The sequence below is a fragment of the Fusarium oxysporum genome, chromosome IX, assembly GCF_013085055.1.
Source record: "Fusarium oxysporum Fo47 chromosome IX, complete sequence".
NCBI classification, from domain to species: domain Eukaryota; kingdom Fungi; phylum Ascomycota; class Sordariomycetes; order Hypocreales; family Nectriaceae; genus Fusarium; species Fusarium oxysporum.
In genome coordinates, this window is record NC_072848.1 from 690,510 (window position 1) to 1,732,720 (window position 1,042,211).

The following is a 1,042,211-nucleotide window of genomic DNA, read 5'->3' on the forward strand; positions in this document are numbered from 1 at the left end:
GCATGATCGAGGATTATGCTGGAAGTCTATACTCTTTTTGCTATCAGCTTGCGATATTGTTTGTAACAAATCGGAACTTTGGGAAATGGCTAGTTCAACCTCATTGGCGGACTATAAAATCACTTTCGCGTCCGGATCTGAGCAGCGTATTTGAAAGGCTACCTTGACTATCATTTCCTATTATAGTTCGTCTGATCTAGCTATACGAGCTGTAGAAGGGACTTTGGGAGCAGAGAACCGCACAGGCCCTACATACGATGGCTGTTCTCACGCTTTGATTGGACAACAGAGGGAGAGTGATTACTTTAGGTTGTCTTTGCTAGGAAGGAGAAGTTATAGGTGATGAATACGTCTCAGCCCAATTTTGAAATAAACTTGTCCAGATTCCTTGCTCCCAAGCCCAGACAACTCACAAGACTGGTTGGGACAAAATACCCACAGCGCTATAAATAAACGGATGGTGGTTATAACAGCCTTTTGAGGGTGTTAATTCCGAGACTTCATCCACATTTCGGATTTATGTTCCAAAGTGAGGAAGGCGACTGAATAGAGACTAACTTGAGACGTGCTAGGGTGTTTCATGGACCTCGCTTGCGGTGATCGCGTGGGATGTTTTTAGAATTTCGGCCAACTTCGATGTTACTCGAGAATATAGATCTTTGGGTATTATTTCGCAGGACATTAGGCTAGCTGATACATCAAAGGCTCGTCTATTATATTTAATTACTTATTAGTGTATCAAGCCTATACTTTTCACAAGTATAGCATAGCGTGCTCCCGATAGAAGCATTTGACCTTGCAAGGTTTTCATCCACAGGACTCAGGTTCAGCAGCCTCCGTTCTAGGCTTCCTCATATCTCCATTTCTCTGTTCCAGCTTCTCATTTCTAAAAGAATTGGATACTATCAGCTATCCAGATCTCGAACGCTCGGTACGCTCTTATACTCAAAATTGATATCGTTATGAAGCTCAAAGTCTTTGGCACTTCCATGAGGATCCCAAGCTTCTTCGTGCTTCCCCAGATGTTCTTTCAACCCTCCAAAGAAGTTTCTCAAGCATAGTATGGCGAATATAGTCGTCATGAAGATGCTCAAAACACTCATGCAACCGAAGGCGGTGAACGAGTTGATTGAACCTCCGCTCCTCCTCCTACTGTCCAATTGTGCATCTATTACCAGGTAAAGCAAGTAGCCAAGTATTGAAAGATACATGGCTATAGAGAAACACATGCCGATGCGGTTCTCTGACTTGCTGAACATTATGGACGCGGAGATGATGGCGACTGCAACACCAAGAAGAACGAGATTGACTATGAAATAAGTGCCCCCATTGCGCATCCCTCCGAGAACGGGGAAGCAGAAAATCAGCACAAAGCAGACAATGAAGTAAATGTCCATTTTCGCGAGCATGACAAAGATCTGTACAACCAGGTTAGCTACGTCCCATCCCAGAGATGGGTATATGGGTCAACATACATGGTGGGTAATTCGAATCTTTCTCATCCTCGCATCTGCGCCTACATTGCGATATGACTGCCATGAGAAGTATTGCTTCAGATACCAAGCACTGATAGGTAGAACCAAGGTGCAGACGGCGACAATGATAGGAATAACCAGTAGAATCTTGCCAATGACGGGCCAAATATCCATGTCAGTATTGACCAAATGATCACCGTTAGCGTCTGTTGAGGTCTTCAATGAATCGATAGCCTCCTCGATATCCCGTCGCTGGAAAATGGCAAGGGGTAAAAAGCCCGCGTTGACCACGCACGCGAGCATCGCTTGGACTGTACTTCTTAACCTGATGGCATCCCACATGAATAACAAATGGAAAATGAAGCCAAAAATAAAGATGGCAAAATTAGTTGGAATGCTGTACCCTCGAGGGACTTGGATTACTGTAGGTCTAGCGTATTCCTGCCATTGTAAAAGGACAACACTGCAATTCGAGGTTAGCGGTGAAAACAGCGACAAAAATGCGAACCTTGCCTCTGAAGAAGTGTCACGGTGATACCCTGAAATAGACCGATGGATAGAAAGGCCGCTGCGGCTGGCGCTGTGTGTATCTTGTTGAGGACAGCAGACATTGTGTCTGCGCGTATGTTTACGAAACCTCGTATTTCCTGATATGATTTTCGGTGTCAAAAATAAATTTAATGATTGAGCGTTGAATGATTGTCCGGCATTGATGGGAATTTTAATTGCCGACCCTAAGCTCAGGGGCGCTCTCGGACCTTTAGCTTTAGGGGAGCGGGTCTGCCAAGGCTGCGAGATCCCGTATTTTCAGTATTGGATGAAACTCTCTGGAAGAATTATACTGGGCTGGTGGAGAAGAATGTCAGCAGAGTTTATCATCGTGCCCACTGTTCAGCCCAACGTTTTCCAGAATCTTGGGTGATGGATGATTTGGGCGTCGATCTGTGTAGGATTCTAGTTAGCGACAACTCATCTCGACAGCCCTATCTTCAGCTGAGCGCCAATGAGAAGCATGGCTTCAACGCAAGGACCTTTAGGTTGCGTGAGCGGCAGGGAAATCATGTCTAGACTCTATGGATCAATTGGAAATTCAGTGGGAATTGTCCGGCAAAGGAAAAGGGCCATGAAAACAGCGGAACAGCAACTCAACAGCTAGACACTTGGCGGTTTCAAACGGGGCTAAGCGACGTCTTTATGACGTCGATCAAACGTATCTTGAGAATGTGAAATTTTTATTATTTTTATATGACTAACAATAACCCGCTGTTGCAATCGCTCACTCGAAAACTTTACCACGCGATCCTTGCCACAAAGGACTTGGGATACGTCCTCACGATGAACTTCCTGATCTCATCGACCAAAAGAATACCCAGTCCAAGAGGAATTGGAATGAGCCAGAACTCAATTGGCACAGACTCAGTGTCGAAGAGGTTCTGGATGCCGGGGACCTCGGTGACGAAGATGGCGATGCACAAACTGATTAGCATGCTGAGGATCAACCATGGGTTGCGGTGAGCTTTGCTGAGAGGGTTGGCTTGGAAAATACTCAAGCGGCGGTTTCGCACGGCAAGGATGTTGCCCCATTGGAGGAAGACAAGAGTGACGAAGTAGACACACTGTCCAGTGTTGTTGAACTTGGTGAGCTCAGCCGCAGTGTAGCCGCGATATCCCTCAGTGTAACCCTCGAAGAGGAAGAAGAGCTCTGAGACGGGCATCTTGGCGTACTTCCACATGTAAAAGAAGAACATGGAATGCGCGGTGATGGTCTCCATGAAACCGGTGAAGAGGTAAGCTTGGGTGTAGATCTTGGCGTTGATGAGGTGATCGCGCTTGTGGTTGCGGGGAGGAAGAGAGAGAAGATCGAATTCTTCCTTCTCCATGATGAGAGAGAGACTGAGGAAGAGATCGGTGAAGACACAGATGATGATCATGAGGAATGCGCTGAGGGGGAGGGGAACACCGAACCAGACGTTGAGAATGACGGGCCAGATCTCGGACCAACTACCGGCGGGGAGGAGGTATGAGATGACCTTTTGGAGGTTCTGGAAGACGAGACGACCGAGGCGCATGGCGTCGATGATGGAGTCAAAGCGATCGAGGAGGACAAGGTCAGAAGCTTCAATGGCGACGTCGCTACCTGTGACGATAGCGACACCAACATCAGCGGCGCGAAGGGCGGGAGCATCGTTGACACCATCGCCAGTAACAGCGACAACGTTATCACGCTCTCTAAGCTCAGTAACGATACGCAGTTTCTGCTCAGGTGTAGTTCGCGCAAAGACAATCTCCTCATAGGCACAGACAACATCCCAGTCCTCTTGACTCAATCGGCTGAGGTTGGCACCTTCAAGAAGCAAGCTGCGCTTGATGATCTCAGCGCGATCGCCCTTTCTGGCCTTGCGCTTGGGCTTCTCGCTCTCAGTGATCTGATTGCCGGTGTAGAGAGTGTCAATGGTGTCGGGGTCTTGTTGGCAGGAGAAGATACCAGTGTTGCGAGCGATGGCAGCAGCAGTGAGGGCGTAGTCACCAGTGACCATGAAGAAACGGGTACCCGCACGGCGACATTGCTCAACGGTAGCGGGAATCTCAGGACGGTGAGGGTCAATGATGCCGAGCATACCGACGACGGTGAGGTCTTGGATAGCAGAGTGGGTGATCTCATCACTGAAACTGTTTGTTCCAGCGACGGCGCGGGGGGTGATGAACTTCTCACACAAGACGATGACACGCTCGGCGCGACGCGATGCATCATCTTGGATCTCTTGGAACTTGATGCGGGCGTCGCGAGTGAGTGTCTCGACGGAGTTGGACTCAGAGGACCAGTATTTGGTACATCCAGCGAGGAGAATATCGGGGGCACCCTTGATGATGACACGGTAGGCGCCTCGTTCATCGTCAGATTGGAAGACTGTGAGCATCCACTTGTTCTTGGAGTTGAATGGTACTTCGAAGATACGAGGGACTGTCTTGCGGAAGCTATCGCCTGAAGGGCCATAGGCAGCGAAACGGAAGACAGCGCTGTCAGTGGCGTTGCCTTGGATGGCACGCTCATGGAGGGGAAGGTGGTTGGTGGTAGGGTCGAAGGAAGCATCGTTGCAGAGAAGGGCGGCACGTTGAAGAGCAGTGGCAGGCTCACTGACGTCCTTACCATGAAGCAAGTGCTGGAACTCATCCGAAGAGTCAAACTTCTTGTCCACAAAAGCAACTGAGCTAACAAACATCTGATTTTGTGTAAGGGTACCAGTCTTGTCAGAGCAGACGACGTTCACACAACCGAGTGTCTCAACAGTTGATAGACCCTTAGGCAAGACATTGACTGCCTTCATGCGACGAGCGACCATCATGAGTGTAAGGGCGACAGCAACGGGCATACCCTCTGGGATGAAGGCGACAATACAGGCCATGACGTTGACGAGCATAGCTGGGACACTCATGTAGGCGTGATGATCAACACGAAGCCAACCGACCCAAGTGAGGAGGATGGCAAGGGCGAGGACAATAGTCATGCAGACGATGATCATGACGAAGCGAGTGATCTCGCGCTGGATGAGGGCAGCTGAGTCCTTGACGCCAGAGGTTGAAGTGGCGATACGACCCATGACTGTGCGGCCACCAGTGAGGATAACAACACCAACACCGTTACCGTTCATAACGGTAGTACCCATGAAAGCAATGTTGCGACTCTCGAGAAAGTTGGCATCAGTTGCATGAACAGCACCCTCAATCTCATCAGACTCTCCAGTGAGGACCGATCGATCAAAACGAATGTCACCAGAGTGGCTAACGATTCGAAGATCAGCTGGAACCTTGTCGCCAACCTTGAGATGAACAACATCACCAGCGACAAGACCAACAGTAGGAAGACTCTTGAGCTCGCCATCACGCTTGACCATTGCAAAGGAAGGAAGCAAGTCGAGAATGGCATTCATGGTCTTGGCTGTAGACCAATCCTGGAAGGCGGAGAAGCCAGCTTGGAGGAAGATGACGATGAGGATGAGGACGGCAAGGGATAGATTTTGGTTCGAGGGAGGATTGCTGAGGGGCTGCCAGCACAGAAAGAAGATGATTGCACCGATCCAGAGAACCGAACAGAAACCACCAAAGATGTACTTGAGCGTTCGTTTGATGTAATTCGTCTTGGGATGAGGCAGCGTATTCTTTCCATCGCGCTCAAGACGCGTCGCAGCAGAACTCTCAGACAGACCAGCGCCAACATCAACATTGAGCTGCTGACACAACTGCTCCGTCTGAAGTTCATGGTACTGCAGTTTCGAGAAGTAGTCCTCGTCTGTCTTTTGTCCAGCCGCTGCTTTGGGGTCTTCGGTGGGCTCGATCTGTTTCGCTTCGGTGACCTGGATGGACAAGGTGCGGTATTCGATCTGAACGCCTGAGTAGGGAGAGGTAGGATGGATACGGCTTCGCGAGCTGGAGTGCGAACGGCGACGGGATAGGGAGCGCGAGAGCGTGCGGCCGAGGCGGTGTGCATCGTCTCCTTCACGGCCGCGCTCAGGACCGTCTTGGAAGGTGATGCGTTGGATCTGAGCCTCAGGATCAGACTCCTTAGTCCCACGGATGTCAGGATCAGACATATTGACGGATAATCTTCACGAGGAAGCTTAAAAGGGCGGAGAGAAAGAAGCAGAGAGGGAGAGAATCAGTGTGAGAAGATGGGAGAAAATTAGGTATGAGGCACAGCTACGAAAGTGGTATTAATACAGAATCAACAACGAGGTCTAGACAATTCCAAAATCCCGTGATCATCATCTCGTGAGGCCTCTTCCCAAATAAGAGGTATCCATCAAAACAAGCGCTCGTAAAATACCGCAGTTTCCTGCTGAAACGTGGTGAATTGTAGTTGTAAGTGAAGCTATACAAGAGGTGTACATCCTCCGCCAGCGATAATATCGTGTGGTTGACGGTAGGTGTCGGTATGGGACTACAAGCCAGGGCCAGGGGGGGTCAGAGCTGACGGGCGCAAGAAGGGGAGAGGGGGCTATGGGAAATGAGTGCCGTAGGTAGCTAGGTCAGTTCTGCTGGTGATATCACAGCGTGGGGACTCAGCCCCGACTCCACAGTTTTTCTGTTACTGTTGGTGTGTGCAAAGTATTTGGCTCATATTGTTCTGCATGAGCTGGGACTTTGATGAGGGGAGGAGTAAAAAAAAGGGATCTGGCTGACGTGGGTGGCCCTGACTAACCACGTTGGAAGAAGCCGTTTGTCAAGGGAACTTTTGGAACGAGCACCACTGAACGAGCACCGACCCAGTTTCCAAGCTCCTGGAATTTACTCTGCCACGTTTATCGAAATTTGAGAGAGAACGAGCGAGAAACTATCCTTGGAGGCATGGACCCTGAATCTCACGTTGCATCTGGTCCAAAAGGCGTGGAAAATAAGGTCCTCGAAATAAGCATTTTGACGTGGGCGTAGCCGTCTTGGCATGGTCATAGCGCCCTTGGGATCGGGGCCAGTTGGGCAGTGCATGAAATGGATCTAGGCTCAAGACGGTATATCATCGTCATGAAACCAACACCCTTTCTCGCATGTGAATCGGGTACATGCAAATGGCGCATAGTGAATCTGTCATTTCGGAAAGAAGCGAATCAGATCATTAGTCCTTTGTGCTCTGTGCTCACCGACTCGACGTCGCGGAGGCGGACTCGTTTCTCTCGGAGGCGGGCATCTGACCCCGTTTGCAGTAGCCGCTACTAGCCTTTGCCCTTTGACAACAAACAAGATTTCTCGCTTTCTTCTCTCTCATCTCCTTTGTTCTCTCACTTCTGCATTCGGCATCCCGCCCGCCAAAGGCTAGAACACAACAGACTCTTCTCCTGTCTGCAATCCGGCATTTCCCATTGCTAATCGCGGCTTGGGAACCTGCTTTTTTGTTTTTTTTTCTCGTATACGCATCCTCCAATTGCTGACGTCGCCTGGCAACTAACTTTTCTCACCATCAAAGCCGTTCACCCGGCGCGCCGTTTTAACCGTGCTCACAATGAAAAAAGCCAATCCAAATATTGGGACCGATGCACCAATTAGAGACTTGATTGCTCCATTAAACCAGCAGTTGTCGCATCGAATCGCCGCTCGTAAAAATTGAGAGTCACAAGGCGCCATGACGCGTCACACAGGGCTGAAGATGCTTTGCATCAATGACGGCAAGACCTCAAGATCCAGATTGCTCATGAGCTTTTAGAGTGAAAGAGAGTTTTACTGCGCTTTCTATTTTGTTTCTACGCCCGAGAGCTTCAATGCAAGCTCTTCTGGGGGTGGCGATGGGTTTTCGGTAGAGCCAATGGTGTTTGGCGTAAATTTTCCGAACCAGGCATCAGGGTCCAGGCACCAATCGCACTAAGAAAAACTGCTAGAGGCGGACGCCCACGCTTGGAATTTCCTCTGTTTCTCAGCTCTGGTTTGTGGTGTGAATAATACGACAAGCCCTATCGCTGCGGTAGGGCGCGACAGAACCGATTTTACGAAATCGCCAATTGACATGGATTATTTGTGCGCTAAGCTTATCGAGATTTATCATCGATGTCATTTTATCACGAGCAGGTGGTAGGTGCATTGCTTGGCATTACATCCCTGTGTGCTGAGGAATTTCAGCAAGTTTCGAAGGTGTAGGGTAGTCAAGACTTTTATCTGGACAGCTGACGCGAGTGGCTATGTGGCACTTCACTTCGGCCTTCCGCGGGTAACGACAAATATGCTGATCAGTGCTTGTTACATCGTGAGAGGAGCAGGAATATTCATTATTTGTCAGTTTTCAGTGCATACGTCTGTGACAACCATAATTTCCAACGCTTGAAACGGTCATGCACTTTTACCAAACAGGGTTATCAGAAAACCTAACTGAAGGTGACTGGGGTGAGAAGACTGGCCTATGGAATCGTAGCAATGCGAAATATTCGTAAGATATACTCCTGCTGAGCCATGACACCAGAGCCCAGTGGTAAGCTGGACTTCTTTCTCAAAACTGCTTGACTAGCTAGGTCAGAACTTCCAAATCCCAATTAATGGTACAGATCCGCATGATCGCGCTTGATCGCATCAGCACCCTTCTCAGCCACCATATAAACCGAGTTCTGGATACGACAGTCCGGAATAACAGGAATGACAGAAGCGTCAATAACACGAAGATTCTTGATCCCATGCACCTGAAGGCTGGGGTTCACCACGCCCTCCTCGATACTCTTGGCGAGACGAGCCGTTCCGCAAGGGTGGAATGAAGTCTGTGACCGATCCAGAACCGTCCTCTTCATAGCCTCGTCATCGTGAAGTGGCATGTCCCAAGGGTACTCGTCCTCAACGATATCCTTAAATCCTTCTCCGTTCTTGAGTACATCATAAGAGAACCGGATCCCTTCGCGCATGGCAATGATGTCGAGGTCGTTGTTAAAGTAATTCAGGTTGATATTGGCTTGTTGTAAGGGATCAGCACTGTTGAGAGTGACTTCGCCGCCCTCTGAGACAGGACGAACGAGATCAACCATGACGGTCATGTAGCTACCCTTGTTAGGGTGCGGGAAGTGCCATTGGAAAGCACTGCCGAAGAGAGGAATAAAGTCAAGCTCGAAATGGGGCTGGCCATAAGGGCAGAAAGGGTCAAGGCCATCATTAGCAGCTTTTGCGGCGCGGTATTCGGGAGACTTTTCGAGGTATGAATCAATTCTAGGGAATCCAATCATCTCGAGAAAAGGTGATCCCATTGGTCCGGCATGACCATTGGCGTAGGCTGACATGACCTTGTCCTGAAGAGCGCCCTTGCGCAGGACATGATTATCCATGGAGTAACTATCCTTGATCTTGAGGACGAAGGGAACACCTGGATGATCCAGAAGATGTTGACCGACATGCGGCGAGTCGACGAGCAAAGGGATGTTATGCTTGGCTAACTCGGTCTTTGGTCCAATGCCGCTGAGCATAAGGAGCTTCGGTGTCTCAAACACGCCCTGAGATACGATGACCTCGCGGGTAGCGTAAAGGTCCAGCTCCTCCCCAGATGCTGTGATCACAGTCACGCCTTTAGCAATGCGGTCTGCTTGGTCGATAATCAGACGCTTAGAGTGAACCTCGGGGAAAATGGTGATGTTAGGTTTGTCCGCAACCGCAAGGAAACTGCCCGATCGTCTGCCTTTGTAGATCGTGTTGACGCTATGAACCAAACCGCGCATCGTCCCGTCAAAGATATTCTCAGAGACAGGCTCGCCGGTAGATTTCCAAGCCTTGGTGAGGAGTTCTCGGAATGGTTTCATCTCTGGCATAAGCTCTGCGTGGGCAATAGGAATCGGGCCTCCTGCACCAATCTTCTGAAGCTCAGGGGCATATAACCCAGCATCGTCATGATAAGTCACACTCTTTCTCAGATAAGGAACAAGAGGCTCCCACGTCCATTCTTTTCCACCGTATTCCTCCCACATATCGAATGTGCCCTTAGATCCAGGTACCCAAGAGAAATAATTCAGCGACGAACTGCCGCCAAGGGCCTTACCGCGGGTATTAGGCTTCTCGATGCGTTCATAGTCGTCGCGTTTAATCATGGTTGTTTTATAGGCCCAGTCATATTTGCTGCCTCGGATGTCCATGGCGAGTCCCGGGGTACGGATCTCTTCGTTGTCTTTGGAGGTTCCGATTCCTGCCTCGACGACGAGGATTCGGGCATTACGGTTCTCGGCGAGGCGGGCGGCGACGATGTTACCGGCTGTACCGCCTCCGATGACGATGAAGTCGAAATAGGCACCGTTCTTAACAGCCATGGTTGAGTAGTGGGGATTAATGAGAATGCCAGAAGATATGTTGAATTTGAAGTAACGTCTGATTGTGCTGATATGCTGAAATTCACAAGGCTAGACGTCAGTCCTTATATGCTTGCGGATAATGATATTGCTCCCCGCGCTCATGCATTTTGCCTGCCATGAAGAAACAGCAATTGATGCTGAAGAAAATGTATGCGATTGGCGGAATACTGTTGCCATAATTCAGCGTCTCGCGTACAAATGGAGCTCGCAAACTTTACGTGCCCTCGTAGCCAATGAGTAGCTCTCTCGAACGCGCCAAACGATAACTGTCAGCCCAAAGTGTAATCCCTGTCTTCATCTCTTGCCCCAACATGGGAACTGATCGTAGATAAGATATTCTCGGATCCTTCGGATCAGTTCAGCTGAAAGACGAGCAAGGAACATTGTTGTCAATTGCCAAGTTCAGAAACACTATTCTACCAGTCACGAAATTGGCATTTCTGCTGAAAACGCGTTGCAGAGTTCAAGAGTTTCATCGTCTGCGGATCCTATGCACATAACATACCAGAAGGAGCAATAATTGGTGTCTCATACGTGAACATGTCATGATAATTGGCTCTCGGTGGTTTGTCAGAGCTGAGTCAAAGCCACAACTTGACAAGCATGCATAATGACGACCAGAAAGGCAAGTTTATAGATGGCAGCACAACCGAGTTCTGAATATTACTAAGTTAACTCAAAGCTTCCCATAGCCTTGATGAGTGGGTAGAGAAGCGTAAACTGGTGAGCGTGAAGTTTTTGGTGGCATAATGTAAGTGCTTATTGAATGTGTCTGCTATTTCCTAGGCCGTGATAGCAGCCGAGCTTTAAATATTTAATTCTGAGTACTGGAGATGATGATAGGCGCATCAAGCGCATACAAATTGGGCGGTAGTTCTGCCAAAATTATGCTTACGAGGCTCTACTGCAAATCTTTCGACCATGGCTAGAACCTGATACGATAAAGCTTTCAGTATTCGCAGCTGAACATCATATTCCGCAGTATTCTCGGCAATTGAAGTCCTGTTGATGAAGCCGGCCTAATGCCCTGGATGGCCGTTGATATCACCTTGTGGCTTGAGCTAATGCGAGCCCGTAGATCAGTCATCCAACGGGACTGGAAATGATCACCAGCCATCACCGGATCCCGAATGCCGGTCCCGCTAACTACTGCGTTAGGTAAGACTACTTGTTCAATAAAACGAGTACTACGTAGTAAACCACAGAACAATCCCAGAGTCACTAGCGATTTCTGTATGAACCTTTTCATACACAGGCGATGCATGGACTTGCTACGTAACGAGGCTATGATGGACCGGACGAGATCTGTCAATAGGTAAACAGCATTTCTTGATTGGAGTCTCTGGAACAGAACCCTGTTGGCTTACACGTTGATGATGAGGCCGCCTATTCCCAATTACTTACACTGGCTCATGATCAAACGATCAGGGGCGGTTCTCGTGTTATGGTAGCTTAACTATGTATATATTGACAACGCGGAGACATAAACATCGGATTTATTGATAGTCAAGACTTATGAGGGATATCTTAACGAGTTATCAAGCCAGCAGATTGAGAAACCCTGTTTAACTCAAACTGACTAGAAACCGGACTTCTGAGCCTTTCGAATATTTTTAAGCCTCATCCATAACCAAAATAACGCTGGCAATGCGGAAAGTATTCGGAGAAATCTGCGCCTATTCAGTGGCCGTGGGATTTGAGCTTCACCTCCAACGCTTTACGCATCTGGCGAGTAGGAAATACATTCTTCAGCATTCTCGAAGTTTGTTTAGTTAATTCTCAGAGTTAATGCAGAGTTAGCCTTTAAGGAGTTTGTAAGTCCACGGGAAGCTGGAAGACAGGGTCGAGTTGCACCAACTTCTCAACACTTTCTCAGCCTTTAATAATTTCGACACCTTCCCCATGGTGTCAACGCACATATTCCAGGGTTTTCTTTGATGAAAGAAAGGCCACGAAAATGTCATCCTTTTGATCACATGCTCCTCTGAGCCGTGGCAGAGGTTTGAGAGCAGATCATTGGTTGAGTAGTGCTACCAAATCCGGTCAAGCGAGCCGTTCAGGGGTTCAAGGATGCGAAATGTCTCGTCTAGGGGTGTTCTAACAGGGTTTCTATGCATTAGTCTTTAGACCTCGCAGTAAGCGTTACTGAACTAAAAGGGTTTGCCCTTGCAGGATGGAAGGGTTGTATTCGCGATTTTTTGAGCCATCTTCATCTGCACCTAATGCTGTTAACTTTAGATCTCTTGCCCAGGCTCCACCATGCTTTGGCATTGTTTGCCTCCTTATGTTACGAAATGTACTGGTCTAGGTCATGTTTATGCGTCGCTATTCATATAATGAAGGAGCTGAGGTTCTCTGAAGCCGATCAACAGCATTTCTCATTTCGTGCCAACTGAGCAATGGGGATTCCTATCGAGTCCAGCTAAGCCCAAGAGAATACATGAAGCCCGAGTATAGGAGCCAGAACCACCACAGTTCAGATGTAACTACCCAGGCGCCGTCACTGCCCAGATATAGTCGACAATAAGATATCAGGGGTAAATTTCTCCTCGAAGAGGTTTTGTTCACCGCCACTTGCTCGGCATAAAATCTCCAAAAGACATCGCTCCACAGTATACCGAGCGCCACCAGTCAAAGATGCAATGATCGTCGTCATATTTCGAATGTAATCTGGATCCAGTCCTGTTCCTTCTGATGTAGTGAAGTGGAAAAAGAGAATGCTGTGCAGGTTCTCGAGAGAACCATGCCAGGACGGCATGTTTGTCTCAAGGAAGAAGTTGAGCAGATCCAAGTTTTGAAAGGTCCAGGCCTCTTCATGACAATTTCCAGCGTCGTGGGATGATTCAAATGGTGATTTTTGTAAGAGGACGCAGATGAACAGCAAACAGGCAAGCCGGGTGAGTTCAAGGTCGGTGCAGAGCTCTGGGCGGCCAGTATCGAGTTCGTGATCTTGGCGCTGAGCCTTTAATAGCAAGATAGCTTCGTGAAATGCCGAGTAATGCACCGCGGTTGTCCTCAAAAGGTTCGTTCGGAATGTGCCCATGTCTTGGATGAACGAAAGTAGCCATAGGCTCCGAAGCTTTCGTAGGTCGCTTCCCTTTCTTAGGATGGGATGTAACGGGAGCTCCGAAGTATGAGTGAGCAGTTCTTGGATTTGATTGGAACAATCGAACCAAGTTGGCCTTGTCATCAATGAGACCCTGCGGATATTAGCATCTCAACAAAAGAAAGGAGAAATGAGGGGCCCACAGGAAGGTCGTTAGCTCAAGCCTCCAGTTACTGCTGAGTGCTGCTATACCGCCGCGAGCCTCGAGGAGATTCATCAGACCTTTGTGATGGATGATCCATTCAGCCTCGGTTCCCCAATACCTCTAAATATCCTGCCATTAGTATTTCAGATCCAAGGGAGGACAGACATTTAGGCATACCTCAAAGGTCAAAAGACGTAGGATAGCAGCCAAAACGTCGTCTGATACTGCGCGCTCCGGGTCTTGCATCCAAAGCTGAACGATCCTCACCGCCTCGCTCTTGAACTCCAGAGCTACTTCTGATTGACTGAAACCTTGCATCCGAGAGAGATGTGCAGCTGAAAGCGCCATGAGTGCATTGAACGATGCTGGATTGGACAGGTCAAGGGGCAGCCATACATCACGCATAGGACTGAAGGCCCCATCAGGAGACGGCCCAAACGTCATAGCGGCGTGAGCGCTAAACCCTGGTGAGAATAAGTACTTGTCTGTTTTGTTGAGATAATAAGACTTACAATGATGAAGAAGCTTGTGATGTATGACTGATAGCTTCATGGGTAATTGATCGAAAGGATCAAGCCTGCTCAACCCCAACGCCAGATTCACCCCTGAAAGTATCTGATACGGAATGCCTTCCAGATCTGATTGACGTTCGTTGTTAGGTATCAATGCTGTGTCAGACGAGGCATTGGTGTTCAGTACTGAGCTGGAGGACTCGGAGTTCTCATCAGACATTGTCGATTGCGTCTTCGGAGTCGGTAATAGCGTATGCTGAGTGCGCTTCTGTCTTTTTTGTTTCTCTTCGTTTATTGTTTGTCGTCTATTCTTCCAATGCTCTCGCATAGCATGGCTTCGAAGTCCTCTCTTGTTGCTTTCATTTTGAACAAATGCGAATTCTTTTTGTGGGAGGTTGTCGTCACTGGTATTCTGCGATGAGTTAGAATTGGTCGCCATGATCTTGAATGCCTTATAGCTAAATTATACAATTAACCACAAAAATACGCTTCCTCATTGTGAACAGAGCCGCATCTTATAACCAATAAAGGTAGAATTTTCAAGCGAAATGAGTCCAGATCTTTTGTACGTCATCCGGTAATGCCGACTCTTGTTGTTGATGTTTAAGCTCAATGAGGCTCTGAGATAATGCGGATATTGAGTCCCGGCGTTCGGTATTCGGATTTGGTGTGTTCTTGTGTCTTCTAGAAAAGGATTATAGTATTACCGGTCCGGATCAATCATCGTCGGGCTTTTTTCGGATTTAGTTAGCTATGCCTCAAGAGCAATAGCTTGAAAATCAGGACCGGGCCGGTTTTCAACAGTTTGCATGCTACTCTAGCAATCGATAAGGTTGAGGATCTTTATCTTATCGATTAGTCCAGCCGGTTGCTTCCTTATCAGCAAATCGTGGAAACAATTCATGTTTACAGGACCCTGCTGACAGGATGGTGTCATCTTTAGGCGAGGCAAAAGCCTCCGCCTAGCTTAGCCCCACAGTCTTCTTCTCTTGCCTTTCGCCGTCCTTCTTCTTGAAGCTCTCGTCAGTGCCCAAAAAGGAAAATATTTTCCCAGTCAGAAGGTTTTCTTCAATCTTCACAGAGGGGATCTTTCATGACTACCCTCCGGGAGGGGTTGCAGCCGGTTTGCCTTCCGCGACCCTTCCGCGACCCTACCCCGGGCTTTCTCAAACAGAGGATAACCCAACCCACCACCTGCAGCTCTGGCAATGGACGTAGGCGAGAGTTGGCTGCTGATCCCACTGAGTCTCGGTCAGTCGGTCAGTCAGGCCAATTACCTAGCTGGTTGATTAGTGTTTTGACCTCTGTCTCTTGCCGCAATTTTGCGAATAGCTTCACTTTAAGTCAAGGTCCTGTGGGGTTTTAATGAGGCAATGGCTGAGCTGATCGACTTAAGCTGTCCAATGGCCGAACATCGAATTCGGTGGTAAACCATCTTGAAGGCGAAGCTGAAACGTGCGCTTCTCAGTACGTTCCCAAGTTGCCTTTCTGTTGCGACTTTGCCTAAGAATACGAGAAAATACTTTCAGAGACATGAGTTGCTTAAACTATACTTGTGCTTATTGCAAAGGGGCATCTTGTATACACCCTCGATGCTAGTCAAAATGATAGTCTCGTTCAAAAGAATGGACTATAGGGAGGCAGGGAGGAAGAAGGTCAATTTGCTGTGGCAGTCCCATCAGAGTGCGCCTGATTTGAGCTCAGATCAACAAAGGGACTACAGGGGGAGAGAAACCACACTGACTTGCCCTACATCGCAGAGACGACGAAAACACGAACTGTTTCATATTGTAAGATTTACAGATGCTTAGTGTACCAAGCTTTAATCCCGTTATTCTAGATTTGTCTATTTGTTATTTGCACAACTCTAAGATCCAGGCCGCTTTGAACCACGCTTCGCGGTATTGTCTTTCGCCTGTGACCGCAGATCTTTAACTATTCCCTCATTATGCTTTATCAGTTCATCAAGAACCTTTTGAAAAGACAACAACCCCGTATTATTTGCCCGTCTTTTTCTCGACGTTGTCGATGCTGTATCGCTCTGCGGGGTGATCGGTCTCCAGCTTGCAGAATGCAATGCTGATATGTCTACTTCGGAAAGTAATGGCTCAACAATGTCTGGACACTTCACGATTTAGATTAGAAAGGATTTGGAACTGCCAAGGAGTTTTCATTTTTGACATACCGACTGGAGACTTAGAGAGTCTTGACATATTGCTGGCTGAGACTCGAAAAGATGTTGAGGCAGATCTTGCGGATAGCTCAAGCAGTCCTGCACCGGAATACCAGTAGCTTGGGCTTGAGTAGAATTCAGGGTGTCCCAAAAAGTACAGAACCACTGGTACAGAAGCGCAGGCTCGGTCTTTGCTCTTGATAGATCCTCTGGATCCGTGGGATATGGTTCCTCACATGGTGACGAATATGAGCTCCCAAAACCCGAGTCGAACAGAGAGGGTGTGGCATTACGCGGCTCGGTAGTGCATCGCTGAGCCGCGGCGTGCATAACTTGGTGCCGCAGGTTATAATCGGAGTTAAGAAGTGCTTGTCCACAGCTATACATCCCAGCTGAGAGAAAGTAATCGTAAATCTGGCTATGTAATAAGGCATGATAGTTCATATTGGAAGGCAGCTGGTCAGGAAATGCTTGTTGGACTGGACACATGATGCGGCAGTTTAACAATCGAGTGTGTTTAACGATAACGGCAGAGAGGGCAGTGGGGGAATGGAGTAAATAGCCTGTGCCCCCTATTTACCTATATTCCAAGAAATCGGTATTCTGAGTAAAATTGGCATTTTCTGTGGCGCGAGCTAAACTTGGCGTTTCGCCAGAGAACATTCCAATTGTGCCCACATAGCCCGGCTCCCATAACAGATCAATCCGCTTAATAAATATAATTAGGATCTTGCGGAGTGTTTCCAGCCGTTGAAACGGGCGTTGCGATGAATCCTTTCACAAAGCTACCGCCAACAGGGTATGGATTGACAAAATTGCCACTATGGAGCTTAACATTCGAGTAACTTGGGCATATATGGTGGTTGTGAGCCAATTCTCTAAGTAACGTTGCCTAAAACCGTGGTGGCTATCCTGACCTTCAAGGCTTGGTCAACAACCTTAGTGAGAGAAAAGGGGCAAAAGGATCAACAAAAACATGGCCACAGCGATGGGTTCCTGCCTACAAACTACTCGAAATATCCCTCACAGTGATAAAGACGTCATCAAAGGAGTGATGTCGATCGAAAACGGAAGAAGTCTTAACCGCAACGGATAAGTTATGTTTCATGAAGCAATTACTCGAATACTTACTGGTTTCCTCGCCGCCGGGCCTCATGAGCACCCCGACACATGACGTATGTGGCGATCAGATTAGGCGCTGCGACAATTTCCTACACGATGGTTGCTTTCAGGTACTATTTTGAGCCGCCTAAGTCGTACGATTAGACGGTCTGATCGCCCTTCGCGTGCGCGCTACTGAAGGGTAGAGCTGCCAGATTAGCATCACCATTGGGCGATCCGCGGCAGTGAGAGTCGGGGTTGCTCGCTAGAACATTTCTGGAATGGTGTCTATCTTTTATAATTGCGCTTCGCAACCTACGGCTGAATGGAGATGGTTTGACTTTTGATATATGCTGCCATAAACTCAAAGATAGGTAGGGATCAGTACACCCAGTTTCGATAATGATCTGGGTCTTGGAAAGTGTCAATGCTGTGGTGTTTGGTTCCAGTGGTTGAGCTAGAAGAACTCAATTCATGGTTCGACAAGCTCTCTGTCGTATAAAGTTTACGCTTGACAGCAGCCCCTGATTTGTTTCGTTTCGATGTTTCGTTTGATTGGAGCGCCTGAAGATTGGTGGCTAAGAGCTCACAGTCATCACACACATGTTAATTTTGATTCGCCATCCAAATGACAGATATCCACAGTATACTGGTAAATTGTCGACAGGTTGGCAGCCTTGATTGTACCTACGGGAAGTGGGAGGTGTCAACAATCTAACAAAGACTAGCTAGGATCACTCACCAGTTAGGTATCTTGTCAGAAGCCACTCCGCATGGCGCTATGACTGAACCTTAAAGCTTACCTTAGCTGCCTGTGACAGATAGACTGTGTTACTATCATCAAGAAGATCTGGAGCTTCCTTTCCGGGTGCCCAGAGAATCGGGGATTTGGAAGACCAGTCTGGACTTGATCCTTTTCTAAAACGGTCTATTTGTCACCGAAAAACAACGGCTTTGTCGGTCCGAGGAGTTACTTTGCCATGAATGGCCAATCGTCTACCTACGAAGCTGCAAGAAGGTTAGTCTGTTACTTTCTATCGTCGAGGACTGCCTATCCGAATCGCCTCCTTACGGGATTCGTTAAGTTGGGAAGCGCCTCGTACACCAGCAACAATACAACCAGAACTAGTTCCTCTAAATAAACAAGATCTGATAAATAATTAAACGCGAAATAAGAAGACTATAGAACATACACTTATCTTATTTTATATCTTTATGTTAATAATCCAGTGCGATAGGTGATGATAAGAACCAGTTTTCCAAATGTCTAATCAATATCTAAATTCGGTATTATGACAAGCCTATCTTTCTTATCATTAATCACATATTAAAAGAACCCATACTCTGCAGTATCGCAGAGTGCAGGTTATAAACTGTCCTTCTATTCAGTAGGAATTGGTGAATTAGCATAGAACATGGCAGTGGGAGGGCAAATTCGCCATGCATATTTTCTCACCTGCCGGGTAGGCTCCAAAGATCTGTTGTGGCGGTGTGTGGCTTGACCATCCACTTCCCCGGCTGTCGGGTTCCGATAAGCCACGGAAAAACGGAACCTCAACGGCCGGACCAATCTTGAACATTCAATCATCAACAACGACATCCGCAACTCTCAGTCACAACGTCCGCAACGTCCTGTCTTGCTCTATGGAAACGTGATGCCTGTCTTTGTATGAGCGCATTCTCAATTCCGATCATCCATCGTCGCGCGCACCTCCATGTCAGGTCAAGAGACCTCTCCACAGTCTCCCCCCGCCAATACACCTAAGCATCGACGACCCTGGACACCAGCCGAGGATGCGACTCTGAGGACTCTTGTTGGGCACTTTGGTGCTAGTAGGGGGTCTGAGGGTAGATGGAAAGACATAGCATCTGGCCTGGAGGGCCGGACGGCAAAGGTAAGTCGCCACCTCCGCACGCGCCTCAACGCGATCATTGGCCTGCATGATGCGCGCTCACTGCCAGAGGAGATGACTTTGGAGAAGATGGGGACTAACTGCCTGCTAAGGATTGTCGAAAAAGATGGCTTCACTCACTGGATCCGTCGTTGCGCAAGGGTCGATGGACATCTCAAGAGGATGAAATCTTACTCTCGGCTTATGCTCGACTTGGACCGCTTTGGAATGAAATTGGTAAACGCATTACTTCTGCAATTACTACATAGTCTAACGAATTTTAGCGCTTCTCATCCCTGGACGGAAGGACGATCAATGTTCTAAGAGATATAATGATATCTTGAACCCATCCGCCAAAAACCGTTTAAGCGACTGGACTGCCGAGGAAGATAACCTTCTACGACAAGGTGTAGCAGCGTTGGGTCATCGATGGGTCGCCATCTCATCAAGGATACCTGGAAGACCTCCCCTAACCTGTCGTAATCGATGGCGTACGCTCTCACGACTGTCGCATAACCGACAGAGCAGATCTCAAGGCACTACCCCATCATCCTCATCTCAGATGTCCCCATTCGATAATGGGATATCACCGGCGGCTCATAATCCAAATCTCGGCATTGAGAACCATGGAAGCACGAGTGACTTGATGCACTTTCCAATGGATACCGATATCGGCCACGATCAAATGGGATCCAGCTTTCTCGACTCAGCCTTTTTCGACACCTTCACAGGCCCTTCCCCATCGCCATTGAGAGAATCCGATCCAAGTGACGAAACAGAAACGCCGAATGACGTATCTGCCCCAGGTGCTGCCCCAGCAAATACCGCACCCGTTCCCGATCTTTCCTCGAACATCGCGACCCAGACACAAAGCGACCCCAAACCATGGCCTCAGCCTCCGAAACCGCCCCAAGCGCAGCAACATCAAAATACTACGAACGAATCCTTCATGCCATCGCCCTCTACTTGGTCATCACTGGGTACAATGCTGCCACCTGGGACTTCTCCCACGGATCAGACTATGTGGCTAGGAATGACTGGCAACCCACCAACCCCGAAGAACTGGACGGCCCCAGGACCAACAGACGAATCGAACCCATTGCCCCAGTCATTTACTGAACAATTTCAAGTACCAGCAGTACCAACGTCTACTCAACAGACAATTCACCATCACCATCATCACCATGTCCATCATCATTTTCACCACTATCACCACTACCCAGGCAATGGAGATCAATGGCGACAACTAGAGCAGCAATCAGAAGCCGAGGCGATGCAAGCACATTTGCAAAACGAGAATGGACCTCAAAACCCAGGGTGATGCGCTTAGCCTAACAGATCTCACCTTGTCCAGTCACGTTAGCACGTTGGCTTGGATAAGCCGCCCAATCATCTGGTTAAGTTGAAATGACCGGGGTACGATATTATGCAGCAAACCCCACCACAAATGGAAACTGATTTCCATTCTGCCAGCCACTTTCTGTCATGACTTTGTGTTGCTCTGTGTTGTCAAGCAACATGCAGGTCAACACTAACAACGAAGAAGTGCTCGGTAATGTCACCCATAAGATACCGCTGTTCTGTGCCCCTAAATATCAACCTCTTGACCTCGCGAAACGCCAGATACGGATACTGCACATTTTGCCAGGTCAGTATGGTGACCCTGTTCGCTGCACCCTGCATACTATGTCCCTATATGACAACCCATGTTACGAGGCGTTGTCCTACTCTTGGGGTGATCCATATATCTGCCACGTCATTGAAGTCGATGGCCAAGAGGCTACGGCCACCAGAAACTTGTATAATGCACTCCGGCGGTTACGAATCGTCGACAAAACGCGGTATGTTTGGGCGGATGCGCTTTGTATCAACCAAGCCGATACGGCTGAAAGGACTCATCAGGTTGGACTGATGAGAAACATTTATTCATCCACGACAGAAGGCACATTGTGGCTCGGGGAATTTTCTGGCGACGGCGACACCGGCGCAAATTCCATTCTACAGGAGACTGCGGCAACAGCATTTGAATTAGTCAGATCATTGGCTGCCGACCGCCACTGGAATTCTCAAGAGCATGCACAGTCCATGGCAAGAGAGGAATCAGATGCCCTCGCTGCTTTGCTGGATCTTTCGTGATGGCAACGAGCATGGACCGTGTAAGAAGCGGTACTTCCCAAGAAGGCAACTCTGTACTGCGGAACGATGCAGCTACCACTATCACAAGTCAAGCGTGCGCATCTCATGTCAGTGAGCCATGACCGGAATGGATGCTGTGTCACGAATCCTCAGTGCCATGATGTACTCTACAAGTTCTGGGACTGTATCGAAGAGTTTCGCGTCCTACAGGAAGAATCTGATAAAGATATTTTGGTCAGGATGGCGTTGGAAATGTTCAGGTTCCGCCATGCATCTGATCGGAGAGATTGCGTGTACGCCTACATTGGTCTAGGGAGTAAGGTCTTGGCTGACTACACTATTCCTTACGAGACGGCGTTCAAGTATGTTGTGCGCTCGCTTATTCAGGAGTCAAATAATCTTGGGCCTTTGGTTCGGATTGCGGAGCATGCTGAAACACGATCAGCGACTTTGCCTTCCTGGTGTCCCGACTATGGATCGTCCTTTCTGGAGACCTATGAGAACCTGGACCAAGAGTTTGGGTGGCTTTACATGTACAATTGGTACCAAGCTGGGGGCAGGAACGGACCAACTAGCAGGTTTTCACTTATCGATTCGAGACTCGAACAGCAAGGCATTGTCATTGATAAGGTCACCAAAGCCGAGGGGCCGATTTACAATACGGATACAAAGGACGAGATTTTCTCTGCCTGGTACCAAGATCGAGATCCTCGCGTCTGCTGCCTTGGATCATACGAGGAAGTCGGCTGGTGCGAACTAATGCGTGACATGTTCATCGTTTTCTCCAACAAACCTCGAGATTACAGCAGACCTCGCACAAGAGCTGGTTTCGAGGCAATGGTTAACTCTCTTTGGGATCCCAGATCTCAACTTTCTGTGTTCCAATATCAGACCTTTCATACAGAAACGGATTTGGTTGGTCATGCTAGAGTAGATGTGCGAGTAGGAGATGTTTTGTGTGTTTTGCTTGGGGGGAACATGCCGTTTATTCTAAGGCCACTTGATGATGGGGTCTTTGGTTATGTCGGACAGGTGTTTGTTCACGGGATCATGGATGGGGAAGCCCTTCAACAGGGACGTGAGTTGGAGTGGATCACCCTTGTCTAATGGAGATTTGAGCCCGAAGCAACAGTATTGATGTCAGTGATTTACACTGATTAGCGGTAGATCTCATCTACTTCAACAGGACAATATGCAAGTGAACAAAATAAAACAACATCAATCTTGAAATACGTCTAATCGTGAAGTAAAAGCAAGGCTTCAAGTTGGCTGTCGTGGTGAGGGTATGCTTTTGCCACTTTACCCTTCGTCATACATCCGGAAGTTCCCTCTTACCGGGAGCGAAAAGAAGACCCTGGAACAAGATTAGCCAAGAAAAGTTAATCTTGCATCAAGCAGGGCTAACTTGTGAGACATTGTGCCGTGTTTCGGTCTTTGCTTTGGCTCCCCCGCCTTCGCCTCCATCTCTCTCTGCCGAGCGGTAAGTGATGCAAGTATGCGGCGTTTTGAAACAATCACCTGCCTCACCGCTTCGCCAAGTATGTATCCAGTTAAAAAGTCAAAAGCTTGCAAGTTTGGATGGATGGTAATTGTATTGTATCGAGCTTCAGTCTAAGAGAATCAACCAAGCTTGGGTTAGTGTTGCAAGGCAGAAAGAGAGAACAAAGTACTGTAAAGTTTAAATTCAAGGCTATACCAGTTTTAGAGAAATACGATGAGATCTCATCTGCGACATCTGCATGAAATATGACCGGGTACGAGCTTCAGTCGGCTCGGAATGGGTATATCCTTTTCCAACTGGATAAGCGAGATCTGAATCAAGTTCTGTTTGCTTTCGGTCTTGTTTGATATCATTCTGCAAGATAAGTTCCATGTCACATTCCTATTAATTACTCATCAGGGTATATCCCCGTATCGGATGCTGTAGGTTCCAGATGAGATTACGACCTCGATCAAGGGTCCCTTTGTCTTAGCTGTGCGTCGATCAAGGTTGATGATACTCTGTTTTCGTAGAGTTGCAGACAGCTCTTGAGAAGACAGTAGGCACATGTGAATATCACATGCTGTGAGTGGATAATCATCAGTACCGGTGAGTGTAGCACGGCTCATAGATCATACAAAGTTCAATAGTTGAAGTTAGAAGAGAATATTTGGATGTGAAGGTAGATATCGAGTGATGATCTGCGACTATAATATTACATGGCTCAGCCCGTGTCTACCTCATCAATCTCGGTAAGAGATATTCTACGCAATATGTCTCTCGAAGTCAATGACAATCCAGTCTCCGTATTCGAATTGACCTATGGTGGGCTGCCCTGCAAGCCACGAGAGCCACCCCCTCAGTAACGACGCGGCCTGTCCGGCAGATGTCCCCGCTCGTAGGCCTCATTGAGACCATCAGCCAGCCTATATTGCCATTTTGGTCCATGTACAGCGTGTATTTGCAGTGCAATTGTAGGCGGCCCTTTTAGTGTAGCTGTGCCGTGCTTCTTGATGCTGAGGAGCGTAATTATAAGCAGTTGGCCCTAACTATGGAACGCTTCGGCCCGCAGCGATCCGTAAGGACTAAATAACATAGCTTGTCATGACGGAACTCCGAGACACGGGCTTGCGCAAGGGTGAATAAGACATGCAGACTCCCGAATACGATCGGTCATTCAAAATACAAATTTCTCAGGTTCTTATTAGACTCCCACCCAGACATGCTTCACATTAAAAACCTTTCTAAAATTGATAACTGGCTGATGGCTACCAATGTTGGAGTACATAGAGACAGTCATCTCTGAAAAGCATTTTTGTGGCGTAGCTGACCACTAAGCTAACGCTGTCAAACAAGGATTCAGCTCAGCTGCAGCTCAGATGCAAATCTTCTCCCATTACATCGACCGTGTCTTGCCAATGAGGGGTTGTAACTTGCGAAATTGACCGCTAGCTAAGCCGCAACTCGAAACTAGCAAAATCATGCAGAAGACGGTCGCTGTATGTGACGACAATTGGCTATGGCGAGGACATCAGCTTGCGACATGCCTTGTGACTGCATTCCAATGGAAGGGGATGTTCATGATCAGCAATGTATTGTCTTGTACATGAGAAGGAGAGTGAAAAGAAGCATGTAGTATGAGATGGAAGAGAGTGAGAAGATGTATAAAAGGTCAGTCTGCGCCTAGAGACGATACTTCTTATTCACTCCATCATCACCCACTCACTTCACAACACAACCACTCTTCAACCCAATAACTTCTATTCAAGATGTTTGTTTACCAAGGAAAAATGAACTGGTGGACGTACGCCAAGGACGAGACCTTTGTCGTCGTCCTCCCCAACGGCCCAGTCCGCGTCGGCGACAGCGTCTATCTCTTCTGGAAATGGACAGTCGATGCCAAAGGTGTCAAGAACGGAAACGTCTTCCAGACCATAAGCGTCGACTCAGTCACACAGACCAGTGCTACTGATGTAACCTTTGTCCTCAAGGGCTCCTGGTACAGTTTCACTGTCACCACAAAGGGCGGTTACGAGAACATCAGCATCGTCATGAGAAATCCCCAGGGCGGTGTCAGTGATCCCATGCCACTCAAGCGTGAGTGGAAGTCTGATAAGGAGCTCACTGGCACTACTCGCATTTGGACTGGAAAGTTCAAGTGGATGAACTTTGCGCGAGACGAGCATGCCATCTTCATTGTCCCTGATGGATTTGGTGAGGGCAAGCCTATTATTTCAACTTGGCAATGGACCAAGGCTTCGAACGGCAAGACGAAGGAGCCGTCGTTCCGAGCGGAGGTTCAGAGGAATGTCACTGGGCTTGGAACTGATACTGTCAAGTTCTCGTACAAGTCTTACTATGATATCAAGTGCACTTGGGATGGTAAGAAGGACCAGCTTGATGTTTGGGTAACAGAGGGTGCTCACAGCGAGGACGTCGGTGACATGATTCGCTCTGCCATTATTGAGCGATCAACTCACTCTCAGTATGCACCCCACTCGGCGTATGGTAGCTTTCTAACTTGCAACAGTGACTTTAACCCTCCTCGACCTCCTCCCACGAAGAGCGAGTGTGAGCTTTATCTCCCCCAGCCCCAAGCTTCGCTCCCTCGTCTCGTGTGCCCTCTTCCATTCCCCAAGGACCTCCTTGAGACCCTCGCACACACTGCTGCATACGTCGACCAGTGCGGTTACCTAGCCAAGTATGCTCAGGATGTAAGTTCAACTCCTTCCTCCATCTTTCGACACATGCTCACAATTCTTAGCGCTTCGCCGCCCTCGATGCCGATTATCACTTCTCCCTTGAGCAGATCAAAGCTCTCAAGATTGAGATCGAAAACATCAACAAGACCAAGGGTGATCTCACTATTGACCGCGATGCCGCTATCGCTAAGTCCCAGAAGCTTCAGGAGGCTCTCGATAAGGCCCTGAAGGACGGTGAAGGCTTCCAGAAGGAGATTGCCAGACTCAACAAGGTCATTTCTGACGACAAGCTCAAGGATGCCGAGGCTCTCAAGGTCCTTGAGAAGACTCGCGCTGATCTTAAGGCCTCCCAAGAGCAGTGCTCCAAGCTCCAAGCTGAGATCGCCCACAAGGATGCTCAGATCGCTGAGCAGGGCGCTACTATCAGCAACCTCCAGAAGATCATCATCACTCTCGAGACTACTATCGCACAGCTCCGTGCCGAGGTTACAGTCAAGACCAGCGAGAATGAGAAGCTCGCCAAGGCCAACATCACTCTTGAAGGACAGAAGCGAGATCTTGAGAACTCTGTCAAGGATCTTCAAGATGAACTTGCCCGTGCTCAGCAGAGGATTAAGGAACTACAGGAGACTGCCAAGAATCATGCGGCGAAGGACAAGGAGATCCGTGATGCGAAGGCTCGTGCCGATTCTGAGGCTGCCAAGTCGGAGGAGGAGGCTGCCAAGGCGTTGGCTGAGGTTGAGAAGTATAAGCAGTGGGCTTATGATAACAAGGTTGTGATTGACCTTTCTAAGTACTGATGCCAGGGATTCCTGCCGTTGCACTTGGTGCCGGTGGGGGTTTCGTGTCATAGGGTGTTGAGATATTGCTGGGTCGTAGGAGCTCTTTGCCTAGCGGCTTGGGAGCTGAAGAGGAGATGGGGCGTGGAGAGGACAGCTTAACTACTAGTTAGTCCTGATATCTAGTAAACTTAATGCATTCCCTTTGTTACCAACTTCAACTGAGCCATGACCTGAGTGATATCTCTTATCTAGTGACTAATGGTTGACTTAGCGTATCAATGTGTCATTAAGTCAAACTGTCAAAGAAGAGTGGTCACGGTGGAGCTCGAGCGCAGTTGAAGCTAAATCTGCCAAGTTCTATATCCTCCCTAAAGAAATTCTATCCCGAGCTAGGGTATGCCGTCTGTCCCATCCTAAATGAAAAGTTCATCCAACACACATGTGCTCCCAATATACTAAACCCAATTCACGCTTGATAGTTTATCGTTGAGCGTTCTCCTCCATCACAGGCGCATCTGGACCCTCTGCTCTAGACTTCTCAGCATCCATCTCCTTCTTGTGCTTCTTGCCGAGGAAAGGGAAGAAGAAGTAAGGATGGAATATCGTCAAAGTCCATACGGCAATGAGAATCATGGCTCCATCGAGAATCAAGAAGGTTGTTTCGTTTTGCATGAGGGTGCTGCCCCAACCCATCTGCATTTCAGGGATACTGGACAACATTAGTACAAAAAGTAAAGGGCAGATCTGAAGGGGGCTTACCGGTAGATGCAACGGATGATAATGGCGATGTAAGCAACGGTCAAAGCGTACACAAAGATCTTGGTCTTCTTGTCACTTGCTCTGATGACCTTGGCGTTTCCATTGGTCGACGATTCACTCTCCGTAGCAGTCTTATCCCCAGCCCTGACAGCAGCACCATTCTTGATGGCCTTGTGTCTTCTCCAGATATAAATCATCATCAGACCCCCACAGAAGATCATATTGGCCATCTGGAAGACAACACCAGCAACAAGAAGTCCAGATCCCACATCAAGCATACCCTGGTCATTGTTGTCTCCATTAGTGGCTGCTGAAGAAACACCGCCGCCAGCAGCTTGGATAACAATAGAAAAGAAATCCGTGCCGACGAAAACCCAGGGGTATAGGACAGGCTTGATGAAACTGTACTCTCGACCGTACCATAGAACAAGATGTTTAAAGGTGATCGAGATAGCAGCAGCGACTAGTGTTGGGCCGAGAATGAGGAGAACGAGTTGGATGACGAAAGCGTTGTAGACCCAGGGGTTTGAACTCATGACGATACGGCCGCTGTAGCCGATGAGTTCAAATATCGTCCCGATCGCAAGCCATAGTGTATACGACCATGTTCGCGCCTTGATACCGAAGTACAGTTGGGGTATAAGCGCCAGCGCGTGGGCCACGACGAAGAAAACGCAGGCGCCTAATGTAAAAGTGTCGCCGTAGAGTGACAACTCAGCAGGACATCGTTCGGAGATTCCATCGGAGCAGGTTTCGTAAGTCGGCGGTGGATAGTTTGTACCGTTGTACGACATTTTGAGGCTTTCACCCTCAATCTGGGGAAGAATCTTGAGGAACCAGTTGTCTAATGATTAGGGAGGACGAGCCGGATTTAAAAACATGGTGATTTCTAGAGCACGTTCTCCGTGGGGCAGCCCATGGAGAATATTCCGCAGATATTTACGGGGAGGAATGGAATTGTGGGTTTGATTACAGGGCGCAGTTGGAGAGCCAAGACATGAGAATAAGCGAGGTGCAAATCGATATCTTGGCGTTTAATCCTTCAATTCATGAGTCTCTTTTCACATCAAGACAATACTCTTCAGACATCACTGCAACATCACTTGGCTTGTCAGTACACATGGTAGCCTAACTCTAAATAAGCGTTAAATTTGAAAGTTTACAAGAGGATAAAGAAAGACATCAATCAAGCTCAATCTCGTTCTAAACGCGTAAATCTTGGCATCGTCAGCACAGGCTAACGATGCGTAGATAAAACTTGATAAGCTCGCATTCCCGAAAAGCCCGATTGGTCCGTCGAGTTTCAACAGCTCGCATTCCTCGGTTCCGTCGCTTTTCTCGCAACGAGATGCAAGCGTAAGATTACACATCGTCTGAGGTCACAGGTATCCACATGTAAGAGATCGGAGGTTTCATTCTGGTGTTATCCCGTATTTCCGGTCCAAACGTGCGAGGTTGGAGTTTTTAAGCTTAAATGCGAGGATGAAAGGAATGATTTAGGCTATGTATTGGTTAAATATATATTGTGAAATGAAATTTCCCTTATTGCATACCGATAGCCAACTCCTCAACCTTCTTCAGTACCTCTTCTACAGCAGTTGAGTTGCTAATCTGACCATCGCCGTCAATATCCAAGCAAAACAAGACAACATCACGATACTTCGTTCCCATCATAATTGGCAACCCTGACATGGCCAACTTCTTCAGATGATCTCTCACACTCCCATTGACACTATTAGGGTCTCTCAGCCCCATAGCTGTCAACGGTCTCCATAGACCCAATTCAAGGAGTACAACGCCAAGGCTGTAGAGGTCATGGTTCATGGTATATCGTGACTGAGGATGTAGACCTTGACGTTTGGGGTGTCGGTAGATGTTGTAGCCCCATTCCACATCGCCTTGCCCATCGCTTGCTCCCCTGTCGTAGCGCGATGTCTCAAAGCCACACAGAAAAGGTTCACCAAGGGCTTTAGGGAACTGTTCTGTATTCGCTGGAGACGAATCGTTCTTTGCAAACATGACAATGTTGGATGTTTGGATAGACTTGTGCACGTACTGCATTACATGCACATACATGACAGCTGACGTGATCTTCCTCGCAAGCTCGAAGCGCTGTTCGAGCGCATGCTTTGGTGGGATGAGCTCAATCTGACCCGGCTTGCTGAGAGCTGGGCGTGTGGCCATGATGAGATCAAGAAGTGTCGTAGGTCTCGTCACGTCGTCTGGAATCACCACCAACTTGGGGACCTGGTATATGAAAGCGAATGCGCTGCGACTTGGCTGATGAAAATAGCCTTCTCCTTTTAGAGTCCGGCAGAGGAGTGGATCGGTTCCACTAAGTAGTTTTGCTAGAGCGGCAACATCGGTTTCGAAATCGCTCATATACGTCACTGAAGGGCTCAAACTGTGTTCTTTGAACTCGACTATGACGGTCCTTTGGTTCATGGTAGCAAACATGCGCGAGGAAGGCCTTCCCGGACGCAGTGTGACCATCCCCTCTGACTTGCGCAGCCCATCCACAACAGTACTCCGACTCCGGTCTGTCAGGCGTCTGAAAGTCTCACGCAGTGCTTTGATGTCTCCAGGCAAGCTCTCATCGGTTCCTTGCGCAAGTAGACGGGTCTGCAGGCCAACAGGAAGTAAGCCAAATCGAACGTGGTACCTTTCAGTCCACTGAAACAGGTCTTTGCTGATACCTTGCATCTCGGCCTTTCCGTACAAGAAACCGTGGACTTTATCAACCGCCTTCCTTGCGGGCGAAGCCGTGAGCGCTGACATTTTGCGCCGGACGATAGTAGAGTGAATTCGAGCAAGACTGGGTTGGAGTGCAAGGCAGATTTCGTTGAGAAGGAATTTATCGGTCAGAGGTATCTGTTCGGATTGTGCTGCAGCGTTGAATATGCGTGCAAAGTCCTTCAGAAGAGCTACATCGTGCTTCAGGGAGAGGACCAGTGAATCGATGCCGCGGCCCTCCAACTCGGCTGTCGCGAAGTTGAAAATATCAAGGGCAAGGGATGTACAACCGACTATTGCACCAAGAACTTCCATCTTAATAATGATCTTTGGAACGATGACCGGAAGAGAAGGATTCCTGGGAGCTAGCTATCTACCCAGGTGTCGCCATTTTCAGCCTCACGGACAACGCATGTGCTGATTAATGGGTTGAAACAAGCGACTTGATACGTCGGGTTTGAGCTGACATGCATGTCAAGTACCACCACTTCCGAATATCTTCGGAGCCTCGTTTGAGATGGGCTTCCAATCTCAGCATTTCTAACTCAACCTGATTGGAAGGATTGAAATATGTCTTCCGGCTTTCAATATAATTCTTATTTCACTTTCAGCCATCCTGGCTGGGAGTCCGACCCAGTTGCAGATTATGCCGAACTGGCTCTTGCTCGAGTAACAGCCGAGGCGCCAGACCCTGGTCCAATTGAGGACTTGACGACTTTTGCCCAACAACTCCACACAACTGGTCTACCGATCTGCGAAGCTGCTGATCTAGAAGATCTCAATGATGGTGCAGCTATCGGTTCCGGTACAACTATGACCGTGTTCAAATGTCTCTGGAAGTCCAAGAACAAAGCCGTCGCAGTAAAGCGAGTCAACCTTGGAATTGCCTTGGGCCAGTCTCAGCATGAGGCCCATTCCCAGAAATACTCGGGCCTCCTGAAGTCTCTTCTCAGGGAAATGAGAGTAATGAATCATCCCTGGTGCAAAGCCCATCCGAACTTCGTTGAGCTCCTTGGAATAAGCTGGGATGCCGTCACTTCTGATGGGGGTATCAGCAGTTATCGACCCGCAATGATCGTCGAACTGGCAGATCCGACGACGCCGCAGTTGAGAGATTTGGTAAAAAGCTCTCGGTATCCTCTCGGTCTCAAGGAACAGGGAATGATGTTTGATCTACTGACTGACGTTGCCGAGGGAGTTACTATGTTACATGCAATGAAAATTGTCCACGGCGACTTGAAGCCTGATAACATCCTCTTATTCCGAACGAAAGATCGTTTGGTGGCAAAATTATCTGACTTTGGGTTCTGCAGCCCTTTTACTGACATCGAGTATAAGATCGGAGGAACCCCGTATTGGAATGCCCCAGTACGTTGAGCCTGTTCTTGCTAAGCTATTAGAATTCCTTTGGTCTGACCAAGACTGACATTCTGGCCTTTCAGGAATGTATGCCGGATGCCCCAGAAGAGCTGCGAGCCTTTCGCAAGACGATAACAAGGGACCTGTATTCTTTCGGGCTTGTCATGGCATACTCGCTCTTCTCAATACTGCCATATGATGAGGAGGGCGAACATGATGCAGATACGATGACGGTCCAAGATTGGAAGCTGAATCAAGACGCCAGTATCTTCTTGTATGAGCAGATCATCGTATATGTACTAGACTTCCATTCCGTAAGCACACCATCCCGTAAATGCGAACACTCACCTCCTAACGATATTAGATTCATAAAGTAGCTCCCGAAAGTCTTCACGGACTTGACCTCCGGCCCCACGATCTGTTGTGGTTTCAAATCTGGGCTGCAATGGCAGAGCTGTTGCGCCAACACCCAAATGAGCGAAATATCAGAATGGCCCATATGCACTCCGTTTTCAAAACGCCTCATAGGCAAGTCACATTTTTGTCTCAATCGCGATGCTAGAAGGGTTTCTAACCAGCTTAGTTTGAGTAATATCTTCATACCACAGACTAATAGTACCAGGTCTGGTACCTCCATTGAAACAACCAGTCCAGTTTTTAGACCAAAGATGGTGTCTAGTATGGGTCACGGTCTTCAAAAGCGGCAATTTGGCAAGGTACATTGATCCCTCGCTCCCAGTTTACCCTTGATAGCCAGTTAACAACGTATAGTTTGACCCATTCCGACTCGGCCAAATCCCAGAAGCGGTTCAGTCACTCCTTCTAGAAGATTTCGAACATAGATATTCTTCCGCAGCAGATGGTAGCCCAGAGGTTGCAGACCTTGCGCTTGTCCTCTCGAATTGTCACAGTCGGGGGTTTGGCTGCCCTCCAAGTGCTGCAAAGGCACTTGAATATGAGACTCTCGCAGCACAGGCAGGGTCTGATGCTGCGCAGATCCAGGCTACTTTTCATGGCCTTGTTGATGGATTTGATTGCTCGGTGACAAGTGAGCAGAAGAGAGTATGGTTGAAGACTGCGATTTGCATAATCTTCTTCGGGCACAATCCCAATAATGCGAGAAGGAATGCTTTCCTTGATGGATTAGAGCGGGTTTCGGTTGAGCTTCTTGACCATGCCATTCTGTACTCATTCGCCAAGTCGTTCATGGACGAGAGGATAATATACAATCTCGAGTTTGATGGTGCGGCAGAGGATGAGCTATTTTCTATGGTAGTCAACGACGAGAGAGACAAACTCGTCGCGGCTTTGAAATCGGACAGGAAACTTTTAGCTCAAAAGAAGGGCGGCTTCACAATCTTGCATGTTGCAGCGGACTATTGCCGGGAAGAAATAATACAAGGTAAAGATCAACATCAATGGAAAGCTTTTGTGCTAATGGAACCATAGATCTTGTCCGCGGTTTCAGCATGCATCCGGACACAAAATCTGACTACGGAGATACGCCCATAGAGCGTGCAGCCGAGACTGGAAGTATTGACTGTGTACGACTTCTAATATCTCTGGGGGCTGATATCAAGCCTCTTGCTGACCAAGAGCTCTTCTCATCCGTTGTCATAACTGGGACTCGCAATACCATCAAGGACAGTCCTGTAAGTGGGACTGCGTCTCTGCTATCGCTTCTCTGTAGGGCTGTTGAAGAGGTCTCGGAAGACCCCACTTCAGGTCAAACTCTGATCAATGGGAGATATATGTCAGGCAATGAGAATGAGGGTATTGCTCTTGGTTCACCTCTCGAGTTGGCGGTATCTGTGCTGAACTATGACTCTGTCATAGCACTGTTGAACCTCGGCGCCGATCCTAATATTTACAATTACCTACCCCCGCTGCAAATCGCTGTTTCGTTGAGGGAACCTCTTCTTGCCCTGCTGTTACTCACCCACGGAGCTCTTCCGAATACGGTGAGTCGAACCGATGGAGATACAGCATTGCACTGCGCGAACGAGGTTAATGGGACGGAGTTCGCTGAAACACCTCGAAATGATATCATTCCATGGCAGCAGTTCGTGAAAGAGGGAGTCGAAGCGATTGATGTTGATAGCGATGAGTCTCTGACTGCTAGGGTCAAAGCATGTATCACGATCCTCTTGCATTTCGGTGCAGATCTCGAGGCGCGCAACTCTGAAGGGCAGACAGCTCTTGTGCAGGCGGTTCGGATGGGAGATTACTCAACTGCTAAGTATCTTCTTCAGATGGGAGCGGATATTGAGTCAAGAGATGACGAAGGAAATATTGCATTACTGGGTATTGAGTCAGAGGAGGCTCAGCAGTGGTGCAGGGATAAGGGACTTGGCATTGGAACTCGATAAATCCATATAGCGTGTAAATGCAAGTGACGTGTTGCAGGATCCAACGTCGCCCCGCGTCAGCATTCGGTGCTCATCATATGTCAGTGTTTAACCAGTTCATGCTTTCGATTCAACTTACTTTTAAGTTAAATGTAACTGTTGTTTAATCAGTCTAGAGACTACTGAGCCTCATTTTGGCCATCTTCCTTCGCCCAAGACATCCTAACATTCTTCGACCAAGTTGCCTTCACTTTAGACTCCTCGGTAACACGAAAGGCTTTTACTTCAAGCAAATCACCTGCCAGGGTTATAAAACAAAGAGCCCATGGAAACGCCGGTCCCTACGCCCCCATTCTTTGGTCGAGCAGGTCATAACGAGATCTTCGAAGAGGCCAAGAACTGCCTCTCACAACTTGACTCATCTGACCTTGACTCCCAGGAGGCATGTACCCCGTGTTCTCAGTCAAACAAGACAATACGTTTTCAGGAGCTTCCGCCGTCGATAAAGCAGTCATGCCTTGCACTTCTCGGCTGCGTTTTCGGGCCCTCTTACGAACAGATGATTGCACAAGGAACGAAAAATGAGAACAGATTATGGTCGAACTTAACTGTTCCAGGTGTCATCAACTCGTTGGAGAAAACTTTCGGGTCAAGGTTGGACCGACCGAAGATCAATCTTGAGCTCATCGCGCAGCAAATTTGCAATAATACAGCACAACCATTCCAAGACATTGATACCAGCTCACAAGAGTGGATCGACCAGCTTTGTGGTCCAAATTTACGATGGGAGTCAATAGGGCTGCTCTGGAGTGTTCTGAGGCGCATACCAGGGTCTTTCGAACCGATAGAGCGTAACCAGTTTCATATCTTGGAAAGTGGGACAGCGAATAAGCCGGTTCTGGCGTTCTTGAGACACAGCATCAACTTGGCTCGGCATTTCACTCTGGCAAATGCCATCATATTGGATCTCCTGTTCCAAAAGGCGATTATGGAGTCGATGATTGTCGGGGATGCCAGTAAGTCGCCCTCTTCTTGTTGTATGTATTCAGATACTGACAGAATGCGACAGGTTTGGTTTGCTGGGGTTCTTTTGCGGATGCCGTTTCCGTCATGACTTATCTTGGAGTTCACGCCGAGAAGCTCACTGGGCCTTACAAACCGTCGCTGAGTTCAGAACACAAACGGCGTCTTTTTGGTCGAGTTTATAACCTTGACAAAGCCATCGTTGCTTTCACTGGAAGGCCGCCACTGCTTAATCCGCGCTTTTGCTCGACACCACCACCACTGGATTTAAGTGACGAGGATCTTCTTGCTGGAGGTGCTGTGCTCGAGAAGGCCGTGTCTGAGCTTGATAGTCGTGGCTGGAGCTTGAGAGGTGGTGTTTATCCTTCGAGTATCTGTCGAGCTGGCTACTTGATGGCTGTGATACTGAACGAAATTATTGACATCAGTCTTGGTTCTGGCTCCAATGCGACTGTTGAGACTATCAGGTGTCCACTACCCCTCCCAGCAACAATGGATGCTCACTAACCCCTACAGAAATCTGAAGCAACGGCAGTTAAATGTCATTGCCGAACTTCCCAAGTGCCTGGTCTATGATCCCGACGACCCCGCCGATCTTCCACTTCCGCGGGGAGAAATTAGACCCTATGATAAGGACCTTTCTGACCCTCCAGTTGAGACAAATGTCGTGTCTTTAAGGATATTCATCCGGTTGACACACCTACAGAACATGTTCTTGCTGGAAAGGCTACTCCTTCAATACGGATGTCCGGATGAAGGGGATGTTCTTTTGGTTTCGTATGAGATGATCACGCTTACTCTAATGTTCTGGATGCACAAGGATCGGTTCCGTGATATTCGACGAGATATGGAGTGGCTGGTAAGTCTTTTGTCCCATTTATCTTTGAAACGCTCTGACATCTCGTGTAGCTTATGGCCTTTGCAGTACCGGGTGGTGGCATTCTCTGCCTGGAACTCCTCAGTCCCACGTTTCAGGGCAAACATCCCAAGGACAGTCGCCTCAGCCGATCAAGCATTGTCCAGCAACTAAGCTTGCTTGTTGGTTTCCTGGACTGGGTTCACCCATCAGCACCCAACGGCGATCTCTGCGCAAGTTGCAAAACTATTATTCAGCGCGTGTTGGATTATCATCTCAATAATATAGATCCGATGAGTGATCTTGGATCACTAGATCAGTTCAGTTCTGGTTTGGCGGGGAGGCTCAACTTTCGATTTGAGTTGTTGAATACGTTTGATTGGCTTAATGCCGGATAGGGTCTTGTTGTTAGAAATAATGTCTGCATATACCCTGCTATGCGAGTTGTGAAGCCTTGCACGGGTACTTGCATTTGCTGACAGTGGCAGGCATTGCTTATCATTCACTGGCTCACAGTGACCACTCTCTGGTATCAATCAAACCGCAAATCTCAAGTTCACTTCACCTCTCCACCTTTTAATCTCTTAGGTTTTCCCTCTGATGTTGTTTTCCTTTCTTGCCTCACAGCAGAGACCACGCTTCATTCACAACAAGCCTTCACCATAGTGCAGGTTTGGAGGCGTCAATCTTGCTGGTGTTGAACGCTCTTCTCTCTTCGCAAGTGATTATGTGAACAATCGATCCTTCGCTTGATCCGCCTACCTGCTCTGCCAAGTGGTGCCTTGCAGAGCATCGCGACCATGGCGGGAACACCCACAACCCCCGAACTCGCGACCATGCCAACCGAGATTCTGTGCATGATCGGGGACAACCTGTCTGTTCATGAGATCAAGGAATTGACGCTTACATCAAAGCAATTTCGCGAAATCTTTCTCCCGAAACTCTGCAAGCATCTCAAGTTTTCTGTTAACATGAAGGAACTGACGGACAGCCTCCACGCCTACTATACCCGCAAGACAGCTTCATTCCGTCATCTGGTCCATCATCACACGAGGTGAGTGTCCTCCACTACGGTTGCAATTCAAGTTCTTCGCTTATTTTTGTCACAGGTTTGTGGCCTTTGAAGTTACAAATTTTGACGACATCTTCAAAATGAATGCTTGGCTTCTGGGCTATGGAGTTAAGACCATACCCATCGGGCGGTTTTTGGCGGATACACCTAGTCTCCACGGCGTTGTTTTCGATATCTGGCTCCAAAATCGCAAAGAAGCACACATATTCCTCAGCTTCATTCGCAAGGGCCCAGACTGGGCTGGTCCTAAGCATCTCTATTTCAAAAAAATACGTCGAAGAATCGACAATGGGCAAAATAGTTGAAAAGTTCAAAGCAGGTGCCCTAAAGGGAATCGCTGCACCTCATGCATCTCTCGCAGGCCGCCACTATGACGAACTCGCACGTAGCGGCACCCACCTCACTTCACTGCGTCTTAACAAATATTCTTTCCTTGGACCGGATAGTTCAGCTCTTACAAGCTTGAGCGATGTGCTTATCCACAGGATCAGCAAAGACTTTCCTCAGCTGGAGTCATTGAATATTTATGATAAGACTCGTTCCGGTCGTTACATGCATCACATGAACGACAGAGATAGGTATCGATGGGTAAGTATCCCTCCGTTATTAGTTGATCTCCTATCGCGGTTGCTGACACGCCTTAAAGTGCCGAAAGATCGATAAAGTCGCTTCATCCCTCCGTAAGATGCGGCGGCTACGTCGGTTTGCATTCACTCTCAGTGAATCCCAATTCAGTGAAAGTTTTTTCGATTCCCTCAGGACGAAGCTACTGGCCATTGTTTTGAAGAAAGGTCTGCTGCCCGTCGAAGCTCGCGGGCTTGAAGGCGTATACATATTGTTGATTACCTATTTTGCCGCCCATGCAAAAAGTCTTGAGGAGGTTTGCATTACAACTTGGTGTCCCATGTTCTATCGAGCAACTCTCACGAACGGCGCATGGAATATGTCTGAAGAGTCTTCCGAGGATCTCTCTCAGAAGTACTTGTTCCCGAATGTTCTAGAAGGCTAAACCTATGCGCTTTCGAACAGGGACGTGAAGGTGGAGCTTACGAGAGGAACTTCTGCGCCATGTAGGTACACTGCACATTCAGTAGGTTAACAGAACCGGTGGCGTAGTAGTAGTTGATGCTCTGACGATTTCGACGGGGACCTTTGAGAATGAAAATGCCATTTTTGCAGCAAGTGGTAATTTATTGTTTCTGTCTTTGTGTATCGTGACTGGTATCACCAATTTTACTCATTTGAACAGCACCAGTTCCCACTGAGACATGTTGACCTGTGGCGTGAAGATGAGAAGCCATGTTTTCTTCTTGCACATCAGGCCATCGTAGCAGCTTTTAAGTAGAAGAACTTATTGAGAAAATATATTGTGTTCTTCTCACCTGTGTTAGCAGACCAAAGCTTTACGTTGTTCCTAGTAATTACTTTCATAGCTCATGCTTCAGCCGTGATAGTGAATTATCATTAGACTGACACCAGCTTGAATTGATATTGGCACTGGCACTGGCAGTGTGTACCTCTCTTCTCCCTTATTCACAGTTACTTTGACCATCAGAACTCTCTCATCAACCCCCCAGTAGACTTTTATCTGTTTTCTGATTTCTTCAAATTCATCGCGCGCCCAGTCCCGCATTCTTCATCTCTCCTTTCCATCTTTCCGAACAGCTGAACATCGCGCTTCTTGCAGCCATGGAAACTGAATCCCTAGAAGAACCTGCTGCTGTCGTGAAGCACAGCCTTATCACGCCCACGTCCTTGAGCGCCTTGGAAAAGATGCCGACCGAAGTCCTTCTCATGGTTGGATCACATGTTGGCTCGGTCGCCTTCAGGGTTGCTACATTTGTTTCCAAGCGTCTTCGATCTGTCCTCCTCCTTCGGCTTTTCAAAAGCATCACATTCTCTGGCACCCTGAGAAAGCTCGCTCACGATATGAGGTCTTTCCTCTCCGGCGAATTTAAGCCCTTGATGATGACTATTCTTCCTGCTCTCAAGTATTCATTCCAGGATCTGACTCTTGAACCCACTCACTAATCTTGCACCTCAGGTCTGTTACTATTCGCTTCGAGCCCCACAGTCTCGCCGAGGAATCTACAGATTCGCACATTTCGACAAACAGAATCGCAGTCATCAGTGAATTCATTTCCAAGCTGTCTTCAATCGATTTGATCTCGTTTGATAATCAAGTGAGGAGCAACCACTCCCGGGAGATTGCCTTTACTGAGGCATTGGGCAACATGACACAGTGGAATGGTCCCAAGACCGTCATTTTTTGTGGTCGCAGGAACTTGCGGCTCTTCAGTGCCATCATAAACCAATTTGCACCCAACACTGTCAAGGCAGCTCAACTTCCGCGATACACTGCAAAGAGACATCCTTTGGCCTTGAAATCAGCATGTCCCTTACTCAAGGGTTTGAGGGCTGATGTATCTGCGATCACGAGTCGTTGGCGAACCCTTGCCTGCATGAGCAGCAACACCCTTCGGGCAATGAATCGTGACTTTCCGCATCTGGAAGCCATTGTTCTTGATCAGGTGGATGCTCATATGATTATGTCGGGTGGTGGACGTATCTACAAGAAACCATATCGGCCGAACCTTGTGAGAGCCCCCAATCTTGCTCAGCGTTGTATTACTTATTACTAATACAAGCATAACAGAACGAGTGCGTCGAGAAGCTGGTTACACAGCTGAAAGTGATGCCACGATTGCGACGTTTCGCTTTTACGCTCCAGCAATATTGGCTCTGTAAGGAATACGATTGTGAATTGTTTAACAATGGCGTCCGAAGTTTGAGCGGAGACGAATCAGACGATCCGCTGCAGGCCACTTCTGAGCCGAATGAGTGGCCCTACTGGCTGCCCACTGCTGCCCAACAGGAAGAGTGGCATTCGGAACTCATTACTCGCATTCTCGAGGCCGTTCCACAACTCAAAGAGCTCTGTATCGTGCTCGATCCCTTGGAATATCATCGAGGGACCAAGACCGTAAACATTGTAACGGTTCGCCGAGTGCAACTTGGTTATCTAGAGAAGCCTTCTCAATTCCCGTATGTTTTGGCGGATATTGATTGATCTCGTCAAGGGGTTCGTGGTAGAAATCGTTGAATCAAGACTGGACTTCGAATTTACGATGAGACTGAAAGAATTGGACTTGGATGTCAGATGTTTAAGAAGCAGTCATGGATGCTCAGATAGTTTGACTGATTGACATTTAAATTCTATGACGTTACACCGGTGTGTAACAGGCCAATACATGGAAGAGTCCCATTAAGCTCATGCTTTAGATAGGCCATGCACAAGACCTCAACAAGGATAATTGTCCAACTTTAGATAGGTTGGAAAGGTTTTGTGACAAGCTAGGCTATAGAATGCAACACGAGCAGACTCTTTTATCCTGCTTTGGCGCCACTGTGGTGATCGTCGTTCCTACGCGTAAGGTGCTGCAATAATGATGACTCCAACTGGATTTTTGAAGCACGGCATGCTAACATCACAAACGCTTCTTTCTCCGCACAGGTTCTCACAGCATAATCTCAATCAAACTGGGCAGTATCTTCCAGTGCAGTGACTGCACGACAAGCTGGTCCAGCAGCTAAATGTTTGCCAATCTCAAAGCAATCTTTTGGTTGATTGAAGCTTTCTGTGGTCTTCACCCTTCCTTAAACCTCTGTTGTTTCAGCGATGTCAATCTCTCAAACTACAATCACAAAATACCATCCCAGAAGATGAAATGAGTGGAAAGTTTCCCAATGATCCACCCAGACTTAGAAAGAGAAGTGACTGTGTTTCGTAAACCTCACTCATGTTTGTCACCATTTTCCTCAGTCACCTGCTTCTTTCCTGACTCCTCAGCCTCCGGCTTCTCCTCTGCTTCCTCTGCCGTTTCCTCGTCCTGGGTTGTCTCCGTAGCCTCATCCTGAACCTCCTCAACACGTCCACTAGAACGCTGCTCTTGCTCCAGAAGAGAGCGTATCACAGGCTGAGCGTTCAATTCCGCAGTCAGGCGGTTGTTGATCTCCTCGCCCAACTTCCTGCGCGCCTCTCTCTGCTGCTCCGTCAAAGGCTCACCTCTCTGCTGACCGCCGCACGGACACTGGGCAAGCCAATCCGGTGCGATAAACTTCTGACTTCTCTTGCCTGAGTCAATCACACTCTCCAGAACGGCAAAGGTGAGGTCAAGAATGTTGTCCCTGCCGAATGAGTCTGGATCTGTGAGGAGCTGAACTCCTATTCCGAATGCAACGGAGAGGATGGGGCCCACGCCCGGGATGAAGCCCAGGCCTAGTTGAGTGATACGGACGAGCATGTCCCTGAGGAAGGGGTTGTGCTGGTAAGGTCTCCATCCGATCTCGACACCAAAGGTGGCGCTAAGAATTCTAGCGAAGTCCATCTCGCGGAAGAAATCTGGATGGTTCAGTACCCCAACAGAAGACGCCCAAGCAGGTGCTGAGCTGGTCCACACAACCAACTCTTGTCCTCTCGCCTTCGAGTTGAACAATCCGTAGTCCGGATTGCGCAGTTTGTGTGGGACGGAAAGATAGGCGATGATGTCTGGGATATTGAAACCCCAGGTAAGGCCATCGTGCCAGCCAAGTCCGTTATAAGAGGTGGGAACTATGGTCCTCGAGACCCCAGTATCACTGAACATCTGAAATCGATCTCTGTGTCTGAAGTCGATAACGACATAGGTGCACAGGTTGGGGAAGGCTTGGTCTGCATTGAACGCGACAGGGAAGTAGATCGCTCTGAGGGGAATGGTAGCATCGATCCATAGCCACTGGGTATTGCTGTCCTGGATCTCCACTGGACGCAGAATGTATTTTCTGGGACCTCCTCCCTGGTGATCCCGACACTCGTTCCAGTTGAGACTGTTGGGATGACTATGGATCCTTAGCATAGGCCATGTGGACTTGTTTCTGCTCTCGCCCACCCAGAATCTGTCCCAGTCCCCGAAGCGTGTGCCTCCAATTCCGGAGGGTGTACCATGCTGCCAGCGTGACCTTGGGTGAGATCTTTGCGCTACTCCAGTCGCTGGCCAGCCGTTCCAGTAGTACTCGAGAAGAACAGTTCTATAGAACAGATTTTGGTTGTTTGCGGACCAGTGGGGGCCATATCTTAGAGAGCTTCTGACGAAGTAGCATTCGCCTTCTGGGTAATACGAAGCCATTGTGGAGAGATATAATAATGGGTGCAGTTGAGGGCTATGACTGAGAGCTTATAATGACTACACAGAACTTGGAAGGAAGAATATTCTCTTGGGGCATTCTGAGCCTGACATTTGAGACAGTTGGGGAAAACTGTCTTGATATAACTGTCTTCTCCCACTACAACGCCTCCGGAGTCAACAAACAAACACGTTTCCCTTCCCAAGCCCAGTACGACTTGTCCATGATGATTATATCATCCGGTCTGCAGTCAAAAGCGTTTGTAGCAGTCGACAACCCCGCACATGAGGCCATTTCATATAAGCTGGGGTGGCACAACCTCTTGACCGTTATGCTGCCATACAAACTCGTCGATAAATGAAAAATTCCATTGCAGTTTTGGGTTCAGTGCAGAAAATCTGAGCATCACGATTTCGAACGGCCCGAACGTTGGTTCCACCCCGATGCTGTCAAACGCATGGGACGAATCCAATTCGTAGAGGGTTCGTGGGTTGGAGAGTGAGGACTGCATGTCTCACTTCTCTGAGGATATTATCGGCACCTATGATCTTGGCCGTAGTGATTTATGATGTTCAAAGCCATATCCTTTTCAGTACGAAGATACTTCCAGCTTCCTGACAGCGTGCACAGACTATAAGGATACTCCTTTGAAGGCTTTATGAACTTATCATGTGTATCAGCGGAACATGGTTGCTCACAGATATGACATCATGCTCAATAGAGGAGCAAGGCCAACCGCCACAGTCTGAAGACAATTTCCGTATGTTGTAGTAAGCGTAGGGTTGAGGCTATAGGACAAAGTAAGCCGTAAGAATAAAGTTTACGCAGAGTAGTATTATAGAATGCGGTGTTTGTGGTATGCTCGATTAGGAAATCCCCGACGGCCCGGACTTTACAGACACTTTCGATGAAATATTCTCCGTCACTAGAATTTGAGTTTCGGTAAAGTGTTTCCTGCGTGACTCTATTGTGACTGGTTAATGCAAAGTGATCCCTGAGGATCCTGTATCGTCGTGGCAGGACTCAGCCTCACGACAACAATCGGAAACCGGAGGAGACAACTTTCATCCCTTTGGCCAGCGATAGCTTCGCTGAGATTAGTCTGAGGCTGTGGTGAGCTTTTTTCAGGAGACTTGGTGGGATTTTGAATCAATTTCATATGCTGTCCACCCTATTCATGCTAGCCACTTACATCTAGAGGATCAAGGATTTAGCTCATGCCAGTCTGGTCCGGACTCCAGTCTCCTGTCAAATCATAGTAACCAATGACTAAATCAATTCTAGTGGAGTTGGTTTTATTGACCTAATTAAGTCTAATAGAGTTGATCTTACGTTATTAGACATAGAGGAACGGTAGTTCTGATATGAATATGGTTTTACTGTCGAACGCGCCGTGTCCAGTCACGTGAAGTGCTATCAAATATAACGTTTCTATGTAAATCATCATGAAGATCACTATCTATGTCAGGTTTGTGGGTTCGCCTCTGTAATCGACGCAGTTGCTACTCACCTGAAAACACGACACCGCAATGTAAAGCCAGGGTGTCGGCAGAGCCTGGTGGGCCAAGTCCTACGTACTGTAATGGGAATGGGTTGTATACGTGTTTTACACTTTTTGGTGTACGTAAATACTTAGTCTATGAGATTGTCTGCTCAGCCAACGTTGATAGAGGCTGACGGAAGTGAGGAGAATGCGTCACCCTCTCCTAGTTAAGCAACACAACTCGTGAAGAAGGGGTGCAGCCACTCAGGAAGCCATATAAACTATCAACCCTGATGATCACACTATCACCACAACATTAAAGAGGGTACATCGCAAATATATAGGATTTATTCAACGTCTTGAGCTATGGAATGCACCTAAACTGTTCCCAGAATTGGTTCATGTAGTACAGGCTTTCTCGGCCAATTGGTGAGGCGTGCATCTCACGGCCGGGATCCGTTTAGGTTCGTGGGTTTGCTTTGGATAATGAACTCTTCGGGCCAGTACTTGAGCTCGACACTACTGCCGGAGACCTCCACCACATTGTGCAGGCGAACTGATTCGGGCGGGTTGCTCTGGATGAGCAGGATGCCGTCATCGCGCGACTGAGGGTCTTCTTGAAGCCAGCGAATAAAGCCATCCAGATTTTCACGTCTGCCAGACTCCAGGTATTTTTCTAGACGGCGGTAGAGCTTCGGCCATAAGACCGCCTTCCTCAGGTTTGCCAAGATCGGCGTCTCAACGATAAGCGGATCTTCTGGGAAACCTTTTGATCGTAACCACACGCCCTTCGTTGCTATGCGGGCAGCTGTCGACTTCATGGCCAAATGTTCGCGCAGGTTCTCTGGAAGACTGTTGTAGAACGCTGGGAAGACGTATCCCTCAGAGAGCAGGGCGGTATTAACTGATTCATCTACCAAGCTCCTGTCCAAGGAGATGACAGAGCCATCCGAGCCGTGCACGCTACCATCGCCTTCGTAGACGAAGCCAATTAACCTCCCAAAGTTGTCAAAACCATTGGACAATACATGCCCACTAATTTCTTGATCGCCAGAATTGATGGTGAACGGGGGATTGCCAGAATATCTCACATCTGTAAATCCGAGCCTGCGCAACAGCTCGTCACGAGCGGCTGTGGCGCCCTTCAACTCCTGGCTTTTTTCCAGGGCGTCAACCGCTTCCAACCGAATATTGACACCTTCATTCATGGTAGTTCTACCACGGGATCCCCGTCGCAGCTCTTCAACGAAATCGACGTTGTCAGGCTTGAACCTGATGGTATCGCCATCTGGCTGCAGGCCGTTTCGGACAACGAACTTTCCATGCAGAAGCTTGAACATCTTATACTTGTTCTTCGAAGAGAATCCTTAGTTGCAAAGAAATTTTGTTTGGGAGTCGTAAATGTTGATCTATGTGTTTTCTGATTGTATGCGATTACGGAAATTATGAGGCCATGCAGAGGCCATATATATACTTGACGAGTACCATTTGACAGCACATCGCCGGGACAAGTTTTCTGTAATAATGTCACCTAAGGCTATCGTTCAGCCTTATTGATTTCTAGGCAATAACGCCAATTTCCGTTTCACGCACCAAAAAAATACCTCCGTAAGTTCAGCTTCAGGTGATTGGAATGTGATACCTCAATAAGTTCAGCTTTGGGTGATCGGAATGTGATACCTCAATAAGTTCAGCTTTGGGTGATCGGAATGTGTTGTCTATTACGAGGCAATAACGCCAATTTCCGTTTCATGCGCCAAAAAATACCTCCATAAGTTCAGCTTCAAGTGATCGGAATGTGATGCTTATGTCTATTACGCTGAGCGGAAGGCCTAGATGAGTCCAGGCCATCTTGCAGAATGCAGCTAAGAGCAGTATAAACCAAAACGCTATTAAGCCCAAGCACTAATTGTATTATACACATTCTCAGGCATGTGTTAGGGATCTCCAGAAAGAGTGTCTAAATGACATATGAACGGCATAGCTGAATGACGAGAAACGCCTTTTCTCCTTCCACTGGCTGCTACACCGTGTGGCTTTAAGAAATCTTCAGCCACCAGGCCTAGAATGTCCCAGTAACCAATACCAGATCAGCAGGCGCTCCATGCAAGACCCTGCTATCCTCAGGCGCTCTTCTTTTCAGAGACTCTTGGATGACTTTGACATTGCGTCTTTGCAAGTGTGGCATCACATGTCACTGCTTAGCAACACCTGCTGGCGGCTAGGAAAGCAACCGCCTAATCTTGCTCCTCTATATACCCAATTTCAATGCTGTTAGGACCCACTTTGTGACCGGACGTTTTGTCCGTCCATCTCTTTTGTGAATGTATCGAAATATCCGACAAATCAATGACCACAAACTTCCAATAGTTACGCCACCTCCAGAGATGAAACGGCCAAGGTTACCTGGTACTCAAGTCTTCTCGATTGAGTGTCTAGCTAGTAAATTGGAACGATTTCAAGTGTAATTGATTAATGTGTTTCTCAGTGGTAACAGAAGCTCTAAAATTCAGTTTCGGTGAAAATTTGCCGCAGAACGGAATTCCGCTTCTGTGTGACCTCCTGCCACTTGCGGCATAAATCCATGCGTTGTCAGCGTACCGCCCAAGACTAACCATGGGTGCCCCCTGTACTTCCAGCCCGTTTCTCACTGACGATCTCTGAATGGCTCTTCCGGATATACCAATTTTAGCATTGTCCTTCGATATAGCCTCGGGTTGAATTTCGCGGGCGCAATGCGACTCTGCCTCATTGAGGATCCTGTGGTAACGTAGCAAGAGGCTGGTGAAGATAATATCATTGGGGCGGATAAATGGATTACAGTTTTCAGAAATGGAAATAGTATAAAGAGAGGGTTCCCGTCTATATGGTGCCCTTTGTTCACCAGATCACGACTTACAACTTCAACTCACTCTTCAACTTGTTCTTCACACTCCAACCGCCAAAATGGTCAACTTCATCACCCCTTTCGCTATCCTCCTCACCGCTGCTTCTTCAGCCCTTGCTGCTCCTCAGCCTCTTGAAGCTCGTGATGATACCAGCTGCATGGACAACCTTCCTGGAAACACTTTGGCCAACGTACGTCTCATGTCCTGCTCGTCTCCAGCTTGATCCGAATTACTGACATCTCAAAGGTCAACGAAGCAGTCGAGTGCATCAACTACCTCGCCAGCCTCGGTGACCAAGCCTGTGTTGCTGGTGTCTCTGGCCAGTCCTTCTGCAGGCGTGGAAACACTCAGATCACTGGTCTTGCTGTTGGACTCAACAGTGACCAAACCTCTTCTTCTCCTTGGTGAGTTTGCTTGTGAAAATCGATTTTGTATTTTGAGGGCTCTTGCTAATTTCTATTTCAGCCGTGATGTTGCTCGAGGTGCTGGTCTTGTCATGGAGTAAGTATTCTTCCAAGTATACCAACTGCTGCTTACTAACGATTCTCAGCCGCTGCACGCGAGCCGATGGAAAGGTTCGAGGACAGAACCCTGCTTGGGGCAATGGACACCTCATGGTCGACATCCGCAATGTTCCTCAGTAAGGTAGCGGCCAGTGTGTCTTGATTTCAATGACATACAGTGAAGTGACTTCTCGTATATACTAGAAATTAGAATACAACATTATATCCTTATCTCTCTTTGAACAATATCTTTATGCCTTGATTTCTATTTATATTGCTATGTAAGCCAAAGACAAAGACTAACAACCATACTTAGGCTGCTACAGATTTCATTATTATTTATGTTTGCTGTTGATATTCAATACTGCATCTCAAATTTGAAGCTACGTGATTGATTGGGTTGTCAACCTAACACAAAGTCCAACCCAAACCTAGGCTGTCTTAGACAAACAGCATTGCAGCCTTACGACATTCTACCTGAAATAATTAACTAAGCTCCAGAACTTCTTTTTTCTCATATGATAGGTCCTAGATATTTTTATACTTCATTTCATAGGATGAGCGATCAATTGCCGGTTTCAAGTTAAATTTGCTTACACCGAGCCCACAATCTCCATAGTCCATGTCCGTGTCCGTGTCCGTCCACCGCGTCCGTCTTGTCCTATGCCAACTTCCACCTCCGACCGACTTTTTCTTCCCCATTTTCCCCATCAAACACCCAAACACAACAGTAGACTATCAAACATCATGGCTACACCGGCGGTGTACTCCTCCCTCGATAAAGAAGACCGAGTCGACGACAAAAACCCCGGTCTAGCAACCGACTCCCCCATCCCTCAAACAACAGACTTCAAAAGATTGTATAAGTTGGATAGTTGGCTGAAATGGTATGTCATAACTCTTGGCATATACCTAGCCGGTGCCATATTCTGCGTAGCGTGGTCGTACACCGGCGCACTGCTCGATAACGATGCTTCAAAACGTCGAGTCTTTCGAACAGGTGATTCTGTACCCGTTGATCAACTCTACTCTGGTATTGCGCTCTCAGCCCTCCTAGCACCAGCAGCTGTGCTCGTTCAATTTGTCGTCTTTGATTTTCGGAGATTGCATTTATTCGCGCTCACGACGCAGCAACCTGTTGCGATTAGAGATCTGGATGATATCGCAGAGGGTGTTACGCTGTTGACGCTACCGGCTGTTATGAAGTATTCGTGGTGGTATGGAGTCATGCATACCTTTTTGATCATAACAAGAACGTTGCTTGTGCCGGTGGGAACGCTGTCGCTTACTGTTGGGCCGTATGGGCATTATAAGGAGGGCTGGGGTGTTGTGGGTGTTCCGATTGCGCGGGATGCAGTGGGGAGTAACGTCACGGCGCTTTCGACTGCGATGGGTGCGAGTCCGGACTTGGAGTTCCATCCGTCGCTTTCGAAGAATGATACGTTTTTGTCTCAAACGGTGTTTACCTTTGTGGGGAGTCTTGTTTCGCAGAATGCGTTGGCCAATGTTGACTCTGGCGTCTTGGGGCCTGTGCCTACTCACAACCTCACTTTTGCTACAAACACGACTTACGATGGGTTGGTCTTCTTCAACTGGACCGCTGCATGCGAGGCAGCTACTGAAGTGAACTATACTTCTTACAAAGAGGACGGCAACACGATTTACAACTTCACCCTCCCTGATGACAGCGTGGAGAGCATCGAGCTGCTTTCTCAAGGTTCACAGAGAATTCGACTCTGGAGTAACGCCTCAGTTCACGGCATAAACAAGATCCCAACGTCAGGCACGACGTACTTCCTCTCAGCTACGAAATCTATCCCGAATATCAACGAAACCGCTCTACGCAACAGAGGCAACGACAAGAGTTTGGTGCAAACAGACGGAGGAGACTGGATCTCTCGCACGAAATGCACGCCTTCCATCAGATGGCTTGTTGGCTCGTGCACCTTCAACGGCACGATAATGACATCCTGCACCGAAGCCCCAGGGTCCAACCAAACAGCGCTTGACACAGATGCTCTCGATGCGCTGGGCGTGTACATGTCTGCTATTCCATGGTACATCTTCCGCAACCAAATCGGCATTGTTGACGATACCCTCGATGCTCTTTACGCGATTCCCACGGCGGAAGACTTTGGTCACTTCTTTGGCAACATGGCTCACGCGATCGTGTCGATCAGCACAGCTGGATATTTCGGTACTTCATCTGTTCCTACGCTCTCCCACATCACGGAATCAGTGTACATCGTGCGCTGTAGTATTCTCATTGCCGTAACAGTCATGCTGTTCTTGTCGGTATCTGTCTCGATCATCGACATCATTCGGAATAGGATGAAGCATCTTCCTCAACTTCCAGCGTCGTTCCTTGCTATCGCACATGCTGTGAGGGGTTCTTGGTGGGATAACGAGTTGAGCGGTTACAGACCGTGGGATAAGATGAAGACGAGGAGTGATGGGGCGGAGGCGGTCATGTTTGGCGTTGACACGGAAGACTCGAGATTCATCAGGCTTGCACCGTCTGTTGCACCGATCCGTTGTTGATTCGGCATATAGAGCGCTTTTCATGTAGCTACTGAGAAATTCAATTCCACCCCCTCATTCTTCAATCCTGTCGTGATATCATCTTAATAAACCTCCGTGATTCAATCACCGCCGTGAAACCAAGCCATTGACCATCCCAAAAACATGAGCACATCCTTACATCACTCCCCAGTAGCAAACCAATCATCAATCTCTTCAAACCACTTATCAACAGACGCATTATTCACGGCATCACCCCAAGCTGGCGGCCCCTCGTACGGCAGTTTCGCAAGCTTATAGAAGAGAGGGCGGGTGAATGTCTCGTCGAGCCAGACACCGCGTTTGATGGGTGTCTTCTCGACGTCAATGATCCTCTTCATGTTATCGCCAAGCTCGTTGGGGTGGGACTTGAACTTGTTGTGAATGATGAGGTCGAACTTGAGATCACCCATGTATTCGCCGTCGCCAGCGAAGTTGGCTTCCAGGAAGTCCATGCCGATGCAGGACCAGCTGAGGAACTGGGCGTTGTGGAGGCGCATCATCCACTGGAGACTATGTCATATTAGCTACGCTCAACAGAAAATGAGAGGTGAGAGGTGAACTTACAGAGCGTCGCGGTATCCGTACAACTTGCCACCAGTCTCCTAAAACTTGAATCGCAACAAGTTGGTACGCTCCCCCTCCGGCAATCCTGCACGAGTACCCTGAAGAACATTGATGAAATCGATCAGAATGAGGTTTTCTTTCGGGTCCTTCTTCGAATTCTCGACGTCAAACTCAAAGATCAGAAGAGGATCCATGAACGGTTCACTCTTGACACAAAATCGCACAGTGAGCTCGGCCTTGCCATCCGCCGTGGGCGCCATCCACATAGCGAAGCCATGAATGGCAGTGCGGTTGCCGTCCTCATCGGCAAAGAGCACATTCTCGTTGAGCTCGAAGAAGAAGTTCTGGCGGCATTCAGTCTCACCGGGCAGCTGGTAGTACTGCAGAGACATGGCGACGAGGCCGGTGCGGGAGACGACGGCGAGATGAGGGTCTGTCTGACCGAGAATGTCAGACAGGGTGAATGTATCACGCGCAGGGGGAGGGACTTTCTCCCAGTCGCGCTCTTCAGTCAGCAGGGCGGTCTTCCAGTATGTACCGTGGTTCTTGGTAGGGTCGACACCTGTGGATGGGTGCATCGTGGCCGTGGCCCGTTTGGATGCATACTCGGCGGCCTGCATTTTACCGGTCTTGTAGACAACAGAGGCTACTCTGTTGGAACTCTATTCGTATACTCAGCTGGTGATAGGAACCGTACCCAAACACGGTTGGTGCTGGTTGTGTTTGAGTCGAGTTTGCGTGCAGGTCGTGGAGCAGGGAGACGAGAGGATTACGAAATATTTTACACTAGAGTTGCATGCCTACGGATAAACAAAAGGGTCATGGGAGATCCTCAAAACCCTATATGGCAGACTACCCCTCTATCAGTGCAAGCACACTCACTGTTTCCTCTGCATGGCTCAGCGTTTCAGACATAACTGTCAAATGTCCTTCGTCTCCTTTACTCACACGCCTTTCGTCCGCTCTTGTCGTGTGCGCAGCTTTAATATGTTTTTATTTGCCAATGACTGATTCCCTTTTCTTTGCAAATACAGCAAAACTTGGCCAATCTTCAAGCCAAACACTCCTCTGCAAACACAATCACCAAGACAAAAGTGACAAAAGGAGATCATCCAAACATGACTCATATACCACCTCCTTCCCAGATTCATGCCTCGCTGCCGAATCGTTGCTTTCCTGATATTTCCTCTCACAGTTCACTCTCGGACCCTGATCCATTATCAGACACGAGGTAAGGCGCGTATCTGAGCTGCGAGTGGATAGACCTTGACCGAAGATCATATTCAGACTTAAATCCAACCTCTAGATTGGACCCCGCATCTCCCTCAGATCCAGTATCCGAATCTGTGCCAGAGGATGAGCTCGCTTCTTCGACGTAGAGCCGCAGAACCTGCCCCTGCCACCTCTTCTTCATCTTCGACAGTCTCTTCGCATAATCCAAAGTCGACTCCTCGGGCCACCGGGCTCTTCCGCCGTAAAGCAACACTCTCGCTTCCACGTACCCACCCCATGGAACCTCCTCCTGAGGACACCCCGAGTCACTTTCAGAGGCAACACGCACCTGGTCCCTGAATCGACCACAAATAAGCCATTCCCGCACAGCTTCTGTTCCGGCAACCAGAAAACAGCTAATGAACCCCTTCTTGCTCATGTACGTTACTGAAGCCCCATTACGGACGAGGAGCTTGACGGTATCCAGACTCCCGCAAGCGCTTGCATTCATGACCGCTGATCCAAAACAGGAACCTTCAAAGTCGATGTCAGCGCCCATCTCAAGACAGTTCGCGACAATATCAACGCGATTCAAAGCGGCCGCGTGGCATAAAGGACTCCAGCCACGCGATGGCTCAAGATTCAGGATTTTGCGGAACAGGTCAGCCGGCACTTTCTTTTGAAGCCTCTCGAATGAAGAGGTTAGAAAAGCAAGATCAGAAAATCCACACCACTCCAAGTGCCACGGAAAAGGGGTCGTTCCGCTTAGATCTTGATCAGAGCCCAACATCCAATCAACTAAATCTTCTTCGCCCAAGATATAATGCATCATACTCCGACCCGCCTCATCCTCGCCCAGCAGATCGAACTTCAACTTAAGTAGTTTGTCCAAAGCTTCGGGGGTGAGTGACACTTCCTCACAATTTGTCGAGAATCGTGGTGGATCTGACACAGTCAAGAACTCCCTCGGTAAACGTGACAAGCTGACAGGGTGCGCTTCATCAAACAGACTATCACCGAACCAGTTGATCAATGACGCAAGTGATCCGAACCTGCAAACTGCAGCCATCGATGCCCCAAGCGAGACCAAATGCTGCGCTATGTCAGCATCTTTCGAATACATGAGAGGCGTCCATCCATTCGAATCGGCCGCATCAATATCAGCTCCCCTATTCAACAGGAGCGAGATTGCCTTTTTGTTCCCATTCCACGCAGCGCTATGTAGTGCTGTCGTGCTTGCGCTATGTATCCAGGTTTGCCAGCTGTTTTCGCAGGAGAAATCCCTCAACAACAAACAGCTAAGTACGTCCTTGAACATGTGTGAGAACCTATAGGAGGTTTAGTTACTTGCCGTCACACTCCTTAAATCTGCTTACCTGATATAGTTTGGGTACTCTTCTGCTACCTCAAGTAATATCTCGAGACCCTTGGTGTTCCCTTTGTCGATTGCTTCATGCAATGGGAGCTCAAACCCAAATTTCAAATCGCCACCTTCCAAGAGATACTTCAGAAACAGTTCTGGCAACAAAGGATTGAGGCTTGATCGGCCGGCAGCTATGTCGATCGCGTTCTCCAAGACTTCGCCCTTAAAATCCGCTTGCAAAGCACTGGCTCCTTCTTGCAACAGCCACTCCCCCATGACAAGATTCTCTTCCTCCAAAGCTACTAGAAGTGCGGACAATCCTTGCCTTGATGGGAGTGGGACATCGACAGGGCACCCTTGATAAATCAAGAGTTTTATGCTCTCATAGTCCTCTTCTTCCATGGCTCTTTCGAACGAGATTGCCAAGCGCTCTATTGGTTCAACTGATTCGGCGAGTTCTTGAAAAGATGACAATTCTTTAGAGTCACCTCGAGTATCCCCTCCCAGGAACTCGTAGATACCGTCGAATCCAAGCTCTAAGGAAATTCGCCTTGGGGTCCTGCCGTTTGCATCTAGAGTTTGAGAGGCACCATGTTCAAGTAAGCATTGGACCGTAGGCAAACTCCCGCCCAATACAGCCATGTGCATTGGAGTGAAGCCATATAGACTTTCTGTCATCGCGCTGAACCCTTTTTTAAGAAGAAGCTTCATGGCATCGACATAACCTTCATATGCAGCGATATGTACTGGTGTTAGCCCTTCATCTGACATCGAAGCTTTGTCCATTTCTGAAGCGTGCTCCAGAATAAACTCCAGGCATGCAACACTATTGCAGGCCGATGCCAAATGGAATGCGTTCCCGTTTTTTACCACTGCTGTTTGGTCAAGATGCTGGATATTGAAGGTCACTGGATCAGACCATCCGAATATTGCCGACGGGTTTGTTTTGTGATTTAAGATCTTCTGTAGAAACGATAGATTGTCACTGACGATACAAGCGAGAACCGCATCCCTAGAAGGGTCTGCTCCCAATTCTAGCAATTCCTCTGCAAACTGGAAAGAAGACTGTTGGAGGTGATAGACGAGAGGAGTTGTTGCAAGAAAACCTGACCCGACATTGTTTACATCGAATCCACGTTGTACAAGCGCTTCCATCAACCAAATGATATTGGTTGCGTCCTCCGATGTGGCAAGCGTATGGAGAGGTGAGTTGTTGCTTGTTTCAGAAGAATCCTTCAATATCTCCTCAATGCTGCAACACTCCAATAGATTATGGAGAACCTCAGCTCCCTCCTCAGTGCTACAGAGATCGATCGCCACGCGAGCACGAAATGCGATTTCAAATGGTGTTTGGCCATTCACACGGTGATGGGGGTTGGCTCCATACTTGACGAGGAGCCGTATCATGTCGAGGTTGACACGATTTATCACATCTTGGAACAAGAGAGATATCGAGTCAGAGTCTTGCATACCATCCCAATACTTGGTTTGTAGGATGGCATCACGAATGACAGACATCAGTAGGGCTTGATGATTGGAAAGAAGTGGTTTCAATCCACTTTCTTTGAATTGTTCCTCATACACACGCATCGCCCCACGTTGAAACATGATTTCCATCATCGTTCCAAAGTCAATCGTGTTCATGTATCGTGCCTTGCTGTACCGGTCGTTGTCTGGTAGATAACAGGCAAAGTGCCACAAGCTCTGCTTCTCGCTCAAATCAGAGTCTCTTAGATTGTCAGGGAAAAGGCTCATGATAATATTGTGTTCCGGATCTTTGCGATTGTCGAGTGTAGACCTGATATACGTCTCAAGCGGTAATCTGCCATTAAGTCTGGAATTAAGCGCCTCTGGATAAAGCTTGGTAAGTAATTGGACTTGACTCAGAGAGATCCAGGCATTCGGTTTGTGCAATGGTGTGGGATTGCTCCCTATCATGCTGTCGAACTCGGAAAAGGCCTTCCTCAGGCAGCTGACGCTCGTTCCGGTCACTAGGCTCGTGTCACTCCCTTTTTCTCGGTGGTATCTCTTTAAGAATCCCAGAACCTGAAGGCAGAGTCTATTCAAGTCAAGGTCCCGGTGTTCACTTCTTGGGCTCTCTCCAGCACTTTTGAACACCATAGTCAATGGCGTATCACCACGGAATGTTCTTGTCTGAAGCCCTTTTATCGCCTCTTCTGCATCTAGATCAAATATCCCATTGACAAACTCATGATTCAAGGGACGGTCTTGAGCCCAGTAATGTAAGTTGTTGTAGCCATCTCGGTCTTGACTGACCAGAGATATTCCAAGATCTTTGAAGACCTTAAAGGGTCGCACGCTGCCTTGACGCTCGCACAAGTGAATTGGTAGGTCGCCTTTGTCGTTGTAGGTATATGGATCAAACCCTGCGTTGACCAAAGCTTTGAAGACGTTAAAGGCGTTATGCTTGACTGCCAGGTGTAAAAGGCCGTTGACTGGACCGGAATATCGAACTTGGTTCTTCAGTCTCCTATCTTCGACGCAATACTTGAGCAGCTCAATATTGTCGCTGCAAACAGCTGAAACAATTTGGGAAACCAAATTATCGTCCGACATCAAGGCGCAAGAACCGACTAAATTCAAATCTCTTGTTAGGGAGAAGTCACATTCTTGGGCCCAATTCCACACAATCAGGCCCATCTCAGCACCCCAGTCGGTATTATATGCTCCAGTTGAACTAAGGAATTTCAAGAGCATGCGCGTCGATACTTCTGCCACATGATTTGAAGTATCAGTAGCCATGAGCCATTCTTGAAGCACCTTGACCTCAGGCACTGAGGGGATCGTGTAAGCGCACAAGCACCGAAAAACGGGGTAAAGGTCATGAAATATTGATGCAAACAAGCAGGCGATAGAGAAAACGGAAAGCGTATTGGGTGGGATCAAATGGTCTGAAGAACGCGCTCCAGCATGCATCAAGCAGTCAACCGTCATGTTTCTTCGGCGAGATGAGGGTAAGAATTCATCTCTCGGGGTCCTCATAAGATCGTGACGTTGGTCCTTCTCCCCACTCATTTCTGGCAGTCCAAGAACTGCCAAAACAGACATTAATGCGAGGTCTAGAGGGGTTGCGGAATCCAGCTTATCGTTTACATCTGAACCATTTCTGATCAAAAAGTTGCATATCTCTGGAAGATTCAAAGCAGCAGCCATGTGCAATGGCTTAAACGAAGGGACCATCACTATCCTCCAAGCATGTTTTTCAGTCCCATTCCGTTGTTCATATCTCGTCCCGATGCCAGTGGCATACATAACATTCTTGAAGACCTCAACAGCCCAACACATAAAATATGCTCGCTTGGAAGGCTGGAACAGAGACTTTGCTAACTCGAGAATTTCGGGGTCACCGAGTCCATCTTTTGTGAGCTTGATCCATAAGATAGCGGCATGTCTGTAGAAGGGGTAGCTGTTGTCCCTTTGGCGAGTGGCTGCAACTTGCTTGTTCGGTTCATCAGGCATCTTATCAAAGTTCTCCATCTGAAGAAACCTTAGACACTGTCTAGCAAGCAGGAATTTTGTCATGGATCGGGCAATCCAGTACTTTTCTATGCCAGTCGTTTGAGAAATTGCCTTCTCGTCTTCCAGGAATTCGCGGACAGAGAAGTGGGCAAACTCGAAGTACTTCCCATTTGTAGATTTCCGGATGAGGCTGCTGCACCTCTTTAGTATTTCGTATTCCGGTACAATATTGCTCTCGTCTAGAGTTGCACCTATCGCTGGTGTTGAGACTGCTTGTCGAAGCTCAACTATTGTCAACTTTGGATCTGCCACAGCCATGAAGTGAAGACACATCTGGACCATGTTTTGTACACCAACAGAGCAGTTGTTAACTCGCTCAAGAAGGCGACGATAGCTCTCAGGAAGATCAGGCGGAAGCTTGCCCAAAGCCTCGCGGCGCTCCTGGTCATGAGCACAGTTGCACAGGTAGTCAAGCTGGCAAACTACCCATCTGAACCTAGATTCCGTTATTTCTGCTTGTAGTACACAATCACGGTGGGTCTTACATCCCATCAGCCTTTCCCACCAAAGCGCTCCGGATCTCCTCTTTCATATGCGCACTGGTCAGCTGCAGTTGTCGTGTGCGAATCCTCTTATCAACTTCGGCATTGACGTAGAGTTCAACATCCTCAGTATGTGCTGCTATTTGAATAGGTTCGAATTCTTCTTCGAGCCGTGCCCGAATGTTGTAGTGATCCCGGCTGAAAAGGGCCATTGAGAGTCTCTCAGAATAGGCGGCTACCTGGATCAAGCTGTCCACCACTTCATCAGTCAAATCATCGCACTCATCGAGACCATCGACCACAATAATGGTTTGATCGAAAGTCTCACACATTTGGCTGATCTGAGCTCGTAGTTCGTCTACATCTGCAGTCTGTGGGAGTCCTCTTGGTGGGTAGAGACTTTCGTAATACGCGTCTAGGACGTTATATGATTCATTGTTTTGACGTGCAAGTTGAGAAGCCAGTGCACCAAGGATATTCACTGTGTCCCACGTTTTGGATTCCTTGTAATCACAAAAGAAAAATGCCACTCCTATCCTGCGAGAAGCGTAACTGCGAGAAAGAGCCTCTTGAATGACGGAGCCAGCGAGTACTGTTTTCCCTGCTCCAGGTATGCCCGTCAGCCAGAGCTTGGAGCCTGGTGTTTCAAGCCAACGAATAAAAGTTGGCGATTCAGTCAGCCATAGTCCTGTCATTGAATGACGAAGCCTGATACTTGTTTGCAGTGCGAGTTGTGGATTCGCTTTCATGAAATGATCAAGAATGCGCTTTTTTCGGTCATTGATGGCTATCATGGTGTTGATCTCGATCTTTCTGGCCACCTCTCCTAACGCCGTAATCTTCTTGTCTATATCGTCGGATTTTGAAAGCGACAGTTGTATCTTCCGCATTGAGTCGGCAAGTAAGGCAACACTAATGGTTTCCTTATGTCGAGACAGCTCGGCCAGAAGCTCTTTCGTTTCCGATGATGAGAAGGGCCATTTGAGCTGTCGAACGATGCCGTCAAACTTGGACTTCTTGAAGCTTTCTGAGGCTTTCTTGACTCTTAATTCAATCTTGTTGAAGGTCTTGAAGCAGTGATTAAGATAGTGGTTCCTCAGTGTAGGGTCGAAGGATTGTCCTTCATCCTCCAGATCTGATGTCAAAGCCTCGAGGCGTCGCAACACGCTTGCGAGATTATTAATCTCGTCGACAAGGCTCTGGATCTCATCCTTTGCATCTTTGGCGGCTCTGACGAATTTGTATGTGGTTTTGAAGACAAGATCAGCAAGTGAGATCAAACCGGCGATGCTAGCAGCAAGAGAGAGGGGATCGGCCATGGCGAGTGGCTGTAGCAGTATTATTGCGTTTCTATATTGATCATTATTGAAGAAATTAATTTTACCTCGAGAAATGGATATCGAGAGTTATCATGCCATCCCCGCATGGTGCGGCTGATGGGAAGGTGAGATCATGCAAGTCATGTCAGCCCTCCACGCAGAAGGTGCCTTACTGCAGTTTCTGCCTAAAGCAGTCGCACCCAACCTTATACCAGGCCTTTGAAAGCGGCAAAATACCCTATTTCAACCCGTACATTATCACCTGTCTCGCTGGATTTACTGCGAAACGGAATTTCCAATAACATGGCTAGAACAATCGTGATCTCCTCAAGAACTTCTGTTATCCTGTAGAGGTTGTCCTTGCTCTTCTCACAGCTGTACCTGGATCTGACTAGGCTACAAGATCTCAAACTCTTCGGGCAACTCTTTCTCCTGAACCCAAGCAGCAATTCCAGCAGCAAACAACTCTGGCAGTTGTAAATGCCAAGGATGATAAGCATTTCTCACAACGACAGCCTCATTCTTGACTCCCTTCTTCTGCCCTCCCTCTCTCAGGATAACACCCATGTCTCGTACAGGGTCAATCTGATCCATCTTTCCTCCCGAAATAACACAAGTTCTCACTCCAGAATCGGCAACGGCTTTGATATCCTCCATACTGAAGGCACTGAGTTCTTTGTTCATCGCCTTGGACCTCTCCGGGGAGTGGTTCTTCTTTGCTTCGGCAAGCCATTCTTCATAGTCAATTCCCTGTCGTCGCAACGATGCCTCAAGCACACCGGGAATGCTCTGTATGCTATTCACAATAGACATCGCCATCGGGTGCTCCATGAACCACTTAAACATTCCTCTGTATGGGTAAGCACCTGTTGCAAACGTCGACAGCACGACATCGGGATGGCGAGATGTGAGAGCGAGAGCGATGAAACCACCTAGGGATAAGCCAACAATATGTGCTTTTCCGCCGTGGGTGTGCTTTTGAATGACTTTGCATACTTCATCAGCAGCTGATGCGAGTGTCAACGGGCGCCCGATGTCCCAAGATCCAGAGTGCATCGGAAGGTCGACGAGGATTAGATGATAAGAGGACAGTGATTGCTGGGGAGCAACCAATTTCCATTCGACATGACTGCCTCCACCACCATGTAAGAAGACTATCGATTCATTCTGGTCATTGTTGCGTTCTTCGAAATAGAGTAGTTTCTCTTCGTCTATGGGTACTTCAGACATGTTCAGGGTAGTTCGAGAACGAATTATTTACACAAAGTATAATGGCTTGTGACAGCAGCGAATCATATAGATTTCTAACAAGTTTAACAGGAACGGGAACTAATTGGGTCTTGGCACGTATTTAAAGCATCTACAACAGCCTTTGGGAGAACTAAACTCTCATGACTGCTGAGCTTCCGGGTAATCGGCAGCCTTTGGTGATAAGGAACCAACATGCATACGTATCACAGCTCAACATTGGTCAAATCAATACGAGATCATTATCCTGGAAAGACTCGGTTCAAAAGTTCATAAAATACTCAGATAAAGGTCAATCAGCTCGTTGTCCTCCAATAACCCGGATTTGGAAAATTCTCATTCCAATCCACTGTCATGATGAACGCAGGAGGGTCAAAAACAGGGGGTAATCCACGCCACAGCGCACGTGGACCCACCCCCATCACAAGCTAACTCAAGCTACCCCAGATCCTCACCTTGAACCCTCAACCTTACCCCTTCACCAACCCATTCTATTGACGAAATATCCGACCGCCAGAATGGCCGGTATCAGACTCCGCGATGTCAGCGGGTATCTGATCTTGCTCATCGCCATCACGACCCTGGGGTCGTTGCAGTTCGGTTTTCACTTGGTACGTTTGCCCAAAGCTCAGATCACCATGATAATACCCAGCTAACAACCCTCTAGGCTGAACTCAACGCACCCCAGGATGTTATTACATGCCGCAAGAAATCGATCTCCGCCCTCGACAAGATCAAAGGGCTGGTCTACAAACCGAAAGACGATGATGCTGTTTCTGGCTTCATGCCCCATTGTATTCCCATGGACGAGGCTTCGTTTGCGACGATATCTTCAATCTTCATGCTTGGTGGGCTGTTGGGAGCTTTGGCCTCTGGACCCTTCTCGTCAAAACGGGGACGCCTTCCTGCGATGCGCATCACGGGCCTCCTCTATTTGTTTGGAGCAGCTGTTGAGACCGTCGCAGGAAGCGTCTTCGTCATGGTTCTCGGTCGCTTGTTTGCTGGTATCGGAGCTGGAGCATCGACCGTCGTTGTCCCTCTTTACATCAGCGAGATTGCACCACCCAAGGAACGTGGGCTGTTTGGCTTCATGACGCAAATCTCGATCAATTTTGGTATCCTGGTGGTTCAGACCATGGGATTCTTCCTGAGCTACGGCACTGCTTGGAGATGGATTCTTGCTACTGGAGTCTTCATCGCAACCGCGCAAACTCTGGGTCTCTTTGTTGTCCCAGAGAGTCCATCGTGGTTGGCAGCACAGGGAAATGCGCCCAAGGCCAAACGGACCCTCCAGAGAATTCGTGGCAACGGCTACGACATTCATGAGGAGACTGAGACCTGGGACTCAGATGACCGTGATGCTTCCGAGGAAGATGGCTTGCTTCAGGCGGATAGTGCCTCTGAATCACCATCAAAGAACCGGGCCGAGCATCTTGGATTCTTCGAAGTACTGAGGGATCCTGACACCAGGCCTGCAATCGTCGCTGTCGTGGGCATTATGTTTGCCCAGCAGCTCTGTGGTGTCAACTCGATCATCATGTACTCCGTGTCTCTTCTTGCCGACTTGCTGCCAGTTTCTTCATCTCTGCTCACTATTCTTGTTTCTGTTGTTAACTTGTTCACCACTATCGCATGCGCGCCTCTTCCAGATCGTCTCGGTCGCAAGACTTGCCTCCTTGCCTCGATTATCGGACAAGGAACAAGCGCGCTCATCCTGGCTATCTCGATCATCTTTGGAATCAAGATCCTCTCAGCTATTGCCGTCGTGGCGTTCGTCGGCTTCTTCGCAGTTGGTCTGGGCCCAGTACCATTCCTGATCTCCTCCGAGCTGGTCGGACAAGAGGCTGTTGGCGCAACGCAAAGCTGGTGTCTTGCAGCCAACTACGCAGCGACTTTCCTGGTCGCTCAATTCTTCCCAATCGTAAACTCAGCTCTTAACGATTTGCTGGGTGGCCACGGATGGGTCTACTTTATCTTTGCAGGTCTAGCCGCTGGGTCTGCTATCTTTGTGTTCTGGAACGTGCCAGAAACGAAGGGTAAGAAGGACGTTGATGAGGTTTGGGGCAGGACAAGGCGCGTTGATTAGAAGCCTGCGACAAATGCCGCCTTGACATATCATCGATGAGCGTTCACAATTGCTATAAAGCGGGAGGTGCACGTGTGGAATGATTTGTTCATTTGTATTCAAGCAGCGTACTCTAGACATTCGCAGATATGGCTCTACAGATAGGACGAAGCGCTTGCTGATTTACCGAAAGATTCGCTTGCTGCGGATCATCTGCTCCAACTGCATGACGCCCGCCTTTACTCCATCGATGATGTAGACAAGGTTACCATCAGCCTTGCCGTACTCCTCGATAGCCGTTGATCGGATGATTTCCTCCAAACCAGCCATACCACCGCATCCCATGAGCACAACCGACACTTGTCCCTCATTGAGCAACTTCCGTGTCGCCTCCTTGAGCTTCTCCTTTACCTTCTCCGGAGGAACAGTGTGAAAGTCACCCGCCGTAAGCCCAGACGAGAAAACACCAGCAAACTTGCTATTCACACCGTCCTTCTCCTGCCCAAGAAAGTTCTTGACACCATGCGACAAATGGTCCTCCCACCACTTTCCAGTAGTGACGATTCCCCATTTTCCTGAATTATCCGGCGCAGCCATCAGCGAAAGAGACGTGAGAATACTCGCTTCAAAAATCCCCGTCACTGCAAGATGTCGATACCTAGTCAACTTTGACACCAAGCAATGAACGCTGAAGCACGCAACGAGAACTCCGTCGTACTTATCAGACTCGAGCTCCTCCTCAATCTTGGGGTCATCGAGAACGGCTTGCGTGCTGCGGTCGATGCCCTCTTGGTCGTTGATGCTGTCTGGGGCGGAGTGGGGAGGGGCTGTGTAGGTATATATCTCAACTGACTTTTGTGACACATCAGCCTGTGTAGAATTGATGACTTCTTGTTTTAGTCTGTGTATCATACGTCTGGGAGTGACATTTGGCGGATGGCGTTGGCCATGCCGTCTGTCATGATAGTGGAAGAGTTTGGGTTTAGGACGAGGATGCGGAGATTCCGCCGGAGGAAACGGAGCTCGGACATGATAGCTGATACAAAGACTCGACGATAAAATGAAGTAATATATATACAGCTTGATGAAGCTCTAAAACTGTTCTTACACTAAATTCTCTCACTTCTCTTGAGAGGGTCTCTTCTACATGACGGCAACTAAACAGCTCGCGGGGCGCCACGTGATCCGCCTCAGCCACCTCTGACGACGGTCGGCCACTCGAACCCCACTACTGACGACCACCTCAACCTCCTCTAAGCTGAAGCTCCCATATGCCAACACGACACCTCCTCGGCCTCACAACCCTCCCAATACATATCCCCGTCGTGGCCCATCGCTATAATGTCTAACCCTCCACCCATTGGTAAGCTCCTCCTCTTCCCCCGCAAGCTCCAGAAGCTCCCATCTCTCCCCTGACGCAAGCTGACCTTGAACCTCTACCGCTTAGTCCTCGACGGAGGCACCGGTTTCCTCAAGGTCGGATATGCCGCGCAGAACTTCCCCGAGCATCAATACCCCTCCATCGTAGGCCGGCCGATCCTTCGTGCTGAGGAGCAGACCGATAGCGATGTTGTCATCAAGGATATCATGTGTGGTGACGAAGCTGCCGCCGCGAGGACAATGCTCCAGATTAGCTACCCCATGGAGAACGGCATCGTCAAGAAGTGGGACGATATGGAACATCTTTGGGATTATACCTTCTACGAGAAGCTCAAGGTCGATCCTACGGGCCAGAAGATCCTCTTGACGGAGCCTCCTATGAACCCTCTTAAGAACCGAGAGAAGATGTGCGAGGTTATGTTTGATAGATATAATTTTGGCGGTGTCTACGTCGCCATCCAGGCCGTTCTGGCTCTATACGCTCAAGGTGAGTTTCCCCAGAAGCTCCAATGCTTATTGCGCAAAAGGTGGTGCTAATCGATGCGGTGTAGGTCTTAGCTCCGGTGTCGTAGTCGACTCTGGTGATGGTGTCACACACATTGTGCCCGTCTACGAATCCGTGGTCCTCAACCACCTCACGAAGCGATTAGACGTTGCCGGCCGAGACGTCACGCGCAACCTTATCAAGCTGCTGCTGCGCCGCGGCTACCCTCTCAACCGAACCGCCGATTTCGAGACCGTCCGCCAGATCAAGGAGAAGCTATGCTACGTGTCATACGACCTCGAGCTCGACAAGCGCCTGAGCGAGGACACCACTGTGCTCGTCGAGGATTACACCCTGCCGGACGGACGTGTGATCCGCGTTGGCAGCGAGCGTTTCGAAGCGCCCGAGTGTCTTTTCCAGCCTCACCTCGTCGACAGCGAATCTCCCGGTCTGGGCGAATTCCTCTTCAACACCATCCAATCAGCCGACGTTGATATCCGCTCGTCTCTGTTCAAGGCTATTGTTCTGTCTGGTGGTAGCAGCATGTATCCTGGTCTTCCATCGCGATTGGAGAAGGAGCTCAAGCAGCTATGGCTCACACGAGCGCTGCAGGGCAACCCTGAGCGTTTGAGCAAGTTCAAGGTGCGGATAGAAGATCCTCCGCGACGTCGACACATGGTGTTCCTTGGTGGAGCGGTGCTGGCCAACATTATGGCGGACAAGGAGAGTATGTGGGTTACCAAGGCGGAGTGGGAGGAGGAGGGTACTAGGGTGCTTGAGAAACTGGGACCGCGATAAGAGAGAGTCTCTGAGCGTTTGTTAGAGGGGATAGTATTTTGCGTTCAAGTTAGTTTGTGGTAGACAGCAAGAAAAGACGTTATGAAGACCATGTTACCTTTATTAGGGGGGTCTCATTTCTTTGTCGATACCAATTAAGCTAATTAGCCATTTCAGACGGCTTTCAATGATAAGACCATTGAGAGCGATAGCATAAGAAGTATAGTTCATGATCATTCCAAAAGCGTGTCCAATGTAACCATCACCAACAAGCTTGACACCAAAAAGCCAGCTTAGTCATCACTAATATGTGACAAACAGTCGCAAAGTTCTGGAACACGAGGCATGAATCTCAATCATACCAAACCCATTCTCACCTTTATCTTCTGTCGCAGTCGCTCCCATCACCAGCGCAACCGATCGCTTCACAGCCAGACTCATAACCATCTTATTCCCAAACTCCACAGGGGGCTCCGCAGCGATTACCCCATATCGCGTCTCTCCCCAAAAGAATAGAGATCCGCGCCGCAAAGAGGCTTCGAGACGGGAAACTGAGTACAACGGCTGCAGTTCCCGAGAAACCTTACAGTGCCATACCGTTTTTATTAGAGTCTGCGCGCCAAAGTCAAAAAGGGAGAAAGGGTGCAGTACGGGATACACAACTCGTATGCGCATCCTATCAACTCTCACGCGTCGTGCATTAGAACGAGAAAGCGAAAATCCATTACCTACGCTTTATTACTATTCTTTCCCCGCGCGGGGAACCCTTTTCCTTTTTGAACTGATACCAGCGGCGTACACTACATACGGACAGGCACATCCAATCTCCTTTCCTGTGGGTGATACTCCACTCGCAAATCATTGATTGAGAGAATCCCGCTTACGGGGACAGAGAGAGAGAGACAGTGCTCGGAAGGACCGTTCCGTTTTTTGAGGGTTCCGGCGCGAGTAAATGAGTGTAACGAATCCGCCGACGGGGGCTTCGGGCCCGGGATCCGTTGGCTTGGGTGCCGTCAGGGGGAGTTTGAAGAGGAGTGTTCAGGCGTCTTTTGAGGGTGAGTCCGTTCTATTTTCCTCTCTGATAATCCTCATCTTTTGGGTTTGTCACATCTCACGAGCATATATCGCCTATCTAAAGTTCCTTGTCTCCTATATCGGTCACACTGCACTAGTCTACTCAGCCGTTGCATGCATTTGTATCTCTTCCGTGTCCATTCAATATCCATTCCCAATTTCCACGTACATAATCTTGTCATCAGCTACTCTGATTTGCTTTTCCTTTTTTTATCGTCCTTCTCCTCCTATTTAAAGTGTCCTTTTTTTTGCCTCACTCGGGGTTTGCGCCGCATATTTGCCCAAAGAGGGAAATGATTATCCTGAGGTGTCGACTTTGAACAACGACTTGCCTGACTCGGACTCAACTCAACTCAGCTCAGCTCAGCTCAGCTCAGTCTCGGTTCGGCCGAACTATCAACTCAACGTCTTGTTAAAAGTCTCATCAGCTGAAGCGACTTGTCTTCTTTTGTCTTGTCTTGTCTTGTCTGTCATCGTTATCGCTTGTTTTAATCTTTCGGTGTCTCGTTCTCTTTTTTCCGTCTTCGGCGTCTAATAAGCTTCCGTTGCTTTTTGTCATTACAGCTGTGGACCTCGACCAGCCTTTCACATTTCGCCTCAATCACTCACCATCGTCATCTCACTCATCTTCCGTGCCAATGCCGAGTGGTTGAACGCACACCTCACCAGCAAGACACAAGCCTTGATACTCGGCGATGCCTCTTCGTCCTCACATCGGCCTCGGGTTTCCTGCTCACGCTTACCAAAAACGTCATGTAGAACCTCACGATCGCTCAACCGGGTATCAGCCCAAAGTTCGAATTACAGATCGTTACCGCATCATTGGCTTCATCAGCTCGGGTACCTATGGACGGGTTTACAAGGCTGTTGGCCGGAATGGCAAGCCTGTCGGTGAATTCGCTATCAAGAAGTTTAAGCCCGACAAGGAAGGTGAACAGATTAGCTACACGGGCATCTCTCAGAGTGCGATCCGTGAGATGAGCCTTTGCAGCGAACTTCACCACATCAACGTCATTCGTCTTTGCGAAATTATGCTTGAGGACAAGTGTATTTTTATGGTGTTTGAGTATGCCGAGCATGATCTATTACAAATCATCCATCACCACACACAACAGCCACGACATCCGATTCCCCCGGCAACCATCAAAAGTATCATGTTCCAGCTCCTCAACGGATGTCAGTACTTACACATAAACTGGGTTCTTCACCGTGATCTCAAACCTGCCAACATCATGGTCACTTCATCAGGCGAAGTAAAGATCGGAGACTTGGGTCTAGCACGTCGTTTTGACAAACCTTTACACTCCCTCTTTAGCGGCGATAAAGTTGTCGTTACTATCTGGTATCGTGCTCCCGAACTCATTCTAGGTTCATATCACTACACGCCTGCCATCGATATGTGGGCCGTTGGGTGTATTTTTGCCGAACTTCTTTCCTTGAGGCCGATATTCAAGGGAGAGGAAGCCAAGATGGATAGCAAGAAGACGGTTCCCTTTCAACGCAACCAGATGCAAAAGATTATCGAGATCATGGGTGTGCCAACAAAGGATAAATGGCCCCTTCTGCCGACCATGCCCGAATACAATCAACTCAACACTCTCGCCAACTCCATGGCATCATCTCACCACGGTCACCACAGCCATCATCATCCTCATCACCATCACGGCCACTACGGCTCCCGCAACCCACCACCCCCTCCCCCAGGCGGCTCGAACCTCGAGAAGTGGTATTACAGCACTATCAACCACACCAGCGCCCCCGGCGGTACACCACCACTAGCCTCTCTCGGCTCAGAAGGCTACAAACTCCTTGCTGGTCTTCTAGAATACGACCCCTCAAAGCGTCTCACAGCTGCCCAAGCTCTTCAATCTCCCTTCTTCTCAACCGGCGACCGTGTGAGTGCGAATTGTTTCGAGGGCTGCAAGAACGAGTATCCATGTCGACGAGTGAGTCAAGATGATAACGATATACGGACGAGTAGCCTTCCGGGTACGAAGCGGAGTGGATTACCGGACGACTCGTTGATAAGGCCTGCCAAGAGGCAGAAGGAGTAGGATCCCAAGGTGGTAAGAGGCCGTGCCCGACGAACTGTTCGTCCTTTGGTCGTTCACCCACCGATCATTCGGCCTCAACCAATTATTCACCCTCAGATGGTTTACTGCCAGATTACTCACCCATCCTCATGTCTCTGTATACAGTGTGTAACGAAATCTTTGCATCGACGGGCAGGGAGAGGGTTGTATCCCTGATTGTTATTTGGCGTGGTACGGCGTTTTTGTATACATGGATTATGGCTGTCAGTTTTGGGCCGAGCGGATAGATAGAGCGGTTGTTATAGCATATACCCGGCGTTTAATATAATGGAGATTAGTTTGCTACAGCTTATTCGCGATACAGGTGAAAGTTAATGGTCCATCCTAGGAAGGACAGTGGATGGCAGTCCTCACGTTCACGTTCTTGAACGACATGCAACAAGCCGTGAGCCGATCTGCTCTATACCAGAGCTGAGAAACAACTGGATAAGAGAGTACGAGGAAGCACTGTTGTTAGCAAGAAAAGAGCAGTCCCGTACAGCTTGGAGGATGGACTGCTAAGCACAAGGATGCATGAAAAGTTTAAATATCGTTGTATTTATCTCATTTCACCCCAACTGCCTACCCTCCATCTGTCACTAAACCCACATTGCCAACTCACTCTTCTTCTCCCAGCCATCTCACATCACCACCCCAGATGAAGTAAAAAAAAGGGTGCCATATCATTAAGACAAATACCATAAAAAGGGGCCCAGTGACATTATTTTAACACAGAATCTCTTCTCTTTCTTTCACCAACGATACGGAAAAGCAAGAGCGCATAAAGATAGCAACGACAAAGATTTCAACAATACAAAAAAGACTTTCGAGGTCGACATGCCTCAGATACGTCTGCCTATCTCTTCTCTCTCTCTCTTTCCACAAACTGCCTGCCCACCCGTGTGAATTATCTATCATTTTTGTGTGTGTAATTTCCTCCTCACATCCCCCCTTCATCAACAAGAGCTCAAGTTTTACTTCCCCCGTGGGAAATAAGATAATAAAAGAATTAAGAAAAAAAGAAGAAGCAAAGATATGATAAACAGTCCGGGTATTTCAGCAAATTCGGCGAGTTGTTTTGGTGTGAGGAGTTTGGAAAGGGCGTAGATGAGGGTTTGAGGGGTGATTTCTCCGTATGGAGAGGGGGGCTGTTATGATCCTGAGATGTGGTGTAGGCGGGATATCCTCCTTTGCCTCAAGCGTGATAAAGCTTGTAGCCTCTTGATATCGAAACGTAGGTTCGGGAGGAGAAAAGAATTCGGGATCGTTTCGGGATAGTGTGATAGTTGGAAAGCCCTCAGGGTGAAGACGAGAAACGTCGCATGACTCGCTCCTCGTCTACTTCTTAGCCGGAGTCGGAGGGGCCTTGACATTGTTGGACAACCACGCCAGACCCTCGAGGAGACCCTCGCCTGTGGTGGCGCAGCTGGGCACCACGTACCAAACCTTGTCCTTGAGCTTGGAGAGCTGAAGGGCCTCGGTGACTTCTTGGGGTTTCATAGCTGTACCTAGTTAGCGGAATCGTAGCTGGGAGGTTTAAGGGAGACATACCCTCTGCCAAATCTTGCTTGTTGGCAAACACGAGTAGTAGACTGTCCTTCATCTCACGATCGTTGATGATTCGGTGAAGTTCTTGTCTAGCCTCCTCCATTCGGTTCCTATCAGAAGAGTCGATAACGAAGATAAGACCCTGAGTACCTGCACCCCCAAAAAACATCAGCATTGCCTATCCCCTACGCATTCTTCGGACCGTTATAACTCACCGCTGAAGTAATGCCTCCACAGAGGACGAATCTTGTCCTGGCCACCGACGTCCCAAACGTTAAACTTGACATTCTTGTACGTAACCGTCTCGACGTTGAAGCCGACCGTGGGAATCGTGGTGACGTCCTGACCCAGCTTGAGCTTGTAGAGGATGGTTGTCTTTCCGGCAGCGTCGAGACCGAGCATGAGCAGGCGCATCTCCTTTGATCCGAAGATCTTGCCCATCATCTTTGAGAACTGGCCGCCCATGATTGCGGCTTGTGTAGAAGGTGTTCGGTTATGTTATTCGGTGTGCGCTCGTGGGTGGTGGTGGTGTGATGGTAGGAATACAAAGGGAGTTTAGTTGTCGTGTTTCGTTTCGAAACCTGCTCGCAGCGCAATGTGTCAGCCTCGCTTCTTGTGTGATACCAATAAGACAACAAAGCTCTCCAACGCAACGGAAGGGCAGAGAATGGCGTGTCAGTTTACAACAGGTGTTGATCGTTGTAATTGTTGCTGTCTGACGTTTGTTCGCCAAAGAAAGGCGAGAGATCCTGACAAGAGCAATCAAGGCTCCAGATTTCTCGTATCTCCCCGCTGTTGATTCCCACTCTTGTGCTGTTCCGAATCGTTTGTTTGTTGTCGCAGATAGAAAAGACCCAGTACATACAATACACCTTGTGCTGTTGGCTCTTTCGTTCGCGCGTATCGCCACGTTTGTTTGTTTTGTTTACTCGTATCGCAAAGGTTGTTTCGACAAAAAGGGTTCCGAAACTTGGCAGTGTCTTTTGTCGAATGAAGACGTAGACGTTGGAATACTACAGTGCCCTCGAAGAGAAATGGATCTAGTATCAAGCATCAATCAAATCTGGACTCTTCTCTTTTTCCCCCCGTCAGGGGAAAAAAAAGGGACGGACGGGTCAATCCCTCTTGTTTGCTGCTTCCCTTCCCCTGGCCCTGAGCTCCTCTCGGCCTAGCGCCCAGCACGGGGCAACCACGCGGGCGGGGATAATTGACAGCGCCAATCCCTTATGACGATAGGCCACTTGGGTCCCCTGTCCAGTCCCTGAAATGAGATACGGTCACTGTAAGGTACCCGGGCGGTCTGGCCTAGAGTGACCTGCCCTGGCTCAAATTCCAGCCATAAACAACCTTACCGACAACCATCAATCTGTTTGTCCATGGCAAGGGTCAACACTAATAACCTCCGAGGCTCTTACTAGCGTAGGCCTCAAATCACTTCACTTCGGTCCTTCGGACAACTTCATATCGTGCCCAATATCAACGGTAATAATACTCGATTGATGCTTGCTATTGCGTCGTAAGCAACTGCTCTATGGACTGTTTTCCTGGAACATATCATGTCCACTGCAACCTTATCATTAAACGCACTGGAGCATAGAACAACTCCTAGCACATATCTCCCGGTAGCAACCTATATTGCGGTGCAGTCGGGCTATGCTCTGTATTCAATCACAAACCTCCTCTCCACCTGTTGTAGTGTTGAAGAGTCGTTCTCCCCCTCAAACTTGAGATTGACCTTGCCGTCGCTGTCCATGCTATGGACCTCCGCCTTGTAGAACGTGGTCGTGTTAGGATACAGCGCTAGCACCACCTTGCCTGATTCCCAATCCTTCAACGTCGACGCTTGACTCTCGGGTGTGATGGGAATCATGCTGCTGGCACTTGATCGGTACTCCTTCTGTTTACTCTGGTCCTCGGGTTCTATATCGAGGACCTTGTATCGTCGGCTTTTGCCTTCACCCATCACCTGCGCGACCTCACCAAGTATCCAGTCTGATGTTGTATCCCCATTCAATGCTTTGGGCTTGAATGCAACTGCGTCGCCTTTTGAGAAAACAACTTTGGACTTGTTATTCCCTGATCCGACACCGCTTCCAACTGACCCCTGAGGCTCGACGCTATCGGCCTTTGGGGGCATGCTGTCACGATCTCGTTCTCTTTCCCTCTCGCGTTCTCGTTCCCGTTCTCTCGCTCGATCGCCATATTTTCTTGCTGATCCTCCAATCGGACTCGGTACAGGGGAATCACCAGCCCCGTCAAAGTCATAGAGCGAAGATGCTGCCGCCGCGCTATCTCGAGCATTCCTCTTACCAGGCCCCGCTGCTTGAGCATCCTGCTGTTCCTTAGCGTGCACCACGGCGCGCAACACTTTAAGCTGCTCGATAGTATTTTTGAGTGCTGACATGTTAGCCTCCGAGTGCTTAACCCCTGTCCGACATAGCTGTTCCATCTCTTTCAACGAGTCACTTGGAATCTTCTCCAAGTCCATCGTACCGACTTGTTTATCCATCGTGACGAGTTCGGTAAGACTGTCATTCTCTGCATTGATTCCAGAGACAATCTCCCCCACTTGACTCTTGCACAGCTCCCAGATCTGTACTTCCTCTCCGTGTGAATTACCGTTGTTGCGGTTGGACGCCCGTCCGCTTCTGTTTCGTTGCGACATCTCGCGGTTGTGGCGTTCCGGCTTCACCGACTCCGGCCGCGGGGTATTATGTTCACTTCTCGGTGACCTCTTTGGCGTGCCCACGTCCGACGTAATATCTCGACTATGGTTCTTGGTTCTCGACTTGGTCGGGCGGTTTGGGGTCGAATCTCTGCTCGAAGGATCCTGTCGCTTCGAGCCTGATCGTTTCGGCTCCGGCGTGTTGGAGGACTGGCGCAGAGACTCTTGAAAGCTATTCTCCCTTGAGTGAGTACCGCTTCGCCTGGGCTTTAGGGGAATCTGGTAATAGGGGCCGAGATCTTCTTGGAGGTTCTTGAGTTCGTCCCGCGCAGGCTTCTGCCCGTTAGCCATCCTGCCCCGATACCACCGCCTAAACAGAATGTTGCGATGAGAATCAACCCGAGGAAGGAAACATTATGACGACGAGACGACAATGAACAAACGAAAGCAAGCGCAATAAAAGGGAATTGAAGCGCATAAGATTCATGAATTCAATGAGAAAAAATTGGACTAACCTGAGTTAAGAGAGGCCCGAGTGCTCACAGGCCGAGGCGGGATGGTATGGGGAAGGAAAGGCGACTAAGACAGAAGGCGCGTCGCAGATGAGAAGGGATCGGCAAAATGAGCAAAAGAGGAGAGAGGCTGTGACAGATTTTATACGAGAATAGAGTTATTATATCATGTCCTGAAATAGAGTTGAGGTATAATTGAAAGCTTATTATTGTTCAATAGTGTAATAGTCGGGTATCATGTCGTGTCGTGTCAATCGTGATGGTGCTTAGTCTTTCTCGCTACAGTTGAGGCTGGTGATCCAATGCCAAGGGAGCTTGCTCCGCGGCAGAACAAAAGGCGGTGAGGAAAAGAGGTGCCGCATTTGGAGGGGCTTGAGGGGAAGCTTCCTTATCATGACACCGATAAGGGTGTGAATTCGATATCCAATCATCATTAACACTGTGTTATGATGTCTCATGAACTATAGAGCATGGTGTTGAGATGTAAATGGACAGCATTGATCAGGATGAGAAGTGACTTCAAGTTCAAACTTACACATCATGTCTCGTGGTCTTTACGAATAAGCTTCGAATACAACATGCACCCATGCCAAAGTCAATATCAGGCCACAGAATGCCATCATGAATCTTTATTCCTCATTAAAAGTATATCTACCACAAACACCAATTTTCACACTCACATCACTCCAATATCATCTATAGCTTCTGCTTCTCAGAGTCATCGATCTCACAAAACGCCTTGAACGTCGTGAACTCATCATCCTCACCCCCCTCACTCTCAAGCACAAGCTCAGCCGTAGCACCCACAAAGTACACATACCCCTCCTTCATCTCATAGCTCGTAGGTCCAACAGCGATCCTTCCCTTTCCACTCGTGCAGATGACAATGCTGGGTCCTTCGATAGGCTCAAAAGTAGCCTTTGCGCCGTTACCGCGGAGCAGGGTGCGCACGACGCTGAATTCCTCGATGGGGGGGTCGTAAAGTGCCACTGCTGAGCCGGAGCTGTAGGCGTTGCGGTTGAGTGTTGCGTAGGGATATTCGGTGGGTGCCATCTTTTGTTGCTCGATGGGCGCAAAGTTGTAGGTCAGCATGTCGACGAGTGTTGTGACGTCTTTGAACTTGGGTGTGAAACCGGCGCGGACGACGTTGTCGGAAGCTGCCATGCACTCCATGATGTCGCCGGAAATGTAGGCGTGAATGTCGTCGGCGACAAGGAACAAAGCCTCGCCAGGCTCCAGTGTGACGAAGTTCAGGAAGAAGAGCACAAAGCAACCAATGTCGTCACCAAATTCGCCGTGTGTTCGCTTCACAAGCTCAGCGAGCTTCTCGCCAGAGGTAGCAGGGACACCACCGCCAGCGAAATCAGCGCCCTCCTTCTCCGCTTGCCCAACAAGCTTGGGCATCTGCTCAGCAATATCCTCAGCAGACGACGACATGAGCGCACCAAAAGCCTTCTTCAAGAACTTCTTCTTCTCATCCGTAACACCTTCCTCACCATCCCTGGCAACCTGTGCAAACTCCTTCGCAGCTTCTTCGCCAACAAGCGCTCTCAGCGCAGGCACTGTCTCGAGGAAGTGAGCAATCTCAGTGAGGGGTCGGAAACCGCAGAGACCCTCGAAGGGAGTAATGGCGATGGCCATTTCGGGCTTGTGGTTGTCATCGGGGTAGTTCTTTGCGTCGCGAGCGTGGAGTTGCTCGGCAAGCTTCTTGTTGGGGTGGGCTTGGATCGAGAGCGCTTTTGCGATGGAGAGGACCTTGAAGAGGAAGGGAAGCTTGTTGCCGTAGTGGGAGGAGATGGTTTGGGAGAGGAGGGACTGGTTGTCCTCGCAGAGATCGAGGAGGGTTCGGCCGGTGTTGAGGTCTCGAGAAGGGTTCGAGGGATGAGTTCCCATCCACAACTGTTCAGACAATTGTTAGTATGAGGTACAGACATATATATCATGTAGATGCTCACCTCAGCGTATGGGGTATCAGACTCGATCTTGAGGTCGTCAGAGGGCGTAGCGGCCGCAAATCGCGCAGCGGCAGAATCATTGCCCTTCTTTCCCCAGGCGTACGAGTTAACGCCGCATTGTAGACGAAGTAGAGGAACCTGCATATTTGCGATGTGCGTTGTTGGCGGTGAATGCGACAATGAAGCTGTAGCTTAGCTTGGATGGGTCAAATGTCTAAGAACGAAGCGCAAGTCTGTGCCTTTGATATAAAATCTTCTAAGCTATCAATCGCAAAGAAGAAAATAAAATATCAGGAATTGCAAAGTTGGCCAAACAAAAAACAGACGATGACAGCAGTTATGACGGAGCCCGTGGAGGGGAAGTCATAGCATTACCCATCAGTTACGTTACCCCCCATCACCCAAATTTAGCTCCCCCTCCAGTAAACCATTCTAGCCACTATAACGACGGGACACGAACGTGGTGATTCCGAGCTCTTGTAGGGAAAAGTACCGGAGTAGCACCGTTTTTAGAACGGCCAAGAACCCCGCTGTGGGCCTGAAACTATCGACTCGTCTTTTTCCTATTCTGGGTTGATCTCATCCATGTGATCGTGAGCCTCATTACACGATATCAGGGGTTTTATATTGCAACTAGAAGGGCTCTAATTTGGCGTGATGAGGGCTATTCGATAGTGCCTGATATTTATCTCTCAACTTCCAATTTGGCCAACTGTCATTCGGAAGATAATTCACAACGAGATTGGTGAACAATGGGTACACATCGTAAAGATACATGTTATTGGTAAAGAGCAGACTCAACAATGAGTACTCAATGCTCAAGGTGCTGCATACATGTACACAGGTGCTTCGTCAAACGACGTCAGCTCTTTCATCTAACTCAACTTAGACAAAGTCCAGTCGTTATCCATTATCCGCCCAGTTCCTCCTCTCAATCTTGACTTTCACCATTTTTTGTTGTCCGAAAATAAAGCAATGTACAGACTTATACACCCAACAGAACAGACCAAAAACACCTCATTTCCTTTCTCCCAGAACTCCAAGGTCTGATAACTCATGCAGTCCGGGCCCAATGGTATGACTGTGTTCACCGACGTAGCAACCTGATTTCCTCTCTTGTACCAAGACTCCAAAATCAAGGGCTGCAAGGCAATACCCTGGGGATAAAACGCCAGAGGAGGCCAAAGGTAAGAAAGAGCGATATTCTTCACGCTTTGACGACCAATCATGCAAATAAAATGGAAAAGCAGAAAGAAAAAACACGTAAGTCATGTATCGGGGTGGGAGATAAGACTCGACCGAGGCGCCACCGTGGCACAAACCAACGCTTGATGTGCTTCTCCGGTGAACGCTGTGCTCATCGTCTTGCGAAATCTCTGGAGGACTAATAGCCTCCCAAGTTGGGGTTGTTCCGACGGCGGGACGATCAATGAGTAATTCGTCCATGGCAAGCGAGCTGATATCGGGTTGGACATTCGTCCCATCACAACATATTGTGCGTTTTCGTGCCTCGCCAAGGACCTCAACTCCGTTGACCCCGTAAAGACCCAAACCATTGCAACAACAGACAGTGGAATGCCCATGGCAATGACCGAATTGCCTGCCCAAAAGAAAACATAGCGCACTGTAAAGCCTCAAAACCGTGTATCAATGCAAGCAAACAATGTACAGTTGTATTAGCCGCAGCTAATCCGAGTTGTCCTGCTTCATACCAAACAGATATCAAGCTCGCAGCGTCCCCGTGGCCTTGCGGTAGCTGTCTGCAGCGGCGTCTGCCCCAACACTTCCAAGATCGCTAGCAGGCATCATGTAAGCTGCAGACTGGTTCGTCATGTATTGCACGTTGCTGTGGCCCAGCGGGAAGGATGATATGCCGCTACTGTTGAGGGTGGACATGTCGCGACGAGCAGTAGTTGGAGGTGCCGCAGTGACTGAGTTGGTTGTGTCTATGTAGCGGTACGTCATCTCAGGGCCCTGACGCATGGAATCGGCCGGCCCCAACACGGATGCATCCGAAGGACCTGTGTAAGAGTAGTAGTCGTTGCTTGGGCGGCCGTATTGAGAAGCGAGGTTCGCAGGATACGAGGGCAGACAGCCCGAGGTGGAGGACATGCTCGAGGACTCGTAACTTGTGTAACTTGAGGGCGCCTCGGAGGTGCTGCTCACAGGCGACGTATCCGATGTCGAAGCTTGCGACGACTTGCTGCTGCTGCTGTAGATAGAGCTACCAGAATCGTTCTTGTAAGACGACCCCATCGAATTGGGTAGCGCAGTCCGTCCCACTGGTGCGGGCAGTAGCCTGTCTCCTATGTTGACGCTTCCTGGCATGTTCTGGAAACCAAGGCTCTTCGAGTCAGGAGTGAGATTCTGATAACCCAGGCTCTTGGTGGAGTCTGGCATCATGGTCTGGTACGCGAGGCTTCCCGAGTCCGTAGTTACTGGAACAGGTCGATGTACCAAGCTCGTGACATTGTTTCCACCACTGTAGGCGTAGTTTGGTTCCATATCCACGCAGAGGGCAGACTTGCCTGGTGTTCCAGAGGCGATTCGATGACTGATTGCATAGTCTGAGTCGTGAACTGAGGAGTAGGGTGCTTGGTACATGCTGTTGTAGTAGCTTTGATCATCTGTGTATCCATGGCCCCAGGTTGCAAGGGGGCAGTACGGCTTCGCACCATACCCATAGGTAGTAGGGGCACGATAGACAAAGGGATCACTGGTGTAGGATGACACTCCATCAGTATAAGCTGGGGCAGTCGAAGGCAGAGACGACATGGCAGAGCTTCCTCTCGCTTGGTACTGTCGGGAAGCTTCAAGGCTGTAAGAAAAGCCGTCGCTCTTCACAATGGGTGCTTCATGAGACGCAACCTAGCCCATATTGTAAGTATTAAACCACTGTGACAGCACCCTTTCACGTGAAAACATACTCTGAGGAATTGGCAAGGCTCAAAGCCTGCATTCTTGCAGTTGGTGCATGGTCCTCCGTTGCCAGTATCGCCACTGCAACGAATCTTCCTCTTTCGACACCGACCACACTGAATCTGTTGTTAGCCCGCTACACAACTATGTAAGTCTCGCACACACACCACACACCAGGTAAGGAAGGGGATGGGGGAGATTTGCGCTTACTGCTACCGCGATGCGCTTCCTCTGGGGAGTCACATCGTCGTCCCTCTCGCTCATGATGGTTGTCCTTGAGTCAGGATGGATGGGAAAGGCGGCCCCCCGGCGCTCCGGGTATGAGAAGAAATTCACCCGATTCGGCCCATATCGCCGCGGATCTGTCGAGTAACAGTTTGGACTGACCATTGTGCCGGGCCAGTTACGGGTACTCGAGTAGCGAAAACGAAAGACTAGAGTCTAATTCAAGACTCAGAGTGGGTGCCTGTCAAACTGCCTCATAGAGATTGACAATCTTCCTTGTTGGGTGATGTCTTATCACAGGAGTAGTCTCAAAAAAGATCCTACGGCTGTCAAAAGACAAAGTCTAATGCTCGAAGACGTTCCCGGATTGCAAGCACTCGTCCGTCGGGACTTTCAACAAGGAAGGATCTATAGGTGAACAATGGGTTTGTTGCCGTCGATTTGTTGAACAGTTGAGTGAAAGATTAAGATTACCAGTTCCCGTCAACTTCGGCTTGACAGAACTTGGGTTTTTTTTTGAGAAAGCAGAAATCAATAAGACCGAAAGAAACAAGAGATCCAAAGACCAGAAGATCTGCAGCCGATGGCATCCTGATATACTCCGTACCACTGACTTAGACCACTCCTGGGTATGGCCGTTTGGATCGTGTTTGCTTCGCCCAAGCTCAACTACGACTTCCTCCTCCTGCCAATAAACGGCCCTAATCTTTGGCAGCACCGAGTAGATCCACTTCAAACAGGGAGTATAGAATCATCGAGGCACCTCCTCCGGTGCTCTGTGGAATGGAGGGACACCTCGTACAACAGATGACATTTGCCCAGAGCCCTCAAAGTCCTCCTCACCTATCAGCGCTGCGCAAAAAATGTCTGGCTGGAGGCTACTAGCTATGCGAGAATGCCACGGGTAACAACAGATGGCTTGCATGATGGCAGGATTGCCATGAGGCAGCGATTCCCTTACTATCACCGCATTGAGGGAGCGAATCCAAACAGCGAATCCAAACGGGTTTCCAACCTAAAATGGCAGCCGGATGTAGTCGATCGGTCTTGGGCTTCCCCAGATCGTATGAGATGGAGACGGCCTGGGCTGAACTGTCCAGAACCTGAAACGAGCATCCCCACACGGACTGTCTCTGTCTGTAGTGGACTGAGTCGTGTTGAAGTCATAGATATTGCTCTTGAAGTATACAGTTGAGGGTGCGACTGTGCTGCCATGCCATACGACACTTGAAGCGAGACGTCGGCCGATAAGCAAGCCCGTGCAGATATGACACTGCAACAACCGAGCTAGTCGAAGATCCTAATCCGTTTTGTTTGTCAAACAGCTCTTGTTCCTGTCTTGGAACAATGGAAGCACTCAAGCTGTAGTCAAGACGAGAACCGCCTAAGCCCATATCAGCAAAGAGATATTATGTCTGGGGCAGCAGTATGCAAACCCTACCGAGACACAAAACCTTGACAGACAAGGTCAGGCCTGCAATGAAACCAGGATACCCAGTTGTGAATCTAAACCATTGACTGATCCAGCCTCCGTCAGAATTTGGAGTGCAGAGATATCTTTCGCTTGTCGCGCAACGTACGCTAGTCGTCAAGAAATGTAGTTACTTGCTGCTTGTGATCCAGTTGTGTAACAGGCGTGAACTACAGTAATCGATAGGTACTTCGGTATATGAAGCACGCACAGTAGGCTTTCAACCTTGAAGCTCTGGACCTTGTCCCCTTGTAATTGTCTTGTCTGATCTTGTCTTATAGACGGGTCATCTACAATCCATGCTATCGATCGACGAATCTCGATAGAGTTGCAGTCTTCTTAACCTGGTAGCTGGGTGGTGGTAGGCCTATAACCCTTGCTGGTGTGTGCAGTTTCATCAAAGCCAAGATACTGTTACAGACACCAACGTTTCGACAACAAACACCTGGAAACGTGGCTAAGAAGGCATCTAATGCTGCCGCCCATAGAAACTCTTCCCGTCAGTCCAGGGGCGAAACTGAGGCACAAAGTCACCTCACACACCACAGCAGCCATCATAGGCCATTGAAACGCTTTCTGGCTTGCTTTTGACGTTGCTCCATGAATTTTCTTTTCTCACGGCGAGGCTCTGCATGTGTAAGGTACAGGATTCTGCTCTAAGCCCCACTCAAAATGCAGTATCCTGTGGCCTTCGTTTGTTTGCATACTCTGATGCTGAAGATTGGTCCCAACACACAAAAATGAAAGGCAGCACACAAACGGCATATAAAATGATCACAGCTTGACGAAAGAAGGTATGCCACCGTGGCGATGGTTGCACAAGAACACATCTCCACAAATGAGCTGAGAGCATATGTGTTGTCCGGTATTAGATCTGCAGGACTGGGATCCAAAGGCTAACTTTCCAGATGTCCAAGAGCTACCAACATGTAAAAGCAAAGAGTAGCAGACAGGACTCTTGTCCACATTGGGGACAGGCCGCCAAACGGTGCGTGTCGGTGCGAGTGTAAATATAGTATGAAGCCAGAACCCGTATTGAAACGGCCAAGAGGGGGCATTGCAGAAATAAAACCAAACACTGACCACGTCCAGAAACCATGGGAGCCGATAGGACTTCTAGGTCCGATGACTTGCAGTTGGAACAAGCTTGAATTCGTGGCTGCGCATCGAGAACAGACTTCGGTAAAGACGCCACGAGAGACAGATGCTCTTTTGCAGGCGTTCGCTACCAGTGGTGGAGGTCTTGCTTGCATCAAACGCATAGGGCTTCGAGCTAATGTTTTATGGTCGAGCTGACACCTTCGGGGCTCTTCCAAGGCTGAGACACGATTCCACATCGGTGGCGCTGTTCGAGTGAATATCCCCAAACAATAGAACTGTCTTAAGTAGTAGAGGCAGAGACAAGGTCGTTTGTGAAATATCTCGTCTCCAAGTCCATTGATCAAACGAGGCTTGTACGAAGAATCTCAGACTTGACGCAGTAACATAGACATCGTTCGATGTCTTCACTTCATTTCATAGCTGGATCAAACAGCCGTTCTTTTGAGTCAAGGCCGTTTCAATTGGTTCTGGGGCAAGTCTTCTCAAGTCAATAAACAACCGTCTATCGTATCGAGACTCAATCATGTCCCAGACTGCATACACGGTACAGCGAGATAAGCAGACTCGCTTCTTTCCTCTCCTCTACGGCTGCCACACAATCTGTGAGAAAACAGCGTCAGTTCTCAAAAGAGAAGACGGTCCGTGATAATACAGCAGGCGCAGCATCCAGGGCGGAAATTTCTTTCAGCAATAACCCGACGAAGATGCTGTTCACCCAACTGTCATTTAAGGGTGTGACGCATGAAGTTGCGTCTACCCGCGCTGTACATCCACCAACACATACTATTGGTCACTCAGCCAAGGGGTTCACCTAGAAGTCTCTCGTGGCCCACTAAAGGACAAGGATAGACTGCTTGATGGCTGACCAAAACACCGTTCAAGTGGGATTCTATACCCTTGGTTGTAATAATGATCTGTAGCAATCCGCAAAACAGTCGCGGGGAAGCTCGATATGAAGATCCGGAGGTTGGATCATATGCAGAGAACAATCTGAAACTGCTTGCTTAGCAGAAACATCACAAGGCCGCTGGGCCTAAATTGATTCTATGTCGGCTCCCGTTGGAGACTGAAATCGCAGTCAAGCCGGCCCCATGGCCGCTAAACCCGGCGGACGGGGCTTTGGCGTCTCGCAGTTGCACATCTCGACAAGTTTTGCCTGAATAATTCCATGCTTGTACATGGCGTGTCGGCGTCACTACATGTACCAAAGTCCACAACACTGATCGATTAGAGCTTACCATTTTGCCGTCTTGTTGACGGATGAGTCCCCGAGCTATGTATGACCAAAGCTGCAATGAGGCCATTGCCAGGCAACATTGCTTCTGCTTCGGCCATCGGTCCTCGAAACCCGTAGCTCGTGTTGTTGAGAGATATCGGAGTACCTCAGCGTAGTACAGCCAGTCGTCCCCAGTCATTGTTACCAGTACCGAGCTCATTGGCGATCTGAGACAACCGTGTTGATCCATCTGGGTACCCTGGGCTGCAGCCGCATCTCTCAGCCCAGAGCCTGTTCAAGGAATCTTCGTTGATAAAGACAGCTCAGGTGACAGGGTTTAGGGCTTGACGCTTATCGAATAAGCCCAAGCTCGGCCGCAACAAGCCTTACTTGGGGTGTTACATAGTCTTCGATGTGGTGAGAGCATGGCGGTCTCACCCCCGTGTGCCCTGTATTGATGAGCTGGAAGTTGTGCCCGCCCGTGTCTCTAGAAGGCACAGGAGAAGCAAGCATAGCCGAGAATGACGGGTTTTTGATCCATAGGTAGAGAAGCAGCGACAGGTTCTGGAGTGTTCGACTGAATGACAGACAGCCAGCAAGCTCGTACAAAATACAGTATTTGGATGTAAAGCCAAACATGTTGTGGCGTGGCGATCTATAATGTCTGGATGCTTTGACGAGAGTGGATTCCCCTTGCTGGGCGTTGTGATCTGCTGAACGTCCAAAAGAGACCTGTCAGGTATGACAACATCAAAAGTGTTGGTAGAAGCGTAGGGATATCGCCGGCAAGCGATGCCATGGCAAAAAGAGATGGGGTAGGCCCGGAGATCTCATCCAGAGCGACGCTGTGGTCGCTCAACAGCGGGAGACAGATCCTCCCCGCCGACCCACGGTCATCGGTACATTTCGGTCAGAATAACATCGCTCATGCGTAGACGGTGTTCAGTGTGTGTTCAACTGAGTAGTCCACATTGTCTTCCGTTGCTTGGAGAAGAAATTCCGGTGAAGGACCGTATGTGAGATGAGAGGAAGTTGGTGTTTGCATATCACGAAGTAAAGCATTGAATTCAGCGACGAGGTTCTCCTTCAAGGTAGCTGTCAAACTCGTGTTATGGGGATATTCCATTTTCGTGTAATGCCGTACGATGCATTCCTTATTAAAATTAGCTGAAGCTGTTGCATAGCAGAGTAACGCTAAGCGCTTGCCGTCAATGGTATTGCGCCTCAGTACGCCAGTGCTTGTGAGGGTTGCACTGCTGTATTGTGTTTCGCAATCCACCAATCCTTCCTTATCTCCTTGGCCTGCGATCATAATCGTCCCGTCCAAATCGATCCCTTTCTTTACCTCGGTCTCGACGATCGTGGCCACGGTCCCGATATCGGTTTCTATCATGATCTCTATCGCGCCGGTCGCCTTGACGGTCATCTCGTGGTTTGCGATATCGATCCCGACTTCGATCTCTTGGCCGCGGACTCCGACTCCGACTTCGTCGACGTGATGGTCCTTCATCATCCTGAGATCTTGGAGGAGGCGCATCATCCTTCTCCTGTTTCTGTCCACCGCGCCCCAGTCTGCCTTTCATTTCCTCTTCCCCGTAGACCATTCTGTAATTACCACCCGTAATCCTTTCTCCCTCATCTCGGTATTGTCGGCGCTTCTCGAGCTCATCGACACCTCCCCATCCGCCTCGGTGAGCAGTCGCCCTTCGCTTGCTGTTCGTATCCTTTCGCCACACATCGCTCAGTTTGCTGACACTCTGAGAGAAGTCCACATGAATGCGTCGATCGTCGATGAGAACATCTTGCATCTTGAAGTAGGCTGCCTCACATGACGCCTTGTCCTCGAATTCGATGAATGCATATTGTAAACTGTCGCCAGTCTTTTGGTCTCTGATAACTTCACAACTCAAAATCTTGCCGAAACGGCCAAAGATGAGCTCCAAATCTTCGTCGCCAGTCACGGGGTTCAGTTTGCAAACGAACAAAACGTTCTCAGGAGGCTTGACCTCTGCAAACGGCAAATCTCCCATCATTTCCAGAGTGAGAGCTTGCGCCTGTGCCTCGCGATTGCGACGCCTCCTTTCCAACTCTTCCTCATCGACATTGTCATCTGCGTGCAATGCTGCCTCGTCTTCGATTCGAACAGTCTTCAACTGCTGGGCGGTCGGAGGGGGACTTGAGCTCGGTTCTCTCAAGCCAGGCGGGTCAGGGTAGGGATCGTCCAGAATAACCGTATGCTTGATTCGAATGTCGATAAGCGGGTAGCCCTTCTCGTCCACAATCGCTTCATTGATCTTGTCCAGTACTTCAAAGCCTTCGACGACCTTTCCAAAGATCGCTGCCTTTCCGTCCAAGTAGTCTGTGTCTTCGCCCAATGTGACAATAAACTGAGATCCAGCCACTCGTGTATCAGGATCGGACTGGAGGGGGGCTGTAGCCATGCTGACTGTTCCTCGCTCCAAGTGTTTCAACTTGGGGTGGAAAAAGGCTGGGAATGTTCGTTTCGCTGGGTCGCCGGATACGTGACCCCATATTGAAGAGCCGCCATCGGAATCTTTGGACAGAGGGCCGAGAGGATCGCCGGTTTGGAAGGAGAAGTTCTTCTGGACAGAATGAACAGGTGAGAAGTTGTAATACTTGACCTTGCAGAGCTTCAGAAAGCTATATCATCTGTTAGTTCAGACTCGGTGATAGAAACAAGGTGGCATCAGGATGACTTACTTTTCGCAAAGTTTGGGTGCATGGTCGACCAGAAGATCGATGACAATGTCACCTTCGCTGGTCTCCAAGAGAACTGACATGATAATCAGCGGTATCTCCTCTTTTACGCGACGCCGAATCAATTGATTCAATGCGAAAAGAGGTTGTGAAGAGAAGGACGCGTTCCCCCAAGAATAGATGGAAGGTTGAATGATGTAGCTGCCCCAGCCACTGTCACGAAGGTTTCGAGAAGGAGCGCTGAGAAGGCGCCACAGGTGGCGGCGATAAAATTACATAATCACACGATGACTTCAAGTTCACCAGAACAGCTTGCCATATCCATTCGTGACGAGTATTACGAGACTAGACATTTTTTTGAAGAGTTTCTATCACAGCTCTTATGTCATGTATCTCGATACCACGTACGCACTGGCCCCCAGCGTCTCCCTTCTTATTTCAACGATACTCAGTCTTACATCGGGATATTCCACTTGGACGTTCCTAACTTATTGAACAATTTACGTCTTGGCGTGCTCTCTATAACTGAGCAACTTCTTTTCTGAGATTCTCACGCTGTCCTATCAACCAGTTTTCTACACCGTGCGCCTCTCACAGGGTCAAAGAAGAAATCATGATCTCCATCGCGCACCAACAACTCCCTTCCAGACAAGAATCTACAACATGTCTAGCAGGCTCAACTACCGATACTCTATCATTTGGAACAAACTCCAAGAAAACAGCTCTTAGTTTAATCCACATCCTTGTTTTGGTCAACCCACAAGAACCGCTAAAATGACGTTTTAGCAAGACCTCTTATCCCTCAAACAAAAAAAGGTTTTCCTCTCGCTCAGAACCATGATTCTGTATTCTTGGTATAGAAGGGAGTGCCAAGGAGGCGTATACATGGAGCAAAATGTCCGGATCACCGAAGGCCAAACCACATGACGGGCAAGGATTCGTGTTTCTAGGTGAGACTCTTTGTTTCTGGAAGGTGAAGCCATCCCGATCTCGATGTTCCTGCGCAGTTGACCTGTTTACGTCATATCACGTCAAGGCTCTGGTTTGACAGTCCGGGATAAAGCATCATGGTTAATCATATGTGCCCTATGAGATATGTGATAAGATTGGTCTCGGCCGCTTGAAGAAACACCGTTGGAGGAGCGTTGTCGTTTTGCTGTGATGATCGACAACGGGTTTGAAGTCATTCCCATCGGTGATCTGAGGTGACGTCTCGGTGAACCGCGTAGAAAGTCATTCACGGGAGCGCTAGGGTAGACTTCCCGGTACGTCTTCGAGGCTCAAAGTGGATTGAGGATCATAGTTATCCTGCTTCATGTAAGACGGGAATGACATGGTTTCCCCATAATGACAACCTTGCTTCGCCTTCAGCAATGACTGTTCACCCAGAGCAACTGCTCAACCATCTCAGTCAAAGTTCAAAGGTTGTTCTTTATCCAGTGATGTAACAATCACTAGAACCAAACCGCCCAGGCCACCCTACAGCATCATAGCATCCGCTTTGCCTTCAGCTTGTGCTGTGCTGTAATAGATCGAAAAACCTGCTTGTCCATTAACGTCACAGTCCCTGACGGTCATGCTACAGTACCACACACTCAACTACACTCAACATCTTTCACCTCTCGGTGTGCACAACCTCGTCGATCCTCAGCCCCAGACCACATCAGCGGTGTACGCAGTGGCAAAAACTGAATTCCCCGATCGTGATCGATTAAGCCCAAGCGCACTGGTAGCTCATATCAGAGACATTCTTAGCGCAGAACCGTTATCGCAAAAGAAGCGCCCGGGCGCTTAATTAGTTAAAAAAAAAATCTTGGGCTAGCGAGTGTGCACGAGATGATCTTCATTTCCTCCAACGGGATTTTGATGCAGCAGGGGGGAGGACTCAAGGGAGGGACGATCTTTGTGGGTAAGACGCGTGTTTTTTTCGCTATCTATTTTTTGCAATTCCAATAACAGCGAGCGGGGCCGGCCGAACGTGCATTTGGGGGAGAGGGAAGTTCGGGGTAGAGAAGTGTAATTGGATGTTTTGCATTTTGGGGTCATAGCATTCTTGGAGTTTAATGTGGTAGACCGGGTGATGATACCCGGGAATGCATTCACTTTACAGAGATGGAAGTTGAATTGATAAGATTGTTTTGCGAAATTGCATTCATTTGCATTGTTTGATGCTATCGCTAACAAGACTAACTCCTCCTCGGGAGATCTTCATGATGATAATAAACTTGTGGCGTTTTTTCATGCCTCCGAGATCCAGCGTGGCTTTCGCAAGAATGTAAATGAAAGGTTAAAAAGAAAAAGCCACGGAACGATCCCGCGATATGCAGTTGGTTCTGTAGAACCTAAAGTCAAGTAATAGACAAGAAGTGAAGACTGTGTGTAAGTGAAGTGGGTATGGGGAATAAATAAAGACGAATAGACCCCCCAAAATCGCTTTCTCGCAAAGCATGCTGTAGTATTTCCCTAGTCCGATATTGCCCAGAATGTAAGAATGTGAGCTTTTCCCTTCTCTTCCCAGCTCGAGTTGAGACCGTAAACGCCTTCGCCAATGCAAATAAAAAGACAAAAGAGAGGTATTAGAATTAATGCCAAGTTTTGTTGTGTTGGGGGGCTTATGTTTGCCACCGCGTAAGTCAACCATTGACATTGCGTGAGTATGTGTCGATATGATGTGATGGCGAAAAGAATACGAGCAAATATCTTCGGTTTTACTCGTTTCCAGAGCTTCGTCGCCTTCGTCCGCTACGAAGCTCCTTCTCAGTCTCCATGAGTCTTGTCTGCACCCATGTCCTAAACGCCCGATCGGCGCGAACACTACTGCAGTTGAGAAGCTCTGTCAAAGTGCGCTTGATACTCTCGTTGACCTCAGAGAGGCGCTGCTCCTCTGCCGAGATCTCGTAGATGGTCTCCTCATCAGGAATCGTGGTAAGTTCATTGCGGTCTTCCCAGCCGCTACACCGGGCGTGAGAGCGCGAGTGGTGTCGTCCGCTCCGGGAGTGGCGCTTCGGTGAGGGCGGGAGCGAGAGGGATGATGAGGAGGATCGGGTTGGCGATGTAGATGGTGAGGAATTGTGGGAACGGATTGACATGTTGAATTCGGGTCGGATCTGGTCGAGGCGATCGCATAGTTCTTGGTGTTGCTCTGTCAGAAGCATGTACTTCTGAAGAGCAAGGGTATATGATTGTGCGCCGGTGGATGCCATTTTTGATGCTGGACTTGTTGAATATGAAGCTGGTGTACTACTGATGCTTGATACTGATGTTGATCGGTTGTGCCCGGAGAAGAAATGGGGTCTCACGTCTAATGACGAGACCATCGAAGCGATTATGTAGTAATTGGGAGGAGGATGTATAAGATGGGGTCGCGGTTATAGTGTCGTCGCGAACACTTAGAGTCGGGTCGTCCAGTGTATAAATATTCTTATGACCTTTGACGGTGCAGTGTATCGTAAATGCAAGCTGCAATGTAAGATGTAGGTACTAGGTGTCGATCGTCGGATAATACGTCGTGGTTGCTCAAGGCTGAAGGGGGCCAATCTCAAGCTTGTATAGAAAACGTGTGGGTGGTATATGATAGGAGCTTGGAATGTCCACGATACACGAGCAGTCAACTGACTATATGTGAGAGTAAGAAGGATGAGTATGGGGAAACAAGAATTGAAGTGACGGGGGTGCTTGGTGTAGTTATACTGAAGCTTGTCGATGGATGATAAGAAGTAGTATGATGCTCATGTTACGGGGGGAGCATGGTGCTTCATTAATAAAGATATGGATTGGCACTCCCGCTAGAATAGCTGCGCTACGGTCGATGCGGTATGTAACTTACGGGAGGGGTCAGTAAATAGATTGGAACTGGACTGAACTGATCGAATTTGAGTGAAGCTTGTAGGGGTAGGTTTGAGTAGGGGTGAGTATCAAATGTACCAAGTACGAGATCCAGGTACACCAGTCCCCAAGCCTTGGAATGGGAAATGAAGGGGAATCTCCAGGTCTCAACCAGCGAGTCAGCACCAGGAACCGCCATGTCTGGAAGTAGAAAATACACTCATCATCCCCCCTGTCCACCATTTAGAGCCCTTGTCCACTGTAAGTCTAGCTCTCACACTCTGTTTTTCTCTCTCTCGTCTTGCTTGTTCATTATGAGTTAAGACCGTGTGGTTCTAGCCGCTGAACGGCAAACTTGCACTCACTGAAGCTAGCCCGAAGCCATGGGGGAGGGGGCCAGCCCCCTCCTATTGGGACACCTGGGAAATCAAGACGAGAAGGAAGAACAGGGATTGACCAGAAGATCCTGGGCAGGGCATCAAGCTTTGGTTGTGGATCCGCTGGCGATGTGACGGGATGCGCTGCGATTATGATGTGTGCGGTGGGTGGTGTGAAGCCCTTTTTTTAGACTGGCCTAACTTCCACTGTATTCAGGTTGGCACAGTGTTATTCCCAGCTCTTGAAGCTCTTGAACAGAATGGAAGGGTCTGATAAGTTCTCACCGGGTTCTTTGGGTTGGGTTACTTTGGTGAGTTGTCGTTGACAACGTTAATCGCCGTGTGGCTCTCGCGCCATCATCCACCTCAATGAGCATGATTTCAGATGTTGATATCGAGACATTTCATGTCTTGCTATTCCCAGAAACGGTTGGTTGCTTACAAGCTCACCCAACTAGCAGCTAACCGATGTTCCAGGACATGAGACAGCGAGGTTTTTGTTATTCATAAGTCTTCGATTCAGACTCGATCTAGAGCTCTTTTCCTTGTTTGATGTTACTGTAGATATACCATAGCGTACGTGGAAAGTGGATTGAATCCCCATTGATATGGAGACGCAAACACGTTCGTCTTGCTATGCTTCCCCGGTTGAGCCCGGTCCGGAGTTTGAGCGAGATACAGTAGATATGGCTGCTATTGAAGCACCATGCAGCACTTGCCAAAGGTAGGCAAGAATACTGGGACCTCTATTCTACGCGATAAAAATACTTAGGTAAACTATCATAAGTTTAGGGGCTTCTTTGACGAGTTTATTTTGGCAGCTTAATTTAAGGTCTGAAGTTTTCTTGCTCCCCGGGGCTTGCCTGCTTACTGCACACTATACGAATATTGATTGCTTGGCAGCGACATCTCCTCCAATAAAGTACAGCACCGAAGCTGTCAATTCCCCCTCACGTCCTCATGCGATTGATAGTGTTCTACAAAGAGCAACTCTTATGTAAAATAACTCGCCCAATTCTTGTGCCGAGGACTTTGTGGCGCCGGGGATAGTAAATGGTGCCCGTGCCATGGACGATTGGTGTTGAGCCCTTTAATTCCTGACCGGCATTCTCACAAAAAAACAGTGGATTCTGCTTCTCCAGGTCTTTTACAATCTCTGCAGCTTACAAGAGATCCTTTCCCTGGGGTCACCGCCTGACCCCACGTGCAGAATATTCTGCAGCCGGTGAAAACAAGTGATTGCCTGATAAACAGAACGTTGCAGTAGTTCCAAAAACCGGCAATGCAAGAAGAGGTCACGATGGGAAAATGCGGCGTGTTTGATGATATCCGCACGTACTCTAGATAGAGGATTTGCACATGGAGGGCTTGGGTGCTGCACTGTGCCGCTGAGCTGGGGTGATAAGGCACTCCAATTCCAATTCAGTGGTGAATGGATGCCCTGTTTCCCGGGCTGCAACCCTTCCCCTCACTCAAAACTGTAAAGCAGTTAGAAACGGCTACAGACGGGAGTTTTTCGTGGGTTGATAACGAGATATCGTGGGGTGATTTGGTGTTGCGAACAGGTTCCATCGTGACGAATTGCCCGGCTGCTTGCGGACTTGATACAGCTATGGAGAAAGAAACTGTAACAGAACAGTACAACGCGTAATCCCCAATTCCCCGTCCTTGAAAAAGTTGTGGACTCTTGCTTGACCCTTGTATCCTCACGATAACGATTGAGGTGCTGTCCCCGGCTGCAGAGTAAATTGAAGGTCAAGGATAAGCCCCTGCAAGAGTAGAGCTCTTCCCGAAATAAACAAGGGAGCTTAAGATGAGACGAAAAATATACATTCTGAGTATATTTTCGTTCTTTTCCTTGTTTCACATCACAACTCAACGCAATTCAATTGATGCAACATGGATCATCAGTTGATTTTCAGGGGCGTTGCTCTCTCTCGTCGTGATCGACTTGCTTGCATAGCCGATTGCCGACAGATTGGTGGGAAAAGACACATGACGTTTCAAACACCAACATCACCTCATTCAAGTCCGCAAAAAGGAAGGTTTTTTTTCTGGGGAATTCAATCGTAATCAACACGAAACCTGTCGATAGCTCTTCGTTGATCACATTTGTGGCTCAGAGCTTGAGCAAGCTTTCACCTGATCTGCTAGTTCATGTCAATCGATCACCGGAAACAAAGACCACAAAACTTCCGATAAGAAGCTTTCTCACGTATGTCTAATCGGATCGGCTTTGCATACAAGGCAGAAACGTTGACTGCCATTTCGTCGCCTTTGATTCGTTCCATGATGTAAGTGTTTCTCGGCAAACTACACTTTTCTGTCTAGGGTAATCGTCAGTGTGTGTCATTCACGGCTAGGAAAGTCTCTTTTTGATATGCCCATTACGCAAGTGGTATGAAGTCTTGAGCATCAAGTGACGATGAGCAAAAGCTTCTGTTTGGATCGTGCTACACTCTGTACGCCTACGACGTACATCGACGTAGTATCAGGGCATTGAGGTTGTGTGTCAGTCTGCTTTTCAAGACAACTCATCTCCTCCATCGTCATTTTCAACTCCTCCTTCAACGGACAGCCTCAAGAGGCAGATCACCAATTGATAGAGCACAGTGCAAAGTTTGTACCATTTAGAACTTCAGTCTATTTGAAGACATTATCAACATTCACACAGTCTTCTCAGCACTACTCCCCGCTAAGAAGGCGAGTGCAATGACGGACTATCGACAGTCTGAATAATAGTGTCGTGCCGGAGCGTACATTCCAGCCCGCGGCCTCCAGCGTCACTCTCCCGAACCTACTACACCCAGATCGTCTTCAAGTTGAGGCCACTGATCCCGTGGCTCTTTGTCCGTTCATCCCCAAGGGTGCCACGTTCTTGGCTGGTAAGAGAGTAACACCCTGGGGCACCTGACCAACTTGACGGGATTCCAACTACCAACAGGATAATAAGCACCTGTCGCCATCGAGCGCGGGGCAAAGCCAATCATCAGCCCAGATCGCCTGCTTGTCAGCTTCTAGATTGTGCCCTCTGGAGCCAACCCTTTTCGCTCTTCCCCGCAACTCAAACCCAACTGCCTTCAGGGGTCTCGGAGGCTGATTCTGGCGTTCTATTTGAGCATCCGATGGCCTCGAAAGCCTAGGCCAACTTGTAGTGCGGTTCTGTACCTGGGGGGCAACAAAGTTGTTGGGGAGTTTGCCATGTCTTCAATCTGTGCAATTGAGCATTTCTTCAAGGCAAACAGAAGTCTGATGAAGAGGTTCATCGGGTCGGCTAACCGTGGGCCCATGCTTTGAGCCAAGGTTCAGACGTATCATCATGGTTGACATGCAGTGGTGTGACTTTTCCCCATATCCGAGCACAAGTGACATATCAAGATCATGCAATTGCTATACCCGTTGCATCCGAGTCTTCAAATCTCTGATACGTCAAAAATCCCATGACAAATACAGCCAGCCGAGCGGCACCTAGCCACGAACCGCATGGCCACAGCGCTTATCGTGAGCCGATTATCACTTCAGTGGCACGACGCTTTACGACCAAGTCTCTGTCTAGCCGTGATGTGTTTTCTGTAACAATAGTTTGGCAGTTGAGTCGTTCAGCTTTTGTGCTTTTTTTGGATCTCCCGAATTATCAAGATGCCGCATTCTGTATAGATAATTCATGGTGAGACATCCGAATGTCGCTGGTTGACGCCGACTTCTTAACTGGAATGCAGAGGAGTTTTCCCTTTGGCAGACTGCGCTATCCTAGCTCCCGCCCTCTATTGACATGAATTGAGTATAGTGTCGCCCTGGATTCCAGGGGCCCGGTTACGTTCTGGAAACTTTGCAGATATGGATAGCGACATTATCGTTGTAAAAAGGCCCTTGTTGAACTTCCCACTTTGGGATTGGGAATTGTATCACCTCGACGGCGAGTCCGTTAGCTTGGCACTGGTCCAAGAACGCTTGAAACGTCTTCTCGTTTCGTTGTGTCGCTGAGATGAAAACCTCCACATGTGGATGAAGGTCAAATACCTCACGCAGAGTCCCGATCAGGGCTCTGATTACGCTCTTGTCGTAAGTAATATCGGCGCCTAGCACGACATCAATAGGACGTCCACCATTCCATTTCTCCTCTTCGGTGCCCATGAGTGCATGTCCCCATTTGACGTCCATTGGGGTTACTTGAATGGAATCTTGAAGCTCATTGAGGAAAAGGTTATCGGGGAGATTGTTGATCACATCGTCAGAGCCATCTGATGCTATGACATGTTGAGAGTCGAGAAAGTTGGCGCAAAGAATAGAAAGATATCCTGTACCAGCTCCTAGTTCCAAGACTCGCTTTCCCTTGACAATGTGTCTGTTCTGGCTAAGGTATGACCCCAAGTGAAGGGCAGCCTCCCACGTGCGTAGACCAGTGGTCCCTGAGCCTGAGATGAGAGAATGGTTCTCAAGAAGGGTGATATGAGGCGCCTGCGGGCTTGGCTCTGAGTTGTCTTCACATAACTCAGAGAGATGGTATGTGACATAGGACTTTTGTTGAGCAGAAGTGGCTTCTGAAGGCAATGGGTTTGCAAGAAAGAGTGAAAGTGCAGACATCAAGTCATCAGATACGCCCTGGGTATGTTAGTAAATGATACGAGAAGGAGACAGAGTGATGTTAACGACGATGACTTACATACTCTTCCCAGTCATCAATGCTAGCTTCAATTCTGGACATGAGCTCTTTGAGAACTCGAAGCTGAAACCGTGGAGGAGGTCCATATCTCACGGCTCCATCAGCGAATAACCTCTCATAAAACGCATCTTGAACTTGAGAAGTCTTCAACAGTGAAGCTTCTGGATAGTCCAAGTCAGACTGGAGCTGGAGATACTGATGACAGAACCGGTCAACTTGTTTGGAGCTTGACGACATTTTGGAGGCGAATGGAACCGTTGTTTTCAATTTTGTTGGTTTCGTATATTTCGTATAAACTACGTGAGAGACATCCTGGAATCATCGCAGACAACAACTCAATTGTGGACTTGGAGTGGCCTGACGACACTATCTCCACCAAAGACTGGAGTTGAAACTTGGACATCTCCAACTTGAGAGGCCGAAGCCTTTCGTAATATCCGACTATTCCCAGGCTCACTCGCCCGAACATTGTCCGAGATCCCCTCCACGTGATTTCGACGAAAAAAAACCCTTGTGTGCTTGCGCCTCAGAATCGAGGCATCAAATCGCGCACAAGCGCAACGAGATTAGGGTTGGACCAAATTAAGCGACCAAAGTTGGATTTTCAGTGTGACAACTTCATCAACCGAACGATCTCACCCATCAACGCCCAGTCTCTCCACCGTCAACTAACCCCCAGAGACCATCACGACAATCGGCAAAAATGGCGGACAACGACTCCCCCGTCACCCTCCGAACTCGCAAGTTCATCCGCAACCCTCTGCTGGGCCGTAAGCAGATGGTCGTGTGAGTGATACCCTCAGATTCTTGATGATACGTCTCCATATTGCGTCTGCCGCACCGCGCGGTTGCTGCTTCGTCGATACCATCACCTGAGTCGATGCTTGAACTCGCCTGCCTCTTTTTCCCCGCTCGATATATCGCTGTTCTGCACGATTCTACGCCACATAACGAATTTATCGAAAACACGTTCAGAAATTGGGACAGGCGGGCATAAAGCATCGATGATGGGATACGATGGGACACGACATAGGGCCTATCATTTTGTGCTTGGGAACTCTTGGGCTGACCGGCGATTGCGTTTAATAGTGACATCCTCCACCCCAACCGTGCCAACATCTCCAAGGAGGAGCTCCGTGAGAAGCTCGGTTCTCTCTACAAGGCCCAGAAGGACCAGATCTCCGTCTTCGGTCTCCGAACCCAGTTCGGTGGCGGCAAGACCACCGGCTTCGCTCTCGTCTATGACTCCCCCGAGGCCATGAAGAAGTTCGAGCCCCAGTACCGATTGGTGCGGGTTGGTCTCGCCACCAAGGCCGAGCGTGCCTCCCGACAGCAGCGTGCGTTTCACCACAATCATCAGAGTTCAGAGGGGTTAGTCAGGCTGACAGACAACTACAGGCAAGCAGCGCAAGAACCGACAAAAGACCCTCCGTGGTACGGCAAAGGTCAAGGGTGCCAAGGCCAAGAAGGAGAAATAAACGACTCGATGACTTGGCTTGGGCTTGTGTATATCCTCGGGCTGGTTGGGGAGCAGCTATGGCTGCGTGCATGCGGTGGTGCGTCCATTTACGGTCCATCCTCGTCGGCGTCGGCATCGGCATAGGGTACAGGGACTTGCTGGGCGGATGGCGGGGGGCTATTCTGGACTCGATGAGGAGGATTGCTTTCACCGGCGTCTTTTCTCAATTACACTAGCATGAAATCAATGGTGTTCTTCGGGTTTCGGACCAAAATCAAAAATAACAACGTCTCTGGTTTACGCGGGTTTTCACTACTTGGCTCTACGGTTCGTGAATGCATGACTCATGACTTTATATCACTGCGAAAAGAAGGTATGCGAGAAATACGGAATGTTTCTAATCAATTATATGCCGCCCAGCAGCAAGAGGGTATCAACATATCTATCCAAAACTCCAAACTCCACCCAATGCATCTTCAAATCAACTCTTCACCACAATCCTCCATATATCAACATCGCCAACCCCAATGCGATTCCAACGACGACCTTCCAGTGCACAATCTCAGCTTGTCGGCCCTCAGCGCCAGCCTTGTACACGGGGATATGCCATCCACAGCGCTCCTTTCCATCTCTCGTCTTGCATTCGTAGTAAGTTGTTTGCCCCCAGCCCATGCTCGCCAATTGTTCTGCTTGATCGGGGGCAGCTGTGACGGAAGGGTTGAAGACAGATGGGTTGGCGTTGTTTCTCTCTTGTCTCTCTTCGAAGAATGAACCGCCTGGAAGAACCGGAAGACCTGTTGTGTCTGGGAGGCCGGGTGAGAGTGTAGGTGCAGGTTGAGGCTCTGGTGTCTGAGTGGGTAGACAGAGGCCCATACTCAACATAGCGAGAAGGGTAAAGATGTAGTTGAGAGGCAACATGATTGCGGTATTGTTTCTCTTTAAAGTCGGTATGCTTTTATATCAAGATATTCCGTGTGAGTTGGTTGATTTCTGGGCAAAGTGGTAGATAATCGCCTCAACAGGTTGATCTCGTCGTTATATACCCGTCTTAACCAAACGGTTCACAGTTCTCCAATGAACACAACAGCAGTAGTCACAATTTCACAAAGCAGAATAAGTTTAAAAAAAGGACCGACAAACCTCACGTTCCATACCCCGAACAATATACTTATATCTCCCCAAGACAGCCCCATGATGAACATTCAAACCACGCGACAATAGCCAACAGGTTCTCAATAAAAAGTGCTCATGAGACGCTAGAACAGAAACAAAAATTAGGCTTAACTGGTAAATTCCAGGCAAGATGCGAAAAGATGGTGGGTTGTTTCGCTGCATCATCTGCTCGCTCAAACAACTTGGTTGGCTGAGGTGCGCTGCTCGTGATGCAGCTAGGACTGCGCTGAGACAGGCACTGGGGCTAAAGGACGGGTTCGTGATGGTCCTCACATGAGACGCTGGGCATTAAGAATGAGAAGGAGAATAATCATTTGAGTTTCGTGAATCTTGGCTATTTTTCAAGCTCGTTTCTTGTTTCTTGTTTCTTTGCTTGTTTTATTAAGGTGCAGATTTTAACCAGCTTCATCCTTTGTCTTGAGCCATACGCTGGGCTGACACGCTATGCTTCCCCAACGCCATGTTCCCTGAAATACAGAATGCTTTGATACATAATTTCCCTCACCAATCCTTTTCATACCCCTGCTGCTCGAACTGAAATAAGGCGATGGAGCGCCCGATGCAAAAGATCCTTTCTCAACCGTTCCAGTACTTCCATAACTTGGAACCATCCTGTGTCTGTCAGAACCTTCGTGTTGTCTTCCTACGACCCTTGATCTGACTATAGGCACTCGTCAACACCTCTTGAGCCAGTGAAGCAGATGTCTGTCTGCGTGTAGTTCGGCTTTGTACATTTGTCGTCTTCTTCGCATCCGTCGCGGGTAGGCCCTTTCCCCGGCTTCGCGTGTTGACTTCACTATGTTTCTTCTGCACCCAACCTGAACCCTGTGGCAATGGAGAATCCTGATAAGTTTCGTCTTCGCTGTCTTGGGCATAGTCCTCGGTATACTGTACTGATAGTGGACTAGAGCTCAGTTCGATAACCTGGCTGCCCTCTGGGATGACGAACTGTGATTCTTGCTTCACTTTCTGAGATGTCGCTGGTGTCGCAACATGCTTAGCCTCAGATGCTTCAGGCTTCGATCCCTTGCTCTTGAACGAGCATATCAGGGGACTCTCCTTTTGAGATTCAGGCTGTGTCGCATTTGGAAACAAGCTCCGTAAAGATTTGTTGCGATCAGGTGAACGACCAGGCTCCTCACCCTCGTCCAACTTTCGCATCGCCTCTTCATAATCCCCATCTTTCTTTTCGGACTTTATGAACCGGGGCACTGACATTTGACTGAACTTCAGAGGACTTTGTGTTTGCCTTGCTGTATGAAAAATTCCCTCCAGTGAGGGAAAGGGACTGCTGCTTCTCAGGCGGGATTCGTCCGTCACTTGTGGGCTGGCGGTTCTCCCGTGAGGATCATCAACTATGCCCCCTTCGACTGTTTCTTCAATTCGCTCCTCTGGTAGGTCGTCAAGGCCGCTGACTGATGGGGGTTGCCGTCCACTGCGAACGCTACCCGCAGATGAGGGCACCACCAACAAACGATGGTCGACAAGTGCGTCGTCTTTTGTCGGCAGTGGTGGCAGATCCGGTGAGGGTATAGTATCAGGAATAACTGCGTCCCAGCTACCTTGGACTGTCGGTACCGACTCTCCTTCAGAATCCTTTGCATCCTTTGCTCCATCCGACTCATCGATCTCTGGCTTCTCTCTCTCCCCGTTATCTTTTTTACCCTTACCTGAATCACGCGACAAAAGAGATTGCAACCGGGACACGGATGCTTGCATAGATTCCTGTAGTTGGAGAGGACTGTCAATTTTACTCAACCCAGCAGGCTGAACAAAGCTGCTGATCAGACTGTCGTTTCCGGAAGCCGTAAATTCAAGTCGTGGTGGTTGCTGACCAGAAGGGATCGATATTGACTTGTCGGTTCCTGAGGGTTTCCCTTCAGTTTCCTGTTCCTTCAAATCGGCCTCCACCTCGGCTCTCACTTTCTGCGTATCTAACTCCTCAGCCATAGTCTCATCGGGATCTGTTCTCGCGCTAACCTTGTTGTCCGCCGTGGAATTTCCATTCTGTACGGGTTTGTTCTGTTCGGCCTGAAGCTTTATGCTCTTAGCAGAAGTCTCCAGCATAGCAGGTGGCGGTGCTGGCTGGACCAGTCTCGGGTCGGACATTTCTGCCCACGGAATCTCTCTTCGGCCGTCGTCCTCTTCATCTTCATCAAGGTCTGGTGCTTCGAACTTTGCATAAATCCGTTGACCTGTGTGTTCGTCGTATTCCTTATCGTTTCCCTCTCGGTCCCTCTTCGCTAGAAGGACATGCATGCAGTTGTCCTCGCTGATCGAAAGGATAAGCCCGGTCATGGGTACCATTTCGGGCTGCCAGTTGGTCGCCTTGGACATGAGTAACTGCTTCCAGGTGGCAACCATTCCTGGCTTCATGTCGGACAGCGTAAGGCCGGGGAGCGTACTGATATCTGAGGGCAGCGAAGGGAGATCATCTGTGTCTGTAAACTGACTCTCCTCGGGGCGATGCTTGGTTGGAATGTCATCATAATTCAATACAATATCTTCATCACCGTTCGCTCCTGTCCCACCAAAAGAACCCTCGGGTGACTCCTCTTCGTCGTATTCTCCGTCATAGCCACCTTTGTTTTTTCGCTTCTTGTTCTTTTTCTTCTTCCCTTGACTGTTATCGTTCCACTCTTCACCACCATTCCATTGCTGAGAATCCTCTTCGTAGTAGCTCTCATCGTTGAAATTTTGCGATGCTCTCTTTCTCTTCCTCATTGATCCATATTGTTGCTGAGGGTCCCATCGCTGTACGAATGGGAATGGTGGCTCACTCAACACAACATCGTCATGACAGCATTCGACAGCTCGGTAAGAAATCTTCTTTCGCCATGCTTCAGGATCTTCATCCGGTTGCTCTTCTGCTGGTTTGTCATCGTTGACCTTGGCTTCTTCAGCCTGAACTCGAGGATTTTGCAGAGGCTTCACATTCTTCATTAGACTGTCGCGAAGCTTGTCTTCATCCGCTTTGGTCTTTGGGTTCTTTAATCCAAGAGCACCGAGGAGAAGTCGTCGTCCGGCTCCCATGTCGACTTTGTGGCGGCGCTGAGCCGGGGCAGGCTCTTCTTCGACTGGGGTTGCGTCTTGGCTCGTAGTGACGGCTGGTGTTTCCTCTTCGACTTCGACTATCATAGGTCTGGCCTCCTTGTTTGGTGCGTCCTTGGGTGGGCTTGGGTCATCCCCTTGCTCATCACTCACGGCACTGAGAAGTGCCCGCTTTCGAGCCAGAAGCTCAACTTCCTCGCTTGCAGTACCATTGACAGACGGCTGAGATTGTGTATTATCCAGGGCCTGCATAGCCTTGAGTCTCTTGGCGTCTCGTTTCCGGGCATTCCTCTTCTGCGTCTTCGCCAGCCCAGTTCCAGGCGGCTTCGGCCCTTGAGCGGGTTCGGGTGCTGCTTTGACAGTTTGGCCATTGGTCTTGGGCTCGGAGTTTTCTGGAGCTTGCGGTTGCTTCGTTTGAGGCTGCTTTTTTGATGAAATCTCCTCGGGCTCTGACTCCGAATCGGATTCACTTGAGCTGGAGTCTGAGTCGCTTGAACTGTCGCTGCTGTCATCCGAGTCACTTTCAGCGGAGTCTTTGGTAGCCTCAGCGCCCTTGCTTGAATCGGAACTAGAATCTGAATCCGAATCAGAGTCACTCGAGTCGGAGTCTTCAGAGTCTTCCTGGGTGGTGTTGGCTGGCCGTGAAGGTGTCTGGGCCGGGACATCAGAGTCGTCACTTGAATCGTCGTCCGGATCGTCGTAGTCACTGTCCGATTCTGAATTCGATTTCTCCTCCATATCCACGTCAGAGTCAGAATCAGAATCGGAGTCAGAGTCTGAACTACTGCTGGAGCTCGATGCATCTTCCTCCTCATTAGGGACTTCAGTAACCAAAGGTCTTGATGTCTGGTTCTGCGACACGCGTGGCGTACTAATAGGCGCTGCCTCTTCTTCAATCTCTTGAATCAATGGGCGTGTTGTGTCCTTAGTCTCCGCCTGACCAGGGAGGAGTAATATTCGATCTTCTGGGTCTTCATCTTCACTAGGCTGGTCGAGATTGAGTGACGGCGCATCTGAGAGCCCGGGGCCTAGAAGAACTCGTTCAAGCGCTTCATCGTAGCTGATCACGGGCTTGTTGGCTTCGGACAGTTTTTCGTATGTTTTTCGCAGATCCTTGTTTTGGTTCAATTCGTTTTGCAGCGTGGAAACTGGAGTCAGGGGAAATGCAGCTCGCAGAGCAGTGATCTTGTCGAGCCACGACACGTCGAACCCGTGTGTAGGCAGAAGTGCTTGTGGATCTTGGCTGTTGTCTCCCGAAAGAAGGGTTTCCTGTTCCTTAGCAGGCGTTTGCTCGACTATGGCATTGTCTTCTTGCAGAAGTCTCAGCTCGTCAGAAAGATCCGCATCCAAGTTGTCCTCGTCGCTACCTTCAGCGTCGTCTTCATCCTCCTCGTCGACCGCAGACTCTGCGTGAACTTCTTCTATAGGCTGAAAATCGTTTTCGTCGTCAAGGTCTTCATCCTCGTCCTCTTCTTCGAGTTGATCGCCGTCCACAAATCTTGCTCTCAAGCGAACACTGCCCGGTTCCTCCAGTTCAGGGGGTACAGAGTCTTTCAGCAAGAGCTGCTCTGATTGGTCTTCTTCGTCCGCATATGAACCATCATCGTCGTCTTCGTCGAGCTCTTCTTCGTGTGTGATACGTGCTCGTTTTCGAGGGGGTAGGTCAAGTGCTGGGCGATCGCGTGGCGCCCTTAACCACGGCCTTCCAAAAGCAAGTCCATCGATAAGATGCTTTCCATCGTAGGATATTTGGTGTCGGCCGCTGAGTCTTCGTCGTCTTAAATCATCGGTAGAAAGTGATCTTATTCTGTGAAACTGTTAGTATGCGAAAACATCGGGGGAAGAGCTGCAGGTCATACAAAACTTGGTCATCCTCTTTCAAAACTTTGCCGACGGGCTGAAAATGTAGCAGCTCGAAACTATCGCCCTTGCCATCATACAGCTCGACAACATAGTCCTCAAGACCCCAGTCGCCACTCTCAAGCGGCACTACCTCATTGACCAGCGCGAGGAGCCTAGCCACAGTCAAATCGTCGTTTGCGACGCAAGGCCAGACGAGCTTAACGTCGGGGACGGCATGTCTGCGGATGACGAGCCGCAAACGAATCGTCGTGGACATTATGGGAGGTTTCTTTTGTACCCTATGATAGCATGATTATATTAAAGTCGCAAAGGAAAAAAGAAGAACTAATGCGGTGTGAAAATGCGAAAATCGGCGCGAAAAGAAGTTGAAGGTGCGATTTTGAGAAGCTTGACACGCGCCGGCAAAGAAAAGAGCTAGGCCTGGAAAATCGTCACAGCAGCTCCTTCAACGGCAAGGCCCGATCCACTATCAACGACAACCGTTTAGGATCGACCATTTCGGAAATGAAAGTGCAGAAAGGATATTAAGCTATCGAATATCGAGTTGTTACCCATTTTCTAGCGAATAGTTGCATAGCTTGAGATTCTATCGCTATTTACTGGCTCAAATTATTCTTAAATCCTCAAAGACATCTCGTTTCCAAGAAAGTGGGTGTGGGTGTAAATATGAACCTCTAATGCCAATCCAACACCAATGGAATTAGATCATCAGGGTACAAAGCCAAAGTTGTTCCATTCCTGGATAGCGAGCATCTTGTTCTTGTAAACACATTGAGGTTTGGGCAAAAAAGAAAAGTCTTATGATAAATGATAACAACCTTATGATGTAATCAGCTTCTGGTATCCTGAGCCTGTACACCAACAATGCACCAGTGATTGCAAGTCATGATGCAAAGCGCAGCTCCCGAACATATTGGGTGTGTGTTTTGTCTACATATACATCAAGCTCCTGCCGCCAACGCCGTCAATCAATCCCAAAGAACGACGATAAACTCCATTCAATGATGACAAGAGCTCCTGGCCAAACAACATCTTCCATATTGGTATATTTCGTTATGTCTTGATAGTCTACTGTGGGAGCGCTGCCATATCGAGCATATGGCCCATTTTCTCGATCTAAGATCCATTGTTAGCTGACAGCTTATAAGGAGCTGGTCTGTCTTGTTATAACATACCTTCGTCTTAAGATAGCCCTCCACCTCTTGGCTCCTGAACCCTCCCCGACCCTTCCAGGACAGAGGAACCATAGCCACACGCTCCCTGACCACAACCTCCCTATTAGGGCCCTCAACCGCGCGAATCTTGTCAGGATTGTTGGTCAACAATCGAACCTCTGGCTGTCCAAGATCAAGCAACATAGCCGTAGCCAAGCCATAGCTTCGAGCATCAGCAGGATGGCGCAACAACAAATTCGCTTCAACAGTATCAGATCCCAAATCCTGAAGATTATAAGCCTTGAGCTTCTCGCCAAGACCAATTCCACGACCTTCCTGTCGCAGATAAATAATAATACCGCCGGCCTTGTTACCAGGTAGACTCATCAGACGAGCAGCTTCGTCGAGTTGTTCTCCGCAGTCGCATCGCGCTGACCATGCTGTCTCACCCGTGTAGCACTCGGAGTGAATTCTCACCAGGGGAGGCTGGTCTGACGGCTGCGGTGGTTGTTGCTCTTGAGGCGCTGCTGACTCGACACCACTGGTTGTGCGACCGGGGAACAGTCTACCTGTGTATGCGCCGCGCACCATGCGGTCCATCTCAGTCTCGCCCTCTCGAACAGCATCCAGACTCTTACTTCGGATATTGTTGCCAAACACAATAGCAAGGTGTTCCTTGTTATCCACATTGTTGGTGTACAGGTGCAAGAACATCTCGGTGCCTGCTACCGTGGGAATACGGGCACGAACAATGCACTCAACCTCCGGGAGAGTCTGGAGGAGCTTGGGTTTCTTGGATCCGCATCCTCCGGAAGGAATGGAGCTATCGACGGGAACACCGCGAAGGCCGGCAGTCGACGGTGTAGAAGTTCCGGGTGTAGAGGGGGGTGTGAATGATGGCGAGAGCAGTGAAGGCGGAGGTTCTTGGCCGATCGGCGTCTCGGGATCGGGGTGGGCGGAGACGGAAGCGGAGGCGGGAGTGGAGGGAGCGGGGGAGAGTGACAATGAGTCTATGGATTGCTCAAGGGATTGTTCGTTGTGCGAGGTAGAAGCATCTGCGGCCTCTGTCTTGGGAGAGTAGAAGGAGGGCAGAGCTGAGCTGGAGCCCGCCGGTGAGCCTGTCATGGTATCAGACGGCATGTTCTGGCTTGAGGCGGGCAAGGACGGCGCCGCGATCGGGTTTTGGGGGATTCGGATTCAAGTGTCGCAAACTCGGGCGGAGCGGTTCGCTAAATGCGATTCGATCGGTGGGAGGTAAAGTCGTTGTTACAGAGAGCGGGAGAGAGGTAATTGGGTATACAGAATGGCCGTGTGTAGCCTGTTGTGTTGAAGCAATGGATTGAGTAGTGTAATTCTGTGTATGGCGATAGTTTGCGGAACCATGACTTGATAGAATGGTGGGGTTGCTTGAATTCAAGGGTACAAAACGGGGTTGGTCTCATTAGTCATCGGTTTCTACGACATTTCCATCGCGCGCGCTCATGACAATTTCACCGCGGGGTTGGACCCTGATTATATCCGCGAGAATATGCGATTATGCCTTGATAGAACGATCAATGATATCAGGTCAACTATTGAGATTGATAAGATATAACATTCGTCAAGAACATATTCCGTATTATCAAAATGCTTACAATACTGCTTCGGCCGTGAGGACGGGACTTGCACGGGATATGCCTCTAGAGAACCTCGGCGAAAGCGGCCGAGGCCGGCGAGCGGGGCGCCGTTGACGGGAGTCTCTGTCAGCATTTCCAATCCACCAATGATTCTGAGTCAGTAACCGAAACATGCGGATAATCATCCGCTCCTCATGTGAACTCTTCCAGTTGTGCTGTCGGGTAGGGGAATTCCGCTATATATAAGAACCAGTATGTCATTGCGAGTTGATTGACTCGAATAATGACGTCTTTGACTTTCCAAGCTTTGAGTTGTTGTCATGATCAATAAACTTGGTGACCAAAGTAAAAGGTTGAGTTCGTTCGGCCTCAATGTATTAATTGAAGCTATTCCAATATGTCACACGACTTCAAAGGTATATATGTAACACACAACCAAGACTGGGGAATCACATAAGGAACAAATACAGCAGAGATTATTTGCCAATGTTTGATAAGTCACCAGTGGCATGAAGCTGTGCAATTCCTATAGATGAACCTTCTGACTCTCGAAAATGAAGAGCTTTAGGGTAAGCCAGTACCATGGCGTTGACAAACTCATTCCAAGACCACGACCGTTTACCAAGCATCTCACGGTCTCCCCGCCATTTATTACTACGATACCCTCAGACAAACAACACGGGAGTTCACGAGACCACCCCTCATCAGCAAATACACTTCACTCCCTCGCACGAAACAGCCAGTCATCAAAGAAGGGATGAAACAAGGCCATCTCAGCCCTAATGCAGGTCCAGCGTTACAGTAGACCTAACCGCCGTGGCAGAATCTCATAGCTGTCACTCCACGAGAATAAGGGGATGAACTGATAGTTTCTTTGTTCCCCCTGTTTCATGAGCGCGCAAGCAAACACGTACCTAGCTGAAGCTGATAGGGCTGACGTTACCCCCCGGATGCACCCCTGAACACATTGTAAACTGCCGAAGCGCTGGAGCGGTGTGATTGTTCTTTAGGTTTAATGACAGGATCGCCTTGGCTGAAGTATCATTGAAAGCTGCAGAGACAGCGAAGCAGATGATGTCGATCGCTGTGAAAGAAGCATGACGTTGAAGGATAGCCCTGCCGGTCCGACTGTGCCTTGGTGATCCTTTTGCACGTGGCTTGCTTATCCCCACTGGTCAATGCTGGCCCCTACGCGCCTTGGAGCAACAACTCATGTACATACTGTACGGTTCCAAGGAAGAAGAAAAGAGTTACAAGGATAAGATGCTGACTGCACAGAACTTGCAGGGCTGTGGAAATGCCTCATCAGGGGGAGCTTAAGGTAAGGGCTGAGCCTGAGGGGGGCTGGCTGGCGGAGGGTGCAAGCCACATCACGCCAAGGGGTCATTGAAAGGCCTCCAAATGGAAAGGAACAGAAAAACGTGGTGTTCCTGATCGCGATTGAGTTATTCATCGAAGTTTTTGAGTATCAGTTGGGGAAAGAAATAGATGTCAATAAGCCACGGCATGTGTTTGAGAAAATTACTTCGAGCCCTATCTCACACGTTGTCATAGATCTGTGTAAATACCGATTCAGCCACTCGACTTTAAGTGCTGTGACATAAGAGGCATTGTGATAAATTGAAAAGTGACACATGCAAAAGCAATTACTGCAAGTTGAATCACTCTGAGGCCAGTCGAAGGGATGGTGTCTCAGTACTCTTAAGCGCTGAGGCTGTCATTTTGATATGGTCACACAAATGAATTGGCAAAAGTAAAGTGAGGTAGATGGCAATGTATTGACATTTCATCAAGTATGTACACGAGAAGTAGATGTAAAACAAAAACATATCTATCCTTTTTCCTTCCTGTATCCTGTGTACCATTCCAAAAGTTTCATATCATTCGTAGCGAGTGATACGCCCCCTGCATCTGTCTGCTAGGGCGGCGATTTTCTATTGTGATCATCGTAGCATGTAAGACATAAGACATGCGTTGTCATCTACTGAGCAGCGACCTTCTTGCCAGAGCCGTAGGCGATGTTCTCGACCTTGAGGTTGAGGTCCTTGACGGAGCCGAGACCGCTGGGGCACTCAGGCTGGTTGCTGACGGCAAGGTTGAGGTGGCACTTCTCGTCGACACCGTGCTTGCAGACGGGGTCGTTGATGTTGTAGAGCTCGTAGTTCTGGGCAACCCAGCTATTGGGCTCGCTGAGGCAAGAGGCGACGTAGTTCATGGAGTTGGCGGCGGCAAGGGGGAGCTTGCCGTTGTCGAGGATGTCCTTGCACTTGGAGGCGTGGACGTACTCGTAGTTCATGGCGATGCCACCGCCCTGCTGGGGGTCCTTGGTGGCAGACTCGCCGAAGCCAAGGTAGTTCCAGGCATCGTAGGAGATGTCGTGAGCGCCACCAGAGGAGTCAATCTTGAGGAGATAGACGGAGCGGCCCTCGTTGGAGACCTTGACACAGATGTTGTTGCAGTCAACGGAACCGGGCCAGTAGGCGACGCGGTTGGTGTTGATCTTGCAGCCGAGAACTCCAATGCTGCTGGAGTACTGGTCGTGGGGGGTGATGCTGGCAGAGCCCGAGTCACCACGGGGGAGAGGGCCGGCAGAGACCAAGGCAGCAGAAGAAGCAGCAAGGATGGTGGTGAACTTGGTGAACATTTTGACGGTGTTGTAGAGAAAAAGTTCTTGACTTTTTATGTACTTTGAATTGTGTGTTGTATTCTGGAGACTGGCTCGACTTGTTGTTATATCTCAACGCACGGCGGAGAGAGAGAGAATGAATGGGCAAGTTGAGTGGTTTGTAAGGACTGATCTCAGATCAAGGTCTGGAGCGACGGCCAGCCGAGTGAATGTAAGAAGATTTGGATAAAAGGAAGGAATCTCACAAGAGAGTGTGTGTTGAATCAAAGGAAAGATCTTGCATTAGAGGTGGATGAGACGGGAGTTTATATACATGAGATTGAGTATGAGAGCGGCTCTCCACAAGGTCCTGTCAACCGGAGGTACATCCTGAGATCTCGGGGAATCAAACATTTCAATTTTTGCAAAGGGAGAGACTAGCCAGGGCGTGTGCATGTGTCTAGGAGACAAAGGGCTGCGTGTACATGCATCGAGGCGAAACAGCTTAGACGTGGCCGAGCAAAACAGTGACCTCTGGAGTTGAAGTTTGTGGAGGAGTGGAACTCGGGTGCAAGCATTAGACCCATCAGGTCCCCAGAGTCAGAGTCAGTGAGAGGAAACAAACAGGCGACATGATTCGCGAGGTCAGAACATGGGGGCAAGTTCACTAGTCAAGAGTCGGTGTTGTATCCAGAGAGTGAAGTTTTTTAGTTGTCTCCGCCAGGCACGCTGCCGGCAAGAGAAACAAGAGAGGTGTGGTAGGGTGGACCCAAGGGCAGCCAGTGGCCGGGTGTCTTCTGGTAGCGTTCCGGAAAATGTCTCAGTGGATGAAGTCTTAGGCACGGTGCGTTAGTCAGGGACCCGGCACGGCGGCAGATGCACACACTCAAAGGTTTGAGGTGTCGGGCCGTGGGCTCTGACTGGTTTTGTGCCTGGCACGATGCCACGCTGTGCCTGACCCTCCCTTGCCCCCCTTGTCCTTGTGCCTGAGCAACCCATGTCTGTGCATTCGAGCCTCAGGAACGGGAACGGGAAACCTCTATCAATTGCCGTACTCTCAGCCTCAGGCACAGTAATCGATCGATCGCATGGCTTCTTTGAGTCGTGCCATTATACCTCTAGAATCTAGAATAAAAGTGTGAGTGGATTAATGTAGCAGTGCAGTTTTATTCGCGCGCTCCGTTTTCTCAGGCTATACAGGTGAATAACTAAGGTAGGATAGGTAGACAGACAATGGACTAGACGGAGCAGAAAACGGAGCGAAAACTCTGCAGGCCCACGATACGTGCAGCATGCTTCGCGCCACGATCGAGCCTCTCAATTTGTATGCCCGATATCGAAGAATGTCTGCCCGACAACTCAACGCCAACACTGTGACTGTGATACTGTACGGATGCAGGCACCGTCCAAAATGGTCGCGCTACACAACAGCACCAAGAAATGCCAGATGCCTCAGGTTCTGAGACGGTGGATCAGATGAAAACTCATCCAACCAACAGCGTCTGCGAAGTTATCTATGACTTGTCAAAAGTACCATTCTACAAGGCAGACTGTACATTGACATAATTTCGCCGATGAGTGCTGGTGAAGATCGTGATTGCCAAGCATTTGAGCAGTCAATGCCACAGACGGCACGCAGCGGGAAGCCGATAAGCTTGTTTCATTTATTCTTCGTGTTTGTGGAGGAAACATGCCAAACATTCCTCTGTTTTCTTAATTAATTGTCGATCATGCCAATAAATCTGGGCATCTATTGACGGGAGCCTGCCTGTCAGCTTTGTGATGGAGGGATTCACAAGAAACACCAAGCATTGAGGGCATGACCACGTCACAGTAAGACAAAGCAATTTGACCTGCGTTCTTGTACTGTACTGTAGGCCTAGCCTCTCAAGTCAAGTCAGGATGAGGCCATAACTACCGCTTCATCAACCGCTCTCTTCCAAGGCACACGACGAATCATAGGCAATCATCTTGCATTCGTCATCTTGGTCTTATTCCTGCAAGTATTGCCTGTGCAATTGGCCGAACCACTAAGCCAAGGTTTCTTCGTCACTCTCTCCAAGAAATTCCGCGCTCTTTTTTGCTTGTCATTCGTACTGTGCGCACCTTTTTTTCCACAATTTCAGCACAAACTGTGTCTTGTGGAGTTTTTGGTGATGGGGGCCAGAACAAGATTTTTTTTCACTCCTCTTAGAAGAAGCACTTTAGCGGCTTTCCAGATTTTCGGGCTTTTTCTCGCCAGGCTTTAACAGAAAAACCCACTCACACAGAGTTTCTGCACCTACACAAATCCAGAAAGTATTGCGCAGAACAAAGAGCAAAACTCTCGACTTGAACGCTATTGGCTCGAGAACTTGTGGCTGAAGCTTGTAGGGCGGACTGCGAGACCCTTTCAAGACTTTGACCGCGGCAGAGGCACCAGCAGCCACATGGCACTTGACAGATCCCATTCATCTTTGACTTTCTCTTTGACTCGAAGAGAAAAGCCTCTGATTCAAAGCCTGAAACTCTGCGGCTCCGTTAACCAGAATAGAAAGCTGTTTCCGACCGGCATTCACCACACCATCACAACTGACACGACCGTTTATGACATATTCCACGTTTCTTTCGCCTCTTCCATGTTTCTGGTCGCCGTTCTAGAAAGTAAATCTCGGTTGAGATAAAGCTAACGCTCCACCAGCCTCTGAGTTACCTGCCCGCCGGTTCTGGCCGATCTTGTACATAATCACATTCTTCCATTATGTACGCCTCGTAGAACCGTCACAGGCGCCGTTCAATGCGCCGTCAGAAACCACTATGCCAAGTTCTGAACGGTTGTCCGGCCGTTCAACAATACAAGCTTTGCATTGTAGTGTCTTCTCCACTTGACCTTCTAAACAAAGTCTGGATAACTTTTGAGTCAGGCTTGTACTTGTTGAGCGAGAATGAATTGATTGCTGTGATTCGGTCGCATGGTGCTTTACATGGTGGCTGCAAACATCAAGGTGGACTCTCAACACATTGTTTACCCTCCAGCTTGGTCTAAGGTGTTAGTTTCTTGGATCGTGTATCGGCTCCATTGACATTCCTGCGTCATGCAAGTCAGGCGATTCATGGTACGAATAGCTTTCGCGGAAATCAAGAGCGTTTGTTGTTCCGATAACGCAGAACGCATTGTTCGTTGTCGTTCTGGGCATCTCGCTGTTGTCTGCATCTTGTTACTTTCTCTGAACCATGACCCTCGGGACTCTTTTTTCGAGCGCAGATGAACAAGACTTCACTAGATCTTCCTACCGAACAATTCTTGACTTCAATATCTGGGGTATTGTGGAATTGGTCCACGTTCGTATTCTCCGTTGACACTCCGCTGATTGAAGGGCCATTCCGACGCACATTGGGAACTCCTGTATATCACCCCCGCTCACGATCGTCTGGGGAAATACGAACTATTGATCTCCTATGCAAGCTTGACAGTTCGCTGTGGACCGCAAGCAGATCGAGTCTTTGACATGTTGATCGCGCATGAGTGCAGCCAACTTCTTGACACTGGAGACTTCCAGGTCGCAATGCCTCCGTGATCGGTCTTTTGCTAGATAACTTGAGATGGTGTGAGGGCAGGTCTTGTGATGTTGTTCTGAATGTCCTGAGGAAGACCTTACTCGCTCGATTTCCATATGTGTGCTCTCATCGTTGGACTAGACGGACAACCGGCAAGTTGATCCCTCGACCGTTAACTCTCAAACCATCGTAATGGTCGTTGTGGGCTTGGGCATCCACCAGGTATCTTACTTTGCCGAGACCGTATGTTTGTCCATTCTGAACTGTCTGTCCTCATCTGCGGTATTTTGTTCCAAATATGCAAAGGTTGAAGTTACTTGTTGATAGTGTGCATCAGGCTAGCGTCTATTGATGTCGATCAGCCCGGTGGATTACCCAACAAACAGAACTTCAACAGCCAATCGCACATTTGATGTCCCTATTTCACACGCGATAGAAAACATAACCAGAGAAGTATTCTGCAGAGTCTTTGACCATAGAATTAGTCAGCTAGCACGTGAAGTAGGAGCGATAGTGGGCTTTGAGTGCAGGATGAGGACAAAAACAGATGCTGTAGGGTAGTCAAGATGTGAAGCCAAGGTGAACTCGGTGAAGCCCCACCAAATTCGGTGAGTTCGCTGAGCTTCCGCGATAAGATAAGCCAGAATTTTTAATTTTTTCGAGTCTCTTCGGCCTCTTCAACACCATTCGACCGCGATAGCTTCGCAAACAGGCCCGACGACAACAATGGCGCCAATCGACCACGCCGCCGCCAAGGCTGAAAAGAAGGCGAAAAAGGAGAAGAAGCGAGCCCGAGAAGAAGATGCAGCTGCCGACATCGAGCGAAAGCATAAAAAGTCCAAGAGCGTCGCTGCCGTAGAAGCACCTGAAGCAAGCAGCGATTTGAAGGCCGAGAAGAAAAAGAAGAAGAGCAAGAAGGACAAGCATACTGAAGATGCGGTCGCGCAAGCAGAGACAAAAGCTCCCGCGGTAGAGGACAAGTCGGAGAAAAAACATAAGAAGAAGAAGCATCACGATGCGGAAGTTGCAGTCACAGAAGAGGTTGACACCCCGGTTGCAGCGGATAGCGAGAAGAAGAAGAAGAAGAGCAAGAAGAATCACAAGGAAACCGAAGCGATAGAAATTGCAGAGCGACCCAAGAAGTCCAAGAAGGACGAGACCGCTGCTGAGCCCGAGGAGAATGCTTCACCCGCTGACCCTGATGCCATGGAGATTGACATGCCTCCTCCCGCCAAACCCTCAAAGTCGAACAGCAACATTTACCAACCACCCGATATCCCCGCGAACCCTCAATTCCCCTTCTTCACACAGACCGTATCACTCTACGAGCCTCTCTTCCCCATTGGCTGGGCGCAGCCTGTCACAAACTGCCAGCAACAGCACCTCTCACATCTCCGAAACAAGTACGTGCCTTCGCTGCGCGGTGTTCTACTCGATTACAAGAATGTCGCTTTCGGCGAAAACCCTGGACGAAAGGGTGCGGCTACGGATGACGAGTCGCCGGCGACTGTCATGGCCAAGGGCGAGTCTGCGGTTGGCTTTGGCTGGATCACTGCCGATGTTGATCTTTTCGTGCCGAGTCGCGGCGCTTGGATGGAGGGCAGTGTTAACTTGCAGACTGAGGGACACATTGGCGTTGTTTGCTTTGGCAAGTTCAACGCTTCAATTGAAGCTCGTCGACTTCCTCCCGACTGGAAGTGGGTTCCCAACGAATCCCCCGAGGCCCAAGGCTTTGAGGAGACCGCTTCAGTCATCACCGCCGACGATCACGGCGTGGTTCGTCAAATCCACAGCACCGGTTTCTGGGCCGACGGCAACGGCGACAAAGTTAAGGGCAAGATTCGCTTCCGGATACGTAACTTCGACGTCGGCACTAGTGGTGAGACCAGCTATCTCAGCTTGGAGGGCACAATGCTAGACAAGGCCGGTGAGAAGGCCGTCGTGGCTGAAGAAGCAGAGACAGCCAAGATGCGAAAGGGCAAGAAGGGTGGCCAGCGCGTTCAGAGAAGACGTATTCCCGAGTTCAGCATGACGCGCTTCGCTGTAGAGGGAGAGGAGCAGACGGAGGACAACGAGGCAGAGAAGCGCGAGGTGTTGGCGCTGCCCGAGGATCTATAAGAAGAGAAAAGCATGGGACTATAGGGAGCCAGGAGTTGTGTGATACCTCGATTTAATGATGAACACTGTTACCAAAAAGTTTGCGCTAATGCTAAAAGATCGCTGCCTTTGTCGTTACAAAGGATCCTGCCCAGTACTTATATACAAAAACGACCAATCCTTAACGCCGAACACGTGATACATAGAGACTGCTCATGCAGCAGCCTTGACCATAGGTTCCCATGGTCGAGCCAAATTCCAGAGATATACTTCTCCGACGGGCTCTTCGCCCAGAGCCTTGACAAGAATGTGTTGAAAGAGAGGCACGTTGGAGAACAGCGGCGCAACGGGAGAGATTGACCCCCGATCCCAACCTGGAGAAAGACCATGCGCCCACGAAGGCTGTCGGACGAAATCCTCAACTTTGTCGTGATATGCATCCCAACCATCAGAGTGATCATTCACAACAACCTGAAATCTCACACCCTGAATATCAACCGTGATGCGCTGCACCATACTGGGAAACCCAGCCTCAGCACCCGAGCTCAGAATCCAGGTATAATCCGTCTGATCACCGTTACTCTCCCAATCATACCAAACCTGTGTTCCCATTTCAGAAAAGTCATTAAGAACAAGACGGCCTTCCGCATCAAAGCTCAGCTCGCAGTGTCGTGCGTCAATACCTGGCAGCGAAGGAAGCACAATATCGCATGTTGAAGGGTCGGAACCGAGAACGAAAGACCCAGGGCGTTTGGGGGCTTTGTCGAAAGAGAGTTTGATGGCGCGAGAGGGACGGCTGCCCAGGAGGTTTGGGAGGCGAGAGAGCAGAGTTGGGGATGAGGTTGTTTGCACGGCGCGGGGGATGTTGGAGGGCAGATGTGTTGTTTTGTCAGCGAGAGAGTTACGCGCTGTGGGGACTAGCCAGGCGATGATGTCGGACATGATGATTATAAAAGATTGAAGTCGAGAGAGTGTGGTGTTATAGAGAGGGTATGTAGTGAGTTGACCAAAGATGGTGTTGATGATAGTGGTAGTATGTCTAGTATAACAAGGCTCAAACGAGAGAAGCCAAATACTCAAAAGTGATATAGATGATTCAGTTGTAAAGTAATAAAAAGAAGAAAGCACGCTGAAAAAAAAAGACTGTCGAGTTAATCTTGGTGGTGTTGACCCATGGTTTATATCTTAAGTCAACACTTCACCCAAGGCCGTTGCGCCGACAACCACTGGCCATCAATGCACCGTGCCGAACGCGACGCGAATACCATGAGAGACTCAGATAGAGAAATACTCGAAAACACTTGTTTCAATCTGCTAGGCTACTCTGCGTTGTGGTGTTTGAGCGTGGGTGAATGAGAGCCAATCATTTTTGGTGGAGGTTAGGGGTCCTCAGATGGGGAGAGCATGAGCCACTGAATGAGGGGAATAGGCATATGATTGAGGTAGAGAGGATAGAAGATATTTGAGTCAATGGTAATGCTCTGGGAAGGTTTGGGTGAGGGGATTCGAGGTGTTGTTTGAAGTAGTAGGTTGGGATATGCTTAATTGAGTGGTCGTGGACTTGGACCCTGCATGCATTTGACTGACTCATATAGTGTTTTGTTTCATGGACTATGTTATTGAGATCATATCTCGAATAGAAATTCATGATTGATATGAGATCTGTTCCTGAAGAGGAGCTTGGCTTTGTATCTGGGTATGCTGTAACTTGTTTCATACCAATCAGGCAAGCATCGGCTCTCGGAATCTATGTTATACGATAAGAAAGGCTCGAACATGATACGAAAAAGGAGAAGGAGGTTGTTTTGAGACCGGATCTGGGCGGCTATGTTCCGGGTGGTTGACTGAAGATGGGGATGTCTGAGGCACGATCTTCGACTTCACAGCCAGTTGAGTATCACGACGCCCAGTCCCTCAGTAGCAAAAGGGCTATAGCAAGTAGGGGAAATCGTAGCGATGTTTTATTGGAAAGTAAACGAAGATAGGCTCTTGTTTGTCATTTTGGCAATCACCTCAACTCGCAAGTCCTCAGCCTCTGTGCATCCGCGATAGATTGTTCAGTTGAAACTTGGCAATGCTGAACGCAAACAGCAACTATCGGGATCTAGCATCCGAAGAAAGGGTGAGAGGAGTGGAATATATACTTGAATGTGTGTTTGTCCACGCTGAGCCCCTCAATTCATGCAAGAAACCGCTATGTTTTACACATTTGCCAACCTGCTTGTGCTTTGGTATAACGGACCTTATATTTACCTATCTATTCACATTCAGAGGCTTCAGGCACCAATGTCGAGTGAAGCTCCTGATGCTATGTGAGCTGTCCTCCGAATTTTGGCACTGCGCGCCAGTCGCCTGGTAGCCCGAGTGGTTCACTGCCACTTGCCAAAGTCTGCACCTAAAGTTGTTTGCTCTTCTCCTCACCTCGCATCTTCTTTCTTCAGGAGGGCCCTTATCTTTTCTTTCTTGTCCTCATCCTCATTGCCAACCTCAACGATGGATGAACCCAACGATCATGCGATCGCCCTCAGCATGGCGCAGGCCGTTGAGGCCGATGCAGAGCTGATCGCCACCCTCATCCGTGAAGAAGAACAGGCTAGTCGAGACTTCGAATTGGCTAGGCAGCTGGAACAGAACCCAGATGCTATCCCCGAAGCAGGTGACGGCGCTGACCATAGTGGACTTGATGACGAAACTTATCGTACACTGCAAGCTTTCAACGTCGCTGCGCAGCAGGGAGAGAGCACTGGAGTTGAGGCGGAACTCAGCCATGAAGAAACTCACGAAGCCTCGAGTGTTGCTGGAGGAGATGGGACAGGTGTAAGAAACTCACGAAGCCTCGAGTGTTGCTGGAGGAGATGGGACAGGTGTTGAGAGCGCTTCTGGTGACGACTCACAGAGTGACGCTGATAACCAGAGCTACGACACAGCTCCTCGAGATGATGTCTCCCAAAGAGACGAAGGTGAGATCCAGGGAGAAGAAATCCAACCAGAGGAGACCCAAGAAGAGGGAGATGCTGACGATCAACCAGAAACCACTCAGGTCGCATCCCCCGCCCCCTCCGAGCTATATGTCGAGACAAAGGAGTGTCTCTACTGCAGCGACGAGCTCCCCATCGACATGATTTTCGAAGCTCCCTGCTCCCACGCAATGTGCCAGCCATGCCTAATTAGAAGCATTCGAACGGCGATCAAAGACGAGTCCCTCTTTCCACCTAAATGCTGTGGACAGGCTATTCCTGTGGACACGACAAACACATTCATCCCAGAGGAGTTGTTGACTGAGTGTGACAATAAACGTGAGGAATACGAAACAACCAACCGCACGTACTGCAGTGACAAGGCATGCTCTGAATTTATACCTCTGCGTACCATCGAAGCTGGTATTGCCCGCTGCACTCGCTGCGAGACGAGGACATGCCTCAATTGTCTGAGCGACGCACACGAGGGTACATGTACCGACGACCCTGAGTCACAACGAGTTATTCGCCTGGCAGAGGAGCATGGATGGAGGCGCTGTGAACAGTGCAAGAACATGGTCGAGCTGACCCATGGCTGTTTTCACATCTGTAAGTTTATCGATCATCATTCATCTTTCGTTCCGTACTTTGTCTGACTATTTATCCAATGTAGCTTGTCGATGCGGCCACCAGTTCTGTTACCTATGCGGGAGACAATGGAAGACCTGTAACTGTCCTCAGTGGGATGAACGTCGCCTCACGGCGAGAGCAGGAGAACTTGCTGCTGCACGAGCAAGAGCACCAGCACCAGCACCAGTAGCGCGACCCGTTCAGCCCGTTGGTTGCCGCCACCGAAACTACAGGCCCTTTGACCGTGTGGAGGGTGAAGATGAGTGCAACGATTGTGGGAGTGAGATGCCGCAATACATCTTTTCTTGCCCAAATTGTGAGCTCGTGCTTTGTCGTCGATGCCTCGAGGCTCGCCGAAACCAGCGAGGTTGAAGTTGGCTTAGCCTTTTAGCTTCCTCGGATCTCTCCTCCACTCGGATCCAGATTGGTGGGGTTGTTAGTGGTTTGGTGGGAAATCTCATATAAACACTAACGTTGACGCCATCAAGTCGCTGGACAACACCATCCCGCGGATAAAGCCATTGCCTTCGATAGCGGTATTTCCGATAGATATTTCCTGTAGAAATGGATATTTAAGTGATTCATTAATAGAAACTGTTATCTCGAGAAGAACACCAAAAGACTGAGCCAGAAAGCCTTGTATCACCATCCTTCCAATCGTCCGGCAGCAGTGCAGTTACATTCATTGACGCCTTCGGCGATTCATCAATATGCGACCTCCAGCTTGGATACGGCCAGCGCTGTTGGCAAGCTGTCTACTGGCTCAAAGTACTAATGCGTCATTCAACTACGAACCAGAAGACCAGGCTGTACTGTCACCCAACAATGATGCTGCACAGAGCAAGCCAAAGACCAACAATGGTGGGAAGAAGAACATTGTGTTCATCCTCACAGACGATCAAGACGCTGTCCTAAACTCTGTCTCTTATATGCCCAAACTCAAAGAGCATATCATTGACAAGGGTACATCGTTCGTCAACCACTTCACTACCACAGCCATCTGCTGTCCTTCCCGTGTTGCACTTTGGACAGGGAAACAGCCTCATAACACTAATGTCACTGACGTCAATCCACCGTATGGTAAGTTGAAGGGGTTATTAATGTTCGGATAAAATGTTGATCGAAAAGGCGGCTTCCCCAAGTTCGTCTCACAGGGATTGAACGAGAACTACTTGCCTGTATGGTTGAAAGAAGCTGGGTACAACACATACTACACCGGCAAGCTCTTCAATGCTCATACTATAAACAACTACAACTCGCCTTATCCTGCAGGATGGACAGGAACCAACTTCCTACTTGACCCGGGCACGTATGACTACCTGAATCCTATCTACCAGCATAACCAGGAGCCACCAGTTCAACACAAAGGAGTGCACACTTCAGACTTGATTTCCAAGTATGCACATGATCTTCTCAAGGAAGCCATTGACGCCGAGAATCCATTCTTCGTTGCAATTGCGCCTGTTGCGCCACACTCCAATGTTAATCTCAGACGGCAACCTGGAAACCCGAGCGCACCTCTTATGACTATTCCCATTCCTCTTGAGAGACACTCTCATCTCTTCGAAGGGGTCAAAGTCCCGAGGACGGAGAACTTTAACCCAGACTCGGTACGTATTACTAATACTTGGAGTCGAGCGAATGCTGATGGTGTAACAGCCTAGTGGTGTGAGCTGGATTCACAAACTCGCCCAGCTCAATGACTCATCAGTCTCATACCTCGATGACTTCTACCGCGCTCGTCTCCAGGCTCTTCAGGGTGTCGATGAGATTGTTGAGCAAGTAACCAAGCAGCTTGAAGATGCTGGCATACTTGACGAGACATACATCATCTACAGCTCTGACAATGGATACCACCTGGGTCAACACAGACTGCCTCCTGGCAAGGAGTGTGGCTTTGACGAAGACATCCGCGTGCCTCTCTTCATCAGGGGCCCAGGTGTATCCCCAGGATCCATTGAGAATGCCGTGACTACACACATCGACCTTGCTCCTACGATTCTCAGACTCGCAGGCGCGGACCTTCGCAGCGACTTTGACGGAACTCCTATCCCTGTGTTGTCCACTCAGGAGAACAAACGACACGAGCACGTAGCGGTTGAGTACTGGGGCGGTGCTATCGCTGAAGGCGAGATTGGCGGTTTTGGTATGTTCGGTCTACCTTGCATGCTAATTCAATTTGCTGACGGCGTGTTACAGATGGCAAGGGACAGATTTTCGCGCAGAATAATACATATAAGGGCGTGAGAATAGTGCATGAGGACTACAATCTTTACTACTCGGCTTGGTGTAACAACGAGCACGAACTCTACGACCTCAAGGTATGTTTATCTCAGTGCTGTTGACTGGCTTGATGCTAACCCCCATTAGACCGACCCAGGACAGTTGAAGAGCCTGTTCCCTCACGATGACACAACTGCCGATTCAGCACTGTTAGGAACGACTGCCCGACAGGTCCTCAATCGCCTGGATGCTCTCATGCTCGTGTTGAAGTCTTGTAAAGGCAACACGTGCATTGAACCATGGAAGATCCTGCACCCAGAAGGTGGTGTGACGAGCTTAAAGGATGCTCTTCAGGCAAAATTTAACGCCTTTTATAAGGAGCAGGTAAAGGTTAGGTTTGATCGTTGCGAGTACGGATACTTGATCGATGCTGAAGGACCTCAAGTCGGATATGAGTATCGTGAGGGCTTGGAGTGGCATCATTGGACTTGAAGGGCTGTCTCGTGATTATGACAGCATTATTAGTAGTCTATAAAACATCGGCTATAGTGTCTCGCGGTGCTTTGCATAAAGCCAATAGCCTTCGCGTGGGAATATGTATAATAAGATTTGTTCTCAATAATATAACTGGCGTGATTAATGAGTGACAGATCAAGAATCGGCCTTTGTCGGTATAGGTTATAGCATCACGACTTTATTAACTCAAGAGTGGAGGATTGGGATATGGCCTTGTGATGTCTTTGGGCTTCGTCAAAGCTGGGCATGCGCTGATATCGTGTTGTTCTTACGTGATCAAGACCTCGAGGTACTAGGTTTGCTTTCCTTCAGCACGCTTAAGCAGTTTTCGAGGAATGTTGAATGGGCTTCATCCCAGGTGAACTGACGGTGCTTCTGATAGGTCTACCGAAGAGTACTTGAGTTTCAATGAAAGATTTCAGAAGCCTGGACATTTTGATGGGCCTGAGATCCTTGTCGTGCCTTGAGAACTGTAAGTCAAAGCGTCGGTCGAACAACTGTCGGCGATGAGGTGCCAGATGCCAACATGCTAGTTGACCACAGCTGTTTCGTAGAATATCGTGACTGGATTACGTATAAGAGAAATAAAACAAGAGATTAGAAAAAGATGATGAAGGGCATTGTGCAATTGTCTTGCTGATTAACTGTTCGTCTCTTCACCGAGGTGCAGGTCCGGAGCCGGTGGTGACCCGGCCCCACTATCTCCGGCACGGATGAGTTTGAAGTTGTGATCATCTCAGGCTCGCAACGAAGGCTACGAGTTGAAAGGCAGGACTATGTTTGGAACAGAATTGACTGGAAAGTTCAAGCAGCATCTTCATTGAATTAATGCTGTAGGAGGTGAAATGGTGATTTGAAGTCGGCGTGGTAATTCACGAGTGTTCATTGGACAGGAATTCATTTCTGCCGGAAATACAAGGCACAAACCGACGCTTCCGACCTTGAACCGAAAGAGCATCTCACGACAGCTCTGCCAATCCAAGACAACCTCACATCTCGAAGTCCAATTGATCAGCAACCATGGCTTCCGACGCTATCACCGAGCCGCGGCGTACGTACCGACCCGATAATTGACACTCGAGCGACTTTTCCCTACCGAATATCGACCGCTGACTTGCTGAGCAGAAGCGACCCGCGAGGAGATGCGCGATGCCAAACTCCCTCTGGCCTACCGAGACAGCTGCGCTCACCTCTTGATTCCTCTCAACAAGTGCCGAAGGGATACTTGGTACGCCCCTTGGAAGTGCTCGGTAAGTCAATTGCCTTTTTCCAGAGCTTGAGCCCAAGGAAGCCCAAGTTCGCGGCTACACCGAGCTCAGCCCAGCCAAGCTTCAGCCCAACAAAAAGCCGATCATTACCGAGATATCGATGCCAATATCAATAAAACACCATGCTTACGCTAGAGGGATTGACTAGGATGAGCGACATAGCTACGAGAAATGCCAGTACGTCGAGTTCAAGAAGCGAGTCGCCAAGATGGACGAGTTGAGGGAGTCGAAGGGAGGTGCACGAAGCAACTAGAGGACCAGACAAGTATTCCCGGGTATAGGGCCGGGCCGGAACTGTACATTTTTACAAACAAGCCAAGCCAATGTGTTTGACAAGAAAACCGGAATAGAAAGAGGCATTCCACCTGCAATGAAACGCGATCAAGAACAAGACGAACGAGAAAGACGAAATTGTGAAATGATGGCGGAGCCTACGTGGCGTGAACAACTGGAATCGATGGGCTAATGGAAATAGGCAAGCGAGGAGGTTTGGGCAGAGCCTCATGAGATGCTGATGCGCACTTCCATGGCATAAGAGAGGGACCGGCAAAGAGTGGAGGAACAGTGGGACTTGAGAATTGGATAGTGACAGGAATAAGAGCACGACTTGCAATGTCGCAGGACATCGTGGCGGATAATACCCTGTCTGGACCGGCACAAGACGACAAATACGCCGACGTGGTGCTGTGCCGGTTCCAAGAGGTCCAAGGGGGAGAATTATATAACGAGGCCGTGAGCCACCGAGAGATTGTGAAGTTGAGTTGGAGATTGTCAGACAGGCTGTGTTGTGGTGTTTTTCATGATGTTCTCTCATCTGTTGCCTGAACATTAGCAACTTTTTTATTCTACAGTGCGTTGACCATCTATCGGCAGTTGGTTTCCGCAGAGCCTCAACACCAACATTTTCTATCGCCAAGTTCTTATCGATTGCTGATCGACAGCTTGAGCCTTGACCAAGGCTTTGAGAGTCACGATAAGATATGGACGACTTTTGCCGCTGCGTTTAGCCGCTTGATGGCTGAGGCATGGTGAAACTGATGATCAACACGAACACCGGAATTCGTCGGCTCAAGAAAGACACAAGGAGATGACACAGCTCCTCTTCCCTCCATCTTGCACACGATAGGGCAGGTTATGATGAGTCGTGGAGCTTATTGCGAGTGGCATGGTCCCAGCGCATCACGAGTCAGATCATGTTCACTTCAGCCTCACAGGTGCGAGCTCCGGGAGGCTCATGCGCTGAAAAGAGCCGCATGCAGGCGGTTCTAGCAAAGTTTTACGCTATGCAAGGTCCCACTTGCCCCAAAGCCAGTCAGTCAGCGGGTGGCTTGGCGGCAAATCCACTTTAGCATCCGAAGATCCTGGCAATGGAACCACATTCAACGTGATTTCCTTTAGATGAGATCCACTACCGATCCATCAAAGATTCAGGCAAGCAAACCTTGTGTGAACGACGATCCACTACCGACCGGTTTGGCTCGGGGCATATCACTGCCATCAACCGGCCCGGTTGTGAGCTTCGAGTCGGCCGGCTGTGGATATATATCCCAGGCTCGCGTCTTGGATTTACTGCCAAGACTACTACTACGGAGTCTCCGGTGACTTCACAACAACACAATTGGATCACCACACATTACGTGGAACCACTATTTGATTTCTCTTATATAACAGTTTCTAACAAACGCTGACTGAAAATAACATGACACACATATACAGGGATGACAGAATTCAGGAGATACCAACGTAATGCTCTTACAGAGAGTGAAAGAATGATTCCCGCTGTCTAAATGAAAAAATAACTGGATACTTTACTTCATACACGAGTCCGAGACCTGCTCAGAAGAGGGCATTGCTTCCGCAGTCGAAGACGCCCTGGATGGAACTGGAGTCGTTGGCAAACAGGTCCAACAGCTCCGTGATAGATGACCACAGACCAGCCGCGTTCATGAAAATCGAAATTGCGATGAGGAATGCGTTGACACAGGTCAACAGGATCTTGGTGGGGCTGGCAAACATCTGGTGCCAGTTCATGTGGAACCAGAATACGGCGCTGAAGCCGAATGTGAACCACGAGATGGTAGTCGCCGAGGCAATAGACAAGATAGAGTCGAACACGGGGATGGCGTTGGAGAGGATGAAGCAGAGAGCCCAGAAGACGGTCACGATGGTCATCCAGATGGACCACGAGCGAACATTGTTGGCAGTCATCTCGCTTTGGAGCTTGAAGTGCTTCATCACCTGGACGTACACGTACTTGATTCCGGTGTGGCCAAAGGCGAGTCCGGTGGATAGAACAGCGGGGAGGACAATGCCATAGGCGATCTTGGCAATGTTCTCTGAAGCCGAGCCGAGGGCGGGCGAGACAGTGTACTCACCAGCAAGGCAGTAGATGGCGATAGCCACGACAACGTAGAAGGTGATGGACACAACCTCCAACCAGGCAAGGGCAAAGCCAAAGTCCTTGACGGGGTCGATCATCTCAGCCATGTAAGTGACGAAGTTGATGTTACCAGAGTAAGCGTAGCAGATCTTGAGGCACGCGTTGAGACCAGAGCGGAAGTCGGGGTTTGCTACGATCTTGATGTCCTTCTTCCAGCCGACGGGCGCAGCGCTGGGGTTCTTGATTCCGAGGGAGATCATGACTAGCACCGCGGCGGCGATGACAGAGACCATGCAGGGGATGCCGGACTGCGAGACGAACTTGGAGGTTCGGGGCGCGCAGAGGACCCAGCAGCAGAGACAGCCGACGCCGATGAAGCCCACAGTGCAGATGGAGTGGCTGGAGATCGTGTTGAAGGCGATTGAGAGCGTGACACTCGCCGAAGCAGCTGTCATGATCACCTGGACCAACAGACCAATGCCAGAAGCGATAGCAAGGGGACGACCGCCAACAACACGGGTCATGTCAACGACGTTCAACACATGAGGATGTCTTCCAAAGAACTGCTTCAGCACAAAAGCAGTATACCACGACAAAAGACCAATGCCAATAATAGCAATAAGACCAGGAATGATGCCCATCGTCTTGAGAACGCTGGGCAACGACAACACACCGAGACCGACTTGGTTGGTCAGCAGAGCAAAGGTGGTGTCCCATTTTGTCATGTTGCGGAAGTTCTTGGAGCCCTCGCCGCCGCCGAAGCCATTGTCTACGACGGGGACGTTGTGGGCAGAGTGAAGATCTATGTCGTGGCCCTTTTCATTGTCGAGGGGTACTTTTTCTTTGCTGTTGGTTTTGCTGGAGTCGTGGCCTTGGTCTGAGGGGTAGATGTCGTTGTGGACGTCTTGAGGATATGCAGACATGATGGCGGTTGTTTGTATGTAAGTGTGTATGTATATAGGTATATTAAGTAACTTTGCTTGCTTAGGGAGTACACATGAGTTATGATATATGATGGGTATACGGGATGGATGAGGAGGAAGGGGAGGATGAAGTGCAAGATGGATACAGAGATGGAAGAGGAATATATAAGATACTGAGTTAGCAAGGAGTCCAAGAACCTAAGCGTACAAGTAGGTCGGATAAGAGCTCGGAATTCCCTCATTAAGCTCCGCGTAGAGAATGGATTCTGGCCGTGCTTTGCTTGGTATTTGGAGGGGTTCCACCAAGATAGGACTTGTAGTCGGCGAAAGGACAGCCTTGGATTTCTGGGGAGACCCTCTTTCTTTCGCCGTACCTATCTACGGAGTAGTGCATCAGTCCGTTGGGGGCAAAACTGTGCCTTGTTCTTCCTTTCGTACCTAACTTAGACTATGAGGTAACAAGTCAGCTGTGATGATCATCTCGTCCCTCGAATCTCCCCATATGTGGATTCTCTCTCGTGAGGAGATACAAACTTGATACTGCACCGTAGAGTAGATGCAGGACCCTGGGGGGCAACACTCCACGTTCAGTGAGGGATTACATGGGGTATCACTGATTCGAATTGGGTATTTCTGTTAGGTATTTGCATGGTGCAATTGATGGAGTAAAAGCTGGGGACATGGGAAAGGGATCAGAGTGGTGGAAACGCGCTAGAAGGCCGTCATGTTACGTACATGACAATCCAATCCAATCCAGGCCGATTAGCAGCAACAAGACTGGACCGGTTTGCCCGTTGTTTTGGGGCTATAAATCCGGGCCGTTAGTAATGACTGATCTGCAAGTGTTGGAGTCTACAATGGATAGAGCTGTTGTCATCACTCGGTAGTTGTAGGGTCTATCATGAATGATCTTCATCATGGTATCCAAGGTGATAGATACTTCATGATGCCTACAGAATACTGATCAAACCGATGAGTTACCAGGTGAGTCTCTGGGTACAGTACTTGTTGATGTCTTGTTCGCTTCTGAATTGTGGTTCCAATAAGCTTGGCTACACTCATCCGAAAAAGGCAATTATGCTACAAGTTACCTAGTTCCAAAACTTTTTTTCTTCTCGCTCTGAACTCGAGGCTGACGGGCGCGTTACCGAGAGAGGGTTAAATCCGCAGCATGGACCCGAGGTGGAGATTCCCTTTCTGGTCTCTTTTTTTTCCATAGCAATATGGTACTTTTTTAATATATCTGATGTTTTAATGATCATGCCATTCACCGCGGACGAAGTTGAAGGGCATGGATTTGGGTGCTTGTGTTTCTGTTATGATGTGAAAAATGCTACTGTCGAGTTTTTGCCACGCCAAGAATTGGGGCTTGGAGGTGCGGAACAAGGGATGGATGTCTTGTTTTGGGAAAAAATTTGGAGAGATTTTTGGAGATGCATTCAGATTTACAGGGGTGATGTCCACTGAAGAAGCCCTATAGCTGTCTTTTCTCTTCTGGAGAAACAGTCATCTGTTCATTGAACATATACATAATATGCTCAGCAAGGTAACCACGAGTCAACGAAAATACGTATTACTGAGGAATAAGCTTATTACAATGTCATGCAAGAGTCAGTCACTGCGGCTTACAGTATCCTCGGCGCAGAAAATAACCCCAAGCATCCCTGTCCTTCATGTCGTCATCCCTAATCCCTAACACGCACCTCTTTTTTGCCTCAGGGGTTCGGTTCATCCTGCACGCACTGCAAGAAAAGCAAAAAGACTTCTAGTCGAATTCTAGAAGATATGGGCGTGGGGTGTTCCGTGATACGATGTTCGGTCTGAGTCCGTCGCCAAGAGAACACGGCTTGAACTTTCTACTGTCGTGAACCTATTACTTGAAGTCTTTTGGCCTTGGCAATCAAGAGTGAGATGGTATATTACGAGTCACTCGGCTTTTACGTACAATAAACAAGACCTGTCCATTGTCCCCATGGGACATCTCCATATTCCCCCAGCAATTTCACCTCGGGATATCCGGGGCACTCCAGCTTTTGTCTCTTGGCTATTGGAACGTAGTGTGTTTGAAGAATGTTCTATCCAAACCGAAATATTATCGACAGACGTGACCTGTGCGTGGAGGTAATGCCGATGTCCTGAATCATGCTATTTCCTAAATGGTACACTACAGGCTCTGCCGCCGGCAGCTAGATGGGCGTCTTCCGTGTCGCTGCCGGTTCTTATTTGACCCTGTAGATCTGGTAATTCTGCGGCTTACAGGGGTGGACTGTGCTAATGCATCATTCGATGCGAGTTCGTCGCTTGGGCACAGAGGAATACACCAAGATCGTCAGTGTTTCTGGAAGGAATCGATGAATAACGGTTCGACTATCGTCGGTTCAAAAGCAAACGTGACAGACACCTTCTCAGCCTATCATGAACTACAAGGTAAAAACAGTGATATCATCTCTGAATCGACACTCTGAATCGTTATGCATCAAGCCGCCTCGTACCGAAGCTTGGCTTCTCAACATGGCAAGTATCATCTCCCCAAGCATCCGTCAATCTCCCAAAGTCTTGGCCGGTAAAACATCCGGCCTCCCCAAACTCACTGCAGATCCTGAATCCTCATGGTTACAAAAGACCGTCAAAGCCCGTATCAGCATCATGATAATAACTCTTGTAAGTAATAAACGGCGATAATCTGGATGCCTATCACATCGCATCACAGCGTTGGGCCTCATGAGGGTCTGAGCATAATTCACGTCTCCATCGCTTCAGCGGAAAGAGTCGGTGTTTCTCGCCAACGCTTTCTCCGCTTCTAAAGGAGTGCTGAGGGCTTCATGTCCAATAAGCTTGGCTGGTGAGTGTTTTTGTCCGTGCTGATATCCTCACCGATGTGTATATGGCCCGAATGTTCTCCATTCAGGACCGGCTTCAAAGCCGGCGATATCCTCTTGCACAAGTTATGCTTTGCCACGATGCTTTAATTACGTATGGGGTCTTATCGGTTACTTGGTATCGAGGCTCGGGACGTCAAGGGTTTTGATTCATTCCGCGCCGGGGAAGTGATGAAGAAGGTCGTTCCGAAGTGGAAGCAGGGACATGTTTCCCATTGCGTTGATGGAGATCTTGATGCCCCGTGAGATAACGTCTATCAATCTCATGACTTGATCATATGACTCCTTCAACTCTTTACGTTACCTGAAAGGAAAGTCGAGCTTTGGCATCAATATCGTCAACATGGTGGAGATATTCACGATTGTGGACAGTTAAAACGTGGGATGAAACATTGAGGCTTTATTCGTTCCTCATGCGAAGTTCTGAGAATAATTTTCGGTCTCTAAATGATATCTCCGACCTGAAGTATCCTTGTTAAGTGAGGCCTTAAATCACATCTTGGGCCAGAATGTGGACACTCTTTGACTCGGACGGTGGAATGTTTCTAGCTTTGACTTTGTCATCGAATCAAAGGAGCCTCTTGATCGGGTTGAAAGATCATCTCATCATATTTGGGCATCAGTAATTAGTTCATACGTCAAGAATGTTGAGCCAGGAGAAGGTCCCGAGTTTCTCTCAGGTCCTCGAGACTTCATTTAGCTTCGTGCATCAGGTTGATGGACTCAACCTCTGTCAGTCTCAGAAGCTATCTAGCCTACTTTCTGTCATCAATTACCTGGTTTTGTTAGTCTCCTCTTCTTTTTATCTCACACAGATGATACAGGTCTCTATGGTGAGCTGGACCTGGAGGTGATGCTCGAAAGCTTCCCTACACAACGCCTGGGTCGATGATCACAGAGGCTTAGTCCCATCCGGTGCCAAACCATCGGCTTCTAGACTATTCTATGAGATTCTACAGAAGATTCTAAAAGGTTTCGATATCCCCTAGGCGAAGAGACGGAATTAACTCGACGAATCCCTGAAAGTTGCTAAGAGTCTTTCTCGCCAAGCTGAGCATCACTGAAACGCACTGGACACTGCCATCCCCATCGCTCACCATATGCCATCTAAATATACAGTGGAAGCACCAAACTGCATAGGAATATATTTAACAATGGTTCCTCGGTCATTGTCCCATCTATGAAGTCTCATATTGAGTTATGGTAAAGTCAGGCTCAGAGACTGTCTGCCAGCCCACAAGAGACTTGACTGTCTCTTTGATCCGACTCTTTACTCACTTTATTGTCCTTTATGGTTCCAAGCTATAGGAAAATGATGCTTCTTTGTAACCAGCTATCGTCATTTCTTCGATTGGTCTCATGTCAAGCGCAAGTGTCCATCTCGTTCCCTTCGCAAGTACAAGCAGGTCAAGGCAATCGAAGAGCCCATCGTGTGTTTTTCGTTCATAACAAGAGTCATCTGAACCTAACTCATTGGTATTAAATTCTCTTTGGAGTCAATACTCTCCGCTCTGGTAGTTTCTCGTGTCCGAAGTGCTTCTCAGTTACTAGAGTGATAGGTGATGCACAAGGCTGACCTTCGCGAGAGGAAACTGAAGTTGATATCCCTTTCTTTACTGTCTTCTAGGCTGAATTCCTGTATATAGCTACTAATCTGACCTGCTCGCACACAATTTCTTCTTCCAACTGCCGTGGTGTAGTATTTGTGCAAGTATCGGTTCTCATAGGCAGACGGGGAGTTCCCTTGCTCAGCCGGACTACAAACTGTCTCTGTGGTGTACATTAAATATCTTTACGACATATAAACTGAGCCAGTAAGAACTTTCATATTACTTCTTGCAATTTTTATTCGCAGAACTGCTGCGACTTTACAACCAGTTGTGTCCGGTAAGCCAAGCCACCATTAACTGTCTCGCTTCAGGCACCAGACAACAGTCGATATTTGGCGATGGTTTTCTCAGAAGCTCATATGCTATGTACTTTTATGCGAGGATACCGAGTAGCTTAGCCTGAAATGAACTCACATGCTCAGGTTCGGCTCTATTGTTGAGTCCCTCGAGCCTCTAAGTCTGATCACACAGCAAAATATCTCCCCTTTTAGAGCAACTTTATCCTCAATACAGGTCCAATCCGCAACCCCATCATTCCGAATATGAGTTTGAGACTATAAACTCAGTGGCGCATAACAGTTCGTACCTATACGTCAAGAACAAGTCGAGAGTATATGCCTGTCTTGTAGGTTTGCAGGAGCACTGGTCGAGGGATTTTGCCCAGTATCGGGCTCAAAAAGCATCTCCGGGGTTTTCAGTTCAATAAACTCCGCCTTTGTCTGTACCTTCTCCAAGATTACTATACCGGTAATACATGTGGTAAAGGTCAACCTGGATCAGTCAAGAGATAGGATTTCGTATATCTCTCACCTGCATGGACCTCAGAGCCAGCCTGACGTGTGCCTACAAATGGTCTGCATGGCAAATGGAGAAGCCTCAGAGTGCACTATAATATTTATCTCATAAGTCTTTGGTCTCTGGCCTTTCTGCTCTTGCTAGTCACGTCGGTCGTACTGTAGAGCAGAGGTGACTGCATAACTTTGAGCCAAAAGAAGGACACATTTATCGCAGTGAATCGTCCACAGCTCAACTCTTGAGGACACCAAAATGCACATTAGAATCGGGAATGATCAGATGAACCACAATATCCAGACTCAGAGTGCACGACTGGAAACCGCCGCGAGATGTTGTGTCATCTCAACCCCAGGCTGACATATAGGGTAATCCACCTCTCACCGCAGCCTCGTCCGCCCATGTCAACAACTCACATCTCAACATTCAACAGAGTATCATCCGGCACAACCGGAAAGTCAATGCCTTGATCGCCCCAACTACCACCCAACCACCCTCAATCTCTTCACAACCTCTCAAACACTCCCGTGCTCAAGAAAACACCACAAAATGGGCTCATCAGACATCCCACCCCCCTCAGCACCACCATGGCTCGTCCCTGCATCAACAGCCTGCCTCTCCCTCGGCATAACATTCTGGCTAATCGCCTACATCCTCATGATCCGCCGCTCGCTAGCAACCCACGCGACGCCCGCACCGCTCGTCGCACTGGGTCTCAATCTAGGATGGGAAGTAGTCTACGCCTTTGGTGTATGCGAAGCACCCATTGAGACATACGGTTTCATGCTCTGGCTGCTTCTTGACATCGTTGTTCTCTACGCTACGCTTAAAACAGCGCCTAGGTCGTTTGCCTCAAGTCCACTCATAGCGAACAATGTCGCGTTGTTGCTGTTCCTGGTTTTTGTGGCGGGTGTCGTGGGTAATGGGTTGTTTGTGTGGTGGTGGCTCAAGGAGCCGCATAGAGGCTATGGTATCAAATGGGGCAAGAATTGGAAGGGGCTTGAGGCGAGAGATACTACTGAGTTGGCATATTGGTCGGCTGGTGTGGCGCAGATGATATTCAGCGTTTCGGCGTTGGCTATGCTTCTTCAGAGAGGTCACTCTGGTGGACAGAGCTATGCAATTTGGTGAGTCTTAATTTTCCTATATGCAATTGTTGGTTCTTGCAGAGGGCGTGTCTCGATGCATGTTGTCTCGTTATCTCATCTATCATATTCATGCTCTCGGATCCCGAGAACACGTAAGATTACTGCAAATCGTGTCTCAGGTGAGGGCGGTCTGTTGAATGAGACCGCGCAAGCAATACCGACAAACTGGTTACCGGTAGGATTAACATCCACTTGTTGTCTCGTGATGACAACCCGAAAAAGCAATCTCAGAACAAACACTGCATTCAAAACTCAGCCATGCTGACATGTCGCTTCTAGGTTCTGTCGCTTCGTTGGCACCGTCATGGGTCTGCCCGTCTCTTGCGGTCTGATGTGGTGGTACTGGCCCGAGGCGCACGGCTTCGTTTTCCATCCTCTTGGTGTCTTCATCACTGGCACCTCAGTCATTTGTGATCTGGCGTACCCATTTCTGCTGGCCTACGTTCGAACCAGGGAGAAAGTCTTGCCTGATGGAAGTCTGGTAGACGGAAGACTTGAGGCTGAGACCGAGAAGAAGCAACAGTAGAAGGCGAGGCGAAGTATCAAAGCGGTATGACCGATGAGCTGTTTGGTTGGACAACACCCTGGAAGCCTCACAAACTAATGGCTGGCTGTGCAATGTAAGTTGATTAGTGAGGCATCCCGTCACGGAAACGGTAAGCCACCGGCTGAGGGGGCAACAAGACAGAAGTGAGTAATGACATGTCTGGTTTCAGATGACTTCGCCAAAGTAGCATAGAGGAATTCCTCGACATCTTGTATAAATTGTGATTTGCCCATTATACCAAGGATTACTCGCAATTAGCGATGTTCATCGTAAGCTCGAGGCCAATCCCTCGCTTTCACCTCGCGACGCGATCAAGTACCTCCAATCTCCACCACAAGGTGCATGTCACGCGCGGTATCACTTGCGACAGCCGCTCACATTGCAACATCAGATCCGGGTACCCGGAATATCTCCTCCATTATGATCGATTCAACAGGGTCATTAACCAATAAGAGAATGACGGAAGCATCTCTCAGCCGCCTTAGCTGAGATCATATCGCGTCAATCGAGCTTAGCTCTCCACAAGATCTTATTCTCCTCCTCAAGTCATAGCGGTTGAACGCAACGTGATGTGCGCCCTATGCAGCCTTTCCTTTAGCGTGACGGGGGTCGTGCCTGAAGACCTGAACGGTGGCTTTTTTTTTGAGATGTGATAGCTCCAACGGTGTAAGCCTCGTCTAACAACCAGGTCCAACCTAGAAACACATGAATAAAGAAAAAAGCAACTACTTGTTTGCTCATCACCTGACCTCGAGACAATGTAAAGCATGTCTATATCTCCAGTTCATTATTCAAGATCCACATGTTACGCTGACATTGAGAACGGGGCTGAGGTTGAGGTGAGCTGGAGCTGGGATTGGATGCAGAACCATCAGTTGTGTTGACCAACACACCAATAGCAGAGCTGCAAGAGAAGCAAACTCGGTGAACACTTGTCTCGCGATGACCAGTTTTCTAGCAAAGAAAACTCACCGAGTTTGCGATACACCAATCGCAAGGCAATCCAACATATCGGTAACGAAAGAGAAGTCGCCAATATTCAGCGTGCACATGGCACGAGATCGCAATCAACGTGGTATCAAGTATCCGTGTCTCGGCGCATCAAGACGCCGTAATCTATGTTTGCCGTACCTCCGTACTCCGTAAAGAAGTTTGCACTCGAGCATTTCCGATGTCTAAAAACAGAGTAAGTGATTCGTCAAGACAAGACTGTTTGTCAAGATCGATATTCCGATCCAAGACATCCTCTAGACATCTGATCTCTGAATGCCAGCCTTGTCGCAGAAACGCTCAATGCACTCATTGCACCAATAGACGTAACTCTACGTCAATGCTAGAGGGACACCGTATGGTCAAGTCACATGCTCACTAGCTTGTGCGGGTGCAAGCATCATGACATGACAATAAGGGGCCAGGGTGTGCCGAATCTCCATCCATCGTGGAGAAAGAAAAAAAAAAAGGTCTCAAGTGCTTGCATGTTGGTAAGACTCGCACGATAGCACGATCACGTTTTGCATAACTCTTTTTGGCCCAACGTCAATAACACCCGTCATTTTAATTCTCCGTTGCGACCGGGAGATTGATGACAGAATATCCGAGAGGGTGTGACACTTGCCCGTGCAGTGCAGAGAATGCACATAATGCCGCATTTTGTGGTATCATGGTCATGGTCTTTGCGGGCTTGACCGGTCTGTGATCATGTACGTCTTTTCACTCTTTGGGAAGCATGAAATCTCGGAGTTTGCTCGAAAAGCAACAGGGTGTGGAGCGGAGCAGAGAGAGCCCATGTACCATGAATAATTAAAGAAAAAGAGTGTGTAAATGTAGAACGGGTGAGGTGTATCAAGAACTGCAAGTCGACGGTTTAGGAAATAGGTGATGGAGCGACCGTTTGAAAGTATGAAACTAGAGAAGGTATGCACTTACGGAGCTTGTATGCACGTGTCATGTGCAGCGCTAATGCATCTATCCGGCACTTGGCTTTTTCCCTGGCCCCTGGCTACGATCCCTTCTGGCGTCAGCGTCAGACGTGGAGAAAATGGACTGTGGCTGCCAACCTAAAAGAAGAAAGAAACCTGTCAATTGGCAAATCCCCGTGTTATAATTGTGATGCGATATCAATGATGCAATCCACCAGAGATCGGCTACTCTCCAGTGTTCAGAACTTCCTCTTGCAATGCTGGCTTGCGCTCGCGATGAGGACGACTCCAGACGCTTTGATCTTGCTCAGGCACGAACGCTACGCCCTTTTGCCACAGTTGACATCAACAAGAGTCATCATCATTATGCACCCCCTACTAACAACTTCAGACGAGACGCTTTACTAAAAGTTAATATCTCGGTCCAGGCTCATACCAACAAGGAAATCCCCTGGATAAACGGGCCTCGGATCCCTCTTGGCCAAGGTGATCATATTTTGCCTCCCTCCAACAGTTGCAAATCAATGACCGTCACATATGTACAGACAGACACACAATTGAGGGGACCAAGGCATTACCTGCACCTCGGTTCATCGGATGCGGGTGCTGTCTGTCGATACATGGATGCATCACCACGGCTCCAATAGAGCAGGTGTGCCAGCAGCCCTGCCACGCTGCATGCTGCATGTTGGCACTGCGTCGCAATTGGACTCTCCATACTCCATACCGGTGAGCCTTGTTGTGGGGTAGATGGCCTCATGGCGGTACTTTCAGGGCTTTCAGGCGCAGCAACTTCACATTCAATCTCGGCGGCTTTTGTATGTATGTACGATCCTGGGGCATTCACAATTGGCCCAGGTATTCCCGTCGACCCTGCAGTCCCTCAAAGCCAACGTATGATGGTGTTGGTGTTGAAGTGGTCGCAGTCACAACCACAAATCAATCTGCATGCTGAAATGTCCCCCCCCTCGAAGTCCTTCAAGGCAACTAGATACCGTTTATTCGGAACGTAATGCCTCTTCTCGGAAGATCATCCCACGCCTGAGCCAAGGTTGGAATCATCAGATGTCGTGGGGTCCAGAGCCCGTGGGAAGATTGAGTTGGCCTCTATCGCCCAGACAAAGGCTATCAACATAATGATTAGGGTGATAACATGACGAGATAGCATCCGAGATGGTTTCAGAGTGTAATAGCAACCATGATGGCCTTACCTTGTCTTGACCCGATGCGTATCATGATGTTGGTGTCAATCTCCGTCCTCCGTTCCCGATACCCCGCCATCCTTGCTCGCTGTAGAGATTTTGACGTGATGACACCCACCGAATGCGGGATTCGGGTTCGGATCACAAGCATCGGCGGTTGTTAAATGCTCTTTTCCAGTCAGGGCCAAACGAGAAAAGACAAAGAGACCATGACCTGAAGAAATCACCATTTGATCGGTGAGGAGGGCATCCCTAGCTCATCACACTGACCGGTTTGGATCCTGGCCGCATGTGAAGAAATGACGCTGCATGACATGCATCGAGTCCTCCAAATACAGTCACTTTTTTCAATGCCAAGTTTCATCCCAACTCGTTCTTCTTTCTTGTTTTAATCTCGCGCAACCCTTTTTAGGAAGGGACCTCTTTTTTTCTCTTCTCTTTCTTCCGTAATTCGTATGTACCGACCGTTGAGCCATGGATTGTGAAACGGTGGGTGGGTGATAAAGAGGCGCGCGAGAGTTGAGAAGGTCGGAAGAAGGGGACCTTTCGGAATTGACGACCCTTATGATTGATAAGAATTAGATTGGCCATGTGGGGTCCTTGCGAGCACCTTTAATTCTCTCATATACGTGGGTAGTAGGTAGTGCAGGGTGAATCATGCGACGACAGACAAGGGCCAAGGTTTGCGTGATGATTTACAGTGCAGCGCTGTTATCATGGGTGCCCGTCCCAGCTATCCGGTCTAGGTAGGTGAGTAAGAAAAAGCTTGATAGCGATGATCCAGAAACCAGTGAATGCCAGCCACATCTCCGGTTTACAAGATTCTTGTTTCCCAAACTCAGCTTCAGCCTCATCTTATCAAAAGTCGTGATAATGAACCCCCATGCCGTGACGGTCTGTCTCAAGGGATCTCCCACGTACCCCACGTCGCGGAGCTGTCAAAGATCGGTCTCCGTTTTTGGACATTCTCATGACCTTGACAGGGTCCTTCGTACGTGGTGTTTACTTGCGCGAAGCGAACGCGACGTGGCAGACAAACCGAAGCTCGGGGATTGAGTGCGAGACTCGGATTGGCTGAGGCTTCTCGAATGAAAAGAGAATAAAAAAGTCGGGGCGAGCAACACGTGCGGCTGTTTTGCCATATCCCGTTATCCAGGCTTTGCAGGATTCAACTGCCTTGCCCGTACATGCAGGGAGGTCCAAGGTCTAGAATGCACAAGAGATATCGGTAGATGTTGGTGACGAGTACGTTGGCTGCACGTTTGAAGCTCCTGCAAGCGGTGAATGGCAAACTAACCGCGCTTTGCGTAGAGGAGGAAACAACCTCGTCCCTCTCGCTTCGTACGCTTTGGCCCACGATGCTGTTCCTCGTCATCGTTTAGGGATAGATATCATATTTACAACCTTGCTCTGCGACTTCAACCCACGATGTCGAGGACACATGACGGCATGACATGTACACGCCCTCTAGTCAAGTTCGCCGAGGAACCGTTTAGAGTATTTCGTGTGGAAACCACTAAACATAGGCGGGCTGCTAGTCTGAACTCTGATACCAACGGCCGGCGACGCCTCGTGCAGAAGCGAAAACCAACATTCCCTCCACTACGGGAACCATAAAAACTGATTCCCGTTGAGAAAAGAGACAACTAACGTCTCAATGGCGTAACTTGCGCTAAGAGGCACTAAAAAGCAAAGCGTGAAGACCGTGCAAACATCTCAGCAAAATGTGATATCTTGACGAATAGTTGCACGATGACTTTGGCTGTGAGGCTTCTGGAAAATGGCTGCCAAGGCAAAGTACATAAAGCAGGTAGAGTGGGCTTGACTCAGCAGACCAAATTGAGACTCCCGTCGGCACGATGCGGTAGCGCCAACGCGTCAAGAAGCCAACGGCATCAAACTAGCGGACGAAAGGTAAGGTCCAGGGGAAAAGAGATGGTGGGAGGAGGCAAGAAGCGTAAAACGTGGGGATTGAGAGACAGAGAGAGAGAGAAAAGAGAAAAGTGATACAGATCCAATGCAATGTGATGGCTGATTATTCAGCATCACAGCACTTTTGTATCCTGAGAGTATCTCATTTATATGGATCTGCTTGGCTAGATGTCGCTGTCGCACACACGCTGATGGATGGATCCCCCGTTCGGTAGATGTATCCAAAGGCGCGCAAATCACGAAATCGCACTAAGTTATCTCCTCTGACCGAAAACCAAACATTCCCATCCCATCCTATCCTATCCCACGGCTTTTGTCATCTCCCATCACAGATGCCTATCCTATTACAATAGAGACATGCCACACTCATCATCACAGAGAAATTCTAGAGATATATCGAAGGCGTATCAGCGCGGGTATCTTCAGCCTCGTGATTCAGAATGTCACTCGGCATATCGTATCGTGAACAGAGAGCGGCCCGTAGCGGGATGGGTCCCAACTAATACCGTAATCTCTTGTACCTTTGTAATTTTTTCCCTGATTCAGTATAGAACTTCCCAGTTTTTCTGCTGTTTGCTTTTTCTCGTTCCAATCAATTAATCTAACGCATTCCAATGCCAAAATGGCTGATCTACGAAACGGTATTGTTTGGTATCCACTGCCTCACTGGTAATGCTTCGTCGTCTTCGGTAGATTAAAATCATCAAGTTATACGAGTCCAACAAGTTTAGTAACAAGCAATATTCTAGTATTTCATTTCCTGCGCCTAACAATATGCAACTATCTTGGGTAGTCTCAGCTGTGATCAGTAGTAAAGATAGGTTTGGTAAAGCAACGAAAGCCCCCCCATGCCATGCCATGCGCGGCAATGTCGGGAAGGACTAAGCAATAATAAAAAAACGCCCATGCCATCGAGTATAGAGAAAGAAGGTGTAGTAGAAAATGGTTTCCAATCCAATCCTTTAAAACCCCTCCCAAGTGATATCTTTGATTCCCATAAATGCCCATTTCCATGCATGCACCAGTTAGTCCAACAAGGTAGTTGTAGTTGAGTTTTAAAAAATAAGCGCGCCAAAAATAAAAAATAGTAGTCAAGACTCCTTCTCGTGCCAGATGTGGTTGGGCGTTCTTCTCTCGAGGAATCAGTCCAAGAGGTGTTGCTTCATAATAGGCTGCTCTGATAACAGTCATAAGACCTTTCATGCAGATAATCATTGGAGTAGCGCCCGAGGCTGGTGGTGTGGCGTCCAATGTCGAGATGAGGTCCGACTTGATGGGTGAAAGTGCTTGTGCATGGCATCGACTGTAGAGCTCTGATGGCCTGAGCTCTCCCCTGTCGGTGGCGAAAAGATGCACATTGCAGGTGTCTGAGCACTTTCCTCAGTGGCCCCCATCCCCCAGCTTTCTCTCCTCGAGAGCTGGTCCCGGGCTGTCGATCGGACGCCATCCCCCCCAAAAAGGTACCAAAGCTTCTCCATGCTTGTAAACGCCTCTTGCGAGTCAAGAGAGGGAGAAAGTATCCCCCATCCCACATCGGCCAAAAGAACAGGTTTGCACCCAAAGAGCCGAATTCTTTTCCTTCCAGATAATAAAATGATAATAAAAATGATGAACCAAATGCTTTCCTGCGCCTTTCCAAGGTATCGATAAACTGTACTTTTTTCTGTGTTTTTTGGTTGTTCGATGCTGTATTTCGTTGATTCATATGTCCACCTCCAAGTCCACGGTTCCCAAGTGGGGGGTGTAATGTCTCACTTGAGTCGACCACCTGGTAAAGCACATCGCTTGGCTTGATGAACTTGCAGACGTCGACTATTCGCTTCGATGGAGGGATATCTCGGCACCGCCGGCGAGAGAGAGACGAATGAGGTTGTATCCTGTTGTTTCAACTCATCCGGGAGGTCGGGTTTCGTATGTGTATGAATGTGTGTATGCGTATGCGGGGATGGATAGATAGGTGAAGAGTGCCGCCTTATTGGACGTTGGAGTGGCAGATCGGTTGGCGACATATCGAGGACTCGACCTGCGAGACGGATCGCTCGTTTTCATTGCGCACGAACTTGAGGAGAGTAGGACAAGCGTGACTCGGGACGTTGAATCAGTTTCGCCCATGGGTGATTACTGGGTTGTTGTCGTTCGCGGCAGGCAGCTAGAGAATTAATTAGTACGTGTTCATGCATCAAAAGTTGGCGGTCGGTGGAGAGCATAGAAAGACATACCACAAATGTCGTCACCCCTGTGGAGATATGTTAGTGAATGTCCATGTATGTTGTGGATATGTTTATGTTGACTCACCAGTACTGCTTGCTCACGATGGTGGGCGGACACCGACGTTCTGTCTCGATATACTTGGGACACCATGATTCTACCAAATGGTAGTGGTGTTGGCAGCTAAGTTCCTTCTATAAAATGGATTAGTATTTATCTTCCATATGACCATTCACCATCATGGTGATGTGATGATATGATGTTGTAGGTTCTGACTTACATAGATGTAGTTGCACATTATGACAAACCCGACCAAGTTGTATCGACTCTAAAAAATCGTGGACCAAGGTATAACAAGTATGTGAGTCGATCGGTCCAAGATGAAGATGGCCAGGCCCCGTCGTTATATATACAAGGACAATAGTAGTAAACCCGCCGAACTCTATATCAACAAGTGAGGGCAAGTAGTAGGTAGCGTTCAAGGATGCTGTTGATGTTGGGTAGCAATGACGGGCGACAAGGTTCCTGCTGAGACGGACTACGGTACGATAACACGCTGCAACGTTTTGGTCGAATTGGAATGGCCTCGAGGGGAACAAAGAAGTATTTAAAGACAGAGACAAGATGGACCCAAAGCGACGATACAGAGGCTAAAGAATCCCTACGGACGGGGCTCAAAAGGAAGAAGGTTGTTTATTATAACTTCGACAAGAGAAAAGGGCCCTTCCATAGGTAACCCCTGCCATAGCAGAGCAGCAGAGCGAGCACACCCTCTCTGTACGTACACAGAAGGGGGCGTGTTCTCCTGCTAAAAGTTTAGATGGTGGCACTTCCATCTCTCTCCGAAAACAAGGGAAGGGGGGTTGTTAGGTGTCTGGGGTTTTTTTTTTTGCGAGCTGAAGAGCGGGAGGGAGTGAAAAGGGGTGTGTGCGGATAGAGTTGCAATGATTTGCGCATGTGTATGCATATATCGAGAGTGACCCGTTTACTGGGATCAACTGTTTTAATCTAAGGCGAGGCTATCCCCCACCTGGTAAAAAAGTCCCCCAAGAATAAAGGCCACTGTCTGTCTAATGTTAGTACGTATGGGTGAAACACACAGACCAATCTGCGAGCCCTCACGTCTTCGGCGTCGGCGAAGTGAGGATGAGTTTTGTTTTGCAATTTATTTTACGGAGGAAAAAAAAAGGAAGACCCTGAGAATGAATGTTGGATGGGGATGACTCACCGAGGGTTGGCCGAGGCACAGGCAAGACAACGGTCGATGCTATTCCCAAATGACATTTCTCGTTACAAATGAATAAACGATAGAGTAGAAATCATTGTCGCACATGCCGAAACAGCACTGACGGGGGGGTCTAAACTTGGACCCTTCCATTAAACTCCACCGTAATATTCCAGAACCACCAATACCGCCGGCAATCCCCTTCCCCTCACGATGATGTTACAATACGTCCATCCATACATATCCATTTTGTATCAGGTAACAGCACATACAACCTCACATAAGTCAAGATGCTTGCTCGCTATGCCTTACCTCATGGATTAGGTACTCACCGCAATACTCTGCCACAGCACAGCATTTCTCTAGAGTCACTGTCTCCAAGGCGGAGCCGCAGTCTAGCCTTCAGGGTGCTGCGATCCACAATTTGAATCAGAGCTGTCTCTCTCTGCCCGCCAGACCGCGCCCTCTGCTCTGCTGCTCGAAATATTTCGTGACGGTGAGCAGAACAAAAGGTCTTGGACCCTTGAAAGGGAAACGAACGTCCCGCCTTGCATTTATTTATTTTTCTACTCCACCGCGAGGGGAGCACCTCAGCAACGATGACCGCCTCCAAGAGCCGAAGCAACTACATCTATTCGACTCTCACCGTTTTATCTGATTGAGAGTTGCATCACCCGAGCAGACACGGGCCGTCGGGCACGTGGAAGCCTCCCTCCATGAGCCAACCCCTTCGTGTGATCAGCATGTTGTACTGCCTATAGCGGGATGCAACACGACCGTTTTGAGGGGTCGAGACCTCTCTGATATTGCTTCTTTCGATAGACCAAGTCGACTTTTACTAGTCATGACATGCCAATTAAGGAGACTCGTCATTATTCGGACATCCCTTGATTGACCAGTCATCAAGGTAGGTAGGTAGGACGCTGTTTTGACTGGCTGCAACAATGCTGGTCTGGCTGAATCAATAATAGAAACAAGGTCTATCTGATAAAGGGCCTGCCTGCCCGCCTGTCTGCGTCAATGCACATCACATCAACGTGGAAAAGATTTTCTTGTGCTGCATTGCTTGCAGGTCAGGTTAGTCTGGTCTGGTGCGGTACGGTGCACGGCCATGTTTTGTGTAATCGCTGTCTATGCTACTGAGCGAGGGGAATTGATTAATTAATTACAGCAAATATGGATGACAGCAGAGCGAGAGTGATAAACCTGTCTGACCCACTACCGACGTCTCAGTCCGTTCTAGACGTGCCCTGTCCGTAAAGTTCCATTGGGCTTGAGATTCATATCCATGAGGGACACTGGACGCTTGGACGTTGACGCCATTCTCTGCTGGGCTGGGCTTTCGTATGGCCCCTGGCGGATTTTAGAAGGGCTCAAGTACCGTTTTGATTGACACACATGTCCACTGCCGGGTATCACCATTCGGAGAATGACCTCGTTTCGCTGCCCAAAACGACAGAAAAACAAGGCTGTCTGGGTCATATGGACTGAGCTTAGATTCCTACCTACATATGACCCCATACACGACAGCATCGTGCATGGAATTAGCATTTTAGCACGCATATTTTGGCGCTCTGCTCCACTGCACACGTGGGCGCAATGCCGGTAGCGGTATGTCCTGTATTATCCTGTCCTGTGCTGCTGTCGGCTTGTCACCCAGCCGAAACGTATCCGCTACCGAGAGTTTGATGAGAGATTCCATAGCATTTACAGGGCTCGTAGTGGTGCAAGACCCCTATAAGCTTGTGATGCTGTTATCTAGGCGCGCCTCAGCCTAGGTACACATTCACGTTCGCACGCACATTCACGAGTACCGATATCTTGTCGTCGCCAACTCATTCAACTACTGCACAATCTTTAAGCCTTTCACCCGCTGCCTCCACGTGAGTTTTTCTACTTTCCTAAAGAGGAACCGGTCAACAAGTTTCGACATGGCTATGCACAAGTTTGAGCCAGGCCTCGCTGCAGGCCTACGCTGTCAAGCATGAGAATCCCACCAATTGTCGCTAAACGAGCACTCATCCTTGCGACCTTCTACAGGGGGTGTTTTGGTTCTGTTCTGTTTATGTCAACGCTCATATTACTATTTATCTCGATTCTCTTCATATGAGTTTTTCTTGATTCATGACACACCCAAACCCAGACCAGGCCAGGTTTTAAAAGGAGAAACAAAGCACATACACACTCTTGCGATGCGTCATGGTCAAGACTAACTTAGCGAAAAGCCTTCCGCTTCTGAAAGGCGTCTTCTGGAATACATAATTTCCACAATCTCCACAGTCGATCCGACGCCGTCTCTTGGTTGATACCACACCGCTATCCAATCAGCCCTGCAAATCCAGATTTTCGTGCTCTCCATGGCAAATTATCTGCCAAGGGGGACTGACGGGTGAGTCCTCTTAGCCTCTACCGACTGGCTGGACGACTTCGCCCGGGACCTAGGAAATGCCCCCCGAGCAAGCCAGACATGTCATGCTAGTTTCTGTGGTCTCTCCACACATGGCCATGTCCAGCTGTAGCCTGTGTTTCTAGTGCTCCGAGACTATCATCGTCTACTCCGTGAGAAGAAAAGGCTCCTCCTTGCTCAAACGCATTCAATCTTATCTAGACGATACTATTCATACTATCGCCAAATTTTCTTCGCACTCGGGCTCGCTATTTGGTCAGTGAACTCCCCTGCCTCTGACGCCAAGTTCACCCTAGCCTAGAGAACCTGGCCTCTGTTGCAGCCGTCAACTCTGCCAAGCCATAATGCCCCTCTTCACAGGGGCTTGTCCAATCAGGTCGGTCCCAGCTTTCTTCTTTGGCGTTCCCAGGACGCGGGCTCGGGCCTCGGGATGTTCTGCTTCTGGTGGGTGTGACAGCCCCGATCCCAGCCAAGTTCCAGGGCAAGAAGCCGGCTCTTCTGACTCTCTCACTGCTGTGAGAGACTCCCCTTCGTCAATGCGAATGTTTCTCATGCAAGGGTGACGACAGTCGGTATTCACTTCAGCTGTCAACTTATCCGAGCTACAGAAACACTTTGACATGTCTGTCTCACTTCTTACATGAACTGCTAAAGTCTGACAAACAAAACAGCCGTTGAGAAATGTAAAGCTTAAACGAGACAGAGTTTACTGACACCTATCAGGCTGGGCATGGGCCTGCAGGACGCCATCTTGAAGATCAAACTCACGGAGCGCTGCAGCCTCTGTGGGGAGAACTGTACCGTAGCATAGTTACAGAAGCCATGTCCGTCCTTCTGTAACCCTCCGAGGACCTCTGCGGTCATGTCTCGGAGCTATCTCTTTAACGAGGTCCTTCAGGTGAAGTCCGCCACGTTCAATCCTGATCCTTCAGCCTGGAGATGAACAGGGCTTCAAATCCACTCTTGTCAGACCAGGATCGTGCGGATCTCTCGTTCTTCGTCATCACCTGTCCTGTTGCTGGTCTGAGCTGGTTACCAAGAGAAAGGTTTTCCCTTCCCTTTCCATTCCTCCGGGCAGATCATGTAATCCCGCCTCTGCCGGGAAATCACACAGAGTGGAACTCGTTCGCCCTGAGTCAAATCGACTGACTGGTTACCGAGCGCCTGGGTACGGACGATGAGACAACAAACGAGAGAACATCAGTCATTCCATCAGAGACAGAAAAAAAGGGGAGATTGGTCTCAGCCGGTTTTGCCCCGGCGTAGTCGGGCCAGACACAACAAGACACTCGTAACTTGCTAGTGCCTGGATAATTGCTCATGCAATAACCAGATACGAAGGCGAATCTTGCTTCAACAACGCTTCACAGAAGAGGTGTGTGGATTTGTTACTCAGCAAACACTAATGTAAATGATGCAGACCGCTCTTTGGCAGCTGTACGATGTCAACAACGCATGCATTATGCATATGGGGACAATGCAGGTCTTGACAGTCTCGAACTTGGAGGCCTTTTCGCATCACGAAAACTTCGACATCTCGAACTCGATGAAGAAGAAGAAAAATCCTTACGCGGAAACCGCCAGGGCCGCTTCAAGCGCTGACGGGTAGAAATGCAAGGCACCACCTGTCAACCCCAGACTTGGCACGTTACTTAACAAGGAGTCCGTGGCTTTTCTGTTCTCTGCGGAATCGTCCCCGCTACACTGGCGGAACTACCAAGAGGTGAACTTGGTCGCTAAACTCACCGGTTTTACTAGTCGCCGCCAAGTGCACATGAGTTGCAGAAGTGCTTTATGATGGTTGCTTTGCGGGCGGCTTCTGGACCGTGCCGGGTGATAAAGAATCTAGGCATCATGCGATTCTTTATTGAAGGTTTTGTTTCTCATCGGTATTTGATGATCGTATTCGGGGTGAGTTTAGAGAGAGCTTAGGAGATCTGGAAGAGCCGGAATTGCGAATACCCTACATCAGATACATACATGGAAGAGTCACTAGGATTATTCTTTGATGAAGTGACTCCGGCGCCTTGCGAAGGACAGGGAATTGACCATGCTATGACTTCCTTCCGATGAGACCGACGCCTTTACCATTCACGCCCTATATGATCGGCCTACAACATATCAACATATCATGATAAGCAGATCTCGCCCAGGAACTCGTCATGATGATTCTGGCGTGAGCATCCATGCATTACAGCAAGGTACAGTTACCAGTAACCTGGTTAATCATGACTCCTCAAGGATGATCGCGAAGGGAGCGATATTTGCGATGCAACATAGGCAACAGAGGGAAGTGAACAGAGTGTCTATGTACCAGAAACTGTTTCAGGGCATCTTGAACAGTTCCTCCACCCATGTCGCTCGGCAAATTCCTCATCAGCGGCACAAAAGTATACATCTCGGCCGAGGGAGAATAAAAAGCAACACAGATGAACACAAGTTGGCCTATCGTAGATTGATTGTCCCCCATGTCATGATGGAATCCTTGTCTCGCACCAAGTCTGCGGAACCGTCCTGCTGGAAATTGGCGAGATGACGCAGAATGTAAAACCGCATGGTCCTGATCGTGGTCTTTGCCATCAAGAGACACCTAGATTCTTCTCCCTGTGAGACAAAAAACGTGCTCTCTTTCAGGGCCTCTGCTCAAAACATGACAGGGGTGTGTTGAACGCAAAAAGGGAGGACAGGATGGGGATCCTGACATTTCTGTCGCACATGCCACTTCAGGAAAAGAAGGGTCCAGAATGCTGTGAGATATTTTCACTTTGGAAGAGGGATTGAGTTGAGTTGGGCATCAAGATCTTCAGAGGTATATCCACTGCTAAATCCCGAGGCAATGGACATCTGTGGGACTTGGCCTGGATCGAAAAGAGTTTACCCATTACCAAGCCGTTGGGTGAAAGCTTAATTTCATTCGTTCTATTACCGTGATGTTATTAATTATTTCTTTGCCCTTGCGTTTCACGAGATTTGTTGCTCGGCTTGGCTTGAGTCGCTTGACTAAGTCACTAAGAGAGAGAGCCGGCGTGATGTGGGATGGCTCGCGGCTGTGCCGTTCTCGGCGTCGGGGTCTAGGAACGTTCCGTGTAGCGAAAATGCCTCCCTTGCTTATGAAGACTTCCAATGGGGTTTGATATCGAGGGTACGGCCTACGGATGGATGCACAGCTACGCAGGTAACAGAGTAGACCTGCAGTGGAGAAATATCCCGTGATGACGACTCAGTGGGGGGCGTGTATCTGTTACAGCTCAGGTCAGTCTATTATTTGCCGGCGGAAGGATTCATTCATTCATTCGCCGTCTGTCCACTTGTCAGATTCGATAGGGGCGGAAAGCCAGGAGTAGAAGGTTTTAGGTTAAGTTATACTACTTACGTGCATGGAAATGAATGCACGTCTTGATAAGTGCATCTCGGGTCAGATGTTCCGAGGATGGCTTGGGTAGTGTCGTGAGAATCATACCTCTTTTTGGAGTGGGATAAACATCGTGAACGGTAAGTCTCTGGGCCAATAACGCGTTAAAGTCATAGCGCTCTTTCACTGGCGTGAGGTGAGGTGAGGTGAGTTGAGTTCAGATTCATAGACGGCCTTCTCGTACTTGTACCCCTGTCACATCGTGCAGGTTGGCGATCAAACCTTCCAAGGATGGTAACGGCATTCCTATTCCATCTCAACCATTTGCTTTGCTATGTATATGCACACACTGTCATAGCGATGTCGATTATCGACCACAGAACAAGGCCTGTTTCATCGCTCGTTAATTGGAGGCGTCACCAAGACACGGGTTGAGAGGGAGAGTCGAGTCGTAAACTCAAAATAGACAGGGTGTGTACTGTTAGAGTTTGCAGGGGACACTCAAACGGGTATTACTGGCGATACTACGGAGTACTGGGCGTAGCGTCGGCACATCCCTCACCCAAACACCTGTCTCCGAGGAGCCTTCTAGAGCTTCGGTTCCAATCATATACCGCTGAGGACCTCTGTGGCCTTGTGTCGGATGCATCGTTGGCTTCCCCTAGCGGGCGCGTTTGATGCCGGCAGACTCGAGGACCTCGTGTGTTCCACTGGGTACAGTAGCCAGCTGCCCTGGCCCTGCCCTGCCAGGCCTTGCGATAGTTGCAGTTACAGTTACTCTAGTTAAACGAGACGTGGAGAGGGTTGCAATTGCGAGGTTCGGTCATATGCGAGGCTTTGATGAGAGTCAGTCCCTCTTGTTGTCTCTTTTCTCGTCGCGATGCGGATCGCCAATGAAAGACTTCGGAGGCCACGCCGCGCGGGAATAGAGGCTAGTAGCTAGGGATTTTCAGGACCCTGAGGATCAAATTCCTGTCTGGGAAATCCGAAGATGAGCGGCATATGATTTACGCTGTTCCAGATCTCTGGGTCAGTTGGGCATGAATTGGGCTTCAAGTTCGACGATGAAAAGATTGCCACCTTGAGAAAATGGGAATTGTTGGGTAGAATAGAGGATTTTGATGGGAGACGATGAAAGCTTGATGTTTTGTGAATGTGCTTGTGAAGTTTCTGTGTCATTGCCCCTGAATTCGTAGAGTTGAAGCTTGGTATGCTTGTAAGCCTCCTTACCGACTCTCGACGCTTGGTGATGTGAGCTTGTCTCTGTGAAAACGATGGTATGTATTAGTGAATTGCTTCTTGAGGCCTCCTCCATCTTCAAACAGAACAGTTGAAGCCCCTATACCGATACTGCATCCATCCCCAGCCCAGTTCCCTACCCAACTCGTGCTCTCTCCTCAGGTCACTGCCCCCTATGAATCTATCAAAGGCTCTATCTCACTCCGCAACTCAACCAGATGCTTCGCCAAAGCCTCCTCCCGATCCCGAAACGCCTGAAAAGACACATCCACAACTCCCGCAAACACAGACGCTGCGTTCCCAGCCCCTGACCACCGCGCCGTCGAACCTCTCAGACGAGATAAGAACTCCTCTGCTAGCTGGATCGTGAGAGACATCTGCAGAAATGGAGACGACTCTACAGCGAAGGATCCTACCGTCACGGCGGGTAGTTTCCAGAAGCTGAAGGTCGTACCTGTGTCTGTCTGTGTTGCTAGCTCTGTGTGTACGAGGCTGAAGACTCGTTGATACATGTCGAGCAGACGCACGTATGTTGACAAGATGAACATGACATTGCCGGGATCGCTTCCATCAATGGTAGAGTGATGTATCTTACTCCCATCATTGTTGGATGGTGGTTTTTCCAGAATATCAGCAACACGTCGCGTGAGCTTGAACATATCCTCGATGGGAAACCCCTGACTTCTAAACCTCTCATCAACAGGACGACCCATCAGCGGTCCATCCTGGGGAGAAGGCAAAGCGGACGCTAGGTCCAGCAGCCGGGCGTTTATGTCAGACAACTGCGCCATCCAGTGAATCAGGGGAACCTCGTGCTGCTGCAGCGGCGACAAGTCAGCGTCGTGGCGGAGCGTGATCTGTCTGGGCCTAGGTCTATTACTCCTCTGCTGCTGCTTCGACTGCGTGCGTGGCGCGCGCTTGTCAGAGGTGCTGCTGTGCTCAGGTGCACAGCTCAGGGGCACGATGTGCTGCTGGTGAAGGGCGTCACGCTCTGGTGCAACTTCATCCGGCAGCTGGTGATAAGAGTGTTCAGGTGGCTGCTGGTGCTGGTGCTGGTGCTGGTAGAGAGGTGCAGGTTCCCAGAACACAGGACGAGTTCCGGGGAACTCAGAGTGAGATAAATACTGAGGATTTGCGAAGAAGGCGAGCTGCTGGTCGAATGTGAAGGCAAAGTCGGTGCTGTCGACTACGGGATCGGGTGAGACAGGGACAGGGACAGGGACGGAGACGGGGAGGATATGACTCTTAGACGTCAGGCTGAGGCTGTTGTCTGTGTCCGTGTGTGTATGGGTATGGGTATTGGTATTGTTATTGGGTATTATTGACACCGTTGCTTCTCCTTGACTCGGCTGTGAGTCGGTTGCATCCAAGACAGAAGAAATAAGAGGGTGATAAAGCAGCAGGAGGGAGGGCACGTACCCGTGTCGGGTGAGACAAGACTCGGATCCTTCTGAATATCTGTCCGTCGTCGTTTCGGCGAGCGGCGTCCACTCGAAGTAGCAGTAAGAGAAGAGGTCGTCCCGTCATTAACAAACTGTTGCTGTTGCTGCTGCTGGTTCTTCCTATACCGTAGCGACGGACTAGACTTGCACTCCGTCTTGAGTCTGACGCACCGCTCGCACGCCTCGTCGTTATATCGTTTGCAGCTGAGTTTCTGCGCGTGACAGCGATCACAAGCCTTCCGATGGACCGTCTCTGCCATGACATCAACTTTTTTTTTCGAAAGGACATAAAAGAAATAAGGAGAACAAAGATGGGCGGTTTATAGAAAGAAGGGAGAGAAGAATTGAGTGATGCTGTATTTTGTTTTTGGTGGCACAGTAACAGCTTCTCTCACACTTTGTGAACTAGGAGGAGGAGATGGGAGGAAAAGAGGCTCATGCATGGACTCGCCTACGGAGCGTGTCGTGCTGCATCGAGGATCCTGTATCTTTTGCCAGTGAGGCGGTTCCGATGCTGTCGGTATCCTCGTCGTGAGACCTTGTCAGGGGTATCCGATCCAATGGATCGGCGTCGATGAGCAAGATGAGGCATATGAGAATCTGCTATGTATGTCTCGATGCCATATCTTGAGATATCATCAAGTGTAAGATACTGAATTCATTACTATGATTCAAGCTGCCATATCAACTCAGAATCAATTCCATTCCCCATGATCATTCAAGTCTCTCATCAATCTCAACAAGCGGTGGCGTCTCTTCCCTTCTCTCCAATGCATCACAACAGCACGTCTTGTGCTCCTCGACCATGTGGTGTAACACGAGGCACGCCTTTCCCTGCTAGCCCTGTCCTTACAGAAAGCCTCGTTTGGGTCTTTCTTTTTTCTTCACCGCAGATTCGAGAAAGAGGCTTGATTGATATATCGATTCGACAGTGTTCTTCATTGGAGGGTCGTTCGGCGAGCTGCAGTTGCGGGGAGGCGAGGAAGACGAAAGCGATTTGTTATTGAGTTGAGTCAATTATTGCAATTGTGGTCAGTCACTGGTTTGAACGGCAACAGTAGTCTGCTTTGGCTGATGCATTCGTATAAGTTCTATGCTGTATGGTCCTCTCCTCTCTAATATCAAACTGCATACAACCACACCACTTCTCGTGATCACCTCTCATGACATCTCCCATCATATCACCTCAGATCATCCCCATTCTCCACCCAAAACTAATACGTAATACCTCCCCGAACTCAATCTCGATCGGTTAATCATCCGATCTCATCCCCACAGACAAGGGTATCAATATTTACTTTTTTCTCCCCCATCATCGTTTAAAGTGACTGCATACAACGTTGTCCACAGACAGGCGAGACATTGGACGGTGGCGTCCAGTCGTAACTCAAGCCTTGCCTGGGAAGATAAAACACTCACACACACGCTGTTGCTATTGTCTCTCGTTACTTTTACTCGTGGCTCGTCTCACTGTACTACATGTGATACTTATACGTCGGCTATTTACCAAGAAACACGCTCACGTTCTTTACATTTGATGGTATTGAGATAGAAGCGAAGATAGGTTGAATGATTCTTTTTGTTTTCGAGGGTGGTATCTAGTATCTAGTATCTAGTATATGCACTCTTTCTTCGATCTGAGCAAACAAAACATCCCGCTGCAAAAAGACGACAGCAGATCCTCAACGCCCTCGACATGCCAGACAATAAACCGATTAAATAGAAGGAAATCCATCATATGCAGCGCATCGCTTTTTAAATATCACCAGTCTTGAAGAGCTCAAGGTGCTGGCGCTCACGAGGAACACCGTTCTCCTCGAGGAATGCCCTGACATTAACCATCCAGTCCTCAGGTCCGCAGATGTAGTACTCAGCATCAGCATTGTCGAGCTGGAGAAGCTGTTCCTTCTGGAGCTTGGCAAGGTCGATCTCGCCCTTAAAGTCGTACTGGTCACCCTCCTTGACATCCTCAAGGAAGATCTTGGCGGTGATGTTCTCGTGCTTCTTAGCAGAGTCGAGAACATGGGGAACGAAGCAGGTAGAGCCAGAGTAGCGAGCACCGTGGATCCAGGTGATGGGCCGCGAGGCGGTTGGGGATTGGAGAACTGAGTCGAGAATGGAGACAAGAGGAGTGGCGCCAACACCAGCGGAGAGAAGAACAAGAGGCTTCTTGGCAGCAGAAGTGTCGGCAGGGTCGAGGGAGAACTCTCCAGCAGGAGGGCTCAGCTCAAGCTCGTCACCGACGTTATAACGGTTGTGAAGTCTTGTGGAGAGAAGACCAGCAATCTTGCCAGCAGCGAGATCCTCAACAGCAGGCTCCTCAGTGGGGCCCTGAAGCTTGACACTGATGCGGTAGTGGTTGGTGCCAGGAGCCTCGCTCAGACTGAACTGCCGGCTCTGAAGAAGACCATCAAGCTCAGGGATGGGAATCTGCACGCTGACGTATTGTCCGGGAAGGAACTTGGGCAGAGGCTTGCCATCAGTAGGCTCAAGGTAGAAGCTAGTAACAGAGTCGTTCTCAGCCTCCTTCTTGACAATCTTGAACTTGCGCCACGAGTTCCATTCGCCAGCAGCCTCGTACATCTGACCCTCGCGCTGGATGAAGATATCAGCGAGCTGGCCATAAGCAGCAACCCAAGCGTCCTTGATCTCAGTCGTCAAAGCAGAACCGAGAACCTCGCCAATGGCACCGATGAGATGTGTGCCAACGATGGGGTAGTGCTCTGGCTTGATGAAGAGAGAAACGTGCTTGTGAGCAATGCGCTCAACGGCGTGGGAAAGCTTGCCAAGGTCGTCGATATATGTGGCGTAGGCGAGAACAGAGTTGGCGAGAGCAGCTTGTTGAGCTCCGGTCTGCTGGTTTCGCAGAGAGAAGTAGTTCTTGAGCTCAGGATGGGCGCCGAGCATGTTGCGGTAGAAAGTGGTGGTGATAGTCTTGCCATGCTCCTTCAGGATGGGAGCAGTTGACTTCACAATTGCTACTTGTGCTGCGGTGAGAGCCATTTTGTACTGTTTGTTTGGTGTTGAAGAGATGCGAGGAGGAGTTGAGAGGTTGTTGTGGTGTTGATATACTAGATGATGCCGAGAATAATGTCGTCAAACTGGCCAACCTTTAGACTCTTTATATACCAGGCCGGAGAACCAGTCATGGCGCGGAGAAAGAACATTACGCTCTCCATGACTCTCAAATCCAGGCATCATGCCATGCGAAAAGAATAGCTCATGGACCCGAATACAGCGCCGTTCGCCGTGTGGGTTCCTGGATCACCGACCGATCTTGATAGTGGTCTGATGGTTTTGGTTAGAGCATCTCCGCGGGGTGAGCGGCACGTCACCGGGATTGGCGCTGGAGCTTCTTTTTTTGGATCCCGTTTTTTATGTTAGTTACTACATTTGTTAATATGTTTCGTCGGATCCAGACTGATGGAAATGCAGGGCCCAACTATATCCCCAGGCTTGACGTTCCTTCATGCGAATGCCCCGCCGTCTTGCGTGTAAGTTTGGGAGAGGCAGGGTAGAGCAGAGACGATCAAATACCCTTGTGTCATGGTTTTGCATACGTTGCATTGAGTTGCCTGACAGTCAATGGCTCAAACAGGTCAGTTATTTCGTGCTGAAAGGCCTCAATTGCTCAGCGAAAACTCTTGCACTTCGCGGAGATGCGGAAATACCCAGCTCTTGACCTTAAATTTTTGATGCCACGAGCTTAGAATATTGAAACCTGTGACAAAGAGTGGGCTGACACCTGTAAATAAGCTTCGGATCACCCCGGGTTCTCGAAGATAGATCGGAACGGCTCTTGCGGCTGCAACGGGTCGAGACTGTAAATTCCTAGCATCGACAAAACATCTGACTTTTGTCGTCAATCCAGAGTCGCACTCGCAGGGGGCGGAATACCACCGCGCGAATCATTGCTGCAAGATTGATAAGCACCACCCGGGAATACTGCCTTGACAGCTGGATCTTGGTGGAGTAACACGTAGAGCTTCCTCAATTTGTGTCTCCTTGTGACTTGTAAGGCATGTCAGGTCTGTCTATTCCATCCCACGTCATGACCTTGATGCATATCTTGGCATGAAAGCTGAAAAAGGGTTGTTCAGACAAAGGAACTATTCCGCCCTGCTTGACAATTGCTAGTCTCTCGTTGGTCAATGGATCGCCTCAATTCATCCCTCACTCATGATACCCACTGCAACGGCACAACCCACAAACATGTCGGCTCTACTGCAACAACTCCACCATGATTCCAAGCAGGGCTCATAAATCTTTTTCTCATGAAAATTCCCATCGGCCGCGTGGCCTAATGGCTAAGGCGCTAGATTTCGGTTCCAGATCTCCCGAACTCTCTAGAGATTCCAGGTAGGTTCTCATTCAAACGAGCTTCTCCGCATCCAGGCACTAACATCTCCAAAAGGTTCGACTCCTGGCGTGGTCGTATGATCTGATCAATTTCACATTTTTGGCCAATTTTTAATGTTGGCTTCTTGCATTAGCCCTGAACATCACTGCCTTCTTGGATTCGCTAATGAATGCGTCGGGTATTATTGTCAGAGTTAACTAATCGCTCAATTCACTGCTAGCCGGCAAACATCTTCCGTGAAGGCCGAAGCGTCGGCCATTCTTCTCTTTTGCAACCGATGGGAACGCTGTAACTAACGTAAAAAAAGACGAGATCCCGTCATCGCGGCCGAATGGCTTTGAAACGAGGTTATACCTTGCGAGGTCTGCGGTTCCTCCAATAACTATCAGCGGGATGTTGTACTGTCTCGATTGAACGGCATCCGGGGTGCCAATGGTCTTCTTCGGTTCCAAACGGCCACATAGCAATTGTGTTGACCTCATCTGGTTGACAGGGCTGTGGCTTCTTCCAGGTTGACCAACCGAGATCGCTCATCAGTGCCCGAATCACTGCTCGACCACTACTGATCGCCTTTTCCATTTCAGTATCGTTTTCGTTGTCAAGTCTGATCCTATAATCGTCCAAATCCGAGCCGGATGCTTCGAGCAAGCGATTGCGGACCAAAAACAATGTTTGACAGATAGTGCCCAATACTGTATCGAGAGATGTATAGATCAACTCATCTTCGAAACTCCATTGTTGCCTGGCTTTGAGGGCTGGCCGGAGGTAGTGTAGCCGGCATTGCTCAATAGCATCGGAAGTCTTGTTGACCTCTCTTTGGTCTACCATGGAATTATCATCGGGTGATGGCGGTGCGTTGTACCAGGTCAATGTAGCAGCCTCGACCTCATCGATGAAATAGTGCGACTGCAGCGGTTCGTGCACCATAAGTGCCAGTCTCTTACTGTAACGAGCGATGACAAGGTCCGCCACGCCTTGCCAATCCACGATGAACCTCCGAGGCTGACGCAACACGTTGGTCAAGTACGCCTTGACATCTTTGAGCTCCTCCAGCGTCGCCGAACCAAGTCTCTTCAGATCTGGGCGCCCTACGACAGTACTGGAGATGTTGATGGGAAAGAAGAGGCCGGACACCATTGACGAGAAATCGATCCGAAGTCGATTAGCTCCGACGCCATCGTATCGCTCGCCAACCGCTCTCACAAATTGGAACGTTGCCAAGCCGGCTTTCCCCATGATACGGTCCATCAGCTCTGTACGCATCATGCTAACCAGATCTAAGCTGTCCGCAAAGTCGCACTTGATAATTTCGATACCAATCTCAATTCGAACAAATCCATCGAAGCCCCATTCAGATGCCAGTTTGCACAAATCACGAGCTCGGTGCCATTCGTCCATACTTCCCCTATCGGTGTTGTTCTCGCGAAGGACCAGATCTTGGGAATCGAGTGTGCCCATGTCGGTTTTTCCAGCACTCATACCATCAATCAACAGAACTTTGAGGTCACGATTTGTCTGGTACGTGTGAAAGTAACCCCTCATGACAACAGGATCATCATCCCCTTTTGGGTCAGCAACCTTATCCAACGGATCATTGCCATTGCCGGTCTTTATGTACTCGCTGCGGCGTCGTAGTTCCTGGCGGTCTTCTTCTTCTCCAGTCTGTCCCTTATCCTCATCTTGCTTCTTTTTGCCAGGAGGAGGTATTGGGGCTACAGGGCGTCTTCCACCAGGCCTATACTTGAAAGATCGTGCGAAGTTTTCGGCGTGTTCGATATCAAAAGCCAACCACTCGGGCCCAGTCGGTGTTACGTTTTGTCGAGAGCCGTGGTAAAACATGGTGCCTTCGGGCACAGTAGCCGGAAAGAAGCCAAAGCCATTATGGTACAGGGCAGAACCCCATTCTCGACCTGCGGAGTGGATTGCATTGAAAACCATATGCGCCCTCTCTTTGGCATACTCGTGTCCTGGCTGGATTCGTTCATGGCCATTCGCGACACCAAGAGCGAGCGCTAAAACGCCCAAAACACCAAGCGAAGCCTTTGGAACCATTCTAAAGCGCTGAAATCCTGAATATTGTTTCCTGTAAAATGAGTATTACATGACTCCAATGTCAGGATGCCTCACATCAGCTAACATTAGAAAACGTCGGGAACACGTCTTCAGCCGCGCGGCCAGTCACATCGCAGATCCCGATTAGCCGGTTGCTGCTAACCCATTCCTGCGATCAATGGTCGGAGACCGATCTTATCTGTGTGGAGATAGTTGCAACATCGCCAGATTGATAAGAAACGGCTTGCATCGGAGAAATAGGCCCGCGATTGACTAAGTGATCGGTGGAAAGCATTTTGACTGACAAAATGACCCAAGTTAGCATTCTTTGGCCACTTGAATGATCCCGTTTCTCTTCATGACTACTCACATGATAGCACCGTAGGTGATTGTCAGCTTTTATAGGCAAAACGCATGCTTGTGAAGAAAAGTCTCAAATGCGAAAGTTGACGCATCGTAGAAATCGAGCTCGTTTCGTTGGTTGTGATGGTGATGAAACGTCCATGAGGTTACTTGGTTCCATACGATAGTTCTTGGCCGCGTGTGCTCATGCCATCGATAAATTTTATCAGGGACCTCAAGGACCACGGGCCGTCTTCATCCATGATGACTTTGAAGCATGAGGGCATGGGGTTATGTGTTACCACACTCATTGAGTAAGGGTTGCACTGAGCTTGACGGTACAGGTACATGCAGTACTTGCATCGTGGGTTCCACCGCTCTATGTTCTGCCGCCTTTTCTGTGAAACTCGAGAATTGAAGCACATGTAATCTCTGCACGGCGCCCGGAAGCTCACCCGTCCGCTTTGGATCTGTTGGGGGACCTTATCCGACACATCCAGGACAAAAGCAGATCCAATGAAGATGTTGCTGAGGCACATGCGTACTGCCGGTAGTGGGATGATTGGCACCTCTACAACCCATTAAGCTCACCGCCGGTCAGCGATCAAGGATGTTAAGGCTCGATAGTGATAGTTCCTATCATGAAGCTTTGCATTGAACAACTTATATCTCGGTAAAGGTTCAGCCACAGGCTCAAGATGCCTGGAAGGTCATCATACGATTGGGAGGGCAGGTGACCGAAAATTGAGACGGTGAACAAATGAGCAAGCCACGATCTGTAATAAGGTCGTACGAAATGCAGCACGTATTCGGCGAGATAACTCGTTCTGGTGTCGTTCTTCAAGGAAGTCAGCGCTCGGTGTCAACTTGAGTGGGAGTTGTCTTGGAGGGATGTTGAGGCTGAGTTACGAGTTGGAGACCCTGCAGCATGTGTTTGGAACATTTGTGAAATCTTTGTCAAACATGTTGATTCAAATTGTATGCTCATTAATTGAAGCGGCCAGAGACGCTAGATTGACTTTGAACCACGCCAAGTTCAAGCTGCACCCGCATGCTTGGAACTGACCTACATAAGTTGGTATTCAGGCTGAAGCTAAGGTAGATAGGGATAGAGATAACAAGAGACAAGTCCCTTGCATAATCGCCTGAGAGGCCCATTGTTCTATGATGCATCGAGATGGTTGAGGATCCATTATTAAGGTCGAATGGGTGCCCTGGAGGATAGCTTCCCCGGGCCCTGAAGACTGGCCTGGCCTGGCCGGCGGGGGATTCACCGGAGGGTCGGGGGGGGCTTGTTTCCGCCCGCACCTTCTGTGGAACACGTTCCCGGACACTTGCCTTGTGGAACGATGCCCAGCCCAGGCCTGGCAGCTCACGCAATTGACGGACCCCACCGACAGCGCGGGGTTCGGCAGCGCTACTTCGTTTTAGGGCCCGTTAACACGTACAGTAGTGTACTTTCTAGGTGACGGCCCAGCAGTTGACAGCTGAAGCAACAGACCAATAAACTTACCCTAGATTTCCAAAAGAAGATATAGAGTTGATCTGATGCCAGCCGAGTGCCAAGGTGCAGCATTCTTGGTGGGCTACAATAAAACCCCACAGAATAGAATAGATACAATTCGGAGGTCACCTGCGTTACTGTATTGCAACTCTCCGATGTAATTCGGGTAATATATGCAGAAACTTAGAGAATGATCTCTCATATCTCACTGCCTTTGGTGATTTTGAGAGCTACCGTAACAAGCAATGCTCTGAGAGTCCTGTAACAATATTCCTTCCTGTGCAATGTTATCACCAAGCCCGCCTGTCTAACCAGTAACTGGCTAGCCTGGAGCGGGACAGCATTACACTTTGAAGCTCATTACACAACAGCAACTCAATGGACAGTAACAAGGATGAGTGATGCTGTGGCTGCACCCTTGGGGGGCTCACAAACCTCACCGAGTCCCTCTTTTCCTTCTTTATGCGGTGCTCAGAATGTCACCCGTCGCATCTCATCTTCCCACACTTTCCTCTTCTCCTCACTCTGTCCCCTTCATCCAAACTTACCAACAGCATCTGAATGCGACGCCGTACCTGCAGCAAGCACGTTGGCGGCGCTTAAATTTTTCAATTTTGTGTCTCTAAGAAAGTCGTGATTCATAACGACTTTTTCTTCTACCATTCAGAACCAGAATCAAGGCCCACGATCCAATTCACCCAATCCGGTGATCTCATAGCGCATATCAGACCACGTCCTCATTACCTCACTTGGCCCTGCAGCTCTCGTTCTCCTGACCCCCCCTTTCTGTGATCCCCGGCTCTTCGGCTTTGATAATTTGTTTCGATTTCGTGTTTATAGTTGGTAACGAGAAAATCGTTGCCTTGAGTTTGAGCTTCCAAGATAAGATACTGGGCAAAACCCGTTGTCAACTGACACGCAGACGGGCCATCGCAGAAGGAGTAGGTGCCACCTGCAGTCTTCCTACGCCCGCTCCTACTTCCATCCATCCCGTGGCTTCGCAACTCACAAAGGCGGCGAGGGCAAGGCCTCATTCAGTTTTTCTTCTCTTGCCTCCTCAACCAAACACGAGTCAACGTGATATCACGAGGCATTGTCCAAGCTTTTCCTCATCTTCCATTCCCTGACACCACTCGTCTCCTCACCTTGAAGAATCATCACCTGCTCGAGTTGCTCACCTTGTTTCCTCAAACGTAACTGGCTCTTCACCCCACGCCCAGTCTCATAACCCTTCCCCGCCCCCAGTCGGCTTCCTTGTCTGTTTGTCTCACACGAGGCCGTCAAGTACAGTACATACATCACCACCCTCGTCAACCTCCTGCAGAGACCCGCGCTGACGGGGCCTCCTCCATTGTCCAGGTACCTCAACCAAGCTTGACCTTGTCTTCCATTCTGCAGATTGCCTGCCTTCCCTGCTCGGTCACTGCCAACACGAATCTCTCAGGGCCCTCGATCCCTCATACTCTACCATCTCACCCGGGGTGTCCACGTTTAAGCTGTTGCTATAGCTCCACTACTCTTTCGATCCCGACCTCCTACTCACGACCGCCTTTTTGTCTGCCTGTCTGACCTGATCAAGGAGGTGTACCAAGACTATATCTTGCCGCCCAGCCGCAGTCTTGTTCATCCTCCTCACTTCCTTCACATTCATCCGTAGTTGTTTCACTTGAGCTCTCTTTCTCTTCACGTCACAGAGAGAGCTTATTCTTTTTTATTCAGCACCAAATTGCTACCCCGCCTTTACAACCAATACCCCGCCAATTGCTGCAATTGTTGCCATCATGAGTTCCAACAAGCCTACCCGCAAGTTTTCCACGGGCGCTACGTCGCACCGCAAGAGGCAGATGAGCCTTCTCGTCGAGAAGGATGGTCACGTCAATGCTCCTCTCCAGGTAAGTTTGCTCTTAATCTCCCGTGCTTCCCGTTTTTATCGTATCATGTATCCCTCATGACAACTTGCGTCATAGCAATTGGAGCTCTTAGGACCCCTGCATTATGGAGACCGAGGTCGATCTCATCTTTAGCACATGAAGCGACTAACACAGCTCAATCGTAGACTCTGTACCTTGGAATCTCTGCCGTTTTCGCCGATGACCATACCGCCGTGATTGCACTTGCTATCCACGACACCGTCTATCTCAATGATTTCTCCATCAAGCACATCTCCCTCGATGAGGATATGCGTGAGGGCCAGGATCTCATTGCTGATCACATCATCAACGAGGTTGAGACTTATGAGCATGAGAACTTCGTCAAGTTCATTGGAGCTGGTCTCCCCGTCACGCTCAAGTACATGAGTCCTTCTCTGTGCTCCCGCCTGTGGCTTGACCTCGATATTGTACCTGTTGTGCTCCGACCCGACCACGAAGCCAAGGAGAAGAACTTCTGGGATGTCAAGCGCGTCGATGAGCAAGCAGATTCCATGGCCCGAAAGTGTATTCTGTAGGTGAAGGTGAAAACGAATATTCGCATGAATCGCGACTGACGAATTTCCTTCAGTAACTTTGGTCCCTCTCTCGTCCCTCATCTGCAGGTCGGCTACCGCGGCATTGTTCAGACAGACGCCGGTTTTCGTGTTCATCTCACCAACCTCCAAAACCACAAGGACACCTGCTCCAGTGCGACATGGGGTGCCATGCAGTTCTATGCCAACAAGCTCCGCGAGAAGAAGACGAAGATTGCATTCTTCAGTGCTACTCCCCAGGGTGGTGGTGTTGCTCTCATGCGTCACGCTCTTGTCCGTCTCAGCCGTCTCTTGGGTGTTGATGTGACCTGGTATGGTATGTTACGACACTCTAAAAACGGCAGCTACTACACAATTCTAACTCGATTCTAGTCCCCAAGCCACGACCTGGCGTTTTCCGAATCACGAAGAATCAGCACAACATTCTCCAGGGCGTCAGTCACCCTGACCAGCGCATTTCGGACGCGGAGAAGGCTGCTATCACCGACTGGATTGAGGACAATGCCAAGCGATACTGGCTCTCTGAGGGTGGTCCTCTCCGTCCCCCGGAGGAGGGTGGTGCCGATGTTATCATTGTAGGTCAATTGTTCCATATGGTTAGGATCATGCAAGTTAACAACTGGTGTAGATCGATGACCCCCAGATGCCCGGCCTCGTCCCCATGATCAAGAGACTCACACCTGATCGCCCTGTTCTGTACCGGTCTCACATCCAGATCCGAAGCGACCTCGTGGCCAACGAGGGTTCTCCCCAGAATGACATCTGGAACTATCTCTGGAGCAACATCAAAGATACCGATCTGTTCATCAGCCACCCTATCCCCAAATTTGTTCCTCACACGGTTCCCAAGGAGAAGGTTGTTTACCTGCCCGCTACTACCGACTGGATTGACGGCCTCAACAAGCACATGAACAAGTGGGATACCGGCTACTACGCTCATATCTATAACCAACAGTGCCGAAACCAGCGAATGACTGAGCTCGATTGGCCCAACCGTAAGATAACCTCTCATCAGTTAATAGCAAACAACTAACGCCGATCTACAGGCAAATACATTGCTCAAGTTGCTCGGTTCGACCCTGCCAAGGGTATTCCCACTGTCATCGACTCATATGCTGAGTTCCGTCGCCGTTGTGACGAGGCCAACATTTCTGATGTTCCCCAGCTCGTCGTGTAAGTCAATGAGGTCAATTCAAGGATAGTTGCTAACTTCTGCAGCTGCGGTAACGGATCCATTGATGACCCAGATGGTGCAATCATCTTTGATCAGACTATGGCCCAACTTGAAGATCATTACCCTCACCTCCTTGACGATGTCAGCGTCATGCGCCTGGACGCTAATGACCAGCTTCTCAACATGGTCATCGCCAATGCCCACGTTATTCTCCAGCTGTCCACTCGTGAGGGATTCGAAATCAAGGTCTCTGAGGCTCTTCACGCCGGAGTTCCTGTGATTGTCTCCAATGAAGGCGGTATCCCTCTTCAGGTCAAGGACAAGGTCAATGGCTACCTCGTTACCCCTGGCGACTACAAGACCGTTGCTGGACATCTCATGGACCTGTACACCGATCATGAGCTCCATTCCAGGATGTCTCGTGAGGCTAGGAACGGTGTCAGTGACGAGGTCGGCACTGTCGGAAACGCCCTTGGCTGGTTCTACTTAGCTGCTAAGTGCCAGGAGCTGGGTTGCAACCCTGGTCTCAAAGGTGATGAGAAGTGGGTAAACGATATGGCTCGTGAAGAGGCTGGTTTTCCTTACACTGAGGGCGAGAATCGTCTTCCTCGTCACTACACGCAGCGAAAGGAAGAGCAGACGGTCCAGGAAAACGGCGAGTAATGTTCTAAGCACCGTTGCTCTTGTGTTAGATTCAATTTTATCCAAAAATGTCTGGGGTAAGAAAAAAGAAAGAGGATAGAGGCTTATTTGTTTGAGGTCAAAGGATCGTTAGAAATGTTGTTCATGACTACGACGGGCTTATTTATGAAATGTCGGACCACATGGTCGGGAACGAATTCTACTTATATTCAGTATCAGATTTATGTTGAGCTTATGAAATACCATTGTCTTATGTGTATAAGCATTGACCGGTACCGTTATCTCTCGACTTTATGGTGAGTGCGAAGGCATATATACCTTTAAGATGTAAACTCTTGCCAACCCTTTGACGGTCTGCTGACTGTGACAGTCTGCACAGCATCACACACCATTCCATTATTTCCGTTAATTACTGGATGATCATATAGGAGATGGATGCCCAATCCATGCTACAGTTCCATGCGTTGGCGTGGTCTTTTCTATCATATTCAACCAACATCACACAAGGTCGGTACTTGGTAGGTAATCGGGCACAGCCATACATACATACCCTTTGGCTTTCATTACCTAACCACGAATCCTAAGTACAATGATTCAGAAGCAATTCATTCACTTGAATTTAAATTATGGGCTTTCCTGTGTTTGATTGGGTGCCTCAGGAACTGGGGACACTGGCGCAGTTATTCAGTCGCCAGTGCCAGTGCCAGGCAGGTGCGAGGCAGTTGCGTTTGCGAGTCACCTCAAAGGAAGGGGCCTTCAGATGACGATACCAACCTGAAATGTTTTCTTTTGTTTACCTCTCATCATTCTCGAGTTTCTTTTCCCTTTCTTTTCCCCGTTTGTCATGCGCAAATACAATCCTGTGCTACGATTGAAATCAGCTCTTGATGGTCTTTGGCCATCTCTATCTGCTTCTGGAACCACTTACTCCTTACAGATCTTTCTGCAGTCTGGAAATCTCTTCGACTAACTTGACTGATCATGTCTGCCCCAGGTTCGGGTCCTTCCGTTCCACCCGCGCCTGATGTGACTGCGATGAATCCTGAGCGGGTTCGGATGCTCTCTGAGGCTCCTCGAGAGAAATCTCCCAAGCCGGCACCTGTGATCAAGAGAGAGGAGTCTTTAGTTCCTTTCAGGGTCACAGGCGCCAATAGAGATGCCTTGGGTGACTGGTCTAACCGTTCCTCCCGGGGCTCTCAGAAATCCGATGGAGGCTCCATCAAGCGGTCCATCAGCGAGCTCATGACGGAGGCCAAGGAGAAACGTGCGCAGCAGGAGAAGAAGCCAAAAATCGCTCCCGTCAAAAAGTACTACACCGATATTCAGCCCCTTGGTCTTGGTAAGCAAGAATGCAAGTGGTTGCACGTTCAAGAGCACTGATTGATTGCGTAGCTCCTCTGCCAGACGACTCCACCCATTACCTTACTTCACTCTTGCGAAACCGCAACTTGAACCTCTGCTTGCAGGCCGCTCCCAACAAGAAGAATGATGCGCCTGGAAAACCCAAGACATATACCTTTCTCATCTCCAATGCTGGAATGGTCCAGCATGAGAAGCTGTCCATGCTGGGCCATACTCGAGCTCTCCCTCTATCCCTTCATGATCAGGACATTTCTTCTTCAGACGGTGCCATCACCCGCACCGTAATTGGCGAGTTGCTCGAGGATGTCTGGCCTAGACTCACAAAGAGTGACAAGTATTCGTACGCCAGGCAACTCCGCAACCTCCTCCACAAGATGCGGAATGAGAGCAAGCAGGGACCAAATTATCCCCTAGGGTCTATCGAGTCAGGAACATACAGTTTGCTTCAAGACAAGCATCCTGACCATACCTACTATGCAATTCGTCCAAGCCCCAGCCAGAAGCAGTTCATGGCACTTCTCATGTCAACTTTGTATGAGTCGGTGCCGAAAGCTGTGGCCAAGGCCTTGATCACACAATTTCGCAATGATTATCCTTCGGTTCTCACCCATGGGGCCCTGTGCCCCAGGAACATTGTTGTCTCCAACAACATCATCAGCTGGATCCTTGGCTGGGACTGCGCAGGACAGTATCCAGTTTGGTGGGAGTACGCGCGGTTCTTCGAGGCGAGAACTACCGAGGCGAACAGTGACTGGTATAGTTACGCAGCTGAGATTTTTGAAGATGAGTTCCCGGCTGAGTTGGCGGCCTACCAGGGAATTGCGAGATGTCAGCAGCCCTGATCTTGAGACTTGTGACATGGCGATTTTGTTTGCGCAAGCTGAGACAACATTTTGTGTGTCACTAGCGTCGGGTGGACGCAACACGCGACCGAATTCAGAAGGAATCGATGTAGCTTCCAGCAAATGGCAAAGTTTTATATCTTGAAGATGCACGGGCTGATTGATCAGGGTTATCGGAAAGAGTCACGACTCCTGGTTTGGAGAATCCCTATGGGACGCGATGGTGGAAAGACAGGATCATGGATGGCGGTATCGGATGTTGTAAGCCCCGGTTGAAGGCTCATCAGGGAGCTAGGAAGCTTCTGATATTTAATAAAAGTGTTGAAAGATAACCGGCCTGAAGTCTTCCTTAGTTATACTAAGCTTACCTGAGGCTTCATTACTAAGAATATAGGTCTCAAGTTTCCTTGCCTCCTGGAGACTGCGCATGTCTACTCTTTTCAAGTTCTCTTATTAAACCTCAAGGTACTATACACCCGGTATCTTGACAAACAAACAGATGACGCATGGTCACGAAACGTCGACCTTGGTTGCGTACACGTTATCGCTATTTTTTCCTTTCAACTCTTTCGAGCTTTACAATTTCGCTAACACGAACATATTTACTTCTCGAATCGCTTGGAAACAGTGCCCCAGTTAATGACCTCCCAGATGGCGCTGAAGTACTCAGCCTTGCGGTTCTGGTACTGGAGGTAATAAGCGTGCTCCCAAGCATCAATACCAAGGAGAGGCTCAAGAGTGCCAGTGACGGGGTCCTGGTTGGGTCGGGTGACAATGGACAGAGTGCCAGAGTTCTTGTCCTTGACGAGCCAGGCCCAGCCGGAGCCCTGGATGCCAGCGAGGGTAGCGTTGGTCTGCTTCTTGAAAGAGTCGAAGGAGCCAAAGTCCTCCTTGATAGCATTCAGAAGCTTGCCCTCGGGCTCACCACCACCGCCCTTGCCATTGGGAGCAAGGTTCTCCCAGAAAAGAGAGTGGTTAACATGACCACCGCCGTGGAAGTTGATCAGAGGAGCTTGGGCAGCAGCGGCCTTGGCGTCGTTCTTGTGCTGAGCCTCGGCGAGGGCGTCGGTAGCGTTGTTGAAGCCGGTGACGTAGGTCTGGTGGTGCTTGGAGTGGTGAAGCTCCATGATCTGGCCGGAGATATAAGGCTCAAGAGCGCCATAGTCGTCTAGGCTTTGTTAGTTGCGAGGACTGATGATTGTGAGAATGGGGGGTTGTACAGGGAAGGTCGGGAAGGGTGGCCTTGTTACGGACGAAGCTGGTTGTGGCCATGGCGGCGAGGGGAGTTGAGCGGGCGCGCAGACCGGCGCGGAGAGCGGGAGTTGAACGGAGGAGAGCGGAAGCCATTTTGAAGCTGTTGATGTTAGCAATGAATCAATTGATGGAGTTTGGAGACAAGAGTGGAACAACGAGAACAAAGTGGTTTTCTTGGAAAGTGCTTGATAGATAGCGAAGCCATTAATAAGGAACTTACAGGATTATAGGCAAGCTTGTGATAGTGCAATTGACGGTGATGTCAAAAAAAGTCGAGAGTTGAGCGGAGGGAGGGGTTGGTTAAAGAGCTGATCGGGACGGCAATGTCGGGTCTGCCGAATGGGAGCTTGGATCAATCTGTCGTCATACTTGGGAGAGCTTGGCTTGATCTGAGGCTTGGCTTCAGTGGCTAATGCTGTGGCTTTATAGAGAGATCAGGATGGAACATGTTGGGTTACAGTCTGTATGCTTCTGGATATTTCCTTTTCAATCTCATGGAATGATCTGATCTATTGCTTGGGTTCTTGTTTCTTTTTCATTCTCATGCCCCAAATGATATCCTTTGCTGTATGCAGCCCGTGTAGCTCGACTAACATGACCATCATAATCATGAACTTCAGGTTACTCAGCTCGGTCTTCGCCAAACACCGAACAGCGACATCAGCAACCAAAATTTGATTCCATCCTTCCTCAAAGCAATATCCCGAGTATTCCAGTGTCAATCTCCCATTTCTCCGAGATCGGCGATCTCGGACTCCCGAGCTCTGAGATGCGGATGACGCAAAAGAGGACCTCGTGAGTTAGCGGGCCATGCATGCAACGTCGGCTAAGTATGGAATCAATCGTGATATTTCTATTCTAGACCAATGGATGAGAAGCCGTTGGTTATTTGTTCTTGGTGAAGATGTTATTCCTTCTGGTGCAGGGTAGTCAAGTTGACGATTATGTCATCGGCGCGTCGATGTAATTATCACCAATCCACTCTACGCGTCTCCCTCAAGCATACACCAAAAGTTTAGACATAGTAAAGATGTCGTACTACGACATTGACGCCATCCTCACGGATGCAGAGGTATTACCTCTATATCACATACACAAGAGCCATGAAGCAGAGCTAACAATCTACAGAAAGTCCCATGCCACTTCGAAATCGACGTTCGTGACCTCGGCCATCTCGACAACTCTCCCCACGGCCTCAAAGCCCAAACACCCCTAACCCTCCCCCTCTGGCTCGCCGAAATGCTCGCCCTCGCCTCAACACCCAACTCCTCGGCGCCCCTAACCCTCAACCTCCCACCATGCCTCTCAACAACCGTTCTCGCCGCTCTAAAAGCAGATCCCCGCGCCGTTCCCCTCCGCGACCAAAGTCCTCACTTCTACGGTGTCGGCGTTAAAATGCTAGAGTTGTTCGATGAGAAGGAGATAGCGGAGGTTTTGAGAAAGACGTTTGTTGTGAGGGCGGGTGAGGTTGGTCTTCATGCGAGAAAGGCGGATGAGGCGGTGGGGGGGAATGGGGAGGAGTTTTTGAGGGGACTGGAGGAGTGGGAGAGGGGGTTGTTTAGGAGAGGACATGAGGGTGTCAAGGGAGCGAAGGAGTGGACTGATAAGGTTAAGAAGACATGAGTTGGAGGATTTAAGATACCCATGAGATGCCGTGAGGCACTACGCGTCTACGAACACAAATACAAAGGCATGAACCATGATCTTCAGTCAAGTCACAAGAGGCTTCGCAGTTGAGAGAATATTCAGGGATAAAAGCGTGCATTTCCAGCACGGTCTATTACTGACTCCGACTCCTACGCCTTGAAGCCAGCCGAGGTTCTCCTATCCGTAGGCAAACGGTACTAATCCATCCAACCGCTCAGTAATGTTCCAACCGAACGGAACGACAAGCCCGGCATTTCCCAGCATGCCCTTTAGATTCTACAAAAACCCCAATAATAGCTATAGTTATCTCCCTGAACACCATTTCCCAACTCTTCTAAGAACCCAAGAACGCAACGCTGAGCGCTAGCAATTCCCGATGAAAACGCCATGCTCGGAAGCTCCCTCATCCTTTGTCATGTACAGGATAGAAAAAAGTGATAAAAATGCAACCGACTCCTCTTTTTCCTCTCCTGGGAAAATCTCCCACCAGTTACCGTACCCGGTCCAGTATGTATCGTAGCCACGCGACGAAGCACTTTCGATCGCGTCGAGAATAAACGTATAGGTGTCGCACCGCTCAAGCGGTCGAACCTCGTTTGGCCGCCCATCTAGGGACACAGCCAAGTTTGAAACGTATCCACCAGTTTAGTCTGCCAAGGGACTCGCTGAAAATAAACCAGAGAAAAGGTTGTAAACATCGACGCCGTGACGGTAAAGAAAAAGGAAGTTGAAGAAAAGAGTAAAAAGTCGAAAGAAAAAAAAGAAAAGAAACAGCAATCATAAAGTGGGTTCTCCTGAAAATCATTATGTGTGAGAAGGCAAGTCGAAACATAAGCAAGAGGATCCTTGCTATGGAAATGTTTGTGCGTGTTCACCAGAACAGCACACCGAGCGGAGGTAACAGTCTGATGAGCCATTATCGTATCGACTCATCTTGGGCTCGGGCTCGGACGCGTGGATTTTTTTTTTTTGGGGGGGGGGGGTTCTTCTTTATGCAACCCTCATCCCTTGTGGCGCGAGGTGCTAAGAAACGACTCGACTTTGAGATCGATATCGGCAGAGCACGTCAACCGGTAGAGCAGGGACAACAGCGATGCAAGAAGTCGACCTTCATCATCGTTGCTCATGCTCCAAAGATTCAAGCTGCCCAGAGGGCATTGTCAGTCATACTCATGTGAGACATGTCCTGAAAGTTGGCAGGGGTGATGGTGTTGGTAGATGAGAGATTGGAGCCGTAGGCCGAAGTGGCATGCTCGGAGAAGGCATAGTTGTCAGCAAGGCCAATGGGAGACCCATTGAAGGGGGAGTAGCCAAAGTTACCAGAGGCAGATGAGATGGGAGCGGGAATGCCAGGTTCGCCATTGACACTAGCCATCATGGCAGGGTCAGCAGCGCCGTCGACGGCAAGATCATAGCCAGTCTCCATGTTGAAGGGTGCCATGCTGCTACCAATGCCCTGGAACATGTCCATCTGAGGAGGCATGCCAGAACCGTCCATGTTGTCGTCGCCCATCTCATCAACATCGTCCTGCTCAGGCATGGGAGAGTCATTCAGGTCAACTTTGACCTTCTTCTCGACGAACCAAGCCTTGAGATCATTCATGGGAGGCCAGTCACCACCGCCCTTACCGCCTCGCTTCTCATCACCGTTAGCACCCTTCTTGCCACGGGGAGTCTTGGGCTTGAAATGGGTGCGTCGAAGATGAGCAGCGGCGTTGTAGTAAGCACCATACTCCTTGCCAGAGACGCATGCCTTGCACTTGGACAACGGGTTGACGGCTTTGACGTTGCTCTCAATGCCGACAGTAGCAGGGTCACGGCAGACAAACTTCTTGACGGTGCCCTCATGCTTGGCGTTGACGTGTCGGCGAAGCTCATGGTCACCTCGGAAGCCATCGGGATGCTCAGTGCACTGGGTGCAGTAGACCTTGGGATGCTTAGGTCGCTGGTAGTTGCTCTTGTTGACAGGAAGCTTGGCCTCCTTGTTGGCAGCGGCAACAGCTTCAGCCTTGGCCACCTCCTCCTTGGGCTTCGGGGCGAGTTGGATAGTCTTGCCTGAGTGAAGAACACGCTCACGAGCTTCCTTAGCGCGTCGCTCGAGGTTGGAAGCATTTGATCGAACACTAGACATGCTGGTGTTGGAGCAAGATCGCTCCATGTCGGTGGACTCTGGCGATGTCATCAGGGTGTTGCCGTTGGAGTCGGTGTACTGCATGTTGACAGCGGAGAGGTTGGCACCGAGACCGAAGAGGTCTTGTTCAGAGTTGTACTGCTTGCCAGTGGGGTACATGTTGACAGAGCTGGGAGACAGATCAGGAGCAAAGAAGGCATCGGCTTGGGACTGGGATGATTCTAGGCGCTCCATACCGACGCCATAGCTGTCGAAAGAGCTATTCTGGCGGGTCAAAGGGCTAGCAGCCTCGGCAGCAGAGGGACCAGAAATCATTGACGGGCAAGCAGAGGACATGGGATAGCTGGACGGAATATTTGACGAGAGGTTGTTGAATGAGTTGTCGGGTACCATGTTATATGGAAGTCCAGAGTATGATGTGTCATAGTGTTGAGGGACTTGAGCTGTCTCTGGCCACTGTTTTAGAAACTCATCGGGGTCCATGCCGATGTTGAGTAGAGGCTGGTTCTCCTGGACGCTGGGCAGTCGATCCGAAACACCCTCGAGAGGTAGATTGCTTGATTCATTTTGAGGAGAGTTGAATCGATCCATGGAAGCGCTTAATGGAGCTATCCTGTTGCCGGTCTGTGAGAAAGGCATGTGAGATTCAGAACGATTTGAGACACTGCGGCTCATGGGGAGAGCGGAGCCAGACTGTTGAGAGAAAGCTCTCCTCTCACGCTTATGAGCCTGAAGGCCATTATGTCGTTCCTATTGAGATTATCAGAAAGATGGAGATGGCACAAGGCTTAGGATGTATTACCGTGATGGCGGACTTTACTTGGGTGGGATATGTAATTGTAGACTTGCTACGAGAGAGACCACTACTTCGTGCACTTGAGAGGCCATGGCTAGGGATTTGGAAACCGGGCTGAGCCAGAGACAAATTTTGTGCGACTTGATTTAAGACTGTAGGATCTCCTCTGAACTGACTTTGCACGAACTGCTCGAGCTGTGAATTCCGCGCGTTGGCGGCTTCTAGCTGACGTTGTAGCTCCTGAACAGTATTGGCGTTTTCTAAATTCATTCTTTTGAACTGAATAGTAGATGTTGCGATAGTGCTTTCGTTTTTTTTCTTTTCTGGTGAGGCGAGGCGAGATATTCGAAGACGGAATAGCCTTGATACGATGAGATGTTCTGGTGTAAGTAAGGCGGGCGGGTTTTGGATGCTGGAGAATAGAACTGGAGCGTGGCGAGCTTATTGAATGGTTGAGGGAGGACAAGTTAAAACGGCTTGCCACAGGCGAAAGATTAAAAAAGTGGGATAGTATCGAGTAGTCGAGGATAGACGACGAGACGAAGAAAAGAAGGTGAATGAGATGCGGATGGGATGGAGGATTAATAGTGAGCCAGGATCGAGAGAAGAGGCGGCCAGTCGTTCAGGATGAGGCTTCCAATCCCCACTCAGACTGGACAGGGATCTTGGCAGGGATCTTGGAAGGATATTCAAGGGTGTTGCGCTGCGGTGTGTGTAAGGTTAAGGAAGAAACCCATCTGTCCTGTCCCTCTGTCTGTGGGTGGATGGTCTAATTAGGCTTGGCCTGGCTCTGGCTGAAAATGCAGTGCAGTGCATACACCGGCATGCATGGGTGTGTGATGATGATGATGTAGCGTGCGTCTTTGGTGGTGTGTTTCAACAGTCAATCAATCAATCAACCAAGACAATATGGGTTGTGTTAGGCAGACCTCTATCAAGTATGTGATTGTGCCCGAGTGGTCTGATCAGACATCGAGATGAGAGGATGAAAAGAGGCAATATTCAATATCAATGACATTCAGATGATATTAGACTTGTCGCAGAAAAGAAGCTTGTGGAGATGACGATGATGGGTGCTTCTTCAACAGATGCCGTTGTTGAGATTGAAACAAACATGAAAATGGGATACGATGTGGACCAAGCCAGTATCAGAAGGGAATGGTGGAAGGCACAAAGGCACGCGTGACGACACTGACACCTCCCAGCTCCAGCGCGTGGGCATCTCCTTACAGCGGCGGCCCCCACCGGCCAGTCACCAACGGTCACTGCAGAACGACAAACCACCCACTAACGGAATGCTCGGTGGCCGCTGAAGAAGAGCCCGCGCCCCCCATCGGATCTCCTTGGTCCATGGATGGTGCTAATAAAACAACCCCCGGCGTAGCGTCTTATGCCAAAAAAAGAAGAGAGTCAAAAGAAGCCAAGTCGACTCGGTGATCCCTGTCGCTGACACGCCCGGTGGATGTGAAAGTTGTTAGAATCGCTGCGATTGGCAGCTCAGAACACTGTCTGCCCAGGTCTGGCTTGCTGCGACCACTACCAGCGGCGTTTCTGGTTGCGCGTACAACTCATCTATGCCATGCCATGCTATGCTATGCCGTCCACGAGATGCGTTGAAACGAGGCATCTTTTATCGCAAGCAAGAGGCTCAGCTGCATCAAAAGTGGTGGGCTGTGTCTATGTTGTTTACTCGGGCATTTACGTACGGTACTTGGATCTGTGCTTGATTCCAATAATCTAGGGCTTTTCCACCTACAAGTCAGACAGACGGCAAGCCGCATATCTTCTGACATCTCACCTCTATTTTTCAGTTTCCGACCGCCGTCTCTCAAGAAGTCTACGTAATTAGCGGCACAGCATCATCATGACAATGAGAAAACTGAAAGAAAAAGAATTCAAATCTCCCGAGCAAGGAGGAAAGAAGAAGCAACGTGATACAAGACCCCAATTTCAAGCTTCAACGCCATGACGGCATCCCTTCAATCCTGGCTGGCTACAGGGTACGCACAACGAATATAGGAAAAAGCAAAAATATGACCAAAGTGCCTACTGAGATGTCATGGCGCATCCTCCAGACAAACGACAGTGACAACGTTCATACCGAGCGGGCACCATGGGGAGGGCGGATCTGATCCGACACGAGAAGCGCAAAATAATTCCAAACCGGGCAACTCAATTCGTCTATCTTTTCACTCACTCACACTCACTCAGCACTCAAAGTTACAGCACAACAAGCGCGGTGTGAAAAACATGTCATGCGCTAACCCGCTAGATTCGCTGACCGGCTGCACGCTTCTGCTGTCAGTTCCCGGAGAGGACACGGACAGAATCAAAGTTTGTGTCGGCTCTTGTTCTGTTTTAGCTCGTTTGAAGATATTCCCGACGAGGGAGGTAATGTAAGTTTGATGAACATTACGGAGTACACGAAACGTGATGCCCATGGTACATACATGAAATGAAGTTGCTATTTTCAGCCCTGTTCGAGACATCAGAACACACAGACGGGAGATTAATGAGATTATCTCGTAGGCGAGATCATCATCTCGATTTCTACGGTATTGCGCAGAAGCTAATTCCAAGAGCCGGCTGGCAGCGGCGGGACGCTGATCACCAATTTTCCCTGCTTCTCAAACTGGGCGTTCCACCAGGAACAATAATGTGCCGCCGACGTACGTGTTAACAAAAACTCAGCTGAGGAAAAAAAACCCTTGATCTGACAAAAACATGGGGTTGAAGATAGAAAATGTTATCGATTTCTTCAGGTCCTCAGGGGTCCCTTCAATCGTGACGACGATATTCCTGATATGATTTATTTTCATCCTTATACAACTGAGCTCTCACAAAAAGGATGCCATCACCAGCAATGTTCCAAACGGGCTTGGTTTCATTCTCCAACGGGTAGAATCCCTGTAGAAATAAGCCCACACTCCATCTCCTTTCGCAACCCACCACTTTACGCAAAACGAGGCAATCAATCGCTGAGACGGGGCACTCATCGATTGGCTGTCGAGCGTGGTCAGGCACACCCACTACCCATCTCGATTGGCTCCCGCGGTCGCACAGAGTGAGGCGGACGGCGCCACCCATCGGTTTGCTAACGTTGGACCGTACGGGTTAGAGATAATCCTTTTTCGCAGTGACCAGAGCCAGATCAAGGACACCATCTCTTTGGGCTTGGTGCGGTTTTGCGTCTCGGTTTCTGTCTCTGACTACGAAATAACCTCAATGCAACATACCAGGTGCCCTTGCTCCAGCGATGATGATGATCTTCTTCGGATGCTAACACCACCGCAGTCTAGACCTAATGATCTTCATCACCCAGCATCTGAGAAGTTAGCAGCTGTCTCCGTTTGGTTGGGGAATCGCCCGAGCATTGTGTGTCATGCAGGCATTCTGATTCTTCTGACTCGAACCTCAAAAGCTTGGCGTCATCTACATGCTGCCGTGCTCTAACAAAAACAAAAAGGGAACCGTAGCAATTGGTGCTCGTCCATAAGTTCCGTGCTATACGGAGTAGTTTGCAACCCATCACGAAATTTGTATCTGCACGGAACCGTCTTCCGGCTTCAATAGCTCCATGCCATAGTCTCAACCTTCGTAGCATATTGTCCGAGATACCTTCAGAACCCTCAGGTTTCCACTAACTAAAATGTCTTTGCTCAGTTGTTTTCCTTGCGTTGATCATGCAGGCTCAACCCCCGTCTCAACTTGAAATTTCGTAGATCATTGATGGAAACGTTCCATTGATAGCTTCATGACCGTGCGAGCGAAGGCGCACGTGCAAAACAATGTCCTCATCGCAGACTCATTTGATGCGTTGTCACTTCTTGTTGATCTGACACGCATGCACTGTGCACGTGCAAGTTCATGTGCAATCTCACGTTATTTCAGTCAATGTGCGAGATGAAGAGGCTGAAAATGCAGTTTAGATAGATACAGAAACTTCAACTGCCATTACAAGCACTTCGCTAACAGCAGCACGAAACCTGGTTAATGACCATGCTAAACTCAATTTCCCCGGTCTAACGGTTATAGAGAGTTCAATAGCGTGTGATAAGAACTTCATTCCCGAGTCTATATTGTGACTGTACTCAAATTCCGACTGGCGTTGGATCTTTTGTTTCATCTACCCTGCATCATCACATACAAATTCATAACCTGCGTATTGCGCGTACCTGATGCCAAAGCGTTAATACTAACCCAAAGTACTAGGCCAATGGCATTATAACCAGGAGTTCCCATGCTTGAGACATTCATTCAACATCAAACCCGTCCCTAGGCGCATGAATAAGTCCGTCAACAAACACTAAACAAGCGTATACTAGGGCTGATGCATTGCGACGAACCGTTCTCCATACTACTACGCAAACTCCTGCCGGTAGTCGTCAGTTTGTGAGCCAACTCAACTCGGCACTCAAGCGAGACATAAAACTGGGATCTTCAACAGACCAAAGCTCAATATCATGCCATGATGAACATTTAGCGCTATCCCACAGTGAAAACCTACGTCAGAAGAGACTAAGTATGAGGAGCGGCAATTTCTCCTCGCTGGGTATTCGCTGTCAAAGCGGTGCTCTAGCGGTCCGACAACTCACAGATCGAGAGATGAATCTCGTGAATCTCGTGGAGAAGTAAGACCCTTGAGGAGATTCCCACCGTTTGAGCTAGCAGGCCATGGAGGAAAGAATTTCCACTCGACACGTGTTCAGGTCACGGGAGTTTCTCCTGAACGCCGGTTCTGCTCCGAAGCGAGGATGTTCCCAGGAGAGGCACGTGTTGACGAGTCTGTGGTGTTGATCATTGATGGCATTGCGATGCCATCCTTGAGAATTTGTAAGGCTCAAGATTGTATCTTGGATAAGGTTAGATTGTAATTCGAATTTCGAGGAATTGTTAGCCTGTAGCTAGACCAAACTCTGCTGCTTCGTCCATATCAACAGAGTCTGATTAAGACTATAGGATGGCGTTGATCATTGCTGTAACGTAACAATGAACCTCGATTTATGCTTATGCTTGTGCTTCTGCACAGATTGAAAATTGAACCTCATCATCTCACCGTCTCATTGACAGTAATTTTGTAATGTAATTCTCAGGAGACGAAGAGAAATGAGCTGTGATGTAATTGTCAGCCGCTGTCATCAACGGAGATATTATTAATAGTTCCAAAACACAAACAAGCACTGAGCTCATTCTCGCGGCGGCACCGATACGCGGCCCCTCTTCGTCTCCTGAGCTCCGGAGTTTTCAGACCGTGAAAATGTCCCTGCTTCACCGTATCCGGAAGAAAGGTGTCGGAGAACAACCGGATCCTCCCCGTCCGCGGTCTCTCACCTTAGTCTGATACCGGTAAAATATCGGCTTAGTCATGACAGACCTGGGCTAAACTCCACAGCTCGGCTCATCATGACACCTCTCCCACTAACGCTTGGCAACCAGTAGAGCGGCATTGCTGTTACTGCTTTGACGCTTCATTTCTGCGCTGGCACCTTTTGAGCTCTATGTGAGCTGTCGCCGGCTTATCACGGCATAATGCGCCGCTTCAATTTATTCTTGCTGGCGACTGTCCAGCTTGCTGGAGCTCGTTCACCGGGTTTCAGCATCCACGAGGACTTGTTGACGTACCCTCAGGTAAGCTACCTACCCCTCGTCGACTACCTTGTATTGAAGCTCAACGTTTTGCAGTTTGAAGTAGTTTTTGACAGTCAATACATTTCCGAAAAGGACGCACATTCTCTGCTCGATAGCCAACATCCTACATACTCTGCCGACTTTGCGCAATCAACACTTGATCAGGCTCGGGAAGCTGACGAGCGCGACAATGAAGGCGACAACCAGGGCCAAAATGGTCCGTCGCATACATACGAACTTATGAAACTACCTCCCCACGAATACCTCTGCTCTATCCCTATTATACAACCCCCCGAACCCGAGAACAAGACCGCAAATGAGCTGGCCAAGGCCGAAGAAGCGCGCGAGCTTACTCGCGCGACAGCAAGCGGATGGGAACTTCTCTCACAACTTGAAGATTCTTGCCTATACTTTATGTCAGGATGGTGGAGCTACAGTTTCTGCAACAACCGCGAGATCGTCCAGTTCCACGCCCTCCCATCTATACCAAATGGCCAGCCTCCCAAGCGCGACCCCAACACCATGGACTTTACACTTGGTAAAGTCCCCGCGATTCCCGCCAACGCTGCGCATCAGGCAAAGTTGAACGGTATCGAAAACCCACCGCCGGCGGAGCTGCAGGTCAAGGGAGATCAACGATATCTGGTACAGAGGCTAGAAGGCGGAACGATCTGCGATTTGACCGGTAGGGAACGGACAATCGAGGTTCAGTATCATTGCGTGCCTGGCATGAAGACTGACAGGATCGGATGGATCAAGGAGGTCACCATCTGTGCATATCTCATGGTGGTCAACACACCACGTCTCTGCAATGACGTTGCTTTCTTGCCTCCTGAGGAGACTAGAGCGAACCCCATTTCGTGCAAGCTCATCGTCGGCGAGAATGACCAGACTCCTTTACTGGACCAGACGATACCTGTGAAGGAAGCTGAGGCGCAGGAGCCCCTGAAGCAAGAGGGCGAAGAAGCCAAACCCGAAGAGGCCAAGCCGCAAGATGCAGCAAAGGAGCCTGTCAATATCGGTGGTGTTATCGTAGGCGCCCGTAATGTCCTCTCTGGTGCCGACGAAGCAGGCAAACCACCCGCCAAGCTCTCTCCTCCACGAAGCTACTTCTCCAACACCGACACCGACGGCGAGCGCTTTATCGAAGTCGTCGCCTCTGGTAAGAGCAAAGAAGACGGCGCCGAAGTAAAGCTCCTCAGCACCGAAGAACTAGAACGCCTCGATCTCAAGCCCTCCACAGTGAAGGACATGACAGAGCGCATGAAGAAACTCGCAGGGAAGTACGGATGGAAACTCGAGCTCGTGGAGCTTCCTGGTGGTGAGAAGGAGTTGAGGGGGTATATCGATGCAGATGAGGATGAGCTTGCGAAGAACAAGGCCAAGTTGAAGAAGGAGAAAGAAGCGCTGGATAAGGCCAAGGCGGAGAAGAAGAAGGCTGGAAAGGAGGGTGAGGAGGAGACGGAGGGGAGTCAGGAGGAGTTCTTTAAGAAGAAAGATGAACTGTAAGATGATGATTAGAAAGATGCACGGCGTTTTGGGAGATGATCTGCTGTCTCGAGAATCTATAAGCGTTACAAGCTTTGCTTTATCTATTTCTGACTGGAGTTTGATGTGATGTTCTTGCTGGACAGTTGATGCTTTCGATTTAGAGATGTCTGGCCAACCCTTTGAATGCTACCTGTCATGTGAACGTGGCAGTTATGTGATAAAGGTGCCTGACTTGCCTGATATCTATTGGGACAACATTCATGATTATGCTGAATATGGACATTGCTATTTCGGGGTAGTTGCTGAGAAGATTGTGATTCGAATGAAGAAGAATGAATCTCCTCCAAGAGATGAGATAAAGACTACCCTAAATCGTGTCTAGTAAATCTGACCAAGACAGCGTTGATCTGGTCTTGGGATTTTGCTGCATCGAATGGCACCTGCAATCACCTGACGTCTAAAGCTGGTTGAGTGATCGATCTTGGATTCGCTGTGGTGACTCTATTAACCCTATATCTTCTCTTGGGATTCACTAACCGTTTCCTACCTTGATGGAGGAGTTGAGAGCTACTCTCAAGACAAAAACGGATATTTGAAGGTAGTTGATCACCATCTATTGCCTTTATGGCATGTTCCATGCCAGAGACGGATCATTAATCATCTGCAACTTTACGCACTCCCTTGACGTCCATGTCAACTTCATTCAGCCAGTACCAAGAACCGAATACTCGAATCAGTATCATTTTGGCTCACGGTTATAAATAAAGGAAGTGAAAGACAAGAGTGAGGAAAGAAATTCCCCTCGTTGCCGTATGCTACGCGAAAATAACCTCTTCTCTTCATGAAAAAAATACTTTGCTTTGGCATGCTCCTCAATTACAAATACTGCTTCAAGACGACTCTTGGAAGAGAGACTCTTAAATCTTGAAGGTCGCTATGCTCTCCTCGCTTGCATCCGTTGAGATACCCGGGAAAGCATACTTGGTAAGTGATGGTGTGCCAGGATGATCTGAGAGCTATATCTACATCGACGCATACTGTCATGAACTACGACCTTCGGCAAGCGCATTCGCGCCCATTGATTTTGAGTACCTGGACTGCTATGCTGTGATTGAGAATCTATCACATTCGATTGTCTTCACACCCTCAATTTCCTATGCGCCCTCTGTGGCAAAGTAAAGACCCAAATGTCTGCGTCAAGTCCTTTGAGTGAATGTGATAAGTGTGATGATCCCCCGCTCAGCCCCCAAGAGTGAACTACCGTGTTTGAGATAAACGAGAAGCGTGGGACAATGTCTCGGTAGTCCTAGACAAAGTAATCAGAGGCCTCTCTGTCCCCTCATTATTTATTGCGATGGAGGTTGGGTACGATACGATCACGTCCCAAGGTGAAAAGTACATGATCACTTGCAATTCGTTCTACCCACAAGACACGGCAAGTTGCCGAAGTCAAAAGAATTGTCATGGTGACGACGATGCTTGCGGCCGGGTATTTGCAGTAAGCTGGACACACAATTGCGTGGCAAGGGACGTGGAATGCCAAAGTAGTCATATAAGTCTGGCGCCATGCCGTTGAACAAAGAGCAGTGCGTAGATGGTCAGTTATTTAGTTCATGGCTGAACACCTTGGGCGTAGTTTGCGGTCTAGATCTGATGTAAGGTACAGGGCGAGACACGATCGGCCAGACCAGGAATATCTTAGCCGCGATTGACCGCTTGAAAATGTTTGCTCTTAATTGCACCACTCGTCGTTCAAGATTGTACGATTGAGTTGCGGCCAGCCAACAGGCGGTATGCAGACCTCAGCCGGTAAGCCAGGGTTCCACTTGGCGCAGATATAAACGAGAAGACACGGTGTAGAAGAACTCTCTTGAGATCCAAGAGTTTCCGTCTGTTGAATGCGGTTGATACTCTAAAGTCTGAGCGTCTTAAGTCTCACGTCAATGGACGGCAACAGCGGGAATGGCTTGAGTGAGACGGCCTGCGGCAATCGGAGCAAGAAAACTTGTCTAGATCCTGAACTAATTCCGTCCAAGGTTTAAATCCAGTCCACAACTTTGAGTTTGGAGGGGCTTGGGTCGCGACGGGACGGATTTTTTCCCTTTATAGCCTGAAGCTAGCAAACATTCTAAGCGGACCGATGCATACGGATCCAAGACGGCTTCAAGATGGCTTCAAGACGGCTTGTTTCATGGTGCAAGAGTCTCGCAAGAGTCAATACGAGATGGACCTTAACAATTGGGTGATATAGTTCTTGTGAGTGATAATCGATGCGGGTAAGACTAATAACCCTTGAGGGGGTTCAGTTGATGCTGGTTCAATGGCTGATGTCTAGGACAACTTGAAACAAACACATTGGAGGGATTATTGAGTGAACCGTTTGCTCCCTGCTGCATGTTTGTTCTCTCTTATCAAGCCACATCCGATAACCTTGATCATTTAAGGAAAAACGTCCTCCCACAAAAGCAAAGCAATTGGTCACATGAGTTTCTCAATCACAATCACAGTAGACGAAGGAAGCGCCTGAAGAGAAAAGAAGAAAAGTGACGACATGGGTGAGTTTCTCCCCTGCTCGGAGCACGGCCCGCCCGCCGGGACCCGGGGGTCCATGCTCCCCAGGCCGGTGGAACTGTTTATGATTGGTGACAGAGGAAGTGAGGGAGGTGACGGGCGGGGATGGAGAGGTTGTTAGTGGTGTGAGAGTCCTGAAGTGGTTGGTTCTGAATAAGATTGAGAGAGAATCTGACATTGAAGGTTAACAAAGACGATTGATTCAATGGCACGAGAGAGAGATGAAAGTCGAGATTAGATGACATGTTTGCTCTGGTAACCATCTTGTAAATAAACAGCACAGGCCAGAATCGGGCTTTAGATTGGTTCATGCTGTGAAGAATGCAATGTCGATTAAAAACAAGGCTCGTAAGCATTTCAGTCCCCCACTCTTCAGCCGGTAATACCGTAAACGACCCCTGACCATCGCGTTATGTCTCTTGCAACACACGTCGACACGTTAAAGACACGTCCAAGGATCTGTAATTAAGACGCGCCCTTTCACTGCCACTGTAACTCAACTCGGCAGAAGTGAATCTAGCGTTTTATGTCAAGGGCTAGCTCGCAATACCACCCAAGACTTCCCGGCACTAACACGCTAATTCTGGTGCCTGACTTTTTGCTATGGCGCTAATGCGGGGGGTACCCTTAGACCCAACTCTCTCAGCGGGTGGTGTCCACTGTGGCATTGCCTGGAATGAATGAATCGATTTGGCTGAGCAGAAGCAAAAAGTTGAGGGTGCCAAATAAGACCATTCTCAGACATACCCTTATACAAACCAATTTCTCTCCTGTTTGTTCCTCTTCGTGATCTTCACACATCCGCGTCTTGTCTTTTTTCGCCCTTGCTTGTAAACCTAGAAATCGCGAGATTGGATCGACATATACTCCGTGCGTTATCTTTGACCCTTACGCATTACGTACCCGACGTGCCTTTCTCCCTTGCATCGACAACCTCCTGTCCCTTACTCCCCACCAAGAGCACGGGAAATCCGAATCAACACGATCCCGACGATTGCCATTTTCCCCCTCTTTACATCTTTACTCTCTGATCATCGACCTTGAATCTGTTTGTCCAACATCACGTCACCTAAGACGCTCTCTATCGTCTTCGGTTGTCATACCTCCTAACGTAAACGAACCGATATTGTACATACTCCTTTGCGACAATTGTCTTTGTTGGAAAGGCATCGAAAGCAGAGCCTGAACGTACTCTATAGGTCATCTGCAACCGACCGACCACAAACTCGAGACAAACTACGCCAATCATCGTTAAACCAGCATCTTACGTATCTAATTCGCTTCCTGCGACAATACCCGAAAGCTGTTGGGCACAATCCGCGATGAAGTGAATTAAGCTTGCTCATCGTGATCTAAACCCAAGACACGCGATCAATTCGATATGCCATAGACGTCTCGAACTGTGTCCGATCACCCTTTGTATATCTAATATCTGTTTGCGAAACTGAGCTTGCCCTTTGAGGTTCGAGCTGGAGTGTTCCTCAGCGTTTGGCTACGCTCCCTACGACTTCGATACCCAATCCCTTCTGATTAGTACCTAATACCCTCACAACGTCCCGCGATGGAACGACCTCCTTCGCGGTCTTCTTATGGGAGAACCGCTTCTCGATCCTCAACAAGCACTACCAATACCAGAGCTACAATGCATACCGCCCATAGCGCTTTGTCTTCGTCTCAAGCTCCTGGGTCCCCCAATCTATCTCAATCACAACACTCACATCGACTGTACCATGCGACTTGTCAAAGACCAACCAGTACCATTCCCCGAACAACAACACGGACGCCGCGCTTGACTCGAGAAGCTAGCAGCGAGTCAACACGACAAACCGTCATATCATCATTCCTTCAAGAGAAGCTTCAGCAGTCGCGCATGGCCGAGAGCGACCGATCGACGACATGGTCGCGCAGCACTGATGTGAACTCTTCAGGCGAATTTAGTCGTAGTCTCGGCTCTCCCATTAAGAATTTGGAGGCTGATGGACATCGACCAAATTCTGCCGCTGGTAGTGAATCCAATAAAAAGAAGGGACTGGGGGTAAAGGATATGGAACAGGTAGGATAATCAATATGGTATACTGTTAGAGCTGGCTAACATGAAGCAGGTCATATCATCACTTCACAAGAAGAACTTTGACCTCAAACTAGAACTGTACCACCGCCGGGAACGACAGACGGCATTAGAAGACAAGGTCGAAGCCCTTGAAGTGGAGAAGTCACGAGCTGAAGAGATGAACGACCACCTTTCGCAAGAGTTAGAGAAGCGCGATAAGGCAATTGAGGAGGCAGTCGCTATGATTGTGACTCTTGAAGCCAGACTTGAGCAATACGCCAAAGAACGTTCCATCATCGAGCAGATCGAAGCCGAAGGCCAATACGCCGCACCCACTTTCGACCCATGCTACGAAGATCCCAGACCCGCTACTCAATCGCCGGATATGATGAAGCAAATGGGAAGTGGCAAGGCCATTAATCGCATGCCGAGTTTCCTCTCCGACCACAGTGAGACAACCGAGAACCTGCGAAATGTCTATCTTGGCACCAGGGGTAGTATTCTCAGTCTTGCGCAAGTCCCTGAAGGCTCCAATGAAGCTGATAACGGCCGGAACACAGCCCTGGGCAGTCCAAGCCTGAGCGTTTTGAGCGAGAGCTCTTTTGTCAGCGTGTATGGATCCAAAGAACACGATAGCAGCGGCATGCAAGATGTGGACGAGCCTCTTGCTCTTGATGGTGCTGATAGTCTTCCAGCTAAAGCTAGTACTATCAATAGGCCAAAGACGGCCTTTGTCAAGTCGCATGCCTCACCTAACAGATCAACTCGATCGAACTCTCTCTCGACTCGTCAAGCGCAGTTTGATTCGATCAATAACGTAATCGAGTACAACTCTCCTGCGCGAAAGAGTGACCGAAGCTACGCTTCGAAGAAGGTGGAAGAACGACCTCAAGGTCGGGATAAGGATGGAGCCGATGTGTTCACTGGCCGTTCTGCCATGCCTGTTAACCATCGACGCACGAAGGAGGAGAAGCGTGAATCGCTTCGAAGAGTCATCACGGATGCTCCTGGTGGTGTCAGGCTACATGATCAAAATCTGCCACCAACGCCAGACACCATTTCTACGTCTACCTTGCGACGGTTCCAGAATTCCAGCGACACATTGTCCAAGCATCCCACAATGCAACGGAGCCACGGTGCTCTTTCGGAGACATCTGAAAATGAAGGAAGTATGGGAATGCACTCGGGTGTTCAACTACAGGAACCCATGCGTGCAGTCAAGGCTTCGGCTCATATCATCGATCTGAACAACAGAGCTTACGCCGAGAACCGGGGAAGGTCTATCCAGCGTCCCCGGTCCGCTGACGAAACTACCATATCGAACCGACGAGGAAATGATTGGGATACCGACACCGACGATTCAGACGTGGATTCCCTAGATTCGAGCCTCGATATCTGGATGCGCGAAAGCGCCAAGCCTAACAAGAACGGTGGACGAACCTCGCCTGATCTGTTCAGCTTTCCTTCAAGCGCGACTAAGGGCGGCTGGTCGATGGAAGCCATGTACGGCGCTGGAGGTGTAAGCATAGGCACCGATTCTGAAATGATTAGAAATCTGTTCCCTGTCCAGCAGGAACTCTTCTCGGCCTCACTACCTCCACCACCTCCCAATAGGCGATCGAGTCTGAATGCTCAGACAGTAGCACAGCTTAAGATCTCGAACCCGAGTCGTCCACCTGCCAATCCGAAAGCCTCTAAATCAGGCCGTACGAAGGGACATCAGAGAAGGAACAGCGACGACATCCAGATGAGAGCAGAAATGCAGGCTCAAGCACCGCCTGCCGGGGAACAGAAAAAGAACCATTATCCACCCATTTCAGGCCAGCCAGCTCAGAACAAGTTCGCAAAGTTCTTCCGCCGATCGTCAACTACTGCCCCATCCCCCACTCCAACGTCGGAGACTGGACCTACTGAACCACCAAGCAATGGTCTCTCAAGCGTTAATGGCGCATCAGGACTTCCACCATGGATCAGCCGGACAGGCGTGGCAGACGAGGATCGCGACAGTGCGACACCACCACCAATCATGCGAAGCTCTCGCCATGGTCGACATGCATCGGTCGACGTGGGTGACGACTCGATCATGAGCCAGGAGCCAGGTACCCCAGGTACACCAAGGATGGACAGGGATACTTCAGAGCAAGTAGATAGCCCAAGAGCGGGAGGCAAGAGAAGGTGGTTCGGTCTTAAAAATAAACAAGGCTAGGAGATTTGGATTTATCATGGCATTCAATTTGCATACACTGGATTTCTTAGCGGGGCGTCAGAATGCTCACACGCACCACAGCCGAGTGTTGTTATGGAGTATCACAGGCACAACACAACCAGGCGTTGGATTTTCTTTCTCGTAACATGGGCACTGCGGTTTGTCTTCTTTGGCGGATGGATTGGGTGGCTCAGGCAATGGATAAGGGGCGTATCTCGGCATTAGCTAAATCATGATAGCTTGGGAGCATCAAAGCGAGTTTAGCATAGATTGACAGAATCAATTCACACATTCAATGAAGGCGGCGCATGTCGCATGTTATGAGGAGCAAAGAGTGAGTTAACCGAACAGTATTGAGTTCGTTCCGTTTCGCCTTGCTAATGCTAGCAGTTCATCATTCGTGTCTCCGTCAAAATGCCTCCCTTATGTTCGGCCGTGGTAAAACTTGTGTACGAGAAGAGAAAGTCGTTGAGTCGTCCCAAAAGTCGTGATCTCATGAAAAGAGTGTTGGTACTTAAGCGAAAACCCAAGTTCCCTTGCCGCGTCCAATGTCCTTGGGTCCGATAGCCTGCTCAAAGGCAGCAGGTGAGACGTCGAGGTCGGTGTCCTTGCAGGCCTCGCAGCGGCTGTACCACACATGTCAGTAGAGTTCTTGAAGAGGGAATTGGGGGGAGAAACTTACTCGACGACAGTGAGGGTCACGGTACCAGCATCGCCCTGGAGGGTGATGGTCTTGCCGCAGACATCCTGAGTGTCGTAGAGGTTGGCACCAACGGCAGCGACCATGTCGTCGACGCCGTGGGTTCCAGCGCAGGCGCCCTTGCCGGGGGTGTAGAAGGTGATGTCGCCCTCGGTGCGCTTGACAGCTGGAGCTGCGAAGACGAGGGGAAGAGCGAAGAGGAAGAGCTTGGAGAACATCTTGAAAAGAGTGTTGAGCTTGTGGTTTGTTGTAGTGTAGAGAGTGTGATGTGTGCTAAGGGAATGTAACGTGCTTGAAGGAGTGGAAGTTGTTGATGATGAGGGAGAAGGGAAAGTCAGCAGAGGAACGCGAGAGGTCTTATATAGTTGGAGATTTGGTGGAGAGACAGTGATTCACTGCCCTCCCCTGTCTATTATGTTGGTAGAGGAACAATAGCAATTTCTTCACATACCGCATCGCGCGGTGGTTCATTCGAACAACTGGCAGTGATTCACTGCAGCAGATTTAGTCTACGGAGGGAGTTATGCGTGCAATTGGATTGTGAGTTTCTGGGGAAGTGTTTCACATTGTGGTTGTGGGGATGCGTCAATGTGATGCTGTGTTACGGTGTTGACGTTGACGTGTGGGGAGGCTTGTGATGAAGAGGGGATGGAGAGGAAAGAAGATGATCGGGGTTTGGGATTTGTGAATGGGGATAAGAGTGCTGTAATGTGAGTTGGCTTTGGAGTGGCGATGTTGTGATGCTGATGTTTGTGAGAGTGATGCTACTCTAGCTGTGTTTCTCAGACTGGAGGCTGAACCACTTCGTATTATGGACGGAGAAATTGCAGTGCTACATTGAATAGAGCTTTGGATTCATGAAGTAGAGTACATACAAACTTCTCAATGCTCCAAAAGCTGTCTTTCGCCATCAGACGATTGGTCCAATCCCTCTTCTGCCACCAAGTCCCGATCCGAGTTCCTAACTACACTGCTATACATCAAAAGGCCACTTGGACGTAGTGGTGGTAGGTAAGACTCCCTTATTCAACTTCACCGTGAAGAATACGACACGATTGACGCGCGGACAGGTGACAGCAACACTCATCGACGAAGACATTATACGAAGCGAGCAGTAGCTCCAGGTGATGACCACAATGCCTCCGACTTCTGGGGCGACTTCCACAGCATATACTCTGCTAGAGACAGCAGAGCTTATTGTTGGTGATTGCAGTCGCGGTGCTGCGTTGAACAAAGGGACTTGGAAAGCTGTTCGAGTCTTATTTGCGGATTGAAATGTGGTGCGAGAAAGGACTTGATATTGTCTGACAGAGGGAGAAAAGGGTCACTCGAAAAGACCTGAGGGAACGTGGGAACGATCGAAGGCTTGTTCGGGATAGTGTGTGTGTTGAGATGTTCCAGATCCTTGTAAAAGCACACTCCTTGACTTCTCATTTTGAGATACTGGGGAAACTGATGTGACAATAGCTCATGGCTTGCCACGCTTTCTATTATTGCATTCACACATCTCGAAGAGCTTCCCCTTCGTGTTGGCTGGATACTCTAAATTGGGCCTCGGTCCCTGGCATTAGATCCTCGCACAAGAAAGCCGTGTAACACTACTGCTTGCTCGCTCAGCTAATCAGATCAGAGAAACAAGGAAGTTATTTTAACCACGAAAAGGGGATGCAGATGGACTCGAGCTGAGTATACATGCGTGAAACGAGAATAGACAACCCAGTGACACAACTGTGAATGCTTGGAAGTGCCAGAAGGCTCTAAATCTCTACGTTGAGGGTGAGAATGCACTCATAAACGAGCCTGCAATGTTCAAACAAATATTCCTTCTAATGAGTCCTGGAATTTTGAGTTGTCTATTGTCTTCTAAATGCCATAAAGTGAGAAGTAGGGAGAGAACGTGGTCTGAGTTGTCTCAGGAGAGAAGACGGGAAGTGTTGGTGGTACAATTGCTGACACGCGTGGTTGTGCTACACGAAACTGGGGTTGGTGTCGCTGTATTGGAGGGCCTCAGGGGGCAATCGGTTCATCGCGATACGCGTTGTTTGTTTCTTTTTACGGAAACAGAGAGCTCGAGATATGCTATCACAGTGTGATTCACGCAATTTAAGTCTAGAGTTGACAGAGTATGTTGTCGACGGTGAGGTTTGTTTGTATGCTTTTGAGGGGTGATTGCCATCTATGTCAATGGCGATATTGGATCCCAATCTGAATACTGCAGTGGTGAGGTCCTGAAGACCCTTTCGAGCCGTTGGGGAAAACCGTGTACTTGAAACATACTTAACCCCGGCGCAGAGCTGAGTTCAGCTCTTGAACTCCTTGCAATCGCATCCCGTTATGCATGGATCATTTCCGTTTCCACCTCGTAAAGAAGCAGCCTCAACATGCTCAGACCATGCGAAACGGCCGAGAATGAGACATCTCGGGTTCTCAACAACGGTCAACAGCTAAACCTCCGAGCTTATAAGGCCCTCGACCTCCCTATGGAAGATGTCTCAATGGCAGAGCTCATCAGCTTCATCTTCTCGCCATGATGGTGTCCTTCCTCCTCATCTGCCTCCAGGCAGCTCTTGCTCTTGCAGCCTCCACTTCACCGGCCAACACATCAACTGCTCTGAGCAACTGTCTCGCCTCCAAGAAAGTTCCTTACATCCGCCCTAACTCACCCCAATGGACCCAAGAAGTTAGACCTTACAACCTTCGTCTGGCCTACACTCCTGCTGCAATTGCCCTCCCTACTACTGTTGATCATGTCCAAGATGCCGTCAAGTGCGGTAATCAGTACCAGGTGCGAGTCAGCGCCAAGAGTGGCGGCCATAGCTATGGCTCTTTCGGCTACGGAGGCGAGAATGGCCACCTAGTTATCGTGCTGGATTCTATGGACCAGGTTACGTTGAACAAGTACATGAGTTGTAACATCCAGGCTGGTGCTCGGCTTGGACATGTTGCTTCGGAGTTGTATAAGCTTGGTCAGAGAGCTATACCCCATGGAAGCTGCCCAGGGTACGAAACGCACCTTCATCAAGCACGTCCACAGACTAACAGAGATAGTGTTGGTATTGCAGGTCATGCCCTTCACGGAGGCTATGGATTCGCCTCACGAACCTACGGTCTCACACTCGACACTTTTATCGGCGCAACCGTGATTCTTGCCAACGGAACACGAACATACGCTGCAGATGGTGAAGGGGGAGATAACCAACTCATGTGGGCTCTTCGCGGCGCGGGATCTTCTTACGGGATCGTGGTTGAACTCGATTTCCAAACGATCAAAGCACCTGACACAGTCACGCCGTTCAGCATCGAACTGGACTGGAATGAGAATCAAGCTGTCGAGGGACTGATTGCGTTCCAGAAGTTTGCTGTGACCGCACCAAAGCAGCTGAATATGCAGATCTACATTGGACCATCAGGGCAGACTATTCAGGGTGTTTACTATGGAACTAGGGTGGCTTTGAATACTGCGCTTAAGCCTTTTCTTGGAGATATAAAAGCACAGATTTCTGCCTCGAGCACTGGGGGCTGGATTGAGGGATTGAAGGCCTATGCTAACGGCCAGAACCTCGATCAGAGACGTCCATACAACCAGGTCAGTATTTGCACTTATACTCACCAGGTTCAGCACTAACAGTCTCATAGCACAGTACATTCTACAGCACAAGTCTCATGACTAAAGCCATCACCCGATCTCAAGTCAAGTCCTTCGTCAGAACGCTCTTCGACAACATCAAGGACTCCGACGCCCGGCACTCATGGTACATCCTCATCGATCTCTTCGGCGGTCCCAAATCCGCCATAACAACAGCCGGCTCCACCAACAGCGCATTCCCCCATCGCGACAAACTTCTCCTCTTCCAGTTCTCCGACCACGGAAACTACGCTTCTCATGCAAACAACGGCTTCACGTTGCTGAAGAGATTCAGAGAGAGTATCACCAAGACCATGGATGATTCGGATTGGGGCATGTATGCGAATTACTTGGATACTCAGTTGGAGAATCGGGAGGCGGTTGAACAGTACTATGAGTTGAGCTTGGGAAGATTGAGGGAGCTTAAGAGAGCGTATGACCGGAATGATATGTTCTGGAACCCGCAGGGTATTCGACCTGCAACGAGAGGCTGAGAAGATCACGGGTGTAGTGTAGTGTAGTGTCGTGGAGGAGACCGGCATTACCATTCTTTTGTATATAGCTTCATCTCTACTTAGTCAAATAGCCAGAAAAGTACCGCATTGGACCCAGTATCAGATGTGGATGGATGTTCTTGCTGCTGCAGTACTTCTTGAGATGAGCATCGCATTGGCGATTGGTGGCACTGAATTCGATGCAGTAAGGTAGACGCTCTTCTAGACGAATGTCGCTCGTAACTGAGCTTCGGCCCTGATACAGACTTTCAGGGGTAGTTTAGGGGAAGTTTGCATGGTCTCTCACCAATGCCTTCTCATTCGAGGCACTCGAGACAACTTCCCCCACATCCATGGTCTAACGAGAATTAGGAGTCCAATCCTAGGTATCTCAGTCAAGACCTCAAGGCCTATTTGATTGAGAAGATACTCCAAAGTCAGAACTGCCGCCAACGTTCTGCGACCTTTGAAGCGCATCATGAATCTTCTTCAACGTTTGCCACATGGCGGCCCTACCCCTTCCGAAAAAGGTTCACAGGATATCTGCTTTTCTTATAGAACTTGAAAAGAGCCATATTGTTCACTAGAGTTAAATTTTAGGTCCATTGTGTTGTAATCGACTGAGATGGAACTGCTTACAGGGAGTGAGACGAACTCCATGGCTTTCGCCTGGCGAATTCCCATTTTTGTCATGTGAGATCTCCAAGATCAACCCACAGGGACTCTGCCTTGATGTCTTATATGTTGGTGTTGTTGCACCTGAAGCAACAGAAGCAACAGAAGCTTTTGGCATGGCAGTAGTGTTGGTGCAGCAGCAGCAGTTATTGCTGTTGTTGCTTCTGCTGGTGTTGGTGTTGTTGTTGCTGCTTCCTTAGAGGCTATAGACACAGTTGCCGTAGGGTGCAAGAAGATCGCCAGAAAGGGCATCGGGAGGAACAACAAATTTAGCAAACGGGCTCTTGTCCGCCTTGCTTTTCTCATAGGCCATGTCTTCAGCGCCTCGAATGATCGGGAGTCGACTGTCAACTTGCACGACATGCAACATGTTGGGTTGAGCATGCGAGGCATCTTTTTGGCTAGGACAGCGAGACCAAGCCCACGACGAAGAGACCGTGAAAGGCCAGAGGTTTACCTGTAGTTGCCCGACGGATAAATAATGGTTGAGCTGTCCAGGCTGATGAACCAAAGGAAGATGACCCAGGCAGTGTCCCTTCCTCACGTTGTCAACAAAACACAAAGCACCACAACAACACAATATCGTGAAAACACCAAACAAGGGCACAGAGGATCCCAGCGTAGAACGTATACAAAAGGGCAGAGTGGTTGCGTAATCAGGCACAAGGGATCTCTACTCAGCTACTCAATCACTTGTTTACAGACTGCGGAGCTATCACAAATTGATGTAACGCCGTCTCAAGAATCTTCTCTGGCTATTAGACCACGCCAAAGCTCATGAAACCTCTTCCGCAAGGTATCTCGCAGTATATGATTGTCTAAACGCCTGTCTGGCCTAGGTTACGCTCCTTGCAGAACGGCGAAGTAAAGGTTGGAGCGCTTTCAATGAACAAATTCACCACCGACCTGTTACACTGGTTGATCTACAAAGGGCATCTGCTGTGTTATTACTCACGTCTACCACCATCGGGTATGAGTGTGCGACCTTGTATACAACAAGGCTTGGAGTCATTTAGTGAACTGACTATTGCTCAGGCGCTCGTTCAATCGAGTTCTGGGGGGGTTGGTACTTTGCGCTTATGCTGGGCAGTTCTGAGTTGACAGCGACGTTGCAAGACCTAAGCAGAATGACAGAATGCCTCTGGTGACCAGTCTGCTCACCACTGCATTTCAACGTATTTGCATTCGTAACTGACAGCTGCGTAGCGGTATCAACATCACACCAACATCACAAACTCGACTTCAATCATTCCACATCTTCTATTACACATCTATCATAAACAAGTACACATAATTCATCTCGTATATACATCTAGTTATTTTCAATCATCGTCTTCAACTCGGCAAACTTGACCGGCTTCGGCAGAAACAGGTCCACGCCCGCCGACATGGCATCCAGCCTCGCATCCGCGCTCGCCAGCCCCGTCAGCGCAAACACCGTCGTCCGCGGAACCTTGTACTCCGCCTCGAGCTTGCGGATCCTCTTTGTAGCCTCGACGCCGTTCATGACAGGCATGCTTATGTCCATTAGTACGTAGTCGAAGTGCTTCTTGACGAGTGTCCCCGGTTCTGCGTCGCCAATTGTCGATTTTTTAAACGTCTCGACCGCTTCTTCTCCGTTCTCGGCTTCTTCGTAGGAGAAGCCGTATTTCTTCATGAACATTGTTAGAAGGTTGAGGTTGATCTTGTTGTCGTCGACGAGTAGAACGTGTGCCTTGCTTGGCATTTCTGGTTTCTTTTGTTTTCGTGTATCTTGTGAAGACTTATTGTTCACCTCCTTCCTGAAGTCTTCATTACTCTCCTTCTTTTCGTTATTCTGGCCATTGTTTCGACTGTCGTGTTTGGTTCGGCCTTGTTCTTCTTTTCCTCGTGGTAATGGTGAAGTGGTAGATTCCGACCAATCCGGCTTATTGCCTTTATCTTGGTGCAATTTCGAGTTCATCTGTTCTGTTGCGTCCGCTCTGTCTGGAGTATCCTGCTCTGTTGGCGTTTTGCCGTCTGTCTGCGCACTTTGGATCAGGTTTCTGTTATCATCGTCATCTCTGACTTCCCCGATCCTGTTTAAGCATCGACTGAATACTTGTGCGAGTTTTCTGGGGCCACATCTAAGAACGCGTTAGTATCCGTGTAGAATTGCACGCGGGCATGACTTACGGTTGTGGAATAACTTCAACCACATCTGATAATCTGGCCAAGGCCTTAGCCTGAGCTCTCGATATTTTCGCCGCTTCCTCTTCATTCAGACTGATGATGATGATGGGTGCTTTCTTATTGCGACGGCCGTCTATCGCAGTCTCCTCAAAACGCTTTTCGAGAGTTTTCGCGGATGGTGGTTCACAATAGAGATAGAAATCGGCTTTGGGAACATCCGTGTCTACCTCTCTTGCAGCCTTCATGTTGAACCAACTTGAGAAGATTTCCATCAAGGCTTCGTTGCGCACCTCAACTTGTTTAGTAATGGTTTTCGAATGGAAGTCCTCGCTCGCTTCCAAGAGCACCAAAGACCTTCCCCGAAGTTGTTCGACCATGGAAGCCATAGGCTCTTCCGGTTTAGGGTTCTCTTCAGGAACCGGCTCGAGACGGAGTCGGACTTCAATTTCAGTACCCTTATCCTGTTCCGACTTAACCTCGAGCGTTCCTCCAAGTGAATCCACAATCTGTTTAACAATGCTCAAGCCCAGACCGGTGCCAGGTTGGAAGGAATCTTCCTGGCTGAAAGGAACAAATAGGCGGTTCTGTTGAAAGTCCTCCGACATTCCCTTTCCAGTATCCGTGACTCGAATCAGGACATCTATTCTAGAATCGCCACTGATCTCTTGCGCCCGCACCGAGACAAGTACGAAACCCAGCGCTGTGTACTTGAGAGCGTTACCGAACAGATTCATGACAATCCTTCGAAGGGCGCCAGGCTGTGTCTTGACCATCCATGATGCCCTCGGGCTAATATCCAGAAGGATCGATACAGGATGATCGGTTCCTGGCTCTGGGGCTCCTTGGCTATCTTTGCCGCCCAATACTGCATCATCTTGACTCAGTTGCTTTCTGGGGAGCTTTTTAAAGTTGTGACCAGTTGCCACAGCGTCGACAACTTCTTCGACAAGAACGGACAGGTCTACTGACGCTGTCATATTTAGACTCTCCATCGAATCAGAAGAGAGACTAATGATCTTGTTGTGCTTTGCGCCCTTTCTCAACTGTCCGCTGCCTAGATTGTTTATCTTGCTGAAGTCAAGAACGTGGTTCAAAGTATCGAGGAGTGTCTTGCCACAAGTTGCGATCGAATTGACAAGGCCGACTTCATACGAGTCGGTTACTGCGTCTTTGAGGAACTCAGCGGCACCCAAGATACCATGTAGCGGACTTCGTAATTCGTGACTCATGCTGGCGATGAATGTGGTCTTTGCTGCTTCGTTCTTTCGTGTGTTTATTCGCCCGACTTGACTTGTAATACTGTTGCCGAAGGCTCGTAGATAGGAAAGGTCCTCGTCCAAGTTCATCATGCGACCTGGCACTGAGGTCCAAAGAAAACACCCACCAACGAGCTTATCTTCGACATAATCGAACAATGGTAGGAAGACAACCGCCTTTGCCCCAGGAATCTTCTTAAGGAGTTCTTTGTGGTCAATCTTTTCTTTACGTCGCTTGCTTTTTCCTCCAGCGGGAGCAGGGCTACCATCACTCGCACTATCGTCATCGGAAGAAAGACCGGCTCCTTCTTCTGTAAACGTAAACGTCTTTCCTTTTGGAAATAGGGAGAAGTACCTCTCCAGAGTTCCGATAGAGAACGATGGGCCCTGCTCGAGGTCCAAGGGCTTGCTCTTGTCAGCTAACGAGTAAGCAAGAAGTTTGCATGGCCTTGACAGCGGTGATGTCTCGGAATCAGAGCTCTCTGTGCTGAAGGCATCGGGCTCTGCAGCGATTTGCGTCGGCAGTCCATCAGCGTTCGTGGCACCACCCTGTTCTATCTGTACCGCTCGGGTTAGGTGCTGAACGTTGGAGGCTGTGGCGCCAAAGAGCACAACTCCATCAGCGAGGATTGCAGATCGTAGGTTATCGGCCGCTCGGTGGTACATCCTTGATAAACCATCCGTTTGTGGCTTGTGCTTGCGAGGCGGCGATGTAGGTTTTTGAGCTCGTTGATTGGAGTCAGGATCGACCTTGCGCATAGTGTTGTGCAAGGAGGAACGTCTAGTCGCCGTGATAGTCATGCCTGGAGGGCGTTTAATCGAGGGTCTTTGGGGCTGATCCTCCTTTGAAAGTATCGGGTCGTCACTTGAGCAGCCTTCGATGAAGGTTGCCAATCCGCGAACGATGCGTTCGCCTTTGAACCTGTCAACACGGTCGCGCGCCCATTCCAAGTGTTCAGTGATAGCTTGCGCAACACTCTGCATAAACTTCAAATCCTCGATCGATAGTCCATCGCGCGGTCGTTCGTCTGAAACAGCATACGCTCCGACCTTGTATCCTTTTCGTGAGAAGATGGGTACGCCAGCGTAGAAGCGCACACCTGGTTCGGATTGGACATATACGCGCGATTTGAAGCGATCATCGAGGCGACAGTCGGGAATGATAAGGCCAGAGGCCGAGTACGTTTTGCCATCGGGGTCGCGACCGATGCATGTATTGTGTAGGCAGTGCTCGCAAACGGCTTCTGGGCGGGAGAGAATGGAGGTTCCCACTGCAAGTAATTAGCCATGAACACAAGGAAGGAGCTGTGTATGTCTCAACTATAGAGATCGTCCAACCTACACCACAAATCACTGTTATATTCAGCTATTTCGGGATCTTTCTTGTCGCCGGTCTTTTTTGCACTAGATTCTTCCTCAAGCGACCCTAATCGCAGATTTCGCGTGGCTTCGGCGAGAATGTATTGATGAGAAGAATCGATGAGCGAGACCATGCAACGCTTCACGTCAAGCCGAAAGACAGCCAGTTGCGCAAAGGCCGTGAGCGCTTTGTCGGAAGAGGGCTGAGGCGCGTGTGCGTCATTGACCTGAGATGGCGCGTTGATGCTGTCGACACTTCTGGCGACCTTGAGAGAGGAACCTTGCGCTATCTGCCAGCTCTGGAAGTAACCCTGCACCTCGCGTTCGCGTTGCAGCTCTGCAGAGCTTGACATTGTATCGTGGTATGAGAAGTCATGTCATGTCTTGGTTGGTTTATTCGTGGGGATGATGCTGGGGAGCGGACAGGGACTGGAGGTAGGTGGTAGCCGCAAAATTTGGGTGGTCCCCCTCTGTGGCATTGCGTCATAGTTGCCTCCAACGTCACCTGGAAACGGTCCGTGAGCTGGGGGATCTAGGGCGATTCTAGAATAGTCACATCGCCCCAGAAATCGAGAATTCGCCTTCTTGTTTGGTCAGTGTTTTTCATCTGGGCCCGAAAATGAGGTCACGCCAGGCACCGTCACCAAAACAACAAGGTTAGAGATCGATTAGCGGTGACCAAGAGATTTCCGAATGCGATTCAGCCCATCTTTTCTTTCCCACAAAGTTATAGTCCCACGTGCTCATGGTCTCTGAGCCTCGACTGAGCTTTTCCCTGTTTGTTCAACTCATGCATTCCTTGCCGAGTCAAGCTTTGCCAAGAGACAGGCTGGCTGGTTGCGGGGAAGAGGTCTTATTTAACTAGGTATGAACAAGGGGAAGAAGAAGAAGAAGAAGAAGAAGCCATATTTATGATAAATGTATAGGTGTGATGATATGTATTGTAGGAGCTAAGATTAGGGCCTAAGACATACATATCTTAACAGTTTATGCTTCAATGAAGATAGAAACTCAATCGCTATCGTGGAAATAATAAGACCGGCAAAGTTTTGATCCGTCCGCTACCAACAATTCATCGCAGTTGGCAATCGCTTACTCCGAAATCTCCCGCCCCCAGTTGCCAATTCAGGAAACTACATCCAACTCCTTGGGGAATACTCCTTGGAGAATCCTCCTCAGATAACAATAAGCCATCTCCATTTGACGACAACCCAGCATGTAACCCGATGTTCTTAAGTCAGATGAGTTCCAGTTAGTAAGCACTCTGTTCGCAAAACAAATAAATACACCGCAAGACCTCGCATTGTGTTTCTACTTTCTATAAGCAATTCTTCATCTCCCAACCAAGCATTTCATTCAAAAGACTCATCATCATTTCAACTACATCACAACATGGCGTCCTCTACAAAGCACACTGCGCGATCAATTCTCGATGCATTCTATGAGGCTGAGCGCACCTTCATGGCCTCACCACCCGACCAACGCGACTTCAGCGCCATGGCAGCAACTCTATCCGAAGAAGTTATTCTCAAAGAAACTTCTGGACTGCCCTTCGCTGGCGAATACACCGGACATGATGGCTTCCTGCAATGGGCAAAGTCTATGCCCGAGTACTTTGACGAAGTCCATGTCCAGAACCCCGAAATATTTGAAAAGGAGGGCTCAAACCGCATCATCTCTCTCGGGTATTTGCACCTAAAGGTTCGCAAGACGGGAGAACAGCTGAAGTACCCATTGTGCCAGGTCATTCAGGTTGACCTGGAGGCTGGGGTTATAAAGAGTATCATGCCGTTTTACTGGGATGTGCATCATTTGAACAAGGCTATTGGATATACGCCGGACCTGTAGAGGTCAACATAGCAGTGATGGACTCAGTATTGGGACCCTCTCAACTCTCAGAATAACATAGAGAATTATAAAATTACAAGTTTGTCTCGTGGAGTCTGTTGACTTTGCTACAAGTCTCTCTCTTTGGCATAAGATCTGTTCCCTCAGGGGTATTGGGCCATATGATGCCAAACAAGTCCGTTGAAGTATAAAGCATGAATTTCAGTAACAAAGGGGTGTCTACCGATAGTCCGCAATAATCTTATCACAATACTCCACAAAATCCGCAGCAGTCCCCGTTCCTCCCTGCTCTTTCGACTTGAGGTTCTCCAACAAATCGGGCCTCGGGTTCGGATGAAAACGCCCCCAAGGCAAGATAAACCTCCCCCCATCCTCAATCTGTAAGCCCGGCGAAAGACCAGACCATAGGTTGGTATAAGCACCGAACTTTGCATGATAAAGCAGCGGCGAAACGATATAACCGATAATCGACGGCATGTGGCGAAGCAGGTTGCTGTGGAGATTTCCAGGATTATGACAAACACTCAGGACACCATGAGATCCAATCTGGTGTGCGAGCAAGCTGGCGAGGTACCAGTTTCCTGTCTTTGAATTCGTGTAGTTGACTTGTTGGTCTTTCGAGGGATTGATGACTTCTTCCATCTTGACTCCGCCCTTTGGGACGGAGAGGTCTGTGACGATGGAGGCCGTCCAGACTACCCGAACTGAAGCTGGGGGCTGGCTCTTTGCAGTTTCTTTCAGAATTGATACGAGAAGCTGCGTGAAATACCAAGGCCCGATGGCGTTTGTTGCCATACTCAGTTCATATCCCTGAGCTGAGACTGAACCAGCTGGAGGGTTAGATACTCCTGCATTGTTGAACAGGACATCAAGTCTTGATTCTCTCGACTTGAAATCTTCCGCAGCTACTTTTATGGAATCCAGGTCATCGAGGGCTATCTTGAGAAAGCTCAGGCTGCCGCTTGCATCGGGATATTGTTCCTTGAGTTGTTTGATAGCTGATTCTGCTTTCTCTTGTGATCTTCCAGCGATGTAAACGGATCCGCCAGCTTGATAGAGCATACGACTCAACTCGAAACCTACGCCGGAGTAGCCGCCTGTGACGATGAAGACGCGTCCATTCTGCGCGGTGAGGTCCTCCTCAGTAAACTGTGGACTTGGGGGAAAGAATAAAGAATATGTATTACCCATCGCGATTATTCGTCTTAAATGATAGTTGTTAGTGAGTAATGGTCTTGGCGGTGTCGATGAAAGAGCGGGGATAGTTGTGACGTGCCCGAACTTGGGGGCGTTGGTCGAGGTGACGAATGCTCTGCGGATGCGGCCCTATCAACGTCAAGCTGTGCCTTGCCTCTCACACTCTGATACAGGTCTAGCGTCCATAGTTTAATTTTTGAATGTCAATTTCCCATGCATTGATAACTATTTTATGCAGCGCATATTTCTCTACCTTCACTTTCTATCGTGTCCTATTTATGTGTGTTAGCAGTCTAAAGTCTAACCTTATGGCCAGTAATCAGCTACGTAGCTACCTTCACTTTCGTGCGGCCAACATCTCCACGATATGAGAAGTCAATCTCTCAGTCATCTTCAGTCCAGGATCATGATCTGGGTTAACCTCCGCAACAGTGAGACCTCCAACCTTTTCACTTCCAAGCAGCACTTTGAGCGCTCTCATCATATTCTCAAACTCCACACCAGTAAAGTTTGGAACGTTTGCCAAGGGAAATGTCCCAGGGTCAATCGAGTCAACATCCAAGTGAACCATAATGATATCAACCTTGTCTTGCAGAAACTCAAGTGTTTCTCTTGCACGCTGCTCAGGATCTTTCGCCACGGATGCTGAGCTGACGACTTTGAAGTTATTGTCGAAAAGATACTTGAAGTGCTCTGGTTTGTTTCCAGGAAGAGACATGTTCGTGCCAAAGAAGACAGTGTTCGAAGCATCACAGACAGGTTCGCCTGATGAACGAGAGAACTGCCCCATGCGTGGAAGCGCACCGGACAACCGAACCAGATGTGCCATGTTCATCCCAGCAAAAGTGCCAATAGAGCTTGGATCTGTAGGAGAGGTAAGGTCGGTATCGGCGTCGATATAAATCAGACCAACACGTTTAGGCTGAGACTGCGAGTCGGCATGTTTCCAGAATGCTGAGAGGATAGCTGGTAGCATACAGCACTCCCCGCCGAGAACGAGCTGGAATTCAGGTTGTTTGCTAGAGGATTTGAAGTTTTTGCTGATGGTCCGCTCAACGTCTTCGCAGACCGAAATATTGATGTCTTCGTTGCGTGCACCGCCTGCGCTGAACGTCGTAGCTGAGAAAGTAGCTGGCGCCTTTAAAGCATGGTGCTCCGAGACAGATGGCACAGCGGCATCTCTTAATTTGCTAACGATACCAACGTCTCTGAATGCTTGGGGCGCTTTGGATTTGCCTGGAATAATAGATCCACAGTCCGCAGGGACGTAAGTGATTGAGACTGATCGCGATGCTGCCATGGTGTATCAAGTGTCGTTCGTAGATTGCTGTGTTGATGTTGCCTTGCAAAATGTTCACGATTTTATGACCGCTTGATTGATGTCAATGGAAAGGCGCAAGACAGACCGAGTTAGCTTTATCATGCAAAGACTTTCCGTTTGAGCTTCATTTTACCCCATTCCGATGTGACGTAGGTTTTGTCAGCTACAGGGCGTAAACCAAGGAATTTTTCAACCCTGATGACAGACGCCAATCAGCACTAAGTGATATGAGGAATCTGAAAGGGAAAAATATATCTTTTCGAATCTCACAATCATCCGATGAGTAGATAGATCAGCCAATTATTTGTTTCACACGTGTATTGTGTTTACTCGCAAATCGGTTAGTGATGCCTCACAAGAGATAGGTGCAACAGTGTAACATCGTGAACTTTTGTTGGTAAGAGTAATTATATACAAAGAAGACCATTGGCCATAGACATTAACCCAAGATGCCTCCCCCGTAATATCATAATTATGAATTAAGTTCATGTAGCTATCGGCCTATCCGAAAGGTTTTGTGCTCATAATATGCTTAATGTAGCTGAACCCAGGAGGAAGCCATTTAAACAGCAAGGCTAGCAAGGAGGCCAGTGATGGGAAGGAGGACAGGAGCCAGAACGCCGTTGCCGAGACCAGCAAGGAGAGGAGTAAGACCGGCAACCAGACCAGGAACAATGGCGGAAACGAGGCCAATGACGAGGACGAGAACCTTGGTGAGGATCTGGAAGACAGAGTGGAGGATGGAGATGAGCTGAGGTCGGAGGCCGGTAACAGTGACGATGGTCTTGACAGCAGTGAGAACCTCAGAGACGAGGACGACAACGAGGTTAAGGACAGTGTCGACATCAGAGTCGGCAACATCGAGACCAGCAGCACCAGTAAGCTTGGTGACGATCTCAGTAAGCTCGAAGTGAACGGACTCGAAGCCAGGAATGGCCTTGGTAGCACCGGCGTCCTTGGTAAGATCACCAGCCTTGACCTTCTCAGCAATAGAGTCTGAACCCATTAGCACTAACCCAAATATCAAACTCCAAGATGTAACTTACTCAGACCAGTGGTCTTCTTGTTGATGTTGCTAACACCGCTCTTGAGAACAGTGATGAGCTCCTGAGGGTTGGAGATAGCAGCACGCTTAGCAGGAGACTTGGTAGCCTCATCGACGATCTGCTTAACGCCGACCTTGGAAACGATGTTCTCAGCGCTGTGAATAGCACCGTTGACCTGCTCAACAGAGCGGGTGTCCTTCTGAACCTCAGGAACAGGAGAGGCGATGGCCGAGATGGCGAGGGCAAAAACGGAGAAGAAAGTGGCCTTCATTTTGAATGTGGCTGAGAAGAAAACTAAAAGAATGTTTTTCAAAGGAGTGTGGTGTAGAGAAGAGTTGGGATGATGTGATGATGAGAATAGGTTTGACGTGGTGAAGAGAGGTCCTTATATAGAGGTTTCTTACCAAGGGAGTATCTTGAAAAAGAGATTGAAGATGTCACTAGAAGTCGGTAGTCTTGTCGATCACTCTGGTAGAATGGAGTCGTGATAGTTAGTGTGGTGTTGAGCCCACCGGGAGCTGGCGGCATCATGAGTCTCAGGTAAGATCCACGCCTTATGGGGCTCTGAGCGATTTCGACACTTGTATCGCAATGGAAAAGTAGAAGTTACCCTGAACCTTGATATTATCATGATTTTACAGCTCCTCATCCTTCCTGTATGTGTTTGGAATTCCGAATATCTTCACATCTGATCGCGACCTTCTATTAACACAAGACGCTACTAAACGTCACACAAATGACAGCAAAATACGATCATCGCCTCTTAAACACACCATCTCAGCCGTCATTTCTCAACCTCTCTACGTCACTTCCCCCTTACAGTCCCTATTTTTCGGAAATTTTGTCTGGTCCAACTGTGGGGAGCTGGACCTACCGGGTTCCTAGCCTTACGCAGCCCAGTAGTGTCGATCTTAGCCGCACTGAGCAAAGCAAGCCCCTCCCTTTATGTTTTGATCTGCATCACTGACTTGTGCTGGTGAAATTGCAGCATTTCGGTTCAGTGGAATCGAAGATCTTTGGCTCTTTCTGTACGATCTAATGGCCGCTACTGCAGGAGTCTCAACAACTTTGCTTATGCGATTTACTGCTTCATGGCTGTGATTTGGTAGAGCAGTATGTGGATCAGGGAGAGCTGGGAATGGAGCACGTTTTGGTACCAGGCTAATGGTTCATGGATTCCTACTTGGAGAGACAGGTCAGAAACATACCACTATCCTCGTGTTGTCGCGAATCATGCCAAGCCTCCCTATACTCCTACTTTGTATGCCTTTCCACTTCTTGGCCGCAGCTTCAGTAGGCCTCCCAGTGATCTACCGAAAGCCAGATTTGGCCCCACGTGCCCTTGGCTGATCGGCACTTGGTAGATCGTGACCGGGAGCTTGGTTGGACTGGAATGGGGAATAGGAGATAAGCTCTACCATACTCTGGGTATAGTCCCCGCCGATCTTATTCTGAAGATGCCGCTCCCACTTTTCCTTACGATATGAATCGGAAAAGGAGGACACCGCCCAGTTGCAATGGGTCTTGGTCATGACGACAGTTGCATTACAGGTTGCTACCAAGGAACTGGATGCCGGAACTGAGATTGCCGAGGCAGGATTCATGCGAGGCTTGCGTGAGTTAAGGTGAGGGCCAAGTTCCGCTAATTCCGACTCAAGCGCAGCGGTTCAGCCAGCCACTTTGTTGTAACTAGGTATGCATAATCCATAGCAATCATATACATACTTCGTCTCCAAGTTTCTGATATGCTTGTACGTAAGCTTTTGGGTATGTTGTACAACTCCTAAATATACCTATATAAAAGTACAGCTTGACGCATCTGTGGCCCAAAAACATATCCTGGGGCGATAGGTGGAACAATTCGATGTTGTTCCAACAGGAAGATTCTGCCAGGCCAAGGCACCATATTCTCTAGGTGAACACGTTCAAGAGATGAGGCTAGAAGTCTCATGGACTTGCACAAAACACAATGACCCACGATACGTCCTTGGCATGTGGAGTTTGTTCCTCCTGGACCACTGTAAATTTGTGCAAAGTCAGACTATTCAAATAAAAATCCATTGGATGCTAGCAGTAGTCACACAGAGCTTCTAGATGGCTAAGACCACTCTCTAGGATGTGGCTTCAGGTTGTTATTCGACGAAGAACATGAAGTCTGTTGCTTATCGTGATGAGGCGAGATCTAATCACAGGATGTAAACAGAGAAAAGACGATAGAGGACTTTTATGTACCTGAACCCCACGCATGGAAAGAAAAAGCCGAACAAAGTGGTAATCTAAGTTGACAAATCTCAGCCCTTAAGTCGAGTACTGGGAAAGTCTGTGAACAGTCAGCAAATTTTCACAAAATAGCCATTTCGACCAAAATTTCAGACTTACTCAATCAAATTCCCGTCAGGGTCACGAACATAAATACTCCTAATCCCTCCCATAGCCCCCGTTCTCCCAACAACCTTCCCCCCTTCCAGAACCTTTATACCCTCCTTCTCAAACCCCCCAATCAAGCCCTGCAGATCTGTCCCATCCTCTATAATAAAGCACAAATCAGCGGTACCAGGCAAGGCAGTTCTAGCCTTGGGCTCAAACTCTTTGCCGCGCTGATGAAGATTGATCTTGTGAGTGCCGAATTTCAAGGCGCTGCGAGGTGGAGACGATGGGTCGGTTGCTGATGTGAAGGTCTCGGACTTCATGCCGAGATATTTGATGTACCACTCTATGGTGGCGGGGATGTCATTGCATGTTAGGACGAGGTGGTCGATGTCTTTTACTACGGCGAAGGAGGACATTGTGAAGGTTGATGTTGATTTTTTGGAGGAAGGAAGTGCTTGATCATTACGCAATGCCTTTTATGAATGTGGGGTACGGCGTTGTGTTAGAGAGACCGAGATGCCTCGGGGATGGCTGAGAACTGGCCGATGGAAGTGAACCACTGATGAAAGAAATAGATTTTCAGTCCATCTTCGTCAACCCTTACTAAAAATGGTTCAAATTAAATGTGACAAGTCCTCAGTTTTCAAACCTTGGCTAGTACAGTATCCCACTTCGCCTTTGGTTCTGCATCTTCATCTTTGTCCTCGTCCATATCCTCCTCCTCCTCCTCTTCATCCTCATACGCCGCATTCCAAGGGCACCAATCCACAGATCCAGATTGTCTATCAAAAAAACACCACTTTCCCCGTCTCGCTTCACACTCGACCCCACGGTCCTTCAGAAATTGCATAAACTTGCCCGCAGGGAAATCCAAAAACGGCGTACCATCTTCTTCTAAACCAGCGACTATACCATATAGGTATACCCGCTTCAAGCATAGCTGGCTCGTCTCAGAAGACATAACTGTTTCCACCATCTCAAGAAGTATCTCACTTGCATGAGACCATGCCCTTTCGTCCATCCACATGTCTTCGCTGTAACCATCACCTTCGATATAATCAGCCGCTGGTCTTTGTTCCAGAACCAATGTCTCAAGTGTTTTCATAGAAGCCTCTAGAATTCTAAGCCAATCGTCGTAGCAAGCTGACTCGGCACGTTTTGACCAACTATATGTTGCGAAATCGTTGGTGTAGCATGACTCTGCCGGATGACCAAGAAACAAATGCTTTAGTTTCGGTAAATTCAACTTGTAGTCACCATAGTCTGTGAAAGTGTTCCCCAGGGGCCGAGGGATGATCATGTCGTCGGCCAGACTTCCGTAGTCTGACTCGGAAACACTTCCATCATCCGTATTTATCTTCTCGCATGGAAGGGGAGTAAAATGAGGATCATTCGATAGATATGTTGAGATGGGACGGTCCAACATATCTAGTTCCAGGCGTTCTAGAGTATCTCCTGCTTTAAGAAGCCATGCTGGCACTTCTGGCGGCATGTAACCCGAGAGCTTGAGGAATCGAAGTTTGAGAGGAGATCCAAGAATTTCAGAAACTTGCTCCTCGGCGTCTTGAGAATAATAGTAGTCTCCGTATAGTTCCAAAGTTTCCAAGTTGGAGAAATATGGCAAAAGATGCCAGACTTGAATGGCCTCAGTATCCACAGAGTCATTATCCTTATCCACGGGCCTCCACGAGGGATCAATCACGGTACAAAAATGCCTTACACGCTGGGTGATTTGCTGCAAACGATTCGGGTTCTCTTTATGCATTATTTGCAGTATCTCGAAGAACTGAGCAGCTTTCATACGCGCACCTTGCCCGTTTCCCCATTTCTGCTTGGAATGATAAGGCCGGCGCGCTGGATCTCGCGCTGGAGGAGGAACTTTGAGCTCGTGCCTGGACTCATGGTAGCCATCCTCGTGGAGTTCAATGTCAGTCCAAAGAAGCGGTGTTGCAATTTCGTTGAGGCGCTTTGAGGTTCGAGCAATGGTGCTAAGGTCATGGGCTGTGATCTGCGAAAAGATCTGGAGTTGGATCTCACTGGGAAGAGTATTTAGTGTTCGGTGTGAAGACATAGTAATTGAGAGAAGTTTAGCCAGAAAGCCACGTTGATTTTGACAGCTCTTCGCGGTTTAAATGAGTCGTTCTGCTCACCAACTTCGCCTAGCGCTTATGGAGCTGCCTCGTGAAGTGGATAACTATCCCGGTCCGGCTTCCGCTCATGATCGTGAGTGGTGAAGTGCATAGGCAGCATGGCTTGGCGTTTTGGTGAGTATTGGGCATACTTACCAGAAAGTCGGGCTGAAGTTCTCTGACTAGTCCAACGATTCTCGTAAGGCTCAGCGACCCTGTTGCAAGTTGCCAAGATACGGATTGAGGCAGATGTTTATGCTTAATTAGCCTCGTCGCTTACCATGCCCAAGTTATGATGCAGCGCGTATATGTAGTTATTATATTTAAGCTTGTTTTATTATTGCTTTATTGCGTAAATCCGAGCCTAAGCCCTATATTCGACCATATGCAGGTATGAAGACGCGAATGTAAACATACCACCGCAGCAAATCCCTAATTTGGCAATGCCCCTCCGAGATTCCGAGCAGAACCAACATCATCAGACGATAAAGAAGCAACTTCCGAGGGGTACCTTCCGAGAAAAGCAAGACTTTCCATTCAGCAGTGGAGTGTATTACTTGTCTGGAACACGAAGACATTAACCGCATGAATCACCAGCGAAATACAAAGTCGATGATTCGGCAGGAAACGGGCTGCATATGCACGGTGATACGATTCTTGTCAGACTCCAAGATTAGCCCCTCAATATGATGTGTTTTGACTGAATAGGAATGCATGTGAAACATATATCTGACATTTCCTGCTGCTGGTTTCTTTGTGTCCTTTTCATCGTTTGTTGAAGTACCGTGATCATGTTTGAGATATCGACCTTCTTTTCGGGGGTTGCCCTTGGATTTCTTCTTTATATCAGTATTGGAGTGATCCGAAATGGCTCAAAGAGGCCTCCCCTTCCTCCGGGACCGAAAGGTCTTCCTTTGTTAGGAAATCTGAGCCATCTTCCGCCGCCTGGCGTGTTTGAAGCGCATCACTGGTTGAAGTTCAAGGACCTCTATGGTACGACCTCCAGTAAAAATAGAGTACACAGCGAGCCATCTGCTGACAACGACCAGGGCCTATCAGCTCTATCACGGTAATGGGGCAGACGATCATCATCATAAACAACTGGAAATTTGCATCACAGCTGCTGGATAAAAGATCCGCAAAACATTCCTCCAGACCCAAGATCATGATGGCGGGCGAAATGTGAGTGATGATTAACTTTGTGATAGAGTAGCACGGCTGATGTATATAGGGTCGGCTGGGAAAACTCACTTGGTTTCTCGCCATATAACGATCGCTTCAGAACGTATCGGAAGAACATGGCCCGCATTATCGGATCGAAAAGGGCCGCAGCAAAGTATGATAGGCTGCAAGAAGCTGAAGTTGCTCACTTCCTACTGCATGTCTTAGACGACCCAGAGAGATTCATGGACCATATCAGGAAGTCGGTTTGCTCAGCTCTCAGTGAAGTTGGGGGACTACGCTAACATTGCTAAGGGAAGCGGGCTCGGTTATTCTGAAAATCGCTTACGGATATACAGCTGAGCCTTCCAAAGAAGACATTCTCATCAAAATGGCGGGCCAGGCCATGGACGATGTAACAGCAGCTGGTGTGCCGGGTGCATTTCTAGTTGATATACTGCCCCTATGTAAGCTGCCTTAAACACAACCCCTGCCTGTGCAAACCACTGACGCTCTCAGTACGATACGTACCAGACTGGGTTCCGGGCGCGAACTTCAAGAGACTTGCCAAGAAATGGTCTTCAGAGCTGGACGATCTTACTGAAAAGCCTTATGCTTTTGTCAAGCATCAGCACGCATCGGGCAAGCAAGACAACTCATTTGTCTCACGGCTTCTTGAAGTGGGAGATTCGACTGAAGAAGCGAGGTTTACGACCAAGTGGTCTGCCTTGTCACTGTACGCTGCCGGGGCTGATACGGTACGTTGCTGGGCGGATATTATGAGGAACATTCGCTGACGTGGCAGACTGTCTCTTCCATTTCTCTTTTCTTTCTAGCAATGATATTGTATCCTGATGTCCAGAAGAAGGCCCAAGAGGAGATTGACGGCGTAATCGGCAACGAGAGACTACCTAATTGTTCAGATCGGCAAAGTCTTCCTTATGTCAATGCGATAGTCAACGAGGTTCTTCGATGGCATCCAGTCGCCCCTATGGGGCTGCCTCATACAAGCACTGTAGATGATGTGTTTGAAGGATACTTTGTTCCCAAAGACGCACTGATCATGCCCAATATCTGGTGAGTACTTCTTGTCGGCATCTGGCCTTGACTTAGCAGTGCGTAGGTACTTTGCCCATGACCCTGAGGTCCACCACGAGCCAATGCGCTTTAACCCAGAACGGTTCTTGTCTACCGACGGCAATCAACCTGAACAAGATCCGCACATGTACACGTTCGGCTTTGGGCGCCGCGTATGCCCGGGGCGTGTCTTAGCCGATAACGCATTGTTTCTCAACATCGCTCAGTCACTCGCTGTATTGCATATCAGAAAAGACGAGAATGGTGCCCAACCTGAACTCCTATTTACTCCCGGGATGATCAGCCACCCCGAGCCGTTCAAAGCCGCTATTACGCCAAGATCGCCACACCACGAACAATTAATCCGGTCATTGGAGCAAGAGTACCCCTGGGAACAGAGCGACGGCCATATCATAGAGAACATGCAGCGCCAAGCATCGTGAACCCCAAAAACAGCTGTCATTGCAAGGATCCAAGTCGATCAGAGACGATGCAAAATCTCGGTGTTACTCAACTTGGCATAAGCAAATCTAACATGTATGCTTAAAGTTTGCCACTAAATTCCCCCCTCAGCTCAGAGGCCACTTGGTGCCCAAGGCTCCTCCCGGAAGCATCGCCCGGTGAGATTCGCGCCCCGGGGAGATCATGGAAACGAACGATACTGAATGGGGAAAGTAATATCGTCCCTTGCAGATGTGCTACACATGAGCTGTCAGGCAGGTGATTTGATTGAAGCGGATTTCGTATATTGGGGGGTCTAATTTTGAGGCGGAGGGCAATAGCTCGCGGTTGGAAATTGGTAGGCTGCTTTGCTGCTTTGACTGTAACAGGGGGCGGGGCTGGAGCTGAGCTGGCGGGTTTAGGCATTAAAGAAAAAAGTGGCAGTGAAATCTGACAAGTGTATCCTAACCCAAAGCTTAATTCTTCATTCTGTATCCGTATCTGTCAGCAAAAGCGGGATAAGTAATTGCCTCAATTCTGCATTGAAGAAACAAAGAGTCTTGGCCTCGGTAGTTCCGTTCCGTGAGACGGAACTCGGTACTCCTACCCTTGCAAGTGCTGAGAGGCGTTCTGTGATGGACTCCCAATTGAGACAGCACTTACCATTGCGTAATCTACAACAACGAGAGCATAAAATTGACGTCGCATTGATTGACAATGCATCTCGATCAATCATCACTGGCGGGCATGGAATTTTTCCGAGGGCTCCAAGCTACGGGCGCTGCGCTGTGACCTACGCTTAATTCATGCATATCGCGAGTCATTCGCCTCGACTCTTGCTTCATGACAGTCACTTTTTACTGCTCTAACTCGAGGCGATTGACTGTGACATGTATCTGACTGTCTAAACTCTACGCCTGAAATTTGAGACATGAATTACTGGTAAAGTTGCAGCAGTCTCGACGTTTGCAGGCTGAGACTGTCACTCAAGGATATTTCGTGGTTTTGCATGTAAACTCTAAATACTGCCCCCTTGTCATTCATCCTTGCAGCATTTCTCCTGATGACATTGTCCTCTCCCGATGACCTCTCCCAGCTTCCGGACTCGAACTGGCAGAATGTCACAACTTGACAGCTCACATACTTGGCAGAGCCGTGGACAAGAGGTTATATTAAGATATTTCATGGGGGTTGAGGGAGTTTTTTACCCAACGCGGTTGGCGCGTCGATAGACCCTCATGCCTAGTCCCTCCCCCCCCTGGTTAAACTTTTACCGGCCCAACGGATGGGTGTGTCCGTGTCTTGTTTCATTGGCAAATCACCCCATGTCAATTGGACAGTTGAGGCTTGGGACTGACCGAGTTTTACGTGCTCGTTCTTCGTTTAACCCAACCATTGCTCGTTGCTAACCTTGTTCAAGCCACGAGCACATGTTTGATGGCTGAGACATGAATGACTGGGCTAACAATAACGTCTGCGGGCCTTGAATCATGTCCAGGCTTACGCTTGAGCTTTTAGCGGTTACATCCTTGAAGCATCAATTTTGGGTCCGTTCGCATGCCCCCATGCAGGGGGGATGCTGATGACGATTGACTGAACAGGTTATTCGTATTAATGAATGAAAGAGCGGCCACACAAAAGATGACGCGCCAGATCGACACGGGGAGCCATCCATATTAACGTAGCACCCAAGCTCTTTGTCTTTCTTCTTCTTCCCTTTCGCCAAGAGCTGCCAACTGTTCACGATGCACCCGTACCAACTTCAATCTACCTTTCCTTAATGACCGTCGTACGTCCGTCGGAACCGCCGAAACCATGGCCGCTGAGTCTGGGGAGACAGGCCAGACGGGGCCAATTGTCGCGTCGTTGCTGGTCAACATGGTCATCGCGGGCCTCTTCGCCATAGCTTGCTACAACTGTCTCGAGATCCTCATCTCGCTACTGAATCGCTTCAAACGGCATGATGGTCTTTATTTCTGGAGCATGGTGGTAGCGACCCTTGGGATATTACTGCACAGTATCGTGGTCATATTGAGGTACTACAGCTTGGGGCCCAACTTTTTGCTCTGCGTTTTGACGTGCGTGGGCTGGTATGGTATGGTCACCGGTCAATCTGTCGTGCTGTATTCTCGACTACATCTCATCGTTGAGGATAAGTCGAAGACGCGATGGGTTTTATACATGATCATCATCAACTTCTTCATACTACATGTTCCGACGACAGTCCTCTTCCTCGGAAGCAACACCAAACACTCGGCCCACTTCATCGGAGCCTTCAACGTCTACGAGCGCATTCAACTGGCCGGCTTCTGCATCCAAGAAACAATCATCTCAGGCCTATACATCTGGGAAACGTCGCGGGGCCTCAAGCCGATCTTCGCCGTGCGCAAGAAAATGGAGCGCAAGATCATGCGATACCTCATCATCGTCAACATCCTCGTCATCCTCCTCGACATCAGCCTCATCCTCACGCAGTACATGAGCCACTTCAACATCCAAACAACCTACAAGCCCGTCGTGTACAGCATAAAACTCAAGATGGAGTTCGTGGTGCTCAATAAATTGCTTTTACTCGTCCAGCACAGCGACTGCAATTGCATGCACGTAGTCGGCGAACCCGAAACCCCACCGCCAGACCCTTCACACATAGAATGTCAATCCATCGAACGAAATTCCTCTACACGAACAGGAAGCGACGTTCCCATTCAAATGAACGTCGCTCCAATTCAGATGAACCACGTACAACAATACGATACCAACGCATCGTCGCAGTCGGGAGGCCGTCACCAAAAGGCCAACCCTCTACACTTTCTCGACTACTGTAAGTAACCCTCCCTTATCTCGCCCTTCAATTCTAACGCATCGCAGAACAATTACTCACACGCCACATAGACAGCTCATAACTACAACGCCTCCGTAAGCTCTTCAAACAGCCACTGAAGCACGACCCTCACCGCTGTTACGAGTTCCCCAACTGCAAATGCCGAAGCCATCACCCGACACTGAGGCTTCCGTAAGCTAATAGCGCCACAAAGCCACCTCGGCAATAAATAACTTTAGCCGCGTCGTTTCACTCATCTCGCCATTCGTCATACGGCGCTTGAGTTGGGGTTGACATTGCGTCTTCTGACACAACTCGGTGACGACTTGGCTACATACAATATCGTTTTGGGACCAACCATTTTATTTACGAGGATGACGCCGCCCAGAAAGAGGCGCAGAGCGACCTCGAATTGAACAGAATTGTCTCATTTGCAATACAGCATATCATTGGGAGGAGTTCAGGATTAAGGACAGTTCATTTACCAGGGGCAAACACGGGACCCGACCAGCAACATTGATACCCATTGATTCTCATATATCATCTATGATCTTAATATAGAAATCCCATGACCAAATTACTCGAAATTTTCCATTCTCGTTTTTATCCTGGCTGTGTCCTTCCAACGAAGGACGAACTTGTGATCATGCTCATGCGCTACGCGACGCCAAATTCGAAGCATGTCTTCCATCGGCGGCTGCAGCTTCTTCCCAACAATTCTCATGCAAGGCTCAACTTTGGCGCTGTTGTAAGAGGCCCTGTAGCCCCCGATCACACCGACATTGATAACCATTCGTTGTAGCCGGGGCATGTGAGAAGCTGCCTGTCCTGCCGCGCAGAGTAGTTCATGTGCATAGTCTGGATCAATTGGACCTCTGAATTCATTGACGACGAAACTTGAGAAATAACCTCGCGACCGCCCACTCGGTGCACCCCATCGTTTGGTTTTGAAAATGTCAGTGTTCGGATCGTCCTTATAGGGTACCGCGAGCCACTTTCCAGCGGGGGTTATCGCAAGAAACCCGATCTCATAGTATTCGAGTTTCGACCAGCCGAGACAGCCAGACAGAACTTCTTCTGATGGACCCATTGTAGTCAGTTCGAAACTTCCCTTCGCCGAGAATCGCGTTGTGTTCTCGCGCTGCGAGAAGTTGAAGAGCGCTTGGCTAAGGTTATCGTAGTTTTCTTCTGAATCTAGTATACTTGTGGGTATGTGCGAGTGATCCCGTGATATACCTCTTGAATAATGAAAATCGAAGTCGTAGATGCTCTGTGGCAAGATAGACAGCGAACTTGCGAGCTCTACAGAACTGTCAGCGACTCAGGTGTGTAGCCCATGGAGACCTTACTATTTCTCAGCTCATTTCTGAGACCTTGATCTTTCAACTCTCTATCACTAAGATGAAGTTTGAGTTTCTTCAGACACGGCATCTTGCTTCCAATGATGCATGCCGTGTGAGGTTCGAAGCATAAACTCCACGAGACAAGTTCAAAACTGCATGAAGCTATGGACGGCAATTCTGGTAGCTCCTCACCGTCGTGGTTCATACTGAGATAGACAGTTGTAAGCCAAGGGCCTTCTAGGGTATTTGCTTCCATCTCTTCAGGGGCGGAAATGCGGCTCAGTCCGTATTCCCGAGGGACTGGGAAGCCGAGCCGTATATCGATGTATGGTTGGTGATTCTCGTGGACAGGAGCCAATTTGAGGGTGTTGAAGAGAATTCTTATGATCTTGGCGAATACTCTATCGTAGCCTCTGTCTCTTGGATGGGGGAAGTCGATTACGCTAGTGATATAGTCACCGTCGCCATCAACGTCGTCTTCTTCAACTCCTTCGACCTCATCCTCGGATGAGACATCTCCGGTATCACCTCTGGCTCTGAAAAGGTCCTTTCTTATATCTAGTTCTGGGGAGAATACAATGGGAGTATCCCACGGCCGCGGAAGCGGAAAGGCGATGAGAACTGCGATAAAGCGAACATACCCCAGCCGTCGATGAGTGAGATACCCGTGCTGTGCCGCCTCAACCAGCCTCTTCGGCGAGATGACAAGGGTATGAAAAGTGAACGGTTCAAAAGCGAGCTGCCAATTGTGTGAAACGGCGGCGAATGGAGCAAGGGAATTATCTCGTGATAACGTTCGGGGAATTTTCAACGTGTCATCAGAGTCCCAGACATCGAAGACTGTGTTGATGTCAATTTGTGGTCCAGACGCAGCAGCTTCCGCTGCGATCATGGAGAGGAGTTCAGTTGAGAGGCGATCCATTTTGAGTTTGGGAATCGCTGGCGGTTAGTCTAGGTTCCTGATGATATCGATACGTAAGTGGGCTCGTATGGGAATGGGGTTTCACGTGATGGATTGACGTCACGGGTTTCAAAGGTCGACGAAGACATGTCAGGTCAGCAAGACAAAGCTCATCTCACGGGGAGAGTTTAAAAGGCAATTAATAATACTTTCATATTCACAGATGCTCGAGCGTTAGAAATACACGATTGCTCAGAGTGAAAGTTGTTTATGAATATTTGTTGCCGTGTTCGACTGTGAACAAATGATACAGGAAAGGTCATCAAGTCATCATCAGTGACTTGGGCACAAATATCTGGTCTATTTATGAAAGAATGATAAGCTCTCCACCATCTCAAGTGTGGAATGGGCTTTCAAGTACATTGCGGCAAACAAATGCTTTGTAACAGCTCGTTGGGGATTTTCATTCATAAGCAGTATGCCAAGGCACCATGATTGCTTTGACTTTCCACTGAGCCTTGTCAGGAAGCTTCTGATAAATAAGTGAGAATACACCAGCTGTATCCATTTATAAGACCTAATATGACAATTCTGACTGTTCTTGCTTGAAGAAAGACATTCTGTATCAATATGTGCGAAGTTTGGTATCTATCATTATACTTCATATCATACATTGCAAAGTCGCTATACCAACCTGAAGAGGCTTCCTTCATTCTCCAACAGAAAAGAATACTCCAATCCAGCTTCCCCCAAGATCCCCTACTCATAGTATATTCTTGTCTCATTCTTGACTTGAATGCCCTGTACACTTGTATTGTGTGCGTGGCTGTTAGGTCTCTCATCGGCGCAACTAGTGATGACAGTGTTGTGATTGGCGACACGCTCTGGGTAGCCATGAAAGTTCATATCATCAGACGATCCGTCTTCAAGCTCGGCAAGCTGTCGCTGCGAACTATTGTCGTCGATTTCTTTTGTTCGAGTAACGTTGGTAAGCTTGATACCCCGGCTGCTAGTCAGGCCGCTGATAGGATTGGGACCAGTTGAGTTGGACTTCGATGAAAGTATCGAGCTCGAGATGACCTTGCGGAAGATAGGTCGGATGATAGGGAGACAAGCTGTCAAGGTTAGCATCAAGGTCAGTGGTCATGCTATGCTACTTACAAGAGATGATTGCGAGGTAGGCTTCTGTGCCTGCCCAGATAATGACTCCCCTAATATCCCTCGCCATTTCAGTCGTCTTGGGATTGAGGTTGATTGCTTCGATAAGCACAATGATCGAAGCTATACAAACGCTATAAGGGAGACCAAGTTAGCTTCCTACTAACACAAGGCAACCAGAGATGATGAGGTAAAGATGACCAAGACTTACAAGATACCAAACATGAACAAAGCGACGACAGCGATCTTCTGTCCCGGGCGAAGCTTGAGGCTCTTGACCTGAAATACAGGCAACGACAACACAGCAATCTCGAGCATAAGATGTACCAGCGTCGTACCAAACATGAACTTGGCAGGGTCGATGTTGCATACGGCATTCTTGATGTTGTGGTTCCAGTAGGCTTCGACAGGTATGCAGTGGAAGATGGTCATGAAAGTTCGGATGGTGAGCCAGATCACAGTGCATCCCTGAAGGATACGGATTCCCATTCGGATGTTTGAGACACTGAATAGGCGCCAGTAGAAACCAAGGATAGCAAGCTTGGAAAAGCCAAGGGACATTGCGTATGTGAACTCGGCAATAAATAGACCGAATCGAGCGTACTCCTCAACTCTCTCGGCTGGTAGAGGAACGTCCGCCTTCACATGACCAAGACCCATTTTCACGGCCCCTGGAGAGAGATTAGCAAGATGTGACTTGACAAGATCGATGAGTCTGAAGATGGCCATATACGTACAGTAAATCGTGAAGCCAAAGTAGAGAGAGGCAGAGGTCTTGGGAGAGAAAGATCAGTAAGTGGATACCAACAGAGGGATAAGTACAACTCACCCAGGAGAGCATCGCGAAAAAGTCATCCCACCACAATGCGACGTGTGTAAGCCTTCGAGATATCAGACGACAGACCAAGAGAGCTGTGGCGACAGAATAAGTGATGATCTGAGAGCTCATCACCCCAGCATCGGGTGTGTAGTGTGTTGCGGTAGCCATTATCGGCGAGTGAATGCAAAAAAAGAGTGGCAGAAGAAGATAAAGCAGAGGGATACTAAGACATATGATGTATTAGTACCGATGGGTCTGCCCAATTACCCGGTCGCTGGTAAATGGAGAAAGAGATAAACGAAAAAGAAAAAGTCCCGCAGGGCTGATATCTATAAGAATAAAATGGGAAGACAATCAAGGCACGAGATGTAATGAGGAAGAAGCTAAGAAATAGGATCTACAGCACTACAAAGACGAAGAAACAGGGGAAAAGGCATTACTACTCATTTTCTCGAACTGTCAGTGCACTAACTCAAGACCAACAGCAGAAAGACGGGCTAAAAACAGACGACGTCGTATTTAGACTGTAGATCTCACAGACCGTCTCCGGGGAACCTTGTCGATCGACATTGTGCACAGGTAGGATGATATCCTTCCGGCACTTCTCATTCGTCACATGCCCGTTCCTGACGTCGTAACAAATCCTGTGTCATATTCTGACTCCTCAGTGTAGGGGCTTCACCCTGGAAGAGAAGAGAAGGAAAAACACAAACAGGGGGGATCCTCCGGATAAAGTTTGCTGTGGATTTGATGAGCCGTTAGGGGAGAATCTTGGCATATTGATCTGCTGGGAATCTCTTCAGCTGGGAATATCCGATAGAATGCTGACTTCCCGTACGCCACTGATGAAATCTCAGACACTCTTCTGATGGGGGGTTTTGGCTTGGGCGGCACTTAGGAAGCATGCAGCCTTAACTGAAACGAGACGAGTAATCAGTTCGTACGCCAGGGAAAATGCCGAAAGTTTAAATTGCTGTACGTAAACAGCTGTCGAGTAATGCTAGCGCCGTCTTGGCATATCGAACCCCTAACGGCATATGAAAGAGGGTCCGAGTCATAATCGACACGGGGGTTACCTTGGCTATGCTTGGCAATTATTGATGACCGAAGCTACAGCTCGATTAGGATGACTTTAGGCTTCTTTGTGAAACAGCCATTACCGGTTCGATCGCATGGGCTATCAAGATATCGGTAATCACTTCGTTGGTGTTGGTCAATCTCGAGTTCTTAGCTCGTTGTGTAGAAGATCTCTCAGTGAGGTGGAGATAGCCTAGGGGGAGCAAGAAAGCTTCCGACTTCTATGCTAAATGACAAAAGACTTTGATGAATTTTGGATAAACTTAGGTAGATTGGATATGGATATAGTAGACCTTTAGACTAACAATTTTGGCACCTTGATTTATCGTCGACGTTTCTTGCTCCCTGAGGAGCCTTTAAATCGGGCTGAAAGGGGAAAATGCCCGAAAGAGATACAAGGAGCATTCAATAGGAGTATCAAAGTTCTATTTCATCTGGAGAGACGTTCTCAGTTCAAAATGTAGGCCTTGAACTTTGGACATGCCCAGTGAGTTGATAAACGCGTATAGCATCCAGCTAAGACCCTTGAGGAGGCCTTACTCTTGATCTAGCTCGCCATTTCACCTCTACAATGAGGCATTGGGCCACTGCTACAATTGGGCGGCAATTCGCTGCCTTATTTTCCAGCCCACAACCCATGTCGTTGGGATGTCACTGCCGGGGAGGCTAGGAAAGCTTGACGCCACGAATACTAAATGAAGATGGGGACTGAGTCGTGTGAATAATGAAAACAGGTTGCCGGCCGGCGTAATGAAGATCCGGGATTTAACCTTTCTTCATTTGTAAATATGGTAAAAGATCGACATACTAATATAGTACTTATGCTAGCTGAGGGTTCTAATGCAGTTCGTTGCAGAACCAACGCTCGCCGAGAACAAATTGGACCCTGATATGCCTATGAGAGATACAAGAATGTCATGTTGGTATCTGCTAGGCTGAATGATGACTCGGAAATTAGATTGTCACGAGGATAGATGATCGACAGGGCTCAGATATGGTAGCATTCGTTGAGCATTCGAAGCTGTTGGCTGTGTTGGCTCTGTGCAACAAGAGACGCTACAGTATCTACCCGTCAAGGGGCCGAAAGGGGTTCCTGTAACCCTATGTTTCATCTCAGCCTCAAAGTCCTGAAGTGTAACCCTCACGATTCTTACATTCTCGAAGCCTCTGGATGATGATGCCCCTAGCAGGCCGCCAAAAGACCTCCATAGGCTCATTAGGCCGTGGTCTTTTGAGACTCACTTCAACAGCATTAATGTCTGTGCTGTTACTGCTTTTTGGATAGTTCTTGTTCTCGAACCCAACGAATTCGCGGCCGTTTACCCTTGTAAAACTCAATATCTCAAGCGAAGTCTCATTTTCGAACAGCGCCTAGGAGATCATTTTGCCAAGAAAGTGCCAGAAAGGGAAGGGATAACCATAGTCATGCTGAACGCCAATCTGAGAAAATACTTGCCGTTGTCGAACGTCTGATACTCTTTTCAGCCGACCAGTTGCACGATTCTTCTCTGTGTACTGACAAAAGGACTCACTGCAATACCACATGTGTCACGCAATCGGATTCGAAACTGTCGATGTAACGTTCCTCGCCCAAAAGTTCAACCTTTGGAATTTTCCATGACACAACAGCGTCACGGTATGGGACTTGGCCGTTGACGAGTTCGAGGTGAGGGGTACTTAGGGATTCAGGACCTGACTCTACAACGGTTGAATTCGAGACCATTCTCTGAGGTTCGGTAGGAACACAAATACTAAGGGGTTGTTGTACAAAGATATCGTATTCTGCCCCGAGCCTCTTTGGATTTTCAAACATGTTACGGTGCGGGGGAAATTCGGTGGCTTTTGAAGTTTTGTCAAACTACTTGACTGCATACAGGGCGGCAAACACGGCCTGCCTATTGGCTGGCTTGACATCGCCATAGCATACTGAAAGTTGAAGTTCACAACTTATAAACTAGTATTAGAACTCTCACTAAGAATATGGACATCTTCGAGAGCGCAGCATCATACTCCCCTGGTTTGACTTTCTCTTGACAGAACCAATATGGGAGACCTCAACTCGTCGACTTTCACCCAGCCATGGAATGTTTCTATCATTAATTACAATGGAACAGATCATCTGTGGTCAAAGTTTGCTCCACCTTGGGTTGGCACTCCCAATGTCAGGGGCACGTTCGATATTCTTGAAAGTTGCATCTTTACCCTCATCGCCTGCGTCTTCACAGCCCTTCATCTCGATATAATTCCTAACCCTACATGGCAACGGCTTCTGTTAGAGAAGATAAAATGGGTCCTGTTGACTATTGTGGTTCCGGAAATCTCCTTGTTAACCGCGAGTAATCAGATTGGCTGTGCCTGGGCTCTCAAGTCAAAACTTAAAAAGATCCAGAAGCAACAGAAGTCGTCGATATCAAGTCCCGAAGCTGATGTAAGGAACCTCATGCGGTACATCTGAACACTTGGTAACAGATGCTAGTTCGAGATTAACTTGAAGTATGCCTACTTCATTGTCATGGGAGGACTTCGTTTCGACGTCAACGACATCTTGTCAATTCCGGATCTCGACCCTTCAGCTGAGAAGCTTTTCAAAGACCCCGAACCCCAAAATGGCCGGAAACCCGTGCGTAAAGCCGTCCGCGCAGGCCCGCCTGCTATAGTTGCACTCGCCAACAAGGGCCATTGGATTAAGGTCCTAGAGAAAGACATTGACGACAAGAGTAAGGCTGGTATATTTCAGAAAGCCCTTGTTCTTATTCAAGTGCTCTGGATGATTATGCAATGTGTTTGTCGGTTTGTATTCGGACTCCCACTTACACTACTGGAAATCCATACCATGTTGCATGTTATTTTTGCTATTATCCAATATTGTTATTGGATTAAGGTTTGTGTACCCCCCAAAATCTCATTGCACCTAGCTGACAAACGTATAGAAACCTTTGGATGTTCAGGAACCAATTGTTGTTCAACCACATGGTTTCGAAGCCGAACTGGCCATTATGTTACAGAAGCAGTTCTATAGCAGGATGTCATACAGTCTAGCACTCTTCCCTTCACGGCAAACACCAGAACAGCCACCTCCACAAGGACCTTTGGGTAGCCAAATGAGATGGATCGATCAGGCGGCGTCGGCAGAAATGAAAGTTGGCGATGTTCTCCCGTCCGGGCTTGCTCTATACAGGTCAGATGTCCTTGATGCCTTATTTCCTCTCGAACACATATGGGGTGGCCAGACACTGGTGAAACACAAGATCGGTTCAAGACCTAAATACGCCAAGCACTCTTTCCCACTCACAACTGAGTTCCTTCGGCGATGGGATATTATTCTGTCCAAATACCCCGATGAACAGCGGGAGAACCTGGCTGAAACGTCGATGAGGATTCGACAACACAGATGTGACGAAGACGGTATACTGGATGTTCCGGAGAGAGAAAAACGGATCCTTCTCCTTGTGCGGCTGGATGAATTCAGACAAGAGCTGCAGTTGAACTGCGAAAGGTATTTCTGGGAGGGTAGAAGCTTCTTCTCCCTAGATCTTGCTCCGCATTTTGAAACGCAAGGCTCTCTTTCGAAATATCGTCCCATGTGGAAGTTCTGGAGGTACGATAAGATAACACTCATCGCTGCCGGCCTATCCATGTGCTATGGTGGTATTCACCTTATACCTACGTTCTTGTTAACCTTCCCTTCGTACACAGAGGCATTATTGTGGGAGCTCAGCTGTTTGATTATCGTAGGCGCGTTGCCTCTTTATGTTATCATATCAGGCTTGATCTGGCTGAGCATTTGGTGTTTATTTCTCACCAAGTCTAATGTTCTCGTCTTTCCACAAAGGACACCGGAATCTCTCAAGAGATTCATCAGAACATTCGCCAAGTACTATTGTATATACTTGCTATCTGTTTTGGGTACCGCATATGTTCTGTCAAGGGCCTTCATTGTCGCTGAGATTTTTGCAAGCTTGCGACATTGTCCCGTTGGAGTTTTTATCACCTTTCAGTGGTTGCAGCTGTTTCCTCATTTTTAGCCATATTCTTGAATATTGTTGCCTTTCTCTTATTAGACATTTTATTAGTGCTATCTTTAAGAAGCTTGGCTGCTCGAAAGCTTTGTAACCAACCGTGGCGGCCCTCAGTGACACTGTTAAGGCAACGATTCAGAAAAGCAAATAGTTCTTCTGGGAAGACCTGACATCCGATAGGCCTGCCATCGTACAAAAGCTTAGAGTGGTGTGTTTGCAAGGCGTCACGAATATCAAGGAAGCCGACAAGCTCAGGATGAGCCTCTGTGTAAAACAGACCCAACGCGCCGCCCTAGCATTCGCTAAATACCACGCGACGTTGGAATGTATCGAGACGCGCTCGATCTTCTAAGTATCGTCGGAGATGCTGTGTCGCGTTCCGTCGCGGTTCATTTCTTGGGACTAAGTTCCCCACGCCTCGTTGGTCTAGGAGGACAACACAATGAAAGGCTGGATTGAAGAACTTCTTCTTCCTCTTGGGGGTTGTAGGACCAACAGGACCATCTTGGAGGTGAGATGGATGAGACAAGCATGCATGTTGATCTGACCCCGACAATGGCTTCATGCCAGCAAGACCCTCTTCATTCCTTCACTATTCGTTGTGAATATTATGGATGTCATCGGCCTTTGGGTGCTCTTTGTCGAGTGCCACGTTGTGGATTATGAGTGTGAGAAATTGAACATTCGATACCGACCAAACAGCCTTCCTACCCACTGAGACGCAAAATGATCGTTTTAGGTCCTTCGATTTCCTTTGTGTCATCTTTCTCATTAATAAAGTACTAAACAATCTCCCATTTTGTAAGAGTGCCAATACGATCAAGATTCAAGGCGATTGCGTGGTATTTCTTAGCGGCCATGGCCCACTGTAACATGCTGAGCAGGCACAACAATTACAGAGCAACAGCCATGAACATCGCTAGAAAATGGTGAACCTAGGCATATCATCCACTGAAGGAAATGGCATTAGAATAAGTGGCTTACACAAAAACTACTTCATCACAGAGTCTTTTTTTTATTTTATTTTTTTATTATCTCTCTGAGTCTTTACGTTCTTCGATTAATGCTCAATGACCTGATCTAAATTATTCTTTTCTTCATACCTTGCTCTTCCTCCTCTCAAACTCCCCAAATGAGCTTAGGCAGATCAATCTGTCTGTCAACACCATTTCGGACCTGCACAGTCCAAGTGTATGACTCTGTACACACACACACACCCACGCTGCCATCTTTGTTCGTGACATCAACACATCGCAGGAATAATTCAATGGCCACGGTACGAATACAAGACGTCGAGAATCATCATGAAGCTTCGCCTCTTCTCGGAAGCGACGCGGAGACAATCAACATACCGCCCCAGCGAAAGCGACGCATCATCCAGCTCCTCTGCGCATTTGCATTTACACTGATGCTTGCTGATGGACTCCAGGCCGCCGGACTGCTCCAGATCTACGAGTCGGCAATTTGCGACGATTATTACAAGACCCATTACTTAGAAGTCTCAAAGCCTGATCGTTGCCGGATTCAGCCTGTACAGAAAGAGCTCGCGTTTGTGCGTGGCTTCCAGCAGCTGGTACCTCTAATACCAGGCCTTTAGGTTGTGTACTGTACCCTATGGCCTGCTAGCGGAGCGCATCGGCAGAAGACGAGTGTTAATTCTTAGTGGCACTGCAATTTTTGATTCCCTTGCTTGGGTCATGGCTATGTGTTACTGGCGGTTCGCTCCAATCCGCTGGGTCTTGTTTTCGGGTGTCTTCCGCTTTATCGGAGGTGGTGACGCTGTAGCCTCCAGCGTGGTCCATGCCATGGTCACCGACGTGACTGACCGAGCCGAACGTGCGTAGATATTCTTGTATCTTCATGCAGCTGATGTGATAAGAAATACTGCACCTCCGAAACAAGAACTTGGGTAGCGCATCTCCGCCTACGATCGAACCATCGACTGATTCACTATCCCAACAGCCCGAATGGTCGGCCTTTGCCAGCAGGATGAGGCATGTGCCCCAACGGGTTTCTAACATATTGGCGCCTCTCGTCAGCATCTTGACATCAAACCGATAATGCCTCTTGCTACTTGCCGTCCTCGCACTCCAGACCTCTGCCCGAGAGCTCTTCATTGTCATAGGTCTATATACTCCAAGGCGAGATATTCTCTTTCGTATGGTTGTGGTAAGATTCTTCTGTCTCTGTTCCAGGGTGCTCAATGGCTGCTGGTTCTCATCCTTCTGCCCCTTCTGACTCGCCTAATCGCTAAGCCGCGAGGCTGGGCTGACTGGGCACGAGATCGTCGGTATGTCATCTCTTCCATTTCATTGACATCCTTTGGTCTTCTGGTGATAGGTTTTGCACCGGCTTTAGCAATCGAGGCTAGTGGACTCATCGTCGTCGCACTTGGCAGCTGCACGACTGGGCTGTTGATGAGTTTGCTGGGCGGCGTGGTGCGACCCAATGAGATAAGTACTGTCTACAGTGCCGCACTCACGCTCAGCATGGTATCAAGGCGCGTGGTTGCTCCCGTTATGAGTGCTCTGTTGGTGAAGGGCATGGAGCTTGGTCGGGTATGGATGGGCCTACCGTTCGTGCTCATGGCGGCGGTGATGACTGCCGTTACTGCGGTGAGCGGGTTCATCAGTCCAGGAAACGTTTATCGCGAGCCCGTCGGTCAAGAGCAGGGCTTTGAGTACGATCTAGTTAATCAACGGATATGTATACCAGGCGAGATGATATTAGGAATCATGTAGAGCATCAATTGAACTAATCTTTGGGAGCAACACTCGATCTCCACTTAGTATCCAGACCTTGAGACTAGCTATCTGATAACTGTCTGCATACGCCGCAAACGATAGTGACTTCGTTCGGCCATACGCGACCGATTGTCAGTTCCCTCAATCATAAAATTTGTCGAGAGCTCTCCTGCTCGCCGAAATCGACAGCCATGGCCTGATTTACCACACGGCCTTGATGATATGCCTGTGCCTCGTCGTTCTGCCATCTTTGCATCAACTTGTGTTGATGTCCGGCCCTCGCGAACCTGCGTCTTTCCGCAGTTGTCATCCCCCTATGCCAAAGTCGGTGCACAGCCAGGGTAACGTCCAGGGTCACGTTCAGGGTATGAACCCGGAGAGCCGAGGCTTGGTCGAGGATGGCCTGTCAAAGAGGGACATGGCGCGCAGGTGCCTTAGAGGAGGACTGCCTCGGGGTGTCAGAAGACTTCAGACCTTGAATTAGAGGACGGGACGAAAAGCGCTTAGACTGGCTAGTCAAAGAATCTCCTAAACTTACTCTAAATTACCATAAAATGGTCTAAGCATTTGAGGCATATATAACTGTCGTCTACCGTTTTTCGCCAGACTGGAGAGGGGTTTCATTCTAACCTGGGATTGCCATGATAAACAGGTTATGTAGTACGTCCCTCCAGCGCTGGATATTGTAGACTACTTACTTACCCAGGTAAGATAAGGTGAGTTAAGTTAAGGAAGAAGCTACGGCTACCTCCAGGTTATCTTGTATGTAGATATCATATCCGAATATATCTCATTGTGCAAGAGCACACTCTCTCAATGTCCTTCTGCAAATCTCTCTAAGCGGTTCAGGAACTTACCCAGATTTTGGTACATTGGTCGCTTGGCAAATAATCTCGTCCTTCATCACAGTCGAAGTGCCGAGGCATCATCTATTCAACAAATCTTATCAGTGGTCTCTCATGACGTATCTGTGGCTGGTTTCTCAGGTCAGAATTGCTTTGGGTTTGAGGAAATATTAGGGCTATGGCTTGTCCAAGGACTAATTTTTCCAATCGTTATGCTACATTGATGTCAATCAGTGCCGCTGCAAATACCTGCCTTCCAACTTTAACCTCAGAACGTATGCCAACATGTTAAAGGTTTTGAAGAAACATTAATACAGTGGCTATGGTTGAAAGACAACTTGACCTATATAAGCTTATAAACCTAGAGTCAAAAGGCCTGCAAGATCACCCATGACGAAGCAGTTCTAACACAATATCAAGGCGACATATGTTGAAAGAAATGCTTTATTTCACATAAAAGATTATTATGAAGAGTGCCATCAACAAAGACTACTCTCTGTTTAAGATTGAGGCTTATTACTAGATATTTATCTTCCCGAGTAAGGCACACGATACAAATATCAGCTATTAGATCTATTAACTTAAAATAATACTCTTATGAATACAGTTTAGGCAGTATACTAACTGCGTACATAGTTACCTAAGATAAGCTTTTTAGCCTATTTAATAATTAAATATAATATATAAAGAGAACTCTAAATATATTCCCTAAGGGATAAAAAGGCTATCTCCGGTCCCCTTTTATGGCTTCCACTTAACATTAAAAACACTTCTTAAGAGGAAAGGTTAAATGGGCAAAGGTTTCGAGGAAAACACATATATGGTGGCTGTGTTGTTATTAGAGGAAAGGTTAAATCAAGGTTAGGGAATATTGAGTCACAAGGTGGCAAAAGATCAGCCATAACAAAGTTATTCCAACACAATGGTTTATCTTCCCACCAAGGCTCAACACCAGAAATGACGCACCCGGAAAAAAAAGAATAGTCTCAGGCTTTCTCAAATTCAGATCGAGTATAAATATCCTTGAAAAACCCCTCTTCTCTTCCTTTTCAGTCTCCGCGTTACCACAGACCACCGATTTGAGAACAACAAAGATGGCGCTCGCAATAACAGACCCTTTCAACAGATTACCGCCAGAGCTGCGCCTCCGGGTTCTTATATCGAGTCACTACAAATTATCAACATCACGCATAATCGAAGCCTCTCCAATTATGCTTCAACAATATCTCGCACACAAGAAGTATATCGTGCGACAAGTGCTTGCGGCCGAACTTGACGCGCAGATGATCCAAGATGCCATGGCAATTACCTTGTTTCGAAGGTCACAGCCTACGCGTGCACACTTTCGAGCTTGGTCCAAGTCCAACCTGCCCAATCCTCTCAAAGAAATTGATGACCACCTGGTAGGTGAACTGGACAAGTTGTATCGCCAAATTCTTCTTTTGGTCGAGGACTATATTACCAAAGCCACCGCTTCCATGGCCCCACAGGCATATCTTTGTTTGCCGCAAGTCCGGCAGCCATCAATTGAAGGACATATTATGTTCAAAGGCTCAAAGGTGGCACCACGATTTGATTCCGACAAACTCACATTCTCGGAAAGGAAAAGGGTTTTCAAAGCATTTCTGACGTACGAGCTACTACGCAAGGCCGGTTATTCCATTCGTATTCCCAGGAAGCTACGGAAACGTAAGGTCAGCAATGCAGAGTATGAAGCTGTCGGGTGTGTCCACAGCTACGTCTGTTCTCTATACGGGGCGATGCTCGCTCAATGCAACGATGCTGATCTCTCAACCGCTTCGGCGGCTCCTCCACTTGGAACTGACACGTTCTCCCCCATTCCCGATGCCGTTTATTTTGCCGCAAATCCATGCACTCCTAATATACGTTTGTTTACCGACAGCCATGGCCATGACATTGGGGCCAGTTTCTCAACACTTGGACTTGATCGGCTCACCGATTTCCTTCGCTACGATATGGCTAAGCCAGAGGAAAGAAAAGCCCTCTACAAGCAACTCAAACATGTCTGGGAGTTTGAAGAGCCCTCTGGCTCTGACGCATGGGATAAGAGCTCTCGTCCCTTACTCAAATCCAAGCCGAAATACAAAAACGGCGACGAATCATCTATGTACAAGCAACTTTCTTTGCATCCCGGTGAGAAACTCCGTTACAGGGTGGGTCAGCAACGCGCTTGGGTGTTCTTTGACAACGACCGTTTCTATCCCCAAGAGAGCCCTGAACGACCGAATTTCCCATCGGAAAGGTCCCTTGCGGAGAAGTCGTTCAACCAAGCTTTTTCTATTAACGACTGGTTTCATAGCCTGAAAAATGCCAGAATTTTACAACGCGGCTAGTGTTGGTATGACGAGCATAATCGTAGTGATGGTTCAATCGCCCTCACTCCCTCCCAATGGTGGACATAACTATGCACTCAGTAGAGTGGTAAGTCAGTTCTGGTAGGTAATAATAATAATTTAGGATATTTAGCAGCATATAATGTTTGGACGCTGGTGATTTGCTGTGATAGAATTATGTATATAAATATAAAATAGAGAATTGTTAGTATTATTAGGCTAGATATTATTCCTATAAGGCCTTTAGTATTAATCTATAAGCTAAAAGAGGGAGAGATGCTTTATGCTTTACTTGGCTAATAAGAATAAAACCCAAGCTATTAGGTAGCTACTCGGGGCAGCATTTATGTCATAGAAATTAGTCAGGCATTATAGTATCCTATCCAAATTTTAAGCTAGATGTGTTATCTGCAGTCATGTCCTATGGTAAAGTGAGCTCTCAGACACAGGTCTCAAGTTCAAATAATATATATAGCTCATAACTTCGACGTTATAACTTATATCATAATGCCTAGCTGATTGCCATGGCTTAAGTATTAATACACAGGAAACGTAGATAATTACTCTTTCCACTGGCTTCAGGAGATATAACAAGCTCTACTGCATCGTTCGGGGGTAATCAGAAGCCCATGGTGGTATTGAGTTTATGAGTCGGTCATTGGGTTAGCAAACACCATAGGAGTATTAAGTCAGAAGTAGGCGGAAGGCCAATCAGAACAAAGTACTTTTAACAATGACCAACTCCTATCTGCTTTTAAACAAGTCCCAATCCTGCTGTCGAGAAGTATGCATCAAATCTGAAAATTCTATTTACCCTCCAGAATTAATCAGAAGTACATTATAAAAGACCAATAAGAAGACGTGGTGGATAAATTGAGGTTTTGGCACATCAACAGAGAACTTAAGAGTCTCACGAACAGACCGTTATAGGGTAGGTAAGCCACAATAGAGGTCCCGACCCACACATCCAACTTGCATTTAACCTTCCAACCAGCTTTCCCAACCCCCTCCTCAATGTTGGGCTGATATCTCGCAACAACCTAAGGCGATGCCTGATCGGCATTTAAACTTGGCATCGCAGGACCCTGTCAGCTAACGCTAGTTGCTTTTAGCCTGACCCGATATGAACCCCGCAACTGGGAAGCAAGAACTCTCGTGAGACCTTGAACAAGCGCGTCACCAAAGATATCCTTCACTGACACGAAACCCTAGTTGCAAACGGTGCCGATACCGAAAGGTAAGTTTATGTCACGATAGATAGATGAAATGGTGCAAAGTTGACAGCACTAGTTGAGATGCACACGTACAGTCCCTTGCATCAATTGTGCAACGGCTGGCGCAGGCTGCGAGTACGAAAAGATTGACAAGAGACGAAACCCACCATCTTCGGAATACACGATCAGTCTGAGAAATCGAGTTGCGTCGCTAGAGGCCTTCATCCAGGAATTGAGAGACGCCCCTCCCGCTCGCCGAGATGAAATGCTTGGGTCCCCGGCTTATACACAGGGAGCACCAAATATTCCGGCTGCAGGGCCGTCTCAGGTCATACAAAATGATACTACAGCACGAGCACTTTTGAAACCAGACGCAGAGGGATCACTGGTCTACCATGGCGCCACCAGCATCTTCAACAGTGACCTTCTCTCCACAAGTGAGAGCTATCCAAGCCCAACGCAGAGTCTGTACGCAGAGTCCAACTTTGACCATGTTATGGATCACTTCGGCATCAAGCTGGAAGATGACACAGTTTTCAAAGCACTGCAGCAGTTCTTTCGCTGGCAGTACCCCCACTTTATGTTCGTTTATCGAGAGGCGTTTCTAAGAGACCATTTTGGTGAGCGGAAAGGTTGCAAGTACTGGTCATCTGCGCTTCTCTTATCCATTTGCGCATTAGGCCTTCTAATGTCGGAGACTGAGGGTGAGAGAAACCTGAGTGAACAGTTCTTCCAGGCGGCTGAGAGTATCGTGATGGTATCGGGCCTAAGCCGTCCTTCGATCCCCACAGTGCAGTCCTTTCTATGTTTGGCATTTTTTGAAATTGGTCGAGGGAACGTATCCAAGGGATGGGCATTCTCAGGTATGGTATGCCAAGCGCTCATATAAAAATGTTGAGTTTAACAAAAGACAGGTATCGCGTTCCGTATGGCCCAAGATTTGGGCTTTCAAAGTGATCCTATGAACTGGCTGCCACATGACTCGACCATTGTATCGAGCGAGGACATTGAGATCCGTCGTAGAATCTATTGGGGCTCATACATATCAGATAAACTAATAAGCTTGGTACTCGGGAGACCCGTGCAACTGGCCTTTGATAGCGCTGAGGTCGATCTGTTGGAGTTCATAACGTGAGTCATCCCCCATTCCCATCGCTCAAGCTAATTAACGAAATCAGCGATGGGCCTGGTATGGAGTATTGGCGTCCTGTTGGTTTCGGCGATGACCCAGAAGAGCTTCGAGTCTTATCAAACATACCATATCTCAAAGAGCAGATCCGTCTGTACAGAATTGTTGAGAAAATGATGACGACAGTATTCTCTCCACGGACGCCTCGAACGCAGACAGACGTCTTTACACGACAGACGCTGCTTGATAATCTCAACCTGGAGCTTCTGCAGTGGAGGGACGCACTGCCCGCTTTTGCGAAGTGGAATAAGTGGTCTACAGGTGTGACAATTACCCCAGCGGTGGCCACCCTCCAGTAAGTCTCTTACAAATAAAGGTACTTAGCTAACCGTTGCTGTGAAGCCTGCTGTACAGCAGTATTCGTATCGCCTTGAATTACGAGTCTGCTACCACCAGTAACGTTGCCTCGGCTCGAGAAGCTTCACTTCTGTCTTGCACCACGGCAGCGCAAGATATTCTGGCCCTGGTTCGAATCTACAAAATGCAATATGGGCTCCGTCATGCACCACTAATATTGATTTACGCATCCATACAAGCGTCAAGGTCTATTGAGAAGTTTGGTATTCCGGAAGAACAGAGCTACCTGGTTAGTTGCTTAGCTGAGTGCTCTCATACTTGGAGCATTGCTGGCCAAGTACAGGGTCCGATGCCAGCGGTGAATCTTGACGCTTATCATGACCTGGTATAGGAATACGGCGGTTAAGGAAGTTATCTCATTCACTAATGCCTAATCGACAAGTAGATGTTGAACATCATATGTAGACAAAGCAATATCATGTTCATCACTGCTGGTTTCATATTTCAGTGACCGCCATACTTCGTGATCAGGCCGAAAGCCTCTCCCCCTCCTCTAACTCGTGGATCAACACCAGAGGCCCCTTGGGAACAATATCCGGCCCAGTGATACCAAGAACTCTCCGTCTCGCGTTCGCATAACCGGTCTTGTACTTCTCAAGCCAAGGCTCCGAAGTCTTTCGAAACGCGCCATGAGTTCTGAAGCTATTATCCCAGTAAAGCCTCCTCAGCCAAAGATGCAAATTCGGATAGTGATCCCTGATGGTTCCAAGGTTGCACATGAAAATAGGGACGTACCCAACGTCGAAACGGAGGATGGTTGGGAACAGACGGATGTCAGCCTCAGTGATGGTCTTGCCGAGAAGAAAGGGTCCGTTGTCGAGGATTTTCTCCAGCCGATCGAGTGACGTGAAGACCTTTACGACGTTTTCTTCATATGCAGCTTGAGACGTTGCAAAGCCGGTCTTGTAGACTCCGTTGTTGACAGTGTCGTAGACCCATTCATTGATCTCATCAATCTTATCTCTCAAGCGCTCTGGGTAGAGTTCTCGTCCAGGTTTGTGACTTTCACGATCTTCCTCGGGAAGAAGGTGGTCAAACTCTGTGTAGAGCATCCGAATGATATCGCTCGACTCGTTGTTCACCATGGTGTGGGTCTTCTTATCCCAGAGGACGGGCACGGTGTATCGACCCTCATAATTTGGGTTGGCCTTGAGATAAAGTTGCTTCAACGTCTCGAATCCATAGAGCGGATCCTTAGGCAGGACACCATACTTGGCTGCTTCTGGGCTGTCATCGAAAAACCAACCATCTTTGCCCATAGTGAGCGAGCAGATGTACAAGTCGATTATATTCTCGAGTTTCTTGAGGCTTCTCACGATCATGGCGCGATGAGACTATATCTGTCAGTGATGGTATAGGCTCAGCCGCAGTAGTGACCTACCCATGGACATCCTGGGCTCAGATAAAGAGCATAGCGGTCTTTCTCGGCCGGGAACTGAGAATCTGGCTCCTGTGATACGAAGCTGCGAAAGGCACTGTCAGGCCGAATGAAAGAGCCGTCCTTGTTTGGCTTGAGCCTGATCTCGTCCGGCTTGGATGAAGTTAGTCACTAGGCTCTTGCTATGATAACACGAAGGCTTACCAGGTCACCCATATTTCTAATACTTAATAGAGAAGAGGTTGTAGAGGAAAATTAACTAGAGGAGAAAGAACGAATAATATTATGCTTTGATAGGAGATGTGCCGTATATGGTCTGAAACTCAAGATACACAAAGATTGAGGTGTCATGCCAACTCTTTTGTAGAAAACGGGTGCGCGAGCAGGTATTAAGTCTTGCCAGGCTTGATATATAAGCAAATATTGCCATGATATCTAATCGACCAAACATGATTGATAATCACGTCACCAAACTCGGCAGCTTATGGTGACAACCGCGCGGCAAAGCGGGCAACTATAAGTAGTGGGGCCAGAATACGGTAGCAACTACCAAGCAAGCAAGCAAGCATCATCTTCAAGCAACCTTTTATTATTATGTTTTTTATTTTATATACTTGCTAGTAGCCTAAGTCTATTAAACTTATACTAAATTATACTAAGTTTACCTAAGACCTTTCATTACTTAGGATAGAGATCCTAAGTCTTTCCGTCCTATCTTTTTAATTGAACAAATTCAAGTCTGAGCTGGAAATATCCGACGAACTCTCCGATCCTTCTCTCTTGATCGTTGACGGTGGTACACAAGGCACAATCTTGTCGGGGTAGCAAATGTCGCAGGACTCATCACCATCGCACCTCCGTGCCAACGGTGTACGCGGTTGAGGCATTATTCCAGCCACTGGTTCGCAAGCCAGAACCCGGAAATGACCGAGATCATCATCGCCGAGTGACAGAATATCAAACATGTCAAAAGCAGTTACCATTCCGCCACTGGTGACTTCATCGCTAGTGTTACTTACGACCCATGAGGTGCCGATGTCTCCTCTTTTGACTTCTGTGCAGATGGAAGACCAGAATCAAACGACGATCAGAGTCTCGAGAGATATAGTGATGGCCTCGGCCTCTCACCAGGCAAAGAATCTGCCATCCCCTTGATAGGTAAGATCATGTCAAATGACGTCCTTCTGCACATCTGGATCAAGCAACAAGGACAATGCTTGCCTTGAAGTACCGTTTCGAGATGGAGGGGCTCCGGTCACACGGCGGGTCTAAAGACACTTCGACTTTACAAAGCCAACGAACTGTTGGTTTTCTATACTGGCTCCTTGTAATGTTTGATACTGTTGTCTCGCCACTGAATAAACGGCCTGTTGTTATAGCCGATGAGCAATGCATGGCAGGTTTCATACAAAACACGGAGAATGTACCTTGCCAATGGAAACTCCATATGTTTCTGAAGGACGACTCCGAAATGCCACAATCTCTCCGCTGGCCTTACTCAGAAGAAGTTGCCTCAAGAGCGATGACCAAAGCAGCTCCCATCAAGGTTTTACTTTATCGCCAACTATCCTACATCCAGAATGCTTTGCGGAAGAGGTCGAGCACTCATAATATCATCAATGCTGCAAAAGGAGCAATTACTGTTTGTCGATACTGGGACATGACGTACGCCTCATTTTTCCAAGGCTTGTTACGAGGCTATGATAGAGTTTCCTCAAAGCTTAGAAGCTGGGTTGTGTGCATTTTCACAGCCTGGAACCTCGGTACACTGGTTCTCGCGGACTTGTTAGAGCTAGTGCATGAGAAGGCAACTACTGGCGACACAAACAGCTATATTGATATCAGACTGAGCAGTGCAATTAATCTTGCTGAACTCGCCGGTGCTGTCGTTCCACATAAGACTAGCCATATCAAACAACTTCCAAAATGTCATGCCGCAGTTCAAGAGAGTCCACTCTTGACAGATCCTTGCACGTCAATTCTGGTGGAAGCGTTTACGAGAGCCTCTCTTTATCACCTGTCAACTATTTGTGAGCTCAAAAAGCATGAGTGGTTCGATGTTGAAATGGAAAGTTTTTAGCAGAGTTTGCAGTGGTTTGAAAGTTGTGTCAGGGCGTTGACGTGTCTTTCAAAGAGATCGAAACTTGCACAATCTATTGCAGAAATTTTGTTACCGACACTTCGGGATCTACAGAGTCCATAGATCATACACCTAAACATTCTGCGAGTGTTGAGGTTGATATTGATGAAGGATGTTCATGGCATTTGCTTGACCAAGTATTTTATGTAGATAGCTTTTAGGAATCTACAATTTGTGACATGTGTAGACAGGGCACTTGACGGGATGATCAATTAAAAATGGTGCAAATATAGCAAGTCAGAGGTCAACCCCTTATAGCTTCTTTACCATCTCGGGGTGTATTACCAATCATCATAGCTTCACCCAAGATAAAAATTCATTCAGTCAGTAGTTGAGTAGCAGGGATATTAACCTTTTAACCTTAGTCGGCGCTGAACTCTACTTGGCCCGGTGTCAGGGCATTTGATTGGCCTTCGCGTAAAAGCAATGAAACAGTCTTCCTTTTTCCCGCTAACGTCGGATACGGGGAAACCGGCCACCCCCAGAAACCAGCCACCTACTTTTTTACCTAGCCTCCTAATTTATAATATCTTTAAAAATTCATAACTTATTTAATTTTAATTATATAAAGTCATAAAGTATATTAATTAATTTAGAATAATAAAATTCACTAAAAAAGATATAAGCGCTGCTCTTTAGATAGTTTCAGAAGGAGTTTCTGTAAATAAAGCTGCAGCGGCTTATTGTTACGACCCCAACAGTTTTATCACGTGTACCCCACATTTTCCACCAATCATCGCGTTTCCCGCTGAAGACAATTAGCGCCAAGACTCTACGATCAGAGGTAATCCACCACGATTAGTACTAATCCGCTTAGATTATTACTAATCCCTTAATAACCTCGCTGATTAACTATAACCTTCTTAAATATATAAAGCATATTTATTTATACTTTTATAGATTCTAGCTTATTAGCTATTAATAAAACTTCTTTATATTAATTAAGCCTAATATATATTAAATCTACTATTAAGAGATATAATACTTTAATAAGCTTAGTTATATGCCCTATGCAATCTGCTAATAATAAACCTAGCACGGCTTAGTTTATCTACAGTTAGAAACTAACCTGTTATACGTTAATAGCTCTTATTTAGACCATACTACGTAACACTAAGTAATATAAACGTAATAGCTGCCTATATTAACCCTGCCTAATAGTATGCTGCACCTCATACTGCTCCAGCTCCTGCCAATAATGACTAGGATATAGATAATAACTCTAAGAGTAGCACCGACTCTAATATTACCTAGTTATATCAGTAGATAACTAATATAACCACCGAAATAAATAACCTTAGATAAGCTCTTACTAAGGCAGCAGAACTGCAGGCCTAATAGGCAATTAACCATTAGAATGCTATTTAGGAAATATATAACCTCGCTGCTATTACTATAAGCAGAAAAGAAATAGGAGAAATTCTTAAACCTAATGCACCTAAACTATTTAATAGAAACCCTGCCAGATTAGCTATCTTTCTTACCTAATGCCAGGCTTATATAAGTTACTTTCTAAATTAATTTGCAAATAATAATAATAGGGTTATATATATATTAGGATATCTTAAGGGAAATACTGCCTAGTAGTTCTAACCTATATTAGAAGAAATAACTACTATGCCTAAAGATAAACTACTACCTAGAACCTTTTAAATCTATAATAACTACATAGAATTTAAGAAAGCTATATAATAAGTATTTGGTTTAGTTAATAAGAAAAGCCAAGTAGAAAGAAAGATTAAAGTACTCTAATAAACTAAGTTAGCATTAGAATACGGAATTGAATTCCTTTAGCTAGCTACTAAACTAGGGTAGAATTAAAAACCCCTTATATTACTCTTCTTTAATAGACTTAAAGAAATAGTTTAAGTAAAACTTTATAAAGAAATAAGACCTAAAATATTAGTTAACTATATAAGCAGAGCCATTAAGATCGATAATATATAATTTTAATAGAGAATCCGTTATAACAGAAATAACCAAGGATAATAAGGAAATAAACCTTGCTATAATATTAACCAAGGATAAAGATAATAAAATGATACTTTATATAGTACTAATATAGGACTAATAACTATTAGAATGGTTAAATAAGATAAATCCTAGATTACTTATTATAACTATAGCAAGAAAGGATACTATGAATAAGAATATAAGAACCCTGTTAAAACTAACTAAAAATATAGGCTAGTACCAGAGGGAAAAAGAATTAATATTACTAGAAAAAATAAAGAATTATAAATGGCAATTAAGACTATTAATATAACTAGAAGAGAAGGATATAATATAATATAAATAAGGTATATTAATAACTTTGATTTAACCCTTAATATTTATAACCTATTCCTTAGTAAAGAAAAAACTCTTGAAAAATACTACTATAATTTGGAACTAGAATAATAACCCGTTCTAGGACACTTAGCCCTCGTAGTAACCATTTATACATAAAGCAAAAGCGAAAAATAAGCAAAGAAAAAAGCATATAATGCAAAGAGATAAGAAGACCCTAAGTTCAGGAGAAAAAAAAGCAAATAATAGAAATAATAAAGGGTGAAAACAAAATAAAATACAGAAATTAAACTTAAATGGACACTAGTACCAGAGTATAGCCAATAACCTACTAAAGGAAAATCTATATTTATAGTTAAAAAGGGAAAGGAAATTGCCCCTAACCTGGATAATAAGCCTAGTACTAAAAGGGTTAACCAAGAAATTAATAATATTCCTATTAAAGTCACTATATAATAACTAAACCGATATATTAATAACCTAAACTACTTAGAATCCTGCAGAGTTTAGAGAGAATCTAATACTAGGAAACTCTAGAGTAAAAACAAAAAAATAATCTAGAATACCCCTATTATGCTATAATATAATAAATTTAACTAATACTTCTAGACTAGTAAATATCAGAAGTATATAGAACTCGCTAAAGAATAAGCAATCACGGAATAAGACGATAGTATTTACATCTAAGCTTATATAAAAGAAATACTAGAAGACCTTATAACTCCAGAAGAACATATATAAGCCGAAAGGGACCTAAGGAGGTACCCTGACTATCTAAATTATAAGCAGATATTATAGATATTATATATGTAATACTACTGTTTAAAACACTAGTAAGATAAAATAGTAAATAATTACTTCTTAGTATAAGTTCTAGAATATTAAGAATAAAGACCCTACCTAATTATTAATATAGTTAGATACTAAGTTATAAAGAGATATAAAGGATCTTAAGTAGTAAAACTAAAAGCTTATACCGAGATATAAGAATAAGCTCTAATATATATCTAAAACTCCCGATATATTATATAATAGAGATAGAAAGTATAATAAGAAATTAAAATCACTAAAGATAAAGTACTTAACTAAGAACTTAGTTAAATTAATTAAGATATTATATAATAGGAAGAAGAAATATCCTAAGATAAATAAGATATCTCTTAATAGCTAGAGAAATAATAGCTGTAAGATTAATTAATATAAACTAAGGAGGAAAAAAAAAGACCCCTTACTAAAGAAGAAAAAGTAAATATTATCCTAGACTATAAAGTAAGGAAGATAGAAGCTACTTACTAATAAAAACTAGCTACCTAAAATAAATATCCTAATAATATTAACTGCACTAAGAGTAAATATAGCATAGACTACCCCTAGGGAAAAGGCATATACTATCTATAATAGAGTAATAGATAGGCAAGGAATTAGAGGCTAAACTACCTAAGAAAGCTCTAAGAATAATAATAAAAGAAAGCCAATAAATCTACCTAGAATTAAAAATCTAAGTTAAGGATAAGTAGCTAAAAGCACTTATAGATAGTAAAGTAGTTATAAATATTATTTCCCCTAGTATAGTTAATAATTTAAGGCTGCTATAGAGAAATAAAAAGGAACCTTATATAATAAAAAGTAAAAAAGGAGAATCCTTTATATATAAATAAGGATAAGTTACCTAAGAGATTAATTACCTTAAAATATTTATAAATAGATAGAACTAAGGAATTAACTTTAATATTATCTGCATATAAGACTATAATCTAGTCTTAGGTTACCTATAGTTATACTGCTATAACCCTGCCTTTAACTAGAGAACTAGCCAGATTAACTGTAAGATTAACCCTTTAGATAATAAATTAAATAATTCAGGATATAATATAAGATCTTAAACTTCGACTAATAAGAGCAGCAAAGATAGGCGTAATAGAATATTACCTACTCTAAAAGGAATATAATATAAGTATAAAAAAGGCAGAAGAAAATGCATTAGATAAATAATAGTAACTCTTAAAGGATAATTTAAATAATTAGACTAAGATATTAAATAAATAAAATAGATTACTATAAAAGAATCTAATAAATAACTTAAAAATATACTACTAGAGTATTATATCTATAAGAAATTATTTTAAGAGGAACTAAATATAAAGTTATCTTAATATATGAATTATAATATTAAAATTATATTAAAAGATAGAAAAAACCTAAAATTCTTCTCTATTTATAATCTATCTTAAGATAAGCTAGGAATACTTAGAGAATAGATAAATAATATGCTATATAAAGGATATATTAGACCCTTGAAATTCTTAGTAGGATATATAGTTATATTTATATTAAAACCTAATTTAAATAAGCTAAGACTTATAGTAGATTACTAATAACTTAATAAAATTATAAAAAAGGATAGGATATTATTACCTTTTATTACTAAACTTAAAGATTACCTATTTAGTAAAAAATGGTTTATAGCCCTTAACCTTAAATCTGCCTATAATCTTATCCGGATTAAAGAAGGCAATAAATAGAAAATAGCCTTCTAGATAAAATACAGACTATTTAAATATTTAGTTATGCCTTTTAGATTAACTAATACACCTGCAGTATTTTAATATATAATTATAAATATATTTTAAGAGCACCTTAATATCTTTATAGTTTACTACCTAGATAATATCCTTATCTTTTCTAATACAGAAGAAGAGTATATAGAATATATCTATAAGGTTTTAAAAGTATTATAAGATGCTAATATGCTTATTAAACCTACTAAAAGTCACTTCTATTAGTCTTAAGTAATATACTTAGGATATAAAATCTTATATAATAAAATTAGAATAAATAGGCAAAAGATTATAGTAATTACTAAATAGAAAATACTAATATTAGTAAAAGAAACCTAATCCTTCCTAGGATTTACTAACTACTATTAATAATTTATTAAAGACTTTAATAAAATTATTATCCCTCTTACTAAGATTACTAAGAAGGATAAATAATTCTAATAAAATAATAAAGTATAATAAGCTTTTAAATAGCTTAAATTAGCTATTATAAGTAAACCTATCTTAGTTATATTTAATCTTAACTGGTAAGTTAAACTTAAGACTAATACTTCTAATTTTGCCTTAGAAGGATAAATAGGATAATAAGATAATAATAGTATATTATATCTTATTGCTTTTTATTCTTATAAGATATATAAAGCAGAACTTAACTACCTTATCTATAATAAAGAATTCCTAGCTATTATTAATTATTTTAAAGAATTTAGATACTACCTTAGAGGAAGTAAATACCTAGTAAAAGTATTTACTAACTATAAGAATATAGCTTACTTTATAATAATATAAGAGCTAAACTAATAATAATTATGCTATACTAAATATCTATGCGAATTTGACTTTATTATAATGCACTGTAAAGGAACTGATAATAGATATGTAGATACTATTAGTTAATGACCTGACTATAACACCGGAATAATTAAAACTAAGGAATAACTCCTAGAGTATAACTAGAAAGGAGAATATTAATTTACTTAACCTGTGAAAATAATAATAAGGATAGTTAAGTAATAAAATCCTCTATTAGAATAAGATTATAACTTCTTTTGCGAATTCTATTTATACCTACTATATAGATATTAAGGTATTATAAAAATACTATAATAACTTAAAGAGAAAGGATATAAATTTAAAAAGAAAGATATTAAAGAAATTACTAGATAATACGACTTATATATTAGATTTAAGGCATAATAATATAAACCTTATAGATAACTATAACTACTACTAGTAATATAATAACCTTAGGACTTAATTATAATAGATTTTATAACTAAGTTACCTTTATTAAAAGAACTTTTAACTAGAATCTTTTATAATAGTATTATAGTTATTATTAACTAACTTATAAAATTCTCTTATTACCTACCCTATAGAGAATTAATAGATATAGAAGAACTTTCTTATGTTTTTTACTGATATATTATTAGTATATATAGGTTACCTATAGAAATCCTTTTAAATAAAGGACCTATATTTGCAGTAACATTTTAGTAATTACTTATAGCATAACTTAGGCTAAATTACTAACTTATAATAGCATTTTAACTATAAGTTAATAGATAAACTAAATAAATAAATTAAGTATTTAAATAGTACTTATAGTATTATATTAACTATAAATAGAATAATTAGGTTAAAAAACTACTAATAGCCTAACTTGCCTATAATACTATATATAATAAAAGTATAAAGCTTATACTAGCTTATACTAATTTTAGATTTATATTAAATATATATTATAATATATAATAAGAAAAATTAATTAATCTAGCTGCTATACTTAAAAGTAATAACCTTAAAAATTTATATAAAGAAATAAAAATAAAACTTAAATTTATTAGAAAATATATAAAAAACTATTATAATTTAAAATAATTAAAGGGACTAACTTTTTCAGAGGGAGATATAATCTACCTAGCTATAAAAAACATTAAAACAGATTAATTAACTTATAAACTAGACTATAAATTCATCGGACCTTATAAAATACTATAGAAAATTTCAGAAAATAACTATAAACTAGACCTACTACCAAAAGTCAGGCTCTATTTAATCTTTTACGTTTTATTACTTAAATTAGCAGTAGATATAATATAAGTTAAAATAGGTAATAAACTATAAGAAATCTTAGGACTAGAAATCTATAAAGCAGAAGCTATTAAGAAAACCTGCATAAGGAATAGCCAGAGAGAATACCTTATAAAATAGAAGAACTACCTAGAAAGCAAAAATATATAGGAACCTCTAAAACACCTTATTAATACCTAATAACTCCTAAGGAATTTCTACTAACACTAAAACCAGAAGAATAGTTAATAAAGGCACCTAAACTAAGAGAATCCTACTTAGACTACTTAGTAATAGCAGACCAGTCCTAAAAAGTACTATCTACTATAGTATTCTCTAATATAGCCTACTTATTCTATTCTGCCTTTTCTAATTTATCTATAGAGCTAAGGCTATACTAGATTATATTTATACCTCTTACCTCTACTTAATAATATTAATACTATAAATAAGTAATTTTAGTAAATTAAGTACTTATTATATTATAAATATAAGTAGATTCTGCCTAAAGATTAATTAGCTTATTTTTAGCTGCCTCTTCTTTATACTTAAGATAATACTTCTTATTAATAATCTTTTAAGCTAATATTATATTAGTAAACTTATAAAATAGTTTTATATTAAATAAATAATATACTAGTAGCTATAGATAGTCTATAACTATTATAAGATATCCTAGATTTTATATAAGGATTATAGTAATTTAATTTTATAGGATTAAGGATATATAAATCTTCTATCTTCTAATAAATATAGTTAGAATAAGGCATAATAGGATTCCTAAATGCTATAATAAGAATATAGAGAGATTTTTAGTTTTTAGTAGAGGTTTTCTTAGCCTTTATTATGCAGTTAGATATCTTAAGGGGATTATAGGATTAAAATTAAACTTACTAGGGATAACTAATAGAAAATATATTAACTAGGCCTTAAGGATAAGGCCTAAGGGAGGGGAGAGATTATATTATAACCCTAATAGTTTTATTATATATACCCTATATTTTCTACTAATTATTATGTTTCCTGCTAAAGATAATTAGCACTAAGACTTTATAATTAGAGGTAATCTACTACGATTAGTATTAATCTGCTTAGATTATTACTAATCCCTTAATAACCTTGCTAATTAACTATAACCTTCTTAAATATATAGAGTATATTTATTTATACTTTTATAGATTTTAGCTTATTAGCTATTAATAAAACTTCTTTATATTAATTAAGCCTAATATGCATTAAATTTACTATTAAGAGACGTGATACTTCGATAAGCTTAGTTATATGCCTTATGCAATCTGCTAATAATAAACCTAGCACGGCTTAGTTTATCTACAGTTGGAAACCAACCTGTTATACTTATAGTATAAACTATTTAATGCTTTAAGACTATATTAAAGGTATTATAACACTAAGATAAGCTTATAAACCTGATTAAAAGCTCTTAGCTATTTAGGAAAGAAGATTATAGGATTAGATTATAGTCTAAGCTGATTTAGGATGCCTTATATCGCATTAGCAGGTCTAATACTTTATAAATCAGATTACTATCTGTAATAGCTTCCTAGAAGGCATTAGAAAATACTAATTATAATCTTTTATAAATAGGAATAAAAAAATAAAGATTTTACCAGGTAAGTATATAGATTCTAAGTATTATAATAGAGCTTCTACTAAACTTATTAAGGCCTTCTTTATATTATTATTAATACCGGCAATTTAAATAGTTAAGTAGAAAAATAAATATAATATTAATAAAGTTAAAATAATAAAAGGAATAAGACTAAATAGTTTATTTCTTAGTTATAGGGATAAGAAGTTAATACTTATTTATTAGCCTAGTTTAAGGTCTTAGATTATAATTCTTAAGTATATCTTAGTAATAGGGAAGGTCCTAAGACCTTTAGTAATCTTTAAAGGGAAAATAATCTAATAATAGTATTTTCTAGAGAAATTAGACTTCCTAGAAGCCTAGGAATTTATTAATAGCAAGAAGGACTAAATAAATAATTATATAGTATTAATTTGGCTGAAAATAGTATTTATTTTATTAATAAAGCCTAAGAATCTAAAAGAACTATATCTTCTTATCCTTAATAGTTATAGAAATTATATAACTAAAGACTTCTTATTTAAGTATTATAATAATAATATCTTTATACTTTTCCTTCTAATATACTCTTCTTATATCCTTTAGCTGCTAGATATTATAGTCTTTAGACTATTAAAGAGGGCATATAGGAAATTCCTCTTAGATCTTGCTTTTATTATAGATTTAAGTCATATCAGTAAGATTACCTTCTTATATACTTATAATAAAGCTTAGAAAGAAGCTATTATAAAGTTAAATGCCCTAGCTAGCTAGAAAGTAACTAGATTATAGCCAGTTAATTTAATAAAAGTCCTAATAAACCTAATAGTTACTTAGACTCCTAAAATACTAGCTCTCATTATTATAGCTATTTCCCTAGTAAAAGGAAAGAATTCCTATCTTTTAATAATACCCTAATTATCTATATAGCTTTACTAAGCCCTCCAGGCTATCCTAGGCATTATCTCTAAAGACCCTACTATTAGGCTGCTTTTCTATAAGATTAGCAGTTAATTAGATAGTTATAACTTTAAGATTAAATACTAAAAAAGAGAAATTATAATAATATAATTAGAAAAAGAGGAATATCTGCCAAAAAAAAGGAAGAAAGTTATATATAATAGAAATACTAAGTTTATAAAGGTTCTAGTAATTTTAAAAGCTTGTAAATAGATATAAAAAGTATTATAGCCAGTGTTATAACCCCAGCGGTTCCATTACATATACCCCATATTTTCTGCTAATTATTAGCCGCCCTACTAAACAGATCAGTACTAAGACCCCATAATTATAAATAATCTATTATAATTAGTACTAATCTAATATAATTACTACTAATCCTGTAATAACCTTACTAATTGCTACTATTATTTACTAGTATATAGACTATATTTATTAGCACTTTTATAGACTTAGCTTATTAGCTATTAATAAGACTTCTTTATATTAATAAGCCTAATATATATTACTTAATTATTAAGAGATATAATAACCTACTTGCTTAGTATTAACGCCTTATGCTATCTGTAAATATAAACCTAATATAGACTAGTTTCTCTGTTTAAAACCATATTTATTACATATTAATAGCTCTTATTTAGAATATATTATATTAAATAACTAAGTAATATTATACTATTAAAATATCTAGTAATACTAATACCAGACTAGCACCTCCTTACACTAAAGCACTGCCTAGTATGGCTAAACTTATAGCTAAAGTCTAGCAGTTATGTAATACTATTCGTAACCTATAGATACAAGTTAATAAGCAGCAGAACGCTGCACTAGCTAATAATAATGCCAATAAACTACAAGGCTGCAACCTCAGGGAAGCACTTAAGCTACTTAAGCTAGAACCCTTTAAAGGTCAGGTTACTAATATAATCCTATTCCTTACTTAAATAAAAGGATACTTCTACTTATTCCTAAGCAAACTAGATATACCTATAAAAAAACTACTATTTATTATACCTCTAATATAAGGAGATACTAAAGACTAGTTTAAACCTATTATAAGGGATTACCTAGAAAATAAAGAGAACCTCTAGGACTAAGACACCTAAAATATCTTCGGAGATTAGGAAAATTTCAAATAAGCACTTAAAGATAACTTCGGAGTAGTTAATAAGAAATAATAAGCTGCTGCTAAATTACTTATGCTTAAATAGCATAAGTTATGTGCTATATACTTAGCCAAGTTCTAATAACTAGCCGCCAAAACCTAGTAGGATAATAAGTCTCTTATAGAAATTTACTATTAAAGCTTAAAAAAAAATATTAAGGATAAACTATACCTAGCTAATAGACTAGATGATTTAACTATATATATTATAATAGCAATTAAGATTAATAAATAATAGTATAAATACAGATAAAAGAAAGCTATATACTAATAGAAAGAAAGTAACTTTAACCTATATTACCTTAACTAATAATAAAATAATAATTAAGATAACTTATAAAACTAAGGCTAGTAATAAGGAAATTAATTAAATAATATTATATATAAAACCTAACTAAGACCTATAGTACTTAGAGCCACTTAACTAAGTAATAACTATTACTAATAAGATATATCTAAATATAAATATTATAACTATAACTAGTTTAAATATATAGTATATAGCTACCTAGAACCTAAAAGAGCCAGGGACCTAAACTAAGGTAAGTAAACCCTAGGATTAATTAAATAATAAGACCCTTAAATAGCTATATATATATAAACATTAGGTATATATAGATTAGGATATAATATAAAACTTTATTACTACCTAGGAGAAAACCTAAGGGAAGTAAAAGAAAAATAAGTAAAAAAGGATATAAAAGAATAAGCTAAAGCTAAAAAATACTATAAAGACTTATAAAAAGCATAATAAAGATATAATACTAAAGAAGAAATAAAAAAGAAAAGAAAATAATATAAAAAGGAAAAATAATAAGACCTTAAGTATTATAAGGAAGAGAATAAGTAATAATAGGAGAATAAATAGAGGAAATACCTTAGAGAAACTTAAACCCTTAGAATAATTAGAGAAGGGAAGGTAATTATCCTTAAAACAGATAGATAAGCCTTAATATCTAGCACTATAAATAATATCCCTATAAAAACAATTATCTAATAAGACGGATTAACTATTATAATAAATACTAAAAAAGGATATATTAGTAAGTATAAAGCACCTAGATTTATTATAATAACACTTTAAAGGAAAGAGGAAGCTATTAAATAAGAATAAGAGGCAGAAACCAAGACCTATACCTACTATTACTAATACTCCTAAAGCATAAGATATAGAAGAGGCATAATATAATTAACTACATAATACCTCTATAGGGAAGATAAATAACTTAAAAATAAGTAGAAATAATCCTATGAATTACTATGCGATAAAGTCAGAAAAAGAATATACCTATTACCTAAAGATAGGTATATTTAGGGAGCTAAGGAATATAAAAACATAGAAAAGGTTAAAGAAATATATATTAAAGCCTACTACTAATATAATACTATAAATCTACTATACTAGGAATAAAAATTTAATAAGAATAATAATATTAAGATATTACTTATTAACTTAAATTATAAAAATATTTTATAGGTATTATATAAATATTACTAATATAAGCACTATTAATAAAATAAGGAAGATAATAACTATTTCCTAGTAGTAATACCTAGTATACCTAATAATAACCTATATTATAAATAGGAAATATATAGATATTTAGTATATTACTGGTATAAAAATCTTAGAGTAGTTATATTATAATTTAACCTGGCATATTACTAATAAATCTATAAGATAAAAGAATTACTAGAAGGAATTAAGTACTCTTAGTAATTAATTAAAGAAGCTAAAAGAGAATTTAAAAAGGCAACCTAAGGAAAATATGCCTATAGAAAGAATAAAGTTATAAAATAGCCCTAGGAATAAATTAGTATTAAATAGATTAATTACCTAATAAAATAGCTGCTAACTAATAATATAAGCTTAGGTATTACTAAAGAATTATAGGGATAATAAGAAGATAATAGATTCTATCTATATAATAACTCTGCAGATCTCTAATAATATAATAAGATTATAACCACTAAAGATATAAATAGTAATAAATTATCCTTAGAAAAAGAATATATCTTTAAACCTATTAACCTTAAGAAAGGATTTAATTAGGGCCTAATTAATAATAAATAATCTAAATAAGGAATTATACTAAATAAATAAGATAAAGAATTAAAAGAATATTTCTAGTAATAACTACTTAATAAAGAATTTATTAATAACTGCCCTAATAAAGAAGGGTATAATAATAGTAACTATAAATAGATATATTAAGATATATTAGGAAAAGTTATATACTATTTATAATAGAGTATTAGATAAGTAAAAAGCAGGAATAAGAATAACTTACTTTAATAAATACTCTAGGATTATATAAAAACCTAATACTAAAATACCTAGTACTAAAAGTTTAAATTAAGGGAATATAGCTAAATACTTAGATTAATTATAGAACTAAAAGTAACTTTATTAACTTAAAAATAGTTATATAGCTAAAACTATTATAAAGAAAAAAATAAGACCTATACTTACTATATAATACAGAAGGGCAATTCTTTAACTATAATAATAAAGTTATAGATTAAGAGATTAATTACCTTAAGGTCTTTATCTAAGGAAAGAATTAAGGAATAAACTTTAATATCCTTCCCCTAGATAAGGAAATTAATATCCTCCTTAGTATAAATTAGCTATAAGTAAAAAACCTATATATTAACTAGAGGACTGGCTAGGTTACCTTTTCTAGTAACCCTGATAGTAATAATAAAATAATTATAATAAATAATAAGAGATCTTAAACCCTAACTAAAGAGGATAGCAAGGGAAAGTATAAAGCAAAGAATTTACTACCTCTAATAGGAGCATAATATAAGTATATAAAAGGCAAAAAATAATAAAACTATTAGATCCTAGGTCTCCTTAGAATATAACTATATGACTTAGATAAATAATTAAAATACTAAAAGGAACTTAAGGAAAAGAAATAGTAAGATAGACTTAAGAATATCCTAGAAGAATACTAGATTTATAAGAAGCTATTTAGAGAAGAACTTAAAATAAAGGTATTATAGTATAATTACTAGGACTATAAAATATAGCTTAAAATAGATAACTTGCCATTCTAGAAAATTTATAACCTTAATAAAAAAGAACTTATTACCTTAAAAAAATACCTAGAAACAGAATTAGCAAAAAAAAATATTAAGATATCTACTTTATTAGCAGGATTCCTAGTAATATTTATTTTAAAAAAAAATAAGAAATTATAACTTATTATAAATTATAGGAAGCTAAATGCCCTTATAATTAAGAATAGGACCTTACTTCTGCTTATTATAGAACTTAAGTGTGACGGTTGGGTTTCCAAACAGGTAAACTAGTCCGTACTAGGTTTATGTTTGCAGATAACGTAGGGCGTGATGCTGAGCGATGCGAAGTGTCACGTTTCTTAATGATCAAGTAATGCGTGTTAGGCTTATTGATGTAAAGATGCTTTATTGATAGCTGGTGAGCTAAGTTCTATGAAAGTGCAAATGAATGTGTTCTATATACTACTGTGTGTGATGTGAGGACGACGATATGTGCGGACGCTGTCGTCCTTGGGACGCTTCGTTCCATGGGACGACGGCGTCCCTACGCTGGTCGTCCCTGCATGGTTGCATCGTGATTGGTTCTTGAAAGGAGTGAAATTGTGGGGTACACGTGACGTAACCGCTGGGGTCGTAACACGATCTCTCCCCTCCGTTGGGCCTCGTCCTCGAGACCTGCATACCCTGTCCATCCCGAATTTCACTTGGTGCGTTCTAACCTAAACCTTTCATCATCATGTCGCGAAATGTCTGACCGTGTCTCCAAACAGTATTCTCGCAAGACCCACGCGGAACGTGAGTTAGAAAAATTAAAAAAGGAGCGTGACGTTGCCAAACTTGCTGAGTCCGTTGCGTTGTCCGGCGAGCAAGCGGATATGCCGTGCACCCGTTGTTTTAGGGCAGGTAATGGGGACAAATGTTTGATGTCTCCCGATTCCAGTCGTTGTAGCGAATGTGTGCGCAAGAGAAAACCTTGTGATGGTACGCGGGTGGCGTCCTCTCGTGAGTTCTTTTCTGTGTTTTCTTGTTTGTCGCTGATTGCTTTTAGTATCTTCCCTTATGAAGCAGGAGAAGAAACTGGAGGTGGATGAGGATGAAGCGAGCGATGACCTTTTGAAGCTTCATGAGGAAATGGCGGCCTTGCAATCTCGTCTTGCTGCGGCTGCTGGGCGTCTGTCTCGTATCCGGAAGATTCGTGCTAGGGTGAAGGAGAAACGTTCTGAGGCCACTCGCCGTGGTCTCCAAGAAGTCGAGAAGGAGGATGGTATCTTGTCCATGTTGGATGCTCATGAAGATGCCGTGGTGCGTGATCTCCAGGTGGATCATGTTCCTAATGATGTTGACTGGTCTTCTCTTGGTTTGGGGGATGATTTTCTGAACGCATCGCCTTTGTTTGATTTTGGTGAAAGTTCTTCAGGAGCCGCTGGGCACCAACAAGGTGCTTAGTTGGTTCCCACGTATTCTCGCTTTCTGGGTAGTTTTTCCATTTCACCAAGTATTCCTTTCTGCCGTTTTCTTTGCGCATCTTCCTGATTTCTTCTGCTTCGTATACCTCTGGTCCTGTGATTTGTCGGGGTTCGTTGCCGGTCTTGACATGTATTGTGTCGGCGGCTGATTCTAACATCGAGATATGGTAGATTGGGTGACATCTGATGTTCGGGGGTAGATCTAATTCGTATCTGTCTTCCCCTGTCTTCCGTTTGATCTTAACTGGTCCTAGGTACTTGTAGTCCAGTTTGTGACTTGGTCGGTCTGTTTTGATGTTTTTGGTGGATAAGTAGACCATGTCCCCTTCCTTAAAGGTTGGTCCCTTCAACCTTTTAGGGTCATAGTGTCTCTGCATCCTTTTTCTGACGAATTCTAGCTCTGTCTTGAGTTCGTCGTGTATTTCCTTCAGCTTGTCGCTTGCGATAATGGCTGCGGGGTTCACATTCTTGGGTTCTTGAGCGTCGTAGTACGCGTTTGGGGTGAATCCGGCGTTTGCGTCGAACGGCGTGAGTTTCGTACTTTCGTTGTAGGCGGTGTTGTAGGCTAGCTGGGCGTTCGGTAGTTTCTCAACCCAGTTATCCTGTTCGTAATTGATGTAACACCGAAGGTACTGTTCTAGCACTTGGTTCATTCGTTCTGTCTGTCCGTCTGCCTGTGGTCTGAAAGCCGTTGTGAGCCGGTGTTTGACTCCCATGAGTGCCATAAGCGATTGCCAAAATTTAGAGGCAAATGTCGGTCCTCTATCCGATAGGATTTCCTTGGGTAATCCTCGTTCTCTTACTACCCTGTCGTAGAAAATGTAGGCCATGACTTCTGCGTCCGTTGCCTCTCTGTAGGGTAAGTAGATTGAGAATTTCGTGAGTCTGTCCACGATAACCATGATACTGTCGTAAAAGATTCCGGTTGAGGGGTCTTCAGATAACGGTAATTTAGTTATGAAGTCCATAGTGATTGAACTCCATGGTCGTTCTGCAACTTCGATTGGTTGTAGTTCTCCGTAGGGTTTGTGTCGTCGTGCTTTCGTTCTAGCACAGACATCGCATTGTTTGACAACCTCTTCTACTACCTTTCGTGTCGTGCGATATCCTTGCTGTAATAGCCGTTTCAGGGTCTTGGTGACCCCTGGGTGTCCATGTAGTGGATGTGCGTGGAATTCTTGGATAAACTCTTGTGGATCTCCTGGAATTTCTTTGGTGTCTGCTGCTTGTATCCATCCCAATGTTTGCATTTGTTGGGTGAATCGGTATTCTCCCTTTTCGTTCTTTTCTAGCACTTGTTCTCTTGCTTTGGTAGTGCCAGTGTCGTAATCTGGTCGTCGACTGATTGCGTCTGCTCTTCCATTTTCGGATCCCTTGCGGTGGATGATTACAAAATCAAATTCGCATAGGTACTCTGCGTAGCGTAATTGTCGTCGGTTGAGTTCGTGTGTCGTGGCGAAGTACGAAATATTTTGATGGTCGGTGTAAACCTTGACCTGATGTCTACTTCCCATTAAGTAATGTCTGAACTCCTTGAAACAGTTGACAATTGCTAAGAACTCCTTGTCGTAGATTGGATAGTTAAGTTCTGCTCCGTGCAACTTGTGTGAATAGAAGGCAATAGGGTGCAATTTTCCTGTGTCGTCTCGTTGACCGATTTGCCCTCCTAGTGCGAAATCCGATGAATCCGTCTCTAGTTCGATTTCCTTGTCGGGATCGAACATCGCTAGTACGGGTTCGCTGAGGATTGATTGTTTGAGCCCGTCGAAGGCTTCTTGTGCCTTGTCGTTCCAGGTGAAGGGCTTATCCTTCTTCGTAAGTTCTGTTAAGGGGTTCGCGATCTTGCTGAAGTCCTTAATGAATCGTCTATAGTAGTTGGCAAAGCCTAAGAAGGCTTGCGTTTCTTTGACGTTGTTGGGTACTTTCCATTCTGCTACCGCGGATATCTTCTTCTTTTCCATTCGGATTTCTCCGGGTGTGATGGTGTGTCCCAGGAAGTCTACCTTCGTAACGTGAAAGTGACTTTTCTCTGGTTCGACCAATAGCTTGGCGTCTTGTAGTGTTTTCAAGACCTTGTGGACGTGTTCCTTGTGTTCTTTTTCGTTGTCCGAGAAGATTAGGATGTCGTCCAGGTAACAGACTACAAAGATGTCGAGGTATTGTCGAAGTACGCTGTTGATCATCCGCTGAAACGTTGCGGGTGCGTTGGTGAGACCGAAAGGCATTACCAGGTATTCGAACAGTCCGAATCTGGTTCTGAACGCCGTCTTCCATTCGTCTCCTTCCTTGATACGGATGAGGTTGTACGCGCCTTTAAGGTCTAGAGCTGTGAAGATCTTTTTGCCTTGTAACCGATCCTTGAGTTCCGTGATGAGCGGAAGCGGGGTTCGATCTTTGATGGTTTTCGCGTTGACCGGTCGGTAGTCGATGACGGGTCTATCCTTTCCGTTTTTTTTTGGTACAAAGAACATGGATGATGCTGAGGGTGAACTAGATTCCCTGATATAGCCTTTTGCTAGCATCTCGTCGATGTATTCCTTCTGTACTCGTAGCTCTTTTTCGTTGAGCGAATACAACTTCTGAAATGGTAAGTTGTCGTCTGTGAGATTGATTTCGTGGTCCCATTGGCTGTGTTCGGGGACTCCTGTTTCTAATTCTTCTCTGAACAGTTTGTCGTATATCCGGTATTCTTTCGGAATGTTTTTTAGTCGGTCCTGGCTTGTCGTTGGTGGTTCGTCCTTTCTTGGATCTTGTTGTTGGAGAATGCCTAGGATTTCTGTTTTATTTCTTTGGCCTTTCTTGTGCTTGTGTCGTACTCCTTTTGGAGGTGGTGGAATCTTTGTTCCATGCCGGTCCACGCTTTCTCCTTTAGTCGTGGATTGAGATCTCTTCTTGCTCATCGTGATCGTTTTACTATCGCTGTCGGGGTCACTGGGGAAAGTGATCTGGCCGGTCCTCCAGTCGATGTGCGGGTTTTGTCGTCTAAGCCAGTTCATACCAAGTAGAATGTCCATATTCTCTCCCAAAGGTATGATGTCGAAGCTTATCCCTTGATTCTTTCCTCCGATACGGACCTTGAGGTGATCAATCTCTTGATCCACAATACCGTTGTTGTAATCAAAGTACTGTCCTTCCGCATTCACAAGTCGGTATGACAGTCGCTTCTTCTTCCATGGTAATCCTAGCTTTGTGACTATTCTTGGGTCGATGAAGTTCTTCTTTGCTCCACTATCGATCCATGCGTTTAGCCATCTTCCCTTGATCTGAGCTCGTAGCACTAGGCGATCGGGTTTGTTGTCTTGTGTGGCTCCCAGAGCACTTGTAGGTACGGGTCTTGTCCGTCCTTGTCTGGCGCTTTCCTGTGGCTCTGTTGTTACAGGAAGCGTATCTCTTTTCCCGAGGCGTCCTTGTGAGTTTGTTCGCAGTCGCTGTCTGCGCATTCTTCGCCGTCGGTGCAATCGTTGCTGAATTCGTCGTCGAATAGTCGCTGTTGAAAGCGTATTTCCAATTCTTCGTATTGTTTTTCAGATGTCTTTAGACGTGCTTCATATTTTTCGGATTCCGTCATCTGTCTGTCATGTAACGCTCCGATGTTTTCGAGGTATAGTTGGTGACATTTTTCCGGATCCGTACATCCTTCGATGTGATCCACCTCGCTTAGTTCTTGTCGTTCTTTCATGAGTTCTAACTCATATCTGCACCATCGTCGCCATGCTTTCTTTTGTTCGTCTGTTGGCTTCCCTCTGGTGTCGTGAGGTTTTTTGAAGAATTCCTCTATGGCTTCGAGTTCGCTGTCTGGCATCGTGTCCTCCGAACTGGTGTCGTCGATTGAAGCCTGATCGAATCCTTCGCCGAAGTCGATGGATTTGAAGGTGCTTCCTTGTTTCGCACATTCTTTCAAGGTCAAGGCTTCGAGTTCTTTTTCAACTTCTGTGATTTCCAGCGTCATTTGCTTGATTCCTTCGCAGAGGTTCTTGTTCTTTTGGATCTCGCGATAGTACGGCATATGGAACCGTAATTCCACTACTCCGAGATTTTCGTACCATAGGTGTACTAGGTATCCTTCTGTTTCAGTTGCTAGGTAGGGCTTGTCGTTCGGTGTGCCAGGAATCGTCACAGGAAAGCAGTCGTTGTCTTCCTTGTTTTGTCTATGTTCCTTACACCAATGATATTTGCATGAGAGCCACGATAGTTCCTCATGTTCTGAATGCGTTGGAAATGTTCTTACATCGTCCTTGACGTTGAACTTTGGTTCCCTGTGGAGTGGGTTTGTAGCAGTGTCCATGTGGTAGGCGCGTATGTTCAGGGGTGCGAGTTTGTTTGTTTCGCCATGTTCTCTGGCTTCCTGGGTGTACCTGTCTTCGGGTGAGGTCCACATCCTGCTGCCTGTTTCGTCGAACAGTTGTTCGTAGGGTTGTTGCCATTTCTGTTCCAGGCGTTCATCTTGTTTGCGGAGGTATCGTGCGGTTTCTCGTGCTACTCCTCCTCTGTGTCCCATGTGGCGGGATTGTCGATGGTGGTAGGTGCGGATCTTTGCTCCTGCCTCTCGTGCCTTTTGGAATGCCTGCTCGGTGTCTTGTAGGGTGACTCTAACTGGGATATCATCCACTTGTTTGAGTACTTCGGGTTGCTTGCCCTTGTTAGGGGTAGCGTCCTTCCCTTGTAGACCCTCTAGGTATTCCTTTGTTCCTTGTTTTGAGAGTCTTTGTTCTCTCATCATGCCTAGGGTTTCGGTGGGTGCATCTTGTGTGCTATTCTTCTTGTCTTGCTTGTATTTTCTGTGTCGGGCGTTTGTTCGTTCTCTGTATTCAGGATCGTCGCGAAGTTTCTGTTTTCTCCTTTCGTTGTATTCTGCCATCCTTTTGCGGTATGCTTCTTCGTCTCGCATCCTTTGTGCATGCCTTTCTCTCTGGAGTTGATTTTGGATTTCCCTAGTTCGTGGTTCTGGTTTCTCTTTGTTTGCTTCCTCGTAAGTGGGAAATATATCCCGGGGCTCTCTGATTGAGCTGTCCGGGTGCGGGTTCCATTCTTTTGCTGGCGTGTAGTCTTCATACAGGGCGGTGGTTTCCGCCATGTCGTACAGACTTCGTGTCATTCCCAGTGTCTGGGTCTTGATGGCCATCTGAGGGTCCTGTTCGTTAGTTGCTCCTAGTGTTTGCTTACCTCGATTAGGGTCTCTAGGTTTCTTAGGTTCCGGGCATTTGCTGGCCATATGTCCCATCCTGTTGCAATTGTAACACCTGATTTTGGACATGTCGCGGGGTCTTCTGTTGTTGTCTCGCTGTGTGGCCCCGAGGACCATGGGTCCAGGCTCAGTTCCGTGTTGAGTGTCGACGTGTCTCTTGCGTCCTTGATTGGCATTTTGCTGTTTGGTGTTCCACCGGGGGTTGTATGATCCTCCGTGTTTCTCAGCCTGTTTTTCTTTACGTCGTTCATACTGCTGGTTGTCGATTTCTACAGCGATGCTGGCAAGTTCGTTTAAATCCTTGGGCTTGGGCCTAATGTTCACCATGGCATCCTTTACTTCGGACTTGAGTCCCAAGTATACCTGTGCCATATGGGCCTCTTCGCCCCAGTTTAACTTGGCTGCCTGGTAGCGGTATTCAGCTAGGTAGTCTGCAGCTGATCCTCTTTGTTTGAGTTGCCGGATCTTCATTTCCGCCATTCGTTTTTCGTCCATGATTCCGAAAGCATTCCTGAGTTCGGATTCGAAATGTTCGTATTTCTCATAGACATATTTGGTCATTTGCTTCCGTTCGTGGGGTGGATTATTGACATAGTCGCGGATGATAGGCTCCATCATTCGTAACGCCTTGTCCTTGAGGAATCCCATCCCGTGTCGAACCCTCAGTTCCTCGGTGGTGAACTGAATCGGGTAGTACATTTGGTAACTCCGAAGGCTGGTGAGGAATCCTTGTAATTTATCGGCGTCGCCGTTGAACGAGTCAGGCTGACGGGGTCTAAGGATCTCTCCAGGGTCTTTTCCGGTAGCAGTAAGAGCTGCGGTGTGTTCGATATGTTCCTTGTACAGCTTCTGACTGTTCTCAGCTGTTTTTCCGAGTGACTCTGCAATCTCGGCGAGGTCGGCCACCTTCTTCTCCAAGGCCTCGATCCTGTTTTGCGCGATCTTGGCGTTGTTTTTGGCGTTGTCCAGGAGGGTGTCATGCTGTTTTCCCAGGTCACGAAGTCTTTTCTTGAGCTTCTTGACTTCGTCCTCATGGGAATTCGGATGAATAGGAGGACTCTGTATCTCGTCCTCTTCGTCCGTTTCCATTGGGACCTCCTGCAGTTCCTCTGCGAGGGGTCGTGGTTCCTCAGGGGGAGTAACGTGCTGGGCACGTCCTGCGGTTGAAGGGCGGTTTGGAGTAGCAGGTGCCATTGCGTGGATATTGCTCAGCGTTACGCGGTACGGTCTGAACAAGAGCTATCAACGTGTGACGGTTGGGTTTCCAAACAGGTAAACTAGTCCGTACTAGGTTTATGTTTGCAGATAACGTAGGGCGTGATGCTGAGCGATGCGAAGTGTCACGTTTCTTAATGATCAAGTAATGCGTGTTAGGCTTATTGATGTAAAGATGCTTTATTGATAGCTGGTGAGCTAAGTTCTATGAAAGTGCAAATGAATGTGTTCTATATACTACTGTGTGTGATGTGAGGACGACGATATGTGCGGACGCTGTCGTCCTTGGGACGCTTCGTTCCATGGGACGACGGCGTCCCTACGCTGGTCGTCCCTGCATGGTTGCATCGTGATTGGTTCTTGAAAGGAGTGAAATTGTGGGGTACACGTGACGTAACCGCTGGGGTCGTAACATTAAGGACTATTTATAAAGTAAATAGATCTTTACTACTTTAGACCTTAAGGAAGCTTATAACCTAATTTATATTAAAGAAAGAGATAAATAAAAGATAGTATTTAAAATTAAATTTAAACTCTTTAAATATTTAGTAATACTATTTAGACTTATTAATACACTTATAACATTTTAGCAGATAATTAATAATATATTTTAATAATACTTAGATATCTTTATAGTATACTACCTAGATAATATCTTAATCTTCTTAGATAATAAGAAAGAATATAAAGAATATATCTATAAGGTCTTAAAAGCCCTATAAGATATTAACCTACTAATTAAACCTAAGAAAAGTTACTTCTATATAAAAGAAGTAGACTTCCTAGGATATATTATTACCTTAGGTAAAATTAGAATAAAAAAAAAGAAAATCTTAGTAATAACAGACTAGCTAATACCTACTATAATTAAAAAAGTATAAAGCTTCTTAGGTTTTACTAATTACTACTAATAATTTATTAAAGACTTTAATAAGATTATAAACCTCTTAATAGAACTAACTAAAAAGGAAAGAAAATTTATTTAATTACTAGAAGTATAAAATATATTTAAATAATTATAATAAGCTATCCTTAGTAAACCTATATTAATTATATTTAACCCTAATAAGAAAATAAAACTAAAGACTAACTTATTAGACTTTGCATTAGGAGGATAAATAGGTTAATGTAATAACTAAGGCAAGTTATATCCTATTGCATTCTACTTATATAAGTTATATAGGCCAGAACTTAATTACCTTATTTATAATAAAGAATTCCTAGTAATTATTAACTACTTTAAGGAGTTTAGATATTATCTTATAAGAAGTATATACTAAATTAAAGTTTATACTAACTATTAGAATATTTTATACTTTACTATAATGCAAGAGCTTAACTAATAATAACTATATTATGCTAAATACCTATATAAATTTGACTTTATAATTATTTATAGAAAAGGTTTAGATAATAGATAAGCAGATATAATTAGTAGGCAACTAGATTATAATACTAGCACACCTAAGACTAAGAAATAACTCCTAGAGAAGAATTAAAAAGGAGAATACCAGTTTATATAACTAATATAGATATTAGGATAAATATAAATAGCACTAATAAGAGAAATCCTAGAAAATAAAATATATAACTTCCTTTACTAATTCTATTTATATCTATTATATAGATATTAAGGAGTTACTAAAACTCTTAAATAACTACTATAATAAGGATATAAAGTCTAGAGAAAAGAAATAGAAAAAATAATTAAATAATATAACCTATATATAAGGATAAAGGCATAATAATATAAACCATATAAAGAACTATAATTATTAAAAGTAATAAAATAACTATAAAGCTTAATTATAATAGATTTTATAATTAAATTACTATTATTAGAAGAACCCTTAATTAGAATCTTCTATAATAGTATTATAGTTATTATAAATAGATTTACGAAATTCTCTATATACCTACCCTACAGAGAGGCAATAAATACAGAAACTATAGCCTATATCTTTTATAATAAGATAGTAAGAGAAAAAGGACTACTAAGGGAAATCCTATTAGATAAAAGACCTACCTTTATATTAAAATTTTAGTAAGCACTTATGTCATATTTAAGACTAAACTACTAATTCTTAATAGCATTTAGACCCTAAATAGATAGATAAATAAAACAGATAAATTAAGTATTAAAATAATACCTATAGTATTATATTAACTATAAATAGGATAATTAGGTTAAAAAACTATTATATGCCTAACTAGCCTATAATACTGCTTATAATAAAAGCACAAAGCTTATACTATTAGATATAAATTTTAGATTTATATTAGATACTTATTATAATACATAGAAACCTAAATTAATTAACCTAGCTGCTATAATTAAAAGTAATAAGTTAAAAAACCTATATAAGGAAATAAAAACAGAACTTAAATATATTAGAAAATAAATATAATAGCACTATAACCCTAAGAGGTTAAAGGGATTAACCTTCTCGGAGGGGGATATAGTTTACCTATCTATTAAAAATATTAAAATAGACTAACTAAGTTATAAGTTAAATTATAAATATCTCAGACTAGTTAAAATTAAATAAAAGAAAAAAAAAGATATTTATAAACTAGACTTACCCCTAATAATTTAATACTACCTAGTATATTATATCTTAATACTAGAATTAGCAGCAAATATAATATATATTAAAACTAGTAATAAACTATAATAAATTATAGGACTAGAAGTTTATAAGGCAGAGGCCATTAGAGATATAAATAAAATTAATAGATAAACTATATACCTAATTAAATAGAGAAACTACCTAGAAAATAAAAATATATAAGAACTACTAAAATACCTTATAAATGCCTAATAACTCCTAAAGAACTTCTACTAATACTAAAACTAGAAAAATAGTTAATAAAAGCACCTAAACTAAGAAAATCCTACTTAGACTACTTAGTAACAGCAGACTAGTCCTAAAAAGTACTATCTGCTATAGCATTCTCTAATACAGCCTATTTATTCTATTCTGCCCTTTCTAATTTATTTATAAAACTAAGGCTATATTAAATTATATTTATACCCCTTACCTCTACTTAATAATACTAATACTATAAATAAGTAATTTTAGTAAACTAAGTATTTATTATATTATAAATATAAGTAGATTCTGCCTAAAAAATTAATTAGTTTATTCTTAGCTGCCTCCTCTTTATATTTAAGATAATACTTCTTATTAATAATCTTTTAAGCTAATATTATATTAGCAAACCTATAAAAATAATTTTATATTAAATAAATATACTAATAGCTATAAATAAGCTATAATTATTATAGGATATCCTAGATTTAATATAAGGATTATAGTAATTTAATTTTATAGGGTTAAGGATATATAAATCTTTTATCTTTTAATAAATACAGTTAGAATAAGGCATAATAAAGTTTCTAAATGCTATAATAAGGATATAAAGAGATTTTTAGTTTTTAGTAGAGGTTTTCTTAGCCTTTATTATATAGTTAGATATCTTAAGGGGATTATAAGATTAAGATTAGACTTACCAGGGGATAACTAATAGAAAATATAATAACTAGGCCTTAAGGATAAGGCCTAACAGAGGGGAGAGATTATATTATAACCTTAGCAGTTTTATTACATATACCCTATATTTTCTGCTAATTATTAGCCGCCCTATTAAACAGATTAATACTAAGACCCCATAATTATAGATAATTTATTATAATTAGTGCTAATTTAATATAATTACTACTAATCCTATAATAACCTTACTAATTACTACTATTATTTACTAGTATATAAATTATATTTATTAGCACTTTTATAGACTTAGCTTACTAGCTATTAATAAGACTTCTTTATATTAATAAGCCTAATACGTATTACTTAATTATTAAGAGATATAATAACCTACTCGCTTAGTATTAATGCCCTATGCTATCTGTAAATATAAACCTAGTATGGACTAGTTTCCCTGTTTAAAACCACATTCGTCACAGCCAGAAAGAATATTATATCATATTAAAAAATTAAAACTTAAAGATCTTTATACTTAGTTCTATATAAATATTCACTAATAGAAATTTTATTTAAAATAAAAAATATAGTAGTGTGTTTTTAATTGAGTTATAATCGCGATCTTAATCTTGGTGTTTTGCTGAGGGTGGCCGGTTTCTGGGGGTGGCCGGTTTCCCCGTATCCGATGTTATGCTACTAAATCCTTCGGCGTTGCGCCTCAGCCTTGACGCGTAAAAGGGAGGCTTAGCTGGATCATACGCAAATTCCAATAAACTCGAACTTTCACATAACGATGCGTCTTTTTTTACTAACCATAGGTCCACTATTTACCGTCGATCGTGGCAGGTTGACGAATATCGTCATAAGGGACATCTTAATAAAGAAGACCAAGTTAAGCTTAATGGCCTGCCGTGAATCTCACGACTTGTTTGTATACTTGGACTTGTTTGAAAGCCCAGAAACACCGTGGCCTTTTCTATCTGCCTGTTTCTTATCCCTAGCATGACATGAGCATGTGTTGGGTGTTTGATGCTCATCGGCTTCTTAACCGAGCTGTGGACCTTGCGTTAGGTAACATTTTAACGGCCAATTGCCAGAGCTTAGACAGGTCTAGAACATTTCCCTCTTCGAAGAAACGGAAATTAGGCTTCTCGTATACTTCGGTAGTTTCCTATTCTAGCCGGAATTTGTGCTTGACAGTAAGAATCGTGGCCATCATACGATAGATGCATTGCAATTGGCCAAATAGTATCTGAGTGACAGCGATGCGTCCACTTGATTACGTTGATCAACGTTTCGGCTATTCCTACTTACATGCAGTGGACGTAGCATCGGGCCTTCATAGATCAGTAGGGCTACGAATCATGCCGTAACCCCTGGGAGTGAGATCCAGTCTCGGTGTTGTCTTTAAATCGTTGAGCTCGCTGTAGTCACGTCATGTTTAACTTGTTGGTTCTTCGTTTCTTTTGAAATGGGTCTTCAATTCTGTGGTGCTCAGAATGGTGTGAAGATGGGAGTGTTGAACGCCCCCAGGCGGGCTATATGGATCTGCTCAGTTGTTAGCCTCACTGCATTTCTTATCTTCTTCTGCTTTCCCGTCTCTTCCTTTTATCCGTTGTAAGTACACACTGGCCACTCCGTTACATGGTAAAGACTTCCGCTGGCGATGCTAACGACGATGTATTACATAGGAAACCCACAGTCTCTCCATCCAACCCCCCCTCTCCTCCTCCTCCAGCTCCTCAAACCACGGATACCTTCAGTGCCAACTGTCATAAGAAATCTCGACCGGAAGCCTATAAACAGTATGGCAATGGAACCGAGAGCTTGGCTCTGCCGAAGCTAATGGTGGAGTTATGGAAACCTCTGGTACATCCTATCACAGAGAGAGTATTCGTCACCGACAAGGGAGAACGTTTCGAAGTACCAATCGACCAAGTGCGATGGAAGAAGCCATTAGGGAAACGGGTCGTTATCGTTGACACTGATACTCGGCTTGATGGTAAAACTGAGAACACAATGTTAAATGAATGCCCCTTGGACTTCATAACACTACCCGGGCGGACTGGAGGACACTTGAACCATTATATATACGGTACGTCTTGTCAACTCTATCTGATGCTCTGCTGTTACTGACGTTTTAGCTATGATTCACGGTTACGATTACCGACTCGTCCGTGCAGCCGATTATCCCGATCGACACGGAACTTGGGTAAAGCCTGCCATCACCAAAGAGGCTCTCAAGACCCATGACTTCGTCATCTCGCTAGACTCAGACGCCGTCTTTACTCATCTCGACCTTCCACTTGAATGGCTTATGAACCTCTGGGATTACCGCCCAGAAACCCTAGTCGCCATGGCTTACGACCTTGACTGGGAACAAGACTACGATCCCCAAGGAAACCTCATCCTAAACACGGGCTTCATCATCGCACAAGCAAGTCAGCGTACCCAAGATATGTTTCAACGATGGGAAGATTGCCCACGGAGTGTACCTGGCTGCGATCATTGGAACTTCAAGTGGGCACATGAACAGAGCGCTTTCTCGTACTATATCCGATACGAGTTCAACAGAACACATGATGTAAAAAACATCCCGTGCAATCAGGCCAACGGTAATGAGTTTACACTCGATGGAAATGGCGAGTGCCAGGGCGTTTTTGTGAGCCATAATTGGAAACATAAGCACAAGACGCCCGAGTTGTTGAGCAGGAGCATCATGACTTCGCTGGCTCGTCGGGTGCATGGGCAGTTTCACCATGATATTAAAGACTTATACATAGATGCCTCGAAGGAGACATATCCAATCGCCGATGGGCTACCTAAGCAATGATTGGAGGAAGGAAAGATAATTTAAATTTAGACTATAGAGCTTTGAGATATTTCTAAGACTAATAACTCTAATAAGGCCCATCTGCCTTGTTTACTACCAATGCTGGCAGTTATCTCAAGCCGAAAAGGAATAAGGTACTCTAGAAGTCCTGGATGTTATCTTATCTTATCTTATCTCCGTTGTCACCCTCGAATTAAACCACTACTTGACTACCCTAGAAGGCCCGCAAGTAACGCTGCTTTTTGGACTTTATCAATAGAGGCCCGATTACTCAAAAACGTACCATCGGATTGTCATCATTACCATGATTCGTTCCTGCGCCATGGACTGTACCAAGGTTCAGAGTCACAAGATGCTCGGGTCGACTGCAGAGGTCTGTGCTGTCTAACCGGATTTGGTATGTCGAGCCTAACGAGCTGAATGGAGGGCGATGCAGTAGTACAGTTATTATGCACCGTCCCTTTGTGCAAGAAAGGTAACCCAAATTGGATAAAATGGTGTGTCTGTGTTGCCTACCACGATCGACCTATAGAAGTTAGAGTTAGATGTGTTGTTTGGATCACAGATACCGGGGGAATAGGCAGGTCTACGAGTAATTTATGGGCATGAGTCCACCTCTTGGAAATGAAGGACTTATTTAAATAGCAGTAGCTCGGTTCACATTTGGTACTTTATCATATCAAGTTTTCTGTGGCAATTGTAAGCTCTCAGACACCGAGATAAACTACAAATCACACAACTGGGTCTCAATTTAGACAGTCCTCCAACATACACACGCCTGATATCAGCCAAGTAAAGCCCCAGTCCATCAACAATGGCTTCATTTGACGGCAAGTCGGTATATATATTAAGATCTCTCCCCTTTTGACATCAAGGCACCTAACCTGAGTGTTGAAGATTGCCATTACAGGTGCAGCATCCGGTATTGGCCTCGCAGTTGCTAAGCTCCTAGCAAGTCGTCGTGCCCAACTCTCGCTCGCCGACATGAACAAAGCCGGCCTTGAGGCTGCTCTCAAGTCTCTTCCTGGTGATGGACACATCATCACACAAGTCGATGTGAGTGACAGCCAAGAAGTAAATGCATGGATCGAGAAGACGGTTTCTGTCTTTGGCAAGCTTAACGGCGCTGTTAATATGGCCGGCGTTTTCACACACGGCACATGTCTTCGCGATGAGACTGATGATAAGTGGGACTTCATCATGGGAGTAAATGCTCGCGGTGTTTTCAATTGTTTGAGAGCAGAACTACATCATATCAAGTCTGGAGGAAGCATTGTAGGTGTCGATCAATTTCTTCACCGGGATGGGAGAGCTTATGCGTGTGCAGGTATCGGCAGCTAGCGTTGATGGCCAAGCTGGCTTTGCTAATGCTTCTGTATATTGTGCAAGCAAGCATGCTGTCATTGGCATGTCTCGATCTGCCGCAAAAGAGAACGAGAATATTCGCATCAACTGTGTTGCACCAGGTACGTCTCATTCCATTAGGCTAGGAGAAAATCACCCAAGCTTCACACACCAAACTACCGTAGGTCTGACTACTATTATCATGACTAGGCAGTGTTCGAACACCCATGATGGAAGGTGAGGGAATGGCTAAAGCAGTAGAAGCAGAAGTTGCGCTGCAGGTTCAAAAGCGTCCTGCTGAGCCTCACGAAATTGCGAATGTTATCGCTTTTCTCCTCGGTGAAGAAGCCAGTTTCGTCACTGGAGCTGTTTATAACGTTGATGGGGGTTGGATCTGTTAGTCGGACGTTATCCCGAGCACTTCGGCATGGACCGGCAAGTAGCCGATAAGGATGGAGAACACCCACTTCATGGTAGCATCGGATTGAGCTAGTCCGACCAACAGTCTCTAAAACTTTCCAGATTTGGTAAAAATAGTGAGTGGGGGTGCAATTGGTTGTAATTCATGATCAGGCGGACATTACAAGATAGTACTTATCTACAGGATTCCAACGGTCCAGCTCCTCAAGCGATTTAAATTCTTTGACTCTTTCGAAGTTTTAAGATCAGGATATAAACCGTCTCCACCTCTGAGAAATAATGACCGTAAAAAGCCGACTTCAGCAACCTGTACGGGTCGCCATTTTGGATTGCGACTATGTTGTGCCGAAGGTCGCCGAGACTTGGGGACCAACGTATAGCAGCATCTTTGCCCATCGGCTGCAAGCTGTCAATAAAACTCTAGGGTCTGATAGAATTCTGGAGATTTCTGCATTCGATATTATCAAAGACGAATATCCCAATCCAAACGACTTCGACGCCTTCCTCATCACTGGATCTATCAAAGGAGTTTATGATAAGGATACCTGGATCGCCAGATTGAAATCTTTTATTCAAGAAACCTACCAATATTATCAGCATGTACGATTATTCGGAGCTTGCTTTGGGCACCAGATCATCTCTGAAGTCCTGCTTGAAAGATACGGAGTCATTGTCGAGAAGGATCCAAAGGGCTATGAAGTCGGCATCCACAAAGTCGCCCTGAACCCAGAATTCGCAGCTCATTTCAGTCATGTTCTGAGCCTCCCTGACGGGGATGGATTACGGATGCAATTCGCACACGGCGACCATGTTCGGTTCAAGACATCTTGGCCCGAGTCGTGGATGCCGATAGGAAGCACGCCGCATTGCACCGTGCAGGGTATTTATCAGCCGGGACGTGTTTTGACATTTCAAGGTCATTTTGAATTTGACGAGGAGATTTCAACGGAAACGATTAAATATTTCTTTACACCTGAACGAGGCTTTATGCCTGAGCAGACCCAAGCTGCTCTGGATCAGATCCGAGGAAAGGATGATTCGGAGGAGGCTGCAAAAGTATTACATGCCTTTCTTACAGGAAGCAATGATTAATAGGAGGTATTTCGATCTTTAGGTAATCTGAATTTGCCTGTTAATTATGCCTGAAATGTCAACAGCGAAGATCAAGGAAACGGATGAAAGACTTACCATTGTTTTACATTCCAAGGCAGCTCAACCACTTATATATATATCTAGTATAATTCTCCAGTGGTGTTTCAACTCGATATGCCTCTTTGTAAGTAAGCAGTCTTGATTTTCTTGGAACCTGAATTGAGATATCTTATTCAATGATGTTGCTAGGGGCTTCGGGGGTCTCAAAATAATCAAGAGACCGGGCTTGGTTACTCCTGTCTCTTACCGCACACTGGAATTAATAACTATATCTATTACTTCAAGAATTTACTGCTCATATTAATGTCATCGATTGTCTTGGCTGACCTCTATCCCTGCCTTATCTGAATTAAGCTTTTAAAGTTGGGTGGCTTAGCGTCATGCGCCCCAGAATGAGGCGCAATTCGACCAAGGAATTTCAAGGCAGAGTGCCAGGCTAATGATTCGTTTTCAATCCTTAAATCAATCGACTCTGCTCAATCTTCTACTGGTTCCTACTCGCCACTGCTTCAACTTTGAGTGTTCAACGGTTTTTCGATGCCCCTGTTCAAGAACTTTCGCAGCGGCGCAAAGGTCGTGGACCAAGCGGTCAATCTGGATCCTCACACCTGGACATTGCCATCGTCATACAAACCCGCTCAGCCAGACGGTAAACAAACAATCATTCCTGACCCAAGGGTCTTCTCAAATGTATTTTCTATTCCCTGTGAGACCGAAGCACAAAGTATTGAGACTCTATTGGCATACCCCGACGCGAGCCATGCTGCCGTACATCTGGCTCTTCTTGAATGTTTTCGCAACCTGAGGGCTGGCGCAAAGGCGCTTGACGTCGAGGTCATCCAACCACCTTCATATGACGAAACCAAGAGTGCAGTGCCAGCGTCGCCTTCAGAGCCTACGCAACTTCCCGCATCCCAAAAATGGGATCTTCTCATAAAGCTCGCCGTTACTCGATTTACTACCTGGTGGTCTGGCATCGAGCTATTACTGAACCACGCGAATGCCTACTCGCATCATGGCGGCAGCCGTGCTGCTCTTCAGCTCACAAAGGACTATCTTCCACCGTTGGATATCCTACTCGTCTGGTACGCACTTATGCTGAACTCAGAGGCTTATGATGCTGCCTGCGACGCACAGGGTGCCAATGCCACGCGCTTGAAAAGTATTTGCTTCCCTTGGCCTGCCATTCGCGATGTCATCGATATGGACAAGATGCAGCTTGTACTCCCTCGATCTGCACAGAAGTTGTTCACTAATATCACCTCTCAACCATGCGACATTCTTGAGTATATCCAGAGTCCCCCGGCATATGCCGACACCGGCAAAGTGCGTATTGAGACGGATTTATTTAGCGAAGTCAAGAGGCATGAAGATATCATGGAGGAATCCCATAAGCTTCTGTGGATACGCTCACCTGCCTTACAAGGGTCCCTGATCCGTGCGGGCTTGGAGTACCTCGACTTTCACTTGAGGGAGCCCAATGCAGTGGAAGAGGAGATGGTTTGTCATCAGTCCTTCGGCCTTAGGCTTTTCTGGAGGACGCACCGCCTGTTTCCAAGACAATACAAGACCTTCCTGAAAGAGATTGGAGGCATACAGTCGGAGCCAACGTAGGGCCAGGACCTCAAACGAGATGCGAAGATTCTTTTCGATATGGACGATCCATCGCCCATACAGGGGCACTGCCATTGCTGGACCTGCGAGCGCATTCGCGATGATATCCCAGAATTTGTCTACACAAAACCTTCAGCAACAGCATCCTCTTCTACGAGCTTGACTACCATGCAGAAGCAAATCTCTTCGTTATCTGCCGAGAGTCTACTTCAGATTCAAGATGACCTAGGCTTCTATCTTGCAGTTGAGGACGCTCGCAGATCAGGGCTGCCATTGCCAACTCGGCCACCGACTACTACAGAGAAGGAAGCTGATAAGATTGCTAAGCAGAAACAAAAGGAGCTTGGATACAGACCAGGATTGAATGAGTATGTGGAAGTGTTACCTGATGGGAGACGCAAGATCCGGACGCATAAGTATGCAAGTGGAATGTGGGGTACGACTTGGGTTTGATCTTTGCTAGCAGACATTTGTATCAGTCATATCGAAAAGAGGCAACAGGTTGCAAATTTATTGGATAAGGCGACCGTTTGGGTTGTCAGAGGCGATGCTTTGTTGTTTGATAATGGCTTCTCCCTCGAACTTTAGCGGAAGATGTATACCATCAGTTGCAACTTTCTACAACCTGAACAGCAACCGCTGCCTAATCTTTCCGACCTGCACTTACTATGACACATTTAATGGCTGCCCATAGCCTGGTGCAAGACTAGCTACTCCCACTAGGAACAAGATCTCGAGCCAGTCTAGCCACAATCCCAAGTGCATCCATCTTGTCGCTCATCGGCTCCTTCAGTTCCTTCGCTGGGCGATCAAACCGTCGCCAAACCTCAATAAACCGCTGCTGCCCCTCATCCAGCCCAATACCACGAAGTACATTATACATATCATCGTGATTCGCAAGCCGCTCCAGATCCTCGGCGCTAACAGCTGTAGTGGACGGATGTTCCTTACCATAAACAACAGCAAGGTTGACGCAGTGTAATATAAGTGCTGCTAGACCAGCTGCCAAAGCCGTAGCCACAGATGAGCCGGTGCGTTCTTCAAAGTCATCTGGTAACGCCCCCTCTCGGTGTGGATTTCGCGATACTACCTTGTGGCCAGGTAAGATAAAACTTAGGCTCTGCGGGTTGCCTGTTGGACCCCATACGCGGCCGTCTGCAGTGGCTGCGCCGATGCGGAAGATGCGCCGCTGGTCGAAAGACCATGGATATTCGACTTCTGCGATGGCCCCGGTGTCGGCGGCGGCGCAGAAGAGGAGGATACCGGCGTCAAGGGCATCCTTGATAGCTTGGCGGAAAGTATTGACGCCATCGCGGTTCTCGACTGTTTCTTTGACCGTCCAGGACATTGAGATGATGTCCACCTTCTGATCTATCGCTGCCCTTACAGCCTATTTTTTGTTAGCCATGGAAACATGCTTGTTTCTAGATCTGTACTCACCAGAGCCGCGCTTTCAGCAGCGATGTATTCCTTCCCATGGGTCTGTGTCGCCAAGTTGAGACTTGTGTGCGTCTCAAGCTTATACACATAAAGCCTCGCCATCGGACATACCCTGCAAATCATATCCGCCATAACAGTTCCATGGCCCTTCGTAGACCTATAGTAAGGGCTTGGTCCATTTTCGTGCGGGAAACCTCTGCTGAACGTTTCTCCACCCCAGATTTTACCACGAAGAGACTCAACATAGGGATCAGCGCCATCGTCGATGAGGGCGACCTTGATGCCATTCTGAGGCTTGACAAACTCAGAGCACGTATTCTGTAATTCATCTGCAAACTTGTCCATACAGTTCAACCATCTGTTAGACTGTAGACTCATCTCATTGATGCCGCTTTGAGCTTTTGCAAATGCCCCTTCTCGGACGATGCGTTCACTTCCTGGGACATCTGCTTTGCATCTAAAGACGAGTATACGTCTTACTCCCCCAGTATCGTCTTCGTCATTTGAAAGAGTCCTTTTAGGGTTTGCAGCTGCTGATTCGTTCAACCGCTCCTCGAAATCATTTGCGTACATAGTGATGCGATCGGCCGACTCCAATGCCTATCAAACATGCGATGTTAGTTTCACTCTGAAGGTAGGTCCTAGACTAGCACATACCTGCTCTTCACTGTATACCAGATGTACCGCCTCTAGCTTTTCTAGCTTCGCCAGCCCTTCAGGCTCACTCCAAGCTCTCAAAATGGCCCTGTTACCACTCCATCGCAAATAGAGCTGTCTCACATTCCGACAAGCAGTCAGGATTGTCTCTGGACACAAGTCAACCTTGGTCCAGTCAAGGATCTCCACCTCAAAAGGTCGAAGACAATCCTCGAGTGCCTTGTCGCTATGTGATGGATCTTTCAGGTCATCCACCATCACCTTAAGGATGTGTTTGACCCCCTTCCCCTTGAGCCAGTTGAAGAAAACAGTGAGATCACCCCTACCGCGTCCTTTGTTTGACGTCTGCGTCCGATTCCTAGTTAGCCTTGCTTTTACAGCTGATACAGGAGGTTTCTGAAGCTCTATTCTTCGGAACGAAACATAGCGTAGAACTTGGTCAAAGTTGATATGGTCATAACTCTGTTTGAAAGAATCCTCGTAGATCTCGGGTGGTGCCTCCGAGTAGTCGAAGCATAAGTTAATGTCTAAAACCAAGAGTTAGCATTGCCTAAATTAAGGGGAGTCTTGTCTCACTATTGAGATTCGCGCCATGAAGAAACTTCACAGCTTTGAGCTGGTCTCTGCTGGCAGGCTTCGAATTGATCGTCAGAGTAGTCCGGAGATAATGCAGCTTGACTGCCTGGCGGATCTTCTCTGCGTATTCGCTCTTGCGCTTCTCTTCCTGGGCCTGCTTTTCAACGTTCTCCATACCCGTTTGTCTTCTCTGTATAGGCTTGAAGCCTTCGGGTGCCTCTACCGGCGTTCTTCCGTTCTCAGCTCCATGGAGTCCATTTGCGTTTGAAGTGTGGATTGAAGAGGATACATCTGTCTGCTCTGATCCTCGTGCATGAAAATTATCAGGCCCTCGATGTAGCCCTCCGTGGCCGTCTTTGCCTGGCTGTTGAGAGATGCGACTTCTCCCACTAACATGCTCCAACCCTCCTTTGGGCCTGGATCCAGCGTGTTCACCGTCTTGGCCTTGGTCCTCTCTGGATTCAACTTGCTTTCTCTCCCCAATACGAGCGGAAGCTGGCACCTCGAATTGTTTCCGCCAGAGACGCTGTGTATGGTCTTGGTATTCATAGACGGATAGGTTTTGAGGTTCTTTGGTATACTTATCCAAGGCACTGTCTCCGTGAGCAAGAAGCGCCACAACAATCTTTAATTGTGCTTCTGATGCATATTTGTAGTCGACTGCCAGGTGCAAGGGTGTCAAGCCGCTTTGATCTGGGGCGCGAAGTGTCTCTTCGGATGCTCGTTTAATCAACTTTATGGTAAGCTGGTGCTGAAGGTTGTGATAGATGGCCGTATGTATGCAGTTTCTCCTGTGCTCACAAGTAATGCGGAGCAGTGAATCAAGGTCATCCCTCGATTTCTTCTCATCCAGGACCATTTCGATGAACGTATGGTTCTTTTTGGCGATAGCGATATGCAGAGGAGTCTTGCTTGAATCGTCCACGCGGTACAGCAAGGTCTTGTCGAACTTGATGACACAGCGAGTCAACGATTTGTGTCCCACCGTGTTTGCAATCATATGAAGGAGTGTCTGGTTTGAGTCTTTTGTCGACTTTGAGAGAAATTGACCATATGTTTGTAAGAAGCTCTCCCGATTTTCTTTCCTGCCCAGGTTCAACTTCATATTCCGAGCCTCATTCGTGATGCTCTCAAAGGCAAAAAGCACCTCATCGTGGTTAGGTATCTTGGCGGGCTCCTCCTCAAAATCATCGTTTTCGTAGTCCTTGTCGTCATCATCGCTAACGACGCCTCCGACATCTGTTGTAAATGCAACTTTTGTCATTGTTCTGGTGTCAAATCTATTTGGAATGTATTTTTCTCAGCTCTTGTTTTGCATTTCAATGATCCTCTGGTTGCTTATTTGCTTGTCTGCTTACCTGCAGCAGCCTGCAGCTACAGAAGACACGTCATTTATTAGCCGCTCACCAGACTCAAGGATATCCATAAATGAACAGGGGTGCAGAGAACCCTATTTCCAAGCGCATGTACCTCGTATGTATCAGATCAGGCTATCGTGGACAACCCCTCCACTTCTTGATCACAAACTTCTACCATTTACAGAGTACTCATATCCTACCTATTGGCGTCAACGCTCACACAATGAGTACTGACCCTGACTACGACGTGGATGCCGAGGAAGAAATCTCTTTTGGCATCGCACTTGCACCCAAAGGCGAAGAGGGGAGTGAGTTTCGCACTCAAAATGATCCATTGGATCTGTATCAGCGCGAGAACATCATCGAACGCAAAGGCGCCGTGGACATTCGCTGCTCCAGTGTCGACATTATTCACGGCCTATTTGATCCCGATGGCGATGATTTGTGTACTCTAATTGTTCTCGAATTTCGATTTGACCCGAGAAAGCGAGCGCGACGCATCGCACATGTCGATATCGAGCTGAGGTTCTCCGCTAGCGAGAAAGGCGTAGCCGACCCCCAGGTTTTTGCTATCGCGCCCAACGGCAACTTGAGATTTGCTCAGACGACACAGACAGAGACAACAACTACTGGAGGCGACGTGACCCTTGGCGCAGGCGCAGCTGGAGTGGAATTAGGAAGCGGTCTGAAGTATGAGCGTGAAATTGCAAGAGAGATGAGCTACGCAGCATCCGTCACAGGGTCCATCGATTTGCGCGGGCGAAACTATGGCAAGCCAAACTGCGCGTCTTGGACGCTGCTGGAAAACCCTGAGACAAAGACTGGTGTACCCGTCTCTATGAGAACCGCCATTCTGCTCAAGAGAAGGGACGAGGGACGTTTCCAGTGCGTGGTGACCGTCAACGCCAAAGCCGACTGGAGAACGTCGATGGAATGGCTTGTCGGCACCACGAAGCGTGATGACCCGGTACTACTTGATCCGACGCTGGCTCCAACAAGTGATAGGTACAAGGACATGGAGATGAAGCTTGGGGAAATAGATCTAAACGCTGTCTGCGATATCACGTCGGCCAACGTGATCGAGAACTCTGTGAAGACAAGTAAAATAGGTAGTCAGAGCTCCTGAAGCAAATTCTGTAGCATTGACTCTCTAGTTGACTTGAATACCACAGACCACCTAGACAAGTTACTCAGAGCTTGATCAAAAGTGTACATCTCAGGTACCAACTGAATCACGTATTGGCAAGTTTTTGCGAACACCTTTTGCGGAGCTTTGACCCATTCCATCCTTAAAAGTGGAGATAAGCTTACTCGCCTAGCAATAGCTTAATCCTTTTCGAAAATCCGTGGTGGAAGATCCTATGATTTGCTCATATATCGGAAGGATAACTCCATCCAGGAGCCCAGCCTCCACATTGACAAGGATTACCCAACCTCTCAAAGCTCTCTCTGCTTATCTATAGGTCGATTTTCCGGAGCTATTGCCAGTTGTCGTTCAGCTCATGCAGGTCGTAAGCAGCCCTCGGGGACCAAGATTAACTTAGGGCCTTTATCCTAAGTGACAAAAAGATTTAGGTAAGTTTAGTATAGACTTAGGGGTGCTTTAGATTAGTTATTTTTATTACTTAGGACGAAGACCCTCTATTTCCTTGCCTCCCCTTGGTATCACAAATTTCGATACGAGGGGTCAACAATCATAGGCTTACGAACGATCCACGGCCGATCAGCCCATTTCACGGTGACTGAGTCAGCCTTTGACACTACCGCTCCTCATGATGACTAGGATCCTATCAACTTCCAGTTTCTAGAAACTAGCCTGTAGTTTGAATCAACATCGCAGGTGCCTGCCGAAGTCGCCATGGAACAAGAGGAACGGTCGCTCAATGCTACGGAGACATCTAGCAATACCATGGATAACGAGTCTCCATCCGCTGACCTGGGTCTCTCGATCGATACAACCGAAGAATATGAGGCAAGCGAAAAAAAATTCGAGTAAGATAACCTTACCTTCTTCTACCAGCCATATTTCTAACAAAGCTTGCTATAGTATTGTAGCAATCCATGGCCTCGTTGGCCGGAGAGGCAAGCCATGGGACTCAAGCAAGACCAACACCTGGATTCAGGGCTTGGCGGCGCAGATGAACTGGGAAGTCCGCATTATTCAGTATGCCTATGATGCCACAAAAATAACAGAGGCTACATATCCCGAGGAGGCTATTTCTTCTGAGGCCTCTACGCTTCTTCAAAAGCTTAGCGAGTTGAGGACAGACCAGCAAACGGTGAGTATCCTTGAGAATTCGGGTCTGGACGATAACCAACTGAGAGACTCTAGCCGTTACCTATAGCGTTCTTTGGCCACGACATAGGAGGGATTATCGCGAAGAAGGTTGGTTGGGATGTAATCCATTTCGTTGTGTTCATGCTAACAGATATCAGGCTTTGATACTAGCCAGTCGATATGACAGTGTACATACTGATATTAGCTACTCAACGAAACTTTTGGTATGGAACATAAAGATCCAAGTTTCTATGAACTATCCTTAACCTCCTGCAGATGTTCTTCGGCTGTCCACACAGAACCCTGGATACACATCAAGACATCGAGATTCTTGCTACCAGGCTTGACGCGTTGAAACCAGCAGATTCAACAGCGACTAGCCTGAATATGAAATGTCTCGCGAGATCAATCATTGATGTAAACAATTCGTTCTTGAACACAAGAGTTCTAACGCGCGCCAACGTTATCAATATCATTTCATCGAAGGCGGATCCTGCTGAAGAAGTAAGTTGAAAAGTAGATTTTATGTTCCATTGATGATACTGACTGGCTTACAGGTCTTTGACAAATACACGGCAGCACTTGGAGTTCCCATGGAGAAGGTTTCACTCATTGACATGTCTCATAACGAGTTGAACGAGGAACCTGAAGGGTATGCTCCGTACGAAGGCTTTCAAACCAAGAGAATTTCATCTTGTAATTCAGCACGCAATGAAACCTCTGCCAGAAGAAACCTGCTAACATAAATTACAGTTCCCTGGCAGAACGATAAGCTATCTCGCGTTATGGAAGCCATAATGCTCCAGGCACCTCCAATCTATCCATTCAAGTTCAACACAACCCGCGGATTCGGCTGGATTACTGAGCACGATACCATGATTAAATGGCTGAAGTCTTGGGGTCTCGCTCTTCTGCATATTCACGGCACCTCCAACATTTCTAACGTGGCTCAGCATGTGTATGAAGGGATAGTAGATCGTGGAAAGAGCACGACCTTCCGAGCCATTCTCTACTTCAAATTCGACAAATACGATATCCGCCGGAATTCCATCGGGGCCATGGCAAACTCCTTCTTGCTCCAGATTCTCAGTCAGATAAGAGAATCCCCTAACGATAAGATGCCAGACATAGAACCGCCTGATTTCTCAAATTGTTGGACTGATAATGATGCCTTCTTCTTTTTGGAAAAGCTTATGAGGGATATAACAACCCAAGGCGAAATTCACTGGATCATTGATGGGCTCGATCAGTGTGATGACAGCAGTGGTTTGTTCTTGTCCATGGTCTCTGACATGGCCAAGAATTCTGAGCAGCATTTCAAGATTCTGGTGACGACCGTTGATGAGAGTCAGATACGCGGGGCTCTATCGGAGTTTCCTTCAATTGACTTGAGAGAGCACCCGCCGACAGCTGATGTTATCGAGAGCATTGTGCTGGAATTCATGACTGAGCTGTGCCACGTGCGGCCGCAATATCGCCACGTTGAGCAAGAAATACGACAATTATTGGGTTCCTGCGGTGACGATGACTTGCTGCGCCGCTTCCTTCTCGAATGGCTCCTCGTAGCCCCTTGTGTATCGACCAAGTCAGCTCTAGAGCGGGAGCTCACATCTCTTGCACCTCTTTCACCGGCCAAGATATTCGAAAGATGCTTGCAGGCGGTGCCGGAGCACTCGCGACCGTGGGCCCGAAAAGTCTTGATGTGGATGGTGCTGTCTTTTCGACCGTTGACTCCTGAAGAACTGGGAAGTGCACTCAGCCTCGGTACCTCAACGGACCCGGGGCCTGATCAGGAGACATATGGATATCTCATGTGGGATATTGAAAGCTGTCTTGGACCTATGATAATACTAGAGAATGGTCACGTTCAATTTCGCCATCCAGCTGCTCGGGACTTCTTGATGACTAGCCATGAGGCTTCCGACAGAAACCAGCCTTGGTACGCTTGGAACTCTTCGGTAGAAGGCCATCGAGAGATCACCGACGCTTGTGTTGGATATCTCACCTTGTCTTCTACCCAAGGCAAGATCCTAGCAGCTTGCCGAACATGTCCTGTTGATCAACGAATATTTGAATACCCATCAGATATTACACCATATGCTGTCGAATTCTGGCCACTGCACTACCAACGAGGTCACTCATCAGCATCTCCAAAGATAGAATCTTCCAACATCGCAAGCTTCTTCAACGACGAGACAGCACCCCGGCGTTGGGCTGCAGCCAGATGGTATCTTTCGAATCCTCACATCAGGTCCGACCGAGTCTTCCTGTCACATTTACCAATAATGGCGTCTATAGGCGACGACGACTCTGTGGGATTCCGCATCGAATCTCAAGAACCAGACGAGTGCGGTATTTCTCAGGCACTGATTGAGGCATCGAGGTACGGGCATAGCGATGTTGTCAAGTTACTACTCAAGAAGTCAATGATAAGCGAAGATATCTGCCTCGAAGCTATACTGGCCGCAGGACGGTCGGCAGAATTGAACACACTGGGTATCTTGCTAGCGTATGCCACTGAAAATCTACACATAGCTAAGTGGCCTGGCACGCTTGCTTCACGACTGGCCTATCTCGGTTCATCTGAGCACTTAAAGACTATCTTGCAGGCTGGAGCGGAAGCGAACTCGACAGATCCAGATTGTTCGCCACCTCTCCACTGCGCCATCGTCAGAGACGAGACTGCAGCTTTCGACACCCTCATAGAGCACGGAGCTGACCCTGCTTTCATCAACTCCAACTGGGTAGACACACCGCCCATAGTGGTAGTTGGCAAGTATGGCCGAGCGAAGATCGTCGACAGGCTTGCCAAAGCATCACTCGTCGAAGCCCAGGACAATAAAGGCAGGAACGCTCTATGGTATGCAGGAGGTAGAGGCCATCACGTAGTGTTTCAAGCCCTCGTCAAAGCTGGAACGAACACAGAAGTCCTCACTGCCAACGTGAGGGAACTTCGACCTGCCCTGATTCCCATCTCAGGGGCTCCCTACCCAAAGTGCCTCCAGTCAGTACTTGATGCTGGCTTGGATATCAATTCAAAGTTGAGAGAAGCCCACTCATTCCATGCCTTGGGCATAGCAGCACGGTCGGGCCACGTAAAGATTTGCCGTATGCTGCTTGACCACGGCACGTGTAAAGAGTTCGATGACGATTCTGCTCTCATTCACGCTACAAGAGCGAATAATATTGAGATAGTGAACATGCTGCTTGAAGAGGGTCACAAAGTTGATGTGCAGCTGGACGATTCCCCAGATCATGGCACGCCTCTCGTGGCGGCTGCCAGAGCAGGGTATCAAGACATAGTTACAGCTCTCCTACAGAAGGGAGCCAGCGTCAACTACGCTGCTCCCAAAGAAATCACGCCTTTGAATTCCGCCGTCCTGGGAGGCCAACCGACAATAGCCAAGACGTTCATTGATGCTGGGGCGGATATGAATGCCGTTAGCGACATAGGACGCTCAGCAATCCACTCGAGTTACCGTCGCCCAGAGTGCATGAAGGTTTTAATTGATGCCGGAGCCGACATCAACTTACCGAGTTCAGACGGCACGTCTTTTTACCTCGCCTCGTTTTTTAACCAGACAAATGTAGTTGAGTTGCTTCTTGAACACAATCCAGATCTTGAAACCAGGTGCCCCGATGGCGGCTTTATTGACGCGGGCTATACGCCTCTTCATTGTGCAGCATCCTTTGGCTACAATGAGCTACTCCGGCTGTTGTTGGAAAAGGGTGCTGACATTGAGGCAAAAACTCCAAAAGGTGGAACACCTCTCATCCTTGCCGTGGCCACCAATAACGAAGAGAGTGTCAAGATCCTGCTGGAGTACAAGTTGGATATCGACTCTAGAGACATAGGGGAAGGATCTGTCATGTTCTGTCTTCCAAATCCTGCAAATCTATCTGTCGTCAGACGCCTGATAAACCGCGGTGCTAGTTTGACAATCCGGAACAACGAAAAGTATACCCCACTGGGACGAGCCGTCGTGAACGGAGACCTTCCATTGGTACGAATGCTTTCTTCTCAAAAGGTTGACTTGAACGCGGTGGCTGCTAAAAACGGGACTGCTCTGCACATCGCAACAGAGACATGTAATGTTGACATCGTCAAAGTGCTCGTCGCGAAGGGCGCCAGTCCTGATGTTGCCAATACCTGGATGTATGGCTCGCCACTACAGAGGTTGTTCGAGAAGTATTATACTTCTGCCGAGAACAAGGATGTAATTGCCCGATACCTGATAAATGACGCTGGCGCCGACGTCAATGTTCATGGTGGAAATATGGGATCAGTCTTGAATGCAGCGATCCTGACTGGTTCTATAGACACGATCAAACTCATTCTCGAGAAAGGTGCTGATATTGGCTGGCAAGACCTCCACGGGCGACGGCCGATACACTACGCAGCCTTGAAAACAGCTGAGCATTTTAGACTACTGCTCGAATCAAGTGGCGATGATGAAGAACGTCTTGGCATCACTACGAAGACCAAGTCTGGCTTGACAGTGCTACATTTTGCTGTAGCAACGGAAAGATCTGATCTTGTCGAGTTGGTGCTCTCTCATACAAATGGGATAATATCTATCAATGAGCCTGATGATGATGGCTGGACGCCTCTGCTCTGGGCATGTCGCTTATGTGAAAGTTGGGGCACGCCCAAGGAAATCAGCCCCGAAATCGTGAAACTTCTTCTGGATCGTGGAGCAGACCCATCGGTTCGAGGTCGGACCTCTGATGACAGAGAATGGTCGCCACTCAAGATGGCCAGATTCCATGGCGCATCGCAGGAAGTGGTAGAGTTATTAACAGCGAGTCCTAGTAAGAAAAAGGAAGACGACTGGAAGTCCAAGTTCCATGTTTCCAAGAAGGCAGCGCGAACTACAGGGTTCTGCGACTTGTGCCTCCGTGTAAGTTTCCCCCGACATCAATGTGCCCATTTTACTGACCTATTAGCACGTCTATGGCATCTTATACTTCTGTAACGGTTGCGAACTCTCGTATAGCTTGTGTTTCAAGTGCTATCGCTATAGAGAGGAGATTCATCCGTACCACGATAAATGGGAGGAGCGAGGTCCAGAGTTTGTTGATGATGATGAAGAGGAGGAGGAGAAAGATGAAGAAGAGGATGACCCGAAGAGTTCACCAGGGATTGAGCAGGTGCAGGATGATGATTCAGAGGGAGACTGGTCGAATGATGAAGCTGAGGGGGATGAAAGGGCCAAGGGAGAGAGTAAATAAACCTGGATGAACCTTGGTCGGTATAATCATGATCGTGTTTCGCTTAGAACAAGCTTTGTCTCGGATGCTATAGCAGCATTGTTTTCTGATAAATGCCCTGAAAAACTGTGATTATAATGGCAGCAGAATATCTTAATATAAGATAACCAGTCCTCAAAGAGCAAGAAAACTTCTGACCTAAGCTTAAGGTGTCTGAATTACCTACTTTAAAGATTAAATAAGTCTATACCCGTTGGCGAGACCTGACGGTGGCCAACTAAGCAAGCTTAGTTGGGCACAAAAGGGTGATACAGTCACAAAAGGCTGATACACATCTTCATTGGTGTGATTTGCTCTGTATAATGTTATCCGATAATCCTCCAAAGGAAAGTCTGGAAATAACAGGGAATTACATAGATACATTGAACCTAACATTTACCAACTAAATTTCCTAGCATTTAAGATTATATCAGCCTTTTGTAACTGTATCACCCTTTTGTGCCCAACTAAGCTTGCTTAGTTGGCCACCGTCAGGTCTCGCCAACGGGTAATAAGGTTACTAAACCTTTTTCTTACTTAAGTTTTCGTGCGTTCCCCTAGCCAGCCTAATGTTGAACGGCTTCTGCCACCAAATTGAAATTTATAATTAAATATGAGCCTGGAATAGAATGTTTATAGCAGTATAATCTTTATAATAGGACACAATTTGATTCATTCAGCATGAATTCTACCAAGGTGCATAGGGTAGCTTGTTGAATACTGATATTGACAGCAGAGATTGAAGCGCGTCAGTGGCCTCAGAATAAGGCTAAGAAATGTTTGAGAAGAAAGAATAAGTTAGAACAGTAAAGAGAAAGAGAAGCTCGTACAATTATTTACATATACCTATCAGAACACCTCAATGCCAGTCGCATCTCCAGTAATCTTGAGCGTTGAAGATTTTGGCCATACATACTGCAAAAGCAGGATTTTCACCAGAGTGCCCCAATAATGGCGACTCGAAGAACTTTTGATCTATCTCGTATAGTGGTGCGCCTTACAATATAGTGCAAATAACCTCTCGTCTATCAGTAACTGCGGTGATTATCTTTGCTCAACGTAAAATTAATTATAGAACGAAAGGGTCTACGAGCCGTCCCAGCAAACTCTATGTTTCTCCAAGCGACATATGCTATACGGTTCAACTAGTGGATATCCAGTATTGAACTACCGAGTAAAGATAAACACTAGCATAGCATTGCTTTACAATAGTTCCTAGCATTCCAGTCAAAGCGTAGCCGCAATGGGTCATCAGGTCGAATCGATCTTCCAGAATTTCCTAGTGGAGTTCGGCATTGCCTTGCCGACATCTAAATTTAGTCCTACGCTCTAGCCTTGGTGGGTAAATTGCAAATTTCAGGGGATCTGCATTGAAATCATATCAACGCTATTGGTCTGTTTGTTTACGAGCCCTGAAATTTTGGGGCACTCCACATGGATAGGACTCGTATCTCCCACTGTTTGGACTTTGCTCCTAGTCACGCGAAATGCGCGACGGACTTTCTAGGCTCGATTTATGCATAGGTTTTACACTAATTGAGAGCTGGGTTCTCGTATTCTCTAATTCTGCCCATAAGTGAAACATGTCCTGCTGGGATAGTGGGTTTTGACTATGGAGGAAAATGTAGTATAAGATGGCGAGAGACATCATGCGATTTGTTTTGTAGCATACCAACACATTCGTTCAATTCTGCCCATCATGAAAGGCTCAGCCACTCTCGCTTTTGCGCTCGTTCAATTCAGTGCTGCTTCGCAGCTCGTTTGGCCCTCAAAATGGGATGAGGTCGAAGATCTTCTGTACATGCAAGGAGGATTTAACAAGAGAGGTTTCGCTGATGGTAAGCAATAAACCTTTCCATGCCATGAAATCCATTAACAATTTGCAGCTTTAAGAACTTGCGAGTTTGGAAGCAATGTCCCTGGAACCCAGAACACGGCCGAATGGCTCCGAACAGCTTTCCACGATGCCATTACACACGATGCCAAAGCGGGAACAGGTGGTTTGGACGCGTCCATCTACTGGGAGTCTTCACGACCCGAAAACCCCGGAAAAGCCTTCAACAATACCTTCGGGTTCTTCAGCGGCTTCCACAACCCCCGCGCTACTGCTTCCGATCTCACAGCCCTGGGGACTGTTCTCGCCGTTGGAGCTTGTAATGGCCCCAGGATTCCCTTCCGAGCTGGCCGTATCGATGCATACAAGGCTGGCCCAGCTGGTGTTCCCGAGCCTTCGACAAACCTAAAGGATACCTTTGCTGCTTTCACAAAGGCTGGTTTTACTAAGGAGGAGATGACTGCTATGGTTGCTTGTGGTCATGCTATTGGCGGCGTGCATAGCGTTGACTTTCCTGAGATTGTTGGCATCAAGGCTGATCCCAACAACGATACCAACGTGCCTTTCCAGAAGGATGTTTCTTCTTTCCATAACGGCATCGTCACAGAGTACTTGGCCGGCACGTCCAAGAATCCTCTTGTCGCTTCAAAGAACGCCACCTTCCACTCTGATAAGCGAATATTCGATAATGACAAAGCTACTATGAAGAAGCTCTCCACTAAGGCTGGTTTCAACAGCATGTGTGCTGACATCCTCACCCGCATGATCGATACCGTGCCCAAGAGCGTGCAGCTCACTCCCGTCCTCGAGGCTTACGATGTCCGCCCTTACATCACCGAGCTGTCTCTTAACAACAAAAACAAGATACATTTCACGGGCTCGGTTCGAGTCAGAATCACAAACAACATTCGTAATAACAATGACCTTGCTATCAACCTCATCTACGTTGGCCGAGACGGCAAGAAGGTCACTGTGCCTACACAGCAGGCGACCTTCCAGGGCGGTACATCTTCCGGTGCTGGAGAAGTCTTTGCCAACTTCGAGTTCGACACCACCATGGACGCTAAGAACGGTATCACGAAGTTCTTCATCCAGGAGGTCAAGCCCTCCACCAAGGCGACCGTCACCCACGACAACCAGAAGACCGGCGGCTACAAGGTCGATGATACCGTCCTTTACCAGCTTCAGCAATCCTGTGCCGTGCTTGAGAAGCTTCCCAACGCTCCTCTCGTCGTTACAGCCATGGTTCGAGATGCCCGCGCCAAGGACGCTCTGACCCTTCGCGTCGCTCACAAGAAACCCGTCAAGGGTTCTATCGTCCCCAGATTCCAGATGGCGATCACCAACTTCAAGGCTACTGGCAAGAAGTCCAGCGGCTACACTGGCTTCCAGGCGAAGACCATGTTCGAGGAGCAGAGCACTTACTTTGACATTGTCTTGGGTGGAAGTCCCGCTTCAGGTGTCCAGTTCCTCACTTCTCAGGCTATGCCTTCTCAGTGTTCATAAGAGTATCATCTTGTAATATTTAGATTTAGACTTGCATTTGGGATTAGCAGAGCGTAATGAAATTTCTATTATCCTTTGACTGAATTAGTCGCACTTGGATCCATCTTCGTGATTGAGATCAGCCTAATGATATGATATCATAAAAGACGCAAAAATCTTGCCCCTCCAATACAGCAAGTCAAGGAGCAGACTTCTGATTAGAATTGGGATTTTTACAAATGCGCTCGTAAGAAGAAATAGCTCTGCTTGTGAAGCAAAGTAACAACCTCGTCTGCGATGCCCCATGATAGCTCAAGACCTCTACCACCAACACCATACGCATGAACGACAACACCTGGCTTCAGGCGCTCCAGTTCTAGTCGAAGGCCCCCTTCGCGTGCTGGTCGACGACCAACGATGTCTCTGACGACATCAAAACGATCGGAGTCCCTGGTATTAGAAGATAGATAACCTTCACTGTCGAAAGGAAACCATTTTGCTGCATTGTTCAGCAGAGTCTGCCGTGTCTCAGCTGAAGGATAAGGGTTCCAATTATGGGGCTCTTTGGTGCCTCCAATGATAGTCCCGCCTTCTAAAGGTCGAGGAATAGCGAATGACCACGAGCCATCCGAGTTCTGACGTGTTACGGTCTTCGAAATTGGGTTCCGCACAAGGCATGTCTGGCCTAAAAGAAGATTAGCAATAAAACTCAAAGGCTCATTGGTGTTTTATTACTTACCACGGATGGGAAATGCTTTTGGATCACCAAATCCCATGCCCGAGCAGTTGATCACAACAGAGACAGAGGCTTCAATCGAGAAGACCTCTTCCAGTGATGCAAGTGTGTACTGTCTTACACGACCTCCTCTATTCTGAAATCTGCGCTGTAAAAACGAAGCATACAAAGGACTATTGAGAGAATATGTCCGGTAACGAAAACCCAGTTGCAGGGAGTCACTCATAGCACTCAATTCACTGCCGCTGAAAAGTTCAAAGCTCGATTCGAGGTGAGCATACGCCGACTGGGATACATCCTTGGTAACATCGACATATTCAGGCGTTGGGCTTTCGAAGAACTCTTCTCCTGGCATGAATTCAACACCAGCGGCGAGTTTGTCTTTCTCAGACCAACTGTCAAGAGTATCGTATGTCTTCTTCGCCCATACTGCTTCTTGAAGTAGTTGGGGAGTGTTCCCTGGGCATGGCCGATAATGTGCGCCGGCCCATGGCGTAGCATAGTTTATGGATGTCTCGTTGGGAAAGTCTCGTGCGACGATGACTATGGATGGTGGGTTGTTCTGCGAAAGAGTTTGTTCTTGGACTCGAAGGGCTGTGGATAGTCCTATGACTCCAGCGCTGATGGTTCCAGAGTTTAGTCATTGTTCTCAACAAGGTTGATTGTCCAAAGGAAAGTTGATTGGATTCAAGACAGGAATGGTATTGGACGTACCCAACAATGACAATAGTTTCGCCTTGGCAAGACATTTGTGGCGAGTAGTGGTAGACAATTGTAGGACTAAGTACATAAAGACAGTTAGGTCAAGATGATCGATGACTTGTAGGCTGAGCTAGCGAGTGCTCTTATAAAAAGAAGATTTTGTTGCAGATTTATTCTTTGACTTCGGGAGACGCCGATGGCATGCCTCGCTCGTATGAGGTGTCTTATCAGTGTTTCCGGGGTCCATGCCATGGCTCTTGGTATATCTAGTCTTTCCTAAATGTCGCATTGGGTTTCCATCAATTGTCGGAGCCATTTCAAGGACGCCACTTGGTAGTCAAAAAGAAGGCATCTGAAGCGATGGAGGGAGGTGTCCGTTGAGACTTGATTGGACAGTGACTTGCATTAGTCTCACGGAGATCCACCTCCATTCTTCTTTGACAGTGGAGACTGCGGGGAGGTCTATCACGGATTCATCCTGGTATCTTGTTGTGCATATGCTTTCAAGTTGAGTTCTTAGTATGGACTCAGTGAAAATGCCTCCCCGAGCTCTCTCCGAACATCGGGGGCTTATTTGTTATCTAGTGGACTATAAGTAACCATTTCCATTTTGAATCGACCCAACCTTCAAACACATACCGTCCCATCTAAGGTAACCGTGTTTAAAACCTAGACCTTCTGACTCTTACACCATTCATCATGTCTCTCCGAACCGGTGTTCTGACTACTGATGCACCTGCCCCCAGTCCTCATCTCTCGCAAGCAATTATTCATAATGGAACAGTCTACTGCTCAGGTTCGTTCGGTATGGATCCCCAGACTCGACAACTGGCTGAGGGTCCTTATCATCAGACCGTATGTCCTCTTTTATATTCCCCGAGCTAAGAGCCCAGCCTGTGTCCTAACCCTCCAAATAGGCGGGTGCTCTCAAGAACCTCGACGCCATCCTGAACAAAGCGGGAACAAGTCTTCACAATGCTTTGAAAGTCACCATCTTTATATTGAATATGGACCACTATGCTGAGGTTAACAAAGCTTACCTCGAGTTTTTCACTTCTGATCCCAAGCCAGTAAGTATGTCTTTCGCTTTCGGTGTCGGCTTGATACTGATAATGACGGACAGAGCCGAACGTGCGTGGCTGTTGCTCAGCTTCCCCTAAAGGGCGCTCATGTGGAGATGGAAGCTATCGCTGCTATTCCTGAGAAGTCTAGCAAGCTGTAAGAATCTTGATTATTGTCTTTTTTTAGCATATTAATATGATGAAATTGATTATTGTCCGGTTGATTTTATGAAAGAGAATGCGAGAGCTCTTCGAAAAACTGTAATATACGACTTAATCAAAACAATAAGCTTGATATAGAACTTTATTAGAGTATCATACGTGAAACAAGCGATGTTCTCGTGAAATATTGGAGAAAAACTGCGTCAGTGTGTCTTCTGGACGTGGTCAGGCCCTGTGAGGAAAAGTTAACCATAAAATCATCCTTAATCTCCTCGGGTTCCTAACCCCGCTCGCCAAAGGCGGCTCGGCATCTAAAACTGTGGTCGAAGACGTATCCGCAAAGGTTGCCTGGAACTCTGGGAAGAGCAGCAATCTAGAACCATCATTGTTGACCGATGAGACAACCATTGAGTCCACTTCGGCAGGAAGTTCTAGGAACGAAGAGGCATCGATCGACTTCACTTTGTTTAGAGTTCTCCATACATCAAAGCACCACTTGTAGCTATAAGATAGTGGGAATACTAGTCAGCCACAAAGCCTAGGTATCAAATGGAGGTACACCTCCGTTGAACCACTAGCGTTGCACCACTCTCCATGAAAAGCCTCACGGCCTCGCTTCTAGATATGGCCAATAGCGTTTCACAAATGCGAAAACTTACTAGATTCGATATGAGATACCCCACGATTCATGCTCCTCATCCGGGGCCCCATATCTGGAGTCTTATCTAGATCCGTTGTCGGTAAGCTTTCTGGAGCAAGAAAGATATAAAGCAGGGCCTTGGGCTCCTTGAAACTGCTAATATCCTTAAACACATGCTCAATATATTTCTACGATCAATCCTTCTACATCATGTCCACCAAACTCTCAGAGACGAACTTTGCCCCAGCTGATGGTAAAGAGACCCTCGAGCTCTCCCCCTCCAAGAACACCGACCGTGAGGAGGGTTTCTCTTCCGAAGTGAACGATCCTAGCTATGATACTGCACAGAAGAGTCTTGTGCGCAAACTTGATATGACTCTGATGCCAATGGTTTTCATCCTCTATCTATTCAACTATTTAGACAGGAACAATATTGCGTAAGAACCTCTCGCGTGTTCTAGGGGCTGTGCTGATATATGTTGCTAGCCAATCAAAGCTTGATTCATTGGAGAAGGATCTTGTGTTGAGTGGCAATGATTATAGTACTGCCTTGGCAATCCTCAACGTTGGGTCAGTCAACAGCTGACTTATCAGAAGTGTACGCTAACGAATGAACAGATACATGCTTATGCAAATTCCAAGCAACATGATCCTCACTCGCGTTCGACCTTCGATTTATATACCAGCATGGGTCTGTCTATGGTCCGCCGTATCTGCCGCCACTGCTGTATGCAATTCATTCACCCACTTGATCATCATCCGCTTTTTCCTCGGCATTTGCGAAGCGCCCTTCTTCCCAGGCGTTTTCTTCCTTTTATCCTGCTGGTACACCAAGAAAGAGTTAGCACTACGCTATGCGTTTCTGTATTCTGGTCTTGTTCTTGCAACTGCAGTATCTGGCCTATTAGCTGCAGGCATCTTTGCTGGCTTGGGAGGTGTAGCTGGACTTCAGGGGTGGCGATGGCTGTTCATCCTCGAAGGTGCTGCGACTTTCTTGCTGGGACTAGTCGCGTTTGTGATGCTTCCTGATTTCCCTGCTACGAAGAGTCAGGATTGGCTTTTCACCGCGGAGGAGAAAGAGGTAGCTGTTACTCGAATGGTCAGAGATGCTGTGTCTGAGGAAGAACATGATCAGTCTGTGCTGCATGGCCTGAAACTTGCTGTCACCGATATCAAAGTCTGGGCTTTTGTCAGTGCTCTTAATCCCCATGCTTCAGAAAACATCTAACCATGGCAGGCTCTTTTGCTGCTATCTAACCAGTCTGCGTACGGTTTCAACTACTTTTATCCTGCCATAGTACGGGGCTTCAACTTGGGAAGTCGAACAATCACTCTCGTCTGCACCGCGCCGCCATATCTTCTCGGTGCTTTCATCTCATACTTTATCGCTTGGCACAGTGACCGCAAGGCTGAGAGAGGATGGCACATAAGCGGTGCGATTCTCTTCGCAATCGTCGGTTTCATTATCAGTGCTGCGACGATCAACATCCCAGCTCGATACGTTGCATCGTTCTTGTATATATGCGGTTGCTTTGGAGCAAATGCAGCCTTATACAGTTGGGCTGCGTCTTCAGTTGGTCAGACACCGACGAAGAAGGCTTGTGCAACGGCTATCATCAATGTCACCGGTCAGCTTGGAACCATCTGGAGCCCTTACTTCTTCGACTCGAATGATGAGCCAAGGTATACTAGGGCGATGGTTCTTCTTTTGGCGTTTGCTGTATTGGAAATCTGTGTTTGCTTCTTGTTGAAGTTTATTCTTCGAAGGGCCAATAAGAAGATTATTGCTGAGTATGAAGGAACCGGAAGAGTCCCGACGCTATTCACTCTTTAATCTTCGCGAATATGCTCAGGCTAGATATAGTTTTAGTATCGGTATACGGGCAATATATTCGGGTTCGATGGACAGTGTTTCAACATATAATTCCTAATCTATGCATAGATTTATGATACTTTGCGGTCTCTTTGTAAGCTTCGGTGTGAATAGACTCGCCTCAGGCTGAAATATTACCGTATTGGGAAATATTTGACTCGTCGGATCGCGTGCGGCACCGGTTTCCAATGTCGCGGAGCCGCAGGAATAGAGTTCACTAGGCATATAAGCAAAGTGGATTTTGCAAGTCGGCTTGTGCCCGAATCTGTGAGCAGTCTTGCATAAACCATCTCAAAGAGAGTTGAGATTACAACTCATAATTTATTAACATTGAAACGGAAAGTATAATCACCATGATGAGAAGAGTGAATCGTGATGGGATGATGTGGATGAAGGTATGTTTCTAAGCAGTCTGGCCATAAATTGTTCTACGAGCACCTGAGCAACTGTGAGTCCTCAAAAGTGTGGCGTTCCCTTTTCAGTTAAAATTGCGGCTTTGCGGCATCTAATGCGGCGCATCGTGCAACTACCAGCGGCTCGGATCCGAATCCTTGACGTATCAACAGATAATCGACCTATCGCTATACAATACCTCAGCACGCAATCGTTCCCCACGTTGTCGCAACAAAGGTCAGCGTAACAATGAAGTGCAAATCATCACGAAAAGGGCGATTCGTGAGTCAGTGTAATCAATTTAGAAGTATGGAGTCGATCTGATGTGATTTGATAGTGGTCTTATATCTGGTGGTCGTTTGAGATAAAGCCAAGCATTTCCCGCATGTAGATCACTCGGCTGTATCCGCACTTCATCCCATTTCTTTATCTTTCCGTCTCAGATATGGGTGTTAAAGAAGATTCCAAGGACCTTTCTAGGGTTCAAAGCCGAGAGAAAGAGGGAGAGACTGCTATTGTCTCGGAGAAATATGCTGATGTTACGTTGCGCCTCGTTGAGGAGCATGGCGATCAGTTTGGACCTTTGACACCTGAGAAGGAGAAGAAGCTGCGAAGGAAGCTTTACTGGCACGTGATGGGGCTATTATCAGCGATTAATTTGCTTCTATTCGTATGTTCAAACCTCACCGGTATTCCCTACGGTAGATTTACTGACGAATCTGCAGATTGACAAATCAACTCTCGGATATGCTGCCATTCTCGGTCTTTTCGAGGAAACAGGTATCAACAAGGCACAATACAACAATTTGGGAACATTCTTCTATGTCGGTATGTTACAGGCCCTCTATCACCTTTTCAAGTCAGAACCTGTCTCACAATATCATAGGATACCTTGCTGCACAATGGCCTGGCCACTATCTCATGCAGAGACTTCCCTTTGGTAAATTCGTTGCCGGGTTGGTCTTCATGTGGGGAGCTACTATCCTTCTTCACTGCGTTGCGACCAAGTACGCCGGTCTTGTTGTTCTTCGCATAGCTCTCGGTGCTGCCGAATCAGTAGTCGTGCCAGCGATGGAGATGACAATCGGCATGTTCTTCAACCGACACGAGCAGTCCTTTCTTCAACCTTTCCTCTGGGTCACATCAGCTTTGGCACCAGTCTGCGCTGCTTTCATCTCCTACGGTCTTCTCTGGAGTCATAGTGCAGTCCTACCATGGAAGCTTTTCATGATCGTTACTGGAGGCCTTTCCGTCGTGTTATCTGTGTTCGTTTGGTTCTTCTACCCAAACAATCCCGCTGAGGCTAGATTCTTGACCCTGGAAGAAAAGGTTCACTCCATCAAGCGAGTGCACGAGTCGAGTCAGAGTTCCATCGAACAGAAGCAGTTTAAAAAGACTCAGTTTCAGGAAACACTCCGGGATCCCGTTTCGTGGCTGTTTGCTCTCCAGGCTTTCACACTCATGATGTCCAACAACTTGACGTACGGTCAACAGAATCTTATTACCACAGCTCTTGGCGTCGATGCTCTGGGCTCAACACTTGTTGCTGCAGCTGGTGGTGGCTTTGGAGTCGCCATTTGTCTTGCCGGAACCTTTGCACTGAAGTGGTGGCCTTCCAACCTCGCTCTTCACGGTCTTGTCTGGTGTATACCTGCCGTTGCCGGTGGTATAGGAATGGTCGCTATCAACTGGAACGAGAAACTCGGCATGCTCGCTTGTCTCCTCCTCGCAGGCCATACCTACGGAAACACTTACATCATCGCCTTGGGTTGGGCAACATCGAGTGCTGCTGGCTACACTAAGAAACTCACCCGCAACGTCATGTTCATGATCGGCTACAGTGTCGCAAACTTGATTTCACCCCAAATCTGGGTTCCAAAGGATGCTCCCAGATATTATGGTGCCTGGATTTCTATGATTCTTATCAGCTGGGTAGGAACCCCAGCGATTTTGTTCGTCATTCAGTTCATTCTCAAGAAGAGGAATAAGGAGCGCAAGGAGTGGGCGGCTGGTTTGAGCGAGGAGGAGAGACTTGCACACGAGTTTGGTGAGGTTGAGCAGTTGGATGAGAATGGTCAGGTTGTTCGAAGGAAGGTTGAGATTGCTCTGTTGGATTTGACTGATCTTGAGAACAAGTTCTACATCTATCCTATCTAGGGTAGTCAGATAACCATATTAGATACGCGTATCTATATCTACCTTAGAAAGAAAGAGTTTCCTCCGATCACGGACTCGCTTAAGTTTACTAGAACATTTGATTGACAATTAGAATTTACCAGGTTTATGGTTCTTGAGAATGATATTTCCTGAAGTTTCCGGAGAAAGTCTTGATTATTCTTCCCCAGAAAGGCCCAGAACATTCATCCAAGTCAATAAAGACCACGCGGCCTTGAAAAGTTGAAAGCTGTCGGTAATAGGCATCGGCAAGCCACAAACAGAAGCATATTTTTCTCACAGGAAAACGACTAAAAAAAGGCGAACCGTCACACATGACTGACTCAAGCTGAATCTAAGTCAGGGGTATTCCCTGCACCGGATCTAAAACTCTCATCCCACTTACCTGGAAACACCGATAAGCGTAGTGTGCCGTCCACGTGTCGCTTCTGTCAAAATCATTAGCCTGTGGCGGTGGCGGTCACGAATGGTGAGACTATTCCTGATATAGGCTTTCTTCCCGCTGACTAGCTCGTGAATTCGAGTTTAGAACGTCCAGAATGGGGAATCGTTTCGGGGCCTTCTCCATTCGTGGCTGGGAAATTCAATAGTGAATCTGCTTGATGGCTTACCCCTGTAATTTTGGAAATGATGATGGGCTGACGTGGTGCTGGACTCGAACTTTATGAATCGTTGTGGGATTGCGAGATCAGGATCGTGACACTTTGAGTTTGTGGGGGTTGAAATGATTTGTTTAAACTGTCATCATAGAACATTATAAAGTGTAACTATACATATTAATTATAAACTTTATATAAACTCAGACATAAAAAAGGGGTTCAACCATTTGGAACCTTATCGTGATATCGTCCTCGTCCCACAAGAAAAACCTTCTTGGCAACGGTCCAAACTCCCGGCAGTCTGGATAGCCCAGAACGTCGTCACTAATACACTCTCATTGGTCTCTAGTCCAGGCCCAGACCTACTGTTCAGCTAAAAGACGAGATGAAATCTAGGGCCGTCCCACTACACCTTGCCTCTATTCCTGAAAGGGTATATTTCACCGTCTCCAAATAATTCTTCCGGCGCTATCTTCCGTCACGGCCGAGTCCCCTGGACTGATTTGAACATTTTATTCGACCGTTTTGTGTCGTTTATTCTCTAGCCTTTGTGCGAAATCGATAGTTTCTTGAATGTCATGTTCAGCTGCTTGTTGGCCGGCACTATTCTCAGGGTGTCGTAAGACTCTAGATTAGGGGCCAAAATAAACTGATCAAGGAGTCCACGACGCTCATCATAAGCTACTCTAAGATATCCTAAACTCTTCTGAATATTTCTGTCACTTAGGATGAGGTCTTTGCCATGCCCAAGACTACTTAGTCTGACGGGCGAGCCGAGTACTTCTAGACTGGGCGAAACTCATGGCTTTTCATAACCGAGAAGCTGGTGGCCTCTGCGGCTGATATCAGATAAGAGACCTGATGTTATATCAGTGTATGTAGCCCCTGTAGAATACAAGGTCCGACCACGTACTTTTGTCCCTCCCCCGCGTCCATAACCTTCGTGCTGTTGCGTTTGAATCACGGCTCAACATGGCCAGATTGTCTGCCTGGCTACTGCTCCCGCTTGTCTGTGGGAGCAGTCTTGCAAAAGAAGGTTCAGTTGTCCCTGCTTTCGTTGATTCTTCCTCCAGCCATTCCACTCGTTTTGATTCCCTTCATGACACTCCTTTGAACGGCAACGTTCCTGTTGCTCCCGGCGGTTCTTCGTCGTTCACTCCTCAAGTCAACCCGCTTGTCAAGAGATCGTCGGCATGCAAGCCAAGACAGCCCCAGGGTGGTATTGGTGCCCTGATCTTGACTGCGAGTGGAACCTCTAGCCATGGTACCACGGTTGCTTCCGAGACAGCATACTCTGAGGCATCTACTGCATCTAAGTCAGAGACAACCTCTATCATTGGAAGCGTCTCATTGTCTGAGGCTTCATCGACCATTGAGATTACACTCACTTCTGGCACTTCATCAGGACTTGCCTCAGAGACATCTCTCAGCTCCGCCGGCGGCGACACCCACTTTCCATCAACTGTAGTGACAGCACATGATGTTTCAACATCTACACTATCCAATGCCGACACAGCTTCAACAGATGCGATTGGTGCCAAGTCGGCTACGGCCGCTGCTGACACGACGACTACCGACCTGACCACTGTAAACCCAACTACGACCGATACTGTTTCAGCCTCATCAGTTGAGTCCAGCGCCGCTTTGGACACGACTACTGACTCTACCACAATTAAATCTGAGACCGCATCGACTTCATCTCCAGAGTCAAGCGCAGGCTCGGGTTCTACTACTGGCTCTGTCACCAGCAACGTCGATACTACCTTGACCTCTTCTGTCGATTCAAGCGCAACTTCGGACATCGCTACTGGATCCACCACAGCGGGCAAGACCTCAGCCTCTGGCAATCTCGCGTCGTCTTCTGAGTCTAGCGCTGGGTCAGATACGACTTCTGGCTCTGCCACCAGCGACGCCTCTACTACCTTGGCCGCTTCGCTTGAGTCGAGCGCCACTTCGGAAGTGTCTTCTGGCTCCTTGACAGCAAGCGAGACCTCAGCCTCTGGGGATCTCACATCGTCTTCCGAGTTCAGCGCCACCCTGACCTCCTCTGAGACGAGCGAGACTCTCACATCGTCTGGAACTCAAACCTCCGAGGCATCACACTCTCTAACCACCGAATTTCCTTCTTCTTTCACTTCTTCACAACAAACATCAGAGAGCGTGGTTTCAACATCGACTGACTCGCCTCTAGTACTCACAGTTGCTGCTGACGGAAGCGGCGACTACACAGCTATTAACGATGCTATCAAGGCAGCACAGACAAGTGGTTACCCAACCGTGACTGTTCTTGCCGGCACTTACACCGAAAACGTCGTTATCCAGGCCACACCCACCGTCACTATCGTCGGTGAGGTTTCCACGAAGCGCGATGTGTCCTCCCCACCCCAGGTCGTCATCAACAACGGCGGAAACGCCAACCCTGCACTGTCTTTCTCGACGGCAAGTGCTGCTGGGATCACATGGAAGAACATCAAGTTCTCCAACACTCAAGCTGGAGGGTCAGGCGGAGCTGTCTTCCTCAGGGGCAGTAAGAACGCATTCTACAACTGTCAATTTTACGCTGCTGGTATCGCTGCCATAACTGGATCCTACGCTTCTGCCATCGTAGCCAACTCGTACATTGAAGCTCCTGACAAAGTCCTCTATAACTACCCATCGCTCTACCTGTACGGAACCACAGTCACAGCTACGAACAGCAATGGTCTCATTGTCTACAACAAGGGCGCCCTCGCTGGAAGCACGCTCTACAACTCAACCATCGTCTTCGATACCTGCGACATCAGCCAGAAGAGTGGATCAACCAATACTCGCGTGTTCCTCGCCGCGGGCAACGGCGATGGCTCAGTCGCTGTCTTCCGTGATACGAGCATTGGAGGCTTCATCACTGCTACAGGTGTCTACGTTGATACCAAGACGCAGTCCAAGCTGAACAGCTACATCGAGTTCGGTACTACTGGGGACGGCAGCTACTCCAACCACGTGGCGGACCGCTCTAAGTATGTGACTCTGGTCACGGACCCCAAGGATCTTTCTCCTTACGAGATCTCCGCCTTCTTCAAGAGCGCATACCCAAGCGTTGCCGTCTCTTCTCTCGATTGGATTGATCAGGGTGTTTTGAGTGCCATTCAGGCCAGTAATGCCAAGGACTTCAAGCAGGGTGTTGAGACCACCACTTCGGCCACTCCTACGACTTCAGAAGCTTCCTCTGAGACCTCTGAATCAGCGACGACTACATCGGATTCGAAGAAGACCACATCTGAATCACTCACAAAAGCCGCTGATTCAGTGACGACAGCCTCTGACGCCTCATCTAAGACCAAATCTGCAACCAGCACTACAGAGGAATCCACTTCCGCCGCGCCCACTACATCCTCATGCTCACTGCCTTCAGCCGTTCCCAGCACGGCTTTCGTTGTCGGCCCTAAGAGCAACCCTTGTGCCTCTTACGACACTGTCGCGTCTGCAGTGGCAGCCCTTCCTGCTGACGACACCACCCAATACATCTACATCCTTGCTGGAACATACCAAGGACAAGTCTCGGTCGTCCGTACTGGTGCCACTGTCTTCCGCGGTGAAACCACTGATGGTTCTTCGTCCAGTAATAACAAGGTCACCATCACTGCCAGAAACGCTGTCTTGTCAAGCAGCGGTGGTTCGTCGGGCACAGCGACCTTCGCCGCCAACAAGTACGAAGCCAAGCTTGTATCTTTTTACAACATCAACTTTGAGAACTCCTTCGATCCTACGACCAACAACATCGCTCTTGCTGTCTATGCCAAGGGAACCAAGGTTGCTTTCTACGGCTGCGACATTGACTCGTCCCAGGGAACCCTGTACCTTGATTACGGCAACTTCTTCTTCAGTCACAGTCGGATATCAGGAACTACTGACTTTGTTTGGGGACAAGGCGCTGGTTACATCTACAACTCTGTCATTGTTTCTCGGGGATCTACTACTGGCCAAGCTATCGCCGCCCACAAGTACCAGGGTTCGTATGGCGGTTCACGATTCGTGTTCGACCTCTGCGCGGTTGTTCCTGAGTCAAGCTCTGTGCCTGAGGCTAGCACCTACCTTGGCCGAGATTATAGCACAAAGTCCAACGTCGCCTTTGTCAACTCGTTCCTCGATGGCCATATCGCAGGCGCTGGATGGAAGATTGCTTCTCCCACCACCTTCACTGGTACCTTCACTGAGGGTAACAACACTGGTCCTGGCTGGGACTCTTCTGCTCGAATTTCTGTTGCAACCATTATCAGCGATACTTCTTCCTTCAGCGCTGCCGGTATCTTGGGCAGTGATGCTTGGATTGATAAGGCTGCCATTGCTCCCTTCAAGGGATGGCCTGGTTCTGTCTACGGCAAAGACGCTGCTAGCACCACAACCACTTCGGCTGCGACTACAGCTTCAAGCACTACAAGTGCTACCGCTGCCGGTGCTACGTTGACTGTTGCTCCCTCCCCTACCGGAAATCAGTACAAGACTGTGGCCTCTGCCCTTGCTGCCATTCCCAACGACGGCGATGACTACACCATCTTCGTCAAGGCGGGTTCTTACAACGAGCAACTTACCTTCACTCGCTCTAGCGGTCACGTTACCATTCGCGGTGAGACAAGCTTCGAGAATGACTTCACACAGAACGAGGTTCTCATCTGGTTCAAGCTGGGCTACTCGACTGGTGCATCCCGCAACGAAGAGACCCCCGTTCTCTTCTGGAAGACTACCTCAGCCTCTGCTGGTCTCTCGCTGTACAACCTCAACTTCACCAATACCTATCCTCAGACTAGTGACACAGCTGCTCTCGCTGCTGACTTCTTTGGCAACATGGCTGCGTATGGATGTGCTTTCGATGGCTTCCAGGATACTCTACTTGTCAACCAGGGCATTCAGGTCTTCTCCAACTCCTATATAGCTGGATCAGTGGATTTTAGTATGTTCTTTTCTTTCACTCTCTTACGTTCCTGCTGACAATGTGAATAGTCTGGGGCTATAGCAAGGCCTTCTTCCACCAGTGCTATATTGCATCCAACACCGCCAATGCCTACATCACCGCAAACAACCGCAAGAGTTCTTCTTGGGCCGGTGGTTTCATCTTCGATAAGTGCAAGGTCACATATACTGACAGCTACGGATCTAACTTCGGTACGACGTCACTGGGTCGCCCCTGGTCCCAGTATGCCCTTGTTGTGTACATGAACTCTTTCCTTGACAAGCATATCTCTCCTCAGGGTTGGGCTACCTGGTCTTCCAGTAACCCTCAGACATCGGTAAGTTTAGAGGAGACGACTTTCTAAGTTTAGATGAGACGTCTTTCTAAGTTTACCATATGGCTTGCTGATAATGTCCAGAACGTGCTTTTCGGAGAATTCAACAACACCGGCCCCGGAAACTGGACCTCGTCTAGAGCCAGCTTCGCGACAAAGCTCACCGAGTCACAGGCTGCTGCATACTCCCTCGGATCGTTCATTGGCAGCACCAGCTGGCTTGATATGAAGGCATACAGCCTTGTACCCAGCTACGCCATTGACGGCTCTGACACAGCTACCGACCCTGAGACTGATGACACTTGGCCGGTGCATCCTTCTGACGGCACCACTCCTCCCAAGAACGCTGTCACTGTGTCCGTCGGAGGAGAAAAGTCGGGATCTTACTCCACTCTCACCGATGCTCTCAAGAGTCTCCCCAAGGACTCAACACCCCAGACCATTTTCATCTACGCCGGAACATATGAGGAGCAGGTCCCTGCGATCAACCGACCAGGACCTGTCACTATCATCGGATACACCGAGAGCGACCCAGGAAAGGCCTATACCAGCAACCAGGTCACCATCACCCAAGCCAAGGGTCTCTCGGTTGCTGGTACTATTCCCGCCGGCCGTAGCAACGCGGATACAGCCACCATCGCGACAGCCAGTACTAAGATCGCCTTTTACAACGTCAAATTCGTCAACTCGGACAACTTAGATGGCGCGACACCCAGTTATGTTACTCTTGCTGCTAGTATCTACGGAAATGACATCGGTTTCTATGGCTGCTCCTTCATCGGCTGGCAGGACACTCTGCTGAACGGCGCGACAAATGGTTACCAGTACTATGAGAGCTGTTACATCGAGGGTGCAATTGATTTCAGTATGTCATTCTCCTTTTACTCTCTTTCTGTTCATGCTGACAATAACTTTTAGTCTGGGGTTACAGCAAGGCCTACTTCAAGGGTTGCACACTGGCTGCGAAGCGTGCAAAGTCAGCCATCACAGCACAGAGCCGTAGCAGCGCGAGTGCGATCGGAGGTTACATCTTTGACCAGTGTCTTTTCACTGAAGCTTCTTCAGCTACTGTGGATCTCCAGGGACAGGTCTATCTTGGCCGACCTTATAGCGCATATTCTCTTGTGGTCATCAAGAACAGTTACTTAGACAGCATCATTCAGCCTGCTGGTTGGAAGATTTGGTCTACAACCGATCCTCGCACTGATCATATCACTTTTGCTGAGTACAACAACGAGGGTCCTGGAAGCTGGGAGAAGAACACAGCAGCCCGAGAAGCATTTGGGTTTGCTACACTTCTGACCTCGGATACTTACTCTCTTGAGTCTGTTATGGACAGCACTGACTGGATCGACAAGACCTACTGGGACTCCATTACAACGCCTCAGCCCAGTATTGTCACACCTACCCCTGTTCCTACTGCTCCCTATAGCGGAAAGACTCCTCCTGCCGGTGCCTACATTGTCTCCAAGGACCCTATCGATGGAGTCACAACTTATGATACCATCCAGGCTGCCATCGATGCTCTGCCCCTTTCCACCAAGGTCACCCCCACTGTCTTCATCTATCCCGGCACATACAAGGAACAGATCGTCCTCAGCCGACCTGGAACCACATTCTTCATCGGTTACTCTGAGTCTCCTGAAGATAACTCCAAGAACCAGGTCACCATCACATATGACAAGGGCATTGACACTCAGGCTGAAGCCTCCAACTCTGACTCGGCTACATTCTATGCCACTGGTAACTACTTCCAGGCTGTCAACATCAACTTTGCCAACACCTTTGGTACCACCGCCAAGTAAGTCTCAGTTACTCTAATGAACTGTACATATGCTAACAAACGCACAGCTACGCTAGTCTTGGTTTTGCCGTCAAGAGCAGCAAGTTTGCCTCGCTCTATGGCTGTCAGGTCTACGGTAACCAGGACGCTCTGCTCATTAACGGTAATCTTTTCGCCTACAATTCAATCGTAACTGGCAATATCGACATGATCTGGGGTTCTGGAGCTGGATATTTCCTCAAGTCTACCATTTCTCCCAACAGAGACGGCATCGCATTGACTGCAAACAAGAAGGGGACAAATACAAATTCTTACGGTTTCGTGTTTGACCAGTGCACGGTTACTCCTGCTGGTGGTGCTACTTACTCCAGCATCTACCTTGGTCGACCGTGGGATCAATATGCTCGCGTTGCCTACATCGAGTCTGAGCTGGGTTCATGTGTGGCCGCTGCAGGTTGGCAAGCCTGGACCAAGACTGATCCCCGAACAGCCAATGTCATCTTTGGAGAGTTCGACAACTCTGGTCCTGGATCTTCTACTAGCCAGCGTGCTTCTTTCGCCAAGCAGCTCTCTGGCGAGGATGTTGCACAGTTTGAGCTGGGCACTTTCTTCACTTCTACGGCCTGGATCAACATGACGCTCGTTGACGCGACGCCTTTTGATGCGGGTATCGCTGCTACCCAGACATTCAGCTCCACAACTGTCTACACTACGCAGACTGTGACAACGTCTCAGACAGCTCTTGTCACCACCACCGGAGCCGCTGTGACTATTACAGAGAAGTCCACTTCTACTCTTGATGTCGGAACCACCATCACGCCTGATCCTACTACCAAGACCAATACCGAGAAGAGCACGACTACTCAGACTCAGCAGATCACACAAGGAGACAGCGTGATCACTGTTAAGTCGACTAACGTTGTGGATGTTGGCAAGACTGTCACCCCTGCTGACGTTACCAAGACTTCAACTAACGTGGTTGCCGCGACTGTCACCTCTTGGATCACAACTTCCGCAAAGGCTGTCACGACAACAGTATCTACTACTGCGGTCACAGTTACTCCCAAGTCGGTGACTCAGGAAGAGACCGACTTCACAACTGTCTTTGCTACCAGTACTTCAAGCCCCAAGGCTGTCACTGTCAAGAGCACTACCACTACCACTATTGGCACTGGCGGTACTACTACTACATCCCTGAAGGCTACCACCGTTGTGTCTACTGTCGTGACAACTTCTGTCAAGACTGTCTCTAAGACCACAACACTCAAGTGCATCCCAACCCAGGACAAGCGTGATCTCGGCGCCGCAGCGGTTCTCAAGCCTCGAGCTGCTATTGTCTTTGGTAACCCATCTTTCGATCTTTCTTCTGGTCTGACCCGCCGTGATCTGGACCTTGGCTCCATCAATCTTGAGGCTCGTGCCGAGGCTCTTCGAACAGTCACTGTCACCGTTGTCTCAACCTACACCACTAACGTCAAGACCTCGACCGCGACTGTCCCTGGTAGCACAACTACAACGGAGTTGATCACCACCAAGACGGTTGGAAAGACAAGCACATTGAAGCCGGTGACCGTCGTAGAGGTGTCTACATCTGTCGCGACTCGATTCGCCACTGTTACTATCGCAGGATCTACTTCTACAACTACAGAGGTCATCACCAAGGAGTCAGGCAAGACAACTACTCTCAAGGCCGATACCACTACAGTTGTCGTCGACGCTACATCTGTAGTCACCGAGAAGAAGACCACCACTCTTCCCGCAACCACAGTCACAGTCTACAAGACTCTCACCCAGACTCTGGCTGCAGGAACTGTCAAGGTTACTTCAACCAACACAGTCAAGAAGACATCCACTGTCACCCTGGACCAGAAGACTGTCACAAGCTGGGCTACAGCGAAGACCACCCTGCTGCCTTCCAGCACAGTCACGGAGCGAAGCACTGTGTCCAAGGTTACCACTTCTGTGGTCAAGTCGACAAAGACGAATTGGGCGACCAAGACGAGCAAGGGCGCTGCTGCTTGCACCAACTGAGCCTGGGGATTTAATTCATTCTAGCGCATTCGTGCGACATAATTAGTCAATTTAGCCTTAATAACTACTATAATTTTGCCCATGTTGTCCTAGGGACACAAGAAAACTCAAGGCCTCCATCCTAAGCGACAAAAAGACCTAGGTAAGTTTAGTGCAAACTTAGTGGACCTGAAGACTATTTATTTTTGACACCCTGATGTTTAATCTCTCTACATCGCCTCTCGTTTTCGCTTCGTGACTCAGTGCCATGCCATGGAGCTGGAGATCGCTTGCAGATCATAAGCTTTGTCTGAGCGTAAGTGACTGCGCACAAGCTTCGATCGCAAATCGCGGCTGTAAAATTATTGTGATGTTGTGCGTATCAACACTGCAGCCATTGCCTCTCCCCGTGTATCGGTGTTTGCACCGGGAAAAGTGAAACACTCGGCGCTGATATCACCACAAATTGGAGATTCAATGTGTGATTTGGGGGAGTCATTCAGAATTGGAGAAGTCGCTTATGGAAATCCCACATTCCGTCGTTATCGGCGTTACTAACTTAAACTCTCCGGTTAAATGCAGTTATAATCTATTAGCGCCAGGCTTTGATTTGACGTACATTTAAACTCTCGGGAGTTTATCCTCACCTGGAAATACCTGAGGATAAGGATCTGAAGTCTGTTGGCGGTTTGTCGTGAAAAAAAAAAAAAAAAAAAAAAAAAAAGGCACAGTTAAGATTAAAAACCCTTGTGTTACAAAAGCAAATTACCCGGATAGAACAAAATCAGCCACGGCGATAATTTTGCAAAAACGCCATACTTAAATGATCGACATCGGAATGATCCTCCGACAGCCTGGATAAAAACACCTGTGTTACAAAAACAGCCCCATGCAGCGAGATGCTGGCTGGCTGGCGCAATACGACCCTACGGATAACTGCGTGAGCTGAAAAGATGAAAAACACATGAAATACGAATGAATAAGTGACTCTGTTGCCTCGGTAGAGTGTTTATTCTTCGAGTTAAGCTTATGATATGTGGAGACAAAAGCCGGTCGATCATCGAAAGGAATGAGAACAATTCACATGAAAATACGCGTGCCCAACCTATTAGGACCAGAACCTGCGACGTGTCTTGCATGATTATCCAAAATCTTACCTCTCTCTACCTTACCCTAACGGATAAGACGGCATCATTCCTGAGACTGGGGTCGGTAGATCTTCATCTGTGAATATCCCTGCTGCCCGTGCAGGCCTAGACTGAGCAAAAGGTCCCCTGCGGTAGATTTTCCAGCGTCTATTAACTATTTCGGTCGGTGAGATCCTCCACTGTCAGCCGTGTTTTGAGCCCTGTGCATCTTCACTGCAGCGTGTGTTCTGGCTTCCGATAGGTCTTTTTATTTTGTTGGTGGTCAGGGATGTTGATTGTTGGCTTATTGATGTTTCACCTGACAGGTGAACGGAGAAAATGGCAAATGATCACAGGTGAGAGTGAGAGCCAGCAGTTGTGGAATACCTCATTTCATCAGAGGTTTATTTCATTATACAAGCTTCAAGATGTATAGGTCTTATATCCATGCAAAAGTGTTTCCTTTTTACTCCGTCCAATCGTAATAATCCTTTTCGCTAGACCAAACGCTCACATACAAACTCATGCAATGTCCTGTAAGATGTTCTGCAAGACATCACGTCCAATATCCACCGCTTAGACGGTATATCGGAAGAAGGTGGCGTTGTCGCCGGAGTCCTGCTCCAACTCCTTCTCGGCCCGGGTGTACTCATGAGGAGCCTTGTGTGTCTGGTCACGGCGAGCATTCTCGCGTCGGAGGTAGATAGTCATGAGGATGCTGAGAATGCAGCTCATGGTAGTAGTGGCGACGAGGGTCCAGTGACCGGAGCGGTAGTCGGGAGCATCATCCTTGCGGTAGACGAAGCCAGAGACGGCACCACCAAGGTTACCCTGTTAATGAGATGTTAGTGAAACTGTGGCTGAATATGTCTGAGACATCTGGATAAAACTTACGAAGCCGACGTGCATGGCAATACCAACACCACGCTTGAGAGAACCACCAATGTTGTTGCCGTTCCAGGCGACACCTTGGGGAACGTTGGGGTAGATACCGCAGGTGATGAGGAAAGCGGCGAAGTACTTGGCACCGTGGGAGTCGACAGTGGCAAGGATGATGAAACCAATGATACTGAGAGAAATGTTAGTAAATGAGGTGTTGTAAATGTGCCAAGTCGGGAAGATCTCCCGTTCTAGAATCTTGGCGGGTTGGAGAAATACTTACGCGACAACACAGAAGAAGATCATGTAGATACCACGCTGGCCGTGTCTGTCAGCAGCGAAACCACCACCGATGGTGAAGAGACAGGCGACAACGTAGGGAGGAACAGACATGAGCTGAGCCATCTCGTTGGTGTAGCCGAGACTCTTGACGATGGTGGGAAGGAAGATGGAGATGGAGTAGAGAGGAGTGTAGATTCCGATGGTGATCATCATGTGAACCCAGATCTTCCAGTCCTTGAGAGCATCCTTGGCGAACTTCATGTTGAAGGCATCAGAGAGAACAGATCGATCCTCCTCAAGGCGTCGGAGAACCTCCTTGCGCTCAGAGTCGTTGAGGAACTTGGCAGTATCGGGGTAATCGTGCATGACAAAGAAAGCCATGATAGCAAAGACGAAAGTGATAAGACCCTCGATGATGAAGATCCAAGCCCAGCCATCAAGACCACCAAGGCCATTCATCTCCATGACACCACGAGCAAAGAGGCCACCGAAAGCACCAGCAGCAGTAGCAGCAGAGAAGAAGATGGCCATGCGAAGACCGCACTCGTGTCGCTTATACCAGAGAGTGATGTAGTAGGTGATACCGGGGAAGAGACCACCCTCAGCGAGACCAAGAGCCATGCGAGTTGCAAGGAAACCACCAAAGTTGTGGGTGATACCCATGAGAGTTGTGACGATGGCCCAGGCGATCATGATGCTGGGAATCCAGATGGAAGGACGGAAGCGCTTCATGGCCATGTTGGAGGGGATCTCGGCTGCGACGTAGAAGGGGAAGAAGACGGCGACAGCGATCTAAGATGCATATTAGTACCTTGCATATTCCGGCAGATTGGTAAAAGTCAAAATTGCACTCACGTTGTAATCCCACTTGCCAGTCATGCCCAGAGCCTCTTCGAGGCCAGCGAGCTTAGCATTACCGATGTTGGTACGATCGAGGAAAGAGAGGAGGTAGAGAAGAGCCAGGAAGGGAAGAAGCTTGATGTCCATCTTGCGGAGGAGGCGCTTGGTGGCAGGCTCATCGAAGACTTCCTGGGAGGCATCCTCATGGAAGGAAACGGCCTTCTCATAGTCGACCTTCTCGGTTGATGAGCTGTCAACCTGACCAGAGGTCACCTTGTTCTCGTGTTGGTGAAGCATTGTGACTTCTCTTGACTTGGGATGATGGGAAGAGAAAAGGGATCAAGCAAGAAAGAGTTGTTTGTCCTCAGGGAAGGAGATGAGAGAGGATGCTTCTGATCTGAAGAACAAGAACTGGGGAAATAGTCTGGGGAAGAGCCCACTCTTTATACCAGAGTGAATAAGAGAGGAACAGAACAGACAGTGTCCTTGGATGATACAGCTTTACCTACCGTACCCCAGATCCATACTCGGGGTGTCTACAACGAAACTGCCACTGCGACTGTCAAGGTATGGCCCTTGTAAGCAAGCCCAGTCCCATTTTCGAAAAAGCCTCCGTCGTATAAAATCCACTTTCCGCGCGAACGGCAACTAAGCAAGGGTCATTTTAGAATGGCAAGGCCCTCACTCTACAAGGTGTGCGTCGCATGCAGAGGACAGAGATAGAGTGTGTCGCCCAATCTCAAAAGGCCCAGATGCGACTGGCCAACACCTCCAACTCCAATCTTTACAGGGGTCAACCAACAACTAAACTTAAGGGAAGAAACTCCACTCACACCTTGTTTTTTACCCCATGTTATCTTGGCTTGCACTTGTACGTATCTTACCCCATGTTGTCTGTCTTCTTTCTCTTTTCCCCCGCTCGGAGACCAATCGCCGGGCCCCCAAAGAAACATGTACTGTAATGCCAAGGAAGAACGCCCACACTTTGTCTAGGCCCTGCTGACCAGGGAAGAGGAAAAGTGAATGAGGACAGAAAGAGCCTCGACTGAGAATACTCGGGGTGGCCTCTTTTTCTCTTACCAGGATAGACCTGTTGTTTGGGCGAACACTGAATTGTTTCATTGTACGATGAGCGCCAAGTGAACAAGAGATATAGTCTCTGCCGATCTTGTGTGATGGTTCCCAAGAGATTTCCAAGCCCATCAGCCAAGCGTGACAAAAAAGCTTGACACAGATTTCTCATGTATGCCAAGTCGGTACTGGAGAGATATTGCAACCCCGATAGTTGCAGGGAGGGAACTGCGCCGCCAGACGTAGAATGCAATGGGACAAATCCCCGCTCCCATTTTATTTCGGGAGCATGCGACGGTATGGCGTATTGCTCAGTCGGACTTGAATATGCCAATGCTAACGTAGAACATCGCCATCTCTTGTTTGGTGATCTGTTGAACAACCCTGTCTAGACTACTTGTGTCTCATGGGCGATCTCCATTAACAACATCGTACCATGATGGCCCTACCATATGTCATTCACTGGAATGACAATCTACCTACCACTGACACTGACACCCTGTAACCGTGCGTCGCCCACGGACCCCGAGAAAAGCAGGCTGTCGTTGTGTCCGAGATGTATGTGTGAGATGATAATTTGCCGTCCGTCCCGACGGGCCCTGATGGTGCAGTTGCAGGCAGTATTGGATGCATTAAGACACATGGCAAGGCATCCACTACCTGAGGCATAGTTATCAAGTCTGCATATTTCCACGTGTATGCATCATAATATCCAAGATAAGGCAAACATACGCCGTACGTAGTAGTAAATCAGCATAGCATCACAGCGTAGTACATCTTGTCAGGCACGATGTTTCATCACGTATCTGCCAAGTCAAGTGCCTAGAAAACGCCCAGCAGACTTACCAGATCTCGTGGCTTCGAGAAAGAAAAAAAAGAGCCTCATCTACATTACTTCACTTCCTCGGGGGCTTGCCTCAACGGTTTCGGCTATCTTGACAGCCGTAGCTCATATCGGATCAATGGAAGCTCCCTCTTTTAGATCTAGTGTGAGTCTGTAGGGATGATCTTGTCTTGAAGAAGGAAGAGACTGGGAGCAAAGGTGAAATGCGCTTGGGACGCCACCACATGGCAAATACGCGCGGCGTGAGATCGGTGAGGGGAAAAGAAGTGTGTGTGAGAGATAGCGCTGCTACGAGAGGGGAAATTCCGTGTGGGAAGAAGCATAAGTTACAGGTTAATGTTAATGTTATTTAGTGGCCTTCTTTGACTCTGTTGGTTGGTGCGAATGAAAGACCCCAGATGCGCTGGGCTGTAGTGCCGGACCAATTTTGCGGGGGAATTACCCACTCAAACTCGACTGTTTTAGGCTGCTTACAGGACCCGGGCTGATTACCGCGCTGGGCCTCAGTGGGCCACTCTTGTCTTTTTTTCCAGGGCCCTCGGCCGCTGTCTCTGTCTCACTGGCAGCACCCAACAGCTCACTTTCGCGTCTCCATCGACCGGTCGACTCCCGAGCTGGCTCCATCAAGAAAATCCGGGGGAATATGGAGATGAAGAAGAGATTCCGGGGAAAAGCAAGATGAAGATTCTGGGGAAGCCTGTTCGTACGGGAAAGAACGGGGTTGCATTTTGACAGCTTCAGATTGAATCTCATCTTCTTGCTTTACTTGATACGTAGTGCTAGATCTGATGCTTCCATTCCATGCTTCCATCGATTTGGAGACTCTTAGTACACTCAAGCTCCGCACGTCCGGAACATTGATACCCTCGGCTAAAGCGACCAGACTGCAACATTCTCCAAGTAACTCACCCTCTCTCCTCTCCTCTTACCGCTTTATTCCCCCCTAACTTTGGAGAAAACAAGATGTCTCGTTACGTACACGAATGAATTCCCCAAAAACATGGAACGGACAAAAAGGAGATGGAGGGTGGCCCCTGCTTAGTGCCTACAGGGATATGGCTTCACGGCTAAGATACCGGATGTGCGCTTTTGTTGAGCGTAAGCGGAGACTCCTCCAAGGAAAACCAGACACACAATCTCTTTTCTCATCACATGGCACTGGGGTTCTCCTCATAACTTAGGCAGGTTAAGGTAAAAGATAAGCTTGATGGCAGTTCTCCACTGATCCTCCACGCCGTTCCTTATCCTAAGGAATAAGTCAAGTTAGAGAAGTGGACGCGGTAGATATTCACGGATGAGAACCTTGTTTTGTCATTGTCTTCTAATCACTACTTTCTCATATGATGCCATGTTTGTGGATACATGGCCTGAGATGACTCAAGTACCGACAGAATCTACATCTCATCTCTAAGCATCTACTCTCTCTTGTCATCTAAAATCTCACCCCTTCGGTATTGTCCTCAGTCTCCACTACTCCGCACTCTCACTCACTCTCAGGCTTTACCCCAGCATCTACCACTGCCACCCGGAGAACATGACCTTTTTAGGGTTGGGGCATTTCCTCTCCTCATGCCATTTGGCTAAATCTGACTTTTCCTGACTCTTGGCTCTTCAGCCTTTTTTCTCTCCATGACTCCCCCCCCCCCCCCCCCAATTCGTAAGAGCTGCCCCCAAGATTACATAGAACGAGAGCGTATCGCACCATCTCTTTGCTTCACACCACCAATTCGCCAACCTATCACTGGCTAACATTCCCCTGATGAGATGCCTGCATAACCACGTTTCATTGCCCCCCTTCCATCTTCAAACTTTTTTTTCGTGCTATCTTTGCTTTGTGAGGTCAGATCATTCCGCACTATTCGCCATTGGCTGTTCCGCACATCGTCACATACCACATGCTATTTGACGTTGTTATCAACAGGCTTCTCGTCTCATGCGTTGAGTTCTTGGCGGAATGTCTTCGATCCTTCTTTTACTTGTTCTGTTTGTGATACGTTTGCATCTTCGGACAGCCGGATGGCGTACAACCTCCATGCAGCATCACAGCCACGTCGCTTGATCTTGTTGCATCGTTTCGTTGGGGTTCAACATCAAGGATGATCTTATGCATCGTTCATCATATGCGCCCGTAGTCGTCAGCGCTATCTATGCCCACGTTTTTGGCATGTGGTATCTGCAGATTACGAACGTGAGTGTGCCATTCCGTCCTGTTGGGTTCGTATCAACCTCTACTTGACAGTCACGATGGTGTTTATCGAACGATATCGCCAATACCCTATACCAAACCCCAACTCTTGGCTTTCCTCGTAATCCGAGCTATCCGTATGGCTTAGCCAAGACAATAAACTTGGAATCTCGACCTCTACCCTAGCCTGCCTAGTAATCTAGATTTCGGGAGCGGGGATAATAGCACGGAGAATTTCTCCTCACTCAGTAATCTCAGTCTTGTTGCAAAATTTGCTTTGTAGCCTTTGCTCTCTCGTTGCGCCGGCATCCCCGGGCTTGTTGCCGACTCTCATCGGGACCGAGTCCTGTACGTTACACACCACTTCGGGCATCAATGTCCAGACTCAAAGCTCCTCCTCCTCCTCAAACTTCCCCACGTTTGTCGTCTCATTACCCCAGTTTCAGCTGGGATCATGGTTGCCTTGTATTAGTGCAAGCCCTGCGCGGCTAAACTTGTCCTTTTGTTTGTTGCTAGTCTATGGCTTCATAGTGCCTAGCTATATCGTAAATGATAGACTTGATCATCGTGGTTGCTCGGATTTATTCGGCTCTCAGATCATTTCACTACACCATCATGGTTCTGATCTACTGCTCGGTGAAGCTCCGAAGATCAATGAGAGATATTATCGTGAAGGACGTTGACTTCCGATGGCTTAAGCCATCAATGAAACGATGTTGAACTTCAAGAATGATTGTCTCTTGTTTTGGTTGGATATCTCTCTCGGCTGGCGCGGTGAACCAACAACCCCAGGTTGTCTTGTTGGGGAATCTGGGGAAGTCTGGGGAACGCTTGGACTGTATGGCAAGATCCAGCTCGTAGATCACTTCGAATACCCCTTTACTGATCATCACTGTGCATAACCAAGGGCCGAGGCCGAGGCCGAGGTGCTCGCTGGCTATTCGGCTCAGATGTTTCTGCCGAGAATCCAGCACAAGAAGCCACAATCGGTCGATTTATTGGATCATGGAGGCAAACGAATCTCCTATTTCGAGTTTCAAAACAAGTTTTGGAGCATGGCTGAGCCTTTCACGCCACCTGTCTCGGTCTGGACCTGAAATCATGGCGGTTTCGCCTCCAGTAAAGCCTTGAACGGTGCTTACAGATGACCACCAGTTCCAATTCTGCTTTCATAATGCCGTTATTGGAACTGAAGATTCAGCTTGGATGTTTGTATCCAGGTTAAGGCAGAAAGTGGCAAAACGTCTTTGATTCACTTCGGCTGATCTTGCCTTGCATGAAGTGGAAGAATCAAGACAACATGACAAGAAGCTGAAAACCCGAAGTGAGCCATAGCGATGATTGTCTATGAGCTCATGGAGAATTTTGGAGGCTCTCATCTGTCTAATCATAGCCCGGGTGATCTAACGAGTGATTCAGACAGATAGACAGTCACGAGGGTCTGCATTGAGTGTTTGCCACCATCGGTCATCTAGCGATGAAATTTACCCAGCACCAGGACCATTTGATAAGTGAGTCTAAAGAAGGCGTTATTAAAAGGCTCGATAAATTTCAAGTCTCATATTAGAGCTAGTAAGAGGAAGAGTGCTTGCCTTTATATCGTTGCGGCTGAGTGTTGTGTGTTGCTTTTCGGGTGACCGGAGATCTGGGACCGAGGATATTGTCAAGACTACGGGCTGAAGGAATCCCCGAAACTCATATTACTACCCATCTACCTCGATACCTTTGACTGGATTCCTCTCTGTTCTTGATGGCTTTTGGAATGCTCTTTTGCTGGGATTCTATTGTTCTTCTTCATAGCTGGAACTCGGCATTTTATCGAAGGTTATGAATACCTACCTCAATACCTAGTCACTCCCGAAAATTCGTGCCTTCCAAACATCGCTATCATCGACATCGCTATTGTTGCTGGCTTCGAGATCACCTTCGTCATCTTGGCGACTGAGCGTCTCATCCATGTCCTGGCTCGACTGAGATAATGGACAATAGCTGGTGCAATGTATCTGTTTGAGGTGGCAAGGATAGTCTTGGTGGAGCTTTCTTCCTGATATTTGCTGGGGATCGCGAATTATCGTTGGTGGCTCTTGGAGCCTTTCGTTCCTTGATATCCTAATCTTGAAGATGAGACCTTTATCGGCGTGGGGGATCTTCGTCGCCCGCTCGCTTCCGTTTGCGAATCCGCGACATCTCAGCCCGCACCTCGATGGATACCTAGAGATCGTGGGGAGGAGTTCACAATTGCTCTAGGGCGGCTTCCAGGAGGGTGATGGATGCTTTCCGTGGCCTGATTCCCCAGAGAGAACCAGAGAGAAGCTTCAAGGCATTAACATCACCGCTCGCGATAGACAGGTGGACTGGAATGAAGCTTTGAGAAGATGAATTGTGTTGGTTCTGCCTCTGAGTGTGGGAGACCTGACCCTGCTGGTCTCTGCCTTGACCCCTGTGTAAATGCCATCTCCTGTGAGCAGCTGTTTCGTCCACCTGTGATATTCCTACCTACCCTGGAGCTACCTAGACACGTGATATATCGGTCACGATCTCGACCACGATCTCACCTGTTAGCAGGTGAGGCTCCTACCTTGGTCAGCTGGATACCGAAGGGTCCTTATCTCCCAGTATGGAGTAATAATTCAAGCGGGGGTCAGGATGGATCACGTGCGCTTGTCACTGACCATTGCATTGAAGATAAGAGATAAGCAACCAAGATCTGGGCACCGATAGTACCTAAGACGGAGGTGGTGACATAAATATATTGATTAGTACCTCCTTTCACTACTACCATTTATTTCTGTCAACCTCATTTCGTGTGCGGATTAATTTGTGACCCAACAGAAGAGGGCATTGCCCCACCAAGCATTGCGGGGTGATTCGCTTTGGCCGTCTTCGGAGCTGCATCCAAAAAACTTCGACAGCTGGACACTCGCGCGATAACAACATTTGATCGAGATATATCTATCAGTCACTGCCAACATTAACGTCTTGTGTTGTCCAAGAAACTTTGAACGAAATTCATCATGGCTCCCGAACGTGTTTGCCTGTAAGTCATTTGTCACTCAATTGGTTCGAGCAAGATAACTGACCCTTGTCCAGTGCCTACTCTGGCGGTAAGTTGAGAGCTCCAGAAGCAATATCATCAACATCAACATCAGATATTCTGACCAATTGACAGGCCTGGATACTTCCACTATTCTTAAGTACTGCGCCCCCCATGTTTTGCTTTCTGACGGATTGCGGCGAGAAGACTACGACGTTGTCAAGTCTTCGAGCTCGATGTGGAGACGACAATCATCGTAGCTGTGGGATTGTTTAACAAGAGTTGACCAATGACTCTTAGGTGGCTCGTCCTTCAAGGCTATGAGGTCGTGTGTTTCCTTGGCGACTGCGGCCAGGAGGAAGACTTCGATGCCGTCAAGGCCAAGGCGCTGAAGCTCGGTGCTGAGAAGATGATCATCGAGAACGTCCAGCAGGAGCTGATTGACGACTTGGTGTGGCCCGCCATCCAGTGTAAGTCTTTACAGGCTGTTCATGGTAATGTAGCGGGCTTACTAACAGAATCCGCCAGGCAACGCTATCTATGAAGGACAATGTAAGATGGTTCACCTCGGACGCTCTTCGATGACATCACTAATGCCCTGAAGACCTTCTCGGCACAAGTCTAGCCCGGCCGGTATTGGCCAGGGCAATGGTGCAAGTTGCGAAGGATAACAACTGCACGATCCTCAGCCATGGATGTAAGTTGTCGTGGTTTTACTGGTCTCATTACTGTTCGATCCAGTCACTAACACGTAACTCTAACCCTAGGTACCGGTAAGGGCAACGAGTAAGTCTTGATCATGATCCCGATAAATATTTTGTCGCTCTCTGTTGCTCTTGTACCGTACTAACTTTCTTCTAGCCAAGTCCGCTTCGAGCTGGCGTGGAAGGCATGTGACCCTAAGATGAAGGTTCTGGCCCCCTGGCGCATCCCTGCGTTCTTCAACCGATTCCAGTAAGCCTCCTATTGTATTCACTACTGCATATTTGAGCTAATTATTTTGCAGGGGACGTGCGGATCTTCTTAAGTTCGCCGAGGAGCAGAAAATCCCCGTCAGCTCCACTCCCAAGGCCCCATGGTCTATGGACGACAACATCATCGTATGTATGAAAGGTCCCATTTCTTCTTCGTAATACTAACTATCGATCCGATAGCACTGCTCATACGAGGCCGGTGTAAGTCCTACTACGGAAACACCTCTCTTTGCGCCCTGTTGACCCTGAACTTGCTAGATTCTCGAGCAAACCGACAAGGAGCCCCCGAAGGACATGTGGAAGCGCACAGTTGGTGAGGCGACTCAGCCTACAAACTTCTAGATTTTACGCTAATGCCTCTCCGAAGATCCCCTGGACGCTCCCGATAAGCCTACTCGCTTCACCGTCCACTTTGCTGAGGGTGTTCCCGTTAAGCTTGAAGTTGATGGCAAGACCGTTACTGGCTCCTTGGAGATCTTCAAGGAGGCCAACGAGTTGGGTCGTGCCAACGGTAGGACCGCGAACCGAAGGGCTTTCAAGCGAGTACTGACGCAGTGCCAGGTATTGGACGCGAGGATATCGTCGAGTCGAGGTTCATCGGTAAGTCTACTCTCAGGGCACTTTCACATCAGCACGCGATTGCTAATTTTTTTCATTTCAGGATTAAAATCTCGTGGTTGCTACGGTCAGTCTCGACTATTTCCTTGCTTTTCTAATGATTTGTTGTTTTTGGAGACGTCTTTGAGGTTGCGGATGCATCGTCGATGTTTTGGCGGCCGGCGACGTAGATCATGGCCCCTTCGCAGGCGACACCTATTCCGCTATCCCCCATGCACTTTGACAGGATACTCTAACATTGTATACAGATACCCCCGGCTTGACTATTTTGCGCAAGCTGCATCAAAACCTTGAGGTAAGTTGTCACGTCCTTGAGCATTGGATTGGCTCATGCTGCGGTGTTTGATATCCCTTGATGCGATTCCAGAGTCGTCTCTTGGGCCGAAATTGTGTTGCCGTTTAGAAGCGGAGCTGCCTCAAGAGCCCTCGAAAGCCTTAGGGGCTCAGGCTACTAGCCAAAGCAGCTGGACCTCAGCCCCTGAGGCCCATAGCTTCTGCAATCCGGCCTTCATGTGGCAGTCCTGACCAGCGCTCTGGGCTTGTGCCGTTGCTCATTGCAATAAAATACCAATCCAGGGAGTCAAGAGTCACCTGAGCATGAGCCAACCCAAACACTCTCTATCTTTAATAAGTTTAGGACTCCAGCTAACGATTGCTCAGGGTCTCGTGATGGATAGCAAGGTGCGCATCATTCGCGACCGTCTCTCGGATGACTGGGCGCAATGTATCTACAACGCACGTAGCCCCTTCCCTTCAAGTCCTGTCGGATTAGACATTGCTGACATCTTTTTAGGGAATGTACTTTACGCCTGAACGCGAGTTCGTTCAGCAGGCGATCTCTTTCAGCCAGAAGCAGGTTGATGGCAAGGTCGAAGCTCTGGCTTACAAGGGCAACGTTATCATCGTTGGCCGCTCCAGCGAGACATCCAATCTCTACAGCGAAGAAGAGAGTAGCATGGTAAGTACCTGAAGAGGACCACTTCGGATCAAAACTAACATGAGAATGCAGGACACTCTTGACATGGATTGGAGTGTCGAAGACACAACTGGGTTTATCAACGTGAATGCTATCCGCATCGCCAAGTATGGCGAGCGCAAGATCAGGGATGGCGAGCCCCTTTCCAAGCGTAAGTAGACAGACTTGGGATGCTAGCCTTCCAGCGCTGCAGAAGCTTCTGGTAGATAGAGGAAGATCGGCGAGAATGGAATGGTTTATGTTGTGCTTGGACATCACGAGTACGAGAAACAATAAAAAAAAAGCTCTTGTGTAATACCTTCTTCACTTCTCAGTGAGATCAATTACCGTGCGACTGTCCGTTGAAGAGAACAACTCCTGCAAAGTTGGAAATCGCATGCCTGCAGTTGGGCTGTCATTTTCTTTTGGACATGCGACCGATGTTCTCACCTGTCCACGATTGGGATATCACAAAGACTTCACTTCAATTGTTGCCTCAACATAATCTGGATGGACGTTGACTAACATGACCATTGCCCCTCTCGGGGTTTACGGAGTTTACCCACAACGACGTAATCTCACCTCCATGTCCAATGCTTTCCCAACTTCTCATCGCATTTCACCCTAAATAAGCGATCGAAACGAATCCTATATACATTCAACTGTGATGTTCTCACGTGACGATGAAGTTCCAGTTCATCGACAATGACTCCACCCAGAAGCCTGGTGCTCGCAAGACGATACGAAGTCATGTTATGAAGGGCAAGAATCTTGGTCGTACAATACAAGGTCGTGGGAAGAGGCATGCTGCACCTCAATTGAATGACTTGTACAAGGGTCTAGACCAATCGAAGAAAGATTTTGCCAAGAGCCTCGACGGTGCTGTCGATAACGATGGCAATGCCTTATTGTTCCCAGAAATCGCAGACTCAGACACAGACAGAGACACAGACACAGACACTACATACTCTATCAACAATCCATACTCGGGAAAAGAGTATACGTATTTCTCATTCCCGGTTCAGTTCACTCCGTCCATGCGATACTATGTCTACGAATGTCAGTTTATCTTGGCTTAGCTCCACAACAACAGCTCACTAACCACCTTCAGTCCATACTGCGATCTGCAACATCATATATCCGTACGCCTTCTGTAGACCTACAGATGAGATTGGCTCACCATGGTTCAGGTACATGGTAGCAGACCAAGCTTGTAACTTTCTCGTCATCCCCTATCGCGAGACTACCACTAACCTTAGCTCCAGGCCTGCACTGTCTTCTCGCCATGGCAGCGACGTATCTCAACGTCCTACGGAACATCCCAACCCCCAGTCTCGAAAGCATCGAAGCAACTCGTCACTTCTCCCAAGCCCTTCGTCTCATGAACCCTCGACTCTCTCAGCCAGCCTCTGCTCAGAAAGACTCCAACATTGCTATAATAATCTCACTCGCAATCCACTCAAACATAACTCAAAACCTCACCGCCAGCACCATGCATCTTCAAGGCCTTGAGAACCTCCTCACTTTCCGGCCCGGCGGCATCTCCGACATACGCGAGTGCAACCGCGCACTACTCCACAAGATCTGCCGCACCGACATCGAACTCGCGGTTGCGCAGGGCACACGCACACGCTTCGGTAACGCGGGACTCACAGCAGCAGCGGCAGGGCCGATATCTGCTCGGAATCCCCCATATCCGTTGAACCAGATGAGTGAATTGTTGCGGCAGGTCACACGTGAACTGCTGGCGCTGTGCCGAAGACCCGGGAAGGCAAAGATGTCGGGTCTGCAGTACCAGGATGTGCTTATCTCGATGTGGCAGAGACTGGTCGACTTTGCACCGCTGAGTGGCGCGAGGCCACAAGATCTGATGGATGATGTGTGGCAGCTGGCCTTGTTAGCGTTCTTGGTTACCGTCACATGGTCTGCAAGTTATCTTAAGAGTGTACACTGTAAGCTCTTGCACAAGCTGCTTAGGAAGCATATTAAGAACCGTGCACTACTGGCGAAGGGAGAAGAGTATCGGCCTTTGTGGCTTTGGATAGTGTTTGTGTATGGGCTTTCGTTGACGAATGGGGATTGCGGTACACTTGTCTTGGATGAAATTCGCGAGGCCTCAAACCTATTGGAGATAAGGAACTGGGAGGAGGCGAGGGCTAAAGTGAAGCCGTTTCCGTGGATCGGTATTGTCCATAATGTTCCTGGAAGGGCTTTATGGGAAGCAGCTGTGGTCACTGTTCCGCCTCAACCTTCTACTGTGATAGACTAGACCTTAGCCTAGGTAAATAGAAAGGGCTGGGGATGATCGAGCCTCGCATTGATAGTTGTTGCCCCAAGCCTCAAAGACGTCCAAGACGCCCGGCCGCGTTTCATGTACCATTTCAACGAGGAAACGAGATGCTGACTCACCCTAACATGAATCTCAAAGTAATGTGATTGGCCTGATATGTGCGAAGGGTTTGGAGTTGCTATGGTGTCTCAAACGACTTGGAAGCACCGTAGCCACCTTAGACGTAGTCATCTACTATTTATCATCATCCCAACAATGACTACACTTGCCGCTGATTAACATATATCTTCGCCATCCGTTCTCCATCCCAGAAGTATGTTACTCGCGTCCAGGGTTCGTATATCGGCTTGAGAGATGACTCGATCAGCAAGCCATGTTGATCGATATCGCGCATGAATATGTCTTCCAGTGTCAGATATCCCGTCGCATCGCGCGAAACGACCCAAAGGAACTGGCAAACTCGAGTGTTATCCCCACGAGATATGCCACCATCAAGGACCTCTCTTTCACGAAGCTCCCTATCGACGCCATACATAAGCTCGCGATATTTGCCGAAAATGAAATGGAAAACAGATTGAAACGAGCGCAAGCACCATCGTGGCTCCTTATACCCATCAAGGATCGAAGGAGTAGTAACTGTTTTGCGGTCGCGGAAATGTGGCAGACTCATTAGAATCACGGTAGGTATTTATACTCAAATGTAAGAGAGATTTGTCACCTTCCAGGAATCTTAATATCTGAATAGCTAGGCTTCCATTTGACATCGTGCTTAGCGACAGACTTTAAGTTACCTGGCTGGAAAACTCTGTGAACCTCACGTATTGACTCGGAGCCTGAAGATGCCTTCATTCTTGAATGCATGCATTTGGTCGAGGTTTTTTAAACTGAGAAAAACCATAAAAGATAACCTAAAGAAATATGGGAGTCTTTTTTCTTCTTTTATAAGATTACTTACTTTAATGCTTAATAAATATTTCTCTTACTTGATATTAATGTTTTAAAATTCCTAAGGTCTTCCTAGCATCTTCACAACGCAGGGCCCTGAAAATTCCCGAGAGTCTGGATTCGGGATGGCCCGTTACAACAAAACAGGTGAGATCGGCAGTTGAAGCTGGAGCTAGCATTTGAGAGGCAGAAGTCTTACTTCCCATGTACCTAAAATTTGACAACTTCGAGAGCGTATTCATCAGCAAAACCCGTTCTGCAGTCCAGGGTTCCGTCTAAACAGCCCACTAGGCATTCAATAGCTCGCTAGACCAACCCAATCTAGACCCATCATCCTCTCTAAATAGGAAACCCCATCAGAGCTATTGATTCAAAGCTGAGAACTATCGAACAATTCCACGCGATAAACCTAGACCAAGACCGCGGAAATTTCCCATCATGTCAGGAGAACGGTCGGGCAGCGGGAGGTGGACGCCTTCGCAACTGTTATATATTCTTAGTTCGCTCTTATTCTCAAGTGGCGTAGGTGATTGATAACCTTCTTTCGCTCAGTCACTCGTTTTAGCCTTTCGGCTTATTCGTTCGTTCAAGATGCGTTCCGTTTCAGCGCTTGTGGCTTTGGCTTTTGCGAGCTCGTTTGAACTTGTTGCTGCCAGCAATTGCAAGCCCTCATCACCAGTTGGAGCTAAGACTACGGACTCCGCTTCAGTCACCGGCGGAACAGCAACCAAATCAGCACCTCCATCTGAAACGACTGACGGACCAGTAGTCATCACTAATGCTGTGACAAACGGCGACTTTGGAGGCTATGATCCTTCATCAGATGGCGGTATCTACGCCTTTCAAGCCGGTGGCAATGCGAAACTCCTTCAAGGCCCAGGATATCAGGGAGACCACACCGAAGAGAGGAACTGTGTACAACTCAAGACCAATTCAGGAACTCCCGGTCAAAAGCGAGATTTCGTATCCGAGAACCCCTGGATTCAGCAGCAGCTCGACAATCTAGAGCCCAGTGACTTCACTGTTCGCTTCTGGTACTCTATCGTGAACAATGCTATCGCGGATACGTGTCGTATCGAAGGACTTTACGGAAATGTTCAATTTGGAGCAACTCCATACTTTCCTGTCGTCGCTGAAGGCAACAACTGGTTGGAGTTTGTCGACTCTATGCCTGTCACCACTACAAGTGGAATGATTCGTTTCGAGCTCAACTGTATCGACGGAGGCTCTGCTGAAGTCTACTTCGACCAAGTCTTTGTCTCTAACAAGATTGGCGATGAGTGGGTTGATGGCATTTCGTTGTTCTTTCCTACGTCGAAGCATGCTGCTACCATTGCTCCGGCTCAAACAAGCACCGCTCCAGCTGTGGACACAGCTACGACTAGCAGCGGCAGCACCGAGTCTTCTGGCCTTCCTACAACCCAATCCTCTCAAGCACAAACTACTACCGATGAAGCCTCAGCAACCGACAAGACAGTCGAGTCCACCTCAGCCTCCGCCTCAGCCCCGACCTCTGCACCAACTAACCCTACCGCATCAGGCCCTAAGCTCTGTGCCAAATTCGGAACTGGCGCAGCTGGTCGAGGCTGCGCCAAGAGGCCTTATAGCAGCACAAAAGGCTACAAGGGGTACGGTGGTAGTAAGATCACAAAAGAGCAATGTGCTGCTCTCTGCCTTTCAGATACCAACTGCCAAAGCTTCGAATGGCTTTATCAAGGCAGCGGCTGCGCCAACACCTGTAACCTTCTCGCCACAAACTGGGCTGACGTCCCTACCAATGGAGGCCTTGATGCCGCTTGGGCTTACGACCGAAGCTGTATCCAAGAGGACGAGTGCGCCGAGCAACCTGCTGGTTCTTTATGCGTAAACGTCAACGCTGATACGCCCGCCAAGTCTTGTACTCAAGTCAAAGGCAAGGCAAAATCTTGTGCCAAACCCTTCCTGACTGCTTCGACGAGGGGCGTTTGTGGTCTTAGCAACGAATGCCGCGATCTTTGTGCCAAATATCCTTCTTGCAAGTCTTATGCAGCGACATTTGGGAGCTGTAGTTTGTATGACGCCAGATCTTCTGAGGTTGCCGAGGCCGGAAGTGAGCTCTTCTGGTTTACGGATATGGATTGCCATGCTTGTGGACAGGGAAATGCTTACTTTGACTACATTTCTATTGGTCAAGACCCTGCGAATATGCCTCAGTGGACATGTGCTGCGGAGGACAAGACAACTTCGACCATGGCTGTGCCGACGACTACCAATCCAGCTATCGCAACCACCTCTGACGTTGAATCAACCACGAGTGCAAGCCAAGCCAGTGACAAGGCCGACTCATCAACAATTATTCCAACTACAACTACTGCACCTCCCTCCACCACAGCAGCTCTGTGTGCCAACGGCGTGCCATCCCCCGGAATCTGTTCCGCCGCAAACGTTGTGCCTTCAACAGCAACATGTGGCAAGCGTGGTTGGCCACGCAATGTCGAACCATATGGCCGTAGTCTCGCTGACTTCCCTAATCAAAACACATTCGAAGACTGTGCTCTCATTTGCAAGCTTGATAGGTCGTGCAAGGCCTTTGCTATCGATCCTACTAGATCTGGGATGAGGTGCATGTTCAGCTCAGATCCAACTATCGATGGAGTCTCCAATGCACCTGGCGTATGGAGTAATTTGGAGTGTATGAGCTGCACGCTCTGCGGTGACGCAGTCACTTCTTCGCAGCCTGTATCTGAGGCCCCCACAACCATGATCACCTCGACACGACCAGCTGGCGAGGATTCCTCCAGCACCCAAGCTGCAACAAGCGCGTCAGGGGAACCAACCACTACTCAAACGACACAAGCAGAGCCAACGGATTGTGCAGTACCCTCAGCCTCTCTAAGCGACGACGTTACCTGCGGTATCCCCGGTCAAAGCGGCCAACAAGCTCAAAGCGCTCGTCTCTTAAACTATGTCATCAAACCAGTTGGAAGTCTGGCCAACTGCGCTGCCGTCTGCCTCCAACGGGCAGATTGTCAGGGCTTTGCGTACATCAAGAGCAACACTGAGTGCTATCCCTTTAGAGTTGGACCTGCTAGTTTGGGAATCACGTATAATCCTCAGGGCACGGAGAAATACTACGATAGGGGGTGCTTCTCGTGTGCTTCATGACGGGAATATCCGTAAAGGCGACGTTTTATCCATATTTCTCGAGTAGGGTTGCTTATCTATCACATAGACCCCAGTTATCTAATAGTCTAATTTCATACCTTCAATCCTGAGAGATGAAGATGCTTAAGGAAGCTTATGTTGTCCTAGGATAGCTTATGGTATCTTATAATAACTTAGGATAAACTTAGCAGCCTTTTGACAAGTTTATTTTCACCCATGGATGCAAGCATCTCAAGCCCTTTGATACCTCAAGGCATGCCCGAGCAAATATCTTGACATAACTACAGAACCCACGAGTGATTAATACTCCCTTCGGCTATAGATGTCGATCTTAGCACATTTCTAGAAAACGCAGCCGCCCGCTGTCATCCGGTAATAAACACTCCATCAGCCCTGAAACCCAGCCAAGCTCGCTTGTTTTCAGGAACACTCTGCCAAGATATCTCAGCCTCCAATGTTTCCACTCGCGAGACCCGAAAAACGGGGAATAAGCAGCTTGGCGCCGTTGCCCAGGCGGTGATATTCTCGTCCGCCAAACATAGGAGAGCAGTGAGACTCCTGATCTTTAGACTTAATCTTAAGTCTAATCGGATGACATATTTGTGGAGGTGTAGAAACATTTATATCTGGGCTCCTCTCTCATTGAGATGGTGTTTTGGTAACTCACTTTCTTTTCAACTACATTCTTTATAAACTACACTTACATTCTTTATCTGTCTATCGTTAAGGCTGTGCCTATTATCACCATGATGCGATCCGCCCTTATTTCTCTTATCCCTGCCTTCTTGGCCACTGCTTGTCCTGTCCCCCAGGCTTCCGAGTCTGCTGGTTCTGTGGTTTCTTCTGGTAGCTGCGGTGCAGCCGAAGTTGATGAGCTCGTTGGGTACGGAGCCAAGACCACTGGAGGCTCTGGTGACCCTGTCACCGTCACCTCTTGCTCGGAGCTCACCTCTGCTCTCTCCAATGGCGGCGTCATCCATATCGACGGCCAACTTACCGGCTGCGATATCATGAACGTTAACAGCGACACCACCATCCTTGGTGTCGGTTCCAACTCTGGCCTCACTGACAGTGGTTTCCGCATCAAGAAGGCCGACAATGTCATCATCCGCAACCTCGCCATGAAGAACCCTCCCAAAGGGATGGATCTCATCGACATCGAGACCTCCACCAACATCTGGATCGACCACAACGAGTTCTCCGCCGAGGGTATCACCGGTGACAAGGACTTCTACGACGGTCTCCTCGACGCCAAGCGCGGCTCCGACTTCCTCACCTTCTCATGGAACAAGTTCTCCGACCACTGGAAAGCCAGTCTTATCGGCCACAGCGACAGCAACGGCGATCAAGACACTGGGAAGCTCCACGTTACTTACCACCACAACTACTGGAGTAACATCAACAGCCGCGCTCCCTCCATTCGTTTCGGAACCGCGCATATTTACAGCAGCTGCTATGAGGATCTTCCCACATCTGGAGTGAACTCTCGCATGGGTGCTCAAGTCCTGGTTGAAACTACTGCTTTTGTTAACGTTAAGCGACCTATTGTTACGAACCTTGATTCCAAGGAGGATGGATTCGCTATTGAGAAGGACAATCTTTTTGAGAACAGTGAGGCCCAGATCACGCAGGAGAAGGATTTTGTTCCCCCTTATGACTACACTACTGACTCTGCGGATTGTATTTGTGAGTATCTCAAGGAGAATGCCGGTACCGGTGTCATCAACGCCTAAGTGGTGCGATCTGGTATCTGCCAAGCTTGACAAAGGGAGTTCTAGACAAATAAAAGCCTTTCATAGCCAATAGACTCTGACTTTAAGTATAAGACTTTCCCAAATAACTATTCCCGTAGAATTCTCATAAAATTCGTATTAATTCAGCCCATGGCCTAAGGAAGCAAGAAAACTTCTGACCTAAATCTAGGGTATCATTATTAACTACTCTCAAGGCCTTTTAACTCCGATTAGATCTTATTTACCGACAATGTAATCATCCTTTCTGATGAGACCTATTCGTCCTTGATGGTATCCCTTTGGTCTAATCACTACCTATCACAGTGCGACTGCCCTTGCTATTACTTGTTCCGAAGTTTACAACTACAAAATAGCATATGAGCCCGGCCGCCATATTAAGCATTTTAAAGCCATATTCTAAGCGTTATTGTGGAGTCGATTTGTTGGCAAAGCCAGCGAGTGTATGTCTGTACTAATTGTCTTAGGCGGAAAGGAGATTATCCTTGTTCAGCTCTCTCTTAAAACCCTGAACTATTTTCAACCCAATTAGCAAACTAATATATGCAAACAATCACTGGTTCTAGTACAGTTGTTATTTTAAGCCTCAGGAGACCAGTGCTGACGATCTTCAGGTACAAAAGTTGCCTACAAGGGTGAAGACAGGCATCCAATTACATAGCAAGGTGTTGTTCTTCGCCGACTTTTCCTGCAAGGTTGGTTTCGTATACATCAAGTCATTCAGATTGTTTTGTGAATCTGATTAGGCTGAATTCGCATCTTGCTTCCTCGTTGGAGTGGTTGATGAAACGTGACTGAGCGACTTGCATGTATTGGTGCTCTTGGCTGCAGAGCCTGATTCTGTGAGGCTGAGCAACCCGGTAGAGCTGAACAACAGATCATGTCAGACTGATACATAAATGTTCAGGGACACCTCTTTTTCAAAGATCATGTTCCGTCAAGAACACAGCCCAAGATGTGGGATTCTTCAGACTATTGCACTTCCACCTGCGAAGACTACCCGGAGGACATTCCCTCTTACGGCGACATTGGAGGGATCGGGGTAAGCACAAATTTACCTCACACCGTGGGAATCACGGTCAGACATATTCATGAGACTTACAGCGACGAGGTCACTCTAGCATTCGTTCTTACAGCGTGGATGGTAGTACTAGTTCTCATCGTGTATTATCTCAAAGCCTTCGATCCTAAACTGGACCCATTTCGAAAAGAGGGCACGCAAAAACTCTCCAAGTATCCGAACTCAGTCGACTACTTCGTTAACAACCTTCTTCAAAAAGTACCTGGTCTAGGAAACGACTCCTCAAATCCAGTACCATGCAGGTCCTTGAGGCTTGGGGGGATATTCAACAACGTAAGACTCGATTCTCACCAGCCCTTTCGTACCTACATAGGCTCAGGTCATATATATCGCAGTGCGTCCTGATGCTTGCCGATATCCAAAGCTTCACAGCGCTCGCAATCTTGATTAGCGCATATGTAGCTATGGGCTGCGATATAGTTGCCTATCACTGGCAATACATGATTTATCTTGCATGGATGGCTTCCGTCACCCACCTCGCAAGCCTCTCATTCCTCCGCAACCACCTTACCAATAACTTCGTGAAATGCATCTGGCGCCTAACAGCTATGGCTGTTATTCAAATCCTGTTGTCGGTGGCAGTTGGACTGGCAACGACGTTTGGCGACAATCCTTGGTACAGGGAAGCTGATCAGCTAATAGGAATAGAAGTTCCCCCAGCAGAGGGTGGTCGCCCTGCCATCTGCTACTTCAAACAAGGTGTCGATGTGAACTCAATCACCTTTTCATCGGGTGTTAAAATGATTCTTCTTCTTCTTTGGGGGTTTTCGATACGCATTGCCAAGATGTTTGAGAGGTTTGAGGGGGGTCTGCGCAAGTTTGCATATCGTATGCATCACAAGTCAAGGATTTTGCGATACGGTGTTGATGCCGGTTCTACCACCCAAATATGGGATCCTAGAGCCCGAAGAAAAGGGCAAGGTTTCTTTGGTCATCTGCTAGAACCTTTCAAGATCGCTCTCCTCGTCGTACTCAGCATTCAGCTCGATTTCCTTACTTCCTTTCTCGCCGAGGTATGTCATCTCTTACCTATACACTGATGAGATATTTCTAACATCATTCTTAGGTATACTGGCTACTCTTCACCATAATCTACATTACAACAAGACTGGTCAAGTTTCGAATACCCTCTCCCGCGGATGATAATAAGTGGACATTTGGCCAGGTTCTTCCGCTGATCCTTCTTGTTGCACCGATTGCAATAGCGATCGAGTCTTTCTACACGGCACCTAAGACTCACACACCACAAATGACTCATACCAATACTCAGCAGATGAATGGTCCCGGTAGTGGCCTTGACCCCGTCGCTGGCCTTGGCCATGTCGACAGCCTAGCCTACCGAGGTGTTTTCTTTTTGGCAGCGCTATCATACATCGAGGTCGGAATCTACTTTGTCCTCGATCAGCCAGACACAGAAGGACTTGCTTTGCCATTGTTGCAGATTGCATTATCAATATTACTGTTACAGCCCCTTTACCAGATTTATTGGGTCGTCTGCGACGTTTTTCTGTCCAAGGCGATTTGGAGCAGGCCATTGAAACTGACAACTTACGATACCTTATTCCTCGGATCTTCAGCGATGCAAGTCTCTCTGAACTTTTGCGCGTTAAATTTTGGAATTGCAAACTCACGGGCCTTGCAGGCTGGCACAGCAAGCCAAAAGAGCGTGGCTCTGTTACTGTTTTTTTCTTGCAACTTAATACCATTTTGTTTTACTTACCTTCTTTTAGTAAATCTCATTTATCACATGCCGAGACTGAGAGCTACCAGGTGGCGATTTGCCATATTGTTATTTTTCCCATGTTACATCTTTCTGTCCTTCTTTTTAATGTCGTGTTTTTTTCGCTTCTTGAATTGGAGGGTTGGTGTTTCCTACTTTGACCCGTACATGTTAGTTACTGCTGTGGCTCTGAAGCTTTTGCAGCTCTTAGCCTATGGTCTGGAAGTTTGGGCGGATAGAAAGCATTGGGCCAAATGGGTGACTTTTTGTTTGAGATGTGTCCTACTGCTCGCGTTTTTCTCCCTTTGTTCATTTCTCAATCAAATGTTGGACTATGCTTTCATCTTTCTACTAGCAGGCGGTTTTGCGTTGTCTTATCAGATATGGGCTTTTATAGGTGTGAGCTTTTATATGTACAAATAGTCACTCTGGCAATGTATCCTTTTGACACTATTCCAATATAGATGGCCCGTATGGATGGAATCGATGCTTTCATCTCCAGTTCCCCAAGGCTACAGATATATCTTTCAGAACGGCAGAAGTTAAGTATAAAACGAGCCATGATGATCCCAAGTTTCTTGACCATAATCTATTCTTGCACTGAGTTGTATCAGCCAGCGAGTTCCAAAATGCTTTAGGATACAACACCTACGGAATAAATGACGTTGACTGGTACCATACTGGCGGGACCTGGTGGATATCGGTATTCCGCTCTCAACAGCCCCAGATTCCGCCCCCGCATATCAGCCCCCTCTTCAACTTATAACTCACTTGGCTCAACTCTCATCTCATCTCCTCACTTGCCTAGTCACAACTCTTACATACAACTAAATATCTCATAATGGGTACGATTTCGATAAGAAAGTTCATTCGCTGGCTCCCAGACGAGGCCTCTGAGCCAACATCGACTATAGTCGTAACATCACCACGCCTCAAGCGCTTCGTTGATCTACGCATTCTCCTCCCCGATAACGACCCATCATGGACCGGTCAAGATGGTACGCACCTCCTACACTGTCTCCCACTCACAGCTGATACGCATCAGAACCCCTTCCTCTATCTCGTCTAGACTGGGCCATAGCCGGCACAACAGTATCTACCAAAATCCCCGACCCAGACGGAAACTTGACTTCCCACTCAACGTTCCATCAATGGATATCATCCCGCACTCTCGACTCCGACGCCGGCTTCATGTATCCTCAACCAAACGATCTAACCCTCGAAAAGGGAAGTATGGTTAACCCTGATACTGGAATCGACACAGCGTATGAAGAGCTGTGGCATGATGCTACGCCAACTGCTGTGCCTGGCGAACCAGCTGTCAGAGCGCTTGTTCTTCAAACGGAGGATGAGAAGAACGGAGTGAGGGGCTCAGTAGTGAGATTGGGATGTTATGCGCAGGGGCTGATCAGAGTTGGAGAGAATATTTCACTCGAAAGATGGGAGTGGAAAGAGGGGTGGAAGAGGACTATTAGTATGGGAGATGCGGAATTGCCGATTGAGAAAATTCTGGGCGAAGAGACATTGAAAGAGGGGGACACGGTTGGTGTTGGTGGGAGAGAATGGAAAGTTATTGAAGAGAGTGGGAAAGATGGGTCAAAGTTGTGATGGCAGTTCACACGATCTAAAGCAGTCAACTCAATTACACTCATGTGAGCCTCAATTATCATCAGCGCAAACTCTCTCGGTTCATTCGGCCGAGTTTAAAATGCATTTTGTCTACACATCTGTGTAGCGGCACTTAACAAGTCTTTGAACTCTCACACTAATCACTACAGCGATGCTCTCTCGCATGCCGTCTCCATCCAGTTCATTTAGGTCCCCCTCTGGTAGCTTTTGTCTTTCCTCCCCGGTCTTTCCGTAATCTAGTAGAACCACCTTCTAGGCCATCCACCGCTGAGCATCGCAAACAAATGCATTATAAAACTTGATCCTCCTCTACTTTGGTCCATACAGCAAAGCCCGCTCCGGGGACTTCCTCGTCCCATCATGCTTCTTATAAAAACTCGAACAGCATGCGTAGAAATTTCCACGATGTAAAAGCAAAACGCCCTTCCATGGTTTAAACAATTGTGTTCTTAACCGATCAACATCTTCTGAAACCGAAATCTGTAAGCAAGGCGCAATAAAACAGTGAATTTGCAAACGATATCGCAATCGATATCGCAATGTGAAGCTTAGACAGCCCAGCTGCCTCGTCGTTCTCGGACACCCCATCCAACGGGGTCCATGCTGTCGAGGTTGGGGTGCTGTCTAGCCCACTCCTTAATATAGGATTGAAGAGCATGCCATCGAGGGCATCTCTGATCGCGAGGCTTGTCGGCCTCTGATTCGACGAGGTGGCCTTGGGCGAGTTGCTTCTCATCATCTCTCTCAAGGTCCTCAATACTCATCAAGCTAATACGTGAAAGCTCGCCATCAAAAGCGCGGGCCATAGCAGGATAGCCTAGCGATAGATAGTTGTACACTTGGGTGACAAAGCTATCATCAAACTCCTGATCAATCTTATCTTCGAGCTCTGCATGTGCCTTTTCCTTCTGCAGACGCTCGTTAATACCATGCAGCATGTGGAGTCCCTTGGGGGGACCGGCCCGTGTCCGGTGCTGCGCTACACCGTTGGCCTGGCCATTGGCTGCTCCGATCATGGCAGGCTCGTCTGTGTATGGTGGAGAGCTGATTTTTGAAGCGTCACCGGGAGTGGCCGCCGGTCTAGGAGTGGCGAGCATTGGTGGGGCATGCAGGTCTGCTGGCACCAGGTAGTTGTCATTCGAGTCTGATCTGAAGCAATAGCCTCTCCAGAGACCATTCTGACCCGAAAGATCCCGGAACTTCTCTTCGGCATGGCGTTCTGCGAATGGGTGATCGGGCTCGAGCTTGGTCTGCTTGGGAGACGGACACCTCCGGAAAACGAGGTCTTTGCCGAGCATGGGCGGTGTGACACCCAGACGCTTCTTCTGGAACGAGGGAGCAGGCGATCCGCGTCCGAAAGGTCGGTATCCGAAGGGTCGGGCGAGGTTGCGCGTGGCAGCAAAGCCGCCGGTGTCTGGGGGTATTTGAGAAGCTTTGGCGTACGGGATATCTGCAGATCCAACGGCCGGGGCCGATGGGATGAAGGGCATCGTAGATTCGCCAATGTGTCGGGATGCTGCAGGTGCCGGGGACGATGCCTTGCTGCGTTGCTCGGCTGTCAAATAAGATTCTGTGTCAAGCAACGGCATATGCGTCTCACCAATCGGGCCACTGACACCGATCGATGACCGCTTGCTACTGCTATCACGAGGGGTGTTCGAGGTGGTCCACATCGGATCCGGAGGAGGTTCAAGGTCCATTGCATCGAGGTCTGCCGTATCGGTTCGCATCATAACATCCTCGTCCTTCTTAACCGCTGGTGCTTCCACTGCAGGTTCTTCAACGAGGGTGTCCATCTCCCCAGGCTTCTCGTCAATCGCCATAGCATCCTCATCTTTCTGCTGTTGTTCCTGCTCCTGCTTGGCCTCGACATGCTCCTGCATGTGTTTATGCCACCAGCCGAGATTGCTGTCGGACGATTGCCGCCGCACATTGTGATGGTGTTTGACGGGATGGCCATGGTGATCATGCACGGGAGAAGTGCTCTCGGGAGATTGATCACTTCCTGAACTCTCACGGAAGTAAAAATGATCGACATTTCCTTCACGAATGTGACTGTTGGGGAACGCGGCGAGAGCGGCCTCCTGCATCTGGCGCTCCGCCTCCTTCGCAGCGATCTCTAGCAGAAACGAAACGACATTCTCATCCTCGGATTCGCGACGTCTGGGGCCATTGGAAGGGGATTCGTGGGCATCGTCTCGCCGCCTGCCGCGGTGTTTTGTGGCGGTGTAAATGTTCTTTGTGTAAGGGGTAATGTCGGTCTTGTCGGTAGGTTTGGTCGCAGGTCCTGCATCTCCAACTCTGCGGCTTCTACGGGACGATTCGATCAACTGGGGAGCGAAGCGTCGCTTTGGTCGCTGCTGGTGCTTCTTCTGCAACTCATTCAAGCCAGGTGAGGGAGAACGAGGCGAGGGCTCGGGTGTAGGTTCGGGATTAGGTCTCATTGTGCGAGGCGTCTTTTTCTCATCTGATCTGTTGCTTGATCGACTGGTTGAAAATGTGGTCTCAATGGGCTCTGGAACAAACCGTCGCCGAGGTTTGTCTGTCGTGGCCATGATGAGGGGAGGAGAAAGAAAAGACCAGGGTTCGGGAATAGATGACTCGTGCGGACTTGACTGGGTTGATGCGAGCTCGTTCGTACTTGGCCTACGTTGCGCTCGCTCGCTCGCGGTGCCTGTGCCTGTCCTGTGCTTGTGATGGAGGGGCAGGGGGGGACAAAAACAAGTGAGTAATAGTAGTGTTTGCCTTAGGTAAGGGCAATGAGAAGACCGCAATTGGGGTAGACCGCAGGATGTTTCGGTGGAGGAAGGGTAAAAGGCTTTAGTGGGAAGGGGAAGAGAAGAAAAGTAGAAGGGAAGATTAAAAAATGTGAAGGTGGTTTGCTAGTGACGACAGTCAACTTTTGCTCTGGTAGAGAAAAGCAGTTGGAATAAGAGACTCCGACTGCGCGGGCGACCTTGGTTTTAGCAACAGCAGAGGCCAGAGCAAAAAGAGCGGGCGGGGCGATAGAGGCACCTCACCTCACTAAACAGCACAGTACCAGGATAAGTCTGTTTTCGGTAGTAGAGGTACATGGATGGAATTGTCTCTGATCCATCCATTCATTCTCTTGGTGACGAGAATGGAAGCGGGAAATGGCTGGCGTCCGACGCCGGCGGTCACAAGTTCACATTTCAGTCAAATCAACGGGCAACAGACCCTTGTCAATGGATGGAGTGTCAAGTCCATGTTCGGTCAGACTCTGCTCTATTCTCGCATTGGAAGTGCCGCCACAAACTATCGAACAAGTCCAAGACCTAAGCCTCGCTATCAATTGTCCAGCTGCCTTCCACGGCCTCAAAATCATCATATGTTGCAGAGAACTCCAACTAAAAGAATCACCAAATTGCTTATCTGTCTACACTGAGTTTCTTGTTTTTCAGCATCTCATCCCACATGCCACCTTGAATGACACGACGCGGACACCAGTTCCCGAGGCAAAAGTGCAGTGCAGAAAAGACCCCTGGAACACAAGGAGAAGGGTCTGCCAACCCAGCTAACGTTAGCCGGCCCAGTCCAGCGGGCACCACCAGTAAACTCAGAACCCAGGCGCCTGTCATACCCTGAAAATCAAAAATGGAACATGTCCCCTCAGATCTTGAAGTGCGTGGCAATGATGATGTTCATTCATGGTCCCGTTTTCAGGGGCCGTGTCAGGCGCACATCGTATCTGGGCACTGCATTTTCCCTTTGTTGTTCACAAACAGGGCGCTCAATCTCTCGCAATGTGAGGCTCACGATAGTGTCTCTGCCTCTTACCCCAGCATCAAAAGCGGTTTCCCCGTGGGAACCATGTCTCATTGATTCTGTCAAGCCTAGCCCAGACCAGTTCTTGGTGGGGGTGTCTTGGAGTCCGTCAGGGCCATGGTGGGGTCTCATTAACATGGGATATCAGGAGTAGATGAACAGTGTGAGAGTCGCAAGAGTCAGGATATTACTGTGCTGAGGTCATCTTTCAAGCCCCACGATAGCACTGAGCTTCACATCTGACTCAGAACATACAGTACTTTACTCTTGAGCCCACACAGGTTGGTTACTTCACTCAATGCCCTTTGATTCATTAATGTACTCAGATTAATTGCAATGTCAGCTCCCCACGTCCAACAATTCCAATCCCACCAACATGCAAGCAATCGTCCCTCATGTGGCTATCATCGACCAGGCCTCTATGATCTCATCCCAAGACCAACCCGCGTAATAAAACACCGTACATAACCAGGCCAAGACCTCGAATACAGGCTCGCCACCCGCCGTCCGCGTCCGCCCGGGGGCTCTGCTGGTGTTCCCGCCCGGGCCCCGAAGCCGCAGAGCCCCGGTGAGAAACAGCCATCCCAAGAAACCTGGAAACAAACAAAATGGACATCGACCCGCTGCTAGGGATTGACGTTCCTGCAGTTCCGTCCTCACCGACTATTTCAAACTCCATCTGAACCGAAACTCTGAAACTATTGTCAGAAGTCTAGACAACTAGTTAGATCAGGACAAACTGAACTAGACATGCACAAAACTTCAAAAGAGGTGTAACCAAGGTCCTCACTAAAAGGCCCATAAACGCGTGGCCATTGTGGCGACCAGTCCAAGCAAGAACAAAGAGAAGAATTCTCATGACTTTGTCTCTTCTCTTTTCTCAAAGACAGCAGCACTTCTGGCTGTTACGCTGTAACCCTCCATCACCAGGTCCGCAAGGTCCGTTATCTCACAGGCGTCACACCCTCGCTAAGCCAGAGCCTCAAAGGCGCCCCCTTTCTCTGCTGTGAGATCTGATGTTGGTTGCAGGTGCAGCCCTAGATGCGTGTTACTGTTGAGGTTCTGTGTTACACGGCAGCCACGCCATTATTTCGTTGAGGATGAACTGGAATTTAGTCTCAGAAAGTTCCGACAATTGTTTCTTTGCAAGTGAGTCAGTGTAATTGGCATGGCTGTATCTCCGTGTTATTATGTCTCTTTAGCTGAAATTGAAGCTATCGTGAAAGTTCAACAGAACGTCTCGTTCGTAAACTCAACCCCCCACGCGACACCTCCATTACAGAGTTATCTCATGCGGGCACGCAGCACACACACTTTCCTATGCCGTCACATCCAAAACAGCCACTCACCCTTCTCAACTTGACAACCCTCCATCACAATACGATACCGTAGCGTGCTCTAACGTTAGCTCAATTTCTCCAGCGGCTTCCGAAAGCGATAACTCGAGAGACAACATCTGAGTACAGCAGCCACAACGAGCCGTTGCATTCGCTCTCCACGGCAGTGCAACAAAGTAAAGCTTCACTTGAATGAATTGGATGTTTGTTTCCATCACCGACCGCTCAGGTCCCTTGCTTTACAGTGCAATTCCCCCGTTGATCCCCCGCACTCACCGCATCAGCCCGCCCTGGTTCAATGCTTGTTTTCCGGAAGCCCTGCCGTGGGCTAAAAGTTCACGAGACCCTCTAATCATCATGGATCTAAACCTCCGCCATTTCATATCACGAAGAAACACGAAATCCCCCAGCCCTTGGAGTTTTTCCTGTACCTATCCATCTGCTGAGCCCACGCTCTCCTGATGTTGTTGAGTTAAAATTATCCTGGTCCGTCGAATCAATTGCGGCTCTTTTATCCCGTGCCCCTTGACCTCAGGTGATATCCGCATCTTGTTCCAGCTTTGTATTTATCCAATTACTCGTGGGCCATTTTCCATGCCATCTCATTTTTGGCAATTCGGTAGAATTGAGTTTTCGGTCCTTAAGAGAAAAAATAACATGACTTGTGTTCTTGAGATCTTGATGGCTTACATGGCTCTCTTTGTCTTTGGTGCTAATTGATGCACACCGCTTGAAGACTGAAACCTTGGCCTCTTTGTTCTGCCTTTAATGTCGTATACTTGAGAAAGTTGGTTGCTTCATCTCCCCTTCGACGAACGACTCAATGCTCCTCTTTGTGACATCTCAAACCGTAGCAACGAACCTTGGCCTGTGTTATGTATCACATAGAAGTCGTGGTACCCCAAACTGCATCGAGATGTCTCACTTCTCCATCATTTCCACGCCGAAGTCGGCTTAGTAGTTCATCAACGGAGTAAACATCCAGCTGAGATCGCTTCCAAGAGATACTTACCCCATCATCTTGAGATCAACTCCACTCGCCATGTGTTTCCTAAGATTCAAGTTCGCCTCTCAAATTCTCAATAAGCCTAGAGCATCAGCCCTGAAATAACCTTTTGTGCAAACAAAGCCCACTGCCTTCTGGAATGCGGTTCTACCATCTAGCCAACCGCCTGTGTTAACAACGCTGATCTTCAACCGCCGATCATAAAGGGTCCATCGTACAGTCAGTTCACGACGTCAGTTGTTTCCCCGAGTCGTGCTTCAAGACCTACAAGTCCCGTTTCACGTGCGCGACTCATTGAGTTGATCTGTATCGATTTGCAATTGATCTTTACGGAGAAGCGGAGAGTGATTGTTTCGCAGGGTCTTATCGCGACGTCAAGTTTGTAACTTTATTCCAACGAGTCACTGTACTTCTGAGATTGTCACTTGAGAAGAGAGTCACTGTGTAACGTTGGTAGAATATCACCAACTGCAGTATTCCATGTCACGATGGAAGCGCCCGTTCTCAGTGTGATTATCATTGGTGTTGGCCTTCCTTCACCCCGAAAGCTTCTCGTATTAAGCGCCGATATTGGTGATCTACAAATAGCAACCATCGATCTGGGTGAAATATACTCTATGAGGCCACGATCTCATCAATTGGAGTCGATCTTTGCTTTCTCATTGGAGGAGTCATAGTTTCCAGCACATGAGCGGCTGCTTTGCGCCCAAAGCTCCAGGGTAGCACAAGCTGCACGACCATCAAGAGTCAAGAAGACGGTGACCTAGGTCAACGATAAGAATTGGGACTGTTTTCTCGAGAAATCTCAGATGCTGGTTTAATTGGCCGTGTCTCTCGTTCTCCTTTATTTTTCCAACCCGATGTTATCGCTGGTTAGTGAGCTGTGATGTTGGTGAACCACACGAGCGATCTGACCTCGACGTGATGATGGTGGGCAAATGCTGGATAAACTATGAAGGTTCTCATCCACAATCGTGGAAGTCGGTCGAACGCCATCATCCTAGTCAGTAAGAAACATCGATATTCTGGTACCTCAAGGTCCGGCGTACGGTTTGGGTAACTAAATCTAAAGATGAGTAGATAGCACAAGCATCTTGCGAGCTTAGTTGGCAGGGAGTCGTCTTTATGTTTTCGAAGACAAGCATATGGATGATACTTTGAATGAGACTAACTCCTTGTGGGCAATGAAACGCGGTTTCTTGACAGAATGGCAAGCTGTCGATGGTACAGCAGCATGAAGTCGTATTGAGTTTGAGAACCACAACGACGTCTCATGTATCGAACAAGACTGCACTCTTTGTTTGAGGGTTTACACTGTCCATTCAAGCTCCCCGAGTCAAGCGAGACTCATTTCATTGAGCATCAAGTTAGGTATATCCCATAAACAAACAGCTGTTCTCGAAAGGTCTTCAGAAGATCAAGCAACGTATTGTGCTGAGTTAAAGAGAGAGCCGCGCTGTCAAACTTAACAAAGAGGGCCAAGTCAAGGGTCATTCCATCTGCCATTCAACTGCCGACCCCCGCTCCCCGGAGTCCTCGCGACCCTCGGGAAGCGGTCGATGAGGAGATCGCTACCTAATTGTGAAGCAAAATCCGGGGAAGTATCATCCAGATGCTGCATAGATGAGGGGAGGTGAGAAAACCTAAGGACCTCTTTTCTAAGAGAAATAAAGGCTTAGGTAAGTTTAGTATATCTTAGCAAGCCTTTAGACTAGTTTATTTTGGCACCCTGATTTAACGTCACAAGTTTTCTGTAGCCGATGGGCGTTACTCAGTGAGTCAGATCATTCCAAGTGAGCTGAAGCGATGGCATCAAAAACACCATGAATTTCTCAGAGCTTGTTTTTTCCACGTTATTGGGTTGAGCATTTCTAAAGAAGCTGATTAATTTAAAAAAGTAGTTAATAATCTCATCTTACAAATTCCTGCCCCGGGTCGTCATAAATATCACCCAATCCCCCAGAAATCTCAGCCAGGTCGTCATCTTACGCCCTCAACTCCACGACTCGGTCGTCATATTAGCAAAAACAGCATCGCCTCGGGCGTCACATCGGCATTTAACAAGCATTTCTCGCTCCCTTGAATCGAATGTTTTGTCAGCTAGACATGCCGCTATACCGAAGGAGGCAATTTTTCCCACGCTCGATCCACTCGCCAAGCATGGTCAATGACGGGGCAAGCGAGATTTCGAGATACTACAAAGCGTGATGGCATCCTCTTCTTTTTTCTTGTATTATAGCCTTGGTTCATGATTAGACGGTTGAATATTACTGTTATCTTGTCTTGTCTTATGTTTTTTCAATTGACGTGTATATCATGAGCCGAACTGATGAGGAGAATCCTGGGGTCCAGGCTGGACGAAGCCGGGACTCTTCTATGGATGTTGAGAAGCTCGGTCGTCAACGACCTGAAGTGTTTAAGTCAATATGGGCCGAACTAGGATTTGGTTTCTCTGTGTTTTGTTCTATGTTAATGGCTGTAAGTTCTATATTCATTATCGCCGTTCTATCCTACACCACCGGCTGTTCAATGCAGGCACTGACATCATTAGGAATTCTTCGTCAGTGGATTTCATGTTATCCTTCCACCATTAGCCGAAGAACTCAATATCCCGGCTGCATCACAAACATGGCCCTCAAGTGTCTTCTCACTCATCACAGGAGCCATGCTTCTACCAATGGGCCGCCTGAGCGATATGTACGGCGGTTACATCGTCTTTAATGGCGGTCTCCTGTGGTTCTTGCTCTGGGCTCTCATTGCTGGGTTCAGCAAGAACTATATGATGCTCATCTTCTGTCGAGCCCTTCAAGGCTTCGGTCCTGCGGCATATCTTCCTGGTGGTGTTATGCTGATGGGCAAGTTCTATCGCCCTGGACCTCGAAAGAATCTCATCTTTGCTCTGTACGGGGCTTTTGCACCCCTGGGATTCTTCTTCGGTATCTTCGTTGCAGGTCTGACAGCAGAGTATCTTGACTGGCGCTGGTACTTTTGGATAGGCACTATCGTATTTGCCGTTGTCTCTTCAGTTTCCCTTCTCGCTGTCCCTTTCGACTTCCATGATAGAAAGACCGATATCCCCATGGATTGGTGGGGTGTTGGAACTATTGTCCCGGGCCTTCTCCTCGTTGTCTACTCTCTAACAGATAGTTCACATGCCCCCCACGGCTGGGCAACACCCTATATCATCGTCACACTCATCCTCGGAGTCATGTTCCTAGCCAGCGCATGGTACGTCGAAACGCACAAAGCTCGAGTTCCTCTTCTGCCTGCCGACCTCTTTGCGCCAAAGGGAATGAATCGTTTGCTAGCCGTGCTCTTCATGGCTTTCGGCACCTTTGGACTCTTCCTCTTCTATTCAAGCTTCTATATGGAATTAGTCTTGCACAGGTCACCACTCATCACTGCCGTCTGGTACATACCAATGTGCGTTGGTGGGCTCATCATCGGTACCGTGGGAGGCTTCACACTGCACTTCCTCCCAGGACGGGTGTTACTTTTCATCTCGTCGTTAGCCAATGCGATTACCATGTTGCTATTTGCCCTTATGCCTGAGAACCCGAATTACTGGGCCTGGGTTTTCCCAGCGATGGTCTGTTGCACAATCGGCATCGACATTACCTTCACAGTCAGTAACATCTTCCTGACGACCAACATGCCGAGCCATCGACAGGGACTCGCGGGAGCTCTGATCAACAGTGTTCTCTTCCTAGGCATCAGTTTCTTCCTCGGTATTGCAGATATCGCGGTTGCAGAAACGGCGAGCCTGGGACTTCGGAAGAGCTATAAGGTGGCATTTTGGCTGGCGTTTGGCGTGGCATCGATTCCTTTACTCTTCATCCCATTCATTCGGATTGGTTCCGCTAAGAGCGAGCTTACAATGGATGAGCGGCAGAGGTTGGAGCAGGAAGCAGAAACACAAGCACAACCGCAGGAGCCGAAGACTTCGATGGCCAGGGGAGGCGAGAAAACGTTAGGAACTTTATCCTAAGTGACAAAAATACTTAGGCAAGTTTAGTATATTTCAGTTGACCTTTAGACTAGTTAATTTTGGTACCATGCTTTAACGTCAGAGGTTTTATTACCTCGAAGGGATGGGAGGTATCTCAGCAGGTAAGGGGAGGGAGTTAGGGACTAGATTTCGAATGATAGATATCCATGGATTATACTTCAAACAAAACCAGCGTTGCATATAGCATGTTATTTAGGAAACACCCAGTTCGGTTTTATTCAAATGGCAATCCTCAAATTGTATTACTCCATGTGAGAACATAGAGTCTGGAAAGGAGAGCAGCCATTATTCATGCATGATGCTCTCCAATACTTGACCAATACCTTTCCACCTACATAGCATGCTGTTCAAATACCCATTACCCATGAAGGGCGAAAGTACCACCATTGAGTATAATAAAATCTGTTGATATGTGGTTGAGTAAGATCTCCCCAGTCTATAACACAAGATTAGATCTAGGTACCGGTCGAACTACGCGAAGGAAACGTGATTTACCCCATCGGACATTTCTGCTTCATCAAACCTGCTGGGTCGAAGATAGCACAGAAGTAAGCACCTAATTAAGGATACCTTGGCCAGCCCTTAGAAAGCAAGAAAACATCTGATATTGAATCAAGGTGCTAGGAATACCTAATCCAATGTTCACTAAATCTATACTAAATTATACTAAATTTACCTAAGCCTTTTTGTCGCTTAGGATAGAGGTCCTGAGTTGCCTCCCCTTGCCAGTCTCCGATTTAAACATCTGTCCGTTTGGTCTTGAATTGCCATAGAGCAACATGAGTCAAAATAGTACTAAAAAGGCTCCCCTAATAATAGGGCCCCAACTACCGCTGTTTCAGGATCTCCATAACAAAAACGTGACCCGGCAACCCGGGTTCTGGACAAGAAGCCGATTGCAACAGTAACGTCACGATGTAACTGGACTCTCCGGAAGATAGCGGCTCTCTTACGCAGAGTTGAGTTGTTTTTTGGTTTCAGACTCTACCATTTTAGAGCTGCAACGTAGATGCAAAGGACCACATGCCCCTGCATGAAATGATGAGATAGCAACGTATTCCCTGGCTGCCACCCGTATAAATGACCAGGATCCAACGTGGTGAGCCAGGGTTGCAGGCGCCACAATGCGGTTTTCTGCAACAGTGGCTGGCAAGATAATAAAACCGGCAACGGGGTTGTGAACGGCGGGTTCGCAGATGAGAAAACGTTGACAAGAGTTTGTGTTGTTGAGGCTTGGCCGTTGCGAACTGATGGAGGCGTTTTTGATGTTGAAACCGCGATAATCCTGGTCAAAACGGCCCAGAGCTCTGGTGTGCCCATTAAAACCCCTGTCGATGATCGGGATTGAGAGGTAGCCCGGATATCAAAATGCTTGATATGCTGTTACAAGCCAAGACATTGCTTACCACTTGATCATTTATTGCTGTAAGCGGTACGGCACGGGGCGAGCTCAAAGTCTGACATTCGTCGTCATCATGGCCGAATCTTGATGCGCACACCGTTCGTTTTTCACCGCGACATTGCTTCAGCCAAGCCCAAGCCATCTGCGGCTGCTTTGCAGTGTTGAGCGAAGTATCCCAGGGACTAGCACTAAAGGTAGCATTGAGCCTATGGGAAACCTCAAAAGTCATGAGGAACAGGGACTAGAAACTTGGCCGCGAGTGGATTCTTCGGTAGAGTTGGCGTTGAAATCCTCTGCCGCTTCCGGGGAACCAAAATAACAGGGCACGACATGACGAAAAATGGTGGGTATCTGTTCCAGCGTAGGACTCAACAGTTATCAACGGCGCTATCTAAAGCCACAGTCAGAAAATGGTATCTTGTTGATGTTCATTGGAAGATTATTTGTTGTTTTGTTAGATCATGGAGGGTTGAGAAATCTGGGGGATGAGCCTGGGCCCGCATGCGAAACGAGGTAAAACATGCGAGAGAAAAGTCTTCTTTTTTTGTTTCTTTTTTCGGTATTAGATCATTGGTCGACGGAGGGAAAAGAAGGATCAATCTTGTGGAGACTGGCGTTTCTAGTTTCCGATGGTTGGTCGTGTTACATCGAATGAACGGAAAAGAGAAAACGAGACCCATAGCATCGCGATCTGGTCATTTCTTACAGAGTCAAAGAGATCCAATATTTGAGATGGGTAGGGGGTAGGCATTATCGTGAAGGTATTAAGGGATGCTGTTGCTGCAATATCAGCTGAGCCCTATAGCAGATCTAAGCATGCATTGGCTTATCAAACTCTCCCTTTAGCATTGATCAAGTTAGACTTGTTCATGGGCGGGTTTAGTGTAGAGTGTAGAGTGTAGAGTGTGGCATCCCATGCCGTTTTCAATCATTATGGGAAAGCTGCCTTCTCAGAGTAAAGCCTCAACTCTGTTTTACCTTTTAGGTTTAAGATTATTTACTTTGACTTTTCCGTAAACAACATTCACTCTGCGCGATTCAATCAACGTCTCATCCATTGAATTGAATTGACCGATGAAAAGTCTTGGTATCGTCCCACTTAAGTCAACGGGCATCCTTCTCCAACTTCCAACTTTTTACAACTTTGCGACATTGGGATCCTTCTTTTCTTCTTTCGCGCCGATATCATTGTTACGCAATCACAGCAGACAGACCAATCTCTCTGCCAACACCAGCCGTACCGCGACTTGTACAACTCTGACCGACCCTTTATCTCGTTGTTTGCTTCTTGTCTGACCCGAGAGGTACATACACGACCGTGCATTGCGCTTCAACGCTTATATCGACTCTCTTAAAGCTTCCTCGTTGCACTGCGCCTGCAAATGCGCGCCGTCAGGTACGAGCCAATTCTCCTCGTAGTCACGCTTTTTCGTTCCCTGTATCGTCTCATCGTCTCATTTCATCTCACATCTGTCTTCTTGTTTGTTTGTCTGTCTGTCTGTCTTTGTCTTGAGTTGCGGGCCTTTCCGAGCGTACCTGGTTCGCTTGGTACCTGGATCATCCTGTCTCTCCATGCGACGCGACCCAGCATTGAAACACCAGGATACCTTTCCGCCTGGCTTGTGCGTTGCGCTACACTACCAATTCGATCCAGCTAATTCATCTTTCTTTGTCAGTGCAAGGCTGTGCTGCGCTGGCTATAGTTATCATACTCTCCAGCCATTTCAGTCTTGCTTATATCAAAGTCGACTTTTGGCTTCCCGCCTTGTTCCCGTTTCCACAAGGACCCCTGCCTTCAAATATCCGTTCGTCAAACTCTGAACAAAAGTCTCGTCGTTTTGGACCAGCCATCCTAACTTTACTTCTAGACATCTTCGCGCTGTCGCGCCGTGACCTTTTTCTCATCCAATTCTCTTCATCCAACAGCTTCAAGAGCTTCAACGTCCTTGCGCTCGAGCTCTCAACCCTGGTCTGACACCGGCTTCCCACTATCGCAAGCTACTACCGAAACTGCGACACCTGCAGCCAGCTATCATTAGAGCACACCGACTTCAGCCCAGCATATCATGGGGTGCTGACCCGTGACCTTCCATTACCACACTACAAACTACAGTTCGATAACAGCTGTCAGTGCATTCGCTGTGCTGCGCCGTCCGCCCTTGATTACATTCGGGTACTTGGTACCGATCTTGGGCAATCTTGTCCATTTTATCCAATTCCCTGTCTGGCACTGGCACGGCGATCTGGATGTTAAGCGCATCCTTGCTTGATAAGAATTAACACAAAGGCAGCTTCCTCCCTGCCTTGTTCGGTTGGCGCAGGATCGCTCGACTTCTGCGCTCACCAATCAGTCATCATGACTTCTCCAAAGGCTACAATATCCAACCGCGGCCAAGAGAACGACGACACCCTTATAGAACCTGTGCTATCGTCTCCTCTTTCGACGCCTCAAACAACAAGTCCTGAGCTGGTCTCGTTTCAGTCGCTGGCCGACCAAACATCAACACCACTCAGCATCATGGACGATTCATGCTTTCTCGACATCGACAAGTTCATCGCGAGTGGTCTTGAGCCAAGCAGCGTTTGTAGTGTTGGTCTCGACAAACCTACAGCGTCATCCAGCCAATCGCCGGTGATTACAGCGGGGTCGCCCGCTAGACCCTCGGACCCTAGCACTAAGAGCCAGCGCAACGCAGATCCTCTTGGATGTACAGGGACAGATGCAGATGGCGGCCTCGCCGAGCAGACACGTGCCGCTCATGAGGACAATGTTTCTGGGTCAATCGAGAATGAATCAAAGCTACAACAAACTTCTAATCGGCAATCGTATCGGAGATCCCAAGAATACGACCAAACAAAGCCATCAGAGGCCATTGCGCAGCCAAAAGTCATCTCGCCAGTGGGAGCTGCATCAAATACGACAGGCTTCGCTGCCCAAAATAGCAGCGCCCCATCAAATACCGGCGAGCCCAGTCTTGGTTTCAGGGGCCCTCATTCCGATCAGCACGAGTATCGAATAGATAGTTCGAGCAGAAATCCGCAATACGAGACTGCTCTTGCATCTGGAGGGCCTTTATCGGTGGAAAGGCTCCCTGCGTCAGGGATAGCCACAGCACAGGCACAGGCAAGCAGCCACTGTAGTGCTCCTCAAAGCGCCACCCAGGCCATGTCAAGCACGGCCTCCACTAGCAACAATTCTGTTCCCCCTGGGCATCAAAGACACCGCAACGGTCATTCCTCACACGACTCCCGCGACAACGATTTTGCTCCCTCTCACACAACATCCCTTACTTCTCGAGTCGGTGGCATAAAACTCGATACGAGTTTTGTCAAGCCCACGCCAAGACCCATTGTTCGTACAGCGCCCGACTCACCTTCGCTCAATATCCAACATCCAACTCCCGACATCACCTCCCAGGCTCGATCTGGAGCATACGTCGGGAACATCGCACAACTCGAAGCGACCGCCGAACGATTGTCTATGACCAGTTCTATCGACGATGCGATTCGAGATTTACATACTGAATTAAAGCGATCCGATAGCAGACGTTCTTCCATCCTTGCTGCCAGCGTCAAAGCCTCAGGGTCCATTGATGATTACACCAGTAACCCCGGCTCCGCTATCGAACAACTAAGACGACATCCTTCCATCGCTTCTTCTATCGTTTCTACAAATAACGCCGCACGCCACGGTGGTTATTCTCCTGGTGGATACGTACTTTCGCCTAATCACTCCTTTACCGGACGACTTAGATCAGGATCCAAGAATTCGGCTGGCCGACCAGACTTTGATCTCGATACAGTTTTATCCCGTCACGGCCCAGGCAAAGCATCAGTTAGAAGTGTCCGGTCGACAAAAGTCTCACTTGCCGAGATCTCGGAATCAGAGCCTATTGCACTAACCCAGGACGTCCTCGACATGGCCGACAAAACACCGGTCAAGAACCCTGAGGGTGAATCTCTCCTCCCCGATGAGCTCCGCGATGCCAACATGCCCGCCACCGACGTATTCCAAAATATGATGGGAGACGACGATTTTATGAACTCCAAGAACGAGCACCCGCACCCCGATGCAAGCACTGGTCTTCTTGCCGACCAAGAGTCTAGGGATCCTCAGCGACCTGGAAGTTCACATTCAGATACAACTTTCCAACAATGTCAGGATGCATTTGGCGACTTTGATGGTGTTCACTGGGTGCCTGAACAAGATGACCCTTACTCCCTCCCCGATGACTTAGAGCCCCAACCCCAGCCTCGACCTCGACAGCGACAAATGAGCCATTCCGAAAATGTTCGCCCCCAGTCTTACTTTGACCCCGAGTCTGGTCAACAAATGCTGTACTACCCTGCTCGGGTTCCCGCTATGCTCAACCTACCCCCCAAGCTGTCCAATAAACCCAAGGCCAATGAAAGAAATAAGCGACGTTCCCAGGTGATGAGTGCTATGTTTGAAGGCAACAGGCAATCGAAGATGTTGGATGTCGATGCAAAGGCACAAGAGCGCGATACTACGAGAGATTCCTGGCTCCCTGATCCTCTTGCTGGTCATCGAGAATCATTTGCTGCTTTATCCTCAGATGGATTCGGCAATTTGGGCCAGGAGCCAGAGACAATTCGTTCTGTGCACTCGGATCAAGATGTTCCTCCTACTGTGCAACCTGAAGCCAATGCCGATGCTCCGATTGAGACACTGAGGCGCCCTCAACGGTTGTCTCGGAACGAACTTGACAAGCGAAAGTCGCGAATGTCAAACTTGCCTCCTCAACTCAGAGCGAGCGCCTACTTTGATCTCCCCGACAACACTCAAGGAGAGATCGAAGTTAAGGACGGCTCTGCCATGGCCACCCTTGAAAGCATTCTGGATGCTTCGGCAAACGCCCCTGTCAGTGCATTTACCGATCACGAACGCGCCGGCAGACTCGGAAAGGAAGTTTATGGCAAGGAAAAGAAGCGAGCTTCAGTTGCTGCATCTACGGCTCTTCAGCCTGAAGGCGACAAGAAGCATGCCAGAAAGCGATCCTCTTTCATGTGGCTTGGCAAACGTCACAGCCATGTCAGTGATGATGACAAGGATCACAAGGCACAGTCAGAGTCTGGGCTGGGACCTGTCAACGCTGACACAAATGCGAATGAGCATGACGGATTAGCCCGCAGCGTGGACGGTCGTAGCGATGGCCATAGTGATGATGAGCAACAAGCCGCCAAGGAAGAAGCGGAGGACTTATCTGATGAAGAAGGCTACAATGGACCCCCAACAACACTACTGGCTGAGTTGCAGTTGCGAAAGCAGCAGCAAAAAGAACGTACTCAGCGAACATTCCCAGGTGGTATGCATGCAACATTGTTGGAAATGGATGCTGTTGCCGAGACTCAGAAAAAGGCAAGAAATAACAAGCGTATCAACCTGGCATGGGAAGATGGCCAGGCACAGGCTGTTGATGAGGATTCCGATGATGAGGATATTCCTCTGGCTGTCATTGCAGCACGTAACCAAGGTGCAAAGAATGTTATGGATCTTCAACGCCCTATTGGTTTGATGGAGCGTCGTGAGATGGAAGAGAACGAACCTCTCAGCCACCGCCGAGCTCGTCTACATGGCCAGGATCCTCGGTCTATGGTAATTAGCCACAGACCTAGCATGAATAACCTCAGCGCCAATCATCTTCCTACGACTCCTCATTCAGCACACCAATCTGTCGCGCAACTTTCGGTACAAAACGCATCGACTGAGCCGGATGATGAGTTTGAAGGAGAGACTCTTGCTGATAGAAAGCGACGGCTTGCGGCCAAGGAGGAGGCAGAGAACCTTCTGCCTAAAGCCCGGCCTGTCAGCAGTGCGTTCTCCGTTGAGCTTCTTAATCAATTTGAGGATCCTGAAGAGAAGAAGAAGAAAGAGGAAGAGAATAAGCCCAAGTCGGGCGAGGAGGAAACACTGGGTCAACGACGAAAACGTCTACAAGCTGAGCGAGAAGCCCGTGAGCGTGAGATGAGTTTCAACCAGCTGAACGCCAGTGCCGAAGAGGCTGAGGCACCGATCCCAGGAATCAACGGGCGCATGCACCAGTTGTCCAGCGTTCTCTCTGCCCATCCTAAAAGGGAGACCAACCAAGCCCAGGAGGAGCGCGCTCGTATGGAACATGAGAGGAGGCTTCTGAGAGAGCGTGACGCTAAGATGGCCGCTTATCGAAGCCAAATGCCGCAGGCTCTCGGTGGTCCTAGCAATGCGCAATCTGGAGGTTACCGTGGAGGTACTTTCAACAATGGTCTTGGTGGCCAGAACTCCCAAGCAGCCATGTCCTCTCCTGCCCTTCATACGCAACTGTTCAATCAACCAGCTCTTAACCACCGGAAGAGTGCTGTGTTCAGTACTTATGGGGCCCCTATGCAGCAAGCCCCATATGGCGGTTCAGCTACGAACCTGGGTGCGATGAACATGGGATACAATGGAATGCCCAACGGCATGAGCCCTTACGGCGCTGGTGCCATGAGTGTCTATGGTGGAGGCATGTTGCAACCCGGTATGCAAATGCCTGGTCAAGGTGGTTCTACCAACAGAATCGAGCAATGGCGTCAGGGTGTTCACCCATAAAGAAGCCAATGGCATATTGGCTGTTGATATCGTCTGCAAAGTGCCTTTTTAAAGACGACGCATCTTGAGATACATCTACTGTACTATTTTGAGGAAACATAGAAAGGAAGGGGAAGCTTATTACAGCATTGCTATCACTGGTGTTGTGGATAGAGGTCAATGGTGGGATAACATCTTGAGGACTTTGTTTTTTCTTGTTCTGCATAGCACCTAGCATTGCATGGCGCTGGAAATACTTGCGACGCTGGAAGGGCACAGCTATTTTTGACAATCTAATCGTTTTAATATGTTTTTTGTTGGGACTGCTTCTTCAATCCGGTGGCATGTAGTTTTAGACTAGGAGCATGAACACGATGATATGACCAAAACTACTGAAGTCCAAATACTCAACAGTGATGCAAAGCATGGGGAGGTATCAACTCGTCATATTGCAAGAAACAGACATACAGAAAAATTAAGCAACCCAATGTCTACAAGACCAACGCCAGGATGATAACAAGCCTTCCCTCCCCCCTTTTCAATCTTCTACATGCTTTTGAAATCCTTTGCTTCACCTCCGCTTGCCGAAGCTACCAGCGGTCTTTTGCAATTTGGATGGTGGTGCAGATGCAGCTTCAACATCGCTCTCCTCATCCTCACCCATAGACTCGTCAACATCATCATGGTTGACTTCATCCTCGTCCAAAGACTCCTCGGCATCGCTATCGTCCTCCTCACCAGCTGAATCCTCCTCATCGTCAGAGTCACCAACAAAGCCGTTGGTGATGGGAACATCGTCGTCTGAATCGTCAAACTCGGTGTCGAGACCGCGCCTTCGACCAGGTGTGCGCGCAGCATCGTCCTCACCCTCAACCCAGATAACATCCTCATCTTCTTCGTCAGAGTCCGAGTTATCGCCGTTGTGAAGACCCGGGCGCGACATCTTGCGACGCAGATCCATCTGGCCCTCAAGCATATCGAGCTTGCCCTTCAGGGCGAGAAGACTTGACAGACCCTTGGCGCGCTCAGCGAGAACCTTTTGCAGACCGCTGAGACTGTGGATAACCTTTGGCTGAGATGCGAGAGCACCACCATGGGCGACTAGTGTCCACTGGACCCAAGTCATAAGGTTTCCGGCGCGACCAGGACGGCGGTACAAGCGGGCGGCGAGCTTAGTAAGAAGAGTGCCGGCAAGAGCGCTGTCGAGACGCTCAATGGTGTTGCGGATGGTGGGGAGATCGGTGGTGTGCAGACACGACTCGAGAAGGTCTGTGTCGTCGGTACGGAGGGCCTGAGAGAGAACGGTGGTAAGAGACTGGTGTGTCGGGGGCACAATGGCATTTCGCGAAGGCTGAGAGACAACTGCGCCATTCAGAGCAGAAGGCACATCAATAATATCGTTCTCTGCACGAAGAAGCTCTCCGAACGAAGGCGACGTGCCCTCAGCGTCTGATTCCTCATCGTTGGACTGGCCATTGGTCTTTTGCTTGGCGGCCTTTTGGCGAGTGTTTGTCACGGCAGTTTCCTGAGCGGTCTGCTCCTCCTCTGGACTCTCAGCATCGGAGATATCTTCGTCGCTGTCGTTATCGGACGAGATCTCAATGGTCTCAACCTGCGAGGGCTGGAGGGCGTCGGGGCCGGCGATGGAGGCCTTTGACTCGTCGATGATGGACTTGTTGGGGATTCTAGCGCTGGTTCTAGCGACGGGAGCGGCCAGCTTGACCGGCGCTTTGCGTTTTGTTGACATTATGTGTGGTTTTTGATGTGAAGCGCAGTAGATGTTAAGCAGTCGCGTGCAGGGATTCGTCGGTGATGAGATCCGACGATGGGTGATTAATTCAAGAAGCAAGGTATTAATGCGACTCTTATTTCTTTGGATAGTATCTTTTCCGTAATAAATGAGGAAAAGTGATACTGTTGAACGTTATCAATGGAAAATTTGACGAAGCCGTCGCTTGGTCTCGAGTGAAGGAACTTTTTTTCTGGAACCCCAGCTTGGCTCTGGTGGTTGCCCCACAAGCGATAAGATTAGAGTATGCTGGTCACGTGTGCAGCCATAGCAAGAGTGCCACAGGATGAGTCATGGTGTGGCTGTTTCTCTGGCTTTCATCGGCAAGGAGAATATCCTGGCTGCTAAGAGTCCATGATTGGCCTAATGCGGCCTGACCTTGAGCTTGGGAGAGCCATTTAATTACAGTGATTGGCCTCACTGCAGCTTCTAAATGAAGATAGCGGTGATTGGACGGAGTGGATAGATAGTGGACTCGAGATAAGCTGCAATTGGTCACATCCGCAACCTTTACGTTCGCTTCCGGAGGGATCATCTCGTTGTCCGTGGCCTCAGGAGATATGAAGTACAAATAAGGCCCAGCATCATGTAAAATGTTTCCAGTTACGCAATGACACAGATCTTGGGAACACAAGCTCGAAACCCGATGTGATTGCCTGTCTTTTTTATTGTTTGCCAACGGGATGGTCACCTGATACCTGCCCTTGCCTCGACTTGAGATCCAAAGGTGGACCTGTATCCCGGCTTGGGTATGATGCGTCCCAGTTTCGGTAGAAGGGTGAAAGCTGTTAAGTGGTTATGACGGTTTGCTGCATGGCTGGCTTTGACGCGACGTGAACGTGTAAGAGAGGTGTCAGGAAGGTGATGCACGTGCTTCAGTATAAAATGGGATCTGTTTTCATCAGCGCAAGTAAAAGATCTTCATTTGGTAAACATGTGATGATACATTTCAAGTTTCACGACCTCTGTTTGTTCCTTACTTGAATACGATCATCTTGTAAGACGAAGCTCGGGAAGCGGTGGCATTACGGGGCCGTCATCACTCTCATCCCGTGTCTTTTCGGGATTGGGGACCTTCCCTTTCCATTCTGATCTGTCCTCACCAGCCACATTCAATTGGATTGTTTTATGAGATAGAGTTCTAGATCGAATAAGCTCTGAATCAGCTCTGCATAATGCAAATGTATATTCCAGAACAAACATGAAGGATCAAACAACTGATTCACCTATTTTGACTGATTTGAAATGTCTTTCATCTTAATCAATCTCATTATCATGATACAACCAACCTCTACCATAATATCATCCCCAGCCACCCACCGTCCACATCCATGACAATGAAGGTGGTCGTGGCCCGTGCACCATCTCATAATCCATTTGGTACAAAACTCGGTCAACTAAATTTTTCCATCCCCTCATACCCAATCCCCTTGCCAAGTTGGCCACCCCGTTAGAGACAAATCAACGGCTCAGCGGAGTTTGCCTTCTTCCCTCATAAATACCACCGCGCCTCCGACCGGGCAAAATTCACTGACGTGCACGCGCTTTTCCCTCAGAGGCTCCCCTTAGATCCAACCCCCCCTTACCCCCCTCCCTCTTCCGGTTCCCGGCCAGCAAAAAAAAAAAAGCACTGAGCAGCGCTATTGCTCCCACTGAGCAAAAACTGAACTGCGACGCAACTGGCCACTCAGAGTTCCTCCTCTCTTGGCAACCACCTTGCACCTTTTCAGTTAACGGCAAAGCACAAAAAGCACCTTCCGCGCCCGATCACGATAAGAGCTCCTTCCAGTTCTTATTGTTCTCGAAGCCGGCGATCACCACCAAAAAAACCACCGCATTCTCCCAATACCTTTTATAGGTACAAACACATCTTTCAATCGCCTTTATTCACTTTCACACCATAATCAATAATAGGTTTTGTGATTCGAGAGTATTCTCTGAATTGCTTAAACTGTTTCGTCTTTTGATTAGTCATTTTTTATTTCTCCAATTCCTGGCCTTCTTCTTTCTCTTTTCCTTTTTACGTACTCTACCTCGTATTGTACTTATTGCTCCGCTGCACTGCACTACACTTGCGCTGCACCCTCCCGCGCAAAAAAAGACGCCGTCGCGAAATCAGCTGTTCGATTTCCTTGTCAGCGTCATTGCTTCGGCTTTACTCCTCTTTTTTTTCTACCTCGACCTACCTTGCTCTTGCCTCTCACAGGCTACGAGCTATTGCCGTCGACTCCGCCTACCTTTTGCCGCTAGGCTACTAGAATTCAAAGGAGCTACCAATATAAGATCGCGACCCCCCGCCTTCTAATCCAATTTCGCAACTGCGCGTCGCGCCTCCATTCCTACGTATCCACTTCTCAATCTCCATCGCGCATCAACACCACGTCGACTCGCGATAATCCTCAACTCAGCATTTTCACGTGCGCATCGTTATTTCATGTCGCGACAAGTCAACTAAGCTAGACCTGTATTGACGCGCCTTTATCGCGAACAGCCATTATGGCTTCACCAACCCCCGATGCGACCGCTCCCGCAAACGAGAATACGCCGCGCGATGTCACAGCAGAGAAGGAACAAAAGTCCGAAGTCAACGGGTAAGTTGCCCCTCAGTTCTGATGGCGCGCTCTTTTTGCCTGTGCCATCATGCGCCGTTAGGCTGTGATGCATCGCGCAAACACGCACACCGTCTCTCAGCACTCTCTGACATGTTTATCAGCCATGCGACACCTGAAAAGCCAAAGGACACACCTGAATCTGCGCCTGTTAATGGCAACAAAGCGGACCATCATCCTGTCGAGAATGGTGTCAACAAGGACGTAGAGATGACAGAGGCAAGCGATGAGACGAAGCCCTCTCAAGAGCCTTCAACGGACGAAAAGAACGATCCCAAGACCGAAGGTGATGATCAGACGAAGGAGACTGGTGATGCCAAATCTGTGGAGGAGCCTAATGCTGCAGAGGACTCCAAGGCTACAGAGGAGGATGTCGATATGACAGACGCTGTGCCTGCAGAGAAGCCCGGAGATGAGAAGCCCGCTGAAGATGCGACCACAAAAGAGTCCAAGGATGTCGATATGGCGGACAAGCCTGCAGATACCCCCGAAAAGGCCGAGGGAACAGACAAGACACCCGCTTCCTCCAACGATGCCGCAGCTCCCGCCTCAGGGGCTGAAGTCCAACCTACCAGCCTATCTCAGTTGGTTATCGATACCAAGGAAGCGGATGCCCCTAAACCTTCTACCGAGATGTCGATGCAGGATGCTCCCGTTGGCGACACTTCCGTTAGCTCTAAGGTAGCCCGCGAACGTGAGGATGATGCCACAGACGAGCCTGCACCAAAGCGAGCCAAGACCGAGCCCAAATCTGAAGAACCCGCTGACGTTACATCCACTGTCCCCAACACCGAAGCGACTTCTGCTGAGTCTGCCCCCGAGAAGGAGGTTTCTCGCTTCGCTGGTCTTACCAGATGGAATGAGGCCGATTTCAAGAACCAAACGCTCACCCCTTTTCAACGACGCGAGTTCCGCAAGGTGCTGGGGCGCGTGAAGAAGACAAAGGCTGGTGGCCACTTCAAGGACTCAGTCCCCAAGATGTGGCCTCAACTCGCTGAGAGTTACTTGGCCAAGATCGAGAAGCCTATGGACCTTTCTGAGATTGACCGGACCCTACGTGATATTAATGGTGCTTATGTTACGGTCGGTGATTTTCAGAATGACCTGGTTCTCATGTATGACAACACGCGCAACTTCAATGGAACCCTCCATGATGTTACTGCTGCTGCGTTCAATGCTATTCGAAGCATCTGGGAAGAAGTTGCCACCATTCCACAAGAAGAGGCAGTCAAGCCCAAACAGATACCCAAGCCCAAGCCTCCCCGCGAGTCGCGTATCAGCTCTCTCGGTGATTCTATTGCTCGCAAGCCATCTGTTGGACCTGGCGCTAGTCCCGCTGCCGAAAGCGTGTCGTCAAAGCCGCGGCTTGGATCTCAAGAAGCCAATACCGCTGCTACCGAACTGCGCCGTGCCTCATCTGCCACTGAGGGCGATCGTCCCAAACGAACCGTCCGTGCTCCCAAATCAAAGGATATTGACTATACCACCAAGCCTTCGCGAAAGAAGCTTAAGCCTGAGCTGCAGTTCTCTGAAGAGGTATTGAACGATTTGATGCACCCCAAGAACCACGCCATCAACAACTGGTTTATGGAACCAGTTGATGCTGAGGGGCTCAACATTCCACATTACTACTCCATCATCAAGAAGCCCATGGATCTTGGAAAGGTGGCTCGCATGCTGAAGAGTGGTGACATCACCAACATTAAGGACTTTGACAAGAACGTGCGGCTGATCTTTTCCAATTGTTATACCTTCAACGGTAGTGTTGACCAAGGCAACACTGTGTCGTATGTAGCTTCTCAATTGGAGGACTATTACAACAGTTTGATGAAGGACAAGGACAGCTGGTTAGCCAGACACGCCAAGGCACATGCTCCTGCTGCTTCCCACGGTAGCGACGAGGAAGATGAGGACGAGGAAGCCGATGGCGATGAGGTAGCAGCTCCTCCAAGTGCAGACCACAGTAAGGAAGTGCGGGACCTGGAGACAAAGCTGAGGGAGGAAAGTGAGAAGCTGACCGACCTTCTGTGTGCCGACTCGCCCAATGAGAGCATGGTGGCAATGCAGAAGAGTATCGTTAACCTTGTACAAGAAAGTCTTCTGAAGGCGAAACAGGCTCTCAGTGCGCACCGCACAAAGCATCCTGAGAAACCCTCTAAGAAGGCCAGTAAGCCGAGCAAGCCTAAGCCCAGTGGATCTGCCCCTCGCAAACCCAGCGGAAGTGTGGCAAATCCTAAGAAGCCCAGTGGCACCAAGAAGGCTGTGAAGAAGACTCTCACCGCTGCAGACAAGGACGCTATCGCTTCTGCTATCAATGATCTTGATGGTGCACAGCTTGACCGCGCTATCGATATTATCAAGCGAGACACTGGTCAAAATGTAAGTTCACCAGTATTGCACATGATAGTGACAATGTACTAACGACCCTGTAGGAGAACACCGACGGAGAGCTCGAGCTGGACATTGACCAACTGAGCAATGAGGCTCTGCTCAAACTCTGGGAACTCTGTAAGAAGGTGTTGCCTGGATTCGGGAAGGACACCAACGTGCCATCTTCTCCAGAAGTGACCCGGGCAGCGCCGCCTAAGCATACGAAGGCATCATCGACATCGGCGAAGCCCAAAAAGAACAAGCCCATGAGTGCCCGTGAACAAGAGGAACGGATTGCGCAGCTTCGTGATCTCAGCAACTTGTACCGGCCGGGCCAGGAGCCTGGCGATAATCAACCCGTGTTGCAGGCTCCCACACCTACGGCCGAGTCCAGTGATGAATCGGACTCGGAGGAGGAGTAGACATGGCGTCGGGCTGAGAGATGGACTGTATGAGTTGTATGACTTTTTGGGAGCTTGGATGTTTCGTCGACCGGAGAGCATCAGCCACCATTATACCCAGCCACATGGCTACACCAGGTGTCATGGTTGCTCAAAGGGGTGACGCGGTGTGCTTGAACAATACTCGAGCATGCCGCCTCGGATGAGGCAGACATAACCAAGCCTGATGAATCGATAATGAAGACGTCGTCATAGTTCTTAACGAACATGGACATTTGGGATCAACAGGGAGTACCTGGCGCACAAAGACATAGGGCGATATGATAATAGCTGGCTTTCTGGTGCGGGAAAGCAATGGTGTGGCTTGCTGAGGTTTCGTGGGGGCAAGGCCATAGTTTTGGGGAGATACCCTGACTGGGGAGAATCGATAACGCATGGTTGCTTGGTAATATGCGCCAAGGTGAAGTTGGATGGCAGCGGGCATCTGAGCCGCTTGTCGGTAGTTTGTGGCTTTAGATGTAACCATAGCGATAAGAAACTTTGTTATCCCATTTTGTCGCGTACTGTGATGTACATATTGGAACAGATATGATTGAGTGCTGCTGGGCGCTTGGCCGGGAAACTCGAACGACTGGAGGTTGATTGAGTGTCTGTTTGGCGCGTAGAGATCGATCTCTCGGTGTCATTTGGAAGCCATCTTATAGTGGCACAAACCATTTTCGTAGAGCATTTCCGTGTGCTATGATGGCGAATCTCTGTCTTTGATTGCGACTGGCCACAACGTGGCTCCAATTACCTCGGACTTCCGAAGCGATTGTTTTGGTATGACAACGTGGCATTTCGCAAGAAAGGTTTTTGTGGTTGAGTTTATAATCATAAACTCGGTCGTGGTGCAGAAGTGGAGTGTCGTTTGTGTTGGTCTTTGGTGTAAGGTAACCGAGTTTTGTGATGCTTCTGAGGCGTCAATAGTGTCGACTTTGAGCCAGAAAGACATGAGAGTAAATCAAACCACAAAAGGAGAAAGAAAAGCATATAGTTGGAGGAGTGTGAGTGAATCATAGAGGTTGTGATGTGGAAGGGAAGATGTCAGTGACGGGCTGAACGCCGTAGGAGAATGTCATAATAGAGAAGAGACATGCCAATACGAAAAGATCTGAAAATGGTGCAAGTCATGCCTACACTGGAAGCAAGCTATAAAACAGACATTATAGTCTCGTACTTACGAGTATAATGCAGAGAAAAATGGCCATCAGTGCATATCAAACAAGTGCTTTGCTTCTGTCGGCGTGAAGCAGAGGCCGTCTGATGTGGCAAGGCGGGGTTCAAGAAGGTCAGCAGACAAAGAGGAGAAGTACGTACCAATACGATAACAACCCATTGAATCTCGCCATTCTGACAAGTACGGTGAGTTATTTGTCTGAGAATTCAAGTCGTAAAATGCAGTTTTCGTCGTCGGTGATTTTTGTCGCTGATAGGTTTTTTTTTCTTTTGCTGGCAGAAATTTGGGGGGAGTAAGGTGGACTTTTTTGGTGGGCTGACGGGGGAGGGAGGAGTACTGTTCGGGAAGGAACCTCGCCTCGCCAAAACAGCAAACAGTGTGAGGGTGACTACCCTGGACAATACGGCCTTCGAGAATTTGGTGACTAACACTAGTAACAGACTGGTAAAGATTGCTAGCTAGGGAAAAATGATGTGGTAGTTTTGAGAAGTCAAATGAACTGGGATTGGTTCGTGCACACAAAGGCATTGTATTTTCGACATTCGTTACAGGCGATGATTCTTTGGTGCACCTTGCTGTGGCGAAGAGGCTCATTCATCACTTGGATTTCGTATGATGTGATCAACTTATATGAAACTATTGTAATTAGCAGAGAGTGTAACAACGTACACCAACTACCTAGGCCTGGTTGTATACTCAAATGCTACAGGGGTCCTAAGCCTTCCTTTCAAGCATGAACTCCCGAAAAAGCTCAAGTAAAAGTAGGCCATTGATTCATGATAGGCCAATAATTTCAAGTTGCATCACCACTACACATCAGACTCCATCGGCACAGGAATCTCCCTCCTCAACTTCTTCTGGATCTCCTCAAAGTCATCCTCATTCTCTTTCGTGATGAACCCCTTCCTGACCAAGAAATCAATCATAACAGGGCACACATTCGGCTTGAACTCTCCTGCTAACATGCGCTGTGCCACCTCCTGACAATCCATCAACACAAACTCCTCCACTTCATCATCTCCCGGTCGAGGAATAACATCCTTCGGCATCTCTAGATCGAAGACGTAGATTATATCTGAGTGGAATAGCTTTGACTTCTGGTTGATGTTTGCCAGCGTTATCGCTCCCGCGGGTTCAACGCTCGATGAGACGAGATCTGGCGGAAGACAAGCTTCTTCGGTAGATTCAGCTTTGATACATGCAAGTGGTGTATCACTGGCCTTGATACCACCAGCGACAGTACTATCAAGAAGACCAGGGTAGCTGAAGAGGTGACGACTTCGTTTCGCAACCCAAATCTTTATGTTCCCATCATCACCGCGTACATACCCCGTCAAGTGAGCACCCCTCGTCGCAATGCCAAACAACGGAGCAGCAAACCTTTCGACCTGCACGAACTCCCTTGCGCCGACTATGCGAAAGTACTCACTGTGTTCCTTGTGCAGAATAGGAAACAGGTCATCGCCAATGGCTTTATCAACAGCTTCTTGAAACGCGGAGTTTGCGTGCTCTGTAAGTGTTGAGCCAGATGGAGGTTCGCTTAGTGTGACAGTGCGGTGGTCGTGGTCGATAGTGAAGGATGCAGGCCATGGCATTAGGGAGACTGTAGCGGGGAGGATGAAGCCATGAGGGCGAGGGTCGGGTGAGAGAAAGAGACGGTAGTAGGGGGCATAGTTTGTTGCAAAGTCGAGAGGAGCACTGGAATTGTTAGTATTCTGTGAAATTCGTGAAGAAGGAGAGTATGTACTTGTCAATGGCGGTGATGAGATCGAGCAGTTTGAGGTCTGATGAAGGTGTCATGATGGCGGGGGTGGGGTGAATCGTGTAAGTCGTGTGAAGGCACCCCTGTTGATATATGAGATGCGCTGGATGCTTGACCGATCTTGTTGTTGCAGAGGTTGCAATGAGATCAAGATAAAGAGCTGATGAGAGTGGAGATGCATCTAATTCTGACTGGACAAGTTGGCCAATGTGAATGGAGAGTTAAACCACAACCTACCACGAAACTATTTGTTTGCATCTTCAAACGAGAAATTTCAGCAAACGACTATCTCTTTTTATTTGGCTATTCCTTTGCGCCGCCACGGATCTATCCTGATCTATGTTTTAGAGCCTCTATCAAGTTTAACCTCATAGCTTCAGCCCTGTAGTGAAACAGTCCCCAGCAGGCATCTATCTATTCACCCCCTTCTTCATCTTCCCCAAACAACTCCTCCATATTCATAGCCTCAAGTGTATTCTCAAGCACTCTCCTACACCTCGCTCTATAATCCAGCACCAACTGCTGATTCCTCGTCAGGTCACCTCCGCCCACAACCTCCACGTCCGTCTCAAGCAACCTCTCCAGCTCTTGCATGACCTTATGCTGAATGATGGCCGCCGTCTGCTGAAGGAATATTCGCCCATCTTCACTGACCTGGCCACTGAAAAACTTCTCCTGCTGCTCTTGCTCTGTGCCCTCGCTGATAAGGGTCGAGCGTTGTTCGGGTGGTGCGAGGGTGCAGAAGATGTCCCAGACCATGTCGTGCTGAACATGCTGGAAGGCTCCCAGAATAGGGATACCATCGTTGAGCTGGACGCTTTGTTTTGAGCGTGCGAGGAGGGAGCTGGGGTCTCGAATGGGTCGTAGAGAGATGTAATACTCCTCTGTAGCCTCACCATGAGCAGGCTGTCGTTTCCGCACATGAACATAGTCATTGTGCAACTTCTCTGTCTCAGGGAGCATAAACCCATATCCCAGTAGTAGCTCAGCATTTGTCTTCATGCTGTAGTTGTTGAAGACCTGCTCCCCAGCCTGATACGCCTTTTCAACCTTGAGACTGCAGCCATTGATCCTCTCATTGCGTACCCATTCCACTTTGGTAGTCATATCGTGATTTCCTACATCAAATAGCGGCATGAGAACAGAAAAGTCGTCTAGCTTGACACCTTCGGGAAGACGTTGCTGATCCTCTGGCCCAAGAACAAGGCTTGGACGGAAACTTCTGCTTGAGAAGATACTGTAGGCCCATTGGTACAATGGCAATGTGAATTGTTTGAGAAGCTCGAGCTCCCACGACTCAGCGGCCAAAAGATCGTGCGCCGTCTTGAATTCTCTCTTCACATTGGCTCTTATGCTCGTAACGCCAACCTCGATGTTCGTCCCCTCAAATAACTCTGCATCCTCATCTGGCCAAAATGGCGGAAGAGACCATGAATCATGGTTATCAGGCTGCGGTAAAGCCTGTATATATGGCGCCCAGAAAGACTCTCCTTTCAATAGAAAGTGCTTGATGAGAACAAAACGGCCAATTACATGCGGTGGTGTTTGCGCCAGAAATCCCGCAGGGAAAGGTTTAGGGTCATCACGACCAGGAAGAGTGTTGAGATATGAGAGCGTGAGAGACGAGGGGATGCTGACGATTGTGTCAAAGGGCGCTGTAGGCGCTTTTGCGCGGAACGAGAGGCCTGTTTCAGGCAAATGAGTGACTTCAACAGAGGGATTGATAGTTGCGCCTTGAGAATGTGCCCATTTTGATAGGGCTGACGCATGCTCTGAAGAAGTCATCTTGAGGATCAAATGAGTGTGAAAGAGTGAAAGTTGAAGAATTGTTGATGTCTGTGCCCCACCTTGAAAAGTGGAAGGGCAAGCCATCTTCAAGTGACGTATTGAAGATCATAAATGTCCGCAATAATCGAGACATTTCATATTAAAAAAGTACAATCATAAATCAGATGAGTTGTCTTGTTGCGAGCTAGGTAGCCTGTTAAGTAGTTATCGCTTCAAATTCCGATCACTAATACAAAATAAGGACTAAATATTGGTATCAAACTCATCACATCTCCCTCATGAGTGTAGACAAAGATGAGTTCTCATACTTTTCTTGGCATGATTACACCATAATAGACCGCAGGTGTTCATGAGATAATCATGTATTATAAGTCATGGCGGAACCAGTTATCTTCAGATCCTCACGATGAAAAGTCTCGAATGAAGTTGGCATTATGAATGTATTGATTGAAACGACTGAACCATAAATACCCTTACGGCTACAGGTATGATACCCAGAAATTACCCTCCTAGACAAGAGCTGTGTTTCTCTTCCTAATCCTCCTGAACACAGGAACAGCATCTGTCCCACTCCCAACCCACTTAACAACATCCTTCCCAAGATCCAGCCCCTTGACCTCATTCAGCTTGGCAATCTCATCAGCGGCAAACCCATAGAACAACTTCAGATGATCATCTCCCTCTCCTAAATCATCAATAGTCAGTCTAAGTTGTTCATTCATAAGAACAATGCTAGTGATCTTCATATGTTTATGGTGCGTCTCACTCTCGAGCTTCTCGTGTAGAATCTTCTTCCAGAGTCTTACAGCTGCAAATGATTTCTCACGGATTACCCACCAGGGTGAATGGACATCCTCGAGCGGGTCGTTGGGCCATTGGAGCCAGGGGACTTTAATGGCGATGAAGGAGTGGTCGTTAGGGTTGTCGAAGGAGCGGTAGCAGCAGACGCCCTGGGGGTTGGGCCATTGGAAACTCAGATAGGAGCTCATCTTGAGTGTTTACTTACCTTGTGCGTATTAAAATATTAGTTGTTGTTTTGACACATATTTGGAACTGTATTGTTTAATCTGTGATTCCAAGGTAAAGGTGATGGGCAGTGGTTTTATATGTGTGGCATGAGATTTCGTATTGCGCAGTTGTTGCTAGGCTGTCAAGCCATGGTATCTGTTCTGGAGATTGGAAGTGAGAAAGTAATGGCTGAACATGTTGTGTTCGTGCGTGTTCGCGATCGCCTGTTGTAAGTCAAGCCTCATGTAAGTCGAGTCTAGAGGCGAACAAAGGAGTAGGCTAACTCTTAAACAATGCTAAACTCGAGAACAAGCCCAGGGTAGAGTCGATACAAGATTCAATGACTTAAGCCAATGAAAGGTGAGCGAGAAACTAAGAAGCCAACCACTTGGGCCAAACCTACGATGTCACCACTTGCCACTTCATCAAATAGGAACACAGATGAGAACCAAGATCAACTCAGTCAATAGATATATATGCACATTTTCTAACCCATATCTCACGTATAACTCCGTTAAATCAAAGCCCTAGTGAAATTCAGCCTCAACCCTTCCATACCTCACCCCATCGACCTTCAACTCAAATCCCAAGCCCGCACTCTCAACCCTCATCTCCAGTGTGAAATCCAAATTATCAAACTCAACGCCCCTCGTCGTCGTCAATCTCGTGAACAAACTCCTTGGAACGGCGTTGAGGTCTGTTGTAAGGGTACACACGTGGATCAGGTCGCGAGTGTAAGCTGCGGGTGGTTCGTCCGCGTCACATGCTATGAGATCGTCGGTGACGATGAGAGATTGACCGGGGCGGAAGTTACGTGTGTAGTGGAATGCGATGGGCGCAAGTGGTGATAGAGCCTCGCCCTGAGATGTGTTAGAAGATGGGAATGAGTTGATCAAAGGAGGAGACGTACCTTTGCAATATGCCATTGCATCCGGTCAGATACCATCCAGCGCTCCCATAAGGGAGACCAGTATCGCTCACTAACCGAATGCTTATCCTCATCATACACAGTAGCATACGATGTACCATAGTGCATTCTCGACTTACGAGAAATGACCATGTTGCCCTCCAGTCCCCTCAGGACAGCACCTCGCACAACCGCCGTCCAAGCATACACAGGCTGCATCACTTCAATGGAGCCTGTCTCCTGTATAGAATTGGCATTGGCGTGTGTAGGCCTTTCGCTATACGGCGGCGGAGCAGCGCTGGTAAAGTGGTTCTTGAGTCGACGATATAGATAATCGCTCTGACCGAAACCTCCAACCAGCACGATGCCCGAGACAATGCCTCCCTTTGAGCGAAGGCCTGTGACTTGGCCCTGGACAAGGTCGCAGACCTCTTTGACCACGGGCTCGAATATGTCCTTGACTTGTTCTGCTGTCATGACGAGGAAGCCCGAGTCTAGCCCAGCCTCTTCATCGTCAGGAAGGCCAGGGAAGCTAGAAATGTCAGCAAGGTCAAGATAGAGACGGCGAGATGTACGTACGGAACATTGACTTCCTGGTGCTCATCCTCATTGAAGTTCCTCTTTACGAACTCCTCAAAGTATCGAAGACCCATTTGCCATGTCTTGCCCTTCTTAGCTTTCATCTCATCAAAACGAGTCTGGCCAAGACGGCCTCTAACATGTTCTTCAAATCGATAGTTCAAGAAAGCACTTCCACACAACCCTCCTGTTCCAACCGCGGACTCCTCTACACGGAGCGGCTTGAGTGAGATAATTTTATATGCGATCAAACTGCGCATTGTCAGTACCATGCTAGATGAAGGGGTTGCTAAACTTACTCAACAGTACCACCTCCAGCATCACAAACAATAAAATTATCACCCACATTCAAATGATTCGGCTGAATCGCCTTAAGCGTATACACAGCCGCAGCCTCAGGCTCACTGATCATCTGAATCTCAGACCTCAACCCCATACCCGCTCTCTCAGCAGCCTGCAGTGTAGTGTTCTTTGCAGCATCACTCCAAACAGCCGGACAAGTGAGTACAAACTCAACTTTTGTCGACGCCATGAACGACTCGCCGTACCTACGGGTGAGCGTGTCCATCGTGTGCTTGTAAATCTGAGTTAAGTAGTCGCTTACTGCATCGACGACATTCTTGTTGAAACGCTTGAGCTGTGCGGCTGTGTCGAGGGGGCTGACGTAGAAGGGAAGTTTTTGAGAACGGTCTAGGAAGAGCTTGATACAGCGTAGACGTGACTCCTCAGGCTTGAACTGGAAACCCCATTTTACTGTTGGTTCAGTGCCTTGTGGTGCATTGGGAGGAAAGTCATAGGCAATCTCCGTTGGGACTTTGTCCGATGTGATACCATTGCCGCCAGGCCAAGTCTTGATGATTTCTATATCATCAGGGGTAGAAGTGTATACGGCAGCAACACTACGAACATTAGCTTCATGTTTTCTCTCAGCTTGAGGTACTCACCCTGAAAACGTAGTTCCAAAATCAACACCCACAATCAAGCGATCATTCAGAGGCGTCTGCTCCCTAACCAATTCTCTAACAGGCCCATTGATAGCCTCCGTGGAGCTTGGCGGGGTATAACTGTTGAAGTAATTATTACGACTGTCCCGGTTCCGCTGACTGCTTGTGCTAGGTCGTATTGGCAGATTGAGACTCATGATGGGCTGACTGGTAGTGATACTGATAGAGGTCCGAGTTTCTCAGTTAAATGCTCATCCATTAGTCCATGAATCCTTTAGCCAACACCGAATTTACCCCTCCCCCGCGTAAAATGATCCAGTCCAGCCTTTCTTTGGTTGGGATGATGGTGAGTGATCAGAAAGAAGCGATATTCAAGAAAATGAGATGATCCAAAATTCGTGAGATGTTTAGATTATCCACGGGCAAGATCGTCGCAAAGTTCTCGGCTTTCTCAAAGTCCGTCCAACATGAATCAGTTGATTCGATGGTCGCTTCGTGTGAAACGTCTAACGTTACGGTTCAGGAACAAACCCTTGATAAAAGTCGTCAACGACCCCCGAGGACAAAAAGAGCGTTTGACACGTTTTAAAGAGATACAGAGATCGTCTCCGTTCGTAATAGTCACTGCTCGTCGTCAGTTCTTGTCTTGGCTTACCAGGACAGGTGAGTGCTGCCTAAGGTAAGCGTCGTGATATTCGTCTAGCCGGCCACGTGACCATGATCACTTCATCCATATCTTCTCACCAACTCAATTCAATTCAACTCAACTCTCACTCGAGTTACATTGTTCAATCGTTTCACAAAGATCTCTTTCAGATTCATCTCACCAAACTCAATGCCATCGATCACATTGTGTCTCGCAATAATGACACCCTGACGGTCACTCGTGTGAACTATAGTAATATTATAAAGCCTAAGAGATTTGCTTATTCCCATCACAGCTTAATATTGTGCAAATAATACCATGCATGTCACTACTCAAGCCACCTCATCTCCTGTCTTTCAATCTCTAATTTGGCTGCCTCCCCGCTTTCTACAAATGTTGCCTCATTATTCTGACTTGGTCCCCCACTACTAAAGGGAGGCAGAAACCTTCTTATCGATTCAATGAGACCGCCAACATTCTCGATGAAGCCCACGATGCTTAGTTCACATAGGCCATTGGGCAGTCAAAGCAGAAATCGCATAGAGCGCATGAAACAGTAATTGTTTTGATATTTTGTTGATTAACCCCATGGTCCCCTCCTCATACCAAGGCACCCCTTCTCCTGTTGCCGGGGCGTGTAAAATTATATACTTTGATCATAAAATTGCAAACTGCTTTGTCGGGCATCCTGGCCGGCGAAAGACTCCATCTATTGATTTGACAGTCTCCCAATGCATTGACTGAAAAGGTGGGGGGATAATAAAATGCTCGCTGACTTTTTTACATGCTTCAATAAGCAAACGATGGCTCTGGCCGTCACTTTGTCCATCTCCTGGGGAGGCGTCCTGTTTGACCCTTTTTTGTCCATTCAAGCAAAGATAACCCAAGGATATGACAAAGAAAATGGCCGGTCATATTCAGCCCAAGCACCTCAGACTCCTTTCCACCTTTCTTATATAGTAGTGAGACAAAGGAAAGAAATTGATTGAGTGGTATGTGTATGGTATTGCTTCAAGCAGATTGCTGCGGCTGCGCTCGCCTGTGGTCTATAGGGGGTATTTGATACTCAAGGTATAAAAACGAAGAAGAGCAAACGGTTCAAAAAGTGAGAGATGGCGAAGAGGTAATAGTAATAATAATGTGCAGAAGGCGGCATAAAACTGCGGCCGGGTATTTGGTGAAAATGTTGAGTGCTGAATCGAAGGGAGGAATAAAGTATGTATAGTCAAGCCAGTTATGCCCAAAAATCAAACGGACCGCCCACGTTACAACAATGATAAAAAGATCAGAAAAGGGGTTGCATATCTCAACCCAAACACCCAAACACCATGACCATGCGAGTCGATATCAATAACTTTTTCGGCGCCACTGGACGTAATCGTAACAGTATGTCAAGACGAAACACTTAGAAGCGACTGCCAGCAGCCCAGATACTAGCGGCTGCTGATGCTGCCCACTCGCTTTCCTCATATGGTGGCGTGGGCCACTTATACTGGTTATCAGTCTTCTTGTTAAGATCCAGTGGCCTGGGGGTAACAGCCTCGTGACCATCGGCAAACAGGACTTGATTACCGTTGGCAGAGGGTGACGGCGTAGGGTATGGGTTCATCAACCCAATGTTGCTAGCCGACTGTCGAAGAGGCTTATTTTGGTTCTGCTCCATGCGCTTGACGGCCCGTTGAGTAGAAGTCAAAGCCTCGTCTAGAAGCTCGTCTTCCTCATCAGGAGCCTCATATTGATGTACGCCATGTGTCGCTTGGGCCCTCCTGGTTCGGCTAGAGATGGGCCCACCTCGAGCAGCACCGATCAGGTTGTCTACTGACCGGGCTTGGTGTTGAGGAAGCGAGTGATGTCGCTTGAGGGTGCTGGTAGGCGAGATCTGGTGACTGGGCGGAACGGGAGGTCGCGAATCGAGGTTGTTCTGAACATCTCGGAGGGCCTTGTCCAGGGATTCGTAGACCTCGGATTTAGGAATGGGAGCCTGTTGTTGCGATTGGTCAATAACCATGGACGACCGGTTGCTAGCCCAAGGGCCACATCCAACCTGGGCCTCCAGGTCGTCGTCATAGGCGGGTGAGACGGGGGTCTGATGTCGTCCCGAGAACCGCCGCGCACGCTTTCTGAGATGTGAAAAGAAGCTCTCCTTCTGTCCACTCGGAGGGGAGGCGAGGCCAGAATTCCCATTGAGTGCCCTTTCGGCCTGTTGCCGATGCATTTCTGTGTAGTTGTTTGTGCTTGAAGCGACAGAGAGCTGTCGGCCAAGTTTCTTGGTCTTCCCCTGGCCATGTCCATTAGCGTAAGAGTCGTCGTATGTGTTGTTGGCGCGGGCATTTACAGCATCAGGGATCGGCGAGATCGGTCGCGCAGTGGGAAGAATAGGCATGGGCGCCACGTTTGATGGGCCATTTGTCCAAGTGGTCCTCTTTCCGGCAGCTGGGCGAACCTTTGCAGTGGATGCCTCAACAGCCGATGAAGCATGTACAGGTGCGGGTCTGGGGGCAGTGGAATCCTTTGTCTGGGCCTGCATGGTAGCCAGGTCAGTACTCTCAGAACGTCCGATGAGAGACTTGCGGAACCAAGATTGCTTCACAGATGTGGGTGTAGTAGTAGCAGCCTCCTTGCTGCTTCGGCTGAGGTCAGACTGTTTGCGTCCAAGAATTCGAGAAGCAGAAGACTTGGGTCGCATAGGATCAACGGCATCGGCAAAGTACTCGTGAGCAAGAGCCTGTGATGATGTTGGGCGGTTCTTGGGGTCCCACATTAAGCACCAAGTGACGAACTGGCTGAGGGAGGTCGGCCATTGGGGTGTTTGCAGAATGGTGTCCATAGCATGGGGAGCCATCTTGGGGAATGAGAAACCAAGCTTGCCAGCGAGTCTGGTTCCCTCACGCCAATCTCCTCCACCGACGCGGTTACCGGACTTGTTATACCAGTTACCAGGGCTGCCCATAATCTCACAAACTCGCCAAACTTGATCAACCTCATTTCCACCGGGAAACAAGGGCTTCAATGTAGCAATCTCAACAGCCATGGCACCAACAGCCCAGATATCGACGGGAGCGGAGTATTCTCCAGCTCGCAAAAGAACTTCGGGAGCACGGTACCATCTTGTTGATACGTAAGTAGTGTAGGGGAGCTTTGAGTGTGTCTCTCGGGCGAGACCGAAATCGGCTATTTTGACGGTGTATGTGGGTGGTGTTGAAGGAGGAGTAACGAGAGCTGAGTATCGGCGGAAGGTGTTGCCAGATTCATTGTGACCAGAAGTAGTGACTAGGATGTTTTCGGGCTTGATGTCGCGGTGGAAAAAGTGGTGAGAGTGAATGTGTTCGAGACCTTGCATGATTTGGAAAAGAATGCTCTTGACGCTGGCATTATCGAGACACTTGTGGTCGCGAGCCTTCATCAGTTGGTAGAGGTTGCCCTCCATGTACTCCATGGCGATATGGAGCTTCTTGGTGTAGGGGTCCAAGAAGATGTCGAGAGCGGGAACAAGGTGAGGATGTTGAGGGAGAGTGCGAAGGAAGACGACCTCGCGGAGTTCCAAACATGGTGCTAGCGACTCGAAGCTCTTCTTCATTGTCTTGATAGCGACCTGCAGAAATGGTTACGGGAGCTGTCACACAAGAGGGTGCACATCGTATTGACTTACCACTGTACCTCGGCGAGCAACGTTGGCACCAGCCGTCCGAACTCTACCCAGAACGACACTGCCAAAGCTTCCATCGCCAATCTCCTTCAATACTTCGAATCGATCCTCGAGGGCAAGCTGTTGACCAGAAACACCCCGATAGGTCAAGTCATTTTGAACAGTCATCATGTCGGTTGTGATCGAGGGGACTCTATTTCGGATGCAGTGTGACACGCGAATGAGTTGGGGTCCTGGGGTACGAATGTTATTCGGAGGGTCCCCGAATTGGACGGCAGCCAAGTGAATATACCTAATCGGATCCAAAAACAAGAAGCTCTCTCAAAGAGCTAGAAATCGTTTTACCGGAGCATTCAGATCGGACAAGTTGATTTTGGAAAACGGCGGCGAACGAGCGTGGGACCTGACGGTGGGTGGGTGTGGCAGCGAGTGTGTGCAATTGTATATAGCAATGTTGGTCCCTGAAGCAATTACTCGTGGTAGTAGTAGTAGCACTGTTAATCGGATTGAGAGGATGTGGCGGCAGTAAAGGTAACGAAGTTGATGATAGATGAGTGAATGGAACTGAACAATGGGAGGTCGAGAAAGAGGGGACGGGATGTAAGTGTTTAGAATTAATCGAGACGACGATGGATGAGAATAAACGTCAATCAAAGGAGATGAGATCTCGCCAGAGGGTCCAGGTTCCAGAAGAGCAAAAGGAGTGACTTGAAGTGAGGGTGATTGCAGAAGTGGATAGGGTCGATATTAACGAAAAGGAGAGCGAAAGAAAGCTCTTGACAAGGGCCAAGGGCCACGGGCCAGGGGGGGAGTGGCTTGAATTGAACTGAACTGAACTGAACTGAACCTGCCGATCGGGGCAGGATCCTCAGGCCACTAGCGAATACGTTAAGGTAAGGTAACCCAGTTGCTCTGCTCCCCAAAAGAGAGGGCCCAGCGAAGAGTTTCCCGCTCTACCTCTTAGTGTGATTAATGCGAAGGATGCTTGAATAATGACCCGGGGGGTTACTGATTCAGCGATTGTTGCGCGACGTCAATAGATGTTGTTTATTGTCATTGCCATTATTGAATATGTCAGAAGAGGGGAAGAAGAAGAAAAGAGAGAGAACTGCAGGTGAGCTGAACATGGGGTGAGCCCTGACGTGGTTAAAGTCCAGGGAGACAAGATAGAGCGAACAACCAACCTATACTGAAGCAAGCAAGTTCCCCCCAGAAAAGCCCAAAAAAGACCAAAGCCAGAGTCAGTACCAGAGGCGTCGACAGGTGAGACACGAAGGGGGCGTGAGAAGAGACAGAGACCAAAAGATGTGGGCGTGTCGTGGTATCCGTCAACAGCCAAAATGAGTGGAGTGCAGCGAAGCCGTGGAAAAAGAAGCAATGGAGACTTTGCTCTGTCCAGGGTTCACCAACGGGAAAGGAGGTCAAGTCCAAGTACTTGCGAGCTGCAGGCGGGACCTTGCAGGAACCTTGCGCGCTGTAGAAAGGTGGCTGGGAAAAAAGGTATCCATGTCACCGGCCAACTGTAGATTTTGGGCCAGCACATGTCACTGTACGCCATCACGACTCTCTGTTCTCCACTTTAAAATGCGCCCCTGTCGAAGAAATGGAAAACCCAGCTCAACAGCGACACTTTCAGTTCAGGCATTATTCGCCAAGATCCGGGTACGTACCCGTGCTCCGGTCAGGGCACTTACGCACCCCAGGCAGCCCTGAAAGAGACCTGACAGCGAGCACTGTGAGAGCCCGCACTGAGAGGAGAAAAGGCCCATGGCAGCGGGAGCAGACTGGGCTGGCGGGGAGCACACGGGAGTCCTTCAGAAGCTCTGGAGAGTGACCTGCTAACGAAGCCTTATGAACTTAGTTCGAGTCACGGCGCCCTGGTGGTACCGGTACCTCATTTCGCGCTGATCTCAAGCTGCAAGTCAGAGTACAGTACTGACTCACAGCCATCCCATGCAGAAATAAGCATAAGCACGCTGTTCAACCTTGGTATTCTGCAAAAAGATGGGCAAAGGGAGGAAGAAACCCATCAGAGAGATTATCAGATCGGAGACAGCGACACGCGAAATTCCCAATCTCAGGATAAGATGTTAAACTGTCGTAGACAAGCGAAGAATGAAACTAGGATCCAAGAGCAACCGCACAAGATCCAATGGGTGTGCAAGGTTCTGAGAAATGGATCACTTGAAGACTTCCTAGGGAGGGTCAGAGGGAGTCAGAAGAGCACACCAAACGAACCTTAGGGTGTCTTTTTCATGGTGTCGTGTGGCCCTCTCAACTCTGGCTGCCCACTGGTATGGGCCAGAATGCCCGACGTGAAAAGTGGCAGACGGCGAATGACATGACACTACAGAGATCACGGGCGGTTTCCTTTCATCTTGAGCCCAGTCAGTCCCAGTCAGTCCCAGTCCAGTCGGCTCTTGGTCTTGGAAATAAGGGTCAGTCTACCGTGGTCCCAGATAAATGGAAACGACTCTCGTAACCTCGCTAGCACTGAAGAAAATAGATGACCGAACAATTGGGGACGAACGAAACCACAAGAAACGACCTAGGGCCACCGGGGGAAGCTCCCCTGGCCCCCCCTAGAAGCTTTCTAGGATTGGATTTTGCACCGGCGATGACGGCGTTGCAGACATCGACCATTTATTTGCCGACCTTGACTGGGAACTTTTTGTGCCTGAGGTGCTATCATAATCATAGTCAGTTCACTTACAATCACGGGGAACAAAGCGATGAGCATCCTAGTGTCCAAGGCCAATCTCAATCTCGTGGCGCGGCGGGACCTTTCAATGTTTTCCCGTGTTTTATTTCTTTTTTGGGGCATGGCTCTCCGAGCTGCAAATTGTCGCAATTTGTGACAGTAACCCCAAGGGCCCAAAGACGTTACCAACCGCGGCAGCAGATCACGATTGATAGGCCCTGGGAGATGAGCAATCCAGCCTGTCTTGTCACCCAGGACCACCGCTCTCATGCCTCGAACTCGAACAAAGATTAACGGCGCGGGTGAACAATTTATTGGTATCACAATGCTGTGTTTCCCCGCAGGCCGTAATTTGGCTTTCAATGAGCCAAGCAAAATGGTGAAATTGGCACACGGTTAGAACGCCAGACGCGTGGGTTTTGGAGCAGACGCGTTTTCTTACTCGCTACACGCGCTTGCTCTGCCGCCTCAGCCTCGGCCGATTCTCGTGGCCTCGCGCCACAGCACCCTGGGTTGCATATCGAAGATTGGCCGTTGCACAACCGCAACTTATCTATCAATAGTTCAGATGAATGGCGCAGTCAAGCAGGTCTTTCCTGCAAGAACATCCAACTCGTATCGAGCATCCAGGTTCATACCTAATCTCCAACTACTTAAGTGGCGCTCTTGTCAAATTCCATCCGTAAGAGCCTACAGAAGGCCCTCTCACGTCCTGGCGCTGTCTCGGGGTCGCATGAAATGGCCTCTGGGCTTTGCCCCTCGTTCATCCCCAAACCTTAGGTTCCTACCTCAGGGCCCTCGTGGGTTAATTGGTACGTGCGGGAGGCCGTCGTCCAACAGCCGGGGGGCATTAATCAAACAGCCAGCCTAGCCTTGGGTGCTTTTCCTTCCGCTGGGACGTGCCCTGGGATTAATGCTCACAGGGGCCTGGAGGGCAAAAAGAAAAGGGGGAGGGGATAGGAGAGGGGAATATCGACGAGGGGCATTGTGACCGTTGAAGTGACGAAACACGCTGGGGAATCACTTAACACGCTTGGGAATGACAAAGGGCTTTGCTGAAGCTGTGACAAGAGGGTTAAGCAATGCAGCGTCAAGAGGTTGATGTGATGGAAACAAGGAACAGCTTTTTCCGAAACGTACAGGCCCTTGTCACACACGTGTACAAGTCTGTTGGTAGTGCGAATTATGCAGCGCCATTCAGGGCATAACTGGGCATAAGACGCCACCCGGGTTTTTAGCCGTTAGAGCTAAAGGTTCTGTTCTGTCCCATCTTTCAGCCTTTCACAGTCGATCATCTCAACTTGTGAGCCCTAAAGTGGTTCCTGGAAACCACTCCAGCCTCTGTTTGTGCATTATGATCGATACACATGGTGTCATTGTGCCTGATGAACGTGTAAGCAGGTTTGTTCAGTGGTTGTAACGTCATTTAGATACAAATATCACATATCAGAGGATGTCACTTACATCAGGGTAGTCCCGATCTATTGTCTGGCTGGCATAAGATCAGAGAGTGTTCAGTATGCCGAGAAATGTTCGATCAAGGGTCTAAGAAGACTCGAGAATTTCATTATCCATGCGAGATTGATCCTTTCGCGAGCAAGATTGGGTGCTTCTTTTCCCAGTATCATGCTGATCCATCCCATCCCACCGGTCCTCGAGCCAACGTCCGGGGTGTGGGGCCGTCTGCCAGGGGCCAGCCGCCGGACCGTAACTCGACAGGACCCGGCCAATTTCACACTGGCCGTTAATTACCAAACATCCGCCTGCCAGGTACAGTGTAGTCCGTACGGGTTCTTTTTCATGCCTAATTGTGGGTGAGTGGCCCTTCCATTCGGTACTTTCCAGAAAGCTGCTGCAGGTACCAAACGTCCAGGTACTATACTTCACTCCATCCATCCCCATTGTTTGAAACCCCTGGGCTTACACCAAGAGTCGCACTCGTGAAAGCCAATCTTCTTCTGTGTCCATGTCCACGATTGCACCGTGCATTGCTAATTCCTACTCGGGGCACGTTTCCCGATCCTGGACTCGTCTGTCTGTCACGATGCTGCAGGATCGACCCAATGCAAAGGACACACGCCCGGGGAACGGAGATTGCCTGCAACAAATTTATAGGCGAGCTTGTCACGATGGTACCGTACGGTAGCATTTCCGGGTTCACCGGTGTTGTGGAATAGTCTAGCAGACCTTCTCGAAGGAAAGGTTATCCTGGCCCAACAGACTGGACGACCTAGGCGTCGATCCATCTCGCAGCGCAGTGCAGCGGTCGTGAATGATTGTCGTCCCCATTGATGTTCCCCTTCTATTTCCCTTCTCGTTGCTTTTTGATTGTCTCACGCAGTGAACGGTAGATTGGATGCCTCCCTCGGTGTTGGTCTCGTTATCAATGCCGCGGCGTGAAACACGGCAAGTCTTCAGAGCCGTTGACTGACGATTGTACACCAGCCTCGAATCATGCAGCCGGTCATAATGGCCAAGTACATAGATAACGGTAGTTATCAAAATTAGGCCTTAATTGTCTCGAGGAGAGCAGGCGGGGTGAACTCTGATGCGATTGTCCCTGCATTCTCAACCCAGTCGATCATTCAATCAATCAAAGCTCTAGCTGGCGCGTCGCTTCGTAACCGGCTATGCGCTGTCACGACCCAAGGCTATGTATGCCCAGGAGTTCCCTGCGCGACACGTTTATCACTTGAGCGACCGAATGCACAGATGATAGATGATGCGAGTAAGCCGGTGCCTAAGATCTCTGACGGGCCCGTTCGCTCAGTTCCCAGCCCGACCATTTGAAGGGACCTCCGATGGTGGCTGAGGTTGAAGGGATCATGATTTCTATTTCAGAGAAGACCCTGTGAACGACCTGCCGTGAGATATGGCCTCCATGATGGTCCTCAACGCCCAAGCGCGGCACGCACAGATGGAGGCTGGAGCAATGCATTTTTCTGAAACAAAGACTTGCTTTTGGGTCTGGCTTATGACCAGTACTGAGCTTTCAACATGCTGTGAGATCGAAATGTGCCTGAACGTGACGTGCTGTGCCGTATCTGAAAACTGTGCCTCGATCCCATCGATTTAGCTCCAACATTGTCGTCATTATGCCGTTTCTTTTCCAACAACCTACCATTGAGTTGGAAGAGTGTGCCTGTACCTGTTTCAGTAGCTCGGCTCACATCATCAGCCATGAAACCTTTGCTACCATCTCTTCTCTGCAGTGCTGACTCTGCCCTGTCTGTTGATCAAATCAATTGGCTGAAGATCGTGATCAAGCCTGCGCCACAAGAGTAATGCCTGCACCATTATTCGTATTTCCAGCCCTCGTCTATTCTGGTCTCAATGCCTCACTTTCGCTTTTCCTGCCACCTCTTTCGCTTCTCAAAGGCCTAGCCAGCCTTGAGATCAACTGACCTAACGTTTTTCATCAATTGACATTTGTGGAGTGCAGGCGCCAAAGGGTTCTTCCCGATGGGACGCCCCGTGCTGCTCCACCAGTGCCTCGAGCCCGTTGGTCTTCTCTAGCGTGTGCACTATCAACAGTAAAGTGAACTCAGAAGGTCCGAGAATCTAGGAATGGTGTATGAGTTATTAGCTTTGGTGATCGGCATCGTCTGAGAAAAATCGACGGTTACCAAAAAGCAAATTCTCAACAGTGGTTCCGGCATTGGAAAGGGCCTGTGATCCTGAGGTTGAGACTCAAAGCTCGGCTGTAGAGCAGTTATGGACCCATGCTCCGTCACCGCATTGTCGGGTTCACTTTTGACGTGTTCCCCTTGTCCTGAGTGACCATGACCGACCGGGACCTGAGCTGGCAGTTCCGTATTGGCCGGGTTTAATGCATGCTTTTCCTTTGCGTGGAATTGGACGAATGTGGCGATATCTGTCCATCCCGAGAGCTATCGTAGTCGATCTTAGCCCGCTTGGGTTGACTGTCACAGCGGCATCACTCATGGTGAAGTCATTGATCAGTGGTGTTACTGACACGACCATTGGACACGAAGCGCGTTGTCTTGTCGATCTATTTTTATTTTTTTTTCATACTGTATCCAGGACCCAGTGATGCTCATCGCAACCGATGCTCGCTCGGTGGACCGACAACAGCTTATCGTGGAGCACGGATTCAGGGACCAGCTGTTTGTAACGGGCAGGTTATTTCCAGAGCACCGGTCTCTCTCGGAGGTCTTGCTACCAGTCTTGTTTCAATGAAGCGCGCCAACTTCTTGTTTTCTCATGGCTCAGAGCTTGTCACGCCGTTTTGGACATCTAACTTCAGCCCAGTGCTGAGGCTTGCACAAGCGCGAGTCAAAAGGTTGCCTACCCCAGATCCTTTGGCCAAGACGAGTATCGTCCACATGGGATCGACCTGATCTGGAAGACCGCCAACCTGTATCGGTAAGGGCGTCTTTTTGTAGTCTAGGCCTGATTGTCGCCTCTCTGGAACGAGTCTATCGATGGTGGGTTTGAGAAGATGGATGAAGCCTGCCACCGTAGATGGGTCGTTCGCCAAGCTTAACCTGACGATGGATACCAGTTTCTACCGTAGACACGCCGTTAGCAACGAATAGTCAATGGATATCTCAGTAGCTTGACACGTCCGTTGAGATCACTGCAGCAACATGGCATGACCCCAGCATGCTGAGAGACTGATGCTTGCTTGTCGGCTGGCGCGGTCACTTGCATGCTCCCGTCCAGCCACGCGATGAAGGCCAATAGCTTCTCGCAAGTTGCAGGGTAGATACAGAATTATCTTGCCATAAACTGACAGGTACTGCAGTCAGTCCTTTTTGCAGTTTTCTAAATACCTGCAGTGAGTACGATTACGCTCGGATGCCGAGGTGGTTATGCCAATCATACAGCGCGGTACATTCGTTGACCTGAGCATCTCTAGCCATCGAAGATGCACACAGTCCGCAGACAACGCACAGCCTTATCGTGATCGGCGTAACTGTAAATCGACAAGCTCGTGGACAATGCCAGCTGATCGTCTGGGGTTTGGGCAGCGAGCTAACTTAACGCTATGGACGGTTCCGCTTGAGCGGTGAAGCCTTCATTCGATTTTCTGTAGGGTAGATGGCGGTGAAAATGTCGGAAGCGACTGGGCATCGTGTTAGCCCTGTCTTTGTCACTGAAATAGGAAGCTTGGATAAAGAACTTGACATGCATGGTGATTAGTTACTGGGGACAATTTGATCGATGTCGATGAGATGAAAGAGGGTGTAGGGTGTAATTAGGACGATGATTCCCATGTGGCAGATGAACATTGCTTGTGGGCCAGTGTTGAGCCTCATCCACCTTAGACTTCCTAAACTATTAACAACTTACGTTCATACAAGTTCATTTATTGATTTTCGTGAATATGATATGTGACACATGTATCAGAACTATATTTGATGTGACTGTAACTGCAATTCAGATATGTATGCTCTCAGTATTGATCTGTCAGTGCATGGACTGCTAAGGGGGTTGATGGCCGCGGGATGCTGCACATCAACACCAACAAAGAAATTGCAAAAGGTTGCCTCTTTAAGTGGCTTACGCCAATGAAGCGACCATCTAATCTGAGTTGTGAGCAGTAGTGATTTTCAATAACTTGTTCTATATGATATGGGCTCCATCCTCATGGCAAACATCATCGATGATATATACAGCATGGGTTGTTTGATATGATGTTGCTGAACCTGCTGCAGCAACTCACTTACTCAAATACACAGCAAAATATTCGAAAGGATGATTTTACCTCTTCTACTTCTCTTACCTTTTCCTTACTTATTTCCAACCATACAGGAGGTTATCTACCTAGGTAGCTGTTCAACTTCACCTAACAGTAGTTTCAACACTTAGACCCCTATAACAGGCCGACACAACAGTGGTTAAAAACAGAAAAGGTTTGTACTCAAAGGGAGGAAGTGCAAGGTATACTTGATAAGAATTGCCCAGTCAAAATGTAAACTTGTGAGACTTGAAAGTGCTTGCTTCAGGTTGTAGTATCAACCTGAGGCAGGAAGAGCAAACAGGCACTCCCCAAACACTGCCACTACCCGCCTGCAAGCTATTGTTCATTATTGATAACTGAGGAGAGTGATTCACTGCCACTGAAGCCGCTGCGAGAGCCTCCACTGCCAATAAATATCTCCTAAGCGCACGAGCCTCGCACCTTCCTTCCTCCTCATCACTCAACCCTCAACAATATCGGATCTCTTACTTTGATCCGACATCAGCCTTACAAAAGGGTCCCTTATTCTACTATTTCATTTGTTTTCAACACCAGCAACTGACGTTGCTGAATTCGCCGAGTGTCAGTTTGTTATTTGCTGACCTGAAGCAGTCAACAGGAGCGCATACAACCCAAACATCCTTCTAACACTCTTCTATCATTTCCCCACTCGCAGGTGAAATCATCCGCAAACACAGAAGACATCTCATCTGCACTGGGACCTCAAGTTGAATCTTCTTCTATTACCTCCTTTCACGAATCGCCATGCCCAGCAACAACAACAAAGGAGGCTACAAGCCGTGAGTTTGTCCATCAACATCAGAATTAAACAAAGCTAAAAGAAGTGATATATAGTAAAGCCTACGAGGCTGCGCCAACTCAGTAACATCAACCCTTATCCTGTATGTCTTCGTGCTTGACTTGCTAATCTTGCCAGGTTTCGTTGCGCTTCAGGTAACGAGTGGAAGCCCTTGAACATGTTCTCCAAGGCCCAACAGAGGAACACCCGCTTCTTGATAGACTCCGGTAGAAAGGTTGATCCTGAAAACACCGGAATGATCTGCAAGGAACATAACTCAACTCCCGCTTTGGAGCATGGGTGCGTCGGCTGCGACCGAACACTCCCATATGATGCCTTCTCCCTGAACCAGCGCAGACTTGAGGATTGGGTAAGGACTTTTCTGAGCTGTGGTGTCAATATCTAGCTAACGTGAAACAGCGATGTCTTCAATGTGTCGCATGGGATACAGTCGCAGAGCCCTCAGTGGTTCCGATCCCCAAAGCTACGGGTCATGTCTCCGTAGAGGAAGAAGAGATGATGAGTCAAGGTTACCTTGCGCCTGTCGAGGTTGCCCAGTTCTTCGATGAAGATGATCTCCCTGGAGTAAGCAATAGACATAAGGAGATCGAACGGAATCACTAACATCAGACAGGCACCTATCACTTCACCTGAGTCACTTGGCTTAGACCCAAACAACGAAGACGACAACAAAGTCTTCAACGAAGTCGTCCGAGGCTCATCCCAGACGATTCACTCTTCTACGACTCGAAATTTTGCGTCCACGACATCCAGTGTTGGTGGCGATAACATGTCAACAACTTCTAGCCGTGCTACACTCCCCCCTCATCTCCAGAGACTGCTGCCAGAGCGTCTCGCAAGCCTGTCTATTGACGAAGACTCTGTATCCTCGAGCTCAAAGGTTGTTCTTCCGCAAGTGCCTCAAATGGCAAGCGATTTCCCTCCCCACCTTCGCGGCCTGAAAATAGCCCAGCGAACTGCCACCTCAAGCACCACCGGTAGTGTTTCGACTGCAACAACTCTCCGCAAGGACCAGGAGGAGGCGGCTGCCGCCCGCAAGATCACCTTCAACGCTTGGGACCCTATGGGCCAGAGGCACACTGCGTCCAAGAACCCCACCGTCATGTCCAGCTCGGCATCCGAAGTATCAACTACCGAAGAAAGCGACCAGGGTGCTAAGATCGCAGACGGCTGGGACGACATCCCTCCTATGAAGGAGGCCTCAACCCGACGTGAGGACAAGTGGGGGAACGGAAAGGAAGTAATTATACTGAATCAATAAGGCTTTGATCTCAGACTAACACTTGATACAGAACCGCATCTCACAGGCCGACCTCAGAAGGCAGCAACAGGCCAACTTCCACACCAACAACAAGTGGAAGAAGATAAACGATGTAGGTGCACTCATGGCAAGCAATGACTTATTATCTGACTCTTTCTTTAGCGCTACTTCACTCAGCCTAACATCATGGACCAAGCTGAGGACTCACCCGGGCGCCAGCGATCCGGCCACTCCATGCAGAGTCGCAACATGTTTGACGCCCTGAGCAACTAGAAGAAGGCCGTCATGCAGCACAACCCAGATTTGTTTCTTTGACTGAGACCTCCGACTATTCTCTTTAGTCTCTTTCTTTTTTTTTTGGTCTTGTTTTTGCGATCGCCATGGGATAGGGGAAATGGTTGCTTTATTCGCCCTCACAACAGCTCAGACTTGAGCCATTTCGTTGAATGAGAGGCATGATGGAAATGGAAGTGGACGGAAACGATTGAGGCTAGCAACCCCCTGCCCAAGAACTGGTAGAAAAGCTTAGTGAATTGAATTGCGTTGCATTACCTACGTTGAATCTCATGTGTTGTCACGTCAGAAAGTTGAGGAATCCTTTTCAGCATGGAATCAGACGGTGCTTATCCCGACCACAGTTATAGGAGTCGCTGCAAAATCGAGTAACCAGAAAAACAAAGTGCAAATGATATTTCCTACCCATGACCGAGACTCCCGTAGAAGTATTTTTGTTCCATATACATGCTTGCATGTCCTGTCAACAAGACAGCCTCCCATAATATCGATCGTCACCATCTTCTTCTTCCCCCTCATACCCACCCAATGCATCATACAATGTGCCCTCATCGCTGGATAAAACGATGTTCCTCTTCCTCCCATCTGTAAGTGGGAGGGATCTTTACCTAGAATATAATGATAACCAAACGTAGCTCGAATGGTGTTTATTGTCCAAACATGCGTGCAACGGCACGCTTTGTAAGACTGTAGAGATTCCCAACATTGGTTTTTAGACTGGCCTCCATGGAGAGCGGTCCCTCGGGTTGTGTGAACCACATGGTGCGATGTTCTGGTGTAGTAGGATCTTCGTCCCTCGAATCGACTAGTCTCTTTCCTCCTCTTTCGAATATCCAAGTGAGTTGTGCGTTCCTATTGGCGTGGTATAGCTGCGGGCATATCGTGGACGGCCTCGTAATCGTCGTCGTCTGATCCTTCTTGTTGCTCTTCCTCTTATTGTTTCTTGTAGTAGTTGCTGATATAGTAGTATCACGATATATTTTCGTCTGTGTTTTGCTCCGGCGCACGGATCTCCCGCGGGCGACGATAATTCCCTTTTTGTAAGAAAAAAACCCATTAGACTTCCTGTGGACTGGTATAGTTGCTTCGTGGTGGCGCGTTGACCACCGCCTCGGCATCGCCCACCTGTTTCCGTTCCGATATCTCGCGGCTTCGGCCTTGTAGTCGTTTGCGAAGAACCCAGGGGGGAACCTGTAGGTTCTGTGCGCCGGCGCTATGTAATTGCTATTGCAGAGGTTCGGAGGATGATGAAAGACGGTTCAGGTGGAGGTAGACATCGGTGCCATATCTGTGAAAGAAATGTTAGTGACGGATTTGTTCATAATCGGAATAGGCGTGTTTGTTCAGGCGGGTTAGAAGTATGTTTGTTTAACACTTACCCTTCCATACTGATGAGTTTCAAGTCACCGCCGAAGTAGCGCGCGTATAAACGTGAGATGGGTAAACCATATCCAAAACCAGCCATCGGGGCCTTGAAGTCGCTCTTATCGAAATCGGGATCTAAGCTTGGTGTGCGATCGACAGTGGTGTACATGTAAGTCCAAACGAGAGGGATAGCGCTTCGAGGGATACCACCGCCTTCGTCAGAGATTTTGATGGTGATATCTTCCTTGCCTTCGGCAACAATAACCTTTGTAACGGGGAAAGCTTGCTTCTCCATACCATGGGTTTCGACAACGGCGCGCAGAGAGTTCTTAAGGGTCTCGAAGAGCATGTGCGACAGATGACCGGGAACGTACATAAAGTTCAGGTTGGGGTTGCAGACGAGTTGGACCTTGGGAGCTTCGAAAAGACCATAGTGATCCTCACAGACAAATCGGGCGTTCTCAATGGCTTCCTGAGCGAGATCTTGGACATTGGTCTTGGTACAAATAATACCGACATAAGTGGGGTCGCGATGATGGCTCTGGTCTGTCAATGCGATGTGCTGGCCGATAAGCATGCGGATACCGATACGGGACATGTAGAAGCGGTCGAGGAAGGACTGGATGGTGCTGTCAATCTGCATGCGCTGGCGACGGCGCTTGTATTCGAGGATGCCTTGAGCCATTGTGGTAACGACGCCATCATGACGGCGCTTGATGTGGTGCAGAGTCTGAGCGAAACGTTGGTTGTACAGGTGAAGATCGGCGGGCCAGTCGCTTGAGTCGTCAACAATAGCAAAGTACCGGCGCGCAGAGGCCTTGGCTTTGCCATTGTCGTTCTGAAGACCGCCCCAACCGTCGGCTTCGCCCTCGTCGATAGAGGGATTAGGGGTTGCGGCAGGAAGGCGGAAAGCATTGCGACCGATAGCTTTGCTGGGTTTCATGAGGCGGTTTCGGATATCCGAGGGTAACTGTGGCCGAGGTAGTTGTGTGATTTCCTACCGGTCGAGTTAATACTGCAGGTTTTGGCAATTGACTTCAATGACGCATACCTCGAACGATTGGGCGTACCAATCTTTGACTTTAATGACAGAGGGCATCTCATTAAGGCCATCTGGGAGCTCGTCGAGCTCTTGCACGCGATGAGCTAGACGGATTGGAAGCTCCTCGGCTAAGAACTGAGAAGCTCGGAATAGGGTTCCTTTCGCAGCCCAAAGTCAATAACTGTGCTCAATGGACACGTGAATGAACAAAAACATACCGACTGAGGGTTTCTCGCCAAACTGGACCATCTGGCGCAAGCTGACACCAGTGGCGGGAAACCGAGCATAGTGACGGATAGTATCCATCAGACGCTCTGAAGCTTTCCACGACATGATGGGCAACCGTGGGTCGAATCAGAGAGCAAAAAAAGGTGAGAGAATAGAGCGTGACGATGCCGTAGAAAGAGAAATCGGACTCGGAGGCAGGCTCGGACGGACGGAGGGAGAGACCGGGTTCCCGCTGCGGAAGAGCGTCCGAGGAAGTTGAAAGGTCGGAGGGTAAGCTCACGGCGTCGTCATTGAAGAGTCAAGACGAGAGAAGTCGAGCGACTGTATCGTCCGAGAGAATTGGCGATTGAGGAAAAGAAAGAAAGGACGATGTGAGTCGAGGATAAGATATGGAGAGTGGAAGAGCAGAGCAGAATAGAGTATCAATGATGGTGGCCCCGCGAATGGAACGAGAGGCGTGCAAATAGCGGGAGAAGCCGAGGCAGTGGCCGGAGAGTGGAGGTACGTAGATGCTATTCGTCGGTTGGTCTCTATCTTGTGCCTTCAACGACGGAGAATTTAAAAAACAATGCTATTACAGTGTCGCGTGAGACAAACCAGACGCGCACATGAAAATGGAACAACTCGGAGGAGAGTTTAGAAAAGAGACGAGCCAAGGTGGAAGAAGACGGAAGTGCTCGGACGGAACTGGATGAGCACCTAATGATGATTCCGGGGGGACCATTTCCTTCTTCACTTTAAAAACGTCATTCTAGTGGAGGAACTGTCCAATTGCTGCTATTGTAAACTGAGCCTGCACGGTTGCAAGTAGGATCAAGTATGGGGAAGTATTTCTCTAGACCAGAGGGGTAAATGGCACATGATGGAGAAGCTGCATCACATTCACGGAGACATGGAGCAACTTTTACATGTTCAAGCTTAAGACTACGGTCCAGGGGGGCTGAAAGAGTAAATCAAACATCCATTGAGTTTAATAGTCATGAATTTTCCTCAGCAAATATTCGTATCATGACTTCAAACCAGCAATTTCCAAGTGAAGCCTGTCATTTACACTTCCCCTCATCACCGCCGGTCTCCGAGCTTTAATGTCGGGGTACGGACCTCTCAGCTCGGCGAAGCCCCGGGGAAGGTCAGGTCAGGCCACGGAAATGGACTCGCATATAAAACAACAGACCACTCTGCTAGACTTTTCAATGGACTGTAGGGTTACGGCTATACTTTTGAGAGAGAAGGGCGTAAGACCTCGGCCTAGACCTTGGTTATGTGCTCCAAGCGGTGGTGCTACGGTAGATGTGCCAAAGCTCAGCTCTCGAAGCAAGGGTCTTTCATTCGATTAGAGTCCTACAGATTCCGAATTTGAAAAGTATGTAGAATCGCATATGGCGGTTATTATGACATGTTATACTGGGTGTTCATACGTCAATCCTGATCTGACACCGCTTGGATCAGTATCACGAGGATCTTTGTTGCATTACATAGCCCCTGCCGGAGGAAACAAGCAAGTCCACGGGTAGAATCTCGATTCAATGCATTATCTTCTCATCTTGGTTACCTTGACTGCAAAGAAGAGCAGCTTCCCCAGACTATGAACCCAACTTGGTCTGGGGAGATCGCTCTCGAGTCAAACTAACTACCCCACACCTCAGCACAGGCACGCACATCATTGAACATAGGCCTGGACAGGGAGTGCCTGACTAGATGAGGGTTATCGAGTCCTTATATAGAGCCTCTACATGATCAAGCCAGTGTTGTTTTGATGTTTGTGAAGACTTATAGTTCATGCATGCACTTTCATGTGCTTCTACGATCGAGAACTGACCGAGTCACGTGATGCACCGTTTGCGATGTTCCTCGTTGAAAAGGGCTGAGACAGAAGCATCATTGATGCCCAGCAGCAAAGAAAAAAGGCGCATCGTTCTGAAACCTACCATAGTATGACTGACAACTCAACGAGAGACATTCAGTTGGGCGTCTAAAACTGAGCTGTAAGAATGACCAACACGTGAAAAGATGACGTATCTTGATTTCAATATTGTCTGATTGGACCGGACAAAATATGGGTCAGTTCCATCTCCCGTCCCATCATGGCCACAATTCCCCGCCTCAAAGACTAGGAAAATGTTACTGTTACCATACTCGGCCAAAGTCAAACCAACGGCGCCCGCGTCGAAGTCAAACTGGAGATTTGGTGGCCTCTCTTTATAGTTGAATTTCTATTGATAACTAGAGTTCATCATCTCTTTGTCGCTTCTTTCTCGAGTACTTTCGCTTGTTCTTCCGCCCCCCTTTCTTGCCTGGGTCTCCTCCCTGCACTGCGGCCCACGCGGGGCCCTTAATTTTTCTTTGCTGGTCAAGCCCGGTTATTGTTGGTGGACGTCCGGCCTGGCCCTGCGACTGTGGACGTGTCCAGCCTCCCAGGGCGAGTCCAGTCGAGTCGGTGAAGCTGGGATCGCTTTCAAGTGCTCCACTCTTGAACACGTCGTTGGCGTTGGTCTCCTTTAGGCGATTTGAAGCTCTCAAAAGGTAAAGAGTTCGCATTAGACGTGAGACGCGAGGTTGGTGCCGCTATCTTTGACGTCCCGTACCTTACCTTGCCGTTGCCCGAGGTGCTACCACCGCAGAAAATCAACATAAACACACCACTTTACATCAGATCTATCCGTATCGACCAACAAGTCATGGATCTCGCTGCTATAGACGAGGATACCGCAGCTGTTCTCGCTGCAGCTGCAGCTGAGGCTGACGAGGCGTCTGCAGTCTCGGATCAGCAATTCATCTTCTCGACGCCGGATCGAAAACAACCTCTCTCAAATTCATCATCTACCGCCACTACACCAGCCACCAATTATTTCTCTTACGGAAACCTCAGCAACGGTTATCGCAATGAATTTCGCAACCGATATCACGACGACAATGACTCTGCCCCGGACCAAGACATTCCCGGATTGAGGACGCCTTCATTACTCTCCAGTCCGAGTGTGGCTTCAAGTCTCGGATTCTCCACAGGACGGGTGAGTCCTCACAAGAGGGACATCTCTGGCCACTCAAGACTATCTTCAATAAACGATTCACCAAACAACACTTCTCCCTCTGTTCGTCGGACCCACCGGCCACGAAATAGTCGCGATGTTTTGGCGCAGAGGTTGAGTCAGCTCGCGCATGAGCTTACTTCAGGCGACGATGATTTACTCGACGATAGTGGCGTCGACATTCTCACCGCGCAACTGGATCAGCTGGAGGGCACAAAGATGCTTAAGAAGACCGTCTCATTTTCGTTACCTTCCACACCATCACCGCGGCAGGCTCATCAACGATTGAGTCTGGATATGTGCAGCCCTGGTGAATCCATTTTCAGCACACCAGGTTCCGCGTTCAAGACACGGTTCTCAGATTTGGGAGCATCACTTAGAAGGGATCCTGAGCCAGAACCGGAACCAGAGCCGGAACCTCCGGCCAACATGGGGATGACTGTTGCTCAGGCCAAGAAGGTTATTCAGGAAGTTACTCAGCTCAACGAGGAGATGTCACAATTGGTCACAAATCTCAAGGCTCGACAAGAAGAGTCTGATGTACGTTTTTGTTTTCTCCGTTCGACTATCCATATACTTACATATCCCGCAGCATATCCAAGGTCTGCTCATCGAGCGTGCCGAACGTGCTGCTCAGCGCATTATCTTTCTTCAAAACCGAATAGCTCATCTGTAAGTTTACCTACGACCCTTTTCTCAACACCTTTCTAACAAACAACAGCGAGCAAGAATTGCGCGAAAATGACGATGAACTTCAGTATCTCCGCATCTGCCTTAAAGCCGTGGAGATTCAAATGCCAGCACATCCAGACAAGGAACTTCAAAGATGCATATCCTCATTCAAAAAGGATTACCAAGCCCTAAAACGAAAACGTGTCAATCGCTCCAGCATCGCAAGTCTCTCTAGTCTCGGTTCTCCATATCCCGGCTCTCCGGCATGACATCCGGCTCTCTTAGTTTGCGGATAATAAACACCTATGCGCAACACTCACGAATTACGATATTCATCTCTCTCATCATCGCGCCGACTCACGCCTTTACGCTTTATGACGTTTCGCTTCCTCTCATACGAAATCGTTCTTATCGTCACATCCTGCAAAGTCACAATTAAAGTAATGGCTTTCACCACAATTACGTACTGCTCACGCAGCACATCGCGCTATCGTTCACATCAGATACCCTTTCCCGAAGCAAGCACTGTTGTGTTTTCTCAAATTTGCATAAAATTGGTGCATTACGGCTTAGCGATCGTTCTTGACATTTGGCAGCAATGCCCTCAAAATATATTAATGGCACGGTGTTGATGGAACTCCATGTCTGGTTTACTCGCATTATTAGTATCGGGTTTTTACTGTTTAACAACTCATGATATCAGGCATGAAAGGGTCATGAGTTTACTCTAGAAGATAGGATCAATGACATGACTGTCTAAGTTAACATAGTAGAAATACCTATTGTAGAAACATCGCGCTATGGACTGATGATAGTGCTCGACTATTGAGACACACTCTCGTTAAGCGGCATCCCATATTAATGGACCATCGCCACCGGCTCTTGGTCTTTGCATTCCTGTACCCATCAAGGTCAACCGTTGATGATATTCAAGAACACGTACACATAAGAAAGCAGTATCACCGTCCCGCTTCCTCGTAGAGCACAGCACTCCTTTGAGCCGCAACATATATCAGCTCGCACGAGACACAACTTGCCACAAACCATCGATCTTTAGATAACACAAGCAGTCAGACCACGTGGCTGTAAACCGTAGTAGAAACAATTCTTCTGAAACGATCATCGGAGGGACAGAGCACAAAGTAAACGTGCAACGAGCGTGGTATTTCCTGACTAGAGCCTCGTTGTTCCACACCAAAAGATCATCGTACACTGTTCAAACCACCCAAAGATGGAGAAAGAATAACTAATTAATATGAAAATGTTGGTCATGCATGTCGTCAATTTGTCATGTGAAGTCGTTAAATCCACCCAGAATTCCAGAGAAATGAAAAAAAGGAAAAGGAGAAGATCCAGTCCTTCCGCAGAAAGGGTCCAATGACTTTTTACATACAAGAAACCTCCCAAAATTAGAAAAAGAAAAATAAAATAAAAAAGATGTTCATGAAGATTTTTTGCTTTTCAGTAAGTAGTGCGATAGTGTCCACCATCATCTACGACGGCATTTCTCATCGGTCGTTGATTCATCCGTAGATACTCATCGTAAGTTATGCCACTAGGATCCTTACCCGTCTCTTCAAAGATCAAGCTTGATCGACGATCAGCATCTCGACGGGGCAGAATTCGTGGAGTTGCTTCAATCGGAGACTTTGACTTGGGGCTTGAAGAGTATCTATACTCTTTGTCCCGACTGCGTCGGCTGCTGCTGGCGGGATGGCTGTTGCGATGACTGGATGAGGGTATATCGTAGGCATCGACAGTGCTGGAGCTGCTGTCGATGGCAGATGCCGAGTGACGATAACGGTTTGACACAGGACTTCTGGCTCTGTGGCTTGAGCTGGAAGATACAGGGGAGTCCTTTGAGGGACGGATGGTGCTGTCTGAACCGACGCGGGAGACAAAACGGCTGGAGGAGGATAATGGCGATTGTCTGTGGTTATCCTTAGATCCTCGTCGATACTTCTCACGCTCTCGATAGTCATCAGGTCTATACCGTCCCAACTTCTCCTCCTTAATCTTATAAACATCCTCAGAAGAAGTACGTCTGTAATCAGACTCGTTCTCTTCAGTATGTTTAATCCATCCCGCAATAGCATCAACCACAAGATCATGAGTCTCTCGATGTCGAGTTGCCGGGAGAAGGTGTCGAGAAATCTGCTTCGGTAAACGCTCTGGTTTGTCATCGACAAGAACGCCATCAGCTGTGATGGGAAGATCGGTCATGATGTGGTTAAGACGCTTGGCTTCTTGATCTGGGAATGCACGGAGCTGACATGTCATCCAACGCTCGAAACCAGCGGGCGTGAGGGATGGGATGTGTGGCATGCCTCCAGGGCGTCTTTGGATGAGGTGATTCTCACATCGGAGGTGTTGATAGAGTGTTTCTAGGTTATCAAGAGCTCCGTGTGGTCGACAGTCAAAGATTTCTGATAGAGTTAGATGAGATTGGTTATACAGTGATTCTATACATACGCTGAAAGGGAAACGTCTCTGTGTCAAGCTTGTATTCGAGATAGAATGCATTGAGCTTTTCTGGAGTGACGACAAGTGAGTTGTGAGGGCTGTATTCAGAGATCTGTGGATGTTAGATCAGTCACTTAAATGCCCCTGTCCTGATGACATACCAAATAGTTGGCGATTCCTCTGAGAACCTGACCAAGTCTCTTAGTCGGCTCGCCTCTATCATCGAAAAGTGTACCCCATTTCAGGTCAACAGCTGATAGTGCTGGACCTTGTTTCACCGGCTCTGGAGGCGGCGCAGGTCGTGATGCTGGCCGTGGTTCAGAGTGTCGACGTTCGGGGCCTTCATTCAAGATGATTGGAGCTTTGGAGAATCGTACACATGGTCGAGGCTTCGGAGCTGGAGGTGAGGATTCTTTGATAGCTGGCTTCGGTGGTGAAGGACGATTGGAGGCACGGGAAGAGGCAGAGTCGGAGATGTAAGATGTGGTAGGGCTACCGAGGGAGCTGCGGCTGGAGGAAGGATTGTTGTGAGACTTGTTCTTGGAATCGAAGGAGGAAGACGCTGATTCATGCTTCTTCGGCTCTTCGCGAACAGACTCTCGGGGAGTTGATTCGTGAGAAGCAGGCTTGGCAGGGTCTGATCTGGGGCTTGGAGGTTCTGAAGATGAAGGTGTATCTGCTGGTGAATGCTCCTCAACCACTGTATACGTAGTGGGTTAGTATCGAGAAGTAAAGGGATACTGGAATGTAAACTTACGCTCAGACTTGACCTTTTCAAAGATCTCGTCAAACCATCTTGTCTTCATCTCATCGATGGTCAACTTCCGCACCAGATCTTCAACTTGTTCTTTCGACATATCTGCACTGAGTCTCTTCTTGAGCTGAGACTGAGAGTCGGTTGAGCCGGAAGCAATAGATTCATCGTCCTTCTCAGTCGTCTTGACATGAGGTATTTGAATACTCTCCGTCTTCCCCTTGTGTAACCCATCAACATGTCCACCATCCATAGCCAAGGCGGCGATCGGAGACGACGATGGTTCAGCAGAAAGCATGGTAACCTAGCACAGCAGCAGTAGAGGACACATAGAATGAGGGAGACGAATGAAGTCGAGTGACACGAAATATTAGAAATAATAAGCAATAAAAAAGTAAAGGCTAATCATGAATATGCATGTGGAAAAAAGGCAGCGAGAGAGCGGGAGAGAGAGATAAGAGGAGCTGACAGGACAGACTGAGGAGGGACAGTGTCGGGCTTATACACGGGGATGGATGCAAGACGGATAACAACGTTAGTTTAGTTCTAGTTGATGACTAGACTATCACAGAAACAGAATGACACAAGAAAGAACAAGACAAGGATCATCGTTCTTTGAAGGCTTCTGTGGGAATGGTTACGCAGCAGCCCTGAGTGAGGCCCTCCCCCCAGCAGAGAGTAAGGGTCTCTCACCCGTGGGAAGACAGGATAGGAAACGCAGTAGGAGGATCGCGTTGCGCGGCCGGGCGAGCTGAAGGTGAATGCTACAGATAACTCACGTCTTATTGCTGTATCATGTTGGGTTGGTGGGAGAGGTGCAGGTCCCTAGATCCCTGCATGTTGGCGTCAGGCTTCCAATATGACATACATGCTTCTGTTTTTTTTTACGGCAACTAATACACTCCATGCTATAACAAGAGGCAATTCTAAATATTTATAGTATAAAAATACGAAAAGATCATACAAACCAAAACCCACCTGTAACTTATAAGTCATAAACATATAATATCAAAACTCCAAGCTTTTCTAAACATGATATAATATGGATCACAACTCACACAGTCTCGGCTACTCCCTCCCCCCGAAACCTTGCTTTTTTTTACCCAAAGCTGATTGACTTCACTCACCCAACCCACCACACCAAAGGACCCTTCCTTTAACCACGCTGCCCCCCATCATTGGGCCGCAATGTCCACGAGGGGAATTATTCGCCCCCAGCGAAGCCAATTGCCATGAGGGTCAGTTTATTGGATGGTGTTCCTTTTAGCCGAATGAGTCGAGGATCAGAGCGGGAGGCGAATGGACGATTGGTCTCATTGGGAAAAGCAAGATTCGTGACTGCGGAGGATGACATTATGCTGCATATGATGTGACGGGTAACGATGAGTGAGGCTCTGACTCGGCAGATGTTTTGGCCAACTGGAGGTTTGTAATTCGAGTATCATCACGATAGACCGATGTTGGGCTGTATTTGTACAATGGGCCGAAAGACCCATGATGATCAAGATCAGGCTGTAGATATTGGTCAACCTATGTACCTCTTGCTTGAGGTGAAAATGCACAAGTTATGGCCAAAGAAACTATCATCATCTTACAGTCAAAGCCCAAAGCACGTTACGCAAGTTAGGAACAGGTCTAGTCAGGAACATGCTGGCATATTCACCCAAGCCTTTCTTAACAGGCTGAGTCTTATTCTAATGACATCAGGGTTCGTCAGCAGCCTAGCAATATGAGTGGTAGCCCTCAAAGTACTTTGAAATGGTTTGATTTGAGCCTAGTAAGGATATACAGGAGTAACGACGGTTCTTCAAAGCGCCAAAACAGTATTGGTGAAACCCCAGAACAGCAAAAACAACAAATATGCTAGACGACGTCCTATCAGACGCCAACGCCTACGCCCACAGTAAGATATGCTCTCACCCATAGCCATTGCACTGTTTCCATTCCCTCTCCCCAAACATTTACGCCTTGTACAAGATATCTAAGAAACCACTCGCCAGATCAACAACAACACTCTTGTTGGGCAGTGAGCCAGCAACACCGTACAGGGCTGAGGAATCACCCATAGCCTTACCATGGGCGCCCTTGCCTTCGACAAGACGAACACGCTCCTTCTCACGCTCCTCTTCAACAACAGCCTCGAGATCAGCGATGAGGTTCTCCCATACCTTTGAGATGGGCAGGGTAACGGCAACGTGAATAGCAGGAGGGTTCTGAAGAGAGTTGAGGTGCCATCCCTTAGCACCCATAGCGTCGGCAATATCGTAGATGTTCAGGTTGCGGGATGTGAAGGCAACGACCGAAACAAGAGGTCTGCCAATAATCTCAAGCTCGCCGCTCAGTGGCGAGGACTGAATGGCCTCGGTGATCTTCTTGGTAGCTCCCACGATCTTGGTGCAAGCGTCGATGTATCCGGCCTCACCCATGGTCATCAAACTAGCCCAGCAACCAGCAATGAGAGCACCCGGTCGAGAACCAGCCATACCGGGAGAAGCGTAGACACCACCAGACCAATCGGGAGAGACAAAGTACTGGTACTTTCGAAGCTCGGCGGTGCGGTACAGGACAGTCGAGTTACCCTTGGGAGCAAAACCGTACTTGTGAGTATCGCAGCTGATACTGGTAACACCCTTAAGTCGGAAATCGAAGAGCTGAGATTCGAAACCGGCGCGCTCGAGGAAAGGAACCAAGAAGGAACCGAGACAGCAGTCAACGTGGAGCCAGAGCTTCTTTCGTTGAGCAAGCTTGGACAGAGCAACAATGTCGTCCATAATACCGTGAGGAAAGTTGGGCGCAGAGCCGACAAGCATAACAGTGTTGGGGTTGATCAGACGCGAAACAGCCTTAACGTCGACCTGGTAGTCTGGGGCAGGGCAAGAGACGAGGTGAACCTTGAACTTGAAGTACTGAGCAGCCTTGTGGAAGGCAGTGTGGGCAGTCTCGGGAAGAATCCTATTGTTGATGGTCAGTCTCATTGGTCAATGGCAAGCTTGCAGCTTGACTTACATCTCAGGCTCTGTAATTCCACGCTCATTGTAAGCTCGTTGACGAGCAGCCAGGCAGGCAGAAAGAATACTGTCGGTTCCTCCGCTAGTACAAGCACCAGCAGCACCAGGAGGAGCATGAAAGATGCTCAAGACCATGCTCACAACCTCGGCCTCCATCTTGCGAACACCAGGGAAGACATCAGGATGGATAGGATTGGCAACAGTGAACTTGCCAAAAGCCTCGGTCTGGAGCTGCATCAGCTCCTCCTCTCCGTGATAGACAGCGCCAGAGACATATCCATCCTCCCAGCGGGTATGATCCATGTTGGCAAGGTTCTCAAGCTCGGCGCGAACGCTGTCGATAGGGAGGCCATCTTTTGGTAAGGAGAGGTAGCGAATCTGGTCCTTGGGAACTAGCTTGTCGGATAGCTTGACTAGAGATTCCTGTACCTGCTGCTGAACCTTGTTTCGCACGCCTGGAGCTCGGAGGAAATAACCGTAAAGGATGCGACGAATGTTGACGTAGAGTTCGACAACGGAGCCGATGATTCCGCGACCTCGGAGCTGCCAGAATGCGCGACGACCCCATCGCCAGACAAAGAGGAATAAGAGAACATTGCGTAATCTAAAGCGTAAGGAGACATGATTAGTATTAGATATATTAATTGATAGGCCGTGGTGGGCTTGTGGGGTTGTATAGAAGTGGTATCGTGACTTACAGATCGAGGTTCAATAACGGCCAAGAAACGTTGTGTCTTCCACGAGCAACACTCTCAATACCACCACGTAAGTTCAGGGGAAGACGGGACAGGGTCCCAATGTGAGCTGGAGAAGTCATGATTAGAGCTCAAAGCAAGAGATCTGAAACGATAAAGAATGACGAAGAATCCGGGGAAACTTTGGAGAAGAATTGGCCGTGTTATAAACACGAGCTCGAAGAAGGAGCTTGACGTCGTTTATCTCCAAACCAATATCGCGGGGCATAGCCAGTACTTGGATATTTTTTAGCGCCATCCCAGCACCCGTCACATGCTTGGCGGGAACCCGGGCTCCGCGGGAACCCTTGCCGTTAGCGTCTAGCCCCTAAATTTATAGCGTTTGAACCCTTCCAACGCGTCTGACTCTCCACTGAAACGGATCGTGGGCCGGAGGATCCCTGTTGACGCCGTAATTGTACATGAGCGGTCGCAGTTTGAAGCGATTGTCTTGTTGAGAAAGTCAATTGTTTGTGATCAACTACCTTTTTTGGGCTATAACCCCGCTGCGAGATACGACTCCTCGACTATGGAGATTTCGCATTCGGTCGGCAGAACGGAGTATTTGGCCTGAATCGTGGGGCGAGGGTTTCATCGAGAGCTTTGATACTCGAGATACAAAGTCTATTCGGGATCTGATCCTCGATACTGCATGGATATTCACGTCTAGCTCGGATAACAGATGAAAGAGCTTCAACTACCGGTGGACAATACCGGGATCCTATGGTTATCATCAAGTCAAGTGACTAATGAAACAAAGCAGACTTATACTCGCACTCGCACTCGGTACTATTCCCCTCATGAAGCATATCTTCTAAACTGGTTGGGCCATGAACTTTTGAGTGAGCCTGATAAGAACTTACCCTTGTAGATCCTACAGAAGAGGTCCCAGCTTCTTTACGGTGATTCAACTGCGGCACGTTCTAGAATCAGAACATAAACTCTCTAATCCAGCTTGTCGTCATACCATTCGAATTAGACGAGATGAGACCTCATAGATTACTCCCAGGTTCCAATTTTGACCTCGTGAAGCAGCATAAGTTTAGTGCCGTTCATCACATATCTTATCACGGATTCTCCAGATCGTAATTTGACTTCGAAGGGACACAACTTTGAATTTTATAATGAAATAACAAGATCAAGAATATGCCTTCAAGGCTTAGAGCTCAACGTATTGATATCCATGCAGATAGAACATGTCCAGATTCATATAAGTTAAATTCACCAATAGTCACCAACCAACGCCAAGAAAAAAAAAACCTACTGGCTTTTCCATCTCCGATCCTATAAAACCCCTCCAAGTCTATCACAAAACGCCCAATGACTTCGCTCAAATGTCGTGTTCATTATGCTCATTGCAGCTTCTTCACGCTGGCATCGCCAAACTTGTTCTTCAACTGTTGCAGGTAGAAATGCGATTGCTTATCACATGATGTCGGGCCTGTAACTGTGCAGTCGACCAAGAGGGTGACAAAGTCCCCGTCACGGTACGCATTGCCTTCCTTGTTGCGGCCGTATGAGGCAAACGTGCGCTGGGGGATGAGCGCAAGCTTGGAGAGAATGGTAGGGTGCCATTGGACAATATGTTCCTTTACGAGGTTAGGTCGTGTTCTCGACAGATGACTCAGTGTAAAACTTACAAGCGCATGTCGCTCAGCTTTTTGGAAGTTGTAGCTCTGGTACAGAGGGTCCATCCATGTCTCGATAAAGAACTTGGCCCATTCCCCATTCTTGAGGATGTAACTGTTAGTTACCAGCCCTGCTTCGTCTTGGCTGATGACAAGGCCTGCATCTTCACCCTTCAGGTGGGAAAATGTCTTAATGATGCTGTCCGGTGGCACTATAGACCAGTCCTTAATCATTAGGCTTTCTAGTTTCGCCGGATTCATCACCTGCTCCTCTAACTTCTTGTCGAGCTCCATAATGTAAGCGTTCTGGTCGAGAAACCAGACATATGTGGTATCGGGGTATTTCGACAGCGCATGGCGCATCGCGATAATCTTGGCCCATGATCGCGGGGATTTGCCAGTATCGTAGTCAGTCGCTTGTACAATCATGGCTTCATATCCTACAGTATGTCAGCCTCAGCTATAAACAAGCCATCTCCACATCTGCCTTACCGTGCCTTAACGCATATTGCTCTCGGTTGTGTCGAATCGATTCTAAATAGGTGTCGCTGTACTGCGTATTGTCCAAGACCGTCACAACAACAACCGGGGGATTGCCTGACGGGACATGCTCGCGGTACGGCGTTTCGCCTTTTAGTCCAAAGAGGAAAAATATAAATCCAACAGCTCCGAGAAGAAGTAAAAGCGCTGTTCTTTTGCGAATTCGGCGCAGAATTGGCGGTATTTGCGACGAGCGCTGCTTGAAAGGTGGTGGGTTGGAGTTCTTGCGAGGGGGGTATGCGAAGTGCATCTTGGGCGATTGTTCGGTCGAACCACCTCAAATAGAGTATGTTATAAGTCGCGAATGAGGTTAGAATAGCCTCCTTGACTTAGAAGCAGTCAGAGCGACACCGTAGGCGTTTGTAGATCGTCCGTTTCGCGAAGGGAGATCAGGTTCTTGTGTAACTGCGAGAGCGGGTACTCGTTTATACCGGATTCGAAAAAGGAACCGTGATCGCAGCAAGGATTCAAGGAGCGAGCAAGGGCGAACAATTTGGTCCGCAGCAAATGGAGGAGCTAATCAGGAAGTCATGGTTGGCGCACTTGATTGATGATAGATGGCTTTTTGGAGCGGCCGAATTCATGAGGCCCTGGCCCACATGCTGGGCTACCCTACCCGTATTTCAACGGCAGGGGTCCATTCAGAACACCAAATTCCAACGTCATCTCGGTGTCGGGGGCATAAAAGTCCGACTTAAACATGATGAGGTCAGGAAACATGCGTCGAGAATACGATGAATTCGTATCGAGGTATGACCTAAATATAAGCTGCCATATGCCTGATCAGACCATTCTTTTAGCTGCAGCGTAGGAGCCAATGATTATTTATTGATTGCTGATTGTTATCACGAGATATTGGAAAGCATATATGCATTCCATGAGCAAGTGAAAGCGGAATCGACACTAACAAGAGAAAACTTAGCATGGTGATGAGAGAGGTAAGAATTGATTATAACGACCACAGTAGAGGTCTCGTTTATTCATGATACATAATAATACAAGCATGTATCAACCAACATTCGGCAACCTGCTCACTGCTTCTGTACGAGGGTAGTGTACCCAGCAGATGCCTCACACCGTTACGAACGCCCGAAAGCATCACGATGCGTGAATGGAGACTGATAATCTCATGCTGACCAGCGAGCGAAGAGCCAAAACGGTTCTCACCCAAGGCGCAGCAGAGCGTAAATCTTTGCACACAGACTAGTTGACTTGACAGGGAAGAGCAAGATCTAGGCAACTTAAGAGTGTGCAGATACATGCACGATGTAAAAGCATTGGGGGCATGGGACAAAAGACTGCTTCAGAACAAAAGCTTCTTAGCTTCATTGACCTTTCTTACTTCCTTGATTCGGTCCATCGCCGATATCTTCATCTTCGTCATCGTCTTCGCCGACATCAACAACCCTGTCGCTCACGTTTTTGAGCACGCGAGCACTCAGCTTCTGAACAAATTTCCAGATGCCCACAAGGAAAGTGAATGCACCAATGAGTACAAAAATGAGGTTGATGTTCTCGACACGGTTTCGGCCAGTGCCTCCTCTCCTACCACCGCCACCTGCCACGCCGCTGCTTCGGATCTGCCACCAACTGAATGGAGACACAGTAAGCATCGTCTTGAATAGTCCGACAATTCCTAGGGAGAAGAAGCCCTTGACGAAGTGCTCGAACCAAGAGGTTGGTACTTGTGGTGGAGGTTGTCTCAAGGCTTCGATATCTGTGACCACGCTTGTGACAGTTTCGCCGATTGTTCCAATTGGGTCGGACCAAAGATCAAAGAGGGGATCTGCAATAAATCCGAGGACAAAAATGCTCAGTATACAGAACCAGAGGGTCAAAGCAACCTGCGCCCACTTGCTGCTCAAAACGGAGCCCCAGTGTAGTCGAGAAATGCGATACGTAAACTTGCAAGTCGGGCACTGCCAGTAGTTCCTTGCTTCCATGGGGTTTGCGAGTCTCCAGGCGCTGAGACATCCTTCATGAACATATTTCTGCGAACCCTTACACTTGCATGGTGATAGCAATCTTCCCAGTTCGGGATCGTCGGAGACGTATGTAGGTCGAGATGAACCTGTAGGAATACCAAACGTTGTTGACTGTTCAGGAAACCTGGGCTCTTCAGTGTCGAGACATATACGACATGTGCGCGGGCCGTAGCGCCTCTGTCTCGGTCCGCTTCGAGACTCCTGGTTAGAGGTAGTATCGGGCTTTGGAGGAGATGCCCATCGCGTTGTGGGCTCTGGTGTCGCTGCACGTGGCTCTGGTTCAGACTGTCGAGCAGAAGTATCCCCAACCGAGGACCAATCCCAAGTAGGGCGCGTCTCCATGATGAATTACGTGAACCTGTGGAAGTAAAGAGAAGTAAGGGCAACAACAGTAGGTGATAGAATCACAGTAGTAATGTGCTAAAGTCGTGGGCCGTCGAGGCGTTTCAGGCGCAACCTACATGTTTTTGCGAAGCTCAAATGTCAAGGAGAGCAGTAGGAGAGCGGGGGAAACACCTGGCCGCCCGCCAAGATTGTAACGAGGAGATAAGTCACCTCAGGTATGGAGAGGCCAGCTCAGCCTCTTTTTCTTGTGAGAGAAGATGGAGGAAGGAAGCCGAAATAGCCGATACCAAGCTCGCACGAAGAAAGCTGCTTTGTGTGTGGAGTCTCTGGAACTTGGCGCGGTTCGGGAAAAGTATGATCCCGGGAATATCGAGATGAGGATCCAATCTTGGCAGCAGGTTTAATGGCAAGGAATTGATGGGAGAGTTACAGGAGTTTAAGTCAAAGTTCGAAAAGTTCCTCCTTATAGATATTTTCTTCATTGAAAGTTTAATAAGTGACCTTCTGAATGGCAGGATACGAAGTGTAAGATACCGTACGTAGACTCTGGTTAGTCGGCGCTCGGATAATCTGTTGCCCCGCATTCAGAGCTCCCAGCGGTTGAGCTCGACGCGCAGCTGGGCCTGCCTAGAGGCTACAGCTGCTTTGGCCAAACACCAAAGCTCCAGTTGCAGCCTTGCTTGATATCTCCTCGTCAACCCCACGAATTGATAACCGCCCGTAATCCAACACTCACTTCTTCCATACCGATTCTATCAAAGCAGGACCTTGAGCGATGGCGGACCGATACTCCTTCTCTCTCACAACCTTCTCCCCCAGGTATGTTTTGGTGACGACACTGTTGATGTGCGAGCATCATCACTGACAGAGATATAGTGGAAAGCTGGTGCAGATTGGTACGTAATTACTGCCGCATAGCATCGATATGGTTTGCATATCGAAGTTTCATGATCAAATCAAGCTTTGGAACTAACTTGACGAATAGAGTATGCCCTCAATGCTGTAAACCAGGGTATTACTGCCCTTGGCATCAAAGGTTCGCGCTACCTCCAGCACCTTGAAGGAGCTACTACTAACCTGCACAAGCCACCAACGGTATCGTTCTTGCCACCGAGAAGAAGTCATCATCCCCTCTGGCCGACCAGAGCTCCCTCTCCAAGATCAGCGACATCACCCCCAACATCGGCATGGTGTACTCCGGCATGGGCCCTGACTATCGAGTATTGGTGGACCGAGCACGCAAGGTCTCACATACCGGCTACAAGCGCATCTACAACGAGTACCCCCCTACTAGAATATTGGTGCAGGATGTCGCCCGAGTGATGCAGGAGGCCACGCAATCCGCCGGTGTTCGACCTTACGGTGTGAGTCTGCTGGTTGCTGGTTGGGATGAGGGCATCGAGCCTGAGGAGGAAAACAAGACCACCGAGGAGAGCGAGGAGAAGAAGGTCAACCGAAAGACTGGCGGTATTCACAAGGGCGGCCCTATGCTGTACCAGGTCGATCCCTCTGGCAGTTACTACCCATGGAAGGCTACAGCCATTGGCAAGAGTGCGACAAAGGCCAAGACATTCTTGGAAAAGCGATACTCGGAGGAGCTCGAGCTTGAGGATGCTATCCACATTGCGCTGTTGACCCTGAAGGACAACATCGAGGGTGAGATGAACGGTGACAGCATCGAAATTGGTAAGTTTTCAGAAAGAGCCGAGAGTGGGAGTCTTGCTAACACATTGCAGGTATTGTTGGTGCTCCCGCAGACCATCTTCTGGGTCTTGAGGGTGTTGACGGGGCTGTTGGACCCCGTTTCAGAAAGCTGACCCCTCAAGAGATTGAGGATTACCTGACGAGTCTATGATTGCCCTTATGCAAATGATCACAACGAGAAGCATTGTACAATAGAGGGTCATTGAGCTCACTAGAGCTGGTTCTGATAGAAGAGCAGCTCATTATGAGCTTTGAGATTGCTTTACCTTTTTTGTGACTATGAATGATGATCTGGGGCCAGCCTCAACGGCAACAATTGCCCAACCCTCAGGGGGCGTAAAATCTACCTTTGACCATGATGAAACTGGATCTTGAGCATCTTTCCCAAGACCAATTTGGCCATTAGTGTTATTCCCTATAACGTAGATGCAGCCATCAGTCGTAAGAGCAATGGCATGTGATTCTCCAATTCCAATATCCTGCACGTCTTTGTCTCCATCAACTTCGAAGTAGTTTGGTAGCTCGCTGATATCTTGAAATACGCTGTGTTGGCTTTGCGAGCCAGGGGCTGCCATGCCCCAGAGATACAATCCGCCACTCTCTGTCAAAGCTGCAGCTGTGTATCCCGCTGCTGCAATCTTCTTGATGGGCTCGCCGAGATCACTCAGATCTTGTATGATTCCGGGTTCGTTGGCAGGGCTAATAACACGATCAGAATGGCCTTTCTGTAGTTGTTCATGAATGCTAACCAGGACTCGTCAACTTCACGGCCAAGGCAGTCTCGGAATCGTGGGTCACCACAGCTTAGGACGGTCTCATCCTCGAGAAAAATAATGAAGCCAGCGTCGTAAGCTGTTATCTGGCGGACAGAAGCCTTGCAAGGCCAGGAATCGGTACTCTTGCTGGCTTTCCATGCTGCCAAGGACGGATACTGAACAATGACTTGATTTGAGGGTGAGCAGTCCAAGTCCTGAACTGCCAAGACCTTCCCATCCCCTGAAATAGCACTTGGAGAGTCGAATAGAAATACTTGGTTATCTTCACGGTGAAGAAGCTGGTCAGGGGAGGATCCAGCGATGGCCCAAGAAGTATCTTGTTGTACTTGAGAGTGTTAGAAAGGGACCCATGTTACAGAATAAAAGACCTACCCGCAGTATAGCTCATTTCGGAAGCAATTAGTCCAACAAACCTGGCCGCCAATACTTTTGTGAAAGTGAATACGTCGTCAGGCTCTTCGTCCGCCGGCGAAGGGTCGAATGTGAGCTGGCTCCACGCATTGAAGCCAGTTGCGTATAGCACCATTGTTTGATCTGAGGAAGGGGTTCGTACCGGGAGATCCATGACTATCTGGGATGTCAGTGTATGTAAAGAATCGCAAAGAAAATTAAGATGTTGATGGTTCGTGGAAGGGCGTCTCCAGCTTGGCAGTGGTAGGTCGAGGTGAAGTTGTGATGAAAGTCTGTGGCAGCTCCAGAGGAATATCGTCACTTGATCACTGGGAGGTCAGCTCATACCAAAATGGTTGAAAAACACAGCGAAAAGAAAACGGATTGTCATGAACCCCTAGAAACTGTTGGCCAGCGGAGGATTTCCTATTTTTCTTGACTTTCTTGCAATTACATTGTATTCTCGGTGTCTGTTCAGCGTGGTAGTGAGAATGAACGGTGCTAATCTTACCCCCTGCATCGGCAGACTACAGAGCACTACAGTGCTAGAACACCCAATTGCTGGCAATTCTATTAGGGAAGCGGACATAAAAATACAAGGAGGAGTGTTTAGTGATGCAGGAAAATATAAATTGTTGTTCTACTTGACTTTCTAGCAGTAATTTCGAAGTGATGAGGAGGATACTATCTCCTTATTCAGCTCGGCAGTGACTGATGCACAATTGCTAATCTGCGCAGTCCCTCCGCAGTCTCAAGTGCTTGTGAATCAGTGCTTCCTACACCAACATCTCTTGGTGGGCCTCCCACCATCTCTCTTGATTATACTTCTCTTTTCTTGATAGACTTTTTCTTTTCCCTTGTCATGCTGCTGAGAGCAAAACACTACCCGCAAACCTTCTTTCGTTCTTTAGCTTTCCACCAGTCACTGTCCTGCGTGAAGATAACTTCACCAAAGCGCACCAGGATACCTCAACACTTGGCTCGCCTAAGACATCAAAATTACTATTCACTACTCCCCCATGGTAGGAAAATGATGGAAATCGATGAAGAGAAGTCTCTCAACAGTGGGAGTGCAGACTCCTCACGGTCGGAGAGTCCTGCCACCACCTCGACACCATCACCAATGATCGATGTCGAAGAAACAGTGACCTTAATCCCTACCGACAAGGCCCTAAATAGAAAACAAAAGGCCGCAAACAAGTCCAAAGATGCATCTCCAGTCCCGGACATCATCAGGCCTCGTGCCTACCAGCGAGAGATGTTGGAGCAGAGCCTGAAGAGAAACGTGATTGTTGCGGTAAGTACCTTCAGGCATCGTTAGTTCGAATCGTATCGTCTAACAATTATCAGATGGATACAGGCAGCGGAAAGACCCAAGTGTATGTTCATCGCAGAGTGTTCTGGGAGTGAGACGTTGACTGAACACTACAGCGCCGTTCTTCGCATTCAAGCGGAACTCGAGAGAAGTTCACCCAACAAGGTTCGTGGATCAATTAACAACCCAATGGCCAGTCACTGACTATGTAAAGCTTGTGTGGTTCTTAGGAAAGACTGTTAGCCTCTGCGAACAACAGTTTAATGTTATCAAGAGACAAATGCCATCGGTGCCCATGAGACTGCTTACGGGGCAGCTCAACATCGATGCATGGTCGCCAGAAGTTTGGCCTCGAATTCTCAAGGGCACTCGTATCATCGTATCTACATTCTCCATCTTGCGTGATGCTCTTGACCACGCCTTTGTCACAATGGACATGCTCGCTTTAATAGTATTTGACGAAGGTAAGTGGCTGTTCACCTTATAATTACTCTGGTTAACCAGTGACAGCCCATAATTGCGTTAAGAACAGCTCTGGGCGGAAGATCATGATGAACTTCTACCATCAACACAAGAACGTGGGTATGCCAGTACCTGCCATACTTGGCTTGACTGCCAGTCCCATTATCTCATCAGATCTTAAGGAGATCGAAAAACTAGAGAATACAATGGACGCTATCTGCGTTACTCCAACCACTCATCGAGAGCAACTACTCAAGCATGTCAACAAGCCTCACCTCATTCGCTCACTCTACGATGCTACGAAGATCACTCCCCGTACGCCACTGATGCAACAACTGCAATCAGAATACTCAAACATGGATATCGCAAAGGATCCTGAGGTTCTTAAGTTAAGGGCTCTTGTCGCTAATGATGGAAAAAAGCGGGAAAAGTTAAAGAACGTGATTATGAAGCACGACACGTTCTCGCAACAGCAAATCAGAGGCCTCTGGAACAAGAGTAGAGAAATCCTTGCCGAACTTGGCAGCTGGGCAGTTGACCATTATATTTCACAGATGATCAAGACCTTCCTTGACAGAATCGACGCATACAGTACTTTCACCGATGCATGGTCTAACAAGGACAGGACCTATCTTGCAGGACACTTGCGCCGAATCAACATCGGTGTCGTTGACAACTCACCACCAACCGCTCAAACCGTCTCACACAAAACTAGCCGACTGATCCATGAACTTCTTGTGGCCGAGAACGATGTAGTTGGAATCGTATTCGTTAAGGAACGCACTGCAGCGCATACACTTTGCGAGCTTCTTAACAACTACCCCCCTATTCGAGATCGTTACCGCGTCGGTGCAATAGTCGGGGCTTCGAGCTACGGACTTCAGAAACAAAAAGTCTATGAGTACTCCAGTGGCCCTGGCCCTCAAGTCCTCGATGATTTCAGATCAGGGGCTATCAATCTCCTGGTGGCTACCAGTGTCTTAGAAGAAGGCATTGATGTTCCCGCATGCAACCTAGTTGTGTCCTTCGACGAGATCGCTACCCTCAAGTCATTCATCCAGCGCCGTGGACGAGCTCGCATGCAGGAATCCAAAATGATTGCCTTGCTGAGCTCAAGCACAGACATCCGCGCCTGGGAAGAACTGGAGAAAGGCATGAAGGAACGTTACGAAGATGACCAACGAGAATTGGCTCGATTGGATGAACAGGCACGGGCGGAGGAGATTGATTCCACATACTATATCGTGAAGAACACAGGAGCACGGCTCGACCTCGACAATGCTCGACAACACCTGGATCGCTTTTGTCAAATTGTTTTCCGCTCAGATTATGTCGGTCAACTCCCCGACTACGTCTTCCATAAAGAAGAGACTCCATACGGCGGACCGATCTTGAGAGCTACGGTTACTTTGCCAGGAGGGTTGCCACTCAACCTTCGTAAGTTCAAAAGTGCTTGCGGGTGGAAGTCTGAACGGAATGCCATTAGAGATGCCGCATTTCAGGCATACGTCGCTTTGTACGAAGCAGGGCTGGTCACAGATAACCTGGCCCCTCTCAATGCTAAGTCAGAGAAGGTGGAAGAAAAGACCGACCTAATGCCGGAGCCCCTATTCGACCCCTGGGTCCAGATTGCCCAACGCTGGAAGTCGGGTTGTGATAAGCAATTCTACTTGTTCGAGTTTACCGATGACGAGTTTCCCGGCCCTTGTTCATTTGACGTCATGTTACCTGCTCTGATCGACCTGCCTCGAAAGATCACGTTATACCCTGGGAATGGCTCCAAGTGGTCCATCGTATGCGATTCGTTTGTCGATATACCCGATGAGGTATCCTCAAAAGAACCAGATCAAACTTCGGCTCTCTTGGCTATGAACTTTCAGCACCGCTGGCCGGTCGAAGATCGCGAGCATGTTATCAAGATGTCCATAGCCAGTACGACCATCTTCCCTGCCCCCCACGTCACCCGGGATGACATGGGTGCATTTCCCTTCCGCGGAGATGGGATGGAAGAGGCGAAGAAACACAGAGTTCTTGTGCGAGACCAATACAAAACGCCGTTTCACTACGTCGGCACGATTCCCTCAAAACCTGATTTTTATGATGTGCAACGCCCATTCTATGAATATGACAAAGGTCCATTGAATGAAGAGTATCTGGTTCTTGAAAGATGGGGTCTTCGAGTCGACTTACTTCATGATTTGAAGGATGGTCAGGCCAAGTCAAGCACTAAACCTTACGAGTGTGTGCTTCCCATTTCTTATGCCCGTGTTGATAGGGTCAAGAGACGAGTCGTCAAGTGCGGTCTGTTCATTCCACATATCATACATGAGCTAGAGGTGCAGCTTATTGCATCTGAATTATCTTCTACACTTCTGAAGCCAGTTGGCATCAAGAATTTGCAGTTGGTGCTTGAGGCCGTAAGCTCGCCTAGCGCTCGTGAACCTGTCGACTACCAGAGACTTGAGTTTTTGGGCGATTCTATTTTGAAGTTTTGCACCGTCACTCAGGCTTATTCGGAACGTAAGTTACCCCCTTGTTGTGGAAGTCGATACACTAACTAAAATCACAGACCCGTCCTGGCCCGAAGGCCTTCTGAATCACTTTAAAGATCGACTCGTATCCAACGAACGACTCCAACGAGTGTGTCTTGAGAAAGGGCTCTCAAAGTTCATTCTTTCGAAGCCTTTCACCGCCTTGAAATGGAGGCCACGCTATCTTGATGACATTCTTAAAGAAAAACCTGCCCCTCGACCCGCGCCAGTGGGTGGATCGAAGACCTTGGCCGATGTTGTAGAGGCACTTATCGGAGCCTCTTACCAAGACGGAGGGCTGACCAAGGCCCTTAAATGCATTTCAGTCTTTTTGGGCGACAGCTGCAACTGGCATCAAGAGGGTGTGGCTAGAGACATTCTCTTTGCTGCAGCTCCTAGCGACGTTCAGCTTCCCAGTAACCTTGAACCCCTTGAAGACCTGATCAAGTATAAATTCAAGAAGAAGTCTCTGCTGATCGAAGCAGTTACTCATGGTTCATATGCTACAGCCATGCAGGAAAAATCCTACGAGCAGCTCGAGTTTCTGGGGGACGCTATTCTGGATTATATCGTTGTCACCAAAATGTTTCAGCACGATCCGCCGATTCCTACTGGTCGCCTTCATATGATCAAAACGGCCATTGTGAATGGAGAGTTCCTTTCACTTGTGAATCTAGTCAACTCTATCCAACGAAAAGACTTGGAAGTTAGGCCCGATGGTGAGCTTGTAACCAAAAGTACTGCACTTCCACTTTGGAAGTTCATGAGGTTTAACTCTTCCGAAATGGCCAATGTCATGGTAGAAACCGAGGAGAAATTCGAGTCCATGCGACGGGAGCTTGTCATAGCTTTGTGGGGTGATGGTCACTACCCCTGGGCGCTCCTCGCACGCCTTCACCCCCAAAAGTTTTATTCGGATATGTTTGAAGCTCTTCTCGGTGCCGTCTGGGTCGACTCGGGATCTATCGAAGAATGCACGCGTGTTCTTGAAACGTTTCAGGTAATGGACTATCTGGAATTTGTTATCAAGGAGGACATACACGTTCAGCATCCCAAAGAGGAACTTTCTAAGTTCGCTGATAGACAAAAGATGAAATACACTACAACCCTGATCGAAGAACCCGAGCCTCGATGGAGTTGTGGAGTCACAATTGGAGAGCGGTTGGTAGGAGAAGTCGAAAGTTCTCTCAACAAGGTTGAGGCAATGACCAAAGCTGCGGAGAATGCAATTCGACTTTTGACAGAGGAGATGAATGCGGTAAATCAGCAACAAGATGCCATGGACGCCTCTTAGGAAGGGGATCAGGAACACGCCTCGCAGAGAGATGACCTTGCACAGAAACAGGACGAGGTCACGGCCGATACTTCGCCAGAGAAGGAGTCCATTGATCATTTGATGGAAGGCATTCTAACCGATAATCCGGAGGACAAGGAGCCGGTTGTTCCTCCAAAGAAAGAGAACAAGGCGAAGTCGTTGGTCGAGCCACTGAAGAACGAGAATACGAAGAAGTTGGCCGCCCACCTAAAGGAAGTGGAGTTAGCCATAGAGGAGGATTTGATCGATTTCTCGGAGGACGAGATGTCGGTCGACCGCCCAAAGGAAGTGGATTCAGGCCATCATCCCATGGAGGAGGATTTGATCGGGTTCTCAGACGACGAGACATCGGACGACCGTCCAAGCAAAAAGAGACCAGTTGACGTTTCAGAAGATCACGAGATAGCTGATCTTCCAGAGAAGAAAAAGTCTAAGAAGTTTTGAGGCCTGAGGATACGGGAATTCTTTGGAGAGAGTAAATCAAGAAGGATACGACTAGACATGGCTTGTAGATACCTAGATAGATACCCTAGCTCGTCTATACTTGCTTTCCAAGTTCCTCCAAAATCGTGTCTACTGTCCACTCAAATGTCTTCTCAATATCTCCATCAGCACTCACATCACTCTGTACCTTGATACCCTCCTTATCCAAAACATCCGTCTTGAACTTCCCCTCTACATCGCCATACTCAAACATCCAAGCATGCTCTTCTACATAGTTAGGCCAGACGATCTTATCAACGTAACCGGGAGGATCTGCCCAGAAGCCCTCCAGGGTGACATACCCGTCTCTGGCTTCTCTTCTCTTCTTAGCCTTTTCGTATGTCGTACGCAAGAAGAGCTTGATGTCCAAGTTGGGCTTTATAGCAGCCATAGAAGGGGAGTAGAGAAGAAAGCCATCGAGGAGACATAGACGGAGATTTTTGCGGAGGGGATGGTCTGGGCCTAGAGCGGCATCGACTTTGGCACGCTGGGCGGCGATGCTGGCTTCTGATACGGGGCACTTGCCGACGGAGTTTTGATCTTCTTTGGAATCAAGGGTAGGCTAAAAGATGAAGTCAGACATAAACATCATGACTAAAGACATATGACTTACAGGAAAGGCAGCGTGCTGGCGGATATAAGCGAGGGACTCGGCCATAGCCGGGATATCAAGGGCCTCAGCACAATCCCAATCTAGGAGACCGTTTTTGGTTGGTAGCCTATAGAAGTTAGATATAGTTCGTGTCAAAATATCGATTGTATCATACTCATTCTCAGGTCTATAAAAGTCATCCTCATGAAGAATGAAAGTATTGGGGAAAACGTCCCGCAACAGCCGTGCAAGGGTAGTTTTCCCACTCGAGGAGCACCCCGAGATACCGACTATGAGGGCCTTGTTTGCGCTCATGATGCCAAGATATCAGCAGTTATGTTGTGTAATGTTAGCCTGGTCGTGAGTTTGACGTCGGCAAAGTGCGGGAGGGATCACAAGCACGCACATGCAGGGGAGGGTTTGATAGTGGCGCTCAACCGCTAACGATGGAAATACAGGGGTTGTTATCGGACTTTGATCTACGAGACAAGGTTCTACGGACTTGGCATCATTCTCAAAACGTAAACTATTGAATTTATCATCCTCTAAGTAAAATAGACTAAAACTAAACTCCTGATATTAAAATCAGGAGTGCAACAGTCACGCGATGCTCGTTGCGATAACATCGCACAATCAAGATCGTCGACTCCTTTCCCCGTCGAGTCTAGCGGAAGACGTTGGAAGAGACGAACCACAACCGTGAGCCGTAGCATTGGGTCAACCGATTTGCTGAGAGAAGATGAACGGCGATTAAATAAAAGGGTCTCTACGTGCGACAACACTTTACTATCATTGGTAGTGTGTACATTCCCTTGCGGGAGATTGCCAAGAGCTGCACTATAATTTACTAGAATTAGACTTAGGCTTAGATTTAGACTTGATTTTTGGTTGCCATCACAGGGGGGGAGTTTGAAGCAAGGGAGGATGTATTTGTGTAAGTCGATGCCAACAAAGAAGTGTCCATTTTGCTTCTGTTCTTCATGATATCGAGCCGCTGTTTTTTGATGTCCCCTCTGTTCATGTTTGCTTCTTCTCATTTCTCGCCTCTAGTCTCAGCTCGCATTCTCTCCAAGCGTGCCAAGTCCGCCATCATGCACTTATAATTCGAATCCGAGTCATATACCAAGATTCCAACAAATCGAATTGGTTATCTTGCCCAATAATTCACAGCCGACACATACCAGACGCCTCTCCCGTGTGTTCTCCCTTGAGAACGACCTTCCCCTTTATATAGGGCTACCCAAGGTATCATGGGACAGCATTCCCGGCTTCTGCCACAAGCAACAATGTTGAAACCTTCAAACTCCTCCTTCATGGAGAAGACTAGGCCCCTGAGGAATAGGGTGGCAGAGAAGATCGAGTGGGTGAAGCTTCGTACGCCAAAGGTCGTAAAATCGAGAGCATTTCGAAGAGCGGCGACTATTACATCTGCTGTGTTCTTTGCTCTTTCGTTCATTATCATTTTGGCAAAGTTGACGAATGCTGGTTTCTTTATACCGAAACTTGTCAGCCATATCTCGAGATATCCCACGTGTCAGAGTAAGGGGATTAATGGGACAAGAGATATATGGGAGGCTTCACAGAAGAAGTACGAGAACCTGATGGACGATAAGTTTACGTATGTTTCTGAACCTCTTTCCGAGCTCATTTTTAGAATGCTAACAATGATCGTGTTCCAGAATTGCTATGCAAACGTATCGTCGACCGAAGGAGCTCCAAGAAACGCTTAACATCATCCTGAGCGAGGAAGTTCCCTCGCTCCTCGAAATAGTCGTTGTCTGGAACGATCTCGAAAACTATCCTCCAGATGACTATGTTTCCAAATACGGAGTCCCTGTCCGATTCCGAAAGTCGAAGCGCAACAGTCTCAACGAAAAGCTCTGGCCCGATCCAGACTACAAGACACAAGCGATTCTGCTCTCGGACGATGATGTCTACTATCACCCGAATGATCTCGAGTTCGTCTTTCAGACATGGCGCAAGTTTGGCAGGAATCGAATGGTCGGTGCTCTCGCTCGATGCACACCCGTCAATACGTTTGGATACCACAAATACACATTCTGCTCCAGCAGACGGGGAGAAGATGAGTATAACATGGTCTTAACCAATCTTGCTTTCTCACATGTGTCGTTCCTCGACTATTACTCCTCCAACGACACCATCATGACACAGATCAGAGAGTATGTGGACGAGGGCTTCAACTGCGAGGATCTTGCCATGAACTACGTCCACGGGCTGCTCACTGGCGAAGGACCTCTCCTAATCAATGGACATGAAAAGTATGTCAACTTTGTTCCTAAAGTTGGAATCAGTATGAAGAAGGGTCATATGGAGGCCAGAAGTGCCTGTCTGAACGACTTTTCCGAGATGTTTGGATGCCACCCCTTGGTCGATGAGTCTGGATACATTCAACGAGGTGTACTGGTGATGTGAGGAGATTCAGAAGATAATCGATATCATTTTGAGCGTTTTGAATCGCAACGAGGCGAGTCTCATGTGAATACTGTATAACAAGAGGGGACGTAGATAGTTGGTTGCACAGTTAACTAGGCAGAGTCAAAGACGGCTGCACCGGGAGCGTTGTATTATGACAATTATCGATTTAAAGAAATAATTTAAATTGGAAGCGACAAATAAGGAAGCCGGGTAATTAATAAACCTGAAAACGTGATCTTGACCAGGTTTTGAAACGCTCATGAAATCGATTTTCATCCATACTTACTGCTGCCCCACGTGATGTAACCAACGTCAACCTATTGCACTTGGCTCCATCACCAAAACCACCGAAAACAGCCTCACAACCTCTAATCCTCCTCCTCACCCCCAACCATGGCGATGAACCCAGGCGAACAAACAGGAGTAATTATCTCCACAGCCGTCGTGGCCCTCCTCACCGGCTACGCTTTCGGTATCTATACTATCCGAGGCTACCTCATCCCACCCTCTCTGTTCGAGGAGCGCCGGCGCAACATACACGATCCTGTCGAGAGTGACGAAAGCGATATCGACGAGGATGACACTGTTCTTGATCATGCTCCCAACTGGGCTAATGGCACTGACGCCGATAAGAGGCAGGGTTTGAAGAATGTTGAGAAGGAGAAGGAGCCTGTTCTGAAGGACAATGGAGAGGAGTGCAAGCTTGTTCTTGTTGTGCGAACAGATCTGGGCATGACAAAGGGTACGTTAACACAATTACTCTTGAAACCGTCTATGCAGAGTGCTAACAGTATGTGTTGTAGGCAAAATCGCTGCTCAATGCTCCCACGCTACCCTCGCATGCTACAAGGCCCTCTCCCGCGCCCCCTCCAACTCTCCCCTGTCTAAGATCCTCAAGCGCTGGGAACGTCTCGGTCAGGCCAAGATCGCCGTGCAAGTCAAGAGTCAGGATGAGATGCTCGAGCTTCGACGCAAGGCTCGGTCTCTTGGCATCACAGCTGAGGTCATCCAGGATGCTGGACGAACACAAATTGAGGCGGGTAGCATGACGGTGCTGGGCGTTGGACCTGCGCCTAGAAGCCTTGTTGACCAGGTCACTGGTGGACTTAAGCTGCTGTAAATGGTGAAGACTCGAAAAGAATAGAAAGGATTTTGGGGATACACGAAGACACGCACGGGATTATGAATTGGGTCGGATAGGTAAAAGTACTGCAAAATAGACATTCACGCGGGAATTTGATAGACAAACCCGCATTTTTCACTTAAAAGAAGCATATTTTCTGTGATAAAGGGTATTATTCGCATTTGTACGTCCAAGTCTATTACTCCTTTTTCGCAAATCTCGCCAACGCCGGTCCCAGATCCGCTTCCGCCTCGAGCTGCTTCTTGTCCTTCTTTGCCTGCTGCTCCTTCCAGATCTCGTCCACCTGCAATCTCTTGTCGTCGATGATGTTCTTCTTTCGCTGCTTGCGCAGATACTTCTTGAGCGCGCCGTTCTTGCCTCTTGCTCGCTTGCGGATCTCCTCGGCGATATCTGTGGCTGGGGTGTCGAGATCCTTCTCTGCGCGGCGCTGCTTGTCGGATCGCAGATCCAGGTTTCCGATGTAGTTGGGGTCGAGGGCGATCATGTCGGGCTGAAGCTTGTTCAGCAGACCCTTGACTTCGGATTCTTGTCGTTGCTTGGCGGTCTCGAAGGGGTTGACTTCCAGTGCGTCGTAGTTGGCTTCACCAGCGCCAGGGACGATGATGGAAGAAAAGCCTGAATCGTGACCGAGACCTAGAACATCCTCGAAGGGGCACCAGCGCACACGCTCAATGCGCTTGCCCTCACCACCCCAGGCCATATAAGGGCTTTGGACCTTTTCTTGAACAGGGGCATTCTTATCGAAAAGACCCTTCCAAATGGTTGTTTGAGTACCCCAGCCAACAGCTGTCAAGCCAGTATCTGAAATCGCCAGTGAAGAAGCAGGCTGGCGTGTGAAGTAGTTGTTGACCTCTCGGAACATTCTCAGATCCCAGACTGCCATCTTCTGATCCTGACCAGCTGACACCATGTATCGACCTTCACGGTCAATGGCTAAATCTCGTACGGGTCCCCGATGCGCTAACAATTTAACAAGAGGATCTTGAGTGTTGGGAGACCATAGTGTAACCGTTCCGTTCTGGTGACCGACATGTAGAATAGCGTTCCAAGGGTTCTGCTTGAGGGAACATGGTTGACCTAATCGGGTGGGAATTTCGGCGACTAATTGTCCTGTTGATGTGTCCTGATATTTGAGGAAACCGACGGAGCCCTGACACTGTCAGTTGCGCATGTAGTAAGTAGGAAAGGTGAAACTCACGATCGTCGCCAGTAGGTAGTGGTATGGCAGAAACTCCATATGAGACACCTCCTGGTGTTTCCTCAAAGTATGCAGTTCCACGCCATTGTGGTCGTAGATATAAACGTACTTCTTCTGTGCAACAGCAAAGTACTGGTTGTTGTGTAGCCACTTAATATCCCTCACGGTCTCACCCAGCTGCAATTCGCAACCAAGCTTACCCTCTCGCCAGTCCATCGTCGCAACATGACCCTTTCGACCACCGAGCAACAGGTCCCGCCCATTCCTCGAGTAATCGAAGTGATATGGTCCCAGATTGTCCAGCTTGAGCTCGAATCGCTTTTGCGCAGTCCCCACAGCAATATCCGAAGTAATATCGTCTTGTCGGACTTTGTATGTTCGTTCGAGCTCGTCCTCAGCTTCGAGAAAGCCAGATGTGTTCTCGAGCAAAATCTCGGCATCTTTAGCTTTCAGCGCAGCATCCTGGTACTTTCCCTCAAGGCGCTTCATGTTGCTTCGAAGCTTCTTATCCTTGATGGCCTTGATGTTGACCTTCTTCCCTCGACCGTAGGCTTTGTTTGCTTCTCGGATTCGACGAGCACGTTCTCGCTCATGACGGGGAACGAGTTCTGTTCTAGTGCCTTGAACGGCGAGTGCGCCATTGTCGCGCACCTTTGAAGTGGGCACATCAATTGTGTCGACCTCCATATTTTCGTATTGTCAACGCGCTCGACTGGAAGAAAGGCAACTTTGAATGGGATGGTCGATGGATTGGCATACAACTTTCCTTATCGACAAAAAAATTCACCGCTTATCGCGTCAAGTCTATTGGATGAGATACCCCACTTCTTGTCGACAGAATAAACGGTCCTTCCAGTATCATATTTAGTTGGTACAAAGTTATGCTCATTGACTTGGGCTGTTATCGAAATAATAAAGTCAGACTTAAATTAATTGTGGATTAGAGATCCAAGTATTTACTTCGTTCCATACTATAGGATCGCGAGATCTAGTGACGAATTCGTTGGTTCCTCTGAGACTCAGCGCCCATTTGACAATCAGGGTTCTTTATGTCATCCACTAATACGCCACTATCGATAGGCACAAAAATTATTTTGGATTTAACCCCGCCATCACCGCCTAGAATATCGACGATATTGCCATCATTTTGCCTACAATTTGTACAGAAATCTCAATTCGACATTTCTGTCCCTCAATCTGGCTTCGTTACCATTTCGATTCAAAGCCGGTGGCGAGAGCAAAATGCCCGTCGCTGTGGCTCATTCTCATAGGCCAACCACAAAGGTTACACACAAGGCTTTCAAGTCACGGGCTGCTTCTAAGCATGAGTTGAGGGACCGCGCAAAGGGTGAGACTCTCCCGAAATTTTGTTATTTCTCCAATTCTGACACAAAGACAGGCCGAGTTGCCGACGAAAAGGGCAACAGGAAAACTCCTCACCAACAAGTCATGTCTAAGTTCGACCGACGAAACCAGGCCAAGCAGGCCCGATTGAATAAGCACAAGGAGCATGTTAAGGAAACCTCGGTTTTCGCTGGAAAAGATGGCGCTCCTCGACATGTCGCCGTCATTCCCCTTTGCGCTGGGACCGACCTTAACGCTGCGATCAAGCAGCTGAACAGCAGCGTCGACATCGAGGACAACACCGAGAGTGGCAACTACCGAGTCACAGTCGACCGATTCAAGCAAAAGTTACAATACATCCCTATCGAGCGAGACCTGAACGCCTGTCTCGATGCTGCCCGTGTTGCCGATTTCGTCATTGTCGTTCTGTCCGCCAACGTTGAGGTCGATGAACTTGGAGAGTTGATCTTGCGAAGTGTTGAGAGCCAGGGCATGTCCACCCTCTTCACTATCGTTGAAGGTCTTGACAAGGTTGAGCCCGCGAAGCAGCGACAAAGTGTTCTAGTCTCCCTCAAATCTTTCATCACACATTTCCATCCCGAGCAAGAGAAGCTTTACAGCATCGAGAACCGACAAGATTGTGCCAACCTCATGCGATCACTATGCAGCACAACACCAAAGGGTATCCGATGGAGAGACGAGAGGAGTTGGATGCTTGCGGATGATATCAAGTTCGCCTACTCCGAGTCCGATTCAACAGTTATCACTGGTGTTGTCCGAGGCAAGGGCCTCAAGGCCGACCGTCTTATTCAGGTTGGCGACTGGGGAACTTTCCAGATTGAGAAGATTGAGGCTGCTCCTCTGCCCAAGCAGATCAAGAAGAAGGGAGAGGAGATGACCGTTGACCCTGAAGAGGCTGGCAAGCTTCTGGAGGAGCCTTCTGAGGATCGTGATGACTTGGTGGAGCTGGCTCCTGAGGAGGTCATGATGGACGACGCTGATGACGCTATGACAACTGATGCCACTGAGAAGAAGGGTGTTCTTCTGGATGATCACCACTATTTCTCAGATGAGGAGGCTGAGGCAAGAAAGATCAAGAAGAAGGTTCCCAAGGGTACATCCAACTACCAGTCAGCTTGGTATCTGGAGGATGTCTCTGACTCAGAGTCCGATATGGAGGACTTCGAGATGAAGGATGAGGCCGGCGAGGAGGAGGCCCGCCCTGAGGACGGTCTTGAGGGTTATGTCCCTGCACCCGCCACTGAGGGCGCTCCCTCAGAATATCCTCAATCGGAGATGATGATTGAGCCAGATGAGGAGGAGGATGCTAAGCAACTTGAACAATATCGAGCTGGAAAGCGAAATGAGGTTGAGGACGATATGGAGTTTCCCGATGAGATTGAGTTGCACCCTCATGTCTTGGCCCGAGAGCGTCTGGCCAGATATCGTGGTCTGAAGAGTCTGCGAACCAGTACCTGGCAGGAGGATGAGGATCGCGCACATGAACCTGAGGAGTGGAGACGTCTTCTTCAAGTTCCAAACTATCAATCCTCAAAATCTCAAGCAACAAGAGAGGCTTTGGTCGGTGGTGTTGAGCCTGGTACCCGTGTTCACATCCACATCAAGGGCATCTCTCCTATTCAGGAGAAGACCTACAACCCCAAGAAGCCCCTCACTCTCTTTTCTCTTCTACGGCATGAGAACAAGAAGACGGCTGTCAACTACCTCTTCAACCTCAGCTCCGACTTTACCAAGTCTATCAAGGCCAAGGAGGAGCTTATTGTCCAGTGTGGACCTCGCCGAATGGTGATCAAGCCTCTCTTCTCCCAGCCTGGTCAAACACCAAACGATGTTCACAAGTACTGCCGGTTCCTCCACCCCGGTCAGTCAGCTATTGCGACCTTCATGGGTCCTCTAACATGGGGTGCTGTGCCTGTTCTGTTCTTCAAGCGAACCACAGCTGAAGAGGTTGAGAAGAATGAGAACGAGGAGGGTCCTCATATTGGTCTGTCACTTATCGGTACAGGAACCGCTCTACCACCATCCACATCTCGCGTCATCGCCAAGCGCATCATCCTCACTGGTCATCCTTACCATATTCACAAGAGGATCGTCACCATCCGATATATGTTCTTCAACCGAGAGGATGTCGAGTGGTTCAAGGCTCTACCTCTATGGACCAAGCGTGGCCGCAGTGGTTTCGTCAAGGAGCCTCTCGGTACACATGGTTACTTCAAGGCGACATTCGATGGACGTATCAACCCTCAAGACTCCATCGGCGTCAGTCTGTACAAGCGGGTGTGGCCACGAAATGCTACTCCTGTGGAGGGACCGTTATTGGAGATAGAGCCCAGCGCAGTGCAAGCTGATGGCGATATGATGATGGATGACCAGGCATAGACATGACACCCAGTATACCTTTAGAATTAAAAGTTGGCGTTTTTTTTCTTTCCTCTTATATGACTATTTCCAATAGTGTTCTTTTTGATATATATGTGATGTTTACTCCAGCTGCTCCAGACCCTCTGTTGGTCTGGGACCTCCCTTGCTTCGTCTCTCTTCCTCTGCACCACTGGCCTTCCATGCGCTCTTGATCAACCTGATAATATGATCAACGCCAACATCCTTCTTCACCTGTGCAAAGACTGTTGGTCCACCTTCTCGGATCTTTCGAGCATCTCTCTCCATAACACCAAGGTCTGCACCGACAATCTCAGCCAGATCGGTCTTGTTGACAACCAAGAGGTCACTCTGCGTGATACCAGGGCCACCCTTTCGAGGAATCTTGTCACCACCACTGACATCAATAACGTAGATGATGAAATCGGCCAATTCACGACTGTAGTTCGCAGCGAGGTTGTCGCCTCCTGATTCAATAAGGAGAATATCGGTGTCGAACTCGCGGTGCAGGTCCTCCAATGCAGCGAGGTTCTGGGAGATATCTTCACGCACAGCAGCGTGCGGGCAACCACCGGTTTCAATGGCGCGGATGCGAGGAGGTGGGAGGGCTTTGTTTCGGGTAAGGAACTCTGCGTCTTCGCGGGTGAAGATGTCGTTCGTCACGGCTGCGAGGGAGTATTCCTTTCGGAGAGCGAGGGAGAGGGCGAGCATGAGGGCAGTCTTTCCGGAACCGACGGGGCTAATCAAGTCAGCTTTGTCATTACGATTGAGTTAGACAGTCTCACCCTCCAATGCCAATAGTGAAGGCTCTCTCGGACCATTCTCGTCCTTCTACGATTGGCATCTCGCGACCCAAGAAGCTTCCCGGACCATCAAGGATCTCATGCGAGTGGCCATGCTCAACAGCATTGAAGCCTCCATCGTGAGAGTGAGAGTGACCGTCGTGAGAGTGCGACATGATGAACAGCTCTTAGGTAAACCTAGCTTCAGGAAAGTTTTGTTGCTAGAACTAGGGAGGGGAAGCTTCAGATAAGAATATAGAGGCTGCCCTTATCAGCTTGAAGGTCCAAATACTGACGTGGGGGAGGGGTTAAGTGGGTGGAGACAGAAACCCTCCGGCGGCCGGCGGCGAGCGGGCCACCGCCGGGAAAAGTGGGACTTGTTCGACTTATACGGACATTCAACATGGACCATCATCGTTTATTTCTGAATGCCTTTCGAATCCATTACACGTACATAATATATGAGTGTTGGGTGGAAGCCTAACGCCCTTCCGGAGGCTATGAATTTATTGACCGGCTAAACATCCATCCTGCCACAATTAACACTCTCCTATGAATCTCAATAATTCTCAGTCGGACAATGCACGTCAGACATCTTATCCCTTTAGATCTAACATGCTAAGTCTTACCCTAATAAACATTGATTTAGTGATGTTTTTTTTGTACTGTTTGCCTTCTTGTGTGGTGGCTCTTTAACGTTTGCTATTGAAACCTCCCAAGCCATAAGGTTTTGCTTGTTGGAGAGAGTTATGCACATCCCGAAATCCAACCAAAGCATCAAACGGGATATCAAGTAACAGAGCCAAAAAGAGTTCCTAAAGCCAGGATTCGAACCCGGGTCTCCTCCCCCCTTTCGGGCACGGTTCTGCCCAGTAGGCGTCCCCGTGTGTCAAGTCAGAATGCTAGACCACTACACCACCGTAGGTTTGATTATTGAAATCTTATTACACAGGATACATTCATGAGGAGCGTAGGCTTTCTTGCTCCATGGAGACGTGTCTGTTGTTGTTGTTGTTGTTGTTGTTGTTGAGTCAATAAGGCAACCGATTTGACGAATGTCCAAAACGGTCGAACCCCTGTTCCTGACAGAAATAATATAGGTCGGTTTGGAAAATGAAGAGATGATGGATGCCAACAGATTAGCTGTCATAAAAAGCAAGCACACAGTATATATACCGGGCGGACGATTGAGCGGATGAACAGCCGAGCCCGTCGATCATTGGCTTTGAGACAAGCCACAGCGAATATTGAGAGATTGCGGTTACTATGTATATCAGATCTCTACACCCGAATGCAACATACATCCACAAGGCAGATCGTGCAAAGCCCCATACGGCCAGATGCATGATGAGATTCGGCGATTCCAACAGCTGCGACATCGCGAGAACAACTGCACCAGACAGGGCACAGGCATATTATATGCAGGTTGTGTCCGTGTCCTCAATATGATCTGATCTTAAACAGGGGAGCCAGCGAGTCATTATTTGAGGCTGCAGCACACAATTGAGATGTGATAGGGTGTGGCTACGGAAGGCTTTACGTCCTTTTTGTCTCTTGTCACTTATCATTCTCCCACGAGAGTGCGCGATCAAGATTTACAATTCCGAAACTAGCACATCGGCTTAGCTGACACCAACGTGTTCAACGTCGACTTGTGGGGTGGTTTTGTGTTATGTGTGAGGTCAATCAGTTATCTCATTCTACTTGTTAATAGACCAGTGTCAAATGTTCAAGGCAAGCGATTAAATCATTTATGTAAGCACTGAGAATCATCTACAGTATAATCATATTATTGTTGATCGGTAAATTCGTCGTAGACCGAAGTGACTTCCTAGGGAGTCGATGGTAGCCGGTTGGTCTCGAACACAATTGTGGTTTCTCAGCTCTCTGGGTAGTGAACAGCTGGTCAAGGGGTTCGGAAGTCATAATGATCTGCCTTAAGACTGTTGTCGAGTCATTTCTGTACAGGTAACGTGTTGAGGTTGGCTGGATGACTGCATATGCACCCCCCTAAACCTTTATCTAGATCCTGGTACCCATACTACCGGGACTGAACAAAACATCTAGTCACGATGCCTGGGCTCAGTTGCCTCATCTCCAATCCGTTATTATGAATGCCCAATCTCATCTTGGGCTGCATCGCATCGTATGTTAACAGCAACACCTGAACCATGTCTCACTCTGCCGCGGGAAGTCCTATATGCACACACACCTAGCAGTAGGAGTCCAGAAGCCGATGCTGCATTGGAACTTGGCGCAACCCTGAGGGGGCTGGTCGTTGTACCCGTTGTCAGGTCCGTGGGCAACACGTTTATGTGATCTATTATCTTTCTTCTCTCAGTTAGCCTGTATCCTGCAGTATATTTTCCAATCATAAACCCCTTCTGCCACACCGTCACTGAACTGTAACGGTTCTCGATCGAAGCAATATGATAGATCCGATCGAGTCCTCTTACCAGTCGGCATATGCGCATTCGAATCTTGATCCATGCAGGGGCTTCGTCTGGCCATCAAGCCACTCATGATTGAGCCTGAGAGGTGACAGAGACTAGGATAGGAGAAATAGCTGTGAGGAACCCAGGACTTGATAACTATATAAATTGAAGAGATGAACCGCCCTTCTAACCGCTTGCTACTAAAGTTCGATCTCCATTGCGTTCTCCGTCTCTTGCTCTCCCCTACTCGCCATTTTGGGCTTTGAGAAGCGGTGACCCGGGTCGTCTATTCAATCAGATTTCTCCCTATTCTTGTATTTTATCACGACAAGAGCACTACGGTGTGTGTTTACCAGCCATGGTCTCCCAGAACTCACAAACTCCGACAAACAGTACAAACGAGCGGAAGCCGTCAGTCAAAACATCTTCCACGATGTCTCATACTGACATTATATAGGACCAAATGTCGCGGTTTGATGCTGGCGCCGTATATCTACGATACCGATTCCGTCCAGGAGCATCTGCTGTGCAGAGCCGAAGCCAACAACACTGCATCAGAATCAAACAATAGAACGTCTGAAACTGCGGAAGTGTCAAACCACAGCGACCTTGAAGTTCACGATCTGGATGCTCTGATGCAAGAACCTCCTTCCCCGAAAGGTCGGCTTTGAGCTTCTTTCATCGCAGTGTATACTAGACCTGATTGACTGTTTGGCGGCCTTTACAGCTTACTCTCTATTCGTCAGTCGCACAGATGGATTGAGCCAAGATATTTCGTTAATGTATGACTATTGGACTATTTTTAATCGCGAATTCACATCATATATGTCGTAGTTCCTAGTATAAATCTGACACACTTCAGTCTTCGTCGCCAACCCCTGAATACCGTACGAAAGTTTGTAGCTATTAAGGAATAATATCACTCGAAGTCCCACCGAAAGTCTTGAGACCTTCCTTGTCTGTCTTTCACTTAACCTAAGGCCGCCTAGTCGCAACGCCATGAACCGGGATTTTGACCGGAAGAGCCCCGGAAGCCCCGCTTTTCCCGAATCACACGGAGTGTGTGTGTACCCACATCTCGGGGCCGGATGCTCGGAAGTCATTGGTTCAAGCCATGTGGTTTTAAGCGCCCGTTGTGTGTTTGCTAAGGTCCCGTCACGGAGCTGTGCCAATCTTGCTCCGCTTTCCCCATTTCCCCCGGCTTTCTCAGTGCTCGAGCTGACCAAGTTGACATGGAGCCGACTTGCTACACCCCGGAGCACTGACTCCAGGGCTATAAAAGCTTCCCCTCTTCTGTCCGGTTCCTGTCTTATACTCCCCTCTGTTTTCTGTTTATCCCCTGAAGTTACTACTTTACCTCTTGCTTGGCCCTGATAACCCCCTTTTCTTGAAGTTCCCCCTCAGATCTAAGCCGTGAAGGGCTTTTAAACCATTTTCCCCGGATACCCTCCGAGAATCTCTCTCCTACCACTTCTTAGTCACATTTCCCTAGCTCACACACCCAATCTAATAAGAAATGTCTTCAAAAGATATCAATACCCATGCCCCTGCTTTGGAAACTCCACAAGAGCAAGTAACACTCAGCAACTGCCAGTCACCAGGCAACTGACTTCTTGCACCCAGGCCTCCAGAAGATGCATGCATGCTCAACAGATTTATTTACGATGTTTCTTCTCTTCAGGAGCGATTACTTCAGTTTCCTGTGGTGAAGAACCCTAGTGTTGTGCCTGCGACGGGCTCGTCAGAAAAGATGAAGGCGGGTGACCCCCCGGAGGATAAGGGCAAGCTTTGACACAGTGACCCCCTGCCTGGATGATAATAGATCTCTACAACACCATAGTTTGATTGCATCTTAATCACACACACTACATTGTTTCCCTTGCCACAAGAGCTATGAGCCCTCCCGATCTAGCATCATCAGTACACACGGTATCACATCTTATTAGGCGTTTCATCTTCTTTTCTACTACTCAAATGAATATAGACTGCAGTACTATGACCAAAAAACTTCAGTCACTGTCTCTTTCTTGTTATTTGATGTTGCTACGACTTTGTAAGTTACGCACAAGTTACCTAACGTAGCAGGTCGTACGCCTCCCTAGAACATATCCTTACAACATTTAGAAATCAGTCTTAATGCATCTGAAACTTATCGGGACTCACAGACGTGTCGATCTGTTCTCGAATTCGTGTTTGTTGGTTAATAGTAGATTCGCTAAGACTGATATGGCGTACGCAGCAGGGTTGTTCTCCAGCTGAATCCAAGCTCATGGCACGGCCCTTCCATTCCACGTGGCTATGCGCGGCATGTAAGATCTGCCGGGGTTCAAAACATAAAGGGGGGAAGATTCTCGAAATATCCTTGGTCGGAACGAGTCATAAATTATCCTCATGTATGCTAATCTTGAACGGATTGGGATTGAGATGCGTCTGCCTCAAGTGTCAGCAACCGCAAGTGGATATCCTAAGAGCCGGATCACATCCGTAGGCTAAGGATATCTTTGGAGAAGGACAAGCATATGGGAGATCAACTCAAAATACGCCCGGCTCTTTACGGCCGCATCTTTATGTCCAGATGATATTTGTTGTTATCATTTTTACGCCAATGGCTATGGAATAGAGCACACCGCTCTGTATAGGGATACTTGAATGGGTGGCCTCAAACAAGGCCGAGCCTCCCCACGAGGCTGAGTCCTTTGGAAAGTTACCCAAAGAGCCTCATGGCATGACTGGCCAAGTTCTCTCTTCTCTCTAGCGGATGGAGTTGTTCGGTGAGCCCCGGCTGTCAATCAAATAAGCGATGCAAAGCATGCAGAATCGTGTGTGCATCGAAGGATCGATGCAGAAAAACCAGATACGGCACTTGCGTACATGAATGTAACCCCGTTTCGAATATGTAATGCATCATTGACAAGTTATCCATCCATATGATTGTTGCAAGCTCACCGCTTCTCCGTTGTATGCAGCAGGCTGAAAACGAAAGTGCATATTGGGAGGGTGGGCCTGTGTTGGTTCTGTTCCTGTCCCAATCACTTCCCTCCACGGGACAAGAAATACACAACGTGGAAAGATTACCTACTCTGGAGATGCCTGAGACATTCTTGAGCCAGGTGCCTGGTTAGGTAGTCTACACACCACTACATGTTGATGCAGATGTCAAATTGGCATCAACTTTGAGACCGCTTCTTCGGTTGTGGCAACAGACCGAGTTTTCTAGCCCTCTTCTGTCTCCTTGCGCCGCCTGCACTTTCTCGTGTTTCGTTCATATTAGGATCACCGGTGTAGAAAGGCTATGTTTGGAAATGCGGGCGTTTCGATGCCCGGAATGTTTGATGGTGTTGAGGCTGTTGTAAGTATCTTGTCTCGACAGGACGTAACTCAAGCATGTTGATCCCCAGGTATCCCCTGAAGCAATTATAAAAGGTCAGAAAGTTCCGTATCGTTCTGGTAACTCTCATGCTTTGAGGCATGGCTCTTTCAGGACATAGCTTTGAGTTCTCACATCTTCCAATGTTGAAGAACTACCGCTGAACGGCTCCCCTACTTTTATCTTTTAATTCTATTCATCACGTTCCTTAACACATCACAACTCGGGCACTTTATCATTCAGTGAACTTCCGAGATCCTCTTCGCCTCCGCCATGCCTTGCGACTCAACCCACACTGACACTATCCCTAAGGGTGACACTCCACCGTGAGATACACATACTTCATCATATCATAACTTGAGCTGATGGCTTAATCCTCCAGAGTCACCATCGACACGAAGATGTTAGAGCCCTTCATTCACGACACATCTTCTCTTCAAGATCGCCTGTTGATGAGGTCCATGGCTGAGGATAACAAGGCAATTGGAAATGGGGCCGGTTACTCAGGACCGAAGGGTTCCAAGCTATAGGAGACTTGAGAAGGCTTAGTCAAGTGTATTGATGGCTAAGTAACAGACTACATGTTGTTTTGTAAGATTAGTTTGAGTTTTGTTCTGTAGATATACATTCGAGGCAAATGGATGAACCATCGCCCTTGTTCAAACTACTAGATAACGCGTGCCAGAGGAGGCCTTGCAAGTCTCCAGGCATACAAATGGTCCAAGACATCCTGGACTTATCGACGCTGACACTGAGCTCCTGAGGTGCATACCAAGGCGGTATACTGACCTGTATACAGATCATACCGAATGAACCAACATCGGTGTGTCGTTATGCTTGGCCCACAACATGGAAACCCATTGCAGCACTTGAAATCAAGTTTCAAAGCCGTCAGCTTTTAGTCTCGGCTTGTAAACTTCCGGCTCAGAAACCAAATCTTGGAGAAGATCTGCCTTGTCTTCTCGGGGGGTTATGAGAACCAGCTCACCGCTTGATGACTACACATATAGACCAGACCTCAGTTCTAATGAAGAGACAAGACCAAATGTCTATTTTACGTTTCATGATGTACATTGTTGCACAGATATAATTACACGTTATTCGTACCACCCCTGGCACGCCATCCACTATCCAATTCTCAACCTCCCTTTTTCTTATGTCATTCATTGAGCCGGAGGTGTTGTTGTTGAGGGGGGTATCGAAGCATCTGCAGCCGCCACCTTTGACACACCAGCCTTCTTGAAAGCAGCAGCCTCTTTCCTTTGAGCAAGAATAGCACCAAGCTTTTCCAACATCTCTGTGCTGAGCTCGGGCTCACCCTCAGCAGCACGCTTCTCACGCTGCATTTCGTGGAACTCTTGCAGAGGAGTCTGCATGGACTTGATAGACTCCTTTTCGGCTTCCTTTGCTGCTGCCTCGGCCTCCTTCTGCTGCACGTACCACTCCTCGTGGCGTGTTCGGAACTTGGAGAACTTATTTCTCAACTCGTCGATGACGGTCTCGGGCATGGGAGGTGAGAGTAGGTTGTAGTAAAATGTTCGGTTGTCGACAGTCTCACGGATGGTATCACCGTCGAAAGTCTCGAATTCTGGGGCCTCAACCTCGGGCCAGGGGATGACAACGTTGATTCCAGGGACAATTCGATCCCACTTATTCCCGTATTCCCATCGGTCGAAGCTCATGTTGGGGGACTTCATGTTCGGGGGAATGGCCTTAAGCTCATTGATAATAACGTCTCTTGTGACTCCGGTTTCGGGGTTGGCGATAGGATAGACTAGACGAATAGAACCGATCGAGAGGGGCATAGGCTGAGAGCGACTGTCGTTTCCAAACATGCCAGCAGAGATAGCCTAAGAACCATTAGTCCCTATTCAAGCCTTACGAAGGCCAATGATTGTGCTTACCCGGTGATAGTTCTCGAGAGTAACATATCCTCCCTGAGGGTTGATCGTCTTGATGCGATCAATCTTGCCCTTGTCCGGCCCATCCATGATAACCACACGGTCTGAAACAGCAAGGTTAAGCTGCTTCAAACCACCAGCCCAAGCACATCTCTTCGCCAGAACCTCAGGCCTTGGTCTGTAAAGACCATAGTTGGACCAATCAGTTCGTACACCCTCCGTAAACATGCCATAACCATTGAAGCCCAGATCCCGCTTGGGAGCAATAGGACCTAGCGCCCAGTCCTCCTGCCTCACCCGGCGCGCATCCTGCAGATTCTGTCGGACCTCAGAGACAGCCGCTCGCATGGCTTGTCGGTTTCGAAGCTTGTAGTTGTTCTCTTCAGATTTGGCGGCTTTTTGGGCTCGTCGGCCAGCCTGGCGCTGGGCCTGGGCGACCCGCTTGGCGAGCTTCTGCATGGCGGAGAATGAGCTGCGAGTATTTATCGAGGGGGTTTGCAGGCTCTAGCAGCTCATTGAGCGGATTGAAACTGTTGGCGCCGAATTGTCGCTGGGCGTTACGATAATTCGTTGTGGAGTGCGTGGTTGAGCTGGAAATTCTCTACGTCCAACGGAATTAGCCGCAGTAGTGTAGGTGCGGATAATGGTCAAGCACTGTACCCCGCACTATGCTCATGATAGCTTCATGTTGTGTTATTGTAAGAACTGTGATATCGGGCTGCAATTCTTTCTCACATGACTCTCACTTCTATAGCTTACGAGAGATAAAGTTCCCCAATTACTTATGCGATTTTCAACACAAAGGCATACCTCTTATGTTCAACCAAACTAGTCTACTTCCACTCAACTTTAGATAATCATGCTTGATCAGGCACAGAGATCTCAGTGATTCTTTCTGTGAGTATTCCACTGGTCCAGCTCTTGTGACCCGCGACTCTATCTCATCGCAATGCTTGTTTTTCTTTCGTCATGCAACCTCTATTGAAACCGTTCTGGGACGAAAAGCATGTGGGTATGACAGAATGACTTGCTCATCCAATATCACCCTGAATAGCAACGAAGTATTAATATATCGTACATAAGTTCAGATTTTGATCAATCATCAAGACTGGGGTTGCATTGCCGCTGAGAGGCCTCTGAGGATGACCTTCAAGATCAGCACGTATTTGGCGGCCAGAATCACGAATGTGACAGACACAATCAAAAGATTCTGGCCCCCAGGGAGCAAGAAAACCTAAGACTTTAGAAGAGGATGCTAAATAAAATAAACTCATCAAAGAGCCGCCTAAGCTTAGACTAACTTACCTAAATATTTTTGTCACTTAGGATTGAGAGCTTCAGCTTTCGTGCCTCTAGACTGGATATACAGATGTCCAAGTATCATGAGTGACCCTAATCGTCCGTGATACATATCCCGTCAATCAGGGTCCTTGAGGCTTGAGGCAAGATGATCAGGGGAGGAGGTTGGATGAAATTCCTACGCTTTTGGGCCAGCGTAGGACTTTTCTGCCCACTGTAAGGTCTTGTTACTGGCCGTCAGTCGCTCTAGGCTTTTGGCTTTGGCATGCGGAGGCGGGATGGCACAGGGCGCATTGCATGACGGACCAGGGGTTAGAAGCTTGTGCCAGCTTCACTTCACTTTGCATAGATTGTCTTGTGAAGATAGGCGGTGATTGATGACGCGGAAACACATGAGAATGTGTTAGCGATGGAGGTAGAGAGGAGTCAAAGCAGGAGAGAGCATTGTCCACTTCCCGACAGTAATCAACCGGAAATCAAGGTCATCAACTTCAAACGTCCTATCAAAAATTTAAACTGGGTGCTATCCTCATGCCATCCGCAACAGTTCAAACAGCCGTTGGCGATAGCCGCCAGATCCCAGCTGGAAATCACAGAAAGCCAGATCTAGGCAATCCACAAGAAGGCTTCTTAATGCTTTCCAATAAAGACAGATTCAATCACGGACCTCTGAGGTTGGTGGCTGGTTGATTAGCCTCATCCTCTTCAAGTGATAGAAACCGAGCCACGGTTTCAGCCTCGGCGCTATGGAGCCTAAAGTGTTCCATCGTGCATGTCTGGATGAGATGATAGTGAAGCACCAAGCAACTTAAAGCCAACAGCTACACCGCAGCAGGACTGTCTGATGGACCAAGGACTGATGAGCACGTCAGACCGACAGGAATTGTGCAGAAGGATGGCTGGTAGGCCGGCGAAGAGTCAGAAAGAGTACCTTTGTCACTTGTGAAGAATGACAGCATACAGCCCAAAGAAGCCATCTTTGCAGTTTGCAGCTTATTCTCATTGACCGTCAGTCCGTCAATCAAACTAAACCGGCTTGACCAAACGGCCAACGCCGTTACCCTGGCCCTTGATATTGTCTGTCGTCCAATGTTATCGACCAGTTCATCAAGCAGGCCGGCTCTTATCTCATCTCGTCATCATTATCACTGGCATTCTCTGTTTCAGACTCACGTAAATGGTCAACGACGCAACACAACGCAACCACCGCATGCAAGCAAAGCAAAGCAACCAAGCAACCTACCGAATAACAACGGGCCTCCCGCTCATCTATCCAATCTGTCCCGTCTTGCATCTACCACTGAAAGTTTGGCGGAGCACTCTCGGTAAGATGGATAAAATGGGTCAGTTAATTCCCCTCCTGGGAAATAACTTAGCAGAGGGAGGCTTGTGACGCGCACTGCCCAGAACCTTTCGCACTGTGACGAGACTCCACTAATCACTCGCTGAAAAGGAGACGGTGTTAGCGGTTGTTGCCACCCACCAGCCGAAGCCAGGGCCACGCCGTTGGTTGCCTCAGGATGGACCCTTTCCGCGTAATGTGACGGAGCAGAAGTACCGTTTGTGTGGGAATATCGGTGAAAGTGTACCTTGGTCAAGTGAGCGTTTCTTTTTTGAGCCCAGCCCAGTCCAGGGGAAACATTCATCATCAAAGAGCCCAGTCCGGGCCCCAGCAGCTCGCAGCCCCAGCAACAGAGGGAAACAACAAAGCTTGCAGCCTTGTCAATCCCTGATTGAAGATCTGATGTTCAGGAGGCTTATCTACGCGGACGGCTGTTGACACCTTCAATATGATAGTTCAAATAAGCACAAAGGATATATGACAAGCTAGAGGCATAGCATTAGCAAAGTGAATCAACCTCCAAACTTGGTTCTGATTCAAAGCCGAAACCTACTTTCAGCTGTCATTGTCTGCTCTTAGATACGCTATCAAAACACAGTGCGGTTTGCAAACGCCTTGCTTGTTCTCAACAACCCTGCCCAACCCCCAGCATCACCGGCACCAAGACCGTTGACACTGGCACTTGGTACTTTGATTCCAGCACTCTTGACGCGCTATTCAGAGGTACCTCCCGTCCTTGGAACTGCCCTGGCTGCCTGCTGTCCTGTGCTTGCCCACCCGCTGTTGGGTCCTATCCTGTCCTGGCACCCGCCCCGGGCTGTCGCTCCAGTGCCTGCAGCACAGTCGGGCCCCCAGTCCTAGCGAGAAAAAAACCAAGCCCAAGCCTATTTCACCCAAAAAACCAAAGCCCCTTCTTCCTCGCGTCTCTTTTCTGACTGAGGTGCTCGCTCTCTCTCTACTGCCAGTCCCAACCTAACCCAACTCAAACTCTCCTCTTTCTCTATCCATCCATTTCCCATCCCCATCGACCCGCAGCCGCCGCCCTCCGCGAAACTCACAACCTGCACCATCTCCCAAGCTCAAGCTCAAGCTCGCATTTCACGCCAGCAACTTCGTCCATTTCTTTCAACTTTTTAACCAAAAACCACATCTAATCAATAACCATGGCTGAGATCCGCCGAAAGCTCGTCATTGTCGGCGATGGTGCTTGTGGTAAAACCTGTTTGTTGATGTGAGTTGGCCTTCTATCACGACACGACACGACTTCAAAGTCGACCTCCCGTCGCCCATCACGTTCCTATCCATCGCCACGTTGGCATTACAATGTCTCTATCAGATAGAGTCTCAAGAAGAGGGCGATATGATAGTTTTTGGTCTCTTGGACAGCCCAGCGCTTCGCATCGCTTGACGCCATCAGCTCTATCATTACCGTGATAAACGCACATGCCCCTTGCTTCACCTCACCGTCCTCCGTCGCCGTTTTCATTACCATCATCGCTATCATTATTCTAAACCACTTGATCAACACGATGCTAACTAATCCTCCAGTGTTTTCTCCAAGGGCACTTTCCCTGAGGTAAGAATTGACTTTGTTGCGGCGTCGCCTTTCAACCTTCGCACGCTTAGCCACGCGGCTTGATAAACAGCCTTATCATGCAACGGGCATCACCACAACAACCTCCTTGCTGACAATTCCGCCTTCAGGTCTACGTCCCCACCGTTTTCGAGAACTACGTCGCCGATGTCGAGGTTGATGGCAAGCACGTCGAGCTCGCCCTATGGGATACTGCTGGTCAGGAGGATTACGACCGTCTTCGACCCCTGTCTTACCCCGACTCCCACGTTATCCTGATCTGCTTCGCTGTTGACTCTCCCGACTCTCTTGACAACGTCCAGGAGAAGGTTTGTTCGCCCTCCAGTGCCAGATGGCTGGATTTCAGTTGCTATTGATACAGCTTTGCTGACACGTGCTCTTACAGTGGATCTCTGAGGTTCTGCACTTCTGCCAAGGTCTCCCTATCATTCTTGTCGGCTGCAAGAAGGATTTGCGATACGACCAGAAGACCATCGAGGAGCTCCGAAAGACCAGTCAGAAGCCTGTCTCCCCCGAGGAGGTACGATACATTGCCCCAACAAGCGCCAATCAAGCTCTCGAAACTTGATTGGCCAGCTTGCTGCACGTCTTCTTGAAACATGCTAACAGTTGTCGATAGGGTGAGGAGGTTCGCAAGAAGATCGCTGCCTACAAGTACCTTGAGTGCTCAGCCAAGACCAACGAGGGTGTCCGCGAGGTGTTCGAGCACGCTACTCGCGCTGCTCTGCTGTCGCGAAGCACCCGTGGTAGCAAGCACAAGAAGTGCCTTGTTCTGTAAAGGGCGCTATGGAAGCCCTCTGAGCGCAGCCCACGCACACGTGCCGTGGCTTGACCCTGCGTTGTAATCCTTTGTCGTTCCAGTTCAACCTCGACTTGGCCCCGGCAGTTCGGATACGGGTTCGTGGCAGCCAAGAAGGAGAAGGCTGTCGGCATGCATCGGTTTTCTCGGAATCTGGAGTTTGATATCGTCTCGCTCATGTCTGGTCCATCGGCCTACGCGCCGACCCTTCTCGCTGGATTGATGGTTTTCTTGTCGGCAGAGCCCATGGTTTCTTGGACCTCCTGAATCTCCCAGGCGGTTACTTTTCCCGGCAGATACCTCGTCTTTTTTATTATCACCACTGGCATGCGAGCGGGACCTTTGTTTTATGTATGTGCTTGTCGCGCATGGGGGAGGTGGGCCAGATGTCTTTTTTCTTGTTTGGGGGGGCTGTTGAGGAGGAGGATGAGGAGTGGCTCTCGTTCCTTGCTCTCCTGCCAGGTCTGTCGGTCACTGCAGACTGACAGATGAGGAACTATCAGGGAGAAGTGTCAGGAGGCCGGGAGAAGCTCCGTGGGCTGTTACGGCGAGAGCGTTTGTGTCTGCTTGTGTGGATATGGGGTCCGGCTGGGGGAACCAAGTCGGTTCAGGCCATAAATCTTTTCGTTTTTTCTCTTGAAGCCTCGAGACCGTTACTTAGACCATGGAGATGGGACATCTATTGCGTAGGGCCTGCCTGTTTAATCTCTTGATTTTTTGTATATCCTGTCTATCTGTTTTTGTGATGTTAATGTATGTATGCTCTTGAACGACGTGACCATCCCTATCTACCTAGACCTAGCTTGTCTTGTTTGTATCTTGTTATGCATTGGCATGTCATGTTACACTACTTATAACTGGCTGTCATTCCTCAGCCAGCTTGAACCAAGATGCTTTTCCGTCTTGGTATCCGTATCTTGACTGGTCTTCTCAAAGACAGCCTCCTTGTCCACGTGCCAATGTCTAGTCATGTGGCCCCCATCCCATGCTAGACTCTTTGATCGGCGCCGAGCCTATTTTGGTTTGGGTGATATCAGTGATGTAATCCCATCAATCACTGCGGAAGTGAGGCAGTTGGTATGATCAGCTATGCGAGCGCGGCGCAGCTTAAGAGGGACAGTTCACGATGCACACACGATGATATGAGGTAAATACCAGTCTTGTTTCCTCAGTATCGAGATAAAACAAATGAGCGAGCGAGCGTATCCTCTGCTTCACAATACCACCCAATGCATGAATATCAACCGCCCAAAAAGAGAGTGACGCTTTCGAACAGCGGCCTCATCACAGCAACCACCCAAACCCCCAACCACACTCCATTGTATGCATCCCTGACCTAGCCTAACACCGGTATAAACAACTTCTCGTCCGTCTCATCATATCATCGTGAATCTGTCTCTTGGTCTTTGTGGAGTTTAGACGGGGCAGTGCTAGAAGCAGTCAGCATCATGTCAGATAGAGACGAGAGGGCGAGTATTAGACATACAGCACCGCAGCTACCGCAAGTCTTGCCGCCGCCCTCGATGGCGGCGTTGCACTTGGGGCAAGTGTTATCGTGGTAGTCAACAAGAGGCTGCATCTTGACTGATTGATATACGAATAGTATGTGATGAGAATAGAGAGAAGAGATGAAGTTTGACTATAGAGAGAGAGCACTAAAGAAGGGACCACAGAGAGAGGGGAAAGGGAACCTAATATATAACCGTCAACCTCAAACAAATCATCCCTCTCTCACACGAGATTTACGTATGTTTCTCTATCCCAAAGCGGGGTTCGTTAATTGTAAGCGCAAATAGCGGGCTTCTGCTTTGTTTTACCCCCTCCTGCTATTCGTTGCGTGTGACACCCCTCTCCTTGTGCTTGTAGCTTCACTTTCTTTTTGTGGTGATTTTTTGTGATCCACTTGCTGTGAGGTACGGCAGTAACGTGGCACACTGTATGGATGCTGACTTGTTTTGAGAAAAGACAGTGGAAGTCATGTTTGATTATCCCGCGGAGGTTGAAAGATGGGTGGGGAATGGAGGATCGTGTGAGAAACAGGTCATAACAGCTTCAGCGGTGTATGAAGTAAGTTGTTCTTATGATATGGATGTTGAGAATACATAAGGTCTGAAAGGAATAGTTTCTCTGAAAAGCTGCTATTGTCCAGAAATATTGGCTTCAACATGTTGGTCAAAGTATAGTGATTGCCTCGCCAGATATCATAGCTTCACCTCACCCATAAGCAGAGATAAGAGCAATAAGAATACAAGTTCATCTGCCGAAGAACTGAAAACTCTATAATGATTGAAATACCGATATCACGCCATGTAACTCCTTACACAATCCAATGTACATGGTACATGGTTTTCTTTGATCTTATTTGATAAATTTGCAACCAAATCATCCGCCTTTTTTACATGACTTATATATCTCAAGCAGCGATACTCCCTGCAGTCACGCATCTTGCTTTCATGCATACTATCTTACACGCTTGTTGTCCCAATAAGGGTCTATGTCTGTTGTGCTTCGTTATGCTATAATGTTGTTTGAATAAAAGTGAAGAGGTAAAGGTAAGAAACGCCTGGTGCTTATACACACTGCGCCGGTCCATCTTTGCCTGTGGAGTGTCAGTACATATTCCATTGACCAATAGTCCAAGATCCAGATCTTCACAGGGCACACAGGGGAACTCACTGTTGATCATCTTCTGCACAGCCTGGATCACACTAATGACCATGACAATCATACCAAACACGACCACTGCACCCGCCATATATGTCCGCCAGCTTCGCGTCGTCAACTTCATATAGCACAACGGAGGCAAGATATAAGCCATGGCCACAGCACTCGTGGCTCCAACAAGCTCAAACACAGCACCAAGATCACAAGTCACCAAACTTAGCACCAGAGCTGACGCAACAAGGCTTGTGCTGAATAGGAGATGACGATTCATGTTGAAGGGCTCGTCAGGGAAGAAGTATGTCAACATCACTTCACGGCAGACAAATGCCTCCAGGGGCAAGGTGGTGAGCATGTTGAGGCCAAAGCAAAGACGTGCAATGTTGACCATGGTGTTGTCTGCTGGAAAGTTGTTGAGGACATTGCCTAACGTCTTGTCACCAAAAGTAAGGAAACCGCCTAGAGCGAGGACAAGACAAAACACCATTGATATACCAGTTGAGTAATGAGTGACTCGGGAAAAGTTATCAATGGTAGGTGTCTTGAGAGACCCGTAGATCAGGAGCGAATTGTGATGGCAAACGAAGGCTACATAGGTCAGCAACTCTGGTCATAAGCTCAGATGATCAAGACAGGTCCTTACCGAATGAAATAACACCAATGGCCTGGAAGAAACCGCCATTGAAGAGGAGAAGTGAAGGTGTAAACGAGCCCCGTTCTGACGATGGTGTCAAGATACCTTGTATAAGGATGGTGAGAACAATAACCACCATACCAACAAGCGCAAACGTGCTTGCCTTAGCCAACTGCCCAAATTCCATTAGCCCAAATTCCAACAGGACGATCCGCATTGTAATTCTCACCTTAGAGATATCGCGATACAGCGTCAGGGGATAGGCAATGCCCATCACAAACACCGCAATGGCAACCTGTCGATTTGCCAAGAGTCCTATTACAGGCACATTCGACAAGTTCGGCCACACAGCGACTAGGACATGAGGAATCGTATCGCCAACAATGACACCATATGCGACCATTCCGCCAAACGCAAAGACCCATTGCGCAACACTGATAGCGATCAGCCCGGAGTGTCCAAAGCAGTGCTCAACTGTTCCTTGGAAATGACTCGTCCCGCTGAGCTTGCTGTTGATGACAATAAGACAGATCGTCCAGTCGACTACAACCGTCAAGCCTACCAGCAGCAAGATTCCCCCGACCAGTCCGGCTTGGCGCACAGCGTATGGTTGGCCAATGATGCCCGCACCGATGATGGAGTTCGCCATATTCATGAAGGCTGACTTGAGCCCTGACTTTGGTCGGTTCATCTCATGTTCAGCTTGTTCAGACGGATCCCCCATCGAATTCGCAAGAGCCACACTCGGCGCTTCAATGTCCGTCAGAAGCGGTACACGATGCGCCCGCCCCGGACTCGTCACCTCCTCAACATCAAAGTACGCATCATCTGAAGACCGTCTCTCACGATCCGCAAACCCGCCAAAAGCTTCTCCATTGCTAACGCCCACAATCTCCGGTGTCAAGTCGAAGCGCACGCGGCCGGGAGTCCGGGGCTGGCCATCAGCTTCAACTTTGCCTGAAGCCTTTCCTAAGTCTGCGCTGGCGTTTCCACTGCTATAATCGTCGTCGCCCACGCCAAAGTAGTCGTCGTCGTAATCGTGCCCGTGTTCTAGGAGACCGCGGTCTTCGCCGTGCGGGTTCGGGGGGTCATCGTTCCTGGCGTGCGTCATTGTCGAAGGGGAGTAGCAAGTTGATATTGCGTGTACATTTTCCCCCGGAAGAATAAAGGATTATGTTCGATTCGCTCGCGTATATGTCAAAAGGAAGAAATAATCAAATAATTAGGTGTAAAAGATCGACTGCGAAGCAAAAGGATAGAAAGTCGAATGGTTGTAAGTTGTAAATGGAAAGGTCCTGTTCTAAGGATAGGTTGGTTGGTTGGTTGGTTGTCTGTCCTTCCCCCAGATAAGCATGGATAGCAAACATTAGCGTCATTTGCAGCATGATAAGCGCTGGGATTGGCGTAATGCCCCTTGTGAAATCGCTGGAATCGCCCACTAGTTGTGTCTAGGCTTATGCAGGGGCACGGATCATTCCAAGAATATTTGAAGAGGTGTTAAATAAAGGTTGAGGCTTCTATTGAGAAGTTTTGTTTGCTATTCTACGATCAAATGAATAATTGCACAAGAACTCTCTTTATTTGAGCTATAACGCTATCTCACCGTTGTTGATCGTGCCTCAAACCTAACTCAAAGACCCTTACAATTCCAGAGACTCAAAAATAGGGGTCCAATTTACACTCTCCTTTTCAACGGCTGTATTCAAGGGGCGTTCACCAAAACCTTAGGAACTGTCGTCTGAGAATGAGCTATAATTGTCCGTTCAAGCACACTCTGATCTTCACCAAGCTGTTGATTCACCTTAGTACCATCAGAAAGCAATTCAGTCCATCCAATGTTTCTATTGGCGTTGATGGTCTATGTCTACTAAAAAATACTTATAGCATGGCTTCATCTGCCATCTGTAGAGACCCGTCATGTTCTCCTCTGCTCGATCGGGTATCGTTGTAGCTCGAACCACATCTTGTCATCCCATGCTATGAGCTCTCTGTCCTCGTATCCCCTCGCACGATATCTTCGTGTTCTATGCAGCTCTCAAAATATGTATACGCGCTTCTCTGCGCTTCTAACGATTGTATCTGGGTATTAAAAAGAATGTAGTGCCGCTCATCTGACTCTTTCTAGGCCAGGAGGGCGAAAAATGATACTATACAGAAAATGAATGTGAAGCGGGCTTGTGATAATGGCCCTGAAGGTGCTGAGGAGTCTTTTGTTTCGGTTGGCTCGCTTGAGTCAGCAGTGGCAGTGCCAGATGAGACAGATTCTTTGCCTAGACCCATATCTGGTACTGCACTTGCCTTTGATCCAGAGGTTGTTGTGATGCCAGTCTCTTCGGTGTCATCAGACGTTTTGGTCGCTTGACTGGCGGTCATGGTCTTTGTTGAAGAGCTGCTGTCTTCACTGTCGTCGCTTGAGCCATCTGTGATAGCGTTGGTAGCAAAGCCTATTCCCATTAGCACAAGTCGAATCACTGGAATATGTAAACTTACCAATTCGGCGCTCGTCCGCATCAAAAACGGCGTAGACGTTCTTGATAAAGGTATCGCCCAGGAGCCACGCTCCCTTAACAACCTCGAAACCGTAGACGTTGCTGGTGCATTTGCCATCTTTGTTGGGAGGGGAAACCCAGTCCTTTGGTGAAATGACATAGTCGACTCCAGAGAAAGTCACGGTCAAGTTGCCGTTGCTGTCGCAAGGTACAGTATATGTGGTGCCATCGCTGCTCTGGGCTCCGTCGATAAGAGCATGGAGCTTCTTAACGTTGTCCGGTGATCCAAACATGAAAGATGTTCCAGTGTCGATGAAGCTGCGGATGCCACCGATATCTGCCTTCTTGCCGTTGTAGCCCATGTCGTCGATCTCAATAGCCCAGTCATTGTCTTCGCCAATGGAAGTATACGTGATCTTGCCGGAATACTTGTCGGGATTCGGTGAGCCAAAGCTGATTTCTCCTTCGTTTGTACCGTCAGCTGCACGGTTCAGAGCAACGCAGAACATGTTCTTTTCGACTTCCTTGGACTTGGCCAGGGCATTGAGAAAGTTGCTGTCGGATCCTTTGTTAATGGCGAGACCAAGAATGCCGTCAAAAGCGAATTCGAGGAACTGGTCCGAAGTCGTATGCGTCAATCCGAACTGATACTTGATGCTCATGCCAGCCACAGTGATTGTGTCGGTTGCCCAGGTACCAGAGACCTTTCCAGAGCCGTATGCAATGTTGAAGTCGGATTTTGACACTTCGAGAGAGTCCGAGTCGCCTTCGCCGAATGTGTTGTGCATCTCACACGCTTTGCTGGTACAAGAAGTGCCCATAACCCAACTTGATCCAGCGCCAGTGTCGATAAGCATGTACATTGTCTTCTTTTCCGATCCAATCTCGACCTCGATGAAGTATGAATAGTCAGTTCCGTCCTGGTCAACACCCTGAGTGTGCTCCTTTGTCGATTCTGTGGCCTCCATGACATCGTATTTGTTATCACGCTTGAGCAGCGTACTGGGGTCAGGGATGCTTCCTCCGGCATATTTGGCAATCAATCGTGCTGCTTCGTGAGCTGCTCTCTCAGTTATCGGTTGGCTGGACTGTAATTGAACGGTCAATGGAATGAAACTGTCAAGCAATTCTCCAGAAACAAACCTGAGGTGATCTTTGCTTGATATCCATACGCACGCCACCACCATTGCCCACACTCTTGGGACTTCGTGCCATACGCTTTTGTCCTACATCGACACGCCAGCTCGGACTATAAGGAAAGAAGGCATGGGCAGATGAGGCCAAAGCCAATTGCACCAATAGAGATCCTGGACGCATATTGAGGCTATATTGAGTCAATTCAACGAAACCTCCCTGGCGCGTATGGAATATGCACTTGGAGGTGGTTGATATAACCTGGATTGGCTTGTATTGAACAAAAACGGAGTGAGACCAGAGCCAAAGCTAATTGGAACAGCTTGTCTCAAACGCGTCCGGAACAGGAAGACAGAATCGAGGCGAGGCCTCTTGAGCCAGAGTTGGCGAGATGTATTAAAGGATTAGAATTACGAGCCCAGCATTGGAAACAAAACGGCACAGCAAAGATGCCGACTGATAACCAGAACCTGATGCAAGTTGGACAAGCGAAGATGCAACAAACACAAGCCAGACAATGGAAGTGGCTTGGTTACAGTGAGACCAACTCGAGTCTCTCTTTTTCTGGAACAGGGCGTTGAGGTTTCTCGGAAGTCGGAGTACTCGGCTGAGGTCCTGGATCGAGACGAGAGACAAAGAGGAACAAAGAAATGTGCAAATACAAATACGAGAAATGGAAATAAACAGAAAGGAACAAAGCTGAGGGAAGTCGGAGGAGGGAGGGAATTATTACAAATTAAGGTAAGGTAGAGTATAGCATAGAAAAAGAGGTTGAGAGAGGTCGAGGTGAGTGAGTGGAGTTCGGAGGGATAGAGAATGACGGGAAGAGGTGGGTTAGTCTTGGTATGGGGAGATAGCCACAGCTAGTGGAGAGTAGAGAGCACCCGGCGAGGTTGTAGTTCAAGACAACCTACGCACTACCTAGATACAGGGGATAGAAAGTGACCTGAAGGTCCTGTACCTGCTGAAGATATCGTCCCAAAGAGGCAGGCGAACGGAAGGGATAAGAGTCGTCAGAATAGACACATCACATTACTATCATGGCATGATACCAACGTTATATCCACGATACGAAGACCACAGAACCTTCGTTCTTCCACCAAAGTTCTCTCTCATCTCTCATAATCAGGCTTGGTTCTAGATCCAAAGCCAAGCTAAATAGACCCCTTGATTGGATATTAGTTATCTTGGCTCGACGATCACCAAGGTCCAGTACCTGTAGATCAGGTATCTCATCATCTGACGGACTGAATCAACCGTCAAACACTACGGGACCTGAAAACAACAAAGAGAAACGCCGCTCGTAAAACGTTCTCCACCACATGCCAGCTTGAGTCGACGTGCATTTCGACCCGCCCGCCATCAGAGTGCATCTCTGCTCATCACTGGACACCCACCGAACGTTCATCTGTAAGGTTCAGGGGTCGTCAGCCTCTGAATGGCCCGTTACTCTTAGCCGCTTGTTTATTACGGTGGACTCGAGCTGTGGAGATTGCCCTACCTTGCCTGCTTGTCCCCCATGCTACCTCGATATCGGCCGAAAATATGCTTGTCCTCTTTCTGTCTGGTGCTACTTCATCATCTCGTATACCTAATACGTACCCAAAGACAGCGACGTTGCCTGAACGTTGAATGCAAAGTGCTGCTTTCGTTGAGTGACAACTCCCCGAGACAGGGTCTAACGCCAATTTTCTGTGCCCCTGGGACGGATAAGTTAGCGTGCAGCTGATGCTTTCGGTTAGACGTCTCCCCCCAAGATCTGCACAAAGTGGCACACACGAGATATGGTGTAACGCAACGTGGAGCAAGCGGCAAAAGGAAAAAAACAAGCTTCAGCCGATTGATTCAGGCGTTTTCAACTGTCAATGGTGAAAACGAAACACGCGTTCTGTGGAAACCAGGAGCAATATTGTGGTTCCCTTGCCTGAAGTTGATATTCAAAGTATTGGCTATGGCGTATGAAGAAGAAAGCCTCGTCAAGGAATTGAATCCCAACAGCCATTAGATTTTAGAAGTCTTGGCCATATCTAACCTTATCACAACGTTGAATCCAGAGTTTCATAACCAGACCGTTACAGCCATGTAACCAAATTCCAATTCTGCATTGATATCAATGGTCAAGAAGTTTTAAAGCTTGATGCCCTGGCGTCAAGCTGGCGCCAAAGTCCCCTTAGACTTGCATCTCTTGACTCGACACCATCGGATCGCCAAGTTCAAGTTGTTGTTTTCTCAACTGACTTGCAGTAGCGTTTTGTCTCCTTACCTTACGCGTCAAACGACGGCGCCACTCTACCGGTCAACGTCAGCTCTAACACGTAACTTCCCCTGACTACTGTGAGCCTCAAAACACTCAGCTCGCTCCAGTTTTCTTCTAGATCCTCTTGGTCATTATCAGGCGCTTCTTTTGCAGATTATGCGGCGGTAAAGTTGACACTTTGATACTTGACCAGTGCCTATATTGATCACATTGCACAGTATTTCAGTTTACTGGTTCATTGAGCTGAAGCCCCAACTATCACAAGTCTTTCGAGGTCGGACTATCGGCCGCCTGGCTGCTTCTCCACGTGTACATGGATTCTCGGATACGTTCCTATCCCTGTTGCCCTGTATTCACATGAAAGCAGCAACATCGAGATGCTATTGACTCAGTTCCAGGCCCAATCCTTCTTAAGTAATGGTAATGCAAAAACATATCATATTCTCAAACCTATTTACGTGGAATTTGTTTCCGATTTAATGTTTGTTCTCTAAGCTCACGCATGACAACCAAGCTCATCCCTGACGCGAGCAACGTCAAAGCTCCCATCGTCGTGCAAAAGCAGCCATTGTTCTTAGTTGCAAACAAGCTGGGGATAACAATATCCTCTGTTCAATCTTTCCCCGAGCCAAATTGGACAAATGTATCATTCCGATCGCAAGGACATGCACACTCTATGTTCCAATCTACAATACAGCATCTCATTGGCTTCCGCCCTTCTCACATTGGCGCCAAGCTCTCCTTAGTAGCCATGCAATTTCACTGAGATTCCAATATATATTCGATGGATCTCTGCTCGCTGCATGCGATTCAATGACTTCATCGCTAATTCAGAATGCCTAAACACAAGTGGATAGCTTCATAGTCCAGGAAGTCCCTTGTCAACTGACCCCGTTGATGAAACAACCGCACGGCTCCGTCAATGCCTCTCGGAATTTTAATCTCGACCCCGGCAGCACTATCTGCTCGGATCGTGTCGATCAGGGTAGACCTCAATTTGAATTCATATATTGCAGCTTTTAACCATATCTGTATTCGGCTGTGATAGGTCACTAGCCAAGGGCCTCTCAGGGTTCAATATTTCACCGTCAAAGAGACGGCAGATCTTCATTTTGATAAGGATCGTGACAATATAATCGGTTTTTAACGTCTGTGCTCCAGTTGAGACCGTATTGTTTCTATTTCCAATGTCTATTCCCATGTTTCGTAGTCGCATGTACCCGAAAGACACCCGTGAGGCAACCCATGAATGAGTTTCGGTTTCAGCCTAGATCCTCAACTCCGGTTCCTTACGAAGTCGTCCACGATCATTGACTAGCCATGGGCCACTGCTCTGCTCTTTCAAGCGTCTTCTTCTCAATGCTGTCCTCAGACGCGGTCTCCCAGAGTGTCTTTCGCAGGCCTTCAAATTCCTCTTTGTCAGTGTTTGCGACTCCCCGAGCAGCAACAAGCCGAAGGAAGTACCACACAGACTCATTCCGCCACTTGAACGAGGCTGCGAGTTTCAATGTCTCGCGAAACACAGGCGATGTTTCGGCAGGTTGCTTGTCCAGCAGGAATAGAAGAAATTGCCAGCCAGATATGTCATTGTGATGTGCAAAGCACCACTTTTGCGTAGCGATGATCATGCGTGATATTCCTTCTTGTGAACTTGACAAAGGTAGGATAAAGGCGTTGATCAGGTATCTAGCGTGACACCAGGCATAGTAATTCCGTGGGTGTCTTTCTCCAGATACCATGATGGTTCTTGTGAGGTCATTCTCGGCTGGAACATTGATGTTGTAAACACGAAATTGTTGTATCAGCCATCGACGATGATTCCATAGTGTTGGCGATTTCGTATGTCGATGAAGCCGACTGGTCAGTAAACTATCAATCAGGTGTTTCTCGAGGTGAAGTCTGTCTTGCAGATCTTGTTCTCTCAATTTGTCTCTGATCAGTCGCTTTCTTGTGTTGGCAGCTGTCAGATGCTCTGGGTCCATCAACAGAATAACTGCAGTTGACCTTGAGATATCATCTGATGATACTCGCTGGCTATCAGCCTGGGACTGTTTAAGAAGCTTCTGTGCCACTATGAAAGCCTGCACAAGGCGTAACTTTGGTATGGCCACGGCATTGTCATCTCGCAAGACTGATACATTGGCATCTAGGATGTGGCTTTTACCCAACAATTCGATCTCTAGAGGCTCATTTGAAGGCTGAATAAGAACACTTGAGATTTCTAGAAATACCGAATGATGATCGCCATGCTTAAGAGATTCCTTGAGACTCTTGTCGAGTGCTCGTGACATTGGGATGATCGAGGAAAGAAAGTGAGTTGGAAGTATAGGGTAGGTTTGATTCAACCGACGTGGTGTGGAGGGGTTCTATGGAGCTCCATGCAAGTGTCGGGGTTATGACATGGCTTGACCACGTTTAACAAACCACCAAAACCAACATCATCATCAACATCACGAGCTCAACCTTAGGTTGGTGCAGGTCCGAATACAGAGCTCACATATTCAACGCTTATCACCCGTTACTACCGATAAGATACACTTCGATTCCTAAGATGGCCTCCCTAATGCTCAGCATCTTCGTTGTCGAAGTTGTTGTTAACCTCGTCAATACCATTGGAGCCGCCGCAATCAATAACTTGGTATGCTACTTAGCCCAGGCCGTGTCATCTAGCTCAGCTACTAATTGAAAAAGCTCTGGACAATAATAAACTTCCTCCCCGTATCGACAGCAAAGGCTGCCGGCGAGCAACGCAAGCTCCAGGCCGATTATCTCAAGGTCCGACGAGATCTGAACTCCACGAGTAGTCAGGATGAATTTGCCAAGTGGGCAAAGCTCCGTCGTCAGCACGACAAGCTTCTCGAACAGCTAGAGAAGACCAGTACGTCGCATCTGCCGTAGAGATTCAGGGGAATCAAAGAGAGAGCTGACAAATGACCACTACAGAGAAAACCAACGAGGCAGCACGATCCAACTTTGACAAGATCCTCACCGTTCTCCGAATCGTCGTTACACGCGCTCCGCAATACTTCCTGCCTTTCTGGTACGCTACCGAGCCCATGTTCTGGCTTCCTTACGGCTGGTTCCCTTACTGGGCAGAATGGATCCTGTCTTTCCCTCGCGCCCCCATCGGAAGCGTGAGCATCGCCTCGTGGCAGTTGGCATGCACAGGAGTTATCGCGCTTTTCAGCGACTTGATCGTGGGTATCGCTGGTCTGCTCCTCAACGCGAAGCAGGCCAAGGAAGCACCCGTCGCAGCCCAGAAGGTCGCTGCGGAGGAGAAGAAGAAGTCATAGGCAAACCGCATTGATAGATGTAGCTAGTTCGCGCACATAGTAAAAACATGCATATTTACAAGCAAAGCTTGACTACGATTGGGGAGATGTATCTCTTAGATAAATTTGACGCAAAGTTCCTCATTGCCAAAGCTGAGACTTTGTAACACGACAGAGAATAACCCTTGGCAGGGTATTTGGGGCTTGATCTAGGCAACATATTGACTCTAGCGACCACAGAGAGATCGCCAAAGCTTCGAAAGTGCCAATGGTAATGATGATACACGGATGCACGGGGGGAGTGGGAGGCAGTGAATAACGGCGCAAGAGCCATATTATTGCGCTACTGAGCTATAGTGAGTATTGTGAGGGGTGTGATTGTGAACAAAAAGGCGAAGAAGAGGAGTTGCTTGTGGTGAATGGTTGAGGTGAAGAAGGAAAGAAATTTGTTAAAGAGAAGAAAAATCCGAAGTTTTACGTTTGAAAAGAGACGTCGGCCCCACCAAAAGTTTAAGCCCCCACATTGGCCGACAGACGCTGTCCTTCAGGCCTACCTTGGGCTTGGGCGCCACCTTTGCCTTATTGTAGCTGTTCCTGGACTGACGTCGTTTATCAGCCTCGTCTCGATCTTGGAGCAAAACGTGTTCAACTTCGACAACTCAGAACCAACAAAGGAACACGACCATTTCGGCTTGATATACGCCATAATGGCGATCCCATGGGACTCGTAAGTACATCTCCTAGTATTGAATTTGTCCTCGTGACTTTATTCTTCTTGATAGCCACTTACACATCGTGTACAATCAATAACTAACCTTAACCAGTCTCCGGTCTCTCCTCATATTCTTTGGCCCTATACTTTTACCAAAGGCCATATCATACTATAGATCCGTCAAAGCCTCTTCGCAAGCCCGACATGCGCCTATAGTTCCCGTACCGCCCAAAGTCCGCGTTGCGCTCGCCCTCCTCGCCTTCTTAATCATCAGCTACATCCTCAAGACATTACCACCGTTCGCACCCGAGAACGTGTTCCTTGCGACCCAGAGTCGCCTGCAGATCCCAGTCGATGTTCTTTTCAACCGTGTTGCAGTCGGAAGACCTGACAATGTTCTTACGAAGCAAGACGAAGCGCTGAGGGGCAGATTTGTCAACTTGGAGAGTCGGCTGCTATATTTGCAATTTGGGCCTGAAGTGCTCGCGAACTGCCCGTTCTGCACTTCGGAAGAGCCAAAGACATTCTTCTATTATGCTCTACCACAACTACTGTGGCCTCATATCGCGAACCTCTTCGCCATTGCTTTCGTTACGAGTCCGACTTTCACAGGGCGAGCTGGTTCCCAATGGCGACCAAAGGCTACAATGGCTGCTATGACTATTGCCGCTCTCGATATCTACTTTGTCAACTCTTATAACTATCAAGCCAACGCACGTGCTCTGCGTCTGTCAGAAGTTGACTTCTTTTACTGGACTGCTAGAGTTGCGCGCCTCGTCACCCTCGCAGCTTTCGATGCAGCTCTGGGCTGGCTTCTATATCTATCTGCTACAAACCGCGCCTTCGTCGAGCCTCCATCGCCCGTGGAGCGCATCGAGGCAACTTCCCGTGCTCTCCTTATCGTGAAGAGCAAGCTTAGTGCTCTCGGCATTGTCAAGAACACTGCGCTGCGCGATGAAGATCTTCGATCACGAAGCCATGCCTACTGGAGCCACGAAGTGCGCCTCATGGGCGAGGTCATGGAGGAAAGGGAGGTTGTAGAGGGAGTCAACGATGCATTGACTAATCGCATTGATGTGGCGACCATAACGAGGGACGCTGAAGGATATGCACAAAATGTATTGCACTCCTTGCGTGGAGAAACGGCAGACGACGATAGTATCTAATCCGTCCTCCTGCGTATTATCCCAACCCTTCTTTAACAGAGCTATTCTTACATAGAGGTCTATGACCGTTGAAACCTGGCTTGAATAACCATGAAAACCATATCTCATCCTTTCTCTTGTAACAATCGAGCGTTATGTCTCTCCCTGAAACATGCACCGTGTCCACTCCATACATGCATATAGTGTAATTTCCACATCATAATTCCAACATTCAACATTATGTCTTAGACTCCGGCCTTGTCGACTCTGGCCTCACTGGTCCCGTAGCAGCACTGCTAGTGCTACCCTTCCTACTTGGTGTTTCCAGAGCGCCCTCCTGTGCGCTGCGCTCCAAGAAGTTTGCCCATAGCTCAGACAAAGACTCTTTGTCTTTGGCCGATGTTGACTCGTTGAAGAGATCGGTGCTGAGAGATGGTGAGCTTGGTGTGCGTGTAAATGGTGACATGGGTAGGCGGAGAGAATTAGATGATGTGCCTGGACGAGCGAGACCGGCTTGCTCTCGTTGCTCGTCTGTCCAGTTGAGATAGCCAGCCATTACTTGGAGGACCTGGAAACGCTTGGCGTCACCGCGGTCGAGTGTGAGGAAGTGGAGGAGATGGTTTGTGACGATTTGTCTAGTCGTAGTTAGCATAAAGCTTCATATGAGTTGTCATATACCAGACGTACCTGTCAACATTGTCTTCCGGCTTTGTCTTCTTGAGGTACCGTAGTGCCTTCGTCAAGTGGTCGTTCAACACAATCGCCTCATGTCTCAACTTTCCAATGAGAAGGTTCTTCTCCTTGACCTCCTTCTCGTAAGGCGCTGTTCGCTCAAGCTCTTGTGAGAGCGTTTGTTTGGCTTCTTCAGCTTCCTTTGCGCGGGCATCGGCTTCTTGCACCTGTTTCTTGAGAGCTTGGACTTGCGCCTCGGTTGTTTCGACCATATCGCGAAGCTCCTTCTTGCGAGCATCTTGGATTTCGCGGAGGGCGTTCTGTAGGTTTTCGATAAGGGTCGTTTGGCTCTCTCGCTCTGTAGTGGCGTTCTCGTAGTTTTGTCGTAGGATAGTAACTTGTTCCTCTAGCTCCGAGACCTTGTCGACCAAGCTCTCCTTAATGGATCGCTCTTCCATGGCGATAACTTCCCATTCGCCCATGGCATTGGCTGTGGTCTCCATCTCCTCCTTAAGATGTTGAACATGTCGGACCAATTCTTCCTTCTCCTTGCTCCAGTTTTGTGCTGATAGGTTGTTGCGACTTCGAAGAGTGTTGAGCTCCCTGGTCGCATCTTGTAGCTCCTCCTTTAGCTTGGCGACATCGTCTCCAGACGATACAGCGTTATTTCTTAGTTCCTCATTCTCTGCCTCGAGCTCTTCTATACGCTCTTTGCTTTCTTCGAGCTCTGCCTTGTCACGCTTGAACCGGTCGCTCAGCGTCTGTTTAATCTTCTCAACTCGACCAAGAAGGGTCTGGTATTCTTCTTCGGCATTCTCCTTGGCAGCATTGCTCTCCTCTAGATCGCTCTTGAGTTGTGTGACTTCATTGCTATGCGTCTCTTGGATATTCTCGAGCTGCTTCCGTAGCTGTTCGACCTCGGCCCGCAAGGCCTCTCGTTCCTGGCTCATGGCCTCTAGCTTGGCGGAGGTATCTGAATCGTCGGGCTTTTCCTTTTCGCCATCAACTGGAGGGGGTGTGAGCCCGTTGCTCTGAGCCTTAGGCTCTACGGCATGCCCGTTACTGTAGGCAGGAGGAGCTTCTTCGTTTACGACTTCGTCTGCATTGACTGCGTCTGCATTGACTGGAGTTTCCTGTGGAGTTGATACATGTCAGCGCGCGCGCAATTGTATGATATGGGAGGTGAGCATCATAACTACGTACGGGCTGAGTGGGTGTCTCGGGCTCGTCTTCGAGGGTCTCTTTATCTGAACCCTGTTGAGGGTCTGAACTACCACTAACAGGTTGCTCAGCAGCCTTGTTCTTGTTGGCGTTCTTCTTCTTCTTGTTGTTCTTCTTTTTTGACGACCCTGCACGAGTAGGAAGCGAGGCCCCATGGGTTAGGACACGTTCTCGAATCTCCATTTCCACGTCAATTGGCAGGGGTAGGGATTGCACGCACCTGAATTCGTCTCCTGGGTCGGGTTCGTTGCGACGGTGGAAGACATGGTGAGTTTTTTAGTCTGGATAGAGCATCCAGACCCAGATCTAGAGGTTCAATGTCGTGCAGATAATCCTAGCGCCTGTGGGTGGATTACAGGTTGCTTTAAGAGGAACAAACGGGAATTGGATGTTTGGTACGTGTCAGTAATTACTGACCCTCCCTCGTGTTAGGTTCCGTTGGTAGGTGGTGTCCCGTCTCCAAATTGCATGTCAGCAGCTACCAGCTGACGTACCTAGTGGATTTTAGTGGACTTGGCCTGGAAGTGCCCTGGAGTTCCGAGACGTTTCAACGGCTGATCTTCCGGCGAGGTCGGCTCCGAATTGTCGGCCGGCTACTACTGTAGCATTATATCAGTTGCACGAGTATATGATTTTGATCATGAAAATATTCTCTTAACTTTCAAAAACCAATGGCCGACTGTGTGATATATATTGCAGCTGCTGTTCATGTACCTTGCAGGATCTAGACTCGAGAATGGCCTCCAATCACTGACTGAGGATGGTTCGCTACTTACATATAATGGAACAGTAACTCACGGCTCAACTCTCTCTGATTCGATGTATGGATCCCTTTCAAACACTGTCAATTCTGTGCCACAGTTATGAGAACAAAATGTTCTTTTCTGTTCCCATCTTAGTGAAACATCCTCCTTTGCACTGACTCACTTATCAGCAACTGCAGTCAGTGCCAGGTGCCATAAAGAAAGACTGCTATGATACGTCGGATCAAAGAATAGGGTTTTTCATTACTCGGTGAATTCAATGTGGCCCATCATGAACCTCAATCAGTTGGTTCCTATACAGCGTTTCGTGTAAGAGACGCAAACATAAGCATTAGTGAATCACGAACTCAAGATCTATGCAAGATATTTTACTCGACGAGGGTAAACTATCTGAGATACGAATTCAAAGCTGATTCAGATATTTTTGCAACAAATCAAGTCAGTTAACTCTGAGTAGATAGTACAAAAAGCTGGACAAGATGCTCTGGTTGAATGTCCAGGTGAAATCGAGCTTAGTCATATTCGAGTGGATCCTCACGATGCTATTTTCTTATCTGTCTCGCGCGTCGAATCTCGTTTTTCTTCTTCACATATTTTTACCCTTCGCAATCACACTTTTGAAAAAGACCATTGTTTTCCGTGGCTTTTTCGCGATCGAGCGCGAAGTAGACTATAATCGCCTTTCATAATCCCATTGCTTGCTCTTTTATTTCCTATGAGTGCTATGGGTTCGCTTATGTGCGTACATATATCATCGTTGAAAACCTTTTTGTAGAAAAAGAAGAAGCGCGTGACTGATGATCCAACTTGCATTCGTTTCATTATACATGGATCTTTTGAAACTATGTCTATGCCGCTTTAAAACTCCGAAACCCAATTGAATTGAACAATTCCGTACTCAAGCCTTTGCCTTTCGGCCCTTGCCTGCTTTTGTTGCCTTGCCCTTTGCGGCCTTGCCCTTGGCCTTGGGAGCTGGCTTCTCCTCGGTAATGACCTCAGTCTTCTCCTCGACAACTGTCTCAACGACCTCAGCGGGCTCCTCAACCTTGGGCTCCTCCTCCTTCTCAGCGGGCGCATCTTCAATGGCCTTGGTCTCGCTCTCTCCGTTCTCAATAGCAGCAGGGGCTGGCACGTCCTTGATCTCGGGGGCATCGAACTCGTAACCAAGCTCCTTGAGCTTAGCAGCCTTCTTTGCGCGCTTAGAGTTCTCCTTTGTAACCTTGTTCGCCCATGCAGACTCGGTCAAAGGCTTCTCAAGCTTGTGGCCTGCCATCTTGTTCCAGGGGACCTTCTTGAATCGTCGGTTGGCGCCCTTGAACAAATCGTCGCGAACCTGCTCCTTGGGGATCATTCGGCACTTGAGGATGTGGCCGAACAGAAGGTAGTTGTCCATGGTCTTGCACACGATCTCGGCGGTAGAGGCCTCCTCGAACTTGACGAAAGCGTAGTGCTTGCTGGCACCGGTCTTCTTGTTTCGGGAAAGTCGTAGCGCAACGATGGGGCCAAACTGCTCAAAGTACTGTCTCATCTCATGCTCGTAGAAACCGTGGGGAATGCGACCGATGTAGATAACTCCAGCTTCCTCGTCGGAAGACTTGGCGGCCTTCTGCACATCCTTGGAGACCTTGGGGATCTTGCCGACATCCTGTCCCTGCTTGAAGCTAGAGTCGCCCTCGGTGATGTCCTCGTCGTCAGAGTCCAGCTCCTTCACGATCGCCTGGACCTCCTTGCCCTCCTCCGCCTCAGACTCGGAAGATTCATCGGGGATATCGAGTGTGGTGGTTTCCTCCTCGACGACCTTGACTTCCTCGGGCTTGCTCTTGGACTTTTGCGCCGGCTTGGTAGCGGCCTTTTTTGTGACAACAGTCTTCTTGACAGACTTTTGCTTCTTCAGCGACACAGGCGATGCATCCTCGGGGGCTGTAAAAGCTGTGTTAGCGACACAAGAAAAGCTATATCGTGGGCATTATGTCTCTACCTTTTCGCTTAGGCTGGGCAGCTTTGGCAGCGCCGTTGGGCTTCTTGATGTCCGAAGCGGCTAAAAAGAGTCAGCGCATGAATATTCATGACTCTCGAATTACTTACACTTTCTCTTTCTCAATTCTGGGGCCATTGTGTCTGATTTGGTTGTCTTGTTGCTAGATACTCAAAAGCTAGACTCCCACAGAAAAAGATGCGTGGGCCATTGAAAAAAAATGGGATTCTGCCATGTTTGCTCTGGGCGGTGAAGAATCGCGTGCACTATCAGTTTATCGTAGTGGGGGTTGGGGTCCTTTCAGCGGCTTGGTCCACTAAAAAGTGTCTGTAGCTTCTGAAGCTTACAACCCGGGCAGCGCTGTGACATACAGAATAAGACCAATCGACATCATCAACCATTACCTGACAACTCAATTTATATTCTTGACAGAATCTTATCGACTCATATTCGGCACTTATGCTTCTTGTGAACTTCGAACCAAGCAGACAATAACTCTTCGACCTCAGCCATCTGAAACCGAAGCTTCTCAAACACAACCTAACAGTTCAATACCCAGAACTCTCCATCTTCGCAGTTCGACATTTGATTGCACAAGATGTCAAAAAAGCAAGAGAAACTGACACAAGAGGAGATATGGGATGATTCTGCCCTGATTGACTCTTGGAACGAAGCCTTACAAGAGTACAAGGTAAGTAAGTTCTCTCTATCGCAAACGGTTACTGACAGACATCCTGCAGAAATATCACAGCATTCACGCTAAGGGCGGAAGTGTACGGGAGTTAGAGCCTCAAAATCGGTAAGTTGAATCCTCAAGAGGTGGGATTCACTCGGCTAACTCGTGAACGAAGGGCCGAGGCGGAGGCTGAATCTGGATCTGAGCAACCCCAAGTTACAGAAACAGAAGAGATTGAGTTGGACTCGGGAACAGCAGAACAAAACAAGGTGGGTTTGGCTATGTTGCTCTGTACCATAAGAATCTTGACTTCATATGCTCAGACAACTAACATGGAAGCTTAGGAGATCCCATCGTCGCGCAACGAGTCTAAGGAGCCAATCGCGTCACAAGGGACTTCCTCATTTCCTATACAAACCGTCCTAGGTTCCGGTAAGTCAAGATCCTTGAATGGTATTTCTTGTCATATAGGACTAATCAAAACACACAGTTCAGGACGAAAGCCTCAAGAAACTCCTTATGTCATGGTACTATGCTGGGTACTACACAGGGTTGTACGAAGGACAACAGCAAGCTCAGCAGAAGTAGGATGGTTCGTAAGCGAAGAAACAATTTTGCATCCTTGAAACACGGAAGAGCGGTAGTCATCCCCAATTTTGTCAGAGAAAGTCATGGCATACGCATGGGTTTCTCGGTCGGGCTGTTGCCATTGATGCTACGATGCAAGATCGGCCGCTGATTCACGTGGAAATGTTCATGGATGGATGAGAACGGATGGATTCAGGAGAGGTTCGTGGCGTTTCCGTCGAAACGAGAGGCCTCAAGATGCCAAGGCCAGAATTTAGAGGTTTGCTGTAAGTTCATATTATGTCGAGATATAGCGACCGCAATTTGTGACCCAAGAGACTATACCAGCGCTAAGTACGGTGCAGGCAGGTCTCCTTCTCTGTGGATACAATACTGCGCAGAGTATGGTTATCAGTTAAGCATCCATAGCAACACCAATGATACACGCAAAGCGATTAAGGTAGGTCACATATTAGGTCTCATGCCCTGTCAAAGCGATAAACTTTTTGTCGTCCGAATTATTGTGCCTGGAAGGGTCTATCGCGGACGAGACTATGTCGATGAAACCTCACCGTTGACGATCAATGGTGAAACGGCCTCCGTGCCGCTCAAACGGCGAGGATAAGTGTATTTATTAGCTTGGCCCTTCTTGGCTTCAGTGAGCATCGGGTCGACGATATTATACTGCAATTCTGGTATAATAGAAACCTCAGGTGGCTGGGCCTTGGACTCTGAGCACGCACGGAGTAGCCAAGTCCCGTTCTTGGCTTTGTCGGACCTGTCTCTTTGACGTCTCACCACTAACAAAAACAGCCCCTGTTAACGTTGGTTGATACGACCCTATATAGACTTAATTAAGCACTTTAGGCCTATACTGGTCGCTACGTAAGAAACCCATCCCAATCCTTATGTGTCGCATATTACTCGCTTGGCACTAGGAACAGCGCAAAAGGGTAAAACTCCAAAACACCAAACGTGATCCGAGACGGACCTGTCACAGAGACCACCCCCGCATCAACAAGCGTTTCACAGGCCTAGGTAACTAGTTGATCGGATCTAGACAGACCGAAGCGAGCAAAGCTAAGATTCGGCTTCTTCAGCGGCCGTGTTTCGAAAATGTGTTTGAGGGCTTGTCTTTTCAAGGGGGTTACAGGCGGTTCCATTGTTTAAACAGTTTCGCTCGCTCGTGAGAAGCAAGGCAAGGTATAATAAGGGCACAGCAGTACCACGATTGTCAACAAACATCCCATCCCCATATCTCCATCTCTTTCTCAATTGTTTCTTGTGCTTCATTCTTTTTGCACTTGAGAATTCCTTTCTTTGAAGGCAGGCCCTCTTCATTATTACTTACTTAGTCTCTTAATCGCTAGATCGATCTCATCTCGACTCGTCTCTGGCCCGAACAACTCGCAATCTTTTTCCTTTTCTACTTTAATACCCTCAAGTTTAAACATCATGAAAGCTTCAACTAGTCTGGCCGTGGCCGCCGCCTTTGCGCCCTTGACCATGGCGCGTTTCCTCGACTTTGCTCAGCCTGAACGACGGGATCATCCTATGCCTGCCGAAGCTGTACCCGCGGAAGCCATACCTGGAAACGCTCTTCCTGCAGAGCTTCTCAGTGGACACAAGAAGATCGTTTCGGGAGGTCACAAGATCTCCAAGACCGAGATCATCATCATCTGGGCGAACCCTGGAGCTGGTGCCGAAACTACCACCATCAACGAAAAGGTCACAGTTACTGAGACCGTCACCAAGGGAGGCGAGGCCGTTGCTACTCCTGCAGCTCCTTCTCAGCACACCGTCACTGTTGGTGGTCCAGGAGGTTTAGTCTACCAGCCTGAGGAGCTTCACAATATCCCCATCGGCGACACTGTTGTCTTCGAGTTCCTGTCACAGAACCACACCGTCTCTCAGTCTGGTTTCGATAAGCCTTGTGCTCTTCTCGAGGGTGGCATGGACTCTGGTTTCATGCCCAACCCTAATAACACCGTTTCTCCTCCTCCCCAAGTCGCTATGCAAGTCATGGTTGACACTCCTCTCTGTAAGCGACAACCCTAATCGTATCCTGGTTCTTATACTAACCTTCCCAGGGTTCTACTGCAAGCAAGGCAACCACTGTGGTCAGGGTATGGTCTTCTCCATCAACCCTACTGCTGAGAAGACCCAGGCCAAGTTCAAGGAGATGGCCATTCAACAGAATGGTGATGGCAAGGCTACTCCCATCACAGGCGGCGATGCTGCCCCTGCACCTCCCGCTCCTCCTGCTGAGTCCAAGCCTGCTGAGGCTGCACCACCTGCTCCCGCGGCTCCCGAAGCCACAGGAGTTGTCCCTGGAAAGGGTGTCATCGGTGGCGATGGCAGCTGTGTATGCATGGTCTCCTGCTCAGCTGGTGGATTCCCAGCTCAGGCCCAAGGCATTAACTCATTTGGCGGCATGGGTGGTAAGTCATCTTCAACTCTTTCCTACGGCGCCAAATACTAACGATTCTCAAGGTGCCATGCCTTACAAGTTGGACAGTGTGGTTTAAGTTGAGCAATGACATGAAATTCTTGGAGGTGTTGATACCACGGACGATTTGAGTTGAATATGTTATTACTTGAATGTACCATTTATGGGTTTTAGACGACTGGGATTATGTTTGGGTACCTGGCCTAGATGGCTGATAAAATCTTCACGGGCTTGAAGATCGGTTTAGGTAGTTTAATGGGACAAAGCTTTATGGGAGAAATCATGATACCTTGTAATATCTGGTGAAGTTGCTATGCCTGTCATTCACTATACCGTGAAGTACGTGCCTTTAATCTTGTATCACAAAAGAAAGAGAACAGGTATGTTAACGAGAACCACAGAGAGGTAATTTTAGTCTCTGTTTCCAAGTCTCTATGGCACAGCATTTATAGTACAGTATTATAAACCCCTGGGGGTAGCCAACGCTATCCTTACTCCTGAGACAATGCAAAACTACGCTTTTTATCCATTTCCTTATGCCATCCAGTCTATTCCAGATTCCATCCATATAACTATGTTCCGCCCATCTCAAGATCTGGATCAACTTCTGTTCCTAGATCCCGGTCCTCAACAAACCGACGTCCAACAAGTTCTTCGGGTAAATATGTCTGCTTCACCTGTCCATCACGGTAATTTGGTGGATACTTGTACTCAGCGCCATATCCCATGTCACGCATGAGTCTTGTAGGAGCATTGCGCAGATGCAGAGGTACAGGAAGACCGGCCACACCTGGTTCGCGTAGGGCTGCGTAGGCATTGTTGAGAGCACGGTAGGCCTTGGTGCTCTTGGGCGCATTACATAGCGCAACAGTACAGTGTGCCAGAGGTATCCTAGCTTCTGGCATGCCAATTTGTTGTGTGGCTGTGTATGTTGCCGTAGCAAGTGGTAGGAGGGTGTTATCCGCCAGGCCAACGTCTTCGGAGGCAATGACAACCATGCGGCGGGCGATGAATAAGGGGTCCTCGCCGGATTGGAGCATGCGAGCAAGATAGTAGAGTGCCGCATCTGCATCGTTTCCACGGACTGACTTGTGGAAAGCAGAAATAGTATCGTAATGTTGGTCGCCTGCACGGTCGTAAACGAGAGTCTTGGTAAGGGCGGCTTTGATATCTTCTTGTGTGATACCCTCACGAGTTGTGAGCGAAAGGGCGAGCTCGAGGAGGTTCAAGGCAGTACGAGCATCACCATCCGCAAAGCGTGCCAGGTAGGTCACCATAGCTTCGTCCAATAATGGTGTTTGCGGATAAACTGATTCTTCCTCCTTGATTGCCCGCTGTAAAATGCGTACTACATCCTCTGCTGTAAGAGACTGCAACGTAAAGGTACGACATCGGGAGAGCAAAGCATTTGCCACCTTGAAAGAAGGGTTCTCTGTAGTTGCGCCGATGAGCGTCACAGTACCGGCCTCAACAGGCTTGAGGAACACGTCTTGCTGGGCCTTATTGAAGCGATGAATCTCATCACAAAATATTATGGTCTTGCGACCAGTAAGAGCAAGATCATTCATCGCCTCTTGGAAGTATTTCTTGCACTCGCTGACTCCTGTACTTGTCGCATTGAGTTCGATGAACCGACTGCCGACCATACGAGCGATACATCGTGCTATTGTCGTCTTTCCTGTGCCTGAAGCACCCCAGAGAATCATCGAGGGTACTTGGTTCGACTCGATCAGAGAGCGCAGCACACCATTTGGTCCGACTAGATCTTGTCCGCATACTTCGTCGAGGTTTCGTGGTCGCATTCGTTCGGCCAAAGGCGCAGCTCGTTGTGTCTTTGTCTTCTTCGCCGCTCTTCCATCCTGCTCAGTATTTGGAGACCAAGTACTCGTTCCGTTGGCATTCTCGCCGTTCGTCGTCTCTTCCGCATCCTTGAAGCTTGCTACCCCATGACCTGGGCCTTCTTCGAAAGTCCTTTTCTTCCCTGCTATGGGTTGTAATGCTCCGTTGACGGGAGTCGCTGTTCGGTTCTCTGAGGCAGCTTGTCGTTTGGGCGCGGCCGTAGAGAAGAAGTTAGAAGCGCTTCGTTTCTGAGAGTTACTTTGTGGTGTCTGTGATTGCGGTGGTGTCGGGGCCTTCTCTTTGTCTATGATGAAGCTCTCGCATCCTGAGTCGATGTGGCTGTTGATCTCGGACGATTTGACAGGCTTGTTGCAGATGGGGCAGTCGACCGCCATGGTCGCCGTAGTCGTGCCGATCACCGAATCACAGAGGGCGAGCTTGGTTTGTTATGCGACTTGGCAGTGGACGTTAGGTTGTGGTAAGTTGTCATCGGTTGGTTGGCAGATTAGGATCATGCATGGAATGAAGCATGGGAGGTGACCAGCTCAAGTGAACAAAATAGAGTGGACCGTACCTGAACTAACTAAAACGCGTGCAAGTCCGTGTTCAAAATCGTGGGGACCAATCCCCGAACAACGGGCCGCTCTCGGATCCATATAATCGGTATTTGTTAGTCTGGACTACCACTACCGTCCATTCCTTATACAGTTTCACGACTTTTCACTACACATTATGAACAGTTTAGAATCAAAAGATTACATTGTTTTATATTGGCTATGGCGACAACCATTTCAATAGCCTGGTTGACTAAATTGCTAAAAACCCTTAACATAACTCCATGATAATGCTTCAACGACCACCAATCCCTTTCATGCTCGTTCCATAACGCCTGTGCCGCCAAGCCGATATATATTTACATCTCAATGCTGTACCAATGATCGATTTCTTTAAGCTGATGTCTTGAGTGACCGCACTTTAGGCGATGCTATGCTTGTTTCGGCCTTGCGTTTGCCTAGTACTGGTGTGTTTTCACGGTCTCGTGTTGCTTCTGCATGACATGATGCGTGATAGGCTCGATCGCCAACTAGAACTGTGTCTAGCCATACCCATTCTTGTGCCGTATCGAGCCATTTGTTCTCAAACTTGTCCTGGCAGATTGGACAAACAGTGTTGATACGGCGAGATGCATCAGGAACAAGGATGTACTTTGGCTTAGCAGCCTCGGATGCCTTCGAGGCCTGAGCGGCAACATCTTCAGTCGTGGGGAGGTGGTCGACGTCGACGGCTTCTCTTGACTTGAGCCAGTCCTGTACTGTTGTTAGTAATTTTGTATTGTGAGGGGGTAGTGTTGTGACTTACGCGTTGATCAACGTACCAACTCCGGTGCATACCTCGCTTCTCGGCTTCGTTGGTTCGCTGGTGGACACGGAAATGCCAGTCCATATGAGCAATCTTCTGCTTCTTTCCAACTGGATCGTCTCGAAACCGTCTACCACACTGGGTACAAGGTTGGCCCAGGTCGTTATGTAGCGCCCTGATCAAAGAAGGCTGACAGGGCTGTTTGAGAGCGGCCACATTGATACCGCCTTGTACTGGAACTGGCGTGGGTGTTGCTGTAGGCGCAGGAGGGAGTAGGCCTGATTTCCGTAGTTGATCAAGAAGACTCCAAGGGGCTGCGTTTGCTGCCGGCGCTGGTGTTGGTGTCTGGGACATCGTAGGCATTGGAGTCATTCCAGGTATCGTAGGTATCGACATTGCTGGCATAGGAGCCACGGCCGGCATTGCAGACATGTTTGACATAGGTGGCTTTGGCGGTTCAGGACGAACCTGAGGAGGCTGAGGGGTTGGTGTTGAGCTCGAAGGTGTAGCCGACTTTCTTGCCATCAAGGCGGCCAAGGCTCCCGGGCCAAAGAGCGCATCAAGCGTCACACCTTCTTGTGCCGGAGCCGGAGCTGCAGACGGAGGAAGGGCTACGGACACTGGAGGCATAGGGCGTGCTTGAACGGGCACAGGAGGAGTAGGTGCAGGCCTTTGAGTCAGAGGCGCCATCATGTTTACGGCAGCAAGTTCAGTTACTCGTCTCTTAATGAGCTCAAGCTGATCCGGAGGCAAGCTAGTGCTGTTCACAACGCCCTGCAGCTCATGAAGTGCTCTTAATCTAGTCTGAACATCAACATTTTGGGGATTGCGCGAGGCTTCCGCCTGCGTGGCAACAATTAGATTCCGAATGTCATTGCTCAATGACTGTCCCCCATTTGAAGTGTATTGCTGGGCTGGATGGCCTGGAGGGTATCTCATCCCAGGCGGTGTCGGAGTATCACGATGAGGCACGCCAGAGCGCGGTCGCCCAGGCATCATTCCCGCTTGGGGCATGCTTACGGCGCGTGCCTTCAAGAGTGCATTCTCAATAGGACGCACCAACTCGTGCGTAAAGACGGGCCTGCTGTCCATTGACCCAGGAACAGGCTCCTTCCATGTTCTAAGCATCTCCTCCATTTTTCGACGAACTGGTTGATCGACTACTGCATAAGATTCCATAAAGGTCTTGAACAGAGTGCGGCCGAAGTAGAGAGTGTATGGTGTGCCGACATTTTTCACGATCGAGTCGAGTACATACAGAGCTGGAAGTTTCTTGTTCGGTGGCGCCTACGCGGAAATTAGCATTGGATTGAATTGTTCGTACGCATTCATATTGCGCATCAAGATTCTAACTTACCTTGAGGATGTGTTGTTGCAAAACTTCGGCGATAGCTAGGGCATGTTCAGTATTCTCACGAGCAATGACTGTCAGGTTGCTAATCTCGAAGCGCATGTTGGAGGATAGATCCTCCAAGGCCATGCGGTAATCCTCCGCCACCTCAGCAGAGTCTCCGGACATGATGGCGGTGATGGAGACGAGCGCAACTGGTCGTGTGAGGTAAAGTGATGGTGATGGTGATGATTGGGCTAGGCACAGGTCAAGCTAGCGATAGGCTACAGAACCCGCTGGCGTCGGGCCTGGAACAACAATTGCGGATGCCTGAGGCTCCACTCGACAATAGGTCAGGCAAGGGAGTCGCGATTCAAATGCAAGAAAAAGCAACAAACGGACTCGTCTCTCCTGAAAAGAAAAGGCCAAGGGAAAGAAGCCAGCTTATAAAACAGTGCTCCTGAATGCACAGCTACTCCTTGATCTATTTTTGTACCAAAAGTCTTTATTGTTGCGCAAGGGTTGTGAGTTCTTTGTATTGACTACTGATAAATAGGATGCATCTGAAATAAGAAGAGAGAAGAAAATGAACTGCATGTAATGGGTGTCAGCCCGTCTTTAAATTTGCGGCTTTCTGGCTTTACTCCCTCGGGCATTCGTTTGTTCCTGGTCGGCTGACAAATAAAGTTAAGACGCGTGATGCGTCAGAAGGTTATCATGTAAGCTCCAAGGGCTCTGAACTGTAGTAAGACCTCGAATTGTGAACTTTAACTAATAGAAACTCAACAAAGATCTCCTGAAACTTCGATTCACTGCAGTACTACATAGTCACTTTCATACAAGGTCTGTTCATAACTTGAGAAACAGCGGGATAAGGAGAAACAAGTTTCTACATACCTGAACCTTATGAATATTGATCTCAGAAACACAATTGAGTTTGAACATGATTTGTCAAAATGGTTATAAAGAAAGTTTGGCAAGATGATATCCCTGCTAGAAAACAAATAACGAAAGCCGTAAATCCAAAACGTGGTATCGTTGACTCCTAATGCCTTAACGCCTTTCTTCATTTTTTCCTTCACGCACGCAACCTTTGCAGTTACAACTTTCCGAGTTGCAATGCACATTCTCCTTGTTCTTCATAGTCTCGTTGACCGTCTTCACGGCCTGTGCCGATTGCTTTTTGTCCTCCGCTACTTTCCGCGCTTTCTCCTATTTGCGCGCCGATTCTTCCTAGAATCGAGACATGTGCGCCTCAGAGTACATGCTTGGGCTATGCGGGCGAATATTAATCGGGTGCAGGGCTGTATCTGGGCGACGAACTTCGGGGACGATGGGGCTACGACGGTCTTCGCCTGAGTCGTGTGACTGCCGGCTGAGGGAAGAGGGTTCTTGATGCTCGTAGTGAGGGGGAGGAGGGGCATTGCGCTCAAGGTCACGCTCACGAGTGATAGGTTGACTTATGGTAGGTCGTCGGGGTATGGGCTCGTTCTTCCTGTCCCAAAAGAATCTCTTGAAAGTATTCTTGGGTCGGTCTTCATTAGTAAATGATGCGCTGTAGTTAGACTGGGGTTTGCCGAACGATTCATCGTCCGCGAGGGATCCATTGGACCGTATCTTGCGAGCATTGACGTTAACACCTCGGAAGACGAAAGTGCAGATGAGGTTCATGACGCCGAAGGTGCAGGTCAAGATGCCAGCGGAAATGATGAGTCGCCAAAAGGGAAGACCCAAATCATCGCGACCATAGTCCGACGAATTGAGCTTGCCGAGAAGGTTCGTCCCAATAAGTAGCAGACCGATTCCGAGCCAGAAGAGGCCGTGTTCGTCGGAGAACGCGGGCCAATGATTGGAGAAATACGCTCTGCAGAAGGGCAACTCGGAAATGATGAGGAAAATGGTGGCTGAACTCATCATCGCGAGAGAGAGAGCCTCGAAAAAGAACCAGCCTTTGGAGGTGTCGATCTTGATGATGAGGATCCAACAAGAGGCGCCGGCGGTCAGGAGGCTGATAATCGTGAAGACACGCAGGATCTGGAGGACGATCATGCCTGGGCCCCAGGCGCGTTGACTAGATCCGAACATGATGGGCGATGGTGTATTTGGTAGTTATAAATGAAGGAAAAGTTGTTGAGTTACGACTGAAGGTCGAGAATATTGAGATGAAGTTTTGATAAGGAGGGAAGGAGGCTAGGAGAAGTGGTTAGACGAGGACTTTCGTGTTATAAGGTAAGGTAGGCAGCTCAAGTACTTACTTTGAAGTAGTAAAGTGTGATATTTGAGTTGTGTAGAAACTTTGGAATCGAATAAGAAGATGTAGTCACGACAGTGAAGTGAAATTTGTCGGCTGTAAGTGAGGGTTATCACTGAGTTGGTTTATAAGTGAGTCGAAGCTTGCACAAATGAGAAGTGTATGTGATATTGGAACCAGTCCGAACAGTCAATAAGTGAACAATAGGAAGTCAAAGAAGAGAAGGTTTAATGATAGGAAATAGGTCAATGAAGGTGATTGAACACCATTGTTGGGCTTTGAATGAACGAAGAACAATAGGAGAATGGAGAGGGGTTTGCCACCTGAACAGCTGGCACAGGCAGACTTTAAGAGCGACGGCATATGCACACATCAGTCACACTCTTTGTTGTAAACGATGCGACATGCAGAACAAACTTTTGGTTGGCCCCTGCATCCACCATCGGCCAAGCGAAGCCGTAGTTTCTCGTCATGGCATGGATGTGAAGCTGGAGAGCCAACCAAAAGGGGGGCGACTCACGATTCGATCGTTTCCCGCATCGAATCGCGTCAACGACTTTCTCTGATGCTGGGCTCCACTCGGGCACTCAATAGTGTCAGAAATGCAGAGAACCATCAGCGCTGCCGTGTCATGGCCGCCGTGTCTGGCCGCGAGCTGCTGCTATCCAGACTCGGTTTCAGCGGTTCCTTGCTCTGTGTGGAGGGCCCCGATGGGCAGCAACAGGTCGCAGCGACTCAGACCAGTCGACTCAGGTCAGCGCCTAAGTCTGGTGCTCGTGCGATTTCATCCGCAAGCGCTGTTGTCTTGAACGTTGGGCGCCATCGCTGGATGGTTTGTTATATTTGAATCTCAAGACCGGGGTTGAGTCGGGGGACGATTGGCTGTGCTGTGTCGAAACGTTGTTTCAGGCCTTGCACTACGAGCCGGGGCTCTAAGTGGGCCTCAAGACCAACGCTAAGTGGCCAAGGAAATGGTCTCCGCTGAAATACAGCAGACCAGAGGCTTCATGATGGATGAAATAAAAGAGAGCTGGAGTCATGAAGTGTACATAGAATTTAATTCATTAGACTGTTCAGATAAATTTGAGGAAAATGGCTAGTTCAGGTCGGAACTATTACGGTTCAAGTGTCACACTGGTTCTGTATCTCGGAAAGCAAGGGCTCAAACAAATGACCTGTAGCAAGCATCCAGTATGCCTGAACCAAAGTTGACTTCAGCTTGTTGCCAACTTTTGACCAGTTTCTTTCATCTTCCAACTCGCTCGAGTAAGCCCCAAACCCAAGCCGGATCTCGTTTTCGTATGCTAGGGTCGCTTATTCCCAGGCCATAGACCCAGCCAGGCGCTTGTGTTCTGTCAAACGAAGTCTTAGCCGCGATGCTATTTTTGACCAACCAGGTGTAAGCGCCGAAGTCAGAAATAGCAGCTCGTAGGGCTGTTAGTGTCTTCATTCATAATTCTAATGAACCTGGCTCTGATAAACAAGTTGCGGTTATTTCTGAAGCTCCAATTTACTTTAATTTTAAATTATTTCGTTATTCCTTGCCGTAACATCAGATCATTCAGATAGATGCGCTCATTAATAGAAGCAGGTGCGGGCCAATGAATGTTCTGCATCTACGTCTAGGGCCCAACTTATAGGCTCAACCTTTCAGTTAGCCTGGATTTACTGTCAGGTCCCACAAACGACAGAGAAACTGCCAAAGTAAACCAATTTTGTAACTGAAAGTATGCGTAAATAAACTTTGATACGCACTTGTCTCATATCTGAATAGCTTCGGGTAAATTCCATTTCAAAAGGTTGCAGAAAATGCAAAGAAGTAGCCTCTTGCACCGTATACTAGAGTCACCATGTGTGCATACTGAGTAACGTGGCCCTGAAACTTGCAAATCGTGCGACATTTGTAAATGAGTATCTTATGATTTCAATTCTTCGTAACGATGCCAGAAGTGATGGATCGTGAATATGCTATCCACTATGTAACGCCTGAAATCGAACCTGAAAACGCCGTGCCCATACTGTTTCGTGTATATATGCCCGTTAATCATCCTGCGTCAAGTCTATAAATCCAACCTCGCTCGTCCGAAAAATCTTAGCCTGAACTCCTCTGCGCTCTAGAGCTGCTGTCTCCCTAGCCATCAGCTCATCGCGCTCTTCGGCGTCGACCTCCACCTCTTCGTAGAAACCCACCGCACTGGCCTTTGGGATGAGTAACTTCTTCTTCCTCGCAGGAGTAGGGCTTGGGGTTGCGTTTCGATCTAGCAGTAAGGATGATTGTTGTCGTTTGTTAGGAGATGCAGAGGAGCGTGAGATGAGGGAGGAGAGGGGAGCAAGATCGGTTGACGAGTCACTATCAAATTCATCATCGAATCTCGGTTGAGATTTTGGCTGGTGTTGTTTGGAAGCTGGGAGTAAAGATTTTGAAACAGAAGTCTGGGAGGAACTCGTGTTCTTGGACTTTTTCGTGAACATGTCCATGGACATCTGTTTCATCTTGGGAGGTTGAGATGACTGAGAAGAAGTCGGTGGTCTTGCACGTCTCGCGTTCAACGCCGAGTCTTTCAGCCTTTGCGGAGAACCACTTGACGTAGGAATCGCACACATCGGGTCAGGTAAGTCGCGAGAGGCCGGCACACGAGTCCTTGGCCGTGGTGAAGGCGAAGGGGGAGGCGAGTCTGCTGCACAGGGCGGGCTAGATGTGATAATAATCGCTTGCTGTTCATTTGCAGGCTTTCGTGTCCTAGGAGTCACCTGTGAGCTGGCAAGTGTCCAAGGGGTTGTTGTCTGCCTGACGGTGCTACCCGAGGTCGACGCAGATTGCTTACTTGGCTCCAGAGGTGACGGTATTCGCAAGCGGCGGGATGTTGTCGGTCGGGTCGGCGAGGTGATTATTTCGTTCTCTTTAGGCAACGCCTTGGAAGTCACCGTAGAGACAGTATGAGGTTTGCTTGCTCGCACAAACTTGTTAAGCGCGCCAGCAGGCATCCCCGTCTTCGGGCCAGGCTTGGACCTTGTTGCTTTCGTTTTGGGTTCCTTTGCTTGCTGTTTCTTCTTCTCTGCAGCCTTTTGCACCACCTGAGCGTCTGCAAACACCTCTGGTATCCTCAACTTTGCCAATATTTCCAATGCCCAAACACCTTGCCGTGCTGAAGGGTTAAAAGGGGCCGGCTGTCGTTTCGCCGTGGATTCCTCGATGTTCTCCGCGTCGTCGATTTCGTCATCGCTGTTCAGTGCCAGTCCACCTCGAGCTTGAACTATCTTTTCATCTTCCTCTTTGGACAAGTCGATGGGCACAATTTCGCTCGGAATGTGCTGTATGCGAACTTGTGACACCAAGTCATTCTTAAGATCGGACCTAAACCCTGCGATCCCTGCGACGTAGTCTGCGTTGTCATGTCTTTCTAGAGCCTGCAACTTCTGGACAAGAACTGCATGAGAAAGTACCTTGATGAACTTAAGAGCGCCAACTCGGTAATCCCAGCCAAAGACCTCTCTCGTAAACTCTCTTAGGTCTTCAAACTGGATCTCTCTTTTCAGATGAACCTTCTCTCGGATCTCGTCTATACTTTCCCCGGGAGACACAACAGGATGTGTGTAGTAACGTAGAACTTTGAAGTCTGGGAAGGTTTCCGGTATCGCCAAGGCCTTGTTCTTCCTCTTGAAATGGCCATTCTCGTTGGTGCGAAGCTCATGTATCAAAGAATTCCTCCAAGCCGTTGTTCCTTCTTTGTCCACTGCCTTCAACCGGCAGAGATCTCTGCCAAAGCCAGCTTTGGCAGCCTCAACAGCCACTTTGATTCCACAGCCGGGGAGCCCGTTAGGATCGTAGTCGCCGCCGCTCATCAAAGCAACAAGAACCATGCCTTCGCGATCCAAGCCATGTTGATCAAGTTTCATTTTCTCCGTATCGAACAGAGAGACGTGCGTCGGTGTTGTGTCGCGTTTTGATGCCGGTGACCACTGTCGCAGCATTTTCGTGCATCCAAACATCAGGGCGTCAACATCTTCTGTTAGAACCATGTCTACGATGCCATGCTTCTGCAGCAGAGCGCACTCCGCCTCAGCTTCTCCTGGCGCATCGTGGGTGTTGCAGCCGAATAGTCGAATTAACCGTTTCGCTTGTGCATTGGCGAAGGAGTCGCCACGACCGGATTTCTTGTTTCGTTTGACTGCAGGCTTGTATGGACCGTCAAAAACAAAGATAGGCTCGACTGGACATGCCAGTAGACGAACGAGTCGGTAGAATAAAGTTCGAATTTCGGGGTTCGTGCCGCCTGACCATTGTTAGAGAAGCGCTTCAGTATCGTAGTGGCTGTGATATACCTTGCGCCGCCTGATTTTGAAATTGCCAAATTGCAATATCAATCGCTATTCGTAAAGGCCGTCCCTGCTTCTCTAGTGACTCGGCGGCGAGTTTCAGTAAGGCCACTCGTTCGCCTTCGCCCACCTCCTGGTAGATCCTGAAGATATTAGCCTGGCTTTTCGCAATATGTAACACGTGATTCTTACCCTTTGATACCCATTTGAACATCAGAAAGACCTTGAAGCAATCCGCTTCAAATTCTCCAGATTTGGTAGTCTATGATGTAGGTTGAAATTCACGGTCCAAGGTTGCCCCACGTCGCTGCGGTTACCAGAAACCACTGTTTTCTTAGCCAGTAAAGGCGGCAGATCGGCGCTAGAAACGCCGACTTCAAATAACCATTCAACCAACCAGCGTCAAGTTACATACATGGCTACGCCCTGACCAGGGCATCTCATCGCCAACATCGAACAAAGGGAAAAAGCAGGAAACACAGAAGATTTCGTCTCACTCGCGATGGCCTCTGGGACTGGATCTACACTTGCTCATAGAAGCGTGGCTAGTATCCGTGGAGGTCCTCCTCAGGGGCCAGGCCCATCTCCACATACCCCGAATCGCTCGTCTGTTATTTCATCCTATGGCTCACCATCGACTATCCGTGCTGATGACGAGTTCATCGTTGTTGAACTAGGCTCACGCCATATTAGAGTAGGATTTGCGGGCGACACATCTCCAAGAGTGGTTCTTCAATGCAGCCCTGAAGATCAAAGGCGAGCTGGAGACTTTAGAGGCTGGCAACAACCGAAACGGTCACCTGGAATGCAATGGTCAAAGGAACATGAATTTTGGCGATACGATCTAAGAGACATAGAGCTTGGCCTGTATCAGGACAAGCTGGAGCGTGTGCTGCACGATGCTTTCTCAAAGTTCGTCCTGCTTACATCTCACAAGGGACAGTTGCTTACATGAATACAGATACTTGCTCATCGATTCCAGACCACGGAGACTGGGGCTGGTCTTGGGCTCTGGAGTACCTCTACCACTGTTGACAGCCACTTTGGATACACTGTTCAGCAGATTCCAGTCACCAACTATCTCTCTCATGTCAACACCATCCATGTCGGCCATCTCAGCAGGTGTCAGATCCGCCTTGGTGATAGATATGGGTTGGGCAGAAACTGTCATCACCAGTGTTTATGAACATCGTGAAGTTAAGACAACACGCACCGTCCGAGGCGGCAGAGCACTTTTAGACGCGCTTTACAAAACCATCGAGCCATTGATACCAGGAGAACATGATGTCACCAAACAAAGAGCGATCAGATTTGAGGAATGCGAAGATATCATGTGTCGTTTGATGTGGTGCAAGCCATCAGAATTTCGATCATCTCAGCGACAGTCGACCCAGCTCGAAACAGTTGACGAGCAAGAAGAGATCGAGGCGGAGTCGGCACAAGCTGGCGTCCCAACAGGGGTCGCTCAAATACCTATCAATACAAGTCGTCGTTCATTGACAGTGGAGCTTCCCTTTGAGAAGCTTGCTGAGGTCTGCGACGACACCTTCTTCGACCCTTCAGCAGATCGAGCGACATTTGACGACGATGAATTACCGCTGCACCTGCTATTGTATAGACACCTTTTACAACTACCACTGGATGTACGAGCAATCTGCATGTCACGCATAATGTTCACGGGAGGATGTTCCAATATCTTGGGCATCAAGCAACGAATTATCGACGACCTCACAGCTATCGTCAACAAGAGGGGGTGGGAGCCAGTGTTCGGAAAGGTCGTGGACAAACATCGGAATAGTGCTAGGATCCATCAACAATCCAGTACCACTTCTCCTACAGAAGGCTCCCCATCCTCATCACCAGGTGAAGATGAACAACGCAAATCCCCCAAGAACGCAGCCGATTTGAAGCCAGAGCACGACCCGATAGAAGCCAAGGTTGTACGACAGCGGGCTACGGTTCCACAATTCAAGGGCCAAATCCGAGTGATTCATACTCTTGGTCCCTGGATTGGAGGTAGTCTGCTCTGTCAGTTGAAGATCCCTGCCATGGCGATTATTGATCGCGAGTCGTGGCTCCTACAAGGCGCCAATGGAGCTTCTCGACCTAGCGAAGTGGACTTCAAGGCACAACACAGACAGAGCGTGCAGGCAGGAGGATATGCTCGAGGAGGTGGAGGACATCACGGAAACTGGACTCTGGGTGTCTGGGGTTATCTGTAGGAGGTTCAGCATTGAGAGATATCATGACATGAAATGAGGAATATGTTGATGGTGCGGACAAACAACTAGATGAGGTAGGCAACCAAATACCCGATTTACTATGAGATCAACATAATTGGCTCAATTGCAATGTTTGTCTATTTGCCAAGAATGAATTCTTGAAAGTTGATGTCCCATTCCGCGATGGTCCGTAGTCTATTCGCTCGGGTAATTGCATTAAGCAAGCTCTCCACTGTTAAGCTTCGGCAGCCGACGTCAAGCTCCAAACTCGCTGATCAGGCAGTCTAACTTAGTACCTCAGTCATGCTTCATATGAGCTGCTCACCAATTCAACATCCACCATGAACAGGACATTATCGCGCCTACGGTGTCGCGCTCTACACCCGAGACTCAATCCACTATTGGCTCGCAGTTTCGCAGATGTGAAGCGGCCTCCTTCGGCGCCAAAACCCATCGTCGATATCAAGCACATCAGACAACACGCAGAACTTTATCAGCAGACTTGTGTGGAGCGCAATTATCGCAATCAGGCGCAAAACCCAGCTAAAATTCTAGAACTTCATGCGAGATGGCAGGATCTTCAGCGGCAGGGTCGCGCATTGCGTGAGAGGTCGAATTTGTTGAGGAGACAGCTTGCGAATCCGGCGACGAGCAGCGATGATGAGGATCTCAAGGAAGTGCGCCAATTGACCCGTGAGCAGATCCAAGAGGAGGCGCGACAACTCAAGCAGGATCTTTCGGCAATTGAAAAGGGAGAATCGCAGGCTGTTACGCAAATGGAGGAGTTGGCGCTCGAGTTACCTAATCTCACTCATCCTGATACTCCAAAGGGAAGCGATTTTGAGGTTATGAGCTATATCAACGACCCACCCACTTTTAAGGAATCACCTGAGGATAAAATCTGGCGATCTCATGTTCACATTGGTTCTGAGCTTGGTATCTTTGATTTTGCTGGTGCTGCTACTGCTTCCGGTTGGGGTTGGTATTATCTACTTGGCGAGGCTGCTCAGCTGGAGCAAGCCTTGGTTCAGTATGCCCTTGCTGTCGCAACTCGTCATGGCTGGACGCAAGTGTCACCTCCTAGCATGGTATACAGTCACATTGGCGCCGCCTGTGGATTCCAGCCTCGCGATCTAAACGGCGAGCAACAAGTCTACACTATCGCCCAGTCAGCTGAAGACGCTGAGCGCGGCGTCCCTGAGATGTGCCTCACTGGAACATCTGAAATTGCCCTAGCAGGAATGAAGGCAAACACTACCCTTGATTCCGAAGACCTACCTCTCAAGCGAGTTGCCGTCTCTCGCTGCTATCGCGCCGAAGCCGGAGCCCGTGGTGCCGACACCAAGGGTCTATACCGAGTGCACGAGTTCACCAAGGTGGAAATGTTCGCATGGACAGCACCAGACGAGGATGTCGCTCAGGAACTCTTTGACGAGATGCTCGACTTGCAGACCGAGATTCTTTCTTCACTCGGCCTTTACTGCCGTATCCTCTCTATGCCCTCCCACGACCTCGGCGCATCAGCCACCCGCAAGATCGACATGGAGGCTTTCTTCCCCAGCCGTCGCGACAACTGGGGCGAAGTCACATCAGCAAGTATGTGCACCGACTACCAAACCCGCCGCCTCGGCACACGAACACGCATTGATGGCAAGCTCGCCTTCCCCTGGACTTCCAATGGTACTGCCTTGGCTGTTCCTCGTGTGATAGCAGCTATTCTTGAGAATGGCTGGGATGAAGAGGCGAAGACTGTTACGATCCCCGAGTGCTTGCGGCCATGGATGGATGGAAAAGAAAAGATTGGCCTTGGTGGACGTCGTTCGAGCGTGGATCGCGTGTAAGTTTGAAATGAGGGATGAAGCATGGCTTTGATTGCGTGCGTGTACGAATGGAGAATGACGGAGGCATAATTGCTATGAAATCTTGATATCTTATTTAATATGAAACGCAAGGCGTGATCTATCTATTGAATATAAAGCCCTGTCCTTTATAGCCTCTGTGCAGTCTATCCTGAGAAGTCTGGAGACAAATATCTCATCACCACACCAAGTTCTTTACCTTCCTCTCCCAACCAGGCATCCTGAACTCCATCCCTGGACTTCCCCTCCATCGATACCATCCTGACATCTTCTTCATCGCCCCAAGCCAACCTAGTTCCCCTCTCCTCCAAGCTTTGCCTCTCGTTCCATCTCCCCGATGTTGCACAACATACACGCCTCCATCCGATGCTGTCGTCAACTTGGCTTCTCCCCGTTCGGGATCGCCACTGCTATAATATTCTCGTCGACGTGGGGTTCTATTCGCCTGGAATCGTTTATTGTGGTCCAGGTCCAGAATCTCACTTGCTGCAACTTCCATCCACACATCCAACGTTCTCAGATGGTCTGCGTAAATGATGAGGATGGCGAGGAGGGAAGAAAGCCCTGATGCAAGCCAGAAGACCCAAAATGATTTACCCTCCGGACCATATGAGCTTTGGATTGACAGGATCCCTGATACAACTGTCAGGGGCAGCAAGAGGCCTCCTAGATATGCTATTCGATCCAGACTTCTTGAGTTTGAATCCTTGGGGTCGTCCTGGGCTTGCTGAGCATGTGCTTGGAGAGCAACGGTCACAGAGAGTTGTATGCGCCTTTGTAAACGTTCTGCAAGATTTGACCAGTCTGCGGACGTTATGGTACTGAACTCTCCTCGTCGCTCCATGCTTCTTGTAATATCGGCATTGGTCTCAAGGGCTCGCGCGATAGTCCACTGAACATCCACGAAGTCAGATCCGAGAGGCGGTAGGGAGTCGAGTTTCTGTAGCCACATATCGTAGATGAGCTCTGCGACTAGGTCCTCTATCGGGCGGATATCGACGAGGGCTTGCCAGAGAGAATCTTCCAGGCCGGATCGCTTTGGGGGGCGCTTGCTTGATGCTTTGCCGTCTGGACGTGTATTACTTGGTACTCTTGAAGGTCGATAAGGTCGTGAGGGTATTCGAAACGGAAGACCATCGAGGAGAAGAATAGGGAGCTGTTCCTTGACCATAAGTGATGCGCGACATATTCTGATTCCCTCATCCTCATCAGACCCGTCATCGTCATCTTTCTCTTTCGTCTCGCCATCCTCCTCTTCAGGCTTCCTTCTTCTGATCTCCGTCTCAGGGAACTCCCAAACCCACCCACCCCTTTTCTTATCCAACTCCACCCCTATTAGAACACCCATATCGCATTCACCTCTTACGATAGCCAACTTCCGCCATCCTGGCCTCTCCACCGCCAGCATCTCTTCTTGGAACTCTTCAACATTGAGTAATTCTTTCTGCCGACAATTTTGTGTACTCCATTCGAGAAGATACGGCCGGGAAAGCTGTGGTATTCTGGCGACGGGAATGGCCCGATCCGATGAGCGCCGGGTCCGGTGCCGGGGCTCGGAAGCCGGGCGTAGTCGTGACATCTGGGTTCTTATGCTCTGTTCTTCTGGAGCGACTCAAACCGCTGGATCTAATATTCAAATGAGACTCAAGCTAGCCAAAACTGTTGTTAAGAGTGTTACTGAGACCGTACCAACTCGAATTTGGGGGAGTTTCACTCTTTTGAGTCTTTCAGCACTACCTTCTACCCGACCCCATGAACACAACTTCCGTCATGCGAGAAGTTCTCAAGGCATTTTGTCTCCATAATTTGGCTGGTAAAAACTTCTTTTATTTCAGACTTTAAGGGTCCCGAAGGTCTCACTTAGGCAGATGTTCCTCTGCGCCTCCATCAGCAAATGTCTAAGTGTGGTCATGTGCCGAGTCCTTGAGCCCAGATGACCCAGACCGTGAAAGAACCTCAACACGCGACGTATTCACCTGTGAGAGAAATATTACATAAACACCTGTCAAGTCAGATAGATGAACCTTGTTTTATCTGTGGTTGACTCATGACACGACCTGGCTTGTAGTTGGTATATTGGTGAATTACCTCAACTCACATCACCCAAGACACGGTCAAAAAAACATCCCTGTGGTTCTATAAGCTAGCCTTCGTTCGTGCATGGCTCGTCATCTTTGTTGAATGGTAACTTTACATAACATGACTTCTTTCCCGCTCTTCCCGAAACGCCAGACCAGACGCCATTTTAACAGCGGCAAATCGTAGGATGCTGAGACTTCCTCTCTCTCGTCTCTTTCATTTCTCTACCCTCCGCTTCTGTTTTCTGTCCCCTTTCGTTGTCTGCTTCTCTCGTCTCTTCTGCCTTTCGTGGTTTCTCTCTCCCTCTCTCTCCCTCTTACAAGCAATCGTCCAAAGGAGTGTCGAGTGCAAAGTATGTGTCAAACGACGCTGAATAAAAGAATAGACGCCCCAGTGCAAGAATCTCAGATCATAACCCCATGCGTATACGTGCGGCAACATGTCCAATCCATGATCGAGGTCGACTATCAATAACAATATTTCGAACTCCTGAACCTCAAATGTTGCACCCAGAAACTCAAACTCAAACTCAACGGTGATGATCGTCGTCGCCATCGTGATGCAGAGTGACACTGTTGAACTCGAGGAACGGGTCGGCAATTTCACCACCAGGAGTTGCCAGTCCACTGTCCAACGGAACTCCCTTTAAGTTCATCGCCCTTGATCCTGACAAGTCGACACTCTCGCTTTCCTTGACGTTTCGGAAGTTGACTGTATCAACTCCTCGGCCCGCGTGAGGAACAATCGGTGGTTTTTGGTGTCGAATGAGTGCCCATTGTGTCGTTCTGAAGAATGGATGCGCCTTGATATCTGATGCGCCAGCTCGGGCGCCCAGTCGTCGGTTCTCATCCTTGATGAGTAGTTTCCTTATCAAAGACTTGCAGAGGCTGTGGCTTGGTTAGAACAGTAGGATTGTGAGTTTTTATCCAGGACTTACTTTGAGATCTGTGGTGCACCGGTATGGTCGGGGAATGGAATATCCTCTCTAAGGATATTTGCGAAAGTTGCGTTTCGGTTCTTGCCCTTGAAGGGTGTTGTGCCGTAAAGCATTTCGTAAATAAGGATACCCAATGTCCACCAATCGACCGCACTTGTGTGACCGCTGCCCTTAATCACTTCTGGCGCAATGTACTCTTCTGTGCCAACAAAAGAATTTGTGCGGAAGTTAGCGATACATGAACGAGTGTCGATAGTTGGGAGAGCGTCGGTACGGGCTCCGTTCTTGCCGACGATCATGGTCGGCTTGCCACCAGGATCTGACTGCTTGGACAAGTCGAAGTCTGAAAGCATGATATGACCCGATTGGTGCAGGAGAATGTCTATCACAAAGGGTCAGTGGCAGATTTGTAAGCACAGCATCTCAACATACTCTCAGGCTTCAGGTCTCGGTAAATGAAACCCATAAGATGCAAGTATTCCAGTGCTGCTGTTACCTCGGCGGCGTAGAATCGAGCATCCTCTTCAGGAATGCATTTTCCAGGTCGTGTTTGCAGAGCGCGGAAGAACTCGCCGCCGCTACAGTACTCCATACACAGGTATAGGTAGTCTTCTGACTGGAAAGAGTGATATAATGTGACAATGAACGGATGGTTACTTGTCGCAAGAATTTCCTGCTCTGCCAAAGCTCGCTTAATCTTGTTGCGCTTGATCATTTCCTTCTTGCTTAGTACTGTAGCTAGTTAGTCGTTGTTGCGATGGTAAACATGACCGGTGGACATACTCTTCATGGCATAAAGCCTGCTGCTCTTCTTCTCCCTTACGAGGTACACCTTTCCAACATCTCCCTTTCCAATAAGCTTGATCTTGTCAAAGCTGGAGGGGCTAACTTCAACATTTCGAACCTTGATAGAATTGGAACTATAGGTGCGGCGGAAAGCCATGCCCAGATTAGGAGCAGGAAGAGCAGCAAGAACATCGTCAGAATTGGCATGTTTGGCCTTGTCTTCGGCCTCCAGAGCCTTAGCCGTTTCTATAAGGCCCAATGCGCCTGAACTTGTGAGAAGAGGATCCTTGCCGAGCTCGGCAGTCGCGGGACGCTCATTGTTGGGATCGTTTTTGGAGAACAGGCCCTGGGCATTGGGTGCACTGGCGACTCTTCTAAGTCTCCGGGCGAGTTCCTCTTTGGTTTCGCTGGTAGTTTGATCGTTCGCAGGGGCACCATCAGGGCCTTGGACCTTGAGACTCGGTGTATCGGGGGGGCTTGGGGGAACAGAGTCGGAATTGTGGTGACGCAATCCTGGTTGGCCTTGATGGGCGAAATAAGGGTTTGCATGTGCCGTAGGACTCATGGCTTCCTCCAGCTGGTTACCCTCGCTAGCGACGGTGTGCGCGCGCAGACGGCCGACGGTATTACTAAAGAACTTGGTATGACGGGATTTCGAGGGATCGGGAGTGGTGGCGGCCGAACCCTTTTCCTTCTCCTTCTCCTTGTCCTTATCGCTAGAAGCACTGCCGGTGCTACCTCCAGTGTTCATGCGGAAGAAATTGCGCAGGCGATGGCTCACCTGGCCGGTGCCATTGGAGGTCTTTTGAGACGGCATAGCGACGGTAACGTTATCGGAAACGTTTGGATGGGCAGAGACGGAAACAGCTTTGGCGGGTGTTCGACTAGAGATTTGCTTCCATATTCGACAAAATAAATAATTGGGAGGCGAGAGAACGTTTTCAGGTTGATGTTGATCGAGGCAGGTAGAAGATCGACGAGTGGGTTGTTGTTGCGCGTTGTTGAAGTCGCGGCCTTATATCCGTCCGTAGCGAGATAGGTATAAGTGTCGGGACCGATGAGTAGACGAAGCTACCTTGTTGAGAGAAAGAAGTCACAGGGGAGCTTAGAGCAACACCACTGTTGTAAAAGAAGAAAAGGGAGGAAGAAGACACAAGAACCTCAAGAGGAATGACGCTGCTGGCCTTGAGACCGAGAATGAGACTGGGTCAGGCAGGCTATGGGTCTTGCTTAGGATTGGCCTTGATCTGGGAATTGGATTGGAAATGGGCCTTGACCATGGATGGGAATGAATGGATTCGATGGGAATGGGGGCGGCGTCGGAGACTTCTGCCTGAGGCATGATTAATAATTACAATGAATGCAATGCAGGTCGGCATCGGCCCCTCTATCGCCATTGCCCGCCCAGTAACTCAGCTCTAAAAGTCTAGCGATCTTAGGCGTAGCCTCACCCATGGTCCAATGGATGGATGGATGTGACTTTGTCTTCTCTTCTGTGTTAATAGAGTTACATATAAACTTAAACTGGATAGGGGAATACTGTATGCAGGCTGTCACTTTACATATTACTGCATTCACTATAATCACAGTACCATACAACAGCATCTCACGCAAACTCGAGGTGAATTCCCTCGTCTCCCTTGTAGGCGGGGATCTGGAACGCCTCGCCTCTTCTAAACTCGCCCGCCTCGCACCTCTCTGTGGCTTGGGTGGTCTAGCCTGGGAGTTCCCTAGGGTCTGGGTAACGTTAGTTTAAGGTGAGCTTAGGTTGGCTTGGCTTCTCATTATCTGACAAAGCCAGCTGCGCCCTCGGCCGCTCGGTATCGTTCGACTGCCCGCAAACTCCGGTGAGATAATGCCGTGAGATATAAAGCGTAATTGCGAATTTAGCCAAAGTACTCATCCTCCCGAAGTCCCCGGTAAAGGAGTGACGTTCTACAGTGGGTTGTTGGTAGGTCCGTCTTTCGGGCATCCTAGGGCGAACGAACCACTAGAACGGTACGTTTCGAGTCTGTCTTTGCGCTAGAATCATGAGGCGCCGATAGCGTCTTGCCAGATCGGAAAAGAGACCCTGTTGGTTCTCGATATTGGTTCCCGTGGCCTGGGGTTGCTTGCTTGGGCTCTGCAGATTGTACCTTGCCTTTCTAGAAAACGATTGAGTCGAAAGCTCATGGCATGAATGAGGCGACCAACATTGCAGTACTTCCTATCCTGGTAACTCATCATTGTGCAATGCCAATGTGGGGAGATGTCAGAACAGGGCCATTTTGTTTGTGGAACGATGATTGACAACATCCAAGTTACGGACTCGAAAAGACCCCAACTTTGTTATGGAAGTTGCTTCGGGATCTAATACTGAGCCCGGTCATCATGGAGACCCAACTCTAAAACTCACCAATTGATCAAATATACTGATGCCGCAAAGCCTTTCAATGTCGCTGTCATAATCAGAAATGTTTGTGCCTGAGTGGACTACCCTGGAACTAGTGGCATGATAAAGCTTGAACCACCAAGGGTTATCAACGCTAGTCAGCCGTGTTTTACCAGAGATGTGAAAAGACAGGACTATCTTGGATGTTCATGCACTTCATCAGGAGACATGAGATCCAATGCTCAGTACTGGTTTAAAAAGCTTATTGAATTTAACTTAGTCGACTTACTTACTGTAAAAACCCCTCCCAAAGCCATATCGTCATATCCGATGAGACTAGCAACATTCAAAAAAGATATTTATAAGAGAGGTTGTGTTGGCATACGAGAAGCCTTCTTAACTGGAATTGGATTCAACTCACTACGCTGATTCATAAGATCTCACAGTATTTACGCGTAGGTTTGTTAGTTGTAATTGATCTTCAAAAAGTTAAGTGGAAGTTTCCAAGTACGCGTATACGAAAGCCTCGAGTCACCGCCCGCCGTAGAAGGGGAATACTGGTAATGTTTGCCTATGACGTTTCACAAGCCCAGCATGCTAAGCATTACGAAGAGCTTATATACGCATCAATATGTGTCGTGTTGTGAGCAACGACTAGCGTTTCGGGGATTGCCTGAATGTGGTTTGTGTAAGTGAGCCAAGCCGGCCGGGCCTTTTGCTCTCATGGCTTAGTCCACACCAGCCATTTTGTACCTTATTTCAGCCAAATTGTCATTTTGAAGACTTTTTGATACTGCATTTGGAGAGTAGCTAAATGATCCTTATCGTATTACCAGAGAACCCGGCCATCGAGTGACCGAAGTGTCTCCGCTGGCATAGACTTACGATGACTGCTCACAAAATTGACTAGGAATAGTCAATAGGCTAATCTTTGCGCCAGCCATTTAAGCAGAGACAGCCAATTTTCTAAATGATGACCAAGATCCGATTTACAAGCAAGCTCAAGAGGTGTATCGAGGTGTTTATGAACTCTGATTGTCAAGACAACACAGCTGTGCTGAGCTCGGTGAGGCTGAAAATTGGCAAGCTCCTGGACGAATGAAACCTGACAACTTCGGTCCGTCTGTTTTCCGTTGATACTACCCTTGAGTACCTATATCTATCTGCCTGCCTGCTGTGTCTTGTTCAAAGTGTCCCTATAAGCTAGAGTATTGCATCGAACTATCACATACGACCATACCTATCAGAGAACTCGGGATCCCGTCCGCTCTCCCATAGATAAGCTGATAAGGGGCGGATTAGTAGTTGGGTCGGTGACGACCAGCGAATCCCCGCTGTTGTATGTCTTTTTTGGTGATAATTCTTTCTTGGTGTTTTGGTCAAGCGAGGCACCAAGTGGGCCGGACCATGTTACTGGGTCATTTACCGATCAGGGAAGGTCGATGGACTTTTCAGTTTCATTAGCAAATCATTAAAGATGTTGCTTTCTGATATCGTAGTCCAAATGGATAGAAAATGTTATGGCACGTGCCATTACTGTCTCGTTTGGTCTCAGCTAAGCGCATGTAAGTGGTATTTCAAGTTGAAAGTTAGTACCCACCTGACATCCAATAGCCAAAGCGCAACAGCGCCGTAAGCAATCCAATAAACTATTGAACTCAGTATTGCATCTATTTGTTGGCACATGAGCTTCGAAAAGCCAATGGGGATGCTGTTGTAGCTCACTGAAACACAGGTTTTTGCATTCGGGTTTGCCTCACTTCCCTAAGCATATCATGAGTCTTTTAGTGTGGTACATGGAATCATCAAGGACACAGCGAGTTCGCCAAGTCTGCCTCTTACGTGGCTTATCTATTTTTAAGAAGCTCAGCTCGGATAAACTTTCTCATGTGCTGTGATGTAAGTATTGGATATTGGCATCAAGGTTTGGACTTTTGATGTCGTTTCTTCGTTAGTCAAGAAGCAAGTATCAACCAATGACAAATAATACTTTTCCTTCGAACTCAACTAAAACACAAAATCATTTAGGTCAGTTTTGTCTCTCTATTGTTTTATCAGTTGACAATTGATGCTGAGGTCGTGTCAGCGAAAAACAGGGTTGGGTGACAAGTTGAGGCGAGGTACATAAGATTGTATGAGATTAGTATACTAAAATAAAGTACCTGGATCGGTCAATGCAGCCCAGATCGAGGCCATACAGGCCTCCGAAACCTTGTTCTCCGATTGGGTCTTTAGTAACGACTGTCACTAAAGCGGAAAAGGGCACAACCTTCAGTCCCGTCTGCTTATGTTTATATGACGGTCTGGCCGCTTGTGTCGCAACCGACTCTTTCCCTCTTCTGTACCTCGCTCGAAACAAACGCTCGACAGTCCAAACACCCAGTTTCAAGTCTCTCTCAACGAATCTTACAGGATCTCTCCATTATTGGATACCTGACACTATGTCTCGTGGCAACCAGCGCGAAAAGGATCGCCAAGCCAACCTCGATAAACAGAAAAAACTTGTTGGTCTTACCCCTGATCTCCCTCCAGATCTCGGTAACATCAGATACACTAACATGACATTTCCTTATCTAGAAAGCGGGAAATAACAAGAGCGGTACCAAAATGCAGCAGGAGAAAGAGACCGCCGCTGAAATTATGCGACGAAAGCAGGCAGCTTGTATGTCCACTCCTTACACCCCTACGATCCGATGTCCGAATACAACCACGAACCAACACAACGTCGCTTTTGGGACAGGAAATGCTGACAAACCCCATAGCTGATGCCCGCAAGGCTGGCACCGCCGGCAAGAAATAAACGCTGGTGTACGAATATCAACAAGTTCGGCTCGAAAACCATCGCTCACTTTACCAAAAACCGGAAACCGCAAGAATATATGAAATTGAGGGCCGGACCAAGTGTGGTACGTTCGAAACCAGATGGCTTTCTTCAGCAGCGACGAAACGAAACGAATTTTGGGTAGCACAGGCGAAGCGGTGCAATGATATGGATTTGTTTTTTTTTATAAAAAGGTCATTAGCCTTCCCCTCTTTCAATAAAACTTTGTGATCATGTTTCTCGTGACGGTTAAATAAGCAGCACTGATCTCTCTTGTGTTTTTTCCCCTGCTTCTCCACTCCAGGATCATGATCTAAACATGCTCGCTTGAGAACGATATACTCCATGCACTATTAATAATTGTTTTTTAACCCTTAGAGCTATAATGCTTATTAGCGAAAGATCTGCTTATAGGAAGAAAGCTCATCTTACAAGTATGCGACATATCTTTGATGTACGTCTGGACGAGAGCACCCGGATCGGCATCACTGAGGCAAAATCTGACACGTCAAGTCGAAGTTCGTGTTGGTTCAACTTTCACTATCCTGACCCCGTGTATACCCTGCCGAAAACTTCAATTCCCATTTGATACCGCCGACCACCATCGAGTCTAATGGGCCATGCCATGTTACAGTCCCTCGGCACCCGGCGCTTATGAGCGTCTCCTGACACGTTGGGCGCTTAGAGATGATACCCAAATCTTTATGAAACAGGATCGACCCCATCATTGTGTAGATTCTTGTTCTTCTACCTCATTTCTAATACATAGTAGTCTTATCTCCTCGAAAATGCTTTCTTCTGTGCGGCGCATCTTTCGTTCTAAATCCAAATCAGATACAACTCCTAGTGATGTTAAGGAGAACCCAACTCCAGAGCCATCACCAGAGCCAGTTGCTCAAACCCGTACAACATTCTATTACTCTGGTATACAGACATTCCATAGCACCGAAAGTGATAACATCGAGTGAGTCCGCTATCTGTCTTCGTCAAGTCGTTGTCTGACCAAAAGGCCAGCATCGTCTTCGTTCATGGATTGAAGGGAGATTGTCAAAAAACGTGGACGGACAAAAGTTCAGGAAATCCGTGGCCTAAAACACTCCTTCCTCTGGAGATTGAGACTGCACGTATTCTTACTTATTCTTATGATTCAACTGTCATCGGTAAGGAAGATGTTCCTTCGCAGAATCGGATCTCCAATCATGCATACAATCTCGTGACTGCTCTCGCATCACTTCGGCAGAGCGATAACACAGTAAACATCCCCATCCTTAATTTCATTCATCTTTAACGATTCTAGAATGAACGACCTATTATATTTGTCTGCCACAGTCTGGGCGGACTTGTTTGCCAGGATGTGAGTCACTCGAGTCAAGGATCCAGATTTGACGGCTGATCAAGCAAACAGGCACTCGTTACAGCAAAGCAACGCTCTGAACAGCACCTTCAAGATATAGTCAACTTTACTCGTGGTGTCATCTTCCTCGGCACACCACATCGTGGATCAAGCCTCGCCAAAATCGGAGAATTGGTCTCGCGCTCCGTCGGATTGATCAAAGAGACCAACAGCGATATTGTCCAAGTTCTTACAAGAGACTCCGAAGTCCTAGCCCGAATTCAGGACAGCTTTCAGGCTCTTCTCATGACGCGTAGCAAAGATGAGGCCAGCATGATAGACATTACATGTTTCTATGAAGAGCTTCCGACAAAACGATTCGGAGTGATCGTTCCTAAGCATTCGGCTATCCTGCCCGGATACATCTCAATCGGCATACATAAGAATCATGCTGAGATGACCAAGTTTTCTAATTCTGATGAGCCTGGATTTGTGGCCATATGCAGAGAGCTTAGGCGTTGGATGAAGAGGATCCAGCAACCACAGTCCAAGCCTCAGAAGCACTCTCATGTTGCACATTGTGAGTACCTAGCCGACGTCGACTCCAGGACTCCCTAGTCAATTAAATGAGGACTGGATAATCTGAGTCAATACTGACTTATCAGGCCTTATTCCATATACTTTCAACCCAGATTTTGTCGGAAGATCCGAGATACTTTACCTACTGAAGAGTCAACTTGGAGATCTAGAACCCCAGTCTCATAGCAGGGGCCATCAAAGAGCTGCGCTTTGTGGTCTTGGTGGAGTTGGGTATGTTTACAACTCTCGATTGAAAGCTTACTCGCTGACTTAGTTTAGAAAGACCCAAATCGCATTGTCGTATGCATATTGGGCTCAAGAGGTTTCTCAAGATACATCAGTGTTTTGGGTTCACGCCAGCAGCGTCGAAAAGTTCTCCGAAGGTTACACCAACATCGCCAACGAGTGCAAGATACCTGGGCATGAGGACCCAACTTTCGATGTTTTACAAGTTGTCCAAGACTGGCTGGGGAGCAAGGAGAGTGGACCGTGGTTGATGGTTATTGATAACGCTGATGACTTGCAACTTTTCTTCCCCCAGAATGAATCTTCCAAGATGAAACCAAACACTGATAAGAGCTTAAGCCAGTTCATACCGCAATGTGCTCACGGCAGAGTTCTCATCACGACGAGGAATATGCAAGTAGGCTCAAGACTTACAAAGGGCAAATATCCTATCGAAGTAGGCCAAATGAGCGATCAAGAGGCGTGTCAGCTTCTCCGTCAAGGCATACATCAAGAGGATGAATCGGAAAAGGACCTGCTTCAACTCTCATCCCGTCTGGAATTTCTTCCTCTAGCATTGGTGCAAGCAGCTGCCTTCATACAAGAGAACTCCATCACGGCCAACGAATACATCGAGCTCTTGGACGGAAGCGAAAACGATCTTGTTGACCTTCTGAATGAAGATTTCGAGACTGTCGGGAGAGATGCTGATACTCCTCACGCGGTTGCTCAGACTTGGATGCTGTCGTTTCAACAGATAGAAAGACAGTACCCCTTCGCCAGTGAGCTCCTGTCACTGATGTGTTTGTTCGATCGTCAAAAAATACCTCTTGATTTCGTCGACTTTCACGCCAAAGAGAATCTACCTGCAGGGTCAAACATCAAAATGCAACTTGTCAAGGCCCTTGGGATTCTGAAGGCATTCTGCTTCATCCGGGCAGAGAAGGGTGGCGATCATTCTATGCATCGTCTGATCCAGTTAGTCACACGAACTTGGTTGGTGCGAAAAGGAAGCATAGCCGAGTTCACAAGACACGCCGTTTTGGCAGTGTCGGACTTTTATCCCTTTGCAGACTTTGATGATGTTGAATGGTGGTTCGAAAAGTTGACGACATGTACTAATTATCTTTCCCATGCAAATGCTGTCCTTGAAGCTCAGATAATTGAAACTGAGGAAGACAGACTTATCAGGGCTTCTTTGCTTCACAGAGTTGGGTCATTCTTCTGTCACCAAGGTCGCCACAGAGAAGCAGAAAGATTGAGGCGAGAGGGACTGGACATCCGAAGAGAGTTACTCGGCGAAGATCACCTAGAGACTCACGTCCTCATCTCCGACCTCGCGTGCTCGCTGGCAGACTTAGGTTGTTACGAGGAATCCGACAGTTTACTGACTGGCCTTATTGAGACCTTGAAACGTCTCCATGGCGACGAAGACGAGCAGACACTTGATGCCATGGCTAATTTGGCAGTCCACTTATCGAATCAAGATAGAATCGATGAAGCAATAGCGTTAGATCGCCACGTGTTGGAGGTTAGAAAACGGATACTTGGAGAAGAACACATGGAAACAATCCGAGTGATGGACAACCTGGCAGTCCATCTTGAAGGGGAAGAGGCGGAAGAACTGCATAGACGGGTTATAGAAGTAAAGATCAGAACCATGGGTGAAGAACATCCCTCGACCGCTCACAGCAAGGCAAACCTAGCTATGACATTCTTTAATGGGGATGAAATGGGGAAGGCAGAAGACCTTTTCCTTGAGGCATTCGAGGTCGATAAAAAGATTCTTGGCGAAGATCATCCCACAACCCTTCGGGTCATGGCCAACCTTGGAAGTGTTTGGTTATTGTTTGGTCAAAGGTTCTTAAACGACAGGCACCTGTACCCTGATGTCGACATGCTTGGAGATGCGAGAAGACTTTTTGAGGAATGTCTCAGGCTTCAGATAAAGCGACTTGGGCCAGACGACAGCGAAACAATTGAGACACGTAAGTTGTTGGATGAGTGCCTAGAGGCGATGGAGGTTGCGGATCTTATGGACGCAGAAGCAAAGGCAGAGGCAGAGGCAGGGGGCGCAATGATCAGATATATCGATGAATTATATTGATGGATTCAAAATTGAAAGTCACGACAGATCTGTTTCGAGTCGCGGCGTAACAAATGCAATGCTCTCTATTGGCAGATGCGTTATGATATGGATCTGATGAAACCTCTTTCCACCACCGTGGTCTATGACAAAAGCGCAAGTATTCTCGGCATCTTTCATTAGGTATAAATGGATTCCCATCCCAACCCGTTTGAGTGTTTATTAAACTGGGACAACATAAGAGGCTCTTGTTACCTATTCTTCAATGGTCGATGTGAATGAATATGCTTATGTGCCTGTAGAGTAGTCGACATCCCAAGACCAACAGAGTTTCTGGCATGATATTGGGGGCGGAACTGAGAAACAATGTGAGATGGGATCCTCAGGGCAGTCACCTTTTTGGGCACAGAAGGTCAGCTTGAACTACAAGGATCGTCAAGCTTATCGATTTGAGTGTTTGATCTGGTCTGTCATACTCATCAGCCCCTAAAACCACTGGTCCATAATTGCGGTCATCCATCCAGCTGCTTAAACCTGAGCAACTTCAACAGTTTGAGAGCATATACTTCACGAAATGTCTCTGATACAATACCATGCCACAATAGTGCCATAAACAACCAATACCCGCTTAGCTCACCAAAGTCCCCAATTAGCAACGGAACTTGACAATCCCGTCCTAACGAAATAGCTTCACCACCGGGATCATGCTGCCGAGTATAACCAAGTCTAAGCCCTATCTACTGTAGCCCGATGACATTTCAGTGCCTGGCACTAAAGCTGGGGATTCACGTAGCCGTGGGGCGGAGTACATTTTGTGAGCACGGTTGTATTTGGCGTTCAAGCCACACGACAGATGAGCCGAGCCAAAGTTTATGAAACAGTTTCGTTGATGTAACATTCTGCATTTCGTTTCTCTATGTTTCCTTGGCGTTTTATGCTTGTTAGAAACTTTACTGTCGAGAAATTACCTGTCTTAGGATTTCTCTTTCATCACTGCGTTAAATGCTATATCTTTAACCATAACATTAATAAATTAATTCAATATCTCAATGATGCAATAAGCTCAAGGTAACATCGTCTCCGCGCTACCGCAATTCTCCGACCCTACTCCAAAGATAGCTCTGGCCGTGTTAGCCGTTCAACTAGCTAGCTCGTCCTTTTAACTGCAACATCTCGGCAAGGCCTAGATCCAGAGCTGAAGAGTAAGACCTAGCATAGCATAGCATAGCATCAAAGACACAGCGGGATTCGGCACACAAGTTTAATCTCATCACATTCGTCCGGTGAGATTCATGTCGTCATGAGAGCTCCAAGACCCCTCCTCAAAGGCAACCTTGCCGTGAACTCAATTCTCGCCGCTGAGCCATCCTCCAGCCTCTTCCAAGTGCCGTCTCTCTTCTATTACAGCTATATATCCCTCGAGCAACTTCCCTCAACAGATTCTTTCTCTTCAGTTCATACCACATTCACAGTCGTGTCCCATATTGTAGTATAAAACATCACATTCTCTGTTTGTCTATCTATCATAGCCAACACTCCCTTTCGTTCACGTCACAACAACTGAAACCATGCGTTTCTCAACACTCTTTGCCTCTGTAGGCCTTGTCGGCTCTGCAATTGCTGGCATCGTCCCCCGATCTTACAGGGTTCCTGCTGCGAACGGATTCCCCAACCCCGATGCTTCACAGGAGAAGCAGATCGCTATCCAGGCTGGTGGAAAGCTCCCTGGTGCTCCTCTTCCTACCACTCTTGGTGATGGTTCTACCACAGCTTTCCAGCTGATTGCCTTCAACGAGCTTTTTGAGACTGCTTACTTTTGCTCTCTTCTCTACAATGTTACCAACAAGATTGAGGGATACAAGGTTGAGGGTGACAAGTTTCATGAGGCCACCCATGTTCTCAAGACTGTCCTTGCTGTCAGTACTTACCCATAATCATAAGAATATCAGTCAACTGACCATTCGCAATAGCAAGAAGAGCAGCACGCCATCGGCGCCCTGGCCACTCTCAAGTCAGCCGGCAGATTTGCCCCTTCACCTTGCAAATACCAATTCCCCGTCGACAATCTCAAGGACGCCATCCTTCTCGCTGAGACCTTCACTGCAGTTGTTCTAGGTGCTCTCCAAGATGCCAACGTTGTCTTCGCAAGCGAGGGTCTTCCCGAGGTCGTCCGCCTGATCTCATCCGTCATCGGTCAAGAGGGTGAGCAGAACGGTTTCTACCGCATCTACCTCGGCCAAGTCCCCTCTGAGTCACCTTTCCTGACCACTGTCCCTGCTGCTTTCGCCTGGTCTGCTCTCCAGGGCTTTGTTGTTCCTGGTTCTTGCACTGAGGACATCAAGAAGATCAACCTTCCCATCTTCCCTGCTCTCCAGGTCAACGGTGGTGCCATTGCTGTTATTGACGCTGAGGACCAGAGCCTCTCTTTCAGCGCTACTCTTGAGGAGTCTCACAAGGGCAAGGATCTCTACATTACTTACACCACTGGCCAACAGCTTCCTTATAGTGTCAAGGCCGAGAACGTCAAGTGGAATGGCAAGACTGTCAAGCTTGAGGCTGAGTTCCCCTACCATAAGCTGGTCGCTCAGGGCTTCACCCACGCTGCTCTGACCACTTCCAACAACATCGCCACTCCTGATGACGTTCCCAACTTCACTCTTGCTGCTCCCGGTCTCATCCAAGTCAAGAACCCTCTCGATGGAGGCAAGGGAAGCCACTCTGATTAAAAAAAAAAAAAAAAGCGGGATGTTGGCAATGCCACTTGGCAGTTCTGGTACCTAATAGATCAATGGAATTGGTGCTTTGGTGTTACAATATTTACAGAGTTTATGCATTTTTCTCGGGCCTAATGATAATTCAAAATTAAATAAATGGTTGGTTATGTTAGACTGCAAAAGTTCCAAGCCGATGTGCTGTGAGATATCCCGTCCCTCCATCTCGGATAATCGGGATGTGTGGATGACGCTTCTAATTTCCGTGTATGCCAATGACATTGAGCTAAGACAACTGAGCTTGACGCCATCTTCAACCCTAGAGATCCTGAACCTCGCAAGTTCAGCCTCATTTGAGAGATCTCAACACAGGAAAATCGAGTTTGAGAAGCTCGCAGCTGTGGCTGATAATTTCGCCTCTAGTACTCAACTGTTCAGGAGCTCCAATCAAACGGCAGCTTCTTTTCACGTGTAATCGTATAAGCATAATGACGGTCACCATCATCACCTCATCAAACGCGGGGATGAGACATCTCTCCACATGTTTCTCTGGGCAAAAGCTCCTCTCACAAGCCACTGATAGCAAGACATCAAGGTCACCCTCACGGAACGAAACTTCAGGACCATCAATACCCAAAAGGTAACCTTGAATCATAAAATCGCTTTGCATTAGACCCGAGCCGGACTTGCACTCAATTCTGTTAACCAACCTCTCTGAACCCCTCAAACTGCTTGTCTCTCAACTCCCATTTCTTCGTCTGACTCATCGGGGAGGTTGTCGTTCATACGAATGAGCAGCTCCTTGAGTTTCCGCCGGTTCTTTCTCCACGTAAACAAATCTTCTTCCTGCTGATCTCGTATCGAGGGAGTGACCTGGTTCCCGTGTTCATCCTTGAGATAATCTGGTACATCCTCTGCTGTGTTCGGCAAACTCCGCTCACCAAGATTATTATTAAACCCATCACCGCAGTGCCACGATAGAGGCACTAGATGCGCCTCCTCGATGTGCTCTTTAAACCCCGCGTCCGTCTCAAACTCGGATGGTTTCTCCAACATCCCACACTCTCCCCACAGGCAGTTGACATCATCACCGTGGATGATATAAACGTGCCGTCGGAGAGTTTCGAGGTTATGTAGTTCAGCCTTGCAGTCTCTCCACTCACACAGAAACGGGAAGATTGGTGCATCCACTTGATAGTAGATGGTCTCTGGAGGAGGAGAAGGTTGCTTTGGTGGTCGGCCTCTTCGTTTTGGAAAGCCATTGGGGTGAGGCCGCGGCTTAGTAGCAGCTTGTCGGGCCTGTCGAGCTCCAGCTGCTGTTTGTAGACCCTTTGATTTATTCGTTGAGCCTTTAGGTCTCCCTCTTCCTCGCGCTGGTGTTGTAGACGTTGCATCGCTGGAAACTCCCGTCTGTGTACCACCTGGACTCGACGTTTTCAGAGCGTTGACTGCTTTGAATAACGACTTTGGTCTTCCCCGTGGAGTAAGATCTGACGTGACCGGGGCATCAAAGCCATCTTCCTCATCGATGCTGACTCCTCTGTAGGCTTCGAGATGCGCTGGTGACCGCGTGAGAACGACAGCGAGACTTGACCTACCACTTGGGGTCAAGGAACCTGGATGTTGCTTAACCGGGCTTTGGCTATGACTTCTTGTTGGTGCATCTCTGGCTAGAGGGTCCTCTGACTCTAGACTGTCTGAGACGGAACCAAAGCGAGTGATATGTGATGGTAAGAGGGTGTGGTGGGTCTTTTTGCTTTGGTTCCCAGGGTTTATGCTGTTGAAGCTCATGCTGTACAGCTTAACACGCTTTGACGCGGCGTGGCGCGATTAGTTTAGCGTGTATAATGTGGGTTGTGTAACTTATTTGAGAAGGAAAAGACTTTATGAGATAAAGTGATGAACGAAAGCTCTTGATGTGTAAAACATGCCACTTTTGGAATTAGATAAAAGTGTTATTGCTGTCGAGAGGTGCTGAAGGCAGGAAGCTAAGATTTGCCAAGAGATCCCTGGCGGGAGGCCGATTTCATTCACTCACGTGCTCTAGCACTACGAAGACGAGATGTCAGGTATTAACAACGAGGAATATACTAGAAAGTCAACAATTTTTTCAATCAAATGTATGTTTTAGCAACACTGCTGCTCATTCTAATACGGTAGTTTCCTATGCTGGGGGCTGGGGGCGGATCATTGTTTGCTTACGCGTTTGATGTTATACATATCACAGATTAGATATTGGTAATTACCAGGGGTTCAATTCATTTCAATAACTGATATTCGTATTTATACATGACAATCATAATCAGCAAAACTCCGATCGTGCCATCATCAATCTCATCCGTTTACCAATCGCCTTTCCAACCATCGCCTCTTGAAAACAAAGGAAATTTTGATGCATTAAACCTCAGTCTCGACGTCAGGCTTTCGACCATCCAGGGCTCCAAGCTTAGCCACCTTTCGGACTGCAAACTTGGCTTCATCCTTGGCAAACTGCACGTTGCGCATGGGTCGCCATTGCATAAGACCTCGGTGTTTGCGATGCATATCGCGACTGTCGGATCGGTATGACTTGATCTTCTTGATGGGGTTCTTGCTGTTGGAGCTAGCCTGGGAACTGTTGGTAGCGCTCGTCGCGTTGGTGCCTGTTGTATCGACGGAAGGACGTCCGTCCTCAGAAGGGTCTGTAGGCTCAGTGTCGGCATCTTGAATACCAAGATCAGGATCGGAGTCGTCCTCATCAAAGTCGTCGTATTCTTCACTGGACTCGCTGTTGCTCTTCTTGCGCATCAATGCAGAAGGATCTTCACCAAAGGCACCGCTCCAATCGGTGCCGTCCTTGGCAAGCCACTTCTGCTTCTGCTTCTCGTCGGCTTGGGCGAGGACGTCACGGCCGTGAGTGAGAGACTCTTCGTGAAGTTTCTGGATCACATGAGGAACCTCAGTCTCGACATCCTGCTTACGTACACCCTCTGCGTAGCAAGCTTCCCAAGCCTCGATTGTCTCACGGTCGTTGTTTGTACTGGCGAACTTGATGTGATCGGAATCTGTTCCAGCAGAAAATCGAGCTCGGAAGCGGACTCGCCCGACATGCTCCATCTCAATATCGGGAACAGACTTGTAATTTTCTTCGGTAATGTAGTTCTGGGAAAGTCGCACGCTGTGGTTGCACTTCCAAACAGGGATGTCAAAGTCAGTCTCTTCACCATCAACAAGCTCCAGGAGCCACAGAACGGCGTAGGCATCGGGGTTTCGCTTTCCACTTGGGTAGAATTCCATGAAGATGGGTGAGCTGTAGCGATGTCGAACGGGTAGGCGAACACGTTGATTACCGTCGGCACCGCTGATGTTGAAGGACATGCCATCGGCCTCACGAGTGGATGAGCTCTTTCCAACGCTAGCAGACGAGCCTCCAGTACGGAAGCGAATCTTGGCGTGGTTCGAAGGAGCATAGCCAGTGGTAGTGATGGAGTCAGACACAAACTCGAAGGTACCAATATCCCAGCCTAACTGAGGAGGGGGGAGTCGGAGCTCAACGGAGCGGAACAGCAGGGAGATACGGATGCGGCCAAAACCGATGCCTCCGTCAAGAGGGTACCACCTGGTAGACTCGCTGCTGGTTTGAAGGATATCAGTGATCTTGAGAGGAACAACACCAATGAGAGGGTCATGCTGGCGGTTGCGGGAGTCACGGACTGCGACGGTAACGATAGCAGAACGCCAATCTCGAATGAACTTTTCGGTTCCAGCGTTGAAGATGGGTTGAGAGGAAACAACCTTTGTTCGGGTCTTGTAAACAAGATCGTCGTTGAGAAGGATGGTGCAGTAAGAGCTGGGGAGAGACTTGGCCTGCTCTTCCTTGACTTCACCGGCTTCAGGACGAGCTGGCTCATACTCTCTACCCTTTCGCTTTCCATTAGAGCCCTTGATGTTTTCCAATTCCAGGCCAACAATCTGGTGGACGACGATGCTGAGAATACCAGAAGGCCACAATGGGTCGGGAGGGGTGTGAATGACTGCATCTTCCTCCTTGGTGTCGATCGCACCCTTGTTCTCTTGAAGCTCAGGCTTGTCTGCGAGAGCCTTGGGAAGGCTGAGATCTCGGCCATCAGTTCGAAGAGCCTTTCGGAATTGGGTCTTGCCAAAGAAGCCGACTTCCCAGTGAAGTTCTCCGGGCATTTCGCTGTCTGCCTTGACACCTCGAAGCTTGGAAACCTGAGGGAACATTTTACCAGGGTGCTGGATAAGCTTCTGAATGCTGAGCTCGACCTTGCCAACGACATCATCAGCAGAAGATCGATCACTGTCCCAAAGCTCAACCGAAAGCTGCTCGTCAGCCTTGAGAAGATCAGCAGTAACCAGAAGGCCAGCGCTCTCCTCAAAAACGGGGTTAAGATCGTCCTGGATAACACGAGTACAGAATTGGGGCTTGGAGAACTTGCTCCAGCTGATGGTGATGTAAGGATCGGAACCACCACCCTTGCTTCCACGCTGGTCCTGCTTGCTGAGACCAGTAGCCTTGTGGATGCGAACGAACATGACACCAAGAGCCAATGTCTCCTTCTTGATGTCGTCACCCTGGAGCATCTTGCTAAGATCCAGAGACAGACTCTTGGGGGCCACATACATCGAAGCGGCAGCACCAATGGCCCAGTTGACAAAGTTGGAGATGAGAGGCAGGTTAAGAATATTGACACCCTTCTCGATCATAGGGGTACATCCAGCTTGGACCTTAGGAATGCCCATAAGCGTGAAAGTGAGAGTTTTGAGGAAAGGAGGGTCAGGGGTCAATTGGAGTCGAATTCGAGCGGTCGCAACAAGGCCTTGAAGTTCGACCCAAATGGGCAAAGGAACACCAAATAGGCCCTTGACTCCGAGGTAGAAAACAAGCTGCATACCCATGTTGCGCGCTTTGGATGCGATATCCGCGCCGGAGGGCTTCGCATGATAGGCGATAGCAACCTCGAGGTTGTAGAACGAGCCAGCTTGCTCATTAGCCGCGAGTTCTTCAGGGTCGGTGGTCTTCTCGTTCTGTCGATGCTGCTCGTCCTTGATGTCTTGGACGTGGGAGTCGGGAAGAGCACGCATGTTGAGAATGCGGATAGGATTGTTGCCCTGGGAAATATCTGCAACGCGAACGTTCTCAATAACACCAGGAACCGAGGCCGCCATAACATCTTCGAGACTACTAAAGTTAGTACCAATCATGCCATTGGGAATTTTTACTTACGTATCAGCAATACCAGCAAACATCTCAGGGTTGATCAGCCCCCACATGATTCCGAGCATGGTGTTCATCCATTCAACCGACTCAGGAATCAAGTTTGCGGTGGCAGTCTCACCACGCTCTTGCTCGCTAGACCATTCTAGATCTCTGCCCTGACGAATCAGGTCTTTTGTCCAGAGGAAAACACCAGAAGCTACGCAGAAACCCAAGGGAATAAGACCAAGAAGGCGACCGCCAAACATCTTTCCAATAAAGACGATTGCGGCGAAAATACCGATACACAAAACATTGCTGCGCTGCTCGAGAATCTCGAACATAGGTTCGTAGCTGACTGAAGGAGTCTTGTAGAACACTACTGATGTCTTCTCGCTTCGAATGGGGACATCTGATGTCGCACCCTCTTGGACGGGGTCAGGAGGTGCTGTGACATCTTGGGCGTAACGGTACTCTTCACCAGACTGTTTTGACGATGTTGCGATGGTGGCAGGCTTCCCTAGGTTCTCGTTGGGAATTGATAGCTGAAACTGTCAGTCCTTGCTTCTTCCTTAATAAAATACTGGTGCCTACCTGGGGGTTTTCAACGGCCTCCTTGTAATCAATGTCGGTATCTCGAATGCCAACATCCTTTCCTGTCACAGGATCACGTACGGTACGGATGTCCTTTTGTTTTCTAAGAGCTTCAGCTCTATCATTTTTATGATCCTTTGTCTCGCCATGGATCTTGTTCTGCTTAAGTTGCTCGTCAATCTCAGCATCACGGGCCTTCTTGTTCCGATCCAACTGGTCCATGAACTGGCGAACATTAGGCACACGGTTCTGGGCGCTGTAATGCTGCCCAGCCGCAGGGATCTGCTGCTGCTCAAACTGCGACATGATGGCGAACCTCAAGGCAGACAGAGAATTAAGCTGGTGGTTGAGCTCCCCAAGTCGGGTATAATGATGAAGAGAGAAAGAGGAGGAGAAGAAGTGAACAGGGAGAGAAGTGAAATACTGATATGACACCAGAATTGATTAGCGTCACACAAATAACACTACTTGGCCCATTGTGATTGATTCATCGCTTTGGGATGGTTGCTTGAAACGCAATCAACCAAGGAAAGCAATCAAGTGCAAGATTGAGGTCGATGACGTCGATTATCTGTAAGTACGTAGCTCACATACAGGGAGCTTTGGCCCCGGGACGATCAGTTTTAGCGGGCAAAAAGAGCCGCGTTAAGGCAAGTTACAAGGGAGAGCTCCCCGCACTCGTGGCTGGGTGTTTAATTCCAGAGCGCCACTTACCGCCATGAATGACGTTGATGGTCTTATCAGCAGTATCTTCATAAAAGACGATGATGTCTGTCTATTCAGTGATAATTGAAAGATAATTATAGGCACAATATCGTGATAACTCATCAGATCATCTTGTTTCATGCATGCCAAGACTGCTGATCGCTGATCAAGATACAAGAGTTCAGCCAGACAGGGAATTCTCAAGCATCAACATCCATGGCATGATCATCCCCAACCCCACCACCAAAAGCTTGCGTAAATGGCTTGGCCAAGCTTGGGACACTAACGCCGACTCCAACTGACAGCTTCTCTGATTAAGAACTAGAAGCAGGGGCTTCGCCTGCCCTTGGATCAATCTCTTTACCCGATAAATCAACTGCTGGTTCAGCGTTATGTAAGCCATCGAGCTTCATGTATTGAAGTGAGTCGAGATCGATATTGTTGAACTGCCGCACCTGCAAACTTTCAGTAAGACCTTTCTACGATAGTGGTTCATATCACCCACACTGATGCCATAGCGAGGAGCCTCAGGCCATACCCTCGCAAAATCGATACCGATGCTGGCACCGCATTTGGGGCAGAACATGTGATCGCGAGCCTTTGTGTTGAATTGATATCGTGAGACACGCTTGTCTGAGTCGTTGTGCCAGGTCACTTTCTCATACGCTGGGTCTAATTATTCGGGTCAGCATTGTCCGAATATAAACCTTCAGTCATTCATACAAACAAGAAGGTAACCTCCTCGACGGCAAATGGAACAATTGCAGTTTATGACCTCATGCTTGGGCAGAGGAGGAGAGAGTGCTACTGAGAGGCCGATATAGCCACAGTGACAGCCTGCCTCGTAGGTGGCCTCAGGTCCGCCAGCATTGGCGAGCTTTTCGAGATACTTAGCAAACATGTTGCAGTCGTTTTTATCGTGCGTAAAGTTGAAAAATACCAAAGAAGAGATCGTAGGCGAGGCTCTCGGTATTTAAGAACGAATTGGCCATAAGCAATTGACAATTCGGATGAATTTCGCGTTTCAGCGCGCGCCTCGAAGTGGTATAACTAACCTAGACCTCTAATTGCCTATTTTGGACTCCGACAATCCAGGGGTTCCATTGACTGGGGACGAACGATCCTACCGTCAATGTCGGAATTCCGTGTCTACATTAACGCTGACCGCTCTGCAAGTCTGTGTATACAACGAAGCTCTGTATTGCATGTTTGGTTAATAAGACATTGTAATTCAATCTCGAAACTGGTGCCAATCTAGAGTAATATTAGCACCTAAGAAATAGATCACAGCGATTACCAAGGCTACCCTAAAACTCCATATTCACCCATGGGCATAGTAGTTTTGAGGTATCGTTAGGAATGGTACATTTTGGGATATGACAATGAGGAGTTCTTGATTCTTTAATTGTCATTGTTAACTATTTCCCCTTGGCTAACTTTGGCCCCTGCTCGATAATACTGATCAATAAACTAGGAAGACCTCTCGCGGACTCCTCCTCTTTCTTCAACATCTCCTCACTTACTTTCAGATAATGGTCCTTGAAAGCACTCCATAACTCCGTATCAAATCCATCCGCAGATCCAGGTCGAGGATAATACGGATCATTGCGCCAAAAACACTCAGCAGCTGTTGCAGCACCAGTTTCATCCATTGTAATAGGATCGCAGCAATCAAAGTCTATAATCCACATGGAATGAGGCCCAAAGATGGTTGTATCAAATGGGCTGTTTGGGTGTGAGTGTGAAGTTGGGCGTGATCGAGCAAGAACGAATTCGACGTCGTTGGCGTCAATTCGAGCGACCCAGTGAAGAAACGCGAGGCCTTCCGCAATGACTTTTGCGTAGCTGTGTACATTGAGACCAAGCTCTATCATTCGGTCAAGGTGAAGTGGGAAGTTTCTTAGACTGAAGAAAGTGCTGCGGTTTGTGTCTCCCCAATCCTTCTTCCTGCGGCCAAGATACGGGCGGATGAGGCAGTGCTCGTTCTTTTTGTCGTTGATTATAGCATCTTGGTCACTCCCTCCTCTTGCAAATTTGGAGACCAGTAGCTTTCTAACGTCTTCTGAGGGCGGCTGAACCTTTTCGCTGAGCAATGCGTTACAAGGTTTTGAGCCTGGTGGGAGTCGGGGGAGAACCAGGGACCAGGCCTCGTCTTCTTTGTTAAGAAATCCACGACAAAGAGGTATTCGGAAGTTTCGTGCATGTTGTGGATTCAGCTGAAGAGATTGAACAACAAGTTGATGTATGAAGTGTTCATTTGTAATGGATCTGTGCGGATCGCCATCTTCTCTTTTGATGCAGGAGGGGGTGCTGTTGTCTTTTGACGAGTCTGCGTCAGCCCAGACACTTCCACAACAGCCAGTGCCAATACGTAAGAGCTTTCTTGTAGATGATTGAGTAGTGAGATCGTGGCTAACTCCTGTTGCCATGTCTGAGCCGGTGTGAGTGCTGCCTTATGAAAAGAGACCTTGAGATTATGTGATCGAGGAGGTTGCAACTTGAAGATGAATGAGGGTGGCGGGAAGTATGAGTCTATGCTTGCGTAAGTCATAGAGTTTAGCTTCACCACCAACACCACACGCTCATCTCAACCGTTGCTACTCACTTAATCATACTCTCATCGAAAGTTATATAAGTTTCGATATATCTACTTAAAAGGGCATGGTACTCATTCTACAGTTGAAAGCAGATATTGACCAATCTTGACAGGGCTTCATACACTCATCTCACAAGCCAATCAACGCCTCACCTGAGGAGAGCATTCTGACACTCAGCAATAGTGCAATCACCACGGTTCCAGTATTTCGTGTATGAAATGTGCCAATGCCAATGCGATGAAGCCTTGCGCCTGGCCTTTCCTCGCCTCGACGGTGGACAATGTGCTTCTTCACAGTTCTTCTCAACCTACCTTAGAGTGCACCCCAAGTTTAACGCAGGTGAATCACGATAACTCCCTCCATGGTTCGCCTGAATGCAAATAGCTTCTAGTTTCCAAAAACCGTCAAAGCATGCTCCGCCATCCACTCCATGCCCCCAGCTCTCCAATCATCAACCTCAATATGCGTTCCATTGATGTTGAAGACCACACCTTTCCCATTGGGCCCACCAGACAGTTCATAGGTAGGCCACTTGTTACCATTGAATAGTTCCGGCCCAGAATCGCCATTAGGATCAAGGTCATTGATGAAGTTGATCCAAGCAGTGCTGATCGTCTTGGACATGGCTTTAGCATCGGCTGGATATGTTCCATTACCTCCAAATGGATTAGGCTCATATCCATCGCCATTGGTGTTATGAAACACAAAAGCGACCTGAAAAGGTTAGATGTTTCTCACTGATATAGATTCCATGGTCTTACTTCTTGGAAATGTCCCACTCCAGCCTCCGGTGGCTGTCCGTTCGGCCTGATATTGAAGCGATATACATAGCTGGGTACGCCATGCTTTGCCCAAGCCTTGTTCGCACGACGTCGTTGGTACTGCATGACATAGTCTCCGAATATTGCGTTATCTCGACGATACTGAAGTCCAAATTCCTCAGCGTACCCATCACCTGGTTGAATAACGTGTGGCCAGGTCTCCAAGGACGGGATTCCGATACTTTGGTTGTTGGGATAGCGCTCCAGCAGCTCATCGACGAGTCCGTCTCGGATCTTTCCAGTAGTCTTCTCAACTCCGTATGGAATCATCATGACCTTGATCCCTGCTCTTAAATCATCATCGTCGTCAACACGCCTAAAACCAAAAGATGTCCCTTCATCTGTATTCGCTCCTATAAGAATTGGTATTTTGAGGAAACGCCCACTGGCCAATTGGTTCGTAGTATAATCCGCAAAGAAGTCACCATCCAAGACAGGAGCCCAACTTTGGCCACCGCTGGATCGCAAAGCTAAGTCAATCTCCTCAGAAGGCACCCTGCGTAGGCAGTCTAGAGTCGAGTCTGACCCCGCCAGCTTCTTACATGATGGAACAGACCTGACAAAAGAGTCGTAAGTACCCTGTGGACGCTCAGTCGCATTGAAGCCACCTGGGTATCGGCCAAGGGGTGCGCCAAACCCGGACTCCCCAATAGCCCCCCTGAAGAGACCATCGTCTCGTCCTTACATGGTCAGAGATGATTCAAGGTTAGGCGGCTTGTACATACCATTAAACGCGAACACTTGAGCAGCAACACTTTCGGCGCCAGAGCTCTCCCCAAAAATGGTGACTTTGTTGGGGTCGCCTCCGAATGCCGCGATGTTCTCGTTGATCCAACTGAGTGCAAGTCTTTGATCACGAAACCCAAGATTCGCGACACCTTCTTTGATGGCCTCTTTACCCATGAGGAACCCGAATGCCGAAAGACGATAATTGAGGCTGACTCCAATGACTGGCTTCCCCAGTGCAACACTTTGCTCAACAATGAAGGAAAGGTTGTATCGCGGGTCCGCAGCACCACCCATCCATAGACCACCTCCATGAATCCAAGCAGCGACTGGAAGACCATGGTTGTGAAGGCCTGCAGGTCGCACTATATTTAGATACAGACAATCTTCGGACTGCTCGAAGCCATCTTGATCCCATCCGTAGCCGTAACAATGAACCGGATACTCATGTGCTGTTCGGATACCGTCCCATGTTGTATTGAGTCCTTGGGCTATGGAGAAACGCACTGGTGGCTGCACAGGAATTAGCCGGCCGTGGCAACGAGGGTCAATTCCGGAGGTACCTGAGCAAATGGCACACCAAGGAAGTAGTCTTGGTCATATTGAGAATTATATACTCCAGAGTATGTGCCGTTTCTGACCGTAACGAGAGGAGCAGATGTTGTTTGTGGTGGAGGATACAATAGGGCTTGCGGCAGACTAAGAAGGGCCCTGCCAGCGTCGATAAGAGACATGTTACCGACGAAGGGCATCATAGCAACTGAGTAGAGACTAAGATGATAGGTATTTCTATCATTCATAAAGGAAATCCAGGTTCGTATAGGCCAGATCTCTATTGACGCATACAGAAGTCTCCGAAGATCAGGACAAGGTGGTGTAAGCCGAGTTGGTGATACAGTGGGCTCAAAGAGGCCAACGGTGACTCACTAAATGATAGTCAGACGCTTTTCTCGTATTTAGTTTTAGCCTTTCGATTACTTCTTTGGGTACCTTTTGAAGTTAAATGGCTTGCCAAGCAGTAACGCCTATTACAGGTGTTGGCCAAAGAAGATTGGTATCGGACAGAAAACACCACCTGATGAAAGGGAGGTTGAGAGCCAGTCGCTTACGGGGGCCTTTAGCGCTTTATAGTGTCATAGGCTGTGGGTAATCATACAGTTAGGTACTGCCGGAGTATTTAGCCATAGGGCCGTCTGCCCGGAGACAAATTAGAGAAATGGTCAAGATATTGTTCCAATGCCCAGCATATCGTCAGAGGTTCAAGTTTTGTCCAATTGACAGCATTTTTCATTCTGCGACAATATGTTTCCTTATTGCAAAAAGTCGCCCTTCGACTCCTTGAGGAGCATCTGATACTCGGGCTCAAACTGCATATACATCGCCTCAGGACTCCCTGTGTTGTCTTTCGTATATTGCGCCTCCTCATCACTCACGATAGTCTTCTTGAGCTGAGATCCGTTAGGAGCCACGGCAGCTTCTACAAGCAATTGTGCCTGACAAGCTCGTTCCAAAGCGATGAAGAACGCTGCTGCTTCACCAATCGTACCACCCGAAGTAAGAAGGCCGTGGTTCTGCAAAATGATGTTCTTCTTGGTGGTTCCAAGAGCATCAGCAAGCCTATTGCCTTCTTCCTTGGCGAAAACGACTCCCCCAAAATTGGCATAGACTGCGAGATCGTTGTAGAACATACAGCTGTCTTGATTGATCATCTCGATGGGCTTGCCGAAGGTTGACCAGGCGCGGCCGTAGGGACTGTGAAGGTGACAAGCGGCGTTGATATCTGGACGGCGTTTATGAATTGCAGCGTGAATGATGAAACCAGCTGTGTTAACCGGCTTCTCTGCACCCCCGATACGATTGCCATTCTCATCAATGTGGACCATATCAGAGACGGTCAATAATCCGAAGTGAACGCCGTATGGATTGATCCAGAAGGTATCTGGATCAACAGGATCTACCCATGTTAGTCTGACAGTAAAATATCAAGACGTTGCTGCAAACCTCTCAAACTAATATGGCCACTACTTCCATCAGCATACCCAAGTTTGGCAAACACACGAAATGCTGCAGCCATTTGCCCCAGCTGCCATTGTCTTGTAGCTTCTCTGGTGGAAAACTCTGGAATCTTGTGAATGCGTTTCACTTTGCCATCTTGGGCTTTTGCTGTGTTTAGGATGGATTGGCCTGTTGGGCTAGCTGTGGTGGCAGATGGCGACATTTTCACTGATTAGAAATAATAATGAGTCGAACAGTCGATCATGAGACTTATAATAGAGGCAGATTGATCTTAATTATATCTGTACTGATGCGGGGTTGATCGCCAGTGATGCTTGATGGCGAATTGATATGCTTCATGATTGGTGGTTGATGAATTGATGAATTGGTTATCCGACCATTGGGTTCAAGTTAAAGATTCTGACGAGATATCCTATTGATCACAACAGCCAACAGCAATGCCCAGAAAATATGGCTTTTTTCTCATTTTCTTCACGTTCAATTCCGCTATCATGCCACATGCAATTTCTTACTAAGCAAACTTACACCCAGCTTCAGCATATCAACATAGAAGGCACCCGCGGGATGCGAATATTTGTAATCCAGCGGAAAATGATCGTCAACATGGTCAGATTATGCTTATCCGAGATCCACAAAGCCAAGTTTTTAGAAGACGGTCTTTCGGTATTTCGGACTCTGAAGGTCCGCCTGTATTGCTGAGCGGACTTTCGAGCTTCAAATTATCTAATATATTGCCAAGACGCGGATGATCATGGCGCTCCTCCAGACTATGTTGCGCCGCAAGTCCGCTTCAATATTTGTCATCTGACATGGATCTCATAATTGACTTGGAGGTGATTGAAATTGTGTATAAAGTCTTGATGTCTGTTGAAGAGTTGAAATTATCATCATAAGTCAAGCTTCAGATTCACAGACTCTAGTTTACAACTCCACCAACTCTCCGCCAGTATGTCTCGTCATATCACTGTCATCCCTGCCTCAACCAAGGCTGGTCGAGAGACCATCCGTACTCTTCTAGAGTCTGAGAGCAAACCGACTATTCGTGCAGTCTACCGAGACACTTCCAAAGCCCCTCCTGAGTTTCTCAAGCATTCGAATTTCGAAGCTGTCAAGGGCGACATTGGAGACGGTGACAGCCTTGATTTTACAGGCTCAAACACAGTCTTTTACATCCCACCTCCTACCTACGATGGGACTGACACCGGTGATTGGGCAACTCGAGCTGGTACTAATGTAAAGAAAGCTCTCGAGAAGGCAAATATCCAGAGACTTTTGATTCTTTCTGCTATCGGAGCTCATAAATCAAGTGGCATTGTATGTCTCCTATTCATTTCGAAAATTTCAGCAGAAAACTAACAACAGTTCCTTTTAGGGAGTCCTCAGAGTAAACTACATTTCTGATGAACTTCTCAAGGACTCTGTTCCAGAAGTCTCGATAGTCAGGCCTACCTACTTCCATGAGGACTGGGCTCATCTCCTCGATGCCGCAAAGGAGGAGAACCCAACTATTTACTCCTGGGTCACACCCATCGACTACAAGATCCCCATGGTATGCAAAACCTTCAAAGCCTTCAAGAAAGATGAAGGAAAATCATACTAACTTATACTCCAAGGTCGGGCTCAAGGACGTAGCCGAAAACTGCGCTGACGCCCTCTTAGCCGAGACAGCCAAGCCCAGCCCTCACTATTTCAAAGTTTTTGGCCCAAGGGCTTACGGTTCTCTTGATCTGAAGGAGGCAGTCGAAGAAATCACAGGCAAGAAATATGAGCTGAAGCTTGTTGAGAAGGACCAGTTACTTGACTACTGGAAGCAAATTGTTCCTGAATTTTATGCTGAAGAGTTCAAGGAGATGACGACCTGCGGCTTGGCGGACGGCATCATTGCAAAGAACTTCGTGTATGATGAGAATACCGTGAGGGGAAAGGTGGAATTGGTTGATGCTCTGCGCAGCTTGTATAAGAAATAGGGACACCTCTGAAGAAGAGAGGGACGAAGACTACCTTACTGTAGGTTCATAGCTTCAAAACAACTATCATCTTAATGCATATGTTTTTTAATTGTGATTTACCACCAACCTCCCACAGGAGGCAAGATTCAAACCCTTCACGAGATGGATCCTGCCTTTATAAGTTGACATGCTCATAAAATACTGCAAGGTTTAAAGGATAAGTTTAAAAATAAGGCTAAACTTAGTCTGTTTCGATGTAACTCTAGAAAACTTTATATTAATAAACAGGCTGAATTTCCAAATGCTTTGCTGTTCCTTCCTAGAAACCCTTAAAGCACGCCCGCAACCATATGAATGAACCCAATTATTACAGCCACAGCCAATATCCTCGACATATGCATCCCGTTTATCGCCCCGTTACTTCGTGGATTCAAATCCTTTGCACACTGTTTTATACAAGCATATGCCTTAGTTCCAATCGGCCCATCCTCCTCATCTTTTGTAGTGTAATAAGTCTCTTGGCAAGTCCTAGCACATCCAAAAGCCCAACAAGAAACTTCCTCTGCATCAATATGGCTCCTCCCGTCCAACTCCTTCTGACTCCAAGTTGCATTCGCTCCAACAAGGGTAGTCCTACTGCTATAAGAAAAGCCCATACTTCTTGGGGCGCCTTTCTTCAGAAAAGCAGTTGAGATGCGGATTCGTGATTGGTTGGGTGCTGCGTCTGCAGGAATGGTGATGTTGACTTGTGTCACGTCTATGTCTACTTCTTTTGCGAGCCAACATACTGGCCCTGTGCCCCATCCTGGTGGTGTCAACGCGAGATAGACGCGGTAGGCGTTTGCCCTCTTGCGGACTTCTGAGTCTGGTCCGATTCTTTGCTCAATTTTGAGGTCGTAGAGTTTGTCCGCTTCAAAGGGGTAGGGGAGGCTGATTGCAGGTGTAGCGTTAACAGTTGGGAGGGCCGCCAAAAGAGTGAAGGCAATCACTCGTAAAAGGAATGATTTTAGCTCCATCGCAAAACTTAAAGACAGTGGCGTGTAGAAAAGTCCGGTAAGGCTGGAGAGATAATCGTGAAGAAGGGAAATGAATGAGATTCAAATTAGATCGTGCTTTGGCTGACAAAATCATCAAACAGGGGCTCCGTGTCCACCACGCCAAACCTGTCTGGGCAGTCTTGTCATCCTTCGAGACCATAGCCGATATGAGACATCTTAATCCGAATATGAGATGACACAAAATCAAATACTGCTACTGTTTGCAAAAGTTCTTCTACCTATAATATTCAAGGTCAGAATCGTGATGTTTTGATATGTTTGTCCTTATTAGGTTGCTATTCGCATACCAACTTTCAGACACAAATCAACGACCAATATCACCATGTGAAAGCAAAGAACTTATGAAATCAACGTTAACAGAGATCACCAGAGGCACCTCAAGTCTAGGCGCCGATGAAGCATTCAATATACCAAGGGACAAACAAAGGCAAATGCAATTAGGACATTGAGTCATTCGGGCTGATGCCTGGCCTTGCTCTATAAATCTTCAAACACGTTCTTTTAAAGATTAGGTTGTTACAACATCAAGGCTTTCTGGGTCTGGTCCTCTCAGATGCCATCATCAACACCACAAGTTTCACCTGAATCCTATCTAGTCAGCAAAACGACCAGTCGTCCTTCTTACAGTCCTGTCTACCAGAATACCTGCATATTTCTGGAGCCCACTAAGCGAGCAACATGGCCAACTCGGCAGACCGAGTCTTCCATACTTTGGAACTCGCTCAGCAAATCGTCTTTGAGTTGGAACTCAAGGATTTCTTCAGAGCATTATCGATCACAAAAAGGCTATGGGAAAGCCAGGTACCAAACCACGTTTGGGAAGAACATCTTATGCGTCTTGGATACCCACTTCAAGCTATTCGACAAACCTCTCATTCCCTGAAGACCTGTTATACGAGAATATCTCAAGCTGCCGATGCCATCAGTCACGGAGCCAGCCCCAGATCAAACCTCATAAGGTTGAAAAATGAACTTGGAGGGAATTACACATATGAATACCACTATGATGGCGATATGGCAGCGCCACTCATCATTCAATCCTCTTCGCCAGACAAAGCGGGGGACAAGTGCAACATTTTTGCGATAGATCTCGAAGATCCACGTCTCTTATTCACAGACGTAGAGAATTTTCCGAAAGATGTAGTGCTCAGTGGCACTGCTCTTCTGGGCATAGATTACAGCGTTGACGACATAGATTCACCTCCCGTTGTTCTATACAGTCTGGATGACTGGTCCCTAATAACCAAGTTTACAAACACCCATCTCGGCAACGGTGAGATGATTATCTGGTTCAGAGACTACCAACTCTATAAGAATTTTATCTTAATTTCTTACATTATGTTTAACCAGACAGAGGGTGTGATCCAGACTTGGTTCGATATTTGGGACGTTCAAGGAACGAAGCGTGGAGAAATCATTGTCGCTAAACAAGGATTTGCAGACGATCCGTTCCATTCTAATGCCGACAGTCACTACTTGACGATACTTAGCAACCCCTGGTTCGAAGATGGCCAACAAACTATCCAAACATGGGACTTGGAACGGATGGAGTTGACATATGAATGCACCATCTCCCAAGCAGACATGGATGAAGATCATTCCTGCCATACAAAAAATGGCATTGTGTATATTTGTGACGGCTCAGGGAGAATTTCTGAATACTGGGCTGTTGATGGCAGACCTATTTCCAGGAAAATGGCAGACATGGAATGGAACTCGGATCGCTCGAGAAAGTTTTCAGATGGTAGCAGGATTGTATGGGCCAAGTGGCTTACACTGTATACGAATGAGGGAGATGTAGTGCAGCGCTTCAAGGTGAAGCAGGGAAAAGGGTACTGCCTTGAAGCTGGCATACTTTTTGACAGATTCATCTTCAGCATCTCTTGGCGCGAGAAGTCGAAACATGCCACCCTGATGGTTTATTCGAAGACGGGAAAGAAATTGACATCGAGTCGTGTAGCTGTAAGAGGGCGCTGCTTGAGGTGGTTCATTGACATTGCGGGACGCCTGGTTTTAATCTGGGACACATGTACATGCATGGAAATTGTAGACTTCCGTGGACTTCTGCAACGAAGAAGAGACAGCCAGAGATATTCATATGTCGAGAGTTATGAGAATTAGATAATCATCAGTATACACATCTTTCATGATGTTTCTAAGAATGGATGAAGAGAAGTTCAATGAGCCCAAGTATGACTTACTCATATGATATTTTCTTATTTTTCCCCCTAGACTGTATAACAGCCGTCAGCCAGTCCACGAATCCGTTAACAACTCGTTCTGACACACACGGGAATACCTGGATTAGAGGTTGAGAGCTGACTATCGAAGCAACACAGCTTTCGGAGATAAAATAAAACCCTCGTACCCGAGTTTCCATAGAAGACCGAGACTTTGAAGGCCGTTTACTCCGTACTTGATGTTGGTTGACCGTTGACTGAGACAGACCAGGGTCGGACATTTGCTTCAATCCCCATCTCCGATAATCCAACCTCCAAATCATGTCAGCACTAACACTGTGAAAGTGCGCAATTCATGGACGATGAGAAAGATGTCACCTATTTTTATCAATTTTTATCAATTTTCTTATCTAACCGTCCCTCAGGGTGCCAGAGCCCTTGAGACCGTAGCGGCCAAGACGAACCAGCCAATGAACCTACTAAATCCATCCTTAAATTACCATAACCTTGGTCAAGTATTTTATTTGTCGGGAATGATTGATGAAGTCCTCTCATAAACGGAAATGCCATTCGAGCTGAAGCGCTAAAAGCATAGCCCCAGCCCATCAAAACGTGGCACTGAGCCCTGTCATCATCGTCACTGCTGATAAAAAACGGCGTTTGCGGGAGTTTACCGCTAGAGTGCAACGTAGTTTCGGCTAGCAACTGCGTGATAGGCTGGCTGTCATTTTAGTCGCAGTGCAATTCGTAGGTTCAATAGCAAACGCAGTTGATGAGGCGTCGCAGAGGCTGAACTTAGGGACCGGTTTGACCGTCGGAGTGTAATCTAAACGCTGAATCTCCGGTTGGGAGCTCGAATTAGTAGGGATTGTGTTAATGTTAACCAAGCCTCTATGATGAAGCGGCTCTTAAGTTTGACTATTTAAATGCCAAGACACCCAACAACATGAAGGTATTCAATAGACTGACAGGAACTCGAACAACACATTCACATACTATTAACTCGATACACACTGAACAATGGGAAACCGCAAGATTGCGATCATTGGTGCAGGTCCAGCTGGTAAAGCTCTTCAGCCAACTACTCAATAGCATCCATTAACAAACTCTAGGTTGTTTACTAGCAAGACTGCTACATCTTGCAGGCACAGAAGTCACAGTTTTTGAAGGGGAAGCCCATCCAAACTTCCGATCCCAAGGCGGTACCCTCGATCTTCACACAGCAACTGGACTTGCAGCTCTCAAAGAAGCCCAAATCTTTGACGAATTCCTGAAGCATGCCCGCTACGACGGCCAATATATGGCAATTGTTGATAAGGACCTTGGATACCACCTTGTTCGAAACGCAGACGGCAAATACAACAAGATTGAAGAGCGTCCTGAAATCGACCGTTCCAAGCTCCGTGAAATATTGGCCCAGTCACTTCCCGAGGGCATGATCAAATGGGGCCACCATCTCAAGAGGGTCGAAGGCCGAACACTCTTCTTCAATCACACAACAGTCGAAGGCTTCGACCTCATCATTGGCGCCGACGGTGCCTGGAGCAAGGTCCGAAAGGAGATCGACCCAAGCCTAATCCCCGAGTTTGCAGGAATTGCCATGCACGAGCTTGAAGTCACAGACGCTGAGAATAGAGCTCCTGATTTGACCAAGCTGGTCAATCGTGGCAGCGTCTTTGCAAGCACAGATGGCAACCGAACAACGATCCAACAGATGGGCGATGGTAGTCTCAACATCTACTGTGGCTATGCCACCGACAATGAAGACTGGGCAAAGCCCGAGAATTGCGGCTTCGATCCTTACAACCTGAAAGAGACCACTGACGCATTGCTCAGCACCAAGTACAAGGACTGGGACCCTCGGCTGAAGCAAGCACTAGAGTTGGCTGACGGACGATGCACTCCACGCTCTCTCTACATGCTTCCCATCGGTACCAAATGGGAACATAAGCAGGGCCTAACCCTGATCGGCGACGCGGCACATCTCATGACACCTTATGCCGGCGAAGGTGTCAACCAAGCTCTCGACGATGCAATGCACCTTGCAAAGGCCATTAACGGAGCTGCGAACAAAGATGATGCGGCACTTGACAAGGCGATCAAGGCTTTCGAGAAGGATATGTTTGCTCGAATTCTTCCCATTCAGGAACTTACCTGGGGATTGTTGCAAGATTGGATGCATACACCTGGAGCTCCCAAGACGGTCATGGCCAAGTCTATGAGCAGACATATAAAGCATCGACTTCCATTGGTGCTCCAGCCTTTGGGTTTGGCGGCTGTGCACGGGTATTACTTTCTGAAGAACAAGAATCTCATTAGTTGAGCGCAGATTGGAAGCGGTTGAATGTGGATGATATCAAGGGCGAATTAATTAGAATGTTGATCGAAGTGCTGGAAACATGGATGCCGGAGCTATCGGTACTTAATATTAGCGGATGTTAGAGAGTTACTTTATTTACATGGAATTTCTTGAGGATGCCAGAAATGAACAGACAACTCTCAGCTCTATGTCCTTCAACTGTAGATAACGAAGGTTAACAATCGGTGATCAACTGAGTTTATGATGATACTTTAAGCAGATTTGAGCAGTCTCTTCATCATTGTCCTAAAGCTTAGGCCTAAGCTTAGACTTTAATTGTAAGAATTATTAGACTTTTTGAAGACGTTGAGCTTTTCTTGAACCCCCGGCGCTTAATGTAACACCTTGACATCTTTGACTCGGCGAGAACCCCATGTGACCAGGGATGCTGATCAGCCATCATAAGGACCCCAGATCCACGACTCTCACTTCTTTAGTTCCTCATGACCACCAACCACAGCCTCATGGAATCGTGTTAACGTTGCTCAAACAATTAACACGGCACCTCCCAACGCAACAGAATGGATAGCTCTCAAGCGCCGCTGATTGCGGGCCACAGCGACGAAGAAGAGCTTGAATATGATGTTGCTCAAGGGTCTCCCGCCGAAGCCGGCAAGACAGAGGGTGGAATGCCCAGCTTGTTTGTCCTAGCCTTGACGTTTGCTGCTGGCATCAGCGGCCTCCTTTTCGGGTGTAAGACTCTACTAAATGGTGTTTTGGCCTCAAAATCGCGCTGACAACAATTAGACGACACAGGTGTTGTTTCCGCAACCCTTGTCTCAATAGGCACGTCCCTCTCGAGCCGCGAATTGACCTCGATGGACAAATCGATCATTACATCCTCCACGTCGCTATTCGCACTTATAATCTCGCCCTTCTCATCCGTCCTCGCCGACCGACTCGGACGTAAACATGTTATCCTCTACGCCGACATCCTATTTATAGCTGGCGCACTTCTGCAAGCATGGTCTTCTACGGTCCCAATCATGGTCGCTGGGCGGTGTATCATCGGTGCGGGAGTTGGCGCAGCCAGTTTCGTAGTGCCGCTCTATATAGCTGAGGTGGCACCCGCTGCGCATCGTGGACGATTGGTAACGCTAAACATCATGTTCATTACGTTGGGCCAGGTTATCGCATACATCGTCGGTTGGGCCTTTTCGACCTACGGTCACGCGGAGACAGGATGGCGGTGGATGGTCGGTCTAGGTGCTCTGCCTGCCATTGTCCAGGGGAGCATGATTGCTTTCATGCCTGAGACACCTCGATGGTTGGTCAAAGTCGGCAGGTCAGGGACAGCAAAGGAGGTTATTCGACGAGTCAATGGCGACACATTGCAGCACAATGCGGATGTCATTATTAAAGAGATCGAGCTGGAAGTGCGGGACGAGTACGAGGCACAACGCTTGCGCGATCTCCGAGCATCGGGCCGTTGGAAGTGGCTCGGCGGATGGGAGCTTTTGATCAGTGAAGGGAGAAACCGAAGAGCTTTGGCTATTGCTTGTCTGCTTCAGGGTCTACAGCAACTCTGCGGTTTCGTAAGTTATCATGCGAACCACGAATATGATGTGAAGCTAACAGTCTACAGAATTCACTTATGTACTTCTCCGCAACTATCTTCACAGTCATTGGGTTTCAAAGCCCAACGCTTACCTCTATGGTAGTCGCCGTTACAAACTTCCTCGGCACAGTTGCTGCGCTCGGACTTGTTGATCGCATAGGCCGAAGGAGAGTGCTCCTGTATTCGATCCCATTCATGATCGCTGGCTTGCTGCTGTCTGCGTATGGCTTCTCGTTCCTGTCATTGGCAGCAGGAGTCAACACTACGCCAGATGAGCCACCCGCCACATCAGGACACGAGATGGCTGCTCTTACCATCCTCGTGAGTATCATGGTCTATGTGGCAGCGTATGCGCTCGGTCTTGGAAACGTGCCATGGATGCAAAGCGAGCTGTTCCCTCTGGCTGTTCGCTCGCTTGGCAGTGGAGTTGCAACATCGACAAGCTGGGCAGCCAACTTTGTCATTGGGTTGACCTTCCTACCATTGATGGATCTGCTGAGCCCATCTTGGACATTTGTGTTATATGCTTGTATCTGTGGTGTTGGATACTTTTTGGTCTGGCGCATTTATCCTGAGACGGCGGGGTTGAGTCTCGAAGAAGCGACAGCTTTGCTCGACGATGGTTGGGGCGTTCGATGATATATCCTGAAATAGAACATAAATATTATGACATTAGAAGTTGCTGTTATCCTTTCTTAGCATTGGCATTACACGAAAGCCTTATCTCAAGTCTTGGCCGTATGGTCGAGAGCCTTCGGTGGGTAGCGAGCGGAATACCATGAAGAAAACAATGCGGCTTATTTGCGGTAAACCGCGGCTCGTTGTGAGTGACAAGGGAAAGTGAAGGAAAAAAAGGCCATCAAAAAAGCGAATAGCGAGAAGGAATCGCTTACGCCGAACATGTTACATCACCTTGCATTGTCCAAGCTTTTCCAGAAGCTCAAAGGTGGAACCACTACAGGAGACGACTCGGCCGGTTCCCTCCATTGGCTGTTGATTCGATGATATGCGCGAGGGAGCGAAGTGCATATGCAGTCTTGGTAAGATAACGGGATCTGAAAGCTGCTGAATAAAGCATGTGCATGATCGTCGCCTGTTAGACGCTGACACCGCAATTCTCGCATCTCACAATTTTCGGTGAAATACAGTTCATAAACTCAGGGGCATTCAAATAAACGAGTTGGTCAATGCTACAAGGAATCTGAAAATACAACCATTCAAAAGTATCGGATCTCTGTAAGGTAACATAGGGGAACCAGTGGGGCGGGAGCATTTTGGAACCTTTGAAGCCCAACAATGGAGCTGATTATGAAGAACAAGATTGGAATTTACGATAGATTGGTATCCATCCACGGGATCTCGGCCCCGTTGGCTTGAGACACGGCCGAATGTTTGCTTACCGAGATGATCAGCAGAGAAAAGAGTCATAACACGGGTTTTCTGAATAATCAACGTGCATCAGCTAGAGAATCAGAACGGATATAGTATACTTTTATCGGATATATGACCCCTTGTTGCAGCTCGGGCCTTGTCCCGGCGCCGGTGCCGAGCGTGGATGCCGAAGACAAGTGGTACCAAGCAGAAGATTTTTCTGCGTTGCCAGGGATTGAGGTCGATAGTTAGTAATGGATCTCGTTTTCGCTCTGGAAGAGATTGGCACTGGGACTGGGACTGGGACTGGGACTGGGACTGGGACTGGGACTGGGGGACTTTGTTTACAGTGGACCTTGTCATTACTTATAGATGGCATCACCCCTTGAATCATGATCTCCCTGTTATGTTCTCCTCTGTCTCATTGTTCTCTCTAGATTAGATACAGACTGTATCATACTGAAAAGTAATCGAGTCAATTCTCTCCCTCCTCTTCTGACTCGAACTTCTCAACGTCTTACCTGCATACGACCTCGGCTTGACCTTTTTCGTACAATCATCACATTAGCGTCGCGATCCATCCATTCTCGCTTTTTCCCGCCAGCCTATAGCGTCATAGCTGCAGCTTACAGCGACAAGACGTAGACGCTATACATATAGCTACGCCCGCACGCCTCTCTAGACTCATTAATTCCAGGTTTCTCGGCAATTGACTTCTTCATCTGAACTGAAGACGAAATACACAGTCAAGATGGCGGGGAATATCGTGGATCAGGAGCTTCTAGACGCTGAACGCGCTGCTTCTCCTCAGCGATACCAACAGCGCGACAGTGCTGAAATAGAACGAGTCATCTCCGCATCAACCGTCTCCTCATCATCCTCCGAGAACTCAGCACGTCGAAGAAGCCGCTCAATTGGCCAATACAACAGCATCAGCCGTATCTCAACCCAAAACGACCTAGAGCGTCATCCTACAGAACTCAGCAGAATACAAACAGCTCGAAGTCAACACAATGCCACCGTTGGAGGAAGTCTTCGTTCCCGCACAGCCTCGCGAGCTTCGCGAAAGCCTCTCCCTAACTTTGGCGCTGGAAAGCCATATCCTCCTCCTTTGCCGGAGCAGGAGCAGTATGTCGTTGAATTCGATGGACCCAATGATCCTCTGCATTCGCAGAATTGGCCCTTGAGGAAGAAGCTTATCACTGCTGCTGTTTTGGGTTTCACTACCATGACATCTGCTTTCACGTCGTCTATTTTCTCTGCTGCGACTATGGTTGTTGCTCACGAGTACAATGTTGGCAACGAGGTTGGTCTTTTGGGAACGACCTTTTACGTGCTTGGTTTTGCCTTTGGTCCCTCGCTTTGGGCTCCTCTGTCTGAGTTGCGCGGTCGTCGTCTTCCAATTCTCATCTCCATCTTCGGTTTCTCTGTCTTCTCCATCGGCTGCGCAACTGGCAAGGATATCCAGACTATTCTCTTGTGCCGATTCTTCAGTGGTTTCTTCGGTGCTTGTCCTCTTGCTGTCGTCGCTGCTGTCTTTTCCGATATGTTTGACAACCGTACTCGAGGTACTGCCATTACTCTCTTCTCCATGTCCGTCTTTACTGGTCCTCTTCTCGCTCCCTTCATTGGTGGTTTCATTGTTGAGTCTCACCTTGGATGGCGCTGGACTGAGTATCTTGCTTCTATCATGGGTTTCACTGCTCTGATTCTCGATGTCATCTTCTTGGAGGAGACTTACCCGCCTGTCATTCTCATCGCCAAGGCGGCTGATCTGCGACGTCGCACTAAGAACTGGGGTATTCATGCCAAGCAAGAGGAAATCGAGGTTGACTTCAAGGAGCTCGTCCAGAAGAACTTTTCTCGACCTCTGCGTCTGCTCTTTACTGAGCCCATCATTCTTCTGCTTTCCATCTACATGAGTTTCATCTATGGACTCCTCTACCTTTTCCTTACTGCCTACCCTCTTGTCTTTGTTGGCGTTCACGGCTTCAGCTCTGGTCAATCCGGTCTTTGCTTCTTCGGTATGATTGTTGGTCAGCTCATAGCTGGTGCTACAGTCATTGCTCAACAGCCTTGGTACATTCGCAAGCTTGCTGCCAACAATGGCATTCCTATTCCCGAATGGCGTCTGCCTAACATCATGGCTGGTGGTGTTGCCTTTGCCATTGGTATCTTCTGGTTTGGATGGTAAGTTACTCGCAAACTCAGCAATCGACAGAATACTAACGTTTGCTAGGACTGGATACACCAAGGACATTCACTGGATCGTTCCCACTCTCAGCGGTCTCTTCACTGGTTTCGGTCTCATGTCCATCTTCCTCCAGGCTCTCAACTACCTCGTCGATGCCTATCTCATGTTTGCCGCCTCCGCCATCGCCGGTAACACATTCCTTCGATCTCTCTGCGGTGCTGGTTTCCCTCTGTTTGCCCGTCAAATGTTTGACGGTATGGGCATTCAATATGCTGCCACCCTTCTTGGCTGTGTCGCCGCTGTGCTTGCACCAATCCCCTTCATCTTCTATCGTTACGGTGCCAAGATTCGCCAGAGAAGCAAGTATGCTCCCACCGCTCCTCCTGCCCCTGCCTCTGGCTCTTCTGCAGAGGAAGACGAGAAGGAGAATGACAACGATACCGCCTTGGCTGCTGTCATCGCTCGTCGCGACAGTGTGGCCAGCGGTGCCAACAAGGAGAGCGCTTAAGTCTCATCACCATTTTCACATATCTTTGCGTATTTAATAACTAGCAACGTCTGATGGAGTTTTCGGGTCACGCTTGGAAAAAGGGCGTTTCATGACTTGGGCTCGTTGGATGATGATGGTGTAGCGGGTTTGCAAAAATGTCGTTTTGGATAGATACCACTAGGAAATTGCTCAGATTATACCATGATATGAGATGGTCACGCAAACATCTCTTCATGTAATACCCTAATTAATACGAATGTCATTTAAAGGAACAATGCCTACAAGTGCTGTTATAATCTGCTGGACTGTTTACTTTGAAGATTGAGCTTGTAAGGAAGTGGTGAGAAAGGCATGACTCTAATCAAAACTAACAAACACACTCGGACAAGTTCAGTATAACTCACTTGGGATGGCTTTTGAAATGGTTTAATAATTTGAGATAAATATGGTAAATTTGTGACCAGAATTTACAACACCACTTCGAGAGCAGTCTCAAGGGATGGTATCATTCAGTTCAGGCCTTGCAGTTCACACAGAAGTGCACATATAACCACAGAACGCATGCAGAATACATCAAACACTATCAATTTGATTACAGAGCTCGGCTCCATCCGAGTCATGTCGACTGTCCTCAGTCCAACCAGTGTGTGGCTGTTCCGTGTCTATATAGAATATACCGAGTTAGATATCATTTGGTTATATCGTTTCAGACAGCAGTGAATATACACAAGACAAACACAAGGGAATTTCAACAGTATGTCCAAGCATAGGGTATCCGCAAGAATAAAAAAAAATAAAAACATCAGGTCATAAAAATCGTTGCATTGCATCAACGCAACCACCACCGCTTTCATCCCAATCCAGGGCTGATAACGCACTCACCCACCCACATCAGTTGGCGACGAGCCCGACCGTTGTCTGATCCTCCATCACCCAGGGCAAGTCTCGGTTCCCAACGTTGATGCAGGTGAGGTAAGTGACACTATCTGGGGTGCGTGAGGTACCGCCCATATCGAGTTCGAGATTGCTGCCCATGAGAGGTCGTACGATCTCTCGGGCCATTGACTTGAGCTCATCAAGACGCTTCTCAAATCGCCGGAGGTTCTCCCGGCTGTATAGCTCCGGAGTGAGCTTGAGGAAGCGCTTGCAGTCATCGTGGCCGAGGAAAGATGCGGGATTATTCGAACCGAGTTGGCGATATGCACGACCTACAGAATTCAACGGCGGGGCGGCGGGGGGTAAGGCGGCGACGCTGCGGCCGCCGTCACGAGAGGTCGTCCTGCGTCGCTGATCGGGAGGCGGCTGCGGAGAGGTGTTGTCGGCCAGCCATTGGCGGAAGAGGCTTATGGACAGCCAGTCGAGGTAGTTGTTGCTTGGGCCGACACGTTCACCACGGCTGTTGGTGAGCCCAAGACGGTACAGGCGTCCCTCGATGCGACCGACCGTATCTTCCAGTTCGTCAACCTTGTCCTCAATAATATCCAAGACAATGTCGGGCAGGGCTGCACGCAGGCTGCGTTCCCCGACCGGCCACTGCCCAACGACGTGAATCAGGGCTTCCTGAAATATCACCCTGCTACGAGCTAGGTACCCGAGGCGCAGATATGAGATTGGGTATTTGGCGATTTGCTTCCAGAGCCGTGACTGGAACTGCAGCATGTGGTGATCGACTCGAGGTCCCACCACAGCAAGGGCGTCATATTGGTCGGCGAGGTTGAGCAAGCTCTTGCATTGGACATAGGCATCTGCGACATTGACACCATCGAGGTTGGGCGGGTAATTGTAAAAGATGCGAAAAAGGTTGTCGTAGTCGCGCAAAAGGTCCTCGTCCGCTTGCGATAGCTCTTGGGCTGGAGGTGGGTGGTTGGAGGAGAGACTGAGGTTGGCGACAGAGCGGAAGAAACCACCTGAGGCTGACGAATTGGATAACGATCGCGAATGTGAGTGGGAGTGCTTGGAGCGACTCTGAGAGCGTGAGTCTCTTGCACTGACTGCAGGGGGGGCTGATGCAGGACCAAACAAGGATTGTGTAGTATCTCGCGACGATTCGTCTCGTTGGACCAGCATTGGAATATCGTTTGGTCCAGATTTGGGGCCTAGCTCGTATCGCCATCTCTTCCTGGGTGGATGGATGCTTCCTCTTTGCGACACTGAGCTGACTTCGCTTGCACTGACAGAATCCGGTTCCCCGTCCTCTCCGATGCGGGAGAGCTCATTGCCAGCCGGTAGTGCGCGGGCGCGGGACCACTGGCTCGATGTGCTGGTCTCAAAGAAACCACTCGAGCGCGTGAGAGTATGGCGATGGAGAAGATATCTGTTCTGCACGGGAGCAGCATCGGGAGGCGTATCGTGCGCGCGGACTATGATTTCCACATCGCCACTGCTAAAGACTGGGAAGTCATTGTGAAGAGCGTGAGAAGTCCCGCCGGTATGAGATCGATTGTAGCGTTTCGATCGCGAGTCTGATTGAGATCGACGGGAGACGACAGAGGAGGGACCGCGGCGGGAGACGGAGGAGGCGGTTGGAGGCTCCAGCGTGGACACCATGAGGGCTTTTTCGATATTAAATGATTGCGAAGGTGATAATTAAGAGCCGCGCAGGGGGTATATGAGGCTCAGGAATGCGGCTGTGGCGGAGCGAAGGTAGATGAAGAGCTAGCGATGAGGCTGGTAATAGTTTATGAAAGATGGAAAGTAAATTGTGAATCACATGGGGCGGGATGTTTTGGTTTGTTGCGGAGCGACGAGACAATACTTGGCCGAGAAACAGTTAACGCGATAGAGGGAGGTAGAGGTCGAGATGAGGATAAAAGTTGAGAGGCAACAGTAAAAATAAACAAGACGAGACAGGGCAATACGTGACTGTGTGTGTAATGGATGTACGGAGCATGCAGACGTAGGTAGTTAGTTAGGTATGTATGTACAGTAAAGACAAGGATAACCTGTGATGGTGGCACGAGGACAACAAGAGGCCGCTACAGCCAGAGGTTCAAGGTAATGGACCATGATCCAAAACATGCATTCCACACTCCACTCAAACTGGCAAGGCTGTTTCTGCTCTTTTCTTGTTAGGGCCCTTTTATGCCTTGGAGGCGAACCATTTGAGACGGTGACAGGGGTTGATGAGGGTCTCTTCTCTGTAGTTATTACCCGCATGGTTTAGTGAGAGTCTTTGTCGGGATACGACGAACCTGTCACCGACTGCTACGTTATTGGAGGCCTGTACTGAGGAGATACTGACGGACTGTGACAGACTGATGACGGTTGTTGTTTATTTACCTATCAAAAGTTTAATTCCTGTGTCGTGTTTTGTTTCTAACTATAGCTGTGGCTGGTTTATAGTGCACTAACGCATTTGACCGTTGTACAGGGTGAACGACGCTGTTTCTAGAAGCTTGTGATTCCATGGTCGATCACTACCTTTGGCGAAACTGATCAATTTAGATTGGCTCACGGTGCTTCTTAGCGAGAGAATATGCCCAGTCGTCGTCAACATGGGGATGCCAAGAGAAATGGAGTGCTTTGGTCTTGTTACTGGGATAACAAATTTCTTTGTCTCAAGTGTCAATGCACTCTGAACGGTTCTCAGCCATGATGCAGCAGCTTCGTGTTCCTAAGTTCATCTTGAAGTCGCCTGAGTTAGCTCAACAGATTCTAAACTTACCTGAGTTTATCTCAGTTACCTGAGTCTACTAAACGTGCCAAAATATTTCGATACGTGAGATTGAGGCTCTAACTTTCATTGCTTCCTCGTCATTCACTACCTGTTCAGCTATCAAGTACTTGGTTCATCTTGTAAAGTCGCCCGGGCCGTCGTGACACAACACCCGCTCGGCCCCACCACCTCGGACGGAATTCGAACAATGGGACCCACTCAAGCTTCAATCGAGTTCCGACATCACCACTTTTTCCCTTCCTTTAAGCATCGCATCGCATCAGCATCAACCTCAGCTTCAGTCCTGGTCCGCCAATTGTGCTCCAGGCTCAAGCTGGAAATATAATGGAATGACTACGGCCTTTCGCGTATTTCATCATGCCCCTCGGCCAATTCAGATCAGCGAGTTCAAAGATGCCGTCGACGCAGTTTGTCGTCCTCGGTTTCCAACCGCTCGCTTTGCGAGACCACAGCGTATAGGTAATTGGCTCGATGCTTTGCAGCTTTTTATGCGGCTAACTCTTCTTTAGTACTGGCTATCAGCGGAGGCGTAGACTCAATGGCACTCGCATTTCTCATGACCAAAGCTGTCCGCTCATTCCGCGGCATGAAAGTCGCGGATAACCCAGTCCATGGTGTTCTAGCTCTCGTTGTCGACCACAAACTACGTGACGGAAGCGACCATGAAGCGTCAGAGGTCGCCAAAGAGTTGCGCAAACTTGACATCAAGGCCAGTGTTTCTGCTCTTTCCTGGAAAGAAGAGAAACGCCAAGGCCTCAACCCTCGTCAACTCCCCAATGTTGAGGGCCTCGCTCGAACTTACCGGTATCGCGCACTAGGCCGATACTGCAGCTATCACGGTTCCAATAGTCTTTTCTTTGCACACCACAGTGATGACCAGTACGAGACAGTTCTCATGCGATTACTTGGAGGGCATGGATACCGAGGTCTGCAAGGAATAAGGGAGGCTAATTCGATACCCGAATGCTACGATTTACATGGTGTGTACAAGAGTGGCCTTCTCGACGACCAGCTCAGATCAGCCCCTGCACTCAGCTTCCGACCAGCTCTGAAAGAATTGAAACATCTACGACGCAGAATTCGTGACGAGTTGACCCTTGAAAAGGCCAATCTCTTGGACGATATTCCTCAAGATCTCATTCAATCGTATCCGGGGTCTGAAGAGGTCCGTGAACTCTCCGACGTTCCATTCCTGAAGCCCTTGGAAATTGAGGATGGCGGTGTCATGATATATCGGCCTCTTATGGAATTTGACAAGGATAGGCTGATTGCTACCTGCGAAGCGAATAAGATTCCTTGGGTAGAAGATGCGACTAACAAGGACCCTACATTAACGACACGAAACGCTATCAGATATTTGGTTCGAAACCACACCTTACCAAAAGCCTTGCAAAAGCCTGCTATCCTCTCTCTAGCTAAGAGATCAAAAGAGAGAACCGAGCTTGAAGAAGCAGAAGCTAGCCGCTATCTTATTCGGGAGGCCGTTATCAAAGACTTCGATCCAAATGTGGGAACTTTGCTGATAGAGTTTCCAAAGCTACGCAACTTCAACAAACGGTTCAAAAGACGCTCTTTACATCCTGACAACGAACTACGAAAGGACCATCGGAGACTTGTCATGACCATCGCAGTCCGCAAACTTATTGATTTTGTCACTCCTGAGTACCACCTCCCACCCCTTTCAAATCTCGAAAAAGTTGTCAATACTCTCGTCCCTGGCATGACTCCCGACGCCAATACGACGCCCAAAGCATTCACCGCCGCTGGTGTGTATTTCGATCCGATCGTCAGAGGAACATCCATCAAATGGCTACTCTCCAGAGCCCCCTATACATCTACCCAACCTCTTCCGATTGCAAAGCTGTATTTGCCTCCCTCGTACCTCTCACCCCCCCTAAACACAGAGGAGGAGTTCACGGAAGCCCCGGAGGCATTCAGTCACAAGGGATGGGCGAGATGCAAGCTGTTCGATGGTCGTTTCTGGATACGAATTGGACGTAACAGATGGCCTATGTGGCAGGTCCACCCTTATCGCGCAGAGTATGCCAAAGCATTTCGCAAGGCGCTGCCTCCTCTACGAAAGGCTCGACTGGAGAAGTTGCTCAAGCACTACGCGCCAGGAAAGATTCGATACACACTTCCCGCTATCTACGGTGTCGAACGTAAGCGGGATCCGTATTCTCAGCATATCAGTACGACACTGACACTTCTTGCGCTGCCGACTCTGGGAATCCGTGTGCCTGGCCTGGAGCGGTGGGTCAAGTACGATGTAAGATATAAAAAGGTTGATGTCTCACTACTGGGACATCACCCTCGGAGGGAGATCAGGGGCCGCTTCGTCAGGCATCGACCGTTGTTTGAAACGGGGCGCAATCATATATTACGTCTGATGGGGAGCAATGGACGGCAACGATGATGTAGAAACTTTGTATTCTTCACCATAGGAGCAACTGATACCCTCATTTCTTGCATCCTCTTTTCCACTTCTGATGATCATTAGCATCAACTTCAAAAGACTTGCTTCAAACTTAGTCAATCCACCCTAAGTTCTTATAATCTTACTCATAGTTTTATAAATTTAGGCATAAAAGACCCTGAATACATCCTAAACTTAGGAAAGATACTCTAAATTCAGTGGTCACAACTCGGTACTGTGGCAGTCAGGCTCGCACTTACCATGTCCCCCATTGCGGCCTGTAAGTAAGGTACCTTGGCTACTGGGGGAAAGTTGCAGCTCGCTAACACCTGCTTGCCACTGGCAAAAGTCCTTTGCCCAGGAGCAGCTACCTTCCAGGTTGGTCAGGAGCAACATACCTGCCGCAACGCGCACGCCACGGCCCAAGGTGATTTCCTCATGTGCATGAGGGGAGCTGAAACTCTCTTCTTTCTCGTACAACTCCCGTACCTCTATGCTCCCTTGGAATGCAACGAACTATCGTCTTCAACATGAGAAGCTCGATCTATCTCAATGAGATATGAGGAAGTTATAACGGCTACCTTGAGTCGAGTCTTTCCTACATTCATCTTGCTCTTCTTTCTGCGGTCCGCCGCTCAGGACGTGAGTGTCCCACCAGAATCTCCCTCATCAACAAAACCCTGACTACACACTCCGTTACACCTCACCTTCCCCTTCACCTCACTATCGCTACTCCTTTCGTCCTCTCCCAGTCTCCTCCTTGCCCCCTCGCGCAATCTCCATGGACTTGGAGAATGCCTTTCGCGGCCTCACGGTGGTGCTCAACTCATGATAATACAACAACTATGCCTCTTTCAGGCCATCTTGCCCCCTCTTGACGCGAACATCCATGCTTTTATGTTCCCACGAGCTCTTCCCATTGGTGCGATGATGTCTCCCCTCTTGATTCAGAGACATTTCATTCATCGCTTGTGCATTCTGATTCACTGACATATAAATGTAGTGACGCGAAAATAAACAAGATTCTTTTTCTTCCCGCGTCCGACATGGTTGTAGGTTTCTACCATATTCATCTTGCCAGTACACACACTGACTCTTCTTCACACAGCCCGAATCCAAAACTGCAAGTACACAACCAGACGCCCTCTCTTATTAACGACATCTCCACGATATCTCTACGACGCCCTTCATCCAAGAGTATTAACACACTATATAGGATCCGCCCGATAAGGGGGAAGCAACCAGTGGGGGAGGGGAGAGGCCAATGTTCAACTACGAGCTGTTTAACCACAACAAACTTCAACAGCAAAGGGGACGAGCCCCCCTCCCCCTTCCCAAGCCTCGATGACTTTTTTGTTCTGTCTGCCGCAAAGCCAATCACACAGCAGCTGGTAACATCATGATCGTTTCTGGCAGGTCTTCAGTGGCCCCGCCCGGCACCATTGTGCGGGTTGTAAGTTTTCACCAAGTTCATCAAGTCTAAATTATGACTAACTTTTGATGATTTTAGGGGGGGTCAGCAACCAGCGGGTTACAAAGAAAAACAATAATAAAAAAGAAAAGAAAAAAGAACCACGACGACGACAAGAAACTCGAGATGAAAGTTGAAAAAGATGCAAATCGGATGAAAGTGGTCTAAACTAGTCTAAGTCAATGAATCAACGTACGGCCTGCGGGCCTCATGAGCCGGTAAAGGAAGGTCTTGACGTAAAATGGAAGATAACCCCGAATAATAGCTGTTTTACAATGTGGATAAAGTGGAAAGAAATACCGAAATACCAAGACTTGCTGATAAGTTACAATAGTCTGGGGCTGACTTGGAGTAACTCTTGAGATTATACTATCAATTGTTGCAGATAATAAGCTTCATGAACTAAAGTGATTAGATGTGACTCTAATGATGTGCCATGATGATAGAAAAGGGCCACGTGAATTTCTGACTCGAGACAGTCACCCAAACCTCGAAAAGATATGTAGGTTTCGTACCAGCACTAGATAGAACGCAGTCGCTTTTATTTGGTATGTATAATGTTGACAGCGCTTTGTTCTCTTTATACCATGTTTGACTGCGATGTTTGGTGCACCATGCAAACCTCAGCATGTGGACAGGAAAGTAGATGAATTACGCGACGTTCCCGATCGGCTCTCCAGCGACGGCGATGAACCATCTGCCATGCCTCTTGCGCTTTCAGATAAAATAAAAAGCCGGACTCAGAGGCTTTGTTGTTTGCCATCTTGTGGCAGTAATGTTGTAGTATGTGGTTGGCTTTGACTCATGGACCTGAGCTTTCTATGTCTGGAGACGAAGCTATCCCGCGAATTGAGCGGTGACTTGGCCATGCAGTACATGAGAGCACCTTCAATGTAACCGAACAGTGCGATTCTATAGTTGCCAGCACAGGTTAATTAAGACGCCCTTGACCTTGAACAATTGTACCATTCATACATGTATTGATCTTTACTCATGATCCACTAACATGTTATTTTGGTCCTTGTTCTGGGTTGGTGCACTCCATCAATCACGGCTATAAAGCTATAATGACCATCGCTAAAAAGTCACAAAGGCTTCTCGTCTGAAACCTCATGCATGTTTCTCAACCGAGTTTCGTGCAAGCATATTTGTCGTATACATGTACATAGTCATTGCTGTTCGCTGACGCCTCGAGTCTCGCTTGTGGGGGGCAGTCATGCATAATTTGGGAGGGAGGGCAAACTGACTCTTGGGCGATGCTCATTTATTTCGGTAAAGGTATGGACCTGACACTTGCGAAGCTGATCGTACCTTCCGTCAGTGAACAGATCGTGGCATGTGCCATGCGGTTCCAACGATCGATCGTGGGGTAAGGTTAAAATGTGGGGCCTGCGCAAACCTTATCATATCTCAAGTTGATGACCACGATCTTCATTGTGTCAAGATCGTCAGTTTATTTATGCAATAGGGGTCTTCGTGGGTGGAAGAAAGTTTCTATTGACTTGCGTGTATTCAAACAGTTCAAAGAAACTCGCAAAGGTTTGAGTCTCACTGAACATCTCACTTCTTCATCGCAAGCATCACATCCAACAGATCAAGAGGAATTGTCGCTTACATTTGGTGGTAGCAAGTGGAAATTAACACACCAATGTGATTATTAGACCAAGACTCGGTCACTGTTCCTGCCTGTTGCGAGTGAATCGCAGCAAAAATGACATGGCGGGCGATCAACGCTGGTACATCAAAACACCAAAAACAAAGATCGACAACGGCAGGATTCGAACCTACGAGGCCGAAGCCATTAGATATCTGATTTTAAAGTTCAAGTCTAACTCCTTAACCACTCGGACACGTTGTCTGATGTTGAGTTATCGGCAACGTAATTATGTTTCTATATCTAAACCTCGCGATGCACTTTTGGTGTTTTCGCCGCTCAAGTAGGAAAGAGCGACACATAGAACTACGCTTCTCGTCTTCTTCTTTCTTTGCTTCTCTTTGTTTTCGGCAAATTTTAAAGATGTGGCCCAATATACCAAGAAGAATTTTTGGCGAGGCGTTTTTATTTGGCGTCTTCGTGGCCTCTACGTGAACAATGCTTCTCTGAAATGAAAGATCATACTCTCGGAACCTATAAGCTTCACGTAGATACCAGGCATTCCTCAGAAACTGGTCTTCTTTTAATAAAAAAGCAAGATCGTCCGGGGTCTCTGGGAGGACTCGAGACATTACCTTGCTGCAATCAATTTATGTTCAATTTCTCTTCATCGTTTCTGATTATATTTCTTGGCAGAAACAATCCTGAGGCTTTCATAAATAGATAGGTTCATCTCTCACACTTCATGTCATACATGAGCGTGTAGTCGAGACCTCACTCCCAACACAAAGGGAAACTTGGGAGGGCCCATAAATGGCTTTCAGATCAGAAAGAATCCAGGCACCAGAGTGTAAAATTTGCAATGCTTTTAACCCCAGCCGTTCAAAGGACATTGCACAGTAACACCGTGTTTCACACCAATACCTCACACATGCACTTTCAAGAAGGCCTCAAAGTGACGACAATAATCCTTTCACTTTTTAAATCTAGGTATTCCGGCACTTACGAGTTTTGAAAACACGAGTTCGAGGTCTCTGCTGGGTTATCCCTAGGGAGCAAGAAAACCTCTGATGTTAAACCAGGGTGCCAATATAGACTAGTCTAAAGCCTCTCTAAGATATACTAAACTTACTTGAGTCTTTTCATCACTTAGAGAATAGGTCCTAAGTTTTCTTGCCTCCCCTTGGTGAGGCTATGCTTGGGCACCAGCATGAGCCATGAATGAGGCCAGCTAAACACGCCCTACCCTGTGGAAGAGTGAGGCGAGCGCAATTACTTGATAAAAGCTTAGGGACGTTCTTGTCAGGGTCCTATCGCAAAGAATTCTAATAATTTACTTTATTTATGGCATTACTATCGATAAAATATGTTCAGGTCTGGGCATAGGTCTTTACATGTGAGCTCGTGTAAGTGATGACTCTTGCTCACTCTGGTCCAATCATAGTGTGGAAATGCATCGCCACGCTCATTCACGCATCTTCACTGCCTAGTCTGTGACTGATTTTCACGTTTATTTTCATTTGCAATGTTACTCATTCAACTAATTTCCTTGTTGGGAGTTGGGGTTTAAATATCTGCCTTCACCCACCAGTATCGATACAAGCACTGTGCTCGGTATAGCAGCATGTTCCCGATGCCCACAAACCATCAACGTCCTCGCACCTAAAGGGCGAACGTTCATTTACCTCAGGCGGCAGAACTCCCGTATTGTGATCTGCGATGACATATCCTCGAGAAGCCATTCGAAAAGGCTGACATTCCCTGCTAATACTCTAACCAGAAAACAGGATGACAAAAGCCTTTCCTTCTCAATGTCACGAATCGACCAACGAAGGACCAAGAACAAAATAAAAATGTCTTACATTACCTCAGGCTATTTCCTGATACTTAGTCATTCTTGGAGTCGAGACTTTAGGGTATCAGAGCAACTGAAGAAGGAGGGAATCCCGTCGAGTGACGGACGAACCCTCCGCTCAACGATAGTATCCCTGTGACGCACGATTTAGATTCGACGGCCCCCGATGCCTTGACCGACTGGCTTCCACCACCGCCGGCTCCTGATTGCGGTGATCTGGCCTCCAGCCAGCAGGGTATAAGTTCTGAATCTGGACCTGAGACGCTTCGTGATAGGCTCTTGCTCTCTGATACATCTCTTCATCAATCAATTGGTTCTGGTATAAGTGATCAAGAAGGAAGAAGTCTGGACGCATCTGCCGCCCCGAGAGACCGTTGCGAAAGTGCTTTGCAATATGATGCATGCGCTTCCGATAGCAGGCCTCAGCATCAGCTTGGTCGTGGGAGGATGATCTGAATGTACGGTCACAGAACCAGCAGATACACACCGTTGGGAAGATGTTGCGAAGGTGGAAATCCGCAATGTGCGCAATCCAGCGGGATTCATCATTCAAGTCGAACACGAAATCGCAGTCCCCGAAGCCGAGGAACTCACATGTGAGTAACGATGATGTCACATATGGCTGCGACTGGGGTACAGTGGTAGCAGGAGGAGGTTCTGTGTAAACCGAAGAGGTTTGAGGCGTTGGTCTGTCAAAGCAGGAAGACATGAATGTCGAGCTGCTGGCGGTTGACATGCTGATGCTTTGAGTAGGAGTGCCATTGTTGTCTCCCTCTGAGAGCATCACGCTTGGGGCATAATAACTTGGGATCATGGCAGGGATAGCATCCCGTGTATGACGTTGTCCTCTCATCGCGTTGTGCTGGGTTATGAAGCCATTTATATCATTGGCGAGGTCCCCCATTATCACGAGGAAGACAGCAATGGCAAAAGGGTATGGGTTAACTGGCCAAGGATAGTGTGGGGGCTGTTTGTGATGGAGTTACACGTTTTTCAGGTTGGTGTTGAGATGCTAACACAAGCAGTGATTCGTATGGACAAACGGGAAGAAGATAGGACAATGGATGATAGGAAGTGAGATGCCGCGCGGGGCTTCGATCTGTTGTGACAAAGGCAAGCAGAGGAAAGATGGACGGTGAAGAACAAAGAGGAACCGGAAACTCGAGCTTCTTAACCTTAACTCAACACGCCAAGTTCGAGCGTCAGCACGAACACCCTCTCTTAAAGGACCGGCCCGTCGACAACCTCATATGAACCATCCATCGGTCAACGATGCTTCCCATTCGTCATCACCCTTCAAACACATCACCAACGTGATGAACGATAACACACTGAATTCACTGGGAATGCAGTGCAGACTTGCATGGCTTCAGTGCATGCAGAGAACCATGTCCATCAGCATGCCATCATAGCAGAATGATACACGCCTCGGACGAAGCCGAAGACAGTCGGCACAATTGCAGGCAGCGCGACCAATTGGAGGTGAGGATGTCTTGGTTGCCAACGACGTGGGCACCATTGATGGGTTTACTACGCAGAGTGTGAGTGACACCAGTTCACGGTCGGATTGAAGACAGAGACAATCAATGGCTTCAATTCCTTTGCACTCCATGATCCTAGAAAGGGACAATGAGTTCGACGTGTTGGCAAAATGACCTTTGAAGTAGTTATAATGCTATTTCTGGAGGAAACTGGAGCGCGGGGAAACACAAACTCCCCCAAAATTGAGGCTCAAGACAAGGTACGTAAATGAGATGGTGTCGAGGTGACTCTTAAGCTCTTGACGCTTGGCAGTTTAAGGAGGACATACCCTGGTCCATCAGAATACCCATCTGACAGTCTCACCCATGACATGGGAACATCATCATATGCACAATTCTAATTACGTTGAAGATTCAGCTTTACGCAATTAAGCTGACGATGGACAGAAACTGAAGATAAGCTCGACCACAGTCTAATATCAGATCATATATCTAGGAATTGACGAGGAGCCTTTCCTCGACTCTATCAACAGCTGTCGAAATACACGCAACCGCCGACAGCTTAATTGATACCCGGGTTATCACCATCTCGATACAAAACATACTTTCCATTATGAGTCAAACAACCATGATAACCGCCAATGCGACATGCCGCTCTGAGACATCTCTACGCCAAGCAGGCTGCCATACGAACATCCTATTCCAATTCCCCATACCGAACTTAATTAACCGTGAAGTGAATGCAGGTAATATGAGCGCATGAGTTGGCATGCATTGCCGAAGCGAACATCAGCCCTATGTGGGTAGGGTAGAGAAGTGTCCAGGGAGATGCCAAACGAGGAATGCAATGCGATGGTGGCATGTTTTAAGTTTGTCTAATAATAAGCCAACGTTGATACTATATGGATACACAACTCGACTTATCCCCGAACTATCTTACCCAAGCTCAGCAAAAACGTATGATTGATTTATGAACTGTGTCGTATTTTGGGAAGTATAGTCCTCTTTCAGGATCGATTTCTCCGTATTTTAATCTTTCCATCAAGCCAGCTCCTACCGCTACACGTCCTCGGGATACTTGCGATGATCGATGATTGTTATCTCGTGTAACCATACCACTTCGCCCCGGACCTCCAATCAGGCGATCGTTGGGTAAGGCAAGTTTATGACGATAATATTCGTAATTCATTAATATAGTAATCTAACCCTAAAGACCGACTCCGGCCAGCCAACTGTAATAGATCTCTTCAAAAGATCCTATATGTAAGCGGCTCTCGCCGTCTCTGATAGTATGTCGTGTGGAATGCGACCTTGCCGAAATGTTAGATGCAAGAGTATATATGCAAATGCCGGTATTGGGCTTTATAGATCGCCCAGCAACCAAGACCGTCATCGAGGCCTTTGGCTTGATAAGATGGAAGCTAGTGTTGTCAACCTTCTTCAGGGCTACACAGCACCCTTGCCTTTAGAATGACATTGCGATATTGCAAATGTCCACCATGCTCATCGCCATGCTTTATCACCCCAGGGAAAGCAACACAGCAGATCTCCCTCCCGGTCAGAGACTCTTCATCCTCACCACCCAAGTCTTCCATTGTCTCTGACTCAAACATGACCCTCTGGTGTGGTAAGACCGTGGGCATATTCACACGCAGGACGGCCTTTTGAACAGCGACAAGGCGCGCAAGCTCGATTGAGTTGTTGACAAGAACTCGTAGCCCACTATCTCGAGCCTCGGATGGTGATGTGCCACATAGAGCGTCGAGAATACGTGTTATTCTGCTTAGGATAGCTTCTGTGACGGATGATGTAGATTCTTTAAGAGATGAGCCATCTCGCCGGAGAAGTGAAAGGGTAGAGGAGCGCCATTGGTTAATGGCTTCATCAGAATCAGCTACAAAATTTAGCAATTGGCCTTCTTGAATAGCGAATTACATACCATATGAAGAAACAAGCTTTTCCAGCTGCCGAAACTGTTGTGTTTGCTCTTCTGACAGACCGACAAAATAGGCGTCAAAGACCATCTCGACTAGTATCTTTGATACAATCGATTGCAAGAGGTAAACTTTATGTGTCGATGCAAGCTCCTCGTACATAGGCACAAGGTCATTGACCTCAGCCAGCGTTGCTTCATCCAGATTCTCCAGATCTGCACATGTCAGTACTTCGACCTTGTACTCAATGGCAATATGACTTACTTATCTTGGCCTTACGAAAGTTCACAATAACCCAGTTCTGAAGACCATTGCCCAGCCGAGCCATTCCATCACCAAACACCTCATCGCATTCTTGCCCATCTGTCCTTGTGCTATTACTCACCCACTCTTTGAGACCACGCACTTGTCCTCTTAGACCTCGAATCTCATCATCTCGCTCTTTGAGCTCTCGTCGTAGAACCTCCCAACCCTCTCGAAGCTCTTCCCGTTCGCCTTCTCGCACTTCAACCTCAGCACGTAAAAGTCGTAATTCAGTATCCGTCCGTAGATATTGCTGGTTCAAGGCACTATGCTTCGCTTGCCAAAATGTCGCTGTTTCGCTTTCGTTCTGGCTCAGCTTGTCCAGTTCGCGATGGAACTCTCGCTCCATGATCCCCATCTCCTTCTCCAGATACGCAATCCTCTCATCCTTCTCTTTCAGCGCAGCCTCAAGTTCCCGTTCCCTCTCTTTCTTCTCCCTCTTCTCTCTCCTTTCTTTGCGTTCCTTATCACGGTCCTTTTCCTTCGTGCTCCCGCTGCCTGTCACTGCGTTCTCCTTCTCTTTGAGCGGGGCACCGCCGGTAGTGTCAAGGGTCTCTTCGGGGTTCGCGTTGGCATTGGAGGCCATGGCAGCTCGGGGAGGCATAGCAGGCATGCTGTTGCGATTGTTGCTCGAGGCGCCGGTGCGCAAGGTATGGGCAGGTGAGGTGCCGGGGCCTGGACGGCGCTTTTCAGATGTGTTCATTGCGGTAACGAGGCGGAGCTTTTGCTGTAAGGTAAGATCGGATGTATAGCCCTCCACTGCAGAGGATCGTCAAGTCGTGGGGTCCGAGGCCAGGCGGTGCTGGTTCCGCATTGTCGCTGGCATCAAGTGCTGCTGTATAGGATCGCAATGCTCGAGGTTTGCGTAGGTGTTATGTTGAAGAGATGACGTTTGTCCAGTATTGTGATGCCTGGAGGTGAGCGATTGATTAGAATTCTAGGCGGCCGCCCACTGAAGGTACGCTAATTCGGCTTGTCGCGAACCCAGTATCAGACCCCGGATCACTGATATGAAGTGAGATGGATGGGATAGCTCGAGTTTTTTCATGGCATGGATTAATATAATCTTGAAACATTAATTTACAGCAGATTCTAGGCAGTCAGTAAAAGGAGCCTCTACGTTATCCAGGAGCTTCTATCTACTGCCTTGATTCCATATTGTTGTCATGTCTGTTACCGCTCTGTCAGCCTTTAAGCATCATGATACATGGTTGGTAATCCGTAATCAGACATCAGAGGGAATCAAGTGCCAACCTGATAAACTCAGTTCATCTGACTGGCTGTTTCATGTTTTAATTTCTCGCTTCTGTCGTTATCCCGCTGCCTAACAGGAAATCATGTCTAGGCTTCTCAGGCCAAGACCTTCAAAGCAGTATTCGCCCCAAGATGCTCACGCAACCTCCAGGCTTCAGGATTAAAACCCGACCTCAGCCACAACCTCATAAGCTTCGTCGTCTGTCCCCTCAATCTTCTTCGCCCCCATCCGACACAGCGTAACCTTGTCGAGGGGCATGTCTTCCAACCAGACGTAGTCATCATATGAACTGACAATGTCCCTTGCATCAATCGTCAACTTCTCTCGTCTTCTCCCGCGGCCATCTTTGACATAGATTGTATTGACCACAGTTGCGTGGAGTACCAATGGTCTGTCCTCCTTGACCATCAGTCCAGCTTCCTGAAACCTAGTCTTGATCTGTTCGCAGAACTTCTGCAGGATTCCCTCAGTATCAACGGGTGGCGCATACAACACCGACGTCTTTTCGGCGTTTTGAAAAGCATGTAAGCCCTTGAGAGTTATCGAAAGCCCCTCTTCAGCCGATGCCTTTCCAGTCCTTGCACTTGCAAGGAACTCCTTCAACTTCAAGCTCTTCAACACCTCACTGGCCTGCTCAACGCCCTCATCTTTGAGGCTCATAACACCAAGTGTCAGATGCATCGTGCCGAGTGGACGCACTGCGGTCGGTGGAACACCAAAGCCAGAAGGATTCGTGACTTCTGTGCGGAAAGCAGCCAAGCTTCTAGCAAGCTGCGGCCCGGCCAGGGGAATGCATACGAAATGCGTCGGAGACGCCCTGACTGGTTTCGGCGGCATGGCTGAATTATCGAATTTGTCTCTCCGGGACAATTTTGATCAGTCACAGCGATACTGTACAAGTGTAACTGCGAATAGACAATATGTGACAATATGTCTATGGCTTGTCTTGTCCGGCTGGTGAGGTTAGCAAGCGAAACTATGAGCATATATCGTGGGACTCCACTGGCTGAAAGAATGATTCAAAAGTCAAGCATACCCTGCCGTGGTAAAGGTTGTGAAATGACTAACACGCTGTGTGTAAGGTATCTGACGTTGGTCTGTCACACCTCGATGATGTCAGGTGTTCGTATCGACTGAGTTTGTGTTCGTCGATCGTGGTAACCCAAGCTATGTCAAGATTACCCCACTAACGTCAGAGCTCTCAGGGTCGGAGGTGCAGTTAATCAGTCACTTATCAACTAATCGATAAGTGGTTTCAACAAAAGAAACGTGAAGATAGACCTCGCAGAATAGCAGTTTTTGGTCAATGTGTCAGAGAACCAAGTAGCGTTACGAGCAGAGTTCCTTTTGCTCCAATCCCAAGCATTTTGTCAAATCTATCTACAAAGTCTGCTTCTGCTTCTGCTTCTGCTTCTGCTCTCAACAATGCGTGTCACAAAGGCTGTTCAATTCAAAGAGGGGTGGAATGACATTTGGTGCCATTCCGCACTACCTCGTAACGCCTCCAACATGATTGACATTGACCTGATGGGTCGTCCTCTAAGCCTCAAGCCATTCCAAGGCCTGGGGTATCTGCTTCGATGAACCCGGCCATTTCCTTTTCTGAATGTACCCAACACAACAAGTATTTGTTGAACTGAAAATGTCCCTATCGACGTTCCGTGACCAGAGCCCAAGTGGAAAGCCACGTCTGTAAAAGACTGCCTCCATTTGATCGTGAACGCGCCATCTCGTAGGCTTTACGATGGTGGGAATAAATGCGTTATTCCCTTGACTCGTAGTACTGCTTCAAGAGTTTCTCGACCTCGGCGTAATCCGTTTGAACGGCTTCGAAAGCGTCTTTGATGTGCTTTAGACATACCTCGGAATCATCTTCAGGAGAGCCGTCCAGCTTTTCGTGCTTGCCATAACGCTGAATCTTTTCGCAACCATCCCTGATTTTGATGAGTCCGAGGGTCGCTGATGAGCCCTTGAGGAAGTGTCCAAGAGACGAGAGCTTATCAAGATCTTCCTCTTCCCTAAGTAATGTCGACACAAGGTCAGAAATTAGCCAATATTCCCAACCATGAAGCGGCGTTAATATTGGACCACTGTTTTATAGTTTGAACTCACAATGCCTCCTTTATCTGTTCAAACGTTTCTTCTGCTTGCTCGAAGAAGCCAAATACAATAGAAGAGCTGAATTCACAATCGCCTGGCTCGTCCATTTCGAGGATCTGCTCGAAAGTAGTCATATCGATGTTGTCACCGAAATCGATATCGTCACTCTGGGGTTGGGTTTGTTAGCGACCGTGCTCGAACCGATTCGCAGTCAGGATCAAGCCCACCTTCTCCTCGGTTGGCGACATTTTGGCTGTAGTATTCGTTTATTCTCCTGGGACAAACGTATTAGGTAGGTATGTTGAATTGAGACAGTGCTGAAAAGCTCCGGGGTCGTAGTAGCGTGGGTCCGCGGAGAACGATCGGAAAGGAGAAATGATGGAACCTAGTAGGTAGCCTCGGGGTTAGAAACTCTGGTACAAGAGAGATCAAACAAGTGAGCGCGAAACAAACAAAGACAAGGATTCAAAAGCTAGAGCCACTTGGACTTGGACTTGAACGAGGAGAGGAAAGATTTTGAAGGTTGGAGGTGTTACCGCGGGAGCGGAATGGAACAAGATGTGAGTGGCTGGCAAGGGGTCTCAGATCAAGCGAGGCCATGGCGCCCGAGTGACGCTTGGTTTCTGTCAGGGCGGTAGAAGTAGCTGGAGAAGGGTGGCCGTTGCGCTATTCCAAGGGTTTGCTTGTACCTGAGGTTGATTGGGGGGTGTCCCTTTTTTTGAGTTCGCGGGAGCTGCAGCTATCCTAGGGTATGACGATATACAAGACAGGAGCTAGATAGATATCGACACTTTTAGACGGAGGAACAGCGAAAAGAGAGCAGAAACGAGGAAAGGAGAGCACGAGGAAGAGTAGAGTCAAAGAAAGGGCCAGAGAGATATGGCTTGTGCTTGGTGGAAGGCGGCGGTTAACAAGTGTGTGATGTCGGTTGCTGGTATGTGGGCAGTTAACTCATAAGTGAGGGGCTAACGATGGAGAGGGAGGGTCCATTTGCATTCGAAATCAACCATCCCATCCACCCATTCATGGATAGTCAAGTCAGGTAAGGCAAGGTACCTTGGAGCTCAGGTAGCCATATTCAAAGCCATTATCCTCGGACGAGCCATCGCGGGTGGGGTTGAGCCGCTCTAGCAGATGCAGGGCGTCAAAACCGACTGGACGGTGATGTGCGAGGAGACAGAGACGGGACAGTGAATGAGTGGGGGATGGTGTTGTGTTTAGTGCGGAAAAAACCACATTTTTTAGGCGATGGGTCGAATGGACCAGAGACATTCATGTCCATATTGGGGAGGGTAAAGAAAAGAAAGAAAAGGAATGGCTGGCGTAAAAGAGAGAACATAGAGAAGCAATTCAAGGGCATCGGAAAGACAGAAGTATGCATATCTTGGCTTTTGGTAGGGAGGAGAGATATGCGATGCGATCCATGATGCAACGTGATTGATGTTTCCTTACCTAGATCTAATCAAAGTGGGACGTAGGTGGGCAGTCGATTCTTAGGTGTAAAGATACTGAATAAGGGTTTTTGTCAAGATTATCAATCTATTCCAGTCTCAAGTCGTGCCCTCGCGTATAGGCAAATATCGACTGAGCGCGTGTGGTTGACACTGACTGACTGACTGACTGTGAATGTGTGAGTGAGTGTCCCAGCAACTTGGAGGTGCTGTTCTGCGGGAGATCCCGAAGCGGGCTGCTCTGGTACGACTGACGACAGTGGCTGGATATAGCGTCACAGGTCTGAGGCACGAGCAGGGAGTAAAATTCGGGGGTGGAGGGGCATGGGCATATACAAAAATGAGAGAGAAACCGTTGAGGTTTTCGTACCCTAAAGGAATAGATGCGAATGGAGATGGCTTAGGCCGATAGGGAGGGAGAGAGACGGGGCAGAGAAAAAAAGAGGAGAGTTCCAAGGTTTGTAAATGGAATCTTTTGGTGGTTGCTGTAGGCATTCACTTGAGGTGAGTTCGAATGGAAGAAGGGCCCTGCCGATTACGTCGGTGCTCACTGTTTTGTACAAGAGTCCACCAAAAGAGACAAGAGAAGAGTGCAAAAAATCGGGGAGAGGACACCAAAATGCACCAGGAGAACCTGGCTGTTGCATCATTTGGTTCCATTCCGTCGAGAAGCAGAAGGCCTAGATTCCACAGCTTCCATTGGGGGAGACACCAATCCAGAATCCGTAAAAGATCGTCCATCTCTTGTGTCTTTCTGTTAGCTTCACCTTTTTTTTTTTTTCTTTCACGTCTACCAAAATCATGTCAGTGCCATCCATGCTCATGCTCATGTGTACGTGCACTCCCGTGCGATAGCTTAATATCAGAAATATTCCTCAACATTGCTGACTCTGCACCAGATCGATGTCACCGCTGATTAGGTCCTTAACAGACCATCCCCCCTAACTATTTAGGAAGCTCATCGTCTTTTTCGTTCTGGCTCTCCGGGACTCTCAACCGCGTCCGCCTAGCGTGGAAATAGTCCGCTAATCCATAACGACAACAGCCAAACAAGCACCACCAACCAGGATACCAAGTACAGATGCTACTATGAGGCGGAACGTTTTCTTCGGCCTGTATCCGGAATTCTATTCTTGATAGGCAGTGTTTTATGATCCCCTCTTCCAGATGCTGACATACAGATAACGCGCAGCGTACAGCATACAAGGCCCCAGCGTCTCATGATATCCAGCACACCGGTCATAACCCGGCGTATGGCTAAATACGCAAATCCCCAGCTGTGGCATATCCCCGGGACCCGGGAAGTCGTCACCCGGAGCTGAAGCAGTTCACTCTCTTGCGTTCCTCCACTTGCTGCTGGCTCTATCACTTGTACGGATAGTGTGTTATGCAGTGGATCGTTCAAGACCTCTCGGCCGAGACAAACACAACAGGACGCCGCTTATGCCTCGTCTCTCGAGCTCACTGCTTTGATACTATACCTACAAGATACAAACTCGAGATACTCAGGCACAACGTCCCGAGACAAGACGCAACGTTCACCGAGCCACCGGTCCACACTCCCAACTCTTGGTATTTCTCAGACAGGAGACGATCGGCATCTCGGCCGTAGGGCACGGGAGCTTCTCTCAGAAGATTTTAAGTCTTGGGAACCAAAGCTCCCCAGCACTCACAAGCTTAGGATGACATGCACCGCCGCCTTATGCCCGCAGGCCCACCCGGTTGAATTCGACTCGAGAAATTGGACCCGTTCAATGAAACGAAACCCCACGCAGATTGCGCCCTCGATATTGAAGCTGCTCTTTGTCTCACACCAGCCACCGCAATCAAGACTTTGGTGCGGCATTTTCTCCGTCGCAGACCAACTGCATCTGTTATGCTGTATTCCTGTGGCTTGCGTTGCTCTCGCTTCCACTGGTATCGGGTCCTGCAGGGTCTGTTGATCAAATCTCATTAAGCACCCCTCACTGCCGTTTCCGCCGGGCCCCTCGTGCACGGTCACGCTTGAATGCTTGATGGCGGGGTTTGAGCACCGGCGGCTGAACAAATGCTTCTTTTACTTGGTTATCCCTTCTCTAGGATGGCATGATCAAGCTGTTCAAAGTCACGAGTTATATAAAACTTGGTCTTTTAGACTTTGAACTTGGATTCAAGTCCACTTAACATGGCTTACGGAGGGGCAGCGTGCTTGACAATACAACAACTCCCACTACGACTCAGCATCTTATCAAGCTATCCATGTCTTGAGACTTTGATATTGGGTACCCACCATATTGGACCTCACCGCAAACTGTCACAAAAGAGCTTCTAGTGCACGACCCAGATCTGTAGCTGCACATGGCATCGACGAGCGGCATAATCGGCATCTCTTGTTGCACATATCGACATCAGAGTCGAACCACCAATGACCCAATTCCCGGGAAGTTTGTAGCACAGCTAAGCCCTTTACTTCAAGCTATCATGCACAAGAGTCATGAACCGCACCTGAAGGCCTCGACGGGTGACCACCTCCCATTTGACTCAAAGCTGTAAGACCCTTTTATCAATCACACGCGGAACAAGTTTCATTCGAGGCCTGCAATGCACCCTCCTGCGATGTGATAACTCGCCCACCCCGCAAACCGGTTTTGACTCACTCTTCTCAGCTTGGCCGCACGATTATGGTGGGTCTTGCTCTGTCTTATTTTTGCTTCTTTTATTTCTTGCACACTTGGAGGGTCCGACGTAGCAGCCCTAGATGTTCTATAACGTAGTAGAAATGAAGCAAAAGTGACGTGGCGCTCATTTGCTTCCAAGACGACCCTGAGCGGGTCGTTTTTGCTTGTCAGTTGATGCTTATCCTGGCCCCGGCTGCGGAACGGGAGTGGGGCGGTGAACGGACCCCGCGCCGTGCTCCTTGGGCCGGCGCGGAGCTTTGCCGATAAATGCCAGGGTCGAGTCGAGTAAGTTACCTAGGAGCCCTCTCCTTACAATGATAGCTTTGTAAGAATGTCACTTATTCAGAAGATTGCAAAGTCTGTTGATACTCGGACATTATTCTAGAACAAGCGGAAGGAAGTTCACCAAGTAATCAATCATGTTAGGAAGCCTGCTCCTATAATGCAAGGCAGAAGCTGTGTGCGCCAAATATATTATCAACCAACTACGCTCTTAACCCATATACCCTTGTGTTATCCAATCTCTTTACTTCTTATATAAATAAACAATCGGTTTATCGTCTTGTGTTTAGTCGTTTCATTCTAAAACATCACCTTGGACGCCACGCTCAATAACCAGGCTGCATCTCTCCAGCCGCCTTCGTCGGTTCCTGGGGGTGGAATACGCTCTTCTGGGGCTGTCGATATGCCTGCCAGATGGCGGGAGGACCAACTACGGGAGCGGCCGAGTTGTGAATCTCCTTCCTGAGGAGTCTCGTCACTATCATCTTCTGAGTCCTCATCGTCTTCCTCTACGGAGAAGAGGGACCAGACATTGCCGAACCAAGTCCCTGTGTTAGCTTGGCCCTTGCGCACGAGGCGTCGCACGGTAGCTTCATCATCTTGGGACAAGTCCTGCTCAAGCTCCTCGAGCTTCTCGTCGAGGTTGACAAAGTCCGGGCCGGGTAGATCATTGTTGACTTCTTGGTTGGGGAAGTAGGACCCATCGGCAGTCATTGAGAATTCCAGAGGTGAGTGGAGGAGACTCCTAGGTCGCGTCAAGCTGTGGGAGCGACTATGAGTGCGGCTAGGGAAGCGACTGGCATATGGAGATGCGTCCTCAACAGTGCTACCGCGGCGACTAGCATGGCGGCTCGTAAGCTCACGCTCGCGAGCAAGTTCACTCTCAAAAGCATCCTCATCGGGGTCCACCCCCCCTAGGCTGGTAGAACTCTGACGCGAGATAAGCCAAGTCTGACCCTTAGACTCGCGCGCTTCGGAGCTCATGAGCGCGCCTGTCCTGAGCAGCCAATCGCTATCATTGCGATTACGCATGCTAAAGCTCATATCATCTTTGTGGCGTCTGGGCGTTGCGCGACCAGAATGAGTCTTGCGTGATGCGCCAGCCGCGAGATGAGACGCGGATTTGCTTTTGGCGAGAGGCGTTGAGGGGGTTCGGGTATGGGACCTCGAGCGCGATGCTGTTGGGGACCGAGCGAGAAGACGTGGTGTTGAAGGAGCAGACTTTCCCTGGATATAGGAGGGAATTGGATGGATAGGCGAGTGAGGGTGGAGTGCGATAGCGTCGGCAATGAGTTCGTCGTCGTTGAGGGGGAGTTTGGCGGTCAAGGGCGCGAGGGAGAGGTGGTTGAGGTTGGATGAGGAGCGATTCTTGCGACGAGATCGTTCGGCGTGTTGATTGTATGCAACATCCATGATGGCGATGGTATCGCTATCACTGTAGATCAATGTGTTGGTGGTAGTTCGAATAAACAATACCTACTACGGCAAGTAGTAGCTTTTATTAGCACGACACGCAGGTGGTTGAATGGCAGTGGTTGAGAGCAAATGCGGAGAGAAGTCAATGGTTCCTCAACCGGTAGCGGGCGATCGGCATGTGATGGCGAGAGCTACAAATAGAGCGTGAAACTGGGAATAGTAAATCAGCACAAAAAAGATGGGAAATGGAGCAACTTTAAGAAGAGAAATGGAAAACCCAAAGGGTCCATTCAAATTAGATAAAAATAAGGCGATGAACTCTTTAATCGCCGAGGCCCGGAATAGTTACGAAAATCTAGGTTGGTCGCTATTGCCTGTGAAGAGCTGATCTAGACGGAAAAGAGAAGAAGTGATGCAACCTAAAAAGCTCTTTTCCCAGGCCCTTGATCAGAACTTTCAAAGATGGCGAGTACATGATCTGGGAGTCATAGCATGTATCTTTCCCGCCCTAGCACCCCGCATCAGTACTTTACCCACCAGCTTAATCAGGTACCGCGAAAAATCTCGATTACGGGCATCGACACCAAATCTAGCAAATCCATCGCCGCTGGTTGCCCATTTCATCCACACCAAGAAAATATCACCACTTGCACGCTCGGCCTTGTCCGACAGACCAGAGCAGGTCGAACGACAGCTGCATACAGGCCTACAGTCTGCCCATTTCATACTACTGCAGTTACATCGACAGTTGCTGTGCTGTTGGTGAAGATTATCAGACAACTAAAGCTTGGCCTTGGTGGTGAGGCGAGAAATAATCAAGATGCGCAATCTTCGCAACATTCGATTTGGACAATGCCAGCGCGATAATGTCACAGCTGCGTGCTGGGATCCTGAGAAGGATCAGGTTCTTGTCGTAGCCCAACCTTTTGAGGACAGCTGCGAGATTGAGTTGTTGAGAATCTCTGGAGATCGAGACATGTAAGTACATCGTCTATAGAATAATTTACACGTAATAGTCACTTACTCCATATAGCTCAGTCAGTACTGCAGCCAGCTGGGAGGCTCCAAACCCATCACCAGACCTCGTTGTCGACAAGGTCGTCAGTTTACAGTATCTCAGTGGTTCAGCAACTACATGTCTGGTCTTCGAAGGAGGTGACATTGTTACAGTCCGAGAAGACGACTTCTCAGACGAAGGTGCTCATATTGAGATTGTTGGCTCCATCGATGTTGGTATTACTGCTGCGCGATGGTCCCCTGATGAGGAACTCCTCATTGTTGTCACAAAGGAGAACAATATCATCTTCATGGGTTCAACATTTGACCCAGTTGCTGAGATCCCCATGACAGTCGAGGACCTCAACGCATCGAAGCACGTATCCGTCGGATGGGGAAAGAAGGAGACTCAGTTCCAAGGTCGAGGTGCAAAGGCCATGCGTGATCCTACTATCCCAGAAAAGGTCGATGAGGGTTTACCCAGTCCTCACGAGGATGGTGCCACCACCATTAGCTGGAGAGGCGATGGCGCTTATGTGGCCATCAACTCGGTTCAAGAAGGCTCACGCCGTGTAATTCGAGTTTATTCACGAGAAGGTGAGCTGGACAGTGCAAGTGAGCCAGTTGATGGCCTCGAGAGTTCTCTGAGCTGGCGACCAGCCGGAAACTTAATGGCTGGTATTCAGCGAAAGTTAAACCAGATCGATGTGGTCTTTTTCGAGAGGAACGGTCTACGGCACGGCGAATTCACACTTCGTTCTCCTTCTGGGCCAGTTGAGGCTCATGAGAGAATACGTCTTGAGTGGAACTCAGACTCGACTGTCCTAGCGGTGATTTTCAAGGATATGGTTCAGCTATGGACTATGGGCAACTACCACTGGTACCTCAAACAAGAGATCCCTATCGAGGCTAGCTCTACATGTTTGTCATGGCATCCCGAGAAGGCTTTGCGCTTTGCTGCTACTTCAACAAATACTGTCGTTGTGACAGAGCACATCTTCCATACAGCAAGGGGATCGTGCCACCCGCCGCACGACAATGGTGCCGTTGCGGTAATTGACGGCGAAACAGTCAAGCTGACTCCTTTCCGAACAGCCAATGTACCGCCCCCTATGTCAATGTTCGATATTACGGTTCCTGCAGCGGCAGTCGACGTTGCATTCGGCCGTGACAACACGTCTTTTGCGGTTCTTCACCGAAAGGGTATCGAAGTTTATGAGTGGCCCGTCAAGAACGGTCGATCCATCAAGCCGAAGCTCTCCAAGAAGGCGTTATTTGACGAGATGGCAAGCCCTGGGTACAATGTTCTTCTGAGAATTGCCGCTGTAGCCGATGCTTTTCATTACTTCGGTTACGAAGAGGAGAAGGGTTTTATTCAGCGATTCGTACAGGCTGCGGGTGAGGGTGAAGTATCTGTCGCAGACGCCAACTCTCGGGAGGTTCTTGTCACCACAACCAGTTATCAAGACGATAACTCATTCACTGGGTATGGCCAGGACAACTCGGGAAAGCTATTCCAGATCAGCGAGTCTGGAGATGAGATGCTTCCTGTGCAGTTCCAAACACAGCTGCCTTGGTTTGAGATTAGCAAGGTTGACGATGAGATCGTTGCCTTTGGCCTCTCCAGGAACGGTCATATTTATGCCAATTCTCGTCTCCTGGCAAAGAACTGTACCTCATTTATCGTCACACCCAGCCACCTCATCTTCACTACCAATAACCACTTGGTCAAGTTTGTTCACTTGTCCGCCAACGTCGATGGTAAGTCACTCTTTTGTCTTTCGTGACTACCTACTAATGCCCCCTTAGATCTTGAAGTTCCTGCAGATGACCCCGAGACCGACGAGCGTTGCCGCAGTGTGGAGCGTGGATCGCGACTTGTCACAGCTATTCCCGCCAACATGAGCATTGTTTTGCAGATGCCCCGTGGAAACCTGGAGACCGTCTTCCCTCGAGCCATGGTCGTGGCAGGTATCCGTAACCTGATTGATGAGAAGAACTACGCTCGAGCATTCTCATACTGTCGTACTCAGCGTGTAGATATGAACATTCTCTACGACCATCAGCCCGAGCAATTCTTGGCCAATGTTGGCCTTTTCCTCGACCAGATCCCTGACGTCGCTCATATCGATCTCTTCCTTTCTTCTCTCCGGTATGCTTTCTTGTTTCAACCTTTAAGGACCATTACTAACCTAGACCAGTGCTGAGGATGTTACTCAGACCATGTATCAAGATACGAAGCGATCTACCGGCTTTGGAGCTGATACGATTCCCTCTGACTTGTCGCCAGCACCACGGGGTTCTGCTGCAAAGGTCAACACGGTCTGCGATGCTCTTCTCGACGCCCTCCAGAGCCGCAAGGCTACCAACCTTCAAAATACCATTACCGCACACGTTTGCAAGTCTCCGCCTGCACTCGACGACGGCCTTCTTCTCGTCGCTGAGCTGATGCGTGAGGATGAGAAGATTGCTGAAAAGGCAGTCGAGCATATCTGCTTCTTGGTCGACGTCAACCGACTATATGAGAATGCCCTTGGGCTCTATAACCTTGATCTGGCCCTCCTTGTCGCTCAACAGTCCCAGCGCGATCCTCGCGAATACCTCCCCTTCATTCAAAACCTGCACTCTCTCCCCGAGCTTAGACGTCACTTCGAGATTGATGATCATCTTGAGCGTCGTATCAAAGCCCTTGGCCATCTCCAAACAATGGATGTATTTGATGAACTCCTTGCTTATACCACCAAACACTCCCTATACCACGACGCTCTCCGTCTATACCGCTACGACCCTCCTCGCCTTCGAGAACTCACAGCCGCTTACGCCGCCTATCTTGAGTCCACATCAGCCTACCGAGAAGCAGGCCTCGCATATGAGTCACTCGAGAACTGGGCAAAGGCAACCAGCTGCTACCGGACCGCCGGCGCTACATGTTGGCAAGAGTGTCTCTACACTGCAGCTCAGCAGCAACCTCCCATGTCTGCTGAGGCCATGTCCGACCTTGCCAACAACCTTGCAGATGCTCTCTGGGAAGCAAAGGACTACTCTGCCGCCGCTACCATCCACCTCGAATACCTTGAGTCTATCGACATGGCTGTTCGTTGCCTGTGCAAGGGCTACCACTTTGCAGACGCTATCCGTCTCGTTGTTCAACGCAACCGCCCTGACCTCCTCACTGCCAGTGTCGACACTGGTCTCGCCGATGCGCTAGGCACAACGACCGAATTCCTCGCTGACTGCAAGGCCCAGCTCAAGGCTCAGGTTCCTCGTGTTGCCGAGCTTCGCCGTAAGGCCATTGAAGACCCTCTGGCTTTCTACGAAGGAGATCGCGCTGGTGGTATGGACATCCCTGATGATGTCTCTGTCGCCGCCTCTTCCCGTGTCAGCACCAGTGCATCACTCTTTACACGATATACAGGCAAGGCTGGAAGTGTGGGAACCGCTGGAACAGGAGTCAGTCGCGCCACAAGCAAGAACCGTAAGCGTGAGGAGAAGAAGCGTGCTCGTGGACGTAAGGGAACAGTCTACGAGGAAGAATATCTCGTCAACAGTATTCGTCGTCTTATTGACCGTGTTAGTGCTGCTGCTCCAGATGCCGAGCGCCTTATCTTCGCGCTTGTGCGGAGGAACATGCCCGAGCGTGCGCGTGCTGCCGAAGCTCTCATGGCTGAGGTATCTGAGGCTTGCACTGCTGCGGTAGCTGAGGTGTTCAAGGTGCCCGGGGCAGAGGCCGAGCAAAAGAATGATGCTGAGCCAACCTGGCAGGCTACAGGAGGTGAAGCTGTGCTGCAGGACTTTGTGATGGGACAGGGCAAGAAGTTGGAGCCTCCGATTGTTAAGGGGGTTAAGAAGCTTACGCTTTTAGGATCATGATGATAGATTTATGTCAAAAGTTATGTTTAGACGATCAAATACAATCAAGCAGTAAAATAGGAATATGCTCATATCGTAATATTGTGCCTCGATTTAGTTAAGGGCATTAATTCTAGGCCAATCTTCGTTAGCATGTCACAAGTCTAGAATCAAACCCAGTAAAAAAGCAAGACTTTTACGGAATTTCGATCTCATAAAATGTAGTTGATGAAGTGAGAGAAACAAATCCCATTCGCCTCCGCTATGTCAAAATCCCAACTAAAAACTACCGAGCAAAAAGGCTAACTAAGTACGAGAATATCGAAAAAAGGGGGTAAGAAAATGCTGGCTTAGAGAGCCTTTGCCTCCTATATCCGTCCGTCCTTCCTAAGTCCATAACCATATTCCGTACTGACATATCGCGTTCAAACAATCTCGCATAAGGCGTTTCCTCTTCCCAGGCATCATCTCCATAAACAAAGTGGAACCGGTCTAGGCACATCAAGATATGTATACTCGATCATATAACCAATGTGACTGACTAAGCGCCATTTGGCTGATCAGGTTGCTTATCGTCGTCGTCCTTTGGTGGCGGTGGTGGAGGCTGGTTTGCCTCAGCTTCTGCATCTGCCTGAGCCTGAGCTTGCCGGGCCTCGTCTTCTTCGAGCTCCCTGAGAAATGCCGCATCCTCGTCTTCCAAATCAGCTTCAGCGTCCGCTCCCTCCTCGCCGATGGGGTTCTCAGGAATGATGCCGTTCTGACGCTGCCAAACCTCTCGTCGAATGCGGTCGTCCTTGGCTTTCCGCGCGCGCTCGACCTCCTCAAACCCGCCTGACTTCTTCAGCTTGCCGTCCGCAACAAAATTGGTGATTTCTCGGTGCAGTGGGTTGACCTGGCGCGTTGCTAGCTCCTTTTGCCGTAGCTTCTCCGCACGTTCGATAGCTTCCAGTCGATCCTCGTGGTTAGGTTGTAAAGCTCTCACTTCACCAAGAACACCTTCCTTTGCGGCGCTTTGATCGGCACTGTTGCCGAGGTTGATAAGGCCCTTGGAGAACTGGCGGGCGCTTCCAGCACTTGCACCAGTGCCGTTGTCCTTCATTTGCTCCTTGGTAGCCTGCTCCACGAGAGTGAACGTTTCTGAGGCCTTCTCCAGATCGTCCCGCAGATCGACCAAAAGATCCTCCATAAGGCGAAGCTCGTCCCGCCCTTGGCACACGTCCTCTAACTCCTTCTCCCAAATCTTGGTCCAAATAGGTTTCTCCTGAGTCATGTACTCTTCCATTCTCTTCAGTTCCTTGGTCAATGTTGCGATATCCTTTCCAACAGAATCCAATTGTCGCGGCAGTGGTCGGACACCGCGGTGCACCACATCCTTTCGCAGATCCTCAATAAGGTCCTGGAGGTCGTCCACCTTACCAACCAACCGATCAGAGTCGCTGTTGAGTTGCTTACGTCCGCTGGTAACATATGAGTAACCAGCGTCGCCTTCGATGTCGGGAATGGCAGCTTTGGCTGTAGCGACCTTGACATTGGCAGCTTTGGCGCGGATGGTGGCCATTGAGTCTTGGATATCGGCCTGGAAATTAGAGTAAGTCTGCCGCATAATGGCCAGATCTCGTCGTAAGGTCTTCAGTTCTCCGAGATGACTACTATCCAGCTTCCTTCCAGAGCTAAACTGTGTCTTAGTCCCGTCAGACGAGTGAGAAGTTGATGGGGGGGATAGTGCCAGTCGAGCCATTTCGTTGGCAGCCTCTTGTTGTCGGTCTGAAACTCGTTGAAGAGCAGCTCCTTGATCCGTCACTGTCTGTTTGACATCCCGAACAATTTCGGTCAAGGATGCAATTCCGTCGTCGATATGTTTCTTGACTTCGTCCAGAGCCTCAACATTGAGCACCAGAACAGTTCGGTCTTTCACATCCGCGAGGTCTTCCAATTCGTGTCGTACACCAGAAACCGGATCTTGAATGTAGATTTCAGGAAGATCTGCGCCGTTATGTTGTGTATTCCAGGAAAACTTCTCGATAAATGCAAGTTGAAGCCGTCCGATGGTAAGTTCGGCGCGTCCCTCCGGCAGAACAAACTTCTTTACCTTGGACTTGTACTGGAGGAACAAGGTCAGATCCTTTGTGGGAGTAGGAGGGGGCGAATCTTGGAAGTAAGAGGTCTCGGCAGGTTTTTGCTGTGGTGTTGGGGCAACTTCAGGTTCAACCTTTGGCTTCTCAACCTTCGGTGTCTCTGGTGCATCAGCGCTGAAGAACATAGGATCAGTGGGAGGTCCACTGAGTGTTGCGCTGGCAGCATATGCTTCATCGGGTGTTTGCACTGTTGGAGGATCTGGTTTTGCGGGTAATTCTGCTAATGAAGATTCCTCGGAAACACTGTCTGGTATCCTGACGGGAGAGTCTTCGGCAGGAGCTGTAGTTCGCAGAGACTGGCTGGAGGTATTACGGTTGTGGCGTATAGACTGTCGACCTTGAACTGCGCGCAGTGATTCTCGAACTTCCTTTCTTCCTCGGTTTGGCACAGGCGAATTCTGCGGCGGAAGAATCGGTACACCATTAGCACCTCCCAGATGCTTGGATATTTGATACTGAGAATATCTGCGTGAAGCTCGTCTTTCCAGGTCTCCACCCTTCTGCAGAGCTGCCAGGGCACTCGAGGTATTGTCGGGCGGAGGTGGTGGAGGCGGAGGGAACGAGTCGATATTTAGCTCCCCTCCAGGTGGTCCAGGTGGTGCTGGAGGTCCAGTAGGAATACTACTTTCGCCCTCTGGATAAGGTGGAACAACTGGCATACTTTGCATCGTGTTGCTAGAAAGGGAAGACTGCTCTGATATGGCGGAAGCTCGAGAAGATTCTCGCTGGGCATTAAAGCGACGTGGGGACTGGTTGGTACTGCCACCCGACTGACGCAAAGAATCAGTCGGTTGCGAATCAGGCTGGAAACCATTCTCTAGACCCTCTTCTAACATATTGGTGAGTCCGCTGTTGCCGCTTCCAACGGTACTGACGCTGGTTGCCCTGTCGGGAGGTGCATGGCCGTCACGGTCCCGAGCTTGCTTCTGGCGGAGCTTCTGTTGTTTGCGCTTTAGGCCGTGTAACAGATTAATAATGATGTCCCGGATCCTAGGCAAATATTTCTCCAAACTTTCGGCACTCGCCTCTTGGCTCAATGTCGCTTCGAGAATATGTCGCAGCAGATCGGGCACGTTTCCTAAATCAGATGTGTCAACGTGGATGGCCGTGAATGCGCGACACGCCATATTGAATTCATAACCCAAGCGCACGTAAACGTCAGACACTTGGCTATCGGTAGCTTGTCCGCGCGACCATTGGGTCAAGGTCTCGAGAAGCTGTTTTGTTGCGACAAGGAGGTGTGTGACGCTCTTTTCGATCTGCGATAGAGGCATATTGGAACCGCTGCCGGAACCCTGAGAGATCATGGAGCGTCAGCATCTTGCTTTGCAATTGGGCATGGACGTGGGGCAGGGCTCGGCAGGGGCAGTCTTGCCCACGCTGAGCATTATGATATACTCACTTCACGGTTCATCCTTCGAGACCCAGTCGATTGTACAGATCTCGCTGAGGCGCTCGAGGCTCGAGCCTGGAGCGCCGGCGAAATGGATCGAACAGGAACATTTGGTGGTGGCCCTGGCTCAGCGCCAGGCGAGCGACGATGGGCGAAGGCGCGTTGGGAACCGGATGACGGAGCTTGCATGACGGACGATGTATGCTCGGATGTATGTATCTAAGTCGCGACGATATATTCGTTGTCGGTGACGGTCCAGGGAGTGAATAAGAAGCGGGAGCCTCCGTCGACGAGCAGGTGGCTTAAGAGATTAAGCTCGGTGGAAGTGCTTAATCTACGGATTTTGGGTGCCTTCGAGGGGCAAGAGGCATCATCAAAACGAGCGGCAGGCAAAGCGGATCGCAAATTCGATTGTCGTAGTACGAAAAAGGGCGTCGCGAAAAAAGATCGAGGCAGGCGATGTACCTGGTGAGAGTGCGGCTGACGTTGGGAGAGAGGATTGAATTGTGGGAGGATAGTCGAACACTGTAGAGGGTGGATGGATGGATTGAATGAATGATGATGGTGGACAGTAGGTAGTGGATGAAGGTTCCGTATGGGCTCTAGCGGGTACCAGATACAGCACGACATCAGTGATTCGACAGCTGAAAATAGGTACCAAGACCAGTGCCCAACCTTACCTGACCTTGGTCCAGATGGAGATGACCCTTGTATAAGCACGTGCCACTTCCCATGGCGTTTATTCTGCAACCTAGGAACTGAGAGCATGAGATCCAATTCTGGGGGACGGGGAGCCTATGAACCAACAGTTTTTATGATCATGGGGCTTTATTAGCGATAAGGCTTGGACACAGCCGTTTTAACATTCTTCAGAAACCGTTGTCATAATGCACTAAAACTGTCATTCGGAATGCTGCTAGCCAATCCAATCACATACCATTCATTGTAATTAGAGGTTGCCCGCATAAATGTTCATGAACCCGGCACAAATTGTGCTAATGCATAATGCAAACAATCTACTCGAGTTACACTATCTTATAATGATATCATGGAGAGAATCGGCGCAAACTATGCCAAGTCGTTTCATAGTTGGTTCAATATATCCCGCGGTACGGGCTGTCGGCTAGGGAACGGCTTTACCGCTACCACGCCTTGGCCAGCCACTTCATGGATCTGGGGTTAATAAACTTGGCTATTGTTTCGAGAAACTGTTTCGTTGGGACGAGGTTCTTGATGAGTATTTTATTGCGGTCAATAATACGTTCAACGAACGATATGGTATCCCAAGTTCCTATCCTTAACGAATGGTGCTGTCCAAGCAATAAGTTCTCTTGTAATATCATCAACGCCGGTACGCCATAGTCATTATCCATTCGTGTATCTCGCTGTTGCCTTATTTCATTACTATTTGTATCTCTCTCTCATGCTTCCTCTCCGAGCAGGGCGAATTGGTCGCCAGACACGGTACTAATGTCGAGCTGGGAGAACCCCTTGCCCTTTCTTCCACTGATGAGATGTGGTGGGATCGATCCTCTTCCGTGGTCAACTGTCACGTCTTTGCCCTTGAATTCTTGTGAACCCGAAATGGAGTTTGCAAAGAACATGCCCTCCCAAGAATTAGGATAGTAGAGCTCAATTTTGCCGCTGACTGACTTGTGTTTGGAGTGAAGAACCGAAAGCACGGGTCTGGCCATGCTGATTTCAGCAAGCTCGGATCCTTCCGGGAGAACAATGTATGGATCGCTACCATCTGTCGGATCATAGGGCTTGACAGGAGGAATCGTTTCGCCGATGGTAGCAAGGCTCGTCCACAGGGGCTCCAGAATCGTCACATGCGTATCGCCACTCTTTGTGTCCGTGATGACTGTTGGCTTCGCCTTTTCGTTTATAGTCAACAAACTCGAGTCCAGCACTGGCCAGATTTGCAGCTTCATATCACCAGACTGCGATTTGAAAGACGCTAGTGAGCTCGCGGCGACATCGGCCGTGATATCTCCAGATGCCGTGATGATATCAACTGTGTAGTCGCGTGGTGGGAACTCGCGATCTGGGCGAGCAGCCTTCTGAGCACTAGTGAGAGGCTCATCAATCTTGACCGTGCCTGAAGCAGAGCGCACACGAAACTCAGCAGGTCGAACATTCTGAGGGTTCACTGGCTTCGGTCCAATGTTGGTGATGATATCGCCTGAGGCCGTTTCGATGTCGAGGAGGTCGTAAAGGGGATACCATCCCTTGACATCGCCGCTGGCTGTATGAATGCGGATTTCGCGGGATGAGAGAGTGTAAGGAACAACTTCCTTGCCCTTGATCGTTTTGATGCCAGGCGAAGTGATATCACCGCTGGCGCTTCGTATGTTGACCCCATTCTGGACTCCCAGAACGACCCCCTCTTTGAGGTTGACGTCAAGCTGCTGAGTCTCAATGTTAAGATGGTCAAGGATAGTCTCACGATGAGCCGAGACCGTGATACGTATTTGGATGCAAGGAGCCTTGTCGGACGAGCTCCAGTCGACTCTGCGTGGCACCTTGATCTCAAAGACCTGAGTTGTCTTGTTGAAGTCGGCCTTAACCCTGAGATTGTCGTGGTTGGAGATAACCTGCAGCTCGATACTAGCAGGCGAGGAATCCTCTACGGGCCGAAGAATAACTTCACCAGAGACATGGGTGCTCCATCCTTTAAGGTCATTGGACTTGACCATTCTTTGTATAATGCTAAGGTTGCGGTCAGATTGGATATCGATTTCCTCAATGAAATGGGCGGAGTGTTGAGGCTTTTCAAGGCAAGTTCGCGAAGGATTCCAGTCGAAGTCATCACCGTCGTCGGCAGGTGGTGCAACGGGATCATTATCCTCGACTGGTTTTGAGTGTGACTAGCAGTTATTTTAGTCCAGATATCGTACTATATCAACATAAGACTTACGCCGTGGTTAGACTGCATAGTAAAGCTGCTGAAGATCATAAAAACGACAGAGAAAATGAGAAGCGAAGCAAGGACTGTCTTGACTTTCTTCCTGATGTTGAAGTTTGAGACGGAGTCTTTAAATTGTTGCCAACGTGATGGTTGTTGAGCTGAGTTGTAGGGGCTGCTCATAGACTCTGGAGCATGATTGATCAAAGGTCTATTCTCCTCAGGCCGACCCATTGTAGCTGTAGAAGCAAAGGTTTGATAGTTATTCACTGTAGTTGGTGGCGAAGTTGTTGTAGGTGAGGGCGAGTAAGCAGGTGGTGCGTCAACTGGATGAGCAAACAGAGGAGAAGCTCTTGGAGGAGAACGTGGCGTCGATGCGATGGGGTTCTCCGAGCCACTCGCGTTCTCGTGTGACGAGGCAGTGCTTTCAGGGTTGCATCCAGCAGAGCCTCCGGTATTTAACAACCTCCTCTCCCTCTCTGCTTCTTGAATCTTTGCATCGCGACTCAACTGAGTTGGGTCCTCGACAAGCACATTTGGAACATGAGGTACGTTTTGTCCAGAGCGAGATGACGACGACTCAGACGACGCGTGGAAGTAACCGTCTGTTGGCGAGAGGGCATCAGGTTCATCGTCAGAGTCGGCGGAATAGAGATTGTCAGAGTAAGGAGCAGGCATTTTGTCCTTGTCTCGTTATTGGCGTACAGTATGTTTGTGGGCGTGGGGCGTGTAAGACGGTGCAATTGATCCAGACGCACGCCAAATACCCCTTTTTATTGAAGTAAGAAGGAGATTAAGGTGATGCGTACGTGGCACTCTTCACAAGAGGAATCTGAGCGTGCTCACGCCGTGTATCACCAGATTATTGAGGTGAAGAATGCCAGACGAGATGAGAGAAAGATGAAGTTGAGCTGCGGCGCGGATGAAAAAAAAGAGGGGAACGGGTCTTGCTTACAGCACCTCTCTTTTTGTTTCCTACAATCAGCCTATGGCCATGGTTCTAGACTGAATATTCCTGCTCGGTTACGTTGCTTGGTTGCGATGCTTCTGATCATGTAACGACTTTGGCCGATCACGCTATTGCTCTTTGGGGGCGAGCGTTGAATGTGCATATGAAGCGGCGTAATACTGCAAAATGTCCGATCAAGCCATCCATTTATCGTATTTTCCAACTTATAAGCCATGGTATGTTCAATGCTTCCTTACTTGGCTATACAGTATTTTCAATATCATGAGTTATATTATCTCTACTCCAGGTCTCTCTTTTCTTTGTATTTCTTCTTTCTCCTCCGACTCAACTTCTCTTCAGAATCTTCCGTTCCCTCGTCTTATCTTCCGTCTCCCACCAGAGCAAGGATCCTCTATCACTTTACAAAAGTTCCCCCAACCTTCACAACCCCGCAGTCCTCTTTCGACCCTTGCCAACTGCCATTCCTGTGCAAGCTCAATTCATAGTTACAATGTTGCGTAAGCCCTGCAGCAAAGGCCGCGAGTTCTTGACATGCGGCTGACGACAACCTGTGACTGTGGAAGATAAAAGAACGAGTCAAGATCGCGAAATGACGTTTGATGATCGAGAATAATCAGCAAGATACGTGATAGGGCTGATTGATAACGACTACTTCTTGGCCAAGCTACCCCAGCCGAGCTTGGATCTGCAGTGCGGCAATAAGCTTCTTTTGTGAGCTGCCAAAGCAATTATGAGCTTGGTGAGCAGCTTCGTCTGGACCTCCTTTCATTCTTAAGTCTAGAACACATTCACTCCAGCAGTGAGCTTCACACCTCAAGCTTCCACCATGCCTTCATAATTATTACCTTCTCATGGCTGTAATTGCAGTCCAACGAGTCCTAGGGTTACCCAGGGCAGCCCCTCCTGTATGAACCATTCCGCCGGAGCCGGCCCCACATCTCCGGCTCCGATTCCGTGTCCGAAATGGGCATGCTCGATCTCGGATGTTTTCCAGGACCTCTCACAGCTAGCCCGCGGCCTTTCTCAATTCAACAATTTCATAGATGGCGAGTCAGAGTAGCTTTCATTATCGTTTCGAACCTAGTCAAGGAAACTGATGGATTCATCACGAGACCTCATCTTCTTGTAACCACTTCTATCTTGAACAAGGAAATGTCCACCCAATTCTAACCACTGACTCCCAGCACCTCCGAAAATGAGAAACATGCAGTGTCAGCCGAATCATCACCTCGTCTTCTGACGATGGCTGCTGGCCACTTTCTTCTGATATATCAATCCCTTCAACGCCAGAATATTTCCCCATCGTAACGCAATGCCATCCAATCGCTAGATCCTCGCTTTCCAGAATGTTGATGTGAAATTTGCGTGCGTGCGTGCGTGTGTATAGTAAATGTTAATTGTGAAACAGGGGAGGATCCCTGTAGTTTTTTGTGTTTGGCCCTTTTATCTCATCGCTAGTTGGGGCTTCTAGCTCAATCCAAGAATTCTCTTGGAATTCTCGTACACCACCCAAGTGATACTCAAGGCGGGAGCGACCTTCAGAAGGTTGGGTGTAAGGCCCTTGTATAAGCCTCGATACCCTTCTCGTTGAATCGTTTTCCTCGTTACGTCCCAGATACCAGTGTATGTTGCGGGATGCATGGCCGTGCCCTGGGTTTGAAGTCGTGTTCGCACTACGTTCAGGGGGTAGACAACGCTGGCTCCAAAGGCTCCAGATGTGGCGCCGATGATTCCCGTGGCAATGTTTCCGGGTTTGACATCGTCTTCATGGACGTTGTTCTTCCGAGCATAGTACGACTTATAAGACTTTTTTAGTAGTTCAAAAGTGCCCATGTCGATAGCACTGTAGGGAAACATTCCCACGAGTCCCATGGTCAATCCTCGATAGCAGGCACGCACACCACCATCTGCATACATTTTCACAGCGGTCTGGCGAACCAAAGCCGCACCTTGAAGACCGTCCTTGACAGTCTCACATTGTAGGCGGAACTTGAGGGTATCAAGGGGGTAAACCGAAGCCCTGCCAATTATCAGTTTCTAAGTTCTGTCAAGATTTCTGTTAAACTTACTGTGCTATCATGCCAGCAAAGCCACCTGAGGCGAATTTTGACCACGAGCTGAGATGCTTTGGATCACCATGGCCCTCGAAATTGGCAAGTGCGCGTTTTGCCGCTTCATACGAACCAAATTTAATGGCCGTCTCAGGCATGATTTTGATGACATTGAGGCCGTTTCCTAGTCTTGTTAGCATCTTCCATCACATCCAGGGCCAATATGAACCCTAGTTCATTATGATGCAGACTTACCAGCAAAAAGGCTTCGAACACCCCCTGACCGAACAAGATCTCGAAAAGCATCGCCGAACGGTTTTGCTGCGTTTTTCAGAGCAGCGAGAGGACGGCCTTGTCGAAGTGCTGCACCTGCGGTCTCGGTACGACTGGACGTATTCACAAGCAGATAGACCTTCAGCCGATCGAGAGGCGCAGTAGCCGTACGCGACACTCCACCGGCGATGGCACCTGCTAGAAAGTAGCCTGGATCGGGTACAAATTGTGTTAGTCTAAACTTCTTGTGCACTGCTGTTGAAGCTCCAGTGGTGTGTTCATGTTCAGGTCCATGGGTGCCATCGTCGACGTGTTGTGTAAGCGTTTCGGCGATTTCCTGCGATATCTCGGTAGCTGCATCATCGTAGTCGGGATATGAGACTGCGGCCGCGGTAGCCATGTTCTCGGTCTGGTTCGGGGACTCATCCGGATTTGAGGTGCTGGGTTGACTGACGGAAGTCGATGTCCGGTCGGGTGAAGGTATAGGTCTTGGGAAATCGTAGGGGAAAGCGACTCGTAGAAGAGAGCCGAAAAGGGTGATGAAAAGAGAGCGGAAGCCGTCCGTACCTAGACCCTCTAATGTTTCCTCGCTCACAAGTGTGTCTCCTTCTGGAGTCACGCTGACCACCGAGTAGTAAAAGTCAAGTACGGCATGAAGTTGGGAGTCATGGTCGTGGGGCGGCATAAATAGCAGGAAGTTTCTGGGAGTTCATGATCAGCTGCTAAGTCCATGATCGACAAGGAGACGCTTCAAGCAAAATCTCGACTTCGAGAAACCGGTCGCAAATGTATCGCCGATGATAGCGATTGGGCTTGGCACATGACGTTATGAGGGTTATCCCCGCCAAAATGACTGAGGGTCAGTCATGAGCTCTGAGCATCTGATGGGATGCGACTGACAGCCAGTGGAGATCTCAAGTGAAAAATGCAACAAAAAAGCATCCAGATAGAACTGAAAATAAAATACTGACCGCCATTCGTCAAATGTGACATAACCGTCATTGTTGAGGTCCATATCATCGAAGAACTCGGTAAGGCGGCGGTTCGATAGTGTGAGTCCGGCATTCTTGAAAGCTGTTTGAAGCTCAAGTTTGTCCAATTTTCCATTCCCATCTTTATCAATTGATCGAAATAGGGCAAAAAGCTGGCGCTCTGCATTTTCGACAAATTTTCGGAACTCTAAAGGGTGCGAACAGCCAAAAGTAAGCTTTCAACATCGTGGCCGTAGGTACCGAGGCAATATCTGGAAGAGTTGGAGCTCCAAAGTCAAAGACAGATTTGCGTACCGTTATATTGTATCTTGCCATCGCCGTTTTGATCCACCTCTTCCATTATACGTTTCAGCATATCGTCGGCATTCTTCATGGCTGTAATTGCTCATCAGTATCTCTACCAAGCTTGAGCCAGCGCGGGCTCTCGCTTACGATGGTCAATCCTTCGAAGCCCCTTCCGCAGACCTTTTAGGTCAAGTTCACCAGTATGATCAGGCTCGAGGCTCGCCCAGAGCTTCTCGACACGAGCATCGCGAGAGTTCTGGGGCTCCCTAAGCCCCTCTTCGATTTCCTCCACGATGTTTGTCACGCGCATGACGACAGTTGTAACTGCAATGGTGGCATATCTCGTTCCGGCAAGATTTCAGGTACGTCGGGCGCAACAGGCGCAAAAAGCCCTGCGCTGCAGGAGAGCGTCGCTGTGGAAATAAAATCGAGGTACGGCGACTTCGAGGGAGGTATTGTCGGGTTACCGGAAGTTCATGGCTAAACTGTCGTAGGAAGGATTCGGGTCGGAAAGGAAAAGATGGTGTTGAAGTGCCAATGCCAATTGACGAGCTGTGACGTTGGTAGCTGAATGAAACCCCCCCAACCGGGTTAACGTTTTGCTGCTCTTGCTCAAAAATGCCTGTACCAAATACCAAATGCTACAGTGGAGCTACTTGCTGGATCTGACCTTAGCCCCGTCCGTCATGGCCCGGGGTGGCTATCAACAGCCGTCCTGCCCGCTGTTGGGCACTGCTTCGAAGCCTGGCGATCAATCAGAGGCACTGTATTATGCTTAGTGCCCTGGAAGGACCCGCTGAGCTATTCTCTTGCTGTCTCTAGCTGCCAACATCCTCGCTCTGTCTCGGCATAAACTCCTGGCTCCTCATCTCGAAGAATTTCTTTGTCAAGTTGCAAATATTCACATGATCTACGGACTAGTCAAGTGAAAAATATGTTCAATCAGTGGATTAATGGTTTAGTTTACTATTAGAGCGTCCTATCAAAACGTCTTATCTGAAGCTCACAAGTTTCTTATCTCATAATTGGGTTGCTCTCAGACAGTTCCGGGCATATGGTCCGACAAATCATCGAAATACACTTCCGCATATCTGAGATGCTACATAGAATATGATAGAATAACTATGCTTCACAGTTCAACAAAATTCTATGGAGGGGTTCACCTTATTTGATCTCTTGCACGGAGTCTTCCATGTCGTTAAACTACCAGGTTCATACGATAGTAAGATAAAGTTAAAGTTCTAGGACTATACAGACAGACAGCCAGCCTGGAAGCTTCATACAACACCAAAATGTATGAGTGTCTCTGATCTCCAATAACAATAACCAGTAACGCCTAAAACTCCCAGTCAATGCTCCTCAATGCTTAACCCGCATATACCATGCTTCATGTCTCGTTTCTCATAACTTGATCACTTATCTAAGCCTCTTGCCTTAACAAACCTGTTGATCTGTTCGCGAGTGAGCTTGTCGTTGTAATGTTCATAACATTCATAAAATGATATTATCTCCTGAGTAGCATCCACCATAGATGCAATCTCCACGTTGCTGTCGACCAGCCATTTCGCAAATTTTTGCACCCGCGACACCCGATCTTGTTGCCGCTTCTCCTTAGGTTCTACAGCAGCAGGCTCGGGCATTCCACCTTGTGCTTGTTGGCCCTGTGCTCGCATCAGCGCCTGTTGAGCGGCTGCTAGTCCTGCTGCGGCGGCCGCTCCTGAAGTGTTCTGGCCAGGACCGGAGTTATTAGGTCTCAACACCAAGGCCAGTAGGATGGCAACCATGGCGATAATATGTGGAGGGTATAGGAGCGGAAGATCCGTCATGAAGTGATCGTTGATGACCGAGCGAGCCAGTTGCACTTCGTCGTCCACCAACGATAATTCGCTTCGCAAGGCTGTGATCGTTCGATACGGTTGGAATACAATCAACTGTGATCGCATCTCGCTTATCATGAAGAACTCACACTCGCCCAGCTTGGACGTGTCGATGGCCACGAGATCTCCCCACATCTGTCGCGCCTCTGTCACGATGAGTCGAATATGTTGAGGAGACTCTTCTATTTTGCAGGCTAGGTATATCGCGGTCGCTATGACGAGGTATGGGTTCGTTCGGCGAATCTCGACTTTGGAGTAGAATCGCTTCATGTAGACCTGCGCCGTGGCCATGGATTGTTGTCGAATCGTTAATCGCTTCGCCAGCCGTATCAATTCTGCGCGTCCCTTGAGTCAGCCAATCAGTTCTCTCGTGTTATAGAGGTGTCCACGTACGTTGATTAAAATATATGTACAAATGGCGTTGCTGCGGAAGCGGAAACATTCGCACCAGTTCGGCATTGTCCTCTTCAAGCTTCTGTCGCATTGTCGCGAGCTGCTCCTTGGTGAAGCTCCAGAAGCGACATTGTGTCGATTGCCAATAATTGGCTGACATGTCTTCTGATAGACCGTTAGGTACCAATTCCGCAAGAAGATTAGACTTTTAAGGAGGCAGGTTTGACAGCCGAAGCTGTTGAGGTTTCGTTGAAATAGTCAACTTGGAGAGGGGGCTCGCAAGGCTGGCAACGGCGCCACACGGAAGGGTCCCGTCTTGTGGCTGATTAGCGATATTAAACGACCTACCCAATAGAATTTGCACTTGAAGCGCCTGTTGTATAACTGGTAATTTACTAGCTGTAAATTAGTCTTGAGTATGAGATCGAGGTGAATTCGGCATTTCCTGACTGTGTTTGCACATGTCCTATTTATACTGGTACTTTCACTCTCGTCAGAGTCCAAATAAGTCATACTGGTAATCCGGTATCACTTGGATACTCCACTCATCATGCTCTCAAACTTGTAGAAGTCTAACTTTTCTCTCTGTTAATTGAGATTATACTCTTGTGTATCAAGAAGCTATTAAAGGTACTATCTGACTTCTAACTCGCCTTTGGGTATCAAAACTTGTCTCCGTCATAGCAACACTTCGCCACGTGTTAATGATTCGAAAATCGTCGTGATCTGTTCCTCATCCAACTCCTTGACGCCGTCCAGATCAAACATGGGGATGCCCTTGTCAGACTTTTTAAAAAGAAGTGTACCGCCCTCCTGTTCGTCGACCTCGATATACCCTGGCTTGGAACCCATGTGCCCTGGAACAAGTGCACACAAAAACGAGGTTAAGTCTGGCATGGAGTAGGATTTGTCAGGGTATTGTTGCTCAAGTGACACTTCATTTGTGACGATCTTGACGGGCTCCTCGTGGCAGTTGAAGCCCAGAATTCGCTTCTCGATACAGTGGCCTCCGAATTTCTTCAGGCCTAGGGCTGAGTACTTTATACTCTGCGCTGTATGTGAAGGCACGACGGTGAACTCTGCAAATTCCGCAGATCGGCTGAGAACGATCTTGGCTGCTTGTTGGTTGAGGGCGATGTTGAACTGGTTGGAGAAGAGATTCGCTGACATGTCGCAGGAACCCTATCACCATAAGTATCTTGTCAATGAGGAGTATGGATCAGACTTACCACCTGCAAGTGACACTTGATCTTGCTGGCTACGCCTCTATCGAGGAACTGTTGTAGGATTCTCAACGAAGAACCCCCAAAGAAACGAACGCTTCCCGCGGTCTGGATCCGATTCAAAACTTTGTCCAAGACAAGTCGTTCCACAGAAATGTCTGAGAGCTTTCTATCATGCTCGAGTCGCCAGATGCACTTGTTATACCAACCCCGCAGGTTATCGGTTCGACGGCCGAAATGTAACACTTTCTTCAGGATGTCGTAGTATTCCTTCAGCTCATTTTCAGTCCGGTTGACAAGCTCTTCATGGTGATGCATGTGCAGATTCACTGGGTTTTCGATATGTTCCAGAGTCTCGTAGTCCACAAGAACTTCGACGGGGTTGTTGTTAGACCACTCGGAAAGACAAGTTGCCAGGTCCAGTGCACTTAGCCGTGCATGCAAGGTGGCGTCGTTGATTGAGCCATACTTGGGCTTCACTGCCATCTCGAGCTATTATCATGGTCAGATTTGTCTATAGTATCTGATTCTGAGGGGAAAGCTTACGATCTTGCGATTATCTTTTGTCAGATCTTTGATATCATCAATATCCTGCTGCTTGATATCTCCGTTCAAAAGGGTCTTGAAAGGGTTCTCAAAGGATGGAAAGTGCTGTTTTATCAATTCCTTGCATCTGGTGATTTGATCCATTGTCATAGATAGTCCGAAACACACTTGACGAGGCTCTAGAATCCAAAGTACGCGGACGGTCGGCTTCCAGTATGTGGCCTTGAACAAGGCCATAGCCGCGGCCAAGTTATCTGAGTCGATGGAGTCATTATAATAAATGACGAGATCGTCCCCCATGGTGAATAGATTTGCTGATAGGGAAACTTCTGCTTCGATGCGCGATAGGTGAAAGTCGATGGGAAGGTTGAGAGATTTAAAAACAATGGAAGTAGTAATGTCTGATTGATTGATTGGGAGGAAGCTTTGAAAGCTGGTGGGCTGTGCATTGGATCTCTCAGTAAGCTGGGCTGCCAATGTGCCGCTTAAAAAGCCCCGCGAAGCGCCTAGCACTATAGGTGTTGCCACACCAATCAGTCAGTGACACAGTCTGCCCAGTTACACAAAATCACAAATGTTACAGCCTTGTGACTAGCAGTGGAACAATGAACTAGGCCTGTAAGTACAGACTGTTTTGGACGTGTTTCATTGCCTCCATGACCAAGCCACAGTTTTTCCACTCTTTGTTCGTGTATCAAGAACGACTAACACAAAACTAGAATTCCCCGAGCCATGATTCCCGACACTTTGGGTAATATAACTTGGCAAATATGCGCTTGAATCATAGCGTCAACCGATCTGAAAGGATCATTCTTGTAGCTCAGTAAGGGTGTTTGCGTTCGCCAAGAGCATGGGAACATATCACTCCACCCAGCATTGTCCACATTCTGGCATCATGTGGCAAGGGCAAAAGACCAACTAGATGTTTGGCTCTGTGTGTTCTGAGGCCTTGATTGCTCTATTTACACGAGAAGCTGTACAACTGCTTCAAAGAAGTCAACACGGATGCTGTTGTGAGCAAAGCGTTGCATGACTGAGTCTAAGTCGTGGTGAACTCATTCTATCCTTTAAACAAATCGTGATACAGCACCTGCCATATCTAAACAGTCTCTGTGCCTTGTTTCACGATAAAAATCTCCTCGACTTGCTATCACACTAGAATATGAGCGTCCCTTTCAAGCCTGGTAAGTCTTGACCGGATCCAAGAGACGGGTGCAACAACACAACCATGTTTGAAATTCTTCGTACAGCAACAAATCTCATCCACCAGCTAGTCAACTTGACGCCAGCAAGGCATAGCACTAGTGTCTTCGCAAGGCTGTGTATGGTTGATGGTGTATTCCGGCTAATATGCCAAGTGGGTGAAGGACGTGATTGTTCAACAACCATTCACTTGATTTGTGAACAAACATCCTGGAAATGGAACCATCCTCAAAGGCATCGTGATCTTATCAGGAGGCCTCTCTCAGACTCCATTAGTCCCATTAAGGGTCTAGGCTTATCAAGTTAGAGAACTACCAGACAAACCGAAATGTGAAAAGGAAGGGTGAAGGGTAAGACTGAAATCAAGGCCCGCGCTCGTCTTCCCTTCAGAAATTCATCCCAGATTCTCGAATCAGCCTCGTTTATAAACTTATATATTGGATCCAGGCATGCTTAAACTAGTTATGACAGCAGACTTTAGTCTCTGAATCCTTGAACCCGATCTAATTCCTTGTCAAAGCTTTTAATCTTGTGCTGGCTTGGCTGATCCAGCACTGCCACTTAAAAGAGGAGAACACAATACAGTCAGCTAGTGTGCCTATCCAAGTGTCCATCCAAGTGTCCATAATTGAACAGCGTACAATCCATGTGAACCATTACCTAAACATAGTCTTGTTATCATTTTCATTCTCATCGTCCTTCGCTTTGTACATGGTTACCTCGCCACAGAAGTTAGGCAACTCCCCCAAACACTTTCCAACAACTCGTTTTACTTCATTGGGCTAATGAAGAAGTGATCATTCGTCATGGCCGTGACCTGGAATTTCATGCCAACCTCGATGTGACCCTCATCACTCGGTGCACAAAGCATGCCAAAGCTCGGCTTGAACTTCAGTCCAGGGTCGATTCGTCGATATTTCATCAGCTGGTTCCACGGCTGACGCGGGTGCTTATCAGCAGTAATTGGGTGAACATTGGGTACCTGACATCGCAGACATCGGCACACTACATCAAGGTCGAGACGGTGCTCACCCTCGCCAATTTGGAGAGTCTTCCATCCGTCCTCCACCCATGGCACGCTTCCTCGGATGATGACATTGGGGCGGAACCGATCGATCTCAATCTTATCCTCTCCAGCCTGAGTGAGACGCTCGTTAAGTTCATTCATGCTCGCCATAGAGGCAACCTGTCAAGTTTGGTATTAGTACAACGCCTGAGTCATATTTCAGGTTGCAGATTATGTAGCTTACCAGCACAGGCATCATATCGGCAAATTTGGTAGCCTCAGTACGACCAAGACGGTGAGGAGCTCCGCTTCCACGTAGAACTCGCGGTGTAGGACCTTTGTACATCAGACGAACGTCCATGTTTAGGAACTCCGAGATGGGCTTGGTCAGACTCTCGGCGTATTCCCAGGCATCGGTTTGCTCGCCCCAAATAGTCGCCTTCTTGAGTTCAGTGTTGTTCTTAAGCCATTGAGTCGTAGGATGAGCGGGAATCTCAATCTTGTGTTCATTAAGAGAAATTGTGAGTGTGTCGGTATCAGCGTCCCAAGCTGTTATGATAAGAGTCATGTTTGAATTCGCCCTGATCGTGATGAATTCATGCTTATCAGCCGTGACGAACAACCAGTTACGATCCAAGTCTAGACCAGTTCGTAGAAGCTGCGTTGACTTTACGTCAAAACCGCGGCATGATTTGACCGGGTATACACGAAGGCGAACAATCTCGTCGTCAGCTGGTAAAGGCAATGATTTGGATGCAGATTGACCAACAGATCTGCGGAACAGAATGAAGAGAAGAAAGATAGGCAATGTGGCCGAACCGACGATGAACAGAATGTAACCCAGTGAAGAGCTCTGCCCAAATTTTAGTACATCCATTTTAATGTGATGTAGTTCAGATTGTGTAAGTCGTTAGGTTTGATGTAGTGGGTAAGAGAAAAGTCCGACTCACAATGGAGGCGGGAAGTCCGGAGAATTTAAACCCGCCCTGCTCCCGTATCTTGGGGGCCCGAGCCCCGGAGCGCGACTCATATGGATTAGGTCCCATTCAGTGTCTATCATCGAATTTATGATGGTAGTCATTCTAATTGTTTGAGTTATAGAGATACACTCTGTATTGACGTATAATATAACATCATGCAGGGGCAATCGATGAGTTTCTGTCTCGTTACGATCAAAGACCTGCCAGCAAAACCACAATATCTATGTCTTCGTTGCCATATGGAATGAGCCTATCAAAAGGCAACGCACCAGTCTTATTCCTAAATAATATATATTGGTATCCTGATAACAGCTGGTCTAATCCTCCATTCTTTATAAAAACTCCAAAGTCATGTCTTAAAGTTTCCGCATGTAGGCGAAAGTGATGATCTTCAGCCGCGACCGGAAGGATACCTGTAAGTCCTGCTTCTTTGAAATTTTGATTCCAATGACCCGAGATAGTTTGATGTGAACATGCGGAAATAAAGTGCGTGGGGCCAAGAGAAATGATTCCAAACTGTACATGATGACGTATCGTATTTTCAAATCTGACTCATAGCAATAGCCACTGATGAGGAATTTTTGAAACGAATCAAGCATGACATACAATTTATTATGTTTATCTACCAGAATAATAAACGTCTATTTGATTTTCAATTCAGTTCTTCGTTTTCAAATCGTTATACTCTGCCCAGCCGGTGCTGGCTATGTAGTGCTTAATTATATATACAAGAGTCTCTCTTCATCTTGAGGCAACCATAAATACATGTTCTGCCCTGATGCTTCATATACTTTCTGCCTTCTGCACACGAGATTCCTTGGAATCGCTCCATAGTATGAGAACTGGGTGTTAAGAGCCATCATGACAACATACTCCTTTCTGTGTTTCTAACGAGAATTTAAATCACGACAATTCTAGGGAGAGTTGCAGGACATTGCCACATTACTTTCATATGAAAGGTTTCAAGAATCAGAACCATAATTCAAGGACGGGTGAGATTGAAAAGCCTTCACTTAGCAGACTCAAGTTCAAGTCTTTGTCAAGTATTAAGTGCTCTCGTTGACTGTCAAGATTCAATGTTCAACTGCAAACCCCTCTCATTGTTCTGATGTCACATAGGTGTTCAGTTGGGACTTGGGAAATGAGTTCGTATCATGAGGAGTACTTCCGATGCATTCTGTTCTTAATTTTCTCAGTCGTCTTCAATAGTGACATTTGTATCCACATGTCTTGTTGTGTTGATAATAGGAGCTGCTCTCTTCATAAGGGTATTCTGAGTCTTCTTGTAGGAGCAATCTTTAGATGCTTCGGGTCCATAGACTTTGCAGTGAGTACTGGGGGATTGCAAAGGTACATACTGAAATTCTTACAATCGTTGGACCTTCTTAGACACAGCATCAAAGGAAAACATGGTCATTTTCATATCTTCTTGGACGAGACACGGAGAGTGAGTAATGGTTTTCAGATGTAAGACACCAATTTAACTCGCTGTTTGTACAGAGGAAAACCTCTAACCCATAGGCAGATCTTATGATACTTATCGAAACACCTTATTAGCTTCATAAAAACAAAAGGTATCATCTCGCCTTCGGGCAACTTCCTCGTGAATCGTGGACATATATGTAAGCTTTATGAGCCTGGCTGGCTGGCTGGCGAATACTGCTACGGATACCAATATCTCATTCAGGTTCTCACCCTGACTTCATATCCTTCTGTTGTCAAGGCTTGGTGTTGGAACTGCTGTCGGTATCTTTCTGAACGCGAACAGTGCGGCCTCTGTATCAAGTCCAGCTTCTATATGATGGTCATTGCTAGCAACTTAGTTTTCATATAGCTTTCTCAGTATTCACCAAAACCTTTTTCTATAGAATGGGTCGCGAGTTGCGTTAGAAAATTCCACTGCCAGCCAGCCCTTTATTACGAACGTGTCTCTAAGAATCTACGAAGAAGGTAAACTAGGCAAGCTTCCAACTCGTACTCGCAACTAACACCAGAGATATATAAAGGCAGTCTCTGAACACCTAAGCCATGCAAGAATTGCAGCACATATCACCGCCTTTTCGAGCTGCGCTACCTGCAGGGGATGTGAGCCGTGTCTGAAGAGGCCGAAGCGGTCCGGAACATACATGTTCTCGATCTTCCATGATAATCTCTCTGGCGATTCACTTACAACCTCTGAGGTCGTGGTGAGGCAGTGCTGGATCAGCTGATACATCGTGGGCTGTTTATGATGAAAACACAACTGCATATCCTGGCTAGTATCCTGGGGTGGCTGGAATTTCCTGGAGATCCCAAGTTTCTCCCAAGCGAAATGTTGAGAGCATACGAATGCATGGAATGATGGCTTCGATTTCTTCCATGGAGTTTATGAAGCTCTAGGTTGAGGCTCATCATGGCGTAGGCAATACCATAGCCTCAAAAGGTAATATGTACAGTGTCTCAACAAAACCAGTCCTTTTTTCTTTTAAGTTCTATCTCTCGTGATCTTGGACCAAGACATCGGACACCGTTTAGCCAGAATTGTCGAAACCTTGATCAGTGGTTTTTTCTACGTTATGATGTTCATGACTACAGGTTCTATAGCTCTCTTGTGGTTCAGCCATTCACCAGGCTTCGGCCTTAATCATGAAATAACACGTTGTCGTCGTCTTGCAACCTCATCTACCGTACGAGTGAAGACTCCAAGCACATACGACCACGCCTAGAGAATACGGGATCCCATCAAGTTCTTGCCTTGTGTTTGAGTGACTTAGTTTCCAGACCATCCGTACTCCCCAACATCGGAGGCCTGAGTGGTCATTTCTAGGGTTGTTTTCTATTCCCTGCCAGACTTGACATCTAGAATTTAAAGTCGTGACCCCTGCGGGCTGTATTTATTATTTTAGTTACTCGCCCCTTCTTATATACTTAGTAGGATATAATACATTAATTATGTAAAAGAATGCTTGGCGAACACATATTATTGACAGGTACTGCTGGTGTCTGTTCATGATTAAAGAATAGCAAGAAAAAAGAATTAAATAAGTATATTCCAATCCCAGGATTCGAACCTGGATCTACCGTCCCCCGAAGGGCTCGGTGGAAGCGAGTAAGGCCCGGCTGTGTTCCCAATTACACCAGTTTGGACTTTAGTTTCTGGACAAGAGTACATATTTCATATAAGTATTACATTCAAAAGCATGCTGGCTCTGTTTTAAAATGTCCACGATCTGTATATCGTGATGTTGAGGAAGTCAATTTTGGTTGTTGAAGCAAAGGACGAATCAGAACTGAGGCTTTCGGCCGGGACTGACGTCGCCGTTTTCTCCGCAAAGTGTGGCGCGCGGGGTGACTCGCATTTGAAGCAAGGGGTGGCGCGGTCTGGGCTGAAAGCTCGGACTCTCAGAGAAGAGAGCTCCTTTGTTCTCCGCAAAGTGAGACATCAAGTCACCCGCCGAAGAAAAGCGCCTTAGCCGACGAGAAAGAAACAGGCCATCCATCGTCTGTGAGAACTAGCGGTGTGGCGATGGGAATATGGGCTATAGGATATGGCACGCCGTATGCATCAGATATAATCGCCTTGTCTCATGATATTGAAGGGGGTTGACAACCCGTGATAGACATGTTGACCATCAATTCATTGAATGATTAGATGCATGCGGTCTATTATCGATTGTTGAGATTGTTAGCTCGAGGAATGGGTCGTGCGACTAGGGATGGCTGATTGCGTCAACGTGGGCAGACGAGGAGGAGAGCTAGGGAGAGACAAGCGGCTTCTAACAATGCTTTTGAGAAACGTAGCATTTTGTTGACTTTTCCCTTTACGTCGAAATGTCTATTATTCTCTCTGAATCTAATGATTCACTTGATTCAGTGAAAGGTGACTCTGATGAATGCCGATAATCTGGGTATGGGTTCATACTGTACAGGGATTCTGCCAGGGCACAGATGCGACAGCGTCTTTTGTCTCCAGGACCCTACAGGGTATGTTATGGTTCAGCCAATCTCCCCCGCTCACAGAGAGTTTGGACTGTCAATTTTAACTTTACGGTTGTTTACTGCTCTGTTTGTTGTGACTCGTCTAGAATTACCGTAGACTTTGCGCTAGGAACCCGAAGCTGCAAAGCATCACGCATTCGGTCGAGTGCCTCGAATTCTTTTCGGGATGGGACTTGGACCCTTTCTCCAGGAACAGGAATTCATTGAAGGGACCACCACCCACCACGTACGTTGAAGTGATCGGCGTAGGCGAAGCCCAGAGACCAAGCATCACATCACATCACATCACATCCCTCCCAACCGAAAATGAGCAAGACGAACAAGAGCAGGTTTAGACTTCCGGCCTTCACAGCCCGCTCAAAATAGACCTGCCCATTCCCCGCATGGTGGCCTGGCAAATGACACAAGAGAAGAGAGCCCTGGAGGGATACTCAGAAGAGCCTGATGAAACACTTGGACGGTGCGGCAGGGCATGGTATGGCATGGTGGTAGCGGCAGGGTGCCAGCTTTGATCAAAGTCCAACAACGATCTAACCGAGATCGAGAGGCTGGATTGCGCAAGAGCCAGTGGCAGTGGCAGTTATCACTCATCAAGGACCAAAGATAATCAATCTTCCATCCAGCAACCTTCCATCGGCAATAAAATGGTGTGGTGCATACTGTAGGGTCTCTCTGAATATACAGGATAGGATGAGAACCCGTCTGGTAAGATAAGATGAGGCTGGCGGCAAGACGACCTCTAGAAATGTGGAAACGATAGGCAATATGCATAACCAAACATCGAACTAACCTACCCTACTGGGTTGTATGTTTTGCCGCCGTCGTCACTTGCTATGCCCAGGCTTGCTTATGGTCAATGCTCACGCTTCACGACGATCTTGTCAACCATCGTGCTGTGTCTACCGGTTTAGATTCTGTAATACACGATGCACAAACTCGCCGCTATTAACAAGATGCCCACAGTTATCAACGGTCTTTGTTGTCGACGACTCGATTTAGACGCCCGCAAAGGTGCTGCAACCGTAGTGGCCGACAAAGAGTTCCTGCGTGAGGGTTGCGTGGAGTGTGTCTCGCCAAGTACAGTCTTCGGACAGGGCGAGTTAACCGTACATACAGTGCACTAGATGCATACAGAATACATAGAAGCTGCAGCCAGAAGTCGTGGGTTGGGGTTTGGGGCTGGGGTTGTGTTGTGTGTGGGTGAGTTTACCCTTCAAGGTCAAGCACAAACGCCACAGGTTACCACAACTGGACTTGTCAACCTCTCATTTCAGACGAGGTTGGTGTCGAAGATGGTCTGGGTCTGGGCTCCGTTGTGTCTCAAGACACTACCCTAAAGTCGAGAATAATCCAGATCAACGTCACACACGTCAGAGGCCTTCCAGAAGCCAGAGACAATGGTGACCTTGTTCTCATTCATTTTGCCTCTCGTGGCGATATTTAGCACCGATATTTAGCACCGGAGAACCCTTGAGACTGTTTTGATAGTGGTTCGACCATTGGGGAAACAGTGTCAATTATCAACAGCTTCTCATTCGGCGGCTGTCCAGGGCACAACACACAATAAAACAACAGACGAGAAAGGGATACGTGCGATCTGCAGACGGGAGGGGCCATGACAGAATAGCACAGTGCAATAAACTCTTTGTTCAGTGAAGACGCAGGCCAGCCCGCCACGTTTCCAACGTATCCATGTCCAGAACCATTGAGGGCAGGGTCATGGAAGGGTCTCGAGGCCGCCCAGTCATAGGCCTCACCAACCCTCCCTCATTCTGCGCTGGTGGTCAGTAATGGCTCCATACACGGTCATGCACAGTGCCATGACAGAACTTTGAGCCTAGTGCTCACTGCCTCGCAAGGTACCGTCCATCACCGCCATCCCGCCAACCCACCTGAACCAACCTGGTCAACCCATCAGAGTCCGTCGCCGTCCCCCGAACGTTCGTTCAATCGTTCGCTCACCAGCCTCGAAGCCCTACCCTGCTCTTCCCTTCCCGTCCCGCGATGGTCATGGTCGATTTGACTGCCCGTTTGGCGACTGGGGCCTCTTCGGCACTGCACGCACTTGAACTTAACTGCACCTCACCTTACTTCACCTGGTCCTGGGGGACGTGGATACTCGTTGGAACAAACAGAAATCCAGTATCTAATGATACAATGCCTCGACCACCCCAATACACCAGATATGTGTGCCGTGGTAATGAAAGGCTGCGGGGCATCCAACGTCGCAGATGAGAAACGCAATTCCCTTGCCTTCCTTCATTTCATCATCACGAAAGCAGTGGATAATAACAATTTCAGCATGTCAACAAACAAATTGGTGCGCAATCCAATCAATTGACAAGATTAGCATGCTGCAGCAGGGCATAGCGCCTAATTACGGCTGCGAGAGCCCTGAAGGGGACGGACAGAAAGGGGCTTTTCTGCGCTAGCACAGGGGAATTGCAGTGGCAGAGTGGGAGAGCACGCGGTCAAGATGGTGCCTGAGACTTAGACTGAGACTGCGTTTGCGTCTGCGTCTGCGTCCCTCTGAGCTCCTCACTGTGCGGTAGAGTAATGTGTGCAGTAGAGAGATTCCGTCACTTCGTCACTCACCTGATGAGCATTGCGCACCCCTGGTCCCCAAGCCTGAGCTTGACAGAAAGAAAAGAAGAACGGACAGACGCTAGACTAGCAGGGCTCCAGGGCCTCTCTCACGATCCAAGTTTGGAACCAGCGCCAGGTCCAGCAGGGACAAAGCTGAGAGAGCAAAAAGTCACTTGACAAAGGCTGGAATGGGAACCCCGAGAGGGCCGACAGCGATTTGACACTGGGCTTGGGACGTGTGTGGATGCAATAGCCTCCACCCGGGATGGGTAGGCGCTGAGTTTCGGATACCGCCATGGGTGCAGGTGAACCTAGAATAGGACAAGTAGCGTGAACTCAGCCCCTTAGCAGATAGGTGTGCTGTCTAGCTCTTGGAACACGCCGGTCGTACTGTGTATGTCTCTGTCTCGAAAACTGTGCCGTCGTCAAACATCCCTACCCGGATAGACAGGGATGGCCTAGCAGCATGCCACCAAGATTACACTGTGGCACACGCTACCCCTCCACTATACCAATCATAACAAAGTGGCAAAGACGTCCTGGCCACCGTCTGTAAGGCGTGATTTGCCAGAATCGGGTCCCACCCTCATCTCTTGGTTCGGCAGGCGCTTCATGTGGAGCAATGTATGGACACTGTGGATACTAGCGGATTCACAGTGCTCACAGTGTCCCCAACCAGCAGACTCACATCGCCCGCCGTCCCCGGTGTAAGGTATCCTGCGTCCTGCATCTGCCTGTCCACTTTCCATTTTCCATTTATTTTACTTATCAGAGCCCGTCACCTTCCCACTCCCATTCCGCCCCTCCCCTCGTACCTCGCCTCGCTTCGCTATCCATTCTCCCACAATTCAACTCTCTTCATCCGTCACCCAAAAATCTACATCAACCAACAACCTCACTCTACTCTCCTCTACAACTCAACCGCTACTACACTTCACCAGTAACTATTCTTCGACTTTTTGGATCTTGTCTACCACGACTACCTAGATCGACGACTCATAAACACTTTCAATTTCTTGTTTGTGTTTACTTGCTTCAATTAATCCCGCACCAACTCCGACACGCACGCACAACCGCGACTCACATCATGTCTGCATACTACCATTACAACGCCCACCCAGCGCACCCCGCCCCCGTGTCGCACAACCACCATGGTGGCCGAAATCGCAGAGCTCCCCGTCTTTCTGTGTCCCAACAAGCTCAACGCCAGTTCCGCGGTGTCCGTAGCATGAAGGAACTCAACGAGACTGCTTCCCTCACAGCCTTCCGAACCAAGTTCGAGACCAGTCGATCCTTCGACCTTGAAGATGACATGGAGTTCTGTCCTGGTCTGTTGACCGAGACTGACGTGAGTTATCCCGTCACTAAGTACGTCGGCGCATCAATCTGACCTGTTGTTCGCAGTTGGTCTCCATCTCAAGCGCATCTGAGCGTTCCTCATTAGCCAGCAACTCTCCCGACTCTTCCCCCACGCAACACCCCAACACTGTTGCTCCTGGCTTCTCTCTCAACTCAACATCTCCTGCCTTCATTCCTCCCGCCTACCAGCAACAGCCCAGCATGAAGCTTCACCAGCCCTCCGCCACCCGCGGCCGCAATGCCATTCCCATCATCAACCCCGCTACTGGCATTACCATGTCGAGCCCTCCTCAGTCAGTGTCACCTGGCAGGATGCAACAGTCGATGCGTCGGTGGTAAGCCGCACCAGGTCGCTACTCATGCACTCGCATGGGTTGACCAGTGTATCGCATCACCGGCGGTGCACCTTGAACTGTAATTACGACCGTTCGTTCTTGGCAGCTGTTCATCTTGGGGGGCATATTGACCTATCGAGACTTGATCTTGGCATCCTCTTATCAACTGGGCTGGTTTCCTCTTAAGCTTTTGAGGCCAATCACTTGACGCGATTGACCCCACTGTTGGCGACAACAATTTCGACAACCATCACTTTTACTATCACCCCTGTATAAACATCCCCTAATCATCATACCTCTTGTTTCACCGACAAGTTTATGAGGATAATACTGGCACGGCATGATAAAGAACGATACCATTTTCGGCTTGGTTACTTTGTTATTTTTGCAACAAATCAAATACCTAGGGTTGGGTGTCCGCCTCGCAAGATGGGGCTACAAGACACGAACGGGCGTTTTCTGCATTTTAAGACGACATTGCATCGGTGTTTGGCGGCACAATAATCGGATTTTCTCGGCATCAACTGTTTTCATTTTACATGGGAGGCATGGGTTGGCCTTCCCATTCATACCAAAATGTCTTCTCTCATCGCGGTTATGGGTTATGAAGTCAACAAGAGAAAAAGAACAACATAGAAAGGAGTGCTTTTCGCAAGCGGGGTCTTTATCGGTGTTATTTGATCGGTCGCATCTTGGAAATATCTTTGGGCGGTGGTCAGGATCGAGACGAACGGTGTTTTTGCGACAATTGATATCCCTTTACGGGACGGAAATCTGGGAAATTACGGGGAGTTGGTCGAATTTTTGGTGTTGTCCCGCTGCTGCAATGAACGGGAACGAAAAAGGTTCACCCTTGCCCATTCTTTTCTTTGTATCATCTTGGGACGGCCTATATATTTGTCCTCTTTTTGTTTTCTTGTTCATGGTTTAGGCCTGAGCGCCATAGCTGGTGCTGGCCTGCCTAGTGTTTTTGGGACCGGAGTAGCTTTATACTTTGGAGCGTTGTTTGGTTTGCCCATGTCTTGGTTGGACGGGCTTCTTTTACAATATTTTGTCTCGCCTCGGCAAGCATCTGGAGTGTTCAGGGGGCCTGGGATACATGTCATGATCAGATTCAAAGAGATTTTTGGGATTTGGGAGGCCCTCGAGCCTGGTTTTGCAATGCAGCGGTAGACTGCATGTGTGGCTATTGTTAACTGGGTATTGGCGCTGTCTGGTTGCGACAACGCGGCTTCAGCGCTGCGAGACGAGAATATACGAATGTTCAAATACTTGCCTATTTCAATTTGTGACTGTGACACGATATGGCTTAGAGTGAGCGAACCAAGGTGTGACGATGAGTTGTGATGATGTCTGACGAGAAATGATGGTGTAGCTACGACATGAGCGATTTGTTGAATTGTGGTGGCCACTAATGGGTGACCGTTGATTTGTTGAGTGCCATTGCTTCTGGACCAGTGAGTATGGATTTTTTGACAGGCATTTCTAATTTCTGTTTATTCATAGCAGCCATTTGCAAAGCTTCTCAGATGTCAAGTTCAGCTCATAGCTGTAGCTGTAGCTGTAGCCTCAATGACCCCACATCATGATAACTCCGCGGTGATAGCTACCACAGCCCGTGCAGCGTCTCATTATCAACCACAGCCACGCAATTGGGCCCTCCTTTAAAATCATGGCATTTGCATTGGATCCTCGGTAACGGAAGAGAATTTAAAAACAGCTCCATTACCTAAATCGGGGTAGCATGGGCTTGAGTGGGGAATGAACGCATGCCGTCTTCATTTCAAGGAGTAAAGGAAGGAGAAGGAGAGATTCTTCAAAGTGATGATGCTCGTGACGTCACTTTCCCGCAAATGGTCAATACCGTACCCGAGAAGAACAGTATTAAGCTCGTGAACTGATCTTTTCCCCTGCAGCTGTTCCTTTCTTTTCTTTTCCTCTTTCATCTCTGTATCGAATCCTTCGTGTCTCTCGATTTCTCGACATTAAAGTTTCACTCTCCCATACGAATCATCGCGTAACCTTTGTACCAACAAAATGATGTCAGCTCGGTCCATGATGGCCCTGCGCACTGCGCACACCAGCAAGATCATCCTCGGACGAGGTTTTTTTACTACATCAACACGTCTCGGTCTCAAGGAGTCATCTACCCGTAAGTTTGAGTCTCTCACAACCCAATTGGACGCGTCTAACACACCCCAGAAACCGACGTCGACTACGACAAGCACAAGCAAGACTCCCTCAGGAAGCAGAAAGAGGGCAGCGGCCACTGGAAGCCTGAGCTCGCCTCAGACAGCGAGGAGGCCGTCAAGGCAGACCGATCGGACATTGATCCTGCCAAGGATATTAAGAACCTCCAAGAGCGAACCAAGAAGGCTGCTGAGGAGACTCACAAGGCCGGTACCAGCACACGGGATAACATGTAAAGAACTGTTATGAATTGGCGATTTGATCAGTTGGTTTGGGAGTTATGGTATTGCCAGATAGACTGGAATGTCTCTGCAAAATAGTTATTAATGAAAACTATCCATAAATGATGCCTTTGAGTTCTGTCTTGTTTATGTGTATTCGTCCCAACCTCCTCTTTTACAAGTATGATCCAATCAGCCTCTGCTAATGAGCTACTGATATAGCTTAGCATCTTGCTACTTCTACATGTGAGAGTGTTTTCCTAACTCGGACCTTATGTATTCCTGTCGGCGACCGAAGCTTGCATGTCTCAGGGTGACGTTGTATAACTCGAGTTGGGAATAAAACTGTCGTGCTCACCTCAATGATAATATGGCCTTCGAATTCATACATAAATCCCTTAAATGCCCTCACACGCAATAAATTGACCAATTCTTCTGCTTTTATTCTCTATTAAATAGAAGCTGCCTCTTGCGAGGTGTTGACATCTTCTCAAGTCCTGCACTACAGGGTAAGCTCTGCGCCCCTCTCAGCTCACCTTATCGATAAGCCCCAAAGTTCAAGCTCCTCCATTCTATTATTTCGCCGGTCTCGGTCGGTATAAACCTCCGAGGCTTCTAATATCTCTCTTTTCCTCCTCGGGCCTCGTCCAGCCCATTGATTCTCCCTAGGACGTTCTCTCCACCAATCTATACACCAAGGACCCTTACCCACCTTCAAAAACATGTCCGCAAACCCTCCAACCTTCCAATCCGCCCTCCTCGCAGGTGCCCTCGCTGGTACAACCGTCGATCTCTCTCTCTTCCCTCTCGACACACTCAAGACCCGTCTTCAGTCCTCGGCCGGTTTCTTTCCCTCCGGCGGTTTCAACGGTATTTATCGTGGTATAGGTTCTGCGCTTGTCGGTTCTGCGCCAGGTGCTGCGTTCTTCTTCTGCACATATGAGGGCGTAAAGGGCTTCCTGGCTGAAAAGGACAATACTTCTGCGCCAGGATGGAAGGCTCCTCTTACACATATGGCAGCTGCTAGCGCGGGTGAGGTGGCAGCTTGCGCCGTTCGTGTGCCGACCGAGGTTGTCAAGCAGCGTGCGCAGGCGGGTCATCATGGTGGTTCCTCGGCTGCTGCCCTGCGGGCCATCCTGTCGCGGTACTCGAGCCATGGATTTGTTCCTATGTGGAGAGAGCTCTATCGCGGTTGGGGAATCACCGTCTTCCGCGAGGTGCCATTTACTGTGATCCAGTTCCCGCTATGGGAGGCTATGAAGTCCTGGGGACGACGCCGCCGTGGTGGTCGCGAGGTCACTGGTGCTGAGAGTGCTCTCTATGGAAGCATGGCTGGTGGATTATCTGCAGCACTGACGACGCCGCTTGATGTCCTCAAAACGAGAGTCATGCTATCGAAGGAGAGTGTTTCAGTATCGGACATATTTGGTCGGATATTGCGCGAGGAGGGCAGCAGAGCTTTCTTTGCTGGTGTAGCACCACGAGTTACATGGATTTCTATTGGAGGCGCAATTTTCCTGGGAAGCTATCAATGGGCTATTAACACCATGAACGGCGTTGTATGATAATGGGAAGCGATATAAGAAATCAACAAAACGGGCGGAATTGTACGATGTAAAACATGGAGCAAGGAGCAAGAAGTCAAGAGACGGGCGTTCCGAAAGAAATAGAGAGGCTTAACTTCTCACAAATGGTATATACGCCTTGACGGCATCTGACCTATGTACAAATCTACATACGATAAATGGACTCGCTGGTGACAAAAGTCCACCTTCTGGTACACGACAACAAACAACGAATTGAAGAGTCTCGGGATCTTCTCATCTTCTCATTCAACGTGTAAACCGGGAGTTGTCTTAACTCAGCTGGCTTGGGCTTGGGCTTGAGGCTGAGTAGGAACTTGACCATTAGTATTTGCCTCTTCAGCTGCAGCGCCGTCTTGAGTTTCTTCGGGCTCAGCAGGCTTAGGCTCTGGAGGCGGAGGGAATGGTCGAATCTCCTTTTTGCCATTGGCCTTGTAATGAAGGACAATATCATTACCCCCCTTCCACAGATGAGTCCGGAGAGTGGCCAGTGTCGTAGCCGGGGAAAGTAACTGGATAAATGTTAGCAAGTGTAATTGCCCGTGATCGTACCATGAGTTAAAGAAGAGATCATTACCTGTTCGTTGCAGTACAGTTCTAAATACTCCTCTGGCTTCATAGGGCTCTCCTCGGGCTCCTCAAGTGGAGGCTCAATCCTTTCTGCAACATATGAGAGGATCTTTTTGACTCGAAGCATGCGGTTGGCATTGAGCCTGTTGTTTCCATCGGCTGAAGCAATAGCTGGGAGAGTGTCGTCCATCGGATACAAGACAAACGAAACCTTTACAGGTTCTTTGAAGGGGAGTGTGTTTTGAAGAAGAACATCACCCAGCCACATGGGAGCCTTCTGTTCAATAAGATCTGCATCCTTGCCAACGTCCTGGACGGTGCCCTGGTACAAGTTGGCGCTGCCACCTGTGGTCTCTTCTTGAATAACCACCTTAGTTCCTGGCGGGAGCTTCAGGACGGGTGTATCACTAGGCAAACTGGGTACCATTCGTGACTCGACCGGCTTGTCAGGGTTGTCGGCTAGTTGCCGCTCGTATTCCTGGTGGATCTTCTGAATCGTACCAAAGAAACTGTCATCAACCTCCTTCTCCTTTTCATGCACAGATGAAGACTCGGACTCTTCTGTCTTTTCCTCCACAATCGCAGGCTTCTCTGTGGTGGCCTGAGATGCTGACCTTGAAAGCTTCTTGGTGCCAAAAGTCATCCTAAACTTCTTCTTGCCAAATGGTGTGCTTGGGGACTTTGCACTGTCCGCCTTGTCCTTATCTTTATCCTTCTCTTTGTCACCATCCATAGACTTCTTGGAGTCCGCCTCGTTCTGCGTGGGGGTTGACACCATGCTTGCTGCCTTGACTGCGGATTCGAGCAGTTGTAGGGGGCTTGTGAAGTAGTCTTCCTTCTCCGTTGAAGGGCGGCTGACATGCGAGGTTCTCTTTTCTATAGGAGTCATTGGACTTGTGGCCGCGTTTTCAGGAACATCAGGCAAGCTGTTTGGACCTGACATAATGCTTGGACCAGGTGTTGCCAAACCAATGCCTAGACCTGGAGTATTGGGATAGAGATTGGGCTTTGGAGTAACCTGGTCTGCGTTATCCCAGTCCGGGATGGCTGACTTTGGTAATGATATCGATAATGGAGCAGCTTCAGTAGTTCCTCCACTGGCAATCTGCTTCGCCTCAAGACCCTCATTGAGTTTCTGACGGTGTGCCTCATCTCTTCTGATCTCTTCATCAATGAGATCGGCAAAGAGATACCTAAGGATCCATTTTCCAAGGCTGACTGGAATCGGGTTAGCTGTGTCCTTGCAGTCATCAAAAGCGCACTTACTTCTCTGGTCCTCTCGAAATTCTATGTTATCTGGCAAATCTAGCTCGTCTGCATATACTTCAGCATCGAAACAATTAAAAGGCTCTAGAACCACAGTAAGATTTCCTGAGCTGAGATCGATAGAGCACCAAGGAGCCACGGCCTCAACAGTGTTGACGAGATGCTCCACATCCTCCAAATGCTGTTTGCCAAAACTTTTAATGGGTTTACACTGAAAAGGTCAGCTGAATCCATGCTCAGAATAAGTCAGACAAACCTGGATCAAATCCCATAGTAATACGTCGCCAGCGGTGTCTGACGTCAACACACGCCTCCTATCGTTGAGTAGCCTATGCTTGAGCAATCCGAATTGTCCCTCAATCGTTTCCTCAGCCACTGCATGGATGGGTTTGATTTCGGGCTCTGAAGAGTCTATAATGGCTTCGGACCCCTTCCGTGCTGTAGCATCCGTGATAGTGGCAGAATCGGGATCTGGACCAGATCGCGCAGGGAAGGAAGCAGCTGCAGAGATACGCAAGATGGACTCAGCTGGGATCTCCTTCTTTGCAATTCCGTTAGTAGTAGCCGGAGAAGTCTCGTGGGGTCTGCTAGAAGCATTCGATGTAGCTCTGTGGTGTCGAACAGACTCCGGAAGCTGGATGTTGGTGCCCGTGTCAACGTCCTCCCATCGATTAATTGATGACCTATTCGTTGCTGTCCAGATGTGACCTCCAGCTGCGACAACCTTCCCCACTCCTATATGCTCATGCGCCACAGCAAGACTCAGGCCATCGTCCATATCCTCAAGGCTACCGCGCACATCTGTTTTGGCGACCAAACCCGAGCGATCAGAGCTGTAGAATACACCCAGGCTCGGATCATCTGAGAACAGTGACCAAACACTCTCATCGTGCATGGAGAATGTATACATGCATCGACCGTTCTTGATGCTCCACATTTTGACCGTTTTGTCGGCACTGGCACTCAAAATCGTGTCGCCAGCATCGTCTATAAGAATAGCACGGATATTGTCGACATGACCAACGAGCTTTGAAACCTTATCACCAGTTCGGGGATCGTACAAGCGCACCGTCTTCTCGGGACCACCACTCGCCATGATATTTCTCCCCACACGAAGGGCATAAACAGAACCTTTCTCAGCAATTTCTTCACCCTGTACGTCAATCTCGAGTGTTTTCCCAGCGCCATTGAGATCCCATAAGCATATTTTGCGGTCTAGACCACCAGATGCGACCCAGTTTGCGCCCATATCTGGGGGCGGGGTTGTAACACATTTGACATAATCAGCATGTTCGCCTATCGTCTCGGTGCGGTTTTTGTCCTCTTCGGAATACGGTCGCCAAACCTTTACTGTAAGGTCAGATGAGCCAGATACGAGGGCAGTATTGTTTTGAGCGAGGGCAATGTCGTTGATCCAGTGCATATGGGCATGGGTCTGAGCGCGGAACTTGGTCGTGTGCTTCGGCTTCTTGTCTTCGGAATTGGCAGGCGTCGGGTCAGTAACATCGCTGCGGCTTTTGAGGTCGAGGTTCAGATCCCAAGCGCATACTATGCCATCTCGGCCACCTGAGTATCTGAATAAGGTGATGTTAGAGCAGCACGGATCGGACCGAGGGTGTCGGTGTGAAAGGGCTCACAGAATCGCATTGTCGTTGTCGACGGCGAGGCCATTGACACCTAGACGATGACCGCCTTCAGATGATTTGGCATTTTCGAGGACTATACCTGTGTCAGCAACTGATCCGAAGCTGAGCGCATGCAAGAGAGCATTGTTCAACAAGCGGGGTTGTTGGGGCGTTCAGAGCGGTTGGGGATGAAGTCTCACCATAACTGATTCTCTGGCGTGCCTTCTTAGCCATGACTTGAATAGCTAAGTACTTAGCTTACTGAAGCATGCGCAAGCAACGGGAAGACAGGTAGCACAAGCGACGGGAAGGCGCAGAAAGACGCGACCACGGGGAGAAGTGGAAAGAAGTAGTATTAGGTAGTCTGTGGTCTGAATTGAGTGCCTAAGTTGGGGCTGTCTTAATGCTGTGCGTAGTGGTAGTGGAAGATGGTCGGTCGTGATGATTGCGGAATGCGGGATGGGGAAGCTTGAAAGTGGAGGTGCCCCGACCTCATGGCAAAGTATGTACGTACCTTGACTTAGTTGGCGACGGACATGACGCCGAGTAAGGACATGCCACGAACAAGGTGAGAGAACCAATCTTTAACGGTGGATCAGATGGACCTTTCCTTGTTTAATCGACGAATATCCCTGGGGTTCAATTCATGCTGGAGGGGGTTTGGGGGTTGGTGTTGGGCCGATGAACCGCTAGAGCAAAGGATTGACAGCCTTTCACTGAGTCTGCCTGTAGGTAGAGCCCTCGTGAGCTCTAGACTCTCGACTTGGAATCTGGAGAACTGACAGACCCTGTAAACTGTGCCCCTGTACCCCTGTCGCTCACTCAAATACCCGGGCTCTCAAGCCGTCAACGGCGGGGCTTGACTGCACATCCGCCATGTGCTGCCCACCTCAAGCCCAGGGCAATTCTTAATTGACAGCCATCCAATCCAGTTCAGTTCCATCCCGTCTCTTCAAGTCCACTTGTCAGTTGTGACAGTAGCTCTTTGAAATCTGCAATCGAGAATAAGTGGACGTCGGTCTCGTAATATCTGTTACTTGCATGATCTGTGCCAGTATTCAATTAAAATATCTGTTTAAGAAATGTCAATTGAGCCTAATGTCTCAGATCCTGTGCAATCTGTCGTCCACTCACATCCTCCTAAGGACATGACTGCATGAACGACCTCACAGAAACATGCTAGAATGCCATCATAATGCTTGCAAGATATAGAATTTCCCGGGTCGCAAAGAGTAAATCCAAAAGCACCATAAACTCCAAGTAACTGGTTTTCCAAGAAAATAGCCTCTCCATACTCCAGGCTCCAAATTCAAACCCGTGTTGTTCCGAATTATCCAACGATTTTCTCTCGATTCTCCCTCCCTCCCTTCATTGGCAAACGCAGCAGCCAACAGAGCACCATCGAGAGGACTTGAATCGACCGGGCTTGTTTTCACACTGCGCGCATTCGTCGTCAACTTTGGTGATATCTTCTTTTCTTCCTGGACAATCCTCTCTGTAACATCTTGTGTTGCCACGCAGAACACGATGTCCGCACTTGTGCTCGATTAACGTCTTGGTACACATTTTATGCTGTTCGGTTGAGATTTTATCTCTTTTTGGGAGGATGTTGAGTTTCGTAGTGAATTGTTTAGTTTTGCAATGTTGAGAGTTGGATGAGATGGTATGTCGGACTCGAGATCATGCCAGGCTTCTGCCTTTTGTTGCTCTTCGAATCCAATGAAAGAGGGATAAATTGTGAGTCAATCGCAAAGGACAAGTGTTGTTTAAATGCGCCAGATTGTTGCGAGGGTGGTTACGCCGTCAGGTCAGCTTCCGTTCAGCTTCGGCCCAGCTCAGTTAGTTCAACTTATAGTCAGTCAACTTTATTAAGGTTGTGTGAGATTTTGACAAGCAAACAAAAATTGGGACAGACGAATAGTTATGTGATGTCTAAGGAAGAATGGAAGCAACTGAGCCTCAACAGCTAAAAAGGACATGACGCGGACTCTGTCCCCAAAGGGAGAAGGGAATGAAGCTCGTGACGCGGCTTTGACCAATGGCCGCGTGGGTGTGGTAGATGTTGCACTTGGAGCATGCCGAGACCCCCGGTTCCGATTCAATACGAGGTCTATTTATTTAGACTGAGACTGAGACTAGACGGGTAAAGCAACCAACGTTAAATCGTATGAGGCATTTCACTTCTGGCCTGGTGTTGGTGGGCAATGCCACTTTTGATGGCTTGATTAAGCATCTTGAAAACTCAAAGATCTCGCTGCAACGTCCCTGAATGACATTGTCGATCGATCCTCGGTCCGCGGGTTCCTGAATATCCACCAACCTATTAAACACAGCCAGTTTCATTGGTGAATCAAATTGCCCTCGGAACATATCTGACGAGAGTATTGTTAGAGATGGCAGAACAACTGGAAAGGCCTCAGCACTAAAAAACAGATGAATTCCATCCATTCAGTCCTTAACATCAGTTCGGAGCCCATTTGATCCCTACTAAAAATTGAAAGCTCTGTGGAGTTCATAGCTGATAATCTGGGCTCAACTGAGAGATCATGCTACTCAATTTGTCACCACCTGACGGGTGCCTTTTTATAGGACATGGCTTGTAAGCAAATTTAACATGTCCAAGAATTACACAATCTCTCTATGAGGGATGCAAGGGGAGGCAACAAAACTTGGGACCTCTATCCTAAGTGGCAAAAAGTCTTAGGTAAGCCTAGCATAATTTAGGTTAGGTTTAGTAGATCTGGGACTAAATATTTTTGGCACCTTGATTTGATGTCAGAAGTTTTCTTGCGCCTCGGGGTATGTCTCAAGATTCACCTAGCAAAGGATTGGAAACAAAAGGGTCTGTCTATGATCCTGCCGTAGCTTGGTACCATCATTACATTTTGCAAAACCTAACGCCGTGCTGAAGGCCTCCCATATACACCGACAGTCAATTTGACTGACCACTACTTCTTTCATCTATCACTTCCCGTACCGTTCTACCTGGTGAACTTGTTACCCTGGCCCTGTCGTGGCTGACTACCGTATGCTCTGCGTCCCTGATGCTTCTTGTCCTTACTCATGCTAGCACCGAGGGTGATGTCAACACGAGGTGGTACTGTGAAGCCGAAGCTTTTGGCGACCTTGGCCAGATCCAGCTTGTTGATATCAAAAACACTGCGCAGCGAGTGAGAGGCGTAAGCGTGAAGGTAGCTGCGGTAACCATCCTTGGCACTCTTGTTCAAGTAGTAGTTTGAACTGATGAGCTTCTCGAGTTGAGACTGAATGTTGATGATCTTGGGGAAATCATATTCCACGACGGGAACACGGGCGGCCTTGAGGTGCGACAAAAAGCCAACCTCGTTGGGCTGAAGGATCAGAAGAGATCGGCCCTTGGTGTTGCTGCCTCGGGCAGTTCGACCGACACGGTGAATGTAGTCGCGGGGGTCATCCGGAGGATCGAATTGGACAATCCAGTCAACGGAAGGAATCTGTTACAGGTTAGTAAATTGTCCATGCAGTAATTCAGATTAGACACATACATCGAGACCACGAGCGGCAACGTCAGTGCAGATCAGAGTACCCTGCTTGGCATTGCAGAACTCGAAAAAGGTGTTGGTTCGCTTCTGCTGCTTCTGTTTGCCGTGGAGATCAAGAACAGGAATATCGATATAGTTGAGGAGTTCGGCGTGGTATTTCACACAAGCACAACTACTGAAGAAGACAATGATCTTCTTCTTGAGGTTGCGCTTGAGGAATGAGAAGAGAAGATTGAATCGCTTCTCGGCATCGCAGATAACGTAACCCTGCTCCAGGCCCTCCACAGTACTGTACTGCTTCTCCTCATCGACGTTGATGTACAGAGGACCAGGACGCAGCGAGATACGGGCAAGATCCTCAACCTTGGTTGTTTGAGTAGCAGAGAAAAGCATCGTCTGTCGGTCCTCCTTAGGGAGAATCTTGATAATCTGTCGCATTTCGTCCTCGAAACCAATTTCAAGAATTCGATCCGCCTCATCAATAACAAGGGACTTCAGGTTCTTGAAAACGAAAGGTGTGTTTTGCAGATGGTCGAGCAGACGTCCAGGGGTGGCAATAAGTAGGTTAACACCCTTGGCGAGCTTGTCGGCCTCAGCGCGACGGTTTGCGCCTCCGATGACAATACCGTAAGTTTGTGAGTGGTGGGCCATGAGTTCTCGGGCAACACCAAAGATCTGGAGGGCCAACTCGCGGGTTGGGGAAACAACAATGACACCAGTGCCGTTGCGAGGCTTGAATCGCAGAGAGCTCAACATCTCAATGACAGGAATAAGGAAGGCCAGAGTCTTTCCAGAACCAGTCTTGGCAGCACCAAGAACATCGCGACCAGCCAGTGAGGGAGGAATACCTCTCCTCTGGATCTCAGTCATCTTGGTGAACTTCATCTCATTGATGGCCTTCATGGTCTTCTCGGAAAGATTCAGCTCCGCAAAGGATTGCGACTCAGCTCCAGCAACTGGAGGTAATGTGAGCTTTCCGCCATCAGGCAGATCTGTGTTGTCCTCGGCCTTGTCCTCGGCATCCTCCGCTTCGTTTTCCTCTCCGGGCTTGGAGTCTTCAGCATCCTCATCGGCCTCGTCGCTCTCGTCTCCGTCCTCCTTCAGAGCCTCCTCCTCGTTGGAAGAATCGTCTTCGGGCTCTTCGCGGGGCTCGGGTTCGGCGCGCTTGACTTTCTTTGACTTCTTTTCGGGAACGGTAACAGACTTCCTCTCCTTTGAAGCCTTGACGCCATTGGCGTCCTTGAACTTGCGTTTCTTGCTGCCGGCGAAATCCATCTTGTTTGCGCGTAAGGTTAGTATTCTGTACAACCGATCGTCTCGCAGCAACTGAATCGAGAACTTTTTTTCAGCGATAAGAAAAGTCTTGGAGCGATAAGCGGTGACTTGTTTTTCCGCTCACTCCACCGGACAAGCTGTTTAATGTGCAGTAACCCCCGCTGTGGATTCAGCGGCAAATGTTGTTGCAAGCTCGCCTTTCTAGGACTAGCTCCAGGTCTGATGACTTCGATTTGTATAATTGGGTCACAATGGAAACTGAATTGATCGAGGTACAGATGCACAGAGTAAGATCATATATAAGTTTGCAAGCTGTGCCTCGAGCCCTAATAAGGAAAGCTTATATGCCTGCTGCCTGGCGGATACAGTTCAAGTCATATTGCAAAAGAGTTTCGCTCCATCGAGGGCTGGGCTGCGCACCGAATCGAGGATACAGACAGTAAAATGCAGATGGGGTAGCAGAAAATTACTGCACGCCAAGGGCAGGCGACACAAATACAGAACAAAGCCTAGTGCGAAAAAAGCCCATCAAGTGTCGGCTCAATATTCGCTCAGTCTTGTCTGTACTCTAAAGAGCAGTGGAGGGATGTCACTTAAGTTCCCAACGAGGTTTAGCCTCAAGTCACGCTACACTGCAGGTACTAGAGTCTAGGTACTGTAGGTAGTGGAGGTCCGAACCCTCGCGCTTGGGTCATCCACTCTTGTATGAACCTGATTCTTCCAAATCAGATTCCTTTCTCCCTCTTCATCTCATCTGCGCTTTCGAGACATCGCCCCTATCGCTGCCCGCGACACTATTAATTACACCCACTGCGATCGCATCAGCTTTGATACGCGACCCGAGACATATATTGGCGATCTGTCAACATCCTTGAAGCCTTTGTATTCGGTCATCGCAACAAGACTCGATCTCATCCTGACTTCAGATTGTGACCGGCGGATCCGTCAAGTCGTTGCGATACCAACTTCCGAAACTCGTCGCATTTGTTCGTCGCGGTTAGGACACATCACTTACAAGACAATTCAATTCCAAGTTTCTCATAATTTCATCGAGCTATTCACTATTCTCTGGTTCATCCTCACGACGAAAAACTAGCTCCTTGCTCGTGCTGGCTCCTGTTCAGCTCCACTAGCAGCGCAGCACAATGGCGAATCCTCAACCTGATATCCAGAGTATCCTGGCCGCACTCGGTATGTTAGAACAACTCATTTTGCATAATCTGCGCTTACTGACTTGTTCACACAGCGTCGCAGCGACCGACAGGGACCCCAACCCAGACACCACCCGGCGCTCCCAACCAGGCATACCCTCCCCCGCCTGCGTCCGCGCAACCTGCGGCCACATACCAGCCGCCCCCTCCAAACTCCGGCAGCTATGGTGCACCTAGCTACAATGGCCTCCCTGCGCCGTCATCCAGCGGAAACCTCGACCTCAGCTCGATTCGACCTGTCAACTCGGGAACTTTGAGTATTGCTGATGCGATCGCTCAAGCCAAGGCTTATGCCGCCGAAAAGGGTGTGACATCCTACGATCGACCCCTTGTCTATGCCTCCGAATCACGAGGACCTGATCGAGGATATAACCGCTCAAGGTCACGATCACCCGTTCGCGATGAGTTCCGCGATGGCGTGAATCCGTACAGAGATGAGCGACGTGGCGGCGACAGAGGTTCGCATGGTCGGGGCTATGGTCGAGATCGTTCTTATTCGCCAGGCCCCCGTGGCCGGAATTTCTCTCCTCGGGGAAGCAATGGACGCGAGAGGTCTCCCTTGAGAGGCGGTGATGACAACTCGGAGACCATTGAGATTGATTCAAGCCTTGTAGGCCTCATTATTGGCAGACAAGGAGAGAATCTTAGACGCATAGAATCTGAATCCAACTGCCGAGTCCAGTTTCTGGCCGCCACCGATGGTGGTCCGCACAGGTTGTGCAAGATCTCTGGGCCCCGGCACCGTCGTGCTGAAGTGAAGGATGCCATTAATCGTATTATTGACGATAGCGGAATGGGCGCTCTTAACCGCCCCGAAAAGCCTCGCGACCCCAACAAGGGCGGTGCTGCGGCTCTACGCGAAGGGGAGGACCACATGCAAATCATGGTCCCTGATAGGACTGTTGGCCTGATCATTGGACGTGGTGGTGAAACTATCCGGGACCTTCAAGAGCGATCCGGCTGCCATATCAATATCGTTGGCGAATCTAAGAGTGTGAACGGATTACGACCTGTCAACCTCATCGGCACGCGCGAAGCTGCCGCCCGCGCCAAGGATTTCATCATGGAGATTGTCGACAGTGATAGTCGAGGCGACGCGCCGCCGCCTGTCAAAAGGTTGGGAGGTGGAGGAGCAGCTCCTGGAGGCCGCCATGATGGTCCTCAGAGGGATGCGGGAGGTTCTGGTGGCCCCGACAAGATCAATGATGCTGTATATGTGCCTTCAGATGCGGTAGGTATGATCATAGGAAAGGGCGGCGAGACGATCCGGGAGATGCAAAACACCACCGGATGCAAGATCAACGTTGCTCAATCTTCTGGTCCCGGTGAGACTCAGAGGGAGATTGCCCTGATCGGTTCGCGAGATAGTATTGCGCGAGCTAAGCTTGCCATTGACGAGAAGGTGGATGCAGTGGTGAGTCTCATCCTAACACGAAGACCTCAATTTACGCAGCTAACATGTGAACAGCGCCAGAAAGGCAGTGGCCCCCGTGGTGGTGGAGGCGGTGGCCGTGGACATCAAGATCATGACAGGCCCAGCTACTCTCAACCACAAGGCTCCAGTGCCCCTACTAACCAGCCCCCCCAACCAGCTCCAGCTGATGGATCCGATCCATACGCCCAATGTAAGTCTTGATATGCTGTGTCCTTGTGCCCTTGCTGAATGCTAATTAACATAGATGGTGGTTACCAAAATTACCTTGCGCTGTGGTATCAATCCTTGATGTACCAACAACAGCAAGGCGGACAAGGTGCCCCCCCTTCTGGTGCTCCTGCACCTGGAGCATAAGTGATGTCCTGCCTGCTCGCTCGTGCTTGGGTGATCTTGATTGAGCTCTCATCCGCAAATACCGCGGATCGAGGGTGCTATCTGGTGGTTTGATTGATATCATGCCAATGTTTTGACGCTCTTGACGCCTCTCTGCACTCATAGCCCGTTGACACGACCTACGACTGTACATCACTCGTTTTCTTTTCCCATCTTTTGAGGACACCTTGGACTCAACTTCTCTGATGACATATCACTTGACTGGGCTGTCTTTACAACATTAATATTGAGGTGCAATATCGGGTGCGATGTGCATGGTTGTCCTGCCATGACCTCATTCGAATTCATTTAGGCGATCCTGGACTCGATGCTGAATGCTTCCACGAACATTTGAAGTTGCCGCCGCCTCTGCTGGCTCTTTCACGATCATGTTGCTACTGGCTTGCGGACTGACAACTCACGACTAATGCGTTGATGACATGTGCGATTTCTGGTGCCAGCTCATCTCTTGGTATGACGTACATCCTGAAACTTGCGATTTGTCGTGGCGTGGTTGAGTTGCGTTGAGATGTGAACCGGCCAACTCAACCGCACGAACCTCGGATCACAACCTGAACTGGGCCAGTAGTGTCTTGGTGCACGTGGTGTCGCTTGTCTCTTGCCCCTTTTCCAATCAGGCTCGTACGGTATTGGATGAATCGACTGTTTCGTGCAAGTGGTCTCCTTGTTTCTGCATGTATGTTGCGTGTTGAGTTGCTTAGCAATTCGCCATGTGCATTAGCTCGCTACTCTTTCATCCGCATTTTCATTTGAGTCTGGCTTCAACACCAGACAGTCTCATCGCTTGCATGTCATGAGAAAAGGGAATGTATACTTTGGTGACGGTGGGTTGGATTGGAGAAATGGAGTTTCGGATTGCATTGCCTTGTATTACCATCGTAACACTTACTTAGCCTTACACAACCGTGGAATTTCACGTTTATCAACTCATGTCTTTTCTCATAGTGAGTTGTGAAGATCACTCAAGTCTCCTAGAAGTACCATCACTAGAGTCTGGCAGTTTCTTGAGACCAGTATTCTTTGTCTCAAGGCTTTGAGAATGCTCAACTTTGCCGTGGTACTACAGCCGATGGATGAGCTATCAAGATTTTATGATCTCGACAGATTCTTGATACGTTTCTTTGTGTTGACGGTCGTGAAGCAGATATATGCAGTCTTATGAAGACAACAGAAGTGTTGACGGAACGAACCCAGGGAACCGAAGTGAATGCCTTCAACCATATCTTTGGAGTCCTTATTACTAAATTACCAAGCTGCTTAAGAGATATAAAGCTTTAATGGGAGCCGCTGATTTTATGTATCAAGATGTTGAGACTAGTTTTTGACGGATACAGTGAATAAACCCTACACTTTTACCATGGTGCTGGTAGGTACCTTACCAAGGGGAGGTAAGAAAACCGACGACCTTTATCCTAAGTAATGAAGAGGCTTAGCTAATCCTAGTATATTTAAGTAGATCTTTAGACCAGTTAATTCTGGCACCTTATCTTAATGACAGAAGTTTTATTACCCCTGAGGCTTGCTTAATTGTCTAAGGTAGTATTTTGGAGATGTTGGGTTTCTCTGGAATCGACGTCTCTCTCGATAAAGGAAGCTTAGGCAAGTGCATCTTGGAATCAATAAGTCAAATGGAAAGAGCTACAGATGATGGATTCGTCAAAGACCTTGGATTGCCCCCAGGCACGGAGGGCAAGGTACTTTACTTTACTTCCACTTACACGAATCATCTCAGCAATAATAACACTCGCTTCATTGACAATTACAACAACACTATTCACTATCAAACTCTTATCTGTCATTTCATCATGAATTGGCGCCCTCTCCCGTGGTGGAGCCGAATGCACTTCCACGAGTATCGATGCATCGTCTGCAACAGCGTGCTCCGTGTTCACCCCAGCCAGAACTCAGTAACCGAATATGTCCCCACTGATAGGTGCTACAACTGCAATTACGAAATATCATACAGTCTCGCAACGCATGATGAGACATCTTCGCAACAGTTTCTCCAAACAAGGCTCCCACTGGTGCAAGCGGCAGAGCAGATAGCAGACGAATTAGCTGAGGCCTCGACTCCACTGTGAGTTAACTACCCCAGTCACAACTACCGTATAGTGGTGGAAAGAGACGCCGTTGGGAACTTTAACAGCGTAAGACTTCGTTCAAGGCTTACTTGTTGCGATACGGCGTACAGCAGACCATCGACACACATTCCGATCGATGAATTCTGGGGACCAGATGATGAAGGAAATCCGGAGCCCTGGGTGTATGATGAAAATCCTGAGGCGCATGATGAAAGAATCCGGAACCTCTGGGCAGTTCCGTACCCCCAGACGCATGGCCTTAACAGGTTACCGGCTACTTACCCCGTTCCTCCTGGCGGAGATGCCCATCCAGCTGACAATCCGCCTGAAGGAGATGCCGACCCAGTTGATGATGCGCCTGAAGGAGATGAGCCTGAAGGAGGTGCGCCTGAAGGAGATGCCCACCCAGTTGATAATGCGCCTGACAGAGATACCCATCAAGCCGATGATGCGCCTGCACCACACCAGAGCCCCGACGAGCCAGAAGAGGGGCTCAATATTATGAGAGGCCTATGAGCAGCACAAAGAACACACAAGTGATGCAAGAGGAACCTTGGGATGTCATGAAGAAGCTATATTGGGTAGCGCCTCGAAGGACTTAGAAACCACAACTGAGGGCTGTATTCACTCTGTAACAGCGTTTGATGGCAAACTACTCTTAATGGCCATATTCGAAGCCTCAGTCGGAGGAATGCAAGGTGCTGTTTGCATGGAGGTGATTCATCCACATTGAGGAAAGCTTGTCAGCCAGTCGAACTCCAAATCAGCGCAAGTTGAAGAGGTCGAAGAGACGGCTCAGAGCAGGAGGTTAAGGTTAGAGTCTAGTTGGACACTTTGGTGCAAATATGAAATAAAATAAAGCGTGATCAATTTTACCTCAAGCTTTCTTCTTGTTGGGTGTGATTTGCGATTAGCATGCACATTAACGAGTTAGAGTTGGAGAAGCATCAAGCAATGGAATTTACTTGAGATCACGAGAGATGTCTTATCAGGGCGCAATGCATTGACTGGTAAGAGAACACTCCTCACTTCAGTATTAGAGCTGTCTACCGGAGGAAGTTCGCCGGAGCATAAGCGTATGAGGCACTCAGATTCATCATGATCAACCGCTAAACCTCAGCCGTCAGTTTCAAACTCGGTACATGTGAGCTCAGGAACGGTGAAACCCAATATCAGAGAGTGTTTGGATGAAACTGACGGACGTTTAGTCTAGAAGCATAAAACTGGTGAGTTACGCCCGTAGAACGTTTGTCGGGTACTTGATATGACGCCTCGGGACGAATGGTGGGAGAGCTAGTAGGTTTTATGATAGTCTGTGGAGGTCCCGGGGATTCCAGTCACGGTGGCTAGTGGAATATAGAACGAAGGAGTCGGCACATGCGCAGCCTAACGCGGGAGATATCATCATGAGATTGGATATCAAGATCATGCGGGAGGATTATACAAGTTTAGTCAGAGATCAGCATCATGAGCTCATGGAGTCACGAATTGCGTAAATTCTAAATAACGTCCTCAGTTAAATCTCTAGTTCAAAATCGAATCGGATTTAAGAGTCCCGGAGTTTGCTCTAGCTCAGCCTCTCATGCCAGGCACCCACACGCCAAAGACCCTGGGGAAGAGAGCCCAAGCCGCGAAAGGTTATCGCCAACAAACGTCTTCCCGTGGACGCTGAAGATACTCAATAGGACAAGAGTTGAGGAGATGGGACCTTTTGACCACCGCCACGAGAACCCTACCCTGCCTAGTAGGATCGTCATGCGTGATGATGATCGCTGTGGTGTTTGAAGATCAAGGCGTTAGTCTTTCGGGAACACAGCGTTTTGCGAATGGCCTCATTTGCCTCTGTATAATGCCTCAGCAAGTCGAAAAGACTCGTTACGTCTCTGTAATTCCAAATATCGATCTGAAGCTATCACCAGGTCCAGCAGTAGAGACATGTTAACGGGTACTGCCGAAGATAAAGCTTCCAGAACAAAGTCGAGAACCCACAAAGTCCCCCCACGAAACGGGTCAAGAGCAGGATCCCAGAGTCTAGAACTCAGAAGCGAAGAACTTGGGAATTGTCAGGCGGTGGCAGTGAAAGAGAAACCAACTACTACAGTACTAGTTAGTGGCGAAACCATACGGATACAGTACATGCCTGGCGTTGGAGGAAAGCTTATTGCCCCAAAGCCAAGGGGAGGTAATGAAACATCAGAATGAAACTGGAAGTGATGTGTTGACGGGAGGCAGCTGAATAACTATCGCTTGAACCTTGGCGAGTCATACCCGCACAGCCGGCTGTGCGTATAGAGTCACGTGCCAATTGCACAGCTGGCTGTGCGAATAGGTCACCTTAGGGATTAAAGCTTATTCGCACAGCTAGCATTTAACTTTAAGGTTAATTATCTCTTTTAATTAACTATATAATATATAAGAAAATATATCACTATATAGCTTAAAATTAAGGCTTTTTAATAGTATTTATTTTAAATTTATATAATACTTATATAGTTAGGTATAGGCTTTTAAAAATTTAAATTTTATTTAAATATATATAAATATAATATATATATTATTATTTAAGTAATATATAGTTATATATTAAGTCTAGTAACTTCTAATAGTATTTATTACTTTATACAGCTTATATAAGATTTAATATAAATTTTTATAAAAAATATTATATTTAATTATATTTAATTATATAAAAATTATATTAATTAAAATCTTTTTTATATACTTATTAATTAATTATAAAACACTTATTTACTATTATTTTAATATCATATAAGCTATTTAAGTAAGTAATAATAGTATTAATAATAAATATTTATATATAATTAGTATTTTAACTTAAATAAATTATATAATACAAATATAGAATTTTTTAAATTTATATTAAATCTTAATAGATTTGAATTTTAAACCCTAAATTCTATAGCTATTTTATTTAATTTTATATAATTTATTTAAATCTAGCTAGGTATATAGATAAGGCTTGAATCCCTATGCGTACGCCCAGCTGTGTAATTGGCATGTGACTCTATACGCACAGCCGGCTGTGCGGGTATGAGTCCCCTTGAACCTTTCGTGAGAAACCATTGCCTTACCGTACCTATCAGAGGCGAGATGAGGCCTGAAAGCGCCAAGTTTTAAGACACGTCCGTTTCTGGCTGTTGTATGTCGTATCTGTATGTGTGACGTGACGTTTGATTAACGGTGTAGAAAAAGGGAAAAAGGAGTAATTAGAGTTGGCCGTTGCCTCGTCGAATTACGAATGTTGTATTGTATTGGATTGGATCGCGGTGAATGCCGTAGCACATCCATCATTGCGCATCGCTTACTCTCAGAGCTTGTTATATTAAAATCACCATGTCCTCTCACTTTCCCATGGCCAGCACGGCTTTTTCAATTCCTCATCTACCGCGGTAGATCTTCTCCTTCTTTTCTTTAGTTCGACATTGGTGTCAGCGTTTTACTGGTTTATTTCAACACCACCCTTTTTGTTGTCTTGCCTTTGGTGGCTATCAATCAACAACGAACCAACCAACGCCAAGTTCATGTTATTGCTTTTTTCTACGAATTGCATATCAAAGAGACATCGACAATTTCTGTGGCTTTCTCTTTCGCGTTGTCTTTTCGGCATCAACGTCGACGTTGCATTGTGGCTTGCTACTCTCTTCGGCACTCACTCATCTCGCGTCTTACGTTACAGAGCGTCGCTTGATGAAGACACCAATTCGGTATTCGGCGTCTCCAACTGAGTCATCGCGAGTATTCCCAATACAAGAAACAGAGCCACCAAGACAAGGTAAATTTCACCAACAAACGCCTCCACTTACACATACTGACTCTCGAACAAGTCCCTACACCTACCACCGTGACATCGTGTCACACTTCGCTGAAGCATTACCAGCCAACTCTTCAGTGCAGACATGTGTCGAATGATGATTTTCAGAGGACATTGCACGTGTTGCGACCAGCCTCAGACTTGGGTTGACTTGACCCAAGAACTGTCATGCCTTGAGGCCAAGAACAACGGATGGTTCGGTGGATGTCGGCGAGGTATCCTTGTCGAAGAGCATGATTTCAACCAAGAATGCCCCGTATGTCATGAGGAAGACGAGGGCATTGGAGGCTTAGATGAAAGTCACATAATGCCACTTCAACAGACATCACAAACACAAAGCAGCCTCGGCAAGAGAGCAGCCGGGGACCGAGGAGAATCTAGCGATGGCTCCAAGAAACAGAAGACTTGAACAAAGCGCACAATTATCGGCGTTGGGTTTGCTTTTAGGAACCAGGCATAATGAGACGGGCAGGTTGATTTTCGACTGACTTATCGACGACCAACATATGCACCATCTATAACGAGAAGAGGAGAACAGTGGTAATGAATAATGAACAAGCAAGTTCAGGATCGTCGAGGAAACCATATTCAACGAATGTAATATATTTATCTATGGGTTCAATAATGTCTATTATATACACACACAAGAATGAATACCTAATCTAAAACTCTTTCCCTTGCCAAGTCTCTTGAGCAGCCTTCCAGTATCTATCAGCATCAACTCTGACATGAGCGACATGGGCACCTCCAGCAAACTTCTCTGTTCTAACAACAGCGCCATTGTCCTTTGCTTGTTGAGCATGTGATTCAACATCCTCCCAACCAACTGAGAGGTCTGCATCTCCGTAAAGGTATGCCCGCATAGTCTCCCGGCTGATTCTCTCAGGCGTATTGAGAGCCGAGGCATAGGCAGTATGCGGTTCCACACCTAACCATAGTTTGTAGTAGACCCATGCAAAACCCAGAAACACCCAGACGAGGGGAGACAAAAATGGTGGGAATCCGGTTGAGAGGACATGGTGATCTCGTTTCCAGTGGAAGTATCCGGGACATGAGTCCATCACGACAGCATGTCGCGGAATTGGTTTACCGCCTAGTGAAGTTTCCCACATCTCCCAAAGCGTGGCAGCAGAACTGACACCACCATTGGAAAAGATATGGATGAGAAAGCTGGGTGCATCTTCTTGTCCGTTATTGACAGACTGCAGAATTGGTAAAGCTGGCTCGAATAGACGACGTCGTAGAGCTGGTTGAATATATAGCTTGGTAGAAGCGCGGAAGAGGAGTATGGCAGATGCTAGGTAGAGCTCGCGATACTGAGAGATGTACTTTGCTATATGAATATCGCGAGCTTCCGACCAAGAAAGAATGATAATGAATGGAGGATCACCAGAAGTTGTGGTTTTGGGAGTCGTTGGTGTTGATTCAGCGGGCCGAAAATATGATACGGCTGGACTAAGAACATCCATGAAAGCCAATGGTGATGCCTTGGAGGTTGCCATGATGAGGCCTTGATTGAGCTGTTCTGGGTCTGGATGATAAACAAGCTTTGGATTTGGTCCGGCGAGGATATATGTTCGTTTTATACATAAACGATGTCCGGACTCTTGCCCTCCGGGCGATGCTCCGTAATCATCGGCCTATTTGAGGAACCGCGGGCCCCGCTGGGACCGGAGCCGGACGGAGGAACTGAGCCAATGGACCGGAGGCTTTCGGAGACTTTTTCTTACACATGGCAGCAATCATAGGCTCAGACTCTTTAGAAAATAATGTATTATGGGTGATGCCAAGGCTATTCTATGTCGATATTCATCATGTCTCCAAACTTTCAACAGAGAGAACCTGCTCCTCGATAAAGTCAAAGAATTTCATTGCTTCATTCTCAGCCTTAATCTCATCAACCCTCTTCTTGAAGCTGTCATCTGCCAAGATACGATCGACACCTGACCGCACCGTATCTGGTGTAGGCCTGCCCGTTTTCAAGTTGACCGCAACACCACTCCATTCTCCGCGCATTGCAATCTCTGGTTTGTCCTCAGTCTCACCTGCAAGAACCAAAGGAACACCGTTAGTCACTCCGTGAAGAAAGCCACCATACCCAGCATTCATGACGAACACCGAAGCATGAGGCAGGAGAGCGTCGTAGGGGAGATAATCGATGACGCGGGTGTTGGAAGGAATAGTGATGTCGTCAGGAAGAAAAGCTCCCCTTTTCCCGAGGATTGCTACCACGAGGAGGTCATCGCGGTCAGAGAGGGCGTTGATGGTAGGAATGATAAGGTTGGTTGCGTCGCGAGCAATAGTTCCCTGAGTCACTGCAACGATACGTCGGTCCCCGCGCTTCACATCATCCCACCAAGAAGGATAGGCAAAGTCTGCAGGAATAGGTTTGGGTGTTGCGCAACCTGAGAACTTGACGTTTGAGGGTACATCAGACCGAGAATACTCGAGACTGGGAGGACACATCTGAATCGAAAGATCATGCATGAGCATCCAATGGTGAAAAGGAATCTGAGGTTCTAGAATCTCAGTGGTGCCAAGACCCTTAAGAACCTCTTCCTGGTGGGCGATAACATCAGCGAAAGGTCCACCAACCATCATCTGGTTCATGAATTGATTTCTCGCACGGCCGGACTCTGTTGAGTCAGGAGGAAGACCCGGACCAAAAGGTGCAGTGTCGATGCTGGTAGCCATGTAAGGAATAGGATTCAAGTTGATCACCTTGGGTCGCTTGGTATATCCTTTGGGGAGAGGTCCACCAAGGGAGATAGGATTAGCACCCATAAAGCACGTCTCTGGCATAACAACCACTTCCCTCTCTGGATCCTCAGCTCTGATACCCTCGAGGACTCCTTTGAGGATCCTCCAGCGCTCAGGAGTTTGTCCAGTGAAGATATGTCTGATATCATAAAGAAGTCGAGGAATGCCAGCGGGGATAGCCTCACGTTCTGCCATAAGCTTGGGGTTCACTAGAGGTGGGACGGTAACGTGTTGGACGCCGGCGTCTGTGATTGCTTTTTCGAATTGGTCACCGGCGATGAAAGTGACCTCGAAGCCACGCTGGACGAGATCTTCTGCGATTCGAATCAAGGGGTATGTGTGGCCGTCCACAGGAGTTGCACCAAAAACAAGATGGGGTTTACTGGTGTTGGTTGGGCCAGTGATTGTTGTCTGCTCGATACCAGTAGCTGTTTTAGCTACATCAGACAGATGGGATGCCATGATCGTGTCAGATAGAGGGAGAGAGGATAGTCAAAGAGAAATTGAGACTGGGTGTACAACAAGAGTTATGAAAGCAACACTTGGGAGACAGGGCATTGAAAGAGAGCAGATGCGTTCCTTTTATTCCTGGGAAGCATCCTGAGGTAGTAATCATTCTTGATACCATATCTCTCGGCTTCTCAAAGGCCGAGAACCCTGCTGCAGGTATGCTCAGCTACTGGGACAAAATGCAGGCCGTTAACAATGAAAACCAATGAAAGTCCATATTTCCCGAAAACTTAGGCCTCATGAAGCAAGGTTCCAGGACGACCTTCCGGATCTTGATATTGCAGCACAGCCCCAGAGCTGACGTCTCGATAGATGACCTAAAGATACCCCTATATGCAAGTCTGCTTACTGTAAGACGATCTGAAATCCACAATTGGCAATCCAAGAAGTGTCCAAGCCTCCAGCCTTGCCATCATTTGGTTTCTGAGCCAATGGATCCCGGCACGTTATGGAGTTGAATATGACAAGCGCCGCGCTATCGTGGTAGTGTAGTGGTGCATCAGCCCTATCTCGGCTGTGTAAGATGATGACATCTGCATGCTCTTCCTTGATTCGCCCCCAACCTATACGATATGCGAGTAGATGCTGAAAAAAAAGGTGAGATTTTCGTTTCACTTCGGAAAGTTCTTGTAGTAAAAAGCTGTGGATAATATGTTAATGTTGCGGAGTTTGGAAGTGCATGTGCACTCTAACCACCGACAACCAATACATTAGAAATGCCAAGCATGAACCAGTATCTTTTATACATATGCCAGGAGGAGGATGGAGCGCGCTCGTCTAGTGATATGTAAAAGACTAGGTTCTGTAAGCGGGTTGCTTTGTCTACAAGACAAGGAACTTCAGTCAGTGATGGCTCATTTCGTTGCTGACATGATTGATATTTGAGGTATCAGATCGATAATGCACAGTCTAGGCAGTAGCTTACTATTTCTAGTAGCGAAACTTAGGACCACTTTCAGAGTTGAATGATTATAGAATAAATTACGTGAAAGTGCAAATGCCATAGTGAGGATGCTTAATACAGAGCCAAGTTTCAGATTGGCAGCCTCGCAGTAAGCTTGCGAGAATTAGTCAGCGCGGTGTCTTGTTTCTCGTTTATCATAACCAGTCGGTAACTCAACTATTCTGCTATGACATTCTCTTGAAACCTGGAAACAAGACTGAGTGATGGTGGATGTAGCACCGGATCTTGGGGTCTTATTCGTTGAGCCCCAATATCTTGTTCTCTTCGGGAGCCTGCAGGACATTCGAGTATCTCCGCCATGGAGCAGATAACGAAAGGCTCGTTTATGGGCTCTGTATATGATCAGACTTGGTCACGTATAACCCTGCGAACTGTGATCTGCGAGATCTGGGTGCAAGCAACGACATGAAGTAGCAGGATATTCTTATACGAAGTTTCACATCAATTGCATTATCTACTTACCAAGTTCATAGTTAGGTTGGCATGTCAGGCATAGAAGAAATTTGATCTCAGTCAAAAGAAGGACATAATATCACTGACCATGACCCTTTAGTATGTTTACGAGATAACTAAACCTTGAGCCCCCAAGCTATTTGAATATGAAAATCTTCTAATCAGATGAGCCATGGAAGTAAGGTATATGAAGGTATCGTCTAGGACTGATTCAAGGTAAGCTACGTCATAATAGGCAGAGATATTGTCTTTTCAGCGAGTCTCCTATTGTTGTTGGACCTTCCACGCTATGTAGCCGAGTCCAAGAAGGAAGGCGCCTCCATGGCAGTGCCAAGAGAGGTGCCTGCCTTGATGCACAGGTAAACCCCGTTTCAATATTTCCGAGTGTTTCTGAAATCACATTTTATCCCCTGCATCAACAACCTCACCGTTTCTAACCTCCCCCGATAACCTTACACCTCAGGTGCTCATTGTCAAGATGAGATCGCTTCACTTTATCTTCATTCTCCTCGCCATCATCACATGCCCTGCTATTGCGGCCGTGGCTGCCAATGAGGTTGCTCAGGCACACTGGGATATTTCAACTTCACTCAACGGCTTCTCCTTTGAACGAGCCAAGCCTATCTCTGCCAAGACTATTGACCGCACCGGTGTTCGAATGTCACGACTCAAGAGCCTCAAGCACAAGACTGACTCCTATCCGAGATCTGCTCTCTCCCATCTCACACGAACTCATTTCGCAACAGCCGGAAAGGGTACCGTCCCTCACCAAAACATTTCTGCTGTCGGGAGCTTCTCCACTGCGTATGCCATTCAGTGCACCTGGGACGACGCCCCCGTTTGGCTCATCTTCGACACTGGAAGCTCTGATACTTGGGCCGCCAAGACTGGATTCACCTGTGAGGATGCATCCGGTAACGTGAGGAAAGCCCAATCTCCATGCAGTTTCGGTCAACCTCATATCAAGAGCTTCCTTCACGATATCTCTGAAGTCTACTTTCATCGCCGTTATGGTTCTGGAGAGGATGTATCAGGGCCCATGGGAGTCTCTGATATCGCTTGCGGTGGCATTTTGGTCCCCAAACAGCAAGTTGGCTTGGCCAGTAGAGCCTATTGGCGTGGCGACAACACCACTGTTGGTATTCTAGGCCTTGCCTATCCGTCTCTAACAAGCGCCTATCTCGGTGACCCTAACGACACATCCGATGAATCTGAATGGAACAATTACCCTTACTCGCCTTGGTTCACCACAGCTATCTCAAAGGGCGTGGTCGATCCTGTCTTCAGCGTCTCTATCGAAAGAAACACCAGTGATGGTGTCCTGGCCTGGGGTGGCCTTCCTCCTATGCCATGGGGACCCAAGTCATTCGCAGCAACAGATCTCGTCATTGTCAGTTGATCCGGCAGGGATTGGGTTTTCTCAACGTTCATGTTTCTGACAAACTTACAGGCCAAATTAGTTGAGCGAGAGAAGACTGGCTGGGAACCCTCTTTCTACACCATCATTCCTGATGGCTTACAATGGGGAAGCACAACAGACACGGCAAAATACCCCTACATCGTTGACACTGGGACCACAATGATGCATATTCCTCCTCGTTAGTCAGCCTGCTTCACATTCCTGATGTTTACTGACAGCCCTAAAAGCACTGACTGAAGCCATCGCCAAAGCCTTCCAACCCCCAGCCACATGGATGTTTGAGTGGAGTGCCTACTTTGTCGATTGCAATGCCATCCCTCCTCATTTTGCGGTCATCATCAAAGGGGTCCGGTTCTGGATCAACCCAGCTGATCTGATCTATCAAGATTTCACCGAACCGGTGACTGGAAAATGTGCAATTGCAATTTCGACGGGAGGATCTGGGCCATATATTTTGGGAGACCTGTTCTTACAGAACGTTGTGGCTGTCTTCGATGTGGGTGGCGCAGAGATGCGCTTCTACTCCAAATAGCTGTCCGTGTCTAGGAAGCCTGTCACCTAAGAAGCAAATAAGGGGTGTAGCCCTGTAGAGGCAGAATGTCAAAGGTGTAAAATATACTGGTTGAAGCAGAAATTGTTGCCATCATGCATTCAGTGCTTCCATGAATAAGCCATAACATGATCGGTCAGCTAACGCTAGCGTATGAAGCAAGATGTCTCTGCCCAGGGGTTCCAGGGTGGAGACGCCCATAGAACTACAGATACGAGTAAGGATGGTGTCTATATGAATCTAACTCTCTAACATAAGACTAAGTGCATAGGTAGGTAATCACTCGAGTTCCAAGCTCCAAACAAGTTTGATATTGGATGCTTTACACTGGCAGTACATGGCATGGTGCTGATCTCGATACCCCTGGATGTACAAGAGGGGCCACACACCACTGCAACAAAAATGGGGTAATAATGTAAGGCCAGTGGACTGGTCTTAGACACATAATCCAGAACAGGAACACCAGTCCTCAGCAAAATATCAGCCAAGAGCCTGGCTGGCGTAATGGTTAACGCGTCTGACTGTCAGTATTTCCCCTCAACTCCTTGATGCTTAACCCAAGGTTCAACATCTGGTTCACAATCATTGCTAACGTTTGTTCAGTCTAATCAGAAGATTGCCGGTTCGAGTCCGGCGTCGGGCTGTTTTTATTCTTTTTTATCTTTTCATATAGAATCGGCTGGCGTTGAGGGCTTGGATTCATGTCTGTTCTTCTGGGCTGAAATACTGGCTTCTGCCTCCGCGAGTAGACGCGGACGCTCTGCTCTCCTCGGCAATTTTTATTGCCAAAATTGTATTCAGAAGAATACTGTCGACTTAAATTTCCAGTTTGCAAAGTTTGAAGGGGTTTCGATCCAGATAGAAACGACAGTTGGTACTTCAAGTATTAGGGGGCCTCTTCTCCATTGCCACTTATACAGCGTCATCTCGCAATGACGGTATCAGTCAGCGCAGAGTAACCCTTAGCTTTATCCTTAGGTTTTCACTGCTTGTGAATAAGAATCAACTGGCGCATGAGACACCAGGAACTGATGCGCGAAGCCCGGCGATTTCTTACTCCATGAACTGCTTTCTGTGTATGTCAATATCTACACCAAACAAGAGGAGACAAGAGAACTTAGGGACCTCTTTGCTAAGGGACAAAAATACTAAGTAGATTTACTATGAACTTGATGGAGTTTTAGACTGATTGTTTTTGGCACCTTAATTTAGAGTCAGAAGTTTTCTTGGCCTTAGGGCCAGAGTCTAAGTGAAATTCTCAGCGAAAAGATCCAATACAAACACCATCGTGTATCTGCATTGGAACGTGATTCGTCGTGTGATGTTAGGTGGGATTCTTATCGCGATAACCCGCAATGGAAGGTAGTCCGTGGTAGTTATCCTGTTTGTAGCTGTCATCCATCTTCACACGTTCACGATTGCCTCCATCGCAAGTCAAGCATTCGACTCCAGTCACAAGACTCGACTTAAAAGACATCCTGGACTGACACATCCCATCCTGTTGGGTTCAGATACTGGATCACCAGAGAAAAAACCTTACCACTTCAACATTTGTCATCGACGTCTGATATTACGGGCCGAAGCACAAGAAAATTATGAGAGGTGTCGCAGCTGGACCTCCGTCACCTGTACGGACAAGGGGTCGTGCAAATACCTTTGCCTTTAGCAAGGTACGAGATAAAACATTTCTTTGATTCATTGTTAGTGTTCAAGCGAACGAATCCGATCCACCAAATTTCGTTCTCGTGAGGCCGCAAGGCGGTGTAAGGGCAGCACCACAACACAACAGAAAGCCGCAAAAGCAACTAAACCTGGGGTGAGGGGACCCCACGTTCGGAAAGTCTGGGAGCTTGGGGGAGAAAGAGCTTCAAGTTGCATCTACCATCATATCACAACGTCAAATCGAATGGAAGACGGGTCAGAAGATGGATGACCCCATATATAACATGCGTTGGAAATGCAAGCATCGGCCGAGAACGTACCCCAGGAACCGGCACCTGGAGACTTTCAAAAAGCAATTGCAAGTCATGATATCGCAGCAACACGATGCGACACGATACCAGTGGTGCCAATTCGGACAGACCCGGAGCTCAGCATAGGTCTCGTGAGCGGCAGCTGGTGGCGGTTCCTGCAGCATAGTTGCATCCAGACAGACGGGCCTAGGCAAACAGTTGACCGTGAATTGAGGCTGGCGGCCCGGGTAAGAGCACGGGACAAGTGTGATGAGATTTGGATCTATCAATATCCACGCCAATGCCAATGTCAATGCCTGTTTACTAGAGCTGACTCGGTTCTGGGCTCGGCGTCTTGTCGGTGTCTGGGTGAAATGCCTAAATTCACACAACCAGGGGCAATATTTTCAATGGCTACTGCACATCCTCAACACCATCTTTCTAAGCCTTTGACGCCGAAGATTGCCCTCAAATGCCTGATATCTGGTCGCCGTCTCCGGGACCATGCCGGGAGGATCCGGAGGCAGGTCACCATGAGACAGCTGCAACGAGAGTTGAGCTAGCGGCTACGTAGAGGACTCTACAGGTCTCTGGCAGCTCTGCGGCTTTCCTCCCCCACCATCTGATCGGCAAACGGAAGTGGAAATTTTACAGAGTGGAGGTTCCCCCGGTAAGAGACCGGAAGGAACATGAAGTCAGGTTTAGGGGTGTTTTTGGAGCACCCGACCTTCTGTCCTTCCCCTACAGGACCGTCTCCGAGTCACCTTACAGGGCGTCTCAACAGTCCCGGGGCTCTACAGACACGCACGGCGTCCATCCGAGCGGCGGCGGGGGAGGTTTGACCCGCGACAGTGGATCAGAAACGCGGGCTTTAGCGGGGCATCGACGTAATCCCATTGGCCTGTCTCCATTCCATCGTCATTCATGATGGAGCCACGACCTTGAGAAAGACGATGCAAGCCGCATGCTCAACATGATTTTTTTTCTTTCGTGTTTGTGATGGAGCAAACTCGGTTACCTTGACTAAAGGATAGGCATTTTCTTCTTTCTATAGCAGCGATAAGCTGTACCGTATCAAGTGTGATACTCAGCTGGTTGGGTCCCTCTCTTAGCCTCAAAATCGACTCCATCTTCATCCCGAGCTACCTTACCTTACCTTACCTTACCTTAGCTACCTGAACCCTTACCTTACTTCACCTTGGACTTCTGTCACTTGACCTCTCTTATCCTCTTTGACCTCCTGTCCCCTTGGACTATTCGCTACCCCAGGCACGGCTTGCTACTCTATAGAGCAACTAGTTAAAGCAGCTGCTGTCCATCCATCTCAATTTCTTTTCCTTTCATCCATAGACCGCTCGCTATTCGACCCCTCATTCTATCCCCCACTTCATCCTCCGACAGCTTCTCCCGAAGTCTTGGTTCCCTTGCCCCGGGTGCCTTTACTGCAGATCACATCAAATTCATCTGAATCTTGCTCTTCTCGGCCAGTTCAACTTTGGTGCTGCATATACAGACGGGTAGAGCTTCGACTGCCTCTGTTTCCTGCATCGAGCAAAGTTGCATTGAGGCCACTCAATTAGGATCAATTCGGCGTATCATTGACGTGAATCTACTCCGTTGGGAAGGAACATACCATCCATCTACGTGCCGTGCCCTCCTCATCTGATCTCAACTGGCTGGCTACCTTCGGATCCAGTCGTCGGAAAGAACTCACCCAGCTCCTTCGTTTCTCCTCACTCACCCTCTGGTCTACCTCGGCTCACACGACCACTAACATTCTGACTCCTACATTCTATCACTCGTCTTCGATTAGACTACCGTCATTCCAATCTCATCCTCTTCTTTGTTTGATGCCTCTGCAGTATTGGAGCTTCATCAGATTTGATCAGTGCCTGGCTCTCTTTTGTGAACCTTGATTGCTCTGCTCAGTAGCAGTCGCATTCAATTTTACCGCCCAACCAACTTACATCCCATTTGTCGCAAATCATCAGCCACGATGCCTTCTCGAACTAACGGTGTCGGCGTTCAGGCCGAAGATACCAGGATCTGCGTGGTCATGGTTGGTCTACCAGCCCGAGGCAAGAGTTATATTGCCCAAAGAGGTAGGTTTTATCTCTATATGCATCTGCATCATGCGCCATAGCTGACCAACATCTCAGCCCAGCGATATCTTCAGTGGCTCTCCATCCCTGCTCAGACTTTCAACGTTGGCAACTACCGCCGCAATGATGCACCACAACCCACGGCCGACTTTTTCGATATCAACAATCCGGAAGGAGAACGCACCCGCCGTGCTGCCGCTGAGGCTGCTGTTGCCGACATGCTCGCCTGGTTCCGGTCTGGCGGCATTGTTGGTATTCTTGATGCTACCAATTCTACTCTGGAACGCCGTAAATGGGTCCTGGAGGTCTGCAACGAAAACGGCATCGAGGTTCTCTTTGTCGAGAGCAAGTGTGACGACGAAGAGCTTATCATGGCCAATATCCGAGACGTCAAGACTACCAGCCCGGACTACCGTGGACAGGACCCTGAGACTGCCGCCCTCGATTTCCGTAACCGCATTCGCAACTACGAAAAGGTGTACTGCACCATTGACGCTGATGGCAAAGAGTCTCACCTGACTTACCTCAAGATCATGGATGTGGGTAAGCAAGTCATTATCAGCCGTATCCGAGATTATCTCCAAAGTCGCATTGTGTACTATCTCATGAATCTGCACATCCGTCCTCGTTCAGTTTGGCTATCAAGAGTAAGAACAATTCTGTTGCGCGCTCAAATCAACCACTAATAATCTTTGTAGCACGGTGAATCCTTGTATAACATTGACGGAAGAATTGGCGGTGATACGCTTCTCTCTCCTCGTGGTGAACAATATGCCAGAAAACTTCCTGAGCTTGTCCGAAAATCAGTTGGTGTAAGTTCAGCCTCACCCTGAACATTTTTTCTGTGGCTAACACTGTGTAGGACGATCGACCACTCACAGTATGGACCTCAACTTTGCGACGTACTATTGCTACTTCTCGTTTCCTTCCACAGCACTATAATCAACTCCAGTGGAAGGCGCTCGATGAGCTTGACTCAGGAGTATGTGATGGCTTGACCTACCAGGAGATCAAGGACCGATATCCCGAGGACTTTGCCGCCCGTGATGAAGACAAGTACAACTACCGATATCGTGGCGGAGAGTCGTATCGCGACGTTGTTATCCGCCTTGAACCCATCATCATGGAATTGGAGCGAAGTGAAGATATTCTTATCGTCACCCACCAAGCTGTGCTACGATGCATATATGCATACTTCATGAAGAAGGACCAGTCTAAGAGCCCTTGGATGAACGTGCCCCTACATACCTTGATCAAACTTACCCCAGGAGCCTACGGTACCGAGGAAGTCCGCTATGAGGCCAATATTCCTGCTGTCAGCACCTGGAGAGGCAAGGGTAGCACCGCTAAGCACGAGAACCCAGCCCCTGGTGTCATGTAATACGATAGACAACATTGTCAAGTTTCACAAGGGTCCTACGACCTGTGCTTGAGTATACGGCGAACATGCGCCCGGTGGATGACTGTTACGATTTGAAATGAGCTTGCATATGGAACAGATTTAGGGGTATGACGACACGGGAAAGCATTTTTGAGGGGCATTCTATGACTATTTGCTATGAAGAGGACAGCTCGTACGACATCCGCAGGAACTTAGGATTCGGGAACAAAAACATACACGGCATAGTGTCACGAAAGACACAATGGTAGGGCTTCGGTAGGGCTCTGTACAGGATCAACGGCGTTCTTTTGCTATTTTGTCTGATAGCGGATCAGGCTGGATAATGACTAGCGTCTCTATAAAAGTGACATCAAAGCACATGACCATAACGAATTACAAACTCATGATAGCTAGATATGAGAGCAATTGTGCGTTCAGTGAACTGAAGTTGAGCATTGCGGGCAGTTGAGGACAAATTTAAACTATTGTGGCAATGCTTGACATGGGATTGCAGGTTTTGTGATCCCCTGTCTAGGATGTTGTTGTGTCCCGGCTAATAACTAAGGTGCCTTTTACTGCCCTCATAGTATCCAAGATTTCGGTTCCCTCAACTCATATTTAGGACGATAATCTACCAGTACAATAAATCGCGAGAACGACTGGGAGATGAACATGCTGAGGTCATGGATGAACATCATCTCTTCAACTGATAATTGCCAATCGATCGTCCAACAGCCGACCATCGTACGAAGTCTGTAGGATTCTGCGCCGATTATGGCATCAGAGAGCACACCTCCTCAACATCCCCAGCAATACCTCATCAAGCTCGCCGGGGTGGAGACCGCGGGGAAAGAAGGGCAGGGTGCGCCGGTAGTTGCTCGGTGGGGTCGATTTGTGTACCGACCCAAGGTGTTGGAGACTCATCGAGGTCAAATCGACCTCTTATACGGCGTCCATAAAAAGGGCCTTTCATGTCCTTCAGCCTTTCCTGAGCTGTTCATATTGATATCTTCTGAATCCTCTGAAGACATAGTGGGCGATGTGCGCTCCAAACCTACCATGACCACCAGATTTGGCCTTACAGGGCAGAATGTCCAGAAGCATAGGTAAGATACTGGCTTACGCGATTTTCCGTCGTGGCTTCAGTCATTATGATCGTGTGAGCTTTCATTCGATTGTCCCGTAGAACTTGGCATGTGGTGCGAGGCGCAGTCTGTGCCGGTATTGGTGTCAGATTTCCAGACTTCCTGTTTTGGCTGATTTTCTTCGGTACTTTGTTGCTTCTTTGAAACCATCTTCTTGGTCAAGGATGGAGTTTGTGATCGGGATCCTCCGCGGCGCTTCTCTCTGCTGCGTGTGGTCTTTGACATTGGCCAAGAACGACGGAATCTTCCAGTAGTTGGTGCAGTCACACTGGGAGCTGCAGGTGCACTGTACCGAGATTGTAGCTGATGGAGGAATGTGTGGTTGGGATTGTCATGGCAAGTGCAGCGACAAGGAGCGAGGTTGGGCCCGGAGGCCTTGACAATCTTGGCAATGAGCTCGGCCATGGACAATTCGATATGAAGTTTGACGAGATATGCAAGCGGGTGAAACTCGACGTATCTGACACGACGATTAGCTGATAGACAATACTCGGGATTTTTAACATACAGAAAGGTATTCCGTAGTGACATTGACCCAATGATCAGAATCTGTTTCAGGTGTCAGCCGGCTGGTAAATGATGTTTGGCAATTCAGACTTACATCCATCGAGATGGAGACGACTACCATCACCAGGTTGAAGCGATACAACACCACATACTTGGTTAGACCGTATGATATGAGGGACGAGCGGACAAGATAGACAAAGTAGAAGTTCAGAGCCAGGTCAATAACCGCAAAAAGTCCTTTCTCGATTCGGTCCCAAATGTTATTGATGTCGATATAGGTCTGGCTAATCTGCAGTCGAGCCGGTATCCAAATACAAAAGACTGAAATGTTAATAAGTGCCAGGATAATAAAGATTCCCCATTTTAGTCGTCGAACGATGGTCGGCGAAACATGGAGGAGGGCTATTCGGTTGACAATGATTTGCATAATGCAATGGATTTGAAATACCCAAAGGAGCACTGTAGAGATTAGCCCGGGGCTGCAAACTTGAGCCAGCGAACATACAGATGAAGAAGTATATTAAGAACCTAGAAAATATTTGGTCAATCATTGAGCTTGAAGATGGAGATGAGCAGCCAAGACTCACCCTGGACGAATAGTTCCTCGAACATAACCCCAGCCAAGACCTCCAATAATGGCGCTGGAGACCAATTCAAGCCATATTAAAACCATATACGTTGTAATTCTTTGCGCGCGTTTCCATTGATGATAAGTTTGAATGCCCACACGAATGAGACCAAAAATTGCCAGACACAGAGTCATGCCAAAGGCGATGCTGACAATGGCCCAGTCAGAGCAACTTGGCTCATGGTATTCGAACCATGGTGGAATAAGCAGCCCGCCCCCCTTCATTGTATCATGGCTACCGACGTGATCAGAGGTAAGAGGTTAGATGGTTGGTGAGTGGTGCACACGATTGAACACCAGTTAGAAAAGTTGGCTTGATCTCGAGGTTTTGTAGCAAGGGTCTCGGTTTGTCAAAGCCAAAAGACCAAGTCGAAACCAATGTCGAATGCCACGAAAATGTTGTAAGAAGCAAAATACGATCCCCACGCCACCGAGTCTTCGATGTCCGTATCAGGGCATTTCTGCACTGCACGGCAAGCTGAGGGTTTGTCGAGGAGGCGGGTTACGCGGAACAGAAGGACCGGTGCAATGCACGCTGTAGTGGTAGCGTCGTCCAGAGGCTGATCCTAGACTAAAGACTGGACGTTGAGGACGTGGCGCTCCTGTTGTGGAAGTCCGATGGCCCGGGTGTGGAGGGTTAGTAACTTTTAATATCACCTGCCGAGTGGTGTCTCACGGTGAATGTTGATTGTCACCGCTTCGGTTGAGCTTTTCTTTCCTGTAGGGATAGAGCCCAGCTCCGACAACAAAGCTGCAGGGAGGAGGATGGAGGCCCCTTTTGTCCATTCACCACCATTGACTAGTCCACGGCATTGTAATTGCCGAGACAGCTTGTTAAGCGCATTCGTGACATTTGAACCAGTGATTTCCTGGCCATTGGCGTCTTGTTATGTCATTATCCTTAGTCCGCTCCACAGCAATGGAACAGTAACACCTCTAACGCTGCTCAAATTGGTGGATGATGGCTTGAACGGTAAGAGCCTCGCCAAAACAGCAAGCGATCGATAGAGTTTATCGGGCGCGGGGGACTTGCTTGGTGAGGATAAGGCCAAGCCAAGGCAATGCACGAAGGCCCGTCGATCTTAGTGTGATATGATACGTCAGAGGCAGCTGCTAGGATCTGTCTCTGCCGTCACTCAATTGCCGAATCTAGATTTGACAATCAGAGCGATTTGCGCTAGGCCAATGTTTATTAAACAAGGGAGAGTGGTTGGGTTGGAGGATGAAGAATTTGATATTGGACATGCAATTCTTTCAAGGGAGAAGTTAATTTCGATGTCGACCATTCCATTTGGGCAGGAGCTGGTCTCTGTCGGTTATTGAAACACAGAGCAGGCGCGAATGGTGGCACTTTCCAAAGGAACAGTGTGCTTTTGTCATCTGAAAAGTATCATACTGTATCCACTTATAAAGTGGTGCCAGTTCAAAGATTAATGACTATTAGGAAAGTTGATATCCATATATTTAAGACGCTTGCTATTGTGTCTCACTATTGGCTATCGATTCAAGTCCTGAGTGCTTCGTCCACCTGTCAAACGCAATCATCTCAACAACTCACCTAGGTACGCTTGAGGATGATACGTGAAATAAACTATCCAACCATATAGGCTATTAAAAAGAAGCAAGATAAAAGCTGTGAGCCTTATTGGTACATTTAATCACGAGCTGGACTCAGCTGAATGAGATGTATTCGCAGAGGCTGAACAGTGTATAATTGCCACGGTGTAGTGAGTGACACCAAGCAATAGCCATCAACACCGAGCATATCATCACGAACCCAATTTGACCACCGTGACTAAACGGCCCATCGTCGTACCATTTCATGTATTTAAAGTAGGAAATTCTACCAGAAACCATGATGCCTTATCTGTCAACTCCCATTACCCCAAAGCTCGACAACTATGGCTTTCCTCTTTCAACCCCCCATCTTTGGGAACTACGTCCTCCTGATAGTTCCCATGAATGTACCTACGACGCTGGTTGTTCCAACACAAGTCGCATTAACGCCTGTTCAGATCGTTCCAGTGTATCGACCTATCTTTTCTCCATCCATCAGGATCAAAGTCATATTCCACTGTGCAGGAACTGTTCTCGCCTCTAACGATGCCTGCTACAACTATCTTCCACCTCGAGAAACAGTGCTAGGAAATTTATCCTGGTGGTCTGAACAGCATGGACTTGGAGATAAAGCTTATACCCGACGTTGTACACTCTATCTCACCAGAAGCAACCGCTCAACCCTCACTATTAACCCAATAGATGGACCTGTTTCATCACCAGATCTTGTGAAGAAGGTGTCATTTGGCGATATGACAGCCCTAGGTTTCCAGACGTTGATGATGGACACAGCAACAAATAACTATGGAGCCTTTATCTTGGTCGATGTAAGTGCATCTGCTAGAATGAAGTGGTTATGGAGAAAAAGGAGATAGCTCATAGAATTCTCTAGCATGCTTATGTGCCTATTAAGATTCTGGCCCAACAAACCGATAACGATCAGAGTACTCCCCGGAGCGGAAATTCAAATGACAACACTGACAGTAACCAAAATAATTCGACTGACAACACTCAGCCTGCTCCTCCTGTCGCTCGTCAACCTTCACCACCGCCAGACTCATCAGCGGATGCGGTCAATACCGGCACTCCTGGGCCTTCGCACACGGGAGATAATACCACCACCCCTGAGCCAGCTGCATCAACAGGTAATACTACTCCAGCGGGAACTGGATCTGTTCCGGGACCTACGCTCCCTAAAGTTGCAACCGTGGAGCCTGATAACACGGAAGAATAAGGGGGGTTGCAAGCGGTCAGGCAGTGACTAGATATCAAGTATTAGACCTCCTCATTCTAGTTTCTTCTGAATTCATTGATATTATCTGAAGCCCTTGAAGCAAACTGAACCTCTCAAACTGTGACTGTGATCGTGTGTTGTTTGGAAGCATCTCAGCCAAGTTGTCACTGTCAGCCTCTGGCCAGCTCATATTCACACCAACACTCGCTCGTTTCGGCGTGCTGATCAGAAGCAAAGCATCTATCTCACTTAATAAGAGCCGAGCTTCTGGCACAGTAGTTATAACACGACCTCTCACTTCAATAACATCTCAGGTGGCCTGTATTACACACAACACCTCCTCTTCCTCAGGCTTCTCATCATCGTTATCTTCGCCTCATCTCACTGTTTCCTTCAAACTCTGAACATCAGAGTAACCAAGCGCCATGGATCTGTTCATCACTGCCCAAGAGCCCTTTGCGCATCATCCACTCAAGGCCAAAAGCTTCCCTTCAGCTCTGAGCAACGCAACCGGCAAAACCTCAGGTGATGCAAGACCTCTTGTGCCTCTCTCGCCAGTTTCACAGCTCGAGTTTGATCTCATTGTTCATGATCCCTGCCATGACAGCACTCTCACTGGCTCGTGGGACCCTCTCCCGACCCCTCTGAGCATTCCTCTCAATACCTCCAGGGTTCATCTCCTCAACCTCCTACGGGAAAAGCTCCCTGTCGTCGAGGCATCCAGCAAGAATCGTCTCAGTCGCCAAGTTCGCCGTCCCAGGCTCATCTCTGCTACGCTGTACTAGACCTATGGTGGCAAGATTTACCCGCTTGGACCTAGCGACAAGGAGTGGCATTATCGTGATCTCGTCACCAAGACAGATATCATGGCTCGCTCTGAGCTTGAGTGGTTTCTTCTCAAGGAGATGATGGCTTCGTCTAGAGGTGCACTCAAGTGCTACATCTCCGTTCGTGGTGAGCACGTCCCCGCCAAGAAGACTTCTGGCTGGTGGTTCAAAAACAGTGCCTGAGAGCACATACTCCAGTACGTTCACTCATGTCGATCTCCGACCAAGCGTATTGAGTACTGATTGAGCAAAAGGACAGTGACACCAACAACATTACGATGAAGCTGGACGGCCGGCGAGGTGCACTTTGGGGGCAAGGAAAGGACATTTGTTGGAACTTGATGTATGCAATAAGAGCAAGAATATTCCACGAAAGGGAACTAATACGATAACATCATCTCATTTGTTCATGGAATTGCTAGTTGCCTCGTCTAATGCTGTCTCATCACAAGCGGTACAAGATATCAACAGAACGCCCGTAAAGGATAAGATTTCTCAGTGACCAATGCCCGGAAAGATTGGTTCATGTTAGATTGCTCTGAATCACTTCTGTTTCTTGTAATATCGGCTTTTGGGTTGTACTCTGTGTTACAGTGAACCTCTGCCCCAAATGTTGCTTTATCAGACACTCATTAACATAACCATCAACACTAAGATGAAACAAAGACTTAGACAGACAGACAATTCGAATTAACATCGTAAAGACCAAACTCCATATTTAGCCTAGGTATAATCTGAATAAACCCATGATCCTCGCGCCATCAGACTGCTCATAAGTCAACACAACACAACGCAACGCAACACAGCACGGTACGGCACAACCTCAGCTCCTCTCCCCCGTGATTTTGGTCTTTAGCTCTTAAATTAACACGACCATTGACGACAACAGTATGCTCGACCAATCCACCAGTGTCTCCAAACTCCCCCCTCCGTATACACCAAGTTACTTGCTGAGCGTCCTTTTCAGATAAATAAACAAGACAAAGGCAAATGCAGATGACAAAAACAAGTAATGGTAGCCAAGACTTTCGACGCCAGCCTGTGCCCCAGGCCCCTGTAGTCGTACAAGAGTACAAGAGTGGGTAACTTCAACCACGTTACCCAAATTAATCCCCTGATCTCCCCTTTCCCCTCTATTGGTGGGCTTTGATGCTCAAGAAACAGGCCCATGACGATGTCGTTTACTATCATTATGTGCATGTTCCAACATGCGTGGGTCTCGTCATCCGTGTCTCCAATTCACTGCCCAGGTAAAGGTGACTGAGCAGTGAAAAGTGTGCTCCAAGAAGGGGCCTCCCAAGAGCATCAGTTATGCATTGACAAACATAGCCAAGATTGTATGTGTGTGGAAATACACGCCGTTCAAAGTACCTTCATTCTGCCACAACAAAATATCTTTCCCACAGACAGGCCTATAGCAAAACCAAATACGAAGTGACGCCACCATGCAAAGTGATGCTGAATAAAACACTCAAAAATCTGGCTGTGCGAGATGATGAAGCAGCCCATCCCTTACTGGGCCGGTGGGTTTCCCTTGAGACGCTTTGGCATCCTTGGTGTAGGTGGTTTGGCATTACGTGGCATTCCATTGGCAGCAGGCGTAGGTGCTCCAGATCCATCCTCCTCTTTCACTGCTGATGGCCGTCGGCGCTTGTTCGAGGCGGGGGATGTGTTTGCACTGGGGCCGCTAGAGCCAGTACCCTGCTGACTTTGCTGCATCTGCATTCCGGGGGCTTGCATGTGTCCAGGTGCTGGGCTGCCCATGTGTGGTGATCCAGGGAGATTCATATGAGCCGCGGCTGGGCTTGCACCCATGGGAAATTGTCCGAAGCTCGGTGTGCGGGCCCCGGGGGGCATTTGTTGACCGTTCATGTTGGGTGGAACTCCGTTGATCTGTGTCGAGACGTACTGATCGAGGGCTTGGTACGGGCCAAGGCCGGGGTTCGAATGGTAAAATTGGAATAATGGGTTCATCTGTCCCATCACTTCAACAATCTGGACATTATTCATTAGCGTCACTCTTACTTACACTGAGTGAGCTGTCCCTACCTCAAGAAACTGGAAGACAGCTTCCGTCACACCCTTGCTGTTGACAGCCGAGTCCGGCAGGTCGACTAGGACCTCTGGTGGCTGGGTTTGAGGTGACTTCAACTGTCGACCCTTGCCCTTCTTAGACAATTCGGGTGATTTGCCATCCTGTGAGTTAGTTTTGTGCCATTCTTTCATCCACATGTGGGCGGGCTTCGCGGCATCAATGACCTGTTTTCGTGAGATGAATTCGTCATGACTCGTGGTGAGGAACTCGAAAAGTTCGATCTTTTGTTCAGCATCGAATTGTGCTCGGAGCGTACCACTAGCGACCAACTATCACCATGTTAGTAACCCATTGACTCAGACCAGTCAGAATGTCTTACGTGAGATCCAGTCTCGAACCAATAAACGAAACTGGCCTTCGAATTCTCGATGCAGTGACAATCGCCAGGAAGAGGTCGATCTGTCACACCCTTATCCATGATCAACTGCATATTCTTCACGCCACTACCGAAATGAGTGTGAAAGTATCGAGCAATTGCGGGATAAGCGATTTCATATTGCTTATCGGTCGTATCCTCGGCGTCGGTGATATGTAATGAATGACGAAAGACACCATTTGGTGAGAAGAAGCGCATCACAAAGCCGTGCCAGTAGGAGAGGTCATCTCGGCCTTTTGAACCCTAGAGATCTCTTGTTAGCTTGTCGTAGAGGACTCCATCACGGTATATCTTACAGGAAAGCCACTCAAGTGTTCGCTGAATTGCATCAGCTTTAGTAAACACTGGCCCTTCATGCTATCTCGTCGCTGCTGCTGGAGAATTTGGCTTTGAATTGCGAGCTGCTGCGCGGTAGTGGCGCTCATCTGATGCTGCTGAGGCTGGGCTTGTGGCTGTGGTTGTGCCTGTGCCTGGGGCTGAGGCTGCGGTTGAGCTTGTGGTTGAGCGGGAGTTTGTGGTACCTGGGGTTGGCTCTGTCCAGGTGGAAGTTGGGATGGCTGAGCAGGAGTTGAGCTGGGCGTTTGAGCTGGTGTTTGAGGTCCAGTGGGAGCGGGTGTACCAGCCTGCGATGATTGCTGAGGGGTGTGCTGAGGCTGTTGCTGGCCAGGCTGCTGTTGCTGCTGTTGTGGTTGGGGTTGAGGCTGAGGTTGTCCCTGAGGTTGTTGGCCCTGTTGGTTGGCCATCTGATTTTGAAGAGCGAGCTGATTTTGCTGCATAGCTTGCATGCTCTGAGCGTTCATCGGCATCGGTTGACCAGGATTAGGCCCAGCTTGCATTTGCTGAGCATGAGCAACCTGTTGTTGTTGCTGCTGCTGCTGCTGTTGCTGCTGCTGCTGCTGCTGCTGCTGTTGCGCTTGATGTTGTTGCAGAGCAAGCTGCTGGGCCATAATCGCTTGGGCTTGTGGATGCTGTCCCTGATTTGTTAGCTGAAAAGACGCGAATGGCAGCTTGGTTATCTATTGACTTACCGGAGCCAGACCTCTTCTGAGTTGATGGAGCTGCTGAGGGTTGAGCTGGCTAAACTGAGCCATGTTCATAGGAATACCGCCACCCTGCATGTTGGCTTGGAAGGCTTGTTGAGCCATGAGTTGTCGCGCTTGTTGTTGCTGAAGTAGGTGTTGCTGCTGCTGTCGCATCGCAGCCATCGCTTGCGGATTACCAACTGTGAATGAGCCAATTAGCGCTTGCACAGGGACAGGGATGTTGAGGACAGTGCCAGTAGAGTATTACATACAATGTTGTTGCTGAAGCTGTTGCTGAAGCATTTGCTGCTGCGCGGTGGGATTGAGGTGCTGCAAAGCATGAGCATTTGGGTTCGCACCCGGCGGCATACCGCCCATGAGGGCAGGGTTTACTTGTGCTCCGGGAGCAGAGACCATAGGTCCTCCGAATTGATGAGGCATTCCCCCAGGAGCGCCTTGCTGACCTGGGTTGTGAGGCATGCCACCAGGTCCCATGGGGTGGCCGGCGACACCTGGATGCCCCATGCCAGCAGGATGCCCAGAGAAATTTGGGCCCATACTTGTTGCCATCATGACTAAGTAGTCGGGTCGATTATCCACGGCGTGGATATCGACGATCGCGTTGAAATACTATCGCATACGTTGAACGATGGGAATGAAGTGAGGTTGCCAGACGACGCGAATGGGTGCGCGAAAAACGATTGTCGGATACTCGAAGTGGCTGAGGATGTCTATAATAGGTATTTCGCGTGTCGCGACGAGACAGGATTGGGTGCACGGTGCGATAGTGATCGTGACAGAAACCAAAAAGGACAAGGGAATATAGATCAAAAGTGTAACTATTGAATTTTCCGCTGTGGAATCGTAGAGCGTCGAGGCGATAGGAACCGTCAAGGCATCGGCGAGGGGAAGAGATAATTATTTGGTGGTGTGGTTTCGCGCTGCGATTGCGGACAAGAGAGAGAACAAGGCCAACGGGGGGGGGGAGAGGAGGTCGTGGGCGAATAAGGCGACGATGGGGCGAGTGGCACGTCACGAGATTCCAAAGGCCGGGACCAGCGAAGAGGTCGATAGAAGTAACCCACGGGACGGCCTGGAAAAAGTGAGGCCCAAAAAGAGCGCAAATCGAGGCGTTGAGAAAGGAATTGGTAGATTTGTCGAAAGACGGAGACCCAGGAGAAGGCAATGCGAAGACACGGGAGCGATGCCACAAAGAGGGTTGATCCGCTTTCAGTACGGGGATGGGGAGAAAGAATGGGAGTCGCAAGGACGGGGACTGGGCCGTGGTTGAGTGGGCGGCTGGGCTGGGCTGGGTAGTGTCTCCCGCGGGTGCGATTAGGTTCAGTAAGGTACGGTTCGGTACGGTACAAAACTGTACAGCGGATACTGTCGTCTGCTTCTGGGTTCCTAGAAGTCTGCTCTGGCTGGGCTGTCTCTGCTAAGGGCCTGGCTGGGCTGGGCTTTGATAATGCGACGGCGGACCCGGTACTCAGGTACGCACGTTGAGCTGACTGACAGAAAAAATAGAGGGCGCACGCAAGATACCAGGGTTGAAATCTGACGTGACGGGGGTGGTTGGTAAACCTCAGATTCAGCCAGGCTGAATGTTGGTCGAAAATAAGAAGGAAGAGATGAAGGAGAAAAGAAGTGGGAGAAGTTGGCAGACACTCGAGTAAAGGAAGGGTGCTGCTGGTGGTTGTCCAGTTGTAGTCTACCTAAGAGGGAGCCTGTGGACTAGACGGAACCATGGAAGCAAGGCAAGCAAGCCGATGCGTGGACTGTCGGTATAAGACCAAGAGAGTGTGAGTTCAAATAAGTAGATCTCAGATCTCGTTGGCTTGTCTGCGATTATCCTCTCAGACAAGAGATCTCAGGGTGGCAGTGACTGCGTCGAGGTACATTCGAAGCCGATAGAGATTCGATAATGATCGACGGGCTGGCTCTTACAGACCAGGGGAGATCTCACTCAACTCGCTCGTTCTCTGTCACAATCTCTGGGTCGTAGACTTTTGGGGGAGCCCTTTGACCTTTGCGTCTGGCAGAGTTGGGCGGGTGGGGTTGTCTAGTTGTAGAAATGGTTCTGATTCGTTGATGTTCAGGAAGTGGATAAACTTGTCGGCGGATTCGGACCAGGGCCCCGAGATAAAAGTGGATGTTTATGCGCTTATTGAAGTATGAGACTTGTGCGGATCCGGCATTGACGAAACAAAGCAGCCAATAAAGGACACAAACCTGATAGCTGCTGGTCCCCTTAATTTGTCTCCAATAAGCCTTCGAATGAGCTACTCGATAGAAACATATTATACGTAAAACTTGAAGCAACTCCCCCCTTATAGCAAATCTTCTCTTGAATCCCTGATGAACACGCGAAGGTCCCTAGAACCGGGATGTCCCAATCTCAACCTGCGGGCCGGCATTGATCTTCAACTGCGTTGTGTTGGCTGCGGCTGTTCCTCCAAATGCAAAAAAAAATGTGAGCGATCAAATTTTGACTTCAAAAAAAAAAAAAAAGCAATACCTGAGGTAGCACATTTTCCAACGAGAAAGGTTGGCAGAATCTCACAGAATCATGACGTGAGAACGCTAACGACCTGATTAGCCTATTTATTCTAAGACAGACAATCCATTATCCATCCATCCATCACAGGTGGACTGGTGGAGGACAAGACAAATTGCTTCATGCATCTATCGCGATGTTGAAGCGGGCCTTGAACTGGCTTCCGCCGCTAGTGTCAAAAGAGGGTAAGATGCCGGTCACGTGCAGATAGCACAGTGCCGCGCAAATGACAAATTTTCTTGCACTGTCTTTCAATATCTTCTCTCGATGCGGCTCTTGATTTTCTTCCTCCAAGCTTCAAACCTTCTCAACAACAACAAACCGCCTCTGCCTACCTCTTCACACGAGCACAACGCGCGAGACTGCACGACGACTGTCTTCCTGGAGCAGCTGTTTTGATTTTGAACGGATCCGCTTGAGCGACTTGCCGATGTGTTGGTTGTGATGGATGTTTGCTTTTGGCGGTTTGTTTGGCTAGCAAAATTTTCATTGCAGCCTCGCAATTAACCTACATTTGAATGGTAAGAATCACCACTTCCTCACTTCTGCCTCCCAGCACTACCTCCCCTCTGCATGATGACACTAGTTACATTCTTCTTTTCCCAACTGAATCGACCATGAAGAAGTTCTGTATTCGGGCCCTAGGCCTGTTACTTGCCAGTATCAACGTCTGACTACACAACCACACTCAGCTTTTCTAGCACGCGCATATTTTGCCATCCTTGCTAACATCGCTGCTACAGATTTGAACAATGTGCTATTACCAGACGACTAACCCAGCAGCTTCACGAAGTTTTCTGAGAACTAACGTAAGTTTCTACTCATTTTTATTTCACACACCAACCACTCCCGTTTTGCATGATGAAATTTTCCTCTTAATTCGCAGTTTCCACTCGAGTCCCGATCGAGCCTTTTCTGGGACAGATGAGGGTTTATTCTTCCTTGGATGTCTGATCAAACACCAAATCTTCACTTTTTGCTGTCGACTACTCTTTAATGGGTCATGAAGCTAACTGAAAAAGTTTTAGATGTTGCCATGGAGACCACTCCGCGTTCTAAATATGATAGCATAATTGAATCTGTTGATCATAATTCTTCTCGCCATCAATTTTGTGATGTTGCTCGTGCCGTTCTCGTAATGTTGTGCATCATCTGCTTGTAGTGTCATCATGGTGGTGTATCACGACAACCTAAATCATGAGCGTGGTGAGTTCGCCTAGCTACATTCCACATCGGCGAGACCAAACCCCTTCTGCTATGCAGTGATAGATAGATAGCTGGTTGTAGATCCTCATTTGGCATCGCCTCTGAAATTTCATATTTTTAAGGATGTGTCTGCAGCTCTTTCGATGTTGGTTCATAGATTGTAGTACATTGCTCATCACCATACCAGGCGTTAACTTATGCGTAAGCTGCTAGACACGAACTTCGTCTCTCATATCGTCCCTTCTCACCCTGCCGCCTACCATGCCTCTCCTGTTTCTTCCCGTCCTTCCTCTTCCAAGCCAGTTTAGCTTCAACATCTTACACAGCTCTACCACCTTCTCGTTGCCTTCTGCACCTGCATCACCCGCCGACACACCCGACAAAACACTCATACACTGAAGCATACGACCAACCATCTCAGTGATGTGCTTGGAGTCCTCGACATTCTGCTCACGTTCCCGTAGGCTGCCTAGAGAAGGCGGTGGTGGGATTCCGCCACCAGACGGCGTGAAAGGTCGTAGACCACCATCACTCCCGTGACTGCCGAAGCTGACGTTACTGATGGCACGGCTACGACCGCCTGCCGATCCTTCACCGAGAAGGGTTGTACTCGTAGAATTGTAAGAAGCATTAGACGGGTCGAGAGACATAGCTGTGCCGGGCCGGCCGAAAGACTCAGAAGGGGAGGTAGATAGTGATGCTTCCGGGGGAGAAGACATGGCCATACTTGCAAGCGACGAGGGCAGGAACTCAAGAGATAGTCGTGAGAATATTGTCTTGAGTGTCTCGTACCGCGGTAGAATGACAGTATCTCTGTAAGCGATAAGGACCAGCCTCCTAACATCGAGAACTGCTGGTGCCGGTGCTACACGGGCCGGTCTCTCTGAAGTAGATGCAGACGCTATAGCTCCGCCCCAGAAATCCCGTGCCTGCTCTCCAGTCATAAGCGTACCACACCCTGACACCTCCATATCGAGTGGGAGGAAGACGGCTTGCATATATGGCAGTATGGAAGTAAAGGTAAACATCCAGAGCTCAACTAGCGTTGGTATAAATCGGTCTTCTGGGGTCTGCCGTAATGTTCGGTCAAGTGACAAGAACCCCGTGTGTAAAAGTTCTCGAAGATCCTCCAACATGGTATTTGGTGAGCGTCTATGCATGCACCACTGTATATGCATCTGTACAACTCGGTTAAAGTCTTCAACGGGGAGACGCAGGTCTTCCCCTTCAAATATGGCCAATAGCTTTGCCTTCAGGTACGGCCACGCATCGTCCAGCGACATGTGGTTGTGAAGACCGAGCTTTCCGGGGTCAACCGGATCATACATTGTCGACTGCTGGGACAGAGACGGTAGACTACTGGGTCCTGGCCATTCGCTCTGTAAATTGAAACTTGACTCGCTCTCCAGGCGACTATCGGACCGCTCACCGAGTTTCTTATCTTTCTTGGCCTTGGCAAAGGTAGAGGAGTTGGGGCCAGGGCTCGGAGGAATATTAAAGTTATACAAAGGATTTGGCGCATTGGGATCTGTTGGTAACGAATTGCTGGCAGCTGATGATAGTGGGAGATGATACTCATCCTTGAGCTTGTGTTTTTGCCGTGAAAGAAAGTGGTGCTTCTTTTCCTTCTCTTTGCCTTTTTCCTTATCCCTTTCTCTGTCCTCGGTGGGTGTTTCGATAGGCCGAATCGTGGCTGAAGACGAATTGGTTAGGTTGTATATAGACTGATTGCTCGAGTCAACGAGACTGTTTGTGCTGAAGTTGCCGCGCTGAAGTGCTGATAGAGCCGAGCCAATCTTTCCTGGACTTGGCAATGGCTTTTCCTTGGTCTCACCTTTTGTGCTAATCTTGCCTGGGCGGGAGAATAGCTTGACCTTTGGCTTCTCTGCCTTGTACGGCTTCTCAGACGCAGGGGGTGGAGGAGGAGGTTGCGAGTATGGCTGAGGCGACGCTCTCGGGGAATTGTGTCCAGATCGAGGAAATACAACATTGGCGGCAGCTGTAGCAGCGGAGGAATGAGGCCCGGCAAGTCGATCACCATGTCCTCCATGATTCCCAAACCCACTGTCCCGCGGCGCACTCGCCTCCGTCAAGCTCAACATAGGGGGACTCGTAGGCCCCTTACTTCCGCTGCCACGACGCGCTCCATCGTTTTGATCGCCAGGAAAAGGCACGGTCTGCGATCTCTGGCGCGAATGATTCTGGTGCGACATGACAGCTGCCTGCGCAGCGATCTGGCTTGCCGACAAGTTGACATTGGAGGCTGTGGCGGCAGCAGCAGCAGCCGCTGCCGCGGACGCAGAAGCGGTCGATAGATTATGATGTGACATTCCGAGGTGTGAGGAAAGATTCGATGTACTCATAGATGGTAGCGTGGGCTCGAATGAGCCTTGGGTCGCCGAATGCTTGCGCGCATGGCCCTTGACAAGCGTCGCTGGTGATCCCTGGGTAACAGACCGTGCGTTGGCCGGCCTTGAAAAGTTGTGATGTCCTAAGCTCGCAGTACTAGGGTTTCCATGGGTAGTGAATTGGGCATATATCGGGGTCGCAGGAGATGATGGTTGTGGTTGAGGAGGCGGTCGCGACTTGGGTATTGTGATAGACGGCCGAGGTGTCTCATCCTCGTCGTCTGAGGTCTCTACTCGGCGCAGAGCAGGTCGTGAGGATGTCGAAAGCTGCGAGGGTTGGGCGGATGAGCTCGATAGAGGAGCGAAGCTGCCGGGGCCGCGGGGTTGAGAGCGTGAGGGTTGCATTATTGTTTTATGCGGCTCCTGGGCCGTTGTTACATCTTGAGACCCAAAGAGATGCGAGCCCGGATCGACAGGGTCCCAGGCAGGAAAGGCGTTTGGGGTTTGTTTCGGCGTTGATGAGGTTTGGTCAAGGTTGGTCGCTTGCCCTCGATGGGAATGACGGGCTAGTGTGTAATCTAGTTATCAAGAGTTCTTATCAATGTTGAGCTGATGTGGAGGAATGGAATGTCCTATGAACTATCAGCTTAACCTGGAGTTGACCAGATTATCCTTCAGCAAGCCACTTCGCTGACTAACCTGGCTTTTAGAACGGGATTGACTATTGAATCACATGTATTGCAAAAGATATACTAGCTGAAGCGATATTGGGCTAAAATACATTGTCCAAACTTCCCGTCGCTCTATGTGGAATTGTATCTTCTGTGATTGAACTTGTTTTCATGATACAACTTGTTCCGTCATTGCTCACCCTATATCTCCATAAGCACCGGATGTGGGGTTCTTATTCTACAACCCCACGTCAAAAACATCCAAGTCTAGACTTCGACCTTCTTCCAACGCCGAACATAGTAACCATAACCTCAAAATGCCGCAACCAACTCTCACCGCAGACTACAAGTCCCCAGCGAGTGAACCGTTCAAAGTTGCCCACACCCTTCCCGCTATCTCATCTATAGCCTCCACGGCCGACAAGTCTTCATACCTCAAGGCTCTGCGCGCCTCTGTCGCCGACACCCAAGACACTATCAACAAAGAGCTCACAGCGCGAATGGAGCAGGACAAGGCGAGGGATGCCGCGGCTGAGGCCAAAGAGGAAGAGAACTATGGCGAGGAGGTGCAAGAAGAGGAGGACTGAGGGAACCAACTCCTCGCGAACGACTGCAAACCCTTCAACGGCAAGATGTGTTTGAATATGAAGGGTATTTGAGAAATATCATACTGGCTACCATCGATCCAATCCATGCAAATGCTCCCCGAAACGATGCTCCCATCCAGCCTGAACGACCCGTCTAAAATCCTCGACCCCAACTTGGCGCCTGGGATGCGTCTACTTTGTTCCCTGTTGCCCGGTTCAAACAGCCGTAGTGCACCACTGTGTTATCCGGCAGGACAGCTACAACGCTTCCACCAATACGCATACCTCCTCCGAGTTTCTTGTGGCACACGACGCAGTGTCGTTCGTCTGTGATGGCAACGTGCCTGTTACGCCCACCTTGCCCTCCCTGTACATCGTCGCCAAGGTGCAGCCGCGCCGCGATAGAGATACCTTCAGCCTGTCGCAAACCAGCAACGATCCTTGCCTCGTTGACAAGACTATTTGCCGATCGAATGCGGCCTCGGAAGTAAGACTCCAGTGACCGAACGGGAAGGTCGTCTGGAATGAGTCCTAGAGTTGATGTCGCTGGGAGACGTGATCCATGCTTTGAAAGAAGGTCCAGTGCTGGTTCTAGATTGGGCTGGTTGGGTGGTGACGGCTGAAGATAGAGCGACAGAAGTGTATGATAAATAGATGGTGTAGAAGTCTCAGGATCCTCTCCAGTTTCATTCTTCTCATTTGGCTGAGACGATGGAGCAGTATCTTGAGTCGAGTTGACTCGGTTACAGTATCTAATAAAGTTAGCTTGTGAGCCGATGGAACGATAGGTGAATGACATACTGTTCAGCTTTCTGGTAGTCCTTCATCTTGAATACATAGATCTCAAGGGCTTGTTTGTGTTGGTTCATGTTGCTCAATACCACAGCCTGTGCTTCGTAAAATGCTGGGTCTAAGCCGATACAAGTCAGTGTAGATCACCACACAACAGCATATGAATCTTACCATCTCTGGGAATCAATCTAAACGCCCTGCTGAGACTGTAAACTTGCCCCGGCTGTCTCAAGAACTTGATGAAGTGATTCATCATTTCATCCCACTTCTCACCCTTGTCCATCTTCTTCAAGTTTTCTACATAAAGCTCAACCAATCGGTCGTGAAGGTCTGGTGTCATGTCTTCGAGCTCAGTGATGATGTGCTCTAGATAGCGTCCTTCCAACTGTGTGTCAACATCATGTAAGAAAGAGACAACCCGTTCTCGTGGGAGGGTCTCCGCATTCTCTGTGTCACCTGTGAAGATCTCCAAGGCCCCATCTGGACTGGCTTTGAGGGTCCATTCTGCATGCTCAAGGATGAGGTCAATTTCTGACGGTGGTAGACTTTTGAGGTACTGGATGGTGCGCTGCGGTCCGTGAAGTGTTGGTGCGGCCTCATCGGGTTCTTCAGCGGCTCCAAATCGTCGTAGAAGTTCCAAAGCCTCCTTGTGTAGCTTCTTACCGTAGAAGAAATCCACCAGCTCAGTATAGCGATTATGTTCCAAAAGCTTTTCATTGACCACATTAGGGTCGCAGAAGTTAGGAATTCGGAACAGAGAGCTTGCTAGAGTTGGTCGAGAAAACATGTATGCTCGGAACAAAGTTGTGTCGACTAACCGAAAGGTATTTCGGAGCTCTTCTTCAAGTTTCTTCTCAGAATCATCGAGCCCTATCCGTAGGAACTTCTCTGCTATTTCTTCTGTTGAACCATTTCGATCACTTTGAGGTTTCAGGTTTCCAGTAACAGGATCAATTACCCGTTGTAATCGAGCACGTGTTCCAGCCAGGTAACTGTTGAGCTCCAGAACCGCGTTCGTCAAGTCCTTGTCTTTCAAGGGCAGATCCTCGTTTGACTCAGTCTCCTTCACGCTAGCAGCATCATCGCACTCCGCCGTATCCTTCTTTGAGAAGATGGATGCGGTATCCGACTGGGGCCTCCTATAGCTTCCGGTAAGATATCTGGCGAAGCCTCCTTTGCTTGACTGCGGGGTTTCCTGTGCCTGCTCAACGGGTTCAGGGGTGGTGGGACGCGTGCCATTGGTTTTCTTCGGTGTTCCTGGCGCCTCGTCCGACTCTTGTTCTTCCTCTTCGCGGCCGGCCCACGCAGATAGTTCTCCAGCAATGGAGGGAGGAAACATCCTGAGAACTCGTTCAGGAGGTGCATGTACGGTATCCTCATTGAAGAGATCCATCGCCTGGCGATATTTCTTTTTCTTGAATAGCCCTTCAGCTTTGAGCATCTTGACCTCACGGAGTGTCTGCGACTTGTTCTTTAGCAATGCATCTTCAAGCATTTCGAGAATGCTAATAGCCTCATCGAAGTGGCCACCGTCTACTAGTTCCTGAACCTGAGAGTCATAGTCTGTTGAGTCCATCTTCCAAACACATCGTTCACTGGAGATGTGAAAACCTTTCCCGGCATGTGCTAAGCTGTAAGTGGGTGACGGGAAGTGAAGCTGAGCAGCACCCGGTAGTGATAGATTCTGAAGTGATGATAATGTTATAGGATTCCGAACTTCCAGGGAGCCTTTTGAAGGCGCTTGCAAGGCAAGGATATATGGATACGAGTACCCTATGGATTCAGGGGCATGGTTCCAGGGAATCTGCCGTCTGTCGAGGGGTTTTCCGTCATCATCGATGAATAGTGTGTTGATATCCTTTGCGAGCAACATTTCTCCCTCAGCCAATTTGGCCGCCAAAGGCTTGGGCATATAACCTCCCAATCCCATGTATCCCATACCGGCACTGCTCATTGCACCAAATCGGCTAGTCTGCCCAGCTGCTGGTCCTGAACCCGGACTCACGATATCTTCGACCTCACGTGTTACGACGTCGACCATGACGTATCCGCCATTCATACCACATACAAGCTTTGTCGCATTTGCCCATGTTACTGATCGAATCGACTCAGCCAGCACGATCTCGTCCACATCCTCGGAAAGTTCGCTCTCAAGCCAGCTCCAGAGTAGTAATTTCCTCTTGACCGCAACAGCCAACCGGCTCACGATCTCGGGGATTCCCGTGTCCGGATCCTTGACAATATTCGATGTTGACGCAAAGCAGGATGCATTTTTGGTCCGGCTTAGGGTCTCAATAAGTTCGTAGGTTTTGAGATCGTGAAAAGAGACGTGATAATTCGACAAGGATACAATTGTGTTTGCGTCCTTTATAATAGCCAGCTGCTCGATTGCTCGCGGCGAGAAGCGTTCCACCTCGCGCATCAAATCAGTTGGCTTTTCTGACCTTTGCGCAGTAGTATGGTCGTCGTCCGCCGCAGACGACGAACCATTGGCATTTGTATCGGCGGAACCATTCTGAAGTTGGTCGGAAAGCTCGTTTAGACGGTAGATTCGGAGTGCGCCATTGTTAAGGCCGACGAGAACGCGGTCACCTGAGAGCCGAAAGTTAGTCAGTCGGTGTCGTAGAAACTGCGGTGAAAGAGCAGCGAGACCACGGGGATATGCGCATACCTTGAGCGAGTATCGTCTCAATCTTAGATTTATCTTTTTGTCGCAGCTCGATGATGGGACGAGCTGTGAAAGCGGAGAGCATGGCGCCGGCCAGCTCGAAGCTGTAGAGGTTATTGGGAGAAGAGGCGCATCAGTCGGTCCCAGAGTTAGCCAAGTGCACGATTTGCCAGGTGAAGACGCTATCGACAAGTTCAAAGCATGAGATATCAAGATAGATAGTCCGTGTTCAATGTTGTTGGTGTTTGGGTAATTTGATGGACAGGAATGGTAGGTCAGGTAGGTAGGTAGTTAGTTGGGAGTCGGTATCCGGTGGCAGGGTCATGCCGCCAACCAGCGACGTCAACAGATGGCCAGAGCTTCTTGCTGTACTACGGTACAGTGCAACAGTGCGAATGCACACTAATACAATCACATTGGATGGAAGCAATAAGTCTGATATTGAAATGCTATATGACAACATTTATTCGTAATGGTTCATATTCAATCAACAAAAAGAAAACAGCAATAGCTTCCAGTCTATGAATCCCACGCTTGGTCTACACTCATGCACATGGCAATGCGTCTGACAGAACCAATGTAAAATAACACCCAATTTCAAACACCAAAAACAACAACACATATATCGACACCCCATTGATTTAGTCAAGTCCCGCGACTTGCATGATTCCATAACCAAGAGTCACGACCACAACAAGGGTAATGAGACTGCTGGGCACACCGCGGCTAATGAAATGCTTGACCTGTAAATAACGCTGGCCGAACGGGTCTTCCTTCATAATAGCAGCTATGATAGGTTAGAAATGAGTTGTTAGGGGTAAATGCATGAAACTTACTCATGTTGGGGAATCCACTGGTTGGCAGACCCATGGCTGCACTACACATGAGCACTCCACCCATGACAAGCAGGTTGGGGTGAGGCTGGTCCATGGCAACACCAACATCGAAGACAAGAGGCAGGAAGATAAGAGCAGCGACTGTGTGGCTGATGAATGTTGCGATAACCAAGATCAGAGTCGAGAAAACAACCAGGACACCGTACAGACTCATGCCCTCCACCTTCTCAGAGACGATCTCTGCGAGGGTATGAAGCAGACCAGACGAGCGTACAGCTTTGCCCAGCGACAAACCACCGGCTGCAAGGATGATGATGGTCCATGGGAAGTTGTTGAAGTCCTCCTTGGTCAGCAAGCCGATACCGAAGAACAGCACGATGGGAATAATAGCAATAACACCCATGTCTCCAAATTCGGCCTCTAGCTGGTGGCTGGCACACCACAAAGCAATGGTAGAGATGGTGACGATAGTGACGAACCATTGGAGACCAGTGAACTTCTCCTTGACAGGCCGAATAGGGGCGATCGTGGTACCCTTGCCTGGCTGGAAGGTAACCAGGAGGAGGAGCCAGATCAGAACGATCGAGAGAGCGCCAACAGGAATGACAATAAAGAACCACTGCAGCCACGTGGGCGCAGGTTGCATGATGCCCATTGCCACGACGTTCTGAGGAGAAGCGATGGGTGAGAGCATTCCACCAATATTGGAGGCGAGTGCGATACCAATAATGACAGCTTTCGACATGTTGGAATCAGAAGGCAATGTTCGCAGCATGGGCTGTATAATTGTCAGTTTGAGCCTTCATCCATTTCCTTGGTTAACTTACCTCGATGATAGAATAGCATAGAACAGGGGCCGCGACATTGCTAATCAACATAGACGCAAATGCAGCCACAAACATGTTGGCAATCAACACAGTCTTGGGCTGAGTGCCGGCCTTGCTAAGAACAAGAGTTGCCAGTCGCTTGTCGATAGTACACTTGGACAAAGCAGCTGCCAGAGTAAAACCACCGAGGAGAAGCATGATGACAGGCGTCCACATGGCAGCAAAGATGGCAGATGTGGCTGCCTTGGAGTCGAGACGTTTTTGAGGCTTGCCTGGTGTCTCATCACGAACGACGTTCAAGACAACAGAGAGGAATGGGATAAGTAATGATGTTACAAAGAGGGGGATGGTCTAAAAAGGTCAGCAATGGTCAATTGCGAATTTGCCTGGCTGGAAAGCTTACCTCGGTGGCCCATAACAAACTGACAAAGACAAGCATTGCCAGGCAGTTCTGTTGCTCGGGCTTCTCCATGATGGGGAGCAGAAGCAACAGGAAGAAGACAGTAAGACAGGCAACCAGTGTCCAAAGAGACGAGCTAGCGAGCCATGGAGGTAAGGTAATCTTGCCAAAGGGTGTGCGGAACTGGGTCTCTCGGGGTGCTTTGGCCTCGTCGCCTTGTAATCTCCTCGTGACATTTCCTCTCTCCTGTCCGAGAAGCGCCTGTCCCAGGCCTGCAGCTTCAGCTCTGCGCTCGATACCAATGAGATCTCGCCACACGGTGTTACGCTCCCAAACAACATGTTCTCTGAGATGCGAACGAAGGTCTTTGCGAGCGAGCTCCTCATCTCCACCAGTGACGATCTCAGCATAAGCCCTTTCCATCTTGGTAATGTTGTCCTCGAGAACACGCTTTGTCTCATCTTTGAAAGGGTAGGCTGTCTCGACATGGGCTCGCAAATAGGGACCCTTGAGTTCCTTATCAAGGATCTTGTCGAACTTCTTGAGAACCTTGGCAAAACCGGTGCGGTTAAGCTGGATAAATGACTTGAGTTCGCAGAGTGACACGTAGAGGCCGATAATGCGCTTCTTGAGCATGATACCAGACGAAAACATGCCAGAAGAGAACATGAGAGCTTGATCATCGTTTTCGTCGGCTGTGGTGCTGTGCCTCCTCATGTCGCGACCGAAATCGGAGGAAGCGTTCAGATCTTCAGAACGCGGCTTATGGATGTTGGGAAGTGTGCGCCTGCGGCCCCCGCTGCTTCGTCGCCTTGTTGTAAGCCCAGTAGTCTCATCTTCCTCCTCGCTCGCGCTCTCTTCATTGTCGGTGCTGCGGCTCCGAGGACTTCTCGAGCGGAAGCCGTTGCGACCATCAGGACGGTGGGCTGATGAAACAGAGAGCCTGCGAAGGTAACGATTATCGGCAATGGCATCTTCGGCCTCGTCGCCAACGTCGCGTAGCAGTTGCGCAGCTTCTTCGAGTAGCTCGCCTTCTTTGGCAACGTAGAATGAGCATATCTTTTCTAGTTCGACGCCAAGAGCTCGAGAGAAGACCTCTTCAGCATCTTCTTGGTTTATAAGAGGTCGGGATTCGGCATCACCAGTGGTTCCGCGCGCCTGATGGGCGGTCTTTTCGAGGTTGTAGATTCTGCGAGAAGATAATATTAGCTCACGCGTGGCTTGAATGCAATGTTAGCAGAACATACAGCTTCTTGAGATTGCTGTATGCAATGTAATGGCTGCTCCAATCTGGAACAGCATTGAACTGAATACTATGAGAGAACTTCATCTCGTCTTGTTCTTCTAGCCAGCGGCGCTTGTCGTCTCGCTTGGCCTGTCTTCTTGCTTCGCGATCTTGGGCGTCTCGACGAGCCTGAATGGGAGGATAATCGACGAGTTCGAACTGCTCGCTCTGGTGGGCACTGGTGCTCGTATTTGCACTACTGTCGTGGTGGTGCTGATGCTGATGCTGTGGTACCGGGACTGGGTCGTCTAACAGGGAGGCAGCAGCACTCCCTCCTCGTCTCGGGTGGGCGTCGTTGATGCGAGTTTGAAACGTGGTGAGTGCAACGCCGGGAAGAGAGGAGGGATCGTCGAGGGGCGGTGGTGAGGGAATGGTTGCGACTTGAAGGTTGGACCACCGAGTTAGATTTTTTCTATTATCGACCAAGAAGTATTGGAAAAGATGGAGTGTGTCCCGGTGACGGAAGGCATGTGGTTCGAGGGTCCCAATTGGGTGTCAAGGCCCGTAGCGGTAGTGTCAAGATCGTCTTGGAGTGGACTCTTTGGACTGTGGGATGAGGAAATCGTCGCGGCAGCCCCGTTGAACCCAAAAAAAAGTACACTACTAACGTCTCCACTGATACCGCACCGCGTTCTGTAGGGTCAAAGTAAGTAAACCTTGTTAGATTTGGGACAAAGCGATCATATGACGGCACATAAAGAATAAGTGAGGCTTGGCTGTAATGCAAAGAGCCAAATCCAGGGCAATTGTCGAGAACGAAGCAACACGCAAGTCAAGGGGTTAATGCGGATACTTGCTGCAAAGGATCACTGAAGTCGCCCATGATAGGTCGGCTTTGAGTTTCCGTGCAGATTGATCCTTGTACACTGTGACGTCGTTCCTTGGGGTTCTTCGGGACTTGCAGAAGTTGCAGTTGCTGTTGCAGTAACAAATAAGTCGATTGTGAGAGGTCGATTTCAGCTTTATATACAACGCCTATATATAGACACGTTGTTGCTTACCTTAGACGAAGTTTCATTACGTTATCCTCTGTTTGCATCTAATTTACTCTACAGTTAAAGATTCATTCTCGTTTCATCCACTATTCCAGGACCCTTGTAAATACGACAAAAGCTTCCACGGAAATGCATGATATATCAGGATGTATTGTCTTTCTTCAAAATAAGGGGAACCAAAATACAGATACGCAAATTCAAAATGTTGGTGTGCCCAAGAGCCATCACATGATAGAAAACGTGGGCAAATCCCCTGAATTGACAGGATGGCTTCACGAGGCTGCACCCTCTACATTCTATCGGCTGAGACACCGAAGAAGAGGCGGAGGTCAGGCGTAGGCTTGAGGCGTCAGGGAGTAAGAAAACCTCTGACCTAAACTTAGGATGTCAATATTAACTAATCTAAATGCCTACTAAATGCCTACTAAATCCATGCTAAATTAACCTAAGCTAACCTAAGTCTTTTTGTCACTTAGAATAGGTCCTACTTTCTGACCTCCCTGAGGGCGTGGGGGTATCTCCAACATCAGGTACCAAGCATCTGCTGTAGAGCATTTGTGCGATAGGTCTCACTTCTCTCTACCAACTCCTCGTGTCTTCCCTTTTCAACAACCTTGCCTCCCTCAATCATAAAGATGACATCGGCCTTGCGCACCGTGTGAAGCCTATGTGTGATGGCGATCACGGTAATGCCACGTGCAACCCTCTCAAGTCCTTCTTGCAAAGCCCGCTCACTCTCAGCATCGAGGGCACTTGTGCTCTCATCAAGAAGCAGCAATTTGGGCTTACGCACAAGGGCACGGGCGATAGCTAGACGCTGACGCTGGCCGCCAGAAAGACGCGAACCATTAGGGCCACACTCAGTGTCGTAACCGTTGGGTAGCTCCATGATTACGTTGTGGATATTAGCCAGCTTACAAGCTTCATGGATCTCCTCATCTGTTGGTTCATGATCAGGAGTTGAGCCTAGCGATACGTTGAATCGTATTGTACCGTCAAAGAGTGCACAGTCTTGAGGAACAACTGCAATATCATTACGGAACTCGGTGCCCTCCCGAGCACAGATATCGTTGCCGTTGATCTCAACCGTTCCGCTCGAAGGACGGTACATGCGTTGTACCAACGACATAATAGTAGACTTGCCGGCACCTGAAGGGCCGACAAGCCCAACGAATTGACCAGCAGATATGGTAAAAGACATACCCGTAAGGATCTGTATATGAGGCCGAGCTGGATATGAAAACTTGACATCCCTAAAGACGATGGTCGCTCCCTTGCTTCCGTTACTCTTGACAGGAGCTTCAGCACATGCCTCAACATCTTTCTCGGCGTTTTCAATAGCGAGCGTGAGCTCTCCTTTCTTGGCGTCATCCTTGGAGGACCCGAGGTTGATCAAGCTCAGAATTCGGGAAGCGGCAGCTCTAGCACGAGATACTTCCGGGGCAAGACTGAACATTTGACCCCAGAGCTGTGCACTGACAAGCATGCAGATGAGAATGATAAAGAACTCTCGCTGGCTTGCCTCGCCTGCAGTAATGCGAGTTGACCCCCACCAATAGGCAAATGCGTAGATCAGATTTCCTGTGCTGTTGGCCAGAGAAAGCCACAAGTTGGCATACATGGAAGCAAAGGTGATTTCCTTTCGAGGTGCTCTGAGTGAACGGCGATACGAGCTCATGACTTCTTCTTCGATAGACAGTGAGGAAATTGTCTTGAACGAGTTGACGGCTTCGTTAGCGATACCAACTGCTCCAGAAAATGCTCCAGCATGCCGGCGCTCGAACTTGGATAGAGATCGAAGCTGCATAATGCCGCAGCCAAGGAGGATAGGGACGATAACTAAACAGACGATGGCAATCTTCCAGGCAAGGATATGTGAGAGGATGATAGCGACCAAGAAGTTGACCACAATGGAGAATATTGTACCGATGATAGAGCCACTGAACCCGCCAACTGTAGCAGCATCTGTTGTGATGACGGATAACAAAGCAGTTGGTGTGCGACCCTCTGATTGATGCCAATCAAGGTCTTGCTCATAAAGGGAGCGGAAGCAAAGGACTCGGATCTTGTACAGCAACTTCTCAGCAACCATGCCGAAACCAGTCCAACTTGCAGTATTGGCCAACAACTCGACACAAGCGATCAGGAACCACATGCCTCCAAAGAACCTACCAGCCCAACGAATGTCTTCAACATGATTACATGGGCTGATATTGTCAATGGTATATCCGAAGATAAGACCGGAGGAGGAGAATGTGAGACCAACAATAGTGGCAGCAAAGAGACAGACAATGATGAGAAGGAGATATGGTCGGACCATTCCACTGATGGTTTTCATGACAGTCCAGGCGGACTTGTTGGAATCGAGAGCAGCGTCTCCCTCGGGGGACTCCTCCTTCTCCTTGACGTTTTCTTCCTTTGAATCTTCTGTCACGTCTTGTTCAATATCCTTGGTCTTGAGATCCGTGATAGAATCCTTCTCCGAGTGGATGTTATCAGTGCGGACGGTGCTTGTGGTTGAGCCAGCATCTTCAGAGTCAACCGTCTGCAAACGGACCATACTAGCGTATGATCCATTCAAGGCCATGAGCGCAAGGTGGTTTCCTTGTTCGATGATCTCACCGCTGTTCATGACGATGATGTTATCAGCGTTCTTGATAGTTGACAGCCGGTGAGCAATGGCAATGACAGTGCGGTTTTTGGCGATAGACTCGATGGCCATCTGGATACGGTGTTCGCTTGCAGAGTCAAGTGAAGCAGTGGCTTCATCGAGAACCAGGATCTTGGGGTCGCGAATGAGGGCTCTTGCGAGTGCAAGACGCTGTCGCTGACCACCACTAACAAGTTTTCCGCCTGTACCAACAAGAGTTCCGTAGCCATACTCAAGCCTGTCCACGAAACCAGACGCGTCCGCCAGACGGGCAGCCTCCTGAACACGATGGGCGAGGTCAATCATGTCCTGACCAAATCCTTGAGCTGCAGTCGTAAGATCTTCACCTCGTCGGAGCTTGGCAGCAAGTTCAGTAAGGCCAGTGCCGAGAATAGTAGCCTTGAATCGCTCATGCTCGGGCTGAGGGGAGTTCAGGATACCGAGAGCGATATTCTCAACGATGGATCGATCCAAGAGGGATGGCTCTTGCTGTACAAGACTTATATGACTTCTCAAGCTTTTCACATTCAAGTCCTTGAGATCGTGGCCGTCTAGGAGAACTGTTCCTTCAGTGGGATCATAGATTCGGGATGTGAGACCAGCGACAGTTGACTTGCCGCTCCCTGACAAACCAACAAGCGCCGTGTGTTTGCCAGCAGGACAATCAAACGAGACGTTCTTGAGGACGGAGTGATGGGGCCGTGAGATATAAGCAAAGGAGACGTTCCTGAAAGATACAGTTCCCTCGACTAAGGAGAGCTTCTCTCCTTTGTCGGACCCAGTATCGATGTTTGCAGGGCTGTCCATGTCTTCACGTAGTTTTTCAAACGATCCAACAGCAGCTCCAACTAAGGGCAGCAGAGGTGCGATACCGCCCAAAACAACACAGGCTATTCCGAATCAGTCAAAAGATTTAATCTCGTCAAGGAGATACTTACCATCGACCAGCAGGAGAATGACAGTATAAATGTCACCGACAGATGCACCGCCATTACCCTCAACCATGCTCGCAATTTGTGTACTACCCTGCCAGAAAGCAAGGGCATTGGCAGAGTAAGCAATGAAGTAAAGCATTCCAGCTTGAATAGCAGCAACGAAAGCTTTGTTGATACCCTGCTTTTGAGCCCCCTTCATCCTCTCAGCAAAAATGGCCTCTAGCCGAGGACCCGCCCCAAACGCCTGGACAACCGGGATATTCGCAAGAACCTCAGAGGCGATTGAAGAAGCAGAAGCGATCTTCTCCGACATTGCAGTCGCGAACTTTGCGGTGAACATGCTGCCCAGTGTAGCAAGAAGCATGAAAGCAGGCACAAGTGACACAAGAATTCCAGCGAGTGTGGTATTCTTGATGAAGGCGACCACATACGACGATACAAAGAAAGATGTACATCCTAGAATGATGCCCACCTTCTCAGAAGTTCCTGACTGAATGGCTTGTATATCCACATTGAGACGAGATGTGATCTCTCCAGCCTGTCTCTTATCAAAGAAAGTAGCATCTTGCAAGAGAATACTCATAAAGTAACGATCGCGAATGCGATTCTCGAGACGACGGCTAAAGATTGACCATGACACGATGTAGGTGTAGATGAGCGCAAAGCTGATCACACCGATCCATGTGATCATGACAACCTTTTTGTTGATGCTGTCCTGAAGTTCTTTGGGCGAATATTGAGATGCGATTTTTCCATCATCGCATGAAGCAGTATTAAGGTCGTTGACGAGTTGACCAAAGATGATTCCCATTAGAGGAAACGGTGCTCCGGCCCCTGAGGCTGCGAGAGTTCCGACGATGAGGAGGAGGATATCGACCCATGATGGGTTGGCGTAGAAGAGGAGCTGGAAGTAGATGAAGAACGAGCGTAGACCCTGAACAGGGCATCAGTTGGATGTTAGGGCAAGGCAGGAAGCTCATATCTTCTTGAAGGAACTTGCCTTTTTCTTCTTCTCTGGTGGTGTATGAGATGCAGCTGATATAGCTGATGATCTTGTAGATGGTCGTGGGGAGTGACTGGGTGGACGCTCAACAGTTGGGTCATTAAGCGCATGTATTAACGTCTCTGTTGTAGCAGGATCTGCCTTTGTAAAGTCATGATGTGGAGGCTCGCTAGCAGAATTTCTGCTAGTCGCGGCATTGTCATGCTGCTCAGGTGAAGTTGAAGCCATCTCGACTGTAAGTCGCAATAGTACCGATGGATCTTCACAATGACCCTACACACAAAAATCGAAAGAAGAGAAGAGAAGAGAGGGAAACTCATGATAAAAAGATATGCTACGCCGCCACTGGACCTCGAGAATATCGGCCTTGTAGGTCCCTTACTGAAGAGTATGGTCGTCTTGGCATGAGCACCAGCCCCAGACGATCCATAGCGAGTAAGCATTTGGAGACACCGAAACGGAGACGGAGCCGGTGCAGAGCCTCTAGTTCGCCGTCAAACAAGCATAATTTTACAGTAGAGTCACCCCGGTCTTGTCTTGGCAGCTCTAATGGGAATAAGGCCGCGGTGCTAGAGAAGCGAAGGATTGAAACCCCCACTACAGAATAAAGTCGAGGAGATGCGTTGAACGATTGGCCTGAAGAAGAGGACTCAGACTTGAAGAGTGAATATGGGAACGTGATTTTGTTTCTCCGGTGAGAATGTGGACGTATCACGGTGTAGTAAAGACAAGGTGATGGGCTCTGCTTTGGCCAGAGTTGAGCGTCAATATTTTTATACAGATATTCAAATTCGAGATTTCCTAAGATTCTTCAAGTCCAGGAGAACAACATCCGTCGTTATTTCCCAACTACACCAGTTCCCCAAAGTTACGAGTCGCTGGTGATCCTGTTGCCATGAGCTTGATCCATCAGCGGGGCGAGCTAATTCAAAACGTCAGGGATTGTTCGGATCAGATAATTCTTTTCGGCCATTCACTGGCTCGCTTGCCAAGCCTGACTTGACTTTTGGGCGTGGTTCCCTAGCATTGGGACTGACTAGACTGAGTTACCTGATCGGCCTTGAGTTGATTCCCTCCATTGGATTTCCGAACTGATAGTACACCAAGATCGACAGACGCAGAAGACACAATAAGAATAATTGTTCGGTTTCAAGAACATCGTAGCTTAAGTGCATCAAAATGTCTATTGTTAAGGAGTTGAGAATATATGTTACATCTATTGCTAAGGTTGGTCGCTATATAAATAACTCACAACATCCACTCTTCTCATAACACATCCTTGCTATCTCAACATACAGAAGCAAATCGAATAAACTCTACATTGGAATTTCTTGAAAGGATTGCACAACGAAAGAGGATTTGCGTAATAAGTCCATTAGTCTAGAGATCGTCAAAATCATTACTCCAAAGATCGATCAGATAACGGTCTTCACACTGTACAATTCATCACGAGTAGTGGAATTGTGCCTCGAGACTGCGTGTTCCTGGATGAGTCAGCGGAGAACGGATATCCGTCGGATCTGATAATTTTCTCTCTTGTCCAGGGTGCTCAGGCTTCAGTGGAGTTCACGGTATTCCGTCGCTTGTGGTGGCTGGTTGTCTAGGACGGATCTGATAACTTTAACTCCACATCCACATACAAAAAAGTTCCTTGCACTAACACCAACACCGTGATCATGGAGAGTGCCCCGCTGCTTTTTCTTGTCTTACTGGTCATGCTCTGATCCGTTCCCGTTCCTCAATCTCACTGTGAGACTGCCCAAAGATTCTTGGGAATTACGATGGAGAAACAGGGCCATGCAGGCTCCAGCCGAGAGATGAAAGGTCCCTTGTTTGAGGCCGGGGCCGGAGCCGGTCTTGGTCCGATATTGAAGTCTCTCTTGCGCCTTTAAACCGAGTACGGATACAGTGTATTCCTCCTCGTATCAGATGCCATACCGCCTTGCGTCACTGGTAGTCCTCAACGGGTGCTGTCGTTTATTCCCGGGCCTTCATCTACGTATATTCTCTCACCTCTTCTTCCCTTGACTGCTTCAACTATTTCTTCTCTCATCCCCCCCATCTTCATACTCAAAGTACTCCATCATTCAGCTCATGTTGATTGCCCGAGTGTCGGCCAGGTTCTCAGGACAACTACTCAGAGTCCCACACGCGACTCTATCTCAGGCCATACGTTTCTTTACTTCGAGTTCCTTGCATACAACCCTCGCCTTGCCTCGGCCTCAGATCCAAGTAAGATCTGTTGTTTTAGCGTCACATCTCGTGTTTCGACGTCAAAATCGTCCTACATCCCACTCCAAGGCCTTTGCTACAATGGGTTCACTCCCCGAATCATCCAACGCCGTGCGCGTTCTCATCCTTGGAGGTTGCTACGGTGGTCTATCTGCTGCTGTCAACTTGCTTGATCTGAGCCAAGGATACTCTCCCCGCATGAACTCTGAGCCATACATCCACCATCCTGATCTTCCTCGCTTCAACGTCGATATCACTATTGTCGATGAGAGGGATGGCTACTGTAAGTACTCCACAGTTCAGCTGGGCTAAGCAATATGATAAGTGCCGGACCCTGACAGTATCGCAGACCATTTGATCGGCTCCCCTTTGGCTCTTGCTGATTCCAACTTCTCCAAGAAGAACTGGGTCAAGTACTCTGATATCCCTGGCCTCAAGGACCCCAGCATCAACATCATCCAAGGCTCCGTCACCAGTGTCGACCCTGCAACCAAGAAAGCTACCATCTCTGCTCACCTCACCAAGGAGAAGAGCACCCTTGAGTACGACTACCTCGTCTCCGCTACCGGTCTGCGCCGCGTCTGGCCCGTCGTGCCTCAGTCCAAGACACGAAAGCAATATCTCCTTGAAGCCGAGAACCACATCACCTCTGTCCATAATGCTAAGCACGGCGTCATGGTCGTTGGTGGAGGCGCTGTTGGTATTGAGATGGCTGCAGAGCTGAAAATGGTCAAGCCTCACCTCAAGGTGACTCTCATCCACTCTCGTGACAAGCTCCTTTCTTCAGAAGGTCTTCCTGATGAGACCAAGGATGTGGCTCTTCAGTTACTCCGTGAGGCTGGTGTTGAGGTTCTCATGAGCCACCGTCTAGCTGCCAACAACAAGGTCGAGACGACTGACGGAAGTGAGAAGTATGAGATTGAGTTCACCAACGGCCATAAGATGTTCGCAAGCGAGGTAATCATGGCCATTTCCAGGAGTGTTCCAACCTCAACATACTTGCCGACCTCTGCCCTCGATGCGGACGGTCTTGTCAAGATCAAGCCCAAGTAAGTAGATTGTCTTTTGACTTGAAATCCCAAGTTGCTGACTCGCGCATAGCCTGCAGTTCCAGGATGGCACACCCAACGCCGAGTCACACTATGCTGCTGGCGATATCACCAACTGGCCCGGTATCAAGCGATGTGGCGGTGCCATGCATCACGGCCACTACGTAGCACAGAACATTCATCAAAGCATCCTCAGCCAACGAGCAGGCCACACCCCAGAGTTCAAGGAGCTTGTGGTCTACCCTCCTGTGATTGGACTCGCAGTTGGAAAGAAGGCTGTAGCATCGAGCCCTGACACAGGCACTGTTTATGGCGAGGAAGTTGCTCAGTCTTGCTTCCGAGATGATCTTGGTTGGACGAGTAAGTTAAACGGGACTTAGATATGTTTCTTAAGATGACTGACATGAGTTGATAGTTTGCTGGAACTACATGCAGCTCGGTGGCCGCAAGACTGACGAGGCTAAGGCTTAATGTGAAACGATCTTAGTGACTGGCGTTCGGGATATAATCTTTTAGACATACTACTGAGGATGATCGACAGCCTTGCGTTGTCCTGGGTGTACTATTTACTTCTTCTTGATACCTATTATACCAGTTTAAGCTCTTATCCTATGTTTATAGAGTGGGAAACTATTCCAATCTTATACATGTTCACGGATGACTGGATCCATGTAGCATGAGATTGACCCCAATGGGACACTGAAGTGATGATTATCGAAGCCGTTGTCATGAAACGACTTTATCTTCGTCTTCATTTAGCATGTTAGTTGATATTCACGATTTCAACTTCATATATCCAATGCTTTCCTTGACTCGCTTACATCCTTCACCCTCAGGTTCTCTTGACAGGCGCGGAGACAAGAGGAAGGGCCAAGACTGCAGTTCTCACAACCAGCGGAACTTTATGAACCGTAACATGTTAATTTAGATAGTTGTACATATTCCAGACCCTCAGACATATAATAGTTCTGTATGAGAAGGGTTTCGCATTCTTGTAAGGCAACTAAAGTTACTCGACATTTCTCTCCGTTCCGACCTCTTCGAGAAAGGCAATCCGCAGAAGTGCGGAAGCAATAAACACATCAATACCTCTCTTGGCAAAAATGTACAACAAAATGACGATAAGAGTAGGTTGTATTAGATTGACAGCACATCTAGCGATCATGATTCTGCGTGACAACAGCACCCATGCTTCATTAAAGGCCACGGATCTGTACATTGCAATATAATTAATATGCGTACTAATAGGGTAAAACTTGGTCACTGGACCTAGGATGCGTTTGGAATAAAAGAATCGTTTGCAAGTCCCGAACCGTCATATTTCAGCCCTCGAGCCAAAGACATATCCTTGCGGTGGATATGCTACTTGTTCGGGTCTCCTCTACAACATCCAGACTCACGCCAATCTACAGGCAGGACAGGAGACAATCCATCAGGGTTAGGGATGTACAAATTACCGAAGATTCAGTGAAAAGTTTGTTTGTTTAAAAAGCTTGTTCTATTTACGGACATCAGAAACTAATGGCATGATACATGCAGAGGACGCATGGGATAGAACTCAAATCCTAAGCCTAGAATCCTCAAAAATCACGACAGTAAACGATGAGCCGGGAAAGCACACATGCAAGTGGCAAGTTCATAATAAACAATGAGCATTGAAGAAGCCGGAGTTTCCATTCAACCTATGATAGACTTGGGCTGCCGTAGGTCTCAACACCGTTATATCAGACTAGCATGAATAATTCTAGCGCATAAACTCACACGGATGAGTAAATATTTTGTATTCCAAGTGTGAATATATAAGTCAAGAGTTCTAGCAAGTGCGAGTTTTGAGATGCCTTGAGACAAGAGAGCGATCTGCGAAGGACCACCTATGTCAGATACAATGTACTTCACAGTTTGTATATCACATCGTGGGTTCGAATTATGCCATCAACATAGTTCTCGTACACTACTTTCATCTAATCATCGGCAATCAGACTTTCAAGGTTTATGACTAGCTAGTTGCCTATGTTGGTTTGAAGAGCAGCTGAAATAACAAAAGTAGTGCCATAAGACCTTGTTAGACTTAGAAAAAGCCAAAGCCAAGCATTATTCGAAGTCTTGATCCACTTGGTAGAAACAAAAACACTAAAGTTCAGACCCATCGGCCTCTGCAATTAAGACTATGGTATTTAGTAGCCATTAAGGTTCAGAATATACACGTCATGAATCGCTTTATACAGCTCATCCAGTGCCGTATTCCGAGTATGGTGTCTGGGGTTACCTTCGCCCAAGAAACACCAAGAATGTGAACGAAAAGGGGAGAAGACAGACGAGATCGACAGTTCTAACCAAGGATTCGTTATACCCATGTTCATCGCTACTCCGGATGAAAAAGATCAGTGATCGCATGTGATGAACAGCTGATCATCGGGAATAAGCATTCATGTCTCAGACATGATCATCTTCCATCTTGCAGTGAAGAGGGTCTTGCGTACGAGCGATTCAGATCAGATTTGATTGATAAGATTGGATCGGGCATCCCATCGCTCAATTGTCTGTTTGTCCGTGCATGGTTTCCTCGTACCTGGCTACTGGGTTACCAACCAGTCTTAACGTGCATGCTGGAAAGTCAAAGTATCGGCCAAGTTGACAGGTGAGCGGCGATCGACATGTAACTGACGCCATGGACCCATCCATCACTAATTACACATATCGGCAGATTTGAGAACCCGTAACTTACATGTCTTATGTCCTGTGTCTTTTTCGTGCTCATGGCTGTTCGCAAAGTTACGTAACTTAAGCATACACCACGCAAATGGTAGGAAAACTGCCCCATGTGCTTGACTCTTCGCAGACGTGGGGGCTGCAATATCGATGCACTGCTAAGGGTTAAGCATGCGTGCCTTAGACCGCTGAGACCAGACAATGTCCCCGGAACAGAGGTTCCAGGTACACTCGGCCTCGAGGCATTCATCAGGCCATTTTCTTCATCAAAATTTTTGGAATTGACGTTTACAAGGATCATGAAGCCGGCACCCCCCCAGTGATTAATTGGTGAGCCTGCAGAACCTTTAGCGTGGTTGAGCGGTTTATCAGATCCTGCTGGCCTTTCCAAGCGGTCGAAGTCGGCAATACCTAGAGCCTGATCCTGGGAATAGACAGCTCCGAGGACCGGATAAAGAGGAGGGGGTGTGCAGGCAGAAAGAAAAAAATCGGGCGTCAGGGGTGGCTAGTCTTGAGTTATCAGATCCGCTCTGACCCACACGGTAATCTTGACCCTGAGCAGAGTTGGTTTGCACAACTCACAGTAGGGGATCTTCGGGATATGGCTGCAATACGGCTTGGCAAGTTAAGTCCATTTCCGCGTTCTTGACGTCGCCTCGAAAATACTACTAGTCTCTCATTGCACCAGAGCCGAGAAAGTTGTGCAATGGCCTGGAAAGTTGCGGAATTGATGGGTACACCATCCATGCAGAATGCTGTCCCAAGGTGTCAAGCTTATTCCGAAGTGGAGGACCGGCATGGATACCTTCTCCCACTTATGCAGCTTGGTATCCTGGTGTGAATAGCTTCTTGAGTGTGTCGAACTTTTTCATCCTTTTCCAATCCTTCTCGCTAATGTCCAATCTTTAATACTCAAACCGTTTGAACAATGTCAGCGCCACAAGGAACATTCTCAGCTCTCAAGGCTGGAGAAATTGTCGTCAAGCTTCCTCATCCCTACCAGACCGAGTTTGCGATCGAAAAAGTCTCGGCACAACCTGACACGAATGCGCCAGCCTATACAATTGTCCAGAAAGCTCCTGGGTCTGACAAGCGTTTGCCCTTTGGTCTTTACAACGATGGCTTTGTTTTCTCGGATCCAATTGATCTGAAGTCAAGCGAGCTTCCACCTCAATCCAACAACAGTCCTTGGGCTCGGGCACGCCGTTCACCATGTGTCACCGTTTATTGGGCTGGCCCCGAGGCGCCAAGCTTGGGTCAAGTCTGGCTGCTTGCATATGCTCTGTTCACTTTGAGAACATCCGTGGAATCATATCGACTGGAGCTACATGGAGCTGGGGCCGCTATTCTGGGCCAACAACTCACAGCAGTGTTGCTTGCCATTGATCACCCTCTCAAGGGCCGAGAGAAGCGCCAACCCTCCAACAAGACTGACGAGAGCCTCGTCCTTCTCTTGCGAAGTACCTTCTGGCAAGGCGCTGGATCACCATTTGGACCTCGACCTGTTTGGTGCCCAGAAGAATCGCCTTCATCTCTGCCCGCCTCAGCACCTCTTGGATCATTCCCTTTGACTCCTTTACATAATACAACGACCATCACAGTCGCCGGAGATCCTGATGATCCCGAGAGAGTTCAGCAGTCATGGCACCCAGTCAGACCAGCTAAGCCCGCACCTGGGGCTGTTGTTTACAGCCGATGGATTCCTCATCTTAACGAGACCTTCTCCATGGTGTCAGTTGACTATAATGATACCGAGCACGTACGTCTATTTCATGAATGGCAGAATGATCCTCGTGTTTCCCAGGGATGGAGCCAGACGGGAACTTTGGAGCAACACCAGGAGTATTTGCGCGAGGTGCATGGTGATCCGCATGTGATTGCGCTTCTAGCCAAATGGGATGATATCCACTTTGCATATTTTGAGGTCTATTGGGCCAAGGTATGTTCATGTATGTCTTTCTTTCTGCTACTTTTCTGACGATTTCGTTTAATAGGAGGATCGACTGGGTGGTTACTTCAACGCTGGTGACTTCGACCGCGGTCGACATTCCCTTGTAGGTGACGTGCGATTCCGCGGGCCACACCGTGTGTCGGCGTGGTGGAGCAGCTTGATGCACTACCTCTATCTCGATGATCCGCGCACTATGTATGTTGTTGGGGAGTCTCAGGAGACCAACACAACTATTGTTATGTATGACTTCGTTCATGGCTCGGGTCTAGACAAACTTGTCGATCTGCCACATCAGCGCAGTGCTTTCGTCAGATCGTCACGAGAGCGCTTCTTCCAACTGTGCCCACTAGCAGACAATGAGAAGGTTGTTGCTGGTACAAAGCTTGGTCTTGTGCCTAAGCTGTGAGTGTCGAACAGGATATGAGGGCCACAATAGATTTATAGTAAATACAGGTAGATAGGTACTGGTTTGAGATATTCGGGACAGCAATAAAAAGTTCATGTTTGGATCACAGGTTGTTAGATATCCTCAAATTATGCTTGTGATAGAAACAGCCGTGTCTCACTCGTGACTTTCCAGCTTGTAAGGTTGGATTTTTGCGTGCATACTGGGGACTGCCAAGAAACAAAACGGCAGGTGTTGGGTGTCTGACCAGCTATTTTCCATTTATATCTATAATAGCCTTTCCTCAACTTTCTCTCGGTTCTAAACTTTTATCTTCCAAAATTCAGGTTATCACGCTTCAAAATATGCATATCTAATCCATCGCTTGAACTCAATCAGTCCTGTCCACTCCACTCCACACTACAGCTTCGCAATTACTTCCTGCTTTCGGAGAAGCTCATCGCCCAGCTTGGCCATCTCAAACTTACGCACTTTACCACTTCCTGTCAGAGGAACCGTTGCCGGAACATCGCCATCACCCAGCCAGAAGACGTGGGCAGGCGATTTATGACCACCAAGCCTCTTGCGACACCAGTCCTTGATCTCCTCGAATTGGGGCTTTTGGTGGCCTTCAGCCAACTCAACAAACGCGCCTACGACTTCACCATAATGCTTATTCTTGAGGCCGACGACAATAGCACGTGTTATAGCAGGATGATCCATCAGACGCTCCTCAATTTCGAGCGGGTAAATGTTCTCTCCACCTGTTGAAGCGGGGTCAGTCAATCAATCCGTACTGCCAAGACTGATGTTCTTAACTCACCTCTGATGATGATATCCTTAAAGCGCCCAGTAATCGAACAGTACCCATTTTCGTCAAAAACAGCTTCATCGCCGGTATGCAGCCAGAGGACGCCAGCAGCGTCGCGGATCATAGTCTCGTTGGTCTTCTCTGAGTTGTTCCAGTAACCAGCCTGTAGCTGGTAACCGCCAATGCAGAGTTCACCACGCTCACCGACAGGTACAATGTTGCCATCACGGTCCACAATCTTGGCCTTTGCATGAGGCATCAAAGTACCGACAGTCGTCAATCGTGTATCAATGGAATCGTCAGTGAAGGCATTGAAGCACGTTGGGGAAGCCTCCGTCAAGCCGTAACTGCTGGTGAACTCTGTCATTCCGAAACGGTTTACCAGGAGCTCCATAAGGTATCGAGGAACGGGTGCACCAGCGATGATACCAGTACGCAGGTTGTCGCAGTTGAAGTTCTCGGGCCACTTTGCCTGAAAGAGCGAATCAAACATTGCTGGAACACCGTGAACGGCAGTGCATTGTTCATCAGAAATAGCCTTGAGCGTTGCGTCGATATCGAAAACCTCCGCCGGATACACGATTTTACCGCCGTGAGTGACAACAGCAAGAAGACCGAGCACCAAGCCAAAGCAATGGAACAGCGGTGGAGGGCAGCACAAAATATCCGCAGGACCAAGCCGCATGCGATCACCAATAAAGCGTGAATTATTTACCAGGTTGCTATAAACTCGTCAGCTTAGAGTTCGAAAAGTCGACAGTCCGCACCAAGCTAACACACTGCTCAGAGGAATTCATGGATCACTTACTGGTGGGTGAGCATCGCAGCTTTGGGCAATCCGGTCGTTCCGCTTGTGAATTGAAGGTTGACCACTTGATGAGGAAGCACCTTGGTCATGGCTTGATACAGTCTTTGGTGGTTTCGCCTGCGACCAGCATTCACCAATTCGCCATAGGTCTGGTGTTTACCAAACTCGTCTCCTCTCAGCATTACGACCATGGGGGCTGTCTTCTTATTCTCAAGCTGCTGTAGCAGCTGCGTCTGGTCAAGCCGTCCGATTCTTGGCGTTGTGAAGAAAATCTTGCTGTCAGAAAACTTCAACCCATACATCGCTTCAGTTGGTGTGTATGTGTTATTCAGGATGACAAGGATAGCACCGATTTTAGCCACCGCGAAGAAGACAGCCGCATATTGTTCACAGTTACCTGCCATGATGGCAACACGATCGCCAACTCCAATGCCCATGTCCAATAACGATTGCGCCAGAGATGAGCTTTGTTGGCTGAGCTCATTGTATGTCCAGCGGGCGCCTGTCCAGGGAATCACCAGACATTCTTGGTTGCCATGTTGGTATGTCTGAAGCTCAAGAAGCTCACCCAACGTCAAATCAACCAGTGGAGGATCGACAGGGCCCTCAAGGACAGAGAGCTTCTGTTGTTGCCGCGACGGCGTGGAAGGTGTATTCGTCGCTCCGGTCGCCATGATGAGTGTGGATGAAGTTTGGAACTGAAAAATCACTTGGGAACTTCGGAGAAACACGACGAGGTCTGTAAAGAAAGCAGTCCTCGAGAAAAAACAGCAGTGGGTGCCGATCAAGGGTTCTCCCTTGCAATAATATGCATGCTCAAGCTCGAACAGACGCTATCAACGTGTACTTCCGTCCGTATTAACCCACCATGATGTCCTGCCCCACCATCAGTGCCGTACTCCGTTCAGGCCCATGCTCCTGGATGGGGTTGACGCCAATTACGGAATCAAGTGCGTGTATAAGGAGCCAAGCAATGCGGAATTGTACCAGGGCCGAACTGGTGCGGCAATTTTTATGAGGTTTTGGTGGTGTCCAGATGGACGCCGTCCCACACTAGACATCGCCAGTTGCATCATCGCTCGCCATCATCCATTGGCGAAGTCGTCCGAAGTTTGGTAGACTGATCATCCAGGATTCTTGATCGAGCTTCTACGCTCGTGTCAAATTGGTCAACTGCAACCTTGTGTCTTCCCTCACCCATGTTTCCAAGGGCACGGTCTCGAGCGACAAAGAACCGGGACCGTGGGGATGGTTCCGTCCTGACGGAGCTTCTGTTCAGTTCCTACGCCGTCCACGCACCTTTTGTAGCCACTTGCATTACTTCATCGTGTCAGTACTACTGTGCTATTTCATCGCCCTAACCCTGCGCTTGATCCATCAAGCCCAGGCCGGCGCGAGACCAAGTTTTTTTCTAGCGGCTTTTTTTGCGCCAAGTATCTAATCTGATGATCAGATAAGATGAGTTGCCCCTCATCAGTTGCGCAGGGCTAAAGCCGGAACTTTCTACGTCCACGCCCCAACCCGAGATCGGCTAAGAGAGGAAAATTTTTTATCTGATCAATCTAGACACTCGTGAAGTTCCATCCACTTTCCGGACATCCCAGAGCGAGTACTGAACTAGGTAAGCGGGACGCAAGAGAGCATTCAAGGGTGATTGTGATATAGTCCCCAGACTTGACAAAGAAGCATAAATCGTTAGAAAGTTGAATGGTCTAATGGTCGCCATCAATGCCACCAACCTGGGTGATTCGGTCACTTTTGGTTCTGCGTCACATTAAGAACTGGAAGCTCAATGCCACGTTGGGGTTCATTATCTTCAGCCCAGAAAGAACAAAACTAGGAGGAGCCTGGCGAAAGCCTTGTGACCAAAGAACCTACTGAACGCCTCACAGTCGGTCATTCGCAGTGCGGCAAGCTTCAGCCCCAACACAAGCTCCTAATCTAGTTACAATACCGATCCGGTCCCATATGGCTATATGTATAAGTCAACATGACTTTCCAACCGCCTGATGGTGGAACTATTATGCTTAATAATGCGCCATGGACATGGGACTTGTCTAAACTCAATTGCTAATTGGCGCATAGTCGTTGACAGTCATACCAAACGAAAAGGCCTCCTTGTTTCAAGGGAAGAGACATTCTCTGCTGAGGCTCCGTATTCTTTCGCTTGATTGATTAAGTTGCCTGGAGTCCTGCCATGTGGCAGCCTACCTCTTCCGATGAACAAATGATGGTGTCTTGGTCCCGCATCATGCCGCTCATGACAACTACTCCGTAAATTTCATCGAAAAGATGAGTTGCTGTTTTTGTAGCCCACCGAAATTGATTCCTCAAATATTGCTAGGAAAGAATGTAGTTCACTCGGGAGTATCATTGCCCTTATTGCTGTATACACCGATTCACACTTCTCACAGGGGGTCCTAACCCTACATCATGAGGTAGAGATTAAAGGTAGGGGAGGCTCAAATCCAGTGCTGAAATCAGTAACTAGCTTCGGTGTATTGGATTGGGTTCTAAGCCTGAAGTTCGTCGGTTGGCACTTCAGTCTTTTACGTCCGATGTCAACTGTCATGATCCTCCAGTGGTTGCTACACATGGACATCTCATGAGGAGGTGAGAATTTTACCCAATCCAAGCACAAGGCGCCATTGTTTGTTAATTCATCTTAGCCGCATTAGCTCTTGCTTCTCTATTTGCTCAATCCTTAACTGAGGACTTGCTATAGCGTTTGATGATACTTCTCCCAAGTGCCATCCGTAGGAGGCGAGAAAGGACACGTATGGGGCACAACGATTCGAGAAGATATCATCAATTGTGATCTTCTGGTATAATAATGAGTTTCAGTTTCTTGTTTTTGAACCAGTTTGTAGTTCTAATCAGGCGCTTCTGATGTGAGCACCCTCCAATGCCCTGTCATGATGGGTGAAGGTTGTAGCACTGCAACGATTGAGACAAGGATGTCATGAGCGGGGGTAACAAGCTGGAAGCAATAGCCACTACGAGTCAAAAGGGCATTTATTTATCCAGATCATGGACGCCTGTGGTCTTCAGAGCTAGGTCCTGTGATGGCGCACTAATCATCACCTCTTGAACTACACTCACGCTCAGATTCAACCTTGCTCGCCTATAATTTACATGAGTCAAACTTTTAATATTCAACTATTTCAAATTTTGCTGATATAAGCTTTTTCATGGCAAGGCAATTGTGAGACAGATTAATAGCTTATATCGATCATCTTCAGTTCAAACTTCGAGAACAAGAGAGAATAGGATAATGCAAGCTCTAAGTTGCACTCACTAATTAATCTCGCATGCTGTAAACTGAGTGACGTGGCATGGCGGTTATCATGACGAGGTCGTTGTTCCTGAGATCTTGAAAAGCCAGATGATTTACTGTCCAAGGATAGACTCTAGAGCCAATGATAGATATCGGCTACTTGTGGAGGTCTCTTGTTCAAATGTTCCAAGCAAGATAATTAACTTCGAGGGGATATTGGAGACCGGCATGATAAGATCCTGTCCCGGACGGTCCGACAAGGCATTGTACATGGTATACTTGACCGGCGAGCCACGACGGGGGCCATTCCATCTATATTGAGGATACAGTCAGGATGTGGGTGCAGAACCAGAGCCAACACTTATCATGTGCCTTATAGACTCCCTTAGCTTTTCCTCTGGGAGTTCTCAATAAACAAGTGCATGTTGCTTTGTTTATTTCATCCCAAGAAATCATGCTAGTCCACTATCACCAAACTTATCTGATTTGTGCAGCCTGAACAAGACACTTGGAGACTTACAATATTCAACAGTCCCTATCTCGTACGATGGCATTTGAGTTTTATTAGCATCAACTGGAAATTTACCAAGTGTCGTCACAAGCAGTGAGTTCGACCAATACAATAAAGCTCAGCAAAGTCATGTTGAGCTCAACGTGCCAGAATACGCTTAGCATACAGTACAAAATAGAGAAAGAAACACGATGTCATTATATACACAGCCAGAGAAGCACGCCAGTTGTTATGGCATGTCTGGATCATTATGACTTGTGTCAGGCCCAGAGGCCAGCAGCAATATAGGTATGCACAGTCACAAGCAAGTTCATACGAGTAAGTACTAAACTGAAACAGTCGCGAGCTCCTGATTCTTTTACTTTCAGGACTTCTGATGCGGGAGCTATGTGAAGATTTACCGTTAGGGCTATGATGGAGTGCCCGAACGGTCTAGGTTAACCACCTTGCACATGGTGCAAAAACAGAGATAAACTACAAGCTTACCATCTCGTTTCACATTAGCTTGCCCTAAGCAATTAAAGATCTCAGAATCAATGAGATGAAGAGTAAAAAGAGGTAAAACCGGCAAAAGAAATGCGTAATCTGGGAATCGAACCCAGGGCTCCCCGACGCTGCTCGAATGGCAACGGAGAATTTTACCACTAAACCAATTACGCCGGTTCTTGTTGTTGATAGTGTGATCTCCGTTGAGCCTCAAGCCGTGGACGAGCTGGGCATGGTAGAGGTATATTCAATGCGCCTCAGATGATTCGAGATATGAAGGAAGCCGAGGAGGGAAAGAAAGGCTGCACTGGCCACTCATCGGGTTCTTAAGAGCCAACGGCCAGATTAAGTTTGGACTGCGAGAAGGAGGCAACCAAGGGTAAAAAATCCGACGTCCTTTTCCACTTTCTTGAAATATAAGACTGAAAGTTACTTGAGCGTATTGACATATTCAAGATATATCCTACGTACGCCAAATCATTATCAGACACTGCTGGACAATCTCTGGACCATAAGATGTTCATTCTAATATGGTTGTAATCCGTCAAACTTCGTGGTGCTGATGTTAACCTTGACGTTATTTTCAAAACTTTAGGTAGTCTTGAGTCAAATTCAAGTGTCTTTCGAGGCAGAGATGAAATACTTATGGAAGGCGGTCACTGAAACCTGGAGTGTATGTACTTGGGCTTGAAATACATAAGATTTGACAAAGAAGCAAGGAAGTGCTGAAGAAAGCCGAAACCTGAAAGATGCAGACTCTCCGTTGAAATACTCTTCACATTCGAGTTGAACACCTGTATCACAGCGCTATCTTATCAAAAGGGCTGAGTACATACTAGTAAGGTCAAGACCTAGTAATATCACTCTTGGGATAGTCAAAGAGAATGATAGGCATGGCCATCGAAAGAAATGTTGTTGCCAATCAGACATCAAATACAGCGAGACATCTTCTGTGTAACTCTCTCAGCATGCTCATACCATTCAGTGACACAGAATTAGGAGAGTAATGTTGGGATGTCTTTTCACATCTATGCTCCCGCCGAGAAGCTTACTCTTCCACAGACACGAGTCTCGCTTGTTGCTATTCTTTGACATAGATACTCACCAATAATGTTTCTTTGTGTAAACCAATCCCATTCCGGGCTTCGACAAAGACTAAACGCTACTATCCTTCCAACATTTTATCCTTGGATAGGCTTGGAGTTGCCAAGCACGTTAATACTCTTTCAATATATTCATAACTGGGCCAAACTGGACGAACTAGAGTGGCAATAAGGAATATATCAACCTACTCAGGCCTTGTGCAATTCTACCCAAGTCCATAGACGACCCACTCTTTATATCAGCCTCTGACCCTACCATCAAAAGATCAAGTTTTGATATTCAAGTTTCAGTGCAGTACAGTCGAACAATACCAGCTCATCAAATCAGCTTCTTCAGCTTCCGCTGGCCTCTTGCTACATGTGCTTTGCAGAACTAGACTCATAGGAACAATCTCAATCTGCCAAAGACTTCTCAACACTTCAAAGTCAATATGCAGCTGCCCCGATGATGCGTGATCGACAGGGTGCGCAACTCACATGACACATACGGAACGAGCCGTCATGTTAGGTCTTACAGTGACAGTCTACAGAGATGCCATTGAAACTCTGTCAAGACAATCGAAACTCAATTCTGCTGACGGCATGTGATACTCTTCCAACGAACTATGGCGTCAACCCTAAACTATCACAGTCTATTACATCACGACAGCACCAAGATAATGACACTGTCACTAGGCTCAGTGAGCAACAGGGAAAAAGCAATGCCAAGTTAAAGAATACAGTTATAGCAAAGTAAATTAGCATGGCCGCAATGCTGGGATCAAGACGTATCAAAATGCATGCTTCCTCTCAGCTGCTCCAAGAGACTCCAATATGGAGACAAACCCATGCCCCGAAACTCCCTATACCAGCATGACCAGGTCATGGCAGAAAACATAAAATAAAGAGAACTAGACCAGAATACATAACACATTTCCTTCCCTACATGGTATACCAAGCCAGAAAGCGAGAGCCCATATATAAGCGCCATGCATCAACCGCAATGATAATCCTCCGGGTTTTAATCATAATCATGAATTCGTAACGAGATAGCCTCATTTAGGGGTCTCTGTCCCTTCTCCAATGCCGAGAGCTCTAACAAGGCTGCGGCGAATGCCCTTGCCACTTGTCGAATCGTCCTTGTCACGACCCAGCAGACCAAAGCTCATGCGGCGTACAGTACTGCCCGCGTTCTCTGAGGGGTTTGAGGGCTTCTTGGGTTTCTTCTTCTTGGCGACAGGAGCGGGAGCCATTGTCGGTCGTGGAGGCCACTCGCCATCTCGCTTCCAGCCAGTAACGCAAGCTCGAAGCATATCGGACAAATTAATAGGGCACGAGGGCTGAAGGCTGTGAATGATGACCTTGTCGTAGAGACTGAGATATACAGAAGGTGTGATGGATGCACGCAGAGGGTTATTGGGAGGTAGGAGAGGCGGGGGGAGAGGAAGCAGGACCTCAACAGGATAATTTCGGCTGTCGGGAGGTGTCGACGGCGTGGTGTCTTTAGATCGAGCATTGCGAAGCTCGTCGCTTCTCGCGAGTGACGAATTGTCTGACGCATCACTGACTTGCGGTGGTAAAGTAGACGCGATTGTCGAGGCAGGAGGAGATGTTGACATGGAGCGACGGAAGAAGAATCGACGGGGAGATAGTGGTGACACAGCAGGGGGCGTTGCAGGCTTGGCCCGAACGCGAACAGTTCGTGCGCCCGTCCATGCATTTCGCCGCGCTTCGAAACAGGCGAGCCCTTCGTTCCATTCCATTTCCTTGCGAACTGCTCTCCTTCGCTTGGCGCGCTTGCCCTGGACCACAGCTTGGACAGTGGAGCCCACATTGTTGGGGTTGTCAAAGCGGAAAGGTGATCGCGAAGGGCCAGGCTCATCCTCATCATCAGAAAGATCTGAGGCCCAGTCTAGACGTGTGCGAAAGTTGACTAAATCTTCAGAGACAGTACTGTAGGTGGACTCGGCATCGCTGTCGTCTTCGTTATCTGATGACTCGGGGTCATCGACTTGGTAGCCATCATCCTCGTGCGTCTCATCTTGAATTGACTTTGTCGGTTCTGTGACATCGAGACTGGTGACAGCCTCAATTGCATCAGGTGTTTCAGATGCAGTGTCGACAACAGCGACGTCACCCTCAAGTAGTGGGGGCTCGACAACGCGAGAAGGCCATGGGAACTCCCAATCGTTCTTGACTTTGACGTCGAGATACCTCTTCACAGCTTCCTTCTGCTTCACCTTGTCCTTGCTGAGAAGGTCTGCGTGTTCCTCGCCGTACCAATCTGGTGTATTGGTTGGCAGCGGTGTCGGTAACTGGACCGAGTGGTGACGGAGCTTAGCGATGGGTGATCGCGGGCTCTTGTAAATATCCGAGAATATCATGTTTGAAGAAGTGCTTGCCCGGGCTTCGGTGGCCCTCGAGGCAAGTTGAGCGGTGTTTGTTGGCGATTGCTTTGAAGAGCCCAATGGCAATGCAGGTGACTCAGTAATTGGAGTTGTGGTAGCGGGTGTAGTATCGGTGGCGGCAATTGTCGAGCGAGAATGCGGGGGAGCGGATGCGACCTGAAGTAGAGGGTGGACGTTGGTTGGGGAGGATGATGTGATATCTCGAGTTGGCGATTGTCGTCGACTATGTTCGTGTTCTTGTATTTGATCTGGATCACTTGTCTTTGCGGCTGGATTATGTTATTAGACGATCCTCCTTAACAGGCAAAATGCAAAGTTTGACAAGACAAAGTTTAACAAAGGCGAAAGAAGCAGCAGCCAACAATTCTGAAGGGATGTGTGTGTGTGTGTGTGTGTGTATGTACGTGGTACAGCACAGTTCGGGGGGGGCCAAAAGGGATGGTTTATATGGAAGCAGCCGGTGGTATCGTTTAAGCGGAGGTGGCGTTGGACGATCAGGTTAAGGTAAAGCGCTATTGACAGGGCTCGCATGGGTCATTTTTGAGTACTAGCGATGCTCCGAGTCGTTCTCGATGCGACTGACACGCTGCGGCTCCTTGTCCGATTGAAGAGGATGTGTCTCCTTATATGACGATGTGTTGTCGCTTAGGGAGAGGCATGTAACGCGGGGAACAGGGAGTTGAAGAGCCAAGGCACTGCAACTTATGATCGAAGCCAAGGTTGGAAAAACAGCAAGCCAAGGCCCAATTGACGGGCTGTAACAGGAGAGATGGAGGCAAAAGACTTGCTTGGCTCACCAGGACATGATCGGCAGCGGATCCCCAGAAACTAGAGCCGCAGTGGTAGCGTGGAGTGGATTTGCGATGTAATGCAATGCAATGCGAGACGAGACAAGACAAGACAAGACAAGACAAGACAAGACAGGAAAGGAATTGGCAGTAATTAACGTGAGACAGATGAAGAGGCGGAGATAAATAGGCAGAGTGAAGAAGAGACAAGAAGAATTAGACTTGTAGTTGTCTGAACAACTCGAGCGAATGTCGAACCCAGATTCCGAAATCAAATCAAGGACTAGGTTGTCTGATGCATCAAAAGCTTGGATATTTTGGAGGTCCTAGTCCCTGCATCTCCAGGCTCTGGGCAATTCAATCTAGCGGTGATCACTCGTGTGCGTGCAGCCGTGACCCTTGCATGGACGGACGAGCGAGCGAAACGAGTGAAAAGATGGGGTAAGGCTTGGTTTAGGTAGGCAAATTGGGTTAGGTTTTGAGTTTGTGTGCTGACCGAGAATAGCAGACGGCGTTGGCCGAGAACAGAACAGAAGAGAATACAGTAGGCAGACAAAGAAAGTGATCAACTTACCACTGCCGATATCGACATTCGATGATTCTGTAGGTGCTGCAGTTGTAGACGACTGATGACGGTCGGAGCCGACGCAAGATGCTTGTTCACTACCAGCGCCAGCGCCAGCTCCAGAGCCAGAGCCAGGCGTTTTAAGCGGAGAAGGCGACATGACTGAAGAGGAAAGGAAGGCTGAAGAAGGAAAGTCTCAGTCGCTGTCTCTGTATTGAAGGGTTCTGCAGGGGTCCCAGTCCAGAACTGGAACGATTGTCAGAGTTTTTGGCTTTTGGGGGCCTCAAGGTTCTGCTACCGGTTCTGGTTCTGGTTCTGGTTTTCGTTCTCGACCAGTTTACGGGTGGTCTGGTCTAGTCGAGTGCTTCTCGTTGCAGCAGCCAAGAAATACCTCACACAAGTCAAATGTCAGGTTATGATATTTCCGAGGCACAGACGTAACGTGCCCCCGGAATGTGGGAAAAAAATGATGGTGGTTGGCGGTAGCAGCAGCTTCTGCTCGAGTGTGCGTGCAGTGACTGAGTGAGGTTTGTGCGACAAATTTTGACGGCAAACCTGAGGTTCCGCGCGTGGTCACCCTAGACCCTGGGCTCCCCGGCCCCCTAAAATTCAGCGCCAGAGCCTGTGAGTGAGCCTGTGCGACAGCCCGATTCCCCACTGGACTGACTGGCTTGGGTTGCAATTGGAAGAGTCCTCTTTGGCTAGAGGTGGGATCTAATAATCCTTGTCCAAACACGGGAACGTACAGAAATTTATTGATACCTAAAATAAACGGGAGGGTTCGGTTCGCGCTTGTTTCCGACGGGTAAACGATGCATTCATCCATCACCTTTGGCCATTTTCGTATTGTTTTTGTCTTGCTTTTTTGCATGTGAAGAAGAGGCAGTGGACCAAATGTCGTGTGACTCTGGATAAACTCCCCCTTTCGCGATCGATGTATATTCGCTTACAGCTCGACCTAACCCAGTAAATGGAGACAAACTTTCAGGCTACAACTGGGGAGTAGCGGGGGATAAGGAATCACCAGCCACGGGGCAATCAGGCCTGAAGTTGGAAAAGCTGGAGCGGTCAATTGATCTTTCTCATTGGTTGACAAGAGTCAGCCGCCCAACTTGACACTCGATGCCCTGGACTGTTGATGCACGTGGACACATCATGACAGTCACCTGCCTACCTACCTTACACATCAGATATCAACAATCACACTACCTATAGATATTGCTCGAGAAAACAAGAAATTCGAGAATAACAAATATTATCGCGGCAATTTGTATCTCCATCTCCTCATTTCCACTTAAACTCTCATGTCTCGCTCACCGTTTCTCACTCAACTTTAACTTCATACCCCGGTTATCTCCATGTAAGGTAAGTTTAAGTGACGTAGACGCCGTTAAAATGATATGCAGGTAAATGCAATGTCAGACCATTACCATTTAAATAGTCGCCTATCGCGGTTGCTAACTATCAACCAACAACCATGGGCCATTCACTGTCTATGTCTGTTCCCGGCTTTGGTAATACATCTTTGTAAATACTTTCCATTGTATCAATCAATCTGTTTCCAAAAAGTCTAAAAGCCTAGGGAACCTGCATGTGGCCTCTCAGTAGTAACAACACAAACACTATTGATCGCTGGCCTGACATCGGTTGCAAATTGAAATATTGAAATACATGTAAGAGCCTGTCATACCCATAGGTACATGGAGGAGAATGGTATGGATAAGCAATGTAATAACAGATGTTCTGCTTCTCAAGAGATTGGTGGGCCGAGAGTGCTCATCAGAACACCATACTTAGCACGCCACCAACCAAGCTGCAAAGGGCTTCAGTGCGAGAGATCATAACATATCACGATGTCAAGAGTCAATGAGAGCTAGGGGCTTTTTATTTTATGTTCATTTTTTTGTACTTTATAATTTTCTATGTCTCAAAAAAACCACCATCCAAACCATGTACCAAACATCCTTCTTCATCATTGGGCTCTGCCCCTAGCTGATCATTTATTCATCCTTCATATCCACCGCAAGCAACATCATTCTCATCATTCTTGATCTCCTCTCATGACTCGTACTTTACTGCTGCGCGCCAGGACCAAAGCGAACTTCGCACTGGGGCAACGCGAGTTGCGGGACAAGGGCCTTCTTGGTGCGAGCCTTCTTCTTGGGCGCGGCACTGGCATCCTCACCCGCCTTGCGCTTGTTGTTACCAGTCTTGGTGGTGTTGGTTGTGGTTGTGGAAGTAGGTAGAGTAGTGGTGGTTGTCTGGTTCAATACGGCAGGGTTCAGGAATACTCCCTCTGAAGCTCCATTAGTGGTGTTGTCTTGGCCCTGGGACTGCTAGTCGGGGTTGAAGACATTGCCCACATCACCAAAGAGGTTCTTGTAAGGGTCTTGGGGGTGGAACTCGGGGCCCTGGGGAGGCTGGAAAGGGGCATCTTGAGTCTCTTGAGATGCCACAACGGGAGAATACGGCATATCTGCAAGGCTCACATTAGGTGCGGCAGGAGGCCAGGTTGAGGCAGGTCCAGTAGCGTTAGAAGAGTTGAAGTCTGAACAGCCAGCAACAGGGAACATAGTGTTGTCGTTGCCAGTAGTAGCGCTGGGGTCCTGAAGGTTGTTTTCAGGGAGGTCTTCAAGACTGGCAAAGATATTCAGAGGGACGTCGTCCGAAAAGACCGGAATATCAGCTGGGGACATGCCTTCGGTCACTCCCGCGGTCTGCCTGTTCACGGCATCGACGTCAATAGAAGAGTCTATTCCCGTAATCAGCATAAGAACACTGCGATCAGTGTAGTTCAACTCACCACCAGCTCGGAACCGCTCAGTGAGGCCAGCGCGCTCAGCGTCCAAGTCTCGGTTGTATGGGTTGGGGATATCAGCAACAAAAACTGTAATGTCAGCCTGCTCTGGGAGAGGTCGATCGAGCTCGTTGGAGACTCTGCGCAGCTGGGTGCCTTGTTCATCGTCTTGGGGAAACATGGAGATCTCGTCAAATGGCTCAGACAAAGTGTCCTTGTCTCTGAGGGACAGATCAGGATGACAAGTCTTGAAAATGTCCAGAACGGGGACAGACAGAGAGGGGTCGACAACATGGGGCATAGAAGCATTGACTTCGATCTGAGCCAGCTGGTCTTGAGAGGTGACAGCAGAAGCATCCTCAGAATGGCCAACAAGCCATGCGACAACAGCAGAAAGATCGTGATCAAGGGTTTTGGCAGCGCCAGAATCAGAGACGGGAGTCGATGGGGACTGGGAAGAACCAGATTGCGTGGAGGAGAATTGAGCAAAAGGCTCAGTATCGAGAGGCAAGTCCTCGTAAGGGGTATTTCTGGTGTCAACAAACATGGGATCGAGGTCAGCAGGAATCTCAAAGCTGTGATCGTTGGTGTTGGTAAAGTCCTCAGTAGGCTGGAGGGCGCTATCGTCCGAGGGGTTGAAAGGTTGGGAAGCGAAGTCGTTGCCAAGGAGGTTGGCCGTGGGTTGTTCGTTGGTGGTTTGAGAAGTGAAGCTGCTCTCTTGAGCGAGTTGAAGAGTTAAGTTACCGCCAGTGGTAGGTGGTTGAGTGATGCCAGCAGTGAATGACTGAGTGAAGTCACTGTCAAGGATAACTTGGGGAGGGAATAAGCTCATCGAAGGTTGCCGATTGAAGGCGTCGCCGCCGGCAAATGGTGCAGGGAGGGCAGTGTTACTCTGGATAGTGAAGGGGTCGTTGGAAGCTTGAGCGATAGGACCGTTGTTCAGAGAGGGCTGAGCGCCGAGAGTAGTGGCAAGTTGAGCATCGCCAGCGACGTTAGTAGTAGAAATAGTAGTAGTAGCAGTAGTAGTGCTCTTGCGTCGCTTCTTGTTGACGATGTTCTCGGATGGGGTTTTGAGAACTCTGGTCTGCCTCGTAGTCTTGGATTTCCTGGTCCTCTTTGTAGACTTTGAGTTCTGGATCGGCTCGCCAGTCTTAGCAGCTTCATCCATGGCAGTCTTCTTCTCCGTTCGAATCTCTATCAGCATTCTATTGAGCTCTGCAGCGTCTAATTTCTTGGGTCCGGGGAGGTAGTAGACTATCAAACACGGTCAGTATTGGTGATTCACAATAATAGCGAGAGCAGGAAGAATGAAGCGAGGATCAAAACTTACTGTTGTAGCAATCACCTTGGGGCGTGATAGGCAAACCGTTTTCATCGCGAATCAATCGAGGGTCTTCAGGGTCGATGCGAACGACGCGGCGTTTGCTGGGAAAGATTTGCTCGCCGTTGTCCTCGGCCTCGCGAAGCTTCTTTTCCTTTGGAGTTAGCTTCTCGGGTCCATCAGAGCGCCGAGGAGCAAAGAGACCAGGAGCATAGACAGGCGCCTTGGACCAATCCTCGAAAGATGAAAAGCCATTTGAAGAAGCTGGGGTAGAAGGCTCCTCTGCTGAAGAGTCCTTGGTAGGAGAAGTTTGGGCAGTTGGTGGCTGATCATCAAATAAGTTTGGGATGACGACCTTGAGAGAACCATCAACAAGGAATTCTTTGAGTTTGTGTTGAGGAGGAGGAGGGGCATGAGGTCTGACATCCTGGGGAAGAAGACGTGTACGAGGGTTCATTGCGAGGTTAGTGTTCATCACCCTTGAAACTTGAGTCAAGGAGCTGTCCCTCTGAGTCACGCGAGAACCTCGCTCAGTCATGGAGTTTGGGTTGGCACTCAGGGCCGGAGCAGTCTGCATGGTGTTGCCACCCTGAGAACCAGAGGACTCAGTAGTTGGAGACACAGCAGTAGGAGACTGGGCCGCAACAGGCTCGTTTGTAGAGTTCTGTGCGATAGGAGGTTGAACAGAAAGGAACTGTGCAATAGGATCCTGAGTAACGGAGGATGGCACAGGACGAGGCTGAGTAGCAGAAACTTGAGCAGCAGCTGTTCCAGGAGTAGAAGCACGAGGGCTAGGAACCTGAGTGGTAGGAGTTTGGTTTCGCTGCTGCATTCGCTGCTGTGTCTGAAGAGCTGGTCCGTGTTGGAATTTGGACTGGGCAGAGGACCCAGACTGTCGCCTCATGATGCTGTTGATGATTGCTTGTTGCTGATTGATGCGCATCTTCATCCGCTGCATGTGCGCGTGCATTTGAGGAGTCATGTTGGATTGCATGTTGGCCATAGAGGCGGCACTCTGCTGAGGCACAGGGCTGCTCTGAGCGGGAGTGAAGGAGGGCGCAGTGGCGCGAAGACCAGACGTCTGCTGAACGAAACCTTGAGAGTCGTTCATGGCAGAAGCTTGGGTGTCGCTCATGAAGGGAGCCTGAACATTTCCCATGGGAGGAGTATGAAAGAAAGGAGGCTGCATGCTCGGGTCATTCATGAAAGGCATCTGAGCATTACCAATGACCGAGTCTTGCATGTTGCCAAGGAATTGGTTCTGGCTGGTGGACATGAAGGGGGTCTGAGACTGAGTGAAGCTCTCAAAGCTGGGGTTGCCCGAGGCCATGTTGGGAGTAGAAGAGGAGTTTTGGACCCGCTGAGGGTTAAAGTGATGAGGCCCAACCACCATGGGACTGCCGGAGTTGGTGTTGTTGTTTGTATTATCAAAAGGAGAAGTGAAACCACCAGTCATCTGGTTCTGGTTCTGCTGCATCTGCCCGAGGCCATTCTGATTCTGCTACAAAAGCAATGTTAGATATGAAATTCTTAGAGGGAATTGAATGAGCGCAAGCTTGCCATGAACTGGGCAAACAGCTGCTGCTGCTGAAGGTTGTTGAACTGGAGTGCATTTCCGTTCTGTACCATGAAAGGCTGGTTCTGCTGCTGCGAAAGTGTTAGTCGCTTTTTATCTCATTTCGTGTGCGCATGCGTATCATATGCGGAGAGATGATAACTTACCTGGTGAGCAGCTCCCTGTTGGGTATTTCTCTGGGCCATATTGGCCATGTTGGGTTGACGAGAAGACATGATGAAAATCGCTGCTTCAAGATGGAGAAGTATATCTCGAGAATGCTGCCAGTTGTAAAGGTGCTTTGAGCGATCTTGGAGCAGAGTCGACAATTGTGAAATGGCTGAAAGCTGAAGCTGAGATAAAAGAATCAAGACTGTTAAGCAGAAAAGACTTGAGAATTGTGTAGGACGAGGAGGATATCTCGATGAATGAAGTGGTATGTAAAGAGTAGAGAAGATGGAGTTGCCGCAAAGAGAGCTGGTTGAATCTCCACGACTCTCAAAGTCTCTCAAGTCTGTGTATCCTCACGAGAAGAAACCAGGTTCGATAGATGAAAGCGAAGAGCGTAGAAATGAATCTGATATCAGATTGTTGGAAGATGCTGCGAAGCTGAAGCTGTGTGTATGAAATCTGACGATGGTGAGGAGAGAAAGAAGTGGAGGAGAGCAAGTTGGAGGTGAAAACTTTTCTATATATTCGATTCCGAGCCTCGGCGCTACTTAAGTGCTTGCATGTTCGAATAGAGGTGGTGGAGTTGGCAGTGCAAACGGCCGTCAAGGGCTTTCAAGGACCGACATGATGGCGTTTGGCCAGCCCGGCAGCTGTCAACACTTGCAGACGTTTCTCGGCGCTCTCTAAGCCGCTGAGATAGTTACTTGTGGAGCGCCGTACTCCCCTTGATGCTAAGACATCGTGCTACTGCTGTTGGCTGAGTATCGGAAGTTGGTGACTTTGGTGTTGTTGAATTTTGGGCATACGAGGTTTTATACTACGAGATATCACTACATGTCAAAACACAATGACCAAATCTATCCCTTTCACCTCATAATCAAAGATCATTCATCTCTGCCTTGTCAATCGATAAAACACTTTGCAGGTATCTCGATTCAATGGCGTTGAATTGCTCCTCATTGTATCGACACTTACACTGCCCTCAGCTATCGGTCCGCCCTTTGATATTGTCGGCTAACGGTAACGTTTTGAGCTATTGTTCCTTCGCTCAATAGAGCTGTTCGAGATGGTCCTAGCTTCTAGGAAGTGGGCCCAAGTTGTTGAGGGCTTCGCATGCCAAATCGTTGCTACCTGTAGTCTTGTCTGCATATCATTGTATCGAACGGCAACATTGCAAACGCGGCAAAGACAGTACAAGTCTCCGTAAAGTGAGCCCTTAAGCACAGGATATCTTCTCTAATCGACGAAACAACTTCAGGTAATCGTTTATTCGAATCACCACGAGCTTACGGGACTGTGCGTTGCGGTTCCTATGGTACAGTGTCAGCGGCTGGCAGGCTTAGAGATGGCATTCACAAGCAAACTATAGGTCAGTCCCCACTGCCTGCCCACGGCCGTCATCGGCGCACGTCGAGAAGAGCTTGCATATCCATTATGTGTTGGATCAATTTATATAGAGTGGTTGCAGGAATGTTAGTGGGGTTGGATGAGTGGCCCAAAGCCAAGTAATATTATCTATGTGTATCCGTACGGCCAAGACAAATAAAAAACCACTTAAAGATTCCCTTTGAATTCTTCTCGAAATTCACGTTTCGATATTTCAGATAAACCAACTGAATTATGATCTGCCTGGGTGCTCGAAATGCATTGAACTACCAGGAGTCGGTATTCAATAAACACACGATGACGCCTCCTTAAGCAACTTCCTGGACCATCTTACCCGGTGCCAGTTTAGATGCAGGCTTAAAAACCTGGCCGGCCGGGCTGTCAAGCATCTCTTCTGTCACTGCCACTCGAACGCCATTTTTGTTGCTGACCCACCGAACGAAGACAGGATCAGGCTTGTTCGAGTCTTCTGAACCGCCTGCGCCAGCAGCTGCAGCCTTGCGGTTGATCTTGGGAGCTTGCTTTTTTAGGAGTTTGTTGATCGTTTCCATCTGTAATCTGGGGTCAGCACACATTCACACCTTCTGTTTAATTCAATTCTAAGCTTACCTTTACTTCCTCATTTCGCTTTTCACTCAAGTTGCGGCGTCGCCGGGCCATCTCCTGTCGACGCATGGACAATTCCTCAGCTGTAAAAACCTTCTTCGCTTGTACCTCTGCGAACATGTATTAGTATTGCAAGTGTAAGCATAAGTATTAGACTCACCATCTGACAGCTTCATGTACTGATGCGCGTTGTCATCTTCAAATCGAGCTCGTTGCCGCTTTGTCATTTTGGTGAGATCGACAGACTCGTCTGGGTTACCATCTTCGTCATCATCATCGTCGTCGTCGTCGTCGTCGTCGCCTCCGTCGCCTTCATCATCTTCTTCCTCATCTTCTTCGTCTTCGTCATCCTCATCTCCTTCTTGGCCTGCGACCTCGATCTCCTCGCCTTCAGCATCCTCGTCACCATCGTCAGCCATGGTCTCATCACCAAAACCCATAGTCTCGTCTCCAGCGTCGCTATCAGCGGGGTCACTAAGCTCGTCGTCGTCGTCATCATCCTGAATGACCTTGGCAGCCGATGCTCGAGGTGCTGGCTTGGACCGGGCTGGTTTGGAAACAGTGATGGTCGGGGGAGCTAGATCCATATCGATGTCCCCCTCAGCATCCTCCTCACCCTCAGCATCAACATCCATCTCATCGTCATCATCATCCTCCACCTCAATCTCTGCCTCCTCTTCCTCTTCTGCATCTTCGTCGGGGCTTGAGTCAACCACATAACTTTTCTTAGCTCCTCGATTCCGCTTTCCGGATACGATTTCTCCACCTTCAAAGCCACGCTCCCCGCGTGTAGCCTGTCGTAGTTTGTTGGAAGGAAGTTTGACAGTCAAACTCAAATGACGATCGCCACCTGGTGATGAGGCATCATCTCGGGAGACGGACACGCCTGAGGCGCGACCAGATCGTCGTGACGACATGCTTCTTTCGCTTCTTTCTGGAGAGTCAGCCCATCTGGCATGAACAGAGATGACTTCATTGGCCTTAGTGGCCGCTGAGCGACGTGGACGCGAACCCATGATGATAGATGCCCGCACTGGCGGGGCCTGGGGTGGATGGTAGAAACAAGATAAGGAAAGTGGGAAATAATTGGTGGTATGCGAAGTGAAGGGTGGGTTGTATTTGTATCAGGATAGAGTTCAAGGAGTTCTGGGGTCCCAGGGAAGATCGCGAAAACTTAAATATGTGAAGTTAAATGAGTTGGATGACAGAAAAGGAAAGTGATTGGAAGACAAGTTTGCAGTTTTTGGTGTTGACAAGGCTGAAATAAGCTCAATTCGTTGGGGCAAGCACGACTGGAGTGAGACAGCAGGAGCAGGAGCCAAGAGCCACCTAACAAGGGATTGGCTGGAAGGAACAGGCAGGGCCAGAGGCAGGACAGGGCAAGTACAGCTCGGATGTTGGTGGCGATTGCCGTTGGCGAGATAGGATAGGACAGGATAGGCTGGAGTCTGGACTTTTGTAGTGTAGGTAGTGTCGGTGACTCTCCATTGGTGAAAAGACGACTTGAGCTTGAAGCTTGAAGGATGCGAGGCTGAAGATAAACGGCCAACTAATGCAATTTGTCCTGCAACCAGTCAAGCCAATCAATCAATCAATCGACCAACCAAGGACTGACTACCTAACTACGTGAGACCTCTCGTCTGCGATTACCGCTGAATCAGGGATTCCTATAAGCGGGATCCTGCACATGGCTGAGGATCATCGGCCAGGCCAGTCCAGGAATATCCTAATCCTGTGATAGCCCAGACAAACTGCCGATATCAAAGGCCAATACAGAATAGCTTAGGAGAGAAGCTTATCATCGTCGGTTGCATTGGGAGAATTTGGCGACAGCCACGGAAAGGATTACAGAGACGGACGGGACTGGGTTGACGGAATTGGTGTTGTTTTGCTGCGACCAAACAAAGGGAGAGACAACCAAGAGGAAAATTCACAACTCACCTGTTACAAATTTTGAATGCCTTGGTATTGGTCACACCACACCAGCTTTGTCGCCGATTAACTTTCACTTGCCTGCTTGCTTGCCCTTTAGACGGCCAGCAGTTGGTAATTGGGTTTTAGCCGCTTCCAATCGCTTCACCCCGAACAGGGTCTGACTGAGCCAAGAGCTGGAGACTCAAGCGCAATCGCTATTCCCAGGGCACAAGCACACAAGTTGCTTAACTTGTTAGGACCGACAGACGATGCAGTACGAGGCTCGTGAGACGAGCGCCGTTACACGTTGTTGCTGCGTCCTGCTTCTGGCGGTAGAATTGCCTGCCGTGATGAGATTGGCTGATAGGAGACGATGGCGCTGAATCTTTTTGGCGCAAGAACTTGATGGCGCGATTCCGGTATCTTGAGTAGAATGTGAAAGGGTAGTGCGGATGGGATTTGTAATTATTGAGGAGTCTAGGCGTTCACCGAGGTCCTTGATGGTACAGGCGATCGTTCACTTGCGATATTGTCTGGAATTGATGTTCTCAGGTGAATGCGCGTTCTTGCCGTGCTACCGTTTAGTACGATCCCGTTCTATTTCCAGTAACGGCTCCAGTATTAAACGGAGTGGCTACCGTAACGTATACTGCAAGTCTGGCTTGCTCGACGGCATCAACGCGTATTAACATATGTTTCTTGGGCTCTTCAATATAAGGAAGGCTTTGCGAGTAAATTTTGCAAGTAAAGGCATATTTTCTAATTGAATACCGTGGCTTGATGGTGGTATGTACTCCAATATCATACTTACATAAGGTATCTACACAATCAGATACTGTTTCCTCCCCACAAGAAACCCCGGACTCATGAAGCAGCCTAAGGTAGACTCCACCGTTATCGGCAGGAGTACCGAGGCATGTGCCTACCTCGCCGAACCTTGCCTACACCTCGGAAACCACAAACATTTCCCTTCCATCCTCTATTTCAACGTTTCCGTTAATCTTCCAGCATTGTAAACAGTCGCGTGACACTATCAAACATGAGCGACTCAGATTCCAATCCCGCCATCCCAAGCTGGCAGAAGGCGCAATCCGACGAGACCGATAGCCAAAACACCGAACCGGCCCCGACACCGTCCGCGAGCAGCTCAACGCCAGAAGTTAATGCGTCAGCGGTAGAAACAACAGCAGAAGAAACGTCGCAGCCGGAAAATGCGACAGACGATCCAGAAAGACTCGAGGTTGCGAGACGCTTTCTCGAGAATGACGCTGTGCGACACGCGCCTCATGAGAAGAAGGTCGAGTTCTTGAAGTCCAAAGGCATTGACGAAGCCGAAATACACGCGCTTCTTGGCCAAGACGAATCCACAACAGAGACAGAGGTTTCTATTACTTCTCATATTGCTCCCAAGTACTATGCTGACAATTTCAAGGCGCCAACCTTAGAAACAACCAATTCTTATGCTCCAACACCCACCGAAACTCTCCCGCCAACACCAGCTTCCCATCCGCCCGTCGACCGACCCCCAGTCGTCACATACCCTGAATTCCTTGCGAAGGCACCCCGTCCTCCTCCTCTCGTTACAAAGGAGCGTCTTTTCAACGCCCTCTACGCAGTCACTGGCCTTTCCACCCTCATCTATGGCACAAGTCGTTACGTTATTCGGCCTATGGTTGACAGTCAGGCCGAAGCCCGTACAGATTTCCACGACCTGACCTCGCGAAAACTCGATGCCCTCGTCGCAAAGCTTGAAAAGACCGTCTCCGAGGTTCCTCCCAAGAAACCCATCGCCGCAGTCGAGGAGGAGAGCGATGCTGAAGACCCTACGGAGATGTTTCACAGGGACATGGGCACTCAAACCACATTCCCCATAAGCTCTGTGACAGCGATGACAGACTCCAAGAATAACGAGTCAGCTGCCAAACATAACACCAATCAACTGGCTAGTTTGAACAAGACTCTTTCTGGCCTGAAGGATGAATACCGTTCCCAGAGCGAAGGCATGGATAAGATCAAAACTGCTGTTGACGTGCTACGGGATGACCTCGACACAATGACGTACACTGCGTATCCCGATCACAGTACTGGCTATGACTTGTACGGCCGCTCACGCAAGCCTGAGCCAGATGATGAAATCCGCAAGGTGCGGGATAACATCCGGCGTGTGAAGGGAGTCTTGCTAAGCACGAGAAACTTCCCCGCCTCGGCACGATGATTTATTTCTGAAACCAGGTTCTAAAAACGGCAATTCATATCATCTGTGTTGCTCTCGGGAAAGCTTTCATAATGTACATTTAGTCTTTACAGTACTCCATCGTCATACATAACCATGTCAATATACCCCCTACACATCCATCCATCATGGTATCACGTAGAAATGAACTCCTCCATGCGACATGCCCTAGTTATTTGCCTCCTTGGCCCTCCGCTCTGAGCCCATATCAGGTCGCTCAGGGACTTCGATTGAATGTTTGGAGAAAAAGGCTGGCCACGGCATAACCCTAATATGCTCGAAACCTCGGCCTTCTTGTACCTGCTCATCGTACCAGTCCAGAGTTGGTCTGAAGACAAAATTCATCGTTCTTCCGCGGTATCCCTCACTCCTTTTATTTGCGCAATGCATAAAGAGGTGGTTTTTGCACTTGGTCGGCCGATCCATATTCTTCCCACGAGGAGCATGAAAAACAATCTTCAGGTCCTCATCTGCCGCATCATTTGTATCCGTAGGTTCATCAATGTCCATTGCCTCTAGAGAGGGTGGCCGTGATCTGATGGGCGCATTCCCTGGTCTGACTTCCCTCCATTCCTGAGATATCATTACTGGCGGTACGGCTGGAATAGATGCCTTCAGATTCCTCATAAGATGCTGAAGCTGGTGGATAGTGATATCGACAGGGTCAGTAAGCCCCTGCGGAATCACATCTGGTCCCCCAATCCATACTTTCGCCAGCGGCATTTTGTTGTGGGGCTCTTCAGCAAGCCGTATCATTTCGCGTTGTGCTTCAATAAGTTCCCCATCGTAAACGTATGAATCAGTGTCCGGCATTTTCATGACAGTGTCCCATATTATCAACTCCATTGCACGCCATGGCTTCTTGAATACCTCAATAGGTCTGTATACAGCAATCCACGGCCGTTGGTTCTTGTTTGTGGCTTCTCGATTGTCGCCGTACTTCCAGGATCCTTCAATCGTGTAGCAGAAGGCCACACCAGTATTGATAAAGGTGTGGCCATGAATCCTTTCATTGAAATAGCGAAGGCATCTATCGTATGTTTCGAACTCGGGAAAATCATGTGCCATATCCATATTCCAGTAAGAGACGGGGCAAGTGAAGACTGCCTGGGGGCCCCAGTCCCTGTCCCGAATATTGTTTTCTAGTTGTCCTAGGAAGTGCTTGAACGATACAGCGTCATCGCGAGGGATTAATTGGAGTCTTTTCTGAGGTGTTCTCTCTACAGCTGATTGATTCTGCGCGACAAGGGAGGAGCCGGCAGGGTTAACTTTTCCCCAAACATCGCCTGGGTTACCCAAAGTTGAGGGAGTATATTGGGGGATCCGGATCTGATGAGTGAGTCTCTGAATGCCAGCCTCAGGGCTTGATCCGAGCACGGTGAAATGCCGATACTGGTCCAAATTCAAAACAGACCACCACCCAAACCAGTTGACAAGACTCTGCTCATCGTTGCCATCAATCGAATCAGGCGCGAACACCAGAGCCGGTTGGTCATCGTCCGAAGGTCCTGTTATGTCTCTGACATGTTGCGAGCACTTAAAAAGAGCATCGATTTCTATCTCGGCTGTCGCTTTGTCCTCTTCACGTACTCGGTTACTTTCTAAATGCGTCTCCCAGCCTTCCTTGACCCCAACAGCTACCTCGTGAACCCAATTCTCAAACTCGGCACATACGATGAGCGTAAAAGCGCCGCGATGTTGCAGCCAATATTTGTAAGCCCACTTGAAGAAAGCCCAGGCCTGCTGAGGCTGTGAGATAACAAAACTGGGAGTAACTAATACAGCTTTCTTCTGTCCGCAGATAGTTTGCAGAGTGACATCCCCGATCCGGGATGGTTGGCCAAGAGAGGGATAAAAGGGTGAAGGTTGCAGAGATATAGAAAAGAGGCGGAAATTGAAGTTTGGCACGTTGTGAAGGAGAGTCCAGACTGAAGGAAACAGTCGCGTGGCCCATATTGCTTCTTCATGCACGATGACCACGCCTTGGTCTAGCTTCCTGAAGCTAGACCAGTGTCCAGTCGTGAGGCTAGAAAGCAACCTACACTGAGGGTTGCAACTTCGTAGCCACCCGCTCAGAAAGTGAGCTTCTTCCACAGCATTCGTTGGAAATACCAGGAAGAAGTTGTGGTTGCTATAATCCATGAGGGCCTTTTCTGGTAGTAATTGCTCATACTGGAATCCCAAAAGCCGGTTGAAAACTGTCGGTATCATTTGTGGCAGGACATCGCCACCGCCAACGCCCTCCGGAAGTACAATCGGCGCAAGCGAGCGCGTTGTCAGATGAGGAGAAGGCCGAAACAAGTAAAAATGTAGTAATACAGACTCTTTAGACGATGCATATAGGAAGATGCACAGTTCTTGGTGATGTAGGAGAACCCCCACAGATCTTACACAGAGCCAATTCGCAACTGTAGCCAAGCTATCTAGGTCGCCATTGCTTGTCACTGAGCCGGTGCCCAGCTTGGCAGCAGCCAGGGCAGTCTCTTGAGACCAGAAGTCCCGCGTCATACAAGAGTGTGTAAAAATTAGGATGGGGTGCTGTTCAAAGATACCCGACCAAGGCTGCCCATTCTGATCCTCGTCTCTTTCAAAAATAACTGAGAATGTTTCCCGACTTCCTGGGCCAAACTGCACCTCCGTGGTGATGGATTTTTTAGAAGAGCTCGATTCATCATTCATAACAGGGGCTCTACCAACCCAACATTCTTGGTTGTCTGAAGCCTTTGTCTGGAAGGTCGACTCGGATTGTGGCCCAGTGTTTGTCTCGGCTTCACGAGGGTCATCTTCTATTTTAATTGATGTCGTCCCTCGAATGAGAGAATCCTCGCGTAAGAAGAGACTTTCCTCTCGCTCTCCACGGGCGGGTATCGTTGCCTCTTCAACGGTGCCCCAACTAATTGACTTCTTGGGCTTTGGCTTTGGGGCCTCAGGAATAATTTCAGCAGAGTTCTTATTTTGTCGGATGGGTTTGACTGTTTCATTCGGAATTTCGGGACGCAACGGTAAAGCAGTCAGACCGTCGGCAGATCGCTCTGCTGGGTTCAGAGAGATGAGATGTGTCGGTAGTCTTGCAGGTGCAGCGCTTTCTCTGTCGCGACCTGCTTTTTGTATGATCCTCACATATCGTGGCTTCAAAAGCTTCGACTGTTTGGTGGAATCTTTAGCAGCTTCGGCGAGAGTTGTGCGCTGCTTTCTCACTGTGCCCCCTGAAAATACGTTTCCTGTGAAGGCTTGCGCAGGCCGGGTCTTGCGAGCCTTTGTCGGCTGCCCCTTGCGTAGGTGACTATCGGTCCGCTTTATCGGTCCACGAACGCCGAACTTTGATGACAAGAGATTGCTCGAAGCCACTGGCTTTTGTGGTGGTCTCTTGTTATCAGCAAGGACTTTGCTTGGTTGCCGTCGCAGTGGTGGCTTCTGACTGGTTGAGGATGCGGATGAGATTGAAGTTGTAGTCGCAGCTGAGTTCATTGGCGGTCGTGGAGGCTGATGGACAGACACTATGCTGTTTCGATGACTACTTTTTGGCGAACTATCTTCACTTAAGCTTGCGGAAGCTCTTTGTGTTTTGTCGAAATGCTGCGACAGCTGTCCGACCTCAACATCCATATCAATGTCTGTGACTACAGACGGAATAGAGACGACAGAACCGCTGGGTTCTTCACCATCTGGAAATCGATCGGCCCATTTAAGATGATCTTCCATCTCTACGAACGAGGTTTCCTCTTCGCCTCTCAGCCTTCTGCGCCGATTTCTTTCTTGGTGGCGGTCGAGCTTGGCAGCATATTTGGACTTGACGGCATTCTTCCAATCTCGAATGTTCTTGAACATGTCAGAATCATCCCGCGGTTTTGTTTTCTCCCAACCTTCCAGGAGGGCATTGCTCAAGTTTTCTGCAGGCTCCCAGGTTGCCTCGCACAAATCAAAGTTCTCCCATTCGATGAGATATCGTGGCAGGCCATCGATAGGCCATTCGGCCAATATTTCATTCACGGTCCATTCTTCATCAGAGTCGTGTTCGCTAACGATGGTGGAGACTATTGATTCACTATCAGAGTCATCCATTTGGGCGTCTTTTGGCGTATGTTCTTCATGTGTATCATAAGGTTCAACCGCCAACAGCCGCTGATACTTTCCCACTCTTAAAAGAAATGAAGTCAGTCGTGGTTTTGCAATGAACAAGGTGGAGTAGTCAAACTCACTGAGGTATACGGTTGAGTTTGTTTCGTATTGAATAGAGTTGATTTGAGATTTTGTGAGTTTGTTTTTTATTGACACCTCAGCGCGATGAATGAACTCCCAAATTTGGACGACAAGGTCTGATTTCGGTGAAGTGAGGGAGTGATTATAGAAATGAAATGAGATGACGGGCCGGTCTTGATCTCTTCTTTTCTCCTTTCTCTAACATTAAGCTAGAGCTTCACTCAGGCTGGGCGCGTGTGGGACCGGCTTGGCCTGGGCTGTTTGGAAGGTGCCTGCCAGGTCGCGAGATCACGTAAGCGGCTTAGTTCATCGACGCCTGTTTATCCCTTATCCAAGGCACTGAGGTGCGAGTATAAAACCCAAATGCAATCCTCATTGATTTACGAATTGGAGATCAAATCATCTGCATGTGCAAGTGCTTTATCATAGACTCGTATCATCGATGGATGTGTCAGCTCTAAACCCTTGGTCTCTCCTTTTCATTTGCACTGTCCCTTGCTTGTCCAGAAAGCCTAACCTAGACCCCGACTTCATCGAGGCCATCCACCTGTTTGTTTGGCGTTAAACGTCTAATGACGACTCGAATCTTGTTGGAAGCATTCATAAGGCATATTGATTAAATTCTCGGCATCTTTATTGCAAGGAGTAAGGTTCGGTTTTAGATTGTCACAGTTGTTGTTAAGATCGTTCCTCATGAACTCCACCCATAATAAACTAGTATGGCAAGCAGCTAGGTCGGCATGTTCCTAACATCCATCACTTCATGACTTCAAAACCAAGAAGAGCGGCGAAAATCCAGAGGTGCCTTGGCTCCTCAGTAAAATCATCATGATTATAAAGCGTTCTGATGACATGCTCTAGTGGATCTAAGCGACTGTGACTCTATGGACTTACCGACAGAAGAAAGAGGGAAAGGATCAGGTTACAAGAATGTGCATTAAGACTACAACATTGTGATATGCGACCAGGTTTGTAAGGAGTATCGGGTTAAAAAAAAAGGTCCTGCATATCTGAAAGCGGTCAGTGATTAATTCGTAGGTTGCAATGGGAGCGAGCGACATTGATGCGGTTAGTCCTATCCCAGGCAACGCAAAAACCCAGCTATACGGATATGTGCTATGAAGAGATATAGATGATGCAGCCATCCTTCTACTACATCATGCGGTTACTAGTCCTGGCCTATCACATCAGAATGTGTCCGGATTCGGTAGCTGACAATTACATCTACGACTTGAAGCTTTCTTTGTTGTTGCCTATTCCATCCATTAGTATTAAGTTGACAAATTACACACTAAGGCACATAAGTTAGCTCTGACCAACAATCGACTCAAGAACAGCCATTTTTGGGGACAGGTTGCATTCCCTTGATTTTTATACTGGAACCTAGCAGTAATGCGAACAGCACTACTTTCGCTGCCTGGCCACAGTGGCAGAGTGGGTGTTTTCTTTGTGCGACCGCTAGGTGACTACCTCCACTAACAAAGAGGCGTCTAATCCTAGGCTCCTCCCCCCTACCTGAAAGCATAGGTAGCTCCAGTTAGAATTTAGCCCAGCCAGCCCAGTCTTTACCCCTCGGCACGGGGACTGGACGTCGAGGTACAAACAACCGCCTATCGCCAGAGCCGCGCATTCTCTCCCTCTCCACATCCCACACCTCAACGACGTCGACTTGTCTTTCTCGCAGCGCCAGCGCACTCGCCTTCAACCTCATCCTCATCTTCGATACACCAACTTGGCTCCTCTCAGTAATATACCTGAAGAAACACCACCGTAGTCATGGCCAACGACGAGTATGATGTACGTCTCGTCCCCCTCCCTACCCTCCTTAGTCTTTCATGTCCCGCCAGTTGCTGACCTGTGGGCCCCCTTTGCAGTTCCTCTTCAAAGGTGCCGTCATTACCATCTCTCAAAGGCCACGCCTGGCCCGACGTTTGCGATCGCCCCTTACTGACATTGTGAACCTGCAGTCGTCCTGATCGGAGACTCTGGAGTCGGAAAGTCCAACCTTCTCAGTCGATTCACCCGCAATGAGTTCAACCTAGACTCAAAGTCGACCATCGGTGTCGAGTTCGCCACCAGATCCATCCAGGTCGACTCAAAGACAATCAAGGCCCAGATTTGGGATACCGCTGGCCAAGAGCGATACCGCGCCATCACTTCCGCCTACTACCGAGGCGCTGTTGGCGCTCTCCTCGTTTACGACATCAGCAAGCACCAGACCTACGAGAACGTCACACGATGGCTCAAGGAGTTGCGGGACCATGCCGACGCCAACATTGTCATTATGCTGGTTGGAAACAAGAGCGATTTGCGACACCTGAGAGCTGTTCCCACCGAGGAGGCCAAGTCTTTTGCTAGTACGAAAATCCTACCAAACTTGACACAGGAGGGTCCCTCTTATTGACACTTTTGCAGGCGAGAACCACCTGTCGTTTATTGAGACCTCTGCCCTCGATGCCAGCAACGTCGAACTTGCATTCCAGAACATTCTGACTGGTTCGTTATCCATCCAATCCTTCAACCTCTGTAGCTTGAACTGACGATATGGCCAGAAATTTATCGCATTGTTTCAAGCAAGGCCCTCGACAGCGGTGACAGCGCCCAGGCCACCATAGGCGCAGGCACCAATATCTCCCTCAGCAAGCCTGCCGACGACGATGCTGCCAAGGGCGGAAAGTGCTGTTAAATTCCTCGCAGAGCCGTTTGCAGACGGATATAGGGCTTTGGGGGTTTGGGATACCTGGCGTCTCGTTTGTCCCCGAAAATGCTCCTCGCTAAAGGAGAGTGGAGGAGGCGAGGAATCGTGATACGTCTTTTTTTGATATCAGAAGGCGCGGTTACTTCGGCTTTCCTTTGTTCTTATTTTTTGTCATGATGGTTGTCTTGGGGTTGATGCGTCCAACGATCGCTGCGACACGGTCATCTTAACGTAGCTGAATGAATTCTTTATAATGTTCGCCCTCTAATGAGCTGTACCTCTGTACCTCTATACCTTCTGCACCACCTCGCTTGTACCGCATTCGAGTTAAACGCCACAATCTGTGTACGCCTCCACGTCATGCTGATCAGATCCGACCGGACGTAAACAGGTACTGGCCCTGTGGGTGAATTGGTATCGAATTGATTTAGTAGCTAGTGCACAGCTCGTTCTCAGGGTCTTCAGTTAGCGGGGCAATTCTCATTCATCACATGCAGTCCTTAATTAGGTACCACTGGATATTTATCTGACTCTGATGAAGTAGTGGACGGGCTATCAATCTACTACTAGGCACGATCCGATCTACTCTACTTATCCTCATCTCACGCAATGCATTCCTAAGGTTTAGATCAAAGCTTTCTGAGTGGCTCTGCTTCAGAAAACATGTGCTAGTGCATGTCCCCTGGACTGTAGAGGACCCCCTGGCACGGCTTGTCTTGACTGCTAGAGCGGTGTCGCGGCCCCACCATGATACCTCCAGCACCCCCACTCTCTTATCACGACCTTTCAATTCTTATCGAGACTCAGCCGACCAAATTTTTTTGGAAAATTGTCCGCCGCGTCGCAAAGCCTGGTCCGGTAAAATCATCACCAAGTTAACACAGCTTTTTCGATAACCGATCTCAATCGCAACGTCGGGATTCAATCAAAATGGCTGCTGTCTACAAGTCTATCTCTAAGTCCAGCACTACAAAGGCAGAGGCTCCTAGCAATGGCGTCAAGAAGAACAAGCAGAGGGTTCTGATCCTCTCTTCTAGAGGCGTCACTTACCGGTAGGTAATCCAACGACTCGGATGCAGGGCGCATTCCACTAACATTGCTACTCCTCTCAAGACATCGCCATCTTCTAAACGACATTGCGGCGATGCTCCCCCACAGCCGAAAAGATGCAAAATTCGACTCCAAGACAAAGCTGTACGAACTGAACGAGCTGGCTGAGCTTTACAACTGCAACAACGTGCTCTTCTTCGAGGCAAGAAAGGGCAAGGATCTATATGTTTGGCTCAGCAAAGTCCCTAACGGACCTACCATCAAGTTCCACCTCCAGAACTGTAAGAGTTGACACCAGACGATGCTTTTATCCCAGGCTAACACCGATCAGTGCACACTATGGAGGAACTTCACTTCACCGGCAACTGTCTCAAGGGATCGCGGCCCGTTCTCTCCTTCGACGGCGCTTTCGACAAGCAGCCTCACCTCCGAGTGATCAAGGAGCTCTTCCTCCACACCTTCGGTGTTCCCCAGGGCGCCAGAAAATCCAAGCCTTTTATCGACCACGTTATGGGATTTAGCTTTGTCGATGGCAAGATCTGGGTTCGCAACTATCAAATCAACGAGGTCGAGGCGACAGCCAAGGAGAGTGAGGAGGAGGAAGAGACAACCAAGTCTCAATCTGGCAAGCCTGATACCGATATCAACCTGGTCGAGATCGGTCCCCGATTCGTCTTGACACCGATCGTGATCCAGGAGGGCTCTTTCGGTGGACCCATTATCTATGAAAACAAGGAATTTGTGTCACCAAACCAGGTCCGAGCCGATATTCGAAGGACAAAGGCCTCGCGACACAACGCCCGCGCAGAGAAAGAGGTGGAGAGACGGGTCAGGAAGGGCGACCTCGGACTGCGATCTGTTGGCGGCCAGCGACCGGCCAAGGATGAGCTGGATACCAAGATGTTGTTCGCCTAAACTTTTTGATACCTTACCTGCCGATATAACTAAGTACTTACTGGCTTGATCCATTGGGTCTGAACACCGGGACGGGGTGTTGGAGTTTTAGGTCATACTGCGTTTTTATTTGCCAAAAGAGAGAATATTATACTTTAGTTATCGCTAACGACGCCGTTCGTCTTATTTTGTCCTCCCTGACTGTATCCCCCCGGTCACTCACTAGGTAATAGAGTAATCAAAAGTACTAAGGCTCATTTCAGGGTTTTCAGGTCCTGAAGGCTATCGCATCATCACTTAGCCCGCCCGGATAAAACTCGGTAGATTGTTATCAGTGCGCAACCCAAGTCTCGACTTTGTCATGACCTATATCAGTCGTCCCCCTTTCCTTCTTCATCCTCATCCTCACTGTATATTCAATCAGTGCATATTGCAGACGCGCATTGCACTTGAATACAGCCATGAGAATCACAGTTACCCAAAAACCGATGCCTGTGTGCATCTCTACTTCTGTCTCAAGCCCCAGCGCCGGGGTGGCTGAACAATAAGCCCCGTATTATTGACGCTTTAGGTGACTCAACAGTGAGATACCTTGAAGCGACGAGGGCCAGACTGCTCTTATAACAACACTTTTCTCATATCAACTCTCTCCCAGTGAAGACGAGTACAATCCGAGGATAGAGCAACTTGGTTTTCTTGAATCTTGGTTCCTCTACAACGTGTGCCAAAACACCATTACAAGTAAACAAAATGCAAAGTCTATCAGGTCCGTCCTTTTCTTCCCCTTTCCAGGCATAATTTCATGCCTAACTTCCTCATAGCACCCGTCAGATCGGCGACCCTGGTTCTGTAGTGAGATTGTATAATCACGTACGTGGTGTACAGACGAGGACCGTTGTTGTCGTCTTTACCTGCAGATATTTTGTCCATTCCAAAACCCAATTTTTTACAATTCGACCGAACATTTTCCCCATATATCCCCAATCCCTTTATATCAGACGTCCGATCATGGTAAATTCTGTAAACATGGCACTGAAGATGCCAAAAAACCACCGCCTGACTGGGCTTCCAACTGAGATCCTTTTGGACATCTATCAACAACTAGACCTTGATGGTGTTTTCAACCTTTGCGCCACTCACAGGACGCTACATGAACTCTTCGACAAGAGAAAGGCCTCGATCTTACTTCCTGTCCTTGTCAGGGAGTTCAGTCCGTTTGATGAGCTCCTTCAGGTTTATACGGCTTCAGTTGAGGATCTTGATTCCCGCGGTGGACTGTATGCTCCACGCAGAGTCGTGTTTAAACGATTCCTTGGAGACACTGGAATGGTGTTAGCTCCGCGTTCAGAGCATCAGCCTGTTGTGTCAGCGGACGCTGTTGAAGGATTCATCACGCTGAACAAGCCAGGCAAACCTATCATACCCCGCGCTCAACCACTGAAAACCGTTGTTCTGACTGAGAACGATCTGAAGCCACTTCTCGGCTACTGTTCCCTTGTACTGAGATGGCAAGCCAGGTTCCCTCAGATGAGATGGTTCCATGAGCCCGAAAATTGTCGTCTGCTTCGCGAGCATGAGGCTGAGAGGTTCCGCAGAGCCATGTATCGATGGTGGCTTTATGGCTTCTACTTTCACGGAGACTTCCCCCGACCTCGTGTTGGCCTTCCAGAGCCTGGCGTGGATGACATTAGACTAAGTCAACTTCGATTATACTCTACATGCGAGCTGGTAGAGCTGATGGACCTGGTCGAAACCATGAAGGATGTCGTCCTCCACTATCTCTGCCCGCGGCTTGACCCTAGTCAAGACGAATATGTAGGTTTGCACTAAGACCTTCGGGGCTCATTACTGACATGCCATTAGGAGGGCTGCGATTCGTATCTTTATGATGTTGTCGACCGACCTGACTCCTTGGCAAGAGGCTGGCGGGATCAGAGTCGTTGGGGCCGTATTGTAAAGACTTACTGCAAACTTGGCCCTAAAGATCTTATGCATCTATTTGAGAACATCTATAGCTACCCTCGAAAACGCCTTATTACGGAAGCCCGGTCTCTTCAACCAAATCTCACTTTCGACCAAGAATCTATCTCGGTGTCAACACAATGTGTCCTGGATGAGCGTCAGTGGTCCTTGAACATGCCTACTTTGCCTCTGGATGGCCTAGGAGGTGTGATTGACTGGGATGATGAGCGCGACGCTGAACGCGTCAAGTTCGGAAGTGATGCCAGTCTGGATGGGACATTGCCAGGGGGAGCTCGGATGCTTCGGTCTTCATCTCACTACTCGCCTCGTGGGGATGATGGATCTTATCTGGAGGATGTCCAGCGACAGACAAGGATGGAGGGTAGGTATATGGTTTCGTTCGCTTAGGCCTGAGTGCCGTCGATAGACATGTTATCGTTTGTCTAGTTAATCATGAAGTTTATGGATTGTGGCAGTATTTGTTGGGGTACTGCACGTGGATCGTCAGATGCGATCGGAATTAAGTCCAAGGCTTCTCATTTATTAGAAATGGATTTCCTACTTGAGTAATACCCGTAGTGTCTCCTGAATCGCCCAGATGTTACGTTCTCACCAGTGCATTAACCAGTCGACCGTGAATTACTGCCGTAGATTAGGTACTCTTTGTAGCAGCTAGGATAGTCAGGAGAGATACTTCTTCAAAATCGCAGTCCAACCCAATGATTCATGATCAGCAAATACCTAGGTAAGGAACAATGCCCTTTCTACCTAAGGCACCTGAGGTATGGATTGAAGAAAGAAATTATCAACTGTTTGCGGCCAAGCAGTAGCCCCCACTAACTTAGAAAGTTAGGTGCCTTATCGATGGAGGGCGGCCGCGGGTCACTCAGTGGCCAGTAGCGCCTGGAACCATAGGGGATCCCGCGCGCCAAAATCAACCTCCACAGCTGAGCCTCACTTCTTCCACTCTCATACATCTAATCTCAGAGCTAATATCAACCACCGCGATTAAACCCGATCGCGCATCTCAACCCACCACTTAGCATTGGATTTACTCATATCTCAGTTCTCCAGAACCTTCTTATAAGAGGCTAGCGTATGCACTCACGTCTTTATAACCTCTCCTCGCTGTTGCGATCGCGCCATACTTAGCAGGGGTAAGTTGATTGTTTTGTTCGGGCTGGCATCATCATCTTTCACATCCTTTTATGTGCTTTGATGCACTCAACTCTGCAGACCTAGGCATAATGCTCTTGTATGTGCCTGAGTGCCAAGTAAACCAAGGAGCTTATGCGCTTGTGAAAACAATGGCCAGCCGTGTATCATTTTGGCTCATGTAATTCACTTCGCTAACACGCAACTTATCTTTGTTCTCGAGCACCTCCTTTGTTTTCCCGGACAATAATGGTCAACGACTTTTTGTAAACTCGGTCATAAACTTTCTAACTTGCGTATAGATCCATCTGCTGGTGTTTATTTACTTCAGCAATCCACAGGCTTTGGCTCTCTCGAGTATATTCGCAACTCCTGGGGGTCGTCAGACCTTCAGTGAGGATATTGGAGATTGCCTGCCATGGAGACAAGTATCACAGATGCTGTTGATCATCCAATGAAGGATGCAGAAGCGCCTAATGGGTTCAACCGTATTAGCAACACCAGTATTGACGACGATGATACGGCATCCGAGGATCCATGCGAGGAGGATGAAGATCCACCACCTCAAGACATAACCTTCGACCAGATGCGTCGTAGAGGTTTGTTGCCAACAGGCTGTTGTTATGATGACCGGATGAAGTTGCATATGAATGCGGACTTTTCACCGAACGCACATCATCCTGAAGATCCCCGTCGCATCCACGAGATATTCAAGGCGTTCAAGAAGGTTGGCCTCGTCTATACAGGTCCCGAGGCAGAGTTGCCAAGAATTATGCGGGAGTGTCCCACACGTTATATGTGGCGCATACCTGCTCGTGCTGCCACCCGAGAGGAGATTTGCCTCGCCCATCATCCTGATCACTTTAGCTGGGTAGAAAACCTTGACAAGATAAGTTCGGCCGAGCTTCGAGAACTGACTAGGCAATATGATCAAGGGCGGGAATCTCTCTATGTTGGTAGTATGTCTTATCAGGCCGCCCTACTTTCAGCAGGGGGAGCCATCGAAACCTGCAAGAACGTCGTGACTGGTCAAGTCAAGAACGCATTCGCCGTGATCAGGCCACCAGGCCATCACGCAGAGTTTGATGCGCCAATGGGTTTTTGTTTCTTCAACAACGTCCCAGTAGCAGTCAGGGTCTGCCAGCAGGACTATCCAGACATTTGCCGAAAGGTTCTGATCCTGGATTGGGATGTTCACCACGGTAACGGTGTCCAAAACATTTTCTATCAGGACCCAAACGTCTTGTATATCTCTCTCCACGTCTACCAGAACGGTCTCTTCTATCCCGGTAAACCCCCCAATGATATGACACCGGATGGTGGAATCGACAAATGCGGAACAGATGCTGGCCTGGGTAAAAACATCAATATCGGCTGGCACGACCAAGGCATGGGTGACGGGGAATACATGGCGGCATTCCAGAAGATTGTGATGCCCATCGCCAAAGAGTTCAACCCGGACCTCGTGGTTATCTCTGCGGGATTTGATGCTGCTGATGGTGATGAGCTTGGGGGTTGCTTCGTTTCTCCCAGCTGCTACGCTCATATGACACACATGTTGATGTCCTTGGCTGACGGAAAGGTTGCAGTGTGTCTAGAGGGAGGGTACAATCTTAAGGCTATCTCAGTGTCTGCAGTGGCCGTTGCGAAGACACTCATGGGCGAACCACCACCAAAGATGGAAATTCCTAAGATCAATAAGGAGGCCGCACGCATACTTGCCAAGGTTCAAGCTCATCAGGCCCCATATTGGGAGTGTATGAGGGCAGGCATCGTTCGTATTCCTACCGACATCCAGCCAGCGATATCCAGCCGTCTACATGACGTGATCAGAAACGCCCAGAGGCAGGTTCTGCAAACAAAGCATAACATGATACCTCTTTACATCCAGCGCGAGCATCTATACAAGTCATACGAGAACCAGGTCCTAGTGACACCAGGCCTTCACAAAGAAAAGAAGGTTCTCATTATTATTCACGATCCGTAAGTCAATTGCATGAGGAGAGGGTTAGGACCAGGGTCTTGACTACTGACATCATCTTTTAGCCCCGAGCTTCTCGCTCAGCCAGATGTTATAGACAGATCTGTCGACCCTCATAATGCCTGGGTGGTGAGTAGACATTAGTAGTAATACGCGATGCAAGAACTGATAAGAATAGGTCGATGGTGTAACAGACTACATTGACTGGGCAGTTGATCAAAAGTTCGGTGTCATGGACGTTAATATCCCAGCCTATGTCACCCACGACGAGGTCTGTGATTACATTCATTAGTAGTGGTTTATCTCTAACCCTTGGTATAGGAATCCGACTCTTATGTACCTGGTTTCAAAGAGAAGGCTCTCACAGAACAGATCCAGACGTTGGTATGTTACCTGTGGGACAATTACTTGCAACTTTACGATGCCGATCACATTTTCGTCATGGGCGTTGGCAATGCATATCTTGGAGTCAAAGTCCTTCTCATTAACCGAGGTAAGTCGACTCGTTGACATAAGCCTCTATCTCAAATAATTTCTAAAACGAAATAGATTGCAAGTCAAGAATCTCTGGGGTGGTAAACTTTGCCAATGGAACGCTCAGGCCAGTCAAGTCAGAGTTTGATTCAGATCTATCGTCGTGGTATAAAGAGAACTCACGAGTCTATATTGCAGGCGATCATGCATGCTGGGCTGATCCTGATCTGACTCGGAAAGTCAACAAACGACGCTTCGGGACAGTCGTCCGTAGTCCCATGTTTGGTCTGAACAAGATGATGGCGCATCATGCCAAGGAGGCACGGGAGTGGATTCTTGAGAGGGTCGAAGAAGTAGCAGATGCTGATATGACTGAAGATGAAAAGTCATAAACGCGGTCTCGGAAATGATGTTATTTACAAGTTAGGAGAAGCTGGGTGTTCCCCTTGTATAGTGGGAATGTTCTTGCTCTTGCAGGTCTTGGTGAGTAGCGCAACTGGAGATAGAGTCTGTTTTCTTTATGTGTGTTAGTATATACCTCTAGGCAGCGTTTTTGTACCGGTATCATATTTATCACCATGGAAGTCATAATAACTGTCGCACGAGTATGACATGTCATGTTCCTGGTCTTGAAGCAATACAATGTGTACAGTATGTGTATGTCTCCAATGAGACTGTGCTTATCTGCTATCGGGTTAGTCACGGAAGTCGGGATGTCGAATCTCCGACCTCCCTGCTTTGGTCCTCCATTTTTGGAGGCTCCATTGACCCAACTTGCGACTCGCACGCGTGCTTGCGCTTTCATAAAGCCAAATCACAACGCATCGACAGAAGCACTTGCCGTGCATCATATCTATCCTGAGTAAGGCAAGAATGGATCGCGACCGAGGTCGAAGGTGAGTTATAAACCGTTTGCTTCTCTGTATTGCATCTTGCGTTCTTCTTCTTCATCACCATCATCGTTACATCTTCCATCGTTTTGCGACACCATTTCGGCATCTCCAGCACCACCCGCGGACACCCTCGAAACACGCTACACGATGACCTACCACTTTGAGCAATGCGACTTGTTCGACCCACGTCTCGTGCTGTGGCCCCGGACCGAAACTCGAGAGAATATCGATCAACTGAACGATCGTTCGATGGCTGGTGATATCGTGAGGGGGGAAGACGGCAGCGACTTTCACGAAATCATCAAAGATGCCTCCGAGTTCGAGCAGGCGCCTGGCGAGCTTGTGCAGAGGAATGTCGAACGACATTGGAACATTCGCTCTATTTGGTTGGTCACCTGCGGATGGCCAAGCCATCGGTATCAACCAGGCCATGAACCAATAGCGATTCAGATGATTGTCCATCTATTCTCCTATTCAGTATATCACTTCGGTCGCTCTGTCGTTCGGGTTACCACGAGGGACCAAAACATGCATGTTCATGGGAACGAGTCGTGCTTTTGGTTCGACCCATTCCGACCCATATCCTAGGAGATGATGCTAGGTTTCCACCCATTTTGCCAGCATTACGTCCCACTCCACAGGCTCGTCAGAGCGAGGATGGAGAGCATTGCTGCAACCACAGGGAATTATGCTTGGGAGCGTGTCAAACAACGCTGGCCGGTTTATAAAGGGATTCTAGACCGGCGTGTCAACACTCAACCGTGGTTTCGCATAACCAAGATGTTACCAGGATTAGAGACTGTACGCCTGCCTTCCTACTCGCCTTAACCATGGCACGATATTTAGCCTGCCCTCTGCCAGAAATTGGCAAGGACCTTAACGATGCAGCATGCCACAGGACTCGAATTATTCTACGCTTATTCATCTGCGTCTTGTTTTTGTTTTCTTTCTTTCTTTCCTTGTTCTCATAGCGTTCTCTATTCCACAATCTCAGAGTCTTTTAAACTTCAAAGCGCAATTACTAACATGAAAAAAAAAAAAAAAAGGTTTGATGATGGGGAAGTCGTTAGATACGGCGCTGGAGAGTCATGGAGGCCCACTCCTCGAGACCGGTCGCCTAGGCGGGTTAGAAGTCCGGTTAGAGAGCGAGCAAGGAGCCCGCGACCTAGAAGTCCACGTCCCCGAAGTCCAATTCCTTCTGGATCCGATAGCTATGTGCCGGGCAGATACCCACCACGTCGTAGGTCGAGAAGTGGAGGAGACCGATACCGGCGAGAGCGATCAAGAGAACGAGAGAGTCCGCGCCGGCGGGAGCGTAGTAGGTCTATGCGGCGGCCGTCTCCCCGACGTAGCTTGTCCCGGAGAGTTTCTCCTCCGCGTGGAGCGGATAGATATGAAAGGCCCCGGTCTCCTGCCCCTGGCAGAGATTGGGAACGCGATCGTGAGAGGGTCAGAGATCGAGAATGGGACCGTGACAGAGTACGCGATAGGGGACGTGACTTCGAGCGGCGTGACGAAAGGTGAATTCACTTGCCCCATGTTGATAGCGTGGGACTAACTGACAAAAGGCGGCGATCTAGGTCTCCATTTGGTGTGATTCGCCGCGACAGAACTCCTCCTGTGCGGTCTCCCGTGACAGGTCCTCGTGGTGGCTCATATAGACCACGTTCACGTTCCATGAGTCGAAGGGGAAATGACCGGTGGCAGTCATACAGGCGTGTCAGCCCCCCGAGAGAATCTGGAATCTCATCTGCGATCACTTCTCAGTCAGCTTCTGGAAGATCGTCACCGCGACCGAGTTCCGTGAGAGCTCGTTCACCACTTCAATCTCGAGAAGAGTCTCCTCATCATCATGCTATGTCTGGTGCGGCACCACCAAGGGAGGCACCAAGACCTGGACCTTATGATACAAACACATCAGCCCCCGCTCGATCACCGCCACGAGGCCCTGCAGCGCTGAGAGCACCTCCAACCGGCCCTGCAGCAAACAGAAATCCCGCAGCGCCAGTATCTTCACCAGCCCTGCCTCCTCCCGCTCGGACTCAGACACCTACGGCTCCTCCTCTACGTTCAGGTACCACGAGCCCAACAGTCCCCCCAGCTGGCCCGCGAGGTTATGTGCCTCCAGCTAGAGGTGGTTTTGCCCCCCGAGGAGGCAGAGGTGGTTGGAATCAAGCACCAGCAAGACACATTTCAGGACCTTCACCGACTCCTCCAACTCCCAGTGGACCTTCAGCTATTCCCACTGGCCCACGCGCGACTCCGTCAAATACATCGTCAGCCTCAACAACGACGCAATCTCGACCGTTCAATCCTCCGACTGGACCATCGGCTCAACATGCTGGTGGCGCACGGCAGACTTTGGCGCAATCCATGCTTGCGACGCTGCCCCCCATCATCCCTGGCGGCAAGTTGGATCCTTCCATGACGCCTCTCGCTCTTGGCGTAACTCGAGAACTTGAGCCACATTATCGCAAGTTGAAGGACGAGGAGGAAAAGTTGCGAGATGAACTGCATGCGAAGCAAGAGCGGCTACGAAAAAGCCTTTACACGTGGAATAGACTCGAACGTGACTCGCGAGCGTGGGAGATGCGGAGTGACCTGAGCGAGAAGAGCATGAAGAGCCTTGCTGGTGAAGGCATGGGTGGTGCTGCATTTTAAAAATATGTGCCACAAGATGTTAGGAACTTGGCGCTAAAGGATCATCGTTTATGCTTGTATGATTGTTGAATATGCGGGACTAGGTTCCTGTAAGCGTTGCTTCCATTTGCTTCTGGTCATGAGAAATCTCAAGACTTTGGAGATTTCATGTTTACATTGGGTCGAGACGTCCTGCTTGTACAACAGTTGTATGAAGAGATAATAATTATGATGAGCCCGTTGTATGTGAATTCGGCCTAGCTATTGCCTTTGGAATGTGAACTGTACCAGCGCGTATAATCAGCCTTGTAAGGTGCCTCTTTGTTAGTTTAGGCCCCATGATAGCCGTGCTCATTTACTGAGGTATCCATCATGCTCACTGACAAGATGCGCCGGTATTTCAAACACATGTAAATGCCAATACCTTAAACAACTCGAACATGAACTAAATTGTAGGTTCTAATTGCCATGCAATTTATCAGGGTGTCGTATACCAAGCATTCATGAGTCTTCTGTACCTTACAGTAAGCCAAACGCACCACCCCACACAGTCTCGATAGTACGAAACAAAGTTGCCCTACAAGCCAACGAGGGAGAATCGACAAGTTTGAATTTTACCAACAGTCCACGCGGTGATGTCGACGTAAAAACTGAGCCGTTGCTTCGTCAGATTCTGATTGAACAAACAATTATACTGCATTCAGGGCCAGACTGCAATTCACGCATCTGAACAAGCTTCCAGTTCCTAGACTCGGTTGCCATATGCTGCAAGATCAAGTAAAAAGGTACACGGCCACATTTCAACAGAATTGCATGAATGATTAGAGGTTACGAACTGCCCTTCAGTTGGCGCCAAGCCGAGGTGCATTCATAATGTGGTCCAAGCCGTTCTCACTATGATTTGCAAGGATTCGTGCGTACCTGAGAGGAGCCAGCGTATTGGTATAGCTGATAGGTGTGATCAAAAGATGTGGCTAGATGGAACATTTGTCACTTCAGTATAAAACCCAAGTTGAACCGCTTCAAGACCGTTCATGCTATATCCTAATACTAATATGATATGAACTCCAGAGAGCCAGCAGATGTTGCATACTAAGTCTGGAATTGGTCAATTTCTCTGATCCCAGGTGATCAGCCATGATACAGAAGTCTTTGCTCAGCTAACGCCAGACAAAGACTGCATCGTCATCCTCTTCATGGTCGCCGTCCCACTCGTCATCCGACTCAGCGCGATCATCATCCACAAAGTCTTCCATGCCGTACTGCAGTTCAGTGGGCTTTTGGTTATCGAATACAATGGATACAGTAGTACACCGTCCTTGAATCATAAGTGGCACAGGCTTCTTTTCACTCTCGGCCTCATCCCCAGTCTGACTGACTGCAGTACCGGACTCGGCTTCTTCGTCTTCTGCATCAGAATCGAACTCATTCTCATCTGTGTCAGGTTCGGCGTAAGTTGGCCGACCAAGCGAATTACGGAGACCTTTGGCGCTGTTTCTTGAATCAGAGTCCGAAACATGTGCCGCTAGACGACTGCTTCGCCGAGATGGACCATCAGACAGCCTTTTCGACTTTTGCTTCTTTTTCTCCGAAATCTGAGTAGATGCTTCCACTTCTTCCTCTTGTGTCTGTCGAAGTGAATACTTTCTTTGCGGTGGTTCGTATGGGCGGAGGAAGACTTTATCCAGCTTCCGCCTCCATTCGTGCCGCATATTAGCGCGGGCCTTCCAGGGTATGTTGAGCATCGTCTTGACCGCAAGATGTCGAAGGTTTGGCAGAGAACCAGCACTATCTATGAGGGAATTGAGAAACATTTCGGCAGTCTCAACACTCCAATATCGTATATGTTCAAAATCAATGACCCGGAGGCTTGACGGCCACTCTGGCTTTTGATGCGGCAATAGCACTTGGTCGTACAAAGGATCAGCGTCATTGTTCGTATAAGACCGAGATTCATGATGGCGGAAATACGAGAGGTTCATGTATAATTCCTCTAAATTGGGACATGCAGCTTCCAAATTGGTTAGGAAGACCATGTCTAGAGATTGGTTGTGTGACAAGTTCAGGCTGCGCAAATGTCGGCCATGCGTGTGTAGGAATGGCATAAACTCATCTGACTTGACCTCCCAACAGTTGATCAGTGAGAGATGAGTGAGGTCCTTTGGCAAAAGTGGAAGAAGCCGATCGTTCATGACAGTTGAAGACTCGAACATAAGATGTTGTAGCGATTTCAACTGCGAAATCGCCTCGGCGAGCGAATCAATGACAGCCCCATCTTCATTGTACAGCGCCAGTTCCTCCTCCTCATTGCCGCCTTTCGGCCCCAGCTTATAGAGCGAAGGGACTTGAAGATTGGTGAGGCTTAGTTTGGTGAGGTGCGCAAATGAAGGCTCTTGATGTATACGGGCAACATCCCTCATGGTCGCCACAGGCCCTCCAAGCAGGCTTCCGCTCCATTCCCAGCTTTTTAACACGGTGTGCGACTCTTTGTCCCCGGCTGGCCTGAAGGCGGCAAATATCTCTTCAGTATATTGCCATCTCACTGTTTGATCCAGTTGCCTGTAAGGCGGCTGATCAGATTGTGTAAAGAGAAAGACTTCTTTCAGGCGAGGAAGCAAATGGAGGATTCTTGGTAATAACGTTTGAGGCAACACATGAATATCTACATAAAGAGTCTCAATCTTGGCACGGTAATTGAAACGAGTCTCAGAAGGTGGGCGATCCAGCAGAGACGCGAACCGTTTGGCCTTTCCAGCAGTGACCAGAGGCGGAGAACGATAAATGGCTGTCAAGGCGGCTTCTGAGAATGCCTTACAAGTTGTGGCAGTGTTTATCAGCCAATTGACGTCGATGTCATCATGACTAGCTGCATAGTAGAAGATATCGGTCCAGGCGGCATAAGGTATCTGCGGGTCTGTCCAGTCTGGAATGACGCCTTGGGGTATTGGCCCGGGTTCTGCGTCAGCAGACACTCGTCGCTTCTTCAAGCTTCCTTTCTTCTGGGACGGCTTTGGTCGTTTCCTCGTTTGGTCCCGCGAGTTCGATCTTCTACCAGTTTGTACGTGTGCGGTCTTTGCTGACCTGGCCTTGCTGGTTCTGCGAGCTCGCGTCTCGAATTGGGCATCTCCATCCTGTTCGCTCTCCGCCAGGGATGGTTCGGAGTCTCCATCTTCGGAAGAAGACTCGTTATAACTTATGGAAGCCTTCTGCGACCGCCTGGGACGTGTTGTTGTTCGGGTAGCATGCGTGGTGATAAATTGCGACAGGTTGCGACGGGAGGATGCAGGAACGCTTTGTCGTTCAGCCGCCCTAGTTCGGACCATGTCGTGATGCCTGGTGCCTAGCGTAACGATCATGTTAGTGGCATCCTATTAATCTCAATGCGTGAGAATAAGAAGGAGAGTTTGGCCAGTCCTGTTGATGGTTATTGCAGCCTGGCGCAAGCTGGGCAGGATGGATTGATCGCACCTTCAAAGGCCGAGTTTGGCGACTTGAAGCTCCCCGTAGTCGATGTCGAGTAATGACGAATTCAAGAGTACCAAGAAAAAATGTGTCAAAGAGCGCCAATACGTAGCGCCGCTATCGATTCGAGTGTATTTGGGCGCGCTGCGTTTTGTTGTCAGGCCATGAAGTGGTGGATCGTATCAAGTCCAAGATTGGGTCTGAGTGTGATGTCGTTGTTAGGGTGTTTGTTTGTTGGAGGGGCAAGGTCGAAGGAACTTGGGGCGCTGGAGGGCACCCCGACGTGAGGGGAAAGAATGAAAGAAAAAGGAAGAGTTAGGTTTATATGGCTTGATACATCAGTAAAATGATATCAACATTGAAAAAACTAGTCAGCCATAATTAGACGTATCTTGAATGACTATATTTGTATCATATCTACATAAAGCATCTCCTATCATTTCTTATAAATGATCTGGTACTGAGCGCGCATTCGTCTTATTCTTTCCCCCCACTCCAGCCTTGCGGTGACGCACCTCGGTGTGGAGCTCCAAGAACGGAGTCGCTCTGCCGTGGCCGATCATAGGTGGACGATGGCTGGATGTGGCAAGGCTACCAATCCCGTACATTTCTGGAAATCTGGGAGACCCAAAGTCCAGTGTGGGATAAGAAATATCAAAGCAAACATTAAGAAAAAGAATATGAATTGAATTGGCAGGACTTCGTGATGCTTTGCATCCTGTTGGTACAGCATTCTTTTCAGTACCTAGTCTTTTATGTTGTTGAAAGTTTACGTCTCATCCCATCACACCCAGAAAGCAAGCTCTGCTTCTGCCTCCAGGATCTTTGCACTCGAATAGGGTGGACGGCACGAAAAGCAAACATTTGATTTTCCTTCCATCAATACATCTCCAAAGGAGATATCGACACCCCGAACCAGTCAAGGTTGGGCTGCAAGTCCTATACAATGTGGATGAGTCGCCAGCGACAAGCCATGATGACCCTCTTCGTCTCATGATGGATCGTCAAAGATCCATTGAGGCATTGGAGAATGATGCTAAAGGGGTCCTGGCACTTCGCCTACATGCATAATCGACGGTGACCATGATCCTGGAGAGTTTCTTATCGGGAATGGTCTCTCATTAGAGGTGGCCAAGTGCTGAGAGACTGAATCGAAAAATCTGGCTTGAAACCGGCTCATGTCCATAGCAACTGAGAGGATATGTAAAATGAACTTTATCGTGTTCTACGGGACTGGAAATACATTTGCATTTGCAGTTAACAAGAGGCTAAGGGGCTCACACTCACGCTCACACAGCGCGCAACACCCCGCCTGCATGCATAATAATTTCCAGCGGCTAAGTCTTTGCTTGAAGCAGAGTCTCTAATTCGTTCCACTGTCAGCAGCCAGTGGATCCACCCCGCTAGGCTATTGCCTCTGAATGGCGGTTGTTGGTGACTCTCCAGGCATGACGCTAGGAGGGCTATAGGCTCTAGTCCGTAGTAGGGAGTCGCGATAGAATTCCCACCTCACGGGCAGGGCTGCTTCTTAACCTGCCACTGGCACGCGTCTCTTACCGCGCTCTTCATTGTTACTTACCTACCTTACCTTTACTGTCAGCTCTAGTCCCGTCGCTTCTCATGAGGACGCTCTACAGGCTTCATTCTCGCCTACTGCTGCTTCATTTCAATGCAATAGAGTCCGCTGAAGCCTGCTATCTAACTCTACAGCGCGTATCGAGATCAGACAGGGCAGTTCACAGAAGGAGCGACGGGCAGCGAGCGACAGTACTTTGGCCACAGCACTGAACTGAAACTACCTGCCACGGTACCTGGCCTTACCTGCAGAATTGGATTGTCACCACACGCGACCGGCTCTCACATCTCCTCCTTTAACCCATTATTTACATCCACCTCGAGTACCAAGGACACGCACACAGCTGCAGTCGCCTTCTCACTTCTGTTCATATTCATTCATAGGCGCTCTTTCTTTTCACTATATTCTTCTCTATCCCGCCTTCTTCACTCTTCTCCTCCCGGTCCGATTCTGCAGTTTGTGGCGTTGCTGTTTCTCGCTCTTGCCTCTATCCGTTGCTTCTGCTTTATTTCACTGGCCTTTTTCGGCTGTCATTTTTCCTGCCCTGACAAACCCGTTCGCATGACTACAACAAACACGCATCAGCCATGAGCGTCAAGGCCATCAACTACTAATATATAATTACTTACGCCTTGTTTCTAACAATCGCGACTACGTACTGCGACGTTTCAACCCGCTTTGCCAACAAGCACAGTCACAACCACATTCTCGGCCATCTTCAACTGTCTGTCGCATTACGCAACTTTTCCTACCAGGACTGAGCACTGCTCCTCGGATCATCTCATACCGTCAAGGTATTGCTTTTCTCCGCCATGACCCAGAAAAAGACTTTTACAAGGACTGTCCCCTTTACTCAGCGCAACTGGGAAGCTGCTCATAACGCGAAAAACATGGGCGCGACCCTCTCGACGCCCAAGAGCCAAGATGACAGTGGCCCTCCACAAAAGCGTCAGAAGGTCTCAGTTTCCAAGTCCAACGGCGACACCTCACTCATTGATACAGAAGATCGCACGGCTCTACGTGTTGAGATACACAAGATTTTTCACAAGGACTCTAAGAAAGTCCGGCCTCTCAATGCTCTTCCTCCAGACGATATCATCAAAACCAAGGCTAAATGTCAAATCACCGTTTCCGATGTGAGTGGTGGCTTCACTCACATCCTATATCGCAGCAGCCAGAGCTGTGACATCGTCTCTCACACGAATCCGTCAGGCCCTCATCGGATTGCTTACATTAAGCCACCTAAGCCATTCCTTGTCCCTAAGGAAAGTATCTTGGTCAACAGGCAGGATGATCCATCCCATGACTTTTCGAACGCATACAGATTAGACGTCGAAATGTTTTCAGTTCAGGATGGCAACTGGCCGCCTCTGGAAGCCCATGAGCTTGGTGTCCCTGCAAGCCAGCAAGGGCCTGTCCAAGCAATTGCCAAGCAGAATTGGATACTGCATAGCGAGTTTCCCCAGGTTTTCGGCAGGATAAAGAAACCCGTCAAGCTCACAGCCGGATTCCACCCACAGCGCCATGAACGTCTGACTAATTACATCATGGATGTAGAATTGAAATGGGCCTCGGGTACCCGACGAATTGACAAGACTGCAAAAAACTGTATTACTGCTTTCGATTCAGACGGCGAGATTTACACCAATGGTGTTCTTGAACCTATATCTGATGATCTGCTCGATAGCGCGAGCCCACCCGAGCTTGAGGATGACATCGATGACACCAGCAGCACCCATCTCACAAATGATGTTCATGAAATAAACGGCACAAACGGCGTCAATGGCTTTCATGATGATGACGACGAAATGGGTGGTGTGAATGGCATCAATGGGGTTACGCATGAGGTTGAAGATATGAATGGAGTACAAGAGACGAACGAAGTGAACGGGCATGTTGGTGACGAGGACTCGTCGCATGACATCTCTCATGATCTGGAAGAAGAGCTAGAGGGCGACCACACCCCTAACCGAGCATTACGAAAACGGAATAACAAGCAATACAACTTGAAGGTACTGACTGCGCAAGCCCATGGAAAGGAGCGCAAAACCCGAGATAAGGCTGGGCAACCTGAGCAAGGCGAGGGTTTCGTCACGTATATGCTGTCAGCTAACGCACCGGTTCACCTACTCTCATGGCAGTGTTGTGCCTGTGGCAACGCTAACGAGTCATTGGACATTTTGAGAGCTCACCTAATGACGTACCATCCGAATTATGTGTACACACTGGAAAAGACGAGCCAAGGGCCGCTGTTCCGGATTACTCATGTTTCGGGGTCTGCAGTCTCGCCTTCGAAAGAGCTGCAGCTCGGAAAACCCACAAAACCGCTTGATCAGCAGGCCTATGTCAATGGCGATGACTCCTGGGTAACTTCACGCTATGGTCCAGATCACGTGGAAGATGTTGTGCGATTTTCACCGAAGCACAGCACCGAACGACAACTCTTTGGAAAGTCTGGCGAAAATCCTCCTCAGCCTCCAGCGGCAGTTCAGGCGGTGATTCCGCGACCGGAAAAGAAAAAGGTCATCATTCCAAAGTCTTGTCAGCCTCTCTTTGACCCTGTCAGCAAAGCTCGCCTAAAACCTGGCGAGGAGTTACCAAAACCCGTGGTCGATAATGCATGGTTGTTACAGAAGCATCGCGAAGATATCGGCGAATTCTCCGACGTCTCGAAAGAAGAGAAGGAATACATTCGCAGATGGGACGCATTTATTCTTCAGGAAAATGTCACATCTGGACAATATTTCAGGCGTGCTTGGGTCAAGTTTGTCAAAGAGAATGCTTCTTGGCTGGTGGGTGCGAATTATCGGATGAACGAGTATGGCAAGCACCTATGTGTTCTGATGGCGCGTGATGTCCTGGATAACGCTAGTGTTGAGAAAGCCGGGAAGCTGATTGATGAGGCACGAGCTCGATTGAAATCAGATGAGGATGCGAAGACGAACGGTACCAATGCAGCGGATGTCACGTTAAAACAGTCGCCTCGAGCTTCACAAATTACGAGAGGCGCGAATGGGTGTACAGTGTGTCAGCTCCCCGTCCTCGGACCTTCTCTACTCATCTGCTCAAACAAGGTAATGCCAATGCTATTTGACGGCAAGCCACTGCTAACAATTGTATAGAAATGCTCAAATCGACTGTATCATGCAAGTTGCATCGAAAACTCGGCATCCATTCCGGTCACTCGTCCCAAATGGCTTTGTAATGGGTGTAGCAAAACGGAAGGAACCTCCTAGAGCGGGGTGTCCATATCCTTGCGAAGCATCCCAGTACCTAGCTCAGCAAGCTTGAAAGGAGGCGAACGAAGCAGCACTGGTTCTCAAAGCGCAAAAGCTTCCCATTCGATGACTACGCGTCAAGCGCTGAGAAAGAGACGTGTGAACGTGGCTGTTGGGGAATCTGATGAGCCTACAGCCATAAAGAGAGCCAGGTTTCGAAAAGCTAACACGAAAGCGGCGGGCTCCAAAAAGAAGTGAAGAATTGCCTCGAGATTTTGTGGTGGGGAATATAGTCAGACTTGGAGATATCGTGAGCGGAAGGATGGCATTAAATTTATGTTTTTATAGTCGTTTCGGCGCTTATTGGGATCGGGACACTGATGAGAAGGCATGCCCGGAGTCGGTTGATCAGGATTGAGGTAGAGAGTGGATTGTTTCTGGCGTGGACATTGCTGGGTTTTCGCAGCTCATCTCTGTTGAGGCAGCTTGTACTGCAAACTTTTGGTGGTCTGTATTATATTACTATACTACCTGCATTTTGCTGTTTGTGTGCGTGTGTAACAAATTTCAGCGTGACGATGAAGGTGCAACCATTGCGATGACTACCTTGAGTATAACCACGACCAGGCGGGCATGCAGGCCTAGTTGAAGACGCTGCTTCAACGTAGAATTCAAGGGAATTGTAAACAAAGCGTGGTCGGTGCGGCTAGCATCTGGGCATATCTGCAACTCAGGGGGACTACCTAATTATACTTAGCTTGGTTGATATAAGCATGAACGGTTATGCAACAGTTTGATGATCACAACAGCAACTCCAACACAAGTAGTAATACCAATTCCGGTCTTGACGAAACGGCCTCAGGATGCACAATCTGGGAGTGGTCAATATGTTCTATTCGACAGATGCATTGTCGATGGAAAATTCAAAATACCATTCAGGTTGGTAGGCTGATTCACCTATTGCACCTCGCAATGCTTTGGAAGGCTGCAAGTCGAACACACTTGATATACATGTCGAAGAGATCTCTCTACCACTCGTTGATCAAGTCTCAAACACGCTGGGCGCTTGTCATAGCGGTTTCGGCCATTGCTACAGAAGTGACGTCCTCAGGATGATAACAGCATATGATCAAATCGATGGTATCACGGAATACTTTGTCACGGGACAGCATAACAGTCTGATAAACCATGTTCAGTGTTCACCGAAAGATGAGCTTGGCTTCTCACGGATTACGGCGGGTCCCATCAAGTAACTTGAGTGGATGTCTTGGTGTGAGGTTATCGATTCACATTTGAATCTGCTTACATGTGTGACTCACCCAGTTTGGGAATGACTCGGTATCATCATCATCATCAATCAGTCAAGGAGTTTGGAAGAAGTGGCTGGTAAATTCCAAGATATGGCCGATGACTACAGAAGAGGTATCGAAATGCATTTGATAGAAATTAGACATAGTGGCATGTTTTTGGATCTTGGTGTTTCTGAGGGAACTGAAATGCTATGCAAGATTAAAGACTGGAGAGAAACTCAAGCTCTTGATTTTCATGGATCAAACCTCTTCTTTACGCATTAGCCCTTTGAATGAAGTTGACTTGCTTCAAGTTGAACAGACCCCTCTAAAGGGATAGATTAATTCGAGATCTATTGAGGTCACAAATGCGAATGCCCAGCGAAGGATCGCGACAAATCTGAACGACCAGTCCAGATGTGATAGTGGAGGTAAGTGGTGGAGATCAGTAGAAACAGGGTCGATTTTTGAACGGCAAAGGATATGGTTCGAGGAAATGGCAAATGCAAGTTCAAATCATATTAAACAAAAGAAGAAGCCCCTGATAATATCTGGTCGCTCTTGGTGGTCCATTTTACGGCATGTATGACGAGCTGTTTGACGAGGCGCTTGGGGGCGTGACATGTAGATGGACAGTGTCTGAATGGCCATTTTCAGTATCCCAGTCCTGTTTATATCGCTTGTATTGCTCTTTCCAAGATACAAGGCTTCTTGGATAACTTGAAGGCTCTCTGCCGTTATTTCGAGCCAAGTTCTTTCACAGATGTACACATTGGGACCAGAACATATTGCATATGCAAAGAGCATTGGTGTGTTTGACTATCGCAAGTTGGAGAGCAAGGAAACATCTTTTGCGTATGGTTTAAGGAATGTTGAAGGTGATACGACCTTTCCAAGGTTGATGGCGAAATGATGAGGCCATCATGAGTTGGATGGGCAGTGTTATTGAAGCTCCTTGACATTAACAAAATGCCATAATTATTGTTAATACCGTGCCAATACGATCACTGACGGATGCTAAAAGTGATACTAACACTATAATCCAAGTGGGTGGCTTCATCATGGTCACCTCGCTGCCGCCAGCTCATGGGTGTTAGGGGCCGTTGACCAGCGGGTCAACATGGCATAAGCGACCCAAAGATTCTTATATGGTATATCGAGCACGGTGGCCTCAATAAATCCTGCGAGCTAATTCCATGATTTTCCGGATATACCACAGAAGTTGCCTGTAATCATTGCTTGACCACCCCCAAGCAATAGAGGCGCCCACTCAGGTCAACACACCAATCCATTACATATGAGATTGTGTTGTAGCGAAGAAATGTGAGAACCGCACACTCAAGTCCACGACGTGCCTTTTTATGATGTAAATCAACGAGAGGCCAGATCAGAAACATACCGCAGTGCGCAGTACATGATCAATAGCCTCATGTGGTCAGCATCAGCCAATCGCCGCGTTTCCTCCAAGAAGCAACCATGACTATACCCGCAACGCATACGCGACTAGACACACACTCAATCGAGGCCATTACACTTGTCTACCATTGAGGGTGCCATCAGGCTACGTTCCTCTTCACCCAACTCTGGCAAGGTCATACAGAGGCGAGTACAGGCTTAACAGCACAGTCAGTCTCGACAAAGCCACCGCGTTTTTTGTTTTTTTTTGTTGCGTCTTCCTTTGGGTGGTTCCTGGGAGTTTTTGAAACAACTCTCAGCGAGGCCCACGATGTCGGACATGATTCTTCCATTTCCACCCACGATCTGGTTGGATGCTATCCCACATTGCGACGCCTCTGTGAGGGAGGGCTCTTAGCTAAGATACCTTACTCAGCTCAGTCATGCTAGATTCATAACAGAGGCTTCACATTTTCGCTCTCAAACTTCCCAAGGTTGGTCCAGGTGTTGAGTGTTGAGCGTGATATCCATGGGCTGCAGACCATCATACTCCATCGATGCAACGCAATGCAATTCGAGGTGATGGAGCTCTTCTGCGGCAGAATTCATAGCCAGAATCAAGAGCGTTGGTGCCAGAAACAAAAGTGAACAGAGATACTTATTACTCTCACTCACTCTCCTGAAACTGTCGAATCCCAGATGTTGAAGCCTCGTTCACTCACTTTAGCACCCGTGCATATACTCCAAATGATGACCACAATCAATCACATACGACCAAAGGTAGTGGAAAATACGGGATCCCGTCCGCTCTCCCATAGTCAAGCCACTAACCGGCGGATTAGTAGTTGGGTCGGTGACGACCAGCGAATCCCCGCTGTTGTATGTTCTTTTTTTTGTGCAGATTTCTCATCTGAATCTGTGTTTTTGCCTTGATGTGACCGTGTATATTCGTGATATGGCTCGTCTTTTTGGCTGTTGGCTGGCCTCAGCAATTGGCCGCGCTAGTTTGTTCTGACGAATGCAGAGCTGGCACCGCATTGACTGGTGACCAATGGCAAGCTTGCAATGGGCAAGGGGTCAAGAACTGTTGGCTTTCCTGGTTTCTTCCTAAAACGAAAGACTGACTTATATAGTAGCTTTAACTAGAGGTTGAATCACACACTCAAGCCACATGGACTGTTGCACAGTTCCTCATTAGGTGAGAGACGATGAGATAGTGATACAGGGCCACTGACCACCTCAAGACTGGTTGCCGTTATCCTGATAGGAATGGGCAACTTGGTCATTAAATGCATGCCTGTCGACTTGGGTTAACTAATCACTGCCAATACAGCTCATACAAACAACCTATCAGAGCTACTACCTGCAACAGCCTCAAACTCGACCCTCATATCCCCTGAGCTTCAACATTACAGGGCATTTTGTGTTCATCTCCATCAGTCGTGAATAATGGCTCTGTAATATTGGCTCTCTCTGTAACCCCAGCCTTGCGTGACGGCTCCAGCACCAGAACCAGCATCCGCAGGCTGGGGTTATGCCCATGTACATCACACCTGAACGCCCCGGCTGCCAAGCACAAATTAACACATACGTACCTGCGTCTTCTAGTCACAAGTGAGGCCTTGGTTCCACTTGTCACTCTGTTTCTCTTTCAATACAGCCACCAAGCTCTCCAGAGTGATCAAGTACGCAAGAACACGAATCCAACAAAGGAATGAGATGACAAGTTGACCACTAACAACACAGGCATTGGCCTCGCATCATAGTTGAAGATCTGATTGAGACCATCTCGATCGATGACAAGAGGGACTTCTACGAGGGTGAAGTTGGTGTTTCAAACTGTCATCAGACACAACGTCGAATAGACTCAAACGAAGCAACTCTTTGATGCCATAGATCAACATGATGTGATATCAGTCCAGATATTTCGACATTTACATCAAACATTCTGAAAGGAGGACTTGTCGGAGTTATTCAGTTTTACCTGTAGCAAAGCCAGCAACTAAAAGCTCAATGCATCCCTAACCGAGAAAGTCTCATCGTGGTCACTCGTTTGATATTCACTCTACAACCATGTCCTTGGTGCATTTTCCAAACCTCAAGAAGCATGGTATTCGTCCTATTTTAGCCGTTGAGCTGCTCTGTCCCCGTTATAAACAAGATATTAAAACGCCTGGTCACCAACCCCAGTTCCCATCGATGGTACAGTCTGACAGTTCTCGTCTGTCAATATTAGTATCTGCCCTTGCCTTCCCTCCGCTTCTCCTTGAGCTCTGCCTCAGTCTTCTGTCTCTTTCTGCTCTCCTGGGCGATCATCTCACTCAGGTCATCGTCATATGCCCACTTGGCTCCGATGCCCTCTTCCTTCCTACCCTCCTCGAACTTGCGCCGCAGGTCGTCTTTGCTGATACCATCGTGGTTGTGCAACGAGTCGACATCAAGAGCAACGTCGATGTCGCCAGGCTTCTTGCGCTTGCGTGAATCGTCATCGGCGCCGAGAACAGGCACGCCTGCTCGTTGAGCTGCTTGTGCTTGCTTGAGGTCATATACCCTGTCACTGCCGAAGAACCCCTCGGCGCGAACTTGGCGCTCTGGCAGGATGGTGTAGGCGGATCGAGGAGCACTGGACTCTTCTGTGTCGTAGCCACGGCGCTCCTTTCGCAAGTCCATCTCACCAGCAATAGACGTCTCGACACCTTGCCCGTAGTCGGCCTGCACTGTGCTGGCATAACCACCGGGAGTCTCGAGGCCACTAGGTGTCTCTGTTCCACCAGGAATATCAGCATCTTCCTCCTCTTCGTCTTCATCTGACTCTTCCTCCTCCTCCTCTGATTCCTCCTCTCGTGGCTGCAGCTCACCCCACAGGTTCTTCTCCACAGGCTCACCGGCTCCCGTGTGCATTTGTGCCCCTCCTTGTCCACCCTGTGCCGCAAGACCGAAGACATCACCGCCAAACAAAGGCCTGTTGAACTCATCAACTGGGGGTTTGCCCCAACCGCCAGGATGGAAGCCCCATGAGCCTCCAGCGGGTGGTGGCGCATTCAGTCCAGGAATCTTCAGAGTAGGATAGGATGGAGGAGGCCCAAACCGTTGTTGGTTGATGAGCCATGGTGGTGGTGCGCCAGGAGGCATTCCCAGGGCTTCCTTAGTACCCTCGGTGAGGTCTCCCGGTCGGAAATGTTGGTAATCGACCTCAGACTCCTTGCCTTCATAGTAAACCTCACCAAATCGCGTCAATTCGGGCTTGGTCTGGAAACGGAAGAAAGCATCGTAAAGTTTTTGGTAATCGATATCAAGCTTGCCCATCTTTGGAGCAACACGTTCCCTCTGTTTCTGCTTCAACGACTGTTCTGCCTGTTTATCGAGGACGGCATCGCGCATCTCGGTAATGCCGGTTTCTGCGATGAACTGGGGTAGTCGGAAAGGTGGCTTCTCGATACCTCGCTTTGAAGACAGATACTCTCGCTTTAAGGACCAATGGGTTGGTACTGGCACGACGTTTCGTTGAGCTTTGATCTGGACAAGCAGTCGAGGGTCCGACGAGGATACGTCCTGCCACTCTACCACCTCAGGAACCTTGACCAACGCCTTGAGCTCTGCGATAGAGATCGTGTTGAGCTGCTTCTTCTTCTTTTTGGATAACTTGGGCTGTCCGTTGTTCTCTTCGTCTTCGTCTGGAATCTCGTCGTCATCCGCGTAGAACACTGTCCCTTGATTGCCAGCGTTGGCTTCCTTGGCGATCTCGTCCTCTTCCATCGACGCGCCGAATTTGTTAAAGATGTCCTTGTACATGGCATATGCGGGATCCTCCTCATCCATGTCAACTTCGATCGCATGACCATCTGTGGTGGCGGCATCTTCGGTTGTCGACCCCTTCTTCACTTCGAGATCTGTCGTCGTAGACTCGGCGGCATCGTTTTCTTCACGGTTGGTAGTCTCGACGGTTTCCTTGGTCTTTGTAGGGGTAGCCTGCAGCGCGTCAGTGGGTGATGTCGCAACGAGGGCGAGGAGACCAGGACATACCTCTGCTTGAGCCTTCTTCTGCTCCTTCTTCTTGGCCCTTCGCATCTGGTTCTTGGTCATCTTTGGGGCCGCCATAGTGAATCAGAGGCTGGCGACGTTGGCGTCGCGACCAGGGATTGTCTTTTGCTTGTGGTTGGATTAAAGACTTGCGTCGTGAGCTGGAAGGTGGCGTAGGACAAGGCGAGCGCGAGAATGGCCTGCTTAGGGTCCCTATTCATGCCCTGAAGTTACAGAGACAATACACACAAGAGTTGAAGGAAAGTGAGGTTGAAGCAAAAGCACAGTTGGATGCGCTAACAAAGAGATTGGTTTAGCTGGTGCAGGTGGAGACGACTTTTGCGCGACGCCTTCAAAAGTCTGTCTCCAGTCAACCTCAGATTAGCTGCTTAGCTTAGTTAGCTCACGTAAAACGAATGGCGGCTCGGGGCGGCTAAAGGTGCCTTATTAGCTTATCAGCGGCGGCTGCCGGACTAACCGCGGATAGAGGCTAGCAAGCCACGTAATGTTAGTTACAGGCTTATTACAGAAGATCCCAAGGGAAGGGCCCCTGTAACCCCCCGTGTGCAATCTATCTGGCATCGATTCGTCCTTCTATTGGAGCCCCTTGGTTTAATTATAGGCTGTACCTTGCTTATCCCACTTGCACCATTCCCACTTCGACGTTAACACCATCCATCCAACAGAAGCTACAGTACTTGGTTGTAACTTGGCATTCTTTTTTTCTCTTCAGCTTCACCAGCTTCTGCTCTGTGTTTGCATAGAGCCAGCAACGTCGCCTTCTTCGACCGCTGTCGTTTGTTCTCTTCCGCTTTCGTTCTCAGGCTTGGCTTCGTCATTCGACTTGCAGCTCGCGCCTTGGCCTACAGCCTCAGGTACTTGGGAGATAGCCATTACGAGTCGACCCTTCGATAAGCGATGAGCATACGTTTTCGTCGACGATTATAACGATTTACTCGAATCTTGCCTTCGTCATCTGTCACTCGTTATAAAACCGATTCAAATCAATTCAAACCGAACACGCAACCTTAATATCTGGCCTTTGCGCCGCAATTTAATCTTCTCTCCCTTCTTATCACTCTCCTGTGATGGAAAAGTTCCCCGACTTCATCGATACGCCCCTGGGCGAGTCACCGTCAGAGAGCCCTTTGAATCCTCCCGGGTGGGCAAATGGCGCACCTCCTCGTCCCTCAGATCGATGGCGACCCGCCTCGAAATCAGATAATGGCTGGTCAACGGCTCCTCGAGGGCACAATCGACAAAAGAGCCTCACGGATGCTATTCGTACAATAAGAGGTCGCAATGGCAGTGTTAGCCAGAACGCCCACGAGATCGCCGATGCCCTACGTGCCCCCGTCTCTCCGAAGCTTATTGTACGCCCTTCTTCCCGAGCCCCAAGCCAAATGTAGAGTTACCAGTTCAAAGTGCTGACCTGATGTTGCGGTACACAGATTCTGTGCCTGTTGTGGTACACTTCGTCTGCCCTTACAAACACCTCCTCCAAGTCCATCTTGATAGCCTTTGACAAGCCCGCTACTTTGACGCTGGTCCAATTCGCTTTCGTCTCCTCGTTATGTATCTTCATGGCATGGCTTGCGACCATCTTCCCAGTCTTGCGAACCAAAATTACAGCTCTCAAGCACCCGATTCGAAAGCCAACTCGCGACGTTATCAGAACGACTCTGCCTTTAGCCGCATTCCAGATCGGTGGCCACCTTCTTAGTTCGACAGCTACCTCAAAGATCCCTGTGTCACTTGTCCATACCATCAAGGGTCTTTCACCCCTCTTTACCGTTCTCGCTTATAGAATCGTGTACGACATTCGGTACCCCAAGACGACGTACCTGTCTCTGATCCCTCTCACATTCGGCGTCATGTTGGCCTGCTCGGGCAAAACGACCTATGGTGGAGAGCTTATTGGTGTTATCCATGCTCTTTTGGCTACCGTCATCTTCGTTACCCAAAACATCTTCTCTAAGAAGCTCTTCAACGAGGCTGCTAAAGCTGAGGCTGAGTCGCCCCATTCACTACCTAAGAAGTTGGATAAGCTCAACTTACTTTGCTACTCTTCTGGCATGGCTTTTCTTCTCACATTGCCCATCTGGCTTTGGTCTGAAGGATTCACTCTTCTCATGAACTTCTACCACGAGGGCTCGATAGACTTGAATGAGCAACCCAACTCGATGGACCATGGAAGACTCACGCTTGAGTTTGTCTTTAACGGTGTCTTCCATTTTGGCCAGAACATTCTCGCCTTCATCCTACTCTCCATGGTCTCCCCTGTTACCTATTCAGTAGCAAGTCTCATCAAGCGTGTGTTCGTCATTGTCTTGGCTCTGGTATGGTTCAGGAGTCCCACAACACCCCTACAAGGTGTGGGCATTGCTCTCACCTTTCTGGGTCTCTACTTGTATGACCGAACAAAGTCTGGCAACAAGGCCGATCAAAAGGCTCAGTCGATGCAGATTAAGCGATCATCGATTCTCCCCATCACAAATAATGGACTGCGCCCAACACCTATCATGGAATCCCCTCAAAGTACTGAGCTCAACGCCCGTTCTTATCCCTACCATGAAGGCTACTTTGGTCGGCCGTCTGCGGCAGAAGATCCAAAAAAGTCAGACGATGGTGTTCCTCGCAGCCGTACTCCTGGCACTGGTAACGGAGGCTGGCTCCCTCCAGGAACTAAACAGGAAGACACATGGCAGCCAGGCGATCGGGTTGCTGGCGTTGCATGAGCGTTGCATGATATTTCTCATGAGTATGTGTTAGATTGCGTATTTCTTTGGTGAACAGATTTGGTGTTTCGAATTCAAACAATCAAAAAGATATGAGAGCTAGAGTTTCTCGTGTAAGGTGTTGTTGTTACTTTATGTCCCGATATCTAGATGAAGGGCTTTGGGTTCCTGTATGACATATCATGGGATGGCGTTTTTTGTTTTGAGAGACAAGACACAACGACACTTGTGAGGCCCTCCTTTTGTCAAGGGAGCGCCGGATGCAATGTATCATTAGGTGGATATGGAATGATAATGCTGGACTATTTTGGATAGATGAGCCTGCGATCACAGCTCGAGCGTGACGTATTGACGATCTGGTTTAAAATCTTGCTTGATATATGCTTTAATCGAGATGCCCTACTGGTCTACTATATGCGTCGGGTATCAGTCTATCAGCCATTCTTCGACTTCGACGCCTATACTTCTCCCTATTCCTCGTATCACCTCCCATGCAACATTAATCCTCCACTTGCCTCCTCGATCCATGACATCTCCTGCGCCTCCTACTCGTGTCAACAGTCTTAAGCTCGCAAGTGTCGATACAGCCATGGCTACATCTGCATCGAGGCCGGCAGCGCCTACGGCGGTGCCATCTGCCCATTCATTTCGTACAGCGGCAAAGATAGCCATCATTCGCTCAAGGACAAAAGCGTGTGCGCCAAGGAGTTTGCGGGCGATCTTGCGATGCTTCGTCCGTGTAGCTCCCCGAGCAACAATACCTCCTCGGCGGCGCTTGCGGCCATGATGATATGTCGAGAAGAGTGTGAGATCATGGCGGGTTGCATTGTGGGAGGCGAGATAAGCTGATAGCAGCAGGAGACGAGCTGTCGTAGGGAGAAGGTTTGTGAGATCGGTTGCTGAGGCTGTAGGTTTCGTCGCGATGGTTTCAACGGGCTTGTTCTTTGGCCGAATAGAGACAATACTTGGGTTGAGCAAAGACTCATCTTGGAAATGCACTCTTCCTGCGATTAACAGCTTCGAGAACTCTTTCGGCAGATGTATTCCCGCTAGAATGGGCGCTGTGAAGCGCGGCCAAAGCGCGTGGCAGCTGTGCTTAAACGATGGAAGTGTGCGAGACGCTGATTTTGTGAGGGAGTCGTAAACGGCAGCGCAGAATCGAGTCCAGAGATCGGTGGTTTCCTGCTGCGTACATGTAGCAATCGATTTCGGTGGCGTGAGCGAGAGGACGCGAACGAATTCCTTCTTTTCGTAGGGAGGAAAAAGGAGATGCGCTGACGAAGGTGACCGTAGGAAGCCAGCGGGCGGAGATGTGACTATGAAGACGCAGGTGAGGCATGGAATCTGGACATTTGTTAGCTTTGTACATGTGTATCAAGGATGTTGGGTGCTCACAATTTCTGATAACCTCGCCAGAGCTGGTAACAATGTGGCCGGGGCATCTCTTTGTCGATCAATAGCATCCAGCACCAAGATAAAACGCCACCTCGCATCCCTCTTTGGATACTGAATCATCTTGACCATCTCAACCGTCAATTGCGCCAGCGTTTCGCATCGCCGAGGCACCTCCTCCCACTGCAGCGCCTCAGCAACCTGACCGACTATGCGTTCGAAGAGATGTCGTCCTGTGATGCATTGTACAGAGTTGACGATAGCAGCTTGCAGACCCCCTGAGGATTCATCGCTATTAATACTGGTGACGAGATCGGAGACAAGTCGATAGGTGATGGCGGATTTGCCTGTAGCCGTTGCGCCGTGGATGACGAGGTTTCGACAAGGAGCTGCATTGGGCTATATATTGTCAGTATGTTATGCCGATGTAGAAAGATGGTTGATAAACATCACATACATGCAGCAGCGTTGCTAGGGAGCGGATTTGATGCTCTCGACAAGGAAATGATTCGAACAAGGGAGTTAATATGACCTCATCTGGAAGACCAAACAGTGAGGTCATCGTGGTTCCTTGCATTTGGGCAATTCCACCGTCTTTGGGTACAATTGCTGGTTGAAGTTCACAAATTGTTCGAGATACGCATAAGTGAGCTTATCGGGGAGACGCGTTTGACGCGTTGCACGGTCCAAGATACGTCACTCGGGAAATAACCGGCCGACCATCCTGCACTTCACTTATAGGCATACCTACCTACTTAGCTTGCCTTAATACCTAGTAAGAACTTTTTTACTTTATTATGAAATAAATAGCCACGGCAAAACATATTCCATAAGTTCAAGTCGACGGGTATATATATATATATATATCATTTCATAGACTCTATTCATTCCGAGAAACAAAACCACATGCAATATCCCCTATGCAATCCACAATCCGCAAACATTTGTAAACCTAACGCCGTTGCTATGCTGATTAAAACAAGACAGGTTCAATCACATCTACTTGTTCTGGCTCCTTGCCAAACACTTTGTTCCACCAATGATTCCATGTCCTCAACTCCCCGTACAAGACAGTCACCAAGACTGCTGCATTCCATATTGGTACAGGTGTTCCTTGGTTAGACTGCGCCTGTGTAAACCCTGGACCTCTGCCAGGTGCTTGAATGGTGATCCTTGTTCCAGTATTGACCCAGATTTTTCGAACGTCGTTGATGAGATTGTCGGTGAAGCTTCTGACACCATCACCAATCTGTGGGGGTGCCATGCCCTGTTGCCGAAAGCCGGATAGGAGGGTTTCTGCTCTGACAGAATAGTCTTCAAGATCGACCATGTCAGAGATATAGTTTTCGGCCCTCGACAACCCGTTCCTCACATGCTTGAGAACTTGCACGGTATCTGTCCAAGAACCGCAAGATATTCCAGAAAGTGACAGACCATATAGAGGAGACCATAGGCTGTTTGACAATGACAACAGCTGTGTCACCAGATGGACTTCCTCGGCCCGGAGGTGTCCGTCTTTTTTACTGAGTTGATCAAAGAAGTTGGCAATGGCACGTAAAAGAACAACTATATGCGGCAGTTCGCTTTCCGCCAACTCCCGAGGAATTACATCGCGGGTCAAAAGAACTCGCAGTGCTCCTGCATAAACTTCAACCATGGGGAATATCGAGCTTTCGACTGTCGCAGTCTTGACAATCGCTGGTAGCATCTTGTTCAGGATGAAAGATAGAATGCCCGGGTTCTCCATTCCCCGACACAAAAGCTCAACTTCGTCTTGAAGCTTGTTGTCTTTGAGTGCAATCTTGAAGTTGTTAGAAAGGAAGAAGAAGACCTGGTGGATGACCTTGGTGTCCCCTTCGCTCAGCCGAAGCCCATAAGACATCATGCCAGCCACTTGCAGTTGCGGGTCCTGGATAGACGGCGAATACTCCTTACTGATCTGATAGAAATACTTGTCGACTGTGCAAATATCAGAGCCGTGAGCTCTAATAAGCGCAATGATATCCCGAACAAAGACCACATAGCCAGAATGTTCAGAGGCATCGTGAGACATCGTCCGCAAATCTCCTATGATCTGCTGCATCACCAACTTGAGTGTCTTGGAGTGTTCTGACATGATGACCTTTTTCAGCGCTGGTCCAGCATCTCGCAAGGACTTGCGCATCCATGTTATAAGGAATTCGAAGAGGTCTCGGTTTGTGTTGTAGTCCGGGTTAATAACAAGTCCAACGACTGCGTCTGGGACGAATTCTTTCTGCTTTCGTAGCAACTGCTCCGCAAACTGGTTTTCGTACGATAGGTATGGCCTTGGTTTGACAATTGACAGAGCCCAGACCTCTGAAAGAGAAAAGTCTGCCTCGCTAAAATCATCAAAGTTGTGCTTGAGGAGCGTGGTCAAGAACAAAACAAGATGTCGTCGTTGGTCGAGGTTGAGTTTGGCTGGAACCTCCTCGAACAGGCTATATTTCCCCGGTTTAAACATATCGCCAAGTCGCAACAGTCCACCAGTAATGAACCTTACTACAAGCCGGGCTGTTAAGATTATGACCTGCTCAGTGCATTGGGATCTCTGCACAGCTTCAGAAGGGGATTCGCCTAGTTCTCCCTGTGAAGAGAGAATGCATCTCGCCATTGAGAAGTAGGCTTTGGACAGGTCGTGATCAATTACCAAGATAGCATCATCCGCTTGGGCTGAGTTCAAGATTTGGCTCTCGCTCTGTTGACTGTCTTCGTCGTCCTTGAACTCATCAACACGGGAGAAGAAAACCTCCAAGGTGGATAGGGAAGAACGGAGAATCGACCAGTCAAGCTCCATGGGATATGCACTGGATCGCCGGAAAACTTGCTGTAGTTGCAGTGTATTCAGGGCAAATGTGGCGGCCTCCAAGTTAGGTGCATGCCTCATAACATCTAATGATGCTGTCACCGAGACATACAATACGTCCATTGTAGCCTTTTTGTTCATGGCCACCACGGCATTGATCAAGTCTGGGTCGATTGTGTTACTGACATCTTTAGACATGGCCAAGACTTGCTGTTGCATATCAGACTGTACGGAATCGAACTGTTGCATCATGGATTGGAAAAAGCTGTTCCGCCACTGTGTGAACGGTCTGAATGCTGTCGTAGCTTCTCCGGACGCGATGATAAACTTGGCCAACTGGTTCCAGGCTCTGACGTTGATTAAGCACGCCTCTTTGTGGGAGCTTGCTGGGGCGACGAGTCGCTCGATCAAATGGGCGCCTGGGCGAAGTTCTGCCGGCGAAGCCCAGAAAAGGGTGCAGAGCAGATCATGGTGGTTTCGTAACGCAGCCAAATCACGCTCCTGGATCGTCTGCTCCTTTAGGAGTTGCCGATTGTGGTTCGGCATTGTCCGGGCTATCAGGTTCCGGATGTCTTTCAACGAGCCAACGGCGCCTAACTTCTTGATACTCAACGCAACGAGCTTGAGGAAGATGTGGAAGCACTTGTCGGCCTTATCAACAGACAGTGAGGGGCTTCCTGCGAGCTCATCCAGAAACTTGGGCGAAGCGTACACCTCTTCATTGCGCAGATGAGCGAGGTCCTGCGAACCAAAGAAGTCAAAGATGACACCAATCACGGCTACACATTTGCGCCAGCCCCATTGCTGAACAAGATAGTGGCAACGGCCAACGAGTGCCCGACAGTAGTTGTTGAAGCTTGGTGACTGCCGTGGGTTATTTTTGTAAACCTGGAAAATCTTCTTGAGCAGTTTTTGTGGTAATGCCCAGCCATCGACAACTGCATTATGCCTTCGACCTGCAGCAACGATACCTTTGTCGTTAAACTCAGTGAGTGGGAGAAGAAGAAACATGGTTTTCCACAAGCGCTCATGCTCAGTCGCATCAAGGCTTTCTGAAACCTCGGGCGTGGCTATGACGGCGTACAGAATGTCCCAGAATGAGCCCCGAGGAATATGGGCATGTTCCAGAGTCTTCATGGTAATAAGCCAGGAGTGAATGGCAGGCACATCATCTCTCAATCCTCGCTCTCGTGACCGTGAGTTCTTCAGGTCACTGTAGGTTTTTGTGATGTTGTCCATTCCAGCCATGGAGAGTGAAATAATTGCAGTTCTGGCCAAGCTCCTCACCAGATCCTCCATTTGAAATTGATCACTCGTCAAAGAGGGTTCGCTCTGGCAAAGTCTCAGAACGAAGAGCGCGGCAAGAAGCAAATAATCATAGACGCTTGCAATAGATAGATACTGGGGTTGTGCGGTGTTATCGTCACGTCCCAGTACCGCTTGTATGCGGCCATTGAATCCTTGGAACACCTCAAGTGCCCTCCCAACGAAAGACTTTGCCTGTGTATGGTCCGTGAGGCTCAAAGAATTCAGTATGAACTTCATGATAAACCCTGCAGCACTCTTTACAAATTTGGGGTCTCGGGCTTCTTTGTTAACTGATGTGTATTCGAGCTGGTCTGCGATGGAATCGAGAAGCATACCCAGCTCAGAGGACACTTGCGAGTCCCAATGGCCCCATCTGAGGATTTGCTCTCCAAAGTTAAACGATACCCGTGGTCGAGTTTCCAGTAGATATTGGCAGCTCGGGGCACTTGATACAGATTCAAACACACCACTTCCAATAAGAGTTGACTCGTGGAAGTAGACCTGGGCATCCAGAGGGAAAGTCTCAAAATGATGGGTGTACTGTGTACCATACGGCCCCAAACCTTGAAGTTTCTCCTCATTCGCCACTGTAGACTGAGCCGGCTCTGAGATTGAGGCAAGCTCGACGGGGATAGGATCATTCGCACGACTAAACTGCGGTGCTTCGACATCAATGCGTTGAGGTTTGGTCTTCTTCCGAAACCGCGATTTGTTCGGGTTTTGGGATGGTTCCTCAACGATTCGGAGAGGTACTGGATCTTGTTCGGGAGGTGGACTCGCTGAGTAAAACGTATCGGGTTCATGGTCGAAGGTCATGATGCTTGAAGCTGAAAGATCACCACGTTGCTTCCGGTACAGACGATCCAGACGTTTCTTGGTTGCGTTGAAAGAGAAGCGACTACTCTGGTCTGTTTCGTCCATTTCCAGTTGAGCCGGACGCACGACTCCTGAGCCAGAACGGGAGAAGGGTGTGCTGGTAAGGGCGTTCTGGCTCATTCGAGTTTCTGCATGAGTACTGTCCGGCTGGTACTTGACTGACCCTGCCTGGCTCACTTGTTTGACCAGGCGTCGAGATGCTCCTGATGCCAACGGCATCCGTCGTGGAATAGAAGAGCCATTCCCAGATGTTTCGCGCAGAGGTTGCTTAGTCTCCCTGTGCTTAGGGTTCGGCTTGGGTTTCGCTTTCTTGGCTTTTCGAGCAGCAGTGACCGACTGGCGTTGGGGGATCGAACCGACCCTCCAGTTGTTCAAGACAGATGTCGCGTCAATATGGTCCTCTCTAGTAGCAAGTTTGATCAACTTTCTACCAGGACTACTCCTACCCATGTCTCGACGCCGGGTAGCAGACCTCGCAGCAATCTTGAGGAACCTTGGTGCGTCTGCTTCAACCACGTCCAGAATACTTAGTCGAGGTGGTGCATATGACCTGTTCTTCGTGGATCGTTTCTTTCCATTGGACTTGCGTTTCAATGTAGGATGACGGTACTTTTTCTTGACAAGCTCAGGTGCAGGCACAGAAGTGCCCCGAGTCCCAGCAAGCATGCTAGTAATTCTGGGCTGATGGGGTCCCTTGGGTGCTACTTGTTTCCGTTGAGCATCGGAAGTTTTGTGTCGTTTTGCTGGGCCACGAAAAGAGTCGGCAAGCTTCAATTGTCGTTTCCGTCCAGTAAACATAGGATCAATAGCGTTGTCCTCGACCACAGATCCCTCATCATCAGACAGAATTTCTAAAATGGTTATAGGCCCGTCTTCAATGGTTAAGCGAGTTTGGTTGTGGAATACATCGTCAGTTGTTTCCTGTCGCAGGGCTGATGCAGGTGTTGGCGAATCATCATCCGAGTCTTCAAAGAACATCTCAAAGTTTGTGACAGAATTTGACGAGGCGACACGCCTCTTTGCAACACCACGTCTTATTTCCCGTTCGGGCGAAAAAGCAACAGCTCGCTTATGAATGTCTTTCAGGGCCTTCTTATGACCAGCTTGCTGATCTAGCCGCAGCCAAGATGCAGGAAGGACTCCTCTGATGCGACGGCCAACCGTGTTGACAATCTCGGAGCCACTCTCAGAGCCTGACTCGGATTCAGATTGAGATGCGGCATCTTCGTGGTCTAGCTGCTGGGTGGTGGTAGAGCCAGCGAATTCATCCTCGGAGTCACTCACATTAAAGATGGCAGGTCGCTGTGTCAACCTCATAAATGGCTCGGTTTGTTTGGCTGACACTAATGGAGATTCCGAAGGTTCATGTTGAGGTTTCTCGTCATCGGCGTGTCGCCTTGAACTACGTGCTGCGGCAGGTGAGTCTGTTGTGCCGGGCGCAAGTCTGAAAACAGATGCAGGTTCAAGAGGATCGCTATCAACAATATCGTATCTTTTGCGCTTCCTTGTGGAAGACCGAGACGGTGACGATTTCCGTTTGCCAGACTGTCTCGAAGTCGTGATAGTCGGTTGTCTCAGCAAGTCTTGCAAAGCTGGAAGATCATCACCGGCCATGCTCGTGTTTTCTGTATCGCCTGTCGAGCTTGCCTGACTGCTGGGCCCAGCACGATCGTTCATTGGCGACGTCTTCGGTGGTGAAGGTGAGGGAAGATCGAGTGTATCCAAGCCGTCCAAAAAGTCCTCCGCACCCTTCAATTGGCTTTCATCAGATATGTCCGGTATGTTTGAGCCTTGGCTATCATCTTCAAAGTCCTTATCCTGCGAAGAATCTTGCTCAGCCTGTCGTTGACGTCGTTTTTCTCCTTCCATTGCAAGTCTGATTGGCCGGACGCCATGGCTCTTGAGCGTGTTGGAGTAGCGGGACAATTCAATGGCATAAGGGCGCTCTTGGATAGGCTTTCTGGGGCGAAATGACCGTTCGTAACGAATAGTAGCTTGTTGGGCAGCCTGATTCTCAGCAGTAGTGCCCAGAATTTGACTAGGCATGAATGTCGCATGGTCATCTCCAAGGACTAGTGACGAGGATGTATGCGCAGTATTCCGGCTGTCCTCGAACTCCGGAGCTGGGGGCGGTGACGACCGTTCAATCGCTATGTTTGATGTTTCATTACTGGCCGTATCGTTTTCCTGGGCTTCATTCGACAGCGTAGCTTCGGTCGTCACATTCGGTCGTTCAAGGTCAAGGTTGTCGATGTCAAGTAGGCCAACATCCGAGTGTATGGATGACAGAGGGGATGATGATGGAATATCATAAATATCAGAGGGAAATTCGTTTCTCTCGGGCTGCTCTGACGTTACTTCCGGTATTCGAGCAGGTGTCTTGGTTGAAAGAGCATGGTGGGTAAGCTCCTGTGAGGAGTTGGGGACATCCCAGATGTCGCGATCTTTATCCTTCTCCTCGTGGTTGGCCGTATCAACTTCTCGATTCTCGGATCGTTCGCTAATGGTCTTATTCGTCTGCCTGATCGTAGGCAATGATGGTAATTCTTGGCTCTCGAATCCATCTTCTTCCTCAGAATCAGGGACTTCTCCCAGTTCCTTCCAGTTGCTCATTGTCCAAATGACATTATTTTGTCGCATACATGACGTCGGGTCGGAGTTGTGAGTTTTTCGTTCAAAACGACTTGAATCAGTAAAGAGATGAAGTTGGAAATATCAATACCGAGGGTGGTGTTCACGGTTCAGCAGGTACGTAACTCTTTAATTGATTTCATGGCCGGGGCGGGGCGGGGAACGCGGTCGAGGAAACCGGGAGACGCGTCGTGCAAGTGCTTACAGACACGCGAGGTCCCTTGAGGAAGTTTTAGTGGAGCACGTTCCGGAAGCTTCAGCGTGTGCGATCCACTATAAATCTGGTCCCAATTATTTCGAGTTCGAGTCTGATGTGGCTACCTACCCTTAACTTAACTACGTTTGAGACTTGCTCAGAACTAGAGGTTAGTCGAAATACTTCAAGACTATCGCTTCCTTCTGATATAATATACTCAAAATGCATGTTTTCGAGAGAGCATTGCCATTGGCTTTGACTGTCTTTTGCGGTGTGGTTGGAGGTTAGTTTCGCTGGAAGTGCCTATTCTATCAAGGTCGTCATGCTCAGTAAAATACAGGATTCTACACTTTTCAGCCAATATTTGCAAATGATGCGCAAAAGAAGGTTGACCCGCCACTGAGGTACATAATTCCAAATGAGAATGGGACCGGACACTAACGAGATTCGCAGTACCGGGCAAAAGACAGAATCTGTAAAGGAGTCTTTACCTGCAGCAAAATAACTGCAGTCCACAGATACGTTATTAAGTGCCGCACAAGACCCCATATAATTTTAAATCAAATATTACTGTACGATATCCTGAGAAGTTAAAGAAGTGAAGGTCTCTTTGCGTATTATTGTTTGAGTTTGTACTTCTATTCAATTTGGCCACCCTTTAGACCACCCAACGATCATTGAATTCTATCTTTTTGAAAGATAAAGGCACAAAGTCAACACTGTTAATCAGGTGATATAATTTATCAGCCATCCCGTCGATTGCTGTTGAGCGGAATCTCAGAATAAAGGAGCCTCTAAACCCCAAAGCAAATTCTCCCAATCCATTCCCTCCAAATCCATATTCAATCCCATGTCGCTCAACTCTTGGACAGATGCTATGGCATCATTTGGTGTCGTACCATTTGACAACATGGCAGTTGACGAGCTTGGTGTAGGTGGAAGATTTTCACATCTCACCGGTCTCTGCCTCTCCTTGCCCACTGGCAGTGTCACTTTATGCTTTTTCATCACCTGTGCCAATAGATCTTGTATGCGAGCCGTGGGTCTGGAGAGTTCTTTGGCTGCCTCCAATATGTCCCATGCTTCCAACAAATCTTGTCGTCTTTGGTCTTTCTCGTCGGCATCAGCGCCTAGGCAGAAGTCCAAAATAAGAACAATACTGGCGATGAATACACTATGCAAGACTAAACATAACCTGAGTCGTGTCGAATTAAAAGTTGTAGCTTCCTTCTCGAGCTGGTGTTCTGTTTGTATGACCATGCGTGCTGAATCAAGACACACGCGCCGGGAGCGAGCATACGTAGGCTCGACTGCGCCACGGGCTAGATATGGGAGATGAAGTTTGCATCTTTGGCCATGGACAAAGACATTCATTATATGACGCTGAATAATCAGTCCTGGTTTTTTATGCGTGTCTGTGGCAGGGAGCTGCTGTGGCTCATCCGTATTAAACTTGAGGAATGGAGGTAGATCTTCAATGAATTGTCCGATGGCCGCATCGACTTCCAAAACAAGGTCGTATGAGTGGACATCTGGGATTGACGAATTTGTGAGAGGTACTCGGTCAGTGAAGTTGCGGACGACCTCAGCCAGCCGTACCCTCTGTAAGAAATAAGACATATTGGTCGAACAATTTATTGGCTTTCCCACCAACTCTTGTCCTTCTACAAGATCTTCATCGTCGGCATTCAGAGGTTTTCTGACATTCATTTGCCTTGGATTGATCAGGTAGGTGCCTTCATGCGGGCCGGGAAATCGAGATATCATGCTGTAAACCATTAGATCAAACGCTATTGAGTTTTGGGTAGGGAGGCCTTACGCATCTGTACCAATGAGGTACCACCAAACTCGCCGAGCAGTCTCCATTTTGAGAGGATTGAGCTGGGGTATTTGCACCGAGGGCGGGTTGTGAGGGTGATCCAGACGGTGCAGTCCGAGCTCACGGCAAATGGTGATGGAATTGAAGAAACAGTTTCGAGCTCGGGAGGAAACTCCTTCCAAGTTCAATAGGACGAAACTCACGATGATGAGCCCCTGAGCCGACTCGAGACCTATCTCCGACCTCCGCTGAGATGCATCGAATACATCGAAGGTTGATTTGAGCCATCCGAATGATTGGTTGTTGGCCTCTGTATAATCAGAGAAGAGAGGCGTCATGTTGTTGTCTACTGCTGTCCATGCGTATGTGACGTTAGCGCAGACTGCAAGCATCAGGAAAACTGAGCATAGGGAAACATGTGTCCCTTTTTCAACGGCATCGTAGACCTCATCAACGAGTTTATATAGGCTTGGAGTGTGTATGACATGATGCATAAAAGTGATGACCGAGGTGTACTTGTGAACCAAAACCTTGGTTTCATGTCGTTGAGGCAACCAGATGCACCTTGTTGGTTCCAAAGAGAGGAAACCCGAGGGGACACTTGAGTTTTGAAAGATGTAACATGACGGCTGTGCAATTGAGCGTATAGGACATATGCGGAAAACAATGTTGTCGACCAATACGGATTCCTAGACAGGTAACTTGCGTAAGTCGATTTGTTGAGTGGTGTCAAGAGTTTTGGACTTACTGATGGCTTTGGGCCAAGGCATGAACTCTCGAGCCAAAGAGCATCAGCCGTCAAGTTTTGAACATTGATTGGCAAAGGTTGTAGAGGCTCCAGCTGTGTCCGGGAAGCAACATCACTGCCTTCTACACTCGAAGGGGCTGATGATATTGTTCGAGAGTTAGGATTAGAGTCAGTCTCTTTGTTTCGTTCTGCGAGAAGAGCCTCCAGCCTCTCCAATCGTGTGAGAATGTCCGCCTCCCTGCCCGCAGAAGACGGTCCTCCACCTCCGCCTCCGCCTCCGCTTACACCTCCGCCTGCACGTTTAGAAATCGGCCGTGAAGACGGGGCCGTTGCCCGGGGTGGGTCTTGAGCCTGGCATTGAACTCCGCGGCTTGTGCAATTGGAACACGGAAATTCTCTACTGCAGCGCAACTTGCGCACACGGCAGAAGTTGCAAGACACAGGACGCTGACGAGGCTGACGACCCATGGCTTCAGTTACACTGTTACGGTGGTTTTTTTCTTGGCTTTGTTGTGAGGAATGAATAGGCGGTGATTAAGAACGGGCGAAAATGCCATTCCCCATGGAAGCTCCGCGGAATATCCATGGCCCCGACTCCGACACGGGACAACTTATAACATTACTTCCTTACATTTGGCTTTGCTTACGCCTCCTATTTGTTCGATTTGACTGAAACTATTGGTTCAGTATGATAAATCCTTCTGGATAAATGGCGAGGGTTGTGACTATTACCAATCCATACTATTGTCGAGATTGGCTTGGATCATCTACACCCACTTCCCAATGACTCCCGGTCTCCAGATTGGTAGATCGGCCCCGATGTTAAGACACGGACATAAGCCGTTTGCCGTTGAGGCTCCCGGTCAAATGGTCCCTTCGTTTGTAGTATGCATTAGTGCCTCTAGGGAAACTTTAGATCTGCTGGGGATCAAGCATATAATAACAGGCCCCTTCCCAACCATTCCAACTCCTTTTAGACCCTCAGCCTTACACGAGCATCTTCTTGCTTGATGCTGTCTGTCAAAGCTCGAACTATCGGATGAGCAGAACTTACTCATAAGTGCCGAATCACTCACTCGAGTGCATACAAGACAGCATGAAACATGTCGAAGTTGACGACCAGCTGGTCAGTGCTGCCACTCCAGCACCAATACCCGAAGAGGATCTCAAGAAAAGCGAAAGAGACCTTGAAGAGGGATCTACATCAGTCGAATTCGATGATCCTCCTTCCGATGACCCCAATATTGTTAATTGGGACGGCCCTGACGACCCAGCCAACCCTCAGAACTGGTCAATGAAGAAGAAGACAATCAATGTCATCCTCGTCTCATCTGTTACATTCGTCACGTAAGAATACTTCATTTCCTTTTGATAAAGCTCACTCACCTAACACTTCCAGGCCACTTGCGTCTTCCATCTTTGCACCAAGTATCGATCAAGTCATGAGGGAGTTCCACTCGACAAACGAGCAACTGGCATCGTTCATCGTCTCAGTATACCTTCTTGGTTACTGCTTTGGTCCCCTAGTCATCGCACCTTTGTCTGAAATGTACGGCCGACTCCCGCTGTACCACATCTGCAATGTTCTCTTCGTCGCCTTCACTGTGGCCTGCGCCAAGGCCCCTAACCTGGGGGGACTTATCGCATTCCGACTCCTTGCTGGCCTTGCTGGATCTTGCCCGCTAACAATCGGAGCTGGCTCGTTAGCTGATATGATCTCCAAGGAGAAGCGTGGAGCTGCCATGTCTTCATGGGCTCTTGGACCTCTTTTTGGACCAGTAATTGGACCGATTGGTAAGTGAAACTTTAGGTTGAGTGATGCCCAAAACTGACAACTCCAGCTGGTGGATATCTTTCGGCAGCGAAGGGCTGGCGATGGTCTTTCTGGGTTGTTGCTATTGTTGTAAGTAAGCTCTTATATCTATACTTGGATATTGAACCAAAGGCTGACATTGGTTATCGATAGGCTGGTGCGATCACGATTGTTGCTTTCATTTTCATGAGAGAAACATATGCGTACGCTCTTCTTGAGAAGAAGGCCAAGAAGCTGCGCAAAGAAACAGGGAACACTAAGCTTCGTTCAATCCTTGACAATGGCACTACCACGAAGGAAGTCTTCCGTCTGGCTATCACGAGACCTACCAAGATGCTTCTCTTCGCGCCCATCGTGTCGCTTCTATCATTTTATATGGCTCTGGTGTACGGGTATCTCTACCTTCTCTTCACAGCCATGCCAGCACTCTTTGAGGGAGAATATCATTTCTCCAGTGGATCAGTTGGTCTGTCATATATTGGTCTCGGAGTTGGCTCCTTGACAGGGCTTGTTATTTCTGGAGCATCAATAGACCGCTTCGCTCAATATCTTACTAGCAAGAATGGTGGAGAGCCCAAGCCAGAGTATCGACTTCCGTTCATGGGGGGGGCTTGCTTCATCGTTCCGGCTGGATTATTTATGTTTGGATGGTCTGCTGAGCATAAAGACCATTGGATTGTGCCCATCATAGGTACTTCATTCTTGGGATGTGGCATGATCATCGTATTTGTAAGTGCTCTACCTCTATATGCTGCAGCCCGATTTCAGCTCACTGACTCTTCATCAGATGTGCATCTCAGTCTACTTGGTCGATGCATACGTTCAGTATGCTGCATCTGCCATTGCTGCAAGCACTGTACTTCGTTCGCTGGTTGGAGCATTATTGCCTCTTGCAGGACGAAGTATGTACAAGAGCCTAGGTTATGGATGGGGAACCTCATTGCTAGGCTTCATTGCAGCTGCAGCAATCCCATTGCCGTTTATCTTTTACAAGTACGGCGAAAGAATTCGAAGAAAGAACTTGTTTGACGTCAAGTTCTAGATGGATAGACAATATGCGTATTTATGTTATGATTGTAAGCTCTTGGGGGAACGTATTGATAAACGAGCAAAAGTCGGCATTAGGGTCTGAGGCGGGCAATTAGGATCATCTCCATTCTGTATAGATAGATTAGGAAGCACACTTACGATCACCAGCAATAGGTGATGGTTAATAAGAACAAGGGTAGCAACTCCAGATGTATTCATCAGCCTTGTGATACAGAGAGTTTTGCCAGATTCTGACATGTTCATGTCTTTAGAGCCCGTTGCAGATCTCAAGCTCCGAACCTTGCCGGAATCAGCTGAGCAGACTTGGTGTTTACTGTTGATCCTTGTTCTTTAACTGGTGAAGTCACCGTATCCATCGTGACATAAAACTTTGTCCGGTTGAGATTGAGTGCAAGATTGAATGGAACTCTTGGATTAAACAAAATGCGATGGAACTTTGGACAAACCTGAAACTGTTTCGTCCCGAAAAATGTCATACTTATCAATATCAAGTCCAATTAATTCATGACATCTGATCCATGCCGTTGGGTTCAGTGTCTTGTAAGCTTTGGCCAATCATGGACAAGGCGATTTCATCAGTTCGTGCAAAACCGGCAACAAGGAAAAGAATAGATCACGTGATAAGAAAATGCACCAATCCGAGCCCGAGGCAAGAGGGACCCATCGTATGATTGCTCCCGTCTTGCTAATTCTGACATTCCCCGAATAACTCGCCTTCTTCTCCACGAAACCTCTCTCGAACTCGCACTCGCACTCCACGCTCTCGAGCGCACCAATTGAGCTTCTCTCCCGCTCGTCTCGTCATCGCCGATTACCTCACATATACCGTTCACGATGCTGCGCACATCAGCCTCCAACCTGCTGCGCAAGAGCCTGGTGCGCAGCACTCCCGCCCTGGCCTCACGAGCTGCCTCGACTCACGCCATCTCTAACCCGACCCTCGCCAACATCGAGAAGCGATGGGAGGGCATGCCTCTCCAAGAGCAGGCCGAGCTCTGGATGGCTCTGCGTGATCGCATGCAGTCCAACTGGACCGAGCTGACCCTTCAGGAGAAGAAAGCTGGTGCGTCACAAACTCTCCTCAACTGCGAAAATACCTCCATCCCGCCCGCGTAGCCGAGATATTGGGTCACAACCACCACAACACATCACCACACATGCTTCAGCCTTGCCGGTCATTGATGATTCACTCAACACCTCAATTGCACAGCTTCAGCCTTGCATTGGACCCTCCACGAGCCTCAATTGCATCATGTAGAACCCAAGCACCCAATTCGTCTTCCTGATTGGTAGATGGGGCTTCGATATAGCTTTGCCTGTTACATCAACGGCCCATTCCCTGCATCACCATGTATAACTGCGTCACAACCATAAAACTAACTCAAACTCTCTCAACAGCTTACTGGATTGCCTTCGGTCCTCACGGTCCCCGCGCTGCCGACCCCCCTGGAACCGGTGCCCGCGTCGCCTGGGGTGTCTTCATTGGTCTCGCCGCCAGTGTCGCTCTCTTCGGTGCTGTCCGTGTTGTCGCCAAGCCCGCTCCTTACACCATGACCCAGGAGTACCAGGAGGAGACCAACGAGTTCCTCAAGGTATGTTCCATCTTGTCTACATCGCATCCGGTCACCTGGCTAACAAGGACTTTCAGAACCAAAAATCCGATCCTTTCACCGGTATCACCTCTCCTGGTTACGCTGGCAAGGGTATGGTCCAGTCTCCCCCCAAGGGCAACTAAATTCAATACACAACATCGTTTCCTTTGTGCTAGAAGCTGGAGTGACTCTACGGAGACGTATTGATGTGTAAAAGGGCCTCTGGTACGTATGGATATGACCAGAGGTTTCGAGGTCGCTCCAGAGATATCAAGTCCTCTTGGTGTAAATACTGTACTACAACAACGAAACCCGAGTCGAGTCATTTGTTTGATTGAATTTGTTCGCTTGCCTATCTCTGTGGGAGCGTACCCGAAGCTTTGCCTGACCATTCTGTCGACATTAAATCCAGTTAATCAAAATAGTAATTGCTCCAATACGCCTCGTTTCCAATGATGTTGAACTTAGCCACCGCTCTGTCCTGCTTCTCGGTACTTTTCGAATGTGTTCTCGGGTTCCCCTTTGGCTGGATTCATCTCTTCTGCCTGCATCCTTCTGTCCACCTCAAACCGGCCGTCCTTGCCCCAGTATCCTGCCTTCTCCGTTCCCTTTACGCATCCCTCGGTGATGAGTACATAAGGCATCGGAGCATCAAACATGGGCTCTGCTAGGACACGCTCCATCTCCATCTTGAGACCTCGGGCGCCTGTTTCTGAAGCAGCAGCTCGCTCCGCGATAGCATATAATGATTTCTCTGTGAAGAATAATCGCGAAGGGTACGTCTCGAAAAGAGCGGTATACTGAGCAACAAGGCTGTTTTTGGGTTCAGTCAGAATACGTAAGAGATCTTCTTTAGAAAGCGGACTAAGAGCACAGATATTGTGCAAACGCCCTATCAACTCGGGAATGAAACCAAAGCTTTGTAGATCAGCAGGAGTGGTAAGATCTAACGGCGTGAACGATGAAGCTGATTGAGGGTTGTGGTGAGGCAAATGCGTATATGTTTCTGCCGGCAGAGTTTGCTTGTTGCCAGACATAGAGGAGCGTCCCCTAAGTTCTCCGCCGAATCCCATCGTCGGTCTTGCAACTCTCTTCAGGACAGCCTTGTCTAGCCCGACAAAGGCGCCGCAGAACACAAAGAGAATGTTAGTAGTGTCAATAGTATACTGGTCAACCTTGCCACCTGGAGGAGCTGCCTGAGGAGTCGAGGAAGATGGCCCAGATGCGCTATAGTTCGTCGTGATAGGTGGCGTAGATCGGGATGAGCGGTTGTCCTTGACATTGATGGTAACTTTTGTTCCCTCAACGAGCTTCAGCAGCGCCTGTTGAACACCCTCGCCCCCAACATCCCGACCAGTAGTCGTTTCGCGCCTTGCAATCTTGTCGAATTCATCTAGAACAACAATACCGTGCTCTGTTGCCTTGATGTCATAATTGGCTTCGATAAGAAGCCGCTCGATGCAGGTCTCAACGTCCTGTCCTATGTATCCAGCCTGAGTGAAGGAGTTGCAGTCAGATAGAGAAGGGTACGTTTATCTTTTTGCTTAGTGTTCTAAGTTCTGTCAGTTTAATCGTTTCAGCAGTTGATAGAAGAAGACAGACTCTAGTATGTAAGTCTTGCCAACACCCGTGGGACCGACCAGAAGGAGGTTACTCTTGTCTATCTTGACGTGATCGGGAACTGTTATATCCTCTGCAACATAGAGATGGTCCATTGGGTCGTCATCGAATTCGTGGTTATCGTGAAGCGCACGGACCGACTCATTATGGCCCGGGAACTCATCTTTAAGAGTATCAGCAGCGTAACGCTCAGGGATAGAACCATGTACACGCTGACCTTCGACAGGGTGCATCTCACGACGTTTCTGATGCAGTTCTCTGTCTCTCGCAAACCTCTGGCGCATTACCTTATCCCGCCTGTTCCGGTCCTCGTGCTCATGTTGGTGTCTTCGCCGTAGATTCTGGTAGTGATTGAAGATGGTTGCGCATATTGTCTTCTTGGCCCGGTCCTGGCCAACGACGTAGTCGTCTACTCTTTTCTTGAGATCGCGTGGGTAGAACTGCGGTACGCCAAAGTTGGTCTTGTTGAACATGGGGCCACGCCCCGCATCGACTGATGGGTCATAGCTGCTACTGAAGCCTGAATTGAAGTCGTTGTTGCGTCGTGAAGCTATAGGGGAGCCTGAGATATAGCGGTGTTGTTGTCGTAATCGGGAATTGTAAGAGGATAGGCAACGTGTCGTAGTAGGTACCGGTCGTGTGGCACAGCGCGAGAGATGGCAAAGACAGCAACGAGCGGTAGGGAGTGCCCTTACGAAGGGCGACATTATGATATATATTCAGTTTGCATAATATTGAAGGATGATACAAAGCGGAGCGTCAGGCGACAGTTGACTGAGTTGTAGTATATCTGGGCAGACGATGACGGGATGCGGGGAACGGTTACAGCTTAATGCGGTCGTGCGAGAGCAAGGCCGACGATAGAGCCTATCGATTCGATAGCATGGAAATGGTTACAGCGAGATTGGTTATAGGACTGGCGTAGGGAGGACGATGCTTCTATGACTGGAGTTACGGAATTGAGGATTATGTGATACCGACCTGCGCTTTGTCTGACCTACCAGCTCCGGGACCCCTTCCGCCGCCAGCAGCGTCCGCTATCGGGGTCAGGTGGAAGCTTAGGCACCTTAGAGCCCAGGCCAACCGTCAAGGCAATTGCGCACAGGAGCTGATAGCGAGTAGCAGCCACTGACAGGCCTAGACTGCAGCGGCGTCCCCGCTAAACAAGCCGGGCCGACATGGGGGATCTGATACTAGCCCCCGGCCTCCCCAAGCACCCCAAAGCGCAAACTATTTGCTCCATGAATTTGATGGGACCCGTCCGAACTGCACAATGATTCTCGCGCAACATCAGAAGTGTCTTTTACAGGAAGTGGCGATATTACGAGGCTCTCGGTTGGGTCCAGTGTCACCCTCTCTCAACCACATGTTGAGCGTTGCAGACACATAGACTGAAAATGCCTTCCATTTAAGGGACAGCGTGCAGATACGTACCGTAGCCGTTGAGAGAAATTCACAATTCGCGACGTCATCCCAACTTATCGATAAAGCTCTGAGTGGGCAACCCGAACTGAAACTGAACGGTTGGTTACCTTAGGCGAATGAGCTAGATAGGAGGTTGCAAGGTCTCTGATATTGCAGTTCTACTTCTGTTGCCACAATTTTCTGATTCTTCATCTTATTTTTCAAGCCTCTTTTCATCTGGGAAGTTGCTTTAAGATCCTTTGTGCTTCTGTGGCGATTCTTCATCTCCCTCAATTGTGTCTCACTTCAAGCTCAACAATTGTCTGAAGCTTGCAACACCAATATCCTGACTACCCCGCCCACCTGAAGACCTACCTTACTTACCTACCTCCCTTCTGCAACCGCGTCGTATTTTCAATTCAACTTTGAAAAATGGCCGCAATTGTTGAAAACTCGTCCAATTCCTTGGACCCCAATCACTCTGGCGGTGCTGTGGGTGACATTCCTAACGACGGTACAGGTAAGCCTATGCATGGCCTGACATGTGATGATCTGATAGTCAAGAACGCCACGCTCATGATGTATTCTAGGCGTTGTGAAGCTCGATCCTTGGCTGGAACCCTTCAGCGAAGCCCTCAGAAGGCGCTTTTCTAAAACTCAAGATTGGATCAAGACCATCAATGATACCGAAGGTGGCCTTGAGAAGTTCAGCAGGGTAAGCTTCCAGCTTCCAATTCACCGAGTCGCGTTACTGATACTTGTTGTCTATAGGGCGCTGAGAAATTTGGCTTCAACGTCGATGCTAATAACAACATTGTCTACCGTGAATGGGCGCCCAATGCCACTGCCGCGTTCCTGATCGGCGACTTTAGTACGTCTCCAAACTCAATCATACATACATGCGCTTACAATTTTACCTTAGACAACTGGGACCGCAATGCTCATCCCATGACCAAGAACGATTTTGGCGTCTTCGAAATTACAATTCCTGCCAAAGATGGACAGCCTGCCATTCCTCACCTTTCCAAAGTCAAGGTATGTCAAAATCCAGACACAATTATAAGACATCACATCTAATATGTCTACCTAGATTTCGCTCAACTTGCCCAATGGCGAGCATGTTGATCGACTTCCGGCTTGGATCAAGTACGTGACGCAGGATTTGTCTGTATCTCCTGCATACGATGCCCACTTCTGGAACCCTCCAGCCTCCGAGACATACAAGTTCAAGAATTCTCGACCCAAGAAGCCCGCAAGCGTTCGTGTGTATGAGGCGCATGTCGGTATCTCCAGCCCTGACCAGCGGGTTGCGACTTACAAGGAGTTTACCAAGAACATGCTTCCACGAATTAAGAACCTAGGTTACAATGTGATTCAACTGATGGCTGTGATGGAACATGCGTACTATGCCAGCTTTGGCTATCAAATCAACAACTTCTTCGCAGCTAGCAGTCGATACGGTACTCCCGAGGACCTCAAGGAGCTCATTGACACCGCTCACGGCCTCGGAATTACCATGCTTCTCGATGTTGTCCACAGCCACGCTTCCAAGAACGTGCTCGATGGCATCAACGAGTTTGATGGTACCGATCACCATTACTTCCATGGTGGCGGCAAGGGCCGACACGATCAGTGGGACAGCCGGCTATTCAACTACGGCCACCATGAGGTGATGCGGTTCTTGCTGAGCAACTTGCGTTTTTGGATGGACGAGTACCAATTCGACGGTTTCCGATTTGATGGAGTGACCAGCATGCTATATGTTCATCATGGCATGGGCACGTAAGTGACACTATCACGATCTTATTGGCCTATCATGCTAATTCGAACAGGGGCTTCTCCGGTGGCTATCATGAGTACTTCGGCGCAGATGTTGACGAGGAGGCTGTTGTCTATATGATGCTTGCAAACGAAATGTTGCATGAACTCTACCCAGAGGTCATTACCATTGCTGAGGATGTCTCTGGTATGCCAGCACTCTGCCTGCCACTTTCTCTTGGTGGCGTTGGATTCGACTACCGCCTTGCCATGGCCATTCCTGATATGTGGATCAAGATTCTGAAGGAACTCAAGGATGATGAATGGGATATTGGCAACATCTGCCATACACTTACCAACCGTCGACACGGCGAAAAGACTATCGCCTATGCTGAGAGCCACGACCAGGCGTAAGTTAATGCTCCTTTGACTTGTTTCACTTTCAGCTACTAACATGCACAGTCTTGTCGGTGACAAAACACTCATGATGCATCTGTGTGACGCTGAAATGTATACCAACATGTCTACTCTGTCGCCCCTGACTCCTGTCATTGATCGTGGTATGGCACTCCACAAGATGATTCGACTTGTGACACACGGCCTTGGAGGAGAGGGATATCTGAACTTTGAGGGTAACGAATTTGGTCACCCCGAGTGGCTCGACTTCCCGCGTGAGGGCAACAACAACTCATTCTGGTATGCTCGACGACAGCTCAACCTTACGGATGATCCCTTGCTCCGATACAAGTTCCTTGATCACTTTGACCGCTTGATGAACCAGACTGAGGCCAAGTATGGTTGGCTCCATGCGCCACAGGCGTATATCTCATTGAAACATGAAGGTGACAAGGTTATTGTGTTTGAGCGCGGTGGTCTGGTCTTTATCTTTAACTTCCACCCAACCAACAGCTTCAGCGACTACCGTATCGGAATTGATGTCGCAGGAACTTACCGTGTCGTTCTCAACACAGATAGCAAGGATGTTGGTGGTCACAACCGTGTCGATGAGAACACCCGATTCTTCACTACCCCCATGGAATGGAACAACAGGAAGAACTGGACTCATATCTATATTCCCTGCCGAACTGCTTTGGTAAGTGAGCCCGGTTTTCAAATGACTGTTTGCGTTTCCTAACATGATCTTGCAGGTTCTGGCTCTTGAGTCCACAATTTCCCAGCAGTCCTGAGTATGGAAGATGAGAGATGGAAACGGGGGTCGTGGTGAAGCTGCAAGAAGAAGTATCTGACTAGAGTGATTCCTTCATTTGGCGGGGACTGTTACAAAGTGCGCCGTTATTGGGATGAGACCCTGGTTGATGTGTCTCTGGCTTGTTTTGTTTTGCAGATATATTATAATATCTGAAATAATAAAAGTCGACAGTCAAGAACAACAACTTCAATGTCCTAATACCTCCTTTTACCAGTCGCAAGGAACGAGGCTGACATGATCAATAATTTGATGGTTCTATAGCGTTGCTAGTTGTGGTGGGGTTCTGACGATGCTCGGATTTTTCGGCTCGGTTATTCGGGAATGGGTCGAAACAAAGCTCATTATTTAAACCTTGAAGTAAATTCGATCGTAAGATGTATTGGTCTAGTATTACATAGTTCTTGGTGATCGAAGAAAATGGCATCTGCAATTGATAACCGAGACATTACTGTCTTGAATGGGTATAAGTGTTATTTGAAGACCGGTTACCGAAGCTAATCTGGATGTCGTCAGGTTGTTGAGATTTGAACCGGGGTCGGCTAATGGGGGGAACGGCCTGAACGGTCAAGGGGAAAGAAAAAAAAGTTGGATTGGAACAATTGGCAAATCTCAGCCAAAATGTAAATGGACCATCTGAAACTTGTAACCAGCAATTGCCCGTTGTTATTGGTTGGAATCAGGACCATCTCGGCGTAGCTAATAGACAGACCAATAGGGTTAGACACCTGAGGGAAGAGGACGGGATGCAAGATGGGGATCCCTGACTGGTCTTGTTGCCCCAGAAAAGCCTTGACTTGACAGCATCTCTTGAGAAAAACGTGGGTGAGGCTGGTGATGATTGAAATCATGATGTTCGTGGTGATCTAGATGTGAATTAATATAGCGTTCAACGCATCGACTTGATCAGGCCGCGCTCGTCATCTACACTGAGCCCGGTATTTGTTTGTATGCAGTACTTCCGTGGTTTTCGGATCATCAGCCAATCCATTTTGAGCTTCCACCACCATCTCATAGAACTCAGCAGCACACAGGTAAACCAAGCCAGGTAAATGCTACTTTCCCCGCTCCGTTTTGCATCTTCCCCCTCAGAATGACATCCAGGGGTTTAATTGCTGCGAGATCATTGATGCCTTTGACTTCAACAATTGAGTCAATTCTACGTATAGAGCCAAGAATGAGATAACCGAGTGAAGATTCGGTTTCGGATATGCATCGAGGCTCAGTCATTCACCTTTCCATGTAAGGAAGAATGGATCAGTCCCATAATTAAGTTGAAGATGGAACCAAAGCCATTTAATGCCTGCAGGCCTAAGGAATAAGGACTCAGTGACGATTATAAGGCATCTCTCTCTCTCTCCACTGCCGCTGTTTACACTGGTTTCTATGGCCCCAAAAATGCCTGGCTCTGAGTGACCTTCAAGGGGAGGCAAGAAGACTTGAGACCTCGATCCTAAATGGCAAAAATACTTAGGTAAATTAATATGAATTTAGGAAAGATTCAGTCGACCTTAGAATAAGTATTTTTGGTACCTTGCCTTACGTCGGAAGTTTTGCTGCTCCCTGAAGGCCTTGGTTCTGGCGAGACAACCGCTATGGTTCAAGGTGGGAGAGCCAGGTCTGCGAATAATCCCGTCATGTTCATCCCGGGAAATTGCCGGCATCGCAGCTTCCCCGGCGGGGCCAGAGGTAATTTCGGGCTAGCGTTCCACGTGACACTCTACGAAAGCTCTAACCGACCAAGTCGTCCTCCCGAGCAAAACTGCTCACCTCCCGTAAAAGTTCTCCCTCAGCTTCAACCAACCTCTCTCCACTCCCATCTCTGATCGCTCTTTGTCATCTGGCAAGATGTTCAAGAGGTGAGTAATGATCGCAAGAACGAATGTCGAAGATTTTTCGATGACGTTTCCCTCACAATTGAAGCCCAATTGAGCTGACCCTTGCGTTTTTCCCTCGGCAGCGGCATTTCCTCCTTCGCCCGCGCGGCTCGCCCGGCCGTCCTCCCTCGACGTGCCCTCCGACCTTCATCTCTCCGACTCCCCATCTCCAGCCGATGGGCGAGCACTGCCAGCGTCGGCACCGGCAAGATTCACCAGGTGAGAATGAGCCGCTCAGTCCATTCCGGTCGCCCGGGCAATACCGACCGCACAAGAACTCCGTGCTAACCCGACTGTTCGCAGGTCATCGGTGCCGTCGTCGACGGTTAGTCAATCATCTATCACAGGCTTTCGACGAGCCTGGCACGACACGGCGAAAACAATACTGACGTTATTGCAGTCAAGTTCGATACTCAGAAGCTCCCCGCCATTCTCAACTCTCTTGAGACTGAGAACAATGGCCAGAAGCTCGTTCTCGAGGTTTCCGTATGTTCACATCCAATTATCTCATATGACTGGTCAATTCTAACATCCTCAAGCAACATTTGGGAGAGAACGTCGTCCGTTGCATTGCTATGGATGGTACGTTATGATCACTTGGAAATTTCTCATACTTCAAACCCCTAACACATTTTTACAGGTACTGAGGGTCTCGTCCGAGGTGCTTCCGCCCAGGACACTGGTGCTCCCATCACCATTCCTGTTGGTCCCGCCACTCTTGGCCGTATCATGAACGTCACTGGTGACCCCATTGACGAGCGTGGTCCCATCAAGACTGACAAGCGCCTTCCTATCCACACCGAAGCCCCCGAGTTCGTCGAGCAGTCCACCTCTGCTGAGGTTCTTGTTACTGGTATCAAGGTCGTCGATCTTCTTGCTCCCTACGCCCGTGGTGGAAAGATTGGTCTCTTCGGTGGTGCTGGTGTCGGCAAGACTGTGTTCATTCAGGAGCTTATCAACAACATCGCCAAGGCCCACGGTGGTTACTCCGTCTTCACTGGTGTCGGTGAGCGAACTCGTGAGGGTAACGATCTGTACCACGAAATGCAGGAGACTTCCGTCATTCAGCTTGATGGCGAGTCCAAGGTCGCCCTGGTCTTCGGTCAGATGAACGAGCCCCCTGGAGCTCGTGCCCGTGTCGCCCTTACCGGTCTTACTGTAGCTGAATACTTCAGAGATGAGGAGGGTCAGGACGTGCTGCTCTTCATTGACAACATTTTCCGATTCACTCAGGCCGGTTCCGAGGTGTCTGCCCTTCTCGGTCGTATCCCCTCTGCCGTCGGTTACCAGCCCACCCTCGCCGTCGACATGGGTGGTATGCAAGAGCGTATTACCACCACCACCAAGGGTTCCATTACCTCCGTCCAGGCCGTCTACGTCCCTGCTGACGATTTGACTGATCCTGCCCCTGCCACCACCTTCGCTCACTTGGACGCCACCACTGTCTTGTCTCGTGGTATCTCTGAGTTGGGTATCTACCCCGCTGTCGACCCTCTCGACTCCAAGTCCCGTATGTTGGATCCCCGAGTTGTCGGTCAGGAGCACTACGACGTCGCCACCCGTGTCCAGCAGATCCTCCAGGAGTACAAGTCTCTTCAGGATATCATTGCCATTCTGGGTATGGATGAGTTGTCTGAGGCCGACAAGCTTACTGTCGAGCGTGCCCGTAAGATCCAGCGTTTCCTGAGCCAGCCTTTCACCGTCGCCCAGGTTTTCACTGGTATCGAGGGTAAGCTCGTCGACCTTAAGGAGACCATCAACTCCTTCAAGGCCATCCTTAACGGTGAGGGTGACAGCCTTCCTGAGGGTGCCTTCTACATGGTTGGTGACTTCGCCTCCGCCAAGGCCAAGGGTGAGAAGATTCTTGCTGAGCTTGAGGGTCAGTAAGGGGTTTAAGTATTGAAGTTAATGCCGCGGGAGACGGGAGGAGAGAAATAAAGGACCTGTGTATAGAGAAGAGGAACAAAGGTCCCGGGAGGTTTCTCATAAGCTCCACCAAGTCTCTTTTGTGAGCTGTGTACTAAGAAATCAACAAAATTCCTCTTGTAGCCATATCAAGCTTTCTTTTTTACTAAAAGTGATCCATTCTGACTGACCGTGGCTATGACGAGTGACTTTGTAGTGATTAGGCAAAGCCGCATACAGAAGAGCGACCTAAGAACGCAAGAAGTGTACCTTCTGGCTTTATCTTTAAAGTAAGGCATTTAGAGTTTATTAAGAAATCTGCTCTTTGGCCATCAGTCAGATAGTCAATTGGGCCGGCCATAGGCTTATTAGAGCCGCATAGGGTCGTTCCTTTAAAGTGAAGCTATTCACAGATCAGGGCAAGAAATAGAGGTCAAAATGCCAATTAGACTGAGCTTCAGCAAGGTCAGTAGTATCTTAGCTTTGTAATTAGAGCAAGTAGCCTAGCTGCAATTAAGACCTTTCAGAGATACAGGCAATGGATTAGGTTGCCCTCTGCTCAAGTTCCCGAGAGGTCACCGAAGGCAAGCCAGCTATAGGCCCCCTCGAGGGTAATCATGAAACATCCTCTATATAAAGATTGAAGAAAACCTCTTTTTTTAGAAGAAAATTCTCCCTTTAGGCACTAAAGATAAGAAGAGCCATAGTGCCAAGAGGCACAGCAAGGTAAAGGAAGAAGGCCATTTAGTCAAGCTACCTAGGCAGAGGCATTTGCCTCGTCTAAGATAACAGCCTATCAGCATCAGGGTCGCTAATATTCGATATCGATGTTGAATTATAGTCAATGCCATACTTAGTCTATTTCATTTTGTCTACTTAATATCCGCCTAAGGAATTTCTCTTCAGCTTCTTTTATCCATGGACTTTAGATATAGATGAACTTGATGACTCTCGCAGTACGATATATTAGTACCTCATAGAGTTAATAGCAGAAGTGGAAGGTTAGCAGTTATACATAAATTTGACTCTATTTTTGCTGAAAAAGGAGACCTTCAAGTCTCACGGGTATCCAATAAACCGTTCCCAAACATCCTCTCGTTCCCTGACTCCCTGTAATATTGATTCTGTCAAATTATCCACCATGGAACATGTTCGGTCATGGATCGAATGTAAAGGTGGAGTTCATGTCAGTCCTCCATTTCTCAATAGCCTCTCCCTTTGTTATAATTTGGCCTCTTGAATCCATGAGCACGAGCTTCTTCTCCGCAGGAATCCACTTAACTCGTCTTCCCTTCTCGTCCACAAGGGTGATAGATGCTGTGGGATCTAATCGTAGGCTGTTGGGTTTTTGCGGTGACCAATTTGGATCTTCGAACAAGACTCTTCCAAGCTCGAGCTCACCTTCGACGAGGCGTGCCATGTGCGGGACGAGAAGATATTGCTGCCACTCTGGGCCGATGTGCTCGCAAAGATCCCGTAGTGAACGGTTTCCGACATTCTTTATCCACCAGACATCTGAAGGGAACTTGAGAAAGGCGGCATAGTAGGCGAGAATGATGAGAGCCCGGGGGCGCAATTCGCGTGCGAGCTGGACGAAGTTCCGGGGCACAAAGGTGAACCAGGTGATGATCCGCAGCATCATGGTGGGCCCGAAGCCATCGTGCAAGTTCTGATACAAAGATCCGAGGAATTGAAGTGTCTCGTAGTAGGTTTCCACGTTGAGATAGTCTGGATCGCTAGGCTCAATGGAGTTGAGCATAGAGACAAGGCAAGCAGGAATGTGGTTTGTGGCCTGCTCAACGTCGACAGAAGGTCTGTTAAACAAACAATAAAGGCCCGAGTCAATGAGTTTCTCAACGCCCATGAGGTCAATAACGAGGCCAATTCCCCTCCAGACAATCATCCAATCGATCAAGTAAAGCTTTTTACCATCCTCATCGCGGAAGTTTTGAGATGATAGAGCAGTGAGCAATAGAGAATTGGCTAATAACGCCGGGAACGTCTCCGGCTGTGCTTTTTCCACGGCCAGGCGATATCCCTCAAAGGAACGAGCGCGATAGGTGAGAGCACGTGCAGGGTCATGGCTTAGCTCAAGACTCTGCATGTGAAGACTTGCGAGACCAAATAACGAATCCATGAGAAATGGGTTCTCAAAGGCAACCTGAACCATTCTGTTTCTTAGAACATCGTTGATCGGGTTCGAGGGTCCCTGGTCCACTGAGAAAGAGGTACACGTTGAGCTGGTGTAGAACCAGAGAAGCTTCATATCTGTCACGTCCATTTGACCATGACGGAATACTGGCGAGACGGTCAACGGCCCAGCCTCTTCCATAGGCTCATCGCTAGAAGAGATAGAGACGACGTCTGGCGAAGGAGCATTCTGAGGAGCGGATAGAGGTTCCGGCGGTCGTTGAGAATTGGTGATGCTGTTATTTGAAGAGGGAGCAGTTGAGGCTGCGGGAGTCGGATACACGCAATCAGCCTTGCGCAATCTGCATGATCGACAGACAGGGCGAGCCTCGTCGCATTTAACCTTGCGAGCTTTACAATTGCGACATCCAGTTCGCGACTTCTTGTGAGGTCGTTTAGAATGGTAGGGCTTATTGTTATCGTAATTAGGTGGCGATCCTTCTGGGCTTTCCGACTGGGGTTGCTCTGATGAGGTCTGATAGTTGTCCATGGCTGTTGAGACTATAACATGGTTGTATGTCAACAGTTGGTTATCACAGACGGATAGAACGGATTTATGTATGAGATGACAAGAGGTGTCTTGTTTTAGTAAGAGTGAGTTGAGTTGAGTTTCATGCTAACGTTAGGTTGAATGAGATGAGTTGCTTGATGACAAGGTCTCGCCCACCAACAGTGGAAACCCCGCGGACGTGCGTCTCAGGTCTCAGGACCAAACAAGGCTTAGCAGCAGTTAGTTCCATTGCAGCTGTGACTGGATGACGACTCTAGTCTATGATGACGATAAGATCTGTACAGTATGATTCGGGTAGACGGGCCCTGGAATCCAATGTCGTCCACGGTATTCCAGGGCTATAGAGTCTTGCTTGTAAGCGGTTTATTTACAGTGGAACACGATGCTTGATTCAAATAAACCGAACATCAAGTTTACTCAGGTACATGGCATTCAAAAATGCATCAGACAATATCCCCATATTGCGCAATTCGACACGAGGCATAATCTCCTTGAGAACGAAACATTTCAAAATAAAGGTCGAGTTGACGACGCCCAATACCAAAGTCGGCAATCTTCAGGGCCCGTCTTACTCCTCTTCAGCCAGTAGCCTAGACATCAGTTCATAGGAAGAGAGTGTCTACTGTAGCAACGGATATCATGGCTTTGCGTAGTTCGACTTTGCTCCGAGGTGCAAAAAATCACACAGTGGAATTGCTGTATCATTATGTTATCGTCATATCCCAGATAGAGTTGATTTCTTATATTGTGCCTGGCGGCCGAATCTTCGAATGTACGCTACAGCAGAGTCTCGACAGTAGTGCATCTTTAACGATTATGCTTATATCATACGGGTCAGTAAAGATGATTAACAGTCGGTTTCTGCAGGGCCGATACATGCAGCCGAGGATTCTATTAATCAGACGACGTGAAGTTGGACCAATGTATCTGAAATTCTCACAAGCCCAGTGGTAAATTAGACAGGTAGCTAGAGACAATATATAAATCTGAAGTCACCTACCAAGCAAAGCCTCAACGGCCCCCCTGAAACCATGTACCAGATTACTACCAGAATATGTGTTACTTAGTCTCGCGAATTATACATTATGAAGAAAATCTCATTTACAGTTGTGTTTTACACTTACACAGACTCATTATTTCGGTAAAATACCCTACATCAATAGGAAACCTTTCAAGTTTTTTCTTCAATAAACTTCCAAGGACTTATACAGAGAAATGAAAGAGACAGGAATGTTTTCTATGCAACCTGAGTCACAGAGCTTCTATACTTTTCCTCTTTCATTATGGAAGAGACAGTTGTCAACGCTGGCGCTTGGTAAACCGGACCCGAAATTCGATCGGGATTCGGCCGACTTAAAAAATCCGGCCCCGGTTTTGACGAAACGGTTTCGAACTTTTGGGGAAATTGTTAAGCAAGACATGACAGGGCTTATGGCTCATAGACACAGCCTTGCGACTTGAGCTTCAAAGGCTTCGCCATAGTCTCCAACTCTCTCCTCTCGGTCCCGACCGACGAGAAACTCGCACGGATGCAATCGACAGGGCTTCGTGCCCTGCTGAATCCTGCTACTGTCGCCGCAAGATCACAAGCCCAATCTCGAATACGCTATCGATCATTTCAGACATCGTCAACCTGGAGGGATACAGGCGCAGGTGCAGGCGCAAACAATGGTGATAAGCCACCAGGGCAATCGGCAGCTGTGGAGGACGAAGATGTACAGCCTCAGAACGGAACCGAAACTGCACCGGGTCGTTCACGAGTTCGAACTTCGACTTCTGTGAAAAACAGAATAGCTCGCAAACATGCCGCTCCTGCGCTACCCCCCGTCAAACTACCACAAACGTTTCTCGACGACAATGTCACTCTTCACCAAGCCTGGAGGAGACCACAGCTCCCAATCGCCCTCGCTGAAGATGCCAAACAACCAAAGACGTCCTCTATCTTTGTCGATCCTCAGGTCGCCGATAAGAAGACTCGAATAACGGAATCTAACAGGGCCCTTGAAGACTACTTCGATGCGACATTCACTGCCATGTTCGAGAAAGTTGCGGATCGTGTAAAAGCTGTTGTTGCTCTCGATGCCAATTGCCACACAGAGGAGCTCGTTCATAAGTTGACGAGCCTCACACGCGCCTACGACATGCTGCTCGATTCAGCATGGCATCTGGCCGATTCGTTATATCCTGCCCGACACGCAGAATATATATACACTTCAAAGCCATTCTGGTGGTGGCACTACTATAAGGACTTTGATCGACATGCCCAAGAGTTTCGCGACCAGTTTCTTTCAGTTCAGACAGGCCTCGATAGCATTCTTGACTATGACTGGAGACTCGACCACTCCCTAGCCCAAGCCATCGCCGACCTACCTATTCTCACATTCTCCTCTATTCGATCTGCCCTGCGTCGAGAATTAACGACACCGGCCCCACTTGACTCCGAGTCCAAGAACCTCAAGCGTCAGATTACGATATTGTCCATGTCTGGCTATAGTGGACAAGCCATATCAGAGGCTGTCGCAGAACACATCGCCTACTTCAACGATGCTGATCTGGTTAAATTGAACGCCCAGGACTTATCCGTCATAGTAGGAGACTATCTAGACCAGGACTGGGCTTATTCGCGAGGGTCACTCTCGAACATGGGATTCCGCGCTGCAGAGATGAATGGAAAGCTTTACAAGGATCCTGATGTGGTGACACGGCACGAGGAGGAGGATAACGACCCTGATACGGGCGTGATTAATATTCGCGCAGCCTCAGGCTCGCTTGAAGACGAGCTTTCCAAAATCAAGCAGGGTGGCTATGACCCCTTTGGCAAATGGGAGAACCTCAAGATCGACAAGGTCTTGGATCAAATTATACAGGCAGCCGAGATCAAGCAAGGCTCCCCGCGTGAGAAGCCTCTTATCATCCATATCCACGACTTCATTGAACTCAGTATGACGCTTGAGGGTTCAATGCTCATCACGAGATTAAGAAATATCGTGGATTCAGCCTGGCAACAAGGTTCCAAGGTTGCGATTCTTGGAACGTCCTCGAGTGAGCAGCCTTCAGAGGAGTATCAAAGCACTCTTCGAGACCTCTCAATTGGAGACTTTGTTATTTCTCGACATATCGATCCTTCTCGCACTCTGAGGCAACCCAAACCGTCTGGCGGCTTACAAACTTCCGATGGCCATTTTCCTCTTCAGGACACAGACATTTTCGTGGAGAACGTTCAAAACATCAACCGCATGCTGAAATCATTAGGTAGCCAATGTACCCTTGAACTTTCAGACGCTCACATGAAGATCTTTATGCACGCTACAGACACACGAGCTCAGATGCTCAAGAAATCAATTCTTCCTCTACCAGAGGTGTACAACATTGCATGCGCCGCAAAACGTCACGAAGAAGAGGCCGCAGGTGCTGCACCAGGAGGAGTGTATGAGCGCCTTCTCATGGGTCCTTTAAGGCAACGGCCTGGGCAGCGGTACCTTGACGAGCCTGAGCAAGACGGCAAGACGGAAGGCGAGGACTCGCAGAAGAAGGATGAAGATTCGCAATCAGGCGGCCGGGCAGCCATGAAGCTGAATGAGTATGAGAAGCGGATATCATCAGGCCACATCAACCGTCAGAACTTGAGAACGACTTTCGACGATGTTCACGTCCCCAAGGAAACCATATCTGCCCTCAAGCTTCTCACAACCCTGGCGCTGGTACGACCTGATGCCTTCTCTTATGGTGTACTCGCCCAAGATAAGATTCCTGGATGTCTTCTGTACGGACCTCCAGGCACAGGCAAGACGTTGCTCGCAAAGGCAGTTGCCAAGGAGAGCGGTGCAAACATGCTCGAAATCAGTGGTGCAACTATAAATGACAAATGGGTTGGTGAGAGCGAGAAGCTTATCCGGGCAGTCTTCACGCTGGCCAAGAAGATCTCGCCGTGTGTCGTCTTCATTGACGAGGCCGACTCTTTACTAGCAAACCGCAGCATGCTCGGTGCTCGGGCATCACACCGCTCTCACATCAACCAGTTTCTAAAAGAGTGGGATGGCCTCGAGGAGACAGAAGCCTTCATCATGGTTGCCACCAACCGTCCGTTCGACCTTGATGACGCTGTTCTCCGTCGCCTGCCGCGTCGTCTACTTGTCGACCTGCCTCTACAAGCAGACCGTACTGCCATTCTGAAGATCCTCCTTAAGGGCGAAACCCTCGACCCTGCCGTTTCACTCGAAGATCTAGCCAAGCGTACTCCCTACTACTCAGGCTCTGATCTCAAGAATGCCTGCGTCGCTGCCGCCATGGCTGCCGTAGAGGAGGAGAATGAAGCTGCTGCACGTCACAGTGGTCCCGAGCCGTATGAATACCCTAAGAAACGTATTTTGCGCCAGGACCACTTCGATAAGGCTCTTCGCCAAATACCGGCTAGCATCAGCGAGGATATGCAGTCTCTCAAGCAGATCCGCAAGTTTGATGAAGAATACGGAGCTAAGAAGAAGGGTGCAAAGAAGATGATGGGTTTTGGCGTCGGCGTAGAGAAGAAGTTTGCCGATGCTGAGGAGGTAAGAATCCGTCGTGGCCCATGAAGATGTTGATGTTAGGCTTGGATTTGGTTTCACATTTTTATGCATCATGGCGTCAGGCAGGAATCTTTCTTTGTATATTACACACATATATAGAATTGGCCAACACAGAGGTACTTATGATGGATTGAACTGAATGGCGAGTTTGTTTTTGGCATTGGCAAAAACAGCCAATAAACTATAGAATGATATAACCAGACACTGAGTCACGATCCTGAGGCCCAGTAATGACCGTCGTAATGGGGCACTCAGACTCTATTCAGATTATTCAGCCTTTAACCCCTCAGATGTCTGCAAAACAAGTCCCATCTAACCTATCTAGCCCTCAACACTGATAGTCCAACTCGGGCTGCCGCGATGAAAAGGGGCAACATCACTGGCCCTGACCCTCTTAAGGCGATTCATGGCAACAACGAAACATTTGATATCCGTAAAATTGGCCAAGGCACCCCCACAAAGACGCGCCTAATATGTCGTTGTTTTGATGCAATTGCTGGCTAAACCTTGACCACGATGGAAGCAAGTACAAAAGCCCAAGTCGAAATTGGGTAGAGAATGTCAATGATGAGTATAATAACCAAAAACATCACTTTACGACAATCCTCAATGAATCTGGGTCAATTCTTTATAAATGCCTTTTTATATTTCATCGATCCGCCATGCGTTCTCCCCTGAGCTGATCATTATGTTTACGGAAACGGGCTTAGAAGGATCATGCTTCAGTCGATATCTGTATCCCCTCTGCTGCGAGAGCCCTCGAGTAGTCGGCTTGAGCCTTCTCCAAAGCATTCATAGTTGGTTGCATCAAAGCAATCACGGCAGCTTTGCCACCTCCAACATTATCCGATCGCCATCTGATCTTCTTACCGGTTCGCTGGAAATGATCGCGGATCTCTTTCTTCCGGCTGCGAATGATTTCCTCCCGTTCCTTGTCGGCTTCCTCTGCAACGGCGTTGATACGTGCCAGTGACCGGCCGAGAGACTCGGCTAGGTACTGTAGCTCACCAGCGCGGTCCGGGTCGCCCGAGAGGAATGCGTTCCAGAACTGATGCAGAAACTCGATGGTCGTTGCGTGGGTAAGACTGCACTTGCGGGAGATCTCAACAGGGAGCCCCATCGGCTCAACGGCATCCGTCTCGTGGCCGTATTTTTGAGCGCGTTGCTGGCGCACACCCTTCATGATGTCCTTGTCAGCAGCTAAGAGAGCGGAGCGTGATCCAACATGCGGCCGTTTGGGAGTATCTTCGTCACTTTCGCTCTCTTCATCAAATCCCATTGCTGCCTGTATATTTATTCCGCCAGCACCATCGCTCTCAAGAGTCTCGAGATCTCCCACTATCTCGAACAGAACTTCGCTAGGAACCTGTTTTTCGAAAACCGCAGCTTGTTTCGAGGGCGCAGAGTCATGTTTTGAAAAGAACTTGTTCTGTTCCTTCACGTTGAGCATAATACGATGCTCCTTCGCGTCGCCCTTCAGATCACGCAAAGCCAGCTGGACATATGCGTTGTAACCACCATCGGGATCATCAGTGTTGACATCAGAAGGTGCAACGTTGGCCATGATCTTCTCACTGAGACTGTTGAGGGTCTTCACAATTGGTATATTGGCCCTAGGACGCATCTCGACATCCTTCGCGTTTCCACTTTTGAAGCCTCCTTGATTCTCTTCGTTGGCCTCGATGTCGATAAAATGTGGTACTTGGTTTGCCATGATTTTGCTCTGAAAGGCAACCGTATTCTCAGCAGGGTCATATTTGTCGAACAAAGGGTCATTAGGGTCGTTCTCGGCGACTCGCTCACCGCGTAGCTTTTTGGAAAGTCTGCTGAGGAAGAAACGGGACCAGAAGTCCGCTTCAGATAGCTTGGGGACATTCTCGTTGTATACACGTTTGATCAGAGGATGTTGTGCGAATATCATTTGCACCTGCTCTACGCTGATGTTTAGTTTTAGTTCGCCATCAACAGTCTTGGGTTTGACGGTTGAGAGGACATTATATGCTCCTTTCTTCTGGTTTATCTCAATAGCATGGGCTCGGAGAAGATTTGTCCGGGTTGACCAGAACTGTGAATTAAAGGCGGCTCCTGATAAGGAGTCGGGCTTGGTTTGCATTGCTTCAACGTATGTTTGATGCAGACTTGTATCTTTTCTCATCAGTGACTGTTGCAACTCGATGTCGTTCTTGAGCTGCGAGTCATCGAACCAGCGCGAGGATGAAGCATTCTGTGAGTTGACAGCGCTGGCGAAGGCCATGGACGCGGAACCGCTACCACCACCAGTGCCACTACCAGCGCCTGGATTGGGCGTTGAAGAGCCACCACTTGCGCCGGATGGTTTTGGAACAGAAGCATCGTTGCCGCGCGTAGAAGCTAATAGGCTGGATAATAGATCTTTGACAGCCTTTGCCTCATCCTTGGCCTCGGCGGTGTTGAAGTGAAAGAGATATGTAGCAGGCTCTGCGTCTCCAACCTTTTCAAAGATTTTGAGCATAACCTTTGGTGAAGAATCTGGGGTCTGTTGGAGGTCTGACGTGAAGTCGTGTCAATAATCAAATCGAATCACAGGACGAAAACCGCGTCTCAGCTTACTTGTGATGTTATTGATGTTTAGTGAGACTGTGGCAGGGCCTCCTGAATTAGGAGTCCAAGTGACCAGCTGATGGTCACTTGTGAGAGTCAGAATGCCCTCCTTCTTTTTGAAAAGGGTACGTCCCACTGGGATCGCCATATCGACGACGGACTATTTTGTTAATGTGACGGTTTGATACGGATATTTCACCGTTGAGAAGACGCTTCCAACTATTAGATTGGATTGGATGCCTGCTCTTCAGTGCTTTGTTCAGTCAAGACCCACTTACGGCCACTGATTTCATGATTACCTAAGGCAGCATAGCATCTAGGTACCTCAGGGCAGGCTCAGACTCCGAGGGGACTCAAGAGTTGAACAGCAGGAGGTTCATCTGGAATATGTGATGGTAGCTTGAAGTTTAAATGTTAGTATCCGTGGTTGCTTTCCTCAAATTTCATATGCGACTGCAACATCACATCAAACTCATCATCAAGCCAATCAATTAATCAGGTGATAGCGTAAAAATGGAAGTGGAGTTGCTTGCTGTTTTCTCAGTTTTAGCACATCTTATACCGACTCCAACCTGTAACTTACAAACAAGACTTACAGGAAGCTGTGGACCCTATCAACTAACCATCTGATGGTACTCAATGATTAGGTACTAATCTATAATAAGCCTCCAGCTATGAACCCTCCAATGTTAAATTATAATTAGTTAGCAGTGAAAACTTGGGCTGCACCAAAACAAATACGGAGCATGAAACGCCCATGGGACCAGAACATATTGAATTGACGTTGTATGCTGATCCGCATACGTCAGAGCTTTGGATGTGCATGGGATAGTCAACTTCTCCAACTATGAATGTGGCTGGTGAATTATCAGTCAAACTGCCTGTTTTTCCGTGGCTCAACCCTTGACGAATTCAAAACGCTCTCCAAAACCTGGAATGCATGAGATCATGAATGCATGAATATACCTACAATACAGTACAGTAAATACTGTCCCAACCCAAACTCGACCGTGTGGCGTCGGCTATTGACCCTGTTTGAACCACGTAACTAAAACTTCACGATGGTTACGTCCGCAATCTCAGTTCCTTTCCTGTGCGCCCCGATTCACTCCATGTTTTGACCAACTTACTGACATATTTTTTTTTAGACTAGACCGCCTGAGGAAGATCTCCCTATTTCCCCAATGCACCACCAGCTTTCATTCTAGCCCCCTATAAGCACAAGTCATCTTCATGAATCGGTTGGTATTGAAAACCAAATGCCCCCCAAAACCGTGGGGAAGCACAAGCGATGGCCCGGCTCAACGGGTGCCATGGATGGTGAACGCAGAACGGTACAGCGTTTCCGGGGATCATTCTCTCCTTGCTCAAGCATCACGGTGATCCTCGGTAAAGAAGCCTCAAGTCTCCGAAAGGGACCCCAAAGCCCCAAAAATATTGAAACGTGCCCCAATGACAGCTGCCGCAAAAGTCCACGATGACCTCCAAAACAGTGTGTCATGTGGGTTCCCGGACAATCAAGGCCGGTCACCTTTCACCTTGGAATTTACCTCATTCTCCCTATGAAAACCTCTCAACACTGCCTGACCTGCACAGTGTGCCGCACGGAGTTTTCTCGGTGACCGAAGCGCTACGGGAGCCCCTAGCCAATGAGAACCCCAATCCCTGGCGGCCAGAACCGGGTTTGCCGGGGCGTCATAGTATTTTTACCAACAGCAGGACATCAAAGGCCAGGCCAGGCTAGGTACGTACGGTACCTAGCGACTTGAGCTCCAGCGCTGCTCATACCTAAAACAATTTCTTCCCGTCGTCTACTTGTTCTTCCCGTGTCCCTCCCAACTACCTATCCACCTTATCCATCCGTCAATTCAGTCCAATTCCTCTCCTCAGTCTTCACGGGGAACCCTTTGTTGACTTACTCCGCCGTTCCTTCGTGTCGCGATCAAGCTCGTCGAGGGATGCTTCCCATTCATATCCTCTAGTTCCTTTTTACCTACCTATACCTGTTCTGTTTCCCCACATACACAAACACAAACGCTCATCATGTTGAGGAATTCGCTCTGTAGAGCTAGCTCGCAGCTCCTTCGCGGTGCTCGATGCTCTGCTGCCTCGTCTACCGCCTCTATCTCGACCCTCTCGGCCCGTACATCATCATGGAAGCTCGCCGCCTCCCGCCGCCCTCTGGCCGTTGCTGCTCGTCGCAACTATGCGACCAGCGCGACTTCTGCGCCTCCCGATCCTAACGATAACTTCCTCTCCGGAAGCACCGCTAGCTACATCGATGAGATGTACATGCAGTGGAGGCAAGATCCTGAGAGCGTCCATGTCTCTTGGCAGATCTACTTCAAGAACATGGAGAGCGGCGAGATGCCCATCTCTCAAGCTTTCCAGCCTCCTCCTAACCTGGTCCCTAACATGACCGGTGGCGTCCCTCGCCTTGCTGGCAACCTGGCCATGGAGGATGGCTCAGATGTCACCAACCATCTCAAGGTTCAGCTTCTTGTCCGCGCTTACCAGTCTCGCGGTCATCATACCGCCAAGATTGATCCCCTCGGTATCCGAGGTACAAACGATGCCAAGGGCTTCTCCAACATCAAGCCCAAGGAATTGACTCTTGAGCACTATGGTTTCACCGAGAAGGACATGGACACCGAGTACACCCTCGGCCCTGGTATCCTGCCTCGCTTCAAGCGTGATGGTCGTGAGAAGATGACTCTCCGTGAGATTGTCGATGCTTGCGAGAGAATCTACTGCGGTTCTTTCGGTGTTGAGTTTATTCATATCCCTGACCGTGACAAGTGCGACTGGCTCCGTGAACGTCTTGAGGTCCCTACTCCTTTCAAGTACTCTGTCGATGAGAAGCGCCGTGTTCTTGACCGACTTATCTGGAGTTCCAGCTTCGAGTCTTTCCTGGCCACTAAGTACCCCAACGACAAGCGATTCGGTCTCGAGGGTTGTGAGACCCTTGTCCCTGGTATGAAGGCTCTCATTGACCGCAGTGTCGACTATGGTGTCAAGGACATTGTCATCGGTATGCCTCACCGTGGTCGTCTCAATGTTCTCTCCAACGTCGTCCGAAAGCCCAACGAGTCTATTTTCAGCGAGTTCGCTGGTACAAACGGTGCCGAGGATGAGGGATCTGGTGACGTCAAGTACCATCTTGGTATGAACTTCGAGCGTCCCACTCCCTCCGGCAAGCGTGTTCAGCTTTCTCTGGTCGCCAACCCTTCGCATCTCGAGGCTGAGGATCCCGTCGTCTTGGGCAAGACCCGCGCTATCCAGCACTACAACAACGATGAGAAGACTCACCGCACCGCCATGAGTGTTCTCCTTCACGGTGATGCCGCCTTTGCTGCCCAGGGTATCGTCTACGAGTGTCTCGGCTTCCACTCTCTCCCCGCCTTTTCTACCGGTGGTACCATTCACCTCGTCGTCAACAACCAGATTGGTTTCACCACCGATCCTCGATTCGCCCGATCTACCGCCTACTGTACCGATATTGCCAAGGCCATCGACGCTCCTGTTTTCCACGTTAATGCTGATGATGTCGAGGCTGTCAACTTTGTCTGCCAGCTTGCTGCCGATTGGCGCGCCGAGTTCCAGCACGATGTTGTCATTGACCTCAACTGCTACCGAAAGTACGGCCACAACGAGACCGACCAGCCTTCCTTCACCCAACCGCTCATGTACAAGCGCATTACTGAGAAGGAGCCTCAAATCGACATCTACGTCAACAAGCTCATCGAGGAGGGTTCTTTCTCCAAGGCGGATGTCGATGAGCACAAGCAGTGGGTCTGGGGCATGCTCGAGGAGAGCTTCACCAAGTCCAAGGACTACACTCCTACCTCCAAGGAGTGGACCACCTCTGCTTGGAACGGTTTCAAGTCTCCCAAGGAACTGGCCACCGAAGTTTTGGCTACTAACGAGACAAGTGTCAAGAGCACCACTCTCGAGCATATCGGTACCGTTATTGGAAGCACTCCCGAGGGCTTCCATGTTCACCGCAACTTGAAGCGTATTCTCGCCAACCGAACCAAGTCTGTTGTCGAGGGCAAGAACATCGACTTCCCTACTGCCGAGGCTCTGGCCTTTGGTTCTCTCGTTACTGAGGGTTACCACGTCCGTGTCTCCGGTCAGGATGTCGAGCGTGGCACCTTCTCTCAGCGACACGCTGTCTTCCACGACCAGGAGACCGAGGATACCTACACTCCCCTTCAGCACCTGAGCCAGGATCAGGGCAAGTTCGTCATCTCTAACTCTTCCCTAAGTGAGTTTGGTGCTCTGGGCTTTGAGTATGGTTACTCGCTGTCCTCACCCCACGCCCTTGTCATGTGGGAGGCCCAGTTCGGTGACTTTGCCAACAACGCTCAATGTATCATCGACCAGTTTATCGCTTCTGGTGAGGTCAAGTGGATGCAGCGAACCGGTCTTGTCATGTCTCTGCCCCACGGTTACGATGGTCAGGGTCCCGAGCACTCTTCTGGACGTCTCGAGCGATACCTTCAGCTCAGCAACGAGGATCCCCGTGATTTCCCCACTGGTGAGAAGCTTGTCCGTCAACACCAGGACTGCAACATGCAGATCGCCTACATGACCTCTCCTGCCAACTTGTTCCATATTCTCCGCCGCCAGATGCACCGCCAGTACCGCAAGCGTAAGTAAAAGGGATATTTCTTCTATTTTCTATAGGCGCTAACTTGTCTGCAGCCCTCGTTATCTTCTTCTCCAAATCTCTTCTCCGTCACCCTCTGGCTCGTAGCAACATTGAGGAGTTCACTGGCGAGAACGCTGGCTTCCAGTGGATTATCCCTGATCCCGAGCATGAGACTGGTGCTATCAAGGCTCCTGAGGAGATTGAGCGCGTTATTCTCTGCAGCGGTCAGGTTTGGGCTGCCCTTCACAAGCACCGATCTGAGAACAACTTGGACAATGTCGCCATCACTCGCATTGAGCAGCTTAACCCCTTCCCTTGGCAACAACTCAAGGAGAACCTTGACCAATACCCCAACGCCAAGACCATCGTCTGGTGCCAGGAGGAGCCTCTCAACGCCGGTGCCTGGAGCTTCACTCAGCCCCGTATCGAGACTCTGCTCAACAACACTGAGCACCACACCCGCAAGCACGTCATGTACGCTGGCCGAAACCCTAGTGCTTCCGTCGCCACTGGTCTCAAGCAGGTTCACATGAAGGAGGAGCGCGAACTCCTAGAGATGGCTTTCACTGTTAAACAGGACAAGCTCAAGGGCGAGTAAGCGGATGAAAACTGAAGGAACAGGTTTAATGGGGGATTACAATATGGATAGTATGGTATGGTAATTGCATGGCCACTAATCGTTTGGGAGGGAAGAAGTTTATAAAAGCCGCTGGATCTGGGGAGCAACTGAGCTTCTTATGTAAACCACTTGTATCATACCCTCCTAGACGAAGGACACTTTTGCCCTACATTGGCATGGGCTTGGGAACGACATAGCATGATTTCTTTTTATTGTTTAAGTGTTCAGAGCACCTGACGGGTCGTTTCATTTTCTACATCTGGCATTGCGTAGACGATACATCTATCTAACCTATTGATATTCACATTTGGTTCAAAGTATAAGTGAGTCTATTTTCGGTTGTATTTATTATCTCAACAAGATGCAATGCTACCTTGGCGCGTCCATCTCAACCTGCCACGGCCGTACGATCCCGTCATCGCCCGTTGTAACTAGCATCTCCTCTTCCCCGCGCCGCTCCGAGGCGGCATCGTATCTCCGGCACCAGCTAATATGATTAACCTCGAAGGGTCCATGAGCTCCGGGTTGCGAAGTTAGGAGTCTCCAACTCGTCTGCTGTTGCTTGCTCTCCTCGGTGTTACCCATGGTTTGGTCTTGGCTGTCGGTTGTCGTGACATGTTGCTCCGAGTTCTCGGCGTATAGCGCAACGATCCCATCGCTGCCAGTACTCGCTACGAGTCCTGTCTGTGCACTCCATGTCACAGAGTAGATATCGCGGGTATGCACCTTAGGTAGGACAGATGTGCATGTCCATTCTTCTCGTAGAGATCTCCGCATCGTATTGGGGATACCACCAAGAGCACCGGCACCACCTCCCGTACTATTCTCCTCCGCCTCATCGTCCTGCTTCAACGCCCATACCCTGATAGTGTTATCGGCAGAAAATGTCAAGAGTCGCGGGAAGCGATCTCCCTCCCGGGGTCGTGGCTCCCATTGAAGCCCCCAGACAGTGCCCTCGTGACCCTCAAGAACAGCAACACAAACCCATTCTGCATCACCATCTTCTCGCCAGATGCGCACTGTATTGTCGTAACTTGCGCTGGCGAGCACGTCGGCTGAGTAGCTGCGTCGAGCGTTGCGGCCAGGGACGTCGGGACACCAAGCAACAGCCTTGACATCGCCCTCGTGTTCGTTAAGCACAGCGATAGTCTCCCACTCGTCGTCTTCCTCAGATGCGCCGATATCCTCCCATATCCAGACTGACTTGTCGCGCGAGCACGTAGCTAGATAAGAACCCGAGGGGCTGAAGGCGCAAGACTTGATCTCCGAGTCGTGACCCTCGAGCACAAGCGTAAACTCCCACTCCTTGCTGGTAGCATCGCCATCATCGTCGCTATCATCATTATTTCTCCTCCGCACGCTCTGCGCCGTGACCTCAACCTCCAGGCCTCCCTCGTTCTGTTCTTGGCCCTCCCAGCGCCATATTCCAGCTGTAGAGTCAAAACTGCCAGTGACGAGACATAGGTTGCCGGGGCGCAGATGGGGCTTCCATGCGATGGAGCGGACGGAGCGGGTGTGGCCTCCGGTAAGGACGCTGTGGGCCGAAGCAGTCGAGAGAGAGAACACAGTGACGGCCTTTCCGTGAGCGGTTGCGATTAGAGGAAGAGTCGGGTGAGGAACCGAGGCCCAGGCACGTTCGTGAAGGTCAGGTTTGAGGGGCGCGAGGGCAGTGATGGAGGCCGAAGTCGGCGCCATGATGAACGAAGCCGCGAAGGCGAGAGGACGATAATTGAGCGATTGACGGCGATCTATGGAGATTTTAATGTATGGGAGTGTCGCCAGCTGGATTGGGCTGTTTAGGTAATAACCAAGAAAGAGTCGAGGTGGTGAAGTTTAACAGTTCATTTGAGTATTTCCCCTCCTTAGGTCAAAAGTTCACAATGGGATGGGGTTGAGTGATAAGATAAGTAGCGAGAACCCCTCCATTGAGTCAGTGACGTACTAAGTTTACATGGATCTAAACTCACCTCTAACCTACGATAAACAAGCCGCATAAAAGAAGCAAATAATTACCGTGTCAATTTTTACAAAATGACAGATATATATATATGGCTATATTTACAACATCTAAACCACCTTCGACTTAAACCATAACCAAGCCTCCTTCACATCACCTCCAGGCCTCAGATTCTGCTCCCTTGCTCTCTCGAGACCTCCCTTTCTGAACCCTCCTGGGAGGAGAAGCCATATCAGAGTGATAGCACCAAGGAGTCCGACTATTATAGGCTGTAGAACCTGAACTCCGGTCTTTTGCGCAATTGCACCAACCGCGAATGGTCCCACAGCTGCACCACCTCCTCCGACCGCAGCCGCGAACCCAATGGCACTGACGTGATAATCAGCTGGGAGTAACTTGGTTGCAGCAACCATGGCAGCAGGGAACAGAGGCCCCAGGAAGAATCCAAGAAGCATGACGAAGATGACAGAGGCGACGAAGTTGGGGACAAGCCAGTACAGCAGTTCCAACCCTATGGAGAGCATGAGATAGACCATGATGGCCGTCTTCTCACCAGTCCTCTCTGTGACGAAGCCCAAAACAACTCGACCCAATGTCAGCCCGAGCCAGAACAGCGTAACTGTCAAGCCAGCAAGGAAAGGTTTGGCATGTCGTACTCGAAGCATGAAAGTGACAATCCAACCCCCCAAGCTGACCTCAGTCGCGACGTATCCCAGGAGAAAGACGGCAACTATCCAGGTGATGGGTTTCTTGAGTGCCATGCGTGTTGTTGCACGGTCTTTAGCTTCGTCGTAGCGAACTCGCTGTCGATACACTTGGCCGGTTGCATCCCGGAATGCGGCTGTTCCAACAACAAGTTCAACCGCAGCAAGTCCTGTCATGATGTAGTAGAAGGTGTACCAGTTCAATTTCCCCTCAGTTACCATGGCAGACGCAATCAGAGGGCCAATGGTGCCACCGAGGCCATAGGCGCCGTGGAGGAAACCCAAGAGCTCGTTGGCTCTGTGCATGTTACCGATCCAGGCATTGTAGCCACTATCTTGGATACCGTTACCGAAACCAGTAAACAGCATTACGCAGGGTAGCGCTGGAAATGGAGGGTGAAGTGCCACGGGAATGTAGGCGATGAGACGACAGAGAGGCCCAAGAACTGCAACGCCTCGTTGGCCTAGGGTGTAGTGTATCCAGTTATTGGTGAGTGCAGCGACTACATAACCAGCTACAGGTACAAGAAAGAGAGTGGAGACGGTGGTGTAGTTGATGCCATAATATGTTTCAATCTGATCAAATTAGAAGAGGGTACCTAGTAGGCGATTCAGCTGAATACACGCACGTATGGCAGTAGAGCCTGTAGTAGTCAGCCAATGAAGCTCTAGGCTTGACGAAGGTAGGCAGTAACTTACCCCTGGAGATGCATCATTCATACCCATAATGAGAAATGAGAAATTGGTGGCATAGTAACGATACGAGTTTATTCGAGGGCTGTTCCAATGCTCAAGTTCATCGATCGACTCTCCGCTGTCGTTCGTTTCGGGCTGCTGCACGGCCTCCACAGAGCCCAACTTCTCTTCTAACTCGTCATGATTCTGTTGTTGAGTTTGCTCTATCTGGCAAGATTTCGAGTTCATTGAAGGATCAATAATAGGCTTGAATGTTGATCGTAATTGATTTTGTAGCATAAATACGTTGGAAGAGATATGAAGTCTTTTCATACAAGACCATTGGATCCAACGGTACTATCTATATATGCAAGGTCGGGTAAATTTCTCGCTAGAATGAACAATACATTCACCGCAACCGTTCGGGTACAGTACCTAGCAACAACCACTGAGAGATCCATAATTTATTTGGCCAGTTGAGCATCCAATATCAACTTTGTTCAATTACCTGGACTACCTAATGAGGTGTTGAGAACCGGGCGGGATAACGGGACGGTAACCCGAAACGTACTGTATGTCTGAGCCTGAGTTTAAGTCTAACACCATCTTGTGATTCATTTTCAAGCCGACCACACAGTAACATCAGCGGACACCATTTCTGTTCATTATCTGTGGTGATACTCGGGCATTTTGTACTGCAGTGTTTTGTAAGACAAGACACCAAAACTCATCACAAGCAAGACTCTCAATTCCAGAGGATAGATAATTGTGATGAGGCAGTGCACTATGCTCCGGCTTGTGACTTCCATGGCAAATAAAAACGGGTCAAGTTTAACTCGACCTCCCTTCAAGCAGTTGAAGTTTATTGGATATGATTGGCTCTATCATCTGGGGTCTGATATCCCCGGATCGTCGCCAAGGTTTGATATCAACTCCCACGGCCAAAGTTCGAGTGATAGAGAGACGGTTAAAGAGAAAAGAGAATCTCGGAGAATTCTTCATAGGTACCCATGCACGTGTTGAATTGTTACGTTGAAATGAGGCTGTGTAACAATGAGATGAATGCTACGCCACACGCGGGGTCTCTTACAACGTCATCGGCTTGTGCGAGCCCTCCACTCTCTTCCTCTCCAGTTTAGTTCAGCTACTTAGGTACTTTACCAGTGCCAGTTGAACGGGAGGCGGCTTAAAATACGACGTGGAAATGCCCAACGAATGATGCGCCTTGTACCAGGCAGTCCTATAAACGCCGTCTCGTGGTCTGTCTCATGCAGCTTGAAGAGGCTCGTCATCATCAGCTGTGTGATCAATAGATAGGTAGTAACTTTGGTAGACACAGAATCTTCTGCTCTATCTCCTTCGGTAACACCACTTACATCCCCAAACATTAGACCAAACTGCTGCTGCGCCACTCACCACTTCGGCTCTTATAACTCAGCTACTTTGCCTTAGTCTACCTCGCAGCTACAGGGCCTGCCTGCATTTGTCCTCATAAGGCTGACGTCCACCCGCTGAGTTCGGGTGCCTCTTCACTTTTGTCCAGCCACATAAGCTTCCTACTTCCCCTCCTCGCCTACCTTACACCAGAACCAACCGTCTCGCTCTGCGTCGCTTTACACTTACTTGTAGAATTCCCCATACAATGTCAAAAGACTACTACGAGTACGAAGAGTACTCTCGTCGCCGACGCGACTTTTCTCCCGACAACTACTCCGGCGGTGCCCCAGGGTCTCAGCAACAAGGCCCTCCTCCTCCCCCCCCTCCTGGCGCTCCTCCTTATGCCTCAACCTCCCGTCTTGATGACCCTTACTACGGCGGCATGCCTCCTCCTCCGCGGGAGCGCATGACCCTCGAGCCTCCCGAGTCACAGAACCGCCCACGATCTGTCCCACCAAACACCACCATGGTCCGGCGCAGCCGCTCTCGTTCCCGTCCTCCGTCAGATGACGAGGATTATGATGACAGACGGAGCTCGCGAAACCGCTCACAAAGTCCCATCACCCGCGCTCGGAATGTCGTTGATGAGAACTTCTCTCATTCCGCCGGCGGCATCGGCGCCGGTATTTTAGGCGCTGTCGTTGGCGGTCTTGTAGCTCGCGAGGCGACTGAAGCTGCAACACGCCGCAAGCACAAGACCCGAGGTTATGAAGACGAGAATGAGGACCGCACTCGTCTCGTTTCCACCATTCTCGGCGCCGTCGCTGGTGGCCTAGGAGCCAATGCTCTCGCCAATAGGGTTGAGGATTCGAGGGAGCGAGACCGACGACGCCAACTCGACTGGGAGCGTGAGCGTAGCTACGTGCGCGAGCAGGAGATGCCCCGCTACGAGCAACGGAGATCCAGTGACCGTGATAGAGAGGACGACCGCCGCGATCGTGATCGTGACCGGTATGATCGCGGCAGGGCCCTACCCCAAAACGATGATGATGATTATGACTTCGTCTATGATGATCCGCGATACGAAGATCGAGAACCCAGGCGACGTAGAAGCGAGGACAACTACCGCTATCGCCAATAGTCGACCTGTCTTTTTACCCCTCGACAGCCTATTACTACTTCATTATGACATCTCACGACAGTATTTATTTCCCTTGTTTTCTTCTTGTTTTCTTCCTCTCTTGGCTTATGTTGAGTGACGTTTAAAAACTGCGAGCGGTACTAGAATTGTTTTTTATTACCACAGGCTGAACCATCAGTCTGGATGTTAACTTTTGGAGATCTCACGAGACATGACTTGGCGCCTCTTGGATATTTACATAGTTGATACAGTTCTGTTTCTAAAATGCTTACGGTGTCATGTATTGGTTTCGTGTACCTATGAGAGTCCTTTTGACACATTCTCGGGCTGCTCCTGGTATCGAATTTACAATGTATTCACACACCATGATAACGATCATCGCAGCTGAATCACCTGTCCTGTTTGCAGCTGTTCAGCTCGATGATGACGTGCTGTCCAACCAATTCAACTCGATCGAAAGCAACGAGACCAAAAGCATGACCCGTCACCAGTAACAAGCCAATCAATCATATCCCTCCCTGAACCGTTGTCCACCGTCGCTCGCCCCGGTTGTTGGAGTCCCTGCCATTGCCTCCAGTGTGTTCTCGAGCATCCTGCTCTCGCTCCACGATCACCTTGAAGAACTGAGCTATGTCAGCAAGCGCGCGCTGCTGATAGTCTGGGACATCAAGCATTTTAAAGGTTGACTGGGTGTCAACTAACTGCTTCGCAATCACAGAATCTGGCTGGCAAAGTGTCCGGACGCACATTGCTCTGGCATTGACCTTCATGGCGCGCAGGAGCCCGCCAATCTCAACAGGATCGGCTTGTCGGCGGCCATAGAAGCGAAAATCGTCGACGTGGAGGTTGATAAGTTCAAGCTGCGTCTCCAGGTCGTAGCGAAAACCAACAACCTTGGGTCGGCCCTTGTTATGCCACGTATCTGCTACCTTCTTGAGCTTGTCAGGCACAAGCCGACCCTTGTCCAGTTGCACCGTAATATAGTCATTCAATGCAGTGCTAAGGTTGAACTCCAGTTCGCAGTAGATGAGGCTTTGCTCTCTGGCATTTAGTGAGATGGCGACTTGTGATGTCGGGCGAGACCGGATTGCGGGCTGGGCCCGACGAGAGGTATGATGAAGCTCCGTCTGCGGTTAAGTTAGTACAAACATCTGACGCTGTATTTCCCCAACATACCATGTCTTTTGCGAGTTTCTTGATGTTGTCCAAAATTCCGGTCTTCTTCTGGGGCGTCTTTGAGCTTTGATCAGAGCCGCCGTTAGGGCGTTCGAGCCACCCATTATCCCCAATCATTGTTTTTTCGCCCTTCTTGGAGCTTGGGTAGTCTGTTCCCCTGAAATAGAACTGCAGTGGTGAGAATACGGGAGTATCTTGAACAGTCCGATGATAGTTGCTGTTATTAAAGCCCACTGTTACGACTTGTGGGATCGGTGGAGAGTGTACTGCGATGGCTCGGGCCTGTCTCAATCCATCGGCAGAGCTTTTCGAGCGTCGAGGCCTATTGACCAGATCCTCTGGATGGCTTACCGACTCCCTGATCATGGAGGAATCATGGCTCCTCTTCCACTCTTGGAATGAACCCTCTCCAGCACCATTGAATTTGGATTGTGACCTGACGTGGCTGAGGCGAAGAGGTGATGGGCGGGCAGTTTGTTGAGGGGAGTAGACCGAAGAGGCATCATCGTCAAAGACCGGCTCACGCTCAAAGCTTCCCTGCCCTAAAGGAGAGACTGCATCGGGAATCTCTTCCATCTCGGCTGGTCGAGGCACTGTCCCAATACGACGAAGAGTCCCAAGCTGCAACGGAGAAGGCGGGTTGATATGTCGACGTTGTGCTAAACTGGCAGAGAACAAGTCCTTGGAAGAGCCCGAATGGCGACCGGGCATAAGCTCCGAAAAGGTTGGAGAATTCACATCAGAGGGACCATCTTCTCTAGTAGTCCAACCGTATGAATTCTCATGCTGTAGAAGTCTTGGTTTGTTCTTTCGTGGTGTTGACCCTGGAGTCGTTCTTGGAGTGGTCATCGTAGGCTTTTTCTTGAACTTAGCAGCCTTTGTTGGGCTCTTATCGACTTGATGACTGAAACTTCAGAATTATTAGTTAGAAATAGCGATAAATAGAAACAAATGACATACGCGTCCGTAATCTTGTCAACTTGGCTCTCAGTCAAGTTCATGCGAATATGAAGCGGTTGTTTGACAAGACGCTTGCGCGGAGATAGCGAACGCGCTCGCGACTCGAATCCTGGCGAGATATCCCGGAAATCTCCTCTCAAAGGCGTCAATATAGATGCTGAAGGGTCAGAGTAGCGCCCTCTATTCGAACTGTCTTGTTGCATCGAGTCCAGAACCTCGAATCTCAGTAGCCACTTGACAGTAGCTCCGAGTGATACAGGATGATGGTGACATATCACCACCGAGGTTCAGGCAAAGTACTTAGACGAAAGCCAGAAACCAAAAACAAGCATGGTTGCCGGCAATAGGTGAATTAATGAATGAATCAGAGACTTCGGTTGGTCCAGTCGAAAATTTGGGTGCTGAATTGTTGTCAGCTGGCAACAAGTGTCAACGATAAGCCAACACTAGCGAGCCTCTGACGCGACTTTGGGAGTTCGGTACCGCTTCATTGCAGTCTCACATATGCTACCTTGCTGTCGAATTGATCTAGAAGTCCCCAGCAAGGCTTGTTTGAGATGCTCGCATCATCTGCTTGTCACAATGTAATATACCCTGCAACACGGCCTGGAGCATCATTTGTAACTAATGAGAGGTGTGTTTCCATCTGTAATCAATGCCACTGTCGAACCAAAGCTGAGGCGTGAAAGGGCCGTGGAACCTCCAGGAGTACAATACCCCTTTCATTGGCGGGGCAGTTACCATATCCATTGCTTTATCTTCGGCGACTGGTAGTTCTCTGATGAAAGGTGGAAGCGGCCTATCTCTGGTGGACAACCCAAACTTCCTCGCAAAGTTGGCGTTGGGTATTTCGCATTCCCTAACATGAGCATCGAACTGCTGTCTGAATGCGTCGTGGGTCAGAACTATGGAGTGATCATCTTGGACCAGTGCAGGCTTTTGATTCTCTTTCTTTCCGTTTCCCTTGTCCGTCGCGCGGAACATATGTATAATGTGAGTCAACTTCTCCGAACTGATGATTTTGGAGCTTAGTGATCGACGGTAATGAGTGCGCTCAATCTGTACCTGAGACTTTTCCGTGATTATCCTTTTTGGTAATTCGTCGAGGTCAATTGACTTTTCACCGACCAGTCTGCCCTTATGAATCATATTCTCATTCCATTGCATCTCGTGAAACTCTCTGGCCTTGAGCTGACGAAACGCACGGGTACCCCCGTCACGAGATGAAACATACATCGTATGTTCTATTATCCAGTTCTTTCGTATACCGATACCGCTTGGGTAAAGAGATGACCTTGCTATTATAGGTGAGTAGTCTGAAAGTCGAGTGCGATATCTTTGAGGGTGGCTTTTCCTCCACTGTATCAGGGCAGTTGTCGGTATAATATTGGACGTAACAGTTGTGAGGTGCGGGACATGAGGGAGTTCGAGATCAGTCTGCTCCTTTTGTCAGAACTAATGGTTGCCATGAGTCCAAGTGAGGGTTTTCACACATGTCTGTTCAGGTGATCATGTCTCCAACGCTGAAATGCTGCACCTGGGTCATCCGAATGATGGCAGTCGACTTCAATCATCTCATAGAGTACACCTCCTGCGTACCCAAGGAACTCATCGCCAAGGTGGTCTCGTAATACTAGGAAGACCTAAACCACGTCAGAAAGCATTCTTTGTCGTTGTGTGGGCATCTGACAAGCCGGATTCCATCACGGTACTGGTAGTTGCGAGGTATATGGGCGCAATATCTCACAAGAACGTTGCGGCATTCTGTGAGGTGTCTGTTAGTTAATGTTCTGAGTTTATCTCATGCCTACACTGACTCTCTTCGTCAAAGATATCTGTGATGTTCACGGACCGGTCTCTTGCGAGATACGCAGAAAATTGTGTGGTATCGTCCATTCCCATATCACCTGGTCTTGAATAATCGTTCGTTTAAGTCTGAATAGCAGCATACAAGCTTCGCAAGGTAGTTGTTCACGATATATATTGCGTTTGGGCATTCAATATATGAACTTTTCTGGTTGTTGTATGAGTAAGAGCACAAGATGAAGGTGTCCCCAACGTAGCGGAAGGGACATCTTGAGCTTGTACTTCCAGTGCAACGACACTCGTGATGCACACATCGCCTGAGGCTATGGAAAGAATAGCGACTTCCATTTTCGAATACTCAGCACTTGACACACGACAGGGAAGTTCAAAGGCAGGGTTCTTCTACATTTGACTCTAGGGTAGTCATATATATACCTTGGGTAAAGCTCAGAAAATGGTTCGTTGAGGCAATGGAAAGCAATTCTATATCTAAGGTGGTGTCACCTAGGTCGGTGGGCTTTCCGGCATGGAGACAATCAAGTCAATGGGGCGACTCCTTCTCATTGATTCACTCATTGAAGGCTACCTATTGTATCGAGAGAATCATTCACAGTAAAACAGTAAATCTTCCAATCCAATATGGCGAGCGGAATTTCTTACACACCGTAAATTGGAAACAGGACCAGGAACTTCTCGTCCTCATTCAACATAATCCCAGTCAATTGCTAACGCCAGACCATTCATTGTCAGACAGGACTGGATCTTGGAGAAATGAGATCTCGGCCTACTGCCCGGCATTCGAAGGGCCCACTCCCGGGCGCGCTGCAGTGCGACCCAATCCACTGGTGTAGTTAAGATACGTTAAGACCTGGCAGTATCTCATAGCCCAACCCTAACAGGTTTCATCATCACCCGGCGCCCCTGCAACCGAGACAAAAGCCGGACCCGGTTGCGGCTTCCCGAAATCAACTCCCGATTTCCCAAATAGGCAGTCTCGATTCCCTGCTCTCCTCTTTGCCCCAGAAACCCCACACTCAAGACAGTTGGACCCCATGACGACAAGTGATTATTCGTCTCGCCAAACCACGAAGCGGATATTTCCCGTTGGCTAGAACATTTCGGCCAGAATCTCTAAAAACAATGCGCCATACAGCAGATATGCACTCCACATCCCGTACCGAAGTCTGATGCCGTCAATTCCCCTCGGGTCTGAGTCGCACCAGACTTCTGCTTACTGCGTGTCCGGCCAGACCCCCGGCATCTCTAGATATCATGCCTATCGCATTTAGCATATAATATGCGACCCCCCATCAACTCTGCCTCTTGTTTCCTCAGATTGATCACATCAGTAGATACCTAACCAAACCACGCCTCTTCCTCTTCTACATCATGTCTCAATCACAGTCCGATCGCTCCCCATACTATGACATTGGTGAGTCTAAAGCTGTTGGCTATACCAACCAATTGAATTCTAACATCAATTCTGCTAGTCATTGTTGGAGCTGGCCCGGTTGGCCTCATGCTCGCAACATGCCTTGCTCGCTGGGGCTACAAGATCAAGCATATCGATAACAGAGCTGAGCCGACCCCTACCGGTCGAGCCGACGGCATTCAGCCACGCTCTCTGGACCTTCTTCGCAACATGGGCCTAAAGTCAGCAATCATGGCTCATCACCCAGCCCGCGTCTACGAAGTTGCATTCTGGGACCCAGCTTCGTCAGGAAAGGGTATCGCCCGGACTGGAACATGGGCCAGCTGCCCTGACTTTATCGATGCTCGATACCCTTTCACAACCTTGTTGCATCAAGGCCTGATCGAACGTGTCTTTATCTCCGACCTCGAGAAGAATGGAGCTCAGGTTCAACGGCCATGGACAATCAAGGGCTTTACATCCGATGAGAAGTCTAACCCCGAATACCCTGTCACTGTCGAATTGGAGCATGTCGATGGCACTGCCCAGGAGACCATTCACGCCAAGTATTTGTTTGGTGGCGAGGGTGCAAGGTCATTTATCCGCAACCAGCTTGGCATTGCCGTTCACCACAAGGATCCCATCGCCCATGTTTGGGGTGTCATGGACGGTGTCGTGAAAACCGACTTCCCTGATATCAAGGTAAGCTGAGCTTCTCAACAAGCCCTATGTCATGGTTTACTGACGACGCTCAGATGAAATGTACCATCCATAGTGAGCACGGCTCCATTATGGTCATTCCGCGAGAGGACAACATGGTCCGTCTTTACATCCAAATTGCATCCTCTACAGATCCCGATTGGAATCCCAGACGAACAGCCACCGAGGAGCAAGTGCAAGAATCGGCCAAGAAGATCTTGCAGCCTTACTCTATTGAGTGGGAGCGCGTCGAGTGGTATTCTGTCTATCCTATCGGACAAGGCATTTCAGAACGATACACACTGGACCAGCGAGTCTTCCTTGGTGGAGATGCTTGCCATACACATAGTGTAAGTCCTCCCGTGCTCCAATTATCACCACGCGCTGACACACCCACAGCCCAAGGCCGGACAGGGAATGAATACAGCATTCCTTGACGCCCAGAACCTTGCTTGGAAGATCCACGCCGTTGAATCCGGCTTCGCCAGCAGGGAAGTCCTCAAGACATACGAGACGGAACGCAAGCATGTCGCTGAGTCTCTCCTCGATTTTGACAACCGATATGCGAAGCTTTTCTCTCAGCGACCACCCGCGGCTGCTGAGGTCCAGGCTGCATCAGCCAACCATGGCAAGAACGATGTTCAAGATAACGAATTCATCAATGCTTTCAAGGAGTCGTGCGAGTTTACCAGCGGATACGGTGTTTACTACAAGCCCAACGTCTTCAACTGGTCACCAGAACATAGTGCACAATCCCCACTGATTCACCCCAAGGGGACCAAGCTACGAACCGGCCGCCTTTTTATCAACTCGAATGTGACGAGAGTAGTTGACGCCAACGTTGTGCATTTGGAACAGGAAGTTCCCTTGAACGGCGCGTTCCGATTGTTTGTCTTTGCAGGTGTCCCATCAAAGACCCGCCAGGCTTTGAAAGATTTCGCCAATCACCTCGGTAGCCAGCGATCATTCTACGCAGCTTATCAGCGGTCCGATCTCGACAAGGTCTCATACCACGAGAAGCACCTCCCACACAGCCGATTCTTCACCATCTCCACGATTTTTTCGTCCAAGAGACCTGAAATCGAAATCTCTCGCGACGTGCCCGGGGTGCTTGCCCGATATAGGGACCACGTTTACGCTGATGACCGATCCGATGCACGATTCCCTCAGGCGAAGGCTGTAGCCCATGCCAAAATGGGTCTTGATGAAGAGCTTGGCGGAGTGGTCGTTGTCAGACCTGATGGATACGTAGCAATTGTGGTCAGTCTTGTCGAAGGTAGCGGAACGGTGGATGCTTTGAACGAGTATTTCTCGACTTTTTGCACAAAGAAGTTGGGACCTACTTTGGCGCAGCTGTAGGTACAGCACTGAGGGAATGAAGACTGTTGAGCCAAAAGGTTGTCGAGACGCGCTGATTTGATGTAAATGATGGCTTTAGCGAATGTACATATGGTGTTTAGATCATCTTACAATTGAAGTTACTGCATAAGTATACAAAGGAAAGAATCTCTCGGCGAAGCGATTGAGAAGTGGTCATGTGTCTCTACCAGAAGCTCAGCAAATTAATCGCGAACCATGCCATTGCATATCCGTAGACGCCAACAAAATCCGATATCCTCAGACATGGGGGTGAGCCATCGAGAGCTCTGCTTTTAGGGAACAATTGTGTCGACAAAAGTTAGCATTGATTTACTATGATCTTTGTCCCAGAGAGTTCTTTGCTGAGCCTACCTATTCTGAGAACCATTTACTACTAACCTACCAGGAGTAGATTCATAACTTGACGGATAGAACAAGGGGTCTTTGTCCTAGGTTTTTTTTTTTTTTTTTTTTTTTTTTTTTTAGGTGCATGGTCTTATCTAAGTTGGTAAATTACCTACGAAAGGCAAGGTAGTTGTACAAAGTCTCAGGATCGATCAACCGAGATCTCTCCAAACGTCTCACTCCTACCCTCGCGTGCTCAGAAGACCCAAATCAGATAACAGCAGCATCCATCACTCTCGTTTTGATCATGCTAGTTTAAATAATTGGGCTCCTGAGGTCATCCAATTAACTACGTGAATTTGACCAATTGCGGCGACGTCACGCGTAGCCCCACCTGACCTGTCAGTGCGGGCGCACTGACCTCCACCTGCATGTCCTGAGAGGCTGAAAGACTTCACGTCTTTCAACTGACCACTGTAGGTAACCTTCCACAGCGACATCATCCCCTACGGGCTTGCGTGGTCGTGATGGCATCACCGGAACGATTTGGATAAAGGAGAACTAATTGGGAAGTGGCTGTAGCAACACGACGCGACGCCACTGTTGTCGCGCTCACGCGTCTTGGGCCCGAGCTCGAGTGATCTGGCGTGGTAAAAACCGAACTCGACTATTCGACTCGAACCCTCCTCCTTTCTTCTCTCAACCATCAACATCAACTGCAGCTTCGATCAGCTTCATTTTGACTCGTTCGTAACTTCTATTCTTGTAAGAACAATTTCGCATTGGCTTCGCAGCTTCCCGATTTCACTTTCGATTCACCGCTCGTACTTTACACTTGACATTCAGCACTTGACACTGCTTGACACTTGCTGGCACCTGCACCACGGTTTGCTTCTGCTTCATTGTCACTGCGATACAATACAACACCAATAGCACGTTACTGGCAGCCCGGGTTGCTTTGTTGACATCGCATTTCCCTGTCGGCTGTTTTACTTCTCTCCTCGTTTTCCAGCTGGATCACGATAACTTCATTCCACTTCACTTCAACTACACTTCACCTTATCTTTCACTTCACTTCACTTTTCTTCTTTCACGAACGCGACTGCTTCAGCTGGTCCAAGTTCCACATTGCACTTTCTAATTTTCACTTCAAACCCAACATTTCGCTCATCATGTCTTTCTCGCTTCAATCGCGCATTTCGGTCCACCAGTCCGCTAATCAAAATGGAAGCCCCGTGCCTTCGCATCTCGTGGAAGCTGCCGAAAGGCGACGGGAGCGACAGCAGCTGCAGATTGCCTCCAAGGCTAAAGCAACTACCCAGGTTCAAGTCTCCCTGCCTTCGCCAAAGGTTGAGTTTGTTACTCCTCCCAGGCAGATCAGGCGACCTACTGCGCGTCTTTTGATTGACTCACCACTTCCGCGCCGCGAGATTTTTCAAGATCCCGTTCTTCACAAAAGATTCATTGCCACAGAGTCTCCTCCCCATCTTAATCTTTACAGCAACCGAAAACCCCGACATAAACCAAAGGCCGAAACTGTCAACACAAATGACGAGGCCCCCAGCACACCCACACCCAAAACTACCACTACCTCTATCTCTGACCCCAATCTTGTTGTTGTCGATGGCATACAGACACGCAAGCGTCGCGCCGAAGATACTGAGATCGACCTTGTTGCCGCACAAATCGGTGTCACTGACACTTCCATCCCTATCGTTACTCTTCGCCAAGGAGAGACTGTTCCTAGCGAGGAACCTGGCCAACAGGCCCATGTAAGCCCATCTCTTGTTATTTGCATGCATGCCCTTACTGACCTGATACTACAGACCTCTAACCGCATGCTCGGAATTACACCAGGCGCCAGATCTATCACCAGGATGATATCTAGCCTCTATTCGGCCTTCACAGGCATTGGTGAGACGATCACCAGAATCTGTAAGTTTTAGCCTCCACATAACATTGACAGTCTTGTGTTCCTTCTGTTCTAATTCGTTACTAGTACGACCTCAGTCCTATCAAATCGCTGAATGTCGCTCTTACTTGAGTGAAAACCAAGTCAGCAACAAGCGTGTCAAGATTAGCACCAGTTGTGATGACAACGCGGCTTCCAACACATGCGCTCCTGGTCAGAGTGCTGGGCTCCGCTGGATCGACCAAGATGGCCTTACCACATTGGTGGCTGACTATAAGTACTTCGCCAAGTCCTTCATGACAGTCTGGGAATGCCTTGAGCAAAAAGCTCGACAAGAAGCAAACAAAGACCTGGCACCACTTAGCGCTGACATAGTCGATGCCAACAATCGTTATGAGGCGCACGACCATGACTTTTACGATATCTTCACTTTGCAACTGCAGAGGATTTATGACTACTTGAACAGAATCTACGAAATCGGCGTTATCGTCAAAATTCGGGACAGCAACGAATTTGTTCCTCCCGTTCTTGACTACGGACTTTCTGCAGAGTTCGCCGCACACCTCGAATCGATTAAGCACTTTCTATCCGGTCCGGCGCTTCCTGTTGTTTGCAACAATATTCTCAAGAAATGTGGGGAAGATTACTGGAACGTTTCACAGGCATTCCTGGATCGAGTTGTGCTTGATATTAAGGCTATCCTTCGCAACCTTCCCGCCCCAAGCTACGTTGACTCTGAAGAGTATCGTGGCAAGCTACAGGACATGTTCCCTACCCCACCACGAACTGACCTCGAGACGCGTTTCTTACTGCCAGGATCATTTCCTGAATTCGATGAGCTTAAGGAGCGAATCGATAAAAATCTTGATGAACAGACTGCTTCATTCACTGAGGCAGCAGCTACAAAACCCGCCGTTCAGGCTGCTCTACCTGAGCCAGTGCCATCGTCCCCTCGCCCTGATGTCACTCGCCCTCACTACTACAAAACAGACTTTCTTCTCGCTGGGTTTGCTCATGAGAAGATCAAGCGGATAACACCCGCGGATTATCGCCAAACCTTTTATGAGGAAAGCAACGAACATCAAGCCCTAAAAACTCAATATATCACCGACTTCGCTCCCAAGGTTCCTCTTACCTCAAATGAAACCGGAACTCTCCGATCTATTCTTCGGAATCGACGAAAGCATCCGTCAAAGGTTACGCCCAAGCGTCTTCGCGTAACATGTCGACCCAAGGCTGTACGCTTTACGGACGACACCATCAGTCCGAAACCAAGAACACATCTGGGTCTAGATGTACCCAAGCAGATTAACTATGACGAGGAAACGGGAGAGGCCATTCCTCCGACCCAAGCATTTCAGGAGCAACGCCCTCATTGGACCCGTGGATGGCTCAACATACCACCTGTTCCCGCCGAGGAGCCACCCAAGAATACCACATTCAATCCTTTTAGCGTTGCTGAATGTCTCCGCCGTCGCCGCTTAGAAGAGCACGATGGACGTGACTTCGATACGCGTATCAGAGAGATATTTGAGCTTCCTTCCCTCGATCTCCAGATCAGCGACGACTCAAAGGCCGGGATTGACCATGAAGTCGAAGAGGCCACTCAAAAAGCTGCTGAAGAGACTCGTTTGGCTGCTGAGGCAGCGCAGCGTGAGGCGGAGGAGAGGGCTCGGAAAGAGCGCGAGGAACGCCTCGCTCGATCTGGAGGACTTCGCGAGCCTAATCAGACATTCGTTGCACCAGTCTCACCAGAATGGCACACAAGGGCAATGAACACACTCAATGCTGCATCGTCCACAAGCCTTGCGAAGTCTGCCGAGGGTGTTGATCTCCGAAAACACGACTTTGCCAAGATCGTGTCCTCAACTGAATGGCTAAATGACGAAATTGTCAACGCGTCTCTTGTCTGGCTCGATCGAGCTATCAACTCAGCTGCCGGCATTAAGGATGTCAAGCGGAACACTCGCAAGATCTGGACCCCGGGCTCATTCTTCTTCAAACGCCTTCAAGATCAAGGCACCGGCAATACCCAGAGGACACTGCGCCGATACGGCATCGAGAAAAGAAACTTTCTCGACATTGATACCATTCTCTTACCCATTTGCGAGCATTCCCACTGGACATTGCTCGTCATTCGTCCCTCCAAGCGAACAGTTGCCCACATGGACTCGATCAATGCAGGCGGCAATCGTTCTTACACCGCGCGTGCCATGGCGTGGATCCGAGACATTTTGGAGGAGAGATTCATTGAGGATGAATGGAAGATCATTCTCCACGAGGCTCCTCTACAGAACAACGGCCATGACTGCGGTGTTCATACTATCACCAACGCTATGTGCCTCTCCTTGGGCATTAGTCCTATTGAGGCATACACTGCCGACGACATGCCCACTCAACGTATTCGCATCGCCTGCATGCTTCTCAACGGCGGGTTTACAAATGATTTTGACCTGCGAGTTTATTAGGATTCCAATACCACTATCGGATAACACTTATCAAATACAGACTACTTTATTATGGCTTATGGAAGGGGCAGGCATGGCTTTTTTGTACAAGGCGTTCAGGCAGAGAATGTACCGGGGAAAGTACCGGGGAAAAGTGTTTCGGGTGAGATACCACTGCATTGCATTCATTGTAGGAGTTATAGTTATTATTTGGTCCACGAAGGGACGACTGTTGGTCTAGCCCAGCCGCAGTGCTGGATGAATAAATACATAAATACAATTCTCAATACTCAATTTTCTCTGCTCTGCATCATCAAGTATGCTCGGGATTAGGTGCCTAGCCCATGATAAGACTTGGTGTTTCTTATTGTGTCTTAGAATTTAAACATGAATAACATTCTAGACTCCTTTCCTCGCGAGGTTTGTATTTGCGTGTTATTGCAACTTTCCCCGCCATAACCTCTGGTCTGCCACGGATAGCAACCGGGGCATGCTGTGAGTGGCTTGTAATTAATCCCAACCCCAAGGAGACGGGAGCTGATGGGTTCTGAGCGCTCTTGGGCAGTCTCGAGAGAGAAGCGCAAGCCATGAACCAAATAACGAAGGCAACGATCACGCAGATTTCTGGACCATCGGCGTGTCATTGTATTCCGCTTTCTCTTACGTACAGCTGCTAACTTGTCAGCCATAAGCGAGCGAGCTCGGGTAAACGAGCCTCAGAGAAAACAGCAACAACGGGTCTGTGATGCCATCCCCCACAACACCACAGGCCAAGTGGGCGACGCGTGGGCCTCCGGGTCTACTGGGATCAAAGTCGTGTCGTGTCGTGTCCTATGCTCTTGTCTCGTCCCCTCTTACGTTTCAATTACGCCGAGGTCGGCCATTGACAAGTTCCGCTGTCACCATCCAACCGTTCGCTTGGACAAGGAAATAGTTGGATCAAACTGGGGAATTTCTCATGGCCCAAACATGAGTCAACAGTAAGCGCTTGAGCCGGTGCTTCTATTGTTGATTAGATTGGGAGGACAAATGGAGCAAAACTTGGTGATTTGCTCAACTCGGCGTGGCTAAAGGCAAGACAGGACAAACCCAAACGCTTGGACACGGCGGCCAAGAAGAATAGAACCTTCATTCAGCCACAGCCCAAACACACTGCCCACCTTGATGGTCCTTCAAACGAGGACGGCTCAAATATGCTGTCAGAGAGAAAGCTTGGTTCCAAGAGAAAGGATTCTGTGTAAAGTACTGGCACCTGACCAACCGCCGCCCTTTGTTCACAATAGCGGAATAGAGGTCAAAGAAGGCTTGGCATTTGTTGGTGGTTCGCGTAGGGCTCATGGAGACCATTGGGAAAGCTTGGTAATGGGATTCTAGAAAGACTGTAGCAAACAGATTCCGACAAAGAAAGGCCGGGTCTACCAGGGGCGTTAGAGTAGAACTGATGGCTTCGACGTTCCACCAATCCCGAAAACCTTAACATATCCGATGCCCATGCAAAGCGAGGAAAGACCAATGTTTGCAGACTGGCGTGCGTGCTTGTTGGGTTGGCTCAGGAACTTCGGGCCACTCGAAATAAGGTATCGCATCCATGGCCACGGTATGCCGACACTAATAGGCGCGTGGTGATCCAGGGTCCTCAGCCGCAGGGCACTATTCGATATGTGGAAGCGATTTTGCCACAGGCAATGCACCAGAAAGAGGCGGATCGAGAAATAGGCCCGTTGATATCCACGCCCCAACTCAGTGACGATGGCCGGTTCTACTGTTGGACGACAATGAAACGAGCTGAAGGCAAAAGGGTTCTGGTTGTTTGTTTGTCATGCGCGCGGGTCTGCTGCAGACGAACCAGACCTCGACAAGTCAGATGCCTGCCCGTCTGCTCTGAATGATACAGTGTGTGCTTTATCAATGGGGGTAGTGCGAAACGATGTTACCCTCGTCAACTTTTACCGCCTGTTAGATTATACCTATGAGTATCGCGTCGCGTCGACAGCTACCGGTAGCGACTCTGTGTAGGTAGGCTACGGAGTTGGTCCGTATGGTCATCGTTGATTCCTTTTACGATCCTTCTACCGATGCGGACCGATCTTGGAAAGAATTAGAGACGCCAGGGATACGGCACCATATTAAATGTCGCAAATATAGACGGCGTCGTCCGCTTACTGGGCCGCGCGCTGTGGGGGGGGCCTTCGCATCGTATCGCATCGCAAGGCATCGCACCGCGTCTAGCCTGTATGCCAGCAATGTGATGCGGTGCGATATGGCTCTCGAAGCGACGACGGCGTCCAAACGGTATCCTCTTCTGATGCCCGTAGCCGGGGTCCCGACTCATGTCGCCAGCTTGGGTGCGAGATGCCTGTGTCAAGCAAGTTCCAGGCCGTTGTAGCGGCAGAGGCTTCCTGACATGGATGGTCTGGCTGCAAAACTGGAGACGGAGACAAGAGACAGTACTGTGAGGAAAATCGATAGTTCCAATAAAAGCTTTGCTTTGGGGCTTCGAAAAAAGTCTTCTGGAACGCGCCGAGAAGGGAGGGGAGCGGAGGCTGCAGAATTGGCTGAATCTGGGTCTAACTCTGCCGGGGCGACAACGAGATCGTGCGCTTGTAGGGGATCTGATACGACACGCAAGACAAATAATTTTTCTCTGCTTCCAACCCTTCCTCGGGTCGGGTGCGATGTGTTTCGTTGGTGGTGAGAGATGGAGACACGGCGAGGCCGGTTGGAGTTGATGAGTGGTGACACTCTAGGCCACTCCAGCCAATCCAAGGGCTGCGGTACCTAGAGAGTAAGGTACAGTAGCAGGGCAAGGGTGGGTGTGGTGTGGTTCGTGTAAACGTGAACGGATACCCCAGGGCCGTTTGGTCCAATTAGGAAGGCTTCCAGAACGAAATAAAACGGAAGCTGAAGTAAAAAATGTTTCTAGAAGGATTCCACCACGGGAAGGCTTCCAGAGTAAGCCAGCTTGGCCAGCCACAGCCACCAACAAACAGCTTCAGGCCCAGCCAAGAGAAGCATAGCATCTCCTCATTCGGTTGGCATCCTAATGAATCTGCCCGTCACTTCCCTCGTTGGCATGGCCCGTGCTTCTGCTCCATTACCTGACGTTTGTTCAGGGCCCTGTTTATTGGCCTCGATCCATCCCATCCATCCATGGCTGTTGAGCACAACCTACAAAGTACAATAGCCTTGAAAGAAATGGTGCACCGTACTGTCCTGTGCTGTAAAACATGGCTTCCTGTAATACCCGAAACCCTGGCGTACATTATGTAGCATTGCACCATAGTTCTCGATCTCGGCAGCCTGGAATATTGGGCACAATCGTAGTGCAGTGCAGGCACTCGGGTTTGATCCCTACGAGAACACTTGTCAGTGTCGATATGTCCACTAGTAAAGTGGCTGCCTTTGGTGTATTGTCGATGACGGCTGTCGGGCATTTAAAACAAATGTGGTCTTTTCTCCTGTTAGTTACCGCAACATATCGTCAGTCGGCCCCTTTAGAGTTACACAAAGTTCTCACCCCAGTATGACTGACACCACCAAGGCATGTCTAAAATGTACAGGTATGTTGATAATTCAACTTGAGCCGAGATTTGGTAATGTACCCCTTTATGCCCACCTATACCGAGAATCACTAACTATGGCGAGCATCAAGAGGCAATGTGATGATAGGGGCAAGACTTGAGTATCAACACAATACAAACACATACAGCATCGTGTCTGTTTTCCTTCTCAAGGATTCCCCAGTATCAGTCCGTTTGCAGAATAAAGTCTCAGCCCTGTGCCATGCCCCTAACGAGGTTAGACCTGCAAAAAACTGTTTGGGTGATGGGAATGAGCAGAATGACGGCATGGTCCATTCCAAGGGATGCCTCCACATTCTTGCCCCTGGGAGATGTCTCCCATTAAAGGCCAAGGCCAATTACGGCCAAGACAGCTGGAGCTTTCTTATTGCGCAAGAATTGGCGTCAGTATGTGGGCGTGAATCACTGTCATCATGATCGCCAGCCAATGCTGTCGTCCATCAGCATGCGTAACCAGCCATCAACCACCACAGTTTGCTCTTGCGTTGAGGGCTCAACCGACCTTTGTTGGCCTGCTGAGATGATCCTTTCACCCTAGACTTGAGGACGATTTCCGCAATCATATGGCGCCACGGTGTGGTCAGATGTTTTGTTAGATGGGTCAGAACTCCACTGATGAATGCCGGTCCAGTAAAGAGATATGATACTTCAGAGAAGAAGCTCAGGGTGTGCTGAGATTAAATTCCGATGCCCTGAAATTGACTCGATGCCGCAGTTCGAGTCTAGGTACCTATCTGATCAAAGAACAGGTATAGTACGGTCACGATTCGACATCGTGCATCTCGATATCTCCATTGTCAATCCTTGATATCCGAATATGGTTCAGGGTCTGTACTCACTGCCTAATCTGCAGTCATCACTGAAAACAGAGACATCTCTGGTCCCCTCAGAATATGACACACAAAGTGATTGAAAAAGAAGCAATTGGAACAAGGGCTGCAAGGATTAGATGCATTCTATTGCTAATACTTGTTCGATTTGAAGCTTCAGTCCATCTCACGCCGCAATCGTTCGCCTAAGCGCGGCTATTCATGGCGTTTGTTCTCTCGACCTGAGCTATCGCGCAATATCAATTGGTCACCTTGCTGCAGAAGGAAAGCCGTGATGAATCCAGTAACTCACATTTTGCGGCTCTTTTAGGCGATTCGGCATCTCTCCCCGCCTCCAATATGAGGGGGAGGTTAATACCTGGCCTACCTGGTCAAGGATCCAAGGGTCGTGTTGGAACATTCACCGACCTTTCGCCCTTTGACCAGTATGACCAGGGGCCAGCAAATCATACTGATGCCATCACAATGTGCCATGTATCCAGCACGATCGACCGAGATGTCGCTGTGGTAATCAGAAACGCTCGAAGTCGTGTGGTGCGGTGCGTAGCAAACCCGGGCGGCTGGGCAGGATGGCACCAGCTTCTTTAAAATCTCCGAAGGTCGGTAAGATTGGCTGTGAATACAAACTGACAAACAACCATATTCCCTACCTTAGAGGAGTCCCTGGAGTGCTACGGGACGGGAGCTTGGAGGAGTCCAGTGTCCTTTCTACACACCGTGCTGTATAATTATTGACGCTGCCAATAGGGATAGCAGGATGTTATCATCGCGATCGGCCGAGCTACCGCTGTCTAGCGTCAAAGCCAAGATGGATTTGAGGGTCGAAGGCCCAGTCGCAAGGCCTTGTCTCTCGCGCCGTCGCTCTGTTGCAGGGGCTCTGAGAGTGGGACGCTCCACTGAATTAGAGGCTCATGAGGGGCACCTGGTACTCAAGGACGGCATTTGATTGATCTTGTGAGAGGGCTCGAGGAGGATCCAAATTAGTAGAGGTCTGTTTGGGACGGCGGTTGATAACAAGGCAGTAGACCGCTGCCAAGAGGTCATCGACTTAGTTAGCAAAGACGAAGACCGCCAGTAATGTGAAGGGTCCCTTACAGGTATCAGATGCAATAGGTGATGCTTTGTTCGTCACTGATCACACACTTTCGAGGCAAGGCAAAGCAGGCAGATAGATATGCACAGTAATGCTGTGGTTGTCGCAATCTGCACACCACTTTTTCGGTATTAACAAGACATCCAATGCAACGCATCCGATACATGCACTGCAGATTAATTATAAGCTCCTTCCAACGTCACGAACTTGATATTGAGAGGCATGTGTGACGCAAAAGTTGATGCCGGCTACCCAAAGCAGTCAGGTCAAGGCCAAGCCCAAGAGAGCGAGAGGCTAGACCCCGTCGATGACGATCCCGCCTTGGTTTTTGGTTGCCCACTCATCCATCCATCCATTGGATTGGATTGGATTGGATTGGAGGACATCACTGATCACTCACGGCTAGGGCTAATTAACTTACCTTGGGGTGTAAATCTCCCGTTATTGCATGGTGATCCTCGGATCGAACCTTTGAATCCAAAGGGCAATGAAAGATAATGAGAAGGAAGTGAATGAACACACCACATTTCATTCATTTGAACTGTCCACCTTTAATGGTACACATTCTTCTCACAAGAACCATCGATCGATCCCTTTGTTCCGTCACAAAGGGCAATTGGGGTGAGAGCGTGCGGGGAAACCGGCCACCATTGGCTCGTCATATTATCCCCGCGCCGATATTGCATAATGAAAAGTGCATTGCGATGGCGTGTCGCGCTGTGTTTACCTCTGTTATCACCCTGTTCTGGTAGAGCTAATTCACCTGAATGATCGACCACTGCGATCGAGATGACAACAGCTATAAATACGTGAGGGTCGAGAATAGACCACCAAGAGATCAGAGAGCAAAGATGATAAAGAAAGAAACAGGCAGACAAACAAACAAACAAACAAAACTTGGCAGACAGACAGACCCCATTGAGCCTCCACCATTAGCCACAATTCTGCCCTTCCTAACCTTCTAGCGTGATTCTACATATCGATATGAGGGCGTCTAGGGTGTCTGTCTGATCTGACGGATGGGATGATCAAGACAGCAAGTTTACGTTTGCATCTCCTCAGTGGAGCTTGAACCAAGCCGCGTTGCTGTCGATGATGGTCAAGCCTCGCCCTCAAGGAGCCAGGTCATCGCCCGTTACATTGCATTGATTGCATTGCACACGGCACGGCACTTCACCGTCAGTCATGCATTGTCTTGTGCGTTGCTCCCTTTGGCCCGTCCATCCGTCTTGTTAGTGCCACTGCGTCACGCTCAGCCGACTAATTTGCCACACTCAGTCATTCCGTCCCGTGCTCGAGCCTCACTGTCCCCACGCGACTTACATAATTCTGATCTCAGCTCAAGTAGCCTTCGGCGTTGTCCGTAACTTGGGTTAGAAGAGTCGGGGTTTTTTTTTTTTTTTTTTTCTTTTTCCCGTGTCTCTTGTTTTTGCTTTCATGAGCAATGCTCTCTTCAGTCAGCCACGTGCCTGAATCAGGGGACTTTTCCTAACTCCCTTGCGTGTGTCAGGTTATCAAGGGGCATGTCTAGCAGGTTGTTGGTTATCGACGCTGCTTAGAATGTGCCTTTCTCCGACAAAAGTTTGATGATGCTGTGATGCTTTAGGCCATTCATGGTTCTCTGGATCATACTTCACAACGGCTCGTAGAGTTTATCTTGATGCCTTGCTCTGTGCTAACTCAGTCACGAGGCGGTGCAGTCTACTAATGTTCCAAGATGAACAATAAGATATTCCATATATAGAAAGAAGAGAATTGGAATAACTGGGAGACACCTTAATACATTAGTAGGTACCTTAGGTACTACTTACCTACCCCACGCAACAAAGAGAATGTATTTAAGCTGGACCCCTGTTCAACGATCAAGGCGAAGGAGTAGAGAAGGAAAAAGAAGAAGAAAATGCTTCTAAAAGCCTTCTTTGCTTGAACAGTCAGGCTGAAAACGTATACATACCTTACCCTGGTCGTAGACAACTGGGCAATTCTGTACATATAGGTAGGTAGGTACGATAGGTGACCCTTGTCAGCAGCATTCGTCCAGTCGTGGCGATGCGATGCGATGCGATGCGAACAGGGGTACATGAGGCGAGTGAAGCTCCATTGTCCTAGTGGAGGCCTGAGGGCAGTCCAAGTCCAACAGTGGCTTTGGGCTGTAAGGGCGCTATTGGTTTCTGACAGGGCCCAATATGGCCTTTTGGTGAGTGCTGAGTGGTCCCTGCCTCCATTTCGTCGTCGTCGTCGCCACCTCACCTCACCTTTGTCGGCTTCCATTTACCTAAGGGTACCTTTACCCTCGCATCCAATTGGAGTGGCCTGTCTCGTCGCCCCCGGCCCCGCCCCTGGTTGTCTCTGTCATATGTTTGGCTCTCGTTGATCCCGTCATGCCAGGCTCGGTTTTTTTCTTCGCTGTAACTTGACTGGTGTCGCAACCGTAACAGACACAGACAGGAGACGGTACCTCAGACACTCTGTGTTTCTACGCGTACTCCAGCTTCTATTGGCCGAATTGATTCTTACAATCTCATTCAGTGAATGAGACCTGAAGCACTTTGCTCTCTCCGTCAATTACGGGGGATCCCTGTGCTAATTCTGCAGTAATTCTTTGGTCTCCCGATCGTTTGGTTTGGTTTGGTTTGGTTTCGCTCCCTCCGCTTGGTACAGGCGTTATTGACGTCGTCCTTGCTAAGCACACCCCCCTGACTCTATCCGCCCTTCCCTTCCATCCCGGCCTCTTTCAGTTTCTTGTCCTCTTCATCTCCACATCAACCTCTCCACCCTGGGTTGTTTTCTGTCTCCGTCTGGCTCCTCATCCCTCACTAGTAGCCCAAGCTGTTCCAGAGAGAGAGAGAAAAAAAAAACCCAGACCAAGTGAAGACAAAAAGAGAGAATTGGGGGGAAAGGGCAAATTCTCGTCGGAAGCTTTCTCTTTAAGACAAGCCCAGGCCCAGCCCCATTCATCGCCCGCTCTGATCGCCTTCCTTTTTCTGGTGTACAGTTTTGTTTCGCAGGTGACGACACACGACACGACGTTATCGGCCTTTTCCTTATAACTCGTCACTCACATCGATATCGAGACGCACGCAGAGCACTCTCTTTTTTTTTTTTTTTTTGCCATTGATCTGAATCTCGGACACGATACTCCTATAGGCACAATTAGCATACCAGGCACCTGTCCTGTTTCAACTGTAAGCTCCTTTCCCCTCCTTTTCTTGACAAAGATCCCCAAAACCCAATACCACCAGACCAGACCAAACTAACAAGCCAGCCAACCAACCAGCAGATCTGCCGCCTCGACTGAACTTTAGCGCTCCTCCAACGCCGCTCATACGCCCGCCGCGCCCACGGTCCCTCACTCGCCCTTTCACCTCCACAGCCCACAGCCTACTCTACAGTATAACTGGGGTCTCGACCTTTATTACACTTTGGATCCCCCAGGTCCGCATTCCTACTGTTGTATTCAAAACTGCCTCTCGCCCAAACCCAATCACTCTTTCGCTCTAGACATCCACCTGTCTTCCCGATAGACTCACGGCCGGCTGCGCACCGTCGAACTCTCGTCGCCTTCGTCCGCCTCCTACTTCTGTTCTTCTCTGCCCGGCCTTCGCCAAGCCCTCTGGCACAGGTCACCATCCGCAATCCGTCTACGACGACATTCACCGGCTCGCCGCTCCAACTACCCTCGCATTCCAATCCCTTAGGTACCACCCAGCAACCTCGACGGCCTCGACCCTGCCTTGCGCCATCTCCGCTTTGGGATTGATTGCCCTCGAAACGTCACATCTACAGCCTCCAGGCGGATTTGTTTGTGATCACGTCCGATCACCAATTACACTACCTGTCCTGTCCGTTGGGGCATTTCTGACTTTGGTTCCGTGTCTGCGATCCTGGACCCTCGATCTTGGCAATCTCTAAATCCTATTTCTCGCCTCCGGTCTTCCTCATCGTGTGCCCTCTTCTTATGGTACAGATTGGCGCCATAACAAGCCACTTTTCTCTGCATATCTCTCGTCACCACTGCGGCCGTTCCCTGCGTGCCCACTCTGCGATTTCCATCGACAAGCTCATAGGATAGTTGGTCCTTTATGGCCTTATCGTTCCTGCGGTAGCCTACTTCTAGACCCGACGCCTCTTCCTTCTGTACCGTATGAGCATCTGGGCCAGTCTTACTGCGTCAGACATACAGTCCCCACTTGGTGTCGCTCTTATTACTTGACCTGGTCCCCTCCCTTGGAAACGCTCCAAGACCTGGTCCGTTTCCTTATTTGATCTTTTGACTACTCTACTACTCGGCCTGGGACGCACAGAAGCGTTCCTGACCATAGAATGATGGGCGTATCACGCTCGCGGAGGCAATCTCTCGAATGCCACGGATGCAACATACCTCCGCCATCCCCTCAACCTTCTTCGGCCTTTGAGGACATCTTCGACGTCGATTCGCCTGTGTCAAGGCCTGTCAGCGAGGCCTTCATGTCTGGAACCTCCACACCAAACGGCACAATAGGTTCTCGGCCACCATCTCTCACCGAAATTCTTCTCGATGTTGCGTCGCCACCATGGACCCTCAGCGCCTTCATGGCCTACCTGTCGCAAAACCACTGCATGGAGAGTCTTGAATTTACGCTCGACTCACAACGGTACGCCGCCTTTTACAACGAGATGATTACCAACAATCCGAACCGCACACAAGAGACCAATGACCGTGTCTGTATTTTGTGGGAAAAGCTTATGCAAGTTTACATCATCCCTTGTGCGCCTCGAGAGGTCAATCTCCCGGCCCGTATCCGCGATCAGCTGCTCGGCCTTCCTTGCGGCCCAACTCCCCCTCACCCCGCACAGCTGGATGAGGCCGGCCGAATCCTCTATGAACTCATGAACGATTCGCTACTTTTACCTTTTCTCCAATCTGTCGCTCCCATGCAGCTCGATGGACCCGTCGACGAGCATGGACGCGGATCTCGCCGTTCCTCAAACAGCAACACTCGAATGGGCGCGCCTGTCCGCTCAATGAACTCGATGCACCACACTGACCCTGAGTCCCTGACTGACGACAGCGACTGTAACTCGACTCCTGGTATGGAGCCCATGACTCCCCCCACCACACCGCCTACTTCTGAATGGGCTTTTACAACTTCCCCAGGGGGTCTTCAACGTGCTGTGGCCGCTCACAACAAGGGCTGGAAGAAGATGGGCGCCAAGTTGGGTTTCAATCGCAAGAGCTCACGAACACGCTCCGCCCCTACTTCATCTCATCCTCCTCCACCTGAGGGATATCATATGCATCACGACTCCTTATGAGGGTCACAGGTCGTGTCATTGCCTGAATCATCCGACGAAGCCTATTGGACTCATGAGATTTCGCAAGAAGCTCCTGAGGCCGAAGGCTCGTATCATGGTCGCCCTCTGCATAGCAACTCGAATGCAGCAGATGATGGTTGGTACCACAACCCTGACCTCCAACAAGATGGTGGTTTCGGGGATGGCACGGCCGCGAAGTCTGACACCGCTCGAAGCGGTGCGAAGGCGTCTCTCGTGCAAAGAAATATACGCATGAGAAGACGACAGAACAAGCCCCCGGAGCTTGTAACCAATATGCAGTCGGTGAGGAATAAGTACACTGCTCAGTCCCATCCGGCTTCCGCCACACCTTCATATCGTCCTGATCTGCCTGCTCTACTAGTATCGTCTGACTATGCAGGAAACAACAACATCGATAACACCTCAATGCCAATGACTGATGTGTCTAATTATCTGCCCACGCCCACCACCAGCAATGAGGACATGAGGTGCCCATCGACAAGTTCAGAAACGGAAGCGTTCAGATACGCTTCTCCAATAGAGGACATGTATGGATGGGATGCGGAGCTCGAAAGGCGTGAAGCTTCACCAAGCCGGGACTCGATGAGCTCCACCGAAGGTCTCGATGCCTTTGCTCTCAGCTACAGGCGAGCCAACGGTAGCAAGCATAGCTTGCTGCAGCGAGTCTTCCGCGTTGGCTCTTCTTCATCTATGGGCAAGATGGAGACAGCTGTCTGAGGTGCTGGGGTTTAGGCCAGCTTATAGGCCTATTTTATTGTTTGATATTCATTGTTACGACGTCCAGTTTGGCATTTTGCATACATGGGATTGTCACCGGCCATCATGTGATAGTGGTGGTCGTGTACGGCAGGCAAGGCGTTGGCGGGTCCATCATTTGTTACTTGGTTTCAACTGCATCACGGCTTGGGGTTTGGAAGGTCATTTTTATTTATTTGCAAAATTACTTGGCTTTGAGTGTACGCACTGGGCCACTCATCCAAAGGGTTTGGGTGATGAGACTGCATTTTCACGAGGCGATAAACGAACGACTGGACGGGTGGCAAAGAAAAGAATGCCATGAGTGGCCGGTCTGACGATGACGATTACGGCCTTTCGGTTTTGGTCACGATTTTGGATTAATACGAATGGGTACAAAGAAAAGAAAGAGAAGGACTCTTGCGTCTAGTTAGCCATGATACCCCCACCCTTCCTCAACAGGAGGGAATCTAGACTTAATGTCTTAAGAAATATATTACATTAACAAAACCTCGCTGTCTTTACTGTTGTTTGACTGTTAAACATGAGCCGAAACGGACTTCAGTGTGACCCCCGGGACTGGCCCAACGCCATCGGTAGCAAGAATGTCACAATCACAGCAAGTCCAGTTGAGCAAGCCCGGGACGGGAGTAAAGTTTCGGAATGTAATGGTCTGGAATGTCAGGCCGATTATCAAGCCAAAAGCAAAAGGCAATCTTTGACTTTGGAAGATGAGGTGTTCAACTTTACTTTCACAGGTAAAGTACACAGATCTGGTTGAATCAATAGTCCTTGTATATATTGGTGCGTTACTAACGAAAAGGGAACTCATCAATCGACATGGTTATCACTTTATCCCAGGACATACCTTTTATGATACTCCACCGTGGAAGCTATTGTCAGTAGAGGCTGGTAGAAACAAGCTTCCACGATCATCAGCCTTGAATGGAAAGCTTGATAGATGGCGTATAACTTGTTCTTATTCTTGGGAGTATCCCCAGTCGCCATTACAAATTTTTGCTCTCCACTGAGCTGTCCCCCCGACCATGCCTCACTATTTTTTGGATAGTGATCCAGCCCTAGTCGGTCGGCTTATCATGGCGTGAATACATCTGCCATTCTAGCGAGCTGGCAAAGTCAAGCTTTCCTTGCTCAACTTGCTTCCGTGTCACGGTAAGCATGGGCTTTGGTAAACCCATAGACTCTAAGTAGGCAACAGCTAAAGGTTTGTGTGAGTGCGGTAACCTAGTCATGGCAGACACAGATGGGATGGGAAATTGGTCATAGTACGCACATTCTTTCCACTCGAGATCCTTTCGTTGACGGCTCCACTTGAGCTCTTCAGCCATGATGTCTATTACCTTGGGGAGGGCTTCGAGGGCAGCCTGCGCATTGAGAAAGGCTAGTCGCGTGCGTCGAGCGAGAACATCAACGGCCGTCTGGGCGTACTCGTGTCGAATAGCATATCGAATCTCACCATCAACAAATGGATAGAGCTGGGAGATGCGTTCACCACGGGCGGGGAAGCGCTTGTCAGTCAGCTTGCAAAGCGAGGCAACAGTCCAGGCACGATCACCATAGGACTCAGTCAAGTGTTTGGCGACCTCAGTCTCAACCCCAAAGTGCTGGATAATAGGGATGAATAGTGTTGGGCTAAAGCCGTGAGCACCAAGTAAACGAACCTTGTGCGTCTGACATTTGCCATCCAATATTGCCCCATCGTCAATTAGATCGGTACCGCTGACACGAGGTGCATCTGCAACAGGCCGGGGCTCAAGACGAAATTCTTGAATGGCAAAGTCCACGCACTCCTCTGCCATTTGTCTATAGGTTGTCCATTTCCCGCCTGCACAAGTCAACAAGCCAGAAGCGGAGATATCAATCAGATGATTTCGAACAAGGGACTCGGTGTTCTTGGCTTTAGGGTCCTTGACGAGCGGGCGAATACCGGACCAGGCAGCGAGGACATCACCTCTGCGAACATTTATCTCTGGGGAAAGATAGTGGCTTATTTCGCTCAGGATCCACTCGATAGACTTCTCGTCGGGTAGAGGATTTGGTGTGATGGTCGAAGGGGAATCGGTGGTGCCTGCGATAGTGTTGCCTTGCCATGGGAGGAAGAAGATGACCCGGCCGTCAGACGTCGACGGATCGATCAGTCCCATTTTCCCTGGACTGAAATAACCAGGGAGAATGACGTGAACTCCAGATGCTGGGGCCACAATTTCCTTGCAGCCTGGGTCGTCCATTTTTCGAACAGAGTCAGTAAAAGGCCCCGTACAGTTGATGACACTCTTTGCGCGAACAGTTATGACTTCGGCTGGTCGACCATCCTTTACAGAAACAAGATCCCTAACTATGGCGCCGCAAAGGTTTCCGTCGCCATTCTTTATGAGTCCTGTGACCTCAGCATGGTTGACAACAGTTGCGCCATAGAGGGCAGCGGTCATTGCGATAGAAACATTCATGCGCGAATCGTTATGTGCACCGTCGTAGTACACGAGAGCACCGACAAGATCTGTAGGTTTAAGCATAGGGAAGGCCTCAAGTGCCTTACTTCGAGTCAGAAAGTAAGACCCCTCAATGCCTTCACTACCGGCAAGAAAGTCATAGAACTTAGTGCCAGCCCAGTAATAGGGAGCTTTCCACCACTTATCGAGAGGCAGCATAATGGGGAGCCAGGAACTCAGATGGGGTGCCGTCTGTAGGAAGTACTTGCGCTCTTTTAGAGCCTCCTTGACGAGCAAGTACTGGTTATAATCCAAGTTCCAGACGGCTTTCTCGAGATAGCGAACACCTCCGTGAACCAGCTTGGTACTCTTACTGCTCGTGCCGCTGCTGAAATCGTCACGTTCGACGACAGCTACTTTGAGGCCACGAGTAGCAGCGTCGAGGGCGACACCAGCACCAGTGGCACCACCCCCAATGACAAGTATGTCATATTGCTGGACTTGAGGCCGTGAGCTTCCTCGGAGTTGGTCTAGCTGCTCTTCGCGTGTTTTGACACGAGGAAATCGGGGAAGCTTGAAAGTGCCATCAGCGCCAAAGGTTGGAGGCGGAACTGCGGGTGATGTATGGCCAGTGAAATCACGGGGACGGTAGCTATAGATGAGAACAGTCGCAGATGTAGTGACAACGCCTGGCAGCCAGAACCGACGAATGAGTCCTCTTGGCGCGCCTGCAAAGGCCGGCATTTGTGGCAACAGTACAACCTTCAGCGGTAGTTTATTCAGAGACTTGGTGCGATATCGCGATGAAGAAGGTGTGTGGTATTTCGACTGAAACTATATGCGAAGTTGTGTGTCTGTAAGAACGAACTGGTAACAAGGTGTTGATTATGCGACAGTGATGGGGACGATGTCTTCGTCGCACTGCAATGACGATATCACCGACTGAATACACCCGCAACTATAGAGAGATAAGAAGGTCGAGAACGGTTTGGGACATCTCAGTCCAATAGTCTAGATACCTTGCTTGAGGAAGAAAATGAACAAAGAAGTTGAAGAATGAAAGAAGAAGAAAATACAGAGAGAGTCAGTGGGGGTAAGTGGAGGTCCTCACCTCCATATGACCAAACGTGTTGGCACATGTAAACCAAGACAAAGACAAGACCTCCCTCCCCTCTTCTCTCCTTCTCGTTGAGTCTGGGGCTGGGTGCGGAATAAACTTTAGAGTTGGTTTTGGGGTAAGCGCGATGAACCTGAACGTGCATTCCTCGATGGATACTGCAGGGAAAATCGCCTATCAAAGCTGATCAAGACTACCTAGGTAAGGTACCCAAAGACCAATTTAACTTACCCAAGAGGGGCTGAGGTATCTTATTATTAGCACACAGGCGCAATAACATCCAAACTACTAAGTAAATATTGTCTTTGTGAGCAAGTGATCGAGACTCGAGAGCATCCGAGGTACCACTAACCAGATGTGCAGAGTAAGGTAGAGGCAGATACATATACCTAAGATAGGTACCAAAGTAAGTACCTAGGTAAGTTTCTCCCCCAACAATCAATAACTGACTTCTCCCCCTTTCTGATCTCAATCTTGGAGCCTCAATTGTAGAGTGAGAATATCAACATTTTTTGATTGCTCCATATTGTAGTATCTTCTATGTCTGTCTGACCATCCATTGATCGAAAAACCAAACGCCACTCCTGAAGAAGCAAACACCAAACCTCGCTGTCCAGCACTCCATTAGAAACAAACAAAGGAAACACGCAATGCATTGAATATGCACGCGCACATTGTAAGCAGAATCCATCCATCGACCCAGTCCAGTCTCTCCCTTCCCTACCGACTCTCTACCGTCTTTGCAAAGAGGATATCAACAAAACACGTAACATAGCTGTGCCCCCCTTTACCAGCCTCGATATCGTTGGATAACTGAGTGCCAATATCGTTGGCGCCGAAATGCCCCATCGACTGCAGCTCGATACCTGCTGCAGCGGACGGTTTGGATATTGTTCTCTCAATTGTTATTGTGTCGACCTCAGAACCGTGACTTGGCTTCCTGGCAGCCGTCTCACCTCCTTCTTGTACATCCACAGTAATCTCTTGAAACACCATGATGCCACCATATGATGGAGTTGCTTGCAGTGGCTCCTGTCGCGGGACGTATGTGCTCGATCCTTCCCCTGAGTCGATTGACTGCGTTCGTGCGTTAGTCCCTGGCGAGCAAAGGTTGATGGTCGAGCTGGACCTTGCCGAGTCATTTGATGATACAACGTGCCCAGATATTCTTGAGAGCGATTTTCCTCTAGTCCGTGTACTTCGAGTGGTCTCTGATCGCCCGAATGGCCACCGACTAGATAAGGAGGGGCTGATCTTATCCTGGGAGCCCTCTTGGCGCTTCGCCGTCTTCGCGATGTGGCCAAACTCCTGGTGTAGCCCTCGAGTAAACTCCTGATAGGACTGGGTCGATACTTGACGCATTCTGAAAAAGCTGAGGGGCACAAACTCGCAGTTGGGGCTTGATAATACCGAATGAATCGGAATCACTAGTCTCACAGCTATCATGGTTGCCTCCAATCGCTTCTCATCCCCGCGACAAGGTATGCGGAATGCTGTTGATGTGAGAAGTGCATCCTCGAGCAAGGGCTCCTGTGTCGATTCGCGCAACTCTTTGATGGTATCTGCAATCTGCCCAGCGAACTCAGCCTCTCGATCACTCCGTTGAGAGTCTTCCTTGCACTTCTCCACGATCTTGGATACTGGTACATTCTCGAACCTCCTGAGGTAGTGCATTTGCCAGTCTTCAAGATTCTCAAAGGGGAAGGGCATCGATGGGAGCAAATGGCGTGCGCCTTTTCTCACCAAGACTTCGAAGCCAGAACTGACACGAGCTCGGACAGCAAAGAAGCCCAGGTGAGTTCCTTGGCGGATGTGATTGCGTTCGCTTGTATATGTAGCCATTTCCCTCAGTTTTGTCTCAAAGTCGTGGGTTTTGATCTGCATACTCGATTTGATGAGGTCGCTGACTTGATGCAACTCGGCAAACCGATATCCAGTGGATATCAGACGCTCAGTATCGCGAACCGACTCGGAACGGCGGACAAGGAACATCAGAGATCCACGCCCATAGTCGTGGTTCTCCACATGTAGGCCCTTCTCCGTAATGTCCAGGCTGTTGTGGACTTCCTCGTTGGCGTCACTGCCTTCCAAGCCTGTCCCAGCATTTGATTGCTTGCGCAGTTGGGGCCGAGGCCGTCTACCGTTGGCACCTGTTGGCAGAATTTGATCCCACAAAACTCCGATGGACGTCAAGTCCTCACGAAGTCTATCAGCTAGAGCAGCTGCGGCGAGACAGAAAAGCTCTCGGAATATCATGTCATAGCTGTCGATAGTCTCGCCATGTTCGCTCACAAGCTGGATGCCTCGTCGTCCATCTTTATGAGTACGGGAATGTGGAAGTTGTGACACATGTTGTCTCATTCCCCCAACAAGGCTCCATATCATGTTCCAATTTCTTGATGCTTGGTACATCCAATGGAACAGCGAGTGGCCGGTATTGAAACCCTCCTTGGCATTCTGCTATGTTCAGCATCATTTGCGACAACCTGGCCGGAGTCTAGTCTCACCTTTTCCAGGAAAGAATCAGTCACCACGGTGCTTGGGATGTATCCATCTGGGTCAACGAGAATCCTTCCTCCTTTATCGAAGACCGCTGCTGCAAGAGTGATCTGCTGGGCACGAAGGGCGGACCTTCTCATGTTCCTAGCTCGAAGAATAGCCGAAGTGGCAATGATGAAGCAGGCTCCTAATGACTTGTCTGTGTTAGCACTCCTTGCTCTTAGCATTACAAGAGACCTGAGCTTCCGTGTACTTACCAAGCAAATGACAACAACAACCGTCCCTGTCCTCGATGGCTCGTTGCCGTTGGGCTTGATCCTCTTCAGTCGATAACGAGTGCCTACAGAAGCGCACCAATGCATCCCAGAAACAGCCCCGGCGAGGACAACGGCTGAGATGACTCGCTTCCACCATGCATTCGCCCACATCGCCCGAAACACGAAAAACATGGCCAATGCCACATTACTTGCAACAATGGCGATGATGGCCGATCCAATGACGTATGATGGTTGGTACACGCACGTATAGTTGTTGATGGAAGCATTGCCAAGGTAGTGCATACCGCAGACCGCAGTCCCGCAGAGTACACCACCTGCGACAAGCCTCCACCATGAAACGACGTTGTTGGTGCCAACAGCCATGAAGGCAGCGAGAAGAACTATTATGGGGACGAAGAAAGATATAGCAGTGAAGCCGCTTGAATAGGCGACCTGCAATTCTGGCTGACCATCGGCGAGATCGATGGCTCTGTTTCCGATGAAGTGCTATAGAAACAAAGCGATGGTAAGTTTAATCAGGGATTTTGAAACAAGACGCAACCTGACTTACCATACACCAGATAGATACTCCACCCATAGTAACTGCTGAGCTCATGAGCAGTAGGCTGTTTTGGTCAGGACCCTTGTGTGGAGAAATCTGGGGATTTGGTTATCAAGGCAGAGACATACTGATTGAACAGACCCCTTAACCCGGTTCTTCGATTGATGAGCTCGAGGGTTGAACCGGCGCCGACCAGGCTGACGACATAACTCAGGGCAACGAACCCAGCATTGTAGCTCTGAGGCACGATATGGCCTTGATACCGCTGGAGCAACTCTTCCGTAGACATGGTAGCAGGTACGTGGAAAGCAACGACAAGTTGCTGCCGCCGTATTTGAGGAAAGCAAAGGTTTCAGACAAGACAGGAAAGTCATCTGGGACAACAGATGTTCTTAACTGACACCCGTATGTCAGGTAGCGAGGACGAGGATCTGGGGGCTGTTTCTGGTGGAGTTTGCCATATTGGCCTAGCCACTACGAATAAGCATTAACGACTTGACGTGAGCTGGTGGTCCACTCAGCAGCTGGGGTTTCTGGATTCAATACAAGGGAGAAGCCTGCATTCTGATTGCCACAAAGAGACAAGACGTGGACAATGAGATGCTTGGCGCTCAACCGAGAGCCAAAGGTGCTAGCTAGCAAGTGCGATCTCTTTTGATGGCCCCGAGTCTTGGACCAATGGAGCATGGTGGCCGCCCAGCTGTGGCTTGATGGCTTCCCTGCTTCATTAACATAACGGCGCTAAGACAAGCCATGGCTCCCGAATTTCGTACAACGGGCATTAAGTTCTAGAGATTAGTGCCGGAGGCTGTCAACATATCTCGCCAACCTGCTAGCGTGATCGAGTTGCTCCCTCGGGGATGACGAAGGGTTGGACAAGAGGCGAGAGCATAAAGTTGGCCTGAATATCGTCTTCTTGGTTCTAGACAAGGCGGAGCAATGTACTAGGTAGGTTCTGTACCGTATTGTAGCCAACATCCCTGGCGAGTCTGGATTTGGAAAAGACATCGACATTTGCTACCATCAGATATTCGGAGCATTTTACCAGGTGCTTGGGACCAGTGCTGGATAGCCGATCATACTTTGTCTCCCCTGTCTGCCTTCCTGTCAGGGAAAAGCAAGCAAGGGGATAGAGAGCTGAGTGCAGGGGGGTGCTAAGGCCCTAAGATGATTGGGAACAGACCTGCAGGGAGAGCGGGGAACACAGCACGGCATACCGTAGCTAGGTGTCTCACAGTACCTCGACCCTCGAGTTTCACACTTTGCGATTCGCTGAAACCGGAGTATTCGGGCTTGAAGTTGCAGGCTTGGCAAAGTATGTAAAAAAAGAGCTCATGCCGCTATTTGTTCACTTTCAGCTAGCATCGGCTGAATTGATGAGCATCAACGGCAAGGGCAAGGGCAAGGATAAGGGCACGGGTAAAAGAAGAAAAGATACAGATCATCCAGACCAAGCCAAAGGGCGATTGAGCAAACAGATCTGTCGCTTATCTTCCATTCCTTTAGCATTGTCGTTCCTAACAATGAAATGCTGAGCGAGGCACAAGTGTCTCCCTCTGAGCCGAACCCACGGGAACCTGCACTGGAGACAAGCAACTAAGAGGATCCGGCTTTACCATGTTGTCGGGAAATTGCAAATGGTGATGAGAGGGAAATCTGAAGCGACAGGGATAAATGCCCTGCCCTGGATTGTATGTGTCTGTGTGCGTGGTCTGAGCTCGTTTATTGTTAAACTTTAGCGGCACAACGTCGATCCAAGATCCTGATATCTGAGTACGGATATCGCAAGCTGGGATTCCTAGACTAGGTGGTCAGATCTCACCCGCAATTTGTTTTCCCTCTCATCATTAGTCTCGTTCGCTACGGATTCCGGGGCATCGTGTTGCAGAATCCATTCGAGTCTTGATCTGCAAGCCAGTGGCTTGCGGAATTGATAAGCCAACATGTTATGTTTGTGTCACTGTCTGTGTCTGTGTTGGTGTCTGTTGCCATGTTACCGAAATTGAGGACAAGCTCAGCTGATAGCAGTTATAACACAACACAGCATGGTAATTAATTTGATTGCGTCTGTCTTGCGTAAGGTCGTTCTTGGAACACCTTTCGGAGAGGGGCGGAAGAGTCGGCCGGCCTTAGCCATCCAGAGAAATGTGTGTGCATTGGCATTGTCTGTCTATCTTTTGAAAGTTGCATGTGTTTTTTTTTGGCTTTGCCGACAGTGTTCACAGCAAGGTATGGTACCGACTTCATGATGCAATTGCTTTTTCTTTGGTGTCCAGGTTTTCTCCATGCCCTCGATGGCCGCCATGCTTCAAAGCTCAGTGCTGCTGACACGATGCTCGACTCTCCCCATCTATTCTGCGTACGTTAAGCTTTTTGGTCTCGGTTCTCCCGCCGCGTCGTCACAGCCCCCCTCAACTATAAGCCTCGGTCTCACTCTAAGCACGGACGGGAGGGGACATGCGTTGCCATGAGGTAGTTGGGAGAATCCTCGGTACTCGGTACGTAGTTGAGATAGTGTCTGAGAGCCCAGATCTCAGACTGGAATGCAATACCACCAACGCTCATTCGTTCAGTCTAATGAATCGCGTCAAGCTTTGTCCGGAAGGGAAACCCTTCACTTCCCTCTTGTCTTGCTCTCCCTGTTTGTAAACACTAATCGCGAGATAGCCCTTCAGGCCTTCAAGGGTTTCAATGACTTGTCATGGCACGACTGGAGCAAGCTGACCATCATGCTATTGCATGTGAGTATGTACTGTGGAGGGGCACCATATTCTGGACCGTAACTGTTTGGTGTATTGTTTAAACGTAACGTAATAGTGTGGCCGGCCCGCTGTAACCGAGCGTTTTGCTTTGTCGTGATGCTGGCGACAATGAGGGCCCGGGAATATCTCACTTTAGCTGCAGCGCTAGGTTGTGTGATCCACAAAGTAAAATGTTTTTAAGATGCTTCAACCAAGGTCTTTTGACGTTCCACATGTCTCCTCGTCCTATATACTGGCATCACCAGATTGATGCGTCTTACGCCAAATGCATATGCGATGACCAAGCCGGAAAGCCCCTGTGTCTTTACAGGCTCCGGGAGGCCTCAGGCTTGTTAATGATCGTAGCGTCGCTTATAGCCTTCCAAGATCCATCGGATAAGCGCACGATCGAAGGGGACATTGAATGTGGATCTGGGAATTAGCTATCTGCTTCAGCTCGTCCGTCTGGCTAGCTAGGTGTTGGGCCTCGGGGCAAATAGCCGACGCTTCTGCAAGGGGCAAACAGCACTCTGACATGGAGAGGCGCTCCCATTCGAGAGATGCATCCGTGATATGCAAACACAAGCGTAATCATGATGTTTATAGTGTGCTCGAACCTCGTAATAGGAGGGTCCTTTACTCATTTAATTTGCCATGAATTGGTGGGTGGGTGTGCATGTGTGTGTGTGTGTGTGTGTGTGTGTGTGTGTGTTTGTGTGTGTGTGTGTTTGTGTGTGTGTGTGTGTGTGCGCGGTATATTCAACCATTAAAAGTCAACCTTAGCCCCACTGGCCGATTTCCTTTAGCCATAGAGAATCCGTCTCATTGGATCAAAATTCATCTTAACGGTAAACGTTGAGTTCACCCGCAGCGTTCTCTCGAGCTTAAAGAAAGCCCGAGCAGGGTCCTCGTAGATTCGCCGATGGGGTGAAACGTAGCGCATGGAGCCAAGGGCGTGCGTGATCTTTAATCACAGAGTCTTCTCACCTCCCGCCTCCAATCGTTCGGGTCCGTCCGCCAGTTTCCTTCATCAGTGCTGTTTGTGAAGCAGCTCGTCGGCGAGTCTTGTTAGGTAGAAATCGCGGATTTCAGATGGCAGACGGTCAAAGATCTTTACAATCCGGCTGATGTCTTGCCGTGCCTTCTCATACGCTGCCAGATCCCGGTTACCATACACATCTCGGCCTGTTGAATAACCGCTGTCCAGGTCACGAAAGAAAACATTGACCGCAACGCTGAGATCAGTGGTTGGGCTAGCGGTATGAAGCCACATCGCTGGAATAAACAGGAGATCACCCGGGTTAAGAATGGCTTCGTACGGATTGGTCGACACAAACTCCTGCTTGTCTAGGGCTGACAAAACATCAAGACTTGAGCTTGAGGCACCCGGCGCAAATGCCAGGTTGTTAACGTCCGTTGGCGGCATGAGAACCATACGCTTTGATCCTTGGATCTGAGTATAGACGTTTGCCATGACCTGAAGCCCTCGGTTGATTAGCCAAACGGGGCAGCTCATAATTTCCACGTTTACTCACGTCGTAGTGTAGCCACATCTTTGCTCGGCCGGATATCCTCAGCACGGAACTGAACATCCGATCCTTGATCAAACTAAGTTCTTCTGGCAACTGAAAGTCATCGGCAAGAGTTGGGAAGTCGTCTTGAAGATTGGCTGGGGACTCCGTAGGCTTTGCTTCCGAGAGAGCTCGTAAATACACCGCTTCACCTCTAGCGGCTTTGGCCATGAACGACGAGAATGGTTCGGTAACATAACGAAAGTTCTTGGAATTGAAATCCATCTTGCCTGTTGAGCTTTGGCATTCATGTACAACAATCTGATATCTCACATCAGTAGATGCGGCTAGGCTTGGGGTAAACTCGATGACAAACCTCTTTCGTCTGGCCTACGCGCTGGACCATGTACTCGGGGCTCCATTTATCCACGCAGCTACCCAGGTCTAAGCTTTCAATAATGACTGGCTTTCTGTTCTCGACCAGTTGTTCAAAGTCCAATTTCGATTGTAGCTTGATTCTTGCAATCGACTTGATCGAGGGTTTGAGAGTAGGCTGGTGCCGTTCAATGGTGGTTGTTTGATGTGTAAGTTTAGGCGAATCCTGGTAGTTGATTGAGACTGGGTTACAGTTCGCCGGCTGGATATATGGCATTTCCGAGATAGCATTCGTGAGATCAACCTTGTAGACGCCGGTATCCCAGAATGTTCCCATGGAGAAACAGGTAGCTCCTCCACCCAAAACAACAAGCTCAGAGCCTGAAGAAACAGTCGCAGAGCCAACCATGAAAGGCAATTGCCCGACCTCATTTCTCAAGTCGACGTTGAATACTTCCAAGTGCCCATCTTTGACCGAAATGCAAGCCATAGATTGGCCTTGTGAGGATGGATATTGTCCCACACCACCGCATACGAAGTGCAAGGACTCCACGTCTGCTGTTTGGGCACCAAAGACTGAAAGTGCCCTTGTATACCCATGAGAGTCAGGGACTATTTCAAAGTGAATGCGTGGCTATGTTTCTGTCAGCAAATTGAACATGATGCTCCTCAAGTCGGCAAACAGCCGACCCGTCTTGTGTATATAGTCAACATACCACATCGGTTGAGACATTGATAGTCCAGAAATAAGCCTGCTCGTTGATTTTACCATATTTACTTATTCCACCTGCCATCAGTCCCTGGAAAGTGCCATACTTGCTTCCGGGATTTGGTGAAGCAACGGCAATTGTTCCAAAAGTAGAGCTGGGTATGGCGCCGGTCACTGAACATTTGAGCCACCCTTTGACAGGGTGGAACACATAATAATTTGGCGAAATCTCGGAAGGTCCTGTCTTACCACCAAGAACAAGTGCAAGAGATGAGCCTGGTAAGTAAACAGCGCAGTGCCGGAACAGTGGTGCAGGGAGATCGAACGTCTTTTCCCAACGGTTGGAGTCCTTCTTGAAGATCCAACAGTCATTGAGAGCCTTTGATGGAGAAGCCCGACCTCCAACAAGTAAAGTGCCAAGATGTCCAATGTCGACAGTTGCATGACAGAGTCTTGCAGTTGGTCCGGCAGGTGATATTTCCAGGGCCATACTGTCCTGTTGAAGGGAATAGATATCGCAGGAATCGAGTCTTGCTTTAATACCCATCCCCAAAGCGTTAATAAGATATTTGTCTCCCTCTGGACTGGAAGCTATCAGTGGTGCACCAAACCGACGTTTGGGAGCACCCAACGAGCCTAACGAGGTCACATTTGCTTTGACATGCTTGTTGGAAACACCAACTTGACCACGTTGGCCCGCACCTCTTTCATCTCTATGATAAGCCGTAGCATGGAGCACGACATAGTGTCTTGAAAAGAGGATAAACTCCTCCCATTCATCGAAAGGTTCAACGTTATCAAGGGCAGCTCTCTCGGTCGAGTCAAGGAACGAATCGCTATTCCAGGCGTCCCAAAGGTCCCAGACATCGACGCTGCTCCAACCCCGTTCCTGAAAGCGATGGCGCTGGCTTTCTACGGTTGGATACTCGTCAACCGATTTTAGGGGTGTATTGAGTTTATTAAAATGCTTCAGCATTGTGCTAGCAAAGGGGTGTTCAGGCCCATGGGGGAGAATCTGTTCCAGAAGACAGAACTCGGCTTGTTTTCAATCAGTTTAAGTTGAACCATTTCAACAGAGACTTGGAGATTTCTTTACCTTGTCCAATAGAGCTAGCCCATTGAACCAGAGCATCGGCCGAGAATGTGTCCATGTAAGTTATGGATACTTCAGCAACAAACAACACAGAACATTCAGCCAAGTTCAAGAATGACTCGAGGCAGTTTCGAAGAGACTCCAGTTCCCTGAGATCACAGCCAATCTGGCAATACTTGTCGCTACGGAGGAGTATCTGATCCGTGACTTTTTCGCTGATGGCCGGACTGTCACCCAGCAACTCATGTAGCTGCGGTGTTCCGAGAACAATAGCCCGCTTCTTCAGCATGAGATCCGGATAGTCGACATCGATAAATAGTGTGTTCTCGCAAGAGTCACCATAGCGATGGTACGACTGCCACGGAAGAACATCGCTGTGAACGTGTCTGAGCGTATACGTCTTGAGGGGAAGTGGGATAGTTGGTGACTCACCTTCCTGCTCCCAGGTTGATAACCACCTTCTTACGCCCTGGCTTCGGCGAGGTGACGAATTGGCGGACGATCACATCAATGACTCTGAGCCTTAGCCAGTAACCACGGTTGATGAGAGGGGCTCTTCGTTGGAACTTGTTCACGAAGTAGCGGAAAAAGTGCAGTTCATCTGGGTAGTAGAGCCTTTCTACGCTCCGCTTGGAAACGATGCTACTGCTATTTGTCTACAGAAGTGTGAGTGTCGGCTCAGCATGTGAGTGGTTCGAGATGTGGTAATAAGTGGAAGACTTACTCCCATTATCAGGTCGTCCAGAGCTTGAGTTCTGGCCACTTTCGTGGACGGGGGGTTTCCTTTGGCCATGATGATGGGGCGATGCCAGCAACGCGAATTCAAGTGCCCAAGGTATGCAGAAGATCCTATCTTTTAATCTGGCAGCAAAATGTCATTTGCCGAATATGGGTAAATGCCAAGGATACAAATGTCAAGACATCCATGGATGGAATCAATGTAAAGAAAGAATTGTTAGTGAATTGTGCCCGTAGTAATGCTCTTTTAGGTCTAGCGTGAGGTGAGCATGTAGGAAACGTCCAGGGCACCTACCTAGCGTTGCACCGCTATCATGATAACGATTGGTGACATGCGAAAAATCGACGTCACACGCCAAAAAAGGCATCAGGATGACCATGCTGCCTAGCATTGTGATCTCAACTCTAGGCAAGGCCGTCTTGATGTTCTTTATAGATATATCAGGCGTCAATTGATCCTCTCTACTGATTACGTGCTCTTAAAAACAAATATAATTGCGCTTCTCTCACTCCATCACTTTTACTGTTCCTAATTCTGTGGTTTCGATCTGCTTACAGCAAGGTGCCTGTTGGGTGATTGACTTTGGCGGTTGGTAGCGCAGTTCCCTACAGGGAATTAGTGCATGTGAAGCTTCCCCTCTTCCAGCTCCAGTTCGTCTCTCCACCGTGGAAGTTAAGGTTTGATGGAAGTCTTGGATAGACGCACGGTATGCGTACTATAGGTAGTAGCTTCCCCCCAGTCTCACCGTCCTCTATCAACACCATTGCTCCCAATTCGTATCAAACCGTGAGCTTTGACTATTGCATATCGGCCTGGACTGCTTCGATCTGGGTACGCAAGGTAGCTCACGCTTACACTCACACTCGCAGTCATCACTGTTCGCCTATTGTCGTTTGCGGTCACCTGAACGGCGTCCCCCCACCGACGCCATCCATTGACTGTTGCAGCCCGCTCCGCGGACGGTCATTCCCAACCTCTTGATCACAACCAAAGTTCTCAACCTAGCCTCGAGAGTCGCGTACTCGTGTCATGTTGAGCAATCTGCATTAACATACGCTGCAAGGTACCGACCAACCTGTACTTGTTCGCCGGCTGCCTCTGTCGCATCGCTTTCCCCTTCGCGCCCGGACAATCGATATCGCAACGCAAAGCAAAGCAAAGCAAATCAAATCTAGTTCCTAGGCTCGGTCCTATCTTGCCAGCCGAAAACGCATACGATACGCCTCGCAGAGCAATCGGATTTGTCCCAACTGGGTTTCTCGGACATATAGATACACGCCATGGCTACTCCCACCCTCAATTTCATCACTTTCAATCAAGACCACAGCTGTCTTGCTGTTGGTATGGCCGCCTACCTCCTTGGCTTTGTGTGGCTGTAGCTAACTGCGCTTCTTCTTCGTAGGTACCTCCAAGGGCTTTCGTATCTACCATACCGATCCTTTCTCTCGAATCTTCAGCAGCGACGATGGCAACATTGCTATTATCGAGATGCTGTTCTCTACCTCCCTCGTCGCTCTCATTCTTTCTCCTCGCCATCTCATAATTCAGAATACTAAGGTACCGGAACTCTTATTGTCAAAGGGGATTGCATTGCTCACAAATGTACTAGAGAGCATCTGTCATTTGCGAACTTACCTTTCCCTCGGCCGTCCTAGCTGTCCGATTGAACCGAAAGCGCCTGGCGGTGGTTCTTGAGGATGAAATATACCTCTACGATATCAGCAACATGAGCCTCCTGCATACGATCCCGACTTCGCCAAACCCTTCTGCTATATGCGCCCTCTCACCTTCCTCCGAGAATTGTTTCATCGCCTATCCGCTGCCCAAGCCTCGAGAGGATCCCGATGCCCGTCGGCCTGCTCACGCGCCTCCTCACTCGGCCTTTGTTGCGCCTACATCAGGCGAAGTATTGGTCTTCGATACTCTTACCCTGAAAGCTGTGAACGTCATCGAGGCGCATCGCTCGCCGTTATGCTGCATCTGTCTCAATAATGAGGGTACTCTGCTCGCTACAGCCAGCGAGACAGGCACTATCATTCGCGTCTTTTCGGTACCAAAGGGCCAAAAGCTATATCAATTTCGACGTGGAACCTACCCATCCACTATATACAGCATGTCATTTAATCTGAGCTCGACGCTATTGTGTGTCTCTTCGACTTCAGATACGGTTCATATCTTCCGACTTGGAGCCCCTCCAGGAAACAATACACCGGCTGGGGCGCCCATTGAATCCCCGGGCTCACAGCGACAGGATCGTTGGTCTCGAGCAAGGAGCTTCGATGACCCCGAGTCCCCAGGCACCAGTGCAGGGGACTCGCCCAAGAACGAATCTTCTGATGTCGTTTCGTCTGGAAATGGCGCAGGCAGCAGCAACAGCGCAGGTCATACAAGACAGAGTGGCTCGTTCAGTAGTATGCTCCGTCGCTCTTCTCAAATAATGGGCCGAGGAGTTGCTGGTGTCATGGGGTCCTACCTACCTCAATCCGTAACAGAAATGTGGGAGCCTCTACGCGATTTCGCTTATATCAAGATACCAAAATCTACAGTCCCTTCGGGGACTTCAAGGGCCCTGCGTGATGCTCCAGGAGGTCCCTTACGAAGCGTTGTAGCGATGAGTAGTAGCAGTCCTCAAGTAATGGTTGTCACTAGCGATGGCGGCTTTTACGTTTACAATATTGACATGGAACATGGCGGAGAGGGTTACCTGGTCAGGCAATTCTCGTAAGTACTCCTCCAACGCTCAAAAGACAGATGTGCTAATTATCGATATCAAAGTGTCCTGGAAGGTGACGACAAAAGCGACGCTTCAGGTTATGGAAACTAGCCTAGCCCTGCAAAGGTCAACAGAAACTACTGCGACAATATCAGATCAACCTTGTGCGCTGAGCGAGATTGATTAATGGAGCGGAAGCATTGCTACCGGCGTTTATCGGGTCTGGAATCTTTTTTAGCACTAAACTCTTTTGCGGCGAGATATCCTTTTCTCTAATACCCTTTTTTGTTATACTTCCGAACATCGTCCACGGGTGTCGTCAATGGTACGAGCAATGGGCGGAAGGGGAGCGGAATACTTGGTGGAGGAGATTTTGTCAATGGAGACTGCAGTTTCAATATTGCATCTTAGCCATAAACTTATTGATTATCTCCACACAAATCATGCCGTATGTACGTGGAAGGCAAAAAAGGAGCAGATGTGCGTTCATCTAAAGCAGCCGAAAGCAATCATAACACATTGTAGTTCATCATTGTATCCAGTAAATTCGAAATTCCCGTGTGACCAAAGACGGACAAATACCAAGACACAAACCCAGGTACGAGCCAGAAAATAAAGAGACTCGGTTACCAAACAACGCCAACAAGAACAACCCTTGGAGGGTTTCCATCTTTGCTCAGGACCAACGAGCGCCGATCCGATTCCCATTTCCTAATCTCCAATCATTCATTCATGCCAAAACGCGGTCTGTCAAGTGGACCAGTATGTTCAGCATGGTAACTGTTCCGCAAAAGCACTCCAGGTACACGCGAAATGAATCGACAAACAAAGTTCGGGGAGCTGGTTGATACAGTTCCTGTGGTTCTGTGGCAATCCCTCGACCAAAAGACATGCTGGAAGGCTGCTGGATGCACCAACAATGCAGCTTTATCGAGAATATGGTCGGTTCATGAGTGCGATCTCCCGTGCAATCTCTGCCCACTCCAAGGTTCGTTTGACTTCGGCATCTGGATCACCGTCCTGCTGGAGCGCCTCCTCGTACTTTAACAATTCGTAGGCAAATCGAAGATGTGGTTGAATGATTACGTTCAGGCGTCGGGCTCTGACATAGCAATACGCGTGAGGGAAAGACATTTGCTTCGATCGCATCACTTCGGCAATACAGATAGTAGCGCTTCGAGATACTCCTACGCGGCAGTGCACCAATGTTGCAGTGCCATTTCGACGGCCCCGATCTGTTTCTCGCAATTAGTTTCCGCAAGTTTAATAACCTTCCGCCGTGGCATAAAACTTACCAATAAACTCGAGACATCGAGTGAATTCTTCAGTCAACGGATCAATGCCATTGTCTTGAACGCCCTGAACCACGCAAACATTCTCCCTACCCCAGTCCTCAAGGTCTCCCTCTCGCCACATAGCTGTCTCGCCCACACTCAGGATCTGAGTGATGCCAAGGGCCCGTAGGAGATCTGGATTATTAGCATGCCCCAGATTACCCAGGTACATGTAATCCAAGACTCGACTTGGGAATGATCCATCCAAGGCAGCGAACCAGCTTGGCTCATCCCTGGTCAGATGAGTGATGTCAGTCAGGCTCAGGCCCTTGCAAACAGGAGACTCCCGGAGCAATCGTGGTGTGATTGAGGTCAATAGTGCGACATCGGTGGGATAAGCGAAGAAATTTCGCTTCTTTTCAGTATGGAGTTTAAGCCATGCTTCAGGAACAGGCCGTCCCGTACTGTAGCTAAAGTACGCGATGCTCAACATAGTCGACTCAGTATAGCCATCGGCGCAATGGAGTAAGACCTTGCGAGGCTTGACGTCAAAGATAGGTTGCTGATCTGAGGGCATAGGCGAGTCTCCCTCAGCGTCCAGATCATCTGTGCCCAATGCTGGTTCAGGGTCGGGATACGAGCCATGGGCAAGATGGTAGATCCATTTACAGGTTTCGAGGATACCGTCTGCTTCGGAATGTGACCAAGTCGGTGGGAGAATACTTCCGGATGATGGGAAATCAAGAAATCGCTGCTTGTTGTCATCATCAGGGCTCTCGGCAATGAGCTGAAGAGCCAATGGGTTCAGTCGACCAAGATCGCTGCACTCAATCAGAATGTCGTATTTCTGCTCTTCAGGGCTTCCTTGCTCAGGCGTAGGGCCCATGAAGACGTTTTTGGAAAACTCGGATGCCTCCGTCATGGCCCACATCTCTCGTCTCTCCTGGTTGAAGAAATCAAGGACATTGCCTGTCAAGTGGCTAGAGGCGTCTACGGCCACTATTTCAGGGTGATTTTCTTCGAATTCTGAGAATGGGCTTGTGCAAACAAAAGTATGATACTCTGGCATCCAAACACCTTGATCCTCATTTCTTTCGCGCCACCGCTTCTGTGCACTCGCGATATCCCATGCGACTTTACGAGTTTTGAGCAAATCTGCACCATACACAATTATGTCCGACAAAACAGCAGTTTTTACGGTCTGGATTTGGAAGTTCCTAACAGAAAACCCTTCCCGAGGATCCGCATCAATAAACTCAGTGGGCTTGTTTGCTTGAACGATCTCATTCGGAGCAACCGCCCCCTTCAGCCGTGCACAGTTTAGATCTCCGTCAGCTTTGACAAGAGTGACAGATCTGAGACAAGAGGGGGTGCGCCGAAGAGGCCGTCGTCGAGTAGCAAAGAAAGACTGCTGAACATGATTCTGCGGGTGTAGACCATGGAACCATGGGAAAACCAGAGCCGGGTCAGGCAGCGGTTGTCGTGAAGCAACGTCGAGGGCCTGGGCGACACTGGATGCATCAAGCACATAAATAGAAAGCTCGCCCGACTCGAGTCTTTTGAAGCCATCAAGCGGATATAAAGCCGAGGTCTGTTGCAGCTGGTCTTGAGACGGAGGTGACGGTGGTGGAGTATCAGGCTCGTCTGGGCGAGCAGGTCCAGTTGGACATATGGGAAGATGCTTATTGGGGACGGGAACTGAGCATGGCGAAGTAGAACTAGAGCTAGATTCAAGAGAGAGTGGCGGAGTTATGGTGGACGAGGGACGGTGAGGCGGAATTGGTCGAGCGAGGGCGACGGTAGTCATATCAGCGAAGGAGGGTAGATATGTAGCTTATGTTGGACAGCTTGTGATGACAAGAAACGGTTCCGGCTGGCGTAATCGAATGAGGGTCTGGGTGGGTTCAAAAGCAGTATGTTATACAAAAATATGGCCCAGATGGTGTGTCTAGTAATTCGATGGGACAGTCAGACAGTATTTCGAGGCCGTTTTCAGACTAGAAATGCAATTTTCTCTCCGACTCAGCCTCAAGACCTTGGGGAAACAGTAATCAAACGGACTCTTGGAAACAGATGCAAGTATGGATAAGGCACACACGGATTTGGTATTGCTGCAAATAAGCGGGCAATCGTCGCACATGCCTGAGCTCAGGATATGAGACAGAGCACAGGGAAGTAAGCCACAGCAATCGCTGGGTGGAATGAGAGTGATGAGACGGAAATTGCGGGATGATAGATCCCAGAGAATTGGATTGGGGGAAGGAAGTTGTGTTTATGAATGGTCAAGTAAAGACTTGGTCCCGAACGTACAATATCGTCGATGCCGCCGCGACGCAATGGCAATGGCAGTGGTAATGGCAATGGAAGAATATATCGATCGAGAAGTCCAGGTACGAATCGCCAAGAAGCTGGCAACAGCAGAGAGTAGATAACAAAGAAGTAAGCGAGGCTATGACGCTTTGGGAATCGACACTACTTATCGAAATGGTCGATCGACGGCCGCAGGCGAAGGAATTGAGACGGTCGCGAGCAAAAACACAATGGGAGGCACAGAGACGGATGTTAATAGTCCAACATGAAGATACCAGTCAATGTCAACCAAGATAAGATGAATACAATGGCCAAGAAGATGAAGGAGGAGAGTCAAGTAGAGAAGAGGGGAACGGACCACGGCCGGCAATCGGATGGATAGTCGAGAGAAGAGGGTTTCGTAATGGTGGTGGTGGTGGTGATTTGGTTTCGGTACTGTTTTTGGCTTTGTTGGTTGGGTGGTTTGACAGCGCGGTTGGTTGGATGAGTGAGTGGATGGATGGCGAATGCTAGGAAAGGTATATACTGATGAGGGTAGTCCCTTTTGAAGGTGTGCAGCCCGTACTTGTTTCCCTCAGCCTAGACACGCAAATGCATGCCCAAGTTATCTGTCTACTTATCAAGAACAAGATCAGTCTGCAGTAATCGGCGAAGAAAATTGGCTAGCTGGCGTCTGTTGGATCACTTGAGACTGAGAGAACATCCAACCCATGGATTGCAATGCTGTGATAGTGGCCGAACGACCACAGGTGGATTGGGGGCACGGACCAATCAAGCAAGACCAGCACCGGCATTTAGCGGGGAGCTGGCGTTGGCTTCCCGCTGTAATTGGCGGGGAGCTGCATCCAGAAGCGGGGAACTGCCTCCCACAGCACGCTAGGCTTTGGTCACAGTGCACCTTAGATCCAGAAGCACGGGCTGAACAACCAAGAGTCTCAACTTGATTGGCTGTGAAAGTGATGCAGGATTGAGGTTATCAGACGCTGCAATGCACAAGGATTAGGCACAGTAGATGGAGAATTTGCTGCGCTTGAGATCACGAGATCGATTGAACGCACACAAGGCACATATTCTCAGCGTCGACATATGCCAATGTGAGGTGATGTTGTGGCAATGTAAGGCCAGTATTGAGGCGAAGTTCAATGAGGACACCACGGGCCAGACCCAAGACAAACCCGGTGCATTAGCGCCCTGCGCCGAGGGCAGTGGAGGACAGAGCTCCCTGGACTCCACTCTCTTGTTTTCCCCACCACCTTAAACTTAATGCTTCCCATGCCGTCCATTCGCAACAGACCTCCAATTGCTCTTCTAGAGTCCTCCTTTACGTTAATATCTTGGCCAACGATAAACAACGCCTTGACGAACTTATCCACAATATATCAAGTATCCATCAATACAATTTATCGGCAAATATCGTGAACTATCCGTCGTCCCTGCCTCTATCATGAAGCCACAATACGGCATACTCCCAGAGTCACATCACACGATCAGTAAGTTACCTTACTTATCCTATCCTTGGAATCAGCATGGCTGGCAAGCGCCCTTCTCCAGACTCCACCCCTAACCCATGAAGACCCCAGAGCATCTCCTTATCTAGCTTAGCACATAGAGGTCTCGAACTACCGGCATTCGGTCTTGTTCATCTACCAGAAGAGGAATCAAACCAGGTGAGGTTTGCGACTCAACATCAATCAGACGAGCATCATTATAGCGGATAAGGTCACTAAGTGACAAGGTTACACCAGACCCTTGACCCCTCACACGATATCGTCCCGTGAAGATCTTACTTTATGTTCCCAACCTCATTATCTCGTCGCGGATCACCATCCTATATAGCTATAACAATCAGCAATTCTGTTTCAGGAGCTGTTTCAGAAGACGACGCTCGCAGAAAGTCATGTGCACCGGAGTTCATTCTCGCTGTACCCTCATGTTTTGCTTGAGTGAATCTTTAAAGCGAGCCTTGGTAAACTTGTAACAAGAAATAACGAGGGTTTATAAAATCTCGATAGGTCTTTATACTGAGCCTTAGTGATTAGCCTCTTCCTTGCGTGTGTATCTAGTATGAGAGTGAGAGGGTTGATACTTGGACGGATAATGACTTATTTGTTATATGCTCTCGGATGTTCCAAGCTGACTTATCTCAATATGTGCAGTTCTTCTATAGCAACAATATTAATGGGGCATTACATTTTCAGTGATTTGTATCATAGTATCTATGGAGGCACAGATCATTCAATTCATTTACCCTGATATCTCGATGACTTGCCTCACCTTGGTGGGGTACTCTCGGTGTAATGAGTCCTCACCGAAAGCTGTCTTGGTGACATCAGCGCCCCAGCACGTGACCTCGCGACGCTCAGCTTTGATCACACAGGAGTTCACGTCACGCCTCACGCCTTTTGCCATCTTTGTCGCTATCCATCACTTACACCTGCAATAATTCGCCGAGGGCTTGCCTCGTAGTTAGCCATCGGTTCATTATGAAGTTCAATATCGAGTACGACATCCTTTCGCCTCAGGGCACCCCTTTTACTCACATCATCTAGTGACCTGCCTGTGCTATTCCCTTATCCCAGGATATACCCAGGTATGCATTAATAAGCGCGAGTTTCACCTGCCAAAGCTGACTCAATTTTCTCAGAGCAATATGCGTGAGTTGTTGGGCGTTGTGGTGTCCGAATGGGAGAGATAGACTAACCGTGAGGCGCATTAAGTTACATGTGTGATCTCAAAAGTACCTACCCCTTCTATTGCTGAATGCATCGTGATTGCTGACATGATCACCCATCACACCAGAAACACTAGATGCAGGGGGCCACTGTGTTCTGGAAATGCCTTCGGGCACAGGCAAGACCGTGTCTCTTCTGTCACTCATTGTTGCGTACCAACAATACATGCCTGAAAAGCGCAAGCTGATCTACTGCTCTCGTGAGTGGCACTTGACCTCACCCTGCTATTGCTGACTTATACCTTAACAGGTACCATGTCCGAAATTGAAAAGGCATTAGTAGAGCTGAAGTCTCTCATGAAATACCGAGCCGAGCAGCTCGGTTATGAAGAAGAGTTCCGTGGTCTAGGCTTGACAAGTCGAAAGAATCTGTGTCTACATCCTTCAGTCAAGCGTGAGAAGAGTGGCGCCATCGTCGATGCTCGTTGCAGGAGTCTCACGGCCGGCTTTGTCAAGGAGAAAAAGGAACGTGGAGAAAACGTAGACGTCTGCGTGTATCACGACGTAAGTCTCGCAGAACCCCAATTTTCCTTACCCATTCCATGCTGAGCCAATGATACAGAACCTAGACCTTCTTGAGCCTCACAACCTGATTCCTAATGGCGTCTGGTCTTTCGATGACATGATTCGATATGGTGAAGAGCATAAGCAATGCCCATACTTTACTGCACGGCGAATGGTGAGTATTTCCCAAATCCTATGGTCCTTGCTTTAGTGATTCTTATGCTCTGCTTCAGATGCAATACTGCAACGTCGTCATCTTCTCCTATCACTATCTGCTCGACCCCAAAATCGCCGAACGGGTATCAAAGGACTTTTCCAAGGACTGTATCGTTGTTTTCGATGAAGCTCACAACATTGACAACGTTTGCATCGAATCTCTCAGCACAGATATCACAGAGGACTCTTTGCGTAAAGCCACAAGAGGAGCTCAGAATCTAGAGAACAAGATTTCACAGATGCGTGATACAGACCAGCAGCAACTACAGAATGAGTATGAGAAACTAGTTCAAGGACTGCGTGATGCTGACGAGGCACGTCAAGAAGATGCTTTCATGGCAAATCCTGGTAGGTTCTAATGAGAAATCTATTTGCTTGGTTGCAACGTGCTAACCGTTCCGCAGCCCTTCCCGAAGATTTACTCAAAGAGGCTGTTCCAGGAAACATTCGGAGGGCAGAACACTTTATTGCTTTCCTCAAGAGATTCATTGAGTATCTGAAGACGAGGATGAAAGTGCGCCAGGTCATTTCTGAAACGCCGCCTTCGTTCCTTGCCCATCTCCGAGAGCATACTTTCATCGAAAAGAAGCCTTTGAGGTTTTGCGCTGAACGTCTGACATCACTGGTTCGGACCCTCGAGCTCACCAATATTGAAGACTACCAGCCTCTTCAGGAGGTTGCAACTTTTGCAACGCTGGTGGCAACGTACGAGAAAGGCTTTCTCCTTATCCTTGAGCCTTTTGAGTCCGATACTGCTGAAGTCCCTAACCCGGTCCTTCACTTCACCTGTCTTGACGCTGCCATCGCTATCAAGCCCGTCTTTGACAGGTTCTACTCTGTCATTATCACGTCTGGTACTATTTCTCCACTGGAGATATACCCCAAGATGCTGGATTTCTCAACTGTCATTCAAGAATCCTATGCCATGACCCTCGCTCGGAGATCCTTCATGCCTATGATTGTCACTCGAGGCAGCGATCAGGCTTCCGTCTCGACCAGCTTTCAAGTGCGGAATGAACCCAGTGTGGTTCGAAACTACGGCAACCTACTCACTGAATTTGCCAAGATCACGCCGGATGGGATGGTTGTCTTCTTTCCATCTTATCTTTATATGGAATCTATCATTAGCATGTGGCAAGGAATGGGTATCCTTGATGAAGTTTGGAAGTACAAACTGATCCTGGTGGAAACCCCCGATGCACAGGAAACCTCGCTTGCTCTGGAGACGTACCGCACAGCGTGCTGTAACGGTAGAGGTGCCGTTTTACTCTGTGTCGCCCGAGGAAAGGTATCCGAAGGCATCGATTTCGACCATCAATATGGTCGTACTGTGCTATGTATTGGAGTTCCATTTCAATACACCGAGTCACGTATTCTCAAGGCTCGTCTTCAGTTCTTGAGAGAAACATACCGCATCAAGGAGAATGACTTCCTCTCCTTTGATGCAATGCGACACGCCGCACAGTGTCTTGGCCGAGTCTTGCGTGGTAAGGACGACTATGGAATCATGGTCCTTGCCGACCGTCGATTTCAGAAGAAGCGCTCACAGCTACCCAAATGGATCAATCAAGGCCTCCAAGAGTCAGACGTCAATCTGAGCACCGACATGGCCGTCAGCAGCGCAAGGCGATTCCTTCGGACTATGGCGCAACCGTTCCGGGCTAAAGACCAGGAAGGCATCAGCACCTGGGGATATAAGGACCTGATGGAACATAAGGAGAAGATGGATCTAGAGAGGATCAAGGAGCTTGAGGAGGAAGCTCAACGGCCAAAGCCTGCCGCGCAGGACAACAATTTTGAGTACCACGATGACGAGTTTGACCAAGATATGATGGAGATGGATGGTTTCTAGACTCGTTCGAGCAACTGCGATACCAGATGTTAGCGGTTTAGACTGCAAAACCAAAAGCATATCAAGTTGTATCATATTATTTAGATTAATTAGAGAATGCTAAAGCCGGTCTAAAGTTGCTTATATGGCCCTTGTGCAATGCTGATTCAACTTGAACAGAAATCTAACCGAGCTTTCCCTTTTACTGGTTCCAAACACAATGCCAGAACGCCGAATGCTGTCCGTTCGCCCATCTCGCGCCTGCTCAATCAAAAGAAACAAAGAATAAAATAAGGATATCATCTGCTCTATGTGCGAATGGTAAGAACAATAATCTAATCTACCAAAAGTCTCTTGGCAGCTTTCGTTGCTCGGAGGGCGGGAATAGAATGAGCCCGGCCTGGCTTTCGTCCAATCTCGATGCAGAGCATTCGAATAAAATCATGATTAGTCCAATAGCTGGAGTGCGCACTGAGCATGTTGAGATACTGTATCTCCAAAGGCCCTCCCCCTGAGCGGAGGTACCAGTCGATTTGCCCGTTATCGTTAAGCAGAAATACCTTTCTCTCTGCAATTTCCTCACGGGTAAAGTCGTGCACCTCGAGCTCTAACTGAGAGGGTAATCGGATCGTTGAAGGTCGCTCCGGCTCCGGGACGAGAGGGTTTGGTGCCGGTGCCATGCCTGGTACTACTCCTCGCATTGCGGCGCCGACAGACTTCCACAGAGAACCCGAAATGCTAGGGACATAAGCCTTCTTGAGGCTCGCCGCGTAGACAGGGTCCACAGCGCCATTGAGAAGGTACGCGATGGGATCTTCCTTAGCAAGGATGTTGTATATGTTGTCCACAGCCAAGCAGCCAAAAGTCCCGGCCTCCGCTACGACGTCTTTCGATACGATGTCGTTCGAATCAGCTCCAGGCTTCATTCGTCCATGGCGAGGCATAAGGACACCACGCTCCAGAAGAAGAAAGAATCCCGCAGGACTGCCCGCCAGGAAAAGATTCTTGGTATCAAACTCGAAGAAACGTACCTCGGGTTCCTTTCGAGACCAGTCCAGCCTTGGCACTGTGGTTGGTTGATTTGAAAGAATCTCAAGAGCCATCGCACTCCCAAGGGAATGTCCGATCATGTGGACGCGTCCATTCTCAGCAAAACCTGGATTGTTACGGCACCAGAGTCGATAGACACGATTTGCTTCTGATACAAGAGCCTGGATCATTTTCCCTTTGTGGTGTGACATGTAAAAGGGGATGTCGAACATGATGTCTGATATCATGCTGCGAACGGCTGGAATCGTATCAGGTTCGATGTCTTTGAGTCCAAACCCCTCCGGCGTGTATTCCTCCTTATCTTCCTCCCTCATTGGCCCTCCATCCTCAAAAGATAGGCCCATTCTCCAATTTAGGGGCAAGATCATCAGTCCATTCTGATCGTCGCGCAAAACCTGCTTGACCAAAGGGCTCTGAAGCTCCATATTCACAGCTCGGCGAAATCCATTGATGGCATGAGTGAAATGGAAACTTTCAACCCTCTCCGCAAATTTCTGGCCGATGCCGTGAGCGACAAGAACCAGATCAGTCACTTGACGCTTCTCCTTGTCGGCTTTGCAAGCAGCGCATACATCTTGTCCACGGCTTTCGTGCGACTCATCGGCAGCAGAAGCACCTGCTTTGTTTGGTGCCTGTTTCTTATGGTGGAGGCGCTCCCATGCTGCTCGGTCGAATCCTCGAGCAACAGGAATTCCAACAGTGACACCTTTCATGATCTTCATCGTCGGTCGTCGGCCATAGTATGCTGATGGCTTCAGGCTCGGTTTCAGTAGAAAAGCTTCAGTGGCATTCTTATACAGGACATGATAATTCGAATACGGTCGTGTCGGGATGTTTGCGTCTTCCGCAGTTGCCTTCTTTACGGGAGTCGTATCAATATTACCTTCAGCAGCAGCTTCACCCCGAAAGCAGCGAGCAGCACAAAATGGATCTGATGGTATAACTGGCTCGGGGAAGTCGTCTCCGGATCCTATCTCTGAATCTTTAGGCCATAGTCTATGCGAAATCTTTTCTTCACCCAGTGGTCCCACGTCGATAGCACATCGGAGTTCATCACTCCATGTCTCAGTCCATGGTCGCAAATAATGATAGCCGGCCTCTAACTGGTTAGCAACAGCCGGCGGTATCGGGAGCATGGTATCTCTGGATTAAGTCAGTTATCCTTCCTCCTAATCGACCCTGGAAATACAACCTATAGAACCACGTCGCCCTAGAAACAACCGCAACATCGTTGATGGGAGACCAGTATATCGGCTTCATCTGAAGCACAGGCAACGAGACCATATGAAGTCTTGATATTCCGACCGCAACCTCGGCTACCTTGGTCTGGCTCTCCTCAGGTACTGCCCGGGCCCCTTGGTTCGCAATGGTTAGAGTCTCTTCTCGTTCGGGAACGACTTGAGGATGATCTGGGTTTCGAGGGGCATCCTGCCCTGGGCCTCCAAGTCCAATCAGTGGGAGAGTTCCGGGTTCTGGCTGTGTCTCTGGACTTCCAACGCGTACGAATGGTCTGCCTGATATTCCATCATCGACAACTGGTGGTCGTGTAAGGCCAGGACTGCCAACTAGAGTTTGTACTCGTGGGGGCTGCGAAGTGGACAAGCTGTTGGTTCTTGCTCTCATTTCTCCTATAGTTGATCGACGCTTAGAACTACGAGGCTCTGTTGTTGTTGTGGTCTTGGGAATGCGGGTAATTGGGTGGTTAGTAGTACTGGTCGAAGCGGTTCCTGGACGGCTCGAGGGTGTGCTGTTTGATACCGGCTGAGCCTCAATTTCATCGTTGGCTTGCTTTTTCAACCGATCAAGTGCGAACACGACCTGTTGCATGACTTGATCAACATTCAGGGCTGGATTTCGCCGCCTGACAAGTGCACAGAAAGCTCTCTCGAGTTCTTGGGAAACGTCAAGGACCAATTCAGAGCAACAGGCGGGCACAGGCGTTGTGGGCAGTACATCACTGGTTGGTGCTGTCACATCTTGTGGCTGATAGCCTTTCCGGTGCCTCTCCCAGTGCTTTGTAGTTAGAAGCTGGATGAGCGATGCTAGTATGTCTGTATCGAATTGAGGAGTGCGGTCCAGATTCTTCAATGCATCTTGATGAGCGCGACGTGAAGGCTCGGACATGAGACTCAGCCAAGCCTTTTCCAGCGCATTATTATCACCTCGAGAGAAGGGGCGCACTTGTCCCTTATTTGTCTTTGGATCGGCACCAACGGTTGAGGATGTTGAAAGAGGATCGTCAATCGGGATGACTGACGAGTAGAAGAACTGAGCCTCGACCGGGGGAACCTCATCTTCGCGTTGATCGCGAGAAATAGGGGCCAGGCGACACTTGGCGCTGTAGGTGTGGTTATCGTCAGTCATGTCGATCAATGGTGGTGATGTCTCGCTCGGGACGCGACTACGAGTGGGATTGTATTGGATTGGATTGTATGTGTCTCAACAACGCTGTCGGGTCACGCCTTGAGCGGCAGCTGTATATTCTGTAGGAGTCGGCCGTGCCATAGGTAGATAGAGCTTGAGGCTTCCTCGCTGGTCTCTCACAAAGCCATAGAAATCGGAAGAAGAAGAAGAGAACTTGGCTAAGGCCAAGGCTTCAGGGCTGGCTTGATCGATCTGGGCTGCGATTCAAGGACGCCATGACGTGGGGGATGTGCTGAACAGCTTTGTCTGCCTTTAAAATGTGGGGCTACCTCCAACTACTCATCTAATGCCGAGTACTGTGCCTTGAAACAGATGTATCTCTACAGCCAGAGTGTGAGAAAGGATACTTTGCTGCGATCTAAGGAAACTTCAATTTTAGGCACCTTTCTAGAAGATCCAGTTCGACACCGGGTGCTATTATCACATGCATGCATTAGTTACGCCTCTGCCACGTAGGCAAGCATGTCACTAATAAAAACTCCATGTACCTATTTCAAACAACAGATCGAAGCAGTTAGTACCTATTTTGTACTTGGGATTGCTTCAGACTACTGGTATTATGCAAACAAAATTCAAAGGTGCCCACAGCGTGCCATGACATATGCTCTGCCGGCATTAGCAATACAATGCAATCCATCCTTCTAGGATGTATATTTACACGATCCAATCGGATCAATAAGCCAAAGCATGAACCTGCGAAGCGAAATATCGTACGAATTACGGAGTATCGTTATTGTGACAAAGCTGGGGTGATGACAATTAAATCCAAATCGATAGGCGATGCTCCACAGACAGATCCCGGTTTCCAGTCGGCATTGTTGCATGTGGATGAGAATCATTGTATTGAATCTTTATTTTCACTACATCACAAGTACCTAGTTATGCCAGATCACATCCTTGGTGGCCTTGCTACCGTAAACTAGACCTACTCCATCTTCTGCTGTGCAGGTCGCCCAAGAATCTGTACAATCCATACGGCTCAATGATGCTAGTGTGAGCCTCGGTGTAATGTAATCAAACTGCAGCCGCAAGCAATCTTAATCACAAGGGATGCGAGAGTTGAACCCGCTTGCTCTAGTCGAGCAGCAAACCTTGACAAATTATTCTCCAGAGTGGGACTTAGCACAAAAGATCCCATTCCCAGCGAGCTTCCAGATCAAGATTCTATTTGTCAAGTTCGCATATGCCGAGGCGAGTCGTTTCGATATGTCGCCCAGGTGAGGCTCTCGGCATAATGCATGCGAACCCTAGGCTGTCGCATGTGGAAAGGCACCAACAGAGTTTTCCTTTTCGAGATTTTTGTGTCTGTGCCTCAGCCGTTGCAGTATCTGCATATTGGAGCAAGGTTTTATCCAGAATATACAGCCGGACGCTGATCAGTGGACCTCCGCGGTTTGAGTGCATTTTGTCACCAACTCATCAGGTTTTTTTTTTATACATTCAACCATTGGGTTTCGTGAGTCTGGTTACTTCCTTTCTTAGGTGAGAATACGTGTTCCTAAATAACACAAGTCAGCAAGATCCAGAATTGACAAGGCACTTTGCCGTGATATCATTAGCCAGCCTACCTTTTCCAATTCTAGGTCAGGTTTTCGATGCCGTTTCTAACTTGAAATGCCTGGAGAAAAGGCCTCTGAAAGAAGTCTAACTTCTTCCCGATCAAGGACCCTGCCACATCGATAGATTACTATGTATCTTAAAATACATCCGTGGTGTTGATGACGACTGCGTAGCATGTTAAGCCCAAGTCTATCCAGGGCGGCGAGGGTCTAAACCGGACGGCTTGGTTGGGCTAACAATCCCCAACCCTGCGAAACCTGGACCTTGCAAGTTGAGTGTCCCGATATCAAACCGCTTCGAACAGCCGTCCTCCATATGTCTACCAATTCAACTATTAGAGTTTGTGAGCGCCAGAGTGCGTGGCATGCTTACCTTCTCAGAGTGTCCTTTCGAGCAAAGAGGCGTCCACAATAGTCACACTTATGATTGCGCTCCTTCATGTGCACACTCTGGTGGTGTCGTTGAAGATCGGTCTTCCGCACAAACTTCTTGGTACACCCGTCGACAGTGCAGGGAAACGGATATTCGCGCTTCTCATCATGAGTCTCCAGGTGCGATTTGTAGTTGTAGCTGCGACTGAAGAACTTCCCGCATCCTTTGACTTCGCATTGAAAGTTTGCCTCCTCCTTCGATGTGTGCTTTCTGGTGGGTCTCTTGGCCTTGTTCGTCTTTAATAGTCTCCTCTCCGGGCCAAAATCAGGAAGTTGGTTTTGCGGGGTAGAATAGAACTGAGGCACCTCATATTCTTGCTTCGGCCAGGCCGTTGAACCACTTGCGCCGAGGCTGGAGGGCAGATTTGAAGCGAAGGGGGGCCCGTCGGTTTGATAAGCAGCAGCAGTTGGACCGGCAGTTGAGTACGGTTGCGGCTCATATCCCTGGCCATAGCTGCTCACGGAGCCTTCGACTCTGAATCTCGAGTTAGAGGGATCTTGCAAGTATCCATATGGTGGCCTTGCGCCTATTGACGGCGCTCGCGAGGATTGGCTGGTAGACGACAATGAGGGCTCATGGACTGACGGGTTGCGACTGGGCGACATGTAGGCGTCATGTGTCTGATATGGGGCAGGCAAACAAGAGTCGTATCCAGCAAATGCATTAAAATCCGCATGCAGGGCGTCAGGTTCTACCGAGCTTGAAGAAGCTGTGCTTGTCCCAGCCACTAAGCCGTCTGGTGTGACCCAAGCAGTGCTACCGTGGTCCATGGGAGGCGGTGATAGAAGCTCTGGCTGAGGCACTGTGAACCAGCGAGCGTGGTGGGAGTACGAATTCGAATCCAAGTCTGACTGTGAAACGCCTGAGACAGCTTGCTGAAATGGAGAGCCGTAGCAAGACGGCAGACGATTTGGGGGGCAGGAAGTGTCAGAACTGGACGAACTCGTTTCGAAGAACTGTGAATACTGCGATACGGGGGAGTTCGAGGTCGAGGGAGGTGTCAGGTACATATTTGAGGTCGTTATAGAAAGCAAGTATGCGAGGGTCGGGTTAGAATCCGTGGGGATGCTAGGGTCTCATGAGCCATGCACTTCCGGTAGGTAGAGAACCATAGGCCACAGGCACCGTTAGATTAGGTACTGCAGTGAGTAGAGATTCATCGACCAAGACGGGAAACCCCATGACGGGGTATCAGTTGGATAAATACAGCGAGGGCACAACCAACACGGGAGATGGAGTTGTGAGCAACAGACGCAGACGGACGGTGGCAACAAAGACGAACGTCGACCAGACCAAGTCCTGGGCGAGAAATGGACGTACGTACAGGGAAGATCGATTACTTAGATCCTCTTTGATGAAGCTACTACCATCAATGAATTAGACCCAGACGAGGATTGTCGAAGGATCAGTCTCCGCCTGCATGGGGGGGTGCTAGAGAAACAGGCAAGACAGGCTAGACAGACGAGTCCAGGGTGGGGAGACGGGTAGGTTGGCGTTCACGGCTAGAGAGCCACTGGGAAGGTGTCGAGAAGCGGGTGACGGGGCCGGGAAGAGAGCGAAATGAGGTCTAGGCTAGGATCGAGCTCGCCAACCACACGGCTGGGCCATTGCGACCCTTGACAGATCTCGCGGATGACTTGAGGTAGATAACGGTATCGCTAGGGCCGTTTGCTGTCACCAGCCAGCCAAGCAAGATGTGTGCAAGTCAGACCGTTGAGTGCCCCAAATTAGAGCATAAAATCAACCCTAACGCGAGCTAAGGTATAGAGGGCCGCATTCCGCAGCGACCAGGATTTCCAAGACCTGAGAGACAGCTGCTTAACACTCTGTGCAGGCACTGTTGTTGGTGCAACGATAACGAACAAAGTAGCATAGAGGCAGAGCCTAGCCCCAGCTCAGCCCAAGCCAGTCCAGGTTTGGAATATGTCCGTATTTGAACCATGTTCGTGGGTTCTTTTTCAAACTGATGCCATCGTCCCATGAGTTCTCCACCATCAAGAGCCAACACAAGAAGCCAACACTAACACACTCGGAAGATATCGAGTACGGCACACTGCGCTGTCTCTGTAATTGAAGCGTGCGCACAGCCCCAATTTGGCAAGCTGGCCCATGCAGTTCAAGCATTTGTAGTGCGATGACCGCAAGGTAGTGCAGGTGCGTGAGAACCAACGACGGTGGCCCGCGGTTTTAGGTAGGTAGGTACGTAAGGCACCTTGGTGAGTAGGTCAACAAGTGAGCGCATTTGTCGTTGGCATCCTATGGTTGCTCGCTGTTATTATCTTTGGAGGGCAGCATGGTAGATCCGCCGAGACAGAATCAAGGAAAAGTTTGATGGTTGCAACGTCATAAACACCATTCCACGGACTGTTATAATCCCTTTGGGCTCTGTTGACCAATTAGAATATGGGGGCCATCGCCGCTGACCTTTTGACGACGATTCATACTTTGCGTCCACATATCATCTCGTGTTCCTGAAGATGGAGGCTCCTTGGCCAAATCATGGATCGTTCATGTGCGGACATAGCTGCCATCAGGATGATGGCCAGGGGCCTTACAGTAGGCTCTGATCTCTGTATGCGTCCCGTCTCAACGGCATGGCAGGGCCAACGGATCAGGTGGTGCGACTCGTGCGAGTCCGGCTCGGTGCAAGCCAGGGGAATGGTAAGGCCAAATAGGAACCGGGCTAGATCCGAAGAGCCGATACGGTAAAGTACGAGGAAACGGCTCACGACCGAGGAAACCCCAGAGGATAATAGGGAATAAACCCCTGGTCGTACCGGTCAAGTGCTGTGTTTGGCTTGGGGCAGGGCCGTGACTCCGGCCGGTCTGGAGAATGGATGTGATATGTGGAAGCTCAAAAGTCCACTCATGTCCAATTTATCCCTACACGCTGCCGTTGCACGGAATAATTAGGTGGGCGCGGTCCAGGTGGGTCAGGAACTTGTGGAGTGGGCACGATGTAACGAAAGGACAGTGCTGTTTATCCTTGAAACGGCCTGTGATGGTACTTCTGAAGGCCCAAATGGCGCGGCTGTTTGTTAGGGAGTCTACAGTGTCTGCAACCTTACCAGATGTGACAGTAGATATCGGCTTGTTCCTGGCCTCAAGCCCGCTCAACGGCCGGTGGCGCCCCGCAAAACGGCCTCTACTGTGCTATACATATCGACGGCATTGGGTGCACGCATGCACGCACATGTTTGCAAATAGCCTCAATATTCATTCATTCCGTTTAAACGCAGCCGGACCGAAGGTACTGCATCTCAAATCCACGGCACAAAATACAGTTTGAGCCTTGTCTTGCCTTGCTTTCCCTTGCCTTGCCTTACCCTACGGCGGCCCGGTCCTTTTAATCCTCCGCTCTTATACTGCGTGTACTCCGTCCGTATAGAATTAGGATGTTGGGTACCTTTGCGCATCCATATCTGCAGCTGAGATAGATACACCCACCAAACCTTAACCTTACAGGATAAAGCCCACTTGGACGGAAATTATAAGCCATATCCGCGTTGCTCTCGCGGTTAGATAGGTAGTAGGTATTTTCAGAAAGCAAGATCTCCTTTGCCAGTCCATGCGTCTAGGGGAGACGATGAAGTGCATCCGGCGATGCTACTGCGCTAAATGATGACGCTGCGTACAATACACCAGCAATCGAGGAGCAAGAAATGGAACATCTGTACAAACTGCGGGTATTCTTCATCAGCCAAGCAAGTCCGCTACCTGACGAGTGAGCACTCAGCTAACGTTAGTGCCTCGGTGGCTTCTGTTGTTGCACTGTATTTTGCTCGCCGTCCCTTGGGACCCTAATTTTTGGTCCATCCCGTCTCTAACCTCCACTAACCTACCTTACGAGGTAAAGTCGCGACGAGTTTGCCCAAATTGGCGAAAGCCAAGACAAAACGTCCCAGCTTTCCAGGGTCCCTAGACAACAATTAGTCTAACTATACAGGCCTGACAGGCGCAGGCGCACCGGTTCTTTTTGCCGCCGAGACGCCAAAGCCTAGGTTAAGTCCAAGATCTAATGTCAGAGCAAGCACATTTTTTTGGTTTGTTCCTACATGAGCCAGATTCTTCAGATGCCGCATTGTTTCGCTCGACTTCCTCCTCATTGGCTGCGGGCTCGGCTATGATCATAAGCTGAAGAGTTCTTGAATGATCTACGGCGCAAGACTTACTTCCAAAACGTCCGTTTATAAGCGTCGTATATCGTATACAGACCAGGCGCTGCATAGCTGTCATCGGCGCCTTGGAGGGCTTGAACCATATTAACCCATACTTTTGTCATACTACGAAACTGAGAAAAGCCACTTCCATTCAACTCGAAAACTTCCCCAAAACATGCACAACTTTAATTACAATATTATAACTGTCCTAACAAACGTTCGTCTTCAAGATCCATATAACTAACTTGAGCTTCGTGTGAGTGCATGCAAAAAGTCAAGGATCCTGGGAAACCTGGAACCTTGCAAAGGAGCCAGTCTGTTCATCCGCAGAGTCCGGCCCGAAAACTCTGCAGCAAGCAAATCAAAAGCCCTTGAACGCTCTTGAGGGCAGGAGTCATAATGATACCTTGGACTCAGAGCTTCCACAGTAATGGGGTCGATAGACTCCACGGGGCGAGCCCACCAAGGTTACACAAACAGTATTCGGCCATGTCTTCTCATTAACGAGTTAATTACATGTCCCGGTCAAGGATGGGAGGATACCGGATGTAGAGATTGAATGAATAGACGCGGTTCGTGCGGTTACCCTCCGTGAAGATCATGATTCGAAGAGCGTCCCAAAACTGCAATCACCGATCGGTTGCTGCACAAGCTTAATTCAGAGCCAGCTCTTGACTGGCAAACCAACTGGCTCTGGGATCGAGACACGCGTGGATAATCCAGGATGACAGAAAGAGGGGGGTATGTATGGTGGGCAACCTTTGACTGTTCCATCGATTCCTGGTACCTATCACCTGCAGAAGCCACTGCATTAGGAATGCCATGGCCTGTGATGAGAACGGTAGCTACGGTATTTTCTCCTTTGCTTGCTTTCACGGAGGCCATTTAGATCAGATCCTTGATGCCTGCCAGGATGACATTGCCCACCATGTTGACTTCCAGATAGCTCTTGGCAGTGAGTGTGCAACTTCAATCTGAGTGGTGACTACAGCTGATAGTTGTCGGGTTATGGCTGAGCAGTATCAAACCAAGATATCCATTCTCGTACGATTACACGTTTCTTGTAGCAGGCTAGTGTTCTTTCGCAGTTCCAATCCGCAACACGATATACATATACAGTCCCATCTGCTTCGTTACCCATCTTCAGAAGTTGAGTGTGGTTTCGCGATGACTTCCGCCTCGCCTATCCCTGCTCAACGGTTTGGATGACATGCACCGAATTAGAGTTTCCCTGACAGGCTCTAAACGGGATTCAGGCCATTTCCAAGTGAGCCGTGCACTGGTTATGATCGGTCCCCAGCCTAGGCCTTTCTCCTCGATCAGGGGTCCGCGGAGATCCATTCCACTTGGAGCCTTCCAGACCATGCATGCCATGATGATCTTCAAGTCAAGGATCTCGAAGATCTATCTCATGGCTGATGTACGTAGGAAGTGTAGCCTCAGCCCGCGTCCAGTTCCAGTTCCAGTCTCGGTCTGACAATGGAAGGTCGCGCAAGACAGGTACGTAGAGCTGCAGCACCTAAACCGGCAAATTCCCCGAAACCTGCCTTCCATATTGGTTTGTTACTGCAGTACCTCCTGTATCCTTGTCAGTTGGTGGTGATCTTCTAACCCCCAGGGCTTGTTCATAATCCGTCGACCAAACTGCGAGTAAACCAAGGTACACATCTGGCTACCGGGTATATGGCATAGGCCCGTTGAGGCGGCCGCGCCCGGGGTTGCTTGTGTCCAGGACTCTACTTGTAAGTCAAAGTCCAGAGTCTAGATCGCAATAACAGACCCCTATTTCTATTCTTAGGATACCACTGCAACAAGAGCTTAGAACATTTGTTGTTGAATCCCAAAGCACTGTCACACATTAATGACGCAAGGTTTTCAAGTATCTCGTGAGTTCCTCGGCTCGACGGGTATCAGATGCTTGTCACCGAGTCTGTCAATTGCAACCCCATGATCTCGCTCTTTTACCCATGGACCAAGGCACCTAGTAAGGAATTATACCTTTTCAGGAAGCCCGGAGAGTGTTCATCTACTCGCCACATATTCTCAGCATCTGTGCAATATGTCCAAGTCATGATAGTCCAGAATATGGAACCTTTCGCAAGTTTACAACCATTTATTAGGCAAGTTTATTAATATTTGAACCACATCTATTGAGGAGTTCTGAGTTCTTGTTCTTGTCGCACCTCAGCGAACATCCATACGTATCTGTCTGTTTAGGCAAAGCCTTTGGCGAGTTGCCAGAAGTTGTCCATCTTAGTGCGGGCCAGAGCATCTCTCGCTTCCGAGTCTGTCTCACACACTTTACTTCCCCATTTTCTGAATGCTCGCGCCTTCTCTTCGCCCTCAAAGACAAGCTTGCATTCGTTCATCGACATATCCTTAAGCTCGCCATTATCCTTTTCGGCGAGAAGCCAGTCGCGTGTGGCGCCTTGTTTTCCGTCTCGGTCTCTTGACGGCGAATTCTCGGTCCAGTCGATTCGGCTAAGCATGAGCTTCTTGTACTTCTTGATACTCCATTCGCCTCCTTCTACAATCACCAAATTGAATTTGGGGTGCATGACACATATGCCTGTAAGTGCCAGTTGCTCAGCGTTCATGCCAATCTTGTAACGGTGTTGTCCATTCGCTAGGCTTCCAATCTTGAAAACCAGCATGTGAATTCCCTTCTCGGCGTCTTTTTGTTGATTTGTCGCGAGTTTGTCGTGTTTCTGATCCTTGGTGAGTTTCCTTTCTTCGTTTGTTTCGACGTGTTTCTGGTGGCGTTCCGCAATCTCTCGATTGACGCGCGCTTCGACAGCAGTTGGATCCTTGACAGCAACTAGATAAAACATTAGCATGTGATTGAGTCAACGAGATCGTATGTTAGACTCACCGTCACCAAGAACTCGCATCAGGTTGCCCTTCTTGACCTTGGGAGGCGGAGCTGGTACCAATCCCAAGCGAATTTTAGCTTGCATTTCTTTTAGCTCAGCCATTCGTCGTTGTCGCCTCAACTTCGCTTGTTCTCTCGAAGTCAGGAACATAGGCTTCGCTGCCGGAACGTGTCGATCTTGAGGTGGCTCGAGTGCAACCGGATGCTGAATGTATTCAGTGATGATGCTGTCGGCCGTTGTAAGTTTGAGTTTCGAAGGGTCATCCAGCATGTCATAGCTTCCTCCGTCAACAAGTCCTTCATCCCACCACTCAATCTCTGGCGGTGCATCCACGACATAGTTCCTTTCAACATCTAGATCGTCGTCGATACCAGCTTTTCGAGTTTGCTCTGCAATTCGTTTTTTCATCGCCTCCAAGGCGGCTTGTCGACGAAGAGCATTGGCTTGGGCGATATATTTGCCCTTCTGGTTGAATACAAGTGATCTTGACTGTCGTCCCTTCCCTCCACCAGGTTGTGTTGAAAGACTAGGATCGTAGTAGGGGTTCTCTCCATTCTGCTCATTGATCAAGCCCGACCTCGTGGCGTCTTGCGATCGGACCTTGTCTGTTCGCCCACTTGATGGCATTGGCGTCGATTCCTTTGATTTACTTGCGGGCTTATATGATCCTAGATCCTCCAAGGCAGGATGAAGTCCAACGTTTAGGCCCCCCTTTGCCTTGCTGGTTCCGATTGCTGCGGCGACTCGAGCCTTGAGTGCAGCCATCCTGTCCGCAGCAGACTCGATCTTTTGCACTCGCGATGAGGCATCGTGGCGAGGGCCGAGCCCATGGGATTGGTTGTTGCGATCCATCACTGTAGCTCAACGATGCCTGATCGTTTAGTTGAGGCTACAAAGACACTGCCTTTACAGCTGTGCTAAGGAGCGCCTTTGGAAGATCAAGAATTTCAACTGCGAATTATGGCGCGTATCAGCAGTAAAAATTCGGTTGGATGGTCCGGCGATCGTGGTTTCGGTGATGCGCGTGCAATAGATACAGCTTTTAAGATGATGCAAATGGCAAGGTCAGTAAGAGCCATGCGTGGAGACGCTGAGTAGCGCGCAAGACTGGCTCCATGGATCGGTCTAAAATTCTGCCGGGCCGCACCGCCAAAAAATTGTTCTCTCGCAAAGGTCCCCACTGCCTCTACGATTTACCTTCACTTCGCATAGTGCACTGGGAATGGATTTCGTCAGTTAACCCAAAGACGTCGCTCAATCGCCAAATTATTCGCTCGAAAGGGCGACAATAACGTCACCATGAATATCGCACAACCGGTCGCGTCCGGGGTAGAGAGCGTCGAGTTTACGTTCTTGTCGCCAAAGGAGATCCGAGCAATCTCTGTCAAGCGAATTGAGAATCCCGAAACCTTCGACAACCTTCTCAATCCTGTACCAGGCGGTCTCTATGACCCTGCCCTCGGATCATGGGGCGATGCGCCGTAAGTTCCACTGGCATACCAAGATTGACAAAGACAGCCTCTCACAGCGCAATCACAGATGCACAACATGTAACTTGAACCAGGCTACATGCCCCGGCCATGCTGGACACATTCAACTCCCAGTGCCAGTCTATCATCCAGTATTCATGGACCAAGCTTATCGACTCCTGAAAGCTGCCTGCGTCTACTGCAAAGGATTCCGACTTCCTCAGAAAGAACTACACAAGTATGTGTGCCAACTAAAACTTCTTCAGCACGGCTTGATTCAGGAGGCTCACGTAGTGGGTGCCATTGGCGATAACGAGCTGGCCATCGAGCTCGGGGACTTCTCTGAATTGGAAAGTGAAGCTGAGGAGGAGGGCGGCACCAACTCGATCGATAACGTAACACGCGCAAGAGACAAGTACGTTGACAAGTGTCTTAGCGGTATTAAGATCAAGAGAGGCGACACAAAGAGAGGAAAACACGAGGGATCGAGCGAAATGCGTCGTGAGATTATTAAGGAGTTTCTGGCAGAAATCACCAAGCGCAGAGTTTGCGCTAGCTGTGGTGGCATTTCACCTTCATACCGCAAGGATCGATTTGTTAAAGTTTTTGAGAGATCACTATCTGATAAGGACAAGGCCAAGATGGCTCAGAAGAATTTCAAGCAGGCCGATGCTATGGCCAGGGTCCACCAAGCTGCAACCAAACAGAAGCCCGATGGATACTCATCCGACGAGGGCGTTGCAGATGTGGCTTCTCCTACTCGTGAGACTTCCCGCGTTAATGGAGATGTCACCGATCAGGACACGGAGATGATAGATGCGGACACGGCTTCTACTTCTTCTTCTCCACAGCGGTATATCAGCGCCATGGAGGTTCGAGCTCGACTCAACGAGTTGTTCACCAAGGAGCAAGAATTGGTTTCCCTCCTATACAACGCGAAGCCCCCGACCCGCAGCTCTACCAATGTCACGCCCGACATGTTCTTTTTGACAACCATCCTAGTTCCTCCCAACCGCTACCGCCCCGAAGCTCGAACAGGCGAGTCCGAGATTTCTGAAGCCCAGCAAAATTCTCTTTACAAAAATATTCTCAGAGGCTGTGGAACGATCGCGCGTCTACACAGGGAGTTACAGGAGGAAAAAGCCGATGTCAACAGGATGCATCAGGCCTCAGCAGAGCTTCAAGAGTCGGTCAACGCGCTCATCGATAAGAATAAAAACCCGGTTCAAGGTGCTGCAGCGAAGCGCAACGAGGATGGCATCAAGCAGAAGCTCGAGAAGAAGGAAGGTCTCTTCCGAAAGAACATGATGGGTAAGCGTGTTAACTACGCCGCTCGAAGTGTCATCTCACCCGATCCCAATATCGAGACCAACGAAATCGGTGTGCCACCTGTCTTTGCGAAAAAGTTGACGTATCCCGAGCCAGTGACCAGTCACAACTTCAGAGACATGCAACAAGCTGTCATCAACGGTGTCGACAAATGGCCTGGCGCTTTCGCCATCGAGAATGAAAATGGCCAGATCGTCAACCTTCGCAACAAATCAGTCGACGACCGTGTGTCTCTCGCAAATCAGCTACTGGCTCCCACAAGCAGCAATGCTGCTAGGACCCGGAACAAGAAAGTCTACCGCCATCTGACCAATGGCGATGTTGTCCTGATGAACCGGCAGCCAACACTTCACAAACCGTCTATTATGGGACATCGAGTTCGAGTTCTCCCTGGCGAGAAGACGATTCGAATGCACTACGCCAACTGTAACACATACAACGCTGATTTTGATGGTGATGAGATGAACATGCATTTCCCGCAGAACGAAGTTGCCCGCGCCGAAGCCCTCCAGATTGCCGACACTGATCACCAATACCTATCTGGTACTGCGGGGAAACCTCTCCGAGGTCTCATTCAGGATCATATCTCGGTATCCGTTGCTCTCTGTAACCGCGACACATTCTTCACCAAGGGCGACTATCAACAACTGGTTTACAACGCATTGCGGCCCGAGAGTGGCCACATTGTTGGCGAGAGAATCGAACTTGTTGCCCCTGCAGTGATCCGACCTGTAGCTCGATGGACTGGCAAGCAGGTCATCACCACCATCTTGAAGAACATGCAGCCTCCCAACTGCGGCGGGCTTTCCATGAAAGCGGAAACGCAAATCAAAGCCAGTCAGTGGGGTGTTAACTCTGAAGAAGGAACTGTTGTTTTTCAGGATGGCGAGTTCATCGCCGGTATTCTGGATAAGTCACAGATTGGTCCCAGCTCTGGTGGTGTCATCCACGCTGTTCATGAGATTTATGGCCCGGCTGTTGCGGGTAAGCTCTTGAGTAGTCTCGGTAGGTTGCTCACGAGGTATCTCAACATGAGGGCTTTCTCCTGTGGTATGGATGATTTGAGACTTACGCCTGAGGGAGAGCAAGCCCGGCGAGAAGCGCTTGTGCCTGCCGACTCAGTGGGTCTCAAAGTTGCATCTTCCTACGTTTCTCTCGAGCAGGACCCAGGTCCTAGAGATCCTCTGCTATTGGAGCGTCTGGAAGAGGTACTTCGCGACGACAGCAAACAAGAAGGTCTGGATCTTCTGATGAAGGAAGGTCTTAGTAAGATCACGGACAAGATCCAGACAGCTACCATGCCTGTTGGTCTCGAGAAGGCTTTCCCCTTCAACCAGATGCAAGCCATGACAACATCCGGTGCCAAGGGATCCAGAGTCAATGCCTCGCTGATTTCTTGCAACCTTGGTCAGCAGGTTTTGGAGGGTCGGCGTGTCCCTATCATGGTCAGCGGCAAGTCATTGCCATGCTTTAACCCATTCGAGACTCATGCTCGAGCTGGCGGTTATATCGTGCAGCGCTTCCTTACAGGGATCCGGCCTCAAGAGTACTATTTCCATCACATGGCCGGTCGAGAAGGTCTGATCGATACTGCTGTTAAGACGTCCCGCTCCGGTTACCTACAGCGATGTGTTATCAAGGGTATGGAGGGTTTGACGGTCGCGTACGATACCACCGTGCGAGATGCAGATGGCTCCATGATCCAGTTCCTGTACGGCGAGGATGGTCTCGATGTTTCCAAGCAGAAGTATTTGACTGATTTCAGCTTCATCCTGGAGAACGTCACATCAGAGGCTTCACAGCTCCGTTACGACCCCAGCGTTGGCGACCGCCTAGGAATGCACCGCGATGCAATCACCAAATACATGAAGAAGGCTCTCAAGCACACCAACATCAAAGATCCCAAGGCTCAGGACCCGATCTCAGGTCTCTTCAACCCTGCCACGACCGCGTTCGCCACATCTGAGAACTTCTACAAGGCCATGACTTCATACATCAAGGAGAACAAGGATGGCCTTGTCCGGGACAAATCGGATAAGAACAAGCTTGCGCTCTCTCGTGTGAGCCTCAACAAGAAGAATGCGGAGATGCTGTTCGCGATGAAATACTTGCGGTCTCTTGTGGAGCCTGGAGAAGCTGTCGGTATCGTAGCGGGTCAGTCTGTTGGTGAGCCTTCGACGCAAATGACATTGAACACCTTCCATTTGGCTGGTCACTCTGCAAAGAACGTCACGCTGGGTATCCCTCGACTGCGTGAGATTCTCATGACAGCTAGCGACAAGATCTCCACCCCAGCCATGTCTATTTACCCAATCGAGGAGATGTCTGTAGAAGATGCAGAGATCTTTGCCAAGTCCATCTCAGTGTTGCCTCTTGGGTTCATTCTCGATAGCATCAACGTTGAAGAGAAGGTTGGTCAAGGCAAGATTTACGGTTCGGCCAAGATTTACAAGGTCGATATACAGTTCTTCGACTCGGAGGAGTACACCAAGACATATGCCATCAATATCTCGGACGTTGTCGAGGCTGTTGAGAGGAAGCTCCTCCACCGGCTACTGGCTCTTGTGAAGAAGGACATCAGGAAGCGAATGACAATGTCTACAATGGCCACTCCCGATGTTGGCGCCAAGGCTGGTGTTGTGGAGACGGCTGCTCCCAATGCTGAAGCTGCCGGCAATTTCGATGATGATGAAGACGATGAGGATGGTGATGATGACGCGACGAATGCCAAGCAGCGAGCCAAACGAAGCGAGGCAGTGTCGTATGGACCCAACGATGATGACGACGATGCCGTGCAGCAGGAAATGGAGCGGGATGCCGGTGACGATGATGCTGATGAGGATGAAGATTTCGGTGGCAGCCCCCAGCAGGCGGAAGGTGACGGGGATGGTGACGATGTCGACTGGTCTGCAAAGGCACGAACCAACCGGGTCCTTGAACAATACGCCGAGGTTACAGACTTCTCGTTCGACGAGAAGACGGGAGCCAGCTGCAGTTTCACACTGGAGTACGATTCAACTATTCCCAAAGTCCTCATGCTCAACCTCGTTCAAGACGCTGTGAGGAAGACGGTGATACAGGAGATTTCTGGCGTCGGTGCCTGCACCCTTGTCGAGGAGAAGGACACAAAGGTCATCCATACAGCGGGTGTGAACCTGCAGGCAATGCAGCGATACAGCGATTTCATCGACCCCAACCGCATCCAGACCAACGACATCGCTGCCGTACTGGCCGTGTACGGTGTTGAAGCAGCTCGCCAAAACATCGTGCAAGAACTTGCCGGCGTCTTCGGATCTCACGGCATCAAGGTGGACAACCGCCACCTGAACCTGATCGGAGACCACATGACGAGAAATGGTGGATTCACACCTTTCAACCGAATGGGTCTGAAGGGTAACGTCAGCCCCTTCACTAAAATGAGTTTCGAGACGACGCTCGCATTCCTCAAGGACGCTGTGCTGGATGGTGATTGGGACGATCTGTCTACGCCCAGTGGTCGGCTGGTGATGGGTAGACTTGGAAAGGTTGGCACAGGTGGCTTCGATGTTTTGGCGCAACTTCCCACATATCATGTTGATTCTTTGGCGTAATTTGGTCTGTAATAAAAAGAGTAGATGCAATCAATTTGATCGATTATATAATACTTGTTCGAATAAGCCGTTGAATCCCTCGCGTCCGTCAACAGAGTAAATAGTCCCATGGAGCCAGCTTTGGAGGCTGTAGAAGTCGAGGTACAATAATGCAAATCTCCATCGGGTTTGACAATTGCACGATGCAGTCAGTTGATGATGAATGAATGGGTGAGCGAGTGACTGAGCACTTGCGACTATTTCCACAGGCTGTGGCGATGAGTCATTTAATATGGATCGTGACGGCTTGGAAATGTGGTAAATGTTAGGCTCCCCTCGCAGCTGGCTATTGTGCACTATGTCAGTTCACGATTAGGCAATGGGACCAGGTACCATGTGGCGCGCGAATTCTGTTGACATCAGACGCGCATGTGCGGTCAAACACGATACGATATTCACGTTTTGAATCGAGAGCGAGATGGCGCGCGATGGCGATTAAGCTACATACAATCCATCAATAGCAAATCACACGAGGAACAAGAAATGATGATCAAAGACCGGTGGTCGATTGCGTAGGGCAGCTAACTAGCTTGCCATTTAATATACATCCCAACTGTAGAAAGCATGTTCCTCGTGAACGCCTTGATTATCCCCTAACCATGATATCCCTCGTGTCAAAGCAAAAAGTCGTGATCCTCCCAAATACCCATGTGTGAGATCGCTTAGTTACGCTCACCGCGGAGGCGGCGGGCGAGCTGGATGTCCTTGGATTGGATGGTGACACGCTTGGCATGGATGGCGCAGAGGTTGGTGTCCTCGAAGAGGGAGACGAGGTAGGACTCAACGGACTCCTGGAGAGCACCGATGGCAGAAGACTGGAAGCGGAGATCAGACTTAAAGTCCTGGGCAATCTCACGAACCTGTTTGTCTCATGTTAGTATATGTCAAGTGATGATTGATGTATATTGGTGGTGCTCACCAGACGCTGGAAGGGGAGCTTTCGGATGAGGAGCTCGGTCGACTTCTGGTATCGTCGAATCTCACGGAGAGCGACGGTACCAGGCTTATAGCGGTGAGGCTTCTTGACACCTCCGGTAGAGGGGGCGGACTTGCGGGCTGTTGGTGATGATGTTAGTTATGACGTTTTTTATGTATCAAGACGTGTGTCGCGTCGAGATAAAGTCGCGGTGAAGACTTACCGGCCTTGGAAGCGAGCTGCTTGCGAGGGGCCTTGCCACCAGTGGACTTTCGGGCGGTCTGCTTAGTGCGAGCCATTGTTGAAGATTGATGTGATGAAAAGGTTAAAAGAGGATGTGGTTGATGATGATGGTAGTTGTTGTTGATGATTGTGGGGGTGGAAGGCTGAAGTGGGTGTGTGATGCAGAAGGAAAAGACGAGAGAGGGAGCAGGCGGGGGGATTCCTTTATACCTGAGTGTGCAGGCGGCGGCTGATCTGAGTGCAGTGGACCGTGCGCGCTGATTGGAGTGTGTTTTTTGCAATCACCCACCGAAAATGGAAAAATGGGGCCCTGGCGAAAAATGCACCACTGATTGCAAAAAAAATGTGCTCGCGTGCTAATTTTCTATTGGCTCCAATTTCCATTTGTCTCATCTGCACGCGTAAGGTAAGGTAGCGCCCCACGCACGCTTGTCAAAGTCACCCACCCGTTGGAATCTGATCTTTATTTTGCCAGGCAGCCAATGGCGAATTTGCTGTCCCAGGCCATGAATTTCAGTCCAGGCACCCGATTATTCCGATAATTGACTGAGGCGAAACTCGTCCCGGGGAAACGGGCCATAAGGTAGCCACAGTCACAGTCCACTCTGGGGAACATGTCGCTATCCCGTTCCCGTTACAGTCTTTGTATGCCTTGTGTGATGTTGGATGTGATGAATTTTTTGGTCTTTGTAGTCTGCTGTATTGTAATGCTTGGTGGTCAGTCTATGACTGGCTGTGACTTTATGTGTTCTCAATTGCTTAGACTACATGTAATGTTTGTTATTCTGGTAAATGTGCAAGACGATAATTATTAATATTAGTTCCGTTTAATGCCTTGGTACTCTCTTGTTGAGCTTTAATTGACATCATCGGATTCTTTCACTTTTTATGTTTATGTCTGAGTATCAAGTTGGGCATTTCGAGTTGGTAGACATGTTTAATGATATAGTTTACCTGATTCGAGGAAACAGTAGACTCACACAACCGTAACGTAATTCGCCACAGACGATACACAGTGAGTCACAATAGCTTAGAGTTTATGCCATAAGGTCTATAACAACATTTCAACAACTTTACCACTTTACAGTATGTCCATGTTACACACATGATATAACAAACATATTGTGGTTAAAAACTACCCTACAACGAGACTTTACACTGGTGGGACAATATCGCATGAGTGGCTCAAGTTTAATTGGCTGGGGTGCGTGTTATGCTGCTGAGTGCCGGAAGCTTGAGAGCCTGAGACCGACCACCCCGCTTTCGATTTCAAAAATCAACGCAAGCCGAATTTTTAATTCGTCGGCTCAAAAATTCGCGTCACTAGGCACTTACGCTCACAGATCGCGTCGCCCGGCAGGGATCAAGATCACACAGTGGGTCCAGCCAACTGATCCCGATTCTGGCCCACTCGTACTTAAGCTCTCCCACTCCCGCACTTCATTGCTGCATCTCATACTCAAACACATTCATCCAACGACTCTCTACATCCACTGCACATTACTATACACTACCAGTGTATACACCAACCACGCAACTAAACGACCAACTCTCCCTCTATCACAATGACTGGACGTAAGTAGCACTCCGCCTCTGCTTCCGCATACTCTCGCTCGACCACCGACGCGATGCGGACGCGCCTCGTGTTCTCCCCCCCAAGCTTACACTTATATCAACAGGCGGCAAGGGCGGCAAGGGTCTCGGCAAGGGCGGCGCCAAGCGTCACCGAAAGATCTTGCGAGATAACATCCAGGGTATCACCAAGCCCGCCATCCGACGTCTCGCTCGCCGAGGTGGTGTCAAGCGTATCTCTGCCAGTAAGTTGCTTACCATATGCCGCAGACTCGACCGTGCCTAACACACCCGACAGTGATCTACGAGGAGACCCGCGGTGTCCTGAAGACCTTCCTCGAGGGTGTCATCCGTGACGCCGTCACCTACACCGAGCACGCCAAGCGCAAGACAGTCACATCTCTTGATGTTGTCTACGCCCTGAAGCGACAAGGCCGCACCCTCTATGGTTTCGGTGGTTAAGCTCGCTCTGTTTTACATGCTGTTACGAATCTTTGCGGTCGACTGCTTGCTGCGCAGGACCATGTAGGGTGTTTCATGACGACAAATGGGTCCGGTCTTGTTTTTGGGTGTTCTGTATCATAGGGAAACGGGGGATTACATTTGGGGATAATCGAACATGCCCTTGAGGCGATCTTGATCATCACATAGTGCCCATTTTTCTAATCGTAGTGAATATCTCGCTGTACTCCGTAAACCATGTGTGAACCATGACCACAGCCACGCGCAGACTTGTTCGCGTCAGTGCCCACGCGTTCAGAAAGTTGCGTTGGGTGGGATGTCTGTTATGTGCTGGTTCTGTTGACGCGAGTGGATGTCCTACCTGCTACATGCCGTTGTGACACGTTTACGGACTTAGGTCGCCAACAATGCTTTCATGAACGCGTTTGATTACCTCACGATTAGGATAGCTGATGGCATTTTATGAAGTATTGCCTATCTTCATTTATCTATTATCGTCAATAAGTGCGCCGTGCAGCTTTCCACCTACTCCAAGTTGATGGGTATATTGTCGTAGAGCTTCAGAGGGTATATTTGGATGGAAGGATGCGGCTAAGGTCGCGTGGTTTGGCGTTATCTCCCTTCTTTGTAGATGACTTCTAATACTCGCGTTCTGGAACAGTTTTAGACGACTTTCATATTCCATGTCGTTGAAGCAAACTGCCTCTCTCTCACTATATTACGCATCAAAGAACTCCGTGCACATCAGTATCCAAAGTTTGGCTTCCGGGAGAAACGTAGGTCGAGGTCTACAACAGGCAAAGCACCACTTAGACATTTTAACAGTGGAGAGATGTTTGACGGCTGGCTTCGACATAAGGCGCGCGTCGAAAACATCAGCACCCAGCCATAGCAGCCCCAAATGACACCTCTTAAAAAAACACAATTCTATTGTTGGTCTCAATGTCAATGTATTGGCTCACTCGCATCACAGACTGCCAAAGTCTCAGCCTACCCTGAAGGACGACGCCAAAAAACTGAGTGTCAAGTTGGAGACAGCTGGTAGCCTCTCAATAACCGCTGTTGCACTGCCTTCACCAATGAGTCACTTCACTGCGTATTCATCGGGACCTGTCGAGATAATATGAACGCAACAGGCCTCAATGACTGAACAGATACGGTTCTGGAACAATCTATACCTCACCTTGTGATCAGTATCCTGGACCTTGGCAACTGCGGCAGGAGTGAAATTGATGGCTCTGAAATTCGCCGATACGTAACGTATTTGCACCCCGTAGATACGAAGCAAGGGCAAACAGATCTAGGCACGCATGTCACTTGATAGATCAATATTCGGATACATCTCGTGCTCTTGTCAATCGGCCGAAGGTATCGGATTACGGAGCCTACGGGTGGCGAGAACAAAGGATCGTCGGGCCTGGACCACGTGGATGTTTGCTAAAATTAGAGGCCGCCGCAGACGCAGACGCAGACACAACCGGGGGTGGAATTCCCCATCTTGGCTCATGCCTTGGTAGTATTCAAATGTATACAGGAGAGAAAAACGTTGGCATTGATCAACTATTACTCAGCCTTGAAGGTGGCTAAATGATGACGGGGATTACAAATGGCTCGAGAAGTTAGACATGATCGGATTACTCTGGAAACCCGAGAGCGACGGAGATAATGGCCATGGCCAAATTCATAGCCCAACTCTCGGCAATGGGGTTTGTCATTAAGCTATGCAGGCATGAGCCTCCCCCCCACACGGACAAGCCGAACGGTGGAAGCTGGAAATCAAAGATCAGATCTATCTGTACGGCTAACAAATGTGCTGTAGATTTCGAGATGGATATCTGGAAGCAATGATGGAACAACCATGTCGTACAGAGAAACGCCTTAACCAGTCAGCCGGTACCGGCTTACATCGAATCGAATAGTGTACTGTTTAAGACCCCTGTAACGTAGCATAACAATGCCTCGAGCATTATTTCTCACGCAGCTTAGAAATTGCTCATCTCTGTTAATCTTTTACTCATCCTGTTCGCCGACGACAAATAAATCGGAGGGCTGAAGAGCCGGATGGCTGACAAGATGCTTATGTGCAAATTGCATCGTATCTAGTGCTGGAGGAAACACATTGGCATGTTACTCACACCGGAGTTGAGCACGGACAGGCGGTAAAGACTATCGGTAGTTACTATAAGCCACCGAATATACTGTGCGCGGGTAGGGAGATAGATGCTCAGACTCCAATAGTGATAGATGGATCGCCCGGTGCCGGCCTCAGCCGCCGCCGTTGCGGGCACGGGTACTGTGCTGAAATTTCGCCGCCAGCCCTACGCGGACCCAGCGGACGGAAGAGCAGCACCTAGTCCCAGGTAGGCCACACTATGGCTAAACGTTTGGTAGAGCTGAGAATTAGCTGACATTCATTTCACGTTGCAGTAGAGACTGTACATGTCACTTCTTAGTTCTCGGACCGGGGAAGCAAGATCGAGATGAACATGGCGGTGCAACTCAAAGTCATGAGCTTTTGCCGACAAAGTCGCACCCCCAGCCTAAATGACATGTAACTACATCTTGCATGTTTTACACAGACCCAGGTAGGTAGGGTGGTTCCAACGATGAAGGATTTTAATTTCGTGCCTATGGCCCGTAAGTTCCATCCATATTATCCTGGTTCAAAGTGCCGAGTTATCACCCCCGGAGCGTTTGCGGATTTATTGCCTGCCTACCTACATACTCATGCATCTTTCCGGATAGGTATTATTATCAGAAAGAGTCACACGCTCCCTGATCATCTATAATGGGAAGTGCTGTCCGAGCATCGGGGAACCGAAGTGATCACCAAAGCTGTCCGAGGAGTTAATCGTGCCGGAAAACCCGTTGTGCTGGGACATGGAGGCAGCTCAGTCAGTTCGCGGAGAGACAGAACACAAAGGCTTCTAGAAACAGGTGGGACCAAACAAGATCGATCTGGGCAGCTTAACAATAGACTCTAAAATCAGTGCTTGTGGCTTAGCTTCCAATGAGCCACACGTCTGATTGGCTGGAGCACAAAGTCCGATAGCATCCGACGGCTGATAGCGGATCGGTCAGGCCGAGAATGCACTGTAACGAAGAGTTTGAAGAAATGCTCATCCAATTATATCATTTCATTTCATCGATTGTTGAACTTTTCCCGACCAGCGAGATGCTACCAGGGTCGGTTCCTGCATCGAGCGAGTGTGTACACCGTATCCCCATGATCAATAGGTAGGATGGGATAGAGATTTTTTCTTTCTTGTTTTTGTGTCTTTACCCTATCGAGCAGTATCCTCCGGATAGGTGGTAACGCTTGAACAGGTGTTGTCTTGAATCAACGAGACAGTCACATACATGTACATGCATGGTATGGTTAGTCACACCATAGGGCGTGTCATACGACGACTCTGCAAATATTTTTCTTAGCTCCCCTGATTTGAGTTCCAAGGCTCCCCAGGACTGGCCAACAACTGGCAGCTAGGTCGAAATGTCGAACCGTGATGAATCAACATACGACGACATGTCTCATGTGACCTTGGCCAAGAGTCATCATGTGATTACAAATGGTGGGGTAGAGATTCGCATAGAGTGTGGCGGAATCTGAAAGAGTGGCGTCGGAACCAGATGACAAACCATGAGGTGTGGCTGTGCGAGGGAGCCAGCGCGAGGGGATACGTATCGCATCACAAAACAAAGGTGAAAGAAAGGATCGGCGGGGCTAGACTACGTCAGTGGAACCCTTCAAGAGGTCGAAAAAAAACTCGAGCGTGCTGGGCCAGGCTAAGATTTTCTTGAGCAGCGTCAGAGTCCAAGGAATTGAGAGAGCCTATTGGGCACCGGTTCTGATGGGCCCCTATCGGCGCCAGAGCCCTGCAGCCTTGGGTGCAAGCTGGCCTTGGCCCTTGAACCCGAACCTTGAACAAACCTAAAATGATACGTACCATTGCTTGATACGGGCATGCATCTCTGGATCCCCGGAGTGGAGTGGACATGTCCGTTGCGGGAGGCTTGGGGGCTTTGATGAGTCTCGGGGCCCAATTAGTCAGTCAGTCAACACCTCGCTGTTCGGTTTGCTCGTCTCGCGAGGAGGGAGAGGAAGAGGGACGGGATGCGATGGGACTGACGGGATATTTGAAATCAAGAGGAGAGGATTATACGGTCGCAAATTATCGTCAGTGCACCATTGAGGAAGGGACTGGAAGCGACCTGAAGCAGCGGGAAGATCAGCAGCCATATGGTCATATCGAATGGTGACCCAGACAGACATCATCATCATCAGCATCATCATCCATGATCAATCAGCCATCATTCATCAATTATTTCACCAGGAGCAAGTGAGTGCACTACACTACACACATACCTACGTAGTAGTGCGTCGCATAACTGCCAATCCGCCGCTGACCTAGGGAAAAAAATGAAGCAAGACAACGGCTTCGAGTCTGACGTGACGATATACATTATCCACACACCACGACATACTTACCTACCGTGGTACATTAATTACTTCACAACCTGTCGAGGTTGCATACCACACGCACACGGCACCCACCCTCATCGCATCCAATTGTCCAAGAGTCGTCAAGCCCACACCACCATTACATATACCGGGTTACATACCGCAAATCGACCTCACTCACTCACTCCCTGCTGCGGTACCCTCTTCCAGGTCTGCTGCTGGGGCATACGCTAGGTACCCAGCAATTCTTTCCAGATCCCGGCCTCGGTGTTGTCCTGTGCATCATCGAGTGGGCCCAGGGTCTTTTTTAGTCTCGGCCCGGTGGGGGTGCACCTAGTGACTTCATCGACTCCAGCACTGTTCTGTACCTACCTTATCCATCAGTCTTTTGGCTTCCATCACTCACACCTTGCTCATCTAAACGGTCCCTGCTTTCTTTAAAAAGCGACCATTCCCGCCTTTCGCCACTTTCTCCCAACTCTAAACATAAACTCATCTTTTACAACATCACCATGTTATCGATCCCTCGACTACATCAACAGCAACTTCAGCTCCAACAACAACTACAACACAACTCTTCCCACTCTCAGCAGCACCAGCAGTATCCCTACCCTCAGAACTGCCATACCGAATACAACTCTGCCGCCTATTCTGACCTTCCTCGACCGACTTACGAAGACGAGATCACTGCTTTTAGTCAACAACTTCCCACCGACCTCATGCAGCCTGAAACTTGGGGAGCACTTGCCCAGCAGACTCACAGGTTGCCTCGTGGGACTCATCAGCGCGAGTCTTCTTTGTCGTCTCTAGGGTCTTCAACAGCTGGGCCTGCCTCGCCCTTCAACCACAACACATCGAACCCACATATTGCAATCACCGACACAAACGATCAGAGCAACTCCTCATATTATCACCTGGCCAAGTCGATGGCTCCCTATACTGGATACCAGACTTGCGGAGGCTTGGAGCAGAATGCTATGCCTGAGATGGCATATCCAATCACTCTATCAGGACCAAGCAGCAAGCCAAGAATGGACCGGACTTTGATGCAAGCTCCCGACTTCTCTGGTGGCTCATTGCGGTCACACCCTGCCTCAGTGGCGAGTTCCATCGCGGGTGACTCACCTGCTACTCCTACAGTTGGCGAAGCAGACAACTCGGAGAGAAGGCGAAAAGGTAATGCTCTCGATGACGGCCTCATGTCCATGAACACAAGCTCACATTCTTATTATCCAGGTTTTGCCAATGCTCCAAAACTTGACAGAACCATGACAGACATTTATGCAGACGAACTCTACAGCCCCAACTTTGCCATCACATCAACTCCTCCCTCGCAAACTCAGGTATCTTTATCACCTACAAACGATGTCTTCAGTCAGCGACTCAATGCCGCCAACAACCAGCATCTAAGTGCAGCTCAATCGCCAGTCTCTAGCAACTCGCGAGATAGGTCGCCTTTCAGAACTGGGTCGCCTCTCGCCCCGTCTCCCGCCCATGATTTTGGCAACCATGGACTTCCACAGAACTTGACGTTCAACAGTGCACAGCGTATGCGCGAGCAGAACAAGGCACACCAAGATGCTCAGGTCATGCGTCAACAGATGAACATGAAGCAGGAGCCCGAGACTCCCAAGACCATCTCTCCCAAGGATGCTATTCTTGAGTTCAACGAGTCCGAGGGTGACAACAATTTCCCTTTGTTTCCTCAGAGTTCTTCGGGCTTCGATCTGGACCAGTTCCCAAAGTCTATGGTTAGCTCTCAAGAATCTATGCACGACACCCACAGCCAAAACCACTTCAACTTCCTGTCATCGCATGCAGCCAATGGAATTTCAGTGCCTCAACAATACCCGTTCATCGCACACCCGCGGATGAACCACGAGACACCACCTCGCCTGAGCTCCGCTGGATCGAGCTCGAACGAATCGCGGAATGTCACTCCTGCAACCCGTCCCGGCAGTACTGCTGCTGACGGCGGCACTTACACTTGCACATATCATGGCTGCACATTGCGATTTGAAACTCCAGCGCTACTTCAGAAGCACAAGCGGGAAGGCCACCGACAGACCCAGAACCTTGGGCCTTCGCAACCTCGCAATATGGGTATGACATCTGCATTGTTGAACACGCAGGCGGGCCCTCATCGTTGCGACCGGATTAACCCAAGCACTGGCAAGCCCTGCAACACTGTCTTCTCTAGACCATATGATCTTACTCGCCATGAGGACACCATCCACAACGCTCGCAAGCAAAAGGTGCGATGTGACCTTTGCACTGAGGAGAAGACATTCAGCCGTGCGGATGCTCTAACCAGGCACTATCGCGTATGTCATCCGGACGTGGAACTTCCAGGCAAGCATCGTCGACGAGCCGGTGCTTGAGTTGCACCCATGCGTGCGTGCCCCGGCTCAACAGGCCAGCCGGCCAGCATAGCATACTCGCCCAGAGACAAGTCTCCTGCCGATGAGAACCCCCTGAAGACGGTTCAAGGCACCCCAGGATTGGCGCCGTGCCGTTACTCTGGGCCCCCTAGATGATGCCGCATGACGTTGACCACCGTCGAAACAAGGCTTGGCGGTTGTGGACCGATCACCGCAAGGCTTCAGTTTGCTTGAATCGGGTTGGTCGACAAAGTGCCAAACCGATAGCGCCCTAGGCCCTAGTGCGGGCAGGTGGGTCCAAGGGTCCCTCCTGCAGGAAGGGTCCTTTCCGGTCAATCTGGCTACGTCATGAGCCACCCACCCATTACGGTTGTGACATCATATGGGCCCACCCAAGTCTCAGTCACCGACCAGCATCCCTCCCCGATACTCCCTTATGATGACATGGCGTCCGTCATGGATAGCGGACTGTCATTCGTTGTCATTGTACATTATCCTGATTCCAGTTGTTTCGTTTGTTTTGGCACCTCATCGAAGGATATTTCCTATGCGACTTGTATGTGTATCTATCTCTTGTACCAGGTCATCTGGCCGGCCAGAACTACCTCATGTTTATTATGGAAAAGGTTGGATTGAATTGGATTGGATTGATTGGGAACTGGTCTAGACAAAAAGAAAACAGGAGCGTTTGGGTTTTGTTTACTACAGCGAGTTTTGTCTTTGTCCCTTTGGGCAGATGATACCTAGGATTGGAATTTGAGTCGCTTCTGCGAGTTCAACGTCATGATGCCTGATGACTGCATTGACAGGAAAGACCAATAGCGCTTCAGCCGTTGAACATGGTCGGAAACAGCAAGGGTTAGCTCATTGCTGTACTTTGTTATTTTTGGAGATAAGCGACAATTATAGATGATGTATGATATAATGCGACACAACAGAAAAAGATTATCATGATGAAAGACATGCAATTTCTTCCCCCAGCGCCTAATGATAGCCATACCGTGATGCATATTAATGCTGCAAGTAAGCAACCCCTAAGTTTAGATGCTCATAAACAGTTGGCGCTAGCTAACACTGCAGATCTGACCCTTGAAATCGATCATAAGTGTGCATTGATGATGGATGCGATTTATTCTACTGCCGATCAGTATCAAGCTCACCCTCCGCTACCTTTTGTCGTTGCAAGGAAACCGAAACATTGCTATATCTAGACCCATGCAGAGAGGAGCAAGGGAACTGTAACCCTCGTGACGTCGTTGCTTAACTAACCATCACCGTAATATTTGAAAGTAGTCTGCATAAACTAGTCCGATGGCCCCATAGCAAGCATCATCATGTTGTTCTTTCTGGTAAACTCTTCAAGTTCTTGTTCGGTTTCACAAGTGTAATTTCGTCACAGATATCCACTTGACGCAATTCTTAAAAATTTAGGGTACGGAGTTGCACATATGCCTCTTTGCGGCACGGCATTAGGTAGCGTAGGTAGTCTGAATAACGTCACAGCTTGGGGCACTCCATTTTCCCCATCTTTACCAGAAGCAGCAACATCTGACCGAACGACGTAGTAATGAACAACATGCATTCTCTCTGTGAATAGTAACGCACACCTCACCTCACCGCACCGCACCGCACCGCACCGCACCGCACCGCACCATAGCCATACCCCTTCCTTAGCTCAACTCAACTCAACTGATCTCTCCACCAACGCCATAGTCTTCTTGCACCTTATATCTGAGCGCCCCAGCAAGCAGAAACAAAGTGGCTGGCATCGCAGGAGCCCACAATTTGTGCCAAATTACGTCGCCGTTGTTTTATTCGAGTCAAGGCCTTCCATCACAGGCCAGAACGGCTGCGCGGGCGTCCTTGTAAAGGGGTGTAATTCCCGTCCAGAGCTCAAACTGAAATAGACCAGATTAGTTGGGTGAACTATCCTTCCTACCACAGACAAACTATAGTCATGTCATAAGTGAACTTACCTGATACCACCCCTGAGAGGCAAGAACCTCTAGCCCTGGAATTGTGGTCCAGTTACCGGCATCCTCTGCCAACTGCATTATCGGGGTATGGCTGGGTTTGTATGCCATCTCGAGGAGGACTCGGCGCTCTTCGTTAATAGCTGGCCGACTGAGCACGACAGCTACGAGCTCCCGCAGAATTGGGTCGATAGGCCGATCAGCGGGAATAGTACTGATGACGACCTTGACGTTCGGCGAGACCTTGTCTATGTCTGAAGCCTGGCTCAGGCCTTGTAGACTGTAATCACTGGGGAAGTCGGCTGCAAGTGCGTCTGCCTTGGCCTGGTTACGAGCGGCAATGTAAATCGGGCTGAACCCCAGAGAGTGCAGTGCAAAGACGGCAGCTCGGGTAGTTCCGCCAGAGCCCACGACCATGGCTGCCCCCCTTGTATCCGAGTCTGCCTGTTCCTCGATACCGGCGTCATGAAGAGCGTGTACCATGCCTCTCCAGTCTGTGTTGTCTCCCAAAAGTCGTCGATGGCCATTGGTGTCAGCTTTACCTAAGGGAACAACGGTGTTGACAGCTCCGATGGCCCGAGCTGCATCAGAGAGCTCGTCAACCTGACTCATGATGTCCAACTTAAGAGGTATGGTGACCGAGGCGCCTCCAAAATCAGAAGACCTCAGCACTTCACGTACGTCCTCGATTTTGTCCGTCTCAAGACGATGGTACTGATGAGGTAGACCCATCTGCTCGAACAAGGTGTTGTGAAGAGCAGGCGAGCGCGATGCTGAGATGGGCTTTCCAAACAGATAGAAATTGTATGGGTCCAGGTCGCCGAGTAATGCCAGAGCACGGCGTATCTCAGCCGCGGACATCTGGCCTGGTGCGGCCTTGAAGGGTAGGGCCGGATGAGACACGGGCGTCAAGAACCGGTTCAGTACACGACTCAACTTGCCAGCTTTGCCCATGTTCATGACAATCATGGGTGTCTTCTGCGCTTCCTGCATCCGAGCTTTGAATTTGGCAAGGTCGAAGTTGTCCTCGGGAGTGCGAGCAATACCAACCAACTTGATGACATCGCCGTACTGGAGAGCCCGGTTGTAGTACTGAATCCACGACGCATTCTTCCAAGACATAGTACCCTTCGGGTCATGGTGAGAGGCGATTATGCGTGAATACCCGCGAGATTCTGTTATAGACTGGATGATGTCGTCGGGAAGCGTCATTTCAACATCGACGTACTCCAGACCCATCTGCAAAGCCAGGCGGTAGAGTTGGAGACCTTCCTCGTAGGCACTGTCAGGGAATTTACCACCCTGAGACTCGGTCCTCAACGTGAAAACGATAGGTTTCTTCGCTGAGGCGCGAAGAGTCGAGATCTGACGAGTAACAGAGTCAATGGAACGATCCTGGAGCAGATCAACCCTTAGCTCGACTGCGTCAGAGCCAACCACAACCTCTGGCACTAGGGCAACAGCCTCGTCTACGTCAGGCACAGTCAGAGACACAAAGAAACTATAGTCTTTGTTCAAAACGTCCTTGAAATGAGAGTTTCTGCCCGCAATAGAATGCACGAATTGTTGGAAGTCGGAGGGAATCTCCGCCTTGGAGCCAGACGATTCGGAGTGCGGACTGTAGTAAATATGTGTGCTGCACTCGTTGTAGAAGTCCTTGCGGCGCAAATAGACCTGCCGAATCTCACTGGTGTAGGCCGGCCGGGTTTTATCACGGTTGAGATATTCAACCACTTGGTCGGTGTCGCGGTGGACTAACAAGACGTTGCCACCGCTTTTGCCGTAGCTCTTGAGCATCTCTCTGGCCTCCGGAGTCTCGACCAGACCGCCACCACAAGAGAAGATATGGCCAGTCTTGTTGTTCTCCATGACATCCTGCAGAAGTGCCAGCTCGTCCGCACGGAAACCCTCCCACCCACGGTCACCCCTGATCATTTCGGGAATCGTCCGCCCAGCACGCCTCTCCAGCTCCTGATCCAAGTCGATGAATTTCCAACCCAGAAGCTTGGCCATCCAGTTACCAGCGGTAGTCTTACCGGCGCCTCGCATTCCGATGATGAAGACTGAGCGTTCCAAAACTGCCTCTTGACTCTCGTGGTCATCGTCATCAACATCTGGCTCTTCACCGACCAGGTCGACCTTGAAAGCTTGGGAGAGAATGTCCCACCACCCTGGCCAGGTCTTGCCAACGCATTCCCTCTCCGTGATGACTACAGGGCCAGGCGAGGCAACCGCAAGGACACTAAAGCTCATCGCAACACGATGGTCATCATAGCAATGAATACCAACCTTTGGCGTCACTACACTGCCACCTTGGCCCTTGCCGAGCACCTCAATGCCATCCTCAAGCTCATTACATTGCACGCCAAACTTTGCAAGCTGGTCCTTCATAGCAGCAATCCGGTTACACTCTTTGACGCGTTGATTAGCAATGCCCGTGATTCGAGTTGTCCCCGAAGCGACAGCGGCCAGGACTGACGCCGTGAGGAATGCGTCTGTCATGGGCTCCATATCAACGTGAGCAAGGCCCTTGAGTTGACCAGGGGCAGGACCAGTGACAGTTGTGGAGTGGTCAGACTGCTCAACATAACAGCCCATAGGCTTCAGGACATCAACAGCGAAGCGGGCATCCCCCTGCAGGGACTCTGAGCCAATATTGGGAATTGTACACTTGGTGCCAGTGATGGCGGCAACTGCAAGCGGGTAAGTCGCAGAACTCGCGTCACTCTCAATGGTGTACTCCTGAGGATTCTTATAAGTACCCTGAGGGATATGATAGGTGTTGGGCTCATCCGAAGAAACCTCCACGTTGATACCGAAGGAGGCCATCATAGTAATAGTCATATCGATGTAGGGCTGGGAGATAGGCTTGCCTCCAACCAGACGCAGTGTTACAGGGTTCTTGGCGTAAGGAGCGGCCATGAGAATTGATGAAACGTATTGTGATGAAATGGTCGCGGCAAGCTCGATGTCCCCCCCCCTGAATCCACCAGCGGCATCAATTCGCAAGGGTAGACTGTTCTCTTTACCAAGATACTCGATTTCGACACCGTTGGAGCGTAAGGCATCAACCAGTGCGCCGATCGGACGAACCTGCATTCTTGCATTGCCGGTCAGAACGTTGACACGAGATTCCTGGCTAGGGGAGGCAAGGGCGACAACGGTAGTCAGGAAGCGGGATGCTGTGCCGGCATTCCCCAAATAAAGAGGGTCTTTGCTTGCTCGCAGATTGCCACCCTTGCCTTCAACGACCAGGACCTCTCCAGCTTCTTGCCAGGAGTAAGATGCGCCCCCGAGCTGATGGATGGCCGAAAGCATGTACTCGGTATCATCAGAATGGAGGAGGTTCTTGATGCGGCAAGTTCCTGAACCGAGGGCGGCTAGGATGAGAGCTCGGTTGGAGATGCTCTTTGAGCCTGGCGGAGCCACTGTGACGTTTAGATCTTTAGGAACACCAGGGGTGACTCGAATGGATGATGACAAGATGGTCCGGATTACCTTGTCTTCCACGACGCTGGCGCGTGGCTCGTGACACTTGCCAATGGCCGAGAGCAGAACAATCTTCTTCTTCTTTCCATCGTTCTTTTTATCTACACCCATCTTTTCAAGAAGAACATCCACAGGACACTTCTTACCAGCTGTCAGCTTGATGATACGCTTGTCACGGAGTGAGGTTGGAAGATCGTAACTGGCGATGCACTTGACTAGCCTGGCAACTGCACCGGGACGCAAAACACCAAGGTGACGTGCGAGCTCTGCTTCCTTGACCATGCCGATGGCAACGGCCTCGCCGTGGAGAAGTTGTGGCGTCAAGATAGCCTCGAATGCGTGGCCAATGGAGTGACCGAAGTTGAGAAGATTACGGAGACCACCCTCTCGTTCATCACTAGACACAACCTCTGCTTTGACGCCCGCTGAGCCGATAACGATGCGCTTCAGCACATCTCGGATGGGGTCCAGGCGGCTTTCGCCCTTGGATCGAACGCATTCAAGGATGCGAGCTGCTGATTCCTCCAGAACAGTAAACTCAGTCTCATTCCAAATAGCGGCGGTTTTGACAACCTCAGCCATACCATTGATGAACTCGCGGGCGGGCAACGTCTCGAGGAACGTCAAGTCAATATAGATACGCTTCGGCTGCCAGAAAGCGCCGACAAGGTTTTTGCCCATTGGAGTATCAATGGCAGTCTTTCCACCAATCGATGAGTCAACCATGGCGAGCAATGTCGTGGGAACTTGGACGAAGCGGACACCACGCATGAAGGTAGCTGCAACATAGCCGATCATATCTCCCATAACACCTCCACCAAGAGCTATAATGACCGTGTCGCGGGTGCATTGCTGGGAGAGCATCCAATCCTCTATCTCGGCCTTTGTCTCACGGCTCTTGGAAGCCTCTCCTGGTGGGATGGTGTACGTGAGCAGCCGAGTGGCTGTTGCCTGGGAAGCGGCCTCGAAACGAGCTTGGAAGGCAGGCACATATGTGTCGAAAAGATTGGTATCTGTGATGAGGACGTAGGTCGACGTAGGCGTGTTCTGGAGGAGGTCATCAACAACAAAGTTAAGCCACAGGCCGTGATCGACGATGATATTGGGCTCGCCTAGAATTAAGATCCGAGTCGGATCTTGTCTCTCGGCTTGAGCCATGGTCACAGCAGGCCTCAAGATGATCCAAGATTCGCTTGCTTCTTGGTCGCGAGGATTCTATTGAGTTGAGGTTGGAAGTTGTTCGTTGACTGTGGATTGGTGGAGCAGGGGATCTTGGTTGTGCTGGCCTGTGAGTAAATTTTGGAGGGGTCTGCCCGATTACGGACCAAGCTCTGACTCTATGACGAGAAGAGACTAGTAAAACGCCGAGAGCTTAAAACTTGAGGAGTAAAAGGACGTATATGAGTAAGCCTTACCTCCCTTACTTTTATTAATATTATAATATTTAAGTTTTTTTTTTCTTTTTTTAATATTTATTAATTAATTTAAATATTAAAATTAAAGTTTAAGATAAAGTTAATAAATTTATAATAAATTAAATTAAATTATATAATATAAAATTTAATATTATTTAATTATATTTATTTTTAATTTTTATTTAAAAGTTAAGATACTTATTAAAAGAAAAGTAATATTAAAGTTATAAATAAAAAAAATAAGATATTTTTAAATATAACTATAAGATAAGGTATTATATATTATATTTAATAATATAATTATTAAGTTCATAAATTATATAATTAATATTATAAATCTTAAAATCTAATTAAATAAATAGCCTTTATTTATAAGTATTAATAAGATATTTCTCTTATTATATAATAAGCTATTAAGATAACTAGCCTTACCTTAGATTATATAATCCTAAGACCTAAAGGATATATTCTTATAAAAACCTCTTCCCCAGTTTAAACCACTGCTTTTCTACTGATTTCACTAGATCTATTCTTATACGCAAGGTCGATTAGTCACATGCCACACCACGTGCATTCAATTAATAGAGGTCAATCTGACTTTCGCTAACTAACTTATATAAAAGTCAAACCAATTCCTTCAATTCTGACTTTGACAGAATTTCTGAACCCCGCCTTTACCCCGCGTTTATCTAACGCTGTGCGCAGACTCCCTTTACTTCTGTACGAGAGGGAGGATGCAGAGTACCTATTCGGCCTCGATGATTACGTTCTTGAGCCACTCTTTGTACCGGGCTGAGTTCAGGCCTGTGAATGCAGCAAGGAAAGCTGCCTCTTCTGCCTTAAGAGACTAGCCTTGCCGTAGGGCTTCTTCTAGCTTCTTTAATCTAGATAGCTCTCTGGCTAGCCAGGTCAGAGATATTATACTACCTAGGTAATCTAGATCTATATAACTAATTAAGCTAATTAGGCTGCATTTAAAGATAGCTATCCTAATTAGGCTTAATTTGCCCCTTAAAGAGAAGTTTATCCTGATAGCTTTGGCTATCTTATATAATATGCAGTAATCTTTGCCCTTAGCTTGCTCTAGCACCGGTCTGATTATATCGATAAGATTGTGGTTGGTTGTGTAATAGCCCTGATCGGGCTGCAGGCTGTTGCGTATAGGCATTGTGTCAGTGGCTATGATTGATGTTAGTAAGTGTGACCAGAAGAGGAAGTCAGTTTGGGGAACGTACTTTGTGATGGATGGACCAGGCGCGGTATGTTTCAAAGGTCGTTTAAAGACCAGTCCTTTAGGTAGGATAAAGGAAGAAGGGTGACCTAACTGCTAAGAGTGGGCCTGCAGCTGGCATTAATACTGCCTGGTTAAGGCAGTAATTATGCTATTAAGGCAGATAAACCTTATATAATTTTAAATTCTGTAATAATAGCCTGCTATAGGGGTCTTACTATTTAAGCCTTTATAGAAAAGTTAAAAAGCTTAATAGCCTTATATAAGGCTAATAATAAGGAAAAAAAAAAAATATTAAAAATAAGAATCTTATTTTATTATTTTACTTTAATACCTTTAGCTTTACTTTATATATTACTTAATAGGTATTTTAACTTTTAAATTATTAATTTAATTAACTTAATTATATATTTTAATTTTATAAATTATACCTAATATAAATTATTACTACTACCTAATATAATACTATTAATAACAGCCTGCTATTATCTTAATATACCTTAACCTTATTTTAAGTAATTAATTAGGTTTTTTTTTTTTTTTTTTCCTTATTATTAGCCTTATATAAGGCTATTAAGCTTCTTAACTTTTCTATAAAGGCTTAAATAATAAGACCCCTATAGTAGGCTATTATTATAGAATTTAAAATTATATATAGTTTATTTACCTTAATAGTATAATTATTACCTTAACTATATAATATTAATACTAGTTATAGGCCTACTCTTAGTAATTAAGTTATCTTTCTTTTTTTATCTTACCTAAAGAATATACCTAGCCTATTTATTATAAAGTATATTCCCTAAACTAACTTCTAATTATACTTATTAATATTAATTATAGCTACTAATAAAATATTATATAATAGCTTATAGCCTAATTAGGGCTATTATATAACTAATTATAATTTTATTAATATAATTAGACTAATATTAAAGTAAGCTAAAGGTAAAGATTATTATATATTATATAAGATAGCTAAAACTATTAAAATAAACTTCTTTTTAAGAGGCAGATTAAGCCTAATTAGGATAATTATCTTTAAATATAGCCTAATTAGCTTTATAATAGTTAGTTTCTAACTATAGATAAACTAAGCTATACTAGGTTTATTATTAGTAGATTATATAAGGTGTATTACTAAGCTTATTAAAGTATTATATCTCTTAATAGTAGACTTAATGCATATTAGGCTTAATTAATATAAAGAAGTTTTATTAATAGCTAATAAGCTAGAATCTATAAAAGGCTAATAAATATATTTTATATATTAATAATAATTATATAAGAGTAATATAATATAAGGTTATTATTAGTCCTAGAATAATATAATCCTAAAGTACTATTAGTCTTATATTTATTAGTCCTATTCTAATTAGTTATTAAGGTAAAGATTTTTATAGGGTATATATACTATAACTACTAAGATTATAATATAATCTCTCCTCTTTAGTAGTCTTATCCTTAAGGCCTATTATCTTAATTAATATTAGTTTTCTTTTAGTAAGGTCTAACTTAAACCTTTTATTATTATATCTTATTTTTACTTCATCTTACTAATTATAATAATTATAAATTTAATAAAATAAAAAAAGAAATTAGAGAATAATAAAGATAAAATAAGTAAAAATCTTCTTAAGCTTTATAAAGGAAAAAATAATATTATAATCTTATTTAGTATTAGCTACTAGTTATTTATTAAGGATTTATAAAATTTATACTTATATAAAGGAAAAGTATTTTAAGGCTACTTATTATAGCCTTTAGGAAGTAGATTAATAGGATATAATCCTATTTAATTTAAATATATATAAAGATATATTACTTTAAGATCTTTAGGTAGCTTATATCCTAAATAATATTAGTTAATCTACTTTAGGTTTAGGTAATAATTTCTTAATACTTTTCCTTTATTTAATATTAATAAAAGTTCTTTAAGAGTTACGAGGTATTAATAAGGTATTTTAGTAGTTTTTATATATTTTTATTTTCTAAGTAGTTTTTCTATTTTATTTAGTATTCTCTTTAATTATTTATTTTATAAGTATTTCTAATAGCCTCTACTTTATAGACTTTATATCCTAAGATTTCTTATAGTTTATTACCTATTTTAATTTATAGTATATCTACTACTAATTTAAGTAATAAAATATAAAAGACTTAATAGAAACTAATTTTTAGTAGTAGATTTAATTTATAGTTATTTTCTAAGATTTTTTATAATACCTTATAAGAGCTAATAAATATATAATCTAATTTATAAGTTAGTTAATCTATTTTAATATTTTTTATAGCTAGGTAAATTATATCTCCCTTTAAAAAATTAATCCTTTTAATTATTTTAGGTTATAATAGTTTTTTATATATTTTCTAATAAATTTAAGTTCTATTTTTATTTCTTTATATAGGTTTTTAAGATTATTACTTTTAAGTATAATAATTAAATTAATTAATTTTTCTTATTATATATTATAATATATATTTAATATAAATCTAAATTTAGTATAAGCTAATATAAGCTTTATGCTTTTATTATATATAGTATTATAAGCAAGTTAGGCTATTAGTAGTTTTTTTACCTAATTATTCTATTTATAATTAATATAATACTATAGGTATTATTTAAGTATTTAGTTTATTTATTTAGTTTATTTATTAACTTATAGTTAAAATGCTATTATAAATTAGTAATTTAGTCTAAGTTATACTATAAGTAATTACTAAAATATTACTATAAATATAAGTCTTTTATGTAGAAGGATTTCTATAGGTAACCTATATATATTAATAATATATTAATAAAAAATATAATAAAGTTCTTTTATATTTATTACTTTGCTATAAGGTAAGTAATATAAGAATTTTCTAAGTTAATTAATAAGTATTATAATACTATTATAAAAGATTTTAGTTAAGGTTTTTTCTAATAAAGGTAACTTAGTTATAAAGTCTATTATAATTAAGTCCTAAAGTTATTATATTACTAATAGTAATTATAATTATCTATAAGGTTTATATTTCTAAGCTTTTTTTCTTAGGTATAAGTTATATTATTTAAAGATATCTTTTATATCTTTCCTTTTAAACTTATATCCTTAATTCTAAAGTTATTTTAATATTTTTATAACTCCTTAGTATCTATTTAGGAAATATAAATAAAATTTATAAAGGAAGTTATAATCTTATTTTAATAGAAGGTTTTATTACTTAATTATCCTTATTATTATTTTAATAAGTTAAGTAAATTAATATTCCTATTTCTAATTAAATTCTAAGAGTTATTCCTTAGGTTTAACTATTCTTATATTATAATTAGGTCTTTAACTAATAGTATTTATATATTTATTATTAGCTCTTTTATAATATATTATAATAAAATTAAATTTATATAAGTATTTAGTATAATATAGTTATTATTAGTTTAGTTCTTATATTATTATAAAATAAGTTATACTTTTATAATTTATAAATACTTTTATTAGATATTTACTTCCTTTAAGATAGTATTTAAATTCCTTAAAGTAGTTAATAATAGCTAGGAATTCTTTATTATAAATAAGATAATTAAATTCTGCTTTATATATCTTATAAGAGTAGAAAGTAATAAGATATAATATATTATTATTATTTTATTATTTTATTTATCTTCCTAAGATAGAATTAAAAATATTAGTTTTAAGTTTAACTTACTAATTAAGGTTAAATAAAATTAAAATAAGTTTATTTATAATAGCTAATTTAAGCTATTTAAAAGCTTATTATATTTTATAATTTTACTAGAATTATTTATTCTTTTTTATAATCTTAATAAGAGGGATAATAATTTTACTAAAATCTTTAATACATTATTAATAATAGTTAATAAATCCTAAGAAGGATTATTTTTTTTATTAATATTAGTAGTTTTTATTTAATAATTATAGTAATTTTTTATTTATCTATCCTAATTTTATTATATAAAATTTTATATCCTAAGTAGGTTACTTAAGACTAATAGAAGTAACTTTTAGTAGGTTTAATAAGTATATTAGTATCTTATAAAGCTTTTAAAACCTTATAAATATATTTTATATACTTTTTTTCTATATTAGAGAAAATAAGGATATTATCTAGGTAGTAAATTATAAAGATATTAAGGTACTCTTAAAGTATATTTATAACTATATATTAAAATATTATAGGTATATTAATTAATTTAAAAGGCATAATTAGATATTTAAATAGTTTATATTTTATTTAAAAGGCTATTTTTTATTTATTATCTTTTTTAATTTAAATAAGATTATAAGCAGATTTAAGATTAAGGGCTATAAATTATTTCTTATTAAATAAGTAATCTTTAAGTTTAGTAATAAGTAATAATAGTATCTTATCTTTTTTAGTAATCTTATTAAGCTATTAGTAATTTACTATAGGTCTTAATTTATTAATATTTAGTTTTAATATAGATATAACTAGGTATCTTACTAAGGATTTTAATAATCTAATATATCCTTTTTATATTATATTATTTATTTATTCTCTAAGTATTTTTAGCTTATTTCAAGATTAACTATAAATAAGAAAGAATTTTAAGTTCTTTCTATCTTTTAATATAATTTTAATATTATATTTTATATATTAAGATAGCTTTATATTTAATTCCTGTTAAAATAGTTTCTTATAGATATAATACTCTAATAATATATTCTTAAGTTATTTATTAGATTCTTTTATAGTAATTTATTTTATTTATTTAATATCTTAGTCTAATTACTTAAATTTTCCTTTAAGAGTTATAATTACTTATCTAGTATATTTAACCTTACCTTTATAGTATTTATATTATTTTCCTTTTAAAATATATATTATCTTATTACTTTTATTTTTATTACTTTTTTTAAGTGAAGTTTAAAATCTCATATTATAGCCTAAATTACTTTTATTATTTAAAGGGTAATCTTTATAGTTTACCTAGTTAGTTCTATAGTTAAATTATAGGTTATAATATAATAGCTATAAATATCTAAGTATTAAATTATATTTTTATATTAGAATAATATTAAAGTTAATTCCTTAATTCTTTTTATTAATAAAACCTTAAGGTAATTAATCTCTCTAGTAACTTTTCTATCTTTATAAAGATAGGTTTCTCCTTATTTATTACATACTATATATAGGCTATTCTTATCCCTTTATAATAGTCTTAGTTTATTAACTATTATAAGGGAAATAAAATTTATATTAGCTTTAGTATTTATAAATATACTTAATTATTTACCCTTAATTCTAACTTTTAATTCTAGGTAGGTTTATTAATATCCTTTTATTAGTATTCTTAGAGCTTTCTTAGGTAATTTAGCCTCTAATTTCTTGCCTATTTATTACTTTATTATAAATAGTATATATCTTTTCCCTATAGGTAATTTATATTATATTTACTCTTAGTATAATTAATATTATTAGGATATTTATTCTAGGTAGCTAATTTCTATTAGTAAGTAGCTTTTATCTTTCTTATTTTATAATTTAGGATATTATTTATTTTTCCTTTTTTAATAAGAGGTTTTTTTTTTCTTAGTTTATATTAATTATTCTTATAATTATTATTTATTTAGCTATGAAAAGATATCTTATTTATCTTAAGATATATCTTTTGCTTATTAAGTAATATCTTAATTAATTTAATTAAGTTCTTAATTAAATATTTTATTTTTAGTAATCTTAATTTCTTATTATACTTTTTATCTCTATTAGATAATATATTAAAAGTTTTAAATATATATTAAAGCTTATTTTTATATCTTAATATAAGCTTTTAGTTTTATTACTTAAGATCTTTTATATCTCTTTATAACTTAATACCTAATTATATTAATAATTAGATAGGGTTTTTATTCTTAGTATTCTAGAACTTATACTAGGAAGTAGTTATTTACTATCTTATCTTACTAGTATCTTAAGTAGTAATACTATATATATAATACCTATAATATCTGCTTATAGTTTAGGTAATTAGGATACCTGCTTAGATCCCTTTTAGCTTATATATAATCTTCTAGAGTTATAAGGTCTTTTAGTATTTCCTTTATATAGGCCTAGATATAGATATTATTATCTTATTTTATAATTACTTATTCTTAGGTAAGTTTTATATACTTCTAATATTTACTAATCTAGATATAGTTATTAAATTTATTATATTATAATATAATAAAAGTATTTTATAATTTTTTTTTATTTTTAGTTTTAAGTTTTCTAGTATTAAATTCTCTTTAAATTCTATAAGACTCTAACGTATTTCCCCACCAGTCTGTATACCCCTAGACCCTGCATACTTTTCCCACTAAAATTCAGGTTTTATAATAAAGGTTTAAAAATATATAAAAAGATCTCTAATTTTAGATTTTTCTTATTTAAGCTATTTAGGAGTTAAGTTATATAAATATTACTTTTTTTAATTTATATTATTAAAATATAATTCTTTATTATAGATTTAAATAATACCCTTAAGATAAAAATTAAGAATTTAAATATAATAGGCTCTTTTTAATTATTATAATATAGACTTAATTTTTATATTATTTTAATTAACCTATTTAGCCTTTATTTATTATTAAAAATATTAAAATATCTTAATAAGTATTTAAATTTAATTTAATATTTAAGTTTTAAATAATATATAAAGTATAAGATTTTAAAATAAAAATAAAAATACTTATAAAAATACTTATAACTTTAAGCTTATAAATAATTTAATCTTCATAAATTAAAATACTTATATATAATAAAAAGTATTTTAAAAGCCTTATTAACCTTAATATAAGGCCTTAGCTTATATATTTAAATATTCTCTTAAGAAAATTTTAATTTTAAAATTATAAGTTATTTTAAACTTATTTTATAGGACTTTTATCTTATATAAGTTATTTAATTTTAAAGCTATTTATATATATATAATATTTAATATATAATATTTTAAATATTTATAAAATAAATCTTAATAGGTTTTAAATACTTAATTTTAATTTATTTATAATATTTTTATTACTTATTTATTTAAAATAAGTTTTTTATATATATTTATTAAAAGTTAAATAATATAATAGAAATATTATTATTCTGAATATTACTTTATATAATTAATAAATTAAATATATTTTAAAAAGTAAAAATACTAAATATTAAAGCTTCTATAACTTAAGTAATAACTTATATATAAGATGTTCTATATTATAATAAGAAAACCTTTCCTTTAAATATCTAAAAACTCTCCTCTTTATTTAAATAGCTATTTTATAAGTATTCTATTTTTATAGTTATAAATACTAGCTTTTGGTGGGAAAAGTGTGCGGGGTCTAGGGGTGTACGGACTGATAGGGAAATACGTTAAATAGTTAGGATTATTAGTATATTAATTTAGTTATTATAAGGTAATTTTAATAGGAATATTATTAATTTCCTAGTTAACCTTCTTAATACTAGGTTTATTATCTATATTAGGGGTAATTTTCTTTCTCTTTCTTACTATAAAAATAGTTTTTCCTTTAGTATAATATTATATTTCTAGTTTAGGTATTAGTACTTATTTTCATTTAATTATTTTACCCTTTTTTACTTATTATTATTATTCCCTTTGGCAGTTATTTCTTTTTTTCCTTTTTTCTTTCTTACTTTATATATAGAGAATCATTATAATTAGGGCTATATATCCTAGAATAAGTTATTATTCTAGTTCTAGTTTAATATAGTATTTTTTTAAAGGTTTCTTTTTGTACTAAGGAATAGGTTATATATATTAAGAAATAAGTCAAGGTTATTAATTTATTTTATTTATATTATATTATATCTATCTTTTCTTATTATATTAATAGTTTTAATTACTATCTAAGGTTTATTGTATTTTTTAATTATATTAATTTTCGTACCCTTAGGTACTAACTTATACTTTTAGTTAATTTTAATAGGATTCTTATATTCTTATTTATAATATCCTTTTTTACTATACTTATAATAAATAACTTTAGACTTATCTTATTTTATTATTCTAATAGCTATTAGTCCTGCTTTAATACTATAAAATATATTAATTTATTAAGTTTTTCCTTGGTTAATATAGTATTAGGGTTTATTATCTTATTATTTCTTATTATTTTATAAGTTATAAGTTCTTTATATAAATTATTAGTTATTAATTCTAACTGCTATATTTATATACTTAACTAGGGTTTCTAATTAATCTTCTTTTTATAGTTTAGCTTATATTAGTTCTTTTAGGATATTAAACTATAGGAATATAAGGATATCTTAATCCTATAGTAGTTTACTAGCTAACTATAAGAACTTTACTTTAACTATAGATATTAAAGTAGTTTATTTAAGTATTTTAATTTTTCTTTTAGCTTATCCTTTTTTATTAATAGTACTAAAGGCTATTTATAAGGCTTCTTTAAATTCTTTATATCTTTTTTACCTAAAGATTATAGTAGTTTAAGGTTAAACTAGATAGAAAGGGTTCTAGGTATAATTATCTATAATAGGCTAGAATAACTAGGCAGTAGTCTTAATAAGCCTTCCTGCTATATATATAACTTAGGCAGAATTATTATTAAATTAATTTAAATAATAGGTAATAAATACTTATCCTTAAGTAAGGAATATAGGTAACTTATTAGGTATTTTATTAAAAAGCTTAGGCAGGTTAGGCTTAAGGATTTTACTAAGATCCTTATTATCTTAGGCAGCTAAGGCTAAGTGATATATTTCCTATTAGGTATTTCTTATATTCTAGTTTTATTATTTCTATAAGGTAATAAGTTTATTTAATATTTTATTTATTTTATTTATAATATTTCTAAGTTACTTATAAAGTTATTTAACTTCTAAGTTATTAGAGTCTTAGGATATACTATCTATATCTGCTATATCTTAGTATATAGGAGGCTAGTTAGCTGGTATAGTTATTAGCTAGGCTGCTAGCTAGGCTATAGACCTAGGTGGGTTTATAGGCGCAGCTTAGGCCTGCTAAGTAGGTGCTATTAGGCAGATAGGTATAACCTATTGGTTAGGCGTACCTTGCTGCTGGTTATGGTTAGTATTTGCAGATATTATATTTATATTACTTAGTATTATATAATATAATCTAAATAAGAGCTATTAATATATAATAATTAGTTTTTAACTATAGATAAACTAAGTTATACTAGGTTTATTATTAGCAGATTATATAAGGCGTATTACTAAGCTTATTAAAGTATTATATCTCTTAATAATAGACTTAATATATATTAGGCTTAATTAATATAAAAAGTTTTTATTAATAGCTAGTAAGCTAGAATTTATAAAAGGCTAATAAATATATTTTATATACTAATAATAATTATATAAGAGCAATATAATATAAGGTTATTATTAGTCCTATAATAACGTAGTCCTAAAGCGCTGTTGGTCTTATATTTATTGGTCCTATCCTGGTTAGTTATTAAGGTAGAGATTTTTATAGGGTATATATAATGTAACCGCTGGGATTATAACAAGCTTAATTAGTTATATAAATATAAATTACCTAGGTAATATAATATCTTTAACCTAATTAGTTAAAAAACTATTTAAATTAAAAAAGCTAAAAAAAGCCTTATAATAAGGCTAGTCTCTTAAGGTAAAAGAGATAGGTTTCCTTATTATATCTATAGTCTTAGCTTAATATAAAAAGTAACTTAAAAATATAAGTATTAAGGCCAAATAAGTACTTTATATCCTCCTTCTTATATAAAAATAATATATAAACTAGGCTAATTATAATCTAAGACTATAAGAGTAAAGCTAGGATAAGGGGTTTATATATAATAGTTTAAGATAAATATAAAATAAAGGCAGGGTTTTATAACTGAATTAGGTTAACTTTTATATAAGTTACTTAATAAGAATTAAATTAACCTTTATTAATTAAATATATATAATAAAATATATAATTAATTAACCTTATATATAAAAATAAATTTAATAAAACTAGTAAAAGAGTAATAATTTAAATTAAGATTTATAATATTATAATACTTAATACCTAGCTTATATAATTAAGCTATTTTGATAAATAATAAGAAAAAAATATTTAAAAGAAATTAAAATACTTTTAAAAAATAAAAAGAATTATTAAATCTTTATAATAATATAATTAAAAAATACTTTTTTTTTCTTTTTCCTTATTATTAGCCTCATATAAGGCTATTAAGCTTTTTAACTTTTTTATAAAGGCTTAAATAATAAGACCCTTATAATAGGCTATTATTATAAGATTTAAAATTATATAAGATTTATTTACCTTAATAATATAAATATTACCTTAACTAGGTAGTATTAATACTGGCTCTTAGTAGTTAGGTTATCCTTCTTCCTTTATCTTACCTAAAGGATATACCTAGTCTATTTATTATAAAGTAAGTTTCCTAACCTGGCTTTCCCTTTTTTAGCCCTTTTTACTAATAATATAATAGCTATACTGCCTTAATACTTATTATATAAAATAGCCTATAGCTATATAATTATACCTATTATATAACTAATTAACCTAAGTATTATCTAACTATATTTATCCTTAACTTATATTTCTCTTATTATATTATCTTATAACCTAATTTAATTTATTATTAACTTACTAAGCTAGCCTTAATCTGCTAATATTTATAGTTTTTCCTTAAATACTAAAACCTTTTTTTCTTAATTTGCCTTTTCCTGTTTCTTTTCCTTCTTAAACCCCTCCTTTATCTTATAATAGCCCTTAATTCTTATAATAAAATATTTATATTATTAATTTAATTAACTTAATAATATATTTATTTTATAAATTATACTTAATATAAACTATTAATACTATCTAATATAATACTACTAATAAAGGCCTATTACTATCTTAATATACCTTAACCTTATTTTAAATAATTAGCTAGGTCTTTTAATGCCTCTATTTAGCCTATAATATATTTAATAATAGATATATTGTATATAATCCCCAGTTTAAACCACTGCTTTTTTACTAATTTTACTAGATTTATTCTTATATATAAAGTTAATTAATTATATACTATACTATATATATTTAATTAATAAAGTTATAACTTTAGGTTAATTTAACTTTTATTAACTAACTTAAATAAAAGTTAACCTAATTTCTTTAAATTTCTAAACCTTGCCTTTACCTTGCATTTAAATTTACTTCTATATAAGACGGAGGATATAAAGTACCTATTTGGCCTTAATAATTATATTTTTAAGCTACTCTTTATACCAGGCTAAGTTTAGGCCTATAAATATAGCAAAGAAAGCTGCCTCTTCTGCCTTAAGAGACTAGCCTTATTATAAGGCTTCTTTTAGCTTCTTTAATATAAATAGCTCTCTAGCTAGCTAGGTTAGAGATATTATACTACCTAGGTAATCTAGATTTATATAACTAATTAAGCTAATTAGGCTATATTTAAAGATAGCTATCCTAACTAAGCTTAATTTCTCCTTAAAGAGAAGTTTATCCTAATAGCTTTAGCTATATTATATAAGATATAGTAATCTTTACCCTTAGCTTACTTTAATATTAATTTAATTATATTAATAAGATTATAATTAGTTATATAATAGCCCTAATTAGGCTATAGGCTATTATATATAGGTATTATATTAATAGCTATAATTAATATTAGTAAGTATAACTAGAAGTTAGTTTAGGGAATATACTTAGGAAGTATAATAGATAGATTATACATAGTATATTTTAAAGGTTATTTAAAGACTAGTCCTTTAGGTATGATAAAGGAAGAAGTATAACCTAACTGCTAAGAGCTAGTATTAATACTGCCTAGTTACGGCAGTAATTATACTATTAAGGCAGATAAACCTTATATAATTTTAAATTCTATAATAATAGCCTGCTATAAGGGTCTTACTATTCAAGCCTTTATAGAAAGGTTAAAAAGCTTAATAGCCTTATATATGGCTAATAATAAGGAAAAATATATATATATATATTTTATATAATATTAAAAAGCTATATTTAATAATTAAAGATTATAAGATTAACTTATTATATTAGTTATAATTTATTAATATATAATAAGTTTTTACTTATAATTTTATAATAATATAAAAAGAAATATAAATTTAAGATCTTTTTAATATTAATATTATTAATTTATATTAAAGGGCTAATTATATACTAATTAATTATTATAATTAGATAATTATAGCCTAATTAACTATTATTAATACTAATTATATAATAGTATATTTTATAATAAAAATAAGGGTTTTTAGTTTATTTTAATATAGCCTTTTAGGGTTAAAGCCTTAGTAATAATTACCTTAAGAAAGTAATATTAAAAAAGGCATTTAGCCTATTAAGAATAAGAGAAATATTATTTTTATACTTATAAATTAAGGCTATTTATTTAGTTAGATCTTAGGGTTTAAGGCAGTAGCAATATAATCTACTAAGACTTAATATTAAGGTTATTATATTTTTTAATATATTATATAATACTTTATATTATATTATATTATATTAAAAATAGATATTTTATTTTATTATTTTACTTTAATACCTTTAGCTTCACTTCATATATTACTTAATAAGTATTTTGACTTTTAAATAACTAGTTATAACTTTAATCTAGCTATTAGGCCTGCCTTAAATATAATAAATAAAAAAGAATTTAAAGAGATTTATATAATAGTAATTATTATTGGAAAGAACTTTATATTGAGATATAAATCTAACCTTATAAAGATAATTATCTTTAACTATAGCCTAATTTAATTAATTAGTTATATAAATTAGAGATATTATATTAATTTAATTAATTTAAATTAGGTTATTTTGAAGTTATTTAGTCGTAAGGACTTAAAAAAGGACCTAAACGAAGATTATTATTATCTTTAATTAAACTAGGTAGCCTTTCTTATTACTTTTATAGGTCTAACCTTAGTTATATATAAGAAGTAACTTTTTAATATATCCGAAAGAGTTATTATTATTAAGAGGGAGCTGCTCTTAAATTAATAAGAATAAGAAGTCTATATATAAAGTTTTAACATAAATACAAGGTAAATATAGGGTTTAGAAATTATATTAAAGGGATTAAGTTAACTTTTATATAAGTTAGTAAAAGTTTAATTAACCTCTATTAATTAAATATATATATTATAGTATATAATTAATTAACCTCTATTAATTAAATATATATATTATAGTATATAATTAATTAACCTTATATATACGAATAAATCTAATAAAACTAGTAAAAAAGCAGTGGTTTATACTAGGATTTTTTAATTATAATAAGAAGATTATATATTTATTAGCCTTATAGATATTAAAGAGAATTAGAAATAATATATTATTTATATCCTTAGTTTAAATTATTACTTCTTTACTAATTTTATTAAATTTATTCTTATATAAAAGGTTAATTAGTTATATACTATATTATATATATTTAATTAATAAAGCTAGTTATAACTTTAAGTTAATTTTACTTTTACTAACTAACTTATATAGAAGCTAACCTGATTCATTTAAACTTTTATAAAACCCTGCCTTTACCCCGTATTTATCTTAAAACACTATATATAAAATCCCTTTACTTTTATATAAGAAGGAGGATATGAAGTACCTATTTAGCCTTAATAATTATATTTTTAAGCCTCTTTTTATACTAGCTACTTTTAATACTAGGCTAAGCCTATAAATATAATAAGGAAAGCTACCTCTTCTGCCTTAAGAGACTAGCCTTATTATAAGGGTTTTTTTAACTTCTTTAATTTAAATAGCTTTTTAATTAGCTAGGTTAAAAATATTATATTACCTAGGTAATCCAGATTTATATAACTAATTAAGCTAATTAGGTTATATTTAAAGATAATTATCTTAATTAGGCTTAATTTACTTCTTAAAGAGAAATTTATTCTAATAACTTTAGTTATTTTATATAATATAAAATAATTTTTACCCTTAGCTTACTTTAATATTAATTTAATTATATTAATAAAATTATAACTAATTATATAATAGCCCTAATTAGGCTATAAGCTATTATATATAATAAGTATTATATTAATAGCTATACTTAATATTAATAAGTATAACTAGAAGAGAGGAAATTAATTTTAGGAATATACTTAAAATATAATAAATAAACTAAATATAATATTCCTTTAGGTAAAAAAAAAAAAAAAAAGATAACCTAATTACTAAGAATTAATTAGTATTAATACTATTAATTAAGGTAATAATTATATTATTAAGGTAAATAAACTATATATAATTTTAAATTTTATAATAATAGCCTATTATAATAGTCTTATTATTTAAGCCTTTATAGAAAAGTTAAAAAACTTAATAGCCTTATATAAGGTTAATAATAAGGAAAAATAAATTATATTTTAAATTCCTTTTTATTATAAATATATTTAATATTTAATTTAAAAGTTAAAATACTAATTTAATATAATATAAGATAAAGCCTAAGGTCTTAATATAAAATAATAAAATAAGGTATTTATTTTTAATATAATATAATATAAGATATTAAATATTATATTAAAAAAAATCTAATAATCTTAATATTAAATCTTAGTAAATTATATAATTATTACCTTAAACCTTAAGATTTAATTAAATAAAAGGCCTTAATATTATAAACCTAATAGTTATATTATATATACCTTATATTTTTTACTAATTATATATAATTGTTATAAACTAAGAGAATCTATTTATAACTATTAAAACTTAATTATAATAATTACTTTAAAAATACTAATAATCCTAAGAGTTATAAAGTAATTACTAAGTTATTTTATAATTACTTTTAATATATAAATTATATTTATTTATACTTTTATAAGTTTTAGCCTATTAAGTATTAATAGAATTTCTTTATATTATTTAAGCCTAATATATATTTAATTTATTATTAAGAAATATAATACTTTAATAATACTTAGTATTATATCTTATAAAATTTATTAATATTAAACCTAATATAACTTATTTTTTTTATAACTAAGTATTAATTATTATATATTAATAATATATATTTAAATTATATTATATAATACTAAGTAATATTTATATAATAATATTTATTATTTTAAATTACCTTTTAATTATTAAATATCCCTATTATATTATATTTCCTAAAAAACCTTAACTTTTTATAAAAAAAACTCTAAGAAATCCTAATAAAAATAAATAAAAATAAAGATATTTTAAGCCTATTTATTTACTTAAGTTCTTATAAAAATAAAATTAAAAAACTTAAAAAGAAATTTTATTATTTAAGAGAATAATATAATACTTTTTTTAATAATATTAAAAATAATATTATATTTACTTAAAGTAAAATTAAAAAGTTAAAAAAATAGGTAATAAATATTATTAATATAATAAAGGTATTTAAAAAAAAAAAATAAGAAAAATTCAAAATTATATAAGAAATATATTAAATATATTATTATATTTATTATTATTAAAAAAGACTATAAAGAGATCTTTTAATTTTATTAGCTAGATTTATTTAATATTAATATTAATAAATTTTATAAATTTCTTATTAATTTTAAAAGCTATTAGATATATTATCTTATTTAATTTATAATTAATAAATTAAAAATCTATTTTAATATAAGAATTCTCTTAAAATAAGATATTATAAATAATAAAACTTATTATTTATAATTATACTAATAACCTATTAAATACCTAATAAGAACTAATAAAACATATTTATAAAAAATATATATATTTTAAAAATAAGCTTAAAAATAACTTTAAAATTATAAATAAGAAATAAATTATAAAAATTTAAATTTAATAGTTTAAATAAAAAGGATTTATTATAAATTATCTAGCTAAATATTATTATTAAATAGCTAAATTCCTTAATTAAAATTATTATTTTTTTATTAATTTTACTTTATTTAATTTTATATATAAAGTTAATTAGTTATATATCTTATTATATATATTTAATTAATAAAAGCTAGTTATAACTTTTAATTAATTTAACTTTTATTAATTAACTTATATAAAAATTAACTTAATTTCTTTATAAAACCTTACTTTTATTTTATATTTATTTTAAAACTTTATTTATAAATTTCTTATTTTTATTAATTTAAAAATAATTTCTTTTTAATAATAATAACCCTTTTAGATATATTAAAAAGCTACTTTTTATATATAACTAAGTTACCTATAAAAGCAGTACGAAAAACTATTTAATTTAACTAAAGGTAATAACTTTTTCTTAGGCCTTTTTTTAGGTCTTTAAGACTTAATAGCTTAAAATTAACTTAATTTAGATTAATTAAATTAATATAATACCTTTAATTTATATAACTAATTAATTAAATTAGGTTATAATTAAAGATAATTATCCTAATAAGATAAGATTTATATCTTAATAAAAAGTTCTTCCTAATAGTAGTTATTATTATATAAATCTCTTTAAGTTTTTTTTTACTAGTTATATTTTAGGTAGGCCTAATAGGTAAATTAAAGTTATAATTAGTTATATATTAGGTATTAAAATAATATAATTATTTTATTATTAGTAAGAAGGGTTAAAAGCTAGGTTAGGAAACTTATTTTATAATAAATAAACTAGGTATAATTATAAAGGTTAATTAAAGAATAATCCTTTAGGTAAGATAAAAAAAAAAGATAATTTAACTACTAAGAGCTAATATTAATATTACCTAGTTAAGGTAATAATTATATAATTAAAGTAAATAAACCTTATATAATTTTAAATTTTATAATAATAATTTATTATAGGGGTCTTATTATTTAAGCCTTTATAGAAAAATTAAAAAGCTTAATAGCCTTATATAAGGCTAATAGTAAGGAAAAAAAAAAAGAAAAAAAAATATATAATTATATATTATAAAAGATAATTATAAATTAGTATTTAAAGTTATATTAAGATTATTACTTTATAAACTATTATAATAAGAATTTATTAATAAGACTTAACTACTTTATATAAATATTAAAAATAATATATAAAGTTAAGTTATAAATTATAAAAATAGATAATAAGCTATAAAAGAGATATCTAATTAATATATAACTTTAATAAAAGGGGATTAAAGTAAATAAAAGTGCATTATAAACTTAGTAATAAAATAACTTTAAGAAGTACTTTAGGGGGATAATAAAAAAGAAAGTAAAACTACTTGTAATTAATAGTAATTTACTACTAAGTTTATAGCGAGAAATACTAAAAATAGTAATTTATATATTTAATTAAACTTTAAAATAAGGATTAAAATAAAAAAGCTTATATAAAAGCTTCTTTTTAGGTATTTTAATTATAAAAAAGAGAAATTAGCCTTAAATTGGATATATAAGGATAATTAGCTATAAAGCCTTTGTATTAATAATTATAATATAAAATAAAAAAAATACCTTTAATTAAGAATTAACTTAAAAATATAAATAAGTTATAAAAATTAGATATAAATTCTTAAGTATTATTAAAGTATAAAACCTTATTATAAATAAAGTTTATATAATTTAAGATATTACTTTTAATAGAACAGAATTCTTTAATATTAATAAAATATAAATAAAATTAACTATGAGGAAATAAAATCTTAAAAAGTTATAATTATATATATAGATATTTCTAAATTCTAAGTAAAGTAATTAAATATTAATGCTAATTTAAATCCTTAATAAAGAGGATTTATAGAAAATACCTCTTTAAAGCTTAATTAAAGACTTACGTATTAAAAAAGTAAAATTAGAAAATAAAGTAATTATAATACCTATAGAATATACTTAAGTAAGATTTAAATTACTTTTAATATTACCTAAAACCCTATTTTTAAGCTTTTTTATTAAAATTAAGATTTAAATAAAGTAAAGTATAAAAATTAGGATAGAAGTAAAAAAAGATTCTTTTATATAGAATTAAGCCTTTAATATAAGTCTAATAGGGGTTCTTATTAAAAAAAAGAAAAATAAGCTAATATTTAAGGTAATAAAAAGTAAATATATTAATAGAAGATTAAAGCCTAAGTATAATATATAAATAATATAAATAAACCTCTCTCTAAATAAATAAAAGTTTTATAAGATAGATTTACCTAAGGCTTTAAGTTCTTATAGTAATTTAACTAAATATAGGTTTAAGGCTAAGTTTAAAAAAATATAAAAAGATTACTTAAAAAATTATAAGTAAATAAGATTTTAAACTAAGATTATAAGATATAATTTATATATTAGTAATTTAGAAATAGTTAAGTATATATAGGTATTTATTTATAAGTTTAATAAATATAAATACTTATAAAAATATAAAATAAGACTTATAATATAAGGAAATTAATAAAAAAAAGTTAATTACTAAAGAAATATATATTATAATACTTATTAGGAAGTTATTTTTAAACCTATTAATAATAATAATAAGAAATAACCTTAAATTACTTTAATATAATATAATAAATATAATTATAAATACCTTAAGTATTATCTAACTATATTTATCCTTAACTTATATTTGTCCTATTATATTTTCTTATAACCTAATTTAATTTATTACTAACCTACCAAGCTAGCCTTAATCTGCTAATATTTATAATTTTTCCCTAAATATTAAAACCTTTTTTTCTTAATTTACTTTTTTCCTCTTTTCTCCCCCCTTATTTCCCCTCCTTTACCTTATAATAACCCTTAATTCTTATAATAGAATATTTATATTATTAATTTAATTAACTTAATTATATATTTTAATTTTATAAACTATACCTAATATAAACTATTAATACTACCTAATATAATACTATTAATAAAGGCCTATTATTACCTTAATATACCTTAACCTTTTTTTAAGTAATTAACTAGGTCTTTTAATACCTTTATTTAGCCTATAATATATCTAATAATAAATATATTTTATATAATATTATAAAGCTATACTTAGTAATTAATAACTATAAGATTAACTTATTATATTAGTTATAATTTATTAATATATAATAAGTCTTTACTTATAATTTTATAATAAGAAAAAAAGGAATATAAACTTAAAATCTCTTTAATATTAATATTATTAATTTCTATTAAAAAGCTAATTATAAAATAATTAATTATTATATTTAGATAATTATTACCTAATTAACTATTATTAATAATAATTATATAATAATATATCTTATAATAAAAGTAAGGGCTCTTAGCTTATTTTAATATAGCCTTTTAGGGTTAAAACCTTAATAGTAATTACCTTAAGAAGGTAATAATAAAGAGGGTATTTAGCCTATTAAAGATAAAAGAAATATCTTTTTTATACTTATAAATTAAAATTACTTATTTAATTAGATTTTAAGATTTAAAATAATAGCTATATAATCTACTAAGATTTAATATTAAGGTTATTATATTTTTTAATATAATATATAATACCTTATATTATATTATATTAAAAATAAATACCTTATTTTATTATTTTACTTTATTACCTTTAGCTTTACTTTATATATTACTTAATAATTATTTTAGCTTTTAAATATTTATAAATATTAAATTATAAAATAGTATATTTATAGAACTTCTTTTAATACTTTAGAAAAAAAAGAAAAAAAGAAAATAAGTATTATTTCTTCATAAAGTGCTATATAAATTATAAATTATATTACTTTTGTAATAAATAAAGCTTAGAAATATACTTTAAATATAAGAATTTATATTTATAAAAAATAAGACTTATTACTATTAAAATAATAATTTATTAATCTTTTTTTATATAAATAATATAATTATTCTATTTAAAAAAGAAACTAAAAAAGCTATTTTATAACTTATAAAATCTCTTTAAGAGAAATATAAATTAACTAAAAGGAAAAACTTATAATACTTCCTTAGGATAAAAGTTATTAAAAATATACTTTAAAAATAATTAAAATTACTTAAATAATATATCTTAAGAAGATATATAAAATATATATTATACATATCTTAAATACTTTTATAATATTTTAAAAAGAACTTTTTTTAAATTAAGAAAAGGCAGATTAATATATAATAAATTAATATAAGAAAATAATTAAATTAATTCTTTATATAAGTATTATAAGTTTATTAAATACTATTTTTATTATATTATAACCAGCCTAGCTTATAAATAATCTAAGTGAAAAGTATATAACAGTAGTTAATTATATTTATAATTATTTATAAATAATATATTATTATAGTTTATATTTTAATCCTAAAGGAAGTTTATAATATATAATAATATCTTATTAACTAATAATACCTTTAATAGAAAAGACTTATAAGAATATATAATCAAGGCTTATAAAAGACTTATAAGATAATAAGTAAATAAGTAAGATATAATAATTACCTTAATAACTAAGGTATAACAACTTATACTCTTATAAGCTATAAAGAAGGGTTTATTTTAATAAAAGCTATTTTAAAGCTTATATAATAAGTTATAAAATACTAATTTATACCTTATAAGCAATACTTGAGAAATAATTTATCTCCTAAAGAATCCTTTATAAAAACTAAGAATTAAACTTTAATATAAAAATATTTATAATTATTAATTATAAGAATATATCTAAAAGGAAATGATATTCCTAAGCTATAATATAAGCTTTAAACTAATTATAAATAGGCTTATAAAGGTACTATAAGGGTAGAAACTAAGGGAGAGTAATAAGTTATTTAGGCTTATAAACATTTAAAATTAAATAAAAAGATATTAAAATATAAATCTTATTAAAAGATTAATTAAAGAAATACTAAATAATTTAAGTATCTAAGTAATAAGGCTTATTTAATTATTATATTATTATATATCTTAAAGTAAATTCTATATTTTATAACTCTTAATATAATATATAATTTTTCAGAGCATAAGATGAATATTTCTACTCTTTAAGGTTATCTTAAGTATATACTATCTTTTAATATTATAAGAAATATCTTAAGTTTTATTTATATATTATATATCTTAGAATTTATAATAATGTATTGACTTGAGGAGGTAAATAATAAGAGGGAATTAAATTTAAAATTAATAAAAATATGCCTAAAGAGTAAGACTTTTCTCTATATATAGAACATATAAACTACTACCTATAATACAAAAAGAGAAAATATATCTTACCTAAGTAAGGCAGAGGTTAATTATTAAATAAGGAGAAACTGCCCTTAAGAATACCCTTTAAAATAACTTTAGCTATAACATAATACTTAATTTTTCTCTTAAAATCCATAAAATATTAATATAATTTAAAATAAGAAAATAAGTTATAAAAAATACTTATAGATTTTCACATAACATACTTATCTTATGAGATATAATCTAAGAAAAAAAAGGTAGTAAAAAGGGTAATAATAAGGCTATATAATTTAAATTAGTTAAATGTAAGTTAAAAATAGGATATATATTACTTAAATAAGGTAATAAAAGCTACTAAGGTTATAATGCTTATAATATAAAGCACCTAACTTAGCCTAATACTCCTTAATACTCTAACTAATAGTAATACTATTAAGGCAGGCTAAGTAAAAGACTTAATACTACTTAATATTATTAAGAAAATTAAAATATTAAATTATAGCTTAAAATAAAAAATTAAAATATAAAAAACTTTTAGTTTTTTATTTATTATATTAGTAATAATAACTTATATCTTCTACTTAATATAATAAATCTTAGCCTCAAATAAATAAGGAGGAGTACTTTTCTTATTAAATATATATTAATAAATTACTTTAATAATTTAAAGCTTATAAAAGGTAAATAGCTTATTAAAAGGTAAAGAAATTAAATAAAAAAGAGTTTATATTTAAAAGTTAGCTAATAAGTATTAAATAAATATTTAAGACTATAAAAATATATATAATATAATAATCCTAGTTTAAACTACTACCTTTTTACTAATTTTACTAAATCTATTTTTATATATAAGGTTAATTAGTTATATACTATATTATATATATTTAATTAATAAAGCTAGTTATAACTTTAGGTAAATTTAACTTTTACTAACTAACTTATATAAAGTTTATTTAATTCCTTTAATTCTAACTTTAATAAAATTTCTAAACCCTGCCTTTATCTTATATTTATTTTTACTTCTATATAAGAAGGAGGATATAAAGTACCTATTTAGCCTTAATAATTATATTCTTAAGCTACTCTTTATACTAGGCTAAGTTACCTATAAATATAATAAGGAAAGCTGCCTTTTCTGCCTTAAGAGACTAGCCTTATTATAAGGCTTCTTCTAGCTTCTTTAATTTAAATAGCTCTCTAGCTAGCCAGGTTAGAGATATTATATTACCTAGGTAATCTAGATTTATATAACTAATTAAGCTAATTAGGCTATATTTAAAGATAGCTATCCTAATTAGGCTTAATCTGCCTCTTAAAGAGAAGTTTATCCTAATAGCTTTAGCTATCTTATATAATATATAGCAATCATTGCCCTTAGCTTGCTCTAGCACCGGTCTGATTATATCGATAAGATTATGGTTAGTTATGTAATAGCCCTGATTAGGCTGCAGGCTGTTGCGTAGTAATAGCAGGCATCGTGTTAGTGGCTATGATTGATGTCAGCAAGTGTGACCAGAAGTTTGGGGAACGTACTTTGTGATAGATAGACCAGGCGCGGTTTCAAAGGTCGTTTGAAGACCAGTCCTTTGGGTGGGATAAAGGAAGAAGGGTGACCTAACTGCTAAGAGGTAAGCCTATAGCTGGTATTAATACTGCCTAGTTAAGGTAATAATTATATCATTAAGGTAAATAAACCTTATATAATTTTAAATTCTATGATAATAGCCTGCTATAAGGGTCTTATTATTTAAGCCTTTATAAAAAAGTTAAAAAGCTTAATAGCCTTATATAAGGCTAATAATAAAAAGAAAAAAAAAAGAAAAAAAAATAATATAATAATAATAATAAAAAAAATAATATAAAAACTTAAAAATATAAATTAAATTTTATAAAAAATAATAAGTAATATTTAAAACTTAAAATATGTATTAAGTAATATATAAAATAAAACTAAAAGTATTAAAATAAGATAATAAAATAAAATATTTAGTTTTAATATAATATAATATAAGGTATTATATATTATATAAAAAATATAATAACCTTAATATTAAGTCTTAGTAGATTATATAATTATTACCTTAAACCTTAAGATTTAATTAAATAAATAGCCTTAATTTATAAATATAAAAATAATATTTCTTTTATTTATAATAAATTCAATACCTTTCTTATAATTACCTTCTTAAGATAATTACTATTATGGCTTTAATTTTAAAAGGCTAAATTAAAATAAGCTAAGAACTCTTATTTTTATTATAAAATATATTATTATATAGTTATTATAAATAATAGTTAATTATATTATAGTTATTTAATTATAATAATTAATTACTATATAATTAGCCTTTTAATATAAATTAATAATATTAATATTAAAAAGATCTTAAGTTTATATTCCTTTTTTTATTATTATAAAATTATAAATAAAAACTTATTATATATTAATAAATTATAACTAATATATTAAGTTAATCTTATAATCTTTAATTATTAAGTATAACTTTATAATATTATATAAAATATATTTATTATTAGCTATATTATAGGCTAAATAAAAATATTAAAAGACCTAGCTAATTACTTAAAATAAGGTTAAGATATATTAAGATAATAATAGGCTTTTATTAATAATATTATATTAGGTAATAATAATAATTTATATTAAATATAATTTATAAAATTAAAATATATAATGAAGTTAATTAAATTAATAATATAAATATTCTATTATATAAATTAAAGGCTAATATAAAATAAAGGAAAGAAAGTAAAAAAATAAATAAAAAAAGAAAAAGATAAATTAAGAAAAAAAGGTTTTAATATTTAAGAAAAAACTATAAATATTAATAAATTTAGGCTAGCTTAATAGGTAAATAATAAATTAAATTAAGTTATTTTTTTTTCCCCTTATTATTAGCCTTATATAAGGCTATTAAGCTTTTTAATTTTTCTATAAAGGCTTAAATAGTAAGACCCTTATAGCAGGCTATTATTATAGAATTTAAAATTATATAAGGTTTATCTGCCTTAATGGCATAATTACTGCCTTCACTAGGTAGTATTAATGCCAGCTCTTAGCAGTTAGGTCACCCTTCTTCCTTCATCCCACCTAAAGGACGCGCCTGGTCTATCCATCATAAAGTACGTTCCCCAAACTGACTTCCTCTTCTGGTCACACTTGCTGACATCAATCATAGCCACTGATATGATGCCTGCTGTACGCAACAGCCTGCAGCCCGATCAGGGCTATTGCACAATCAACCACAATCTTATTGTAATTTAAGTTATAAGATAATATAATAAGAGAAATATAAGTTAAGGATAAATATAATTAAATAATACTTAGGATAATACTTAATATATATATATTAAAACTAATAAATAAAGCTTAGTATAATAATTAAATAGCTAAAAAGAAAAGATATATATTAGATATAGTATTAATACTTAAAGAAAAAAATAAAGATTAAATTTAATAATAAAAAAAGGCTTTTATATCTTAAAATTTAAAGGCCTATTATTTAGCTTAATTATATAATTTATTTATTATTTATAAAATCTATTTATTATAAATATAATATAATAGCCTAATTTATAATTTACCTATTAAAAATATAAGATAAATTAAAGTATAATAAAAGCATATAAAATAATAAGATATAATAAGATTAACCTTAAAAGACTTATAGTAAATTATAAAGAGATTCTAAAAGAGGGTTTTTAAAGAATTAAAGTATTAAGATATTTCTACTCTAGGGGGATATATTAAACTAGAGGTATTATATAATTATAAGGGATTATATAATCCTATAAGAGATTTAGCTTAAATAAACCTTAGGATTAATATAAGCTACTTATATAATAAGTTAAAGTCTTAAATAGGATTAGCCTAAGGTAATATCTCTAAGAAGAGATATAATAAATCCTAGAGAAGATAATAATAATAGTAAATAATCTAAGTTAGGTTTAATAGGTTACCCTTCTTTCTTTATCCTACCTAAAGGACATGCCTAATCTATCTATTATAAAGTATATTCCTTAAAATACCATTTAGTTATACTTATTAATATTAATTATAACCATTAATAAAATAACTATATATAATAGCCTATAGCCTGATTAGGGCTATTATGTAACTAATTATAGTCTTATTAATATAATTAAATTAATATTAAAGTAAACTAAGGGTAATAAATTATTATTTATTATATAAGATAATTAAAGCTATTAAGATAAACTTCTCTTTAAGAGGTCAATTAAGCCTAGTTAGGATAATTAGTTTAAAATATTACCTAATTAGCTTAATTAGTTATATAAATTTAAATTACTTACGTAATATAATATTTTTAACCTGGCTAACTAAAAAGCTATTTAGATTAAAGAAATTAAAAAAAGCCTTATAATAAGGCTAGTCTCTAAAGGTAATAAAGGTAACTTTCCTTATTATATTTATAGGCCTAAACTTAGCCTAACATAAAAGATAGCTTAAGAATATAATTATTAAGACTAAATAGGTATTTTATATCCTTCCTCTTATATAAAAGTAAAAATAAATATATGGTAAGGTAAGGCTTTATAGAAATTTTATTAAAATTAGAATTAAAAGAATTAGGTTAACTTTTATAGAAGTTAATTAGCCTAAGTATTATCTAATTATATTTATCCTTAATTTATATTTCTCCTATTATATTATTAATAACCTAATCTAATCTATTATTAACCTACTAAGTTAGCCTTAATTTACTAATATTTATAATTTTTCCCTAAATATTAAAACCTTTTTTTCTTAATTTGCCTTTTTTTCCCTTTTTTCTCTTTTATTTTCTTATTTTTATCCTATAATAGCCCTTAATTCTTATAATAAAATATTTATATTATTAATTTAATTAACTTAATTATATATTTTAATTTTATAAATTATATCTAATATAAATTATTACTAGTATCTAATATAATACTATTAATAAAGGCCTATTACTACCTTAATATATCTTAACCTTATTCTAAGTAATTAGCTAGGTTTTTTAATATTTTTATCTAGCCTATAATATATTTAATAATAAATATATTCTATATAATAATATAAAGCTATACTTAGTTATTAAAGACTATAAGATTAACTTATTATATTAATTATGATTTATTAATATATAATAGGTCTTTACTTATAATTTTATAATAATAAAAAAAGAATATAAACTTAGAATCTCTTTTATATTAATATTATTAATTTATATTATAAGGCTAAGTATATAATAATTAACTATTATACTTAAATAATTATAGCCTAATTAATTATTATTAATAATAATTATATAGTAATATATCTTATAATAAAAGTAAGGGTTTTTAGCTTATTTTAATATAGCAGAAGAGGCAGCTTTCCTTACTATATTTATAGGTAACTTAGCCTGGTATAAAGAGTGGCTTAAGAATGTAATTATTAAGGCTAAATAGGTACTTTATATCCTTCCTCTTATATAAAAGTAAAAATAAATATAAGATAAAGCTAAGGTTTTATAAAGGAATTAGGTTAACTTTTATATAAGTTAATTAGTAAAAGTTAAATTAACCTAAAGTTATAACTCTATTAATTAAATATATATAGTATAATATTTCTTTTTTTTTTTTTTTTAAGTTTGCAAGTCAGCCTCAAAAGCTATATCCAAGCATCTCCAATGTCTAATATAATTTAAACATTTCTTGCCCCTCAGCAGGCAAAGCTTCATTAAGCCAAATATAGTATAATATATAACTAATTAACCTTATATATAAGAATAAATCTAGTAAAATTAGTAAAAAAGCAGTGGTTTAAACTAGGGAGTAATTTACTATAAGTTTAAGTTTATTAGAGTCAGGCTTTAATATAAATATAACTAGGTATCCTATTAATAATTTTAATAATCTAATATATTCCTTTTACAATAAATTATGTATTTATTCTCTAAGTATATTAAGTTTATTTTTAGATAGGTTATAAATAAGGAAGAACTTTAGATTCTTTTTATCCTTTAATATAATTTTAATATTATAACTTATGTATTAAGGTAACTTGGTATTTAGTTCCTCTTAAAATAGTTCCTTATAGATATAATACTTTAGTAATATATTCTTAAGTTATTTATTAGATTCTCTTATACTAATCTATTTTATCTATTTAATATGTTAATCTAGTTATTTAAACTATTCTTTAATAGTTATTATTATTTATCTAATATATTTAATCTTATCTTTATAATATTTATATTAATAAATACCTTAAGGTAGTTAATCTCTCTAGTAGTATTTCTACTCTTATAAAGATTGACTTCTCCTTATCTATTATATATCATATATAGATCTTTCTTATCCTTTTATAATAGCCTTAATTTATTAAGTATTTTAAAGGAAATAAAGTTTATATTAGCTTTATTATCTATAAGTATACTTAGCTATTTACCTTTAATTCTAACTTTTAGTTCTAGGTAGGTTTATTAGCTTCTTTTTATTACTATTCCTAGAGCTTTCTTAGGGAGTTTAATCTTTAATTTCTTACGTATTTATTACTTTATTATAAATAATATATATTTTTTCCCTATAGATAGTTTATATTATATTTACTTTTAATATTATTAATATTATTAAGATATTTATCTTAAGTAGTTAGTTTTTCCTAATAAGTAGCCTTTATTTTTCTTACTTTATAATTTAAGATATTATTTACTTTTTCTTTTTTAATATAAGATCTTTCTTTTTTTCTTTTTAAATTCTTTTAGTTATTTTTTATTTAATTATTAAAAAGTATTTTACTTATCTTTAGATAATTATTCTTCTTATTAGTTAATATTTTAACTAATTTAATTAGATTTCTTATTTAATAATTTATTTTCTTTAATTTCTATTCCTTATTATATATTTTATCTCTATTATATAATATATTAGGGGTTTAAAATATATACTAAACCTTTATTTCATCTTTTTATATAAGCTTTTAGGTTTACTACTTAAGATCCTTTATATCTCTTTATAATTTAATACCTAATTATATTAATAATTAAGTAGGGTTTTTATTCCTAATATTCTTAGATTTATATTAGAAAGTAGTTATTTATTATCTTATTTTATTAATATCATAAATAGTAATGTTATATATATAATATTTATAGTATCTACTTATAGTTTAAATAGTTAAGGTATCTCCTTAGGTCCTTTTTAGCTTATATTTATTCTTTTAGAGTTATAAGGTCTTTTAGTATTTCTTTTATTATAAGATAATCTTAATAGGAATATTATTAATTTCCTAGTTAACCTTCTTAATACTAGGTTTATTATTTATATTAGGAGTAATCTTTTTTCCCTTTTTACTTATAAATATAAATCTCTTTTTAATAAAGTATTATATTTCTATTTTAGGCATTAATACCTATTTAAGTTTAATTATTTTATCCTTCTTTACTTAATATTATTATTTCTTTCTATACTTAATTTTTTTTTCTTATTTTATAAATAGAGAATTATTATAATTAGGGCTAAATATCTTAGAATAAGTTATTATTTTAGTTCTAGTTTAAGGTAGTATTTTTTAAGGGTTTCTTTTTTTACTAAGGAATAGGTTAAGGTTATTAATATATTTTATTTATATTATATTATATTTATCTTTTCTTATTATATTAATAGTTTTATTTTCTATTTATATTTTATTATTTTTCTTAATAATATTACTTTTCTTATCTTTAGGTATTAGCCTAAACCCTTAATTAGTCTTAGTAAGGTTCTTATATTCTTATTTATAATATCCTTTCTAGTAATAGTTATAATAAGTAATATTAGATTTATTTTATTTAATTATCCTAATAGTTATTAGCCGTAGTTTAGTTTTATATTATATATTAATATATCTTTTTTATCCTAAATTAGTATTTTATTTATTAGTATTTTATTATAGGTTATATAATCCTTCTTATTTTTTAATTTATTATTCTTTATAGTATTTATATTACTAATTATTAATTTCTATAATAATATTTATTAATTTATTTAAGTTCTTAGATCTAAATCTAATATTTATTAGTATATTTTTAAGTTTTAATTTTTCTTTTAAATATAATTATATTATATATGCCTTTTTACTATAATTTAATTTAACTACTTTTTTTTTTTTTTTTTTTTCTTTCTTATTATTAGCCTTATATAAGGCTATTAAGCTTCTTAATTTTTCTATAAAGGCTTAAATAATAAAACCCCTATAATAAACTATTATTATAGAATTTAAAATTATATAAGGTTTATTTACTTTAATTATATAATTATTACCTTAACTAGGTAGTATTAATATTAGCTCTTAGTAGTTAAATTATCTTTTTTTTTATATCTTACCTAAAGGATTATTCTTTAATTAATCTTTATAATTATACCTAGTTTATTTATTATAAAATAAGTTTCTTAACCTAGCTTTTAATCCTTCTTACTAATAATAAAATAATTATATTATTTTAATACCTAATATATAACTAATTATAACTTTAATTTACTTATTAGGCCTATTTAAAATATAGCTAGTAAGAAAAAACTTAAAGAGATTTATATAATAATAACTACTATTAGGAAGAACTTTTTATTAAGATATAAATCTTATCTTATTAGGATAATTATCTTTAATTATAACCTAATTTAATTAATTAGTTATATAAATTAAAGGTATTATATTAATTTAATTAATTTAAATTAAGTTAATTTTAAGCTATTAAGTCTTAAAGACCTGGAAAAAGGCCTAAGAAAAAGTTATTACCTTTAGTTAAATTAAATAGTTTTTCTTACTGCCTTTATAAGTAACTTAATTATATAAAAAAAATAGCTTTTTAATATATCTAAAAGGGTTATTATTATTAAGAAGAAATTATTTTTAAATTAATAAAAATAAGAAATTTATAAATAAAGTTTTAAAATAAATATAAAATAAAAATAAGGTTTTTTAAAGAAATTAAGTTAATTTTTATATAAGTTAATTAATAAAAGTTAAATTAACTAAAAGTTATAACTAGCTTTTATTAATTAAATATATATAATAAGATATATAATTAATTAATTTTATATATAAAATTAAATAAAGTAAAATTAATAAAAAAATAATAATTTTAATTAAGGAATTTAGCTATTAATAATAATATTTAGCTAGGTAATTTATAATAAATCCTTTTTATTTAAACTATTAAATTTAAATTTTTATAATTTATTTCTTATTTATAATTTTAAAGTTATTTTTAAGCTTATTTTTAAAATATATATATTTTTTATAAATATGTTTTATTAGTTCTTATTAGGTATTTAATAAGTTATTATTATAATTATAAATAATAAGTTTTATTATTTATAATATCTTATCTTAAGAGAATTCTTATATTAAAGTAGATTTTTAATTTATTAATTATAAATTAAATAAGATAATAGTTATATTATATATATCTTATATTTTTTATTAATTATATATAATTAGTATAAACTAAGAAAATCTATTTATAACTATTAAAGCTTAATTATAATAATTACTTTAAAAATGCTAATAATCCTAAGAGTTATAAAGTAATTACTAAGTTATTTTATAATTACTTTTAATATATAAATTATATTTATTTATATTTCTATAAGTTTTAGCCTATTAAGTATTAATAGAATTTCTTTATATTATTTAAGCCTAATATATATTTAATTTATTATTAAGAAATATAATACTTTAATAATACTTAATATTATATCTTATAAAATTTATTAATATTAAACCTAATATAACTTATTTTTTTTATAATTAAGTATTAATTATTATATATTAATAATATATATTTAGATTATATTATATAATACTAAGTAATATTTATATAATAATATTTATTACTTTAAATTACTTTTTAATTATTAAATATCCTTATTATATTATACTTCCTAAAAAACCTTAACTTTTTATAAAAAAACTCTAAGAAATCCTAATAAAAATAAATAAAAATAAAGATATTTTAAGCCTATTTATTTACTTAAGTTCTTATAAAAATAAAATTAAAAAACTTAAAAAGAAATTTTATTATTTAAGAGAATAATATAATACTTTCTTTAATAATATTAAAAATAATATTATATTTACTTAAAGTAAGATTAAGAAGCTAAAAAAATAAGTAATAAATATTATTAATATAATTAAGGTATTTAAAAAAAAAAATAAGAAAAATTAAAAATTATATAAGAAATATATTAAATATATTATTATATTTACTATTATTAAAAAAGATTATAAAGAGATTTTTTAATTTTATTAGCTAGATTTATTTAATACTAATATTAATAAACTTTATAGATTTCTTATTAACTTTAAAAGCTATTAGATATATTAGGTTTATAATATTAAGGCCTTTTATTTAATTAAATCTTAAGGTTTAAGGTAATAATTATATAATTTACTAAGATTTAATATTAAGGTTATTAGATTTTTTTAATATAATATTTAATATCTTATATTATATTATATTAAAAATAAATATCTTATTTTATTATTTTATATTAAGACTTTAGGCTTTATTTTATATATTATTAAATTAATATTTTACCTTTTAAATTAAATATTAAATATATTTATAATAAAAAGGAATTTAAAATATATTTCTTTTTCTTATTATTAGCCTTATATAAGGCTATTAAGCTTTTTAACTTTTCTATAAAGGCTTAAATAATAAGATTATTATAATAAGCTATTATTATAAAATTTAAAATTATATATAGTTTATTTACCTTAATAATATAATTACTGCCTTAATTAATAATATTAATACTAATTAATTCTTAGTAATTAGGTTACCTTTTTTTCTTTATTTTACCTAAAAGAATATTATATTTAGTTTATTTATTATATTTTAAGTATATTCCTTAAATTAATTTCCTTTCTTTTAGTTATACTTATTAATATTAAGTATAACTACTAATATAATACCTATTATATATAATAGCCTATAGCCTAATTAGGGCTATTATATAACTAATTATAAGCTTATTAATATAATTAAATTAATATTAAAGTAAGCTAAGGGTAAAAATTACTTTATTTTATATAAGATAGCTAAAGCTATTAGGATAAACTTCTCTTTAAGGGGTAGATTAAGCCTAGTTAGGATAGCTATTTTTAAATATAACCTAATTAGCTTAATTAGTTATATAAATCTAAATTACCTAGGTAGTATAATATCTCTAACCTAGCTAGCTAGAAAGCTATTTAGATTAAAGAAGCTAGAAGAAGCCTTATAGTAAGGCTAGTCTCTTAAGGCAGAAGAGGTAGCTTTCCTTATTATATTTATAGGTAAGCTAGCCTAATATAAAGAGTGGCTTAAGAATATAATTATTAAGGCCAAATAGGTACTTTATATCCTCCTTCTTATATAGAAGTAAAGATAAATATAAGGTAAAGGCAGGGTTTTATAAAGGAATTAGGTTAACTTTTATATAAGTTAATTATCAAAAGTTAAATTAACCTAAAGTTATAACTTTATTAATTAAATATATATAGTATAATATGTAATTAATTAACCTTATATATAAGAATAGATTTAGTAAAATTAGTAAAAAAGTAGTAGTCTAAACTAGGATATAATTATATATTCTAATTAAATAATTATAAAAATTAATTAAATTTCTTTCTCTAGGGTTTAAAAGTTATTCTTATAATTTATAATACTCTTATTATTTTATCTTTATTAATATATAAATATTATATTTTATTATTATTAATCTCTTTATTTTTACTTTAAAGATATAATTTATAAAATACTTTAAACTTCTTAGTCTTAAATATTCTAATTAATAATACTAAGTTCTAGCTAAAGCCTTATTAGGCTTATTTATAATCTAAGAATTATATTATAAATACTTTATGATAAACAAGGCTTATTTACTTATTTTATATATATATTTAAATATATATTAATTATATTTTTATTTCAACTTATATAATACCTAGCTATTTAAATATCTTAAGATATTAATATTATTTTATTAATCCTATTAATACCTTTTTTATTAAAGCTTATAAAGTAATATTAAATTAATACCTATCTTTTAGTAATAAGTAATATAATATAATATTAATTTATATAACTTATTTTTTAAATCTAAGACTTAGATTTATATTTTTTTATATCTTAAGATTAATAACTATTTAAATTTAATATATATACCTTTTTTATATTATATTATTTTAAGTAAATTAAATTACTTAATATTATTAAATATATATAAGGTTATTTTAAAATCTAAGATATATAACTTATATAATAGGTATCTACTACTTAGTATTACAAAAGTAATTATTTTTTCTAAAACTAATACGTTAATTAGATATAATTAACTTAACTTTTCTTTTAAGATTTTACTTTTAATTTATAATTCCTAATAGAGTTCTTAAATTTCTTTATTTTCTTTTAGGTATTACTGAAATTAATTTAATTACCTTTAATTTAATTAAAATCTCTTAGAAGTAATATCTAGGAATACTATTTAATATAATATACTATTAAGATACTTATAACCCCTTTTATATAATATATACTTCTCTAGGGTCTTAATACTTAATTAGGTATATTTTACTAAGCCTTTTTTTAACTTATATATAATTAATTAGTTTTATTTTTTCTTATTAATTAATAAGCTTTAACTTTTAGACTTTAAGGCTTTAAATATTAATTTAAAGTTTTTTTTTCTTACATAATTAATTAATATCTTATTACCTTTTTATTTATTATTTTAAATCTCTTATTAGAATTATATAAAAAAAGTTAATAAAAAGTAGGTTTTATTTTTAATTTTTTTCTTATTTTAATTTTATTTAATTTATAAAAATATCTTAAAGTAATAATATAAAGCTTATTATCCCTTATTTATATTAATAGTGTACTAATATTTGGCTAATCCGTTGAGTCTGTCACGTGCTGTGTCCTATGACCTAATTGACCCTCTTTACGCCGCCAACGCCGACGTCACCACTTCAAGTCTTTGACTTTAGGCAACTGAACTCACACAAAACTTAATACATTTTCTTCCCACAGAACCCCACGATTACCCGTCTTCCATCCACATCAGATATTGCGGCACGCCGTCCCCCTCGTCTCAGTCGCGCTGTGGTTCAAGATGGCCTTTGAAGTGGGTTGCAGGAAGAAGATTGGGGCCAGCTGAAGAGTAAGTAAGGCTCTCCAGCTGGGTTATATGCAGCTAGGTTTAGGCTGCAATTAAGGCAGCTAACTATAATGATATTGACTTAATAAAGCTTTGCCTGCTGAGGGGTAATAAATATTTAAATTATATTAGACTTTGGAGATACTTAGATATATCTTTCGAGGCTGACTTATAAACTTAAAAAAAAAATAAAGCTTATTATAAGTCCTTAAATTAGGTTATTAAATATTAAGTTTTTATAATATCTCTAAGCTTTTTAACTTAAATTACCTTTTCTTAAGTAATAATTTACTTTTTTTAATTTATTCTAAGATTTAAAATACTTTTTAATACTTTAAAATAATATTTTTAAGCTTATTTTCTTTTAATTATCTTATTAATATTATATATAGCTTTAAGGTTAAAGTAAAATTAAAATATATTATTATATTTACTTAACTTATTTACTATAAGTAAGTATATCTTAATATAATATAGGCTTATTTTTTTAATTATCTAATTAAATATATTATAAATACTATTTATTTACTTATTATATTATTTAAAGTTTATATAATAAATATTTATTTTAGCTTTATAAACCTTTTAGTTTATAGCTAGTAAGTTATTATATTAAGTTATATAATATTTATTACTTTTATTACTTAAGGTAATTAATACTAACTTATTACTTAATTTTATTTAATAATCCTTAATTTTAGGTTTTTATAACTCTTATATTTAAAGAGTTTTAAAATAATTTAAATTAAATAATTAGCTTAACTTATATATCTTCTTTATAATTATTTTTATATTATATAACTATTTAAAAGAATCCTAGTTATTAAGGCTATTAAAAAGGTAAATCTTTATATTTATATTTAAAGATATTATATTATATAAGTAGTATTAATTTTAAGGCTTATTTTATTAATTTATTTTTTATTTTTATAGTTATAGCTGCCTTAAAGAAATATAACTTTAAGACTCTTAATTATTTAACCTAACTTAAATTATCTATTATTATTTTATACTTTATAATTTATTACCCCTCTTCTTAGAGATATTACCTTAGGCTAATCCTATTTAAGATTCTAACTTATTATATAAGCGGCCCATATTAATTCTAAGGTTTATTTTAGCTAAACCCTTTGCAGGACTATATAATCCCTCTTGATTATATAATACCTCCGGTTTAACACTTTTCTAGGAAACGCTTGGTTTAACACTAGCCACCTTTACCCCTGCTACTCCACCGACGCCCCACTATAAACCACAAGAGCCTCATCGCGGTTGGAATCAATCTTGTCCTTCTCTTCATCAGCATACCTACATCATGGCTTCTAGCATGCCCATCTCCACGTGCGTGTCATTGCACACCCGACACCACGTGAAGGATACCTGCTAACGTTCAGTAGTGTCTACGTCCAAAATCTCGAAGAGCGCGTCAAGCTTGATGCATTGGTAGATACCTTGAGAACAGTATTCGCAGAGTTCGGCAATGTTGTCGACATTGTGGCGAAGAAGAATCTGCGTGCCAAAGGGCAGGCATTTGTTGTCTATGATAGCCCTGAAAGTGCCCAAGATGCTATCAACGAAATTGATGGGTTCGAGCTTTTCGGCAAGCCTATGAAACTTGCTTTCGCGCGAACGCAGAGCGACAAGACCATTGAATTAAAGGGCAACCAGGAAGAGCTCGAACAACATAAGCGCCATCGACAGGCTGAAAAGGGTAGGATTCATTTCTCATCTTATTTCATCGCTAACGTCGGCGGGACATATAGACAAACGCAAGGCTCTTGAGTCTGCGGAAGAGCAGAGACAAATCAACAAGCGAGGGTCTGGCTCAGTCAACGACAACAGACCCGCAAAGGCGGCGAAATCATCAGGTCTCAAGTCCACCAGCGCCGCAGCATCCGGCAGTGTGCTTGACGAGTTCCTCCCTCCCAACAAAATTCTTTTCGTCCAGAACTTCCCCGAAGATTATGACATTGAGACTTTGACCAGCGTGTTTGGCCGATTTGACGGATTTCGCGAGGTTAGGCTGGTACCTGGTCGCCGTGGTATCGCATTTGTTGAGTACGAGGCGGAACAAGGCGCTATTACCGCAAAGGAAAACACGGCTGGGTTACACTTGGGAGACAAACCCATCAAAGTCACCTACCAGCGACAGTGAATGTGAATGCTAGCATTGATAGAAAGAAGGCCGTATTTGTTAATTGATACGGCCACAACGTTGGCTGATGGATACTTATTTAATGATAAACACAACACACATCGAGCTATCTCCTGCACTCCAGTATTGTACTATGACCACCTGTTTGTCGCACGCTTCAAACACAGCTTCCGCCCTCTCAAAAAATGATGTCTTCGTCGTCGCCGGCGCCCAGAACATCTGCAGGTGTCGAATCGTCTTTCTGGGACTTGTCTCCGCCCTGCGCGGAGGCTTCCGCCTCACGCCTTGCCTTCATCTCGGCATCTGCTGCAGCAGTATCTCGCTGTTTCTTGTTCGCAACCTATCATTTGTCAGACGAATTGCCATGAATCGGATAATACCAAAACCTGCCTTCTTTAGCCTGTAGAACTCCTCGCGATCGAGCTCGTCAAGCTCAGAGTTGATGTATTTGATAGTATTTTCAGTCCTGGGAATAATGACGTGCTCAATCGCGTTAACTGGGATGATAATCAGTATCACAGTTGATGTCAACAGTTCGGGCGACTTACCACGCCGATTGACCACTTTGATGACCTCATCGAGGATGACAAACGCGGTCTGCAGACTAGCCAGCTCAACCAGCGCCTCAACAGCACGGGCATATGTTTCCCTGCATCGCTGAACCTGCTGTCCTCCCTTACCCAAACCCGTCAGACCGAAGTCATTGTTTCCTTCGGTAAGGTAACTTTCGAAAGCTGGAAGGAGAACACCAGATACGTTGTCTTGTTTCGTACGGACGCGAAATCGAGCAGACTTGGCGGACTCCTGCACTTGGTAACCAATGTCACCACCAACGGCATATGTCACTTCTGCCAGCGAGAAAGCTGCAATTTGCATGACTCGCCCCATTTTTCGCTTGGCCTCATCGATTCGCCTTGTGATTTCTGTATTATCGGGTATCAGTACGCTGGCGAAAGGATTGGTTTACACCAAGGGCCTGTCGGGGATATAAACCTCGAAATCGTCTACATTCAAGGGTTAGCCGGCCGCAACAACAGGTGGGCAGAGCTGTGGCGTTGCACATACTTTGTCAGAGCTTCACTCTTTCGCTTCAATAAACTATGGCCTGTCTCTGCGCCTTTAAGCTTTGCCTTCATGATGCCCAGCGATTGCCGGGTTGGAAAGACGGCTTCGCGATCCTAGGCCAACATCATCAGCGTTTCTTTCAACTCGTATAAGGAAGGCGAAAGCTTTGACCTACATTGGCCCCCGACATTTTGATAGGCAAGGTTTGATGAGACGGGCAGGTTTGGTGTTGTTCGTATGGAAGTGGTGGCTAGAGTCTGAAGCTGTCTCGCTTCAGGCTGTCTCAAGGTAAGGTATCTGGGCTGTCGTCGTCACAGGGCCAAGGCGCTAGACTAATCGGCTGGAAAGCTCCCCTAGACTTTGTTCACTCAGAGTTGCTGGGCAGCTATCAATGCTATAACGTAAGCAGCAAGGACTGGTCGCCCCACTCCTTAACAGTTTAGTGGACCGTCTCTGAACTGTGAGGACCCAGGTGTCGCGGGCTACAGAAAAATACACCAACCTCGCGTTCTCATCAGCCGAACATCAAGCAACCCGGGAGTCCTCTAGTTTCCTTTCGTCGAAGCGCACAAGGGGTCAGCAACATTCGGGGGTGTTAAGTTGGCACCTTCGGCCAGACTCGGGCCTATACGAGGCACATTGTGGCTTTCGGAGCGAGGTCCTTTGACACTTTCCAGCTGTCTCGACGATGTACGGTTCACGTTGATTCGACTCAACCGCCACCTTCGCGAAATTCCTTCAGCCATTTCCTTACCGATCTAGAATTCCATAATCATTATGGCTCCGATCGATCACGCTCTACACGGGGCGCGCAGACAGCCGCAACTGCATCTCGTAGTAAGCACATAAACACGATGCTCATCACGTATGATACTCAACTGACCGAACTCCATCAGTCCAACGAGGATTCCGTTTATGAGCAAGATATCCTTCGCGACCCTGGTAGTGTGAAGCCCTGGCTGGCATACATTGAGTTCAAAACACATCACGGTACCATCCTTGAGCAGACGTACGTGATGGAGCGGGCTTGTGCTCAATTGCCGCGTTCATACAAATTATGGAAACTGGTGCGATACAACCCACGGAATGGCATGCGTTGCCTAATGCTCAGGCCTAACATTATCTAGTATCTCTCGTTTCGACTTAAGCACGTTGCCAAGTTGAATCCAGCATTATTCGCCGCAGAATATCGCAAAGTCAACGCCCTTTTCGAAAAGGCCCTCAATCTACTACACAAGATGCCACGGATATGGGAAATGTACCTCAAATTCCTGACGAAACAACCGCTTGTTACTCTCACCCGACGGACATTCGACCGAGCTCTAAGAGCTCTTCCCATATCTCAGCACAATCGTATTTGGGCCTTCTATCGCCCATTCGCGAACTCGGCCGCTGGCGAAACTGCTGTGAAAATTTGGCGACGCTACATGCAGGTGCATCCTGAAGACGCCGAGGACTTTATCGAACTACTTACTCAAACGGGGCTTTATACAGAGGCCGCGCTGAAATTTATAGATGTTCTTAACAACGCCAGGTTCAACAGCAAGCATGGGAAAGGCCATTACGAACTCTGGAGCGAAATGGTAGATCTTATTGTTGAACACGCCGCCGAAATCGAGACAGGATACGAAAATGGCATTGACGCCGAACGTATAATCCGAAGTGGTATTTCCAGATTTGCCGATCAAAGAGGGAAGCTATGGTCAGGTCTCGCTACTTATTGGATCCGGAGAGGCAGCTTTGAACGGGCTCGCGATGTCTTTGAAGAGGGAATCACCACGGTCATGACAGTGAGAGACTTCACCCTTATCTTCGAGGCTTACACCGAATTTGAGGAGTCTATCATCGGCGCCCTCATGGAGGTTGCGTCTGCAAGGGCCGAGAAAGGGATAGAAGACGAAAACGCGGACTTTGAGCTGGATATCAGAATGATGCGCTTTGAACAACTCATGGACAGACGACCCTTCCTCCTAAACGACGTCCTGCTACGCCAGAATCCAAACAACGTTCCAGAGTGGGAAAAGAGAGTTGCCCTTTGGGGCGACAACAAGAAGGAGGTTGCTCAGACGTACACGGATGCAATTGCGGCAATACAGCCGAAACGCGCTGTTGGGGCATTTCATCAGCTCTGGGCCAACTACGCAAAGTTTTATGAACGCGGAGGTGACCTGAGAAACGCCCGGGTCATCATGGAGAAGGCGATCAAGGTGCCCTTCAAGTCAGTGGCAGAGCTTGCTGATATGTGGATTGAATGGGCAGAAATGGAATTACGAAATGAGAACTTCGACGACGCCGTCCGGATCATGGCCAAAGCAGTTCAGGCACCAAAGCGGTCTACTGTGGACTATTTCGACGAGACCTTGTCACCGCAACAAAGAGTCCACAAGAGCTGGAAACTCTGGAGCTTCTACGTCGATCTCGTTGAAAGCGTGTCTACTTTGGATGAGACCAAAAAGGTTTATGAACGAATCTTTGAGCTCCGGATTGCAACACCTCAGACGGTTGTCAACTATGCCAATTTGCTCGAGGAGCACAAATATTATGAGGAATCGTTCAAGATTTATGAGCGTGGCTTAGACCTATTCAGCTATCCTGTTGCTTTTGAGCTTTGGAACTTGTATCTTACCAAGGCCGTTGATCGGAAGATCGGGATAGAACGACTTCGCGATCTATTCGAGCAAGCCGTGGAAGATTGCCCCCCGAAATTCGCAAAGACGATCTACCTCATGTATGGCAACTTGGAAGAGGAACGTGGCCTAGCGCGGCATGCAATGCGAATTTACGAGCGGGCCACACGAGCAGTTGCGGACGAAGACCAGGCTGACATGTTCAACTTCTATATCACCAAATCTGCCTCCAATTTCGGCCTGACGTCGACCAGACCAATTTACGAGAGGGCCATCGCTGCTCTTCCAGATGTCGAAGCTAAGGACATGTGCCTCAAATTTGCGGACATGGAGAAGAGGCTGGGTGAGATTGACCGGGCTCGCGCCATCTATGGCCATGCATCGCAGTTCTGTGACCCTCGCACAAACCCTGACTTCTGGACGAAATGGGAGCAGTTCGAAGTGCAGCACGGTAACGAAGATACATTTAAAGAAATGTTACGAATCAAGCGAAGTGTTCAGGCGCAATACAACACGGACGTCAATTTTATTGCATCCCAAGCCCTCGCACGCAGCCAACGTCGTCCGGGAGGGGCAGACGATGCCGAGATAACGGATGCCATGGCGGCACTGGAGAGGCAGTCCAGAGCACCGCAGGGATTCGTGGCAGCCAGTACTGGTCCAGTTGGAGGCACACCAGCTACAACGGCAGTCACTTCAAATCCCGACGCCATTGAGATCGATGGCATTGATGAATGATGGACAGTTCCAGGTGGAATGTCTAATTTAGGTTTTTGTTGCATAGTAGGACGTGCAAGACGTTTGTCCAAGATAACTATTCCCTTAATTTCCGTATTTAAACTCCCATCTTACAGTTGTGAACTCGACAATCAATCATGAAACCAAACTCCTGCTACCTGATCACGCAACACTCACTCCCGATGCTTACTTGCTGCCGCTGCCCCAGTTCTTCTCGGTCATCTTGGACCAGTACTTGTCCTGGTAGTTCCTGTCGACATGACCATCGCGGGATCCGGGCGTAGCATAGATGGATCCCTTACGTTTTTGGAAACGACTGGGGGGTACCTTTGACGCATCTAAGCATTCCTCAGTTAGTTGCCGATGCACAATTATTTGGCAAGATGTTGTACGTACCCCATTCATCACTCATTCTCCGGTCTTGTGCGGCATCGCTTGCTCTACGATCCTGGGGGGGAGAGCCAACAATAGGCGTTTCGTTCAGGGGCTGTGTGGTACCCTCTTGGGTGTTAATAGGTTGCTCCATTGTTCAGTGTCTGAGCCGTGCAAGGAGTTTTTGTGAAAGAAGCAAGAAAGAAGGAAAGAAAGAAAGTTTTTGAGTTCAAATGTCTTGAGGTATCTTCAATTCTAGGTAGTTGATGGGTAAGGAAGAAGACTTGGAAAGGGCCAAGTCGAGATCGTTGGACAACGGGGTGTTTATATACTGCCTTGGGAAGTATCAAATGGATAGGTAATGGAGGTGTCTAATTACCCCGCAAGATGAATGCCTGCCTATCTCTATTCGGCTTGTAGGCAGTTATATTGAATTGGATGGACATGGGAAGGTTAGACAAGAGCGGTTGTAGATTGACGCTTGCAGCGGCGCATCGGTTGTAGAGATACAGCCAATGCTACGTAAGGAGGCAGCTGGACCGTGGCTTAGATTTAGACCATCACGGCCATTGACGTCAGCGTGATGGTCACAATACAAAGGGTTCTTGGTGAATGGTTGAGAAATACTTCAAGAGGTTGCCGCTATCAAAGAGGTAGCTCGACCGCGATGACGATGGAGTGTAGGATCAGCCAGCCTCTAGCAATGGTCTGAGGCCCTTGATTGGAAACAAAAGTCATAGGTGGTGGTAGTCGTAACACTATATGGCTAACGTGCAAGCTAGACAAAGGTACCGTGACCATGTCGCTCATCACCTCAGGAAGCTATTTGCCGGGAGGTAGCTTTTTAGCAGACACGAACCTATTCGAGGCGTGGTGGTGGTCCTTGAAAGAAGGCAATTGGATCAATGTCGTGAGACATCAACGGTTGGTAGCTCAGCTCGGCAAAGAGCTGACAGATGCAACACGACTTATGCAGCCACGGTGGCAAATGGCCAAGCACGAGGACGTATGTACATAGATATGTGATGACAACGAGAGTCAAAGATGTTGCTGACAAAGATATGCTCGACGCAGACGCTGAGCCAATGCTGTTGGCAAGGGTTATCAAGAATTGGACAACGTTGTATCGATACATAGCAATGAAGGGTCAATGGGTAACTACAGCGGAACGTCGCGTGTGTACTCCGTAGACAGACAGACAGAGTGAGTGACTAACTGAACTGACTGCTTGGCATGGAGATCTAACGACGATGAGAATCGGATAGCTCGCCTAAGCCAAGAGGCTTTAGCTTTACACCGGAATGAGAGCTGCAAGAGGAGAGGTCCTAGGATGCGTACTTTGTTGTTAGTTTACTAGATCGGCAAGTTCATGAGCCGATGTAAACACGCTAGATCCAGGCCACACCAAAGGAGCCTCGAATGGGTGAACTAAAGAATAACGACTGACTTGCCAATGAGCAATGGGAGAGCCTGTGCACGTATTTGGAGTTTGGTAGAATAGAATAGAGCCATGTTGAAAAGGCTTCAAAGCGCGTCGATTTCGACTGTTTGTTTGTTTGTTTGTAAGACGGATGGTAACTAATTCATAGGCATGTGACTGGCACTCGACACTTACAACGTCATCTGAGATGTGATGTGGGGAAACCGCCGACCATCGATCCATCCTTGACCTCTGAGGCAGGAATTGGTTCTATCATTTCGTGTCCAGCTTCCTTCTTTAATTGATTACGACACACAACATTCTTCATGTACAGGCAGCAGCAGACACATTCGCCTGGTCAACTCGATGCGACTCACCATTTTATATGCTCAAAGATACATCCTCTCTAGCGATTCGCCTGCGCTCGGACATGACACGCACTCGTCAAAATGTCTGAGTATGGTGTTCCAGACGCGCTCAGCTCAGGCCCTGAAATAGACGCCCTTCCAACCACCAACGACGCCAACGGCGATGCACCTGTTTTCCCCTCGCTACAGAACAATGGCGCGGGAAGTCCCTTATCTTCAGAAGCCGCTGGCGGCCCCACGATCGGTGAAGACGACAATGACGACGAGCCCGCTGTAGCGAAGCCGTTTATGCGAACAACGAGCCCCGACCCGTCCACACGCGCATTCCCAGATACCTTCGATGACCGTGTCCCTGATCGCCTGATTTACAAGATGCACAAGTTCAGTCTCTACGAAACGGCCAGTCGGTATTACATCGTCGGTGTCGATGTCAGTGAAAAGCGCTATCGAATCCTCAAGATCGACCGCACCACCGAGGGTGCTGAGCTCAACGTGACGGACGACAAGATTGTTTATAGTTTGAAGGAGATGAACCAACTGCTCGACACAATAGATGACGGGAACCGAGGTACCGGTGGCATCAAGCTTCGCTGCACCACATGGGGCCTCCTTGGCTTTATCAAGTTCACCGGACCCTACTATATGCTTCTCATCACAAAAAAGAGCACTGTTGCTATGGTCGGAGGCCACTACATATACCAGATTGAGGGCACTGAGCTTGTTTCCTTGACTCCCGCCAAGTTCAAGCCAGACGCCCGCAACACCGAGGAGCAACGATTCCTCGGCATCTTGAACAACCTCGACTTGACTCGTTCTTTCTATTACAGCTATTCTTACGATGTTACACGTACCTTGCAGCACAACGTCATCCGGGAGCGCGATGCTCTTGCCAAGGGAATGCTGCCGCCAGACGACGATGATTTCAACTCCATGTTTGTCTGGAACGACTATCTACTACAACCTGCCGTTACTGCTCTTCGAGACCCCTATGACTGGTGTCGTCCAATTATACATGGATACATTGATCAAGCGGGTGAGTTTGGCAAATAGGACTACGGCTGCTATTTCCATGCTCCAGGTACTAACCTTCAACAGCTCTATCAATTTACGGCCGTACTGCACACATCACTGTCATCGCAAGGCGCTCGCGCTACTTTGCCGGTGCTCGGTTCTTGAAACGTGGAGCCAACGATCTTGTAGGTGGTTGTTGCTTTCTCTCCTCGGTGCTCGCGCTGACACTCCTAGGGTTATGTTGCCAACGATGTCGAGACGGAACAAATCGTAGCCGAGTCACTGACGACGTCGTTTCACGCACCTGGTCCTCAACTATACTGCAGTCCGCAGTACACCTCTTATGTTCAGCATAGAGGGAGCATTCCGCTTTACTGGACACAGGACAGCACTGGTGTCACGCCTAAACCCCCGATTGAGCTTAATTTGGTTGATCCGTTCTATGGTGCCGCCGCTCTGCACTTCGATAACCTGTTCGAGCGCTACGGTGCGCCGATCTATGTTGTTAACCTGATCAAGTCCAAGGAGCGAACGCCTCGTGAATCAAAGCTACTGGAGGAATATACTCATGCCATCAACTATCTCAACCAATTCCTGCCCAAGGATAAGAAGATCATTCACAAAGCGTGGGACATGAGTCGCGCATCAAAGGTGCGTGGTGGGGACGTTATTGGCAACCTCGAGCTTATCGCAGAGTCGGTCCTCGCTACGACAGGCTTCTTCCGAAACGGAGACGGTCTCACGAGCCCCATGACAGCACAGAATGGAGTAGCCAGAACAAATTGCATCGACTGCTTGGACCGTACCAATGCTGCGCAGTTCGTCATTGGCAAGCGAGCCCTAGGTCACCAGCTACATGCCCTTGGCATTCTTGAGGATACGTCGGTTGATTACGACACAGATGCTGTCAATTTGTTCACTCACATGTGGCATGACCATGGTGATACCATTGCTGTTCAGTACGGCGGCTCACAACTGGTCAATACCATGGAAACCTACCGCAAAATTAACCAATGGACGAGTCATTCAAGAGACATGATCGAGAGCTTCAAGCGATATTACAACAACTCTTTCCTGGACAGTCAACGTCAGGAGGCCTACAACTTGTTCCTCGGTAATTACATATTCACTCAAGGCCAACCTATGCTGTGGGACTTGGCAACTGATTACTACCTCCATCATGCCGATCCACGAGATTGGTCCGCCAGGTTGAAGCACGACTACATCAATTGGTATGTTCCCGCTCACTTGCAGAAACGATCAATTCCACCATACGTACCAAGCAAAGACATTGCCCGCGCCCATCCGGTTGAATTCTTTGATGACTATTGGCTTGAGTATTACAGGCCATCAACCCTCTCTTCTTTTCCCAAGATGTTTGCCTACAAGATGAACTCAACTATCAAGTACATTCCCCTTAAATCTACCCAGGATGGCCGCTACGACCTCAGCCCTTTCCGGGTTCGAACCGACAATGAGGTTGATCACGGTGACAAAAAGAAGTCGAAGAAAGATGCTCATCCACACGCAAATGTACCAAGTTCTCGAGGACAGACTGTGGGGGCGAATGGGGCGCCAGACTCGATTTCGGACCGGTCACCAGTGAAAGGGATCTCGCTCCAGCGTTGGCTGCAACCTGTTCAAGACAAGGGTGCACTCGCCAGCTCTCTGCGACTGGACACGAATCAGCCAGTACAGGCATCTGAACATAGCCCCAAGACGAAGCCAACAGCCCTGGAGAAATCCAAGGCTGCACAATGGACTTTCACCAAAGCCGTCCATGACTCTCTGAATCCGTCTGTTGCCGAGCAGGAATCCGAAGATTACGAGCGATACATCCGTCATCCTCAAAACCTTCCTCTCGTCATCTCAAGCGACACGCCCGTGGACGTGGATGCGTCCGAGTATCAGGAGTATGTAAGCGGCGACTGGCAAGATGAAGGTTTAATGGTCAAAGGAACTGAAGAAGAGATCGATGTCTATGCTGAGTTGCTCAAGGTGGGGGAAAACCCTCTAACCGTGACTGAGGAAGATGGTCCGAAGAAACGATACAAAGCCTATAGGAAATGGCTGCGTGGGAAGTCTTTCTTCAAACAACAACCCTTAGACTGAGTCTTAGCAACAGCCGCCCAGCCTTCAAGCCAGCGTTTTCGGGAAAAGATCAGACAGCCGCGGTTCTTGCTTCAGGACTTCACTCAGCTTCGCAGGACATTTAGAGGCATCGTGGTCCCAGAGTGCCTGTAGAATTCGAGCTGTGTGTGCCAACTCTCGTGACAAGGTGTTGATATCAGCAGAAGTCTGAGATACCTCATGCTCAATCTCCTCAGAGACGTTTAACCAACATAATGACAGAATTCGGGTGACGTTCTCCATATGCTCAAGTTCTCCGATACGAGGCCATGTGTTAGTAATGATGGCGCTCAGGGTTTGCGTCGCCGCTATCAGGGTCGGAGGATATGAGACTGCAAAGGGGTCTGTCATGACTAATGACACCATTGAGAGAAGAGGCTGGCGCAGATGTGTTAAGGAAAGCTCGAGGCGTTTTTCGGTAGTAGGTGGTTACTCACAGTTAAATGTTTGATTGTATAGATACCCAGACTATTGATTACTGCTGTTGCCTTCTGCAACAGAACTTGGACAATGCGAGTGTGCTGAGAAGCATGGAAATAGCCTGCGAATACTCCATCTCTGAGGATCTTGTCAAATAGTCGGCGACGCTCAATGCTGTTGGTATGCCCGGTGGACTGGGCCAGCTTGATAAGCACATCGTAAGCCGGTATGAGTATGGTCGTAGACTCATCCTCTGGTGTGACGCTGGGGAGATAGAGCAGGAGCGGGAACGTGACGCCTGCAAATACATGGCCTATGCCTGTATTTTGCAATACTTGAGCTGGACATTTGCCCATGAATTCCCTCGTGGTCCTCAAACCTCTGGCCTTGGTCTTGGTAGACTCGTTCTCCACCAGCGCCAACAGGACTGGCAAGAAAAGCGGCCAGTGCTGTTGAATGAGTGACGCCTACCAGCGAGTGTCAGCGCAACTAATCGCATTTCCACCGGCAAGACCTTACCGTAGACATGTTTACTGTCCATTGTATTGTAGCCTCTGCCCACGGGGCCTGAGTTCTCCATGGCTGCACTTCAATCACAGGTCGGGACCGATCGTCAATCATGGCATACTGGGAGGGTCGTCCTGAAGCCGTGATTCGCGAGGATGACTTCATAAACAATGGCTTCAAATATTTCTGAAGGACCGTGTTGGTGATAAACTCGGTCAGACTTTCACACTCAAGTTGTTCAGCCAAAAGTTTCGAGGCTGCTGCTGCTGCTTGCGCAGTTGTCCATGGATCCTGAGGATCAGTAACAGCTGTGAGCTTCACGAGAGTAGTCTGGTCCAGAACAATGTGATATTTCGAGCACAAGACATTGAGACTGGCAACAGCTGCTTCTGTGAGGAGTTCCGAATGTTCTTTGTGATGTTAGTCAACCCACAGAAGTAATAGATTTATGCACGCTGATGTACCTTCAACACTCCTCAATGCCAATGCCTTCTCACTGACGGCTGCCGTAAGCCTCGATAATTGGCTTTGGTCCAAGTTGTCCTCCGAAGACGAGGCATGGTTAATTACACTGAGAACAGATTGGCGAAGGTCCTGGAGGCAGCGACTGTTAGCTCGACGCCGTTTATCTGAGCCAGATAGCGTCACAGGCGTATAGGAAAACGCACTGCATCATTGGATTCAACCAAGGAAGATATTAAACCTTCAGTTTCTGCACGAAAATGCTCTGGTTTACCTGAAAGAATGGATACTAGTCAATTCGATGCTGTGAAGCTTACGTTGAGCTAAGTTCATACCCGAGACTTCATGCAACAATGCTGTGTTTGAAGGACCAAGGAGCCCTTTTAACGCACAAAGTATGGTATCAGAGTCAGCGACTGACATCTTATCGTTGATTGAATGTTGGTGAGTGAGAAGAATGAAGAGCGAACGATCAGATCTTGAGATAGGATGCCTCAGGTAGGTTGGCTAGGTAGGTTAATTGGATCCACATACGGTGTCGAAATACAATTAGTCGCACTGTATAGGAACTGACTGTTTGCTCATCATGATCAACCAACTTTGTCAGCTTCAGTATACAATTTGTCAAGTTCTTTATCATTATACTCATTCGTCTCAACTATAAGAGGGGCGGTTTAGTTGCCCTACATATCCATTGCGTCCATACAGGTCGTGCATCCATCATGATAGTCAAGTCATGGCAGCTTAGCCTAGACCAATACTTCACACACCTAAGTTGCACCGGTGCATATGCAGAGCCGCCGACTTGGGACGAATACTAGCTCCTTACTCACGGTATCCCCAACTCTTCTCTCCGCCGCTGTACTTCTTCTATCGCACCCGTTGGGTCTGTTTCGCCAGGGTTGCGAAGTTGCCATGCAACACAGACATCTAGAGCCGGACCTGTCCATTTCCCCGGTTTGATACCACCAAGTGCTTTGGCAAGTTTTCCGCCATCAAGGAGCTTTTCAAGTGTCGTAACTTCATAGACATCTAACTTGGCGAGGTGGTCGAGGAAACTCTTCCAACCTGCTAAGAAATTACTTTGTTCTAGAAACAAGTTACTCAGATGTTCATAGGGAAGGAAAATGGCATCACCCTTACCTGCTGACTTTTCTTGGCGCCATTCCGTGAGGGTTTCCAGGGCCTCGACGAGCAGTGCATTCAAAACCTGCAGTCTCCAGGTACCGGCGGGCGTGTCCCACTTCCTGATTGCCATGCCGAAACGATCTCGTTCTTGGATGTACGACTCTCCATTGCAGACGGCATGTTTCAACTCCAAAATCTCGTCACGATTGCGATGCGAAGCAGCAACAATACTCGACAATCGATTTGGGGCCTTGAAGCCTTCGCGCGAGACAATGGCCACAAGAGGGAGAGCGTTTGCTTTCCTGCGAGGATTCGGAGGCTCTTCAACCGTCATCCATGGAGAGAGCGCGGCAAGGTTCCAAGCGGAGTAGGTGGCATCCGTAGATGTAATGAGTCGGCCAGCAATAGAAGTCGAGTCTCGATCGTTGAGAAGCTCATCAAGACAAGTATAAGCAACAGCCCACCGCGATATGTCGGGAACTGGGAGGTTCTCCTGAGTTGGGTCGGTAAAGATTGCATGGAAGAGTTGTAGTTCATGGATGAGTTGAAGCGCTTCAAAAGGGTGATCTCCTACCTAGAAGTTAGTACATACCGTTCAGATCAGATCAGATCAGATCAAATCAGATCAAGATGTTGCAACAACCTTTGAGCATTTTCTCCAACTCTACGCCGACTCGCTCTCGACTGATCTTGGCACGCAATGCCTCAAGGACCTTTGGGTCTGCCATGAATTTGCGCGTGTTGGCATCAATTATGAATTGGAGCCGGCTGGAGAAACGAACAAGTCTCAAAACCCTCAGAGGGTCGTCCATGAAGGTCTGGAAGGGCTCCAAAGGGGTTCTGATTATTTTTGCTTCCATATCTGCAAGTCCCCCCGTAAAATCTTCAACACGATCGTCATGTAAGTTGTAGAAGAGTGCGTTGACGGTGGCATCGCGGCGGTGAGCGTCCTCTTCGGCCGTACCGAATTCCATTTGAGGGTTTCGACTGTCCTCAGTATAGGTTTCCTTTCTGAGGTTGACGAAATCGAGATCCAGACCAAACATCTTGACCATGGCCGTTTCCAGATGCTTGGACTTCTCAGGGTTGCGCGCAACGTTGTGGAGGCTTCCGATATCTGCAGGGCCGATGCTGTGCTTGGACATGGCCTCTGGTCGTTCACAGTAATCGCACATAGCTTGAGCAAAGGGGACCCCAGTCATGGCGTTGATGGCCACGTCGATGTCATGGCTCTGGATATTGAGTAGCTTGTCGCGTACCCAGCCACCGGCCCAACGAAGAACAATAGGCTCTGGAGCTTTTCCGGACTCGTCTATGTCTTTGGCAACATCAAGAAGCAGATGGCGGAGCTGCTGCTCCTTGCTGGTGAGTTGAATGGTGGTGGTTACCATGTTGGACTTGGGAACCTTGGCAGGCGGTCCAGGAACTTTGACTTTGGGAGAGGGCGCTATTGGGGTCGTGACCGAGTTGGAAGTCAACGAATAGTGTTCCTTGAGAAATGAGTCAAGATTTCTCTTCATCGCAAGACGCAGAGAGCGTTTGAGCATTTAGGTGGGGCCGCTGCACAAATTACAATGAAAGATGAGGCTGAAAACAACTCTCGCCTTATTTCCTTGACAATTTCGAAAGACAAGAATGAATGTATGTGTCAAACCGGGAAAAAATGGTGCTGCCTCATAAACACATGCCTAAGGCATATCTAAGACTGAGGATGTTCGAGATGTGGCGTCTGGGTGATTTTGTCTTCAGAATGAAGCTTCGAGGTAGGTAGGTACACAGTCTCAGTCAGAATATATGAATGACTAACGCCCGAGGTGCTGGTCCACAAAAAAGGTTGCCAACTAAAACAATTTATACATATACCAACTCCCATAAATACGCTGCAATAGAGTCTCCTTTCAAACCATAGCTATCAATCAGTCTATATCGGGCCTTTGGGATATGCTTGCAAGATCAACGCGAGAATTTGTATTACAACTGTTTGATACTGGTGGATGAATTCTAGTTCAAGCGTTTATGCCCCCTGTTTATCTCAAGCAAACATCTGTCAATCTAGCTCTTGGAGCCGATGATAGAGGCGTTCTATTTGTCATTTTGTACAAAGTCCTCTGTCAAGTAAACATCTAAAGTGCACAGTAGATCCCATCCAAACGCCGATGCGCAGATATATTGGTAACATAATCTTGATGACTCTGACTTTTCCCAGTCTCCTCCGAGCGAAGCAAGATTTATTCTTCAGCAACTTTTTCTGTCGTGGCTGGGTCTTCAGTAATCTGGTCCTCTTCAATCTCAGTCTTCTTCTCGATCTCTTTTTCCTTCTCCGGAAGCTGTGCCGACACTTCAGTAGTCTGGTTGTCTGTCTTGTTCTCGTTCGGGGGCTCATCAAGAGCGAGTTCGCCACGGAGTTCAGGCAGGAATCGATCTATGCGCTTCCAGGTCTCTGACCAAAGTTCCTCCTTCGACGGATCTATGTGGGGTGACACAAGATACTTACTACTGGCCATAAACAGCAGCACATTCTTGAGGTTCTCACGAACAGCCTCCTCCTACTATTTGTCAGTGCCTGTATCATTGCAAAGCTGGGTAGGTTAACTCACAAGACTGTCACCCTGGCCACTGTTCATAAGACGATCCATAATCTCAATGATCTTGATCCAGAGATCCAGCATTCCGTCCCATTCTGAGAGGAGTACCATATACTGAAGAAAGACTTTGCAAAGAAGAGAGGCAGACTGGACTCTCATCTCGCTCATTCCATCTCGATCGGACAGAAAGACCTCAGGCTTGAGCAGCTGAATGATTAATGGAAAGAGAACCTTGCCAAAAATAGCAGTCCACTCTTTAGGGTCACTGCAGGTCAACTCTGGGGACAGAAGAGATCGTTGAAGAGCGGAGAAGGCAAGTTGTCGGACATCTCTGCATGGGTTTGCGCACTGAGTGGTTAAAGCCTGGAAAATTGGCAGCCAATATGCAGACCAGGCTGTGGATTTGTTAACATGGCAATTGGAATAATAGTGTTTGAAGGATGACACACCTTCACTGCTCTCAAGCTGAGACTGTTGCATGAGATGTGGGATCCGATCCGTCAAATTATAAAGCATGTTGACAGCCTTGGAGCCTCGGCTAACTGCTTCCGCATTGCTGGGATCATATCAGTGTTATGTTCAAAGCTTGGGGTTTGTAAAGTTTTACCCTTTTTTGTCTTGCTTGGAGGGGGCTAGCCTTTGGGGTCTAGGGCTTCGGGTCTGCATATTAGGTTGCCGAGGGGTGGCAGCGGAGGCAAAGTCGTTCAGAAGGGATATTGCTGCCTCGTAGTTATCTGCCATAATAGCTGGAGGGGTTCCAGCAGTTCCCTTCTCCAAAATTTCGAACACAAGTGCTGCTGATTCCGGACGTTGAGCCAAGGCTCGCAGTATTGCCCAAAAGTCAGGGGATGTCATCATTTCTCGTTTCAACGGGCCAGACTCCTCGATGCAAAGCGAAAGGCCCTGCAACACAAGATCCGAATTCTTCCCCAAAGCCTCTTGTGGCAAAGTCGAGATCGTGTGAAGCAGAAATGGAACATTGACAAAGTCATGATCCTTATATGATTAGCTTCAAGTTCAAAAGCGTTTGCTAGAAAACTTACATAGCTGATATTGAGTAGCTTGAGAGCATAGAAAGACGCCCGGGAAACTGTAATGGCATGGTATCGGGCTGGATCGCGAAGAACCCCTTGTAGCGTGTCGAAGACAACTTTACCCATGCTCTCGATGGATTCTGCATCCCGTGACGCCAAGAGTGTACAGAACTCTAGGATATACGCAACACTTGGATCGTACTCCAAATGCCCCGGCGGTCGAACGTGACCATTCGTGGGAGACGTAGGCAAACTTTCATGCTTGACACTAATTACGGTGGTGTTAGAATCCTCGGGGAGTTGATCAACAAGTGTTTCGACGATGACTTTAGCGACAGATGGGCTCAGGTTACTTTCAGATAATTAGCTTGATCCTGACTATACACACGTACAACTTACGCAATATTTTCAAACACCGCAGTCATCTTGCATGATTTGATACAATCGATGGTACAAAGTGTGCTTTCCAGCTCCTCATCGGATGGTTCAGGGGGGTCGTCGGCAGCATAACTAGAAATGTATGATGTGAAGGCCGAAAAGAAACCAGTGTCCGCATTCCTCGCTACTCGATCGATGACTTGTGATGGTGTTTGCAGTGGAATGGGGGGCAGCGGTAGGCCTGGCAGATTGCTTGGGGAAAATGGCGAAATGAGCGAGTTGGTAAATAGATTGAGCCATATGCGAATCATCTGTCAATGTGAGCATCCATCCAACTGAAAAGACTTGATTACTCACATATTTCCAACTCCTGTGTATAAGGTTTTCACTTCCAGTAACGACACGGAACAACACAAGAGTCGCAAGTTGGGCCCTGAAATCCCTACCGAGCTTAACAGCGAGTTCGCTTACCATGACGCTACCATCCCCTGCCTGAACTTCAGTGTTCAGGGAAGTGTTGAACTGTGTTTCGGTTGCCAACGTCGACATGTGGCTCAGACAATAAACAATCTGATCAAGAGCTTCCGAGTTCTGATATTTGGTGGCAATGCGAGCGCATTCATCGAAACCAGTGACGATTCGAGCGAACACGGCATCATCTGTGGCGGACATGAATACATAGGACAGCGTAGAAACGATAGGTTTCCAGGTCGTTGCAAACATATCAGCATCATAAATGTTTGTATCGCATATTACAAGGTTACCTGCTGACTCTGTCTTGAGAAGCAGTTCTCTCCATGCATAGTCAAAGGCATGCTTGTTATCATGTTCATCGGGCAGGATGATTTCGTTGGACTTGATGGACTGGTAGATAGTCTGCAGATACTCTGGAGCAAAGTTTTGGCCGTTGTTGGTTCCCCTGAGGTTTCTTGCGAAATCCTCCAACGTCATGCGTTTCTTGGCGTCCAGGTTGGGGTTATGTTGATCAGTATTCAACAGGATGATGGCATACGTCAAGATGTACACTGCATCCTTGTCTGCGACTTCGCCAGTAGTATCGTGGGAGCAAAATTTCTCAGAGAAAGCTTCCACGATCGTAGCAATCAAGGGCGCCTCTCCGGGGAGTCGGAATGACTCCAAGAATTGTCTAAGTGCCTCGTCAACTCGCTTACCAGAAAAGTCGAAAAGGTCCAAGAAAGCTCCAAGAATTTCTTCATTGCCTCTCTTAGATATGAAGTCGCCAAGGACCTTCTTATTGACCCGTGAAGTGCCTTTAAGAAACTTAGCGACAGCAACAGGATCTGTGGCGTCCTTAATGATGCCCTGTGCTTCCAGATAGCCCAGACCTGCCTTCGGCTTCTCGTTGAACTTGCTTGCTCCCTTGACAATAATTTTCTTCTTTCGCCGTTGCTCCCTTAATGTCACAGGGTCAGGAAAGTCTTCATAAACAGGATCTTGATCAAGTCTTTCGGCAATAAACTGGATATATCGGAGCAGAGCATCAAGACAGAGCGGAGGGACGCTTGTGGTGCTCCAGGTTGCAGAATCAGGGAGAGCATTTCTGGAAAGAAGACCAATCATGTCTTCACAGAGATCTGCCCGGTCAACATCGCAATCGTAATTAATGAAGAGCTCCGCCATGAATGTCGGCATGCGCGACAAGACCCCAACACTTTCTACCATAGCCTGGCGTGCATCTGGCTTCCGGGATCCACCCTCCAGGCCAAGTTTTTGACGGTCCTTGACAGGGACTGGGGTCGATCGGCCACTGCTGGGCTGTGATGACTGTGAAGGTTTGACTAGTTTGGGTGTCTGTGGGATGCCAGCATAGAGAGAGGGGTCGATACCGGGCTCGCGGGGTATCTCAACCTTTGGGTGTAAACAAGCTACCAGGTAAGATAGGAACAGCTCCTGTTGCAGCTTAAGTACTCCACGACAAGTGGCCAACAGCGTACCGGCAACAACTAGCGACTCCTCGAGAATTGCCATGTTGTCAGACCTTACCAGCTGAAACAGATAACAGCACAATCGGTCCTCCGCGATGCCTGCCAAGGCAGGATGTCGAGAGATAAAGGGTCCAGCAACCTCAAGGGCGACGTGAATAATTCGTAATGCCATAACCCGCATTGTATCGGTGTGCTGTCGATCTTGGGGGTCCAGGAAGTTCACCAATACCCGGAATAACTCACGAACGGAAGGGAGGGAGTAAGGCCTAAGATCCACAGACTCCGTCTCCTCTGTCACGTCGCTTGTAGTTGCCAGTGCCGTTTCAGAGGTGGCCGTGGTGTCCCTGCTGCTGCGTTCGGGGTCTGGGGTAGGTATTCCAGGTACCTCCAGGCTCTCAGGTTCGGCAGACAGTCCTCCTGCTTCAGGAGCGGGGTTTTCCATTCTGACACTATCGCGATCGTCATCAACTTGCTGATCCAAGGCGTTTGCGTCATCGCCAGCTTCAACCTCGAGGTGTTTCACGTCTTCGAATATGATTTGGCACATCCTCACCATAGAGGCTTCAGCAGTACGGCGCAAAACGGGGGAGAAACGAGGCTGTGAGCATATCGCAAGGCCGCGACCCATCATGTCGCAAACGCTCTCGTCGCTCAGAATATCTCCACCCGGACCAGACATCATATCCTCCATCAGATTCAGAATCATGAGAAGAACAACCTCGACTTGGCCTGAATCACTGATATCGAACTGACAATGTGTAACGGCACTGGACAGAGATTGCATAGCCAATGCAAACCGTGGTGACTCGGGGCAGATGAAACCATAAGCCAGAAACTTCCTTAAAGCACCTAGGGCCAAGATGGTGATCGGGGCGGCGGTACCCTTGGTTTGTATAACGTGGAGGAACGGGGCGAGGATCGCAGGGGCGTCGAATGACCGGATATCTAGAAGGGAAATGTCAGCCATCATGGGTGAAGAAAGGAGTAATAGCGACTAGTTGGCCAGCCATACCTTTAACACCGGCAAGCTCATGCCTTAGTTTCCCAAAGCCAGCAATCATGGGGTTATCTTGCATGCTCTTTCCCCTCTGCCCACGAAGACCCCAGCGGTTGGTAAGGCCATCATGGGAAGCATCACCGCTGATACTCGCCGCGGGGCTCTTGCTTCGTCCACGTGGTGAAGGACTGGGAGGTCCAAGCTGTACGGGATTCGGGCTTCCACCAAGAATAGCGGAAACGGATGAATGTGGAGAGCGAGCATGCTTCTGGATAGCGGAAGTTATGGAGATGCATTCCGAAATGACAAGCGACACGGGGTCAACTGCGACGGACACAGGTCGGCTTCGATACTGCATCCGTACAGGGAGCGCGCGGTTCTCGAAACTCGAAACTCCCGATGGCCTAGGACTCTCCATAGTCAGAGACGATTGTTCATCGCGACTCATGATATTGCAGGTTCGTAATCGTTGGTGATGGTTTGCGACTTGATGATTGACCCAAATTCGGGGGTGACTGAAGAAGGTCCGAAATATCGTAGAAACCCGATGCTACGCTTGCTGGTCAATCGAACACAAAGCGAAAGGAAGACTCTTCGGAGGAAGCACCACGTCTCCAGCGAAACGAAAAGGGGAATCGTTTGTGGCCGAGTTTGCTCGAGAGAGTTCCGAGGTTGGATGATAAAGACAAAGTCGCAACGTAGCGTACCTACGGCTAAGATACCTTAGGTAGCTAAGGCAAGGTACCACTTAACTTTATGCCAAGATCTTAGAAGCTGCGCGCTGTCCTTCTCCAGGTGTCGCCCCATGCCTACGCTGATTGGCCAGCTGCCACCATCTGTCCTGGCCCCTTGAAAGACATGCACGGCTGGAGGCTGGATGAAAAAAATTTGGAAATAATATTGAAAATAGCAAAATATTCAGCCCGATTTCGTTCATCACATTATCAATTCGACTCGCAACAAAAAATGGCAGGAAGACCGGTCTTGCCTTTAAGCCTGAGCTTGATCCCAAACTCCCACTGACTCCCTCCCTGCCTAATCTGTATAGGTACAGTTCCACCTCGGGCAGTATGAGAAAAGGGGCTCATTTATTTGCAAACTTCCATGTCTATAAAGATACGACAATTGAAGGATTGCATGAATGCATCAAGAATTTACGAGAATGCTAACACATTCCTTAGAAATAAACCTTCCGGGAAGCTCTACTTACATGAGGCCCTATCCTGTATAAAAAATAAAAATAAAACTAAACCAAAGTCAGTATGCTTTATTTTTTCTTCATGTTTGTCCACAACAGTATAGTAATCATTAAAGCGTATGATTTTTTGTCTTCTTTGATATTGATAACGAGTAGCCCTTCCCAACCAAACGCCAATGACATGCCAAAGGGGATCTACCAATGGTCACACCTTTTAACTGTCTGCCGTTCTCCGCCTAAGCGTACAAACTCACAACCAACGACTCCGATGACATCCATTCTATTATACAGCAAGTAGATATCGTATGCGATCAAGGAAACAAGACCAGAGAAGATATTAACGGAAACTCTTTAAGCAGCTGCATTACCGACTTGCTGAGCGGCCCCTGGGTTGGCTTTGGGCGCATCTTGTGCACCAACAGCAGCTCGTTTGTCTCCCTCTTGAACAGCTTTGCCTTCTTGTCTTGCTGCGTTACCCTCCCGCTTGACCACATGCGCTTTGATGTCGCCTTGAGCGGCATTACCTGAGCCCGCCTTGGCTTGGTTGCCAGAGCCAGGTTGTTGATTATGGGGCTGGGCCAACCCATCTCGGCTGGGAGCTTTCTGTGTGTCTTTGACAGGCTTTGGCTGAGCTGCCAGATTCTGCATCTCTTGCTTATCCTTCTCCCACTCATTCCGGGTGTCACTATACTCTTCTTTGATCTTTTGTTGGTTCTTTTTCTTCTCTTCTTCTTGCTTTTCCCGGGCAAGTCGTTCCCGCTCCATCTCCTACACTCGGTGTCAGTATACAAGAATTTTTGTTTACTATAGCAGAGGGACACTCACCTCCATATGGCGGATATCATCCACACTAGGCTCATACAAATGCCAGATGGTATAATGAGGTAGACCAATGACTGAGTACCCCATTCTCTTGGACATCTATTTTATACATGTTAATGATGGCCGTTTTGGTAGGGTATCTGATTTCTTACCTTGCCGAAACCTTCTGTTTCGGCGTGCTTCTCGAAACTGAAGGCTGGAAAGTGAACACCGGATCGGAAGACTTTGGCTTTTGCCAGGATACTGACACCCCCAACACCATCAATTTCCATTTCCATGTCGGGATCACCAAAAGGATCACGGAGGTACGCTAAATGAGGGCGCCAAGTGGCATATTCGGCATAACCTTCAACAATGACAGCATCCTCATCAAGTGTGTCGGCGAGGGCCAAAGCTGTCTCAGACTCCTGCCATGAGTTCAAATCGTAGGGCTGTTCACCGCCAAGCCAGTCAGGCAACGGTCGCCAAACATCTGGACAGAAGTCAGAAACTGGGGTTCATCTCCAGACATTTTTACTTCAGGTAAACCTACTGGGAACGATGACGTCCTTGTTATGGCGCATGAGATCCTCCAAAATGGTGAAAGGTGCCGTTTCAACATCTACGTCGCGCCAATAAACCCAGGAGTGGTACGGCCGCAGAGCTGCGCTCAGAAGCCAATTTCGGGCTTGCGCCATCAGCTTTCGTCGGCTTGCCTGAGCAGCGAATCCGTGACGACTTTCAACATCCTGGTTGACCTTCTGCCCGAAGTCTTTCTCAATGATTGAGATCTCCCCGTATGGTTGCTTAGGATCCTGGTCGGCTTGGATGGCCTCCAAACTCTCAGAAAGAACCTTTAGAGTATTGTCTTTGGAATCGGACACGAGAAAGGCAAGGTCGATCAAGTGGTGCGGATATGTGAGATTGCGCATATGAGAAAAGAACATTCCCAAGTGCGCTTCGGCATCACGAAGTGGTACACATAACAGAATGCGCTCTTCGCGTTCCCAGCCACGAGCAGTGCCCTGGACGGTGGTCAAGTCGTAGTATCGAACTGTCTCAAGCTCTGGTGCACCACCAGCAGAAAGGAGCCCGAAAGACACCAGCGAAGCCACGGGGCTGGAAGGCCAAAGCCAGAGACTAAAAACGAACAGTATCGCCGCTAAAATGCATAGGCGGACGAGAAGCTTATTGCGACGCCGTTGGGCAGGCGTCAAAGTGCGCGGCTGGAACCTAGTTGAGACGTCTTGTCAGCTAATTGCCATAAGTCTTTGCGACGCCAGTAGTGTACGGGTCATGAGTCGATATTTTCAGGAGAGGAAATCGTACTTGTGGGGGGAGATGTCAAAAGTATTGCCACGAGGATAGCCATTCGAAAAGGCGGCGGCATGATGCCGGGGCATCATCTTTGAATTGGAGCCTGGCAAGTCATAGGATGGCATTGACAGCTTTTGCGCAGAGACGCTCTGCGGCGCGTCGATCGAGAGTGATGGATAGCAGAAACTGCTTCGAAGAAACTGGTGGGCGAAGGGACTGGAAGGTCTCGAGAGCGATCGAATAGGTTGCGCTTTGAAGGTTGATAGGGGATATGAGGCTAAGTTCAGGGTCCAAATAGTGCTGCTGGCTTTAACGTCTGCATCAAGCGCCCGATCCCTGTCGTCCCCAAAATGGTTTGTTGACGGCTTTGGTCGCTTTCAACTGTATCGTATCGTTTCTCGTAGGCGTCGTCGCAATAAATAGATATGTGCTGTGATGCGTGGTGCAAGGGCAAGGTGGCTCCAATGCCGACCAAGATACTTTAGCAACGTAGCTTGGGGAATGGGGATACGAGGTCTTGCGTGCCAGGGCGAAACGAGTGCTGTGAAATGCATGTGTTCAGTTGCTCTTAGTCAAGGGAAGGGGTTGAGGGGTTCTTTTGATTGGGCCACTTGACATTAACTCGTTTAAGACAGTGGAGGCTAAGGTAGATTGAATAGGCCATTCTGAACGCCGATACGATCCACACAGCTTGTATCTAAAAATGGGATCCTGTCAGATTACGATATAAACCTGAATAGCTACAGATCAACCACAAGTTATCGGTGGTAATGGATGTATTTATGGAGAGCTATTCTCAACCGACTGAAGGGCCTGAGCTGAGGTTACATTAAGAGACTACCCATAGGCAGAAACAATTGCATGAAGCAGTCGATGAGAAGTATCCAACAAGTCAAGCATGACAATTTCTTGTTTCTCATCAAACTCATTCCCATTCGTTCAGCGTCTTCCAGACGCTACTGATATCACAACTGGCAAGCCAACTCGGGCTTCGAAGCACCTGAAGATTTGAGGACAGGCACGAGAAAGAAGGTCGGATTCAAAAAGCGAGGTTTATTTATTATCACTATGAAAGGCAACTATTACACTCAGATACTAACTTACCGCACTGTCGATTTAGCATAAGCCTGTACAAAATGCTGAGGGCACTGATCGCTGTGAGGAATCTGCACCCGTTAGCCATTGTTCAAAGCCAAGGCTAGAATCGGACGAAGAGTATAGAGAAGCAAAAGGAGCGTGTGATAGGTCAGACAAGCCGGTTTACTCAGTCATCTCGACCGGCCCAGGATACTGATAACCCAAAACGGGCTACCAGCAGCCCGAACACTGGAGTCTTCATAACACTCGAGAGAGCAACTCCACAACCAGTCATCGACTCTCATAGAAAGCCTACGGTGCGGGAGGGTGACTTGGTCAAGAAGAAGTCGTTGAATGGATAGAACTTGTGTCATCATGCAACACAACTCCTTTGCCCTTGCATCTTCGCAGTGAACTTACCAATGTTTCATCAAGCATCGAGGTCAAGCCAAATAAAGCTGGGACAAGACTCGGAGGGGAAGAAGATAATTAACTTGGGACTTGTTTGATAGTTAGCTTGGGATCGAAACAAGCGGCGGTAATATTGAAAGAGGAGGTAAGATGTGTATCAGAGATCTTGGTTTGGTAATTGGGAGTCATCACAATGGTTCAGTAGCAGAACTGAATGAAAGGTTTTCTCATCATCGACATGGGAAGGAGCTTGTGCTTGAGTGGAAAGGGAAAATCTGACTAACCTTGTATGGTTCTTCACCACTGGTAATTGGAGGTGGTAGCAAAAGGAATAACGTCTTTTGTGATGTTAGCATTGCCCCATCACCGATATCGTGTGAAAGAAGAAGAATCGTATGGTGCTCAGATGGTAGTGCATGTTGTTCAAACGCTCAGGTTTCGCGGGAACAGTGGTGTGAAGGATCATCGTTGCGCGTGTGGGAAAACGCAGCGGCGCGTCACGTACCTCGTTAAATCGGCATCATCGAGAAGCCTTGCTGCTCATTCAAGTTATACCACGACATGTTTGAACAAGAAAACCAAATTTAGTTTTGTTCTGCTTGCCGAAGGCATTCGTTGACAGAAAGCAGGCTCTCGATGTATGAAGGAGAGGAAGTTCAGAGCTCTCGAAGCAGGCCCACGAGAAAATTTGAAGGGTAAGAAGATGGAGCCGCTGATGACTAAGCGTCGTAGCGCCCCGTTTAATGCATCGATGAATTTCAACCCACTCCAGGTAAAATCCATGCCCTCAGATTGAGAGATCTTGGAGACAAGGAATAATTATCGAAATGGCGGACCGACGACGCATTAATGGCCCTGGAGGTGTCACAGTGGCACCTGTTTATGAAGCCGATGAGTTAGCTGTTTCCATTCGGACTCGCGCTCCAAATGGTATTAGGTCACAATGTGAGTTTCCAACCCTTCTCTAAGCAACTTGTAGTCGTCTATTGTGAAGAGTTGACTGATATCATTTGACTAGATTTGCAGACTGGGTTAACCCCATCCGCTTCTGGATCGGCGTACCTAGAAATTGAATCACAGCAAGATTCTAGTAGTAAGGGCATGAAACTTTCATGCACCGTTCATGGGCCTAGATCTCTACCTCGATCAGCGCCCTTCTCCCCTCACATGGTCCTCTCTACACATGTCAAATACGCACCTTTTGCAACACGTCAAAGAAGGGGTTATTTACGCGATTCCACCGAGCGTGACTTGAGCACACATCTCGAAGCAGCTCTCAGGGGCGCCCTCATTGCAGACCGTTGGCCCAAGAGTGGAGTGGATGTGGTTGTCACCATTATTGAAGGAGATCAAGCCCGTCAAGTAGCTGTGGAACAGGGAAGCGAGGAATGGGACATGATGAACGTGCTTAGCGGCTGCATCACTGTTGCCGCCGCCGCTCTCGCGGATGCTGGTATTGACTGTGTCGATACTGTCTCTGGAGGTGTTGCGGCTTTGGTGCCTGGGGCGGACAATGATGAACCCATCATGGTGCTCGATCCAGTTCCTTCTGAACATTCACAAATTCTCGCAGCTTGCTGTGTGGCCTATCTCCCCTCCCGGGACGAAATCACAAATCTCTGGCTGAAGGGAAGTTTGCCGTCATCAGACGCCAGTCTGCATCGAGACCTCGTCGCCCGTGCCGTACATGCAAGCAAAGGAGCCAACCTTGCAGTAGCTACATCACTCAAAGAATCGGTCATCGTGGGTTGATTGGATAGTAGGTCAGCATATTACTCAACTTCATGGGTGTTTCCAGGCGTTCAATCAATCATACCATCACGGGCTACGTCGACTAAAAAGGCCAGCTTGTTGACTTCGTTGTGCTCGATTAAGGCAATACCACTGAATTCCTTCGCCTTATGCGGGCATGTCATGGGCTTTCTTTGACTGGATAGTCCTGGCTCGAAATGGTCTCGTAGGACACAACTTTCGGACGAAGAGGACAATTGATCTTCTTTGAAGCATCATAAAACATCGTTGAGAATGAAGGCAAGGGAAAGGAGATAGGCAAACTGTCGGGAAAGTTCAGACATCAAGAGTCAAGCATATTTATCTTATAAGAAGATACCCCTGAGGCTCCTGTCCTGCTGAATAACCTATGGACCTTTGCCTGATAGAAACGCTAGACCCAGCAGGATGTCAGCTCTTTCGGGGTAGTGTCAGACGGTGTTGAGAAAACTTATCCAGTGGACGTGAAAGGACGAGATAATGAGTAAGCCAGCTTTAATATCATGTCCTAGAATTGAGCGTAGTTACCCTAAGGTACACCATGCTTGAAACTCCTGAGAGCTACTAAGCCTAGTCTGGCGCCGAAATCGGGACCACTTCCCGTGGGTTGATGCAGGGGACCTGAGGTGGGTACATCACGTCCTTTTAACAACACTGTGCATGACTGTGCAAGCACTCCTACAGCTGTTTGGCTGCTACAGTGGGCCCCAGAGGACGCGCTAGTATCCGTGAGTCCAACTCAGTCTGGGCTTTGTCTTGACCTGGCAGGTACATCGATAGTCCATAGTTTCCGCATGTTACCACCTCCACCTCGATGTCAACACTGAGGTCGCTCAGTGCCTTGCCTCATCATCGCTTCCCCAGACCAACAAACCACGCTTCAAACAAGGACACTTCACAATGTCCTCGGCGAAACCCAGTGACTCGTTATCAAAATAACGCTCCTGCGACCGACACGTTTATTTCGCAGCTTTCATTTTCCTTAACTTGCCTTCCATTCTCTTCCGACAACTTCGTGCCCGATAGTTCTCCTTAGGCCATGGCCGACGAGTTCGTCCCCTCTGCGCCATCACCCCTCACCAGCTTCACAACCAACACAGGGTTTGGTGCTGCCAATGCATCTGGTCCGTGGTACAATCCTGCTGTCTGGACTGTCAATGTGACACGCTATGCGCCCATACTAGAGGACCTTGTCTGGGCCGGACCGCGATTCGTTAAGAAACTTGGATCTTACATTTCTGTGCCCGAACATCTCGAGACGACGACCGACAATTCGAATTACATACCAGCAGTAGTCGGCGCGAATACCATACTTGCTGAGGCCGACCCGACTATTCAGAACATAATGGAGCCTTTGTTAGGTGCAGGGGGGTCTGAGACAGCGACCACTGCTCCCATAGGACGGGTACCCGTCGACAGTGTCCGTAGCTTAGGCAGTGTCTTTGGATATGCCACCAGCAAGTGGGCTTTGTGTTGCATAGCTATGGCAGTCATACTTAACCGGACACACATATTCGCTGCCACTCGACGACGCCTACGCTTGCGATGGCCGACAAGACTCTTATTACGATTCGTTCCTATCGTCCTATTGGTAATACAGGCGCGCCAGTTACTTCAATCTATTCAATGCCAGACCTCATCCGACTTTTCCGAGCTACGATGGGGTAACGCAAGCAAAAGCTCGGACTTGATGTTCTCACACCGAAACGCCTTTCTCAACTCTCTGAGTTCAATTTTACTCTTCTCAGCCTCCGATGAACACTCCTGCATTGCCGTTCGGATGATACCGTCAGATGAATCTGGCTCTGCTCGTAATCTGACCGGCTCTTTGTCCCTGTTGTGGCCTTTGTTCGGAACATTTTGTCTTAGCCAGTTCCTTGAGACCGTTTCCTGTGCCGTGCAGGGGCGTCCTGTCGCACCGGAGACAGGTATGACACTATTTGAACAGTCTCTTGCGTTTGCAGAGGCCGATGCTGCCATCAGTAACCAGCTTGGTTGGAACCTCTTCACTAAAACAACCTCTGCTGATGCCCCAGCCTCAGGGCTTGGAAATGCTATAGCTCTGACTAGGTCAATGGTTATGAGAAGGGTCAACACCTCGCCCGAAGTTCTCCTCGTTGCCTTGCTATCTTCGATGACGCATATTACGAGCCATGTGCTCGGTATCTTCAATCTGCAAGCTAAGTACCGACTAATCAGCACGGGATTCTGGGGTCTCTGCTTTATGGCTAGCATTGTATGGGCAGCCATCTCCTTTGACCTCGACAATCCATCCTCTCAGAGTCTACTCAGATTTCCAACTGTTTGCATCATAGGGTTTGTGCCACATGTCCTTGTTCTACTAGGTATCGCTATATGCCTGTTCATATACGGACTGGCTTTGCTCCTCTCAGCATTCTCTCCCCCTTCGACATCAGACATGGCTTCAATGACCATTCGTCAGCGTCTCATCCATGCCCATGAAAACATGCAGGCGAACGTATCGCTCTCTTCCATTCGCATCACTCGAGAAATGGATTTCTACACGGCTCTACTGCGAACTGGGTTCGGCGCTATCACTATGGCTAGTGAAGCCGTCTACCTAAATGAGGACAGGGGCATCAGTCTAAAACGACGCACCTGGCTGGAAGAGCAGCGGTTTAAGGAGGCCGAGGAGTTGCAAAGAAAACTAATTGGCGGTGGCGGCGGCCTGCCCGACTCGCGATATGATCAGATCGGCGCAATCGGCCTGATTCCCGTGAAAGGGGGCCCATCAATTGCATCCAATGGGTACGCCCGCGAACGTGCTGCTCAGAAGATACCGAAAGGACGCAGTGAGCGCAACCTTCATGCGGGCATTGGGGCGTCTGAAAGGAGTTCTCGTTGGCTTATGGCACTGGAGTTTCTACTCAGTATCAACAAACTTATTGCAAGAATTAGCGCCAAGTCCTTGTTATGGTGTCTTGCGACTCTACGGATCCGATATCAGCCGGCATGGCTCCTTTGGCTTGCTCAGCACCCAAAAAGCATGGACAGCCAGAGCAAAAGCTCTAGTCGTAAACAGTCACGACCAAGAGGACCATCTTCATATAATGATGGACGCATTCCGAAAGAGGAGACGGCAGACATCGAGGCCGAGTTCAGGCGTGTGGGCATTGACCAAGACGAGGAGAGCCTAGATAGGGACCTATACAAATATTGGGTGAAAAACGGCTGGTGGGGATCTGCAGATTCCAGCGGCGACTTTGAACCTCACTCAGATGACGACTTCGACACTACAAGCGTCGTCTCTATGTCGACCGCCGGTGATGGAGTGGATGATTACCAAGCATGGGAGTCAGAAGACGAGAATGACGACGGCCAACGAACACCTACTCAACGATCCCCTCAAATCAGTCGTGAGAGCACGCCTTTCCATGACACCCCTATGCAAATATCCGATCTAGCACGCCTTCTGCATCCCACAAGCCCTGAAGAGCGCGAGGAGGCCATGACCTTGTCTGCCCACCTCCAAAGTGATGGCATCATGACACGCGCCAAATACCGGCGAATGGAGCAATTGCAACGCACTCGAGTCTTGGCCTCCCCGGGATCTGGCCTACTACAGCCCAAAGCCAACATCATGCAACCGGGGCGCAGCACCAAATTAGATCCTGACGAAGAGGAGCATCTTTTGGAACAACTTTTACTATCACGGCGGCAAGCGTTTGCATCTGCGGCATGCTCCGAGACATCATGGGAAAACGGGGGATCGGGTTTTGGAAGCGATGGTCCGCAATGCGTGGTGTGTCAAAGCTCATCCAGGACCATTATTGTCTGGCCCTGTCGATGCCTAAGTCTATGCGACGACTGCCGTGTCTCTCTTGCTATGAACAACTTTGACAAATGCGTCTGTTGCCGCCGGGAGGTTATTAGCTTCAGCCGCGTTTTCGTCCCCTGAGCTCCTGCAAACCCACGATTAAGGGAATCGGTAATGGTTTGTTTGCTGTAATTAAGCACCTGTAGCCTTTGTTCCACTCATTTGCGTTGTTTCATTTTCGGGAGCTGATGGGCATGAATTCACAATGGTCAAGCTTTCACCTGTGACTCAAATCATCTTGTCAGGATATGTTCGGCATAGCATCTATTATATTCAGCTTTTTACATTGCAGCCCATTCGATACTAAAGGTTCTCATCTCTTGGTCATCCCGTGATCCATTCGCTAGTGGCTGTTGTGCCCCTATCAGATACGCCTTCTTCACAGCTGTGGCGAGACGGCCTCCTGCTACGATATCCAAGACGGGAATATCTTCTTCCCATTCATACTGGTTTGCCATGAAATGGGCATGAAACCTCAAGGGATCGCCTGGGTAAACACTATACTTGGCACCAAAGCGAAGACCGGGAGTCGTGTAGTGACCAGAAGTAAGTAGAAAGCCACACAAAGGGCCTTGCGTAGGGTTAGTGGCCTGGTATGTCCGTTCAGCTTCTGAAGAAATCAGCGACCCACTGGATGTTGGGGTGACGCCCAGGGATTTGAGGGCAGATTCCTGCTGATGTACGGCGGGCTTAGTTTCACTAGTGATGGTGTCGTCGTCTGCATTGCTAGGAGGCACACGGCGGGATTTCCCACGCTTCAATGCTCCTTCAGCAACCCTCTTGGCATTCTTTTCAGCAATAACCTGTTGTGCTGTCTGCTTTCTTGTCCTAAGCGAGTCGAGGTATAACTTCCTCGCCTCGGCGTTGTGATTCTGGAGAACATGGTGGTGGGCAGCTACGTCGTCTACAAGATAAGCCACATTCTTATGCAATAACGCTTCAGCCTCCTCCGGCCGGAGTTCAATTGGAAGACCGAGAAAGATATTCTGAGTCGGTTGCTGAGGCGCCGTTCCGGCTAGAGTACCGTTGATATTCTCATTCCGACGCAAGAACGCAGCTGCTTCAGAATCAAAGATGAGATATCGCCCAGCGATCTTGGATATCCGAACAGGGGCTGGGCCTAGAGAAGCCATGGTATCTATTGAAGCATTGTGAGTTAGCGGGCGCTTCGTTGGAGTATAGCGAGCATAAACAAGTGTGAAAAGGACAACATCATAAGTCGTCTTCGTAATTTTATTGTGTGTCGTCACAGAAAATCAGGGGATTGACAGATTAATAAGTGTATAATCATTGTGTCCGAGTCGCGTGGATAAAGTGCGACAAAAAAAAAAAAAAAAAAAAAAAAAAATTCTGACATACCTTTTGAGATTGTTGATGTTGATCAGAAGAAAGAAGAGAAGAGAAGTTTAGAGCTTGGAGCTGCTTTTAGGTGATAAAATTTTTAGGCGAGTGGGGTCGGGAGGAAAAGATAAGATAAGAGTCCTGAGCTTGAGACTCAAAGGCAGGATCACAAAACCAGGTCAATCATTGAATTGTCCTCTCTTCAAAAATCCAAGGTCTCCTTCTTGTGATCGTTGGGTTTGGAAACCTTACTTGGCTCTTCCTCGTCTCCAATCGGTGGTAGACTAAAGGGTGTAATTACCAACCCACTGGAACTGCTCAGCTTGAAAGATAAGTTTTCCCTGTTCCAGGTACCTTCCAGACCGCCTCCCTTTTCGTGGAACACGGGTAAGCTATGAGCACGTAGTAGTCCTTGGCCCTTGTCTTCGTTGCCGGGCTCCCGCACAACTGGAGCTTGGTGTTGCAGAGGAATCAACTCGAGAACTCCATCGGATAGTAACTCCATCCACCGCGTTAGTCCCGTAGAGCGAGGGAACAAAGTAACTGGAATAGTCACAAATGCCGTGACCTGGGTTGAGTACTGTCGAAGGAGTGCTCTCAAAGCATGGAGGAACTTGAGGACCTCTTTGGGTTGACTGGCAGCAGAATTATACAGTGTAGGCGAGAGGAGGCTGGGTACCACGATTCGATGAACTGTAGAAGGTGGCGAGTTCTTGATTTTGGAGGTCACATCGGCAATGAACTTGTGGAAAGGCGTGTTTGTTGGAGATGCCATGGGACCTTCCACTGGGGTTGTGTGAAGCTGACCCTTGATGGCACTGTTTTCAAGACGTTTGGTCAGGTCGAAGCCATGACAAAACGTGCTCGGTGTCTGTCCGGGAGTTGTTGGTGCTTGGGCATCTACAATAAGTCGCAGGTCAACATTACGTCCTTGGAGGGAGCGCAAAGAGCATACCTCTGACTGGAACATTGCGCTGTCCGAGTGTCTCGTAGCGCCAAGCAATCTTCATCTTTTCATCTGATAATGAGGTTGGCTTGCTGCTCTTCTTAGAGCCATCAGGACTGCCAAGACCAGGAAGCTCTCTTCTCCAAGCATCGCCAAATCCCAAGAGGTGAACTTGATGTCCTTGGGCAAGTCCTTCGGCGGCATAGTATCGTAAAAGTACTCCTCCAAAGTCCGTAGTTCCTGTCTCTTCAACGAGCAAGGAAGTGCCCATTGGCATTCCAGCATGACCTGACAAGAGCTGATCCAAAGACTGCGTGCCTGTGGAGGTTGTCAAACGTCCATCTAATGGAGATGGTCTTGTTCCGGGTGCAAGAGACTTCTCTTGTCGAATGATGGGAGATGAAGACCCGGCAGCTCCAATGACGACATTACGCTTGCGAAAAGACATTGTCTTTGTCTTTCGTGTGCGAGTTTCTGAGTGATACTTTTTTTTCCCTCCTCTTTTCAATAAATGGAAAATGCTCTAAGAAGTTAAAGGTAGGTACCTAGGCTGTGATAGAGAGGGTGATATCGTATTGTGTGTGCCCCACCTACAGTCTGAGGTACCTAAGTATCCACCAACTTTTTCCGAGCCGCATCCAAACATTTTCTCTTCTTGATACAAACCAACGACAACGCGAAGATCGTAACGATACAAAGCACTCGCTCTTCCTCCCGCAAGATATCCTAACCGTTCTTCCGTCTTCTTCTCGACTGCCCAACATGGCGAGCGGCGACGCTACTCTCTTCGAAGAATCGTTCACCGTGACTGAGTATGATCAGTCCAAGTACGACCGTGTCGCCCGCATTTCGTGCACTTCAAGCGACTCTCAGACTGTTATGACTCTAGATATCAACATCGAGCTCTTTCCCTGTGCTGTTTCCGACACTCTGCACGTAGTTCTGTCTACTACTCTCTCTCTGGACGGAAGCAAGGAGGACGAGAAGGGCTGGCGAGACGTTGGCAAGGGTGGTGATGCGCCAGCGACAGCTGCCGACCTTTATGACTACGTGTGCCATGGAAAGATCTACAAGTTCGAGGAGACATTCGATGGAAATACCATGTGCGTCTCTTACATGAAGCCCCCTTGTCGTCACCGAGTCTGGAACACACAAGTTTGCTGACTGAATCTAACCTACAGCAATGCCTACTGCTCTTTCGGCGGTCTTCTTATGTCGCTTCAAGGCCCTATCAAGAAACTGACTCCCCTCCGTGTCGACAACGTCTATCTACTCGTCAAGAAATAATCAGAAGCGCCTAAACTTGTCCATTCATCTAGACTATAGCTCTTCGCCACCACTATGGGCTTTTGTGTTACCACTAGCTCTAGGCCACATTAATGATACCCATGCGAAAACCGCCGTGTTGCCTCCAATGATTCTCAAAGTCGAAGACTCTGTCTCGTCTCTGTGAGCCTGGTCTATCAAAATCACAATGAGCGCCAATTACTTTGATGCGGACCTGGGAAAGGAATGTCGCGGCGCACTCTCCACTTGATCTGCTCAATCTCGGGCTCGTTTCTGTCAGTGAGAATTCCATGACGAATGAAAAAGTCGAGGGTGACGAGGGCACAATTGGACTTGAATCGACCCTCAGCGAGATCCGCCTTGACTTGATTAACGTCGCAGAGGTCAAATTTCTCCGCCTCGCCATCTTTGGGTTGAGGGATCACATCGTTGGGAAGCTCGAGATCGTATAACCATTGGCACTCAGGATAAATAAAGCCGCCTTCGCCAACCTGTCCCTCGTCCGTGATGTAGATGTATGTGACGTTGCCGACGAACTTGGCACTCTTGCGAACAATATCATCAGGAAGACTGGCTTCCTCATCAGCCTCGCGAATGACGCATTCGAAGGGGTCCTCTCCTGTCATTAAACCACCTGCCACGGTATTGTCGAGCATGCCGGGAAAGGTTGCCTTGTTCCGAGCACGCGTAGGGACCCAGAGGCGAATGCCATGAGGTGCAGTCTCGTCCTTGACATACGCAATCATGTGAACGCCGTAACGCACCGTGCCAAGCAAGCCTATCGCAGCTCGTTCCATGCTGAACAATAGCTCGCCACTACGTCCGTATACAGGCCAGAGTTCGTCACGCCAGCGACGGAGAAGAGGGAATGTCCCATTCTTCCGCCAATAGTCGGCCAGGGTCGCCGCGCGACGAGTACGTTGTTCCTCCGTAGGTTCCTGAAAGAGCACAATAGTTTTCTTCTCATCGTCGCATTCCATTTTTCCCCTGACCTCTTCAGGGACCTCATGTAGCTCTCTGGCCACACGGTCTAGGATGTACCCAATAGGGTATGTGCCTTGGCTATCTCTCCATACCAGAGTATAGAGCCCGGCATTCATCTTGGTGAAAGCGTCGGGATCAGTCTCGGCATACGGGAACCTTAAGAGATGAGTTACACTTGCATTAGAATGGCAGAGATTTTGGATCATACATGTCGACTTCGTCGATGAGATCGATGCTTGTTTTGGCCATTTTGATGCAGGGACAGATGCTTGAGTTGTTGTGCTGGTGGGATTTTCTTGGTTCGTAACTGATCTGTTATCGTATATACTCAAATAGATAGATGGTGAAGTCAATGTTGAGTAACTACCGACTGTTTGGCAGTGGAATGTTGATGCAGTTGCGGGCTTTTCCCAACGTTGGTTTATATGCGAGATCGGCAGAGCAAGCACCTGCCCTTGAAATGTATGCTCTTCGGGAGTGATTATGATGTGGAGTTCCGGCTGTTGTCTGTCCGGGCTTCTCGGTGAAGCTACATCAGGAAGTAGGTTGCTGTGCTTTTACCGGATCAGCGACGAGATACTTGTGTCATGTTGGCAGCCCCACGCTGCTCGGTGAGACCAAGTACGTTCTCCATGTACTCCAGAACCCTTGACTCTAGATACACTTCCAAGTGCTCCAGAAGTTTGAGGGATACATTCCCCTATATTTTCAGTCTTGTATACTATATCCGAATTCTCAATGTTTCTGTCACACTATATTGAAACATCAAGGGTCGACTTGGCATGCAATGTCCTGTCCCCTACCCTAAAGACCCCTGTGGGGAACCTAAGGGGTTTGGCTACCATATGAGGTCACTGCTGATCAGATTGCTACCAGAATTCCACTTGTTTCTAGATTACCCTCGAAACACCCACCAATCGTTTCACACTAGACTACCAGCGAAACAACGACAAAGAATAGCCTGGACCCTTATTAAACAAAGGACTCACCACAGCCTTCCCCTCCCATCCCTGGTTAGAATCAAATATTTCTTTATCATATGATCTTACGATTGAATATATCTTACTCATCTCGATTTTAGTATCATCATGTCAAGCCCACTCTTTGGCATCGTCCCTGCGGGCCAACCACTCATCACAGAACCTTCTTCAACCCCCTCTCCAACCTCACTACTCTACGCTCTCCCCACCACAAAACACTTCTCACATATTGTTGTCTTTATGCTACCAGGCATAAGTCTCCCACCGAACACTGCCGCAGCAATCTACCTAGCAACAGCCGCCGATGTCGCAGCAGCAGCTCAGTCAGGCGGCACACCCAACTTCCGCTTCCTTGGAGGTATAGGCCCTGGAAAGGAGAGCGCGATGTTCAAGGTCAGCGGTGGAGGAGAGGCCAACGATTTAGTCATTGGTGTATCAGTGGAGTCAGAAGAGTCTGTTGGCCAGCGCTTGCAAGAGCTCGCTGCCACTAAGTCTGGCAACTCATCAGGCGGCCAGCCCAGTACGGCTATACTCGCACAACGCATCATCCAAAACGCATTCAACTTTCTATCAAGCTTTAGCGGTACAGCAGGACCTGGTGGTGTTGAGGTTGTGCCGCTCAAAGCCTTTGAAAACTGGTGGCGCAAGTTTGAATCAAGAGTTCGGGCAGATCCTAGTTTCCTGGAGAAGCAGTCAGATTAGTGTTGGCTTATGCGTATCTGGAAATGCCTGATCAAAGCTTCAAGGTGTATAGCATTCGGGCAGGGAATATCTTCAACGGCGAAAAGGCGAGTCTGGCATGGCATCAGGGTGGGGATTATAGTAAAAAAGCAACAGACAAAAGCACCTGCTTTGAGCGACTGACAAAATCGATTAATTGAATACCAATTCGCACAACTGAGCGGACGCCCCTACCGAGAAACATCGTTGTGAAACACTCCCAGAAGCTCCAAACAAATAACGTAGTGTGATATCCAAGAGAGACTCCAATTTCGTCGCCAAACTCAACCAACAGATCAACAACTGCCACGACTCTGTTTTATGGTATATGCGTTCTTTTGAACGCCATGTCTTTAATGCTCCTCCAGTTCCCACAAACTCCCCCGACGCCGTGATGTTGACCCCCAAAAAATACCAGATATATATAAATTTCGCATTAATACGTCCCCATGAATCATATTGAAGCGCTCAATCTTCCCGTACAGGCGACATGAATGGACTCTTCGCACGAGTTGGGCTGCCGTTGCGGCTTTTTCGGCCAGCACTCAACAGTGAGGGCGATAGCCGTTCTCGACTTTCAGTCCGCACTACAAGCCCGGCACGATCCATTGCTGACGGAGGGCGAGTGAGTTCGTCCGCGCGGCCTGCAGAGATACTAGGTGTTGCTAGACCCGATGTTCGTCCCTTTCGCGAGCCATTACTACTGCTGTCCGAATGATCGTGTTCATCCGAATCAACATCGCCCAACTCAAAATCAGAGAAGTCACCCTCCTCCAACACTCTCTCATAAGATGGCCCCGAGTTTCGTCCGAAGAGCTTGTGGACAAGAGAGGAGCCGCGGCCTGGTTTCCCTGATCGCTTTCGCCGGCTAACCATGCTGAATATCTTTCTTCTTCGCTCAGGCTTGCGGAGCAAATAGGCGGCCAACAGAATTATCAGAACAAATGCGACGAGTCCACCGGTTGACTTTCCAGGCTTCTTCAGAAGATCTTCCAGGTCATCATCATCGTCCTCGTCCCCTGTGTGGGGAGCGATAGGTGAAGAACCGGCGTGCTCAAAGTCCTTCGCTATCCCCTTATCCACATTGCTTCCAAAGCCGACAGGCAGCTCGGAACCGGATGGAGGAACTTGTCCGGCGGCGTATAGGACCATTTTACCCAAAGTCCAGCTTAATTCGATGCCATCGATTGTGTCCACCGGCCGGAAAGGGTCATTAAATGACTTCTCACCATCATCCTTAATGGTGTCGTTGGCTGCACCACCTTCGAGACCAACACGAGGGATGCCAATTCCGTCGTAGAGCATATTAATCAGCCATGAGGCCTTGAAACAAGCCAAACGGGCCTCGGCTGCCTTCTTTTCTGGTGATTTCTTGCGTTTATCAAGATCACCCTCAATGTCCGACCAATCGCGACTGCAGAATTCCATGACATTGTTCTGATATGTCGCCAGATCGTAAGCCTTGTGTTTTCCGCCAAAGACACCATGAGTTGTATGCCAGTATTCCGAAACACCAACGAAATGATTGATGTCGAAGTCGATGCCGGGTACATGCTGGCCGTTGACAAGGCAGGGCTGGTCTTCGCATGGCTTGTCTTTGCCCAGTAGAGGATAGGTCACCGTCAAACATTCGTCGAACTTTCCTGTACCAATCAAAACCGTCTTATCCGACTTTGATTCAACAAGTTCACCGTCTAGAGTAGTTCGCAAGCCATTAGGCATACAGGGATCAGGCAGCTCGTGGGTAGAGTCAGTGTTGTAGTGTTCTTGTAGACGTTCGACATAACGGCTGCGGGCCTGATTGGCACCAAATCCGAGCCAAGTTGCAGTGAACACTTTGTATTCGGATGGTGATCCGTCGAGTGTTCGCATGCGCACCATCTTCAAATCATCCGCATGCTTTGCGGATTCAGTTGCATTTGGAGCAAAGGCAATCTGAGCAGATGCGCCACCCATATCGAGGAAGCCGTAGGTGTGATGATTCTTGCCATGGTCGTGCTCCTCAGGGTGATCGAAGCCGCCCAGCAAATAATTCGCCGCTATCCAGCCGTACAGACCCTCGGTTTCGCCAGAGATAACCTGAATATGGGCATCGCAATCCGGAAGAATGAAATTCGTATTCGACTGCAAGTATGTGCACATTGATTTGAGGAGTGCCGACTGCTGAGGCTTTGGTAGCAATCGCATGCCGGCAGTTGCCATGAGGTAAACGGGGGTCTCGGAAATCTTGCTGTCGGGGACTTCGTCGAGAGCGATATCGATCAGCTGCTGCAGATGATCGGGACCGATTTGCGCAGGCTTCTCTGCAAAACTCGAAACTCCAGGATGGATCTTCTTGTTTTCCTTGAGCTTGATCTTGGGGAGAGACTTGAGCTCGGCAGTCGACGCATCTTTGGCAGCTTTGGCGTGATTCTTCCACTTGTAGATGTATACTCGAGTTCCTGAGGAACCAGCGTCAAGAATGACGCCATATTGTGCTGTATGGGACACAACTGTCAGTCAAAGTCTACCAACAAGAAGGCGAATACCGACATGATTTACCCATTAGGGTAGAAGATTGAGGTTGTTCAGTTCTGACAGGTGCAACAGCGACGATAAAGACGGAGCAAATTAGATATGAGTTGGCGTAGCTTATTTGATCGTCGCGAATGTTCTTCTTGATAAGTATACCGCAATCGGCGTTGGACGAGCTGTTTCTAACGTTATGCGACGTTTCGTGATGTTGCGATATGGGGTGGATCCCTAATTGAGCGAAGTTGATGATATTTCGACTTTGACGATAGCGAGAGCGTCGAGAAGATGAAACGATATTAAACTAGAGGCCGGCCCCCGAAAAGATGTGGTTGAATAGGTCTAGCAGGTGAAGCGAGTGTCGAGCATCATTCGGATGCGTAAGCGAGTGGAAGTTGGAGGTATAAAGTTGCAAACAAGAGTCGTAGAACAAGATTCCAACAATGACAGGGACGCAGAAGTGAACAAGGCCAAAAGAGGGTTAGCGAGGATGAAGTTTGACAAGGATTCGACGAAGACACGAGACGGGAAGTGGATTTGGTGTCGAATTGATTGGATTATTGCGCACGGCGCAGTAGGACAACTGGTGATTCAAGATAAGGCTGTTGATAAGATGATAAGGGGAAAAAGGGACGAAAACAAAAACACAGGGGGGATTGCTTCGATTCCGTTGGCTCGCTGGAATGGAGTCTGTACAGTATGCGGAATGGCGTCAGTAGTGCATACGCGGCCATGCCATCGTTAAGCTTTCCATCACGTGAAAGTCTAAGAATAGACATCCGCATGAGGTGAGGTCCAATACGGACATTGTTCACTTACAGTCTCGTTTGATGGACCGAATGGCATCCCATGACCACAATCTATTTTAAAAGAAATATTTACCTATATTCAAGTGTATCATCTTTATCCGCATCCGCTCATTGCAATCTATCTATATCCTCTCTTGCTCATGAAACATGAAAGGCGCCCCTATCTGTCCCAGACAACCAGATAACCACCTGTTAGAGACGAGAAAACATGATGAAATGAAGGAAATAAAAATCAAGATATGACCCGGGGTAATAAAAAAACCAAAAAGACTCCGCGAAATATCCTCAACAAACGATCCCAACCTAATCTGTCTCGATATTAAGAACGATCCATTTCAGCATAGCCCAGCTAGATTTCACTATCCTCCAGCCTTATCACATCAGAAGTCTTGTTCTGAAATCCCGTATGCGTGTTGTACTGCTCACGAAGCCCAGGGTGCTTTCTCTCATACCACTGAATGCGGGCTTGCAGCCACAGCATGGTCGTCTGAAGTCCCTTTAATACCTGCAGCAGGGGAACAGGATCTTGTAGAATTGGACTCCAGCACTCCCATTCATGTGTTTGGCAGTACAGCTTGAAGGCAAACTCTTTCGCTACGAGTATTTGCTGCTCTAGCTCCGTTCTGATTTCCGTTAGCTGTTCGCAATTTCTCCGGATCGTCTGTATGCGTGTCTCGAGACGAAGAATTTTAATATCATCTTGGACGACATGACTTGGACCTATCAGAGGCTGAGGAACACAAGATTCATCCAATAGTATCTTGAGATCCCGCTCATATTCAACAGCTCCATTTCTCTGTGCATGAGGCGTGTCTCTGTGTTGGTGACCAGAGCCCTTCGCATTATCGAGCACAGGGTCAGAAACAAGAATGAATTTGCCGCTCTCCCCGGGTGGATGAGAGTCATCAGTGACGGGAACTGGACGAGAACCAGGGGCTTCATGCTGGTGCGCTGACTGACTTCGCTCAAGTCTCTCCCGGGAATATATATCTGTGTTGTCACCTGGTAGCTCCGCTGGTACAGGTGGAAGCCGTTGCAGTTCCATGGCGGGACGTAATATGGTGATCGGAGGCGACACCGTACCTTGGATTTTGGCTTGTTCAGCGAGATATTGTGCTCGTAGATTCTGAACTTTACCCCCAGCCCTTCTCAGCTTGTGCCATTCCCTGGTTTTCTCCCTCATGCGCGTGAATATTTGCACAGGTTTCCCGCCATCTCCCGAGCCTGATGGCTCAGATGACGGCAAACACAGTGACGATTGGGTATGCCATTTAATTCTAGCGATGAAGCTGTCTTGCATGTTTGATCCCCTGTTGTAAAAGTATATGGTGTTCGAAATAAGTGCTGTTCTCCCGACAGAGAAGAGGAGATCCAGTCTAGAATGCTGTGGAAGCTGCTGTATTTAATGTCTACGATTCAGTCACGACGTACTGAAAATGCATATAAGATTTCTCAACAGTTATTGTGTTCTCGTCAAAGTCATTGATCGAACATATTTTCTATCAGTGTGAACAAAGCGCCAAACCAGAACACTGTTGAGTACATGACAAGCAAAATAACTATTGAATTTCCCCTCCTTTGTTCTAAAGTATCAGATACAACCACTAATGCAGGCCTTGAGAAAAAAGCGACGGAAGAGAGCGCAATAAGCTTGATGCCCTGAATGCGGTCACTTTCTTACTGTCCTGTCCATTTCATAGATGCCTTGAGGGCATATCCAATGCTGGTGGGTTATTCGCTTGGCTGACTTTGATACCGGATGTTAGTCCAACACCTGCCAGACTACCCCGATGATGACTGAAGCCCGGAGCAAACGTGTTTGTAGACTGCCTTGTACCGCCAAAACTAGGAATTGGGATTCCTGCGAGAGTTGGCAATGTCGTCGTTTGGTATACGGATGTTGTGTTGATGCCAGATCGGCGGAGGCCACCAACAGGGGCCTCTGATGTATTGCCTGTCATACGTCAGCAAGTACTGTCGGTTGATGAAATGAATGCTCACAATGAGATGACCCTCCTAGTCGTGGCCAATGGTTTCCTTCTCTTGCCATATTTGTATAGTTTCGTAAGAGGCCGGTGTTCATTCCTGAGATATCAATGCGATGACTCTGGCTAAAGGCTGGTGGAGGGATACTTTCAGCATTGCTTTGTGTAGGCAAGCTAACTTCATAGCCTGAGTCGATCTGGGTTGTTTGTAAGGTTGAGTCAACAGCATCCGATGCTGCCCTCTGAATCTGACCAAGCTCAGCCTTTCTCTTGACTTTGTCGTAGAGTTCTTGTAACTGCAGGACCTTGCGACTTTTGTCTTTATAAGCTCGGGAGATTTCGCCATTCTTGCGCCGCAGAGCATCCTGTTCTGCTGCTAGACCTGCTCTGTGTCAGCTGAATAGATGCGAATTTGAGAGGAGTAGAGCACTAACTTGACAACTTGTGGTGAAGACCTTCGATCTCCGAATTAGCTTCGTTCACGGTCTTCTCGAGGCGGACGCTGAGATTTGAGTACTTGTCGGTCAGGGTTTTGTATAAATACTGCTGGTAATAGATGTCTTGGGTGGTCTGGTAAGCCCAGAAGCTGAGAGCCCGACCGGCACATTCCATGATAACGTTGGGGCTCAGTCCGCTTAAAACACTGGTCTTGTAGTCTTCACTTGGATTCAGGTTCGTAATCACGACGTCGTCCGGATTGGTTAGTTGCGAGTGGCAGGCAGGGCATGTGTTGCGGCGATCAGCTTCCTGTCCGTTGACACCGAATCGCTGGGCGCATTCCATGCAGAAGATATGGCTATTAATTTTGATGTCAGAAGGCCGCTGGCTTCTGAATGTCATATGCCTACCTGCATGTCGTTACAAGCGCACGTTCGCTCAGCTCTCTTCGACATTTGAGGTTATTGCACGTGAGTGCGTGCTCCATGTCTGCTCTTCTGTGATTCTACGCCCGCGTCACGAAAAAGGACCGTGCCCAAGAATGGTTTTTTTGATGGAAGGGGATGGTTTACGGTTCATCTTGAGGATAGGAACGGCATGGCTGATAATAACAGAGGTGGGAAGGAAGAGCACCGCGATGATGCCTTCCAGATGTGGAAGTTCAAGCTTACACTTCAAATCACCTCGACAATGGAATGGAGAAACTGAAAACAGAGACAATAAGTTAAGGGACCTTAGCTAAGGTACTCAAACATCAAGAGATATGTATGTATTTGCATATAGATACTACCTAAGGTAGGCAAAGTAAAGTACCTAGGTAGTCATACTGTAGATACCTCAAGTAAAGTGAAGCAACGTAAAGCAAGTAAAGGGTCGTGACCTCGTTTCATTGTCGTAAGCTGTGATCCGGCCAAAGGAGACGACCTGCGTCCCCGGGGGTGCATGATGCCCCTATACCCACTCAGAGTCGGGAATCGCATGTAAAAATACATCGAGAACGGTTACATTTTCGTCATCTCATTTCAAGTGAGCCGTAGATTCCGCGCTCATCCTCATACATCGAGTGTTGCATCGGAGTGACCAAGTCATGGCCATATGGCTGACCCTCCATCATAGATGGCACGGGCACTGAGCTCCATTGCCGTGAGCTATAGTCCCACCAAGTTTGTTGTGTGAGATAGCCGGATCCATCATTGGTTTCAAGTTGTTCGGTGGGTATCTCAAATTCAAGCTCTCCGATGAGTGAGTCGAGGTCAGCCTCGAGAGAAGACTGAAGTTCCAGGAGGGAGTCTGATGGTACCAGAGATGTGTCTGGCTTGGGAAATGATGACTCGAGAGGTGGCGATGGAAGAGGATCTCCAAGTGAACATTGTGATTGAGCCAGGAGGTTGATAAGTTCCTGTTTGTCCATGGTCCGCAGTGCAGAAACGTCATGGTTTGGGTAAAGGCGCCGAAGCACTGACCGACACTCCTCGAGAGATTGTGCCAAGCTATCCAGAGCCCTGGAGGACGGTTAGCTGAAGAGATCTTCGGTTTTTGACATGTCACCTACTTTCTGGATGGAATCATTCGTTGGCGATGTTTATCATAAGAGCAGCTCTTTGGAGCTCGGCTGGTGATGCATTGGCCGCATGGCAGCTTGCCATCGCAGCGGATCTTTCTTCGTTTGCACTCGGTACAGGCGTGGGGAGTCGTTATGCGCCGTGTGCCGGCGACCCTGGGTCTTGCATTGCTGGAAGCAGCGGGCTGCTTTTTGGGAATGATGCCCTGGACTTCGGTGCTGTTAGGACATGGAGACGACGATGATGTGTTGAGGTTGACTTACAGGTGTGAAAGGAGCCACCAGCGGCAACCTTGGTACTTGAAGGAGACATGTTAACAAGGAGTTGACAGCGCTAGTCAGGAAGATAATCCTATTGTGCAAGCCACGAAGAGAAAGGGCCCCCAAACTTTGATCTGTGTAAGGCTGGACACCACACTTATTAAGTAGTGCTGTTAGTGAAGCAGGTCTGCCAAGTACTTTAGAGTAGCGGCGACGATGTTACTGTCGAGCCGGCGCCACCCCTAGCAGATAATGCGGAGAAGGACGCTGCAAGACGTACGGGAATGGATCGTGGGGAACAGGAGAGCAGGGTCCTCATTCGTGGGATGATGCAAGTCCTTGAAATGGACGCATGAAGAGGGACGATCCAGAGCGTATGGGGTAGCGTAGCATAACACGACACGACACGACACAACACTACGCAGCAGACAACTGTTTTTGCCCGGAGAGATGAGAGGGGGGCGGCTATGACATTTGACTATGCCCAAGTAATGGGACGTGAAATTAAGAGCAGGTTAAACTCAGGGTCCTGTCTGTTGACGATTGTCTTCGGGCATGGCGACCCATTTGGAAATGCCTGCAGAGGTGATTTGCTCAGAGTAGGACGAGACAGGACGTGATCTGCTGGGCCGCCTCCACGACAGATCAGTTTCTGCGCGTCATTTCGTGTATTGTACCCGAGGTTAATTAGACGCTTCTGCATTGCATCGAGACCGGTGAAAGACAGCACCGGTAATATCTGTATCCGTAAGAATACACGAATACTCTCAAGACATCAAACCAACAATCGCAATGAGGCAGGGCAGGGCATGGCAGGGCAGGGCAGACAAGCAAGGCATGATGATGTGAGGTGACGATTCAGGAGTATCTGCAGTTCCAGCGTCGAGTCCAGCCCAGCCGAGCCCAACGCTATCCCCTCACCATTGCAAGCCAATCCAACCCAACCCAGCCCTTAATGACGGGCATATTGGCTTGGGCGGCCCGAAGCATTCACGGCAGTCGACTGGTGGCTGCAACGGAGGAATAGTAGTAGTAGTAGTAGTAGTAGTAGTAGTAGCAGCAGAGTCCAAGCTTGTAAGCAAGATCTCCAAGAGGCCTCGGCGTTGCGGTAGCTCCCTTATTCCCGAAGAGTAACAGTAGCATCGCCTCGCATCCATCGCTCCCTCGTCATGCTTCATCAACACCAGCACCTTGCAAGTCCAAGTCGGTGGATGGGGACGTGATGGGATGGGATGACTGCGGTGGCTTAATGCGACAGGCAACAGGGCAGTAAAAGGCCATGAGATGAAGGGCCAGAGGGTCGCGCTGCATGGCCCAGATGCATGTACATGTAGTTCGAGCCGCCGATTGCTGCCCTATCACGTTTATCCATGCCCTGGCCCCCTGGTCGATTTGCATTTATCCAGGAACCACATCTCAAGCTTCCTATTTCGGACTTAGCAATTTTATGGTTAAGTTGACAAGTTACAGGGAATTTCTGGGGAAGAGAGTCAATCGATGAACCAACATTCACTGAGTGATCTGCTTTGACTGTACAATTGAGGCGTACGTACGTGTTGGGTTGACAAGCGAGATCGTGTACTACATAGAGTGGATTACATGTTGGCTGGTATATGTAAGAGATCTATCTATCTTTCTGCCAGATCGACCGTCAATCTTTGAGCTCTCACAACACAACACAAAATGAAATAAAATAAAATAACCAAAAAAAAAAAGAATCAAAAATCAAATGTAATTCCGCTCTCCCTGATTAATTTTCCGTCAAGCGCTATATCATGCAGGTATTCATCCGATGTTACCACTCGCCTCCCCATTGACCTTAGTCTTGCCTTAGTAATTAACCACATCACACATCACCTTGCTTTTAGAACAAAAGCGCGCACTTCACGCACGCACGCAGGCACAAGCAAAGCGAAGCAAATCAAATCAAATCAAATCAGGCAAGGCAAGCGATTCGTTCACATGGACAACCTCCGAGGATGGGACACCAACTTCCCCAAGGTACGGAGTACAGAACGCACTCTTGTCAAAAATGAGCCTCGCATCGCGCGTGTGATCATTAATCGACCCATCGGAGACTTCTTTCATACCACTCACAGAACTCTGGTTAATACTCCCTCTACCAAGGGTCTGGGATCCTCGGCCCGTTTCTCTGAATCCCCTCCAGCTCCACGACTTCTACCCCGGGTTTTCCCCTCCAAGCCCTCCAACTGTTTCGGACCCTGGTTACCTTTCAGGGAAGGTGACCGTGATCCGGCTGGATAATAGTCCTGATACCGAACTCCGTGTCCACTGCTCGTCACGCTCCACGAGACTCGGAGACTCCCTTCAGAGGCCCGCTCACTGCTCTCTTCAGTTTACAAAGACCTGGGATCCCCGGCGCCAAGATTCATCCACTTCAGAATGAGCCGGCCTGATTTACCGACCATGTTCCCACGTGAGTTGGCTATCGGAACACTCTGGCAGGCTCTCGCCCGCTGTCCTCAGCCTCGGCGCGAGAAATGGTCGTCTCTGCCCCTCCGGCCGGATGGGTCTGACTGTAACGAGCCATTCCAAACAGCTTCGTGATTCTACCCTCATCTAACTCATCGACATGTACGGATACGTCTGTCTGTCTGTCTGTATGCATGCGCTGGACACTTCAAAGCCACGCCTGAGATTCCAGGTCGAGCGGCCAGTCGGAGCGTAAACCCGTGGTTACCATCATGCCCGGATTCAACATCGGACATTGTCTCTATCAAGAATAAACTCAATCCAGAACTAACCCTCCATCAGCAGCTCAACACCCTATTCTTTGCTTCTTGCTGACGTTTTGCATGAATATTGAATACTCTGCTGCCCTGAGCACTTTGGCTTTGGCAACACTCGACACGCTCTGGACACAAACACGAAAATCCTGTTCTGGCGAGGCATGAAGCAGAGCTACAGTTAAACCTTGGAAAAGATCTCGGAAATCTCGGGTTCTCCGTCACACCAGATACTAGAACCTTGAAGAAAGAACCTCCTTCTGTCCTCTGATAGGCACGTCGTTAACATCCGGTCACGGTCCTTTTGCATGTCCGTCGATCATAATACTTGTAGAATGCTGAGAGCCCCTGTAACATCCCCAGCAGCAGTGAAGAAAACAGTATAGTGGCACTTATATACCCCATATGTGACTCGATCTGATAACATGTCATGGCAGCACCCCTCAAATCCGGCACTGGAGACCCCATGAGCTTGCACTCGTTCAGACTAGTAGCCGCCGAAATTCGGTGCCAAGTGTAGACTAGCAGAGACGGCCCAAAATAATGCCGAAGATTGATTCGATTTCGCCTAATATCCCGTGGTTCATGTACAGATTTGACCAGAGGTCACCAAACCTACAGTTTGACAAGGCCATCATATACATCAAATATAGCTTAGCCGAGTGATGGCTGGAGACAGTGCTCCTTGCGAGATCCACATGAGATCCGGCGCGTTAGGTAAACTTTGTTATTAGCCATGAGTCTAATGATGTTTTCATTGTTGTGGTAATAAACCTCCGGACGTATTATAGGGGCAGTGCTGGACAGCCGACCTGCTTCATAGGAACATAGGCCGCCACTAATACACGATCAACAACTACATTGCACAAACTTGGACATGAGGTCTTTGTTACACTCTTGGCCTCGATTGCTACTTGGACATGCAGGTTGTGCGTACCTTACAGCGGAGGTCAGACAGCACTAGGCTTGAAGAACTTGGCAGTCGATGTAGAGGCGGTGGCGACGTCCAGCAAGAGCAAAAGCTTTGCTGAAAGAAGACGTCGTATTGCCATAAAGCGGTGAGTGGTAAGCCATTCCGTGATCCGCCCTTGATACGACTGTTGATCAACTTGAGACGTGGTAGAGCGCTTGCCACCTGACGTCCGGGGTAAAGAAACACTCCCTCCCAATCCACTTCCATTGAAGCTCCCGCATTCTTCGCTAAAGCTGAGCGATAAGAGGACTTACTGGTAGCCCTATGAGACTAGGAAGCTAGGCTGTACCTTGATGATTGCGGTCGTTTCTAGAGAGTTCCCGTCAAAGTTCTCACAGCCTCCACACCAAGCAACAAGAGCGTCGATCCAGAGACAGATGCGACTCAGGCAACCCTGCTAGCGTATATAGGTATCTCGGGAAGATGCGAGAGAGAGTTTTCGGCAGGAAGAGGCTTTTAACAATTGGCAATATTCAGCAAGGGTGACTGACGGTGGAGGACTTGATCAGTTTTGCTGGGGCAAGGAGCTCGTGGCAGGCGAACTCAAATACAGCGCTCATTCGTTGGCCACAACGTCCCTTGCCAGAATATAGGTAGCTAAACTTTAGTATAGTTATCTTACGATGGCAAAAAGGAACGTAATTCCTCACCGGTTCCTGGCCTGATATCGAGATGACATGTTTGATGCCAGGAGTGTTGATGGCCCCGCAACCCACAACTATCACCGAATGAGGCCTTGTTTGTACGTACTCATGATTTCAGGAGACTGCGTTTCCGCAGTCTTTCGATGAAACGTGACTAGTTCTGATAGTGGGACTGTCTTAGTCAAGCAACATGACCTGCTCATATGCCAGGAACATCGGGAGACGTCCCGGACGCTTCAATGCATAGAACATGCAGGACGAAGTGGCCATAAGCAACACCATCATCATGTCAAGCACATACGACCAAAGGTAGTGGAAAATACGGGATCCCGTCCGCTCTCCCATAGTCAAGCCACTAACCGGCGGATTAGTAGTTGGGTCGGTGACGACCAGCGAATCCCCGCTGTTGTATGTTTTTTGCTGGATGCGTGTCTCTTCTTGTCTTGGGCTTCTTGCTTCAGATGGGAAGTATCGTCTTTTGTTCACGGCTGCGGCGAACACGTGGTCGATATCTGTGGTTGGGGTTGAGGGAGAATCGCGATGTTGAAACCGAAACCTGTTCTCATTCAGAAGATGGCGTCAGGAGACCCTACCACGTTGACCTACTCCACGATGTCCATTGCTGCTTTCAAAGTCGTTCGATGCGATGTTTTATATTGTGAATCCTTCTATCCAGTCATTAATCGTGACATTACTCCGTTTCCATCTTTCCCATCAGATACCTCCAAGGACTGATACTTTTTACAGGCGGAGGACCTGACAACGGCTGTCGATACCGTCGAAGATACAAGTGTTCTCGATGGGCACGTATTGCTTGGTGATGATTTTGATCATCTCTTGAGCAACCATGCCACCCGTGAGGGCTGATATGTTGTGAAGCTCGCCGCCGGCCGCGCGCTCAACCTCTTGGGCAGTCTTCTTGTAACGTTCATTTTCCGTGGCTTTTGGTGCGGCCTTACCAATGAAACCCATAATCTCATCTGCAGAAGCAGTCTTGGTATTGGACGTTGCCAACAGGGCGAGGTACAGTGGGACCAGGGATAGAGGCATCTCGGGCCCAGCAAAGGCTGACATCTCGTCGTTTGCTAGCTCTTGTTCTGTATGCTATATGTTATTAAAAGCCCTTCTGACCAGAAAGAGCTGTACTTACCGACAAGCTTATCGAGACTGGTAGTCTTGTCTCCAGGGGCATTAATGAGCTTGATAAAAGGAGCATTCTTGCAGAAGAGCTCGACCTGCTCGGGATCCACGTCCTGACCGCCAGGAAGACTTCGAGCGGTTTCCAAAACTTGACCAACATCCTGGCGAGCCCGTTCTTTGTAGATGTTCTGTAGTTTGATGTACACGTTGGATTGAGCCTTCATGTCAGGCAGTCCTCCAGGGACAGGTAAACGGCCATGTTCGTCATAGAATCGTTTCACAGCCTCTGTGATGACCCAGAAGCCAGAGTTGATCTCCTCCTGGCAAAGGTTAGTGATGAAGTCAACATTAATTGCACTTGTTCTTACAGGATCTTGGTGCACATAGTCAAATACTTGTCGAAGAGAACTAGGAAGGGAGGGGGTTACGACATGCTTCATCACAGCAGCTATAGCCTCTTCAAAATTCTCTTCACCTCCCTCAGGGTTGTCTGTCCTCATGGCTTCGGAGACAGTTTTGCGGAATGCGGTCTTGTCGATGTAGCTGGTAGGGTAAGCGCCGTCGTGAGCTTCTTTCCATTGCTCTAGACAATGAAGGAGAATAACGACCATAGGTAAGTGACCATGCTCATGACTATCGAGGTTGTCGATGTTTTCAGTCATGCTCTGGGAAAACTCAAGGAGTTCAGGCCAAGGGGCTAGAAGTCGCAGATCTGTAGTGGCGGTCTCGTCGGGATGGGTGTCAACGATAGGAAATGTGCCGGGTAAGGTGGTCTTGAAGTAGGAGTAGTATCCCACGGAATGAACCGCAATTGTAGGAATTTTATGTTGGTGAGAATAATTTTGAATTAGCTGGACCTGATCATGAGGCAAAGGAAGAGCATATAGGATCATGGTGAATGTTGGCGAGCTACTGAGTAGGTGATCTAGGTGGAAAGATTCATCCTGAGATATGTCAGTGGGATGGATCATTGCGGCTGGACAGATTGAACGACATACCTGGGTTTTAGGATACCACCCACCCTGTACTTCAGGGTTAAGTTCCAAGAGAAAATTGGTGCAAGCTTCAGCTCTGGGCTTGCCCAGCCAGCTATCATCTACGAAGAAATTGACACCCAAATCTTGATGAGTTACAGCGTTCTGGTCGGCAATGGTGAATCGGCCAATACCAGGCAGAACAAGATTCTTGAGAGTCTCAACGCCGACAGTACCAGCACCGGAGTTAACGAGGAGAATATTGGCCGACTCGAGAGCAGCCTGACCAGAGGCAGCCCAAAGTCGGAGTTGGCGGTCATATTTCCGCTCCTTCTCTGATGGACCTTGAAGTACCGGAGGGGTCTGGATCATGACATCGGCCATATTGAGGTCCGTTGCTGATGAACGAGAGTGTACTTGTACGTGACTGTGACTGTGACTGTCCAGGTAATGATGCGATGTGGCACCGCGTAGCTTGCTCTGTAAGAAGTCACACAGCGAGCAGACGGACTTCGGATAAACGAGTGCCGCGAGACCCTCGATAAGATGTGAGAGACTGCTGGTATAGATGCTGTTGATGAAGCTCTCGAATGGAGTGGGTGAAGACGGTGTCGAATAATCGAGCAAGGTTGCTGAGTAGTGCACTGCCTAGCAATAGACCAACCATTTCCGACCACTCACTGTTCGACGTGGGGCTAAACTGCGCTACGTCACAACTGGGAGTAGCCGCTCAAGTGGAGTACTCGCGTGGTAGAAGCTCGTGATTGGGTTATCTTTGTCGGAACTGCTGAAATGGTGCTCTTGCCTTGTGATGACTTTTGAAGGAATAGATGTGAGACACGAGAAGGATATGGGACGGACGTAGAGCTGGTGATTTAAATGAAATTATTTTGGCTTCTTGTATTAGCTTGGGGACAATATCGAAAGTATATTACAGTTTCTCGCCGAATTTGAGGGCATAGCTCAGGACATCCGAGAGTAAAAGCCTTGAGGACGAACTTGAGCCGAGCCAACCATTACATGCAAACAACATTAAGTTTTGTTGTGATGCTCTGACGATGATAGTTACTAAACTATTGAGCTGAGTGAAGAGAGAAAAAGATATAACTGGGTAAGGTTTACTAAGTCCATACTATTTAAATTTACCCAAACCTTTTCTTTTTGTGGTTTGGATAGAGGTCCTGAGATTTTTTGCCTGCCCCTAGGTATACAAGCCGTCCCACTCGTTCCAATATGACCGACCCCAGGGTCTATGTATGAGGTAATGCAGAATCCTTCGGCAAAAAGATGGAGCGATTGCAAAGCCTAGGGCACCAGGATGAGACGTTTAATCTTTTGAATGGACCTTATGACCTTAAAGATGAAACGGAAATCCGTGCTGAACTTCACCGTCCGCTCTCAACGTTGTACGGTGGAAGATGCTTGATTCGCTAATAAAAACTCCGAGACCGACACTTGCAGCCAAACAAGCATTTCTCTGAACGACTGGACTTTCAGATTCTAGCAGACAGCTTTTTCGATACATCGGAGAGCCGCACGTAACCATAAGTAGCTACTTTGCCTTACCCAGGAGGTATCTAGCGGTTTGCTCATTTCTCTTCAAGCTTCAGGATTGGCTTCCTTTCTTCGAATTGATTTCCCATTTACGCCTAGCGCTGGCCTTCAAGATCTTCAATCCCCAATCTATCAAACACCCAGGGATGAGACCTTGGGATCTGCCAATCATTCTACGAGACCATCATAAGCGAATGCGAGAGTGGACCCTCCATCACTCCACTTCAACGTCCTCAAGCTGACTGCTTCACTAAGATAGCTCGGACTCGCAGCCGGAAAGTCATGTTGGTCCCCAATTCTCATTTTAGTGATTCTCATAGCATGTCTCGCAAATCTTTGGCCGGGGTCATTACATGCGAGAGATGCATCATCGTCAGCGGAATGCCTACATCCAGATCTCCGGGACCACTTACTTGCAGCCCTCATCCTGATCATATAAGGGACGGAAACTTCTGATCACTTTGTTTTAGAATAACGAAATATCAAGACTGATCGAGACAAACGAAGCACCAGAATAAAGACCTATTACTCGTACTTGCTACTTATTGTTTGGTGATCGAGAGTCCCCACGCGCCAGTGATTCAGCCAAACCTGCTTGCAGTGCAACATTTCCTGAAGATTTTGGGGCGCCCATCAGGACTACCCAACTCCCACAGTCAACTACTTCATCCCACCGTTGTTGCAATCTTCTTGGAATATACCACAGGAATCTTGTCGCCTTTCTCATCTCCTTTCACACACCCATCATGGATGCAAGAGTAAATGAGAAGGATACGCGCACCCAAGACGATGGCAAACCAGAAACCATCTCGGGCTCCCAAACAGAGCGCTCACTTCCCGTTTCAGACCGCGACGAAACTGAAGTCCATGTAATCCCACCTGCTCGTTTCTGGGGCCTCTGTGTTGGGTATGTCCCATCATCTCTTGCCCTAGCCCGCTGCTAACACATACTTCAAGAGTCCTTCTAGGCCTGTTCCTGTCTATGATCGACACCTCTATCGTTGCAACAAGTCTACACAGTATCGGAGTCGACTTTGAGGTCCTCGAGGACGTCAACTGGGTTGCTCTTGCATACACTCTTGCATATCTCGGATGTGCCATCGTCTTCGCTCGTATATCCGATATTGTTGGACGTCGCGATGCCTTTATCGCAGCCTATATAATCTTCTTCATATTTTCTATTGCCTGTGGCTTTGCACGGAGTATTAACCAACTCATCGCATTTCGTGCTCTGCAGGGCATCGGAGGTTCAGGTATGCTCTACTGAACCGTCATATTCCCCAGGTCGTTAACAGAGTCAGGACTGTACTCTCTCACGATGATCATGCTGCCTGAAATCAGCCCAGATAGCATGAAGCAGCACATAGCGGCTCTGGTAGGCTTGGTCATTACCATGTCAGGTGTCCTTGGCCCTGTTCTGGGTGGTATCTTGACACACTATGCTTCTTGGAGATGGGTGTTTTGGATCAAGTATTGCTCCTCCTTAAGATAGATGCTTTATCATGTAGCTAACAACTTGCAGTGGCCCTGTTGGTTTTGTATCTCTCGTCATATTTATCTTGACTTGGCCTAAACCGGAATACCTACCATCACAAGAACGACGTGCTTGGAAAGAACTTGACTTTCTTGGGTCCCTCCTTGCTATTGCTGCTGCAGTTTTGGTCGTTTTCTCATTTCAGAATGCTGGCACAGAAAGATCTAACGATGGATGGAAAACTTCCATATTCATTGCACCTCTGGTTTTTGGCCTGCTTGCATGCGGTCTACTCATTGCTTGGCAGATCTTCATTCAGCATCGATGGCACGATCGGTTTGCTTCCGCATTCCCAATCAACATCTTTCGCAATAGGATTTACTCTACTGCCGTTGTCAACACCCTCCTCAACGGCTTTCCTTACTTGCTGCTCATCTATGCCATACCCCTACGCTTCCAAGTTGTTAGTGGCAAGTCTGCTCTCATCTCGGGCGTCATGTTGCTTCCTATGTTGGGGACAGCCGCTATTGGCAGCCTTTTAGCAGGCAAGATTAACGCCACCAAGAACTACACCTTTGAGTCATTGGTACTTGGCTCAAGTGTTATGACAATCGGCTGCGGATTGCTCACGTCGTTATCACATGAGCCCAATGATGCAAAACTTCTTGGTTACATGACATTTTGTGGTCTTGGCTTTGGCTTAACCGTCGCGTCTTCGACAATGTTATCAACGGTTGAGGTGCCTATTAGGGACTATGGTATGCATCACAGCTTGGGTCGTGGAAGAAGACTTTTGCTAACAACACATCATTAGCGCCCGCACAGGGTATTCTCTCTCAAGTTCGGCTCTTGGGTGGTAGCTTGGGCATCGCAGCATCATCAGCCTTGCTGAACGAGAAAAGCTCAAAGTATCTTTCGGGTGTTCTTACGGCCTATGAGCAAGCAACAATTGGTGGTTCTAACACACATCTCACTAATGCACAGTGGTCAGCTGTCCGCTATACCTACGCTGATGCATTTCAGGTAGAGATGAAGATAGCGACAGTAGTTGCAGCTTGCTCAGTCATATCCGCATTTGGTGCCTTTCGAAAACGGCGTCTTTTGATAGCCGAGCAAAGGAAGATAATTGTTAGAGAAGAGGAAGCCCGCCGCCGTGCACAAACGGCACAGGTTGTATAGAACAACCTCGGCTCATGTTTATACACAGGATATCACACCACACACAGGGTTGCATCTCGGCGTTACAGTCTTTTGACTTAAGTATCTTTAGGGTTGTATTGTAAATCAATAGGGGTCTAGATCTTCTTCTTGTCAACTCTTATTTTTTCCTTGTCTCCCAGCAAAGGGTCACTGTAGCCTGCTAAAGCGACACACCTTATTTCCGCACTTATAACCAAGGGGAAGAAGTATGAGCTGCACACCACTATAGCCGCCACCAAAGAAAGAAGAGCTATACAAGACATCATATTGAATGGGAAGCATCTGAGTCGTTGGTCGTTATATTATCTATGTGCCATCATCCATACTACTACCTTCCTCCTTCGTTGTATCCCGATACATGTCCACCGCTGCTGTACTTGGCCTCCTCAGCTTCATATCATTGAGGGCCTCACTCTCCTCATCAATATCGTCATCGTCATCCCCCTCGCCGTCGTCATCCGACGGGTCTGGCGACTTTGCAAGACTGTGCTGCAGTGATGCCATGAAGTCACCTGCTGCCTCAAACTTGGTGATCCCCTCCTTATGAGGCAAAGTCGAGTACATCCTCTGGGCCTCGTCAAGACATCGCCTTGCCTGGATGTGCTTGGACTGCTGAAGCCAGGCATCTGCGCTGAGCACGCTCCAAGTTGCTGATTTTCGACGGCGCGAACCCCAGTGCCAACTGCCGACCCCCTCTTTCGAACCATAGCAAATAGCGAGTCGTTCCTTTATCAATGCATCACCCACGCTGCCCGAGATCTTGGACTCAAGAAGCCTCACGCCCCAGCGGCCTGCATCATCAATATTGGTCCCACCCCGTAAACGCAGCAGCTCCAAACCCAGGAGCAAGCTTCGCAATGCTCCGTAGGGGGCACTGCACCGGGTGTTGTAGGAGTAAAACGCAGCCTCCAACATTTGATCTATTGTCTCGGCACGATTCTTCGATGACATCTGTTGTGGGAGAAGTAAAAGACTTAGCGCAGCCATCTCATTGGCAGCGGCGTGATGTTTCCAGGCCTTGGAATCGCTAAAATCGGATCTCAAAAGATCATATGTTGAATGCGCCAGTTTCCAATCCCTCAACATAAAGGCGTAGTCCGCCAATTTTCGCATAATAGCCTCAGGGGCTTCTGATCCATAAAACCCAGCAGCATTGTAGTTGTCTCTTGCGTTGCTTGTACCTGTGGAATTCCTGGAGCTGCCGGTGAACGCCCACTTCCTGGATAAATTCATGAAGCGACCCGTGAGACCTCTTCGGCGGGAAGCAACTTGGTCATTCCACAACGATACATTTCGTTCCATGGTAGGGATGACAGACATGGTCACCATCTCACGCACAAACGTACGAATGGCAGTAGCGTCAGATTCAAATATGTAGCGTGTTGGGTCCTCAAAGTCCTCGTCGTCTTCACTCCTTCGGATATCTTCCAGTTCCTCTTGCGCTGACATCCAGTCGCTGCGGGGAAGCGGAATACTGTCGTCGTCTGTCTCGGCACTTTGGCTGCTTCTCAATCGAAGAAAATGGCAATGGGGTCCCATATTTCGTTTCATTTGTTCAAACAGCCCCATAGATCTTGTTATGTCGTCCTTCTCTTCATCGTGGACTAGGACATAGTATCGAATAAATTCACTGTCTACCCAAAGCGGAAGTTTTCGGCTCCCCTCCTTTGTCTCTGTGTAGAGTTTCTTTAGCTCTTCGAGAGGATTCGGATTCCGTGAGCTAATGGCAACAACACATGCTACCGGATGTGAAAAGGTTTCATGGGGTGAAATAGGAAGGCCAGATAGCAACCGTCGCAAATAAAGAGCATAATATGGTGATGTCTCTTCTGAGCCCGTGTCTGGACCCGCGAACAAGCCATGCTGGGGCAGCGCTGCGAACGACTCCTCTGCATAGGACAAATGGCTGTTGACTACAGCTTCCGCGTCCATGAGAAATTGCTTATCCCTGGATGTGCTCGCTTGGCTGCCATTCTGACCTGGCGAGGATGCAGGATTCCTGAAACCCGAAACTGTGGGGTCGGGGTGTTCAATATTGTCACCGAATCTTGTAAACCTGATAGAGAAGCCTTCTACGGCTTTGCTCATTCCGTTGCTATCTCTGATCGTAACTTTGCCTGGCACGTCTTCACCAAAGGGTCTAAGTAGTTCCCAGAGACCATTTCGAAAGCCCTTCTCGTTCATCAAAGTATCTGTATCATGGGAAGAGTAGATTGAGACATGAGGTACGAATGCCCGGAGGATGAGATTCAAAGGTTCGGATCCATCGCCCCCAGTCTCAGGTAGTGGGCGGCTTGGTCGGGCATCGAAGACGGTATGGGAGAGAACTCGAGAGGGCGATCCTCGACCAGCTGGGGATATTGAGCGCGATCCAGGTGGAGAGAGAGTCGAGGCATATAAGGAGGCAGCCGACGGGTTGGAGCGACGAAAGGCCAGATTGGTTTCCGATTGCGATAATGGTAGTGACTCTAATATAGGTGTGGAGTGTCGCGACTTTGTAAGTTTCATGGCAGACGCGGCTGCGGGTAACGCCTGGAGCGGTTCCGTCGGCGAAGCTGCATTCTCGATAGATTGTGGCATGAAGGCGATGGCGAGCAGCGGCTTGCGGTGATGATGTCGGACGGGGTCGTAATCGGAGGGGTCCTAGGATAGAGGTATGATATAGGGCCGGACTTCGGAGGACTATGAGGCCTAAGAAGGTGAGGGTGAAAAGCGAATAGTATAGGCCACAACTCGGCTCGGCATGATCCTGTCACTGAAGCAAATGGGACATTAGGTGAATATAGGTAACCAACGCCTTTAAACTTGAAGAACTTTGATCTTAGATTAGCAACAAAGGTTGGGCGACCATGTGGAAACTCGGGATATGATGGCGGTACGTATCCTTACCTCATTGTGGGTGCGCCCAGACCGGGACAGCCAGGGACAGCGGACAACGGAAAGTTGAGCTCTCCACTGGAATTGCTCTACCGAGGCGAGAGCCGCAATATGTGATAGCTGCATATCTGTACGGGAACATTCAAGGTTCCTAACTCAAAAGGTAAGTCCTGTCACTCTCCTTTTAACCCAGTCCTTGTCGCATTAAAAAAACAAAATGCCTTCAGACTTATCAGCATATCTCGCTTCTAAATACTTGGTCGCCGACCCAAAACCAGCGAAGAAACGGAAGCGCAAGCGCGGCGCCGACGCCAATAATGGCCTTCTTATTACAGACGATGACGATTCAGGTTGGGGCAACACCAATACGCAACAGGATGACGAGGGAATAGATGCTCCGGTCACAGTATCGGGGCGATCTGCTGAGTTTCGAAAAACCAGGAAGAGCAATTGGAAGTCAGTTGGAGGCGACGCGACATCAAAAGATGATTCGGCTGCGGCTGCGGCTGCAGACGCGATTCTAGCATCAGCAGCAGCGGAGCAAAACGCAGCTCGCGATGAAGACGAGGACATGCCCATTATCGAAGACGACGAATCAGCTGTCAAGATGAGCGACGGAACACATGCAGGACTGCAAAGCGCAGCAACTGTTTCAGCGCAACTTAAACGGCGGCAAAAAGAAGAACGCGAAGAGTTCGAACGGCACCGCAAATCAGCAAAGGAGGAAGAGACAGTATATCGAGACGCCACGGGCCGAAGAATCGACATATCAATGAAGCGCGCCGAAGCACGACGTTCCGCTGCCGAGGCAGAGGAAAAGGAACGCCTGGCCAAAGAAGCTCTCAAGGGTGACATACAGCTTGAGGAGGCTCGTAAGCGCCGAGAGAAGCTACAAGATGCCAAGCTTATGTCATTCGCGCGTACAGCCGATGACGAAGAAATGAATCAGGAATTGAAAGAACAGGAGCGCTGGAACGATCCTATGATGCAGTTCATGGCTGAGAAGAAGCAAACAGACACAGGACAGAGCAAAAAGTCAAAACGCAAGCCAGTTTACGCTGGTGCAGCGCCACCAAATCGGTACGGAATCAAACCAGGCTATCGCTGGGATGGTGTCGATCGCGGCAATGGTTTTGAAGCTGAGAGGTTCAAGGCACTTAACCGTAGAGAACGGAACAAGGGACTTGAATACTCTTGGCAAATGGATGAATGAACGGGTAGAGTTTGATGCAGATATTCTATTATATACCCATTTTAAGCGCTAAACTAATTGACCTTATCCTCCATAAGTAATAATCTGAATGTCAAGATGTATACTGTTGTTGGCTTCCGATATTACGTCTGGTTCGGGGTGCGCTAACAAAGAAGTCGCAAGGCAAATAAACTCCAGAGGAGAAAAAAGACACGATATTGCCGCCCTGATCGGGTATCTATTCTTTTACGATCTTCGGCGAAGTCGCTTGTCAGGTCCATAGTCACAAAGCTTCTTGACAAGCTGAATCCACTCAGTCTTAGACATCTGGCCTGGTCTGTCACCCAGACGGTGGTTGAAGAGCTTGATCAACTCGTTAACGGTGATGCCTTCGGCGGGAATCTTGTCGAGAATTTCGGATGGTTCGACAGCTGAAGCTCCGGGTGAGCCAGGAGAAGCAGCTGCAAGACAATATTAGTTATAAATTTGTCTGAAATCAGTCCAAAGAAAACTTACCACCCTGGGTTGGGTTGGGACTGCCAGCTCTGGATGCCGAAGGAGTGCCCCGAGCACTGCTACTAACCAACTTCAACTTCTTCCTCTTGGGTGCAGCTCCATCTGACATCTCGCCAGCGGTTGCCTCTCCATCACTACCAGATCCAGGAGCCGTAGGTCGACGGGCGGCTCCGCCTTGTAAAAGAGGAGTCCCAGACCTGCTTCCCGTGGCAGATGTGACATTTTTCTTGAGCTTTTTGCGGGAAGATTCGTTTCCACTCGACTCGGAGAGTGCTGGGGAGCCGGCTCGCTTGAGCGACTTGCTCTTCTTAGAGCCTTCAGGCTTCTTCCCGGAGGGAGTATTGGTACCCTTCGATCCGGAACCGCTCTGGTTCTTGTCGTCCTTATTGACTTCCTTCTTCTCGTCATCTTTCTTGTCTTCCTCTTCCTCCTCGTCGGATGAGTTGTCATCAGACTTAAAATATCAGTTAGCATTATTTTGACCCAAGTTGATAAAAAAGGACTTTACCGAGCTGCTCCATGGATTCTCTTCGGAATCGTCGCTTTCGTAGATATCCTCTCGATCTCTCTTGATCAATGCCTTCTTGGTGGCTTTGCCGAGCTTCTGTCGTAGAATCTCTTCTCGGAGTTGTTCATCCAGTTCTTTGTCTACTTCTTGCTCGTCGCCTTCTCCGAATAAGTTGGCACCGAGTTGTTCCCGACGAATACGGTCCTTGGAGTCCTTTGTGTCTTCATCGTCATTCCTTTCGAACATGGGAGCCTCATCATCATCTTGAAATTCATCGCCCGACATATCAATCTCATCATGCTCCAGTTTCTCTGACCTCGAAGCGGCCTTGAACGTGGCACTTTCAGTCTTGACCATCGGGCCGCTTCCGTAGAACATTTTTCTTGTGGCTTCCAAGTCTTTTCGCCCAGCTTTCTTCTCTTCGTCTCTCATGACCCAACGGCCCACATCCACCTTCTTACTCATGAAGGCCTCCACCTCATCAATGTCGTAAGTCTGGAAAGGAGGCTTAGACGTAAATTTGTACCACTTCTCCAGGGGGATCATGCGGAAGACAGACTGGTCAATCATGAAGGCCACGTTAGATCCAGAGAGTGTGTCCACGAAGTTGCCAACCCAAACATTTTTACCCTCTGCATCTTCGAGATGCCATGGAAGAGCTTCCTCGTATCGCAGGTCGGACGCCTTCTTAGCAGTTTCAGTCTTGGGCGCCCGGTTGAACGTTGTTTTCTCCTCTTTTTGCTTCTTCGGTCGCTTGGGATTAGGGTCTTTGGCCACAGGCGCAATCTTGGCCTGGTCTATGGCGCGCTGAGCCTCCCGTTCAGCTTTCCTCTGCGCCTGTCTTTCCACCTCTTCCTCGTCAGCCTGAGGCGCTTCAGGTGCTTCGGTCTTGACGGCCCTTCCCGGAGGGGGTTGGCGAGCATCTCGTCGGTGCAATGTTACAGGTCGTGCGAAGTCGTCCTGGTCGGTTGGATCAATGGATTTTCCTCCTGCTTTAGATTGAGTGAACTTCATCATGTGGTATCGAATGCCGTCGAGAAGATCCTTCTTCGTTGTCATAATGGGGATGTCGTTGTACTTAGCTGGCGGTGGCTCTGACCAGCCACCATTTTGACGTCGAATCTCTTCAATGTTTGGCTTTGTCCCATTTGGCCTACCCGAAGCAGATGGCGTTGTCGGCCTGGGTGGTGGTCTTCGAGAAACAAGGGGGTTTGCCTTGGGATTTTTACGCAATGGCCGAAGGGGGTTTGGCTTCTGTTTCTTCGGGGCACCATTTGGATAACCAGGCGCGTTGGCGGGCGGATTGCCTGGGGGAGGCGGCGCGCTCATGTTGATGAAGAGGTCGCGCAATCGCGAAAGAAATCCCGGAAATGCTCTGACGACAACAGGTCACAGCCTGTAGCCTAGCTCTGCGCAGAGCGCGAGGCAGACTCAATCAACGCGCGTATCTGGAGGAGTTCGTAGATTATAGTGATGGGAGTTTGATACTGTTTGTTTTGTCAATACAGGAAAAGACTGGTTTTGCCAGGCGAGGGCGCAAAGGAGCTTTTTATGCCCGGACAAAGATGATGCTGAATGCAGGGACAAAGGTCCTGAGCAAGATGGTGCGCCTACCTTATGACGATGACAAAGGCTCTGAAGTAAGAAGCCACATGTGGCTGTGCGCTCCCCAATTAGCTTCCAGCTGCCAGTGTTCCTGCGCCTTGCGACCTTGAAACTATGAAATATAGACCACAGGTCGGATCTTCTCAAGTTTTACACTTAGTTACCCAAACAAAGTATCCAACGAGGAATATTGTTAAACGGATGCCCTGGCCCTGAAGCGCAAAGGTCGTACATAGAGCTTTCCTATAAAATCACTGTTTCTTGATCGCGTGGGAATGACGCATGGTTGCTTCTGTCCAAGGGCAAAGAGAATATAAACTCTACCTTTATCTATCACGGAATGTTATTTGATACACAGTGTCAACATGCGAATACTGTCATTTTGTTGTTACCCACCTGTCAGAAGTAGGTATCAAGCTTGGTATGAGAGACACTTTTTCACTCACGAAGTGGTTTGCACAGTAAATACTACTGAATACAGCACTGTAGTACACTATGAATGCCTCTGGCAAACAGTGAACTCATAACTGCATTTTGTGGAGATCACCAGCTCCAACCACGCCCAGCACATTTCAACATCACACCTGTACGACTTCATTGCCGCAGTCACGGCCCCCAACGAACAATTGTGCACCCAATCCATTGATCTCTCTAGCTTCCCACTTCGTCCGTTCCTTTGTTCATCCGTGTTGGTGAGACGAGGCCAAAGCATCTACACATCTTTGCCTGCCAGGACCCCTCCCTTCATCCAGTTGAAAGAAAGCGCAGAACTGAATTGGGGTTGTTGCATCCATCGAGTCTACCGCGCGTTAGGTTTGATGCGCCTTATCACACAAGAAAGTGTTCTTTACGGAAGCGAATGTTGGGATAGTGTTCACTGAGCGGGATGCAACTATTCACACCCTGGTCAACATTCTTACAACAAAGAGTTCTATCGCACGGAGCTTAACGGCAAGACCAACTCCATTGCTCTATCACATATTATTTTTCTCGAGTCACAAATGGTTCCTCATCGGCGTGAGCCTCAAGTGGAGGCCCCTGGTGACTCCCAAGCAGGTCTTGAGAATCACTTGCGCAATCTGATCATCTCTAATGGCCCACCATTACACGATTCTGTGCCCAGGGCTTCTCTGCAGTCAGCTCCACTATCTCAGAGCAACTCAGACAACAGGGGTAATTCTGTTGAAACGTCCGACGGTGCCCCTCATCAGTCCAAACCTGCACGGAAGCGGCTAAACCAGGCACAAAGACGCCAAATGAGCTCTCAACTATCCATATCTATTGATCCTCGGGCCCAGCAACCTCCCCCAGATAGAGCTTACCAAAGTCCGACATCTCAATACTCCCGCCCCTCTCAGCCTTATCAACGCCACATGCATACTGACACTCAGCCATGGGGAGCTCCTAGCGAAAATCGTCAAAGTGGCTCGTTTTCCCATCGCCACTGGAATGGCCCTCAGCAGCCTAGGTATCGAGGCTATGATAATACTCCTCCCTCCTCTCGAGGCCGCCCTAACTCTATGCCAATCCAGTCGAATCGGGGTTCTGGTTACTTGTACAACACCAGACGCGCAGTTCAGTTCCATCCCGAGGAAATTGCAGCTCAGGATGCTCTGCTTGATCAACTTTGTTTTCAAGTCGTTTCCAATTCTGAAATCGAAAGGTCGGAAATAGCAGAAAAGGAGGAATTCCGTTGCAGGATTGAAACCATTAGTCGAGAGGTCATCGCCAACTATGAGAAGGAGGAAAGGCCAGAAACAGACTTTCAACCTCTCACAGTTCAGCTGAAATGCTTTGGCAGTTTGTCTTCAGGCTTCGCAACCAAGGCCTCAGACATGGATCTTGGTCTTCTTTCACCAATGTCTGTCTCCCAGCCTGATGCTCCAGGATCTCCTATACCGCGTCTCCTAGAGAAGGCATTCTTGGAAGCTGGTCTAGGGGCGAGGCTTCTGACCCGAACTAGAGTCCCCATCATCAAGCTATGCCAGTCCCCGCCGGAAAAGCTTCGGCAAGGACTTCTTGAGGAGAGATTTCGATGGGAGAATGGCCTTGATGAAGCCCCTGAAGCTCAGGAAGATGATGAACACGATCCACAAGCAGCAAACAATGAGCATGAAAGTCAGCAAGACCCCCTTGCAGGGATTCAAAACAGTCCCACAGCCGTCGTTGAGCCCATATCACAGGATTCCATCCAAGTCGGCACGAAAACAATTGAACTTAAGCAAGGTCCCAGAAGTTCTCTCTCCTCGTACTATGGCTTGGCCAAGCGAGTTCTTCGTAGAGCCGGTGGCCGTGATGCTACCATCTCTAATTGTCACGTACTCTCGGATGAAGATTGGATTCTATTGAACAGAGTGAGCGAGGCCTTCATCAGCGGTCTTGCGGATACTCGTCTCCGTGATCGCCTGTCCACGTACCCGTCTCTCTCCTTTGTGCAAAATGCAGACAATTCCACCAAACGATCTTTGCTTGGGGTATACACCCAGGTCGAAGGCGAACATATTCGGCAGCGCTGGGAGGAGAGTGGTGTCGAAGAGCGTAACCTGGCTTCTCAATCATTGACTGGGCAGGCCTTGAAGGTGTGGGAGGACGCTCAATACAGAGAAACCTTTGGTACCGATCCCATTTTTTTCACTAAAGAACTTCAATTGGCCCTTGACAAGCTTAAAAGGGCCCCTTCCGTGCAATTTGTGGTTTTGGAACAGGGTCAGCATGAGGCGCCTGTGTCATACTATACGAGGGCACTCTACATTTTCAACGGACTAAAGCCAGCTAATGAACAAGCCTTCTCAAAGTGGACGAGTATGCTTGTTACTCAATATGTCAACGGTATCCATCAGGAGGAGATTCGAAAGATGTTACAGACTTGCATAACCACATGTTCTGAGTCCCTGTCGCTCAAAGGAGTCGGACTCTTGCACAAATGCATCCATTTAGCGTGGGAATTTGAACGAGCATTAGATAAGGATTCCTACGATGAGTCCGTCGTCCAGGATGTTAAAGACTATATCGCGCTGCTGCGGTCACCTTTACAACAAAATGATCACCTGAGGCTTGGCGATGGGTTCTTCATTCCCCTCACACCAACAACGGCAGACCTTGTGGCGAGAATCCGACAACTTCCAGACCCTCACAAGATGGCTCCGAACCAGCCACGCGATCGATACAGAGATCATTTAGAGTTTCCCAAGACAGGCGCAGGTGTGCAATGTGACATCAACTTCTCCGCCCATTTGGCTCTTCACAACACGGCTCTCCTACGATGTTACTCTCACACCGATCCGCGCGTTCGGCCCATGGTCTTGTTCGTCAAGCATTGGGCGAAGACTCGTGGGATCAACTCGGGATATCGCGGAACCCTTAGCAGCTATGGCTACGTTTTGATGGTCCTTCATTATTTAGTCAACGTCGCTGAGCCCTTTGTTAGCCCAAATCTCCAGCAGCTCGCTCCTCCTCCGCCCCCAGGGCTCTCGCCTGTTGAATTCGAGGATATGGTTATGTGCCGTGGCCACAACGTTCAGTTTTGGCGTAACGAAGAGGAAATCCTGAATCTGGCACGTGCAAACCAGCTAAATGGTAACAAAGACACCATTGGCCACCTCCTGCGTGGCTTCTTCGAGTATTATGCCCATAGCAGTATGCTCAGCACTTCCATGGGCAGGGGATTTGACTGGGGAAGAGATGTGCTCAGTTTGCGGACCCCAGGTGGTTTGCAGACAAAGCAAGACAAGGGTTGGACTGGCGCCAGAACAGTCATCGAGGCTCAAAATGTTGGGCCTCATCCGCCACCTCAGTCCGACCAAGCGTCTTCCACGACAGTGGATCCTAAGGAGAGTGATGTAAAGGATACAGGAGCACAGCCCAAGCAGGGCACGCAAGGCAGCGTCACAGGTAAGAATGGAGAATTCAAGGAAGTCCGTCACCGCTATCTCTTTGCTATCGAGGACCCCTTCGAGCTGGACCACAACGTTGCTCGAACTGTCACACACAACGGTATTGTGTCAATTCGCGATGAGTTCCGTCGGGCGTGGAAGATTATCAAGTCGGCTGGCAATGGCAGCCCTCAGGAAAGCTTACTCCGGGATGTAACCGACGTAGAGGAAGAAGACAGTCCTTTGTCTCGCCTCCTGGATGAGATTCATGGAGCGGGTCGATCCCGGAACACTTGATTGTATAATTATGATGTTGAGACGATGTACGAAGTTACGGACGGGTCAGGGTCAGGATCGGTGGTGGCGCAACGAGACGTAATCGTGTGGCTCAATATTTGAGTCTTTGATAATGGCTAGGCTTGGTGGGATTTATCGTCGGTACGATATTCACCATGTAACGAATTACACAAGAGTAGTAAGCTTCTTTTGATCTTGGTATCGGTATGCATTGTGATTTTTGATGCTTAACTTTATTGAGACAGCACGTCAAAGAAGTTTCTTGACGAAGACTTGGCAGAGTTGTTCTGCCTTTTGGGGGCATCATCTTTACCCACCTTCCGCTTTTTCTTGTCTTTGGCAGTTCTTTTTGGCTTTGCGTCCATGTTGGCATTTGGCAATGGGACAAGCCTAGAAATTGTCTTATAAATCCGGTCCTCATTGCTTCTTTGCAGAAATACAATAGTTCTCTCCACATCAGGAAACTCCGCCAGAGGCGGTAATGACGACAGCATGTCGTTTAGATCTGGTAGGGTTCTTTGAAGCTGCCCAAGTGAGATGATTTGCTTCAAGAGTCGAAACGAGTAAAAAGCAGCTTGAAGATGAGCAACAAAGTGAAGAGTATCCCAAGTAATTTTCCTAAAAGTTGGGGCTTGTAAACTCTCTTCCAAAATCTGCAGTGAATGTGAATGCTTGCCATCTTCATGGCTATATCGTATATCAAGGGTCAGGCACAGGATGTACCAAGCCCGAGTTACGTCGACTTGTGTTCCTGCTCTGATCATAGTCATCAGTCTGACCAACTCTTGAGACCAAGCTTTCGCTTCTTTTTGGGATAGCATAAGAACCTGTCGCCCTTTTTGCACCAGAGTGTTGACCCTCCGGTACTCCTGAACAGTTGAAAAAGCACCAGGAATGATCCATCGGGCTACTGTATAAGCCAACTGTCGAATTGACGTGCTCTGTTCCCAAGCACTTCCCCGCGAAGGACTCTCTAACAGAATAGGAAGAAACATCTTGGGGTCGCTTGCAGTGTGCATGTGGCCATTCTGGGGTCCCAGTTGCAATACCATCTCCGATATTCTGGGGTCCAGTGAACCGATCTCTATTACTTTTCCGTATGTTGAGGTGGGAATTGGTGCAACTACATGGTCTAGATACTCGTGACAGAACTCAGTGTAACCCGTTTGGTCGGTGGTTGGTTGTGCACACTCCTGCAAGAGTTGTGGAAGTGTCGAATGGGCAGACCGTTTTCGTTCGTAAGCAAGTCGGCACATCTCAGCAGAAGACGCAAGCTTAAGTTTCTCGCAGATGTGGGAAGGACGAAAGCTTGCGCATGCGAGATTGGACTGATCATCAAGATAAATGTCGCGAAGAAAGACGACGCTTCCCTTGCCCAGATCATGAACCAAAAGATCCGAGTCGGAGGTGAGAACCGTCCCGCCCGATTGCGACAAATGCTGTGCGCAGTATGCATCCGCCTCGCCCGGAACAAGAATCACTATCTTGGTGTAGCGTGGCGAAGACCTCAAGGCATCAATGATAGCAGGGACATGAAAACTGGGTGGCAATGCCGATTTTCCTGGTGGTTTAACTGCAGAGAAGAGGACTGGAGCAATCTCATTGGCAGCCGAGAAGTACGATGGGAAGAAACCATTGGTTTCAGATGAATGTGAGACCTTCAATTGATTGAGACTTTTGATCATGCGCTGCATGCGAACGGGTTCTTTTCCTTGTGGTAGATATCCGTCAAAGTATATGGCGTCGCTGTTGTGGTCAGTCTCAACCAGGCAACAAGAGACACCGAACTTACATGCCTACACCACGCCGAGTGAGTTCATCCAACCATGCTACAGCGGTCTCACCGAGAAGTTTGTATGACGGCTGAGGAATACCATGTCTGTTGCAGATGTACAAAATATGATACGCTAATGCTGGTCCATCGATGACTACGTGTTCATTGTTGAGGAGTCCATGAACAACGTATGGCTCTAGGGTAGATATGAGGCGAGGAATCCCCATGTTGCGGGAGGGTTTCAAGGTTAGTGAAGCTCTATCCCATTTCCATTGAGAAAAAAGCCCAGTTTGTTATTGTTCAAGAGAATAAAATAGGTCTTTCCGGGCTCCTCAGTGTCGTTGTTACTCAGAACTCAGTTGTGGAGGTTCCAAGGCTGCTGCTTCATCGTAAAAGGGCCTGGCATCTCAGCTAATCAAGCAAGAATTTCAAGGCCCTTGACTGAGAAATTGCGAGGCTGTGACGCAGTTTCCGGGATGCCCCGCTTAGTTAATGACTGCGGGGGTAGTAGCACAGTGTATGACACTGTAGCTCTTCCGGCTTCCGGATGCTTGATTTGGTGCCAGAATTGGCCTTTGACCCCACTATAAGAGAAGCCCAGCTACTATCTACAGTAAGTGTCAGCTTTCCGACACACAGTGCAACGAGCCGGGTCAACGAAAAAAAAAAGCTCCAACCTGAACGCGGCTTTCCTTCAACCTCAACTTTTCTTTCTTCCTCCATTGCCTTCAAAGCTTCACCCTTCCACGTCGGTCGATGGGCTGGTCAAGATGCGCAATACACTGATCTTCGCAGGCAATTCCTGCCCAGTCCTCACAGGCCAAATCTGCGAGAATCTGGGCATGCATCCTGCCAGCGCTGAGCTTACCCAGTTCTCCAATGTGAGCTTCCCTTGCCCTCGTGCTCGTAGCCATGGTCATTCAACATGACCCTTCTTTGGCCAACCATCACGATTACTCCTCTACAGGCCCATGTTTGGCAGTAAAACAAGCTGCGTGCTTTGAGCTAACCAGTGCCCAAGGGTGAAACGAGCGTCAGAATTCTGACAAGTGTCCGAGAGAAGGACGTCTTCGTTGTCCAATCAGGCAGCCCCAGCATCAATGACTCCATCATGGAGCTTCTCATCATGATCTCGGCCTGCAAAGGCGGTTCTGCTAACAAAGTCACTGGTTCGTGGTTCTCGTCCCCTGTTTGAGACCTCAATCGGCTTACTTGTTACGTCCAGCCGTACTTCCTTATTTTCCCTACAGCCGCCAGTCAAAGAAGAAATCGCATAGAGGTGCGATTACTGCTCGCATGCTTGCCAACTTGTTGGGTGTTGCTGGCGTTAAGCACGTTATCACTGTCGACCTTCATGCCTCGCAGATGCAGGGCTTCTTCAAGTGTCCCGTTGACAACCTGCACGCAGAGCCTATCCTCGCGAAGTGGATCCGCCACAACGTGTCTAACTGGCGCGAAGCGGTCGTGGTCTCCAAGAACGCTGGAGGAACGAAGCGAGTGACATCGCTTGCGGATGCTCTCAAGCTTAATTTCGGGATTGTTACTACAGACAGGAAGCGTGTGAGTAACATGACAGCGAGCATGATCATGAGGCACTTCGATCATAATGTCGAGCGTCAACCCACGCCGTTGGAGTCTAACCGACCCATTCCCTACCGTGGACCCCCGGCTTCCGAACGTGCTGTCGAGTCCGAGGCTACCCCTAAGAGGCAGACACCCCCTCCTCGCTCCACGCGAATTGTGACGAACTCACAGGGCTCTCCCACACGGGTCAACAGCTCTGCTCGTTCTGTCACTCCCAACGCTGCCGAGGCTGCGGATCCTAACACTACCCCCCCTGCTGGATCACCCGATGGTTCGGCTGATGGCGACGCGGATTATGATGATCATAAAGCGTCTGAGGTTACACAGGGCCGTTTGGTTCAAGGTCGTATCGTCGAGGATGACTATCCGTCTCCTGATCGATCTGTTGTCGATGGCAGTGTGGAAGATGATCCCATGACTATGTCTCATGCTTCATCATTCTTCGTCCCTGAGCCTCAATCTCTTGGAGGATCTGGCGACGCTGCGGCAAGTTCCGATGAGGAGGACAACGCATTCGAGGATCCAGGTGCCGAGCATCTTATCACTCTAGTTGGAAACGTCAAGAATCGGACCGTTTTTATCGTGGACGACATGATTGACAAGGCTGGCTCTTGGATCGCTGCAGCCGAGACAGTGGTCAAGAAAGGCGGAGCAAAGAAGGTTTATTGCATGGCCACGCATGGTGTTTTTGGCGGCGACAGCCTGGAACAACTGCAAGCATGCGAGTGCATCGACCAAATTGTTGTGACCAACAGCTTTCCAATTGATAAGGACAGGGCACGCAGCATCAGCAAGCTCGTGGTTCTCGACCTCTCATTCCTACTGGCGGAGGCCATTCGACGTAACCACTATGGCGAGGCTCTTTCGCCTCTCTTCCAACATTATGGTGATTAGATAGGACTGCATCGCAATGCTTCCAATCTCACACAGTCACCCGTTGCTACGCAATCGTGCCTAGTCTGCCTTGGCAGCTAAGTGCTTATCGACACTACCATTTGTGTTTTGATGATTACTATTCATTTTTAGCGAGGCGTCTGGGGGCAAGGACATATCGGTACCCTATGCTGGACCATTGAATCTGAGGATGAAAATTCCGACAAAAAAGCAGAGTAGGTGATGAATTACGATTTCAGTTCCTGGTCTTTTGGTTTGGGTTCGTGATGTGATGTGATGTAGCGCCAGTCTTTTGTCCGGGATCAGTTAAATGCAACCCAGCGGTGCTGTCACTTGTTGACGGCAAGGGCCCGATTCATCCCAGAATGGGTTCTTAACGGAACGTTGGTAGAATAATCTTTCGGTCTTAGAAGGCCTGCAACTTAGAACCGTCATGGATTCATGTCTCTTCGGGGACAAATGAGTTGTGGGCAAGAGAAATTTCCGAACATTTTGTAAACAGGATGCACTTGATACCAGTTTGTGTCGAATATAGCGGTTTAAGCCATCATATCTATCTATAACCAAGACTTTTGTTTAATACAACTCATATATAGTAATTGTACCATCTGTTCGCTTGAATCGCTGTTATGCTGGCTGTTTATTATGTTTACTTTCGACTGTCTAAGTCTTTCGGTGCATAATACCAGCACCAGCCTGTGGCCCAGAAGATTAGCCAAAGTTTCGACTCTCGAGTTTTTGAGTCAGTATCTTACCTGATGACTGGGGAAGACTAGCGTATCGGCAACAACGACGTTCTCTCGGCGAGTTGCGGTAAACACGATGATCTCAGCAATGTCGTCGGGGGTGAGAGGTTCACATCCGCTGCTCGCAAGTCAGTACCATGTATTTTGACCAGTTCAAGACAACCTACGCATAGACAGCATCGGCCTTTTCCTTATCGCCATAGAATCGTACCACGGAGAACTCCTATTAAGCCGTGAGAATCTCGTCATGTTGGCCACGCATAGGTTACGCTTACAGTTTCGACCTGACCGGGATCAATCTCAATAACACGGACACGACTGGCAATGAGCTCCTTTCGCAAGCTGTCAGTGAAGCTGCGAACAGCGGCCTTTGTAGCGCAGTAGATGCCACCACCGGGGTAAGGCTCTCGGCCAGCAATGGAGCCGACGTTGATGATATCACCGTGGCCACCGTCTGGTCTGGCGAGGAAGATGGGGAGGATAGCCTGGGTCATATTGATGAGACCTGTGACGTTTGTTTGGAACATAACATTGATGTCCTCCTCAGCAATTTCAGGGGCACGAGCAACACCCTTGACCAGACCTCTATTGTGTTGTTAGCAACCATTCAGCGAAGTTGTCCACATACAGGAGCTTACGCATTGTTGACGAGCACGTCAATGTTCCTCCACTCCTCGGGCAAGTTGCCGACAATACCCTTAACCTCAGCAGGGTTGCTCACATCGAGTTTGAACGGCAGAACCTTGACACCATCGCCGACCTCCCTCTTGATTTCTTCAGCAAGTGCATTGAGGGAATCAACACGGCGTGCAGTGAGGATGAGACGAAGATCATTCTTGGGCGCAGTCCGAGCGAACTCCAGAGCCGTGGAGCGGCCGATGCCGGAGGATGCACCAGTGACAAGGATTGTCTTGCCAGTGAGACGTTTGGCAGCAGCGGAAGCCATTGTGCGACAAGTGAAGAGGGGGCGAAAGAGGGGAGTGAAGGAATTTGAGTGTGAGGTTGACAAAGAGACGTTGAGGGTCTTGAATGCGGTAGTGAATAGGCGACGGGTATTCATTTGTTGACTAAGATGGTGGGGAAGATGGAGATGAGGATGGTGTGATTGGACTTGATAAGAGAGGTTGAAGATTGGAGGAGTCAGAGTTGAAGTATTGGGAAGGGTTCAGTTTGGGTATGAGAGATAATGATGTTGTCTAGACCAGATATTGGTTCCTATCGTGACTCCACTGAAGATATCTAGATTACAAAGACACCTTCTGATCAGACAAAAGGAACAGACAAACAGATCAAGAGAACATGATGATGAGAGTCGAATTTGAGGCCTTTCCAAGATACAATGCCTCCAACGTTCCAAACTGTCATATTGGAGGAGCGGCCTTTTCTTACCCCGCGATTCGACATGTATTCCAGTGGGGTCGGGTGTTGGAGTTGAGGGGCCTGGGGGACATGAGTCTAGGAATTGTCCTATCAGAAGCTATAAAAGTTGCTATATTTCTGGCCAAAGTGACGAGAACGCCTATACGTCCTCTACTCTGTGTCTACCCCCAAAACTTGACATGAAGACCTCGGCTTTGAGTTTAACTACCGCCTTTACCCGCTCGCTTACAGCTTCAGCTAGGCATTGGATTTCACTCATCGCCATCATTCGTTAAAACAAGATCGAATTCTTTTATAAGTAGTCCCGAGAGATAGTAGTTTGTCACGGCGCTGTCTAACAGGCGTGGCTGCAATCCAACGAGACAGTACTTAAAGGTGCAGCATGGAAAGAGATCTTTATTGAAGATAATTTTTCTCCTTGTATAAGTCGCTGCTAGGAAGCGATACTTGCTGAACACTTACCGTTTCTTTGAGGTGAAAGTGTAAACTTGAATGGGTTAGAAGTGAAAGAATGTTCTTTATAGGGCTAGAAGGCAAGGTGGCTCTCACAAAGGATAGGCTCTCAAGCACATGACGAAGCAATTCAATGCTAAGGTATCTATGAGTTGATGGTTGAGATGAAATCACTTTATTGGTTGCCATGACATCCGATATTCTTCAAACACTTGCCACGGCACAAGGGATTTAGGATTTGACGAAAATCCATGACTTGCAGATGACTTTAAAGAATATACTGTAACGCTTAGAGCGGAAAGGTATAGTATTTAAACTTGCATAGATAGCCTCTTTTATTCTAATGGCATCTGAAGATCCAATGCTGTCCCTACCTACCCGCTTAACCATATCGAAAGAAAGGGGAATCACCCCTGGCAATTCACTAGCCCCCCACCAAGGTATCATTGTCCCTGGTGACAGCTAGCTCTAGCCCACCAAAGCCACGGGACGGGGCGATGCCACCGTGCATTGCATTCACCGCGCGCATCCTCCAAATGTGTCGTCATTCTTCAAAACTTTCTTTGAACATCCATTATTTCGTCTTATGACGTGAAAAATAGCTGTTGACGAATCTTGACCTTTTATCCCTGTGGGCTTACGTTCTGCAAGGCGAAACACCCTCCCAGAACCGATTCTTGTTTGCGTACACCGATTCAGCTTGCAAAACGACATCATGGGCGAGCTCGCCGACTACCTCATCAATAACGACCCCAGCTTCAGCAGGTAGCAAACCCTGTCCCACGTATCTGGTTAACTATTGTTTATTTGACTAACAACTCCCGAGGTCACGATTAGCAGCCCGATACTCGGATTTTCGATCACAGCGCACCTTGAATCCCGATGGCTACCAGGCAAATATTTCCGCCTGGCGCCAGGCCCTCTCAGATCTTGTCGCCAAGGGCAAGATTTCCCACCGCGGATCCAGCCCCGACCACTTCGTCCTCAAACTCGACGACTCCTTACTGCGGTCACTGGAACACAAGGAATTTGGCCAGCCCCTGGCCCTCGGAACCGTAGTGCGCGAAGCGACCGCCGGCCGGGACTTTATACCACTACAGGATTTCGAGAAATCGCAACAGAGTATCTATCAGCGCAGTTGGGCTGGTCTGCCATGGAGTGTGATGAGTTGGACTTTGCGACAGCTGGGCGTGGTAGACCCTGCTAGAGGCGACGACAAGCTGCCCACAGGTCAATATGTCATTGTCAAGAATATGGAAGCTGCCGCGAAGGAGCTGGGCGATCTGATGGCCGAAAAAGTGTCAAGATTCGATCGCGTTTTCAGCAGAGCACAATTTCAAAAAGCCTTTTCCGCCGCTCTCGTTAAAGGCCAACATCTGACGGACTCGGACCTAGACGTTCTACTGAAGTTTTTGTCGCGGGACAAGGAAGTCATCGAATATGATGGGAAAACGATCAGAATCAAGGGCTCTGGGGAGCAGAGCGGTATCACAAAGGAAGACGCTGCGATCGCATCCCTGAAGGAGCTCACAGAAAGTCTGAAGCACCAAGCCGACCTCCTTAACACACGCATCGATGAACTCTCCCAAACAGCCAAGGATGCCGTCACTAAAAAGAATCGCGTTGCAGCTCTTGCGGCGCTCAAATCCAAAAAGATTGCCGAGACTTCGTTGGCTACTCGCTACGCGACTCTGAACCAATTAGAAGAAGTTTCCGCCAAGCTCGAGCAGGCTGCTGACAATGTGCAGCTTGTCAACGTCATGGAGGCTTCTTCTGGTGCGCTGGCAAGCCTCAATGCACAGGTCGGTGGTGCCGAGCGCATCGATGCAGTTATGGATCGCCTACGGGAGCAGAGCAGTGCGACCGACGAGGTGAGCGCTATTCTGGCCGAATCAACAGGCGAGGTCATCGACGAAACTGCGCTCGACGACGAGCTCGAGGCTATGGAGGCGCAAGAGCGCGAAAAGGAAGAAGAGATGACGAAGAGCAAGGAGGCCGAGGAACAGAAAGCCCGCGACGAACGGGAGGCAGCCGAGGCGCAAAAGAAGCTCGACGAGTTGCCTGATGTGCCTGCTGATGGTGAGGAGATCCGACAGAAGGAGCAGACACCAACATCCGAGACTGGAATTGCAAATCTGGCGATATAGAAGACGCCAGGCGAACGGACTGGGAAGAGAACGAAGCTCAGTGCAGGCCGAATGGTTCATACGTGTACATGATGATATAGTAGGATATCCCTGGCGTTTTTGGGCTTAAGATTGTACAAGTGGGTTTTTGTTCATTAAAATCTATACACCAAGGGCACATTTGTTGTGCCATTATAGTATCATTAAGTGGTATCTCAATGCATGCCCTTCTATATATGCCATTCCAACCATCAGTATGCCGTTCTTAACCGACTTACGAGTCGCGATCGTAGTTCTCAGGCCAGGGGTTGCTGTGTATTCGGTCTTGTGAGAACGTGTCCCTGCGGGTGTCTGATGGATGTCTGCTCGAATCCCTATTGCTTCCTCGGTGGCCCTTAGATTGAGAGTGCGATGGCTCAGGCGATGGATTATCGGAATGCGACGGTCGACCTGGGATTCCTTCAGCCGGTCTTGACGGAAAAGCCGAGGGTCTTGACACAGCCCGCCAGTCTGCAGAATGGTCTTGCATTCGATCGCTATTCTCTTGTGGTGTTGTTTCCCCGTCCGTTTTCGACTCGTTAGCAGCCTCTTCAGCCTTCTTTTTGGCCTCAAGCCTAGTCCTCTTTGCATTTGCAATCAGGTCTTTAAAGGACGAATCATGTTTAGCTGCCCATGCTGCACCGTCGAAGTCTTTGTCTTTGATGATTGCTGCATTCTGTACAGATCGCCCTGTTGTTGGAGCTCGTCCTCCTTGTGTCCGTTCCCAGACATCCAAATCATGTAACAATTCGTGACGTTTCCTTGGGCGTGCAGCGTCGCAGTTTGAATTCCATATCGTCATCCACTCTTTATGTCGGCGCTCTAGAAGAATTCGAGGGCCCTGATTTGAAATACCAAGATCAGACATCTTCTTTCGCAAAGCTTGGTCCTTGAACATAGAGTAATTCATTGCAGGGAGGCGGTCCGGAACCTTTGTCTGATGTCGCTGTTGGCTGAAGCTGGTGTTTGAACTACTGCCAGGAGTTCCCCGTGGCTTTTGTACAGGTCCTGTACATGTCTCGAGGTGCTTGAAAACCTGCCATTCCTTCATTCGACTTTCGCAAACTGGGCACGCGACAAGGCCGTCCTCTGGCGATTGTTAGGAAAGAAATATGCGCCTTTGGCACTGCTGAACTCACCTGGCTCCGGCTGAAAGTCCTCATCATCCTCTGAGACTCCGACAGTCTTGTACTCTTCAGAAAGAACTGTATATGAGGGGGCGGATCGAGTGTTTCGCAGTCGCGTGGATGACCGTAGTCGCTTGCCGTCTGGCGCACCCCCCGACTCATGATGGTCTTCGACTGTTTTTCGTTTCGAGCTTGTCTTCTTGGTATTTGCGTTTCGCGCCAGCTCTAGTGTTGCTGGCCTGGCATTGATGAATGCTTGCACAGCTTCTTCCATTGCCCAATTGCTCCGTAACTTGAGCTCTTGCTCTGATGCGCGACACAGTGGGCATTTGCCCTCATTGGACAAGGCCCGGCGGATACATAGCGAGCAGAAAGTATGGCAGCAGGTGGTGATCATAGGGGTTTTGTAAAAGTCCTTGCATATTTGACATCGTAAAGCGCTTTCGACTGCGGCAAGGGCAGTTAGTGGCGTCGTGAGCCAGTCTGTAGAGTTGGGGACATCATGGTCGGCCATGGGGGGCGCAAAAGTGCGAACAGGGGCTAAAACGAATGAGTAATATGATTCAGAGGGCGAGCACGTCCAAAGAAGACGGCCTCGAGGTTAAAATGGTCTTGATATCCTCAGTTGGACTTTGTAAATTTAGGACAAAGATCCCAGACCCAGAATAAAGTGGTCGCGCTGGAGACGCGATCGCTAGGATGACGCTGGCAGTGATTGAAGAACCCGATTCTAGAATAACGCCCTTGAAACGGTCAGATTGAGTTAGTGTAGGCTTCGATAGGGTATTACTTATGCATTTAGCCAGTTAGCGGCTGACGTTTTGAAAGCAGTCCACGTGATGTCGCGTCCTCTCAACGCGTACTTTCCTGTTTCTGTTTCCTAGGAGCTAGGTATGGATCTTTAATGAGGGACAGCGATTTTGTCAATCGAGTCTCACCGCGTAAAGTCAACCACTTTTCGTGTTATTTGCCCTCAATTTTAACTCAAGTTACAAGACTTCAAAAACCAAAAGCAACATGGACGAACATAAAAAGTTTTTAGCAGATCGTCTGCTTAGTGAAGAACAACCGGTTTGTTTCAACCCTTTTGTCACTTTCACTTAGTATAGCCACTGATGGAGTGTAGATCACGTATCGGGTCTTGAGTAGAGCTTTGGATGTACATGTCAACACTGCCAAAGAGTAAGTTTGAGAACTTCGACAGGCTCTGGAATAAGCTCTAACAGTTGACAGGATGCTTTATGACTTTCACAGCTATCAAAATGCGCAGAAAGCTAACTCTGTTCATGCGACATATCTAATTTATGGCACCAAAACTCCAGAGAAGGACGAATCTGACGGCGATGTTGAAATGTCAGGCTCATCGCCCGAGGAGCCCCTTTCAGATGAGGTTCCGACTTCCACACTGACTCTGGCTCGGGAAGAAGAACTAAACGGTACGAACCTATTAAGGGGAACTTATGAGATGGACTCGAATTGACTTGTCTCCTAGATATTCTAGCTGCTTATGAGCAGGTAGTTTCGATCCACGTCTACAGTCTTTCACCTCATCCCCAAAAAGATCTTTCTCTCCTGTCAGATGTTGCATCTCAACTCTCGGAGTATTCATCAAATGGGGACATCACGGCCACATCTAAGAAGTATGGCGTTATTAGCAACCCGAACGCTCGAAGGAGAGAACGGACGATCCGACCTCAAGCGTCTACTTCAGCTCCCTCTCAGGCCGTCAAGACAGAGCCTGCTGCATCAAAGTCAACATCCAAGACAACGGTCAAGCAAGAAACGTCAGCGGTGAAGCCCGAGGCAAAGCAAATGAAGCCTGCTAAACAGGAGTCTTCAGCTCCGTCGTCCAAGGAGGGAACACCAGCTCCAAGTGGCGGGAAGAAGCCCGCGCCATCTCTTAAACGAGGAGTATCTGGCGGTATCATGCAATCATTCGCAAAAGCGGCTGCACGACCACCTAAACCCAAGCCTGCCCCCAAGAAGGAAGAGGACACAACTATGGCTCTCTCTGATGACGGTGAGGCAGATGACTCTGATATCGTGGCAACCAAGTCAAAGTCCAGTGTAGATTCTACCGATATCAAGCGAAAGCGCCAGGAACGTGAGGATGCACTACGAAAAATGATGGAAGACGATGACGACGAAGAGGAGAAGGAAGATTCCGACAAGGAATCCGAGCAAGCCGATGAAGAGATGGAAGAAGCACCAGAACCTGAGGCAGAGCCCGAGGCCAAGAAGGAAGAGAGCGAACCAGCAGAAGTGATCTCGAGCACTGGTGATGGGCGCAGGAGGGGTAGAAGACGCGTGATGAAGAAGAAGCGAATCCTTGACGATCAAGGATATATGGGTAAGTCCTCCTTACGATCTTATTAGGTTATGATGCTAATTGCCAAAAGTCACCATCCAAGAACCTGGCTGGGAATCCTTTTCTGAGGATGAGGCTCCCCCACCGACCAAAGAGGCAGCCCCTGCTCCTACACCTACACCATCATCATCTACAGGCTCCAAATCAAAGAAGCCGGCGCCAAAGGGACAGGGCAACATTATGTCGTTCTTTTCAAAGAAGTAGAATGCATTTAGAAGGACCATTAAGAAGAATTGGGGAGGATAACGACTGCAGAAAACATATTCTAATCATTTGTTGGCATCTATAATATCGCTATCGGCCATTGTGCTAGCAAGCGCCTTGTATTTCTCAGGGTCGGCCTTTATCCTCTGAAGCACGTTTGATAACCTCTCAACACCTTCTACCAAGTCCTTCTCGGGGACATATGCGAATGTCAGCCGTACGGCGTTGTCCAAATAAACAGAAGCCTCATCGCCAGGCACTTGAAACATAGTCCCATTTCCCACAACTAAATTCTCCTCGGTCATCGTGACTTCTGAAACAAGCTTGGCTGAGATACCCTCTTCCAATGTGAGCCACACAAAGTAACCGCCATAAACACTGCCGTTGACAAGACCAGCGTCTCGGATGCCAACATTAAGAGGCTCGAGATGCTTATGTATAGCTTGCATCATGATCCGGTGTCGATGTTGAAGTTGAGGCCTGAGAGTAGTCGCAAGTCGCTCCTGAAGAGCCCCTGACTGAACCAAATCGGCCATGATAGATGCAGAAAACTGACTCGGCGAACCACCAGACTTTGTTGCACCCGTCTGTGCCAATCCAAATGCAAAAGCAGGAGATCCTTCGAGCCAACCAGTTCTCATTCCCGGGCCAGTGAGTTTACTGAACGATCCATTACTGACAGCGTGCCCAAAACCATGGGGATCGTTGTTCGCACGACCCATGGCCAAGTCAATGTCACACAGGCGCGGGAGTAGCATTTCTGGATGCTCGTTGGCGCTCAAACTGCTTGAAACTTTGCTGGGATCGCTGTCGATGCGCCATTGGAGAAAATCATAAACGTCGTCGCAGATGATGAGGGCATCATACTTGCGCGCAAGTCGAACAAGGGCTTCTCGGCGGCGAAGAGACATTGTCTTGCCGGAGGGATTCGAACAAGTGGGAACCGCGTAGATGACATGTCGATAATGCTTACGGTACTTTCCAGCATCACTCACAGGAGCCTAATCGGCGTCAGTTCAAGGACTAGTCACAGTATTCGCGAGTGTCATACCTTGGCTTCTGGGGTGTGCTTCTCAAACTCAGCTAGCTTAGTCTCCAACGCTTCGATATCAACACCCTCCTCATCTTCTGGCGTTGCCCTCAGCCGGCCCTCAAAGCCATTGTCGCGGAAAATCTGGAAGACAAGGTGATAAGAGGGTGAAATGCACCAAACAGCCTGAGTTACATTGGGATCTGTGAAGCTCTGGAGGATGCAAGCGACATTCTGACTTGCACCGCCAGAGATGCAGATACGATTCGGATCTCGTTCAACACGATAGTGCTCCGACAGCCAAGTCGCCAATGCCTCGCGCAGCGGCTGATATCCGGAATCTGGACCGTACTGTAGCGCGGGGACATATATAGCTGGGTCTGAGAGATTGCGCTGAGCAGCAGCTGAGAGGAGGTCAATAGGCAGAAGACCTGGGTTTGGCCAGCCGCGAATCAGATTAATCTGATGCTTCCCTGACTGAGGATTTGAGGGGACTTCAGAAGCGTGGGTTGGTTTTGTCGTCATATTGGCTGTGTTGATGTGTGATGGTGATGACAGTGATGATGGTATTGAGGGGCAATACCTATTATGGTGACATAGAGGGGAAGCTGCAGCGTTATGAGACAGCACAGAAAAATTACGACTCAACGCCCTGTGATATTGGTGTTGCACTCCTTTATATATCGCACAATTTCTATACACGCAAACGTCAACAGCAAGCCCAATCGAGCGATGTCGGACCGGTTGGAGGATATTCATGGAGACGAAGACGATTGTCAATGGTTCAGACGGCTAACTTGCCTAGAATGGCGAGGGGTAGAGACGGATAACTGTGGACCTTTCTCTTACAGTACTCGCAGCCAGTCCATTAGCTCAAAATCCGGGGTAACGAGATCCGATATCAGTGGCTAAGCTTGCACTTGATTATCATTTGCATTGTCTATTCTTGAGTGGAAGGTCACGACAATTGTCTGTGCTCAAGCCAGTACAGGAACTATAACGCATTTATTATTGAACTATTTTTTGTCACAAACACCATATGCTTTAGCAGTCTCGTTCATCATATCTCATACGGTGCAGCGCCCTCGCCAAAGATTAGGTGTGGTTTCCTCTTAGCCAAGTCCAAGATCGTTGATGCAAATACACCATTTGCCCAGGCAAACCAACTTCTTGTGTATTGAGTGATGTGCTGAACATCAATACTCTCGTGAACCAAGCCCAGCCTGGCGGAGTCGAGCACAAGTTCAATGCATTCTTTGATCTCTTTGTCGTTGTCAGAGGTTCGAGCCTGAATGAGAAGACTCATCGGCCACGCGTTTCTTAACCCGATATGTGGTCCTATGAACTATCAGTGGCCGCAATAATCGGGTATGTATTAGACATCTTACCTCCAATACCCTTGAATGCATTTCCTTCAAGATAGTAAGGATTTCCACTCTTTTCCAACAACATCTTCCTTGTGTTCTGGTAAATTGGATCGTTGACCTCACAGAATCCCATTAGTGGAAGCGCCAGTAATGAAGGATAATTGGCGTCGTCCATTAGGATCGAGGAGCCATATCCATCTACTTCATATGCAAACACATCTCCATATTTCTTGTGCTTGACCACGCCATGCTCCATGATGCCTTCGCGGAGCTTTGTGCTCCAAGTCTCTAATTTCTGAGCTAGTGTTGTTTTACCCACCATCGTAAGAATCTTGGATGCTCGCTTCAGTTCGACAGACATTTGCGCATTGGCGGGGATGAAGAAACCGAGAATTGTTGCATCGTCGCTGGGTCGGAAGGCTGATCGAACCAGGCCCGTTCCCCAGTTTAGAGGATTACCAACACCCTTCAAGTTGAGTGTTTCAGTTCCAATATCGGTGCGCCGCGAGAATGTGTACTCGTTGCGCTGAAACTCGCCAGTCTTGGGGTCGAAGGTCGACTTGGATTGCTCAGTCAGCACGTTCAGTAAAGTTTCAACAGCGCGGTACCATCTCTTGGTTAAAAAGTCAGTCGAGCCGGTGTGATCGTGAAAGTCGTTGCCAAGAGCGAGGAAATGTGCTAGAGAATCTAGCTCATACTTGCATTCGAATACTGCTTGTGGCTCATATGCTGGGTGTACGTTGTCTTCTTGTCCATTAGACGAGAGAGGTAAGTCGCTGATAGGCGGAGGTTGAAAGGCATTGCAGTATGGGGACTCGATCACATATTCGGCCTGGGTGTTGATGGCACCGAGCAATAATGTGTGAATGGCGGGATCCTTCTTCGCAAGCGGCTGGTAAGGGCGCAATTGGTTTGTTGAGTCGCGTAGCCATTCCGCGATAATGTCACCCGTTATGATGAAGGATTGCGGTCCCTGCCAAGCTCCCTCATCATGGAACCCTCCAAAGCTTCCCATGCGGAAGAAGCCTGTATCTTCTTTTCCTTTGGTATGGAACTTGACGGTTGTATCGGTCGTCGAAGGGAATGCGTTCTCGAAGAGTCGTGCTAGATCGGGGTCTTTCATACGCGACGTCACATCTTCAATGACCTTTTCGATGGCGTCTGATTGAAATGTCCGGCATTTCGTGGTTGGTCTTTGGTAGGGGAGTTCTCGAGGGCCAGTACTGAAAGGTCGGCTGTGCAAAAGTAATGTCAGAAGGGCCCGGTATGCTGCGCAATGAAAGTAACATACTGAGGATATGCTGCATATCGTGTATAGTCGGGACATATACGATGGTAGTCGCCAAGAGGTCTCTGTTCGTCATCTGGACTGGCGCTGGCGAGGGTCGCGCTCAAGCCAAGCAAGCTTGATGCCAGTAGGCGAAGTGACATGATGGGAGGCTAGAAGTTATGCTGTTGACTTAGGAATGGTGATATTAGGATGGCAACATAGCAATTTCTTGCAGCTTGGGTCGGTGTCAATTGGACGTCAAAGGACAAAGTCAACATGAGAATGGAAGTTGTCAGAGTTGTGTTACAGCTGTCGCATTATTATCCCTCCGATTATGTAGGGCGAGACAAGCTCGGCCAGAGCTCCAACGTGGGGCTGGTCAAGGTTGGGGTAATCATCAGCCAAACCATAGCGTCCATCATGGCTTATGCAGCCAATAGATGTGATTTTGATGGAACAGGGGTATCATTTAAAGCTATCTATACGTACATCGCTTGCTATTTCTACTTCATGTCTATAATTACCAACCCCATGTTCGGCTTGAAGCTGTGAACACTGGAGGCTTCCATTGAATCTTGGTTGGATCCACTGTTCGTTTCCTCTTCAACTTAGTCTTCTCCCGTTGCTGGATCAACTTCTCCGGAATCACAATCTTGTGGTCGCTCTTGTGGTACACCTGCATTCTGAGAGCTTGCAAAGTGTGCTCCACGTCCTGTGTTGTCATAGCCAGCGCTGCTGATATTGCCTCGATCGTGACCTTCTCCTCACGCTCGTTGTACCCCATAAGCAGCTCCAGAATGTTCTCTGACCAATACTGTCGGTAACTCAGCAGACCCAAATCCGACAATGGCTTTTCTGGAGAGCCAAGCTTTCCTTCAATGCGAGAAAGCTCATACGAGAACTGAATCAGTAGCCGACCATAGCCTTTGCGTTGATATTGCGGCATGGTTAGAATACAGGCAACGTTGTATCCGTCCGCACTCTCTTTTTCCTTAGAGAAATACCCCACCAAGTGACATCCCTTTTCGGTTCGCGTAGTCATGACATAGAACAAGAAGGGATCCACGTCATAGTACAGTGTCTTGTGGTCAAGAAACATCTTGGACAGCAAGCAGAGGTTGCGGCACCACGTTCGTTGTCGTCGGCCATCGATTTCAAAGAATGATATATCCTCGTTCCGGTAAAGCTCGTTTCCAGGTGGATGTTGTAGTGTGCACTTTCGTCGATGTCGCGTAAAGGCCTTCTCATCTCCATAATAACTCAAACAGAATTCGCAAATGAAAATCACATCCTCCTGACTGAATATTTCAGGATACGGTGAAAAGTACCAGGGGTAAAGGTCGAAACGCCCAAATTGTACCTTGGAGATATTTCGAATCCGAGATACTTCGGTCGGGTTCTGTGTCATCGAGCCGGATGTGCGGAGCTTCTCGATCTCGACTTCACGGCTGAATTCTGCCGGTTCCCTTTTGACTTCAGCTTCCTTCTCATCTACATCCATGTCGTCGCCTGCAGCAGGCGTTGCGCCATCAACACTGGCGCGCGCTTGGCTTTCCCCATCGGGTCCGATCGAGGCAGACTTCTGACGATTTTGGGATTCTACAAAGTCGAGAGGGACGTCAGTTGTGAGTTCGAGTAAGAGATACTGAAATACCTACCAGTCCATGGGTGTGGGGTATTTGCCTCTGAAGCAACTGATTGCTCCCGCTTCCCAGGCCTCTTTTGTGACTTCTTAGAAGGTTGCGTCTTCTTGGATTGCGCAGCGGGCGCTTTCTTCGTTTTGGGGTCTTTGGGCTTGTCCTTTTCGGGGTTTGGCCATTCGACCTCTCGAGTAAAGTCCAGCCTAATCACAGGAACCCATTCATCTAATCGTTTATTGAAGTTGTCGAAGTTGCAATAAAATTGTTTGCCGCTTTTTGTCGTCTTGATGCTGAGGATCTCGGCGCGTCGTGGTTGACCTTCCTTTTCGACCCAAGCAATACAGCCTGTTGTTATTGTCTCTGGGGTCGCAAGGCTCTTTAGTCGCGGCTCACCTGAGCCCACGGTGGGCTCGCCGCTAGGTGTGCCGCCAGCCATGATGGAAATAGAATGGTTGGATGATATTTGATGATCGTCGCGTTGATGGACTTGTGTCGCAAGATAGAAAACGGAAGGAAATAATATGGGAGGGGCACGGCAGAAAATGAGTTGGAGTTCTTATCAGCAAGGCGGTGAGAAGGATAGCTGCTTATCTATTCTTCGTTAGATGCATAAACTCCGTTAGACTCATCACTCAGAAAGCCGTCTGTTACATCTGGTTCTCTTTTTGTGACTTGTACTAACATTTCAATTTTTCTACTAGAAATTTATGTCGGGTGTTATATTCTTTTGACAAGATGGAAACGCTTTCTTCCAACTGGAAAAAGCTCCAGGCAAAACTCAAGGAAGAGTCTGCGTCAAAACCATCTCTCAAGCGCAAATCAGAGACCTTAACAACGAATCCACCACCTAAAAAGTCTAAGGTGCAAAAGTCCCTCCCAAAACCGCCAAGAAGATCAGCAAAAGCAGCTCAAACAACAACCAAAAAGCCAATGGGCGGTGTTCACAGTTCGAAAATCGAGGAGTCAGTACCTGGGACCTCGACATCCCTTGCACTATGGGCGGAAGACAATGATGTGTCTGCAGAAGCCCTAGCAGAGGCATACAGTCTGGGTGCGAAGGACAATTCGATGATGCTTGCCTCCGCAAAGGACAAAATCAACCATGGACTCACAGAAGGGATCGAGGTCGGAAAGTACATCGCTATCGATTGCGAGATGGTTGGCGTGGGGCCAGGCGGTCATGAATCAGCTCTCGCTCGTGTAAGCATTGTTGATTTTCATGGTGTGCAGATTTACGACTCTTATGTGAAACCTAAGGAGAAGGTCACAAACTGGAGGACAGCGGTCAGTGGTATTGACCAAAAGAAGATGAGATTTGCTAGGGAATTCGAGGAAGTTCAGGCAGACGTCGACAAGCTTCTCCAGGGTCGAATATTGATTGGACATGATCTCAAGCATGATCTAGAAGCTCTCATTCTCAGCCATCCTGGAAAAGACATCCGCGACACCGCCAAATTCCCAGGTTTCAAGAAGTATGGCAATGGAAGAAAGCCAGCCCTGCGGGTCCTGGCTCAGAAGATCCTGGGCGTCGAGATACAAGGAGGCGCACATTCTAGTATTGAGGATGCGCGAGCGACTATGTTACTGTTCCGCAAGCACAAGCAGGCGTTTGACGTTGATCACGCAAGTCGATATGCGCCGAAACCAGCATCAGGTGGCCAGAAAGGCACCAAATCGAAAAAGAAAAGAAAGTGAAGGGGTGATATAAACAAGTACATCCTCATAAAGTTTTGTTGAGATACCCATATAGCAAGAACTATTATTTTTCGGACAACCATGGTTCATCGAAGTACGCCCCGAGTTTCCGAGGTAGGGAACTATCCTACCAACCATTAACCTTTGCATTCTGAGATCAATTTATACAAAAGAAGCCCAATTAAGTCGTATTTTCTCACCAGTTTTAACCATTTTGAAATCAGAATACTCCGTAGAGTTCTAATAGTAATGTCATAACTTGGGTTCATTCTGTAGTACGGAGTACTAACATGTTTCCTACCAACATTCTGGACCCATTTTTCACTAATTGCGTCGTGAGATAAGATAAGCCTGTCACCTTAGAACTCTTTACGCGCCTCGACGCGTCTCCTTCAGTTGACAACGAACAAGTCAACACCACTACAATGTCGCAACCAATACTCTCATTAGCACCCGACGAGAATAAATCCAAAGCTGTGGCGAATCTTTTGCCATGCCGTATACACCATGATGGGCCAATCGACCCGGCATCGACATTTTGGACCCCTACTACTACCGATGGTTTGTGTCCCTGGATACGAATCCCGTTGCCACGAGCGTACTGACAATCTGAAAAGATGGTACGAAACTAGCATACTTTCGAGGTAGAAAACTTCAAGGAAAGGTGGTAAAAATACCAGAACAATGTCGAGGTGTTGTTGTCGAACGAGCTCCCGAAAAGGACCCCAAAAGTGCCAACGAGGACGTGCTAGAGGATCTCGATGCCGACCAAGAGCCAGAACAAATAGGAAGCATGAAAATAACTGCAGAGTTTGATGAGATGGTTGTTTGGGGACATGAGACAGTGGCAGATGCCAGCGCAGACCCTTATGTCCGCAGTATGGGGGAGTGGCTTCAGATGGCCGACCGGGTATGGCTCGATATTGACTGGGCAAGAATCTGTTGCTAACTTCTCCAGATTCACTCGTACTCGCCCCTTGCAGATACGACACAGAAATGATGTGGCCGGCAGTGACCAAGCGTCGAGCTGCTCCACCCACGAGAGGCCGGATGTTGACATCGTGGGACATCGAGATTACCTCGAACCGACCAAATACTTCAACAATATACCCGAGCAATAGTCCCAACACTAAAGACTGTGTTAAGATATTGTTCTTCCCCCATTCATGTCGTTATTGAAAATTGGAGCATAGACCTCATGTAGTTGGGAGCGACCCGTTTTAAAATAACACGCCTAGGAGACCGACACATGTCTTTTGCAGCCAAAGTCCTGTTTCTAATACCTCTACCTCTGACGGGATATCATGCTGTATGCTAAATAAGTAAAAAACAAGTCTATGATTCTAGTACTACGTTTTTTCCTTTAACGAAGTCTGGACTCGCTAGCCTCTGACTTCTTCCTCGTAGGCTTCTGGTTAAATGAGCGATCCCTAGTTTAAGGGGGCGATATGTCCATTCTGGTACTGCCAATGAAGGCTGGTGTCAATTTCTCTGGATTCTTTGAGTCTGCAACTGAATGTGGCCTCTCGGGATAGATTGTTTCTTACGAATAAGAGCAATTTGGTATGTTGAAAAAGTAATAACTGACATACTCGTATTGATTGCCTTGGGTTATCATGCAGTGGAAATCCATGGTTCGTTCCCTGGGCCTTATAAGCTCGTTCAGTCGCATACACACTTATGTAGCTACACTGTTCAGTCAACCCTTTCGTAGGGCATGATTTCAAGTGTTCAGTCTGTATACGTCTAGGGCTGACAATCTGGCCCTGCTAGGCCCATTGTTGCTATTTCCGAACAAAGATACCATGGTTTTACTCGACACTTGCCTCGTTCCACAATACCAGTCTGTGATTAGTCTTTGTATTTCTTTGCTTGCCTACTTACTTTTGACAAACGTGTGACTCAATGAATCTTTGAGGTCTGGAAGAACGTTGCTTTCATCATGACAAAGGGTTCGTTGTGAACACATTAAACCAGGCCATCTGCATTGTAACCTTGGCCGATATACTGATGGGCATGTATGCATTGTCTTTCATTTAGGCGGCCCTTAGATTACTCAAATGGAACTTCAGCAAATTATTGATAGTGTGTAGTCGTGATAAATATTGGTCTTTTTGTAGCGTCTTGGTTGACCACCTTATGATTTGAGCTATGCTAGTCTACTTCTCGTCTAAGTCAGTCGTGATACCAATCTCTCTTGTTGCTTCAATATCATGTTGAAGAAACTCAAGCTTGGTCTTCAGACGAGCAAAGCAGTCTTTGCCCAATGGCAATCTCAGAACCTTTCCCTTCAAATCACCTGCCGCTCCCTCGCCAGTGGCCACCTCGAAGATGATGTCCACTGCCTTGTTTGGATCTCCAGGTTGCTTTCCAGCTGCTTTCTCAAACTTCTGGAGTGTTGCTTCCAACAACGTTCCTTGATATGCCGTTTCGCCAGAAATATTGCTCTTGATGCTGGCTTCGAGGAAATTTGTACGGAACGCACCGGGCTCAACCAGCAAAACATTGATACCGAACTCTTTGACCTCCTTTGACAGACTCTCGCTTAGACCTTCGAGAGCGAACTTGCTGGCACTGTAGAGGCCGCAGCTGGGCTGAGCATCTTGGCCGGCGATACTGCTAATGTTGATGATGGTACCGGAACCCCGGCTTCTCATTCCGGGGAGGGCAGCTTGAATGGTGTAGAGAGGACCAAATAAATTTGTCTGGATCTGATGTTCGGCCTCGGCCTCCCTTATCACAGGCTTTAGTGTGCGCTCAGTCATTTTAACAATACAGGGCTTACTCACGTAAAGAGCTCGATGCCTCCCAAGACGGAGTATCCAGCGTTATTCACCAGAAAGTCGATCCTCCCGTAAGCCTTCTCTGCATCTTGGACTTTCTTGGTAATGCTAGCCTTGGATTCAGTCAGATCAATGGTGACGATCTTTCCGCCAGCTTCTTCGATTTGGCGGATAGCATCGGCTGATCTTGTTGTGTCTCGGACAGTTGCAATGACTCTGTGTCCTGCTTTCAAGACTCGCAAGCTGAGAAGCAGGCCAAGGCCGTTGGAGCTTCCGGTAATGAACCAAACTGGAGTCGTCATTTTGGCCTGATTCTTGATACGACTCAATGCGAGATTCTGTGTAAGTGTCTCGATCTGTTGGTTTGTTGGTTGATTGATTGATTAATATGCGCTGATACTGTGTCTTATAGTGTCGGCATCACGGACTTAATGGTTCTCTATTCCCGTTTAACTTCGTTTGGCGACAAGCATTTGGTGATGAAGCTCCACACCATCTTACTTATCACCGATCACGTATCGGAAATACAATAACGACGCCGGTATGCTCATAGGCACAGTTCCGACGTTAACTAAGGTAACAATCTGGAGTTTTTGGTCATTTGCCAGTGGTATCTGAACGTCGAGATCTGCTATTTCCTCTGATACATATTCTAACCCAACTGGAAAAGCTCTTAGTACGAAAGAAGAGTAAATGGTTCAAAAGACCTATAACAATATGGTTCTCTAGTAGCCAATCTAAGTGAGAGTATGTGAGTGAGTCTGAAAACATTACCTTTCAGTCTGACAAGTAGGAAATTCAGCTTTCTCTTTATGGACCATTACAAGTCCAATTGCAGACCTTTACCACGAAGAGAGAATTTGACCGATGTCCGTCCTTAGATATTTCCCCTTGAAAATGATCTCTCGGGCGCCGCTGTAAGCTCCTTTGATGGCTTCTTCTGTGGAATCGGCTATGCAAACCACCGCCAAAACCCTACCACCTTGAGTCACGAGGCGATCTCCTGCCCACGAGGTGCCTGCATGGAAGACGAACACATCTATGAGAACGCTTAGACATAGGATAGCCTTGGAGCCAGGGGCAACATCTTACCTTGCGGCAATGCTCCAAAGTCGATGAACTCGCCTACTCGATACGCCCCCGGATATCCACTGGAGGCCACTACTAGCGAAATGGCGGCCTTTGGCTGGAACTCCATGTGTACTCGCTCCAGCTGCGCCTCGGTACATGCTATCATTATATCTGCAAGATCTGAGGCATCGTCTAAGAGTGGAAACAAGGCTTGTGCCTCGGGATCGCCAAACCGGGCGTTATATTCCAGGAGCTTTGGGCCATCAACAGCCTGCATTATTCCAGTGCAGATAAACCCAACGAACTTATGATCTAGAGTTGGTCAGTGCAGTAATTGATAGGAACGAATACGGGGTCACCTTGCTTTCGTTCTCGAGACCCCGGATGGTTGGTTCTAGGATCGTCTGCTGGATTTCCAGAGTTTCCTCGACATTGAAAAAGTCTGATGGGATACAAACTCCCATACCGCCTGTATTAGGTCCAAGGTTTCCGTCATATATTCTCTGGGCATCTTGTCCGACTGGGAACAACCTCCATACCTTTCCATCCGTGATTATGGTGACACTCAATTCACGACCAACCAGGAACTCCTCAATGACGATTTCTTCTCCAGCTTCGCCGAAAACACGCTCAACCATGAACTTGTTAACAGCATCTTCGGCTTCCTCCTTCGTGTTACAAAGAAACACACCCTTTCCTGCTGCCAGACCTGATGCTTTCACAACATGTCTGCTTGTTGGCTGGCTTTGCAGGAACAAGCTAGCTTCAGATGGTGATGAGAAGCTTTTATAGCTTGCAGTAGGTATCTTGTGGCGTTCCATAAAGGCTTTCGCCCACCTCTTGGAACCTTCGATCTTCGCTACTTTCTTAGAAGGTCCAAAAACTCGAAACCCCCGGATTTCAAAGAAGTCCACTGCCCCGGATATGATTGATGAGTCAGAACATGGAACAACGAGATCCACACGATGGGTTTCAGCAACCCCCAACAGTCCTGTAAGATCCGTGGCCTTTATATCAGGGTCGCAGTTCTTAATCTTGGTTGATCCGCGAGCCGTACCGCCATTGCCAGGAGCACAAATGATTAAATCGACCTTAGGGGACTTGCTCAGTGACCAAACGATTGCATGCTCCCTCCCTTCCCCGCCAATCAACATTACACGAATCTTGCCAGCGTGAAAGAAGCTCATGATAAGTTATAAATGTGGTGGCAGCGCTCGATGGAGATCGGGCGTTTCGATGCCGGTTTTCGTCAAAAAGGTTTGATTGTACTTTGTCGTGTACTGAGGTCAAGAAATCCCCCCGTGCCTTATACTCTCCAAAAATCACTTCGGCATCTGACAACGGCTATGAAGGCCAACAGCCGTTCGCATAGTCACTGGAAATGCTCCAATATTGTCAACACCTCTCGGCAAGCGCGTTTCGATACTTGCACCACTTGCATGCCGTCGCGTCGTATTCTTGACGCCCGTGTGGGATTCGATGGGTGCCATGGCTCTGTCGAATTTACAATTGCATCGGAATATCAGGCTATAAGCCTACACCGAGGTTACACAAGTGAACGGTGGCTGTTTCACATACTACCCATTGAGAACGATGGTGGTAACATGAGTCCACCCCTACGAAAATAGTGGTCGTACTAGTACCAAAGGTATTCTAATGTCCAGTGTCCTCTGTTCTAATATGTCTGAAAGGCCCTGGAGTTCTTCTCAACTCAGCAATGAAAATATCTACTGGGCCTCTCCCTCAAGCATCTTATGTAAGGCCGGTATACCAAATACATAATTTTGCTTCAGCATGTCTTTTTATTCACGGATGAATATATTGTCAACATACGAAAGGATACGCCACTTAACTCGCAAAACACCTTTGGTCACTTCACACGACCTAGCCAAAATGGTTTCAAGAACATGCAATCACCTAGAAGGTGTTACGATTATTCTAAAGTGCGAGAACCTTCAGTTGTCCGGCTCCTTTAAATACCGAAGGGGCTCTAAACAAACTGCTTCGATTGAGTCCCGAGCAATTGGATCGTGGTTTGGTGACATATAACACTGGTATGTAAATTAAATAGCCTAGACACAACTGATTATATTTTGGTGGACTTGTACTAAAATGATACTTGGGATCAGGAAACCATGCTCTGGCCCTTCTGATGACTACAGAACAGATGTCCAAAGTCCGTGGACAGACCATACCAATCCAGATCTACGTCCCTTCATCAGCCTCAAATGACAAAATTTCCGCAATAAAATCCTACTGCACCTCTCCCACCACAGTTGTCCTTCAAGAAAATGGACTGGACCGGTGCGCAAAGGAAGCAATGGAGGCTTGTAAAAGTATGAGGATGACATTTGTTCCACCGGCCAACGATTCGGACATAATACTGGGCCAGGCAATAGCTGCTGTAGAATTCCAGGATCAGGTTGCAGCCGACCATCTTGGCGAGCTCGATGCAATAGTTGTACCGTGTGGTGGAGGGAGTCTTTTATCCGGTTGTGCGTCTTGGTTTCGAGGCGTACCAACTCAAGTCTGGGGCGCCGAACCTCAATTTGATGGCCCAGGCCTCCATGCAAGTTTGAAAGCGGGTATAATATTGCCAAAACAAAAGTCTATGGGAATGACGATCGCAGATGGACAGCGGACAACACTCAGCCCCACGAGCTGGGCAATCCTGCGCGATCAAACAAATCTTCAAGATTCCGTCGTCGTTACAGAGGCGCAAATACGCAAGTCGATGTCACTCTACCATGGAGAATTTGGTGGCATCATTGAGCCAAGTTCCGCAGTTGCGATGGCAGCATGTTTTGAGGTTCCACAGCGTCAAGTGGCAATTCACAATGCTACCACTGCCACGGAAATTGGCGTGATACTCAGTGAAGGTAATATCAGTGCCGGAACTTTTCATAGATTGGTAAACGGACACTGAAGGAGAGTATTCTTTATTGGCTGGGTGGGTAAGCGTTGACCTTAAGAGATCTTTGGCCCTGTTGGTTCTCGTGGCATTTCTTTGGCCCTTTGTTGCAATGTTAATATTCTTTCTTGAAATCTCGAACAATCAAATGCTGAAGAATCATGTTTACACAGACCAGGCTACGAATGCTTCCGGAGCCCTTGCGGGTTTTATTGTTGGGCTCTGGCGGTAGAGAACATGCTCTTGCATGGAAACTCTGCCAGTCCCCTCTTGTTGAGCTTATCGTTGTATGTCCAGGAAATGTGGCGACAGAGGAACTTACCAAGACGAAAAATTGCAAATATGAGTCACTTGAACAAGCTCTCAGTGTTTCTAAGAGTCGCAACATCAACTTGGCTGTTTTCACCAACGAAGCAGACCTAGCAGCAGGGGCCGTGGACTTGTTCTCTCAGGGTAACACTATTCTCGAATCGCATCACCATCCAACAGCTACATCAACTCTAATTCTTTATTCAGTGGTATGGCTAACTCGTTCACAGAGGGAATACCATGCATTGGGCCGCCAAAGAAAGCGTCGCTGCTTGAAACCTCGAAGGTCTTCGCAAAACGATTTATGAGCAAAAATAACATCCCAACGGCCACCTATGGCCATTTCTCGTGTTACGAAGAGTCTCTTCTTTTTATAGAAGATCAATTCGCTCAAGGGAGGAGAAAGGTAGTCCTCAAACATCCCGGCATCGGAGCCAGGCAAGGTGTCTTCGTTATCGAAACGCTTGAAGAAGCAAAACAAACATTAGTCGCTGAATTCGGCGGGTAACCATGTGGTACATCTCGTCAGCCAGACTTTGATATACTTATTGAAGAATTCCTCGAGGGTCGCGAGTTTACCATCATGGCTCTTACAGATGGCCGAAATTTCACCATGTTTCCCCCCTACCTAGACGTCAAGACACGCAAAGAAAACAATCAAGGCCCGATGACTGGGGGTATGGGCTGCGTGTGCCCTACGATCAGGTGTACTGAGTCCATGTTTCAAGCTTTGGCGCAAGGCTTTATGGCGCGCATAATTGCAGGCTTGGGTAAAGAAGGTATGTATTCATCATGATCACTCAATTACAAATATTAAGCTACACTCGCCCATAGGGCTTGACTTCCCTGGATTCATTGCCATTGATGTTATTTTAACTCACGATGGGCCGATTGCCATTGAGTATGACTTAAGACTAGGTGACCCGGAAACACAGGCTTTAATGCCTCTGATACAGCCTGACCTGGATCTAGCAAAGGTTTTGGCACAATGCCATAGCGACCAGATATCTCTCAGCTCATCACTCTTTCAAAAAGACAGGTTTGCGGCAGTTGTTGTTGCCGTAACAAAGAAATATCCACTTGAGCCAGAAACCCAGCCTCTGCATGTCAATCTGACTACACCAACTCAGAAAGGTATGTCTTCAGGATTGACTGGCTATTTCGATGTTGCAATTGACTCCAGCGAAGATACGATCATATACCACAGCCATACTTTCCATTCAAGTGTACAGCCAAGCCAGCCCGTTGTGCAGGCACGAGGTGGCCGAGTATTAGGTGTATGTGGCATTGGCAATAACCTCGATGTCGCAGCTCAGAGGGCATATTCTGGCATGGAAGCAGTAAAGTTTGAAGGAATGGAGTACAGGACTGACATAGGTACTGAAACAGACAATGTACTGTAACAGAGACGGAGCACGTGGCTTATATAAACGAAGAAGAAAAAAGTTGAAGATGAGTGCGTACGTACGTTGTCAATGGAAGTTTTAACAAGGAAATATGACATGCGTATACGCAGAAGTGTTTTCATTACCCAAGGTTTTCTGTGCCTTTCATAATTTATGTAAGGTTTTTAATAGGTCAATCAAAGGCTAGAGGTAACAGCACCCAACATAAAACAGTAGAGCAAGCGAAACATACTTAAATTTTAACTTCTTGAGGCTGCGTATTGCTGGCACTGGACCTAACGCAAACGGCTGCCCTGGCTGATGCTTGCGAACGCAGACCTTCTCAGTGCCCAACACACCCTGTATGTTGGGAGGTTTTTTTTCTCTAAAAAAGGAAATTTCATTGGTATGTCAGCATTTAGGCAGGTAGTAAGAGTTATATAAGTCCTCGTGTGCACAGGTCAACGTTGAGGGGGCCCTGGAAGTAAGGTGTTGAGCATCCTCACACCACCCCCACATCCCTGTGTAACCCTTTCACATCACGGCCTCCTCCTCCTTGCGCCTCCCTTTTACACCTTCCCACGCCTTCCTTCTCTCCCTGCAGCCTGATTCCACCTACTCGTGTACCCTCAAGTGACGCACTACTTTGAACACAGATCACTTCGTCTCATTAACCAATGAGTAGAAGAGCCCTCCAGGTGCTTGTTATCGGGAAAGGTGCCCGAGAGCATGCCTTGGCCTGGCAGCTGAGTCGAGCCAGATCAGTCAAACATGTTTTCGTATTCCCTGGCAATGCTGGCACACATGAGGTTGCAGCCAGCAACGGCACAGCCGGGATTTCCGCCTTTGAAGGCGCCAGCAGCTCGGAATATCACGATTTGGCGAAGCGTGCCAAGGACATCGGTATAGGTTTGGTAGTTGTCGGTCCTGATGACGACGTGGTGAATGGCATCGAAGAATCCTTTCGCAAAGGTCAGGGAGCAGCTATCGACCTCTGTCTATCAACCCTAACTGACATCTCCTCTTTTTAGTTGGCGTGTCTTGCTTCGCACCTTCGCGCGAGGCCGCAGAACTTGAAGGCTCCAAAGTCTCTGCGAAGGAGTTCATGAATAAGTTTGGCATTCCGACTGCTCACCATGGGAGTTTTGACAACCTCGAGGCTGCTAGTGCATACGTGCGCCATGTTTTCACCGACAAAGACCACCGTATCGTCATCAAAGCAGACGGCCTAGCCGCAGGGAAGGGCGTAGTTCTCCCTGAAACACCAGAAGAAGCACTGGAAGATCTTCGCAGCATCATGAGCGACGGCAAATTTTCTACAGCAGGCTCCTCAGTGGTAATCGAAGAGTACATGGACGGGTACGAGATTAGCATCTTGACCTTTAGCGACGGCAAGACCTTCTTTTCTCTTCCACCTGGGCAAGACCACAAGCGCATTTTAGAGGGAAACAAGGGACCCAACACTGGAGGCATGGGGGTTTACTCACCTGTGCCCATGGTAACTCCAGATGTCTTACAGAAGATTGATGAAGTCATCTTGAAACCTACATTCGATGCTCTTGCAAAAGAAGGTGAGCTGCCCATCATGTTTCGTTTCAATTCTGCTGTTAACAGCCCTCCCAGGCCGTCCTTTCTGTGGCCTGCTGTTCACTGGAGTCATGGTCACCAAATCGGGCCCTAAGGTCATCGAATACAATGTTCGCTTCGGCGACCCGGAAACTCAAAGCTCGATGCTTCTTATTCACGAAGACACCGACCTCGCGAGTGTCATGCTGTCATGTACAAATGGGACACTCGCACAAATGAAAAACAGCATCAGAATTAAGTCAGGTTTTGCATGCAATGTTGTTATTGCATCCGGCGGATACCCAGGGGACTACAAAACTGGAAAGGTTGCTACATTGAGTTCTCCACCTGAGGGGGTGGTTATCTTTCATGCTGGGACCCGTAAGGAGGACCGTTTGTTGAAGACCGCGGGAGGGCGTGTCTTTTCGGTTGCTGCTTACGGTGATACCCTTGAAGAGGCACGTCGCAAAGCATATATGGGTGTCGGCTGCGTGTCATTCGAGGACATGGTGTACAGGAAGGATATTGCTCTGGGGGGTCTAGCCAAATGAGGAGCAGTGCCACCACGCCGTATCCTGAATCAGTTCAAGGATGTAAGAGCTGAGGTATAGCTTAGTTACACTTATTATTCCTATACAACCAAGTCCAGGATGCTGTATCTACAGATACTTAGGTAAGTGTTCAACTGACAATGCTCACCAGTCTGGTGTAGCGCCTATCGACCACGATGCGCAACAGCCTTTTGCTCGCTCCGTGAATATCGCTTTTCTCAAAGTCGACTTCATCCTACAGTCCACGCGTTCTGACATGCACAGGCATACCATTCTTGACTCGTGGCGGCGAGTCTGTTCCAACTTGATAGCAACGATCACCCCAGACAGTCGGTCGTGTCTTTTCAGAGTTTGTAGTTCCACTGTACGAAAGGCTTTGGTCAGTAACGCAGTCCGCGATGTGATTGAGAAACCAGGAGACTTACTTGATCCGATCCCATTCTTCCCATGCACACTCGACATCGAAGCATCTCGCTACCAGTACCATGGCCAGCTTTATCTCGACGGTGGCAAGATGTTGCCCAATGCAAACCCGTGGCCCGGCCTCGAATGAACGCCAGCCGTTGGGTGGGGGGTACAAGGGATCCTGCGGATCAGTGACAAGAAAACGTTCTGGAAGAAACTCCCAGGCTCTATGCCAGATCTCAGGGTCACGATGAATTGCATATGACCCATCCCAAACAATGAAGTCCTCAGTTGGCAGCTTCTTCCCTTCAAATCCAGGATCGGAGCCCGGAGGACCCACGAGGAAGAACCCGGGCTCGCCACGACGCATTGAACCGACGTTGGTATGATAACGCATAGATTCACGAAGGACAGCTAGTGTGTAAGGGAGCTGGTTTAGCAACTGTGGGTTCTCCCTTATCACATCTGCAACACCCCAGGCATTCGAGCCAAGGACTGCATCATGCTCCTCTCGCAATTTGGCCAAAACCTCTGGATATTCGCTGAGCAGGCGGAAAAGCCAAGCAATAGTTGCCGCAGTGATATCAAAACCTGCAAAGAGGAAAGTATTGATCTGCCCAATGGCCATCTCCAGGAAGTCAGCGTCAAGCTCCATGTTCAATTGGTCCTTGCTGTCCTGTCCCACTCCTTTCTGTTCAGCTCTCTCGGCATCGAGAGCCTGTACGATTAGATCGACTAGTGTCTTTCCCTTCGCTGTGCGATCCTGCTGAAGCTTGTTCATGCGCTCTTGAAGGGCAGGAGTGAAGCTTTTGACAAGAGTTCTGTAGTCCTGCCAGAGTTTGAAATGGCGCCACGGATTGTAGTATTGGATGAAGTTGGCAGGATTAACGAAGAAGTACAGCCTAGAAATGCTGTCAAGAAGGGCGGCGCAAACAGGTGAGCTTCTTCCCCACTGCTCGTGAATGCGAATGTTCCTTTGTGACGTTATTGGTATCCAGGACTTGACGTCGGCAAATCTTTCGACATAGTGGAACTTACAGAAAGAGGCGAATGATAACATCGAGAGTGAGATTGGCAGTGGCATCTCCAAGTGGAAAGACCTCACCCCATTCTCCGTCTTTGCCTGCTTTGCTCTTGAGAACATTGGCAAAGTCCTCCACCTCTTCAAGAATGTCTGGTAAACGACTATTGATATTTTGAATACTGAAAGCTGGGCTCAGTCTTTTACGCCAGACCTTCCACTCCGCACCTTCCATGGAGGCCAAATCGCGGTTCTTTGTGAGGGGATAAAGAACATGCTTTTGTTCATAAGCCTTGGGTAATGAGTGTTCTTGTGTGAACTGAGCCGAAACATTTGCGTTGAGAGAGATAACCATCGGGGTCGTGAAGGGCCACGTATCGATGTAAGCAACAGGTGGGCATTTTGTGCATTGAGGGAAGAGTTCTCGCCAGTTCTCTTGAATCTTCAGCATCAAGTAATCGCCGTGAGCATCAGGTGGAAGTGTTGAGACGAGTTTCCCAATAACTTCAAGGTGGCCGAGAATCATAGAATGTTTCATAATGGGCTACCCCTTGCATCAGAAACCGAATTTATGTGGTGATGACAGGAATACATACAATGCCCTGGTCCTTGAGAGCCTGGAACTTCTTGCGAACTCGATAACCTTTTCTGAAGGCGTGGACGAGTAACGCGACCAGTATCACGCCTGAGAAGCGGACGAAGCGCGTGAGGAGCGAGGAGCCGTCATCCTGAAGCCCAAGAAGCCACATCTTGGCCAATGGTGTCTGTTACACTTACAAGTCCTGGGGCTTGAGGATTGTGGATGCTCGGGAAATATTGAGAAAGCCAGGTTGCATCGTCATCAGGGGAAAGATATCTTTCCTGCTGTCAGACAGCCACAAAAACGAGATCCTGGTTGAAATTGGCCAATCAGCCGTTCAATGATAAGCTGAACTGCCCCGCTATCACTAATTGCCGTGCACCTTAAATTGATGATCAGTCAGCGGTTATTGCAGATACTTTTGCCTTCCAAGTAGTTAATGCATTTCAACAGTATTGATACTATAGCATTCACAAGGTTTGATACCCGGTGCGATGTCGTTACAGTCCTTAACTCCCAATCAGGAAAGGCGGGTTCTGCGTTTCTATCCGTATACTCAATACTAAAAGACCGTGTGACTGGTGCGCATAGAACTGAAAAATATGGGGGAAAGCTAGCATTATCCATCGAATCATGACAATCTGGGGATTCGTCCTCTTGATCGAATGGCGGTGGTTGGTGAGAGGGGCCAGCGTCGGTGTACAGTGCTCCGATGTGGGGTTTTGAGAGAGATACAGCATACGAGTGAACGCACGTAGCCATTCATATAATAATACCCCTCTTCTCACTTTTATATGAATTGCCCTTGTGCTTGAGTAAGTGTTCGTTACCAAGAATTCATTCATCATGTCTATGTCAGTCGAAGATGCCACCAAAGTGCGAGAGGGTTTCCCTAAACCCTTTCCCAATATTCCCAACAATGTGGTTGAGCAGCTTCGCTTGAATGGTAAGGTCCTCGTTGTTAATGGAGCTGCCGATGGTCTAGGGTATTCGGTAGCCGAGGGCTACGCTGAGGCAGGCGGAAACGTTGCTCTTTGGTATAACTCGTGAGTTGCTCATAATACTTTCCTTTCGATCGATGTCATCAAACTGATCTAATCTGTGTTTCAGGAATGAGGCTGCTATTGAAAAGGCTCGACTACTCTCAGAGCAACATGGCATCAAGGCATCTGCTTACAAGGTCGACGGTGGGTACCTTTCTCTGGATAGAGCCTCTAGCAGCAGCTAACACGAATGTTTCCCTCAGTATCCGACTCACAGCAGATTCAAGATGCCCTAAAGGCTGTTCTTGATGATTTTGGCAAGATCGATGTTTATGTTGCAAATGCAGGTGAGCATTTTCCATACTATCGAGCACGTATGAGTTTAAGGGAACTAAGAAATATCTAATAGGCATGGCAATTTCCAAACCAATTCTTGAACAAACTCTGGAAGAATACAGGAAGCAGATGTCGGTGAATGGTAAGTGATCAGTCCCAACGTCTCTGGTTCTACTGACAACCATGTAGTCGACGGCGTTGTCTTCTCTGCCAAATACGCCGGTGAGATTTTCAAGCGTCAGGGTTTCGGCAACTTCATCATCACCTCCAGCATGAGTGCCCACATCGTCAACGTGCCAACTGATCAACCAGTCTATAACGGGAGCAAGGCCTTTATAACACACTTTGGAAAGTCTCTTGCTAGGGAATGGCGCGAGTTTGCTCGTGTGAATATCGTATCTCCTGGTTTCTTTGATACGAAGATGGGTGCGAGCCCTGAGGCGCTTAATGAGGCGTATCGCATGGCTGTTCTTGGAAGGCAGGGACATGTCAAGGAGATCAAGGGTCTTTACTTGTACCTTGCTAGCGATGCTTCAACTTATATGACTGGAAGCGATCTGCTGATTGATGGAGGCTACGTGTTGCCTTAAAACAGTTGAAGAAAGGGACTCTAAAGTATCATAGATTTATTTTACGATGGTCAGTATTCAAAAAGAGTATAAATATCCATACAATAATGATCGCTGAGTTGAGTCCGAGGATGATTTCACATTATCATCTGTCGGCGTAATCTGAATAGAAGAAAAGACTATCTAGTGCAGAAAAGCCTACTGGTATTTAAGCTAATTTTTCCCATTGAAACTCTATAGCTGATCAAACTATCTTTCTCATCACAATCGCGAAAATCAAACTTCGTATATACCATCGATGGCTCTTTAAAGATGTTATCGAATTATCATATCTAAGTTAACTATGCAAATGGCCTTTTTATGTCATAGAACGCACTCATTGTCTCATGAATTTCACTCATTCTTTATTGATCTCGATTGTGTACTGGATTGGCCTACTACAACTCGGTCATCCCCAACAAATCAATTCTCTGTTCTGATTGCTCACGATGGAGAGGTGACATCGCTAATGCAGTCATGCTTCCCCTCCTTCGGAGGACAGTGACCCGAAGAGAATTATCACCTGACTGCGGCTACAGTAGGAGCCGTGTCGAATACATATATATATTGTAGCATAGATTTCATGGATTTAACAGCATCCGTACAGTCACATCTTTAGCCTTTTGATCCCAAACCTTTTCTACCTAACTTGACACTATGAGCGAGACGGTCAGTATCGCCCTAGCTTTTGATAAATAATGGACTGACAAAAGGTTGATAGAATCCATCATGTTTTCTGCATGGCCCCGAAGACGCTCGCTTCGGTGAAAGGCCAATCCCTCATATTGAAGATCCGCATGATGTAATTGTGAAGATTGCATACACAGGTGTTTGTGGTAGCGATGTAAGTATCAACCCAACAGTCTTCGATATAACGCTGACAGTAGCAGGTTCATTTCTGGACAGAAGGCGGATTTGCACGAAGGGTATCTGAGGAGCATCCTCTAGTGATGGGTCACGAAGCTTCGGGAATTATCCACAAAGCCGGCCCAGCGGTTTCGAACCTCAAACCTGGTGATCGCGTGGCTATTGAACCGGGCTTCTCGTGTAAGAGTTGCACGTACTGCAAATCCGGACGATACAATCTCTGCCAGAAGATGAAGTTCGCTGCGGATCCCCCGTCGACTCACGGAACGCTTTCTCGATATTTCAAGATCCCAGAGGACTTCGCATATAGGATTCCCGACTCCATCAGCCTGGAAGAGGCTGTTCTCGTGGAACCTTTGAGTGTCGCTGTCCATGGTGTTCGTCTCGCCGATGTACGGCCTGGCCATAGAGTCATAGTCCAAGGAGCGGGGGCTGTGGGCTATCTCACAGCGGCAACAGCGTGGGCCTATGGAGCCAAGCAGGTTATCATCACCGATATCAACGCGAATAAACTTGAGTTTGCAGAAATAGGTCTCAATTGCCAAACGTTCAAGCCCCAGTCGAGTTCAACACCTGAACAAGAAGCTGCTAGGTTGAAACAAGAGACTGGTCTTGTCGACGGTGCTGACGTTGTCTTGGAATGCACTGGAGTCGAATCATCAGCACAACTTGGTATCTATACCTTGAGACGCGGAGGTGTTTTTGTTCAAATTGGACTTGGCAAAGCTATGCAGACTTTGCCTCTTCATGCCATGTGCGAGAGAGAAATGGTATTGAAAACCTCGTTTCGATATGGTCCTGGGGATTTCGAAATTGCTCTTGGGCTTCTTGAATCCGGAAAGGTGTCGGTTTCGTCTCTGATCAGTAGCGTTACCCCCTTCAATCAAGCCCCGGAAGCGTGGAAGAAAACTATGAATGGTGAGGGAATCAAGAATCTGATTGAAGGGGTCAAGGATTGAGATGGATGTCAAGAACCAATGTCAAGTTCAATACCTGGATACAGCAACTACTGAGAGCCCATCATTGCGGGTGCTTTAGATATATCCGAGAAGAAGAAAAGAGTACCATTCCTGGGTGCCGAGTACACATTCCTGTTCTGATATGGCATCTTCTTGTCTTAGACAATGACACTATTCCCGTCGCAATGCCGCTAGTCCCCATCCCGTCCGACAATAAAACCTCGACACGACTATCAAAACGACGACGAAGAATCAATCTGAATTCGAGCAAGGACAATAGTTTAGTGAATTAATCCATATCAAGGCACTCTTTAAATAAACAGATGTCTTTTTATTTTCTTATTATTTGCTTTAAGCCTGTCCCTCCATTTCCTGATCCATCCATCGGGTAGTTAATAAGTTACCTAGTGTGTCAATTTCATTGTAGCCCGCTTACCACTCCACCTGTTCAGTGGTTAGCGAGGATAACTAATCATGACTCAATCGCAAACTCTGCTCTGACCTAGACTCGTATAAGTTCAAGAAATTGGCCATTGATTTTCATACTCAAGTTATCCATTTTCGCAAGCATAGTTTGGTGATCATGGCCGATTCGTCACCAACTGTGACCTCGCCGCCCCGACGAAATAGCCAGCAGGCGAACACTCCTCAATCAACGACGTCAACTAATAACAATCGCGATGGGGCATTGGTACTGCACGCCAATTCCTCAGCCACAGCTTGGTGGTCACGATTTCGATATCCAGTCATCACTGCTGGGATCGTGCTTTTACTGAGTCCATTTACCTTCTTATGGCCTAGTCAAGAGTCAATTGATCCCACGAATTATGCAGAGCGTACCAAGCGAATCCTCAAGACGACGCCGTAAGCTGACTCTTGATCTTACTTAAGAGAATTGCACTGACAGTCCACAGTTTAATTGACGGCCACAATGATCTACCGTTCATGCTCCGTCTTGAACTCAAGAACCGCATTTACGATGAACGTTTCGACTTTAACAATCGATTGCTGGGCCATACAGATTTACAGCGGCTGAGGCAAGGCATGGTCGGAGGTCAATTCTGGAGCGTGTATGTAGACTGCGATGAACAGCAAAAGCACTTTGAGGATCCTTCTGTGAGTGGCAATTCTTTCGCTAAATCTTCCCTTGTGTTTGACCGTTGCTAATCTCCTCAAAGTGGATCGTCCGAGACACGCTTGAACAAATTGACGTGACTCGACGTTTCATCCGAGAGCACCCCAAAGACTTGGAGTACTGTGATACTGCTGCCTGCGCTAGAAAGGCGTTCAAAGCAGGTCGTATCGCAAGCATGATTGGCATTGAAGGTGGCCACCAGGTTGGCGGCAGCATTGCAAGCCTTCGGCAGATGTACGAACTGGGAGCGCGATATATGACCATTACACATAATTGTGACAATGCATTTGCCATGGCAGCTTCAACCGTTGCCTCTGGGGCTGCAGATTCTGGGCTTGCGAAACTCGGAAAGGTAGCAATCAAGGAGATGAACCGGCTGGGAATGATGGTTGATCTATCGCACGTTTCTCATCAGACGATGAGGGATGTTCTCAGCATTGCTCGAGCACCAGTCATCTTCTCACATTCTGGAGCATACGCCATTGAACCGCATCTTCGAAACGTCCCCGACGATGTTCTTCGCCAGGTCAAGCACAATGGTGGCATCGTTATGGCTGTGTTCCTCAATCGTTTCCTCAACATGAAGCATCCCGAACAAGCATCAATACACGATGTCGCTGATCATATCTTCCACATCGCAGAAGTATGTGGCTGGACTTGCGTTGGAATCGGTGCTGATTTCTTTGGCATGTCAAACGTGCCTATTGGGCTAGAGGATGTTTCCAAGTATCCCAGTTTGATGGAGGTGCTCATGCAGCGAGGCGCAACAGATGAGCAGATCCGTCTGCTCGCAGGGGAAAATATTCTCCGAGTTTGGGGAAATATTGAAAAGAGTGCTAAAGCAATTCAGGCTACCGGTGAGAAACCTGTCGAAGAGGAATATGAACGACGAGAGTGGCATAAGGGATTTTCAACTGACCCCTATATGCTGAGGGGAGGGCTTGAGGAGGCCTTGAAGAATGGGGCCAAGATTGAGGAAGATGTTTTCGATTTAGATGCCGAAGGAAGGCCTAAGATTCTGTCTACTTAGATTTTATTGATAAGAGAAATCATGAAAGTTTCGTACCAAGCTGTATTTGTTTGCCTATTAAGAATGCGAAACCATGGGGTTCGCAAACAGATTTCAGATCCCCTTCATCCTAGGCAACAGAAGCTCGGCATTGTAAATACTAGCAAATAATTTCATCATTATTCAAAAGTTGAAAATATGGTGAAACACACCTCCATCATGTGTAGAGTACTTGACAATCGTTAACCAATGCCTCACATAAAGACCTTCCTCTCACTCCCACAGCTATGCACCTTCTCTGCACCTCGGGCAACATTCGCCCACCGAACCAGGTTTCTTACTACTCCGCGCTTGCTCAAAGGGTTGACAGTTGAGCTTTCATGCATAGGTACCTCATCTACACTCAAGGCAAGACTTGCAGCGGCGTAGCCGGCAGCCTTAGCATTGACGAGGAATGCTTCCTGGTTGATGTTCTTGATGTCATCACACGGAGTATGATAGCAAGCATCTTGCGGAACACCAGCGCCTGTGAAGATACCGGATGTGGGAATACCAAGTTCAAGGAAGCCCACATAGTCTGAAGACGCCCCAAAGGGTCTGTGGCGTGTTAGCGGAGTCCATTGAATAGATTTTATGAGAAAGGATTTACGTGTACTCAGCGGGATACCCTTTATTAGTTAGAAACTCATAGAGATATTTCGCGCCAGATTTGTGTGCATTGGAGTCAGCATATACGATGTAGTAAGGCTGTAGAGAGGCAATCATGTCGTAGTTGTAGTAAAATCGTATCTTGCTGGCCTCATCCCTGGACAAGTTGGAGACTTAGTAAGTCGATCCAATCATCCCACTCTCTTCAGCGCCCCAAAAGGCAAATCGAAGCTTGTTTTTGAAGTTTTTATACTTCTTGACTGACTCGGCGATGCTGAGTAGGGCGGCGACACCGCTTCCGTTATCATTAATGCCAGGGCCTTCTTGAATAGAGTCAAGATGAGCACCCAGCATCACAACACTAGTAGAATCACCAGCCTTGGTATCTGCAATGATCTGCCAAGTTTCGCGCTTTTCAGTCAAGACATCGATGGTCAGATTGACCTCTAGGTTCTCCCCTGCTTTAAGACGTTCGGCCCAAGAATTTCCCTTGTCGTACGTGACGACACCAGCAGGTGCAAGTTTACCAAAGTTCTCAGCTCCGAGGGAGCCGGATCCCGCCGTTTGGTTGGGATTATCATTGAAGACGATGGCTGCTGAAGCACCGTTATCCTTGGCCAATTTGAGCTTGTTTGCAAACTGGCATTTCCCGCGCTTGATCAAAGCAACCTTCCCTTTGACGTCGATGTCTTTCCATTGGTCTTCGAAACAGCCTGAGCCACGAACATCGTCTATGGGGATGAGGGCCAAAGAGGCTGTTACTCCGTCGGGTAGGGGAGTGGCGTGATTGTACTGCAGTGAGACCACATCGACGTGTTCTCCATCGGGACCTGTCAAAACAATCTTTCGAGTTTGGGAAAAGAGATTCTTGAATGGCTGAACTGTGATAGCGAAATGGTTACCGCCGCCCAAACGAGAAAGAACAAAATCAAGCGATGCCTTGTAACCTGGGAGTCCAAAGGCCCGGTTATTGCTGTTGTCGTGGGCAATTTTGTATAAAGCTTGAAGTATCTTGTCGAGACTACAGATCATTAGTTTTTGATCCTCAAAAGGTATAAGTTCAGAGGGTGATTCGTTACTCTTCTGCTTTGATATCATCCGCTACACGTTGGGGAGTGAGCTGTTTGCATGCACAAGCTCCGGCAGAGAATATCGCCAGAGCGCGTATGAAACTATTGACCTTCATCTCGAAGTCTAACAAAGGGAAGGACTTGTGTCGTTTTCAAAGCGACTCAGAAGTTTTCATTAGTTAAATAGAGAGAGAATATATTGCGAACAGCTGTGCCTTCGCAAAGGAATGCCACCCTCGCACTCGAACCATATTCTTTAGCTCTTACAAGAAACCAAAACCCGGCAGAATCCTTCGAATCCTGCCAAACTTTGATGAGCCACAGGTAACATTAGAAAGGTATCACAAAATTGAAGGAATCGACCTGGGGAACGTTACTAGGCTAAATATTGAGGCGCGACTCTATTTGATATATGCTCCATTGGTTGAGGCTTAGATATGGTTTGAGAGCGAGCTGACCATTCAGTGCTCGAGTATGAATGGATCAATTTATGCTAATACGGGAATAACGGGTTGATCTCCCGTTATTGGAGTCCCGCTAAGTTAGTTGATGAAGAGTCTGAGGCACATAGTCCGAGATATGTGATCCGAGCTGACCAATCACACGAGTTCAGACACTCTGGTCTTTGATTTTACTAGACGTTGGACAATCATTTCCCTGCAATCAAATGCCCGAAAAGTCGGAGATACCTTATGATTTCTCATCGGTTTCGCGGTATTTAACCAATCCTGGTTATCTCCTGACTATTCACGGCCTCTTCCAGCCTACTGAACTGGCCTTCAAAGGAATCAACCCAAGCAATCTGTCTCAGCATTCCTTCTAGTTCGATCCAGTTCAAACCAAGTCGTTCAATCGTAAGAGCTATCCTCTCAGTCATCCAGCTTCTGTCACGAGTCCCTTCGGTCACTGCCGCTATAACTTGTACCCAGACCTGAAGTTCTTCCAACCCATCCCACGATATTTCATAACCTGTCAGTAGGCGCGACAGTTGAGGTTTGCGATACTGGATGGCGCCGACTGTGTGATGACTGTGCTCAGCGGCCGTGACAAGAAACCTCAAAGCGGCCAAACGAACGACTTGGTGAATTGTTGATATCCTAGAAGAATGCCCCTCTGGCCCTTCTGATGGTGTGTGCCTTGGCACCAGGAGAAGAAAGTATGAGCTATGCAGGATGGTTTCACAGTAACGGAATGTCGACTCCTCCCAGTGTTGAGACGCCTTAGCAACTCTTGTCAGTGATAGAAGAACTGAACATAAATCTGAGAGAACTGGCGACAAATCCCTCAAAGCCTTTAAAGTTTTTGCCAGAACATGGGTGATTGTGGGCTGTTCAAGCTGAGTCCATAGGTGAGAAGGAGCTACAAATCTCGGCGGACGGTCCAGGGATAGGCTTCCAATAACATCTGACCTGTGAATATCAACTTGGTTAGTTTCCGATCAGTGTCGAGTTCTAACCATTGCCTACCAAATTAAAGACAATAACAAATATGATGAACGAAACCTGTCTACTCCTCCGCGACCGCGCACCAAGGTCTCTAGGCCAGCCAGGTGGGTGCTGTATCGTTCGACTTTACCTATGCTCATCTGTAGGCAGTTAGCGGGGGATTTCAGCTTTGATCTCAAACATTACATCATAGTTGGCAAGACCTATAACAGTGATCAAAATTTCGTCAGAAGGCACGCTATTCGATGCTTGGATCTTTTGGCTGGTGAAATGTAAACTGAGATTGTAGTGCTTCAACGCAGTTGAATCTTCTCGCCCAGAATGCATATCACCTGTATACTCATTGCTATACAGGGCGGTCTCCGCAAGTGCAAGATTTAGAGTAGCCTGGTCGACAAGGCCGATAGCAAAGCACATCTCTCTGACCTTGTCGCATATGGACGACTTTGGCCGAAGCACTGTCTTTTGTAAGATTTAATAGTTCATGATAAATATTACTTACGAAAGGCTTCCATCATTTTAGCTCTAGTGTCAGTCCTGGAGTAGAGTGTCCGATCTGCACCTGGCTCAAGAAGCTGCATTGATGACTCCGACACTTCAGGCCTACAATTATCTGGTTGGTAGAATGTGTATACCGGCTGGGTTTCGTGAAGTGTCAAAGTCTTTGAAATGTCCGGCTCGGTCCTTAACTTCCTACTACGCGTATTCTTTCTTCTTGATAATCCTATATCTTTCATCACATGCTGATGAATTTTGCGCTTGTTGTGCCGGTTTTTGACCTCGTCTGGGTGGCTCACACTGACAAACTCGAGCTTCGACCCTATCCGAGTCGAGGCAGGCATTCTGGTCGAGGGAAGATGGGGGCAGTCGATTCGTTCTCTATATGTATAGTTTTCATTAATGTGAGAAGATACGTACTGGTGATGATTGTAGATAAGCTGATATGTTTAGTGCATTCTTGATTCGTCAGCAACTTCCACGTTAGATCCAGCCAGAAAAGGACTGCAAGTGGATCGTGATAAGGTCACGCCAAAAAGCATAAAGAAAGTTGGTTCATGATTCTTGTTCTTCGGGTCTAGAAAGCAAGGCATCAAGTACAATTTCCAGTGCTCAACCTTGAGCCCCTGGTAAAGCCATGTCTAATAGGCTCCAATAAACAAGTTTGACCTGCGATGACTCGGCTTGCCAGAAAGCACATCGTACTACTTTACAACAACCGGTATCCTATCACTGACCTCCATTTTTGAGAGTTTCTCCCGCATATTACGTCTCAACTCAATCCATAATGTAATCTGACTCGCCCTTGAACCAACATCCTGGACACTGTATGGATTCTCCTGTGCACCAAGACTCTGCTGCATCGTTGGCGGCACACAGATCCAGAAATCGTAGATTCTTCTTGCTTATCATCTCCTTCCAGTATGTCACTCGTTTAGGTCTATATCGAAGACAGTCGCAGCACAGCGCCATCGTCCGTTTGGGTTGACCTTTGGGAGTCAAGGGTCTCATGCGCTTGAGTAGGTCCTTGATATGTGAACAATAAGGTATGTCAGAGTACGCATGGCCACTGGCTGAGATAATGTGGAAGTCGGTAGACTGACAAAGACGACAGAATAAGGATTTGCAAGTAAGTCCAAGACAGAGTCTGTCTTCAACCTCGATATAGGGCGTGAGCTCGAGCAATATCTCATTCGGAAGAGTCTTGCATAGCGCCGATTGGTCTCGTTTGACTTGCGATAGCTATAGCGTGTTACTTTACTGTTCCTCTCGAATAGACGCGCTAGGTAGGTTGTTTCAATTGTCAAAATACGTACCTGTTGCGGAACAACAAACGGTGCGGTAGGACACAAGCGCGCGCGCATCTGACCATGTTTGTAGTAAATTGTGAAAGCCATTTTGCTGAATAACAAGTAGCTGCGGGAGAAGTTGCAGTGATGTTTGTTAAGGAAAGTTCCCTGCGCAATACTTCGTCCTCGCGAGGTGAAAGGCGTTCTGAGCAAGAAGCCACAAAAAGGAGAGTTGACGAAGCAAAAAGTCAAACTCGCGGTCGAACTCAATATGTCGTTATTGAGTTAGTTTCTGTCGTCATCTGAAGTAAGTAAAGGAATTATTTACGTATTCTTCCGTTGAAAATATTCACCTCTCACGTTCTGGAACGGTAGACGAAGTTCATATTTCCATACTGCAATTTTCTTTGTTTTTATTTGATGGAATAACATCTTGTCTCTGTCGTTCCTGTACTCATGTACCTCTCAGCTTTCAAATATGCCATAACCGCAAATATTGAACCCAAAAAGATTACATGGTTCATAAGTCATAGCTCGACGCCCAAGTGTTTTCGGTGTAAAAGAATATATCAAGTTTAACTCCGAAGTTCATTCAGTTTCCAATACACATACCCAAGAATCGCTACGATATGAACATGGTCATGGCGGAAAGCTTGGCTTCCGCTATTCCTGCCAAGCCAAGTCGTATTTTTAAACGAAAATGCATGATAATCACTAAGAGATCCATTACGCCCAGACACTAGATCATGAATAAACACAAGATGCATGTAATCAGAGGCGGCTGGGCGAACTTGGCGGAGCTTGTGCATCGTTGATCTGGGGTAGGCTGTTGATAGATGTGGCCAAGTGACAGCACCCGGCCGCCAAGAGAGTTTCTTATCAGAACGACATCCGTATCTATTAGTCAGAAGCTTGTTTCTTGGCTGGTTGGGATAGCTACAACATACATTGATAGAGCCTTGGTAATAGTCTTGGCCAGCAGTGACTCCACCTGCTTGAGGTTTTGTGTCGGGGACAGTGGCAAGGTACTGGCGGTAGCCTTATGGAATCACTATATTTATCTAGGGGTGCATTACTAGAAAGTACTAAAAATATGTTAACCTGAAGTAAGTGGGATAGTGAAGTGACTTCTGAGCCAGGATTGTACGGCATGCAACGCGTTTAGTAAAGAGGTTAGGCTGAAGCCTTAATCTTAAGTTGTTAGCTTCATAAGTGATAGACGGTATGAACTCCATTGTGTGGCGAATCTGATCTGATTTACTTATCTCCATTAAGCTTCAACGGTCTCGACTCTATCTCTTGGTTCGGTGCCAATCTGCCAACTTCCGCGTTTCTAGGCTTAGCATCAGATACGGTACAGTCCCCCACCAAAGTCCTTGGCTGCATCTAATGCTGTAACACCTCGGGCGTAATAGGGAGTGATTGCCGTAAAATACGGCCAGTTTTCCACTGTGCATCAATGCCTGCTTAGGTGCTTGGCAAGCTGCAAGCCAAGTCACTGGCCGGTTTAAGCTACGACTTCACGGAGCGGAACTTGGCCAAACGGCATTAGATCTTGGCAAGCTATTTGAGTGGACGATCATTCCGAGATCTTATCGGTTATTAATATTATATCCAGGATGTTTACGGAATCTGACCGTTGAGAAAAGAAGCAAATTGATCATTGCTAGCTGCCGATCTCAAGCGGTCGCGGATTAGAGTCGCCTTAGCCGCCGTTATAAATGTAACTCGCTCGGACACAGGATACGAAGGCCTGCATTTATCTAGTTCTGGTCACTGTCTCACAGACTACTGCACAAAGCGATGAGCAGCCGTTTTTTCCATATATGCACAGAGTACAAAAACATCACGAATGGGGGTTGCCCGGGGAAAACGCGGGGTCTGGGGTCACAAAGTGTAAGCCATGCGCAAAAGCAAAATGAGGTCCTCAACAAACCAATTGATCCCTACCAGTCTCATATTGTTTCTTTTCCCACTAACGAGAGATTAGTTGCAAGAGATCAGACATTTCAGCAGTGATTCCCCTGCTCCGGTGAACCAACCGGGGGTTTTAATAGGAGTAGGCTCGATACCCTGTATCCTTGGTATCACTTATTGTGTCTTTGTAGCTCAAAAAGCAACCATAGTGGAAATTTTGGTCATTAATACTCCAAACCAAGGCAACCTTGATCTCAGCACTAAACGCTTAGAGATGACGCTTCAGTATCACCGCTTGCGTTGAAATGGTCCTGGTCAGCACGGCTGCATTTCACGCAATGCCTCAAAGAATGCCTAATGGTTAAATTTGCTGCTTATGCTCACCGATAAGTCACACAACCGGAGATGTGCAGGACAGATCGGCCATCAAGATGCTCCTCGTTGGTCGCTCGGCGTTTGGACCGCGCATGCCGAGTGCTGAGGCCCGAAGCCGCCACTTCGGCTGTGCCAAGCCTCAACGGAGCGGAAGGTGGATCACCGCGGCGGAGCACGTGACTCGTACGACTTTTGTCTTGGCATCAAGGGAGCGGAGGTGGGTACGGAGGCGCAGGCCGAGGCGGAGAAAACTGGGGCTCCGGAGAGGCCGGGAAAGTGTGAAGGCACATGGGCATCAAACGTGAAGAAATGAGGAACTTTTTATAGTTGACAGGAGATATGAGCCCATCGGGAAGTCAATCAAGCCTTTTCGAAGAAAGAGAATAAAGAAATAATTCACATCGAAATGATGGCAGCAAAGATCGGGGGTGCAAACTCTGCTTTATCAGTGCGGCATGTCTTACCACTAATCATAATACGAACAAACCCGATCCAAGAGAAGAAAGAAAAAATAGGCGACTTTTTGGCAAGCATTCTTTCTGTTTCTCGACGTAACATGAACTGAACACACGGCCTGCCAAGACAAGAAGTGCTGTCACTATTGGACAATGGGCCCAGAGAGTGTGGATCAGGTGATATGATTGATTTTGAGTAGCCGATAAGCTTAGCGCAAGTGCCCAGAACCTTAAGCAACATAAGCGCAAGGTTAGTTAGTCCTAGAGGAGGAGCCGACAGGGTGTGGCGATCCAACAGGCCAATGGACAGAGTCCAAAGTCTACAGCCAAGCCAGCCTCTTAACTTGTTCCAGAAACGAGTGTCTCTGCCAAGGGCTCTCATTTCATGCTGTTTTTCTTTCTTGTTACCCTCCATGCCAGATGCAAAATCCCCCACGGAAGATGCAGAGATACCTAAACGCAGAATCGATCAGAACATCGCTTTTGTTGGATTGTCAGAAGATATGTGGGGGTGCAGAGCTCGATAGTTCGGCGTATCTTGACTTGAAGGTCCGAGGATTGATTGGATACGCGTCATTGGTCAAGCGCCAAGAGCCGCCAAGATGGAGTTGGCCCTTTGAGGTTATCACGACGACCGCTAACCCTAGGCGCCAAGATGTGATGAACCAGCTGAACCTTGATACAGACATTCTTGCCTTCGGCGAGATGGTGGTTTGTCGAGCAATCACTAGCTTGTGCTTTTTCCTTGGCTCTCTCGTCTTGGCTAAGATGGCATGGCATGGTCGAGTACCGGTTGATACTCTCGGATGGTGGTGGAATGCCGAATGAGCTTTCAGAACGAGTAAGAGAGCTGCAAAACATAGCATCCATGGTTCAGTGGGCACGACTGGAGTTTGAGACAAGAGATGGGCATCTCGTTAATAACAGTGTTGCATTGGTCATGTTTGGTATGCTGCCATGGCTCTAACAGAGAGCTATGACCATGCTCGCATTGCAATCGAGGCCATGTGTCAACGGTTAGCTTAACCATGACGATGGATGCCCGTTGAAACAACCGGTCCATGATGATCAAAAGACCAGGGGAATGTCCGAAAATGCTTGTTGGAGAAGTGCTGTAAATTTGACAGACGCCGCTCTAGACGCTGACCTCGTGAGAAGCGAGAGGATCCATGACCGCCGCGACCATGCGACAATCCAAGTCTGCAATGCACACCAATGACCTCACCTCTCAATTGTAACAAGAGCAGCAAGATTTCTCTTGTCGCGCAGTCTATCCTCCGTCTTTGCACCCATTGCACGTTTGCGCAACACGCCAAGCTGCCAAGACGCCAGGATCCCCACTACACACACCACCAAACAGTCTCACGATACGATACGCTACTTTATCATTTTACCGGCCTGTGTTTTTATTTGGGGTTTTGGGATGGTAACGCGACTGGGGTCTGGAGATGATAGAACCTGGAAGAAAAGCACCGAGAGATTGAGAAGAAATTTGCGACATGCTTCCAGGTCCTGGTGCTGCATCCAAGCTTACACAGTTACATAGACTGAAGACTGAGTATAGAAAGACCTCTATCGATGGTAGCACGGCAGTTGGAGCGTAAAATACGGTCCATCACTGGAATTGACGTCACGGGGCCGTCCGTTTCGTTTCCTCTCCGTTCTGGGGACGGCCGTCAACGATACGGCACCTGATTTATAGGAACACACCACAACTAAGGTAGGCTAAATTCACTAAGAAAGTAGCACTGCATTTGCAGGCCGAGGGGAGGCTCAACACCTGTCTACAGGGGTTTATGGGGGGAGTGTGTGGGGAAAATAGCGAACTCTCCAAGTCCGGTGGCGGATGTAAAGCTGCTCAGGTTCGGGTTCGGGATGGGACCAACGCCAAGAAATCCCGAGCCTGGCAACGACTCAGGTCCGCGATAACATGAGCAATTGCGTTGCTCTCATGGGCCTTTTTCTAATTATGACGGTACTATTGTTTCTTGAGATTTCTCCCTCCCTCAACTATATATGACTTCGTCCCCCGCACCCCGCCAAGGTCTATTTCCCATAAACTCCAAAGTTATCAATCACATACGTCGATTGTTCTCTAATCGTACAGATAACATTTACCCATTCATGCCTTGAATCTAATTCCTTAATCATCACTCTTTTATTCGTCGATGAAGTTCAAGTAGTCAATCGACTCTTGTATACAGCGCCAACCATAACGACCGTCACTTATACCCAGAGCATAGGGCACACAAACAACAGTTTAAGCTCTCTTCTCGCGCCTTTTCATACAAATCCTGGTCGCCAATCTTCATTCCATCGACCATGGCGGCCGAGTACCCCAAGCACCCGTTCCTCCTCACAATTGAGGAGACGGCGCAAGCTCTCGACACCAGCATCGACAAGGGCCTTACCAGCCAACAAGTGGCTGAAGCTCAGCAAAGATATCCCAAGAATGAGCTCGACGTGGGCGGTACAGTACCATGGTACAGTATTTTGACCAAGCAGCTGCTCAATGCCATGATCATTGTAAGTGGCATTCCCCTTCAAACTCAATTTGCCAAACTAACCCGCCACAGGTACTGGCATTTGCCATGGCTCTCAGTTTCGGTATCAAAGATTACATCGAAGGTGGTGTGCTTGTCTTTGTTATCGTCCTAAACGTCACCATTGGTTTCTGGCAAGAGTACCGCGCGGAGAAGCGCATGGATGCTCTCCGAGCTCTCTCCTCTCCTAGTGCCATGGTTCTTCGCGATGGAAAGACTCAAGTTATTTCCAAGTAAGTATTCACCACGCAGAACCAAAACTTTACTCGAAACTAATCAATTGCGCAGCCCCGAAGTCGTTCCCGGTGACATCGTCCTTCTCAAGATGGGCGACACCGTCCCCGCCGACCTCCGTCTCTTTGAAGCCATGAACCTTGCTTGCGAGGAAGGTCAACTTACTGGCGAATCAATCCCCGTCGAGAAGATTACTGATAACAATATCACCGCTCCCGGAACCGAGAAGCCTGTCGAGTCCGAGGATGAGATCGGTATTGGTGACCGTGTCAACATGGCTTATGCCACCACCGTCGTCCGAAAGGGCCGTGGTCGTGGTATTGTTACTGCTACTGGTATGTCCACCGAGGTCGGTAAGATTGCTGCCTCTACTTCCAAGAAGACTCGCAAAGCTGGCCGATCTATGAACTACAAGAAGTACGGAAAGCGGCAGCCCTTTGTTGGTGCTTCCAAGCGAACTTGGGATGTTATCGGCAAGTTCTTGGGTCTCACCGAAGGAACACCGCTCCAGCGAAAGCTCTCCGCTCTTGCTTACGTCCTCTTTGGTTGTGCTATCATTCTCGCTATCGTCGTGTTTGCCGTCAACAAGTTCGACATGAAGAACGAGGTCATTATTTATGCGACATCTCTTGGTATCGCCATTATCCCCGAGTCCCTGGTGGCTGTCTTGACTATTACCATGGTCGTTGCTGTTACTGTCATGCGAAAGGCCAATGTCGTTGTCCGTGATCTTTCCGCCCTCGAAGCTCTTGGAGGTGTTACCAACATTTGCTCTGACAAGACTGGTACCCTCACCGAAGGAGCTATGATTGTTCGCAAGGCCTGGATCCCCTCTTCTCATATCTACACTGTTCGCGACTCTCAGAGCCCCAACGATCCCACCAAGGGTCGAGTTACCTACTCCAAGCAAAACGATGAGCCCGAGGAGAAGGAGGCCCCTCGTGACTACGATCGCGAGCGCAGTGCCGCTGTCCTCAAGTTCGATGTCCCCGATGAGAAGCTTAACCAGAACAACGCCCAGCCCAAGAAGCCTGAGCCCGAGGTTGAGTGCGAGATGACTGATGAACTTCAGGCTTTCTTGCTTTCTTCCGCTCTTTGCAACTTGGCTACTGTTCGATACGATGATGAAGAGGAGAAGTGGCAGGTTACTGGTGAGCCTACCGAAATTGCCCTTCAGGTCTTCACCCACCGCTTCAACTCTGGAAAGAAGACTCTTGAGGGTGAAGGCTGGAAGCAAATCGCCGAATTCCCCTTCGACAGCTCTATCAAGCGAATGTCCGTCATCTACGATGCCCCAGAGGGTGCCAAGGGTTCCATTATCGACACTGCCAACTCAATGGTCTTCACCAAGGGTGCTGTCGAGCGTGTCTTGGATCTCTGCGACTACGTTGGCACTGGACCTGATCAGCAGCCCATTACCGATGAGCTCAAGGAGAGTGTCCTCGAGCAGATGAACAGTCTCGCTTCCCAGGGCCAACGTGTTCTGGCTATCGCCTACCGTCCTTGGGATGGTCGTTTCACCGCCAAGCAGGCCTCTTCTCCCGCTGAGGATGAGAAGCTTCGAACTGAGGTCGAGCAGGGTCTTATTCTACTTGGTCTTGCTGGTATCTACGATCCTCCTCGCCGCGAAACTAAGCCCTCTATCGCCGAGTGTTCCAACGCTGGTATCCGAGTTCATATGCTTACTGGTGATCACCCTGAGACTGCTAAGGCCATTGCCAAGGAAGTCGGTATCATTCCCAAGAACCTTAGTATTCTACCTGATCACGTCGCCAAGTCCATTGTTCAGAAGGCGACCGATTTCGACAGAATGACCGACGAGGAGATTGATGCTCTCGAGGAACTTCCTCTAGTTATTGCCCGTTGCGCTCCTGACACCAAGACCCGCATGATCGACGCTCTCCGTCGTCGTGGTGCCTTCATGGCTATGACTGGTGATGGTGTCAACGATGCCCCTTCTCTGTCTCGTGCCGATGTTGGTATTGCTATGGGTTCCGGATCTGATGTTGCCAAGTCTGCCTCCAAGATCGTACTTACCGATGATAAGTTCAACTCCATTGTCGCTGCTATCCGCGAGGGTCGTCGCATGTTCGACAACATCCAGAAGTTCGTCCTCCATCTCCTAACTTCCAACGTTGGTGAGGTTATCCTCTTGGTTTGCGGTCTTGCTTTCGTCGACGACAGTGGCTTTTCCGTGTTCCCTGTCTCGCCTCTTCAAATTATCTGGATCAACATGGCTACCTCTTCATTCCCTGCCTTCGGACTCGGTCGCGAGCAGGGTGCTCAGGACATCATGCGCAAGCCTCCTCAGGATAAGAAGCGCGGTGTTTTCACCAACCAGATCATCATCGACATGATTGTCTACGGTATTATCATGGGTGCTTGCACAATGTGCACTTTCGTCATCATCGTCTATGGTGCCAACGGCGGCAACCTTGGCTTCGAGTGCAATCAGCGATACTCCGAGGAGTGTATTCCCGTGTTCAAGGCTCGCGCTGCTACTTTTGCTGAGCTGACATGGCTGATCCTCATCTCTGCCTGGGAGTTCAAGAGTCTGCGCCGCTCCGTCTTCCGCCTTAACCCCGACGACGACAGCAAGTTCCCCGTGTTCAAGGACATCTACTCCAACCGCTTCCTCTTCTGGTCCGTTATCATTGGCGGTCTCTCCGTCTTCCCTGTTGTCTACATTCCCGTCCTTAACCACAAGTTCTTCAAGCACACTGGCATCACTTGGGAGTGGGCTCTGGCCGTTGGCTTCACTGTTGTGTTCGTTGCTGGCATTGAGCTCTGGAAGATGACCAAGCGACACTTCCACCTTCTTGAGGACGCTCCTGTCCGACGTGGTGTTTGGGGCCAGGGTGGTGAAGACGGTGGTCGCCTTGCTCGAACTATGTCTCTGTCCAGCTTCAAGACCTGGGCATCTTTCTCTCGAAAGGACACTGGCGAGTCTCTCGGAAAGCGAAGCACCTCTCGTGGACCTACCGATCGACACATTGTGCCTCAAGGCCTTGCAGCCACCGAGGCCTAATTTTATGATTTGCATCTCTGATGATAAAAACATTTAAAAAGGGGTGAGGGTAGTTTTCGAATATGTGGTCTCATGAACTGAAGAATATTTTGGACAGATGGGAAGGATCATGACGAATCTTAATATTGCATGTTACATTGATATCACTTCTGCTTTTAGTTGCATTATTCCGCCCTGATAGAGGGTATAGATATCCCGCTGCCCAGCCACAGAATGCTGGTGCAAATGAATTACATTGTCACTGAACCTTTTTTGTCCTGTGTGATGTCTTGGAAATCTTTCAGTGTCTTTTATTCATTAATCTATCCTCTACATAATTGTTTTAACCACAACAGCCAGCACCACAGCCAACAGACCCACGCTGGGTAAACTCACTTTCGTATGCGAAGCATTGTTCTCACCAGTCGTGTTGAGTCCCAAGTATTGAGCACCGATGGTTGTCAGACCACCACTATTTGACAGGAAGGCGGCGTTAGGGCCAACATTGGATACATCTGAGCGAAAGGCGCCGAAATAGGTGTATCTCCCAATGAAGGCTGACTCGTCGAACCATTTAAGAGTCTGCTTGAAGAATTGTTCTGTCGGTTGAGGGTCTTGGTGCGCGTAGGCGTATTCTGTCACCCATATAGTAGAGTTGGGCCACCTATCAATAATCTGTTAGCTTGAGTATGTGTTGTAAACAGGAGAGACATACTCGGCAAGACGTTCACCAATGTGAGAGGCAAGGCCTTCAAAGTTGTCGTACCAATGCACAGGCAGATAGTCCCATGTGCAGTTTCTTTTAGGCCCATTTTGACTCTTGATCGCGGAGCAATTGCCCAAGAACTGCTTGAGCCATGGCATGCTACCCCATCCACCTGTACAAGCAGGAAGACCCAATTTTACACCCATCTCACCCAGCGGCTCAAAGTTCGCGACCCAAGCCTCGGCAGCGACCTTTGGGTCGAGATTGCTTCCCCCCACATCGTTGCCAGCATCGGGTTCATTGAATCCCAAGACATGCGTGATGTTGACCCCATCTTCCATGAGGCTCTTGACATTTTGCAGGAATGTCGTATCGCTTGAGTCGGGTCCTACACCCCACATCATAGGTACGAACTCGAACTGTTCTTGAGGAACATCCTTATATACAGCAGAGGGCTTGTCTCCATAGTTGTAGTACCAGGTGATATCGCTGCCGTTCTGGACCCAAATTTTGTCGTCCTGAGGTTTCTCGGTGTTGGGAACGAAGCAAAGCCCTCTCTTATGATCGCGGGTGGCGTACGAGAGACCGGCTAGCATGAGAGCCAGGAGATGCTTTGACAAAGCCATGCTCTTGTTTGATCGTAAAGTATGTTTTGAGTAATAGCTGTGGTTGATTCAAGAGAAAGGAGAGGTAACAAGCCAGGTTCCAAAGGCTGGGTGTCTCGAATGGAAAAGTTGGGACTGTTCTTCTCAGCTTCTAACGGTCCACTGGCGTTGCCTGATGTTCTGTCCCAGTGGCGGTTAAGTTAAACACAAATTGGCACAGGTAAGTATGAAAAGAAAGTATGAATGTTCAGCTTCAGCAGATTATCAGGAAGATTGTCAATAAAAGGGAGTGACGAGTCAACAAAGGACAACAGAGATCGCAGTCATAAGGAGGAGAACGAGAAGAGGCGCGGCCTCGAGTTATGAGGAAACATCCAGCAAACATTACGTTCCATAACTGTTCTTCATCCATCAAATAACCTGGACAGCTTGTAAGCGGTGGCTTCTGGAAAGTCGCCGAAAATGGATATAGTATGAAGCTATCCGATCTACTGGTTGGTTTACATGGCCGCATCTGGAAGATAGTCTGTCAAGCCAGGGCCCAGACGTTCAGAAACTAGGGACTTCCGAGACACGCTCTATAGAATCCAGCGCCCTTATTGGATCATCGTGATGATCCAGGAACAAGCGCGGCACTACGCCACGTTCTCGTGGGTTAAATACCCGTCAGAATCGATATAATGGAGACTGGACCAGGTTGGTGGACCCATTTTCATCTAAGAATGGGCTGGCGTTGAGATGCCAACCCCATGCTTCACATCATGGGCGCTTGCTCTTCACTGTTTTAGCCTGTGCTCAGTCTTCCTCAAGAATGTCAGAGAATGACACATAACGAAGAGAGTTGAAAAGTTCGTAAAGCATGAACTAGAAGAAAAACGCCATGGAAAGTGAGAATCATCCGTTGAGCCAACTGCATGTTGAGTTTTTCTTTGCATTCCAGTCCTTTTTGACGGTGAATTTGGTAGCATGACTTCTCAAAGCAGAAGATGCTGTCCAGTCGAAGCGACATTGTGTACAGAGCGTATAACGCGCAGAGTTAGGGACAATTAGATACTGACATCATGACTAATAAGCAATAATCGAAGTCCGGGATCTTTTCATGAGGTATTTGCCATGCCGAGATAGCTAAGGACGGCTTTTTCTGACACGGCTGTTGGTGTGTTAGTGGAATTCCATCGCTTCTCGCCGAGGCCCCTGACATTATGTCATCAATCTGCCTTATGTAATACACCGAAACCTCGGGAAGTGGTCAGTCTCGAAGCGCTACCTCGGCTTAACCCCACACATTTGGATGCGCCGTCGCAAGTACCGCTGCAGCTTCCGTCAATGTTTACCCCAGACCCCTCCCATGATGGACTTCGCCTCGGCATCTTTTTCTCCTATTTTAAAGCCAACTGCGCTGTCGCCTCAACTTCATTATCCAACCTGACACACAAGTTTTGTCGATTCACAGCACAGAATATACGCAATGGCCGCTGAACGTATTGGTTCCATCATCAAGCACCTGGCCCCTGGGTCGGCGCTCAACAGCATGTGAGTGGCGATCGCCCGAACAAATCATTGTTACTGAAACTAACAATACCATGATAGTCAAGCGAAGAACCCCGATGACATTGTTATCACCCTCGCTGCCCGAACCCCTCTCACAAAGGCCAAGAAGGGTGGTTTCAAGGATACTTCTCTCGAATACATGGTATATGCTCTGCTCAAGGAGGTTCGGGAACGATCAAACCTCGACCCTGCCCTTGTTGAGGACATCTGCCTTGGAAACGTATGTCGCAATCCCATGAGCCAAATCGAACTCTCCTAATTGATGATCAATAGGTCTCCGATGCCAAGGCTGCCTACAAGGTTCGCGCCTCTGCTCTCGCCGCTGGCTTCCCCAACACCGCCGGTGCTTCTTCCGTCAACCGATTCTGCTCTTCCGGTCTGAAGGCCACCGCCGATATCGCCCACTCCATTCTTAATGGCTCCATCGAGATCGGTATCGCTATGGGTGCTGAACAAATGACCATTGGAGGCGATGCGCTCGAGAAGCCTTTCGACGAGGCTGTTACGTCACAAAGCCAGGAGTCCGTGGATTGCATGCAGCCCATGGGTTGGACCAGCGAGAATGTCAGCAAGGACTTTGGCGTCACCCGCGATGTGATGGACAAGTACGCGGCTGAGAGTTTCCAAAAGGCTGAGGCGGCGCAAAAGGCTGGTTTGTTCGCCGATGAGATCGTACCCATCACCACCAAGGTCAAGGGCCCCGATGGTCAGGAGAAGGAGGTTACTCTTACCCAGGACGAGGGTATCCGACCAGGCACTACCGCTGAGAGCCTCGGCAAGATTCGATCTGCTTTCCCTCAATGGGGTGGAGCTACAACTGGTGGCAACGCCAGCCAGCTTACTGACGGAGGTAAGTTTATTCTATTCGATTTGGGGCGCCTCTCGCTAACATTCTTGCAGCTGCCGCCGTGTTGTTGATGAAGCGATCTACAGCCCTCAAGCTGGGCCAGCCTATCATGGCCAAGTACGTTGGTTCTACCGTCGCTGGCCTTGCCCCTCGCATCATGGGCATTGGTCCCAGCATTGCCATCCCGAAGCTTCTCGCTCAGCACAACATCTCGCTTGACGATATCGACGTCGTTGAGATCAACGAGGCCTTTGCTTCTATGGCCGTTTATTGTCAAGACAAGCTTGGTCTGACATCAGACAAGCTCAACCCTCGTGGTGGAGCTATCGCTCTTGGTCACCCACTGGGGGCTACAGGTGCTCGACAGATTGTTACAGGCCTTTCTGAGTGCAGGCGGCGAAAGAAGAAGATGCTGTTGACCAGCATGTGCATTGGTACAGGCCAGGGCATGGCCGGTCTGTTTGTCAACGAGCAGGTCTAAGACAGACAGTGCATGTCTGAGATATTCTAATTATGTAACACCACCAGATCTCGATATAAGCGAGTCAGTTGGGGATGTATTTATGATTTCGAGCGATATTGGCAAATTGGAAAGCATAAAATCTTGTCTTTAATTAGATTTCGTTGTCAAGTTAACTAGTAAAACGAATCCGGAACGGGTTGTTGTCTCATCAAAGTGTATCAGCCAAGGGAATTGATAGCGTAATATCATGAACTTTGGTGGTAATCTTGTACCCTGTGGTTTTGCAGCTCGTGACCGTTTTGTTGTAAATCTTAGTAATGATAACCCCAGAAGTAAGCTCCGAGCATCTATGTACCATGTATTGATTGACTTCTTTTTTGTAGATATTATCCTTCGAGAATTACTTTACGGCCGAAGTCGGGTTCCCGGCATCAGCTTCACCACCATAAACGTTGAAGCAACAGGGATCGCTGAAAAACACGAGATCAGCCATTCGCTCACATTCCCCGAGAGGGCGGTGGGAAACCCCGCTAGAAGTCACCTGGGGCTAGCGCTCTGATGTCACCGAACAGCCTCAAAACGCAGCCAAAAGTTGGGCTTGCGTGGGTGGCATTTGCCAACGGTTGCGTCTGATTGGCGGAGAAGCTTTTGCTAGATCTGAGATTGGAGGGCGACTGGGATGGGAAAATGCTGATGATTGCACACAGACAGTCAAGGGACCTGGCCGATACACGGGAATGGAACCCTTGGACTTGCACTAGGTACTCGTACTCCTCATCTTTCAGTCTTAGCGAGCCATGAACTTTTGACCTTTTCTCTTTTGTTCCTCAAATTTTTGTCTTTCACCGCAAATCGATTTTGCGTGATCGTTGACTATATAGATTCCATGCATTGGTCTTCATCGTCAGTCGCGTCCTCTTCGTCGTTTTTCTAGTCGGCTTTCATCCGTCGGCCTTTGTCGACTTGGCTCTGCGCCAGAAACAGGAATTTCTCTCGAGCCAAGCTTGGGCAGAGCTTATTGAATACTTTGCTGGATATATGCAGTTCCCTAGACTTCAGTTCCAAATTCAATCTCCATTAAACTCAAACTGCGACTCGATCGAACTCCACAATCATGGCCAAACGACCCTCCCACAGTCGTACCAACTCCGGGACAGACCACCGTCCTACTCAGCCCAGTGCTCTCCGTCAAGCTCTGAGTGCTCATGATCGAAACGAGAGCGAAAGCCCGACCGCAGAAGGTTCTGCGACTCCCACGAGCGTCCCGGTCGCATCGCCTCCAGATTCGCCAGGACATCCTCCGGGAGCCTCAATAAACGAGATCTTCGCGAACGAAACAACGCCTCTAATCGATGGGAACAACCTGCGTTCAAACCCACGCCGAGGAAGCGTTCACCCTGCCCATCCTGGTGTCTGCAGCCATGGCACTTTCAGTCCACGACCTATGAGCCCAACCTTGACTATGAGGAGCACCGACGAGGATGGTAGCGAGACTGCAGGCTCAGGCACGCACATTCCTGTGCTAGACAATGCAATTACGACAATCGTGGGTCATGAAGACTGGAAGAAATGGTTGAAGAAGAGAATGCGAACAAAGACAATGGGCCATAGCAGTATGCTGGCTGAACAAGCTGGTTTCGAGGATACAGCATTCATGCAAGCGCCCCAGTCCCTACGGCCGTTAAATGATATGCTAACTTCTATTAGGTATATTGCGTACTACGTCCCCTGCTTGAACTGGATGCGACAGTACAAGGTTTCATATCTTCGTGGCGATCTTGTTGCGGCCATTACCATGGCTTCCTTTTACTTGCCGATGGCCCTCTCCCTCGCTGCGAATCTCGCCCACGTCCCTCCGATTCACGGTCTCTACGCCTTCGTCTTCAATCCCTTCATCTACGCCCTTCTGGGATCCTGCCCACAGATGGTAGTTGGCCCTGAAGCTGCCGGCTCACTTCTTGTGGGAACTGTTGTCAAGCAGAATGTTGGTTCTGGAGAAGACGAAGACAATGACTTGTTGCATGCGCAAATCTGTGGAATTGTCGCTGGTATGGCGGGTGCCATGGTTCTCATCGCTGGCCTTGCGCGATTGGGTTTCATGGACAGCGTTCTCAGTAGGCCTTTTCTCCGTGGTTTCATCAGCGCGATCGGTTTCGTCATTGCCGTTGACCAGTTAATTCCTGAGTTAGGACTCGCTGAACTGGCTGACGATGCTGGCGTAAGCCACGGCAGTCCCGTTGAGAAGATTAGGTTCATAATTAACAACATTCACGAAGCACATGGTTTGACGTTTGCCATCGCCGGAATTAGCTTTCTGGTCATCATGATCTGCCGGTAAGTAGCGCTTTGTGGCTTCATTTCTGATGTGATTCTGACTGTGTTTTTAGTGAACTCAAGAATCGTCTTCAGCCTCGATATCCTGGCGTTGCCTATATCCCGGATCGTTTCGTGGTCGTTGTTGTATCTGCAATTCTTTGCTGGCGCCTCGATTGGGAAAACCAGGGAGTTGAGATCCTAGGCACAGTCAAGGCCGCCAACGGCCAGCTACTTGCCTTCCAATGGCCCTTCAAGCTCGAGCATATGCCGCACATTCGAAGTGCCATGGCCACATCCTTCCTCATTGCACTTCTTGGATTTTTCGAATCCTCGGTAGCTGCAAAGAGTCTGGGCTCAAGTGAGACTATCCAGGGTATTCAGTTGAGTGCCAACAGAGAAATGATTGCGCTCGGTATCGCCAATATGGTTGGTGGATGTTTCATGAGCCTACCAGCTTTTGGCGGATATGGACGAAGCAAGGTGAATAAGAGCACCGGAGGCAAGAGTCCCGCCAGTTCCATGTTTCTGAGCATCATCTCTCTGCTATCCATCTTCTTCCTTCTCCCCTACTTTTACTACCTGCCAGTGAGTACCTATGAAAACTATTTGTATCACATGAGCTAATGTCACCTAGAAACCTGTCCTGTCAGCAATGATCTCTGTCGTCGCCTACTCGTTGATAGAAGAGGCTCCCCATGACATCAGCTTCTTCTTGAAGATCCGTGGCTGGACTGAGCTGGGTCTCATGGCTGTTATCTTCCTTGCAACCATGTTCTACTCTCTCACACTTGGTATGGCATTCGGTGTAGGACTGTCGATGCTCATGGTTATCAAGCATAGCACGCGACCACGCATCCAGATCCTGGGCCGAATTCCGGGGACAAATCGATTTGAGAATGCTGAAGGTGACAAGGCGAGTCTTGAATTTGTCGAGGGTTGTCTCATCGTCAAGATTCCGGAGCCTTTGACTTTCGCCAATACAGGAGAGCTCAAGTCCCGACTTCGTCGGCTGGAGCTCTATGGTACATCGAAAGCGCATCCTGCTCTGCCTCGCCTTCGCAGTACCGACATGAACCGAAACGTCATCTTTGATATCCACGGTGTAACTTCCATGGATGGATCTGGTACGCAGGTTCTGACTGAGATCGTACGTAACTACCACGATCGAGGAGTGCGGGTGTACTTTTCTCGGTGCCCAGTTCGCAAAGATCACCCTGTATGGCGATTGATGTTAAGCAGTGGCATTGTGGAAATGGCTGGCGAGAGACATTTCGTAAATGACGTGGAAGAGGCATTGCGTTTGACAGAGTACGAAGAAAGCATTGCTGGCGAGTCGAGCCGGGCGCAAGAGCTCTAGAGCATTAGAAAGACGAAAAGGGATGAACTAGTGTTTTGAGGAGGTCGTGATGCATAGTTTGGGAGTGTTGTTGATGCCGTGGAGGAGATACCATTGCAGGAGTTTTTATAGCACAAATTGAGATTATCATTAGAGCCAGCATTAGCGTAACGATGCCACACAAAAACAAATACATATGGGTAGTTCTTGGGTAAAACTTTGGGTTCCTCTTTGACTATATACTCGGTGCTCAGTCTCCGTGATCCATGTTGATGCTATCATGATACTATACAACGGCCCATGAAGCTTTTGAAGATGCATTACATGTGGGCTAATAATCAAGGAAGAACAACAACCCCTCATTTATCATGCAGTTACCTCATAGCGAAGTCTCACATATCAGTTTTTGGACACCTGCGTATTCTGGCCCATTCAACTGCATCCCTGCTCTTGCGACGGCGATGTCAGAAGTGAAAATAGGTCGAGGTACAGATTCATCAATAACAGAAATAAGGCATGACTGCAGTTGCATAGTGTACGAATGGCAGAAATAGATCCTGTATGGCGATAAGAATTAAAAGGATCTATACCTGAAGCGACTTTTACAAAGCTATGAGCCAAAGTCCCGGGTAGTGAAGAGTGAACAAAGGAGCGTCCGGGAATAGTAGAGAGCAGGGATTTTGACGATCATGAGCCGTTGGGGAAAGCCAAAACCAAGATGCATGTCGTGCGAATGGAGAATAACTCGAGGCGAAGTAAAGTACGTCCACAATTTGGAGGTTTTGTGCATTGTTCACGGACGAATTGACGTGGCAGATGAGAGAAGAGAAAAGGCCTTGATGGCTCTTGATAGTCTCCAATGTTTCGATACACATTCTTCTCTTCCCTAGTCTTTCACTATACCTCACACCCAATCGCAAGCTTGAAACTTAAAGAAACTCAAAGTCAAACTGATTTAGAATTTTGAACAACTCACACACAGTGGGCTTCGAATCGTCGACGTTAGCACGGTTGAGAACGATGAGCAGAGGCAAAAGTCTCCGTCACAAGCCGATCTAGCACCTATAGAATACGTCTGTTGATCCTTTCAATTATAAGATTGTCCGTCCTTGGAAAGACCTAGATTCCATGGGGCATATCACTGACACATTCTTTAACTTGATAGGATCCCCAAGTTGTTGGTAGCATGATGGATGATAATTCCAGTATCAGCAGTGGGAGGTAGCTATTACTGGTGTTGCAGAGTACCACGCAATTCTGACGGTACCACCGACAGTCTTCGAGATTCGGCAGCGTCCATCACATCAAGCATCCTCGAATATAGACACATCAACGGCCGGCCCTTCCAACAGTCGAAAAAAACAGAATATTGGTCTGTTAAACTTATTCCGTAACAAAACTGCCAAGCAAGTTACCTGACCATATCCACGGCGCCTACTGACGATGATTATCAAGAGGGGCAGGATATACTGTGAGGAACCTCGTTTGCTGAGGAGTTGGAGCATGCAATAACCTTAATTTTGAAGACACCACTATAAAATGCCTCTATTTGACGTTAAATATCCGATATCTGTACGGTGCGATAGACGACTGGAAAAAGTTATACCGTCAAGCATTTACCCACGTACGGTCAGGAGGCTGGGTCGAAAGTGTTGAGATCGACATCGAAACACACAGCGAGAACCCCAAGATCGAGAAGGACGAAAGCCATATTTTCAAGAAATGTTGCAAACTATTCTTTGAACGCGGCCGTAAAACTGGTCGAACTTGGGAGATTGCGCGGGATGGTCGTCAAGAGGAGTATATGCGAGAAGCAGGATTTACAGATTTATTTTCCAAATCGTGGAAGCTGCCAGTTGGAGGTTGGCCTCAAGACAAGAAGCTGAAACAGATTGGTCTCTATAATGGAGCTTTTATTGACTACTCCGTCGACGCTTTCGCCATCTTCCCAGTTGGAGAGATCCTGGGTTGGTCGAAAGAGGAGGTTACGGTTCTGGTCAGCCAGATGCGAAAGGCACTCAGGGAGCCAAGAGCGCTGCCCTATTTTAATGTGTGAGTTTGATGCCAGTTCACTGACGACTTCAGCACCGCTAACATGTTGAAAGTCGTACGGTCTATGGTCGAAAACCTGAGAGAACTCCTGAGACTGCTTGATCCATTTATATGGTTAATTTGATCAAGCCTGGTCATATGTCAGTACCACCAAATTTGCTACGACTTACTTCCCTGGTATGTTTTAAGTCTATTTGAACTTGGTGGAAAGGCTCGTCCAAGGACTTCATCGTACAAAAGTACAGATAACCGAAGAGCACCCATGATCTTCAACTTGCTGGAGACAGGGACACTCAGTTTCTATGCCGAGACTACTGCTGTGTAGCAATATTTAAAACGTCGAAAGCATGGAAGTTCACATGATAAGGGATCTAATCAAAGAACAACTGCTTATGCATTATCATTTACCATGAATATTGCGTGCTTTGCCTTCTACTGCTAGAGTCATTGCCGACAGCCGCATCATGTGGTGATGATATTGATATCCACTTGCTGGAGCAACTGTGGCGTTGGGCCAAGACCAAGAAGATCCATCTGATGGATTCAAATAGTTCGATAATCCGGGGAGTTGATCATATCATCTGACTCCATCGATAGTTTCTCCAGTCAAGGCGCCTTGACCAAGACCAGGTATCTGCAACTCCCCGTCGCAGTCCCCACGATAGTCACTCCAAGTCTAGAATCACAAGAGCATTACATGTTGAGACTATTTCGGACCCTCGACCACAAGGATTATAGAGTCGCAACAGCGCCGACAGTCCGGAGCCACCGAACCCTACATTATGGAAATCACTGCTCATCTCCCGGTTCCCCCACGGCGTAGTAATCCTCGACTAGCATTGCAACCTCTTAAATCAGGACTCTGACTTCCCTCGATCCACTCGCCGCTCAAGGAATGTCGGTGCCTGGTTCTGGATCGCGGGCCCTAGCAAAAGACGTCATGGACTAGCAAGACCGGGCGGTCGGCTTGGCGTTGTAATATTTCCCTTGGGGATATATTTGTGGTTCGATTGACCAGTCAGATCCTGCTGATTGAACGCCATGAAGGCCCAAATAGGCAGGCAAATTGTAAGAGAATATGAGATGGGCTGAATGGCTTAGACAGTTATTGATGTCTCTCGACGCGGGCCAGAGTTTACGCAATATGGGCTTGTTCTGACGAGCTCAACTATTTTAGACTCATTTTTACATTTAATTTTACTGCTGGTAAATGCAAGGGAAGAATAGTGTTGATGATACGTGACGGTCAAAGTGGAAGTCGTCGAGCCATGGGTGCAAGTTATTGCCTACGTAAAACCAGTTAATTCCCCGAGAAGGGACCCAGCTTTGATCCGGTGCCATCAAGCCCAAAGAAATTCCTCAGGACTTTTCAGACCGTTTGAACCGTTATCATCAAGCCTCTCCCCCACGTCTCTCGATCCTTTCTATTCAATATTACCACAAGTGACGTGCTTGGGCACGGGGTTGCCGTAAAACCATGTGACATGCTGTACAGTACATCTATCACCTTGGCATGAGCCTCCAGCTGAAGCTTTTTTTTTTCACCCTTTCCTTGCGTGCGTTTGGCCAAGAGAAAAGTGGTTGGTGCCGTCTTACCCTCCGATGCCAAGGCACGAGGCACTGGGACCCTTGTATATGGCGCAAATACTCAAGGCAAACCCGGAAATAAGCGTTGAAAGTCAAGTTTGCGTTATGCTTAATTTTAACCTCATCTAATTGTGGCTCTCAGCAACACTCAACTCTAGCAATATGTCAGCGCTCAATAGCAAAACAACAAGCCCTTGGAAAGACCAAGATGGTGTAATACTTAGCTGTTGGCTATCATCTTGCAGCAGAGACATAGGTCAGCATCATCCTCCCACAGCCGGGGCCCCAACACGCCAAGTCTCTGGGTATCTTGGCAGCGGAGTCTTGTTCGCAGACTCGTTTCTTGTCATACGAAGCCAAGCATTTCAACGGAGTCGGCCAAGTCGATCTTGTCCCCGGCAGCAAGTAGCAAATCCAACAGCTCCCCATCCTGGAGGGAACTGAGGCGATCCTCCGATAGTCCTTGTAAAAATGGAGACTCTTGGCTCGTCCCTGATTTTATGGATGTAGTATCTGCAATAAAAGACGGCTCGTCCGCGCGTGGATCCTGTGTCTGTTAAATAAACTGTCTCAGTGTCTCGGGTTTCTTGAGATTTTGTGGAATCAGGGTCTCTGAGTTTTCTTATGTGAAAAGTTCACCTCCTTGTGGAACTCTCACCCCATGAATACGGGAACTTGATACTCAGACGACTCAGCCGAATAAGTTCCTCTCCACTTCGCCCTCGAGCGTATCAACTCCATCATGGCGATCCCGCCAATTCTCAAAAAGATCGGCCAAAAGCTCTCACCTCCACCATCAACATCTGAAGATGGCCGTGATCAATGGAATTCGAGAGCTTCCTTCTTGCTTGCGGCCATGGGAGGTTGCGCCGGTATGGGAAACCTAATTCGGTACCCTTCACAGGTGTATAACAACAATGGTCTTCAATGGTTCATTCCATATCTCATGTGTGTTTTCCTGATCGCCATCCCGGCCTTGATTCTCGAAGTCAGTATTGGTCAGGCGTACCGTGGAGGGTCCGTCGTCGCTTTTAACAACATCAACCACCGTCTCAAAGGTCTCGGCTTCAGTCTTCTATACATCGGCTTTATGGTCAGTCCGTACTTCGTCGTCAATCTGTCCTGGATCATGATCTACTTCCGGAACTCGTTCCAGAGTCCACTTCCCTGGGAGGGACGCGCCGAAGAATACTACTACCAAGACGTGGTACAGAACGTCGATGCGATTCCTGGTAATAAAACGTCTAGCGGTGTCATAGACTACGTCAAATATCCTGGTACCGCCCTCATTGGAGAGACTGTTGGATGGACTGCGTTCGTTTGGTTCCTCGTCTGGATCTCCATTTTCCGTGGTATTGGCCAGACAGGTCGTGTTGTCTACTTCACAATGGGTTTACCTGTTGTCTTGACCATTATCCTTGTCGGCCGGTCCGTTTCTCTTCCAAACGCTGGTCGTGGCGTAAAGCTGTATTTTGGCGAGTGGAACGGCGAGAAACTGGGATCTGGTGACATCTGGCAGACTGCAGCTGGTCAGGTCTTCTTCTCAACTGGTGTCGGTTTTGGCTATTTCAGTTCTTATGCCTCTTATAATCAGAAGCATGCCAATGCTGTCATGGACTCGTGTCTCATTGTTGGCAGCAATGTACTCTTTGAGGGATTCGCCGCGTTTGCTGCGTTCGGAGTCGTTGGATACCTGGATATGATGCCTGTTCCTGGCGAACGCATTGGTGCCTTTACCATCGGGTTCTTGACGCTCCCCACGGCTATCACTCAGCTTCCTGGGTCATCGTTCTGGGCGTTTGCACTCTTCTTCACCTTGGTAGTCCTGGGATACAGCTCTGCATTCGCAATGGTTGATGCTGTGGTAACGCTTGTCATGGACACCAAACCCAAAATTCGTCGCGAGTGGGTGGTCACAGGGCTTGTGATTATCTCATTCCTTATTTCACTCCCATTCTGTACCCAGTTCGGCTATGCTCTTCTCACTGGAGTTGACCGTTGGATCAATGATGTTGCTCTGGTGTTCGTTGTGTTCGGCGAATGTGCATTCTCCACGACTTTCTACCGTTGGAGAGATGTTGCAGGACAGGTCGGAAATCCCGCCTTTTTCATCTGGAACTTTGGATACTTTGGTGGTATGGTTCTTGGGGTTGCTGTTGCCCACGCTGTCCAAGCCGAAGCGGGTGCTGGAGTCGGCTTCGGTATCTTCATCGTCTGCTCGATTGTATCTTGTGCAATTGGCAAGACTCCTGATGAACTTCCGCCTGCTTTGACCTTCACTGAGGACAAGGGTTTTGTTCGCCGGTTTATCGGCAGAAGCTCTGCCATGTCAAAGCTCTTCGACAATGTCTTCATGACACGCTTCTGGTACATGGCATTTTACTCTGTAAGTACTTTCACCCAGTTTGTTGTTTCTAGTTACTAACTGAACGCAATAGGGCCAACAACTCCGACGAGATCTCAACGTGATTGTCGCAACCGGAAAGAATTGGAGTATTCCCGCCTTCTGGCCCATCCTCTTGCGCTTCATCTCCGCGCCTGTGCTTGCCATCATCTATGGCTTCGCCTATCCCGCTTTCTACGAGCTCCGTGACGACCCTCTGCACATCCTTGGCTTCGGTCTTGCCCATATCTGCTTGGTATTGATTGGCCTGGGAGTCCTCGTGCCTCGCTGGTACAACGCCATTATTCCTCCCGACCGACGCGAGGAAGGCAAGCTGCCGTACGCTCCCAATGTTCTTTTGGACGGCGAGGAGCCTCAAAGAACTGATTCTATGGAGACTGGCGAGGGTCTTGCAGGTTCTGAAGGTGGTGAAAGTGAAGAAAAGAAGGATCAAAATGTGATGTAGTTTTGGCGTAAAATTGAGCGAGAGTTGATGACCTTAGATTTGTTGCATACACGAAGGAAGGCAAAGGACTTGCCCCAAGTTTCTTAGTTCACACTGTAGTCAGGTCCTCCAAGGACTTTGATGTCTGCTTGCTTTATCTGTCCATCAAGTGCAAATGCCGAACATTAAGAATCTCCTGGCGAAATTCTTGCAAATTGGGAAATCTGTTACGCCGACGCCGAGTCTAGATGAACACGGTTGCTGCTATTAAGAAAGCGGGATCATCGTTGCTTGGTAGGTGTGCACAGGACGCTCCGGCTCGGCACCTGAACTGTTCGTGTTGAAGGTGCAGACGATCTGATGTTTCATGGAGAACTTCATGCTCCAATGACTATTGTAGTGGAGGATCTAGAGAATCAGGCAATATCAAAACCCAGAAGTAACAATACGAGTTACGAGAAAGGGAAATTGCGGAGTCTCCGCTAGATGTTTCAGCGACACGACGTCATTGACACTTTTTTGTCTGAAACATCTTCACTTTCTAGGAAGGTGGGAAGACGCTGTTTCGCAGAGATCGTCGTGCACTCTGGCCAATCAGTATTTCTTGGCCGGACTCTCGCCTATCTCCCATCCAATTGTTTCCTCAGCCCATACTCACGTTTATATCTAAGCTTAAGCCGGTCAAACCTCCGTCTTTCTTGTGCGCCGTTGTTAAGGTAAAACAAGCCACCGACGCATGGTCGACAAGCATTCCTGTTCAATAATTCTGGAAGTCACATCATGCAGGGATCGTTCTCGATTCCGCGAATTTACGGATAGATAGAGACGGAATACATTCATGGCCTGGTTCGCCGTTAAGAGCCAGAAGACTTCACGGATTGTTCTGGGATTCATCTCCAGAGAGTTAACTCAATACAGAGGCGATATGTGTTTCAACAAAACCTATACACCCAAGATTTGACTCATGTGCTTTCCAACCCGTACAACGGACGCCTGAAGCCGCGACGGACCGAAGACGCCAAGGATGATCATCAACGGCTATCCCCACGATCGCCGGGGTGACGTGCCCCCCTTTGAAGTCTAATCAAGAAGAGCTGAAGAAGATCACCGGCAGATTTCGAGTTCGTATGCCGCACTCACAAGAAATATGCATGCGGAGCTGAAAAGAGAGGCAACTCAAAAACACTTTCGATGAAACACTTTCCCGAAATGATGCTTCGGTCTGCCGAAATGGGAGAGTGGCATGATAGACTGAACTTGCCCAGGTGTTACACGATCATGATCAACTCGAAACTTAAGTCTACTCCCAAGGCAGCGCGTGGGACGAATGACGAATTAGGCCATACCACTAGGACACTGGAGGTATGTGAAAACTATATAAGATAGCCTCAGGTTAGAGAACCCAAGGCCTTCCATCACCCAGTATCTTCAACCAAACACCCAATTCTACTCCAGCCCCTAGAACCATCAAAATGCACTCCCCAACTCTATCCATCTTCTTCACCCTCCTCCTATCCTCCCATTCCCTCTGCGCTACCAACGAGCCCTGTTACGGGCCCAGCGGTCGAGCAGGTGTATGCATCACCGAAGCGTCCTGCACCTCTGCCGGCGGCACCGCCATCTCTGGTGCATGCCCTGCCGACGCTGCTAACATCAAATGCTGCTCCAAGCCAACCTGTTCTTCAGGAAACTGCCGCTGGAGCTCTGATTGCGCTGGCACCTCTGCTAGCAACCAGTGTCCTGGACCTGCGCAGATGAAATGCTGCTCTTCTGCTGCCACAGGCTTCGGGGGATATTCTGCACCCACGATCCCAGCTGTTGGTGCTTGCAAGCAGGTTTCTGTCAACGCTGCCAAGGCGGTGGTGAATCAGTTTCCTGGTAGGATCAGGGAAATCGGATGTAAGAGAGACTGCTCTTGTCCTGGATCTTCTGACCATTGCTGCGGTCTTGCAACTGACTTCATGTGTTCTGATGCCGGCGGTGTAAGTGCCCGTTTCCGATCATATTCTAGACCAAAACATTGAATACTGATGGGACATAGTCTGCTACCCTCTCTGGAAAAGAAATCGCCGAGTGGTGCATGAGGAACCGCAACACTCTCAACCTCAAGTATGTCATTTGGGGACAGAAGATCTGGACTACCTCTGTCGATAAGACTGAGAAGAACTGGGAGAACTGGCGAACCATGGAAGATCGCGGCGACCTGACTCAGAACCATTGGTAGGTAACTATTGCATCAACAGTGAGGGCAAATAAGCTAACAGAACTCTAGGGACCACGTCCACGTCTCTTACAATGGTTAGAGCCGAACTCGCGAGAATGAGGATCTGGAGGTATCTGGAGGCATACTGAAGAACTTCCGGCGTCACTGCGATTTGTACAAAATAGAAGTAGTAGTCGTGGTCATTCAACATCAAATTCTGTCTAGTCAAAAGTCGTATAGCAATTTTCAACACCGTCCGAAGTGTGACTGCCTTGTGGTATCTCGTCTAATATCTACCCTCAACGCCAGGCAACTGCACATAACTGTCTCGATGTGTAATCACAATGCCAAGATCAAGTCCATCATCCATCAAAACGCCGGGAATGAAGATCCCACCAAGTTTAGCCCCCAAATGCTTCATTCACTACCTCGCCCTCATCCGGCGTCACCTCCAGTTCGAGCAACTCATGGGCTGCCTCAACTGTCTCTCCATCGATCCCGGCCTCCATCACTAAATCTTCTTCGGCAAAAGCAAGTCTTCCTAAAGCGAGAAGATACCTTTGGCTTCCCCCATGAGCCATTGAAAGCTTCTCGCTAATGTCTGCGAGATTAGCGGTATCGGGACCTGTCACTAAAGCATGTATCAAAAAGACGCATTGTGAGATGATCCGATATAAGCCGGCCGAGTACGACGTCGTAGTCGATCCCTGCCGTATATCCTTGGTCTCGGATGTTTGTGGTAAGATGTTGAAAGGAATAGGTTGGTCGTACAGCTCGTCTATAGACATACTGAGGCAGGCCACGAGGCGAGGGAGAGCTAGACTGTGAGACGCAAGCTCTTTAGCGCCAAAAGGATGGCGTGAAAAAGCGATGAGCGTTCGCAAAGCAGCCAAGCATAACGTAGATTTCTCATGGCGAGTAGTTACTGATGGGTGGTAGTCCGTAAGCTTGTTTGTAACATGGTTGATGACATGACTAGCGACATGAGTATCTTCGTCGTCTGTAATCGGACCTATTGAGTCTGGAAGCGCAGAGGTTGTCAGGAGCTCAAGCATGCCCAAGATATCGGAAAGCTCTTGCTTTGGGCTCAGAAGTTTGTAGACCATGTCAGGTTTTATGCATCTCCAAAAGACTGTCGACTTGGGCTTGATTTCATCTTCTGTCACATCCATTGCAGTGGAACAAGCTAAAGCGCTTGTATACAAGACTGACAAAATATCAACGATCTTGATATGCTCCTTCATTGACTGAAAGTCATCATTCTTCAGCCGTCGTTCACCTTCACGTATGCGGTGCTGCCATTCAGCCAAAGTGCAGATTGTGGCTTGCGCGGGAGGTGTCAGATTCGGTAAAACGAAGGGAACGACTTCTGATGCGTGGAGTGAGAAGATGAAAGAGATGATTGAGAGCAAATACTTGATGGGCTCCCAGAGCTGCTCCTCATGGCAACGATTCCACATGTTGACCATAAGATTTGCAAAGTCCACAAGTAGCTGCATCGGTCGATCGGGACTTCCCATCAGAGGTATTTTTTGAAATATGATGGCTGAAAGCGAGGTATCTTTGTCATCTTTGAAGGAAAAGCGAGACAAGATGTCCAGTGTTGGGCGAGGGGCTCCATGATCGAGCACAAGTGGTAGAAACTAGATACGATGAGCATAGTGCCAACCAGCCGGGACGGATCAGACAAACCTCAAAGAGGACGGCCGGTGGTGGCGCTACCACAAGCGGCGGTTGGTGTACTGGAGCCTCTGGCTTCCCAGTACTACTGGCGAAGCTGTCGGTGTGAGTTTCCAATGCCATGATAGGACTGTCAACAGTCGGCCGTTTCCTTTTTCCTTTGCTCGGTGTTCTCTCGCCGACGTGTAAGGCCACTGAGCCAGGATTCCTGCTGCGTCCTTGGCCCTTACTTGGACTTACAACAATATCCATCTCATCGAAGCCATCCGCAACCCATGACTTGTTTGCTTTCTTGGGCGTCGTTACTCCTGCCGAAGCTCCAACAGCAGGTTCCTTGCGGCGAACTCGATCACTGACCTCTCTCATATCACGCTGTAGAAATTGAAGTTCGGTATTGGCGTTTTGTTCAGCGGCAACAGCTGCCTCAGTAATCCTTTCCTGTTTCGCCAATTGTTCGGCATTGATCTTGTTCAGACGAGCAACCTCTGCAGCGTGCTCTTCATTCGATTTCACAAAATTTGATCGGACAATCGAGGCTTCTCCCAAAGCTGCTTTGAGTTGATCCTCGAGGGCTCGAACTCGCTGCTGTAGTGCTGACAAGATATCGCCAGGTTGGTTCTGTGACTGTTGAGAGGTTCCTGGTCTGTTTTGCGGTGCAGCAGGCCGAGCGAATTGACTTGGTTGAGCATGAACGAAGTTGGAGCTCTGGGTCTGAAACTGCTGAGAGGTGTACATGGGCTGGTGAGGTGGTCCAGCATTGTAAGGCTGTTGAGGGGCCTGGCCCATGGGCCGCCGCTTGGAAGGGTCGACAACAGGGTTCCATCGCGGATTCGGGGGCGGAACTGAGCGTCGAGAGTCCAAGTAGTAGCTTTGAGATGACTGGTTTTGTTGGAGGTTGCCATCTACAACTGGCCTCCCAATAGGAACACCGGCATCATTCGTCACTTCGGTCGTATCGAGGTCATCGTCTTCTATCCAGACGATTTCTGGGGATTCGATCCGTGGGCGCTGTGTCAATGGCTTCGATTGGGCTTGGGCTTGCGTGAGTTGTATTGCATTATCCTCGAGTTCCTGGAGGGCATTGGCAGGGATGTCGTCGAAACCGTCATCGGAGAACTCGTCGTCGAGATCCATCTTTGATGGCTGTTTTCATGTCAGAGGAGAGATCCATTGAACAAAAATACAAAGCTTGTTATTGTTGGCGCATCTCGAACGGTATTGTCCTTGATCACGGTTTCGTGTACCGGGGTAGAAAGGATTTAGAAACGCGTCGCGAGGTCACGTGGGGGATATGCAAACAGAAATTGTGGCTGCAGTTTGGTGCAGCCACGGTCTGGACAAGTGAGGCGCAGTGTTGCGGAGTCGATTTTTGAGCATGTGAAGAGCCAAGTGCGTCATTGACCTCGTCAAGCTCCCAGCTCTGACGGCTTGTGGAGAGATTCACCAGTCCCTTGGACCCTGATGAAATACCCGGCATACATGAAAATATGCTTCTGCGGCATTGGGCTATATGCTTGTAAAGAAGTTACAGACTGAGACACGCATATAAGATAGAGAGCGACACGAGTTAGTAGCTTTAGTGGAGGTTTACTCGCGGATATTACGGGCTTGTTCTTCACAACAATTAGCTGTCATGCTTGGCGTTTCTACCACGCGATTATCGTCTTTGTTAGGGCTTCTTGCTGCTCAAAATTACCGACATGGGACGAATCTCAACAGATCTATAAAATGGATCCCAAGAGACGGGGGTTTGTCCCACAACTAATAAGCCCCTGCGTCTGGGGCAGCTCTCAATTTCCCAGTCATCAATAGCAATGGGCATTTGCTGTTGAGTCTGCGAAGCCCAAGCAAAAGAGGGAGCTCGGATATAGGTATAGGTTCAATGGAATTGGTAGGTTACTCGGCGGCTTCTAAGAGTCCGTTGCCCGCTCCCTTGACGCAATTTAACACTCCCAAACCCAGGAGAGATGGTGGAAACCCGCTGGAAAGGCCGGAACACGTCAAGCCACAGCCGCAGTGGCCGGGTGGTCGTTCAGGGACTCGATTGGTCCCTCAAGAGAATTTTGGGGTGAGATTTGATCATGCTGTTGTTAGCCTGCATTGCGTAGGAGGTGCTGTAGTTTACTTGGCAGAGCCAGAGGCAGCGTCACTGCGTAATACCGCACCGCACCCAATCTACCACCCACTTTTAGAAATGCTATGCTATGCTCTGCTAGGTTGAGCTGCAGACCGGGGCTAGAAACGGCTTGACTTTTCAAACCACCATTTCCTGTTCTTTCAACATCGTCACAACTATCGCGACAAGTGAGCTCTTTTGCCCACTCAACCGCGCACCATCTTTCACTCCTTAGAAGCACTTCTCCCCCGGCAGAATTTTGTGTTTGACCTGGCTTAGCTTCTTCCAATCGTGACGATTTATTTCAACACGAAGCGAATTGTCGACTCCTGACCCCGTAACCCACTCGCCTCCCACGAACTTGACCCAGGTCTGCGCAACGACGTCACAGGTCGCTTGGAGCAAATTTTCGAGAACAGACAACTGTCTTTTTCACCACAGCTTCACTTAGAGCTGCAATCGCGTCAGCGACTCGAGCATATCGCCCATTCCTCAGCCGACGACAACCTCTTTGCCGACCTTCTTGGCAATAACCAACAATAAAAAACCTCCAGCGTCTTTTTCAGCGCATTCAGATACCAAATATCAACAGAAATGGCTCGTCCAAAGAGAGGGGTTAGGTTCCCCAATCGCAACGGCTCTGATGGACGAAGATCAAGCTTCAGCAGCGAGGATGGTGGCTCTCCCACCAAGCTCAAGTCCCAATCCTCGGGACAGCTGGAAACAGTGGACGAGGTAAGCAGACTCAAAGGAAGCGGCAGGGCCTCATCCCCAAGATCTACTGTTTGACTCGAGGCATTGTCGATTCATACCAGATTCTAGCTAACAGCCCTCACAGAAGCAGCCAGCAGTTAGCGAAAAGCAAGCCGAGTACGAAAAGAAAAAGGCCAACTTCATAACGCGCACTTTCTGGACCTTTGTCATGTTTGCGCTCTTCTTCGCCGCGCTCTTCATGGGCCACATCTACATCATCTGCATCATCACCGCTGTCCAGATCGTCTCCTTCAAAGAAGTCATCGCCATTGCCAATGTTCCCAGCCGTGCCCGCTCCCTACGATCTACTAAGAGTCTCAACTGGTACTGGCTGGCGACTACCATGTACTTCCTCTATGGCGAGACGGTCATCTACTACTTCAAGCATATCATTCTGGTTGACAAGGTCCTGTTACCTCTGGCCACTCACCACCGCTTCATCAGCTTCATTCTCTATGTGTTCGGTAAGAAAGTCGCTCCCTGGGCTGCCATACACAGACTAATCGCGGCTAGGCTTCGTCTTCTTTGTCACATCTCTCCAAGCTGGACACTACAAGTTTCAGTTCACCAACTTTGCCTGGACACACATGGCTCTGTACCTCATTGTGGTCCAGGCTCATTTCATCATGAACAATGTCTTTGAGGGCATGATCTGGTTCTTCCTGCCCGCTGCTCTGGTCATCACCAACGATATCTTTGCTTACATCTGCGGTATCCTTTTCGGACGCACCCAGCTCATCAAACTGTCTCCCAAGAAGACCGTCGAGGGTTTCGTCGGTGCTTGGATCATGACCATCATTTTCGCCATGCTCCTCTCCAGCATCATGATGCGATCCAAGTATTTCATCTGCCCTGTTAACGACTTGGGCGCCAACATCTTCACTGGTCTTCAGTGTGACCCCAACCCGGTCTTCCTTCCCAAGACCTACGAGCTACCCGAGTTGTTCTTCCTCCCCGATACTGCGAACTTCTCCGTTACTATTGCTCCCATGCAGATTCATGCCCTCAACTTGGCTACCTTTGCCTCTCTGATCGCTCCCTTTGGCGGATTCTTCGCTTCAGGTCTCAAGCGCACTTTCAAGATCAAGGACTTCGGCGACTCTATCCCCGGACACGGAGGTATCACTGACCGCATGGACTGCCAGTTCATCATGGGTTTCTTCGCTTACATGTACTTCCACACCTTCATTGCCATCCACAAGGTCAGCCTTGGCAGCGTTCTGGAGACCGCAATCACCAGCCTCAACCCCGATGAGCAACTCGAGCTCGTCAAGGGAATGGGCCATTATCTCCGAAACCAAGGCATCCTAGCTGAAGACGTAAGTGCCTGCTTCTAAGTCTTTACTACGTCTTACTCACAAACGACAGGCTGTCGCTTGTATCGACAGGCTCCTGCCGGTAAAGCAATGAGTTCTCAACGAATAACTCAGGTCCTTTACAAGGCACGTTTTGATCATATTCAACTGGGCATATAGCCCCCTTTCGACTCACCCTGCCATTTTCCTTAGTCATAGAGCTTTAACATGAGCTGTGCGTTTCCGAGTATTATCGGGGTCTGTACAGTTCAAGCCAATTTTGAGCTGTATTGTTGGGTATCGGGCAGCAAAGGCTTTGTGCCCGGGTTTACAGGCGCTATCGGTATTATGTAATGAGCAAATAATGTCCGCATTTCAGATGAAGGGTGGCTGTGAGATATAGACTCCTGTTGACGTGGGTCAAGTTGTTAAAGCCCTGGTGGGAAATTCTACAAAAGTATTCAACATCCACTCTAGAAGTATTGCAAACTATATGCATCATGTGTATGATTCAATCTACCTGTAATTTCCGTGCGCCACTCAATGGCCCTCTATGTTCTGTTTTCCATTTTCAATCTTGATCCTTTACAGCTTACTCTTACAATCTTCTTCTTATTCAATCTTGGTCTCCCAACCGCCTTCGGCTTCGAAAATTTCACCGACCGCCTTGCCAACCTCCAAGAGGTGACGGTCGCGATATCGCGGTGCGACGAGGGAGAGGCCGATGGGCATGCCGTGGTCACCCTTGAAGCCTGGCACATTCAGGACTGGGACATGAAGGCCCTACACGATCGTTAGTCATTGTAAGATTCGTACACAGTTTGTCACTTACGCTCCACATCGCGCAGAAAACATGGCTTCCTGTACTCTCCAGACCAACGGGGGCCTCATCCGGTACACTCGGCGTGATGATAGCTGCATACTGCGAGGCAATAAAGTCGAAGACAGGCCTCATGGCAGCCAATTTGTCGCTAGCCATCAGTTGCGTCTTGCGAGTGAAATTGTCGGAGTTCTCGACGTGCTCAATCAAGACTTGGCCGATTTGGTCTTTTCCAACTCTATACTCTGGTAGGAAAGAGGTACGGCCCTCGGTGTGAAGCCCAATACGATACCACTCTGGCACATCATCGAATGCCGAAGGAAGCTCAAGCTCATGTACTTCTGCGCCATGGGATCTGAGAAGATCTGCAGCGCGGGCGAGAGCGTCTTGGGTTCCAGGACCAGCCATTGGCCAGATGCTCGTCTTACAGATTGCGAAACGTGCCCCTACGATGCCTTGAAAAGAACGATCTTCGTCTTCGTCATCTTGAAGAGCAAAGACATCGGCCAGAAGGACCAGATCTTCGACACATCGTCCATACCATCCAAGAGTGTCGTACATCAGAGCGTATATCTTCTGACCTTCGCGAGATACAGAGTTCCAGGTTGGCTTGAACCCATAAATCCCATTGAATGATGCAGGACGAATCATGGATCCGCCTGTCTGTGTCCCAAGGGCCATGGGGGCTTGGAAATCGGCAACAGCAGCTCCGGAGCCGCTGGATGATCCGCCCGGAGTGCGTAGAGGATCATGAGGATTGTGGGTCTTGGGGCCGACATGGATAGCAGCAAACTCGGTGGTAGTTGTTTTACCTAGCCTGTTAGATGCAAGTGTGCAAAGCGTATATAGAACATACCGAAGATGAGGGCACCGGCATGACGAAGGATTCGTACGGAAGCAGCATCTGTCTCAGGGAAATGGCCATCATATAGTGGCGAGTTGAACTGAGTAGGCATGTCTATACGATAGTAAGCTCCAGTCATAGTGTCGGATATAAGCTTGGCCAACTAACCCTTTGTGTAAATGACATCCTTCACAGCGATTGGGAGTCCATGAAGAGGTCCTCTATTTTTCTTAGGGATCTCATCTAGAAGTCTTGCTTCCTGCACGACCCTCTTCTCATCCAGGTATGCCCAAGCTTTGACGCCTTCATCGCGTGCCTTGATCCTTTCAAGTAAAGACTCGGCATACTCTTGGACTGACATCTCATCAGCCTGGATCTTCCCAAGAGCTTCAAAAGCCGTGAGTTTCCATGGCTCGATATGATGAGTTTTGGAAGGAGACATTGCTTTTTCTTGGTCCCTCTACTGTGGAGTCTTGCTTTTGCATACAACTAGTGTTAGGGAGTTCAGACAGTCTAGTCTTATTTCCAATGCCCCACGATAGTGAACCTTGACACTCCAAGTCAACATCTCAGAAGGGATTGATTTAGAGAGTCTCATATGTTATATACCTTTTTTTTTGTTCACCCCTTATGAGCAGCCTGGGCTTCGGGCACTAGTGCAACGTCTCTATTCTGTAGGCCGGTCGGTGAGAGTCCGTAGCCTATAGGACGCATGTGCGGAAGGCCTCAAGTTGTCAAACATTCGTCTCCTGAATCCGGGCACTAATGCAGTGCGGGCCGAGCTGCCAACGGATACTCTATCTCGATATGGCAATAGACGTAATTGTGGACTTGCTCCGTCGTCCGTACACCGAGACGTTTTTCTGTGTAACTCGGAGCAGCCCAACAAGAAGCAGAGTCGTCTCTTCGAAGTCGTGATTGGATTTTCCGGTGACTATCCGGTGTGAGGCGAAGTTGATATTGTCGAGACGAGATGAAGGGTTGGGAGGGACAGCATAGAAGGATTGTTGGACAGGAGACGTTAGTTAAACGACTCGAGAAGGAGGTCAAGGCGGAGTTATGCTTCTCGTTCGTTCGGGCATTAGACCTCGGGGTGCACGAAGGCATCCAGCACAGGGCCCAACAGGAAGCTATTCCGGACCACAATGCAAAGATTCTCCTCGTTCTAAGGTTTCAGCTAGTAACAGTCAGCCAGAAAATAGCTCGGTAACACCCGGTCTTCCGGTCCGACGTCTAACATGGCGGATGATAGGAGAAGTCAGAAGAGGCTAGTCAAACTTAAGAAGCAATCAAGGTCGAGAAGTCCTTAGTTGAGACAGGGTTCGATGCATGAGGGGGACGTCACGGGATAAGTGCTCGAAACTTCGGCACTTGAGAGGGATCTACAGAGGAGGTGAATCCTAAGCTTAGCTACTGTATACAAGTCGAACTCTGATTGTATGGTTGAGCGCAGCTGAGGTAGGGATTCGAAGTCTGGTAAGTTTACTAGTGACAAAGACTCGACGCCACGTACCAGCATCCCGGTATTGTGTAAGAGATAGGTGAGAATAACCTCGTTCATGATTACTGTTCCCTTTGTTTACTTTGCAGGATGGCCATGATACAGTCAGCGATTGGACATGGCGTTGAGCTGAAGTGACATCGCCATTTGCCTCAACAGCTTTATTACAACCCTCATTTTCCCTTCCCTGTCCTCATACTATGACTTCTCGTAAGCCAACAGCCACAAACAATGGTGATCCTCGACACGAAATCCTTAGCCTTGCTTCGTCTTCCTTGCCTCATCTCAAACCTTGCTGATTTTACTTTTCCTTTCTTTTTCCTCGCAAAACATCTCCGCCACCATACTGAACAAGGTCATACCCTGTACCCTACGAACCTGTTAGAACAGTTTTACTTCTTCTTCTGTTCTCATCCGTTGTTAGCAACGTCGCTTTTAGATGCCCAATCGCGTCGATTGGCTTCTGGAAGACCGGTGAGCCGGGGTAGTGGCGTCCAACTTCCCGTAAGCCACGCTGATGATCCATGGCGGCAAACTCTGGCTTGGCCCTGACTCTGCAGATGAGGCTAGAGTCGGTGAGTTGAAGACTTCATGCAATCTATAATGAGGCTTGAATTTGCTAATATTCCCTGCGTATGTGATTTACAGGTATAATGCTGGATCTCTTGCATCTGTAGGCCTCGGCCTCGGAATACTACGTCGATGTAAACGGTTGACACACGATCTCAGTAGAATGAAGGTTTAGGCGATCATAAGCTAAGGAAGCTTCTCTCGACTTTAGTTTGATTGACAACAGGCATGGATATGGATGCGGTATCAGGGGTCTTATACGAGCTGCCATGCTGCGTAGTGACGAATTGATGTTGTCCTTCTTATGGTAGCTTTCCGATACGATTGAACAAGAAAAGGCCGCGTCTCGGCTACAGGTCTAAGTCCTCCAATGCCGGTCTGTTCAATCTCTCAGTGCTTGTATCTATGTATTGATTCGTAATGTTCCTTGAATGAACCAACATATCATATTGCATCAGGTCAATTCCTCAGGTGATATGATGTTCTGGGTTTATGCATTGCAGTTATTCGCAGCAAGCCATGCAGCAGCTTCAGCGAGTGTAACGGTGAAGAGTTTTGTGTCTTGCATATTTTCACGATAGCCACGCAAGACATTGGCTGCGGAGAGGCGCTACAGCTTGTCATTTACGACAACGAGATCTGATCGAATCAAGGTACTCGAAGCGCCTTAGTTCAGGTCCTGTTAAGTTGCTGAGGCTCAACGGCAATGCCGATCCAATGTGACATCAAGAGTCATAGGTTATGACGTTTGCCCAGCAGATTCCGCCTCAGATGGGGCTTGATGTGAGGCTGTAGGTCAATATTAATAGCTGCAGCACTTTGTCCTACACATGAATACTCGAAATACGGGCGATGCTGAAAATTGAGGCCTAATTTTATTTATTTTATGATCCGTTCTATTCGTAACCCATGTCTCCTCTGAGGTGATCCGTCTGTTATTACGTCTCATCTAATTTTTTGGTGTAGAAGCTCCGGTCATGATAATTCGTCCGTCGACCACCGGAGCAATGCAGGTTGTCCAATCAACCGTGTACTCGCCCTCTTTGAGAGGATCACAGATACTAGTCTTGACCTTTGCCTTGAGCGCCCACTTCGTGAAGAACTTGCGCATCAAGAGAATCTCGAAGTCGAGTCTCGCGCCGTCGGGATCCTCAAACTCTTCCTCCTCGCGGTCCTTCTCATGAAGTTCCTCGTCGCTGGTTTCGTTGTCGTCATGGGGCTTCATATTGATGCTGAAGCGGCGTTTGAGGAACCTGCCCCAGGGGTCTTTTGCGTCCTTTTTCACACTTTCGGTGCGTTTGTCCTTGGGTAAATTCTCTGCTACAGACTTGAGGTTGGGAAAGTCGACGTTGAAAGTGGTTCGGACGGGTGAGACGGGGGTCTCGCATTTTTGGGCAACCTTGACCCAATGTTGCGCAAGATTCTTCCATCGTCCTACTGTCAAAAGACCCATGAAGTACTGACGGAGCATGGCCGAGATAAGAATGCCATTTTCTTCCTCGATAATCTCCTCCGCTTGTCCACCCTCAGACTTGACCAGCAAGCTGGTGAAACCATCTGTCGTCGCTGTTAGCTCTCCGTTCTCTACATGCAAATTGTTTCAACTTACCCTTTCCTCGTCCCATGTATCCTCGGGTACAGAGCACATAGAGTTTCTCCGGCTCATACGGCTTTCCACCAATTTCCGCCCACAACACTCTCTCCCCTCTAGGTCGGGAGGGATCAAACTCGAATCGAATGTTGGAAACCTGGGGAAATCGACCTTCCAGAGCAGGATACATAGCTACACTGTTCTCAAGCGCGTCGAAGATAGCTTGACCTGTCACTCTGAGCAACACGACAGGGTCCTCGAATGGAAAGCAGGTCGTGATATCCTTGATGCGAATCGCACCTGGGGGGTAGATTTGGTCTCCACGGATAGTACCAGATGCCATGATTGTGCAATCAGCGCCATGATGCTGTCTCATGACATCGCACACAAAGTTACCGATGTTAGACTCCTTAAGGCGAACTGTGCTGAAACGAGCATCCAGAGGTGTAGCTGTGTATCCAATAGGTCTTGCCAGCGACTGGTTGAGTTTGGAGGTGAGTTCATCTACCGTTTTTAGTGTTGAAGGGTCTTCCTCGATAGACGAAACAATATCTCTTCGCCAGATGTCAAAATCCCACTTGGAAGGGTCATCTTCCTTGCGACGGGCCTCGATGTAACTCAGGTTCTTGAAGTCGGTACCAGATCGAAGCACGTGAGTCCCATTGATGAGGCTGTGGGCATAGAAATGGTCGTGCCCGCCGAGTATGATATCGATGAGTCCTTCTGTCTGTTCTGCCAACTTGTTGTCATTGGGTTCTCGCATATGGCTTAGACAGACAATGATCTCTGCACCGTCCTCCCGCAACTTCGGGACGAGCTCTTTGGCAACGGCGGTGGCGGATCTGTACTCCAGATTGGGCGGTAGACTGTTGATGGTCTCAAGCCACTCTCTCTCACCCAAACCGATGAGACCAACCTTGATGCCATTCGAAGTGGTGATCATATGTGTCTTCTTCGCATGGCCAATCGGTGTGTCACCGCCGATATCATGGTCGATGACGTTTGCGAGCAGCCACGGGAACTTGTTCTGACTTGAGAGGTGCTCAAACTGCTTGACACCAAAATCGAAGTCGTGGTTCTGTGATTTGAGGTTGGTTAGTTACCAAGTCGGTCAAGGGTGGTATGACCTACCCACCCCTACACAAGAGCAGTCCGTTCCAATCAGATCAAGAACGGGAACCATGTGTTGACCTAAGTCGAATCTTCAATATCTATATATAAAAGCCATCATTCCCTGGTTGTAAAACTCACCCTTGGTCACGGTACTCTCCAAGCTGGGGTTAAAGACATCTCCAGAAAAGAGCGTCAGGGCTTTAGGCTGATCCTTGAACTGCTCGCCTTCCTGGTACTGGCGGCATACGCTGATAAATCTTGGCAGACCACCCACAGGCTCAGCACTCGAAGGGTCCAAGTGATAGACGTCGTTGTAGTGAATCAGCCTCAAATCCGGAGGTGAATCAGCTTGGCCCTGATGCTCGACACGACCTGAGGCGTAGGTGACTTGAGGTTCCGCAGTGGGCTCTCCGGCCTCTGCGGGGGCAGTGTCTTTGACCATTAGTGACAATATCAATGATGATGTTGAAATAATAGAGTATTTATTTAGGATAGTTGTTCTTTTGAAGAATAAAAACAGAATTCTTCAAAGAGCGGAATGATGACAGATTCAAAGGTAACGAGGCGCAGCTGAAGCTCTACCTTACTTCTCTCCTCTCTTCCTCCTCAAAAGTCCAGCGCTAACGGCAGCTTGCAGGACGGTCCCCGGGGAATGGATCCAGTAGACCAGTCAGCACGTGACGCTATGAATAGCGATGGTCACAAATTACTTTGTGTCTGTTGATGATTTGCTGCAGGAGAAGCTTTGATGTTTGGGGCCTGCGAGTAACCAACACAGCATGTAATGCTGACGGTGTTTCTTCAGCAGCGAGAGGTGATTCTCTTATTTTAACGTTGTGGGACATCCTGCAGACATGGCGCGCGGGAAAAGGAATTAAAGGCACTGAAATGTGCAGAAGAAAAGGGTAGCTGCCGGATATGTCGGTGAAGAAAAGGTCTGAGACCCAATACCTAAAAGTTGGTTGTGATGATACTCGAAATGCTTCGTTCCATGTGGATAGCTTCCTTTGTCCTGGACCTACTATCCAGCCATTGGCCATCGTCATAATTCCAATTACTAAAATTGAACCCTGTGGTTTCACGAACAATGCCCTGCTTCTCATTGGGTGCTCAGGCCAAAATCCAGGTATTCACTCTAGATGCGACTACATAGGGTAGCAAATTAACCACTTCACTTCAAGATCTCCAAACTGGCAGGCAACGCGCTTTGCTCAATCCACGCTCTAATCACATCAGAAAATAGCTTTGGCTTTTGCAAATTCCATGTATGCACTGCTCCTCTGACTACCGCACCCAGTGAACCCTCGACGGGCATTTCCCTACCCATTCTCCTCACCGCCTCAGCATCGTCAATGCCTTCTGCCGCAATCGCCAGCGTCTTCACTGGCAGCATCCTGATATCTTCCCATTTGAGCTCCAACAGTCCCGTGTCCACAGCACGAATCACTTCCCATCTCCTATTGTGTCGCATCTCTTCTAGTAGTTCTTCATGGCGACGCATGCCGCGACCTTTGACAGCCACGAGCATATACAGCCATGTCGGTACCAGTTCGAGAAGCACTAACATAGCGTAGTAGGTGATGCTCGGATAGCGGGCAACCCATGCCCAGTGGCCCTCCATGGGGTGCCCCGCGGTGACAATGGCAGAGAGGACCAGCTCCGGATGTTGCCGGCTGATACGGAGAGTGATGAAAGCACCCATGGAGAGGCCGACAACGTGGGCCCGGCCGCCATGTGCGTGCCGCCGGATGAGCACGGTCACCCGCTCTGCGGAGCTGGAGATATTCGCAGGGAGAATATTGCGGGATTGAGAATGACCGCTGATATCGGGGGCGAGGATGTGATAATCGGATAGGTAAGGAATCACGTAGGACCACTCAAGATGTGAGTTAAGTAGGCCATGTAAAAGTATCACTGTGATTGGTTTGTCTTGGTTGAGACTGACAAAGAAGAGCTCTTGCTCTGCCTCGGTCGCTTCTGTCGATGCCATCTTTGTGGGATCTTAAAGAACCATTATTAAGATGCATGTGTATTTGGCTGAAGTCACGACAAGACAAATCGAAAAGGATCATGCCATCCCTTCTAGGCTTTAGCTGTTCAGCTGATTTCAGCTGGCTACGCCGCAGCCATCCTGATCTATTATCATATCACCAATAGACAAGTTATAAGATTGACGAAATGCAATGTTACCGACACCGGCAGTCACGAAAAACAAACGTGAAACTTTTTTAACTTTCCGATTTGGAACATCAGCTCTGGAATCTTGTTTCGCACCTAGTCAACCGCGTCACTCTTCTTCAGGTGTTTTGACAGCAGCGTGGTAATGATGATCATCACTACTGTTCCCAAACATTCGCCAAGATGTTTGCATCTCAGGGTGACTTCTGTTATAGGGCTGGTAAACTTATCGCAAAGAGCCTGCAACAAGTTTCATCCCAGGTCTTATGCCCTAAGGTTGAGAACAATATCTGAGTGTGGTATCAGCCGCGTTTCCAAGGTGATCATACATAAGCCGTCGAGATACCGATCGGATGGTCGTCGTTCCTGTTGCAAGAGAGTTTCACCGTCGCGACGCCGTTTCTGCCACTACACTTTTCGCTTCATCTGGCGCCACTATCAATATCCACAAATTCCGCAGCTGAGGATCGCAGAGGAAAAGCCTGACTCAATTGACCTCCTTATCCCTTGGCGCTAGAGGCTATGTGGCAGGCGAGGTGAAAAGTCGCTAGGTGCCCTGTTTCATAAACCGTTGATGGGACTTTTTTTTTTTTTCGAAGCGCCATGGTGAAGAAATCCTCTGGTTTATGGAGAATTCCAAGTCCATGAAAAACGTTCAAGAAGAGTTGAAAATGAAGCCATCACCGACTCACAATGGACTGACGTTGACAGGGAGCGCACCCAATAGCCACCAGATCTGGTGCCGCAAGCTAGCGGGCGAGACGCCATGTGGAACAGGGGTCATGGCCTGAAGAGCCCCTGGCTAAGGGCAGCCCTTGCCCCTAGCGGTCCCTGACACGGCGGCCATGCTCATGCAGGTTAGAGTGACCGTTGGCTGACCAGGGTTGAATATTGTAGTTAATCTGACCGCATCAATGGTTATTGTGAGTTTATCAAGATGCAATCGAAGACAATATGGCCTGATGGATAGAACGATACCTGTAGAATTGTCTCGCAGTGTTTCTCTATCAGCGTTTCACTAGCCAAGCCAAACAACAGCTAAACCTCTCGGTTCCAAAGTCGACCTCTCCCTAGTCCAACCTGAAACGAGCTCACCCACCACCCTCACCAGAGTCACTCCAAGGTCTGCACTGCTTGGCCTGCTTGGCTCGCTTTCTAGTGATTGAGCTTGCAGCCATGTCCACGCTAGTCTCCATGGCCCCGATCTTGACACCGCCACAACGAGGGAGCCAAGAGAACCAACATCTTGGCCCTGCCTGTGACAAGTCCAGAACACAGACGAGACAAGCCTGGCACTCGTCAACATCGATATGTGTTTTGTTATTACCATTGTGAAGCACAACAGCCGTCACGATGCCAGTTGATGTCACCTATATCGCCAATATCAACACGATAGCCGCTCACAGCCTCATAGTTCCATAGTTTCAACTGCTCTTCAGCCAACCAAATACTATCAACTCCAACTTCCAAGCATTCCCCTTGCAACCGCTGGCCCCACGATAGCACGTTCCCCAAAACCCTTCTGCCAACTAAAAGGACCTACTGTGCCGCTCTACCGGGCCCCATTACTGCTTTCGATTCTTCGCCCCTCCCTTTCAATCTCGTTCTTTTGGCTGTTAAAAGTCAAGTCAGTCCAGGTCTGTCTTGGTCTGGTACGATTCGAGCGGCGCGTGGGCTGGTCCCCAATTTTTTCTCTTCTTCCCCCCTTGTTCTCTCATACTTCTTTTTATTCCTTTTACTATTAGACGATCTGCCATTTGGCTGATCTTCGATACTTTAACTTATTTTGCTTCCTTGTTCTTCTTTCCTTACTCCATATCTCTTATAATAAGTACCGATCGTTGCCGGTGGTGGAGCTACCTGATTGTCACGACGACTTCATTATTGGGATTTTGAGATTCTATACCCACTCAATTCAGCTCGACGCATATAATCACTCCACAGGCAGTGGTTCAATTACAACAATTCTCACCGCAGGACGGAAAGAAAGAAAGCTATTTTGTTAATTTGGACGAAAAAAGAAGACGGATTGGATATCGCTACGGATCACGGTCTCACGTATAGAAAAAACGGCCTACAGAAATCACTCAGACGAAAGATACGCAGAGCACTCAGAAAGAGCTTGGAAGAGAAGACACGAGAAAATGGCTTCGGCCTTGTCAATTCGTCTCGCGGCAGCAGCCCTTTTCGCCCTTTCAGTAACAGCACAGTCATCACCCGCCATGTCCATTGAGTCCTTCATTCGAGCAGCTGATGATGTTCTCCACCGACCATACGTTTCCCTACTATCAACGCCGCTCGCTGAGCGCGATGGGAACGCCACAGTCGAGCAGCTCCCCGCAGGAGATGTTCCTCTGACAAAGGATGGCTCGTTGAACATGACGGCCTGGAACATGGACACCAACGCTGCATGCCGCTCAGTTCTCGGTGGACTGCACAAGAGCACAAATCCCTCTGGAACATGCGTGTGCTATAATCTTCCCTCACTCGATGTGAAGACTGGTGTTTTCGAGGCTGATATTCGACTGTATCAAGTTTCTCAAGCCAGAGGTAGTTTTGCAGCTGTTGCACCTGAGGATATCAATGTTGGAATCTCATATACGGGTGCAAGTGTTATGCCCATTCAGCCTGCGGATGTCAATGGCACAGGTCTAACAGGCGGTAAGCCTGGTATGGGAAAGAGAGAAGAGGGGATGCAACTCCTACAAGCATATATGTTGGTTGGAAAGATCGATGCGGACAAGATGACGGATAACATGACTATGTAAGATTTCACACTCACATCTCACTTCATTCACATATACTGACTTTCTCAGGGACGAGCTCGAATACCATATCATGCCAACCCTCACCCTCACTGCCCGCAACAGCACAGGCAGTACCATCCGCACCAACGTCTCCATCAACGAAGCCGCTTTTCTCACTGGCGTCTTCTCCCAAGATGTTGTCATGTCTGACTTCGCTATGGCCTCAGCCGCCGTCGAAGATCAGGTCGCCGCTCTCAACAACGGCACTGTCGCCTTTGTCCTCCCAGGCGTACAGCTCATGGTCCTCCCCATTGGTCTTATCATGATGAGCGTCTGGCTGCTCATCTTTGTCTCAGCTGTTGGCTTCGGCACATATGAGCGCTACAACTATGCTCTCATGTATAAACGCAGACAAGCCGTCACAATGCCCAAGAAGGCGACAATATGAAGCAGGACATGAAGTTGGGATATAATCAAGCGAGCTTTTCATTACTCTTACGGCCATGCATAGCGTTGTCGACTCTTTTTTCTTTACTACTTTAACTCTCATAAGCGTGTCATTTCCACTCTGCCGATATTTCAGGCACCATATGACTTTTTAGTTGATATCCGACCTCACATGGTCCCTAGATTCACTTTCTACACTACAACAATAGATAGTCTCATAGCATCAATGTACTAGCCGCTATATGGCTGAACAATCACCTACTAAGCAGTATAAAGTTCATCCCCATATTCGGCATCTGGGGTGAGATGTCAGATTGTAGGACGATTCCCCTCTACATGAAACACCATCATAAGGTACTGAACCCGGAAATCCCTTTTGCCGGGACCCTTGTTGCATGACGTTGTATCAGCCTGCCGGTGTCAAAACTGTAATGAAATTCTTGGTATCGTAATATAACATCTAACATGGCCATGCTAAGGAAACCATAGGCTAGTCGCACAGCTGTAACAACTCCAACGCTGTAAGGACCGTCTAATGCAAAAATGAGAAAACGTCGAATTATAGCAAACTGGGTCCTCCAACTCCTCCAAGCCATGCACATAATCGAAACGCCGCGCAGCAAGACATAACTTCAAACTATGAGATTGACAATCTTCTCTCTGCACTTCTCCATCGCCCTTTAGCCCAGAGGAAGCATTCTGTGAAGGCCATATACCACCCTGTCACCATCCAGAAAGATAGAATGACACCCAGTCCGCCCATGAGTCGTGCGTCGACAATACCCCGTGTCATTGTCTCGCGAATAGCATCGTTCATCATAAGCCACCCGTAGATTGGGATAAGGGGCTCCTGGGACTTGAGACGCGATGAGAGTCTGTTTGTTGGGCCATCCCGCTCACGCTTCCATTCCGAGATGGTGTCCGACATGCGCCAGGCAACCTTGTTGTTAATCTTGTCCCATGTCATCTCGCATGCGTACGATCTTGCGGCCTGGCCCATCTGGGCACGAAGGTTGTGGTCTAGACCAAGTTTCATAGCCTTTGCTACGAAACCATCGAGGTCGTCTGGAGAAATGAGGAACCCGTTTCCTCCTTCCTGGACAATGTCAGACGGACCCCCTTCATCACGAGCGATGACTGGAACCCCACTGGCCATGGACTCCAAAACGACAAGGCCGAAGGTTTCTGTAACCGAACAATGGAGAAAAATATCACCGCTGGCATAGGCGGTGGCGAGATCTTCCCCAACCTTAAACCCGGCGAAGACAACCTTGCCCTTCTCTCTCAGAGGATCAAAAAGCTCCTGTACTTCCTTCTCGACATCGGGGTTGCGGTTACCGCCGACGATGTAAAGTTTGAAGTTGAGTCCTCGAGCATCAAGCTCCTTTGCAGCCTTCGCCAGGAAATCGAAGCCTTTCTCGCCAGCGATTCGGGAGACTGTCACGAAAATGATCTCGCCGTTAGGTGCCAACTGTTTTCGCAGTTCCTCGCTTCTCATCCGGGGGTTGAATAACTCAGTGTTGACACCCCGTGTTAGAACCTCTAGCTTATCTGCTGGCACCTTCTGGCCCACCAAATATCGTTTCACGAAACTCGAAGGGTAGAATATAGTCTTGATCGAGGAGTGACTGAATAGATAACTCTGGACAGCTGCGAACGCAAAGACCGCAACGTGGCTCAGCGGCGCCGGAAATAAGATGGAACAATAGCCAGCAAGATCGGTCTGGAAATTGCAGATGACGGGTATTTGCTTCTCCTTGGGTTGTTGTCGTAGTTGAAGCATGACTTGGAAACCCAGACTTGCAGGCGACGCAAGGTAGATCAGATCGGGAGGAGCATCAACGCCAAATGTTCTTGAGTACAGAGTCGAATTGCGTACCGGGTATACGATAGAGAGCTCGGGATTGAATGGGAGAGGATATCCAGTGACTCTGACTTCGGGCTGCTTATCTGCAGGGGACATGGTTGGTGATGGCGGCGGCGTAAAGGTATTGTGCTCTGTATGGTTGTGTGGCGCAACCACTGCGACCTGAGCCCCATGTGCCCTTAGATGGTTAACAAGCATCAAAGTCGTGCGACTGACACCATTGACAGGCCCAAATGACTCGGTGCAGAGGAGGATTCGCTTCCCTTTCAGGGTATCAGGAAACTTGGAGAGGTCATGGCTGGGATAACGCGATTGGGGAGCGGGCAGAGCTTCAGAAATCATGTTGACTTGCAGCAAAGTGCTTCAGATGGAGGTTATCGTGAAGACATGCTGCGAAGCAGAAAAGAGGCGGAATGCGACTCTTTTCTCTTTCAAAATGCCCGTAGTCACAAACCAGCATTAGAAGAAATGCCTCGCACGTGGACAGGAACAGGGCCACAAGAGCGAGACAATACATCTTTAGAAGCACATGAGGCGCAAATTTTGGTATGAGCGAGGCTGAATACAAGCCAGAGTAAACACCACGAGGAGGGGCTGTTGGACGCAGTTCGTCGATCTAAAGGGACCAGTCTGGTGGGGGAGGGGCAAATGGAGGGGTCGATCTTGATCAGACATCGTGGTATGAACGAGAATATAGCATTGTATTGATGAATATGGTGGCTGTCTTTGTTGTTAGGAATTATTGAGAAACTCTCTGGTGGGCGTGCGACAGGATCGAGGACAGACTTGTCTTGATCATCACAGGAAGTTCAAACGCATCAAAAGACCCTTCTTCAGACTTGTATGTCCTGTCATGCAATCACTTGATTCCAGGATCGAAGGAACAACTGCCGGTCTTGTGCCAGAATTTCCGGTAACAATGGCTCAGCCTGGGCGATATGTGATGGCCTTTCAGGTTGGTCCCTGACATGAACCATTCGCTGAGATCTGTGTCGTTGAAGATCCCCTGCTGAAGGCGTATGGTGGACGAATCAGAGGCCTCGCCGATATCACATTGTCCCAAGACGTTCAATCCGCCAATCATTGAGAGATCGCGAATAGCCATGGCAATTCTAGCCCCCGTGCCCAAACAGATCTGGGCCATTGGCGGCGGATTTTGCCATACCAGACAACAATGGTTTTTGGATCGCGACTCGTGACAGATCCATCTCAGTTTGAATGAAGATAAAAGTGTCAGTAGTGAAAATTGATCATTCCATGGAAGACATCGGGAATAGACGGAGCGCCTCCAGTAATCTCGACTCGCCAACCATGGGTTAAGCGGGAGCTATCGGCATAGGTAAATTGGTGGCGCCATTGCAAGTTGAATGGGCCTTTTAGGCAAAAGCAGAGACGTACTCCACAAAGCTCCAAGAGAGATGACCAACAATTTTCAATCAAACTTATCAGAGTTGGCGGTTGGTTTGCTAAGGGAAAGAGATTAGATGGAGATTCCAGTAGGTCCAGATCTCAAAGGAAACATGGCAGGAGACCCAGCACGTGCAACATCACGTGGGCACCTTATTCTTCCTTTTTAACAACCACCTGACTGTGTACTGGAATGAGGAATAGAGTTGTCCGATCTTCTGAAGAACTAAAAAAGAACCCTCTGTCTGGTTGCAAGTGTCCAACTGTGTCGCAAATGTGGTCTCATCCAATATGTTTGCGTGGATATATCTGGAACGACGCATAATTGAGGCTTCCAATATGGAGACAACTTGACAAGGGCATGTCAGAAAATCGCGCCTCTGCCTTGATATACCTTGAATTGTTCTCTATAATCCAAGCGAAGTGGAAATCATTAACGGCGATACCCCTCTTGTGGAAGATCTGAATAGAGTCGCTTCGCGGTAATAAACATCTGATGGTCTGGTGTTTAGGAACCCGCCGATATACCTAGCGAGCTCGAATGTTGATGGAATCGACTGGCCGATCCACTGCCATGACCAGAATCCTCAAATACCCATCAACAAGGGCATTGAGCTTCTGTGGACACATGAACTGTCTGTCTTGCTTCTACAGACACGGCTCACAGCCTCCGTTGAAGACCCCATTATCTTCCCGTCTTGGCTCATGAATCCCATGCGAGCTCATGACGCAGAGGTCCCCTGGCATCATGACACCCATCAATAGTCGCTGCTAGAGCCGAATAGAGTGGAAATGGGATTAATTAGTTACAAGGGTCTGGGTTATTAGCTTGGTGGGATGCCCACCCGGTGACAATTGGAGGCTCAAGATATGCACCAAGAGATGAAAGATATCTTGCTGACCGATCAACTAACACGAAGTCAAGTGCTTATGCTCAATGATTCTGAGTAGGGATTTCGTAAATCCTCTTGGTACGGTTCAGTCATCGGCTGCTGGCATCCCAGCCTTCAAAAGTGGTCAATGATGGATTATTGGCTGCCAAATTAGCGCTCAGCCGCAATATAATCTTTTTGGGTCAGTGCAGAGAAGCTGGGCTGGCTGGATACTAGCCATTCATGATACAAGAGTGATGAGAGTCTATACGTATATCTGTGAAGAACAACTAATTAACTCTTGGCATCACCTAAGATCAATCTCTTCATGGGTTATTGTCCGTCTTGATTATTTTCCCCTTGTATGACTCCTGAGAAAGGAAGCTGGCTAGAATTTTGACGAGTCAAATAGGAACCATATGATTATGAGCATTGCAATAATCAATCCGTGTCGTAGCCGCGCCGATCACGATGATTTGTTTCAGAATAGACTGACAGTTATCGCCAAGCTCAAATTAAACGTCACCTCGTCCAACATCCGACAGACTATTCGAATGAGATTCCAGAAAAGTAATCCGAGAGCTTGCGAAGCATCGCAAGTATGTGTGGCTTGATTCTATTCCTGTCAGACTGTCAGTGCTAATGTCAGCATTTACATATACTGCGGAGTCGGCCGAGTAAGCACAGTGTTTTTCTTCTTTCTGATTCGATAAGACTCCGTTTTTTGTTAGCAGAATGACGGGCATCACAAAGTGTTCAGTCAGCTACCCCTGAGGCGCTATACTCCATGCCCCATCGGCCGAGCCGGCATCGGGTAAAATGAGACGAATCGATATTACGGCGTCTCACTCTTTCTGGTTGTTGGCCGCCATCATGGATTATTAGTTGTCTTGGTATTGAAGTTTGTGAGGGCCCCGAGGTGCCTGCTAATCGAGATACTGTCTAAGGCAAGTACCCATGGAATTGGGTTTTGCTTCTCAAGCGTGCCAGTCTATAGGCAATACTTTAATGTCTTGGACAATTCCCTCCATGATATCAGAAAAAAGACATGTAGGTTGTTTGCCTTCACCGTCTTGTCCCTATTTCCGTTAGTCGCCTCATTATCACCTTTTGCATGCCATGCCATTTCAGCCGGGGGTTGTGGCTACATATCCGTTGTAATGAGTCGTTGCAACAGAGAATTAACCCCTGTCTATCAGTTGGTCGAAATCTCGGCAACCTCAAAAAGTTGACTTGATCTTCAAATCATGTCAGCCTCGCAGGAATGAAGAGATCCAGTATCAGAGCATATCTATCAGGAGATGCACGGAGGGCGCATTCCGCCGAAAATTCTGCACCTCGTGTTCTGCTTTCACGAGCACACCAAGTTCTTTTTAAAGTCGGTCAGCTTCATGAGGCTGAGGCGATGTAACTTAGCCTAGATCAACTTGTTCGTCCTGATGGCGATTGGGATTGTTACGATGACAGCATCGCCCGTGCACCCTGACATCGTGAATCGACGGCGGGAATGGATCGTTTCTGTAAGAAACAGTCTGGTCTGGTCTGGTCTCTTCCCGTCCCCAGCAAAATGCTGCAGGGCATACAGTAGCGAAGAGCCCATGTTCCGTTTGATGGCTTGGGTGATATGAGGAACAGTGCGTTGGACAGTGCATAACCGGGATGTGGACCCTTGCTTTTGTACCCGTTCTTCCTTGTCAGAGCAATTGGTGGATTGCTTGCTTTTAGACTATGTTCGTTAGATTCTGATAATATTGGCTGTTAGTCTAATTAGAGATAGGGACGGTGTCCACCTCGAGATAACCTCATGTCATTTGAGTTTGATGATCTGAGACTAGGCAGAGAATTTATTCCGATCTATAGCTCGTATGCATAATTCCTCCAGAATAAACTCACCGACAAGCGTTAACCAACAGTCACCAATCCTCAATTTATAAGCTTAGCCGCGCAAGGCATGTGGGGGTTGTATTGGAGGGACCTGGTTTGCGCGGGAGTGGAGGGGCTTGCGCAGCCTTGTAGCGCACCGTGCCTTATCTGATGGATACTGTACAGTGCTATTGGATCATTTCTCGATCCAGTTCCAGGGCCCCTCGAGCTCCCAAAAGTACCTTTTTCAGCGGGCTGCAGTGGCCACGGTACCTGCATCCAGAGTCCCCCTCCGTGAGAAGGTGTCTGTGTGCCTGGAATCCCTGAAAATCCAATGAACGAATCCCTGCCCCTCCAAGAATCGACACCACACAGCACACCTGCCGCTCCCTTGAAAAGTTGGCGGCGGGCGGGCGGGCAGAACGAGATACATGTACCTGTTGTAGGTAAGGACTGTGGAAAAGAACTAATGGGAATCATCTCACCGCCTTAATTTCTCGTGCCAAAAAGTTGCTCCCCAATCGCTGCGTGGCTTCAGCGGCTGCCCCTCCACCGGCCTTTGCCTTTGCCTTAGGTAGTCTCCCTCCATCCTTCTCCAGTCTCCTCCAGAGCCCAGAGGGAAAGTAGTGCCCCCTTTTTCCCATTAGCTCACCTTAACTGCAACGTTGAAGTGGGAATATCTTTTCTAGCCTACCTTGCCTCTGCTTCCACCTCCTTTATAAACCTCCCCATTCCCTCCCATCTCTCTCCAAACCCTTACACTCGCTAGCATACTACGTGTGTCGATTCGTGACCTCGTTTGCGCGCATCGTTTCTACAGATTGTCCTTTGCCTTGTCTGTAATATCTTATACCGCCTCTAATCATCATGTCTTCAAACGGTACTCAGGAGGCCCCCATTGAGGTCCGCCGCATCTGCTGTGTTGGTGCTGGTTACGTTGGTAAGTTTCAGAAACCTTTTCCAATCGACTCCCCACGAGAGAGCGAAAAGCTGGTGTATCGGATTTGCGAGAGTTGTGACAAGGCGCTCGATATCATGACTGCGCGCTTATCAACCCCTCGAAATGCTATACACCGCTCCAATAACGCAATTGAGTTCCAACAAACTAACAAACTTCACACAGGTGGCCCTACCGCTGCTGTCGTCGCTTTCCAGAACCCGAACATTCAGGTTACTGTCGTCGACCGAGACACCACCCGCATTCGCCGTTGGAACTCCCGCCACCCCCCTATCTACGAGCCCGGTCTGCACGATATCGTCCGAATTGCCCGTGATGGTGGCCGACCTACCAAGATCTCCAATGAGCCTACCACTGATAGTGAGGGTTCCTCTGCTGAGGACGGCGAGATCGCCGTTGCTGAGCGCAAGCCCAACCTGTTCTTCTCCACCGACATTGCCAAGCACATTAGCGAGGCCGATATTGTCCTGGTTGCCGTTAACACTCCCACCAAGTACCGTGGTGTTGGTGCCGGCAGCGCCACTGATATGACCGCTTTCGAGGCTGTCACCGGCGTCGTTGCTCAGTACGCCCGCGAGGGTGCCATCATTGTCGAGAAGTCGACTGTTCCTTGCCGAACTGCCCAGCTTGTCGCTGATACTGTAAGTACATGGTCAATGTTGCAGCAGAGAAGCGGTCAAATGCTAACAATGTGATTCTAGCTTAACATGCACCGCCCTGGTGTCCATTTCGAGATTCTCTCCAACCCCGAGTTCTTGGCTGCCGGTACCGCCGTCAACGATCTCCTCTACCCTGACCGTATCCTGATCGGTTCTGCTCCTACCCCCTCCGGTAAGCGAGCTGCCGAGGCTCTCGTCAAGGTTTACAACGCCTGGATTCCTCGCGAGCGCATTCTGACCACCAACGTCTGGTCTTCCGAGCTCGCTAAGCTTGTTGCCAACTCTATGCTGGCTCAGCGTATCTCCTCCATCAACTCCATCTCCGCTGTTTGCGAGCAGACTGGCGCTGATGTCGACGAGGTCGCCCGTGCTGTCGGTGTTGACCCCCGTATTGGTAACAAGTTCTTGATGGCTGGTATTGGTTTCGGTGGCAGTTGCTTCAAGAAGGATGTTCTCAACCTCGTCTACCTTGCTGAGACCATGGGTCTTCCCGAGGTCGCTGAGTACTGGCGCCAGGTTGTCAAGATGAACGAGTATGCCCGTGACCGTTTCTCCAACCGTGTCATCAAGTGCCTCAACAACACCCTCGTTGGCAAGAAGGTTACCATTCTTGGCTTTGCTTTCAAGAAGAACACCTCCGATACCCGTGAGGCTCCCGCTCTTGAGATGATCAAGACCCTTCTTGAGGAGCGCCCCCGTGAGGTGGCTGTCTTCGATCCCTGCTGTAACCCTCTGGTTATCAAGGCTGAGATCAAGGAGCTCCTCGGACCCCTCGCTGAAGGACACAACATCACTGTCCACGGCAATGCCTACGATGCTTGCGAGTCCAGTACCGCCATCATCATTGCTACTGAGTTCGACGAGTTCCGCAACCAGCCTCCTCCCCCTCCCGCCCCTACACCTGCCGTCCAATCCAAGACCATTGGCCGCAAGCCCAACCCCAAGGCCGACCCTCGTCCTTTCGAGAGCGCCACCCCCAGTGCCAACGAGCTCCTCGCTCTCCACAAGCACCTTGTCCAACGTGCTGATGTCCAGTCCCATGACCCTCTGGACCGCTTCAACGTCGAGCCCAGCTGTGAAGACGACTGCCCCGACTGCATCCAGGAGCGTGAGAGCAAGGACAATGGCTTCGCCACAGGAATGGGAAGCTCTGAGGAGTACAAGCCCAAGGAGCGTGTTGACTGGGTCCGCATTTCTGAGAGCATGGCCAAGCCCCGCTGGGTCTTTGATGGCCGTGGTGTCATCGATTCTCGAGAGATGGTCAAGCTTGGCGTTCGCGTCGAGAGTGTTGGTCGCCAGCACCGCTTCTAAATGTCTCACCTGATTTTGAGACAGACACAATTTTTTCGACGGCCGACTTTTAGATTTCTTGATTGTATGAATTCGTCGACTGTTGGCTAAGATTATACCGTTTTTAATAAGCATGAAATGACATATGGACGTGGTTGATGATACACGCCGAGATACATTGGAAGGACAGGGCGGATGCACGGCGTGAACAGGTGAAGAGGTTTACTGGACATAGATTTAGATTCGAAGATGTTAAAAATGCGATGCGAGAGCAATGTTTCCGTTACCTGCTGTCTGCTGTCTACCTTGATTTATTTATGGCCCTCCGACCCATAGGAGCCGTTTGGCGATGAACAGTTTACCCCATGTCCATCAATTAAGCTTAAGATCGGAGGCTAGGTACGTACTAATTCATTTCATGGCGGTTCGGCTATCACGATCCCTATCTATCATGGTGTTCGCGTCAGTCAATTTGTTTCATGACTAATCCACCATGATCCTGTCCTGAGACGAAGCTTCAACCACCGTGTTTCAGCCGATTGACCAGGCGTCTCAGCTCTGAACCTCTAGTGTAACAAGCTATTACCGGAATACTACTTGTTTCCCAAGCCCAGCCGTCATCTTCCCTGCATGAACGTTCTCGATCTCGCTCCACGTAGCATCGTGCCCTGCACTTGATACAGACTACTACTCTCCTTTGGGTACGCGTTTCACCATGCATCGAGGAGTACCGTCGCCGTGGTTCGCCTCCTCGTGCGTGCTTCTCGTCTCGAGACATTTGTCGTCTTTGTCTTCCTGTTGAACGGGTGACATCTTCGTCTCGCTACCATACGCTCTTTAACCATATTGGTATCACTTTTGTGTTATCCCGGGGCTGTGCCTCTATATTCTTTCGCTTATTATTCAATTGCTGCAGGCGGCTCATCCTGTCTTGTCTTCGAGGCCTAAACGTACGGGCCACCATCGTCGACTTGCCATCACGTACGTACCTTGGACACAATCGAGGCAGCTATTCGTCGAGATGAGATTGTCATGGGCCAGACAGGCCGCAATTACAGGCCTCGTCGCCGTCGCCATGGCAGACGTCTTGCCGCCGGACGACATTCCACTCATGTGCGTGACGATCTGTGGCCCAATCGTCGAGTTGACAGCAAAATGTGATGTTCACCACCATCGCCTCGCGAAGCGACAGCCAAACCCCGAGTGGGTTCCAAAGTTGGCCGTGGAACCGCTCGAGGATGATGGACCGCACAAGAGAAGCTTTTCTATCATCAGAGCTGCACCGACGTCATTTCCTCCACAGTTTGAGCCTCAAGAGAGCACGGCATCGTCAACGTCAACGTCGACTACCAAGTCTACGCCGGCGTCAATGAAATGGGTTGCGGACGACACCAGTGCGGAGGAGCAGACAATGACGATGAGACGTACCTCGATGAGTTCATCGTTTGTCAGCTCGGCGGTAACTCAACCTACCAAGACTCTTCAGGGTGATTCTGGTACAGCGAGCATGACGAGTTGGGGAGCTAGTTTGCAGACGCAGTCATTAGTTCCAGAGGATGATCCGGAGAGGGAATGTGTATGCAACAATAAGAGCTTTGATGTGGCCAAGATCGCAGCGCTATGTCAAGACTGCATCGTCGTTGATGGACACAAGCAAAACAGTGAGTCTCTATGCTCAAACTCATTAATCAGCTGCTAACGAAACAGACCTGGATATTATCATGCAGACATGCGGGTTTAAGCCACTTACTTACACTCCTGACCAGGACAAAGCGGCGGATAACGTTCGGGTCGAGGCGACGCGGCCGATTGCCATGGGTGCGAAGCAAGACTCAACGAATGCTGGTGCTGGATTAGAGTCTGGTGGTAATTGGGTTATTATTTTCACTTCATTGTTAGGAATCGCCTTGGTGGTATGAGTTGCGTTCGATTTCAACACTTTAGATATGTAGATCATAGCGCTTGCGACAAGCTTTCCTTTCTCACTTATTATATCCAATTTTAGATAAAACACTCGTTGAACGAAGATATCCTTGTCTAATACTATCGTCTACTGTTTTGTGCGGTTTCCAAGCTATTATGTTCCTTCAGTGATGACGTGTGACGATTGTATACCATAGCGAGTGCTATGCGTGAAGCAGAAGGAATCAAAAGTGTACAATTAGGTATTCTATGTCTATGATGGTTTCTTCTATATGCAACCCAATTCCCAATATTAACAGTTCATATAAAAAACATTATGTACGTGGTACAAAACATCTCCAGAATCATGAGCCGTCGAAGCCCACTATACATGCACCCCCTCGTGTTCAAACCACCATGGCAGCCATAGCCGAGGCGACGAGTAGACCCTACCATAACGTCAGTACAACTTGAAATGACACAAAAGGTTAATATCTTACCATTCCCCATGTACCAGGCCACAAGCAAGAGGCACCACTATCGGTGTCCTCGATTCGAGCGACCAACTTATCTCCAACACCACCGAGACTCTCTTCGAAGTCTTTGAAGTTTTTCGCGTCCCAGTCGGCACCGTCTTCTCCTGGCACAGCGTCGCTACCAGGGAAGGCGATATACAATACATCATCTTCATCGTGGCCATTGTCGCCGTTCATGTCATCGCCGAAGCAAGCCGTTGCAAGGGAGATGGAGGCCTCTCCGACCATTGCTTCATCACCATCATCGCCATTCTCGTCGCCCCAGATGCCGTAAAACTAACAAAGTCAACAATAGTTCGGCATTCAAGAAAAAGCAATGTTTTACCATTTTGTCGCCGCATACAACAGCCATCACACTCAATGGCTTGATGCCGTGCTTTTGCGCATCAAAAGTTGGCCAGTTCTTCTTCGTACCCACGTTTCCGAACACCACGTAAGGATGGATATTGGCATCTAGGTCCTTCTGATCCGTGCCATACGACTTGAGCTGGTCTTGAAAAGACGTGACAGATTGTGTGTCGCCTGATGAGCCACAGCGTCCATCATCTGCAGAACTGCCCTGGACTCCATCGCAGTCGATGTCCATGTTGACGAGCTTGCCTTTGGTGCCCTGTAGATATATCACATTGTAATCTTTGAGATGATCGCCGCAGTAGACGTATGCTGCTACTGATTAGTCGCGGTTGCAACGCGGATCTTGGAAGGCTTACAGCCGTCGTCGCCGTCGGCGCTGTGGAATCCTTCTGCGAGAGTATCATTGCAAGAGCCTTGTTTTATGATGCTCTGTTTGAAAACCTTGATGTTATCGGGGACATCGCGACAGGAAACTAGAGTGGCGATCGATGCGAAAAGGAGAAATCGAAGGGAACCCATGTCGTTGAATCTGCGACCGAAATGAAGTAGCGAGCGTGGGGAAAAGGCCGATCAATTCAATCGCGATAGTTTATCTTTATGTTTAAATGTCTAAATATTCCCCTTAAAACTTGGGGCGAGAGTGGTTTTATTCAACAGCCCATTTTTTGCTTGTATGCAGCGATCCTCGTCCAATTTACTCGGAACCAAAAGTTCTCCTTACAGAGTTGCAAGCTGACGGCTTGGGTTCCCTCCAAGGGGTGCAATTATTCCCCGCCAAGACGGGTCGATCTGGTCTAGAACGGAAGAATTTACTAGCATTAAGCATATTTATAACCTTTGGAGCATCGGCTGTTGTTTTTGCTTCTATTAGAGCGAGATCTTGCAGATTGGGATATTAGTCCGCCTAGTTAAGATCCATATTGGTAAGGCTCTCGTTTACTGTGTCACTGCATTTTAACGAGCCCAGTAATGATTGACGCGAGGGACAGATTAGGCAAATGAAGCTAGAGATGTGATTTGCTGGGGTTATTCTTGTGAAGTTACATATGAGACAGGGTTACCCTATGTTTTCTCACCTGAACCAACACATTCAGGTATACAATAGAAACCCACAATCGAACGAGTCAGGCCATCAATTGATGTACTTTTCTTTGTTGTTTCTGTGGCCTCAAAATGTATAGGTGCTAGTAAGTTGATTGCCGTCTATCATACCGGGCTTTAATCACGAATAGTTGTGTGGTAATCTTCACGTCTAAAGAGCACCATGAATCGCAACGGAATATCATTGATGTGTAATTGACGAACATGGACTTCCAAGACTAGTGTTTTTGGATTCAGTCACGTTTTACTGCCCTTTTCTTTTTCATCTTCAAAATCGCCATAGTTCTATCGTGCTGCTTTGATGTCTTAGTCCGTAGACTATTTTGTCCGAGAGGCCATATTCCCGCATGAAGGCTCAATGAACCACCCTCAGCGGCATACACAGTAATTAAGCAAAAGATCTGTTCAACTGATGAAATGACCGTCGAGCACATCGTAATCTCTTGATCTCAGATATATGGACCCTTTTAATCAATGACAATTACACTTCCAAGAATTGGTAAGAACTGCATCAATTCGTCCGTCTCGGCCTCCGCACGGCCGAACAAGATAGCTGTAAAACTAACACAGACGATCACTGTCAATCGAGCTTCGTCCGTAAATTCGTCCGTACCTCGACCGGAGGCTATAGATATATAAGAAAGCAGTGAGGATAGTTAGATTGCAAAAAATAGACCATCAGTGTTCCTCTTCATCTAATTTCACAATAATCACAATGTCTGCTCAGCTCCAACATAACGCCGCCTGGGAGGCTAGTCCTCTTGCATTCCTATCCCGCCAATTCATTGAAGGAGTTCCCAAGACCCCCAAAGGCGTCACTCTATCCGGAAAAACAGCTCTCATCACGGGCTCAAACGTTGGATTGGGCTTTGAATGTGCTCGCCAACTTCTTGCTCTCGATCTTTCACACTTGATCATTGCTGTGCGGAACCAAGCGAGAGGCGACAGTGCAGCACAGAAACTACGAAACGAGTTCCCAAAAGCAAAGATTGAGGTGTCGATAGTTGACATGGCTTCGTACAAATCCATCCAAAGCTTTGTCAAGTGGTGTGAGAGCTTGTCTCAACTCGATATTGCCATCCTGAACGCTGGATTGAGCAGGCCTCAGTTCGAGCGATCAGACGAATCCAAGCATGAAATGACATGCCAGATCAACTACCTTTCGACTGCACTCCTAGCTATCCTTCTTTTACCCGTCCTGAAGAAGAAGCGTGGAACTTCTGAGCCTGCACATCTCGCTCTCGTTGGCTCTGACATGTCATACTGGGCTCATTGGACTGGAACGAGCGATTCCATCTGGGATGCAGTTGACGACCCTTCCAGCTGGTCCAGCAATGGTGCCTACCAGATATCCAAGCTTCTTCTTATCATGTTTGTCGGAAAACTCTCCGAGTACGTCTCGCCCGACGAAGTCATTGTCAACTTCCCCAATCCCGGCGCGTGCAGGGGAACAGAATTTGGAACAGATGGTAAGAGGAGCAAGATTGAGCAGTTTTGGATGAGTATTGCCAAGCCTATTGTTGGAAGAACAGTTTCTACTGGCGCAAGATCCTATGTTGATGCCGTTGCCGTGAAGGGCAAAGAAAGCCACGGCAGCTTTGTTGGCGAGGGCAAGGTTAAGCCGTAAGTACTTTGAAGCGGACAGCGACGACAAGTTTCTAATTGTATTTGACAGATACCCCCAGATTATGTACGAGCCGGCAGGAAAGGCACTTCAAGAAACGGCTTGGAATGACTTGATGAAGGAATTGAGTTTTGCGAAGCCTATGGAGATACTCAAAGGCAGTAATTGAGCTGATGTTTACGCACCAGGCATGAACGGATATGAAGAAGAGCCGGAGATATTGAAACATAGGTAGAGAATGTACTTAATGAAGACCACAGTACTAAGCCTCATTCGCGCTTTGTTTAATTTTGGTTAGCACAGTCGACTCCATTGCTCTTTGCTTCCACTCCCTCAATGTCTTCAACAGTAGTTGTATCGTCGTAGAACCGAACCTTTTTCACCACCTTCTCCACCAACGGAGCGTCTTCCCCAAATTCGACATTTTTGAAGTTACTCTGGCCATGTCGTCTGGGTACTTCCATTCCAAAGTATGCTCGCCATCGGCCGCTGTTGATGAAACCACGGAAAATGCTGAGCTGGAGATCGGTCCAACGAAGGATCGTCAGTAGGAAAAAGAGACAGAAAAAGATGCAGAAGACGATGATGCCCCAGGGTACCGATTCATCTTGTTGAAGTTCTCCTTCGGTATTCGACATTGTGCTGCTCTATTGGTCAGATGTAGTATTAAATATGTCGCCGAGATAGTCACGTACTGGTTTGAAATGATGTTTTCAGAATTGTAGGCGGCAAGGGGCGTTTGGTAGTTTCGAGGACTCATTTTGCTTATTAAGCCACTTAAATTGGACAGTTTGATCATGATGAAGTAAAAGTGTTGTCTGATCCGTACCTAGTCATGACCGCCTCTTGTTTATATTTGTGAAGGGAGACAAAGTATAAATGGTCTTATAATCGTCATATCTGTATACAGAGTTTCTTTCTTGCACACGACCACCCAAGCCCTTTTTCAACCAAGTTCCTCCTCGATTGATATGTCCTCTTACAAGTCACTTTTATGAACTCTCCCAAACTCTCCTTTTATACTCTGCAATCCACCCCCTTCCGCCATCAATTCTGAACCCGTGTTACCACCATGCGTTGATAGGCGCCTCCGTTGGTGATGTTGTTGTTCTTGTTGCTGCTGCTGTGGCGGGTTGCGCTGCTGTTGCTCTTTTCTTATACGAGCCGATCGAAGAATAGTTTGGAACCCGATAATTTCTTGGTCCTTGTCTTTGCTCGCCATTCACGCAGTTACAGTTCTCAGCGTCATCTGATGCTTCAATGGCGGAACATACGGTATGGTAAATATCGTCTAGAAGCTGCTCCTCCCTTTGTCGGTGGATGAGGACGAAGACAACGCCTAGAATGAGACCAAGGACACACACGGTCGTGCTGAAGGTCAAAAGGCACATAGAGAGAACTCCATTGCTGAAATCCATTTTGGGTAAGGTAGACAAGGTACGTGTTGTGTTGCGATGTCTTGTAGGTAGCGAAGGATGAATGTGTGGTTTGAAGCGAATTGGTGAGCTGGAGTAGGAAGTTCTCGAGAAGAAGTTGTGATTTGAAGTTGGTGTGAAGAAGAGTAACAGTATTCGGAGCACAGTTGATTTGTATTTAATTTGTGTGTAAATTCGGGATGCACTTATATAAAGTTACTGAGTGCTGCGGTGGCATGTTTTTACTTTTGAGATAACACCATGTGGCAGAAATACTGAAAGATTGCGATGAGAACACACCTAGTTACGGGATTACAGGTGAAAGAGAGAGTTTAGTTATGAAGATTGAGTGAACTGTATAAAATGCTAGTCTCTGATTTCTCTGCAAAAAAGATTTGGTGATCTAGGTCTGGGCATCCGATGCTAGATGTAAAATAGACCGCAAAAGAAAGTGTAAACTACATAGTAAGAGACTACAGAGGCGGCAGCTCGTAGTTGATTCCATTGGAAGTTATTTGTTTGCCTCTGGCTGACGCTTTCTGATTCGACGTGGGGGCAGAGAGGTGTCATCGTAGCCGCGTGGAAAGACTGCAAGTAGGTGGCTTGGCCAGCTGATGCAACGGAAAGAGTTCTAGATTTTTGATGGCGGTATAGCTAACTGCCCCGTAACATGAGAGATTGTATCTTGAATGTGTCTGCTCGGTGGATTGTCGGTTATGCAGAAGTGTTGGTATATTAGCAGTCCCCTTAAGCATGGCACTCGTTACCTGTCATATGGAAGATGTAATTTATCAACTTACGGATTCGTTTCACTTTGTTTAAGAAGATACCATCGAAGACGATATTTGTGGTTTCATTCTGCATTGAAACAAAGTTGATCAATAGCTGGCCTTGCCTCTCAGTCTCACAGACTCTTCCTCCTTTTTGGACCTGCACTACCTCTCTATATCGGTACGGCTATTGTTTTCACAAACCCTCATATCGCGAGATATGACTCAATTAGAAAGCAAAGCCCTCTTTTCGCGTGCCTACAGGCTAATCTACACTTGTACTGGGGTAATGCTGAAGTACAAAGGATGTAGACACCGAAACACAGAGAAGGGAGCTGATTCATGACATAGACTGGAGTCTTTCCCACTTCCGGACCTGAAGCAGGCCCAAGGGGCAACAACTTCTCAGGCATTATCTTCCAGATGGACTCGTCACTATGATCGCATGAGTTCGGATCGAACTGCATAGAGTAACCAATACGGCATGTCAGAGAAGGTTATAACAGCTGGCTATCAATAGAACAGGGATATTCAACTCACAAGCCATGCCTCCTGAGGCGTAGCTGCCAGGATACGAATCAAAGAAACATTCTCTGATAACCAAATCTGACCTGTGATGTGAGAGATGAACGTCAAGTTCTATGTCACTCTGTCCAACCAATACAGTCGCCTTGGCCGAAAGCGTAGCGACACTCACTGACAGACAGGCACATGCCACCCCTTCCATACGATGGGAAGACACCTACTGCAGATTTCTGCGTCTTCCTCGGTATTGGCTTCAGATTCCTCAGTCAAGTTGGAGATTGTTGCAGTCTTGTTACCAACAGCCGTGGCTGCAACATGACAAGAGCTGCATTTCGTATCTGACTGTCATATCGCATTCATTGTAAGCATTATACGTAGTTTGAATTGATGCTTTGATATTGTTATACGGTTCTCGTTCATGTTTGAGAATCAGAGTTCAAGTAAAGGCTTGGTCTCAGCGTCCTGACCCCGACATCTTGCATTGGCTGAAACGGTAACATCGCTGCATTTACACGATACCACTTCCAATCGCAGACATGCACGAGTCAGAAGACTCGATTGGTTGGACCGTACCCAATCTCCTAGAGTTTAATACCCGAAAGCTATCACGAGTCAAAGGATCTTGGGGAGAATTGCTGTCTTTGATGGATGTTGTCAATTACACAAATATCTTATCAATCTCCGCCGGCTTGAATGCTATATACATCATTAATATCGTGACCCGGTTAGTAATGGTACAATGAATCGAAAGCCAACACATCACAACAACAAAGACATGAACTTGATGTGCCAGCATCAACACCCAAATGGATATCACCACCCAAAAGGCTTGGCATATCGTTCGACGGTCCCAGATGCTCCGCCAAGTCCACAAATTCTTCCCCAGTCAAGCTCAGCTCGGCTTCACAAACACGCACACACGCACATAGTCCAGCTCCATCGTTCACTACGTCACCCACTTCTTCCCGCGGGAGTTTCTCACATTTTCAGCAGCGCATCGTTATCAATGATACGATCCTTATAGCCCTCGCAGGCCACCTTGACAAAAGCCTTGGCCATCTGCGTAACTTCAACGCCGTGAGCCGAGCGACCGCCTACAAGTCTTCTCTTCTTGGGCGCGTCTGGGGTGACGATGGCGCTGGGTCTCAAGATCCAAGCGCTAAATGTTTCAGGGCTGGCGTCTGCAATCTCGCATAGACCCTTCTCCGCCTCGGACTTTGGTTTTCTTGGGTCCCCGAGCGAGAGCAGTGAAGATGCCTTTGAGTTGGTCCTGTTGCTGCACAAGACAAAGTTGAACCTGTTGCCTGCTGGTGTCTTTGGTGCTATGCGCTCGCTCAATGTTTTTGCTGCCGTGAGCGGTAGTTCCACGTTGACGTGGTGAAGAAGTGCCTTGTCGTGGTTGAGACGATCTGGCCGTGCTCCAATGGCCCTGTGCGAATGATCAGCCTCTCATGTTTGAGCAGTATGAAGACTGATCTTCAGAGATCGAAAGAGATTGTCTTCTTACCATAAACACGCCGAAGACCCTTCAAGTCGCCGTAAAACTTCATCGGAATACCTTGCGAAATCCTGAATCATGATAACATCCGCCTTTGGGTGACTCTCGATATCCATCGACACGGCTTTTCGAGTGAGAATAACGACCTTTGTGATGCGCGCGTCCGCGAGACAGTGTTTGACGATCTCATTGCCGACCATCCCGGTCGCCCCTGTAACCACAACCTTCATCTGTTGAGTAGAATATCGCAGAATAACTTGAATCAATAGTGCAGCCGCCTCCAGAGAAGGAAAAAAAACAAGAAGAAGAAAAGAGAGTGTTTTGACGGATAAATGAGTGAATGAACGAAGAATGATGGGTATTCCGTAGGTAGTCTCAGAGATGATCCTGGTCTTGCGGGCCTCTCTCGCCTTGCTATGCTACTAAGTGCAAAAAATTAAAAAGGGCCGGAACCAATAAATATTATTAGACAAGCAAAAAAAGGGACAGTGGCAACGGAAAATATGATGAATGTCGCTAATTGAGATGGGCTCTTATGTATGAATGGTACCTTGTGTATCCATCCTGCTCTTGGCTGGCACGAAAGAAATCATATGGATTCAAATATGATCAGCCACGCAAGAGAAAAACCACACTTGACCTCTTGAGGAAGAACTACCTTACAGCGAGTATATTGCCGGCAGCCCGATCTGACCATGGCCATGGATGTTCCATTGACAGTGACAGCTTCTAGCAACTCTTGGCTCTGTTGCCGAGCTACAAATACCGCGCGCGGGTAGATCCTTGTAACTCATTGCAGTATTTTTTAACGACTCCAAATTGTTCTTCCTCGGTCCTCTCTTGCAGATCGACACTCTGCCAACCAATCCTTTGAGATCCGCCGGCTTTGGCACGGAGATACGATGCAGAGTCTGTCACTGCCCAGGAAGTGGCTGTTCGACGCCAAGACCCGTCTCAATTTTGCTTTGGCGGGTGACATAGACTATGGTGACTATTGGCTGGACTTTACTCAAATCTGTCATTATTATTTAATGTGGGATATTTTAGTTATATTGGCTAAAATATTCCGCCATGAAGAGCATGGCAATAAGACAGACCGTCAGCAGCCAATATTCACAGGCTAATACATTTTTTCTCTGATGGCATCGACAGAACTCGTTAGACCTCAACGCTTCTGTGCCGATCATCCGCTTTGCCGACCTGCTATGCCCAATACTGCAAGTACACGTTTCATTCTGTAATGAAACATGGGCACCCGCGCGTCTGGCGACGTTATCAGCGTTACTTTGTTGAGAGTGACTTGTGGAAAGGAGATGCCGACTGGTGTAGGTACCTGTGCAGTACCGTATTACCTTCATTTCCCGGGGCATAGTAAGCAGACGTTTGTTTCATCCCACCTCCCGTGATACGCATTGCCCAGCTAGCCTGCTAGGCCAGTGTCAATAAACAATTTAGAGACGCAAATAAGCTTCCTTTTGCAAATAAACAACAAGATGCTGCGCTTCAAGCTCCGCAAGATCGACGCTGAATATTTCGGATCCGAATCGGATCCGGGACTGATTTCGAAGCCGGGGCAGTCTCTTGATGACGATTGGCTCACTGAACTGAACCAATCGAGGCAGTAGCAATAAAACGAATCATTCAGTTACGCGAGCGAATATACGAATATATGAAAGTTGAAAAACTCAATTATTATTCCATTTGGATATCATATTATACCATTAATTAATTTAATTACCCAACTCGGCTTCCCTCCAAGTTGTCCGCCGCGCTCTTGCTTCGAGGATCAGACTCGTTGCCGTAGTGGTTCGCGTCTCCTCCCAGCGCCTCGATCTCCTTCTTGCTGTTCTCCTTGCTGGCCTGGCTGGTGTCTATCGATCACTGTTAGTGACTGGAGACGACGCTCATGTAAAGACGGATCATACTGGGGTTGGAAAGGTTCGCCTTGTGGCCCTGGATCTTGTGGGAGATCTCTTCGCCGCCCTCGCGAAGCTCCTGCATGTCATTCGAGATGACGGATCGGTCTCCGGCGGAATTCATTTTGGTGATATTGATATTGATATCGATCGATTGATTGATTGATTGATTGTAATTTGTAGTAGTCTTCGTCTTTTCGAACATGTCTTGTATTGACTTCCTCTTTATATACCTATTCTCATCTTCTAAACACCTACCTATTTCTCGGCATGACATGCCATGACGTTACAGCATGAATATTGTTAAGGCTGTTATGTCATGCTTGGACTGAATCAAGGACATCTCTATGTCCCACATACTTGGTTCACCTTCCAGGTGTGTCGAGCGATGCATTCTGTGTGGCTGGATTTGTCCAGCATGAGGGGCGGGATGACATAGCTTGTTGCGAATGAAACCAGGGTGAGGCTCGAAATTAATCTGAGCTACTACAACCAAGATTTGGGCTGAAGATGGTCGTGTTATTTTGGACTGCACCCCTGGCTGATCCACCATCTCGATCACTTCAACGAGCATCTTGTGATACAGATACAAAAAGCAACGGATTTTGCACTTTTTGAAGCCATCAAATACATTCAGAACGCCACTTTCGACAGTTATCCTGGCAGTTGCTGCACAAATTTCGGAGAGAAAGAATGTCGTAATCTTCCAACTTGTGACATACAGCTTCGTCACACGCAAACAAACGGGTTTCCTGTGACATGTTGCAAAGTCTGCCGTTTGCAACCCCCAGGTTCTGCTTGGCATATCGAAGATACAGTCGGTGACTAAATGTTTTGCAATAAAACATGCTCGTGATAAGTATGCCGTATCCGTTTGTTCTAGGTACAAACACAAATTATGCCCTGCCCCTTCTTCTCTGGTAGCGAACACCAAGATATATGAAGCTCTTGCTCTACATACTCGCCCAAAGGAATTTATGACACTGCGCACAGTTGCCCGCAGTTCTTATTGTTTGTAGAACGATACTACTGAGGATCTGGGTCAAATCCAACCGTATGTTTTGGGAAGTCCTCAATATTCACTGTATGCCAGGTTCTTTGTTCAACTCATTTACGGCCTGGCGAGGCTCAACTCTGTCTCTGGACCAATGCTCGAGTGACGGTCGATGCGATATTATGCACCAGTGCTCATTTCTTGCGGAAGTGTCGTACTGCCAACCATCTCTGAAGCGACACCCATCTGCTGTTGGTTGTGATTGTGATTGTGATTGTACTGTTGCTGGTACGGAGGAAGAAAGTTGGGGCTGTGTGCATGTTGGGCACTGTGCTCCGGAAAGTTTGTGAAGGATTGCGGTCGTTCAGATGGAGAGATGTTCGGAAAATACTTTCGGAACTGTTCAATAGAAGATAGACCGCCATTGTATGGGTTCATAACCGTGGGAGACGAAGTGAATGACTCTGCGTTTTGTTAGTGCTCAGCCTCCTTCTGAACGAATTTACTTACGTTGATAGCCACTTATGGGAGATTGGGCGATGAATGTGCTCGGATGAATAGGACCACTTGGAGGTGAGAATGGATTCGCCGTCAGTGTTGGTGCAGCTGGAGGCACACTGTAACTGGCATTGTGTTCTCGTGGATGCTTGTTCTTCTGTCGGGGCTTCCACCAGAATAGCCAGGCCACGAGGATGAGGACAGTTAGACCTCCAACTGATGCACCCACGGCGATGCCGGCAGCAGCTCCAGTTCCCAAACCATCGCTCTCATTTGCATCAACTGTTGAGGTGCTCGAAGCTGTCGTAGAGGCTGTCGTGGACACACTCGAGGCAGTAGAGCTTTCGCTTTGACTAGGGTGAAGAAAGTTGAGTCTGCTATTCTCAACTTCTGATAGCTTAGCTGGCGCAAGCCTTGACCTTGGGCAGCCTGAGCTACAAGCGTTCTGGCTGCAGCATCCTAGGAAAGGCGGGTCGGTATGGGCACATGAGTACCAGTTGTCGACACCTTGAGAGTTGTCACAGTCCTGCTGAGGAAGTTGAGAGTATTTATCAGAGTTGAAGGTCGTCGCACGCAAATCACCATCAGGACAGGTTCCGTTATTCCTGCCACAGGGATCATTGACACAACAACCTATAAACTGGGTATCGTCATCTTCACAGATGTAGAAACTGCCTCCGTTAGGGCACGAGAGACCCCAATGCGTACGAGCTTCTGACATCAAGTCTTGAAATCGAGGATTCGGCCTCGGCAATGACGTTAATGAAGTGCAATGTTTGTTATGGTAGGGTCCAAAGGCGAGCTCTGGCAGCCTCTGAATAAGACGAAGCAGGATGACTGAGGGCAAAGGTAAGAGTAAGGGATCAGTAAAGCCCCCGGATTTCAGAAAACATGGAACTCTCGCTTATTGCCGTTGAGTGACAGCACCAGCTCACGTAAGTAGCCTCTTTCTACTTTCAACGCACAGCCCGCACGGGAATGCACTCCAAGAGATTGTGGGCAGCATGGGTATAACTGGACGGAGTCCGGACGACATCTGTGCTATTCCCCCAGCTGGGACAGGCCAGCTCAGCATACCGTGGCGAACCCCAAGCACCAGACCACATTCGTGTTTCAAAGCAAGCTGTCAAGACTTGTGGCAACTTTGGCAGCGGCAAGTTCTGGGGCTTGTCCGACCAAGGGCTTGATGCAGTGAAACATTACTAGGCTGTCATGAAATTTCGTTGCAGTCATTACCAGAGGCAATGTTGGCTTAAGTTATCTCTGTGATTTTCACTTCCAGTGCCAAATATAGGATCTTCTTGAGCCGTCGGTGCCGCATTTAGAGACAAAGGTGTTCAGCTCAGTCACCAACCCTTGCGCAACTTGTGCCACTAGGTCATCATACACACACAGAAGATTGTAGGTTATGAGCAAAAGCGTGGTGACAACTATTTCTTTGCTTACTTTGGCTCCTGAGAAGAATGGCAAAGACTTGGCCAAGATACTGGATCCATTGTATCAGGGTTAAGTAACGACGCAAATAACTGCGCTATGGTCTTCGTAAAACTATGAATAGCATCCTGTGGTGCCACCATAAGCTTTGATATGGAGGCTCAACGATGCTTGGCGATGGCAAACACTTTTATTTCTTCTGTTGTCAATGAGCATGGCACTTGCATGTGGCTTCCTGGCATCGGTTTTGTTGACATTTATCCCGAGCCTTATATGAAAGCTTGGCTCCAGCTTTGCTTGCTGCTGTAGCCCTTGGCCATTGAGTCAGCGATTCCGTAGTGCGCATCTGAACTTCTGATACACCATCAGCCGTTGTCGCATGCCACGGCATTGCTCCTCCCGATCGCGATGAAGATGACCGGAAACCTTCCATCTCAAAGACCAAAAAAGGACATCGAAGCAATATCCCTCTTGTTTGTCGTATCTCCAGCTTCAAATGCACGAGTTCCATAATGTGCAAGATAATCACCAAAACTAGACCCCTCTTTGTTGTCACCTCCACCACATTTCACGATACAGCCTTGTTTGTCTGGCTTGTTGCCTTGGTTAAATGATGCCAAGGTACTGGTGCCCGATTAGACAGCACAGATTACAGTTTGCACCACATCCAAGAGGCGCTTTTGCGAAATTAAACTGCAAACCAGCAAACAGCTTTTCCTGCATATGTGACGCTTGAGGCTGACAGAATATGACACCTCGAATTACATGCTGCAGGATGAAAAGATATAGACTTATTAACTAAAAAAGTCGCAGGCTTTGATTATGCTTGATTCAGCTCCAGTGATTTCTTTCTGGACAATGGTGCAGACGAGAATGGGATTCCGCGGTCAGTCTCAGCATCCCAAAAGCAATGTTTGTCGCAGTGGCAGGCAGTGAAGCTGCCGCCTGTCAAGGATACTTGAGAAAGAAGGTGTTCCCGAAAAGAACGCTGGGTGCTAGTATTGGGCGATCTGAGTTGAATTCTCCGCTCTTGGACAGGAATTGTATCATCATTACTGTCAAAAGGGCCGATGGTATTTCGTCAGATGTTACTCCGTGAAACGAGAGATGGCGTGTGAAAGCAAACCATTGGACCATTCGCCCTTCCATTGCCATTCGCATCATTTGGTTCGTGATTGCTGAAGTCTTAGGATTGCCCACCAGTCTGGTCATGATGGGCAAGAAAACATTGCGTCAAGAACCATTTTGAACAAAGAAATGCACCGAACGGCCCAGCACTAAAATCTGGTTCCTGGCGCACCAGCATTTACGAACCGGGGTTGCCAGGTGGATGTCGGTAAACTGAGCTAATGCGTTGGCTCAAACTCCAGGTTGATTGGCAAATACCTGCGGCAGCTGCTCGCCCTGAACCCTTTGTCCAAGTTGCGCCATAAAGGACCACGCAGCGCGGGAGAGGCTCTGGCTGATCTCACCAGGTATTATGATCTTTAGGCGACTCTGGCCGAGCACGAACCCAGCGCAGGAGATCTGGGTAACATGTACGCCGGGATGAAAAAGATCCAGTGCAAGATGGTGATGTAGATAGAGCCCCAAGGCTTCGGTGAAGGGGGATGCTTCAGAAGGACCCTTTGTACGCCAAGCCCAGCCATCGTCTGTGTTCCCACCAGCAAGTCTACGGCGTTCACGGGCGTCTCCTTGCCAAGAAGCATCAACCGGGATATGACTCTTCTCACTAGCGCGCACAAATCGGCGAAGGTCTTGTGCAGATATGGTGATATCAACAGATCGAAGCCCGGGGTTAGGCTTGGTTTCCTCTTGAGTTTGGGCTTTGTCGATAGCTGTTGGGTCCTCGCTGGTCTGAAGCGACACGTTGAATGCAAGTGTTATGGTAAAGTCAATACCTCGGTCGTTGAGCCCTTCGTTTACGATCCAGCTTTCCCATACTCCGAGAATAGTCTTGGTTCCCATCGTTATCCGACTGACGCGACAGTCGAAAGAAGCAGCGAGCCAATTTGCCACAACGGTCTTGAGTTGCTGAGGCATGCGCATTAACAATAATGGCAGATAGAGGAACCTGCTTTTATCACCGGTTTGCCGCGACTCTGAAGAGTCTGATAGTCCAGGTAGAAGAATCGCAGCATAAGCAGCATTCTCATGCTCTATGCTTATCCAGAGCCCTTGTTTCTGGTCGTCTGGAAGGTCACTCTGATCGCCGCGTGGAGCTTCGAGGTCGAAATCAGCAGCGTCCTCACCCAAAAACGTACTGGCATGAAACCATTCGATTCGGACACCCTTGAGAGCACCAACTTGGCCGAAAGATGTATCTGCTGCCTCCAAACTGAGTTGAATGCCACGAACTACATCACCGACAAGGGTATCACGAAGGCGGCTGGCGATAACTTGGAGCCGTTGACTGGTGAGACGTGATTTCCCAATGTGCATGGGGGAAACACGATGAGTTGAGAAAGTCGTGTTGAAGAAGGGCGGAACCGCTTCATCGTTGGTGGTTTCAGAGGTGGTATTGAGCGACTGCGTCGGAGATTGCTGAACCTCTGCAGACGCAACGCCTTGAGCACTCAGGCGCGCCATCTTTGCGACCAGTGCAGTATTTTCTCAGTGCTTGATGCCTTTCTGCTTTGAGTGTCTGGAACGATTGTTGGCTTGCTGCTATTGTTCTGGCTTGAATGAGGGGTCTAGAAAGTGTATCGCAAGGTCAGACGCGTCTTGTGGGAGCACTTTTGTTGAAAGAAACTGACAAAGAATGAGGAGAATTGAACCATGAGCTTTTTTACGTAGTTCTTCAAGTCACAGCCTTCCAATGTCACCACATTTACCTCATGGCGGAGAAATCCTTGCAAGATCGGTACCTGAGGATGAAAGTTGGTGCATTTGGCTCGAAAGAACGATCGCGTTCATCTGATGACTAAGCTCGAAGATGCTGAAATGATGAGGGACGCAAGTGAGGAATGATCACATCTTCCTTCCTTGCAATTTAACTCACCGTTCCCCGTTCATTTTATCATCGAAGAGTACAAATGGAGGCAGACTCAATTTTCCATGAATGCTTTCTGATCGCCCTCATAGATGAGATATTCACGATTTCTCACCCTTGCGGTTCTGGGGGGTTATGCTTCACTGAGAGATAAGGAAGCTATCACCTGTGCCCCTCCTGAATCGCCCCTGAATGTGCACTGGCTTTGTCTGCTTTAGAACAAGGTCTCTCACACCTCAATGTGGATTGTGGACTTGTATTACGATCTTGGTCGTCCCGAAATAGTGGTCGCATTGTTCAGCAGCCATGCTAAACAGAAGACAACATGTGGTCAATAAGCGCCTTTAATATTGATGTTAGGTAATTGAGATGCCTTGACTTGTGCTCCCATACCATTATAGCTCAATAAGTTTGTTCGATCGACCAACACTGGGCCAGCCACTCGGACTCGAAACAAAGAAAACGACAGATACCAGTGATCCTCATGGTATCCGGGTTTCGAAACTCCAATTGCCCGTGCATCCAATGCGGCCTATGGAGTGGATTGAAAAGACAAAGGAGTGCCCTCAAGAAACTCCGGGAGCGCCATTGCGAGGGTCTGGCAGATGGATCTGGACACAAACATGGCGTTAAATTAGTGAGTAGAATGGACACTCACACACGGTACTGGATAATCTGAGCTATCCAGAGGTGTAAGTGCCCAGATGGTTTTGTTTTCTTTGTCCCTCCGAGGTCTATCTATTGTGGGCTAAGGCATCCGATCACACTCTTCGGATGTCCATATCAATCAGGCAGCTTATAAGTCTGATAAAGGTACTTGGGAGAGATGCTGCGACTACTCGAGACTACCGATATTATTCTTTGGGAACTCTTCCTGAGCTTTTTCGTCTGTGGAAAGTCTGAAGACGATCTCGAGAAGTCTTTCACTATTCATTAGCTCTTTAAATGAGTCAATTCCCTTCCCAAGGCAACAGTTGGTCCATGAACCAGCTCTCAACAAGGGAGCTTTGCATATCACAATGACCGACGAGTGCCAGGAACCCACAGAATACGAATACTCGAACTACCATGTCAAGTGGCTCGGGAAAAACTACAAGCTAGGCGATCCAACTCATGGATCGACCCTGGATTCGGATCTCGAAAACTTTGCTAGGGATGAGCATCTTCGTGCGAAGGAAGCAATGCACAGCCAATCTCTGAGAAGTGCCCGCGCCCTTTGTGCATTTCATGGTTATGGAAGAAACTCTGTGTGGCCACCAGTTGACCCGGGAAGGCCTACCGAAGAGCTTTTGGAAGAATTTAGGCATGTCAACCAGGTCGTTCAATCGGAATGGTCGAGATTCATTGAACTCGTAGTCGGCAAAGAGCGAGAGATCCAGGAGATCATCATAAACCTCACTGATGGAAAAATCAGAGACCAAAATGGGAAGATTCTATGCATTCAAGACTGCCTAGAGAACAGCTGGGAAGAGACCAGAAACGCATTCAATGCCCAATACACCAAAAGTCGTTCAGAGTCAAGACCCGTGCACATGGAGAGTGATTTCAGCCTAGATCCTGAAGGCCATATCAACCCCAACCATTCAAGTGATCTCGACGAGTTTGCCCATGAATATCTCCGCAACGTCAGAGTCAACGTCCACTGGAAAAACAACGGTGTACCGAGGATGCTCGAGGAAAAGAGACAGTACCCAATCTATCGCAGTACAGCCAACTATCACGACGACAGGGAGGCTATGGAAGATGCTATCATGGACGATGTCAAGTTCCGAAATTTGAGGAAACCCAGTCCAGACCCTGCAGCAGACGCCTCTGAACAAGCCGGGTGTAACTTCGAAGTAGAAGATGCACTGCGAAAGCAAAGAGCTCATTTCTTGGTCTCGCACATCAACAAGGAGGATCTTTCTATCCCGCTCAATATGCTCATGTTCATCCACTATCGGGCCCGACTTCACCCCATTGAGTTTGCTTTCCAAGATAACAATAGCATGCACCTAGGAAAGCAGTCCCACATTTTGTCAGGCGCTTGCGATCCTTCGTTTTATGTCATGTTTGTCCCGGTAAAAGACCATGAGTACGAAAATCGATACCAAAGAGCTTGGTATGAACCCAAAATCTTGTCCAAGCACTCACCCGAGATGGATGAAGACAGGTTTGAGGACTTGCAATCCGCCGGACGGATTTTCGGTAGCATGGAAGCATGGCTTATACTACAGTCCCAAGCAATTACATACCTTTTCTTGGCTACTTTCTGCAAACAGATGCTAGATCTGGCAAAGCATGAGCTGATCACCGGCCATACTAGCAGACTCAACAAAAAGGAGATTCTGGAAATTGAGATTTCAGCAGGACAAAAGATCAAGATGCTGAAAGAAAAGAAAGGAACCGAAACAATGCAAGACATCGCATCGATTCGACAATATGAGCCAAATTGCACTGGGGTCAACCTACAGAGGTATCGCACCAAGCTCAAGGAAAAAAGTGCAGCGGCTGAAGACCACATCAAGAATCTTTTTGACGACCCTGCCTATCTAGTCAAATACATCGTGGAACAAAAGGATCATCATTGGACTAATATTGTCGAAGACTCAACCTATCTGCCGAATGAGTACTCTCAGAGCTACCATGACGCAATTTTGCGTAAAGTACTATATCGAAGTTGCATGAGAAGTGTACTTAGAAGAGCCTTTTTCGAGTTCTTCATTTGGGATGCCGTTACAAATGCCTTGGAAGATTTTGAAACCTTCGAACGGGAGACACTCAAAGAACCACCCAAGATGGAAGAATTCGGATACTGCAGGAGGACAGCTGCACCTAGGCCTCATGTTTCTGAAGAACTTTATACCTATACAGCGAAATACCGTCAACTTCAGGAGTTGATCCGGCACGCCGCGGCTTTCTTCATCTTCGAATTCCGTAAAGAAGCAATTCATGCCGCGTCTGAGCCCATGCGCAACACCTACCTTACCACTAGAAGGCCAGAGTACAGGCAGGACTGGTTGATCAGAGAGTACTATGACAGTGAAGACATTATACTTGACTTCCAAGAAGAGGCTTTGCACAGTGGCCGAGGGGAAAAACATCGTATCGTGGCTGAGCTTATTGAGAACTTCATTTCGAATAAGCATTCCTCTATGTATGTCGGCATCCGGAAGACTACGGATAAAGTAAAGAGGCATATCGAAGCCCACAACAGTGATGTTGAGCCAGAAGACAAGTTCTCCAATCTGATCAGCCAAACAATCGACGGTTTGGATTTGCTCGCCGATGTTGCAGAGCATCTGGAACTTATACCAGGCATGTTCCGCAAATTTAACGACTGGACGAAAGAGTCCGAGGAAGATGTTCGCGAAACGGTCTCGAGGATGCTCCAGGAATTTTCATCATATGACCTTCTTGCGCTCGATAACTGTGATTTTCAAGACCAACACGTCCCTGCTAAACGGACGCATCGAATATTCCGCTTTCTCGACGAACTGCAAGGATTTGATGTCAAAGAAAAAGAGATGAGCTTTGGAAAGGCGAAGGGCGACATCCAGCGCTTTGGTGCCTCTCTTCTCCGGGGGCTTATCTATCCATTGAATGAAAAAGCCGATAAGCTTGTATATCGGTACAAAACCTGGGGCATGGGTGTCAGTCCACGTCTTGGCAGAGGGAAAGTATTCCCAGCAGATGGACGGGCACTCGAGCGTCTGACGAAATGCATGGGAATCACCAGGGAGCAATTCCCCTTTGCCGACAATGAACTTCCTCTCGATCTCGACGCTCAAGGATCCAACCGCATACAGAAGACCTCTGAGGGGGACAGAAAAATCACATCGGAGATATGGTTAGCCCTCAAGGAAGTTATGACGAAACATCGGCAAGAGCAGAAGAAGAAGCTGGGATATCAGAAGAAGCGCAATAAAGATAAGGCACCGCCACTGAAACCGTCCGACCCATACAGGGTCGGCAAGAAGGACAATAAGGGAAAGGCGCCTATACGAACGACGGGGAAGCAAGTGCGAGAAGAGATGGAGGCGCGCGACGATGTAGAGGTGGAGGACGTGGGATTTGAAGTTTTACCCATGTTGATTAGCCAAATTGGCCGTCAAAAACCTGGAGAATCTTCACGAACGAACGCCGAGCCAGAGCCAGAGCCTCAAACTCAGCCCACGAATGCACCCCAGGAAACATTCAATGCTCGGCCGCCCCGTGTACGTCCTAAGACCAAATATAGGCCTCCGCCTAAAAAGCAGGTACGCCGTACCGAACCTGTTCTGGATCCTAAGATGGCACCAGACGGACTACCCAAGAGAGAAATCAACAAGCATGCATGGGAGACACTGAAGTCACTCACGATGCGGAGACAAACATTCACCAACGCCCATGGAAAAAAGACTACAGAAGAACTCCCAGCGGTTAAATTGAACGATGTTGATAGTACATTTGGCCGCGAGCTCGGGTTTCGTATGGAATTTGGGAAGGGTCGGCACCGTAAGTTCATTTGGAATGAGAATTGTGTATTGCCAGAATCGAGTCTGGTCAAGAATTTCAACTTCAATCCCGACAAGAAAGCGGCAAAAGGCTCGGACCTGATACAGGAAACAATGAACAATTGGAGCTCATGTTTGGAGGAAGCTGGGATTACTTGGGACTTTGTAAAGCAGTGGTTCATACAGAAGAAGGAGAAGAAAGAGGCGGAGGAGAAGCAGAAGAAGGAAAAGGAGAAGGAGAAGGAGACATAGGATGTTGGATCCCAAGAGGCTGTTGTAAGGCTATCTCTTTTGCTTCTACGTGTCTTTTTTTATTGGCTTGTCTTGTTTTTGTTTGCCTTTTTGGTGTCTCGTTCTTAGTCGCAAAATGTAATCGAAACCACAATCATGACTTTACGGTGGTCTCAAACAAGTGTATAAGGTACGTCTAGTTGCCAACAACAGATCGCCCATGCTGCGCAGTATCTACCTCATCTTGGCAACTGTTAACCCCGTTTAAGACTAAAACTAAAAAATAGCTTCTCATGAACAAGTATTGGATCATTACCATTGACCAAGTTTCCAATCTACCAACTAATATGGTATTTGCAGTTATCCGGACGTTTCGTGGTATGAAGCCATGGAAGCGACACGGGTTATAGCAAGTGATACTTATGATGGCTCAGAATTCTTTCTGGTTGAAAAGTTGGATTGTTTACATTGAGGGGAGACCATCATGAGTCGTCCGCCGTGCTCAAAAGGGTCCCCAACCTTTATCATGATTATACCATATCTTTATAATTTGTTAGTCAGAAGCTCCTTGAGTCTTGATTATCTGACATGCTGTGAATGAATTTGTTTGAAACACCTATTAGCTCATGAAGCACATCCAACATGAATACAAAATTTTCTTCCTTTTATCATGCTCCCCCGGCTTCTCAACATGGTTGTTACCCCTCATGACAACTCTGACAGTCCATCACCACAAAATACCAATCAACGTTAGCATTAGATTCCACTAAGCACGCCTTCTCCATATTCCCACTAGAAACCCCAGGAGCTGGGCAGGTCCAGCCGTGCCAATGATACATGAGAACCATCTGTTAGTAGGGGCATTTTAGCACTGACTCGGGGTAACTAGACCGAAAGCTTGCACCCCCACCAGCAACAAAAAAAAAAAAGTTGCTGATATCATTCTCAGGTGAATCCGCATCGCAACAACAGGAGCGCTATGGAGTGCACGTAGCGCTAACAAATGCGGGCTTTTTTAGCCCCTTCAACGGGGCAATGACGACTTTTGACGTGGGGCAAGTATGGAAATTGCCCCGCGGCGTCGTTGCTTTGGTTTGCTTTGGTGACAGGCACGGCAGTTTGCGGTTGGTGTTTCTGGATACGTACAGTAGAAGCTTCTCGATCGATGTCTTGATTAGCGAATCAGCTTCTGTGAAAGCTCTTCGGAGCTGCCCATTTAGGCATCATGAGTACCTTTTTAGTGTAACAAGTCATTCCTGTTACAGCTATTGTTGATGAGGAGTTGGTGGTGGGGGAGGGAGCCGTCACCACCAGGGTTCTCGATGCGCGAGACATGGCATTGGAGAAGATTAAGATGTAAATGTGGATATCTATGGCGATAGCAAGTACTGGGTCCTCATCTGGTGTCATAACGCGTCCACGTTTACTAACATTACCTTACTCTTGCGTTTCTGGCGGTTGTTGCAGCTACGCAATTCTTCATATAAACCCCTCCACGTCTCCTCTCCCAAGTTGATCTCTCTCTCTTTTCTCTCTTCCCATTCTCACACTTACACAACCCTCTCACATACCACCCTCACCCAAAAAAACAACTGCAATCATGTCTTTCGGTCGAACTGTCACCCTCAACTCGGGCCACAAGATGCCCCAGATCGGCTACGGCACCTGGCAGGCTGCCCCCGGTGAGGTCGGCAACGGTGTCTACGAGGCCCTCAAGGCCGGTTACCGTCACCTCGATCTTGCCAAGATCTACCAGAACCAGCGTGAGGTCGGCGAGGGTATCAAGAAGGCCCTCAACGACGTCCCCGGCCTTAAGCGTGAGGACATCTTCATCACCGGCAAGCTCTGGAACAACAAGCACCGCCCTGAGGAGGTTCCCGGTGCTCTTGATGACTCCCTTGAGGAGCTTGGTCTTGACTACCTTGACGTGAGTTTAAGATTCATTCACTCGTTTCCACGCACGGCTAACCATCGTATCAGCTCTGGCTGATCCACTGGCCCGTTGCCTTCAAGAACGGCCCCGAGCTCTTCCCCCTCAAGGCCGACGATAAGAACAAGACCGAGCTTGACCAGGGCGTCACCCTGTCCCAGACTTGGGAGGCTGTTACCAAGCTGCCCAAGGAGAAGGTTCGCTCCATTGGTGTCTCCAACTTCTCTATTGAGATGGTAAGCTTCTACAATGCCTCACCCCAACTCTTGAACAAACAACTGACCCCCACTAGCTTGAGACCATCATCAAGGACACCGGTGTCACCCCCGCCATCAACCAAGTCGAGCGCCACCCTCGTCTTCCCCAGCCCGAGCTTGTCAAGTACCAGAAGGAGAAGGGTATCTACCTGACCGCCTACTCTGCCTTCGGCAACAATTCATGGGGCGAGCCTCTCCTCATCAACACCCCCGAGGTCAAGGCTATCGCTGAGCGCCTCAGCAAGTCCAAGGGTAAGGAGGTCACACCCGCTCAGGTCATCCTCGCCTGGTCCACCCTCGACAACCACATCGTCATCCCCAAGTCCGTTACTCCCGCTCGTATTCGCAGCAACTTCGAGGAGGTGGAGCTTGACGAGGAGGCTATCAGGGAGCTTGAGAAGTTCGGCGAGAAGCCCCAGCGTTTCAACATCCCCAAGACCTGTAAGTCTCAATCCACGATCCCAAATACCTGAATTTCCACTAACATTTTCCAGACTCTCCTGACTGGGACATTGATGTTTTCGGCGACGAGAAGGAGAAGACTGCTACCCACAAGGTGGTTCTTAAGCTGTAGAGGCTTTTATGATACCAAGTTATGATGTATGACGACATAGAATAGATCAGTTAAAAGGTTGGGCGGATGAAAACTTGACCATAGAAAAAAAATTACAAAAATTAATGATCATCATCTCTCCCTCTTATAATACAGTGCTTACACCCTGACAACTGCCGAGCGAATCATCGTGTTTCGTTTTTTTTTTTTTTTGACATCAACTGCCGATGTGTCTCGGGATCGACCATCCACATGTCTGAGCAATTCAAAGGATTTGTAAATACGACAATTTAGAATGAAGAGTATGTCCCCAACAAATAATACCGCAACTGGTGAACTGTTCTGAAACCGCCATTTCCATACCAAATAATGCTATGACAGCGTCTTCCTCATCTACAATACGTAGTCAAAATGTTCCAAACCATATATGCACCTTGTCCCAAATAAATTGTATACATCGTAGTGTTCTCCGTGTCTTGCGCCATCGTTTAGTAGATATTGCCTGCTGTATGTGTTGTCGGTATCTAGGCGCCGACACTGAAGCCGAATGAGCCGTCAAAGACGTCGAGTTTCTTGACGTCGGTGCCTCCCCGGAGAGCTAGCAGAACGTCCATCGCAGGGACTTTGTTGGCAGGATAAAACAGAAGGAGATTGTCCATATCTTCGTCTGTGAGGCCGCACATCTCGTCCCACTTGTAGGTATCGCTAACTTTGGACATCCTATTATCGGGATTGTCAGTATAGTCTGCGTGAGGGGCCTCGTGGAACTGACCAGAGCATTCGTTTGGGTCCATCCTCAGGCTTGGGGGCCATTTTTCTTAATCTTAGTCGTAGTTCACCGATAGTCTCGATGGCATTACCAGCATTCTTGGGTAGTTGCTTGGCGATGAACTGCCGAATGGCCGCCGCCAACCTGGGTCCCTTGCCGTTGGTGCTGACCATAATCTGGAGGGGACCATCACGATGGATACTGCCGAAATAGAAATCGCATTCTGGTGGTACGTCGGCGATGTTGGCGGGAATCCTTCGCTCCTTGCAAAGCTTCCAAATGACGGTCGAGGCGGCGGGGTCGTCGATAGCGACCAGAACCATGCTGGCTCCGTCTAAATCTTCGGGCTCGAATACTCGGTCGACGTGGGCGACTTGGCCTTCGCTAACTCGGTAGGCGACTTCATCATTGAGGCCGGACTTGGGGCACACGACAGTGACGTTGGCATCGGCGTTGAGGCAGTTTAAGATTCTACCAGCAGCAACCTAAAGAGAATTGTCAGGTAAGATGAATCATTGATTCCACGGTAGTTTGTGATTGATGAGCGCGTCAAACATCAAAGTCCGAGGCTCGGCGCATGTGATGATGATTCAGACGTACCTCACCACCGCCGACAACAAGCACCTTCTTGTGCTTGATTTGCCATGCTAAGATCAAACTGCCTCCAGGCTGCACGGGAGGATAAGTCTTTGCCATTGCGACTGAAGCAGAGGAGGAGGAAGCAGAAGCAGAAGTAGATTCAGAGGAGGGAGTAGAAGAGGCGGGAGGAGATGCCGGAGATGCCAGCGCCGGCTGGGCTGATACTGGCTTCTGAATGGGGGTCATTTTTCCCCATCAGCTAAAGTCAGGGACGGTAAGTAAAGGTGACAATGGTTGACTCTTATCGAAGCTGCAGGGGTTGTGATAAGACACGAAGGCTCAAGGGGGCAAGAAAACTTCTGAACCGAAGCCAGAGAGTCAAAATTAGCTACTCTATGAGCGCAATATTCTAGAGTATAACCTGCCTCGATATTTTTGTCGTACAAGATAAAGTCCCAAGTTTTCTTGCCCCATGAGACGGGGAACGGGAGGAAGCGAATAAGAGCTAACTGTATTTGGTATAGAATGACGCATGCTATAAGTGTACTTGGTTCACCGCCTTTGGAGCTCGGAGCCCAAGGTACCTCTTTATCTGGCATGAGCACCAAGCCACTGGGAGCAGTACCTTGCCAGGCTATCCTGTATCCCCTCAATCCATCATCTTACTTCCAACATCCCCCCGTGGTGCAGCTCGAGATAGAGCCCGACCAGCTACGGTCGCACTCTCTTTCTCTTTGATTTTGTCTTCTCATTTTGAAACCTCTTCATCATGTCGGGCCGCAAATTGGGCGGCGGCCGTGTCCTAGGCAGCGGCAGGGGCCTTGCTCCCCCGACACCTCCGATTACGAATGCGCCTCGAGTAGCAAGTCCATTAGCAGCGTCCGAAAGCAGCATATCGATAGCTTCATCGTCGATATCCCCGCCTGTTAGTGGTATCTCACCAGATCTCCCGAGTCAGGACATTGGAAATAGCATCAGCGTTGGTGCTCAAGGGAAAGGCCCTGCTGATGGCGCACTTGTCTGCCCAATATGCAACGAAGAGATGGTAAATTATGATGATATCTACCTTGAATGCTGTTTGTTAAATACTGTGCCCATAGATGACCCTTCTTCAACTCAACCGACATATCGACGACAACCACCAAGAATTACCAGAGGAGGAGCAGGATGAGGTCAAGACGTGGTTTGATAAGCAGGTTCTCAAGGCCAAACGATTTCAGCCTCTCTCCCTCATCAACCAGAAACTACGCGGTCTCGATGTTTTTGAATCAAACGAATCCCTCCCTGTTTCCGCGCCATCTAATGCTGCTGGAAAGAACCCTCTCGAAGGCCCTGTTGACCCCGACGAACTTATTACACGACATCATTGGCAACGGTCTACAAGTTACGATCTTTGTACAGATCCGACGTGCGGAAGAAGTCTGGGACCTTTGAATGGAAGCATAAACTGCCGACATTGTGGACGATTATTCTGCGAGGAACATACCATGTACCAAATGAAATTGAGTCGAAGCGCCAAACATGAACCGGTTCGAGGCTACTGGGCACGAGTATGCGAGACATGCTTTAAATCAAGAGAAGGATATAATGATCACCAAGGTGTATTGACGGACCACACTAACGCATTCGTGGAAATAAGAAGGAAAAAGGTTGAGCGACAGAATTTAGAAATTTCGCGGCTCGAAAAACGATTAACAAAACTCACAAAATTACTAGCGAACCCTCCCGAAAAACTTACACAATCCAACGGCTCCTTGCTAGGCCCAGTCACATCATTAGCAGGACAAAAGAACCCTCGGAAGCTCATCGAACAGTCTGTTGTTACGTGGGAAGAAGATGCTACCGTCTCGAAATGCCCTTTTTGCCAGCAGGAATTTGGCTCTTGGACGTTTAGAAGGCACCATTGCCGTATATGTGGTCGCGTCGTCTGTGGAGACCCGCAAACAGGATGTTCTTCTGAAGTTGGTCTGAATGTGTCGAGCGAAACTAATGGTGCAACAAAAGCGCCTCCGGGGACCGAAAAGCCCCTGTCAGTAACTGGTGACGGGCAAGTTGGGATAGACATTCGGATGTGTCGTGATTGCAAGCACACGATCTTCTCCGCTCGTGACTTTGCAGCTTCGTTACAGCACAAGCCAGCAGATCAACGAGCATACGAAACCTTGAGGCAGTTTGAGCGTGGAATCCAGCAACTTCTACCATCTTTTCATCGAGCTTTACTGAATCTACAACCAGAGAAAAAGGAGAGCGGAGAAATTGATCTCAACAAGCCACCTCCTACACATGCACAGATTCAGGAAGCGGCCAAGATTCGCAAGCGTTTGGTTGATAGCTTTGGAAAATATGGCATTGCTGCGAAGCGCCTGCGCGATCTTCCAACCGAGAGCCCAACACAACGACGTCTTCAAATGGCGATATATACATACGCTAGTGGTTTTCTTCATACAAATATGCTTCCTCTAAAGAGCCTCCCTCAGCTGCTCCGCTCACGCTCATCTGCATCATCTTCTACAGCAGTCTCTACTTCACGACTTCTCGCTTCCCATCACCACTCCGGATCGAGTTTACGACACTCAGAGTTAGCTGACGAGACGTCATCGCAAGCACCTAGTGAAGGGAGTACAGTTGTTAGTCAGCTCGAGGCGGAGGAAAAGGAGCTTCGTGAGCGACTCGTTGTCTTGGAAGAGCAGCGCTTCATGGTTGAGGCTATGGTCAAGACTGCCCAGGGTTCAAGACGCTTTGAAGAAGTGAGCGCTCTGTCAAGGAACGTAGACGAGCTTGATGCTGAGATCAAGGTCCTGAGGAACAAAGTTGGGGGTGTAGAGGAGAGATGGGAAGGGGTATATCGCAACGGCGTCGCATGAACATGCCATCAAATTTTCGGCAAGATCGCCCTGGGTATTGGAGCTAAACTGGACAAGCCGTCTGCTTGTTTGTATATATCACATGGCATTGCATGGCGTTTGGAGTTTTGAATTGGGCGACACTGGAGTTCTACTGAGACACGTAAAGTCTGCCCAGTCTCTTATCACATAACTTATATTCACCAGAGTGAAAGCACCCCGTCAATGAATATTCTTCATGTCATATATTATACACCATTACTCGTCAAGGACGCTATCTAGCCAACTTCTCCTCCCCTTTCCTCTTTTATGCTCACCCTTCTCGCCCAGAAATAAAGGTATAAGTAGTCGTCCAATCTTCGGTTCTCGTAGACAAAACGATAAAGTGACAAAAAGCTTGAAACAGTAATGGAGATATAAACAGAAAGGTATGGAGCCCTTGGCAATAAGTAAGAAAACGCCCATTGTTCTAATCCACCACGAGCAGGGGTGCTTTTCGGGCTCAGCGGGTATCAAAAGCACCGTGTACAAATAAACACAGAATCGTACAGAAAGTGTAGTCGTTACAGTCTGCAATAGGCACAACCCGATGTGTGCTGTGCAGTCGAGGAATCAAAGAACTTAGCATCAGTGCACAACACCTTCGACGCCGCCGAGGAAGCGTCTCACACGGTTAATTTCGAGCTCCTCGTGTTCGCTTTCCACGGCTTTGAGTAGACCGTCAATTACAGCGTCCACCTCGTCTTCTTGGACTCCCGTGCATAGCGCCACTACACGACGGTACTTGACTTCGACATCGCGACTCCGTCCTTTTAGGGCCGCGACCATCTTTCGAGTCATATCGCGACGTCCCTCAACGGCACGAATACGGGCACGTAGAACTGCTGCTGAGGGCAGGAGACCCTCACCACCGAAACCGCCGCCCGAGGTATCATCAGCGGCTTCGAGCATAGCAGATAGCTCTGTTTCCCATGAAGATGAGGGGTTGGGCTGTGATGCTCTAGACTGTTCTTGCATAAGACGGACTTGCTCATCTTCACGTGCGTGTGATAGATTGGCGACCTTTTGCCTAGCTAATTGTTGCTTCTTCAGTGTCGCGCTCAGGTGCTCGAAAGTTCGTCGGGCTTCGCCAAGTTGTGTTGACGTCGTGCGGAGAGTGGTATGAAGAGTGTCGAGAGAAGCTTGTTTAGCCTTCATCTCGGTTTGGAAAGCTGAGCCTGTTTCTGACAATAGGTGAGAGATGGCTGTTCTGATTAGCAATGAACTGATGGATTCTCGAGTTGTGGTCGACTTACAGGCTACTATCTCATCACTGCTCTCACGACTGCGTTGATTCGTCCCTGTCACGCCATTCTTATCCACATTGACTTCGCCGTTCGTTTTGTCCTCAACATTCTCACTACCAATGCCAAAGTCAAGGGGGCGCAAACCAACACGGTTGGCGATATTCGGATCGGCGCCGACCTCTAATAGTTGTGAAATAATACTGCGGTTTCCGATTCGAGATGCAATGTTCAGGGCCGTGTCGCCAACACTATCTTGAGCATTGACTATCTCACTCATGAAGCGAGCGATTCCCATTTTTGGATTGGCCGACTGCGGGCCGCTGGGCCCATTCCCATTGGTAGCCTGACTATTAGGTGCGCTACCTTGCCTTACAACCCACTCCAGAAGACTTTCAAGGTAATACCGGCTTGCAGCGTTGCGTCCCTTGACAGCGCTCGTCACAGCAATGTGATGAAGCACCGTCCGTCCCTTGTGGTCCCGAGCCTCTATGGTGCTGCCCAAAACCTCGAGGAGGTCAGGAAACGAATTATGATCCTGTGAATTTGTGACTAAACATGCCCTCATCAAGGCTGTTTCGCCGGAAGCATTTACGCGGGACGGGGAAGCGCCAGCAGCGATGAGAGCACGGAGCAGAGGCATACGGGCGAGTGTAGCAGCCCAGTGGAGGGCAGTGTGGCTTTGCAAGTCGATGGGCATATCCAATTCCTTTGGGGTGTAACTTCGAAGCATGTCATGCTTCGTAGGATCGGTGCCAGGAGCTTCCAGAAACAAGCTCATCAGCATGTTTCGCTTCATCTCAACCTCTGGGGACATCTCGTAAGGGAGAGGCGCCAGGGGTCCACTGCCCTCGTCCACCGGCGAGCCATCCTGCATAGTATTTTGGGTGTAGATAAAAGACTCGTTTGGTTCCGTTGGTGATCCAGGGAAGGCCGCTGCATACATGTCCATATTTTGCCCATATCCGCTAAAGCTATCGCCTGGCGTCATGGTCACTCGTTGGCGTTTTCGAGGAGGCTCTGTCTCGTTAATCTGAACTGAGTTGTTAATCTGTTGCGTCGAGTATGCTGAATCAACTTGTTGTCCATAATCAGAGGCAAAGCTCTGTTGAGAGTTGCTAGGGAAATCGTCTCCGTTCTGCATGGATGCTTGGCGGCTAAAGGAGGGTGCTCTCGAAGGGCCATTGCGGCTTCGAGGGCCTGGTGAATCGAAGCGAGCTTTGCTGATGGCGGCGACGGCATGTGAGGCAGTAGTCGAGATGTTCTTGAAGAATGTCCCACTTAGACCATTAGGTCTTCCGTCCGTACTTTGATTATACAGTCGTTTCCTCTGTGCGGCCATAGCTTGTTCCTTGGTTGGTGTGTTAAAATCACCTCGACCAGCAACACCTCCGTCTTGACCCATGTCGTAGGTCAAGAGTGGTCGTAAAAGCTCCTCAACGCCGTATTGACGGCAAACTTGGACACCTCGATCGAATTTTATCCAAGTACCTTGATACTTTCCATAACCGCCTTGAACTTTTTCGTGCTCGCCCGTCTGGATTTCTTTCTCGAGAATCTTGGTGCGCTTCCCCTTATCTACCCCGGCAACTTTCAAGATCTGGGTCGCATTGAGCCATGAGTCGTTGCGACGGCGCATCACGGCGACATTGTTGACCTCCATCTCGTATACATCGACGCCAGAATACGATGCCTATATCAGACGATTGTTAGCAGAGGGAGAGTAGTATAGTTTTTGGGCGTTGCATACCGAGTAGATGGTAGCACCTTCGGAGTCACCATTGTAACCTCTGAAGGAGTTACCCACACCAGATTGCGATTGTTGGCTCATGCTGAATGATTGTTGAGATGATTGCGATGCTGACGGCATCTCGTATTATAGGTGATTACTCGCAGCGTGATATTAACACTGTCTCAGCTGAAAGGTTTTTTCGAGGTGGATTGATGAAGAGCGTAGTAGCATCACAGCACCAATCAGTGCCACAAGAACAAGTCGAAGGGTATGTACAATCAGCAGGGAAACGCGCAAAGTTTGAAACAAGAGGTCGATGTGGCCGGCCAGTATGATAGGATACAATATTTTAAAAGTGCCGTACGAGGCTAAGGCAGTTATCCGGGCTCGCTCATGCGCTTCGTCGTCGGAGTTTCAGTCGTTTTGTGCGCCTAAAAACTGGGTGGTTGCAGAATGAAGATGGAGTTGAGACGAAATGAGTAGCTCGAGATAGTGTAGTGGGCGGGCCACGGCGGAGTTGTGCAAGTGATTGGAAGTGAGGTGCAGGTGAACTGGCCCAGGGTCTCAGGTACCTGGAAGATGCCCCAGAGACGAGCGGGGAGTGCGCTGACAACCAATGCTTTAGCGGGTTCTGCGTAATGAGCCGCCTGTAGCTTAGTTGGCCCGGTGAAAGACCTCCACTATAGCTGCTTTCAATTAAACTCGTGTACGAGAGCGAGGTGAGGATGAAAGGAAAGAAAAAGATGAAGATTGCAGGTGTGTTTGCAGAGGAAAGTTGCCCAGAAGGTGCTAATGCAGGTTACTTCTGCACCTGATAAATACCTGGGGATAAATTGGCTTCGGTGGAGGCAATTAAATGTACCATCATCAACCGTGCTAAGCTTATGCACGTCAAAGTGACTTGTTAGGTTGTGCTCACTTGCAGCAAGTTCCCGATCCCTCGGCTGATGAGCGTGAACGGGAAGAGAAAAAAAGATGCGTTCAATTAATCGAGACGTGTCTGTTTCGTGCTCGGTCGCGCCCTTGGACGTGTCTCGCGCGTAAAGCGCGTAAAGGCCGTGAACGCACGAGCCAAGCCTCGCGAAGATTAATGTACTCATCTTGAGGCCCGCTAACATTGTAACTTGGCCTGTTGCAGTGACTATGTCTTTGTTGTTTCCGATCAGGCCATTGGCTGCTAAAGAATTTGTGCAAGTACACGAAGCTTATGGCCATCAATTCTCAGGCCACGCGCGGATTGTCAAGGCCACTAATGCAACCACTTGTTGATGGCCGTCATAACTTGGCCACTCTTTGTTTCATGCATAACACAACAGTTACTTCCTTGGATGTGAATTGCATAGATCGTTCAGTTCCATTCGCACTGTTGAAACAGAGTTATGCAATTCCATCAATGACGTGGGGTGCATCTTTCAAGCTCTTGCTGCTAGAGCACAAGTATCTCCAGGCGACTTCTTACCCCTGCCATCGTGATAGTTCACTGATACGACTGAGACACATCGCCTTCGGCCTCCAGTCCATGCCTTTGGAGTAAATCACATCGTCGCAGATATATCAGATCCAGTTCACTGCCTTTCTATCTGCTATAAATGTTCGAGCTCTCGGACGCTTGAACCCACTGCCCGAAGATCTACCGTAGAAACGAAAATTATACCATCGTAGATA

General features: G+C 47.4%; 306 protein-coding genes, 3 non-coding genes and 2 pseudogenes across 311 annotated transcripts; 143 read left to right on the top strand and 168 right to left on the bottom strand.

The window, feature by feature from the left end:
• Window positions 1-905: 905 nt before the first annotated feature.
• FOBCDRAFT_278926 (uncharacterized protein) lies at window positions 906-1,817 on the bottom strand (the record flags this gene model as incomplete). Its single annotated transcript, XM_054706793.2, has 2 exons — window positions 906-1,418; window positions 1,476-1,817. The coding sequence occupies 2 exons, from the start codon at window positions 1,815-1,817 to the stop codon at window positions 906-908; spliced, it is 855 nt and encodes a 284-aa protein (XP_054562768.2).
• A 907-nt stretch (window positions 1,818-2,724) lies between these two features.
• FOBCDRAFT_297997 (uncharacterized protein) lies at window positions 2,725-6,064 on the bottom strand (the record flags this gene model as incomplete). The annotated part of the gene is made up of 1 exon (XM_059611926.1): window positions 2,725-6,064. The coding sequence occupies one exon, from the start codon at window positions 6,062-6,064 to the stop codon at window positions 2,765-2,767; it is 3,300 nt and encodes a 1,099-aa protein (XP_059467820.1). The 3' UTR covers window positions 2,725-2,764.
• Window positions 6,065-8,485: 2,421 nt separating this feature from the next.
• On the bottom strand, window positions 8,486-10,228 carry FOBCDRAFT_297999 (uncharacterized protein; the record flags this gene model as incomplete). Its single annotated transcript, XM_031189552.2, has 1 exon — window positions 8,486-10,228. One exon carries the CDS (start codon window positions 10,226-10,228, stop codon window positions 8,486-8,488), a length of 1,743 nt encoding a protein of 580 aa, XP_031033537.2.
• A 2,323-nt stretch (window positions 10,229-12,551) lies between these two features.
• Window positions 12,552-14,665, bottom strand: FOBCDRAFT_230793 (fungal-specific transcription factor domain-containing protein). Its single transcript, XM_031189553.3, has 4 exons — window positions 14,034-14,665; window positions 13,699-13,985; window positions 13,520-13,641; window positions 12,552-13,470 (listed from the first exon to the last, which is right to left on the bottom strand). The coding sequence occupies exons 1-4, from the start codon at window positions 14,470-14,472 to the stop codon at window positions 12,771-12,773; spliced, it is 1,548 nt and encodes a 515-aa protein (XP_031033538.2). The 5' UTR covers window positions 14,473-14,665; the 3' UTR covers window positions 12,552-12,770.
• A 1,365-nt stretch (window positions 14,666-16,030) lies between these two features.
• Window positions 16,031-16,695, bottom strand: FOBCDRAFT_243284 (uncharacterized protein; the record flags this gene model as incomplete). The annotated part of the gene is made up of 2 exons (XM_059610538.1): window positions 16,031-16,096; window positions 16,219-16,695. The coding sequence occupies 2 exons, from the start codon at window positions 16,693-16,695 to the stop codon at window positions 16,031-16,033; spliced, it is 543 nt and encodes a 180-aa protein (XP_059465768.1).
• A 2,199-nt stretch (window positions 16,696-18,894) lies between these two features.
• FOBCDRAFT_252756 (heterokaryon incompatibility protein-domain-containing protein) lies at window positions 18,895-22,442 on the top strand (the record flags this gene model as incomplete). Its single annotated transcript, XM_059611009.1, has 7 exons — window positions 18,895-19,202; window positions 19,313-19,436; window positions 19,484-20,306; window positions 20,359-20,385; window positions 20,455-20,557; window positions 20,853-21,331; window positions 21,452-22,442. The coding sequence occupies exons 1-7, from the start codon at window positions 19,023-19,025 to the stop codon at window positions 22,440-22,442; spliced, it is 2,727 nt and encodes a 908-aa protein (XP_059467821.1). The 5' UTR covers window positions 18,895-19,022.
• Window positions 22,443-24,584: 2,142 nt separating this feature from the next.
• On the top strand, window positions 24,585-26,460 carry FOBCDRAFT_167504 (uncharacterized protein; the record flags this gene model as incomplete). Its single annotated transcript, XM_031189557.3, has 3 exons — window positions 24,585-25,300; window positions 25,346-25,529; window positions 25,580-26,460. The coding sequence occupies 3 exons, from the start codon at window positions 24,585-24,587 to the stop codon at window positions 26,315-26,317; spliced, it is 1,638 nt and encodes a 545-aa protein (XP_031033542.2). The 3' UTR covers window positions 26,318-26,460.
• A 129-nt stretch (window positions 26,461-26,589) lies between these two features.
• Window positions 26,590-27,937, bottom strand: FOBCDRAFT_51088 (RTA1 like protein-domain-containing protein). Its single transcript, XM_031189558.3, has 2 exons — window positions 27,059-27,937; window positions 26,590-27,008 (listed from the first exon to the last, which is right to left on the bottom strand). The coding sequence occupies exons 1-2, from the start codon at window positions 27,850-27,852 to the stop codon at window positions 26,780-26,782; spliced, it is 1,023 nt and encodes a 340-aa protein (XP_031033543.2). The 5' UTR covers window positions 27,853-27,937; the 3' UTR covers window positions 26,590-26,779.
• A 663-nt stretch (window positions 27,938-28,600) lies between these two features.
• On the bottom strand, window positions 28,601-30,106 carry FOBCDRAFT_206066 (uncharacterized protein; the record flags this gene model as incomplete). The annotated part of the gene is made up of 1 exon (XM_031189559.2): window positions 28,601-30,106. One exon carries the CDS (start codon window positions 30,104-30,106, stop codon window positions 28,601-28,603), a length of 1,506 nt encoding a protein of 501 aa, XP_031033544.2.
• A 255-nt stretch (window positions 30,107-30,361) lies between these two features.
• Window positions 30,362-33,519, top strand: FOBCDRAFT_189048 (uncharacterized protein; the record flags this gene model as incomplete). Its single annotated transcript, XM_059608671.1, has 6 exons — window positions 30,362-31,159; window positions 31,192-31,464; window positions 31,759-31,866; window positions 31,953-31,957; window positions 32,062-32,552; window positions 32,600-33,519. 6 exons carry the CDS (start codon window positions 30,362-30,364, stop codon window positions 33,517-33,519), a joined length of 2,595 nt encoding a protein of 864 aa, XP_059467822.1.
• An 89-nt stretch (window positions 33,520-33,608) lies between these two features.
• Window positions 33,609-35,948, top strand: FOBCDRAFT_230803 (uncharacterized protein). The gene is made up of 4 exons (XM_059609846.1): window positions 33,609-34,514; window positions 34,568-34,988; window positions 35,038-35,380; window positions 35,431-35,948. Exons 1-4 carry the CDS (start codon window positions 33,824-33,826, stop codon window positions 35,773-35,775), a joined length of 1,800 nt encoding a protein of 599 aa, XP_059467823.1. The 5' UTR covers window positions 33,609-33,823; the 3' UTR covers window positions 35,776-35,948.
• A 229-nt stretch (window positions 35,949-36,177) lies between these two features.
• Window positions 36,178-39,519, top strand: FOBCDRAFT_252761 (uncharacterized protein; the record flags this gene model as incomplete). The annotated part of the gene is made up of 9 exons (XM_059611010.1): window positions 36,178-36,431; window positions 36,487-36,722; window positions 36,769-37,037; window positions 37,096-37,427; window positions 37,479-37,519; window positions 37,841-37,866; window positions 38,181-38,440; window positions 38,494-39,046; window positions 39,106-39,519. The coding sequence occupies 9 exons, from the start codon at window positions 36,178-36,180 to the stop codon at window positions 39,517-39,519; spliced, it is 2,385 nt and encodes a 794-aa protein (XP_059465769.1).
• A 724-nt stretch (window positions 39,520-40,243) lies between these two features.
• Window positions 40,244-41,614, bottom strand: FOBCDRAFT_206071 (uncharacterized protein; the record flags this gene model as incomplete). Its single annotated transcript, XM_031189564.2, has 1 exon — window positions 40,244-41,614. One exon carries the CDS (start codon window positions 41,612-41,614, stop codon window positions 40,244-40,246), a length of 1,371 nt encoding a protein of 456 aa, XP_031033549.2.
• Window positions 41,615-43,440: 1,826 nt separating this feature from the next.
• On the bottom strand, window positions 43,441-44,563 carry FOBCDRAFT_230806 (uncharacterized protein). Its single transcript, XM_054706797.2, has one exon. The coding sequence runs from the start codon at window positions 44,433-44,435 to the stop codon at window positions 43,539-43,541; it is 897 nt and encodes a 298-aa protein (XP_054562772.1). The 5' UTR covers window positions 44,436-44,563; the 3' UTR covers window positions 43,441-43,538.
• A 1,478-nt stretch (window positions 44,564-46,041) lies between these two features.
• Window positions 46,042-46,627, top strand: FOBCDRAFT_278942 (uncharacterized protein; the record flags this gene model as incomplete). The annotated part of the gene is made up of 4 exons (XM_031189566.2): window positions 46,042-46,173; window positions 46,230-46,387; window positions 46,449-46,484; window positions 46,534-46,627. 4 exons carry the CDS (start codon window positions 46,042-46,044, stop codon window positions 46,625-46,627), a joined length of 420 nt encoding a protein of 139 aa, XP_031033551.2.
• A 606-nt stretch (window positions 46,628-47,233) lies between these two features.
• FOBCDRAFT_144048 (uncharacterized protein) lies at window positions 47,234-49,027 on the top strand (the record flags this gene model as incomplete). The annotated part of the gene is made up of 1 exon (XM_031189567.2): window positions 47,234-49,027. The coding sequence occupies one exon, from the start codon at window positions 47,234-47,236 to the stop codon at window positions 49,025-49,027; it is 1,794 nt and encodes a 597-aa protein (XP_031033552.2).
• A 161-nt stretch (window positions 49,028-49,188) lies between these two features.
• On the bottom strand, window positions 49,189-50,232 carry FOBCDRAFT_143995 (uncharacterized protein; the record flags this gene model as incomplete). The annotated part of the gene is made up of 3 exons (XM_059608171.1): window positions 49,189-49,551; window positions 49,613-49,656; window positions 49,710-50,232. 3 exons carry the CDS (start codon window positions 50,230-50,232, stop codon window positions 49,189-49,191), a joined length of 930 nt encoding a protein of 309 aa, XP_059465770.1.
• A 569-nt stretch (window positions 50,233-50,801) lies between these two features.
• Window positions 50,802-57,528, bottom strand: FOBCDRAFT_243296 (uncharacterized protein; the record flags this gene model as incomplete). The annotated part of the gene is made up of 3 exons (XM_031189569.3): window positions 50,802-52,152; window positions 52,201-56,163; window positions 56,213-57,528. The coding sequence occupies 3 exons, from the start codon at window positions 57,526-57,528 to the stop codon at window positions 50,802-50,804; spliced, it is 6,630 nt and encodes a 2,209-aa protein (XP_031033554.3).
• Window positions 57,529-57,785: 257 nt separating this feature from the next.
• FOBCDRAFT_230809 (Alpha/Beta hydrolase protein) lies at window positions 57,786-58,852 on the bottom strand. The gene has a single exon (XM_059609847.1). The coding sequence runs from the start codon at window positions 58,756-58,758 to the stop codon at window positions 57,925-57,927; it is 834 nt and encodes a 277-aa protein (XP_059467824.1). The 5' UTR covers window positions 58,759-58,852; the 3' UTR covers window positions 57,786-57,924.
• Window positions 58,853-59,251: 399 nt separating this feature from the next.
• On the top strand, window positions 59,252-60,943 carry FOBCDRAFT_51107 (general substrate transporter). Its single transcript, XM_031189571.3, has 2 exons — window positions 59,252-59,387; window positions 59,444-60,943. Exons 1-2 carry the CDS (start codon window positions 59,295-59,297, stop codon window positions 60,860-60,862), a joined length of 1,512 nt encoding a protein of 503 aa, XP_031033556.2. The 5' UTR covers window positions 59,252-59,294; the 3' UTR covers window positions 60,863-60,943.
• Window positions 60,944-61,024: 81 nt separating this feature from the next.
• On the bottom strand, window positions 61,025-61,958 carry FOBCDRAFT_252766 (Asp/Glu/hydantoin racemase; the record flags this gene model as incomplete). Its single annotated transcript, XM_059611011.1, has 2 exons — window positions 61,756-61,958; window positions 61,025-61,711 (listed from the first exon to the last, which is right to left on the bottom strand). The coding sequence occupies exons 1-2, from the start codon at window positions 61,870-61,872 to the stop codon at window positions 61,025-61,027; spliced, it is 804 nt and encodes a 267-aa protein (XP_059465771.1). The 5' UTR covers window positions 61,873-61,958.
• Window positions 61,959-62,081: 123 nt separating this feature from the next.
• FOBCDRAFT_230812 (actin family) lies at window positions 62,082-63,691 on the top strand. The gene is made up of 3 exons (XM_031189573.3): window positions 62,082-62,204; window positions 62,289-62,708; window positions 62,773-63,691. The coding sequence occupies exons 1-3, from the start codon at window positions 62,183-62,185 to the stop codon at window positions 63,501-63,503; spliced, it is 1,173 nt and encodes a 390-aa protein (XP_031033558.1). The 5' UTR covers window positions 62,082-62,182; the 3' UTR covers window positions 63,504-63,691.
• Window positions 63,692-65,251: 1,560 nt separating this feature from the next.
• Window positions 65,252-67,064, top strand: FOBCDRAFT_243302 (kinase-like domain-containing protein; the record flags this gene model as incomplete). Its single annotated transcript, XM_059610539.1, has 4 exons — window positions 65,252-66,451; window positions 66,538-66,753; window positions 66,954-66,966; window positions 66,997-67,064. 4 exons carry the CDS (start codon window positions 65,252-65,254, stop codon window positions 67,062-67,064), a joined length of 1,497 nt encoding a protein of 498 aa, XP_059465772.1.
• A 711-nt stretch (window positions 67,065-67,775) lies between these two features.
• FOBCDRAFT_51123 (ADP-ribosylation factor family-domain-containing protein) lies at window positions 67,776-68,911 on the bottom strand. The gene is made up of 3 exons (XM_031189577.3): window positions 68,392-68,911; window positions 68,180-68,326; window positions 67,776-68,130 (listed from the first exon to the last, which is right to left on the bottom strand). Exons 1-3 carry the CDS (start codon window positions 68,639-68,641, stop codon window positions 67,967-67,969), a joined length of 561 nt encoding a protein of 186 aa, XP_031033562.1. The 5' UTR covers window positions 68,642-68,911; the 3' UTR covers window positions 67,776-67,966.
• Window positions 68,912-69,781: 870 nt separating this feature from the next.
• On the bottom strand, window positions 69,782-71,192 carry FOBCDRAFT_143592 (SGF29 tudor-like domain-containing protein; the record flags this gene model as incomplete). Its single annotated transcript, XM_031189579.3, has 2 exons — window positions 69,782-69,806; window positions 69,853-71,192. 2 exons carry the CDS (start codon window positions 71,190-71,192, stop codon window positions 69,782-69,784), a joined length of 1,365 nt encoding a protein of 454 aa, XP_031033564.2.
• A 777-nt stretch (window positions 71,193-71,969) lies between these two features.
• On the bottom strand, window positions 71,970-73,744 carry FOBCDRAFT_189076 (mannose-6-phosphate isomerase). Its single transcript, XM_031189582.3, has 2 exons — window positions 73,309-73,744; window positions 71,970-73,252 (listed from the first exon to the last, which is right to left on the bottom strand). The coding sequence occupies exons 1-2, from the start codon at window positions 73,450-73,452 to the stop codon at window positions 72,050-72,052; spliced, it is 1,347 nt and encodes a 448-aa protein (XP_031033567.2). The 5' UTR covers window positions 73,453-73,744; the 3' UTR covers window positions 71,970-72,049.
• Window positions 73,745-75,030: 1,286 nt separating this feature from the next.
• Window positions 75,031-76,491, bottom strand: FOBCDRAFT_145054 (uncharacterized protein; the record flags this gene model as incomplete). Its single annotated transcript, XM_059608203.1, has 3 exons — window positions 75,031-76,176; window positions 76,236-76,343; window positions 76,438-76,491. 3 exons carry the CDS (start codon window positions 76,489-76,491, stop codon window positions 75,031-75,033), a joined length of 1,308 nt encoding a protein of 435 aa, XP_059465773.1.
• A 4,100-nt stretch (window positions 76,492-80,591) lies between these two features.
• On the bottom strand, window positions 80,592-83,311 carry FOBCDRAFT_252775 (uncharacterized protein; the record flags this gene model as incomplete). Its single annotated transcript, XM_059611012.1, has 5 exons — window positions 80,592-80,972; window positions 81,178-81,812; window positions 81,856-82,901; window positions 82,962-83,198; window positions 83,262-83,311. The coding sequence occupies 5 exons, from the start codon at window positions 83,309-83,311 to the stop codon at window positions 80,592-80,594; spliced, it is 2,349 nt and encodes a 782-aa protein (XP_059465774.1).
• Window positions 83,312-85,666: 2,355 nt separating this feature from the next.
• On the bottom strand, window positions 85,667-86,161 carry FOBCDRAFT_206087 (uncharacterized protein; the record flags this gene model as incomplete). The annotated part of the gene is made up of 1 exon (XM_054706801.1): window positions 85,667-86,161. The coding sequence occupies one exon, from the start codon at window positions 86,159-86,161 to the stop codon at window positions 85,667-85,669; it is 495 nt and encodes a 164-aa protein (XP_054562776.1).
• Window positions 86,162-90,947: 4,786 nt separating this feature from the next.
• Window positions 90,948-92,096, bottom strand: FOBCDRAFT_298042 (protein-lysine N-methyltransferase). The gene is made up of 2 exons (XM_031189588.3): window positions 91,824-92,096; window positions 90,948-91,762 (listed from the first exon to the last, which is right to left on the bottom strand). Exons 1-2 carry the CDS (start codon window positions 92,058-92,060, stop codon window positions 90,974-90,976), a joined length of 1,026 nt encoding a protein of 341 aa, XP_031033573.2. The 5' UTR covers window positions 92,061-92,096; the 3' UTR covers window positions 90,948-90,973.
• A 235-nt stretch (window positions 92,097-92,331) lies between these two features.
• FOBCDRAFT_230838 (ribosomal protein L23/L15e core domain-containing protein) lies at window positions 92,332-93,663 on the top strand. Its single transcript, XM_031189589.3, has 3 exons — window positions 92,332-92,609; window positions 92,913-93,160; window positions 93,222-93,663. The coding sequence occupies exons 1-3, from the start codon at window positions 92,527-92,529 to the stop codon at window positions 93,299-93,301; spliced, it is 411 nt and encodes a 136-aa protein (XP_031033574.1). The 5' UTR covers window positions 92,332-92,526; the 3' UTR covers window positions 93,302-93,663.
• On the bottom strand, window positions 93,664-94,379 carry FOBCDRAFT_230839 (uncharacterized protein). The gene has a single exon (XM_031189590.3). It carries the CDS (start codon window positions 94,198-94,200, stop codon window positions 93,772-93,774), a length of 429 nt encoding a protein of 142 aa, XP_031033575.2. The 5' UTR covers window positions 94,201-94,379; the 3' UTR covers window positions 93,664-93,771.
• Window positions 94,380-94,866: 487 nt separating this feature from the next.
• Window positions 94,867-99,625, bottom strand: FOBCDRAFT_298049 (uncharacterized protein; the record flags this gene model as incomplete). Its single annotated transcript, XM_031189591.3, has 2 exons — window positions 94,867-99,313; window positions 99,366-99,625. 2 exons carry the CDS (start codon window positions 99,623-99,625, stop codon window positions 95,077-95,079), a joined length of 4,497 nt encoding a protein of 1,498 aa, XP_031033576.2. The 3' UTR covers window positions 94,867-95,076.
• Window positions 99,626-100,134: 509 nt separating this feature from the next.
• On the bottom strand, window positions 100,135-101,911 carry FOBCDRAFT_51194 (GTP cyclohydrolase II-domain-containing protein). Its single transcript, XM_031189593.3, has 2 exons — window positions 100,545-101,911; window positions 100,135-100,485 (listed from the first exon to the last, which is right to left on the bottom strand). Exons 1-2 carry the CDS (start codon window positions 101,661-101,663, stop codon window positions 100,438-100,440), a joined length of 1,167 nt encoding a protein of 388 aa, XP_031033578.2. The 5' UTR covers window positions 101,664-101,911; the 3' UTR covers window positions 100,135-100,437.
• A 1,987-nt stretch (window positions 101,912-103,898) lies between these two features.
• FOBCDRAFT_230845 (uncharacterized protein) lies at window positions 103,899-105,040 on the bottom strand. The gene has a single exon (XM_031189595.3). The coding sequence runs from the start codon at window positions 104,781-104,783 to the stop codon at window positions 104,121-104,123; it is 663 nt and encodes a 220-aa protein (XP_031033580.1). The 5' UTR covers window positions 104,784-105,040; the 3' UTR covers window positions 103,899-104,120.
• Window positions 105,041-108,959: 3,919 nt separating this feature from the next.
• Window positions 108,960-110,531, top strand: FOBCDRAFT_51201 (DNA-directed RNA polymerase I subunit RPA43). Its single transcript, XM_031189596.3, has one exon. It carries the CDS (start codon window positions 109,008-109,010, stop codon window positions 110,397-110,399), a length of 1,392 nt encoding a protein of 463 aa, XP_031033581.2. The 5' UTR covers window positions 108,960-109,007; the 3' UTR covers window positions 110,400-110,531.
• A 60-nt stretch (window positions 110,532-110,591) lies between these two features.
• FOBCDRAFT_298053 (uncharacterized protein) lies at window positions 110,592-111,320 on the bottom strand (the record flags this gene model as incomplete). Its single annotated transcript, XM_031189597.2, has 1 exon — window positions 110,592-111,320. One exon carries the CDS (start codon window positions 111,318-111,320, stop codon window positions 110,592-110,594), a length of 729 nt encoding a protein of 242 aa, XP_031033582.2.
• Window positions 111,321-112,574: 1,254 nt separating this feature from the next.
• Window positions 112,575-114,337, top strand: FOBCDRAFT_189101 (uncharacterized protein; the record flags this gene model as incomplete). Its single annotated transcript, XM_059608672.1, has 5 exons — window positions 112,575-112,690; window positions 112,997-113,193; window positions 113,243-113,338; window positions 113,408-113,944; window positions 114,009-114,337. The coding sequence occupies 5 exons, from the start codon at window positions 112,575-112,577 to the stop codon at window positions 114,335-114,337; spliced, it is 1,275 nt and encodes a 424-aa protein (XP_059467825.1).
• Window positions 114,338-114,675: 338 nt separating this feature from the next.
• Window positions 114,676-116,820, top strand: FOBCDRAFT_298058 (alkaline-phosphatase-like protein; the record flags this gene model as incomplete). Its single annotated transcript, XM_031189599.3, has 5 exons — window positions 114,676-115,045; window positions 115,094-115,575; window positions 115,625-116,111; window positions 116,165-116,286; window positions 116,336-116,820. 5 exons carry the CDS (start codon window positions 114,676-114,678, stop codon window positions 116,678-116,680), a joined length of 1,806 nt encoding a protein of 601 aa, XP_031033584.2. The 3' UTR covers window positions 116,681-116,820.
• Window positions 116,821-117,667: 847 nt separating this feature from the next.
• FOBCDRAFT_230853 (NADH-ubiquinone oxidoreductase B18 subunit-domain-containing protein) lies at window positions 117,668-118,686 on the top strand. Its single transcript, XM_031189603.2, has 3 exons — window positions 117,668-117,755; window positions 117,830-117,954; window positions 118,121-118,686. Exons 1-3 carry the CDS (start codon window positions 117,725-117,727, stop codon window positions 118,223-118,225), a joined length of 261 nt encoding a protein of 86 aa, XP_031033588.1. The 5' UTR covers window positions 117,668-117,724; the 3' UTR covers window positions 118,226-118,686.
• Window positions 118,687-119,691: 1,005 nt separating this feature from the next.
• On the bottom strand, window positions 119,692-121,524 carry FOBCDRAFT_51220 (transmembrane amino acid transporter protein-domain-containing protein). Its single transcript, XM_031189604.3, has one exon. The coding sequence runs from the start codon at window positions 121,273-121,275 to the stop codon at window positions 119,809-119,811; it is 1,467 nt and encodes a 488-aa protein (XP_031033589.1). The 5' UTR covers window positions 121,276-121,524; the 3' UTR covers window positions 119,692-119,808.
• A 5,581-nt stretch (window positions 121,525-127,105) lies between these two features.
• Window positions 127,106-128,230, top strand: FOBCDRAFT_278969 (uncharacterized protein; the record flags this gene model as incomplete). The annotated part of the gene is made up of 2 exons (XM_031189605.2): window positions 127,106-127,683; window positions 127,984-128,230. 2 exons carry the CDS (start codon window positions 127,106-127,108, stop codon window positions 128,228-128,230), a joined length of 825 nt encoding a protein of 274 aa, XP_031033590.2.
• A 6,949-nt stretch (window positions 128,231-135,179) lies between these two features.
• On the bottom strand, window positions 135,180-135,951 carry FOBCDRAFT_51258 (uncharacterized protein). The gene is made up of 4 exons (XM_031189608.2): window positions 135,793-135,951; window positions 135,600-135,706; window positions 135,524-135,540; window positions 135,180-135,453 (listed from the first exon to the last, which is right to left on the bottom strand). Exons 1-4 carry the CDS (start codon window positions 135,808-135,810, stop codon window positions 135,350-135,352), a joined length of 246 nt encoding a protein of 81 aa, XP_031033593.1. The 5' UTR covers window positions 135,811-135,951; the 3' UTR covers window positions 135,180-135,349.
• Window positions 135,952-143,897: 7,946 nt separating this feature from the next.
• Window positions 143,898-145,437, bottom strand: FOBCDRAFT_189111 (uncharacterized protein; the record flags this gene model as incomplete). The annotated part of the gene is made up of 2 exons (XM_031189609.3): window positions 143,898-145,005; window positions 145,155-145,437. 2 exons carry the CDS (start codon window positions 145,435-145,437, stop codon window positions 143,909-143,911), a joined length of 1,380 nt encoding a protein of 459 aa, XP_031033594.2. The 3' UTR covers window positions 143,898-143,908.
• Window positions 145,438-146,738: 1,301 nt separating this feature from the next.
• On the bottom strand, window positions 146,739-148,270 carry FOBCDRAFT_230871 (flavohemoglobin). The gene has a single exon (XM_031189610.3). It carries the CDS (start codon window positions 148,178-148,180, stop codon window positions 146,933-146,935), a length of 1,248 nt encoding a protein of 415 aa, XP_031033595.2. The 5' UTR covers window positions 148,181-148,270; the 3' UTR covers window positions 146,739-146,932.
• A 1,323-nt stretch (window positions 148,271-149,593) lies between these two features.
• Window positions 149,594-151,952, bottom strand: FOBCDRAFT_230876 (uncharacterized protein). The gene is made up of 2 exons (XM_031189611.3): window positions 151,665-151,952; window positions 149,594-151,606 (listed from the first exon to the last, which is right to left on the bottom strand). The coding sequence occupies exon 2, from the start codon at window positions 151,587-151,589 to the stop codon at window positions 149,886-149,888; it is 1,704 nt and encodes a 567-aa protein (XP_031033596.2). The 5' UTR covers window positions 151,590-151,606; window positions 151,665-151,952; the 3' UTR covers window positions 149,594-149,885.
• Window positions 151,953-154,860: 2,908 nt separating this feature from the next.
• Window positions 154,861-157,977, top strand: FOBCDRAFT_51284 (uncharacterized protein). Its single transcript, XM_031189613.3, has 7 exons — window positions 154,861-155,327; window positions 155,492-155,877; window positions 155,935-156,215; window positions 156,272-156,474; window positions 156,528-156,894; window positions 156,946-157,072; window positions 157,118-157,977. The coding sequence occupies exons 1-7, from the start codon at window positions 155,217-155,219 to the stop codon at window positions 157,734-157,736; spliced, it is 2,094 nt and encodes a 697-aa protein (XP_031033598.2). The 5' UTR covers window positions 154,861-155,216; the 3' UTR covers window positions 157,737-157,977.
• Window positions 157,978-158,696: 719 nt separating this feature from the next.
• Window positions 158,697-159,919, top strand: FOBCDRAFT_206105 (uncharacterized protein; the record flags this gene model as incomplete). The annotated part of the gene is made up of 2 exons (XM_031189620.2): window positions 158,697-159,054; window positions 159,108-159,919. The coding sequence occupies 2 exons, from the start codon at window positions 158,697-158,699 to the stop codon at window positions 159,917-159,919; spliced, it is 1,170 nt and encodes a 389-aa protein (XP_031033605.2).
• Window positions 159,920-160,255: 336 nt separating this feature from the next.
• FOBCDRAFT_51296 (Manganese/iron superoxide dismutase) lies at window positions 160,256-161,547 on the bottom strand. Its single transcript, XM_031189621.3, has 3 exons — window positions 161,394-161,547; window positions 161,140-161,273; window positions 160,256-161,087 (listed from the first exon to the last, which is right to left on the bottom strand). The coding sequence occupies exons 2-3, from the start codon at window positions 161,264-161,266 to the stop codon at window positions 160,522-160,524; spliced, it is 693 nt and encodes a 230-aa protein (XP_031033606.1). The 5' UTR covers window positions 161,267-161,273; window positions 161,394-161,547; the 3' UTR covers window positions 160,256-160,521.
• Window positions 161,548-162,097: 550 nt separating this feature from the next.
• Window positions 162,098-162,896, top strand: FOBCDRAFT_298068 (uncharacterized protein). The gene is made up of 2 exons (XM_031189623.3): window positions 162,098-162,245; window positions 162,302-162,896. The coding sequence occupies exons 1-2, from the start codon at window positions 162,204-162,206 to the stop codon at window positions 162,794-162,796; spliced, it is 537 nt and encodes a 178-aa protein (XP_031033608.1). The 5' UTR covers window positions 162,098-162,203; the 3' UTR covers window positions 162,797-162,896.
• A 951-nt stretch (window positions 162,897-163,847) lies between these two features.
• On the bottom strand, window positions 163,848-166,129 carry FOBCDRAFT_51307 (uncharacterized protein). Its single transcript, XM_031189625.3, has 2 exons — window positions 165,754-166,129; window positions 163,848-165,701 (listed from the first exon to the last, which is right to left on the bottom strand). The coding sequence occupies exons 1-2, from the start codon at window positions 166,015-166,017 to the stop codon at window positions 163,959-163,961; spliced, it is 2,007 nt and encodes a 668-aa protein (XP_031033610.2). The 5' UTR covers window positions 166,018-166,129; the 3' UTR covers window positions 163,848-163,958.
• Window positions 166,130-171,171: 5,042 nt separating this feature from the next.
• On the top strand, window positions 171,172-173,012 carry FOBCDRAFT_263912 (glucosidase II beta subunit-like protein-domain-containing protein). The gene is made up of 2 exons (XM_031189628.3): window positions 171,172-171,375; window positions 171,430-173,012. Exons 1-2 carry the CDS (start codon window positions 171,277-171,279, stop codon window positions 172,882-172,884), a joined length of 1,554 nt encoding a protein of 517 aa, XP_031033613.2. The 5' UTR covers window positions 171,172-171,276; the 3' UTR covers window positions 172,885-173,012.
• A 3,986-nt stretch (window positions 173,013-176,998) lies between these two features.
• FOBCDRAFT_298072 (uncharacterized protein) lies at window positions 176,999-179,994 on the top strand (the record flags this gene model as incomplete). The annotated part of the gene is made up of 2 exons (XM_031189629.3): window positions 176,999-177,490; window positions 177,540-179,994. 2 exons carry the CDS (start codon window positions 176,999-177,001, stop codon window positions 179,691-179,693), a joined length of 2,646 nt encoding a protein of 881 aa, XP_031033614.2. The 3' UTR covers window positions 179,694-179,994.
• Window positions 179,995-180,000: 6 nt separating this feature from the next.
• FOBCDRAFT_230891 (RlpA-like double-psi beta-barrel-protein domain-containing protein-containing protein) lies at window positions 180,001-181,002 on the bottom strand. Its single transcript, XM_031189630.3, has 3 exons — window positions 180,376-181,002; window positions 180,084-180,319; window positions 180,001-180,027 (listed from the first exon to the last, which is right to left on the bottom strand). The coding sequence occupies exons 1-2, from the start codon at window positions 180,609-180,611 to the stop codon at window positions 180,208-180,210; spliced, it is 348 nt and encodes a 115-aa protein (XP_031033615.2). The 5' UTR covers window positions 180,612-181,002; the 3' UTR covers window positions 180,001-180,027; window positions 180,084-180,207.
• A 1,918-nt stretch (window positions 181,003-182,920) lies between these two features.
• Window positions 182,921-184,726, top strand: FOBCDRAFT_144392 (uncharacterized protein; the record flags this gene model as incomplete). Its single annotated transcript, XM_054706806.2, has 3 exons — window positions 182,921-183,979; window positions 184,030-184,486; window positions 184,605-184,726. 3 exons carry the CDS (start codon window positions 182,921-182,923, stop codon window positions 184,724-184,726), a joined length of 1,638 nt encoding a protein of 545 aa, XP_054562781.2.
• Window positions 184,727-186,428: 1,702 nt separating this feature from the next.
• FOBCDRAFT_167597 (uncharacterized protein) lies at window positions 186,429-190,413 on the bottom strand. Its single transcript, XM_059608436.1, has 3 exons — window positions 189,916-190,413; window positions 187,342-189,865; window positions 186,429-187,292 (listed from the first exon to the last, which is right to left on the bottom strand). The coding sequence occupies exons 1-3, from the start codon at window positions 190,304-190,306 to the stop codon at window positions 186,500-186,502; spliced, it is 3,708 nt and encodes a 1,235-aa protein (XP_059465775.1). The 5' UTR covers window positions 190,307-190,413; the 3' UTR covers window positions 186,429-186,499.
• A 665-nt stretch (window positions 190,414-191,078) lies between these two features.
• Window positions 191,079-191,895, top strand: FOBCDRAFT_230896 (uncharacterized protein). Its single transcript, XM_031189636.3, has one exon. It carries the CDS (start codon window positions 191,346-191,348, stop codon window positions 191,799-191,801), a length of 456 nt encoding a protein of 151 aa, XP_031033621.2. The 5' UTR covers window positions 191,079-191,345; the 3' UTR covers window positions 191,802-191,895.
• Window positions 191,896-191,943: 48 nt separating this feature from the next.
• FOBCDRAFT_230897 (uncharacterized protein) lies at window positions 191,944-193,050 on the bottom strand. Its single transcript, XM_031189637.3, has one exon. The coding sequence runs from the start codon at window positions 192,990-192,992 to the stop codon at window positions 192,021-192,023; it is 972 nt and encodes a 323-aa protein (XP_031033622.2). The 5' UTR covers window positions 192,993-193,050; the 3' UTR covers window positions 191,944-192,020.
• Window positions 193,051-193,196: 146 nt separating this feature from the next.
• On the bottom strand, window positions 193,197-194,298 carry FOBCDRAFT_263917 (uncharacterized protein; the record flags this gene model as incomplete). Its single annotated transcript, XM_031189638.3, has 1 exon — window positions 193,197-194,298. One exon carries the CDS (start codon window positions 194,296-194,298, stop codon window positions 193,336-193,338), a length of 963 nt encoding a protein of 320 aa, XP_031033623.2. The 3' UTR covers window positions 193,197-193,335.
• A 583-nt stretch (window positions 194,299-194,881) lies between these two features.
• FOBCDRAFT_144398 (uncharacterized protein) lies at window positions 194,882-195,636 on the bottom strand (the record flags this gene model as incomplete). The annotated part of the gene is made up of 2 exons (XM_031189639.2): window positions 194,882-195,315; window positions 195,366-195,636. 2 exons carry the CDS (start codon window positions 195,634-195,636, stop codon window positions 194,882-194,884), a joined length of 705 nt encoding a protein of 234 aa, XP_031033624.1.
• Window positions 195,637-197,663: 2,027 nt separating this feature from the next.
• FOBCDRAFT_206117 (Glyoxalase/Bleomycin resistance protein/Dihydroxybiphenyl dioxygenase) lies at window positions 197,664-198,151 on the bottom strand (the record flags this gene model as incomplete). The annotated part of the gene is made up of 2 exons (XM_031189640.2): window positions 197,664-197,685; window positions 197,745-198,151. The coding sequence occupies 2 exons, from the start codon at window positions 198,149-198,151 to the stop codon at window positions 197,664-197,666; spliced, it is 429 nt and encodes a 142-aa protein (XP_031033625.2).
• A 176-nt stretch (window positions 198,152-198,327) lies between these two features.
• Window positions 198,328-199,806, bottom strand: FOBCDRAFT_322718 (uncharacterized protein; the record flags this gene model as incomplete). Its single annotated transcript, XM_031189641.3, has 1 exon — window positions 198,328-199,806. One exon carries the CDS (start codon window positions 199,804-199,806, stop codon window positions 198,379-198,381), a length of 1,428 nt encoding a protein of 475 aa, XP_031033626.2. The 3' UTR covers window positions 198,328-198,378.
• Window positions 199,807-200,978: 1,172 nt separating this feature from the next.
• FOBCDRAFT_189144 (cytochrome P450) lies at window positions 200,979-202,545 on the top strand (the record flags this gene model as incomplete). The annotated part of the gene is made up of 6 exons (XM_059608673.1): window positions 200,979-201,046; window positions 201,096-201,287; window positions 201,341-201,492; window positions 201,545-201,783; window positions 201,888-202,102; window positions 202,149-202,545. Exons 1-6 carry the CDS (start codon window positions 201,030-201,032, stop codon window positions 202,543-202,545), a joined length of 1,212 nt encoding a protein of 403 aa, XP_059465776.1. The 5' UTR covers window positions 200,979-201,029.
• Window positions 202,546-203,970: 1,425 nt separating this feature from the next.
• On the top strand, window positions 203,971-205,565 carry FOBCDRAFT_189145 (uncharacterized protein; the record flags this gene model as incomplete). The annotated part of the gene is made up of 2 exons (XM_031189644.3): window positions 203,971-205,364; window positions 205,465-205,565. Exons 1-2 carry the CDS (start codon window positions 204,359-204,361, stop codon window positions 205,563-205,565), a joined length of 1,107 nt encoding a protein of 368 aa, XP_031033629.3. The 5' UTR covers window positions 203,971-204,358.
• Window positions 205,566-205,941: 376 nt separating this feature from the next.
• On the bottom strand, window positions 205,942-207,647 carry FOBCDRAFT_189148 (uncharacterized protein; the record flags this gene model as incomplete). Its single annotated transcript, XM_031189646.3, has 2 exons — window positions 206,714-207,647; window positions 205,942-206,666 (listed from the first exon to the last, which is right to left on the bottom strand). The coding sequence occupies exons 1-2, from the start codon at window positions 207,627-207,629 to the stop codon at window positions 205,942-205,944; spliced, it is 1,641 nt and encodes a 546-aa protein (XP_031033631.2). The 5' UTR covers window positions 207,630-207,647.
• A 720-nt stretch (window positions 207,648-208,367) lies between these two features.
• On the bottom strand, window positions 208,368-209,754 carry FOBCDRAFT_189150 (uncharacterized protein; the record flags this gene model as incomplete). The annotated part of the gene is made up of 5 exons (XM_059608674.1): window positions 208,368-208,723; window positions 208,770-208,900; window positions 208,978-209,437; window positions 209,504-209,540; window positions 209,596-209,754. The coding sequence occupies 5 exons, from the start codon at window positions 209,752-209,754 to the stop codon at window positions 208,368-208,370; spliced, it is 1,143 nt and encodes a 380-aa protein (XP_059465777.1).
• A 2,028-nt stretch (window positions 209,755-211,782) lies between these two features.
• Window positions 211,783-212,476, bottom strand: FOBCDRAFT_206123 (uncharacterized protein; the record flags this gene model as incomplete). Its single annotated transcript, XM_059609164.1, has 2 exons — window positions 211,783-212,034; window positions 212,204-212,476. The coding sequence occupies 2 exons, from the start codon at window positions 212,474-212,476 to the stop codon at window positions 211,783-211,785; spliced, it is 525 nt and encodes a 174-aa protein (XP_059467826.1).
• Window positions 212,477-212,707: 231 nt separating this feature from the next.
• Window positions 212,708-214,688, top strand: FOBCDRAFT_243341 (uncharacterized protein; the record flags this gene model as incomplete). The annotated part of the gene is made up of 3 exons (XM_059610540.1): window positions 212,708-213,091; window positions 213,140-213,505; window positions 213,594-214,688. The coding sequence occupies 3 exons, from the start codon at window positions 212,708-212,710 to the stop codon at window positions 214,686-214,688; spliced, it is 1,845 nt and encodes a 614-aa protein (XP_059465778.1).
• A 1,261-nt stretch (window positions 214,689-215,949) lies between these two features.
• On the top strand, window positions 215,950-216,526 carry FOBCDRAFT_278995 (uncharacterized protein; the record flags this gene model as incomplete). The annotated part of the gene is made up of 2 exons (XM_054706808.1): window positions 215,950-216,230; window positions 216,280-216,526. 2 exons carry the CDS (start codon window positions 215,950-215,952, stop codon window positions 216,524-216,526), a joined length of 528 nt encoding a protein of 175 aa, XP_054562783.1.
• Window positions 216,527-216,742: 216 nt separating this feature from the next.
• FOBCDRAFT_278996 (uncharacterized protein) lies at window positions 216,743-217,423 on the top strand (the record flags this gene model as incomplete). Its single annotated transcript, XM_059611558.1, has 1 exon — window positions 216,743-217,423. One exon carries the CDS (start codon window positions 216,743-216,745, stop codon window positions 217,421-217,423), a length of 681 nt encoding a protein of 226 aa, XP_059467827.1.
• A 1,942-nt stretch (window positions 217,424-219,365) lies between these two features.
• On the top strand, window positions 219,366-220,625 carry FOBCDRAFT_144761 (uncharacterized protein; the record flags this gene model as incomplete). Its single annotated transcript, XM_054706810.2, has 1 exon — window positions 219,366-220,625. One exon carries the CDS (start codon window positions 219,366-219,368, stop codon window positions 220,623-220,625), a length of 1,260 nt encoding a protein of 419 aa, XP_054562785.2.
• Window positions 220,626-223,813: 3,188 nt separating this feature from the next.
• On the bottom strand, window positions 223,814-225,138 carry FOBCDRAFT_189156 (glutathione S-transferase). The gene is made up of 3 exons (XM_054706811.2): window positions 224,968-225,138; window positions 224,767-224,916; window positions 223,814-224,719 (listed from the first exon to the last, which is right to left on the bottom strand). Exons 1-3 carry the CDS (start codon window positions 224,977-224,979, stop codon window positions 223,853-223,855), a joined length of 1,029 nt encoding a protein of 342 aa, XP_054562786.1. The 5' UTR covers window positions 224,980-225,138; the 3' UTR covers window positions 223,814-223,852.
• An 838-nt stretch (window positions 225,139-225,976) lies between these two features.
• On the top strand, window positions 225,977-226,843 carry FOBCDRAFT_206129 (uncharacterized protein; the record flags this gene model as incomplete). The annotated part of the gene is made up of 1 exon (XM_054706812.1): window positions 225,977-226,843. One exon carries the CDS (start codon window positions 225,977-225,979, stop codon window positions 226,841-226,843), a length of 867 nt encoding a protein of 288 aa, XP_054562787.1.
• A 26,548-nt stretch (window positions 226,844-253,391) lies between these two features.
• On the top strand, window positions 253,392-254,738 carry FOBCDRAFT_167621 (uncharacterized protein; the record flags this gene model as incomplete). The annotated part of the gene is made up of 3 exons (XM_031189653.3): window positions 253,392-253,537; window positions 253,612-254,015; window positions 254,065-254,738. Coding segments are annotated over 3 exons (1,224 nt in total), but the record flags the coding sequence as incomplete, so codon positions are not given.
• An 829-nt stretch (window positions 254,739-255,567) lies between these two features.
• FOBCDRAFT_252806 (uncharacterized protein) lies at window positions 255,568-257,611 on the top strand (the record flags this gene model as incomplete). Its single annotated transcript, XM_031189654.3, has 5 exons — window positions 255,568-255,591; window positions 255,651-256,028; window positions 256,081-256,219; window positions 256,308-256,497; window positions 256,811-257,611. 5 exons carry the CDS (start codon window positions 255,568-255,570, stop codon window positions 257,607-257,609), a joined length of 1,530 nt encoding a protein of 509 aa, XP_031033639.2.
• A 528-nt stretch (window positions 257,612-258,139) lies between these two features.
• On the top strand, window positions 258,140-259,736 carry FOBCDRAFT_252807 (uncharacterized protein; the record flags this gene model as incomplete). Its single annotated transcript, XM_059611013.1, has 2 exons — window positions 258,140-259,169; window positions 259,284-259,736. Exons 1-2 carry the CDS (start codon window positions 258,207-258,209, stop codon window positions 259,734-259,736), a joined length of 1,416 nt encoding a protein of 471 aa, XP_059465779.1. The 5' UTR covers window positions 258,140-258,206.
• Window positions 259,737-259,989: 253 nt separating this feature from the next.
• Window positions 259,990-263,220, bottom strand: FOBCDRAFT_206133 (uncharacterized protein; the record flags this gene model as incomplete). Its single annotated transcript, XM_059609165.1, has 5 exons — window positions 259,990-260,673; window positions 260,724-260,801; window positions 260,835-261,323; window positions 261,381-261,907; window positions 261,957-263,220. 5 exons carry the CDS (start codon window positions 263,218-263,220, stop codon window positions 259,990-259,992), a joined length of 3,042 nt encoding a protein of 1,013 aa, XP_059465780.1.
• Window positions 263,221-263,502: 282 nt separating this feature from the next.
• FOBCDRAFT_252809 (ankyrin repeat-containing domain protein) lies at window positions 263,503-270,987 on the top strand. Its single transcript, XM_059611014.1, has 18 exons — window positions 263,503-264,404; window positions 264,496-264,534; window positions 264,778-264,825; window positions 265,155-265,306; window positions 265,362-265,593; window positions 265,751-265,816; window positions 265,869-266,096; window positions 266,150-266,288; window positions 266,346-266,374; window positions 266,423-266,550; window positions 266,581-266,681; window positions 266,718-266,875; window positions 266,906-267,166; window positions 267,197-267,641; window positions 267,678-267,904; window positions 267,941-268,088; window positions 268,128-270,493; window positions 270,540-270,987. The coding sequence occupies exons 1-18, from the start codon at window positions 263,538-263,540 to the stop codon at window positions 270,822-270,824; spliced, it is 5,919 nt and encodes a 1,972-aa protein (XP_059467828.1). The 5' UTR covers window positions 263,503-263,537; the 3' UTR covers window positions 270,825-270,987.
• A 1,351-nt stretch (window positions 270,988-272,338) lies between these two features.
• Window positions 272,339-274,234, top strand: FOBCDRAFT_167631 (heme peroxidase). The gene is made up of 2 exons (XM_031189660.3): window positions 272,339-272,680; window positions 272,729-274,234. Exons 1-2 carry the CDS (start codon window positions 272,542-272,544, stop codon window positions 274,180-274,182), a joined length of 1,593 nt encoding a protein of 530 aa, XP_031033645.2. The 5' UTR covers window positions 272,339-272,541; the 3' UTR covers window positions 274,183-274,234.
• On the bottom strand, window positions 274,232-275,892 carry FOBCDRAFT_230925 (uncharacterized protein). The gene is made up of 3 exons (XM_031189661.3): window positions 275,612-275,892; window positions 274,901-275,517; window positions 274,232-274,846 (listed from the first exon to the last, which is right to left on the bottom strand). The coding sequence occupies exons 1-3, from the start codon at window positions 275,644-275,646 to the stop codon at window positions 274,395-274,397; spliced, it is 1,104 nt and encodes a 367-aa protein (XP_031033646.2). The 5' UTR covers window positions 275,647-275,892; the 3' UTR covers window positions 274,232-274,394.
• Window positions 275,893-276,168: 276 nt separating this feature from the next.
• Window positions 276,169-276,944, top strand: FOBCDRAFT_230926 (Endoribonuclease L-PSP/chorismate mutase-like protein). The gene is made up of 3 exons (XM_031189662.3): window positions 276,169-276,454; window positions 276,517-276,669; window positions 276,723-276,944. Exons 1-3 carry the CDS (start codon window positions 276,299-276,301, stop codon window positions 276,819-276,821), a joined length of 408 nt encoding a protein of 135 aa, XP_031033647.1. The 5' UTR covers window positions 276,169-276,298; the 3' UTR covers window positions 276,822-276,944.
• Window positions 276,945-278,072: 1,128 nt separating this feature from the next.
• Window positions 278,073-281,964, top strand: FOBCDRAFT_189172 (major facilitator superfamily domain-containing protein; the record flags this gene model as incomplete). Its single annotated transcript, XM_059608675.1, has 8 exons — window positions 278,073-278,651; window positions 278,700-278,971; window positions 279,020-279,145; window positions 279,679-279,730; window positions 279,933-280,010; window positions 280,120-280,398; window positions 280,454-280,556; window positions 280,615-281,964. The coding sequence occupies 8 exons, from the start codon at window positions 278,073-278,075 to the stop codon at window positions 281,883-281,885; spliced, it is 2,760 nt and encodes a 919-aa protein (XP_059465781.1). The 3' UTR covers window positions 281,886-281,964.
• A 1,510-nt stretch (window positions 281,965-283,474) lies between these two features.
• On the top strand, window positions 283,475-291,585 carry FOBCDRAFT_298104 (pectin lyase fold/virulence factor; the record flags this gene model as incomplete). Its single annotated transcript, XM_059611928.1, has 6 exons — window positions 283,475-283,630; window positions 284,045-287,429; window positions 287,480-287,766; window positions 287,848-288,628; window positions 288,682-289,564; window positions 289,615-291,585. 6 exons carry the CDS (start codon window positions 283,475-283,477, stop codon window positions 291,575-291,577), a joined length of 7,455 nt encoding a protein of 2,484 aa, XP_059465782.1. The 3' UTR covers window positions 291,578-291,585.
• Window positions 291,586-293,053: 1,468 nt separating this feature from the next.
• On the bottom strand, window positions 293,054-295,100 carry FOBCDRAFT_230934 (major facilitator superfamily domain-containing protein). Its single transcript, XM_031189666.3, has 4 exons — window positions 294,700-295,100; window positions 293,846-294,636; window positions 293,578-293,752; window positions 293,054-293,514 (listed from the first exon to the last, which is right to left on the bottom strand). The coding sequence occupies exons 1-4, from the start codon at window positions 294,979-294,981 to the stop codon at window positions 293,260-293,262; spliced, it is 1,503 nt and encodes a 500-aa protein (XP_031033651.1). The 5' UTR covers window positions 294,982-295,100; the 3' UTR covers window positions 293,054-293,259.
• Window positions 295,101-301,683: 6,583 nt separating this feature from the next.
• FOBCDRAFT_230938 (argininosuccinate synthase) lies at window positions 301,684-304,681 on the top strand. The gene is made up of 18 exons (XM_059609848.1): window positions 301,684-301,821; window positions 301,875-301,888; window positions 301,954-301,978; window positions 302,119-302,288; window positions 302,347-302,370; window positions 302,423-302,515; window positions 302,586-302,604; window positions 302,680-302,772; window positions 302,825-302,918; window positions 302,973-302,993; window positions 303,051-303,105; window positions 303,160-303,303; window positions 303,354-303,392; window positions 303,454-303,477; window positions 303,659-303,705; window positions 304,071-304,145; window positions 304,204-304,368; window positions 304,420-304,681. The coding sequence occupies exons 1-18, from the start codon at window positions 301,799-301,801 to the stop codon at window positions 304,543-304,545; spliced, it is 1,251 nt and encodes a 416-aa protein (XP_059467829.1). The 5' UTR covers window positions 301,684-301,798; the 3' UTR covers window positions 304,546-304,681.
• A 295-nt stretch (window positions 304,682-304,976) lies between these two features.
• Window positions 304,977-307,328, top strand: FOBCDRAFT_189184 (uncharacterized protein; the record flags this gene model as incomplete). Its single annotated transcript, XM_059608676.1, has 5 exons — window positions 304,977-305,424; window positions 305,625-306,317; window positions 306,411-306,622; window positions 306,655-306,792; window positions 307,065-307,328. The coding sequence occupies exons 1-5, from the start codon at window positions 305,049-305,051 to the stop codon at window positions 307,326-307,328; spliced, it is 1,683 nt and encodes a 560-aa protein (XP_059467830.1). The 5' UTR covers window positions 304,977-305,048.
• Window positions 307,329-308,191: 863 nt separating this feature from the next.
• FOBCDRAFT_298112 (uncharacterized protein) lies at window positions 308,192-310,744 on the top strand (the record flags this gene model as incomplete). The annotated part of the gene is made up of 1 exon (XM_031189670.2): window positions 308,192-310,744. One exon carries the CDS (start codon window positions 308,192-308,194, stop codon window positions 310,742-310,744), a length of 2,553 nt encoding a protein of 850 aa, XP_031033655.2.
• Window positions 310,745-311,490: 746 nt separating this feature from the next.
• FOBCDRAFT_279020 (pectin lyase fold/virulence factor) lies at window positions 311,491-312,477 on the top strand (the record flags this gene model as incomplete). The annotated part of the gene is made up of 1 exon (XM_031189671.2): window positions 311,491-312,477. One exon carries the CDS (start codon window positions 311,491-311,493, stop codon window positions 312,475-312,477), a length of 987 nt encoding a protein of 328 aa, XP_031033656.2.
• Window positions 312,478-313,450: 973 nt separating this feature from the next.
• On the top strand, window positions 313,451-315,171 carry FOBCDRAFT_322741 (uncharacterized protein; the record flags this gene model as incomplete). The annotated part of the gene is made up of 4 exons (XM_059612089.1): window positions 313,451-313,849; window positions 313,912-314,589; window positions 314,643-315,077; window positions 315,154-315,171. 4 exons carry the CDS (start codon window positions 313,451-313,453, stop codon window positions 315,169-315,171), a joined length of 1,530 nt encoding a protein of 509 aa, XP_059465783.1.
• Window positions 315,172-316,137: 966 nt separating this feature from the next.
• Window positions 316,138-316,904, top strand: FOBCDRAFT_243361 (uncharacterized protein; the record flags this gene model as incomplete). The annotated part of the gene is made up of 2 exons (XM_059610541.1): window positions 316,138-316,294; window positions 316,366-316,904. 2 exons carry the CDS (start codon window positions 316,138-316,140, stop codon window positions 316,902-316,904), a joined length of 696 nt encoding a protein of 231 aa, XP_059465784.1.
• A 353-nt stretch (window positions 316,905-317,257) lies between these two features.
• FOBCDRAFT_51411 (uncharacterized protein) lies at window positions 317,258-319,684 on the bottom strand. The gene has a single exon (XM_031189688.3). The coding sequence runs from the start codon at window positions 319,478-319,480 to the stop codon at window positions 317,474-317,476; it is 2,007 nt and encodes a 668-aa protein (XP_031033673.1). The 5' UTR covers window positions 319,481-319,684; the 3' UTR covers window positions 317,258-317,473.
• A 5,354-nt stretch (window positions 319,685-325,038) lies between these two features.
• FOBCDRAFT_230945 (major facilitator superfamily-domain-containing protein) lies at window positions 325,039-327,286 on the top strand. The gene is made up of 2 exons (XM_031189691.3): window positions 325,039-325,532; window positions 325,606-327,286. The coding sequence occupies exons 1-2, from the start codon at window positions 325,371-325,373 to the stop codon at window positions 327,040-327,042; spliced, it is 1,599 nt and encodes a 532-aa protein (XP_031033676.2). The 5' UTR covers window positions 325,039-325,370; the 3' UTR covers window positions 327,043-327,286.
• A 3,535-nt stretch (window positions 327,287-330,821) lies between these two features.
• On the top strand, window positions 330,822-335,438 carry FOBCDRAFT_298125 (uncharacterized protein; the record flags this gene model as incomplete). Its single annotated transcript, XM_054706819.2, has 1 exon — window positions 330,822-335,438. One exon carries the CDS (start codon window positions 330,822-330,824, stop codon window positions 335,052-335,054), a length of 4,233 nt encoding a protein of 1,410 aa, XP_054562794.1. The 3' UTR covers window positions 335,055-335,438.
• A 21-nt stretch (window positions 335,439-335,459) lies between these two features.
• On the bottom strand, window positions 335,460-337,004 carry FOBCDRAFT_51421 (Dip2/Utp12 family-domain-containing protein). The gene has a single exon (XM_031189694.3). The coding sequence runs from the start codon at window positions 336,778-336,780 to the stop codon at window positions 335,605-335,607; it is 1,176 nt and encodes a 391-aa protein (XP_031033679.2). The 5' UTR covers window positions 336,781-337,004; the 3' UTR covers window positions 335,460-335,604.
• A 1,995-nt stretch (window positions 337,005-338,999) lies between these two features.
• FOBCDRAFT_51429 (uncharacterized protein) lies at window positions 339,000-342,288 on the top strand. The gene is made up of 3 exons (XM_031189696.3): window positions 339,000-339,413; window positions 339,536-341,810; window positions 341,864-342,288. Exons 1-3 carry the CDS (start codon window positions 339,319-339,321, stop codon window positions 342,221-342,223), a joined length of 2,730 nt encoding a protein of 909 aa, XP_031033681.2. The 5' UTR covers window positions 339,000-339,318; the 3' UTR covers window positions 342,224-342,288.
• Window positions 342,289-344,230: 1,942 nt separating this feature from the next.
• Window positions 344,231-345,296, bottom strand: FOBCDRAFT_298127 (uncharacterized protein; the record flags this gene model as incomplete). The annotated part of the gene is made up of 2 exons (XM_031189704.3): window positions 345,169-345,296; window positions 344,231-345,119 (listed from the first exon to the last, which is right to left on the bottom strand). Exons 1-2 carry the CDS (start codon window positions 345,219-345,221, stop codon window positions 344,231-344,233), a joined length of 942 nt encoding a protein of 313 aa, XP_031033689.2. The 5' UTR covers window positions 345,222-345,296.
• Window positions 345,297-345,520: 224 nt separating this feature from the next.
• On the bottom strand, window positions 345,521-346,985 carry FOBCDRAFT_51442 (uncharacterized protein). Its single transcript, XM_031189705.3, has one exon. It carries the CDS (start codon window positions 346,966-346,968, stop codon window positions 345,598-345,600), a length of 1,371 nt encoding a protein of 456 aa, XP_031033690.2. The 5' UTR covers window positions 346,969-346,985; the 3' UTR covers window positions 345,521-345,597.
• A 495-nt stretch (window positions 346,986-347,480) lies between these two features.
• On the bottom strand, window positions 347,481-347,960 carry FOBCDRAFT_206155 (uncharacterized protein; the record flags this gene model as incomplete). Its single annotated transcript, XM_031189706.2, has 1 exon — window positions 347,481-347,960. The coding sequence occupies one exon, from the start codon at window positions 347,958-347,960 to the stop codon at window positions 347,481-347,483; it is 480 nt and encodes a 159-aa protein (XP_031033691.2).
• A 461-nt stretch (window positions 347,961-348,421) lies between these two features.
• FOBCDRAFT_263948 (uncharacterized protein) lies at window positions 348,422-351,053 on the bottom strand. Its single transcript, XM_031189707.3, has 5 exons — window positions 350,410-351,053; window positions 349,765-350,364; window positions 349,466-349,717; window positions 348,890-349,418; window positions 348,422-348,839 (listed from the first exon to the last, which is right to left on the bottom strand). Exons 1-5 carry the CDS (start codon window positions 350,604-350,606, stop codon window positions 348,507-348,509), a joined length of 1,911 nt encoding a protein of 636 aa, XP_031033692.2. The 5' UTR covers window positions 350,607-351,053; the 3' UTR covers window positions 348,422-348,506.
• A 1,407-nt stretch (window positions 351,054-352,460) lies between these two features.
• On the bottom strand, window positions 352,461-354,872 carry FOBCDRAFT_145176 (kinase-like domain-containing protein; the record flags this gene model as incomplete). Its single annotated transcript, XM_054706821.1, has 2 exons — window positions 352,461-354,647; window positions 354,705-354,872. 2 exons carry the CDS (start codon window positions 354,870-354,872, stop codon window positions 352,461-352,463), a joined length of 2,355 nt encoding a protein of 784 aa, XP_054562796.1.
• An 8,705-nt stretch (window positions 354,873-363,577) lies between these two features.
• FOBCDRAFT_263950 (uncharacterized protein) lies at window positions 363,578-365,733 on the top strand. Its single transcript, XM_059611334.1, has 7 exons — window positions 363,578-363,909; window positions 363,970-364,011; window positions 364,047-364,278; window positions 364,329-364,493; window positions 364,543-365,169; window positions 365,222-365,302; window positions 365,353-365,733. The coding sequence occupies exons 1-7, from the start codon at window positions 363,875-363,877 to the stop codon at window positions 365,461-365,463; spliced, it is 1,293 nt and encodes a 430-aa protein (XP_059465785.1). The 5' UTR covers window positions 363,578-363,874; the 3' UTR covers window positions 365,464-365,733.
• A 398-nt stretch (window positions 365,734-366,131) lies between these two features.
• Window positions 366,132-368,224, bottom strand: FOBCDRAFT_243372 (mitochondrial branched-chain alpha-ketoacid dehydrogenase kinase-domain-containing protein; the record flags this gene model as incomplete). The annotated part of the gene is made up of 4 exons (XM_059610542.1): window positions 366,132-366,675; window positions 366,864-367,819; window positions 367,901-368,049; window positions 368,110-368,224. The coding sequence occupies 4 exons, from the start codon at window positions 368,222-368,224 to the stop codon at window positions 366,132-366,134; spliced, it is 1,764 nt and encodes a 587-aa protein (XP_059465786.1).
• Window positions 368,225-370,709: 2,485 nt separating this feature from the next.
• On the top strand, window positions 370,710-372,184 carry FOBCDRAFT_51491 (uncharacterized protein). The gene is made up of 3 exons (XM_031189718.3): window positions 370,710-371,688; window positions 371,741-371,820; window positions 371,870-372,184. The coding sequence occupies exons 1-3, from the start codon at window positions 370,798-370,800 to the stop codon at window positions 372,087-372,089; spliced, it is 1,191 nt and encodes a 396-aa protein (XP_031033703.1). The 5' UTR covers window positions 370,710-370,797; the 3' UTR covers window positions 372,090-372,184.
• A 1,048-nt stretch (window positions 372,185-373,232) lies between these two features.
• Window positions 373,233-375,335, bottom strand: FOBCDRAFT_298143 (uncharacterized protein; the record flags this gene model as incomplete). The annotated part of the gene is made up of 4 exons (XM_031189720.3): window positions 373,233-374,246; window positions 374,293-374,395; window positions 374,445-374,983; window positions 375,041-375,335. 4 exons carry the CDS (start codon window positions 375,333-375,335, stop codon window positions 373,282-373,284), a joined length of 1,902 nt encoding a protein of 633 aa, XP_031033705.2. The 3' UTR covers window positions 373,233-373,281.
• Window positions 375,336-376,786: 1,451 nt separating this feature from the next.
• FOBCDRAFT_263954 (pyridoxal phosphate-dependent transferase) lies at window positions 376,787-379,036 on the bottom strand. The gene is made up of 3 exons (XM_031189721.3): window positions 378,744-379,036; window positions 378,044-378,649; window positions 376,787-377,989 (listed from the first exon to the last, which is right to left on the bottom strand). Exons 1-3 carry the CDS (start codon window positions 378,860-378,862, stop codon window positions 376,999-377,001), a joined length of 1,716 nt encoding a protein of 571 aa, XP_031033706.1. The 5' UTR covers window positions 378,863-379,036; the 3' UTR covers window positions 376,787-376,998.
• Window positions 379,037-379,874: 838 nt separating this feature from the next.
• FOBCDRAFT_230973 (galactosyl transferase GMA12/MNN10 family-domain-containing protein) lies at window positions 379,875-381,666 on the bottom strand. Its single transcript, XM_031189723.3, has 3 exons — window positions 380,900-381,666; window positions 380,420-380,847; window positions 379,875-380,368 (listed from the first exon to the last, which is right to left on the bottom strand). Exons 1-3 carry the CDS (start codon window positions 381,195-381,197, stop codon window positions 380,132-380,134), a joined length of 963 nt encoding a protein of 320 aa, XP_031033708.2. The 5' UTR covers window positions 381,198-381,666; the 3' UTR covers window positions 379,875-380,131.
• A 226-nt stretch (window positions 381,667-381,892) lies between these two features.
• On the bottom strand, window positions 381,893-383,541 carry FOBCDRAFT_230974 (uncharacterized protein). Its single transcript, XM_031189724.3, has one exon. It carries the CDS (start codon window positions 383,272-383,274, stop codon window positions 382,273-382,275), a length of 1,002 nt encoding a protein of 333 aa, XP_031033709.2. The 5' UTR covers window positions 383,275-383,541; the 3' UTR covers window positions 381,893-382,272.
• A 375-nt stretch (window positions 383,542-383,916) lies between these two features.
• On the top strand, window positions 383,917-385,262 carry FOBCDRAFT_51509 (nucleophile aminohydrolase). The gene is made up of 5 exons (XM_031189725.3): window positions 383,917-384,096; window positions 384,154-384,173; window positions 384,263-384,313; window positions 384,364-384,963; window positions 385,014-385,262. The coding sequence occupies exons 1-5, from the start codon at window positions 384,053-384,055 to the stop codon at window positions 385,130-385,132; spliced, it is 834 nt and encodes a 277-aa protein (XP_031033710.1). The 5' UTR covers window positions 383,917-384,052; the 3' UTR covers window positions 385,133-385,262.
• Window positions 385,263-385,324: 62 nt separating this feature from the next.
• FOBCDRAFT_298151 (uncharacterized protein) lies at window positions 385,325-386,322 on the bottom strand (the record flags this gene model as incomplete). The annotated part of the gene is made up of 4 exons (XM_059611929.1): window positions 385,325-385,396; window positions 385,467-385,680; window positions 385,731-386,082; window positions 386,130-386,322. The coding sequence occupies 4 exons, from the start codon at window positions 386,320-386,322 to the stop codon at window positions 385,325-385,327; spliced, it is 831 nt and encodes a 276-aa protein (XP_059465787.1).
• Window positions 386,323-387,270: 948 nt separating this feature from the next.
• On the top strand, window positions 387,271-391,749 carry FOBCDRAFT_143647 (uncharacterized protein; the record flags this gene model as incomplete). The annotated part of the gene is made up of 6 exons (XM_031189728.3): window positions 387,271-387,444; window positions 387,498-387,526; window positions 387,579-387,627; window positions 387,677-387,926; window positions 387,973-390,444; window positions 390,494-391,749. The coding sequence occupies 6 exons, from the start codon at window positions 387,271-387,273 to the stop codon at window positions 391,747-391,749; spliced, it is 4,230 nt and encodes a 1,409-aa protein (XP_031033713.3).
• A 548-nt stretch (window positions 391,750-392,297) lies between these two features.
• On the bottom strand, window positions 392,298-393,251 carry FOBCDRAFT_230979 (ribosylnicotinamide kinase). Its single transcript, XM_031189729.3, has 3 exons — window positions 393,021-393,251; window positions 392,867-392,972; window positions 392,298-392,815 (listed from the first exon to the last, which is right to left on the bottom strand). The coding sequence occupies exons 1-3, from the start codon at window positions 393,158-393,160 to the stop codon at window positions 392,309-392,311; spliced, it is 753 nt and encodes a 250-aa protein (XP_031033714.2). The 5' UTR covers window positions 393,161-393,251; the 3' UTR covers window positions 392,298-392,308.
• Window positions 393,252-393,824: 573 nt separating this feature from the next.
• FOBCDRAFT_230981 (glycosyl transferase family 64 domain-containing protein) lies at window positions 393,825-395,566 on the top strand. The gene is made up of 2 exons (XM_059609849.1): window positions 393,825-394,463; window positions 394,525-395,566. The coding sequence occupies exons 1-2, from the start codon at window positions 394,096-394,098 to the stop codon at window positions 395,276-395,278; spliced, it is 1,122 nt and encodes a 373-aa protein (XP_059467831.1). The 5' UTR covers window positions 393,825-394,095; the 3' UTR covers window positions 395,279-395,566.
• An 11-nt stretch (window positions 395,567-395,577) lies between these two features.
• FOBCDRAFT_230983 (peptidyl-tRNA hydrolase PTH2-domain-containing protein) lies at window positions 395,578-396,571 on the top strand. The gene is made up of 2 exons (XM_031189730.3): window positions 395,578-396,023; window positions 396,085-396,571. The coding sequence occupies exons 1-2, from the start codon at window positions 395,675-395,677 to the stop codon at window positions 396,399-396,401; spliced, it is 666 nt and encodes a 221-aa protein (XP_031033715.3). The 5' UTR covers window positions 395,578-395,674; the 3' UTR covers window positions 396,402-396,571.
• On the bottom strand, window positions 396,558-398,385 carry FOBCDRAFT_230984 (WD40-repeat-containing domain protein). The gene is made up of 2 exons (XM_031189732.3): window positions 397,624-398,385; window positions 396,558-397,575 (listed from the first exon to the last, which is right to left on the bottom strand). The coding sequence occupies exons 1-2, from the start codon at window positions 398,308-398,310 to the stop codon at window positions 396,604-396,606; spliced, it is 1,659 nt and encodes a 552-aa protein (XP_031033717.2). The 5' UTR covers window positions 398,311-398,385; the 3' UTR covers window positions 396,558-396,603.
• A 317-nt stretch (window positions 398,386-398,702) lies between these two features.
• FOBCDRAFT_230986 (uncharacterized protein) lies at window positions 398,703-401,425 on the top strand. The gene is made up of 2 exons (XM_031189733.3): window positions 398,703-398,971; window positions 399,023-401,425. Exons 1-2 carry the CDS (start codon window positions 398,866-398,868, stop codon window positions 401,365-401,367), a joined length of 2,451 nt encoding a protein of 816 aa, XP_031033718.2. The 5' UTR covers window positions 398,703-398,865; the 3' UTR covers window positions 401,368-401,425.
• Window positions 401,377-402,417, bottom strand: FOBCDRAFT_167715 (CobW/HypB/UreG, nucleotide-binding domain-containing protein). The gene is made up of 2 exons (XM_031189734.3): window positions 402,153-402,417; window positions 401,377-402,106 (listed from the first exon to the last, which is right to left on the bottom strand). Exons 1-2 carry the CDS (start codon window positions 402,323-402,325, stop codon window positions 401,470-401,472), a joined length of 810 nt encoding a protein of 269 aa, XP_031033719.1. The 5' UTR covers window positions 402,326-402,417; the 3' UTR covers window positions 401,377-401,469.
• A 545-nt stretch (window positions 402,418-402,962) lies between these two features.
• On the bottom strand, window positions 402,963-403,074 carry FOBCDRAFT_t196 (annotated as a pseudogene). The gene has a single exon. The product of its transcript is annotated as a tRNA-OTHER (tRNA).
• Window positions 403,075-408,019: 4,945 nt separating this feature from the next.
• On the top strand, window positions 408,020-408,644 carry FOBCDRAFT_322767 (uncharacterized protein). Its single transcript, XM_031189737.3, has 2 exons — window positions 408,020-408,277; window positions 408,334-408,644. The coding sequence occupies exons 1-2, from the start codon at window positions 408,225-408,227 to the stop codon at window positions 408,479-408,481; spliced, it is 201 nt and encodes a 66-aa protein (XP_031033722.1). The 5' UTR covers window positions 408,020-408,224; the 3' UTR covers window positions 408,482-408,644.
• Window positions 408,645-408,979: 335 nt separating this feature from the next.
• FOBCDRAFT_263965 (uncharacterized protein) lies at window positions 408,980-410,439 on the bottom strand. The gene is made up of 2 exons (XM_031189740.3): window positions 409,856-410,439; window positions 408,980-409,801 (listed from the first exon to the last, which is right to left on the bottom strand). Exons 1-2 carry the CDS (start codon window positions 410,309-410,311, stop codon window positions 409,115-409,117), a joined length of 1,143 nt encoding a protein of 380 aa, XP_031033725.2. The 5' UTR covers window positions 410,312-410,439; the 3' UTR covers window positions 408,980-409,114.
• A 3,217-nt stretch (window positions 410,440-413,656) lies between these two features.
• Window positions 413,657-415,153, top strand: FOBCDRAFT_243388 (ras family-domain-containing protein; the record flags this gene model as incomplete). Its single annotated transcript, XM_031189741.3, has 6 exons — window positions 413,657-413,724; window positions 414,042-414,069; window positions 414,198-414,395; window positions 414,473-414,607; window positions 414,707-414,861; window positions 414,949-415,153. 6 exons carry the CDS (start codon window positions 413,657-413,659, stop codon window positions 415,151-415,153), a joined length of 789 nt encoding a protein of 262 aa, XP_031033726.2.
• A 1,973-nt stretch (window positions 415,154-417,126) lies between these two features.
• FOBCDRAFT_230996 (transmembrane amino acid transporter protein-domain-containing protein) lies at window positions 417,127-419,510 on the bottom strand. Its single transcript, XM_059609850.1, has 4 exons — window positions 418,411-419,510; window positions 418,191-418,353; window positions 417,563-418,135; window positions 417,127-417,485 (listed from the first exon to the last, which is right to left on the bottom strand). Exons 1-4 carry the CDS (start codon window positions 419,290-419,292, stop codon window positions 417,457-417,459), a joined length of 1,647 nt encoding a protein of 548 aa, XP_059465788.1. The 5' UTR covers window positions 419,293-419,510; the 3' UTR covers window positions 417,127-417,456.
• Window positions 419,511-420,003: 493 nt separating this feature from the next.
• FOBCDRAFT_51582 (aspartic peptidase domain-containing protein) lies at window positions 420,004-422,100 on the bottom strand. The gene is made up of 3 exons (XM_031189745.3): window positions 421,814-422,100; window positions 420,672-421,758; window positions 420,004-420,625 (listed from the first exon to the last, which is right to left on the bottom strand). Exons 1-3 carry the CDS (start codon window positions 421,985-421,987, stop codon window positions 420,303-420,305), a joined length of 1,584 nt encoding a protein of 527 aa, XP_031033730.2. The 5' UTR covers window positions 421,988-422,100; the 3' UTR covers window positions 420,004-420,302.
• A 3,257-nt stretch (window positions 422,101-425,357) lies between these two features.
• Window positions 425,358-426,373, bottom strand: FOBCDRAFT_298166 (uncharacterized protein). Its single transcript, XM_031189747.3, has one exon. The coding sequence runs from the start codon at window positions 426,350-426,352 to the stop codon at window positions 425,369-425,371; it is 984 nt and encodes a 327-aa protein (XP_031033732.2). The 5' UTR covers window positions 426,353-426,373; the 3' UTR covers window positions 425,358-425,368.
• Window positions 426,374-426,419: 46 nt separating this feature from the next.
• Window positions 426,420-427,450, top strand: FOBCDRAFT_231000 (CHD5-like protein-domain-containing protein). The gene is made up of 3 exons (XM_031189748.3): window positions 426,420-426,699; window positions 426,753-426,939; window positions 427,005-427,450. Exons 1-3 carry the CDS (start codon window positions 426,613-426,615, stop codon window positions 427,352-427,354), a joined length of 624 nt encoding a protein of 207 aa, XP_031033733.1. The 5' UTR covers window positions 426,420-426,612; the 3' UTR covers window positions 427,355-427,450.
• Window positions 427,451-427,948: 498 nt separating this feature from the next.
• FOBCDRAFT_298168 (uncharacterized protein) lies at window positions 427,949-429,211 on the top strand (the record flags this gene model as incomplete). The annotated part of the gene is made up of 2 exons (XM_031189749.3): window positions 427,949-428,060; window positions 428,158-429,211. The coding sequence occupies exons 1-2, from the start codon at window positions 428,041-428,043 to the stop codon at window positions 429,209-429,211; spliced, it is 1,074 nt and encodes a 357-aa protein (XP_031033734.1). The 5' UTR covers window positions 427,949-428,040.
• Window positions 429,212-429,428: 217 nt separating this feature from the next.
• Window positions 429,429-431,266, bottom strand: FOBCDRAFT_279059 (uncharacterized protein; the record flags this gene model as incomplete). The annotated part of the gene is made up of 3 exons (XM_031189751.3): window positions 429,429-429,825; window positions 429,878-430,995; window positions 431,066-431,266. The coding sequence occupies 3 exons, from the start codon at window positions 431,264-431,266 to the stop codon at window positions 429,429-429,431; spliced, it is 1,716 nt and encodes a 571-aa protein (XP_031033736.3).
• Window positions 431,267-432,448: 1,182 nt separating this feature from the next.
• FOBCDRAFT_189274 (rRNA-binding ribosome biosynthesis protein NOP15) lies at window positions 432,449-434,043 on the bottom strand. The gene is made up of 3 exons (XM_031189752.3): window positions 433,933-434,043; window positions 433,826-433,885; window positions 432,449-433,767 (listed from the first exon to the last, which is right to left on the bottom strand). Exons 1-3 carry the CDS (start codon window positions 433,958-433,960, stop codon window positions 432,746-432,748), a joined length of 1,110 nt encoding a protein of 369 aa, XP_031033737.2. The 5' UTR covers window positions 433,961-434,043; the 3' UTR covers window positions 432,449-432,745.
• Window positions 434,044-434,169: 126 nt separating this feature from the next.
• On the top strand, window positions 434,170-435,162 carry FOBCDRAFT_51600 (uncharacterized protein). The gene is made up of 5 exons (XM_031189753.3): window positions 434,170-434,513; window positions 434,563-434,621; window positions 434,674-434,767; window positions 434,843-434,930; window positions 434,989-435,162. The coding sequence occupies exons 1-5, from the start codon at window positions 434,421-434,423 to the stop codon at window positions 435,084-435,086; spliced, it is 432 nt and encodes a 143-aa protein (XP_031033738.2). The 5' UTR covers window positions 434,170-434,420; the 3' UTR covers window positions 435,087-435,162.
• A 1,358-nt stretch (window positions 435,163-436,520) lies between these two features.
• On the top strand, window positions 436,521-437,762 carry FOBCDRAFT_298171 (uncharacterized protein; the record flags this gene model as incomplete). Its single annotated transcript, XM_031189755.3, has 3 exons — window positions 436,521-437,106; window positions 437,156-437,506; window positions 437,559-437,762. The coding sequence occupies 3 exons, from the start codon at window positions 436,521-436,523 to the stop codon at window positions 437,591-437,593; spliced, it is 972 nt and encodes a 323-aa protein (XP_031033740.2). The 3' UTR covers window positions 437,594-437,762.
• Window positions 437,763-437,922: 160 nt separating this feature from the next.
• On the bottom strand, window positions 437,923-439,895 carry FOBCDRAFT_231011 (DNA polymerase III, clamp loader complex, gamma/delta/delta subunit). The gene has a single exon (XM_031189756.3). The coding sequence runs from the start codon at window positions 439,746-439,748 to the stop codon at window positions 438,087-438,089; it is 1,662 nt and encodes a 553-aa protein (XP_031033741.2). The 5' UTR covers window positions 439,749-439,895; the 3' UTR covers window positions 437,923-438,086.
• Window positions 439,896-440,126: 231 nt separating this feature from the next.
• FOBCDRAFT_51612 (uncharacterized protein) lies at window positions 440,127-442,305 on the bottom strand. The gene is made up of 3 exons (XM_031189757.3): window positions 442,070-442,305; window positions 440,713-441,999; window positions 440,127-440,660 (listed from the first exon to the last, which is right to left on the bottom strand). The coding sequence occupies exons 1-3, from the start codon at window positions 442,229-442,231 to the stop codon at window positions 440,301-440,303; spliced, it is 1,809 nt and encodes a 602-aa protein (XP_031033742.2). The 5' UTR covers window positions 442,232-442,305; the 3' UTR covers window positions 440,127-440,300.
• Window positions 442,306-443,025: 720 nt separating this feature from the next.
• Window positions 443,026-444,127, bottom strand: FOBCDRAFT_298177 (uncharacterized protein; the record flags this gene model as incomplete). Its single annotated transcript, XM_031189759.3, has 1 exon — window positions 443,026-444,127. The coding sequence occupies one exon, from the start codon at window positions 444,125-444,127 to the stop codon at window positions 443,276-443,278; it is 852 nt and encodes a 283-aa protein (XP_031033744.2). The 3' UTR covers window positions 443,026-443,275.
• Window positions 444,128-446,193: 2,066 nt separating this feature from the next.
• Window positions 446,194-448,895, bottom strand: FOBCDRAFT_167746 (uncharacterized protein). The gene is made up of 3 exons (XM_031189761.3): window positions 448,803-448,895; window positions 448,617-448,753; window positions 446,194-448,567 (listed from the first exon to the last, which is right to left on the bottom strand). Exons 1-3 carry the CDS (start codon window positions 448,814-448,816, stop codon window positions 446,334-446,336), a joined length of 2,385 nt encoding a protein of 794 aa, XP_031033746.2. The 5' UTR covers window positions 448,817-448,895; the 3' UTR covers window positions 446,194-446,333.
• Window positions 448,896-449,020: 125 nt separating this feature from the next.
• Window positions 449,021-450,962, top strand: FOBCDRAFT_252856 (uncharacterized protein). Its single transcript, XM_031189763.3, has 2 exons — window positions 449,021-449,522; window positions 449,572-450,962. Exons 1-2 carry the CDS (start codon window positions 449,113-449,115, stop codon window positions 450,830-450,832), a joined length of 1,671 nt encoding a protein of 556 aa, XP_031033748.3. The 5' UTR covers window positions 449,021-449,112; the 3' UTR covers window positions 450,833-450,962.
• A 147-nt stretch (window positions 450,963-451,109) lies between these two features.
• On the top strand, window positions 451,110-452,814 carry FOBCDRAFT_231017 (uncharacterized protein). Its single transcript, XM_059609851.1, has one exon. The coding sequence runs from the start codon at window positions 451,174-451,176 to the stop codon at window positions 452,671-452,673; it is 1,500 nt and encodes a 499-aa protein (XP_059467832.1). The 5' UTR covers window positions 451,110-451,173; the 3' UTR covers window positions 452,674-452,814.
• On the bottom strand, window positions 452,815-453,979 carry FOBCDRAFT_231018 (uncharacterized protein). The gene has a single exon (XM_031189765.3). It carries the CDS (start codon window positions 453,860-453,862, stop codon window positions 452,870-452,872), a length of 993 nt encoding a protein of 330 aa, XP_031033750.3. The 5' UTR covers window positions 453,863-453,979; the 3' UTR covers window positions 452,815-452,869.
• A 1,242-nt stretch (window positions 453,980-455,221) lies between these two features.
• FOBCDRAFT_51630 (kinase-like domain-containing protein) lies at window positions 455,222-457,454 on the bottom strand. Its single transcript, XM_031189766.3, has 4 exons — window positions 456,491-457,454; window positions 456,140-456,439; window positions 455,708-456,089; window positions 455,222-455,657 (listed from the first exon to the last, which is right to left on the bottom strand). The coding sequence occupies exons 1-4, from the start codon at window positions 457,308-457,310 to the stop codon at window positions 455,300-455,302; spliced, it is 1,860 nt and encodes a 619-aa protein (XP_031033751.1). The 5' UTR covers window positions 457,311-457,454; the 3' UTR covers window positions 455,222-455,299.
• A 3,647-nt stretch (window positions 457,455-461,101) lies between these two features.
• On the top strand, window positions 461,102-461,940 carry FOBCDRAFT_231023 (putative serf family protein). The gene is made up of 3 exons (XM_059609852.1): window positions 461,102-461,368; window positions 461,442-461,526; window positions 461,627-461,940. Exons 1-3 carry the CDS (start codon window positions 461,306-461,308, stop codon window positions 461,662-461,664), a joined length of 186 nt encoding a protein of 61 aa, XP_059467833.1. The 5' UTR covers window positions 461,102-461,305; the 3' UTR covers window positions 461,665-461,940.
• Window positions 461,941-462,244: 304 nt separating this feature from the next.
• FOBCDRAFT_231025 (uncharacterized protein) lies at window positions 462,245-466,093 on the top strand. The gene is made up of 6 exons (XM_031189769.3): window positions 462,245-462,649; window positions 462,700-462,937; window positions 462,983-463,039; window positions 463,091-463,598; window positions 463,684-463,828; window positions 463,877-466,093. The coding sequence occupies exons 1-6, from the start codon at window positions 462,306-462,308 to the stop codon at window positions 465,927-465,929; spliced, it is 3,345 nt and encodes a 1,114-aa protein (XP_031033754.3). The 5' UTR covers window positions 462,245-462,305; the 3' UTR covers window positions 465,930-466,093.
• Window positions 466,094-467,052: 959 nt separating this feature from the next.
• Window positions 467,053-468,796, top strand: FOBCDRAFT_231027 (uncharacterized protein). Its single transcript, XM_031189770.3, has 2 exons — window positions 467,053-467,824; window positions 467,879-468,796. Exons 1-2 carry the CDS (start codon window positions 467,477-467,479, stop codon window positions 468,632-468,634), a joined length of 1,104 nt encoding a protein of 367 aa, XP_031033755.1. The 5' UTR covers window positions 467,053-467,476; the 3' UTR covers window positions 468,635-468,796.
• A 159-nt stretch (window positions 468,797-468,955) lies between these two features.
• FOBCDRAFT_231030 (uncharacterized protein) lies at window positions 468,956-470,596 on the bottom strand. The gene has a single exon (XM_031189771.3). The coding sequence runs from the start codon at window positions 470,408-470,410 to the stop codon at window positions 469,343-469,345; it is 1,068 nt and encodes a 355-aa protein (XP_031033756.2). The 5' UTR covers window positions 470,411-470,596; the 3' UTR covers window positions 468,956-469,342.
• A 262-nt stretch (window positions 470,597-470,858) lies between these two features.
• FOBCDRAFT_231031 (uncharacterized protein) lies at window positions 470,859-474,641 on the bottom strand. Its single transcript, XM_031189772.3, has 3 exons — window positions 474,411-474,641; window positions 473,847-474,361; window positions 470,859-473,801 (listed from the first exon to the last, which is right to left on the bottom strand). Exons 1-3 carry the CDS (start codon window positions 474,630-474,632, stop codon window positions 471,017-471,019), a joined length of 3,522 nt encoding a protein of 1,173 aa, XP_031033757.3. The 5' UTR covers window positions 474,633-474,641; the 3' UTR covers window positions 470,859-471,016.
• A 553-nt stretch (window positions 474,642-475,194) lies between these two features.
• Window positions 475,195-476,079, bottom strand: FOBCDRAFT_322792 (uncharacterized protein). Its single transcript, XM_031189773.3, has 3 exons — window positions 475,839-476,079; window positions 475,621-475,787; window positions 475,195-475,570 (listed from the first exon to the last, which is right to left on the bottom strand). Exons 1-3 carry the CDS (start codon window positions 476,014-476,016, stop codon window positions 475,430-475,432), a joined length of 486 nt encoding a protein of 161 aa, XP_031033758.2. The 5' UTR covers window positions 476,017-476,079; the 3' UTR covers window positions 475,195-475,429.
• A 376-nt stretch (window positions 476,080-476,455) lies between these two features.
• FOBCDRAFT_231033 (zinc finger protein-domain-containing protein) lies at window positions 476,456-477,603 on the bottom strand. The gene has a single exon (XM_031189775.3). It carries the CDS (start codon window positions 477,542-477,544, stop codon window positions 476,534-476,536), a length of 1,011 nt encoding a protein of 336 aa, XP_031033760.2. The 5' UTR covers window positions 477,545-477,603; the 3' UTR covers window positions 476,456-476,533.
• Window positions 477,604-478,099: 496 nt separating this feature from the next.
• On the bottom strand, window positions 478,100-479,993 carry FOBCDRAFT_143895 (Alpha/Beta hydrolase protein; the record flags this gene model as incomplete). Its single annotated transcript, XM_031189776.3, has 4 exons — window positions 478,100-478,426; window positions 478,474-479,213; window positions 479,259-479,772; window positions 479,823-479,993. 4 exons carry the CDS (start codon window positions 479,991-479,993, stop codon window positions 478,100-478,102), a joined length of 1,752 nt encoding a protein of 583 aa, XP_031033761.3.
• A 437-nt stretch (window positions 479,994-480,430) lies between these two features.
• Window positions 480,431-481,691, bottom strand: FOBCDRAFT_167776 (class II aldolase/adducin N-terminal). Its single transcript, XM_031189777.3, has 2 exons — window positions 481,261-481,691; window positions 480,431-481,213 (listed from the first exon to the last, which is right to left on the bottom strand). The coding sequence occupies exons 1-2, from the start codon at window positions 481,475-481,477 to the stop codon at window positions 480,570-480,572; spliced, it is 861 nt and encodes a 286-aa protein (XP_031033762.2). The 5' UTR covers window positions 481,478-481,691; the 3' UTR covers window positions 480,431-480,569.
• A 532-nt stretch (window positions 481,692-482,223) lies between these two features.
• On the top strand, window positions 482,224-483,317 carry FOBCDRAFT_252865 (uncharacterized protein; the record flags this gene model as incomplete). The annotated part of the gene is made up of 3 exons (XM_031189778.3): window positions 482,224-482,589; window positions 482,648-482,824; window positions 482,889-483,317. 3 exons carry the CDS (start codon window positions 482,224-482,226, stop codon window positions 483,240-483,242), a joined length of 897 nt encoding a protein of 298 aa, XP_031033763.2. The 3' UTR covers window positions 483,243-483,317.
• Window positions 483,318-483,457: 140 nt separating this feature from the next.
• On the bottom strand, window positions 483,458-484,296 carry FOBCDRAFT_231038 (uncharacterized protein). The gene has a single exon (XM_031189779.3). It carries the CDS (start codon window positions 484,238-484,240, stop codon window positions 483,554-483,556), a length of 687 nt encoding a protein of 228 aa, XP_031033764.2. The 5' UTR covers window positions 484,241-484,296; the 3' UTR covers window positions 483,458-483,553.
• A 1,324-nt stretch (window positions 484,297-485,620) lies between these two features.
• Window positions 485,621-486,403, top strand: FOBCDRAFT_144118 (uncharacterized protein; the record flags this gene model as incomplete). The annotated part of the gene is made up of 1 exon (XM_031189780.3): window positions 485,621-486,403. The coding sequence occupies one exon, from the start codon at window positions 485,621-485,623 to the stop codon at window positions 486,401-486,403; it is 783 nt and encodes a 260-aa protein (XP_031033765.3).
• Window positions 486,404-487,356: 953 nt separating this feature from the next.
• FOBCDRAFT_189315 (uncharacterized protein) lies at window positions 487,357-488,942 on the top strand. Its single transcript, XM_031189782.3, has 2 exons — window positions 487,357-487,525; window positions 487,575-488,942. Exons 1-2 carry the CDS (start codon window positions 487,483-487,485, stop codon window positions 488,783-488,785), a joined length of 1,254 nt encoding a protein of 417 aa, XP_031033767.2. The 5' UTR covers window positions 487,357-487,482; the 3' UTR covers window positions 488,786-488,942.
• Window positions 488,943-489,235: 293 nt separating this feature from the next.
• FOBCDRAFT_231040 (general substrate transporter) lies at window positions 489,236-491,178 on the top strand. The gene is made up of 3 exons (XM_054706824.2): window positions 489,236-489,514; window positions 489,569-490,356; window positions 490,407-491,178. The coding sequence occupies exons 1-3, from the start codon at window positions 489,343-489,345 to the stop codon at window positions 491,016-491,018; spliced, it is 1,572 nt and encodes a 523-aa protein (XP_054562799.1). The 5' UTR covers window positions 489,236-489,342; the 3' UTR covers window positions 491,019-491,178.
• Window positions 491,179-492,164: 986 nt separating this feature from the next.
• FOBCDRAFT_51659 (major facilitator superfamily domain-containing protein) lies at window positions 492,165-494,719 on the top strand. Its single transcript, XM_031189784.3, has 2 exons — window positions 492,165-493,940; window positions 493,990-494,719. The coding sequence occupies exons 1-2, from the start codon at window positions 492,502-492,504 to the stop codon at window positions 494,450-494,452; spliced, it is 1,902 nt and encodes a 633-aa protein (XP_031033769.1). The 5' UTR covers window positions 492,165-492,501; the 3' UTR covers window positions 494,453-494,719.
• Window positions 494,720-495,003: 284 nt separating this feature from the next.
• Window positions 495,004-497,474, bottom strand: FOBCDRAFT_231045 (uncharacterized protein). The gene has a single exon (XM_031189785.3). The coding sequence runs from the start codon at window positions 496,979-496,981 to the stop codon at window positions 495,326-495,328; it is 1,656 nt and encodes a 551-aa protein (XP_031033770.2). The 5' UTR covers window positions 496,982-497,474; the 3' UTR covers window positions 495,004-495,325.
• An 881-nt stretch (window positions 497,475-498,355) lies between these two features.
• FOBCDRAFT_51661 (uncharacterized protein) lies at window positions 498,356-500,674 on the top strand. Its single transcript, XM_031189786.3, has 2 exons — window positions 498,356-498,569; window positions 498,620-500,674. The coding sequence occupies exons 1-2, from the start codon at window positions 498,440-498,442 to the stop codon at window positions 500,524-500,526; spliced, it is 2,037 nt and encodes a 678-aa protein (XP_031033771.2). The 5' UTR covers window positions 498,356-498,439; the 3' UTR covers window positions 500,527-500,674.
• Window positions 500,675-503,760: 3,086 nt separating this feature from the next.
• FOBCDRAFT_t195 lies at window positions 503,761-503,855 on the bottom strand. The gene has a single exon. It is a non-coding gene; the product is annotated as a tRNA-Ser (tRNA).
• A 1,709-nt stretch (window positions 503,856-505,564) lies between these two features.
• Window positions 505,565-506,350, bottom strand: FOBCDRAFT_144443 (uncharacterized protein; the record flags this gene model as incomplete). Its single annotated transcript, XM_054706825.2, has 1 exon — window positions 505,565-506,350. One exon carries the CDS (start codon window positions 506,348-506,350, stop codon window positions 505,565-505,567), a length of 786 nt encoding a protein of 261 aa, XP_054562800.2.
• Window positions 506,351-508,090: 1,740 nt separating this feature from the next.
• On the bottom strand, window positions 508,091-510,099 carry FOBCDRAFT_167796 (uncharacterized protein). The gene is made up of 3 exons (XM_031189789.3): window positions 509,126-510,099; window positions 508,867-509,076; window positions 508,091-508,821 (listed from the first exon to the last, which is right to left on the bottom strand). The coding sequence occupies exons 1-3, from the start codon at window positions 509,865-509,867 to the stop codon at window positions 508,358-508,360; spliced, it is 1,416 nt and encodes a 471-aa protein (XP_031033774.2). The 5' UTR covers window positions 509,868-510,099; the 3' UTR covers window positions 508,091-508,357.
• A 341-nt stretch (window positions 510,100-510,440) lies between these two features.
• FOBCDRAFT_51666 (kinase A anchor protein) lies at window positions 510,441-511,382 on the bottom strand. The gene has a single exon (XM_031189790.3). The coding sequence runs from the start codon at window positions 511,254-511,256 to the stop codon at window positions 510,579-510,581; it is 678 nt and encodes a 225-aa protein (XP_031033775.2). The 5' UTR covers window positions 511,257-511,382; the 3' UTR covers window positions 510,441-510,578.
• Window positions 511,383-512,034: 652 nt separating this feature from the next.
• FOBCDRAFT_51678 (signal transduction histidine kinase) lies at window positions 512,035-513,062 on the bottom strand. Its single transcript, XM_031189791.3, has 3 exons — window positions 512,747-513,062; window positions 512,532-512,686; window positions 512,035-512,437 (listed from the first exon to the last, which is right to left on the bottom strand). Exons 1-3 carry the CDS (start codon window positions 512,765-512,767, stop codon window positions 512,182-512,184), a joined length of 432 nt encoding a protein of 143 aa, XP_031033776.1. The 5' UTR covers window positions 512,768-513,062; the 3' UTR covers window positions 512,035-512,181.
• Window positions 513,063-517,016: 3,954 nt separating this feature from the next.
• On the bottom strand, window positions 517,017-518,712 carry FOBCDRAFT_231058 (uncharacterized protein). The gene has a single exon (XM_031189794.3). It carries the CDS (start codon window positions 518,320-518,322, stop codon window positions 517,210-517,212), a length of 1,113 nt encoding a protein of 370 aa, XP_031033779.2. The 5' UTR covers window positions 518,323-518,712; the 3' UTR covers window positions 517,017-517,209.
• A 235-nt stretch (window positions 518,713-518,947) lies between these two features.
• Window positions 518,948-523,254, top strand: FOBCDRAFT_231059 (IKI3 family-domain-containing protein). The gene is made up of 4 exons (XM_031189795.3): window positions 518,948-519,303; window positions 519,359-521,082; window positions 521,131-521,473; window positions 521,523-523,254. The coding sequence occupies exons 1-4, from the start codon at window positions 519,146-519,148 to the stop codon at window positions 523,189-523,191; spliced, it is 3,894 nt and encodes a 1,297-aa protein (XP_031033780.2). The 5' UTR covers window positions 518,948-519,145; the 3' UTR covers window positions 523,192-523,254.
• Window positions 523,255-523,404: 150 nt separating this feature from the next.
• FOBCDRAFT_189342 (actin interacting protein 3-domain-containing protein) lies at window positions 523,405-527,313 on the bottom strand. The gene is made up of 2 exons (XM_031189796.3): window positions 526,708-527,313; window positions 523,405-526,600 (listed from the first exon to the last, which is right to left on the bottom strand). The coding sequence occupies exons 1-2, from the start codon at window positions 526,885-526,887 to the stop codon at window positions 523,712-523,714; spliced, it is 3,069 nt and encodes a 1,022-aa protein (XP_031033781.2). The 5' UTR covers window positions 526,888-527,313; the 3' UTR covers window positions 523,405-523,711.
• Window positions 527,314-527,907: 594 nt separating this feature from the next.
• Window positions 527,908-530,784, bottom strand: FOBCDRAFT_51721 (uncharacterized protein). Its single transcript, XM_031189797.3, has 2 exons — window positions 529,619-530,784; window positions 527,908-529,568 (listed from the first exon to the last, which is right to left on the bottom strand). The coding sequence occupies exons 1-2, from the start codon at window positions 530,282-530,284 to the stop codon at window positions 528,120-528,122; spliced, it is 2,115 nt and encodes a 704-aa protein (XP_031033782.2). The 5' UTR covers window positions 530,285-530,784; the 3' UTR covers window positions 527,908-528,119.
• A 1,259-nt stretch (window positions 530,785-532,043) lies between these two features.
• FOBCDRAFT_279096 (mitochondrial carrier domain-containing protein) lies at window positions 532,044-534,487 on the bottom strand (the record flags this gene model as incomplete). Its single annotated transcript, XM_031189800.2, has 6 exons — window positions 532,044-532,596; window positions 532,646-532,811; window positions 532,883-533,601; window positions 533,872-534,079; window positions 534,187-534,267; window positions 534,325-534,487. The coding sequence occupies 6 exons, from the start codon at window positions 534,485-534,487 to the stop codon at window positions 532,044-532,046; spliced, it is 1,890 nt and encodes a 629-aa protein (XP_031033785.2).
• Window positions 534,488-535,213: 726 nt separating this feature from the next.
• FOBCDRAFT_252878 (uncharacterized protein) lies at window positions 535,214-538,652 on the bottom strand (the record flags this gene model as incomplete). The annotated part of the gene is made up of 10 exons (XM_031189811.3): window positions 538,217-538,652; window positions 537,677-538,162; window positions 537,138-537,629; window positions 537,010-537,032; window positions 536,930-536,961; window positions 536,675-536,831; window positions 536,448-536,563; window positions 536,144-536,389; window positions 535,621-536,074; window positions 535,214-535,268 (listed from the first exon to the last, which is right to left on the bottom strand). Exons 1-10 carry the CDS (start codon window positions 538,514-538,516, stop codon window positions 535,214-535,216), a joined length of 2,361 nt encoding a protein of 786 aa, XP_031033796.3. The 5' UTR covers window positions 538,517-538,652.
• A 1,082-nt stretch (window positions 538,653-539,734) lies between these two features.
• Window positions 539,735-541,351, bottom strand: FOBCDRAFT_189356 (uncharacterized protein). Its single transcript, XM_031189812.3, has 2 exons — window positions 540,670-541,351; window positions 539,735-540,605 (listed from the first exon to the last, which is right to left on the bottom strand). Exons 1-2 carry the CDS (start codon window positions 541,300-541,302, stop codon window positions 540,189-540,191), a joined length of 1,050 nt encoding a protein of 349 aa, XP_031033797.2. The 5' UTR covers window positions 541,303-541,351; the 3' UTR covers window positions 539,735-540,188.
• Window positions 541,352-544,434: 3,083 nt separating this feature from the next.
• FOBCDRAFT_t194 lies at window positions 544,435-544,531 on the bottom strand (annotated as a pseudogene). Its single transcript has one exon. The product of its transcript is annotated as a tRNA-OTHER (tRNA).
• Window positions 544,532-549,056: 4,525 nt separating this feature from the next.
• FOBCDRAFT_279100 (uncharacterized protein) lies at window positions 549,057-549,667 on the top strand (the record flags this gene model as incomplete). Its single annotated transcript, XM_031189816.2, has 2 exons — window positions 549,057-549,317; window positions 549,374-549,667. The coding sequence occupies 2 exons, from the start codon at window positions 549,057-549,059 to the stop codon at window positions 549,665-549,667; spliced, it is 555 nt and encodes a 184-aa protein (XP_031033801.1).
• Window positions 549,668-549,835: 168 nt separating this feature from the next.
• FOBCDRAFT_51752 (uncharacterized protein) lies at window positions 549,836-550,948 on the top strand. Its single transcript, XM_059612229.1, has one exon. It carries the CDS (start codon window positions 550,004-550,006, stop codon window positions 550,592-550,594), a length of 591 nt encoding a protein of 196 aa, XP_059467834.1. The 5' UTR covers window positions 549,836-550,003; the 3' UTR covers window positions 550,595-550,948.
• A 550-nt stretch (window positions 550,949-551,498) lies between these two features.
• Window positions 551,499-552,102, top strand: FOBCDRAFT_51754 (uncharacterized protein). Its single transcript, XM_031189817.3, has 3 exons — window positions 551,499-551,519; window positions 551,580-551,815; window positions 551,866-552,102. Exons 2-3 carry the CDS (start codon window positions 551,701-551,703, stop codon window positions 552,087-552,089), a joined length of 339 nt encoding a protein of 112 aa, XP_031033802.1. The 5' UTR covers window positions 551,499-551,519; window positions 551,580-551,700; the 3' UTR covers window positions 552,090-552,102.
• A 579-nt stretch (window positions 552,103-552,681) lies between these two features.
• FOBCDRAFT_51760 (mitochondrial carrier domain-containing protein) lies at window positions 552,682-553,997 on the top strand. The gene has a single exon (XM_031189822.3). It carries the CDS (start codon window positions 552,797-552,799, stop codon window positions 553,637-553,639), a length of 843 nt encoding a protein of 280 aa, XP_031033807.2. The 5' UTR covers window positions 552,682-552,796; the 3' UTR covers window positions 553,640-553,997.
• Window positions 553,936-557,352, bottom strand: FOBCDRAFT_298212 (uncharacterized protein; the record flags this gene model as incomplete). Its single annotated transcript, XM_031189819.2, has 6 exons — window positions 553,936-554,169; window positions 554,235-555,445; window positions 555,494-555,704; window positions 555,750-557,067; window positions 557,131-557,212; window positions 557,319-557,352. The coding sequence occupies 6 exons, from the start codon at window positions 557,350-557,352 to the stop codon at window positions 553,936-553,938; spliced, it is 3,090 nt and encodes a 1,029-aa protein (XP_031033804.2).
• A 2,402-nt stretch (window positions 557,353-559,754) lies between these two features.
• On the bottom strand, window positions 559,755-562,032 carry FOBCDRAFT_322817 (P-loop containing nucleoside triphosphate hydrolase protein). Its single transcript, XM_054706827.2, has 2 exons — window positions 560,643-562,032; window positions 559,755-560,591 (listed from the first exon to the last, which is right to left on the bottom strand). Exons 1-2 carry the CDS (start codon window positions 561,912-561,914, stop codon window positions 560,100-560,102), a joined length of 1,764 nt encoding a protein of 587 aa, XP_054562802.1. The 5' UTR covers window positions 561,915-562,032; the 3' UTR covers window positions 559,755-560,099.
• An 892-nt stretch (window positions 562,033-562,924) lies between these two features.
• On the top strand, window positions 562,925-565,000 carry FOBCDRAFT_51787 (uncharacterized protein). Its single transcript, XM_031189827.3, has 4 exons — window positions 562,925-563,105; window positions 563,161-564,539; window positions 564,594-564,750; window positions 564,805-565,000. The coding sequence occupies exons 1-4, from the start codon at window positions 563,060-563,062 to the stop codon at window positions 564,912-564,914; spliced, it is 1,692 nt and encodes a 563-aa protein (XP_031033812.2). The 5' UTR covers window positions 562,925-563,059; the 3' UTR covers window positions 564,915-565,000.
• Window positions 565,001-566,892: 1,892 nt separating this feature from the next.
• Window positions 566,893-567,897, top strand: FOBCDRAFT_231088 (uncharacterized protein). Its single transcript, XM_031189830.3, has one exon. It carries the CDS (start codon window positions 567,171-567,173, stop codon window positions 567,537-567,539), a length of 369 nt encoding a protein of 122 aa, XP_031033815.2. The 5' UTR covers window positions 566,893-567,170; the 3' UTR covers window positions 567,540-567,897.
• A 2,884-nt stretch (window positions 567,898-570,781) lies between these two features.
• On the top strand, window positions 570,782-571,328 carry FOBCDRAFT_51800 (uncharacterized protein). The gene is made up of 2 exons (XM_054706828.2): window positions 570,782-570,827; window positions 570,880-571,328. The coding sequence occupies exon 2, from the start codon at window positions 570,952-570,954 to the stop codon at window positions 571,273-571,275; it is 324 nt and encodes a 107-aa protein (XP_054562803.1). The 5' UTR covers window positions 570,782-570,827; window positions 570,880-570,951; the 3' UTR covers window positions 571,276-571,328.
• A 200-nt stretch (window positions 571,329-571,528) lies between these two features.
• On the bottom strand, window positions 571,529-572,368 carry FOBCDRAFT_144158 (uncharacterized protein; the record flags this gene model as incomplete). Its single annotated transcript, XM_031189832.2, has 1 exon — window positions 571,529-572,368. One exon carries the CDS (start codon window positions 572,366-572,368, stop codon window positions 571,529-571,531), a length of 840 nt encoding a protein of 279 aa, XP_031033817.2.
• Window positions 572,369-572,623: 255 nt separating this feature from the next.
• Window positions 572,624-573,889, bottom strand: FOBCDRAFT_231093 (uncharacterized protein). The gene has a single exon (XM_031189833.3). The coding sequence runs from the start codon at window positions 573,819-573,821 to the stop codon at window positions 572,679-572,681; it is 1,143 nt and encodes a 380-aa protein (XP_031033818.3). The 5' UTR covers window positions 573,822-573,889; the 3' UTR covers window positions 572,624-572,678.
• A 1,884-nt stretch (window positions 573,890-575,773) lies between these two features.
• FOBCDRAFT_189371 (aspartic peptidase domain-containing protein) lies at window positions 575,774-577,607 on the top strand. Its single transcript, XM_059608677.1, has 3 exons — window positions 575,774-576,947; window positions 577,014-577,151; window positions 577,192-577,607. The coding sequence occupies exons 1-3, from the start codon at window positions 576,032-576,034 to the stop codon at window positions 577,503-577,505; spliced, it is 1,368 nt and encodes a 455-aa protein (XP_059465789.1). The 5' UTR covers window positions 575,774-576,031; the 3' UTR covers window positions 577,506-577,607.
• A 406-nt stretch (window positions 577,608-578,013) lies between these two features.
• FOBCDRAFT_t181 lies at window positions 578,014-578,166 on the top strand. The gene has a single exon. It is a non-coding gene; the product is annotated as a tRNA-Asp (tRNA).
• Window positions 578,167-581,041: 2,875 nt separating this feature from the next.
• Window positions 581,042-583,130, top strand: FOBCDRAFT_51813 (6-phosphofructo-2-kinase-domain-containing protein). The gene is made up of 4 exons (XM_031189836.3): window positions 581,042-581,577; window positions 581,635-582,224; window positions 582,276-582,389; window positions 582,440-583,130. Exons 1-4 carry the CDS (start codon window positions 581,472-581,474, stop codon window positions 582,956-582,958), a joined length of 1,329 nt encoding a protein of 442 aa, XP_031033821.1. The 5' UTR covers window positions 581,042-581,471; the 3' UTR covers window positions 582,959-583,130.
• Window positions 583,131-584,015: 885 nt separating this feature from the next.
• FOBCDRAFT_298235 (uncharacterized protein) lies at window positions 584,016-585,740 on the bottom strand. The gene is made up of 5 exons (XM_031189839.3): window positions 585,198-585,740; window positions 585,116-585,138; window positions 584,705-585,069; window positions 584,612-584,652; window positions 584,016-584,563 (listed from the first exon to the last, which is right to left on the bottom strand). Exons 1-5 carry the CDS (start codon window positions 585,461-585,463, stop codon window positions 584,101-584,103), a joined length of 1,158 nt encoding a protein of 385 aa, XP_031033824.2. The 5' UTR covers window positions 585,464-585,740; the 3' UTR covers window positions 584,016-584,100.
• A 1,399-nt stretch (window positions 585,741-587,139) lies between these two features.
• Window positions 587,140-588,029, top strand: FOBCDRAFT_322824 (uncharacterized protein; the record flags this gene model as incomplete). Its single annotated transcript, XM_031189840.2, has 2 exons — window positions 587,140-587,622; window positions 587,688-588,029. The coding sequence occupies 2 exons, from the start codon at window positions 587,140-587,142 to the stop codon at window positions 588,027-588,029; spliced, it is 825 nt and encodes a 274-aa protein (XP_031033825.2).
• Window positions 588,030-588,454: 425 nt separating this feature from the next.
• On the top strand, window positions 588,455-589,039 carry FOBCDRAFT_189378 (uncharacterized protein; the record flags this gene model as incomplete). The annotated part of the gene is made up of 2 exons (XM_031189841.2): window positions 588,455-588,775; window positions 588,815-589,039. The coding sequence occupies 2 exons, from the start codon at window positions 588,455-588,457 to the stop codon at window positions 589,037-589,039; spliced, it is 546 nt and encodes a 181-aa protein (XP_031033826.2).
• Window positions 589,040-590,212: 1,173 nt separating this feature from the next.
• On the bottom strand, window positions 590,213-593,080 carry FOBCDRAFT_51836 (LIM-domain binding protein-domain-containing protein). The gene is made up of 6 exons (XM_059612230.1): window positions 592,622-593,080; window positions 592,356-592,549; window positions 591,624-592,295; window positions 591,271-591,570; window positions 590,906-591,220; window positions 590,213-590,851 (listed from the first exon to the last, which is right to left on the bottom strand). Exons 1-6 carry the CDS (start codon window positions 592,920-592,922, stop codon window positions 590,369-590,371), a joined length of 2,265 nt encoding a protein of 754 aa, XP_059465790.1. The 5' UTR covers window positions 592,923-593,080; the 3' UTR covers window positions 590,213-590,368.
• Window positions 593,081-595,954: 2,874 nt separating this feature from the next.
• On the bottom strand, window positions 595,955-599,102 carry FOBCDRAFT_231113 (HbrB-like-domain-containing protein). The gene has a single exon (XM_031189849.3). The coding sequence runs from the start codon at window positions 598,863-598,865 to the stop codon at window positions 596,322-596,324; it is 2,544 nt and encodes an 847-aa protein (XP_031033834.2). The 5' UTR covers window positions 598,866-599,102; the 3' UTR covers window positions 595,955-596,321.
• A 346-nt stretch (window positions 599,103-599,448) lies between these two features.
• Window positions 599,449-599,718, top strand: FOBCDRAFT_279117 (uncharacterized protein; the record flags this gene model as incomplete). Its single annotated transcript, XM_031189852.2, has 2 exons — window positions 599,449-599,491; window positions 599,540-599,718. 2 exons carry the CDS (start codon window positions 599,449-599,451, stop codon window positions 599,716-599,718), a joined length of 222 nt encoding a protein of 73 aa, XP_031033837.1.
• Window positions 599,719-599,872: 154 nt separating this feature from the next.
• Window positions 599,873-606,571, bottom strand: FOBCDRAFT_243438 (SPX domain-containing protein; the record flags this gene model as incomplete). The annotated part of the gene is made up of 8 exons (XM_031189850.3): window positions 599,873-600,470; window positions 600,520-600,628; window positions 600,682-603,102; window positions 603,182-603,275; window positions 603,944-604,792; window positions 604,842-605,192; window positions 605,245-606,430; window positions 606,489-606,571. The coding sequence occupies 8 exons, from the start codon at window positions 606,569-606,571 to the stop codon at window positions 599,873-599,875; spliced, it is 5,691 nt and encodes a 1,896-aa protein (XP_031033835.3).
• A 1,335-nt stretch (window positions 606,572-607,906) lies between these two features.
• On the bottom strand, window positions 607,907-612,552 carry FOBCDRAFT_167853 (P-loop containing nucleoside triphosphate hydrolase protein; the record flags this gene model as incomplete). The annotated part of the gene is made up of 4 exons (XM_059608437.1): window positions 607,907-611,061; window positions 611,110-612,040; window positions 612,200-612,342; window positions 612,492-612,552. The coding sequence occupies 4 exons, from the start codon at window positions 612,550-612,552 to the stop codon at window positions 608,048-608,050; spliced, it is 4,149 nt and encodes a 1,382-aa protein (XP_059467835.1). The 3' UTR covers window positions 607,907-608,047.
• A 1,870-nt stretch (window positions 612,553-614,422) lies between these two features.
• On the top strand, window positions 614,423-615,861 carry FOBCDRAFT_243442 (uncharacterized protein; the record flags this gene model as incomplete). The annotated part of the gene is made up of 4 exons (XM_031189855.2): window positions 614,423-614,624; window positions 614,691-615,390; window positions 615,443-615,750; window positions 615,806-615,861. The coding sequence occupies 4 exons, from the start codon at window positions 614,423-614,425 to the stop codon at window positions 615,859-615,861; spliced, it is 1,266 nt and encodes a 421-aa protein (XP_031033840.2).
• A 2,843-nt stretch (window positions 615,862-618,704) lies between these two features.
• Window positions 618,705-620,564, top strand: FOBCDRAFT_322832 (acyl-CoA N-acyltransferase). The gene is made up of 2 exons (XM_031189858.3): window positions 618,705-620,038; window positions 620,094-620,564. The coding sequence occupies exons 1-2, from the start codon at window positions 619,028-619,030 to the stop codon at window positions 620,454-620,456; spliced, it is 1,374 nt and encodes a 457-aa protein (XP_031033843.2). The 5' UTR covers window positions 618,705-619,027; the 3' UTR covers window positions 620,457-620,564.
• A 105-nt stretch (window positions 620,565-620,669) lies between these two features.
• Window positions 620,670-622,931, bottom strand: FOBCDRAFT_231128 (uncharacterized protein). Its single transcript, XM_031189859.3, has 3 exons — window positions 622,055-622,931; window positions 621,259-621,968; window positions 620,670-621,199 (listed from the first exon to the last, which is right to left on the bottom strand). Exons 1-3 carry the CDS (start codon window positions 622,726-622,728, stop codon window positions 620,856-620,858), a joined length of 1,728 nt encoding a protein of 575 aa, XP_031033844.2. The 5' UTR covers window positions 622,729-622,931; the 3' UTR covers window positions 620,670-620,855.
• A 3,488-nt stretch (window positions 622,932-626,419) lies between these two features.
• FOBCDRAFT_t193 lies at window positions 626,420-626,501 on the bottom strand. Its single transcript has one exon. It is a non-coding gene; the product is annotated as a tRNA-Gly (tRNA).
• Window positions 626,502-628,134: 1,633 nt separating this feature from the next.
• FOBCDRAFT_51888 (uncharacterized protein) lies at window positions 628,135-630,225 on the bottom strand. Its single transcript, XM_031189860.3, has one exon. It carries the CDS (start codon window positions 629,792-629,794, stop codon window positions 628,466-628,468), a length of 1,329 nt encoding a protein of 442 aa, XP_031033845.3. The 5' UTR covers window positions 629,795-630,225; the 3' UTR covers window positions 628,135-628,465.
• A 2,891-nt stretch (window positions 630,226-633,116) lies between these two features.
• FOBCDRAFT_322835 (uncharacterized protein) lies at window positions 633,117-637,080 on the bottom strand (the record flags this gene model as incomplete). The annotated part of the gene is made up of 6 exons (XM_031189864.3): window positions 633,117-633,467; window positions 633,540-633,923; window positions 633,975-635,222; window positions 635,299-636,790; window positions 636,916-636,936; window positions 637,012-637,080. The coding sequence occupies 6 exons, from the start codon at window positions 637,078-637,080 to the stop codon at window positions 633,244-633,246; spliced, it is 3,438 nt and encodes a 1,145-aa protein (XP_031033849.2). The 3' UTR covers window positions 633,117-633,243.
• A 1,416-nt stretch (window positions 637,081-638,496) lies between these two features.
• Window positions 638,497-640,190, bottom strand: FOBCDRAFT_51897 (PAPA-1-like conserved region-domain-containing protein). Its single transcript, XM_059612231.1, has 3 exons — window positions 639,168-640,190; window positions 639,011-639,117; window positions 638,497-638,952 (listed from the first exon to the last, which is right to left on the bottom strand). The coding sequence occupies exons 1-3, from the start codon at window positions 640,021-640,023 to the stop codon at window positions 638,710-638,712; spliced, it is 1,206 nt and encodes a 401-aa protein (XP_059465791.1). The 5' UTR covers window positions 640,024-640,190; the 3' UTR covers window positions 638,497-638,709.
• A 1,687-nt stretch (window positions 640,191-641,877) lies between these two features.
• On the top strand, window positions 641,878-643,275 carry FOBCDRAFT_51903 (peroxisomal membrane anchor protein conserved region-domain-containing protein). The gene is made up of 2 exons (XM_059612232.1): window positions 641,878-642,302; window positions 642,354-643,275. The coding sequence occupies exons 1-2, from the start codon at window positions 641,961-641,963 to the stop codon at window positions 643,134-643,136; spliced, it is 1,125 nt and encodes a 374-aa protein (XP_059465792.1). The 5' UTR covers window positions 641,878-641,960; the 3' UTR covers window positions 643,137-643,275.
• A 47-nt stretch (window positions 643,276-643,322) lies between these two features.
• Window positions 643,323-647,544, bottom strand: FOBCDRAFT_322837 (uncharacterized protein; the record flags this gene model as incomplete). The annotated part of the gene is made up of 2 exons (XM_031189870.3): window positions 647,354-647,544; window positions 643,323-647,292 (listed from the first exon to the last, which is right to left on the bottom strand). Exon 2 carries the CDS (start codon window positions 647,214-647,216, stop codon window positions 643,323-643,325), a length of 3,894 nt encoding a protein of 1,297 aa, XP_031033855.2. The 5' UTR covers window positions 647,217-647,292; window positions 647,354-647,544.
• Window positions 647,545-648,942: 1,398 nt separating this feature from the next.
• On the top strand, window positions 648,943-650,320 carry FOBCDRAFT_231135 (ras family-domain-containing protein). Its single transcript, XM_059609853.1, has 5 exons — window positions 648,943-649,151; window positions 649,229-649,241; window positions 649,322-649,711; window positions 649,770-649,850; window positions 649,907-650,320. Exons 1-5 carry the CDS (start codon window positions 649,131-649,133, stop codon window positions 650,038-650,040), a joined length of 639 nt encoding a protein of 212 aa, XP_059465793.1. The 5' UTR covers window positions 648,943-649,130; the 3' UTR covers window positions 650,041-650,320.
• Window positions 650,321-650,850: 530 nt separating this feature from the next.
• On the top strand, window positions 650,851-652,165 carry FOBCDRAFT_231139 (ribosome biogenesis protein BRX1). The gene is made up of 3 exons (XM_031189874.3): window positions 650,851-651,104; window positions 651,166-651,383; window positions 651,434-652,165. Exons 1-3 carry the CDS (start codon window positions 650,983-650,985, stop codon window positions 652,015-652,017), a joined length of 924 nt encoding a protein of 307 aa, XP_031033859.2. The 5' UTR covers window positions 650,851-650,982; the 3' UTR covers window positions 652,018-652,165.
• Window positions 652,166-652,739: 574 nt separating this feature from the next.
• On the top strand, window positions 652,740-654,740 carry FOBCDRAFT_231143 (uncharacterized protein). The gene is made up of 2 exons (XM_054706832.2): window positions 652,740-653,811; window positions 653,860-654,740. Exons 1-2 carry the CDS (start codon window positions 653,005-653,007, stop codon window positions 654,364-654,366), a joined length of 1,314 nt encoding a protein of 437 aa, XP_054562807.2. The 5' UTR covers window positions 652,740-653,004; the 3' UTR covers window positions 654,367-654,740.
• A 791-nt stretch (window positions 654,741-655,531) lies between these two features.
• On the top strand, window positions 655,532-657,960 carry FOBCDRAFT_144219 (uncharacterized protein; the record flags this gene model as incomplete). Its single annotated transcript, XM_031189879.2, has 5 exons — window positions 655,532-657,096; window positions 657,160-657,223; window positions 657,273-657,365; window positions 657,416-657,587; window positions 657,644-657,960. 5 exons carry the CDS (start codon window positions 655,532-655,534, stop codon window positions 657,958-657,960), a joined length of 2,211 nt encoding a protein of 736 aa, XP_031033864.2.
• Window positions 657,961-658,348: 388 nt separating this feature from the next.
• FOBCDRAFT_231151 (uncharacterized protein) lies at window positions 658,349-661,378 on the top strand. Its single transcript, XM_059609854.1, has 3 exons — window positions 658,349-658,464; window positions 659,508-659,981; window positions 660,030-661,378. Exons 1-3 carry the CDS (start codon window positions 658,442-658,444, stop codon window positions 661,120-661,122), a joined length of 1,590 nt encoding a protein of 529 aa, XP_059465794.1. The 5' UTR covers window positions 658,349-658,441; the 3' UTR covers window positions 661,123-661,378.
• A 696-nt stretch (window positions 661,379-662,074) lies between these two features.
• On the bottom strand, window positions 662,075-664,889 carry FOBCDRAFT_231152 (uncharacterized protein). Its single transcript, XM_054706834.2, has one exon. It carries the CDS (start codon window positions 664,455-664,457, stop codon window positions 662,262-662,264), a length of 2,196 nt encoding a protein of 731 aa, XP_054562809.2. The 5' UTR covers window positions 664,458-664,889; the 3' UTR covers window positions 662,075-662,261.
• A 1,889-nt stretch (window positions 664,890-666,778) lies between these two features.
• Window positions 666,779-669,556, top strand: FOBCDRAFT_51950 (uncharacterized protein). The gene is made up of 2 exons (XM_031189887.3): window positions 666,779-669,213; window positions 669,262-669,556. Exons 1-2 carry the CDS (start codon window positions 666,952-666,954, stop codon window positions 669,373-669,375), a joined length of 2,376 nt encoding a protein of 791 aa, XP_031033872.3. The 5' UTR covers window positions 666,779-666,951; the 3' UTR covers window positions 669,376-669,556.
• Window positions 669,557-674,004: 4,448 nt separating this feature from the next.
• Window positions 674,005-676,447, bottom strand: FOBCDRAFT_264039 (uncharacterized protein). Its single transcript, XM_059611335.1, has 2 exons — window positions 676,065-676,447; window positions 674,005-676,010 (listed from the first exon to the last, which is right to left on the bottom strand). The coding sequence occupies exons 1-2, from the start codon at window positions 676,137-676,139 to the stop codon at window positions 674,274-674,276; spliced, it is 1,812 nt and encodes a 603-aa protein (XP_059465795.1). The 5' UTR covers window positions 676,140-676,447; the 3' UTR covers window positions 674,005-674,273.
• Window positions 676,448-676,725: 278 nt separating this feature from the next.
• FOBCDRAFT_51958 (triose-phosphate transporter family-domain-containing protein) lies at window positions 676,726-679,132 on the top strand. The gene is made up of 2 exons (XM_031189889.3): window positions 676,726-677,434; window positions 677,513-679,132. The coding sequence occupies exons 1-2, from the start codon at window positions 677,150-677,152 to the stop codon at window positions 678,797-678,799; spliced, it is 1,572 nt and encodes a 523-aa protein (XP_031033874.2). The 5' UTR covers window positions 676,726-677,149; the 3' UTR covers window positions 678,800-679,132.
• Window positions 679,133-679,225: 93 nt separating this feature from the next.
• FOBCDRAFT_298276 (Mus7/MMS22 family-domain-containing protein) lies at window positions 679,226-687,812 on the bottom strand (the record flags this gene model as incomplete). Its single annotated transcript, XM_059611930.1, has 5 exons — window positions 679,226-680,143; window positions 680,195-680,590; window positions 680,649-680,800; window positions 681,149-681,155; window positions 681,189-687,812. The coding sequence occupies 5 exons, from the start codon at window positions 687,810-687,812 to the stop codon at window positions 679,226-679,228; spliced, it is 8,097 nt and encodes a 2,698-aa protein (XP_059465796.1).
• Window positions 687,813-688,710: 898 nt separating this feature from the next.
• Window positions 688,711-691,102, bottom strand: FOBCDRAFT_298290 (uncharacterized protein). The gene is made up of 3 exons (XM_031189893.3): window positions 690,594-691,102; window positions 689,846-690,534; window positions 688,711-689,794 (listed from the first exon to the last, which is right to left on the bottom strand). The coding sequence occupies exons 1-3, from the start codon at window positions 691,059-691,061 to the stop codon at window positions 688,804-688,806; spliced, it is 2,148 nt and encodes a 715-aa protein (XP_031033878.2). The 5' UTR covers window positions 691,062-691,102; the 3' UTR covers window positions 688,711-688,803.
• A 470-nt stretch (window positions 691,103-691,572) lies between these two features.
• Window positions 691,573-693,461, top strand: FOBCDRAFT_51981 (major facilitator superfamily domain-containing protein). The gene is made up of 5 exons (XM_031189895.3): window positions 691,573-691,940; window positions 691,993-692,387; window positions 692,435-692,496; window positions 692,560-693,135; window positions 693,194-693,461. The coding sequence occupies exons 1-5, from the start codon at window positions 691,690-691,692 to the stop codon at window positions 693,446-693,448; spliced, it is 1,539 nt and encodes a 512-aa protein (XP_031033880.2). The 5' UTR covers window positions 691,573-691,689; the 3' UTR covers window positions 693,449-693,461.
• Window positions 693,462-694,290: 829 nt separating this feature from the next.
• FOBCDRAFT_143304 (cytochrome c oxidase subunit IV family) lies at window positions 694,291-695,191 on the top strand (the record flags this gene model as incomplete). Its single annotated transcript, XM_031189898.2, has 3 exons — window positions 694,291-694,519; window positions 694,855-695,048; window positions 695,105-695,191. The coding sequence occupies 3 exons, from the start codon at window positions 694,291-694,293 to the stop codon at window positions 695,189-695,191; spliced, it is 510 nt and encodes a 169-aa protein (XP_031033883.1).
• A 321-nt stretch (window positions 695,192-695,512) lies between these two features.
• Window positions 695,513-697,624, bottom strand: FOBCDRAFT_252913 (P-loop containing nucleoside triphosphate hydrolase protein; the record flags this gene model as incomplete). The annotated part of the gene is made up of 4 exons (XM_059611015.1): window positions 696,886-697,624; window positions 696,651-696,831; window positions 696,579-696,600; window positions 695,513-696,541 (listed from the first exon to the last, which is right to left on the bottom strand). Exons 1-4 carry the CDS (start codon window positions 697,373-697,375, stop codon window positions 695,513-695,515), a joined length of 1,722 nt encoding a protein of 573 aa, XP_059465797.1. The 5' UTR covers window positions 697,376-697,624.
• A 673-nt stretch (window positions 697,625-698,297) lies between these two features.
• Window positions 698,298-701,224, top strand: FOBCDRAFT_52002 (glycoside hydrolase superfamily). Its single transcript, XM_031189900.3, has 8 exons — window positions 698,298-698,592; window positions 698,663-698,787; window positions 698,844-698,943; window positions 698,995-699,107; window positions 699,163-699,854; window positions 699,905-700,240; window positions 700,293-700,923; window positions 700,979-701,224. Exons 1-8 carry the CDS (start codon window positions 698,505-698,507, stop codon window positions 701,015-701,017), a joined length of 2,124 nt encoding a protein of 707 aa, XP_031033885.1. The 5' UTR covers window positions 698,298-698,504; the 3' UTR covers window positions 701,018-701,224.
• Window positions 701,225-702,796: 1,572 nt separating this feature from the next.
• FOBCDRAFT_231176 (P-loop containing nucleoside triphosphate hydrolase protein) lies at window positions 702,797-704,991 on the top strand. Its single transcript, XM_031189902.3, has 6 exons — window positions 702,797-702,896; window positions 702,998-703,133; window positions 703,218-703,239; window positions 703,315-703,400; window positions 703,454-703,496; window positions 703,555-704,991. The coding sequence occupies exons 1-6, from the start codon at window positions 702,886-702,888 to the stop codon at window positions 704,799-704,801; spliced, it is 1,545 nt and encodes a 514-aa protein (XP_031033887.1). The 5' UTR covers window positions 702,797-702,885; the 3' UTR covers window positions 704,802-704,991.
• Window positions 704,992-705,775: 784 nt separating this feature from the next.
• On the bottom strand, window positions 705,776-707,636 carry FOBCDRAFT_231178 (uncharacterized protein). The gene has a single exon (XM_031189903.3). The coding sequence runs from the start codon at window positions 707,497-707,499 to the stop codon at window positions 705,976-705,978; it is 1,524 nt and encodes a 507-aa protein (XP_031033888.2). The 5' UTR covers window positions 707,500-707,636; the 3' UTR covers window positions 705,776-705,975.
• Window positions 707,637-708,948: 1,312 nt separating this feature from the next.
• Window positions 708,949-712,335, top strand: FOBCDRAFT_231180 (uncharacterized protein). Its single transcript, XM_031189905.3, has one exon. It carries the CDS (start codon window positions 709,050-709,052, stop codon window positions 712,089-712,091), a length of 3,042 nt encoding a protein of 1,013 aa, XP_031033890.2. The 5' UTR covers window positions 708,949-709,049; the 3' UTR covers window positions 712,092-712,335.
• A 44-nt stretch (window positions 712,336-712,379) lies between these two features.
• On the bottom strand, window positions 712,380-715,083 carry FOBCDRAFT_231182 (uncharacterized protein). Its single transcript, XM_031189906.3, has 2 exons — window positions 714,675-715,083; window positions 712,380-714,611 (listed from the first exon to the last, which is right to left on the bottom strand). The coding sequence occupies exons 1-2, from the start codon at window positions 714,811-714,813 to the stop codon at window positions 712,801-712,803; spliced, it is 1,950 nt and encodes a 649-aa protein (XP_031033891.2). The 5' UTR covers window positions 714,814-715,083; the 3' UTR covers window positions 712,380-712,800.
• Window positions 715,084-716,339: 1,256 nt separating this feature from the next.
• Window positions 716,340-720,242, top strand: FOBCDRAFT_322858 (thiamine diphosphate-binding protein). Its single transcript, XM_031189908.3, has 2 exons — window positions 716,340-719,319; window positions 719,373-720,242. The coding sequence occupies exons 1-2, from the start codon at window positions 716,709-716,711 to the stop codon at window positions 719,915-719,917; spliced, it is 3,156 nt and encodes a 1,051-aa protein (XP_031033893.2). The 5' UTR covers window positions 716,340-716,708; the 3' UTR covers window positions 719,918-720,242.
• FOBCDRAFT_231184 (WD40-repeat-containing domain protein) lies at window positions 720,202-721,822 on the bottom strand. Its single transcript, XM_059609855.1, has one exon. The coding sequence runs from the start codon at window positions 721,631-721,633 to the stop codon at window positions 720,308-720,310; it is 1,326 nt and encodes a 441-aa protein (XP_059467836.1). The 5' UTR covers window positions 721,634-721,822; the 3' UTR covers window positions 720,202-720,307.
• Window positions 721,823-722,005: 183 nt separating this feature from the next.
• On the bottom strand, window positions 722,006-723,523 carry FOBCDRAFT_189461 (major facilitator superfamily domain-containing protein; the record flags this gene model as incomplete). The annotated part of the gene is made up of 3 exons (XM_031189910.3): window positions 722,006-723,175; window positions 723,229-723,243; window positions 723,299-723,523. 3 exons carry the CDS (start codon window positions 723,521-723,523, stop codon window positions 722,006-722,008), a joined length of 1,410 nt encoding a protein of 469 aa, XP_031033895.3.
• Window positions 723,524-724,742: 1,219 nt separating this feature from the next.
• FOBCDRAFT_52025 (uncharacterized protein) lies at window positions 724,743-725,931 on the top strand. The gene has a single exon (XM_054706838.2). The coding sequence runs from the start codon at window positions 724,917-724,919 to the stop codon at window positions 725,790-725,792; it is 876 nt and encodes a 291-aa protein (XP_054562813.1). The 5' UTR covers window positions 724,743-724,916; the 3' UTR covers window positions 725,793-725,931.
• A 367-nt stretch (window positions 725,932-726,298) lies between these two features.
• FOBCDRAFT_145149 (uncharacterized protein) lies at window positions 726,299-729,164 on the bottom strand (the record flags this gene model as incomplete). The annotated part of the gene is made up of 5 exons (XM_059608208.1): window positions 726,299-726,919; window positions 726,969-727,878; window positions 727,929-728,085; window positions 728,522-728,552; window positions 728,670-729,164. 5 exons carry the CDS (start codon window positions 729,162-729,164, stop codon window positions 726,299-726,301), a joined length of 2,214 nt encoding a protein of 737 aa, XP_059465798.1.
• Window positions 729,165-730,762: 1,598 nt separating this feature from the next.
• FOBCDRAFT_167932 (FAD binding domain-containing protein) lies at window positions 730,763-733,379 on the top strand. Its single transcript, XM_031189913.3, has 4 exons — window positions 730,763-731,166; window positions 731,225-731,847; window positions 731,901-732,194; window positions 732,244-733,379. Exons 1-4 carry the CDS (start codon window positions 731,124-731,126, stop codon window positions 733,201-733,203), a joined length of 1,920 nt encoding a protein of 639 aa, XP_031033898.2. The 5' UTR covers window positions 730,763-731,123; the 3' UTR covers window positions 733,204-733,379.
• Window positions 733,380-734,720: 1,341 nt separating this feature from the next.
• FOBCDRAFT_298327 (uncharacterized protein) lies at window positions 734,721-738,105 on the top strand (the record flags this gene model as incomplete). Its single annotated transcript, XM_031189914.3, has 3 exons — window positions 734,721-735,320; window positions 735,375-735,483; window positions 735,548-738,105. The coding sequence occupies 3 exons, from the start codon at window positions 734,721-734,723 to the stop codon at window positions 737,926-737,928; spliced, it is 3,090 nt and encodes a 1,029-aa protein (XP_031033899.2). The 3' UTR covers window positions 737,929-738,105.
• Window positions 738,106-747,737: 9,632 nt separating this feature from the next.
• On the top strand, window positions 747,738-749,444 carry FOBCDRAFT_143140 (uncharacterized protein; the record flags this gene model as incomplete). The annotated part of the gene is made up of 2 exons (XM_031189930.2): window positions 747,738-748,611; window positions 748,708-749,444. 2 exons carry the CDS (start codon window positions 747,738-747,740, stop codon window positions 749,442-749,444), a joined length of 1,611 nt encoding a protein of 536 aa, XP_031033915.2.
• A 1,097-nt stretch (window positions 749,445-750,541) lies between these two features.
• FOBCDRAFT_144449 (FAD dependent oxidoreductase-domain-containing protein) lies at window positions 750,542-756,636 on the bottom strand (the record flags this gene model as incomplete). Its single annotated transcript, XM_059608185.1, has 8 exons — window positions 750,542-752,746; window positions 753,261-753,270; window positions 753,382-753,418; window positions 753,821-755,489; window positions 755,537-755,722; window positions 755,786-756,292; window positions 756,357-756,411; window positions 756,476-756,636. The coding sequence occupies 8 exons, from the start codon at window positions 756,634-756,636 to the stop codon at window positions 750,542-750,544; spliced, it is 4,830 nt and encodes a 1,609-aa protein (XP_059467837.1).
• Window positions 756,637-759,803: 3,167 nt separating this feature from the next.
• Window positions 759,804-763,683, bottom strand: FOBCDRAFT_231212 (S-adenosyl-L-methionine-dependent methyltransferase). Its single transcript, XM_031189936.3, has 7 exons — window positions 763,501-763,683; window positions 763,209-763,432; window positions 762,780-763,150; window positions 761,691-762,721; window positions 760,976-761,608; window positions 760,624-760,920; window positions 759,804-760,565 (listed from the first exon to the last, which is right to left on the bottom strand). Exons 1-7 carry the CDS (start codon window positions 763,567-763,569, stop codon window positions 760,119-760,121), a joined length of 3,072 nt encoding a protein of 1,023 aa, XP_031033921.2. The 5' UTR covers window positions 763,570-763,683; the 3' UTR covers window positions 759,804-760,118.
• Window positions 763,684-764,795: 1,112 nt separating this feature from the next.
• Window positions 764,796-766,411, top strand: FOBCDRAFT_243477 (WD40-repeat-containing domain protein; the record flags this gene model as incomplete). The annotated part of the gene is made up of 4 exons (XM_059610543.1): window positions 764,796-764,856; window positions 764,918-765,072; window positions 765,125-766,236; window positions 766,384-766,411. The coding sequence occupies 4 exons, from the start codon at window positions 764,796-764,798 to the stop codon at window positions 766,409-766,411; spliced, it is 1,356 nt and encodes a 451-aa protein (XP_059465799.1).
• A 744-nt stretch (window positions 766,412-767,155) lies between these two features.
• On the bottom strand, window positions 767,156-769,309 carry FOBCDRAFT_279161 (uncharacterized protein; the record flags this gene model as incomplete). The annotated part of the gene is made up of 2 exons (XM_059611559.1): window positions 767,156-767,463; window positions 767,524-769,309. The coding sequence occupies 2 exons, from the start codon at window positions 769,307-769,309 to the stop codon at window positions 767,156-767,158; spliced, it is 2,094 nt and encodes a 697-aa protein (XP_059465800.1).
• A 2,909-nt stretch (window positions 769,310-772,218) lies between these two features.
• Window positions 772,219-775,229, top strand: FOBCDRAFT_231225 (uncharacterized protein). Its single transcript, XM_059609856.1, has 8 exons — window positions 772,219-772,312; window positions 772,362-772,402; window positions 772,457-772,549; window positions 772,612-772,743; window positions 772,794-773,047; window positions 773,106-773,222; window positions 773,281-773,611; window positions 773,668-775,229. Exons 3-8 carry the CDS (start codon window positions 772,534-772,536, stop codon window positions 775,113-775,115), a joined length of 2,298 nt encoding a protein of 765 aa, XP_059465801.1. The 5' UTR covers window positions 772,219-772,312; window positions 772,362-772,402; window positions 772,457-772,533; the 3' UTR covers window positions 775,116-775,229.
• On the bottom strand, window positions 775,230-778,796 carry FOBCDRAFT_189495 (DDHD domain-containing protein). The gene is made up of 2 exons (XM_031189950.3): window positions 777,337-778,796; window positions 775,230-777,287 (listed from the first exon to the last, which is right to left on the bottom strand). Exons 1-2 carry the CDS (start codon window positions 778,506-778,508, stop codon window positions 775,430-775,432), a joined length of 3,030 nt encoding a protein of 1,009 aa, XP_031033935.2. The 5' UTR covers window positions 778,509-778,796; the 3' UTR covers window positions 775,230-775,429.
• A 1,212-nt stretch (window positions 778,797-780,008) lies between these two features.
• FOBCDRAFT_206285 (uncharacterized protein) lies at window positions 780,009-781,570 on the bottom strand (the record flags this gene model as incomplete). Its single annotated transcript, XM_059609166.1, has 2 exons — window positions 780,009-780,066; window positions 780,501-781,570. 2 exons carry the CDS (start codon window positions 781,568-781,570, stop codon window positions 780,009-780,011), a joined length of 1,128 nt encoding a protein of 375 aa, XP_059465802.1.
• A 5,202-nt stretch (window positions 781,571-786,772) lies between these two features.
• On the bottom strand, window positions 786,773-788,706 carry FOBCDRAFT_231232 (U4/U6-U5 snRNP complex subunit PRP3). Its single transcript, XM_031189965.3, has 2 exons — window positions 787,593-788,706; window positions 786,773-787,538 (listed from the first exon to the last, which is right to left on the bottom strand). Exons 1-2 carry the CDS (start codon window positions 788,443-788,445, stop codon window positions 786,934-786,936), a joined length of 1,458 nt encoding a protein of 485 aa, XP_031033950.2. The 5' UTR covers window positions 788,446-788,706; the 3' UTR covers window positions 786,773-786,933.
• On the top strand, window positions 788,707-794,200 carry FOBCDRAFT_167965 (uncharacterized protein). Its single transcript, XM_031189959.3, has 2 exons — window positions 788,707-789,074; window positions 789,133-794,200. Exons 1-2 carry the CDS (start codon window positions 788,893-788,895, stop codon window positions 793,979-793,981), a joined length of 5,031 nt encoding a protein of 1,676 aa, XP_031033944.2. The 5' UTR covers window positions 788,707-788,892; the 3' UTR covers window positions 793,982-794,200.
• Window positions 794,201-794,682: 482 nt separating this feature from the next.
• FOBCDRAFT_189507 (histone-fold-containing protein) lies at window positions 794,683-795,235 on the bottom strand (the record flags this gene model as incomplete). The annotated part of the gene is made up of 3 exons (XM_031189966.2): window positions 794,683-794,880; window positions 794,940-795,076; window positions 795,160-795,235. 3 exons carry the CDS (start codon window positions 795,233-795,235, stop codon window positions 794,683-794,685), a joined length of 411 nt encoding a protein of 136 aa, XP_031033951.1.
• A 1,361-nt stretch (window positions 795,236-796,596) lies between these two features.
• FOBCDRAFT_167971 (histone-fold-containing protein) lies at window positions 796,597-797,439 on the top strand. Its single transcript, XM_031189968.3, has 3 exons — window positions 796,597-796,754; window positions 796,859-796,996; window positions 797,050-797,439. The coding sequence occupies exons 1-3, from the start codon at window positions 796,745-796,747 to the stop codon at window positions 797,211-797,213; spliced, it is 312 nt and encodes a 103-aa protein (XP_031033953.1). The 5' UTR covers window positions 796,597-796,744; the 3' UTR covers window positions 797,214-797,439.
• A 4,679-nt stretch (window positions 797,440-802,118) lies between these two features.
• FOBCDRAFT_52163 (uncharacterized protein) lies at window positions 802,119-804,230 on the top strand. The gene has a single exon (XM_054706843.2). The coding sequence runs from the start codon at window positions 802,188-802,190 to the stop codon at window positions 804,054-804,056; it is 1,869 nt and encodes a 622-aa protein (XP_054562818.1). The 5' UTR covers window positions 802,119-802,187; the 3' UTR covers window positions 804,057-804,230.
• Window positions 804,231-805,757: 1,527 nt separating this feature from the next.
• On the bottom strand, window positions 805,758-810,764 carry FOBCDRAFT_52167 (EPSP synthase-domain-containing protein). The gene is made up of 2 exons (XM_031189971.3): window positions 806,033-810,764; window positions 805,758-805,954 (listed from the first exon to the last, which is right to left on the bottom strand). Exons 1-2 carry the CDS (start codon window positions 810,674-810,676, stop codon window positions 805,877-805,879), a joined length of 4,722 nt encoding a protein of 1,573 aa, XP_031033956.2. The 5' UTR covers window positions 810,677-810,764; the 3' UTR covers window positions 805,758-805,876.
• Window positions 810,765-847,640: 36,876 nt separating this feature from the next.
• FOBCDRAFT_231244 (uncharacterized protein) lies at window positions 847,641-848,715 on the top strand. The gene is made up of 3 exons (XM_031189974.3): window positions 847,641-847,803; window positions 847,860-848,173; window positions 848,226-848,715. Exons 1-3 carry the CDS (start codon window positions 847,778-847,780, stop codon window positions 848,615-848,617), a joined length of 732 nt encoding a protein of 243 aa, XP_031033959.2. The 5' UTR covers window positions 847,641-847,777; the 3' UTR covers window positions 848,618-848,715.
• Window positions 848,716-850,119, bottom strand: FOBCDRAFT_231249 (ATP synthase subunit D-domain-containing protein). Its single transcript, XM_059609857.1, has 6 exons — window positions 849,858-850,119; window positions 849,683-849,795; window positions 849,611-849,621; window positions 849,166-849,540; window positions 849,008-849,114; window positions 848,716-848,957 (listed from the first exon to the last, which is right to left on the bottom strand). Exons 1-6 carry the CDS (start codon window positions 849,870-849,872, stop codon window positions 848,796-848,798), a joined length of 783 nt encoding a protein of 260 aa, XP_059465803.1. The 5' UTR covers window positions 849,873-850,119; the 3' UTR covers window positions 848,716-848,795.
• A 23-nt stretch (window positions 850,120-850,142) lies between these two features.
• On the top strand, window positions 850,143-853,059 carry FOBCDRAFT_252938 (uncharacterized protein). The gene is made up of 3 exons (XM_031189975.3): window positions 850,143-850,519; window positions 850,579-850,749; window positions 850,810-853,059. Exons 1-3 carry the CDS (start codon window positions 850,460-850,462, stop codon window positions 853,045-853,047), a joined length of 2,469 nt encoding a protein of 822 aa, XP_031033960.1. The 5' UTR covers window positions 850,143-850,459; the 3' UTR covers window positions 853,048-853,059.
• Window positions 853,060-853,233: 174 nt separating this feature from the next.
• FOBCDRAFT_279176 (uncharacterized protein) lies at window positions 853,234-853,573 on the bottom strand (the record flags this gene model as incomplete). Its single annotated transcript, XM_031189976.2, has 2 exons — window positions 853,234-853,385; window positions 853,444-853,573. 2 exons carry the CDS (start codon window positions 853,571-853,573, stop codon window positions 853,234-853,236), a joined length of 282 nt encoding a protein of 93 aa, XP_031033961.2.
• A 1,715-nt stretch (window positions 853,574-855,288) lies between these two features.
• Window positions 855,289-858,342, top strand: FOBCDRAFT_298373 (phosphatidylinositol-3,5-bisphosphate 5-phosphatase; the record flags this gene model as incomplete). The annotated part of the gene is made up of 3 exons (XM_031189978.3): window positions 855,289-856,240; window positions 856,303-856,403; window positions 856,453-858,342. 3 exons carry the CDS (start codon window positions 855,289-855,291, stop codon window positions 858,328-858,330), a joined length of 2,931 nt encoding a protein of 976 aa, XP_031033963.2. The 3' UTR covers window positions 858,331-858,342.
• FOBCDRAFT_298383 (uncharacterized protein) lies at window positions 858,343-862,614 on the bottom strand. The gene is made up of 8 exons (XM_059611931.1): window positions 861,509-862,614; window positions 860,881-861,435; window positions 860,571-860,826; window positions 860,312-860,335; window positions 859,740-859,942; window positions 859,288-859,685; window positions 858,786-859,235; window positions 858,343-858,726 (listed from the first exon to the last, which is right to left on the bottom strand). The coding sequence occupies exons 1-8, from the start codon at window positions 862,410-862,412 to the stop codon at window positions 858,355-858,357; spliced, it is 3,162 nt and encodes a 1,053-aa protein (XP_059465804.1). The 5' UTR covers window positions 862,413-862,614; the 3' UTR covers window positions 858,343-858,354.
• A 172-nt stretch (window positions 862,615-862,786) lies between these two features.
• FOBCDRAFT_231262 (uncharacterized protein) lies at window positions 862,787-868,509 on the bottom strand. The gene is made up of 8 exons (XM_059609858.1): window positions 867,821-868,509; window positions 865,220-867,753; window positions 864,884-865,173; window positions 864,494-864,836; window positions 864,058-864,446; window positions 863,900-864,006; window positions 863,463-863,845; window positions 862,787-863,411 (listed from the first exon to the last, which is right to left on the bottom strand). The coding sequence occupies exons 1-8, from the start codon at window positions 868,251-868,253 to the stop codon at window positions 863,094-863,096; spliced, it is 4,797 nt and encodes a 1,598-aa protein (XP_059465805.1). The 5' UTR covers window positions 868,254-868,509; the 3' UTR covers window positions 862,787-863,093.
• A 575-nt stretch (window positions 868,510-869,084) lies between these two features.
• On the bottom strand, window positions 869,085-871,676 carry FOBCDRAFT_231263 (Anp1-domain-containing protein). The gene is made up of 5 exons (XM_031189984.3): window positions 871,134-871,676; window positions 870,358-871,037; window positions 869,978-870,297; window positions 869,829-869,924; window positions 869,085-869,771 (listed from the first exon to the last, which is right to left on the bottom strand). The coding sequence occupies exons 1-5, from the start codon at window positions 871,244-871,246 to the stop codon at window positions 869,355-869,357; spliced, it is 1,626 nt and encodes a 541-aa protein (XP_031033969.2). The 5' UTR covers window positions 871,247-871,676; the 3' UTR covers window positions 869,085-869,354.
• Window positions 871,677-873,436: 1,760 nt separating this feature from the next.
• On the top strand, window positions 873,437-874,361 carry FOBCDRAFT_206299 (3' exoribonuclease family, domain 1-domain-containing protein; the record flags this gene model as incomplete). The annotated part of the gene is made up of 2 exons (XM_031189986.2): window positions 873,437-873,554; window positions 873,628-874,361. The coding sequence occupies 2 exons, from the start codon at window positions 873,437-873,439 to the stop codon at window positions 874,359-874,361; spliced, it is 852 nt and encodes a 283-aa protein (XP_031033971.1).
• Window positions 874,362-875,162: 801 nt separating this feature from the next.
• On the top strand, window positions 875,163-878,398 carry FOBCDRAFT_52281 (uncharacterized protein). Its single transcript, XM_031189987.3, has one exon. The coding sequence runs from the start codon at window positions 875,419-875,421 to the stop codon at window positions 878,296-878,298; it is 2,880 nt and encodes a 959-aa protein (XP_031033972.2). The 5' UTR covers window positions 875,163-875,418; the 3' UTR covers window positions 878,299-878,398.
• Window positions 878,399-878,498: 100 nt separating this feature from the next.
• FOBCDRAFT_144893 (PAXNEB protein-domain-containing protein) lies at window positions 878,499-880,952 on the bottom strand (the record flags this gene model as incomplete). Its single annotated transcript, XM_031189989.3, has 3 exons — window positions 878,499-879,355; window positions 879,811-880,458; window positions 880,514-880,952. The coding sequence occupies 3 exons, from the start codon at window positions 880,950-880,952 to the stop codon at window positions 878,499-878,501; spliced, it is 1,944 nt and encodes a 647-aa protein (XP_031033974.3).
• A 196-nt stretch (window positions 880,953-881,148) lies between these two features.
• On the top strand, window positions 881,149-881,882 carry FOBCDRAFT_52297 (uncharacterized protein). Its single transcript, XM_031189990.3, has 2 exons — window positions 881,149-881,607; window positions 881,686-881,882. The coding sequence occupies exons 1-2, from the start codon at window positions 881,267-881,269 to the stop codon at window positions 881,789-881,791; spliced, it is 447 nt and encodes a 148-aa protein (XP_031033975.1). The 5' UTR covers window positions 881,149-881,266; the 3' UTR covers window positions 881,792-881,882.
• On the bottom strand, window positions 881,871-883,024 carry FOBCDRAFT_143782 (NUDIX hydrolase domain-like protein; the record flags this gene model as incomplete). Its single annotated transcript, XM_059608166.1, has 3 exons — window positions 881,871-881,959; window positions 881,994-882,931; window positions 882,984-883,024. 3 exons carry the CDS (start codon window positions 883,022-883,024, stop codon window positions 881,871-881,873), a joined length of 1,068 nt encoding a protein of 355 aa, XP_059465806.1.
• Window positions 883,025-883,686: 662 nt separating this feature from the next.
• On the top strand, window positions 883,687-884,635 carry FOBCDRAFT_231279 (uncharacterized protein). The gene has a single exon (XM_031189993.3). It carries the CDS (start codon window positions 883,864-883,866, stop codon window positions 884,455-884,457), a length of 594 nt encoding a protein of 197 aa, XP_031033978.2. The 5' UTR covers window positions 883,687-883,863; the 3' UTR covers window positions 884,458-884,635.
• On the bottom strand, window positions 884,636-889,095 carry FOBCDRAFT_252946 (nucleoside phosphatase family-domain-containing protein; the record flags this gene model as incomplete). The annotated part of the gene is made up of 4 exons (XM_059611016.1): window positions 884,636-886,952; window positions 887,017-887,217; window positions 887,802-887,868; window positions 888,175-889,095. The coding sequence occupies 4 exons, from the start codon at window positions 889,093-889,095 to the stop codon at window positions 884,944-884,946; spliced, it is 3,198 nt and encodes a 1,065-aa protein (XP_059467838.1). The 3' UTR covers window positions 884,636-884,943.
• A 394-nt stretch (window positions 889,096-889,489) lies between these two features.
• On the bottom strand, window positions 889,490-890,563 carry FOBCDRAFT_206307 (uncharacterized protein; the record flags this gene model as incomplete). Its single annotated transcript, XM_031189995.3, has 3 exons — window positions 889,490-889,749; window positions 889,797-890,162; window positions 890,215-890,563. 3 exons carry the CDS (start codon window positions 890,561-890,563, stop codon window positions 889,490-889,492), a joined length of 975 nt encoding a protein of 324 aa, XP_031033980.3.
• A 434-nt stretch (window positions 890,564-890,997) lies between these two features.
• FOBCDRAFT_322897 (uncharacterized protein) lies at window positions 890,998-892,295 on the bottom strand. Its single transcript, XM_031189996.3, has 3 exons — window positions 892,044-892,295; window positions 891,771-891,990; window positions 890,998-891,720 (listed from the first exon to the last, which is right to left on the bottom strand). The coding sequence occupies exons 1-3, from the start codon at window positions 892,090-892,092 to the stop codon at window positions 891,231-891,233; spliced, it is 759 nt and encodes a 252-aa protein (XP_031033981.2). The 5' UTR covers window positions 892,093-892,295; the 3' UTR covers window positions 890,998-891,230.
• A 3,309-nt stretch (window positions 892,296-895,604) lies between these two features.
• FOBCDRAFT_298389 (uncharacterized protein) lies at window positions 895,605-897,024 on the bottom strand (the record flags this gene model as incomplete). Its single annotated transcript, XM_059611932.1, has 6 exons — window positions 895,605-895,625; window positions 895,725-895,895; window positions 896,050-896,154; window positions 896,252-896,357; window positions 896,706-896,960; window positions 897,011-897,024. 6 exons carry the CDS (start codon window positions 897,022-897,024, stop codon window positions 895,605-895,607), a joined length of 672 nt encoding a protein of 223 aa, XP_059467839.1.
• Window positions 896,798-899,129, bottom strand: FOBCDRAFT_231287 (uncharacterized protein). Its single transcript, XM_031189999.3, has 4 exons — window positions 898,543-899,129; window positions 897,913-898,488; window positions 897,555-897,864; window positions 896,798-897,501 (listed from the first exon to the last, which is right to left on the bottom strand). Exons 1-4 carry the CDS (start codon window positions 898,900-898,902, stop codon window positions 897,146-897,148), a joined length of 1,602 nt encoding a protein of 533 aa, XP_031033984.2. The 5' UTR covers window positions 898,903-899,129; the 3' UTR covers window positions 896,798-897,145.
• Window positions 899,130-900,818: 1,689 nt separating this feature from the next.
• FOBCDRAFT_279193 (major facilitator superfamily domain-containing protein) lies at window positions 900,819-902,725 on the top strand (the record flags this gene model as incomplete). The annotated part of the gene is made up of 5 exons (XM_031190000.2): window positions 900,819-900,979; window positions 901,030-901,325; window positions 901,374-901,542; window positions 901,595-902,304; window positions 902,361-902,725. 5 exons carry the CDS (start codon window positions 900,819-900,821, stop codon window positions 902,723-902,725), a joined length of 1,701 nt encoding a protein of 566 aa, XP_031033985.2.
• A 296-nt stretch (window positions 902,726-903,021) lies between these two features.
• Window positions 903,022-905,608, bottom strand: FOBCDRAFT_52319 (ER-golgi trafficking TRAPP I complex 85 kDa subunit-domain-containing protein). The gene has a single exon (XM_031190003.3). The coding sequence runs from the start codon at window positions 905,324-905,326 to the stop codon at window positions 903,053-903,055; it is 2,274 nt and encodes a 757-aa protein (XP_031033988.2). The 5' UTR covers window positions 905,327-905,608; the 3' UTR covers window positions 903,022-903,052.
• Window positions 905,609-905,780: 172 nt separating this feature from the next.
• FOBCDRAFT_231291 (Pre-mRNA-splicing factor of RES complex-domain-containing protein) lies at window positions 905,781-906,840 on the top strand. The gene has a single exon (XM_031190004.3). It carries the CDS (start codon window positions 905,841-905,843, stop codon window positions 906,834-906,836), a length of 996 nt encoding a protein of 331 aa, XP_031033989.1. The 5' UTR covers window positions 905,781-905,840; the 3' UTR covers window positions 906,837-906,840.
• Window positions 906,841-909,447, bottom strand: FOBCDRAFT_231293 (uncharacterized protein). The gene is made up of 3 exons (XM_031190005.3): window positions 907,840-909,447; window positions 907,332-907,785; window positions 906,841-907,276 (listed from the first exon to the last, which is right to left on the bottom strand). The coding sequence occupies exons 1-3, from the start codon at window positions 909,166-909,168 to the stop codon at window positions 907,062-907,064; spliced, it is 1,998 nt and encodes a 665-aa protein (XP_031033990.2). The 5' UTR covers window positions 909,169-909,447; the 3' UTR covers window positions 906,841-907,061.
• Window positions 909,448-910,445: 998 nt separating this feature from the next.
• On the top strand, window positions 910,446-913,689 carry FOBCDRAFT_298391 (uncharacterized protein; the record flags this gene model as incomplete). Its single annotated transcript, XM_031190007.3, has 1 exon — window positions 910,446-913,689. The coding sequence occupies one exon, from the start codon at window positions 910,446-910,448 to the stop codon at window positions 913,611-913,613; it is 3,168 nt and encodes a 1,055-aa protein (XP_031033992.2). The 3' UTR covers window positions 913,614-913,689.
• A 157-nt stretch (window positions 913,690-913,846) lies between these two features.
• FOBCDRAFT_298397 (XPG domain containing-domain-containing protein) lies at window positions 913,847-915,777 on the bottom strand (the record flags this gene model as incomplete). The annotated part of the gene is made up of 2 exons (XM_031190008.3): window positions 915,406-915,777; window positions 913,847-915,359 (listed from the first exon to the last, which is right to left on the bottom strand). Exons 1-2 carry the CDS (start codon window positions 915,612-915,614, stop codon window positions 913,847-913,849), a joined length of 1,722 nt encoding a protein of 573 aa, XP_031033993.2. The 5' UTR covers window positions 915,615-915,777.
• Window positions 915,778-916,096: 319 nt separating this feature from the next.
• Window positions 916,097-918,144, top strand: FOBCDRAFT_52342 (phosphoribosyltransferase-like protein). The gene is made up of 3 exons (XM_031190009.3): window positions 916,097-916,268; window positions 916,409-916,556; window positions 916,613-918,144. Exons 1-3 carry the CDS (start codon window positions 916,158-916,160, stop codon window positions 917,863-917,865), a joined length of 1,512 nt encoding a protein of 503 aa, XP_031033994.1. The 5' UTR covers window positions 916,097-916,157; the 3' UTR covers window positions 917,866-918,144.
• A 384-nt stretch (window positions 918,145-918,528) lies between these two features.
• On the bottom strand, window positions 918,529-919,557 carry FOBCDRAFT_206318 (uncharacterized protein; the record flags this gene model as incomplete). The annotated part of the gene is made up of 5 exons (XM_031190011.2): window positions 918,529-918,561; window positions 918,621-918,729; window positions 918,779-918,834; window positions 918,887-919,196; window positions 919,250-919,557. 5 exons carry the CDS (start codon window positions 919,555-919,557, stop codon window positions 918,529-918,531), a joined length of 816 nt encoding a protein of 271 aa, XP_031033996.2.
• Window positions 919,558-920,986: 1,429 nt separating this feature from the next.
• Window positions 920,987-922,718, top strand: FOBCDRAFT_52349 (Snf7-domain-containing protein). The gene is made up of 2 exons (XM_031190013.3): window positions 920,987-921,209; window positions 921,271-922,718. The coding sequence occupies exons 1-2, from the start codon at window positions 921,160-921,162 to the stop codon at window positions 922,589-922,591; spliced, it is 1,371 nt and encodes a 456-aa protein (XP_031033998.2). The 5' UTR covers window positions 920,987-921,159; the 3' UTR covers window positions 922,592-922,718.
• On the bottom strand, window positions 922,718-924,429 carry FOBCDRAFT_52352 (uncharacterized protein). Its single transcript, XM_031190014.3, has 2 exons — window positions 923,749-924,429; window positions 922,718-923,698 (listed from the first exon to the last, which is right to left on the bottom strand). Exons 1-2 carry the CDS (start codon window positions 924,248-924,250, stop codon window positions 922,845-922,847), a joined length of 1,356 nt encoding a protein of 451 aa, XP_031033999.2. The 5' UTR covers window positions 924,251-924,429; the 3' UTR covers window positions 922,718-922,844.
• A 206-nt stretch (window positions 924,430-924,635) lies between these two features.
• Window positions 924,636-926,359, top strand: FOBCDRAFT_298404 (DNA polymerase subunit Cdc27). The gene is made up of 5 exons (XM_031190015.3): window positions 924,636-924,807; window positions 924,863-924,918; window positions 924,970-925,172; window positions 925,229-926,086; window positions 926,136-926,359. Exons 1-5 carry the CDS (start codon window positions 924,754-924,756, stop codon window positions 926,306-926,308), a joined length of 1,344 nt encoding a protein of 447 aa, XP_031034000.2. The 5' UTR covers window positions 924,636-924,753; the 3' UTR covers window positions 926,309-926,359.
• Window positions 926,360-926,373: 14 nt separating this feature from the next.
• On the bottom strand, window positions 926,374-927,863 carry FOBCDRAFT_298409 (pyridoxal phosphate-dependent transferase; the record flags this gene model as incomplete). The annotated part of the gene is made up of 2 exons (XM_031190017.2): window positions 926,374-927,309; window positions 927,360-927,863. 2 exons carry the CDS (start codon window positions 927,861-927,863, stop codon window positions 926,374-926,376), a joined length of 1,440 nt encoding a protein of 479 aa, XP_031034002.2.
• Window positions 927,864-928,290: 427 nt separating this feature from the next.
• FOBCDRAFT_231304 (uncharacterized protein) lies at window positions 928,291-930,278 on the bottom strand. Its single transcript, XM_031190018.3, has 3 exons — window positions 929,997-930,278; window positions 928,727-929,940; window positions 928,291-928,676 (listed from the first exon to the last, which is right to left on the bottom strand). Exons 1-3 carry the CDS (start codon window positions 930,134-930,136, stop codon window positions 928,399-928,401), a joined length of 1,632 nt encoding a protein of 543 aa, XP_031034003.2. The 5' UTR covers window positions 930,137-930,278; the 3' UTR covers window positions 928,291-928,398.
• Window positions 930,279-930,423: 145 nt separating this feature from the next.
• On the bottom strand, window positions 930,424-932,143 carry FOBCDRAFT_264101 (acyl-CoA N-acyltransferase). The gene is made up of 2 exons (XM_059611336.1): window positions 931,634-932,143; window positions 930,424-931,583 (listed from the first exon to the last, which is right to left on the bottom strand). The coding sequence occupies exons 1-2, from the start codon at window positions 932,049-932,051 to the stop codon at window positions 930,496-930,498; spliced, it is 1,506 nt and encodes a 501-aa protein (XP_059465807.1). The 5' UTR covers window positions 932,052-932,143; the 3' UTR covers window positions 930,424-930,495.
• A 146-nt stretch (window positions 932,144-932,289) lies between these two features.
• On the top strand, window positions 932,290-933,389 carry FOBCDRAFT_231306 (ribonuclease H-like domain-containing protein). The gene has a single exon (XM_031190021.3). The coding sequence runs from the start codon at window positions 932,351-932,353 to the stop codon at window positions 933,308-933,310; it is 960 nt and encodes a 319-aa protein (XP_031034006.2). The 5' UTR covers window positions 932,290-932,350; the 3' UTR covers window positions 933,311-933,389.
• Window positions 933,390-933,673: 284 nt separating this feature from the next.
• Window positions 933,674-934,709, top strand: FOBCDRAFT_231309 (ribonuclease H2 non-catalytic subunit-domain-containing protein). The gene is made up of 3 exons (XM_031190022.3): window positions 933,674-933,871; window positions 933,928-934,220; window positions 934,269-934,709. Exons 1-3 carry the CDS (start codon window positions 933,736-933,738, stop codon window positions 934,308-934,310), a joined length of 471 nt encoding a protein of 156 aa, XP_031034007.2. The 5' UTR covers window positions 933,674-933,735; the 3' UTR covers window positions 934,311-934,709.
• Window positions 934,710-935,381: 672 nt separating this feature from the next.
• Window positions 935,382-936,505, bottom strand: FOBCDRAFT_231311 (uncharacterized protein). Its single transcript, XM_031190023.3, has 2 exons — window positions 936,100-936,505; window positions 935,382-936,043 (listed from the first exon to the last, which is right to left on the bottom strand). The coding sequence occupies exons 1-2, from the start codon at window positions 936,393-936,395 to the stop codon at window positions 935,470-935,472; spliced, it is 870 nt and encodes a 289-aa protein (XP_031034008.1). The 5' UTR covers window positions 936,396-936,505; the 3' UTR covers window positions 935,382-935,469.
• Window positions 936,506-936,935: 430 nt separating this feature from the next.
• On the bottom strand, window positions 936,936-938,351 carry FOBCDRAFT_206328 (phosphoribosylglycinamide synthetase; the record flags this gene model as incomplete). The annotated part of the gene is made up of 3 exons (XM_059609167.1): window positions 936,936-937,132; window positions 937,186-937,476; window positions 937,631-938,351. The coding sequence occupies 3 exons, from the start codon at window positions 938,349-938,351 to the stop codon at window positions 936,936-936,938; spliced, it is 1,209 nt and encodes a 402-aa protein (XP_059465808.1).
• Window positions 938,352-939,057: 706 nt separating this feature from the next.
• On the top strand, window positions 939,058-943,886 carry FOBCDRAFT_243517 (phosphoribosylglycinamide synthetase; the record flags this gene model as incomplete). The annotated part of the gene is made up of 13 exons (XM_059610544.1): window positions 939,058-939,125; window positions 939,178-939,218; window positions 939,294-940,075; window positions 940,453-940,528; window positions 940,615-940,871; window positions 940,914-941,163; window positions 941,219-941,518; window positions 941,696-941,761; window positions 942,043-942,131; window positions 942,230-942,253; window positions 942,516-942,741; window positions 942,801-943,340; window positions 943,393-943,886. The coding sequence occupies 13 exons, from the start codon at window positions 939,058-939,060 to the stop codon at window positions 943,884-943,886; spliced, it is 3,213 nt and encodes a 1,070-aa protein (XP_059465809.1).
• A 235-nt stretch (window positions 943,887-944,121) lies between these two features.
• Window positions 944,122-946,128, bottom strand: FOBCDRAFT_298425 (cytochrome P450; the record flags this gene model as incomplete). Its single annotated transcript, XM_059611933.1, has 4 exons — window positions 945,909-946,128; window positions 945,330-945,856; window positions 944,312-945,265; window positions 944,122-944,248 (listed from the first exon to the last, which is right to left on the bottom strand). Exons 1-4 carry the CDS (start codon window positions 946,059-946,061, stop codon window positions 944,122-944,124), a joined length of 1,761 nt encoding a protein of 586 aa, XP_059465810.1. The 5' UTR covers window positions 946,062-946,128.
• Window positions 946,129-946,668: 540 nt separating this feature from the next.
• FOBCDRAFT_231315 (uncharacterized protein) lies at window positions 946,669-947,910 on the top strand. Its single transcript, XM_031190031.3, has 5 exons — window positions 946,669-946,938; window positions 947,003-947,079; window positions 947,139-947,222; window positions 947,285-947,353; window positions 947,401-947,910. The coding sequence occupies exons 1-5, from the start codon at window positions 946,739-946,741 to the stop codon at window positions 947,799-947,801; spliced, it is 831 nt and encodes a 276-aa protein (XP_031034016.1). The 5' UTR covers window positions 946,669-946,738; the 3' UTR covers window positions 947,802-947,910.
• Window positions 947,911-948,403: 493 nt separating this feature from the next.
• Window positions 948,404-949,966, top strand: FOBCDRAFT_231316 (chaperonin 10-like protein). Its single transcript, XM_031190032.3, has 3 exons — window positions 948,404-948,488; window positions 948,541-948,663; window positions 948,710-949,966. Exons 1-3 carry the CDS (start codon window positions 948,477-948,479, stop codon window positions 949,643-949,645), a joined length of 1,071 nt encoding a protein of 356 aa, XP_031034017.2. The 5' UTR covers window positions 948,404-948,476; the 3' UTR covers window positions 949,646-949,966.
• Window positions 949,967-950,165: 199 nt separating this feature from the next.
• FOBCDRAFT_231319 (membrane dipeptidase-domain-containing protein) lies at window positions 950,166-951,843 on the top strand. Its single transcript, XM_031190033.3, has 3 exons — window positions 950,166-950,509; window positions 950,560-950,761; window positions 950,824-951,843. The coding sequence occupies exons 1-3, from the start codon at window positions 950,229-950,231 to the stop codon at window positions 951,808-951,810; spliced, it is 1,470 nt and encodes a 489-aa protein (XP_031034018.2). The 5' UTR covers window positions 950,166-950,228; the 3' UTR covers window positions 951,811-951,843.
• A 200-nt stretch (window positions 951,844-952,043) lies between these two features.
• FOBCDRAFT_279216 (uncharacterized protein) lies at window positions 952,044-953,623 on the bottom strand (the record flags this gene model as incomplete). Its single annotated transcript, XM_054706851.1, has 4 exons — window positions 952,044-952,386; window positions 952,439-952,594; window positions 952,691-953,458; window positions 953,517-953,623. The coding sequence occupies 4 exons, from the start codon at window positions 953,621-953,623 to the stop codon at window positions 952,044-952,046; spliced, it is 1,374 nt and encodes a 457-aa protein (XP_054562826.1).
• Window positions 953,624-955,102: 1,479 nt separating this feature from the next.
• FOBCDRAFT_264111 (uncharacterized protein) lies at window positions 955,103-955,824 on the bottom strand (the record flags this gene model as incomplete). Its single annotated transcript, XM_054706852.2, has 2 exons — window positions 955,455-955,824; window positions 955,103-955,410 (listed from the first exon to the last, which is right to left on the bottom strand). Exons 1-2 carry the CDS (start codon window positions 955,792-955,794, stop codon window positions 955,103-955,105), a joined length of 648 nt encoding a protein of 215 aa, XP_054562827.2. The 5' UTR covers window positions 955,795-955,824.
• Window positions 955,825-961,561: 5,737 nt separating this feature from the next.
• FOBCDRAFT_168062 (uncharacterized protein) lies at window positions 961,562-965,465 on the top strand. Its single transcript, XM_031190036.3, has 3 exons — window positions 961,562-962,012; window positions 962,063-962,262; window positions 962,318-965,465. Exons 1-3 carry the CDS (start codon window positions 961,809-961,811, stop codon window positions 965,289-965,291), a joined length of 3,378 nt encoding a protein of 1,125 aa, XP_031034021.2. The 5' UTR covers window positions 961,562-961,808; the 3' UTR covers window positions 965,292-965,465.
• Window positions 965,466-965,565: 100 nt separating this feature from the next.
• Window positions 965,566-966,770, bottom strand: FOBCDRAFT_264113 (uncharacterized protein). Its single transcript, XM_031190037.3, has 2 exons — window positions 965,986-966,770; window positions 965,566-965,934 (listed from the first exon to the last, which is right to left on the bottom strand). The coding sequence occupies exons 1-2, from the start codon at window positions 966,600-966,602 to the stop codon at window positions 965,601-965,603; spliced, it is 951 nt and encodes a 316-aa protein (XP_031034022.2). The 5' UTR covers window positions 966,603-966,770; the 3' UTR covers window positions 965,566-965,600.
• A 1,116-nt stretch (window positions 966,771-967,886) lies between these two features.
• On the top strand, window positions 967,887-969,843 carry FOBCDRAFT_189601 (Thiolase, N-terminal domain-containing protein). Its single transcript, XM_031190038.3, has 4 exons — window positions 967,887-968,114; window positions 968,172-968,352; window positions 968,406-968,982; window positions 969,033-969,843. The coding sequence occupies exons 1-4, from the start codon at window positions 968,050-968,052 to the stop codon at window positions 969,458-969,460; spliced, it is 1,251 nt and encodes a 416-aa protein (XP_031034023.2). The 5' UTR covers window positions 967,887-968,049; the 3' UTR covers window positions 969,461-969,843.
• A 248-nt stretch (window positions 969,844-970,091) lies between these two features.
• Window positions 970,092-973,311, top strand: FOBCDRAFT_189605 (sulfate transporter family-domain-containing protein). Its single transcript, XM_059608678.1, has 4 exons — window positions 970,092-971,098; window positions 971,150-971,776; window positions 971,830-972,343; window positions 972,393-973,311. Exons 1-4 carry the CDS (start codon window positions 970,557-970,559, stop codon window positions 973,113-973,115), a joined length of 2,406 nt encoding a protein of 801 aa, XP_059465811.1. The 5' UTR covers window positions 970,092-970,556; the 3' UTR covers window positions 973,116-973,311.
• Window positions 973,312-973,812: 501 nt separating this feature from the next.
• FOBCDRAFT_243527 (uncharacterized protein) lies at window positions 973,813-975,471 on the top strand (the record flags this gene model as incomplete). The annotated part of the gene is made up of 6 exons (XM_059610545.1): window positions 973,813-973,854; window positions 974,054-974,167; window positions 974,301-974,466; window positions 974,681-975,144; window positions 975,276-975,323; window positions 975,358-975,471. The coding sequence occupies 6 exons, from the start codon at window positions 973,813-973,815 to the stop codon at window positions 975,469-975,471; spliced, it is 948 nt and encodes a 315-aa protein (XP_059465812.1).
• Window positions 975,472-977,475: 2,004 nt separating this feature from the next.
• On the top strand, window positions 977,476-979,898 carry FOBCDRAFT_322923 (uncharacterized protein; the record flags this gene model as incomplete). The annotated part of the gene is made up of 2 exons (XM_031190041.3): window positions 977,476-979,119; window positions 979,172-979,898. The coding sequence occupies 2 exons, from the start codon at window positions 977,476-977,478 to the stop codon at window positions 979,580-979,582; spliced, it is 2,055 nt and encodes a 684-aa protein (XP_031034026.2). The 3' UTR covers window positions 979,583-979,898.
• A 1,135-nt stretch (window positions 979,899-981,033) lies between these two features.
• Window positions 981,034-981,957, top strand: FOBCDRAFT_264117 (uncharacterized protein; the record flags this gene model as incomplete). The annotated part of the gene is made up of 3 exons (XM_031190042.3): window positions 981,034-981,543; window positions 981,603-981,781; window positions 981,834-981,957. The coding sequence occupies 3 exons, from the start codon at window positions 981,034-981,036 to the stop codon at window positions 981,862-981,864; spliced, it is 720 nt and encodes a 239-aa protein (XP_031034027.1). The 3' UTR covers window positions 981,865-981,957.
• FOBCDRAFT_264118 (uncharacterized protein) lies at window positions 981,958-984,719 on the bottom strand. The gene is made up of 2 exons (XM_031190043.3): window positions 983,457-984,719; window positions 981,958-983,407 (listed from the first exon to the last, which is right to left on the bottom strand). The coding sequence occupies exons 1-2, from the start codon at window positions 984,576-984,578 to the stop codon at window positions 982,166-982,168; spliced, it is 2,364 nt and encodes a 787-aa protein (XP_031034028.2). The 5' UTR covers window positions 984,579-984,719; the 3' UTR covers window positions 981,958-982,165.
• Window positions 984,720-986,154: 1,435 nt separating this feature from the next.
• On the top strand, window positions 986,155-987,650 carry FOBCDRAFT_144652 (cytidylyltransferase family-domain-containing protein; the record flags this gene model as incomplete). The annotated part of the gene is made up of 3 exons (XM_059608193.1): window positions 986,155-986,295; window positions 986,390-986,777; window positions 986,827-987,650. 3 exons carry the CDS (start codon window positions 986,155-986,157, stop codon window positions 987,648-987,650), a joined length of 1,353 nt encoding a protein of 450 aa, XP_059465813.1.
• A 385-nt stretch (window positions 987,651-988,035) lies between these two features.
• FOBCDRAFT_168079 (amidase signature domain-containing protein) lies at window positions 988,036-989,719 on the bottom strand. The gene is made up of 4 exons (XM_059608438.1): window positions 989,441-989,719; window positions 989,281-989,386; window positions 988,441-989,245; window positions 988,036-988,391 (listed from the first exon to the last, which is right to left on the bottom strand). The coding sequence occupies exons 1-4, from the start codon at window positions 989,712-989,714 to the stop codon at window positions 988,221-988,223; spliced, it is 1,356 nt and encodes a 451-aa protein (XP_059465814.1). The 5' UTR covers window positions 989,715-989,719; the 3' UTR covers window positions 988,036-988,220.
• Window positions 989,720-992,236: 2,517 nt separating this feature from the next.
• FOBCDRAFT_298445 (Metallo-dependent phosphatase-like protein) lies at window positions 992,237-994,489 on the bottom strand (the record flags this gene model as incomplete). The annotated part of the gene is made up of 4 exons (XM_031190048.3): window positions 992,237-992,900; window positions 992,953-994,012; window positions 994,070-994,125; window positions 994,186-994,489. 4 exons carry the CDS (start codon window positions 994,487-994,489, stop codon window positions 992,293-992,295), a joined length of 2,028 nt encoding a protein of 675 aa, XP_031034033.2. The 3' UTR covers window positions 992,237-992,292.
• Window positions 994,490-995,118: 629 nt separating this feature from the next.
• On the bottom strand, window positions 995,119-996,066 carry FOBCDRAFT_264122 (Alpha/Beta hydrolase protein). Its single transcript, XM_031190052.3, has one exon. It carries the CDS (start codon window positions 996,035-996,037, stop codon window positions 995,219-995,221), a length of 819 nt encoding a protein of 272 aa, XP_031034037.2. The 5' UTR covers window positions 996,038-996,066; the 3' UTR covers window positions 995,119-995,218.
• Window positions 996,067-997,959: 1,893 nt separating this feature from the next.
• On the top strand, window positions 997,960-999,683 carry FOBCDRAFT_52422 (uncharacterized protein). Its single transcript, XM_031190053.3, has 2 exons — window positions 997,960-998,989; window positions 999,042-999,683. Exons 1-2 carry the CDS (start codon window positions 998,370-998,372, stop codon window positions 999,418-999,420), a joined length of 999 nt encoding a protein of 332 aa, XP_031034038.2. The 5' UTR covers window positions 997,960-998,369; the 3' UTR covers window positions 999,421-999,683.
• A 373-nt stretch (window positions 999,684-1,000,056) lies between these two features.
• FOBCDRAFT_298449 (uncharacterized protein) lies at window positions 1,000,057-1,001,628 on the bottom strand (the record flags this gene model as incomplete). Its single annotated transcript, XM_031190054.2, has 1 exon — window positions 1,000,057-1,001,628. One exon carries the CDS (start codon window positions 1,001,626-1,001,628, stop codon window positions 1,000,057-1,000,059), a length of 1,572 nt encoding a protein of 523 aa, XP_031034039.2.
• A 4,226-nt stretch (window positions 1,001,629-1,005,854) lies between these two features.
• Window positions 1,005,855-1,008,621, top strand: FOBCDRAFT_231348 (uncharacterized protein). Its single transcript, XM_031190056.3, has 3 exons — window positions 1,005,855-1,006,368; window positions 1,006,552-1,007,027; window positions 1,007,088-1,008,621. The coding sequence occupies exons 1-3, from the start codon at window positions 1,006,296-1,006,298 to the stop codon at window positions 1,008,354-1,008,356; spliced, it is 1,818 nt and encodes a 605-aa protein (XP_031034041.1). The 5' UTR covers window positions 1,005,855-1,006,295; the 3' UTR covers window positions 1,008,357-1,008,621.
• A 789-nt stretch (window positions 1,008,622-1,009,410) lies between these two features.
• Window positions 1,009,411-1,010,254, top strand: FOBCDRAFT_279232 (uncharacterized protein; the record flags this gene model as incomplete). Its single annotated transcript, XM_031190057.2, has 2 exons — window positions 1,009,411-1,009,996; window positions 1,010,043-1,010,254. 2 exons carry the CDS (start codon window positions 1,009,411-1,009,413, stop codon window positions 1,010,252-1,010,254), a joined length of 798 nt encoding a protein of 265 aa, XP_031034042.2.
• A 236-nt stretch (window positions 1,010,255-1,010,490) lies between these two features.
• Window positions 1,010,491-1,011,826, bottom strand: FOBCDRAFT_231350 (fungal chitosanase of glycosyl hydrolase group 75-domain-containing protein). The gene is made up of 4 exons (XM_059609859.1): window positions 1,011,484-1,011,826; window positions 1,011,099-1,011,436; window positions 1,010,738-1,011,049; window positions 1,010,491-1,010,686 (listed from the first exon to the last, which is right to left on the bottom strand). Exons 1-4 carry the CDS (start codon window positions 1,011,644-1,011,646, stop codon window positions 1,010,645-1,010,647), a joined length of 855 nt encoding a protein of 284 aa, XP_059465815.1. The 5' UTR covers window positions 1,011,647-1,011,826; the 3' UTR covers window positions 1,010,491-1,010,644.
• A 1,117-nt stretch (window positions 1,011,827-1,012,943) lies between these two features.
• FOBCDRAFT_206354 (uncharacterized protein) lies at window positions 1,012,944-1,014,021 on the top strand (the record flags this gene model as incomplete). Its single annotated transcript, XM_031190059.2, has 2 exons — window positions 1,012,944-1,013,851; window positions 1,013,904-1,014,021. The coding sequence occupies 2 exons, from the start codon at window positions 1,012,944-1,012,946 to the stop codon at window positions 1,014,019-1,014,021; spliced, it is 1,026 nt and encodes a 341-aa protein (XP_031034044.1).
• FOBCDRAFT_231352 (uncharacterized protein) lies at window positions 1,013,974-1,014,540 on the bottom strand. The gene has a single exon (XM_031190060.3). It carries the CDS (start codon window positions 1,014,488-1,014,490, stop codon window positions 1,014,137-1,014,139), a length of 354 nt encoding a protein of 117 aa, XP_031034045.3. The 5' UTR covers window positions 1,014,491-1,014,540; the 3' UTR covers window positions 1,013,974-1,014,136.
• A 376-nt stretch (window positions 1,014,541-1,014,916) lies between these two features.
• FOBCDRAFT_279236 (uncharacterized protein) lies at window positions 1,014,917-1,015,270 on the bottom strand (the record flags this gene model as incomplete). Its single annotated transcript, XM_031190061.2, has 1 exon — window positions 1,014,917-1,015,270. The coding sequence occupies one exon, from the start codon at window positions 1,015,268-1,015,270 to the stop codon at window positions 1,014,917-1,014,919; it is 354 nt and encodes a 117-aa protein (XP_031034046.2).
• Window positions 1,015,271-1,017,422: 2,152 nt separating this feature from the next.
• On the bottom strand, window positions 1,017,423-1,018,393 carry FOBCDRAFT_52434 (uncharacterized protein). Its single transcript, XM_031190062.3, has 2 exons — window positions 1,018,070-1,018,393; window positions 1,017,423-1,017,991 (listed from the first exon to the last, which is right to left on the bottom strand). The coding sequence occupies exons 1-2, from the start codon at window positions 1,018,288-1,018,290 to the stop codon at window positions 1,017,541-1,017,543; spliced, it is 672 nt and encodes a 223-aa protein (XP_031034047.1). The 5' UTR covers window positions 1,018,291-1,018,393; the 3' UTR covers window positions 1,017,423-1,017,540.
• A 1,395-nt stretch (window positions 1,018,394-1,019,788) lies between these two features.
• Window positions 1,019,789-1,020,380, bottom strand: FOBCDRAFT_231355 (uncharacterized protein). Its single transcript, XM_031190063.3, has 2 exons — window positions 1,019,986-1,020,380; window positions 1,019,789-1,019,931 (listed from the first exon to the last, which is right to left on the bottom strand). The coding sequence occupies exons 1-2, from the start codon at window positions 1,020,251-1,020,253 to the stop codon at window positions 1,019,795-1,019,797; spliced, it is 405 nt and encodes a 134-aa protein (XP_031034048.2). The 5' UTR covers window positions 1,020,254-1,020,380; the 3' UTR covers window positions 1,019,789-1,019,794.
• Window positions 1,020,381-1,020,767: 387 nt separating this feature from the next.
• On the bottom strand, window positions 1,020,768-1,022,189 carry FOBCDRAFT_322939 (uncharacterized protein; the record flags this gene model as incomplete). Its single annotated transcript, XM_031190064.3, has 2 exons — window positions 1,020,768-1,021,434; window positions 1,021,481-1,022,189. The coding sequence occupies 2 exons, from the start codon at window positions 1,022,187-1,022,189 to the stop codon at window positions 1,021,151-1,021,153; spliced, it is 993 nt and encodes a 330-aa protein (XP_031034049.2). The 3' UTR covers window positions 1,020,768-1,021,150.
• A 2,072-nt stretch (window positions 1,022,190-1,024,261) lies between these two features.
• FOBCDRAFT_298451 (kinetochore complex Sim4 subunit Fta1-domain-containing protein) lies at window positions 1,024,262-1,025,491 on the bottom strand (the record flags this gene model as incomplete). The annotated part of the gene is made up of 1 exon (XM_031190066.2): window positions 1,024,262-1,025,491. The coding sequence occupies one exon, from the start codon at window positions 1,025,489-1,025,491 to the stop codon at window positions 1,024,262-1,024,264; it is 1,230 nt and encodes a 409-aa protein (XP_031034051.2).
• Window positions 1,025,492-1,026,649: 1,158 nt separating this feature from the next.
• FOBCDRAFT_322941 (uncharacterized protein) lies at window positions 1,026,650-1,030,649 on the top strand. Its single transcript, XM_031190067.3, has one exon. It carries the CDS (start codon window positions 1,026,914-1,026,916, stop codon window positions 1,030,619-1,030,621), a length of 3,708 nt encoding a protein of 1,235 aa, XP_031034052.2. The 5' UTR covers window positions 1,026,650-1,026,913; the 3' UTR covers window positions 1,030,622-1,030,649.
• Window positions 1,030,650-1,031,863: 1,214 nt separating this feature from the next.
• FOBCDRAFT_231364 (NADP-dependent oxidoreductase domain-containing protein) lies at window positions 1,031,864-1,033,472 on the top strand. The gene is made up of 4 exons (XM_031190068.3): window positions 1,031,864-1,032,527; window positions 1,032,581-1,032,766; window positions 1,032,823-1,033,228; window positions 1,033,282-1,033,472. The coding sequence occupies exons 1-4, from the start codon at window positions 1,032,201-1,032,203 to the stop codon at window positions 1,033,359-1,033,361; spliced, it is 999 nt and encodes a 332-aa protein (XP_031034053.2). The 5' UTR covers window positions 1,031,864-1,032,200; the 3' UTR covers window positions 1,033,362-1,033,472.
• On the bottom strand, window positions 1,033,471-1,035,037 carry FOBCDRAFT_189633 (uncharacterized protein). The gene is made up of 3 exons (XM_031190069.3): window positions 1,034,710-1,035,037; window positions 1,034,113-1,034,594; window positions 1,033,471-1,034,060 (listed from the first exon to the last, which is right to left on the bottom strand). Exons 1-3 carry the CDS (start codon window positions 1,034,932-1,034,934, stop codon window positions 1,033,865-1,033,867), a joined length of 903 nt encoding a protein of 300 aa, XP_031034054.2. The 5' UTR covers window positions 1,034,935-1,035,037; the 3' UTR covers window positions 1,033,471-1,033,864.
• A 298-nt stretch (window positions 1,035,038-1,035,335) lies between these two features.
• FOBCDRAFT_168100 (FYVE zinc finger-domain-containing protein) lies at window positions 1,035,336-1,037,770 on the top strand. The gene is made up of 2 exons (XM_031190072.3): window positions 1,035,336-1,035,733; window positions 1,035,789-1,037,770. Exons 1-2 carry the CDS (start codon window positions 1,035,458-1,035,460, stop codon window positions 1,037,550-1,037,552), a joined length of 2,040 nt encoding a protein of 679 aa, XP_031034057.2. The 5' UTR covers window positions 1,035,336-1,035,457; the 3' UTR covers window positions 1,037,553-1,037,770.
• Window positions 1,037,770-1,040,986, bottom strand: FOBCDRAFT_52461 (uncharacterized protein). The gene is made up of 3 exons (XM_031190073.3): window positions 1,040,565-1,040,986; window positions 1,038,827-1,040,507; window positions 1,037,770-1,038,775 (listed from the first exon to the last, which is right to left on the bottom strand). Exons 1-3 carry the CDS (start codon window positions 1,040,682-1,040,684, stop codon window positions 1,038,159-1,038,161), a joined length of 2,418 nt encoding a protein of 805 aa, XP_031034058.3. The 5' UTR covers window positions 1,040,685-1,040,986; the 3' UTR covers window positions 1,037,770-1,038,158.
• Between the last annotated feature and the right edge of the window lie 1,225 nt (window positions 1,040,987-1,042,211).

Bases quoted from the DNA above. Each gene is read 5' to 3' on its own strand.
- FOBCDRAFT_322767 (XM_031189737.3), top strand. From the start codon at position 408,225: ATGCCTTGCGACTCAACCCACACTGACACTATCCCTAAGGGTGACACT. The intron at 408,278-408,333 runs GTGAGATACACA...TTAATCCTCCAG, and splicing joins CCTAAGGGTGACACTCCACC to AGTCACCATCGACACGAAGA.
- FOBCDRAFT_230806 (XM_054706797.2), bottom strand. From the start codon at position 44,435: ATGTTCAAGCTTCTGCATGGAAAGTTCGTTGTCCGAAACGGCCTGCAG.
- FOBCDRAFT_230793 (XM_031189553.3), bottom strand. From the start codon at position 14,472: ATGGCGACCAATTCTAACTCATCGCAGAATACCAGTGACGACAACCTC. The intron at 13,986-14,033 runs GTAAGTCTTATT...TATTCTCACCAG, and splicing joins TCACAAGCTTCTTCATCATT to GGTTTAGCGCTCACGCCGCT. The intron at 13,471-13,519 runs GTGGGCCCCTCA...TAATATCCGCAG, and splicing joins CTTGAGCTAACGACCTTCCT to GGTCTCATTGATGACAAGGC.
- FOBCDRAFT_168100 (XM_031190072.3), top strand. From the start codon at position 1,035,458: ATGTCGGGCCGCAAATTGGGCGGCGGCCGTGTCCTAGGCAGCGGCAGG. The intron at 1,035,734-1,035,788 runs GTAAATTATGAT...CTGTGCCCATAG, and splicing joins CAATATGCAACGAAGAGATG to ATGACCCTTCTTCAACTCAA.
- FOBCDRAFT_51442 (XM_031189705.3), bottom strand. From the start codon at position 346,968: ATGACTTCTTCAGAGCATGCGTCAGCCCTATCAAAATGGGCACATTCT.
- FOBCDRAFT_298404 (XM_031190015.3), top strand. From the start codon at position 924,754: ATGGACGAACATAAAAAGTTTTTAGCAGATCGTCTGCTTAGTGAAGAA. The intron at 924,808-924,862 runs GTTTGTTTCAAC...GATGGAGTGTAG, and splicing joins TGCTTAGTGAAGAACAACCG to ATCACGTATCGGGTCTTGAG. The intron at 925,173-925,228 runs GTACGAACCTAT...CTTGTCTCCTAG, and splicing joins TCGGGAAGAAGAACTAAACG to ATATTCTAGCTGCTTATGAG.
- FOBCDRAFT_51888 (XM_031189860.3), bottom strand. From the start codon at position 629,794: ATGATATTCTCGGATATTTACAAGAGCCCGCGATCACCCATCGCTAAG.
- FOBCDRAFT_230996 (XM_059609850.1), bottom strand. From the start codon at position 419,292: ATGACGCACGCCAGGAACGATGACCCCCCGAACCCGCACGGCGAAGAC. The intron at 418,354-418,410 runs GTGAGAATTACA...GAATTTGGGCAG, and splicing joins TGTATCGCGATATCTCTAAG to TTGGCTAAGGCAAGCACGTT. The intron at 417,486-417,562 runs GTGAGTTCCCCT...GACACTCCACAG, and splicing joins TGTGCAGAAGATGATCAACA to GCAAAGATGGACCGGCGCAG.
- FOBCDRAFT_189342 (XM_031189796.3), bottom strand. From the start codon at position 526,887: ATGCAAGCTCCGTCATCCGGTTCCCAACGCGCCTTCGCCCATCGTCGC. The intron at 526,601-526,707 runs GTGAGTATATCA...ATGATCTCTCAG, and splicing joins CTCGAAGGATGAACCGTGAA to GGTTCCGGCAGCGGTTCCAA.
- FOBCDRAFT_52002 (XM_031189900.3), top strand. From the start codon at position 698,505: ATGGCCGCAATTGTTGAAAACTCGTCCAATTCCTTGGACCCCAATCAC. The intron at 698,788-698,843 runs GTAAGCTTCCAG...TGTTGTCTATAG, and splicing joins GCCTTGAGAAGTTCAGCAGG to GGCGCTGAGAAATTTGGCTT. The intron at 698,944-698,994 runs GTACGTCTCCAA...ATTTTACCTTAG, and splicing joins GTTCCTGATCGGCGACTTTA to ACAACTGGGACCGCAATGCT.
- FOBCDRAFT_189633 (XM_031190069.3), bottom strand. From the start codon at position 1,034,934: ATGACCCCCATTCAGAAGCCAGTATCAGCCCAGCCGGCGCTGGCATCT. The intron at 1,034,595-1,034,709 runs GTACGTCTGAAT...AATTCTCTTTAG, and splicing joins TTGTTGTCGGCGGTGGTGAG to GTTGCTGCTGGTAGAATCTT. The intron at 1,034,061-1,034,112 runs GTCAGTTCCACG...TCCCGATAATAG, and splicing joins GGACCCAAACGAATGCTCTG to GATGTCCAAAGTTAGCGATA.
- FOBCDRAFT_189371 (XM_059608677.1), top strand. From the start codon at position 576,032: ATGAGATCGCTTCACTTTATCTTCATTCTCCTCGCCATCATCACATGC. The intron at 576,948-577,013 runs GTTGATCCGGCA...AGGCCAAATTAG, and splicing joins AACAGATCTCGTCATTGTCA to TTGAGCGAGAGAAGACTGGC. The intron at 577,152-577,191 runs GTTAGTCAGCCT...GTTTACTGACAG, and splicing joins AATGATGCATATTCCTCCTC to CCCTAAAAGCACTGACTGAA.
- FOBCDRAFT_231309 (XM_031190022.3), top strand. From the start codon at position 933,736: ATGTCGCAACCAATACTCTCATTAGCACCCGACGAGAATAAATCCAAA. The intron at 933,872-933,927 runs GTTTGTGTCCCT...CAATCTGAAAAG, and splicing joins GACCCCTACTACTACCGATG to ATGGTACGAAACTAGCATAC. The intron at 934,221-934,268 runs GTATGGCTCGAT...TAACTTCTCCAG, and splicing joins GGCTTCAGATGGCCGACCGG to ATTCACTCGTACTCGCCCCT.
- FOBCDRAFT_167597 (XM_059608436.1), bottom strand. From the start codon at position 190,306: ATGTCAAGCTCTGCAGAGCTGCAACGCGAACGCGAGGTGCAGGGTTAC. The intron at 189,866-189,915 runs GTTGAGACATAC...AATTACTTGCAG, and splicing joins TAGGTTGGACGATCTCTATA to TGGGAACCTCCATTCTCTCC. The intron at 187,293-187,341 runs GTAAGTCATGCC...ACGCGTTCTTAG, and splicing joins GTTGAAGTTATTCCACAACC to ATGTGGCCCCAGAAAACTCG.
- FOBCDRAFT_231059 (XM_031189795.3), top strand. From the start codon at position 519,146: ATGCGCAATCTTCGCAACATTCGATTTGGACAATGCCAGCGCGATAAT. The intron at 519,304-519,358 runs GTAAGTACATCG...TACTCCATATAG, and splicing joins ATCTCTGGAGATCGAGACAT to CTCAGTCAGTACTGCAGCCA. The intron at 521,474-521,522 runs GTATGCTTTCTT...AACCTAGACCAG, and splicing joins CTCTTCCTTTCTTCTCTCCG to TGCTGAGGATGTTACTCAGA.
- FOBCDRAFT_52281 (XM_031189987.3), top strand. From the start codon at position 875,419: ATGGCCGACGAGTTCGTCCCCTCTGCGCCATCACCCCTCACCAGCTTC.
- FOBCDRAFT_230838 (XM_031189589.3), top strand. From the start codon at position 92,527: ATGGCGGACAACGACTCCCCCGTCACCCTCCGAACTCGCAAGTTCATC. The intron at 92,610-92,912 runs GTGAGTGATACC...TGCGTTTAATAG, and splicing joins GGCCGTAAGCAGATGGTCGT to TGACATCCTCCACCCCAACC. The intron at 93,161-93,221 runs GTGCGTTTCACC...AGACAACTACAG, and splicing joins GCGTGCCTCCCGACAGCAGC to GCAAGCAGCGCAAGAACCGA.
- FOBCDRAFT_167631 (XM_031189660.3), top strand. From the start codon at position 272,542: ATGAAAGGCTCAGCCACTCTCGCTTTTGCGCTCGTTCAATTCAGTGCT. The intron at 272,681-272,728 runs GTAAGCAATAAA...AACAATTTGCAG, and splicing joins CAAGAGAGGTTTCGCTGATG to CTTTAAGAACTTGCGAGTTT.
- FOBCDRAFT_51201 (XM_031189596.3), top strand. From the start codon at position 109,008: ATGGCGCCAATCGACCACGCCGCCGCCAAGGCTGAAAAGAAGGCGAAA.
- FOBCDRAFT_230812 (XM_031189573.3), top strand. From the start codon at position 62,183: ATGTCTAACCCTCCACCCATTG. The intron at 62,205-62,288 runs GTAAGCTCCTCC...TCTACCGCTTAG, and splicing joins GTCTAACCCTCCACCCATTG to TCCTCGACGGAGGCACCGGT. The intron at 62,709-62,772 runs GTGAGTTTCCCC...GATGCGGTGTAG, and splicing joins TCTGGCTCTATACGCTCAAG to GTCTTAGCTCCGGTGTCGTA.
- FOBCDRAFT_231263 (XM_031189984.3), bottom strand. From the start codon at position 871,246: ATGCCATCCTATGACTTGCCAGGCTCCAATTCAAAGATGATGCCCCGG. The intron at 871,038-871,133 runs GTACGATTTCCT...CGTCTCAACTAG, and splicing joins TTTGACATCTCCCCCCACAA to GTTCCAGCCGCGCACTTTGA. The intron at 869,925-869,977 runs GTAAGAAATCAG...TGTATAAAATAG, and splicing joins AAACAGAAGGTTTCGGCAAG to ATGTCCAAGAGAATGGGGTA.
- FOBCDRAFT_231151 (XM_059609854.1), top strand. From the start codon at position 658,442: ATGGATCGCGACCGAGGTCGAAG. The intron at 658,465-659,507 runs GTGAGTTATAAA...AAAAAAAAAAAG, and splicing joins GATCGCGACCGAGGTCGAAG to GTTTGATGATGGGGAAGTCG. The intron at 659,982-660,029 runs GTGAATTCACTT...AACTGACAAAAG, and splicing joins TTCGAGCGGCGTGACGAAAG to GCGGCGATCTAGGTCTCCAT.
- FOBCDRAFT_51721 (XM_031189797.3), bottom strand. From the start codon at position 530,284: ATGCCTGCTCCTTACTCTGACAATCTCTATTCCGCCGACTCTGACGAT. The intron at 529,569-529,618 runs GTAAGTCTTATG...AATAACTGCTAG, and splicing joins CTATGCAGTCTAACCACGGC to TCACACTCAAAACCAGTCGA.
- FOBCDRAFT_231279 (XM_031189993.3), top strand. From the start codon at position 883,864: ATGTCAAGCCCACTCTTTGGCATCGTCCCTGCGGGCCAACCACTCATC.
- FOBCDRAFT_52349 (XM_031190013.3), top strand. From the start codon at position 921,160: ATGGGCGAGCTCGCCGACTACCTCATCAATAACGACCCCAGCTTCAGC. The intron at 921,210-921,270 runs GTAGCAAACCCT...ACAACTCCCGAG, and splicing joins AACGACCCCAGCTTCAGCAG to GTCACGATTAGCAGCCCGAT.
- FOBCDRAFT_52025 (XM_054706838.2), top strand. From the start codon at position 724,917: ATGTCAAAAGACTACTACGAGTACGAAGAGTACTCTCGTCGCCGACGC.
- FOBCDRAFT_51666 (XM_031189790.3), bottom strand. From the start codon at position 511,256: ATGCCGCCGAAACCAGTCAGGGCGTCTCCGACGCATTTCGTATGCATT.
- FOBCDRAFT_231348 (XM_031190056.3), top strand. From the start codon at position 1,006,296: ATGTCTTCAAACGGTACTCAGGAGGCCCCCATTGAGGTCCGCCGCATC. The intron at 1,006,369-1,006,551 runs GTAAGTTTCAGA...AACTTCACACAG, and splicing joins TGTTGGTGCTGGTTACGTTG to GTGGCCCTACCGCTGCTGTC. The intron at 1,007,028-1,007,087 runs GTAAGTACATGG...ATGTGATTCTAG, and splicing joins CCCAGCTTGTCGCTGATACT to CTTAACATGCACCGCCCTGG.
- FOBCDRAFT_231319 (XM_031190033.3), top strand. From the start codon at position 950,229: ATGGCCGATTCGTCACCAACTGTGACCTCGCCGCCCCGACGAAATAGC. The intron at 950,510-950,559 runs GTAAGCTGACTC...GACAGTCCACAG, and splicing joins CGAATCCTCAAGACGACGCC to TTTAATTGACGGCCACAATG. The intron at 950,762-950,823 runs GTGAGTGGCAAT...ATCTCCTCAAAG, and splicing joins AGCACTTTGAGGATCCTTCT to TGGATCGTCCGAGACACGCT.
- FOBCDRAFT_231350 (XM_059609859.1), bottom strand. From the start codon at position 1,011,646: ATGGGTTCCCTTCGATTTCTCCTTTTCGCATCGATCGCCACTCTAGTT. The intron at 1,011,050-1,011,098 runs GTAAAACATTGC...TGACTTTGTTAG, and splicing joins TTGTATGCGGCGACAAAATG to TTTTACGGCATCTGGGGCGA. The intron at 1,010,687-1,010,737 runs GTAAGATATTAA...ACGTTATGGTAG, and splicing joins GGCCTGGTACATGGGGAATG to GGTCTACTCGTCGCCTCGGC.
- FOBCDRAFT_298068 (XM_031189623.3), top strand. From the start codon at position 162,204: ATGTCGTACTACGACATTGACGCCATCCTCACGGATGCAGAG. The intron at 162,246-162,301 runs GTATTACCTCTA...AACAATCTACAG, and splicing joins CCATCCTCACGGATGCAGAG to AAAGTCCCATGCCACTTCGA.
- FOBCDRAFT_51123 (XM_031189577.3), bottom strand. From the start codon at position 68,641: ATGGGCGGCCAGTTCTCAAAGATGATGGGCAAGATCTTCGGATCAAAG. The intron at 68,327-68,391 runs GTGAGTTATAAC...TTGGGGGTGCAG, and splicing joins GTGGAGGCATTACTTCAGCG to GTACTCAGGGTCTTATCTTC. The intron at 68,131-68,179 runs GTATGTCTCCCT...AACTAGGTACAG, and splicing joins CAAGCAAGATTTGGCAGAGG to CTATGAAACCCCAAGAAGTC.
- FOBCDRAFT_231291 (XM_031190004.3), top strand. From the start codon at position 905,841: ATGCCTTCAGACTTATCAGCATATCTCGCTTCTAAATACTTGGTCGCC.
- FOBCDRAFT_51296 (XM_031189621.3), bottom strand. From the start codon at position 161,266: ATGGCTTCCGCTCTCCTCCGTTCAACTCCCGCTCTCCGCGCCGGTCTG. The intron at 161,088-161,139 runs GTACAACCCCCC...AACAAAGCCTAG, and splicing joins CACCCTTCCCGACCTTCCCT to ACGACTATGGCGCTCTTGAG.
- FOBCDRAFT_230934 (XM_031189666.3), bottom strand. From the start codon at position 294,981: ATGCTTCACCAACACGAGAACAAGGTGACCTCTGGTCAGGTTGACAGC. The intron at 293,753-293,845 runs GTAAGTATTTCT...CATTTCTCTCAG, and splicing joins ATCTTCTTCTGTGTTGTCGC to TATCATTGGTTTCATCATCC. The intron at 293,515-293,577 runs GTAAGTTTTATC...TCTCATTAACAG, and splicing joins TTGCCATGCACGTCGGCTTC to GGTAACCTTGGTGGTGCCGT.
- FOBCDRAFT_51107 (XM_031189571.3), top strand. From the start codon at position 59,295: ATGGCCGGTATCAGACTCCGCGATGTCAGCGGGTATCTGATCTTGCTC. The intron at 59,388-59,443 runs GTACGTTTGCCC...ACAACCCTCTAG, and splicing joins TGCAGTTCGGTTTTCACTTG to GCTGAACTCAACGCACCCCA.
- FOBCDRAFT_52163 (XM_054706843.2), top strand. From the start codon at position 802,188: ATGTTATCGATCCCTCGACTACATCAACAGCAACTTCAGCTCCAACAA.
- FOBCDRAFT_231316 (XM_031190032.3), top strand. The intron at 948,664-948,709 runs GTAAGTATCAAC...TGACAGTAGCAG, and splicing joins CAGGTGTTTGTGGTAGCGAT to GTTCATTTCTGGACAGAAGG.
- FOBCDRAFT_230945 (XM_031189691.3), top strand. From the start codon at position 325,371: ATGAGCCGAACTGATGAGGAGAATCCTGGGGTCCAGGCTGGACGAAGC. The intron at 325,533-325,605 runs GTAAGTTCTATA...TGACATCATTAG, and splicing joins TTTGTTCTATGTTAATGGCT to GAATTCTTCGTCAGTGGATT.
- FOBCDRAFT_231031 (XM_031189772.3), bottom strand. From the start codon at position 474,632: ATGGACCAGTTGGATCGGAACAAGAAGGCCCGTGATGCTGAGATTGAC. The intron at 474,362-474,410 runs GTAGGCACCAGT...TGACAGTTTCAG, and splicing joins AGGCCGTTGAAAACCCCCAG to CTATCAATTCCCAACGAGAA. The intron at 473,802-473,846 runs GTAAGTAAAAAT...TAACTTTAGTAG, and splicing joins TTTGCTGGTATTGCTGATAC to TCTCGAAGATGTTATGGCGG.
- FOBCDRAFT_167796 (XM_031189789.3), bottom strand. From the start codon at position 509,867: ATGAACACATCTGAAAAGCGCCGTCCAGGCCCCGGCACCTCACCTGCC. The intron at 509,077-509,125 runs GTAAGTCATATT...TGACATGTGCAG, and splicing joins CTTTCGTAAGGCCAAGATAA to ATCTGGAGAATCTGGATGAA. The intron at 508,822-508,866 runs GTATGTAATTCG...TAAATTTTGTAG, and splicing joins AAAGCTTGTTTCTTCATATG to CTGATTCTGATGAAGCCATT.
- FOBCDRAFT_51411 (XM_031189688.3), bottom strand. From the start codon at position 319,480: ATGGCCACGACAGACAAACCTCGGCGACGGTTTGTTCCAGAGCCCATT.
- FOBCDRAFT_231027 (XM_031189770.3), top strand. From the start codon at position 467,477: ATGCGTTTCTCAACACTCTTTGCCTCTGTAGGCCTTGTCGGCTCTGCA. The intron at 467,825-467,878 runs GTCAGTACTTAC...CATTCGCAATAG, and splicing joins TTCTCAAGACTGTCCTTGCT to CAAGAAGAGCAGCACGCCAT.
- FOBCDRAFT_51903 (XM_059612232.1), top strand. From the start codon at position 641,961: ATGAGCGACTCAGATTCCAATCCCGCCATCCCAAGCTGGCAGAAGGCG. The intron at 642,303-642,353 runs GTTTCTATTACT...GACAATTTCAAG, and splicing joins AATCCACAACAGAGACAGAG to GCGCCAACCTTAGAAACAAC.
- FOBCDRAFT_51630 (XM_031189766.3), bottom strand. From the start codon at position 457,310: ATGCCGTCTCAAAAGACCTCCAATGGCACCGGCCAGGTGAGCCATCGC. The intron at 456,440-456,490 runs GTATGTCCACCG...AACTAGCTACAG, and splicing joins CAGGCTTTATGCCATGAAGA to TACTAAGCAAGAAGGAAATG. The intron at 455,658-455,707 runs GTAAGTCCTGGA...ACCAAGCCACAG, and splicing joins GGTGCACCACAGATCTCAAA to CCTCTGCAAGTCTTTGATAA.
- FOBCDRAFT_231304 (XM_031190018.3), bottom strand. From the start codon at position 930,136: ATGTCACTTCGCCTACTGGCATCAAGCTTGCTTGGCTTGAGCGCGACC. The intron at 929,941-929,996 runs GTATGTTACTTT...ACTTTTGCACAG, and splicing joins CGATATGCAGCATATCCTCA to CCGACCTTTCAGTACTGGCC. The intron at 928,677-928,726 runs GTAAGATGTCTA...GATAGTTCATAG, and splicing joins TGCATTCAAGGGTATTGGAG to GACCACATATCGGGTTAAGA.
- FOBCDRAFT_298383 (XM_059611931.1), bottom strand. From the start codon at position 862,412: ATGCTCAAACGCTCTCTGCGTCTTGCGATGAAGAGAAATCTTGACTCA. The intron at 859,686-859,739 runs GTACATCAGCGT...AACATCACAAAG, and splicing joins GGCATTGAGGAGTGTTGAAG to AACATTCGGAACTCCTCACA. The intron at 858,727-858,785 runs GTGAGTAACCAC...CATCTGCGCCAG, and splicing joins ATACAATCAAACATTTAACT to CCTCTTCTCTCAATGGTGTC.
- FOBCDRAFT_231033 (XM_031189775.3), bottom strand. From the start codon at position 477,544: ATGGCAACAGGAGTTAGCCACGATCTCACTACTCAATCATCTACAAGA.
- FOBCDRAFT_252809 (XM_059611014.1), top strand. From the start codon at position 263,538: ATGAGTACTGACCCTGACTACGACGTGGATGCCGAGGAAGAAATCTCT. The intron at 264,826-265,154 runs GTAAGCAGCCCT...TCAACATCGCAG, and splicing joins TCGTTCAGCTCATGCAGGTC to GTGCCTGCCGAAGTCGCCAT. The intron at 267,167-267,196 runs GTATCGACCAAG...CTAGAGCGGGAG, and splicing joins GGCTCCTCGTAGCCCCTTGT to CTCACATCTCTTGCACCTCT.
- FOBCDRAFT_263948 (XM_031189707.3), bottom strand. From the start codon at position 350,606: ATGAGTCTCAATCTGCCAATACGACCTAGCACAAGCAGTCAGCGGAAC. The intron at 349,419-349,465 runs GTACGTACATCT...TGACATTTCTAG, and splicing joins CACCAGGAAGTCAATGTTCC to CTTCCCTGGCCTTCCTGACG. The intron at 348,840-348,889 runs GTACGTCTCCTC...AACACATCTCAG, and splicing joins TGCAATGGCATATTGCAAAG to GGCGAGGCTCTATCACCACT.
- FOBCDRAFT_51981 (XM_031189895.3), top strand. From the start codon at position 691,690: ATGAAACATGTCGAAGTTGACGACCAGCTGGTCAGTGCTGCCACTCCA. The intron at 692,388-692,434 runs GTAAGTGAAACT...TGACAACTCCAG, and splicing joins ACCAGTAATTGGACCGATTG to CTGGTGGATATCTTTCGGCA. The intron at 692,497-692,559 runs GTAAGTAAGCTC...GGTTATCGATAG, and splicing joins TCTGGGTTGTTGCTATTGTT to GCTGGTGCGATCACGATTGT.
- FOBCDRAFT_230803 (XM_059609846.1), top strand. From the start codon at position 33,824: ATGGAAACGCCGGTCCCTACGCCCCCATTCTTTGGTCGAGCAGGTCAT. The intron at 34,515-34,567 runs GTAAGTCGCCCT...AGAATGCGACAG, and splicing joins GATGATTGTCGGGGATGCCA to GTTTGGTTTGCTGGGGTTCT. The intron at 35,381-35,430 runs GTAAGTCTTTTG...CATCTCGTGTAG, and splicing joins GACGAGATATGGAGTGGCTG to CTTATGGCCTTTGCAGTACC.
- FOBCDRAFT_51582 (XM_031189745.3), bottom strand. From the start codon at position 421,987: ATGCGTCCAGGATCTCTATTGGTGCAATTGGCTTTGGCCTCATCTGCC. The intron at 421,759-421,813 runs GTTTGTTTCTGG...GTTCAATTACAG, and splicing joins TCAAGCAAAGATCACCTCAG to TCCAGCCAACCGATAACTGA. The intron at 420,626-420,671 runs GTAAGTTTACAT...TAATGGGAATAG, and splicing joins TGCGGACGAGCGCCGAATTG to GCTTTGCTACCAACGCTATC.
- FOBCDRAFT_51220 (XM_031189604.3), bottom strand. From the start codon at position 121,275: ATGTCTGCATATCCTCAAGACGTCCACAACGACATCTACCCCTCAGAC.
- FOBCDRAFT_52167 (XM_031189971.3), bottom strand. From the start codon at position 810,676: ATGGCTCAAGCCGAGAGACAAGATCCGACTCGGATCTTAATTCTAGGC. The intron at 805,955-806,032 runs GTAAGTTCACTT...GGTCTATTTCAG, and splicing joins CCTCTCAGGGGTGGTATCAG to TTTGAGCTCTGGACGGGAAT.
- FOBCDRAFT_167715 (XM_031189734.3), bottom strand. From the start codon at position 402,325: ATGTCGCACTCTCACGACGGTCACTCTCACTCTCACGATGGAGGCTTC. The intron at 402,107-402,152 runs GTGAGACTGTCT...TGACTTGATTAG, and splicing joins TTCACTATTGGCATTGGAGG to CCCCGTCGGTTCCGGAAAGA.
- FOBCDRAFT_230897 (XM_031189637.3), bottom strand. From the start codon at position 192,992: ATGGGTAATACATATTCTTTATTCTTTCCCCCAAGTCCACAGTTTACT.
- FOBCDRAFT_168062 (XM_031190036.3), top strand. From the start codon at position 961,809: ATGGCGGCCGAGTACCCCAAGCACCCGTTCCTCCTCACAATTGAGGAG. The intron at 962,013-962,062 runs GTAAGTGGCATT...AACCCGCCACAG, and splicing joins TGCTCAATGCCATGATCATT to GTACTGGCATTTGCCATGGC. The intron at 962,263-962,317 runs GTAAGTATTCAC...TCAATTGCGCAG, and splicing joins AAGACTCAAGTTATTTCCAA to CCCCGAAGTCGTTCCCGGTG.
- FOBCDRAFT_298235 (XM_031189839.3), bottom strand. From the start codon at position 585,463: ATGAAGGGGGGCGGGCTGCTTATTCCACCATGGTTCGAATACCATGAG. The intron at 585,070-585,115 runs GTATGTTCGCTG...TAATCTCTACAG, and splicing joins CTTAATATACTTCTTCATCT to TGCTCCTTTGGGTATTTCAA. The intron at 584,564-584,611 runs GTATGTTAAAAA...TCGTCGTGTCAG, and splicing joins TCACTACGGAATACCTTTCT to ATACGTCGAGTTTCACCCGC.
- FOBCDRAFT_231315 (XM_031190031.3), top strand. From the start codon at position 946,739: ATGTCTATGTCAGTCGAAGATGCCACCAAAGTGCGAGAGGGTTTCCCT. The intron at 946,939-947,002 runs GTGAGTTGCTCA...TCTGTGTTTCAG, and splicing joins GTTGCTCTTTGGTATAACTC to GAATGAGGCTGCTATTGAAA. The intron at 947,080-947,138 runs GTGGGTACCTTT...TGTTTCCCTCAG, and splicing joins ATCTGCTTACAAGGTCGACG to TATCCGACTCACAGCAGATT.
- FOBCDRAFT_231176 (XM_031189902.3), top strand. The intron at 703,240-703,314 runs GTTAGTCAATCA...ACGTTATTGCAG, and splicing joins CATCGGTGCCGTCGTCGACG to TCAAGTTCGATACTCAGAAG. The intron at 703,497-703,554 runs GTACGTTATGAT...ACATTTTTACAG, and splicing joins CCGTTGCATTGCTATGGATG to GTACTGAGGGTCTCGTCCGA.
- FOBCDRAFT_51284 (XM_031189613.3), top strand. From the start codon at position 155,217: ATGAGTTCCAACAAGCCTACCCGCAAGTTTTCCACGGGCGCTACGTCG. The intron at 156,895-156,945 runs GTAAGATAACCT...GCCGATCTACAG, and splicing joins TGAGCTCGATTGGCCCAACC to GCAAATACATTGCTCAAGTT. The intron at 157,073-157,117 runs GTAAGTCAATGA...TAACTTCTGCAG, and splicing joins GATGTTCCCCAGCTCGTCGT to CTGCGGTAACGGATCCATTG.
- FOBCDRAFT_52297 (XM_031189990.3), top strand. From the start codon at position 881,267: ATGGCGAGCGGCGACGCTACTCTCTTCGAAGAATCGTTCACCGTGACT. The intron at 881,608-881,685 runs GTGCGTCTCTTA...TCTAACCTACAG, and splicing joins ACATTCGATGGAAATACCAT to CAATGCCTACTGCTCTTTCG.
- FOBCDRAFT_189274 (XM_031189752.3), bottom strand. From the start codon at position 433,960: ATGGCCCCAGAATTGAGAAAGAGAAAGT. The intron at 433,886-433,932 runs GTAAGTAATTCG...GACTCTTTTTAG, and splicing joins AGAATTGAGAAAGAGAAAGT to CCGCTTCGGACATCAAGAAG. The intron at 433,768-433,825 runs GTAGAGACATAA...CAGCTTTTACAG, and splicing joins TGCCCAGCCTAAGCGAAAAG to CCCCCGAGGATGCATCGCCT.
- FOBCDRAFT_189156 (XM_054706811.2), bottom strand. The intron at 224,720-224,766 runs GTAGGTCACTAC...TGACAGATATAG, and splicing joins TGAGCCCAGGATGTCCATGG to TCTCATCGCGCCATGATCGT.
- FOBCDRAFT_51429 (XM_031189696.3), top strand. From the start codon at position 339,319: ATGGCTTCACCAACCCCCGATGCGACCGCTCCCGCAAACGAGAATACG. The intron at 339,414-339,535 runs GTAAGTTGCCCC...CATGTTTATCAG, and splicing joins CAAAAGTCCGAAGTCAACGG to CCATGCGACACCTGAAAAGC. The intron at 341,811-341,863 runs GTAAGTTCACCA...ACGACCCTGTAG, and splicing joins AGCGAGACACTGGTCAAAAT to GAGAACACCGACGGAGAGCT.
- FOBCDRAFT_51836 (XM_059612230.1), bottom strand. From the start codon at position 592,922: ATGATGGCAACAAGTATGGGCCCAAATTTCTCTGGGCATCCTGCTGGC. The intron at 592,296-592,355 runs GTAAGTCAATAG...AATCAGGGACAG, and splicing joins TCAGAAGAGGTCTGGCTCCG to CATCCACAAGCCCAAGCGAT. The intron at 590,852-590,905 runs GTAGGGACAGCT...AATAATGTCCAG, and splicing joins CTGTCTTCCAGTTTCTTGAG to ATTGTTGAAGTGATGGGACA.
- FOBCDRAFT_263912 (XM_031189628.3), top strand. From the start codon at position 171,277: ATGCGCCGCTTCAATTTATTCTTGCTGGCGACTGTCCAGCTTGCTGGA. The intron at 171,376-171,429 runs GTAAGCTACCTA...AACGTTTTGCAG, and splicing joins ACTTGTTGACGTACCCTCAG to TTTGAAGTAGTTTTTGACAG.
- FOBCDRAFT_252938 (XM_031189975.3), top strand. From the start codon at position 850,460: ATGGCTCCGATCGATCACGCTCTACACGGGGCGCGCAGACAGCCGCAA. The intron at 850,520-850,578 runs GTAAGCACATAA...GAACTCCATCAG, and splicing joins AGCCGCAACTGCATCTCGTA to TCCAACGAGGATTCCGTTTA. The intron at 850,750-850,809 runs GTGCGATACAAC...AACATTATCTAG, and splicing joins CATACAAATTATGGAAACTG to TATCTCTCGTTTCGACTTAA.
- FOBCDRAFT_263965 (XM_031189740.3), bottom strand. From the start codon at position 410,311: ATGCAGAAGCTCGCCAAGCGGGTCGCCCAGGCCCAGCGCCAGGCTGGC. The intron at 409,802-409,855 runs GTAAGCACAATC...AATGGTTCTTAG, and splicing joins CTCTCGAGAACTATCACCGG to GCTATCTCTGCTGGCATGTT.
- FOBCDRAFT_231287 (XM_031189999.3), bottom strand. From the start codon at position 898,902: ATGGCCGATGTCATGATCCAGACCCCTCCGGTACTTCAAGGTCCATCA. The intron at 897,865-897,912 runs GTAAGAACAAGT...AACCTTTGCCAG, and splicing joins ACTATGTGCACCAAGATCCT to GAGGAGATCAACTCTGGCTT. The intron at 897,502-897,554 runs GTAAGTACAGCT...TATAGCATACAG, and splicing joins CAGTCTCGATAAGCTTGTCG to AACAAGAGCTAGCAAACGAC.
- FOBCDRAFT_231355 (XM_031190063.3), bottom strand. From the start codon at position 1,020,253: ATGTCATGCCGAGAAATAGGTAGGTGTTTAGAAGATGAGAATAGGTAT. The intron at 1,019,932-1,019,985 runs GTATGATCCGTC...AGTGATCGATAG, and splicing joins GGCGAACCTTTCCAACCCCA to ACACCAGCCAGGCCAGCAAG.
- FOBCDRAFT_51600 (XM_031189753.3), top strand. From the start codon at position 434,421: ATGTCAAAAAAGCAAGAGAAACTGACACAAGAGGAGATATGGGATGAT. The intron at 434,622-434,673 runs GTAAGTTGAATC...TCGTGAACGAAG, and splicing joins GAGTTAGAGCCTCAAAATCG to GGCCGAGGCGGAGGCTGAAT. The intron at 434,931-434,988 runs GTAAGTCAAGAT...CAAAACACACAG, and splicing joins ACAAACCGTCCTAGGTTCCG to TTCAGGACGAAAGCCTCAAG.
- FOBCDRAFT_231306 (XM_031190021.3), top strand. From the start codon at position 932,351: ATGGAAACGCTTTCTTCCAACTGGAAAAAGCTCCAGGCAAAACTCAAG.
- FOBCDRAFT_167932 (XM_031189913.3), top strand. From the start codon at position 731,124: ATGTCTCAATCACAGTCCGATCGCTCCCCATACTATGACATTG. The intron at 731,167-731,224 runs GTGAGTCTAAAG...CAATTCTGCTAG, and splicing joins CTCCCCATACTATGACATTG to TCATTGTTGGAGCTGGCCCG. The intron at 732,195-732,243 runs GTAAGTCCTCCC...ACACACCCACAG, and splicing joins ATGCTTGCCATACACATAGT to CCCAAGGCCGGACAGGGAAT.
- FOBCDRAFT_231262 (XM_059609858.1), bottom strand. From the start codon at position 868,253: ATGAGTCGCGATGAACAATCGTCTCTGACTATGGAGAGTCCTAGGCCA. The intron at 864,447-864,493 runs GTAAGTTTTCTA...TAATCATATAAG, and splicing joins AGCTACTCAATATCAGCTAT to GATCATGACTTTGTCAATGT. The intron at 864,007-864,057 runs GTAAAACTTTAC...ATATGATCCCAG, and splicing joins TCCAAGCAAGACAAAAAAGG to CAATGCGGAAGCAGTTAGCC.
- FOBCDRAFT_252856 (XM_031189763.3), top strand. From the start codon at position 449,113: ATGGCCTCTGGGACTGGATCTACACTTGCTCATAGAAGCGTGGCTAGT. The intron at 449,523-449,571 runs GTTCGTCCTGCT...ACATGAATACAG, and splicing joins CTGCACGATGCTTTCTCAAA to ATACTTGCTCATCGATTCCA.
- FOBCDRAFT_52434 (XM_031190062.3), bottom strand. From the start codon at position 1,018,290: ATGAAGGTTGTGGTTACAGGGGCGACCGGGATGGTCGGCAATGAGATC. The intron at 1,017,992-1,018,069 runs GTAAGAAGACAA...TCATTCGCACAG, and splicing joins GGGTCTTCGGCGTGTTTATG to GGCCATTGGAGCACGGCCAG.
- FOBCDRAFT_231364 (XM_031190068.3), top strand. From the start codon at position 1,032,201: ATGTCTTTCGGTCGAACTGTCACCCTCAACTCGGGCCACAAGATGCCC. The intron at 1,032,528-1,032,580 runs GTGAGTTTAAGA...CCATCGTATCAG, and splicing joins TTGGTCTTGACTACCTTGAC to CTCTGGCTGATCCACTGGCC. The intron at 1,032,767-1,032,822 runs GTAAGCTTCTAC...GACCCCCACTAG, and splicing joins CCAACTTCTCTATTGAGATG to CTTGAGACCATCATCAAGGA.
- FOBCDRAFT_51194 (XM_031189593.3), bottom strand. From the start codon at position 101,663: ATGCCGTCTGATACCATGACAGGCTCACCGGCGGGCTCCAGCTCAGCT. The intron at 100,486-100,544 runs GTATGTTATAAC...AATGGATCTTAG, and splicing joins AGGGCTATCTTAAGACGAAG to ATCGAGAAAATGGGCCATAT.
- FOBCDRAFT_51509 (XM_031189725.3), top strand. From the start codon at position 384,053: ATGGCGGACCGATACTCCTTCTCTCTCACAACCTTCTCCCCCAG. The intron at 384,174-384,262 runs GTACGTAATTAC...CTTGACGAATAG, and splicing joins TGGAAAGCTGGTGCAGATTG to AGTATGCCCTCAATGCTGTA. The intron at 384,314-384,363 runs GTTCGCGCTACC...AACCTGCACAAG, and splicing joins TACTGCCCTTGGCATCAAAG to CCACCAACGGTATCGTTCTT.
- FOBCDRAFT_231212 (XM_031189936.3), bottom strand. From the start codon at position 763,569: ATGGCCAAAGGAAACCCCCCGTCCACGAAAGTGGCCAGAACTCAAGCT. The intron at 763,433-763,500 runs GTAAGTCTTCCA...ACACTTCTGTAG, and splicing joins TGGACGACCTGATAATGGGA to ACAAATAGCAGTAGCATCGT. The intron at 760,921-760,975 runs GTTTGTCATCGA...GTGAGATATCAG, and splicing joins GCGTAGGCCAGACGAAAGAG to ATTGTTGTACATGAATGCCA.
- FOBCDRAFT_51950 (XM_031189887.3), top strand. From the start codon at position 666,952: ATGACCCAGAAAAAGACTTTTACAAGGACTGTCCCCTTTACTCAGCGC. The intron at 669,214-669,261 runs GTAATGCCAATG...ACAATTGTATAG, and splicing joins TACTCATCTGCTCAAACAAG to AAATGCTCAAATCGACTGTA.
- FOBCDRAFT_298290 (XM_031189893.3), bottom strand. From the start codon at position 691,061: ATGGGTCGTCAGCCTCGTCAGCGTCCTGTGTCTTGCAACTTCTGCCGT. The intron at 690,535-690,593 runs GTAAGTCCAAAA...TTACCTGTCTAG, and splicing joins GCCTTGGCCCAAAGCCATCA to GAATCCGTATTGGTCGACAA. The intron at 689,795-689,845 runs GTAAGGCCTCCC...AATGGTTTACAG, and splicing joins TACCTCATTGGTACAGATGC to CATGATATCTCGATTTCCCG.
- FOBCDRAFT_230891 (XM_031189630.3), bottom strand. From the start codon at position 180,611: ATGTTCTCCAAGCTCTTCCTCTTCGCTCTTCCCCTCGTCTTCGCAGCT. The intron at 180,320-180,375 runs GTAAGTTTCTCC...TGTGTGGTACAG, and splicing joins GTGACCCTCACTGTCGTCGA to CCGCTGCGAGGCCTGCAAGG.
- FOBCDRAFT_231011 (XM_031189756.3), bottom strand. From the start codon at position 439,748: ATGGCGGTCGACTGCCCCATCTGCAACAAGCCTGTCAAATCGTCCGAG.
- FOBCDRAFT_230876 (XM_031189611.3), bottom strand. From the start codon at position 151,589: ATGGTTCCAAAGGCTTCGCTTGGTGTTTTGGGCGTTTTAGCGCTCGCT.
- FOBCDRAFT_51897 (XM_059612231.1), bottom strand. From the start codon at position 640,023: ATGGGTTCGCGTCCACGTCGCTCAGCGGCCACTAAGGCCAATGAAGTC. The intron at 639,118-639,167 runs GTGAGTCTAATA...ACATGTTCGCAG, and splicing joins GTACATGAAGCTGTCAGATG to AGGTACAAGCGAAGAAGGTT. The intron at 638,953-639,010 runs GTAAGCTTAGAA...CCCAGATTACAG, and splicing joins AGCGAAATGAGGAAGTAAAG to ATGGAAACGATCAACAAACT.
- FOBCDRAFT_230925 (XM_031189661.3), bottom strand. From the start codon at position 275,646: ATGTCTTGCCAAGGCGAAACTATTGTCATTGTTGG. The intron at 275,518-275,611 runs GTACGTCCAATA...TGGAACCATCAG, and splicing joins GAAACTATTGTCATTGTTGG to CGCTGGAGTCATAGGACTAT. The intron at 274,847-274,900 runs GTAAGTAATAAA...ATCTTCTTTTAG, and splicing joins AAAAGCATTTCCCATCCGTG to GCCAGACATGCCTTGTGCGG.
- FOBCDRAFT_168079 (XM_059608438.1), bottom strand. From the start codon at position 989,714: ATGTCTCCTTCCAAAACTCATCATATCGAGCCATGGAAACTCACGGCT. The intron at 989,246-989,280 runs GTTCTATATACG...TGCATCTAACAG, and splicing joins GGTGCCCTCATCTTCGGTAT to GCTAGGTAAAACAACTACCA. The intron at 988,392-988,440 runs GTAAGTGACAAA...ACGATCGTGTAG, and splicing joins TTTTCTGCGCGATGTGGAGC to GGCCTTCATGTCCCAGTCCT.
- FOBCDRAFT_51787 (XM_031189827.3), top strand. From the start codon at position 563,060: ATGGCGAATCCTCAACCTGATATCCAGAGTATCCTGGCCGCACTCG. The intron at 564,540-564,593 runs GTGAGTCTCATC...ACATGTGAACAG, and splicing joins ACGAGAAGGTGGATGCAGTG to CGCCAGAAAGGCAGTGGCCC. The intron at 564,751-564,804 runs GTAAGTCTTGAT...TAATTAACATAG, and splicing joins ATCCGATCCATACGCCCAAT to ATGGTGGTTACCAAAATTAC.
- FOBCDRAFT_51491 (XM_031189718.3), top strand. From the start codon at position 370,798: ATGGATCTCGCTGCTATAGACGAGGATACCGCAGCTGTTCTCGCTGCA. The intron at 371,689-371,740 runs GTACGTTTTTGT...CATATCCCGCAG, and splicing joins CTCGACAAGAAGAGTCTGAT to CATATCCAAGGTCTGCTCAT. The intron at 371,821-371,869 runs GTAAGTTTACCT...AACAAACAACAG, and splicing joins CAAAACCGAATAGCTCATCT to CGAGCAAGAATTGCGCGAAA.
- FOBCDRAFT_230983 (XM_031189730.3), top strand. From the start codon at position 395,675: ATGGCGATGAACCCAGGCGAACAAACAGGAGTAATTATCTCCACAGCC. The intron at 396,024-396,084 runs GTACGTTAACAC...TATGTGTTGTAG, and splicing joins AGATCTGGGCATGACAAAGG to GCAAAATCGCTGCTCAATGC.
- FOBCDRAFT_230871 (XM_031189610.3), bottom strand. From the start codon at position 148,180: ATGGCTCTCACCGCAGCACAAGTAGCAATTGTGAAGTCAACTGCTCCC.
- FOBCDRAFT_264113 (XM_031190037.3), bottom strand. From the start codon at position 966,602: ATGGCTTTGTCAAAGCATCTCCTGGCTCTCATGCTAGCCGGTCTCTCG. The intron at 965,935-965,985 runs GTATGTCTCTCC...GATTATTGATAG, and splicing joins ATTGGTGAACGTCTTGCCGA to GTGGCCCAACTCTACTATAT.
- FOBCDRAFT_230926 (XM_031189662.3), top strand. From the start codon at position 276,299: ATGTCTCTCCGAACCGGTGTTCTGACTACTGATGCACCTGCCCCCAGT. The intron at 276,455-276,516 runs GTATGTCCTCTT...CCCTCCAAATAG, and splicing joins AGGGTCCTTATCATCAGACC to GCGGGTGCTCTCAAGAACCT. The intron at 276,670-276,722 runs GTAAGTATGTCT...AATGACGGACAG, and splicing joins TCACTTCTGATCCCAAGCCA to AGCCGAACGTGCGTGGCTGT.
- FOBCDRAFT_230979 (XM_031189729.3), bottom strand. From the start codon at position 393,160: ATGAGCGCAAACAAGGCCCTCATAGTCGGTATCTCGGGGTGCTCCTCG. The intron at 392,973-393,020 runs GTATGATACAAT...TAACTTCTATAG, and splicing joins TTTTATAGACCTGAGAATGA to GCTACCAACCAAAAACGGTC. The intron at 392,816-392,866 runs GTAAGTCATATG...TTCATCTTTTAG, and splicing joins GCCAGCACGCTGCCTTTCCT to CCTACCCTTGATTCCAAAGA.
- FOBCDRAFT_231184 (XM_059609855.1), bottom strand. From the start codon at position 721,633: ATGGCGCCGACTTCGGCCTCCATCACTGCCCTCGCGCCCCTCAAACCT.
- FOBCDRAFT_51088 (XM_031189558.3), bottom strand. From the start codon at position 27,852: ATGTCGTACAACGGTACAAACTATCCACCGCCGACTTACGAAACCTGC. The intron at 27,009-27,058 runs GTAAGCCCCCTT...AATGTTGTCCAG, and splicing joins ATCATCCGTTGCATCTACCG to TATCCCTGAAATGCAGATGG.
- FOBCDRAFT_231225 (XM_059609856.1), top strand. The intron at 773,048-773,105 runs GTAAGTCTCGCA...CCAATGATACAG, and splicing joins ACGTCTGCGTGTATCACGAC to AACCTAGACCTTCTTGAGCC. The intron at 773,223-773,280 runs GTGAGTATTTCC...GCTCTGCTTCAG, and splicing joins ACTTTACTGCACGGCGAATG to ATGCAATACTGCAACGTCGT.
- FOBCDRAFT_231311 (XM_031190023.3), bottom strand. From the start codon at position 936,395: ATGACGACTCCAGTTTGGTTCATTACCGGAAGCTCCAACGGCCTTGGC. The intron at 936,044-936,099 runs GTGAGTAAGCCC...GCCTGTGATAAG, and splicing joins GGAGGCATCGAGCTCTTTAC to GGAGGCCGAGGCCGAACATC.
- FOBCDRAFT_51800 (XM_054706828.2), top strand. From the start codon at position 570,952: ATGTGTCGAATGATGATTTTCAGAGGACATTGCACGTGTTGCGACCAG.
- FOBCDRAFT_264039 (XM_059611335.1), bottom strand. From the start codon at position 676,139: ATGGCGGCCCCAAAGATGACCAAGAACCAGATGCGAAGGGCCAAGAAG. The intron at 676,011-676,064 runs GTATGTCCTGGT...GACGCGCTGCAG, and splicing joins AGAAGAAGGCTCAAGCAGAG to GCTACCCCTACAAAGACCAA.
- FOBCDRAFT_263954 (XM_031189721.3), bottom strand. From the start codon at position 378,862: ATGACTTCTCCAGCTCACATTGGGACCCTGTCCCGTCTTCCCCTGAAC. The intron at 378,650-378,743 runs GTAAGTCACGAT...CTTACGCTTTAG, and splicing joins CCGTTATTGAACCTCGATCT to ATTACGCAATGTTCTCTTAT. The intron at 377,990-378,043 runs GTAAGTCAAGCT...CATCAACAATAG, and splicing joins GGAATTACAGAGCCTGAGAT to GATTCTTCCCGAGACTGCCC.
- FOBCDRAFT_231093 (XM_031189833.3), bottom strand. From the start codon at position 573,821: ATGGCAGAACGTGAGGCTATCCCCGCTGGCATTCCTCGACTTCTTTAT.
- FOBCDRAFT_52352 (XM_031190014.3), bottom strand. From the start codon at position 924,250: ATGGCCGACCATGATGTCCCCAACTCTACAGACTGGCTCACGACGCCA. The intron at 923,699-923,748 runs GTGAGTTCAGCA...AACAATCGCCAG, and splicing joins GGACTTTCAGCCGGAGCCAG to AGGACGGCCTTGTCGCGTGC.
- FOBCDRAFT_230853 (XM_031189603.2), top strand. From the start codon at position 117,725: ATGGCTTCCGACGCTATCACCGAGCCGCGGC. The intron at 117,756-117,829 runs GTACGTACCGAC...CTTGCTGAGCAG, and splicing joins CGCTATCACCGAGCCGCGGC to AAGCGACCCGCGAGGAGATG. The intron at 117,955-118,120 runs GTAAGTCAATTG...GGGATTGACTAG, and splicing joins ACGCCCCTTGGAAGTGCTCG to GATGAGCGACATAGCTACGA.
- FOBCDRAFT_51752 (XM_059612229.1), top strand. From the start codon at position 550,004: ATGATAAAGAACGATACCATTTTCGGCTTGGTTACTTTGTTATTTTTG.
- FOBCDRAFT_51678 (XM_031189791.3), bottom strand. From the start codon at position 512,767: ATGTCGCCAACCGAGGAGAAG. The intron at 512,687-512,746 runs GTGGGCTTGATC...ACCCAACCCCAG, and splicing joins TGTCGCCAACCGAGGAGAAG to AGTGACGATATCGATTTCGG. The intron at 512,438-512,531 runs GTGAGTTCAAAC...GACATTACTTAG, and splicing joins GAACAGATAAAGGAGGCATT to GGAAGAGGAAGATCTTGATA.
- FOBCDRAFT_189076 (XM_031189582.3), bottom strand. From the start codon at position 73,452: ATGCAGGTTCCTCTACTTCGTCTACAATGCGGCGTTAACTCGTACGCC. The intron at 73,253-73,308 runs GTGAGCATCTAC...TTGTCTGAACAG, and splicing joins CTGATACCCCATACGCTGAG to TTGTGGATGGGAACTCATCC.
- FOBCDRAFT_189315 (XM_031189782.3), top strand. From the start codon at position 487,483: ATGGGAAACCGCAAGATTGCGATCATTGGTGCAGGTCCAGCTG. The intron at 487,526-487,574 runs GTAAAGCTCTTC...AACAAACTCTAG, and splicing joins CATTGGTGCAGGTCCAGCTG to GTTGTTTACTAGCAAGACTG.
- FOBCDRAFT_322941 (XM_031190067.3), top strand. From the start codon at position 1,026,914: ATGACCGACGAGTGCCAGGAACCCACAGAATACGAATACTCGAACTAC.
- FOBCDRAFT_52461 (XM_031190073.3), bottom strand. From the start codon at position 1,040,684: ATGCCGTCAGCATCGCAATCATCTCAACAATCATTCAGCATGAGCCAA. The intron at 1,040,508-1,040,564 runs GTATGCAACGCC...CGTCTGATATAG, and splicing joins AAGGTGCTACCATCTACTCG to GCATCGTATTCTGGCGTCGA. The intron at 1,038,776-1,038,826 runs GTAAGTCGACCA...TAATCAGAACAG, and splicing joins CAGTGATGAGATAGTAGCCT to CCATCTCTCACCTATTGTCA.
- FOBCDRAFT_51760 (XM_031189822.3), top strand. From the start codon at position 552,797: ATGTCCGCAAACCCTCCAACCTTCCAATCCGCCCTCCTCGCAGGTGCC.
- FOBCDRAFT_51813 (XM_031189836.3), top strand. From the start codon at position 581,472: ATGCCTTCTCGAACTAACGGTGTCGGCGTTCAGGCCGAAGATACCAGG. The intron at 581,578-581,634 runs GTAGGTTTTATC...CCAACATCTCAG, and splicing joins GAGTTATATTGCCCAAAGAG to CCCAGCGATATCTTCAGTGG. The intron at 582,225-582,275 runs GTAAGAACAATT...TAATCTTTGTAG, and splicing joins GTTCAGTTTGGCTATCAAGA to CACGGTGAATCCTTGTATAA.
- FOBCDRAFT_298042 (XM_031189588.3), bottom strand. From the start codon at position 92,060: ATGTCGTCAAGCTCCAAACAAGTTGACCGGTTCTGTCATCAGTATCTC. The intron at 91,763-91,823 runs GTAAGTCATCGT...TAACATACCCAG, and splicing joins TTGATGACTGGGAAGAGTAT to GGCGTATCTGATGACTTGAT.
- FOBCDRAFT_322858 (XM_031189908.3), top strand. From the start codon at position 716,709: ATGTTGAGGAATTCGCTCTGTAGAGCTAGCTCGCAGCTCCTTCGCGGT. The intron at 719,320-719,372 runs GTAAGTAAAAGG...ACTTGTCTGCAG, and splicing joins GCACCGCCAGTACCGCAAGC to CCCTCGTTATCTTCTTCTCC.
- FOBCDRAFT_231249 (XM_059609857.1), bottom strand. The intron at 849,115-849,165 runs GTAAGTCGCCCG...TTATCATCCCAG, and splicing joins CAAAGTGGTCAATCGGCGTG to TTAACGCGATTGAGCACGTC. The intron at 848,958-849,007 runs GCAGGTTTTGGT...GACAAATGATAG, and splicing joins AGTTCTACAGGCTAAAGAAG to GTTGCGAACAAGAAACAGCG.
- FOBCDRAFT_51659 (XM_031189784.3), top strand. From the start codon at position 492,502: ATGGCGGGGAATATCGTGGATCAGGAGCTTCTAGACGCTGAACGCGCT. The intron at 493,941-493,989 runs GTAAGTTACTCG...AACGTTTGCTAG, and splicing joins GGTATCTTCTGGTTTGGATG to GACTGGATACACCAAGGACA.
- FOBCDRAFT_231018 (XM_031189765.3), bottom strand. From the start codon at position 453,862: ATGGTCAAGGAACAGCTCCCTATTCTTCTCCTCGATGGTCTTCCGTTT.
- FOBCDRAFT_231025 (XM_031189769.3), top strand. From the start codon at position 462,306: ATGCCATGTTACAGTCCCTCGGCACCCGGCGCTTATGAGCGTCTCCTG. The intron at 463,040-463,090 runs GTGAGTCACTCG...TCAAGCAAACAG, and splicing joins GCGGACTTGTTTGCCAGGAT to GCACTCGTTACAGCAAAGCA. The intron at 463,599-463,683 runs GTGAGTACCTAG...CTGACTTATCAG, and splicing joins GCACTCTCATGTTGCACATT to GCCTTATTCCATATACTTTC.
- FOBCDRAFT_231293 (XM_031190005.3), bottom strand. From the start codon at position 909,168: ATGAGCGCGCCGCCTCCCCCAGGCAATCCGCCCGCCAACGCGCCTGGT. The intron at 907,786-907,839 runs GTAAAGTCCTTT...TGATATTTTAAG, and splicing joins AGAATCCATGGAGCAGCTCG to TCTGATGACAACTCATCCGA. The intron at 907,277-907,331 runs GTAAGTTTTCTT...ATTGTCTTGCAG, and splicing joins TCCCAACCCAACCCAGGGTG to CTGCTTCTCCTGGCTCACCC.
- FOBCDRAFT_51958 (XM_031189889.3), top strand. From the start codon at position 677,150: ATGGAAAAGTTCCCCGACTTCATCGATACGCCCCTGGGCGAGTCACCG. The intron at 677,435-677,512 runs GTACGCCCTTCT...TGCGGTACACAG, and splicing joins CCGTCTCTCCGAAGCTTATT to ATTCTGTGCCTGTTGTGGTA.
- FOBCDRAFT_167965 (XM_031189959.3), top strand. From the start codon at position 788,893: ATGAATATCGCACAACCGGTCGCGTCCGGGGTAGAGAGCGTCGAGTTT. The intron at 789,075-789,132 runs GTAAGTTCCACT...GCGCAATCACAG, and splicing joins GGATCATGGGGCGATGCGCC to ATGCACAACATGTAACTTGA.
- FOBCDRAFT_231152 (XM_054706834.2), bottom strand. From the start codon at position 664,457: ATGATCGTTACGCTAGGCACCAGGCATCACGACATGGTCCGAACTAGG.
- FOBCDRAFT_230845 (XM_031189595.3), bottom strand. From the start codon at position 104,783: ATGTTCACCAAGTTCACCACCATCCTTGCTGCTTCTTCTGCTGCCTTG.
- FOBCDRAFT_230896 (XM_031189636.3), top strand. From the start codon at position 191,346: ATGGCGTCCTCTACAAAGCACACTGCGCGATCAATTCTCGATGCATTC.
- FOBCDRAFT_230938 (XM_059609848.1), top strand. From the start codon at position 301,799: ATGGCTCCCGAACGTGTTTGCCT. The intron at 301,979-302,118 runs GTACTGCGCCCC...AATGACTCTTAG, and splicing joins GATACTTCCACTATTCTTAA to GTGGCTCGTCCTTCAAGGCT. The intron at 303,478-303,658 runs GTCAGTCTCGAC...CATTGTATACAG, and splicing joins AAAATCTCGTGGTTGCTACG to ATACCCCCGGCTTGACTATT.
- FOBCDRAFT_189495 (XM_031189950.3), bottom strand. From the start codon at position 778,508: ATGACTGACGATAACCACACCTACAGCGCCAAGTGTCGCCTGGCCCCT. The intron at 777,288-777,336 runs GTTGTATTTCCA...GACTTAATCCAG, and splicing joins AGGGCGACGTGGTTCTATAG to AGATACCATGCTCCCGATAC.
- FOBCDRAFT_231352 (XM_031190060.3), bottom strand. From the start codon at position 1,014,490: ATGTCGAATACCGAAGGAGAACTTCAACAAGATGAATCGGTACCCTGG.
- FOBCDRAFT_52342 (XM_031190009.3), top strand. From the start codon at position 916,158: ATGCGCAATACACTGATCTTCGCAGGCAATTCCTGCCCAGTCCTCACA. The intron at 916,269-916,408 runs GTGAGCTTCCCT...CCAGTGCCCAAG, and splicing joins AGCTTACCCAGTTCTCCAAT to GGTGAAACGAGCGTCAGAAT. The intron at 916,557-916,612 runs GTTCGTGGTTCT...TGTTACGTCCAG, and splicing joins TTCTGCTAACAAAGTCACTG to CCGTACTTCCTTATTTTCCC.
- FOBCDRAFT_230986 (XM_031189733.3), top strand. From the start codon at position 398,866: ATGCCCGTCGCTGTGGCTCATTCTCATAGGCCAACCACAAAGGTTACA. The intron at 398,972-399,022 runs GTGAGACTCTCC...ACACAAAGACAG, and splicing joins GTTGAGGGACCGCGCAAAGG to GCCGAGTTGCCGACGAAAAG.
- FOBCDRAFT_231058 (XM_031189794.3), bottom strand. From the start codon at position 518,322: ATGGATGTTGCATACAATCAACACGCCGAACGATCTCGTCGCAAGAAT.
- FOBCDRAFT_231182 (XM_031189906.3), bottom strand. From the start codon at position 714,813: ATGGCGATCCCAGTGGGACGTACCCTTTTCAAAAAGAAGGAGGGCATT. The intron at 714,612-714,674 runs GTAAGCTGAGAC...ACTTCACGTCAG, and splicing joins AAACATCAATAACATCACAA to ACCTCCAACAGACCCCAGAT.
- FOBCDRAFT_264101 (XM_059611336.1), bottom strand. From the start codon at position 932,051: ATGGCTGGCGGCACACCTAGCGGCGAGCCCACCGTGGGCTCAGGTGAG. The intron at 931,584-931,633 runs GTAGGTATTTCA...ACGTCCCTCTCG, and splicing joins TACCCCACACCCATGGACTG to ACTTTGTAGAATCCCAAAAT.
- FOBCDRAFT_231232 (XM_031189965.3), bottom strand. From the start codon at position 788,445: ATGGATCGCAACAACCAATCCCATGGGCTCGGCCCTCGCCACGATGCC. The intron at 787,539-787,592 runs GTGAGTCTAACA...TGTTTTATCTAG, and splicing joins GATGCGAGTTCTTGGTGACG to TTGCTGTCAAGGATCCAACT.
- FOBCDRAFT_231139 (XM_031189874.3), top strand. From the start codon at position 650,983: ATGGCTGCTGTCTACAAGTCTATCTCTAAGTCCAGCACTACAAAGGCA. The intron at 651,105-651,165 runs GTAGGTAATCCA...ACTCCTCTCAAG, and splicing joins TCTAGAGGCGTCACTTACCG to ACATCGCCATCTTCTAAACG. The intron at 651,384-651,433 runs GTAAGAGTTGAC...AACACCGATCAG, and splicing joins CAAGTTCCACCTCCAGAACT to TGCACACTATGGAGGAACTT.
- FOBCDRAFT_231023 (XM_059609852.1), top strand. From the start codon at position 461,306: ATGTCTCGTGGCAACCAGCGCGAAAAGGATCGCCAAGCCAACCTCGAT. The intron at 461,369-461,441 runs GTTGGTCTTACC...TTCCTTATCTAG, and splicing joins TCGATAAACAGAAAAAACTT to AAAGCGGGAAATAACAAGAG. The intron at 461,527-461,626 runs GTATGTCCACTC...CAAACCCCATAG, and splicing joins GCGACGAAAGCAGGCAGCTT to CTGATGCCCGCAAGGCTGGC.
- FOBCDRAFT_167776 (XM_031189777.3), bottom strand. From the start codon at position 481,477: ATGTCGCCATCTGCCACCACAGCTAGCCCAACAGGCCAATCCATCCTA. The intron at 481,214-481,260 runs GTTTGCAGCAAC...TAACATGGGTAG, and splicing joins TGGCCATATTAGTTTGAGAG to ATCCTGTTGATCCAGATACC.
- FOBCDRAFT_322897 (XM_031189996.3), bottom strand. From the start codon at position 892,092: ATGTCTCCTTCAAGTACCAAGGTTGCCGCTGGTGGCTCCTTTCACACC. The intron at 891,991-892,043 runs GTAAGTCAACCT...ACAGCACCGAAG, and splicing joins TGGTGGCTCCTTTCACACCT to TCCAGGGCATCATTCCCAAA. The intron at 891,721-891,770 runs GTAGGTGACATG...ACCGTCCTCCAG, and splicing joins CGAATGATTCCATCCAGAAA to GGCTCTGGATAGCTTGGCAC.
- FOBCDRAFT_322817 (XM_054706827.2), bottom strand. From the start codon at position 561,914: ATGGATTTCGCCGGCAGCAAGAAACGCAAGTTCAAGGACGCCAATGGC. The intron at 560,592-560,642 runs GTATGTGTCTAA...AACCTGTAACAG, and splicing joins TTGCCGCTCGTGGTCTCGAT to ATTCCTTCCGTTGACTGGAT.
- FOBCDRAFT_230981 (XM_059609849.1), top strand. From the start codon at position 394,096: ATGGGACAGCATTCCCGGCTTCTGCCACAAGCAACAATGTTGAAACCT. The intron at 394,464-394,524 runs GTATGTTTCTGA...ATCGTGTTCCAG, and splicing joins CTGATGGACGATAAGTTTAC to AATTGCTATGCAAACGTATC.
- FOBCDRAFT_167971 (XM_031189968.3), top strand. The intron at 796,997-797,049 runs GTAAGTTGCTTA...CACACCCGACAG, and splicing joins TGTCAAGCGTATCTCTGCCA to TGATCTACGAGGAGACCCGC.
- FOBCDRAFT_231143 (XM_054706832.2), top strand. From the start codon at position 653,005: ATGGTAAATTCTGTAAACATGGCACTGAAGATGCCAAAAAACCACCGC. The intron at 653,812-653,859 runs GTAGGTTTGCAC...ACATGCCATTAG, and splicing joins ACCCTAGTCAAGACGAATAT to GAGGGCTGCGATTCGTATCT.
- FOBCDRAFT_231180 (XM_031189905.3), top strand. From the start codon at position 709,050: ATGCAATCGACAGGGCTTCGTGCCCTGCTGAATCCTGCTACTGTCGCC.
- FOBCDRAFT_231244 (XM_031189974.3), top strand. From the start codon at position 847,778: ATGGCTTCTAGCATGCCCATCTCCAC. The intron at 847,804-847,859 runs GTGCGTGTCATT...AACGTTCAGTAG, and splicing joins TCTAGCATGCCCATCTCCAC to TGTCTACGTCCAAAATCTCG. The intron at 848,174-848,225 runs GTAGGATTCATT...CGGGACATATAG, and splicing joins CCATCGACAGGCTGAAAAGG to ACAAACGCAAGGCTCTTGAG.
- FOBCDRAFT_51661 (XM_031189786.3), top strand. From the start codon at position 498,440: ATGACTACGGCCTTTCGCGTATTTCATCATGCCCCTCGGCCAATTCAG. The intron at 498,570-498,619 runs GTAATTGGCTCG...ACTCTTCTTTAG, and splicing joins TGCGAGACCACAGCGTATAG to TACTGGCTATCAGCGGAGGC.
- FOBCDRAFT_189601 (XM_031190038.3), top strand. From the start codon at position 968,050: ATGGCCGCTGAACGTATTGGTTCCATCATCAAGCACCTGGCCCCTGGG. The intron at 968,353-968,405 runs GTATGTCGCAAT...GATGATCAATAG, and splicing joins AGGACATCTGCCTTGGAAAC to GTCTCCGATGCCAAGGCTGC. The intron at 968,983-969,032 runs GTAAGTTTATTC...ACATTCTTGCAG, and splicing joins CAGCCAGCTTACTGACGGAG to CTGCCGCCGTGTTGTTGATG.
- FOBCDRAFT_231030 (XM_031189771.3), bottom strand. From the start codon at position 470,410: ATGAGCTTCAACAGCATAAACCCTGGGAACCAAAGCAAAAAGACCCAC.
- FOBCDRAFT_52319 (XM_031190003.3), bottom strand. From the start codon at position 905,326: ATGCCACAATCTATCGAGAATGCAGCTTCGCCGACGGAACCGCTCCAG.
- FOBCDRAFT_231045 (XM_031189785.3), bottom strand. From the start codon at position 496,981: ATGGTGTCCACGCTGGAGCCTCCAACCGCCTCCTCCGTCTCCCGCCGC.
- FOBCDRAFT_167746 (XM_031189761.3), bottom strand. The intron at 448,568-448,616 runs GTATATCACAGC...AACAATGGTCAG, and splicing joins TCAAAATCAGGCGGCGCAAG to GCGGCACGAACCCCGAAATT.
- FOBCDRAFT_51754 (XM_031189817.3), top strand. From the start codon at position 551,701: ATGATGTCAGCTCGGTCCATGATGGCCCTGCGCACTGCGCACACCAGC. The intron at 551,816-551,865 runs GTAAGTTTGAGT...AACACACCCCAG, and splicing joins TCTCAAGGAGTCATCTACCC to AAACCGACGTCGACTACGAC.
- FOBCDRAFT_231135 (XM_059609853.1), top strand. From the start codon at position 649,131: ATGGCCAACGACGAGTATGAT. The intron at 649,712-649,769 runs GTACGAAAATCC...ACACTTTTGCAG, and splicing joins GGAGGCCAAGTCTTTTGCTA to GCGAGAACCACCTGTCGTTT. The intron at 649,851-649,906 runs GTTCGTTATCCA...CGATATGGCCAG, and splicing joins ATTCCAGAACATTCTGACTG to AAATTTATCGCATTGTTTCA.
- FOBCDRAFT_230839 (XM_031189590.3), bottom strand. From the start codon at position 94,200: ATGTTGCCTCTCAACTACATCTTTACCCTTCTCGCTATGTTGAGTATG.
- FOBCDRAFT_231040 (XM_054706824.2), top strand. From the start codon at position 489,343: ATGGATAGCTCTCAAGCGCCGCTGATTGCGGGCCACAGCGACGAAGAA. The intron at 489,515-489,568 runs GTAAGACTCTAC...GACAACAATTAG, and splicing joins CAGCGGCCTCCTTTTCGGGT to ACGACACAGGTGTTGTTTCC. The intron at 490,357-490,406 runs GTAAGTTATCAT...AACAGTCTACAG, and splicing joins TACAGCAACTCTGCGGTTTC to AATTCACTTATGTACTTCTC.
- FOBCDRAFT_264122 (XM_031190052.3), bottom strand. From the start codon at position 996,037: ATGGCATCGACAGAAGCGACCGAGGCAGAGCAAGAGCTCTTCTTTGTC.
- FOBCDRAFT_231113 (XM_031189849.3), bottom strand. From the start codon at position 598,865: ATGCAACCCTCACGCTCTCAACCCCGCGGCCCCGGCAGCTTCGCTCCT.
- FOBCDRAFT_51612 (XM_031189757.3), bottom strand. From the start codon at position 442,231: ATGTCCGGAGACTCTGCTGAGGTGGCGGAGGATTACCGCATGGCCTTG. The intron at 442,000-442,069 runs GTAAGTTAGAAT...ATTTCCGCGTAG, and splicing joins TGCAACAACACATCCTCAAG to GCGCCACCGAACAAGAAACT. The intron at 440,661-440,712 runs GTAAGTCACAAC...ACAACAGTACAG, and splicing joins GTTGGTACGTTGATCAACGC to GACTGGCTCAAGTCAAGAGA.
- FOBCDRAFT_230809 (XM_059609847.1), bottom strand. From the start codon at position 58,758: ATGTCTGAAGTACCCATAGACGAAGAGAAACTACTCTATTTCGAAGAA.
- FOBCDRAFT_322792 (XM_031189773.3), bottom strand. From the start codon at position 476,016: ATGTTTGCTAAGTATCTCGAAAAGCTCGCCAATGCTGGCGGACCTGAG. The intron at 475,788-475,838 runs GTATGAATGACT...CCGAATAATTAG, and splicing joins AGGAGGTTACCTTCTTGTTT to ACCCAGCGTATGAGAAAGTG. The intron at 475,571-475,620 runs GTGGGTGATATG...GAAAGTTTGCAG, and splicing joins CTCCTCGCTATGGCATCAGT to GTGCGGCAGTTCAACAATAT.
- FOBCDRAFT_231088 (XM_031189830.3), top strand. From the start codon at position 567,171: ATGAATTCTGGGGACCAGATGATGAAGGAAATCCGGAGCCCTGGGTGT.
- FOBCDRAFT_51421 (XM_031189694.3), bottom strand. From the start codon at position 336,780: ATGTCAACAAAACGCAAAGCGCCGGTCAAGCTGGCCGCTCCCGTCGCT.
- FOBCDRAFT_298166 (XM_031189747.3), bottom strand. From the start codon at position 426,352: ATGTCACGAGCACTCGACAAGAGTCTCAAGGAATCTCTTAAGCATGGC.
- FOBCDRAFT_322832 (XM_031189858.3), top strand. From the start codon at position 619,028: ATGTCAGCGCCACAAGGAACATTCTCAGCTCTCAAGGCTGGAGAAATT. The intron at 620,039-620,093 runs GTATGTTCATGT...TTCGTTTAATAG, and splicing joins TTGAGGTCTATTGGGCCAAG to GAGGATCGACTGGGTGGTTA.
- FOBCDRAFT_264118 (XM_031190043.3), bottom strand. From the start codon at position 984,578: ATGGATCTCGACGACGAGTTCTCCGATGACGGTTTCGACGACATCCCT. The intron at 983,408-983,456 runs GTTTGTCTGATC...CATCGTATCTAG, and splicing joins CACCGGCCGTCCTCTTTGAG to TTTCTACCACTTGTGCTCGA.
- FOBCDRAFT_263950 (XM_059611334.1), top strand. From the start codon at position 363,875: ATGCCCAGCAACAACAACAAAGGAGGCTACAAGCC. The intron at 364,494-364,542 runs GTAAGCAATAGA...AACATCAGACAG, and splicing joins ATGAAGATGATCTCCCTGGA to GCACCTATCACTTCACCTGA. The intron at 365,170-365,221 runs GTAATTATACTG...CACTTGATACAG, and splicing joins AGTGGGGGAACGGAAAGGAA to AACCGCATCTCACAGGCCGA.
- FOBCDRAFT_231017 (XM_059609851.1), top strand. From the start codon at position 451,174: ATGAACAGGACATTATCGCGCCTACGGTGTCGCGCTCTACACCCGAGA.
- FOBCDRAFT_189605 (XM_059608678.1), top strand. From the start codon at position 970,557: ATGGCCAAACGACCCTCCCACAGTCGTACCAACTCCGGGACAGACCAC. The intron at 971,777-971,829 runs GTAAGTAGCGCT...CTGTGTTTTTAG, and splicing joins CTGGTCATCATGATCTGCCG to TGAACTCAAGAATCGTCTTC. The intron at 972,344-972,392 runs GTGAGTACCTAT...AATGTCACCTAG, and splicing joins CCTACTTTTACTACCTGCCA to AAACCTGTCCTGTCAGCAAT.
- FOBCDRAFT_51307 (XM_031189625.3), bottom strand. From the start codon at position 166,017: ATGAATTTAGAAAACGCCAATACTGTTCAGGAGCTACAACGTCAGCTA. The intron at 165,702-165,753 runs GTAATACATCCT...TAATCTCAATAG, and splicing joins AAGTAAAGTCCGCCATCACG to GAACGACATAATGGCCTTCA.
- FOBCDRAFT_231000 (XM_031189748.3), top strand. From the start codon at position 426,613: ATGGCCTCCCTAATGCTCAGCATCTTCGTTGTCGAAGTTGTTGTTAAC. The intron at 426,700-426,752 runs GTATGCTACTTA...TAATTGAAAAAG, and splicing joins CCGCCGCAATCAATAACTTG to CTCTGGACAATAATAAACTT. The intron at 426,940-427,004 runs GTACGTCGCATC...TGACCACTACAG, and splicing joins CGAACAGCTAGAGAAGACCA to AGAAAACCAACGAGGCAGCA.
- FOBCDRAFT_52422 (XM_031190053.3), top strand. From the start codon at position 998,370: ATGGCTTCGGCCTTGTCAATTCGTCTCGCGGCAGCAGCCCTTTTCGCC. The intron at 998,990-999,041 runs GTAAGATTTCAC...TGACTTTCTCAG, and splicing joins ATGACGGATAACATGACTAT to GGACGAGCTCGAATACCATA.
- FOBCDRAFT_231038 (XM_031189779.3), bottom strand. From the start codon at position 484,240: ATGGAGCTAAAATCATTCCTTTTACGAGTGATTGCCTTCACTCTTTTG.
- FOBCDRAFT_231178 (XM_031189903.3), bottom strand. From the start codon at position 707,499: ATGGACAACTATCAGACCTCATCAGAGCAACCCCAGTCGGAAAGCCCA.
- FOBCDRAFT_230974 (XM_031189724.3), bottom strand. From the start codon at position 383,274: ATGGAGACGCGCCCTACTTGGGATTGGTCCTCGGTTGGGGATACTTCT.
- FOBCDRAFT_231128 (XM_031189859.3), bottom strand. From the start codon at position 622,728: ATGGCGACCGGAGCGACGAATACACCTTCCACGCCGTCGCGGCAACAA. The intron at 621,969-622,054 runs GTAAGTGATCCA...ACGAGTTTATAG, and splicing joins GCTGCGATGCTCACCCACCA to CAACCTGGTAAATAATTCAC. The intron at 621,200-621,258 runs GTGAGTTAAGAA...CCGCTTCAACAG, and splicing joins TAAGGATATCATCATCAGAG to GTGGAGAGAACATTTACCCG.
- FOBCDRAFT_230973 (XM_031189723.3), bottom strand. From the start codon at position 381,197: ATGCACTTCGCATACCCCCCTCGCAAGAACTCCAACCCACCACCTTTC. The intron at 380,848-380,899 runs GTAAGGCAGATG...GACATACTGTAG, and splicing joins GCAATATGCGTTAAGGCACG to GATATGAAGCCATGATTGTA. The intron at 380,369-380,419 runs GTAAGTTTTACA...AACCTCGTAAAG, and splicing joins AAGCTGAGCGACATGCGCTT to GAACATATTGTCCAATGGCA.
- FOBCDRAFT_189356 (XM_031189812.3), bottom strand. From the start codon at position 541,302: ATGGATGTACTAAAATTTGGGCAGAGCTCTTCACTGGGTTACATTCTG. The intron at 540,606-540,669 runs GTAAGCTACATA...CAAACTTGACAG, and splicing joins CCGATATGATGCCTGTGCTG to GTTGCCTCTATGGCGAGCAT.
- FOBCDRAFT_230984 (XM_031189732.3), bottom strand. From the start codon at position 398,310: ATGGAGGTCGACACAATTGATGTGCCCACTTCAAAGGTGCGCGACAAT. The intron at 397,576-397,623 runs GTGAGTTTCACC...TGACAGTGTCAG, and splicing joins ACTACCTACTGGCGACGATC to GGCTCCGTCGGTTTCCTCAA.